Source organism: Candoia aspera, chromosome 1 (genome assembly GCF_035149785.1).
Source record: "Candoia aspera isolate rCanAsp1 chromosome 1, rCanAsp1.hap2, whole genome shotgun sequence".
NCBI lineage: Eukaryota > Metazoa > Chordata > Lepidosauria > Squamata > Boidae > Candoia > Candoia aspera.
This window is the reverse complement of record NC_086153.1, coordinates 167,358,527-168,511,959: the sequence shown is the minus strand read 5'-3', so window position 1 is coordinate 168,511,959 and position 1,153,433 is coordinate 167,358,527. Positions and strand designations below refer to the sequence as shown.

At 40.8% G+C, this 1,153,433-nt stretch overlaps 7 protein-coding genes, 1 long non-coding RNA gene and 2 pseudogenes across 14 annotated transcripts; 4 read left to right on the top strand and 6 right to left on the bottom strand.

The window, feature by feature from the left end:
• Positions 1-15,957: 15,957 nt before the first annotated feature.
• Positions 15,958-52,610, bottom strand: SH3BP4 (SH3 domain binding protein 4). Of its 4 annotated transcripts, XM_063317884.1 has the most exons (6): positions 52,311-52,610; positions 27,856-28,102; positions 23,782-23,931; positions 21,578-21,687; positions 17,326-17,514; positions 15,958-16,842 (listed from the first exon to the last, which is right to left on the bottom strand). In XM_063317884.1, exons 2-6 carry the CDS (start codon positions 27,971-27,973, stop codon positions 16,615-16,617), a joined length of 795 nt encoding a protein of 264 aa, XP_063173954.1. In that variant the 5' UTR covers positions 27,974-28,102; positions 52,311-52,610; the 3' UTR covers positions 15,958-16,614. The 4 variants fall into 4 exon arrangements, with proteins under 4 accessions (XP_063173954.1, XP_063173955.1, XP_063173952.1 ...); XM_063317885.1 differs by lacking the exon at positions 21,578-21,687 and having other exon boundaries at positions 17,326-17,444; XM_063317882.1 differs by lacking the exon at positions 52,311-52,610 and having other exon boundaries at positions 21,578-23,931.
• A 27,627-nt stretch (positions 52,611-80,237) lies between these two features.
• ARL4C (ADP ribosylation factor like GTPase 4C) lies at positions 80,238-83,251 on the top strand. Its single transcript, XM_063317895.1, has one exon. It carries the CDS (start codon positions 80,923-80,925, stop codon positions 81,499-81,501), a length of 579 nt encoding a protein of 192 aa, XP_063173965.1. The 5' UTR covers positions 80,238-80,922; the 3' UTR covers positions 81,502-83,251.
• A 75,182-nt stretch (positions 83,252-158,433) lies between these two features.
• Positions 158,434-249,453, bottom strand: TRPM8 (transient receptor potential cation channel subfamily M member 8). 2 transcript variants are annotated; one of them, XM_063317856.1, is made up of 23 exons: positions 245,434-245,501; positions 244,461-244,617; positions 243,330-243,507; positions 241,934-242,106; positions 240,720-240,894; positions 234,397-234,464; positions 220,856-221,053; positions 216,199-216,301; positions 212,870-212,988; positions 208,811-209,101; positions 208,534-208,629; positions 207,092-207,221; positions 203,974-204,119; positions 191,260-191,372; positions 190,373-190,580; positions 185,989-186,080; positions 182,768-182,909; positions 172,140-172,311; positions 168,516-168,693; positions 167,353-167,543; positions 164,067-164,166; positions 162,998-163,031; positions 158,434-159,358 (listed from the first exon to the last, which is right to left on the bottom strand). In XM_063317856.1, exons 2-23 carry the CDS (start codon positions 244,566-244,568, stop codon positions 159,341-159,343), a joined length of 3,033 nt encoding a protein of 1,010 aa, XP_063173926.1. In that variant the 5' UTR covers positions 244,569-244,617; positions 245,434-245,501; the 3' UTR covers positions 158,434-159,340. The 2 variants fall into 2 exon arrangements, with proteins under 2 accessions (XP_063173926.1, XP_063173927.1); XM_063317857.1 differs by lacking the exon at positions 158,434-159,358 and adding an exon at positions 249,339-249,453 and having other exon boundaries at positions 162,810-163,031; positions 245,434-245,507.
• A 40,619-nt stretch (positions 249,454-290,072) lies between these two features.
• Positions 290,073-761,187, top strand: AGAP1 (ArfGAP with GTPase domain, ankyrin repeat and PH domain 1). Of its 3 annotated transcripts, XM_063317853.1 has the most exons (18): positions 290,073-290,706; positions 335,496-335,554; positions 342,874-342,961; positions 388,506-388,591; positions 391,966-392,107; positions 395,718-395,852; positions 433,398-433,525; positions 438,241-438,396; positions 446,843-446,935; positions 542,958-543,062; positions 567,721-567,889; positions 581,989-582,150; positions 625,839-626,000; positions 688,250-688,404; positions 690,097-690,187; positions 692,882-693,104; positions 754,681-754,936; positions 755,388-761,187. In XM_063317853.1, exons 1-18 carry the CDS (start codon positions 290,535-290,537, stop codon positions 755,589-755,591), a joined length of 2,586 nt encoding a protein of 861 aa, XP_063173923.1. In that variant the 5' UTR covers positions 290,073-290,534; the 3' UTR covers positions 755,592-761,187. The 3 variants fall into 3 exon arrangements, with proteins under 3 accessions (XP_063173923.1, XP_063173924.1, XP_063173925.1); XM_063317854.1 differs by lacking the exon at positions 581,989-582,150 and having other exon boundaries at positions 290,074-290,706; XM_063317855.1 differs by lacking the exons at positions 542,958-543,062; positions 567,721-567,889; positions 581,989-582,150; ... (4 more) ...; positions 754,681-754,936; positions 755,388-761,187 and adding an exon at positions 490,246-491,097 and having other exon boundaries at positions 290,086-290,706.
• LOC134488756 (U2 spliceosomal RNA) lies at positions 715,770-715,920 on the bottom strand (annotated as a pseudogene).
• A 1,383-nt stretch (positions 761,188-762,570) lies between the features above and the next one.
• On the top strand, positions 762,571-768,074 carry LOC134507307 (uncharacterized). The gene is made up of 2 exons (XR_010068890.1): positions 762,571-764,588; positions 764,641-768,074. It is a non-coding gene; the product is annotated as an uncharacterized LOC134507307 (long non-coding RNA).
• A 50,457-nt stretch (positions 768,075-818,531) lies between these two features.
• Positions 818,532-820,815, bottom strand: GBX2 (gastrulation brain homeobox 2). The gene is made up of 2 exons (XM_063291636.1): positions 820,308-820,815; positions 818,532-819,055 (listed from the first exon to the last, which is right to left on the bottom strand). Exons 1-2 carry the CDS (start codon positions 820,813-820,815, stop codon positions 818,532-818,534), a joined length of 1,032 nt encoding a protein of 343 aa, XP_063147706.1.
• A 113,474-nt stretch (positions 820,816-934,289) lies between these two features.
• Positions 934,290-1,062,616, bottom strand: IQCA1 (IQ motif containing with AAA domain 1). The gene is made up of 19 exons (XM_063317851.1): positions 1,062,198-1,062,616; positions 1,041,476-1,041,803; positions 1,024,148-1,024,267; positions 1,016,353-1,016,544; positions 1,013,179-1,013,250; positions 1,008,251-1,008,456; positions 996,260-996,344; positions 993,763-993,903; positions 991,334-991,409; positions 989,845-989,951; positions 985,384-985,476; positions 983,947-984,017; positions 982,011-982,093; positions 976,962-977,069; positions 970,329-970,528; positions 945,956-946,042; positions 942,308-942,485; positions 937,306-937,544; positions 934,290-934,635 (listed from the first exon to the last, which is right to left on the bottom strand). Exons 1-19 carry the CDS (start codon positions 1,062,206-1,062,208, stop codon positions 934,486-934,488), a joined length of 2,547 nt encoding a protein of 848 aa, XP_063173921.1. The 5' UTR covers positions 1,062,209-1,062,616; the 3' UTR covers positions 934,290-934,485.
• On the bottom strand, positions 1,025,822-1,025,945 carry LOC134488758 (U2 spliceosomal RNA; annotated as a pseudogene).
• Positions 1,062,617-1,130,132: 67,516 nt separating the features above from the next.
• On the top strand, positions 1,130,133-1,131,312 carry ACKR3 (atypical chemokine receptor 3). Its single transcript, XM_063317850.1, has one exon. The coding sequence runs from the start codon at positions 1,130,146-1,130,148 to the stop codon at positions 1,131,238-1,131,240; it is 1,095 nt and encodes a 364-aa protein (XP_063173920.1). The 5' UTR covers positions 1,130,133-1,130,145; the 3' UTR covers positions 1,131,241-1,131,312.
• The last annotated feature ends 22,121 nt before the right edge of the window (positions 1,131,313-1,153,433 follow it).

Genomic DNA, 1,153,433 nt, shown 5'->3' with positions numbered 1-1,153,433 from the left:
CCCTTCCTTGTACTTTTTCAATCCTTTTTGTGCAAGGGGAAAATGGCAATTTTTCTCATTTCTTCTTTGGACTTCTCTTAAGACAGAGAGAGTTTCATCAAAACGTACGGTTTTCCTGATTCTCCTTTCTAGAGACAACTCGAATCGAAAGGTGGTTTTTCAGTATGGTCTTTGACCATGCAAGAATCTCAAGTTCTGAAAGTCGAATTCTCCGTTCAGTGTAACAGGACTCAGATGAAGGGTAACACGGGTACTACGATGTTGCAGCAAACTGGATGAGTGTCCTGGAATGCTTTTAAAGACTTCAGTGCTGACCTCTGATTGAATTGCTAAGACAACACTGTAGTTAGCTTTCCCCTTCTTTGTACTTTTGCGATGCCCTCCATTTTGTGCAATGGGGCAGAATCACAATGTTTCTCATTTTTTTGTTGGATTTCTCTAAAGATGAGAGAGTTTCATCAAAATATATGTCTTCCTGGTACTCCTCCAGAGACAGAACTTGAATCGATAGCTGATTTTCAAATATGGTCTTTTTCCAAGCAGGAATCTGCAGTTCGAAAAGTTGAATTCTCCATTCAGTGTCATAGACCTCATATGAAGGGTAATATGAGTACTATGATGTTGCAGCAAACTGGATGAGTGTCCTGGACTGCATTTACAATTCAGTGCTGAACTCTCATGGGTTTGCTAAAAGAACGCTGTAGTTAACTTTCCCCTTCTTTGTACTTTTTCAATGCTTTTTGTGCACAGGGAAAATCGCGACTTTTCTCATTTCTACTTTGGACTTCTCTTAAGGCTAGAGAGTTTCATCAAAATGTATGGTTTTCCTGATTCTCCGTTCCAGAGAGAACTTGAATCCACAGGTGGTTCTCAAATATGGTCTTTGACCAAGAAGGAATCTGGAGTTCAAAAATTGCTTCTCCATTCATTGTAATAGGCGTCGTATGAAGGGTAACATGAGCACTACGATATTGCAGCAAACTGGATGAGTGTCCTGGACTGCATTTAGAATTCAGTGCTGAGCTATCATGGGTTGCTAAAACAACGCTGGAGTTAGCTTTCCCCTTCCTTGTACTTTTTCAATGCTTTTTGTGCAAGGGGAAAATGGCGATTTTTCTCATTTCTTCTTTGGACTTCTCTTAAGACAGAGAGAGTTTCATCACAACGTACGGTTTTCCTGATTCTCCTTTCCAGAGACAACTCGAATCGAAAGGTGGTGTTTCAGTATAGTCTTTGACCATGCAAGAATCTCAAGTTCTGAACGTCGAATTCTCCGTTCAGTGTAACAGGCCTCAGATGAAGGGTAACACGAGTACTACGATGTTCCAGCAAACTGGATGAGTGTCCTGGAATGCTTTTAAAGATTTCAGTGCTGACCTCTGATTGAATTGCTAAGACAACACTGTAGTTAGCTTTCCCCTTCTTTGTACTTTTGCGATGCCCTCCATTTTGTGCAATGGGGCAGAATCACAATGTTTCTCATTTGTTTGTTGGATTTCTCTAAAGATGAGAGAGTTTCATCAAAACATATGTTTTCCTGTTGCTCCTCCAGTGACAGAACTTGAATCGATAGCTGGTGTTCAAATATGGTCTTTTTCCAAGCAGGAATCTGCAGTTCGAAAAGTTGAATTCTCCATTCAGTGTCATAGACCTCATATGAAGGGTAATATGAGTACTATGATGTTGCAGCAAACTGGATGAGTGTCCTGGACTGCATTTACAATTCAGTGCTGAACTCTCATGGGTTTGCTAAAAGAACGCTGTAGTTAACTTTCCCCTTCTTTGTACTTTTTCAATGCTTTTTGTGCACAGGGAAAATCGCGACTTTTCTCATTTCTACTTTGGACTTCTCTTAAGGCTAGAGAGTTTCATCAAAATGTATGGTTTTCCTGATTCTCCGTTCCAGAGAGAACTTGAATCCACAGGTGGTTCTCAAATATGGTCTTTGACCAAGAAGGAATCTGGAGTTCAAAAATTGCTTCTCCATTCATTGTAATAGGCGTCGTATGAAGGGTAACATGAGCACTACGATATTGCAGCAAACTGGATGAGTGTCCTGGACTGCATTTAGAATTCAGTGCTGAGCTATCATGGGTTGCTAAAACAACGCTGGAGTTAGCTTTCCCCTTCCTTGTACTTTTTCAATGCTTTTTGTGCAAGGGGAAAATGGCGATTTTTCTCATTTCTTCTTTGGACTTCTCTTAAGACAGAGAGAGTTTCATCACAACGTACGGTTTTCCTGATTCTCCTTTCCAGAGACAACTCGAATCGAAAGGTGGTGTTTCAGTATAGTCTTTGACCATGCAAGAATCTCAAGTTCTGAACGTCGAATTCTCCGTTCAGTGTAACAGGCCTCAGATGAAGGGTAACACGAGTACTACGATGTTCCAGCAAACTGGATGAGTGTCCTGGAATGCTTTTAAAGATTTCAGTGCTGACCTCTGATTGAATTGCTAAGACAACACTGTAGTTAGCTTTCCCCTTCTTTGTACTTTTGCGATGCCCTCCATTTTGTGCAATGGGGCAGAATCACAATGTTTCTCATTTGTTTGTTGGATTTCTCTAAAGATGAGAGAGTTTCATCAAAACATATGTTTTCCTGTTGCTCCTCCAGTGACAGAACTTGAATCGATAGCTGGTGTTCAAATATGGTCTTTTTCCAAGCAGGAATCTGCAGTTCGAAAAGTTGAATTCTCCATTCAGTGTCATAGACCTCAAATGAAGGGCAATATGAGTACTATGATGTTGCAGCAAACTGGATGAGTGTCCTGGACTGCATTTATAATTCAGTGCTGAACTCTCATGGGTTTGCTAAAAGAACGCTGTAGTTAACGCTGAAGCTAACCCTTCTTTGTACTTTTTCAGTGCTTTTTGTGCAAGGGGAAAATCACAATTTTTCTCATTTCTACTTTGGACTTCTCTTAAGACGAGAGAGTTTCATCAAAAGGTATGGTTTTCCTGATTCTCCGTTCCAGAGAGAACTTGAATCCACAGGTGGTTCTCAAATATGGTCTTTTTCCAAGCAGGAATCTGCAGTTCGAAAAGTTGAATTCTCCATTCAGTGTCATAGACCTCATATGAAGGGTAATATGAGGACTATGATGTTGCAGCAAACTGGATGAGTGTCCTGGACTGCATTTAGAATTCAGTGCTGAACTCTCATGGGTTTGCTAAAAGAACGCTGTAGCTAACCTTCCCCTTCTTTGTACTTTTTCAATGCTTTTTGTGCACAGGGAAAATCGTGACTTTTCTCATTTCTACTTTGGACTTCTCTTAAGGCTAGAGAGTTTCATCAAAATGTATGGTTTTCCTGATTCTCCGTTCCAGAGAGAACTTGAATCCACAGGTGGTTCTCAAATATGGTCTTTGACCAAGAAGGAATCTGGAGTTCAAAAATTGCTTCTCCATTCATTGTAATAGGCGTAGTATGAAGGGTAACATGAGCACTACGATATTGCAGCAAACTGGATGAGTGTCCTGGACTGCATTTAGAATTCAGTGCTGAGCTATCATGGGTTGCTAAAACAACGCTGGAGTTAGCTTTCCCCTTCCTTGTACTTTTTCAATGCTTTTTGTGCAAGGGGAAAATGGCGATTTTTCTCATTTCTTCTTTGGACTTCTCTTAAGACAGAGAGAGTTTCATCACAACGTACGGTTTTCCTGATTCTCCTTTCCAGAGACATCTCGAATCGAAAGGTGGTGTTTCAGTATAGTCTTTGACCATGCAAGAATCTCATGTTCTGAAAGTCGAATTCTCCGTTCAGTGTAACAGGCCTCAGATGAAGGGTAACACGAGTACTACGATGTTGCAAGAAACTGGATGAGTGTCCTGGAATGCTTTTAAAGATTTCAGTGCTGACCTCTGATTGAATTGCTAAGACAACACTGTAGTTAGCTTTCCCCTTCTTTGTACTTTTGCGATGCCCTCCATTTTGTGCAATGGGGCAAAATCACAATTTTTCACATTTGTTTGTTGGATTTCTCTAAAGATGAGAGAGTTTCATCAAAATATATGTCTTCCTGGTACTCCTCCAGAGACAGAACTTGAATCGATAGCTTGTGTCAAATATGGTCTCTTTCCAAGCAGGAATCTGCAGTTCGAAAAGTTGAATTCTCCATTCAGTGTCATAGACCTCATATGAAGGGTAATATGAGTACTATGATGTTGCAGCAAACTGGATGAGTGTCCTGGACTGCATTTAGAATTCAGTGCTGTGCTCTCATGGGTTGCTAAAACAACGCTGGAGTTAGCTTTCCCCTTCCTTGTACTTTTTCAATGCTTTTTGTGCAAGGGGAAAATGGCAATTTTTTCTCATTCCTTCTTTGGACTTCTCTTAAGACAGAGAGAGTTTCATCAAAACGTACGGTTTTCATGATTCTCCTTTCCAGAGACAACTCGAATCGAAAGGTGGTTTTTCAGTATGGTCTTTCACCATGCAGGAATCTCAAGTTCTGAAAGTCGAATTCTCCGTTCAGTGTAACAGGCCTCAGATGAAGGGTAACACGAGTACTACGATGTTGCAGCAAACTGGATGAGTGTCCTGGAATGCTTTTAAAGATTTCAGTGCTGACCTCTCATGGGATTGCTAAGACTACACTGTAGTTAGCTTTCCCCTTCTTTGTACTTTTGCGATGCCCTCCATTTTGTGCAATGGGGCAGAATCACAATGTTTCTCATTTGTTTGTTGGATTTCTCTAAAGATGAGAGAGTTTCATCAAAACATATGTCTTCCTGGTGCTCCTCCAGAGACAGAACTTGAATCGATAGCTGGTTTTCAAATATGGTCTTTTTCCAAGCAGGAATCTGCAGTTCGAAAAGTTGAATTCTCCATTCAGTGTCATAGACCTCAAATGAAGGGCAATATGAGTACTATGATGTTGCAGCAAACTGGATGAGTGTCCTGGACTGCATTTATAATTCAGTGCTGAACTCTCATGGGTTTGCTAAAAGAACGCTGTAGTTAACGCTGAAGCTAACCCTTCTTTGTACTTTTTCAGTGCTTTTTGTGCAAGGGGAAAATCACAATTTTTCTCATTTCTACTTTGGACTTCTCTTAAGACGAGAGAGTTTCATCAAAAGGTATGGTTTTCCTGATTCTCCGTTCCAGAGAGAACTTGAATCCACAGGTGGTTCTCAAATATGGTCTTTGACCAAGAAGGAATCTGGAGTTCAAAAATTGCTTCTCCATTCATTGTAAGAGGCGTCGTATGAAGGGTAACATGAGTACTACGATGTTGCAGCAAACTGGATGAGTGTCCTGGACTGCATTTAGAATTCAGTGCTGAGCTCTCATGGGTTGCTAAAACAACGCTGTAGTTAGCTTTCCCCTTCCTTGTACTTTTTCAATCCTTTTTGTGCAAGGGGAAAATGGCAATTTTTCTCATTTCTTCTTTGGACTTCTCTTAAGACAGAGAGAGTTTCATCAAAACGTACGGTTTTCCTGATTCTCCTTTCTAGAGACAACTCGAATCGAAAGGTGGTTTTTCAGTATGGTCTTTGACCATGCAAGAATCTCAAGTTCTGAAAGTCGAATTCTCCGTTCAGTGTAACAGGACTCAGATGAAGGGTAACACGGGTACTACGATGTTGCAGCAAACTGGATGAGTGTCCTGGAATGCTTTTAAAGACTTCAGTGCTGACCTCTGATTGAATTGCTAAGACAACACTGTAGTTAGCTTTCCCCTTCTTTGTACTTTTGCGATGCCCTCCATTTTGTGCAATGGGGCAGAATCACAATGTTTCTCATTTTTTTGTTGGATTTCTCTAAAGATGAGAGAGTTTCATCAAAATATATGTCTTCCTGGTACTCCTCCAGAGACAGAACTTGAATCGATAGCTGATTTTCAAATATGGTCTTTTTCCAAGCAGGAATCTGCAGTTCGAAAAGTTGAATTCTCCATTCAGTGTCATAGACCTCATATGAAGGGTAATATGAGTACTATGATGTTGCAGCAAACTGGATGAGTGTCCTGGACTGCATTTACAATTCAGTGCTGAACTCTCATGGGTTTGCTAAAAGAACGCTGTAGTTAACTTTCCCCTTCTTTGTACTTTTTCAATGCTTTTTGTGCACAGGGAAAATCGCGACTTTTCTCATTTCTACTTTGGACTTCTCTTAAGGCTAGAGAGTTTCATCAAAATGTATGGTTTTCCTGATTCTCCGTTCCAGAGAGAACTTGAATCCACAGGTGGTTCTCAAATATGGTCTTTGACCAAGAAGGAATCTGGAGTTCAAAAATTGCTTCTCCATTCATTGTAATAGGCGTCGTATGAAGGGTAACATGAGCACTACGATATTGCAGCAAACTGGATGAGTGTCCTGGACTGCATTTAGAATTCAGTGCTGAGCTATCATGGGTTGCTAAAACAACGCTGGAGTTAGCTTTCCCCTTCCTTGTACTTTTTCAATGCTTTTTGTGCAAGGGGAAAATGGCGATTTTTCTCATTTCTTCTTTGGACTTCTCTTAAGACAGAGAGAGTTTCATCACAACGTACGGTTTTCCTGATTCTCCTTTCCAGAGACAACTCGAATCGAAAGGTGGTGTTTCAGTATAGTCTTTGACCATGCAAGAATCTCAAGTTCTGAACGTCGAATTCTCCGTTCAGTGTAACAGGCCTCAGATGAAGGGTAACACGAGTACTACGATGTTCCAGCAAACTGGATGAGTGTCCTGGAATGCTTTTAAAGATTTCAGTGCTGACCTCTGATTGAATTGCTAAGACAACACTGTAGTTAGCTTTCCCCTTCTTTGTACTTTTGCGATGCCCTCCATTTTGTGCAATGGGGCAGAATCACAATGTTTCTCATTTGTTTGTTGGATTTCTCTAAAGATGAGAGAGTTTCATCAAAACATATGTTTTCCTGTTGCTCCTCCAGTGACAGAACTTGAATCGATAGCTGGTGTTCAAATATGGTCTTTTTCCAAGCAGGAATCTGCAGTTCGAAAAGTTGAATTCTCCATTCAGTGTCATAGACCTCAAATGAAGGGCAATATGAGTACTATGATGTTGCAGCAAACTGGATGAGTGTCCTGGACTGCATTTATAATTCAGTGCTGAACTCTCATGGGTTTGCTAAAAGAACGCTGTAGTTAACGCTGAAGCTAACCCTTCTTTGTACTTTTTCAGTGCTTTTTGTGCAAGGGGAAAATCACAATTTTTCTCATTTCTACTTTGGACTTCTCTTAAGACGAGAGAGTTTCATCAAAAGGTATGGTTTTCCTGATTCTCCGTTCCAGAGAGAACTTGAATCCACAGGTGGTTCTCAAATATGGTCTTTTTCCAAGCAGGAATCTGCAGTTCGAAAAGTTGAATTCTCCATTCAGTGTCATAGACCTCATATGAAGGGTAATATGAGGACTATGATGTTGCAGCAAACTGGATGAGTGTCCTGGACTGCATTTAGAATTCAGTGCTGAACTCTCATGGGTTTGCTAAAAGAACGCTGTAGCTAACCTTCCCCTTCTTTGTACTTTTTCAATGCTTTTTGTGCACAGGGAAAATCGTGACTTTTCTCATTTCTACTTTGGACTTCTCTTAAGGCTAGAGAGTTTCATCAAAATGTATGGTTTTCCTGATTCTCCGTTCCAGAGAGAACTTGAATCCACAGGTGGTTCTCAAATATGGTCTTTGACCAAGAAGGAATCTGGAGTTCAAAAATTGCTTCTCCATTCATTGTAATAGGCGTTGTATGAAGGGTAACATGAGCACTACGATATTGCAGCAAACTGGATGAGTGTCCTGGACTGCATTTAGAATTCAGTGCTGAGCTATCATGGGTTGCTAAAACAACGCTGGAGTTAGCTTTCCCCTTCCTTGTACTTTTTCAATGCTTTTTGTGCAAGGGGAAAATGGCGATTTTTCTCATTTCTTCTTTGGACTTCTCTTAAGACAGAGAGAGTTTCATCACAACGTACGGTTTTCCTGATTCTCCTTTCCAGAGACATCTCGAATCGAAAGGTGGTGTTTCAGTATAGTCTTTGACCATGCAAGAATCTCATGTTCTGAAAGTCGAATTCTCCGTTCAGTGTAACAGGCCTCAGATGAAGGGTAACACGAGTACTACGATGTTGCCAGAAACTGGATGAGTGTCCTGGAATGCTTTTAAAGATTTCAGTGCTGACCTCTGATTGAATTGCTAAGACAACACTGTAGTTAGCTTTCCCCTTCTTTGTACTTTTGCGATGCCCTCCATTTTGTGCAATGGGGCAAAATCACAATTTTTCACATTTGTTTGTTGGATTTCTCTAAAGATGAGAGAGTTTCATCAAAATATATGTCTTCCTGGTACTCCTCCAGAGACAGAACTTGAATCGATAGCTTGTGTCAAATATGGTCTCTTTCCAAGCAGGAATCTGCAGTTCGAAAAGTTGAATTCTCCATTCAGTGTCATAGACCTCATATGAAGGGTAATATGAGTACTATGATGTTGCAGCAAACTGGATGAGTGTCCTGGACTGCATTTAGAATTCAGTGCTGTGCTCTCATGGGTTGCTAAAACAACGCTGGAGTTAGCTTTCCCCTTCCTTGTACTTTTTCAATGCTTTTTGTGCAAGGGGAAAATGGCAATTTTTTCTCATTCCTTCTTTGGACTTCTCTTAAGACAGAGAGAGTTTCATCAAAACGTACGGTTTTCATGATTCTCCTTTCCAGAGACAACTCGAATCGAAAGGTGGTTTTTCAGTATGGTCTTTCACCATGCAGGAATCTCAAGTTCTGAAAGTCGAATTCTCCGTTCAGTGTAACAGGACTGAGATGAAGGGTAACACGAGTACTACGATGTTGCAGCAAACCGGATGTGTGTCCTAGAATGCTTTTAAAGATTTCAGTGCTGACCTCTGATTGAATTGCTAAGACAACACTGTAGTTAGATTTCCCCTTCTTTGTACTTTTGCGATGCCCTCCATTTTGTGCAATGGGGCAGAATCACAATGTTTCTCATTTGTTTGTTGGATTTCTCTAAAGATGAGAGAGTTTCATCAAAACATATGTTTTCCTGTTGCTCCTCCAGTGACAGAACTTGAATCGATAGCTGGTGTTCAAATATGGTCTTTTTCCAAGCAGGAATCTGCAATTCGAAAAGTTGAATTCTCCATTCAGTGTCATAGACCTCAAATGAAGGGCAATATGAGTACTATGATGTTGCAGCAAACTGGATGAGTGTCCTGGACTGCATTTAGAATTCAGTGCTGAACTCTCATGGGTTTGCTAAAAGAACGCTGTAGTTAACGCTGAAGCTAACCCTTCTTTGTACTTTTTCAGTGCTTTTTGTGCAAGGGGAAAATCACAATTTTTCTCATTTCTACTTTGGACTTCTCTTAAGACGAGAGAGTTTCATCAAAAGGTATGGTTTTCCTGATTCTCCGTTCCAGAGAGAACTTGAATCCACAGGTGGTTCTCAAATATGGTCTTTGACCAAGAAGGAATCTGGAGTTCAAAAATTGCTTCTCCATTCATTGTAAGAGGCGTCGTATGAAGGGTAACATGAGTACTACGATGTTGCAGCAAACTGGATGAGTGTCCTGGACTGCATTTAGAATTCAGTGCTGAGCTATCATGGGTTGCTAAAACAACGCTGGAGTTAGCTTTCCCCTTCCTTGTACTTTTTCAATCCTTTTTGTGCAAGGGGAAAATGGCAATTTTTCTCATTTCTTCTTTAGACTTCTCTTAAGACAGAGGGAGTTTCATCAAAACGTACGGTTTTCCTGATTCTCCTTTCCAGAAACAACTCGAATCGAAAGGTGGTTTTTCAGTATGGTCCTTGACCATGCAAGAATCTCAAGTTCTGAACGTCGAATTCTCCGTTCAGTGTAACAGGCCTCAGATGAAGGGTAACACGAGTACTACGATGTTGCAGCAAACTGGATGAGTGTCCTGGAATGCTTTTAAAGATTTCAGTGCTGACCTCTGATTGAATTGCTAAGACAACACTGTAGTTAGCTTTCCCCTTCTTTGTACTTTTGCGATGCCCTCCATTTTGTGCAATGGGGCAGAATCACAATGTTTCTCATTTGTTTGTTGGATTTCTCTAAAGATGAGAGAGTTTCATCAAAATATATGTCTTCCTGGTGCTCCTCCAGAGACAGAACTTGAATCGATAGCTGGTTTTCAAATATGGTCTTTTTCCAAGCAGGAATCTGCAGTTCGAAAAGTTGAATTCTCCATTCAGTGTCATAGACCTCAAATGAAGGGCAATATGAGTACTATGATGTTGCAGCAAACTGGATGAGTGTCCTGGACTGCATTTAGAATTCAGTGCTGAACTCTCATGGGTTTGCTAAAAGAACGCTGTAGTTAACGCTGAAGCTAACCCTTCTTTGTACTTTTTCAGTGCTTTTTGTGCAAGGGGAAAATGGCAATTTTTCTCATTTCTTCTTTGGACTTCTCTTAAGACGAGAGAGTTTCATCAAAATGTATGGTTTTCCTGATTCTCCGTTCCAGAGAGAACTTGAATCCACAGGTGGTTCTCAAATATGGTCTTTGACCAAGAAGGAATCTGGAGTTCAAAAATTGCTTCTCCATTCATTGTAATAGGCGTCGTATGAAGGGTAACATGAGCACTACGATATTGCAGCAAACTGGATGAGTGTCCTGGACTGCTTTTAGAATTTAGTGCTGAGCTATCATGGGTTGCTAAAACAACGCTGTAGTTAGCTTTCCCCTTCCTTGTACTTTTTCAATGCTTTTTGTGCAAGGGGAAAATGGCGATTTTTCTCATTTCTTCTTTGGACTTCTCTTAAGACAGAGAGTGTTTCATCAAAACGTACGGTTTTCCTGATTCTCCTTTCCAGAAACAACTCGAATCGAAAGGTGGTTTTTCAGTATGGTCCTTGACCATGCAAGAATCTCAAGTTCTGAACGTCGAATTCTCCGTTCAGTGTAACAGGCCTCAGATGAAGGGTAACACGTGTACTACGATGTTGCAGCAAACTGGATGAGTGTCCTGGAATGCTTTTAAAGATTTCAGTGCTGACCTCTGATTGAATTGCTAAGACAACACTGTAGTTAGCTTTCCCCTTCTTTGTACTTTTGTGATGCCCTCCATTTTGTGCAATGGGGCAGAATCACAATGTTTCTCATTTGTTTGTTGGATTTCTCTAAAGATGAGAGAGTTTCATCAAGATATATGTCTTCCTGGTGCTCCTCCAGAGACAGAACTTGAATCGATAGCTGGTGTTCAAATATGGTCTTTTTCCAAGCAGGAATCTGCAGTTCGAAAAGTTGAATTCTCCATTCAGTGTCATAGACCTCAAATGAAGGGCAATATGAGTACTATGATGTTGCAGCAAACTTGATGAGTGTCCTGGACTGCATTTAGAATTCAGTGCTGAACTCTCATGGGTTTGCTAAAAGAACGCTGTAGTTAACGCTGAAGCTAACCCTTCTTTGTACTTTTTCAGTGCTTTTTGTGCAAGGGGAAAATGGCGATTTTTCTCATTTCTACTTTGGACTTCTCTTAAGACGAGAGAGTTTCATCAAAATGTATGGTTTTCCTGATTCTCCGTTCCAGAGAGAACTTGAATCCACAGGTGGTTCTCAAATATGGTCTTTGACCAAGAAGGAATCTGGAGTTCAAAAATTGCTTCTCCATTCATTGTAATAGGCGTCGTATGAAGGGTAACATGAGCACTACGATGTTGCATCAAACTGGATGAGTGTCCTGGACTGCATTTAGAATTCAGTGCTGAACTCTCATGTGTTTGCTAAAAGAACGCTGTAGTTAACATTCCCCTTCTTTGTTCTTTTTCAATGCTTTTTGTGCAAGGGGAAAATGGCGATTTTTCTCATTTCTTGTTTGGACTTCTCTTAAGAGAGAGAGAGTTTCATCAAAACATGGTTTTCCTGATTGTCATTCCTAGACAGAACTTTTATCCACAGGTAGTTTTCAGTTATAGCACGAATCTTGAGTTCTAAAATTTGGATTCTCCATTCAGTGTAATTCACCTCGTATGAAAGGTAACATGGGTACTACGATGTTACACAAAATAGTATGAGTGTCCTGGACTGCATGTAGATGTCAGTTCTGAATTCTCATGGGATTTTGCAAGGAACGTGCTGTAGTTAACTTTCCCCTTTTTTTCACTTTTGCTATGCCCTCCTTTTTGTGCAATGTGGCAAAATCGCGATTCTTCTCATTTGTTGTTTGGATTTCTCTTAAAGCAGAGAAAGTTTCATCAAAGCATATGGTTTTGCTTATTTTCCTTTCCAGATAGAACTTGAATTGACAGCTGGTTTTCAAATATGTTCTTTGAGTAGAAATCCTGAGCTCTATAAGGTGAATTCTGCCTTTAGTGTAATAGGCCTCATAGGAATGGTAACACGAGTCATTTCTGTGACATTCCACGAAACTAGATAAGGGTTCTGTAGAGTTTTTGATTACCAGGAGAAGCCCAAAGATTGATCGTATGCTGCAACCCAGGGATCTTTCAGTCTACAGTTACCTGTTGTCCTCTTTTGCAGTGGTCATGCTCAACACCAGCCTTCACAATCCCAGTATCCAAGACAAGCCCACAGTTGAGTTCATCAGTATGAACCCTGGTGTCAATGATGGGGGCAGGGGGTGGGACGTGCCTGAGGGAATCTGTACAACAGCATCCATAATGAGCCATTCATGATCCCAGAGGCTATGATTAGCCACCTCTTCCCAAACACCCTATAAAAAGACTATTATGGTGACTGAAATGCTCAGGAATTCATGGTCCAGTGAATAGACAGAAGTTGTCATTTATTTTAAAATGACAATTGTTACAATGACTTTGAACTATACAGTTTAACCAACAGAAAATTACCAGTTAAGTAAAATAGTAATACATCTGATCTATAACGTAATTTGTTCCATTTACTTATTTATGAAGCCTTGAAGTTAGAGAAAGTTGGGAGGATAGAAGCCAAATCATGCTGCTATACTTGAACCAAGACTGTTCAACAGAAGGGGTGGTGTTTTCTTGGACTTTTAGTCTTCACAAGAGTAAAAACCTCTCTTGATGTGACAGACTACTTTTTGATTCAGAGTATTTGAAAAGAACTTGAGTCAAGCTTCCGTGAAATGAAGTGAAACAAAGTTGTGTTAAAATATATTTTAATTGCATGGTTTTTGACAAGCATTTAAAAAAATATAGTGAAATATTTGTAGAGTATGTATGTTAAGGGTGATACTTATTTGGCTGAACAATACATAACTCTGTTGTAAGTACATTTTAATAAAATCAGAAAAAATATCAATCACCTTAACAGATCAGGCTTTTGTAGGTTCCAAAGCTCTCAGGGTAATAATGCAATTCTCTATGGAAGCTGTTAGTTTTTACATTATAACTTGTACAAGATCTGAAGCAATTTCACAAAAATGGCAAAAATGCAGCTCCCACCCTAGTTAGTTACAGAAGTTGCAGTTAATTTCATTTAAAAAAATCAACATGCTTCCTTTTAAAATTCCATTAATTGCTTTGACTCTAATTCTGTTTTTCATAAATGCTACTACTAGTTATGTAACTGAGTCTATAAAACCTGAGGCCTCTATATTTTGGCAGGAAAGAGATACCGAAAACTTTCCTGTTTTTTTTCCTGTCTAGCATTTGTCTGGATTTTTGCAGCTCAGATCTGGTAACCCACAGTTATTCTTGCAAATTCCACAACTGCTCACACTGATCCAGAGAAAAGTAAGACTGTTCCTGCAAGTACAGGAACATCAGCTTGATATTTGCCAATACCACAGAACATGCCTAGACTGTCATCTGTTTATAACTCTAGAATATGTTACATCACCTTGTATAAAATGTTTCTCTTAAGTACATATAGAGATAATATTCCTTGGCCTAGCTTTCCAACACCATGTAAAAGAAGCCCATATTGAACCTGAATCAGATTGCATTTATTCTGTTCCTATAGCACTTCTAGCATTCTAACCCTCATTTTTTTATTCCACACATTATGCAAAGTTGTCCATTAGTGCCACAAACTTAATTAATTATCTCATGTGAACCAATTTTGACTAGAACACCGTCTACTTCAGCCCTTGAATGGATGAGTTTTTTCTTATTGGAAGTGAAATAATAAAGTAAAAAGAGGTGAAAGACAGAATTGACAGATAGTGATCAATAACAAAACAGTAGTTGGGTATAATTCATTCTTACACAGTTGAGTTGTTTATCACAAAGAGAAATTGTCTCCATGATAAATGGTGTTAATTTTACGGATGAAATCCAGCTCAGCAGCCTCATGATGAATCTATGAAACTTTTTTGTGATAAACTTGCCACATGATAGCTGTTAGTGTAAAAATAGGGACTCTGATTTTGACTGTGTATAAAAGGAGGAAAAAACCCCCAATTCCAAATGTATAACATGAAAGCTTGCAAAAAGATATCTTTCAGTTCCTTATGACAAAATTTAAACTGGTTTTCATTAGACAGAGCTTGAATAGAATGAATAGAGAGTTGGGCTTTTAAAAGTAAGTATTCCCCTATTAAATTTTAATTGAATTAAACTTGGATGAAAACCTCTTTTCTAGCAAACTAGTTTCTGATTTAATGAAACTGAACTCCCAAATAGAAAAAGCAGTGTTGGATGATCTAAGTTGATTGAAAGGTAGAATATTTCAAGGAGTAAAATAGTTTTGGGGATGAGATAAATTAAAAGCTGCATTAGCTACAATGCCAGATTCAAAATCTTGTCTGAAAAAGAAAGCTTTTTGTGTACAAAAGCAGCACATATGTGTGGCATACAAGATACATGCAAGTTATGTGTAGGGTACACAGAAATTTTATTTGGGCTGGGAAAAATTATTTTTATTATTTAATTGTTATTAAAAATTATTAAGGCAGATTTTTACACCATATTTTATATCAGTGTGGTAAGTTCTGGGGGTCATATGCAGCAGCAGCAGCAGCAGGGAAATGTCCCTTGGAATACAGTAGCCTTCTCCTAACATATATAAAAACACCTCATCATTTGGAAATATTTAATATTTTCTGCAATATGAGAAAGAATTTTAGATATGAACTAAACATTCAGCCATAAGAATTTCTCCCCACCAGAAAAAAAAAGGAAAGGAATGAGAGAGAGTTCCCGAATTAAATATATTGGAAGTGGTTTCACAAAACTTTTTCTTGAAAGCAGCAGTACTAGATTTATTTACTTTAATATAGCTTTATATGGTTAAATGAAGCCACAGAGCTGATACCATTTCAATTCTTGGTTGCCTATATTAATTCTACATATCATACAACATATACTGCTGACACCAATATTGACCTAGAACTTGCAAATGAACAAAGAACTGACAACTGTCAAGTCAAGCACTTCTGTTTGGCCAATTAGGTTTCCAATTATAAATAGGCCTAATACTTAGTAAATCTATGTTCTAGGTTACACACAGTTCAAAAACTGCAAGTGGCCTACACATAATGGAACTCTTTTTCCCTTTAAAGGAGATCCCATCTAGATCGCAAAAACAGTTCAAATTTTTTTCTGGCCTGCTAATTTTTATGTGGTATGTTTATTTTTATACAATAGCACTTAATCATGAGATATATCCTCCAACATTGAACTGATGCAGCCCTAAAACAGCAAGGAAAAGAAATCTTCCATATTTTTAAATACAGCTGAACACTATAAACTTTTAAAGAGTCATCTGCTGTTAGAGATGACAAATATACATTATTGTTAGATAAACTGTGTGGTAATGAAGGGAGGTAATACTTCATTCCATAAATGGCACCCGTTAAGGTTTATTTAGATAGCCAGTTTGGTGTATTGCTTAAGGCACTGGGCTAGAAACCAGGAGACCGTGAGTTCTAGTCCTGCCTTAGGCACAAAGCCAGCTGGGAGACCTTGGGCCCCTCACTCTCTCTCTCAGCCATAGGAAGCAGGCAATGGCAAACCACTTCCAAAAATCTTGCCAAGAAAACGGCTGGGACTTGTCCAGGCAGTCTCCGAGAATCAGACACAATTGAACAGATTAAAAAAAAAGTTTTATTTATTTTTAATGAAAATTGTTTAGGGCATACTTGTTTTGCTTTTCTGCACTTAGATCTGAAGCATACAGAGTGAAACACATCTTTTACATCAACACTACCTTGCAGTGCTAAATTCTCGGTTACAAAAAAATCAGCTAAATTGAAAAAGTGTGTCTATCCTTTCTTATAAAAGGATACATAAAAGGAAATCATACGGAACAGTTATGTCATTGACAAGATCACAAGAGGTGCTGGAGTAAAAACTGATTGAAAGACACTTCTCAGAATAACACATTAAAATCCAAATCCTTACCAGGAGACATTGTATTTGTGCTTCTATATATCAATGATTCAAAGTGATAATTTAAAAACGAAGAAACTGTTTTCCAATGTTAGCTAAAAATGACAATGTCTTTATCAAAATGATTTCAGCTTTCAGTTTTGGTACTTCCAAATGTCTAAAAAATGTCCAATTTTAAACATAATAAAAGTTGTCCACTACAGAATATAGAACAGCCCATGGCCTTGGAATCCTCTGCATAGGGGAAGAGAAGTTTTTAGTTCAGGAATCATACTCCGAATGTTGGCTTTTCAGAACTGCTTTTTCTAGAACTGAGTTAATAATGAATAGCAACCAGATCTGATGAGGCTAACGTCCCCATCAGATGGCATAATCATCATACTCTTCTTGTGGGCTAAAAGCAGCTGCTCGTAGTATATCCAAGGAATTTACTAAAATCAGGGTGCCTGTGAGATGTTTCCAACGTTTTGTAATAGGATTCTTCATCTTATCAAGACCAATGTGCAGCTCTTGGGTAACATCACGGTAACTGTCTCCCATCTGATTACTCCATGTAAGCATGAAGTCATAGGCTGGTTTCCACATTGCCTGTCAGACAAGAAACCAACATTAACAAAGACCACAAGGATTGTTTACCACTAATTCTACATAGTGGTAAAAATCAGAAGGAATCTGGTTGCAATTTTTCAATTAACAAATGTTATTAAAAGGTGCTAGCAGACTCCTACTTTTTAAACTCCATTCACTAACATGGTTCTCCTTGAACAATAATTTTATAGAAAGACATTTTAAATATTTTAATTTATTTATTTACCAAATTTGTCACCGCCCATCTCCTCTGCGTGGAGGAACTCTGGGCAGTTTACAATATAAAACAATAAATATATAATAAAATTTCAATATAAAACACACTATAAAACAATTTCACAGAGCTACCAAATATAATAAAATTCAGATTTATTTAAGAGGGGGAAAAATCAGTTGAACACCGTATGAAACTCCTTTTCCAAGTTACTGTATTAATTCAGTGTTCCAATATGGCCTGAACATACCACAAGGCATATTTTTTACCTCACTATCTACTGCACCATTCTTGTCTCGATGGGGGGCTTCATAGGCATCCATTTGTTGCTTGGAAACTTTGGCCAATTTCTCAGCAAGTTCCCTCCAGCGTTGAGACACTTCTACAGCTGTAGTCAGAAGAACAAAATCCTGAATTAGCCTGACAACCAAGCCTTGACAGTCCATTTTCAATAATGCCTGAGAAAAGAGAAAAGACCAGATCAGTCAATGATGTTCTGGAGAATATGTTGAAAGTTGGTAATTGGCAAGATACATCTCCACACACCTGTTGTGCTTATATACCTTAAATACACTTTTCTTAAATTCATTACTACATTAATAACAAAGAATACATACAGTCCTAAGAGTGGCAGTCATACATTATTGAAAAATGAATAATTTACCAGTTCTACCTTTAGGAAAGAAGGGTGATTGATACAGAGTTTAATGTAGTTTGAAAAAGCCAAAGTCTGGGTAGAATTGTTCAGAGTTGTTCCAGAAGACAGGACAAGAAACAATGGGTTTAAATTACAAGGAAGTAGATTTTGGATAGACATCAGAGAACATTTTCTAATTGTAGTAGCTGTTGAACTGTCTCAAGAGGTGGTGGACTCTCCTTTACTGGAAGTATTGAAACCGCGGCCAGATGGCCAAGGGTTGGGCCTAATCAGTGGAATCATACACTGGGCAAGGTCACATGCAGCTCTTACAGTTTATGCTTAGGATCAGGTGAGGTCCAGGCAACACAGGTAAAGGCTGGCACAATTCTTGTTGCCATAGACTTTGAATCTGTATTTCTCCAATGGACCTGGATTTTTTTTATTTAAAATATTTATTCTCATTAAGTGAAATCTGAAGCAGTTTACAATTAAATGTAGCCCACATTGCTGGATGCACAATCAAAATTTCACTCCAGAACTTTCAAACAATTTTATTCTTAAAAAATACTGAAGTGAGTTATTTTGGTGATTCCATGTGTGTAAAACAAAAACAGCCTCCATCTAGGATGGATCTAGTGTTCTAAATTTGATAGAAAAAATGTTTCTCTTTCTCAAGAGAAAAAAAAAATATAATACAAATAAAAGGGATAGCACACCTTTCTGCTACTAAATTTATGACCCAAATTTATTATGAGAAGCCACACTAAAGTTGTAAAAAAGCAATTGGCAGAGCAAGCCCCCTATTCTGCTGACAGCAGTCTGGCATGTTCATGTGCTCTGTCTGCCTTCTGTTCCCACTTTTCCCCCACCAAACAACTAATTTAAATTCTTGTTATTTCTTTTGGACGGAATCCCCTCCTGTCCTAGTCTTTGCCTTTTGGGTGGTGGTGGTGGTGGTGGGGGGCTCTTTGAGCAAAGGCTGGCAGGGAGTTGGAAGGAGAAAAGTGGAACATTTAAAAAGTTTTTGGCCTCTGGGATTCTATCACTGGTCTGTATGCCAAGCATATTACTGAGTCAGTTACGAAGTTGAACGTGGATTAGGACCAGATTCAGGTTCAAGTTTACTGTCAGCCATGGAACCTCACTGGGTTACATTGGCCCCATCACTGTATCTCATCCCAACCTAACTGAACGTGTGTGATTGTAGTGTGCCACTATGCCACCTAGAGCTCCTGTAGAAAAGGCACAGGAATAGAATCAAGAATATTTAGTTTGGTAATAGTTACACATGTGAAAAGGAATGATTCAGCAGTACAACTGCACTACAAAAATGCAAATTCCCACTCCCCTTGAATTCCATTTCCCATGAGCTTTTCTTACTAATTCTACTTTATTATTGCTGTAAGTTTATTAAAATCTGCTTTTGTCCAAGGGCTGGGTGGTACCTTTGGTCCTCTAACCCGACCTCCTGCCCAGTGCAGGAATCCTCTATTAAAGCACACCTGGCAGAAATGCATCCAGCCTCTGGCTGAACATCACCAAGTAAAGATCCCACCATCTCCTGAGGCAGACTGTCCATCAATAAACTGCTCTTACAGTTAAGAATTTTTCCTTGATCTCCATTAAAAATCTACTTCCTTGTAATTTAATCTCATTGCTTCTTGTCATGTCTTCTAAGCAACTCTGAATAATTCTGACCAGTCTTTGCTTTCTAAAACTACATTATGTTTGGTTGGCTCTTTTTCCTATGTGAGAGTTAATATTATTATTCATTTTTCAATACTACGACTGCCACTCTAGATATTAGGGCTGTGCCTTAATTCCCATGCTAAATTGCTAAAGCACCTCCTAAAAGTAACCTTACAAAAAGAAAGTGGTGCATTGCTGCTAATGTGCAGATTGCATGCTTTGCTTGCCCAGAGTGACTGTTGGTTATGGACAATACTTGGTCAGATGCAATTCTGCATGTTGTAAAGCAGCTAATTTAGTTAACAATATCTAACTAAACTAAACTAAAGTTAACATTGTCTATCGGAACTTGCTCCAGTTCTGATAGACAATGAACTCAAAACAAAAATGGAAATGAAATATAAACAATTAATATCAGTAAGCCTACTCCTAAATTAATCTAAGTGCTTAACACATGTTGGAACAAAACAGCTTTGACTTGTCTATGAAATGCCAGCAAGATCAAAGCCATCTGGGGTGGGGAGTGGGGTGGGGGGGAGATTCCATAAAGCAGGTGCTGCAGCTGAAAAGAGCTGAACTGTGATTTTGCAACCCTATGACCTTGTAAAGAGGGGGACCTGCAATAGGCCTCTCTTCAAATGGGCAGTTTCAATTCGAGTAAGGATCCTACTAATCCAAAGGTTCCTTTGTAGATGGTTTACCACAATCTTCTCAAGGTCACTTCACAAGGGTGGGAAAGTTGAAAATGGATAGTTGTTCTCAAAAACAGCTGGTTCCAAGGAAGGCCTTTTCAAGAGAGGGTACACCACTGCCCTTTAAGAGTAGGCAACATTACAACCTTCCCCAGGGAAGTGCTGACAATGTCCTGGAACCAGCAGCTCAAGCTGTGCTTGGCCACCCCAAGAAGGCAGGCACAGAATAAGCCTGCAGGTGGCAAAATTCAAACTACAGAGGGCCCTGGCTCAGTCTCCACAAATTCCAAAAAATCCCATACTTAATCCTGGATATAAAACATTGTCTCACTCATCACAATAGTCTCTGGTGTCCAATCAAGAATGGGAATTAGTGACTTTATTCAGCAAAAAAAATGGCAGAGTGATACATTATGCCTGCAGGAGCTTCCCCCAAAGGCTCTGGGTTATTTTGAACAGGGCTGCTAAGCAAAAATCTGCAGATTGTTTTATTTAATTTATATAGTCAATTTATATTTTATTCAATTTGCTATGCTATGCTATGCTATGCTATGCTATGCTATGCTATGCTATGCTATGCTATGCACACAGAGAACTGATGCTTTGCCACTCATATTGCTGCTGTGTAAGCTAAAAAAAATCCTCTTACTGGCAAGAGTTGAGGCAGGTTGGACTAAAATGATGGGCTGGGGCAAACATGCCTTGAACAACTGTTTGTTATACACAGAGTGCTGTGCATACATAGAAACTATTTTCAGTGAGGAAAGTGCTACTTAGAAACAAATGCCAGTTCTCTTCGCAAGTCAGCAACATGAAGCACATTTCAAGGGATTGATACAGTCCTTAGGCATATGGTAAACGCAATTCTGTCACGTAATAAACTATTTTCTATACACTTGAGAAGTGACATTATTGTCCAGCTATAGTACAGGTAGTACTCTTTCAGCAACTGCATCGTTTAGTGACCGTTCACAGTTACAACTGTAATAAAAAAGTAACTTTACAACCAATTCTTGCAGTTATGACCTTTGCAGGTCTGTAAACCAAAGGAAAGCTGAAGTAAGATCATAAGCACAGTTGCGGTTTCCCCTAATGACTGCTTCACTTAAAAACCTTAGGCATAAAGCCAGCTGGTGATCTTGGGCCAATCACTCTCTATCACCCCTAGGAAGCAGGCAATAGCAAACCACTTCTGAAAAACCTTGCCAAGATTAACTGCAGGGACTAATCCAGGTAGTTGCCAGGAGTCCTAATTTTAGGACAAGTAGCAGGAAAAGTACAACCAAATGTTTAATATAAGCGTTAATTTTTTTTTTAAAGGTTTTTTTTAGCTGAACTATTTTAGAAGCAAGCAGTAGGTTTCTGTCTTGGTTATTAGAACCTGTACCTTTATTCATGGTTACATGCTGTACACACATTGCCAAAACCCAGTTATTTCCCCATTCATTTAACTTCACTCCTAGCCCAACAAAATGCTAAATTGGCAGTGAGAATACTTACCGACATCAGTTCTTTCTGGAAAGATTTCTTATCTTTACTTTCTGAATTATTACAGTCCTCCTTCAATTTCTCCAATACGGAAGCAACACATTCTGGCTCACTGTCCAGTTCTGCTCGACAGAAAAAAGCAAGTGGCAAGTTTCCATATCCCAGAGCATCTGCAAATGCACGCCAGCTACTAATATTTTCCATGAGCAAAGTCCTTACTGAAGCATAGATATAGGTAAGAAATTTGCAAGGTCTCAGGATTTGCTCCAGCAACATACTTGTAGTAAGCTCAGGTCCAAAGAAATAATTTGGCTTGACTTTTCCAACAATTAAAACATTTTTAGTATGGACTAGGCCAATTTTACCATGATAGTAACCAATGTACCATTCCTTGGTCCAGAGCTGACCTTTCAATTTGATTTTCTCCTCACTTAGCAAAGCTATAGCATCTCCTTTCTTATACTCCAAGAGATAATGGTTCTTATTTTGCCTCACTACTGTTTTCAGCATTTTGCCATATTTTAAGCCAGCTACAGTCCGATCTTGGAAAATTGGGTATTTGCTGGTGGTTGCAAGAGGGGACAAAATTATTTTCCCAATCTCATTTTTCTTCAGAAACCTTCGCTGTCCAGTAGACCTAGTAGCATTTTTAGGAGGTGGATGAGGTGTCTGCACACAGAATTGAGTCAGTATAATATCTTTGTCATCCTTGACTTGTATTCTTAAAGTAAAGTCAGACAGCTCATTAGGATCATGTGACATGATGGGGAAGATGAGGCGACTGACTTTGCCAAGCTTCATTTGGAATCCTCTCACCATTTTTGTCTTGTCACTGGCTTTCACCTCATAATTAGGCATATTTGAAAACATACGAAGTTTTAGGTCTTGTGGCCTTACTAAGGAGAACTGGTGCTTTCCCCACAAATGCAGCACCACTGGTGCTGCACAGTGTACTTGACGTGTAACTTCATTCACTAGAAGAGTCTTTGGGGCACAGTCATGTCCAAAGACAGCAACCACAGTTTTAAAAGAAGGGTGTATGTGCTTTGGACCATAGACCCCAACTGTAACTTTTTTATCGATATAATCCCAAACTGTGTAGGGATATGAAATGTTCTGTCCTTGGGCTACAACAGCGATATACATGCAGGGCTCCAGGTTCTCCAACTGAACCTTGATTGTGTCTCCATAACAGTAACTCAGCTCCACTGGAACATATGGGCCTTCCTTCACATCACTCCGCAGGCACTGTATTCCTACTAAATTCTTGCTCACAATGTCATTGTTAACTTCTGCTGAAATTTTCATTTCCAATATAATGGGTGTTCTGATTTCCATGTTGCTCAGCTTAATTTCTAGCACAGGACTTATAGTACTGCATTTGTCACTATTGAGCTCCAGAGGCGGATCTAATAGAGCTTTCATGGAGATCTGTTGTGTATCGCCATCAGCCACATGTCCTTCAGGAATATGAATATTAATATTTGTATCTGGAAGCTGAACTGCACCACCTGAACTATCCAGTTTGCAAACTATGTTGGTTTCCACTGGTTGTGTCTGACCCCAACCAGGGTTTTGACCCAGCAGATCCAAGTCATGGCATGATCTTGCTAGTTTCCGATGACTTAGCCATGCAACTCTGAAATCTTCTCTACTCTGGAATTGTTCTGGGGTAGGAGATTTCAATCCAGTGAAGAAACCTGATGAAGATGGGCTTTCTGATTTTGCCTGAAGTACAGAGAGCTCTGATAAACTATATGAGCGTTTGCTTCTAAAAAAAAGATTGTCTCGTCTGCTTGGTTGCTCAAAGTCAAATCCATTCACTGATGGCACTTTATCAAGATTATTGCCTACACTACTATATGCTGCAGAACTTGACCCTGTATATGTAGGCACTGTCTCAAACAGTAACAAATCCACTGTGATTTGGGGGGAACCCTCTTTGTCTTTTTCTGATATTCCTTTCATATTTCCATTCAGAAAAGGGTTAGTAGTTTGAGTATTGTTAAAAAAAGGATTGTTTTTAGCTAAGTTCCACTTTACATCTGACCAGTCTCCAAGCAGATCCAGCTCTTTTGCTCCTTCATCAGAGCTTTCAAGGAGATTGTCTATCATTCCACTGTCAGTTAATGAAGAGTTCCAATAGTTTATGGGCTGCACATAGGAGGATGGGATATAGCCCATTTCTGTGGTATTGTGTGCATACCACCACTCACCTCCTGAGGTATCTAAGACATAAAGATGGTCTCCCTTGGAAAACTTCAATGTAGTAAAGTTGTTTGGACAATAGTCTTTAATAGCTACAACTTCCTTTGCAGTTCCAAATGATGTAGGACTATCTGTCATCAAGGCACCAGGAGAAGGCACTACAAAGAAAATAGAGGACTTAAAATAAGAAACTGCAAATGACATAATCAATAAATACTAAACAAGTTACATCGAACAATGAAGCACTCCTATTAAATCAGGGTACAGAACTGGTGGCTCAAAGGCTTCATTTTAATACATTGGTCCACCCCTGAAAGAATTGGATGTACCTCCCAGAATCCCTCCAAACATCAAATTGTATTTGATAATGTGACAAAAGATATATACAGGGATAATTGCATTTATTTCATGCAACTTAAATTAAATAACAATACATTTGTCACAGCCCTGTGTAAATTAGCTGCCCAAAGTTGGGATTTTATAACTATGTGTCTATAATCTACAAATTTCTTCACTAGAATTTAGAAGCAAGCATACAGCTCCCCTAGAATACTTTAAACTATATAATCATTTTTGTTAATGTGTGAGAAAATTATTATTGTACAAGAAATTCTCTAGAAGGTTATCTGGCACTAGATTATGTTCAACCATCTGGGTATAGGTCCCACTGAACTCAACAGGATTGTCTGTGACTTCTGAATAGGCATGTACAGGATTTTTCCCTATTGGAAAATTATGCAGAATTTGTGATGAATCAGATGAGATTGATAGAAGATTTTACATATGTAGAACTTAAATAACCGCCCAGAGTCCCTCTTTTGGGGGAGATGGCCGGTAATTAAATTTGAATAATAAATAAAAATAAATACATATATATTTCATTTTCATATATTTTATATCATGTTACATTTCCTTGAAAAGTCGTGTTGGCTTTCTTACTCTTCCTTTCTAACAGGCCTTGGTAGATAGTTATGCCCACAGAAACAAGGTAAGGTGTACATTCCAAGGATAGCTTCTCCAGAGGGAAGGCATTGTTGAATAACCCAAGGACCCCTAGCAAGGATGGAAGGAAGTTCCTTATATGGAATGATGTTAAGATCATTCCTTAACATCAGGAATGATCCTGATGTTCCTAGAGTGAAGGAAGGAAATTCGTAATATGGAATGAGGTGGAGTATGGGTAACTGAGTACGGTGTGGTATTCTAAGGGAGTTGAATGGAATGCACAGTATATAATGTGCTGTAAGGAGGGAGTCCTGTGCAATCGCCCACCTAACAACTTGCTGTCGTCACTTTTGCTCTTGGGTGAAAAATAAAGAACTTAATTTCATGCAACTGCCTGTTTCTTTGGTCCCAGTTCTGAAACAAACCTGGTAAGGAAATAATAAAAAAATTCTAACAAGATTTTGACAAGCAACAAAGACATGACAGGAAAAATAAGACTGCCTTGGCCAGGAAGTGATCCTGTTTTATTATACTGATAGAATAACTGCAAAATTCTAATCTATATTTGCTATATATGCATTTGTAAGTATCACATAAGTGATCTTGGTGTAGTATTAAAGGCACTGGGCTAGAAACTGGAAGACTGCCATAGACACGAAGTCAGATAGGTGACTTTGGGCCAGTCACTCTCTCAGCCCCAGGAAGATGGTAATGGCAAAAGACTTCTGAAAATCTTGTCAAGAAAATTCCAGGTGTCAAGAGTTACAAATACACACACAAAGCATCAAATTGCCCCTATGTAACTGATTATTTTTATACAGTATTTGCCTAATTAGCTTGGGAATCTGAATGTAGACTAACGAGAGCCAAATTTGAACACACAGCAACAACATGCTGCCCTTTCTTAAATCAAAAGGACACTGCTTTCAGAATTCTTTCAAAGTTTCCTGTACAGAAATAAAGATTGCAAATAATTGATCTAAACCAAAAAAAGTTAATGATTTTACCCTAGAAACAGATAATTTATTCAATAAGGAAGCCTATGTGTGTGTTTTTTCCATGTTCCAATATGTAAAGTGTTTACACAGAGGCTCAGGGGAGCAACAGATTCAAGGGAAAAATCATAGGCCAAACATTACTGAATGTGAAATGCAATTTATTTTTGCAAAAAATGTGGAAAGAATGCACTTCACAGTTTTTGAAAAATGCACAGAACACTATGTACAACATGAATCACTGCATGATAATACAATGCTTCAATTTAGTTTGGATAAGGAGAAAATCTACACTTATAAAATTATTTGTATCCGGATCCTAGGAAGATAACAAGCCAAATCAGAAATAAAAGAAAAGATGAAGATAGTAATCTTGAGACTGAAAACTTTACAGAGCTCTTAATACATTTAAGGCTGAGGAACTGAAAAGTCATCATAATTAAAGGAGACCATAATTAAAGGAGACATCACATTTGCCTTACCTAAGCTGTAAAAAAACATGGAAGGGAGGAAAAGAGTGTGGCTCAACTTGACAAGCTGGCTGCTGCTGCTTACTCAAATAGTTCCTTCCAACTTCCACCAGTTCAATCAGTGCAGCAGTTGCCACAGCTCAAATGGCCATTCCTTGCTTCATGAAGGCCCAAACAGCACAGGAGTCAAGCAGCCCAGGCACACTTAGGCTCACCACTGACACAGAGCTTTTCCCTTTGTTTCACTCACCAAGACATGCTGGAGAGGCATGACTTTCTAGTTTTCCCCACTGGAAAGGGATTCAACCGGAATGACCAGACCAGAGCAAGCCATGTCAGAGCGGTCTAACTAGCCCAACACCACCTTATCCACATATTCCCGAGCATTCATAGGTTAACCACGCCTCCCAACTGGCTGCTGTGGCCACATACTGGCCTTTTCACAGATGTAACTGCTCAATTTAGCTCCCACCTAACTCCACATAAGCCCTTTGTATAAAAGGAAGGGCAAAGAAAAGAGAGGATGAAAGAAAAAGGCAGCCACGATGGAAGTGGAGGTGACATCAGGGCAGCAGCAGCAACAAGACTTGTCCCAATTGCTAGGGCAAGAGTAGCCTGAGCTGGAAGAAGAAAAGAAATTGAGAGGAAAGAGAAGGAATTTCTCTCTTTCTCCCCCCCTCTCCTCCCCAGAACCTTTCAAAGCCTTGAATGTTTGCTTTTAGCAGCAACACTCCCCAGAACTTGCTTGGAGCTCAGGCTTGAAGCTCAGCAGCAACCCTACATGGGAATTCAGCCTGAGACTCAGCAGCAATTTTCCCCCACAAATCGATGCCTGTGAACAGCTTCAAGGAACTAGGATCAGTGCCAATCAAGGCCAACAGCAAAAATTGCACCAAACCAGGAAGAAAACTCTAATCAGATCTGAATCTACCCAGGCACAAGAACTAAGGCAGTCCTCCTGAATACTTAGTTGCTAGAAGAGCAATATGGAGCTAAAAGGCAATATGGAGAGGACAACAAAGGGTAGGAAAAGTGGGGACAGGCAGCCCTACCTAATCTAGGGAGGTTAAACAAAACAAAGGGAAGATAGAATCCATTACAAGTAGACAGTGCAGGGCATATGACTTAATGAAGCTGCCAAATAAAGGGTCCTTTCTTAATCAGGTGGCAAGCTCCCAAGGGACTGTAATTAACAATTCAGAACGAAATAACTGACATCCTTGTTTACTGAATTTACTGAATATGGGGAGCAGATAGACTTCAGTCTGCCTTTATTCAGTTAGGATAGCTCCAAGAATAGGTGAAAAATGCTTAACAAGCTTTCATTAGCTATATCAAACTGGTACCTCTGGTAACTAGATAGATCAGATCAGAACTGAGGTGGTTGGGGTAGGAGCTAAACACTCTTTTGATTACTAAAAGGGACAGATTTCCCAATTAATATGCCCTGAGGACTCATCCTCTAAAGGGTAGGAGTAGGAGTAACCACTTGGGCACAAGCCTGAAAGTGGGCAAACGAAGCACACCAAAACCATAATTTGGCTTCTAAGTTATAGTAAACAACTTATAGTATGATCTGTAGAATCTGCAATATGTATATAATACCCCATTCTCTTCCCAGCATTTTCATTCTGATGTCATAGGATCTATATTTAACAGAGAAAAAGCTCACCTTTGACAGAACTGAAACTGGTTTCTGAAAATTCTTCACTCAGATCTATCAGCGTCCCCTCAGATTTGCATCGTGAGAGGCAACTGGCATTAGCAGCACGAATCCTCTGGGCTGCCATCTTAAGATATGTGCCGTTTCTTAAGAATCAGAAAATCTAACAGGTCATCTTCTCTAGAAGAGATGTGCCATTTATTTTCAAAGGTTGCAACTACCAACGTCATTCAATGTTTTCTTCCACAATAGATTCCTGAAGAGAAAAAAGAACACATTTTTTAAATATGCATTTTTGTCTGATTAAATTGAAAAAAACCTTGTTTGTTTGTCTGTCTGACTTACATGGCTGCCCATCTTACAAGACACAACTCTGGGAGGCTCACAGCAGTAAAACCAAAACACAATAAAACCCAAAACCTGGCACTGCTTCTCTGATGCAACCAACACAAGGCTCCAGGCTCACCCTATCCCAGTGCTTGGGGGAAGGGCCAGCTCTTTATGACCTTCCAGAAGGCTAAGAGGGTGGGGGCTTGCCAGATCTCAGGGGGAAGGATGTTCCAAAGGGCAGGGGGCTGCTACAGAAAAGGCCCTCTTCCTAGATGGCATCATGTAAGGGAAGGGACCTGGAGTGTGCCCACTCTATCTGAACTGGTGGAACAGGCAGATACCTTCAGGGAGAGGTGGTCCCACAAATAACCTGGCTCTGTGTCAGCAGGACTTTAAAGATAGTAACCAGTATTTTGAATTGCACCTGAAAAAATCTGGGAGCCAGTGCAGATGGCACATCAGAGGTATAATATGGGTGAACTTAGGGGTGCCCAACACTGCAAATGCAGCTGCATTCTGGACTAGGTGTAACTTCTGGGTGGTCTTCAAGGGCAACCCCATGTAAAGCACATTGCAGTAGTCCATCCAGGAAGTTACCAATGTATGAGTCACTGTGAGCAAGGCCTCCTGGTCCAGGAATGGGTGCAACTGGCATATGAGATGAATCTGTGTAAAGGCCCCTCTAGCCACAGCTACTATCTGCTCCTCAAGCAGGAGCCATGAGTCCAGGAAGACCGCCAAATTGCGCACCTGCTCTGTCAGGGGAAGTGCTACCCCAATTAAGAGTCAAAGATAACACATCAGCAGACCCTTAGGTGACAGGCATAAACTCAAAGCCACTCGGTCTTCTAGGGTTGAGTCAAGCTGGTTCCTCCCTCACAGCCCCCAGGTACTGGGCCAGCACTGCAACAGGTGTGTGGATGGAAATGTATAACTGGGTATCACTGACATACTGATGAAACCACAACTTGTGCTGTCAAATTACTTCATCCAACATCACATAGATGTTAAAGAGGAATAGCGAGAGCCCTGAGCCCTGAGGCACCCCACACTGCCATCAACACTGACTAGAACAAGCCACAGAAGAAGGAGAACCACCACTGCAAAATAGTGTTCCCAACTCCCAGTCCCTGGAGCCAATCCAGAAAACAAAAATTGTAAATGGTATTGAAAGCCGCCAAGAGATCCAAGAGGGCCAGGCCAATTGCACTACATCAGTCTAAGCACTCCAGAGGTCATCCACAAAAACCAGTGCTGTCTCAGGACTGTACCTTAGCCTGAATCCAGACTGAAAGGGGTCCATATAATCTGCTTCATCCAGGGCCCTCTGAAACTGAGTGCCAAACACTCTTTCAACAGCCTTCTCTAGAAAGGGGAGGTTGGTGACTGGATAAAAGTTATTCAAAACTGTTGGGCCCAAGGATAGCTTCCTGCAAAGAGGCATTAACTTGAACCCAACCACCTGTCACCTCCTGGGAGGCCTTGACCAACCAGGAGGAGCATGTTTTCATTGTAAACTAACAAATCTATGAATTATGGAAGAAGATCATTTAATTAGCAGACAGGGTTTGCCCAATTTAAAACTATCACATGACAAGCCCAGAACACATTTCCTTCACCAAAAAAACCCTTCCATATAATGAACTCACAGCAGTTATAGAAAGTTTGGGTGGATATATTGTCATGCAAATTTAATGTTCACATGTATTATCCAGTCTTCGATCACAGGGATCTAGATTCAAATCCCTACTCAGAAATTGCTATCACTTGGTGACTCTGAACTGGTCAGGTCAGTAGTTCAGCTAACCCCACTTCCTTGAAAAAAGGAAAGATGTAAACTTGACGAAGGGTCAGACACGACTTAATGGCTGAACAACAAAAAACTTGACAGTAAATTACATTAACAAGTTTATCACAGCCCTATAGGGTAGACCAGACCAAGAAATCAATGCCATATAGGTCTAAAACTACTTTTATTGGAACAGCTACAATAACAGAATCTTGCAAGTCTTCCTCCTTCACTTTACCTTTGTGTGAATTAGGGAGGGGGCCATCTGAGATGTTTCCTCAAAATAGTTTCTTGGAATGGACTTAAGCCATGCTTGTCTGATCATTACCTTGGCAGCTACTCTTCCTCCTGTTCTTCAAGGCCATTCCCCCTTCCCTCTACAGTTATGCTGCCAAATTCGAAAAATATGAACTAGTCCGAAGTTTCAGGACATTGCAGTATACCGATGATACAAATTAATGTAATATTTAAGAAAATAGAAACATAGTCTCACCCAGCCACATTAGAGACTAACTTGGAGTCTGGATAGAGAACACTCTTCCAGCAAAAATGTAGATTTTCTTTTATTTAATCTGCTTTCTAGTGATTAGGAATTATAAAGAATAATTTACATACTGTTAACCTCCCTAAGTCTTCGGGATAAAATAAACTATAAATAAATAAAATGAATAGATAAAAATATTTCATTCAACTCGCGGATCTCACAATTGTTCCAGTAGTGTGAGTACGGTTGCTCCCATACATCTATTATGTAGAGAGACAGCCTGATCCTCTGGCTGAAGGCAATATGTAGTCATCACAGCTAGAAGTCACTGACTGACCTGTAGCCTGGGAAATTATCTAATGGCCCACACCAAATCTTGTTCCACAGTTTGATTATACGCTATATGAAAAAATATTTCTTCTTACTGGTTTTAGATTTTCTGCTTGTCATTTTCTTTGGATGGTTCTAGTATTATGAGAGATGGAGAAAAAACTTATTTCTGTTCACCCTTTATTATGCAAAAATGTATAAACGTCTTTGTCCTATCCTAATACAGAAGGTATTACAAGCCCCCTGATCACCTTGATTGTCCTTTTCTGCATTTTCTCCAGTTTTCCCTATTGAGAAGTAGAGACAAGTGGAGCTTAGGAGGGTGGGGCTTTCTCGTGCGTAGCCTCATCGACCTCCGCTGTTCCTCTCTCCTTTCCGCTCTCCTTTCTCGAGCACTGGGAGGGGGCAGCAACTCTGAGTCTTCATCCTCACTAATCAGCGTCGCCTGTGCCTGCTGCTTGCTGACCAGCCCCACCTCCTCTGACTGCTCAGGCAGCCATTTATCTAGAGCTGTCTGCTCGCCCTCTGACTCTATGTGGCCGCCCATCATCATCTGACTCTGAGCCCGAGCCCCCCATGACAGCGCCACACACCCCACGGTCACGTGACTGCATTTTGGGCACTTGGCAACCGGCTTACATTTGTAACTAGTTGCCAAGCACCCATGATCATGTGATTGCCATTTGCAATCTTCTCCGCTGGCTTCCCCAGAAAGTCAATGGGGAAGCCAGCAGGGAAGGTTGCAAGTGGAGGGGACAGAGGGGAGCTGAAACCCTCCGTGGGGCTGCAGGAATGGAGCTGAAATCTTCAGGATTTAGCTTTAGTTTGTTCTCTTTCATCTAGACTCTTACATGTTGAAGTCTTCTCAGAATGGGTCTGGCTAGAGCTAAAAGGGGATACTGAATGGGACCAGGACAAAAAAAAAAGCAGATTAGCAGTTAGTGCTTAATAATTAAATGAAATTACATATTTTGCTTCCTGGATATTTTTCAGTTATCAACCTTTTTATGCTAACCAAACTGTAAATATTATACAGATAATTTCCAATATCAAAGCTGGCAAGACACACTGCCATTAATTTTCAGGCGCATTTGAAAAAGGATTCTAGGGAAGGGGCAGGCAACTTTTCAGTATTTGTACTTTTTAATTATTTTCACAGTAGCCAAAGGAAAGCAATGCATGTAAACAGGTAGAAAAAAATAGTACATCAATTATTTGGCTAATATTGTCTGCCAACAGATGTCTGGATAATTAAAGCCCCCTATCATTATAATTTCATGCCTTCTTGAAAAATATGCAATCTGCTTTTGGAAGGCATCATCCACAACTTCTTGGATGGGTGGCCAACACTAAACTCCAATAACAATACTGCTTTATTTGTTCCTCCATTTATTTCAATTCAGAAATCTTGGAGATTTCTTTAAGTAAATCCAGTTCACTTACTTGGATTGCTGAGAAGTGGATACTTTTAACATACAAGGCACCCCAGCCCTTTTCATTTTGTTCAAAAGGAACAGAAGGATTTAAAAAAAGGGGGGAGGGAGAGCGAACTGCCTTTTATGTTAAAAGTATCAACTTTTCAGAAATTTGGAACAAAATGTATCCCAGTATACTCCAGGCATGGGACTCATTCCACTATGCCTCTATTATACTTAGAGTATTAAATCATATTTGCCTTTCTGTACTAAGAGTTCAAGCTCATACTTTTATTTTCTATACTCTGAGCATTAACTTATAGACAATGTCAATTTCTTGCAGATTTTTCATGACATGACATGACATGACATACGTATATATGATTTAACAATACTAACTCCCCTTTCTAGTGCTCAGGTATTTATCTGAGCTCCTTGCTTCAGGGTTTTCTTCTCTAATTTAAAGCCTTCCTAACCAAACTTGCCAAGCACATTTTTACCAGAACTTCTGAGAAGCAACTCACCACACAGTTCATCATCTAAATAATTCAGATTATGGTCCCACAAACCAGATCTCTTGTTAACACCACACAGAATTCCCAGCAATTTCTGCAGTATAATGAAAAAAGATTAGATGCCCCAGGTCTGCAAACTATTCATATTACACTAGGTACAAACATATGTTATTGTTCACGCTTACCAAACAATTACTAATATTTTGCTAATGAAGATACAAGATTTTTATCTGAAATTTGAGATAAAAAGTAATGACTTTTAAAAACATACATTCTGGAAATCTTGAAATCTGCATTCAAAGTTTCCTGTTTCTCTGGATAGACTCATATGAACTGAACTACTACTAGGCCATCGGTTTTGATCATGGAATTACCAAAAGACCCTAAACATTCCTCTGGAAACTTTGCTCTGAATACTTGCGCCTGAGGAGTTTTGCAGATTTTAAAATGTACATATCACTGAAAGCAGTAGATTCAATAAATGTAATGAAAATCTTACTCAAGAGTTAAATAAATTGCTACCTTGCATAACATTCTTATGTGAGGCTATTAAAGACATAGAAACAAAAAATTAAGTACAAAGCAGATGCACCAAGAAATTATAGCATGAATCATTCATGATTTCTATTCCCACTTTGCAGCTGACATTCCTATAGGGTTTTTTTTTATCTTCAAGTGAACTAGATAAACTCATTTAGAGAAAGGCCCATGCTTTGGCTTTTTAAAGATGGAATGCTCAAGATTTGTATCAGGATTAAATATGATCATGAGATTTGTCATTTGATTTCAAAATGTAACATCACCTTAGTTAAGAGGCAGAATCCATGCTCTTCATGCGCATGTTTCCAGTTCCAAGCTTTCTATCCCTAGTGAAAAGAATCTCAGGACTTTTACCTAAAAAATATCTGCCAATTTGAAGAGGCAAAACTTGTTTAGATGGCACAATAAGTTGACCATAGCTTCTCACAGTATTTTTAACACTGAACAAGCGTTCCATACATTCCTGGAATTAGTGTAAGGGCATATTTACAAAATACAATAATGGATACTCATCTGAAGAAAAGGAGCAGGAGCTGGATAAGGAGACACTGCCTAATCATGAGGGCTCAGAGGAGTTGATGTCTTCCTTTCTGCAGTCTTGGATTCATCCAGACATAGCTTCCAAATCTACATGTATTGACAGTTCCACTTTGAAACTCAAAGAGAAAAGAGGTGGAAGAAGGCTATATTGCTTGATTTTTACTCACAAAACAACAGAAAGGCAGTGCGTGTATGTCTATTAGATGGGTTAAGGTAAAGGTAAAGGTTTCCCTTGACATTAAGTCCAGTCGTGTCCGACGCTAGGGGGCGGTGCTCATCTCCGTTTCAAAGCCGAAGAGCCCGCGTGTCATGATCACCATTGCGATGCTTGTGACATCGCAACGGCTCGCATGACAATACAGGGAAATGGGTCCCTGGCGGATTAAGGCAAAAGGCAACCATGAAACAAAAAGAAAGCAACAGGTGCTGGAAACTAAGTAACAACCAAAGCCGGCGGCACGGAACACAAAGATACAAAGTTGCCAAAAGGTAATTGACAAAACAACAGGAGAGGCGCGCCTGAGCTGTCAAAGGGATTAAGAGCCTGATCGCCCGGCAATGAATCATTACCGTTCAGGAAGGCAATCGAGGCGACGCCCGGGGCACGACAAGGACGAAACTGGTGGGACTCATGGGACGCACCTGGAATAAGGTGGGGTGGAGCGCTGACCGGCGCGGGCTATTTAAATCCCGTTCCGGCGCGCTCCCCTCACTCTCAGCTTTTTAAAGGCATGCACTCTGTTTTCTCAATAAAGCCAGAACCTAAGCCTACGCTAGCGTCTGTGTCTTTACTGGTTAGCAGGCAGAGCCTGACATAAAGCTGAGAGTCACAAAAATGAACCTCACCAGTCTCCACTGGGGAAAATTTTTTTTCTGCGGGAGAAAAACACCGGCGATGACGGAACCAGGGAAGACCATGGAGTCAGCGCTTCACACTGGAGGCGTGAAGGACGCCATGCAAGAGGAGGAGACGACCCGACAGCTGCTAGAGTCGGCGCACCCGAGATGGGACACGGGCTCCCTCCCTGCCCACACCGCGCCCCAGTTCCAGACCTGGAGCTCCAGCCCGGATTGGAGAGCCCCGACGGAAGACGAAGTCGGGGGCCAACAATTCTTCACGTGGGACGGCAAAGCAGGACCCCAGACGGGGACATCCTACACCACCTGGAGACTCCACTACCCCCAAACGCCCGAGCAACGAGTCGCAGGACTGCCAATCGGGCAGCAACCGGCAGCACCGAGGATGGACGACCCTGGCATACCAGACAGGGTCAGCACCCTGGAAGCCAAGGTACGAGCCCTGGAACACATGCTCCATGGCATCAGTGGTGAGCGAACTCACAAAGACTGCTGCTGCACAGGGGGCAAGAGGGGATCGGGGCACCCTACCCACCCCATCGACAACCACGAGAGGAAGGGGCCAAGCACGGGACTCTTTCGCAGGGCTTCGTGGTCCCAGCCCAGTGGGGGTCATCCCTAACCACCCACAGGTGGGGCTATTCACAGTTGGGGGATTCGCCAAGGACTTCCCCGTAAAGTTTGACGGAGATCCCACGAACCTGTCATTCTTCCTCACGAACGCCAGGAACTACACGGCCCAGTACGGACATTGCTTTGGGACGGAAGCGTCCAAAATCTCGGCAGTGGCCACAAAACTCAAAGGCAGGGCTGTGGACTGGTACGTCCAGATGTCCGAGTCCAGAGCCCAGCCCTGGCCACTTTTCACGACTTCCTGGCCGCGCTGAAACAATACTTCGAGGACCCCCTGGCAAAGGAAAGGGCCAAAAGTATCCTCAAAGGACTTCGCCAAGGGAAAAAAGCGGTGGCTGACTACGCCCTCGAGTTCAAGGTCCTAGCGGGCAAAATCCCGGAATGGTCTGAGGCCACCTTGATCAACATGTTCAAGGATGGCCTCAACCGTGAGGTGCTACAATGGGCACTCTATAGGGACGACCCAGACTCCCTACACGGGTGGATTTGTCTGGCCGGAAAGGCAGAGCACACCCAGCGCACTTTCATGCTAGCAACCGCAAACGACAGGACCCCTCCCAGCGCGAGAGGACCAGTCCCACAGTTGGGCCCGACCTGGGACGCAGAGCGACAACGGAGGTTTGCCCGCGGGCAATGTGCCAGGTGTGGGAAGACAGGCAGCGGACTGCTTCAAAGACAGGACGACAGATCGCCCGCCCAGACCAACTCAGACGGCGCCGCACAAGCCACCCAACCCTCCCAGATTGCTGACAGGAGCGCTAGCAACCCCAGACGAGGAAGCGGACGCCTACCTCGCAGGGGACGTGGTTGACGCCCAGGAGCAGCCGGCGGGAAACGCCTCCCACCTGCCCTAAGCAGCGCCGCCGGGCAGGTGGTAAAGGAGGGGCACAACAACCCCAGGGTGAGTGAAGATTGCTCCATCCTGGCAGGGCAAATAGAACTCACTTATGGCTCTAGAGCCATCGCGGTCAAAGCTCTGGTGGACTCTGGGTGCTCCAGAAATCTGATCCACCCAGACATTGTCACCGTACTCAAACTGCCCTGCTCCCCCCTCCCTAAACCGCTGGTGTTCCAACAACTCGACGGCTCTACAGCAGGGGGGGGGGGACCGGCCATCCAGGGTACAAGAAAGGTCACCCTGAAAATGGGCACCCACAGGAAGTCCATAGACTTTGTGGTAACCCCGGTGGGGAAGCCCATAGTGGTGCTGGGGATCCCCTGGCTAGCACGCCACAACCCCTGCATAAATTGGAGGACCCGCTCTATCATGTTCGAAGACGGAGTCTACCAAGCACCAGGTAAAGGTAAAGGTAAAGGTTTCCCTTGACGTAAAGTCCAGTCGTGTCCGACTCTAGGGGGCGGTGCTCATCTCCATTTCTAAGCCTTGGAGCCGGCGTTGTCATAGACACTTCCGGGTCATGTGGCCAGCATGACGACTCGGAACGCCGTTACCTTCCCGCCGAAGCGGTACCTATTGATCTACTCACATTTGCATGTTTTCGAACTGCTAGGTGAGCAGGAGCTGGGACGAGCAACGGGAGCTCACCCCGCCGCGCGGTTTCGAACCACCGACCTTCCGATCGACAGCTCAGCGGTTTAACCCGCAGCGCCACCGCGTCCCTATAAGCACCAACAAAGGAGAAATCCTCCGCTCTGATGGGGGGGAGGGCAGAGACCGTCGACCAAACCCACGCCCCCCCCCCCGAAGGACTGCCGGAGCAATACTTGGACTTCGCAGATGTCTTCGGAGAAGAGGAGGCGGACCAATTACCCCCCCATCGCAAGACAGACTGTGCAATCGAACTGCTCCCGGACGTCCCATTACCCAAGCCCAAAATCTACCCCACGACCCAGAGGGAATTGGCGGCGCTGCGAGAATTTTTGGACAAAAACCTCTCCAGGGGCTTCATCGAACCGGCGAACTCGCCGGTTGGAGCACCCGTCCTATTCCGAGAAAAGAAGGATGGCACCCTGAGACTATGCACAGATTACCGCAGATTAAATTCCACCTCCCTATCCAACAAATACCCCCTCCCCCTCGTAAAAGACATGCTGGCACACTTGTCAAAGGGAAGGGTGTTTTCCAAACTCGACCTCCGCGAGGCATACTACGGAATTCGCATCAGGGAGGGGGACGAGTGGAAAATGGCGTTCAACTGTCCCTTGGGCTCCTTCCAGTACAAGGTACTGCCTTTTGGTCTTGCGGGGGCCCCGGGGGTCTTCATGCAACTCATCAACGAGGTACTGCATGAACATCTGTTCAAGGGCATACTAGTTTACCTGGACGATGTCCTAATCTACACAAGGATTCAGAGGGAACACAAGAGATTAGTGAGACAAGTTCTCACTAAGCTCCGGAAAGCCAAACCCTACGCTAAGCTGTCCAAGTGCGAATTCCACAAGTCGCGCTTGGACTACTTAGGGTACAGAATCTCTGACAAGGGCACAGAAATGGACCCCGCGAAGGTTCAGGCAGTTTTGAGCTGGGAACGCCCACGCACCAGGCGCCAGCTTCAAAGCTTCCTTGGGTTCGCGAACTTCTATAGGTCCTTCGCGAGGGGGTTCGCGGAAATTGCCCTGCCCTTAACCGATTTACTAAAGACCAAAGGCATCGGGGAGACGCGCAAGGTCAAAAACCCAGGGGCCGTGCTTAATTGGACTCCCGCCTGTCAAACCGCTTTTGACAGGCTAAAAGCGCTGTTCACAGCGGAGCCCATTCTATCCCACCCGGACCCTAAACGGCCTTTTGTGGTGCAGGTGGACGCCTCTGACTTCTCAATTGGGGCCATCCTGCTGCAAAAGGATTCCGCTGGAATCCTGAAGCCATGCGCCTATCTCTCCAGGAAATTCTCAGAGACAGAGAGGCGCTGGCACGTGTGGGAAAAGGAAGCCTTTGCGGTTAAAGCAGCACTGGAGGCTTGGCGTCACCTTTTGGAAGGGGCGACTTGCCCGTTTGAGGTCTGGACAGACCACCACAATCTCGAGGCGCTCCGTATGCCCCAGCGCATCAGTCCCAAACAGATACGCTGGGCTTAGTTCTTCAGCCAGTTCAAATTCCAGCTGAAGTTCATCTCAGGGAAAAAGAATTTCCTGGCAGACGCACTCTCCTGACTACCCCAGGATGCAGAGCCTATCTCCGACATCGTAGGGACCGTGCTCTCTGATTACCAGCTGGGTCTGGCAGCTGTCACCCGGGGATGCGCTTGGGGACAGCCTGCCCCCCCCTTACAAGCAACTCTAGCGCAACCCGCCCCCAGGCTCAGGCAACCCCAAATGCCAGATGGGTTACGGGCAGATTTTATAACAGCAATAAAATCTGACCCCTGGCTCCTCGCCAACCCTAACAAAGTCACTATGGAACAGGACCTCGCATGGGCGGAGGGAAGGTTATACATCCCTGACTCACAAAGGCAGACGATCCTCAGCAGATCGCATAACAGCAAACAGGCTGGTCACTTCGGGTTCCTGAAAACCCTATACCTAACTCGGAGACAGTTTTGGTGGCCCTCGCTGAGGAAGGACGTCAAGATGTATGTGGCGTCCTGCCCGGTGTGCGCAATGGCCAAGCGACCGGCTGGCAAACCCCAGGGGCTGCTGCAACCCGTGGCTGAACCCTCCCGCCCTTGGGATGAAATCTCAATGGATTTCATTGTAGACTTACCGCCTAGCCAAAAGAAAACAGTCATTTGGGTAGTCAAAGACTACTTCTCAAAACAAGCCCATTTCATCCCCTGCGCCTCGATCCCGTCAGCACAACAGCTGGCGAAACTGTTCCTAGTATACGTGTACCGCCTACACAGCTGCCCCTCCCGCTTGGTGACCGATAGGGGCACACAGTTTACCTCGAGGTTTTGGCGGGCTTTTTTGAAACTGATAGGTACCCAGCAAGCCCTGTCAACCTCCTGGCATCCCCAGATGGACGGATCTACAGAGATCCTTAATGCCACACTGGAGCAATTCCTCCGCTCCTACATAAACTACCACCAGGACGACTGGGTGGACCTACTCCCGTTTGCAGAGGTCGCATACAACAATGCGATATACCAAAGCACGGGACAAATCCCCTTTGGGGTGGTGTCGGGTCGGGAGTTCGTCCCCATTCCTGAACTACCCCAGCAGTGGCCGCCTGTGATTGGGGTGCGAAACTCGCAGATTCCTGGCCAGTCATCAAGGACGTGCTTAAAGAGGCACAAACCGCATACAAACTGCAAGCGGACAAACACCGGCGCCAACAACCAACGTTTCGGGTAGGGGACCTGGTCTACCTATCCACCAGATTCATCAAATCACCGCAACCGTCTAAGAAACTGGCCCCCAAATTTATTGGGCCATTCCAGGTGACACAAATCGTGAACCCAGTCACGGTGCGCTTGGGCCTGCCCCATAATTTAAAGAGGCTGCACCCAGTGTTCCACTGCAGCTTACTCAAGCTGGCAAGTGACTCCTCCTGGTGGCACCCACGCACGCCCCCCCCCCACCAGTGATGATAGATGGACAGCAACACTTCGAAGAGAAGGAGGTACTTGACTCCCGCAAGCTGCGGGGCTCCCTCCAATACCTAGTAAAATGGAAACACTTCTCACACCCTGAGTGGGTCGCTGCCTGCGACATCCAGCTCCTGACCTGGTCCGCAACTTCCATACCGCCTATCCCTCCAAACCCGCGGCTTGACTTTCTAAAGGGGGGCAGTATGTCATGATCACCGTTGCGATGCTTGTGACATCGCAATGGCTCACATAACAATACAGGGAAATGGGTCCCTGGCGGATTAAGGCAAAAGGCAACCATGAAACAAAAAGAAAGCAACAGGTGCTGGAAACTAAGTAACAACCAAAGCCAGCGGCGCGGAAGACAAAGATACAAAGTTGCCAAAAGGTAATTGACAAAACAACAGGAGAGGCGCGCCTGAGCTGTCAAAGGGATTAAGAGCCTGATCGCCCGGCAATGAATCATTACCGTTCAGGAAGGCAATCGAGGCGACGCCCGGGGCACAGGGGGGCTGAACGACCTCTCACCTGACAAGGATGAAACTGGTGGGACTTGTGGGATGCACCTGGAATAAGGTGGGGTGGAGCGCTGACCGGCGTGGGCTATTTAAATCCCGTTCCAGTGTGCTCCCCTCACTCTCAGCTTTTTAAAGGCATGCATTCTGTTTTCTCAATAAAGCCAGAACCTAAGCCTACGCTAGCGTCTGTGTCTTTACTGGTTAGCAGGCAGAGCCTGACACGGCGTTTGTCCATAGACGCTTCTGTGGTCATGTGGCTGGCATGACTACACGGAACACCGTTACCTGCCCGCTGAAGCGGTACCTATTAACCTACTCACATTTGCATGTTTTCGAACTGCTAGGTTGGCAGGAGCTGGGACTAGCAACGGGAGCTCACCCCGTCACACGGATTCGAACCGCCGACCTTCTGATCGCTCAGCAGCTCAGCGGTTTAACCTGCAGCGCCATGTCCCATTAGGTGGGTTAGATTACAATAAATAAAATGTGTATTATTTAAGATATCACCAGCATTTAAACATAAGGATTTAATAATGATGTTTTCATTTCTAGGAGATCCTGCTGGAGTAGTTTTGTTCTATACTCAATCATAAGGTATTGTACTAATTGTAGGGTATTGATTCCCCACAAACTGGTGGAAGCATTTAAGGATCTTGCAGAAAATATAATTTCCCTTGTTACAGAATTGGTGTTACCAGTCTAACACAAGAAAGAAGCAACTATTTCCCAGGGACTACCAGACAAGCTGTAAATTTAAGACTAAATCAACATATATTATAGATTCATTCTTCAGAGCAAAACAGTGGTTCAGGAAGAATATTGCTTCATCACATCTCTTACTGTATACTGTTTCAGGGGATGAAGCGCAGTGGAAAGTGCCCCTTGCCCCAATGAGCAGAAATTTTTAAAAAAGCTTTAGCTATCACAAAAATAAAAAAGTTGCAGTATTCATTGATAAACATCTGGAAACAAACCCTTGGTTCATTTTTTACACAAGGGAAAATTTGCTTTTTAAATTTTCTTGGTAGGATACAATTGCTGCAGTTACTGTAAGTGATTGGGCAGAAGTGTATCTACAAAAAACAAAAGGTAACACCAAAAACAATAGTTTGCAATATTTCAATTTCTATTTCTTTTTCAAAAAATAATATTTTCCAAGTCCCTAAGCATTTTATGATGTATTCTGCCAATGCATGCTGATCTTGAGCCACATCAGTATGTGCTGATGGAAAGACTTGAGTAGTTTAAATATCTCACCAAATTCAGGGAAATATTTTAAATGGCCATTTATATTTACTTTATTCCATAATACAGATTTATATGTAAAAATATTAATTACCTGGTGAAAAAATGGAATAAAAATAAAAATCTTAGCTGTACCATTGATTTTTTTTTGGTGTAACTTAGATGAAAATATTGCCTTTTTACACAATCTCTTGAGTTCAATCTCTTGAGTTTCAGTGAGTTGCTGTTCTGTATGTTTACCTTTTCAATTTTTAAAAATGTATTGGTGAAATACAACACACAAACAACTCCATCATCAACAAAATAACACTATTGATTGTACAGTGAAAAAACTATATATATTAAAGTGATTAAAATAAACTAAACATAAAAGAAAAAGGACCTCATAAAAATAAGGTCCATGTAGTAGCAATAAAATATTAATTCAGTTCTTAAACTTATCATTAAATCTAAACCATATAGAAACATATTGTTTTATGTTAGCATTTTTAGAATGTAAGGACATTTCAAAAGTTGGTAACATACATATAACTTGACTCCATTCCTTAACATGAAGAAGTTTCTTTCCATTTATGCAAGATTATTCCTGTTGCCAAGTCCCAGGCCCAATAAAGCCAAAGTTCTTCATAAAATGACAAATTCCATATTTTTGGAATATAATTTAACATCACATTTACATCTTTAGCTGTTCTATTTTCCCCGCAGAATTGTATTAACTTTACAGCTTGCCTCTCAATAACCAAATGTATCGAGCCACTTTCCAGGCCAGGAAGAAAAATTCCTGTTTACTTTACCTTGACTCTAAAACTGGCCAAGATTTCAAAGAGGTCACATATTTACTCTCCAGTTCAGTCCAAAGAAGGTAATATTTAAAGACATTCTATTTCTATAGAAATATAGATGTTAAAATAGTTAAAATAATAAAATTATGGCCTCATCAGACCATAACACATTTTCCCAAATGCTTTTGTCAGACCTGATGTAGGTTTTTGCAAAATGTAGCCAGGCTTGGATGTTTTTCTTTGATCTTTTTGGCCATAATTCCAAAAAGTATGGTGCAAAAACAACACTGCGCATCACCAAAAGTATACCATACCCATAGTGAAACATGGTGGTGGCAGCATGATGCTTTAGGGCTGCTTTTCTTCAGCTGGAAGTGGGGCTTTAGTCAAGGTGGAGGGAAGCATGAACAGTTCCAAATATCAGTCAATTTTGGCACAAAACCTTCAAGCCTCTGCTAAAACGCTGAAGATGAGGAGGAATTTCACCAACACAATGACCCAAAGCATACCTCCAAATCAACAAAACAATGGCTTCACCAGAAGAAGATCAAAGTTTTGGAATGGCCCAGCCAGAATCTTGACCTACATCCAATTGAAAATCTGGGGGGTGACCTGAAGAGGGCTGTGCACAGGAGATGCCCTTGCAGTCTGCCAGATTTGAGCACTTCTGCAAGGAGGAGTGGGCAAAGATTCCCAAGGCAAGATGTGCCCTGTTGATAGACTCCTACCCCAGAAGACTGAATGCTGTCATAAACTCAAAAGGAGCTTCAACAATGTTTAAGGGTGTGCACACTTATGCAACCATGTTATTCTAGTTTTGTTTTTTTAAATTTTTTCACCCTAAAAGATTTGTTTGTTTTTCAATTGAATTGTACAGCTTGTATGTTATATTAAAGGTGGAAGAAATTCTGGAGTGATTTATCTTGGTCTGATTTTTTTACATCTCAAAAACCTGGCATTTTAACAGGGGTGTGTAGACTTTTTATATCCACTGTAGGTTATAAAGCTGAAATTCTCTGTATCTTTACCTAGGACATAGACGCCATTTCATATATATGCATATTGCTATGCTCAGTGGCTTTTGATACCATCGACCACGGTATCTTTCTGGATTGACTCAGGGAGTTGGGGGCGGACGGCGTGGTCTTGCGCTGGTTCGCCTCCTTCCTCTAGGGCTGGTCCCAGTCGGTGTTGATAGGGAGTGAAAGATCCAGCCCACGGCCCCTATTCTGTGGGGTTCCGCAGGGCTCGGTATTCTCTCCGCTCCTTTTTAACATCTACATGAAACCACTGGGCAAGATCATCCATCACTATGGGGTGAGGTATCACCAATATGCGGATGATACCCAATTATACATCTCTATCCCAGGTGAAGTAAGTGATGCTGTGACCACCCTCCAGTAAAAGCCTCCAGTAAAAGCCTTGAGCTGCTGCTTGTTTGTGGGTCTTTCTGCCTTCAGTCTTGTCTTCAGTAAGTGAAAAGCATGCTCTATTGGGTTGAGATCAGGTGACTGACTTGGCCATTGAAGAACATCCCACTTCTTTGCCTTGAGAAACTCTTGGGTAGCTTTTGCTGTACATTTTGGGTCATTATCCATCTGCAATATAAAGCGGCATCCTATCAGTTTGGCAGCATTTGGCTGAATCTGAGCAGAAAGTATACACTTTACAGAAAGCAGAAAGTATATACTATACACTTCAGAATTCATCCTGCTGCTTTTATCAGCAGTCAGGGCATCAATAAACACCAGTGACCTGGTTCCATTGGCAGCCATACATGCCCATGCCATAACGCTGCCTCCACCATGTTTGACAGATGATGTGCTATGCTCTGGATCATGAGCTGTTCTGTTCCTTCTCCATACTTTTCTCTTCCCATCATTCTGGTGCAAGTTAATCTTGGTTTCATCAGTCCAAAGAATCTTATTCCAGAACTGGGCAGGCGTTTTTAGGTGCTTGCTGGCAAAGTCTAATCTGGCCTTTCTGTTCTTGACCTTTACCAGTGGTTTGCACCTTGTTGTGAAGCCTCTGTATTTACATTCATAAAGCCATCTCTTGACTGTAGATGTTGACAATGACATGCCTACCTCCTCAAGAGCATTCTTGACCTTGCTAGATGTTGCAAAAGGGTTCCTCTTCACCATGAGCAGAATTCTGTGGTCATCCACTTTAGTTGTCTTCTGTGGTCTTCCAGGCCTTTTGCTGTTGCTGAACTTGCCAGTTAATTCCTTATTTTTCAGGATGTTCCAATCTGTTGTATTGGCCACTCCCAATGTTTTTGCTATCTCTCTGATGGGTTTATTTTGTTTTCTCAGCCTAATGATGGCCTCCTTCACTCGCATGGACACCTCTTTGGACCTCATGTTGAGAGTTCCAGTGAACAGCTACCAAATGCAAATGTAACACTCAGAACCACCTCCAGGCCTTTTATCTGCTTGAGTGGTCATAGGGTACCCAGGAAACAGGACACACCTGGCCATGCAGCCGCTTGTCAGCCATTCGTTCCATTACTTATGAGCCACCAACGATGTGTGTGTGGGTATGCCACTGGCTGTACTTCCTGAATGGTTAGTGCCCCACTTTTGTCAAACCCCTTGAATTACAGCTAAAAGTCCTGACTTCGCTCCCATCTGGGTGTGTTTTCTTTCAACTTCAATGTGGTGGTGTACAGAGGCCAAATGCCAAAACAGTTATCCTTGTTCCAGTATTTCTGGTCCTGACCGTATATTGAAAATATTGAAAATATCTATCCTAGTATATTGAAAAGAAATATTTAAATAAAATATGCTATAAAAATACTAGAGGTGTGATCTTGTCACGTTGCTCCATTGGTTCAGTCACTGATGCTTAATAGTGCATATTATGGCTAAGTGTGTTGGCTGCACAGAGTTAGTCAATGCAAAAAAGCCATAGGAGAAGCCTAATTTATTTTCTCCAACTATCCAAACTGTGAAGATCACACCCTGGCATTAAGACCTATAACTGTCTTCATTTTAAGAGAAACCAGAGTCTCCAACAAAGCCAATAACAGCACCAAGGCAATATTGTGCTTTTTTTACTCCAGGAGTCAGTAGCTGCATCTCAGCAGTCATAAAGCTGTTTAAAGCTAAACTTATTTTACAGAAGCTTTACAACTCACAGGTATGCTTCTATAACATCCTTAAACCCCTAGAGTTCACCTCTAGTTTTTGCATGCTGTGCCTCAAATGCACTGATTTGTGCTGAATCAGGAATGGTTCTCCTTGAGAAAGCCTGCTTTTGTCACCTCTCTTACTGGCTAAAACTTTTCTTCACCAACTGTTTGCTGGCCCTATTAATTCTTCGCAATGGAAGACAGGTCTGTGGTCTCTTTCCCCAGTTTCTGTTGCCTTTAGGTCTAGAGAGAGCCAGAGCAGAAATCTGTGAGTTTTTGATATAGCACAGCAGATTAACCTGGGGGATATTGGTGATTCTTACTGGCCAGTTCTTGACTGGAACCCATGTGTACCTGCCACATACCTTTTTAATCTCACCTCTGCAAAGCACCCCAGAGCTTTGTGCCTGGCCAGTCTCAACATCTTCCCCACAGTGATACTGGAGGGTGGGAGAGTCCCTTTTGTACTGAGAATCTGTGCTTGTGATTTGAGTGAGCCTGAAACCCTTGTCCACATTTTCTTCCATTGTCCCTTAGATGATAACATGCAATCTGTCCTTTTAATACCCTTCGTTAATGAAATTCAGTTCCACCTTGATATAGATCCTTCCTGCAGGATCAGAATTCAACTGTTATGAATAGAGTGGCTTTTATCAGCCACTATGGAAATCAGAAGGCAAATACTGGTTTTACCATGATGCTGTTGATATTTTGTTACCAGTTACTCTCTAATTTTATCTTTTGTTTTGCTTTTTAGGCTTTTATTTTATTTCTATCTTTATATATATATATATTTGTATACTTTATTTCTTTTTTTTAACTTGATGATCATAAACCATATTTACTATTAAATAAATATATTTATTTAAATAGTATAAACGTCACTTCATTGTGAAATGACGTTTTACCTCTTCCAATCATTATTTATTTTAAAGATGATCTCAAGGAGTTGCATTGATTCTTCGTTGTGCAACAAAAATCTTGTACATATGTCAAATACATATTTGTAGATGGGTTTCAGATAGGTAAATTGCTTCCCTCTAGCAATTTCCCCACAAACACCCCCCCCCACAAACAACTGCTGTAGCTCACATTTCTAATTCAGAAAAATGCAAGCACACATTGGGAGATTTTGTTTCTAAAGCAGGAAAAGGAGATGGAATCTATATCCATCTGAATCTTCAAGGACTGAAGAGAAAGGTCTTAACTACACTTACTGGAATCTTCAACTACTCGTTTGCTGCAGAAAAGATTTAACAATGTATTTTAAAAACAAACAAGGACATTTACCAAGAATGGATTGTCTGGTTTGCAATATCCTGCAGCCGCAGGATATAGCTTTAGATGAATTCTTTTTCCTTTCATAATTAAAAAAAATAGCATGGGAAACCATGTTATGTAACAGATAATTAAAAATAGATCCAAAGGACTTGTGACAAAACATTAAAAGAACGATCTGGTATTTTGCCCAATAACTTTTCTTTATACTGCTGTGGAAATGAGTAGATTTCTCACCATGTGCTTGGTGTTATATAAGATAACTCATTTGTTATATAAGATAACTCATTTGTTTCTTGAATCCTGTTACAGTTTTTACATTATAGTAGTGCTCACCAGATACCACTATGCTCTTTTTACCAACTGAGCATTTGCTGATGGATCAAGAGCTTTTACTTTTGAATCAACCATTACATATTGATGTTTATAATGCAACACTGTCTGATATTTACCTAATATTTCAGTCGACTCCCAATATTGGATGTTGCCTGTGTGAATACTCATATATTATTTGAAATATTGCAAATATTGCAAATCTGCAAAGGTTGACAGCTAGCACTGTGAGTAATCACAGCAAAATGTTTCCCTGTCTTTTGTAGAAAAGAAAGTAGTGCAGGAGAAAGCAACTTTGCTAACTGGATTAGAAAGCTTCTAAGTCACAAATTGGTATCCATGAGGATTTTGCCTGTGAAATAGCTTAGATTCCTAGCAACATTTTATATTTTGATACCTTTTATTGACAACAGCATTTTTCATAACAAAAAAAAAGCCTTAAGCATGTATAATCTTTCTAAATACAGTATAAAATGACTTTCTATCAACATAAAGAGAAGATCAAAATGATTCTGTATAATCAGAATCTTTTTTTCTTTTAAAACTTGAGTTTTTAGATATAATTGTTTTATTGCCTTTTTCTTTTTATATTTTACTTTTTGATTTTTTTGTATTATCATTTATTATTGTAAATAGCTGTTTCCTTTTTCTTTTATTATAGATTAAATAATCCTTCCATCAGTTTAGTTATTGGATTTGGTGTTTTACTGCAGCTCTCTTTCAATGTAGTCGCTAAGGTACATTTTAATGATACCTCTTTTCTATAACTTGCCACTGCGGTAAAATTATGTGAATGAAATGCTAGTTTTCTGGCACCTTCCTGCTCATTTATTTGGCAAGAGAGTTGGGATCTGAGGTTCAAATTTCTATTTCTCATTACTAATTAAAATGGTAATGTCATAAATATTTTTTTTTATTCTGAGTCAAGGCAAAATATATATATAAATTTGTTTCTGGCTTAAAACAGATTTTGAAGGATTTAATTTACATATTTTAAGCATGTTGGAAAGAGTAGAATGTCATGGCATGCATCAACACTTTTTTCAAATACTTTCTGGTGCTTGTACATATAACATTTTAGTAGAGTGGGTAACTGTTTCAGGGATTGATAGGAATCCATCCTCAAATCAGAATGAATCTTCTAATTATCTGCTCCAATTGTAGGCTATTTGATGGGTTTTGGACGAGAGAGATTCACTGATATTGCTATCATTTCTCATTGTGAGATGATGCCTTCTACTTGAAAAGCTTGCTGGTGTGACTAATGTATCATTGTGCATGTGTGTCTGCCATCTTATCTTTTGGCTTGAAAGCCAGGATAGGGAAAATTTCGCTGTCAAGAGCACATTTGGAATTTTTGGTACATTGCACTCACAAAATGGTTGATATGGGAAACTTCCTTATTCATAAAATGGTAGTTGGCATGGCTACTCTTTACAAAGACAAGTTAGCCTGCCAAGATGCTTTCTATCAGCCCTGTGTGTTCTTTTTTTATTAGGTCTTACATTTATATCCTACTTTAACTCTTCTCTAACTCTAAGGAATTCAAGGCAGCATATAAGAGGTACCCTGCATTTTAATTGGGTTAAACACCAGTTTCTCTGAGAGATAACAACAATCCCAAATCAATCTGTAAGTGTCATGGTTGATCAGAGAAGTGAACTTAGATCTTTCCATACTCTAATCACTATGCCACACTCACATTTCAGCATGTCAGTTTCCCATTTGACTTTTTGCTTGAAAGAATTCTTAAAAAAAAAAAAAATTCGTGGGCCTGAAGGTGTCTGGGAACATACTGGTGCCACTGGGTACCATACTGTCTAACTTTATTGTGAGCTGTACTTTCTCAATTTTGGCCTCACTGGTAGATACTAGCATATTAGGCACTGTCATCAGAGAGATCAAATTTTCAACTACAATAATCATTAAGAGTTTAAGATGCAAACTACTGATAACTGGGCTGTAAGTGATTGAAACATAATGGCCAATAAATCAAAAAGTGCCAAACAGTTCCATTATCATCTTTCCAAAATGTACTTTTATTCCTATTCTTGTTCGAGCCTAACTCAGGCCAGAAAGGAGTAGAAAATAATACCTTCATAATCCTTGATAACCTTGAAGCCCATACTGTCTTTTAAAAATTCCAAAGGTACAGAGACCATTATCACTCCTTGAAAATAAAATAAAAAAATAAACAGCAGTGTTACAAAACAGATTAAAACGGATTACAAAATATATTAAAGAAAGCTGAAACTTAGATTGGGATGCAGGACCAACAGTCATACTTTGACTGATGTACCAGGCTCTGCATTAAAAAAAGTAATAGGTGGGGCCAGGATACAAACTAAATTTGGTTTTATCTTCTTTAAATTATGTTGCATTTAATAATAACAATTATATATCATTACTCTTCCTTTTCTATATCTTTCCTGCTTCTAGTATATATATATCAGGAAACATAGAAAAGGAAGAGTGATGATATATAAAATATATGTGCTCCTTTTAAAGCAATCTTCTTCCCATATATCTGAAATTTTGGTACAAGACAAATATAACATCAATTACATTCTAACATTAATTGAGCTTCTAAGTAAATGTAATAAAAGGAAACTATTATTTAAATAAAAAATTATTAGAACTCAGAACAGATCTTTATGGTTTCTATAAATTATCACACTCATAATACTCCTTTCCCTATTTTCCAGGATTCTGTTTGAGAGTCCTCAGAGAAGTGGTCTACAAATCATATCCTATACATTGCCAAAATGCATGAAAAAACATGTCTCATTTTTTAAATCAGGAGACTGTAACCGAGTATTTACAGAGTGTGATCTATTACATGCTTGTTCAGATCTACAGTAAATTTACTCTCTCATGAGTAGAAGTATGATTGCAAATGTTTTGCTTTCTACAGAGCATATCCAAACATTTCAATGGGAAAATTTTCACCATCAAATTGTCCATACAGTTGGAACAGAATGTTGCTTTTATATTAACATTAATTATTGTGTAAAAGTGTTCAGTTGCTCTGTGTTTAAGGGTACTATTCCCAACAGTTTTCACCCATGGTGGCATTTATAGTATGTATTTCAAGAGTAAGTCTCAGTATTCTCCAATATGTTAATGGTATACTGTAGAATATCATCCAATATTTGTAAATTATCTATTTTTTATATGTTGGACAACTTCTTCAATGAGCAAAGAGAAAATTTTCAATGAGCAAAGGGAAAATTTTCACCATCAAATTGTCCATACAGTTGGAACAGAATGTTGCTTTTATATTAACATTAATTATTGTGTAAAAGTGTTCAGTTGCTCTGTGTTTAAGGGTACTATTCCCAACAGTTTTCACCCATGGTGGCATTTATAGTATGTATTTCAAGAGTAAGTCTCAGTATTCTCCAATATGTTAATGGTATACTGTAGAATATCATCCAATATTTGTAAATTATCTAATTTTTATATGTTGGACAACTTCTTCAATGAGCAAAGAGAATTTGTTATCCTATCTGAAATTAGATACCACAGAAGTTACTCTGAGCAGAAAGTTTACCTTCTCCTATACTATTGATAGAGCTAGCAGGGATGAGAAGATGAAATTGAACCATGATTTGCCCACTAGAATACAGATGTAAGTTACCTCCTGACTCCCCTCCACATGTTCATCTCATGGCTCATACTCTCATCTTACTTTCTATGAAAAGTCCAATGTTTTCTAAATTCTTAGGCTTCTAATTTATTATGGAATGTGGAAAAAAAAAAGGTGCTAGTGGCAATACCTGGTTAACCTTGTTGGGGCTTGGAAGTTAAGCAGAACTGGTGGTAATAGTTTGATAGGACACTAGAAAGGATACTGGAACTGTGGAGTACACCAGGAAGGAAAACAACAAGCAAACCCTCCCTGGAGAGGATAGGAACTGCTTCCATAGTGCTGACAAGGAAACTACATGGATTTATCCAGTAAGTCAAGTATGATTCAAAGAGACAGGCTGCTATAATTTGTGCAACTGGATGTTGGCAATTGCTTTCTGGGCCTTTCAAAATGCTGTAAATCTGAAACCAAATGCAGTTGTGACACATTTAGAAATATATATAATTGTTTTGAATAAATAATTATAAGAATTATAACATAATTCTTATAATTATTTATAATTTTTTAAAATAATTATAAGAATTATAAGTTTAACATCCTTTCCCTCCATTTTCTCAAGAAAGCAGCAGAACTAGGGCTAATTAAACAGTTAATATTAGAAAAACAATTTTTTTAAAAAACTTATTTTAAAACATGATAAACAAGGTCAATTTTCTTCCAGAGGCTCACACTTGATGTTTGGTCCCATCTGCTTTAATTGGACTTCCTTCCAAGTGTGGTTGCTGCCTCAGTGAACTGAAAAGGCTATAGACCAATCAAAACTTCAAACCCATGATAATAACGTGTACATTCCAGAAGCATTTCCCCGTTTCTCATTTAATTTTCTTTCCACATGGTAATGCCAGAGATTTGTTGGGTTACTATCAGGCTTCCCACATTGCTGCTGTTGCTTGTTTAACAAGGCAGAAAAAGTCACAACACCCACCAAATACTCGGTTTCCTTTGCGAAGAACTGACAAAGGACGAAAGTCATTGCTCTCGTTTCTTCCTTGAGAAGAAACAAAATGCAACATTTACCACAGCTAGCTACCGGAAACGCATAAAAAAGAGGGAAGAAAATTCAAGGCAAGCAATTGGAGCTCTTTGTGGGGGATGCAGGAGCTTCGCCTTTGTATCTCCCTTCTCTTTCTACAGCTAATTATTCCCTAATCCGACCTCTACGGATTTACTGGGAGCAACTACTGTATACAGATAACAGGGGTTATGTGCCCATATCCACATCCAATCCAATTTCTCTTATAGATGCTTTATATTAAACGGATACTTCTACTTCAGTCACAAAACACCGGAAGGAGTCTTTTTCTTAATTCTTATCCAGCTTGATTTTCCTCCTTGCCCTGGCAGGCTTCTTAGCTCACATCCGTGAAAACAGGCGTAGCAACAGAAGGGGCTGGAATGCCTAAATCGCTGCCGCGAGATACAGCAGCATTTATACTCAGAAGCATTTCTCCATCACACTTCAAACGTTGCGTCTGTCTTCAACCTGCCCGCTCCGAACTAGTCTTTTTTCCCCAGATTGCAGGGAGTTTTGCGTTGTTCTTCCCGTCACACCAGTACAGCGGACGTGTATTATTGAAGCACAGAAATCCAAAGCTTTCTTACCTTCTTCCCTAGAGCTCCCCTCCTCCGTCGCCGTATCCACGCCAGCACAACGCAATCAAGGCAGCAGCCCCAACTACCTCCTTGACCACAAATAGCGGGTTTCGCAGGCCTCTCCCTCTCGTCCGCTACAGCAGGAAACGGACCCGACTAGCAAGCAAGGCCCTCCTGGGAACCGAGCAGTCGACGTCCGCCCAGCGACCTCACTGATGTCACTGGGGGGAAACGCAGGAGGGAGGGCCGTCAAAGTGGCTACACCGGAGGGAGGGGCGGAGGTGGAATTCACGGGACTACCCTCAAGGGAAGTGGGGAAGGGCTGTGACGGTTCATTTGGTTGGGTACAGACCACAGACAAAGCTTTGGTAGGTTGCCCCACCAGGTAGGTTTTACAGTTCTTTCCAGAATCTGGGTATGGCAAGGGGAAATTATTTCCTTTTTTTTGTCCTGATATACCTAATACCATCCTATCTCTATAGTTTCTTATCTCTATGCTCCAGACCGTGGACGGGATCTGGGAAAAAATACTTGCGATGGCTTGCAAAGTTTGCTCTGTCAGGGCCAAATGAGCGCCCCTACATAGCCTCTTTTTCCTTCTCCCCTCTCGTGGAACTAAGGTGAACATTGGAAAGCTTCCTTTGTATCTATCTCTGCTTGAACAGATAGGTCTACTTGAAAGTAAGTTTTCTGCTTTCTCTGACAAATGCATTTATTCAAATATAAGCCGTCTTTTGCAGTTCCACTCCAAAAGGTTAGTCTTAGGAGAACAGATTGGCTCAACCGACTTTTACAATCCTGGTCTGCCTGAGGGGATCTAGTTAATTTCTCCCCTCTTAGCCCAATGTTTACTATTGCAGGGCTGTTGCAGGGCTGGAAGCCTGAATCTCTCAGCTACCTTCTCCTGGTCAGGCTAGGTAAGCTCCTATTGTCAGCTTTAGGAGGAGGTTTGCTGTGTAGGATTCTTTTCCCTCTGACCAAACCATGCTCCCCGTCTCTCTGCCTGCTGGTTTTTACCTGCTGTTGGCCAAAGCTCAGTTCCTTTTGTTCCTTGCCAATTGCTTCTCTCCTTGCCATCTCCTGCTTCCAGTTTTGGTGCCTTTTTTGTTGTTGTTGTTGCCTTAGTGCTACCCAAACTAGAGTCCCTCTTCTGGGGGGAGATGGGCAGTGGCAAAATTTATTTATTTCTCAAATGTATACTACCACCCATCTCTCAAACTGCATCAGTGTGTTCTTAGTGTGAAGAACTCTGGATCTGGTCTGTCCCATGCCAGTCCTTACTGCTGACCTGGTTCTGGGTCCTCTTCCTTCTGCCACATCTCTGGCTCAACATTCCCCTTGCCCACACCTATGGTCCCCTTTTTCAGCTTCCACCACACAGCCTTGTGCTAGATGTGGTTATCAAAAGGGAGCTGCTGAACCACTTCTCTCTCACCTAGTGTATGACAACATATCAGGGAACTGTGGTGGGAGAGGTAGGGGATGCAGCATGCTGAGCTGTCCTGTTTGCAAACAGTGGTATGACAGAAGTTGGACTCATCTTCTCTTGGCGAAAGGTGTGAACAGAAATCAAAAGGACTTACGCAGTTATCAAGTGCTGGTCTAGGATAACAAACTTTTTTTTTTGCTTCAGGATGCAAGCAGTCCCCCTAGTATCATTTTACTTTACTTTTTACTTTACTCTTTACTCTTTACTCTTCAAATTTATATGGCTGCCCATCTCACAAGAAGTGACTCTGGGTGGCGTACAACAAAAAAAAGTATTAAAACAACATGTCAAACACAGTCACATTAAAAAAATTAAACACACATGAGATTTGATCATCAGCAGAATCACCTCAAGATTTCTCTGCTCCCCTAAGACCCCCAGGCTTGATGACAAAGCCAGGTCTTGAGGGACTTCCAGAAAATGAGGGATGGAACTAACCTCATTTGGGGGGGGGTGTTCCATAAGGCAGCCCCCACAGGAGAGAAGGCCCCCCTCCTTGGGCCTGCCAAGTGTAGTTCCCTGAAAGATGGGACCCACAGCATGCCCCTCTTGCTGGATCTGATGGGATGAGCAGATGTAATTGGGGAAAGGCGGTCCCTCAATAACTTGGCCCCATGCCATGAAGGGCATTAAAGTCAAAACCAACACCTTGAATTGGACCTGGAAGCAGACTGGCAATCAATCCAGCTTGCAGAGCAGAGGTGTAACATGTGCTATTCTAGAAACATACATAACTGCCTGCGCCGCTGCATTTTGCACCAGCTGAAGCTTCCAGATACTCTTCAAGGGTACATAGAGCGCATTACAGTAATCCAATCAGGAGGTGACTAAGGCATGAGTAACTGTGACCAAAGTTTAACTTGTGAAATGAACATATTACATTCAAAAGTATTTTTTTTAAAAACAAATGGAAGTCTGAAATCCCCTAGTTCCATTCCAGTGTGTGGTGTGGTTGCTCTAATTTACATGCCCCATCCTATAGTTCTCATCCTCACAACACTGATATGGCCCCTGGAAATAACAAGGTTGCCCCCCCCCCCCCCCCGCTGCTTTAAGCAGCAGGAAAAGTGAGTTCCAGTGGAAATCTCAAGGGTCTATCTTGCAAGGCAGGCTGCACATGTTGGACTGAATTGCAGTGGTACCACTGAGGAGACTAATCAGGCTTAGCTTGAAGGAGAATCTTTTCACATCAGCCATATACTTGTCCTTTTTCACAGCACAATCCTATGTGTGTTTACCGCCCCCCCCCCCCACAACATAGGTTAGCTTGCTGTATTGTGCTAAAATCTCCTCACCTGGGAATCCTTTTAAACTTTTGGGGGGAGATGGACTGTGATAAAAATTTGATAAATAAATATGTCTTCACTCAGGCCGGACTCACCTATACAAGATGAAAGACTTGGTGGTATGTCTAATTCAAACCTCCCCTCCTTATTTAGAGGTTAAGAAGATAAGCACACTGCCAATTGAACCTAATCACTGTGAGAACAGAAATACCTCCTCCACTGCATCTAAAAGTAGTTTGTTAACTCTTTCCTCACAATACTTCATAAATTTCTTGTAGTTTTTGTATTTGTTGAAAAGAGTTAATAAAGCTTTATAAAAAAAAGAATACTTCATAAATCTGTTATTTCATGTTCTGTATTCTTGAATGAAGAAGAATAGGTCTTGACCATCTTCTGCATGGCATCCTTTCATTTATGCAAACAGTACTATTGTATTCCCCCCTAGGTTAAAATACTGCTATTTCCCTTCAACTTTTTCATAGAATTTAATTCTGGTTCTGGCTATCTTCCTCTAAATCTGAGTTCAGGAAATTGCCTGCTTAGGACAACAAACGCTTGAATTCAAATTGACCCAAAATAGATTTTGACAATTTCAAATATGTGTCTTTCTCAAGACAGAAACATTTTGAAGGCTGGTCATTCATGTGGGCAGGTCTATTAAAGATCTGGCAAAGCTTCCTTTTTAGTTCTCTAAGAAGTGCTAGCACGAACCAGGCTTTTGAAACATTAAAGTGTTTAATTGAAATAGTTCTCAAACAGAGGATCAAATAACCAGTGATGCTTCCAAAGAGAGTATTTTGGTGATCTTTTGGAGGCCTGTAGTATATGCATTTCTGGCTGAAAACACAGAAGTCAAAAATTACGTTATGATTCAGGTCCAAGGGCTTAACCACCTACAAAAACTTAATATTCCTGTCTGTATTTTTAATGGCATTTCTTTGGGCTACAGTGGCTCATGATGCATGAAATAGCTCCCCACTCAAAGGATTACTCCTATAGGTTGTTTTTACAGGCATAACTGGTGATACTTACAACCTGTTCCTCCATCAAGCCAGAAGGGAATGCAAGACGAAAGGAGCTGGCATTTAGCAGGAGTTTATCTTCTATTTGTGCAGCATAACTCTGCCCTTACTTTACTACTATTAGTGACAATTTTGTCAGCATTTTTGTAGCACTTCAAAATGTACTTGTTAAAATCTGAAATAAAGTCTTAAGAAGTGATTCCAGTGCTGATTATTTGAAATATATTGCATTGTTACAATACTATCATAGACAGTAATTCAAAAGTACTTTGGTATTGACAAATATGGGATGAGAATAAAGGCATAGCTGTTTAAACACGTTCATTTAAAGCAATATAAAACTTAATATATCTGAATGAGAGAGACAATCAATTCGTAAAGTAATGTTTTTTTCAAGCAACAAAATCCAGCCAGGGAAGTGATTTGCAATAGATAAATATAAATTTCTCACCCTGTGTCGTTTATTTAAATAAATGCATTTTAACTGATTTCCAAGGTTGATTTTCAAAAGCACCAATAAAACAATACCCCTGCTCCCCTGAATTACACTGCTGAAATTATGTAATTAGGAGTAGATTTTCAGTTTAGTTTTCTAGTAAAGAAAGATAAATTTCTTTGTCTAGAATTGGGGATCTTATTTTTTTTCCCAGGTTCAGATGGAGGGGACTTCAATAGCTACTTTAAAAAATGTAAATCTCACAACAATGAAAATGCCTGTCTCTGTTTCAGTGGTTTGCTCATTTTCTTATGGAATCCTATTCTTGAGTTTTTCTGGAACATGCTATAGTAGGTATACTATTACCTACTATATGAATCCACAGCCTGATTCATATTTTCTCTTCTGGTAGAGAAAATGCCTGCTGTCCTCTGTCATCATGCCTACTCTCCTCTGCCCCCTAAAAATAATGACAATGCTGATAGATGTTTCATGTAGCTACATACTGGACACTCTGTCAGATATATATTGAAGAGGAAGAAAGGTGCAAATTGAGTATCCACATGGAATACCTATAGCACTTTTTACATGAGCTGCATGATGGGGACATGCTAGTACAGACAACTAGCAAGAAGGTACTAACTGATCTAGCCATTATAGGCATTTTATGAATGAGGCCCAACTTGAATACTCTGGCATTTCCATGTCTTATGCATAGTGGATTAATTTTTGTCCTGAACTTTGAATGCTTTCTTTGCATACAAGTGATAAAAGGAACATTAACTTTAAATGGATTATAAGCCTTGTCAGTTCTTAAATCCTACAAGTTGTTGCTGTATATTTACTCGATTTATATCCTGTCTTTCTTTTAGGAGCTCAAGGCAGCATACATAGCACTCTCTCCCCCTATGTTTCCCTACAACAATTCTTTGAGGTAGGTTGGGCTGAGAGAGAGAGTGACTCACCTAAAGATACCCAGTGAACTTTTGTGGCTGAGGATATACTTGGACCTGGGTCTCCAGCTACCAGTCCAACACCTTAAACTCCACACCACGCTGGCTCTCTGTGTAACAGATGTAACTGTTGTCAAACAATTCCAGTGAGAATACTGTATGATCAAATATTTGCAAAATACAGATTATGTTTCATCTGTTAAACTGGGTAAAGGTATACAATATTTGCAAACAGATCTGTTGAAAACACAGATCGCTTGTATTGGCTCTCATCTTGTGAATATAGAGCAAAAGAGAACATTTTATGGCATTTCCAGGATTCCATTAAGAATTTCATGGGCTTGGCTTTGAGATCATCCTGTCTAACAACTGGATCTCAAGGTTTTTAATCCAGTTGACTATATATGGATGTGGAAAACAAACAGCTGTTTAGAATAGCAACTTAGCTAAATTCAGATAACCAATTTTTATTTTTGTAATCTTCACACCCAACAGAATCAAGCCATGTTTAAAATCTTGTACTTGTGAAACATTCTCTATGCATAGGTTATGAAAAATAGCCAGAATCCTCACATTTTAATTCAATCATTACACTTCTGGAAACATAGTTTCACAGCACTGTGAAACCTGAGGATTCACATACTTGCTAATAAAAGTTAATCCATTTGTTATCATCATAGTCTCTCCTGAGGAAACCCAGAAGCAGTACACATTATAAAACGATGCAATACATAATACGAATGCATCATTTAATTGTACAACAATTAAAACAATTTATCAAAATGAAAATGTAGTCTAAAATATGTTAACTAAAATGGTAGTTTGAAAGCTGTTTGGTCACTTCTGGTGGAAACATGGCAGACTAGCATGTCTCCACAAAACAGGGGAAGATGCAGAGGCAAAGACTGATAGCTGGGCAATATGCCCAAGCAAACAGAGGGAGAAAATGTAGAAGCAGTGAAAGACTTTGTATTTCTAGGTGCGAAGATTACTGCAGATGCTGACTGCAGTCAGGAAATCAGAAGACGCTTAATCCTTGGGAGAAGAGCAATGACAAATCTCGATAAAATAGTTAAGAGCAGAGACATCACACTGACAACAAAGGTCTGCATAGTTAAAGCAATGGTGTTCCCCGTAGTAACATATGGCTGCGAGAGCTGGACCATAAGGAAGGCTGAGAGAAGGAAGATAGATGCTTTTGAACTGTGGTGTTGGAGGAAAATTCTGAGAGTGCAAGAAGATCAAACCAGTCCATCCTCCAGGAAATAAAGCCAGACTGCTCACTTGAGGGAATGATATTAAAGGCAAAACTGAAATACTTTGGCCACATAATGAGAAGACAGGACCCCCTGGAGAAGATGCTGATGCTAGGGAGAGTGGAAGGCAAAAGGAAGAGGGGCCGACCAAGGGCAAGATGGATAGATGATATTCTAGATGGGGGTGTTGACGACAGACAGGAAGTTCTGGCGTGGGCTGGTCCATGAAGTCACGAAGAGTCGGAAGCGACTAAACGAATCAACAACAACAACAAATGGAGTTTCTCCAGACAAGAAGAAGCCATGAGATTGCCCACATGAGGGGGGGAGCAGCTCCTTGTGAGGAAGCCTGCAGAGTCCAGAAGGAACCTGCAGGTGAGCTGTGAGTAACAGACCAAGCTCACAGCCTGTTTAAAGGACACTGGGTGTGCCCAATCCACTTTCTAAAGCATGTTTAAACAGAGTAAATTTAAAGTGTAAGGAGACCTTCAGAACAGCAGAGCACCTAAAGCCACCTAGGTGAGTGTACCTTCAGTCTGGGAAAGAGTAATGTAAAAAGGAATAAGATTTTAAAATAATTAAATGCAAAAATCTTAATGGAATTTTGGAATGGGAAAGTTAAAAAATGGACTAAAGGGACAGTTCAGTTTGGAATATTGCCTTATTTAAATATTTTTTGAATTAAATAGATAATACATCTCTCAGTGGGAAAGAAGAAAGTTTAAACTTGTTAAGGAAGCTGATTGGGTGAAGTGTTAAAGATAAGTAGAAAAAGAAGGGAAACACAAAGTTCTGAGAAGATCATGTGATTACAGAAGTATGGAATGCTGAAAGGGAGTAAAGTGAGAAGTATAAGTATAAGGGGACATAGAAAAAAAAGCCTCTTTTATTTTTTACTCCCCTTTTATGGATTACAAATTTGAAACAAAAATGGTTATTACTTAAGGGAATGAAAGTTATAGAAGGGAAGAGAGGATTGTTGGACCAGAAGAATATATTTGTTTATGACAGATAAATTCACAGAAGAGGATACTATTTCATCAGCCAGAAAGATTATTATATGTGTATAAGATATATTGAAGTACCCACAATGGAAGATAAAATAGCAAGTATTTTTGCCGAATACTGAATCTTTAATGGACTTTTTGCTGAAAATGGAGAGCTAAAATGATGATTTTTAGACTGGACGATTAAAAAAGTGTTGAATAAGGGGATGAAAGAATTATGATTATGTATAGGAAGAAGGAGGGATAATAATTTTGATTGTAACTGCTGTAATGAAGATTGGAAGTCCCTTCCTTAATTATCTTTTTCTTCTTTAATTGTATTGTTTCCCACACTTTTTCCTTTTTCTTCTTTTCTTCATTCTTTTATATATTTATTATTTTCCTTTTATTGATGTAAAAATTCTCAACAAAAATCATATTTAAAAAAAAGCTGTGTGGTCCTAGACTAGTTTTTACTCTGCAAGTGCTCAATTGAACAAGAGTGCCTTAAGCTATCTTTGAAACAAGGAAGCATAAGGTCAAACCTATTTTTCCTAAGAGAGAGTTCTGTAATGCGATTCTACCATCAAGAAAGCCCCACTCCTAACCACTAACTGTGAGCCAGACCCACAAGGAGAACCATGAGCAGAGTCTCTCTTACCTATACTTAGTGCAGGGGTTGGGTGGTATTGGAAAAGACTGTCTTTCCGGTCTAAGCCATTTAGGGTTTTATAGACTAGGGTCACCAGTTTGAATTGGGCCAGGTAGCTCACAGGAGGCCAATGAAATGCTTTGAGGATTGATACCTATCAAATTTAGCCACTCTGTTTAAAAATCTGGCAGCTGCATTCTGCACTAGTTATGACTTGCAGATTGTTTTTTAGGATAATCTGTAGGAGAATGCAGCGCTGTAAGACTGTCAGGATATTAAGGTTCACGGAATAGGTCACAGAAATTGAGTATCCCAGTTCAGAAAGAGTCATAACTGGCAAACTAGTTGAAGATGCATACACCCTTCTTGCTGCTTAAGCTGTCTTTGCTGCCAGTGACAGTTTTGAATTAGGGAAGCTCCCAAAGGATAAACCTCATCCAGAAAATGTTACCTCCCTAAGGTTATTCTGTCTTATTCAGGTCCAGCTTCAGTACTTTGTTGCTGGGCAGTGAGGAAATAATTATCAATAGTCCATATCTTGGTTTGCAAATTCAGTCCATTTGACTTCTCGATGTTTCAGCTATAAGAATCACACACCTTTAGTTTGTCAGTGTTGGACACCACAAATACATGGCTGTTAACACGCATATAAGCAGGCACCTCTTCTCTTTCTGACAGTCCTTGCCAACACCCCCCCATCCCATTGCAGATTCCTGTTCTTCTACTGCATTCACACAATAACAGTCTAGAGTCCAAGCTTCTTTTACTGTTTTAATGACCAGCAAAAGAGCAAAGCTGCGAATGGAAAGTTCCTGCGCGAACCTACATTTAAAACTACAATCACATAATTACTTTTCCCACACTTCCCATTAAAGTATGTCACCCCCCTTCTCCATCCAGGTAGCTCTCTGGTGTATCTCCTCTCTCTGGCCTTGATGTGTGAACACCATAAATTCCTAGCCATAATAATCCACTTCACACTCCAACTCAGCACCCCCTCCCATCTGGCGACATGGAATCTGTTCCCAGTGATAAGAGACTAAAGGAAGATGCTCCGATAAGGGGTTCTGTGAACCTTTTGATCGGAGGGGTCTGACAGCAGAAATCTTCATTCCCTTCTGGACAAATGACTGTCCAGTCTTTTCTTGAAAATCTCTAATGATGGAGTACTCACAACTTCAGGAGGCAGGCTGTTCCATTGCTTAGTAGTTCTCACAGTCAGGAAATTTCTCCTTAGTTCAAGTTTGGATCTCTCGCTATAAAGCTTCTCATCAGAAATATAGGCATAGGATACACAAATGGATATATATGTATATTAAAGCAGCATTATAGAGTGAAAAAGCTAAAGGATTTACAGAATAAATATGAAATACTTTAGAAATATGTATGCATTATTATGGATCACCCCATTACTATCATTTTTCAGTTATATGAGCATTACAACAAAATTAAATGGGTACTATACTTTACTGGTATCAGTTTGTTGTTACCAAGTGAAATTTACAGTATGTTGAATGTGTACTGCTATCACAATCATATTTCACTCCTTTTAATCAGATTTTGTCTTCCTTCCCATTCATCTATTAATGAAGCCATGAAAATGTATTAACTGGAAGGAGGGTGTCATGGAGGATGTTGAATTTAATCACACTGTACATTTTGTAATTAAAAAAAAAATCCCAAATTCTCCCATTCCACTCTGAACTGAGGTGTCATACTGAGTCAGTGCACTGTTTTACTAGGTCATTCCAGGACAACGTCATTACAGTAGTTCATACTACTTCATGAAATTAAATAAGATACTGCAATTTGCTCAAAGGGTTAGTAAGACCTTCAGTTGCACAGAGAGAAATGTTTGCTGCATTACTGAGTAACACTAAGAATATTACATCATGGATTTTTATACATTCAGGCACACAACTGAATTTTTCAGATATAGTTTTTTCAGGTATAGTTAACTTAGCAATGTTCTTACTTGAAACACTACATCATGTGTGTCTAAGCTGCAATCTGGCCTTAGATCTACTCCACTTCAGTCTTAAATTCAGAAGTCTTCAGCAAATATTTCAAGGGTTATTCAAGTATTCAAGTATATGCTAATGACATCCTAGTGGGGGCATTCTAAACAAGAGCATGATAGGCATATACAGGAAGCTCTAGAGAGGACTCAATAACAAAAAAAATGTAAATTCTGAATCCAGGAAATCACCTCTTTGTGGGAACAGATATCAGAATTTAGGATCCAAATTGATCCAAAATAGATCAATTCCAATTTCATGTCTGTTTCTCAAGATAGGAAAAGAATCTAGAGATTTTTGGGACTGGTCACTCATGTGGGCAGGTATATTAAAAACCTGGAAAAACATCTCTTTTAGTTCTTAAGAAAAAAATCCATAGCATTGGAATGCCAACAGGCTTTTGAAACACTAAAATGTTTAATTGAAATAACTTAAGTTTTCCAGTGCTATGACAACAATGGGGAGACTGATGCTTAACCAAGAGGCATTGAAACAGTGCTTTTGCAAAAGTTTGGTTATTTTGGAGGCCTGTAGAGATGCATCTCTGGCTCTCAGAAGGCTAAAAATCTAATAGAGTTGTATGCAAGGATTTAGGCACCACTAGTCAAACAATAAACACCTAAGTGAATTGACAGAGCCCCTACATTTTTCTACAAGGTGCTTAATTTTATGTGTAGTTGTTCAGAGTTTCAAAATAAGAAAACCGAATATGGCAGCTATAGAAGTTCGGATACCCTTCCAGTTAGTATTCTGTAATGCCTTCATTTTGCAGAAATAAGTTTCCAGAGATTTCCTATAGCCAGATAAGAGTCTTTCTACTGCTGTTTCGGGTCCACCCCCCTTCCTTGCAAAACTCTTCTAGCTCAAAAATATTCATAGTTCTTTCATGCAATACACATTTGAGACCTTCCTGCAGATTTTCAATAATATTCAAGTCTGGGAACTGCAAGCCCATTCCAAAATCTTTACCTTTTTTTCCTGTAAGTACTTCATAGTTTCTTCACTGGCTGCAGGACACTACCTTTTAGAATGTGTTAATATTTAGTTTAATCCTTTCTTCTACCTGCACAATATCTCCTGTACTAAGGTCTGTTAGACATGTGCCAAACGCAATAAAGCTTGCCTAATGGTTGACAAGGTATTCTTCAAATGCTTCACTATTTCTGTGTGGTGGTATGGTGGTAGTGGTGTAGTGTGGTGGTAGCTGTACAGTTCAATTTTTATTTATTTCTTCCAAAATGTTTCAGGCTAATCAAATCTTCTTTTGCATAATTTAGACAATTATTTTTCTGATGAGGTCAGAGGAAAGGTTTCATTCTGAAAGCTCTCCCATGCAGATTTGTAAACAACATTGTACAGTAGACTCTCAGTTAACCGGCACCCATGGGGGATTGGTAGATGCCAGATAAATGTAGTTTCTGGTTGTTTGAGAGTTACTATTAAAAATAGGCCTAACTAATACTATACCCCATACTATACCATACCATAAACTCTGTATTGACTTGATACTAATATTGAAATACAGTAATTAAAAGCAAATTAAGACAACTTAATGTAACAGTTCTATTATAAAAACGGCTTTGTGAATGCAGTGTGCAATTTTAGTCAAATGGCAGTTGTCATGAGTGCCGTTGAGCTGAAGACATCAGCGCAATGGCACACATGACAATAGCAAGGAAACAGGGGAAGGGGCTCAAGATAAGTAGCCATCAACTCACAAAGACTGAAGGACAAGAAACAATGGCTAAACGGATCGCGAGGCACACCCAAGCTGTTAGCGCTAATGCAACGGAGATCGCCCAGCTGACAGCAATCACCGGAGGAATAGAGGAACCGATGATGGGCGATCCCGGAACGCCAGCGGGGCCTCGCAACCCCTCACCTACCGGCAGGACAACATGTTGGACAAAGGGGGGTGACGTAACCGCAAGTGAGGGGGCGCTGACCGGCGCGGGGTATTTAAACCCCGCACCGGCGCGCTCCTGTCACTCTCAGCTTTTTTCCTATACTGTACCTACACTGTGAATAAATCAGAGCCTGTTCCACAGAACCAGTGTCTGAGAATTATTCAGAGGTAGGCAGCGCATGACAGCAGTCAATAAACTTTTCAGCTTAATAAACTTCACTAACATAATTTTTTTAACTTCAAGTAACTTAGGAAAAAAACACACATGCACATTTAAAACTATTACAGTAGCAGTAGAGGGTTTACTGGGTAGACATCGGATCAGGATCATCAGGACCCGATGATGTAGCTGGGACAGGATCAGAAGTGGGTGGGGATGGTTTTGGATGATGCTATACTGGCAAACTTGCATGCAGCTTTCTTGAAAAATGCTTGCTTTGAGGCCCTACACCTCTCAAAGTCAGGTTTTGCATGATGTGCAGCTGCATAACATGCTGAGAAGTGAAGAAGGGTTGCTGTTCTGCAAAAGCTATTACAGTTTCAAATGCTGCAGTAGCCAGGATACTGTTTCCAACTCACACCCACTGTCATCACTCTCTTCCTTCTCTGCAACATTCATTTTTCCATGATTCACAACAGCTTCTATGATGTCTTCTGTATTTAGTGTATGAGTTACTGGAATAGCTTCATCTACAGCAAGCCAGTTGTCAAGTTCATCTCAAGACAAATTCATTTTGTCGTTAGCAGAGTCAACTAACTCACAGATTTCATCATAAACTCTGCTACTGGCAGCTGCATTATTGACTGGAAACCCCTTGAAGTCGACAGAGGAGGAGGAGGATTCCACAGACATCACAGCTGGCAACAACTTTCTCCAACATTTCCGTAATGTTTCACTTCTCACAGAATCCCAAGCACAACTGACATCTTTGAGATTATATTTCTTCTGAAAGTCCAGAATTGTCCCGTCAAAATTAGTCATTTTTTCCATGAAGTCACACCTGTAAAACATTTTTACATTCTGTATCACTCCCTGATCCATTGGTTGGATCAGACTTGTGACGTTAGCTTTTCAACATCTACATGGAACCACTGGGTGAGATCATCCATCACCACGGGGTGAGGTATCATCAATACGCTGATGATACTCAATTGTACATTTCCATCCCGGGTGAGGTAAGTGATGCTGTAACTGCCCTCTTGCGGTGCCTGGGGGCTGTGCGGGTCTGGATGGGGAACAACAGGCTTCAACTGAACGCTGGTAAGACCGAGTGGCTGTGGGTTAAGGGTTCCTCCGTATCTGGGACATTATCATCTCTGGCTCTGGATGGGGTTGCACTGCCCCAGACAGACCCGGTGCGTAATCTGGGGGTCCTCCTGGACTCACGGCTCCTGCTCAAAGAGCAGGTGGCAGCCATGGCCAGGAGAGCCTTCGCGCAGCTTCGTGTTGTGCACCAGTTATACCCTTTCCTGGATAGGGAGGCCCTTCAAACTGTCACTCATACCCTTGTTATCTCTATATAGACTATTGCAATGCACTCTACATGGGGCTACCCTTGAAAAGTATCCGGAAGCTTCAGCTGGTCCAGAATGCAGCCGCGCGTGAGCTGCATTGGGTACCAGTCTGCTTCCAGGTCCAATTCAAGGTGTTGGTTATCACCTTTAAAGCCCTACATGGCATGGGGCCAGGTTACCTGAGGGACCGCCTCTTCCCCATTACATCAGCCTGTCCCACCCAATTGTGCAGAGAGATGTCTCTAAGACAACTCTGTTTGGCGGGGACCAGGAAGCGGGCCTTCTCTGTGATGGTGCCGGCCCTGTGGAACATGCTGCCCCCGGAGGTGAGATTGACCCCATCGCTCCTGGCCTTTTGGAGGAGTTTGAAGACCTGGTTCTGCTGCCTCGCTTGGGATGGAGAGGGGAATAGATCTACATGGGGATGGCTGCTATAGATCACTCCTCCCACACTTGGGCTGTTTTAGATTCTTTTGCCACTTGGACTTTTTATTTTTTACTCTTATTTATATTATTTATTGCTGTAATTTTATATTGTATATTTTATTCATTGTATTATTGTTGTTTTAATTGATTACTGTAAACTGCCCAGAGTCCCCTGATGGGAGGAGATGTGGGGGGACAAATTGGATAAAAAAATAAGAAAATGTGCCGTTAACGAGCTCTTCCGCAGGAGGATGTGTGCAACAGTTATCCAGGAGCAACAGAACTTTACTGTTCTGGTATTTGTTTCTTTCGTAAATTTTCTTTAACACTGGGGACAAACAAATAATTAAACCACTTGGTAAAAAATTCTGCATCCATCCAACTGTTATTCTGTGCATGATAATCTACAGGAAGGTTAGCTATGCCTTTAAAGCACCTTGGTTTAGCAAATTTGCTGACCACACACAACTTTACCTTATGATTTCCCGATGCATTTGCACAAATGAGCACATTATTTAGCTTGAACCCATGAGCTACCTTCTCATTACTACCAGCTAAAATAGAATTAGGCAGACACTTCCACATTAATCCAGTCTCGTCTGCATTATAAATGTGCTCTGGGGTCAAGCCATTTTCTGCAACCAGTTCACTAAACATGTCACAAAATGAAGCTGCAGCCTCAAGATCAGCTGATTCCTGCTCACCTGACAAGTCCAGCTTACGGATGCCATGACGAACCTTGAATCAGGTAAGCCAGCTACTTGAAAATGAACACTGACTTTCAATGTTCATTTTCTCATTCTCTCACTTTTTCCTGCAACATGGGTCCAGAAAAACCACCACCTTCAGACCTTTTCAGCGAAAACCACTCATGCAGGGCCTGGTCAAGCACTTCCATTTTCAGTGTATAAAGTGTATGACACTTCTCCACACTCTTGTCACTCTCCGACTTAACATAAAACTCCTTTATCTTCTGAGACTGAGCCTTAATGTCATAGATGGTTGACAAACCGACATAAAATTCCTCCATGAGCACTGTATGACTCCCATCTTTCTCAAGCCTCTTGCATGTTTCCATCTTCTGCTTGAAAGTAAGCACTATGCATTTATGCTTGCTTAGGACCTGTTTCGGCATACTTGGGGTTGGGTGAGAACACAAAATTTGAATAACAATAGATCCCAACCGACCAGTATGTTTACACATGGTGAATTGACGGGAGTGGGAGACCAACATGTGCGCAAAGCATGGGTCTACGGTGCGGTGTGGCACGGTGTGCCAAGTTTAAATGTACATTTCTGCTAGGAATTGATTTTATTTTAATTTTTATTTAAAGTATTATTTCTTCTATTTTTTTGCCGGTTGCTTGAGAGTGCTGGTTGCTTGAGTTATTGTTAACTGAGAGTCTACTGTACTTGTGACAACTACTCCAGCATTAGCTAATCTTTTCAGCATGTCCTCTGTGAGTTCTGTTTTGCAGATCTGACCAGTTTTCAGGCAGTTCTAACAGAGATATTTCTTGGTTTTCAAATTAAAGTACTACACTTAGTTAATAAAGTAATGTGTTGCATCTCTCTGCTTTTGCCTCAAGATTATATTTGTATATTTTTATATATGTGTGCACTAGGAAACACAGGACAAGCTGCATATGCTTCACTCTGGGACACATGATCACTCTGGGACACATGAGAGAGGAGGACTTAGAATGGTGCAGCTGACAGCATTCTAAGCTGCTGCCAAACTGGCTCTTCCATAGGGATGCACTGAAGAATTTTTTCTGGAATGTTTTTCTCTTCACAGGTAGTCCTCACCTACCAACCACAATTGGGACTGGCAACTCCATCACTAAGAGGTGCAGTCATTAAGTGAAATGTCACATGACCACACCAACTTACTTACACACCAACTCAGTTCCCGCTGCAGTCATTAAGCGAATCACTGCAGGTTGTTAAGCACAATGTCACATGACCATGACTTAAGACTTCCTGCCAGCTTCCCCATTGACTTTGCTTGTCAGAAGCAGGCTGTGAAGGTTGCAAATGGTGATCATGTGACCACAGGTTGCCAAGCGCCTGAATCGTGATCATGTGACTGCAAGGATGCTGGGACAGCAGCAACTTCCAGGACCGGTCATAAGCCTCCTTTTTCAGTGCTGTTGTAACTTCAAATGGTCACTGAACGAGTGGACAGTAAGCGAAGACTCCCTGTAAGCCCAAGCCAAATCTGGCCCATTTTCAAACTCAATTTTTCTTTTACCAGCTTCTCCCAGTATACTAAGTTTGGTTTCATTCTATTTTAGGAGAGTTATCCTACTGACAGGAGAGAGATGGAGAGAGTCCTCCCTTCCTCCCTTCACATAATTCTTTTCAACATTCATTGGGTTGGAAAGAATAAAATGAAATAAGGTGAGACTGTACAACTCAAGACTATATAAAGATAGATCAAGTTGAACATTTGTAAGCTGCATTTCCATACCTCAACAACAATATGGTTATCATACGTTGTATACAAGATGGGCGGCAGAAAAATTTGACAAATAAATAAATAAATAAGTGGCAACAGACTTCAAAGCAAGTTACTTATTATACACAAACTCATATATTTAACTCTCACTTTTTGAAAGAGGTGATTTTCATCGGAGAGAAAGCAGATGAGAAACTGTTTCATCTGTGAAACTGTGAGCCCAGGGGTAGGATTCCCCTCTCTGAAATATGCCCATCCAGATTTCAGGTTTGGCACCAACCCAGATTCCAAGGGAGGTGGGGTAGAGTGGCTATTGTCATCTGTGAGTTCCTGCAGGTTCTCAGACAACTGAATGTAAGACCCTCTGGTTGAAGTTGGGCACTGGGAAACAGATGGGTTTGTTGCTGGTATACTGTAATGGGGTGTGCAAATAACTTTGAGGAACAGAAGGAAAACCGGCAGCCAAGGCAACGGTCAGATAAGAGAAATTTGAGTCCAAAGCAGGAATGGAATTTAAAAAAACATCTCAGACTGGACCTTCCCAATTCTCTGTAGGATAAAGGCAGGGAGGAAGGCGGCACAATCAAAATTGCAAGATTCTGTTAACGTAACCCTATAATAAAAATAATTTTAATATTCATAACTTTGGTGTTCAAGGCTGGTCTACCTCAAAAAGCTCAAATATACCTTTCCTCTGCACAATGACAGCCCTACCTGGCCTGCTAGATTCTATTGCTGGGCTGATATTGGAGATGCTGAGATTGTCCATCCTTGGGGATTTCATTTTGCAGCCAGATGATGAGTCTGGGCATCTCAGGAGTTCATGGCAGCCATGGACTTGTCTCAGTTTATTGAAGGCCCAATGTATACCAGGGTCACATGGATGTGGTTTCTGTCTCAGATAACAGAGGGGTGATCTGGTTTTAGAGGAATAGATTCATTCATTCATTCATTCATTCATTCATTCATTCATTCACCGCCCATCTCCACCTCATGGGGGACTCTGGGCAGTTTACAATAATAGATCCCTTATGAGATAGACTCCTTGTGGGATGATTGGCTATTAGATGTTTTTTTTTCTAGATGATTTCTTCAGGATGATTGTTTCAAATTGTCTTCTTCTATATGTTATCCAGAATCAAGTGGCTTATAAATATAAATGAATATTTAAATTAGCATATCCACATATTTAAATTTGGAAATAAACAATCACATTCTATCAAGATCCATGCAAATGCCTACCTCTTGCATGGTGTCATTCAATGCTATGGTGGACTCAAAGAATTATTCTACTACTCAACCTAACTGGGATCTTGCAAACTTGACAATGTTCAAAATTCTATAGGGTTATCATTTGCATTAGTCATTCGTAATATTCAAGTTTTTAAGAAACAAAAAATATTTCTAATATTTATCATAACTTTGAGTTGCTACTAAAATACTATTTTCTGTATTGTTTAAAAAATAGAGCAGGCTTTCTCCTTCAATTTCATATGAGGCTGATTATTCTTTTTTATTCTTTCAGTAGGATATAATGAAAATGACATTATGAGTCATACTGCCAGCATTGTATAATTGCTGGTAATGAGTGACTTCTTTTCAATTATTCTTAAAAGTAAAGTAGAAGATGGAAACAGTTCACTATCACAAACCCTTATTCTTTTGTTCAGCAGTTTTATTTTAAGAGCATGTTGAATGAGTGGCAGTGGCTTATTCCTTTACTTCATGGACAGCTGGAAGATGCATATTGTTAACATGTAGGATGATCTGTAAAAGCATGGTTTCAAATTTCTCTGCGTGAACGCATCTGTAAAAGCACTGCCTTTGCATGCAGAGGGAAAGAAAAAAAAGAAACAAACCCTTTGCTAACCCAACTAAGGGTTAATACTAAAAGATGGGTTGCTAAGCAACCAGGTGGTCTGAATTGCCTTGAAGGAGATTGTGAGCAGAAAATTAAATGTTTGGTGTTTATTTAGTTTTTTTTGGAGGAGGGAGTAGAAGCTGTTGTTCAGGGTGCACATATACATCTGCAAAGATGTGAACAATTATTAATTATTCTTACACCTGCACATCTATATACTTATATACTGTGTAGACGTGTGTGCCGTTAGCCTTGAGGCAGGGAGCAACTGAAATTGGATCCCTCAGCTACAGTGCTATAAATGGTAACATTTGGTGAGCTTTCAGACACTGTTAGGGAGGGCATGTTTCAAAATTATTTGGAAGAAGGGTTTTGGATCTTGTATACATACAGTATCTCTCTGCTATTTACTAAACAGAGTCTGAGAAAAATGCTACTGTCTTAAGAGTTATATAAGTAAAGATTTGCTACTTTAATTATTCATTTAAAAAGCAGCATATGGGATTTTTTTCAGGCCTTTGCAAAAGCCTGAAAAATGGCAGGCTGCTTTAAGTAGAGACATACTGTGTCATGTGATATCTGAAACATTTCTGAATGGTATATTAACCATTTCAAAACCTATACTGCCTCTTTCTTTGTACTTCAACAACATGCATTGGGGTATGGTTTATACTCATTTTACAAACATAGCAGTAAGTGTGGTAAAGGCATTCAGTTGAACACAGTAAGTTCCCCATAATCAGGAGCTACATTGAATTCCCAGCCAAAGGGAGGTTGAAAAAATGTCCAACTTATTTACAAATTGGAGGATGTAGATCCTCATGCTACATTCCCACTGGGGGGCTGACATGCAGGCATATTCCCCAACAAATGAATGAACCTAACTTACAGGTTTAATGCCTGCAAAGGGCTCTAGATGATCACTTGTTAACCTGCATTAGAATAAAGTCAATCTGGAAATAGCAAAACAAAAGACACTGTTCATATATTTCAGCAGATGTAAAAACTCAATTCCTCTCAGAAAATCCATTTTTTCCTCATTTTGTAATTACAGTATTTGCCCACAGGCCTCTCCTATGTACAACATCTCTGATATGCTATGAAATCTACTTGTCCTTTTCCTGAGCCTCAATGTTGCCATAGCAACGTAGGAAAAACAAGGCTACATGCACAAGGGGTTGTTATACAGAAAGACTGTCTGAGCCTGAGAAATGGCACTGGGGATTTCCATAGCTGAACTATGTAGTGTACCTAAATGATCTTTGATACTGTCTGTATTAAATGAAACAAGAGATCAACAACATCATTTTGTAATAGTTTCTAAGAACAGCTATTTTTCACTTTTGTCAAATGTTTTTATTCGAACATGATCCAGGTATCAAGCAGTGCCCCGTCATGTCTGGTGATTCTTTTTAGAGTAGTGAATTGATGGTTAATATGCCATTTTGAGAAGAGGAGCTCTTCAGCTATGAATAGAGAGGGATTCAAAAGGAAATTGTGTCAGACATAGTTGGATGAAATGCCACTCCCAGCTATGGAGGTAGCATTACCTCATGTGTGTGTTTGTGCACACTTCCCCTTACCCACTCATCAGTGAAAGCTTTCTTGATGCTAAATTCAACATTTAAAACAAAAGCACTACCCCATTAAACCCCATTAAAAAGCACCCTCTGTAATTCTGAAGAGATTTCAAGGTAGTATCTTGAAGTGGATGGAGAGGTTTGGATTTTGTTTTTGCTAAGTTTTAAAGAAAAGTAACTGTATTCTGTGTGAACCAGCTTTGAAACTGGTTCACATGATGAACTGGAATTACTGTAATCCAGAAGCAAGGATAAGGGAATTTATTATTGTTGTTGTTATTGTTATTATTTTGACATGGAATTGATCAGTTTTGCCCTCTCTCTGGAGCCAAATTCACATATGTGGGTGTGGGGAAGAGAGGGGATTCTCAGTTTGTGAGCAGCCACACACACACATCCAGTGACCAGCACTAGCACTCTGAATGTGAGTCCTTCTACAGTACTTCCCTATTGTATTATTAAACTAATGGATTTGGCCAAAATGGCAAAGCTAACAGCTTTAATAAGAGAGAATACTGTCTCCAGATTCCTTGCCACTTGGGAACCCCTTATAGACTACCTGCTTGTGACAGAAAAAAATGAAGCCTTAATTGTGGTTTTAGTGACTAAATGGTTTGCTTTGAAAGGAACAATATTAATATGGTCTAATTACAGGTAACAGATTACATCTCAAATTGTATTTATGCCTGCATGGGAGGAATGGGAAACCATCTTTCTTTTCTTTTCTTTTCTTTTCTTTTTTCTCTCTTTTCTAGTTTCTTCTTTGTTCTTTAGCTATCCTTTCTTTTCTATATTTATATATTGTATTGTAACTATATATGTTGAAATTGAATAAAGTCCTTAATTAAAAAAAAAAAAGTGGCAATGGACTCTGTGTTACACCAGACCAACAGATCCCTCTGCAAAAGGCTGCTGTCTGGTCTCTCCAGCAGCCCATGACAGAAACAGCATTGGTCACACTTATGGATGATCTCTGGCAGGAGCGGGATGGAGGCAGTGCATCCATCCTAGCTCTCCTTGACCTCTCAGTGGCTTTCAATACCATCGACCCTTGGGTCGGCTCAGGGAGTTAGAGGTGGGCGGCGTAGTTTTGCGCTGGTTCACTTCCTTCCTCCAGGGCCGGTCCCAGTTAGTGTTAATAGGGGAGGAGAGATCAGGCCAATGGCCCCTCCTTTGTGGGGTGAAGCAGGGTTCGGTACTCTATCCTCTCCTTTTTAACATCTACATGAAACCTCTGGGTGAGATCATCTGTCTCCACGAGATGAGGTATCATCAATATGCAGATGATACTCAACTATAGATCTCCACCCCGGGGGAAGTGATGCTGTGATTGCCCTCTCCAGGTGCCTGGGGGCTGTTGGGGTCTGGATGAGCTTCAGCTGAACCCAGGTAAGATGGAGTGGCTGTGGGTTAGTGGCCCCTCAGCTCCTAGGAACTTGCCATCTTTAGTTCTGGATGGGGTTGCACTGCCCCAGTCAGACCTGGTGAGTAACTTGGGGGTCCTTCTGGAGTCACGACACCTGCTCAAAGAGCAGGCGGCAGTCATGGCCAGAAGGGTCTTTGCACAACTTCGTATTGTGCGCCAGTTACGCCCCTTCCTGGAGTGAGAGGCCCTTCGGTCACTCACGCCCTGGTCATCTCCCATATAGACTACTATAATGCACTCTACATGGGGCTACCTTTGAAGTGTATCCAGAAGCTACAGCTGGTCCAAAATGAGCCGCACTGGTGATTTTAGGTGCTTCAAGATCAGCATGTATTACTCTTTTTCTCCGCGAGCTGCATTAGTTGCCAGTTTGCTTCTGGGTCCAATTCAAGGTGTTGGTTATTACCTTTAAAGCCCTACATGGCATGGGCCCAGGTTACCTAAGGGACCGTCTCATCCCCGTCACATCAACCCGTCCCACCCAGTCATGCAGAGAAGGCATGCTACGGTTCCATCTGACGGGGTCCAGGGGGTGGGCCTTCTCTGCAGCAGCTCCCACCCTTTGGAACATCCTTCCCCCGGAAATGTGGTTAGCCCTCTCTCTTCTGGACTTCAGAAAACAGCAGAAAACCTGGTTCTGTTACCATGCTTGGAGTGGGGAGAGGAAGAGCCATTTCTGGGGTTGGTTGGTTCCCCAGTCCTGCCGGGACCGGTCTTATCCCCTTACGGGTTGAATTAGATCTGCTATCACTTGGATTTTATTGTATTTTATATTGCTATTTATTGCTTATTGATATTATTTATGATTTTATTGAATTTTAACTTTTTGTTGTGAACCGGCCAGGTCCCCCATGTGTGGGAGATGGGCGGTGATAAAAATATGTTTGATTGATTGATTGATTGATAAATAAATAAAATGGCCATGGAGAAGACTGCTGGTTGACTGGAGAAACGGAGTACCTGTACCAGCTCAAAGTAGCCACAGGAAGTAGGCAAATTCCAACTCCCAAGCCATGTCATCAGCTCTGGCTTAAATATCATTGTATCACTGCTTCTTGTAATAGCCAATGGCTAAATATGTTGTAGGATCGTATGGCCTTTCCAGGGAAAACTAGAAAAAAAAGCCTCCTTTACAACTCCCACCCCCCAACCAGTAAATCACACATGTTGTGATTTTAAATCACTAAACCTGTTTCCTAGGCTAGGACTCAGCAGATGTCTCTCAGAAACTCTTTGCAACCCAGAGTAAAGTCAAATGCTATTGTGAGGGCTGAGCGTCTCTTTCACCCATGGCGATTCATTTCTTTCCACCCTTTCCACAACTTAGCCTTTGGCACCAGGTGGCCTTGAAATTAGAATCTACCAACTGCCAATTCTGGCCTGAGAACTGCTGGTTCCTGGAGTGTCTCTCAGAGTGACCCCACCATCCTCTACTTTCTCCCTCACATGTCTGAAGTTATTCCACCCTGATTCAAACTGAACTGGATGTCCCTCTCTCTCAGAATGGTCTCTTTAATTTTGGGTAGTGCAGCCATTGTATCAGTTGCCAACCACTTTCTTCATCCCAATATTCCCTTATTATATTTGTCAAATTCAGCTAATCCTCCTCCCCCTCCTCTGGTTTAAATTAGTGTGGCAGTCCATGCATCAAAAATGTTTAATCAAACATTTTTCCTTCTTTAAAAATGGATTCATTTCTCACTAATGTCTTGAGCTCAAATTTTGAGCTAATTTCCAAATGAATATTTTAATTCTTACATATGCAATAAGAGAGCCAGTATGGTGTAGTGGTTAGGGCATCAAGCAGAAACCGGGAGACTGTGAGTTCTAGTCCTGCCTTAGGCACAAAGCCAGTTGGGGGACCTTGGGCCAGTCACTCTCTCTCAGCCCTAGGAAGAAGGCAATGGCAAACCGCTTCTGAAAAACCTTACCAAGAAAACTGCAGGAACTTGTTCAGGCAGTCTCTGAGAACAGACGCAACTGAACAGATTAAAAAAAAACATATCCATTAAATGGATTAAATCTGTAATAAATGTGTTCAAATATGAGGTACTTCCAGATGAGGTACTTCCAGATGAGTCACTTCCATGTTAGAAAATTGTTTAACAAATGTGTCCCTGTGTGGATGAATTTAAGTGGTTCACTAGAGAACTGAGATGAAACAGACATATCCAGTATTGGACTATTTGGAATTGACAGTATTTAAAAAGTAGTAAAAAGGATAGGCAAAGTAGTGAAACAAGGCTATATATATGCTGAATATACCTTGAGAGAAGTTGGATTAGACAAAGATTAGGGTAAATAAAATGATGATAAAATTGGAGGAAGAAACTTCAATAATCTGCATTATACTAATGACACTACTGTACTCTGATAGCTGAAAATGCAAATGATCTAGAAGTTCTTGTAATGAAAGTCCAAGAAACAGTAAAAGAATAGGACTAAGATTAAATATAAAAAAGACTAAATTAATGACAACAGTATAGCAACCAGTCTTAGAAATAATAATGAAAATGTTGAAGTGGTATATAGCTTCTGCCTTTTGGGAATATCAACAATAATGGAACCAGCACACTATAGCACTTGGTGGGGTAGCAATGAAAAAGATTAAAATATAGTGTTAGTATTAATATTAGTATTCATATGAAAAAGATAAAAAATAATTAAACATATTCAGATGCTGTAACATGTCTTTACCTACAAAGGTCAAAATCACAGCAGTGACTTTCCATTAAAAAGTTGACTTTGAAGACATGGGATAGAAAGAATACTGATGCTTTTGCTGGAGAAGACTCCAGAATACCATGGATAGCCAAAAAAATAAACACTATAAAATTAACTATAAAAATAAACAAAATAAGCATAAATGAATCCAAAGTTCTCATTCAAAGCACAAATTACAAGGCTCAAATTGTCATATTTTGGACATATTAGGCTAAGACCTAGCTCTCTTGAGAAGTCTATAATGCTGGGAAAGATGGAAGGAAAGAGTAGAAGAGAATGACCAGCAGCAAGGTAGATGAACACAAATTGATGTTCCCAACTTGAAGGGAAACTTGATGGGAACAGATCATCCTGGAGAAGGTCTATCTTTGTGGTTGCTAAGAACTGACACCAACCTCATGGCACATAATCAATCAAAAACTACAGTATGCATACTTATTCTTTATGGAGGTGAAAAACATGCAATAACAACTTCAGAACATGGATAAAAATATAAATAAAAATCACTATAAGTTGTATTAAAAGTTATGTCAATATTTAGCCTTGAGTATAAAAAAGTATTATTCATTATTTTGGGTTGGGGGACAATTTCTTTTGGAATTTTCAGAATGTAAAACATGCCTACACTACACTGTACAGTATGTTCAGTAGCTCATTTATTTGTTTGAAATCATTTATTCTTACAATAATTATTTGTCTAGTCTGAAAAAGTGTAAACTTTCTAATCTTACAATAAAAATGGCTGATATGTCTAACTCGAATTTTATATGTTATTAATAATTATATGGCAGCCAGTTGTAGTGGTTTAAGACACCAGGTTAGAAAATGGGAAACCATGAGTTCTAGTCCTGCCTTAGGCATGAAGTCTGGGTGATTTTGGGCCAGTCACTCTCAGCCTAGGAAGAAGGCAATGGCAAACTACTTCCAAAAATCTTGCCAAAAAAATTTATCCATGCAGTCACCAGAAGCCAAGACTGACTCGAAGGCACACACATAAAAATAATAATTATGTGGCTAATAGAAGTTGTTTAAATTTACAAAAAGTAGAATTGTACATGCACACACACAAAAACATATATTTACATGGATACACACATGAATTATGTTTTCTTTGCAGTAATCAAATTCTATGAAAATGAACTTGGTTCATTTTCACTCTTCAGGGTGAGCAACAATTCTCATACCTATGATTCATTACCTGAACTTTTGTCTGTAGAAGTATACTTAACAAAGTTTTCTGAGAACTTTCAACAGTTCAAACAACTTTTTATTATTAGTAAAAAAATGTGAAATTTATTTTTTTTTCTTTCAATCTCTTCTATGCTACATAGTTGAATAAAAGATCGAACATTTAACCATTTTTTCAGTAATGATATTTAACAGCTCAGTGTTTGACTTTCCATGGCTCATGAAACACTAAAGAATCTATAGAGTTTGGAAAATGTCTTGCAGGGATCTACTATTACAGCATCCCTGACAGATGGCTATCCAGACTCCTTTTAAACACCTGCAGTGAAGGAGAGTTCACCATCTCCTGAGACAGTCAGTTCTACTGTTGAATGACTTGTACCATGAGGAGAGTCTTCCTGATGTCTAATCAAACATTTATTTCTTGCAATTTAAAGCTATTGTTTCTTATGTCATCTTGGTTGCTCTCCTCTGGACACATTCCAATCTGACAGTATCAATATCCTTCCTGAAATGAAACACCCAGAACTGGATGAAATAACCTAAGTACTGTATGACCAGTGCAGAATCGAGCAAAGTGACTTGATCTCTTGATCTTGATACCATACTTCTGTTGATGGACTGCATTTTTGGACTGCATTTTTGTTTTTTGCAGCTACATCATATTGTAGGCTCATGTTAGCGTGCGATCCACCAATATACCCAGTTCTTTTTCACTGATCCCCACTATAGTCTCCCCATCCTATACTCATATGTTTGATTTTCCCTATCCAATGGGAGGAGTTTACATTTCTCCATGTTGAGATTCAGCTTGCTGGTTTCTGCCCATTATTCCAGCTTATTAAAATCCTCCAAAGATCCTGTCCTCTAAGGTGTTTGCTATCCCTTCTAACTCTGTGATGTCTTCAAATGTTATTTTCTAACCATTTATAAAAACAAGATACGCTAATATTTATTGTTGTAACCCGCCCAGAGTCACTTGCTGAGATGGGCGGCTATAGAAATCAATCAATCAATCAATCAAATAAATAAATAAATAAATAAATATTGAACAGGAAATGCTATATTACTTGGCATTTCCTTCCAGCATGATTCAGAATCACTAATGTACATTTGTTGGATACAGTGCTTCAGTTGGCTTGCTATTCATCTAATGGTTGCATAGTACAGTCCACTTTTAGTCACTTTCTCTACGATGATTTCATGGGAGACTTAGTCAAATGCTCTACAGAAGTCAAGGTGCCTTATGTCTACCTCATTCCCATGGACAATGAAACCGGTCATTCTATCATAAATGGAGATTAAGTTGGTTTGACATGATTTATTATTGATAAACCCATACCAATTCCTGCTAAGCAATGCTCACAAACTGACTGACTGATTCTAGGGACTGATGTCTGGTACTGACCACAAGCTGACTGGTCTGTAGCTACCAGTGCTACTTATCTTTTGAAGACAAAAATACTGTATTTGTCCTTTCTCAAACCTCTGGCACTATGCCAATTCTTCATTTCTCATATACCTATGAGAAAGAGGCCCCAAAGTGACATTTCCAGTAGATGACTACTGGAAATAACTGATTTGGCCCTGGAGCCTTAAAAGCATTAATGGAAGCCAGATGTTTGGTCTAGTGGTTAAGGCAATGGGCTAGAAACCAGGAGACTGAGAGTTCTGAAAGCTGGCTGGGTGATCTTGGGCCAGTTTCTCTCAGCCCAGCTCACCTCACGGGGTTGTTGTGGTGGGGAAAATAGGAGGAGGAAGGAGTATTTGGTGTGTTCACCATCTTGAGTTATTTATAAAAATAATAAAGGTGGGATAGAAAATAAACAAACTACCCTCAGAAATACAGCAAGGAAAGACTAAATTTCCTCTCCGTTGTAGTATTGTATCTGTTATCCCCACCTTCCCTCCAGAAGACACATGATGCATGCTGTACATCCATATGAAAGCAGGTGGTTGGCCCTTTCCTCAGGGAAGGCACTGCTGCAAAAGTTCACAAGGCGAATTGATGAACTGGGTCTCTTTGCTGTCCTGAGCTCCTGAAGGGGAGGAGGAGAAATATTGGATGGCTATTTCACCCATATTACTAGCAGCTTTATTATTCATTAGCACGACTAATTCTCCTCTCCATTTTATCTTTCCGCGCGGGAGAATCGGCTAAAAGCATGACGCCTAAGTGAGCTTGGATGGCCTGGTAGGGATCAGCCATTGCTAGCCCCGGAGAAAGTGAGGACGGGCGGGAGCCGCCCAGGAATGTCCAGACAATGGGGCGAGAGTCCGTGCTGTTTTATAGGGTGGAGTAAGCCTCGGCGTCCTTGGGCCTTCCGGTTTCAGGTGAGCCAAGTCGAGACCCTTTTCAACAGATCGGGGAGAAGTCATGCAATCACCATCACCCTTCCCGACGACCTAAAGCTATGGGTAGTGTACTATTTTCGATTAGACTGTGCATGGGATTTCACACATCACTCGGTGCTTTTGGACACATGTACCTATGACAGAAATATTTTACCCTAGCGTTTTACACACACTGATATTTTGTGCAGGCAGAATTGTATTTCTATATGATATGGAATATTAGAACATTTGACTTCCCCCGTAGTCTGAAGTGGTACGGCCCAGGCGCAGGCGACCCCTTTCCAGAACAAAAGCTCCTGAACAAGCGACGCTTCACCGAATTTCACACCTGGAAAGGAAGAAAGGGTTGAAGGAGCGGAAGAGGGCTGGAAGAAACGAGGCGAAGGGGAGGGAGAGGGATTGGAAACAAGAACGGTCCCCCAAGCTGTACCGTTGCCCTTTTAAAGCCCCTCCCTTTCTCCTCCCGTGCACGCTTCGCAGTGCTTTGATGGATTGAACTGCAGTTGCTGCGTTGGAAGCTGTTTGGGGGAGGTCCGATTGGGGCTTCCTCCCAGGCAGATCGCAGGGGAAGGGAGCCTCCCTCACCCCAGAAAGTGGGCCGAAAACGGGGGCGCCACTTCCCGCCTGAAAAATGAATGAGTCCGCAGGGAAGGAGGCAGTTCTTCTCTCGACCACCTTGTCTGAGAAGCTGATCCAGGAAAAACCCCAGCTCTTTTTCTAGCCAGGCGAAAAATAGAAACGATTTGCACACAGATCCAGCTTTGTTCTGCGTCTCTGTACAACCTGACCACACCTCGAAGTTGCCTTTGCTGCTCGATCCTGATTCCAGGCGGCGCGATCAGGGCGATCGCGGGCTGCTTCAGCTGATCTCCGTTTGTTCCCCCATCCCCTCCGCTGTCTCGCTCGCGCTCTCTTGCAAGATCCGGATTGCTCTTGATCTCCGCGGCGTATCTGGGATGGCTTCTGCGGGTGAGTGTGCATTTTAAATCGCACCCCAGTCAGGATCTAATAGCGACTACAAGGAAAGGGGCTTACACGGAATCAGCAAAGTTTTTTCTGCTGCTGAGTCACCATCAACACCATGGGTAACATTTCCTCCAATATCTCTGCTTTCCAGTCCCTGCACATTGTCATGCTGGGTCTGGATTCTGCAGGCAAAACCACGGTGCTCTACAGGCTCAAATTCAATGAATTTGTCAACACGGTGCCGACCATTGGCTTCAACACTGAAAAGATCAAGCTAAGCAATGGAACTGCTAAGGGTATCAGCTGCCATTTTTGGGATGTAGGTGGGCAAGAGAAACTGAGGCCCCTGTGGAAGTCTTACAGTCGTTGCACTGATGGCATCATTTATGTGGTGGACTCTGTTGACGTGGACAGGCTAGAAGAAGCCAAGACAGAGCTACACAAAGTCACCAAGTTTGCAGAGAATCAGGGCACTCCCTTGTTAGTGATTGCCAACAAGCAAGATCTGCCAAAGTCTTTGCCTGTGGCAGAAATAGAAAAACAGCTGGCTCTGCATGAGCTAACTCCATCCACCACTTACCATATCCAACCAGCCTGTGCAATCATTGGTGAGGGGCTCACTGAAGGTATGGACAAACTCTATGAGATGATCCTCAAGCGCAGAAAATCCTTAAAGCAGAAAAGGAAACGATAGACAAGGAATTGCATCCCATTAGATCAGTTTGACTTGCTGGCTTGATATATCAGTTAAAAAACAGCAGATGCCAGCGTTTATATTATTTTCCATAGTATCACAGAGTCTTTCAATATGCTTATCTTCTACAAGATCAGATGATAATATTGTGCTGGCTACCACTTGGGATGCTGGTCAGATCTGTGCATGCCAGCCTATCACTTCCCTCCCATTCCCAGGCCCCATGAGCCAGTGTGATAAGAGAAGGCCTCTTTGTGACATTCTAGCAGGACTAGAAGGAAGACAAGCAGAACCTCATCCTGTCAGCTGCTTCTGTCTGTGTGAACTACTAATATACAAGAGGTTCCCCCTTGTTCTCTGGACAATTTCTGTTCAAAAAAAAGTATATAATGGGAGAAACTACACTGGGAGAGAAAAATCATAAAGCTTGATATGACAGGGCAGGTCCCTGTTCCATTTGGATTAAGATTTGTGCTGCCGTCTCAGGATCTTACTACATGGTGACGTGTGCATGAACTAGAGTTAAGAAATATTGCTCGATGGGAAAAATGCTGTGATTGAGGGGAAATGTGCATTAAAAAATACTGCTTCGATACATATTGCTTATGGATGGCTCTTTGAACCACTTCTGGAAAACTATTTCTCAGCCTTACAACTAACTTACCAAGGCATTTATGGTCTTGTTGTGTGTGGTTATTACCAAGATCAGCAAAATATATGAAATCAGTGAACAAATGAGGCAGGGCTACTTCCTGCAGTAATTTTTATGTGTTTGGAGGGAAGTAACGTATGACACCCTGTCATTTCAGTTGAATGTGAGGATATACACAGGAGGTGGACTGTTTTGTTTCTTTCTTTTTTCTGTATTGTCTTTTGGATGGGTTTCAAAAATGGGGTAAAGAGGCCTAAGTGTGTTATCCATGTATTCCTATATTAAAAAAGAGTTCTGTAAGTTGGTGATGTGCTGATGCACTTGAATTAAAAAATGTGAGCTGCCTGGATCATTTGTGACCAGTAGCTGCTTCTTGGTGCTGCTTTTTAAGCATTACATTAGACAATTTTGTTATCTTTTCATAAGTCTACACACTGCAGCAATAACCACAAAACAACTTTTTAAAAATTACGACGTTCTTGTAACATTGAACTGTGGCCGTACTGTGTTTCCAACATTTAATCTAATCAGACTGAAATAATCTGACTCATAATTCAGTTTATTACTGTATAATTTAGATGGCTTTCATGGACCAAAGTATTGCAGCTGTGAAAAGCAGTGAAGGAAGACTCAGATTTGGCTGATTTGGTATATGAAATATAGAGAAGGGTGTAGAACCAAATGGACAGTCTGAACTTTCTGCTGGGAAAAATCCTCAATCTAATAAATTAACTAACCTTCCTTCTTTTTTTTAATCCATGGCTCACTGTTGTGATTGTCAAGAATATAGAAAGAGGCAGACATATTCACTACAATAACATTAATACTGATTTTAAAAGTACAGGGAAAATTGGTATTTTTATAAATACTTGCCGTAATAATAATACATTCTGTACATGTCTACCCAGTTGAATTATATTGAGCTGCCTTCTTATACACATTTATTAGGAATTAATCCTTTATATAATAAAAGCAAACCTCATTTAACCTATAGTATTTATTTCTGGATAAGGATCAAGCTCTGAGGCTAAAATCTTATGCAGGCTTATTTGGGAGCAAGCCCTACTGAGCATGGACTTAGTTGTAATTAATAATAATAATAATAATAATAATAATAATAATAATAATAATAATGACCTCCTTGGAAGAAAATCCAGATCTAAATCAACAGTATGGATATAGAATTGTACAGGGATGTGTTATCACAAAAGTAAAAAACAAACAGAAAGAGCTTGATAGCTTTAATTCTTCAGCTAATTATAAAGTCTTTTGTGACAGAAAGGTTCAATCTCATATTTAGAGTTGTATCTATGACTCAGTTTCTAGGACATGGATTAGCCATTTTCTGCTGAAATCATGTGAGTTCTAGAAAGAGCAATAGAAAAATGTAAGCTTACCAGTAAATTCCAGACAGTTGATTTTTTTTTTTGTACCTTAGCAGTAGAGATTTTCCATTAGTTCTTTTAGGCAACCCTTTTTTAAGAATGCAAGGACCTCTCTCCTTTTCCAGCTCTATTATAATACTAGATTATTTTCAGAAACCAGAGCTGCTGCTATTTTTTCCCTGCATTTTTATGTTTAAGAAAGCTTTGGTTACTGAATATTTGTCTGTCATGCAGCTGTTAAAGGTACAGGAGCCCTGCCATGATATTGGCATCTGCTGCAATCAAATTTTCTTTACTTGCTTGAGGAATTTATTTACCTGAATGGAGACTCGTTCACTGATCCACAGATTGGGCTGGTCCCATTGTTTAAAGCATTGCTTTTTAAATGGTTGTTTTCTTCCACTTACAACTCTCTCAGGCACATTTGTTACCTCATACCTGAAAAAGAAGAGAGAATATATTTATTTTAACTCAATATTAAAGCCAAATGCTGTAATTTTTACAATATGATTTAGGAATTAATACTGTTCATAATCAAATTGTATTGTACCATAAATCAAATATGGTTTTGGATTCTTTTTCATTCACAAAATGGATTTCTTGCAAATATTAGAAAAAACTAAATTTATTATTCTGCTGTGGCAGATCAAGCTGTACGGGTGCTAAATTACTGGCAGTTAGGCCCTTGCCAGCTATACTAGGCATTAAATAAGTCAGTCTCTCTAGTGGATTAATTTGTTTGGCACAGAAATATTGAACGTTTGGAGTTACACACAATTCTACATCAGGCAAAAGAATACAGATCAGTGTAAACATAAATCCTTTACTTCTGTTGATAAAAAACCTGAGAAACTCAAAATTCTTATTTTCTGGGCTATACGTGGCAAAGTATTTAAGAATAATTTTTGCCTAATGAAAACATATGCAATGTGTGTGTGTGTGTATGTATATGTGTATGTATGTGTGTACGTACATGTGTGTACGTACGTGTGTGTGTGTACATACGTGTGTGTGTGTGTGTATAAATAAATAAATATAAATATAAAATCTTCAACGGGGGCTAGCAAATGGGAGGTTGAATGCCAGATTAGAAACACTGCCATGCATTTTGTTTTCACAGTCAGATTTTCTTCTATTGTCTGGACTCAAAAGCAAACCTGGCTAGTATCTTTATGAATTATCTGAACAAAAGAGAATGCCTGGAGATATATGATGGCTAAAAATGTTGCCTTTAAAGTGTTGTGTAACCGTCATCTAAGGCAGGTTCTTCCTAGTTTAGATATTTTGTTCTCTTCAAATGATATTTGTGGAGAATATTAACAAATACTACAAGATACCAGTCTCATTTTATGTTTTCTTTATGATGCACCAATTAAAGTATTCTAGCAAAACATTTCTGACTAGTCTTGTTTTCATTCCATAGTATCTTGTCTGGTCCTATCGTCTTTTACTTGGTTTTGTAATGCAGATAGGAGGCTGCAAACCAAAATCATTTAATGAACTAAAAACAATGTAGAGAGGACAGAGAAAGATTACTTATAATGAGCAGCTTTTTCGTCTAGCCTTGTTCCTCCCTCAAGGTTTCTGAAGATAAACCTCAATTTTGGGGTTTGTATATTAGGGTAAGCCAAATCAAACCATGTTAACATGCAGTGTGAATACAGTCACAGAAATATTCACTGTGAATTATTTGCGAAATGTTTGGCTATTCAGCTTTTAAAATTGCTGAAACAGTTTGCAGAACTTTTACAGAAAATTACACCTCAATTAGGTGTAAGCATTAGTTCAGTTTAAAATATTAAGTTCAGTTAACTGAAGGTCTAACAACACTTTCCATATGAATGATGTCATTTTCAAAGAAGAAACAGGAATGTTTTGAATTAAGTGAGAGTAGAACTTAATACTTACCGCAACTGCTACTCTTTTTCAGTTATATGTCTGAACGGTTCAAGACTACATTTATACTTACAATCATATTCTGAGATAGATTTTTGACTTCCTAGTCTATCTTACAGCCCTAAGGTTTCCTGCTGCATCCCATTCAAATAATACCCAGGTCTCTCTGAAATCAGCCAAGATTTGTTTTCCCTCCTCCTGCTTAAATGTATCATCTAATGTCTAGATTCCATACAGTGGGGAAATTTGCACAGATGCAATCTGCAAGTTCATGCATATACATACACAGCATACATGCTTAACAGATGCATGTTTCTTCCTATGCTGCTCTAACATATAGGCTTTCAGACAGAGATAATATTTAGAAATAAATAAAATCCAAGTTAGAACTGGTTTCATTTATGATTATCACTTTACTAAGTAATGTGTTTTATTATCAATTATTTCTATTGTAGCAGTAAACCAGATTCAACTTACTTTCAACATTCTGTCATGTGGACTTGCCATGTATTTTTACATGTGACCTAAATATTTTGGTCCATTCTAGTTTCAGATGTTTTTAATGCTATTTAATATATTTCCCTCAGGCCATATACTTTATTTTTGAAACTAGTTAAGGAGAAAAATAAATATTGAAATGTATGTTCAGGACAAATGCTGTCTTACAACATATTCTACCACCTCACACACATAGGAAGAAAAATACCTTTGGAAACTTCTCAAGTGTGGGTACTTTTATAGTGGCAAAGCCATTTTTGTTGAGTCAGAAAACAAAGACCTCAAAGTCTGAGATAAAAGATTGATAAACATATTACAGGGATCTGGTAATGATCAATCTAATGACTGTAAAATATCTTCCATATGAGTGGGGGATGGGTTTTAAGATAATAGGCTTTTGTTTTTTTTTACAGCTGAGAACATTATGCATCTTGCTCTTCCTCAAAAGAAATTCAGAGGAACTGAATTTAGGCCAAATCTGCTTTGCTTCAATAATAGACTGGTGTGATAGTTAACATTGGCCTGTTCCCTAGAAGTTCCCTAGGCTCTATCGCTATGTTTAAGAATTAATATATTCACATTTTCATTTCTCCCTTCTTCCTAGTTAACCCATATTAGCCTGCCCCTCATATAAAATTGTCAGGATTTAGTATTTTTGGTGCCAAATTTCAGCTTCCTCCTTTGCAAATGGAAAGAGGAAGACTGAGGCCATATCTGTACAACTGTTTGGCTGTGCTCCCCTCCCATTCCAGAGCCAGCAGGAAATCATGCTACCCTTACACAGCTCTACACATGCCCTTAACTTGCTCCCAGAACAGGTCTATGCTGCACTGCTGTCCATAAAGTTTTAAGGGGCAACATTGTAAAGGCTGTTACTGGTGGTTTTCTTGGCTGAAATTCTAGTCCTATCCCATATCAACATGTATGTGAAAAGCCTCCTTCAACTGACAAACAGAACACTGGTTTTACTCATGTGGTGCATTCCCCCCTCCCCCTGTGGTTGTGCTATTGTTGATTTTATTATTATTTTTTAATTCCCTGGAACTATGTGGTCAACCAGATGACCTGTCAACCACTAGGTGGCAGCAAAGAATTGTGTTTTTTAAAAAAATCTATTGACTCTCATCTAGTGGTCATCTGGATTTGTGCAGTCATTTTGGAGAGCCAGTTTGGTGTGGTGGTTAAGGTGCTGGCCTAGAAATCAGGAGACTATGAGCTCTAGGCCTCTCTTAGGCATGGAAGCCAGCTGAGTGATTTTGGGCCAGTCCCTTACAGGGTAGTAGTTGTGGGGAAAAAAAAATAGGCAGGAGAATTAGGTATATTCGCCACCTTAAATTATATATTAAAAAAGGCAGGATAAAATTTTTGTTGTTGTTATGGTTGATTGAACAGTCAACCAGAAGTTTGGACTGGATTTGGCATTTTTGTCCATCTATCGAGTCCTTCCCAAGGACCTGGGATAGGCAGATGTTGTTTAATAATATCAAAGGTATCTTCGCAGGATGTATGTAAACTGTTCCAAGTAATGCTGCCTTTTGCAATTGACTGATGGTGATTTTGATTTTATAAATGATGTTGTTGTTGTTGTTGTTGTTGTTATTAGTCCACATCTTCAGCCAAGTGTTACTGAAGATCTGGAATTTGAGAAATGGGTTTAGCTGTGGGGATTGATGCAAGAGCTGTAAGTTTTTCTAAGAACATAATCTGAGGAGAGGAAGTGAGGAGCCCAGATGAGCAGTGGAAAGGGAATACTCTGTAGAGCCCTAACAGGTATACTTTCATTACATGCGTTAAGCCAGGCACAGACTAGTCAGGTGCAAGTCTTCTTTCCCTAGATTGATCAGTCATTCAGTTGACAAAAGTGGATGTGGTGGCCATAGTTCTGGCTCCCTTGCAACCAAATGAGGACTGAGGGGCTGGTGAAGCACTTCAGGGGGACTGAAGGGAGTGATTCCATAGGAAGTTGGCATTACCAATTGGAGTCACAACATTGCCAGTGCACAACACTTCCTCTCAGATGGCCTTCCTGATGCACCTTAATGTACCCTTATTGCTGGCATACAGAATCTTGAGGAGAGAGTGCAAGACCTTAACACATTCTTGAACTGTCTCAGCTGCAGAAGGACAATCATATACAGGCAGAGGCATGAAGACATGTGCTCAGAAAACAGTGGGCCACCATCACATTTGGATTTAGGAGGCTAGGTATTTTTCTGCTTAAATTCTTGGGCGCTTTTGCCATGTGTTCACAGCGCAGGGCTATTACATTTTACTCCTGAAGTGGTCCATCAGAAACCATCCCAGCTTCAGTTCAGCTTGCCTGGCATTTCTTCCCAATGAACAGACAATACCCTTAGTTTTCAGGCCCACATTCTGACCTGAACCTCAAAAAAATCAGTAGAAAGTATCAATTAAAATTGATGCAAAATCAATAAAGTTAGCATTACAAATTGGTAGAACAAACATATGAAGTAATCGTTCCTTGTTCATTGTTTGGTTCTGTAGTGAGCCATTGAAAATACTGCTTCTTAAGGTAACAGGTCTTTGAGAACATGGATGAGCTCTAATTAGCTTTTTCTACTAGCAGTTATTTGCCTTCCTCTCTGCAACAACCTTTGCCCTGCAAATCAGCTTCAGTGGTTTGTGGGATACCCCGGATCTGATATTGGAGCTCAGTGGCTGCAGAAGCCATTTCCTATTCTTGCAGGTTTTATGAAGCAATGGAAAAGAGATGTGCAGAACACACAGAATCCTGCTTTTCAGGATTCAGATTGGATGACCCCGATGCCTCTTAAAGCATTGCAGAATGCTATTGAATAAGGTTGAATAAGAGGTGGAACAACTGAATAACTAACCAACTCATATTTTCAGATGTGTCATTTATTATGTATGGCTTATCTCAATCACAGAACTTTCAGAGATTCCAGCTGATGCTGTCTTCTACTTCTAACCTCCTTGTATTTTCCCACCAATTCCACTTCTTCTTAAAAGCTGTTAAGAAGAGGAAGTTGATTGTCTATATGTTTCTGACTGATTACAGTGGGCTTGTCAGTCTGGAAGGAGCCTCAAGCAAACTACCTGCCAAACCGTTTGGTTACGTTTATCATTTAAGTGTCTGTGCACATCCAGATAGCCAATTTAATGTGGTGTCCTGCAGTCCATGAGGCAAAACAAAGTATATCAGCATATATTTACCCTTTTTAGCTTATCTCAGCTCTACCTTGTTAAGTGATGCTGCCTAACAGTTCATTGTAAAGCAGCCATACAGTGATTGCTGGATTACTTTTCTGTGGGAAAATCATTAATCACACTCTCTACTTGACTGTGGCTGTGGCTAGGCCAGGGTGAGGAGGTGACTTCAGTATGATGGTTAGCTATCTGTCAGAATCAGAACCTGGGGGGTGTTTCCAGTAAAACAGGAGAGACTGTCCCCTTCTACTTTATTGAGAAGCCCCTAGCCACCCCCACATTAACTGGAGTGCCTGATCTACAGGAATGGAGTGATAGGCCCTTACCCAACCCCATGGATCTTGTGCTGCAGGTGATTTTGGGGTGAGCTGTCAGCAGCAATAGCAATAGCTGTCAGCCCTTTGAGGTAGGTCAGACTAGGAAACCAAAGTTATGAATGCTAATATTACTTTTATTACAAGGTTACAGTAACAGAATCTTGCAAGTCTGAATATGCCTCCCGTCCCGCTTTTATTTTCAAGAGAAATAGGAAGGGTCAACCCTGATATGCTTTCTTAAATTACATTTCTGCCTCAAACTCAAATTTATTTTATCTGACTGTTGTTTTGATTCAGCTTTTCCTCCTGCTCTTCCAGATTATTCCTACAGCCCATTACAATAGCACTCCACTGAGCACCCTCCTGTCAGCCTATACCTATCTGCCCCATGATTTCTGGCAACTCCTAAGGACAGGAAATGACAGAAAAGGTGCTCTGTCCTGTTGGCAGCTAAAGCCACCCTACTCAGGCCCCTGCTGGTCAGTCCCTACCCACTCCCTGGATCACTTGGCAGTACCTGATCTAGGGGGTGGCATGACTTAGGGTGCAGATCTCCCAGGTTCCCCAGGCACCCTACCAACATGCTGAGTGAGGAAAGCATTGCTGAAGTCCAACCACTTCAGCCACTGTCCACCACATGTATTCTGCTAACAAGGCTGCTGCTATAGATCTACAGAGGAGAATAAGCACAACTTTAAAAAGTAACACCACACAACTTGTCTTTCACTACTGCCCACTGCAAGTAACTAGAGTGGAAGGGTATACAAGGGTGTACAAAACATCCCTACCTCCACCAACTGAAAGTGGCCAGTTGGAACTAGACAGATCCCACTCCCTGTCACATCAGCTTGCACAAATAGCAAGTTTAGATAAGATCGAAGAACACAGCTTCAACTTTGGCTTGGAAAAGGCCAAAGTCAGCTGGCTTCAGCAATGGGTTGTAGATGATAGGAAGGTTGAATCATGCAGAAGTGTCCTTCAAGCCAAATTTAGGGACCTATGGGAGTACTTTGTATGTGAGGATAGAGGTAAACATATACGAAACTTGATCTAGTTGTAAACTTTCAGTCACCCTACTATTTTATTTATTTATTTATTTATTTATTTTCTATCCCGCCTTTATTATTTTTATAAATAACTCAAGGCATACCAAATAGAGAGACTGGCTCTATAGAGAGCCAGTTTGGTCTAGTGGTTAAGGCAACAGGCTAGAAACCAGGAGACTGAGAGTTCTAGTCCCACCTTAGGCATGGAAGCCGGCTGGGTGACCTTGGGCCAGTCACTCTCTCTCAGCCCAGCTCACCTCACAGGGTTGTTGTTGTGGGGAAAATAGGAGGATGCAGGAGCATTTGGTATGCCTTGAGTTATTTATAAAAACAATAAAGGCAGGATAGAAAATAAATAAATAAAATCGTAGGGTGACTGAAAGTTTACAATTGGTGTTAGATATAATTACATTCTTTCTAGAACATTTCTGAGCAATTTTGAAGCTGTCTGGGGTTCAGCACCAACTGAAAAAGTTAAGGTGAGTATGTTTTTGCAAACTTTGTCTGGTATAACAGGCATGGCTGTACCGCAAAAGGATGGATTTTTCTGAGATATTCAAACACCAGTGGTATCCAGGCTGGACTACTTGTAAAGCTATGTGAGGCTGCATTTAGAGATGATCCATTACCTTCAGATGGTACAGAATACTGCTCCTGAAGTACTGGTAGGGATGAGTAGTGCTTAAACTGCACTGCACCCATTTCAACCACTTCACAGTTTAAAATCTAGAGTGGAAGCATTTCTCTCTTGTCCTCCTTGGAAAGCACCTAGATTAGTCAAAATAAGAGAGGGAGGCTTTTATGTAGCACCCCCACCCACATTTATGGAATGGTTCACCTTCTGAGATCCATCAATCCCCATCATTGTGAATTTTAAGAAAACTCTGAAGACTCAAGTGGTTCCATGATCAGACCATACTGCTCTTTCTAGGCCTCAGATGAGGCTGGTTTTATTCTGCCAAATTGTTTTAAGTAGCCTTGAGTGCTTTTTAAATAGAACAGTAGAATAAAAATATTTTAAAGATACACATTTTAACTTAGTTGAATGTTCAGTCTCACAAATTATGTTTGTTATAAAGTTACTAGCATTATAACAAACATAATAATTCTGTATACATCCAAAGCCTGTACATTCTGACCAACAAGCCATTTAACCACAAATAGTACAATTTTTTATATTCCAACAGTACTGGCTGGTAGTCTGTATGTGTGTGTGTGTGTGTAGATGGTATATGGTGTACAGTCTCTAGGTGTTGGACTTCCCCAGAGACTACACCATAGTACACCACCACCAGTGATGGTCTGGTAAGTGTCCAAGCCACTGTCCTGGAAGAGACCCAGGAGATCCAGGAGCATATCAGTAAGATGGCACCCAAAGATGAGCTGCTGAGAGAATACCTGAGGCAGCAGCAGACATGGAAGGAAGATCAAGCAGAGGAAGTGCCATGGCAAGACAAGACCATGTATGGGATGTACTACTGACAGATAGCAGAGGTGGTTGACATTGGAAAATCCTACCAGTGGCTGGAAAGGGCTGGACTAAAAGACAACACTGAGGCCCTGATCATAACAGCACAAGAACAGGCATTAAGCACCAGATCCATAGAAGCAAGGGTCTACCACACTAGACAGAACCTGAGGTGCAGACTGTGCAGAGAGGCCTCAGAGGCAGTCCAACACAGTGGCAGGGTGTAAGTTGCAGGCAGGAACAACATACACTGAACGGCACAACCAAGTAGCTGGCATTGTGTACAGGAACATCCGCACAGTGTATGGGCTAGATCCTCCCAAGTCCAGATGGGAGATTCCACAGAAGGTTGTGGAGAATGACAGGGCTAAGATCCTGTGGGACTTCCAGATCCAGACAGACAGACAGGTACTGGCCAATCAACCAGACATTGTGGTAGTAGACAAGGACCAGAAGACAGTGGTGGTGATAGATGTAGTGATGCCAAGTGACAGCATCAGGAAGAAGGAGTATGAGAAGCTGGAGAAGTACCAGGGCCTGAAGGAGGAATTAGAGGGGATGTGGAAAGTGAAGGCCAAAGTGCTCCTAGTGGTAGGAGGAGCACTTGGGGCTGTGACTCCCAAGCTGGGAGAGTGGCTCCAACAGATCCCAGGAACAACATCAGAGCTCTCTGTCCAGAAGAGTGCAGTGCTGGGAAAAGCTAAGATACTGTGCAGAACCCTCAAACTCCCAGGCCTCTAGTAGAGGACCCAAGGTTGAGGAAGACACATACCACCCATAGGAGTAAGAAGGGAATTTTATATGTATGTATGTATGTATGTATGTATGTATGTATATTCTTATATGTTAGTTGATTAGCTTACAAACTGTTATATAAGCATATAATGCTAGAATTTTCCAAGGTACTGTACACATCATAACAACCTAAGGTGGGCATAAAAACTACAGAAGACAAGACAGAAAATAGGGAAGTTAGGGATTGACAAAGATCAATACTTGTATTAAAATAATTTTTTTAAAAATTAAAATCTGCTGATACATTTATCAGGGTCACATTTTCTGTTCAATAGGAAAATATAGTTTATTATTGATTAGCCATTAGGCCATAAAAAAGTACAGGATATAAAACATAAAACATCAATAAGACTGTATGTAAAAATAGAATAAAAGAAACAAATTAGATAAGAAAAAGAATAAAAATACAAATCATATTTCTGAATCACCCCTACAGTTTACTCCAATCAGACTCACATATGCAGATCTCAACTGAACTGTTTTACTCAAATAAAGGGCCATATTATAAGTAATTTTGGGGTTCTGTCCGCACATGAAATATGTTGTTTTGATATAGGAATCCCAATAGACTGTTGGTCTAATGTGCAGTCCTAGATAATGATCTCTCTCTTTCTTACGCAGTTGACATTCAAATAATATGTGTGTTATGTCTTCTACCTCTGGAGCTCCACAAATACAAATACATTCATTATAGGGGACTTGGTTTAATCTTCCATATTTAACCATTGTGTCCAGCTGCTCGAATCTTGCTTGAGTAAATACAGCCCTAAGGTGTTTAGGCATTTCTGTATTTATTTACTTAGCAGTTTGGAAGGTACATTTGGAGTGGCTCATCCATGTCAATGTGCCGACCTTGCCAAGGATGGCTGTATCTTTCTGTGCTTCTATATCCAAGATTCTCTGTGCAGCAATCTTTTTAGCTTGTTCTCCAGTTGTACAAGAGGCAGGGAGATCACAGCCCCTGATATAATTTGTCAGTTGTACAATCCAAGAAGTCTGTGATTGAGATTTTGTCTGTTCTAAAAGACACAATTTTGGGAGTCTGTCAGTTTCCATAGCATTCATTTTGCACCAATGGTTGTATGCCCTGATTTTAGACAAAGAACAAATTGTATAAATTCCCAATTCAGCTCTAACTGCAGCAGCTGAAGTCCTTTTATCCACATCCGATATACTTCTCAGATGCTGTGATTGTGTTTATTCTAATAGTGATATATGTTTTAAGCCCTAAACTTCAGCTCCATATAAGAGCATAGGGGTAACCTTGGCCTTGTATACTTTGATAATTGGGGCTAAGGAACCTGGATAGCTGTGGTTTTTTAATTTGAGCATTAAATTTACTCGTGTCCTTGCTCTAAATGAGCTCCTTTGATGATGAGGAAGCCAGGATCCAATCTCAGAGAAAACTACCCCTAGGTAAGGCAAGGTGTTAACTTGCTCTATTGGCTCACCATTTAATTGCCACCTATGGCTATGATGTCATTTTCCAATACCATAATTTCTGACTTTGATTTATTAATAATCAGAGAGTTATTATGACAGTAGGAGCCAAGTAAGCAAGGTGTTACAATGTGTGTTTAGTGCCTTAGGCATGTGTACTTCAGGATTCTTCATCAGTCCTGGTAAGTTGTTAACATATAGACTGAATAACAATGGTGCAACCCTTGTCTTACCTCTTTGTAAGTATTGAACCTATTTGTCATGGCTCCATTAACCCCAAACTGCGCTCTCAAACAAGTGCTTGTATAAAGGGCTTTGATTAGTGCCAACAGTCTGGGTTCCATTTTGAGGGCAGAATTTCCTCCATAATACTTCTGTTTACTGTGTCAAATGCTGCACTAAGGTCTATAAAGGCAGCAAACAGTTGTTTCCCCTTACTAACATATTTTATAATTAGGTGGATCATGATAAAGCAATTGTCAATGGTGGATTGACTCTAACACCTGCTTGTTCTTCTGCAAGAATACACTTTTCGTCTACTCAGCTCTCAACTCTGCTCAAGAGGAACCTAGCATATATTTAAGCCACAATTTGTATCAGACTAATGGGCCTGTAGTTGCTAGGGTCCTTTTTATTCCCTTTTTTATATTTGGGAACTACTATTGCCATCTTCTACCCAGCTGGGATATGGCAGGTATTATTTATATGTGTGACCAGACCTGCCAATAGAGGGACCCACCAGTCAGGGTATTTTTTGAATAGTTCAGCCAATAGAAAGTCCTCCCCAGGGTCTTTATTGCACTTCAAGTCTTTTTATAATAGATTGGAACTCATTTTCTGATACTGGTGGCCAAAGGGGTGAGGCTTCGATATGTGATAAAGCACCACTTAGAAACTGTTTCTCAACAGGTTCTGAGAGAGCAAGCAGATGTTGATAATGGTTTTCCCATTCCTCGCAGAGATAGGTATATCAAATTTGAATCTCCATTCTTTCAGGATTCCAGCTACAGAGTGCCAAAATATAGCCAAATTATGACTTTTTGCAGACAGCTCAAGTCCTGACCAAACTGAAGCTGCATAACTTATTTTATGAGTTTTTTATATTCACTTCTTCAAGACAGCATCTTAGCTTGTATATGTACAGAGGCATGCTTCTGGGCAAGTCTCTAGCTGCCTTCAATTTCTGTAAGTTCATTGGAGTATACCCTACAGAAAGGGAATTTAATATTACTTGTCTATTATGCCACCTGCCCTTATTCAAAGGCCCTTATTCAGCAACTTGAAGCAGAATCCTGTGTCTCTGTAAAATCAGTTTCTCCTTCAAGTGTTAATGGAAATTTTTGTACAGTCTGTACTGTCTGTAAGTTAGAGGTAAGTTTTGAAACATATGAATTGCTATCTGTTTCCTTAACTCATTTGGAAATACAGTTTTCCATTAAAGTCTTTAGTTTTTTATTTTATTGGCATCCAAAAGCTCATTGAAAATAGCAATGACTGTTTGAGCTATTAAAAGGCAATTCTTAGCAACCAAATCCAGGTCTCCTTTGAAGTTACTCCTGGTATAGATAATGTCCTCCCCTCTATCTCCTATTAGAGCCTCATTTTCAGAAGAAGGGCAATCATCCACATCCCGGTCTAATGAGGAATAAGAATTTTTAATGGAGATTACAGCCTTGTCTTGTTTGGTATTTCCTCTCGACCAAGTCTCCAGTTTGTGCCTCCTTTTAATCTTTCTTTTTGGGTTCTTTTTTGTTTCTGCTTTATAATTCTGCATCCTCAATTAGCATTTGAAATTGTGTACAAATTCTGGTACTCTAGGGTACCAAAAAATCTTATTTCTAATTACCAAAAATTAAAAATGATTTAGATATTGATTCTAATTACTAAAAAATAAAATAAAAATAGATGGGAGATAAGGAATTGAATAAATGAAGAAAAATACTAAAACTACTTGAATAAAACTAAATAAAAGGGCTAAAATGAATTTAAAAAGAGTCATTAAAAGAGTTGTCAATCTGTTGCCATCTTAAGTGACATCCCAGTTGTCCTCTATTCAATAAGACGTTAGCAGTTTGATAAATCAAGTTATGACTTTATGGTCATGGAGAGGGACTGAAAAGGAAATGAAAGTTTTAGCCAAATAAAATGATAAATCTGCCCAAGGCATACAAAGAGGCATGCCAGAAAGCAACTTTTGGGATGCAAAGTTTAGCATCTTGTGCAAAAGTGATTTATTAGTTGAATTACTAGAAAAAGTCTTCTTGAAAGCTCTTTTTGCCTTGAAGTAAATTTTTCAATTGGACTTGATTTGAGAGCACAATGTCGTCTGCCAATGGGCTAGGGGTAATTGGAGAAGGAAAGGGGAAAAGCTTTATTTCTAGGCAGTAAACTGTTCAAATCCTCCTTATTCATTCCATAGGATTAGAACAACAACAAAAAACTTCCCAAACTTCAGAACTGTCCCTTTTAGTTTAATTAATGAATGCTAGGCAAGCCTTTCTAATGTCAAGTTGCCATGGTGTAGTAGTAGTAATAATAATAAGCACCTTGGGTGCAATTCCAAAACATCTGGAGCACCACTTGAACACCATTAGCTTTGGTAAAACCACCATCAGTCAATTGCAAAAGGCAGCGTTACTTGGAACAGCTTATATCCTGCAACAATACCTTTAATATTATTAAACAACAACATCTGCCTATCCCAGGTCCTTGGGAAGGACTCAATAGGTGGACAAAAATGCCAAATCCAGTCTAAACATCTGGCTATGTGACAAACCATAATATCAACTTACAATGAATAGAAGAGGTAGACTAATATCCTTTCATCAAGTTATTGTCAATAGCCTATTAAACCTCAACATATATTTAAAATGTTCTTCACCGATATAAGGAAGAATATTTCATTATTAAGACTGCAGTCTTTTGGTCTTTTTTATCATGACAGAAAAGTTACAGTACCTAGTATAAAGAAATCCTACTACAACAATGCATTAATTATACTTAAGTCATTGTATTGTATTGTAAACCTTCAGATTTCCAGCCCCCAGATTTCAGTCTGTTTCTCCATTTCCAGTCCTCCTGAATAAACAGTGCAACTTGACTGCACCAATTATGTATAATCAAGAAAATTTTCTGGGCCTTCTAGTTTCTCATCCCACCCCCACCTGCATTCTATTAACATCTTGCCTTTGGCTTTAAGGTGGCATCATCTGTATACAAAAGTACTGTATATATACTATATCCCCACGCAATAAACCTCAACTACTAGAACAAGCTTTCCTTATAAATTTATCCATAAATACACTGAACAACCAAGGGGACATCACAGATGCTTGCTTTACTCCCTGCTCAGTGCTGAACCATTTGCTGAGGATCTCATGTATTCTTACACATGCTTTACTTGCATCATACAGTTCTCATCACATTCAGCAACTAATCTTCAATACTCATAACATTCCATAATTGAAGCCTATTCACTTAATCTTACATTTCTCTGAATCAACAAGCATACAATAAACTTTATTTCCTACTTTTGTATACATTTCTCAGAGAGCCAGTTTGGTGTTGTGGTTAAGGCACCTGGCTAGAAACTGGGAGACTGAGTTCTAGTCCTGTCTTAGGCACAAAGCCAGCTGGGTGACCTTGGCCAGTCATTCACTCTCAGCCCTGGAAAGGAGGCAATGGCAAGCCACTTCTGAAAAACCTTGCCAAGAAAACTGCAGGGACTTGTCCAGGCAGTCTCCAAGAATCAGGCATGATTGAACAGATTAAAAAAAAACAAACATTCCTCAAGGACCTGATGAAGAACAAAAGTCAGATCTGCACAAGCCCTGCCCCACATAAAGCTGTACTGCATTTCCCAAATTTTACTCATTGTCACCTCTTGTATTATTTTGATCAGAATTCTGCCACTTTCCCAGAATGCTACTATATTCAAAGAGCCTTATTCTTACATACGTGCATGTAGAACTACAGTCAAAGCATATGATATTTCATAGTGACTGAGGCTGTGTTCCTCCAAGTAACTACAGTGAATGAGCCATTTTTAGATGGTTAATCAAACTTGGTCTGACACAGAACTCCGGCTTCTTTCTAAAAAAATTAAGCCAGAATTTAATGTTCGCATTTCCCACTAAGACTGGCTAACCAAGCCATGGAAAGCTTACTATTCACCCCCATTCCCAAATTGGAGACAGCAAGTAAAAGATGTAGATATACTTGTTGGCAGATTGCTGGGAAAGCCTTTAGCCCAGGAGAGATCAGAAAAGTCACACACACCAGGCATATCTATAAAAATAATTTATTTACAGAAAGCAAAACAAAAGCAAAACATATTTAAAGGACTTAGCTCTCATTGAGAGCTACCTGGCTTGCTACATGCCGGCACAGAAGAGAAAAAGGAACTGAAACAAGTCCGGGCAGGTTCCTCCCCCCAGGTGCAATAATTAACATTCGAAAAGGGGGCAGTTGAATTCAACCTCTGCACCTGGCCAAAATGATTAGAGACAATAGCACCTTAATCTGTTAGTAGGAAAACCATTAACAATACTCACTACTGAGCTAGCCTTATTGCTTGGTGTGATTGGCCCTGAGAATTACAGTATGTATCAGGAAACTCTTCATTCATTTCAATCTTGTCCTGACCATAAACTCACAAGTTGGTTCGAAGCAGGTTGCATACTTATTTTGCAGCATCTCATTTGCAAAAATGGGGGAAATCATACTAATCCATTTGACCAGATAGCTTTACAGATTGTTTATTGATTTGTAAGAAGTTTGTGCCATTTCAATCCAATTCTACTGTTAAGTGGAGTACAACAAGATAATGTCTACAACGTAGTTTGAACATTTGCAAATGTTATAGTTGTGTTATAGAGGAAGCTCCCAAGGTGTATTGTTGCCAGAGCAAAGGGCAAGTAGTGCTGTGAGGGAAAAGGAGACTGTCTCTGAAGAATAAGGCGGTGGCTGCTGCTGTTTGAGTTACATCTTCCAGTGATGAGGAATTTGTAGGAGGTCAATCACTTTGGGGCTTTCTATTGTCCCCTTAATTTTTAAAATCTGCATAATGCAGTTGAAGGAGTTCATCAGCATTTGGCAGCTGGGTCCCATCACTACGTTATAGACATCTTAAACCATGGTCTGATTTAGATATAAGCAAATTAGTAGACAAGCCAGCCTGTATTTAGGGTACAGTATATTTTGGTTAGGGTTCAGTGTCTTTTGAAAAAGCAAGTTTGCAGAATTGGCCATGGGGCATCAAGTGCATGCTTGGCCTGGGAGTGTTTTTGTCCAATTTCAGAAGTTATGTCAGCTTTCCTGGGATAGACAGGGCTGGCTACAATGATCCAGGCCTTAGTTACTTAGTCCTTTGGATCACTGAAATAATCTTTGGATAGGCATGCCTTTAAAGATTGTTTGGAAGCATCAGCTAATGTAAAATGTAATAGCAGGACAGTTGCTTGATGTGCACTTTGGAGACTATATAACCTAATCTTAAGCTATTACACTGGCTTCCCATTTGTTTCAAAAGGTAATTAAGTACAGTGTTCTAAGTATAAAGCTCTAAGGGGCCACTGTATCTGGAAGATTGCTCCCTCCCTGTCTTAATCTATATTCTTCAACAGATCTGTCCCTCCACCAAGAGAGTTGGGTAATGATTATGAAACTTTTCTGATGTTAATCTACTTCCTTGATGTTAATAAGCAATTATGACAGGTTTGCTAATGTTCATTCATTTTAGCAGCTGAAACCATTTTTGGCAAATTGCCTTTTCAGTCTTAAGCAATGAGCCAGTAGTAAGTACCCTCCAGGATAAAGATTTTCACTAGCTAATCATATATAGGCAAGGCAAGTATAAGCAGTTCACCAATCAAAGCATAAAAACATTCCCTCAGGGTGTGGTTTGGATTTGTAGTGTGCTGAGACTTAGAAGGTTTAAAAAGAACAAAAGCCAAGCTCTCATATGCATTAATAACAATGCAGGCTGCTCTAGTTTATTTCTGTTTTGGTACATGGAAATGGTGGACTGTAATGTGCTTCGTCAGCCCAAGAGAAACACTAAATATATTGGTGAAAGAATGCAAATCTGAGAAAAATCTGTTCCCAATGGACTGTACTTTTGCATTCTGGACAACACTGCAACAATTGCCAACACTTTGAGAAACTGTGCGTGGCTGCTACAGATAAGGTATTTCCACAGCAGCTAATTTGGCCTGATATTTTCCAGTGAATGCCACATCAAATCCTATGTTTTAGGGTAATAAATTCTCCATTTCCAGGTTACATTACATTTAACGCCCTGCTTGTTTGTTGTTGGGTTTTTGTTTTTTGTTTTGCAATGCAAGCAACATTTCACATTAATTTCTGGTAACAATGTACATCAAGGTTTCTCAACCAGGGTTCTGTGGAACCCTAGTGTTCCATGAGAGGTCACTAGGGGTTCCCTGGGAGATCACAATTTATTTAAAAAAAAAATTCAAATTCAGGCAACTTCACATTAAAGAGGTAAGTTTCATTCTTTATTTTTAGTTTAAGAACACTGTTAATGCATAGATACAGGCCTATGCATGAAATTAATGTTTTGTAACTTCTGGCCTATAGTTGAGCCTGAATGTGCAGGAGTTCCCTGAGGCCTGAAAAATATTTCAAGGGTTCCTCCAGGGTCAAAAGATGCAGCCTAGTACAGTATCTATCTGAACATTTCATTTTGCTCTGAAGTTTCTTTTTATAATTCTGAGAGTTGCATGGAAAATGTGTTTAAGTTACATTGGTTAAAACATCTTTTTGCTGATTCATAACTACAGAGAATTCTGGATTAGTTGCCAAGCATTGCAACTAATTAATACAACAATGAACTGGGAGGAGTAAAAATGCTGTTACCATTTAATCTGTTAGTTACATTTCTGATCTTGAACACAACAGAAAATGTAGTTTCCTCAGTACTAGTTAAGGGATGTTTATTATAACTGGGTTAAATGTGCTGGAGCAAGAATTCAGCTTCCGCAGATCACAACTCTTAAGGAAAATGAGATAGCTGGCATGGCTACAAAGGGATGGTAGAGACCTTACACTGAGAAGAACTAATTGAGTCAGTGCCCCATTTTAGCAGTTAAGGTTGCTCATAGGTTCTTCCCATCTTGCTTGATTTCTAAGCAGTCACAGAATGGCACTGTTAAGAATGAACATCATAATATATTTTATAGCCATGTTGGATGAGACCTAGGACCCAACTTACTCAGACCTAGGCCAAACTAATTATCTGCCTATTTATAATTAATCCAGCCTGCTGTGTCACAAAGTGATCAGCTAATTCAAATAATTCCCAGTGATTATATACATTACAAAATAATTCACTGGCAGACTATAAGTATGCGTAATTGGCACTAGGCAGGAGAAATCCAATTATGTATTGAAGAACAAATGAAAACCAAAAAGCAGTATGATGACAGCTTTTCATACGACTTTTTAACATCTCAAACAGCCATGTTTGTAAGTGTGCAAAATATGCTGTGGAATGGTTTTTATACATATGTGATTTTCTAATTATAATAAGCTTCTGATTGTTTACTTCAAAACTGCCCCATCAAGATTTCATCTGCTTATTAACTCTTCCATCTACAGACCATTCTGATTTTAGAAATCAATTCCCACGTCTGGGTAACCCCAAGCTGGACAAAAATGGAATGATAGAATTGGAAGGGGCTTCAGAAGTCACCTAGTCCAACTCTATGCTTTCTGCAGGATCAGGTAAAGCATTTCAATCAGATGGTTATCCTGTTTGAAGACCTCCAGAGAAAGGGGAAAAACACTTCATGAGGCAGCCTATTCTTTGGCTGATGCTGCCTCTGTCAGGAAGTTCCTTCTAATAACTAACCAGAATCTGCTTCTCTATAGTTTCAACCCATTGGCTCCAGATGTGCCCTCTGAGGTAACCAAGAACGAATCCACACCATCCTTCATATGACAATCCTTTAGAAAACTGTAGATTGCTCTCCTATTTCTGTAATTCAAGCATTCACACAATGATAGTCGAAAGGCCAAGCTCTTTTTACTGTTTTAATGAAGCGAAATGACCAGCACAAAAATAAAGCTGTGAATGGAGAATTCCCACTCAAACCTACATTTAAAACTACATTCACTTAATTACTCTTTACCCTTCTTCCCACTAAAGTATGTCACCCCCCTTCCCAGTCCAGGTGGCGTCTCTGGTGTATCTCCATTCTCTGCCCTTGATGTGTTAATGCCATAAATCCCTAGCCATAATAATGCAATTCACACTCATCCCAGCACCCCCCCTCATCTGGCGACACGGAGTCTGTTGTCAGTGATAAGAAACTAGTGGAGGATGCTCCGATAAGGGGTTCTGTGAATCTTTTGATTGGAGGGATCTGACAATTTCCCTCTTCCCCAGACTAAACATACCCAATTCCTTTAACTGTTTTTCACAGGACTTGGTTTCACCAACTTGACAGCTGTCAGCCTTTGAGGTAGACCAGATTAGGAAACCAAAGTTCTGAATGCTAATACTACTTTTATTGCAATTCTGAATATGCCTCCCCCCTCCCTGACTTTATCCTAAAGAGAACTAGGAGGGTCAAATCTGAGACATTTTCTCAAATTACATTTCTGTTTTGGACTCAGATTTCTCTTATCTGACCTTTGCCTTGGCTGCGGCTCTTCCTCTTCCTCCTCAAAGTAATTCTTGCAGCTCATTACAATAGCCTTCCAATGAATTTGTTGCAGTTTGCCAATGTCCTTGTTAGGCTGCAGTGCCCAGAACTAGACATAATATTCCAAACCAGAGTAGAGTGAGGCAATTACTTCCTGTGAGCTGGATTCCATGTTCCTGTTAATACATCCCAAAATAGCATTTGCCTTTTTAGCAACTGCATCACACTGTTGGCTCATGTTCAACTTATGAACACCCAGATCCTTTCTACATGTATTACTGCCAAGTCAGGTTCCCCACCCCATGCCTTTCATTTTTTCTCCAGATGCGGGAGTTTATACTTCTCTCTGCTTGACTTGTCACAGCTAAATAGTCTACACATCTGGCTGCTGGACCTCACAAGGATTTCCCAGCAAGAAAAAGCAGCATGAACACTGAACTGCTATGCCATATGATTAAAAGAAAAATTGTATTTATTTTGGTTCACAATTCAAGCCTGTCTAGTTAATTTTGAATCTTTTCTTTGTCTTCTAAAATAGTAGCCACACCTCCTATCTTTATGTCTTCTACAAATTTGATACAGGTAATCCTCGGGTTTACGATGGCAATTGGGACTGAGATTGCTGTCGCTAAGCGATGCAGTTGTAAAGCACAATGTCACATGACCACATTGCTTAGCAATGGCAATCCTAGCAGTCCCAGTTGCCGTTGTAACCCCAGGACTGCACGGGTCATTAAGCAGGAAAAGGTGGGAGTCCCAGGCAAGGACTGGGAGGCTGGGGGAGGGCTGGCAGGGCCGCATGCAGATCGGGGGCTGCTGCGGGAGGGCAGGAGTGTTGCTGCTGGCAGCTGCAAGGGTGCTATGGAGTATGAGATCCTGGAATCTCATACTCCGTAGCAGGATCCTTGGAGAAAAAGCTGCAGGAGTGACTTACTGGAGTGAGTTGTGACCTTCCCTGCCGGCTTCCCCATTGATTTTGCTTGTGGGAAGCCAGCAGGGAAGGTCACAAATGGCAATCACATGCCTGCGGTTCACTGTGACATCATAATCATGAGCCGGACATTGAGCACCTGGATTGTGATCATGTGACCATGGGGATGCTGTGATGGCCAGAACTTCGAGGACTGGTGGTAAGTCCATTTTTTTCAGCACTGCTGTAAGTTTGAACTGTTGCTGAACAAATGAACATAAGCCAAGGACTACCTGTAATCATATCCTTAACCCCTTTGTCCTGGGCCTTAACAAAAAAATGTTGAGCAGGACAGGGCCCAAGGTGCTCTCTCAGTGCCTAGAAACTATATGGGTCTGGATAGGGGAAGAACTGGCTTTGGTTCGGCCCTGACAACACTCAGTGCCTGTGGTTGTAGGGTGCCCCATGTTTAGTGATTCTCCATTGTTAACTCTGAATGATGTTACACTCCCCCAGGCAATGCTGGTGCACAATTGGGGATCCTCCTGGATTAACAGCTCCTTCTTAAGAAGCAGGTGGCAGCTATGGCCAGGAGAGCCTTTGCACAAATACATCTTGTGCACCAGTTGCACTCATTCCTAGATCAGGAGGCACTACTCATAGTCACTCATGCCTTAGTCACCTCCCACATGGACTATTTCAATGCACTGTATATGAGGCTGCCCTTGAAGAGCATTTGGAAGCTTCAGCTGGTCCAGAATGCAGTGGAACTTAGTTTTTGGTGCACCACATTATGCCTATGTAACACTGCTGCTGTGTGAGCTGCACTGTATCTCAGGAGGTTTCTGGGTGCAATTCAAAATGCTGGTTGTCACCTTTAAAGCCCTACATGGCATGAGACTGCACATAAGTGCAGCACCACCTATTCCCAGCAGTTTCTGCCCATCCCATCAGATCTAGCAGACTGGGCATGCTTCGAGTGCCTTTGATGAAGCAGTATCACCTGGCAGGCCTTCTCTGCCTGCCCTTTGGAACAGCCCCTCCACCCCCCCAAGATCTGGATGGCCCCCACTCTGTTGGCCTTTCAGAAGGCTTGAAAAGCTGCCTCTTTCCCCAGCTATTGGGGCCAGGGTGTTAACTGATAGGAGCTCTGGAGTGTGCATGCAGGTTATATAGGGAGATTTATATTTTTAATACATGCCTTGACTTGGGTTTTGTTTTAAATAGTTTTTAATTTCTTTTTTGGTCAGCATCCAGAATTTTCTTGGATAGGTGGCCATATGAATTTGATTCATAAATAAAGATTTACATCTGTACATGAAAGCAATTTTCTTGGAATAATTGTATTTAGACATTTAAAAGAATTTAAACAAAACCTCATTTTTTAGAAATTTTCATAGAAACATTAGAGCCTATAGGAAGCATGTGAGACTTAATCCAGTTATTGAATAACCCGATAATTTACTAAACTAATGCACAATATCAATAACTTTTGGTATACAACTTGGCCAAGTGATTTATTTTTGATAGCTTATATAGTCCTCACATTCTCTAGCTTGATAATGTGTTGCATATTTTATTTGTTCTATTGTTTGTCTTGTGTCTTTTTATTTCTGCAGGTCACTGATTGGTCATTGACTGCAATAAACAATAAGATATAATATCAATAAATCATAACAGTTCTCTCAAAGTATCTTCTCTATGTCTAAAGAAGCAGGATAGTGTTTGCAATATCAAGTTAAAGGACATCTTTGACCAATTCCAAGAGATATCTTGATAGATGAAGAAATAAATCCAACTTGTAATAATTTCATCAGAAGGAGCAGAGTACCACATAGTAATCCAATTAATGAAAAAAGGAGAAAGTCCATAACTTGCCAAGATTTGTTTCAAAAGGTTTCATTGCACCACACCAGCAAAACCATCATTGCTGCTTTCAGTTTTTCCGAATGTATACTCAAGTATCAAAGTAGATCCAAAATATCTATTAATAAGATAAAAATTTCATTTATTTTTTATGCTGCCTATAAAAGCAGATTATTACATGTCAGGGTCGCTGTTGATATTTTGGCATCAACATTTAGTAAGGAATTTGGATGATAACGTTACTTCGAAATTACAATTACAGGTAGTCCTCAGGTTACAAACATTAATTGAGTGACCATTCAAAGTTACAACAGTGCGGAACAAGGGGAACATATATAACAGGTCCTTGGAGTTCTGGCTATCACAGCATTTCCACAGTCATGTGATCACAATTCGGACACATAGCACCTGGCTCATGATTACGACGGTGCAGTAAGCCATGGTCACGTGATCACAATTTCCGACAGCTTCCCACAGGCAAAGTCAATGGGGAAGCCAGCAGGAAGCTGGAAGTTTAATGAGTGAGGTCCTCATTTAGTGACATGCAAGGTCCTTGTTTAACAATGGCAACTGTGACTGCTGGAATTTGTGTTACTAAGCAACACGGTCATGTGACATCATGCTTTACAACCATGTTGCTTAGTGACAGAGTTCTCAGTACCAATTCCCATTGTAACCTGAGGACTACCTGTATAAAAGGCTCACTAAATGAGATAGGAAAAAAAATTATCCCCAAAAGTGTAAATCTTCAATAGTATGGAGTCAAAACTTCAATATACATTTTATATCACTCAATGGTATAACCATCCAGACCATCCTTTTCCTGATTTTATAGATTTAACAGCATTCTGTCACGTTCACTGTTTCAATGCGCACTGTACATCATAATGTTTCACATGCCATGGCGCTGACGCGCATTTCTGTTTGGGAGGGAGCTGCTGTGAAACCTTGTACCAAGCTCTGTATGTATGTTCATTTCAATGGAATGTGTTTGGGTTATGTGCTCTGTTCAAGGACTTTTCCCACAGACCATCAGAAGCCATTAGGAGCGCCTGGGATTGTGAGCTTGGGAAGCTTCTATGGGGGGAGGGATCGCATTTGTACCGAGGGTTTTTAGTTTGCATTTGGCGCGCTTTTATCATTCTCAGCTTTCTTTGTGATCCTGCATACTATTCTTTAATAAATCAGATATCTTTGCATTCCTGCTCATGAGTCTGAGAGTGTTTTAGAATAGGTATTCATTACATAAAGCTGTAATGATTGCCTATTCCAATAAAAGGAGTCTCATCAGTAGTTACTAGAGAAAACTAATTTATTGAATGAATAGTATGCAAAGTACGAAGAAAGCTGAGAATGAGCAAAAGCGCGCCAATTACAAACTTAAAAAGCCTTGCTCCTGTTGCAAACCCTCCCCTCAGGCTAGCATAGCAACCACCCACCCCAGACGCTAGCAACCGTTAGAATCGGCCTGAGAAAGTAACCTTGAACAGCAGAGATAACCCAAACATACATTCCAGAAGATCACAAGTCAGCACAAAGGAAATTTACCAGCGTGGCCAGGCAGGCACGCAACTGCAGATATGACATGTGAAACGTTACGAGGAACCATAAACATCGGAACGGGAACATGACATACTGCCCCCCCACAAAGAAAAAAAACTTAATTGTTAAGGCGCGGGTTTATCAGGGTAAGCAGCGTGAAACTGAGCAACCAAGTGGGGAGAGTGCACATGCCGTGCAGCGACCCACTCCGGATGAGGGAAATGCTTCCATCGAATCAGATATTGCAGAGTGGAATGGAAATGTCTAGAGTCTAATATTTCCTTGACTTCGAAATGTTGTTGACCATCAATCATTATGGGGGGAGGTGCAGCCGGCTCAGGATGCCAATAGGTAGAGTCCACGAAGGGTTTAAGCAAACTGCAATGAAAAACAGGGTGTAAGCGCTTGAGATTGTGAGGTAAGTCCAACTTAAAGGTAACAGGATTAATCTGAGCAACAATAGGAAATGGACCTATGAACTTGGGCGCCAGTTTTTTGGATGGTTGAGGGGATTTGATGTATTTGGTGGAAAGGTATACTCTGTCCCCTATTTGAAAAACAGGTTGTGGTGCCCTTTTTTCGTTGGCATGTCGTTGATAAGTGGCTTGAGCATCGGCTAAAGCTTGCTGTATTTTTGGCCAGGAATCTGCCAACTGTGAGGCCCAATCGGTCGGGGAGGTGGGTGAGGTAGACGGTGGAGGCAATTCAGGAATAGGGACAAAGTCATGCCCGAACACAGTACAGAAGGGCACCGCCCCAGTACTTTGATGCACAGCATTATTGTAAGCAACTTCAGCAAACGGCAGGAGGTCTACCCAGTTGTCTTGTTGATAATTAACAAAAGCACGTAAATATTGCTCCAACGTGGCATTAACCGCCTCAGTATTCCCATCCGTTTGGGGATGAAAAGCCGTGGATAGCGCCTGTTTAGTGCCCAATAGCTTCATAAATTCCCGCCAAAAGCGTGAAGTAAATTGTGTTCCTCTGTCGGTCACCAAGCGGGCGGGGCTACCGTGTAATCTGTACACGTGAACTAGAAAGAGGCGTGCCAGCTGTTGTGCAGATGGTAGAGACGCACAAGGGACGAAATGAGCTTGCTTCGAGAAAAAATCCTTAACAACCCAAATGACAGTCTTTCTCTGGCTAGGAGGTAGATCCACAATAAAGTCCATAGAGATTTCCTCCCAGGGGTGGGAGGGATTGGCCACTGGCTGCACAAAGCCCTGAGGTTTCCCCCCTTTTCGTTTTGCAGTAGCACAGACAGGGCAAGACTTGACATAGGCTTTCACATCTTGCCGCAGGGTTGGCCACCAGAACTGTCGGCGCACTAGATGAATAGTTTTTGTAAAGCCAAAATGCCCAGCTGTTTTATCGTCATGAGACCTGAACAGCACGGTTTTGCGCAAGGTTACAGGCACATAGAGGCGATCATCTTTCCATGCCAAACCTTGCTTCAAAGTAACCTCGCCCTGGTTGTTTTGCAACCAAGTATCCAATTTCAACTCTGCCAGAAGCTTTTGTTGCAAATCTGCAGGAACGGATACATGTATCGCGCTAGGACCGGCAGAAGTGTCAGGTTGCTGCGCTCGCGTCTGACTGCGAGTCACTGCTGCTAGTGCCATTTGGGAATCTGTCCAGAGGGTGCCCACCACATCTGGGGCTGTTCCTGAATCTTGGGGTTGCCGCGACAGTGCGTCAGCTAAAAAGTTTTTCTTTCCCGGAATGAATCTGAGTTTAAAATCAAAGCGACTGAAGTACTGAGCCCATCGCACTTGCTTAGGGCTGAGCTTGAGAGAGGCAGTAAGGGACTCCAAGTTTTTATGATCAGTCCACACTCAAAAGGGTGTGTCGCCCCCTCCAATAGATGCCTCCAATTCTCCAAAGCGGCTTTAACCGCAAAAGCCTCCTTCTCCCAAACATGCCAGCGTCTCTCTGTCTCAGAGAATTTACGTGACAGATAAGCACAAAGCTTTAATTGTCCTTGCTCATCGGCTTGCAATAAGAGGGCACCAATAGAAAAGTCTGAGGCATCGACCTGCACCACAAATGGTCTGTCAGGATCAGGGTGTTGCAAGATTGGTTCAGAGGTAAACAGTCGCTTGAGTTGGTCAAACGCCTGTTGACAAGCAGGCGTCCATTTTAGGCGTGTCCCTGGATTCTTTGATTTGCGGGTGTCATGCGCTGCCTACCGCTGAGTAAAACACAGACACTGTTTCAGGGAAATCAGGTTCAGGTTTATTTCAGCGTAGTGCTGGATCAGAAAAAAGCTGAGAGTGAAGGGAGCGCGCCGGTGCGGGGTTTAAATACCCCGCACCGGTCAGCGCCCCCTCACTTTGGGTTGTGTCACCCCCCCTTTGTCCTGCATGCTTCTGTGCTGGTAGGTGAAGGGTTGCGGGGCCCCTGCTGGTGCCCCGGGATTGCCCATAATCGGTTTCTTCCTTCGGCCGGTGATTGCTGTCAGCTGGGCGATCTCCGTTGCGCTTTGCTGACAGCTTCAGGTGTGCCTCGTGATCCACCCTGTCTTTGTCTTTCCTTCTTCCTCTTTTGTGTCTTGATGGCTGAATCATCCGGCCGGGGTCTGTGTCTGTTGTTGTGCGAGCTTTGCTTATCTTAAATCCCTTCCCCTGCTTCCTAGGTATTGTCACGTGTGCCGTTGTGCTGATGTCTTCAGCTCAACGGCACTCATGACATACTGCCCCCCGTCCGAATAGTGCCCCCCCCCGGCCTTCCGGTTTTTTCCGGGAGAGCTGTCAAATATATATATATATATATATATATATATATATATATTTTAAAATTTCCCGCCGGAGTGTTTTCGCCCCTCCCTCTGTTCCGCCCTCTACCTCGTGTCCATCTTTGGGTGTGTTCCGAGTGCGCATGCCTCGACCACACCCTGGGATGCGCATGCCCCGGCCACACCCTGCTTGTTTGGCTCAGTTCGTCGTGGGAAGAGGCGTGGCTGGTCGGGTGCTTTTCAGCTCCAGGTAGGAACCTTATCTTTTTGCATTGTGCTAATGCCATTGTCATGTGTGCATCCTGGGCGTTGCCCCCAGGCATGCATTGGTGACCAATCGTCACTCCCTCGTGGGCCCAGGGCGGGGGGAGGGTGAGTCCCGGGGGGGAGGAGGTCTACTCAAGTCGCGGGCTTGGGGGGCCCTTTCCCCTGGGGGTGCGGTGGGGGGGGAGGCCCGCGGGGAAAAGGGTGTTCAGGGGCCGGTTCGGCTTGGCGCCCCTTTGGCTTGTCGGGGTACATCCTGTGGAATGCCCGGGTTAGGTCTGGCGCCTTGACGTGTTGCGCCGCCACCCATTCTGGGTGGGGGAAGTGTTTCCACCTTACTAGGTAGTGTAGAGTTCCCCGTTGACGGCGAGAGTGGAGTATGTCTCTTACTTTGAAATGTTGTTGGCCGTCGATCATCACTGGGGAGAGCAGTGGCGTGCTTGGGTGCCATCGAGAGGTGGTTGCAGGTTTCAGGAGGCTGGTGTGAAATACCGGGTGGAGTCTCCGTAGATTGTGCGGCAGGTCCAGGCGTATTGCCACCAGGTTCACTATCTGTGTCACTCGAAGCGGCCCGATATACTTAGGTCCCAGTTTTTTCGAGGGTTGAGGTGACTTCAGGAATTTGGTGGATAGGTAGACCATATCCCCTGCCTGGAACATCGGTTGCTGGCGCCGGTGCTTGTCGGCCTGCTCTTTGTAGGCCGCCTGTGCTTCCTTCAGTGCTGCTGTGATTATTGGCCACGATTCCGCAATCTTCCGTCCCCAGTCACTGGCGTCCACTTGGGGTCCCGGGGGTTGCGGTAGCTCCGGTATGGGTACGAAGTCGCGCCCCGAGACTACTTCGAACGGGGTTTTCCCCGTGCTCGTGTGGACGGCGTTATTGTATGCGACTTCTGCGAACGGGAGCAGTTCGACCCAGTCGTCTTGGTGGTAGTTGGTGTATGAGCGTATGAATTGTTCTAGGGTGGCGTTGAGGACCTCCGTGGCTCCGTCCGTCTGGGGGTGCCAGGCCATGGATAGGGCTTGTTGGGTCCCCGTCAGAAGGCCCGCCAGAATTTCGAAGTGAATTGTGTGCCCCTGTCGGTCACCACGTGTGCGGGACATAAGGAAGAGTTTGGCTAGTTGCTGGGCGGACGGGACCGATGAGCAGGGGATGAAGTGGGCCTGTTTCGAAAAGTAGTCTTTCACCACCCAAATGGCCGTTTTCTTCTGGCTGGGTGGGAGGTCTACTATGAAATCCATGGAGATTTCCTCCCATGGGCGGGAGGGCTCCGCCACCGTTTGTAGGAGTCCCGGGGGCTTACCTGGTGCCCGTTTGGCCCTGGCGCATGTCGGGCAGGACGCTACATAGGCTTTCACGTCCCATCTCAGCGTGGGCCACCAGAATTGACGTCGTGTTAGATGCAGGGTCTTTAGGAACCCGAAGTGTCCCGCTTGCTTGGTGTCGTGTGATCTGCGCAAGATCGCCTGGCGTTGCGAGTCCGGGACGTATATTCTGCCTTCCCCCCATGCCAGGTCCTGTGCCATCGTCACCTTGTCGGGGTTTGCTAGTAGCCAGGGGTCGGTTTTGAGGGCGGCGGTGAGGTCCGCGCGTATACCCCCTGGCAGTTGTGGGTGGCGCCGTCTGGTCACTGGTTGCCCCACCGTCGGTTGCGCCATGGGGTTGGGCTGCCTCCGAGCGCCGCTCCGGGTGGTCACAGCCATCCCCAGCTGGGAAGCGGATAGGACTGTCCCGATCATATCTGGGGCGGGCTCTTCATCTTGGGGCAGTCGGGAGAGGGCGTCAGCCAGGAAGTTCTTTTTGCCCGGCATGAACTTCAGCTGAAAGTTAAAGCGGCTGAAGCATTGGGCCCATCTGACCTGTTTTGGGCTGAGGCGTCTGGGCGTTCGGAGGGCCTCGAGGTTCCGGTGGTCTGTCCAGACCTCGAATGGTTGGGTGGCTCCTTCCAGCGCCGATTTTACTGCGAAGGCTTCCTTCTCCCACACGTGCCAACGCCTTTCTGTCTCTGAGAATTTCCGCGACAGGTAGGCGCATGGTTTCAGGACTCCTGTGGGGTCCTTTTGGAGTAGGATGGCCCCCAGGGAGAAGTCTGAGGCGTCGGCTTGGACCACGAACGGCCGTTCTGGGTCCGGGTGCGCTAGGGTTGGCTCCGTGGTGAAGAGCGCTTTCAGCCTGTTGAATGCGGTTTGACACATGGGAGTCCAATTTAGTACTGTCCCTGGGTTCTTGGCATGCCGTGTGTCCCCCACCCCTTTAGTTTTGAGGAGGTCTGTTAGGGGGAGGGCTATCTCCGCGAACCCCCGTGCGAATGACCTGTAGAAATTCGCGAAGCCGAGGAAGCTCTGGAGTTGGCGCCTGTTACGGGGGCGTTCCCAATTCACCACCGCCTCGACTTTTGCAGGGTCCATCTCTATGCCTTCCCCGGAGATTTGGTACCCCAGGTAGTCTAGGCGTGCTTTATGGAATTCGCACTTTGAGGGTTTGGCATAGAGTTTCGCCCTTTTTAGCTTCTCGAGGACTTGTCTGACTAGGGTCACGTGCTCCTCGTGCGTCTGTGTGTAGGTGAGGACGTCGTCTATGTAGACCAGGACCCCTTTGAACAGGTGTTCATGCAGAACCTCATTGATGAGCTGCATGAACACCCCCGGGGCCCCTGCTAGTCCGAATGGCAGCACTTTGTACTGAAAGGCGCCTAGGGGGCAGTTGAACGCAGTTTTCCATTCGTCCCCCTCCCTGATTCGGATTCGGTAGTATGCCTCGCGAAGGTCCAGCTTGGAGAATACTCTGCCCGTGGACAGGTGGGCGAGCATGTCTTTCATGAGGGGTAGGGGGTATTTATTGGATAGGGAAGCTGCGTTGAGGCCCCGGTAGTTGGTGCAGAGCCGTAGGGTGCCGTCTTTTTTCTCCCGGAATAAGACGGGCGCTCCGACCGGTGAGCATGCCGGCTCGATGAAGCCCCTCTCCAGGTTTTTATCAATGAACTCCCGGAGGGTTGTCATCTCCTTCGGGGTCATCGAGTAAATCTTCGGCCTAGGTAAGGGGACATCGGGCAGCAGGTCGATCCTACAGTCCGTCTTGCGGTGGGGGGGTAGTTGATCAGACTCCGCCTCTCCGAAGACCTCTGAGAAGTCAGCGTATTGCTCATGTAGGTCTTCTGGGGTAGCTATGTTGTCCTGGGTTGCCGCCTCTGCCCGTCCCACAGTGGGGTTGGTCCTGTCCGCCGGAACTGGCGCCCGGTATGCTCCGTCGTCGAATTGGAAGGTGCGGGTCTTCCAGTTGATGCGCGGGTTGTTTGTCGCGAGCCATGGTATTCCCAAGACTACGATGGGCCGCCCGATGTGGGTTACCACAAACAATGTTCGTTCGGTGTGGGTGCCCATTTGTAGGGTGACCGGCTCGGTCTGCATCATGGCTGGTTTCCCTCCCGCTGTTGAGCCGTCCAGCTGGTGGAATGCCAGTGGCGTGGGGAGGGGGAGGCAAGGTAGGTCGAGCTTGGCGACTATGTCGGGGTGGATCAGGTTTTTGGAGCACCCCGAGTCCACTAGTGCCGCAGTCGTGGTGGCTCTGTTGCCCACGGAGAGCTTGATTGCCGCCATTATTATGGGGCTTTCGTCGCTCCGTTGAAGTGATTCGCGCCCCTGTCCCACCACCTGCCTCGCGGCGCATTTTAGGGCAGGTGGGGAGCGTTTCCCACCGGCTGGTCTGGGCCTTCGGCGTCCTCCCCCAAGTAAGCGTCCCATCCTTCGTCCAGTGTCGCTGTGGCTCCGGTCATCCGGCAGTGGGGGGGCGGCGGCGGGTTAGTTGGTTTGAGGCTAGGTTTCAGTGCGGGTTTGGGAGCGCTAGCTAGGGTTCGGTTGGAGAAGCAATCTGCCGTTTTGTGCCCCATTTTTCCGCACCTCCCGCAGGGCCCGCGAGTAAACCTCTTCTTTTGATATGTGGGGCCGGCCGGCCCCATGTGTGGCGCGGGTACCTTTGGGCTGGTGTTGGTTTTGTCTTCTGTCGTCGCCATTAGGAAGGTGCGGTGCGCGTGTTCCGCTCTCCCCGCGAGGTGGATCCAGCCTTGCAGAGTCTCCGGGTCGTCCCGGTAGAGAGCCCATTGGAGTACCTCGCGGTTGAGGCCCCGTTTGAACATTTCAAGCAGGGTGGTCTCGGACCAGTCGTTGACCTTCCCTGCGAGGGCTTTAAATCCGAGGGCGTAGTCCGGGACAGTTCGTGCGCCCTGTTTGAGGCTTTGGAGTGCGCTTTTAGCCCTCTCTTTGGCTAGCGGGTCCTCAAAGTAGTGCTTCATCTCGGTGATGAAGGCATGGAAGTCTGAGAGGGCGGGGGAGTTGGACTTGTACATTTGGACATACCAGTCCGCCGCCCTGTCTTGTAGTTTGATCGCCACGGCTGCGATCTTGTCTGCTTCTGAGTTAAAGGAGTGTCCGTGCCGCCCCATGAACTCCCTGGCATTCGTGATGAAGAACGACAGTTTCGCGGGGTTCCCGTCGAAAAAAATGGGGAAGTCCTTTGGGGCCCGGGTGTTCAGTGAGTCCCCTCTTCTCGCTCCCCGATCCATGGCGTCGTCCACCTGGGGCGCTTGCTGGTTAGCATTGGGCCTATGGGGGTGCTCAGGCCCGCTCGGGGTTTGGATCGGTGTGTGTACCTGCACGGGGACGTAGTTGTGAGGTATGGAGGACATCAGCGACTGCAGTGTGGTCCCGAGGTCCCTCAGTTGGGCCTCCATGGCCGCGAGTCTGGCTTGCGTTTCTCGGTCCGAGATCCGCGCCGCAGCTGTGGCCGGACCTGTCGGCGTTTCCAGACGGTTGAGCCACCGGTGGGGTTCAGGCGTTCCCTTCCGCTGGTCAGCTTCCTCGGTTTGGAAGTCATTCGGCTGGTTTGCCTCTCCGTCCTCCGCCGCACTTGCTGCAGTTGGGCTGAAGCTCCACGCCTGTGGCTGGGGTGCGATGTGGGGCGGGGAGGTTTCTGTGGGTCCCGGGAGGTATGTTGCTCCCTCCCGTGGCCGGGACGCCTCTGCCTCCGCCTCCCTCCGGGGTTGGAGCTGAGGCTCGGGGTGGGCCGGGAGGGTGTCCATGGCTCCTGGGGTCTGCGTTGTCTCTGGCCTCGGTCGGTCCTCCTCCTCTTCTCACCGTGCGGCTCGGCCACCCTGGCCGCGACGCGTCGGCTTCATCGCCCTCCGCTCGTGTTCTTCTTGCCGTCTGTTCCTCCCGCGGCTCGTTGGCATCCGGTGGGGCTTGGCGAGGCTGAGTTTATGACTCTCAGCTTTATGTCATGCGCTGCCTACCGCTGAGTAAAACACAGACACTGTTTCAGGGAAATCAGGTTCAGGTTTATTTCAGCGTAGTGCTGGATCAGAAAAAAGCTGAGAGTGAAGGGAGCGCACCGGTGCGGGGTTTAAATACCCCGCGCCGGTCAGCGCCCCCTCACTTTGGGTTGCGTCACCCCCCCTTTGTCCTGCATGCTTCTGTGCTGGTAGATGAAGGGTTGCGGGGCCCCTGCTGGTGCCCCGGGATTGCCCATAATCGGTTTCTTCCTTCGGCCGGTGATTGCTGTCAGCTGGGCGATCTCCGTTGCGCTTTGCTGACAGCTTCAGGTGTGCCTCGTGATCCACCCTGTCTTTGTCTTTCCTTCTTCCTCTTTTGTGTCTTGATGGCTGAATCATCCGGCCGGGGTCTGTGTCTGTTGTTGTGCGAGCTTTGCTTATCTTAAGTCCCTTCCCCTGCTTCCTAGGTATTGTCATGTGTGCCGTTGTGCTGATGTCTTCAGCTCAACGGCACTCATGACAGTGGGTGTCTCCTACACCCTTTGTTTTGAGTAATTCAGTCAGGGGTAAGGCAATCTCAGCAAAATTTTGTAAAAATGGACGATAGAAATTCGCAAATCCAAGAAACGATTGTAGTTGTTTGCGTGTGCGTGGGGGTTCCCACACCAAAATAGCCTCAATTTTGGCAGGATCCATTTCAATGCCTTTATCTGAAATCCTATACCCCAAATAATCAATTTGTGTTTTATGAAATGCACATTTGGATAGCTTGGCATATAATTCAGCATTTCTCAATTTGGTTAGCACCTGCCTAACCAATTGCACATGTTCTTTCATGGTTTTTGAATATATTAACACATCATCTAAATAGACCAAAACCCCATTGAATAAGTGGTCGTGCAAGACCTCATTTATCAATTGCATAAAAACCCCAGGTGCCCCAGCCAATCCAAACGGTAACACTTTATACTGAAAAGCCCCAAATGCACAATTAAAAGCTGTTTTCCATTCATCCCCCTCCCGAATGCGAATGCGATAATACGTCTCCCTTAAGTCCAATTTAGAGAAGATTCTCCCCCCCGCCAAGTGGGCTAACATTTCCTTGATGACCGGGAGGGGCGATTTGTTTAATAGGGAGACTGCGTTTAACCCATGGAAATCCGTGCAGAGTCTTAAAGTTCTGTCTTTCTTTGATCTAAAGAGTACTGGAGCACCCACTGGTGAATTGGCTGGTTCTATGAAGCCCCGTTGTAAGTTTTTGTCTATGAATTCACGAAGAGTAGCCAATTCTTTTGGGGTCATTGCATATACCTTTGGTCTGGGCAACTTTGCATTGGGAAGAATTTCAATGGCACAGTCAGTTTTCCGATGAGGCGGCAGCCAATCCGCCTCCTTCTCCCCAAACACATCGGCAAAGTCCTGGTATTGGTCCGGTAGCCCTTCCAACGATACAGCGAGGGTATGCAGCGTTGACACTGCTGCCCTCCCCACATTGGTATCCTCCTCCTCATCATCCCCAGGAGGGGCTTTATAGAACCCATCTGCAAAAGTAACAGTTCGGTGTACCCAGTTTATACTAGGGTTCTGTTGAACAAACCAAGGCATCCCCAGAATGACCAAGGGACCACCCACCGGTGCCACCACAAAGGGCAACTTTTCCCAGTGGCTACCCAGTTGCAAAGCCACTAACGCTGTAGACTGGGTGACCAGTTTTCCCCCCGATATAGATCCATCCAATTGGGTGAAAATCATGGGACGTTTCAATGGGAAGGTGGGTAACTCCAAAGCAGCTACTACATCAGGATGCATTAAGGAACGTGAGCATCCCGAATCAATCATAGCCCATAGTTCCACAGTTTTTGTAGGGGAACCGAGCTTAAGTCTCACGGTCAACGTTGGGAAATTTCCACTCACCGAGACATGATCGCGCCCCTCTTCTTCCACCTGCTCCTTGGCGCTTTTAGAGCAGGTGGCTGGAGTTTTCCGCCGGTTGGGAGGCTTCTTTTTTGTCTTGCCCACCATAAAACAAGTCCACATCCTCCACCAGCTCTGCTACTGTTGCTTTCAGCTTCCTCGGTGCCACTGGTGATTTCCCCCCCGATCTGTCTCTCCGTTCCTCTGGTTTCCTGCGAGGACGTGCAGCTGCCAGGTGCCCCTCCTTTCCACACCACAGGCACAATCCTTTGGCAAAACGGCTTTCTTTTTCTTCTTGCCACAACCGTCTCACTGGTTTGCTAGCAGTAGCTGCTGGCCTTGTAGGTTTCCCCATCGCTTGTTGTTTGGGACCTCTTTTAGTTTGAGTATACTTAGCTTGGGCTTGCTCAACCTTCGCAGCCAATTGTATCCACTCATACAGCGTTGCTGGGTCATCCCATACAACTGCCCATCGTAGTATATCTGGTCTTAGTCCATCTTGAACATCTCTACAAGGGTGGTGGCAGACCAATCCTCTACTTTGCCGGAGAGTGCTTGAAACTCCAGCGCATAATCCGAGACTGATCTGGAGCCTTGAACCAACTCCCTTAGGGCTACCTTTGCTTTTTCCTCAGCTAGAGGATCACCAAAATGCATTTTCATTGCCCACATGAAATCATCAAAGCAATCCAACTCCAAAGCGTCCATGTCAACCAGTCGCACGAACCAGTCTGCTGCCCTCTCCTCTAGTTGGGTCGCAACAGCATTAATCTTAGCCCGCTCAGAACCCGGAGGCAATTACAAAGTTTTTTAGGGTTCAGTAATTACTATCGGCAGTTTATCCAGGGATTTGCTGAGATTGCTTTGCCCCTTACTGACTTACTACGTACCAGGGGTTTGGGAGAGACACGCAAGGTGAAAAATCCTGGGGCAGTGCTGAATTGGACGCCTGAATGCCAGGCAGCATTTGAGAAGTTAAAAACCCTCTTCACTGCTGAGCCTATTTTACAGCACCCCGATCCTGAATGCCCCTTTGTGGTCCAAGTTGATGCTTCTGACTCCTCAGTTGGGGCTATATTGTTACAGAGAGATTCTGAAAATCACTTAAAACCCTGCGCTTATTTGTCCAGAAAATTTTCTGAAACTGAACGCCAGTGGCATGTTTGGGAAAAGGAGGCTTTTGCTGTAAAAGCTGCTTTGGAAGCCTGGCATCACCTCCTGGAAGGCGCTAAATGCCCTTTCGAAGTTTGGACCAATAACAGGAATTTGGAAGCCCTCCGCACCCCCCGGCGTCTCAGTCCTAAACAAATTCGCTGGGCTCAATTTTTCAGTCGCTTTAACTTCCAGTTAAAATTTATTCTGGGAAAGAAAAACTTTCTGGCCGATGCTTTGTCATGTTTACCTCAGGACCTTGACCACGTGGCAGATGTGGTTGGGACTGTTCTCACTGAACCACAACTGGGCTTAGTTGCTGTCACCCGGAGCCAGACCCGTGCAGGCATCCCCGCCCCCAGCCCAGTCTGGGAAGCGGAAAGTGCAAGTTCCTTGCCAATTACAGAAAGACTTTCTCCAGGCGCTGAAATCTGACACTTGGTTGCTAGCTAACAAAGACACTGTTTCTTTTGAAAACGGTCTGGCATGGGTGCAACACCACCTTTATGTACCCAAAACTTTACGACCTGACATTTTACAGGGTTCCCATGATGATAAACTTGCTGGGCATTTTGGTTTTGTTAAAACATCGCATTTGGTTCGTCGTCAATTCTGGTGCTCCACCTTGAGATGCGATGTAAAAGAATATGTGGCTTCCTGTCCTGTTTGTGCAATGTCAAAGCGAAAAGGGGGGAAACTGCAGGGGCTTCTGCAGCCTGTGGCCAGCCCGTCCAGTCCCTGGGATGAGATTTCTATGGATTTTATTGTGGATCTTCCTCCCAGTCAGAAGAAAACTGTCATTTGGGTTGTAAACTATTTTTTTCCAAACAGGCCCATTTCATTCCATGTGCGTCCATCCCGTCGTCCCCGCAATTGGCGCGCCTATTTCTCATCCACATCTACCATCTCCACAGTAGCCCCTCCCGTTTGGTCAGTGACTGCGGGACAGTTTACTTCCCAGTTTTGGAAATCATTTTTAAAATTGATTGGCACCAAACAGGCGCTGTCCACCTCGTCCCATCCTGAGACTGACAGATCTACTGAGATTTTGAACTCCGCCCTTGAACAATTTCTTAGAGCATACATTAACTACCATCAGGACAATTGGGTGGACTTGCTGCCTTTTGCTGAAGTGGCTTACAACAATGCTGTCCATCAGAGTACCGGGCAAACCCCTTTTCGTGTGGTTTCTGGTCACGACTTTGTTCCCATCCCTGAACTGCCACAACCCACTCCCCAAACATGTTCTTCCTCTGACTGGGCTGTTAAGCTTGCTGATTCCTGGCCAGTGATTCAACAGGCTTTGGCTGATGCCCAGGCGGCTTACAAGTTTCAAGCCGATAAGCATCGTTCTTTGCAACACAATTTCAAGATTGGGGATCAAGTGTATCTATCTACCAAATTCATCAAGTCCCCACAACCCTCTAAAAAAACTTGCTCCCAAGTTCATTGGTCCTTTCCCTATTGTTGGTCTTATCAATCCAGTTACTGATAAGTTGGATCTGCCTCACAATTTGAAACGCTTGCACCCTGTTTTCCATTGCAGCTTGCTCAAGCCTGTCCACCACTCTTCCCGCTGGCATCCCCAACCTCCTCCTCCTGCTCCGATCATGATTGATGGCCAACAGCACTTTGAGGTCAAGGAGGTCGCTGATTCTTGCAAGCTTTGCGGCACCCTCCAGTATCTGGTCCAATGGAAACACTTTCCTCATCCTGAATGGGTGTCTGCTCGCCACATTAATGCCCCTGATTTAATTCGCCGTTTCCACTTGGCGTACCCTTTAAAGCCTGCTGCTGTTTTCTTTCTTTTGGGGGGGCAGTATGTCAGGTTCACTGTTTCAATGTGCACTGTACATCATAACGTTTCACATGCCATGGTGCTGAGGCATGTTTCTGTTTGGGAGGGAGCTGCTGTGAAACCTTGTACCAAGCTCTGTATCTCTGTTCATTACAATGGAATGTGTTTGGGTTATGTTCTCTGTTCAAGGACTTTTCCCGCAGACCATCAGAAACCGTTAGGAGCACCTGGGATTGTGAACTTGGGAAGATTCTACGGGGGGAGGGATCTCATTTACACCAAGGGTTTTAACTTATGGAGTTATTTTTCCTTCTAGTGACATGTCTGGTTTTAACACTTCTTTATTTGTTATTTTCAACACTTTTTTGTTATTTTTGCAGTCCAATGAATGTTCAAGAGCCTCCTCCAACACCACAGTTCAAAAGAATCAATTTTCCTTCTATCCAACTTTTTCATTGTCCAACTTTCACAGCCATATGTAGTTATGGGGAACACAATAGTGCGGACTAGTCTACACTTAGTCGTCAAGCTGACATCCTTGCTTTTCCAAATTTGATTCATACTCATCATTGCTATGCGACCCAGCATGATTTGGCATTTAATTTCTTGGCTGCATTTGCCATTTTGATTGACCGGTGATCCTAAAAAGGTGAATTCTTTCATGCATTCCACCTCCTCTCCATCAATTACTATTTTAATGTTTCCATTCTTTGCAGTTGTCATGAGTTTGGTCTTTTTGATATTAAGAAAGAGGCCAAACTTCTCGCTTTCTTCTTTGAGTCTCATGATTAGGTGCTTTAGGCCTTCCTGGGTTTCTGAGAGGAGGGTTGTATCATTCAGTATCGAAGATTATTGATGGTTCTTCCGCCAACTTTCACCCCAATTTTTGATTTGTGTAGCTTGTTTCCTAATGATCACTTCGGTGTACAAGTTGAATAAGAAGGGTGACAGAATGCAACCTTGTCGCACACCTTTCTCAATCTTGAACCAATCAGTGTCACCATATTGAGTTCGTACAGTGGCTTCCTGATTTACATACAGTGATTTCACCAATTTCACCAAGTGTAGTGGCATCATTTGCTGCTAGTGTTCACATAATACAAAAGTTTTCCTGGCTGTTATTTTAGATTCAGAACTTGATTTGACAACATGTCTACTAACAGAACTCACTATTATTCAGGCTGTTGTGGCTTGGAATTAAATCACTTCATTTCCATCAAGGTATCTTACTGCTGATTTGGAAGCACCACATGTGCTTCCAAAGAATAGAATCCTGAAAATAGGACTGCACAAAAGTTTTTACAGACAAGGCTTGTTCGTAATAAACCCATGGTGGCTTCTGCCAAGTACTGTAAAGCATTCTTTTCTAAATGCTCCTTGTGGGAATGTTTTATTCTAAAGAGGTGTGGTTTTTTGCACTTCCTGGATATTTGTCACTATTTCATTCTGTATTGTTCTAAACTGTTTTTAATAGTGTATGATGTCCAGAGTCATTATGAAGTCAGATGGCCTTGCAAATTTGATATGCATAAACAAACAAACCAGACTGAAGCTGCTTATCAAATGAACTTTTGTTTCACTTAATTTCCATTCATCTCAAAAAATCAGGCCCGTTGTAAGATCCTTGAAATTATCATCTGGATCATATACGTCATTTATTATGGCAAGCATGATCTCTTGAATGGAAAACAAAGAAGATGATGATTTTTCCAGGTTGAACTCAAAGATAGTTCAGAAGCTGAATTTTTCTCATAAAGCTTGTCTAAGATAAACAAAAAGGCATATGCTTATCCTAGTGGATAAACATAAGCTTATTCCTGGATTTTTTAATTTTATTTTTGGTGCCTTCAAGTCAGTTTGTGACTCCTGGTGAGTGCTTGGACAAGTCCCTGCAAGGTTTTTCAGAAGCGGTTTGCCATTGCCTCCTTCCTAGGGCTGAGAGGGAGTGACTGGCCCAAGGTCACCCAGCTGGCTTAGTGCCCAGGGCAAGACTAGAACTCACAGTCTAACCACTACACCAAACTGGTGTGAATAAGTTATTTGATACTGTAAATATGATTTTGGGGTTTTTGGCCATGGGATCATCAATTTTAAAAGAGTAGCAGTTAGGGTTAAGGTGCTGGGCTAGCAACTAGGAGACTGTGAGTTCTAGTCCCGCCTTAGGCATGAAAGCTGGCTGGGTAACCTTCAGCCAGCCACTCTTTCTCAGCCCAACTCACCTCACAGGGTTGCTGTTGTGAGGAAAATAGGAGGAGGAAGGAGTATTAGGTATGTTCGCCACTTTGAGTTATATATAAATAAAGGTGGGATAAAAATAAAAAAAATTAAAAAATAAAGGCCTAGGGGAGGGGGGCTCCCAGTAGTTACAGATATCTGTTTTTCTATTTTGTTTTTTTTGTTTTTTTGGTTTTTCCCTTTGTATTTCTTCCTCCCTGGTTTTTATTTTTATTTATTTATTTTTTATTTATTTACTTTGCTTTTCTCACTGTACTATTTAAATTGATGTCAGCCAAAAAAGTATTACTTCTGCTGTTAATAATGGTCAGGGTAAAGTGTACAATGACTACAGCTTAATAAATCAATGTTTTAAATTTTTATTCTTAATTGTATTAATACTGACTGAAACGTTATTGAGGCAGAAATGTATATAATATTCATCTTTCAAAGAGCATGGATAATCAAGTGCTTATCTAGCTGAACCTTTATCTCTTCAAGGAAAGTGTAATGAATGCCTATTCTAAAACACTCTCAGACTCATGAGCAGGAATGCAAAGATATCTGATTTATTAAAGAATAGTATGCAGGATCACAAAGAAAGCTGAGAATGATAAAAGCGCGCCAAATCTGAAAATCTATCTATATACTACTAAACCTTTTGTGTCTGTTTGATAATTTGTAACCTTTAACTGGGAGAAACAGTGCATCATAGGGCAACAATTTTTGAACCAAGGTACTTTAAATGGGCTAACTTACAGAATGCGTCCAAAATCTGGGATCCATGACTCCCGTGGAATACAAATTTGGCAAATTTTATAAAATATTTTATGACATAAAAATTATCATAAAACATTTTATGACATAACACAAAATGTCATAAAACATTTCCTGTGATCAACTCCTGATGTTTGACTGTGCTATACAGTTCAACATTGGCTACTTTCAAGGCAGACACAGCTGTCCCTGAATTTTTAAGAACTTTTCCAGTACGTTAGAAGCTCTGCCATTATTGAAGTCATTGAGGAATCTGGTAAGGAAATATCTCTGAAACGATGAACCAATGTGTCACGGGTTGTCTAGTATCACATAAAAGTTGCTTTGTCAGAGGAACCTGATTAGCTCTATGACATACAGAAACTGCTTGCAAGCAGAAGTAAAACGTAACTAATTCCTGATAAGTTTTTGTACATTTGAGTAATATTCTCCAAGAATGAAGAATTATTAAAAGCACTGTCACCTAGTGAATGATAAACATTGCCCAATTGCTGCTAAGGGTAAGGCACTGAATGTATTTTTACAATAAAATGCCCTGATGTCCACATGAGCAGATTGTTTTCTGGCAATATAACCACAATCGTGGGTCCTTTTTGAATAAGCTTCTCTATTACAAGTTCCATGCTAGGCCAGTGACTTTAATCCTGTGGCACAACTAATAGCTTTTCACTGTTAGTAAAATGCCACAAATTGAACAAAAAGATAAACCTAAAAACAGTGACAAAATCTATGATATCATAGTTTTACCTGACTTAACCTGTTATATGAGTTGTACAGGGTGCATTAAACTACAGAATTACACTACACTAAAATACTACAGAATTACACTATCACTGTAGCTTATAATATCACTGATTTATCAAGTAAATAATTAATAGATGTCCTCCACTGAACCATGCATCACCATAGCTATAATTCTAACTATGCAACAATATTAAACTGGTAATAATACTGCCAACTGAGCTTATGTTATATATTAACAAAAGTTTATTCAGGAATGAAAGATACAGATGATACAGCATAACAATATAGCATTATCTCAGCACCAGTGGAGGTGACAGAAATTCATAAGTACTCTTTGAAGAATCAAAAGATTATACCAAAGTAAAATATTATCATTTTAAAATATGTAAATATTTTAAATTACTGTCTCATTTTAACAATTAAATATGAGTTTCTTTTGCATCATCACAATTTCACTTACCTCCTTTTTGTCTTAGATGCTCTCTGTGAGTTGTCTCAATTCTTTTTTTCTTGTACTTAAAAGAGATAGTATTTTCTTCATTGATTATATGCCATTGATTATAAGTCAGTGTTGACTCCTAGCAACCATATATTTTCTCCAAGAGGATTTGTCCCCAACTTGGTCTTTCAGGTGTTCCAACAGCATACCATTGCTGCTGGTCATCCTCTTCTTCTCTTTCCTTCCCTCTTCCCCAGCATCATAGACTTCTACAGAGAGCTAGGTCTTCACATAATGAGTCCATAGTATGAAAATTTGAACCTGGTCATTTGTGCCTTGAGTGAGAACTCTGGGTTGGTGATCTATTTGTTTTCTTGGCTATCCATGGTATTCTCAAGACTCTTCTCCAATACCAAACTTCAGAAGTGTCAACACTCTTTCTATTCTGCTTCTTTGAAGTCCAACTTTCACTTCCACAGAGTGTCACTGGGAAAACCATAGCACTGTTGTGATAAATAACTACTTCCTGTTATTTTGGCTTTTTGTTGTTTGCAAATGCTCTGTAAGAAAATGTAAGAAAATGTGAGTTTTCTTACCTTTTTCAAAAATGCAGGGATTAAAGACCATTACAAATTGTTAAAGGCTTTTTCTGCATCCAGAAAAATCAGTCACATTTTTTACACATTTCTCTTGTCAATAACATTCAAACATTTCTGTTATTTTCATTACATACCTCTTCGGGATAAATCCAGTCTGATCAGAATGTATCCTTTTGGTTAGGAAATCCATTTATTCTCTTAGCAAGAACTGTTGTGAAAAAGTCCAGAGTTCCTTTCTGATGAGGTCATAGGAGGGAAGATCAAGCACTACAATGATCAAGATAATATCTATTTAAGTGGAAGTCAACTTTCCTTACTGTTCTGAAATGTATTTGAATTTATTTTTCCTTATTTATTTGCTGCATTTTTATCCTACTTTTCATATTATCTCCCACAGCAGTTTATTATTAATTAAAGAAAAAATGAGAGTGCTCCTGTTCTCAGTCTTATAAATTAAAAACAAGACACAAAAAGGAAGGGGAGGAAATGGAAATAGGAGAACAGGTAGAGAAGCTCCAGGTCTTCAGGGCATTGTGACCCATAAAGTTGGCATTAAAAGCTGCAACATTCATTAATTATTTTAAATACTCAGGCATATTTATAAATATGTTATGAAATTTTAAATATTAGAAAAAGTTATCCTAATTCCAATAATTATAAAAGCAGCAGGTATGCAGAAAATATCTCTTCTAAAACTGGGTCATACACTATTTTTCAATTTGTAAGCCTGTGCAGATGTAGTTGTTTTATTTGACCCAATTTACAGACACAAATTTGATTGACAGCCCTCTATTTCTTAATGATTACTTAAGGATATGTTTTCTCACAGCTGAAACCTTGTGAAGTTCCAGATGGAAAAGAACAAAAAAGGGAAAAAAGTTACAAGCATCAGCGGCCTGTAGCGGTAGGAGCAGAGTAGGGACACCTGCAGAGCGTTTGAGAAGCTCTTCTCCGTTGATATTTCCACTAATCGTAAACAGGCTTGATATTCATAATAAGATGACGGACACACCTCTACACCTGGCCCTTCTAACAGTCAACCATATTTTAATTTTGCTCCTCGCTGCTCAACCACCCGATGGCTAACGTCATTGCCTCCGCTCGTTCGGCCCAATAGGAACAGAGGAAAGAGGAGGCGGAGGCTGTTTGCGCGTTGCTAAGGTCGCAAAGTTGGGTAGTAATGAAAGTGGAGGTGGAGTGCGCATGTGTGGCCTGCGCAGCACCGGGAGTTTGTCTGGGCCTGGTGGGGAGAAGTCCTTCCGAGTGCTGCAATGCAGGGCTCCGTGGTTCGGCGTACGCAGGAGTTGCTGGGGCGCGTGATTCAAAAACCGCCCCTCACGGAGCGCCTTCTCAGCAAGCCCCGCTTCCGCTATCTGCACGACGTAATCGGGGAGGTCAGGCGAAGCGAAAGGGACGGGAAAGAGAGGGAGGAGGGGAAGCGGTCGGTCGCGTTTTACAGTTGCCTGGCAACCCAAGGAGGAAGCTGCAGAAGAGGCGCGTGTATCTTTGAAGGAAAGGTTATGCAGAGGGGTTCCCCAAGGCAGCAGGCAGTCTTAGAGAGACGGATGACATATTTCCCCCATCCCGCTTTCTCCCAGGGTTGAAAATAAGTTAAAACCCTCGGTTTTATTCTGTGACAAGGGGACCCTGGAGACTAGAATTCCTGAACCTTTTCTCTGAGTCTTGTGCAGGATGATCAGATGTCCTTTTTTGTTGTTTCAAGTGCTTCTCCATAGTATGGACCAATAAAAGACTTATGCCAGGTTAAGTGCTGCTGTCCAGTTCACCCACTGAGCTTCATTTTATTGTAGTTCTTCCCCTCAACTCCAAATGGCTACTGTGTGCGGTGGTAGCAATGCCCCCTCCCCTCCAGTTACTGATTGTTGCCATTCATGGCCATGTTCTTTTACAAGTTTATCAGTGGGTGATGGAAACATGGACCTTTTTTTTGACCAGGTGAAATTGACAAGAGTTCTACCAGTTCTTCTAGCCCAAATGATAGGAACAATTGTAAATCTGTGGGAGTTTCTTTTTTTTTCTAATTGATCCAGCAAGGGTAAAGGAACAGGGGAATCCACCAATCGGGATATTGTGGTCTGGATAATTATGGTCTGGACAGAACATCAGGCCATTACCATCCCCAAAGAGGAGGAAAGGGTTGAAATCTGGAAAGGGATTTCTTAAGGTGGTTTTATTTCCAGGCAGCTTGTGCCCAGGATAAAAGCAGCTAAAGGCTGCAGTGCAGAAAAGCCTTGTGTTCTTCTGTGATGTAACTACACTTTGCCTGTGGGATGCTTATAGTGCTGATCTCGAAACATCTCTGTACAAATGCCAGCATGATTATGCACAATGTAAAGAGAACATTTTAGAAACTTCACAATTTAAAGCAGCAATACAGTAATTTCAGTTTGAGGTGGCAAGTAAACATTCTTTCTGCAATTATTTTTTATAATAGTTTTATTAAGGTTGACAGATAAAAACTAATACAAACTAAGAAAATATAAAAAGTAAAGAAAAAATACAAAGAAAGAAAAAGAAAAAAAGACAGAAAAAAGAAGATATATAAAAGATGACCCCCACCAGACAAGTATAAACAATTTCAGTAAGTTAACATCTGCTCTAACAAGAAGAAAAAATTAATCTCTTCTTCCCATATCACATCCCTTCTTGATAATCAAAATATAAGAAATCATAATTGAATCCTAATTAGCAAAGATCTATTAAAAGCTACCAGAGTTAGTATACAAATTTTAACCTTAATAAAAAAAAATCCATTTTATAATCCAACTTATCCTTTTCTCTAAAAAAAATAAAACAAAAGAAAACTCTCTTCACTTATAAACAAATTCTTAAAGCCTTGTCATACAGTCCTGATCAAGAAAGAAAACCCATTTATAACTACCAGATTGCTGCAACATAAAATTTAACCCTGAACAAATAGATTCACTTTGTAGTGCTTCTGTTTACTTTTAAAAAGCTTAATCTTTAACCCTGCCACATAATGTCCCCCACATTCATGTCTTATCATGTCTTTGTTTCCTTTCAGGAACAGTCTCAATAATTTCTGTTTGTCTCCTCCCAAAAGGGACGCAGTGGCACTGCGGGTTAAACTGCTGAGCTGCTGAGCTTGCCAATCAGAAGGTCAGTGGTTGGAATCTGTGTGACAGGGTGAGCTCCTGTTGCTAGTCCTAGCTCCTAACAACCTAGCAGTTCGAAAACATGCAAATGTGAGTAGATTAATAGGTACTGCTTCGGCGGGCATTCCGTTTAGTCATGCCGGCCACATGATCACGGAAGTGTCTACGGACAAACGCCGGCTCTTTGGCTTTGAAACAGAGATGAGCACCGCCCCCTAGAGTCGGATATGACTGGACTTAATGTCAAGGGAAACCTTTACCTTTACCTCCTCCCCAAAATAACTTCATTAGATTAACAGACTCTTTTTGTAAATATGAGATAAAAAAGTCTTTCCAAGTCACTCTTCTGATTTATTATTTGTATGGTCCCCTTCCTTTGATTCTCCAGTTTTACATCTTTTTCTACATCACTCTTGTACAGTGGCATTTTTGAATTGATTTTCAAAACCACAACATCTCCTTCCATATGACTTTTGTGATCCTGCTTCAAATCCACATCGAAACTGCCTCAGTCTCTCTTTTATCCAGTAGCCTCTGTTAAATCCATTTTTGATATTTTTAAAAGTAAATCCTGAGTGTATTGTTGCCAGACTTAATTTCTCTTAAAAGTAAGATAATGCTGCTCCATTGTTAATAGGTATCTTCCCCTTTAAATGCTCTCTGGTTCCCTCTAATTAAGCTTCAAAGTCCACTCTTATCATATGTTTATGTTTCACTGGCAGGACTTTTCCAGGAGAGAGTTCTCACAGTTAATTTCAAAATCTTAAAATATGTTTTATATAAAATTTTAAACAATCCATAGTTTAAAAACCCCTATATTGCTTTTTGACCATCTGATACATCAGAACTCATCTTTTCTTTCCCAATATTATCTTCAACAGAAGCTCTGCAGTACTGTAACAGGTCTGTGCTGGTTAGCCCCTTCATTTTTGAATTCAGAAGGCAAGTTCAGCCACAAAGTAATTTTCTGATTTGCTGGCTGGACTTCTGACATCAGAAATGTATAGTTTGATTTGATGGGGCCTCTCTCACCAAAAAGGCTGTCTTTCACAGATCTCTGCTTTCTTAAAAAAGGACTAGGAATCCTCCAGCTGAAGAAACTAGAGTGTGTTAGGACATATCCATCAAGGACTACTATCAGCCTAAGGTCATAATTTTTATTGAGAAAATCATAAGAAGAAAGCTTATGTAAAGTAAAGGAGATAAAGATATTCCTCCTCCTAGATCAAAATGGTACAGAAAATACCTGTGCTTATGGAAGCCAAGGATCGTTACCTTGTGGCGCTGGAGCTTGAGCACCTCAATGATGCCATGAGCTAAACTGTGAAGGGCCGCTGAAGACGGGAAGGTCATGACAGATAGGTCAGACTAAATGCGATCCCTGGGGAAGGTAACGGCAACCCACCCCAGTATTCTTGCCGTGAAAACTAAATGGATCAGTACAACCAGAGATATGTCAGTATACCATTGGAAGATGAGACCCCCAGGTCGGAAGATGGTCAAAATGCTACTGGGGAGGAACAGAGGATGAGTTCAACTAGCCCCAGACGTGATCACGCAGCTAGCTCAAAGCCGAAAGGATGGCTAGCGGCTGACGGCGCTGCTGGTGAATGGCGAATCCGATGTTCTAAGGATCAACACACCATTGGAACGTGGAATGTACAATCTATGAGCCAGGGCAAATTGGATGTGGTTATTGGTGAGATGTCAAGATTAAAGATAGACATTTTGGGCGTCAGTGAACTGAAATGGGCCACTTCACATCAAATGACCACCAGATCTACTACTGTGGACAAGAGGACCACAGAGGAAATGGAGTAGCCTTCATAATTAATAGTAAAGTGGCTAAAGCAGTGCTTGGATACAATCCAAAAAATGATAGAATGATCTCAATTTGAATTCAGGGCAAGCCATCTAGATAACAGTGATCCAAATATACGCCCCAACCACAGATGCTGAAGAAGCTGAAGTAGAGCAGTTCTATAAGGATCTGCAGCACCTACTGGACAACACGCCTAAAAGAGATGTTATTTTCATCACGGGAGACTGGAATGCTAAGGTGGGCAGTCAAATGACACCTGGAATTACAGGTAAGCATGGCCTGGGAGAACAAAACGAAGCAGGACATAGGCTGATAGAATTTTGCCAAGACAACTCACTCCGCATAACAAACACTCTCTTCCAACAACCTAAGAGACGGCTTTATACATGGACTTCACCAGATCGACAACACCGAAATCAGATTGACTACATCCTTTGCAGCCAAAGGTGGTGGACATCTATACAGTTGGTAAAACCAAGACCTGGAGCTGACTGTAGTTCAGATCACGAACTTCTTCTTGCACAATTTAGGATCAGACTAAAGAGATTAGGGAAGACCCACAGATCAGCTAGATATGAGCTCACTAATATTCCTAAGGAATATGCAGTGGAGGCGAAGAATAGATTTAAGAGACTGGACTTAATAGATAGGGTCCCGGAAGAACTATGGGCAGAAGTTCGCAACATTGTTCAGGAGGCGGCAACAAAATACATCCCAAAGAAAGAGAAAACCAAGAAGGCAAAATGGCTGTCTGCTGAGACACTAGAAGTAGCCCAAGAAAGAAGGAAAGCAAAAGGCAACAGTGATAGGGGGAGATATGCCCAATTAAATGCAAAATTCCAGAGGTTAGCCAGAAGAGATAAGGAATTATTTTTAAACAAGCAATGCGTGGAAGTGGAAGAAGATAATAGAATAGGAAGGACAAGAGACCTCTTCCAGAAAATTAGAAACATTGGAGGTAAATTCCAGGCCAAAATGGGTATGATCAAAAACAAAGATGGCAAGGACCTAACAGAAGAAGAAGAGATCAAGAAAAGGTGGCAAGAATATACAGAAGACCTGTATAGGAAGGATAACAATAGCTTTGACGGTGTGGTCAGTGAGCTAGAGCCAGACATCCTGAAGAGTGAGGTTGAATGGGCCTGAAGAAGCATTGCTAATAACAAGGCAGCAGGAGACGACGGCATCCCAGCTGAACTGTTCAAAATCTTGCGAGATGATGCTGTCAAGGTAATGCATGCTATATGCCAGCAAATTTGGAAAACACAAGAATGGCCATCAGACTGGAAAAAATCAACTTATATCCCCATACCAAAAAAGGGAAACACTAAAGAATGTTCAAACTATCGAACAGTGGCACTCATTTCACATGCCAGTAAGGTAATGCTCAAGATCCTGCAAGGTAGACTTCAGCAATTCATGGAGCGAGAATTGCCAGATGTACAAGCTGGGTTTAGAAAAGGCAGAGGAACTAGGGACCAGATTGCCAATATCCGCTGGATAATGGAAAAAGCCAGGGAGTTTCAGAAAAACATCTATTTCTGTTTTATTGACTATTCTAAAGCCTTTGACTGTGTGGACCATAACAAATTGTGGCAAGTTCTTAGCGGTATGGGGATACCAAGTCATCTTGTATGCCTCCTGAAGAATCTGTATAACGACCAAGAGCAACAGTAAGAACAGACCATGGAACAACAGACTGGTTTAAGATTGGGAAAGGAGTATGGCAGGGCTGTATACTCTCACCCTACCTATTCAACTTGTATGCAGAACACATGAGACATGCTGGGCTTGAGGAATCCAAGGCTGGAGTTAAAATCGCTGGAAGAAACATTAACAATCTCAGATATGCAGATTACCACTTTGATGGCTGAAAGCGAAGAGGAACTGAGGAGCCTTATGATGAAGGTAAAAGAAGAAAGTGCAAAAGCTGGCTTGCAACTAAACCTCAAAAAACCAAGATTATGGCAACCAGCTTGATTGATAACTGGCAAATAGAGGGAGAAAATGTAGAAGCAGTGAAAGACTTTGTATTTCTAGGTGCGAAGATTACTGCAGATGCTGACTGCAGTCAGGAAATCAGAAGACGCTTAATCCTTGGGAGAAGAGCAATGACAAATCTCGATAAAATAGTTAAGAGCAGAGACCTCACACTGACAACAAAGGTCTGCATAGTTAAAGCAATGGTATTCCCCGTAGTAACATATGGCTGCGAGAGCTGGACCATAAGGAAGGCTGAAAGAAGGAAGATAGATGCTTTTGAACTGTGGTGTTGGAGGAAAATTGTGAGAGTGCCTTGGACTGCAAGAAGATCAAACCAGTCCATCCTCCAGGAAATAAAGCCAGACTGCTCACTTGAGGGAATGATATTAAAGGCAAAGCTGAAATACTTTGGCCACACAACAAGAAGACAGGACCCCCTGGAGAAGATGCTGATGCTAGGGAGAGTGGAAGGCAAAAAGAAGAGGGGCCGACCAAGGGCAAGGTGGATGGATGATATTCTAGAGGTGACAGACTCGTCCCTGGGGGAGCTGAGGGTGTTGACGACCGACAGGAAGCTCTGGTGTGGGCTGGTCCATGAAGTCACGAAGAGTCGGAAGCGACTGAACGAATAAACAACAATGTTAGAACCAGAGAAAATAATATTTTGATTTACAGTTCATTATGATTTTAAGCCATATGCCCAGTTGTTACTGTTTTGGGAGATGGGGTGGGGGGAAGTCACAAATTAGCATACCGCTATTCTCTCTCACTACAAACGTTTGCCTTCGAACCCAACTGAATGCCAAAGAGGATCATTGATTCAAATGTGAATGATTTGAAATCATCTGTGATGCTTCAGAACTAAGAATCATTTTCATTTCTAAACTTTTCCAAGATTTTTGATACACCAAAAATCTATTAGAACAGGAGGAGTAAGATTTGAACAGGCGACAGATTCTAGCAGGGGGCTTTCTACAATTGTGTGCTCCCACCCAGGTCTCTAATGATCACTTCTATGGTTTCTCCATAACTGTAGCCAGCCCAAAGAGGGACAGTTTGGTACAGGAAGCCTAGTGGTTTTCCAGACATGTTTTGAGCAGCAAATACAGCAGCAATTCACTTAAGACCATGACTATTTCCTTGATTTTAGCTCCCTTGAACTGAGTCTCTCTTAACAGTGTATAGTTTTCCATAGTAAAAATGAACATTTAGCCTAAGAAGATTGCTGATTGTAGGTGGGGAGGGGGAATGGGAGAAGGAATTTCACTGTGGAGAGGATAACTACAGCCATACAAGACCTGAATAATAAGTGAGATTTGTAACACTCACCTTCACCTTAATCAACCATTGGAATATCTGAATAATGATACCAACTATGAAAAATCTCTCCTTTGTATTTTAAATAACATACTATTTTTAAAGTAACCTGTTACAGATTTAGTTGTTATGAAACGTATTTCTCCACAATGGAAGACATATGTTTAACCTTAATCAAACAGGCTTCCATTACAGAAATGTAACTGAAGCCAAATACTGCATGCTTTAGAAATATAACTTAATGCAAACATTGCAGATACAACTATTATGAATAATATTACATAGAAAACACTATTTTTTACCACTTACCACTTCAGGCAAGCATTCATACAGAAGAGCGTCTATAGTATTTAGTAGAGAGGGATGTAGAAAACATTCCACATAAAAAGCATGCTGTGCATGGAACAGCTGGTTTTGTCTGGCCTGTGCCCAAAGCGAAACATGAGAGATACAGATGAAAATGGGGCTATTTGGTTTTGAGTAGCAGTGGGTAGCAGTGTTTCAGGTATTCCATTCTGTCATAGCTATTGTGATTGGAAGTTGCCTTGTCTCTTGCAATTGGGGCATTATCTTTTAAACTCTCCTGTCTGCTATTGATTTAGGGTGGATTGCAGCAGGCATTTAAGGAGTGCATGGCATAAAGGAAGCTATTCTAGATCTAAATGCCACAGGAGAGAGATGGATTGGAGAGCCAGCAGCACAGGAAGAAATATCGCAAGGAACCACTAGACTTGGTGCTGGGCTGGTGCTTCTGCTAGAGTGGTGGCAACCAGTGGTAAATAACTGGTTTCCTGTCTGCTTCTGAGGTCATCATCACAGCCCCCATCTTGCTTTATTTTATTTATTTTAATTTCATTTTAGTTTCAGTCTTGATTCAGTGTTTTGTGATGAACTTTAGCTTTAGTTAGCAAGAGGAAAGAGAGGATTCTCCACTCCTTGCTTTGGAGCTTCCTGATTCTCCAGGGTGAGCGAGGCAGCGCCTCTTGCTCACTCCCAGATGCTGACTTGTCCTCCTTAAGAGGAGCCTCTCTTTGCCAGGCTTCCCAGGCTACCTCTGGAGGGGGACTAAGGGCCAGGCCCTCGCCTTGCTCCCCAGACAGTTGCTGGGCCTCAATTCCTGACCTGGTTGGGGCAGGCAGGGGGCGCTGGACCTGAGTCTGTGCATTCACAGCACGCGCACACACACACGCAGCAGTAGGTCACACAAGTCAGAGGAAAGAAAAAGGGCCGCTGCCTGACTCCTTGAAAGATAAGCTGCTGTTCCCTGTGAGGGAGCCTAGAGGTCTTTGCACTCTATTAATGCTTTTGTGCACTCTTGATACAGTTGGCGAATGTTGCTGCAAAGTCATGTTTCAACTTACTGGTTTGACCAATATGCTGCAGTTCTTTTTATTTATTTATTTATTTGTTTGTTTAATCAGCTGTCTAACCTACAGTTGCAACTCTGTGCTGTTAACATCAGGTTTACACAAATCCGTTCTTCTGTCCCTGCTTTTTCAAGTGAAAAAAGAATGTTTTGCTAAACAATTTTGTATGCATGACTCATCCTTACATCCCACTAACAGCTGCATAAAGATGATCTCCTGACTGTTTTTAAAGGTCACATCTACATGATGTTGCCTTTGTTCCATTACCTGCCCAGCACAGAGGAAACTTAAAATTGAATTTAGCTGATCTCATTTTAGAGTGATATTTTTTCCTCTTTATGTAATACAAAGTAATTTGCATTAGACACAATCGGCAACACTTCATTGAAGATATTAGTGATGATGCAGCCATTTCTGCTCCCCTCCAGTTGCTGAGAATGCCCTCGATGGGACTACAGCAGGGACCGGATCCTTGGCTTCTGCAGAGGCAGCTGTGAGCTTGCTCTCTCCCCACACATCCAGGCTTAGCATTCTTCTGAAAGATCAGGAGACCTGTGTTTAAAACGCAGGACGTGCACTCACAGGCGAGCAATTTAAGCCAGGAAAGGTTCCTCCAGCTGTGCATTGCTGATTTTGTTCCAAATACATGTGTTACCGGTTTTCTGTTGCTTCTGCCAACACAGCTTTTGTGTGGCTATATTTTTTTGCTGCTTTATTACTTTGAAGGGAGTTGGCATAATTTGGCCATAATTTTATATACTGTATGGGATATTTCTGTCTTGTAGATCATGTCCATAGGAAGACATATGAGGGGAAAAGAGGGAAACATTACTTTAGAACTGAAACAGCTAGATGTAAATTTAAGCTACCTTGGGGGCAGAGGGACAGGGGTAGAGACAAAGGCAAACATGACCTTTAAAAATGGTCAGCAGGGTGTTTTCACACCACTGTTTTGAACTGAAGTGAGGATGAGCTCTTTTATATATTTCTCAAAACTAAAAACCTGTAGTGCCTTAGGAAGTGAAGCAGGCTAACTCTAGGTTTATAAATGTTCTATCTTCAGAGGTGCCTACACATTTTTAAAGTAAGTAAATATATAAATATTCCTAACATACTGTTGTTTTTTTAATCTGTTTAATCGTGTCCGATTCTCAGCGACTGCCTGCGGTTTTCTTGGCAAGGTTTTTCAGAATTGATTTGCCATTGCATTCTTCCTAGGGCTGAGAGAGCGTGACTGGCCCAAAGCCACCGAGATGGCTTTTATGTCTCAGGTAGGACTAGAACATATGGTCTCCCTGATTCTAGCTTGATGCCTTAACCACTAGACCAAAATGGCTTTCATAACATACTGTTATCTGTGGTGGGATCTAAATGGAATACATAAATAAATATTGAATCACAGCTCTTAAAATTCTGTGGCCGTTTGCTCACATTACCCCTGCCAGGAACTTCAAGCAGGGAAATTTGATTAGAAGGGGCATTTTCTTTCTGCCTGAAGCTGGCAGTAGTTCTCTCAATTATTCATCACATTTATCCATTTTTTCTGAGAGCACAGTGTTCCAGACATGGGGATCTCCCCTCATATAAATGCATACAATTCTGTGATTAGCCTGAGAGAAAATGACTGGCCCCAAATTACACACTGAGCCCCGTAGCTGAATGAAGATTTGAAACTGGGCCTTTTCTTCATCATTATGCTATACTGGCTGACCCTGGCTGAAAAAGCCTTCTTTTGATCCTGGCATGGCATGGTATTACAACTCAAAAGGGATTATTTGAACTCATTCTGATATGTAGGCGTCCTGACAGCCACACAGGGAGTGCATCTTGGTTTAGTTTTATTGGATCTCTCAGTACTTTTAGTAACTTCAGCCATGGTATCCTACTGAGCAGGAGAACATATACACCATTTTGAGGCAATTTTCCCCTGAAGGAGTACAGTCTGTATGTTATCCAGATCTGAACAAAGGCATCTCCACTTTGTGTCTAAGCCTGAAAAATCATCCAAATCCAAAAAGCATGGTTGCATTCCTTCCCCTTCTAGCGGGAAGAACAGAATAGCACTCCATATTTTCTAGATTTAATTTCAATTTGTTTTCCCTCATCCAACCTATAATTAATGGAAGGCAGGCATTCAGAAAACTCGCACTATTTTCTGATGTTACAGAAAAATAGGTTTGGGCGCCATCCACATACTGAAAGCAACCAGTTCCAAATCTCCCAGTGATCACTAAAGAGAGAACAGAGCCCTGAAAGACACCATATGAGAAATGGGAAGAAAACCACTTAAAAGAAATGCCTCCTTTTCCAAATTTTCATAGGACATCCAGAAAGATACCATGACTGTATCTTTATTATAGTAAAACCTTGTGAAAAATAAAATAATCAGGCAATATCGTAAGTGTAATTGTTCTTATTTGTCAAAATAAAACTAGTAAAGAAAGGGCAGTGAATGCTGCCCCTTTTTCCTGCCCCTGTTGCCATCAAGGCTTTGCAATTTTTAAAATGCTTGCATTTCCCTTTAAAATTGTGATTAATTTCAGGAAGGTTTAATTTCCTCTAAGGTGCCTTGCTAATTTAATGAGGCTTGTAGCTGTGGAATTTAAAGCCTATGACCAAAAGTGATGGAAGTACTGTAAATCTTCACAATACTTGTTACAATGTTTGCCAGGTTGGGAGTTTGCATTTTATGAATTTTGTTTGCTCTGGTCATTTCTAGATAACTAAATTTTATGCCATTGCTTGTTCCACATTGTGGTGGTAAATGCAAGATAATGTGTTGAAATTTGACAAAAAATATGAATTTTTAGAATTTTGTACATATATTCAAGATGTCCAGGTTTATAATGGTGAAAATTCAATTGCATTTCTGTAGAAATTCTTACATGCTTTTCATCATAAATGTGATTTCAGGAAAAACACATCTCAGTAATTGACAAATGTCTCAGTTTAGACATTTAGAAAATAAATATTAAGGACTAACAGTGGCTAGCACTTCTTCCAACTGATCAATAAGGAACACTGTAATTATTATCCAGCCAGCATCCTGACTCCCTCTTTGCTTTACTATGTTTGTTTTTGCAATGAGCAAAAAAAAAAAGTTTTCCCCTTCTTAGTTTAAAAAGCTTAGTGACCCTGCCAATTTCTGTATAGACTAATCAGCAGGAAGGGAAGAGACTACATGAGGAGTGACAAAGTGAGAATTCCCATCATTAGGGAACTGCCCCCCGGCACTTCCAGTATCAGTGCTGCAAACCCACTTTTGCAGAGTTAGCACTGAATTGGTATTGAACTAGAAATCAATCACCTCAGTTGCAGAAGAGTTTCTGAAGACTAACAGAGTAGTAAGGATGCAGGAGCACTGTACAAGACTGTTTGCAGATTGGTGCAAATGCTGCATGCTTGTTATTTCTCTTGTTTTTCTCAGCTCAGCTGTTTAGCTGCTCCATGCATAATGGTGACAGGGGGAGGGCTGCCATAATCAGCCTGAAACAGCTCATAAGATCTATTCTGATCCCGCTCAGTACTGGTCAGCTGCTTTTTCCTCCAGTGTACACTAAGGGGTAGCAAAGCATAACAGATTTTACAAACTTTGTGTCTACCCTTGTACAGTGTCAGAGTAAGGGGCCAAACACTGCTTTAATATTAGTACAGCTAAGGATGTCTTAGACTCACCTCACTCTTGGGGCTGGGAACAAGATAAAAGGAACTTCCATGGCAGGAAAATGGGTGTGTTTGTACTGTGGTTAGAATACGTGGGGATGGGTCTAGGAGTGAAAAAAAATGATCTGAAAAAAAACAAAACTTTGGGAGCCTTTTTGACTGAAAATGGATTTTCCTATCTAAGCCTGAAGATAACTTTATTATATAATAACTCTAATGTCACCTGCTGCTGAGTATTTATAAACCTGGAGCACAATAAAAAGAGCAATTGAGAGGTATGAACTGAATTACCTTCAATCCTCCTTTAATCCTTTCTTCTTGTTTCAGGTGAAAGACCAAAGCTCTTTCTACTGCAAAACCTTATTCCTGGCTGGAATTTGATGCTAACTTGCTAAGTATTTTGTGCTCTCGAGTGGGAAATTCTGCAGTTGGAGAATAGGTTGAAAAAAGAAAAGGAACATTTTCTTTTCAAAATTAAATATATTGTCAAGAATGGAATTATTAAACATTTTGTTAAATATATTAAAGTAGAGCCACAGTATCATAAGACTCTTGCTTGGATATAATTATTTATTTCAGTGCCTCTTTTAAAAATATTTAATTCCATTTTCTGTAACTGTTAAACAAGTGTCATTTTATAATAATAAACTATGTTCACCAAGAGCCAAACATGATTCAGGGCATTCCAAGCATAAGCAGTCTGGGTAGACCACTGAGTAACTTTTCCTTGCTGACCAGGATTGCTAATTTAAGTGTAGGAGGTATACTGTCAGTTCACCACTTTACTGCAATGGGTTTACAGATTGCTGGATCTCTTGTACTGATTCTTAAATATGAACATATGAAATGGCATTATAGTCTATTATTATCATTATTACTATTTTATCCTACCTTATAACATATAACTCAAGGCAGTGAACTTACCTAATACTCTTGCCTATTTTTTCCCCCACAACAACAACCCTGTGAGGTGGGTTGGGCTGGGAGAGAGTGGCTGGCCCAAGGTCACCCAGCCGGCTTTCAGGCCTAAGGCAGGACTAGAACTCACAGCCTCCTGATTTCTAGGCCAGCACCTTTGCCACTACACCACACAGGCTCTTTAGGTCTTAGGTTTGTCCTGCTTGTACCCAAAGAGAATGGTACAAACTCTTTGGGATCTCAATGTAGGGAGTAAAGAGGATGACCTTGAAGGAGAGAGGGAAGATCCAGTACTGTACTAAGGCAATGAGTTAGATAAACATTGCCCAGGTGAGGAGGGAGGGTTACAAAATGTCTCAGACAGGCACCTCCCTAATTCACATGAATATAACAGGGAGGACAGGAAGCACATTCAGACATGCAAGATTCAGTTACCGTAGCAAGCCTTAATAGAAGCAGGTTTAGGCCTATGTGGCATCTGTTCCTTGGCCTGATAGCCAGAGGATTTTCCAGGGAAGAATTATACTTTGCAACCAGAATGTCCTGTATATACAAAGTTTGCTGGTTGGCCTAATGATACCACTATTAGCCAGGTCATAATCCAGTATTCACATGTCCTTTCCCATGTCTTTCAATGCCATAGAACACCTTGGGGCTGGGTTTTTTTGTTGTTTTAGGAACATCCCCTATTCCTGGCAAATCTATTTTACATCAGCCCCAGTCACTTTATCTCTTCATGCCTTTCTTTCTGTAGCTATTTAGTAGCCCTATTTTTTTCACAGTAGTTCATCCTTACTTTGAAAAGCCAGTTCCCTGAAAGAATATTCCAAAGCAGCTTCCCTTCAGATTTTACTCCAATCACCCTGAAGGGTGGACACAGGCTACCCTCCAGTTAGCTCTCAGAGTAGAGAGGTACAGATATTACATTAAGTCGTGCCCCCACGCACGGGATTTTACAGGGCTTCCAAATACTCCAATCACTTTAACCAAGCTTGCTGCCAAATCGTCCACCAGCAGGGGGAGCTCGAAGGAGCGATTTCCCCCCCTCCCTCCAATAAGAAAAAAGATAAAACTTCTAGTTTGGGACAGACTAGAGCAGCCCTGTTTTACTACTGACGTTCAAAAGCAATAACCGTACAGCTAAATGGTACAGTGTAATGATTGCCTATTCCAATAAAAGGAGTCTCATCAGTAATTACTAGAGAAAACTAATTTATTGAATGAATAGTATGCAAAGTACGAAGAAAGCTGAGAATGAGCAAAAGCGCGCCAAACACAAACTTAAAAAGCCTTGCTCCCGTTGCAAACCCTCCCCTCAGGCTAGCATAGCAACCACCCACCCCAGATGCTAGCAACCGTTAGAATCGGCCTGAGAAAGTAACCTTGAACAGCAGAGATAACCCAAACATACATTCCAGAAGATCACAAGTCAGCACAAAGGCAATTTACCAGCATGGCCAGGCAGGCACGCAACTGCAGATATGACATGTGAAACGTTACGAGGAACCATAAACATCGGAATGGGAACATGACATACAGTGGTATACAGACAGAAGACTAACTTTAAATAACAGTAACTCCAGCAACTTCAACCGTTCCACCCCAACTTTCTTTGACTTCCTTTTCCTTCTCAACCCTCTCATGCTTTGCAAGCGAATCCTGGTGGACATTTCCTAATGCTTCTCCTTTCCTGAAGGGTAATCCAGTGTTTCAACAAGGCAGCCATTCACTCTGATTCTTAGGGGGTTATATTTCTCTCTCTCTCCACTTTAGCATTCACGTGATCATATGGCTAGTGTTCTGTTTGCAGGAGAGAAATAGATGGAGCATAATAATGGTGGAGTTGCTAATAAGCTCTTCTTTTGTTTCTCTGCTTCATGTCTCCCATACACTTTGATGCAGTGAAGGCATCCTCTATATATGATCCCCTAATAATAGAAAATATTTAACTCCCGATAGACAGAAGTCATCTAAGTCAGGTTAGCAGACCTGCTTTGATCAACAGAACAAGGATATGGCAATTCTTCCTCAGTCCTGTACTTTCAACCTCTCTAAAGGCCAGCAGGCTCTCTGAAACAAGTGTGGCTGGGGGGGTGGGGGAGAGAGGGGGACGGCAGTAGAGGAGCATGAAAAGTGGAGCCATGTGATATTTTTGTGATATGATTCTTTTATCTTTTAAGTTTTACATGCTATTGATTTTATTGTAATTTCTTTGTAGGATTGTTGTGAGTCATCCAGAGTCATTGAGAGTTAATTATTATTATTATTATTAGTAGTAGTAGTAGTAGTAGTAGATATCAGTGCAGGCTTTCACAGCCAGCGTAATCCAGTGGCAATAGGCTTCCAGGCTAATAAGCTGTGGTCTAGTTTTCTGGTATCCTGATGTTTTGCTGGCAAATATGGCTGGCATGTGTCATGTCATGTGAGTCTGTATAACATAGGATTCTATCAAATTAATTTTGGTTTGGTATCATGGAACGTCTAGTATGAAGACATGACTTATGGTATTAAGAGTCCCCTTTTTAGGAGAGATGGGCGGTGATAGAAATTTGAAAAATAAATAAATAATTCTGTTCCTCTAGTCTGAGTGCTCAAAATGAAGGAGGTGTATACCACTCATACCTCCCTTTAAGGTGCACAGCACATAAAGCATAATGGCCTAAGAGTTCAATTGAACCACATAAGATCTAATGCTAATTATCATAGCTGTGTGTACCTGATGAAGCCCAATGTGGAAAAAAAACTGGTCTTACACTGTCTCCTGGTGGTCAGGTTTGGTAAAACTGCAGTTTAGTGCTTAGAATAACTAAATGTTTTAAAATACATTTATGTTGGACTAATTGATTTATTTATATTTCATATTTCGCCACTGTCCATCTCACTAAGAGTGACTCTGGACAGTTTACAATAAAGTTAAAATAACTACAGATTAAAATACAATAAAAACAAAATTCAATAAATAAGAACAATTAATTAATTAATTGTTTTAAAAGGGTGGACTAATAATTTTTCCAGAAATCTAGAGGCAACATATTCAGCACTCAGTTTCAATTTAGAAAAACTCATGTCTCTATCTTACCTTGGAATAATATTCATTTGAACAAAACTATATGTCAAGTCTTAACGAGATCAGACCTTCACTGAAGTAGAATTCAAATGGTATTGTTCCATTTCCCATGAAAAGGCTACTGAAGGAGTTATTCAGAGTCAGTTGTAATTCTGTATCCTAGGATTTTTATTTAAATTTGCTTTCTCAGTATAAGCATTGTCATTTGTGGCAACTGCAGATTTCATCAAAATGTATGTTGTGATGTCATGATGCAATCTCAGCCCCTCTCATACTTGTGTGATATGCAAGTATAAAAAAGATGGAGTTTGCATCACAAGGTCATGAGATGTGTTTTATCATTTGCTCTCTTGCCCCTATCCCAATCTAGTGAAAATAATGTTTTTCCCCTCTCAATTGTCTTTATCTCTTTTCAGAAAACAGACCTGGGTTTTCCTTTATTTCATTTCATTGATTTAATTATCAAGTTCTTCATACTAACCAAATTTTAGCTTTAATCAAGAGCCACATTTAACATTCTTTGGTAAGCTGTGCGTTACAGTGTGGGTGAGACCATCTCACATATATGGGTGAGGCCTATTGGATAGGGGGATTGGTTTTGTTACAGTTTGCACTACACTAATTGTTACAGCTTGCACTACAGTTTTTCGACTGTTTCTCACATCAAAATAGCAAAATATTTTGTCATTAATTTTCAGCAGTTATGAATATACCAAAAGGAAGTGGAAGGCCATATCCTGATTATCCACCTGGGATATTGCATGAAGCCTGAAAAACTCTGTCTCTTTGACTATCCTTTATTTATCACAATGTACTTGCCCATGAATGTGTCTTTTTCAGGGGGGAAAAAGGGCTCTAGCAAATACTCCAGCCTAATCATTATGGTATATAATCATGTATATAGTTGTTTTCTTCTGTTTACAACAAATAGCTTTGGCTTCATGAATCAAAATATAATGCTCAGATACTTCAAGCTGAAATGCCCTCTTTTTGATCTAGATATATTTCTTTTTTCAGATCTTTATATTATTAATTACAACAAACATTGGCAAAAGACATTGGCCAAACTGGTTTTGTAGTGGGATCTTGGCTCAACACCCCTAATTTTTAATTAATTATGTTTTCAAATTGGTTACTTCGAGAACAGTACAGTATTCTGAGGAAGAAATGGCAGACTTAAGACTGCTCTGCAAAAAGCCGGCAAGTAGACTAGCTCTTTGTAATTCCTCTCTGGGAAGGAGAGGACTTGAGATCACCGACAAGTACTCCAGACAGTTGCTCCTCATGAGGAAACCACAAGACAGCGTTCTCCGGTGGGTTTAGAGCTCTGGGAGATAAGGGAATAACCATCTTGCTGAAACCATGATCAGCTCCTTTAAAAGTTTAGTGGGTTTGCATACTTCCTTTTCTAATCACTTTTGGAAATTGCTTGTTAACTGCTTTCCAGCTATTAGGAACCTTTGGATCAACAAGTTTTACAGCACAGGGTGAGTTTCCTTCAGACCTTAGTGAAAGAAGTTTTAAATATGAGTTTAAGGACTTAAAAAAAATTTTTTTTGGAACAAACAGCAAAAGGGTGATTAAGACTTTGATTTTAGAAAGTTACAAATGGACTAAGAGTCCAGATAAATTTGAAATAAGATTTTGGAATTCATTATAAGAATCCTTCCCGTGGAAAAATGCTTTTGTTTTGAATTCTTTTAAAAAAAACAGACTTCAGAATTGGACATTAGAGGGAACTAGAAAGAAAGAAGAAGAACACTTAAATTCAACTTATAAATACAGAATGAAGCAAAAGATTTTAACATTGGACATATTGAAGGATATTTTTGAACAATGGGCCCAGAAGTTAATTTTAAGAGTGTCTGCCTCTATAGATAGGGTATGTTTAAAAGATGTTAGGGAGGAACAAGTTTTACCTGACAAGATTGAGACTGATTTAAAAGTGGATTTAAAAATGACAGGCTGCAAGAATGACATGGAAAAAGATGTTACACTGCACATACAAAAGAAACCAGCTGATGTCTTAATAATTAAAAGGGATATACACATAACAAACCAAGAGAGTGACCTGGATAATTTTTCTATACTGGATTTACAAAAGAGACTTGTTAAAGCTTTGAAGAATTCTGTGAGAAGGGACAAAGAAAAAATGAAAAGAAATCAAGTTCTAAGACATTTTTTGAAGGGACTAAATATCAATATTCTTCAGAGTAAAAGTAAGGAATATAAAGTTGCTTTATTTGATCAAGGTTAAAATAGATATGTTGTTATCTCTGGTAACCCTTAATGGACTTTTGCTGACATCAGGACTGAAATGATGAGGCTTTAAGGATTTGTTTATAGATAAGAGATCGGATATGGGAAAAAGAAATAATTTGTTCTATTTTAAGAGAAGGTGATAAGTTACTAAAATTGCTTATACTTGTTGTGATGAAGGGGGAAGTCATTTCTTTATATATTTCTCTTTTTTTTTTACTATATTCTTATTTTTTCTCTCCTATTTTTCTTTCTATTTTTTCTTCTTGCACCTTCTTTTTTTTCTTTTAATCTTTTTAGTTTGTTAGTTGTATTAATTTTTATTGTTGCAATTGTAATTTTTAATAAAATTATAAAAAAGAACAGCACAGTATTCCACAATTTATACAATATTTATTCCCATGCCCCATGTGACATGTGACAAATTAACCCTTTACTTAATTCAGAGTAGCTCAACTTGAGTTACGTGAACCACCATCATGTTTATAAAATGCACTTGTTATGCTTGTTTTCAAAATTAAGATGTATGACACATTATGTGATTTAGGCTCAAAAGTAAATTATCTTTGCCTTAGGGAAGTTATCACAAGCTAAGCCCCACCCAGATAATATGAGATACAGAGTTGATATAATTATGGTTGTTATTGCTGTTACAGAAGAGAAGTTTCTGTAATTTAAGCATATCTGTAAGGATCCAATAAACCTGATCACATTCCCAAATTTTTCTTTTTTTTTTAAAATACTCTTTATTAAATTACTTATATAAAAAATTTAAACATAAGAGACACCCTCATACAAACCATAAATAAGAAAGAAAAGAAGGGAAGAAAGAAAGAAAGAAGAAAAAGAATTTAGAAGAGGGAAATAAAAAAAAAGTTTGGGTTTCCATCTCTAAGCGGTATATCTAAATATCTTAACATCTTATTTTTTTTTCACAAATACTCTAAATTTAACTTCTATGGTTCCGTTTAAATTATATAGCGAGAATAATTACTATTTATAGTTTATATATTCATGTTAACATTTTGAGTCAGTTCCACATATTTGAAGAAGGGTTTCCAGTCATTTTGAAAGTCTTCCATATTTTCGTCATTTAATTGTTCTGTGAGTTTTGCCATTTGTGCCAAATTAAGAGACTTCAGTATCCATTCTTCAGCAGAAGGGGTTGATTCTGCTTTCCACTTTGACGCATAAATAGTTCGAGCCGCGGTGATCAGATGTAGTAAAAGTTTTCCGTGGGTTCTCTCCAAATCTTTATCCATAAAGCCCAATAGGTAAAATTCTGGTGTTTTATCAATGTCTATTGCCAGCATTTTACAAATTGTATAATGTATAAATTTCCAAAATTTGTTTGCTTTTTTGCAAGTCCACCACATATGGTATAACGTTCCTATTTCTTTTTTACACTTCCAACAAATGTTTGTAGTATTTTGAAACATTTTTGACAGTTTATCTGGAGTAATATACCACATATACATCATTTTATAAAAGTTTTCTTTCAGATTCTAATTAAGTGTAAATTTTAAACCCTTAGTCCACATTCTTTCCCAAACTTCATATTCAATATTATATCCAAAATTTTTCTCCCATTTAGTCATACATTGCTTAATTTGCACATTTACCAATCCCATTTGTAACAACCTTTTATATATTTTAGAAACCATGTGGTCATTATTAGCATAGACTTGATCATCCCACCAAGGTAATTCTTTTGTAACTTTAACATTTTTGCAATCTATGTTAAATTGTTCTTTTAGTTGGAAATACGTAAACCATTGACATAAATATCCTTTATTTTCCAATTCTTCTCTTGTCTTCATTTTATATTTAATTCCCACAAATTGTAGTAAATCTGAATATTTTAACCAATTATGGTTTTCTATTTTTTCTCGTCTTGTAAAAGCTTCTTGTGGAGAGATCCATAATGGTAATGATGATGTTAGAATAGGTTTATATTTTTCCCATATTCTTAGAATAGACCGTCTAATACAATGATTATTAAATGCTTTATTCACTTTCAGTTTGTTGTACCATAAAAATCCATGCCAGCCAAATTTCAAATCATCTCCTTCTAAATTTAGTAATTTATAATCTTGTAGGGTGATCCATTCTTTTAACCGTAATAAACCACGTGCCTCACAGTATAACCTAAGATCGGGAAGACCCAGGCCACCACGTTCTTTAGCATCCTGTAATAATTTAAATTTAATTCTTGGTCTTTTCCCTTGCCAAATAAATTTTGAGAGATCTTTTTGCCATAATTTAAAAGTTTTATCCGTTTTAAATATTGGGATAGTTTGAAATAGGAATATCAATCTCGGCAAAATATTCATCTTGATTGTGGAGATTCGTCCCATAAGTGATAAATTTAATTTTTCCCACCTCAATAAATCCTGTTTAATTTCCTTCCATATTTTTACATAATTATTTTGAAATAAATCACTAGTTTTTGCTGTTATCTCAATCCCTAGATACCTAACTTTTTTAACATTATTAAATCCTGATTTATTTTCTAATATACTCTGATTGTTTTGTGACATATTTAAGTTTATCATTTTCGTTTTTTGATTATTTACTTTAAAGCCTGCTAAGTCACCATATTCTTGTAATGTCTTTAATAAGTTATCAATTGATATTAATGGGTTTTGTAAAGCAATTACTAAATCATCCGCAAAAGCTCTTAATTTATACGTTTCTTGCTTTACTTTTACTCCCTCAATCTGGGCATCCTTTCTAATAGCTTCTGTTAGAACTTCCAATACCAATATAAATAATGAGGGAGACAACAGACAGCCTTGCCTTGTTCCTTTTTCTACTAGACATTCTTGTGTTATCTCTTCATTTACCACAATTCTGGCTTTTTGAAATGTATAAATTGATTTTATTGCTTTTATGAATATGTTGCCAAAATCCATCAATTCTAGGGTCTTAAACATAAAATTCCAATTTAAGTTATCAAAAGCTTTTTCCGCATCTAAAAATAACAACATAATCTGTTTTTCATGATGGATTTGGGCGTACTCTATTATATTAAGGACAGTCCTTATATTATCTTTTATATACCTTTGAGGTAGGAAGCCGTTTTGGTCATAATTAATTATTTCTTGAAGAATTGTTTTTAATCTGTCCGATAAAATTAAGGTAAATATTTTGTAATCATTATTCAATAGCGAAATTGGTCTATAATTTTTACATGATGTCAGATCTTGTTTTTCTTTTGGAATTAATATAATATTTGCCTTGGACCAAGATTTTGGTATTGGATTTCCTAACAAAATTGCATTCATCAAATCTTTAAGTGGAATTAGAATTTGATCTTAGAAATATTTATAATAACCTGTGGAGAACCCATCCGGCCCTGGAACCTAACCTGGTTTCAATTTTCTGATTGCATCTGTAATTTCCTGGATTGTAATAGGATTATTAATTAATGCTCTTTGGTCATTAGCTAATTTCTTTAAATTCTGTTTTAGTAAATAATTTTCAATTTTGTCAATTGAAATTTCTTGTTTCTTATATAAGTTTGTAAAAAAATTGTGAAATGCCTTTTTAATTTTTTCATTGTCAAGTAATTCTTCCTCATTTTCTCAAATTTTAGTAATAATTTTCCCCTATTTTTTCTTAATTTGTATGCTAACCATTTACCAGCTTTGTTAGCATGTTCAAAGTTTCTTTGTTTGATATATCTCAATTTTCTTTCAATTTCCTCTGTTGTGAGTATTTTTAATTGTTGCTGTAGAATTTTTATTTGATGGTTTATACCTTCATCTGATGCTTTTATTTGGAGGTCTTTTTCCTTTATCTTGATTTGGTCAAGAACTGTTTGAATTTTTTGTTGTATTTTTCTCTTTAGACAACTATTTAAATATATAAAATACCCTCTCATATATGCCTTACTGGTATCCCATACTGTCTCAATACTAACTTTATTATTTAAATTCCATTCAAAAAATTCTTTTAATTTCTTTTTACAATCTTCCACAAATTCTTTATTTCTCAACAGACTTTTATTTAATCTCCACCTGTAATTTTTTGGATGGAGTTTTATACTCATTTGAACTGGATTGTGATCTGAGAAGGATCTGGGGAGAATTGTTATATCTGAAATTTTATTTGCCAAACTTTTTGATAACCATATCATATCAATCCTGGAGAACGATTTAAATCTGTCTGAATAAAATGTATAATCTCTTGCCATACCATTTTTGTGTCTCCAGGCGTCCACAATAGCCAAATTTTCCGTTATATCAAAAAAAGATTGAGGTAATTTTCCTTGATTATTTTTAATTTGCTGTTCAGATTTTCTATCAATGGTGAACTTCACCATTGATTTTCTATCAATGGTGAAGTGACCCCATTCCAATCTCCCATCACAATCCAGTTATTATAAGATAGTTCAGAAAGTTCATTTAGTAAATATTGATAAAAAAAATTCTGGTTTTCATTAGGGGCATATACTCCTACCAATGTTACTTTTAAGTTTTGTAATTCTAATTCTATTATTATATATCTCCCATTTTTATTGGCACTTATTAGTTTAGAGTTTAGGTGGGGCTTTACATATATTGCAATTCCATTTGTTTTCTTTTCATTTGCTGCTATATATTCATTTCCTAATTTCTTATTTACCAGATATTTACTATCTTTTTCACAATATGAGTTTCTTGAAGACATATAATGTCCTGTTTCACTTTATATAGATAGTGAAAAAAAAATCCTTTTAGCTGGAGAGTTAGCTCCATTTATATTCCAGGAAAGGCATTTTAGTTCACTCATTGGAGAGGAGTATCGCAAATTCTTTAGAACTTGAGGCTAATTCCTCTATGTTCTGTTCTTCTATGTTCAAACGTTTCCCTTTACTTTCTTTAGTTTCTGCCCTGTCCCTTCTATCTGTATCCCCTTCTAGGTCTTTCTTATATTTTTAAAGAAATTACTGAGCTTTAAAAATGGAATTCAGTTTATGTCTTTGTTGTTGAAACATGACACTAACTCCTTCCAGTACTTCCCATCTGAAGGGGATTTTATTTCTTTTTAAAACTTCTGTAAGAAAGAAATATTCTCTTCTTTTTTTAAGTATTCTTAGTGGGATATCCTTCAATATCATAATTTCCTCTCCTTCAATATTAATCTTTTTCCCATAAGAGGCCTGTATTATCAGTTCTTTTGTCTTTTTCCTAGCAAATTCAATTATTCTATCTCTTGGTTTCTGATGTGCTTTTGCATATTTCGAATTTACTCTGAACATTTTTTCTATATCATCTTCTAGTCTTTCTTCTTCCCATTCAATTAGACTAGCAAGCATTTGAATCACTATTTCTTTAATTTCCACCTCCTTTTTTTCAGGTACTCCTCTCAACCTAACACAATGTTCTTTTTCTTTTAACTCTAGCACAGTTAAACGGTCTAATTCAATATCATTCTCTACTTCTAATTTCTCCACTCTTTCTTTTACCTCTTGAATATCTGCTTTTATTCTTTTATCCATTGTCTCTAATTTGTGATCTAGTCTTTTCTCAAATCCATCTATTTTCTCTTCCAGTAGTTGAGTTAAATTTTGAGTGATATTTTGAATTGTTTTCTTTTTGTGTAAAGTCCTCAAACATGGCTTTCAGCCATTCTCCTTCCCCCACTTCTGAACCTCTCCTATTCTGTCTCCTTGTATTCATTGTGGTTTAATATAAATCTTTCTCAAACATATTTTATTTACTACTCCTAATACAATATTTATTTATCTATTATAACATACAGTATCTATTTCTAAGTATACAATTTCTAAATATACAATTCCAAATAAACTTATATATAATTTCAGTGTGTTACAATATGGCATAGAAAATTAATTAATTAATCCAGTTCTTTTTTTTTTCCAATGAAGACTTACCATAGAGGTTTTTCTCCCATAGATACAAAGTTTTTTTTTTCCTTTTCTTCCCCACTTAGAGAGTTTCTTCTTTTTTTCTTTTAAATCAGCAGTTATTGTTCTTTAGTAGAAGTGAAGGGGGCAGCAGAATTGCCTAGAAAGCTAGGCTATTCACACGGACTCTACAGATCTTGCTTCCAGGCTTCCAGGCTGCTTTTGTTATGGCGAAAGTGAAAATAGAAGAAATTGAAGCTTTTGCCTGCAGCTCCGAAGCCACCGAAGCTCTTCACTGGCAGTGCTCTTCTTCTAGAGCTGTCTCCGTGGATTGCTCGTCTCTCTGACTCCGCGAAACCACCTCTTTTCCGTGCTGTAGGTGTTGAAAATCTCGAGCTTTCACAGTGCTCGTCCTGCCGCCCTACTCCTTCACCGGAAACCGGCCCTCGCATTTTTCTCTAATACTGATGAATATTAGGTGACCTAACAAAACTGAAAACCTGTTCTGATCTATGTAAATCATAGCCCATGATATACAAGGCTCAGACTAGCAGAGGATTAAGCTGTCCTCTCCATCTTCCTGAAGATTCTGGAGCAAACTCATACTTCCGAATTCATTTACATACTACCAGGGGAAAAGAAGGAAGGCAATCAAGTTGTTCGAGATTTGACACATAGCATGCAAATGAAGCCTAGCAACTTAAACTGTCTTCTGCTTGTTAACTTTCTAGGCTTTCCTCATTCTTCTGTTTTTGCTCTCTGAACAGATACTAGTTGTTCATCTGGACAGGCATAGTTTACACATCTCTGCTTAGGTCTATATTCATAAACATTTAGATCTGTACTTTTAGCTAAATATTTAGGAGAAGGTGGGATGGGAGATGGCACAGCATCACCAATCATGCGCATCCCTCCCCCCACCCCCCATAACATTCAGGCATGCATTTAATAAATCTCAGGGGTGGAGGGGAACATTAAACATCATTAGATTCCTTGGGGCTGACTCAACTTTCTTTTCTGGAAATGCTGTTAAGTATTTACTTAACCAGCTTAGCCATGTGTCCTACCTACACGCCAAGCCAGAGGAAAGTTCAGAGATGGCCTCTGTATTGTCCAATGCCATAGATCAAAGTTTTCCCGGTTTTGAGAAGTAAACTTTTGTTTGTTTGTTCGTTTGTTTATATTTCAAATTTCTGTCACTGTCCATCTCCCCCAAAGGGGGACCCTGGGTGGTTTACAACAAAATAAAATTAAAACCATAAAACATAAATTATGATACAGACTATCATAAATAGATAAATATAAGATCCTTGTGGCGAAAAGCTCTCATTCAATGGGGAGGGCACTGTGGCGCCAACCACACCCAGGAAGAGCTGTTGCCCTTCCCATCCCAAGCAAGGCAGCAGAACCAGGTCTTCAAGTTCTTCTGGAAGGCTGGGAGCAAAGGGGCCTGCCTCACCTCCAGCGGCCCCTTCCAAAGGGCGGGCGCCACTGCAGGACCCCGCTAGATGGAATTCCCTCGCTGACAGGGTCCGTAGCATGTTTCTAGGAGGGATGGCATCAGAGTAACATTTATAACTGAATCAGTATTAGATTTATTGGTAAATGGATGTGTTTTTAGTACTTTTTTTAAAAGACACCCATTTTATAGGGAAATCATTATCATTTACTTTAGAATGTCTTAGAAAACATCTCCTGGAGTTCCCAGCAGGGAAACTGAGACTGAGGCCAGGAAGAGATGTTTTTCAGTAATGGACCTTATATTATGCCAAATACTATGTTGCCCTCCCAAAAGGAAGTTGAGTTCTTCAGGAGGGCTTTTAAATTTTAATTTACTGAAGGAACACCATATATATGTTTATATTGCTCTAAGTTACAGGTAGTCCTCACTTAACAAGAGTAATTGGGACTAGCAACCCCGTTGCTAAGTGATGGAGCACAATTTCATGTGACTGCACCAACTTATAATGGCAGTTGTTGCAGTTCCAGTTGCCATTGTTAAGCGAATTCCATGCCATCTTTAGCTGCAATATCACATGACTGCCATTTGCAACTTCCTACCAGCTTCCCCACTGACTTTCCTTGTCAGAAGCCGACAGTGAAGGTTGCAAATGGTGATCGCATGTCTGCAGAACACTGCGATCATTGTAACAGCCAGTTGCCAAGCACTTGAATTGTGATCCCCTAACTGTGGGGATGCTGCAATGGCTGCAACTGTGAGGATCGGTGGTAAATCTTCTTGTTCAGTGCCATCATAATTTTGAATGGTTGCTGAATAAGTGGTTGTTAAATGAGGATTACCTGTAATTGTTTTTAATGCTTATTATTATACTGCAGATTTCATATTTATTTATTTTGTAAATGTACATTGCCAAGAGTCACTTGATTGCAGCCATTTCAAAATTTAATAATTAATCACTTAATGAAACATTTTTCAGTGTCTTCGTCATAATTTCTTCTTTTCCTACATCTTGTTCTTCTAAGCAAAATATTTAACTGATGTTTATGTTTTCTGTTTCACAGGTTTTGTCTTCCATTTGTTGTCTATTCATTTAGTCGCTTCCGACTCTTCGTGACTTCATGGACCAGCCCATACCAGAGCTTCCTGTGGGTCGTCAACACCCCCAGCTCCCCCAGGGATGAATCCATCACCTCTAGAATATCATCTATCCATCTTGCCCTTGGTCGGCCCCTCTTCCTTTTGCCCTCCACTCTCCCTAGCATCAGCATCTTCTCCAGGGTGTCCTGTCTTCTCATTATGTGGCCAAAGTATTTCAGTTTTGCCTTTAATATCATTCCCTCAAGTGAGCAGTCTGGCTTAGCTGCAGGCCAGCTTTTGAACTTTCTTCTTTCACCTTCATCATAAGGCTCCTCAGTTCCTCTTTGCTTTCAGCCATCAAAGTGGTATCATCTGCATATCTGAGATTGTTAATGTTTCTTCCAGCGATTTTAACTCCAGCCTTGGATTCCTCAAGCCCAGCACGTCGCATGATGTGTTCTGCGTACAAGTTGAATAGGTGGGGTGAGAGTATACAACCCTGCCGTACTCCTTTCCCAATCTTAAACCAGTCCGTTGTTCCATGGTCTGTTCTTACTGTTGCTACTTGGTCGTTATACAGATTCTTCAGGAGGCATACAAGATGACTTGGTATCCCCATACCGCTAAGAACTTGCCACAATTTGTTATGGTCCACACAGTCAAAGGCTTTAGAATAGTCAATAAAACAGAAATAGATGTTTTTCTGAAACTCCCTGGCTTTTTCCATTATCCAGCAGATATTGGCAATCTGGTCCCTAGTTCCTCTGCCTTTTCTAAACCCAGCTTGTACATCTGGCAATTCTCGCTCCATGAATTGCTGAAGTCTACCTTGCAGGATCTTGAGCATTACCTTACTGGCATGTGAAATGAGTGCCACTGTTCGATAGTTTGAACATTCTTTAGTGTTTCCCTTTTTTGGTATGGGGATATAAGTTGATTTTTTCCAGTCTGATGGCCATTCTTGTGTTTTCCAAATTTGCTGGCATATAGCATGCATTACCTTGACAGCATCATCTCGCAAGATTTTGAACAGTTCAGCTGGGATGCCGTCGTCTCCTGCTGCCTTGTTATTAGCAATGCTTCTTCAGGCCCATTCAACCTCACTCTTCAGGATGTCTGGCTCTAGCTCACTGACCACACCGTCAAAGCTATTGTTATCCTTCCTATACAGGTCTTCTGTATATTCTTGCCACCTTTTCTTGATCTCTTCTTCTGTTAGGTCCTTGCCATCTTTGTTTTTGATCATACCCATTTTGGCCTGGAATTTACCTCCAATGTTTCTAATTTTCTGGAAGAGGTCTCTTGTCCTTCCTATTCTATTATCTTCTTCCACTTCCACGCATTGCTTGTTTAAAAATAATTCCTTATCTCTTCTGGCTAACCTCTGGAATTTTGCATTTAATTGGGCATATCTCCCCCTATCGCTGTTGCCCTTTGCTTTCCTTCTTTCTTGGGCTACTTCTAGTGTCTCAGCAGACAACCATTTTGCCTTCTTGGTTTTCTCTTTCTTTGGGATGTATTTTGTTGCCGCCTCCTGAACAATGTTGCGAACTTCTGTCCATAGTTCTTCCGGGACCCTATCTACTAAGTCCAGTCCCTTAAATCTATTCTTCACCTCCACTGCATATTCCTTAGGAATATTAGTGAGCTCATATCTAGCTGATCTGTGGGTCTTCCCTAATCTCTTTAGTCTGATCCTAAATTGTGCAAGAAGAAGTTCGTGATCTGAACTACAGTCAGCTCCAGGTCTTGGTTTTACCAACTGTATAGATGTCCACCACCTTTGGCTGCAAAGGATGTAGTCAATCTGATTTCGGTGTTGTCCATCTGGTGAAGTCCATGTATAAAGCCGTCTCTTAGGTTGTTGGAAGAGAGTGTTTGTTATGCAGAGTGAGTTGTCTTGGCAAAATTCTATCAGCCTATGTCCTGCTTCGTTTTGTTCTCCCAGGCCATGCTTACCTGTAATTCCAGGTGTCATTTGACTGCCCACCTTAGGATTCCAGGTTCTAACATTACCTTTTGGTTTTTCAGTATTACTGAGGGTGCACTTACAAGAAAATTGACATTGGAGAGGTTATTCCTAATTTCACACTGAAAAGAGCCAGAAAAAGAAATCTTTAAAAGTGAATTGGTTTATTTATGAAGGCATGTTGGTCTATTAAAAATACATTACAAAATAATAACTTTTGGGGACATTTTCAGGAGATTAAGAAAAAAAAAGGTGGAGAGACATTTAAGAAGAAAATTGTCCCAGAGTAACACATGGTGTAGTATTAGATAAGTTGTAAAATGTAACTTTAAGATGCTTCTTTTGTGACTCATGAGATTGTATATACAGGATGGGACTGTGGCATGTGTGTGGCATTTACAAGATTGGCGCACCCAAAACTTTTGCTTGAGCATTATTTTTTGTCATCTCCCAACATTCCAATTGCTACTCAGTGCATTTTAAGTCTTAAGGGAGAAGTGAGACATGTTGGTGGTAGTCATGGTAGTTTATTCACACACCTTTCCTGCTTAAGTAAATGTTGGGGTCTGATTTTAACTTCTAAGGAGGTACAGAGTTAAGAAAAGCTGACTTTTCTCCCTTAGTTCTCTATCCATGCACCATAGAACTTGGTTTCGATTTCTTATCATCCTGGTAGCTCTGCTATGAATCTTCTCCAGCTTAAAACATCCCTTTTAAAGGGCAGTGTTTAGAAAGGGACATGGTATTCCAATCACTTCTGCAGCAATTTCAACACAATTGAAATATAATTCATCTGGACCTGGAGATACATTCACTTAAAATAGCAAGGTGGATTCTTACTGTACTTTTATGAATTCTGAGCTGTGTTCCCCTTCCCTCAGTCATGTTAGGAAGGCTCAATTCCCTCAGAAAAGACAGGTGCAAAGGCGGTGTTAAGAACATCTGCCTTCTCCATCCTACCTATTAGTACTTCACCAGCTTCAATCCACAGCACACCAACCTTCTTGATTCTCATTTATTCTGGATACTAGTTTGCCAATCCCCTTCTTACTATATTTTGTATTCCTTGCTACATGCATTGGATTCTCTTTCTCAATTAAAACGCTGTAAGTAACCCACTGACTTGTGGAGGCAGGGCAGGCAGATCAGTACAAGACTGCTCCCCATTCTTTAAAGCTTCTGATGTACCTGCAGTGGGTCTAGATGATCTTCCATTATGGGAAGAATTTATTTATGTTAATTAGATTTGCATGTAAAACTTGCTCAGTGTAACAGAGATCTCGAGCTGACTCTGGTGTTGGGAATAAATGGGAGTACCTTAAAGTATTAACAAGTAGATGGATATTTCAGGGTCAATCTTATCTGGGAAAAGGATGGGTAGCCCTTCAGTGTTGCATTCAAGGAAAATGAGGTTCAAACAGCAGTTGGAGACCTCGTCTTAATGAATTCACTAGGAAATGGGAGCTAGTTTGACTGACTCAGTTTCCAAGAGTGTATAATTAACCCATACCTTCTTGACAATTCAGTAAATCTAACTAATGAGACTTATGCATCTTTCTTTCTGTGTTGCATTATGTCGTTAGGGGCTTAACATTCATTTCCAACTTTTCCTTGCAAAGTCAAACTTTTTTTTAAAAACTTTATTTTCAAAATATAGATAAAAAGATGAAAAAGATTGAAAAAGAAAACTTAAAGTAAAAACTAAGAGGTACAGAAATAGAAAAGAATACATAAAGAGTCAAACATAGTTCATCTTTTCATTTTATTAATCAGGAATTCTCTTTTCAACTGCTGGTTAGTTAGAATGGTTCAAAAATTCATGTCTCCATTAATTCAGCTACTTATAATAATGACAAAAACAGTCCTTAATTGTGGTTAATTATGATCCACTTTATTATTTTTTAAATATACTTAATAGTAACATTTACAACCAGCAAGGAAATGTATTGATAAAACATCTTTACAGACATACAACATTGGAAGCATATTTACATGCAACTGTGGACATTTTTTAAGCAAATAATTTATATCCCAACTTTCAGGAGCTCAAGGATTACATAGCAGTGTTCCTGTTTATTTTGATATTTATTTTAATATCATTTGTATACTAAGATTTCATTATGTTCTTTGATTAACAAAGAGCAATGAGAAAGAAGCAGAATAAATAGAGCCCTGAAAATCAAAACAGAAGAAAAAAAATCAAGTCATAAATAAAGCTGAATGTTAACATAGTAAACTAAAAACAATTAAGATCTATTCTTTTAAAACATCTGAGAAACTAAAAGAGGTGTTTTCCAGGCACTGAAAAGAACCATAAAATGGATCCAGTTTAATCTCTCAGGTAAAAGCATTCCGCAAAAGATTTGCTGTATCTCATTTTGCTATTAAAATTATTCTGCCTTATTTGTTCTTCTAACATATTCTGTTCTTTCCAGTTAAAGTTAAAACAAATCTTATAATATCAATAGCCTCCACTAATGTTACTTCCCTAATACTAAAATTGATCAACATTTAAGTTCAGCCTCTTAAGAAAATTTAAGCAGGTACAAGGGAGGCATTTAAACTTTTAGTTAGTGTTAGTATATACCTTTCTTTAAAAAATCATCAGAATAATGCAGTGTCAGGGTAAATATTTAATGATTTGGGGAAAGTGAGTCCAGGGTCACCACCCCCTCCCCCCATCAGAACAGGACTCGGCAATTTCGAGGGGAAGGAACTGAGAGCTCAGTGGGAAGGACCCCGTAACGAGGAAGAGCCAGGCTAGTTCACACTTGTTGCCACTGTCTCTTCTTGCCAAAGCCCTGAACAGAAACAGAGCTTCTCTCTCCCTAGCTAGGAGTTATATTTTGACCCCCAAAAGCTATACTCCCAATTTCTAGTTATCTCCTCATTGCTTATAAACTGCACACCGAAAGAAGTCTAGTAACAAAAGCTAGGGGAAATTTCCATCATTCAGGGAATGTTTAGGAAAAGCTATGGCTTATTTTCATTTTTTGCTCCTACAAACAACTACTGTGGAAAAGGGAAAAGTGGAAGCGTTATTAATCCAGCCAAAACTCAGAAGGGCTTTCACTCAGAGACGCTCCACCTGCAAGACCACAGCAGCTGCCATGGTCCTTTGGGAGTTTCATGCCCAGCCAATTAATCGCCGTGGTTTAAATGTGGCAAAGGCAGTTTAGCAAAATTTCCCTGAAGCTTTGGCAGGAACCCTTTCTCCAGACTCCTGGGATGTGACTCCCTTTCTGCCATTCATCATTTGTTTCTGGTTGCTCAGAGGGTAATTCTGCCCTGCTCCTGCAGAGCAGCCCATTTGTTTCTCTGTTTACTTTTATCCTCCATTATGAAAAGCAAATATGGTCAAGGAAGGAGGAGGAATGGCCAGCAGGCCAGCTGACTTCTCCATCATTGGGAAGCAGTAGTGGCTAGAAGCTGAGAGTACTTCCCAAATGCTTTGGGGTGGGGGTGGGGGGGCAGCAAAGCTTCTATCACAGGCACAAGACCTCAGATTGTAAAAGGCACGTCACTTCCTAACAGAGAATTGTTATTTCTGAATGATGCCCCTCATTCCAAAAAATCAGCAATAGTTACAAGTTTTTGAGCAGAAGCTTGCCAGAGCCTCATGATGCAGGTATCTCCTGTATCTTTTACTCACTTACATACTTCCATTTACAATGGAATTGCGTCTGATAGAGAAACATGTCAATAAAGAACCTCCAGGATGATTGTGAAGGCGTGAAATGTAAATAGCTATAAGCTTACTCAGATAACAGAAGACAAATATAAATCAACAACCAAGTTTAGAAAACATCAGTATTTCCCATCTTTAATATTATCTTTATATTGAAAGATTGTACTGAAACAAATAAAATAATTAGCTTACAATTTTCTTGTAAAATAAATACAAGGAGTGTAAAGAAAAAAGCAAAGTGTCAGATTTAGCCCATGAGCTATTATTTGTTCATCGATGTAGATACCAGATGACATATCCTCTTGGATGCAATTTTCATCTTAATTTGTTACTGATATCTTTCAGAAGAGACTTCAAATCATTCAGCTTAAAAAACAATAACAACTTTGTAAGAGTGCAATAGGTTAATTGGAAATTACAATTATTACATTTCAGGCACAAGACTGATCTTGACTATTAAACTGAATTACAGAAAAGTTCATCTAGGAGTGCATTAACAATGCACTCCTAGATGCATTTACTTAAAGGCAAACCCAAAAAGTTTAACTGAACTTGCTCCCAGGGAAGGGTAAATTGGCTTGTAGTATTAATCGAAAGTTATATACCTTGGTTGCTCTCTGTAGCTTGTAGCTAAGTTCACCAACATTTGTTGACTGTGAAATTTGAATGTACCTAAATTTAGCTTTAGCTTCCATAAGCTGTCTTCAAAATTCAAAAAATGAATAAGGGTAAAAAAATAGGAGCTTGCCAAAGTTCTAGCAAGATTCTTTAAAATGTTCTAATAACTTCGTATCTTACATCACTTATGATACTATAACAACTATAAGAAGCCATTTATAAAGTCATTGCAGTAGACTGTAATTCTAACAACCCACTGAAGCAACTTAAGAAGGGATATTTTTTTAATATCTACATGAAACTACTGGGTGAGATCATCTGTCTCCATGGGATGAGGTATCATCAATATGCTGATGATACTCAGCTATACATTTCCATCCCGGGAGAAGTAAGTGATGCTGTGGCTGCCCTCTCCAGGTGCCTGGGGGCTGTTGGGGTCTGGATGGGGAACAACAGGCTTCAGCTGAACCCTGGTAAGATGGAGTGGCTGTGGGTAAATGGCCCCTTGGTTCCCAGGGATTTGCCATCTTTAGTTCTGGATGGGGTCGCACTGCCCCAGACAGACCCGGTGCATAACTTGGGGGTCTTCTTGGACTCACAACTCCTGCTCGAAGAGCAGGTGGCAGCCGTGGCCAGAAGGGCCTTTGCGCAACTTCGTGTTGTGTGCCAGTTATGCCCCTTCCTGGAGTGAGAGGCCCTTTGAACGGTCACTCACACCCTGGTCATCTCCCATATAGACTACTGTAATGCGCTCTACATGGGGCTACCCTCGAAGAGTATCCGGAAGCTACAGCTGGTCCAAAATGCGGCTGCGTGGATGATTGTAGGTGCTTTAAGATCAGCACATATAACTCTGCTGCTCCGCGAGCTGCATTGGGTGCCAGTTTGCTTCCAGGTCCAATTCAAGGTGTTGGTTATCACCTTTAAAGCCCTACATGGCATGGGGCCAGGTTACCTGAGGGACCGTCTCATCCCCATCACATCAACCTGCAGAGAGGGCATGCTACGGACCCCGTCTGCAAGAGAATTCCATCTGGCAGGGTCCAGGAGGCCGGCCTTCTCTGCAGCAGCTCCCGCCCTTTGGAACATCCTTCCCCCAGAAATGAGGTTAGCCCCCTCTCTTCTGGACTTCAGAACACAGCTGAAAACCTGGTTTTGTCACCATGCTTGGAGTGGGGAGAGGAAGAGCCATTCTTGGGGCTGGTTAGTTCCCTAGCCCTGCAGGGACCAGCCTTATCCCTTTATGGGCTGAATCTGCTCTTATTTGGATTTTATTGTATTTTATATTTATTGAAATATTGGTATTATTTATAATTTTACTGAATTCTAAATTGTTTTTACTGTGAACCGCCCAAGGTCCCCCATGTGGGGGAGATGGGTGATGATAAAAATATGATAAATAAATAAATAAATTTCATGAATATAAGTTATAAAGGCACCAATCATAAATTTAAAAAAAACGTTAGCACACAAATCAAATAAAAATATAAAACATGATAAAAAAACAAAGCCTAAATAAGCTTTTATGTTGCAAGTACACAAAGTACACTGAGGCTGCAAATTTAAGTGGTACATGCTAAAATGACAAAAAGTAATAAAGAAGTATAAAGATGATCTTAAACAATAAGAAAATATGAAACAAATAATGAGATTATGATTTTTTAAAATAGCAGTGCTGCAGGTATACATGGCTTTAGATGTAAATAGTCATTTTTTTAAAAAAAGGAGTATCCTATTTATTCCAATTATACAACTGGAGAAAACATTCCTGTTTCTTGGAAGCAGATTCAAGTTTGGATTATTTAACAAATCTTAAATAATTATATTTCTCTGAATTAATCAGGATTCTTTCCTGAAATATTGAATTAAAAGAATATTGAATATTATACATTATGCTAAATATACCAAAATCTAACTAACTTTGTTATCTTAAATTTTTAAAAAGAATTTAACAGAAGAGAAGGTATAAATTGCTATTGGAAATAGTATTTGGGCCATTTCTATAGCTAATCACCAGCCCAATTAGCATCAGTGGATCAGATTCTGTATTTTTTTCAGATACATGGGAATACCAAGCAAGGGTGTGCACTCTCATGTAATTTGTTCAATCTTATTATAGAAGTATTAACACAAAATATTAGGAAAAATAACAAGTGTTCAACCTCTAACTAGAAAAACAGTATCAATCAATATGCAGACAATATTTTTAAAGAAATCAGAGTAGAGACAGCTCAATTGGAGTTCGAGTGAAGTAACTGGCATGCAGTGCAGGTTTAGAAATTAACTTAGATAAAGAATCACAGAGACACTTCATGTAATTCATATCAGTCCAGCTGGAGTTAGATATATAGAATTATTATTACAGAGGACTGGCACCAAATAAAGCGTGTGTGTGTGTGTGTGTGTGTGTGTGTAAATAAATAAAAATAAATGCCCTTTCTCTAGAAGATAAAAATAAAACTCAAGTCTGGCAATATCTTTTTTATCATTACTTGTCAGAATATCAGTTCTTTCAATAATCTTGCTTTTGTTCCAAAATTTCTAAATTCTGTGGCTTCATAGTTCATATATTAGAAAGAATTCTTTTTACATTATAGGTATTATAAAAAGACTAGACAAAATGTATTGTATAAACAAAAGGAATATGGAGGTTTAGGCATACTAAATTTGAAATATAATTTTTTCCTTTCAAATTGGTCCATATACAGTGTCACCATTTTTGACAAGAATGCCTGATTAGACAGTATTTTGGTCAAAGAAGAAATTGGTTGAAGAAGCTGGGAAATCAGCAAGTCTTTCATCCTTGTTGATAAATCCTGCTATATTTCTTAATACACTTAAATTGATGTGGGAAAAAATCGCTGTTTGTCTGGAAAGTAATAAACTTATTTTGTTGTACCAGAGACAGGAATTTGCTTTCGCTGAAAAATTATTGAAACAACAAACAGTTTTGAAAAAAATGAATATAGTCAATTTTAGCCTCTATTTAGGAGGCTAAAATATTAATAATATTAATAATACTTCTAATAAAGAATTCTAATAAAAGCCACTTGGATTTTATATTTATCTACATTGTATTTTATCTTGGTAAATTGTTTATTTATTGGATTTTAGTGTTTATTGTTGTGGTTTAAATTTTATTGTAAACTGCCCAGAGTCCCTCTGGGGGGAGATGGGCAGTAACAAAATTTGAATAATAAATAATAAATAAAATAAATAATAAGGTGACCCAAGCCTCCACAAATGTCATTTTGGGTAGAATACTGAATATGAATGCTAACTTCCCTTTATGTATATTCCTAATTACGTTTGCCCCCCATATTTTTCTGGTTTTGTCTTAAGTTATTTTCCTTTTCAACTGTATACCATCAATATCATTTAATTTTTTATTCATTATACAGTACAGAGAAATAAAAATGCATTTTAAAACATTTATTCAAATTATACAATGATGACTCTTAAAATCAAAAAGTAACTGAAAATTAATCTTAAAATATTCAAATGTAATACTGTATAAACTTTAACAATGGTTCACTATGCATTTCAGCAATAAACATGCAATAAAGCCTCAATTATCCATGAAGCAATAAAAACTGAAAGAAAAAATATTCTAATTTTTTTCATTATTGTTGTGTACTTGGAAATGCTTTTGCAATATTTATGGGTGTTTCAAAACTCAAGCATAAGCGGTGCTTCTGCCTCCCCACCTCCCAAAAGCCATACCTTGGTTTCCAGTTGTCTAAATTGTTGGGCCATTCTGTGGAAAGAAATATAGCAGTGAGGAGGGTAGTTCTGATTTTAATTCTGGTCACAAAACAATTTCTCAAAATAAGTATAATTGGAGTAATAATCTTTGCATTTATCACATCAAATTAGATAGCTTCTCTAAATTAAATACAATGGAAAAAGGAATCCAATACCATTTCAGGAACTAAATTGAAATTAATCCTATTAATTAATAGGAATCATAAATGAACCATTTGTACTTTTCTGTGCATCATGTAACCACCCTGAAGTTTTGCATTTCATTTAGGGAAAAGGTTGTTGGCATTTGTAGTAATGCACCTATACAAATAGGTAATGTTATTAATGTTATTACTCTCCAATGCCACAAAAGAAGTGTAAGAGAATACAGACTGATCATGAATTTCAAGAGGGGGATGCCTTTCCTTTCTATAAGTATTTTCAGTATTAAAAAAGGTCTTGCAACTATCCTGAATTCCAGGGATGTAAAGATTCAACAGGAATCTTTATTCACGAGTTCATTCCACAGAGCCGCTGTATCATGTGCCAGTGAATCATGACGAAAGGGCTCAGATGCAAGGCATCTATGATCAGTTGCGAGCCTCTTTAGTTTTGCTTTTATGCTTACACTGCTAGATCACAAACTGCAATTATTAATACATCAGACAAATCCAACAGGGCATCTACAGTAATGTATAAATAAAAAACATAATAATCTTCATATTTAGGTTCACCTTCCTTCCACTGTTTTTAAGTAAAATTAATTTCATTTTTTACTAATAATTATTTTTTTAAATATTTAAATGTTTAAACATCCAAGATAGTATTGCGGTATATGAGACTTTTAAAAATTGCCATATACTACAAATCCCCTAAATGATCATCCATCTTTCTTCAAAGCAGAATCAATATACTGTATTTGAATCGATTTTTAAAAGATTTTTATAACTATTAAAATCTCTTTATAAACGTATTACTTATTTTCAACTTTGGATTTTAAAGCACAATGGAAACTGAACAGACTGACAAAGAAAGTAAGCTGACATACACTTCGGATGAGTCACTGGGTTTGGTATTGATTTTCACGAGGTAATTTTCTTTCATGACAGCTTCCCATGCCAAAGTTTCATTATCTTCATTTCTTGAACCTTCAAGATACAAAATCCATACCACAATGCACTAGTGGTGTCTTTATTGACACAAAAAACACAGATGGTAGGGATATACCTTGCAAGGGTAATCAAGACTTGTTTCAGCTCTACACAATGATGCTATGTGTTCTTACTCAAAAGGAAGTGTTTGCACTCTTAGAGGTCCAGGGGGCTGTATCCTTAACACAGCTTTACCCACACACACACAACCCCCACCTCCATACAGCTCCTTTAGATTGCTCTGTGTTCATTTGTAGAAAGTACAACAGATACATGGATAGATTTTTATTCATCCTCAATATTCACATTCCTATTTTCTTCAGTGATGCTTGCCATTTTATTTAGCCAAGTTCCATTTAATTATTATTTTGTATTTTTCATTAGAGTGTACATATTTTCATTGGTTAGCTCCATCTGATCCAGTTTTGAAAAATATTTTCCATACATAAATAGGTAAGTGCAGCCTAGACAACCATACTTTATTTGAAATGGTATAATTCAGTGCGTGATTGTACTGCTGCTGGGCTTCCATCTAGTCTTCCTATATTAGGAAGTTCGATATTATTATAATCTTAGCTAACCTATGGGGAAAAAGAATGTGAAACTAAGGCTAGTTTTAAATATAACATGTATGGAAAATATTAAGGAAGCATGGCAAATCACTTCCATAACACTGTCATGAAAACTGTATGGTTCTGTCTCTGTAGTCACAAGTCATACTCAATTTGAAGGCATCTTTATCTTTTACCTTCAGGAAAATGGGCATATACATGATTACACATGCCTTGTATCTTTACTGAGATCTCAGAAGCTTGCTTCATAAGCACGTCAGCAATTGTTGCGCCAGCTGAGTATTCCAGCACCATGTTAAAATTGCACTTGTTAGCACACTTTCAAGCGAGACATATATAGAATGTTGATCAGGTGTCATAGAAGCCTATCCCCACATAAGCAGGTATGCCTACCTTCATCCAACCCTCTTTCTGAAGGGTTGGATGACTAAACCTTATAAACTAAGTTTATAAGGTGTTACTTAGAAAGTATTGGATTCAGCATTCAACAAAAAACCATTTACTGCTAACACACATTACAGGAAGGCAGATTCCAACTGGATCTTTGAAAAGCACTTCAACAGTAGAAGCACTGAACAAGTGAGGTGGCGGGCTCTTCTTCACTGGGTATGTTCAAGAGGAGCCATCTATTGGGGGAAACTTTGAATTTGGATTCTTGCACTGATCAAGTGGTTGGTCTTGATGCCCTAAATAACACTTTCCAACCCTTATAATTGTATGATTTCATTGTTAAATATTTAGGCTTAACAAAATAATTGCTCTAATACGGAGAGGTATCTGCAGAATCCAACGGTTTTGTCTGAATGGCAAAACGAACATTGTGATGTCACAATGCAAGATCTGCCCCTTATGTGTGTGTATCATACATACATCACAACCACATATAAAAGGAGGGGAGCTTGCATTGTGATGCTTGTTTTGCCGTTTGCCCCTCTTGTGCTCCTCTTTAGATACCATGCAAGGATTTTTGAATTTTAGTAGTATTTTCTTCTTTGATTAAAAAAACGTTTTATGTTGCAAAGAAGAAACTGAGCAGCCAAGACACTGGACAAGATTAATCAGTTAAACAGTTAATTCCTGAAAACAGCAGTTTAAGAAACACTTTTTTGGAGGGAAGGAGTCCCTAGAACTACATTTAATTGATTTGAATGCTTAACTGAAGTAATTCTTACATATAATTCCTTACCAGTATGTGATAGTCATTATCACAGATTATGTATCTCTTTAATAATGAACACTAAGTACATCACTCTTGTCACTTTGGGCTTTTCTGCAAATTCATTATAGGATCTGTAATCACTGATGAGGTCATCATGGCTGCAGAAGAGATCTTCCTGTAGATTTTCATGAGGAGGAATGCATCATGCTTGTCAACAGGTGAATTGGAGAAAAATAATATGGGAGAAAGCCGGAGAGATGGAGTACTTTGGGATCTAAATCTGGCAGAATGGTACAGAAGCACCATGCCTGAAAGGGGCAAGTTTGGTGATGAACAAATCAAACAATGCAGGTTGTGACTAATACCTGAAGAATGACAAGGACATTTTCAGTTGCCCTGACAGAAATATTAGAAATGAGAGGCTGCAATGTGTACGACATGTAGAGTAGAAGAAAAGTGGCTCTCTTGGTGATTTTGACTGTTCCTCTTCTGAATTAGGTAACTAGCAAAGGACAAACAGATGACTTCTCCTGGAGCTTCAGGATGTATAAAAGAAGACCCTAGCCCTTGTGATATGTCGTATAAAAGCCCAGAATGGGATAACTTGGTCAAAAGCTGATTCTAGATAGGAACTGATACATTGTTATTTTGTAACAAATATATGTTACAAAAGCTGCCATGCCATACATTGAGAGAAAATGACAGAATGCAGAACTGTTTTATGGAATCATCCAAAGCTGAAGAAGGGAAGGTGATAGGATAATATCTCTATATTAACTTCCTGTAGATCAATAGATTCAAAGTGTAAATGCTGCTTTAGTGGTAGGATAATGGCAGCAACTAAAAGCAACCTAAAGTGAGATACATTTGGGAAATAATTCAGGGATTCAAGGTCCAGTGTATCCTCTGCAGTCTTTGTCCATTCAATTATCCTGCAGAGACAGACCCCTGACTATAATTCCACAATACCTTAGAACAAAGAGAACAGCTGAACAGAGGGTTAGGCCAGATTTCAACATGATAGCTTTGTGAAACAGCCAACAAAACCTATTAGATTATGTACAGACTCCATTTAAAAAGTGCTGGGGCAGGTACACACAAATAGGCAGGGAATGAATGGAATTGCCTCTCTCCTGCTTTGCTTTAAAACTCCACTTCCCACTCAAACCACTTCCACTTCACTCAGATTCTGAAGAAGCATCTGCCAAGGTCACACCTAGTTTTTCCATAGGGGCAAGGAGGAAGTATGCATGTGTGTGCGTGTGTATGTATGTATGTATATAAATTTTAAAAAGAGTACATAGTTGTTTCAAACATATTAATTCTCATAATAAAAGTATAGCAATATAGCAACAATTATCTGAGAAATCTTAATCCATTTCTTTAATAAAATGAATACCTCTTTATTTTGCTTCCCCTTCCACCATTTAGTATCCAATTAAAATAACTTACAGCAAATGGATGGTTCTCTATATTCATTTTTACAACAGCATTTAAAAAGTTTCCTCATCACCATGTAGATATAGGCAAAGATGACAAAAGGAAATGGTATAGCTAAACGGCTGCAGTACTCCTGAACCAAGAAATAGCGCTGGAACTTCCATACTTGGTCATTGTTTTCCTGAACTGTTCCAACGGTGTAGCTAAAAGAAAGATTAATACACAAAGGGATTAGTCCCATATTCCTTTTGTTTTGTTTTGTTTTTTACAACTGCTTTAGTGTTCTAATTTTCACCCAGTCCTTTGGCGAGGGAGAATGAGACCCCTCTCTTCTTCCTATCTGGTCTGTCACACTTGCCATCTTTTATTGATACTATTGTAATTTCTTTGATTGTTGTGAGCCACCCAGAGTTGTTGGGAGTCGGGCAGCATACAAGTTTAATAAATTATTATTATTATTAATAATAAAAAGAAACAGAAACAAGAAAATACTTCATGTACAATATTTAAACTCTTTCTTCCATATATTTTACTGCATTAGCAGAAACACATATAGTAGTTCACATTTAATTTGCATAGAAGTACTCAACTTACTAACAACAAAGTTCCTACTATATCAAATGTGAGCCTTAATTTCATCAGGACTGTAATATTGCATTTGTTTCAGCTATATTGTTCTTTCCCCATGGAAAACATCGAAAGATAAAACTGGGTTTTCCTGTTCATATTAACTTTCAAGGAGTTTTTGTAACGTCCATTTCTCCTGTAATTATGTTGATTATGTTTCTTCTTTAATTTGGTACTTCTGTGCAAAGTGCGGGAGTTAGGCAAATAAATACTGTATTTTAAAATGGGGTTACATTTATTTTGAAATTTGATACTTTTGTCACAGTACTACTTTACTAATTAGAATTACTGCATTGCTGTTTTCATTGTTCCATTTATGTCCTAATAGTAGTATGCAGCAAAAAGATGAATATAATAACTTGATTTGAAATTATGCTTCCCATATCAGCAAAAACCTGTTGCTAATTCGAGTGATCTAATCTAGCTTATTCATTTACAAATAAACAAATAAATAAATTATAGAGCAATGGAACTCAGCTTAAGGAAGACTTTAAAAGCCAACAATGCTACCTCTTTGGAAATAGGAAGCACTCCAAGGTGATACATACCCAAACATGGCTATTAATAAATTAACTAAGAGGATATTGGTGGACAGCATGTAGATGCACACTAATGGAATAGTGATCCATTCGGGGAAGCGGGGGAGGTTATTGGAATCCACTTCTACACACAGAGGCTTGGATTCATTGCCAAGGAAGGTACAGTGATCAAAATCATATGTGGTACCTATCATAAAATGAAGAAATAGAAAACAATACCAAAATATCAGAAGAACAGTTATATTTTGATACATATTCATTGATGTGTTAGCAGCACATGTTTTTAGCACCACCAGAAATACAGCAATAATTATTATGTATTAAATTTGTATTGCACCAAATTATTCTGACTCCTGGAGGCCTACAACAAAATACAATTCTATTAAAAACACCAGGAAAAAAACGCAAATATAATAAAGCACTCATGATAAGAAAAGAAGAAAAATATTTAAGAATTTAATCCAGAATCTCCATACTGTAACCAGCAGCATTCACAGGGGTGGTCAAATGTGTCAGCATGCTATCATGATATAAGCCCTGCCACTTTTGTACATGCATTATTGTATCTCTCTCTCTCTCTCTCTCACACACACACACACACACTCAAAAGAGATGGAGTTTGCACAAAGTGGTATAACAGTTTACTGCAGTTGGAGATAACAACAGACATTCTGTTCTATACATGGTGTCATGTTCACTGTTTCAATGTATCTTAAACATCGTAACGTTTCCCATGCCATGGCACTGATGTGTGTTTCTGTTTGGGAGGGAGCTGCTTTGCAACCTTGTACCAAGCTCTGTATGTGGAATCAGGGGAATGGAAAGTGTTTGGGTTATCTTGCCTGTTCAAGGACTTTTCCCGCAGACCATCAGGAACCGTTAGGAGCACCTGTGGATATGGACTTGAGAAGATTCAAAGGGGGAGGGATTTCATTTTCACCGGGGGGTTTTAGTTTGAATTTGCCCACGCTTTTAGTATTCTCAGCTTTCTTTGTGATCCTGCATGCTGTTAGTAAATCAGATATCCTTGAACTTCTGCCTGTGAGTCTGATGATACTTTAGAATAGGCAATCATTACACATGGGGAAATTTGTGAAAAGTTTAATTGTTAGGTGCTAATTTTACTACAATTTTTATTTTATTTTATTTATTTTATTTTTATATCCCACCTTTATTGATAAAAACATCAATAATTCAAGGCAGGGAACATACCTAATACTCCTTCCTCCTCCTATTTTCCCCACAACAACCCTGTGAGGTGAGTTGGGCTGAGAAAGAATGACTGGCCCAAGGTCACCCAGCCGGCTTTCCTGCCTAAGGCGAGACTAGAACTCACAGTATCCTAGTTTCTAGCCCGTTGCCTTAAGCACTAGACCAAACTGACTATTCCATATTTAGTATAAAAATGGCTAATCATTGTATTGGGATCCTGGTTTCTATAGGAAACATCAATCAGAAGAGGAGAGTTTGGTTTATTGATGAAATTTTACCTATCCACTGACTTAAAAAATGTTACTTTAATCTCTTGTCAATTTGTCAAGAAAAAAATTACCAAGCACCTGCCAATACGGCTTTTTCTTGACCACCTCCCTGCTAATTAGATATCGTGATAGACAACCAAGATCAGGGGCATGTGCCCTTGCAGGTGTTCTAGTCTAGATGCGCTTTAGCTGCCCTATCTGGCTTCGTGGGGGAAGGCAGAGGGCAAAGCAATTGCTTTGTGCAAAGCAAAGTATCCTTCTCTCAGTCCTGTATCCTCTGCAATTCCCTGGTCTGACTCCAAGATTGTTCTCCAGCTTTCCCCTTTCCCCTTCTGAGCACAACTGGCACAACCACCTCTGCTTCAGTCACGCCTCGCTTTTCCTAATGGGGGAAGTGACAAGGTAGCTGAGCCTCTTAGCTCAGAGCAAAGAAAGGGGTCTGTGCAGGACCAAAAAGGACATCAGCACTCCAGGCACTAACTTGAATGGAGACCTTTGGCTCCTTCTTTCTGTTTCTCTGTGCAGCAGAGTACAGACCAGGAGCAACTTATCCATTAGGCACAATAGGCACAGTGACCAGGAGCCACAAAAAAACTTTTTTTTTAAATCAGAAAGAATAAACATTGAGTAGAAGTCCTAAGTCCAATAAAAATGAAAGACAGATTCAAGCAGTGAAGATGAGTCACTACCTTTGTCCAAGGATCTTGAGATCAGTCCTTGATGCTGTCTAGTGTAAATTCACTGATCAAGCTCATGTGAACAATCAAAAGAATGAAAGTTAAAGAAATGCCAGGCTTTTTGAAAAATACCCTGGGGATAAAGAACTATTCCAAGGTTGCAGATGGTTAGTCTGGCAAAAACCTCCAGCTGTGATTTAGATGCAGGCTTGAAGCTGGCTATGTAAAAACTTCTACTTGAAAACATTTCTGCCTTGCATATAATTATTCTTAGATTCATAAACTTACATTGATTTTCTTTTATCAGGCTTCTCAGCGTGACTCCTGGAATATCATAGCCTGCTTTGTGAATGAACTGCCAGTTTATGCTTACAGGAAATAGGCAGAGGTGGGACTGCATTTATGGTCTACAGGAGTTTGGCTGTGTCCTGGGATGGATTAGGTAGTATACTGTGCTCAATAGCTACACTGTACTTGAGAAAATCCCTATCTTCTCTCCTCCCCTTCCCCAGGTGATCTCTGAGCCTGGACCTATCCTCTTCTCAGGTTCATAGACTGTGCTGGGAAGCATCTTTTATAAAATTCCTGTACTTATTTGGAACTCTGAAAGATTTATACAAGTAGAAAACTGTACACTGCAGCCCACCCAGCACATAAATTGCAGCAGAAATGGGAACAGTAACAGGACAGGTATTTATCCCTTCAACGCTTCATTATCATGTGATGCAATTAGGGCAGAGCTTGGAGGCAGAAGTCAGGGGCTCCCTCAGCACTATTAGCAGGAAAGCTCCCAGGGGCAGTGTGTCTGGCTTAGCATATTTTGAACCAAAGGAAATAATAGATGTTGCATCCGAAGCATCTTACACAGCCCTGCCTATCTAGCATTCCTGTTCCTTTCCAAATTGATTAAGAGGGGCTGTTCTCAAGCTCCTAAGGCTGATGCTCACTAACAGACTTTGCTTATCATTCACACTATTGCATCTAGTTCCTGAATCAGCAGGCACTGAACTAAACAGCTGAACTTCACAATTAAATTTTAATCTTTAAAGAGAGTGTAACATTTGGCTTCATCATAGTTGAGGCTGTCCAAATCTTGAAAGGGTCAGCAAATTTCAGCCATTTAAAAATCTTATTCAAATTTTTTTTACTTATTGTGCCTATACAGTACCATTTTGCAATCTGAAAAAAGTTGTTCATTCCTGATCCAGTCATTCAGCATATTTTTCTATCAGTAACACTACTGTCTAAACCCAACACAAAAGGTATTTCTGTACATTTATTTACATAGTTTTCACTCTAGTTTCCATAATTCTAAACTATCACCAAGCATGATTATAGTTTTCTGGAGGGAAATGAAATGTCCCCCCACTTCCCCCCTCCCCAACCAAGCAAACCACAATGACAAAAGGAAGTATGTGTAACTGCTTCCCAACTACTCCAACCCCTCATTGATTATACTGTAGTTCAATGGATACCATCAATATCAGAAGGATAGTGGCCAAACATTGCAAGGTAAGGCTCATAGATGACTGATCGGAATATCCATTCCCAGCGCTGTTCATTCTTTCGCAGGATCCCTTGTCTGGCTACACCAAAAGCCACCATCCACACAGCAAAGAGGAACAAGAAGAAGAAGACATCTATCAGCTGCAAAAGGAAACATTTAAAATATAAACAGAACTATCATGTGGTCTTTGCTAAAAATCTCAGAATTGTATTTTAGCCTAAGGGGAAAAGTTTTATGCCAAAAGTACACTCTTCTTTACAAAGTCAATATTTATACTCTGGAATCAATCTGGAAATGGACTAAATAAGCTATATAACAAGAATATGTTTTAAAATAAACATTGAAGCTGTTCAAATAGGCTTTGTAGAATTTCTCAATCAATACAAGCTATCAGCACTTAGAGAACAGCTATGGAACACTTCTGATAAGACAAAAAGGTGGTACAGATTTATGCAATTTGTTAGAGCAGCCAGGCCTTCTGCCAAGAACTCATGGCTACCACAGGTCAGGCATACTTAGCAATCTTTATACTGGGTGTGGGCAGCCTTTACAATTTCAATTGGGTCAGCCAAGAAAGTCCATTCTTAACATCTGGAAGGCTGAGAGTTGTTGTGAAACTGGGATTTTATTAAGGCTGCATAAACACTGAACTCAGAGCACATCAGGATAATTCACTGTAGTTTTGTTTTAGTCAAGGTGGGATAGATGGTTCTAATTTCCTCTGTCCTTGATTCAAAATCCTTCAGGAACTCTGCTTTTCATACATATAATTGGAAGTATAGTTTCCAAAACAGGGGATATAATTGTCTCATTTTCTTCTATGTTGGGAATACCTAAACTTGAATATTGTATCTCATTCTGGTACAGTATTTAAGGAAAGATTCAGAAAACTGGAAGGATTATCAGGAGAGCAGAATCTAAAACAGGAACGTTCAGCTTTGAGAAAAGAAGACTAAGGAGGGATTATTATATTATGACAGCACTCTTCAGAAAGGATGTTAAAAGAAAAAAAAATCATTTCTCCATCATTTCCAGACTGCAGAAAGGCATACTTCAATTGAATATTAATGAAGATTTTATGGAACAGTAAGAAAATGGAACGAAGCACTTGGAGAGATGGTGATGTGAACACACGGGTTGTGTTCAAAGAGGGAGGCTGGGATGTTTTAATTTGGTTTCATGCACTGTGAGCAGGACTTGATGGCTTAAATTACTACTCCAACTCTATTATTTGATGCAATTTAGTATCAATGCTGAAGTCATTTTTCAAAAGTATTTTGATTATTGCTCTCATAGAATACTTTTGAGGAAAGAGACAGGGGAAAGAGGTGGAGTGCTCTGCCTTCAAATCAAATGACACCAATATTATATACACCCTGACTAGGAGTTGGCAGTAAATCCTAACATTTCCTGTTTTTATATAGTTTAACTCTGCTCCAAGTTAGGACTTAATCTATAATATATAAAAACATCTATAATGTATGGTATTCATATACCACCTCATAAGCAAAAAAATATTTTTAATATTTTGGAAATGACCCTTGAATACACCACTTTTAAATACTTGGGAATTAATATATCATTAAGAGAGTACTTATAGTAAAACTTAGAGAAAACCTCAGTGTTATTTTTTTGTAAGGAACATATGGCTAGGATATAAATAAAGAGGGTAAATTTTGCCCATCCCACAACTGGTCAGCAATTTATAGCTAGTGGATCTTCTAGGGCTAAGGAAGTTGCTTTAATTTTAACAAATACCTTTAATCAGCAAAATGTTAAAGTGAAGAAGGACCCAAAGGGCTGTTCCATTTTTGTGAAAGGTAAACATAATAATATTACACTTTGGCTTCCATTTACTATGACAATAGAAACCCATACTAATTTCTTTACTCTACCATCTCCTAAAATTGCCTAAATTGTTGTAGATAGAGATTTCTATTGTGTTGCAGATGTCAGATAAAAATTTGGTTCAAAATACTGTATATTTTGTAAACAAAAACAGATTGCTTACAAAGCTATTTATTCAATTCTTTCTAACTGATATCTGAAGGAAAATTAATCCAACAACTAAGGAATAAATCTTCAGCAAAGGATCGTTACCTTGTTGTGGTGCTGGAGCTTGAGCACTGCAATGATGCCATGAGCTAAACCATGAAGGGCCACGCAAGATCAGAAGGTCATGACAGAGAGGTCAGACTAAATGCGATCCCTGGGGAAGGTAATGGCAACCCACCCCAGTATTCTTGCCGTGAAAACTAAATGGATCAGTACAACCAGAGATATGTTGGTATACCATCGGAAGATGAGACCCCCAGGTCGGAAGGTGGTCAAAATGCTACTGGGGAGGAACAGAGGATGAGTTCAACTAGCCCCAGATGTGATGACGCAGCTAGCTCAAAGCCGAAAGGATGGCTAGCGGCTGACGGTGCTGGTGGTGAACGGCGAATCCGATGTTCTAAGGATCAACACACCATTGGAACCTGGAATGTAAGATCTATGAGCCAGGGCAAATTGGATGTGGTTATTGGTGAGATGTCAAGATTAAAGACAGACATTTTGGGCATCAGTGAACTGAAATGGACTGGAATGGGCCACTTCACATCAAATGACCACCAGATCTACTACTGTGGACAAGAGGACCACAGAAGAAATGGAGTAGCCTTCATAATTAATAGTAAATTGGCTAAAGCAGTGCTTGGATACAATCCAAAAATGATAGAATGATCTCAATTTGAATTCAGGGCAAGCCATCTAACATCACAGTGATCCAAATATACGCCCCAACCACAGATGCTGAAGAAGCTGAAGTAGAGCAGTTCTATTTGGATCTGCAGCACCTACTGGACAACAGACCTAAAAGAGATGTTATTTTCATCATGGGAGACTGGAATGCTAAGGTGGGCAGTCAAATGACACCTGGAATTACAGGTAAGCATGGCCTGGGAGAACAAAACGAAGCAGGACATAGGCTGATAGAATTTTGCCAAGACAACTCACTCCGCATAACAAACACTCTCTTCCAACAACCTAAGAGACGGCTTTATACATGGACTTCACCAGATGGACACCAAAATCAGATTGACTACATCCTTTGCAGCCAAAGGTGGTGGACATCTATACAGTTGGTAAAAACAAGACCTGGAGCTGACTGTAGTTCAGATCACGAACTTCTTCTTGCACAATTTAGGATCAGACTAAAGAGATTAGGGAAGACCCACAGATCAGCTAGATATGAGCTCACTAATATTCCTAAGGAATATGCAGTGGAGGTGAAGAATAGATTTAAGGGACTGGACTTAGTAGATAGAGTCCCGGAAGAACTATGGACAGAAGTTGGCAGCACTGTTCAGGAGGCGGCAACAAAATACATCCCAAAGAAAGAGAAAACCAAGAAGGCAAAATGGCTGTCTGCTGAGACACTAGAAGTAGCCCAAGAAAGAAGGAAAGCAAAAGGCAACAGTGATAGGGGGAGATATGCCCAATTAAATGCAAAATTCCAGAGGTTAGCCAGAAGAGATAAGGAATTATTTTTAAACAAGCAATGCATGTAAGTGGAGGAAGACAATAGAATAGGAAGGACAAGAGACCTCTTCCAGAAAATTAGAAACATTGGAGGTAAATTCCAGGCAGAAATGGGTATGATCAAAAACAAAGATGGCAAGGACCTAACAGAAGAAGAAGAGATCAAGAAAAGGTGGCAAGAAGACCTGTATAGGAAGGATAACAATATCGGGGATAGCTTTGACGGTGTGGTCAGTGAGCTAGAGCCAGACATCCTGAAGAGTGAGGTTGAGTGGGCCTTAAGAAGCATTGCTAATAACAAGGCAGCAGGAGATTGCCAGTGATTTAATGCAGAAATTTTATGAACCTGGGAGTAAAATCTTAAGACTAATAGCAAATAGATTAATGAAAAAGCAAAACATAGAGCTGGATACTTCATTACAAATGCTAGTGGCACTAGAATAACTAACTTTAATTCTTTGGTTAACTTTTATTCCTTATTATTTTTATTCATCTTATTTATATAGCTGCCCATCTTATAGAAACGTGACTCTAGGTAATGTACAACAAAACCAATAATAAAATCAAAATATTAAAACAAGTACAATTAAAGATATCAACAATATTATTAATAACGAACAGTAGAGAAGAGTGATGTTAAAAGCAATGCAGCCATCTCGTTAGATCACTGTTTCCGTGAGATCCCCAAGCCTGCTGACACAGCCATATTTTGAGGGCCTTCTGAAAGGATATCAAGGATGAGGCCAATCTCACCTCGGTGTGTGTGTTTGTTAATGTATAACCCTCAGATCCCATGGAATTCCTCAGATCCCATGGAATTCCATAATTATGGAATTTAGTAATTATTTTAAAAGGTGTGCATTTCACCATTACAAGACCATCATAGACAATTCTCCCTTCACAAAAGAGGCACAAGAAATTATCTAAAATTTAAGAAGTCATAAATCACCTGGCCCAGAGAGCTTCTCAGCCTTGTTTTATAAGAAACTGGGAGATACTTTAATTCTAAAATTAGTGATTCTTTCAAACTTTATCTTAAGGGGGAACTTAATTCCAGAATCATGGATACATTCTAGATCAACCCTTTTACACTAAAGAAGCACTTGAAGAAATATTTTTCAGGTCTCTGGGAACTCCTGAATCTACAGCTCATGCTACAATGTTCATTTTTTTTAATCATGATTTCTTGACAAACCCTAGTGTGGGTCATACTAGACTGACCATGGGTCTTAAGACCAATAAAGATAAAGAACTGGTAGAGTCTTATCATTGCTTATGCTTATCAAGACTTGCTGAACCAAGATTTAAAGATTTTTACTGCCTGTTTGTCAAGAAGGCTAAATTCTTTTATAAGGTATTGTATAAATTCTGATCAAGGAGGGTTCATCAAAGGCAGAGAGACTGCAGATCCAATTCATTGCATTTTGAATTGTCTGCATTATAGTAGCCCAAAACTCCCTTAATTATCCTCACTTTAGATATTTTTAAAGCCTTTGATCGACTGCCATGGCCTTATTTGATTATTGACAGAACACCTTCAAATGGGAACTGGATTTATTAACATTCTTAAACAAATGTATAGTAAATCTTTTGCAACAATCTGACTAAATTTTTGGTTTACCGCATCCTTTGCCATCACTAAAGCAGGGATGCCCCTTATCTCCTATTATTTGTACTTGTCACTGAACCTTTAGCTCAAGCTATTGATGCAACCAGCTCAGCAGAGGCCATTTAATTTACAGTACCAAACATAAGATCAGCCTCTATGATATTGCCCTGATATTAGCCAGTCCTTTCTGTGCTGTTCCTGCCATACAAGAGGAACTGGCAAAATTTGGGGCTGTCACAGGTTTAAAAATAAGTATCTCAAAATTCAAATTGTTGTGTTCTAGAGTTGGGCCAAAATTTCAACACAAATTTTTAAAGTCCCTAGTATCCCCCAAATACGTAAACACATACTAGTAAAAAAAAAATATTTCAGCTTGGTAAATTGAATTTCATCCCAGTAATAAAATCTATTAAAATGAAAATTTGGAAATGAGACAAGTGAGAAATTATCATGTTTCAGATAAATTGCTGCCTTTAAATTACCATTTTTAAATTAATTGCTACTCCCTCAATTTTAAGTTTTACTTAAAATTGAGGGAGTAGCATCCACCTTTATCAACCCTGTGAAAATGGCAGAAATTATTCCTTACCTTTATACTCTCTAGGAAAAGATGGAGACTATGTGATAAAGCATAATAATAATAGTAGTAATAATAATTTAAAAATCTAAGAATAGGTTTAGAATGCCAGATTAAACTTTTATTATATGGCTTTTCATTTATGAAATGCTGCATAAGCAGAAACCAAAATGGATTGGAATGGAGGCTCCAGAAAAATACCTCTGGGATATTAAAAACTTCTCACTTCTACCAGACCCTGTTTAAATATTTCTTCAAAGCTAATTTGAAAATATGGACAAAATGGTTCCCTTTCCCCTCTTATTTTTAGTCATCCTAAATTCCCTACATCTGTTTCTTTATTTTACAAGCCACGGGCCAATAAGTAATCATATAGTCTGAAGGACTTCAGGCAATCCAATTAATATGGAGTTGATAACTGATAAGCTAACTCCTCTAAAATGTGCTTGGCTGCACCATTTTACAGTTTAAATATTTCCATTTTAATTAAGAAATGAAGGCCCAAGCAAACAGATCCTTGATAAATTTTGAATCATAGCTATTGAATCCTCCAGATTCATCTAAAGGCCTTATTTTTAAATTATGTAATATTATTATGGAATAATGTATTAGGCCATTATTGGTTTGAAAATGGCTTGGGAAAAGGATTTCCAACAAGAGATTAATGACCAACAGTAAAATAAAGAATGGAAATGTGGCATCTTTGGCCCAATTTAAGGATTTTTTTTTTTGTAGATTGTATACGACTCCTTACATATTAGCATGTATGAGCAAGGAGAACACCTCTTTATGTTGGAATCATTGTGAGAAAAAGGGCACATATTTGCATCTGTGGTGGCCTTACCCCATGTCTTTATCTCTTGGTCTGAGATGAGGAATGTGCTTAGAAAAATGGGAATTTGAAACCATCTCATTGACCTCATGAGAATACAGGTCAGGAAGTCACAGGATGGACAGAACATGGTGGAACAGACTGGCTCCAGGTTGGCAAAGGAGTGAGACAAGGCTGTATACACTCCTCTTATTTAATCAAACTATATGCTGAATATATATTAAAGAAAGCTAGATTGGAAGAAGATGAGCATGGTTTTAAAAGTGAATAACATAAATAAATAACCTGCACTACTCTGATGACATTACTCTATAACTGAAACTGCAAAGAAACTCCGAAGTCTAGTAATAAAGCTCAAGGAGCAGAGTGAAAAATTGTGACTAAAACTGAATATAAAAAAGACCAAACTAATGACAACAGGTACAACAAACAGCCTTAGAATTGATAATGAAGATATCAAAATGGTAGATAGCTTCTGCCTGTTAAGATTAACCATCAACAGTAAAGAAACAAGCAGTCAAGAAAGATGCCTCAGACTAGCCTTTGGTAGAACAGCCATGAAGGCCTTGGTAAAAATGCTGTGATGTGTCTATACCTACAAAGATCAGAATAGTGCAAGCAATGGTATTCTCTGTGACACTCTAGGAAAGTGAAACCTGGAGTCTGAAGAAGCAGGATAGGAAGAGCATTGACACTTTTGAACTTTGGTGTTGGAGAAGAGTCCCTAGAATACTGTGAAGAGCCAAGAAAACAAACAAATTAAACAAATTAACCAGAATTCTCACTAGAGGCACAAATGACCAATCTCAAATTATCCTACTTTGGACACACAATGCAAAGATCTAGCTCCCTAGTGAAGACTCTAATGCTGGGAAAGGTGGAAGGAAAGAGAAGAAGGGGATGACCAGCAGCAAGGTGGATGGATTCAGTTACAGTGGCGATCAGTGCACCATTGGAAGACTCAAAAGACCAGGTTAGGAACAGATTTATCTATGTTGTCATAGATAACAGATTTATCTATTACTTATGCAGAAGATTTATCTATGTGGTCATTAAGAGTCAACACTGACTTGATGACACATAATCAATCAATCAATCAATCAACCAACCACAGCTTGCATTGTTAAATATATTATACCAAGAATTAATGGTATTTTTGTTTACTACAGCTAGAGTGTCCATAGCTAAACACTGGAAAGATAAAATTGTGAAACTGGACCTCTGGTTTCAGAAGGTCTAGCACATTGCCATAGCAGAGAAGCTGACCTAAATTCTTCAACTGTTCTGGTCAAGTTAAAGTTAAAGCCTTGTCTAAATGGCCAGATTTTGTAATAAATGGCCAGAATAAATGGTTTATGTAAATCAGGGAAATCATGACTATTTTATGCCAACTATATTAACAGGTAGGAAGAATATTAAGGATTGTTTGATTTGCTTTTCTTGTGTTGTTTTATCCATATATGTATATTCATGGTATTTTAAAATAAAAAAATAAAAATCAGTTGCATTATCTTTCATCACAGTCATCATCCTTAACCGTTTGTCTTGTGATCATAAGCAAGTGTTTTTCAGAGCTAGATCTAGCTACCCAAGCTCTACAATCAATGACGATCTAATGAAGATGACAGTACATCTACAAGAATTGCTCCATAGCTCCAGAGGAAGCTTCTTAACATTTTCTCTGGAGCAGAAGCTGAGACCAAAGTTCGGTGGTATAGCTGTTAAGACATTAGTTTAGGAGTGAGGAGATCTACCTTCTGCAACAGAAGCTCACTTTGGGCCTCTCACTGTTTCTCAGCCCAACCTATCTTAGAGGGCTGCTCTTATAGGGATAAAAATAAAGGCAGATACTACGTAAGGTCAAGACAGCTTGCATGGTATCTCCCTTCATTTTAATCCCTATAAGAGCAACCCTAGAGGAAATATAATTAGTCAATCAAAGTTAATAGCTTCAGATTCCCAAATCTTCCACAGCTTCATGGGACCTAAGAAAAAGATGCTGATCTGAGATCAGGGTTCACCTCATGTGTGAAAAGGCCTTCATTTCTAGTCATCTGATCATTTCTTGCTATCTTCCTTTGGACATGTTCCAGTTTGTTTGACCAGAATTAGACACAAGATATGTATAGGGTTTAACCAGCATCAAATGCTGCACATGTTCCCACTTCTCATAACTCTCTCCCGCTTTCTCTGTCTCTCCTAATTCTCTATTTTGTTTTTTTTAGAGTTGCATTTTTTTATCCTGTAATGTTTGAACAGAAACTAAAGGCAAAAGCTATACAGAATGTTGTACTCTTATACCCACATTTATTTATTTATAATATTTATATGGTTGCCCAATTCAAACAATGAGACTCTTGGCAGCGTAAAAATCAAGAAAAAAATAAAAAATAAAAATACAGGTAGTCTTTGCTTACCGACTGGCCCCTTAAAGGCTGTTTGAAGTTACGATGGTACCCCAAAAGTAGATTTCTGACTGGGGTCTGAAATTACAACCTTCACAATGCGATCACATGACCAAGATTCAGCCATCCCGGAAGCGGCGCCCATTTTGGCTCACGTGTCCGCCCTTTGGAACCAGAAAGTCCTCCAGGCTTACAACGCTGGATTTCTGAGGCAGTAGGCCTGGTCACGTGATAGCACTACTTCCTGTGATTTAGCAGCTGGCAGAGGGAGGCTTGTGTGAGCCTTACTGTACAGGAAAAGTAAGTACTTTTTCCATGAAGTACTGTACTTTAATTTTTTTCCCAGTTTTTGTTTAACTTAAGTAGAGATTTGTATGGTGCCATGCATGTTCCATCTTCTGCCTGTCTGATTTTTAATTATATTTAACAATACTGAATGCTGGTACTGTAACTTTTTTTCCTGCTGCAGTAAACTCTGCAGCTTTTATTACTTTACAATATTGTATGTAAATCTGATTTTTATAAAACAGCTGTTTTAAAAACAGTAAACCAGCATTCAGTATTGTTAAATATAATTAAAAATCAGACAGGCAGTGGATGGAACATGCATGGCACCATACAAATCTCTACTTAAGTTAAACAAAAACTGGGAAAAATAAAGGCAAGCATAAGTACTACAGTTCTACAATACAGCACTAAACAGGTTTAAAGGGACAGTACTGTACAGTATCTTTAAACCTGTTTAGTACAGTACTGTAGAACAAAGATTCCCTTACAGTAAAAGTTTTTAATAATCATGAAGTGATATTAGTTGAAAATAACAGTAATATTAACTGACAATACTACTACTGAAGCCACAGATGCACGTAGTCCTGTTTTGGTGGAAAACATATGACTATCACACTCCACACAGTACTGCAAAGTAACTCCTGGTTTGCTTAACAACCATGATGTTTACTTAATAACCGAAGCCCCAATCTTGAATCACTTAATGACTGCTGCAACTTGCTTTTTTTTTTTCATGTCAGAAGCACCTACCAAGGCGTTTCTGTACTGAAAGGATTTGCCGGTGATGTCACTGTTGCCCGGGGGACGCCCGAGGGGGCTCCTTTCATGTCCCTGTTATTTTCCCATCGAAATGGTACCTATTCATCTACTTGTATTTGCATGCTTTCGAACTGCTAGGTTAGCAGGGGCTGGGACAAATTGACAGGAGCTCACTCCATCACGCGGCTCGCACTCTCGGGTTTTGAACTGCCGAGCTGATGACCTTAATGGTCCTCTGACTCAACCTCTTAACCACTGAGCCATCGCTGCAACTGGCTTAACAATTGTGGTAAAAAAGGTTGTAAAAATGAGTCTGGCTCACTTAATAACCATTATGACTTACAACCGAAAATCTGGGCTCAATTGTGGTTAAGTGAAGACTACCTGTAACCATATCACTAAAGCAAACTAAAACAAATGACGAACAAAAATATATCGTAACTCACCAACTGGGAACTCTACTCACCCTGACACAGTGCCTGGGAAAAGAGCAAGGTATTAACTGCCTTTCTAAAGGCCTGCAGGTTTTAAACTTTTCTTAAATAGATTGAGTTCCAGTTTGAATTACAGACACATCTCATCCTGAATTAAACTTGTATCTTACCATCCGCTGAAGCATAATTATCTTGGGACCGAGATTCCTGCTTACTGTGAAAATATGGATTAATCTTAGAGTAAAAATAATGTAATCCAGACAAAAAATTACTCTGCCAGAATACCAAGATGTTTCATTTGAAGAGTGGAGCCTGTGAAAAGAGCAGATACACATTAGTAGAAAACTCCATTCTCAAATTATCTAGTTTCCACAGTTCTCTCTCAAATACTGTATTTATTTTTTTGTTACTATCACTAAATAGCCCAGACTCCTATACTGTAAATATTTTTTATTCTCACGATAGGTTAAACTGAGAGATAAAATTGTCTCACAGTGCTTCCATATATTAAATTTTCAATTATTTATTATCAACTTTATTTGGTATTATCTATGTTTCCACACCATGATCTTTTCTATGTAAGAAGATTTCAGTTTAAATTCTGGGTACCTTCATTTCCTGCATCATAAATGTACTCTGTAAAACAAAGCTGAGAATTTTGGGGGTAGATAACTTTAGCCCACCCTTAATACTTGGGGGGAGGACTGCAATTAGTGGAGTGCTCCAAATTGGGTGGGAGTCCAACACAAACTGGGGAGGAAGGAAATTATTTTGTTCCAAAGTTTTGGGAATAGGATTTTTATTTTTTAGCTTAAGTTAATCCGATTTTTTTGAGACCCAGTTCAGTGTAGTGGTTAAGGCACTGGGCTAGAAACTGAGAGACTGTGAGTTCTACTCCTGCCTTAGACACAAAGCCAGCTGGGAGACCTTGGCCCAGTCACTTTCTCTCAGCCCTAGGAAGCAGGGAATGGCAAACCACTTCTGAAAAACCCTGCCAAGAAAACCGCAGGGACTTGTCCAGGCAGTCTCTGAGAATTGGGCAAAACTGAAGAGATAAAAAAAAATTATGTTTTTAGGACTTACACTACAAATTTATGTATTTCCACCCCACAATGGTGAAAAATGGTGCCACGGGACTATCAGAGGAACTTGACCACCACAAAAAAGCTGTTGGGGGAGGTGCAAATTGCTCACTATTCTCTTAAAAAATCATTGTTTACAAGAATCTGTCTTCCAATTTGTCAAAATGTTTGTTTCTTATTTAGCAGATTTATATGATGTTCATTCTCAATGACTCTAGATGAACATAGCTCCCACAGAAAGCTTATCCTCAGATGATGAAGAAGAGCCAGGGATGCCTTAGAGCCAGACTAGCAGCAGATACAAATTGACTCTTGGTTCCAGATTCAATCAAAACTTCTCTGAGCACTTTCCAAATCTGTTGGAGTAATAATAAAAGCAGCTCAAGAGCCAGAGGGCTGAGGGATTCAGACTGCAGGGAAAGATTTCTTGGGAATAATGATCTACAGTACTTGAAGATTGTTGTAGGTCCCAAAGTAGAACAACTTTCTAAATTGAGAAAATGAAAACCATCTGGATTAGGACAATGGCTGAAAATCTGGTTATAGAGCTTGCCAGTTGGAGATGATTAAGTGCTGGAAGCAATATATTCACCTTGTGTATTCTCTAAGACTAACTACTTGGACCTAACTAGGGTTTGAACCCTGTCTCTGCCCTTCTCTTGTACATATGGTGTCTACAACTTTCTTGCTACTTTGGCAGACTTCTGGACTGTTGTTAGATCTCGCCTCTGCTTCATCCCTGGCTACCCACTCTTTGGCTAAAAGGAAAATCCAGACTTAGCAATTCCTAAGAAGAAAGAAGAAAGGTCCCCAAGTCATTTTCTGACTCCTTGGGGGATGCTACTTTTGCAAACATTTTCTTGGCAGACTATAGAGCAGGATGGTTTGCCACTGCCTTCCCCAGTCATAATTACCTTTCCCCAGGGAGCTGGGTACTCATTTCATACCACTCTGCGCCACATGAGGCTCTTAGCAATTCCTATTTATCCTAATTTTCTGTGGCAAAAAGGCACTAAAATGGTTTACAACATATAATACAGGCAATAAAGTATACTCTATCAACTGAAACTATAAAAACCACCATAAACCTTTAAAGCATTGTGGTAAAAGCTATGTTTTTAGTCTCCTCATAAAGTATATCACCAGTGATAGATTAATCCATAGGCAGTCTACACTGCAGAAAAAACATTAATTATGAACAACTTTCTGACAGTAATCAAAGAGGTAGGAATGAAATTACCACAAGGTAGTGCCTCCAATTCCCATCTCCCTCAAGCATTTCAAGTAGATACCATGATCAACTATACTGAAAGTCACCAAGTAATCAATTTCTTCTTTCCGTCTCCTGTTACTAATCAGCCATTAGGGCAACAAAGACCATTTTCAAACCTAAATCAATCTATACCCAAACTGGATTTTTTTCTCTCTTACAAAAAGTGTTTTTTTAAAGCCTCATTCTTAGGATGCTTTCAATTTTACTCGGTACGATTTTTAGATCACTTTATTTTGCAAGGTGATGAAACATGCTGTTGTTTTCTGTTATACTCCTTTCCATCACTCTGCAGTGATGTAAACATCTTGATGTTTGAATCTGAAAAAGCCCTTGTAAGAAATCCCCTTGAGATGTCTTTCCAGGGTATCAATTAGATACCCTGGAAGACAGACCTGCAAACTGTTGGAGAGCTGATTGTACAGTGAAAAGACAGGGCTATCCCACAACACACATCTTTCAGTCACCTAATAGCCAGGTAAGTGCCAGTATTCCATGCCGAAGTATTTCTCTCACATATTCTTTGCCTTGGAAATGAATTTCAAAAGCAGTAACTTTTCTATCAAGGGACGCGGTGGCGCTGCGGGTTAAACCGCTGAGCTGTCGATCGGAAGGTCGGCGGTTCAAAACCGCGCGGCGGGGTGAGCTCCCGCTGCTCGTCCCAGCTCCTGCACACCAAGCAGTTCGAAAACATGCAAATGTGAGTAGATTAATTGGTACCGCTTCGGCGGGAAGGTAACGGCGTTCCGTGAGTCATGCTGGCCACATGACCCGGAAGTGTCCTATGGACAACGCCGGCTCCAAGGCTTTGAAACGGAGATGAGCACTGCCCCCTAGAGTCGGACACGACTGGACTTTACGTCAAGGGAAACCTTTACCTTTACCTTTAACTTTTCTATCAGATTGAAAACTAACGAGAAAAACTGCTGGAATTTTCAGCACATCACTCATTTTTACATCATCGTTATAGCATATTTTTGTTCTGCTAGCTCTGAACTCAAGGCAACAAAAGTATCACTGTGGGTCAACTGAAACACACCTGAACACAATTCCTGATATGAAGTAGAAAATTCCAAGGGTGTCCATAACATTCCATAAATCAGAAAAATATTTACTCCCATTCATATACCACTAGTAAAAAACAGAAACAGAAAATTATATACTCAGTAGAATAAAGATGAATAAACGATACCACAAACTCAAACATTTATGCCTACTTTAAATACTGTATGAAACTGATATATTTACTATTTATCAAGATATTTAATTTAATTAAGGAAGTTGGTAAGAACCAAATAAGAACAAAGAACATGAACCGAGGACACTTAGCATAGAAACAGTTTGACTTCTTGGGTGTTTGACATCTTGGGTGATCCACACCCTTGTGTACCACTGATTCACTAATTTTGATGTATGAGGGAAAGTGGGTGCTCTGAAATTGCTTTTGTCTTTCTTGCCTACCAGGACAAAAATGCATTGTAATGCATTAGAACTTTAGATGTGTTATAAATGATAGTATATTTACTATTGCATTTTTCTTTTAATCAGGTCTTAAGATGATAAACCACATGGCATTATAAAAGCCTGATAAAAGGAAGTGCTTTGTTTGTAGAATGAATACTCCTTGTCCAATTAATCCTGTACAATTCTCTAAACCAACTGCCATATTAAAGTTTTCAGATTTATCAAATCTCCCTTTAATTTAATCTGAATCAGAGGGCTGAAATCAAACCATGGGATTGCAATGCATAATTGCTTGTTCTTCCCAGAGTGTATGTAACAAGAGATCCTTATCAAGATATGGTGGAGGTGTCATATTTAATTCTGTGACTACTGACCCATGGTATTCATCAGAATTTGATCCTGTTCCCCATATTATTTTACATCTACATAAAAACACTGCAAGTCATTATCAGGAGATTTGGAGTCCAACCTTACCAACAAATGGATACCTTTTTCATGATCAAAGGAAACAATTATTTTAAAGTCTGGGGTTGCAATGGGCTACATAAGAACTAATAAATGAAGATTTAATTAAGACAAAAATAAAGGCACTCCTAGTTAAGAAGCAGGAATTTGACCAGTTCTGTTAGAGAAGAATCAGTTTGGCGGTGAGTCCAGACTAAGAGCTGCAGCCGCTCAGATTCTGGATATAGCCAAGAATGTTGAGAGTATCAAGTTAAACTAATCCAGCAAAAGGAGTGATAATCCCTTTGCCCCACTAATCCCACACAAAATATATATTCTGGGGACCCTGAAACATTTTTTTTGCTTCTTGAGACACAAGGAATACTTTAAAGACAAGAAACAAAACACAAGTACGCAGCTATCATCAACTGAACACATTCTAGGACAACATGCAACTACAGATCACATCAAATCCCAAATACAGTATATGAAAAAAGCACTGCAAAGACACCCCCAGATGGATACAATACTAATTTGGATTTTTACAGAGTGCTTTCACCAGCAAGCTAAAGCTATGCCACAATAATGAATTAAAAAACCTCCCTGTATGCAACAATCTCAGCAGAGCAGAACAAGATGCCATCAAAAGCCTCAAGAGTAGCAATAACATTGTAATCAAACAAGTTGATAGAGCAGGGGCAGTTGTTATCATGAATAAGATAGAGTACGTCAAGGAGGCTGAGAAGTAGCTCTCCAATACCACATTCTACCAACTTCTCTCCTCCAACTTCTCTCCAACTACAACTCATCAGAGAGAACAATGCAATCTGATGGAAGAATTTCCTAAGCATCTACAGGACCACATCCGCATGGAAACACCCAGGAGTCCTGATCAGGCATGTTCTACCTACTCCCCAAAATACACAAACTACACAACTTGGGCAGTCCCATTGTCTCAAGCATTGGAACTGTCACAACTGGAATATCAGGCTTCATGGACTCTGTACTCAGACTTTATGCCACCAGCACCCCCAGCTACATAAGAGACACCACAGACTTCCTAGGAAAACTGAACTCCATAGGCAATCTCCCTAACAATCCATTTTAACTACCTTGGATGTTGAGGTACTGTATACCAACATTCCCACAAAATGTATTTCAAGCCATCAACCACATCATCACTGATTCCAAAACAGCCTGTTTTGCTAACAAAATGTGTGGTTTTGTATTTACCCATAACTAGTTCATTTTTAGCAATAACATACCTGCAAATCAGTGGCATAGCCATTGGCAAATGAGTATGTCCTCAACATGCCAAAATCTTCACAGCTGACTCAGAGCATCATTTTCTTAACTTTTACCACCTGAAGCCTTTATGAATCTCTCATCAAATTCCATCATGACTTTAACAACTTCCATTCAACCATCAACCTCAGCCTAGACCTATCTACAGGAGAAGTTCACTTCCTTGATGTCATCATAAAAGCATACAATGGACACATAAATACATTACACAGGGAACCTACAGATTGCCATGCATACCTACATGCTTTCAGCTTCCATCCAGAACACAACACCAAATCTATCATCTAGAGTCAGGCTCAACACTGCAATCACATTTGTTCTTGACAGAAATGTTCAAGAATACCCAATAAGATCAACAGATAAATCAATACAATAGAGTCAAATCAATTCCTAGGAAGGGCCTATTAAGACAGACCACAGAAACAGAACAAAAAACACCACTGGTTGCCACCTACAGCTCACAATTCAAGCCACTCACATGCATTATTAATAACCTACAGCCTATACTGGACAATGATACTGTACTTTCTCAGGCATACAGACCACCACCTAACCTGAAGCAGTTTCTCACAAACAAGAAACAACAGGACAATAATGCCAACATGGGAATCAGACCCTGCAACAAATCCAGATGTCTACTTTGCCTCCACATCTACACCAACAGCACAGGCCACAACAATGTTCTATTTCACATGTTTTTCTTCCAATGTGATATATGCCATCATCTGTCAGCAAAATGCCGCTCTGGATTCTACAGAAGGCAAACAAGACAAACTTTGCAGAAAAGAATTAATGGACACAAGTTTCACATCAGGACCCAAAACAAGGACAAAGTAATCTCATAGCATTTCAACCTCCCAGGACACTCCATAGCAGACTTCAAAGTGACTATTTTAGAAAAGCCAGACTTTAACAGCTCCATCAAGCAAGAAATCAGAAGGTTTCAGGCAATCTCAGAAGCTCTCAAAAATACAATGGGTTTTAACACATTAAAATTGTTAATTCATAAGGTACTTATGATGTCCATCACCAGCCCATCTTCACATCCTTTTCCCTCGACTCACCCACTCACCTCAATTTAATTCTACATCAGTGTAGCCAATCTATGTATTTGATGAAATGAACTCACAAAAATTTATGTCTTTTAGTAAAATTTGTTAGTTGGAAAAGGTGCTACCAGACTCCTGATTTTTTGCCACCATCAACTAACACAACTCTCATCTTACACTGTTTACAGAATACAGCATCTCTTTATTCCTGATTAAGGTCACATCTCTCCATAGTGGCACTTTCTTTAATTGCATCTAGACTGGATTTATTACATAGAGCTCACTCAGAACTTTTCAATATTTTTCAGAAATCACAACTGATCTACAATGCAGTAATGGTGGCCCTTACAGGCAAAACCATATTATATCTGTCTGACACAATTCAAAGTATTGGTCATGATCTTTAAAAGTCTTCAAGGTTAGCCCTATGCTAATGGGGCAAACCCATTACTGCCATTTAACACCCACTACTGTGGGAACTTGTACTGGTTGCTGGTTTGGTTTCAAGTACAATATAAGGTGTTTGGTTGTTAACTTATAAAGCTCAATGTGGCTTGGAACTAGGCAGAACCATCTGTTCCAAGTAAAAGCTGCTTGCTCAGTATATATAGTGAGTGCCTATTAAGGGACTCCTCATATTGGGAGATCTGACAAGAGAGATTCCGAGGCTAGGGGGGTGCCCTCTCATATTAATGCCAAGGGGCAATAATAGCCCCTTCCATGATGGTATTCTGGAGGCTTATGAAAACATGGTTATTCCAGAAAGCCTTCAGAGATCATACTGGTTAAACCCATCCCAGTGCTGGCTTTAACTACAGTATATTTAAGCATTTTACTAGTATTAAACCAGTTTAATACTAACTAGAATTGAGAGTTCTCAGTTGTAAACACAGTGCAAAACCTGCGTAAGTGTATGGACTAGGAAACTATGGAAACTGTGGCAAATCACAGCCTCATTAAAGATATTGATTAATCAATCAATCAATCTACATATGGAGTCTATGCCATAAGGATCTAGACAGTATTTCAAATAATTTATTGGAACCTGTGTGAAAATCAAGATGCCATTAGATTTGGACTTCAAAGAGCTTTCTTGCAGTTGAAATAATCTTCCTGCAAATAAAACACATTTGATTTCTAAGCACTCCCTACTTGTCTCACTTCATCACAAAGCAGGATGAAAACCAGCACATAGAGAATCAGTTCCAGCATAGTGGGCTCTTTTTGGAAATCCATGAGCAGAACATAGGCAAATAGGAGGAGAAAGGCAATGTAGAAGATGACAGTCCAAGAGAAGACCACGAATGGTGAAGTGAAGAACCACGCATAGTAGAAGAACAGTTTTTTGCTCTTTTCTATTGGCTTTTTCCTGAGCAAGGGAAGCAAATAGTGTACAATAAATTAATTATGCCTAAAAGAATTAAGTTGAGAGACAGGACTGAAAAACAACTTACATTTAAACATTTAAATTTAACCACTTTAGTAAGCATACCTAACCCATGCATATACAGTATTATCAAATTGTTCTGAACTGATCTATCAACCAGGAAGCCAATGGCTAAAGCAGTCACATGGTACAGCTTAGTTTCAAACTACTTGGTCACTGACTATTCAGGCAATGCTTTATAAAAGCTGTAGTCATCTAGAGGGCACTCAATTCTCTACACCACATTTACATAAATATTATTATAAAAGCCAGTGTGGTATAGTGTCTAAGGTGTTGGATGGGGAATGGAGAGACCCAGGTTCTAGTCTTCCCTCAGCAACAGAAGCTCACTGGGTGACTTTGGTCCAGTCACTCTGTCCCAGCAGTCAATCTACTTTACAGGGTTTTTGTTCTTATGGGGAAAAATAGGAGGCTTTGAGTTCCTGAATGAAAGGCAGATATTAATCAAATAAATAAAACTTTCAAGAAGTACAAATTCATTTTCTAAGCACCTGCATCTGCCTCTTTTCTCTAAAGGCAGTAAGCCTGAAATTAAAAACCTTCACAATCACATTCACTCATGTATACAAAAGGTACTTTGTAATAAAAGGCATTTTTTTACCTGAAGGAAATGAAGCTACACCCTATTAAAGGGAAAAGGAAAAGGCACAGAATAATTTTCCAATTCTTGGTGTCTCTGGAAATTTCCCCATACCATTGTTTGGAAAGAAAATTCTGAAAGACAGAAATATGAGATCATTTGGGCTTCATATGCCTGATTCAGCCAAATGCCCTATTCTTTCACAATGATATTTATATAATAATCTGAATAGTTCCAGTAGAATTCTACCACTGAAATTAAACAAACTTCAGAGCCAAATAGACAATATACCATTTATATTTGCACATTTTTAAAATTATAAATTGCAAGAATAGTGAAGGGGAAAGATTGATCTTATAATGGGAACTTTTTCCCTGGCACAAACAATAGACATGAGCCCTGAACAGGTATAAGGAGCAGGAAATCAAATCCCCATCCACCCAATGCCAGATGGAGGAATACAGTGATTACAACTTAATTTTTAAACCCAAGTTGATTTATATACATTTTAACTAATAAATTAAACCTGCACAGATTTGCACATACAATGATTCTCAACATTTTTTCTGGTTTAGAAAATTCATACATGTGTAATACATGCATACATGTGTAATAGAAGTACAGTCTTAGAAGAAGCAATGCTTTCTTCAAGGCAGCTTCAGGGGACAATTTCTAGAGAGGAGACTAACTTAGCAAGTGAACAGGAGTTTGGTGAGGGAGATCAATGGGGAACATGTTTTCCCTTATTTTCATCTGGGGAACATGGAAGAGAGAACTGTTCTCATGATTTGCAGAAGATTGGGCATTATTTATCTGAAGATAACAAGAACTACATGTCCATAGTTTTTTTAAAACTATTTAAATAAAAAAAAATCCCATCATTCCTTCTACAATGATTCATTACTGTTTTGTCATACAATGGATTTTATAAGAGACTTTCTCAAGTACAGCTGCAGATCTGATCTTATCATGCCTTATCACCTTGTCTAGATATTATTATTATTATTATTATTATTTCTATTATTAGCAATAACTAATTTGGCTGCTAGAAGTAGAAACTTAGTAAGTTTTATTTTGCAATGTTCTATCAAATATGTATATATAACTTTGGAGAGAATTCAATCTTCTATTTAGTTATATATGACATTTCATTAAATGTCTTCCAAAATTTCTTTTTCTCATTCCCACCAGAGGTGAAAGAACGTTCCTTTCAATTTATAGTCTTACCAGCAAATCACTGAATATTTAGAAGATATATGTCAGATTCTTATTGGGGTTTGATGCTACTGGTATATGGTTATGATTTATAACCTGTATAGAAATCCTTCATGCTACCACAAAGACTGCCAAGTATTATCATCTTATTGTTCCTTTAATTTTTTCCTTATGAGGCAGTGAATGAATACAGTACATTGTGGATTTTGGAGACTTTGGTGAATTCTTGACGTTCTTTTTTAATAAAATGGGAAGAGTTTGTTGCATTGGAGATGGTTATGATAATATCACTGGCAAACAAATTCAGTAAGTAATTTTTTCCCTTTATGTTAATCCCCTATATTTGTTCATTCATATGTGATGCAACAGCTAACATTTCAATAAAGGACTTCTCCCATTCTAGCTTCACGCCCTGTTTAAGTTCTTTAAATATGTACTTGATAGAGTTAGAGTCCATTTTGGAATGGTTCAAGCTGCAGTTTGCATTTTAGTTTCTTCTTCCTCTTCTCCAATGGGGGAAGACTGCCAGTTATTTGTTTCTGTCTCTTTCATGTATGTTCTCATACCTTCAATTTTTTGCAATGCACTTCTCCTGGAGATTTTGAGTTTCTTAACTGCTTCATAGAGGAATTCATATCAAATAAATAGTTAATAATAGCTGAAAACTTCAGCAAAGGATTGTTACCTTGTCGTGGTGCTGGAGCTTGAGCACCGCAATGATGCCATGAGCTAAACCGTGAAGGGCCACCCAAGACGGGAAGGTCATGACAGAGAGGTCAGACTAAATTCGATCCCTGGGGAAGGTAATGGCAACCCACCCCAGTATTCTTGCTGTGAAAACTAAATGGATCAGTACAACCAGAGATATGTCGGTATACCATCGGAAGATGAGACCCCCAGGTCGGAAGGTGGTCAAAATGCTACTGGGGAGGAACAGAGGATGAGTTCAACTAGCCCCAGATGTGATGACGCAGCTAGCTCAAAGCCGAAAGGACGGCTAGTGGCCAACGGTGCTGGTGGTGAACGGCGAATCCGATGTTCTAAGGATCAACACACCATTGGAACGTGGAATGTACGATCTATGAGCCAGGGCAAATTGGATGTGGTTATTGGTGAGATGTCAAGATTAAAGATAGGAGGACTCCTGGCTGAATGCCTCCCACTTGCAACGTCTTGTAATGAGCTCCTCTAACAAGTTCCTTTTATTTCTATTTTATCACATTTTAAACTCACCATTCAACTTCAGATAGTTTTTTATCCTACTACAGAGCCTCCCTTGCTTATTTATATTTGACTTATACCACTTATCTCTTGATATGGGGAAAAGGAGGAAGAGACAAAGGACTTCCTCGGCAACACAACCCCCTTCTAAACCGCTGAAACAACAGAAGGTGGACAGATTTGTTACAAGTAAGCGAACCTCATCAGTAAACTATGATTCCCCAATTTACTTATTGAATAGAAAGGATTCTTTGGAGTTGGACTTACAGGCTGAGATAGAGAGTCAGCAATTGTTGGAGTTTTCTTCATCATTGATAGAAAATACTTCTTCCCCAGAGGCTGTTGCTGTCTGCACAGCTGCTGAACAATTAAATAAGGAAGGACTCCTTGATCATAAAAGCTTGGAAGTCCAAAACTCATTGGAATTTATAACCAGACACTGTCATGAGTAAGGATGGCGAGCAGGGGGCTCCCACCCAGACTGTTAAGCACATGCGTAGCACTGAGGAATTGGGCAGCCATTCAAAGAGACACAGATCGGGACCGCCTTAACCCTTTGGGGTTTATATGTCTGGGTTTTTCCCACGCTTCTTCAGTTTGCTAGGATTCCTGTTATGTACAAGCAATAAAACATTAGAGACCAGTTCCTTGTCTCAGCGTGGTTCCTGGCTGTTAGGACAGACACAGTCTATTGACGGCACAGACAGTTCTCTCAATCTTTGATTTACTGACTATGATCAAAACTCAAGGTGATTCTTTAAGAGACTCCCTGGTTGAATTTGGCATGAGTCTTGCAAATCAAACTGAGGCCTCTGATAAAGCTAAGGGCTTACACCTGCACTGCTCCTCTCAGTCAGGCTGCGGAGGAAAGGAAGTTTCAGCCTCTGAAGTTAACCCTATATTAGGAGCTAAAAGGGAAGATAAGAAAATGACAAACATCTGTATAGAAATGGATGAAAAGGGTAAAAAAACTGTATTAGGTAAATGTTACTTACAAGCCAATAAGATAGCCCTTCAAATACAAACTAATAGAATTAATGGAGGCAAATGGGAGTCGAAAAGAGCTATATTGCAATCATTAAGTCAATTACTACGATGTGAGAAACAATTCGTGGATTTACAAAAGATAGACTGGCTACCAGCCAGAGGCAGCTTTAGACGGATTCTCTTGACTTTTGGTCTTTCTGTATGCTTCTAAAAATGAAACCTTTTTTGAATACTTTCTCAATATTCCCAATTCAGGTTCTTCATTCAGAGGAAGTTAGTCCCCTTATAATTCAGCACAATCAAGAGAGTGTTATAAATTTAACTCATAGTAGAAATACTCCTGCAGATAAATTCAAGGACACCTCATTAATGGAGACTATGCCAAGGAACAATAATAGTAAACATTCTCTCCACTCAATAACAACTCAGTTGCCTCCTGTTCCTTTAGAACGGAACTTAATTAACTTATCCAGTGCTCCACCAGATAATAGATAAGTTGATACACTTAAGAAATTAAATGACCTAAAAGGAGCTTTAATGGCAACTTGCCACACAGCAAAGCCTCTATTAAATTTAACACCTCAAACAATGCAAGAAGAAAATCCTCACTTGAGACCACAATATGAATGCACTGAAAAGAGAGAGCAAACTAGCTGTAGGCAGAAAGCTGTCAATGAGAACCATGAACTACAAAATCCAGATGTAATATCTGAGATAGAGGAGCCTTTTGCTCTCACTACAAGTATTAATATCACACAGAAGCAAGTGGAAACAACTAAAGCAAAAATTATTACAGTGGTCCAAGTTCACGAGCAACACTTAGAAATTTCCGACCTTGGCTCTTTAGAAGATGGGGATATGGATGGGACCCATTTGGATCATAAAGAGGGTTTGTCTAGATCAAGGATATTAACGCATATGGCCTGACGGTACGCAGACCAGTGTAAGATAAATCCCCTGAAAATTATTTCGTGGAATATAGCTGGATGGTATCGTAACAAAGGCCTTAACCATTTAGATCATTTGTTAGATACGGATGTCCTTTTGCTTCAGGAAACTTGGACAGCTGATGATCTTGTATTCAATGGCTATTATTCGTACAAGTTGGAGGCAACCACTGGCAGAGGGCCAGGGCGGATGAAAGGTGGACTGGGAATTCTTATCTCTACCACTCTGAGAGTAGGTCATAAATCCATTCAGCCACTTAATCAAATAACTATGGCTGTACTCTTAGATCTGGGAAATATTTCCTTATTAATTATTAATGTGTATCTCCCACCAATACAAAGAAGAGCCGAAATAGAGGCAATGTGGTCAGATCTAGAGCAGTACGTGGAAAACCTCCTTTTGGAATATCCTAGTGCCTCGGTACTACTCGGGGGGGGGGGGGGATTTTAACGCCAGGCTAGGTCCTGATGACCAAACACTGTTCTCCAAATTTCAGCAGTACCCGCCAACCCATGCTCCTAATTTACCTGATGCCACTCTTGTACGCCTCTTCAAAGATAAAAGATCTAACTATGCTGGGATTTGTCTGGCCAAGTTTGCAAACAAGTTTAATCTATACATACTAAATGGCTCCATGAAAAGTGATCACCCAGGAGAATATACATTTATGGCTGGAACTAGGAAAAGCACTATTGATTATATGCTAGTCTCTATTAATTCATTACATTCAGTGGAGTCCTTTAAGGTGCTTCCGCATCTAAAAAATGACCATCTCCCTTTATGTCTACATTTGAAGATACCTACTAGTCAGATGCGGCCGGAGACATATTTTACCCCTGTCATTGTACCAGCAGGACAAGTAAGTTGTCGTGCCAGATGGACCTTACAACTTGATCAAAGGGTGAGGAAGACATTGGCAGAGGATGATTTACAAACAATTTGATCATCGTTTATGTCTCCCAATACCTCACAAGACCCATTGATTTTGTATAAAAATTTAATACAAAAATTACAACCGGTATTGACTCGCATTACTAACCCTGACAGCAAAAGGGTTGTGACTCTCTCTAAGACATGGTTCAACAAAGAATGTGTTGAAGCTAAGAAAGCCCTCACTGCAGCTTATCACTTATATAAATCTGAGACAGAGTCTATTAACAACACAAATACAAAATCTCTTGAACACCTCCTTGCTAGCAAAAAACAGTATAAGAGACTGGTGGCTGATAAGAAGAAGCAGGATATGAAAACCACGTGGAAACGTCTTATTGAAGCTGCCAAACTGAAGAACACCTCTCTTTTTTGGCAACTATTATCCAATCAGACTGTCAGATCATCTACTATTCTAGACTCTCACATTTCACCAGAGGTGTGGGAATACCATTTCCAGAAAATGTATGAGGATCCTAACAATGTGATGTTGACGCAAATGAACGAAGGTTTAATCGAGTGGCCCCCAGTCTCAGTGGCTGAAATCAAATTTCTTATTGGACAACTTAGAAAAGGGAAGGCTCCGGGAATGGATTTTATTTCAGCAGAAGTATTAAAGAATAATGTTGAATGGTGGTCCCCAATTTTAGCATCACTTTTTACCTATATTGATAATTCGGGGAAAATCCCAGAGGATTGGGGCCTGGCTATTATAGTCCCGATTTTTAAAAAAGGGAAGATAAATGATCCTGCCAATTACCGACCTATTAGTCTACTGAATATAATTAGTAAGCTATATGCTAGACATTTGCAAGGAAAACTCAAAGACTGGCTGGACCAGAGAAATCTTATAGCGGACGAACAGGCTGGCTTTAGAGAGGGCAGAGGAAATATTGAACAATGCCTGATTCTTCAACACTTGATTGAAAAATATTGTTCCAACAAGATAACATCATTGTATGCTGCTTACATAGACTTAAAGGCAGCTTTTGATTCTATATCTAGGCCTAAGCTGTGGGAGAAGTTGGAAGCCGCCTCAATAGATAGCAGGCTTCTCTACCTAATACATGCCCTACACTCAGATACGGCCTTGAAGGTCAGGTGCAATAGATCTGGGTCACTGTCCAAGCCGACTAAAGTACAAAAGGGGGTGAAACAGGCTTGAATTTTGGCTCCCCTACTTTTTAATTTTTACATTAATGATATGGTAAGATGCCTAAGTCACCCAGACTTTCATCCTCCTAAATTAGGGGACCGAAGTATTGCCCTGCTGCTGTATACAGACGATGCGGTCATACTCTCTAGGACTCCTATAGGTCTCAAGAGAGCTTTGACATCCTTGGCCCAATATTGTATTAATAATCAGTTAGAAATAAATTATCAGAAAACAAAGATAATGACCTTCACTAAAAGGCCGAAACTTTGCTCCTGGCATATAAATGGGCACAGAATAGAGCAAGTGTCTAGCTTCAAATACCTAGGGGTAGTTGTGCATGCCACTGGATCTAGGAAACCTCACTTTGAGTATGCAGCTGATTCTGGACAAAAATCAGCCAATGCCATTCTAAAGTTTTTCTGAAGCAAAGGCGGGCACTATATTCCAGCAGCTCTTAAGCTCTTTCAGGTGAAGTTATTAGCCCAGCTCCTTTATGGGTCCTGCGTTGGTGCTCCAACTTCAAGCATTACACCTCTGGAAAGAGTGCAGTCCAAATTTATTAGAGCAGTACTCCAAATGCCCAAATGTGTGACAAACGCTCAACTTCGATTGGAAGTCAGCACGATAAAAGTCGAGGCAAGAGTGCGTCTAGCCTCCCTGAACCTTTGGCTAAAACTCAAGCATTATCTCCAAGGTTTAGCACCACTCATTTTTCAAGATTACTTCCAATCCTCTTAGTTAAAGGACACTGAATTTAGCCTCACAAAGCTAGGATTTTCTACAGATTCAATTCTTAGGAAGGATTACGAACAGGCAAAATTGACCCTGAAGCAAAGGATAAAGGATATAGAGAGACAAATGGACTTACAGAAGGCCCCTCATTTCCTATCTTCAGAGCATAATAAATATATTGTCAATACCGCTAACTACCTTTCTCAACTTGAAATTCCTAGCCAGCGGAAAACTTTCTCCCTAGCTCGAAGCCATGCACTCCCTTCTGCAGTCTTGGAAGGCAGATACAAAAAAATCCCAATAGCTGCAAGGCGGTGCCCTTCTAACAATGGAGAGATAGAAACTACAGACCATGTGCTTCTCCGTTGTCCTTTTTATAAAGAGCTCAGGAGTAAACTAATATTACCTTTGATTAGTAAAGGCCCTAGATGGAAAGATATAGATTGTATGCAAATGTTACTTATAGATGAATATCCAACTGTCACGGCGCAAGTAGCCAAATTCTGCGCAGCTGCTATGAAGATACGTCAGATTACGTCAGATTACGATTGGAAAAATGTAGTAATGTATCCCTTGTAATAATTTTGTGGTCTATATAACACATTTTATATATGATATTTTACTCTTTTTATCACTCCTTTTAATATTTTACATATATTTTTATAGACACTTATACCTGATAGAATATTAGTCATGATAATGCAAATTAATAAGATTGTTTTTAAACTTGATTAAGGGGCTCACTTACATTGTGATCCAAATGTATTTTAACACCTAATTGGAACTTGTAAACTCAAATTTAAAATTATTTTAATTTAGATGGCTCATATTTTATGGCTAATGGCTAATGTGCATATTTTTATAGAATTGTATCTTGTACTGGTCAGTGACCGTAATAAAATCAATTAATTAATCAAGATTAAAGATAGACATTTTGGGCATCAGTGAACTGAAATAGACTGGAATGGGCCACTTCACATCAAATGACCACCAGATCTACTACTGTGGACAAGAGGACCACAGAAGAAATGGAGTAGCCTTCATAATTAATAGTAAAGTGGCTAAAGCAGTGCTTGGATACAATCCAAAAAAGGTCAGAATGATCTCAATTCGAATTCAGGGCAAGCCATTTAACATCACAGTGATCCAAATATATGCCCCAACCACAGATGCTGAAGAAGCTGAAGTAGATCAGTTCTATGAGGATCAACACACCTAAAAGAGATGTTATTTTCATCACAGGAGACTGGAATGCTAAGATGGGCAGTCAGATGACACCTGGAATTACAGGTAAGCATGGCCTGGGAGAACAAAACGAAGCAGGACATAGGCTGATAGAATTTTGCCAAGACAACTCACTCTGCATAACAAATACTCTCTAACAAAAACCTAAGAGACAGCTTTATACATGGACTTCACCAGATGAACAACACCAAAATCAGATTGACTACATCCTTTGCAGCCAAAGGTGGCGGACATATATACAGTCGGTAAAAACAAGACCCGGAGCTGACTGTAGCTCAGATCACGAACTTCTTATTGCACAATTTAGGATCAGACTGAAGAGATTAGGGAAGACCCACAGATCAGCTAGATATGAGCTCACTAATATTCCTAAGGAATATGCAGTGGAGGTGAAGAATAGATTTAAGGGACTGGACTTAGTAGACAGAGTCCCGGAAGAACTATGGACAGAAGTTCGCAACATTGTTCAGGAGGTGGCAACAAAATACATCCCAAAGAAAGAAAACCAAGAAGGCAAAATGGCTGTCTGCTGAGACACTAGAAGTAGCCCAAGAAAGAAGGAAAGCAAAAGGCAACAGCGATAGGGGGAGGTATGCCCAATTAAATGCAAAATTCCAGAGGTTAGCCAGAAGAGATAAGGAATTATTTTTAAACAAGCAATACGTGGAAGTGGAAGAAGACAATAGAATAGGAAGGACAAGAGACCTCTTCCAGAAAATTAGAAACATCGGAGGTAAATTTCAGGCAAAAATGGGTATGATCAAAAACAAAGATGGCAAGGACCTAACAGAAGAAGAAGAGATCAAGAAAAGGTGGCAAGAATATATGGAAGACCTGTATAGGAAGGATAACAATATCGGGGATAGCTTTGACAATGTGGTCAGTGAGTTAGAGCCAGACATCCTGAAGAGTGAGGTTGAATGGGCCTTGAAAAGCATTGCTAACAACAAGGCAGCAGGAGACGATGGTATCCCAGATGAATTGTTCAAAAACTTGCAAGATGATGCTGTAAAGGTAATACATGCTATATGCCAGCAAATTTGGGAAACACAAGAATGGCCATCAGATTGGAAAAAATCAACTTATATCCCCATACCAAAAAAGGGAAACACTAAAGAATGTTCAAACTATCGAACACTGGCACTTATTTCACATGCCAGTAAGGTAATGCTCAAGATCCTGCAAGGTAGACTTCAGCAGTTCATGGAGTGAGAATTGCCAGATGTACAAGCTGGGTTTAGAAAAGGCAGAGGAACTAGGGACCAAATTGCCAATATCCGCTGGATAATGGAAAAAGCCAGGGAGTTTCAGAAAAACATCTATTTCTGTTTTGTTGACTATTCTAAAGCCTTTGACTGTGTGGACCATAACAAATTGTGGCAAGTTCTTAGTGATATGGGGATACCAAGTCATCTTGTCTGCCTCCTGAGGAATCTGTATAACAACCAAGTAGCAACAGTAAGAACAGACCACAGAACAACGGACTGGTTTAAGATTGGGAAAGGAGTACGGCAGGGCTGTATACTCTCACCCTACCTATTCAACTTGTACACAGAACACATCATGCAACGTGCTGGGCTTGAGGAATCCAAGGCTGGAGTTAAAATTGCTGGAAGAAACATTAACAGTCTCAGATATGCAGATGATACCACTTTGATGGCGAAGAGGAACTGAGGAGCCTTATGATGAGAAGAAAGTGCAACAGCTGGCTTGCAGCTAAACCTCAAAAAAACCAAGATCATGGCAACCAGCCTGATTGATAACTGGCAAATAGAGGGAGAAAATGTAGAAGCAGTGAAAGACTTTGTATTTCTAAGTGCAAAGATTACTGCAGATGCTGACTGCAGTGAGGAAATCAGAAGACGTTTAATCCTTGGGAGAAGAGCAATGACAAATCTCGATAAAATAGTTAAGAGCAGAGATATCATGCTGACAACAAAGGTCCACATAGATAAAGCAATGGTATTCCCAGTAGTAACGTATGGCTGCGAGAGCTGGACCATAAGGAAGGCTGAGAGAAGGAAGATCGATGCTTTTGAACTGTGGTGTTAGAGGAAAATTCTGAGAGTGCCTTGGACTGCAAGAAGATCAAACCAGTCCATCCTCCAGGAAATAAAGCCAGACTGCTCACTTGAGGGAATGATATTAAAGGCAAAACTGAAACACTTTGGCCACATAATGAGAAGACAGGACCCCCTGGAGAAGATGCTGATGCTAGGGAGAGTGGAAGGCAAAAGGAAGAGGGGCCGACCAAGGGCAAGATGGATAGATGATATTCTAAAGGTGACGGACTCGTCGCTGGGGGAGCTGGGGGTGTTGACAACCGACAGGAAGCTCTGGTGTGGGCTGGTCCATGAAGTCACGAAGAGTCGGAAGCGACTGAACGAATAAACAACAAATAGCTGAAAACATTGAGTTGAGGAACAAGCAAGGCTTTTAACATGCCATCTTCAACTGAGCTGAGACACACTCCCCCACACATGCTACAAGTGAAACCTGATTGCCTTCCTGGAAGAGAAGACAAAGAGACTAGAGATGAAGCAATTAAGAAATGTTAACTCTCTGGTTTATCAGGAAACTTGGGGAATTCTTGTATTAGATACTGCACTTGCAGAGGGACAATAATCCTCACAGAAAATAGAAGAAAACCAGGAGAGGGGAGAGAGACATGGAATACTGTAATAAAAGGAGTCAGTCCTGTTAACAAGAGCTCTTTTTCCTTGAAGCTTCAGACTAGATCTCATAATTTCCTCATTGATGATGATTTCTGGACCCCTGGACGAAGAGCAGCTACAACAAGCTACAGGTAGTCCTTGAGTTATGACTGCAATTGGGACCAGAACTGCTGTTGCTAGATGATGTGGTCATAAAGTGTGATGTCACATGACCATCACTTAGTGATGGCAATCCAGGTAGTTCCGGTTGTTGTTGTAACCCCAGAAGCGTGGTTGTTAAGTGGGAAGAGGCAGAAGTCCCAGGTAAGAGCGTGGGGGTGCCGCAGGGCGGTAGGGGAGGCCCAGCTCAGGCTGCGCACTTTGCACCCAGCTGGCTTGGTGCCCAAGGTGGGACTAGAACTCACAGTCTCCCAGTTTCTAGCCTCCAAACTGGTTCTCTCTGTATAATCTGTCATAATGTCTAGGTTCTGTAATGGAATCCTACACTGCAACTTGACACTGAACAGACAAGGCATTGCTCCTTTTTATTCTCAAACAGCACCTAATAATATTGCATCCAGTCCTGGGCACTTCATTTTAGGAAGGACATTGACAAACTTCAATGTGACAAGAGGACAGCAACCAAAATGATAAGGGGCATGAAGAAAAAAATTGTTAAGGATTAGCTAAAGACACTGAATATATTCAGCTGGCAGAAGAGAAGACTGCAGGGAAACATGATAGCTATTTTCTGGCAATTGAACATTTCATGAAGTGGATGTTTTCAGTGTTATTCCAGAAGATAAAGTAAGAAACAGTGGATTTAAATTGCAAGGAAGTACATTTTAGTTAGACACCAGGAAGAATTTCCTAACTGTAAGAGCTGTTTGGTAATGGAATGGACAGGAGGTGGTAGACTCTCCTTTGCTGTAATATTTATACAGAAGCTCTCTGTTGGGCATGCTCTAGTAGTGGATTAATGAACAGGGCAGGAGGCTGGACTAGATAATCTCTGAGGTCCCTTCCAGCATTTATAACTCTAAAATGAAAATGCTTCAAAATACTTCCCAAATAATGTAATTATGGATGTGTTTTATTAGATGTAAAGCTTATTTTATTGACTAGTTCCATTTCAATAATGAGATATTAATGTTGCCCATTTTCTGCAGATGACAGTAAACCATTTGAAAAAGCTATTTTTGTGACAGCAAGCAGAAGTGGAGAGATACAGTGGGTACTTCACTTAACCTGTTCCCTAATTGTTGTTTTCCTGTTCCAAATCTCAGACATGCAGCTTTTTCAAACATATGGCTTCCCTTCACTGAAATTTGGGAAGATGATTTGGACTGGGAAAATGGTATGTGGAAGAAAGAAATGACAAGTTTCTGAATTCGTAATTACTCTAGCTGAAATCAATTTTTCTATAATCAAGGGGCTCTTTTTGATACAAATATTTTCCATGAATGAAATTAATATTAACAGATAAATGACCAAGGTATATGACACTTACCATGCAATCTATATTTTCAGAAGTAAGTTCCACTTACTTCAACAGTTCTAACAGCAAGATTAATGGATTGCAGCCTATTCTGTTTCAGCAAATAAAACTTGTAAGTAGGTTATATGTCCTTATCTCTGCTATTTTACCTGGACTCCTGGCTGAGCAATGAATTGTTGGTCCTTTGCTTCTACAGCAAGTTCTAGACAACTGTTTCCACCCCACGCTTCACAGGAATATATAAGAAGCTGTTCTGCCAGATCTTCATCACTGCTGTAACATTCCGTGAACAACTCTAGAGCAATTAAAATGCAGAGTAGTTAAAAAAAGTGATTCTTGTTTTTTAAATTCTGCCTGTTAAATTCTGTATGGTAAATTTTCAAATTTTCAAACTCATACTAAAATCAGTTGTGGTTATCAGCCCCTATCACAAGGCTGCAGCAGTGCGGAAAGGCTGGCACTTTGCATGGCTTCCTATAATGGATTTCACTGTCCGCTGTTTATAACCATGCCTGATCCTGGAGAAAAGACCAAAACTCAGTTCTAGAGCAATTGTTTTGCCTGCAGAAGGTCCCAAGTTCAGTCTCCACACGTCCAAATAAGAACATAGTTTGAGATTTGCTGCCATCAGAGCAGATTAATTAGGACAAATGGTCTATCATGCAGAAAGCCAGAAAATGAATCAGAATTCAGTAGCAGAACCCTTACTTTGCACACAAAAGGTTCAGATCCAAGCATCTCTAATTGTATTGCCACAGTAAGACAGCTAGGTCCCATGTCCAGAGAGGCCCCTTCAAATGACTATATTCACACTGAAAGGACCACCTTTCCTACAGAAGCTGCCACTGTTCAGTTTGAAGGCAATCCTTAATTGTTCACCTCTGACTCAGAAATGCTGAAAACAAAGAGTGAAACTCTGCCATGCCTGATATGTTGGAATTATCAGGGGGTCAACTCAGCATTATCTCATAAGCATAAGGGGGTCTTTCTAGTAAACGCATCTCTATTGTGCTTGTGGGATGTCACATGGGTCACCTGATTTCCACTTCCTCCTCCTCCTTGGGTTTGTGGATTATCAATCTCCATTTTACTCCTTGGGCACACCTGCAAGCAGGAGGTGCTGCAGAATGCAGCTCTCGTCCCTTCATCTCGCTTGCATGCAGACATTTCTATTCCACGTAGAAATGTGTCTACAAAGATCCAGTGATGAATAAGTGCTTTCTATTATGAAGCTACTTGTATCCAGATCTACTGAATAAATGCAAGTTATCTTTTTTTTTCCTCTTCATCTAACTACTGTGTGAAGACTGAATTCTTTTCTGAACGTAATTAAGCTTAATGTGCAAGTTTCTTTTTGGTTCATGCTTCTACTTTGCAAGATTGTTGTTAGCTGCTTTGGAGTTCTTTTATTAACCTTTAAAACTCCATCAAGGGTTATGGGCCCAGGACAAAACCAGTGCAGTCCAGCAGAGTCCAGTACACTGACCAAGAACTGATTTTTGAAAGGGCTGTTTTGGCCTCACAGCCAAAAAAGAAGCCGCTTGCACATTTAAAAGGCAAAGCTCAGAAAATTTTTCTTCTTTCTGAACAATGGTTCATGCTTCTACTTTGCAAGATTGTTATTAGCTGCTTTGGAGTTCTTTTATTAACCTTTAAAAACTTCAACAAAATATCTCCTTGCATTTCACATAAAAGGGAAAAGGGGAAAAGAAGAAAAAGAAGACTGACCCTTTGCAGTCCCATCCAGCTTAGAACCATAGGGGGAAACTAACAAAATTCTTCTCAATTTCATGCAACTACATGTCAGTTCCTCATTCCTGTGTCACACTGGCATTTATTTTTACTTTTATTTTTATAAACGTACAAAAACAAATGAGTAAGTATACAAATATATAATGTAACCAACATCAAACTTCAACAATATAATTTATTTGCTTATTAAAGCATCAAAATATCTTAATAGACATTAATTTTTGTTATGCAAAGAACATAACCTTTCTGCCAATTTCAAATCTTGATTATTACTCTTACGTCTAGGTCACTCATAGGCCTAATAATAGGAGAGTTTTGGTTGTGTTCTTACAACGTGGTAAGCCACATTATGGCTTTAATATAAACCACATTGTTTAACACAATACATGAAAGACTGTTCAGCCATGGCTACCAACAATAAATACATGTGTGGTATTTCATTCAAGTTCTGTTATTTAAATCAGAGGTGGTGAAACACTTAAAATTTGTTTTTGGACTCCAATTCCCAGCAATTTCACCCAGCATATTTACTAAAAATTGTAGTTCAGCAACATAGAGAGAGCTATAGATTTGTCTTTTCACAAGTAACTGTGAATAGTCAATAAGGTTTTGCATTATAACATTAGGCCAGAAATCTAGATAAAACTATTTATTTACAGAACGTTCTAATATGTACATTATACAAAGCCAGAATGTGGCTGGTTAGTTTTGTCTTAGCATGTTGTGTGAGCCCAACTACTATGATGTATAAACCACGATTTATGACTTAGTATGATATGCAACTGGAGCTAACATTTTAATAAGATATTATTTTATTTAATAAACCGTGGATCATCAAAATGTGGTTTAGTGTGTGAACTAAACTTTCTTAATCTGAATCTGAATGTTAGTTTAAATCTATAGCAAACTCTGCTACACATGAAAAGAAGCTCATATAGCCAACTTGGTAATAAATACGTAACTGCCTCGTAACTGAGAATTTCAAGTCAACATGAGAATTTCTGATATAAGAAACACAGCCATGTGTTCCAGTATCTATTCAATTCCATCATTTAAGCTAATATACCATCTGAATTTTCTTCTTTTTAACTTCGAAGAATAGTTTCTAGTCCCAAATAGTTTTGGGAATTATATATGAAGCAGTGATATACTTCAGCAAAAATGTAATTTAACATGCCTCATTTTCTCACCATACTCAAGCATACTGTACTCAGATACGATGAGCCATCCTAAGTCTTTCCTCTGATTCTAGTCTTTCTTCCCTTACTGCAAATGGTAGTTTGCTTGCAGCCTTGTTTCTATGCCAGTTACTAGTTTGGAACCTGTGGAATATGTCCCATCGGTGAGTATATTAAAACCCCTATTTAAAAACTTACATTAAAGATTGTAATGCCCTGATGTTCTGTAAATGTACTCAATTCAAACATAATTTTAAAATATAAGCTTCAATCAATTTGGTTTTCCCGTTTATTTAACCTCTTAATTTATAGCTGAACCTCTTATATCAGACCTTACCCATAGCTCTTGTTTCATACTCATTTGCCAGCTCTTCCGATTCTCCAGCAGCATTGATATCATTCTTTACCTTAGCCAAGCTTTTCAGGAGCTTGCTGGCCCCTAGTGCTGCCAAGGTGCAGCCTCTAGTCTGCAAAGAGAATTGTCAAATCACCACTTGTGACATTTTAACACTGCAACAGAGTTCACATTCCCAAACAGCGATGCAGCTGTATAGTTTATAAGGGTTCCATTTCTTGGAGCCATATTTCAGAAAAACTGTGGGGTCAGGTAGCCCTGCTTTATCCTGCAAATCTTCTAAACAAATGCACAATAACAATATAACAAATCACAACAAATACACTTCTAACTTGCACAATAAAATAATTGAAAATGATGAGCAGTTTTTCCTATGCAATTTCTCAGCAATCTACTGACCATGACCCTCTTGAAATAGAACATTCTGGTAAAAAAATCCAAGGAATATGAGACTTTCCTGCAGTTGTATTACTAAACTGGTTTAGAAAGTGCTGCTGGGGTTTCACCTAAACCACCATTTCAAATTGACCTATTTTTGTTTTATCTTTAGAATAAATAATATCATATCTTTTTTACATCTTCCATTCAATACAGCCAAGAGCTGCTTTTGGCCTTTGAATTATGTGCTGGGAAAAGCCAGGACAAAACCTAGATTTGATTTAGTTTAAATTTAAATGTATATCATATCCATTTAAATTAATTAAATTCACTTTATATGTTTACTCTGGAATGAGGTTCACCCTGAGATCTGAAAGCAACCCCCTGCCAGTGTTTTGAAGAGCCTTGAAGACTTGGCTCTTTGTCCAGGTCTTAGGAGAGGGTGAGTGAAACCCCCTTTAGATGGTATCAGTGGTTTTCCTGTTTCCATGTGATTTTGTCATCCTGTCATCTTTAACCTTCTTTTTATCTTGAGTTGTTTTCCTTGTTTTTAATATTTTAAACAACTCATAAACTGCCTAAAGTTGCTGGGGGTTGGGCGACATATAAATTTAATACATTATTATTATTATTATTCCCAATATATTTCATCATTTTCCTTATAATTTGGCAGCATCCTCTGGAGGGTCTTTGGAGCCAAAGCATTTGGGGGCCTTGGAGCCTCAGGTTTTGCACTCCAATTGATATTATTCCAAATATCAATCTACACTCACATTTCATATTAAAATATTCATGTAAACAATATATAAAGGGATTAATAATAATAAAAACTCATTTAAAATATATAGGAGGATGGGCCCATGACTTTCACACATTATAGTATCTATGCATCTTAAACAGAAAAAAGACATTTCTATGAACATATCCTAAGTAATTCCTATTGACTTCAATATTTTTATCTGTAGGAATCTGGCCCAGGGGTATATTTCTCTCTAAAAAGATTGTGAATCTATTCATTGTTAGTGATGCCATGAAGTATGAAATACCTGCTCCCAAATTACGCTGGATAGTTCCTTTTTGTTTTGAAGGATAGCCCAAATAAAGAGAGCTTGCAAGGGGTGCCTCGTGATAAGAGATCCATCCTGAAAGAACATAATTACAACAACAAAAATCCAACATTAAGAAACATGGGAGTTCAGTCTTAATGCCTGTTTTGCTTTACATGGAAAAATCTACTTAGAAGTAAGTCCCACTGAGTTCTTTGGATTTGAGACAGTAGGGTATACAATTTCAGTTGAAAAGTTAAACCTGTATTTGACATACCAGCAGCTGTATCTCTATGTCATCTTTGCCATTTTTGTCTTCTTTTTTTATGCCTTTTCTGAAATCCTCTACCATTTTCCATACAAATGTAAGAAGAGCATCATTGTAGGAGTTCTTAGCAATTTGTAGGTTTTTAAACACCACATTGCTGAAGTTGTTTGTATAGAGTTCCGTTAAAACTTCGTGAGTGAGGAACTTCCTTAAATTCAGCCCATTTTCAAGAAAGAGACGAACAAATTTCGGTCTGTCCTTTACCAAGGCTGTAAACATGACATCCTGAAGGTCAGCAGACTGGCAACAAACAAGAAAAAACAAAATATTTACCAAGCTTTTGGGAGGGGGGGACACATTTTGGGAACTACTTTCAGCTGTGCCAATTGCGACTTATTTTTATGGGACCCTTACAATTCCAAATGAGTAGAAAATGCGAATTGATAAACCAGGCATTTTGATAGCTTTATATCACTTGCACACATATCAAACCTTTCATATGGAGTTTCAGAAAATGTTAAAGAGATATTATTGGAGAAAGTGGTTGCACAACAGCTTCAGAGAATCCTGGGTGAAGTGGATTATCTGGACCCCATTCAACTGGGCTCTGGGCATGGGACTGAAAAAGCATTGGTCGCGCTTTTGGATGACCTCTGGTGGGAACAGGATGGGGTTAGTGCATCCATCTTCGCTCTACTTGACCTCTCAGTGGCCATCAATACCATCAACCATGGTGCCCTTCTGGACTGGCTGTGGGGGCTGGGGTGGGCAGCACTGTATTGTGCTGGTTCTCTTCCTTCCTCTGCAGTTGGTTCAGTGTTGATTGGGAGTGAGAGGTCCCACCTAGGCCCCTGTTATGTGGGGTCCCAAAGGGTTAGGTTCTCTCTCTGCTCCTGTTTAACATCTACATGAAGCTGCTGGGTGTAGTCATTCATTGCCATGGAGTGAGGTACCATCAATACTTTTATGATACCCAGCTGCGCATCTCCCCAGTCAAATTAAGCAATGTTGTTGACATCCTGTCTTCATGTTTGGAGGCTGTGGGTGCTTGGACAGGGAACAACAGGCTTCAGCTCAACCCTGGCAAGACTGAGTGGCTTTGGATTTTGAGGCCTCCGGGATCTGGGAATTTACCATCTTTGGTGCTGGATGGAGTGGCACTGCCCCAAACAGACCTTGTATGCAATCTGGGAGTCCGTTTGGACTCACAACTCCTGCGTGAGGAGCAGGTGGCAGTTGTGACCAGGAAAGTCTTTGCACAACTTCAGGTTGTGCATCAGTTGCACCTATTCCTAGATCAGGAGGCTCTACTCTGTTATTCATACCCTGGTCACCTCCCGGATGGATTATTATGAGCTGCCCTTGAAGAACATCCAGAAGCTGCAACTGGTGAAAAATGTTGCAGTGCAGGCAGTTATGTATGCCCCAAGATCGGTGCATGTTACACCTCTGCTGCATAAGCTGCATTGGTTTCCAGTTTGCTTCTGGGTTCAATTCAAGGTGCTGGTTATGACCTATAAAGCCATACATGGCATGGGGCTGGGTTATTTGAGGGACCGCCTCTGCCCAGTTACATCTTCCTGTCCCATCAGATCCAGCAGAAGAGGCATGTTATGAGTCCTGTCTACAAAAGAGTTCCATCTGATGGGACCCAAGAGATGGCCTTTTCTGCCATCATGCATGCCCTCTGGAATATCATTCTCCTTAGAGTGAGATTGGCCCCAACCTTCTTGGCTTTTAGGAATTCTTTGAAGACATGGCTGTGCCATCAGGCCTGGGAATCCTGTGGATGTGGGGAGACTGCAAGATGACTGCATTGTTTGTGAGCTTTGGTTGGCACTCTTATGTTTGTGATCTATTGTTTTAATCGTTTTTAGTTTTGTTTATATAGTTTGTTTTTTGCCCTCTTTAAGTTGTAAATGGCCCAGAGCCACATAAATGAGATGAGCAACTGTATAAATTGAAATAAATAAATAAATAAATAAATAGATGATGCCGTTCTTATTGTGCAGCATCAATAGAGTATGTCAAGTTTTCTTGCTCAAGTAACCTATGTCCTCTCCCATTTTGTTATTCTTCCTCTTTTTGAAAGAAAATGTGACAGTGAACACATTGATCACTTCAATGCTCAATGTTAAATGCCTTGTCTTCATGTGGCAAGATCCTTGTTTTAATATGGTACAGCAGTGCCCCCTAGAGCACCTGATTTTTGTTGTTTGTTCATTTAGTCGCTTCCGACTCTTCGTGACTTCATGGACCAGCCCACGCCAGAGCTTCCTGTTGGTCGTCAACACCCCCAGCTTCCCCAGGGACGAGTCCGTCACCTCTAGAATATCACTCATCCACCTTGCCCTTGGTCGGCCCCTCTTCTTTTTGCCTTCCACTCTCTCTAGCATCAGCATCTTCTCCAGGGTGTCTTTTCTTCTCATTATGTGGCCAAAGTATTTCAGTTTTGCCTTGAATATCATTCCCTCAAGTGAGCAGTCTGGCTTTATTTCCTGGAGGATGGACTGGTTTGATCTTCTTGCAGTCCAAGGCACTCTCAGAATTTTCCTCCAACACCACAGTTCAAAAGCATCGATCTTCCTTCTCTCAGCCTTCCTTATGGTCCAGCTCTCGCAGCCATATGTTACTACGGGGAACACCATTGCTTTAACAATGCAGACCTTTGTTGTCAGTGTGATGTCTCTGCTCTTAACTATTTTATCAAGATTTGTCATTGCTCTTCTCCCAAGGATTAAACGTCTTCTGATTTCCTGACTGCAGTCAGCATCCGCAGTAATCTTTGCACCTAGGAATACAAAGTCTTTCACTGCTTCTACATTTTCTCCCTCTATTTGCCAGTTATCAATCAAGCTGGTTGCCATAATCTTGTTGTTGTTGTTGTTCTGAGGTTTAGCTGCAGGCCAGCTTTTGCACTTTCTTCTTTCACCTTCATCATAAGGCTCCTCAGTTCCTCTTCGCTTTCAGCCATCAAAGTGGTATCATCTGCATATCTGAGATTGTTAATGTTTCTTCCAGCGATCTTAACTCCAGCCTTGGATTCCTCAAGCCCAGCATGTCTCATGTGTTCTGCGTACAAGTTGAATAGGTAGGGTGAGAGTATACAGCCCTGCCGTACTCCTTTCCCAATCTTAAACCAGTCCGTTGTTCCATGGTCTGTTCTTACTGTTGCTACTTGGTTATACAGATTCTTCAGGAGGTGCTGCAGATCCTCATAGAACTGCTCTACTTCAGCTTCTTCAGCATCTGTGGTTGGGGCGTATATTTGGATCACTGTGATGTTAGATGGCTTGCCCTGAATTCAAATTGAGATCATTCTATCGTTTTTTGGATTGTATCCAAGCACTGCTTTAGCCACTTTACTATTAATTATGAAGGCTACTCCATTTCTTCTGTGGTCCTCTTGTCCACAGTAGTAGATCTGGTGGTCATCTGATGTGAAGTGGCCCATTCCAGTCCATTTCAGTTCACTGATGCCCAAAATGCCTATCTTTAACCTTGACATCTCACCAATAACCACATCCAATTTGCCCTGGCTCATAGATCTTACATTCCACATTCCATGGTGTGTTGACCCTTAGAACACTGGATTTCTAACTTCCCCCTTTTTATACATCTGCTAATTTACAATATTGTAGACATTTAAGGGCCCTTAGAAGCCAGACTGTAATTGGTTATAATGTCATGCTGCACGATGTATTGTATGTATGGGAACCTTCTTGTTTAAACTTCTATTGTTTATATATACTGTGAGTTTTGCCTTTGCAAATATATTTCCCCCTTTCCAATAAACTCCTTTCCAATGTAGAGATTTTCCTACATTGATTTAATAAAGGAATTTCCCATTAAAACTTTCCCCACATGCACAAATACGGTTACATAGCCACCTCTTTTTTCAGAATTTGTTAGGTTTGTTAAGCTTTATGTTTCTTACTTTGAGCAATAAGATTCAAAGTGCACCTTTCTAATTTTCTTATGGCTGGGGTGTCAAAAAGTTCAGCCTGACTGGGATCAGCCAATTGTAAAATCTTTCTAATTTTAGCTTTTTCAAGCCACACTGCCTACCTCCCAACGTCGATCATTGGTAAAAATCTCGTCACTGGCTAGGTCCAATTGATTCCATTCCAATAGCAATTTCAGTTGACCATTCCAGTTATCTTTATCTTGTTCGTTTGTGCTGAAAGCTGAAATTAGAGAAAGTACTCTGGTTAATATTAAAATCACACTCTGGGAAGTATAGTATTCAATTCCCATTTTCCGGCCCACCCATCTTGTTTAACTCCTCTTTTTTTCCTCTAGACCTGTCTATGAAGAAGAATTAATGCTAATGAAACTATGAAAAGGAGAATTTTGACTATTGAAGTGCTAGTACGGAAGCACCCAAATGGCAGTCATACCAATTCCTTCATGCTTTCATTTTATCTGCTTTATTTTCATCCTTAACCAAGAATTCCCTATGAATAGTCATAATGCTTATTTTACAAACATATACTGCATATTTTAACAGAATGGTCAGTTATAATTTTTGTATATTACTTTCTTCTTGACTCATACCGTTTACATTTTTTTCTCTATACCCATCTATTTATATATCTACCAACTGGATAATTTCATGTAATTTATGAAGTGTTCTATTTACCATATTCAAGCTAAGTATGAGTCAACAGTGCGATGCGACTGCAAAATGGCAAGGGCAATTTCAGATAACAATTACTTAAATGGTTTTCTATGCATAATCTGGTACTTAGACATTCCAATTCCTTATTCTATGCCTCTCTAGCACTTGACTATTTAATGTATTCTAACAACTCTTTTTAAATTAGTTATTATAAACCTATAATTTGTAAGCACCATATACATTTGCTAGTACTGTAGGGGTTGTGAAACATCCAATGTTTAGATGCCAAAAGGTGTTTTGCTCTGAATATATTACCACTTTGCACTTTTTGGTAAATAATACTTGTGTAGCAACCCCTCAAAACAAAAATTCATAATTTAATCTTAATTCTCCAAGAAAAAGGATTGTCTTTTAACCTTTTGATTCCTTCATAAAATTGGATCTTAAAACTGTAATAGGTCACAAACTGAATACAGCCCTCTAACCACAACACTTTTAACCCAGTCCAACCTTTACCAGTGATTGAAGCAGCACACAATCATGTTAACTGGCTCAAATATCATCATTTGGGAAAGATAAGAGTCCTCAGTAATTTTTTGCCAGGAAGTGCTAACAATCCTGTAGGCTCTTTATTTTATTTATTTATTTAAAACAGCTGCTCATCTTGTACCAAACTCTGGGCAGCTATAAACTCTAGGCACCAGGAAAGTATTGACAAAGCTTCATAGTATCACTAACCCTCTCCTTATTGGCCAGGTGAGTGGCAATAAGCATGGCTTGACTACTGCAGCCATCAGTGTTTTGAAGGCAGTAAGTTTTGTAATGGAGAAGCATGCTTTTTCTTCCACTCTTGACTGAGTTTAGATGTTCCCTGTCAGAAGAACTGGCAAGAACCACGCTGAGTTGAACTCTAGTTTCTTTATTGTTCCCACCATATACAGAATCTTGTCAGACTAAAGGTACCGTAACTGATCTAAAGGAAAAATACTCCTGGAATTCTAAGGCAGGGCCAGCCAAACTTTGTCAACCTCTCAACGCTGTGAGAACGTTTATCTCCCTGGAATGCGGTCTCTCCTCCCTCAGCTCCAAGATCCATCACATTGCCCCCCTTCTCAGGGACACATTCCATCACATTCCCACAACTCAACTGATTGGGCAGAATTAGTTTAACCCTGTGTAAGGGTTACATTTACCATTACAGATAGTCCTTGCTTAGCGATGGTAATTGGGACTGGAATTTCCATTGCTAGGTGATGCAGTTATAAAGTGCAATGTCACATGACTGTGCCACCTAGCAGTGGCAGTTCCCGGTTATCATTGTTAAGCTAGGACCACGTGGGTCATTAAGCAAGGACCTTATGTGATCATGACTTCCGACTTCCTCCTGGCTTTCCCTTTGATTTTGCTTGTAGGAAGCCGGCAGGGAACGTTGCAAATCGTTATTACATGATCATGGGGGTTGCTGTGATGGCTGGAACTTTGAGGACTGGTTAGAATTACCACTCATTCAGCATTGTCACAAGTTTGAATGTTCACTTAACAAGTGGTTGTTAAACAAGGGCCACCTGTATGAGAATTACTTCATGGGTCATTTGATCCATTCCTGATGTTCCCGCAATATATCAACCACCTCAGTGACTTTCTACTGAGATCAGGACCTAGCAGTGTGAAATGATTCCAAAAAATACAAATACAGTTTCAGGTTGCATCAACAGTTGCAGAATTTCCAAATCATGGGAATTAATAATTCTACTCTATTCTGCTTTGGTCAGATCCCATTTCTGATGCTGTGTCCTCTTCTGGTGACCATAATTTAAAAAGTATCTCAGTAAATTGAATTATGTTTAGAAAAATCAGAAGACTGGGGTTTTAAGAATGAAACATTAAGTACAAAGAGTGAAGGAATTAGGCATTCAGTTTTAAGAAAATTGAGAGGCCTCGTTTGGCACAGAGTGGTAAGCAGCAGTATTGCAACCGAAATTCTCCCCACGACCCGAGTTCGATCCCAGCAGAAGCTGGATTCTCAGTTAGCCGGCTCAGGTCAACTCAGCCTTCCATCCTTCCGAGGTTGGTAAAATGAGTACTCAGCTTGTTGGGGAAGGTGACGACTAGGGAAGGCAATGGCAAACCACCCTGCTATAGTCTGCCAAGAAAACGTCACAAAAGCAGTGTCTCCCCAAAGGATCAGGCATGACTCAGTGCTTGTACAGGGGACCTTTCACTTTTTCAACATAACAAATGAAAAGCTGTCATTCAGAAGAATGCCAAGAGATGTTCTCTATTGTACCAAACTGGAGATTATGGAATGTTTGTAAGCTAAAGGATTGACTTCAATTGAACATCAGGGAATACTTTCTAACATACGTATAGGTTCAATAGTGTAGCTAGCGAGATGGCAAGCTCTCTGTTACTGGGTGTGTTCAAGCACTATCATATATTAGAAATATTTTTGACCGGATTCCTGCATTGAATAGGGGATGGGCTCATGGCCTAAATGCTCCATTCCAATTCTATGATTCTATAAGTGAGCTTTGAATTTTTTATTTTTAAAAATTTCCACTCATGGTGGTTTGTCAAATAATTACACACACACACAAGCACACACACACCAATAATTTATTTATTTATTTTATTTATATTTCAAATTTCTATCATCTATCACCAAAACACTAATTATATAAGTTATAACTCTTGAAAGCTATTCAGAGTTCCTGGAAATGGGTAGCATATACTGTAAGCTGAACGAATGAATGAGAAAACAAGAATGACAACATACCTTTATAAAGAGCATATGAAATGGCATTGCTCACAATTTCATCCCCAGCTTCTTCAATTTTGATCACAGTTAGCAGATGAGGATTTTCAAGTATTTCTTTGATCTAAACAGGGTAAATCAAGATTTAATCTATCCCCAACATTTTTCTAGTCAAGACACTTGTCTTTCACTGGAGAATTTCCTGACACTTAAAAAGAGATAACATCTAAGGTCATAGTAAGTAGCTATTATGCTGCATAGAACTTATTATATCAGCCTTATTATCTGAGTGTATATTTATCATGCATTTATCTTGTACCTAGTGCTTTACAAAGAACAGATATAACAGACGTTATCTCCTCAGAACTTACAGTTTAAAACTGACATGAGGAAGAAATTGGTAATAGCCAGAAATGGAAGTATACAGAATACATGTGTCAAATCAAATCAAGTTTATTACAGCCCTAAGGCCAGATACAATCAAGACATCTCATAACAACAGTAATATACATACATATATATACACACACACAAACACACACTCTCTCTCTCTCTATATATATATATATAATCAGAAAAACATTAAGTATAATAGAATCTAAAATTAATTAAGAATAAAAATACCAAAATAAATCAGAGTAAAATACTATTTTAAGAAATTCTAAACCTAAGTAATGGTGTGATGTATCATGCAGATGGTAGCATAAAACTTGGCAACTTGGGAGGATATTTTCAAGTCCTTGTCTGAGAGAAGTAGCATTAAATAGAAATCACACTCCCTACCTGGAAATTTCTTCAAAATTGGATATATAAGGATCTGTCTAGAGTCCTTATATAGGGAACAGTATAGAAACATATGGCTTAGGGGTTCTATTGAGCCATCATCACATGGACATAACCAAAGGTGCAGAGGGGTGCCCTTAAAACATCCAAAAAGGACTGCTGAGTGTCCAGCCTGGCTAAGGTTTACAAAATTGTATAGATGATAAAGAGGAGGTTGGAACAAACTCTTTTGGAAGAAAATGACCAATATTGGGATGTAGCACCTTACTTAAATTTGTTTGGAGATCTATATCCCAGATTCGTTGTTTAAGGGTGGTTCTAGCATTATCAAATCCCAATGAGTGCAGACTTTCCATAGAGAAGCCCAGCAATTGAATTTTACCTAAGTCTTTTTTTAGCCATGATGATTTAAAACAATCTCCAATGGGGCTAAACCTATAGGTAGTAGAATTAACTTTAGCCAGAAGGTAAAAAGAAACCATGCTCTGGCATCCAATGAAACTGTACCTATTTCTACCCATAGGATGGCATTTTTAATACTTTTTGGTATCATCAATATGGCTCTAATGAACTTATTCTGAATGCCTTCAATAATTTTAAGCTTTGCAAGAGAGCAAATTTGGGAGCCGTAGAGAAGCTGAGGGACTACCTTAGCTTGAAAGACCTTGCAAGCTGCAGGGATATTATAGGCTTCTTTTGAATAGTAGAATCCTGCAATAGCTGATGAGGTACGCTGTGCAACACTTGCCTGGTAAAAAAACTCTCTAATATGATTATAGTCACAAAGTAATGGATTTAAAAAGGTGTGCTCTCATTAAATAATATACCAATAATGGAGAAAGCCTTTTCTGCAAATGAAGTGACTCCTCCACTGGGGTTTAGGGCCATTTTGCAAACAGAACATTATCATTTTGCATGCACCCAGTTCTTCCTATCAAAATAACAACTATCCTGAGATAGACCTCTACAGATCCACCTGTCAACCTGCCACACACTGGGGCCCTTGACTAGCTTCCATGCATGCTGCTAAGACATGCTGCCTTATTCCTTCTAATAGTCAGGGATGGGGAGGTAGGTTCTTCAGTCCTGCTGTGCATGGTAGCGACAGAAACTTGTCTGTTTCATTTAAACCAAGCACAATATGAGACTATCCATCCCTCCATCTTGTTTTGTAACACACCCACAGGCTAAGAGGAGAACTGGAATAATGGGGACACCTAACATTTGGACAACACTCTTAAGTGCTTCACATGCTTTATCTTGATATAATCAAGTTATTATCCATTAGATTATTAGATTAAGAACCAGATTTTATTTATTTATTCTTCTAACTTCTATTACCACCCATCTCCACCAAGAAAGGGGGATTTGAACTACAGTGTTATTGCTCTGAAGTCACTCTCTTATTTACTTATTCATCCATGCAGTGACAATCCCAGATTAACTAATACACTAAACAGCAATGGTATGGATCACTGATTAAAGACCAATATACTTGAATTGGTCTCTTTTGGGGGCTTTTCTATTTGCTATGAATTTGAATTTATGCTGAAACAAATACACAAATCATTCAGCCAAATTAGCCACATAAATGTATCATATTTCAAATGAAAACAGTACTATTAGAAATGGGGCAGAAAAAAACCAAGACTCTGTCTAGTGAACAGAATTCTGCCATCTTGTTTCTTTTCCCTTGTCTATACCTCCTTTATTTATTTTGGCTCTTTTTGTACAATACAGTACACTAGATGAGGCTAAAAGGTACTTTGCAGTTCAGCATGTTGTAAACAACCAGACATTGTTTTAGCATGTTGTGTGAACCAGGCCATAGAGTTTATTTTTTGGGCATAGCATGTTCTATGAACACAGTAATCATTCTTTCTTAATCCAGTCTTATGTTTAAAATTTTGTGTGAACCTATCTTGTGTGTACAAATCTAAGTTATAATGTCAGCTCTGGTGAAGGCTCTTCCTGATTCTCTCCACCAATTCAGTCCTCAAATAATTGATTGGGAAAGTGACAGAAGCTGTTAACAAATTCTGAAGGACAGCCCAGTTTTTTGGCATAAACTGGGTGTTACTAATTTTCAGGGGGGGGAAAGCCAGAAGCTAAGAAAAAGGCAGACAGCAAAAAGAAAAGACATTCAAAAACGAACAAAAGCAACATCAACAAAGCTCAGATACTGAGCTAGCACTATACAGTGTGTGATACAATTTTACTGTCAATACAAAAAAAGAGCTGTTTATAAACACATTCTTTCAGATTGTTATGATGTACAGCATCATAAGTTAATGTAAATCTGACTGTTTCACAATGGCTCAGTTCATATATCACACTGGATCAACTTATAGGTTCTCCAACTTGGTACTATTGCACACCCCCCCCAATGTTAAAAGAGTATGTGTAACTCCCCCTGCCCCAAATAACCTTAATGACTTAATTGGGGTTAAGCAAGAAATATAGTACTTTTAATAACCACATTTTATCATGGGGTTATTGGACTTTGCAATACCCTAATTGTCTATACCAAGCTTTCACAGGCAAAGCCTAGAGTGAGTTTTAACAGAATGCACACTGCTTGGAGAAGCCTGACTCTGTGTGTGTGTGTGTTTAATTGGAACTCTCCTGCTATGTAGTTGCTTACAAACCCTCAAGGGGTCACAACCCACATTTTCAGAACTCCTGGATTAACTCATATTTTGGGTTCACAGGATATAAATTAAGTAACTAAACAGCATATGTGGAACTAATTGTAGGGCTAATGGATCAGGGCTGCAAAAATCTGGACAATAGCACAGAGATACAGAAAACTCCAGCACCTTCCTGCCACCTAGTCACTGTCCAGATTTTTCCTGCCCAGATTTGACAGCTCTACTCTGCCTTCTAATAAACAGGTGTTAAATTTTGTGCCAGCCAGCCCCCCTCCCCCCACTCATTTGTGAATAGAAAGCTTCCAAAGATAGCCAAAAATGTGCCCTGGCCCAAAAAAAGTATCTACCCTGAAACACACAAATAAATATTTGAGTGAGAAGATGTTCTAGTACCATCACACATAAACACAAACACAAACACACACAACAGTGGCTAGACTATGTAACTGGGGAAAATTGTAAATAATTAAATCAGATTATTACAAATAATTAATACAGATTCTATAGAATCTCAAAACAGTCTCTTGGTAGTTCATAGTGAAATGCTATAAGAAAGGAACCAGAAAGTCAAGTCAGTGGGAAAACAGTCACATTCTTAGCAATAAACAAGGCACAGCAGTAGAAAATATCATACTCTTTCACTCTTTCATACTCTTTCTCAAAGCATGCTCCTATTATCCTAAGAAATATCATTCTAGGTGGCTTCAATGAATTCTGCTTTAATTTTTGCTTCAATTCATCATGGAATAGCTGAAGAAAAAAAATCTGTTTCAGTTCTAATAGTCTTTCCATTTCCATCTAATAGTCTTTCCATTTGAGAAATTACTTCTTTTAAAATATATTTTAATGTATTTTTATCATTTAACTCAATTTATAATTTTATTGTTGTTTTGTATATTTTGTAAATTGTCTTAAGAATTCTTTTAAAGTGAAGAGCAGGCTATAAACTGCATTAGAAATTTTCTTATTAATAAATTAGAAAAATTAAAGCTAGGTATTCCATTCCTGATTATTAGCATTTTTTAAATCTGAGCTCTCAAAATGCCCAATGGAAGGTTATACTTGATTGCAACATAGCCCCAAGCCCCTTCCTAGATACACATCTAATCTCTGAAGCTGAGTACATTTTCCCCTTCGCTCTTAGGTCAGCATTCATCAAGCTCTACATCATAGTCCAGCAAATTAATTATGCGTACAACCAATAAATCTCCCAGTTACATAGAATGTAGAATGTATACACTTACACATTTGATCCAACTCTCAATCTCCTCTTCATTGAGTCTAGAAAGTGTGCGAGGCAAGTATCTGAGCAATCTCTCTTTAACAGATGAGGAAGTAAGTGTGCCTTCTGCCTCTATCAAGCTTGCAATCACATCTGCTATCTGACCAGAACCTTCCACTACAACACAGGGAATTTTGTTCTTGATGGCAGTGTTAATTGCCTATGGACGAGACAATTGACATACTTAAAGTTCACAGAACAGTTTTCCAGCTCTATGTATGGGATATACATGAGTCCAGCTGTCATACAGCTGCTTCCAGTAGTCATAGTGCTTTTGTATGTAACTAAACACACCCACAATCATCAGTCCTGGCAATCCTCATTCCTGACACCCCATCACTCCAGCCAGCCATGTGGCATCGTGCCAGACTAGCAAGGTCAGCTAGGGGTACATGATGCGGATGACAGACCCGCTGTTGCAGGGCCTAATTAACTGATTCAAAAAACAGCACACATTCTGCTGAAAGTGTCATGCAGAAGTTACTGTAATCTAATTTTCATCATCTACAAGTACTGTCCCCCCGTTAAAAAGTATTGCTTTCTATTAAAGAAAACTCCATATCAGCTGGGATGCCCAAACACAGCAGCCAGACCACAAAGATCTACTGCGCCAGAACACAAGCCACACTGTGTTCTTCTGAAGGGCTTTCCTGGTTTGTCTATTTCCAGTTTACTCTATATTGGTTAAACAAACTGTCGTCTAGAAGCACATTCAATAGGACATAGCTAAACCTATTAGGTCTGCTTTAACTGAAAACTATTCTAGTCTTCATCACAGGGCCTAAGTATAGTGAGCAATCAGAAAAATAAATTTCTTAAAGGTTTCTTAACTTGTTTGGGTTATCTAGCCCGTTTAGACCTGTTGTTAAAATTATGTCTGGAAAAACAGGAATGGAAGATGGCTAGGTCTGTCCGTGTCTCTCACACACAGTCTTCACACTTATCAGCCATCCATCACCATTTAGGCAGCTGGGCTTAAGAGCGCAAAGTACGTCTGCTAGTTACCTTCAGCAAGATGAGCCGACCCCACCCCAGGGCCGCAACTAGGGCGGGGCAACCGGAATCCATGTTTGCCCCGGGTGACACAGACCCTAGTTGCGGCCCTGCCCACCCCCCAGGGAGCTCCCAGTTCTCCGGCGGACCGGAACTGCTGCAATCCTGCCCCCTCGTGAGGTCTCTTCGGCTGCACGGCACTCTGGGAAATGTAGTGCAGAGACAGCTGGGCTTGGAAAGTACAGTAAAAGTTTCTTCCTTGGAATGTGGTTTATTTAAGCTTTCCACCAATACCATCGCAAAGGAGCCAGCCGTTTTTCAGGAAGAACAAGCAAAAATACTTTGGTGGACGTCAGTGAATGAAAGAAACAACCCCCCATATATTTGGGAATGGCACGTGTTCTCTCCAAAGTAAATAAATCCTTGGAAATGAAAGGTATCTCTTTCAAACAATCTTCCTTAAAATTGGTGATGAACATTAGGATGATGAAAAGTAAAAGCATTAGTCTAGAAAGATTTATGTTTAGGATAGGTTCCTAATTTCTGTTGGAAAATTATTGTAATTTCCAGTTAGGTTTGCATCCAGCCCTTTCCCAGTCAATTCGTATATTCAGATCAGAGCAAGCACACGTGCCACTCAGTTCAGCTAGCAAAAATATAAAGCTTGGTATTTTTTTAACAGTTAGCAAGCACCAAACAGTTAATTGGCAAAAATGGGATAGAGGGCAGGCAAAAGCCGGGTTGGGGAAGGGGGGAATATAAACAACGGGCAACAATTTACATTATATGTTTAACTATTCAACAAAAGTCACAGAACTCTCAAGGACCACTGGGAAAAAAAAACAACCGTGGCTAATTAACAACATCAGTCCCAAAGGGAGTGGCCTTGTTATTCCAGCTTTAACCCTTTTATGTACATAGCAGTAGCAGAACAGAAATGGAAAGTGGGACACCCGGTAATCCCTCCTCTATTCTGTACCAGGAGAAAACCATGTGGTGGATGGAGATGTATCCAACATTCCCCTTCTCATCAGCTCCATGTGTTCAACTGTAATAGATTATATCACCAGGCATCATCTCATGCTGAGTCCATGATGAATCTTTTTCTCAGCCTGAGGAAGAAATCCCTGGCAGTGGCTTGCTCAGTGCAACTGCCATCATATCAGTTGGAAAGTACTTCAGTTTTACTTGCATAGTGCAGCTGATCATCTATGTGTTTATGGGGTCTGGACTGCTTTCTGTCTACAGTTCTTACACATTCCATGTTGTCTTCAAACAATTTGGTTGGGATTGGTTCTTTTATTTCTGCAACCCCATTTTGCTCACAGCTATAACTTTTTTTTTCATGTTTTTTGCCTTCATTGTTCAAATAATTTTCAAATTCCCAACATTCTGTTCCATTATAGGCCCTTAATCTATTTTTCTGTTGAACTTATTTTCTGCATTAAGAAATGTATAGTTTAAAATTCTCAAAATACTTCACTCTGATTGGTTAGGAGTCACATGCAAGTAACTGTCAATTAATGTTACAAAGTAGCTTTTCCTGCCCTTTGTTTTGATTGGCATGAGACTACAAAAGTCTGAAAGAGAAAGTCCTACTGGCGGGCCAGCTTGTTCAAATTCAAGTCCAGGAAAACTGTTCCTGTTTTTTTAAACACATTTTGATTCTCTTTGTTTCTTGCAAGCACAAACATTTAACCCAATTGCTAGGTCCTCTTCCTTCCTTCCTTCCTTCCTTAATTTCTTTGCTGCCCATCTCGTGTACAATGACTCCTTAACAGCAGACTCAAACATGTGACCAAATCTTCTATGCCATTTGCAGTATTATTATTGTTGTTGTTGTTGTTATGCATATATCCTGCTACTCTGGTTTAGTTGAATAAACTCCAGCAAATTAGTTTCATTGTGCTTTCCACAATGAAGCTTCCTTTCTAACAGTGCAAAATCCATATTTTTGCAATCATGTTGCATAAGATAACAGAGGCTTATGTAATTTGCATGATTCAAATACATAATATGCTTCTTGGAATATACTGCACATGCCTACTTTTATTATGATTTATCAAGCATTTGATTTGATTTGATTCAAATGATTGATCAAGTATTTTAATACCACCTTTTCTTCATACAGCTATCAATATTCCATTTCCTAAATTAACTTTTCTTGGATAAGATTTATCAAACGCAGATATATTGACTTGACATTACTACTACCCAGCAAAAATCTGTTTTTCTTTCCAATTTCAAAATTATTTCCAATTTCAAGTACAGTAAGCATTTATTTGCTAACCTAAGTACTTTTTGCCTCCATCTCACTGTTTGTGCAATTCCTGTGCAAGCTTTTTCTCTAAGGACATTTCATCTCATTATCCTTCTCTGTTGTATGGGTTTTAACTATGTAAAATTTCCTAATCCTCATAAATCTTTGAGAAATCTCTTAATATGCCTTTTCCAATAGCAGTAACAAGAGACTGTTTCTCCTTTTTACCTTGTGTAGAGAATTCCCTTCAGTTGCATCATTCAGATCAGGCTGGTATGTCTCCAATTTGGCAATTACATTTTCAAGAAAAACATCATGACATTTGGTTAACTCTACTATGTATTTATAGTTTTCTGGTAATGATCTTAATAACTGTTCCTTGGTGAAACATCAGAAAAGTACATACCGTTTTGTTTTAGTGTCATTCTATTCAGAAAATATGTTGACACATGTTCTATTAAACATCTATTCCCTGATATTTCAGATTTACTATTTTTTTGACATTAAAGTATTATTGCTCATTCCTGAGTGTGCATAGCTTGTCCCAGATCTTCTTTCCTAAAGTACAACTTTGAATCAACATACTGTACAGTTTGTCAACTTCAACCTTGGAATTATTTCAGATTTTAATAACCTATCCTTTTTCATCCAAGCTATCCTATTTCTAGACACAGCATCTGCAAAACTTTTAAGAGGTCCAGCTTTCCAAATAATGCTTCAACCTTCATATCCCATCCACACGTTGTATTCATTCCCATCTTCAAGCATGAGATTTTCTGGTCCCAAAATTACTGCCATTTTCAAGAACTTTATGCTAGTTTTATAGGCATGAAGAAAATGTTCCTTAATTAGGATGTTTTAAATCTTAACAAGTATCTACAGTGTGTGGGCTCTGAGTGCTAGTTCAGCTGTATAACAGACCAAGTGCCTAAAAATAAAAACTAGGGTGTTTTAGTTGCTCTGGGTACTCATTATTTAGTATAGTATTTACCTGCTGGGCCCATAACTGTTTTGTTGCAAGTCCCAAAAACTTTGGTTGTTCTACCTTTAACCCTTTTATGTATGTAGCAGTACCAGAATAGAGATGGAAAGTAAGACACCCGGTGATCCTTCCTCTATTCTGCACCATGAAGAAACCATTTGGTTGATGGGGATGATGTATTCAACAACTTCCCTATCCTAGCTCATATATCTAGTAAAAAAGTGTTTCTGAATTTGAGCATTAGTCAACAGAAATTTAAATGAAGGGGGCTGGGAAAGAGATTTTTAGGTAGTTCACATCTGGATTTCAAACACAGGATGTTTGGTTAATTTAGGAGAGGGCTATGGTTTTTTAATGTAAGAAATTTATGTTTAATGGCAGGCATACTGTAATATTCATTTTTTACTGTATTGTATCATGTGGAACTCATGATACTGATATGCTACTGTATGAGTTTGAGATCCATAGTATATGCTAGCCGAGCTAGTGAAAGTATTAGATGCCAAAGGTTTATACAATAGGAAGAGAAACCACAGTTATTGAAATCTTGCCTTTGGGTGGCTGATTGGTGGTTGTGATGAGTTATTGGAACCAGTTGTTGCCTCATTTAAAAAATATAACTGAACAGACCCATTTGGTATTGTGGGATATGCCATGTGTGCTCAATGTAAGGGAGAGCTTGTCTACTAAGAAATGGATTTTGGCAATCATACCATTGACTAGAAGGCAGCTGAGTAAGATTACTCTTTCTCACTCCTTTTAGCTGCCCAAGACGCTCTCTGACATCCAAGCTTACCTGTGCAGTGTCATGACCTTGTTGCAAGGCACAAAGAGCCTCACAACATGGATCATGATCATTAAGAAATAGAGGAAGGAGATAATTAAACCAGGGATTAACACAAGCACCCAAAAGCGCCCACACCCATGGACCCATAGACGGCTGAATAGAAGGACATCGGAAGAACGGAGATAAGCCGCACCTGGTGCCCTGGAGGACACAACCGAATCCGGGGGACAAAGGAAGACACCGGGAAAACGCCCAGGCAGCCATCAAGGGTCCCATCAAGAGGGATCGGGACAATGTAGGGTGGAGGAGCCCGGGGCACTACAAGAGGGTATAAAAGGGGCACCTCCACACCATCACCCCCGTTCCCGTTTTTCATTCTGTCAGCCATCATTCCAATAAACCAGAAATCCTTAATACCCATTAAGTGAGTCTGTGTCTTATTGCGAAGCGAGACTGACCCTGACATAAAAACGGGAACCCCCAAAAAATTTTTACCTAGCACCCATCCAACACGCTTGTGAGGGACCCCGCTAGGTATGGAAACCCACGAAGCGAGGCAGTGCAACCCTTCGGCACCCGGCGACGAAGCCCCACTCCCTTTGGGCGGGATGCAGCTGAGGTCCGGGCGATGTAACGCCCCGGTAAGTATGGGACCCAGCTGGGAGGAAGCGGTGGGGGAGGGACCCACCCCGGTGCCCCGGAGCCCGCGGGCCACCGGGGGCGAGGTGAGGGGGCCCTCTCCAGGCTCACAGGCAACCCCGGAGGAAGCGCGAGATGAACCGCCACCCAGGGCACACGGAGGCGAGGGCACGCCTGGCACCGCGGAGGGACCAAAGGAAGGTCCGTCCTCCACAACGGCCAATGGCGAGGGCGAGCGGAATGGCGAGCACCACAGCGGGAGTCCGCGGACGGCGGCGAGGCTCGACGCGCTGGAGGAAGGGATGCAGGCGATGCGGGCGATGCTGCAACAGCTGACGGCAGCGCAGGGACCCCACGGCGGAAACAGCGCAGAGGCACCCCCGGACGAGCGGCGGCGGGGCGAGCGTGGCGGCGGCGACGGCGGAACCCGGCCCAAGGAGCCCACCCGACGACTGGAGGCGCACCGGGACGAGAGATGGAGTGGATACCCAGCGGACGGTGGTGACTACGGCGGAGCCCGACCCCAGGAGCCCACCCACCGATCGGAGGCGCGCCTGGATGTGAGACGGCGGGACAGCCTCGGCCGTGGCGGCGGCGGAGCTCGGCCCCAGGAACCCACCCGACGACTGGAGACGCACCAGGACGAGAGGCGGAGGGACGATCCGGCATACGGTGGCGGCGACAGCGGAGCCTGGATCCAGAAGCCCAACCGAGGGAGAACGCCCCGCCCTCCCCCCCGGACGACGGGACGACGGACTTGCGAGGAGACCCAGAGAGAGACACAAACACCGCAAGAAGACTGGAGACAATCCGACCCGCATCAGCCCCCGCAGAGCCCGCTGCATGGCACAGAGGGCACCGGGAGCCAAACCAGAACAGCTGCAAAGGACTTTGGCATAAAGTTTGACGGGGACCCCTCTAAACTCTCCTTTTTCCTGACAAATGCGAGGTACTACCTCGAGGAATGGGGTCCCTGTTTCAGAACTGAAAGGGGCAAAGTCAATGCCCTGGCCATAAAGCTGAAAGGTCGGGCCGCCGATTGGTACGTCCAGTTGTGCCAATCAGGGGCCCGGGTGCTGCAGGACAGCACGGAATTCCTGCAGGTGCTGGAGCGGCACTTCAGGGACCCCCTGGAGCAAGAAAAAGCGAAAAGGGTGCTGAAAACACTCAAACAAAGCCAGCGCTCCGTGGCAGAGTATGCCATGGAGTTTCAAGCCCTAGCCGGAAAAGTGGACACCTGGTCTCAATCGACTCTGATTGAGAAATTTAAACACGGACTCAACTTAAACGTTCTCCGGTGGGCACTCTGCCGCGACAACCCCAACTCCCTGACGGAATGGATCCGGCTGGCGGGGGAAGCAGAGGACGCCCACGACACGTTCCTCCACGCCAAGAGGGAAACGCAGCAGGCGGAGGCAGCGAGACCCCCACGCACAGCTGCAAGGCAGGGGAAGGTGAGACCCCAACCATGGAAGGAGGAACGGGACCGGCGCTTTGCTAAAGGGCAGTGCTTCACGTGTGGAAAGGAAGTCCACAAAGCAGCAGCATGCCTCAAATCGACACCCAGAGAGAGCCCGAGGAGGGCACAAACCGCACCAACCCCAGCGCCTAGAAAGCGACCAGCAGCGAAGGGGGAGTACCGACGCAGACACTTCCCCTACAGCTCAGAGGAGGAGGGAAGCAACCCCGACGAGCCGACGGGAAACGACAACCACCTGGCCTAAGGGGCGCCGAAGGACAGGTGGAGGACAGTGACAGGCGCAACGACAAAGGGGTGAGTGAGGAATGCCCCACCCTCTACGTCCGTGTCACCCTCGCCCATGGGGATAAAACCGAAAAGGTCTGGGCACTAATTGACTCAGGCTGCTCTAAAAGCCTAATGCACCCAGACCTGGCAGCCGCACTCAACCTCCGCTGCTATCCACTTCAGCACCAATTGGTGTTCACGCAGCTCGATGGATCTGCAGCGGGAGGGGGCCCGGTCACCCAATACACCGGAGAAACCGCGCTAAGGCTCGGCAGCCACGAGGAAAAATTGGCTTTCATCGTGGCACCGGTGGGGCAACCCCTACTCATACTGGGGATCCCATGGCTCGTGCAGCAAAACCCAGTCATTAATTGGAGAACCAGAGAGATTAAGTTTGCTGACGGTCGTTACCAAGCACCTTCAAGGAACAGGGTCCCCCGAGCAGCCATGGGGGGGGGCAACGACGACTGCGGAGCACCGAGAGATGGCACTGCCAGAGGGACTGCCAACCAAATACGCGGATTTCGCCGCCGTCTTCAGCGAGAAAGAGGCGGACAAACTCCCCCCCCACAGGAAAACGGACTGTACCATTGAACTGGTCCCGGGGGTACCCCTACCCAAACCCAAAATATATGCCATGACCCAGCGGGAGCTGGCAGCATTAAGGGACTTTGTGGACAAAAACTTGGCGAGAGGTTTTATCGAGCCTGCAAACTCTCCAGTAGGAGTGCCAGTCCTCTTTCGTGAGAAAAAGGACGGGTCACTGTGGCTCTGTATAGATTACCGCGGATTAAACACAGCAAGCATTTCAAATAAATACCCCCTACCCTTAATAAAGGACATCTTGTCCCACCTGGCAAAAGGTAGGGTATTCTCTAAACTGGACATAAGGGAAGCCTATTACCGCATACGGATACGGGAGGGGGATGAGTGGAAAACTGCTTTCAACTGCCCATTGGGGGCGTTTCAATATAAGGTGCTCCCATTCGGACTGGCAGGAGCACTGGGGGTATTTATGCAGTTAATTAATGAGGTCCTGCGTGACCACCTTTTTAAGGGGGGTTTGGTTTACCTCGACGATGTATTGATCTACACGGAAACGGAACGTGAGCACAAACGCTTGGTAAAAGAAGTGCTCAAGAAACTCCGCAAGGCAGAGCTGTTTGTAAAGCTCTCCAAGTGTGAGTTTCATAAGAAACAAATTGACTATCTAGGGTACAGGATTTCAGCTAAAGGAATAGAAATGGACCCAAGCAAGGTCCAAGCCATACTGGCGTGGGAGCGCCCACGCACGAGGAGGCAACTTCAAAGCCTCCTTGGATTCACTAATTTCTACAGGGGGTTCACACCAAGGCTGGCAGAGACTATTTTGCCCCTAACTAACTTGCTTAAGACTAAGGGCTTGGGGGACACGTGCAAATCAAGAAACCCGGGGGCGCTACTAAACTGGACAGCTGATTGTCAAACGGCATTCGAGAGACTAAAAAACCTCTTCACAGCTGAGCCAGTGTTACAACACCCCGACCCCACCAAGCCTTTTGTGGTGCAGGCAGATGCCTCCGACTTTTCCATCGGAGCCATCCTGCTCCAAAGGGACTCCGACAACCACCTAAAACCCTGCGCCTACCTTTCCCGCAAATTCTCCGAAACAGAGCGGAGATGGCATGTATGGGAAAAGGAGGCGTTTGCAGTAAAGACAGCTCTGGAAACATGGAGGCACCTGCTGGAAGGGGCCACTTGCCCCTTCGAGGTCTGGACAGACCACAAGAACCTGGAGGTACTCAGCACGCCAAAACGGCTCAGCCCGAAGCAGGTGCGCTGGGCTCAGTTCTTCAGCCGGTTCAATTTCACGCTGAAATTCATACCGGGCAAGAAGAACTTCTTGGCAGATGCCCTCTCCCGATGGCCACAGGACGACACGCAAGCCTCCGACATCGTGGGGACAGTATGGACCGAGAAACAGCTGGGCTGCCCAGCTGTCACGCGCAGCCAGACAAGGAATCAATGCACGCCAGCACGAACGGCAGGGAATGATCGGAGCCGCTGATCAATTTCACCAAACTGGCAACAAAGACTCACACAAGCACTACAAACAGATACATGGTTGCAAAACAACCGACACCATGTATCTTTCAAGGACAGCATTGCCTGGAAAGAGAAAGCCTTGTACGTGCCAGAATCACTGCGGGGGGAAATCTTACACAGATCGCACGATGACAAAACTGCGGGACATTTTGGGTTTGTAAAAACCCTGCACCTAACGAGGAGGCAATTTTGGTGGCCTAACCTCAGAAAAGACGTGAAAGACTACGTGGCCAACTGCCCCACATGTGTCACCACCAAACGGAAAGGGGGGAAACTCCAAGGACTGCTACAGCCAGTAGCCAGCCCCTCCCGCCCATGGGAAGAAATTTCCTTGGATTTCATTGTGGACCTCCCACCCAGCCAAAGGAAAACAGTGATATGGGTGGTAAAAGACTATTTCTCAAAGCAGGCACACTTCATCCCGTGCGCAACTATCCCCTCCGCACAACAACTGGCACGCTTGTTCCTAACACACATATACAGGATCCACGGCGCCCCCTACAGGTTGGTGACCGACAGAGGCACACAGTTCACGTCAAAGTTTTGGCGGGAATTTTTAAAACTAATCGGAACCAAGCAAGCACTGTCCACTGCGTGGCATCCACACACGGACGGATCTACAGAGATCCTAAACTCAACACTTGAACAGTTCCTGAGGGCATTCATAAATTACCAACAGGACAACTGGGTAGACCTACTACCTTCTGCAGAGGTAGCCTATAATAACGTGGTACACCAGAGCACTGGCCACACCCCATTTAAGGTGGTCTACGGAAGGGACTTTGTACCGATACCAGAATTGCCGCAACCTGAAACCCCGCCCTGCTCACCAGACGACTGGGCGGCACAGCTGGCAACAACCTGGCCAATCATCCAAACGGCCCTAGCAGACGCACAAACCACGTACAAAAAATATGCGGACAACCACATCCAAATGGCATACGGAAGAACCTCCACCCCCACCCATAATGATAGACAACCAACAACATTTTGAAGTAAAAGAGATACTGGATTCAAGAAAGCAAAGAGGTAAGCTGCAATACCTCGTTAAATGGAAACATTTCCCACACAACTAGCTAGACAGTTCCACGAGGCATACCCAGAGAAACCAGCACCATAAGAACATCTTTGGGGGGCAGCATGTCATGACCTCGTTGCAAGGCACAAAGAGCCTCACAACGTGGATCATGATCATTAAGAAATAGAGGAAGGAGATAATTAAACCAGGGATTAACACAAGCACCCAAAAGCGCCCACACCCATGGACCCATAGACGGCTGAATAGAAGGCCATCGGAAGAACGGAGATAAGCCGCACCTGGTGCCCTGGAGGACACAACCGAATCCGGGGGACAAAGGAAGACACCGGGAAAACGCCCAGGCAGCCATCAAGGGTCCCATCAAGAGGGATCGGGACAACGTAGGGTGGAGGAGCCCGGGGCACTACAAGAGAGTATAAAAGGGGCACCTCCACACCATCACCCCCGTTCCCATTTTTCGTTCTGTCAGCCATCATTCCAATAAACCAGAAATCCTTAATACCCATTAAGTGAGTCTGTGTCTTATTGCGAAGCAAGACTGACCCTGACATGCAGAGGATTACAACAACCCCACATTCTCATTTCTTAAGTGCCAGTGGAGCCTATATAGAATCCAGTGGCTCTCTTGGAAATAAGGAGACTCCAAAGCATGCCAGTTCTTTACAAATTTTGTTTAAAAAATAAAATAATCATTATACGTTTCCTGACAGAGGCCATAACTTTTATTTGTCCCTTCTCCTCTCTAACATTGTTGGATATATCCTTCCGGGTATATGACAACTTTATACCAGCATTTCTCTATTTATCATTTTATTTATCTACTTATTATTTAGTATGATCATGGACATACTCCAACAGAAGAGACTATATGTATCTCAGGGTTGAACTGTGGAGTCCTTGATGCTCTCTGAGCTTGGTTGTTTGCTTGCAGATGTTTCATTTAGTTGGTTTGTGTGCTACGGTGATGCTGTGTGGTTTTAATAGTCTGTTGGTTGTTTCTGAGATGTTTTTGATGTATGGCAGTGTTGTCCTTTTCATAGATTGTGTTGGTTGTGCTGTAGCAGGTTGAGTGGTCAGGAACTTTTTGATAAAGTTGGGTGGGTATTCATTTTGCTGGAAGATGCTGTATAGGCGGTCTGTTTCCTTTTTCTGGTGTTCTGGGTTACTGCAGTGTGTTTGTGCTCATCTGAATAGTGTTCTTACACAGCTCCTCTTGTGGGAGGCTGGGTTGTTACTTTGGTAATGGAGCACTTGGTTACTGTGGGTTGTTTTTCGATACACTTGTGTTTCTAATTTGCTGCCATTTCCTCTGCTGATGAGGATATCCTGGAAGGGTGGTGTGTTGTTGTTTTCTTCTTCCCTTGTGAATTTTATTCCTCTGAAGATGTTGTTGATTGCTTCATGAGTCTTCTCTAGTTGTTCCTTTTTATTATAACGAAGGTGTCATCTACATACCAGATCCATACTTTTGGTTGTACGTGTGGGAGTGCCCTCCAAAACATCTTAAGCAAACCAAAAGACCCAGTAGCCCAAGAAGGAAAAACAGGAGTCATCTGCAACATACAGTGTAAGGACTGTAAGAGCCACTATGTAGGACAGACTAGCAGAGCGCACCCATGAATGCCAACTAGCAGCCAGAAGACACAATGAAAACTCCTTAATCTCACAGCACATGGACAGGCTCAACCACAGTTTCAACTGGGAAACTGTGAGCATCCTAGACCAAGCTAAATCCAAAAACACTAGGCCATTCCTGGAAGGTTGGCATTCAGACAAATCAGCCATCAATAGACATATAGAGATAAACACATTTATACACCATTCAAAAGAGACAACAAAAAAGCTAAGAAGGAAACAAAAAGACTAGAAAACCACACCCCCACCAACACTGGCAGGGCAAGCTACTGTATATAAACAGGGACTAAACCCCACACTCACTTGCACTGATGATGTTACCTAGTTGGATAATGAAATGTCTGCAAGCAACCAAGCTCAGAGAGCACCAAGGATTCCACATGGACATACTGCCTTCCTTTGTGTGGAATTTTGTACTTTGACCACTGATGATAGTAAACACATATAGAATTATAGAGTGAATCAGAGGAAGCTCCTTAACTTCTAAAATTTGAAAGGCAGAAAAACACGACTCTGATTTTCAGGTAGCACACAGATCTGTAATATTCACATTGCTTATTCTTTCATAGAAACATACAGTAGGTTTGGAAAGAGGTCTTTGGAGGTCTTCTAGTCCAAGGCTTTTATAATAGCTATAGTTATGGTTACAGATTTAGTTTGGATTGTATTTCAGTGTATGTTCTGAAATCTTTGAATTACTCAATGTCATCTTTCTTAGGGCAAGCTAGTTTCTTTTCTCAGAGATCAATTGCTTTCTTTGCCTATCGCACCTTAAGGCCCATTCCTATAGCAGAACACTACAGGGTTTCAGGAGCAAGGAAATAGCTTTTGCCTTATGGCATTGCAGTGCTTCAAATTCAGTTCCAAAAGGTTGCTTCAGGAGCATCAATGCAGCGGCTGTTGGCAACTTACTAAAGCTGTTGTGCTGTTTCCAAGTTCACACATCTAGAAACATATGCAGGTGCCTTAATGAGACACTAATCAGTGCTGCATTCCAGCTTCTCCATGCTCTGAAATGGCTTTTCAGAATTGAATGCAACACATTGCATGGCCCTATTTGTGTACCTAACACTTTCCTTTCCTTTCCTTTCCTTTCCTTTCCTTTCCTTTCCTTTCCTTCTCATGACCAGAAATGCATGATGGAGAGTTGATTTCCAGATTAACTAAAATGCAATTTATAAAACAAATATATGTACTGAACAGGATGGAAAGGCACACATTCAAAATATCAAAAAAGCTAGATTATTTTATGGGAAAAAGTCACCAAAAGGACTAAAAAAATGCTGAAAGATTAGCTTTTTCTATGAATGCCTCTGAGGCCTAGGAAAAATCTTACTTTCAGAGTTTCTTTTCCTCCTCCTTGGGCAAAACACACAATTGGAATCTTTCCACCGTAATTAGAATCTGAAAGACAAATACTATAAATAAACAGGTGATTTTTAGCAATACTATACATTTCCCCTACTTTAATTAATGGAGTATTAAAATCTGTCTTCCAGTTTCCAAATGTACTTTCACTGAAATAAGCATCAGTATCCACATTAGCTTTCTTTCTTATTTATTTATTTATTTTCTATCCTGCCTTTATCATTTTTTATAAATAACTCAAGGCGGCAACCATACCAAATACTCCTTCCTCCTCCTATTTTTCCCACAACAACAACTCTGTGAGGTGAACTGGGCTGAGAGAGAGTGACTGGCCCAAGGACACCCAGCTGGCTTTCATGCCTAAGGTGGGACTAGAACTCTCTGTCTTCTGGTTTCTAGCCTGTTGCCTTAACCACTAGACCAAACTGACTCTTATGACCCCCAACCACATCTAATTATAATTATAATATACATACATACATACATACATACATACATATAATATTGGTAAGTGGCTGGATAGCATAGGGGTTGGAGCACCACCCTGTGACACAGGAGACTGGGATTTGAATCCCAGCTGGTACCTACCTTACCAGTAGGGGTCCTTGGGCAAAGACCCCCTAACACTTCACCTGCCTATCTTGGATATGAGAGTGACACAAACTAAGAGAGTCATGCTGGCTTGGACATTGCCCAAATTAACAAGGTCCATGCATGTTGGGGTCCAGGATGATTTGATAAGTGGGCTACTGGAACAAACCATACAAGAGAACCTGGAATTGATGGAATGCTACTACATTAGTAGACCTAATGAGAGGAGATATATGAAATGTATGAGGGAACTATGGGTGGACAGAAGACCTACATCCACACTGAGAAACAGCTAGTTACCCAATGTTTCAACATAGTGAAGAGGAAGCTGCTCTCATAACTTGGAATAGATCAACTATACATTACATCCCAGACTCAAGAAGACCCAGAAGAACAACTGGATGTGCAGCTGACACCTGAATCTGGAACTTCACTGTCACAGCATCCATTACAGAGAACAGTAGTTGATATGAGATTTAAGATCATGGCTAAACTAGCTACAGTAAACCCTCGAGACCTATTACCAAAGCTCAGTGGAGAAGTACCAGATAGTATGCTAGAAAATGGTAATAGAGCCCTCATAATAATCCCTACTACCACCATAACTCAACCCAATGAAAGCTACAGCTGCTGTAATCCTGGAGATGCTTGGCTACATGATCAAGAACAGCAGTACATACACCCCCCAACCCCCAGAAAATGAGGCTGGAAGCTAAGATCAAGGCAACTCAGAGAGAAGTTAGTCAGCTGGTGGAACTACAGAAGGGTGTGGAGATTAAGGATAAGACTCAGCTGAAAAAATCCAAGGGCCTGACTCCATCTGAAGCCCTAGAGACTGCTATACAAAGGCTGGTTACCAGGCTAAGGTGATACACTAGAGAGGCAGAGGCCAGGAAGATAAATGCCCTGTTCACCAAAGAACCATCCAAGGTGTACTCCCAACTGCAGTGCAACAACACAGTAACAGCAGAGCCACCAACAGCAGAAACTGAACAGTACTGGAAGAACATATGGGAGAAAGAGAAGACACATAACATCAGTGCAAAGTGGCTGCAGGACCTGAGAGCAGACCACAGAAATCTCCCAGAGCAGGAACCAGTCACCATCACAGTGGCAGACATCCAACAGCGGGTCAAGAACATGAAGAGCTGGGCAGCACCTGGCCCCGACATGATCCACACCTACTGGCTAAAGAAACTAACAGCAGTGCATGAATGCCTAGCAGCACAGATGAACCAGCTGCCAGCAGCAGGCTCCCACCCAGACTGGCTAACATAAGGAAGGACAGGGCTGATCATGAAAGACCCCCACAAGGGAACAGCACCATCCAACTACTGGCCAATAACCTGCCTCCCCACAACATGGAAAGTCCTATCAGGCATCACAGCCACCAAGCTGCAGGGCCATATAGGCCAGTACATGAGCACAGCTCAGAAGGGCATTGGGAACAACACCATAGGCTCCAATCACCAGTTGCTCATAGATAGAGCAGTCTCCTGAGACTCAAGGTCTAGGCAGACCAATCTGAGCACAGCCTGGATTGACTACAGGAAAGCCTACAACTCAATGCCACACACATGGACCTGTGAATACCTGGCACTATATAAAGTCAAAAGGACACTCAGGACCTTCCTCAAGAACTCAGTGGGACTGTGAAAGACAACACTGGAAGTCAATTCAAGACAGCTCATACAAGTGGCCATCAAGTGCAGCATATACCAAGGTGATACACAGTCCCCACTGCTGTTCTGCATAGGCTTGAATCCCCTCAGCCAGATAAGCAAAAGGACTGGATACAGATATAAGTTCAAGAGTAGAATTACCATCAGCTACCTCCTCTACATAGATGACATCAAGCTGCATGCTAAGAGTGAATGAGACATTGACTTGCTGAACCAGCTGACACGGATCTACAGTGAGGACACTGGGATGTCATTCGGACTGGAGAAGTCTGGCCAGATGGTAGTAAAGAGAGGGAAGGTAGTTAAGTCTGATGGCGTGGAACTACCAGCGGGCTACATAGCAGACATACAGACCAGCTACAAGTACCTTGGTATCCCACAGACACATGAGAACCACAATGAGGAGGCAAGGAAGACAGCAACATCCAAGTACCACCAAAGGATAAGACACGTCCTGAAGAGCCAGCTCAGTGGGAAGAACAAGATCCACACCATCAACATGTACACCCTGCCAGTCATCAGATACCCTGTCAGTATAGTGAACTGGCCAAAAGAGGATATGGAGGCTGCCGATGTGAAGACCCGGAAGCTCCTCACAATGTATGGAGGTTTCCACCCCAAGTCCAACACCCAGAGACTATACACCAGCTGGAAAGGTCAGGTCTGGTGAGTGTCCAAGCCACTGTCCTGGACAAAACCCAGAACATTCAGAAGTACATCAGTAAGATGGCACCCAAAGATGAGCTGCTGAGAGAATACCTGAGGCAGCAGCAGACATGGAAAGAAGATCAAGCAGAGGAAGTGCCATGGCAAGACAAGACCATGTATGGGATGTACTACTGACAGATAGCTGAGGTGGTTGACATTGGAAAATCCTACCAGTGGCTGGAAAGGGCTGGACTAAAAGACAGCACTGAGGCCCTGATCATAACAGCACAAGAACAGGCATTAAGCACCAGATCCATAGAAGCAGGGGTCTACCACACTAGACAGAACCTGAGGTGCAGACTGTGCAGAGAGGCCTCAGAGGCAGTCCAACACAGTGGCAAGGTGTAAGATGCAGGCAGGAACAGCATACACTGAATGGCACAACCAAGTAGCTGGCATTGTGTACAGGAACATCTGCACAGTATATGGGCTAGACCCTCCCAAGTCCAGATGGGAGATTCCACAGAAGGTCATGGAGAATGACAGGACTAAGATCCTGTGGGACTTCCAGATCCAGACAGACAGGCAGGTACTGGCCAATCAACCAGACATCGTGGTAGTAGACAAGGACCAGAAGACAGCGGTGGTGATAGATATAGCGGTGCCAAGTGACAGTAACATCAGGAAGGAGTATTAGAAGCTGGAAAAGTACCAGGGCCTGAAGGAAGAATTAGAGAGGATGTGGAAAGTGAAGGCCAAAGTGGTCCCAGTGGTGGTAGGGGCACTTGGGGCTGTGACCCCCAAACTGGGAGAGTAGCTCCAACATATCCCAGGAACAACATCAGAGCTCTCTGTCCGAAGAGTGCAGTGCCAGGAACAGCTAAGATACTGCGCAGAACCCTCAAACTCCCAGGTCTCTGGTAGAGGACCTGAGGTTGAGGAAGACACATACCACCCATAGAGGTGAGAAGGGAATTTGTATACAGTATATAAAACAAATGTATATAAAATACTGCAGTGTAGAAATATGAAACTAAAACCATTCAAAAACAACTTAATGTAGACACCTTATTCATCCTTGGATTCTACTGGCAGTCACACAAAATCTTGCTATCCTACATGGTATCTTATCATCCTGATGTAAGAGAAAAAAAACAAGGATAATCTTAAGTGGAGCTAACATTACATACACATAATAAAATTTTCTGCAGGAAGCATGTTTCCACTGCTCTAAAACTACAGGACCGTACACATCTTATATCTGTTGTTGCTTTTTTACCATAGAAGATATAGAATTAAATGCACTAGCATGGAACAGCTTCCTCAAGTACCTAGACTGCTTCCCATCACTAAAAAAAGTAAGTTGTATCCCATCAAAAGCTGAGAAAACACTTTGGTTTCAAGAAGCTATAGGGATATACTGAATTCCTCTTACACCTAAAAAATAGCTGCCATACTTCTTTACCTTTTCTGAGTTCTAGAATCACAAATTCACCCACTTATAGGTGAACTCCCACTCACCTACAAATTGTTAAAATATTACAATTATTCATGATAATCTATTTGAACTCTTTCAAATGAAAGTTGACTGACCAGGCTTTAGACCTTCAGCAATAAAAGTAAAAATCATGCCAATATTTTTATGCCAATATTAGGCCCATCATCCTAGAATATGATCAGCTAGATAGAATAAATTGAATATAGCATATATTGTCACCTCATGGGTTTTTTCCTGCTTTCATCCAATTAACCAATTTAGATATCTCAGATATCTCATGTGGGAGGGAACCGACTCATCTGCCAGATGTAACTCATGGAAATAGTTATCCCCCATTTGTATTGGGATATAATCATCCATAAGACAGAGTGTGCCTTGAGACTTCAACAATGTGTCTCCAAAAGATGGTAGAATTGTTAATTCTGGCAACCATCATCAAGTTGTTATCCCATCTTTTGGGAGTACAGAATTTGGCTATCTTCCTACAGACTTCTTAGTCTTGGTCATTTAATGGGAAACACATCGTTACCTGTTGGGACCAGTTTGGATAATTTGAGCTTAGATGAGAGATTAGCTCCACCCGCTAATAGATAGGCATTTTAAAACTACATATGTGACCATACTAATTTCAGTATCTGAATGCATTCTGGACAGGAGATATTATTGACTCTCCAAGTCAATATCATGGTGGGTATTTAAGCATGCCAGCGGGAGTTCCCTCCTGCGTGAGGGTGCAAGTAAGAGTATTTGGGGATGGTGAAATGAGCTTGTTATAAGCAGTGGTGTGAGGTGATTGAAAATTCTGTGCTCATTCAGAGCTTTGTTTAAACCCAGCATAGATGGGGTTTTGGGGGTGAGTCCACAGTAGACCACATTGAAGGTTATTTGCTTCTTCCATGGCAATCAGTTCATCAATACAAGCTGGACTAGGGCCTTACCCTATAGATGTGTTTAAGCCAGTACTTTTACTGGCAGAACCTTAACAGAGCTCTAACTGGAGAAACACATTTGTGTCAGAACAAGGAACTTGGAGCAGAGAGCTAAGGAATTTGGATTTAACTGCTTCTAGTGCAAGGATATCTTTACAGACAGAACAGTGTGCACCATAAAGAGCTTCTGCTCAGTCAGGTAAATATTTGATGGAGGACATGAATAAGTGCCTCAGAATAATAGAATTATTGGCCTATGCTCAAACAATACATGAACAAATTGAGTGAAATTGCAGAGATTTTAGCATCTTTGGGGCAGATTTACCCATTAGTTCAGTTCATCTTATATGAGAAGATCCAAAATTAGCCACTAAACAAGACTGAAGCAGGGACTCAACAAATAGTTCCTATGTTAAGGGTCATACAACCATTGGGAGGTGATCATTTTTGCCTTTGCAATCTACAGGTAGTCCTTGACTTATGACCATTCATTTAGCAACCGTTCGAAGTTATGATGCTGCTGAAAAAAGTGACTTATGACCGGTCCTCGCACTTATGACTGTCACATTGTCCCCACACTCACATGATCAAAAATTCAAGCGCTTGGCAACCGGTATGTATTTACAATGGTTGCAGTGTCCCGGGGGTCACATGATTGCCATTTGTGACCTTCCCAGCCAGCTTCTGAAAAGCAAAATTAATGGGGAACCATGTGATTCACTTGATGACTGCCACAAAAAAGTCATAAAATCAGGTTATTGATTCACTTACTTGTTACATCTGTACAGTCGCCTTTTAAATGTAACATATCCTAGGATATTTATAGTGAAAACCTAAACAATACGTCAGTCAAATGAATTTATTCATCCTCAGAAATAACTATAACATTTGCACTGATTTGGTACTTAATTCTGAAAAATAATAATCCCTGTGAGAAACTGACCTGGAATAATGAGTTCTGAAATATATTTTTCTAACTGGATGCGTAACTTTGCCTCTATACCTTGATACCCATGAGTTCCATTATCAACCAAAATTAGATGCGTATGATTATTATCCAAGCAGTATAATGCATCCCTTTTGAGGTCATCCATGATGTAGTGTGCTGAATAATAGGTCTGGAAGTCAGATAAGAATATTTAGGTATAAAGTTCCTCCCAACACCATATTTTTTTGCATTATAGCAACCCCTATCTTTAGCAACCCCTTTTCAAATTTTGAAAAATGAAGGAGGCTAGTAACACAATAAATACATACTCATTTTTACAAGAAATCTCACTAAACTGAGCTCACTGAGCTTGTGGAGCCTCAAGCCCTGACCAGAGCTGCACTAGTTGCAGTACCTACAGGCATGGCTCTCTTGCTGTGCTAGGCATCGGCCTTTTTGCATAGACAAAAGCAATTTCTCCATGATGGGGAGGGAGGGAGGAGCCTGGGTGTAGGGGGAATGCTGAGAAGAAGTGGGACCTCTTGTTTAGACTTCACCCTTTTCTTAACTACATTATTGTAAGCAGCCATTTGAAAATTAGTGTCACCAACTTTGATATGCAAGTTTCCCTTCATTTCTTTTTTGATCTTCATTGTTAAATTATTACCTAGCATGGTCCATCTTTATGTGAACATAATCTTTATTCTGTCCTATCCTATCCTTTCTGTCAATTCACATAATTCATTTCTAAAACTAATGTGGCTTTCCACATGGTTTGCAGCTCATCTGATACACTGTATACAATATTCTTTCAGTCATTTGCCTTTCTGCTGGGGGGGGTCGGGGTGGTGCAGCACGGTGTGGAGCTCCGTGTTTGGGCTTGCCTTTCTGCTGTGGGGGGGATCAGATCAGTGCAGCATGGCGTGGCATGCCAAGTTTAAATTTACCTTTTCACTAAAAATTGATTTTATTTAATTTTTTATTTAACGTATTATTTCTTCATTTTTTTGCTGGTTGCTTGAGTCCAGTTAACCCAGATCCTACTGTAATCAAGATCAATAACTGTTCAAGCTTCAAGAATTGTGAGAGTTGTAATGTTAAGTCCTTGTTTCAAATATTAGTGCAGACATGAAGTGATAGAATAGATTTAAATGAGTATATCTCTCCCCCACGTGTAATGTTGGGACTGAAATAATTCTGGGATGTACATTGTTAATCAAATTCCGCACCTCAGCATCACAGCTTCTGATGAGACCCTCACGATTAGACACCATGCCCCACGCAGCTATGCCAAGAGCAATCACATTCTCTTCAGAGCTCCTGCTGATCGTATTGTCTCGTACTACTTCTCCAATATACTTCATCAGTCCATAATGTGTACCTCCAGTGAGTATCCAGGCTCCTGCACGTTGTTTCAAGTCAAACATGTTATTTGTTCATTCATGTATGAATGTCCCACCCAATCTAGCAAGGTGCACAACAATTTACAACTGATAAAACATCCACAAAGTTTAGACTGTTCTGTGTAATTTCAAGCAGAAAGGAGAGCTTTCAGTACTCTGTGGCCCATATACAGTACTTAGGTGCAGACTAGGTTCATTTTACTTTCCACTTTGCAACAGATTGAAAGTCTGGATTATGCCTGAAATATTTGGAATAGCGGGGAGTAAAAGCTCAAATCTACTCTCAGCACAATTTACGATGAAATTATTTGAAATATCTAAACATTACTAGCACATTCTTTTTCAATGAAAATATATAAATAATATACTTGGTCACATAACACAATGCTCCTGTGTCATAGCTCTGATTGAATCATACCACAAGTATATTTCTAATAAGGTCTGTAAACTATCCTAACTTCTATGTGTGTTTTAGAAAGTGGTTTAAAGCAGTATTTAAACTAAAACATATTGAGCTTCCATTTAATATCAAATAGGATGCAAAACGTTTTCACATAAAAATGTGAACTGATTTTTTGATATGAAGAGTCTATTGTAAAAAAAAGGAAGTGCAAAAAAGGGAAGAGCAATGAATGCAAAGAGAATGAACGATTTAATGACAAAGTGAGCAAGATATGAATATGGGGAACACAGATAAAAGGTATCTAGAGGTGATTAAAATTAAACATGAAAACATGTTTGACATCTCCCTCCTAATTACTCAAGTCTTATCAGCAGAACTATTCAGAAATATTTTTCCAGTAAAACATGTTCCACACAACTACCAGACACAGATATACTGATTAAACTTTGCCCTTTAAATGTATTATTGTTTGCAAATAAATTCCCTCCATGGTTTGGACAGGCACTGATACATTCAGCTACTACTTCTGGATTTTTCTAAATGTCACAACTCAAGGCAGACATCTAGCATATTTAAAATGGTAATTTGCATCCCACTGAATTTTACTCATTTTGATGATCGATAAAAGTTTAGGCAAGAAACCTCAGCATGCTTAATCAGAAAGAGTTTATAATGAAATGAAATCAGTTTATTTTTAAAGGCTGGAGTGTTCACTCTATTTATGTTCTGACTCACCTCCACTCTTCTTCTCCATCTTTAACCCATTAAAGCCCATTTGTTTTTTGCTATGTCAGACTTAAGAAGAAGGACCTACTTTACCTTTGGACTGTGCAATATAGATTAACCGGCTGACTATCTTACGAATGCGTGGCTTTAAAGCAAAATTTTTTGTTCCCCCTGTGACAGAGATGATGAGGTTGGGTGTTTTCAGATGCCAATGTTGGGTCATTAGGTCATAGAGGGTTTCTGAGTCTGTGTCACATGACAGGCGAATGTACTAAGAAATAAAAATAATCGTTACAATGGGAAAAGTACTCAATTTATTCAAAATGCATATGTCTCATTTGTCAGTGGCTTCCCATTTACATGGCCTCTGCTTCTGTATGAAAAGCCCTTCCTTATGCAAGCAGATTTTTGTGTAGCACAGCACTTTGTTTTAGAAGTTCTTAATCCATACACAAGTTTCATTGTGCCCCTTTACAACAACTTAATGGGAAAGAAAAACAAATGTTTAACAGCTCTTCTAATTTGGAATTCCTTCGTGCTACCATATTTTGAATGGGCATTCAAATATATATTTGGGCCCTGATTTTTTTTATACAATCTGTCCTCGTTTAGCACTGACACTTGATTCCAGCAAAATGGTCGCCAAGCGAACCACGTGACAGAGAGAGAGAAAGAGAGAGAGACGCTGCAAAGATCACCAGTTGCTGGCATCTCATTTTAATAAGAGTTCTCCAGTACAGCTACACCGGCATTACTCTCACTCCAGTGTGCACTGTTGTCAGGCACACGAAATTTGGGTGTAAGTGTGCACATTGGTAGGAAAATGATTTTTTTACTACAGTTTTTTACCATCATATTTGCAAACATTCGCTATCTGAGGTAGTTGCTAAACAAGGACTAGCTATATTTAAATAGCTGCTGTATCCACCTTTTTTTGCCCTATCAGTTGTTCCAGTATACTTTTGTATTGTATTTCTATGACCAGTTCTAAATTTCTCTATAAAAGTATTCAAAGACAATGAGAAAAAAGAAACCTCCAAGTATCTTGGTAATTTTTTGCAAGAAAGTATTTTAATTGGATTTTGTAAAATGCTACTTGTGTTTTTGGTGTGTGCACATAGTCTCAGTCCAATATCTCTTAAAATTGTGTCATTCAAGGGTTAACACAAAAGGATTTGATTTTATATGCAAAAAAGAAAAGAAAAAGGCAGAAGATTAACTTACCTTTCCTGTCTTACCCAAATTTTCAAATTCAATGTCCCCAAAAGCATCAGTTGGGAATTCTTTAGTATGTTTTTTATAATTCCATTTCTCATTATTGTTAATCTGCATCTCTTCTACATGTTGTGATTTCAAATATCCACACTTACATTGGGTGTCACTATAAAGATATGCATATGTGGAAACCATTAATCAAAAGGAGTTTGTTTTTTGCAAGTTCGTTTTGTTTTTATAAATAAACTTCTAAACTTTTTTTTCAGCTTAAGGAAAAAATGCAACAATTTAACTGCCCCGATTATGAATTGTACAGCAGTAAAAATAATTCCCATCTTTAACAATCCAATGTCAACATAAAATCCTAGAGTTGGAAGAGGCCATATAGGCCAATAGTCTTCTTAGAGCAGGAATCTAACTTGAAAATATCTGTTATAGATAGAAGCTTAGTCTCCATTTGAACTCTTGCATTGTGAGATTCTTGAATGGCTAAGACCTTAGGGGGCTTTTAGAGCTTCACACAATATTTTAAAAGAGACAAAAAGAATAATAGATCTAGCCAAACTTGCAAAAAACATTAAGAAGCTATATTTGGATAGGCATGTCCTCTTGATCTGGCATTTTCATATATGAAATTTAATCAGTTCAAGTTGAAGGTTCATGTTAAACCTTCTAGGTTTCTCACTGAAAGCAATTCACATTTGACTCAAAATGCCCAACTATGCTTTTTGAGGTCAGGAGTAAGAATAATTTAAAACTTGCAGAAAGAATAAAATTCTGGGTGTGCAAAGCAATGGAGTTCCAATTCAGCCGGGTGTTTTAACTCAATGAGGACGAGGCCCAAAGGCATGGCGAATCTGCCTCAAACTGCTGTCTTGCCCTTATGTATATTTGGTGATGCAAAGGCAGGAAGCAGAGGAGTTTCAGTGCCACTTCTTTGAAACTCTGCACAAACCTATCTGGCATATAAATATTTACTTACTCAGACTTGGCATCTTTAGTGAAAAACACACACTCTCTCTTCTTAAAGTTCTCTTGAACAAAGTGCACCAAATCCTTTGGAAGCAAGATTTGAAAGCCTTAGTAAAACCCAGTGTATACAAGTCAAAACTAATTAGTAGCTTAATAATCTCCCTTCAGAAACACACATTATGCTAAGCAATTAATAAACATTATTTATAACTTTTAAAGAGCATCCAACATCCATTACTGTATATGATTTGCACAAGTCTCAAGATCTTAAAATAAGACCTTAAAATGCTGTTGTATATTCTTAGATCTATTTAAACTTATTGGATGGCCCTTTCCAAAATATACTGCATAAATGGAATTGACCAGGGCCAGTCTGTTTGCCAGGGTTTCTCCTGCTTTCTAGTACTTCTGTAAAACCCATCATTTCCCTTTCTTTCCTTCCTTGGGCTGCTCAAAGAATTAGTGTAGCATAGAGGTCATCTAACAATGTGAAAAAGTAGCCCCATTCCCCCCCACTTTTTTTTTTTTTTTGCTACTGGAGGATATTTTATACCTGCAGCACTCCAAGATTTTAAAGCTAATTTTTTGTCCCAACTTCTTTATAGTACTCCTATAGCTGGCTCTCCAACGGAACAAGTTTTTCTTCAGCCCTACAATCTGTTTTGGGACACTAATATATGAGCTGTTGGCTGTTTTGTGTTCCAAGGCAGGTTTGTCTTCTGTGGAATATAGGTCTTGAGTTCTCAATGCAGAAGGTGAAATGAGCTTATAATAATTTATCTTCCAGTTATATACTGTATGCTTTGTGTATTGGTTATTATACTATGCAAATCTAAAGCAAAATTGTGCAACCGCAGGGTTCATTATGTTGCTATCCTTTAGAACAAATTGGAATTGCAAAGTGGAGTGGGCATATAAATTGTACATATAGCACATGCCACTATATCAATCTTTTCAAGTATGGACACCCTCCAAATTGATAGTCTATAGCTCCCCAAATTTTCAGCAACGGCCATGCTTGCTAAGGAATTTTGTAAGTTGAAGTTCATAGATCTGAAGGTTGTCCTTATATCAGTCCTCTTATGTTGTTGCCTAGAAATATTTAGAAGTACATGTAGAATGGAAGAATTTTTCCTACTGGAAATATGGTGACATTTCTATAGAAGACTGGTGCATTCAAGCTTCAAATAAAAATCATCATGAACTCCAGGAACAGTTTATTTGGAATAGGGAATACAAGGCTTACAAATACACTGCAGAGTCTGCAAATCTCAGCTCGCTCCTTTCTTAAAACAAGCTACATCTGATGCTAGAAGTTACAGAATCTGCTCTTCATCTTTTTACCACATAGTTTATTGCAATGAGAAACAAATTGTGATACCATCATTGTGATTATATGGGGAGTTTTGACCAGCCATAAACCACTGGATTGAAAATCAAGCAACTTTTCTTCTGAAAGCAGAGTGTCTGATAGAGAATATATAGGTCTATCTAGAGCAAAAAAGATATTGAAGAACTGAAATCTCATACTTCCTAAGTGGCTCTATGATGCCAGTATTTGACCGAGTTTCTTTACAATGATATATTGAGGAAAAGATTGATCTATTCTTGAAGGTCAACCATTTTGCTCCTGTTCTTTTTATTGGTCAGAATTTTAAACAGCTTCAGGGTCATTAGTTTCATGGCACACTGGAATAGCTGCTGTGCTCTGATCATACTTTCAGACACATACTCTAACAGAATCTCTATTAAGAAACAACATACCATTTTTTTTGGCATTATACCACACTGGTATAATGGTAGAACACTGGCGCACTAAAAGGAGGATCCCCATTGTTCTAAATTTATTCCCATTCTTTCATAAAATATTAGTAAACAGTTTGTGGAGAATAGCCATGGGCTCTGCAGGGAATGTATTTCACAGTTGGAGGAAAAATGCTTGTTCAACAGCTGGAATTCTAAAAGAGCCTGGACTATTCACTTGCCTTTTTACACTGTGATCCCATTTTATCTCAGTGAACAGTACAATGTTTGCTTTATTTGAATATTTGAGTGTTCTTTTGGAACTGCATTTTCTTTTTCTTTTACACATTTTGACTGGTTTTGTTCAGCTGGGTTCATAGCAAAGATTGAAATAAGCAAAATGTCAGGTTGTCTGTCATTCTCTGTGGAAAGTTCCACATTGGAGAAACCAGTAAAGAAAGGATTCCATAAAAGGAATATAACAAGAGAGGGAAGAAATGAAGAGGTAATATGTCTTGGAGTATGTATAGATTCTTGGATTGAAAGGGATCTAAATCAACCATAATTCTTAAACTTTTCAGAAACTTGAGTTAGGCCTGCATTATTATTTTTCAAAAATGTCTCCAGCTAATTCCTCCCTAAAGCACACAGTTATGTACTGACAGTAAAAAACATTCATAACTTACTTTGCTAACACAGATTCCTGAAGACATGCTGCAGAGTTGTCCTAAACAACCTGAAATGTTTAGTGCAATTTAGAAATAATAAAACTTCACACTGTTAAAAGTGGCCATGGATTTCAAGAAGAGCCTAACTATATTACGAAGCTATAAAGGCGGTCAGAAGAGAATGAAATCTGGCCCTAAAGAAGGTAAAAACCTATTTGGAAATATGCTAGTAATCTAAGTACCTAGAATATTCTGCCCAGGTAGTATAAGATAAATCAAGAAATTGGAGAGTAATTTCAAGAATACTGGGCATTGAGTACCAATATCCTCAGTAGAAGAATCAGAATAGTTTAATTCTATAGTTCTTACTAGACAAAACAATCACAAAAAGGTTCATTATTATTGTTCAAAAATGTCTCCAGCTAATTCATCCCTAAAGTACACAGTTATGTGAGGGCGGTGAACAGAGAAGTGACTGTTGCAATTGTGAAGTCTCTTCAATGTCTGCCAGTGGAGATGGTACAGCTGTAAAGGAATGTTGATGTATGGCACTGGAGATGGTATGAATGAGAGATAACAAGAGTGAAATAACCCAGAACCAGTAGAGTCTTAGGAAAGAATGCAAGCATGTGCATATAAGGGATATTTTGTCCGAAAGTAACTGGACAGGTAGTTAGCATGATAAAAACACATCCTCTATGAGATAATTCCACGCCTAGGGGTGGGAAAGGTCCTTAGAGGGTAAGGGGTGTAGATGTATTAGGTAACCAACACAAATGTATGCATACCTGAGGACACTGTGGCAAAATTATCCAATTATTGCTTTTTGCTTATAACCACTCCTTCTTGAAAAAGTATAAATTGCTTGGTTTTTGAGAAGTTCAGCGTTCCTCTTTTGGAAGAGGAATCCCATTTCACTTGGTATCAAATAAAATGGAGAAAAGTTTTCTTGTGTCCAGAGTCTCATTGGATTGATCTTTGGGCTAACAAACTACCAGATTTTGTGGCCGACATATGTACTGACAGTAAAAAACATTCATAACCTACTTTTCTAACTTTTCAATACAATTATTTTGCTGGGAGAGATCGCCAAATGTATACAGTATATCAATATCATGTAGAAAACATAGTTGCTTGTGTTTTATCAAGTGGGCATAGGTATCAGCTCTGCACACTCAAGATTGTTAATACAGTTAGTGGTGAGATTAACTGAGGGCTTCTGAACCCATAGATTGGTATATCCAGTTGTAGCTGATCACTTGTCCACTTCAAAACAATGTGTTGTGAACTGTATTCACAGTGTAGCTGATCACCAGTATTCTCACAATCTTTAAAAAGCAGGCAAGCTCTAGAAGTTCAACATAAAAGTCCAACCCTAGTAAACATCCCCCTCCAATTATTATTTTTTTCTCTGCATCTAACAGTTACATTTAACATCAGCTAATGTGTCTGGGGGCATTTTACAAATATTATTTGTATAGAACTAGTTTTATTCATCACTTACACTTTCACTGTTTGATAGATCCATGCTACGAGAGATACTGGAATAAAGACTTTTTGAGCTCTCCAGGATACCATTCCTTCTGCTTTTCATGATATCTGTGAAATCTAGAGTAATGACACCTGTTCAAGAAGAAAAGTAGATTTATACCTCTTGCTATTAAAAAGTAGTAGTTTCTTCTTTGCTGACAATCTGCCTCTTAAATATGACAGTGACTTCAGAAGAAGGCTTAGAGATTCTTTCTGCCATGTGGATTTAGTTACCAACTGAAGTTCATTGATTCATCCTCATCCTTCAAAGCATGGCAAAAATGGACAACTTTTTTATTGGGGCTTACTCTGTTTCATTTTTTAAAGGGCACAGAGGGTGTTAGGGGGCTTGGTCATGGAATGGAGGATTTTTTTAGAAAAATTGACTTATTGTCTATTTAATAAATTTAATAATTTATTTGTACTCTTTTTTAAAAAGAACAGAAATAGAAGCCTGCAGGTTTGGCAAACTGGGAACCCATATGGCTAGTGACAATGCTCCAACAGATTTTGGACTAAAGGCACAAAGCCATATAGGTGGCATTTTAGCAGTGGGTTTCTATAACTGTAGGTTTGGCCAAATGCCTCATCCAAAAAACTCAGGGAATAATTCTAGATTTACCAGCCTGAGCTTCCAAGCAAATGAATACTCTATCCAACTCCTACCATCATTGCTGGGGAAGCTCCCAGTTTTATCTGAGAGGCAGTAGCAAACAATTGTGGGTAACACTGCAAATCTGCTCCGTAAGGGACTATCTGAAATGTAGAGGAAGAAGACTGAGGAAACTTTGCGTGCTCAAAGTGAATGGCAGGGATGACATCAAAACAAGTGATGGAATGAATGAATGAATGAATGAATGAATGAATGAATGAATGAATGAATGAATATATATATATATATATATATATATATATATATATGAAAGGAAATATATTTGAGGAAGAGTGTGTTAAATATGTGAAAATATACCATTCTATATGAGGAGAAAGGCTGTTTTTGAAGCCACACCCTTCCAGAAGTATGTGTGTTTTGTTTTTTTGGAGAAGGAGAGGCCTAAGGCCATAAAAACCTGGTTATGTGCCCAGGCCTGGGACCCTGAGTGTGTTAAGGACCCCATTTCTTGGCTATATTAACATCTATGGCAATTGTTTACTTGGCGACCATATATATTTATTTTGTCTTGTTTTAATTGTTGTTAATTGTTTTATGTTTTTTATTGTATGCTGCCCAGATAAGTCACTTGCTTATCTTCGTGAGTCCCAAGTATGTAATAATACACATGCATATAACACAGCCTTATTTTCTTTTCAATGTTATGGACAGGAACGGAAATCCTCCAGAGAACTATAAACAGTCATATAACTTGATACCATAAAAGCATATCATCTTTTCAGTTACATTTTTTATAATATTAAATATGGATTGGAGGGAGACTTCTATTTCATGTTCATCCTTCCTTACAAGTAGCGTAGCTCCTTTGTCAGAACCATTTTGATTGTTTCTGGTAAGGTGGACCTTCTTTATCACTAGAGACCACAAAAATCTGTCTCTCTTTTCTCACTGTCCTTGATACACACCCAAAACAACAGGTCTGAAATGTCTTATTTAATATCGTTCTGTAGAATTTTTACAACCCACTTACTAGTGTACTGGTGGGTGCTATCAATATGAAATCTCCACTTATGCTTGTTAGCAACACCATTAAAAGAAATCAATGTATCATAATTATGTTTCAGCTTGCCCAAGTGTTCAACATCTGTGGCACACCAACATCCTGTACTTGCCAGCAACCATTTCCAGTACAGCAGCAATTTTAAAACTTCAGCACATCCGGAAAAATGACTCTATGGAGCAAATAACATCTACAACAAAGTCAGAATTTCACCCACTATAACTGTGAAACCGTTTCTAACTAGTATTTCCATAGCAATAGTAGATTTTTTTCTCTCTCTAGAAAAACTCTGAAGTGAAGTGATACCTTTTCTATCCCCTTTTTTATGAGTTCTAGATTTAGTAGCTATCTCTGTATCTAGACAATATATTAGAGTTTTTTTATGCTTGAAAGTGCCTCCAGTTTTCTACTAATACAAAATCATGCTCTGGAGATATAGTTCACTTCTATCACTGGATTGTTACAGACTTGCATCATTAGGGTAATCAAACTACAGTGCTCTTGACTAGTCACATGTACTCCATTTAAATCCTATGTACACTTTCCCATTTTAAGAAGAGTTCTGCTAGCTTCCAGCAAAATGCAGTATTGATTTGCTAGCCTTTGTAAAAGAAACAAACTAACATAGAACAGTTTCGGAAAACTGTTTCTTAAAAACAATAAATAAATTTTAACTGGATAAATAGGCAGCATGCTTGATGAAGTTAAAAGGTAGACAGCACCCTTGACAATGTAGGAAGGGAAGAAGATGGAATTAAGCCTGTATGTTCCTGGAAGAGCAAAAGCTAGAAGACATTTGTATGGACCTTTTAAGAGAACAATTGCATTTCAAAAGATGGAGAATTTTTTTTTTTACAGCAAATCCATATTATGGTGCCTTAGAGTAGACCAAAACACATGCATGTTTCTGGAAGAAAAGGAGAATACTTTCACCACTGATACTTCACTAACTTAAATCATTCCAGTAATGCAGATCATGCTGTATTAGTAATGCTCAGCATGTTCAGTCCTGCATCATATCTTTAATACAAAGATGATTTAGGAACAACTTCTTAACTGTTTTTTATATGTTTTCATAGTACTACTTTGTCATCCATCCTAGGTCAGGCCATGAGCTGGTAATGAGTCTGCATATTTCTCTTGTATAAATGCATCAATTTAGGAGAACATCCAGAATGAAGAACAGGATTTTCAACACTACAGGATTTGAATTTAATAAGGTCTGTTGGTTCCAATTTTCTTTACAAAATCACATCCCATTAAATGAGAAGGTCCTTTAATATAAACAAGTGAATCAGCATGTCATTTTGGATATTGTGAAGATCCAAGCAGATTAATTTTATATCCTTACATACAAAAACACATTGTTGAATTTAAGCATGACTTAGTCTTGACAGAATAGTTCACATTTAGGAAGGCAAATGTATGCTTCCATTATTTATTTGAAAACTAGTCTCATGACATAGCTTTCAGAAAAACAATCCATACATTATTATTGGCTCTTCTCTGATAGAATTACTAGCTGCACTGGCTGTTTAAGGAAAAATATAGCCTGAACACCATGAAAAATATCATGGACATTACTTCTGCTACGTTGGACATGAACACTCACAACTTTGAAGATCAAAATGAGTTCATTTATATATTCATTTACATTTCTGTATTAGTCTCTAAGTAACTTTATTATACTATTTTTCTTCAATATTTAATTGCATGTTTACTAAATAAACTGCATAGTATTCCAATTCAGATTTATGTATTTATTTAAAATACTTTTTTGCATTTCAAACACCATATACATTGGCTGTATTTCCTCCCTGCAGAATATCTTAGAATGTCATTCATTACTGTATTCTGTTTCTTTTTTAATGTAATACAAGGCATAAAATAATTTATTTCTGAAAAAGTGGGAAAGATTTATTGCATTAGTTCTGATTTTAACCTCTGTGTGTTAACAGAAGGAATACTCTAATTGAAACATTATTTTAACATTGCTTTAGCCTTATTATCTAAATTTATTTTAAAGTTTAACTATCCAAAAGCCATAGAACATGCCTGTAACTTTTATCTAGCACTTCTGCCAAAAATGATCATACAAGAGGCTATAAAAGATGATTCTGCAGCATTTAGAACAAATTAATACTGCCAGAACCAAAAATCTCTTCCAGTTAAAGCCAAAGGAAGAAAAACCATCATTTAACATACCTTTGTCAATAGAGTACAGTGCTTCTCAGTATTTGCCTTGGAAAAGTAACATATGCAACAGGAGATCTTTGAGAGGCCTCTCATCTCCAAGCTCCTCCTTCAGAGCTGTCTCATTTCATCTTTTTAACAGCGAGAGAAGCTGGAGGAGGAGAGGGAAAAACAAAAAATTTATAACTGAGTCTGTAATAAGGGCTATTGGCAGCTGGATGTTTACAGCGTTGAGATGAATAGAAAATCATTCTTATCTAAGTTGCTATGTTGATTTAAATTTATATTTATTTATTTATGTTTATGATTGTGGTGATTTAATTTCAAGTAAAACTGCATAAAAATATAATAAAACTTTATTTATTTATTTATTTGGAAATGTTACATGGCCTCCCGTCTTACATATATAACTTGGGCTGCTAACAATAATTCACAAAGAAACGGTATAACAAAACCTCCATAAACAAATCTAAAACCACAATTAAAGCAAAATTGTAATCATGGACTGCAGAGTTGCTCTGTATCTGCTTAATACTAGTATCAGAGAGGTTATTATCAAAGATCTGAGTTGAAAGTATGATTAATTAGCTACTGTTTCCAGTGAGGTCATACAAAAAACCTTCTTTCATAAACATTTGGGATACTGGCAATTCCTTCAACAAATCTTTAAGAAGCTGCTCACAAGGACTACAAAAATCTATATTTATAGTATGTTGAGCTGTTATTTATATCAAAGCTTCATGCTGTTTTGATTTGCATTCTGAGTTTTTGTTCTGAGTTTTTCCTGCTGAGACATAAGATATATGGAATTCAAAGCTTATCTACAACACATGGATTTTGTACAAAATATATTGTCCCCAAATATGTTATTTTACACCTGGAAAAGCTGCTATTTTTAATCATGAATCACTGAGCAGAAAAGATAATCTACACCTAATCTACAAAGATAAATTTCATTGGACTCAATGGGATTTATCAGCAATCTGCAAATTTATTTATTTATTTATATTTCGAATTTCTGTCACCACCAATCTCCCCCAAGGTGGGACTCGGGGGGGGTTACAACACAATAACAAATTAAAACCATAAAACAAATTACAATACAATTATAAATAAATATACAACCTTTGTGGTGAAAAGCTCTGATTCAATAAGGAGGGTACTATGGCACCAACCAGCCCCAGGAAGAGCTATTGCCCTCCCCATCCAGGGCAAGGCGGCAGAACCAGGTTTTTAAATTCTTCCGGAAGTCTGGGAGCGAAGGGACCCGCCTCACCGCCGGGGGCAAGATGTTCCAAAGGGCAGGCGCCACTGCAGAGAGGGCCCGCCTCCTGGACCCCGCTAGATGAAATTCCCTCGCTGACAGGGTCCGTAGCATGCCCTCTCTGCTTGACCGGGTGAGAAGAGTCAATGTTATGGGGATGAGACAGTCCCTCAGGTACCCTGGCCCCATGCCATGTAGGGCTTTAAAGATGATAACCAACACCTTGAATTGGACCTGGAAGCAAACCGGCACCCAGTGCAGCTCGCGCAGGACTGGTGTCACATGTGCTGATCTAGGGGCACCAATAACTACCTGCGTGGCCGCATTCTGGACCACTTGAAGCTTCCGGATTGTCATGTTCACCGTTTCAATGTGCTTGGTACATCGTAACGCTTCGCATGTCATTTGCCTGATACGTGTTTGCTCTCGGGAGAGGGGAAGATTCCTCATCAGGGAGGTGTTATCTGTTGGCCGCTGGATTGGAATGTGTTTGGGTTATCTCATGTGTTCAAGGTTGCTTTCCCAGGATGTGTGGAAAATGGTTACCAGCACCTGGTAGGGGGGTGGTTGCTATGGCTGGTAGGGGGGAGGGATCACGTTTGGAGCCGAGGGTTTTTAGTTTGTATTTGGCGCGCTTTTAGTCATTCTCAGCTTTCTCTGTATCTGCCATGATTTCCCTAATAAATCAGATTTCATTTAAGTAACCTCTTGTGAGTCTGAGTGTTTGGGATAGGCAACCATTACATAAAGCTGAGAATCCAAAACTTCAAATCCCGCTGGCCCCTATTGTCCTAACAACCAGGAAACACACTGAGACAAGGAACTGGTCTCTAATATTTATTGCTAGTACTTAACAGGAATCCTAACAAACTGAAGAAGCGTGGGAAAAACCCAGCCATATAACCCCCAAGGGTTAAGGCGGTCCCGATCTGTGTCTCTTTGAATGGCTGAACAATTCATCAGTGCTACACATGCGCTTGACAGTCTGGATGGGAGCCCCCTGCTCGCCATCCTTACTCATGACACCTATCCAGGGAAAGACAGGTTCTTTCGATCCTGTGAGGGAGAGTGCTGGCGATGGCTGATCCAAATGTGCTACTCGTGGAGAGTGATGGGTCGAGTGAAGGAGAGCCCAACTCTACCATGATGCGCCCCGACAGAGCCCCCCTGGGAGAACTCTCAGCGATTCGGGAGGAGGCGAGTTCAGGGTCTGAAGGCGAAGCTGCGGGCATGAAGACCGCGCCAGAGACCACGGTCATGACCCCGGGCGAACTGGTCACCTGGGACAACAGTCGTGGGGACTTTTCAGAGGCGAGGGGTTCGTCCTGGAGGCAGAGATACCCGCTGTCCCCAACGGTGGTACAGGTGCCGCCGAGGGGGGACTCCCCCACTCCAGACCAAATTCGGGTGCTAGAGTCGAAGATGGACTCTCTGGAGCTCATTCTGCAGAAAATGAGCATGGACCTGAGTTCGCTGAAAGAGGTGCAGGAGGGATCAAGCCAGCGGCATTCGACCCCTTCCTCCCAGGCACAGTCCCCGGAACAGAGAAGGGGAGCTCGCCCAAGAGAGGGGGACCGGGCTCCCAGGGTGGAACTAGCGTCGCCGCCCGTCCCTGAGCGGAGGCAGCCGGGAGCTGTCAAAGCAGCTGAACTGCTAGTGGGGGGGCATGGCCCGCCGGGCGGAGAACTGAGGGACTTTTCTGTCAAGTTCGACGGAGACCCGACAAAACTCTCGTTCTTCCTGACGAATGCCAAGGCGTACATGGAAGAGTGGGGGTCGCTTTTTTGCTCGGAAAAAGCGAAAATCATCACCATTGCCACCAAGCTTAAGGGGAGGGCAGCGGACTGGTATGTACAGATGTGCCAGTCGGAAGCCCCTGAACTGGAGAAATTTGACGAATTCCTCTGGGCCCTACAGCACCATTTTGAAGATCCACTAGCTAAGGAGCGGGCAAAGCGTGCCTTGAAAGAGCTCAAGCAGGGATCGAGAACCGTGGCTGACTACGCGCTGGAGTTTAAAGCGCTAGCGGGGAAGGTGGAAGATTGGTCTCAGGCAACTGTAATAGAGTTGTTCAAGGATGGTTTAAACACCGAAGTGCTGCGCTGGTCACTGGGGCGAGATGATCCTGACAGCTTGTACGGGTGGATCCAGCTCGCTGGAAAGGCTGAGCATGCCCACGAGGTGTTTGCGCAGAGATGGGCGACGAAGTCAGGGCGAGATGGAAAACCCACCCGCCCTTCGGGTTCCTTTGGAAGATCCGGACAACGTTCGTGGGAAGAGGAGAAGGAGCGCCGTTACGCGAAGGGGCAATGCCTGCGCTGCGGCAAGGAGGGGCACCGCGCGGCGGCGTGCCCATGGGTGAAGGGCGAGGACCGGCAGGGAAAGTCGACTGCGAAGTCCCCCTCTCTGCCAAGGAAGATGAAAGCAGCAGTGGCTGACAGCGAGCTGGAAAGCGTGCCGTTCTACGGGGACGAGGGTAAACCGGAATTGCTGCAGCCGGCGGGAAACGCCAGCCACCTGCTCTAAAGGGCACCACAGGGCAGGTGATAGAGGAGGGGCGCAAGCCTGTGTCGGTGAGTGGCAACTATCGCATTCTCACTGTGAAAGTAAAGTTGGGATCCCGCTCAAAGATGATAGAAGTGTGGGCGATGATCGATTCTGGGTGCTCACAGTGCTTAATGCATCCCGACGTGGTAGCTGCCTTGGAGTTGCTCACCTTTCCGTTGCAACGACCCATAGCTTTCACCCAATTGGACGGATCCATGGCAGGGGGCAAACCGGTCACGCATTTCACCGGTTTGGTAGCCTTGCAAATGGGTAGCCACCGGGAGGGGTTGTCATTTGTAGTGGCTCCAGTGGGGGGTCCTTTGGTGGTTTTGGGTGTCCCATGGTTGGTCCAACAAAATCCGCAGATAAATTGGGTCTATCGAACTGTAACCTTTAGGGACGGATTTTATCAAGCACCAGAGGGAAACGAAGCCCCAGAGGAAGTGGTGGGGGTAGCGGCAGCTGCGACTCCGCAGTACCCAACCCCTCCTCTTGAGGGTCTACCGGAGGAATACCAGGCATTTGCTGATGTGTTTGGGGAGAAAGAAGCGGATCAACTTCCCCCCCATCGGAAAACTGACTGTGCCATTGAGCTGGTGCCTAACACCCAATTGCCTAAGCCAAAGATTTACTCAATGACTGTCATGAGTGCCGTTGAGCTGAAGACATCAGCGCAATGGCACACATGACAATAACGAGGAAGCAGGGGAAGGGGCTCAAGATAAGCAGCCATCAGCTCACAAAGAAGAAAGAAGAAGAGACAAAGGCTAAGCGGATCGCGAGGCACACCCAAGCTGTTAGCACCAGCGCAACGGAGATCGCCCAGCTGACAGCAATCACCGGCGAATAAGGAAACCGATGATGGGCGATCCCGGAGCACCAGCGGGGCCTCGCAACCCCTCACCTACCGGCAAGACAGCATGCAGGACAAAGGGGGGATGACGTAACCCTGAGTGAGGGGGCGCTGACCGGCGCGGGGTATTTAAACCCCGCACCGGCGCGCTCCTGTCACTCTCAGCTTTTTTCGGAACTGTTGCTATGTAAAGAATAAAACTGAACCTGCTCTCGCACGAATCAGCGTCAGTGCTTTACTCTGCATAGACAGGGCATGACAATGACTCAGAAGGAACTAACTTTGTTATGGGAGTTTGTGGACAAAAACTTGGCAAGAGGGTTCATTGAACCAGCTAGCTCGCCAGTGGGGGCACCAGTTCTCTTCCGCCTGAAGAAAGATGGGACATTAAGACTCTGTATCGATTTCCGTGGGCTCAATGCAGTCTCAATATCAAATAAATATCCCTTGCCTTTGATAAAAGATATGTTATCACATCTGGCTAAGGGGAAAATCTTCTCGAAACTGGATTTAAGGGAAGCCTATTACCGTGTGAGAATCCGGGAGGGGGATGAATGGAAAACGGCATTCAATTGCCCGTTGGGAGCTTTTCAATATAAGGTTTTACCGTTTGGTTTGGCTGGGGCTCCTGGGGTGTTAATGCAATTGATCAATGAAGTTTTACATGAACATCTGTTTAAAGGGGTATTGGTCTACTTGGATGATGTATTGATTTATACTGAAACTCTGGAAGAACATGTACAGTTGGTTAAGCAGGTGCTTCACAAGCTAAGGAAAGCTGAGTTGTATGCCAAACTGTCCAAATGTGCATTCCATCAAACACAAATTGATTATCTGGGGTACAGGATCTCAGATAAAGGCATAGAGATGGATCCTGCTAAAATCCAGGCCATCTTAGAATGGGAGCGACCCCGCACCCGCAGGCAACTTCAAAGTTTCCTGGGGTTCAGCAATTACTACAGGTTGTTCATAAAGGGGTTCGCAGAAATAACTTTGCCCCTGACAGATTTGCTTCAGACGAAGGGGGTGGGAGAAACCCGCCGGGTAAAAAACCCCGGTGCGCTGCTTAGATGGACTCCGGCTTGCCAGGCGGTGTTCGATAAGCTGAAGGAGACTTTTACACAGGAGCCTATTTTACAACACCCTGACCCCTCCAAGCCTTTTGTTGTTCAGGTGGATGCCTCTGATTATTCCATTGGAGCCCTGTTGTTGCAAGCAGATGGGGCGGGTTGTTTAAAGCCATGTGCCTACCTGTCCCACAAATTCTCTGAGACGGAGAGACGTTGGCATGTGTGGGAAAAGGAGGCTTTTGCAGTCAAAGCGGCTTTGGACTCTTGGCGGCATTTGCTGGAAGGGGCTAATCATCTATTTGAGGTGTGGACTGACCATAAGAACTTGGAAGCCCTTAGTACCCCTCGCAAGCTGAGCCCTAAACAAGTCCGCTGGGCTCAGTTCTTTAACCGGTTCAACTTCAAACTGAAGTTTATCCCAGGGAAAAAGAACTTTTTAGCAGACGCGCTGTCCAGGCAACCCCAGGACTCTAGCTCAGTGCCAGAGGTGATCAGCACGCTGTGGACACAGCCACAACTGGGAATGCCGGCTGTGACCCGCAGCCAAGCCCGTGCGCAGCAGCCTGCCGGCAGTGATTCCACTCTGCAAGGCACCTTGTCCATTTCATCTCAATTGCAACAAAAGTTTCTAAAGGAGCAAAAAACTGACACTTGGTTGCTAGCCAATAGAGACAGTGTTACTTTTGACCGGGGATTCGCTTGGAAATCCAATCGTCTCTATGTCCCTGACAGCTTGCGAAAGGAGGTTTTACTCCGTTTGCATGATGATAAGGTTGCTGGACATTTTGGCTTTGTAAAAACTTTGCACCTGGTTCGCAGACAGTTTTGGTGGCCCACATTGTGCAAAGATGTGAAGGATTATGTGGCATCTTGTTCTGTTTGTGCTATGTCTAAACGTAAGGTGGGAAAGCCTCAAGGCTTGTTGCAACCAGTGGCCAGTCCCGCTTGCCCCTGGGAGGAGGTTTCCATGGATTTCATAGTGGAGTTGCCTCCCAGCCAACGAAAAACTGTGATTTGGGTAGTAAAAGACTATTTCTCCAAGCAAGCTCATTTTATCCCATGCGTCTCCATTCCTTCGGCATGACAGTTGGCCCGCCTATTCCTTGTACACGTGTACAGGTTACACGGATGTCCCTCCCGCTTAATTTCTGACAGGGGCACACAATTCACCTCTCAATTTTGGCGGGCATTTTTAAAACTGTTGGGCACTAAACAGGCATTGTCAACGGCGTGGCATCCTGAGACTGACGGGGCCACAGAGGCGCTAAATTCAACACTGGAACAATATTTGCGTGCTTTCGTGAATTATCAACAAGACGACTGGGTTGACCTCCTTCCCTTTGCTGAGGTTGCCTACAACAATGCTGTTCATCAAAGCACCGGTCAAACCCCTTTTCACACTGTTCACGGCAGGGATTTTGTCCTAATCCCTGACTTGCCGCAGCCATCTATCCCGCCTGCTTCACCATCCGAATGGGCAACACAGCTGGCGGACTCTTGGCCGATAATCCAGCAGGCACTAGCAGACGCACAGTCTGTGTCATGACAGTCTGCTTACAAACAGAACGCTGATAAAAAGCGTGCCCCTCACCCTTTGTTTCAAGTGGGTGACATGGTGTACCTGTCTACCAAATTCATCAAGTCCTCTCAACCATCGAAAAAATTAGCTCCTAAATTTGTGGGTCCGTTTCCTATTGTGGCACAAATTAACCCAGTGACTTTTAAACTTGATTTGCCGCATAATTTGAAACGCTTACACCCTGTCTTTCATTGCAGTTTGCTCAAACCCCTTACTCGCTCTGACCGCTGGCATGATCAACCTCCGCCGCCTCCTCCCATCATGATTGACGGGCAACAACACTTTGAAGTAAAGGAAATTCTTTACTCTCGCCGGCTTCACAACACACTGCAGTACCTAGTTCACTGGAAACATTTCCCCCACCCGGAATGGGTGGCCGCTCACGATGTTGCTTCCCCTATTCTTGTTCGTCGTTTTCATAACACTTACCCTTCCAAACCAGGTCCATAAATTGTTTTTTTGGGGGGGGGGCAGTATGTCATGTTCACCATTTCAATGTGCTTGGTACATCGTAACGCTTCGCATGTCATTTGCCTGATACGTGTTTGCTCTCGGGAGAGGGGAAGATTCCTCATCAGGGAGGTGTTATCTGTTGGTCGCTGGATTGGAATGTGTTTGGGTTATCTCATGTGTTCAAGGTTGCTTTCCCAGGATGTGTGGAAAACGGTTACCAGCACCTGGTAGGGGGGTAGTTGCTATGGCTGGTAGGGGGGAGGGATCACGTTTGGAGCCGAGGGTTTTTAGTTTGTATTTGGCGCGCTTTTAGTCATTCTCAGCTTTCTCTGTATCTGCCATGACTTCCCTAATAAATCAGATTTCATTTAAGTAACCTCTTGTGAGTCTGAGTGTTTGGGATAGGCAACCATTACACGGATACTCTTCAAGGGTAGCCCCATATAGAGCGTATTGCAATAGTCTGTATGGGAGATGACCAGGGCGTGAGTGACTGTTCAGAGGGCCTCTCGCTCCAGGAAAGGACGGAGCTGGCGCACAACATGGTTGTGCAAAGGCCCTTCTGGCCGTGACTGCCACCTGCTCTTCGAGCAGGAGTCACGAGTCCAGGAGGACCCCCAGGTTCCACACTGGGTCTGAATGGGGCAGTGCAACCCCATCCAGCACTAAAGATGACAACTTCCTGGATGTCAAGGAGCCATCAACCCACAGCCACTCCGTCTTACCAGGGTTCGGCTGCAGCCTGTTGTTCCCCATCCAGGCCCACACAGCCCTCAAGCAACGAGACACGGCAGATACTGAATATATAATATTCAGATACTGAATATATAATATATAATATATAGCAGCCACAATCAGGTCAGTATTTTTCATCTATAGCCTATCAATGTGTAGTGGCAATGCAGAAGACCTTTGTATTTCGAGGGGTTTAAGTGACAATTCTTGATTTCTCCTTCATATTAAGAAAATTATAGAAGCTTATGGTTTATTCCGAGTCATAGTAATGTTAAGATGGTTTGCTTTTTCACTTTACTTAGAAGGGCAGGGGGGGAGAAAAGAAAACCCCAATTTTTTTAATGTTAGCACTAGCTTATCTGTATAGCTTCCCAGGCTCTTGGATTATGTTACAAACAGGTGCCGCAAACCCTGGGAACTTATTTAGTAAAGGTCAAGTCCTGTAGCCCCATGGAAACAGGGTTATGAGGTTTTAGGGCCAGACTTTGATAAAAACCTTAGGATTGCCTCTTGAGTTTGGAGCTTGGCCACAGACCCTGGTACAGGGTGCTGTGTGCAAAATTGGCTTGAGGAGTCTCCTCTGTCATTTACTGGAGCTCCCAACAGCTGAAGTGAGAGTTCGTATCATCTGGCTCAGTATGTGTTTCTGTTTATTTGCTTGCCACAGTTAAACAATAATGTTTAAAGTCTCCTTACTTACTGGTGTAATAATTGTCTCTGGATCTAAAAGCACCTGATCACTGCCTAGGCACTTGGCAAAACACAATGGCAATAAATATGGCAGTTCTTTCCATTCAAAGTACATTGCTTTCTCCCAGTAATTGGTGGTCTTTGAATTTTCCTCAAAGTATTTCCTGCATTAAGCTTATTATAAATGCATATTATTTTCCTCTATCATGGAAATTATATTGTATTAGAAGTTGCAGCAATATTACGAATTCTACTAGTACTGGAGCTATTCATAATAACACTTGGGAGACCTTGAGGCCTACTTATTTTCTTATATTATACATCTCTCCAGATTCCGGAGTAAACTGAAAAATGGATCTCCAGATACTTAACTGATAAAGCCTCTGTTTCTTAAAAACACACACACACATCCATCCACATACTGAATAACTCTGTCATGGTCAAAGTCTTTGTGATAGTAACATATTCATTGCCTTAACCCCAAGTCTTCTCCAGATAGTATATGAAATGAGCAGTGGGGATTTTTAGAGTATAAGGGAAGTTGAAGAATGGGGTATCTTCTGATGCTTAACAGTGCATAACATCTTCAAACATTTATTTATAGCTGCAAATTTAGAAATCATTATAATTTAAATAAAAATAGAATACATTTCACCATAGTGGAAAAGAATGTGACCAAATGACCTATATGCTCACTCTGTCTGCTGTCCAAAAGACTGATGTTCTTGTCCAGATCTGCTGTCCCTTCATCTTGCACTTTATCATTAAATCAGACTGAACAGGCTGAAAATGCCTTCAAGCTCACTGAGTGAATTCACAGAGAGAACAATGGGAGATAGGGGAGATCAAGGGGATGGAAAGCAGAAATCTATCTATCTATCTATCTATCTATCTATCTATCTATCTATCTATCTATCTATCAAATTTGTCACTGCCCATCTCCTCCCACCAGAGGGATACTAACCGTAAGAATACTAAGGGAGAAGCAGGAGATAGGATGGGAACAGAGATGCCAGTAGTTGTTGATCAAAATCTCAGATGTTGCTATATCAGTGCATATAGTATGGGAAATAAATGGGAAAAACTAGAGATTATAGAGCCATCGAATTGGTGGAATTCTGTGGGACTACGATCCCCATAGATCAGAGTCATCGGAGCCAAACAATGTAGTCACTTCTTGTTATTCATGAATTCTGCATTTGTGAATTTGCCTACTTGCTAAAATTTATTTGTAACTGCAAAATCAGTAGTTGCAGCAATTTCTCATGCATTCACAGACATGCAGAGCAGCGAAAAATTTGAGTTGCCTGACATGCACATTCCCAGCTGAGATTTCAATATTCACTAATTCAGTCTTTGCAGCAACTTTATAGAACGTACTGCCTTCCCTAAAGGTTTAAGGATTCTTCTCCATCTTTTAGTATCTTCTTTCTTCTGGGAAATTTTGAAATGTTCTTATCACTTAACCTGGATAATTTCCTGGGGATAATAATCCCCATGTAATTAATAACTTCTGGACAATAAATAACACATTTTCCCCTACATCCCTTCTTACCAACTGGCATAATATATTACTTATTTCAATTAATTGTGTACCCAGAATATTTACTACACAGCTGTATAATTTCTGCTAATTTAGATAAAGATTGTTGATAATCATTTTAAAAAACCTCAGATAATGTCTGTATACAACAGCAACTTGTATTCAAATTCAGCTAAACATATTCCTTTAATTTTACAATTTGTCTTATTAGGCATGCCAAGGGTTCCAATACCAAATTGCAAATTAAAGGTGATGAAGGACAATCTTGACAAATTCCATATTGCATTTTAATAAATGATGAAATAATCACATTAACTAATTAATAATCCATTAACACAAGCAGAAAAATTAAAATAATAAATTGTAATCCAAAAAATTAAATACTATAGGAAATCTAAATGTCTGCAACACATGGACAAAAACTTGATTCAAACCGCATCAAAAGCTTTTTCTCCATTCAGTAACACCGCAGATTCATCTGGATCAGGGTATAAAGCTATTATTATATCAACCAGGAATCTTATATTACCTGAAGCTTAATGCCCTTTCATGAAACCAGACTGCTAGGAACATGCCAATAACCCAGATTTTCTCTGTCTTTTCCTGAGACTGCAAATGGGAGAGAAAAAAGAAGAGACACTAATGAAATCAATAGATAATTTCTGACTGGACTGCTATGGAATAGGTGCATCTAAATAGGTGCCCTTAAGTTGTTTAAGGTAATTAACATCATTAAATTTCCTCATGCTATTTCCAAGGGTATGCCAGGGAGGGGTATCCTCTGCCATTCTGACTACTTTTAATGTTTTGTCTAAATCAGCCCTTTGGTGAAATTCAATAACAACAGAACCAAGGAATCATAAAGACCTGTCTCTAGGTGGCACACTATAGGCTGCCTGTATAGATTCAGCACGATCTATCCAAAACAGTCCAAGAAACATTTTGTTAAAGTCTCTTTACTGTATGCTGTTGATAAGAGAATCCAAGCAAATTAATTTTTTCTTTCTTTCTTGACCTTGGATAAGCTCCAAGGCTTCTTGGCAGGACACCAGCTCTTTAGTTACTGTTATATCTTGAGCAGTTAAAGCAGCAGTGTTTCTCATTTGCTTCAGTTTTAGCTTGACTCTTGATCTTAACCATATCTTATCTTAATCTTTTCAATCTTATATCCAAGATTTAAAAAAACCTGTATTAAACAAATTTTAAATTAAACAAACAGAACAAGAATCTCAAAATTGCTTGCTTTAAAAGGAATGACACTGGATGGAATTTGGGGGGATAAACATAGTAAAGGTAAAGGTTTCCCTTGACGTAAAGTCCAGTCGTGTCCGACTCTAGGGGGCGGTGCTCATCTCCGTTTCAAAGCCTTGGAGCCGGCGTTGTCCATAGGACACTTCCGGGTCATGTGGCCAGCATGACTCACGGAACGCCGTTACCTTCCCGCCGAAGCGGTACCAATTAATCTACTCACATTTGCATGTTTTCGAACTGCTTGGTGTGCAGGAGCTGGGACGAGCAACGGGAGCTCACTCCGCCGCGCGGTTTCGAACCGCCGACCTTCCGATCGACAGCTCAGCGGTTTAACCCGCAGCGCCACCGCGTCCCATGGGATAAACATAACCCACTGTATATCTCCCATATGGAGACAAAGTTTCTGGTGAGAAGGAAGAGATAACTAGGATCTCTATTATAGCCTCTTCTGTAACTGAGACAGCGGGTGAGGGCTGAAGAAGAAGAGGGAGGAGAAGGAGGAGAAAGAAGAGGCTTCTCCTTACGTTTACGAAACATTTTTATCTTTCAGAATTACCAAAAGTGGCAGAAAAGTTTAGATTTTCATTTTACCAGCTGTCTTCAAGCACTGTTCAGAAGCTTTATTTTTGCAGCTGATGGAGGAGAGAAAATAAATTGCATCTCAGCATGTTGTCATCTTGCCAGAAGTCCCTTTGTTATTCCTACAAAAGCAGCAAGTTCCTGTGTATGACCATGGCTACACGTACTCACATATTTCTGCTACTCTTTTATAAGAAGGTTGATTTGTCATAACTTGTTTTTGATAAACCCATAGGAAGCAATGTATTATAAATGCTCAGAAATCAACTGCCTAACCTGTTCCAGAGATTTGCCTTTCATCAGAAGCAAGCAGACTAGTCTGTAGTGACCCAAGTTCTCTTTTTTTCCCACTTTAAGGAAACAGGAACAAACTTTGCCTTTCTCCAGGCCTCTGGCACTACGCCTGTCTTCGGGATTTCTTAAAAATCACCAAAAGGCACCTCAAGATCATCTCCTTCAAGATTATTGGATGTAATTATTCTGATCATAGAAACTCATGGTAGCCAGGTGTTCTATAACTACCTGTCCTAGAACTATTTGTTCTGCTTAAGTTAATTTGAACACAGTTCAGTTTTGGAGAGGAGGTTAAAGCAAAGTGGCTCTTCTCTACCTGTCTATCATCTGACAGCTATGGATCCTTCCTTCCTTTTTTTTTTCCTTTCAAAGCCCCTTTTGTTGCATTTGCATATTCTTGCAAGCCTATATTCCTTTTGACAATCCTTTCTGCAGATTTTAGCCATCCTCCATTTCCTATTTCTCTCTCTTTTAATTCTTAACTCATTCAAAAGCTCCCCATGCATCCACAGTGATTTCCTAAGATGCGCACCATTTTTTCTTTGACTGGGAATGAATGCATTTGCTTATGGTCTGGCCAAGCCTTTATTTTTGAGAAATCCTGTAGAATATATGACTGGAAGAAAGGAAAGGCACCTATTTTCAAAAACAAAGGTAGAAAAAGGATCAGGGGAACTAATAATGTAGTCTGATATTGAACACATATGGTTTCAACAGGAGATATTAGTTTCTGAGACTATGGACTGAATTATGATGGATTGCTGGTTGCACCTCACAAGGAATGGCAAAAATGGGTTTAGATGAAGCATGGACATTTTGATTAGGAGGGCTTTAAATTGAATCTTGTGGGGTTGGAAAAAAGAACTATGAAGTAAGGACCTCAGATAAAGACTTCTGCATTGTAGAAAATGGGAATGCTATTGAAATGGGACTTCTTCTAGTGCTCAATATAAATTAGAAATAATATTGGCTCATAAAGTTCATGGTCTTCATTGTCTATACATTAATGCTCAGAGTATGAAAAATAACATAAATGGGCTTAAGTTTTTAATTAAAAAATCCATATAATTTAATATATTTATCTTTAGTAGACTTGATAGAGTGAGTGTCATAACAGGAACAGAATGAGGAGCACAATTTATTAAAAATGACAAGTAACAGAAAGGGAGGAGCAGGAGTTGCACAGTGCATTACAAATATCCATTTTTGCACAGAAATCTAGATGCTGTAGAGAGCATATGAGGCAAATAAGTAGAAGGCTTACCTTGCTGACTGTTTTCTCCTTCAGAGGGTAAAAGAATGCAAAGGAGTAACAGCTGTAATTTACTTGATACAAATCAATAAAGAAGTCTCAGTTGAAGAAAAGCACATAACAGGCAAGTTGGGGGGAAAAGACCATGTAATGCTGAATTTCTTGATTTTAATGGTCACTAAAACTCAGCGTAGTCATATATCTTGAATATCAAAGTGGTGGATTTTAATAAACATACATCCATGTTACATACATTTAAGCAATGTCTGAGGTCTGGGAGCCCAACAGGATCAATCTGGCCTATCCAGGAATGTCTGCCTGAGCATCAGGGCCCCTTTCTTTAGGCCCGGGAGGCATTTATAATATGTTAGCTGTCCCTAAACTTCTAACAGTGCTAACCTCAGCACACTTTAATGTTTTCCTTACAATAATAATAATAATAATAATAATAATAATAATAATTAGGCATATATAAAAACAAATCCCTTGTGAGCTAAGATTCTGCCCTTGTGGAGGAGAGCTATTATAGCCATAGCCCATGCCTTGTTATATTGCATTTTTATAAGGATGCAATGTCTGCCTTATAATTCCATATTTAATAAAATAGTCAGACAATTCTGGCTTATTCTATATACAGTTGCTATTATCAGACCAGTATGATTAATTTTCTATGAATGTGGCCAAATTTTGCTACACTGTTTGTAAAACCAGATACATTCTGATTGCATCAATGGTCTTGCTATAAATGATACTGTTTTATTTTGTTAATTTGTTTCATTCTGTTTAGTGACTATAATAAAGTAAAGTAAGTACATCCATATACATGCCAGTAATGCTGTTCCCTTTCAAAATAAACAATCTTATAAACAGTGCAGAAAGGAAGTAAGCCAGATAAATTAATGGTGGGAGATACATTGCTAAAGTAAGGTATGCCAACACTGTTCATTCTATTTCTCTGTATGTTTCGTACCTTACAAACTGTCCTTACTTCTACAACATCCATATACCACTTCACACATTTGATTTTCTCATAAATTCCATCAAATCACAGCTTTCTTATTCTTCTCCTTCCTCTTGACCTTCATAAATTTATTTTGAATTTCAGAATTAACAAATTCACTCCACAAGACCAAAGTATGCCAGTGCATTTCTTTCATACCAGTAATTAACTTGCATTCATTCTACATACACTCAGCACCCATTCATTCTTGCTCCAATCTTTTTTTTTTACTGCACACTTTTTTTTAAGTAACCCATGCCCACTGCATTCAACTTTTATGTTTCTCCTGATATACCCAACTCTCACTTCCTTATAACAGTGGACAGAAACTACACAGCCAATTCTCTTCTTTGAAAAAAACATTAATTCCTCCTAACAGGCTGCAAATTAAAGTTTTTCCATCTACCCTCTTCCCTTTCTCCTTTTTGCAATTTTTGGTACTATTTTGTCTAATTCTTTTGTTTAAATTCTAAAGGTCAAATGCAGTTGCAAACTTTCTATAAATAAACCAATTCACTTTAAAACTTTGGCTTTTTTCAAAGTCTTAAGGTGAATTGGTTACTTTTACTCCTCTCAAATTCGATTTCTCTTCTAAGTTCACACTTGATAGGAGAAAATAGCTCAGTGGTAGAACTATTATCATCTCACAATAGAGTATCATTCAGGTTTTTTCACTGTCATTGGCAGTGTACAAAGTACAAGGATAGCTGTGTACACTGATAGAAAATTAGCTTGAGAATTAGACATAGACAGATTGCAATAGAGTGGTCTAGCTCCATTAAAGAAAGGCTTACAACTTAAAGGTTTACAATGACTGAGCAGCAATTGTAGTTTAAGTTTGGGGGGAATGGTTTGCAATGTAAACATTTCCCCATTCCCCATCCATCTCCCTGTCCCTGTGTTTTGCCTGCTGCAATGGTCCTTTGCCTGTTGCCACTGCCAATCTCTTGTGCCCACTCTGCTTGCTCTGTTCCTAGCTGGGAACAGCTGGGCACATTCCTGCTTTCTTTCTTACAGTCTGAATGCGCATGACCATGTAGACAGCAGAAGGGAGCAGGAGAGAGTGTTGCAATGTCAATATAGGGCCCTCTAAATCTGCTGTTACACCTGACTGCCAACTTGTTATTGACATCATTTGAGGAAGGCTGCTTATAATTCTTATAATCTTATAATGCTTATAATTGCTGCAGGACCACTGCCAACAATATATGAGAAATCTCCTCACCTTCTGTCTTGCTGTCGCAGTTCTTTGGAATACATTTCCCACAATTAACTGTGAAAAAGGCCCTGAAAATATATTTTTAACAGGCTTTGAACTGTTGATTCATTGTTCCTTTTAACTATTAATTTTACTTATTGGGGGTTTTTTGTTTTAGTTGCTATTTAATTTTTTTAATTTTTTTATTGTAAATTAGTTTTTATTATAAATTACCAAGAAACATTTGTAATCAGTGGTATAACAATTTGAATGAACAAACAAATAAATGTGGAATGAATGAATGGCATTTAAAGAGTCATTTCTTCAACTTGTTAGGCTTTTTTCCTAAGACCTTTATCTCAGATGTGTGACTTTTAAACTAGGTTTAACCCAACCAAATTGCCAGGAACTTCCTTAAGAGTCCCTTCATTCCCAGAGTCAAATTATGGATTGTTTGTTCTATTTCATCACAAAATCAACCCTAGATTCTTTTGGGGAGACGAGAAGGTATTCCTTTTTCTGCCATCTATAACTAGGTTTGCGTTTGAGCAGTTAATCATTCTTTAAGTCTGAGTCTGCTGGACATGACATAGGCATCCTTTATGTTCCCACCAAATCCTCTGATTCTAGGGACCATAATAATGGCCTAGCCTGTTGACAGTCTCTGCAGTGTTGCCTTAGAAACCTTGGTTGGGTACTGAACAAATTCAACCTGAATTTGTTGCCAAACAGGTGGTTGACCAGAAAATAATCTATATTAACAAACATTTGCAAATATCTGTGACCAAGCAGAAAGCGAAGTCCTATGTTCTCTTTTGAGTTTTCTGGTATAAAAAAACCCACTTAATTTCGGGGTGGGGGGGTGCCTGTTTCTCCTGAAACTGAACCTCACATGGTCCATTTCATAATATTATGTCCTGAGTTTTCATTGAGACAGCCTCACAAACCCTTAATGTTTTCATACCATCGTACCCAAAGCCTTATTTGGCAAATACTAATTCAGTATTAGAGCTTTTACAATTAGTGTGCTGAACCATACTAACAAAACATTTCTTCTCTTATGTGAGGTTTTGTGATAAAGTAAGTGTGTAATTTCTTGAACTACATGATTTGCTATCTGTAATACATCTCTGGGGAAGATAACGGGACAGGGTTCCCATTCTTACTGAAACATCTAAAGCACATTTAAGTGGAATCTACTTTAAAATCCTATGCATTCTTTCAAACTAATGTATGGAGAACTAAAAGGAGAGTTAGAGGGCAGAACTTGTATATTATGCCCACCCTTACTGATTCAAGTACATGCCTATACAGGATTGAAATTGGCAAGTTTCAGATCTTCTGAATAACATTGGGGGAAGGATAAGCATTAATTATTCATTTTATACACTGGGGATTGGAAATAATCCAGAATTTAAATTAGAGGCAGTGCTTTTATATTTAAAAAATGGAAGAACTTTCTAATTTCAGTACTAAAAAAGCCATATTATTTTCTAGTTTCAGGTGAAAGTTGGAAAGTATCTATTAAAAAGGTTTTAGGGACCATATAACTTTTTTTCTGAGCAGGAAGGGGAGTGTATTAGTAAATGATTCACAGGACTACAACTCTAATGACACAATTTGAAAAGAATGTTTCTCAACTTACAGTCTGGATTTATTGTAAACAATTAATGCCAGATTGTCTATTAGCCTGCTTTTTTTAGTATGACAATTTGTATTGATTTTCTAAATAGGATCTCCATTATCACACATTAAGAATGAGTCAAAGCACCTTGAGACAGGAACTTGCACTTCAACAGAGCAGAGCTGGAATATAAGATCACCAAATTTCCATCACTTTAAAGATAATTAGAAGCCTAAAAGTATGTTTTGGACCTAAGGTCAATGAAATTGTCTCTAAAGCATTCCATATTTCTCTTCTGCTTCCTGATTCTGCTGCCTTTCACACAAAACCATTTCACTTGTCTCTTCAGCCATCAACAACTGTATTAGCAGTCTCATACCCTCAATCATTCTCCACCCCTACTCTGCAGTCCAAAATATCTGCTTCAAATGAATTCATTAAAAAATGGAATGAAGCATTGTTTTCAATAGCCCTTCATTTCCAATCAGAAATGGTTCCCTTGAAACTATCAGGGTTATTAGGCAGAATGAACAAATGCTTTAGATAAACATAGAAAAACCTTTAGATTTCTTTTCAGAAACCATTTATTGTAAATTTTATTTATTATTTAATAAATGCATTATTGATATGGAATTATATTCAGAGCAGCTCTGTTAATTGGACCACTATTATGTTTATCTTATCTATTACTTTCTAAAACTGGAACTTGGTTTTTGTCTTATCTAGAAATCTTTAAAGATAATAAATACATAGATACTTACATAAATTGTATTTGCTAGTGGTTATATTTAAAGGTAGGCAGCTTCCAACAACCTATATCTTGGTAAGATAAAGGTCTGAAGAATTAGACAGCAGATGAATGGATCCTTGTCTTATTTTATTTTATTTTATTATTTTATTTATTTTCTATTGTTAGAATTTTTTATATTTCCTTATCAGGTTTGTTTCAGAACCAGGACCAAAGAAACAGGCAGTTGCATGAAATTAAGTTCTTTATTCTTCACCCAAAAGCAAAAGCAAGGACAGCAAGCTGTTAGATGGGCAGCTGCGCAGGACCCCCTTCTTCCAGCACATTATATACATTCCATTCAATTCCTCCTTTAGAATACTACCCCTTACTCAGTTACCCATACTCCACCTTAACCTTATTCCATATTAGGAATTTCCTTCCTTCACTTATCTTAACATCATCCCATATTAGGAACTTCCTTCCATCCTTGCTAGGGCCCCTTGACTGTTATTAAACAATACCTTTCCTCTGGAGAAGCTATCCTTGGAATGTCCACCTTATCTTGTTTCTATGCACACAACTATCTATCAGGGCCTGTAGGCCTGCGAGAAAGGAAGAATAAGAAAGTCAACAAAACTCTTCAAGGAAATACAACATGGTTTCAGAGCCATAATACAAGTGCAAATGTTTCTAACATATGAATACTACATATAAAATATATGAAAATGAAATATATTCATATTTAAGTTCTATATATGTAAAATCTTCTATCACTATCCTGCCATTATTATTATTATTTTTTATAAATAACTCAAGGCGACAAACATACCAAATACTCCTTCCTCCTCCTATTTTCCCAATTATGCCGTACTAAAGCCTTGTAAGCTATAACCAATAAAAACATGGCCAAATATTCACTGGCTTGCTATAGATAATTTTTCATTTCATTCATTAATACATGACTCTGGGTGCTAACAGTGAATGAAAACAAGAAAATAATAAACAGCAGATGAGATAAAAATACCAACCAACAGTTTACACAACCATGATACAGGTTCAACCACACAACCAAAGCCCTGGGGTTTTCCTGCTCCTTCTCACCAGTGGGTGTTGCAGAGATAAAATCATAATGATTGGGGTGGCTATCAGTATTAAATCTCTCTCTCTCCTTTGTATTATCATACAGTATTTTAAGAACTGGCCCATTATTCAGCAATGATCACTAGCATCTTTTTAATACATCTTAAGAAATTGAAGACCTAGTATACTGGGTACCTCTAATCACTCAAGTGTGGAAGAAATATCTTTTTCACATATTTTTTTTAATATTCTTTGTAAAATCCTTTCTCTCCGTAAGAGCCCTTTTAGTGAACTGTCTTTCCTGTTCCAATGTTCTTGTGCTCATTTTAGCCACTTTTCCCCGTCTGCAAGAAACAAGAAGTGTCTGCGCAAATAAGCAGAGTTACCTTCATTGTCTGTTCTAGGACAGGAATGAGGTTAGTTATACACAGACCTTGCCAAGATCATCAACAATACACAAAGGGCATCTGTTAGAATAGACCTTGAGTGATTTATCCATGTATAAGAATATTAAGTTTTGGTATACCTAAAACACAGGATTTCCCAATTTAACATAATGAAAACCATTCCTTAATTTCCTTAAACTAGATTTCTGACCCCTAACATGTTAAATAAAATATGGTTTTTTAAAATTTATTTTCTATCCCGCCTTTATTATTTTTATAAATAACTCAAAGTGGGGAACATAGCTAATATTCCTTCCTCCTCCTATTTTCCCCACAACAACAACCCTGTGAGGTGAGTTGGGCTGAGAGAGAGTGACTGGCCCAAGGTCACCCAGCCGTCTCTCATGCCTGAGGCAGGACTAGAACTCTCTGTCTCCTGGTTTCTAGCCCGTTGCCTTAACCACTAGACCAAACATTGCTACAACTATGATTCTTCCTGGTTGTCTGTATTGGGCTTTGGATTAAATTCTTTAACATAAACTCCCAGAGATTTCTATTTGGTCAGAATGCACCTGCAATTGAAGAATACTGCAAGTCAGTACTGCTATACATATGATATCAATAGCAGAGATTCAAGTTCTGGGACTACAGCTTGTGTTATGTAGATGATGGACTTCTGGCATGAGATGGGTTGCACCTCATAAAAACTGGCAAAAATATATTTAGTCAAACCATGGTAATTTTGATTAGAATGACTTTGGACTGATTCCTGTGAGGGTAGAGACAAGAACTCTGAAGTCTTGGGCCTCAGATAAAGACTTGGGCACTGTAGAAGAAATGGATCCGTTGAAAGCATTAAATATGATCAGAATGAACATTGGCTCATAAAATTCATGGCCTTCATTGTCTATATGCTAATGATCAAAAATGGGAAATAAACAAGATGATCTTGAGCTCTTAGAACAGAAGGGCATATATGATTTTTCAGACACAACAGAGATCTAGTGAGGTGGTTCATATTTATTTATTTATTTAATTTTTAATTTATTTATAAATTTATTCACCGCCCATCTCCCCCTCATGGGGGACTCTGGGCAGTTTACAATAAAATGCAGTTAAAACTTAAAACCAATTCAGTCTAACAATACAATAAAATAAGAATATAGTAAAATCTAAGTGGCAAGAGATTTTAATCAGCCCATGAGTGTAGGACACCCCTCAAAATCACTTAGGGCACTAGCCAGCCCCAGGTATAACTATTCCCCCTCCCATTCCAAGCCTGCTGACAAAACCAGGTCTTTAGTTGTTTTCAGAAGTCCAAGAGCGAAGGGGCCTGTCGGACCGCTGGGGGGAGGATGTTCCAAAGGGCGGGAGCTACAGCAGAGAAGGCACGCTTCCGAGATCCCGTTAGATGAAATTCTTTTATAGATGGGATCTGTAACAGGCCCTCCCTGCATGACTGGGTGGCGCGGGTTGATGTAATAGGGATGAGACGGTCCCTCAGATATCCTGGTCCCATGCCATGTAGGGCTTTAAAGGTAATAACCAGCACCTTGAATTGGACCCGGAAGCAAACTGGGACCCAGTGCAGCTCACGCAACAAAGGTGTTACGTGTGCAAATCTTGGAGTACCCAAGATTGTCCACGCAGCTGCATTCTGAATCAGCTGAAGCTTCCAGATACTCTTCAAGGGTAGCCCCATGTAGAGCGCATTACAGTAGTCTATCTGGGAGATGACCAGGGCATGAGAGACTCTTCGAAAGGCCTCGGTCCAGGAAGGGGCATAACTGGCGCACAATACAGAGTTGAGCAAAGGCCCTCCTGGCTACGACTGCCACCTGCTCTTCGAGCAGGAGTCGTGAGTCCAAGAGGACCCCCAAGTTATGCACCAGGTCTGTCTAGGGCAGTGCGACCCCATCCAGCACTAAAGATGACAAATTCCTGGCATGTGAGGTGCCATTAATCCACAGCCACTCCGTCTTACTAGGGTTCAGTCGAAGCCTGTTGCTCCCCATCCAGCCCCCCACAGCCCCCAGGCACTCGGAAAGGGTGGTCACAGCATCACTTACTTCACCAGGGATGGAGATATACAATTGGGGATACCTCATCCCATGGTGATGGATGATCTCACCCAGCGGTTTCATGTAGATGTTAAAAAGGAGAGGGGAGAGTACCAATCCCTGCGGCACCCCACAAAGAAGGGGCCGTGGGGCCAACCTCTCCTCCCCTATTACCACTGACTGGGACCAGCCCTGGAGGAAGGAGGTGAACCAGCGCAGAACTATGCCACCCACCCCCAGCTCCCTGAGCCGACCCAAAAAGATACCATGGTCGATGGTATCGAAAGCCGCTGAGAGGTCAAGGAGAGTGAGGATGGATGCACTGCCTCCATCCCGCTCCTGCCAGAGATCATCCATAAGTGCGACCAATGCCACTTCCGTCCCATAACTGGGCCTGAAACCTGACTGAAAGGGGTCTAGATAATCCATCTCATCCAGGATCCTCTGGAGCTGCAGCACCAAAAAGGGGAGGTGGGAGACTGGGCAAAAGTTGTCCAATACGCTATGGTCCAGAGATGGTTTCTTGAGGAGGGGGCACACCAGTGCCTCTTTGAAGGCTGCCGGGAATACCCCCCCTCTCAAGGAAGTATTTACCACCACTTGGACCCAACCACACATCCCCTCCCAAGCTGCCTTCACCAGCCAGGAGGGGCTTGGATCTAGTTGACAAGTGGTAGCATTTACAGTCTGGAGGATCCTGTCCACTTCCTCGGGCTCAACAGGCTTGAACCGTTCCCAGATAACAGAGTAAGAACGTCCCCCGGGTTTCTCCCCAGACACTGCCTCATGCTCAGAGTCCAACTTGGAACAGATCTGAGCGATTTTATCCTGCAGATGCCCAGAAAACTCCTCAGCTTAGCCCTGTAGATGGATCTCTGGATCCCCTTTCCCCAGAAGGGAATGGGTAATCTTAAACAGGGCTGCTGGGTGGCATTCTGCAGATGCAATAAGGGCGGAGAAATACTGACGTTTTGCCGCTCTTACCACCACAAGGTAGGCTTTAATAGCAACTCTAGCTTGTGTTCGGTCAGGTTCAGTCTTTATCTTCCTCCAGCGGCGCTCTAGGCATCTCTTAATCCTCTTCAGAACCCTGAGCTCCTCCGTAAACCACAGGGAGTATTGGGTTCGATGGGATGAGAGAGGCTGCACGGGCACGATCTTGTCCAAGGCCCTAGCTGCTTCCCTCTTCCAGGCCACCACCAGGGCCTCCGCTGGACCGTGCAGCAGATCCTCGGGTATAACCCCCAGCTCCCTCTGAAACCTTAATGGGTCTATTAGTCGCCGGGGGTGGACCAATCGAATAGGTCCTGCCTCCCTGCAGAGGGGGGTGGCATGGGAGAATCTCAGGCTCACCAGGGCATGATCTGACCATGACAAAGGGGAGAGATGTACTTCTCCCCTCAGATCACACCACCATTGCTCCAACAAGAAAACTAAGTCCAGGGTAAGGCCACTGTCCCGAGTTGGGTTTTGGATGATCTGAGTCAGGCCCATGGCCGTCATGGTGGTCATGAACTCCTGAGCTGCCTTCAAGGCCCACCCCAGGGATGGCAGGTTGAAGTCCCCCAGAACCATAAGCTTGGGGAACTCCACCGCCAACCCCGAGATAGCCTCCAGAAGCCCAGGCAGGGAGGTTGCTACGCAGAGGAGGCTGGTACACTAGCAATTCCCCCAACTGTTCCCGAGAACCCAACTTGAAAAACAGGGTCCCACACCTGGCCACTTGTGGAGCATGGCCCCTGAAAGCCACAAGGGATTCTCAGATGACAACAGCCACCCCTCTTCCCCTGCCCTGGGGTTTTGGCTGGTGCCATACTCGAAACCCAGCAGGGCACATCTCCAAAAGAGGAACACCTCCTTCCATGCCCAGCCAGGTTTCAGTAATGCAAGCCAGGTCCGCCCCCTCCTCTGTGATCAAGTCGCCAATGAGGGGGGCCTTGTTGTTAACAGACCTGGCGTTGCAGAGCAGCAGCCGAAGCCCAGGACCTCCATGGGTCTGCTGACCAGGGTCTGGGTTTGAGCACAGAGGGCTGGACCACGCCACTGGTAATAAATAAATAAAAACATCTTCCCTGTAGATGGCCCACCCTCCGGTTCCTGTCATAACATCCCTGACTCGTCACCACCTCAATCCTCTGTCCCGCCCTACAGTCCCCAGAGTCTCGTCGTCCATTAGCCCCCAATCCTGGACTCCGAAGACCCCTGGTTAAAAATAAAGATTCCTCCATCCAAGCATATACTCACTCCCACCCTCACATTCACTCAACCACAATGTGATGGTGGGCATATCCCACTTAATATAATGGGGCTTAAATACTGCAACTGAAGTGGGTCTTAAATATAGCAACTGAGGGATGCTATTAGTTCCAAAGGAACAGAAGCAATAGGAAGTGGGGAGAAATTTTACCTTATGTTAAAAATATCAATTCCTACTTTAAAAATTTAAAGGAATGATGCTGGCAATTGCTGTAGAGAGTATCTGGGTTAAAATAAAGCAAGAAACAAAAGCCATGCTCAAACAAATTCAAGATCTTTCAAAGAAGCCTGAAGTCTCAGTGATGGGGGATTTTAATTACATTGATGTCTATTGGGAGACAAACTCTGTCAAACATAGTCCTTCCAGGAAATTCTTTGACTTGCTGACAACTTTCTCCTTTAGTTGGTGAAGGAATGCACAGGAGGATCAGCTTTCCTTCCCTTGAATCAGCAAGTATGAGAGAAGATAGGGCAGAATTGTTCTGAGTTGCTCCAGAAGACAGGAAAAAAAACAATGAGTATAAACTACAAGGAAGTAAATTTTTATTGGACATCAGAAAAAAATCCTAATGATAACAGCTGTTCAACAGTAGAACAAACTGCCTCAGGTGGATGCTTCACTAGAGGTGTTTAAACTGACCAGATGGCCATTCGTCACAGATGCTAGTATTCCTGCATTGGGCATAGGGCTGGATAAGAAGTTCTCTAAGGTTTCTTCTAACCTTTCCATTCTATGATTCTATGCTGATTAGCAAGCTTGTTAAGTAAATGGCATGACAATTTTGTGGATTCATAGCTTGGCTGAAAATCATTGTTGATATTTGATGGTTCATCAATAGTTCCTCTTCACACTGGAGAGAGGTATCAAATAAGAGGCCACAAGGATCAGTCCTGGGTCTTCTTCTCTTCAATTTTTTAATTAATGATTTGGCTGATGAGATGGAGGGAAAGCTTATCAGATTTGCAGATAATACAAAAATAATAGATTAATTAATACCATAGAAGACAGAAATAAAGTTAAAATAATTTTGATAGATTAATGGGCTGAAAAAAAAAACAGAATGGAAGTTAACAGAGAGAAATGCAAAGTTTTTACATTCCTTCTTTACTTAGGAAACAAAAATAAATGCATATATATGCTTTGCTTAAAAGAATGCTTGTGAAAATATATTGTAAAAGCAATTGATTATGAGAGTCAGTGATGTGATGTGGCTGCAAATAAGGCAACTGCAGTTTTAAGCTGCATTAAAAGAAATATAATTTTCAAATCATAGGAAATAACAATTCCACTCTATTCTGCTTTGGTCATTTTGTTTTGTCATTTTGAGACAATGTCCATTTCTGGCACAACACTTTAAGAAAGGTTCGGAGAAATTGGAACAGTTTAGCCTTGTGAAGAAAGACTGGAGGACCTGGGTAGGTTTAGCTTTAAGAAAAGATGAATGAGGGTGTGATATGATATCACTCTTCAGATATCTCTAAGGATGACACATGGAAGCAAGTTAAAACATGTTTTTATATTTATATTTATATTTCGAATTTCATTACTGCCTCTCTCACTCAAAGAGCGACTCTGGGCAGTTTACAATAAAATTTATTGTAAAACATGTTCTCTCTTGTTCAGAATAATGGATTAAAAGTATGCAGATTCTCACTTAATATTAGAAAAAATCTTTCTAATATTAAGAATAGTTTGGTGGTGGATTCCCTTATTGGATGTGTTCACGTGGAAGCTAGACAACCATCTGTGAAGGTTGCTTTAATCTGGATTCCTGCACTGAGCAGGAGTTGAATACAATGATGTAAATGGCCCTGTACAATTTAATGATTTTGTATTACACAAACACTTGAACCTGTGTTTTTGTTTCTGAAACTGCAGATTTTATGTCTGGTTGCAAACAACAATAATGGCAGCAGGATAACATTAGAGATACGCATACCATTTCCATTAGTTACAATGAGCTGGCATCCTAAATAGCAGGCTTGCTAAAAGAGACAGACCTGACCTTGAGAATTGAAACACTAGAACTACTACCTCTCTTTGAAGGATAGGTTGGGATCCAGGAAATATCTTTCTAATTCTGGCTAAAAGCACCAGGATTGAGATCCAAGGAAACCAACACTATAGTCAAGCCATTAGATCTGACCACAGAGAGCAGGTCCCCTCTGTAATAAAAATGATACTGTTATGGATTAGAAGGGGTCTGGTGGACATGTCTTACAGGAAAAAGGACCCCAGTTTGAAGAGAAACAGAATGCTTTCAACAGCCCTTTCCACGATCTGCTATGTATACCAATTCTAGTAGCTACCGAGAATAATCAATGGAGTTGAGTAGCCTAAACAAACAATCAAACAATTAATAGGTCTCAAGAACTCAACTGGACCTTTCCAAAACTAAGATTGTGCTGACATCCCCTTCAACTCTTCCCATCTGCATTGGTGATTGGTCTTAGTCCCCCTTCCTCTTCAATCCAGAAATATAGTACTTTATTTTCTATTTTCAAGCCAAGTGGTTCCTGTGCAAAAATGTGCTTCCCCTTAGCACTTATGTGTGAATATTATATCTTGTAAATTTCCTGCCCTATTTTCTGTGGCAGGAAGCATTCAGAATTCTGGCTTTCCTTGTTGTGGGAAGAGTGGCTGTATTCCTCTCTATGCCTTTTCCTACTGTAGCTGAATGCTCTGAAAACCTGAATAAATTCTTCAAACCTTACTCATTTCCCCTGCCACTTTATGAATTATTGCTTCATCTTTCTCTCATTGAATTAAAGGTGTTACTCTCTGAACACCTTGCCTTTCTCTCATTTAATTGAATAATGTGCTAAATAGTCATAGAGTATTACTTTTTATTAGATTCCTTTGTATGTTAGTTTCAAATAGTCTTTGTGCTACATTTCCCATAAATTGTCAACTGTTTATTATTTGATAACCTTTAAAATACTAGTCTTAAATATTAGTTAATAAATTGCATTGGTTGATTATTAATTGTAGTTTCTTTTTTCACTCCAGAAAGGGTGTTTAATGATGTTTAAGTATTATATAAAGGATGTTTAAGTATTAAGGTCCCTACAGAACAGGTGTTGCAACTCACCCATACATAATATCTTTGTAGTAGAGATCTTTTCTATAGATGAGAATATATTGATTTCTGATTATAATTATTTGTGATTTTGATTATAACAAAGACATGTTATAGTGAGAGACAGTTTGGTGTAGTGGGTAAGGCACTGGATGAGAAACCTGGACACCAGGAGTTCTAGTCCTCCCCTAGGCATAGAAGCTGGCTGGTTGACTAGGTCAGTTGCTTTCTTTCAGCCTAACCCACCTCTCAGGGTTGTTGTCTGTGGGGAAAACAGGAGGAGTGAGCATTATGAATGATGGCCTAAATCGTTCAAAATAAATGTGAAATAGATAGATAGGTATAATAAATAGATAGGTAGGTAGGTAGGTAGGTAGGTAGGTAGGTAGATAGATAGTGCCTTTATGCAAGATATGCTCTGAGAGAGAGGAGGAACCCCTACCAACAAAATTAGAGAAATGAAAACTTGAGGCCTTATTAAATTGTGCACATATACACAAGGAATCTCTCCAGTCCTTAATTAATTGCAATCATTACCACAATCAGCTTTACATGTTCCATTTCATAAAATGATAGAATGGATGGGTTGAAATAGATCTTGGAGAACATTTAGACCAAACCTGCCCAGTGCATCCCTGACAGATGTCTATCCAGTCCTTGCTGAAGGCAAGGTACACCATGTATACTACACCATAGTCATTAAACTGGTCAGTCTATCAAAAAAGAAGATCAGGTTGGTTTGGCATGACTTGTAAACCCATGCAGATTCTTACTAAGCAATGTACAAGGATGCTTCCAATTTATAAAAGCAAGCCAACACTGACATCTTGTGGATGTAAATTAACAATTATCTTTTTGTCTTCATTAAGAAAGGAAGGTAACATACATGCATAGAAATCTGCACATCAAAATTACTTTCATTACTTCAGAAAGTTAGCATTAGAGGTTATTTTCCCTTCCTTAACAGCTCATCCATTCCTTTCTCAAGGTTATCTTCACATTCATTTGCAAATATAGATCTCATCCTAGGAAGGGAGAAGCAAGGAATGAACTGTTAAGGAAGGAGAAAAAGAGAAAAGTGTGAGAAAGAAACTCAAAATAACTCTGCCTTGATTTGTTTGGTATAATCTATATGGAAATCTGTCAGGCTGTCAAGATGCTGTTATTCTACCCTACAACAATAAAGAGCATTCCTGAAATCCATGCTACTTCTGTTTTTTGACCTTGCCTACCTTGAAGGCTGATGCATCTTCAGTCTTGTCTGGAGACTGCAAGAAGTGTGAGCAGTGCTTCTATGACATCACTGAAGCATATACAGCCAAAATGTCTAGATGCATTTTTCCCTCTTGGGGTGGTTTTAAGAAAACCAAATTTTGTTCTAGTTCCTCCCTCCAAAAATCAGATCTGCAATGTTCAGTCCCGTCCATCTCTGGGATTTCTGTGGATCACAAATGTATCATAAGGCGTACAGTGTGTGAATTGCCCACCCAGGTTTAAACAATACAAGAAGAGCACAAGAAAACTTGAATTACGATTGTCATAATTGAATAGAAGAGATAGTTTAAGCATAAGTCTGTTCACTCATACTTGTAGAAAAGGAATGAATAAAAATTCATGTTTATTTTACTGTTTATTATTAAAGAATTAAGATAATTAAGAGAAGTATTAATTAAGAGAAAGATACAGGGGGATGAAACACTCTGTGGAACAGATATTATTTGGTAGTGTCAAGAGTGGATTCTGGAGAAAATAGGACACAAAAGAAGGAAAGAAACTATAGGAGAATGACTACAGGTAGATAAAGTACATGTCCTTTACAAAATATAGTGGATGTTAGATCAGTATCTTGACAAAAAGAAAGGAGGGTGAACATAAAGATTACGCGGAGTTACACTAATGGGAAGTAGATGTCCCAGCTTAAAATCTTGCTTAAGTCTCATTGAAAATGGATGAAAAATAATATGCCAGTCAGGTTGACACTGGTACCAGGCAGAACTCTGAACAATTGGAATATGAGAAAAGAATGTGCTGTTTGATAGAAGCTAGCATGGGTTTATCAAGTGAGGTATCTTTATTGTTGTCACTGACCAGCATGTTATACAATTTTTGTAAAGTGGTTACAGAGCTCATATTAAGATACATAAATATTTTCTACATGAGTGATATAAATCAAATGAATCAATTTAAAATACATTATAAATACACATAGTAGGATACTAAATACTGAAAACCAATTCACAATATTATAAAACTACTTTGTGAATAAAATACTAAGTTACTAAATTACTAATGAGTGTGTGTGTGTACTGTAGTGGTCAGCAATCAGTGGCATGCAATAGAAAAACATAAAGACAAAACAGCATAAAAAGCATAAGAAAATGTGTATTTAGAAAATCCTAAAACTAGCAATGTGTTTTCTGCATAAAGCAATAGCATTTGAAAGAAATGTTGTTACTCGTCTGGAGATCCCAACAGTAAAAAGCAAACAGAATCATCATCAGAACAGGTGAAACTTCTATTAGCAAGCACAGTTAGGAAGACAGAGCACAGATTGGTATAGAAAGGACATCAAAGGAATATGTGGGCTAGAGCCTCAGGTTCCTCCACATCATAAGGGCAAGTTCACACTGTAAAAAGGGTATTGTTATACCCTTCCTTCAGTATTGCACAGGGCAAACCAAAAAAAGAGCTGTACAGTGTCTCAGGCAGGTCATATTGAATAAACAATTTGCTACTGTGAAGGGTTTCCTCTTTATATCCTGCCAATATTGGTTACTATATACGATATACTGCTCTATCTGGAGTGTTATATTAAACACCAAATTGTTTTTCCACCCCTTGTTTGGCTAAAATTATTGTGGCAGCCAGGGAATTGTTGAAGAAGTGAAGCTTGAATCAAAAATAAAGTTGGTGTATGTGGACCCTTGATTCTAGCAGAATCATCTGTTTCTAACAGATTGTTGCATTCAAAATTCAGCAAAGTACTTGGAATAGCATTGTTAGGAATCCAGTTTAAGTTAAGGCTTTAAGTTATTACTGTATATGCACACACCTGAGAGCTATATAACATCTGGGAGATGAATTTAGCTTTTGGATTTATGAAGAAAAGTCATGCCAAATCATTTTGATCTCCTCTTGTAACCAGTTTAGTTGACTATAGGAATAAGGTGGGCATGGTGTACCCTGGCTTCATTGGAGCATTTGTCAAAGTCTCCTGTGAGAAGATGACAAAATGAGGGCTGGATTATGCTACCTTAAATAGACACAAAAATGGTTGAGCAGTCAATGGCTCCTGAAGCTGGAAGGAAGTGCTGCACTGGTGTACTGCAGGCTGTTTTTGACTGTGTGCTTGTGCTTTTCAACATATTTATATATAAATTAGGTGAGCATTTTAAAAATATGATAATTGGCTACAAATTAAATAGTAATGGACTAGGCAGGTTGGCGAATCAACTGGACTGCAGTGCAGGGGAACAGAGGCTGATATAAAGTAGAAAGAATCTTCAGGAATATAATAAAAATGTTTCAGTAATGGTTTCAACTAATACCAGAGAACAGATTTTATATGTCAACAATATTATGAGATGCTTTTTTAAACGCTTACTCTGCAACGAGACAGAAAAGTAATTGTTTAGGGTAATTCTATTCATTGCTGCATTCATTCAGTATATCAAAGCCTTCTTTTCTATTGCGTTTAGCCTGAGGCAAGAACTTGTGATGCTATTAAATGGGTTAGTTCATTTTTCTCCAGTGTAGGCGGCCAAAAAATTGCAGTTATGTGACAAGAGGACAACAGCAAAATGTCCCATTCCCAGTTCATTAACTTAGTTCTTCCTTTGAGTGCTTCCAAGTATAAGGGTTAGTAAGTGTAAATTGGCCTGTGTGTTGCTTTGATGTAGATTCTAGGAGAGTCTGCAAGAAACATAAGACCTGTGCCAAATTTCATGCTAATTGCATCAGGTCCAAATGGTAAATTAGAACTTGAAGGATTAGTGCGTGGAACTATGTAAAATGGAAATTATTGCTTTTCAGGTTTAGTAGATTTCAGTTGCTGAAATCTTACATGAAGGCAATGTAAATCAAACTATTCCCAAATAATCTACTGCATGAATAGTAATGGAACCTGCCATAGATTCTGGAGGGTCTTAATTCTATGAACATATTTTCTCTTTTTCTCTAGCAGGATACTAGTATATTTAACTCCAATAAGACAAATATTAAGCCTGTGAAGCTTTCTTTAAAGGTATCTGCACTGATGACATATTCTAATTTGTGGTATTTTTACTGGCTAAACAACACAGGAATCCTACTAGAAAAAGATAGTTTTGACAACCTTAGATATTCCCAGAATATGAGATTTATGTACTGGAGTTAACTTGACTGTAATAGAAAAGCTCTTGCCTTGCTCTAGTTTCTCACCATTTATGTATAACTTGCAATTGTTTGCCTCATTTTTCTCTCCCAAACACAACAGGCAAGGTAAAGGTAAACCTTAACAAGGTAAAGTTTGTTTAGCATTCTCGGTAAGAATTACAGCATGATGTTCATATGTACTGGTCAGTGACCATAATAAAATTGAACTGAACTCATGTGTGTGCATACATGTTAAAATTAACTTATTTTGTACAGTATAGTATTAGAATCTAATACTTGACAGTTTTTAAAACAGAAAACACATTCCTGTAACAAAAGTAGTGCTCATTCACTTCAGTAACTTCAATAACTATGCTAACTGGCATCACTCTGAAATGATACACCGGAATAAGAATGAACTATTTGAAGAAGTGTTTACCTGTTCTTCAGTAGGCAAGAAAATGTAGAAAAAGAAGCAGACTCATTCAACCCTAGATGTGCACACTGGAGTTGATTCTTTTTATTTCAGATAAATTATAGTTAACTGTATTGAGTTGCCATAGCCCTGTTATATTCAAAGAAATGCATACTTCCTGTGATAATAAGGCTGCATTGTTTTAGTCTGTATTATCATACTTCACTGCAAAATTACGTATTTGTTGAAAAACTATGAAGAAATGCTGCTTGAGTTAAAAGTCCTTAAGAATTCATTAACAAGCCTTTATCAGTGGTAAAAATATTTTCTTCTTAGATATCGTATCATTGCTTTTACAAAGCCACTCTAATTTCACAGCAGCAAGAGTTCAGTTAGCAGAAAAGGCTGCTTGTGGATGATGTACAGGAAGTGTAGATGAATAATAAAGATTTCACTGATCCTCTGCCAGGAAAAGTCTGAACGTTCAAGTACATGGTACAAATGTCGGCACAGCTGCAAAGCAAGTTACAATTAATTTCCATTTCTTTTCATAGGGTCCTGATATTTTCTAAAGGCAGCTTTACATGTTCTACATAATCAGTTCTGTGATTTCACAGGATTATCTAACTTTGCCATTTGATAAAGTTGCTGGCAATTCTTTTTCAGAACCTGATGATTTAATATGTATTGTAAGGACTGCTAGAATTCATAGTTAAATGCTCAACATTACCAATTAGGATCAGAATGGAAAGGGGTTGGAAATCCAACTGTCCTCCCTAAATTAAATCAGCCTTGACAGATGGCTGTCAGGTCTCTGCTTGAACATACACAGTGAAGGGGAACTTACCACTTACCCTGGAAATTGGAACTGCTCTTGAATTGCTCCTTTTTTCCCACATTCCAACAGAATTTAAACACAGTACTCGGGGAGGTGTCTGAGCAAGGTAGAATTCTTGTTTGTGATTTGGAAACTGTACTTCTGTAAGTGCTACTTAAAACTGTATTAGCTTTTTAGCAGCTATGTCATACTACTGACTCACTCAATTTGAGATCAATTACAACTCCAAATTCCTTGCTCATATACTATTTACCTGTTGGCAGATTGCTGGGGAAGCCTTTGGCCCAGGAGAGATCAGAAAAGTCACACGCACCAGGCATTTCTATAAAAATAATTTATTTACAGAAAGCAAAACGAAAGCAAAACATATTTAAAAGTCATGGGCTCTCAGTGAGAGCAGCTTGACTCTCTACATGTCTGCACAGAAGGAAACAGACACAGAAACAAGTCCGGGCAAGTTTCTCCCCCCAGGTGATGCAACCATTAACACGTGGAAAGGAGACAATTAAATTCAACTTCTTCACCCGGCCAGAATGATTACTATAGCAACCTTAATCTGCAGCAGGAAACATTAACATTACCAACCCAGTTATCTCCTTTCATTGTTATTTTCAGCTCACTTTTCTAACTATCAAGGTCATTTTGAATTTTGTTTCTGCTAGAATATTGGTTATCCCATCCACTTTTGTATCCTCAGATTTAATAAGCATTCTTTACACTACTTGTTCCAAGTCATTAAAATATTGAAATGTATCAGGCCCAGGATGGAACTGTGTACAGCCACGCTTTACTCCAATTTGATGAAGAACTGTTTATGAACATTCTTTAAATGATGTTTTTCAAGCCAGCTGTGGGCCCTTCTCAAATACATACCTTATTTAATCCCAGCTTTAGTATTAAGAATTCCATCATTACCTAGAAGTGTAATATTATGGAGAGGATAGCAACTCATGTTTTAGGCTGGCTGGTTCTACTGAAAATTTGAAATGTGTAATATGCTGACTTCTGAATTTCATCATTATATAGTATACAGTATTATAGAAAGCCAGTTTGGTGTAGTGGCTAAGGCATCAGGTTAGAAACTGGGAGACCGTGAGTTCTAGTCCCGCCTTGGGCACAAAGCCAGCTGGGGGACCTTGGGCCAGTCACTTTCTCTCAGCCTAGGCAATGGCAAACCACTTCTGAAAAATTGAACAGAAAACAATAGTATATACTGTATATTATACACAAACACACTCTATGTAGTATATGTGTGCGTGTATATATATACATATGTTTGTGTGTACTGTATAGAGTATATAGCTAAATATATAGTTTTACTTCAATGGAAAGATGCTGCTACAAAACTGGATTTACAACGTTCACTCTCATGATCTGGCTTTTTACTAAGTAGAAAGTCCAATCAATATTACTCCACGTGGTGAGGTTTAATTGCTTACAGATATAATGGATGCTTACAATGACATATAGGAATCCTCTATTGAAACTTTTGGGTAAAGACTTTATATACTTATGTACATGTCTGAATGAGAATCATGTATGTAATTTTATTGTTTTGCTATTTTTTTTCCTATTGTCTTTAATAAAGCCTTTTTTTTAAAAAAAAGTTTAATTTGTTGTTGAACTATATCACAGATACTTTAATTTGCATAACTGCACAGAGCAAGTAATTGGACTCAATGGCTTAAATGGCTCTTGTCAACTCTTGAAGTCTAAAACAGTTTGTCCCATACATTTAAGAATTTTTCCTTTTCACATATTAAAAAATTTGATTTGATTTTCAAGTTTTGGATTGAGTAGCCAAAGGTTGTAGATTGAAACAATCCTCCCTTTTTATTTTTTCCTTCAAAATGTTGATATGTCTCCTTGCAATCTTTCTTCTTAATGCATATTAGGGGTGAACTATTGTATTAATTCTCATTATTTATTATATTCTTTTTAAATATATTTTATTAGAATTTTTTAATGTAGTAAACATATACAGAACAAACAAAAACAAAGAAAAGAATAGAAAAAAAAAGAACTAAAAACATACAATTATGCCTTCTATTCTTCTTTCTATTGAGTAATTATCATTATTATATTAATTCCAAACAGTTGTACATCATCCAGTTGTGCATGTTTTGGATGATTTCTTGAATTCTAAGCAAATTATGAAACAGGATTAATTACCTACCTTGACAGACAAGTGTTTCAGTGTTGGTCCCAGGACCCCATTTGAGGTTATGTAAATTAACAGTGTATGCCTACTCAAAATAAGTTTATAGTAGGATTTACTCCCAAGGAAATATACTGCAGACCAAACTAAGCAGTAAAGAGAAAGAAAGAAGCTTTTATGGAGCATTATTATGAAAGTTATGTAAGCAATGGTATGAGCCAGTTTTAAAACTTTTGTTATTTGTATTTCATATGTAGTATTTTCTACAAGTATAAAGATATAGATTTACAAAGTATTACTAAGGATAGAATAAGTAGATTAGCAAGATAAAAAGGAAGGCATGGAGGAAATTAGAGATGTTAGAAATAAAAGATGGAAAAGCAAGTAGTTTACTACATGAATTCATTCGTGTTAAAAGAGAACACTTTGTAAAACAAATTTAAAATGAAGAATACATGAATAAATAACTGCTAAAGAAATAAGTCCTACGCAGCAATTTATACAGGTATATTTGCTAAATATTTTTATGGAGCTACATAATACATCAGGTAAACAACAAGGCCCATTGCAAAGAATATAAATTATTATCTATACAAAAACATGATGAACTAAATGTAAAATTAGGATAGATGTAAGTATCCAAAATTTACAATGTAATAAAGCAACTTTGGAACTAAAAATAAGAAATGTATTATAAAAATAGAGCAAAGTTTCTTACAAAGTCATAGAGGAGGAACTGCAAACATATTCTTAGAATGGAAGTATTAACACATTTTTAGCACTAAAGATTATTGCAAGATAGCACTTCATGCAGTAGCAAGTAAGTATCTCAGGGGTCATTTTATCTAAATGTATTTTCTGAAAGGATAGAAATATTGCATGGGTGGATTCACATGCTTAAAGATTTAACAATTTCAGAAGGATGTAATTAAAATTACATTTAATTTGATATCAACTGGAAAGAAACCTAATTTAAGTTTGTTGAATGTAATGAGTTACTCAGAGAATGACTTATATCTGGATTCAGTCCAAAGAGAAGAATTAGGAAGACGTACTTAATCCAGAAAGGAAGATCAAATATTAGATGCTACGGAAAAGTTGATATTTTAATATTACAAAAACAGCGAACTATCATAAAATGTATTTTCTTCCTTCACTTCTGTTTTGCCGGTTTCTTGTCGCAGATTTCTTACTTATTAGTAAAAAATAAAGTGCCGCATTTGCCAAAAAACGCCTATCATAATCCTGCTCCAAGCTAAGTTCCTGGGGCCATTTCTCGATTCTCATTCTGGCCAGTGGCCTGTATAAATACCGTCCTTGAGCCTAGCCTGTGTGTTTCCTAAGGTGAAATATAAACTCACACAAAAGCCTCCCTTCCCATCCGTCGCCGCCTGTGCAGAGGAACGCGATTGTCCCTACAGCCTAACGCACCAGCAAATACTGAGTATCTTGACATCAGAGCCTCCAGAAGAACGAGAGGAGATTGCCGGAAATCGCGAAGCCACTGGAAACTACAACTCCCAGAAAGCTACGAGAACTTTTCCTTCAACTGATCCTTTATCTCCGCCGGGGTCCGCTGTTTGTATGTGGGGAAGGAGCGTCATTACGCAAAGAGGGTGGTTCGGCGTGGAGCGAAGGGAAGCGGCCGATCCTTCTTTCGTGGTTGGCTGGCTCAGCTGCGGCAGGGGAGGCTCTGGGAGGACTGGCTCGTCGCTGGGCTTTTGCGGTTGCGCCTTGCGCTCCCCAGCAGCGGCTTCCGAGCCTGGGCTGCGTTGGGGTGGTGAGAGGCGGGAACGTCGGCGGGTCTGTCCGATTCTTCTCCATGGAGGTGGGCCTTTGCGCCCAGCCCTTGCCTACTGTGCTTGGCTTCCTTTATTGGCGTGAACATGAACTGGTAGTGCTGGGACCCGGCGGGGCTGGCTAGTTGGCTGACACGCGGGCGGCTGGCTCCCTGCCTGCTTCGGGGGCGGTCAGTCGATCTGGTGGGGGGAGGACGGTTTTTGGCGTTTCCCCGCCATGAACTTCCAGCAACAGCAACAGCAGCTGGCGAATTCTGCGGCCATCCGGGCGGAGATCCAGCGGTTCGAGTCGGTGCACCCCAATATCTACTCCATTTACGAGCTGCTGGAGCGGGTGGAAGAGCCAGTGCTGCAAAACCAGATCAGGGAGCACGTCATCGCCATCGAAGGTAAGGGACGGTGTCCATCCTATATAGCTTGATTGGACCGGCAGCTTCTCTATGCCGTTGAGCTTTACCACCAAGAGAGTGAGAACAGGACCGGCTCTCCTCCTGTCCATAGGAATATTCCATTTTTGTTGCCTTCCTGTGCACACTGGGAGCGGGTATGGTTCGATGCAACAGAACTTACTTCTCTGCAGATATTCATCGGGGTCGCTCTTATTTCCTCACTTCTTGGCTCTCTCCCTTATTCCCATATTAATGCAACAGCGATTATATGGTTTGGGAACAATTTGGATATTCACTGTGCTCTGCCCTGACAATCTATAATTCATAGGATAACCCACAAGGTGAGGCAGAAACCATAGTTTACAAACTACACAGCTTGTTTCATACATCTTAAGTTACTATCACTATTATGGCTTGATGCCTTATGTGAACTTGGTCATTTTCTTTTATTCTGTCCTATTTATTATTTATTTACTTTGCTTGGATGCTGCCCATTCCTGGAGGCTTTGGGTGGCTAACAATGTCAACATAATAATATCCATCCCACATATAAAAATAAGGATGGTTGCTTGCCTGTTTTAATATGCAGCTTTGTTAGTGAGTCTCTAGAGAATCACTACCTACTCTCTAAAGCCTGTAGGTCGTCTTTGGTCCAGATCAGATTTCGAAAAGATAACAAAGCCAACTCTGTAGCTCTAGGGCCCAATTTATATCTTATATCTTGACGACTTGGAAGGATGGATGTGTCAAGCTGTCTTTTTATCTGAAAATAGCATAAACCCAAAACTGTTACAATTTTGGGGGGGGATGGGACAAATAAAAGAAAAACAAGCTTATGTCTCTTTTCCCCACTGCTGAACTGAGGGATGATGTTGCTTAATTTCTGACAAACAAATAGTTCATCAAACTAATTTCTTCTTCTTTTACTGACATTTCAGTGCTGAAATTCTATAAGCGCTATTTAAGGAAGTAGCTCAGATTTTGCATGGAATTAATTCTAATGTGTACAGTATGCAGATTATTTATTTAATATGTATATGCTGTCTGCTCTCAATTTTTTTATTTTGGCTTTAGACAGCTTACAAACATCCACATACAGTAAAATCCAGAATAGCAAACAATTAACATAAACGTTCTAAAAGGTAAGAAGGGACAGGTCAGCTTCAATGACAGTAAATTGTTCCACAGTCTATTCCACAACAGAAAAAGCAGAATGGCTGTTGATATTAAGCATATCTGTGTCACGATTGCAAAAGGTACCCTGCTGAAGATCTGAAAAGTGGGACGGAGGAGGCAGACCTGCAGGTAATTTGGACCCAAGCTGCATAAGGCTTTATTCACTGTTGTGAGTATCTTGAACTGAGCCTCAAAGCAATCAATAACCAATGCAGCTATTTCAGCACAATAGTGATGGAGCACCTCATCACCCATTTTGGCCTGGTTGCAGTTTCCAGGTTGTCTTCAGTGGTTGTACCACAGAGTGTATCACCATAATGCAGCCTTGAAATTATTAGCACCTGTGTCACCGTTTCTCCTCCAGGAATTGGTACATATGGTTTATTATGCAAAGCTTACAGGAAAGGAGAAATACACTTGAGAATCATCAGTGTGCTGGTGGCAATTTGCTCTAAACTTAGAATGATCCTTTTGGGTGCCTTCTTGTTGATGATAAATAACATGACTGTTAAGAAGGGACGTTGTGCCTCCCCACTGAACCATTCCTGGGGTGACAAAGATAAATCTCTGAATGATATTTCTGATAGTCCTTAGAAAGATAGGAGCAAAACCATTGCAAGGTAGTTGTTTCCATTCCCAGATCCCTCAAATACTTCAAAAGGTTAACTAGGTGACCACCTTAAAAATTCCTTTGTTGTTTCTTGGCAGTTGATAATGCTTATATTCTTCCCTGATCTCCATGGCCTAGTCTTGAAAATTATGTCTGCACTGTGTTCAGTCAATTCTATGCTACACTTTAGTCACTTCAGCTGCTTGCCCCCACACTTAATTGCCTGCAAGCATTTCCTAGAATCATCATGGGCACTGCATTCTGAATCTTTTTGGTTCTGTCCTAAGCAGCTTGGAACTCTTTTTGTCCATGATTTTCTTTGCTATGTGATATGATTATATAGCTACACCTTGCTTTCAGGATGAACATAAAGTTTGTTCTGCATTTTTGTGTTTGGGCCAGAAAGATCCAAAGGACCTTCAGAGTTAGGTTGCAGAGAGAAGTCCTTGGTAGAATGGCAGAATAATCCCCAGTTATATAAACTAGGGACATTCAGCCTGATTTGTAATGATTATTACAATCTTTTATTCTGGAATTCCTGGAAAGGTTTATTTTACAGGTACTTGTATATTGTTTGTTTGTTTGTTTGTCTGACTCTTAAACAACCCTGGGCAGCTTACAACTAAAAACCAACATATTCAAAGAAATACAGCCAAAGGGCTAAATACTAAAGACAGACAGACCCCACAACAAATAAGATCAAAATAAAGCAAAACAAGAAGAGGGTGCCAAAATCACCTTGTCCCCAAGGCCTGGGAGAACAACCATATCTTTAATAGTTTCCTGAATGACATAAGGCTGGGAGTCACCTAAATGTCTGGGGGGAGATCATTCCAGAGGGCAGGAATTATGACAGAGTAGGTGTACTTCCTGGGTCCTGCAAAGTGACATTCTTTAATTGGGGGAACCTGGAGCATGCCCACCTTGTTGGATCTAACTGGATTGGCAGACACAACTGTATATAAATGGTCCCTCATACAACCAGGCCCCATGCCATGAAGGGCTTTCAAGGTGATAACTAGCACCTTGTATTGTACCCAAAAGTCATCTGGCAACCAGTGCAGCTTGCAAAGCATCAGGATCACATGCACATAACCTGATGCTCTCATCACTACCGGTGTTGCTACATTCTGGACCAAGGACAGCCCTATGTACAGTGTGTTACAGTAATCCAGTTATGAGGTGACTAGGAGATAAGTGTCTGAAGGGCTTCCCTGTCCAGGAAGGGGTCCAGCTGATACATGAGATGTAACTGTGCAAAGGCCCTCTTGTCCTCAGCTTCCATCTGCTCTCTGAGCAGGAGCTGAAACTCCAAGAGGACCCCCAGATTGCACACACATCTCAAATGGGGAAGTGCAATTTGTGTGGGATTGGGTGATATAAACAAATTCTTTGCCATAGATTCAGTTAAAAGAAGAGGATTCCATTAGCAGATTGGAATGTGAATTGCCTTCTTTTAATCCTATCAAATATTGTGGCTTTAATGCAACAAATGCAGAACTGGCATGCATTGTATTTCAGTATGAAAGCTTTCCTTTGTCTCCTCTTTTTATCTCTTCCTTCCATTAAAGGTTTAATTGGGGCAATCAAAATTTGACAATAAAATTTTAAAAAATGTTTTTAGCATTAAGATACCTATTACAATTGTAATGTACAAACATATTTTAAATAAATAAAATTTTCTGAACAAATGGGTTTCCTGAGAGATTTCCATGATAGTCTGTGACAGCAAAACAATGAAATCTTATGACATCTTGTGTCCAGGAGTGGGCAGTCTTTTAGCCTGGAGACTGCAGCTTACCTTTCTGAATATGGAATCACAAAGTTTGCAGCAATAAGACATTAAATGAAAGAATTATTAATTTTACTTAATTATAAAGGCATAATGTCAACTATTCTGGCAATTTATTAGGAATATTAACATGCTGTGTGATTCATTTTTATAAAATGCTAGTATTAATCAGTTTTTTAAACATAATTTTGTGAATAATTGCAATTCATTTAATTCAGATTTTAGCTTATGAAGGAAGTTATTGGTCATATTTGAAGGAAACTATCTGCATACATCAAAATGGTATTGAAGTTTTATGTATTCTAAACCAGTTTTATGTATGGATAAGAATAATAAATATCAAAAGTATCTAATATTTTCTAAGTGTGGTAAAAATACTGTGCTGCTATTGCTGCTTAAAGTCTTGTCTGCAGACTTTCAGTATAACATTTTCTATCCCCAAGTCAAATTCCAATGTATCTCAGTGTAGTAAAGTGACTTAAATGAATCCTTGTCTGTGATGTTAATAAATGTGCTTCTTAAGTTGCTTCTTTGGACAGAACATGGTGAAACAGATTGGCTCTGGGTCGGCAAAAGAGTGAAACCTGTATACTCTCTCCTTATTCACTCTGTATCCTGAACATATGGAAAGCTGGATTGAAAGTGTGGAGTCAGGAAGCATAGTGAAAAAGCAGAACTACAATTAACTAATAATGACAGTAGGTCCAGCAACTAGCCTTAGAATTGACAGTGAAGGCATTGAAATGTGGATACCTTCTGCCTGTTAAGATCAACCAGCACAAGAATCACCACTTGGTAGAATGGCCTGTCATAACTACAAAGATTGGAATCATGCATTATAGTAAATTATGAAAATAAATAAAACAAGATCCTGTTTTAAGATGAACCTAAGATGAACTTCCTATTCCAAATGGCACCAGTTCCAGTCTTAGACACAAGCTTGCAGGACTGACAAAGAACAATCAATAGATGTATATGGAACGGGGGAAAAAAATGAGAGTAAGATTCAAAACATTACAAGACTCAAAAGAAAGAGGTGGACTTATTTCCTAACTTTAAATTATATTAAGCAAACTGTCTATCATGGATAGAATAGATAAAATCCCCATGTAGCAGAATATCAATTATAAAAGGAGCTGGCATAGCCAATGGACTTCATAGGTATTTATGATATAAAGAAACAAGGAAAGAATGTGAACAGATGTATCATAAGACAAAGTTTCTTAAAAAATATGGAATCTTCTAAAACCAAGGATGAGCCCGGCAATTTCGCTGTTAGGGCCACCATCAGATGTCTGTTACTTCAAGGACAACTATAGTAAGAAAGAACTTCCCAGGAGGCATGGTCAACTAAAGACGTCTCCGCGAAGATGGAGTCGGCAACCGTGGCAAAGACCGAAGAACCTGTGAGTAGACCAGTTCTTCCGAACCTCTCTGGACAAGCAGAGGATGGGAGATTGCCCTCCAGATGGCTGCTGCTTGCAAGGAGACTACAGGACCGTGCTCTTCTGCGTGTTTGAGAGCTGGGAGATGAAGGGATTAGCCATCTTGCTTGCAACCATGGCAGAGCCTTTTAAAGGACACTAAGTTTGCAAGCTTTACTTTCTAATCACATTTGGAAATTGCCTATTAATCATCCTAAAGCTATTAGATACCTTCGAAACGACAAGTTTGAAAAGTCGCCGGGTGAATTTAGCTTCAAGTCTGAACAAAAGAAAAATTAATTATAATCTTAAGAACTTAAAGAATTTGAAAGAAACAGCAAAAAGCTAAATAAGATTTTGGTCTAAGAAAGTTATAAATGGATTAAGTCAATATTCCAGTTAAATTTGGAATACTGACTTTTACTATAAGATTTTGGAATTAACTGTAAAACATAAATAGCTTCTCATGGGAACCAGATTTACTTTGACTATCTTAGGTTATTGTACACCATTACAAATAACAAAGATAAGTGATTTTATGATTTTAGAAACTGGAAATTAGAGGGGACTAAAGATTCTAAGTAGAAGGAAAAAAAAGTACAAGCCTACTTTTGTTGTCAGATAGTACTGGGACTTAAAAAATGATACAAAACATCATAATATTGGAAATATTAAAGGAGATCTTTGAAGAATGGAGCCAGAAATTAGTAAGTACAATATCAACACTGTCAGTAATGATGTCTGACTCTATGGATAGACTGTGTCCAAAAGATGTTAATGAGGGAATGACAGATGTGGAGCAAATTTTGTCTGACAAGACAGAGAACGTACCAAAAGTGGAACTACAAATTACAAGCCAAGAGAATGATTTGGAAAAGGACACTTATTGGATATGCAAAAGAAACTGGCTGAAGTTTTAAAAATTAAATGGGAAATACAAACGACAAACCAAGAGAATGACCTGGAAAATGTTTTTTTTTATTGGATCTACAGAAGAGGCTTGTTAAACCCTTGAAGAAGTCTGTGCAATGGGATAAAGAAGGATTGAAGAGAAATAAGATCCTACAACAATATTTGAACTAAAGATTAAGACTATTAGAACTAAAAGGAATGACTATAAAGTTGATTTACTTGATCAAGGTTAAAATAAGATTTTTGGTTTTTTTGCATAGGTCTGGCAACCCTTTATGGACTTTTTGCTGACACCAGGATTGAAAAGTTGGTGTTTTATGGATTTGCTTATAGATAAGGGATGGGATGTGGGATGCAGAGATACCTGTCATGAGTACTGATGGTGAGCAGGAGGGGGCCCCTATCCAGAGGGGAAAACGCATGCGTAGTATTGAGGAGTTAAGCAGCCATTCAAAGAGACACAGATCAGACCCGCCTTAACTTTTGGGGTTTATCTGTCTGGGTTTTTCCCACGCTTCTTCAGTTTGTTAGGATTTTCTGTCTAATGTAGCAGTAATAAAACACTAGAGACCTATTCCTCATCTCAACGTGATTCCTGACTGTTAGGACATCAATCCTAACAAACTCCTACTCCCATTGAAAGAGGGAGGAACAAAGAAAAATAAAGGAGAGACATTTGGGAAAATGTCTTCGGAAAACGAGGAAATTCAGCAAGCCATCCAACAATTGGCAGCAGCCCTGCAACAACACCACCAACAAGTAGATCTCCAGAGCAACACATTACAAGCAGCTATGCTACAGCAGTTACAACAACCAGCTCTGGTTAACCCACAACCGGTGCCAGCAGCAGCAGCAGCAGCAACTCCGCCAGTAGTCTTGAGATCCCAGGGCAGTCTACCAGAGAAGTTTGGAGGAGAAGCAGGACAGTTGAGAACCTTTCTCACACAGTACACAATGTTTTTCGACAGCAGACCGGCAGAGGTTCCCACAGACAGAACCAGAGTCACCTTCATTTTAAGTCTGCTAAAGGGCCCAGCAGCCAAATGGGCTATTCCCATGGTGGAGAACAACGACCCAATTCTCAACGACTACCGGAATGATCTGGCAGGGTTCCGAGCACACTTTGACGACCTGATCAGAGAGGTCACTGCCAGCCGGGAAATTCGGAAGCTCAAGCAAGGCAAAAAGAGAGTGGGAATCTACATTGCTGATTTCAAGCTGTTAGCAGGAGATCTGGATTGGAATGAGAGTGCCTTGAAAGACCAATTCAAACAGGGGCTGGATGAAGAAATTAAAAATGAATTAGTGTGCCAGGGAACACCAGCTACCCTAGAAGGTTTATATCAGTTGTCTGTGGTCATAGACGCCAGGCTAGAAGAGCTCAGACAGATGCAGCCGGGGAGAGGCAGGGGTCTCAGGGCGCTTCCAGGATTTCCAGCTCTCTCCGCAGCATCTCCTTACTCAGGACCAGAGGAGCCGATGCAGATCGGGGAGAGCAGGAGGCTTATTTCCGAGGCTGAGAGACAGAGAACGAGAGAGAGAGCCCCCTGTTTCTACTGCAGAGTCCAGGGGCACATGGTGAGCTTGCCCAGCGAGAAGCCAAGCAAATTCTGTAAGAGCCCCAGGGCAAGCAGCTGAAACAAGAGCCACCTCCACCTCTACTTCCAACCAGGGAAACTCCGTCGGTCTCCCTCCACAGAGCTCAGCAGGGAGACCATCAATCAATTAAGAAGGGCTCATTCCGAGGATTCCAGGCAATCCTTTTACTACTTACCAGTCCTAATGCACGTAAACCCAGAGCACCAGGTCAAGCTAGAGGCCCTTGTGGATTCCGGAGCTTCCACCAATTTTATTGATGTACAGACCGTACAAGACTTCAACATCCCGACCATAGAATTGCCACGTCCGATAGAAGTGGAGACCATTGACGGCCAGCCCCTCAAGGTAGGGCCGATTAGAAGGTTCACAGAACCTTTGCAACTAACAACGGGAGACCACACTGAGTGGATCCGACTTTATGTTACTGCATCACTTAATGTGCCTATAGTCCTGGGCACACCTTGGCTGAAGATCCACAACCCATTGTTGAACTGGACTACGGGAGCAATCTCCTTCCCAGCTAAGGAATGCCAGCACAAGATTCAAGCCGCTCTCCTCTCTCCAGGAACCAACAAAGCCACGGAAGCAGGGGGGGTCCAGTTGCCAGCCAAGGATGCAGATTTCGCAGACGTTTTCAGCGAACAAGAGGCCACAGCATTACCCCCCCATAGGGACTGTGATTGCACCATTGAGTTGATACCAGGAGCCAAGATTCCAGCAAGGAAACAATATCCCATGTCCCCCAAGGAACTAGCCACCTTAAAGGATTACTTGGATTCTAATCTCCAAAAGGGTTTCATCCGACCATCTACTTCCCCAGCGTCTGCTCCTACCTTCTTCGTACCAAAGAAGCCTGACCCTCAATAAACTCACGATAAAAGAAAATTATCCCCTCCCGCTAATATCTGATCTGCTGGATCGCTTACAGAAAGCACGCGTTTTTACTAGGTTGGACCTCAGGAATGCATACAATCTGATCCAGATGAAAGAGGGGCATGAATATCTGACTGCCTTCGATACCAGGTTTGGTAAATTTGAGTACCTTGTTTTGCCCTTTGGCTTGTCTAATGCAGGAGCCATATTTTCCCGATTTATGAATCAAATTTTCTCTGATTTACTAGATAAGTATCTGGTCATTTATCTAGATGACATATTAATATTCTCTGAGGATGCTACAATTCATGTAACCCATGCACGTAATGTCTTACGAAGACTGTGAGAGAGCAAGCTGTTCGCCAAGCTAGAGAAGTGTGCCTTCAATTTAACTGAATTACATTTCCTGGGCTATAAAATATCAACAGAAGGCATATCCATGGATCCTTCTAAGGTCCAGGCAATTCTCTCTTGGCAACCCCCCCGAAATGTGAAAGAGGTACAAAGGTTCCTAGGGTTTTGCAATTTCTACAGGAGATTCATAAATAAATTTAGTGACAGGGCTAAACCCCTCACACAACTTTTGAAGAAAGGATCAAAATTCATTTGGGGGGGGGGGGAGAGAGCAAGCAGCCTTCCAAGAATTTAAGCAACTCTTTGCATCCCAGCCGCTTTTAAAGCACCCTGATCCCACGAAGCAATTCATAATGCATTCAGATGCTTCAGATTTTGCTATCGCAGCTGTTTTATTGCAATATACTAACAAAACAGAATACATTGCTCCCTTGTGCATTTTTCTCCCGCACACTCTCACGAGCGGAGAGAAACTATGATGTTTTTAACAAGGAGTTGCTAGCAATTAAAGCAGCATTTCAAGAGTGGAGGCACTGGCTAGAAGGTGCAACCTTTCCTGTGAAAGTTTGCACCGATCACAAGAATTTACAGCTTCTACAAAATAACAGATCTCTCACCCCATGCCAAATCAGATGGAGCCAGTTTTTCTCCCGCTTCAATTTTGTTATTATGTTCCCGGGGCGCAGAACTGTTTGGCAGATGCCCTGTCTCAATCCATTCAGGCAACCCCTGCTACTCACCAGGAGGTACAGGCTACTATATTACAACCTCACAACTTTCAGCAGTCTATCAGGGGGAACCAGACAGAGATTTTAGCAGCAAGCAGACAAGCAGAGGACCTATTTACAAGAGTCAGAGCTCAGCAGCAACAGGACCCGTATGCCCAGGCCAGGATGGATGACCTCCAGAGGGGCCCACAAGACACTGCCTCCCCATTTAATGTGGAGGCAGGAATCCTCTGGCATAGCGGGTGATTATACATTCCCCCCTCATTGAGGGAAGAAGTACTGAGACTTTGCCATGACCATCAAACGGCAGGCCACAGAGTGTTTTCAAAACTCTCCATAGAGCTCTGAGAGACTACTGGTGGCCTAAGATGACTGCAGACATAAAGGGTTACGTTGCTTCTTATCATACCTGTAGACAAGACAAGCCTCTCCCAGGGAAGCCCACAGGACTCTTGCAACCCCTACCCACCCCCAGTAGGCCTTGGGACACAATCTCCATGGATTTCATCACTGATTTACCCCCGGTCCAGGGACTGACTTCCATACTAGTGGTGGTGGACCTTTTCACAAAAATGGTGCATTTTATTCCTTGCAAGGGCCTCCCATCTGCGTAAGCTACAGCGCAGTTGTTTATGGACCATGTTTTTAGGTATAGAGGCATGATAAATCACTTGGTGAGTGGCAGAGGCCCTCAGTTCACTTCCAGGTTCTGGAGGGCCCTTTTCCAGTCATTAGGGGTCTGGATCCACCTATCATCATCGCATCATCCGGCTAGTAACGGGCAAGCTGAGAAAATTAACCAATGGTTACAGCAGTATCTCAGGTGTTACACCACTTATCAGCAAGACAATTGGCCAGCCCTGCTCCCCATGGCAGAACTGATTTTCTTAAAGAGCAACAAGCCGCACAGGAGTTGTTAAAGGAGCAGCTGAACAGGGCAAAGAGTGCTTACAAGAGAGCTGCAGATGCTCACAGACAAGAGGGGCCAGCGATTGCAGTAGGAGACAAAGTGTGGCTCTCTACCAAGTTTTTGACCTCCACCAGGCCCTCCAAGAAGTTGGACTCTAAGTTTGTGGGCCCTTTCACTGTGGTACAGCAGTTAAATCCAGTGGCTTATCGCTTAAAGCTGCCAGCATCCATGAAAATCCATCCAGTCTTTCACAGAGCCTTGCTAGCCAAGGGCCCTCCCCCAAGTGCCTTACGATCACAACTGCCCCCCCCACCTCCAGTAATTGTGGAGGGGGAGGAGGAATACGAAGTCGAGGAAATTCTGGACTGTAGGAGGAGGGGAAGGGGCATCCAGTATTTAATATACTGGAAAGGGTACCCTGAGGAAGAGCGCATGTGGGAAAATGCCAGAGATGTGCATGCACCAGCGCTGGTTCATCGATTCCATCAGCCTTTCCCTCACAAACCCAAGCCTCGCACTCTACCAGAGATTCCTCACTTGGCTGAGCAAGCAGAGGAATCCCAAGCAGAGGAGTTCGTAAGTTGGCAACCTCCACCCCCGCCAGAGGCTCTGAGGCCAGAGAGAGAGGAGGAGGGAGAGCCGCAGCCCTCCACCTCCGGCTTGCATTTCCCAAGGGGGAGGGGGGAAGAATCTTCTAATTATCTATTTTCCAGCAGCAGCCACCTGGGCCAGAAGTGTTATCAGACCTGGAGAGCAGCACTGATTCGTCCTTGGAGTTTTCCTTTGAAGACTTTCCATCGTTGCCCAGTTCCCATGGGAGCTTGGAGGGGGAGATGGACTCTCATGAGACCTCTGGAAGGGAGGGGGCTGAAATGGAATGTGAATCTGGAGGGGAGGGTAATGTCATGAGTACTGATGGTGAGCAGGAAGGGGCCCCTATCCAGGGGGGAAAACGCATGTATAGTACTGAGGAGTTAAGCAGCCATTCAAAGAGACACAGATCAGACCCGCCTTAACTTTTGGGGTTTACCTGTCTGGGCTTTCCCACGCTTCTTCAGTTTGTTAGGATTTTCTGTCTAATGTAGCAGTAATAAACACCAGAGACCTATTCCTTGTCTCAGCGTGGTTCCTGACTGTTAGGACAATACCTGTTTGTAAGCTTATAGGGGGTGAAGAGTTACTGAATTTGTCTATGCTTGTTGTAATGAAGGTTGGAAGTCACTCCTTTATATATATCTTTTTCTTTATTATATTCTTTCTTTTCTTTCTTTTTTTCTTGCACATTTTTCTTTCTATTCTCATTTCTTTAAGTTCGGTTTGTATTAATTTTTACTACTGTAATCAAGATACTTAATAAAAATTATGAACAAAAATAGGGAAGATTTAATCACATACAGCTTGTCCTCGGTTAATAACCATTTGTTCAGCGACTATTCAAACTTATGACTGTTGAACAAGGAGACTTATGGCCCGTCCTCAAAGTTGGGGCCTTTGCAGCGTCCCCATGGCCACATGATCGTGATTTACTGCTTGGTAACCAGCTTGCAATTACGATGGTCACAGCATCCCGCAGTCACATGATTATGATCTTCATTTGTTTAGATTGTGTTGTTCTCCACTCAGTGGACTTCAGGCCATTCTCCAAACTAACAAACTTGCAGTAGTGTAAACATTGCCCAGTGCAATTCAGGTTTGTCAGCCCACCCTGTTCTTTAATAAAACTATAAATCCTCAACAGCCAAAGCTGTCTTAATCAGTAGCCATTACTTTCATTCACTCTCGGTTCTGCTTTCCAGAGTTTCTCTGATAATTTAAGACCCTACTTCTAATGCCAGCACAATAGCGTGTTCTCCTCTTATGGGAACTTATGAGAAATTAAGCTATATAGTACTTTATGGCCAGCTTCTCTTTATCAAACTAATTCAGGATGGCATCTGGAAGTAGGTTGTAGTTATGAGGGGCTCAGGTTTTGCTTGTAGTGTTTTGGTTTTGGGGTTACTTATTTTTGTCTCCCTGTTGGTTGGGTTGTGGATGGTCAACAAGAGGGGCTGGTGGTAGTCAGGAATGGTTTTTGCTGATGCCCAGATAGCCCGGGAACCTCTCTGAGACCCCCAGAGAGTCTGGAGAGCAGTACTGGAGACAGAAGCAGGATTCGAGGCAGAACTAATGGTTGCAGTGCTGGAGACAGTAGAGCTGTTGGCAGCGATACTGGAGGCTTCAGGAGCCGTGGAGGTTGAAAGAGACGTTCCTCAAGTGTAGGTGCTGTTAAGTGTGCACCAAGTGATTGTGGTTGCCAGTGGGGGCCTGGCCTGAGCCTAGGAGTTGGCGGCAAGACCAGTGGGAAGCTTGGAAAACCACAGGAAGGCCTCTGGAAGAGATGCCTTTGGCCTGACACGGCATGGCCTCTCCTTTCGCTGCATGTGCTGAGGCTGTGGAATGGCAAGATGTGGCTTGGTTCCAATTGAAGTCATGCCATGAGTTTTCTGTGTACTTCATTGTCCACTTGGTGCTTGGGTCAGATGCTATGTATGGTCAACTGGTGTTGGTGGGCTGGAAGTGCTTTTTGCCTGGGAGTGTGAAACACGAGGGTTGTGAAAGGGCGCCAGATGGAGCTAGAGTGGTGGAAGGAGTGCTGAGGGGGCACTTAATTCGTCTGGGGGCCTGCCAAAGCTTTAGTGGGTTGCCCTTTCTGCTGGGTTCTGGGTGTCAGGTTTTTGAGTTCCTTCTTTTGGACTTCAGGGCTGGAGTTTTTATTATCCAGCCAGCTGTCTGTGGCTTTAATCTTTGTCCACCCAGATGGAAATTGGGGCTAATTTATGGGCTGATAGAGGGGAGAGTAGAGTATATCACAGTTAGCTGAACACCACACAGGCTGCAGAATGCCAAGGCCAGGAGTAATCTTTGCAGTTTGGTGTTGCTACAAGGGCTAGGGTGGCTGGAATTGTGCAGGTGTATGCAGTTGTGAAGGTGGTATGGGTGAGGGTGAGTGAATGGGAGATGGGAATTAGGGGTGAGAGAGAATTGGGGAGGCAAAAGGGCAGGTGGTACTATTGAGACTGTGGTGGGCAGGAGTAGGTATTGTGAGGGTTGGCTGCACTCAGGAATGCTTGGGATGCTATTTGAGAGTGGTCCCATGTTCAGGCCTCAATATTCATCCTCTATGCCAGGTTATCAGATCCTTGGTGGCCTTGGATTCTGGCTGTTGCTCTTGAACGCCGAGTTGATCTGTAATAAATCTGTTCTAATCCATGATTTAATTGTGGATGAGCCAACCAACCTGGCATGTATAACCAAGACCTGGATGGGTATGGAGGGGAGAGTTCACCTCTCAGAAATGTGCCCACCCAGGTTTCAGGTTTGGCATCAGCTGAGAACCCAGGGGAGGAGATGGATGGGGAAATTCTGGTTGAAGCTGGATTTTAAGGAACTGCCTGAGATGCTGGATTCTATTGCTGGTGTGGCTATGAGAACCTCAAGACTGTTAAAATACTTGGGGATTTTAATTTGCCATCAGGTGATGTTAAGCCCAGGGTGGCTAAGGAGTTCATGGTCTTGGGCAACCAGTGAGTGATTTGATTTTTGTTTTGGGGCAGTGGTGACATGATCTGGCATTGGAGGACATTCTTTTGCCATGGTCAGATCATTATCTAATTGTCTTTTGGCTCATGGTGTCATCCCACCTCACAGGGAGATAGGGCCTATTAAATCTACTGGGTTCCAAAGCATGCTTTTGATTTTCTCTGAGTGTCTGGTGGTGGCTGAGGCCTTGGACTTGCTGCCTGAAATGGGTGAAGCCTGGACTGTATTGCCCCTGTGTGGCTTTTCTTTGTATGCTGATCCTGGGGTGATCCTGATCCTCCAAGAAATGAAGCAGAAGAGATGCTTGGAGCATTGTAGGAAGAAGACAAAGAGTGAGTCTGATTGAACGTGATCAGACATATTTGGGGTTACATTTGTGGTGATAAGGGGGTGAAATAGTGTCATTTCTTTGTCCTTATTATGTCTGCTGATAGCCATCTGGTGGCACTTTTTAGGGTGGCTCAGTCCTTGCTGGGGAGGAATGAATCACATGAACTTCTACTGAGCTGTTGTGAAGAATATTCTAGTTATCTGGATGAAAGAATTGCTCAGATTCATTCACAGGTGGACTCCAACTTGACTGTTGAAGTGCCTGAGACACAGTCTTGTGTGTCTATCTGGGATGAATTTGAGTCTATTGACTCCTGATGAAGTGAGCCTGATTACCTGCTTTTTAGATCTAGGTCCCTCCTGGTTTGTTAAAACTGCCCAGACTTCTTTGAGAGAGATGATGGTCCTTTCAGCTCTGAAGGAAATAATGGTATGCTCTTTACTCACCAAGCCATCACTGGACCCAACAATTCTGGACAGGTGGTTGGCCACCAGCTCCAGAGGGTTGTGGAGGAAACAGATTATTTGGAACTGTTTCAGTCAGGTTTCAGGCTGGAATGTAGAATTAAGATGGCATTGGTTGTGCTTGGGCATTTGTCAGGATGGATGTGGTGCATCCATCCTTGTGTTCCCTGATTTCTCAGCAGTTTTTAATATTTTCAATCATGGTATCATTCTGGACTGGTTACCACTATTCAGAGTGGGGGGGGGGCACTATGCTACAGTAGGTCTCCTTTCTCTGATACCTGTTCTAGTCACGTGTTGAGAAGAGTGGGAGAGATTGAGCCTGCAGGCCCTCACAGGGTTTGAAGCTTTCCCCCTTCCTGTTCAAAATCTACATGAAACTGTTGGGTGAGGTAATCCATTGGTTTGGGAACCAGTATCACCAGTATAGAGCCAATGTGGTGTAGTGATTAAGGTACTAAGCTAGAAACCGGAAAATTGTGAGTTCTAGTCCCATCATCCCAGTGACGACTGGGGAAGGCAATGGCAAACCACCCCACTCTATAGTCTGCCAAGAAAACGTTGCAAAGGTGGTGCCCCCCCCCCAAGGGTCAGACATGACTCGGTGCTTGCACAGGGGACCTTTCACCTTACAGTCCTATCTTAAGCATGAACCCAGTTGGGTGCCATTGAGCCAGTCACACACTCTCAGCCCTAGAAGGCAAGGGCAAACCACTTCCAAAAATCTTGTCAAGAAAACTGCAGGGACTTTTCCAGGCAGTCTTCAGGAGTCAATACTGACTTAAAGGCATAAGTAAGTAAGTAAGTATACTGATAAGTAAGTAAGTATACTGATGATACCCAAATATATATCACAACTCCGGGCTGCACAAGCGATGCTACTGATGTGCTGTTCCAGGCTTTGGAGGCTGTGCGGGTCTGGATGAGAAGAGATTTAGGCTCAGTGCTGACAAGATCAAGTGACTGTGGACATTTAGTCCACTCATCCTGGCAAGACTACACTTCCCCATTCAACACTGGTACTTAATTTGGGGGTTGTCTTGGACACACAGCTCCTGCCTGAAGAACGAGGAGTTTTGGCCAAGAGGGCCTTTGCACAGATCCATCTAATCCACCAGGTGCACCCATGCCTGGATTAGGCGGCCTTTCAGACACTCATGCCCTCTGATACTTTCTGTCTGTCCAGTAAGATTCAGCAGAGTGTGTGTGTTGCAGGTCCCTTCTATTAAACAAGGATATTTGTGTAAGAATTAAACAGTTGCTTAAGTTTCATGAGGACAAAAAATGATTTTTGTCCTTTTTCTTGCTGATCCAGTGCAAGGCTAGTAGCATGGTTATTCAGACTGAAACCTGAAGCACTTCCCTAACCCACTGCCTTTTGTAGTAGTTAGAGGTCTCCTCCTAATCTTCATCTGCAGCTCCTGGATTGCTAACAGACAGAAGTAGAATTAGTGGGTGAAGAATGAGTGCTGCCATCTCCTCCCTGTGTTCTGAAGGGAGAGCTCTTCTCCTGCGTTAGCCACCATGATGCTCTTTGGTAGCATTATTGGTGTTATAAGAGGAGTGAGGATGCTACTAAATGAGGTTTCCCTTCAGGAGCATGACATAACTCGTCCCTTGACCAACGGACCTTAAACCTGACTACTCTCCCTATGACTAGCTTCTTTTGTCTAACTGGTTTACTTCCCCAGGACATGGCTGTTGAGTGGTGCTATTATGGGGGACTTTTCTACATTTGCTAACCTTAAATTTGGGGTGGGATAGGATGTTGGGGTGGGATAGGATGACTAAAGACCTGGTTTTGTCAGCAGGCTTGGAATGGGAGGGGGAATAGTTATACCTGGGGCTGGCTAGTGCCCTAAGTGATTTTGAGGGGCATCCTACACTCATGGACTGATTAAAATCTCTTGCCACTTAGATTTTACTATATTCTTACTTTATTGTATTGTTACATTGAAATGGTTTTACTTTTTAACTGCATTTTATTGTAAACCGCCCAGAGTCCCCCATGAGGGGGAGATGGGCGGTGAGTAAATTTATAAAAAAAAAAAAATGTTTTAAATGCAAGCTTCTGTTTCAAAGGAGGGAACCCTTATTTCTATGTCTCTCCCTCCCCATCTATGTTACCCATGTTGTCATGCTACTTTTAAAACTGCAAATAATAACAACAATAAAAACCCTGAACACACTTGAATGAAATGGGGTTTGAGTTGTGTGAGTTGCTTCAGAGACAGTCCGATATACTTAATCAGTTCCAGAAGTAAAAGTAGTCAGGTTACACTACATTCCCGCAATCCTAATTCTCCCTTACCAACAGCAATCAAATCCAGAGTAGCTCCCTCAATGCCACATGTGCTACTTAAATGCCTGTTGTTTTGGTTCAAAATTCCATTTCCTAGATCATGCCATGTGGCTTAAAATAATAGAAGAGGCACATGTGTAGTCCTTACTAGAGTACTGGGTCACACTAGAAAATTCAAAAGATAGTACTCCATTGGCAAGAAATAATACAATTTGCCCATTTCTGTCAGTCCTTCGAGGTAGACCAGATCAGGAAACAGACTTCACAGGAAGACCAGAACTATACTTCATTAGATAGGCTATAATAATAGAATCTTGCAAGTCTGCTTGTGTCTCCCCTTCCCTCCCTCTTATACCCCAGGCATTTGGGGAGGAGGAGGGTTAGTCTGAGTTTTTTTTTTTTTTAATACTCTCCTGCCTTTCTGGACTTAATGCATTTTTTCTTTTGCACCTGGTGTTTCTCTAATGGCCTCTGGATTCCTTTTCCAGAGGTATCTTCTGGCTCTTTATGATCACATAGTCTCAAACAGCCAGGAAACACCTTAAAGCAGGCATGGAAAACAACTTAAAGAAGGCATGGAAGATATGCTTGTTATGTTCCAAGGATGAAACACCTGAAACAGGCCTAAAATAGTTTGTATTTACTATTTTGGAAACCCTTAGTTATCAGTGGGTGAATTACTATTGACTAGATTATCATGGCCTAGAAATGAGGAACCAACAATAGATGGAAAAGTAACTCCTTGCCATGGAGTTTATGTATGCTGTATAACTGCGCTCAGGAAAAGTGTAATCACATCCTTAGCAAACATCCCTAATTGCTGAACAGAAAACTATCCATAATACTTCAATCCTGTCAGAATTCCATTGCAGCTTACTGACTTATACAGCCCATTATAGAGTTGGGTATCTTCAGAATGCTGACAAAACTCCATCCTGCATTGCCTAACTACATTGCCCGATGACCTAATTTGGATGTTAAATACCAGTAGGACAAGAAGAAAAATCCTGGAAATATTTTAAAACAGTGCATCCAACACATAGCTCATGCAGCAGGTTCTGAAGGATACTGTGATCAGTGTACCAATGCTGCCAAGAGATGAAGAAAAATCAAAGTGGTTCTTCCTCATCTAGCTTTCTATGTAATATACATTCTAGTTGAATAGAAAATGTTATGCATCTGCATTGTAGTGGTCCTTGAAAGCTTATAGCAGAATACACCTTTGTCTTTAAAGTATCACGAAGTAGAATAGATTAGGGAAAATAATAACAAAACTTCTGAATTAAGTGTTTTCAGTAAGTCAACCCTCCCACACAAAATGTTGAGGGTAGTTGTTTTTTGAAAATCATATATCTGAAATATCTAATAAACTATTATATATATATATATATACACACAAACACATACATACACACACACACACACACACACACACATTTTGGTATTAGGAATGAACACAAAAAGCATTTAGAGCACCAATTTGCCTGTATCTCTGATGCTGCCTATTGCTTGTTCCATCTTGTTTATTTTCAATAGTTTGATTCCACATGGATTTTAAAGTAGGGCACAGATGTATCTTTGGTGTTTAATGCATGTGCATAATTACAAGTGTAAGATCAAAGTAAATAATTCATGTAAGATGGGAGAACTTGGTACTTATAATGAGATCTCACGAGCAAATCTTGAATGCTTGGCCCTTTTCAAATTGTGCTGGCTGTTGGATAGAATTTATATACTTCCATTAGTTGTTAAAAATGAAATGGAAGAAATTTCATATAACTTGTAGTTCATAATTCTCATATGAAAGCTTATTACCCCTTATTCAGTGTTTACTGACTTTAGGTAGGCATTTGGGGGAGCCACATATAAAGCATATATTCTTCAGCATTGGCTCATGAATCACTGATAGTCTACAGGATACTTCGAAGTAGTATCTGAATGAACATTTAGAGAAATATTGACATGGCAAACTTCATATGAAAATTTTACTTATGGCTATACTGAATGGCAAGGTGACAGTATTGTCATCTTTGATAAAGTACAGCACCACTTATTCTAGTCATGTATCAGATACTGAAAATTCAGAAATGTAGCACTACTGTGCAAATATTTTCTTTTTAGTGAAATAAAAAATACTATTCTTTAATAAATACAATAGTGAAACTACAGCCGATTAATTACACATGTTTTGAAAATAATAACAAACTCTGATTTGATCCAAAGTTCTTACATTCACACTAGAAGAAATAGTTTTAAAACTACTCAGTGAATATTAAAATTATTGGCACCTAACCTTTATTATATATACACTAATGCTGGGACAAAAGAAGCTTGAACTTCCAGAACAGGAAAACAGATTGGTATAATGGATTTCTACTTTGCTATTATGACTTCCATAATTGGAATATTGAAATAGAAGAATATAATTTGTTCAAAAGGAACAGAATGGGAGGAAGAGGATGCACCCAATGTTTAAAGCTTCATATCTGCTTAAAAATCCAAGTAAACACGGTGATACTGCAGAGAACATGTAGAATACAATAAGTGGAGGAATGTAGTAGTAGTGATGATGGATTTTAAGTACATTTCTGTTGGAAGCACTGTGATAGTATCTTTCTGACTAACAAATTTCATTAGTTTAAGTACATTATTCCAGTTCTGTTGAAATTCTCAGGCTGCTCAGAACTGTTTTATTTTGTACTTTTAACAGAGAAGAATGCGCACTTTACTGTAGTCACAAAATGGCAAAATGTTGCATGATAGCTTGTAAGATCAGAGAAGAAATAACTACTTAAGCTGCTGTCATATAGTGCCTGTTAGTGGAGTGTATCTTAATTATAGGACTGTATTAGTGGTAAAGAGTGTTGCTTGTTAATATGATTGGCCTTTGGTTGTAATAAAGATGAACTTGAACAATGTTTTTTTTCTTGATCTATCTGGTATATATAGAACATTAAGTAGGTAGTTTTCCTAAATTCCAGTTCATGCCTAGTTTTTCATTTAGGTTGGCCTCCTACAGGGCCACTCTACAGGGAAGAAGGCAGAATTTAGATCAAAATTTCCTTTTAGGATGACTTGTTACAGTGTTTTAAATCAATGTAGCCATCACATTCTTGTCCTTATTTTTTAAATTGTCTTTAAGTTGTGAGAAATTTGGCTTTTCATAAATATTAACCTTGATCAAATATAAGATTCCTCGGTTAAAGACTGCCTTGTTTAGCGGTCGTTCGAACTTACGATGGCGCTGAAAATATAGGCTTATGACTGGTCCTCAAACTTATGGTTGCATTCTCCCTGAGGTCACGTGATCATGATTCGGGCACTTGGCAACTGGTGCACATTTATGACAGTTGCAGCATCCCACAGTCATATGATTGCCATTTGCGACCTTCACAGCTGGCTTCTGACAAGCAAAGTCAATGTGGAAGCTGACAGTAAGTTGAGTGCGGTCACGTGATGTTTCACACAGAAGCCAGCTGTGAAGGTCTCAAATGGCAATCATTAACCGTGTCGCTTAGTGATGGAGTTGCCAGTCCCAATTGTGGTCGTTAAGTGAGGACTACCTGTATCTTAATAATACTAGAAATCTGTTGGGGTTGGGCGACTATAACAAATTTGAATAAATAACTTTTCTTTAAAGTTGTTCATGTTCTAATAATACAAACCAAATATCTTACATTAATTTGTGAACTATACACAGTATAACTTGCATTATTTGAAGTATATATTTTTCCCCATATATCAAGATTCAAATATCAAGAGTAAATGCAAAATGAATGAATGTATTAGATAAAAATACATTCATCCCCTAGTATATATAACAAATACTAGCTGTGTATATCTATATAATTCCTTTAAATGTCCAGTATTCTTTGACATTACTACAGAAGCTTCCTAAAGTAATTAGGAAACCTCTTTCCTCTTAAATGTATGGCTATTCTTTTATAGAAAGCTGAAAATGGGTTGGAGGGGAATAAGAACACCACTGGTCCCCAGCATTTTTTCTGAAGAGCCACTGACCTTGATGAGAACTTTTGGAATGTGTATCAAAATAGGGAGAGATGGGCATCCATGGGATTTTGCTGCAGGTCTTGTTAAAATGATGAAAGCAGCTACCCGCCCTGTAAAATGGGTGACCGGTTTGCCCCCTGCCATGGACCCATCCAATTGAGTAAATGCGATGGGTCTTTGTAGAGGGAAAGTGGGGAGCTCCAAAGCTGCCACCACGTCGGGGTGCATCAGACACCGGGAACACCCCGAATCAATCATGGCCCATACTTCCACCGTCTTGACTTGGGACCCCAGTTTCAATTTCACCATGAGTATGCGGTAAGTGCCACTCACCGATGGAGGCTCGCGCCCGTCCTCTACCACCTGCCCAGCGGCGCCCTTTAGAGCAGGTGGCTGGCGTTTCCCGCCGGCTGCGGGATTTCGGTCTCCCCTTCAATTTCGTAGAACATCACATCGTCTCCCTCGGTCTCAGCCACCGCAGCTTTCTGTTTCCTCGGCAACGCAGGGGACTTCGCCGGCGGTTTTCCGGGCCGTTCCTCTACCTTTGCCTTCGGGCATGCTGCCACTCGATGCCCCTCCTTACCACATCTCAGACACAAGCCTTTTGCGTACCGCTTCTCCCGCTCCTCGTCCCAGGGTCGTTGTCCCGGTTTCCCCCCGGTGGTCGATGGGCGGCTGGGCTTCACCTCCCGCCCCGACTTGGCGGTCTTCCGCTGGGCAAAGATCTCTTGGGCATGTTCAGCCCTTCCTGCCAGCAGGATCCACTCATACAGCGTGTATGGGTCGTCCCTCCCCAGGGACCAGCGCAGCACCTCTGTATTCAAGCCATCTTTGAAGAGCTCGATAATGGTTGCTTGGGACCAGTCATCCACCTTCCCAGCTAGCGCTTTAAACTCCAAAGCATAATCGGCCACTGATCGGGACCCCTGCTTGAGTTCCTTCAGGGCTCGCTTTGCTCTCTCCTTTGCTAAGGGGTCCTCGAAGTGTTGCTTCAACGCCCAGAGGAACTCCTCGAGATTTTCCAGTTCAGGCGCTTCCGACTGGCACATCTGGACATACCAGTCTGCCGCCCTCCCCTTCAGTTTGGTGGCAATGGTGATGATTCTTGCCTTCTCCGATTGGAAAACCGCCCCCCATTCCTCCATATAGGCTTTCGCATTCGTCAGGAAGAACGAGAGTTTGGTCGGGTCCCCATCAAACTTGACAGGGAAGTCTCGCATGCCGCCTCCCGCCGGGCTGCGCCCCACCACCGGGGCTGCTGCGGCTGGTGCTTCCCTGACTCGGGGCGGCACGGGGCCCCGGGGCGATCGCCCGGGCGATGCTGCGATTTCCATCTGGACCGACTGGTCCCCTTCGCGCCTCCGCACCACCCGTCGCCGTTCCGGGGTCAGCCCCTGGGAGGAAGGGGTTGAATGCCTCTGGCTTGATTCTTCCCGGAGCTCTCGCATCGAGGTTACATCCAAGCTCAGCTGTTTCAGGATAGCCTCCAACGAATCCATTTTCGACTCCAGCACTCGGATCCGATCCGGAGTGGGTGAGCCCTCCGTTGGCTGCACCTGCACCACGTTGGGGGATAAGGGGTATCTCTGCCTCCAGGATGGGCCCCCCGCTGCTGTGGCATCTCCTCGGGTCTCATCCCAGGTGAGCAGCTCGCCCGGAGAATTCACGGTGGTCTCCGGGGCCGTTTTCAGCCCCCCGGCTTCGCTCTCCGACCCGGAGCTCGCCTCCTCTCTGGTGCCGGACAGCTCCCCACCTTGGGACGGTCGGCCGGACGGCCTCACGGTCGAGTCCGGTTCCCCTTCCTCCATCATCACGATGTCGGGTTCGGTCATCGCGGGCTCTCTCCCTCACAGGTTAGACGCTTGTCTTTCCTGGACAGGGGCCAGCGGAGTTAGGAACTGAGATTCTCAGCTTTATGTAATGATTGCCCTAGCCCCAGATACTCAGACTCACAAGAGGATGCTAAATGAAATCTGATTTATTAGAGTACTAAAGACAAATACAGAGAAAGCTGAGAATGAGCAAAAGCGCGCCAAATACAAACTTAAACCCTTGCTTCAAACGTATCCCGCCTCCCTCGTAACAGCCCCGCCCGGCACAGGTGCCAGCAATCGTCAGAGTTGCTAGCCTGGGAAAGTAACCTTGAGCGCAGTAGATAACACAAATACATTCCAAAGCAAAGCCAAAATATAATCGTTCCCATCCTCCCTAGACAAATGAAACACGCATCCAATTAATGACATGCGAAACGTTACGATGCATCAAATACATTGAAACGGCGCACATGACAGTTATGCAGCAAGCTCCTCCGCTTTTGGGCATTGCTGGAGGGAAATTATTATTATTATTATTATTATTATTATTATTATTATTATTATTCCTACCTCTCTCTCTCTCTCTTTCTGTCTGGTAAACTCAAGGGAGCAAACATATCTGATACTCCAGATTGGAAAAAATAATGTAACTACTACTGCCTGTTACAAAATGTCTGTGTCCAAAAGATCTATAGTATTTCTGATTAGCTGATTTATTATTATTCAAATATTGTTACCACCCATCTCACCCAAAAGAGGGACTCTGGGCAGTTTACAATAAAATTAATACTATAATAATAAACAATTAAAATCCTATAAAAATAAAACAAGTTACAGATATAAAGTACAATATAAATAAATATAAAATCCAAGAGGCTATAAAAATTCCAATCCAGTGGGAGGGGCTCTGAGGTGCGAGCCATCCCCATGAATGGCTACCCACCTTCCCGCCCCAAGCGAGACGGCAGAACCAGGTCTTCAGGGCCTTCCAGAAGGTCAGGAGTGAAGGGGCCTGCCTCACCTCTGGAGGCAAGATGTTCCAAAGGGCGGGGACCACTGCAGAGAAGGCCTGCTTTCTGGACCCTGCCAGATGAAATTCTCTTACAGATGGGGTCCATAACATGCCCTTTCTGCATGACCGGGTGGGGCAGGTCGATGTTATGGGGATGAGACGGTCCCTCAGGTAACCTGTCCCCATGCCATGTAGGGCTTTATAGGTAATAACCAACACCTTGAATTGGACCCAGAAGCAAACTGGCACCCAGTACAGCTTGTGCAGTAAAGGTGTTATATGTGCCAATCTAGGGGCACCAAAAATAACCTGTGCGGCTGCATTCTGGACTAGCTGAAGCTTCCGAATACTCTTCAAGGGTAGCCCCATGTAGAGCGCATTGACATAGTCTATATGGGAGATGACCAGGGCATGAATGACTGTTTGGAGGGCTTCTCGCTCCAGGAACAGGCGTAACTGGCGCACAACTCGAAGTTGAACAAAGGCCCTCCTGGCCACTACTGCCACCTGCTCTTTGAGCAGGAGTTGTGAGTCCAGAAGAACCCTCAGATTACGCACCGGGTTTGTGTGGGGCAGTGCAACCCCATCCAGAACTAAAGATGACAATTTCTCAGAAACAGAGGAGTCACCAACCCATAGCCACTCCATCTTACCGGGGTTCAGCTGAAGCCTGTTGTTTCCCATCCAGACCCCCACAGCCCCCAGGCACTGAGAAAGGGCAGTCACTGCATCACTTACCTCACCCGGGATGGAGATGTATAATTGGATTCTTGGAATTCTCCATCCCGTGGAGATGGATGATCTCACCCAGAGGTTTCATGTAGATGTTAAAAAGGAGAGGAGAGAGTGCCGACCCTTGTGGCACCCCACAAAGGAGGGCCCGTGGGCCCAATCTCCCCTATTAACACCGACTGGAACCAGCCCTGGAGGAAGGAGGCGAACCAGCACAAAACCACGCCACCCACCCCCAACTTCCTGAGCCTCCCCAAAAGGATACCATGATCGATGGTATTGAAAGCCATCTTAAATGCTAAGTTAGGCCTTGCCAGAAGATGTTTATGTTTATAAGCATCATTTAAAGGCCAGGGAATATTACTTGATTACATAGATTATTTCTTTCTATGCAATCAATTCTTAGATTGTATAATAATTTCCTATGTATCTTCTACTATTAGTAGCAGTAGTAGCTTTATTTTTCGTCACCCAGAGCTAGGCATAGTACAAAATAATAAAATATAAATGAAATGTTAATACACAAGTTATTATAATCCATGCTGGGGCCGCAACTAAAATACAGATCCTCGATAACCAGAATGGCTGATAACGTTTAAAACACTAATTATCTTATATCCAAGTAATACATTTCTGTATTAAAAACATATTTAAACCACCAACAGACTCCAGGAATAATTCTGGTGGAACTTGATTCTAGAAAATTGGTGCTAGATAGGAAAAAGATTTCAGTCATGATATTATTTTAGTACAAGGAAGTAACAGCCATGGCCGGACTATCAGGTTGAGCATAGAGGCACATGAGCTACAAGCAGATTTTCCAAATAACTAGGTGTGCCTGTGTACAAGGCTCAGTGAGCTAACATTGGGAACTAATATTGTTGAAAGTTCACTATTTTAATGTTGGTTTCTTTGGGAAAAAAAAGTTTTGCAGTATCAAGGAAAGCTATGAAAATGTAGCAAGAATATGTCAAAAATGAGGATTCAAGTAATGAAGTATTTGCTTATCCCTTTCCCTTCAGAAGATGAAAAGGAGGCATTTCTGATTGAATTAGCATGGCATTTTGAAAGGCACGGAAGTGATCTGTAACTCTGGCTGGAGTGACACTCTGCCAAAGTTGGTACACAGTCTGGGAGTTCTCCTGGATTCACAGCTTCTGCTCAAAGAGCAAGTGGCAGCCATTGCAGGAGGGCCTTTGCACAAATACATTTTGGGCACCAGCTGTGCCCTTTCCCAAATCACTCATGCCTCAGTCATCTCCCAGTTAGACTACCACAATGTTCTCTCCATGGAATTGCCCTTGAAGAACATCTGAAAGCTGCAGTTGGTCCAGAATGTAGCGGTATGCGCAGTAGTGGGTGCACTGCGATACACCGATGTAACCTACTGCTGCATGAGCTGCACTGCTCCCATAGTTAGATAAGAATGTTTATAACTGTCAGATTCAGTAGTAAGATTTACAAGGAGTCACCATTTGTCCCTCATTTTTTGGAACTGGAAATTATTTTTCATAAATCCATGTTTTTCCTTAATCTGTGCGTAAAATTTAACCTTAATGAAGAAACTCACCTTTCCTTCCTCAGCTGTACCCTCCCATGAACCCTTCATACCTGGGGAAGTAAAAATCTTGTTGTCACAACATCAATTGAAGAGAACTCTATTGGAAGCAATCCAACCATTCCAATTATTGCTAATTTTTTCATTGCCCTTACACTCTAGGAATTTGCATGATGATCAGCAGCAATGAATTGCTTCCATGAATAAATAGGCTGTATAAGGGAGTAAATATCGGACTAATTTTTAATATAGTTGCTTTGATAGGAATCTGGGCAAGTTTAAGAAGTATGTTTACCTATTTTGAGGGAAGAATGGTATTCTGGTGGCTGCTCAAATAACCAGGTTGATGGAAGGAAGATGACTGTACAAATATACAGTTCCTTTTATTTTTTCTAAGAGATGCCATTGATGCCTTTTGAAGACAAGTTTAAATTTATGTAAAATTAACTTTATGGGGAGAATGAAGTTTATGAGCAAAATGTAGCAATAGAGATCTGTAGGGATATGCATATAAAAGAAATAAATTATGCTGATGACAAAGCTGAAGTCTTTACTGCTGCTGCTGGAGTAAGTAACAATTGGTGAAAATGGTTTTTCTGTGTTAAGATCCTTATTATCATGATTCTGCAGACTGGAAAATCTTGGTATAAATTCTTTCTCAGTATTGTAAGCCTGTCCTCAACTTAATTATTTTCATACAGTATTTGGACAAGTATTTGTCACTTAAAAGTTTTCCATATATCTGAAGTATATACCAATATGAATAAATTTAGAAGAAACTAGACCTGGTGACCCGTTGGGTCATCTTTTGAGAGAAAGGTAGTGCAGTCTGATATGACCAGAATGAACATTAAAGTTTAGGCTGACCATTTTTTTTTTTACCCCAATGCAGTACGGTTCCATGATCATCTAAGAAGAGAGCCAGTTTGGTCTAGTGGCTTAGGTTCTGGGCTAGTCCCAGCTTAGGCATGAAAGCCAGCTGGGTGACCTTGGGCCAGGCCCTCTCTCTCAGCCCAACTTGGTGCAATGTAGACTAGCCTCTTTGTGGTGCACCCTGGGCAACGTGGCTTGTCACGGCTAAATAGTCTACACATCTGGCTGCTGGACCTCACAAGGTTTTCCTGGCAAGAAAAAGCAGCATGAACACTGAACTGCTATGCCATATGATTAAAAAAAATCATCTAAGAACAGTATATATCTTAAATAGAAAAATAATTGTAGTGGCAAACAAACTTCAATAATAAGTCAATATTTACTTACTTTAAACAGGTATACAGAATGACCATAGGCAGGCAAAAAAGCAGTGGGAGCGGGAGCGACTTCCAACTTCCCCATTGATTTTGCTTGTGGGAAGCTGGCAGGGAGTGTCAGAAATCACATTACCATGGGGACGCTGCAATGGCTACAAGTCTGCAAATAACACTGGTCTGAACATCATGGAAATTTCAATTCCACAGGAGTAATGGGTCCCAGATTTTTTACATATTCTTTAAATTAGCAGATTTTAGGTACCTTGATTTAAAAAACTGTTGCAGTATAATGCACCATTTGGGCTAACTTGAGGGTACGAACAGACAAATAGATAAACACAATGAGAATTTTAGTAGTAAATTATTAACATAATCCAATTCTTTAAAAAAAAGTTATCCAATTTCTGTTGGTTTGTACTTGAGAATCCTGAATAATTTTGAACTTTCAGGAAATGAATAGGATAGTTGATCAGAATCACTGCAGGGAAGACAACTAAATTTCCCCACTCCCAGCAATCTGCTTGAAGAGCAGAGTCCGCTATCTTCCCAGTGATTCTACTCAAATTGCTGGTTTCCTGCTTTTAAGGAGAGCTGGAATACTGCTGAGAGGAAGCAACTTGTGAATTAGCAGTGGAAGCAGTGTTCCAGCCCTGCCTGCCAGCTGATTATTCTAATAACTGCTGTATGCTGCTTTACAATTGTAAATGATGAGGCTGCTTCAAAAACTGGTACTTCCTTCTTGCATTAGTATCTTTCAGAATATGGGATTTAACATAAAATTGGACAAAGATGTTTAGGATTGTTCTAAAAGTTGAAAGGAAGTCAAATGCAATGCCTAAGTTTTGGAGCAGTTAATAATTCTGTTTGCAGGAATTGAGAATAATTCTTGTTTTGTTTGGAAGCATAGTATAAGACTAGGACAATAATTAGCTGCATTTTTCAATTCCAAAGAACTAAATGTTGTATGACAAATATTAAATTGATATCCAGCTAGGGGATAAACATGGTTTTGTATGGTTTACATGGTTTTGGATTTTTAAGATGCTGTCAGCAAAAAGTCTGTGTCAGCAGACTATCTGGCTGCTTTCTAGAGATTATGTCGTTGTAAACTAAGTCATTCCACACAGAAATGAACTTGAAGTCTGGAATTTGCTATTGTTTCCAACATTTTTGAGATGAATTTCCTTTTTGAAATTTGGAATACCTGTTGCTTCAAATACTGGGAGTTTATAGCATGGTAAGTGCAGCTGAGGAATGTGTTTGCCTAAAAGTGTGATTTAAGATCAGATTTTCAGCTCTTGGAGGTAACAGCCTACTTATTTGTACAACCTTGGCTTGGATGACAGTTGCTAGCAAAGATACTTTAAGCTAGCACTAACCTCAAGTAGAGAAAGATAATTGGATTTTGCCATTTGCAAGCACTATTCTTTTTGCAATCTTCTCTAAACCACAAAATCGAGAAGGGCGGCCTTATTCACACCCACCCACCCACCCACCCACCCAGTGCTGTAGAACAGATGGGCCAAAGACTGCAAGGGGGGCGCTTTCTCACTCATGTTCTTTAAAACGCCCGGGTGGTGGTTGATTGTGGGCTCTGGAGAGAAAAAGGAACTATACAGTTACCTCAGGAGGCAGGGGCCACCCAAAGTGACTTGACACGGTGAGTTTTCCAGATACCACTGGGCTGGGTGGAACAAAAGATCTTTTTGGAGCCACTTAGTCTCTCGGGCTTTGCTTGTGGCGGTTGGTTGGGAGAAGGCTGAGGAGAGAGAATAATGGCACCCCGCCCTCCTACCTGGTTGCGGTGCAGCGGATGACACCCTCTACCCTCCCTGGGTCACCCGAATCCCGAGGATCCTAATAAAGAAGGAAGCGCTTGGCTTGGCCTCCTTGACCGGAGTGGGGGGCTGTTCTTGGCAAGGAGAAAGGATGAAGGCGACAGCCAGGCGGGGGTAGGCAGCGAGGACTACCTTCAGGTTTCGAGCAGCTGAAGTTGGGTCGCCTAAGGGTTTCCCAGGATGCGGGGAAAGGCCCTCCTCCCACGGCTGCTCATTGCTCATTTGCAGGGTTCCAAGGTGGTGATCCCCGAGAGATACCCCGACGCGTCTCCTTCAGCCCTGGGAAGTGGCACCGGAAAGCAGCTCGTTCTTGATGGCGCTGCCTACCAGCACAGAGCAGCCGAGAGGAGTTGAAAGGTCGCTCCGCGCTGGTTGGCGGTAGTGGCCCCCAAAAGGAGCGTGGGGAAAGAAAGCCCCAATTGCTATCCGCCTCTGTTTTCAGAGCGGCCGGGAAGACAGTCCGTAGCTGGAAATGCCGCCGCTTCCCAGGAGCGCACACTCTTGAGCACGTTCTGCCACCATCCCAAAGGCCTCATGATTACTCCTGAAGAGAAGTGCCGAAGCTCAGTGGGGAGCGGGCTGCTAGGTCCCAAGAGTTGGGGAGGGGGCGGTGCGGGAGTGGGTGAACGCTCCACCTGCCTGCAGAAATTGTGGAAAGGCTTGTCTGCTCCACTTGGAACTGGCTGAAGTGCTTTGCCACAAGAAAACTGCAGGGACTTGTCCAGGCAGTCTCTGAGAATCGGACCCGATTGAATGGATTAAAAAAAAAATTAAATTGGCCCCCTTTCCTTACTAATTGGTAAGTTTGTTTCATATGGGGGAGGAAAAATAGCTGCTTGCCTTTTTTTGCTTGTTTTAATAATTGGTTACTAAGTCAGCGAATTCTCTGAAGTACCTTTTGTGCAAGGTGACAGATTTTGTCCAAAATTTTAGATTTCTTAGGTTGAGAAAGATATGTCAGTGTATAAAAATAGATTTTTGTTGATTAAGTATGATGATAAATGTTCTGCAAGTATGAGGAACTATATTTGTTTTTCAAAGGGAAGCAGGCTAGTAATACAACTTGAAGTTAAATTGGATGCTCTTAGTAACATAAAATTTGCGGTGTCTGTTTCAGTGTTGCAAGGAAGATTTTGAGAAGTATTTAAATTTTTTTTTAAGTTGGCTGGCATTTGGTGTTGTGATGGTGAATCTTGTTCTGCTAAAAGTATTAGTAAGGCTCTGTTAGTTAAATAGTTTGAGACTCTTTGGATGTGACTTATTTTTGTAATCAAGGCTTCCTATATTAAAAAAAGCTTCCTATATTAAAAAAAATCTGAAAGCATCATTGATACAATTTTATACCTGTAATCAATCCCTGGGCTTCTTCCCCCTTCTCCCAACATAATGTTTTTGGTAGATTGTGGTGATTATTTTTCCTCAGGGTTTTTTTGGTACTTCTGCAAAACTTGGGGTTCTGCTGATCCTTCCTTCTTGTGTGTGGATGGTGCTGTTTTGACTATAAAGGAATGGGGAAAGTGAATATATCAAAATCAGTTTATATAAGAGAGCCCCTGGCACATTGTTTTCAGAAAGTGTTAAAAGGGGTGTAATTGGAATTGGGCAGGAAATTGGGGCATTTGTTCCTTTTTTGCCTCCACTAGTGTTAAAATCTCATGTCTGAAAAGGTTTTGCACTCTGCAGGTGTACTTGATTAGTGTGATATTCTTATGATTACAGGATGCGTGTATAAATTTGTGGAAGTAACTGTCAACCATCAATCAATAACCATAATAACCCTAAGCCATTTAGTGGGGGAAAAGTACAAAACAGTTGAAATATGTCAGTGTAATAGATTGGTGCATGAAAGTCACTGGCAGGAAAAAACTTTTGGCCAGCAAAAAAGGAACAAGACCTGGAATTGGTGTAGAAGATTTAAAGGATTCTTGGTGCTCCTGCCCCCAAAGTAAGTAAAAAAGAGATCTAGATTACTGCAAGAAACCCCCCCCCCCCAATATAATACAAATATATGGTTACATAGAGCTTCTCCCACCATTTCCAAACACTTTTAGGAAGACATTATTGGGCATGTTGATGTGCTTCAACTTTGGATTGTTGTTTAAGAATTTTGTCACTGTTCACAAATCCTTTAGGGACTGGGATCTAGCAAAAATTCCTGAGTGTCATATGTTAAAACGTATGTAATGCTGAAAACCCTTCAATCTTCCCCACCCTCCCTACATAGTTTTTATAATGTTTAACCAACTGTTATCTTCATATTTTACTTGATAGGCAGTGAGTAAATTTGGGTGTTTACTTCTGTTTGGGTCAAGCCAATAGACCCAAGGTGCCAGGTTCAGGACTTGGTGCGAAGCAAACAAAACACCAAGACAAAAATCAGACTTTTTATATCCACTTTATTTCAGAGCTCTGAGATACGTGGAGACTCTGCGCTAAAGAGGAGAGCCCTGAGCAAGCCACAGACCCCTGCTTTTATACTATCTTGAGACAGAAGAAATACAATCAGCTCACAGCTGGTTTCTTACAATTTTAGCAATTTTGGGAACAGATCAAGAACAAACTTATCATAAACTTATCAATCTTATATGTCCTGTCAGCTGCCCAAGTCATGACCCACCTTATCAGACTGGCTCTTTCATCTTTGCTCTAGGATCAAGCATATACAAGGAAATGACAAATCATACAGTTACCTTCAAGGATACATGGAAATCAATCACAAAACCTATAGTTGTGTTCAGAGATTACAAAAGCAAGCAAGAAAATCATAAAGCATTCAGCTGTTTTCAAAAATTACAGAAACATGTCATTGAGTGAAAGTATATCACCTCTGACAAGGACATTGAATACAGGTTTCAGCACATATTCAATACACATATTCTCATATGCAGGCTCATTACCCATGTTTTCATATGTAGGCTCATTATTAGATGCTGACCCAATATTAGTTCCATCTATTTCAGTTTCTACCATTTCCGTTCTCATCACCTCTCAGCAGATTATTAGGCAATTTTGTGGAGCAAAACAAATCTTTTAACTTTTAAGGTATTCAGGACAGCTATACTTGTGATTATTTTGATTTTAAACAAAAATTAAAAAAGAAATTGGCATCCTGCAAAACAAAAACTCAGTTCCGGAATCATCTGCTTCTAAGATGCCTTTGGGTTCTACATATATCCTATAGATATTCTTGGAAAATAAAAATGATTTACTTCAGCTCAGTGCTTGGAAAACAACATGGTTAGAAATACGAGGGCAAGGTAGAGAGAGATAGCAAGTACTTGGGGCCAGGGATGAGTGGGTAGAGAGGGTAGTGGGGAGCAGCCTCATCACTTAGGCTCACTTCTGGAAAATTTTGGATTTTGTGACTGACTGTACCATTGTGCTTTGACTGTCCACAACAGGTTCACAGAATATCAGATGTGTGTACTAGATGCTTCTCATCTAAAACAGAGTCTTGTAGCATATTGATATATCATTGCACAAACCTTTATCACAGTTCTCTTCATCAGACATGTGAAAAACGTATAATACGCAACAGCCTGGGGGGGGAGGGTTGGAATAGCTAAAGGAATGGTGATTGACTGTGAAATAATCTATAGTCAATGACCATTTACAAAACAGTAGTTAGTTATGACAAACATTATTTCATGAATGAGTTGGTTGAGAAGTATAGTATGATAGAAAATGCTGGTTTCAATTTTTATCCATGATTTTTTAAAAAAATCCATTCAGTCATGTCTGATTCTCAGAGACTGCCTGGACAAGTCCCTGCAGTTTTTTTTTGGCAAGATTTCAGAAGTGGTTTGCCCTTGCCTGCTTTGTAGGGCTGAGAGAGAATGTCCAAGGTTACCCAGCTGGCTTCGTGCCCAAGGTAGGGCTAGAACTCATGGTCTCATGGTTTCTAGCCTGTTGCCTTAACATGATAAATAGTATTAAATCTCATCGTGGGTTTATAGGAGCTCTTTTTAAATTGAATTGTTGTAAGAGGAAAACATTCTTTCCTCAAGGATGGCCAAATTGTGAATGATTTGTTACCACTTGTAAACAGATGTGCATATAAATAATTTCATGGAGAAACTGGGTCTCTGGAGGAAAATATGGAACAAGATATATAAAAGGTTATGTGAAAGATATGCAACAGAGAAGGAAAATGGAAGTTAGGGTTAGTTGAATTTCTAAGAGAGAGAGAAAAAAATTATAGCCATGTACATAAAGCTTTTTGAAGAAATGCCAGGAGCTTAATAATACTTTTTTGTATCTATGGCAATTAAATAAGATGAAATTGTGAAACAATAAAGTGAATTGGAATGCCTTTATTCTTCTTTTCCATTTTTCTCATTTTTCAACTTGATAAAATATTTCTGAGGCAAGGTAGATACTTCAGTCTATGAAAGATAAATGGGTATTGATTTAGCTTCATAACTAGGTGGGAATCTAACTTAGAGACTCCACAGTTACCAACAAAATGATGGTCTTTGTCACTAATGATGTTGAGAAGAACTTGTAGAAGAAGCTTTGTCATACTGCTGTGGAGCTAGGGAGCAACTATTTTCAGTCATGAAATGGTAAGGTATTAGGATCCAATGAAATAAAAAAGTTAGGTACTATCTACATAGTAGTATTCTTCCAAAATCTCTTAATATTTCTCCAGTTAGTTGGCTGGCTCTTGGAAATGAGCTGAACATATTTTGGAATTTGTATCATGCATCTTACTAAGTTCACCTTTGAACTCAGTATCCAGGAGGTTTCTGTTTAAAACTGTATAAAAATAGTCCTTGTTATCTGCAGTTCCATTACACATGGTATTATATATCCATGATTGGTAAAAAGAGATCATACCTTGGTATCCCCAGTAAAGCGTTTCACTTTTGGTTTTCACTGCAGTTCTGGTCTTATTATTTGCTACTTTATTAATGTACAGATGGTGGATAGGTTTTTGTGCATGGGGTAAAATACGTTCTTTTAAGGGCTTATCTATAGTTACCAATAGTTGCTAGGCTGGAATGACCCCCGCCCCTTTTGAATAATGAGGGCCACCTGTATCAGTGTATTGTTTTAAGTGATTTAACATGAAGTACCACTGTTCAATGTTAACTAAACAGATTTAAAAGGTATGCATCTTGAGGCTAACATGTTAAATGAAAAAAGATGCCGGATGTTTTGAAATAGATGATGGAGAACTGAATTAATATTACAGTCACTGTCTGAATCAAATTGACACTAGATTAATGTTTACAAAAAATTCAACCCTATGACAGATGGTGTGCAGATGTTTCTAATGCTGGCACAAAAATGGTTTTTTGACTTATTGATGCAAACTAGGATTTTGAGCTGCCATTTACCAAAGGGCTCAGTGTACATAACATTTAAAAACAATGATATAGTTTTGAACACTTAACTACTCAAAGAATTGATCTGGCATCTAAATATTTGCCCACCTTGAATTAACTTGCAGAATGCATACAGTACTGGCTCTGCATCTCTGGCAATGCATCAACATCCATGTTTTAGTAGGACAGGTACCATGAAAACATAACTTTAGAGGCAATGATGTGGGGTTAATTTTAGAAAAAATTGAGTCAGTTTTGTATTTCTGATACACCGTAGAAAACGAAGTATATTATTTTATGTGTTGTATTCCAATAACCTAAACGATTTGAGCTGAAAAACTTGGAGTAAAACCTCAATAAAATCTATTTAACAGCACATTGTTATATGTGTTTATTTAGAATCTAGTACAATTGTATTCTATTTATACAATTTCAGTCTAAAAGTAGTCCTGTCAGCATTAGTGAAAAGGCCCAAAGACATGAGTGCTGATTTATTTGATATTTTATTAAGTTCTGTTAAACAATTATTAAATGAACTCCCTCCCATTGGCTTCAGTGTCGGTGACTGACTGTACAGCAGCTCCAGAAGTGCTGTATCTATGTGGTAGAGAGAAAACACCAGCCCCCATGGAAACAAGCCTCATCAGGGAGCATTTTCACACTCAGATTCTGATCAGCTTAAAGGATGTAATGAAAGGGCTTTTGGTGAGGGAGGAAAAAGAAGAATGAGAGACTGACCAACCAAATTGGGGAAGAAAATGCTGCTGGACTTCTCTGTTCAAAGAGATCCAGTCTTGTAACAGGTCACTTCCTTGATGGAGAACTGAACCTTTCCCTCTTTCTTTCTCTGATGAGCTAGCTGGAGCTTCACATTAAGAAACCAGCCCTGCTTGAAGCCCAGAGTACGGTGTGGAGCCTCTCTATGATTTCGCAAGCCAGGATGCCCCAGCAACAAGTTCAGGATGATGCAAAATGATGCTGGCAGGAACAAACTTGCCAAGATTTGTTGGCAGAATCCAAGAAAAGGTTTTGCTGGAGAACAACATGCCTGCTACAAACAGGCATCAGGAACTGTTGATGACCAAGAGAAACTGAATTGTAGACTTCTGTGTTCAGCAAAAAGAGGTCAGGCCTTGAAACAGCTCACTTCCTTAATGGAGAACTTAGCTGTTCCCTCAAGCAGGAATGGGAGGTGGGAAGCAAAGGAGTTCGATACTGTCAAGGAAAAAGACTGCCTAAGCTTCCTCAGCTGAGGCTGGTGTTCCACACTTGCCTGTTGGGAAGGGGAAGACGAAAGAACATAAACTGCTACAGTTAAGATGGTTTATGTCTTCAATTGGACATCATAATTTGATTTAATTATTTGACAGACTCATATTTGTTTTAAAGCTCTGATCACTGAGTGGGTAAAGAGTCAGAGGTGAATAAATGAAGCAATCTCCCAATTTCTTTGGTGGGTCCAGTGTTTGCTTTTTGGCACTTGCTACTGATTATGTGCCCCCTACCTCTCACTGTAAATGAGTCACTGCCACAATCTGTACAGTATTAGTTTCTGTGCATTTTGGGTACTAGAAAGGCTGATGATTCTGCAGGTATGTTACCTACCTTGGTATGTTTCCAGAACACTTCTGACTTCTATTTCCCAGCAATCTCAGCAGCTGAGAGGGTGCTTTCAGTGCAGATCTCCTCCTCTGAAGCCTGATTTCTTTTTTCACCTTTTCAAGGGGAGATCTGACATATCTTGTGGACTGTATAGAGATGTTCAATGAGGTACAGGATTGTGGTATTAATGTTTTGTATTCAAGGAAATGAATTCTCATATATTTTTTACACTATTCTAAATTTTAAAAATTCCAACAAGAGCAAAGCCATTGAAAACATTCTCTGTCTCTCATATATTATATGGCCACCCATCTCACACAAGGAGACTCTGGGCAGTATACAACGAGATAAAAACAGTGAATAAAAACAATCATTATAAAAAGATAAAATGATTATTAAAAAGAATATCACAAATTTTTAAAAATATACCAACTCCACAGAGAAAGCAAGAACGTCAATCATAATGGAGCCATCTAACAATGTCTCCCGTTCCCAAAGACCCCCAGGCCTGACAACACAACCATGTCTTGAGGGACTTCCTAAACAATAGGGAAGGAGCAAGCCTAATTTCGGGGGGGGGGAATGTTCTACAAGAAGGAACCCACAGCAGAGAAGGGCCACCTCCTGGGACCCACTAAATGCAAGTCCCTGGCGGATGGAACCTGTAACATGCCTTCCCTGCTTGATCTAATGTGACGGGGTTAATGTAATCGGGGACAGGCGGACCCTCAGATATCCTGGCCCCATGAAGGGCTTTAAAGGTCCAAACCAGCACCTTCAATTGGATCTGAAAGCAAACTGGCAGCTCGTGATGTGTGGATGTAATATGTGCTCTTCTATGGGCACACATAACTTCCCACGCCACTGCATTCTGTACCAGTTGAAGCTTCTGGATACTCTTCAAGGGCAACCCCATGTAAAGTGTGTTACAATAGTGCAATCTGGAGGTGACTAAGGCATGAGTGACAGTGAGCAGAGCCTCCTGATCCAGGAAGGGGCACAACTGGCGCATAACACAAAGATGTACGAAGGCCTCTTAGCCATGACTGCCACCTGTTCTTCAAGCAGCAGTCATGAGTCTAGGAGGACTCCCAGATTGTGCACCGGGTTGGCTGGGATACACACACACACACATAGTGTCTTTATTTATTGGCTGTTATATTGCAATTTATATGCTTTTAATTTTGATTTTATTGTAAACCGCCCAGAGTCCCCCTTTTGGGAGAGATGGGCAGTAATAGAAATTTGAAATAAATAAATATTGTATGTATGTATGTATGTATGTATGTATAATTTTTTATTTTTTAAAATTAATTTTTAAAATTAATATTAAGATATATTGATTTAATATATATTAAAATAGCATTTGTTTCAGTAAAACATGTTGAGTGCTATTGCATGCGGTATGTTACTAATTTTATGAAACAGTGCATTTTAAGGAATAGAAGTAAAATTCGGCTCTCACCAATCATGAGAGGCGAAATCTCCAGGCTTTATAAGACCTGTCAGTTTAAGCTGTTTGAAGATTAGATTTCATTGTGTGCTCAGAAAACCTTAGGGAATCAGTGCAGAGAAAGTAAAGATAGTTCCAACATTTTAAAAGTATGCCTTTTGAGTAGATGATAAGACTTAGTTTCCTTATGCGTATGTGCTATAGTATTTGGCTAGCAGAATAAAATTGCATTTTAATTACTTTATCTCAGTGCAGAATTATGCTAAGATTATGATGTTGGTCAACTGTGATGACTGCCCTACTCTGCTTACCATTAAATTCGATTCATACGTGGTTGAAGTAGAAGTCTCTTTAATGGAGTGTAGTGTGCAGTACAGTGAAAAAGTTGCAAATAGAAGTTCCTGCACTTTCTCCAAGTTAAACAGCCCCATGAAGTTAATCCCCTCCCCTCCTTCAGTATGCAGCCCCCCTTCTTGTGCCAGGTCATTCAGTTCTGTGCAGATGTCTCCAATGGCTTGGCATCTTGACCTTGGATGCCAAAGATAGCCTAAACAAGATGTTTTCACACTCTCGGCTTGTCCTCCTCCCACTTCTATCAAGTCACAAGTCTTGACACGTGTTGACTACATTCATGCATGTGAGTCGAATCAGATGTTCTGGGAACGTTTGATCCGGGAGCATGACATAACACCCACCTGAAAAAAAAACTTGAAACATAATTAGTAAAAAGCAGGAAAAGTGCTAATGTGATTAAGGGAGATGGAGGTGAGCTAACTAAGGGGAAGGCTTTTGGGGGTATTTAGCATGGAATCTTTTAAGCAGAAGAGGTGCATTAACATGCTGACTGGAAACCCATTCGTTATCAGGAAAATGTTTCCAGCGAACTAGATACTGTAATGAACCACAATGCCTGCGAGAATCCAAAATGTTCTTAACTTCAAAATGCTGTTCGCCATCAATCATGATAGGAGTCGGTGTAGGCGATGCTGGGTGCCATCATGGCAATTCATGAAGTGGCTTCAAAAGGCTGCAAAAGGCTGCAAAACAGGGTGAATTCTTCTTAAATTATGCAGGAGTTGCAGTTGTACGGTGACAGGGTTAATGATTTTTGTGATAGGAAAGTGTCCTATAAATTTTGGTCCTAATTTTTTCGATGGTTGAGGTGGACAGAGGAATTTGGTGGAGAGATAAACTTTATCCCCAATCTTTAGAAGCCATTCGGGACAGCGCTTGCGATCGGCAAGTTTTTTATATGTGTTAGCATTGGTTAGGGCTTGTTGGATGACTGGCCAACCGAGGCAACCTTTTTGCACCAGTCTGTGGCAGAGCACTGATCTGGTGGGGGGAGAGGCAGTTCGGGATAGGTACAAAATCTTGACCAGAAACAACTTGGAATGGAGAGAGACCAGTGCTTTGGTGTACAGCATTGTTGTAAGCGACTTCGGCAAAAGGGAGAAGGTCAACCCAGTAGTCTTCTTGTTAATTTATATAGCATCTAAGGAATTGTTCGAGTGGAGAATTAGCATGTTCAGTTGATCCGTCTGTTTGAGGATGGTTTGACAAGCTTAAAGCTTGTTTGGTGCCAATTAATTTCAAAAAGAATTTCCAGAATTTAGATGTGAATTGAATTCCACGGTCTGAGATCACACTTTCGGGACATCCATGTAGGCAGTACACGTGTTGCAGGAAAAGTTTGGCAAGCCGGGAAGCTGTAGGGATCTTAGTACACAGTACAAAATGAGCTTGTTTAGAAAACAAATCAATAACAACCCAAATGACGGTTTTGTTCTTGCTCTCAGGTAAGTCAACAATAAAGTCCATGGCAATCTGTTTCCAGGGTTTGGAAGGTTCAGCTACTGGCTGGAGGAACCCTTGAGGTTGTCCTCCCTTTTTCTTGGATCTAGCACAAATGGGGCAACTAGACACATAGTCCTTGACATCCTTACTTAAAATGGGTCAGCAAAATTGGGGGTGTACTAAATGTAGGGTTTTGACAAAACCAAAATAACTGGCTGTTTTATCGTTGTGGGAAGGCTGTAAAACTTTAGCATGCAAAAGTTCAGGGATATACAGTTTGCCAGCAGAGTACCACAAGCCATTCAGCTCAGTCAAAACAGATTTGTTAATTTGTAGCAAAGAATCAGCTTGGAGAGTTGCTTGCAACTCTTGTTGCAATTTGCCTGGCATTTCACTTTCTCAGCCACAGTTTAGAAAAGACCGTATCCACAATCTCCTTTTGCTGACTGTTGTGTTGGGGAAGGCACGAAAGCGCATCGGCTAAGAAGTTTTTCTTCCCAGGAAAATAAGTTAAAGTGAAATTGAAGTGACTGAAAAATTGAGCCCATTGAAGCTGCTTGGCATTTAGTTTTCTGGGTGTGTGTGAAGCTTATACATTTTTATGATCAGTCCATACCTCAAAGGGGTGTTGAGCTCCTTCTAGAAGGTGTCGCCAAGCTACAAGGGCTGTTTTCACTGTAAAAGCTTCTTTCTCCCATACATGCCATCTGCGCTCATTGTCGGTAAATTTACGAGATAAGTAAGCACAGGGGTGCAAAGCGCCTTGGGGTCTCACTGTAAAAGTATTGCCCCCACAGCCGTATCTGATGCATGTGCCTGGATTATGAATGGTTGTTCAGGATCAGGATCTTTTAATATGGGTTCAGCTGTAAAAAATGCCTTCAGATGCTCAAACGCAGTTTGCCATTCAGCCATCCAATTTAACTTTGCCCCAGGACTTGTAACCTTCTGCATTTCTCCTCTTCCTCTTGTTTTTAGCAAATTGGTCAAAGACAGTGAAATTTGGGCAAAATTTGGGATGAACAGGTGATAATTGGCAAACCCCAGAAAGCTTTGCAATTGACAGTGCATGTGTGGGGGTTTCCCATGCTACAATGTCTTGAATTTTGGCAGGATCCACTGCTATCCCTTTAGTAGAAACTCTGTAGCCCAAATAGTCTAGTTCTTTTTTGTGGAATTCACATTTTGACAATTGAGCATACAACTTAGCATCACGAAGCTTGGTTAACACCTTTTTGGCCAATTTAAAGTGTTCTTGTTCATTTTGGGAATAGATTAAGATATCATCCAAATACATTAAGACCCCTTTGTACAGATGCTCACGTAGGGTCTCATTTATAAATTGCATGAACACTCCAGGACCCCTGGACAACCTGAACAGCATGACCTTGTACTGATAACAACCCCAAAAGGCAATTGAAAGCAGTCTTCCACTCATGCCCTTCCCGAATGCAAATTCGAAAATATGCTTTTCTTAAGTCCAATTTGGTAAAAATCCTTCCCTTGGAGAGATGCGCAAGCATGTCCTTCATCAGCGGGAGAGGATATTGGTTTGTAGTGGAAATAGCATTTAATCCTCTAATCTGTGCATAATCTTAATGAACTGTCTTTTTTGGCACAAAATAGGACAGGTGCGGCCATGGGTGAATTGGCAGGCTCAATGAACCCTTGGGTTAGGTTTTTGTCAATAAACGCTCTAAGGACTTCCTTTTCTTTTTCAGACATTGCATACATTTTGGGTTTAGGGAGCTTGACATTCGGATCCATTTCAGTTGCACAGTCCGTCTTTCTGTGTGGGGGTAACTGGTCTGACTCTCATCAAATCTGCAAATTCTTTGTATTGGCTTGGAATTAATGGATTGGGATCGTGGGAGGAGAAGCCCCCTCTTTGATCATGATACCTGCCGATTCGTTTTTCAGAGCCAGAGTCTCTTGGGTTAACCCCAGATAAAATCCATCCTTGAATTGCAAGGTCCGCACTTCCCAATCTACATGGGGTTTTTGGCTCCTTAACTATGGGAACTCTAAAATCATGGCATAATTAGTGGTAGGTGCCACAATGAATTGTAAATTCTCTGTATGGCTGCCTATCCGCATGGCTACAGTCTCTGTATAATATTTCACTGGACCCCTGTGGGCTTCTTATCCTCCAATTGTGTAAATACTGTGGGTTGCTTTAGCTTCCTCACATGTACAGTAAGTCTAGTCCCTTTACTATAATGGGATGAATTAAACATCTGGGGCACCCTGAGTCCAACATAGCCATTAAATCAGCCTTGCAGTTAGTTCTTAAGTTCTTTAACTGAATCCCTACCAACAATGTTGGACAATCATCACTTACCAGTGGGTCTTTGTGCCCATCATCCCCTGCCTGCCTGTTGGCGTGTTTCAGAGCAGTCATGCCTCATTTCCCGCTAGTTGGGGGGCTTCGTCTTCAGAATTCCTCCTGGAATCCTCTGAGAACAGCATGAGGACAATCTGAGGCTCAATATCCATCCTTCCCACATTTAAAACATAACCCTTTTTAACTTAACATTCTCTCTCTTCCTCCCATGGCTGCCTTTGCTTCCTCATCACCGTCTGTAAATTTGCTGGGGCTCTGGTGTTCTTCCCCATTGCTTGAGCACGCACTTGCCGTCTGATTTGGAATTGAGTGTTCTCCACTTCTCCTGCTAAGCAGATCAATTCTCTCACCGTGCTGGAATCTCCTTGTCCCGATGCCCAGCGTACTAGCTCTGGTTGCAGTCCACCTTTGAAGTAATCCACCATGGCAGACTCTGACCAATCAATCTCCTTCCCAGCCAAGGCTTTAAATTCCATAGTGTATTCAGTCACAGTTTTGGACCCTTGTCTGAGTTGTTGGAGAGCTGTTTTGGTCCATAGCTTCGCAGTGGGTCTTCAAAACATTCTCTCAGTGCTCTCATGAAGTCATCCAAGCTGCGGAGTTCAGGAACTGCTGCATTGTGCAACTGCACCAACCAGTCCGCTGCTGGCCCCTTCAGCCCAGCCCCTGTTAAATCCACTTTAGAGTATTCTGTGGGGAAGATGTCCCCAAACTCTTCCATGTAGACTCCCACATTAGTCATGAAAAAAGGCAATGGCTGGGGGTCCCCATTAAACTTTACATGCAGCTCACAGTGCCCACCTTTTGGGGGGGAAGACTTACATGCCCTGTCAGCGGTTCTCCCCATGTTACCGAAGGTCGGCTACTTTTCCTGGGTTCCAGTGTTGGAGATGGTTATCTTGACCCTGGGATTGGCTCGGGCATTGATCTTTTGGTTGACATGATTGATTGCACCTCTGGTTGATTTAGCATTCGATCCAGTGACAATGAGATGTTTTGCAGTGTGGTTTCCATGGAGGCTACCCGAGTTTCTAAATTTTGCATTTGAACCAGGGTAGCTCCTCATTCTGTTTCAGAGTTCTTGGAATTGGATCTTGTGCTCTTTGGTTGTGCATCTGTTGACTGGCAAGGAGTCGGTGTGACTTCATTTTCCATCACCTCTTCCCAATTTCGGGTGCTTTGTTGTTGATCTCCAGGGGCGTCCATTCCACTCCCTTGAGTTCCAGGTGACCCGATGGCTGGAGCCAGGATGCGGAACCTTGAGTGACATCCAGAGTAATCAATTATGTGTCTAGCTCCACAGTACAGCTTTGCAGAGGTAGGGAGATTCCCACAGCTTCTGTCTCCGAATCTTCGTTGGATCCAGCCATCGATTCAGCTACCGCCTCTGGTTCTATCAGTTGAATCATTGTCCCTTCTTCCTCCATTAGTGGAGTTGGATCTCCAGATGTTTATAGAATCTGGACTCTCTTCTGGGTACATGCATCTCCAGGTAGAGTTGGACTGATGATTCACAACTTTATGTGATGACTGCCCTACTCAGCTTACCATTAAATTCGATTCATATACGATTAAAGTAGAAATGTCTTTAATGGAGTGTAGTATGCAGTACAGTGAAAAAGTTGTGAATTGAAGTTCCTGTGCTTTCTCCAAGTTAAACAGCCCCATGAAGTTAGTCCCCTCCCCTCCTTCAGTATGCAGCCCCCCTTCTCGTGCCAGGTCATTCAGTTTGTGCAGATGTCTCTAGCGGCTCGGCAGCTTGACCTTGGATGCCAAAGATAGCCTAAACAAGATGCTGTCACACTCCTGGCTTGTCTCCTCCCACTTCTATCAACTTGCAAGTTTTGACATGTGTTGACTAGATGCATGCGAGTCCGATCAGATGTTCTGGGAACGTTTGATCTGGGAGCATGACATCAACCTAGCTTTGTTGGATTATATTATCATGGGACAATTTAATATTAGGTACCTAGTAGTAAATTTTTCTTGTAGTACACCCTTGTAAAAGTAATAACTGGGCAATTGAGAGGAACATTTATACTCTATCTATCTATCTATCTATCTATCTATCTATCTATCTATCTATCTAATTTGTCACCCCCCATCTCCTCCCACCAGAGGGACTCTGGGCGGTTTACAACATATTGATGATATATAGCAGACGTTTTGATTTTGTGTTGCTTGAAGAACTGAGGTTGGAGAAATAGAAATAGTTTGAGAATTGCCTGATACTTTTGCTTTTGTGCAGCTGTTGGCATACCCAGTTCTAACTATGGAAGCATTATTAATTGGCTCAGGGAGTAAGTAGGCTCAACAAATTAGTAACTGGGGTGCACTTAGTGCTTTCTTGCCAACCATAGCTTGGCTGCAACCATCACTACAGTGATGCCATGATTTATCCTTCCCAATCATAGCATAATTATACGTATGTATGTATGTATGTATGTATGTATGTATGTATGTATGTATTCTGTTGCCAGAGGTAGCTACTGTGGTGCAAAGTCCTTTACCCTTTTTCTTTCATGCTATTAAGTGTTGCATAGGCAAAACCCACATGGCTATTCCTAGTATTTAATACTTTTTTATAGTTAAGTTCCTCAGCAAAGAAAACAACTTATGGACTGTAGTATCATCTGTTTTCCAAATTGAGCTCTCATTAGTGAAGTTGAAGTATTAAATGGGGTTACTTTGTTAAAATGTAATTTAGAGAGAGACATTTGGAATCAAAGATATCTTGCTTGAGCAGAAGTACCTTCTCAATGGTATAAGTTGCCCCTACAAATTCTGCAGTTCTTTTATCCATTGCAGCTGTTTCATACTTCATCTCATAGACTCAAGAATAGAAAAAGATTTTGGAATAGAGCTGAAGCAGAAGTGAGGAAAACTTCTTTATGCCAATGAAACTTTTCTCATTTCTTTCATTCCAATTAATAGACTAAGTCACAGTGATGATAGTACACAGTTAAAATAAAAATATAATGTTCAATTTTACAGATGCCTTTGTAAATAGCCAGGAATGGACACTAAGTCGATCAGTGCCAGAACTAAAAGTGGTAAGTAAGTTCTCAATGTGTATACTTCTTCATTTTAAAATGTATTTAATGCCTGTGGGTAGTTTAGATGAATGATTTGTTTCTTTCAGCTCTTTAAATATTGTTAAACATCATTATATATAGGGCAAGGATTTCTATGACATGTCATATTTTTTCTGGAACGTTTATTTGAATTTATAAGTAAGTTAAAACATGTTTTAGAGTAATCTAGTGAGAATTAGATGCTTTTTATTTTGCCTGAAAAGTCATATTTTGACTTTTTAAAGGTGTTACGTCAAATTTCGGCTTAATTTTGTAACAAACGTCATATTTTGGTCATATTTTGGTCATTGGCAACCCTCCTGATAAGCCAGCAAGTTCAAGCCAGCAAAGGAAGTGAGAATTGGCCCGGTTGTTTTTCTCTTTTTCTTATTTGCTCCCTAACTCAGGGAGCTGTGTGTGTGTGTGAGAGAGAGAGAGGTGGAAACAAAGGCTTCTCCCCTGACCAGGCCTGAAAAAACGGTGAGAATTTGCCTGTTTTTTCTTTTTCTTCTTTGCTCCCCAACTCAGGGCTGTGTTTGTGTGTGTGTAAGAGAGGGAGAGTAACCTTTTTTAAAATGACTTCAGCAGGCAGAGGCTTCTCCCTTGACCGGGCCTGAAAAAACGGTGAGAATTTGCCGGTTTTTTCTTTTTCTTCTTTGCTCCCCAACTCAGGGCTGTGTGTGTGTGTGTGTGTGTGTAAGAGAGGGAGAGTAACCTTTTTTAAAATGACTTCAGCAGGCAGAGGCTTCTCCCTTGACCGGGCCTGAAAAAAAGAGTGAGATTTTGCCCCCCCCCTTTTTTTTCTCATTTGCTCCCCAACTCAGGTGTGTTAAGGTATCAGCCCAAAAGTGTTTTAATATTCAACAACATTGTGACACTGAGAAACACAAGAGTTGTTTAGCAAGATTTACCTTCACTGAGAACAGGCAACGTCTCCTTTTTGAGAGAGGAGCTTCTTCAACTGCAGGGTCATCAAATACCAGTCAGAATTTTGTAAGGATCTCTGTACAATGATGGTTACTTCAGATATTCCCTTAAGGAAGTTAGGTAGTGGTAGCCTCAGGCATTTTTTGGAGAAGTACACCAGTCATCCAATTCCAAATGAATCATTTGTAAGGAAAAATTACATCTCTGCCTGCTATGAAGATGTGTTAGCAAAGATAAGATCTGCTGTTGACAACAATAAGATACGGGTTTCATTAGATGAAACAAGTGATGTAAATCGAAGATATGTAGCCAATGTTATTATTGGCACTCTGAAATGTGACAAGCCTGGTGAAGTATTTCTTCTAACATGTGAAACTCTACAAAAAGTAAACAATTCCACTGTTGCTATGCTCTTTGACGATTCTATGAAACTACTCTGGCCAGATGGTGTAAAAAGGGGAAATATCCTTGTCTTTGTAATAGATGCTGCTCTATACACAACTAAACAGCCAAGGGACTTAAACTTCTTTATCCAAAAATGATCCATACCACATGCCTTGCACATGGTTTACACAGAGTGGCTGAAGAGATTCGAAGCAACTATCCTGATGTAGATAAGATAATTTTGAATGGGAAAAAAATGTTCATTAAAGCTCCACTTCGAGTACAAAAGTTCAAAGAAATTGCTCCTACTTCGGCTCTCCCTCCCCAACCTGTTGTGACACGTTGGGGAACTTGGCTGGGTGCAGCTATGTATTATTTCACAAATTATGCTTCCTTGCAGCGGATAGTTAAAGAATTTGACTGTTGTGAATCTTCCTCCATCAAGATTGTGCAAGATTCCTTTTCTGAAATCTTGGCTGGAAACTTAGCATATACAGGATCTAACTGCAGTGGATTATCAAGAGCAATCACCCGCCTTGAAACTGTAGGAATGGAACTTAGTGATGCACTGAACACTGTAAAACAAACAGTGATTTAAAGCAAGCAAAGGGGAAAGTGGCTGAGAAAATTAGTGATAAACTGCGAAGAGTGCTGGTAGTATAATCTGGGTTTTTCAATACTTTGCAAAATAAGTAATGTTCTAAATGGACTCAAAGCAAAATTTGAAGACTTTGAGCGAGAATTTTCTCCAGATGAGTTTGCTTTTTTCAAATTTGTTCCTATAACCTCTTGTGATATTGAACAGAGTTTCTCCAGATACAAGAACATATAACCTCAGGATGCATGTGGTCATCCAATGCAATTCTGCTGTTAATGAAAACTAATCCAGGGATGACCATTTTACTCTCAAAATGTTCATTTGATTCCTTCAATACTAGCACTTCTGCACTGGAAGTGAAGAAGAGTAAGCCTTTTAATTTGTGTGTGTGTGCGTGAGCACAGATTTTTAAAAACTGGGTGCTAATTTCAGAAAAATTGTAAAGTCATATTTTTGCTTTAAAAGTCATATTTTTGGTTTAATTGGTCATATTCAACGGTTTTAAGGTCATAAATGCTTGCATATTTCTAACATTTTAGGTCATAGAAATCCTTGCCCTGATTATATATATAACCTGTGAGAAAAGTTGCTGACCTATTCTGTATCCTTAGATTGCAAAAGTGGGATGTGCAACATATTAAATGTTCCTTTAAGTCAAATATACAGATGGAAATACTTATTTTGGCTAAAAGAGTACTTATTAGCTGTATTCTCTTATCATTTGCTCTTTGTGGATTTCAGGCATAATGTAGAGGAGACCATATAACACTGGTTTTGTGGGTTCTTTGTTTGGATTATTGAGCATGTCACAACTTTATGAAGCCAGGTGATGGTGGAATAAATAATATGAAGTTAGAATAGATTTGAAAAATCATTACTAATTTGCGACTTGGTTAGGGGTATAAACTTGAATAAATAGATAACATAAAAAAGAATGAAAAGGGGTAGTGATAGTTTTGTACAAAATATATTTAAGTGTAAAAAGATGAATTTTGTTTTCTCTAATGTTAGCTTTTAGGTAAGTCATCACTCTTCATTATTACTCTGCAGCAGAGCCAGGGCACCCTAGACTGAACATCTGCTGAACACCCTTCCAAAGGCAAGGATAGGATTTTTTAAAAATTAAATTAAATTTTATCTTTTTCATTTAACATTCTGTAAGATGAAAAAGGAACAGGAATACAAGATAACATCTAAGAACAGTATATCTCAAAATTAATGTCTAGTTCCCATAATCACTACTAACTTAATCTTTCTGGATCCAATAAAAATGTGATTCATTTCTCTGTGAATTTAATATTCAGATTTTATCAGTGACTTCTTCAGAAGTAGCAATTGATCATACCTTAGCAGTCCCTTTGTCCAGTGATTAATTTTATAAGAATTTTCACCTTTGAGTAATTATTGATTTAGCAGCTAGGAATAAAAATACAGTAAGTTCCTTTTTGTTTAACTTAATAGTAACCTTCCTTGAAAATATATAATAATCTCAATCCTGGAATGCCTTTTTTGTCCTTATTCTGATTTCTTTAAATACTTTCTTCCAGAAAGGGACAACTTTTTTACAAGTCCACCCTGTAGGAAAAACTGTGATTATAGGTAGTCCTCATTTGCCTCATTTAGTGATGGTTCGCAGTTACAACTGTGATTAAAAAGTAACTTTACAACCAGTCCTCGCATTTTTTTTTGTTTTAAAGCTTTATTATTTTTTTTCAACATATACATAAAACTACAAAGAATACTAATGACCAAGTTGCCAGTCCAAATTGTGCTCACTAAACAACCTGGGTAGCCCATCCAGCATTTTGAAGAGTACTTATGAGATATTTATGCTTTCCAATTGGAGTTAAATGCTAGTAGTGTACTATTAGTTTTTGAGATTTTTCTTTTAAGTTGGGGAGGATGATTAATTGGCAGATTTGGGATGCCTTGGGTTAAAGAACAAAAAACACAGCAGCAGAACAGCTGCATTTCTCCATGCAAAGCAGACCCTGGAACCAAAAAGAACATAAATTCCAAAGATCTCAAAGTACAGCTCCCATCAGCCGGTATAAGGAAGGGGTGGACGGGTGAGATCTGAATGACTGAGATTTAGTTGGATTCATCTGAATTCCTTTCAAGGAAAAATGGTAGTCCAGATAGCCCAATAAGATAGATTAAAAGTGCATTTCTGTATCTTAACTTGGAAGTTGAAGTAATACAAACATTGAAGAATTGCCTAGACTTGCTCAATGTGGAGAACAGAATATCAGAATCCTAAAATTGGCTTGGAAGGGGACTTTGCAGATCATTTAGTCCAACTCCCTGCCCAATGCAGGGATCCAATATGATAGCATCCCCAGCCATCCAGCCATCTTGCCTCTGTTTAATGCCTGCCATTGAAGAGGAGTCCAAACTTCCTAAGGCAGACTGCTCCATGGTCTTTTACTCCCCTTTCCAAATATATCCACGCAGTCTACATATTTGGTAGGCAAGGTAGAGAGTTCCTGCTACAGTATGATGACTAGTGTGGACTCTCTAGACTTTTGAGTTTTGCATACCAGAGAATTACAAAAATGATATCCTTGTTCCAGTAACTATATGGATTGTGTGTCTGAAGCCACTTCACTCCCAAGGTTATTGGAAAATGTAATAGAAGACTAAATAAAGTACCAATAGAAGAGAATATATGTAGCTCACGGTTGAACCGTGGAGTCCTTGGTGCTCCAATGACTTTACCTAGCGGGGTAATGAAATGTCTGCAAGCAAATAACCAAGCTCAGAGAGCACCAGGGACTCCACTGAATAAAGTTGCAGGGTCTTCTGATGTTTGCTGGTGGTGAATAGTGCCAGTCTGTGCACTCTGTGATGAGTCCTCAACATGAGAGTCAGCCATCAGTAGTCTCATCCCTAATGTGTGTGTATACATGCATGCATGTGCAACTAAATTAATAGAATGCATTTGCATGTGATGCAAGTTCCAATGAAGTTGTCCATGGTGCTAGCCCTGCAGAGATGAGGTTTGTGGGACTGTAGAATAACAGGAACTAAAGCTCTACACGTCTGGCCCCCGCTGTTTCTGGATGCCCCTGGAGTTGTTTCCTGATAGGCCAGATCTGGATTGTTTAGGGGATCTACCCCACAAGTTGGTTGATTCTTTGGAAGCAGGATCTTAGCAATGGGCTCACAGAGTGACTGTATTCTGCACAATGTAAATATAAGCTATAAGTTCATAGGTTCAGATTTTCTCAGCCAGAAAGTGAAGCTTTGATAGCTCTCAGCAACATGGGTTCAGTTTCTGAATTCTCTGATACATTGTGGGAGTGGTGGGAGACGGAGAGGCCAACAAAAGAGATTATTCGTGTCTTCTTTTCCCACCTAAATTCTGTTGCAATTCTCAAGTCTTCCAGTGATACCAAAGCATTAATGCAAAGTTTCTGGGGTTCTGTAACAAATGAATTCATCTCATATTTCATCTGGTAGTTGCTTTTTAAATAGGTTATTTAAGCCTCTTTCATTCCAGCCCACATCCTGAGCTAATACAGGTAGTCCTCAAGTCATGACAGCAGTTGGAACCAGAATTTCTGTCGCTAAGCGATGCAGTTGTGAAGTGTGACATCACATGACTGCATCACTTAGCAACAGCAGTGCCGGTTGCCATTGAAACCCCAGGATCATGCAGGTTGTTAAGTGAAGACCTCATGTGATTGCAACATGGGAAGAGGCAGGAGTCCCAGGCAAGCAGGCTGGCAGGTGAGAGCTACAGACGGGCAGGCGGGTGCTACAGGTAGGTGCTAGGGAGTGCAGGTTGGCGGGTAGGCACTATGGAGTGATCACGTGACCACAGGACACTGCAACTGTTATAATTTCAAGCTGGTTGCCAGGCACCTGAATCATGATCGTGTGACTGTGGGGATGCTTTGATGGCCGCAATTTCGAGGACTGGTTGTAAGTCCGCTTCAGTTGTAATTTTGGTCACTCAACGAGTGGTTGTAACCCAAGGACTACCTGTAGCTGAAAGTTGGAGGATACACATTTTGCAGATGGTGATCATTTTCTTGAACGTAATCCTCAGGATCATTGATGTTAGTCCATAAAGTTGGTATAGTTATCTGAGTCCAAGTTCGTCCTCATCAGGATGTGCATATGCCCATTTTGTAGCTCCTTCTGTTATAGAATAGCTATAAAACCTACTCAGGGTTAGGGAAAAATTTGCTTGGATAACCATAATATTTCTCAGGAGGTGAGGCAGGTGCTTGGTATTGGAGGACTGTGGCTGGTACAGGAATGACTGCTGGATCTTGGACCAGGATTGGTATGGGAGCTACTGTTTGTGGAAGATTCTGCCTCACTTGCTTGGCTAGGTGGTTCATAATTTGGGCTAATTGGTCTATTGAATTGCAGCTTCTTTCTGATACTACAGTATATCAAAGCACTGGTGTCTTCATCAGCAATTAGTGGATCAAGTTAATAAAAATTTAACCATTTTCTTCCCATCATTCAGTGTGTGAACTATCAGCTTAATGCTTCAGCAGTGGTTTTATTTAGTTGAGAACTACTGGTTTCCATGTCATCACTTTCAGCTCTTACAGACATTTCTTTCTTGGTTGCTAAGGTATTCTGTTTTATATAACTTTGTCTGAATTACTTACAGCAGTCCAGATTATTTTTGCGAATAATTCCATTGTTGATATAATCCTGCACTGGGATATAAATTGCATATGCTTACAGGAAACTGGCACTATGGCTCATCACTGTTAGCCCTAAAATTGTTTTAACATGATTAAAAAAACCAAAGAACTTTGCCTTAGCAAATTTTTCTATTAAATTTAGGAATACATAGAAAAAATCTAGCCTTGTCTGTAAGCATGACACTGTCCCACCAGTTTCCTTACTGCACTGTTGTCCTTGTTTTCTTCAAAAAGTTAAATGTGACCTCTAGCTGCAAATGTTTTCCCACTTCTGTCTTAGGGAGAGCCTTTTGCACCTGCAAGCCATCTTAGAGTCTGTTACATTTATAGAAATTTAGAGAAGGGAAGCTAAAATTGTGGAGGAATCTCCCTACCTTCCTGAAGCTAGCAATTATAGAGAAGCTTTGGGGAGTTTTTGATATTTAAAAAGACACAGCTATTCCAAAGGACTTTCTGCAGTTATTAAAAAGAGTGCATTTATTGCTGGCATTTAGATAGTATCTGTAGGTGTAGTTAACCCTTGGTACCTGTGCCTGGTTATGATTTGTTACTCTTTATTTTTACCTTTTGGGCATAAGCTGATATAAATATCTAGGAATTTAGTATTAATGTATCACTTACAGTAATGTACATATCTTGGGACAGTTTCTATTTACTTCTGTTTGCAAATTCATTCAAGAATTTAAATAAAAACTAACTCTCATATTTTATCTCCACAGGGAATTGTGGGGAATTTAGCTAGTGGTAAATCTGCTCTTGTACATCGTTATCTGACTGGTACTTATGTCCAGGAGGAATCACCAGAAGGTAAAATGACTAATAAACTTTTACAAGCAGGCTGTTCTTAAACCAGGGATGGACAAAGGTGGCAGGCAGTTACCAAGTGTCATGCAAATGAACAGGACTGAAATTTCAGGAATTTGGGGTGAATGGTTCAGGGGAGTTAGGTGTTTTATTTTACACCTATGTTACGGTTCACACAACATTTTATTAAATTTATTCCACACTAATTGCTGAATTAGCTTGATAGCTTTTATTTTATTTAGTCTCTCCTCCCCCCAATAAAGGGAAATCATGCTTCTGTTTGCTGCTGAGTCTAAGCAGTGCAATTTCAGTGGTCTTTAATTGTTGGGGAACTGTCTGCAGCCTGTTGATTGTGGATTGTCCACCCCTGTTTTAACATTTACACTGGGTTTTAACAATAGTCAGATACGAAATATTAGCATACAAAGTAAATTACACATTAATTGAAAATGCATTTTCCATGCTTACTTGCATGTATTCTTAAAGAGATCAAACTAGTAATATGACTTGTTTCATATAAGGCATCTTGATATATGAGGTCTTAAAACTATCAGAGCCAACTAGAATGCATGGTCTTTTCCAGTGGATTTCAGAGATAGGCAACCTTTTTGAAGCTGTAAGCACATTTGGAATTTTGAAAGCATCTCAAAGAGCCTCTCTCAAATAGGCTGCTATTGGGGAGTGGGCTTTGCTTATCCGTAAAATAGTAGATAGGTACACTTTGTGGGATAGAGGGTATACTTAAGAATAAAGCCCTGAGCTGTAGCCTCCAAAATACCTAAATGAGGGCTTAAATGGGGCCAGGGTTTTCCTTAAATAGAAGTGATGCTTGAGGTTTTTACTTTATAATATGAAAATTTCCAATATTTGATTGTTTATTATTCATTAATTGGAATAATTTTAAGAAAATGTCAGGTGGGACAGTGAATCTCGTAAGTACCGAAAGAGGTATCTGGAAACCCATTGGTGTCCTCACACTTATTTTTGCCTACCTCTGCTGTATATCTCTCCCAGCCAAAAAAACATGTCTGATATTACCTACGCATTTACTTGCAACTATGTGAGCAGTAAATTCATCTGATGCAGAATTTGCCTCTAGACTACGTGTCAGATTATCAGTACAAGTTATAATTGTATTATTGCAAGTTACATTCACTATAATCTTAGGTATATTCCCTGATATTACATATCATGAAACATTCAAAGATATATTTTGCATGTAGCTTCTTCCTTTAGTTATTGTATCCAGTTAGTTTCTGACATTAAACTTTTACGTACACTGATGTGTAACTGAAATTTTTTGTCAGTTGAATTCAGGTTAATGAATATAGATTGGAATATGAATCATAGTAATATCTGTTTAAGGTGACATTCACTAAAATTAATATCTTGATTATTTGTATTTGTTCTCCTTATGAACTTTTAAATCTACCTGAGACACTGAATTTCTGGTTCCTTCTTTTCCTTACTGGCTGTTCCATTCTTTGCAGATATGGATGCAGGTAACTATACGTCCTCTTCATAGCAGCTCTTGTTTTGAAGACAGGAAGCAAAGCTTTTGTATTATTTCCCCTTTGTGTACCATTTTGTTTTCCATTTCGTTTCACGTTAAGAACACATCTCACTGTTGTTACATGCTGTGGATGTCTCCTAGCAACAGTCATATGTAGATCATGTGTCTGTAGCAACATTTGTCTGAAATTACCATTTTTAGGGTGCTCTTTAAGTTTGTGTGCTAACCATATTTGGGGTAGCAAGAAATAGCATTTGGTTTTAGTTCAGAGGCAAAGTTTTGTTTTGTCTTTCTAACCCTGAAACCTCTTCTTGAGAATGCAATCAGTGGGATGGGGTGGGAGAAGAATGCAATCCTATTGAATAATGTTCAGTGTTTATCAATGGCTTTTGCTGTTTTAGGCAGGTATGCCACAAGCAATTCAATACCCTTGAAATATGTTTTGTTTATGGATCAGTTATCATTAATAACAGTTATGCATGGAACAAAATGAAATACAAATAAAATTTACCACAAAAGAACTGAGACAAATCTATTGTAGCCAAGCTCAAACAATTTAAGTACAGGTAGTCCTCGGTTAACAACGGCAATTGGGACTGGATCTGCCATAGCTAAGTGGTGCGTTTTTAAAGTGTGATTCATGTGACCGTGCTGCTTAGCGATGGCAATTCCAGCACTTCTGGTTGCCATCGTTAAGTGATTCACTGCGGGTCGTTAAGCGAGGATGTCATGTGGTTGCCATTTGCAATCTCCTTCTAGCTTCCCCATTGACTTTGCTTGTAGGAAACCAGCACTGAAAGTCACAGGTGGCGACCATGTTACTGTGGGATGCTGTGACGTTGTAATCATGAGCCAAGGACCAAGTACCTGGATTGCAATCACATCATTGCAGGGATGCTATGATGGCTGGAACTCCAAGGACTGGTTGTAAGTGCCACTCATTCAGTGCCGAAGCAAGTTCGAATGGTCACTGAATGAGTGGTTGTTAAGCGAGGACCACCTGTATATGAGGCTATTTTTAAAATAAGGATCTAGTATAACAATTTTATTACTAGTAGACAGTACAACGGTACATTGGGAAAAAGTGCAGCTCATTCCATCTTCAAGCTCTTTCTTAAATGAGCTGCATTTTTTTTCAGGGAGTAAAGTACGGGGAATTTGGAGGTCAGGATTGCATGGCTATTCCCATTATTAATTGAAAGAGTTTTACCTGTTTAAATATAACTGTGTAAGTAAATGCTTGATGTTTACATTAAGATGTTCATCTGGAAAATCATTCTAAATTTTAGATCATTGTATGCTTTTTGGCATTCTGAAATGAAAGAAGCCTGTGATTTAGAAAAATAAATCGAGGTGTAAACTCAGATTTGAAAAACAGAGTGTTACTTATGAGCTTGAGGAACAGATTGGGTATTAAACACATTCTGATTTGAACTGCTTTGAGTGCAAAACTTTGAAAAATGTCTGATTTTGAGGATAAAACTCTGCTTGTAGTACAAGTGGGCTATTTTAAGTATTTTGGAAGTGCCTCTAACAGCTCTGCTTCATATGAGAGCACTGTTCAAAACTCAAAGCACTTCCAAAATATTCAAAACTATTTGCTTCACACTTGTAGCAGTAATTTTCTACTTGAAATAGGAAGTTTTGTTAAAATTCACACGCGAAACAGTTTGAAATGAAACATTTCGTATGCCCCTAGGATATATTAGAGAATAAATAAAATTGATCTCCACATTTATATTATGCAGTCTGCAAACTTCTATAGTATAGTCCCTGACAAAGTTGATGGTACTTTTTATTTATTTGGAAATATCTGTTAGAAAAATACACCATTAACACCTAAATATTTCTTTGTAGAAGGTACATGACAGATAATTCTTCTAAGTCTTCAGATCCTCTTCGGGTTATCAGATACACAGTGAAAAGTGAGGAAATGATTGATAGTGATTCAGTAGAACTACTTAGAATATATAGGTTGAGTTTTGAATATTCTGTGTTAAGGTGATTAAAAATGAAATTTATGTGGGATGGGGGGAAAGAGCTTTGTATCACTATAATTGCAAGGAATGATGTTCCATTCACACTGGACTTTCTGCAAATCATTGCCATGGTACAAAGCTGTTGATTGCAGCACTAATGTTTCTTGAAACAGAGGCAATGTTTTTGGCCAAAGCAGGACATTGAAAAAAAAATCTTATCTATTCTGTACCAATAACCTTGGTCTTCCCATTTAACAGATTTATTCACAGTGAGAAATGTGTGGATTTGAGAAAGTATGCTATATGTTTGTTGATTTAGAGAAAGTGTATGATGATGTGAATAGTCTTGAATTATGAATCATTTTTGTGAATATAGAGTTGAAAGTTGGTTATTAAATCCAACAAGTGGGACATTTATTTATTTATTCATTCATTCATTACATTTGTATCCTCCTGCAATCCAAATATATTGTCAGTATTTTATATGTAGTAATAGTAATCCTTCATTTCAGTCAGTGACCTGCAAAATTTACATTCAGTGCTAAAATAAAAGCCATCCCATTATGCCAATAATTTAACCTACATACTATAAAAATAACTAGGGTTTAAAACTAGCACAAATATAGAAATATATACCAATACTATTAAGGTTATATATATATTTGGGATTTCAAAATCAATGGTAATTATACAAATCTATATAAGATGTATACTATTATATAAAACTATATATAATTGTAAAAATGTCAAAATATAAATGGCTAGACAGTATATAAAATCCCTAAATTACTAAAATTTACAAGTAATTTCAAACTGAATATGTATTAATGGTGTGATTGTAATACTAATACTATGATGCAGAAATCTAGGTAGGGCTTAAAGGGAATAACAGAGAATCTAAAAGATGAATGGGTGCTGCCTTAATCAATCTGATTGCTCCAATGCCGAAGAATATAAAATGTGGCAAATAGGTACAATATTCTGTATAAAAATAACATGAAAAAAATTAACACCTAACTGTGTTTATAACTGTTACTGGCCATTTGGGGGTGGAGTTTACACATAATGTAACAATACTTTTAAAGAGATATGGTTAGGTTAATTATCTAACAGTGTAAAGAAAAAATATCAGAATGCCCCAGAAGAGTCATTAAAGACCGGGGTAATCAGCTGGTGATGAATGTCCCTTTAAAACTGACAGTAAAGAAGTACATGGACCTTAGTTTCTATCACACCTGTGCCATAGGGACAATATCATGCTTTAAAAGAAATTTTCTTCTGTTTCTCTTTCAAAACAGCTATGGGGAAGGTATTAAAATGGGCTAAGGTTAAAACTCTTAACTTCCTTAAAGGATTCCCTAAATCCCTGAATTTAGTAGGGATCAAAATTTTGTATACTTAGGAAGCTGGTTTAAGAGCTAAAATTGTATTATTTATAAATATATCCTATGGGAAGCCAACAGTTTCTGTTTGACCTATGTCTAAAATCCTCTGTCTTAAGGCTAATTTAGCTTGATTTGACCCTAATGGTGAAATAGTATCACTGGAAAAGCCATAATAGTTCCATTTCCTTTAGACTGCTTATTCCAAGGAGGATTTGAAAATATCTACCAGTATTAGGTGGACCAGACTGACAGGGCTGTGGAGTAGTTTCAGCCAGTGAATATTTATCCAAAGACTGGTTGGATACATGATATAAAAGGGTTTAAAACATCTGTAGTAAACATAAAAATAAGAAACAGTCCCTGTAGATCCAGATAAACACTAAAAATAAAAGAAAGATACAAGATTGCCCCATCTAACTAGAATGCTGTATAGGACAGCTCAATCTTCATCTTCCTGAGTCAAGGAGGGAGTCAATCTGATCTCCACTGGAAGACTGCTTCAGAGAACTGGTGCTGCTAGTGAAAAAACAGTGCCTCCTAACCTCATCTTTTCCTTATTTTCCAAAAGTGGGGAACTAGGAGTAGTATCTCGTGAGATGATCTGATAGGTCAGGCTGGTTCCAGGTGGAGCAAGTGTTGCTGCAAGTACCCAGGTGACAAGCCATAAAGGATTTTATGGGTCTTATAGCACTTTAAATTGCATCTGGTATATGATAGAAAGAAAACACGTGTAAGAGTAAGTGGAATGCTTAGCAAATGGTACAACATTGAGTAAGAAGTAAGACAAAGCCATCTTGGTTGTTTAATGTGTTTATAAATAAATATGTAAGAGATGCTTTTGGATGGGGATTTTGTGTGTAGATGATACCTGAGAGTTCAAATGATTTGTAGCAAATGTTAGATTGTGATATGCAACAAGGAGTACAGATACGAAAATTAATGTATCAGTGACCAAGGTAGTAGTGTTTGACAAGGAAACTGGAGTGAACAGTTACAAGTGGCAAAACACGAAAGCAAATAGACGAATTTGGGTATCTTGGTAGAATCTTTAAAGATGGGGAAATGGATAGATTTTAAGATGTGTGAATGCTGATACAGGTAGTCTTCACTTAACGACTGTTCATTCAGTGACTGTTCGAAATTATGACAGTGCTGAAAAAATGGACTTACAACCTGTGCCTGAAATTATGACTGTTGCAGCACCCCTGCAGTCATGTGATCAAAATTTGAGTGCTTGGCAGCCCACCCAGATTTACGACTGTGGGGGTGCTTCAACTCCCCCACCCACCTTTCTCGCCCCCATCTCTTTTGGAAGCCCTGTATACTGCCTTGTGGGGCGGCAAGCCCAGCCGCACCAGACCACCCATCCCATCCGTTCCACGCAAGGCCAGCTGTCCCAGCTGTGCCAAGCTACCCACTCCCCACACCAAGCCAAGCCACCATAGGCTCCAGCCTACCCAGCCTGCATTTCTTCATCCAGCTGCCTCCTCTGCCAGTTCCCCACACCTACCTTTCGACTTTTTCACCCAGCCACCGCAGGCAAAGGAGAAGTGCCTGGATCCCTTGCTGAGTCCTTTTCGGACCCAGCATCTCCGGTGAACATTTCCTCCACGTGGCCCCCTTCAGAACACTGTCTTCTAAAGTTATGCTATCTTCTCAGAGCCTTTGGAGCTTTCCAAAGAGCTTTGCAAAGGTGGCCTTGTGCGGTATGGCTGGGACGGGTGATCTTGTGCGGCTGGGGCAGTGGCCTCACGTGGCTGGGATGGGATAGTGGCTTCGTGTGGTGTGGCTCGGCTTGCCGCCCCTCAAGGCAGGGTGCAGGGCTTCCAAAAGGTCAGGGGAGATAGGTGGGTGGGGGGAGATGGGGGGGCAGTTGAAGGCAGTGTTCGGGGCTGGAAGGAACCAAGCCTGGAATGGTTTGGATTGGGATGGGTGCTCAGGCTAATGATGGGTAAAATTCACTTAACAATGGCAATGGGAATTGCCAGGATTGCTGTTGCTAATCGATGCCATCTCACTTTACAACCACATGGCTTAGCGACGGAAATTCTGGGCTCAATTACCATTGTTAAGTGAAGACTACCTGTAGTACTGTATAATTTCTTGCAAGGAATTATTGTTGGTCAAAATAAGCAAAAATGGTTATAGCTGAGAGTGAATTTCTGCCCACTTAGTGATATGGAAGTAGGAGTTGGGTATGTCAGAAAAAACATGAAAGAATGTAGTGGGAATGGATTATTAAAAAAGCATGTATGTAAAAAACAGGGTCAAAAATGAATGAGTGCTGAATTACTGTGGATTGATTAAAGAAGTGAGTGACTAGCATGATAGAGATATGCTGAGGTCATATTGTCACATGAATGAGGATCAAATTATAAAAGAAATATTTGAAGGAAATGGGTGGTGTATGTCAGGCTTCTTTCAGACCAAAGTTTGTACTATGTGGCTTGCAGTCAGAAATTCAAGGACATAGCTCTAAAAAAATACCAAGAAAAATATCAAAACCAGCTATTGCAGACTCTCCTACTGTATATCTCTTTCTCCCACCCTTACATGATATAATAACAGTATAAGGAATTTCTACTTTCTGACATCAACTCTGAAATAACACACAAAGTTGCCAGGTTTTGTGTGGCTGCATGCAGAACCAGGCAAAGAATAATTAAGAGCAATTGAATCTACCTGAGTATGGATAGCCAGAAACTGCTCAGGCTCAGCATTAACTTTTGGCTACCTTTTAACTTCTTTTTAGGCTTTGGTGTATACTTGCCATGTCAGCTATTATACTCTATCCTTCCCAGGTTTGGCAGGGGTCTGTAAGAGAAGTTTATAATTTTTAAATCCCTTTTGGATAATTTTATTGTTTTATTTATAAATATGCATATACGTACGGTATATAGAGAGAAATAGCTAAGTGTGTGTGTGTGTGTGTGTATGTATGTGTGTATATATATATATATATATATATATGTATTGTATTTGCATTTTATATTGCTATTTTAAAGTTCATAATACCCAGATTGCTCATATTTAATCCTTTTCTGTTGCTGTTGTTGTATATGGGTAGCCTGAGCAAGCCCCTTAACATATTTTGATTTAATGTCTTTTAGCCAAAATTATGTACTTTTCCTAATTACCCTGATGTTGTCATTTTAATTTTGGATATTTGAATGGTAAATTCCTTGTGCTGGTTAACAACCATAATAAAGACTGTTGCTGCCTCCCTTATATTGCAACAGACTGAGAGCCAGGGCAAATCATTGGCACTTCTACATTGTTACGGGTAGTCCTCCTTTAACATCTACAGTTGGCCCTGTTGTTAAATGAAGTGGTTGCTAAGTGGGAAATCATGTGACTCTGATTGCTTTCCTTTTCCCCACTCCCCCCCCCCTTTGGAACCTTACCTGGGTGCTGGGATAGCTGGTTCGAAACTGACAAGACTAATCAGTTTCATACCTTCAGCTTTTGTTTGCCTCCTAACCACTCCCCTGCCCTTTGGAATGCTTATCCTAGTGCTGGGAAAATTAGCAAGAAGGAATTAATATTTGTATTTACATTCATTAGAGAGGAAGGAATTACAAGAGAGTAGGCACACAATGGGAATACACATAGAAAGGAATGCAGTGGTGCTAGCAGCCCTGAGTGCTGGGAGCCACGAGTGCACTCGGTGCTGGGAGCCACAAGCGCGCTATGCAAACAGCCCTGTGCATTCCTCAATTGTGTGCCTGCTTAATCTCTTATAATCCCTCCCCAATCTCTCTGTGAGGGGGGGAGGAAAAAACAGGTCAGGCACAGGAGAGATTGTCTACAGAGATTGCTTGTTCTCCCCCTCCAGAGCTTAAACAAGTGAGGAGGGAAAAAAAAGAAAAAAACTCAAGCAATCTCTGCAGGCAGTCTCTCCTGTGCCTGATCTGTTTTTTGTCTCCTCCACTCCATTGTGTGCCTGCTTACTCTCTTGTAATCCCTTCCTCTCCAATCTCTTTGCTATGCAAGGGGCGGAGAAAAAAAAATAGGTCAGACACAGGACAAATGTGTACTGACTGTAATGGCAATGCTGCGAAGGACATAAATGTGGGCATTGGTCATAAAGTTATGTTTTCAGCACTCATAACTTTGAATGGTCATTGAAAGAGGCAGTCAGTAAGCAAGGTCTACTTGTACTGTAATGAACTGGTGTGGTCTCAGCCCCTTTGCTTCTAACCTTGCCAGCTCCTGCCCTCACATAACCACATATTTTCTCTTTCCTCTCTTTGGACCTTGAGATGCCAGAAGTTTCTTGCCCTTCTGGCACTGAAAGTGGAAGGGCCCTCCCTCTGCTTCCCTCTTTGTTTCAGTTAGGACTAACAAAGTCTCATCCATTGCCCCCTTGGGAGGAATTGGGAGAGGGATATCCATCTGATGATGACTGGCAGCAGATGGTGAATGCACCTTCCATCTCTGCTGTGTTCTGTTCAATAGCTCTTTCAGTCCAGAGGTTTTTCCCACTGCTGTAAGTCTCCATTTCTCCCACTGCTGTAAGTGTCATTTGCTTTTCATATTTGCATGACCACCTCTTTTCCTCCTCCTCCCCTCCCTCCAGTCTGAAGACAATGGAAAAGATCCCAAAGTTGGATTATGAGGCCAGTCAAGCTTGGTTTTATGTGGATTTTGCAAATGGAACTATCATAAAACCAGGGTCATGGATATCCTTAGGATGTTCCTAAGATCGCTCAGTGTCTCAGTAGCCTTTCTAGTGAACCAGATACTAGTTTGCCTCTCCTGCTACTGCTTTCTTAACTGGAAGCAAGATTCTCACAGAAGTGAGATTGAAAAAAAAATACAGCTTAAACTATAGTACAGCTGTGGATGTAATCTTTGTTGAATAACTCAACTGCATTGTGATTTGTATTGTTATACTCCACTGAAATATAAGCACGTAGTAAATAAAAGTACTACTGTTGCTGTTTGTTGAAACAGTAAATGATTAAGGATACAGAAATTTCAGCAACTGGTTTACTTGCACTTTTTTTGTGTGTGCCTTTGAGGTAGTCTTGACTCCTAGTGGCTATATGGACAGGTCCATGCGGTTTTCTTGGCAACATTTTTGGGAAATGGTTTGCCATTGCATTCTTTCTACGGCGGAGAGAGAGTGACTGGCTGAAAGTCACCGAGCTGGCTTTGATAGAACTAGAATGCACAGTCTCCTGGTTTCTAGCCCAGTGTCAGCTATCATGTCGCCATGCAGTCTTCTCTTCTTCAGGTTAAACACATCTAATGCCTCCAACTGTTCCTCATATTTTTTTAAATGTCAATCCCCGTAACAATTTAGTTGCTGTTTGGACACAGTCTAGTTTGTCAGTGTCCTTTCTAAAATTGCTGGCTCATGTTTAACTTGTGATCCATCAAGATGTCCATATTTTTTTTTGCATGGTTTTCCTAGCCAAATGGAAAAACTTTGCATTTGTCCTTGTTGAAATTTGTCTTGTTGATTTCTGCCCATTATTCAAGATTGTCAAGATCCTTATGAGACGTGATAGTGTCCTCTAAGATGTTTGCTGTTCCCTTTATCTTAGTGTCATCTGCAAAGTTGCTAATCGTATTTTCTAAACCCTTATCCAAGTCAATTATAAATAAGTTGAACAGTACAGATCTTAGAATGGAATCCAGTGGTCTGCCACATGACACTGAGGCATTGGCATGCACTCTTTGGTTACAAATGTTCTACTTGCTCTGTATCCATTAATGGTAGTATAATCCAGCCCACATTTTGCCATCTTCTCTACTAGGATCTCTTGGGAATCTTTGCCAGCTGCAGTCAGCATACATTATGACTACATTATTCCTATGGTCAACTAAACTGGCCACTCTGAAAAAATATCAGGTTGGTTTTGCATGACTTATTCTTGATAAACCCATGCTGGCTCCTGCCAATAATGCATTCTTTTCTAAATGCATATTGAACCATTGCTCAATAGTCTATTCCAGAGTTTGCCCATATTGATATCAAGCTGACTGGTCCATTGTTACCTTGGTCCATTCCTTCTTCCCTCCCTCCCTCACATAAGTCCCTGGTGGCTGCGCACTTCTTTCTGTTTCCTATAAAACTAAGTCTCTCTTCTCTCTTAAAACTCTAACTTCTGGCAAAAACCCTGTATGCAGTCTCATCATTTTCGTAAACTGATGTCCATCTTTTTTGACATTGGAATTTGTATTTTCAGTTTCTTATTTTTGAGAAAGTTTTCCGAGCTTTCTGTGCTTCTGAACTGAGTTGTTATAGGTGAACTTGGGTATGGAAGAGGTCAGGCCAGTTTTATTCTTGATAATTTATTCAGCGGTTATGGTATTGCTTCAATTTGTTTACTCAGTTTTTCTATAGCATTATGGGAATGGGCAAAGGAAAGGTGACATCTAAAGTTGAAAAACAGCTTTCTAAAATCAGGCCATATTGAGCAACTCTGTCAGGTTAGATGATTGGGGGAATTTGGTGGCAGAAAAAGTGAACAGACTTAATGTGATTGGTCTTTGGTTTTTGTCCCCCTGTAAGCTTTTTGGGATATATTTTGTTTACTGGCTGTTCTGCTACTTCTTGTTTTCCTATTCTGTTATGTAATAACTATCTACCTGGCTTCCTTTCTTCTCATCTTCCACCCTTTTGGCTGCAGTGCCATGACTGTAATCATTTTTGTGTGAACAGTAAAACAAAGGGTACTTGAATGACCCAGCATCCCTTGCTCTTTCCGGTGGCATGATACGCTTACTGTTAATTACATACTAAGAGCTGAATGCAGATGAACCTTTCCTCCTTCTGTGTTCAAGTAGTTCAGAAGGTTATTTTAAAAACTTTCTCTTCTGAAATGAGTGGAGGGGAGTTTTAATTCAGCCTATATCAGAGGTTTTCAGAAATACTTTAAAAACAATCTCTTGCCCAAGTATTTTGCCTGAGTCAGCAAAATTTATCCTGAGTCAGGAAAGAAGCCTGGCAATATAGGAGGACAAAAAGGAAGCTGATTGACAATACTAAGAATCTTCAGTTTCAGCATTTTAAAATGTATTCTTGCAGTGCAACAATAGGCATAAGAATGCATTTAGTGCATACATGCACACCAGAACTCAACAAAACAACTGAAAAATTGTATTTAGACAACCTTAACAATATTAGTAGCAAAGCAGAGTAGTGCATTTAGAGATATACTTTTGCACTGCAGATGAAGTGTTGACTCTTGGCGACATCACAGACATGATCATGTTTTTTAATAGCATAATTTTGCAGAAATCTTTTATCTGCCATAACTACTGCTTTCCTTTCAACACTCTACTTCCATATCCCCCATCTAGTCCAAAAGAGTAGCAGTAGAGTTATTCATAGCTGTGGGAAGAGTTGGAGCATTCAAAATTATGATGCTTAGAACAAAACAGTTTTATTCCCACTTTAGTTTGAACTGAAGTGGGATACATGCTTTTTTTAAGTTTAGCTCAATGCAGTTGTTTCAAAGTTGGTATATTCAGAAGCTGCATTAACAGAGTTCATGAAAAAGAATGAGTTGTTTGCCTGTAACTGTGGGTAGCTGACAAACATCTCTGGATCATTTGTATATTTTGGAGTGCTCCGTTGGTTTAAGAAACCGATGAAAATGACAGTAAGTGCCTGATGTAAGAACATTAGGATGAGGTTTCCTGCCAAATCTCTTGAGCTGTAGCATATTTTTACATAGAAGCTCTCACTTGTGAATGCATAAAGGACTTGCTCTTCCAGGTAAACAATCTGTTCTTATTTTCAGATATTCAGAATTGAAGTCATTACCACAGAGTTCCCTCTTTTGTTCATAGCATTCTAACATATCTACCAACAGATAATTATGTAATTATCTATACATTGGAAGATATTTAGATAAATTTTTGCATAAAACTAAAATGGATGGGAAATTATTTGGGGTGGTGAATCGCCAATATTTCTCCACCCTTATTGCGTCTGCAGATAGCTGTAAAGTGGCCCTGTTTCAGGTGACCCAGTCCCTCTTGGGTGGGAATGGTTTTGAGGTTCACCTACAGGGTCACTGTGAAGAGTATGCTAGGCATCTGATGGACAAAGTTGATTAGATCCACTCTAAGTTGGATTCTGGCCTTGATGCAGGTCCTTGGAGGTTATTGGGGCTGGGTCTACCTTGGTTATCTGGGGAGAATTTGATCCTGTTGGGCCTGAGGAAGTGGACAGGAGCTGTAAGTGCAGCCACCTACTGTATGTGTTAGATCTATTTCACTCCTGGCTGGTTAAGGCCTCCTTGGAAGGGGCAAGTGGTTGGGTTCTGGTGGTGGTTAATTCCTCTTTGAAGGAGGGGGTAGTTCCACCATCTCTTAAGGAAATGGTAGTTTGCCTCTTCCTCAAGGGGCCATCACTAGATCCCACCATTCTGGACATTTTTCATTCAGTTTCTAACCTTCCTTTTTTAGAGAAGGTAGTAGAGAAGATGGTTGTGTTGCAGCTTCAGAAGACTCTGCAAGAAGCGGATTATCTGGACCCCTTTCAGTCAGGTTCAGGCCTGGGTATGGGACCAAGACAGCATTGATTGCACTCTTGGATGACCTCTGGTGGAAGCAGGATGGGGTGTTATGTCCATCCTTGCTCTTGTTGATCTCTCAGCGGCTTTCAGTACCATTGATCATGGTATCCTTCTGGACTGGCTTTGGGAGTTGGGCGTGGGTGGCATGGTGTTGTGCTGTTTCTCTTCCTTCCTCCAGGTTGGTTCCATTCAGTGTTGATGGGAGGGGAGAGATCCAGCTGGTGGCCCTGCCTCTGTGGGGTGCCTCAGGGCTTGGTCCTTCCTCCCTTACTGTTTAACATCTACATGAAGCTGCTGGGTGAGTTCATCCTATGGTTTGGGGTGAGTATGCTGATGATACCCGGCTTTATATCTCCACCCCAGGCCGCCTCAGTGATGCTGTGGAGGTCCTGTCTCAGTGCCTGGAGTTGGTGGGGGCCTGGATAGGGCACAACAGGCTTCAGCTCAACCCAAGCAAGACTGAGTGGCTCTGGGTTTTAGGACCTCCTGGTTCTGGGGACCTTCCATCACTGGTTTTGGATGGGGTGGCACTGTCTCAGACCCAGTGCACAATCTGGGGGTCCTCCTGTACTCATGGCTACTGTTCAAAGAGCCGGTAGCAGCTGTAGCTAGTAGGGTCTTTGTACAGCTTAGGTGTGAGGTTTGAGTCAGATCCTGACTCTAAAAATGAAACTTATTTTGAGCCAGAAGGGGAAAACGAAGCTTATCAGGAAGGAATTGGAGAAATAGATACCAGGAGTGACTCTGCAGAGCGGGAGAAATCGGAGGCGCTGATTGGACAAACTTCAGAGGGAGGTTTGAATCCTCCAATCAGTGCTCGAGAGAGAAGAGCAGAGAAGCACACAACTCAGAAGGCAGTCCGATTGGCTGCAAAGGCGAAATGGCATGGAAAGGATCGCTTAAAAAGGCAAGCGTGCCAAGAGCAAGCTGCCAGAGACAACTGATCCTTTGAGCTCACAGCACCTGGGGAAGAGTCCTTCCAGAATCAGAAGCCTCGCCTGTAGTCTACACGGAATCAGAGCCAGCTCCTTCTGCCATCGCTAACCTGCTTCCTGGACACAACGCTCCAGTCGAGTCTGTTCTTGCCGTTGCAGCCGAGCACAGCCTTACATCCAGCTCCATGCCTTGTTTTGTTGTTCTAGCCCAGTCCAACCTTGTCTCCAGATCCGAGACTTGTCTTGACACTCCAGCCAAGCCCAGTCTTGTCTCCAGACCGGAGCCTCATTTTGATGCTTCAGTCCAGTCTTGCCTAGCTTTTGTGGATCAGCCTCCGCACCTGTGCCTCAAGCCTCCTCCTTGCCACACAATCCAGCCTCACTAAGCCTTGCGGCCTTGTTAAGAGGATTAGCTGAGTTCTGCCTTGCTGTTCTGCCATGATCCGACCCTGTAGTCGCACCTGGTCGTCCTCTACTGCCTGGGTGGTCTTGATTGAACTGCACTGCCTAATCTATTTCAAAGACTTTTGATGCTGTAAATAGTTGTAAATAAAGAATTTATTAGTAATTTTGCCTGGCCGTCTCATAGTCTGAACAGGACATTAGGGCTGTGCATCAGTTGCCCTGTTTCTGGACCAGGGGGCCTTGCTGATGGTCACTCAAGCCCTCATGATCTCCAGACTGGACTACTGCAATGTGCTTTACTTGGGGCTGCCCTTGGAGAGTATTCAGAAACTTCAACTGGTGCAAAATGAAGTAGTGTGGGCAGTTACTGGAGCCAGTTACTTGGCCTGTGTGACACTACTGCTCCGTGAGCTGTATTGGCTTCTGGTATGCTTCTGGGTGCAACTGAAGGTGCTTGTTGTCATCTTTAAAGCCCTTCATGGTTTAGGACTAGGTTATGTACGGGACCATATCTCTCCAATTGTTTCTACCCATCCTACCCAATCTGGCAGGAAGGGCATAGCCTGGGTATTGTTGGCTAGGGAGTGTTAGCCGGCGGGGCACAGAAGGAGAGCCTTTTCTGCCATGGCACCCACCTTTTGGAACATCATCCCCCTGAGATTAGATTAACCCTGAATCTGTTGGCCTTTCATAAGGCCTTGAAAACTTGGCTTTGTGCCCAAGTTTGGGGCCCTGGGCATGGGTTAGAGCCTGTCTCCTGGTTGTGTGGATGATAGTTTAGATTATGCCCAGCTGCTGTGTGTTTTTATTTTTGTTTTTATATTGTGTATTTTGTGTTTTTATTTGTTTTGTTGTAAGCCAGCTAGAGTCGCGTAAAAGTGAGATGGGAGGCTATATAAATCAAATAAATAAATAAAACAAGCAAGCAAGCACCGACACAGGGTACATTCAGGTGTTCAAAGGATTTGATTGAAAGAGTGCCAGTGGGGTAGGGGGAGGGTGGTCTGATGAAAGCACTGTTGTGCTCCAAGCCCTATTGCTTTTATATATGCATTGTGATGTCACATGCATGTCCAAAAGAGGTAGGACTTGCAGTCTTAAAAATAGCAGGAGCTTGTGGATGCCCATGAACAGTGCAGAACAGCATTCCATTTGCTTTTTTCCATTCTATTCAAAGTACTGATAAACCACATGAAAGGTGAAAGGTCGCCTGTGCAAGCATTGAGTCATGTCTGACCCTTTGGGGGGGATGCCACTTTCGTAGTGTTTCCTTGGCAGACCATAGCGGGGTGGTTTGCCATTGCCTTCCCCAGCCGTCACCTTCCCCAGCAAGCTGGGTGCTCATTTTACCAAGGTTGAGTTGACCTGAGCTGGCTACTCGAGAATCCAGCTTCCGCTGGGATCAAACTTGGGCCGTGGGGAGAGTTTCGGTCACAATACTGCTGTCTATCACTCTGTGCCACATGAGGCTTGATAAACCACATAGTGGGAGTAAATTCATTTCTAGCTTAAGTTTTGCAAACATGATTAATAAACTTATAATTGTTGTGTGTACTAATGTGAACAGTTCTCCTTTCCCTTGTGATAAGAGAATGTTTCAAAAATATATAAGATAACTTTTTTTCTGAACAACTTACAGCTCTCTTGAGTGTGTATGGAGATTATGATCTAAGCTTGCATATGTTAAACTAATCTAATTCTACCCTTGCCTATTCTTCCCATTTTTAGAGTTAAGGAATGGTTTACAGGTATTAGTGGCAAGTTTTCCTCTTTCTCAGTCAGACAAACTGGTAGCTGGCCTGGTTCTAGCTGGTGATCCTTTGAATGCTTCCTGGACTTTGAACCACTTAAAAATTAATGAGCCTTCAGTGGTTCAAATACTGCCTAGTCCATTTTAAGGTTGCTAACCATCCTTTCTCTGAACTGAAACCAACAGTCTCTTTTCAACCACCAGTAGAGTTGTCTTAATTCCATGTTAGCCATATTTAGCAATTGTCATCACCTTCATTTTCAAGCTGTTTCTTCCCCAAGTATTTTTAAAGATTTCCCCCTTTGCCACTCCATATCTTCCACTCCTCCTTATGTGAACTATTTCGTATTAGTATCTAAACTACAGTAACACATACTATTAGCTCCTTATCAGCCAAGCAAGTACAAACTGTACTTTTTTCTGCATGGATGCATGGATATGTACACACCCTTTGAGAAACTATGGGCAAAAACACATTGCATTCACTTTCCAGAATTGATATATAATTTACTAACTTCAGGCAAATACTTTAATTGCTATACAAAGTAAAATGCCTCAAAGTTGGTTAGAGTCTGATTAACCAAGCTTTATAAGCATGTAAAATGTATTAACCAATAAAGATTTCATACCCTCCATGTTAGTTAGAAAGTTTGTATCCTCTGTAGTCTCTATTTCAGTCACAGTACCTGAAAATAAAAATTTTGGGGCTGCCAGAAGTCAAGTTATTCTAAGGTCCTGCCCTGGTATATTGAAAATCCCTAAAAGGGCTAGGAAAGTTGTATACCACTGTCTTTGTGAATGAAACTTAATTGAAATGGATGTAGAAACTGCAAGTCTGCTTGGAGTTATATAGCACATCTAAGAAAACACCTTTATATTTTGTAATCAACTATAAGAAACTATTGTTATGTGTCATATTACGGCACAGGAAAGAAGCAAAAACATCAGCCCATATGAGACTTTGATAAGTCACAGGGTTGTAATCATTCCATCAGACTGTGGCAATAGAAGATGTCAAAGCTTTTTTTTAAAAAAAAAATCTTTGTAGCAAATTTGATAAATATGATCAACACTATCAGGTGATGTTATTCAGATATTCATTAGCAATGAGTTCAGTGGTAATTCTGGATTAAAAGTAGTCCTCTGTCATAATTCTAATTACTTTTTTGGGTTTGTGGCTTGATTGTAGTTTATTTTAAATAAAGCCTTAGCATCAAGCTGTTAACACATTAATTCAAAATAATTGAAAATCATAGATTTTCATCTGAATAGTTTTTAAAGTGATTAGGTACTGTGGTAGTATCTTTAAATATATTTTATATTTAGTAGTGTATACTTAATACGAGAAAAACACTACTGCCCAATACGAGAAAAACACTACTGCCCTTTAATTGAAAGAATTTCTGCAACATACGCTTTTAGAGTTACAAACAGCTTTATCTTAAAAAAATGTTGCCTATGCACTTCTTATAATGCAGGTGTTTTTGCATAAAGAAAACTAAATAGGAACTTACTTGATGCTTGCAGAACTTGGATATCTGCATGTACTGTTTGTTAATGCTCAAAACATGATGTACTTTTCCTCTTAATATCAAATTATTTTGTAAAAACATTCATTTCTGTGGTTTTGTTTCAAGAAACAGATGACCGTGCTTTATTTGGTACTACTTTTTGATATGACTGAATCTATCTATCTATCTATCTATCTATCTATCTATCTATCTATCTATCTATCTATCTATCTAATTTTATCACTACCCATCTCCCTCGCAAGGAGGGACTCTGGGCGCTTTACAATAACATAGAGTTCAAAACCATTATAAATACAATAAAAAGAAGAAGAATGCTGTTGAATAGCTCATCAGCATTTTATGCTACATCAGCAAAACATAAATGTTGTTTTAGTTAGTGTAAAATATCTAGTATTCACTGTTTACAAGTAAAAACAATTATAATTTGGGATTAGACTTCTGAATAATCTACCTATAGAAATTATCCAATATTTAAATACAAAGGTGGAGCTGTATTTTAAACAACAGATTTCCTAAGTTCCTAAGTTCTAAGTTTTCAGAATATGATGGTTATATATTGAGAAGAATCAGTTTCAAGACTGTACCTCTGTGAACAAGAGGCTACTGAAGCTACAGCTCATGTCCTGTTACATTATACCCTCTATAAAGACCCACACAAGTGGATTTATGTACAGATTAAACATCTCTGCCTCACCCCTCTCTAAGTTGGAATCTCAGTGTGGTGACCTTGCATACTTTTGTTCTGGAGTTCTTACAGAGATTATATGCACTAGCAACAGGAGCCATCTGTCTGTGGTAGTGTTTATAAACTTAGTCCATCACCTTGCTCTGGGAACTAAATTGAATGCAGATCTAAAATAATTTTGTTGTTGTTTATTCGTTTAGTCGCTTCCGACTCTTCGTGACTTCATGGACCAGCCCACGCCAGAGCTTCCTGTCGGTCGTCAACACCCCCAGCTCCCCCAGGGACGAGTCCGTCACCTCTAGAATATCATCCATCCATCTTGCCCTTGGTTGGCCCCTCTTCCTTTTGCCTTCCACTCTCCCTAGCATCAGCATCTTCTCCAGGGTGTCCTGTCTTCTCATTATGTGGCCAAAGTATTTCAGTTTTGCCTTTAATATCATTCCCTCAAGTGAGCAGTCTGGCTTTATTTCCTGGAGGATGGACTGGTTTGATCTTCTTGCAGTCCAAGGCACTCTCAGAATTTTCCTCCAACACCACAGTTCAAAAGCATCGATCTTCCTTCTCTCAGCCTTCCTTATGGTCCAGCTCTCGCAGCCATATGTTACTACAGGGAACACCATTGCTTTAACTATGCGGGCCTTTGTTGTCAGTGTGATGTCTCTGCTCTTAACTATTTTATCGAGATTTGTCATTGCTCTTCTCCCAAGGATTAAGCGTCTTCTGATTTCCTGACTGCAGTCAGCATCTGCAGTAATCTTTGCACCTAGGAATACAAAGTCTTTCACTGCTTCTACATTTTCTCCCTCTATTTGCCAGTTATCAATCAAGCTGGTTGCCATAATCTTGGTTTTTTTGAGGTTTAGCTGCAAGCCAGCTTTTGCACTTTCTTCTTTCACCTTCATCATAAGGCTCCTCAGTTCCTCTTCACTTTCAGCCATCAAAGTGGTATCATCTGCATATCTGAGATTGTTAATGTTTCTTCCAGAGATTTTAACTCCAGCCTTGGATTCCTCAAGCCCAGGTTGTCGCATGATGTGTTCTGCATACAAGTTGAATAGGTAGGGTGAGAGTATACAGCCCTGCCGTACTCCTTTCCCAATCTTAAACCAGTCCGTTGTTCCGTGGTCTGTTCTTACTGTTGCTACTTGGTCGTTATACAGATTCTTCAGGAGGCAGACAAGATGACTTGGTATCCCCATACCACTAAGAACTTGCCACAATTTGTTATGGTCCACACAGTCAAAGGCTTTAGAATAGTCAATAAAACAGAAATAGATGTTTTTCTGAAACTCCCTGGCTTTTTCCATTATCCAGCGGATATTGGCAATTTGGTCTCTAGTTCCTCTGCCTTTTCTAAACCCAGCTTGTACATCTGGCAATTCTCGCTCCATGAATTGCTGAAGTCTACCTTGCAGGATCTTGAGCATTACCTTACTGGCATGTGAAATGAGTGCCACTGTTCGATAGTTTGAACATTCTTTAGTGTTTCCCTTTTTTGGTATGGGGATATAAGTTGATTTTTTCCAATCTGATGGCCATTCTTGTGTTTTCCAAATTTGCTGGCATATAGCATGCATTACCTTGACAGCATCATCTTGCAAAATTTTGAACAGTTCAGCTGGGATGCCGTCGTCTCCTGCTGCCTTGTTATTAGCAATGCTTCTTAAGGCCCACTCAACCTCACTCTTCAGGATGTCTGGCTCTAGCTCCCTGACCACACCGTCAAAGCTATCCCCGATATTGTTATCCTTCCTATACAGGTCTTCTGTATATTCTTGCCACCTTTTCTTGATCTCTTCTTCTTCTGTTAGGTCCTTGCCATCTTTGTTTTTGATCATACCCATTTTTGCCTGGAATTTACCTCCAATGTTTCTAATTTTCTGGAAGAGGTCTCTTTTCCTTCCTATTCTATTGTCTTCTTCCACTTCTGCGCATTGCTTGTTTAAAAATAATTCCTTATCTCTTCTGGCTAACCTCTGGAATTTTGCATTTAATTGGGCATATCTCCCCCTATCACTGTTGCCTTTTGCTTTCCTTCTTTCTTGGGCTACTTCTAGTGTCTCAGCAGACAGCCATTTTGCCTTCTTGGTTTTCTCTTTCTTTGGGATGTATTTTGTTGCCGCCTCCTGAACAATGCCGCCAACTTCTGTCCAGAGTTCTTCCGGGACCCTATCTACTAAGTCCAGTCCCTTAAATCTATTCTTCACCTCCACTGCATATTCCTTAGGAATATTAGTGAGCTCATATCTAGCTGATCTGTGGGTCTTCCCTAATCTCTTTAGTCTGATCCTAAATTGTGCAAGAAGAAGTTCGTGATCTGAACTACAGTCAGCTCCAGGCCTTGTTTTTACCGACTGTACAGATGTCCACTACCTTTGGCTGCAAAGGATGTAATCAATCTGATTTCGGTGTTGTCCATCTGGTGAAGTCCATGTATAAAGCCGTCTCTGAGGTTGTTGGAAGAGAGTGTTTGTTATGCAGAGTGAATTGTCTTGGCAAAATTCTATCAGCCTATGTCCTGCTTCGTTTTGTTCTCCCAGGCCATGCTTACCTGTAATTCGAGGTGTCATTTGACTGCCCACTTTAGCATTCCAGTCTCCCGTGATGAAAATAACATCTCTTTTAGGCGTGTTGTCCAGTAGGTGCTGCAGATCCTCATAGAACTGCTCTACTTCAGCTTCTTCAGCATCTGTGGTTGGGGCGTATATTTGGATCACTGTGATGTTAGATGGCTTGCCCTGAATTCGAATTGAGATCATTCTGTCGTTTTTTGGGTTGTATCCAAGCACTGCTTTAGCCACTTTACTATTAATTATGAAGGCTACTCCATTTCTTCTGTGGTCCTCGTGTCCACAGTAGTAGATGTGGTGGTCATTTGATGTGAAGTGGCCCATTCCAGTCCATTTCAGTTCACTGACGCCCAGAATGTCTATCTTTAATCTTGACATCTCACCAATAATCACATCCAATTTGCCCTGGCTCATAGATCTTACATTCCAGGTTCCAATGGTGTGTTGATCCTTAGAACATCGGATTCGCAGTTCACCACCAGCACCGTCGGCCACTAGCCGTCCTTTCGGCTTTGAGCTAGCTGCGTCATCACGTCTGGGGCTAGTTGAGGTCATCCTCTGTTCCTCCCCAGTAGCATTTTGACCATCCTCCGACCTGGGGGTCTCATCTTCCGATGGTATACCGACATATCTCTGGTTGTACTGATCCATTTAGTTTTCACGGCAAGAATACTGGGGTGGGTTGCCATTACCTTCCCCAGGGATCGCATTTAGTCTGACCTCTCTGTCATGACCTTCCCGTCTTGGGTGGCCCTTCATGGTTTAGCTCATGGCATCATTGAGGTGCTCATGCTCCAGCACCACGACAAGGTAACGATCCTTTGCTGAAGCTAAAATAATTAAATGCAGTATATAAATAATATACTGGTTTAGATTTGTATTTTTTTGGCTAAATGAAGGGCGTGTCTGTAGATAGAATGTCCAGCCCTAAATGGGTATCGTTACAGAAAAGTATTGATTACAAGTGTTCAATACTATAGGTTAAATCTAGTGAAACTCTCTTGACAAGAGGATTGTTAGGCTACATCTCTCTACACATACATTAGGATAGGAAAGTCAGAGTTTGGGAATGCTGCATTCTCATGCAAGGCTTTTCTGGAATTTAGGTTATATGCTCTACAATAGAAGAATTAAGTTTTGAATAATTAAACTCTGATTTCAAGTCATAGTTTACCACTTCAGCATGTGGTACAATTTACATAAGGTGTAGAAATATAAAGTTTACTGCTTTATATAATAAAATTTTTTGAAAGCTATTAGGGTGGTATAGAAACTGAACCATAAAATACAGTAATAAACTACAATACACAATTTCTCTTTTAACTGCATATATCAAGTCAGAAAAACAAAAATGTTAAAGAATAAGAAAATATATCAATAAAAAAATTACTGTTTTTAAACTACAAATTGAACCTTGACCACTGTCAGGCTATGCCTGCTACCCAGTAAAAACACAGACGCTAGTGTAGGCTTAGGTTCTGGTTTTATTTGAGTAACAGTATGCGTGCCCTTTAAGAAAAGCTGAGAGTGAGTGGAGTGCGCCGGAATGGGATTTAAATAGCCCGCGCCGGTCAGCGCTCCACCCCTTCTTACTTCGGGTGCGCCCCGAGCCCCGTCGGTTCCGTTGCCGGTAGGTGAGGGGTCATGGAGCCCCTCCTGTGCTCCGGGCGTTTCCTTAATTGCTTCCCTGGCCGGTGATGGTTCATTGCCGGGCGATCAGGTTCGTAATCTCTTTGACAGCTCGGGCACGCCTCGTGGTCTGGTCTTGTCAATTACCTTCTTTGCAACATTGTATCTCTTCCGCGCCTCCGGCTAGAGTTGATACTTTGTTGCCAGCACCTGTTGCTCTCCTTTGTTAGCTAGTTGCCTTTTCCCTTAATCCACCCGGTACCCATTTCCCTGCATTGTCGTGCAAGCCGTTGCGATGTCACAAGCATCGCAACGGTGATCATGACATACTGCCCCCCTTTGAGAAGGTTAAGCCGTGGGTTTGGAGGGGTAGGCGGTATGGAAGGTGTGGATCAGGTCGGGGGCCTGGATGTCACGGTCAGCGACCCACTCAGGGTGTGGAAAGTGTTTCCACTTTATGAGGTATTGGAGGTAGCCCCGCCGCTTGCGGGAGTCAAGTACCTCCTTTACTTCGAAGTGTTGCTGCCCGTCTATCATCACTCGTGGAGGGGGGGGCGTGCGTGGGTGCCACCGGGAGGGATCACTTGCCGGCTTGAGTAAGCTGCAGTGAAATACTGGGTGCAGTCTCTTTAAATTATGGGGCAGGTCCAAGCGCACCGTGACTGGGTTCACGATTTGTGTCACCTGGAATGGTCCAATGAACTTGGGGGCCAGCTTCTTCGACGGTTGTGGCGATTTTATGAATTTGGTGGATAGATAGACCATGTCCCCCACCTGAAATGTTGGTTGCTGGCGCCGGTGTTTGTCCGCTTGTAATTTGTACGCTGTTTGTGCCTCTTTAAGCGCGTCCTTGATCTGCCCAGGAATCTGCGAGTTTCTCACCCCAATCACAGGCAGCCACTGTTGGGGACGGAGGCTGAGGTAGTTCAGGGATGGGGACAAACTCCCGACCCGACACTACCCCAAAGGGGTTTTTTCCCGTGCTTTGGTGTATCGCGTTGTTGTATGTGACCTCTGCAAACGGGAGGAGGTCCACCCAGTTGTCTTGGTGATAGTTTATGTAGGAGCGGAGGAATTGCTCCAGTGTGGCATTACGGACCTCTGTGGATCTGTCTGTCTGGGGATGCCAGGAGGTTGACAGGGCTTGCTGGGTACCTATCAGTTTCAAAAAAGCCCGCCAAAACCTCAAGGTAAATTGTGTGCCCCTATTGGTCACCAAGCGGGAGGGGCAGCCATGTAGGCGGTACACGTGGACTAGGAACAGTTTCGCCAGCTGTTGGGCTGACGGGATCGAGGCGCAGGGGATAAAATGCGCTTGTTTTGAAAAGTAGTCTTTTACCACCCAAATGTCTGTTTTCTTTTGGCTGGGCGGTAAGTCGACTATGAAGTCCATTGAGATCTCATCCCAAGGGCGGGAGGGTTCAGCCACGGGTTGCAGCAGCCCCTGAGGTTTGCCAGCCAGTCGCCTGGCCATAGCGCACACTGGGCAGGACGCCACATACATCTTGACGTCCTTCCTCAGCGAGGGCCACCAAAACTGTCTCCGAGTCAGGTGTAGGGTTTTCAAAAACCCGAAGTGACCAGCCTGTTTGCTGTCATGCGATCTGTTGAGGATCTCCTGTCGTTGTGAGTCGGGTACATATAACCTTCCCTCTGCCCATGCTAGGTCCTGGTCCATAGTGACCTTGTTGGGGTTGGCGAGGAGCCAGGGGTCAGATTTTAATGCCATTATGAAATCTGCCTGTAGCCCACCTGGCATTTGAGGTTGCCTGCGTCTAGGGGCGGGTTGCGTCGTAGTTGTTTGCGAGGGGGGGCAGGCTGTCCCCGAGCGCGACCCCAGGTGACCGCCACCATACCCAGCTGGGAATCGGAAAGCACTGTCCCTACGATGTCGGAGATAGGCTCCGCATCCTGAGGCAGTTGGGAGAGTGCGTCTGCCAGGAAATTCTTTTTGCCTGGTATGAACTTCAGCTGGAAGTTGAACCGGCTGAAGAACTGAGCCCAGCGTATTTGCTTGGGACTGAGGCGCCGGGGCGTACGGAGCGCCTTGAGGTTGCGGTGGTCTGTCCATACCTCAAACGGGCAAGTCATCCCTTCCAAAAGGTGACGCCAAGCCTCCAGCGCTGCTTTAACCGCAAATGCTTCTTTTTCCCACACGTGCCAGCGCCTCTCTGTCTCCGAGAATTTCCTTGAGAGATAGGCGCATGGCTTCAGGATTCCAGCAGAATCCTTTTGCAGCAGGATGGCACCTATTGAGAAGTCAGAGGCGTCCACCTGCACCACAAAAGGCCGTTCGGGGTCCGGGTGAGCTAGAATTGGCTCCGCTGTGAACAGCGCTTTTAGCCTGTCAAACGCAGGAGTCCAATTAAGTACGCCCCCCCGGTTTTTTACCTTGCGCGTCTCCCTGACGCCTTTGGTCTTGAGCAAATCGGTTAAGGGTAGGGCGATTTCGCGAACCCCCTCGCGAAGGACCTATAGAAATTCGCGAACCCGAGGAAGCTTTGAAGCTGGCGCCTGGTGCGTGGGCGTTCCCAGCTCACGACTGCCTGAACCTTCACGGGGTCCATCTCTACGCCTTTGTCAGAGATTCTATACCCTAGGTAGTCGAAGCGCGACTTGTGGAATTCGCACTTGGACAACTTAGCGTAGAGTTTGGCTTTCTGGAGCTTAGTGAGGACTTGCCTCACTAACCCCTCGTGTTCCCTCTGCGTCCTCGTGTAGATGAGGACATCATCCAGGTAAACCAGTACGCCCTTGAATAGGTGTTCATGCAGTACCTCATTGATGAGTTGCATGAAGACCCCCGGGGCCCCCCCAAGACCGAATGGCAGTACCTTGTATTGGAAGGAGCCCAAGGGGCAGTTGAATGCCGTTTTCCACTCGTCCCCCTCCCTGATGCGGATTCTGTAATACGCCTCGTGGAGGTTGAGTTTGGAAAACACCCTTCCCTTTGACAGGTGTGCTAGCATGTCCTTTACGAGGGGTAGTGGGTATTTGTTGGATAGGGAAGCGGAATTTAATCCGCGGTAATCAGTTCATAGTCTCAGTGCCATCCTTCTTTTCCCGAAATAGGGCGGTTTGCTCCAACTGGCGAGTTCACTGGTTCTATGAAGCCCCTGGAGAGATTTTTGTCCAAGAATTCCCGCAGCGCCGCTAATTCTCTCTGGGTCATGGGGTAGATCTTGGGCTTGGGTAATGGGACGTCTGGGAGCAGTTCAATTGTGCAGTCCGTCTTGCGGTGGGGGGGTAATTGGTCCGCCTCTTCTTCTCCGAAGACATCTGCAAAGTCTGCATATTGCTCTGGCAGTCCTTCTGGGGGGGGGGGTCGTGGGCATGGTTGACAACTTCTGCCCTCCCCACTGTCAGAGCAGATGGTTTTTCCGGTGTCGGTGCCTGGTAGACCCCATCTTTGAACTTGATGGAACGTGTCCTCCAGTCTATGTGTGGGTTGTTGCGTGCTAGCCAGGGGATCCCCAGCACTACTATGGGTTTCCCTATCTGGGTTTCCACAAAGTCTATGGATTCCTTGTGGGTGACCATTGTCAGGGTGACCATTCCGGTCCTCTGGGTGGCCGGTCCCCCCCCCCTGCTGTAGAACCATCTAGTTGTTGGAACGCCAGCGGTTTAGGGAGCGGGGAGCAGGGCAGTTTTAGTGCGGCAACAATGTCCGGGTGGATCAGATTTCTGGAGCACCCAGAATCCACCAGAGCTTCGACTGTAATGGCTCTAGGGCCATAAGAGAGTTTAATTGTCCCTGCCAGGATGGAGCAATCGTCACCCTGGGGTTGTTGCGCCCCTTCTTCACCACCTGCTCAGCGGCGCTGCTTCCCCCCATGCCAGGTCCTGTGCCATCGTTACCTTGTCGGGGTTTGCCAGGAACCAGGGGTCGGTTTTGAGGGCGGCGGCGAGGTCCGTGCGCATTCCCCCTGGTAGTTGCGGTTGGCTTCGTCTGGTCGCAGGTTGTCCCGCCGTCGGCTGCGCCGTAGAGTCGAGCTGCCTCCGAGCGCCGCTTCGGGTGGTCACGGCCATCCCCAGTTGCGAGGCGGATAGGACCGTCCCAATGGTGTCTGGGGCGGGCTCTTCGTCTTGGGGCAGTCGGGAGAGGGCGTCGGCCAGGAAGTTCTTTTTGCCCGGCATGAACTTCAGCTGGAAATTAAAGCGGCTGAAGAATTGGGCCCATCGGACCTGTTTTGGGCTAAGGCGTCTGGGCGTTCGTAGGGCCTCAAGGTTCCGGTGGTCGGTCCAGACCTCGAATGGTTGGGTAGCTCCCTCGAGTAGGTGTCGCCATGTTTCTAGCGCCGATTTTACCGTGAAGGCTTCTTTCTCCCAGACGTGCCATCGCCTTTCTGTCTCGGAGAACTTCCTTGACAGGTAGGCGCATGGTTTCAGGAGTCCCGTGGGGTCCTTTTGGAGTAGGATGGCCCCCAGGGAGAAGTCTGAGGCGTCGGCTTGGACCACGAACGGCCGTTCTGGGTCCGGGTGCGCGAGGATTGGCTCCGTGGTGAACAGCGCTTTCAGCTTGTTGAATGCGGTCTGGCACGCGGGAGTCCAATTCAACACTGTGCCCGGGTTCTTGGCGCGTCGGGTGTCCCCCACCCCTTTGGTTTTGAGGAGGTCCGTTAGGGGGAGGGCTATCTCTGCGAACCCCCGGGCGAATGACCTGTAAAAATTCGCGAAGCCGAGGAAGCTCTGGAGTTGGCGTCTGTTGCGGGGGCGCTCCCAGTTTAGCACCGCCTCGACTTTTGCGGGGTCCATTTCTATGCCGTCCCCGGAGATTCGGTACCCCAGGTAGTCTAGGCGCGCTTTGTGAAACTCGCACTTTGTAGGCTTGGCATAGAGCTGCGCCCTTCTGAGCTTGTCGAGGACTTGCCTGACTAGGTTCACATGTTCCTCGTGCGTTTTTGTGTAAATAAGGACGTCGATGTAGACCAGGACCCCTTTGAACAGATGTTCATGCAGTACCTCATTGATGAGCTGCATGAACACCCCAGGGGCCCCCGCGAGTCCGAAGGGCAGCACTTTGTACTGGAAGGCGCCTAGGGGGCAGTTGAACGCAGTCTTCCATTCGTCCCCCTCCCTGATTCGGATGCGATAGTACGCCTCGCGAAGGTCCAATTTGGAAAAGACTTTGCCCGTGGACAGGTGGGCGAGCATGTCCTTCACCAGGGGTAAGGGGTATTTGTTGGACAGGGAAGCCGCGTTTAGGCCCCGGTAGTCGGTGCAGAGCCGTAGGGTGCCGTCTTTCTTCTCCCGGAATAAGACGGGGGCTCCGACATAGAGCATGCTGGCTCTATGAATCCCCTGTCTAGGTTTTTATCGATGAACTCCCGGAGGGTTGCCATCTCCTTCGGGGTCATCGAGTAGATCTTTGGTCTAGGTAAGGGGACGTCGGGCAGCAGGTCGATCCGGCAATCCGTCTTGCGGTGGGGGGGTAGTTGGTCAGCTTCCGCCTCTCCGAAGACCTCGGAGAAGTCGGCGTATTGTTCCGGTAGGTTTGCTATGGTAGCGGCGTTGTCCTGTGTAGTCGCCTCCGCTCGTCCTACAGTGGGGTTGGTTCTGCCCGCTGGAACTGGTGCCCGATACTCGCCGTCGCTGAATGTGAAGGTGCGGGTCTCCCAGTTGATGCGCGGGTTGTTTGTCGCGAGCCATGGCATCCCCAGGACTGCAATGGGCCGTCCGATGTGAGTGACGACGAACGATGTGCGTTCGGTGTGAGTGCCCATTTGCAGGGTGACCGGCTCGGTTTGCAGCGTGGCTGGTTTCCCTCCCGCTGTAGAGCCGTCCAGCTGGTGGAATGCCAACGGCGTGGGGAGGGGGAAGCAGCGGAGGTCGAGTTTGGCGACTAGGTCGGGGTGGATGAGGTTTTTTGAGCACCCCAAGTCCACTAGTGCCGCGGCCGTGGTGGCTCCGTTGCCGGCAGAGAGTTTGATTGCCGCCATTATTACGGGGCTTTCGCCGTTCCGTCGAGGTGGTCCGCGCTGCTGTCCCACCGCCTGCCTCGCAACGCGTTTCAGGGCAGGCGGGGAGCTTTTCCCGCCGGCTGGTCGGGGTCTACGTTATCCTCTTCCCCCCAGTAGGCGTCCCAGCCTTCCTCTGGTGTCGCTGTGGCCACGGTCATTCGGCGGTGAGGGGGCGGCCCCAGGTTGGGTGGTTTGGGGCTAATTTTTGGGGTGGGTTTAGGCGCACTGGTCGGCGGTCGGTCGGCGAAGCAATCCACCGTCTTGTGCCCTAGTTTGCCACACTTCCCGCAGGGCTCCCGATTGAATTTCTTTTTTGGGTATATGGGGCCGGCCATCCCCACGTGTGGTGCGGGTACCTTTTTGCAGGCATAGTTTGTGTCTTCCGTGGTTGTCATGAGGAAGGTGCAGTGCGCGTGTTCGGCTTTCCCCGCGAGGTGGATCCACCCGTGTAGCGTTTCTGGGTCGTCGCGGTAGAGCGCCCATTGGAGAACGTCGCGATTGAGCCCCCTTTTGAACATTTCCAGCAGGGTGGTCTCGGACCAGTCGCTGACCTTCCCCGCAAGGGCTTTGAACTCCAGGGCGTAGTCTGGGACAGTGCGTGTGCCCTGTTTAAGTCTTTGGAGTGCGCTTTTCGCCCTCACTTTGGCTAGGGGGTCTTCGAAGTAGTTTTTCATCTCATTGATGAAGGCAGGGAAGTTGGCGAGGGCGGGGGAGCTGGACTCGTACAGTTGGACGTACCAGTCCGCCGCCCTGTCTTGTAGTTTGATCGCCACGGCGGCGATCTTGTCGGCTTCGGAGTCGTAGGAGTGTCCGTGCCTCCCCATGAACTCCCTGGCGTTCGTTATGAAGAACGACAGTTTCGTGGGGTTCCCATCGAAGAAGATGGGGAAGTCCTTTGGGGCCCGGGCGTTTTGCGCGGCCCTTCCTCTCGCTTCCCGGCCTGTGGTGTCGTCCGCCTGGGCCGTCTGCTGACCTTCCGCTGGCCCGTGGGGGTTCGGTGCTTCGCTCGGGGTGTGGGCCTGTGCGGGGACGTCGTTGGGTGGCGCGGGGGGCATAAGCGACTGGAGCATGGTCCGGAGTTCCGTCAGTTGGGCCCGCATGGCCGCGAGTTCAGCTCGTGCCTCCTCGTCCACGGTCCGCGCCGCCGCTGGGGCCGGTTCCGTCGGTGTGTCGGCGGGGGTGGGTTGCCGGCGGGGTTCATCCTCCCTCTGCCGTTGGTCCGCTTCCTCCGCCGTCTGCTGGGTGTCTCCATCGTCGTCCTCCGTGCTGACCGCCGTTGGGCTGTCGCTCCACGCCCGTTGCTGGGGTGCGATGTGGGGCGCGGGGTCCTCCGCTGGTTTCGGAAGGTATGTTGCTCCCTCCCGCGGTCGGGTTGCCTCCGTCGCCATCTCCCCTTGGGGTTGGAGCTGCGGCTCGGGTCGGGTGGGGTGGGCGTCCATGGCCCCGGGAGTCCGCGGTGCCTCTGGCCTCGGTCGGTCCTCCTCTGTTTCTTGCCGTGCGACTCGCCCTCCTTGCCTGCATCGCTCCGGCTTCATCTTGCTGGTCTTCTCGCCGTCTATTCCTCCCGCGGCTCGTTGCCGTCCGGTGGGGCTCGGCGAGGCTGAGTTTATGACTCTCAGCTTTATGTCATGCGCTGCCTACCTCTGAATAATGCTCAGACACTGGTTCGGTGGATCAGGCTCTGGTTTATTCACAGCGCAGGTACAGCGTCGGGAAAAAAGCTGAGAGTGACAGGAGCGCGCCGGTGCGGGGTTTAAATACCCCGCGCCGGTCAGCGCCCCCTCACTCGCGGTCACGTCACCCCCCTTTGTCCAATACGTTGCCCTGCCGGTGGGTGAGGGGTTGCGATGCCCCGCTGGCGTTCCGGGATCGCCCATCATCGGGTTTTCTATTCATCCGGTGATTGCTGTCAGCTGGGCGATCTCCGTTGTATTAGCGCTGATGGCTTGGGTGTGCTCCGTGATCCGTTTAGCTATTGTTTATTGGCCGTTAGTCGTTGTGAGTTGATGGCTACTTATCTTGAGCCCCTTCTCCTGTTTCCTTGCTATTGTCATGTGTGCCATTGCGCTGATGACTTCAGCTCAACGGCACTCATGACATCGGGTGCACCTCGTGGTCTGGTCTTGTCAATTACCTTCTTTGCAACATTGTATCTCTCTCCCGTGCCTCTGGCTAGAGTTGATACTTTGTTGCCAACACCTGTTGCTCTCTTTTGTTAGCTAGTTGCCTTTTCCCTTAATCCGCCTGGTACCCATTTCCCTGCATTGTCATGCGAGCCGTTGCAATGTCACAAGCATCGCAACGGTGATCATGACAACCACTCAGAAAAGCATTCATCAGACTTTCCTCTGTGTCTGTATGAAAGAAGTTCATAGGTCAAGACTGAACACATTTCATCACTCCAAGCTTTAAAATTGGATGTTAAAGAGTCTTTCTGCTGAAATAAAACTATTTTTTAGCTGAAACAGAATTCTTCATAAATCATTACATTTCAATGTTTAGGTATATAATTCAAAATGTATTTGAACTTTATTTCTCTATCCAACACTAAACTAACATATTAACATTGAACCTAAAAGGGACTGGTATATATGTTTTAGTGACTCTTCTACCATTTTATATTTCCAACATATTGAAAGATTAAATCAAAGGCTTAGTAAATACTTTCTGAGGAGTCCAGTATACTTGAGAGATAATATTTTGTTGGACTAAATGCACCTTGATGTAAAAAAATACATATGTAACATTCTTCAACATGGCAAGGCAGTGATTTGTAAAAACAAGACATTCCAACTCCTCATGCCACTTTTCTTGTAGATTACTCATATTTACATTAAGTTCAAAGAGAAACCATAAGTTTAGAATTATTGATTTTTTTCCTAAAAATTACAAGAGTTTAAGAGTTTCCAATTCTGTTCATGTGTCCAGACCTAATTATCTAGTTTTAATTGAATATATTGCGATACAGCATTTTCATTTTTTAATATAATACTTATTAAAGAATTTTTAACAAGATTAAAACAATACACATATTAGAAAAGAAAATAAGAAAGAATAGTAAATAAGTTGGAAAGAAAATAGAAAAAGGAAAAGAAATATAAAAGGAGACAAAAGATTATAAAGAAGCGGCTTCCAATCTTTTTGACAGTGGTTATAAATGCATTTATATTTTACCTTCTCTCTCTAAGGTTACATCATAATTTTCTTCTTCCCATAAGCTTCTCTTTCTAATCTTCAAACCTATAAGTCATAGCTTTTTTCTCTTTTTTCAGTAAAAAGCCCATAAGGGGTTTCCAGTCACTGATAAATGTAGTTGTTGATCTTTCTCTAATCAAACAAGTTAATTTTGCCATCTCTGCTAATTCTGTCATCTTCACCAACCATTCCTCCATTGTGGATATTTCAGGGTCTTTCCATTTTTGTGCATATAATAGTATCGTAGCAGTAATCATATATAAGAATAATCTTCCATGGCTCTTTTCTAATTGACTGTCCATTAATCCCAGCAAGAAAAGTTCTGGTTTCAGTTAAATGTTGATCTTTAAATTCATTTGTATCATTATATATATTTGAACCCAGAAATTTCTGGCTTTTTTACAAGTCTACAAAACGTGATAAAATGACCGTTCATGTCTACATTTCCAAACTAAATTTGAAGTACTTTTATACACCCTAGATAATTTTTCTGGAGTCATATACCAACGGTACATCATTTTATAAAAATTCTCTTTTTTATTAAAAGAATTTGAAGGTGAACTGTGTACAAATGATGAATATGTAATTCTTAAAATGTATAAACTTTTAATGAAATTTGAAACAGAAGAACAAGTGAAAGGGTATGATAAAATGGGTAAGAACTTTGGATACAATATACTGATGGAACAGTGGGAAAATATGTGGTTGAAAGGATTGAAATTTACATTATGTTATATAATCTCTAAAAAATTTTACTTTCTGTAATTGGGAAAAGTCTAACTCATCCACAGGCTGTTTTCTTTATCCCACTGTTTTCAAAGACCTCTTTTCAACTGTAAATTGATTGCATCCCAAAGTAATTAAAGTGAGGGTTTGGTTGAACTTAGTGTCCTTTAAAAGGCAGCACGCTGCAAGTGTGAGTGAGATGTTTCTCCCATGGCCTTTAGCCACTCTATTTGTGAGAAAACTGCAAGACTTCCATCCTGCAGTCTCCTCCTGAGGAGTAGTTGTCTGGGGCACAGGTGGACGATCTCTCAGTGTCTCCTTTATCCAGAAAGACTTCGCTGGCCAGAAATCATCACTGGCTGCCATTCACTACCGCAGCACCAGCTATGCTCCTTCTAAGACATCTAGTCTGCCATAGAACCTCCCTCGGAAGCCTCCATAGAACATTTTCAGACAATCCAAATTCTTGTTGAAGGACTGCTATTTTTTTAAAAGGCAGATTGTTATGTTCTTAACACTGTTCTTTGCCCATGAATGTCAGAAAAAAAGTTTTACCTGCTATTCTCAAACTGGGATTATCCTATTGTCAGTTTCTCTTTTTTTTATAGTAATTTTATTAAAGATTATTGTCCTAACAGTCAGGAATCACGCTGAGATGAGGAATAGGTCTCTGGTGTTTATTACTGCTACATAAGACAGAAAATCCTAACAAACTGAAGAAGCGTGGGAAAAACCCAGACAGATAAACCCCAAAAGTTAAGGCGGGTGTGATCTGTGTCTCTTTGAATGGCTGCTTAACTCCTCAGTACTATACATGCGTTTTCCCCCCTGGATAGGGGCCCCTTCCTGCTCACCATCAGTACTCATGACATTACCCTCCCCTCCAGATTCACATTCCATTTCAGCCCCCTCCCTTCCAGAGGTCTCATGAGAGTCCATCTCCCCCTCCAAGCTCCCATGGGAACTGGGCAACGATGGAAAGTCTTCAAAGGAAAACTCCTCCAAGGACGAATCAGTGCTGCTCTCCAGGTCTGATAACACTTCTGGCCCAGGTGGCTGCTGCTGGAAAATAGATAATTAGAAGATTCTTCCCCCCTCCCCCTTGGGAAATGCAAGCCGGAGGTGGAGGGCTGCAGCTTCCCCTCCTCCTCTCTCTGGCCTCAGAGCCTCAGGCGGGGGTGGAGGTTGCCAACTTACGAACTCCTCTGCTTGGGATTCCTCTGCTTGCTCAGCCAAGTGAGGAATCTCTGGTAGAGTGCGAGGCTTGGGTTTGTGAGGGAAAGGCTGATGGAATCGATGAACCAGCGCTGGTGCATGCACATCTCTGGCATTTTCCCACGTGCGCTCTTCCTCAGGGTACCCTTTCCAGTGTATTAAATACTGGATGCCCCTTCCCCTCCTCCTACAGTCCAGAATTTCCTCGACTTCGCATTCCTCCTCCCCCTCCACAATTACTGGAGGTGGGGGGGGCAGTTGCGATCGTAAGGCACTTGGGGGAGGGCCCTTGGCTAGCAAGGCTCTGTGAAAGACTGGATGGATTTTCATGGATGCTGGCAGCTTTAAGCAATAAGCCACTGGATTTAACTGCTGTACCACAGTGAAAGGGCCCACAAACTTAGAGTCCAACTTCTTGGAGGGCCTGGTGGAAGTCAAAAGCTTGGTAGAGAGCCACACTTTGTCTCCTACTGCAATCGCTGGCCCCTCTTGTCTGTGAGCATCTGCAGCTCTCTTGTAAGCACTCTTTGCCCTGTTCAGCTGCTCCTTTAACAACTCCTGTGCGGCTTGTTGCTCTTTAAGAAAATCAGTTCTGCCATGGGGAGCAGGGCTGGCCAATTGTCTTGCTGATAAGTGGTGTAACACCTGAGATACTGCTGTAACCATTGGTTAATTTTCTCAGCTTGCCCGTTACTAGCCGGATGATGCGATGGTGATAGGTGGATCCGGACCCCTAATGACTGGAAAGGGGCCCTCCAGAACCTGGAAGTGAACTGAGGGCCTCTGTTACTCACCAAGTGATTTATCATGCCTCTATGCCTAAAAACATGGTCCATAAACAACTGCGTTGTAGCTTGCGCAGATGGGAGGCCCTTGCAAGGAATAAAATGCACCATTTTTGTGAAAAGGTCCACCACCACTAGTATGGAAGTCAGTCCCTGGACCGGGGGTAAATCAGTGATGAAATCCATGGAAATTGTATCCCAAGGCCAACTGGGGGTGGGTAGGGGTTGCAAGAGTCCTGTGGGCTTCCCTGGGAGAGGCTTGGCTCGTCTACAGGTATGACAAGAAGCAACGTAACCCTTTATGTCTGCAGTCATCTTAGGCCACCAGTAGTCTCTCAGAGCTCTATGGAGAGTTTTGAAAACACCTCCATGGCCTGCCATTTGATGGTCATGGCAAAGTCTCAGTACTTCTTCCCTCAATGAGGGGGGAATGTATAATCACCCGCTATGCCAGAGGATTCCTGCCTCCACATTAAATGGGGAGGCAGTGTCTTGTGGGCCCCTCTGGAGGTCATCCATCCTGGCCCGGGCATACGGGTCCTGTTGCTGCTGAGCTCTGACTCTTGTAAATAGGTCCTCTGCTTGTCTGCCTGCTGCTAAAATCTCTGTCTGGTTCCCCCTGATAGACTGCTGAAAGTTGTGAGGTTGTAATATAGTAGCCTGTACCTCCTGGTGAGTAGCAGGGGTTGCCTGAATGGATCGAGACAGGGCATCTGCCAAACAGTTCTGCGCCCCGGGAACATAAATAACAAAATTGAAACAGGAGAAAAACTGGCTCCATCTGATTTGGCATGGGGTGAGGGATCTGGTGTTTTGTAGAAGCTGTAAATTCTTGTGATCGGTGCAAACTTTCACAGGAAAGGTTGCACCTTCTAGCCAGTGCCTCCACTCTTGAAATGCTGCTTTAATTGCTAGCAATTCCTTGTTAAAAACATCATAGTTTCTCTCTGCTGGTGAGAGCATGCATGAAAAAAAGGCACAAGGAAGCAATGTATTCTTGGTGTTGTTTGTATATTGCAATAACACCGCCCCAATGGCAATATCGGAAGCATCTGAATACATTATGAATTGCTTCGTGGGATCAGGGTGCTTTAAAAGCGGCTGGGATGCAAAGAGTTGCTTAAATTCTTGGAAGGCTGCTTGCTCTCTCCCCCCCCCCCCCAAATGAATTTTGATCCTTTCTTCAAAAGTTGTGTGAGGGGTTTAGCCCTGTCACTAAATTTATTTATGAATCTCCTGTAGAAATTGCAAAACCCTAGGAACCTTTGTACCTCTTTCACATTTCGGGGGGGTTGCCAAGAGAGAATTGCCTGGACCTTAGAAGGATCCATGGATATGCCTTCTGTTGATATTTTATAGCCCAGGAAATGTAATTCAGTTAAATCGAAGGCACACTTCTCTAGCTTGGCGAACAGCTTGTTCTCTCTCAATCTTTGTAAAACATTACATACATGGGTTACATGAGTTGTAGCATCCTCAGAGAATATTAATATGTCATCTAGATAAATGACCAGATACTTATCTAGTAAATCAGAGAAAATTTGATTCATAAATCGGGAAAATATGGCTCCTGCATTAGACAAGCCAAAGGGCAAAACAAGGTACTCAAATTTACCAAACCTGGTATCGAAGGCAGTCAGATATTCATGCCCCTCTTTCATCTGGATCAGATTGTATGCATTCCTGAGGTCCAACCTAGTAAAAACGCGTGCTTTCTGTAAGCGATCCAGCAGATCAGATATTAGCAGGAGGGGATAATTTTCTTTTATCGTGAGTTTATTGAGGGAACTGAAATCGTGGACCACTCTCATGGGTGCCTCCTGGTGTGCCGGTGCCAACAGGTCAGGCTTCTTTGGTACGAAGACGCTGGGGAAGTAGATGGTCGGATGAAACCCTTTTGGAGATTAGAATCCAAGTAATCCTTTAAGGTGGCTAGTTCCTTGGACATGGGATATTGTTTCCTTGCTGGATTCTTGGCTCCTGGTATCAACTCAATGGTGCAATCACAGTCCCTATGGGGGGGTAGTGCTGTGGCCTCTTGTTCGCTGAAAACGTCTGCGAAATCTGCATCCTTGGCTGGCAACTGGACCCCCCCTGCTTCCGTGGCTTCGTTGGTTCCTGGAGAGAGGAGAGCGGCTTGAATCTTGTGCTGGCATTCCTTAGCTGGGAAGGAGATTGCTCCCATAGTCCAGTTCAACAATGGGTTGTGGATCTTCAGCCAAGGTGTGCCCAGGACTATAGGCACATTAAGTGATGCAGTAACATAAAGTCGGATCCACTCAGTGTGGTCTCCCGTTGTTAGTTGCAAAGGTTCTGTGAACCTTCTAATCGGCCCTGCCTTGAGGGGCTGGCCGTCAATGGTCTCCACTTCTATGGGACGTGGCAATTCTATGGTCGGGATGTTGAAGTCTTGTACGGTCTGTACATCAATAAAATTGGTGGAAGCTCCGGAATCCACAAGGGCCTCTAGCTTGACCTGGTGCTCTGGGTTTACGTGCATTAGGACTGGTAAGTAGTAAAAGGATTGCCTGGAATCCTCAGAATGAGCCCTTCTTAATTGATTGATGGTCTCCCTGCTGAGCTCTGTGGAGGGAGACCGACGGAGTTTCCCTGGTTGGAAGTAGAGGTGTTTCAGCTGCTTGCCCTGGGGCTCTTACAGAATTTGCTTGGCTTCTCGCTGGGCAGGCTCACCATGTGCCCCTGGACTCTGCAGTAGAAACAGGGGGCTCTCTCTCTCGTTCTCTGTCTCTCAGCCTCGGAAATAAGCCTCCTGCTCTCCCTGATCTGCATCGGCTCCTCTGGTCCTGAGTAAGGAGATGCTGCGGAGAGAGCTGGAAATCCTGGAAGCGCCCTGAGACCCCTGCCTCTCCCCGGCTGCATCTGTCTGAGCTCTTCTAGCCTGGCGTCTATGACCACAGACAACTGATATAAACCTTCTAGGGTAGCTGGTGTTCCCTGGTGCACTAATTCATTTTTAATTTCTTCATCCAGCCCCTGTTTGAATTGGTCTTTCAAGGCACTCTCATTCCAATCCAGATCTCCTGCTAACAGCTTGAAATCAGCAATGTAGATTCCCACTCTCTTTTTGCCTTGCTTGAGCTTCCGAATTTCCCGGCTGGCAGTGACCTCTCTGATCAGGTCGTCAAAGTGTGCTCGGAACCCTGCCAGATCATTCCGGTAGTCGTTGAGAATTGGGTCATTGTTCTCCACCATGGGAATAGCCCATTTGGCTGCTGGGCCCTTTAGCAGACTTAAAATGAAGGTGACTCTGGTTCTGTCTGTGGGAAACTCTGCCGGTCTGCTGTCGAAAAACATTGTGCACTGTGTGAGAAAGGTTCTCAACTGTCCTGCTTCTCCTCCAAACTTCTCTGGTAGACTGCCCTGGGATGTCAAGACTACTGGCGGAGCTGCTGCTGCTGCTGCTGCTGCTGGCACCGGTTGTGGGTTAACCAGAGCTGGTTGTTGTAACTGCTGTGGCATAGCTGCTTGTAATGTGTTGCTCTGGAGATCTACTTGTTGGTGGTGGTGTTGCAGGGCTGCTGCCAATTGTTGGATGGCTTGCTGAATTTCCTTGTTTTCCGAAGACATTTCCCCAAATGTCTCTCCTTTATTTTTCTTTGTTCCTCCCTCTTTCAATGGGAGTAGGAGTTTGTTAGGATTGATGTCCTAACAGTCAGGAATCACGCTGAGATGAGGAATAGGTCTCTGGTGTTTATTACTGCTACATTAGACAGAAAATCCTAACAAACTGAAGAAGCGTGGGAAAAACCCAGACAGATAAACCCCAAAAGTTAAGGCGGGTCTGATCTGTGTCTCTTTGAATGGCTGCTTAACTCCTCAGTACTACGCATGCGTTTTCCCCCCTGGATAGGGGCCCCCTCCTTGTCTCCATCAGTACTCATGACAATTATAATTACAATAGTAAAAACTAATACAAACTGAAAGAAGAATAGAAAGAGTAGAAAGGACAGAAAAGAGAAAAAGGAAAAAAATATAAAGAAATAGAAAAGAATATAGTGAAGAAAAAAGAAATATATAAAGCAGTGACTTCCAACTGTCGTCACAAGTATAAGCAATTTTAGTAACTTACCTCCTCTTAAAGTACAACAAATGATCACTTCTTCCCATATCCCATCCATGAAGCATCATCATTTCAGTCCTGATGTCAGCAAAAGTCCATTAAAGGTTAACCAGAGATAACGTATCTATGTTAACCTTGATCAAATAAACCAACTTTATATTCCTTTTACTTCTAGCAATCTTAATCTTTAGCCCGGTCAAATAATGTCCTAGAATATTATTTCTTTTCATTTTTTTTTGTCCCTTCTCACGAGATGCTTCAAAATATTAACAGGCCTCTTTTTGTAGATCCAATATAGGAAAATTATCCAGGTCACACTCTTGGTTTATTGTTTGTATATCCATTTTAATCATTATAACATCAGCCAGTTTCTTTCGTATGTCCAGTGTAACAGCTTTTTCCATGTCATTTTTGTAGCCGGTCATTTGTAAATCCACTTTCAATTCAGTCTTGTCAGGTAAAACGTGTTCCTCTTCCATTACATCTTTTAAACACAGTCTATCCATAGAGGCAGATGTCTGTGGACACTATTAATATTAATTTCTGAGTCCATTTTTCAAAAATATTCTTCAGTATGTCCAGTGATAGACTATTTTGCTCCATTCTGTAATTGTAAGTTGAGTTTATATGTTCTTCTCCTTTAATTGTAATACTTAATTCCCTCTAGTTCCCAATTTTTAAAATCTTTATCTTACTATTTAAAAAAACAAAACAAAACAAAAGCATTTTCCCATGGGAAGAATTCTTTATAACAAATTCCAAAATCTTATTTCAAATTTATCTGGACCCGTTGTCCTTTTGTAACTTGCTAAAATCAGAGTTTTGATCACCCTTTTGCTGTCTATTACCCGCAATTTTTTTAAAGTTCTTAAACTTGAAGTTAAAACTTTCTTTTATTAAAGATTGAAGGAAACTCACTTGGTGCTGTCAGACTTGTTGAACCAAAGGTTTCTAGTAGCTAAAAAGCAGTTAATAAGCATTTCCAAAAATGATTAGAGAAGGAAGTATGCAAACCCACTGTCCTTTTAAAGGAGCTGACCGTGGTTTAAGCAAGATGGCTATTCCCTCGTCTTCCAGAGCTCTAAACCCACTGGAGACCTTGCAAGGAGCAGCTGTCTGGAGCACTCGTGGGTGATCTTAAGTCCTCTCCTTGTCGGGAGAGATTTGAAGAGCTGGTCTACTCGCTGACTCATTGTTCTTCACCGCTTTTCACAGAGCCGTCTTCAGTCTGCCATTTCTTCCTCCTGTTGACAGTTTCTCATGGGAATGGGGATCAGATTCAAACTTCCTTAATGCAGGAAATAGAACTTATTTTTGAGAAAACCAGAGCCAATCACCCACCAAGACAACAAAGGAAACAAGTAATAACTTCCTAAATGTGCTCATAAAGATTTTAAAATTAAAGTTAAATTCTATGAATAAATAGCAATCAAGATACAAATTCAAGGATCAAACTGTTAATATGGGAAATTAAAATCTCATTCTTCATGAGAATGTTGTAGTTTAAAAAGAGAAAATGTGGGCATCTATCCATCCCACAAGCACTTTCTCTGTATTCTATCAATCTGTTTAAAAACTTACTGGGTATTAACATAGATACTAAAAACATACCTTTGTCTAGGTATGACATTCATTTTAACAATTCTTCTCCCCAAGGACTTACAGGCAATTTAACAATTCGTTAATATCAAGATTAGTCTGAAACAATTGGAAACAATTATCTCTACAAATACAGAGTTCTTCCTAAGAATAATTTATTCCAAGGTATTTAAAGGAATTCAAGCTAAGATTTTCATAGATATTTGATGTCCTAAAGAAATTTTTTTTTAAAATTCTAGTTCCTTAAATAATCTGAATGTTTACTAAATCCATACTAAATCTGTAATGTTTGTTAGAGAACAGAGACAATTAGCCAAAAAACATAAAATATTATAACAATTTGGATTTAACAATGACTCAAAATGTCCTTCAATTGTTGGATCAAACAGGCCAAAGTTTCAAAGGTCAAATTAAATATAAAAGAAGATAGTGGACATATTTCATGAATTCCATATGGATGAAGAAAAAATTCTGTTTGCAATAACCTTGGCAGATGAATTAGAATATTCCATTTTGTCCAGTTGATAGGAGGAAATGTAAATTTAGCTGAGGTGTATTCAACCAATTTAACAGTATATCATTTCAAAGATATGCATTCATTGAAATGAGTGCTGCCAAACCTAGCTTATCAGTTTGAATATTTAATATGTCATTTAATAATTTGATACTATTTGATGCTTAAAGCCTTTCTTATAAACCTGGGGAGGCAATACATTTTAAAAACCTTTGCACTGAAGTTTCTGTCAGAAGTTTACCATTTACATTCAACATTGAGATTGGATGGTAACAAAGATTGTGATGTGCTTTATGTTCTGGACATTATATTCAGAATTTACTTCATTACTCTGCTGACTTGATAGTGGTTGATCGTATCTCAGAAGAAACAGTTCTGTCACAGAGGAATATGGGTGGGCCATCTTTGGGGAAGACACTCCCAGTGTTTGTTACCGGTGGCGTGTTCCAGCCCCCTATGCTCAAACCCAGGCCCTGGGCAGCAGACTTGTGGGGGCCCTGGGCTCCGGCAGTTGCTTCTTAACACCAGGTCAGTTAACAACAAAGCCCCCCTCATATGTGATCTGATCACTGAGGAGGGGGCAGACCTGGCATGTATTACTGAGACCTGGCTGGGCCCTGAAGGGGGGGTGGCCCTTTCAGAAATGTGCCCAGCTGGGTTTACGGTATGGCACTAGCTGAGACCCTAGGGCAGGGGAGGAGGGGTGGCTGTTGTCATCTGAGAGTCTCTTCTGGCCTTCAAGAGCCCTCCTCCACAAGTGGCCAGCTGTGAGACCCTGTTCTTCAAGTTGGGTTCCTGAGAACAGTTGGGAGTGTTATTACTGTACCAGCCTCCCTGCTGCATAGCAACCTCCCTGCCTGAGCTGCTGGAGGCCGTCTCAGGGTTGGCGGTGAAGTTCCCCAGGCTTATGGTTCTGGGGGACTTCAACCTGCCATCCCTGGGGCGTGCCTCAGAGATGGCTCGGGAGTTCATGGCTACCATGGCAGCCATGGGCCTGTTTCAGATTATTCGGGACCCGACTTGAGTCAGTGGCCTCACTTGGGACTTGATTTTCTTGTCGGAGCAGTGGCAATATGATCTGAGGGGAGAGTTAGAGCTATCCCCATTGTCATAGTCAGATCATGCCCTGGTGGCCCTGAGATTCTCCTATGCCGCCACCCTCCACAGGGAGGCAGGACCCATTCAATTGGTCCGCCCCTGGTGACTGATGGACCCGGTGAAGTTCCAGAGGGAGCTGGGGGTCATACCCAAGGATCATCTGCACGGTCCAGTGGAGGCCCTGACGGCTGCCTGGAATAGGGAAGCGGCTGGGGCCTTGGACAGGATTGTGCCTGTGCGGCCTCTGTTGTCCCATCGAACCCGATACTCCCTGTGGTTTATGAAGGAGCTGAGGGTTCTGAAGAGGATTAAGAGATGCCTAGAGCACCGCTGGAGGAAGACAAAGACCGAACCCGACCGAACAAAAGCTAGAGGTGCTATTAAGGCCTACTTTGTGGCAGTAAGAGCGGCAAAACATCAGTATTTCTCCACTCTTATTGCATCCACGGAATACCGCCTGGCGTCCCTGTTTAAAGTCACCCAATCCCTTTTGGGGAAAGGAGGGTCAGAACTCCATCTACAGGGCGATTCTGAGGAGTTTTCTGAGCATCTGCAGGATAAAATCATTTGGATCCGCTCTAAGTTGGACTCCAAGCATGAGGCAGAGTCTGGGGAGATGCCAAGGGAACAGGCTTACCCTGTTATCTGGGAGCAGCTTGATCCTGTTGGGCCCAAGGAAGTAGACAGGATCCTCCAGTCTGTAAATGCCAGAACCTGCAACTAGATCCATGTCCCTCCTGGCTAGTGGAAGTTTCCAGAGAGGTGACATGTGGTTGGGTCCAGGCGATGGTTAATGCATCCTTGAGAGAGGGGGTGTTTCCGATAGCCTTTAAGGAGGTGCTGGTGCACCCCCTCCTCAAAAAGGCATCTCTGAACAATTTTCGCCAGTCTCCCTCCCCTTTCTGGGGAAGGTGGTTGAGAAGGTGGTGGCGCTGCAGCTCCAGAGGCTTCTGGATGAAACGGATTACCTGGACCCCTTCCAGTCAGGTTTCAGGCCCGGATATGGGATGGAAATGGCATTGGTCGTACTTATGGATGATCTGTGGCAGGAGCGGGACGGAGGCAGTGAATCCATCCTTGCTCTTCTTGACTTCTCAGCGGCTTTCGATACCATCGACCATGGTATCCATTTGGGTCAGCTCAGGGAGTTGGGGATGGGTGGCATAGTCTTGCGCTGGTTCACCTTCTTCCTCCAGGGCCAGTCCCAATTGGTCTTGATAGGGAGTGAGATGTCCAATCCTTGGCCCCTCCTTTGTGGGGTGCCGCAGGATTTGGTACTCTCTCCACTCCTTTTTAACATCTACATGAAACCACAGGGTGAAATCATCTGTCATCATGGGATGAGATATCATCAGTATGCTGATGATACTCAATTATAGATCTCCGTCCTGGGTGAAATAAGTGATGCTGTGATCGTCCTTTCCAGGTGCCTGGAGGCTGTGGGGGTCTGAATGGGGAACAACAGGCTTCAGCTGAACCCTGGTAAGATGGAGTGGCTGTGGGTGGGGGGCTCCTCGGTATCTGGGAATTTAAAATCTTTGGTTCTGGATGGGGTTGCACTGCCCCAGCCAGACCCAGTGCAGAACTTGGGGGTCCTACTGGACTCACGACTCCTGCTCAAAGAGCAGGTGGCAATCGTGGCCAGGAGGGCCTTTGCGCAGCTTCATGTTGTGCGCCAGTTACGCCCTTTCCTGGACCGGGAGGCCCTTCGCACAGTCACTCATGCCCTGGTCATCTCCCATATAGACTACTGTAATGCGCTCTACATGGGGTACCCTTGAAGAGTATCCAGAAGCTACAGCTGGTCCAAAATGCAGCCACACGAACAATTATTGGTGCCCCTGGAGTGGCACATATTACACCACTACTCCGTGAGCTGCATTGAGTGCTGGTTTGCTTCTGGGTGCAATTCAAGGTGTTGGTTATCACCTTTAAAGCCCTACATGGCGTGGGACCAGGGTACCTGCGGGACCGCCTCATCCCCATTACATCTACCCGTCCCACCCTATCATGCAGAGAGGGCATGTTATGAACCCCATCTGTAAGAGAGTTCCATCTGGTGGGGTCCAGGAAGCACTCCTTCTCTGCAGTGGTGCCTGCCCTTTGGAACATTCTTCCCCCAGAGATAAGGCAGATTCCATCTCTTGTGGCTTTTTGTGAACAACTAAAAACCTGGCTCTGCCACCTTGCTTGGGGCGGGAAGGTGAGTAATCACTCTTGGAGATGGTTAGTGCCCTAAATGGCCTCTTAGATATATGTGACCGATTTTCCAACTAGCCTCGTCATCTGGATTTCATATTGTATTTATTTGCATATTTTATTTCTATTTATAGTTTTATGGTATTTTAATGTTTTATTCTGGTTGTAAACTGCCCAGAGTCCCCCCTTTTGGGGGAGATGGGTGGTGGGAAAATTTGATAAATAAATAAAATACTGTCTAATGATTTGTCAGTGTACATGGTCTTGCAGTTGGGCTAACATAATATGCAATCATGGCTATAATTCTATAATCACTTACTTGGCAATAAATCTGAGGGAAGCAAATTTAGCACTAGGTTATTAAATGTAATCTTTTTCAGTTAATTGTTGGCATTGCCTGATCAGAGAACAGCAGTCAATCCCCTCTCACATTGTCTGTGTATCTGGGAATATGTCTGAAGATAAGAATCCTTCCAGATGCATGTAGGTTTTTACTGTGGACTAGAACCCTGTAGAAAATGAGTCACGGTGTTGCAGCAATGGAGACAGCAATACTGTCTTTTTCTTTCTTTCCACACATTATTATCATTCTCTGCAATTAAGTGAATTAGACTTTTTGAAATTTCCACTTGTATTGTATTCATATACTACCTGAGAACTCATGATAATGCAAAAGGCAATCTTCTCATCATTTTATTCTCAGTTCAACAACCCTGGGAGGTAGAGCCAACCACTGAGCTCTGTGCTTGAATATAGACTTGAAGTGGGGTCTTCCCCATCCCAGTCCAAGAGCATCACATCGACACTCTTTAATCCTCAACTTGTTCAAAATATGCAAGTTGTATTGACTTCCACGAATGGAAATGCTTTCAGTTTCAGAGAAATTAAATCTACACTGAGATATTAAGTAAATCAAATGGGCTAATCCACTTGTGGTCTGAATTTAATTTGATGTATCTTCACTTCAGTATGTGAGAGCATAGATTTTTTGTTTTGATTTAAGAGAATAAGTGAGCAACTTGATAGATCTTACCTGTTGAACGTATAGTTAAGAAGAAAAAAATAGGAAACGTACTCCTTTACTAGGTTGAACTGCAAAGGTATGCTGAAATATGGCTTTCTATATTGTCTTTCTTTACGCATTCAGTAAAAAGCATAATACTTTAATTACCATAGCATTTTTCAAGCACATCACAGCAACTTTTTTTTTCAAGTAAAGCCTTGATTTCTCTTAACTGATTGTTTTGTGTGACAGGTGGCAGATTCAAGAAAGAGATAGTAGTTGATGGACAGAGTTACCTGTTGCTGATTAGAGATGAAGGCGGTCCTCCTGAGGCACAGGTGAGTATTATGTTTAATTACTTTAATAAACTAAAACCTGGAGACAAATCCAATGGGTTACATTGTTTCCAACAGAAAATAATGAAAGAAATGATTTCAGCTTATTTCCTTTTTGGGCCCCAGCACCATACCTGTCTCATCTATTCAGAACAAATTATAAAAAGTGGAATGGAGGAATTGGAAACAAAAAATCTCTCCTCTTACCTACACTAGTTGGAATGATGTCTGAATCCAAGCCAGTATAAAAAAAAGTTTTTCCATCTGTGTATTAGAATATAGATTAATAAATTAGTAGGATGAGTAATTTTTTTTATTGTTCCTTCAAGTCATTGTTGACTCCTGGTGACTGCCTGGACTAGTCCCTACAGTTTTCTTGGCAAGATTTAGAAGTGGGTTGCTTTTGCCTCCTTCCTAGGGCAGAGAGAGAGGGACTGGCTCAAGGTCACCCAGCTGGCTTTGTTTCTAAGGTGGGACCAGAACAAACAGTCTCCCAGTTTCTAGTCCAGGGCCTTAACCACAACACCAAAGTGGCTCTCAGGATGAGTAATACTTTTACAGAAATTGAAAGTTGCTTGATCAACTATTTGAATAACCATGCTATTTTAAGCCATTGATTACCAGTCTTTGATTCCATGGTAGACTAATTGATATAATTAAATGCCCTAATTCTTTAAAATGTATTAATTGATGCTTCCCAAGCAGATAATGTTTATCAGTTCCAAAGAGAGATGTAGGTGCCCCCACTTTTTTTAAAATTATAAATTGCATTTTATCACAACTTATCTGAGGAGATAGACAGGAGTTTGGGGGGAAAAAAATCTTCTATATAATTACCAAGAGTCTTCATTAACATTCAGAAATAGCAACATGGAGAGACTGAATTGAGATTATTTTATTTATTTATTTTCTATCCCACCTTTATTATTTTTATAAATAACTCAAGGCGGTGAACATACCTAATAGTCCTTCGTCCTCCTATTTTCCCCACAGCAACAACCCTGTGAGGTGGGTTGGGCTGAGAGAGGGGGACTGGCCCAAGGTCACCCGGCTGGATTTCATGCCTAAGGTGGGACTAGAACTCTCAGTCTCCTGGTTTCTAGCTCGTTGTCTTAACCACTAAACCAGACTGGCTCTAGTGGTTAAGATTAAGTGGTTAAGACTGGCTCTAGATTAGCCTTCTCTTTTGTAATGTTGACAGTGACCCTTTATGTAAAGAGGTAGGGAGCAGACAAACAGTTGTTAAGTGTCAGTGAGCAAGCACTGGACATAGAACTTTAAAACAACTGTGGTCTCCTTTGAAGCTTCAGTCTTTCAAGCTATTAAATTATAATATCCAACTAAATGGATAAACTGTATTGGCAGCAACAGTGTACTTTTCCTCTCTCCAACAGGCAAGTTTGTAACACCAGCCTCAGCTGAGGAAGTTTAGATAGTCTTTTTCCTTAAGCATCTTTGCTTTTCAGCTGGAATTCCTGTTTGGGAAAACCATTTAGTTCCCTATGAGAGAGGTAAACTGTTTCAAGCCCCAGTCTATTTAAAGCTGAATAGAGAAGCCCTGAGCAGTTTCTTCTGTCTTACTTCTCTTGGCCATCAGCCTGTATTTGTCTCCCTCAGCCTTTTCCTCTCTTCTTACAACCTTTAAGCTCATCAGGCTCTGAGTTGGAAAATGTTCACTCCCTGGTGCTAAGGCATTTTCCCTTCACCACAATGACCAATTTTAAATCCAATCTATTTCTTTCTTGTGTTGTAGTGAATGGAGAAGAGAGTGGTTAATAAAAACAAATCAGAAAGCAAATGCTCTGAATGGCAGTTGTAAGCTTTAGATGAGTAGCCTTCTGGTTAGGGAGTATTGGGTAGGTGTGAATATGTATGTAATTAAACTTTTATTAATGAAGGTTGGTGAGAGTGAGAACATCTGTAGTTGGGTAAAAGGTTTGCCCTATAAAGCAACTGATTGTGAAAAAAAGTGGTGAACTCAAGAGTAACAGAAAGCAATTACATTAATTGTATACAGTTCAGGGTAAATCGTCATTTATAATAGGAAAATTTATAAGCTGTGAAAAAGGGGTGAAAATTCCAGTGCCAGTTAGCGTCACATTTGGTACAATGTGAAATAAAAATCCTAGTTACAAAAGCATGTGATAATAAATAGATAGCTAACTAGTTAGCTGGAATAGGGCTTTTTGGCTGACTAGTAGCTCTTACCTGAAATAGGCATCTACTGAGGCTTTTGGTCACCTTGATTCTTTTCTTGGACTTCCTCTGAGAACCAGACTTTACTGCTGCATGAAGTGCACTTGCAGGTCACATTACTAATTGAAACCACCTAGCAGGTGTGAAAAATTGAACAAAGTTGACAGTAATGATTTCTTAAACAAGTTTTCTTGGATAACATAAATAAATTCACACCAGAGTTTAGATGTTATTCATGTACATGTTACATGAACATGATAGGTACTTAAATGCATATACTGTATACTGTGTGAGCTGTAATTCTTCTATTTTCTCAACATATTTTAAATAATTAAAATATGTTGGATGAGTTCCTCTGATGATTAGCATTTTATAATCTTATTGAAGGGCATAGATGTCATATCTGAGAGTTGATTGCATGTAACTGTGGGGTGGTGCGACGGTTACTTCGAGGACAGGTTGTAAGTAACTTTTTTAGCCCCATCATATCTCCAAATTGGCATTAAACGAATGGTCGTTAAGGACTACCTGTAGTGAAAAAAAATAATAGTGTTATTCAGTTTATACCCCACCTTTCTCACTTTAAGAATGTGGCCAATTGCTAAAGAGAGAAGACATATAAATATTGTGAAATGTTTCCATATTTCAAAAGTTGAAGTATAAACATGGAAGAGGTTGTGGAATCCAGAAACTGAACATACTGATGAATAGTTAGAAAATATTAGAATAATGGAAAAGAGGAATGAAGACCCAAATAATATGTATATGAATATAGGGATGCATATCAGTTCAAAATAGCAAACAGAATGGAGCTCTACAGAAATACAATATTCAAGCTTTGCATATTTTCTGCAATAGCAGAAATGACTGATTCACAGTCTGATGTTTCTCAGTGCCTAGATGAGCTTGAAGGAAACCACTTTGGTTCTGCCAGAAGTGTCTTCTGTGCCTGCATATGCACGTTCAGTTAATGTGTGCAGGTCCTCAGAGCTTCTAACAGTCATAGCACCCCTTTGTTTTAAGCAGCCAATTGTCTTTATGAAATATTAAAGAAGTGTAATTTGCCATCAAAATATCAATTGGAGGATACCCTGATACCCATTTAGATCCTAGACTGTGTGACTTGACATTGGCATCAGATTTCCTCTCTTAAGGGTTTGTTTTAATTTTTTTTCCTACAGTTTGCCATGTGGGTGGATGCTGTTATCTTTGTCTTCAGCCTTGAGGATGAAATTAGCTTCCAGACAGTGTACCACTACTATAGCCGTATGGCAAACTATCGTAATGCTAATGAAATCCCAATGGTACTAGTAGGAACCCAGGGTAAGCAGTAATTCTTACACCAATTTATTTCTTGAAAAACATTAATTTACTTGCTTGTATCTTTTCTTTATGAAGCTATATCTTAAGAACAGTGTTCATCTCCTTATCACTATTGGTATGCACATGTAAAGCTTTGCAAAAAGCTTTGGATTATGTGAAAGTACTTATGGAACTCCTCCTTTTGAATAGGTGAACTAACAGTGTCTTTTTTCCAGACTTGCATGGCTCTTTTGGACAGCTGCTTCGCCTTGCAATTTTCACATATCAGTAGTATACTTTCCTTTCACATCACTTTAGCAAATCCATGATTACCTTTTGGGTAATATTTGTAACATTGAAACAAAGTTCTCATTAGTTCCTTCAATAAGCTATTTTAGTTACACTAAAATCTTGATTCTGGCTTCATAACTTCAGATCTTGTTGAAGTCTCAATAAAACAATGCAGGTGAGTTTTCTTTTCTCATATTTTGAAATTTGGAAGTGAATTTTATTGCTGCAAGCTTTGTAAGTTTCACTGCAAAAACCGACATCATCACCTTATCTAAAATAACTGAGGATGGATTAAGGCAAGTTTTTAGTTCATTATACTGGCTTGGATGCAAAATTCTGACTGTGCCAGTGGACAAAACTTCCCATCTACCCATCTTCAGCCCCACTGTGAAAAACATTTAAAGTCATTGGAAGAATTCACAGCTTTTTGTAGACAAGATGGATAGTTCTTGTCTATCCTATTCATGGGAAACTTGTAAATACTCAAAATATGTTCATCCTTTGTTGCTTGCTCACAACACATTCTTATCCTGCCATCTTGTCAGAGAAATCTGATGGATTTTTCCCACTTTTCTGGACATGCCAAGAAAGTTATCAGTAGTGGTTGTTCCATATTTTATCATCATCATGGGCAAAAGTGATGCAAGAAAAAATAAAATGGTGAAGTAATAAGTATTTACTTCTGGTAGTCCTTGCTTAATGACCGCAATTGGGACTGGAGTTTCAATCTCTAAGTGATACAGTCATTAAGTGAGGCATCACGTGACCATACCAGATTGTATGAACATCTTTACCATGGTCATTAAGCAAATCACATGGCTGTTAAGTGAATTGTGTTCATTAAGTGAATCAATGGTTCCTATTGATTTCCTATTGGCTTGTCAGAAATTGGCTGGGAAGTTTGCAAATTGCCATCATGTGATCGCAGGATGCTGCAACTGGTCATAAATGCGAGCCAATTGCCAAGTGCCCAAATAGTGATCACGTGGCTATGGGGGTGGTGCGACGGTTACTTCGAGGACAGGTTGTAAGTAACCTTTTTAGCCCCATCATATCTCTAAATTGGCATTAAACGAATGGTCGTTAAGGACTACCTGTAGTGAAAAAAAATAATAGTGTTATTCAGTTTATACCCCACCTTTCTCACTTTAAGAATGTGGCCAATTGCTAAAGAGAGAAGACATAAAAATATTGTGAAATGTTTCCATAGTTCAAAAGTTGAAGTATAAACATGGAAGAGTTTGTGGAATCCAGAAACTGAACATACTGATGAATAGTTAGAAAATATTAGAATAATGGAAAAGAGGAATGAAGACCCAAATAATATGGATATGGATGCTGTTGCATTTCTTGATAAGTGGGAACCTTCAGCAGGTACTCTGTTCACCTGGGTCAATGAGCGGAGTTTACTTGGCAGTAGCATATAGGGCTTTAGAAGAAGTTAACCAAGCACCTTGAATTGCAGTTGGAAACAAATCGGCAGGTCTTTCAGCAAGCAGTGTTGTGTGACAATATCCTGCTTGTCTGGTAAGCATGTGAACACATGCATTTTGCACAAGCTGAAGTTTCTGGGTGGTTGTAATGTTTGCCTACCCCAAACACTCAGACTCACAAGAGGTTACTTAAATGAAATCTGATTTATTAGGGAAATTATGGCAGATACAGAGAAAGCTGAGAATGACTAAAGCGCGCCAAATACAAACTAAAAACCCTCGGTTCCAAACATAATCCCTCCCCCCTACCGGCCATAGCAACCACCCCCCTCCCAGGTGCTGGTAACCGTTTTCCACACATCCTGGGAAAGCAACCTTGAACACATGAGATAACCCAAACGCATTCCAACCCAGCAGCCAACAGATAACAAGTCCCCGAAGAGGAATCTGCCTCCCTCCCGAGATCAAACACGTATCAGGCAAATGACATGCGAAACGTTACGATGTACCAAGCACATTGAAACGGTGAACATGACAGTGGTCTTCAAGGGCAGTCCTATGTAGAACAAATTGTAGTAAGCCAAAATGCGGTAATATTGAGGTTAATTTGCATACAGAAAGTGACCACTTCCCTTTGAATTTATCACTGATAATCCCTAGAAATTTTGCATCAATTAACTGTATTAAACAATGGTGATACCCCAATTAACAAACTTCATCAATTAGGTGGCCATATTGGGGACAGATCATCCTGGAGAAGGCCTATCTATGTGATTGCTAAGAGTCAACACCAACTCGATGGCATATAATTAATCAATGTGTAAGATGCAGACTATTCCAACTACTACTTTATTATTTCATTTTGAGTTTTTACTATAGGCATTTAAAATCACTTTTAAATACAAGGGCAATAAATCTTTAAAGAACAGTGGGGATACTGATTTGCTTGTTTTTCAGACATTTTCACTACAAAGCCACCTTTAGAAGCTGAGTCCTAATGTGATGCCTGGAAATAAAAATATACTTGTCAACATGCTTCTTGGTGCTTGTCAAGTGCTGTGCCCTACCTAAGTGTAGTTTCTAAGATAATGTGATAATGATGATGATAGTAATAATAATAATAAGCTGGGTTATTTGAGGGACCACCTCTTCCCTATTAAATCTGCCCTACCCATCAGGCCTGGCAGAAGAGGTATGTTGCAGGTCCTGTCTGCTAAGGAGATACACATGGCAGGACCCAGGAGACAGGCCTTTTCCACCATGGCACCTGCCCTGTGGAACACCATCCCCCCGAGGTGAGACTGACCCCATCCTTGATGTCCTTCTTGAAGTCCATCAAAACTTGGCTGTGTCGAGTTTGGGGGTCTCAAGGAAATGGCAATTTAATGAGGTAGCTACATTGTTCGTAACATCTAATTCATTCATTCATTCATTCATTCATTCATTCATTCATTTTTCAAACTTCTGTTACTGCCCATCTCCCCCAAGAAAGGGGGACTCTGGGCGGTTTACAATATGCTCTCTCCTGGCCTTTTAATGATAAGATTAATGTTTTTTAATTGTGGAAAGTTTTTTAATGCTGTCGTTTTAAGGTTTTTTGTTCTAAGAGTCACTTCTTGTGAGACGGGCAGCCATATAAATATGATAAATAAATAAATAATTCTGCAAAGCAAAGCATGGGGTTTTTGAAAGTGTCACTGCTCTACACATAGACCCCAGAGCCACTCCAGAAAATTAAATGGGAAATAGCTGCAACATGCGTTTCAGTTGCCTTCTGGTATATGGGTACTTCATAATTGGCCATATTTGTTGAGGTAGCCATTTTGTGAGGTATTTTCAGAATTCCAAATGGCCCTACAAAGCTTTAATAACTTCTGAAACAAAAATGCCTTCTGTTTTCTTTATAGATGCTATAAGTTCAAATAATCCTCGGGTCATTGATGATATTAGAGCACGGAAATTATCCAATGATTTGAAGAGATGCATCTACTATGAAACTTGTGCTACCTATGGGCTTAATGTGGAGCGAGTCTTTCAGGATGGTAAACTTACTCTTCACTATAACTTGCCTATCTAATTAAAATGCACTGAATCAGTAATAAGGAACTATTAACTGAGTTCTAAAGTATATTTTTTCTCTCTTTTGAAACTTGTATTATGTATACTTAACAAGATAAAACTGTTTATCTACTCATGTGAAATAAGGGACAAGTTAATAATACCATATTAAGTAGTTCTCAGATACATTGAATACTGCATGCTACAATCTTGCAGCCTGTGCTTAAACTTTGGCATTCTGCATTGCAAATTAAAATGTTGATGGTATGTGTGTTGATTCAGCTACATGTTTAATGGACTTATTCCCATACAACTGTATATGGGTTCTGTTCAAGCAAGGAAAAATGTCCACATGTCCAGTGCTTATTTATATAGTAGTTTTCCAGTAAGTTATTTGTCACATGTTCCGGGAACCACCATCTGACAGTCCTCAGATTATGAGCACTCGTTCAGTGACTGTTCAAAGTTATGACAGCACTGAACAAGGGGGACTTACAGCCAGTTCTTGGAGTTCTGGCTGCTGCAGTGTTCCTGCAGTCACATGATTGCAATCCAGGCACTTGGTGCCCAGCTCACAATTAAGATGTTGCAGCGAGCTTCAGTCATATGGTTGCAATTTCCAGTGTTACCTGCTGGCTTCCCACACGCAAAGTCAATGGGGAAGCTGGCAGGAAGTCACTCTCACCACTTTTTTGCTGCCAGCACTCTGTAGCACCTGCCTGCAGCACCCATGCACCAGCCCGCGCTCTGGAGCACCTGCATGCAGCGGCACCCATGCACCTGTCCGTGTTCCAGTGTGTCTGCCTGCAGCACTCCCCTGCTGGTCTGTTTGCCTTGGGACTCCCACCTCTTCCTGTTTAACAACCTGTTTTGTCCTGGGGTTATGAGGCAACTAGGACTGTGGGATTGCCATTGCTAAGCAATGCAGTCACGTGACATCACACTTTACAACCACATTGCTTAGCGATGGAAATTCCAGTCCCAATTGCCATTGTAACTCAAGGACTGCCCATAACAAATGGTTCTATTTCTAAGTTATCTGCAACAGTCATGGATTATACAGGTTGACTGAAAATCGGGTAGTGAAGCTGCAGCAGCTCTTCCTCAGAAAAAATGCAAGAGGAGCTAGTTATCCTGTTCATAGTTACTGTTTATAGATACACTTAGTTAAGTTAGCTTCCAATTCAATATGCATAAAACTAATTGTATCTAAGGTACAGTTCAATGAAATTGTAACCAGGCACTAAGACTGTACCATTAGGCGGAGATCGAATAATGACTTGATTCTTTGAACTCCCTGCTTGAACTCTGCTCCAAAATAATGCATATTAAAAACTGATATCAAGGAAAAGGCTAGGTTAGAGCATTTTCTCTTTGATTTCTGTTTTTCTATGCAAATGGATTCTTTTTGTGTGAAACATCATTCAGTCATTTGTATTTGTGAGTATGAGAACAGTGCTCAGTTAAGTAAAAGCAACTGATAAGACTTTGTAGTCTGCTTGTTCCCAGCCTCTAGATATTTTTCCTCCCCTCTTTTAGAAGCAGAAATTCCTGGAAGTTTGTGGGACCTGGAATTGAGAATACTTTCTCCCATGTTACTACCACTTTATCTTGGGGTAAAAAAAATTAAATTCAGTCCCTACCTATGTAAAAAATAACAACCTCTTCAACAGAATTCTGATCATTTTCTGTGCCAATCTAATTCTTCTATGCTTTGCTTGATAAGTCAGCAATGGAAAAAGCAATAGTGAGGGAGCAGGATGACAAGAAGAAATAGACCATTACTCTATTCCCAATTTACCTGAAACGTAGATTAGAGTGGTTGAGGTCCAGTAGTTTATTTCTTCCCTGCAAATGGGAGATCAAGGGAGAGAAATTTCCTGCTCTGCAATTAGCAGATGGGTTGGAGAATCCTTCGCCTTAGCAGTACCTTCTGACATTTCAGCACATGGCAGTTGGCTGTGTTGGCCACCTTAATAACAGAAGTGCATTTAACAGATGTTTATTTATTTGAGTTATGCCTGTTGCAATTAAGGAGACTCTTGGTGGCATTCTCTCTCTCTCTCTCTCTACACACACACACACACACACACACACATGCACACGATATAACAAAATACCCATGGTTTAAAAATGAAAATAAAAATGACAAGGTAAGTAATGTAATAAAACATCCATAATAGATAAAACAAAAATGAAAATAAAATCAGCAGTTCACATATAAACAAGTACAGAACCAAAGAAATTGATGGAGATACCCTTTCACATCCCTAATGTCCTCTGAAATAATTCTGTTTTTAATAGTTTGTGGAAAGCAAATTATATGGAAACTTTAGGGGAGGCCATTCCAAGCAACACCAGAGTTCAACTTCAGCCCGTTTTGTTCCATGCAGATCCTTGTAGCTTTCAGGCACTGGCTCAAGACATTGATAGCATCCTCTGCATGGTCCAGAGTAGCTAAATACAACTTGGTATTATCAGCATACTAAACATATTGTACCCTGCATTGGCAGATAACTTCTCTCAGTGTTGATGGTAAAACTAGAGGAAAAGAGCCTGCAATACTCCACAACTGCATGACTGATCTCTTCTTACCCCTGTCCCCAACTGCAATTGCCCATTGAGACAGGAGTGGAACCACTGCAAAATAATGCCCCCAATTCCTAGTCCCTGAAGGTGATCTAGGACACCATGGTTGATGGCATCAAAGGCTGCTGAGAGATCAAGAAGGATCAAGATGAGTGCACTTTCTTCTCCAGGTCCTGATAAAGGTCATCCATAAGAATAACCAAGGTTGTCTGGGTCTCATGCCCAGGCATGAACTCTAACTGAAAGGGATCCAAGTACTCTTGATCTTCTAGGATGTTATAGCCAACCACAGTCTCAATAACTCTTCCCAGGAATGGGATGTTAGAAACACCAATAGTTGTCCCATACAGATGGATACACATCCTCTTCTGGGCATGTGGGGGGATGCCAAAGCCCTTCAAGGCCAACATCGGAATTACATTACCCTCTTCTGTTAACCACATCTGAGACCCAATTTATCATGCTCCTCAGACCCCTTGGGGAGTCTTGGAGGGACATGGTTCAAACTCACAAGCGGTCAGAGACAGTACTTCACCCTGTCCGCTTCCACATGTCCACAGGGAAGAAAGAGTCCCTGATAATATTTCATGGTGCTGCCTCAGTCATAACAATAGAGTCATCCCATAAATCTGAGCAACTTAACAGCAAAGTACTGTACAGCCTGGCCACAGCAGCCAGGTAAAAGAGGGCTGGCCACCATAAACAAGGTTGCTAGAAGACTGCCCACTGATTCCATAAAGAAGGAAAATTAATGGTGCTTTGCCTCTCTTGTTACCATGGTGTAAGCTCAAACTGTGTATGTGTGTGTGTGAGAGAGAGAGAGAGAGACAGACAGATATTTTAAAGAAGATACATAAACCAGAAAGAAAGAAACAGGAGAAAATAATAAAATAATAAAACACAAATGAATAAAGGATCTGCAAATGTCCTAAAATTTATAATTTTCCAGTACTCAATTAATTGTGAATTACTGAATATATATCATTTTAAAAGATTGGAAATCACTAATAAACTTTTAAGCAAAGGATGAATATGTAAAACTATGGCCAACACAATATACATCACTGAGTGAGATTATAAAGTACAAGAAATTCTATCTATATTACTGAAAGGTGGTTCTGTTTTAGAAATTCTGCAAAATTCAAATAGTCTATGCATAGAGAAACCTATATTTTAGATGTGGTACAAATCCATGTATTAAATTGTAGCCCAGCAGTGGTTTCCAACTTGAATTAGATTCTGTGGCAGATTTATTTTTAAGATATTCTAGAAGCATATTCCCACAGCTTGGTTCTTCCAATGTGGAGTTCAAATGATTTTTCCAGTAAAAAACATGTACTATCCTTGTAGTAGTTGGCATGTATAAAGTTAATTTGGTATACTTTCAGGAAATATATAGTTTAGTAAAGTTTAATAGAAATATTACAGGTTGAATTCAACTTTTGACTTAACTGTCATTCTGGTAAGAATAATTTTCCAGAATTATTCAGCTTTACAACATAGTTGCCACCAAGTATTATGCTGACTTTTCTCACCATGTGGGTGAGAGTAGGCTAGGAGTAGTATGGTTTGATGGTATGGTATGTGGGATGGATTTTAGAGAAGGAAGGTTGATGACTGGTAATCCTGAGTACGAGGTGCTGAGTATAAATCCCCATAGCATCCCCATAGTTGGTACCAGGGTCCTGGTGGTGTGTATAGGAAGCTTGGATACTAAATGGGGCCTTTGATTTGGATAATGGGGGGAGAAAGGCCAGGTGAGGATATTGTGGAAATGAAGGGCAGAGGGAGATATGATTGGGCCACTCCTGGGGAAGGTGACCTTATTACTTAGTACCTGTCTTGCCTTACCCAAAGACATGGTAAATCACTGCTCCAGAAATCCTAGCTTCTGGCTGTAGCTGCTTAATTGCAATCAGCCTGTAATAACATTTTCTTCATCTACAGTAGATGAGGCTGACGTTGCCTGCATTACTGAAACCTAGTTGGGCCCTGGGCGGGGGGCAGGTTTGCCCCTCTTAGAGATGTGTCCTCCCAGCTGTTTGGGAGGGCTGGGGCACTGGTGTGGCTGTCGTCATCTGAGATATTCTGATGGCCTCCAGGAGTACTCTCTGCAGATAGTTGGTTGTAAGGCATTCTTTGTGAAGTTGGGCAGTAGGGATCAGAGGGTATTGTTGCTTGCATTCCAGCCTTCTTGCTGCATAGCAACCTCCCTAGCTGAGTGGCTGGAGTCCACGGCTAGGTTGGCAGTGGAGTTCTCCAAGCTTATGCTATTGGGAGACTTCAGTCTGCTGTCTTCGGGTGTGGGCTTGGAGGATGCTCAGGAAGTCATTACAACAGGTCCCCAGTTTAAGAACATCCTGGTTTACAGATGACTCCTAGTTAAGAATGGACTGCCGTAAAGCTTATTATATTAAAAAATTGAGGTAAGTACAATGTTTTGAGTTAAATGCACAATACTACTTTGTGTATTATGTTTAAGATGTTTTAGTATATTTGGAAGTGATTCATAAGTGTTTTATATGCATAGAAAGGTAAAATATATACTAAGACAAATATTTGACTAACTAATGCTCAGTTACTGTTCTGACTTACATACAAATTTGACTTAAGGGCAGACTTAGGAATGGAATTTGTTCTTAAACTGGGGATTTGCTGTACAACCATGGACCTGATCCAAGTTATCTCTAGCCCAATGCATGGGGGTGATGTGGTGTCTCATGTTGGACCTGGTTTTTATCTTGGGCAAAGGTGATGTAAACTGGAGCTGGGGAATGTCATCATTCCCTTGACATGGACAGATCACTTTCTTTTGGCCTTGGATTTCTCTGAGATTGCACCTCGCTATGTGGAGGTACTGTAGATCCTATTTGATCAATCTGCCCTAGGCACCTGATGGACCCTATTGGGTTCCACAGAAAGCTTGTGTGAGGTTAGCCCCTTCACCTTAGTGGAGTTTAGCCCCGCCACCGTAGCACTGTGACACCATTCCAGGACTTTCCGTCTCAAGGCTTCTGGTATGTATATCCTCTCCCCCTTCTACCATAATCCCAACTTTTCCACCAAAAAGGTTTTATTGTTCTGTAGCCAGCCATCCTGGAGCACTGCAGACTGAAGTTCAGTGTGTAAGTCCTTTTCCACCGGTGCTGCCGTGCTGGCTGTCTGGCTCTGCGTGGTAGCCACCATCCCAAATTGGGCAGGAGAAAGGACGAAGTCCACCACCTCTTCTCTCACACTGTTATGTTGGGGTAGGCAAGATAATGTGTCAGCCAGGAAATTCCTAGTATCAGACCAGTATTTTAGGGTGAAATTAAATCTACTAAAGAACTGCGCCCATCTGATCTGTTTGGGATTCAGTTTTCTTGGGGATTTTAAGGCCTTTAGATTCTTATGGTCTGTCCAGACCTTGAATGGGTGTGGAGCTCCCTTGAGCAGGTGCTGCCAGGTGACAAGTGCCCATCGTACTGCAAAAACCTCCTCCCAGACGTGCCAACGCCTCTCCGTCTCTGAAAATTTGTGCGCGAGGTAGGTGCATGGTCTCAGCTCTCCGTCTTCATCTTTCTGTAATAGGATGGCCCCAATGGCTACATCTGAGGCTGTGCCTGGGCGATCAGGGTCCGTGCAGGGTCAGCATGTCTCAGAACCGGCTCAGATGTGAACAGTACTTTGAGGCAGTCGAATGTATCCTGGCATTCAGCTGTCCATTTGATCGGGGCTCCAAGTTCATTGTTTTCGGGTCTCCTTTTTCTTTGTCTTCAGCAAGTCAGTGAGGGGTAGTGCTACTTGCACAAAGTGGTGGATGAACTGCCAATAACAATTAGCAAATCCTAAAAGAACTCTGTAGTTGCCTCCTGGTGCGGGGTGGTTCCCAGGTGGCTACATCTCTGACCTTAGCTGGGTCCATCCCCACACCCTTGCTAGAGATCCTGTACCCCAGGTAATCCAGTTGTGTCTTGTGGAAGTCTCATACAGTTTTGCATACAGTTGATTTTTTAACAGCCACTTCAGAACTTCTTTCATCAGCACCATGTGTTCCTCCATCGTTTCATAGTAGATTAGGAGGTCATCCAAATAGACTAAGACACCTCAATAGAGAAAGTCATGCAGGATTTCATTTATGAGGTGCATGAAGACCCCTGGCACCCCCTGCAGTCCGAATGACATCACTATGTACTCAAATGACCTGAGTTCGCAGTTAAACGCAGTTTTCCACTTGTCCCCTTCTCGAATTCGTAGCCTGAAATATGCCTTGCTTAGGTCAAGTTTAGTGAAAATCTTCCCTCGTGAGAGGTGGGCCAGCATATCGCTCATCAGAGGAAGAGGGTATTTATTAGAGGTGCAGACCACATTTAAACCTCTATAGTCTGTGGAAAGTCATAGGGACCCATCTTTCTTCGAAATAGGACAGGTGTGGCCATAGACAACGTAGCAGGATGAATGAATCCCTGCTGCAATTGTCGATGACCTCCCAGAATACTTCGTGTTCCTTGGTGGCCATGGGGTACAGTTTCGTCTTGGGTAGCTCGGCTCCCGGAATTAGGTCTATGGTGCAGTCAGACTTCTGGTGGGGGGCAGTTGGTCAGATTTGGCCTCAACAAACACATTCTTTAAGTGTCTGTACTGTCTGGGAATGCAAGGACACTTGTCCATGGTCACCTCCTCCTCCATCTCCTCCAGAGATCCCATAAGCTCAGACCGTGTGCCTCTCTGTGTCAGGGCTGGTCATTCGTAGGTCCCATCGGAGAAGTAAATCTGCCCTGACTTCCAATTTACTCTTGGATTACGGTCCTGGAGCCAAGCAAGCCCTAAGACCGTGGAGTGGTTGGCGATTAGGGCCACTAAGAATCTCAAAACCTCCTCATGCGTTCCCGCCTGCATGATTACTGGCTCAGTGTAATATTCAGCGGGGGGCCCTTGCATGTCCCCCCTGTCTAGTTGGGTGAAGATGATGGGGTCCTTCAGCCTTTCTACCCTCAGCTTCAGGTTAGCTACCATTGAGGGATGCAGCAGGTTGCAGGTGCACCCAGAGTCTAATAGGCCTGCTAGTTCAGTGTGGTCCCCTCCCCTGAGTGGCTTCAGCTGTGTGCTCACCATCAATATAGGATAGTTCCCACTCACCATGGGGTCTTTGCGCCCATTCTCACATGCCTGCCCTCCGGTGCTTTTTAGAGCAGGCTCTTGTTTCCCGACTTCTGGGATCCCTCCTCAGCCGAATTTTCTGAGTCCTCATAGGCCTCATGGTGTTTCTTTTTGGTAGCTGCTGCTGCCGGTGCCCTGGTCTTCTGGGCTGGGGTGTTCATGTTGGTCCCACTGCCTTTTGGCTTTCCTTGCCTAGTGGGGGGTATGCAGTCAGCTGCTCAATGCCCCTCTTTTCCACAAGTGAAGCACAAGTCCTTTTGTGCTTTTCGCTCCCTCTCCTCATTTCTTGGTCGGTCGGCTGTCTTTCACTCAAAAGGGTCTTTTGCAAACGTTGGGCACTTCCTGGCGGCATACGACCATTGCTGGCATCTTACTTGGGCCCGCACTTCCTCAACTTCCACCACTAGGCAAATCCAGTCCCTTAATGATTTAGGGTTTCCTCAGGCCAAGGACCATTCTAAAATTTCGGGGCATAGGCCCCCTTTGAAATGTTCAATTTTTAGGGGCTCCGTCCAGTCAGTAAGTCTCCCCGCCAGGGTTTTGAACTCTATGGCATACTCTGATACTACTTGCCTCCCTGTCTTATGGTCTGCATACTAGTCCGGGCCCTCACCACTGCTAGTGGGTCTTCAAATCACTCTTTTAGTGCTCGCATAAAGCCTTGGAAGTCTGGAAGTTCTGGGGCTGCTGCCTCATGCAGCCCCTCTAACCATTCTGCAGCCACTGCTCTGCGGTGCCCTGATACGTATCGCGCCTTGGTGTCCTCTGAATGGAAGGCCCCCTCAAATTCTTCCATGAACCCCCTCATGTGTGTAAGAAAGCACACTAACTGCTTGGGGTCTCCATTGAATTTGATGCTCAGGCCTCTGTCCCCAAAGGATTCCTCCCTCTTCCATGGGCTACTCAGTCCCATGGAGATTGGGGTCCCCACATACCAGGCTCCCTGTGTCACCCCCCCCCCCCCAGTCAGTAGGTCTCGTTGCCTCAGTTAGGTTCACCCCGTTCCTGCCTGTAGAGGGCGCCCACCCTCCTAATGTCATCTCACCTCTCGCTGAAGCTCCGGCCTGGTTTTTAGGCCTCTCAGTTTCAAACAGCCCCCCCTTCCACACTTCATTTGCTTCTATGGGGGTCGGGGTCTGCGCTTCCCAGGGGCTCAGCATGATCTCCTTCCAGGTAGGAAATCCTCCTCCAGGTGCGGCTGCCGTGCTTTCATGGCTAGGCTGCATCCCTCTCCCTGTTGCCTCTGGGCTTAACGTTACTGCCTGGCCCGGTTTTCAAGTTTCCCGCCTTCGGTCTGCCCCACCTTTCTCTGTGCTCCACCTGCTCGTTCGCCTATTTGCCTGGGTGTCATGGGCACCGTTGCACTGATTGTGTCAGCACAACGGCACACATAACAATACAAGGAAACGGGGCCAAAGGATTAAAAGATATGCAACTGACTAACAAAGAAAGGTAACAGCTACCGGCAACAAGGTAATGACTCCAGCCGGAAAAGCCGACAGAAGGATACAATGTTGCAAAGGGTGAAACTGACAAAGCTGTCAAAAGAAGCACGGAGATTATCACCCGGCTTAAAGTCATCACTGGCCAGAGGAAGAAGATTAAGAAATCGCCCGGGGCACCAGTAGGGGCCCCGCGCCCCCTCACCCACCGGCAGCGGAACACTCGGGGCTTGGGGCTTACTCAATCCAAGGAGGGGGGAGCGCTGACCGGCGCGGGGCTATTTAAATCCTGTACCGGCACGCTCCCTCCACTCTCAGCTTTTCACTAGGCACGCATACTATGTTTGAATAAAACCAGAACCTGATTTCTCCAGAATTAGCGTCTGTGTCTTTTTGAGCAGCAGGCAAAGCCTGACACCGGGGCTCGGAGTCCTTGCTTCCTAGGTGTCCAGCGCCACCCCCCCCCGCCAAGCTGTAGGCCCTCTCCCTTCTCCTTCAGGGGTTGCTAGCATTATGGCTCTGTCCCTTGTCACAGGGGCTTGGGCTCCGCAGTCTAGCCTCCAGAGCAGGCCTTCAATTGCCCCTCGTAGGGCTGACACATCTCACTCTAGCTGCACCATTCTGCTCCCTGACTCCACCGGTGAGTACCTTATGCTGGGGTTTGAGCTTGCTGCTGTCTCCCCACTTGTGCTTGGGTACCGGGGGTCTCTGGGGTCCTTAAATCACCTTGGATCCATGCCTTGCCCTGTGGGACCTCTCGCACTCCTGGGTTCTGCTCTGGGTGGGTTGTTTCAGGCCTGTGGCCCAGTGTCCTCCATTCTCCCCATGGTCTGGGTGCTTGGCCATCTGGGTTGTCTGCATTGCTCTCCCATACATTCGCCCCTTGTGGGCTGCCTTCAGGGTTCTCTGTGTCCTCCGGTAGGGCCGCCATTGTGAGGAAAAAGGATTCGTGGTTTTCTGTGAGGTTCTTGATCTTTATGCCCCAAATCCAGCAACTCACAGCACAAGCCACTAGAGATATACATAGTTCTTTATTGGGACAGGATCAAACTCTGTTAAAGCCACAAATGGGGCCTACTTCCTCCCGCCTTCTCTTTTAAGCCTTCCGCTTTTGTCCCGCCCCTTCCTTTCTTCTTCTTTAGCTCTGTGTAAAGCTGGAGCACCCAGTCCCAATTAGCCATTGAGACTGGGTGTTCCATCCTTACAGCTTGGGGTTGTTCTCGGGGCCCTAGTACATGGTTCAGCTGAGGCTTTAATCTCTGCTTGGAATGAGCAGGCAATGTCAGCATTGAATCAGATCGTGCCTGTGTGAATTTTCTTTGCTTATGGATCTTGGAGAGCACCCTGGTTTTCAGAGGAACTCTGGCTGATGAAGCAGCATAAGGGACACCTAGAACACTGCTGGTGGAAGATAAAGTGTGAATCCAACAAAGCCTTCCTTAGATATTAGGAAGGTATTATCTTGTGTCAATAAAGGCAACAAAACGTAATTATTTTTCCCCCATATTATGTCCACACAGAGCAAGCTAAGTCAGGCCCATGGTTACCAATCTCTCCTGGCAAGGAGGGGTCTGGAGAATATCTGCAAGGCTGTTCTGAGGATTATTCTAGACATGTGTCAGATAAAGTCCTCAGGGTTTGCTCAGTCTTTATTGGTACAGGTCCTATGGAGGTGCTTGAGGTGCAGTCTTGCCTGCTTACCAGGGAAGAGTTTGAACCAGTTAGTCCTGAGGAAGTGGACAGGGTCTTTGGAGTTAAGTTTAAACACCTGTGCTTTAGATTGTGTCCCTCCTGGTTAGTTAAGGCCGCAAGGGAGGTGACATGTGGCTGGGACATGTGGTGGTTAATGCTTCTTTGCAGGAGGGAGTGGTGCCACCTGTTTTCAAAGAGGCAATTGTTTGTCCTTTCCTCAAGAGGCCATTGCTGGACCCAGTGGAACTTGACAATTTTCATCCAGGCTCCAACCTTCCCTTTTTAGGGAAGGTTGTCAAAAGCTGCTGAAGATCCTGGAGGAGGCAATTTGTCTGGATCCTTTTCAGTTGGGTTTCAGAACAAGTTACAGCACTGAGGCACCAGCACCTTTGGCGGGTGTGGATGGAGGCAGTGCACCCACTTGGCCCTTCTTGACCTCTCAGTGGCTTTTGATACTATCTATCATTATATCCTTCTGGAGCAGCTCAGGGACATGGGAGTGGGAATCATGGTACCATGGTGGTTCTCCCTCTACCTCCAGGGTCAGTTTCAGCCTGAGGCCCTTGCATCTTTTTGATCACACAGTCTTTAACTTGTTCAGTTTTGGAGACATGCTTCAGCAGTTTATAAATCAGGCCAAACAGACATTCAGAGTTAAACCCCATTACTAGATGCTTTTCTTCCTCTGCTAAGTTCCATGTCAACATTTGGGTTTTTTCTTTATTGATCTGATAATCTGACACGAAACCATATTGCCATATATATTCCATTAACAATACTAAGGAATCTTTTAGTTATGTAACTGAGTACAATTTCATCTCTCTTGTGCTGGATCAATGCTACATGGCATATAGGGCAGTAAGGCAGTAAGTACAATTTCATAATTTCAATTTATGTTCTTCAGTTGCTAGTTTACCTCCTGAAATTTCATTTTCTTGACTTATTTCATTGCCAATGGTCATAATGCCAATTAAAATAGAGAACAGAAGGGGCAACTGTTTATTATGGTGTATTGTTGTGATAATATTGTATTACTTCGGCTTTTTATTTTTTAAAAATATTCTTATTAATGTAAAAAAATTAGAGTCACAACTCATCATTTTTAGAATTGCAGGATGAAAACCCCTTCTAAATTATTGAAGGCTTTTTCTGCATCCAAAAAAACAACACTTCTTTTGTTTTTTAAATTTACCTGGTCTATAACATACCATATGTCTGATATTGTCTCTCATGTATATCTTCAGAACAAATCTAGTCTGTGGAGTCCTTGGTGCTCTCTGAGCCTTGTTGTTTTCTTGCAGACGTTTCATTGCCAGACTAGGCAACATCTTCAGTGCGAGGAGGGAGTGGGCCTTGCTCTGAAACGTCTGCAAGAAAACAACAAGGCTCAGAGAGCACCAAGGACTCCACAGTTCAACCCTGAGCTACAAATATTCACTTTGAAATCCAGTCTGATCAAGATATATCATTTTGGTTAAAACTTCATTTATTCTCTTTGTAAGTATTGCTGTGAAAAGTTTATAATCTACATTCAATAAAAAAATAGGTATGTATGACTCTAGGCAAGTTAAATACTTTCCTTCTTTATAAATCAAAGTGCTAAAGGCTTCTTTTCATGATGAAATCTCTAGAATTTCCTTCATTACTTGAGTTAAAGGTTTAACTAGAGTTTTTTGGAAAGTTTTGTAGTATATTGCAGAGGTCCTGGAGCTTTATTCAGTTTGTTTTTTAAACTAAATGTTAAAATTTAGTTTACACAGTTGATAGGCCAAAATTTATCAGACTGCCTTTATCAAAGTATTTTTGTTGATATTCAATATCTTGTAAGTCTCAGTTTCTTTAATTAAACCTAGTTGAGTCTGTATTGCCTGTATCTTTTGTTCTAAGTCCAAAATTAGGTTGAGTTTACACCTTGATTCTAGTTGTTTCAGATAATTCAGCAATATATTCTGCTGTTTCTGCATGGCTTTCTTTCTGTTTGATTCCAGAGAGATAAATAAGCCTCTCATAAATACTTTGCTAGCATTCCATACTGTAGATAAGAAAACCTCAACAGTCAAATAGATTTGGAAGAACCTCTTTAGCTCCTCATAACACTTTATTATACCCCTCTAATAATAAGAGTTTTCAGAGTCTTCACCTTCTCCATCTAGAAGTTCCTTTGTTTAGTCTTACCATTATTGGATTGTTATCTGCAAAAGTAAGAAGCTGCCACTTCCTTGTCTATAAAATTGGTTAACAGTAAGTTAGAATTTCTATACATTTTATGAACAGAAGAGTAAGAAGTATACTGTCTGTGGGATGTCTGTATCTTAATGCATCCAAGAGAGATAATGACGTAAAGGCTTAGGTATTTACATTCATATCTCCAAGGATTAGGAAGTAATAAATTAAAAAAAATCTTTCATAGAACTTTATTATCATTCAGAGCATAAATGGAGGCAACTGTTATTTTCCAGATTCAGTCTGAAGTATAATATTAGAATCTTCCTTCCTCATCTTGGATTTATTTTTCTAGAATCCATGGTAAGTTTTTCACATACGGTGCATTCGGAAAGTATTCAGACCCCCTTCACTTTTTTCAATTTTGTTACGTTGCAGCCTGATACTACAATCATTCAAATTCATTTTTTTTCTCATTAATCTACACTCAGTACCCCATAATGACAAAGTGTAAACAGAATTTTAGAAATGTCTGTAAATTTATTAAAAAGGAAAAACTGAAATATCACATGTACGTAAGTATTCAGACCCTTTGCAACAACACTTGAAATTTAGCTCAGGTGCCTCCCATTTCTCTTGATCATTGCTGAGCTGTTGCTGCACCTTGATTGGAGTCCACCTGTGGTAAATTAAATTGATTGGACATGATTTGGAAAGGCACACACCTCTCTATAGAAGGCCTCACAGCTGACAATGCATACTGTATCAGAGCAAAAGCCATGAGGTCAGAGGAACTGCCTGCAGAGCTCAGAGACAAGATTATTGCAAGGCAGAGATCTGGGGAAGGCTACAAAAGTTTTTCTGCTGCACTCGAGCACAGTGGCCTCCATAATTCTCAAATGGAAGAAGTTTGGCACGACCAGGACTCTTCCAAGAGCTGGTCGGCCAGCCAAACTGAGCAATCAGGGGAAAAGAGCCTTAGCAAGAGAGGTGACCAAGAACCCAATGGTCACTCTGACTGAGCTCCAGAGTCCTGTGTGGAGATGGGGCAAAGTTCCAGAAGGACAACTACCGCTGCAGCCCTCCACCGATCTGGGCTTTATGGCAGAGTGGCTAGACAGAAGCCTCTCCTCAGTGCAAAACACATGAAAGCCCGCTTCGAGTTTGCAAAAAGGCACCTGAAGGACTCTCAGACTGTGAGGAACACGATTCTCTGGTCTGATGCAACCAAGATTGAACTATTTGGCCTCAATTCTAAATGTTATATCTGGAGAACGCCAGGCACCGCTCATCACCTGCCCAATACCATCCCAACGGTGAAGCATGGTGGTGGCAGCATCATGCTGTGGGGGTGTTTTTCAGCAGGGACTGGGAGACTGTTCAGGGTTGAGGGAAAGCTGAATGGAGCAAAGTACAGAGATGTCCTCAATGAAAACCTGTTCCACAGCGCTCAGGACCTCAGACTGGGCTGAAGGTTCACCTTCCAACATGACAACGATCCTAAGCACACAGCCAAGACAACACAGGAATGGCTTAGGGACAACTCTGTGAATGTCCTAGAGTGGCACAGCCAGAGCCCTGACTTGAACCCTATTGAACATCTCTGGAGAGACCTGAAAATGGCTGTCCACCGACAATGCCCATCCAACCTGACTGAGCTTGAGAGGATTTGCAAAGAAGAATGGCAGAAAATCCCCCAATCCAGGTGTGCAAAGCTTGTTGCATCATATTGAAAAAGACTCGAGGCTGTAATTGCTGCCAAAGGTGCTTCAACAAAGTACTGAGTATACTTAAGTACATGTGATATTTCAGTTTTTCCTTTTTAATAAATTTACAGACATTTCTAAAATTCTGTTTACACTTTGTCATTATGGGGTACTGAGTATAGATTAATGAGAGAAAAAAAATGAATTTGAACAATTGTAGTATCAGGCTGCAACATAACAAAATTGAAAATAGTGAAGGGGGTCTGAATACTTTCCGAATGCACTGTATATAACTACTCTATTTTCTGTCTGTCTGAGACCACATTTTTTCAACCAAGATATTTATGTGTTGTTTTTAATGTGTCTTTTGAAGGCATATAATTTTTCCCTTTTTAACTTAAAAAAAAATTCCCCTTTAAATTGGATATTCAACCCATTAATATTGGTTGGGAATATTCTAATTTGATCTATGATAATAATTCGTAGATTAATTTATGAAGAGGTACCAGCTGCTTGATCCAGTTTTTTTCTTCTGTCTGTTCTTGGTCTTTAATCCCCTGCTCTGTTACAGATAAGGACTCAAGCATCCTGTTAGCATCATTGACAGATTACAAAAAGACTTTGCCTGTATCCAAAAAGTCCTCCAGATGAAACGAAGTAGTCCATTTGTATGTGTTATTTTTGTCCTGATGAGCAATTGTAAAAATCTGGTTTCTCCTCTTGCTGAGTATAGCTGGAGGTACATCTGGTAAAATCTCAATAGTTGTATCTCTGAGTTTTGAAGGAGTTGCTTTTTTGTTCTAATATTGCCTCTTTGATCTTAAAATATGTGAATTTTACCACTATATGCTATGGTAAGTTTTGCCTTCACGTAGCCCAAGAATTTATTCTACAAATTTCCTGAATTTCCATGGTTTTATTAGGTTAAGATAAGTAGATTTTCCATTTATTTTTCTAGAGTCTAGGCTTGAAGTTGAAGTCATTCCGATTTATTTTTCCTCTCCCTCCACTGGAGAATTAGGTTTCTCTTCTGCCACTCCGTTTTCCAGAGGTCCTTGATAAACTAGGGTATTAACTAAGGTGTTAACGTGGAATGACATTTGTAGGGCAAAGCTTGTGATTGAGTACAATTCCAGGAGCCCTTTCACATATACAAATACTATCCTATAGTATTATAGGATATAGGATAGTACAAATACTATCCTATATCTTTAAATTCTTTTTCCTAAATGAAAAACTTTGCATTTGTATTTATTTAATTTATTTTTATGATTTTCAGCCCATTTCTCTAACCAAAATCATTTTGAATTTTATTTCTGTCTTCTAGTGTATTTCCTAACCCATCTGATCCGTATCATCTACAAATTGGATAAGCATTCTCTCCTCCTCACCATCCAAATCATTTATAAACTTACTGAAAAGTACATTCTGGCACCCTACTTACACCTCAGTTCATTAGTGGGACAATTGGGACTGTTTTGGTAGATGGCACAACATCTGCATGTGTTTCTCTGGTTCATAATAGAAGCAAGAATGGTTTACAAGGATGGAAAGATATTTATTTGTGAACTTGTATAGCATCTCAATCGTAAGTGACTATAGCTAAATCTAGTTTACACCAACACCAGTTACAATACCTCTCCATAACCTGATATTTTAATCCTATTTTATAAATATCAGGTTATGGAGAGGTATTGTAACTGGTGTTGGTGTAAACTAGATTTAGCTATATTTAATTTTTTTCTCCTCTGTCTAATTTCTTTGGCTCACTATTTCTTAGTCCTTTTCTGAGCTTTGCATGTTGCTTACCCCAAAAGAGAATAACATTAATATATATCTATGAATGGCTAAATGAAAGATGGGCAGACTATTACCCTGTAATACGGATCATCAACATCATCATGAACCATCAGTGATTCTCTACATGGTTGCACCCTCTTGTGGAATTTAACACATATTACATCTGCTTTTTTTCCTTCTGTATATAGTGAAATTACTTCGTGTGGAGCATAATTTCCAATTTCTTAACCTACATGGTAGCCTTGTTTTTCCATGGGACCTCTCTTTTCTTGGATACAGATCATGCTGGATAATACTTAACATTTCAGTCCATTTATATCTATGTGTGATTTGGCTAGTGAGGCTACTAGGGCTAGTTTGATGTAGTAGTGCTGGCCTAAACACCAGGAGACTAAATTCTAGTCCTGCCTGAGGCATGAAAGTCGGATGGGTGACTTGGAGCAGTCACTCTCTCTCAGCCCAACCCACCTCATAGGGTTGTTGTGGGGAAAAAAATAGGCAAGGGTATGTTCACTGCCTTGAGTTATATATAAGAAGGTGGAATAAAGTTGTTGTTGTTGTTGTTATTATTATTATTATTAGTAGTATATACTAACATGAAATCACAGCAGCCAGTTCTTTAGCTGGTGTTGGCCTTCATTTGCATTGAGTTCTTCCCAAGAACCTAGGGTGTCGTAATGTATATGTGCGGTATATGTGCGGATCTAAGCAGTGTGGCCTTTTGTAATTGACAGATGGGAATGTTGTCAATGCGCAGATTTTCTAAGTGCCATCCAAGGTTTTTTGGTATGGTACCCAGTGTGCTGATAACCACTGGGATCACCATGGCTGGTTTATGTCATAATCTTTCACCTTTGATTTTCAGTTCTTGATCCTTTGTGATCTTCTCCAATTCTTTGTCTTCTATTCTATTATCCCCTGGTATTGCCACATCAATTATCCACATTTTCTTCTTTTCAACCACAGTTAAATCTGGTGTGTTATGTGGCAAGATTTTATCAGTTTGTATTTGGAAATCCCACAATATGTTAACCTGGTCATTTTCAACCACTTTTTCAACTATATGTTCCCACCAATTTTTCGTTACTGGCATATGATAATTTTTACAGGTGTTCCAGTGAATCATTTTGGTGACTCTGTTATGTCGTTGTTTATAATCAGTTTGTGCGATCTTCAAGCTGAGTATATGATCTACTGTTTCTGCTGCTGCTTTGCACAATCTGCACTTTGAATCATTGGATGATTTTTCAGTTTTGGCCTTAATTGCATTAGTTCAAATAGCTTGTTCTTGAGAGCCAGATGAATGGGATCAACATTATTAAGACTGCAAAACTGTTTTGAATAATTGAATAAAGATTTCCTTCAGCTGAAATACATTAATTTTAAAATATGTTAATTTACTGTAACCAGTATCAGTTTTACACTGTTAAAATTGCAGCTTTCTGTAGCTCTGTAGTTGAAGAATGAGATAAAACAAATTATTATATAGCTCTCCCCCCCACCCCAAAGCATAAGAAAAGAATAAAGATTTAAACTAGTTATTATGCAGGCTCCTGCCCCTGTGAGAACATTTTAACTACATGTTAGAATTGCCTTACTGGATCACTTTGAAGATCCTTTCAATACAGTGTTTCGATTTATCATAAGCCATATTCTTTAAAAAAGTGAAGCAGAAGACAACTTTTCCTTGTCCTTAGGACCTGATACATAAAATTGACTTTTTGAATGAGGAGGCTCACTACTTTTGGCTGCTTGAACTAACAGCCACTGAATTCTAACTTTCACAATTTTTTCTAACTTTTATTATTGGTATAGATCAATAAGCAAGCTTTGGAAAGGTATGCCGCCTAGAGTCATGTTTTGTGAGATGGGCAGCCATATAAATATGATAACATAAATATATACATAAATTATTCATGCTATCTCTTAGCACCTTTCAAATGATGAACAGCCCTCACTAGATTGCACTGAGTTCCTTAAGCTTGTGATCTGAGAGTTATGCTTCAGTATTAGGTCTTGCAACTGATTGTAGTCAGGGCAGGAACAGGGCATGATACTGCACCAATACAGGCAGTATTTTCCACTCAGTTCCATCCAAAATTGATGCCTCTTTATCTTTAGAGCTTTTCTAGAAGAGGATGAGAAAGAAGAATGAAGATTACCTGTACTGCTTAATTCTGAATGTATTTTATGTTGCAGTCTGAATTTTGGCATTGCTGCTGACAGATTGGGCCTTCTGCTGTCATATCCTGCCACTTCTGTCTTGCATTCATCAATTCAGATTCTGGGAAAGAGCTAGAGTAATTGGCACGGTGAAGGGCAATTTACTGACTTTAATTTGGGGATTGAAATCACCTTTTTTCCTTGATTGTGGTGACTCAGGACATGACTGTCATATTTGCCATATTTCAAGACACATCTATGGTGTAGACTCCTGTCCTGTCTCAAGCCACACACACAAACACACAAGGTTTGCAAATTACTAGGAAGTTTTCAAGCAAATAGCAAGTGGTAAAGGAAAGGGGCATGCAAATGTGTGTGTGTATGTGCACACACGCATGAGAAATCAAGTCCCCACAAGTCCAGCAAGCTAGCCTTGAGAGAGTGTCTAAATCCAAAACAAGCAGGCACAGGAGTAGTCAGGCAAAGTCCAAGGGTCCAAATGTTGTAGCAGGGTTGTCAGCTGGTCCATGTTCAGAATGACGGTCACAAGATTTCTAGTCAAAAAGCAAGGCACACGGAGACTAGGTTAAAGAACGGTTGTTGCAAACGGAGGGCTCAAGCTTGCTGCCCTTCTTAAATAGAAGCAATCCCGGTGTTGCTCATTTGGAAGGGCGAGGTTCCTTTCTTGCAAGAAGCCTTTTTCTCATAGAGCGCCTCTGCTCTGCTCTCCACATGGTGAGCCCTTACACTGGGAGGGGTTAGCAGCTCAGACTCCTCATCTTCCGAGACTGGCAGCAGCTGTGACTCCTAGTTACTGGGCAGTGCAGCCCCCTCTGTCTGCAGTGGCTCAGGCAGTGGTTCACTCAGCAATTCTGGCTGCTCACTGTTGGTTTCTTCATCAGAGTCTTAGCTGGCCACAACTCCATTGTTCTTTTCTTATTTATGGGGCAGAAATCTGCTCAGTTACTTACTTACTATTCAAATTTTGTTACCGCCCATCTCCCCCAAAAGAGGGACTTTTGGTTGCTTGTCTGCATTCTTTCCTGTGCCATGGAAGGGAGGGGGAAGGATTGTTAGTGGCACCATATTCAGGGAATTGCCCTATTTGCAGCCTGCTGTCTCCAAATCATATTGCTTTCATATTGCAGCTTGTTCAACACTATATTGCTCCAATGACACAGCCTGGTATACTTCAGACATTCTGGCTTCTTGAAAAACACTTTGGCATTGGTATATTTAATTGACCAGACACAGTTTAATATTCTGGTTCATCCAATCATCTGATTCCCTATGTAACAAAGTCTTTTTTCTGCCACTTCAGAAGTAGATTCCACTTCTTTGGATGCAGCTATGAGAGAACAAACCCCTTGTCATCTGATGATCTCTCTCACCACATAGAGCAAGTTTTCTGAATAGCCTCATCTATGTTGTCTGGAGGTTGATGGATCTGGTCCATCAAGAGAAGAAAATCCAAAGAATACCAAAAAGAATATGTGCTCTATTGATTATAGAAAGGCCTTTGATTTGTCAACCATGTCAAGTTGTGGAATGTCCTTAGGATAATGGGAATCCTAGAACATCTCATTGTCCTCATGCAAAATGTATACACAGGAGAGGAAGCCATAGCCTCGACAAAACATGGCAAAACAAACTGGCTAAGGAATAAGACCAGGCTATATATTTTCTTCTTATTTATTCAATGTATATGCTGAATATATTATCAAGGGAGGCTGGATTGGAAAAACATGAGGGTTGTTTAAAATTGGAGGAAGAAACATCAATAACCTGCACTAACTTGATGACATGGTTCATGATAACTAAAAATGCAAATGATCTGGGAATTCTAATGAAAGCCGAGGAGCACAGTGAAAGAATGGGACTAAAATTAAATGTAAAAAAGACTAAACTAATGACAACAGGTATAGGAACCAGCTTTAGCATTGACAATGAAGATATTGAAGTGGTGGATAGCTTCTATCTTTTTGGATCAACTGTCAACAGAACCAGCAGTCAAGAAATGCAACACAGACTAGGACTTGGTAGAGTGGTCATGAAGGCCTTGGAAAAGATACTCAAATGCTGAGATGCATCTATACCTACATTCCATAGAAACCAAAGTTGTACTTTGAAGAAGCAGGATAAAAAAGAACATTGATACTTTTGAACTTTAACGTTGGAGAAGACTCCTGGGAATACTGTGGGTAGCCAAAAAAACAACCCAAATGGATCATCGAACAAATCAACCCACACTTCTCACTTGAGACACAAATGACCAGGATAAAATTTATCCTACTTCAGACACATTATTCAAAGACCTAGGTACAGAAAAATCTATAATGCTTGGTAATGTGGGAGGAAAGAGAAGCAGAGGACAATAGCAGCAAGGCTGTTGGACTGAATTACAGTGGCAATAGGTTCACTGTTCACCTGAAGGACCAGTCTGGGAACAGATCATCCTTGAGAAAGTGTCTGTCACTATGTGCCAACGCTGATCTGATGTAATCAGTCAGGTGCAAGTGCTGGGAGGGATTCTTCTTCCAATCCACAATTCCATATTTTTATTAATTTATTGGACTAATGATAGCCCAGGTTGTTGCATGTACCTTGTGGTCAGGTTCTCTGGGCTTTGGGAGATTAACATTCAGGTATTAATCAGGCTTTCTGCAGATGTTTCACCCTGTGTGAGGATTCCTTTGTGCAGTGGTGGTGGTGGTGGAGTTGCCTTGTGGTATTTGTAGTCTGTATAGGATTTGAATTTGGGGGTTGACTGGTGACTGGAGGTCCTGTGAAGTTCCATTGGCTTGAGTTGTCTCCATTTTGATAAGTCTTCCTTATTTTTTTGTTGTGGGTATTTTGGATCAGGCACCCAATTGGATGGTAGGTGATATCTGGCTCAGTGGATCTGTTAATTGCCCACTTGTTTGAGTACCAGGCTTCTAGGACATGTTTGTGAGTGAGCTGGACTCTGCAGTCTAAGTCATTTTGACACAACACTGAGATCATATGTATTTGAATCTAGAAACAGGAAGCCAACTCTTTCCCTTCTTCTGATATTAAATAAACTTCCTTTTCAGGTATCCTCCCCCCTAAATATGTATACATAACAAAGGTAGGAAGCAGCAGAGTGGTTGTGGCAACCCACTGCGTTATACTGAGTGTTACTTAGAGATGGTATTTGTGTGTGTGATCCTCATGGATCAAGTTCATCATTTAAAGCCAAACGTGCCAAATTTGGGAAAACTGAGAAAGACAGTTTTGTGCCAAGGACTTTGGGGTATGACAGCATCATTCCACTCAAAGAGTGACAACTTCCCAGGAGTCAGTGAGAATCAAAATCTCAATAGAGGAAGTATATTGGATGTTCCTGGAATCCTGCTGTGTCTGTTTCTTGACCACGCTTGCCTCTACAAACTTACATCAATCTTGAAACCTCATTATTCTCTCATCAGAGAGGCATTGGACCTTGCCTTCTAGATCTAGAATATGGGAGATCCTTGAGGCACACTGCTATCTGCAGAACAAGTGACCAGGGCATTATGGCAGTGTCAAAGCAGCAGGTAGACACACAGGTAACAAACCCACAAAGCGTATGGAACAGGTTTACCTCAGGCAAGAGCGGCTCCACAAGTTGTTGCATAGCCACTATTGCTCTGTTTTCCTGGAGGTCTATTGAAGAAATTAGGAGTAGTGCTCATGATCAGTGCCTGACTTTCATGATGCAGTGTGATTTGTTCCTGACAGGCCAACTAGCAGAATTTTCTGCAGATCGGATCAAGATTGTATTTGTTCTTAGTCTGCTGAAAGAGCAGCCAGATGGATTGTGCCTCCTGTTGAGAGCATTGATGCAGTTTTAGTTAATTATCAGAACTTCATGCAAATATTTAGACCAGCTTTTGACCTGTCCAGAAGAGTGACCACAAATCGAGAGATTTGCAGGGTTAAGCTTCGATATTGCCAAGTTCATGAATACATAGCTGATTTTCAGTTGTACACCAAACATGCGTTGGAATGATCTTTCCCTGAGTGACCAGTTTCAGGGACAACTTTCTGATGAACTGAGGGATAAATTAGGCATGGCATGCCAGAGAATTTGGAAGAACTGTTTCAGTGTTGCATGTTAATTCAATCAGTGATTGAGGCGTGGAGGGAATAATAGAGGGAGCAGGTTTTTCAGCCTTTTTTAAAATAAGAATTTTATTAAGTTTCAAGCAAAGATAAAAGCTTTGAACAAACAAAAAGATACAAAAAAGAAAAAAGAAGAAAAAACTAAAAAGCTGTGAAAAACACAAGAGAAAAAATTTTCAAAGTTACAGAAAGATGTGACTTCCAACTTTTAACAGCAAAGATAATACAAAATTTTTCCATAATCAATCCCTTACTCTATATTAAACCAAAATCACTTTATTTCTATAAATCATTCCACTTTGGCACATTATAAAAATCACTAAGTACAGTTTTTCCCTCCCCTTATATTAAAAGAAAAAAAAATAAAAAATCATATAAACCTCCTAAACAACTCCCCCCTCTCCAAAGATAACATCTGTTTAATTATTCCCTTCCTGCTACTATTCTATACATTTCTGTCTACTATAATAAAAGTCAAACTAAAAAGCACATAAATTGTCTGCCATTATACTGAATTATACAACAGTTTTAATAATCTTAATCTTAATAAACCCAAAAAAGAAAAGCAGTTTGAAACAATGACCTTCAATCAAATTCTTAAAACCATCCAAATAAACATTTTTATAACCTAATAATCTTAATCCATATCCTTAAAAGTAACATCAGTCAAACCCTAAAAGAGATCTAGATAAACATTCTTTACCCCTTATTCCACTTCAGAATAAACCAAAGCATTTTATCCCCACAGTGTGCACAGAGCTTTTCTCTTGAAAAAATCAAACAGCCCAACTCTCTTATTTACTCTCAATCCTCAATATTTGGAGGGAAAACAAAGTCCAAAACTTAAAAAAGATTCGGAAGCGACTAAATGAATAAACAGCAACATGGGCTTCTAAACTCTGTGACCACTGGGTATCACTACCCACTGCCTCTTATTTCAGATGCACTGCATTGTTTTCAGAAGGCATACATGTTCACTAAATCAGATTTGAGAGGAACTTACAATTTGATCTGAATGAAAGAGGAGCATGCTTTATTTAACAGCTTTTGACACCCAGTGTGGTAAATTTGAATACACAATATTGCCCTTTTTTGAATTGGTTAATAGCCCTGCAGTTTTCTTCAGATTCATGAATGAATCATTTTCTGATATTTTAGATAAACATATTTTGATATATGTATATTTTGATATAAAATCTAATACTTTACAAAAATGTAGCTATCTGGATGACACCTTCATTGGTTCGATAGGCCTATCTCTACATGAGACTAACATCAGAAATGCCTTTAGAATATTTTAATAAATATAAGCTCCTTGGTAAGTTGGAAAAGTGGACATTGTTTGGGTTATCAGATATTTACAGAAGGAGTACAAATGGATCCTACAAAGGTACAATCCATTCTCACATGGCAAGAACCTACAAGTGTGAAAGGTGTCCAAGGTTTTCTGAGCTTTGTCAATTTTTAAAGAAGATTCATTCCTAATTTAGCAGAATGCACAAGACTGCTCTTTTGTTTCTAAAGAAAGATTGCCAGTTTAAATGGTTTATCCAGAGCAAGCCACCCTTCAGGGCTGAAAGAGTCTCATCCCAACCACTACTGAGGCATCTGGATCCCGGTCACTTTTTTATTGTGCAAACTGATGCCACAGACTTAGCTTTGGGAGATGTTCTCCTGCAGTCTTTGTGGTGGGGAAAGACTTCATGCTTTATGTGTTTTATTCTGGACTTCTGGCTGAAGGAAACTATAATACTTTCAGTAAAGAGTTGCTGGCCATCCAAGTGGTGTTTCAACAATGGAGGCATTTCTTGGGAACAACTCATCTGGCACAGATCTTGAGAGTGTGGAGTATCTACAAAAGGCAGAAACCCTTACTCAGTATCAGATCAGGTGGGCGAAATTTTTCTCCTGTTTCAGTTTTTACATCGCTTATGTTCCTAACTCACAGAACAAACTGCTAGATGTATTTTCACTTAAGCCTAAATATATTCCCTGGCCATTTTCCCCTTCAGTGATCTTGAAGCCAAACGATTATACCATCCTTGGAAGGGACATTCCAAAAAGGAGCAGATAGGCAGTCAGTAGATCTGTTAGATCAGGTTTGCTTTATAATAGGACTCATATGTTGGGGCTCGGATGGGTGACCTCCAGGAAACCCCACAGATCAATTCTTCTTTCTCTATGACTAAAGAACAATTATTTTTGGTGGTTGTCTGTCTATTCTTTCTCTTAAAAAAAACCTGCAACTTTACCATGACAGTAAAATTGCTGTTGATAGAGAAGTGTTCAAAACATTGTATCTTGTGCTCATAGTATTGTGGTAGTTAAGGATGAGAGTAAATGTCAAAGACTATGTGTCATCCTGTCATGCCTGTTGCTGTGCCAAGGCTGTCACTGTTAAGCCATCCAGTTTGTTTCAGCCACTCCTACCCCCTCCTAGACACAGTTTCTCTGCATTTTATTACCAGTCTTCCAGAAGTGCATGGTTACAGAACTATCTTGGTGGTGGTAGACTTGTTTACTAAGATAGCTCATTTTATTCCATGTAGGTATCTACCATCTGCTTAGGAGATTGCACATCTCTCTCTAGACTACATTTTTCAGTACAGGGCATTACTCAATCATGTGGTGTTGGATCAGACAGGCCTTTTATACTTACTGGACATTTGTATTCATTTATCTTCTCATCATCTACAATTGAATGGAAAGAATGGAAAAGACAAACATATTACTTGAATAGTATTTGCATTACAGTGTCTCTTACCAGCGAGACAAAGATTGATTTATTGCCTCTTGCAGAATTTGCCAACTCACTGTATTCCTTCATTGGCGTGGCTCCTTTTCAAGCAGTCTACGATTACCACCCACATCACATGCCCCCCAGAGTTTTTGACTCCACTGTTTCTTGAGCCTCTATCTTTTATGAAGCTTCATCTGTATTTACAGCCACTCCCCATCGCTCGCGTTATTGCCTGAGCTCTGCCTACTGTCAGGTCAGTGGCAGCATTAGATTATCTGTTAGAATGCAGTCTGAGTTTTGCAGCAATGATGGGAAAAGTTGCAACAGAGCCCAGCTTGACAGAAAGAGCTCCAAAAAGAAAGAAAGCCCATTGGCTGCTATCTCCAAATGGCACGAAGAAAAAAGAATAAAAGGTCAGGAAAAAGAGGAACATGTTGTAGAGGACAACCGTTCTGCAGGCTCAGCTTCCAGACCTCGCCCTTAGGATCCAGAACTGGGAAGACCTTCCAAGCCTTGCACAGCCAGACCACCAGACAAGCCTGCCTTCCTGTGCCTTTGCTGCCCTCAGCCGCTTCCAGCCCTGCCCTGCCAACCCATCCTCCACCAAGTCCTACCTTCCTGCACCTCCTCCACTCTCCATCACTGCCTCCATTGCTGCCACATAGCTGCCGAAGCCTCCAAGGGTTACCAGGCTGGAGCTCCTTGCCTGAACCTGCTGGTTTCCGTGCCGGTCCTAGTGCCTGATGTGTGCCTTGTGAATCCAAGGATTTCTGTGGCTGGGTCTGCTTTGACTTTGCTGGCTTTCTGGAAAGGACTCTGCTCTTCAACACTGCTGGCAAGCGCACAAGTACTCTGTGTCAAGCCTTGTACCCAATGCAAATCCTGCCAAGTCTTGTGGTTGCCCAAGTGAATTTTGCCAAGCCTTCTTGTACCCAGTGCGAATCCTGTCAAGTCTTGTGGTTACCTGAGTGAATCTTGCCAAGCTTGGATCCAGTGTAAAATCTACCAAGCCTTGCCTTTGCCAGCCCAACCTTGCCAAGCCAAGCCATTACCCTGCTTACCATCATCCTGAGCTTCGTGCCAAGCCTGCCATGTGCCAATCAGCAACTAACCACTGAACTTGTATCGCACTTACTGTATTAATAAAGGTTATTACTTCACCTTCCGTGTCGAGTCACAGTTCAGAACAGGACATTCTCATAGCGTGAACCCTACTGTAAACTGCACATGCGAGGGATCTAGGTTGTGTGCTCCTTATGAGAAGTTAGAATCCGACACTTATTTTAGTCCGTGCGTGGCCCGCCCATCATTTTATTTACCACTTCCGTCCATGCCTCTTTCCCGCACTGTGCACTTGTCTCAGTCAGTTTTGGTAAGCCCACAAACTACCCCTAGCCAAAATGAGTAAAACATGTTCCTGGAGAGCTTCTTTGAAAAGGGGGAAAGACCCAGTGATGAGACAGCAGAAGACTCTAAGACTGCCAACAAAAAGAAAGCTGCGTTTAAAAGAAAATACCAACAGTCCTACTTAAATTATGGGTTCATTGCAACAGGTGATTCACATTCTCCAAACCCACTTTGTATAATATGTGGCGACCGGCTATCCAAGGAAGCCATGAAAGTTCAAAACTGTTTCACCACATGGAGACCAAGCACCCTGCATTAAAAGACAAGACTTTGGAGTTTTTCAAAAGAAGAAAATGTGAACACGAAGAACAGAAGCAATTATTGAAGGCCACCACTTCATCAAATGTGTCTGCGCTGAGAGCATCGTTCTTAGTGGCTAACCGCATTGCTAAAGCTAAGAAGCCCTTTACTATTGGTGAAGAGTTGATCCTGCCTGCTGCTAAGGACATTCGCCATGAACTTTTAGGAGAGGCTGCAGTTCAAATGGTGGCACATGTTCCTCTTTCAGCTAGCACTATAACTTGATGAAATAGCAGAGGATATTGAGGCACAATTGTTAGAGAGGATTAATGAGTCACCGTGGTACACAATCCAGGTTGACAAGTCTACCGATGTTGACAACAAGGCAACAATGCTTGTTTTTGTGCGATATATTTTTCAGGAGGCTGTGCATGAGGATATGTTATGTGCACTTTTGTTGCCAACCAACACCACAGCTGCAGAACTATTAAGTCTTCGAATGATTACATGTCAGGAAAACTGAATTGGTCATTTTGTGTCGGTATATGATGGACGGAGCGGCTGCCATGACTGGACAGCTTTCTGGTTTCACTATTCGGGTCAAGGAGGTCGCTTCTGAATGTGAGTCTACGCACTGTGTCATCCATAGAGAAATGCTGGCTAGCCAAAAAATGTCACCTGAACTTAACGTTTTGCAGGATGTAATTAAAATTATCAACCACATTAAAGTACATGCCCTTAACTCACGTCTGTTTGCGCAGCTCTGTGAGGAGATAGACGCAGAGCATACACGTCTTCTCTTATACACAGAAGTGAGATGGCTTTCTAAAGGTAGATCACCGGCCAGAGTTTTTGAATTACGAGAGCTGCTCCAGAGATTTCTTTTAGAAAAACAGTCACCACTGGCTGCACATTTCAGTGACACAGAATGGGTGGCAAAACTTGCTTGCTTGTGTGACGTATTCAACCTGCTCAATGAACTCATTTATCACTTCAGGGGAGAACAATTGTGTTCAAGACGGCAGATAAAGTGTCTGCATTCAAAGCCAAACTGGAATTATGGGAGCAATGAGCGAACATTGGGATTTTTGTCATGTTTCAAACATTAGCAGAGATTTTGAAAGAGACTGAGCCAGGGCCTTCTTTCTCCCAGCTGGTGCATGATCACCTACCTCAGCTTTCAAAAGAGTTTGAACATTACTTCCCAACCACAAAAGACCCCTGAACTGGGAAGGAATGGATCCGCGACCCCTTTGTGAATAAGCCAGGTGAATTGACTTTGTCCGTGCTAGAAGAGGATCAGCTGCTTGAGATCGCAAATGACGGTGGCCTTAAAAGTATGTTTGAGACAACTTCAGATCTCCATACGGATTAAAGTCAAGGCGGAATATCCTGAGGTTGCCACAAAAGCACTGAAAAGCCTGCTTCCATTTCCAACATCCTATCTTTGTGAAGCAGGGTTTTCTGCAGTGACAGCAACCAAAACAAGATTACAGAGTAGACTGGACATAAGCAACACATGTCGGGTGTCACTGTCTCTCATCACTCCCAGATGGGACCATCTAGTTGCAGGAAAACAAGCTCAGGGCTCCCACTGATTCTGCATTACGATGAGTTGTACAATTATTTCATTATATTTTACAATGTAATAATAATAGAAATAAAGTGCACAATAAATGTAATGTGCTTGAATCATCCCGAAACCATTCCCCCCCCCCCCCAGTCTGTGGAAAAATTGTCTTCCACGAAACTGGTCCCTGGTGCCAAAAAGGTTGGGGACCGCTCTACAAAGGTAAGGCAGTGCCATGATTGTAGCGGAAGATTTGCTGTGGCTTTCCACTAAGTTTTGTTTTCCTCCCTGGACTCAGTAGTGTGAAATAATGTAGACCTGGCCTTGGGAATTGGGAAGGAATGAGTGAACTGTTATGGGAGGAGTTTCAGAAAAGATTATTCAGCTCTGAGAAAGATGAAAGTGTGAGAAAGAAACTCAAAATAATCCCATCTTCATTTTGTTACGTGCTGTCAAGATTGTGTTATTCTACTCTACAACAGTAAAGGGCATTCATGGAATCCTTGCTGCAGCTGTTTCTTGACCTTGCCTATCTCAAAGTGCTGGGAGTCTGAAACCTGGAGCTACAACAAACAATTCTAGTACGATGATCAAATTTTAAAGGGAAGTCAATCACCAGGTCCAGGATGGTGGTCAGACATTCATGCAGCACCCACAGGTTCAAGGTAGAGATGTTATTCCAACATTTCTTTACTCTGAATATGTCCTAAACAGTGTGACAAATTCCCCAAGTGCGTTGAGAAAACCATCTAGATTAAACAGGGCCTGGGTCAGGCTGTTGTAATACTAGGCAGTAATCTGTCCATAATAATAGGGCTCCTTCATCTTCTGATCATCCAACTATACCTTAACAGAATGCCAAATTGAACATATGCCTTGCTGTTTATGTGTGGCCAGATTCTAACTGGAACAGATCCATAGCATTGTCATTAGAGGATATCAAATCCTCAGTTGCTCTTGACTAGGTAACCTCAATTTGAAAATTAAAACCCCCAAAACAAGGAGCCTAAGGTAATCCATTGCCATACTGCCATTATCCTGGGTAGCTCAGAAAGGTAGACAGTTAGGCAGCCTGGTACCCTAACAGAACCTCTACTCTGTCCAAGCCACCCAAATACGGTAGCATATATTTAAATTGAGCAGGCCATCAGACAAAGCACCTCATTAGTGAGATAAAATTCATACAGATCATGAATGTTCTACCTCCTAACCCTCCTATCTTAGGCTTCTATAGCAAAGAGTAGCTTAGTGAACAAAACAGGGAAAAATGAATTCTCCCCCACACTTCTGTCAGCCAGGTCTGATTGATATGTGCCAGATCAGCACTTCTGCCCAGGATTAAATTATATATAACACTAGGTCAACAGTGCTTCTTAGTGGAGCTGCAGGTTGCCTTTCTTGCCCTCCAGCTGCCAGATTTCACCCTCCCACCATATTTTCCCTATCAATTTCTACTTTGGTGCTCACTCCTAGGCCATTTCCACTCTGATTTTTCTCTTCAAATAAGGCCACAGTCAATTTTTCCCCCTTGCTGTCTCATGGAAACTACATTAAAAAAAAAGTGGGGTCCTTGGCCAGGGTCTCGCTAAATGGTAGTTACCCAAGTGTTGCTGATGGTGACCTTGATGCACTAGGGCAACATTCCTTTTGGGAAACAATTTTTTTAAATTTATTTAAGATTTATAGGGCCGCCCAACTCAGTGTGATTTCTGTGGCATACAATATAAACACACAGTAATACAATTATAATAACAAAAATTGTAATAAAAACTAACAAACAACCAAGATATAAATACAAATGGTAAAATATAAAATGGCAACCAAGCACAGAACAAAACAAGCCATTATCAAACGTTGTAAATTAGCAATACAAATAATGTAAAATAAGGACAGTACAAAGTCTCTATGCCTTTTTTGGTTACTTTGAATGGCCAAGTTTAGTTCTCAGTTTTATATATTTTCCCTTCTAAATCAGCTACGAGGTAGGAATGATTTCGCATTTCATAGTATGGTGAAGATTTAATTTCTCTTTGCTCAGCCTATATTTACTTATGAGCTCTCGCTCTTCAGTATCTAACTACCTTCTCTATGCCTAATTGTGCCTTTGTGGATGGCATTTATTTAGTGCACGGAGCCAGTGAACATTGACTAGAGCAACATTGTCCGAGCTGCTGTCATTGATTCTGCGTACTGACTTTTTTCTTCTTGAACATTTGTTCAATTGTTTTATAAGAAAAAAAATTATATCACTGTAATGATAGTTTAATTACTTTTAGTATCTTCAGTGATAATTTCCCATACCGGCCCATAACAATTCTTCGTAATATAGCAGTCCAGTGTAGAGAAGTGGTGGCGAATGAATGTTACGTAACTGTTCCTAGAAATGATACAGCTGGGGCAGTGTGTGCTCTCTGGAGAATTTTTGGTATGCATGTTCAGTGATGTAGAAGTAAAGCAGGTCCCAGAAGAAACATTGAAGGGATTAATCATGAGAAGGCACCATTTGCCATTTTGTGCTGTTTCCGTCCGCTAGACTAGATCTCTTCTTCCCCCGGAGTGTATTGGAAATAACTGGACCTTGGAGAAAGTGTAACAGAAAAATCTGGTCAACCCTGAATCTTTCCTGCTACAGTAGGAACAATGACGTGTTGACACATTGCAGTGAGGCCACCAAAATCTGACCTTCCAACTTCTTAGATGTACAACTTCCAGTTGTGATAAAGCCACTTCTAGCAAGCTTAAGTGCAAGGTTATTTTGGGGAGAACTACCGAAGCCTGCTTTTGAACTGGAGCAGTTTGTGGTAGCTGGTACATCTCTTCTAGAGAGATAGCATCATCTTACTATTTACTAGTCCTTGTACTTGCTTTTTTCCTTTTGCTTCTAATAGCTTCCTTTGGAAACGAGGAATAAATTTGGTATTTAATAAGTTCATATTAAGCTTGAGGAGAGACTCCTCTGGAAGTTTTCTTTGGCTGAAAAAGAATATACAATGCTTTAATTCATAAATGTTAAGTAGAATGTAAGTTCTTGCTGTCATATAGTTGGCCTACTATATATTCAAAATGAAAATAAATTCTATTGAGGTCAGTAAACATTTTTGAAATATTGTCTGGAATGGCAACTCTTATACTGTCTCATTATCATTATGCTGTTTTCACATATAATGTGTTCATATACCCAGAATTTTAAAGAGCCATCAGTAAGACTTTCAAGATGAGATGTTTAGATTGATTGTCTCAAAATAAGAGCAGAATCAACTTCTTGTTGATGGCTAGGAAGTACACATTTCATGAACAATGGACAATTAACATAGAATATGGAGGGCCAGTTTGGTGTAGTGGTTAAGGCATCAGGCTAGAAACTGGGAGACCATGAGTTCTAGTCCTGCCTTAGGCACAAAGCCAGCTGGGGGACCTTGGGCCAGTCACTTTCTCTCAGCCCGAGGAAGGAGGCAATGGCAAACTTCTTCTGAAATAACTTGCCAAGAAAACTCAGGAACTTGTCCAGGCAGTCTCCGAGAATCAGACGCAATTGAACTGATTTTTAAAAAAGCCATAGGTTATGCCATGCTAGTTTATTGAAAACCTATTACAGAAAAGTCCTTGCTTAACGACTGCAATTGGGACTGGAATTTTAGTTGCTAAACAGTACAATCGTTAAGCAAGGCATCACATGACCAGACCCGATTTTGCAACCATTTTTACTGCAGCCATTAAGTGAATTGTGGCAGTTGTTAAGTGAATCAGCAGTTCCCTATTGATTTGGTTCGTTGGAAGCTGGCTGGGAAGGTCACAAATCGCGATCACGTGACCGCAGGGGTGATGTGATGGTCATAACTTTGAGGGTGGGTCGTAAATAACTTCTTTAGCACCGTCATATCTCCAAATGGCCATTAAACAGTCATTAAGCGAGGACTACCTGTATGTCTGACATATACAGTGCATTTAATAATTATTTTTGTATAATTAAGCCTTTTAATTTAAATTGTTTTATTGCTGTAAGTGTCTTACACTGCTTTTAAAAATTTGGAACCCTTCTTTTGGTTGGTAGTTTTTTAACACTTCATTGTGTGCCTCTGTGTTTTTGCTCTATATGCACACAAACATATAGTTTTGTACACTGTAATCTTGAAATGGGAAGGATATAGCTTGTTTTCTCTATTTGGTATTTTATTGTTAAGGTAATAAAATACAAAGGAGAATAAGAAAAAGAATAAAACAAAAGGTTAACTACTAAATATGAGTTAAAAACATTATGAAAAAACTTGTTAAAAACACATCCTCCTCTTCTGTTTGGGTCCCCAACCGCTAACCATCATTTAGATATCTGTACTTTACGTTAAACATTAAAGATTTTTACTGGTTTCTGTTTAAATCCTATAAGCCATATTCCAGATTATAAACAGTCACAACAGCCAGCCATGAATAAGATACGTTTCAAATTTGGAAGCATTCTATATGTTAAGGTAGAGGATATACATTCTAAACTAAGTTGTTTGCTCAGCTTTTGTTTCCATAAAATCTTCTGGTTTCTTCACAGTGAGCTTTTATGGATGGCTTTCAGAAGCAGTTCCATTACCATCAAGGCTAATAGTCATTGATCTCCCATGATACCCATGAATTGGTCCAGCTGTTTTTTTGAAACCAGCCAAGCTGGAAGCCAGCACCCTATCTTGCAGTAGTGAATTCCAAAGTTGAATAATGTGTCTGTTCCTTTGGGACTATTCTAATTTTGATTTAGGGAGTCAGTAAAAGTTTAGGTTTTCTATTCCATTGTTTCCTTATAAATTATCAACATATTCTTGTTTAAAAACATAACCTTTTTTAAATAATAATTTTATTAAAAATTACAACTGCAACACTAAAAACTAATACAAACTAAAAAAAATAAAAAGTGCAGAGAAGAAAAAATAGAAAAAGAAAAAAAATATGGTAAAGAAAAAAAAAAGAAATATGTAAAGAAATGACTTCCCCCTTCATCACAAATTATTAACAATTTTAGTAATATATCACCTTCTCTTAAAATAGAACAAATGATTTCTTCTTCCCATATCCCATCTCTTATCTATAAACAAATCCTTAAAGCCTCGTCATTTCAGTCCTGATGTCAGCAAAAGTCCATTAAGGGTTATCAGAGATAACAACATACCTATTTTAACCTTAATCAAATAAACCAACTTTATATACCTTACTTTTACTTCTAAGAATATTGATCTTTAGTCCCTTCAAATTGTTTATTTATTTATTTATCTATCTAATTTATCCCCGCCCATGTCCTCCCGTCAGAGGCCTCTGGGCGGTTTATAACAATCGATTAAAACCATCACAATAATACAAAAAGTAAAATACAGTAAAAATACTATAAATAGAAGTAAAAAATAAAGAATAAATAATGTCCTGGAACTTTATTTCTTTTCATTTTTTCTTTGTCCCTTCTCACAAAATTCTTCAAAGCTTTAACAAGCCTCTTTTGTAAATACAATGTTGGAAAATTATCCAGGTCACCCTCTTGGTTTGTTATTTGTATATCCCTTTTAATTATTAAGACATCAGCTGGTTTCTTTTGTATGTCCAGTGTAACATCATTTTCCATGTCATTCTTGTAGCCTGCCATTTTTAAATCCACTTTCAAATCAATCTCAATCTTGTCAGGTAAAACTTGTTCCTCCATAACATCTTTTAAACACAGTCTCTCTATAGAGGAGACACTCTTAAAATTAACTTTTGGTCCATTGTTCAAAAATATCCTTCAGTATGTCCAGTGTTAAAATATTTTGCTTCATTCTGTATTTATAAGTTGAATTTAAGTTTCTTCTCCTTTAATTGTAATGTTTAGTTCCCTCTAGTTCCCCCTAGAGTCCAATTTTTAAAGTCTTATTATGTTTTTTTAGAATAATTGAAAAGAAGCATTTTCCCACAGGAAGGATTCTTATAATTCCGAAATCTTATTTCAAATTTATCTGGACCCTTTGTCCATTAAAAAAAATAAAGTCCTTAAACTTGTATTTAAAACTTCTTTTGCTAAGGATTGAAGGAAACTCACTCAATGCTGTAAAACTTGTTGATCCAAAGGTTCCTAATAGCTGAAAAGTAGTTAACAGGCAATTTCCAAAAGTGATTAGAAGAGGAGGTATGTGAGCCCAGGATCCTTTCAAAGGTGCCAACCGTGGTTTGAGCAAAAAGATGGCTATTCCCTGATCTCCCAGAGCTCTAAACCCGCCAGAGACCACTATCTTGCAGTCTCCTCAAGAGGAGCAACTATCTGGTGCAGTTGTGGGTGATCTCAAGTCCTCTCCTTGTCCAGAGAGGAATTATGAAGAGCTGGTCTACTCGCCAGCTGTTCATTCCACCTCAGTTGTCAGCTCTGCTTTTTGCAGATCCATCTTCAGTTTGCCATTTCTTCCCTGGAAGTCCATTGTAAGAACATATCCTGAACATAAGTATCATCCTGCATAGAGCATAAGAACTCAACTTATTTTTTTCTATGTTGTTTATAGTTTTAATAAAGTGAGCTGTATTGTTTTTTATGTTTATGTGTGCATGTCTTGTAAATATATCAATATTCAGCAAACCTGCTTATTTAATCACACACATTTTATATACGATCCATCTCCCCAAACTCCAGGTTGCATATAGTAATTAGGTTAAAATATCATACATTGAAACATTGAAAACAATGCTATAATATATAAAAAACCACATATTGTCCTATAAACTTTGCAGCCCAATCACAAAAAATAAATAAAAAGAAGAATCAGCCTCTAAATGCTTGTTCAGATTACGTTGCCTTAAAAGCCTTGCAATAATCCAAGAAGGCAAGTGCCAGCTCTCCTTCTGGGCACAGAGTATTCCAAAGCGTGGGGGCCATTATGAAGGCCTTCAGGTCCATGCCCTCTTGATTCCACACAGTGACGGGACCCTGAACATTCCTTCCCTACATGCTTGGGAAATTTCCCTTGGAGGAGACAGTCCCTAAGGTATCCTAGACCCTAGTCATATAAAGCTTCATAAGTAAAAACAGCATTTTGAATGGCATTTTGAACAGCATTTTCAACCTATTGGCAACTAATGTAGCATTGAAACAATAGATATCACATATAGTAGAAGCTTGTGTCTGCAAACATCTTGGCCATTGTGTTCTGTACCAGGTGAAGTTTCTAGGTTGTTTTCAAAGGTAGCCCAACATAGAGCAGCTTACCATAATCTAAATAGGTAGCAGTGAGGTTGGGACTCACCATCTGTTCTTGTTCATTATTCCCTTTCTTATTCCTTTGTTATTATAATGTATTATACTGCATTTTCTATTTGGTTTGGTTTTAGCGTATACTGCCCAGAGTCAGTTTGGAGTCAGGCATGTCTAAATTGAATAAATTAAACTGTTGCCAGAGCTTCATAGTCAAGGTGGTGCCCATATATAGCACTCATGCCTATTTCTTAAACTGGTGTTCTTGGTCAAGACCACAGTAATCGGTCATTAAAAGGCAAAATTGTGTAACTTAATTCCTGTAGTACTATCACATTGTAGGATTGCATTCTGTAAAAATACATTTTTTTCCAGTTTGCAGACATATTAAAAATTGGTGGATTATTTTGTAGCTTCCTTGCTTATATATTTCTTTTTTTGCAAGTTGATATATTTTTAATGTATATTAATGACAGTGTCCCGACTCTTTCATAAAATATCTGTTCTTATTAGAATCCCTCAATAGCTCTGAAATTGGCCTCTGTGATGATCATATTCAGATAAGGCCTTTTTAATTGCCTCCCTAGAATGATGGAATCTCATGTTAGTTTGGGTATTTGTTTTAACGTATTTCCACATTCTAATTTTGTTTAACGTATGCTGCTGTTTTGCTCATTTTTTTCCTTCCTTTATTTTCTTCTAAGGATCCTAAGAATAGGATGAAGCAGAAAAAATACTTTAGATCCAGTGAGGGCAGGCTCATTGTACCCAGAAGCAGCTCCTTAAAGCAGCCATGCCTTTTCCTGGATTTAAAAATGCCTAAGCCAGATCTGAAGCACCTTTTGTGCTTTGGAATCAAAGAGCTGCGAATCTGTTTCCTAAACTTTCTTTAAAGCCCTGTGGAGTATGGGGTATAGATTGAATAACTGATAACTTACTACATTGTGACCATGCACAAAATAACAGGTGTTTAGCTGAGCCCAAGATACTCAGATGTGCTGTATTTAGTCAGGCTAGTCTAATTTTTAAACATAATATAATGTTGTGCAGATATAATCCAAAAGTCAGTCCTCCTCCAATGAAAGAGCCACTTTCCCCTCTCTGGGATAGTATTCCCCAGTAGTTTCAAATTACATTTTTTATTGTTCCTGATGTAGCTTATGAGAGGGGCAATAAAAGTCATCTTCATGGCATCACATTATGGAAGGCTGCTCTAAGAAATAGACTCTGTATTCCATGTAGAATTAATGTAACCTGACAGTGTATCACTTCCTATCCAGATTAAATATTCTAGATTTCTCTTGAAACAAAAGATCCGTGTAATGATTCTTAACATATGCAAGAAGAAATTAGCATCAGACTTTTTTTATACTTATTTTCTGAAAGTTCATATTATATTTAAGAGCTTTTTTGTACACAAACTAAGTTGCCAGTTACAAAATGCACAGTGATAAGTTTCCTAGTTTGAACAGCCATCATTTCAATTTACATTACTGCTTGGAGTGGGAAATTGTTCTACAATAATTCCAGAGGTAGATTCATATGTAATATTATTATTTTACCTTTACAGTGGCACAGAAGATTGTTGCAACCAGAAAAAAACAGCAGCTTTCAATAGGTCCTTGCAAATCATTACCAAACTCTCCAAGCCACTCATCAGTATGTTCAGCCCAGGTCTCTGCAGTACATATTAACCAGGTATGAATTGCATTCATTTATTTTAGTGGTAGATAAAGACCAGGTATAAGTACCTTTTGTGATTCTGGCAATGGATGTGCATATTCACTTGGGTATTGGATGGCTTGAACGACCATGCTTTTACTTTATTGGAAATAACATTTTATTTGTTAGTAGTTTATTTCTAAATTATTACTGTTTTTTAAAATCATCAGGAATATTCTCAAAGTGAAATACTTTGTTTTCACCTTGAGGTTCACAGTGGGAAGTTAAACAGAATGCGGAGCTAAACAAACCAAAAGCACAGTTTAATCTAGATGAGCTTGAACTGTTTTACAAAAAGCAAGTATTAAAATGGCAGTAGGTATAACTGAGATGTAGTGGGATGATTCCCAGAACTAAGAATACAACTTAGTTATATTACAACTTAGGATTTCAAGCAACTGAAAGGGAAGAATTGTCGAACTATATTAAAAGGGTCCATAGCAGCTGAAAATCGTAGAATCCTGCAGTTGGAAGGGGTCATTTATGCCACTGAGTTCAATCCCCTGCTCAGTGCAGGAATCCAGATTGAAACCTGGATCCATTATCATCTCTCCTCTCCTCACTCCCCCAATTATCTTTTCTCAAGGCTAAATCTATCCAGCCCCTTCAATTTTTCAGAATCTTTCATAAAGTGTTGTGCCCAGAACTGGACACAGTATTCATGATGGGATCTAATCAAAACAGACTTGAGTGGAACAATTGTTGCATGGTAAAGCAATGCAACAAAAAGTGTGGTAAAGAATAGAAATTATTGGACAGTCTTGTGCTTTCTGCTTTTAACTAGTCTCACCTCTCCTTTTTTTCTTCATTTCTCTCCTCTTCTTTCTCCTTCCCTTCTTGAGCCAATTGCCCCTATTAAACAATTACACCATCTTCATATAAACAAAGATGTATTTTACTTTCAGTTCAGACAATACCAGTGTTCACAAGGAAGTAGGAGAAAAGTACATTATTCCATATAATCGTATCATGAGAAGAGAAAGAGGGGAAAAAACAGTAAAAACAGGGTGAAGTTAAAGGAATCTTCCAGAATTTCACAACACCCCTCTAACGTATGCATATTAACAAGGTTAGCTTGTTTAATTAATCCTTTCATCTACAAGTAGGTTTGCTTAATGACAATGAATTCTTGTTATTTTGAATTTATATTTCTGTTAATGTAGCCTAGAATTGCATTTCCCTTCTTTACGGCTATATTACACTGCTGGTTCATGTTCATTTTTGCAATCAACTGTTAAACTCTTTTTTTGTAAGTACTATTACCAACCAGATATTCTCCTATCCTATACATATGCATTTGATTTTTGTTTCTCAGATGAATAACTTTGCACTTGTATCTTTTAAATTTCATTCTATTATTTTTGGCTCATATCTCCAGCCTATCAAGATTGTTTTAAGTATTATTTCTGACTCACCCAATTTTATAACATCTGCACTTTTGATAAACATCCCTGCCACCTCTTCCAACAAAATTGTTAATGAAAATAGTGAAGACTTGGCCACCAAGATTAACTTTTGTAGCCTCTCTCCAATATAACATCAAACTACCAAAGGTTGCTTTTTGAGCAAGATTTTATGTACCTGCTTGCTTGTCATGCCATTAAGCCCACACTTAACTAAATAACTATTGTTACATCCTAATGCTTTTTCAAATGTTTTGCTGAAATCAAGATATATTATGTCTGCAGCATTCCCACAGAAGGCCACTTTGGTGAAGCAGTTAAGGTACCAGGCTAGAAACAAAGAGACAGTGAGTTCTAATCCTGCCTTAGGTATAAAGCCAACTGAGCGGCCTTGGGTCACTCACTCTCTCTCAGACCTAGGAAGAAGGCATGGGCAGAGCACTTTCAAAAATCTTGCCAAGAAACTGCAGGGACTCATCCAGGCAGCCCTCAGGAGTCAACACTGACTTGAAGCACCAAAAAAAAAAAAAAGTATTCCCATAATTTTAAAGTGAGATTGTAGAAAGTGCCTGGCTTAAAATAAGTGGAGGAATTAATAAAAGGCAAGTTGTTCTTTGTGTTTAAGAATGGACATTTAAGTTGGCTTGAAAACATTCAAATAATACTCATCAAAAATTACTCATGAAATGGGGTGCCACAGGATTCAGTGTTATTACTCTTGAATGTTTCCATTATTGATTTGGAAGAAGAGTTAGAGGTAATGTTTATCACATTTTATTTATTTTATGTTATTTTATTTTCTATCCCAACTTTATTATTTTTATAAATAACTCAAGGTGGGGAACATACCTAATACTCCTTCCTCCTCCTATTTTCCCCACAACAACAACCCTGTGAGGTGAGTTGGACTGAGAGAGAGAGACTGGCCCAAGGTCACCCAGCCGGTTTTCATGCCTAAGGCGGGACTCGAACTCTCACTCTCCTGGTTTTCTAGCCCGCTGCCTTAACCACTAGACCAAACTGACATTTTCAACTGTCATAAAATAACCTAAAACCTATAAAACAGAAACAAAATTCTTAACATTCTGAATATATTAGAAAACTGGGCTAGAAATATCAGAATGAAATTTAATAGAGAGAAATGCAAAGTTCTTTACTTGGGAAAAAATAGCCCAGGAACATGATATGGTACCTGGTTTGTGGATCACAAACTGAGTATGCATCAACAGCCTGACTGCTAAAAAGCAAATGCAATTTTAGATTGCACTGATAGAAGCTTAGTTTCCATATCATAGGAAGTAGCAGTTGTACTGTATTCAGCATGTCAGCCCCTATTTTTAATTCTGTGCACCAACATTTAACAAACATTCAGGAAAACTAAAATAACTGCAAAGAAGGGAAATGGAGATAGCCCAGGAAAAAAAAACTAAGTCTTGTCAAGTAAATTGCCTGCCCCCCGGCTCAAATTTCTGCATAAATCCATTGGTTATAAGTCTGTCTAACAGAGAATATCATCACCTTATGATGAAAGATTTAATTCCCTATGTGTGTATGATGCAGTTATTCTATCAGTATTTATCACTGGAGTGCAAAGAGGACTCAAGGTGCTTATTAACCATTGTATTACGAATAGCTTGCCATTAATTATGAAGAAGAGAAAGGTCTTCGCTTTTGCAATTAAAAAATAATATCCTATGAGGTCATAGTGATGAGAATGTGACAAAACAAAGATGTGTTGTTCAAGCCCTGTGTCATGCGCTGCCTACCGCTGAGTAAAACACAGACACTGTTTCAGGGAAAGCAGGTTCAGGTTTATTACAGCGTAGTGCTGGACGAGAAAAAAGCTGAGAGTGAAGGGAGCGCGCCGGTGCAGGGTTTAAATACCCCGCGCCGGTCAGCGCCCCCTCACCTTGGGTGGCGTCATCCCCCCTTTGTCCTGCATGCTTTCGTGCCGGTAGGTGAAGGGTTGCGGGGCCCCTGCTGGTGCCCCGGGATTGCCCATAATCTGTTTCTTCCTTCAGCCGGTGATTGCTGTCAGCTGGGCGATCTCCGTTGCGCTTTGCTGACAGCTTAGGTGTGCCTCGTGATCCGCCCTGTCTTTGTCTTTCCTTCTTCCTCTTTTGTGTCCTGATGGCTGAATCATCCGGCCAGGGTCTGTGTCTGTTGTTGTGCGTGCTTTGCTTATCTTAAGTCCCTTCCTCTGCTTCCTCGGTATTGTCATGTGTGCCGTTGTGCTGATGTCTTCAGCTCAACGGCACTCATGACACCCTGTAAGGCACATGTAAAGCATTCTCCATAGTGCACCTGACAGTCCCTACATTCTACTATCAAAAAAAAGTGGCTGTTAACAACCTTAAGATTTATGAATCAAAAATTTCACCTTGGTTTCAGGTAAATACAGGCTCCTTAGTGGAAATAAAATGTAAAGAGCAATGTTCCTGCTAACTGTACATTCCCAGTCATTGTGGAATAATGGGTTTAAATTAACTGGAAAACCGTATCCTTCTATTAGTTATTCTTTAATGGAGCAGTTTGATAGAGGAGACAATTGTCAGAGAGGTAATGGGCTCTTCTTTGTAGGATGTGTTCAAGTAGAAGTTAAAGTCATATGCTTCAATTTGGATTCCTATACTGAGCAGATGAATGAACTTGATGGCCGAAATGGCCCTGTCTCTATGAAGGCTTGGGGATTTTCCCTATAATTTCTCTTTTCTATTTCTATGTGTGGCATACAGTACACCACTCTGACTATATGAGAACTAATATATGAAGAAGGAGTTATTTATTGATGTATGTAGTGGTGAGTGGCTTGAACATCCCAGTGACACTGTGAGCTATGCCTTTGGGAATGTGTACATTCCCAGAAGGGTCACTCATGAGAATCAGACTAAAGGTGATCCACTAAAGGAGAAGGAAATGGCATATTTTTGTTCTGACAACATAAAATTTTCCTTGGTTCACCGTTCTGGCGTTCCATGTACAAATGGTATACATGTATCTGCTGTATCAAAATTAGTTTTGCCTCTGGCCACATCAGCCATGAGGCCTTACATAGAATGGAGGGAAAGGGAAAGAAATGTGAAAATTGAATTAACTTAAGAGGAAGGAATATAGAGGGAAACAATCTTGGCTTAAAGATTTGCCTATTAATTCCAAGAGGATTTAGTGAAGGAGAGCGATAATTTCTATATAGAAATTCTATGTATATTTTAAAATCCTGTGTTGTAGTAAGAAATACAATGAAGAAATTGATTTTCTTTTTGCTAAAATGGATTTTAATCATTCCAGACCAGTAATGGAGGAGGGAGTTTAAGCGATTATTCTTCCTCTGTCCCATCTACTCCAAGCACCAGTCAGAAGGAACTACGAATTGATGTTCCACCTACTACTAATACTCCAACACCTGTTCGTAAACAGTCCAAGCGCCGGTCCAATCTTTTCACAGTGAGTGAACAAAGAGAAAAAATGCTTGATCATGTTAATCTAATCAGTGAATCAGTAAGTGAACTTTGAAACTTGGCTTCTACTTCTCTGTAGTCAAGAATAACCTCAGTTTGATGCTCTGGATGAGATAAAAGCATCTAAATGTATTTTTCTTATCTTGTAGGAGGTAACTAAATTACAGTTTAGCTAGATATATTACACCCTCCATTTTGTTCTTACGATGAGATCATTGTGTCTGTGGTTGATTATTTATTGAGACAAAATTCCAGTGCAATTTGTAGTGACAATTATATTATTTTTGTAGCTATTTTTAAAGGTTTATAACTAGGTTGATTTGTCCTTTACCATGGTTTCTGCAGTGTATTGAAATGTAAATAGAGTGAGGGATAACAGTAGTCAGTTTGTAATACCATCTCATACTTAGTTCATATTCCATGCTACATATTTTATTTTTGAAGCAACATAATCCTGTTTTCAGGAATAGCAACACTTGGCCCCAGTGGATAAGGTGAGAAAAAAGGTGTATGCCAGGTGCCACAGATTTTATGTTTCTGAGGTCTTGTCCTTAAAGTTTGTCAGTTCTTTGGCCTATTTAGCCAAATTACACCTTTCTCTATGGGAGGCAGTGTCCTTTGTCCCCACGCCTGTGCAAACAAAGTCAGTTATTCCAAGTAGAATCTATTAGAATAAAAATAATTAACATGGTGAGACATACTATATGCTATTCTTCTAAGGTGATGTCTGATTCCATCTTATTTGTTCCACATGTGGCCCAAATCCACAGACCTGACTATGAAAAAATAATTGAGGATGTGCCTTTTGACTGAGAAGGGCTATTGTGTGCTAAACCTTTTAGCTGATGTGTGTTGAGTGTCTTTGCATTTCTAGAGAGAGATTAATTGGTGTGCCTACGATGAAGCTCTGACAGCAGGAGTGTGGTATAAATGTGTTCCAGATGAGAGCTTTAAAATGCCACTTGAATTTGGGAGGAGCCAGTTTCCTTGTACACATGCCTTATGCTGGTCTTCAACTGTAGTAAAAATTTGATTTAACTAGTACACAAGGAGAGAGATACTGCAAGTGAGACTACTAGTTGGAAACAGCATTCCCCACAGCCTTCATTGTTATGTGTGCCAGAAATTTCAACATTGGTTTGCCCATTTTGCATCTCAGCCAAATTTGGGACTGCCTGGCTTGGGCAGTCTCCGCTTGTAGATGATCATCCGGACAGTTTGATGTCCAATTGTTTGGCAATCTTTTTAGATCCCTTCTCGGTCTCATGGGCATGTATAATCTTCTTTCTGAAGGCCTCAGAGAGCTCTTTTGAGATGATACCACACATGTTAACAACAAAGAGCAAATCAAACTAAATGTCTGAGGTTTCAATATGACAGGTTCCTCCCAGATCCTCTCTAACAATGTTCTAATCATTTGCACCTGATCTGGTACGCTGGATTCTAACTGTAGGTATTTGAGGTAGTGATCAATGTGGGCAGGTACTTTTTCCACATGTGAAAGTTGCATTTATGTTTATTTCAATTACACAATGGACTACAAAATATATCAAACATGATATTTGTTATATCCCTTTTATCAGTATTGCTGAAATGAAGATTGAATGTTGAAATACGTTGAAAAAGTCAAAAATTTCAATGAGGGGTACTTATTTTTTACATGACTGTATCAGTAGATAAGTAGATTGACTACATCTTTTGCAGCCAAAGGTGGCAGACAACTATACAGTTGGTGAAAACAAGACCTGGAGCTGACTGTAGTTCAGATCACGAACTTCTTATTGCACAATTTAGGATCAGACTAAAGAGATTAGGGAAGACCCACAGATCAGCTAGATATGAGCTCACTAATATTCCTAAGGAGGCAGCAACAAAATACATCCCAAAGAAAGAGAAAACCAAGAAGGCAAAGTGGCTGTCTACTGAGGCACTAGAAGTAGCCCAAGAAAGAAGGAAAGCAAAAGGCAACAGTGATAGGGGGAGATATGCCCAATTAAATGCAAAATTCCAGAGGTTAGCCAGAAGAGATGAGGAATTATTTTTAAACAAGCAATGCGCAGAAGTGGAAGAAGGCAATAGAATAGGAAGGACAAGAGACCTCTTCCAGAAAATTAGAAACATTGGAGGTAAATTCCAGGCAAAAATGGGCATGATCAAAAACAAAGATGGCAAGGACCTAACAGAAGAAGAAGAGATCAAGAAAAGGTGGCAAGAATATACGGAAGACCTGTATAGGAAGGATAACAATATCGGGGATAGCTTTGATGGTGTGGTCAGTGAGCTAGAGCCAGACATCCTGAAGAGTGAGGTTGATTGGGCCTTAAGCATTGCTAACAACAAGGCAGCAGGAGAGGATGGTATCCCAGCTGAATTGTTCAAAATCTTGCAAGATGATGCTGTCAAGGTAATGCATGCTATATGCCAGCAAATTTGGAAAAGACAAGAATGGCCATCAGATTGGAAAAAAATCAACTTATATCCCCATACCAAAAAAGGGGAACACTAAAGGATGTTCAAACTATCGAACACTGGCACTTATTTCACATGCCAGTAAGGTAATGCTCAAGATCCTGCAAGGTAGACTTCAGCAATTCATGGAGTGAGAATTGCCAGATATACAAGCTGGGTTTAGAAAAGGCAGAGGAACTAGGGACCAAATTGCCAATATCCGCTGGATAATGGAAAAAGCCAGGGAGTTTCAGAAAAACATCTATTTCTGTTTTGTTGACCATTCTAAAGCCTTTGACTGTGTGGACCATAACAAATTGTGGCAAGTTCTCAGCGGTATGGGGATGCCAAGTCTTCTTGTCTGCCTCCTGAGGAATCTCTATAACGACCAAGTAGCAACAGTAAGAACAGGCCACGGAACAACGGACTGGTTTAAGATTGGGAAAGGAGTATGGCAGGGTTGTATTCTCTCACCCTACCTATTCAACTTGTACGCAGAACACATCATGCGACGTGCTGGGCTTGAGGAATCCAAGGCTGGAGTTAAAATCGCTGGAAGAAACATTAACAATCTCAGATATGCAGATGATACCACTTTGATGGCTGAAAGCGAAGAGGAACTGAGGAGCCTTATGATGAAGGTGAAAGAAGAAAGTGCAAAAGCTGGCTTGCAGCTAAACCTCAAAAAAACCAAGATTATGGCAACCAGCTTGATTGATAACTGGCAAATAGAGGGAGAAAATGTAGAAGCAGTGAAAGACTTTGTATTTCTAGGTGCAAAGATTACTGCAGATGCTGACTGCAGTCAGGAAATCAGAAGACGCTTAATCCTTGGGAGAAGAGCAATGACAAATCTCGATAAAATAGTTAAGAGCAGAGACATCACACTGACAACAAAGGCCCGCATAGTTAAAGCAATGGTGTTCCCCGTAGTAACGTATGGCTGCGAGAGCTGAACCTTAAGGAAGGCTGAGAGAAGGAAGATCGATGCTTTTGAACTGTGGTGTTGGAGGAAAATTCTGAGAGTGCCTTGGACTGCCAGAAGATCAAACCAGTCCATCCTCCAGGAAATAAAGCCAGACTGCTCACTTGAGGGAATGATATTAAAGGCAAAACTGAAATACTTTGGCCACATAATGAGAAGACAGGACACCCTGGAGAAGATGCTGATGCTAGGGAGAGTGGAAGGCAAAAAGAAGAGGGGCCGACCAAGGGCAAGATGGATGGATGATATTCTAGAGGTGACGGACTCATCCCTGGGGGAGCTGGGGGTGTTGATGACCGACAGGAAGCTCTGGCGTGGGCTGGTCCATGAAATCACAAAGAATCGGAAGCGACTGAACGAATAAACAACAAATAAGTAGATGGTTGCCAAAAGTCTTGTATATTCAGTTTAGACTTCAAAAGAGAAAACTTTCTAAAACTGAGAAGCTTGGTAAAAAAGAAATTGAAGGCAAGGGATAATACATTGGAACAGTATTTATTTGCTGTGTAATTTTACCTTTTTCCTCCACTAGATGTCAGTATGAGTCAAGGAATATGGCAGAAGCAAGGCAAACTGGGAAAGGATGAGATTTAAATCTGTACTCTTATTCAGACTTTGCTTAGGAACTTTTGGAAATAATGTATGCATATTGAGTTTCAATATTTTGTAGGACTTCAGTGAAGCCTTCATTAATTGTAAGAGAACATTAGATGAGAGACATGGATTCATTTAAACATTCTATCTATAATGTAGGATACTGGTTTTGCAGAGATACTGTTAATTTAGAACTTGTACTTCTAAAAAGAGAAACAAATACAGTAAAGCAAGAGGTACATTTGAAATAATAAAAAACATCAGAATATAAGAGAGTTTTAGTACTAGTTTTGCAATATTAAGATTCTATTTAGCACACTGTAAGAAAATATTACCATAGCTATTATTATTTTATTTTGATAAAAAAAAAATTATAGCACAGTAAGTAATTGTTAGTATTTTTGTATGTGGAGAATTCTTAAACTTAAGGTTAAGAAACCTTCTGACTTGATGCCCAAATTGTGTGGTACAATCCTAAATTTGGTACTCTCTGAGCTTGGTTGTTTGCCTAGGTAACATCATCAGTGCGAGTGAGGGTGGAGTTTGCTCCCTGCATATACCGTAGCTTGCCCTGCCAGTTCTGGGGGAGTGTGGTTTTCTCCTTGGTAGTTCCTTGATTAGGGTATTGTTTTCTGCTTGATTCAGGTAGATTTCTTTCCAAGTAGAGGTCATAGTTCTTGAAATTGTGTTCTGTTAAGTATTCTTTCCCATTTCTCTCAAAACCTAGAAAACACCAGGTCAAGCTGTGATTTGAGAGGATGTCCCATGAATATAAGTTAAGCTGAATTTTCTTCTCCGAAGGTGGAAGTAAGGAAGATGGCAGAAAAGGAGATCCAATCTTCAAACTTCCAGCGTTTGTCATCAGCTTATACTTCTCTGCTGATCTTCCAATGTTAAGGAAATGAAAGAGGATCAGGCTGGAAGAGTGTTGTATCTCCAGAGATGACCCAGAGAGGGGGCATGATTCCACACTATCTCCAGCATAAATAAGATCATTCACATTTGCTTACAATTGAATATTTGCAATAATTCCATACCCCTTTGTTTGCAAGAGAAAAAAGATTAGGTAAAACTGATGGGGAAGTATATCTCGCTCCTGCCTTGCTCAGTTCTTGTTAGCAGTTACCCGAAGTCTCAAGGGCTCCAAAGTATCAGTCTTTTGCACTAGCAAGTAAACTAGCTCTGTTAACCTGACATACAATCACTGTTGGTAGATTCTTGGAAAAAGTATATCTTTTTTGATAGTATAGTTTTGGAAAGCCTGTGGTTTGATGTAAATCAATAAAGTGACATAATTTGTTCAATTATTTTTCACCTTTCTTCTGATGAACTAGTAAGAATTAAACTGTGATTTAGCAATTTGAAGCAATTCATACAATGTAGCATTGTGAAGAAGAATTTAGAAAAGACCATGGTATGACAGATCTGTTAAGGGATTGGAAAAACAATTACACAGTCCAGAGATTGAAGGAAGTGTGAGAAAGAACCGCAGAATAACCCCACCTTGATTTTGTTAGTGTAACACAGGACAGGGGGAAGCCTGGACAGCTTTCAAGAATCTGTTACTATGCTCTATTATAACAAAGCAGCATTCCTGGAATCTGTGTGGTATCTGTTTCTTGACCCAGCCTACCTTGAAGGCCTGATACATTTAATAGTAGAATAGTAGTAGTAGAATGATAGAAATGGAAGTGAATGATAGAAATAGAGGTGAAAAGCTATGGAAAGCAGTAAAATCATATTCTGATAGCTGTCTCTTACAAGACAGTATTTTCTGCCCCAGGGGGATTATGGCTTAATTGCTTAGATATCAAAACTCCTTATTTTTATCAAAACTTCACTAAGCAAAGGGTTTTTACTTGGCCTGGACAAGGCAGATTAGTTTCATCTTAGAGGTTTTGTTTAAGGCAAAGAGATGATATGATTTTCCTCAATGAGGTACTCCAGGTTGCTTCAGAGGTTCAACTGGCTATTGGAACTGCTGGAGAAGGCAAAGCAGCTGCTGTGCTCCCTCTTCGAAGAAAGGGGGGGGGCAGCTCTCTGCCAAGCAGCTTCAAGGAGGTGCTTTATTTTAGCAATAATAGAAGCAAGCTGTCCTTTGGAAGAGCTGCAGAACCTAGTTTCCCTGTCTAAGTACATATAAGGTGGTTTAGTTGTTTTCAGCAAAATTTGTTGCCAAAAATGGTGGCTCTTTCTTAAATTCAAGAATAGTGATAGTAATAATTAAGGTTCTATTCATTACCTTACAGGCATGAATGATGTCAAATATTCTAATTCTGTCTTGGTGCTGCTTCAGTTGTGCTTGTTATGAATTTACTTCTTGTTTTCTGATAGATATTAGGTTATGGAGACAATATATCTGTTCCATAATCTTAAAAAAAACCGCTTAAAACATGATGATGTATGCTGCTTCAGCCAACAATTTTTGAGTAGATGTACAAAAGTAATTGTTTCCTAGCATACATTATTTTATACAATCATAATGTAGAAGACAATTAATGAAATAGATATTCAGGTAATAAGTGATAGTTACAGCAGCACTTACAATTTTTTTTTATCATAATGGGTGTAAAATCTATGCAAATGAAAGTACTATTCCCCAAATTTTACAGCCATGCTAAAACTTAATGTTGGTCATATGTGACACAAGGCTGTGAGGGGGATACATGAACCAATTCTATGTCTGCTTAAAATATTTACATTCTCAATTTTCCAGGCTTGAGAGGACTCTGACATTAAACATTAACACGTTAACATAAATGTATATTATAAAAAAGATAAAATGCTTGCTGTCAAATAGGTACAGTAGCTTCATCAAGTAATTTTGAGTGACTGATTTTGACAGTTTTATAGGGAAAGTTTAATACTGTAATATTATCTGAATTAGTAATTTTGAAGTGGGCAAACTAAAGATCATAACTGAGAAAATTGCAGTAAGTTGCGGGTGATTTTAGAGTGAACTTTTATTATTTGAAAACTCCTTTCTTATAAGATATTCAAAGCTGGTCACTGTGAAAATCTTTCATAAAAATAATAATTTTTTCCTCTTTGAAGAGAAGCTGTTTTAGCTAGCTGTATTATAGGGGAAAATCTTTTTTTTAAACCCGAAGAGATGCCTATTAGAAACACAGAAGGCTAGAAGATCATATTGATTTGATTTCCTAACTTAAGAGAAATTGAGAGTACGGTCAACATTAGTGTCTAAAGCTCTAGCTTAGTAGCCTTACCGGTAAATCAAGGCAACTGCTCCCTAAAGGAGTGCACTAGTTCAAAACATAAAATGTAAATGTAATTCTTAAGCTCTGTATGTACTTTGTAAATATAATAGAAACTGTGGATGACAATTATGTGGGAGTCTTCTGTTCTTCAGAAGGCCAATTCCTTTTCTCTTGATCCATTCTCAAAGATATGAAAATAGTTTTAATGGGCATTCAGATATGTATTCCTAATGTGGATTTTTGAAGGTACCCTCTGTAATGTATTGTAGAAAATCTGTGTGGTTTCATATAATTTGTTTTTTATTAGCATTCAGTTGTGTGCCGGACATCACTGGTACATTCACTTCATATATCATCTATGATTTGAAAACCACATGAAAACGTTTCTCCATTTTCAATATTGTGTGAGTAATGTTCCCACTGAAAAGTAATGGAGTGAAGTTGTCACTTGTCAGTGTAGTTATTAAGGAGGATGACTTTTAGATCTTACTCATAATAAAATAAATCTGTCACTTCTAGATTTACTTAGCTGTCAATAATAGAGGAGGATATGAAGTTCTCTTTATATAGGATTATGTGTATTTGTCCCATAGTAGTGAGAAAGGAAGCAGGGGAATTTTTGCCACATAATTTAAAAAGGGGGTGCTCTTCTTTTTTTAATCTACCCAGATAAAGTAGTTGTTCATTCTTAAATAAAATCTTTTATTGTATTTTATTATATCCATGACATTTGTTATTGAAGAAAGTATGCTTAAAGGAGTTACTGCTATTTCCAGTTTTTATACTTTGTCAAAGCAGCTTGGTTTTCTCAGTGTTGTTAGTTTGACTTTGATGCTGTCATCTGAAAGTAGTAAAAGAGAAAATTAAATTAAATTCTAGTCAAGATAATCCATAAAATTACACTGCTGAGTTAATAGCCTTTTAAAATCTTATCTAATAATAATAAAGTATTTATACTTACATAAGAAAATTCCAGTGTGAAAAGACATACAGTTTGATAGAATTTTTAAAATCTCTATTGTGTTATAGCCCTGGTTAAAGTATTTAAAAGCATATATTAATATGCAGGACATTTTAAAATATAATATAAATATATACTTTATAAATATAAAATTTGCAATTTAATGTGGAAATGTGGAAAAATGAATTAGCGTATTAACAGTGTTAACTTTGCTTTTACCCTACAGTCTCGGAAAGGGAGTGACCCAGACAAAGAAAAGAAAGGATTGGAGAGCAGAGCAGATAGTATTGGAAGCGGTCGTGCAATCCCAATTAAACAGGTACAGCCTCTGTGTGTGTGTGTGTGTGTGTGTGTGAGGGAATGGGGATGCTTTCCTGTACTTGGAGACACACCTTAGGTCTTAAACACCATGATGCTTGGCTTCTCTGCCAAGATTTGTTTGATGTGCTGTGGTGATGAATGTTGAAGTCACTCACTTGACATCAATTAGGAGAGATTCCTGTGTGAATTAAAATAGGATCATTAGAATAAGAAGAGGGAAAATGTGACAACAGGCCTAATGAAGTGCAGTCTGCCGGCCTGCATATGGAGCATGCTTCTAGGCTGAGCTGGCTTCAAAGCCTGCCTTTGTAGAAAGTGCTTTGATTGGGCCGTTTGCTGGCAGTCTACAAGGGTAAATCAGATCACTGTACAAGAGCCCCTTGTGATCACAGAAATAGCCCGATGTGGCCCTCATTTGCTCTTGCAGAAGGACATCTGAACATTGTTCCAGACTGATTTGCAGCAATGAGGCAATTAGATGTGATAATCATGGCTGGTGAGTCAGCTGTGCACTTTTGTTTGTAATTTGCTAATGAAGGAGTTGCAACTTCGTTTAGATGTTTTTATATAAGCAAACATTTACAGCCATAATATGTGGCCTTAATTAAACATCCTTATAATATAAGATTTCGAACTGAGGATTTTCGTCTCTTTGACTACTAGTATAACTGTAATTGCATTAGTGCCACATTCCTAAGATATGTGAAGAACATTGCATATAAAAAAAACCACTTGGATCTTATGAAACGACGTTTAACTGTCCCAACGCTTAAAAAGAGTTTTCCATTTTTACACATGCTAAGTGGATCAGTAATAGTGAAATACTGAAGTCATGTCCCTTTGATTTCTCTTTCCTAGTTTTAAAAGTCTCCTATGCTAAAGAAATTAAGCCAGTGATTCCTGCATAATTCCCATATGAGAGAAGTGCAGAACTTTTGGTTGTAGTGCTGGTGCCAAACACTATCAGAAGTTTTATTAAATATGTCTTAAATTATGTTCTCCTTACATACTAAAGGAAAGACTAGAATGAAAATCTCAAAAAATTATTTATTCGAACTTAAAACCTTCAGTTTCTAAAGAACGAAGTGTATTCCTTTATATAGTTCTTTTGAGTGAAAATTGCAGTGTTCTCACTGAAATCAAGTTGGAAGGTTTTAAAAGCGAACTACACAAACTCATGGAGCACATAGTTGTCATGGCCATTAGTCTTGATTAATGTATACTGCCTCCTGAATCACAGGCAGTGTACCTTAAATGCTAGCTGTTAGGGAGCAACAGTGAAAGGGAGATAGAGTCTTAGATCTATGCTTCTTTCCAGAGTATAGCTAGCTGGCTTCTGAATCCAACATTCAGTATGGATTACAGAGGCTCCTGGCTTAATCCAGCATGGCTCTTCCTATGTTCGTAAGATACAGTCTATTAGGAGATTTGCTCAGTGTGATTATAGGAATGCCTAAGCATCATGATGCTTACCCCCAAAATTAGTTTTATTGTCAAAAACCACCAAGGAGACAATAGTTAGGCAGTTCTCCATGGCCTAACTCCAGTCTATCAGGGGAATGATTAACTAAATTTAGATACTGTTTTTTAAATTACAAACATTTCTCTATATCTGTAAAAAATTATTACCCATTCTGAGAACAACAACAATAATAGTAATAAATCTATCTCTTTCCCTCTCATTTTCAAATGTGCTTCTTTTCCAGCCAGCATATTACTGTCTTTTAATCAATTCAGTTTATTCCCCACCCTTTGGTCTTTACAGGTAATATTTAAATTAATATAATATTAATTTCCGCTTCAACTCAAAGGTGGCAGCTGGCAATTCCAGAGGCTGGGCTGTGTTCCCAGTTGTATGGGATGCAAATGTTTTCATCATTAAATTTCCTTCCTTCCTTCCTTCCTTCCTTCCTTCCTTCCTTCCTTCCTTCCTTCCTTCCTTCCCTTTTTTTTTTTTGATTGTATGCTATATGGTATGTCTTTAGTTTCGATCTGAGCCAAGGCACTTCTCCCTTGAGAGAGAGAAATGTTTCTGATTAGATGACGCCTACCACTTGAGGGTTTTTGTTAAGTATAGGTATTAAGTTTGCTATATGTTATCATCAAAATAGATTAGGAAAAGGATTCAGATATACTGGTGCTTTTTCTTCATCTCCAGATCAGAGGAAAAAGATAAGCAGAGTTAATCTGAATAGGGCAGAAACTTAAGGTCAAATTTATTATGAAAAGAAAGTAGAAATGTTAGTTCTTCATCTGCATTCCTATAAACATATGTAATTATTATTGTTTTATGAAAGAATAGATGACTAGAAAAGAAGACCTCTAAAACTTTCCTGCTGCAGAACACCTAATAGCACATGCTTTGTTTAGAATTGTGAATCTTTGGTTTATTGTCAGCTATCAAACTGCTTGTATTTTTATGGGTAAATTACAACCAGTACATGAAACTTAACAAACAAAATTATTTTTACTGTAAAATTATATAGTTTTATACTTTTTTAGAATGTTAGTGTAAAATTATTACCTTGATAGATTAGCAGTATTTTTTTCTTAAGTATTAGAATGTTTCAAAAACCAAGGCACTAGCTTGTATTTAGAGGTCAGGGCTCATATATTGCATAATATACTCATTAATGAGAGTGTGACAGGTTTAGAGTAAGTACTAGACAACAGTATATACCAGTATACCATCCAAGTATCTGTTAAAAGCTACAATTTATTTTTCAAAATTATTAAGTATGATGAAGTTGCAGCAGGATTTACTGAAATGCAGTGATATATTTTTCTTTTTAACCAAAAAAAGAACATGCAACTTTTTAAAGTTAGTTTAGGCATGCCAGGCATATTTCTCAAGCAGGCTATGGCTAGTGCTCAAACCAGTATGTCAGATTTGGACAAACAACGAAGTTAGGCAAAGCAGAAAAGGGAAGATAGGTTTTGTGTGTGAAAGAAATGGTACATACAAAAGTTTGGGAATCACTGACAGGGATGTCTTCAGTAAAGCGGTTAATTAATTAAAGGGCTAACAATAAAGCCTTATTCCATAAATGTTAGATTTCACCAAAAAAGTAATTTGACAGTTGTCCCAGGATAAAGATGAACTATTCACTTTTCTTTCCCTCTTGTATTTTACTGGTAGGACTGGAACATATTATCAATGCTGAATTGAATGTTATGTTAAAGTACAGAAAATTGATTTCCAGATGGACATCAGCTGATGCAAGATTTAGATTGTAGCTTGCTTACTTGCTTGAAATGCCTAAAAAAATTTCAACAAATTAAGCCCCACCTAGTGGAAATATTTCTATTTTATTATTTTACTAATTTTAGCTTCTTGAAATACCTAATCATAACTTTTATGATATATTTGCAAATGCATTGTAACTGAAGTAATTAATGAAAAGCACAAACACTGGCTGGATTCACATACTGCAGTAAGCTATGGTTTAGTTATATTTAGCTTAGCACAACGTATGAACTGCACTGTATGAACTATGTTTTCATGGCAATAACTCAGAATATTTAGAGTCCCCCCTTTTGGGGGAGATTGGCAGTAATAGAAATGTGAATAATAAATAAATAAACAAAATATTAATTCAGGAATATCCCTGTTGACACTTGAATTGCTCTGTTTCCAATGACAGATTCAAGAATGCTGGTTTTGGAATTCTTGTGAATTTCATGTTGATTTCCCCATATCTGGCAGAGAGGAGCTGAATTTTTTTAGCAGATAAATAGTATTTAGTATGCAGACTCAATAAAGGTGTTATCTTTACTAGAAACTAAATAATTATTAATAACTTATTACTAAATAATTACGTAATGCCTTATTGAGTTAGTTTTTTAAATAACTTAAAAATCAGTGTTTTCTATAAATAATACCTAATTTGTGTCAAATTTTAAAGGAATTGAAAAATTCATTTTTTAAATAACTTAAAATCAACTTTTTTTAAAATAATGCCTCCTAATTTGTGTCAATTTTTTAAAAAAGGAATTGGAATGTTTAACTTATTCTAAGTATATCTTCAACATACTGTATATGCCTAGAGTTGTCTTGGAGTTGGGCAGCCTTAATAAATCCAATAAATAAATAACATTAAATATATATATATACTTCAAATACAAGGGTTTTTTCCAAGCAAGATTCCTTTTAAACATAGGCTTGTTTTGGTAGCTTATCTATATAAAGCTGAAAATCATATGGGAAATACTCTGATTTCTAAGGTTCATAAGTTAGGTTCGCTTAATTGAATTAACCAATTTTTGGGAGTTTGAACCAACCAAATGGGCTGGGTTCCACACAACATGCTAAAATATAAAGAAAATAGCTAATCTTAATCTCCACTAAGTTTGGTATATTGAGTGAATGTAGTTTCTGTGATAGACATGATAGGCTGCATGAGTAAAGACACTGAATTATATTTCTCAGTTGTATAAAAGTCCTGTTTTATACGTTTTTATTACTATAGTAACCAGTTTATGGAATAAAAATACCAATTTCAAAAGAGGAAACTTGATTTAAATCAAACGTTTAAATTGGTTCTCTGCTCTGTTGTATCTCATATTTTGTGAATGTATGCAGTTTATGACTCATTCTCTATAATCTTACATAAGCTGATATTTTACAAAAGACTTTTTTAGAGACAAGATTTATAGAAAAGAATCATGTTTGTATGGTTTGTTTCTGCTTTCTGCTTTCTGCTAAATCTCTGCCAGTAGGATGTATTAAAATAAAAAGTTCATGACAAGAAATATAAAAGCAAGAGGCACAGCTCAGCAGTGAGTGGGCTTGTCGTGTATTAATTTTTCATTGCTGTGGAGAATTGTACGTACATAATCGCTTGATTGCAGTGGGAGTTAGCAATCTCCTATGGTGTCATTTGCATAAATCTTGTTAAGTCAATGGCAGTTAATGAAGTACAAATGAGCCTGGAGAAGGTGACATGCAAATCGTGGGTGGCAGATGGGAGGTCTGTTTTTGGGATGGCAGCTGTGTGCTATTCCCCCCCTTTTTTTCTTTCTAAATTGGAGCATAAATAAATAGTAAGAACTGGCCTTTAGTGCTTGGCTTTATAAATTAATGTATATTTACACTATGTCCTCAGCTTCCATGCCACTGAAAATTATACAATACAGTAATAAATATATCTGATAGAATTCATAGTTTTGCAACAAATTCTGAATTGTTGTTAGACCACCAATCTAATGAATGCATCAGCTTCTTACTATTTATTTGTAAACTTTCATTCAAAACATAATGAGAAGAATATCTTTCTAAATTTATCAGCAGAAATGTTCTTTTAGTAAATTTTATTAGGTTTCAAGAGAAGAATAAAAACTACCAACCCCCCCCAAAAACTACAAAGAAAAAAACTAAAAAAGTGCGGAAACACAAGAGAAAAAATGTTCAAATTTACAAAAAGATGTGGCTTCTGACTTTTAACAGCAAGGATTTACAAAAATTTCCATAATCAATCTCTTACTCTATATTAAACCAAAACACCACATCATTTCTATAAGTCATTCCACTTTAACACATAATAAAAATCACGAAGTACAGTTCCTCCTCCCCCTTATATTAAAATAGAGGGGGGGAAAGTTCATATAAACCTCCTAAACATCTTTCTCCCCTCCAAAAGATAAAACATATTTAATTATTCCCTTTCGACCACTGTTCTATACATTTCTGTCTACTATAATAAGAATCAAATTAAAAAGCACGTAAGTTGTCTGCTATTATACTTAATAGTACAACAATGTTAATAATCCCAATCTTAATAAACCCAAAAAACAATTCAAAACAGACAAAAGACAATTCAAAACAGTAATTCCATATCTTTAAAAGGGAATAGCGTCAATCAAATCCGTAAGGCAAGCCAGATGAACATTCTTCAGCCCTTATCCCACTTCAAAATAAACCAGAGCAGTTACACATCCCCACAATGTGCACAGAGCTTTCCTCTTGGAAGAACCAAACAGCCCAACTGCCCCCCTCAGGTTCTTTTCATGGCATTCCAGCAGGAGATCGATTTTACTTATGGCTTGCAGATCACCCTCTCCCTTAGATTCCTCCAGCTCCACTATCCAGTCTTCATCCAGCATCTCCATAAAAATCCCAATCTCAGTCTTAAAAAATAAACCTTTCTATCGCTCTAAAATTCCTCATCCACTATATCCCCAACGTGATGGCACATTTTTAGATCTCATATTTTCCACAATGTCCTGGATCTCTTGCATAAAAGCTTGAATAGAAGTCAGAAGAAATCTGTTTAAAGTCCTGGTGAAAGTCAGAAGAATCTATTTGAAATCCTCCACGTCTCACGCAGTAGATTATGGCGCCCCCTAGGAACTTAACCAATGAAAATCGAAGATATGGAAGAGTTCCAAGATGTGTTTACATAAAGTGATTACTGTGTTGTCCGTACCAGCAGGTACAGCCGTTTTGTCCACCATTCCCACCAGAAGCCCATCAGCAGAAATACTCAAGATGTTGAGAACACCCAAAAGTCCACGGACTAGAGATGGCTAAATATAGTAAATAGGAATATTTATATGAAAAAGGAATATTTATATGAAAAATAAAAACTTAAGAAAAAATAATTGATTTGTTGTCAATTCATGGGTTTCAATGTTAGATTATCATCCAAAGATTACACATTGCTTCCAGCAACAGAAGGCAGTCCCTGCACAATTTAAATCCTCTCCCTGTGGAATGTGCACAGGCATTGGGCTTGCTTGTAGAGTCAGCATCTTGCTGCTTGCTCACAAGGCACTTCCTTTGCCGGGGTGCAGGATTTCATGCTGGGGAAGCTTGCCCGGCTTCTTGGCACGTGTTCTAGCTAAAGAAGGATCAGTGCTGGCTGAGGAGGAGCCTGAGATTCAGTGGCTGTTGAATCCCTAGGCACAGCACCCAGTGGGACCTGATGATCTGCCTGCATCTTGGAGCCTGGCTCTGAGGCCATGATGTTGAGCCTGATCATTTGTGCCTCTAGTGAGAACTCTGGGTTGATTTGTTTGATGATTCATTGGTTTATTTTCTTGCCTGTCCACAGTATTCTCATCAAAGTTCAAAAGCATCGATACTCTTCCTATCCTGCTCCTTCAAAGTCCAAACTTTCAGTTCTAAAGAGTGTTACAGGGAATACCATGGTTGCACGATTCTGATCTTTGTAGGTATAGGCAGTTCACAGCATCTGAATATCTTTTCCAAGGACTTCGTGGGTACTATAGCAAGTGCTAGTCAGTGGCATCTTTCTTGACTGTTCCTTTACTGTTGATGTTTAATCTTAAAAGACAGAAGCTATACTTCGTTATCTTCATTATGAATTCTAAGGCTGGTTCTTGAATCTGTTGTCATTAGTTTGGTCTTCTCTATATTTAATCTTAGTACCATTTTTTCAGTATGCTCTTTGAATTTTATTGCCAGACCTTGTAGATACCTTGCATTTTCGGCTGTTACAATTGTGTCATCAGCATAGAGATTATTGATGTTTCCTCCTCCAATTTTAAAACCACACACATCTTCTTCAAATCCAGCTTCCTTTAATATATATTCAGCATATAGTGAATAAATAAGAGGAGAATATACAACCTTGTCTCACTCCTTTGCCAACCTGAAGTCAGTCTATTTCACGATGTTCTGTCCGTACTGTGGCTTCCTGACCTGTATATAGATTTATCATGAGGACAGTGAGAAGTTTTGGGATTCCCATTTTTCTAAGCACATTCCAGAGCTTGACGTGATCAACAATAAAAAGACTTTGAAGCATGTAGTGACTTTTGGGGGCATTATTTAGCTTTCTCAATTATTGAGCATGCATCATCAATAATGTTTTGTGTTCCTTGGCCTTTTCTAAAGCCTGTTTGAACATCTGACATCTCTTTTTCCATGAAGGGCTCCAAAGATCCTAAGCATTATTTTTGCTGCTTGAGATAGAAGTACCTGGATCCATGCTAAAAAAGGTTTTCCTTTTATTTTTAAGATATTTGGTGATAACTTTTTTGTTATTTTATTACTTATTGCAAGCCTCATCTCTTTTTGTGTTTTGATCTTTCTTACAGCATTCTTGTAGTTCCTGGAGACTACTCTCTATTCTTGTTTGCTTTTGTTCTCCTCCATTTTCTGTGCATGTCCTTTTTTCTCTTCAGCATTTTAAAGAGCTCTGCAGCAATCCATGCTGGCATCTTTAGATTTCGCAGTTTTTCTTTCTTGTTGGAATTGTTCGTGATCTTACCTTCAGTATCTCATTTTGTAAAATTTCCCATGCTTCCTGGATACTTTTCTCTTCAGGATTTCAAGCCATTAGATCCCACCTACATTTCCAACTTGCCATTGGATCTGCCTTCTGTTTTTTTAATTTCCAAACTGCTGTAATGCGTGTTTGTGTGTACACTGTATATTTCCTGTTTAGGAGGCTTAAAACTGGGTGAGGAACAGCCAAACTCTGTTACTAAGGTGAGGTTGTGGAAGACAGTTTCATGTCACAGGTCATACACCATGGCAAGACTGAGCACAGCAACAAGACACAAGGTAGTTATACTGCATCAGCAAGGTCTCTCCCAGACAAGAATTTCAAAGCATACTGGGGTTTCAAGATGTGCTGTTCAGGCTCTTTTGAAGAAGCACAAAGAAACGGGCAGCGCTGAGGACTGTAGACGCAGTGATCGGCTAAAGAAACTTAATGCAGCAGATGAAAGACACATCGTGCTTACTTCCCTTCGACATCAGAAGATGTCCAGCAGTGCCATCAGCACAGAACTGGCGGAAACCAGTGGGACCCAGGTACACCCATCTACTGTCTGGAGAAGTCTGGCCAGAAGTGGTCTTCATGGAAGAATTGCAGCCAAAAAGCCATACCTCTGATGTGGAAACAAGGCTAAGTGGCTCAACTATGCACAGAAACATAGGAACTGGGGTGCAGAAAAATGGCAGCAGGTGCTCTGGACTGATGGGTCAAAATCTGAAATATTTGGCTGTCGCAGGAGGCAGTTTATTTGCCGACAGGCTGGAGAACGGTACAATAATGAGTGTCTGCAGGCAACAGTGAAGCATGATGTAGGTTCCTTGCAAGTTTGGGGCTGCATTTCTGCCAATGGAGTTGGAGCTTTGGTCAGGATCAGTGGTGTCCTCAATGCTGAGAAATACAGGCAGATACTTATCCATCATGCCATACCATCAGGGAGGCGTGGGATTGGCCCCAAATTTATTCTGCAGCAGGACAACGATCCCAAACATACAGCCAATGTCATGAAGAACTATCTTCAGCGTAAAGAAGAAGAACAAGGAGTCCTCGAAGTGATGGTTTGGCCCCCACAGAACCCTGATCTCAACATCATTGAGTCTGTCTGGAATTACATGAAGAGACAGAAGGATTTGAGGCAGCCTACATCTACACAAGATCTGTGGTTAGTTCTCCAAGATGTTTGGAACAACCTACCTGCCAAGTTCCTTCAAAAACTATCTGCAGGTGTACCTAGAAGAATTGATGCTGTTTTGAAAGCAAAGGGTCACACCAAATATTGATTTGATTTGGATTTCTCTTCTGTTCGCTCACTTTGCATTTTGTAAATGGATAAACATAAACAATTAAAATATACTTTTTTGAAAGCATTCTTACTTTACAGCATTTTTTCACATCTGCCTAAAACTTGCACAGTACTGTATATACTTAGTTAATCATTATTTCAATTTCTACAACTGCCCTCACATGCATGACTCTGGGCAGCTTACAAAAGGTAAAGTTGATCAAAAACAGCCATGCCAGGGAAAAAACAACAGTTAAACAAGATTAAGAACTAAGTATAAGAAATGCTATTTTACTATAAGAACTAAGACTGGCAATTGTTTTTTTATGTAAGACAGAAGTAGATAGAAAAGTGCTTGAGTTAGATTACAAAGATATAAAAAAAGGTATTGAATAAAGACAAGAAAGTAGCTAAAATCTTATGTTTATTTTAATTCATAACAACTTTTAATACCCAGCTCACTTTGGGATTATTTTTAGTGATGAAAAAGTTAGGAACGTAGTAAACGTTAGAAATGTTGGGTATTGTATTTATTCAGCATAATTTCAGCTGTAAGGTTTTCCTATACATTAACCCATGATTTCAGAAATTGTTCGCCACTAGTCAGTGGCACAGAGTTAAAATGATAGGCCATTATTATTTGCTGATGCTTCACTTGGCATTTGTGAGCTTGACCTTACTTGTTACACAGTGTTAGTCATTATAAAGGTTTATTCAGAGTGATTTTTTTCTATAATAACTTTATTAAATTTTTAAGCAAGAAAGATAAAAACTAACAGAAATTAGTATTTAAGATGAGGGAAAGGGAAGGAAGGAAGGAGGGAAGGAAGGAAGGATGGACAGAAAAAAAAGAAATACAAAGAAATGGCTTCCGATTTTCTTTTACAACAGTTATAGGTATAAATTTAAATTGAACTCTTATTCTATGGTTACAACAGAACTTTCATTTTTTCTATCATCTATTTTTTCTGATCATTCAAACCCATATATCATAATTTCATTTTTTTCTGTTCCAAACAAAAAGTCCAAAAGGGGTTTCCAATCAGCATTGAACTTAGTGTCTTTTCTTTAACCAAGGCTGCCAGTTTAGCCATCTGGGCAAGCTCCATCATCTTCACCATCCACTCTTCCATTGTGGGTAATGTTACATCTTTCCAGAATTGTACATATAAAAGTCTACAAAGTAGACATGAGTTTTTCCAACTTTTTGTCAATCAGTCCCAAAAGAAACGTCTCTGGCTTCAGTTGTATATTAATTTTTAAAATCTTCTGAATTAATGTATGTATTTGGATCCAAATTTTTTTAGCTTTTTTACATGTCCACCATGCATGATAAAAAGTCCCCTCTTGTTCATATTTCCAGCATAAATTTGAAGTATCTTTATACATTTTAGACAATTTTGTTGGTATTTCCTTGTTTTTGCAAGGAGCAAGCCATTAAGTTACTATGGTAACAAATCACTCTGGCAGGGTGAACAGGTCGAACTTAAGCATCCTCAGGTTGGGTGTGAAAAGAATGGCCATATAAGGAAATTGCCTGGAGGGGAAGTTCCCTGGGCTTGTTACAGTTTCACTTTCCTTTTATACAGCCCTCCCTTTCCAGTCCTACTCAGAGCCCGTGTACGTGTATCAGCTTTTAAGAAGCTTTTAAGCCTATCCAGGATATCTGGATATGAAACTGTCTATGTTTTTATGCTTTCTGTAAATACATTTATAGAAATGCCTGGTGTGTGTGTTTTTTTTCCTGATCTCTCAGGCCAAACACGTTCCAGCAAACTCTAACAAATTTTTCTGGTGACAAATACCAACAATACATCATTTTATAACAATTCTCTTTAAGATTATAGCATAATGTAAATTTCAGTCCTTTCATCCACATATTCTTCCACTGTTCCATTTGTATGTTGTAACCAAAATTTTTAGCCCATTTTAGCAATAACATGTCCATCATTTGTACATAATTCTGTTTCAAATGCAGTCTTAACAATATTCAAAACCAAAAATCCTTTTATCTACTTTAAATCTTTCTAATAATTGTACATAGGAAAACCACTGACACCTGTATCCTAATGTCAAATCTTCTCTTGATTTTATTTTAAATTCTCCCTGGGAAACTTCTAATATGTTACCATAAGTTAACCATTTATGTTTAGTTATCATTTCTCTTCTATAATATGCTTCTTGTGGTGAAAGATAAATATTATAAATTTAATGGGGTTGCCAGAAAAATTAGAATTATCTGGAAATTAGATTAATTTTTCTGGAAGAGATTCCGATGAAGCAAATTTTGTTGTTCACATCCTCTTTAACAATGTTTATTGTGACCTTAGTTTTCAACAAATGCCAGAAATTTGGGAAAGGCAAAAAGTTAGATGTCCCAGCTTGAGTTTGACATTTTCAAAGCTGGATTTTTTTATGTAAATGTTTTTACAACTTTGCAGCATTAAACTGAGGCTGTTTGAAGATTCAGAAATACGCACCAAATAAGCCACTGAAAGTTGAAAGAATTGTTTATTAAATGCAACTTTCTTTTGTTGTTGTAGGGACCTTCATCTTTCGTTTTGATGAGAAAACTTGTTTTTTATAAGATCACTACATTTTTTCCAAGCTATTTATACATCAAATATTTCATGATCCATTCTAGAAATTTTCTAGATACTGATCTCAGCCTGACTGATCAGTAATTTCCGAGATACTTTTTTCCCCCTTTATGAAGTTAGGGACATTTGCCCCATCTTTTTGAAAGATCTACAACTTGCTTTTGGAGAACATAATCTGCATTTTCTTCTTGTTCAGCAATCTTGTCTTAATTTCTTCTTCCTTTTATTTTAACCCAGATATTCTCAAAATTCTAACAAGTTCATTCCCTTGGATTTCTGTACAATTGTGGATATTTTTAATATACAGAGTAACTCTTCCCCTTCTGGTGCTTTTGTTGATTTTAAAAAAGTTGTGTCTTTCAGTTGCTATATTCAAATCATGAGAATCATCCCACTATATTTACATGATAGTTATTTGATTATATTTTTCTTGTATAGTATGAGCTCAAGATCATCTTGTTTATTTGTGTTACTGAAGGTTCTTCTTGAGGTTTCATTGAATGGTTTAATGGGCCCCAGTTTCATCGACTGCAAAGGTTAGAAGGGGACCTGTACATAGTCTAGTCCAGCTCAGCACAATTTAATTTAGTTACTTTCTCAGTAAATTGTACAGTGTAGAAGTTAAGACCCTATTTGAACCAAAGATAAAGTAGATGGTGGTCCCAAGAAAAAAATATATCTTGTCAACACTATTTCTATAGCCAGTTATTCATCTGTTTTTCCTTTTTCCTTTTTCTTTTTTAAAGTACTGGGTGGATGAGAAGTTCAGTTACTTCACTTGAGTTGCTAGGATTTTTTGCTTTATATTTCGAAGTCTGAAATGATTATCCTTCATAGTTTAATTTATACTCATATGGAAGATATAATTGTCAGTGGATTTAGGTCTTGGGAGCTGGTCTGCTGCATTCCTGAACACTTCATGTTTCTGTTACTAAAAGCAGGGAGTCACTAGCTCTAGCAACTCTCCTCTTGCACATTTCATTCACACTGCTCCAAAGGGTCTGTCTTGTTTAACACTGTTTCTTGTTACTATCACTTACATTATTGAATTATATTAACACTAATGTGCAGTTTCTATTGTTAAAATAATAAAGCTGTTTCAGGAGGATAATACTGTACCTAAAGGGAAAAAGTACATGCTTTTGAATCTGCAGAGAAGGAAAACTAGTAGCTAAAAATTCAATATAAAAGAAAAATCAGAGTAAAATTGACTGAGATTTATATGCTGATGACACAGTAAAAATTAAGGAAAAGGCTTTAATGGAATCAATGGATACCTTTTGAAGGAAATGTGAACGCTCACTAATGTTTCTAGGAAAGGATAGTTTCATTTTGTTGATACATTAAAGACAGCAGTCTTATACACAGGTTCCTTTGACTGCCTAAGTAGGAGGAAGTTGGTTATACCAGCCTTACTCCTCCATTCTGTATGTGTACCAGTCCTATACCCTAAAATTAGATTAATTTAACTCAACAAGATATTGTGTGAGTTAGGGGGAAAGCAGGTGTAACAGGAGGATGGAGACATCACCTTTGAGCCCTTGTATACTCAGAGGAATACATGAGCAGGTGAAAATCATTTGCAGTAGTTTTCAACTGTCATTAGCTAGGATTCTAGCTACTTCATTCTGTGTTTTACCGTTCTGTTAAAGTTAAATTCTGTTTGTTCCCTGGTTGTGCTAGTAGAACTAGATACTTGAGAGACCACTGGGAATAATAATATTTTTTCAAAGGAATGTAGATAGCTCAAAGCCTAATTGTTTCAGGCTCCATTAAATAGACTAGTGTAATATTCTTACTTTATTATCACTTACAATTTATTTATTTATTTATTTATTTGCTTATTTAAGAGATTTATATGGCCACCTAACTCATTCATGGTGACTCTGGGCAGTTTACAAAAATGATAGCCTTTTCTGTGGTTTGTAGGAAAAGCACCAGGGCCAAATCTTTGTAGAGAAAGTCTAGGTAGATCAGTCTGTTAAATACATGATTGGATGAAATACACTTAACATACACATTCAGATTATGGATATGCATGGAATATTTGTATATACGTCCTGTTAGGGTTAGGTTTACTTTGCTCAGAGAGTTGGCAAGTGCCTGCATTTTCTCAGAAAAAGTCTATGGACCTCTTATTCCCTACTGTGATATTCTTAGAAGTCTGCTTTGGAATGGGCATCTGGGCGGGGGGGCTTTCTGATTTGAGCCTTTTTCAATTGAAAGGACAAGGAAAAGAGAGATAGCTGTGCACATTCCTTGTATCCAGTGGCTGTTTTTCCTTCTAAGTAAAGATAGCTGTGTGAAGCACCCTTTTGCAACTCTATATTAAAGCTTCATATAATTCAGCCTACATTCAATTCCTGCAGGCTGAGCTAAAAATAAACAAAAATTCCTGCTGAAACCCCAATAGCGTTGACAATCTCTTGGAATTGACAACAGATTGTATGGATCAGTTATCTCATTCAGTATATGGTCGTTTCCAGTGTTCCTATAATTAATTTAGTCTTCATCTGTCCATGATGTCTGAAGTGCTTATGCAGATACATGCTTAGAGGCCTACCCTCGTCTCTTCCTTTACCTGAACTGTTTCTACTCTGAAGTTCATTAAAACTTTTAACTAAGAACTCAGCCCTGAATGTGCTTGTTTCTATGTGTGTGTGTTATGAAGTCTTTTTCCAATCTTTTTATTTTCCAATCTTAATCTCTTATCTAAACATAGATTGATTTTTTTAAAGTGCAGAATGGTAGGTGGCAGTATTGCAACCGAAAACTCTCCCCACAACCCGAGTTCAATCCCAGCAGATGCTGGATTCTTGGGTAGCCGGCTCAGGTCGACTCAGCCTTCCATCCTCCCAAGGTTGGTAAAATGAGCACCCAGCTTGCTGGGGAAGGTGATGACTGGGGAAGGCAATGGCAAACCACCCCGCTATAGTCTGCCAAGAAAACGTCTCGAAAGCAGCATCCCCCCAAAGGGTCAGACATAACTCAGTACTTGCAGAGGGGACCTTTCACATGTGTGTGTGTTAATAATTTTAGTTGTAACACTGGAAGTAAACTTTATCTTGTGTGTGGTGATCCTCTGTACACTAACCAAAAGTGCAATGAATACATAAATGCACATACTAAATGGGAGGAACGAAGTAGTGATTGCAGTAACTAATGCTATATCATCATTCAATCTACTTTATGAGACTTCTAGACCAAATCCTTCCAAAATTAGTAAAAACTTATGAAGAATTACATGCAGATTTAATTAAACTAATTCAATTGGAACAAATCAATTTTCAACTTTACAGTCAGCCATATGAAAAAGGATGTTTTACTAGAGCTATAAAAGAAATCTTGGATATTTAAGAAAGGTTTTGAAAGATAACAGTGATAGAGACAACTCCATACTTTTTTTTTTCTGAATGCTACCCAGGAATTGCTGATAGAAAAGGTAAACAGGAAGAACAGTTTCTAAAGATAGCAAAATGCTTTCAGTTTTGTATATGGTTAAACTCTTTCTATCATGGATTGGACGTAGTTATCAAAAGTATATATTTTGCCAGCTTTGTGTGCAAGTTCAAGATTTAAAATAAATGAGTTATTAGCTGTTGAGTTCAGTAATTTTGAACTACTCATCCTTTTACTTATAACAGAAAATCAGAAAAGAGACAGAAATATGGCACTATTACAACATTTGGATTTTGGTGTGTGTGTGTGTGTGTGTAACCAATGCCTAGTTATTTTCCAATCTTAATCTCTTATCTAAACATAGATTGATTTTTTTAAAGTATTTCCTCAGAATTAAAAAAAATAAAGTATCAGGAATTCTGTGGTAATTATTTGAATGCTGATTATCATAGAGTTATCTTTACTATAGTGATTTAAATTGTTAACAGAAAGCTCCTAGTATAATTAAATATTTCTGAGCATTTGGCTACAGTTTCATTGAACTGTGAAGAAATAATGTTATATAGCCAATCAAAAAGAGATACATGTAAACTCATTTAGAGCATCAGTGTGTGTTAGGACTATCATGGTGATGCTTATTACAGAAGAAATTAAAGATTCATTTTGTGCTAAGAGGCAATACAGAAATTAGTTTCTGAATTAGTTGTTAATTGATTTGGTAATTCCCTTGGGTATGAATGCTCCTTTTTGTTTTTGCTGCTGCTGTTGTTGCATTCAGTTAACAATGACTAATTCTAGAACGATTGAAGTATTTTTTCTATTGTATATGCCTTTACAATAGAGTGGCTAAAATTATAGGTATTTGCCTAGAATGTTAAATTTGCCCATTTAGTATATTTTAATGCACTAATATTAATATGGGCAGTGTGCTAAGCCACTTTTTTAGATATATGTTATACTGGCTGAAAGCTGGTTTTGAAGGGCCTGTATGTTGACCATGTGGCTGCGGGGATGCTGCGACAGTCTCAAATGCGAGGACTAGTAGTAAAGTTACTCGTTCAGTGCCATCATAACTTTGAACAGTTGCTAAACAGGGCAGTTGTTAAGCAAGGTCTACTTGTACTACATGAATTTTCCAAGTTAACAACATACCTGGTAAGTATACATTTAACTGCAATAGATGAGAGTTGTAACTTTGTTTACCCAGTTTCCGTAAGTGACATTTATATAAGTATATTTTGTCGCATGTACAAAATACTTCTTTAAACTTGATAATCTGTGTCAAAATCAATTGCCTTATCTTCTGCTACTGATTGTTACCAGAGATACACAAGCAACATTCTGAATGAGAGGGGTTTTAGTAAAGCTTTAGTTTAAAATGAGTAAGGTAGCTGATGCCATCGATGAAGTAAATGAATGGAATGTAAGTTAATAAAAGCAAGTGCACATTTATTAACTTAGGAAGCATAAATTAAATGGACTGGAGATACAGGTTGACCTGGCTTAACTACCCTCATTGGGACCAGAATTTCTGTCACTAAGTGATGCAGTTGTTACACAAAACATCATGTGACCACACCACTTAGTGATGGCAGTTTCAGTAGTCCTGGTTGCAGTCGTTACGTTAGGACTGTGCCATCGTTAGGCCAGGACCTCATGCTTGTCCTGCCTTGCTGCGCTTGCCTCTGCTTCAACTCCCCCCACCCACTTATATACACCCAATCTCTGCCCTTTTGGCCGCCCTGCACTCCGCTGCCCCCACCTCCCTGCTGCCCTGTGCTCCATCCTGCACACCCTCTGCCCTGTCCTGCACTGCCTCTGCTACCCTGCGCTCTACCCATCACCCTGCGCTCCACTGCCTCTAGCTGACCTTTGCTGTCTTCTTCCTCCCGCTGTTGACAAAGTGCAGTGGGAGGAAGAAAACAGCAAAGGTCGTGCTGGGGGCAACAGGGACAGAGGAGTGCAAGGCGGAGTGCAGGGCAGCAGGGGCAGTGGCGTGTAGGGCGGCAGGGGTGGCAGAGTGCAGGGCAGTGGGGTAGCAGGTAGCAGAATGCAGGGTGGTGGGGGTGCAGGGTGTCAGGAGCAGCAGAATGCAGGGTGGCAGGGGTGTAGGGCAGACCATGGGTTGGCGGAACATGGGGTGGCCAAAAGGGCAGAGATGGGGGAGATAGGCAGATGGGGGGAGTTGAAGCGTACCCTGTGGTTGTAAATGCGGGTGGGCTGCCAATCATGTGACTGTGGGGATGCTGTAACGGCCATAACTTCAAGGGCCAGGCATAAGTACTATTTGTTCCACACAATTGTAATTTCAAACTGCCGCTGAACAAATGGTTGTTAAGTGAAGACTACCTGTACCTGTCTTGCAAATTATTTATTTATTTTATTTTATTTTATCCCACCCTTATTTTTATAAATAACTCAAGGTGGTGAACATATCTAACATACCTTCCTCCTCCCATTTTCCCCACAACAACAACCCTGTGAGGTGAGTTGGGCTGAGAGAGAGTAACTGGCCCAAGGTCACCCAGCCAGCTTTAAATTGTGTTTGTGAGGAAGATCTTGGATTAGTAGTTGAATACAAACTGAAGATGAGCTGGCAGCATGATATGGTGCAAAAGTACAAATGAAATACTAAACTGCAACAGCAAAAATATAGATTGCAAATCATGGAATGTAATTATTTCATATTAAATGCTGTGCCCACACTTTACAAAGAATTTAGAAATACGGAACCAGTTCAGAAAAGGGAAGTGAGGATGATCAAGTGAGTTGAAATTCTTTGAGGAAAGATCGAAGGATCTGTGCTGAAAAAATATGTGGGGGAGGGAGATTATGATAGTGCATTTAAAATGCCTAAAGGATGTTACATAGAAGGAGGTCAAGATCTCTTGTCTGTCATTTCAGACAAGGAATAATGGATTTCAGTTATAGCAATGCAGATTCCAGTTGAATGATGGGAGAAGCTTCCTAATAATAAAAGCAGTTTAACAGTGGAACCAGAGTGGTGGTGTGTTCCCCTTCACTGAACGTGTTAAAACAGAGACTAGACAACTATCTGTATGAGTGACTTATTCTAGATTCCTTCATTGAGCAAGAAGGTGGATTCAGTGGCCTAAAGGCCCGTTTCAGCTAAGTGATTTTGTAAAGTAACTTTCTAGTGAACTACTTTCTTGGGAGCTATTCTATTTTTTTTAAAGTATGAGATGAAACTCGAAATAGTTCTAATATGTTTAAAGACAATTTCTTTTGGTTCCCTGGCATTTAGCCCCCTCTAAGAGGTGACGCCAGGCTTCCAAAGCTGCTTTGACTGCAAAAGCCTCCTTTTCCCAAACGTGCCACCTCCACTCAGTTTCAGAAAACTTCCTGGATAGATAAGCACAAGGCTTCAACCTATTGTCAGAATCTCTCTGCAGCAGGAGCGCCCCAATGGAAAAGTCAGAAGCGTCCACCTGCACCACAAAGGGTCGCGTGGGATTGGGGTGCTGCAAAATGGGTTCAGCCATGAAAAGGCTTTTAAGTTTGTCAAATACCACCTGGCATTCAGGAGTCCAATTGAGTACCGCCCCCGGGTTTTTCACCTTGCGTGTGTCACCCAACCCCTTGGTACGTAGTAAATCAGTAAGGGGCAATGCAATTTCAGCGAACCCCCGGATGAACTGGCGGTAATAATTAGCAAATCCAAGGAAACTTTGGAGGTGCCTTCGGGTACGTGGGCGCTCCCACCCCAAAATGGCTTGAACCTTCCCAGGGTCCATCTCAATGCCCTTGTCTGAAATCCTATACCCCAGGTAGTCAAGTTGAGTCTTATGAAATTCACACTTAGAAAGCTTAGCAAACAGTTCAGCGTTTCTCAATTTGCTAAGCACCTGCTTCACCAGGCGCTCGTGCTCCTCTTCAGTTTCCGTATAAATCAAAACATCATCTAAATACACCAACACACCTTTAAATAAATGGTCATGTAACACTTCATTTATCAGTTGCATAAACACCCCGGGTGCCCCCGCCAACCCAAAAGGTAAGACCTTATACTGGAAGGAACCCAGTGGACAATTGAAAGCGGTTTTCCACTCATCCCCCTCCCGTATGCGGATGTGGAAATAGACTTCCCGTAGATCTAATTTGGAGAAGATTTTCCCCTTTGACACATGTGCTAACATGTCTTTTATTACCGGCAAAGGGTACTTGTTTGATATGGAGACCGCATTTAATCCGCGGTAATCTGTACAGAGTCTCAGAGTCCCATCCTCCTTTCCCCGGAACAACACGGGGGCGCCAACCGGCAAATTTGCTGGTTCGATGAAACCCCTGGCCAAGTTCTTATCCACAAAATCCCTCAATGCTACAAGCTCCTTTTGAGTCATGGCGTAAATCTTCAGCTTAGGCAGCTGAGCGTTGGGGACCAACTCAATCGCACAATCAGTTTTCCGATGTGGCGGGAGTTGGTCCGCTTCCATCTCACCAAACACATCTGCAAAGTCCTGGTATCTCTCCGGCAAGCCCTCCAGTGGTGTCACATTGAAATGCGGGGTTGCTGCCGCAGCCCTCCCCACTGCAGCAGACGGCACCTGTTCCGCTGCAGGAGCTTGGTAAAAGCCATCAGAAAAAGTCAAAGTCCTGTGGACCCAATTTATGTGGGGTTTTTGCTGGACTAACCAGGGAATCCCCAAGATGACAAAGGGATGCCCCACGGGTGCTACCACAAATTGTAACCCCTCACGGTGGCTACCCAATTGCAACGCCACCGTTCCCGTGAAATGAGTCACCGGTTTCCCTCCCGCCGTTTAACCATCCAGTTGGGTGAAGATCATGGGCCGCTGCAATGGGAAGCTGGGTAACTCCAAAGCAGCCACCACGTCAGGGTGCATTAAACATCTGGAACACCCCGAGTCAATTAACGCCCAAACCTCAACGGTCCTAGTGCGGGATCCTAACTTCACTTTCACTTTCAGTGTGGGACAATTTGCACTCACCAAAACATCTTCACGCCCATCATCCACCACCTGCCCACAGGCGCTTTTTAGAGCAGGTGGCTGGTGTTTCCTGCTGGGTCTGCTAGATCGTGTTCCTCCTCTCCCCCGAAGTACGGAACCTCCAGCTCGATCTCCGCCTTGGCTGCCTTCATTTTCCTGGGCAGTGAGGGCGATTTGCCCGCCGCTTTTCCAGACCGATCATCTGACCTGGGTTTTGGACAAGCAGCCGCCCTGTGGCCCTCCTTCCCGCACCGAAGGCACTGCCCTTTGGCATAACGGCGCTCCCTCTCCTCCTCCCAGGCACGTTTCCCGCGTTTTCCAGTCGTGGTAGTGGGTCTGGATCCCTTGCTGAGCGCCGCGTGTCTCAACACCTTCCTACTGTGTGCGAAAGTCTCATGGGCATGTTCAGCCTTCCCTGCCAACTGTATCCATTCATACAAAGTATCTGGGACATCTCTACCCAACAACCACTGCAGGACCTCCATGTTCAGTCCATCCTTAAACAACTCTATTAAGGTGGCCTGGGACCAGTCCTCAACCTTTCCAGCCAAAGCCTTGAATTCCAGAGCGTAATCGGCTACGGATCTTTGCCCCTGGCTGAGCTCTTTAAGAGCCCTCTTCGCCCTTTCTTTGGCTAACGGGTCCACAAAATGCAGTTTTAATGCCCAGAGGAATTCTTCAAAGTCCTCCAGCTCAGGAGCGTCCACCTCATTTAACTGGACAAACCAGTCAGCAGCCCGCCCCTTGAGTTTGGTGGCAATGGCATTGATCTTGGCCCTTTCGGAACAGAAATACGGTCCAAATTCATCCATATAACTGCATTGGTAAGAAAGAATGACAGCTTAGTTGGATTCCCATCAAATTTGACTGTAAAGTCTTTGACCCCCACTCCCGGCGGGCCCCTCGCCCCATCTGGGTGGTCTGACTTTCTTTTGTGTACTGGGGGTCTCCGCTCTCGAAGAGGGGACCTCGGAATTCTCACTCTGTGAGATTTTGGCTCAGCCCTGTGCCATCTCCTTTCTCTTTCCACAGATCGAGGGGGGGGAAGAAGGGGACAAATACCTGGGGCTGTTCGATTGTGGCTCAGCCTGGTGCCTTCTCCTACCTCTTTCCACCGAAGGATGAGGCGGAGGAGAAGGGGACGAATACCTGGTGCTTGATTCTCCTCTCCCCCTCTCCCGAGGCCCCCAGTCCATTGACAGTTTCTTTAACATATATTCCATCGACTCAAATTTGGCCTCCAATAGTCTTACGTCTTGGACGTCCCTGGTAGGGGTCCCCATGCTTCATCCCAAGTTATCACCTCGCCTGGTGATCCTTCGGTAGGCTCAGAGGCTCCTTTTCCTCCAACCTCCTCTTCTTCCGGATTGGAACACGACATCTCCCGTATCTCCGATAATTCTCGAGTAGGGACCCTCTCCGTTCTCTTCACCGTGGAGTCAGGTTCCCTATCGCTCATGTCCTCGCTTTCCCCAGTTTGGGGTTTTGGGTCGGTCATCGCTAGCACTACTCCCTCACAAGATAAATCGGGAAAGGGGCTAACGGTAATTTTTTTAAGATTCTCAGCTTTACGTAAGGATTGCCTACCCTAACAAAACCAGACTCACAAGTATAAGCTTAATGATATCTGATTTATTAAAGAATAGTATGCAAATACAAAGAAAGCTGAGAATGAGGAAAAGTGTGCCAAATACAAACTAAAAACCCTCGGCACAAACGTAATCCCTCCCCTCGCCCAACCATTTCAAATTCCCCACCCCAGGTGCTGGTAACAATTTCTGCTGATGTCCTGGGAAGAAAACCTTGAACACACAACATAACCCAAACACACTCCAATCCTGCTGAATACAGATAACATCCCAGGAGACAGAGTCCTCCTCCCCTCCCAACCGAAACACGCATCAGCCAAATGACATGCGAAACGTTACGATGCACTTTAACATTGAAACGATGAACATGACACCTACTTTGAAAGAGTCCCAGTTATTGTATATATGACACTGGTTGAGAATCACTGGGCTACAACACTACTTTTTGAAGCTGACATCATCATTGAGAAGGTCCCTTCCTCCTAGATACTACTAGACCTCAATCTACTACTGATACAATTACTGTTTGATTGTGTCATATAATTCTGTCATCAGAATGTAATCCAACAGATCGTAGAGTTAGATGTTGGCATCCAAATAGTAAAAAGACTTAGTATGAAAAATATGTAATAGCGTACTGTCAACTGTAAAATATTTATATATGTTTCAGATAAAAATTACATAATGGACACAGATGCATTTATGCCAGTGTTATAAAAATATGATTTCAGGGGAAATATTTTAATAAAACTAGCTAGTTTTTATATATGTGTAGATAGGGAGCTCTCCTCTTTATGAATTAGGATTTCATATTTATTATATATTAGTCTTGTGACAATTAATAGACCATGCTGATTAAATGCACTTGAGAATTTCACACATATTCCTTTAGACAATGTGTACAATTTTAAAAAGATGATGCCACAGTTCTTTTGCAATGTAACGTATGACTGGAACTAAGAGTAAGTTAAGTAATTTACAAAATGAAATTAAGTAGAATTGTGATGACACTTAGCAAGTTAGATTGCTTTATAGAGTTTTGTTGACATAAGGATTATTAATACATTGCAGAGATGTTAAGGGAATTCTGCCATATTTGTATGGTTGCCAACCAACGTTGACACTTGTATTGTGGCTAATAAATTCATTTAGATTTATAAGCATTGTTTACAGAACCTGTACGCCTGCTGAAACTGAAAGAGCATCTGTTCCTTCTTACTAATTAACAGCTAATTACGAATGAGCTTTGTGTGTTTGTCAGTATAACTGGCTCATGCATTTTGTAGGGAACATTAACAAATTGATTTACATAGTAGGAAAGCAATCAAAAGAGTAAACTGAACAGCAAGTATTTAAAGCCCTTTAGCTTGCTTTTGAACAAAACAAACTTGTGGCATTTTAAATATGTCTGTGCAGTTGAAATGTTACCTTAAGTGTGTGTGCATTTTATTTATTAGCAAAATTTGTATACTGTCCCCAGTCACATGACTCTGGATGGTATATATGTATTTTGGAAGCACAATGTGAAAAGAGGAGAAAAATGCACAGACAAAAACAGTAAGGTGGCATAGCACCTTGTATGTTTTGTTAGTTGGATGCATCTTGTATCTAGAATCCTATCATTCTTACTCGTTCTTGTTCTCATCCTGTTGGATTGGCTATTAATCTGTGCACTTGCAATCAAGGCTGCAGATCTTTTAAGAGACAAGTATTTACCTTACTCGTTTTTAAAAGGTTCACTTCGTCCAAGAACTTACAAGGTAGGCTGGGAACTTCAGATGGTATGCTTTATATATCTGTTGCTAGTAAATAATGGTGAGTTTTTTTGTAATATCTGATTACATTCTATTTTATTAAGATATTTTTCCTCAGCATCAATTGTCAGTATTCCCTTTTTGCCTGTTTTACAAGCTTCTAGCTTTTAATGTAACAGATACATGTTAATAAGAATAATTAATTCTATTATCTAATGAATATTTGTTTGATTTGACATGATTAGATAGTAACCAATTGTTGCTACCTAAGAAAAAATACACATTTTCTGTTTATAGCAGTGGGATTAACCTCAAATTAGTGTGAGATAGGATATGCAGTACCTAAAGGACTGCAATATTTAAAGTATAAATAATATAGTTTTTAAAAAGCCAGATTTGATCCACAGATATATTTCAAATTGTACAATTGAAATGGAACTGAAATGAGTTGTAACTAACAAGTACTAGTGATTTCTGGGATGATCCATCTTTGTGTTCTTACTACAGAATTACTATACTTATTTGACACAGTGTCTTCTGTTTTAAGTAAACAGTTACTAATTTTAATTATTTTAATTAGTCAATTAAAACATGCTTTAATAGTAAGGACTGTCTAAGGCTGCAATACATTAAACACAGTAAAGCTACCTTTGATGTAGACATGCATGACACTGCACTATACCAAAAATGTGAGGAAGAAGTAATGATACTTGGCTATAAGTTCATTTGCATTTTAACTTGGCTGCAGTGATCTGGGAGAAGGATCAAGTACATGAATAGAAACAAATAACATTACATTCTATTCCATTTAGAAGAACTGTAAATATTAATTGGGAGAAAAATTAGGAATAAAATGAAAAAAAGAAAAGAAATGTAATTATTAATAGGGACAGAAGTTATGAATAAAAAGAGAAAACCCTGAGAAATATTGGCAACAATGAAATGAGGTATAATATGGTCTAAGCAGGAGGCAAACACATTACATGGAGTGTAGTATCAGGCCTTATTTTTTCATTAATATGGGTAGAGAACAAATGGCTAAAATGGCTTAAACTAGTGTAATGTTTTAGACAGGTTTTAGACAATCATTATAATAACATGCATACCTAAGAGGCAAAGGACCCTGTGAATTTTGAGATAAACAGTAATTAATATTTATTTCTAGTTTCATGTATAAAACTTTTTAATAAGACTGTGTATTTGAGATAGATGATTCCTTCTCCATTCTGAAGACTAATGTGTTGCCTCTGTGCTTTTCCAATTAATGTTTTTAAGGACAGTTATTAGTTGGGGGAAAAAATATACTTTTCTTAAAGTAACTTGGTTAACTTTGTCAGATAATTCCAAGTTTTAGCTGTAAATTTGTCTAAACACCAAGATTTAGTATATTTATTTCTTCCAGTCACCTAAGGAGATGCCTAGGTTAAAATGTGGAGGCATTATATTTCACTATGCTGTTAAACCATAAATCATATACAATTAACAATCTTAAATATGTTTTGAAAGACAATACTGTTTTGGATCTAAATAAATACATTTCTGCTATCTTTTTTTAAGAAGTGTTATTTGGCAAGGCAAAAGATACACAGTTCAGTTCTATACATCATTACTCAGCAGTAAGGCCCCGCTATATTCAGTGAGGCTAGTAAGTATATTTGGCATTATAGCATTAGGCTATGAATTCAGAAGGCTGGAAAGTATGTGATCAAGTTATTTGAGGAAACTTCTCAGAAGCTATTCTTTCAGAAACCCCAACTGTTTTTTAAAATTCTCCATATCTGAGACATGTTGAGGACTTTGCAAAGCAAAAGGAAGAAAAGGCATGCTTAATATTATGTGTATTATACACTGTAGATTAATGTTTTGATCCATGTTGTTAATAAGTACATTTAATACAGAATTTTTATCAGTTTTAAAGTTTTGCCGCATATCCTCTTACTAAAATACAGATTTCTGAGAAAAAGTCATTCTGAATTCCTTGAATTCTATATAAACTAACCTGACAAAATCCATGTTTCTTTATTTGCAGTAGCTTATAAGTTTGAAATCTTGAGCTGTTTCATTATTAATTCATTCCAAAATATGGTTTATGTAAAGAGTATAAACCTGGTTTCTTTAAAATACTTCTTGAATCAAATGATTGTAATAATTTGTCATATGTTCTAAACTCTCTTATGACAGTTTTGAATACTCTTTGATTTTTCAGCTGTATTCCACTTCTAACCAACCCCAGTAATAAAAGTATAAGAAATTCTTTATGCAACAAATAAAATCTGAAAAAATTAACAGTAATGTAATCATCCCTACAGTTTTAATAGTTTTTTGCAAACTTCTGTGAGCTGAAAATGTGAAGAATCCCACATTTCTTAAGTACTTGGAAATATATCTGGGAATCTTGAAGCAATTTGATTTGTTTCAGCCCTTCTACTACATACATTAATCTTTTAAAAATATTTAGGAATTAACAGATCTTTGGATTTCTGTAATTGTAACCATAACCCTGAAATATTCAAAATTTTACTCTCATTTTGTTTGAATCTTTTTTCTACATTTTTACATGTTTCCTTATAATTTAAAAACAACAGTAAATGATAATGCCAACTGGCTACAGTTGTGCTTCCTAAATTTTATATGGAAGATTCATTCAAACCATGTGGCCAGTGTAGGTTTAGAAGATAATATTTACTGTGGAATTTTTAAAAAAATCTCTAGCCATGGAAGTTTTTGGAAGCATAAAAAACCACATGATCTGTTCTCCTTATTTCCTTACCTGTAACATATTTTTTAAATGAAATTGTGATGAAACATCTAGTTTTTCACTAATTAAAAATCTTTTTTATTAAAAATATTTTTATTTTTTAATGGTAAATGTAATGTATACCTTTCTAAATTATTTAGTATCCTTGAAGCACTTATTTTTCATTTTCACTGAGCATGTTTCATAGTAATACTATTCAGAGCTCTAAGTAAAAATGACTTTGCTCTATGCTTTGTTAAATTGGCTGGTTAATTCTGGTGTTATTTACCCTGTAATTCATTAGTTTCACTCTACCATTGGCAGCTGACAGGCTGTAATTTCACGCCTTGCAATAAAAGATGTCTCATAATCTGCTTCATTTAGCAGCAAGAGAATTTAATGAAATTAACTGCAGCCCTAATTATGCTACTGAATACTAAAGACTATGTTCAGATTTCTTCAGAAAAGGACAAGGTACAAGGTTCACTCGAACATAATTTCTTCTGAAAAGTTGCAGTCGTTTCCTGTTAGATAAAAAGAACAAGTTTTAGCTGTTGAAACTTTAATGGGTTAATTTCCTCTACTCCCAAGCCATTTTTTTCAATACACATGTTAACAGTATGTTTGAAGAGGCTACTTTGCTGCATGTGTTATCCTATTGTAACTCATTTTATGGAATCAATTTTTTAATCAATCACATAGAGAATGCATTTAAGTGGCTTATCCCAGTTTGGCATTATTAAGCTCCTCTGTCCAGGAGCATAAATCTATACTATCTATGATTGAAGCATGATATGACACTAGATCTTATATACTGTGCAGATTTTTTTTCCATTTATAGTAATGATGTACAGCACCGGGGGATCTTTGAGGGGCACAGGAGAGACTATGTTCCAAACTGTATTTAAATTTAATACAGTTAGCCTGATTCTTGCTGTATATATAGTATTTTTCCCATGGAGTCACATTCACAATTACACTTTGGTGACAGTTTTGGAAAAGTTCTATAACCCTTTTAACTCTTAGGTCCTCAGGATGTGCACCCTTGATTTATGCCAACACTGGGTGTATTTGAGAGGCTTAATTGAAGTTACAACTTTGGGTATAGTGATAACAAAATATTGATGGTTGACAGGTATAAATAAAGTATTTGTTTATTCTTTAAACAAAGTATAATTCCAAAGCTCTCCTAAATAATTCTCTTTTCATAACTTCCAAAAAAATAATCAAGTGGGGGGGACTTCCAGTGGGAATATAGCCAACTGAACAGCTGTGTCCGTGAGCTCCCCAAACAGAACTGACAGTGGAGGCTTTTTTGGGGGGCTCAGGCAGGGTTTTTCCTGATGCCCAAGAGTGATTTCATGGAAGAAAATGCTCTGAATCTTCCCATCTGCTCTCCAAAACGCCATCTTGCATTCAGAGAATCACAAACAGCATTTGTGATGATCTGGTAAGAGACGACAGGAGGCGGGGACGTCACCATTTCTACACCATACTGTAGCCTTAAAGGGACATTAGGTCGAGCCACCCCATTTCTAAATTACTACACACACACACACACGGTACTGTGCAAGCGGCTGGATAGCGTAGTGGTTAGAATGCAACCTTTGGAGTGGGAGGCCGGGGTTCAAATTCTGGCTGTACCTACCTTACCAGTAGGGGTCCTTGGGCAAAGACCCCTTAATGTTTCACCTGCCTACCTCAAATATGAGAGTGACATGGCGGCTCGGAGGTTGCCTGGATTAACAAGGTCTGCATCAGATGTTGGGGAACCAGGACAATCTGACAATAAGTGGGCTACTGGAACAAACCATACATGGATGAGACAAGAGAACCTGGAACTGATGGAATGCTACTACAACAGCAGACCTAATGAGAGGGGATATATGAAACACATGAGGGAACTATGGATGGACAGAAGACCTGCATCCACACCTACTGAGAAACAGCTAGTTATCCAACGCTTCAACATAGTGAAGAGGAAGCTGCTCTCACAACTTGAGATAGTCCAACTATACATTATATCCCAGACTCAAGAAGACCGGGAAGAACAACTGGAGGTGTAGCCAACTCCTGAAGCTGGAACGTTGCTGCCACCCCCTCTATTACAGAACACAGCAGCTGATATGAGACTTAAGATCATGGCTAAACTAGCTACAGTAAACCCTTGAGACCGATTACCAAAGATAGTATGCTAGAAAATGCTAATAGAGCCCTCATAACAATCCCTACTACCACCATAACTCAACCCAATGAAAGCTACAGCTGCTGTAATCCTGGAGATGCTTGGCTACATGATCAAGAAGAATAGCAGTATATACACCCCCCCACCCCCCCAGAAAATGAGGCTGGAAGCTAAGATCAAGGCAACTCAGGGAGAAGTTAGTCAGCTGGAGTACATCAGTAAGATGGCATCTAAAGATGAGCTGTTGAGAGAATGCCTGAGGCAGCAGCAGACATGGAAGGAAGATCAAGCAGAGAAGATCAAGCAGAAGATCAAGCCATGGCAAGACAAGACCCTGCATGGGATGTACCATCGACAGCTGAGGTGGCTGACTTCGGGAAATCCTACCAGTGTCTGGAAGGGCTGGAAGAAAAGACAGCACTGAGGCCCTGATCATAGCAGCACAAGAACAAGCACTAAGCACCAGATCCAAAAAAGCAGGGGTCTACCACACTAGACAGGACCTGAGGTGCAGACTGTGCAGAGAGGCCTCAGAGACAGTCCAACACATAGTGGCAGTGTCAGATTCCCCGATCAAGGGTTTCACAGAAACCCTTATCGGAGCATCTCCCATCATTTCCTTCTCCCATGTTGCCAGATGGGAGGGGTGTGTGAAGTTGGAGTGTAAAGTGGTTTATTATGGCTATGGAGCACATCAAGGACGCAGGGTTGAGATATGCCAGGAATACCATCTGGATGGGAGGGGGAGTGACATGGTTTCATGGGAAAGGGGACTAACTAAGGGAATGTAGTTTTAAGTTAGGTTTGAGTGGGAAATCTTTATTCGCAGCTTGCCTTCTGTACCGTTCATTACGCTTCATTAAAACAGTTAAAGGAATCCCAGCCTCCTGACTGTGATTGTGTGAATGCTCGAATGATGAGGTGCTGACAGGCAGGGTGTACGATGCAGGCAGGAACAGCATACACTGAACGGCACAACCAAGTAGCTGGAGTTCAGGAACATCTGCACAGTGTATGGGCTAGACCCTTTCAAGGCCAGATGGGAGAAGATTCCACAGAAGATTGTGGAGAATGACAGGGCTAAGATCCTGTGGGACTTCCAGATCCAGACAGACAGGTACTGGCCAATCAACCAGACATGGTGATAATAGACAAGGACCAGAAGACAGTGGTGGTGATAGATGTAGCGGTGCCAAGTGACAGTAACATCAGGAAGAAGGAGCATGAGAAGCTGGAGAAGTACCAGGGCCTGAAGGAAGAATTAGAGAGGATGTGGAAAGTGAAGGCCAAAGTGGTCCCAGTGGTGGTAGGGGCACTTGGGGCTGTGACCCCCAAACTGGGAGAGTGGCTCCAACAGATCCCAGGAACAACATCAGAGCTCTCTGTCCAGAAGAGTGCTAGGAACAGCTAAGATACTGTGCAGAACCCTCAAACTCCCAGGCCTCTGGTAGAGGACCCAAGGTTGAGGAAGACACATACCGCCCATATCGGTGAGAAGGGAATTTTATACATACATACATACATGGTTTGTGTACCCCAAGAGAGGCTTTCTATTGCGAGAACAGACTCTTGGTGCTTACTGTTATTTCTGGATTAAATTTTTAAAATCTTTTAAAGTTTTGGCTTGTTTTCCCATTTAAAGATTGAGGAGGACTGAGAATAAATATTATTTGTTGTTATTTTTGTACTGAATTTGAAGGATTTAATATTTTCCTACACGTTGAATTTGCTGCTTTGAATCTCCAGCCTTCTGTTCACTTTCCCTGAGAGCTACTTGTTAGCACACTTTCTCTTGTCTCAGTTTCATTTGGAAACTTTCTATTAACTCATTAACTCCTATCTGCCTGAGTCAAGTATCTAGGGGGCAATAAATTTTGAATTCAGGTCTTGGATGGGCAGGAGAAAGGTAAAAGTTTAGTGGAAAGCTGCACCAAATTCCCCACCTCAATCTTGGTATTATCTTGTCTATTGCATCTATAACACCAGTGACCAAATCTAACTCTTCCTATAAGAGGAGCTGACCAGGCTGTGTCCCCTGGAGAAAGTCAGAAGCTTGAAGAACAGTGGAGGCAGGAGCTCTGGAGGGCAAGATGCAGTGGTGGTAGCTGTAGACAGCTTGAAAGGGGGACATGCAGAATACAGTGAGCTATATGCAAATTCTTGAAGAGAGAATAATTCAGTACAATTGTCCTACTAGTAAGAGACATAGTGTAAGAACTGCTCAAGCATCTGTTTGTCTTCTCTGAATTCCTGTTTGAAGCTGGATGATTAAAGACTGACAAATGAATACAAATGTCCAGTAAATGGGAAGTGGTGTTCCAGAACTTGGATGTGAATTGAGAGCCATGATCTGAGATCACATGATTGACTGAGCTCCTATACGTAAAGAACATGGTCTCATGAGTCAGGTAGTCCCTTGCAATAATAAAATGAGCCACCTTGAAAAACGAATCAACTACTATCAAAATGGCTGTGTAACCTTGTACAGGAATTCCTTACTTAATGACCATAATTGGGACCAGCAGCTCCATCACTAAGCGACACAGTTGTTAAGCAAGACATCACTGACTGTGATGGACTTACTACCTCACTTCCACTGTGGCTGTTAAGTGAATCACCCAGTCATTAAGCTAGATATCATGTGACTGCAACTTGCAAGTTTACTGCTGGATTCTCTATTGACTGTTTGTGAGAAACTGGCTGTGAAGCCCACAAATGGCAATCACATGACTATGAGATGCTGCGACGGTCATAAACACCTCCTGGTTGCAAAGCGCCCGAATCTCGCATCACATGACTGCGGGGACACTGTGATGATCGTAAGTGCGAGGACTCATCATAAAGTTATCTTTTCACTGCTGCTACTTTTTGTAATGGTCACTAAACCAGGTTCAACAGCGTTTACCTGTACATTAGAAGATTAGTAATAAAATCCAGAGAAACTGGGCCCCATGGCCCAGGAGGGGAAGGGAGCAGCTGAAGAAAACTAGTTGGCTTATTAATGACAGCCGTAGCCTGATGATAGACATGACGGGATGACACCTTGTCTTTGACATTCACTTTCATTCTTGGCCACCAGAACACTCTGAGCACACAATGCAATATTTTGAACACTATTTTCATGACAGACTTGTAATACAGTACATCTTCCTGGAGATGAAGAGGAACATGTTGGAGAAAGGAAAAGTATTAGTCTTACAGAGTTCCCTGGCAGTCATCCCTCTCTACTCTGACATACAGGTACCTGTTGTTATTGCAAGTATATCCAATCCAACATATCTACTGCCTGCATCTTCACCCCTAGCTTCTCCTTTTGGAAGGGGGAATGTAAGTCTGTTTAAAGCTGATAGGCAGGAAATATATTCAGGCTTCCATGTGAATGTATCTGGCAGCTTGTTCTGTGAACCAGGATCATAGCTGATATAAAAATTGAAATGGGAGAAAAAATGTAACCACTTGATCTGATGTGGAATGAGGGTCTGCTTTCTGCAGGTGCTCCAGATTTTTGTGATCATTGCAAATGATCACAAAATGCAACCATACCTGTACAGGGTGGGTTGCTCCCTCCAAGAAATGCCTCCATCGTTGAAGCACTGCTTCTATGGCCAGCAACTCTTTATTCAAAATATAGTTTCAGCTACTGAAGGAATCTGGAGTAAAAGGTGCATGGCAAGAGATCCTCCCCTCCCTCTGCTGAAGCCTGCAGGAGAACAGCTTTCAAAGCTGAGTCTGAGACATCAGTGTACAGATGGATGAGTAGGAATTGGGATGAAAAGAGATTTTTCAAGTCCTGAAAGGCTGCTTGCTTTTAAATAGACCATTTAAATTTGTGCCCATTTTTTAGAAGTTGAGTGGTCTTGGCCTTATGCAAAATTAGGGATGAATCATCCATAAAAATTGGCAAAACCCAGAAAATATTGGACATCTTTCACATTTCTAGGTGCTTACCACATGAGAATGGATTGTATCTATGGATCTGTATTCCTTCTATGGAGATCCAGTTACCCAGAGAGTCCAGTTAGGGAAGATCAAGTGCACATTTATCTAACTTAACAAAGAAGTATTCTAGGACATTTCTGACATGAGTCTCCTGTAAAGATGGTGGTTCTGAAAAAACTAGGATGTCACACAGGTACACCACTACATATTTGTCAAAACTATCTAAAATATTTCATTCATGAATCTGGAGAAGACTGCAGGTATATTAAGCAATCCAAAGGGCTTTATTGTATATTCAAGATTCCTACACTGGATGTCAAGAGCTGTTAAATATTCATGGCCCTCATTCATTCTGATCAAATGGTAAGGGCCTCTCAAGTCCAATTAGTGAAAATGCATGCCTTCTGAAGGTAATCCATCAGATCTGAAATAAAAGGCAGTGGGTAGTGGTCCTTAATGGTTTCAGAAATCTAATCAGGCACAAGGAATTACCTTTCTTTTTTACAAAAAAGTGTGGTCTGGAGATGTAGAAGGGTGAATAAAGACTTTCTTCAGATTGTTGTTCAGAAATTATTTCAAAGTGGCTAACTCTTGAGTAGACATGGGACATTGTCTTTTACTGAGATCTGGGCTCCAGGTTTTAAGTTGATGGTAGAGTCACGCTCCTGATGAACATCAAAATCTGTGTACTTTTCTGGCAAGGAAGGAGGTTCAGGCAGTGGTGTGGGAAGGGCAGAAAGAAAAGAATAGGATGCCTGCAAAGGGTGCTGTTGATATTTTTCAAAAGGGAAACAGTCCCCTACTCCCAGTGGATACCTGGAATAGGAATTTATAGCCAGACTATGCCCAGTAGAACAAGGACATATAAGGAAGCTGTGGTAGAGTGGCAAGAATTCTTTATGCTAATTTATTTTCAACTGCAGATGAGTTGTATGTTATAAAATAGGACCAGCTCGAAGAGATTGCCCATCAACTATTTCAGCTACCAGAGGGTTCTGTAATAACTGTATGGGCAACTCAAACTGGCACACTATAGTTTCACCTATGAAATCAGCTGTTGAGTCAGGTTTTAAAGGCATGGAGGGTTGTAACATGGATAATAAAATACACTTAGTTGTTGTTTGCCTTTTGAGCTCTTTGTAATTTCTGAGGGCTGAACTGTTGGGAGGGGAGCCTGCAAAGTTTCCTGAAGATGAAGTTCCACAGATGTGGCACTTTCCAGCTGACTCAGAAGAAGGAACTTTAATGGGACAGAAACGGGCATAGCAAGGATTCCAGGAAATGTTCTTTATTGCTGTGGGGTAGAATAATAAAATTTTGAAAGACTTTTAGAGTTTCTCTCTACTCCCATCTTATATCAAACAAAATCATGGTGGGGTTGAGTTTCTTCCTTACACTTTCCTCTTTATCATGACTGAATAATTTTTTCTGAAACTCCCCCATTAAGATTCATTCATCCGCATTCTCAAAGCAAAGTTGGCCCCTCTTCCTTTTGCCCTCCACTCTCCCTAGCATCAGCATCTTCTCCAGGGTGTCCTGTCTTCTCATTATGTGGCCAAAGTACTTCGGTTTTGCCTTCAATATCATTCCCTCAAGTGAGCAGTCTGGCTTTATTTCCTGGAGGATGGACTGGTTTGATCTTCTGGCAGTCCAAGGCACTCTCAGAATTTTCCTCCAACACCACAGTTCCAAAGCATCTATCTTCCTTCTCTCATCCTTCCTTATGGTCCAGCTCTCGCAGCCATATGTTACTACAGGGAATACCCATATGATTACTTACTTCCATATTAGTATTTAATGGACTCTCTCACCTAAGTTCTTCAGCAAAGGATCGTTACCTTGTCGTGGTGCTGGAGCTTGAGCACCTCAATGATGCCATGAGCTAAACTGTGAAGGGCCACCCAAGACGGGAAGGTCATGACAGAGAGGTCAGACTAAATGCGATCCCTGGGGAAGGTAACGGCAACCCACCCCAGTATTCTTGCCGTGAAAACTAAACGGATCAGTACAACCAGAGATATGTCGGTATACCATCGGAAGATGAGACCCCCAGGTCAGAAGATGGTCAAAATGCTACTGGGGAGGAACAGAGGATGAGTTCAACTAGCCCCAGACGTGATGACGCAGCTAGCTCAAAGCCGAAAGGACGGCTAGCGGCCGACGGTGCTGGTGGTGAACGGCGAATCCGATGTTCTAAGGATCAACACACCATTGGAACCTGGAATGTAAGATCTATGAGCCAGGGCAAATTGGATGTGGTTATTGGTGAGATGTCAAGATTAAAGATAGACATTTTGGGCGTCAGTGAACTGAAATGGACTGGAATGGGCCACTTCACATCAGATGACCACCAGATCTACTACTGTGGACAAGAGGACCACAGAAGAAATGGAGTAGCCTTCATAATTAATAGTCAAGTGGCTAAAGCACTGCTTGGATACAATCCAAAAAATGATAGAATGATCTCAATTCGAATTCAGGGCAAGCCATTTAACATCACAGTGATCCAAATATACGCCCCAACCACAGATGCTGAAGAAGCTGAAGTAGAGCAGTTCTATGAGGATCTGCAGCACCTACTGGACAGCACGCCTAAAAGACATGTTATTTTCATCACAGGAGACTGGCATGCTAAGGTGGGCAGTCAAATGACACCTGGAATTACAGGTAAGCATGGCCTGGGAGAACAAAACGAAGCAGGACATAGGCTGATAGAATTTTGCCAAGACAATTCACTCTGCATAACAAACACTCTCTTCCAAAAACCTAAGAGACGGCTTTATACATGGACTTCACCAGATGGACAACACCGAAATCAGATTGACTACATCCTTTGCAGCCAAAGGTGGCGGACATCTGTACAGTCGGTAAAAACAAGACCTGGAGCTGACTGTAGTTCAGATCATGAACTTCTTCTTGCACAATTTAGGATCAGACTAAAGAGATTAGGGAAGACCCACAGATCAGCTAGATATGAGCTCACTAATATTCCTAAGGAATATGCAGTGGAGGTGAAGAATCGATTTAAGAGACTGGACTTAGTAGATAGGGTCCCAGAAGAACTATGGACAGAAGTTCGCAGCATTGTTCAGGAGGCGGCAACAAAATACATCCCAAAGAAAGAGAAAACCAAGAAGGCAAAGTGGCTGTCTGCTGAGACACTAGAAGTAGCCCAAGAAAGAAGGAAAGCAAAAGGCAACAGCGATAGGGGGAGATATGCCCAATTAAATGCAAAATTCCAGAGGTTAGCCAGAAGAGATAAGGAATTATTTTTAAACAAGCAATGCGCGGAAGTGGAAGAAGACAATAGAATAGGAAGGACAAGAGACCTCTTCCAGAAAATTAGAAACATTGGAGGTAAATTCCAGGCCAAAATGGGTATGATCAAAAAGAAAGATGGCAAGGACCTAACAGAAGAAGAGATCAAGAAAAGGTGGCAAGAATATACAGAAGACCTGTATAGGAAGGATAACAATATCGGGGATAGTTTTGATGGTGTGGTCAGTGAGCTAGAGGCAGACATTCTGAAGAGTGAGGTTGAGTGGGCCTTAAGAAGCATTGCTAATAACAAGGCAGCAGGAGACGACGGCATCCCAGCTGAACTGTTCAAAATCTTGCAAGATGATGCTGTCAAGGTAATGCATGCTATATGCCAGCAAATTTGGAAAACACAAGAATGGCCATCAGATTGGAAAAAATCAACTTACATCCCCATACCAAAAAAGGGAAACACTAAAGAATGTTCAAACTATCGAACACTGGCACTCATTTCACATGCCAGTAAGGTAATGCTCAAGATCCTGCAAGGTAGACTTCAGCAGTTCATGGAGCGAGAATTGCCAGATGTACAAGCTGGGTTTAGAAAAGGCAGAGGAACTAGGGACCAAATTGCCAATATCCGCTGGATAATGGAAAAAGCCAGGGAGTTTCAGAAAAACACCTATTTCTGTTTTATTTATTGATCCATTTCTAAAGCCTTTGACTGTGTGGACTATAACAAATTGTGGCAAGTTCTTAGTGGTATGGGGATACCAAGTCATCTTGTCTGCCTCCTGAAGAATCTGTATAACGACCAAGTAGCAACAGTAAGAACAGACCACGGAACAACGGACTGGTTTAAGATTGGGAAAGGAGTACGGCAGGGCTGTATCCTCTCACCCTACCTATTCAACTTGTACGCAGAACACATCATGCGACAAGCTGGGCTTGAGGAATCCAAGGCTGGAGTTAAAATCGCTGGAAGAAACATTAACAATCTCAGATATGCAGATGATACCACTTTGATGGCTGAAAGCGAAGAGGAACTGAGGAGCCTTATGATGAAGGTGAAAGAAGAAAGTGCAAAAGCTGGCTTGCAACTAAATCTCAAAAAACCCAAGATTATGGCAACCAGCTTGATTGATAACTGGCAAATAGAGGGAGAAAATGTAGAAGCAGTGAAAGACTTTGTATTCCTAGGTGCAAAGATTACTGCGGATGCTGACCGCAGTCAGGAAATCAGAAGATGCTTAATCCTTGGGAGAAGAGCAATGACAAATCTCGATAAAATAGTTAAGAGCGGAGATGTCACACTCACAACAAAGGTCCGCATAGTTAAAGCAATGGTGTTCCCCGTAGTAACATATGGCTGTGAGAGCTGGACCATAAGGAAGGCTGAGAGAAGGAAGATCGATGCTTTTGAACTGTGGTGTTGGAGGAAAATTCTGAGAGTGCCTTGGACTGCCAGAAGATCAAACCAGTCCATCCTCCAGGAAATAAAGCCAGACTGCTCACTTGAGGGAATGATATTAAAGGCCAAACTGAAATACTTTGGCCACATAATGAGAAGACAGGACACCCTGGAGAAGATGCTGATGCTAGGAAGAGTGGAGGGCAAAAGGAAGAGGGGCCGACCAAGGGCAAGATGGATGGATGATATTCTAGAGCTGATGGATTCATCCCTGGGGGAGCTGAGGGTGTTGACGACCGACAGGAAGCTCTGGTGTGGGCTGGTCCATGAAGTCACGAAGAGTCGGAAGCGACTAAGCGAATAAACAACAACTCACCTAAGTTAGTCCATTAAAACATGGTTTTACTTTAAGCTTACATTCTGACTGATAACAGAAAAGGAAAGAAGGAAGGAAAATGGAAGAATGACAAAATTGAATACTATTTTTTTTAATTACACAACTTATCTTACACTGATTAAGAAATAGTTCTGGGAGAAGAGTCAAAATTTGAGGGATGGAAGAAAATCAAACAGAGACATTAACTCATTTTCTTTAGCTTTGGCAGAGAAGAATGAAGCAATTTCCTTGTAATTGCTCCACCCCTGGTTGATACATGGGCCCAAGTTGCTCTTCTTGAGTTTTATGCTGATGGCACCTTTATCATCTGGATTCAAATACAGAAGGCCTTTGAGAAATGTCAGTAGGTCTTGCAATAAATTTAACTCTACCATTAATCTGCAGCTAGACCAGTCCATGGACAGGCTAATTTTCTTGACATTGCTATATATATGAAGTTTATTAAGTTTCAAGCAAAGATAAAAGCTATAGAAAAACAAAAAACTAGAAAGAAAAAAAATAAAGTGTAGAAACACAAGAAAAAATTTTCAAAATTACAAAAAGAGGTGACTTCTGACTTTTAACAGCAAGGATGTACAACAATTTTCCATAATCAATTCCTTACTCTATATTTTAAAAAATCACATTATTTCTATAAATCATTCCATTGGCATATTATAAAAATCACTAAATATAGTTGTTCCCTCTCCTTATATTAAAAGGAATATGAATATGAATATACATATACATATATATAGATATATCCTAATCAACTTACCCCCCAAAGATAACATTTATTTAATTATTTCCTTCCTACTACTATTCTATATATTCCTGTCTACTATAATAAAGATCAAACTAAAAAACATATAAATTGTCTGCCATTGTACTTTATAATACAACAATTTTAATAATCTTAATCATATTAAACCCAAAACTGGACATTTATTATTTTTATTATACCTTAATAATCTTAATCCAAATTGTTAAAGATAAATGAAATCAGCCAAACCCTAAAAGCAATCCAGATAAACATTCTTAAACCCTTATTCCACTTCAAAATAAACCAGAGCATTTACATGTCCCCACAATGCACATAGAGATTTTTTCTTTAAAAAAATCAAACAGCCCAACTGCCCCCCTCAAAAACTCCAACTTCTCTTCAGGAGACCTCCCATACATAATAACTCCTTCTTTTCCATGGCATTGCATCAGAATATCAATTCCACTTATGGCTTGCAACTTGATCTCTCCCTTTAATTTCTTCAACTCAACTATCCAATCTTCATCCAGCATTTCAACAGAAGCCCGGATCTCACTTTTACAAGAGACATTTCTGCTGCTGTTAAATTCCTCAGTTTTATCCATGACATCCCCAACCAGATGACATATTTTAGAGCTCATATTTTCCACAATGTCCTGAATGCCTTGCATAAAAGCTTGGTAGGAATCAGAAAGAATCTTTTTAAAATTGTGTTGGAAGTCAGAGGAAGTCTGTTTAAAATCCTCCATGTCTCAAGCAGTAGATTATGGCGCCCCCTAGGAGCTTAACCAGCGAAAGTCGAAGATATAAATAAATTCCAGAATGTGTTTACCCAAGTAAAAGTGAAATATGCAGACAGTTCCCCAGGGAAAGTAGAAGCAGAAAACTGAAAGTTCAAAACAGCCGATTCAATGTGTAGGAAAATGCTAGTATCTTCAAATTTAGTACAAAAATAATAACAGGGAGACAATTATTTATTCTCAATCCTCCTTAATATCTGGATGAAAAACAAGTCCAAAACTTTAAAATAATTTTTAAAAACAATTGATCCCAAAACTAATGTTAAGCACCAAGAGAACCCACTTCTGCTTGCTATAGAAAGCCTCTCTCAGGGTACGTGTACTTAAAAGAAATATAAATTGGGTGATTTAGAAATGGCGTGGCCCATCTTAGTGTTCCTTTAAGGCTACAGCACGGCTTGGAAAATGGTGACATTCCAGCCTCCCGGCTAGCTCTTACCAGTCGAACGTGAATACTGTTTGCGATCTTCTGGATGCAAGCAGCCATCTGGAGGACAAATGGGGTGATTCCAGGAGTTTTCCTTTTTCTGGAAAAACACTCCTGGGCTTCAGGAAAAACCTGCCTGAGCCTGAAAAAACGGCCTCATTGTCAGTTCTGCCCGCTGAGCCCGCAGGCACAGCTGTTCAGTCTGCCATGTCCCCACCGGAAGTCTGCTTTACAGTTATATTTAACTATACTAAACACTACATCCATTGGCATATTATACAACTACAGACTATATGAGACAGTTCATAAAGTTGCCTGATTGATTACCTTGATTTGGGAGCAGTACCATGTTAAGTCTATCAGGAACAAACAAACAGCAATTGATTTTTCAGAGCCATACTGTAGAATTTGTTCAAATCTATCAGGTAGGAACTTGTGTGTACCTGATAGACTTAACACGGTACTGCTCCCAAATCAAGGTAATCAATCAGGCAACTTTATGAACTGTCTCACATTTCAGATTTGGGAGCAGTACTGTATTGAGTTTTCTAGATTTCTCAATGGCTTTTTAAACATCACTGTCAGTAGAATTCTGCTGAAGATCTCAGTCATTTGGGAATCAGAGACACTATGTTTCATATGTTCCTGTATGTTACTAGAGAGTAGCAGTGGAAAATTTATCTTTGGATCCACAATTTCTACTCTTGTTTGTACTGTGGGATCCCATAAGTTTCTTTTCCTTCTCTCCTGCAGCTCAGTAGTTAATGAAGTTGCTGGGGCTAGTCATTCAGAGATTTAGACTGTATGTATCATTAGTATGCAGACAATGCTCAACACCATCTCTTCTTTCCACCCAAAACAGGACAAGTTGTCTAGATGCTTGACAGTTGTTAGAGGCAGTGGTGAGAAAGGTGGTTCTCAAACTTAGGAAGATGGCATTCTCATTTCAAGCTATCAGTAAGGTCAGCAAAGAAGGCCTATGCCCAGCTCTGACTGCAGGCTACAATAATCCCTGAACTGAGATAGCCTAGTTTAATACTCCACACCTTTATAACCTCACTACTAGATTACTGCAAAATTTTCTACATGATGCTACCCTTGAACTCAACTGGAATTTATAAAACTAATTTCCTTGATTAAATGGGAAGGCTAAACTGGATCTTAAAGAACTGCACAGGCTGTCTGTAAGTTACTGGACTCAATTTAAGGTGTTAGGGTTAATGTATAAAACCCTAATGGACTTGGAACTGAAGTATTTAAAAGGCCACCTCTCCAGTATCAACCAGCTGATGCAGTAAGATCAGCTGGAGAAACTCAGCCATGGGTGTGACTTGCAATGCTGTGGCTGGGAGCAAGGTCTTTCCAGTGGCAATGTCCTGGTTATAGAACTCTCTAGCAGTGTTTTTGTTAAGCAACAGTTGAGGAAATATTTGTTCACCTGGGAATTTGTAAGGTAAGAACTATCAGACTGTCTTTTAACTGTTCTTCCTCTTTAAACATTTTATCGCTGATGAGAATTGTATTGTTGAAAGGTTTCTTTATTTTTTAATTGAAGATTTTAATTTTTTTTAAGATACCACTCCTACCATATTTGAGAAGAAAGTTGCATAAATTGAAATTGATTAATTTATTATACTACTGGTACTAATGGTATCTACCCAATAAAGTGTGAAACACATGTAAAACAAACCATTATTAGCTGGGTTAGATGGGTATACAAAATTAACTACAAGACACAGAGAGAGAGACTGATTTAAAGCCATAACTTCAGACAGACAATGGTGCTTTCTCACATGCTTTACAGCAGTGGTTTGCAACAATTTTTGGGCTGGAGACACAGTTGGAATTTTGAAAGCATACAATGGGTATACTCACAAAATGGCTGCCATGGCTGCTAGAAAACAGCAGAAAACATTTGCCAGAAAACAGCAGCCATGCCAGTGGACTTGTTGTGGTGTTCTCCAAAATTCCTGAAAATGTACATGATGGAGGTTGCATTCCAAACTATTGCAGATCATTTTCTGTACTTCTGTTGTATTGTAAAATAGAACAGTAAGCAAGGACATCTAAAATACCTACTTTGCAACCATAGCAGGTCACTAAATAGAGGAGCAAATCCTGGGTGGAATCCAGTGGTACTTCTCTGTTAACATTCCATTACTGCTGACAGAAGGCTGACTTTAGCCTCTTGCAGTTCCCAACACCCTCAGACTTTTGTAGGGTCCCCAGCTTTTCTGAACAGATTTTGAAGATGCATCGTGGCTTTACAAAGGGAAAGGATGGAGGGGAAAGTCCCATTTTACAAATGGATTTCCGCTCATGCAGCATGGAGTCCTACCAAGAAAAGGCCCCGGTGTCAACTTTCTCCCCATATCTTCTCAAGCAATATTCATATACAGCCTGCTAATTTCAGAGGCTTTATTAGTAGAGACTAATTAAAGCTTGAATTAGGAAGCAAATATGGGAATTGCAGACCCATTAGCTGGTTCATCACAAATTTAATTGGATTGTATAGGTCCCTAGAAAGCAAGTCTTGACCAAAACACTCTAGAAATTAAAACACAGAGCTTCAGAGCTTTCTAAAAGTGATCTGATAAGAATATCAAAACCTGGGTAGCACTTTCAGAACACTTTCAAGGCATTATATCAACAGGGATTGTTGCGGGGGGGAGAAATGTTCTATTTGCTGTATGTACCTTTGTCATGTAATACAATTCTTATCATTTTAAACTTAATGAGAATCAAGTGGATAAATAAAATTTAGGGGTCAAAACCCAAAAGATATGAAATGGTTAACAGTGAGAAGTGAATGTAACTCAGATAATGAAGTTGAACAATATCTTGTGATAACTGGATTGTTAAAGGAGAGTTCTTAGTCTGTTGATATCCTACAAAATAATGTGATATAACCCATAGTTAAAATTGTAATTAATTTACAAGCATTTTTGAAGCTATGTAGAACAGTTGATGCATTTTAATAAAACAAATACATAAAACAGTTGAAAATACCAAATAGATAAAGACTGTCATGCAAAGAGTATTGCACAAATATAATAGGGCTAATTTTTAAAATTGTTTTGACTAGTTGATTTATCTGAGCCAAACATCCAACACCCAAAATTAAAATTTCAAGTTAAAATGTAAAAAAGTTCAAAAGCACTGTCAAACTGAAACACAGCTGGAAACAAGGACTTTGATGTACCTAATCCCTATTGTTTAATGTTGGGTTTTTGCTTTTAAACGCCAGTGCACAGCATGGAAGCTATGCCCTCCCATTGTGCAACCCAGGGCGCTTTGGGTGGCGGGGTGGGGGGCGGAAATGTTCCTTCTATTAGAGAAAAAGTTGACAGGTCAAAATGCTTTTGGAGATCTTTTTTAAGAAATTGTGTGCTAAAGGGAGCAAATAAGCATGCTGTGTGTGCCTGCAAAAGCTAGCAGTCAGTCAAGTTTTTATCTCTTAATGAATAGAGACTGCTGAAGTAAGGGTTAGGTAATTGAGTTTATAATTAATTAGCCATAACCCTCATCAGATAAAGCAGTTGTCGAGATTTTTTTTTTATCTCTTCTCTCCTCAGGGCCTGCCCTTCTTTGTCCTTGTCTGACAGCCAGCACTTATCTTAGGCCTTCTCCAGGCTTTTGCCCATCAAAACCTCCCCTTCCCTTTTGCTGTTTTTGGTGGTCAGCTGAGGCCCTTATTGTAGCATTTGGTTTACAATCAGTCTAGCTGTCTCATGCTGGGATGATGAATTAGCAGTAGGAGGTAACAGAGAGGTGGATTTCAGATTTGCCCACTGATAGCTTATAGAGCTTTTTCCTGTTTCTTAGGCACCCTTGTCTGCTGACACAAAGAGGTTAAAAAGGTAGATGTAGTAAAAATGTGTCCTTTCCCCTGAAACTTTGGCTATTTACAAAGAGCCCTTAATTTCTTCTGCTATGTACTTGATTTTATAACAAAACTGATAAAATAAATGGGATTTTGTACAGTTTGGGTGTCCTTATCTCCTCTTCTTTGTGGTATACACTTGACTGTTCCTCAGTCTCAAAATGGTGCCTGTCTGTGCCTGCAACTGCATCAAAACTTGCAGCATCAAAGACATCTAGTTCTAGTTGGTGTTCAGCATGCTTACGTTCCAACTCACTTAATGGAAGCCTTTTGGATTTTAAAGAGATTTCATAATATGCTTACAGTTAATTTTAGAAATCTCCCTCTGTGCCAGGGACCACAAAGCTGTTGTTCTTTTATAGAATTTCAGTGCTGAATGTGTGAATAATTTTGTAGAGAGTAGAATTATTTTTATTTATTTTTTTGTGACTGTATAATTCTCTGGTATTCTTTGCCTATAAAAGGCCATCACCTATTTCTTCCAGCAAAGTATGAAATATATATTATTTTTTCTCAGTTTGATAAACTCCACTAATTCTTTCTTGTATGCAGTATCTCAGTTAAAAAGAATTTGAGGTTTTTGTTTTTTAAATAACAATCTTTGTATACAATCCCTCCCAGTCTGGGTACTGTTGGACTTTAAATTCAAATTTTATGCTACATGGTTTATTTTGATTCAAGTTTACTTTATTTTTTCCCTTGTGTAGCAAATATAGGCCAATAAAATTGCATTTCTTTGATACCTTCAAAATGTTATCCTCTCCATCTACTTTTCTTTTTAACTCTTTTAATTTCTTTTAATTGTTATTTTTTAATAATGTATGTAGAATTTGATATGTATATGTATACACACTGGTCAAGGTGAAAGGTGAAAGGTCCCCTGTGTAAGCACTGAATCATGTCTGACCCTTTGGGGGGACGCCGCTTTCACAACGTTTTCTTGGCAGACTATAGCGGGGTGATTTGCCATTGCCTTCCCCAGTCACCTTCCCCAGCAAGCTGGGTACTCATCTGACCAACCTCAGAAGGATGGAAGGCTGAGTCGACTTGAGCCAGCTACCCGATACTCCAGCTTCCACTGGGATTGAACTTGGGTTGTGGGAAGAGTTTGGGTTGCAATACTGCCATCTACCACTCTGCGCCACACAAGGCTGGTCAAAGACTGCAATAAATAAAGGTACCTGTCTACCTTTGTGTAGCATTACATAAGGGGAAAACCTATTAGGATATTAAAGTACATTGGATTTAATCCCTAAATCTGCTGCTGTTTCAGCAGGAAATGTACCAATAGTAGAAAAATGGTAGATGAAAGGCGTTTCTTCAATTTAACATGAAATTCGTGTTCTTCCACTGCTCTTAGAATAGCCTGCCTGTAGTAGTGATTCTGATAAGGTGATACAAGGGAGGGGTTCCCTCTTTAAGTTACTCAGGGGATGAAATGTGGGTGAAGGCCTTATGCTGACTGGCATTGTATGTGTTTTTTGTATTGTATATGTGAGAACACTGTATTTATTTATTTATTCATTCAAATTTAATGAATGAATTTATTTATTCATTCATTCAAATTTCTATTACCACCCATCTCTCCCCAAAAAGGGGGACTCTGGGCAGTTTACAACAAAACACTGTATACTGAACATGTATTGTGTATTGTATATGTGAGAACATGCATGCTTGTACTTTCTGGGTCTGTTCAAATGCAGCTAAATAGGAGTATAAGCCCAGTCTGGATTTTTAGTGATTGCTGAGGAATGGTAACTCTGTTGAAGGCAGTTTTAGATTCCTTTCATATATAGTGGCCTTAGAAATGTGAAGTGTTATTCTGTGCCTTAGTACAGAATACTACCTGAGGGATGGGATAGAAAGGTCTCATGTATAATAGCAGTCATAGGCCACGGAAGATACAGTGTTTGTAAAAGAATCTTTTGAGATGTTTCTGAACTTTTGAACTGAATTGTAGGTGAGGAAGGCAGTCTTAAAACTGGCTCAAAAGAGACAAAATTCTCCCATTTTAAATTTTCATACATGCACCCATTCCTAAATAAGAGTCTAACTAGTATGGTATTTGTGTTATTTCAACACTGGCAATAGAGCATCAGCCTCCATCACTCCTGAGGGCAACAGACCAGCTTGGAAGGTGCGTGACAGGCCCAACATATCTTCTCATTTAAAGACATTCCCTGCCCTTTTCTACTTGGCACCTGAGGTTTCTGTCTAATAGGGCTACTTCATGTAATTGCAGCCCTTGATTCCTTGGATAGCACAATGGAGCTATACTTTAGGGTGGGAAATAATGAAAGAGCAGAAAATGAGCTCTGCCACGCTGGTGGTTTCATCCAGTGAACTAAGTGGTTTTTGTCTCTTAAGTAGTTTAATTCAAATTCTTGTCATATTTTTATTTCTTGTGTCTATATTTTTATACAACTGAATTTGGATTATGGTATGGAGAGAAAGATTGGTCATAAGTTTTATAAAATGTTAAAAGTAATCTCATTTTTATTTTTATTGATCCACCTACTGTTATATATACTTTTCTTCTCTTAGAATTTTAAAAATTAATTGACTGAGACAAGAAAGAAAGAAAATGTTCTGATTTTAATTTGGTTGTTGCATTTATTCATGGATCATTGGTGCAGTGGAAAGGCTTGTTTGCCTCTTTAGTTAGATATTTTAAAAAGCATATGCACTAACAGGTTTTCATGGAAATATATATGTAATCTGGTTCCAAATGTTGATATAATCCAGATTGATTGAAGAGTTTAATCATTTGTTTTCAGAAATCCTACAATGAACAGAAATGGGTTCCTTATAGCTGCAACCCTTCACATTTCATCACATTGTGTTTCAGGGGTTCCAAGACAATCAGCAATGGCCTTTAGCAGGCACAAAGGTCTGAATCAGGAATGAGGTGGTAAAGAAGATTTGTAGCATACTGTGCTATTCATGCAAACCTTCGTGCCCAACCATACCTTCACTGTCAGTTCCAATTCTGGAAGCTATCCCATTTTTTAGACATATGATAATTTATTGTATTGTACTGTTCTGTATCATATTAACTGAGTGGATATACCATTTTTAGTGCAAGCCTTGCATGCTTCTCTAGTGTAGTCAAGTCTAGCTGCATATGATATGTTCTCAATGGCACAAGTCTTTAATCTGCGGAGCCAGAGAACTTGTTTATGTATGCATTCATAGTGTTTCATATACTGTGTGGCTACCTCAATGGATGTGAAGGTTATCATGTTCAAGCCTTGGTATGAGATAAAAATATCAGAATAAAGAGAGTTCTTGAAAGGTTTGTATAGTTACTGTAGTTCTGAAGAGATTTCAGTTATTTGCAAACTCCTGACATCTATTTGTTGTTGTTTTTTAAATTTGCTTACTGTATTAAATTAATATTGAATGATTGTAGATTGTAAAATAATGGTATGATACAGACAGTTAGCTTGTAAGTTAGTATAGTTTGATCTTAGTCACAACATACTGATCTCTAATTTGTCAAAAGAATACGGGAAGAATTAAAGGTACATTATTGTAAGGATACTGCATAGAATATACTACATTTAAATGTGTTTAAACAGAAAGGTAGAAGAGTGAAATTCATGATTGGTTTATACATGATAATTATGGAATCAGTAAATTTACATAACTAAGATATTCCTATATATAACAGATTACTGGTAATTTGCTGATAATTTTTAAAATCCAAGGGTATTCATATCTTGTATTTTATTTTCTATTGCTATATTTTGTATTGCAGTGTTCATATAAAACATTAGATCCAATGTTATGCTCTCCTGCTACAGTGTTACAGATAGAAAATATATTTATTTTTCATAGATACATTCAAATTATGCAAATTTTTACTGACCACACAATTTTAGAGTTCTCTGATTTTAGTATATAAAATAACTGATGCAATAATTGGCAAATAATATCCCTCATAAATACTCTCAGGCTTTTCAATTAATTTTTGTCTAAAGTTCTAGATACAAAATGATGGCCTGTCAACTGACAATGGATGAGAAAAATTAATAAATTGTCTTCTAAATAGTATGGACACTTAAGAAAAATTGGGCAGCCAATTTAGCACAGCATGAACTGGGGAGGAACCTTTTGTACTGTTGTCGTGCCACTAATGTTGTCTGGGCCTTTATTAATGGTGCTTGGCTGCTACTGACAGTTTTGTTGCTACTGGCAACTTTCTTCATTAAAATTAAATTCAGTATCAGATCCCATTAGCTACACTCTGGGTAACTTGGATGGGTGTGTAACTCTGCATAGGTTTCTGTTTCTGTTTGTGTATATGTGTATTCACACACACACGTGCATATACCCCCATGTATAATCATATATACATACTAACAGAACATGTATGATATGTGAGTGCACATATGCATCCTTAAATCAGTTTGTTCAGTATGTGTCAAAAATGGAAGATGTATGATTTCTATATAGCTGCTTTTTAAAAGATGTAAAATAATTAAATGTGCAGTGTAAGCTATTTGGGGTAGATGTTGCTCTTCAATCATCCCACCCCCACCCCTATATAATAGTCTTGTGTGGTTGGATAAATGCATGATATAAATGAAGAGTTTTTGCATTTTGTACTTCTCTCTCCCTTCTCTTGGAACAATGAACATAATTAATTATATCTTTACTATCTTTTACAGGAAAGAGTGACTGTTCTAACGGGATTGTTACAGATAGAATACCAAAGGGCAGCTATTGTGGCAACATACTAATGCCCAAAGCTGTACCTCTGATGCAATTCAATACAGGAGTTTTAAATAACTGTTGAATCAGAAATCTTTAGGCAATAACATCTGAGCTTTTGTGAGCAGCACCACATTTTGTCTTTTCTCTTTTCTGTATTTGTGTGCATGTCATATTTTTGCCTTATCTCTATGGAACAGAGGAATATGTATCTGTTTTATTAAAAACATTCCAAGGCAGGTGTGATACATTGCCTAAATCTCATTCTAACTTGCAAATAATGGGCTTTTCAGTCTCTGAAAAAGACTTTTTTAAAAATCATCCAGAAAATTTTTTAAAAATAACATCTTTAGACTTGTCCAATCTGAAATAAAGATGGTGCAGTGAAGAGAACCATTATTTGCTGGAAGAAGTTCACATATACTTTTCACTTACGATACCACAGAATGGGTCTTACCTACTCAAAAATAGCTAAGATTCATACTGCTAAGGATCCAAGGATAATCTGTGCCATGTAGCCATATATTCATTAATTTTCAGTAAAGTACTACAGGTAGTCTTCACTTACCGACCAGCCGGTTAAAGGTTGTTCAAAGTTACAATGGTACCTCAAAAGTAGATTTCCAACGGGGGCCCGAAATTACGACCCTCACAAGGCCTCCACAATCACATGATCTGGAAGTGGCCATCACAGAAGTGGTGGCCATTTTGGATCACATGTCCACCCTTTGGAACCAGGAAGTCCTCCAGGCTTACAGTGCTGGATTTCTGAGGCAGCAGGCCTAGTCACATGGTTGCACTACTTCCTGTGATTTAGCAGCCAGCAGAGGGAGGCTTGTGTGAGCCTTACTGTACAGTACTGTATGGAAGAGTAAGTACTTTTTCTATACAGTACTGTATGGTGAAAGGTCCCCTGTGCAAGCATCGAGTAATGTCTGACCCTTTGGGGGGGACGCTGCTTTTGCAACATTTTCTTGGCAGACTATAGAGCAGGGTGGTTTGCCATTGCCTTCCCCAGTCGTCACCTTCCCCAGCAAGCTGGGTGCTCATTTTACCGACCTCAGAAGGATGGAAGGCCGAGTCAACCTGAGCTGGCCACCTGAGAATCCAGCTTCCGCTGGGATCGAACTTGGGTTGTGGGGAGAGATTTTGGTTGCAATACTGCCGCCTACCACTGCACCACACATGGCTTGCCTCTAATTTTTTCCCAGTTTTTGTGTAACCTGAGTAGAGATTTGTATGGTGGCATGCATGTTCCATCCTCTGCCTAATTTTTAATTATATTTAGCAATACTGAATGCTGGTTTACTGTTTTTAAAACAGTTGTTTTATAAAAATCAGATTTATATACAGTACTGTACAGTACAGTAACAAAAGCTGCAGTTTACTACAGCAGGAAAAAAAAACTTACAGTACAGTACCTTTAAACCTGTTTAGTACTGTACTGTAGAACAAAGATTCCAATGAAGACCTTACAGTAAAAGTTTTCAATAATTTACCAGTAATATTAGTTGAAAATAACAGTAATATTAACTGAAAATAATATTACTGTAGCCACAGAAGCATTTCCATAGTCATGTTTTGGTAGAAAACATATGACTATCACACTCTTCCCCCCACAGTACTGCAAAGTAACTCCTGGTTCGCTTAACAACCACGTTTTTTTCTTAAGAACCGAAGGAAACCACAAGCCCCAATCTTGAATCACTTAATGACTGCTGTGACTCGCTTAACAGCTGTGGTAAAAAAAGGTCTTAAAAACTAGTCTGGACTCACTTAACAACCGTAACAACTTACAATCAAAAATCTGGGCTCAGCTGTGGTTGAGTGAAGACTACCTATAGAAGAGTGGTAGGCTACTTCTGTGCTTTATGACTAAATGCCTGGCTTTCAGCTTCGCTAAAAATTCATAGTACTGTTGTCTTCTGTATCTAGTACCTACATTATCTGTGGATGAAGTATTGATGTGTGTAAATATACACAGGAGTAAATAGTTGAAATCAGTAACTGATTATTTTAAAAAAATAAAATAATTTATTTTTAAATATTCTTTAAATAATTGATTCCAGTTAGTCTTCTTTTTCCTATTCCTATTCTTCTTTTTCTTTTCATTTTTATCTGTAAGCCATCCAGAGTTTGCTATGGGGCTGAGTGGTCTCGAAATTGAATGAATGAATGAATGAATGAATGAATGAATGAATACTAATTTTCTACTTATTTTTGTACATCAGACTTAAAAATGGGCAAAATTTGGCACTTCCTATTTCTGAAAAAAATAGACCTAGAATTTACTGTATATATTAATCAAAACATATGTTCTAGCTTAAGACTTCCACATCCTAAAATAAGAACATAGTGTGTATAAGCCTTATTAACAACAAAGTTTCTCACCAAGTTGTTTTTATCAGGAAACTTACAGCAAGCAAAACCACTAGAAATTGTTCTATCTGAAGGAAAGTGAGTAGTAATTCTGTCTTTTTCTTCATCTTAGGACTTCTGTCTCAGTCATTGTCAGCATCTTGCCAATATTGGCTGATCTCAAGGGCAAAGCAGACTTGGCTTGGTTTATATTTGAATGGGATACTGCTTGAGAATTTCAAGCTGTTGGCTAAACTGAGAAGTAAGAAAACACAAAGGCACACAACTTCTGGAAGAAGGCAGCGACACACACTTTTGCAACACTTTCAGAAAACCTGTATGAGTACAGATACTGGTAATTTATTTGTTTGTTGTAGAAAATGTACATGGCTGCCCATCTTAAACAAGTAACAAACAATATGCAAAACAAGACCAAAGAAATACAATTAAAAGATAACCACGACACAGTAACCGAACTACTTAACCAAATCATAACACCAAAACACACATATTGGGTTCCACTAGCAACCTGGCCCTAAGGCCTGGGAGAAAAGCCAGGTCTTCACAGCCTTATGGAAGGCCGATAGGGTTGGGGCCATCTGGATTTCAGAGGGAAGGCTGTTCTGTAGGACAGGTGTCATGGCAGAGAAGGCATGTCTCCTGGGTCCCACTAGATGACAGGGAACTGGAGCCTACCTTCCCTGCTGGATCTGATGGGATGGAAGCCATTGGAAAGAGGCCATCCCACAAGTAACCTGGTCCTGGGCTATACAAAACTTTTAATGTGATAATTAGCACCTTTATTGCACCCAGAAGCCTACTGAGAGCCAGTACAGCTCACACAACAGCAGAATCACACGGGTGCACCTTGGTACACCCAATATTTTGTGTACTGCTGCATTCTGGACCAGCGGAAGCTTCTGAATGTTCTTCAAGGGCAGCCAGATGTGAAAAGCTTTGCACTAGTCCAGTCAGGAAGTGACCAAGACATGAGTGACTGTGAGTAGAGCCTCCTGATCTAAGAATGGACACAACTGGCACACAAGATGAATTTGTGCAGATCCCCTTAGCCATGGCTGCTACCTGCTCTGTGAGCAGGAGTTGTGAGTTCAGGAGGACCCCAGATTGCAAGTGAAGCTTGACTTGGAAGTATTGTTAAGGTTTTGTGTGTGTGTGTGAGATTTCTAGTAGTGAGAAAATATTCTTTGGTTTTCTCTTGCTTTGTTTTTATTTTTTACTTTAGTAAAGAGCATGCTATTTTAACATTCCAGTATCTTTATATGGAATTGTTCTGCACTATTAGAGAAATCAATTATTCATTTATTTATTTATCTCTACTTATACTTGAAAAAGTAACTGAAAATAGTTTTCTCAATTTCCCACTGAGACATACAAACTCTATGTTATGAATTGTAAAAGAAGAATCTATTTTAAAAGTGAAAAAGCAGTATCAGAAAAGCAGTTTCCTTGCAAATGGTAAGGAGCTTAACCATCACAAGTATGAGTTTCCAGGGAACGAGCAAGCTAAGCTAGTGAACGGGAAGAACTAACAGGGTAAAGATTTGTTTTTTTTCCTTTAAAGAAAGGAGGTGTTACAGCAGAAGCTGACAGAGGAAGCAGTTCTCCATAAGGAACACAGTTAAACAAAGGAGAATCCCAAGGGACAAAAATAGTTACTAGAAGGGAAAAAATGTAGGAGGTATTTTGCATCACTGGAATTGAGATACATCTTTAAGGCTCTTGCAGAAAGAAAAAACTTTGAGTCTTCAGGGGAAGAAAAAGAAACTCTGGAATGGGAGGCAAGATGGTGGATTCCTGAAGAGTAGGACAAATACAACTGTACCTTGCCAGAAGACAAAGAGGAGAATCATAGTTGCTTGTGACTTATTACTATGATGAACTGAAACAAGTATGTTCTAACCATATTCATAATGTGCTATCTGAAATATGTGGTTTGCCAGGAGCAAGCATAGGGGGTATGACAAAACAGCTTCCAAGTCCATTGTTAACTATCCCATCCTGCTAATCCACTGGGGACAAGTGTTATTGTGTGAGAGAGAGAGAGAGAGAGAAATAATAGTGATGGAGTGGGAATGAGGCTTTAGTTATCCCAGCATAAATTAGGAGACAAACTATGCCAAGTATGATCCTTCTAGAAAATGTCTTGCTTATCTTACTGATAACAGCAACAGATCAGCTGTCCTTGATTTGATACAACCAATAAATAGAGAAGATCTAGTATAGAAAGTGGAAATAGCAGGAACATTGTGGAAAGTGATCATTTAATGCTGGACTTCTTGATTTTAAGAGAGACTAAAGCTGAATATAGTTGAACACATATTTTATACTTCAAGAAATATACTCAGAAAAGTAAGAAGAAGGATATAGCAGAATAAGCTGATGGGAAAAGAGCTAAAGATGGGTGGGAATTGCTAAAAACGAAATTTGCAAGTAGTTCCAGTAAGGAAGAAAATAGAAGACAACAGAGGTAGTTAACATACCTGCACAGAAATCTTAGTGAGGATCTGAAAACAGGAAAGGTACAAATATTCCACAAAATGTGGGAGGATTGGAGAAGAATCCTAACCACATTATTCTTCTTTGGATGTATTCAGATAAGAGGCAGAGAAAAGAATCAGTGTAGCTTCTGAGATGGCAAAATCGTAACAGGTAACAGACGAGGCAGACATATTGAATGATTATTTTGGTTCTATCTTTTCCAACAAAGTTGTGAAGAGGCAAGAGTAGGATTGAAACTTGTGACTGAGAGAAACATAGTCCAGGAACACCTATTAATGTTGAATGAATTTAAATCTCCGGACCCACATGAATTGTTTTCTAGGGCATTCAATAATTTTTCTCATGGTCTGGCCAAACTTTAAGTTTGAGAAATTCTGGGGATTTGTTGAAGTAGCAGATGTTGGAGGGTTGACAAAAAATAAAGGCAGGATCAATCAATCGATCAAGTCTTCATCCCAAGAAAGAGGAAAAAAGGATAATCCAGGAAACTATAGTCAGTCAGTCTCACATCAGCACCCAGGAAATTTTTTGAGCAAATTATAAAACAGTGCAAAAATTACCACAAATCTATATGGATGTGTCAAGAGCAAATTGTTCCATTCTGACCTTACCTTATTGTTTGATCAACTAACTTCAGTAGTAAACGGGAGATGCTGTTGACATAATTTATCTGCATCTCAGCAAATCATCTGAAGAAAATATCCAAGGACAGTCTAATTAACAAGCTAAATGTATGCTAGATGGCTTGACAATTAGACGGCAGTATAATTGCCTTCAAAATAGTACTTAGAGATTTCTTATCAATGGTTCTTCATCAAACCTGAATAGTAAAGAGCCAGAAGATTCAATCCTTCCCCAGTATTCTTCAGTGTTTTTGCTAATGACATGACAAGGTAGAGGGTATGCTTATCAAATCTGCAGATGGCTCAAAATTGGGTAAAGCTGCTAATGTCTTATAAGATAGAATCAAATTCAAAATAATAGATTAGAGATAAACAGTATAAAGTGGAAAATAGTTCATTTAAGAAACAAAGTAATGTATAGCTATAAATTGGGGGATAATTGGTTTGGCATTAGTACTTAGGAAAAAGAATACATTTTATTAGATTGCAAATGTGTGGCTGTAGATTGTAAAAAGACAAATGCAACTTTATACTGTATCTGCAGAAATTTCAAAATCATAGGAAATAATGATATTTAATACAAAATTGTTTATTTCTTTCAGTTTGTATGGTTGCCAATCTCATCATCAATTAAAAATTACAACCATACAACAACATAACAAGTAATACATATTCAGCAGCTGGGATAAAGCTAAAAGCAAATATCCAAAATCCAGCATCAACATAATCATCTCATAGGCTCTGCCATAAATTCCTACCCCCGTTCCTTGTGACATAGGGGCTGGAGCTAATCTGATCTCTTTGAGGGATGATGTTGCAAAGAACAGGTGCCATGACTGAAAAAGCTGTCTTCCAGGGCCCTATCAGATGGCAATCTGTAATGGATGGGACCTGTAGCATGTCTCTCCTGCTGGATGTGATGGGATGGGTAGACACAGGGAGAGGTGGTCCCTCAAATAATCCAGCCCCATGCCCTGAAGGGTTTTATAGATAATTACTATACTGGAAACCAATGCAGCTTGCAGAGCGGGATGGTGGTAGTGGTGGTAACATGCACTGGTCTAGGAGCACACATAATTTCCAGCAACATTGCATTTTGAACTAGCTGCAGCTTCTGGATGCCCTTCAAGGGCAGTTACCTTGAATACACTATGTTTTTTCTCTGATCAATTAAGCTAGTAACAAAGAAGGAGATCAGAGAAACAGACACAATGTACTTGGAACTCAGCAAAGCCTTCCACAGATTGCCTCACAATGTTCTCATTCATAAAATGATAAAATATGGACTATTTATTTATAACATTTATATAGCTGCCCATCTCATCTAAGTGACTCTGGGCGGCTTACAAGATTAAAAACAAACTCCCCAACAAAACCCCCTTATTGCCCTCTTGGTGCTTTAATCTTACCTATTAAACTAGTAACAAAGAAGGAGGTAAGATTAGTCTGGCACAATTTCTTTGCAACAAAAACCTGTTGGCTCTTGTTAACTTCAGCTCACAAACATGCTGCTTGAAAATAGTTTTGAAGACCTTGCCCGAGGTAGAGCTGAGTGGGCCTGTATTTTCCTGGATCCTAATTCCTCTGTGTTTTGAAGATGGGGATGGCATTTGCTCTCCTGCAATCCTCTGGAACCTCAACTGGCCCTCCAAGGAATTCTCAAAGATTACTGTGAGAAGTTCTGCAATCAGCTCACTCTGAGCTTTAGCTTTTCTGACTCAGTTCCAGCAATTTTGGGAGCCCACCAAATATTCTTTTTTGGTTATGGTCCCCTCCTCCCATTTCACATACATATTCCTTTTATCTTCAGCATTTTAGAGACCTCTGCATATATCCACAATGAAGCTGTCAGCAAGAAAGAACAAAAGTTTGTTAGACCTCTGACTCTTGACAGAGTTAGATTCCTAGTAGTTGTCAAGATAATTGAAATTTCCCATTATCACTATTGGATGCCTCTTTGAAAGACTGGTCATCTATATCTTATGCCTTCCCAGGTAGTCTGTAATAAACATCCCTGGTGATGCCACTTTTATTTCTCTCTCCTTTCATTTTTACCCAACATGTTTGTGATTGGAAATAATCATTCTGAGCTTTGATAACAGTATTAGTCATTTCTTCTTTGAAAGTTGTCTGGCAGAGAGCTGCACTTCCTCTTCTGCCTCTATCCGATGTTTTCCTTTTAAGAAATGCTTGGATGCCTGGGGAATGTAATGATATATAAATTTGCCTTAAAAAATAAAGAAAAACTACCCAGTCTTGAGATGGTTCTGAAGATTTGGGAAAATACTGCATGCCTTGGTCTATTTTGCTGGACAATTAATAATTTTTATTGTTGGTTGTTGTTGGTTGTTGTTGTTGGTTCTTGGTGGTGGTATGGGATTAACTGGTATTTGTGAAAATAAAATTATTAGAAGTGATTTGGTTTTCTTAAACTGTATAATTCTAAATATATCAAGAGAAATATATAGTACAAAAAATCTTTAATCTTTACTCTTCCACTTTAGAATACAAGCAATCACATGTTCAGGTGACAGAATTCTGTCATATAAAAAGCACTATGAAAAATAAATCCTTGCTATTTTTTCAGGTTTAAATTTGGACTGTCAAGATTCCTCTCCTTCCCTCTTTCGTTGCTCCTTGCAGAAATCCTCAGGAAGAGTCTGATCTTGTCATAGATTGTCACCCTCACCCATTTGAAACCATGCATAAGGAGTGAATTCTGCCTTTATAGACTGAAATCTGTTCTAAAACATCAATCTCATTTATGTAATTTTGCCAGGATCATTGGGTAAGGAGATTCATGCTTCAGTTCAGTTCTTCTATGAATAAGAAATGTTGTGTTTCCCCCTTTTGTTTGGCCTAAAACAATTGGGTTGGGAAACTCCATTTGATACATTTATGTTCCTCCCACAATTCTAATCTTGCCTATTATTTTATGCTGATCTTTGATTATAATACAATTGAATTTGCCTATTATTTGGCAAATTTTGATATCTTCTTTGGATATCCTTATTTGATATTCTTATTTCCTGTGTACTGGCAAAATCTCAAAATTTCAGGGTTTTTTTGTTTCTTGAAATGTTGTGGTTTCCTTTCACTGTACTGTTGACTAGGCAGTCCTCTATATACCTGGTATAGGGAATTTTCTAAGTCCTTGCTTCATCTGCTAATATTGTCTGTGACTGTTAATTTATTTTTCCATAACAAGAAGCTTATGAAGTTCCCAGGAACTAATAAGAACTCTGTTGACATGCGGCGTTGACAAGCTTCCTGAGGTAGTTTTCTTAATTGTGGTATCTGCTTGCTATTTTTATTTATTTATTCATTTATTTATTTTCTATCCTGCCTTTATTATTTTTATAAATAATTCAAGGTGGCAAACATACCTAATACTCCTTCCTCCTCCTATTTTCCCCACAACAACCACCCTGTGAGGTGAGTTGGGCTGAGGGAGAGAGACCGGCCAAGGTCGCTCAGCCGGCTTTCACGTCTAAGGCCGAACTAGAACTCACAGACTCCTGGTTTCTAGCCCATTGCCTTAACTACTAGACCAAACTGGCTAAGCAGTTTTACCTCTGAAAAAAATCATTAATTTCATTATAAGAGTTGTAATACTAGGAATACTCCTTAAAAGTGAGATTTTATAGATCTTTTGGAGATGTAGGAAGTTTTGGAGAAGCAGGAAACAGCCAAATAAACTGACTGACATAAGGGTGAAGAGTTTAATCTGTCTTTGAAATTTTCATCGATATTTTTTTCACCATCAAAAAAGATTCTTTGATTGAGAAGAAAATGAGATCATCATATACATTCTGAAATCACAAATACTGGAACTATGGCATGAAGTACTTTGCTTCCAGCTTCAATTAAATGTATGTTGATAAATATTTAATTATTTGCAATTAATATACATTACTTAGTCTAACTTTTAAAAAATCTTGGTATACCATATTAAAATTATATTTTGTTTTGGTTACTCACATGTCATAAAAAAACAAATAGTTTTAAAAACAATTCCTAATAGGATACTCTTATTATGGAGTCTTGAGACTTGAATAATAATTTTCTGGTATGATTTAAAAGGGAAAAAATCCTGGAGTTTGCTTCCCTGAAGTACACTAGAACAATAGCAGGATAGATTCATTGATGGAATTGACACTTGCAAGGACTACACTCAAGGGAAATGAATACATTCTCCTGATTACTCATATCTAATGCAGTAGAATATAATCCTCCAGGAATTGTAGCAGTTCATAGTTGCCAACTTTCTCAGAGGAAGGAAAGGTCATTATTCATTTGCATGTTAATGTATTGAAATGTATGCAAATTCAACACTTCATCATTGCCTAATATCAAGGATGAGTTTAAAATAGAAATTAGGTGGGAGGCAGAAAAGCCAATCACACCAACTTAATGCTGATCATGTGGCAACTGTAGCACTTGCTCATAGTGGCCCAAAGGCCACAAACTATTTCAGCATTCAGAACACAAAATATGCAGTTGGTGAATTATCTTGTTATTTTCCATACTATTTCTTTTGTGTGCCAGTCCTTAACACTTAGTTTGCTTTCTAGTCATTCTTTAATGCTCAGCAAGTTATAATGGAAACCAGTATAATCAAGCACCGTTTCAGTTTTAAGCACTGAAAAAAATTAGAAGTTGAATAGGCAAGAAAGAATATTTAAGGCAAATTGCAGTAGAGTTGCTTACATGTTTCACTAATCACAGAAAAATGCCTGGCTTTATCCAGCATGAGAGCCAAGCAAAAAGCTTTGCCTAGTTTGTATTAACAGCATGTTTATGCTTTCTTCTACTCCTATATCAGACTTCAGCTAAGTTTCAATTTAGTTTCAGCAAACATATCCAGACTTTGAAGCTGAGATGGTAATTATATAATGACGGTTGCACTTCAGACACAGGTATGGGATGATATGATTGAATATAAAATAAAATCAAATTGTTTGCATAGAAAACTGGCATATGAGGAAGAGGGCTGAACTGGTGTATGCCTGTATATTTTGTCTATTTTGAGTGGATTTCAATATGTAGAATCACATACAATGTTATATCAGTTTTATTATATTACTGTCAACATATATTCTTAGGATTGCTGTATTATCTTTCTGGCATGGAATATACTGTAAGTGCAAAACAAACCTACAATAAATAAGGACAGATTGTTTAGGACTATATAGTATGCAGTGACAATCATATTCCATATTATAGCTTGCCTTCCCCTTGAAAAAAATTGTTTAACAGTATATGTTGCTGGCCAAATTCTTCCATATCTATAATATTTGAACCCAAAAGGCATCTTATAATCAGTATGGTAAAATAAGTTACTCTAGCAATAATCAGAAGATCTGTTGGTTACAGCCAAGGATCTTTTGGTGCCCAGAGGTATTTAACACATTTTTTCTCTTAATTACCAAGATTCTATGCTACTTCAGAAAATTTCCTCATTCTCATATGAGTTTGCCATGCTTTATTTGAAAAACATACTTCAAGCACCTCTGTGTGAATGGATGCCACAATTGCCTGAATTTTGACCAGTGCTGGCAGTCATAGATTTGGTTTTATGATAAAGTAATAATAATCTTTGTACATATATTTCAAGTAATTTTGAACAAGATTGCTTTAAAACTGATACATCTGTGATCATTTAAAATAAATTAAAAATTAGAAGAACTAGTTGAGAGTTGTGATTTAACCTAGAGGATGCTGTGTTGCTTCGTTGTAACACAGGAAGGAAGGGTGTTATTGCTGAAAATAACAGCCACACATAGGTTTATCACCTACTTTATAGTAAGTGAGACCAGTCCAGTTATCATGATATTGTATATTCAGACCAGCATAGGTTCTCAAAAGCTTTAGGCAGAAATGGTTGGTTACTTAAGATGCCCAGGATTGAAGCAGGCACTTGTGCCATGCAAATTAAGCTTCTACCAGGAGAGGATATGGTAAGCAAAGTCTCTTGAAAAATCCAAAAGACACACACACACAATGGCATTCATTTTGCACAGGTCTGAGGAATAGATGCAGTATATATTATTTTTAACTTGGAGCTTTCACTTAGTTCAGAAATCTAATACAGTTCACAGTGTAAGGATTCCTCACAAAACCTTTTTTGGTTTATAACATGAAGTTGAAATCTTTTTGTGGAATAATATGGGCCATTAAAAAACACTTCATTTTCTTTCAATGTTCAGGTTTGTTATTCAGTAGATGTTACATTAAATTGGATTTTGTGTCCATCATTATTAAAATGTGAAGTGTGTCGGTCACAAAACATACATTTCAGGGCAGTTAGCTGAATAATTCTTTTCTTTATTATCCCAAATTACTGCTGAGCTCTGGAGAGGTGAGCAGTTTAGCCAATTATTGCCATTTGAGCTGGATTTGTGGGTGATTAGCTTCTGGTTGAATTCAGTCCTGGTTAGGGCTTTGAAGCCTTTGCTTGTGTGATTTTCACAGCAGTGAGGTAGGAATAGTCACAGCTAATGACAGGAAGGTTGCTTGGGTTATGTGACCTGTGGGGGTTGGGGTGGTCAGGTTTAGCAAATAGGGCATCCACAATAACAAGTGTGTCACTAACCCTGCCGTGCATAATCGAAGTTTTATAGGATTGTTGGAGATGCTGACAGCTCAATTAAAGTGTAACCCTTTGTACCGTACACCCTAGTAGAATGACAGAAATATTACTAACAAAAAAAAAAGGAGGGAGCCACAAGGGAACTGGGCTAAGGATCCTATATTCTTTTTCACTATTTCATGGAATGTTCTACAGAGTAAGCTGCAAAAATCATTCATTTGTGAAATAGCTTGTCTGGGGAGGAGCACAGTGCCAAAGCTTCTGTTAACTAGTGTTCTTGATGTTTCTATGGAAACAGTTTCTATCAGGACAGAAAGTTTAATATTGTTCTTAAAGCTTTGAGGAATTCCGTATATATCTGATTAAGACGCATCATACAAGGCAAAACAATGCAGTGTGTTGCTTAATCCAGATTTTGGGTATGTGTATTTAATTAATATCCACTTGAAATAATATTGTTCCTGCTTTTACAGACAATTAATTTGAATACAATATTTGAATCCATTGCATTAAATCCCTTATTTTTGCTTCTAAATCTTCTTTCCCAGGGTCATATATGAGGAAAAAATTCATTATATTAAGAGATGTTTAGTAGTGGAACAAATTGTTTCAGGAAGTGGTAGACTCTCATTCACTCTTCTTCCTTGAACAGAGGCTGAATATTATCTGTTGGAGATGATGGAGTAGTGGATTCCTGCAGTGGTTAGGGAATTGGACTAGTTTATTTCCAAGATCCCTTCCAACTCTTATATTCTGTTATGCTCTGATATGAAGTCATTCTCATTATTCCATATTGGCTTCAGAGATTGGTTCTTTCATCTGATAGAAATGACCAAGGATTGACCATAGCATCTTTAGAGGCACATGGACATCCTCTTGGACCATTCTCACACTGAGATCCATATTAGTTTTTCAACTGAAACATCATTGGAACTGCTTAACAACATATTTCCAGGCACATGCCCCACTTCCAGGGGCTGCCCCAGACATAGTTGGATGTAAGACCCTGTTTGTGTAATTGGGCTGTAAGGATCAGTTGGGACTGCTGCTTACCTGCCTGAGCAGCATCCCTGCCTGAGCTCTCTGACTCTGGACAAGTTGTCAGTGGAGTTCCCTAGACTCATGGTTCTGGGGGACTTCAATCTTCCATCTTTGGGCCCAGAGTCAGAGGTGACTCATGGGTTCATGGCCACCATGAAAACCATGGACCTAACTCAGCTTATTAAAGGCCCAGGTCACAGTGGTGGTTGTACATTAGATCTGTTTTTTGTCTCCAAGCAGTGGCAACATGATCTGGTGTTGGGGGTTGTTAACATCAGTTCCTTGCAGATAACTTTTAGCCCTGGAGTTCTCTGCTGTAGGGAGGTAGGGTCTCTTTGAGTGGCCTGCCCTAGGCGTTTGATGAACCCAGTGGGGTTTCAGAGGTTATTCCTGAAGCTCTGGGACACAGTTCAGCTGAGGACCTTGGATCAGATCATGCCTGTGTGAACTCTATTCCCACACAGAGCTCCCTAGTTTATGGAGGCACTGCAAGAACTGAAACAACACAAAAGACCCCTAAAGCACCACTGGAGAAAGAGTTAGAGTGAATCTGTACTGAGTATAGAGGATGGCCTTGAAGGATGGATCCATTACCAAGGCAACAATCAGATAAATGAGGACTGAGCCCAGACCAAGAAAGCAGTTTATGAAAATGCTCCAGACAGCCCCCTCCCCCCTATTCACATGAAAATATGAGGGAGGAAGGGAAGTGCACGTTCAGACTTGCAAAATTATGTTACTATAGCTGTTCTAATAAAAGTAGTTTTAGGTCTACATGGTGTCTGTTTCTTAGTTTGGCCTTCTTTATAGGAATGACATAGTCTGATTGAACACAGGTGAGAGCCTTTTGCTTGTTATCTGGGTGGAGTTTCAGCCAGTTTGTCTTGAGGAAGTGGACAGGGTCCTTGTGGCTGCTATCTGTGTTCTGGACAGATGCTCCTCCTGATTGGCCAAGGCCTACTCTAAGTAACATGTGGTTGGGTCCAAACAGCAGGTTGTTTATTTCTGTATTTCTTTATCAAATTTGTCACCGCCCATCTCCTCCAACCGGAGGGACTGTGCAGTTTACAATACAGAACAATAAATATACAATAAAATTCTAATAAAATCCCTCTAAAGCAATTTCTTAACTACCCCAGCTCATAAAATCCAGATGGCTGTGATCTCCTTCAGTCATTATGTAGGAGGGGCACTTCAAGGCACTAGCCAACCCCAAATATGTCGATTCTCCTCCCTGCCCCAAGCCCAGTGGCAGAGCCAGGTCTTCAATTTCCTCCGGAAGGCTAGGAGCGATGTGGCTAATCTCACCTCTAGGGGCAAGATACTGCAGAGAAGGCCCGCCTCCTGGACCCTGCCAGATGGAATTCTCTTATCGATGGGGTCCATAGCATGCCCTCTCTGCATGATCGGGTGGGACAGGCTGATGATACGGGAAAGAGGCGGTCCCTCAGGTAACCTGGTCCCATGCCATGTAGGGCTCTAAAGGTGATAACCAACACCTTGAATTGGACCCAGAAGCAAACTGGTATCCAATGCCTCTCACGTAGCAAAGGTGTTATGTGCGCCCTTCTAGGGGTGCCAAAAATAGCCCACAAGGCCGCATTCTGAACCAGCTGAAGCTTCTGGATACTCTTCAAGGGTAGCCCCATGTAGAGTGCATTGCAGTAGTCTATATGGGAGATAACAAGCGCATGAGTGACTGTCCAAAGGGCTTGCTGATCCAGGAAAGGGCGTAACTGGTGCACAACATGAAGCTGTGCAAAGGCCCAGTTAATGCCTCTTTACAGGAGGAGATAGTTCCACGTGCCTTAAAAGAGGTGGTAGATCGCCCCCTTCTCAAGAGACCATTTTGAACTCAGCCCTGTTGGATAACTTCCATCCAATCTCCAACTTTCCCTTTTTAGAGAAGATTGTTGAAAGGTTGGTAGACACCCAGCTCCAAAGGGCCCTGGAAGAAGCAGATTATCTGGATCCTTTTTAGTCCCAATTCAGACTAGGTTACAGTACGGAGACAGTATTGGTCGCACTTATGGATGAAAGGGGTGATATATCCTGGATCTCTAGCCCTCCTGGATGTCTCAGGAGCATTCAATACCAGTATCTTTCTGTACCATCTTAGGGGTTTGGGAGTGGGAGAGGGGTTCTTCAGTTGTTCTCCTTTTTCTGTGGCCGATTCCAGTCGGTGTTGGTGGGGGAAGAGATCCAGTCCTAGGCACATGTTATGTGGGATGCCTCAGGGCTCAGTTCTCTCACCTCCTGTTCAACATCTACCTGAAGCCACGGGATAAGGTCATCCAGCTGCATGGGGTACAATATCATCAGTATGCTGATGATAGTTGTACATCTCTGCCCCAGGCCAGACAATTCTATTCAAGTACTTACCCAGTGCCTGGAAGTTGTGAGGGTCTGGATGGGGAGGAACAAGCTGTGATTTAACCTTAGCAAGGCACAATGGCTTTGGGGTTTGGGTCCCCTCAATCTGGAGAATTGCCATCTTTAAACCTTAGTGAGGTAGCACTCCCCCAGATAGAGTTGGTACACAATTTCGGGGTCATCCTGGATTCATGGCTCCTGCTCAAGAAGCAGATAGCAGCCATAGCTAAGGGGCCCTTTGCATGAATTCATCTTGTGTGCCAATTGTTTCCATTCCTAGACTGGTAGGACCTTCTCATGGTCTCTCATGCCCTAGTCACTTCTTGTTGAAGTCACTAGTCACTTCTAGTTGAAGCTGGCGATCATATAATGCTACTCCTCACAGAGTCTTGGAGGGAGAAATGGAAGGCCACCCTGGAATCAATTGATTTGACAAAAAATAGCCAGAAGAGTTGGAAACTCTTAAAGCATCTGAATAATGACCCAACGAATTCCTGCCAATATGAGAACATTACGGCAAACCAAATAGCTCATCAGCTGTTGTTCAACGGCCGGGTTAAGGAGAGATTTAAGAAATGCAGGCTTCCAAGGGCAATGGGAGGGGAGGCCAGTGCTCTGACCCTTTGATAGAGAAGAACTGGAAACAGCAATTCAAGATATGAAGAATGGAAAAGCTGCAGGACGGGACGATATTCGTGTAGAACAAAATAAAAAACTTTGAGGATTTTGCTAAGCAATGGCTGCCGTCACTTTTTAATGTATGTGTGCCCTCAGATCGTATTCTGAAGATCTGCTCTTTTGAAACCTGGAAAAGAACTGAATGACCTAAAGAATTTTCATCCAATTTCCCTCCTTGCCATCTTTTTAAACTCTATGAGAGAGTTATTCTGAATAGAATGCTTCCTGCTATTGAACCGATACTTATCCCCCAGCAAACTGGTTTTCGACTGGCAAAGTCCTGCACAGGCCAGATACTTAATCTCATCCAGCATATAGAGGATGGCTCCCCGAGTGAGGGAGATGGCCGGTAATAAAAATATGACAAATAAATTAGGTTTAATCACAGGAGCTTTTGTTGATTTATTTGTGGCTTATGACACAGTTAATCATAGGAAGCTTCTCTTGAAATTATATAATATTACACATGACCTTGCTTTAAATACATTGAGGCAATACTCAAGAATCAACAATTCTTCACTGAATTCCAGGGGAAAAGGTGGAAAGTTCAGCGGCATGGTCTCCCACGGAGTGTCCTTGCCCCTCTGTTATTCAACATATATACTAGCGATCAACCCATCGGTCCTGATACTTTGTCCTTCATCTGTGCTGACGATTTGGTACTTACTGCTCAGGGAATTAACTTTGAGGAAGTGGATGACAAGCTCACTCCGGCTCTAAAGAATATGTCAGAATATTATAACAAGAATGGACTAAAACCTAACCCGTCAAAAACTAATGTCTGCACATTCCACCTCAAAAATAGGCAAGCCAGACGTAGGCTTGCTATTATCTGGGATGGAGTGAGTCTGGCACATTCTGAGACCCCATGTTACCTTGGTGTAACATTGGACTGAACATTAACCTTTAAAACACATTGTTGCAACTTAAAGCAAAAGATCTCCACCCATAATAACCTTCTCAGGAAGCTGGCTGGTACTACTTGGGGTGCTCACCCTACTACTCTAGGCATGGCCGCCCTTGCGTTGTGTAACTTGGCAGGAAAGTGTGTCTGCCCTATTTGGGGCCACTCTTGGCACTCTGTGCAGGTGGGCAGGGAGCTTAGTGACACATGTACTATTACTGGACGTTTATGCCCCACTCCACTTGATAAATTATATATCTTGGCGGGAATAGCCCCACCAGGCATTAGAAGGAGTGTGGCACAAGGCATGAAAGGTGTTACACGATCCAGCACACCCACTATTTGGCCAAGTTTGTTGTTGTTTATTCGTTTAGTCGCTTCCGACTCTTCGTGACTTCATGGACCAGCCCATGCCAGAGCTTCCTGTTGGTTGTCAACACCCCCAGCTCCCCCAGGGACGAGTCCATCACCTCTAGAATATCATCCATCCACCTTGCCCTTGGTCGGCCCCTCTTCCTTTTGCCCTCCACTCTTCCTAGCATCAGCATCTTCTCCATGGTGTCCTGTCTTCTCATTATGTGGCCAAAATACTTCAGTTTTGCCTTTAATATCATTCCCTCAAGTGAGCAGTCTGGCTTTATTTCCTGGAGGATGGACTGGTTTGATCTTCTTGCAGTCCAAGGCACTCTCAGAATTTTCCTCCAACACCACAGTTCAAAAGTATCTATCTTCCTTCGCTCAGCCTTCCTTATGGTCCAGCTCTCGCAGCCATATGTTACTACAGGGAACACCATTGCTTCAACTATGCGGGCCTTTGTTGTCAGTGTGATGTCTCTGCTCTTAACTATTTTATTGAGATTTGTCATTGCTCTTCTTCCAAGGATTAAGCGTCTTCTGATTTCCTGACTGCAGTCAGCATCTGCAGTAATCTTTGCACCTAGAAATACAAAGTCTTTCACTGCTTCTACATTTTCTCTCTCTATTTGCCAGTTATCAATCAAGCTGGTTGCCATAATCTTGGTTTTTTTGAGGTTTAGCTGCAAGCCAGCTTTTGCACTTTCTTCTTTCACCTTCATCATAAGGCTCCTCAGTTCCTCTTTGCTTTCAGCCATCAAAGTGGTATCACCTGCATATCTGAGATCGTTAATGTTTCCTCCAGCGATTTTAACTCCAGCCTTGGATTCCTCAAGCCCAGCACGTTGCATGATGTGTTCTGCGTACCAGTTGAATAGGTAGGGTGAGAGGATACAGCCCTGCCGTACTCCTTTCCCAATCTTAAACCAGTCCGTTGTTCCGTGGTCTCTTCTTACTGTTGCTACTTGGTTACACAGATTCTTCAGGAGGCAGACAAGATGACTTGGTATCCCCATACCACTAAGAACCTGCCACAATTTGTTATGGTCCACACAGTCAAAGGCTTTAGAATAGTCAATAAAACAGAAATAGGTGTTTTTCTGAAACTCCCTGGCTTTTTCCATTATCCAGCGGATATTGGCAATTTGGTCCCTAGTTCCTCTGCCTTTTCTAAACCCAGCTTGTATATCTGGCAATTCTCGCTCCATGAATTGCTGAAGTCTACCTTGCAGGATCTTGAGCGTTACCTTACTGGCATGTGAAATGAGTGCCACTGTTCGATAGTTTGAACATTCTTTAGTGTTTCCCTTTTTTGGTATGGGGATGTAAGTTGATTTTTTCCAATCTGATGGCCACTCTTGTGTTTTCCAAATTTGCTGGCATATAGCATGCATTACCTTGACAGCATCATCTTGCAAGATTTTGAACAGTTCAGCTGGGATGCCGTCGTCTCCTGCTGCCTTGTTATTAGCAATGCTTCTTAAGGCCCATTCAACCTCACTCTTCAGGATGTCTGGCTGTAGCTCCCTGACCACACCGTCAAAGCTATCCCCAATATTGTTATCCTTCCTTTACAGGTCTTCTGTATATTCTTGCCACCTTTTCTTGATCTCTTCTTCTTCTGTTAGGTCCTTGCCATCTTTGTTCTTGATCATGCCCATTTTTGCCTGGAATTTACCTCTAATGTTTCTAATTTTCTGGAAGAGGTCTCTTGTCCTTCCTATTCTATTGTCTTCTTCCACTTCCGCGCGTTGCTTGTTTAAAAATAATTCCTTATCTCTTCTGGCTAACCTCTGGAATTTTGCATTTAATTGGGCATATCTCCCCCTATCGCTGTTGCCTTTTGCTTTCCTTCTTTCTTGGGCTACTTCTAGTGTCTCAGCAGACAGCCACTTTGCCTTCTTGGTTTTCTCTTTCTTTGGGATGTATTTTGTTGCCGCCTCCTGAACAATGTTGCGAACGTCTGTCCATAGTTCTTCCGGGACCCTATCTACTAAGTCCAGTCCCTTAAATTTGGCCAAGTACCTCCTACAAAAAGATTGAAGTCAAGAAGAGCTGCTTAGACTGCACTGAGGAGATTGCTACTACACCTCAAACAGAACGATTAAAAAGATGGAAATCTCAAGTAAAACATCTTCATAATTGGATAGAACTGCTTGAGGAGTTGCCTGGAGGTTCGGAGGAGGAGTGGACGGTTTGGAGATGTTTAAACAGACTGCACATTGGTTTGGCCAGAACTAAAGATTATATGGAAAAATGGGGGTTTCTCCCTGAGGGCAAGATATTTGCTGCAATATTCAAACAACTACCCATCTTTTACAGTGCCCTTTGGGACCAACATGCACACAGAGTGTGACTTATTGGTCAGAAACATCTCTGCCATCAATGTGGCCCAGCATTGGGCTAGAGTTATATAAATTTATATTTTTATTAAATATTTTTTAAACTTCTAAACTTTTAATTAACACTTTCCCCCTTTCTATTTCCTGCATTTCTGACACAAAATGAGACAAGACTTCTTGTTTGGTCTACCGCAATGTGCTCTACCTGGGGCTGCCTTTGAAGACCATGCAGAAGTCTTCTGGAATGCAGCAGTACGTACGCTTTTAGGCACCTCATGATTTGCCCATGTTACGCTGCTACACAAGTTGCACTGGCTCCCAGTCTCTTTATGAGTGCAAATCAAGGTGCTGATTGTCACCTTTAAAGCCCTGTATGGCACGGGGCTAGGTTATCTGCAGGACTGCATCTCCAACTAGTAGTTGCGCTTAAACCTATGGCCAAACACCTCCCCCCAAGATACAGAAGACGCCTACACTCCTTGCCATCCAGAAGGCCATTCAGACTTGACTCTTCCTTCAGGTGTTGGGTCAGGAAGAGAGGTAAGCCCAATGTTTTATGCTTTGGGGGAGGGTATGCTAATGGCCCTGATGGTCTATAAGTACAGTGGCAAGAGAAGTAGTTTGTAGAGTATAATTACATTTACTGTTGTCCTCTACTATAGGGAGGGAGGGAGGGATGCATTGCTTTGTCTTTCAGTTTCAGGTAACTTAAGGGCACTAAATAAAGGTTAAGTTGAGCTCAACTCCTGGCAATGTAATAGGCACATCCATGCAGTTATTTGGGCAGCGGTATGGAAGTGCTTGCCGTTGCCTTTTTCTTTGACTACTCAGTCTAGCCTACAGCCCTGGAGTTTCCTAGTGATCTAATATTAGGCCTAGACTAGGTCAATCCTATTTGGTTTTCAAGCCCAAAGTCAGCCAGGAGCTGCCCACTGCTGAGACGCTGAGAAAGCTAAGGGAAATGGTTATAGATGGTGGTGTTCCGATGCAAAAGAAATTTAAGAAAGGGAACTCTGTAATCCCTTTCTTTTCTCAATCCAGCATGACTGAACATTTGTAGGAGTATGTAATTGCCATCAAAGCAGATTAATTTGTCCTCCTTATAAAGAACATATTTGATGTTTTTGCATCAAATACAGCAAAAGAACTTCAGCAAAGGATTGTTACCTTGTCGTGGTGCTGGAGCTTGAGCACCTCAATGATGCCATGAGCTAAACCGTGAAGGGCCACCCAAGACGGGAAGGTCATGACAGAGAGGTCAGACTAAATGCGATCCCTGGGGAAGATAATGGCAACCCACCCCAGTATTCTTGCCGTGAAAACTAAATGGATCAGTACAACCAGAGATATGTCGGTATACCATCGGAAGATGAGACCCCCAGGTCGGAAGGTGGTCAAAATGCTACTGGGGAGGAACAGAGGATGAGTTCAACTAGCCCCAGACGTGATGACGCAGCTAGCTCAAAGCCGAAAGGACGGTTAGCGGACAACGGTGCTGGTGGTGAACGGCGAATCCGATGTTCTAAGGATCAACACGCCATTGGAACCTGGAATGTAAGATCTATGAGCCAGGGCAAATTGGATGTGGTTATTGGTGAGATGTCAAGATTAAAGATAGACATTTTGGGCATCAGCGAACTGAAATGGACTGGAATGGGCCACTTCACATCAAATGACCACCAGATCTACTACTGTGGACAAGAGGTCCACAGAAGAAATGGAGTAGCCTTCATAATTAATAGTAAAGTGGCTAAAGCAGTGCTTGGATACAATCCAAAAAACGATAGAATGATCTCAATTCGAATTCAGGGCAAGCCATCTAACATCACAGTGATCCAAATATACGCCCCAACCACAGATGCTGAAGAAGCTGAAGTAGAGCAGTTCTATGAGGATCTGCAGCACCTACTGGACAGCACGCCTAAAAGAGATGTTATTTTCATCACGGGAGACTGGAATGCTAAAGTGGGCAGTCAAATGACACCTGGAATTACAGGTAAGCATGGCCTGGGAGAACAAAACGAAGCAGGACATAGGCTGATAGAATTTTGCCAAGACAACTCACTCTGCATAACAAACTCTCTCTTCCAACAACCTAAGAGATGGCTTTATACATGGACTTCACCAGATGGACAACACCGAAATCAGATTGACTACATCCTTTGCAGCCAAAGGTGGCGGTCATCTATACAGTCGGTAAAAACAAGACCTGGAGCTGACTGTAGTTCTGATCACGAACTTCTTCTTGCACAGTTTAGGATCAGACTAAAGAGATTAGGGAAGACCCACAGATCAGCTAGATATGAGCTCACTAATATCCCTCAGGAATATGCAGTGGAGGTAAAGAATCGATTTAAGGGACTGGACTTAGTAGATAGGGTCCCGGAAGAACTCTGGACAGAAGTTCGCAACATTGTTCAGGAGGCGGCAACAAAATACATCCCAAAGAAAGAGAAAACCAAGAAGGCAAAGTGGCTGTCTGCTGAGACACTAGAAGTAGCCCAAGAAAGAAGGAAAGCAAAAGGCAACAGCAATAGGGAGAGATATGCCTAATTAAATGCAAAATTCCAGAGGTTAGCCAGAAGAGATAAGGAATTATTTTTAAACAAGCAATGCGCGGAAGTGGAAGAAGACAATAGAATAGGAAGGACAAGAGACCTCTTCCAGAAAATTAGAAACATTAGAGGTAAATTCCAGGCCAAAACGGGCATGATCAAGAACAAAGATGGCAAGGACCTAACAGAAGAAGAAGAGATCAAGAAAAGGTGGCAAGAATATACGGAAGATCTGTATAGGAAGGATAACAATATCGGGGATAGCTTTGACGGTGTGGTCAGTGAGGTAGAGCCAGACATCCTGAAGAGTGAGGTTGAGTGGGCCTTAAGAAGCATTGCTAATAACAAGGCAGCAGGAGACGACAGCATCCCAGCTGAACTGTTCAAAATCTTGCGAGATGATGCTGTCAAGGTAATGCATGCTATATGCCAGCAAATTTGGAAAACACAGGAATGGCCATCAGATTGGAAAAAATCAACTTACATCCCCATACCAAAAAAGGGAAACACTAAAGAATGTTCAAACTATCGAACAGTGGCACTCATTTCACATGCCAGTAAGGTAATGCTCAAGGTCCTGCAAGGTAGACTTCAGCAATTCATGGAGCGAGAATTGCCAGATGTACAAGCTGGGTTTAGAAAAGGCAGAGGAACTAGGGACCAAATTGCCAATATCCGCTGGATAATGGAAAAAGCCAGGGAGTTTCAGAAAAACACCTATTTCTGTTTTATTTATTGATCTATTTCTAAAGCCTTTGACTGTGTGGACCATAACAAATTGTGGCAAGTTCTTAGCGGTATGGGGATACCAAGTCATCTTGTCTGCCTCCTGAAGAATCTGTATAACGACCAAGTAGCAACAGTAAGAAGAGACCACGGAACAACGGACTGATTTAAGATTGGGAAAGGAGTACGGCAGGGCTGTATCCTCTCACCCTACCTATTCAACTTGTATGCAGAACACATCATGCGACATGCTGGGCTTGAGGAATCCAAGGCTGGAGTTAAAATCGCTGGAAGAAACATTAACAATCTCAGATATGCAGATGATACCACTTTGATGGCTGAAAGCGAAGAGGAACTGAGGAGCCTTATGATGAAGGTGAAAGAAGAAAGTACAAAAGCTGGCTTGCAACTAAACCTCAAAAAAACCAAGATTATGGCAACCAGCTTGATTGATAACTGGCAAATAGAGGGAGAAAATGTAGAAGCAGTGAAAGACTTTGTATTTCTAGGTGCGAAGATTACTGCAGATGCTGACTGCAGTCAGGAAATCAGAAGACGCTTAATCCTTGGGAGAAGAGCAATGACAAATCTCGATAAAATAGTTAAGAGCAGAGACATCACACTGACAACAAAGGTCCACATTGTTAAAGCAGTGGTGTTCCCCGTAGTAAGATACGGCTGCGAGAGCTGGACCATGAGGAAGGCTGAGAGAAGGAAGATCGATGCTTTTGAACTGTGGTGTTGGAGGAAAATTCTGAGAGTGCCTTGGACTGTCAGAAGATCAAACCAGTCCATCCTCCAGGAAATAAAGCCAGACTGCTCACTTGAGGCAAAGATATTCAAGGCAAAACTGAAATATTTTGGCCACACAATGAGAAGACAGGACACCCTGGAGAAGATGCTGATGCTAGGAAGAGTGGAGGGCAAAAGGAAGAGGGGCCGACCAAGGGTGAGGTGGATGGATGATATTCTAGAGGTGACGGACTCGTCCCTGGGGGAGCTGGGGGTGTTGACGACCGACAGGAAGCTCTGGCGTGGGCTGGTCCATGAAGTCACGAAGAGTCGGAGGCGACTGAATGAATAAACAACAACAGCAAAAGAACCTAGCCTGGCTTTCAATTAGCAGCATAGCTAGCCTTCAAAAGTCCACTGCCGACCTGGGAAATTAATGTTTGTTGATTGCTACAAGGTTGAAAATACTGGATTTTTTCCCTTGGAGGATATCAGGCAGAAAATGAATAAACTTCTAAGAATTCCTATTAGCTAAATAACCATTGCTAGTTTTAGGGTTACTTTTGTATAGTATAGTATAGTATATTTATTTATTTATTTATCAAATTTATCGCCGCCCATCTCCCAAAAGGGACTCTGGGCGGTTTACAATAAAACATAAATAAGAAAAATATAAAACTGTAAAATGCTATAATACATAATAAAATAAATATGATAAAAACCCCAATGGCTGGAAGTTCTCTGTGATTTACAAGCAGAGCAGGGTCCTTCTAAGAAACTAACCATCCCCAGGAATGACTACTCTCTCTCCCGCCCCAGGCATGATAGCAGAACCAGGTCTTTAGTTGTTTCCTAAAGTCCAGGAGGGAGGGAGCCAATCTCACTTCTGGGGGAAGGATATTCCAAAGGGCAGGGGCTGTTGCAGAGAAGGCCCGCCTCCTGGACCCTGCCAGATGGAATTCTCTTACAGACGGGGTCCATAGCATGCCCTCTCTGCATGACCGGGAGGGACGGGTTGATATGATGTGGAGGAGACGGTCCCTTAGGTAACCTGGACCCATGCCATGAAGGGCTTTAAAGGTGATAACAAACACCTTGAATTGGACCCAGAAGCAAACTGGCACCCAGTGCAGCTCACGGAGCAAAGGGGCGACATGTGCTGATCTTGGGAAACCCAAGATCGCCCGCGCGGCTGCATTTTGCACCAGCTGTAGCTTCCGGATACTCTTCAAGGGTAGCCCCATGTATGGTATGGTATGGTATGGGGTATGGGGTATGGTATGGGGTATGGTATGGTATGGTATGGTATATAGTTGGGTACCATTGATACCCCCTCCCCCTGTTTATATAAGGAAGTACCATTTCACTTAACTAGAGAGAGAAATGTAGACCAAATTACTGTAAAAGATGAAGCTGTGATGTTCCAAGGTGAATCAATATGCAAGGTTTTTGTAGGATAGCATGTTAGAATGCCAAGGGTAGGGACAAAGCAATGATTAAATATTTAATAGTATTTGATGTAACCCATCTTCAAAAACGTACACCTCTGAAGTAACTTTCCATGGCTACTCAATGTTTAATATTATTGCCTAAAAGAGAAGGAAAGTAAAGGCAGGGTTTTTCCATCTCTAGATCCCAATATTAACTAGCTCCCATGTTGTATATTGCATTTAAATTATTATTTTGTTTTTAATTGATCAATTATTCCCTCTTGCCTTAAAAAAAATAAAATGGATGGGGGAAACTGGAGAAGTATATCATTAAATTAGACTTGCAGTTTCATCAGATTTAATATTGTTATGGGAGGTTGTAATGTGTATACTGGTTGTGATAATGATTCTCCCTTTGGCTGTGGTATCTGAATATGAGGGAATGTTTTAGTTTTGATTATGATTGGTGCTTGAAAGATTCCAAAGGAACAGCAGTATGTTTAATCCAGATGGCCGCTGCCCTGTCTTGAAAGTTTTTAAAAGGTAATATGCTGATTAAGGAATCTACACAGTCTATCTGTATCTTTGCAAGAGGTGGTAACACAATGGATTAAATCCTGACTTCTAGTGGGATATTTCAAATTTCTCTTAATGGTTTAAAACAGATCTTTTCACTTCCTTTGATCTAAAACTCCACTCAGGCATATCTAATTAGGAGCTAATATGATGAAATAATGGGTTCTAAAAGAAGAAAAAAGTTTTTTTTTTAATTGCAATTTTTACTATGGAATGGATATTTTTGGAAAATGTAATAATTACAACAAATAATGCTATAAGATCTATCAGGAGCATAGGCAGCATTTCCTAATAACAGAAGGGTGATACCTGTCAATGTTGGCATATTTTGTCCAGTATGCCACAAGTACAATCAAGTTTTTATCCCAGGAATGCTTACACTGTTCTGCACAAGCCAGATTTCTAATCAGGAGACCACCTTATAAAACAGCATATTTTTGGCTGCCTCACACCAGGTAGGAGATATGTGCAGTATACTACCACACTCTCAGAATTTCTTCTTCAATGCTCTTAACTTAGCCAAATTAAACTTCCTCTTCTATTGCATGCTCTGGCTCCTCACCTGAATTGGAGTAATAGACATGTAGACCATTTTTCTGCTTTATTGTAAGGAAAATTCCATAACTGCTAATGTTGAAAAACAAATCTTAAGGTGTTTTCTCAATCTAAAGACATTAATAAATGATTGATTGCTGGCTAAAGTAGTTTAGATATTTGGGTATCATCTTATAGTCTTTCCTAAGCTGGGAATCACATAAGAAAATAGCAATATAAATTGCTGAGCACATTGCTAAAGCTTCCATGTATTCCAACGATGCACTCATTGCCACTGTAACTGAGTCCATCCACCTTGCTGCTGGTTGTCCTCTTCTTCTCTTTTCTTCCACATTTCCCAGCATTAGAGCCTTCTCCAGAGAGCTAGGTCTTTGCATAATGTGTCTGAAGTAGGACAATTTGAGCTTAGTGTGCCTCAAGTAAGAACCCTAGGTTGATTTCTTCAATGATCCATTGCTTTTTTTTCTTGGCTGTCCACGGTATTCTCAGGAGTTTTCTCCAACACCAAAGTTCAAAAGTGTCAATACTCTTCCTATCCTCCTCCTTCAAAATCCAACATTTGCTTCCATAGAATATCACAGGGAATACCATGGCTTACAAAATTCTGATCTTTGTAGGTTTAGACACATCACGGCATTTGAATACCTTTTCTAAGGCCTTCATGGCTGCTCTATAAAGTGCTAATCTGTGGCATATTTCTTGACTGCTTGTTCATTTACTGTTGATGGTTGATCCTAAAAGACAGAAACTATCCATGAGTTTGATAACTTTGTTGTCAATTCTAAGGCTGGTTGTTGTACCCATTGTCATTAGTTTGGTTGTTTTTATACTTAATTTTAGCACCAGTTTTTCACTCTGCTCTTTGACTTTTATCACTAGACCTTGCAGATCCGTTGCGTTTTTGGCTATCAGGTAGTGTCAACAGCATAATGCAGGTTGTTGATGTTTCTTCCTCCAATTGTAAAACTATGCTCATCTTCCAATCAGACTTCCCTTAATATATATTCAGCATATAGGTTGAATTAATAAGGGGAGAGAATACAACCTTGTCGTACTCCTTTGCCAACCTGAAGCCAATCTTTTTCACCATGTTCTGTCCGTACTCTGGCTTCCTGACCTGTATATTTCTCATGAAGAGAATGAGATGTTCTGGAATTCCCATTTTTCTGAACACATTCCACAGCATGACATGATCAACACAATCACAGGACTTTCTATAATCAATGAAGCATATAGTGACTTCTTTTTGGTATTCTTTAGCTTTCTCAATTATCAAGCATGCATCAACAATAATATCTTGTGTTCCTTGGCCTCTTTTTTCCATGTAGGGTTTTAATCTGCATTGGGTGATCCTAAATATTATTTTGCTAGCAGGTGAAATTAAGAAAATGTGTATGACAGTTTGCACACTCTGTTAAGTCTCCTTTTTTTTTGTATTGAAATGTAGATTGGCTCTTCCAATCTGTTGGCCACTGTGTCGTTCTTCAAATTGCTGGCATAGCTTGGTTAGAACCTTTACTGATTATTATTCTGTTGCTTGCCATATTTCTGTGGGTATTCCATCAGTTCCTGTAGCCTTCCAACTAGGTAAGACTGAAATGCTGATCTGACTTCATATTCTAGTACTAGAGGTTCTTATAAGTAGGGAATATCTTCTAAGATACCTTGGATGTTGACATCTCTACTGTATAGTATTTCATTATACTCCTTCTATCTTCGTCTGATCTCCTTTGAATCAGTTACTATCTGTCCATTGGTGTCCAATTTGAGGTTGGAACCTCTTTCTGAGTTCAGAGATCTTTTGAAAGGTTTTCCTTGTTTTTCCATGTCTGTTTCCATCTTCAGTGTCTTTACAGATGTTGTTGTAATACTGTTTCTTGTCTCTTCTAACTGTTAAGTTCCTTTCTGAGATTTTTGTCTTTCTTGGCTTTGGCTTTTGTCTTGGCAAATTCTGCAGTTTGTTCTGACATCCAGTTTGCTTCTTCTGTTTCTTCATTTTTGACAGTCTCTTTTCACATTCATCCTTAACTACTTCTTTAAGCTCATTCCATAATTCATCTGATTCTCTATCAGTGAGGTTCAGGACTACAAAGCAATTCCTGATGTTCTCCTTGAAAATGGTGGGTATATGTTCGTATCATGGAAATTGACTGGCTTTCTTCTTCTTCTTTGGCTTAACTTGGAACTTACACATGAGCAGTTTGTGATTTGATCCACAGTCAGCACCTGGCCATGTCCTTGATACTATAATTGAGTTTCCCCACCTCTTTTTAGCAATAGTATAGTCAATCTGATTTCTGTATAATCTATCTGATGATGTCTATGTATAGAGGCATTGTTTTGGTTCTTTGAAAACAATATTGGCTATGAAGAAATCATTGGAGTAGCAGAAATTGATAAGTCAGTTTTCTGCTTTATTAAGCCATACAATCCAACTATATTTTCCTCTTTAATGTTTCCAACTTTGGCATTCCAGTCTTGTTTGCGTTCTGTTGATTTCAGTTTGAATTTGATCATAAAACTCATCAACTTCCTCTTCTTCTGCATTGGTGATTGGAGCATAAACTTAAATGATCGTCATATTAAAGAGTTGTCCATGGTGTGTAATCGATATTATTTGGTCATGGATTGCATTATAGACAAGTACTGTTCTTGCTATATCCTTCCTAACTGTAAAATCAACACCATTATTTCTCAGAATTAGAATTGGAGAACATCTAGGTAATAGAAGAAAATATAGAATAGAAGAACTGTTAGTAAACAGATCATTTCAAAATTGTACATTTGAGCCACTGAACATAAGGGAGTAGCAATGAGATGCTTTCTAACAAACAAATAAATAGGATTTTGTATTAAACAGTATCAACCCGCATTCTACCTCACCCTGGGATTAAGTGAAGGTATCCAGTGTCTACCACTGATTCTAGCAAGTCTTTCCCTTTTAGAATGAGAATTATTCCTTGCAGTTCAAGATGTTTGCTTGAATATTGAAGTTGTAATAGCTGCTCTTAGCCTAGTCAGTTTGTTCAGATCCACCATTAGATCACTTTGTTGAGTAACAAATGAATTTAAAACACTTTTTTGATTTATTCCTTATTTGTGAGATCTTTTAATCTCAATTATAACATAGATTGGAGCATACAATGTTTTCTAAGAACATTTCTTACAGGCAAAAAAATGTTTCTGTTTTGTGGCTGCTAACAACTCCTTCAGTAACTCCTTTGAGTTACTATTTTGATTGAGATATTCCCTCTAATCATAAGAAAGTTACATCCCAAATTGTTTTATCTTTCATACTAACCAGCCAACATTATAAGTTTAAATTAATTAGAAATTAATTTAATTAATTAGAATTAATTAGACAATTAAATTAATCAGGAAAATACCATATATACATAAGGAGATTGCCTTTTTTATCTTTTAACATTTTCAAAGTGGATGCGACAATGTCTCCTTAGAACCATCATTCAGAGGAATTAACAACATGATAGCATATGGTAACTTTACCTTGTAGTTATGTATCCTGGCCTTTTTAATTTATTTCTTAAAAACAAAAAAAAAGGATAAGAAAAAATATCTAATTCTTCTTCCAAGATAGTCCTGTCTTCTAGTGTTTGAGTATAGCATATAGATATTAACTTCAGACATTCTTTTCCTATCCTAATTTCAGATCCCTTACAAATACTGAATCCAAATTCTGAAGAATAGTATGCAAGCAAAGACAAAAGTTTTTATGTCTTAAAAAAGGGAAAAGGAAGTTGAGTGTGTGTGTGTGTTTGTGTCTGTCCCCATGATTCAGGAGTATTGGAACATTCTGTATTTCCTAGGGATTGTTCCACTTTATCTGATTATGATATTTCTAAGAATTTCAGAATTAAAAGTTAAAGCTATGAACTATAAAGGTGTGAAATCTTAACACAACTTTCAACCTAGGGTTTCTAAAAGTTAAATTTCTGAGAGAAAAATGTATAGCTTTTTTTTGTATGGTATGTATCCATATACATGACTGTCTAAAATACCATAGAGTTGCAAGCCAGCCATTTCATGCAATGCAACTGACAATATTTATTTATTTTATTTTATTTTATTTTATTTATTTAATTTGTCCCCGCCCACCTCCTCCCATCCGGGGACTCTGGGCGGTTTACAACAATCGATTAAAAACAATAAAATACACAGAATAAAATACACTAATAAATAATATAAATAAAGGTAGAAATAAAGAATCCAGGTGGTGAAGAATCTAAAACAGTCCAAGTGTGGGAGGAGCGGTCTATAGCAACCATCCCCATGTAGATCTATTCCCCTCTCCACCCCAAGCGAGGTGGCAGAACCAGGTCTTCAGACTCTGCCGAAAGGCCAGGAACGATGGGGCCAATCTCACCTCCGGGGGCAGCATGTTCCACAGGGCGGGAGCAGAGAAGCCCTTTCCTGGACCCCGCCAGATGAATTTCTCTTACAGACGGGGTCCGCAGCATGCCCTCTCTGCACGATCGGGTGGGACGGGTTGATGTAATGGGGAAGAGGCGGTCCCTCAGGTAACCTGGCCCCATGCTATGTAGGGCTCTAAAGGTGATAACCAACACCTTGAATTGGACCCAGAAGCAAACTGGTACCCAATGCAGCTCGCGCAGCAGTGGTGTTACATGTGCCCTTCTAGGGGCACCAAAAACAGCTTGTGCAGCTGCATTCTGGACCAACTGTAGCTTCCGGATACTTTTCAAGGGTAGCCCCATGTAGAGCACATTGCAATAGTCTATATGAGAGATAACAGGGGTATCAGTGACTGTTTGAAGGGCCTCTTGGTCCAGGAAGGGGCATAACTGGTGCACAGCACATAGCTGCACAAAGGCTCTCCTGGCCACGGCTGCCACCTGCTCTTTGAGCAGGAGCCGTGAGTCCAGGAGGACCCCCAAGTTACACACCGGGTCTGTCTGGGACAGTGCAACCCCATCCAGAACCAGAGATGTTAATGTCCCGGATACAGAAGAACCATTAACCCACAGCCACTCGGTCTTACCAGGGTTCAGTTGAAACCTGTTGTTCCCCATCCAGGCCCCCACAGCCCCCAGACACTCGGAGAGGGTAGTCACAGCATCACTTACTTCACCCAGGATGGAGATATACAATTGAGTATCATTAGCATACTGATGATACCTCATCCCATGGTGACAGGTGATCTCGCCCAGTGGTTTCATGTAGATGTTAAAAAGGAGAGGGGAGAGTACTGATCCCTGTGGCACCCCACAAAGAAGGGAGCCGTGGGGCCGACCTCTCCTCCCCTATCAACACCAACTGGGATCGGCCCTGGAGGAAGGAGGTGAACCAGCGTAAAATTACGCCACCCACCCCCAGCTCCCTGAGCCGCCCCAAAAGGATACCATGGTCGATGGTATCAAAAGCCGCTGAGAGATCAAGGATATCAAGGAGAGCGAGGATGGATGTACTCCCTCCATCCCACTTCTGCCAGAGATCATCCATAAGTGCGACCAATGCCGTTTCTGTCCCATATCCTGGCCTGAAACCTGACTGAAAGGGGTCTAGATAATCTGTTTCCTCCAGGACCCTCTGGAGCTGCAAAGCCACCACTTTCTCAACCACCTTCCCCAAAAAGGGGAGGTGGGAGACTGGACGAAAATTGTCCAGAACAGTTGGGTCCAGCGATGGCTCCCTGAGGAGGGGGTGCACCAACGCCTCTTTAAAGGTCGCCCGAAACACCCCCTCTCCCAAGGATGTATTAACCATTGCATGGACCCAACCACATGTCACCTTCCGGGCTGCTTTTACTAGCCAGGATGGGCACGGGTCTAGATGGCATGTGGTGGCATTTACTGCCCATAGGATCCTGTCCACTTCCTCAGGTCCAACAGGATCAAACTGCTCCCAGATAACTGGGTAAGCCCATTCCCCTGGTATCTCTCCAGACCAAGCCTCACACCTGGAGTCCAACTTGGAGCGGATCCGAGCGATTTTGTCCTGCAGATGCTCAGCAAATTCCTCTGCACGGCCCTGTAGGCGGGCCACCTTCCCCAAAAGGGATCGAGTGATCTTAAACAGGGCCATCAGGCGGCATTCTGCGGATGCAATAAGAGTGGAGAAGTATTGACGTTTCGCCGCTTTTATTGCCACAAGGTAGGCCTTAATAGCAGCTCTTACCTGTGTTCGGTCGAATTCAGTCTTTGTCTTCCTCCAGCGGCACTCTAGGCCGTTCAGAACGCTCAACTCCTCCGGAAACCATGGGGAGTGCCAGGTTTGATGGGACAAGAGAGGCTGCACAGGCGCAATCCTGTCCAAGGCCCCGGCTGCCTCCCTATTCCAGACTGCAGCTAGGGCCTCGGCTGGACCGTGCAGCAGATCACCGGGTATAACCACCAGCTCCCTCTGAAACCCTACCAGGTCCATCAGTCACTGGGGGCAGACCAATCGAATGGGTCCTGCCTCCCTGCAGAGGGGGGTGGCATAAGAGAATCTCAGGGCCGCTAGGGTATGGTCTCACCATGACAAAGGGGACAGCTGTAACTCTCCCTTCAGATCACATTGCCACTGCTCTGACAAGAAAACCAAGTCTGGGGTGAGGCCACTGTCTCAAGTCAGATCCTGAATTATCTGGGGCAGGTCCATGGCTGCCATGGTAGCCATGAACTCCCGAGCTGCCTCTAAGGCATGCCCCAGGGATGGCAGGTTGAAGTCCCCCAGAACCATGAGCCTGGGGAACTCCACTGCCAGCCCTGAAACAGCCTCAAGCAGCTCAGGCAGGGATGTTGCCACACAGCAGGGAGGCTGGTACAGCAGCAACACTCCCAACTGTTCTCGGGAGCGCAACTTGAAAAACAGGGTCTCATAACCAGCCACTTGTGGAGCAGGGCCCCTAAAGGCCACAAGAGACTCTCGGATGACAACAGCCACCCCTCCTCCCCTGCCCTGGAATCTCAGCTGGCGCCATACCGTAAACCCAGCTGGGCACATTTCCGAAAGGGGCACCCCCCTTCAGGGCCCAGCCAGGTCTCAGTAATACATGCCAGGTCTGCCCCCTCCTCAGTGATCAAGTCACATATGAGGGGGGCCTTGTTATTAACTGACCTGGCATTAAAAAGCAGCAGCTGGAAACCAGGGCTCCTATGGATCTGCTGACCAGGGCCTGGGTCTGAGCACAGAGGGCTGGAACACGCCACCAGTAGCAAACACCGGGGGCGTCTTCCCCGAAGATGGGCCGCCCTCCGGCTCCTGCCATAACGTCCCCTACCTGTCACCACCTCAATAATGTGCCCCGCCCTACAGCCCCCAGTGACTCCTGATCCATTAGCCCCCACTCCTCAACCTCGGGAGTCTCTGGCTCTAAGTAGGGCTCCCTCCTTCCATTCATACATCCTTACTTACAGTCAATCTCCCACAGGGCGATGGTAGGCCCTCTGGCGCACCAGCTTCCGCTCTCGGTGCTGTCAGAGCCCAACCATCACGCCCCCATTCGCTATGCCCCCCCTCGAACTCTCTCACTGCTCAACAGGGGGCACTCATTCATTCTTAACCCACCCCCTGTCTCTCACTCAGGGGCTGAGTGTCCTTTTACACAAACACACTCCCAGACTCCCCCTCTCGTCTCTCACCGTGGGGAAGAGTCATTCACTCTGGAGGGCCCTCACAGCTTCCAGCTGCCTCAGGGATGGTTGGGGGGGATGGGTAAGTTTTTATTACTAAACTCCCCACTCCTTGCCAACACGGTCTGCCACACCAAGGCCAACAACCAGTCACTTTTTTCTTCTCTGGCGTAGCCGGAAGCCCCTCCATCTCGCCGTGGCTCGCCAAGGCCCGCGCCACCCAGGTTCGCGTTATCAGCCAAAAGGGGTCAAAAGATAATCTCAGAAAGCCCCAGGCCCACAAACCAACACTACCCCAAGTCACTCCGCCAAGGCTCCCCGCACGGGTGAGGCCCTCCAGAGTCCGCCACACTGCCAGCCCAGTCCACTGCTGCGCCGCCGGCCTGGTCTGCTGCTGCGCTACCGGCGCAGTCCTCTGGGGCCCGCCTTTTCGTCAGGGCCCAACCAAGCTCACTGCACCTCACCGCCAGGTCCACTGCTGCCGCTCCCATCCACTCCACTCCAGGGGTTCTACACCCCCCAGTCCGTCCAAGGTGGGTTCGGGGAGGCCAGGGCGGGGTGGGGGAAAAGACGCAAAAGTAAATGTAAAGCATCTCCCACCTAAAGCAGCGATCGGCGTTTGCTCTCAGTCGCCATCTTGGATTATATATGCTGTTCCTAATACTTCTGTAATTAAATACTCGCTTTCCTTGACTTTTATATTAGAAGAGGAAATTGTATTATGTATGATGATCATAGTATGTAGTAGAAGTTATCATAAATTTTCAACGGTGTTGAAGAGGGGAGGAGGGATGCTGAGTGACCCTGTGAATACATGACTATTGAAACCTGTCTCACTTTTATCTATGAAATTATGGAGGCCATGTCTCAATTTTTTAAAAGTCAAATGTTAGTGTTAAGACCAATGAAAATTAAACTTAAGTTTCAGTGAGGACCACAATAAGAAAGGCTTTGTTGTTGTTTTATTCGTTTAGTCGCTTCCGACTCTTCGTGACTTCATGGACCAGCCCACGCCAGAGCTTTCTGTCGGTCGTCAACACCCCCAGCTCCCCCAGGGACAAATCCATCACCTCTAGAATATCATCTATCCATCTTGCCCTTGGTCAGCCCCTCTTCCTTTTGCCTTCCTCTCTCCCTAGCATCAGCATCTTCTCCAGGGGGTCCTGTCTTCTCATTATGTGGCCAAAGTATTTCAGTTTTGCCTTTAATACCATTCCCTCAAGTGAGCAGTCTGGCTTTATTTCCTGGAGGATGGACTGGTTTGATCTTCTTGCAGTCCAAGGCAGTTCAAAAGCATCGATCTTCCTTCGCTCAGCCTTCCTTATGGTCCAGCTCTCGCAGCCATATGTTACTACAGGGAACACCATTGCTTCAACTATGCGGGCCTTTGTTGTCAGTGCGATGTCTCTGCTCTTAACTATTTTATCGAGATTGGTCATTGCTCTTCTTCCAAGGATTAAGCGTCTTCTGATTTCCTGAGTGCAGTCAGCATCTGCAGTAATCTTTGCACCTAGAAATACAAAGTCTTTCACTGCTTCTACATTTTCTCCCTCTATTTGCCAGTTATCAATCAAGCTGGTTGCCATAATCTTGGTTTTTTTGAGGTTTAGCTGCAAGCCAGCTTTTGCACTTTCTTCTTTCACCTTCATCATAAGGCTCCTCAGTTCCTCTTTGCTTTCAGCCGTCAAAGTGGTATCATCTGTATATCTGAGATTGTTAATGTTTCCTCCAGCGATTTTAACTTTAGCCTTGGATTCCTCAAGGCCAGCAGGTCGCATGATGTGTTCTGCGTACCAGTTGAATAGGTAGGGTGAGAGGATACAGCTCTGCCATACTCCTTTCCCAATCTTAAACCAGTCCGTTGTTCTGTGGTCTGTTCTTACTGTTGCTACTTGGTTGTTATACAGATTCTTCAGGAGGCAGACAAGATGACTTGGTATCCCCATACCGCTAAGAACTTGCCACAATTTGTTATGGTCCACACAGTCAAAGGCTTTAGAATAGTCAATAAAACAGAAATAGATGTTTTTCTGAAACTTCCTGGCTTTTTCCATTATCCAGCGGATATTGGCAATTTGGTCCCTAGTTCCTCTGCCTTTTCTAAACCCAGCTTGTACATCTGGCAATTCTCGCTCCATGAATTGCTGAAGTCTACCTTGCAGGATCTTGAGCATTGCCTTACTGGCATGTGAAATGAGTGCCAGTGTTCGATAGTTTGAACATTCTTTAGTGTTTCCCTTTTTTGGTATGGGGATATAAGTTGATATTTTCCAATCTGATGGCCATTCTTGTGTTTTCCAAATTTGCTGGCATATAGCATGTATTACCTTGACAGCATCATCTTGCAAGATTTTGAACAGTTCAGCTGGGATGCCATCGTCTCCTGCTGCCTTGTTATTAGCAATGCTTCTTAAGGCCCATTCAACCTCACTCTTCAGGATGTCTGACCACACCGTCAAAGCTATCCCCGATATTGTTATCCTTCCTATACAGGTCTTCCGTATATTCTTGCCACCTTTTCTTGATCTCTTCTTCTTCTGTTAGGTCCTTGCGATCTTTGTTTTTGATCATACCCATTTTTGCCTGGAATTTACCTCCGATGTTTCTAATTTTCTGGAAGAGGTCTCTTGTCCTTCCTATTCTATTGTCTTCTTCCATTTCTGCGCATTGCTTGTTTAAAAACAATTCCTTGTCTCTTCTGGCTAACCTCTGGAATTTTGCATTTAATTGGGCATATCTCTCCCTATTGCTGTTGCCTTTTGCTTTCCTTCTTTCTTGGGCTACTTCTAGTGTCTCAGCAGACAGCCATTTTGCCTTCTTGGTTTTCTTTTTCTTTGGGATGTATTTTGTTGCCGCCTCCTGAACAATGTTGCGAACTTCTGTCCGGAGTTCTTCCGGGACCCTATCTACTAAGTCCAGTCCCTTAAATCTATTCTTCACCTCCACTGCATATTCCTGAGGGATATTAGTGAGCTCATATCTAGCTGATCTGTGGGTCTTCCCTAATCTCTTTAGTCTGATCCTAAATTGTGCAAGAAGAAGTTCGTGATCAGAACTACAGTCAGCTCCAGGTCTTGTTTTTACCGACTGTATAGATGTCTGCCACGTTTGGCTGCAAAGGATGTAGTCAATCTGATTTCGGTGTTGTCCATCTGGTGAAGTCCATGTATAAAGCCGTCTCTTAGGTTGTTGGAAGGGAGAGTTTGTTATGCAGAGTGAGTTGTCTTGGCAAAATTCTATCAGCCTATGTCCTGCTTCGTTTTGTTCTCCCAGGCCGTGCTTACCTGTAATTCCATGTGTCATTTGACTGCCCACCTTAGCATTCCAGTCTCCTGTGATGAAAATAACATCTCTTTTAGGCGTGCTGTCCAGTAGGTGCTGCAGATCCTCATAGAACTGCTCTACTTCAGCTTCTTCAGCGTCTGTGGTTGGGGCGTATATTTGGATCACTGTGATGTTAGATGGCTTGCCCTGAATTCGAATTGAGATCATTCTATCATTTTTTGGATTGTATCCAAGCAGTGCTTTAGCCACTTGACTATTAATTATGAAGGCTACTCCATTTCTTCTGTGGACCTCTTGTCCACAGTAGTAGATCTGGTGGTCATCTGATGTGAAGTGGCCCATTCCAGTCCATTTCAGTTCACTGACGCCCAAAATGTCTATCTTTAATCTTGACATCTCACCAATAACCACATCCAATTTGCCCTGGCTCATAGATCTTACATTCCAGGTTCCAATGATGTGTTGATCCTTAGAACATCAGATTCGCCGTTCACCACCAGCACCGTTGGCCGCTAGCCGTCCTTTCGGCTTTGAGCTAGCTGCGTCATCACGTCTGGGGCTAGTTGAACTCATCCTCTGTTCCTCCCCAGTAGCATTTTGACCATCTTCTGACCTGGGGGTCTCATCTTCCGATGGTATACTGACATATCTCTGGTTGTACTGATCCATTTAGTTTTCATGGCAAGAATACTGGGATGGGTTGCCGTTACCTTCCCCAGGGATCGCATTTAGTCTGACCTCTCTGTCATGACCTTCCCGTCTTGGGTGGCTCTTCACGGCATCATTGAGGTGCTCAAGCTTCAGCACCACAACAAGGTAACGATCCTTTGCTGAAGTAAGAAAGGCTGGAATGCTTTAATTGAAATTCTTGTACTGAACAGACACATTCTCCTAGATGGCCCTTAACTCTGTGAAATTCTCCTATATGGAAAAGGAAGAACAAGTTTATGAATTATGAAAGATACTGCAGCATATATAATTAGTTCAGGATTCATTTACAAGACCCCACCTCTTTTGATATATAATTCATTTTTATTTAGCTTTGTGGATTCAGATATACAGTATATGCAGAAGTGTGTTACAGCCTCACCACAAAGTAATGTTAGGTTATTTGAAATAATACAGCATCAGTATTTGCTTAATTCTTCTCCTTTTATTGTTATGATGAGCAAGCAATTCTACTACTACAAAGATTATAAATTTGGAAGAAGAAATGGCAATGCTAGTCATATTTAATTTGAAAAATTCAGCTAATCAGGTCTGGTTCCAAAATACATACAGAAAAAAATATACCTTTAAAAAAGGTAAATCAGATTTTTTCCCCAATCTGAATTTTCTCAATGATTCACATAAGGCCTAAAACCCATCTAATACTGAACAGCATGGCTTATTGGTATGATACATGTAGACAATGAATTTGGCACTTGCTAGGTATGCTGCCTTATTGGTATTCTTTTAAAGATTTCTTTATACTTCTTTTTTAACTGAGAAGCTGACATGCTTTCTATGAGTATTCTACTGTTGTGTTGCGTATATTCTACTGCCTTCAGAGTTGATGCATTATCAGATTAGTCCACATAGTTAATGGCAGTATTATAAGTTTATTTGGAGAAGAAATAAATATATCAGGTCATAATCCTAAATGCTGTGGGATTCTGATGTTATTAATTTTGGGGTTTAGAATCTATACTGAAATGAAATTATTTATCATGATGTCTTTCAAAAGCATAAATTGTACCTACCTAGAATTTTGTTGGTGTTTAGAGTTTTGTCTCCAAGAAGTTGTTTGTTGTAAGTATTGTTGTTTTAACAGTAAAAGTTAGCAAGGAGTAAAGTTCATAATGAAAATTAATTCACATACTTTTCTACACTGCGTGAATGGAAAAAGTGTATGAAATTGACATCTGGGTAAGGAAAAATGGTGAACTAGATGTCTAGATGACATGGTGACTGTCCTAACAGTCAGGAATCATGCTGAGACGAAGAGTAGGTCTCTAGTGTTTATTACTGCTACATAAGACAGAATCCTAACAAACTGAAGAAGCGTGGGAAAACCCAGACAGATAAACCCCAAAAGTTAAGGCGGGTGTGATCTGTGTCTCTTTGAATGGCTGCTTAATTCCTCAGTACTACGCATGCGTTTTCCCCCCTGGATAGAGGTCCCCTCCTGCTCGCCATCAGTACTCATGACAGTGACGACTGACAGACCGACAGCGATCTTGGTCAAAAAGAAGCCCTCCGGACAAGGAGAGGATGAAAAATTGCCTACTTGTGCTTGGGATGGCTGCTCCTTGTGAGGAAACTGCTGGATAGTGGTCATCCCCTGGGTCTGAGTGCCAGGAGATGAGGGAAGCCATCAAATTCTCAACTGTGACGAAGCCCTTACACTGGGTTCTACCACCTCACTTTCTAATTACCTTTGGATTTACAATAATTTACAGTTAAAGGAGGTCTTCCAAACAACAAATTTGAAAAACTACCTGGTGAATAAAACTTCATCCCAAAATAGAAGAAAAGCTAACTAGCAGTTTAAAGAACTTAAAGAATATAAAACAAATGGCAAAAAGCTAAATAAGAATTTAATTTAGGAAAGCTTTAAACCAATTAAGGGACCAGACAAATTTGGAATATTAAGAATTTTGCTAAGATTTTTTTAAAAATTGAATAAACAAAGCATTTTTATGGGAACACAAATTGTTTAGTCTATCAGGAAAGAGATAATTGGTTAAAAGATGAAAACAAAGTAAAAATGAAACCTGAGACTTCATGAACGTAGAAATGGGTCACTAGAGGAGACTGAAGTTCCAGGCAGGAAAAAGAAAAGTGAAATCTATAAAATGGTGACAAAGGTATGATGCTTGAGACATTTCTAAGGATTTTTGAAGAATTGGGAGAGAAACTTAAAACTAATTCGACAGCTATAATCTCTGCAACTGTAAATGTATTTTTTGAAGAAAATTATAAAGAAGTGAACAATGTGACAGATAATATAGAAAACTCTATGGGTAGACAGGATGAAGAGGGGATACAAATTCTAGCTGATGGAGAAAAAATTGAGAACTATAAGACAGAGATGACAGAGTGGAAATGCAAATGACAAATCAAGAGATGCAGAAGGACCTGGGAAAGGACTTCCTTTTGGATTTAAAAAAGAGGGTTTCTAAAATTCTGAAGAAATCTTTGAGATGGGAGAAAGTTTGAATGGAGATTCAATCCTACAACAGCAACTTGGTGAATTAAAGATTAAGATTGTTAGAAGCAAAAGAAAGGAATATAGATTTGTTTGATCATGGCTAAAATAAGAAGCACTTTTATAAAATTCTGGAAACCCTTATGAACTTTTTGCCAACATCTGGACAGAAATGGCAATGATTTTTGGATTTGTGAATGGATGGGGGGGGTAATGGAAGAAGTGAACTACATATATAATTTAATAGGTGGTGGGGAATTATTAATTTGCCTGTACTTGTTGCAAGGAAGATCGGGAGTCACTTCTTTAAATATTCTTTTTCTATCTCTTTTCCTTTCTCTTCTTTTTTCCCCTTTTTTCTTTTCTTTTTGCACTTTGTATTTCTTTTCTTTCTATCCCTTCTCTTTTTCTGATTTCAGTTTTTATTTTAGTATTGTAAAACTGTTTAATAAAAAATATTTTTTTTAGAAAAAGAAAAAATTAGTGTATGAAATTCAGCCTGTTTTCCATGCTGCTCAATTACTTATATGTTATCAGTAAAAATTCTCCAGGATTTCTCAAATTGTGTTCTCTGTGTTGGAGATTCATGGTATTATTTAAAACAGCAACAATTTGTGTAGAAGGTTATTTTAGAAATTTACAGCTGTTTCAATATAGCTTACCCTGATCAGATTTAAAAACAACCTGTGACTTCCCCCTCCCCAAGTTCACAATTCCCCTGCAGGTTGTGACCTATAGTTTGAATGCCCCTAGATTAGAGATTTCTATGGTCTTATATGGATATGTTTTAGGACAAGAAGTGAAGGTATTTCTTGTGGGAAGTTTCAGGGCCTCATCTGGGTGAGGCCAGGGTAGATGTGTAATGATCAAACCCAAAACTAAGTATGTCCAGAGGCAAAACCACCATTTTTTAAAGCTGTTAGAGGCTACATGCTTCGTACTTACTTACTTACTTTATTTATTTATTTTCTATCCCACCTTTATTGTTTTTATAAGTAACTCAAGGTGGCAAACATACCTAATACTCCTTCCTCCTCCTATTTTCCCCACAACAGCAACCCTGTGAGGTGAATTGGGCTGAGAGAGAGTGACTGGCCCAAAGTCACCCAGCCAGTTTTCATGCCTAAGGCAGGACTAGAACTCACAATCCCCTGGTTTCTAGCCTGGAGCCTTAACCACTACACCAAACTGGCTTTCTTATATTCATATTCCTAAAGCAGTATGTCTGTGGTTTGTGAATTATCCCTTGGAATCTATACTAGGGTTTGCATCCATTTGATTTTCTATGATAACTCTGCCTTTCCTGGAAGAAGCTAATGGCATAAGCCATTCTTGCACTTTATGTAGGGCTTTCATTGAGGACAGTCTAAAAACTTCTGGTTTTATGGAACTCTCACTCAGATTATGGCATACCTTTAATTACCAGTCAAAGCTGTTATATTCGACATTTAAAACTAAGATATGGGACTAGAGTCATTCAGGAAATCTGATTTTCTCTTTATATGAACCTGCATGGGACCTTTGTTCAATTTCAGAGGACTTGCTTCAGGAGGTCTCAGTCTGATTATGTTTGGACATTAGGAGAGCAGGGAAAGTTTGATAATGAGAAGAATTCAAGTTGTCACAAAGGAAAAGTGGGTTGTTTGATTTTCTTCAAGTATTTTTTATTTCATTCAAAAGCAGTATATTTGCTTTAAGAAAGACTTGGTATTATGTCTCACTGAAGGAAAAAAGATTGACCAACCCTGGAATTTTTCCTTATGTACATATTCTCTCTCTTTCTTTGTATATGTGTGTATGTGTATGTTCTCATTCAATGCTACTTCTTGAAGTGCTCAAGTTTTTTAACTTAGGTAAGGCCTCTTAAAAATTAGCCATATACTTTCCCCTTTCACTGGATCAATAGTGATTGATATCAAGGAAGGAGATTAGCAGTGTTGTCGTACCCATATGCACATGTATATTTTATACTAGATCCTGATTAACTGTTTAGCTATTTTAATGAATCCCAAATGGAATTTTACTTATTAATTGCACAGAATAACCATTACTTTCAGGTTGTAGAACACAACAGTGATCTGTGCCATAAGTTGAAGGCCAATATCACAGCCTGATTCACTCAGTTAGGACTTTAACAACAAATGCATCAATAAATCTTTGTTGGTAAATAATTGGTATTGAATAGAGCTTTAGTATAAATTTATGACTGATGCTTTATTACAGCTTGGGGCTGCAATGGGCTACTTAGTGATAGATTTTAGATAATTACATCTATAAAGTTAACTTTGTAAGTTATTTAAAGCTTGTATACTTAATATCACAGTGACTTTCTGGACTAGAAACAAAGTTGCTCTTCTGCTTGAAAAAATTGTTCTTATTTTATAAAAGTTGGCAAGATGTACTAAAGCTAGTACAGATAGTCCTTGCTTAAGAACTGCCCTGTTTAGTGATCATTTGAAGTTACTATGGCTCTGAAAAAGTAACTTTATGAGTGGTCCTCGCACTTATGACCATTGCAGCCAAGTCATGTGATCACCATTTACACGCTTCACACCCGGCTTCCAACAAGCAGAGTCAATGGAGAAGATGGCAGCAAATTCACAAGTCATGGTCACTTAATGACTGCTTAATGTGCTGGAAGTGAGGTCATATGTCCATCATGGTCACATGATGTCTTGCTTAGTGACAGAGTTGCCAGTCTCAGTTGTGGTCATTAATCATACTGAAGGCCTTTATTGTCAGGCACACAAAATTTGGTCATAAATGCATGCATTGGTCAGAAAATGAATTTTTTATTACCATTTATTACTGTTGTATTTTCGAATGGTCACTAATCAAGGTAGTTGGTAAACAAGGAGTGGCTGTACTTTTAATATAATTAAATAAAGCAGCCAGTACTGGGGCAACTCACAAGAAGAAATGGCTCAGTTTGGATGCCCCGAATTGTACCTGTACCTGGATTTAGTAGTCTGGGGTACCACTTTCACCTATAGAGCTAAAAATAATAATCTATGAAGTAACTGTGGCATTAACATTACTTTTACTGTACTGAAGAGAATATGATATGTGTGTCCATAGTAAATGCATGTGAATGAGTGTAATCAGAATTCTGTCTGCAATTATTATGTAATAGGGATAGTTAGTACATGCTAGTCAATTAAACACAATTAAATACAGTAACATGAATCCAAAGAAGTCAGTCGGTTAAAAAAAATCCAGAATAAATTAAGACATAGTACATAAATACAGCTTGATTTCTTGAATGGCCAGTTCCATTCAGTGCTAATTAAACAATAGCCAAAAAAAAGGCAGCCACCAAAAATAAAGATTTTGGTGTCTACTGTGAGGTCATCTGAATTATGTCAGAAAAAGTCACTTGTATCTGCAGTTGAAGGTATCTTCAGAAGAGTTTGAAAACTGTGCACAGCAAGGAAGTTTCGCTGTTTATCAGGGCAATACCTTTACGCTAGGAACAGTGACTGATATGATTGAACAAAAATACATGAAGACAACCGGCGGATGTACTTGTGAAAGTGCTACATCCGATTCTGCTATGCTGATAGTGTCATACGTATATATCATCTTGATTGGTGTATTAGTTAGAAACAACTGCTGCCGTGCTTTCAGTATCTTCAGATCTGCATATTGATCTCCAGGGCAGGGGGGAAAGGATACCAAAACATTTTTTTATGTGACTTAAAAGTTGTATTCTGTATTTGAAACGTTTTTCATTCTGCATGCAGACTAGCACCGTCACAATTTTTGATGACATATAAATGGAGTCAGAGCACAAATTATATAATGTAAATTGTCTGCATTTGCATTTATATGTTTATATGACAATTTGCATTTATATGTTTATATGACAATGGCAATTATCTATTGTACCTTGCTGTGAGGCTTTGCTGTGCAATATTGAAAGAAATGTGTCAGTGTTACAGTAGGTATATAAACATCACTATCTAGGGGGAAAATGTTATCATAGTGTTCTGTAGAAAAAAAATGAAAAGCACAATAATATGCATTGATACCCAGCAAATGATACAGTCATGATATTCTAATCCTGTTTTCTTCCCAATAATTATGCAAATTTCTTTATGATAAAATAAAGACAAAACTAATACAATAGTATCTAAATGCTGCTGATCCAATAGCATTATTAATGACATCTTAGTTCTTGGGAGCTTTGTAAGCGGGACCATGGAAATTGTATGCTTATTTTTTGACTAAAGAAATAGTTACCATAAATGTAGGCACCTGACTGTACTGTCTCATATCTTCTTTCATCATACCATGTCAAGAGAGAGGCAAAAAACAAAACTTCCAGACAGGTATCAGAAATTAATAAGTACAGAATTTATCATCTCATAATATATAAAATGTTGGTTGCCTGTAAATATGCTCATACACACTTTAAAATTAATATTTCTTAAATATTATTTGTCAGTCTTACTGTATATATTAAAAGGTAAAGGTTTCCCTTGACGTAAAGTCCAGTCGTGTCCGACTCTAGGGGGCGGTGCTCATCTCCGTTTCAAAGCCTTGGAGCCGGCGTTGTCATAGACACTTCCGGGTCATGTGGCCAGTATGACTCACGGAACGCCGTTACCTTCCCGCCGAAGCGGTACCAATTAATCTACTCACATTTGCATGTTTTCGAACTGCTTGGTGTGCAGAAGCTGGGACGAGCAATGGGAGCTCACCCCGCCGCGCGGTTTCGAACCGCCGACCTTCCGATCGACAGCTCAGCGGTTTAACCCGCAGCGCCACCGCGGTATATATTAGGAGTGGATTAAAACTGAATTAAAATTAGATTGGATAAAACTGAAAACAGATTTCAGTGCATTGGATTTCATCTATTTCAAATTTTCTGATTGTAGACATTAAAAACTTTATCTAGATTTCATTTTCAGTGTTCATCAATCATAGTTATAGCCAAGTTTTGGTAGTGAACATGATCTTAGCAAATAAATAATGGCATACCAGAATATTGCTTCTAGTTGATACAGAATCTTACTAGGTAGGGTAGTTATTTTCGTATATCAAAAAAGCCTGCTGTTGCCTAAATACGACATTTCAATATGTTGTTTGGGGGACGAAACTGCAACTGTGTACCACATTTCAGCTTGTTTCATGTTTTTTTAAATCAAACAATTATTTTCCCAACTTGAATTAGAGTTTTATTTATTTAATCAGTTTAAATGGCTGCCCAAGTCACAAAATATGCCCCTGGGCAGCTAATGTTGGATGTAAAGAGATAAACAAATAACGAAAACAAAATTAAAAACAATAATCATCTGAGGACAACCATAATCATTATCCTAAATCATTACATATGTGCTTATGTAACACCCTGGTCCAATGCCTGCGGGAAGAGCCAGATTTTCAAGACTTTGTAGAAGGCTATCTGAATTTGGGGGTGGGGAGGGGAGATGGGAGCAGTTATGCTGTTCCATAGGACAGGCGCCATGACAGACAGTGCCTCCTGGGTCCCATCAGGTAGCACTGTTCTACAGAGAGGACCATACCCCACACTGTCAGATCTTGTGGGATGGGCAGAAATGATTGAAGACAGGCACTCCCACATATAACCTGTTCCTTGAAGGGCATTATAGATAGTAACCAGTATCCTGAATTGCTCCTAGAAACCTACTGGGAACCAGTGTAACTCATAAAGTAGTAGTGTTACATGGGCATACCATGGTGCTCCCACAACTATCTACATCACTGCATTCTAGACTAGTTGCTGCTTCTGAGTGGTCTTCAGGAACAACCCCATGTAGAACATGAATGATCATGAGCAGGGCTCCCAATTCTGGAATGGACATAATTGGTGCACAAGATGGATTTGTGCAAAGGTCCTCTTTGTGATAACTGCCACTTTTCAAGCAGAAACCAAGGACCCACAAATTGTGCACCTACAGCCCCAATGTCCCAGTCCATTTCCTCAGGACCAACAGGCTGAAACTCTTCCCAGCTAACCCAGACAGCTCAAGGCGCAGTCAGCTACATAGGACCAGTTTCTTAACTCAGAATGGATCTGAGAGACTCTGTCTGATAAATGCCTTAAATTGTCCTCTCAACAGTCTTACTGATGTTCCTCTGGCCCCTCTTTAGCCCAGGTGGACTGGATCCCCTTGAACAGGGCCACCAGCCATCTATCTATTGACACAATAAGAGCAAAGAAATAATTTACCACAAGGTAGCAACAGCATTCTAGGTTGCTTCATCTTCCTTTGAAAACTGGGGAGCTTTCTGGAATCCACAGGCAAAGACAGGCTGCAAAGGTGCAAACTGATTCCAGGCCATTGTTGCTCTCTAAGCAGCAACTAAGGTCTCCGAGCCTTAGGAACAATTCAAAGTCCCCTCTGAACCTAACAGAGATGATTCAGCTCTTAAACTAATGGAAGCTAAACCAAAAGTACCCTATTCTTGAGGCTTTATTTATTCTAGCACTGGCCCTGGCTCATGTTTATTTATTTATTTATCAAATTTTTATCACCGCCCATCTCCCCCAGATGGGGGACCCTGGGCAGTTCACAATAAAAACAACTAAAAATTCCATAAAATCATAAATACAGCCATTAATCAATCAGAATAAAATGCAGTAAAATCCAAGCCATGGTGGATCTAATACAAACCATAAGGGCATAAAACTGGTCCACGCAGCACTAGGGAATCAGCCAGCCCCAAGAATGGCTCTTCCCCTCCTTATTCCAGGCAAGGCAGCAAAACCAGGTCTTCAGCTGTTTTCTGAAGTCCAGGAGGGAGGGGGCTAACCTCACTTCTGGGGGAAGGGTGTTCCAGAGGGCGGGGGCTGTTGCAGAGAAGACCCGCCTCATGGACCCCGCCAGATGGAGTTCTCTTGCAGACAGGGTCTGCAACATGCCCTGTCTGCACGATCGGGTGGGACGGGCTGATGTAATGGGGATAAGACAGTCCCTTAAGTAACCTGGACCCATGCCATGTAGGGCTTTAAAGGTGGTAACCAACACCTTGAATTGGACCCGGAAGCATACTGGCAACCAATGCGGCTCACGCAGTAGGGGTGTTACGTGTGCTGATCTTGCTTTCAGTCTAGTTTAAAACAGTCATTATATGGGGGAAATTATTTATTCAGAAATGTGTGGGCAAATAATTCTGTCTGGTCTGTAAATAAAAGGCAAAATAGCAGCACTGGATACATATTGTAAATATGGGGTGCCAAATTATAGTAGTTTGTACTTTTTGAATTTCAGTTTGCTATTTTTCTTCAACAGGGAATGCTGTTAAAGCGAAGTGGTAAATCATTAAATAAAGAATGGAAGAAGAAATATGTTACTCTTGGGGATGATGGTGTACTGACTTATCATCCAAGCTTACATGTAAGTATGCACGCATTCATGTTTATCTAAAGGTCAAGTTCTATAATCAGACTTAGGCTACAAAAGAACAATAACCCTACCCATAATAAAGAAAAAAAGAAAAGCCTAAATAATAAACATCCGTTGGTACTTTCACTGTAGAACTATAGAATTTATAATCAACTATATAATGTACCTTCTAAAAACTAGAAGAGATTAAGACTATGGAGCTAACTTGCATTACTTATTCCAGCTGGAAGATGCTTTTTTAGATTAAAGTGGTGGGATGGAGGTGGGTTTTGGAAAATTATTCCTCATAATTGGCACTCTAATTGTTTAATTTTACTGTTAATATCATGGTATAAGACAGTAATAACATATATCCTAATCAGTTGATTCTATAGTTCTTAGCATACACAAAAGACTATATGAAAGAAAGAATTATTTTGTTTACTTGAGGATTACAAGCCATCTATTTTTGTACTTTTTCTGTTTTTATAATGGTTTTATAACTTTTATTTGTAAGCTGCCCAGAGTCATTTTTATGGTGAGATAGGTGGTGTATAAATTTAATAACAAAATTAAAAAATCTATACAGGTAGTCCTCAACTTATGAACATTTGTTTAGCAATTGAAGTTATGACAGCGCTGAAAAAAGTGACTTGCAGTTGGTCCTCACATTTATGGCCATCGCAGCATCCCTGTGGTCTTGTGCTCAAAATTCAGGCACTTGGCAACCAGCATATATCTACAACGGTTGCAGCATCCCAGATCACATTATCGTGACCTTCTCAGCCAGCTTCCAACAAGCAAAGTCAATGGGGGAAGCCAGATTCGCTTAACAACCATGTGATTCACTTAACAACCATGGCAAAAAGTTGTAAAATTGAGTGTGACTCACTTAACTGACTCACTTCACAATGGAAGTTCCCGTCCTGATTGTGTTCATAAGTCAAGGACTGTCTATAAAACATAGCATGTATGCTCCAGAATCCTTCTCCACAGTATTAAATGAACAAGGATTATTCAAAAGTTTTTCTAAGTGACCTAGCATATATTATTACTCTGCTAGAACTATCAGTGTGGGCTTGGCTACAAGAAAAAACACAAATCATAGTTGTCAATCATAATATCTTGCAGAACAATAGCTCTAGTTATCTTTAAATAAGATTTTTTTCAGAGTACATTTATGAGAGCTCAAAATTACTGAGAATCACAAGTCGTCATAAAATAGGGGTGAATGCTGGCAGACAGAACCTGTCACAAAATGAAAAGGAGAGTTGCTAAGATTTTTTAAGATACAAAGTATCTTAGAGTTGCTAAGATTTTTTAAGATATAAAGTATCTTAGAGTTGCTAAGATTTTTTAAGATATAAAGTATCTTAGAGTTGCTAAGATTTTTTAAGATATAAAGTATCTTAGAGTTGCTAAGATTTTTTAAGATATAAAGTATCTTAGAGTTGCTAAGATTTTTTAAGATATAAAGTATCTTAAAAAATCTTAGGAACTCTCCTTTTCATTTTGTGACAGGTTCTGTCTGCCAGCATTCACCCCTATTTTATGACGACTTGTGGTTCTCAGTAATTTTGAGCTCTCATAAATGTACTCTGAAAAACTTATTTTTAATGAGGAGTTGCTTGCCAGGGTACCCCAAGAGATAAGAGAGGGACTCCTATTCTTTTCTCTTGGCTTGTGACTATGTAATTCTAAGCCCATCTACTCAAAGACATAACTTACTTTTGAACTAGTAGTAGTTCTGGAAATGTTAGTATGATTGCAGTTTGGCTTCAGTTGTCTTGTTTTATGTTGTTGCTGTTTTTGTGTGTGTGTTTTTTATGTTTCCCAGTTACTTTGAGTTTTTAATCTTACGTCAACCACCCAGAGTAATTGACATTTGTAATTTGGGTGGCTATATAATTAAATAAACTGTTTTATAATTTTGAAAGAGCAGTACTGGCTTCAGTGTTTGACAAATTCATCCATAAACCAGAATAATGCTTGCTATCACTATGCAATGTCTTGTTTCTTTGTTTGTTTGTTTCTTTATTTGATTTCTATAGCCGCCCATCTCAGCAAGTCTTGGCAGATGGAAATAAATATATCAATAAAAGTTGAATGATTTAATAACCCTTTGGATCTCAAAGTAACCATTTTGAAAAAAAAAAGAAAATTTACCAACACAATTGACCTAGATATTCTAACCTTCATACATCAAAATGTTTCAGGCTATCTCAGAATATCTCAACAAACACCATGGGTTTTTAACATATTACAATTGCAGGTACTAGTAAGCTGTCTTACATGTAACTTGCAACATGTAACATGTAACAACCACCCTGTCTTATCCTCCCTTCCCACCCTGCCTCATCCCAATTTAAATCCTGTGTCTCTTTAGTCACTCCATGAATCTGATAAAATGACCTATAGCTCAAAAAATGTATACCTTTCAATAAAATTGGTTAGTCTAAAAAGGTGGTACCAGACTACTTCTGATTTATGGCTATTATAGACTAACATGACTCGCCTCCTACAATTCATGCAATAATGTATGGGATTACAGTGCAGTAGATTTGCAATTAAACACAATTATAAAAAGATCTATGTACCTCTGCTTTTGTATGTCTGGTTCCCTTTTTTGGAAGCAGCATATAGCCATTCCTGTTTCTGTTCAGAATAGGTTCATTAGAATTTATTTTTAGATTATTGGATATAGTTTGCATCCTGAATACATTATGTAAAGGTGAATTGAATTCCAGGTGTTGTCTAACTGGTTTACAATAAACACAATAAGCCATGCATGGCCTCCAAAAGCCACTTCACATATTTTGTTTGCTGTAAGAGAAATGAGAATGTCAAACTGTTGGTTTGCAATCAGTAAAGTTAAGTACATATTCTGATCTCCACCAAAATCTGCTCTAGCACAGGCAGAGTCAGAGCCTAAGGGGCATATCCATATGCAACATCTCTTCTATTACAGGAAATCCTGAAACTACTGCAAGTAATAATAATAATAATAGTAATAATTTATAAAACTTGTATGCTGCCCAAAAGTATGTGTGTGGTGGGAGGGAAGCATCAAAGACCACTTGAAACAATATAAACAGTTCTAAATGAGCCAGTAAAATACAACATAACTTCATCATTCAAACAGCTGCAAACACACTAAAACCTTTTCAATTTAAAAGTTTGTGTCAAGTTTTTGGCTGCTCCAACTTCACAGAAACCAAGATTTTTCCAAGGAGGGTAAGGTTACAAAAATCTCAGCAACTGGATTGGATTTCTTCCTTTAGAAGGTTACAAAAATCTCGGCAACTGGATTGGATTTCTTCCTGTAGAATTGCATCAGCCAGCCCGCCCTCCATGCTAGATTTCCAGGAAAGGGAAAGGAAAGGGGAGGGGAAGGCTCTCTGCTAATTGTTCATAAGTCATATGCAGTTTGCTGAGAAAAAAACTGTTAATGGGCAAAGTCCTAACTTAAGCATGAAACCCAGATAGCAAACTCAGGCAGAAGTCCTGGAGACATCAACCTGGCTCAAGACAAGAGTTCAAAAGATGAAAAACACTTTGGGAAGATCCCCTACTGTAATGTCCTGAAGATGTTTTACAGTTCCCTCTGTCTGCAGACATAACAGAGAGTACTCTTGCAGCAGACTCCCTTAAGCATATATGCCATGTGAAAAATTCCAACCTCAAAACAGGAAGAACCACAGAGGGAATATAAAATCTTCCTCAACCTCTTCCCTGCTCTGTTGCACCCTAAAGTGGATAACACTATGCATTTATGGGTGTGGGATTATATTGAAGTTTAGGGCTTAGAATGTATAATAAGTTGGTATGTGGTATCAAAGCTAGCTAATTGCTGTTGTGCATTATTTCCTTACTTTGCTTTCTTGAAGTATATGGTATGATTCCTTTTGTGACGTTCTCACTAAAAAAAGATTTCAGCTCTTTTCAAAGGCAGCCCTATATAGAGTACCTCCCAATGACTTGTTCATATAAAATGGAGGCGAAAGCATCTTTTCCTCTGTAGGCTTACAGCTGATACTGTAAAAAGCAGTTACTGCCACTGATGCTTCTTACACATTAATTCATGAAGACTTTCAGTGAGTACAGTCCTATATTACTGCATCTTATGCACCACAAGCATTAATGGCAAACATTGGTCAAAAGCAGGAATAGACAATATCTTGTCTCCTGAAGGCCACATAAAGGCTAATGAAGAAGTTCAAGACCACATACCACACAGAATCTGAGGTACTCTGAAGCACATATGTGTGCACGCACCCAGAACTCCCCCATGGATACACAGACACTCATACTTCTGCCATATACACTGTTTAAAATCTAGCCATTTTTATTAGCAACAACAACTGGCTATTTTGAGTTCTCTGGGGACAGAGCAAACAATTTGACTTGCTTTCCACAAGCCAATGAAGAAAGTGAAGGAAGGCAAAATTGCTCAGGTTTTGCTGATGCCTCATCACCTGACTGGTGGTGCTACTGCTTCGATTCCTTTACCCCACATCCCATCAGCGGCCTGGTTGCTGCTCGCATCTTCTTTCTCTTCCTTGTATGTTTGTCTGCTAGCTGGTCATCAGAGTTTCCTCCTCAGCTTCACCGTCATTACCAGCAAGGGAAAATAGGTGCTGCTATCAGCTATCTAGTTTTGAGGCTGCAGCTACTCATGTGCCATTTAAAAAACTGTATTTCCCATTGGCCTCATTAGCAGTGAACTAAATCAGTCAGGCTTATTTTTCAGATACATAGTTTTTGAAATGGTGCATCTGTGGCTGTAGCCTGAACATTGGCTGACTGTAAAAGTGCTTTTCTCCCTTGGCTGGCTGTGGAGGAATAAGTATTTGGGAAGTTGCTTTCCCTTGCAACAAAAGAAGGCAAAAGGTAGTCCTATCCCTCGGATCAATAAACTGGGGAGAAAGGTACCTCTTGATGGGAAAGAATGCAAAGGGTCTGATGGTCTTATTTGTACCAATAGGCACTGTGCAGACACTCCCAAGTCTAATGGAATACTTGTGCCATATGTAATAGGTAGTATGTAAAAAAGTTTTGAAAGAATCTCATCCCAAATCTTGGGGACTTCTCATGCAAATGTGTAATTATTTTACTTACTTGAAATCTATGTGTCTTAGGACTCCTCTAGCTATAAGCAGTTGTTTTAAAGCTCCTACACTTGAATATGGTGGGTGGGCAACCCACCTCTGTAAGCCATCCACATTTGGAAAATCAAATTTCATTCATTAGGAGAGCTGCCAGAATGGAATATCTATTAAGAACAGAAGTTGTTGTTAGAATGTTAAGTAATGTGAAAATCAAAATGTAAAAGTATATTTTCATTACAACTGAATATTAATGAGGAAGAAAATGTGGCTGTTACAAAAATCTCTGTTCAATTAAGATACTTTTTGTGTAGTGTGTAGATGAATAAAGTGCAGCTTTCAAAAGTCCTATCAAAATGCTACCATTTTCTTTCTGTGCAGCTTCAGCCTCCATTTAATTGGTAGTTGATGTATCTATACAATAATTATTTTTTCCACCCAAGCAGCTTTCAGTGTACTTTCCCACTTTGGGGTGGGGGAGGCTGCTGGAATGTGAAAATCTGTAAAAAATTTCCTTGTGTTCTGCTAGTTCTGCATAGCTAAGTTGGCTGTGGAGCTGTTACTGCCATGCAGTAGCAGAATAATGAAATTGCTAAAAACATAAAAGCTTATCTAATTTTATTTCAAGAAAATTGTCTTTCTCTGCTTGGAAGTAGCTCGGAATATTTCTAAATTTAGACTGAACGTTTCGTTATGTGTTCTCGTGCAGGAGTGTGTAAGATATTGTGCAATATATTCAGCAGTATTTTATAGCTACTGTACATACTTTTGGCTAAGCTTCTAATACAATTGTAGATTTCCTATGGCCTTTCTTAGGAGGAGGTAATCTCTTTTTTTTTCAGGTGTGCCCATGGCCCCGGTGGAAACCAATCAAGGTGCGATTTATGTTCATTAAGTGCTTGTCAAAACTGAAAAATTTTCTAATCAACAGCAATCTAGCTGAAGCCTCCTCAATGGCTGGGAGTGTTGCCTCTGTAGTATCGGCTATTTGCCTGTTACAACTCTAGGCTAGAAATCTGCTGATTACATTAGGCTAAGCTGTGAAGTAAATGAACCGTATCTTATTTAGGTGCAACTAGCTTCAGTGTAGTCCTGCCCTGCAGGGCACTTTATAGCATTTTATAGTTTTAAAATTAGTGTAGCTTCCCATTTGCTGCAGGGTGCTGCATGTTATGCCTTTGAACTCCATAAGCAAAGGGAACAGGATCTTTGTCTTCCTACATTTTTTTCCTTCTGCATTTTAGCAGTTTTATTTTGCATCTTTTCCAGACGGTATTTTGCAATAAAAATGTCTGACTACCTTCTATACAAAAAAGTAGAGACATCAGCATTTGCCAGTCAGTGCACAGGGTTTTTTTTTGTCCTAAGCAATACTGTGCAGTTACCAATAAATAAGTTTTCAGTTTCTGTAGCTAGTTTCTCAATCTTACTAAACCTTTCTTAGTGAAAAGTTGCATTGTGAAAGAGATTGAGTAATACTACAGTTGTAATTTGGTAGGTATTGTCTGTATTAATTCAAAGTATCTGTTTAATATATTGGTTGGAAATAAAAATAGTCTCTTGTGCAAAAGTATTTCATATAGTTAATCTGACAGAACTACAACAAGCACATTTAACAAGAATTAAAAGTATATTTTATATATTCCTTTTAGTTATGCTGAAATATACGGCTAATTATCAGATTAATTAAAGATAAACAGTAATGTAACTTACATAGCTTGAGATAAAATAATGTTAAAGTGAAATAATACTTTGATTTCAGTTATGAGTAGTTAAAAGAATTAATTACAGTGACAGTATAGATCTCCTGTGAATCTGAGTCTATCTAGTATTGTGTGTGGGTGTGTGTCTGTGAGAGAGAGAAATACATTCTTATTGTTACAATGGGAGATGCTAGGAAGGTTATTAAGAGTTGTTAGTGTTATGACTGTATCTCATTTGAAAAGAATGAGGACTTCCATTATGCCAGCTAAGTGAAAATAGAGAAGATAGTTGTCTCTGTGTGATTTTTAAACTGTCCAGCAGGGCACAGTATGAAACAATACAAGGTTACATCTTCCCAAGCCAGAACTAGTTAGAAATCAAAAAAGCTATTATGCATTTCCCATGAGCATAAGAATTTATGCATATTTTCTGCCGTTTTTAACTGTTCAGCCTTGTATATTTGATGATATTAAGGCCTGATTCGGTACAGTCTTAGTTAATTGTGAGTAAAGTTCTATTAGATCAATAATTTAGCATTTGCAACCACTTTTAAAAATGGTTAAAGTAATAATAGGGAGCATATTACATTTAGTAAGTACTGGTATATTTTCTTCATACACAAATGGATTCTTAAGCTTTACAGACTTTATCTGTAAAGATGCTTACCTGTTTCATTTGGAAATAAATATTGCAAACTGTGTTCTATTATTTAAAAAAGCAAGGAACCAGGGCATCTACTCATGCATATTGCTATGTTTTATCCTTCTTTTCTTCTCCCTGATTCTGGTTAAAAGAAGTTTGCCTTTCCCTAAGTTTCATAGAGGGACATGCACATTAAATTATGGGGTTGTAGTTGGTTAACCCTCTCTGTTCATGAAAGTTTATCTGCTCCAGCAGATGTTTCAATCAATTAAAGGAATGAGAGGCTATTGTCAGAAATTGCCCACTTCTACTGGTTCCCCTGTAATCTTCCAGGCTATGCCAAGGACTGCAAAAGTATGGTACAAAGGTGAAGGAGAATTGGTTAAGGGCACTGCTTTCCATGAATGGCGAAAGACATCTGTTTATAACATATACAGTAGCACATAGTAAAGGATGCTCACCAGACACCATATGGATTTTCTGATATCGCTTGAGGACTCTAGAAGAACTCAGATTTTGCTAATTCTGATATCAACTGATCTGATCTGCAGTTCCCAAACTAATATGAATTAGAACCTCTATTCATCAGATTCTGCTCATTTCCAAAAAGTATAAAGGATTGAAAATACACCACTGGGCATTTTCAAAATGAATGTTTTAAATGAAATGGTCCCCAAATGTCTAGAGATGTATAGTTGGAGAGAACATATTCTTGCAGCTTTGTTTATTTGCAGGTATTTTTATACTACCCATGACTCCAAGCAGTTTACAATAACAGGATTTTAAAAAAATCATAAAACAGATAAATCGACACAATATATGTCAAAATACACACAGCAGCCCAGTTGTAAACTACACAGAAACCAATAACAATCAAGCCTTAATGGCTCTGTGGAAAGCAAGTAAGGAGGGTACTCAGAATATCTTTGTGGTATTCCAAAGCATGGGGACCATTACAAGGAAGGGTTGCCTCCAGGTCCATGTTCCTTGACTTCTCATAAGGACAGGCCCCGTAGCATCCTTTTCCTATATGCTTGCACAAGCTGTGCAAACTCAGCTTAGAATAGATAGTTCCTAAGATATCTGAAGATAAATCATGTAAGGCTTTATAGCTCAAAACCATTTGGATTTAGAAATCTACCAGGGACCACTGCAGTGACTGGAGAATAGGCGTCACTTTAAAATAGCGGTTCTATTTTACCCATTAAAATGGTGGCTAATACATGTTGCATCAACTGAAGTTTCCAGGTAATTTTCAAAGGGAGCTCCATATACAGCAAGTTACAGTAAGCTAATTGCTTAGTGATGAAAGCATGAGTTACTATCACTAGAGCTTCACAATCCCAGTAGGGTGCACTAGTCTCAACTAGGCAAAGTCTTCCCTGTCTACTGTTTCTACTTGCTCTCAAGCAGGTGCTGTAAGTCCAAAAAGATCCCCGTACCCCCAAATTGTGTATTTGCTCCTTCATTGCTAACCCCAGGGCTATTTCTAAGCCAAGATATTTCTAGACAAACAGCAGCCTCATCTAGCTGGGATTTATTTTGAGTTTGTTTTTACTCCTCCAGATCCTTTCAGCTTCCAAATGCCAGGGCAAGACTTCTATGGCATCTTCTGTTGTGTCAATATACAACCATGGAAAGGTCTAAAACAACCAAGAGAGGTGCAATCCCACCACTAAGGTCCTGTTGAAAGTCACCCACCTGAGTGACCTGTGCAGTTTTTGTCCCATGTCTGAGACTGAATCCAGATTGAAAAGGATCTAGTTAATTTGTTTCATCTAGGTAATCCATTTCATTTCTGCTAAGCCATGTGGAAATAAATGACCCAGCTAGACACAGTCTGGAAGATACTGCAAGGCACTATGATGTGCTGGGCAGAAGAGTGAAGGATCTGAGGGCACAGATGGTGCTTTCTTCATTTTCCTTTTAAAGGACATGGCCCAAAAATAGAGAGAAAAACACTGGGAGCAGACATCTGGCTATATAAATGATGCCAATGCAAATGGTTGGAATTCTTCACATATGGGTGCACATTTCCATGATGAACTCTTGGCAAGAGATGGGCTGCACTTCATGAGAGCTAAGAAGAATGTGTTTGGGAGACACCTTGCAAACCTGATCTAGAGAGCTATAAACTAAATTTTGTGGGTGTAGGAAGAGGACAGCCCAGAAAATTATGCAACATCAAGAACTGGGAAATGTATGCAGGATGTAGAGCAAGGAAAAGGCAAAGATCCAAAGATTCCAGTATCATTATTATTATTGAAATTTATAAAACCACCCAACTCTACAACAACCCCAAGTGGCTTATAATAAAAACAATCATGCTATATAATTAAAACAAAAATCTCCACCCAAATGCCATAAGAAAAGCAACTGTTAAAAGACAAACATGTAGAGTCTGTTCCCCCCAACTCAAGACCTAGGAAAACAGCCAGGTTTTCAAAGCTCTTTTGAACATGGCCAAGGCAGGGGCCTGTAGATGGAATCAGGAACGGCCTTGAAGGACAGGAGGAAGAGCTGTTACCGAGGCAATAATCAGACAAGTGGGACTTGAGCCCATTCCAAGAAAGTAGTTTGAGTAGATGTTTCAGGCCCATCCCTAGTTTACGCTAAGATAAAGTGAAGGAGGGGAGAAGCACATTCAGACATCTAAGATTCTGTTACTATAAAATAAAAGTAGTCTTAACCTATAAGGCATTGGATCTTAGTCTGGTCTACCTTATAGGGCTGACAGGGCCAGATGTATCTGGCATGGATGCTACTCCAGCAGACTGGTGTGGCAATAGAGAAGGCAGTCTTGCTAGGGCCATCAGGTGACACTGCTTAATTAATGGAACCTGGAGCATGACAAATCTGTCCAATCGTATGGGCTGAGCAGAAGCCATGGAAGAAGTGTCTTTTAGTTAATCAGACCCTATGTCATGAAGGACTTCATAGAGTCAACATATTCATAAATGACCTTAATGATACAATAGAAAATACAATGATCAAATTTTCAGAAGGAGAGAGAATAAACACCTTAGAGGATAGAGTCAAGATTCAGAAGGATCTTGGCAAACTGGAATAATGGGCAGAAACCAGGAAGATGAATTTCAATATGCACAAATGCAGTCCTTCAGTTGGTCCTTCATTCATTAAAGGCATGAGCATAGAATACTGGACAACCATAGATGCAGAAATATGAGTGTCTTGGTAGATCACAAGCTGAACATGAACCAACAATGTGATGCAGCTGCAAAACAAAAGTTTCAGTCCTAGGCTGCATCAAGAGAAGGATAGTACCAGATCAAGAGAAGCCATTGTTCCTTTGCATTGTCACACTACACTTAGAATGTTGTGTCCTGTTCTGTCAGGATACTGACAAAGTGGAACATGTCCAGAGGACAGCAACCAAGACAAATTAGAAGCCTGAAAGAAAAAAAAAACACCTTACAAATAATGGTTGGAGACCTTTGGTATGTTTACCCTGAAGAAGAGAAATCTGTGGGGAGACACGGTTGCTATTTTCAGGAATCTGAAGGGTATTTATTCATTTAGAAATTGGGTATAATTATTCAGTGTTATTCCAGAAAAGACTGAGAAAGTCAGCATGGTATAGTGGTTAAGATGCTGGACTAGGAGTGGGGAGACCTAGGTTCTAGCCCTCTCTTTAGGACAGAAACTAGCTGCATCAGTCACTCCATCTCAGCTCTAATCAGTCTCAGATTCTGTGACAAACCAGCTGATAGACAAAACCTTTTGTCCAACCATGTATTGATGGCTTTACTACAAGAACTAAGCAAGCAGTGCAAAAACAAGCAGACCCCACAAACATGGGACAAACACTGAGCAAAACAACATACCAAACCAGGACAGTAACAATGGATTTAAATTACAACAAAGTAGATTTTGGTTGAATTTCCTAATATTAAGCACTATTCTGCAGTAAAGAGACTAGCCTTGGGAGGTAATGGACTCTTCTTCATTAGTTATTAAACATGCCCATCTGTCAGGAATGCTGCACTGGGCAACAGATTCGACTAGATTTCATCCAAGATAACTTCTTCACCATTTTCTTGGTGGCCTTAACTTCAGACGAGTGTGTTTTAAGTGTTTAAAGAAAGTGTACTCTTTCTTTGGAATCCAAATTATATATTTTCCATAAGATTTGGTGGTGCATAGGTCTGATCCATTCTTTAATTTCAAAGGCTACCTCCTTTTTCATCAGACACAAATTTCTTCTTTTTTTCTCAAGCTTTTCATCAGCAAGAGAATTGTGATAGCAGGATGTTCACACTCTGCAGAATCTTCGAAGTCCAGAAATGTACTGTATTTGTCTCTTTTTAGGAAAAATCCAAATAAAAGTCTCCAAGGTGTTTATTTCCTTTTGGCAGAAGGATTGCTTGAATATGATGTAAAGGTTTTTTCTCTATAGCTATTTTATGTAATCCTAAATTTATAGTACTTAAACTGACTTTATATTTAACTGTTGCTCTTTAAAATAAGGCAGTTTGCAGAGTTTGTTTTTTAAAAAGAGAAATTTTAGTTTGTATTAGGATACTGGGATTATTTTATACTTGTGAAATGTGGATGTGCATATACTTTACAGTGATAATATGGAATGTGTATTTGAGGATAAATGGTTATTTGGAATGTTGTGTATGAGGGCTTGTCTTTTGTAAAGGAGAAATGGGCCCTTTTTGTTATCTTAAACTGGGTTGTTGGTTGTTTTTTTTTTAAACTTTGTTTATATTAGGATAGTGGGACCATTTCATGACATTTAAATGGGTTTATGTTATAGTTAAGAGGTGGGATGTGGAATGTTGGGTTTTATATATGTTAATTAATGTTAAAATCTTAGATTTGTCTTGATCTTTTGCTGGTAACTGGATTGAAGATGTTACTTATTTGGTTTGCCTATTGTTAAGAAATGGGTTATGGGATGAAGAGTTTTATGTTCATTAGCTAAGAGGAAGTAAAGAGATTATACTTGTTTATACATGCTAGGATGAGGGTAGGGAGTCAGTTTCTTGTGGGGGGAGGTTTTTTTTTCTTGAGAGATATTTGTGCATTTCTTCGCTTCCTTTTTTTCTAGTTTTTATTATCTTCTATAGTTTTACTCAAAACTTTTAATAAAATTATGTGGAAAAAAATAAAGCCTATTTAATGGCATAGAAGCCTAATTAAGTAAGTAAATAAAGAGGGGTATTAAGTATTGTAATTAAGCAATAATTCCTGCAGTCAGGAAATCAGAAGACGCTTAATCCTTGGGAGAAGAGCCATGACAAATCTCGATAAAATAGTTGAGCAGAGACATCACACTGACAACAAAGGCCCGCATAGTTAAAGCGATGGTGTTCCCCGTAGTAACATATGGCTGCGAGAGCTGGACCATAAGGAAGGCTGAGAGAAGGAAGATCAGTGCTTTTGAACTGTGGTGTTGGAGGAAAATTCTGAGAGTGCCTTGGACTGCAAGAAGATCAAACCAGTCCATCCTCCAGGAAATAAAGCCAGACTGCTCGCTTGAGGGAATGGTATTAAAGGCAAAACTGAAATACTTTGGCCACATAATGAGAAGACAGAACACCTTGGAGAAGATGCTGATGCTAGGAAGAGTGGAGGGCAAAAGGAAGAGGGGCCGACCAAGGGCAAGGTGGATGGATGATATTCTAGAGGTGACGGACTCGTCCCTGGGGGAGCTGGGGGTGTTGACAACCAACAGGAAGCTCTGGCATGGGCTGGTCCATGAAGTCACGAAGAGTCGGAAGCGACTAAACGAATAAACAACAACAAATTAAGCAATAACAGGAAGGCCACCACAGGTTCAAGGATCCTTGTATCGAGCTTCAGTAGTTTTTAAATAATTACAAATTGCAAAAGGAGAAATCAGAGTTACATCTGGCAGAAAATTATCTGCTTTTTTCAGAATTAATTCTTTGATTATGTGTGTCATAATGCTAAGGAAATTAATAATATATTTATGTGGCAGTATTTTTTAAAAAAACAGAAGACAAATTAAGGAGTTAGATGAATTCATTTTAAAAGATTGGGGCAAATATATTTAATTTCTGTACAGATTTTATTAAACTAATGACAGGAACTAAAGGATCTGAAATGATCAATATCGCTGAATAAGCAATATTTTCTTTTTAGAGAGGAGTAACAAACCTGACATGAATGCAAAATAAAAAACACCAAAAGCAGATAGAATAAATGTGCTTGTCCAGGAGTTAGCAATGAAGATTCAAATCATTTATTTATTTATTTATTTGATTTTTCTATCCCAACTTTATTATTTTTATAAATAACTCAAGGTGGGGAACATACCTAATACTCCTATTTTCCCCAGAACAGCCACCCTGTGAGGTGAGTTGGACTGGGAGACAGTGACTGGCCCAAGGTCACCCAGCTGGCTTTCATGCCTAAGTATGATCAAATACAAAGTAAAATGCAAAGTTGCAAGCAAAATCCATTTACAAAAGCAGAGGAAAATAGTGAATGTATGCTACCCCCCTACTTCTCTTTCTCTAGTATAGTACTGGGTCCTGGCACTGATCCTCTGCACCTGCTTTAGGAAGTCCATGTGCTGAGCTTCCTTTGCTTCTTGCAGGAAGACTACACCCTGCTATGGAAGCCCAGAATGCTCAGGCTGTGTGGTGCTAATTTTACTACAATTTTTATTTTATCTATTTATTCATGTATTTATTTTCTACCCCACCTTTATTATTTTTATAAGTAACTCAAGGTGGCGAACATACCGAATACTCCTTCCTCCTCCTATTTTCCCCACAACAACAACCCTGTGAGGTGGGTTGGACCGAGAGAGAGGGACTGGCCCAAGGTCACCTAGGTGGGACTCGAACTCTCAGTCTCCTGGCTTCTAGCTCATTGCCTTAACCACTAGACCAAACTGGCTCACCTTAACAGTGCAACCCTGTTGATGCTAACTTTGCTCAAATGTCCTGTTATGTTCATTGGAGCTGACTTCCTAGTAAGTATGTTTAAGATTGTAACTCTTTACAAAACTAAAGAATAAAAGTTGAAGTTGGTTTGGAACAGAAGTCCAATTGCTATCTTTTAGATTGCAGCTCTTAGAATCAATTTATTTCCTATATTTCACAATCAAATTTGGCAGCATATAATAAATGTAGAGATATGTATGAACATTCTGTATGAAAAAATAATTGCATGGTAGAAAAAACCCAAAGCATTGTGGAATCTGTATAATGGCATGAGCTATAAACCACTTCAACATATATGTGAAATGTTATCCTAGATGATGGGTTCTGTTAATCTGAAGTGGACAACTACATGCCTTTCAATGTGTCTATTCATTAGGCCTCCTGAGGAATATTTTATTTATTTTTTATTTTACTTATGAATGTATAAACTGCTTCAGTCAAGACTACTGTAAGTGGTATATAAAAGTAACAGTAGCAGCCAAGGCAGCAACAATGATAGCATAACTATAACAGAAATACAATACATAATTATGGTAAAATCTACCATACCTGTGACCTGACAGTTTGATTTCCAGAATCTGTCAGCTGGGCTAGGCCTATGTCCAAAAATAGTTCAATTGAAATGCCTCTGTGCTTCTGAGCTGTTACGCAACTTGAAAAGTGACTAAACCCTCTGTCCCAGGCACCTGCCTACACTTGCCCAACCTCACCCCTCCATGCTTTAAGGAGAGTGATTTATTTTTTTTCCCACTGACTGGTGATGCTCAGTTGGGAGAGAAATCAGAGCTGGGGAATCCATTAATACTTTCCTTAACTTGTTCTGCATTAAAACTGTAAGGACAGCGCTGCTGACTGTGTTTACTATTGAGATAGAATAGGGCTTGTGTGTTGGGGCTGTGTAATATGGACTAGAAGAATGCACATTAACACTAAATGAAGAATAAGAACCTTTGATTTTCCGTTTCCACAGTGTATGCTTCTAAGAATCTGCCAAGGAGCTAATAGAAAGGCTGCCCATAGGCCATTAGAACCGGGGAAGGGATTTGTAAGGAGGGACTTTCTCAAAAGGCTGCTTCTTATTACAGCAAGGAAAATTGGGGGGTCAGTGAGCACCTACAATGATTAAATATGACAGTATATAGGCAATAGCATATTAAGAGTAGCCAGTCAGGAACAGTTCTGGTTGATAAATGAGATGTCATTATCTTCAAAAGCTAATGTAGTCTTGCAACAGGATAAGACAGTTCTTTGTAGATGCAGAAGAGTACTTCCAAAAGATGTTAGCAATTATATGTGGGGCAAGCCGTTCCAGGGAGAGATTGGAAGCCTTCTGCCTTCTGATCCCCTAATCTCAACTCTTGTGCCAGATATCTAGATCACTGGATGCTTCAGCCTCAGGCTGATGCTGTGAATGCCATATATGTCTCCAATAAATCAAGCCACATTTGTGACAAAATTATGGACAAGAGGGCAGACTTGCATGCATTACCAAGGCCTGGATGAGGATGTAAGAGTACAGGTAGCCCTTACTTAATGACCAGTCGAAGTTGTTATGGCACTTCCAGCCATCGTGAAAAGTTGCACCACCACTCTGTGGTCACGTGACTGAATTTCAGGTGCTTGGCCACCAGCTTGCATTTACAACCAGTTGCTGAGCGCCCTGGGATCATGTGATTGCCATTTGCAATCTTCTCTGCCGGTTTCCCCAGAAAGTCAGTGGGGAAGCCAGCGGGGAAGGTTGCAAGCAGAGGGGCTGGAACTCTTTGGAGCTCCTGGAAGGGGGCAGGGTTGGCTTTGCACTGCAAAGAAAGGAAAAAAGGGGTGCTTTCGGCTCTTTTCTCTTCTTCACAGAGAAAGCACCCCACGCTCCTTATCTTTTGCGCTGCTTCTCCGCTCAGGGGCTGAGAATCCTGCTTGGATCTCAGCTCTCTCTCAGCTCTGGGGGCTGTTTCAAGAGGTCCCTGCTGAAGGATTCTCAGTCCCTGAGCGGAGAGGCAGCACAGTAAGGTAAGGAGCATGGGGGGCCTCTGGGGGAGTCGGTGGAATCCCTCGGCAGGGAGCTCTTGCAACAGTCCACAGAGACAAGAAGGAGATGGTGCATGGCCTGCGCTGGGCCTCCCAGGGTCTCCTCCCCCCCCAAGGCACCCTGTGCTCCTTACCTGGGACTCCATCCACTTAACGACCTGTGAGATCACTTAACAACCGCAACTGGGAGTGCTGATATTGCAGTCATTGTGCAAAGCAGTCACATGCTGTCTTACTTAACGACAGCTTCACTCATTGACCAAGATTCCGGTCCCAATTGTGGTATTAATTGAGGACTACCTGTGCTCCTCACTGAGATCTGTCCAAATGCATTCCGGTAGTTGACCTCAGAATAAGGTAGATAGAGTGCTTATTATATACTGGGAGATATCTATACTGTAGATGGTTGGGGGTGAGACTGGACTTAGAGGCATAAACTGGGGATGAAATTACTGCATGTATTTCCAGCTGCATAGTGACATCCCTTCTCAAGCTGTTTGACTTTATTGTGGGGGTGGTTATAGATTTCCCCTGCCAGTTGGTATTGTGGTAAGAAAAGACTTCAGAGTTGACTTCCAGAGAATGGCTTACTGAAGACGGCTCCGTGTAAAGCAGAGCTGACAATTGCAGCTAAGAACAAGGAGCCAACAAGTAGATCGGCTCCTTTGAACCTCTCTGCACGAAGAGAGGACACAAGATCACCCAAGTTGTGCTCTATATGGTTGTTCCTCACAAGGAGACTACAAGGGTGGAAGAACTGGAAGGTGAGGGAATTTGTCATACTCGCTCCAGCCACAGCTGGAGCCTTCCAAAGGACAGTAAATTTGCACTTCCTTTGCTAATCACCTTCGGAAATTGCCTAAACTGCTTTAAAGAAATTAGACACCTTCAAACTGACCAGGCCAGAAACACCAGGTGAGTGCCTTCAATCCTTAATATAAGAACATGAAATTGCATCTTTATAAATTTTAAGAATTCAAAATACACAGCAAAAAGCAAGACAAGGTTTTGGCTATAGAAACATTTAAATGGATTAAGGGCTCAGAAAACACTGGAATATTTGATTTGGAATATTAAGACTTTGAAGTTAATTTTAAAGAATAAATGCATTTTTGTGGGAAAAACATTTTTGACATTGGAGACATAACAAGATAAGCAACTTATAATGGCATTCAGAGATATTGTTGAGGAATGGCAATGGGACTTTGAACCAATAGTGTCAAATATGTATGAACATCCTGTTCCTAGAAGAAACTGTTCCACCAGAAGAAGCTGTTACAGAAAAAAATCTGGAACTAAACTTATCTGAAGTGATTATGGAGAACAACATGAACAAGAGTTTATCATTGGATATACAAAAAAAATCTGATGGGGCTCTAAAAATTAAGAAGGAAATAAAAATGCTAATTCAAGAGAATAATTGAAATAATTTCTTCCTTCTGGACTTACAAAAAAGACTTGTTAAAGTTTTCAAGAAATTCAAGACATGGGATAATCATCATCTGAATGGATCAAAGAACAAGATTGTTTTATGTAAAAAGAAGGAACATAAAGTTGGCTTATTTGACCAGGGTTAAAATGGGATATGTTGTTACTCTGGGTGGTTCTTTCTGGACCTGTTGACATCTGGACTGGAAAACATGTTGTGTATTGGATTTGCTTACAGTTAATAGTTGAGATATGGAATGATGTTAACTGATGTGATTATTTTAGGGCTCTGTTTGGACTTTTTGCTGACACCTGGCCTGAAAAAGACGTTTATTGGATTTGCCTATAGTTAAGTTATAGGATGAAGAGTTTTATATCTATTAATTGTTAACTAGAGCCAGTTTGGTTTAGTGGTTAAGGCTTCAGGCTAGAAACCAGGAGACTGAGAGTTCTAGTCCTGCCTTAGGCATGAAAACCAGCTGGGTGACTTTGGGCCAGTCACACTCTCTCAGCCCAGCTCACCTCACAGGGTGGTTGTTGTGGGGAAAATAGGAGAAGGAAGGAGTACTAGGTATGTTCACTGCCTTGAGTTATTTATAAAAATAACAAAGGCAGGATAGTAAATAAATAAATAAATAGTGGTTATCAGTGGAAACACGAAGTGTTGTAAAAAGGACCAGTGAAATATGGGATATTAACTTAGCCCCCAAACCCCAAAGCAAACTCAACTTCTAAAGCAAACAGTAAAAACACAACCAATAAACAAATTACTTCCTATTTAACTATAATAAATAGCATAGTGAATTTTCAAGCTACTGGAAAACCAAAGCCTATAAAAACTTACCAGGATCCGGTTGAGGTTTTCAGTGTAGTGCTACAGCTTGAAAATATTAAGAAGTTTGTCTCTGTGCTGTTAATTTGCCATCTGTTTGCTGGAACTCTCCTGGGTTGTGAAAGCGGCCAGGAAGGTAACCCATAGTTGGATCCATGTTCCATCTTTGATGGAGGAGTTGGTGCACCCAGCCTTGAAAGAGGCAGTGGTGTGCCCCATCCTCAAGAGGCCATCCTTGAACCCAGCGGTTTTCGATAACTATCAACCAATCTCCAACCATCCCTTTGGGAGGAAGGTTGTTGAGAAGGCAGCTGGTCTGCAGCTGATGAGAACCCTGGAGGAAATGGATTATCTATACCCATTTCAGTCAGGTTTCAGGCTGGGATTTAGTACTGAGACAGCTTTGGTCGCACTTCTTGATGACCTGTGGCAAAGCCGGGATGGCGGTGGTGCATCCCTCCTTGTGCTCCTTGATCTCTTGGTGGCTTTTGGTACTATCAACCATGGTATCCTTCTGAACCGGCTGTGTGGGTTGGGGATTGTGGGGCACCATTTTATGGTGGTTCTCTTCCTTCCTCTGGGGCTGGTTCCAGTCGGTGTTGTTTGGCAAGGAGAGATTGTCCCCTAGGGCCCTCATTTGTGGAGTGCTGAAGGGTTCTATTCTCTCCTCTTCTCTTCTTTTCAACATCTGCATGAAACCTATACAGGAAGTCCTTGCTTAACAATCATTCATTCAGCAACCATTGGAAGTTACGACAGTGCTGAATGAATGGTACTTACACCTAATCCCCGAAGTTACGGCTGTTGCAGCACTCCTGCAGTCACATGATCAAAATTCGGTCACTTGGCAGTCTGCCTGCATTTACAATTGCAGGGGGGCTTCAACTCGCCCCACGTATCTCCCCCCATCTCTGCCCTTTTGACCTCCCTGCCCTCCATCACCCCTGTTGACCTGTGCTCGGCTGCCCAGCACTCCACTCTGCACCCCTGCTGCCACGCAGTACACCAGCTCTGCTGCCCTGCTCTCCACTGCCCCAGTACCCCCAGCTCACCTTCACCATCTTCCTCCCACTCCTGACAAGGCATACCCAGCCTGGCCCTTCATGAAACAGCTGCTGGTCGCATGCAGCCTTGTCGAAATCACGTGCAGCCTTCCTAAGGCCTGGAAGCCATGCAGGACGGTTGGCACGGCCTCAGGAAGAGCTGCCACGCAAAAGGCCAGGCCGGGTGCACCTCATCATCAACAGGAGGAAAAAGATGAAGAACATCAGCTGGGGGCGGCAGAGTGTAGGATGGTGGGGGTACAGGGCAGTGGGGGTGGCTGAGGCTGGGGCAACAGGGACTTGGCTCTGGGGCTTCTGGCCGCGGGGCTGAGGCAGCGGCGGCTAGGCCTTCACGCTGTGGCACTGGGATGGTTGGCTGCAACACGGAGCTTAAGGCAGCACTCCTTGGCAGCAGTGGCAGCTCCAACAGCCTTGGGGCTGAAGCCCCAAGTGCCACTGGCACTACCACCACACCAAGGAGTGCTGCTGTGCAGGGCAGCCAAAAGCACAGAGATGGGGGGGGGGGGAGTTGAAGAGGAGGCAGTCTCTTACCTTACCAAGGCTCAGGGCTGGGATGGACCAAGCCAGGAATGACTTGGATTGGGATGGGTTCTCACCTAACAACTGGGTGGGATTCGCTTAACAATGGCAACAGGGACTGCTGGGATTGCAGTTGCTAAGCAATACAGTCATGCAATGTCGTGCTTTATGACCACTTTGCTTAGCAGTGGAAATTCTGGTCCCAATTACTGCTGTAAAGTCCTACATGGCCTAGGGCCTAGTTACTTGAGGGACCACTGTCTCCCATATTATCTACCCGGCTGGTTCGATCTGGCAGGGTTGGTGTGCTCCAGGTTCCATTGATCATTGTAGAGATTGCCAAATCTTTTCATCTTTTTGCGTACAATTATCGTGCTGCAGTTATATACAAAAACAAAGTTCCATGACTTTTTTCCAACTGTTTATCCATCAGTCCCAAGACAAAAAGTTCTGGTTTCAGTTGTATATTAATCTTTAAAATCCTCTGAATCAATTTATGCATTTGAACCCAAAATCATCTAGCTTTTTTTGCATGTCCACCAAGCATGATAAAATGACCCTTCTTGTTGTTCACATTTCCAACACAGATTTGAAGTACTGTTATACATTCAAGATAATTTTTCTGGTGTCTCATACCAACAGCACATAATTTTATAAAAGTTTTCTTTAAGATTATAACAAAGTGTAAATTTCAGTACTTTCAACCACATATTTTCCCATTGTTCCATCTGTGCTGTTTCTGCATTTTTGTATTGTTCTTTGTTTTTGAATGTTTTTAACAATTGTAAAGTGCCCAGAGTTGCTGGGAGTTGGGTAAATTTAATAAATTGCTGTATCTGTGTGGACTGAGTACATGTACCTTAGTTATCCATATGAGTATTAAAACACAAGAACATAAGCAACAGGAAAATTCTTATTTACAATATTAAGGGGCTTTGATATCAATATAAACTAGTAGCATTATACTGAATTCAACAGCACAGACAAAAATTATCTATCTTAAATGCTTGTAAATTGCCTAAAACATTTTCAATGTACACTTTTTTGTGAGTAGAAACTTTATTTTAGAAAGGATCCCAAAAGAGAATATATTTTATGGGTGGTACTTTTTCTTCCCTCCCCCCCCCCATTTTCTTTTGATTTTTTCTTTATTTTTCCTTTTCGTGGGTGCTTTATATTTCTAATTTTTAGTTTTGATCAGTAAGCTGCCAAGAGAATATTTGTTGATGAGGAAATGCATGTATTCAAGTTAGTTCCCAGGATGCAGCAGGCATGCACCATCAGGATAGTCATCCCCCTCCTTTCAGCAACTCTCTGTTTTTATCTCGTTTGAATGGAATTGAATAAATTATAAAAATTACTGGCTGAAACTCAACAAAAGAAACTGAAACAATTATAATGTCCTATTCTTGACTATAACATGGATCGTGTGGTTATTTCTTGTTCTGAATTGGCTACGGTAATCAGCTTTCTCATCCTTGGGAGAAGAGCAATGACAAATCTCGATAAAATAGTTAAGAGCAGAGACATCACACTGACAACAAAGGTCTGCATAGTTAAAGCAATGGTGTTCCCCGTAGTAACATATGGCTGCGAGAGCTGGACCATAAGGAAGGCTGAGCGAAGGAAGATCGATGCTTTTGAACTGTGGTGTTGGAGGAAAATTCTGAGAGTGCCTTGGACTGCCAGAAGATCAAACCAGTCCATACTCCAGGAAATAAAGCCAGACTGCTCACTTGAGGGAATGATATTCAAGGCAAAACTGAAATACTTTGGCCACACAATGAGAAGACAGGACACCCTGGAGAAGATGCTGATGCTAGGAAGAGTGGAGGGCAGAAGGAAGAGGGGCCGACCAAGGGCAAGGTGGATGGATGATATTCTAGAGGTGACGGACTCGTCCCTGGGGGAGCTGGGGGTGTTGACGACCGACAGGAAGCTCTGGCGTGGGCTGGTCCATGAAGTCACGAAGAGTCGGAAGCGACTGAATGAATAAACAACAAAATCAGCTTTCTCAGTCATTTATACACAAAAGTCTGTTCAACACATGTAGATTTTGTTGTGGCAATTGTGTATTTAAGTTATTGTATCAGTATTTGGTATTTCCACAAAAGTCAAGCATATCCTCAGGAAGGAAAGTAATTCCAATGAATATCATGGCTGTATCTTAGGGACTGATTTAATAATGTGTTTTTAGTTTAACTTAAAAGTACCACATTGCCTGTAAGTGACCAAACTGAAGCTGTCAGTTAGTAGTAATGGTGAATAATTATGGATGGTATAATTTGCCAGCAAAGTAGATTTCAATTTAACTGAAAAAAATGTATTTTCCATCATTGTGTTGCTTACAAGCCACATTGGCACCAGGCTGGATTCACCATCTTGCAGTAATATTCCTCTAGAAATCAATTTAGTGTACTGAAGACTGAATGGCATATATATACCCTCACCCTTATCCTCTTGAAAATAGCTCCACATAAAATGGAAAAGTGTGCTTTTGTGTCAGCAAGCTGAGCACAGTGGATCTCTGACATGGCACTCAATTGTTAGCAGGTTTCTCTCACTGCACCTCATTTGCATCTGGGACATCAATTAGCATGTTTGTTGAGACTAATTGAATGAAACTCAATCATAGCTCTTAATTGCTTGACTATGTGAAAAGAAATCACATTAATGCAGCTAATTAAGTGTATGGCAATAGATGCAACATAATTAGGAGCAGAACGTAAAAAACAAGCAATGGCAAAGGTGCAAGAGCCATGGGGTACAGTGGCTTCAGAAGCTTAATACTGGAACATTTGGGGAAGATCTTTGTTTCTCTGGTGCTTTATTATTGCTATTGAATTATGAACATAGAAAACTTAAAAACCAAATGTAAATGAGTTTGCAATTACTACTTTTTCAAGCTGTTGAGAGGCCGAAGATAGCACTTCTGGGGTGGCCCACTGTAGAGTAGACTCTGGAGACTTGTTAAGTGCTGTTTAAAAGTACTTGGCTTTGATTTACCCTTGTGTCTTGTTAAAGCAACCCCCTTTTCTCCTATCAGCAATTTTTTTACAGCTAATATCTAGGGAAATTCTCTTTGTAATATTTGCATATCAAAAATCAGACTTACTTCTCTTTAGCACTGCATATTCCAGATGACGGGTCATCTTCATCTTTTTCTAATATTGTAAATCACTGTTCTGAAGCAATTAAGCGTTTTCATGTTATAAACTCTTATTTCTGCAGGATATAAGATCTGAGATGAGAAAGCATTGCAATTTTGCTAAGGAAAAGTAGATTTTGTAACGAAAAGCGGCTCTTTGATCTTTTATGAACACTTGCATCAGATAGGTTTCATGCACAAATTTTTAACATATTTTTACATACCCATTTTTTTTTTTTAGAAAATATGTTTATATTTTCTAAAAAAAATGTAAAAAATATCTAAATATCTAAAAAATATATTGGCCACCAATACAATTAAAACTCAATAAAACAATAATTACAGCAGATGAACATAAAATTTAATCATGCAAACTTCTCTGGGGAGAGTATTCCACAAATGACTCTTCAGTTGAGAAGGCCTGCTCCGGAATGGGTCTAATGAATCTGGGTTGCAAAAATACAGACAACCACAATATGACATCTAGTGCTCATTTAGATGTTTGCAGCCTAGATGTGGTAGACCTACTCTTGATTCCAAGGCTGTAACATTGTCAACAGTGGTTCTACAAGTATCTTCAAGCTACAAGCATGAACTCTTAGGACCTAAAGTTGAGTGCAGTTGAATATTGGTCATCTAGGAACACAAATCTATCAGAATTTAATCTTGCCTAAAAGTTAGATTGAAATGTAAATTGATTAATTGCCTTCAGCATGATTGGTCTCTTCAAGGAAGTGCACACATTACCTTCTAACCGTATCTGTAGTATGAGATTTTTACAAGATTAGAAAGGATGTAATTTTAGCAGTCATCTGAAAACTACTCTGCACATTCACCAGAAGCAGCTGAAGTACACATGTGGAATCCTCTCCTCTCCATTCCCTTGACAACAGCCATTCTGTCATTGGAACAGATTTTATTCCCTGCACCATGGATGAATGCTGTCTTCTGCTTTGTCTGTGTGCAGCTGCAACAGCAATATATATATATTGCTTTTTATGTATAGGATCTAAAAGCTTCCCAGTGGGAGTTGTATGCTATTACTGTTTAACACTGCCCCCACCCTGCAATTTATATTCTGATCTACTTTAGGAAGCTCCCTAAAGGTTAAGAGAAATATATGTTTTAAGAAACATAAACCCCTAGTAGCCTCAGGCAAATCAAATTAGTCATGTGGTTTCTTTTAATCCCAGTCATTGTATTTTTTACATTATTTCCATCTCCTCTGGGGGGGAAATATTTGTGTTCTTTTGGTGCAGGACTATATGCAAAATATTCATGGAAAAGAAATTGATCTTCTGAGAACCACAGTTAAAGTTCCAGGGAAGAGGCCACCTCGTGCCACATCAGTCTGTGCACCTATCTCAAGTCAAAGAACAAACGGCTTGTCCAAAGACATGAGTGGCTTACATATTTCACCAAATTCAGGTAAGAGAAATTTAGTTTAAAAAATATGATCACAATATCTGTTTATGTTGTATTTTTATTTTAAAAACACTGTAATTTAATGTATTTATGTTTTAAATATTTCTATGTGAAAACATTCATGCCCTATGGAAAAAAATGATAAAGGTAAAAAGAGTTGTGGTGCCAACTGATTAAAGTTTTTTTTCTGGTGTGTAACCTAGATGTAGGTATTGCTACTTCACCTATTCTCTAGACCAGGGTTTCTCAACCAGAGTTCTGTGGAACCCTAGGGTTCCGTGAAGAGGTCACTAGGGGTTCCCTGGAAGATCATGATTTATTTAAAAAATTACTTCAAATTTGGGCAACTGCACATTAAAGAGGTAAGTTTCATTCTTTATTTTTAGTTTAAGAATACCGTTAATGCATATATACAGGCCTACACATGAAACAAATATAGTAATTTTGTAACTTCTGGCCTATATTTGCACCTGAGTGTGCAGGGGTTCCCCGAGGCCTGAAAAATATTTCAAGGGTCCCTCCAGGGTCAAAAGGTTGAGAAAAGTTGCTCTAGACAGACTTCAGTCAGCTCCAGTCTTATTACCACTTACCAGGTGTTTGTCCCATTGACTTACTTCTCAGTGGGCACACTTAGGGTTGCACTGTAAGGCTAAAACTCTTATGCAAGAGCTAAGTTCCATTTAATTCATTGCAGTTTATTTTTAAATACACAAGCACATGTATGGGTTGTAAGCCACTTCTGGAAGGCTTGGCTTGACTGCTGGCAGAGCATTTTTTAAAAAAACAAATAATGGTAAGAAGGAGCTTATATGATGAATACAATGCCATGTGAAAGAAGGGACTGAAGAGGCCTATCATGTGAATGTCATCTTCAAGTATGAATGGTATAGCCCAGGCATAGGTTTTGCTGTATCAGTAGGAACTAGAACTTAAGGATTTGTGTACATTGTGCAAATATGCTATGGCTTTCTTTATCATTATCATCTTATAATATCATATGAGGGTCAGGATGGCTACTGGGTAAAATACCAATTTATGACTGTTCTTCCAAATGGAAGTCATGTAAACCTTGGTGTTTCGCTGACCTTTCCCAAATGCTTTAAGAGCCTTTACTTCTGCCACTTAGCCCAAGAAGGCCCAATTTTTGTTTTGCCATTTTGTTTTTGAAGTGAGGATTGATCTGTCATTTGTAGAACAGTTTTCTCAGATACTTTGGAGCTAGGATAAGTTGTTCATTTATGTACTAGATTTTTACAGTGCTTTCTATATAAACATGAATCAGTGCAGTAGTAGACAAATCACTGCAGTAATATACATACAGATTTGGTAAAATGCAACAAATAAAATAATGAATTAAAAACAATTTCTATAAAATAAGTACACTAAAGAAACTGTAAGGAGGGAGAAAAGAAAAACATTCTTCCATAGCATTAACATAGGCAAGACCTAGGAGAAAATAGGTTTTCAGTAGATGGTTAAAACATATAATAATAGCTGCCTCCCAAATGTCAGAAGAGTGAGTGTGTGAGGATTAGTTAATACCATAGAGAAGGCCTACTTGTGTGTAACTTCAAGACTGCAAGTCTGCAAGAATCACCTTGAACTTGGAAGTTCTAAGAAAGAAGCTCAAGTGGCATTCTCTGTTTATTTTCATCAAAGAAGACCAGAGGGAAAGAATAATACTGCAGATGAACAACTGGCTGTGGAAATAGTATCAATGTGATGGATTTGGTTTCTGGGGACCAAGTCTTAGGCTTTCTGGAGGAAAGATGGCTGGTGCAAGATATACAACGTCTCACAAGAACTGGGAAACAAATGTTTGGCTGAAGCATGCCATGCTTGATCAGGAGAGCTTTAAATTAAATCTCCTGGTGTTGAAGTGAGAACTCAGAACTTTAGGTAAGTTCCTGGGAGGATGTTACAAAGTTGCTACAGTAGGGTAATGAACCTTCAAGTGAAAAATCAGGAAGAACAGTACCTTGTGAAGTATACTGTTTGCCTAGTCTATACTCTCATGCTCAGAGTATAAACAATTTAAACTCTTAGCACAAAATGCAAATATTGTTAAATAAGTATAAGGACCTGATGGAATGACTTTCATGACTGAAATACAGCAGCTGAAAGATGCAATTAAATGAAAAGGAATGGAAGCAATAGAAAGGGAGAATGTAATTTAAATACAAATTCCTGCACAGAATCAAAATGAATGGTGGTGTTAGTATTATAGAGGACATTTGTATTAAAACATGTGAGGAATAAAGAAATACTGCTGTTGATTTCTTATCATTACTTCTCAAACCAAGGCTATATGTCTTAAGCCTTCCAAAGCATGAAGTCATAGTGATGGGGAATTTAAATACACTGATCTCTGGTGGGAGACAAATTCTGCCAAACACAGACCTTCCCAGAAATTCTGGACTAGTGTTGCTGACAACTTTCTCCTTCTAACAGCAGAGAAAAAATATCCTTGATTTGATATCCACGAACAAAGAAGACATAGTTGAGGAAGTGAAAGTAGCAGGAACATTGCAGGAAAGTGGCCACATAATGCTACAGTTGAGCATAGTAAAGCATGTACCTTGAACTAAAAAAAAGTTGATTTTAACACACTCATAGCAATGATAAGTAAGATTCTATTGCATTGGGAAAGGGAGCTTTAAATGGGAGGGACTTTCTGAGAAGCAGATTCTAGAAGTGTAATTGCAAATACTTGCAGTAAGGAAGAGAAATGGAAGACAGAAGAAGAAAGCAATATAGTCAGCGGGCACATTTACCCTGTTTATCATTTTTATGTACTAAGAATGTCTATGGGGCCTATGTTGAACCTAACAGCATTCTTGGAAATAAAGATGATTTTAGATTCAGTTGCTTTGCAGTGTAATGACCTTCCTTTTGTTTAAATTCAAACTATGTATATTCTTCAGAATGCCACCTGTAGTTTGTAGGCATTCTGGCTTTAAAAGGGGATTGGTAAAATTCATGGAGAACAGGTCTGTCAAGGCCTATAAATTCCCTTGGCTATAAATTCTGGAAACTAAATGTTACCTCCAGGTTGGGAGCAGCATGCCTCCAAATATAAGTTGCAGGAGAATAAGAGCAGGAGAGTGATAGATGTTGCAACTCTTGTTGCAAGTACCCCTGAGACATCTGGTGGACCACTTTGAGAAACAAAAAGTTGGTTTAAGGCTGGGCTTGGTTGGATCCAGCAGGACTGTTCATCTAGGAGGTGTCTATAGGCATGTTGATGCCATGTGTGCAGTGCTGGATATCTGCTATCTTGTCCTGTCTCTGAGACTCTCAACCAGTCTTTCCTAATCTGAACTAAAACTCTCACCATCCCTAGCAGGAACCATAGAGATAATTCTTATCGCTTGCAGCATGGAAGAATTTTATTTATTTATTACTCAAATTTAGCCACCGCCCATCTCCCCCAGAAGAATTTGTTCCAGTTCCCCATTCTTCTCTCAGTGTGCTTCTATTCTGTATTATTTTTAGATTGTTAGTTTTTGGCCAAGGGCCATCTAATTTCTTATGTGACCCTCCCCCACTCTAAGGGGTTGACCCTCTCTCAATTCACATGACACACTGAAGCACACCCAGCCATACATATTGTAGCCCAGTGTGTCATATGAGCCCCATCTGTGTGGTTAGTTTATGGTTTAAGATAGTGTGCGGATCCAGAAATTTGGGCTTATTTTGTGCAAACACAGCCAAATGCTCAAGTAACCTTTCCTGAAAGTTTTTAAAGTAGAAGAATCAAAGTTGAAACCACGCTACATGGAGAACTTTTGAACATGGATTCAAAGGACTTTTTTCCCCATCTTTCTTGACTACTGATTTCAGTTTTTAAGATTTTGACGTCATATAAAAGCTGTTAAACTATAGACCCAGATTGAACTGATCATTCAGAAAGGTTTGAAAAAAGCAAAATGACTTTATTTGTGTTAGGTTAAAATCCAGTAATCTTCCAAATTACCATTGAAAGTATGACAAAAATATAATACCGATATAAGTGCTTTTTTTCATGCATGCTCCTGCATAGCAGTTTTATAGAACTGAGAAGATATTGAGCTCTGTTTGGAAAATAGAGCATATATAGCTATTTCAAGATCTTGTATGTTTACTTTCCATTACTACAGTGATAGTTTGGTCAGTTTTCATTAACTATCAGGACCCAAATCCACACACTGAATACTATTTAACATCTACAAGAAACTAAATTAAAAACTGCTGGTGTCTCACAGTGCTGTTATGCTCAACTTGTATTTCCATCTAAGACAAGGAAATCTTTAGCAGTTCTGGATAAGTGCTTGAGGCCTATAATACATCACCAGTGAGCTAACAAATTTAAATTTAATCCCAAAAAAGATAAAGTAGGTGATTATAACTGCTGATTTAGCGTTAGGGAGCAGCTGTTTTACTATGAAATTGGATTTTAAAGAATAGATTTACATTTTAGGGTTACCTGGATTTGGCCTTGTTTCCATATATCTAATAGTAGTTGAGTTCGATTTCCTATTAAGTTGTGGGTTCCAGAGGGGGTGGGAGGCACAAATGCCAAAACCTGCATTGCAGTGTTATAAACCCTTTTATATTTGTGTTTTATGATGCAGGCAAGAATGTAAGGGACAGGCCTGTGTTGTTTATCACAATGCACATTTCATCATTATGATGAAATCTTTACTTGCTGTGAATGCCCCTGCTACTGATCTCACTGCTTTTTATTTCTGCTTTTTAAAATGTCCTTCCTTTCTTCTGGGAGCTCAGGGTCATAACCCTGTAAGGCAGGAAGTCCACTAAAATTCCTAAACTTTTAAAATAATACATTTTGAGGCTTTAAGATATCCGTATAATGATAACTTAAGTGTGCTTAAGATTTAGAGCATGGTAGTACATACAATTTATGATTACAATCTTTTTGCCTTTCTGATAAATCACAGGAAGTTTTTTTTTTCCCATCCTAGCATTTTTCCCCAGATTACAGGAAATGAGTGTTATAATTTCCAACAAGGCAAGTGTAAGTGCCCTGAACATTGAGGTAGCCCAGCTCTGGTGCCAGCAGTAGAGTCTTGGATCAGCCTACTCACTCCTTTCCATTGTGGTTTGGTTTGTGTATCTCATTTCTGGATTTACACTGTATCCAAGATTAGTGATTTGTTCTATTCTTCTGAAGTTATTATGTTGGGCTCCCATAGTTATATTTTGTAATAGCAATCATTTTGGTTGTTAAAACCTTTTCAGGAAAATCAAGCATTTTCGTTCCTCCATCCTTCTAGTGATTTTTCAAATACTAAAGCCATCAGGAGAATTTAAAACACTGGTTTAGCCTCCTCCAAAAAGGAGGAGGGGTGCTCACAAACCTATTTTCAGTATTGAACCGCCATTGACATCTAACGTTCCCACCATGCTGTTTTCCTCCACACTCCAGCAATCAGGACATCCAGCAAACCCATAAAATCCAAACTAATAGCATGAATATTCAGTGACCTAGAATACTAATTATTGTCATGAATATTAATGCGATCGGACTTGCGTTTTCCTCTTCTCTTCTTGTTCTCTTTTTTTCCACTCAGCCAGCTCTAAAGATGGGCCATAATGAGAGCATTTAAGAGAGAGCGCTCTCCGTCGTGACAGGGACTGGGGTAATAAGCAGAGCTTGATTAACGTGGTACACTTGGGGGAGAGATGAGAGGCTTCACATGGTCCTGTTGTGAGGGAGGCAATGAGGCACCGGCGGCTGTGTTGCTGCTCCCTCAGATTAATGAGGCCTAAGAGTGCATTAGGAACAGTGACAAAGGTTTGATCTAATGGGTTCAGTCATTTTTCCTTTGAGTGACAGACGCACAGAAGTAATTGGCTGTGCAGAATGGCAGCTCGTTGGCAGTACTTAAGGATACATTATCCCTGTTGTGTGGCCCACAGAGGCTGTTTATCAAAACTGCTCACACTGCAGACTTGCATTTACTAAACTGTTGTTACAGAGTAATATCTCTAAAATATCCCAGTAACAATAACAGTGTAAGATCACAGTCTTTGTGTGTAGGGGCCAGTTTTTCTCTTCATTTAGATTTAGATGGTTTTGAAATAGAGTAATAATTATCGTTTGCTCTAACTTGGAAGTGTTTGCATCTTTGTATCTTGGTAAAGTTCATATACACCAATATATTCAATGTATTGCATATTTCTGTAATGATCAGTGTGTGTGTGTGAATTTTCAAAATCAAAAATGGCCTTTACAAAAGATTATCATGATTGGGAAAAATATTGAGCTTTCTACCTCAACTCCTGCACTCCAATTTGATGATTCCTGATTTCGTTACTTGAAAAAACAAGTTCAACTCTTTAGAAAAACCAGATATTTGTTCTGGAATTAATACATAATACATATTTGTTCTGGAATTAATCTAAATTTATTTAATAATATATACATTTACTAAAGCAAATCTTTTGGACTTAGGGGCGAAAAATATTTTGATCTATATTGGTCATTGCACCTCATGTCAATTCTCCCATGTTGGTAATAAGTTGAAAATCTAAAACATTTTTGCTAATAATAGCAAAACATTTTGACTGCCATGCATGCTCTGATGATAGTGTACTTAGCATCAACACTTTATATGGTCATGAAGCTCAGTTCAACTTTTATTAATATTTTGTTGAGACATTTACCTTGAAAGGGGTTTTCTGCAGGTTAGTAATAGGATTTTGCTAATGTTTCTTTGTAGGGTGTAAATATTTTAAATTTATTATATTCTCCATCACTTAATTTTTTTCTTAGTTATGTTTAAAAATCACAAAGAATATTCTCAGATTTGGGGCTAAAACACAGAGACCAGACTATTTGAAAGTTTCTAAAGGAATGTGTTGAGAACAGCAGACTGTTTAACTTTCTCTACTAAGCTTTGGTAGTCTTTTAAGTGTAAGATAGTATTAGTTGGGGGATCCATTTGTTGCTAAATGTATATAACAATTACATTTATCTGATTGAATGGATCCTTGCAGGATAATGTTGCTTTAGAAACATTAGCACTGTTTTTTGAAGCATGTCATGTGTTTCATTCATAAACTGTTACAGAGTTCTCATAAGACAAGAAGTAGATGACATTCCATCTTCTCTAAGGGCTTCTAAAAGAGGATATATCTACTTTAAATATATCTAAAAGGAGATATATTGGCAGAAAGGGGAGGAGGTAATACTGAATTCTTTCCTTTTTCTTCTCTTGAAATTTTCCTGTACAGGTGGTCTTCATTTAACAACCACTTGTTCAGTGACTGTTCGAACTTATGACGGCACTGGATGAGTGATAGTTACAACCGGTCCTTGTACTTAAAGCTATCACAGCGTCCCCGCAGTCACGTGATCTCGATTTGCGACCTTCTCTGCCAGCTTCTGACAAGCAAAGTAAGTGGGGAAGCCGGCAGGAAGTTGCAAATCATGGTCATGTGAGGTCCTTGTTTAATGACCCACACAGTCCTCGCTTAATAACAGCAACTGGGACTGCCATCGCAAAGTGGGGCAGTCACATGGTTTTTTTACTTATGACGGTGTCGCTTAACAACAGAGTTTCCAGTCCCAATTAGCATTGTATAAGTGAGGGCTACCTGTATGCACAACCCCCTAAGTTGGATTCAGCCTCCCATTCAGTTACAATTATGTAGCTAGCAGAAACGAGCTAGTTTCTCACTTAAGTGAAATAAGTGTTATAAATCCTTATGCTACATTTCACTTAGTGGTTCAATACCAGGTGCAAACCCAGCTGGTGATTTTCAAATCCTTTGCTGCCTAAATAGCTGTCCTGGGCAGTAGTATGTCAAAATCAGCGAAATGGCAGGCAGATCATGGAGATGCAGCCCCACCATTTTGTACACATGTCAATGTCACACATGGGTTCAAAAATGGAGTGGCCTGCATTGTGATATTCCATCTGCCATCTTGCCAATTTTGAACCCCCCCCCCCCCAGGTGCCTTTGGACCTAGGAACGTAGGGTTTTTTTTCCTGCTCCAGCAAGTATTAAATAATCAAGTGAAAACTTAAATCAACAGCAAGTTTTAAATGGCTTTGAAATTGTTGGTTGATAACTTTCCTCAAAACAAGAAGTTGTTTTCATTCTTTTGACAAGCAATCTCTTATTTTACATTATTCAAAGGTTAATATTATAATTAATGTTATAATAAACAGGAGAGAAATGAATAGCAGTAGTCATCATATGTTATAGCAAAATGGAGAATAATATGAAAACAAGAGAAGATATCTGTTATATAAATAAAATCAATATTTATAAATATTAATATTTTTCAGTAAAAGTATTTTAAAGAAGATGGTTATAGAATGGTAAACACAATAAAAGGAGCCACTGGTAAAGTAATATAACTCAAGAAAACTTAGAATGTACCTAAAGTATGTAAAATCATATAAATCTCCCAAAGCTAGTATATCTAGCATTACTTTGAATTTTACATTTCAAAGCTATTAAAAAGGAAGCTGAGCAGATAAATAGTGAGTGGGCATTCCTTAATTGGACCACCATAATTGTAATGCTATTGTATCATGTGGTCAGCATAGAAGTAAGGGCCTTTTGAGCAGAAAGATCCAAGATCTTTATAAGCTATATTGGAGATAGGTGGTCCTAAGTAATTTAGATCTTTATAAGTGACATGAAACATGAAATGACATGAAACAAACAGCCAAACAGGAAGTATTAGGATAATGGTGAATTCCATATTAGGAATCACTATGAAAATGACTAAATGTACATCTGAATACTGTGTACTTGTACTACTACTTGGGATATTGCAAAATTTGGAAAAAGTACAGAAAAGAGTATGAAGTACAGAAAGTACAGAGTTTGCATGTAGAATTATTTGTCTATTCCTTCTGATATTTTTAAATGGCTTAAGCCTTTCTATACATTTAGGATTTCAATAATATAGAGGTTTATGTACATTATACAAACGTCTCTTCCCATATTTTTGGACCACAACATACTTTGCTTCTAAATTTAGGCCTCTGTGTTCTACTTTTAATGCTCACTTAAAATGGTTATTTTACAGCATACAGGTGAATTATCAAACATCAAGATCACCAGGAAAGATAAATTTATATTGTTCAACAGTGGGCCCATGTACTGGCCAGAATATACAAAATATACCTGGCTAGATTATATAAAATATATCTACAAAAAATAGTGGTAATGTAGTTTTTAACATTACACTACCTCTTTTTTTTGTAATATAAATAGTATGTAATAGAGAATCCAGATTACAATATTTTTCTGCTTTCTAGGGAAAGCAAGACTGCATTCCTTCCCATTCTATATATGGCTGATGACAAGACAACAGCCTGCATTGCAGCTGAAAGAAAGAGGGTACCTTGGGATTTGGGAGTGGTAGGACAAGTCACATGGGTTATATGATATTTCTCCTACATTTTGTTGCTGCCTCTTGATGAAAGAGCTGGTTCTATAATTAGGTATTTAAAAATCTCACATGGTTAGGAATGGATGGCTATAAAAAGGAGTGAGCAAAGTAGAGGTTATAAGTACCATGACACACATAAAACCAGTGCCCACTAACCTCTCCAAAATAAATATTTAAATATTTTAAATAGATCAAAGTCTCACAGGGTTCATGTTCCCACATGACACTTTGCGGGATTTCAGTCCTTTTTTTAATCCATTTTTTTCTATCTGGAGAAAAACATGATTCTCATGACATCATGCAAAACTGCATGATTGTGGTTGTCTCTTGAAAAGGTTCTGAACCCCTAAAATAGACAAATTAGCTGTTTTGATATGGCTCCTAAAATACATACCAGGAGTACAAAAAATTAAGGTCCTTAATTTAAAGCAAATAATACTCCCAGCTTTTACTCTGGACTCTTTATATTATTCAATAACGTAGAGCTATCCTTTATATCGGCCATCTCTTGTCTCTGGAGGAATCCTTGAAATATTTTTCAGGCCTTGGGAACCCCTGCCTATTCAGGATCAAATATAGGCCACAAATTATAAAATTATATTCGTTTCATGTGTAGGCCTGTATCTATGCATTAACAGTGTACTTAAACTCAAAGAATGAAACTTACCTCTTTTAATGTGAAGTTGCCTGAATTTGAGAAACCCTGCTTTAAATACATTATGCTGTTATGTAAACAAAAATAGCGTGCATAAATATGCAGCCTTGACTGCAGCCTTTGTGAAAGGATAGGGCCACTTAACCTATTCTCCTCACATGTCCCTCCTCCATGTCATGCTTGCCACAGAAGATATAATCCCCCTGCCAGTAGGGACATAGGTGCAAAAATGTAGCCCATAGGACACATGCAGCCTACCAACATTCTTTTTATACCCCTGATCCTCCCTCCAAGCGACTGTGGCCAAATATATCAGATCTTTTTGTATGGGGGGGGCAGGCTTAGGTTCAAAGTGGGTTACACATCCATATTTCACCCCTTAAAAAAAACTTACCTCCCCCCCCGCCCCCGGCCTCACTCCACTTTTGAAATGTGGCTGTAGATAAAGGCATAGTCTAACCTATATTTAAAATTAAACACTGTCAGTTTGTGTAAAGTTTCCAGTTCAAATGGATTGTATAAGTTTTACAAATATTTAAACTATTCTATAATGTATTTTTGTTCTTTCATCTTTATTAATAAAACGAAAATTTTGTTTCTATCGGAAGTTCACTCAGATAGGCTTGAGAGTAATTGTGTTTACAACTATAAATGAATGTTTTGGAAATATTATTGTAATAAGATATTTTAGAATATCAAATCAATGTTTTAATCATACTAAAGACCCAATTATACAGATTCCTTTTTGGGGGGGGGGGTGATGTTATTTTACAAGATTCATTTTTATTCAATAGAAAACCAGAACCATCCTTGCTCACTTAAGTCAGTTTTTGGCAACATACTGATAGTCATACATATAAAAGTGAAATAATCATTTTGAAATGCAAATTATTGAAAGAAAAATAGCATATGGTAGAGGCGAGTGCATGTTCAAATCAGTGCCTACATGTTAGGGATGTGACTAGAGCTGAAATTATTCTTTGGAAAGGATCTAGAGCTTTTGACACATCAAAGCTTGAGCTAATCAAGGCTTCTCAGTAAGCATATACACATATCCATATCAAGGAAGCAGGAGTAAGAATACATGGATTAGCATAGTAATTTAACTGCCCCCTGCTAATCAACTAAAGCAACCAGATGATGCGTATATGATGTATTTGTAGAGGCACCCTTTTACAACTCTGAATAAACCAGGTAGCTGACCATGTATTTTATGTTAATTCTAAGAGAAAGTGAGACAGATGCTGAAATGCTGTTAGCTCTCATATGCTAGATTTTGTCATGAAGGCTTTATAAAATTATTTCACAATAAAATCTCACTCAGAGAAAATCCTGTTAAGTGTCTGAGTACTTGTTCTAGCAAACTGATTGGTTATATTCTTAGCAATGTTTCAGAATACCTGAGAAGTATGATGTACATATATACAGATCATGTTTAAATAATTGTTTAGAGCTTAGAATAGGACTTTGCTTCCTGCCAGAGTACATTATACAGGTAGTCCTTGACTTACAACCATTTGTTCAGCAACCGTTCAAAGTTATGTCGGTGCTGAATGAAGGGACTTATGACCCGTGCCTGAAGTTTCAGCTGTTGCAGTGCCCCTGTGGTCATGTGATCAAAATTCAGGTGCTTGGCAGCCCACCCACCCTTATGACCATAGGGGCACTTCACCTCTCCCCTCCCTATCTCCCCTCTATCTATGCCCTTTTGGCCCCCTGCCACCCTGAACTCTGCCACCCCAGCTGACCATTGCCATCTTGCTCCCACTGCTAATGAGGTGTGACTGGCCTGGCTGCCTGGCTGGGCTGGGGCTGCCTTTGCACTGGAAAAAGGAAAAAAAAGCCCAAAGAAGTCCCTTTGCAAAGAGCCCCTGGGCCAGGCCTCTCTTCCAAAAAGCAAAACAGAACAAAACAAAACAAAAGCCTAAAGGAGTCCCTTTGCAAAGAGCTCCTGGGCAGGGTGGGGGCTTTGCTTCCAAAAAGAAAAAAAATCCCAAAGGAGTCCCTTTGCAGAGAGATCCTGGGCAGAGGAAGGCTTTTTGGCACACTGTGCTCCAGGAGCTTTTTGCAAAGGGTTATTTTGGTGTGCTGCGGCTCTGGGGCTGCTTTTGGCTTTTTTTTTTTTTTTTTGGTAGCTGAAGCCCAGCCCAGCCCAGCCCAGACTCCTCGTCAGCAGCAGGAGGAAGAAGATGGTGAAGGTCAGCTGGGGCGGTGGAACTTAGGGCGGCAGGTGTATCAGAGTGCAGGGTGGGAAAGGCAACTGCAGCTAGGACTGGAAGGGGGAGATAGGCAGGTGGGGGGAGTTGAAGTGCCCCTGCAGTTGTAAGTGGCTGGGACTGGGCTGGCTGCTTGCCGCCTTACAAGGCAGGGTGCAGGGTGGCCCAAAGGGCAGAGATGCTGGGGAGATAGGCAGGTGGGGGGAGTTGGAAGCAATCCCTTACCTTACAGAGGCTATGGGCTGGGAGGGACCAAGCCTGGAATGGCTTGGACTGGGGAGGGTCCTCAGCTAAGGACCAGTAAAATTCACTTAATGATGGCAAGGGGAATTGCCAGGATTGTGGTCGCTATGTGATGTAGTCACGTGACGTCTCACTTCATCACTTAGTGATGGAAATTCCGGTCCCAATTGTGGTCATAAGTTGAGGACTACCTACGGAAGCTTTTTGTTGAACTGATGATAAAAGTAGTAGTCATTAACAAGTTACTTTAATGTAGTTATAATAATGTTGCTAATTTCATTGTTACTTAGAAGCACTGTATATGCGTGCATGTATAATTGAGTTCTGCGTAGTGACAACAGAAATAAAGGTAAAACTCAAGGCTTACCTTGGGAAAGAGAAACTTTCAAATACTGTAATTCATTTTTATGTTGTAACAATATATGTCACAGTAAGAAATAGTTAAATTGATAAACAAATTCATCTACTTCCATATAACCTGGTACAAATAACCATAACCATTGTTTATTTAGCTTTGCTCTTCTTTTGTGAAAAGAAAACTTTTTCAGTCATAAATTCACATGTTGGATTTTCATTGAATTCCAAGGAGCTGCTGTTGTTTACCTGCCTTTAAAATATCTCAAATGTCTCAATCTTTAATGAAGAGATAGAATTATTCAGGGCCAAAATACTGATCCTCTGTGATAATATGATTGGATTCCCTGTCCAGGTATTTTATGTTCTCAAACTACCATTATCATGTTAGATTTTAATTGAAGATTTGTACTTTTTATCACATATTTACTACTGTACTTAAGTTGTTTGTTTTGTTCTAACTTGGATTATTCTGAAACCCTGATATATGCCTTCCTTTAGCACTTCAGAAAGTTGTAGAAGTTGTAGCCAAGTATATTTCGGTATATTCTCTGGAATTATCATTATGCCTTCCTCTCTTAAACTCAGTTTTATTTCATTTAAATTGTAATCGAACACATGACTAAAATGGAGGGAGAGAGAACAAAAAATGTTTAAAGTAACTTTCAAAAAGCTCTTATGGACCAAAGGACTTCTCCTTGGATCTGTGTGATTCATCTGATTCAGAGGAGTTTTTCCATTGACTGAGTGGTGCAGCAGGTGATCATTCCCCATTTCGTTCCCTTTATAGTCCATTGTGTCCCTGGAAATTTAACTCGGTTGGTTAGAAGGGTTGGGAAAGTGATACTGGTGTCTACATTGGAGGGGGAAATTAGGGAAAAAAAATCACATTCTTTCTGCTTTTTTGTATGAGCATATTAAGCAGAACTTTTCTGTGGAAATGTGCCCTCCAACCAAATATGTTTTGGAGCCAACCCTTTGAAATTGGAAGCTGGGTTTAACAGCACTGAGATTTTGTTCAAAGGAAATAACTTAAAATAGTTGAACTCTAAAGGGCATATATATATTCTGTAAGAAATATATTCTTCCTCTATATTTTGCTGCATCATTATATGATAAATCACCTTCATATATTGTAGAATTTACTTTTTGTTGTTATTGCTGTTATGTGTATTTCTAGATTTTCATTGTTAACTTCCTACTTCTCTCTTTCTAGGAAATGTGACCACTAGTACATCTGTGTCTCAGATGACAAGTGGCATCAGTCTAGTTTCCTTTAACAGTCGACCTGATGGGATGCATCAACGTTCCTATTCAGTTTCTAGTGCTGACCAGTGGAGTGAGGTGGCAGTTGTGGCAAACTCTGGCATCAGTAGTGGTAAGACTACTACTCTAGGTTTACTCTAGTTTTTATTTTATTTTTAGTTAGCAGATTTATAATGGCAATTGAAATGTTGTTCAAAAGTTGTTGTTACTTAAAAACCAGCAAAGATGAGATATGAAAAAGGTTGCAAAATAATACTGCTCAAAATAATCGGTAGAGAACTTGCTACAATTGTAATTTTTCCTCATAGAGAATACGCAGATGATCATAGTCTTAAAAAAAGAGATAGAAACTAGACAAGTGGTATACTTGGTTAAGTACCTTTTGATCTAGAGAAACGGTTTTCAATCTAGTGCCTCTACGGTACAAGGTGCTTTACACAATATACAAGAGATGCCAGTTATACATACAACTGGAACAAAACAACTGCTGCAGGCAGCTGCTATTTTGGGATATATTAACAGGAAGAGTCCTGATCACAAGAAGTAATCTTGTCCTTTATTTGGATCAGTCTCCATTTGGAATCATGTTTAGCCTGCAGAAGAGAAGATAGAGAGGAAATAGAACTGCAGTTCTATAAATAGTTAAAGGGTTGTTATTTATAAAGGAAGGAGTGGACTTGTTCTTTGTCACCCTGGAGGGCAGGATCAGAATCAGTGATTATTATAGGGAAGTAGTTGCAGATTAGACATTGCCCACACCCGTGTCAATGCCACCTGGATGAAGTGGCGCCAGGTGACTGGAGTCCTGTGTGATCGTTGGATGCCCCTACACCTCAAGTCAAAGGTCTACAGAATGGTGGTGCGCCCAGTTGCCCTCTATGGATCGGAGTGCTGGCCAGCGAGAGCAAAGCACAAGCAGGCCCTGCACGTGATAGAAATGCGAATGCTCCGATGGTGGCTTGAACTAACGTGATCGACCACGCCGTGAATGACAATGTCCAGCAACGACTGGGAGTTGCGCCAATCGTGGCAAAACTGCGGGAAGGAAGACTTAGATGGTATGGACACATCGTACGCGGCAAAGAAGACTCAGCGAGAACAGCCACGCGTCTGGACCCTGGTGGCTGGCGACCCCGTGGTAGACCCAAGAAACGGTGAATGGACCTCATTAAGGAGGACATGGAATGCATGAATGTCACCCCTGAAGATGCCTTGGATCGAGTCAAATGGAGACAGATATGCCGATAAGCAGACCCTGCCATAGTGCAGGAAAAACGCTAGGAAGAAGAAGTTGCAGATTAGACATTATGAGGAATTTTCTGATAAGAACTGTCAACCAGTGGAATAGATTGCCTTATAAAATAGTATGTGTGGTGACAATGCTGTTTCTGTTAACATTTCATCAAGTCATGCGGCAGGAAACCCATGCAGGACTTTTACTTTCTCTTACTGCAGTTCTTCTACTGTCACTTTTATTTCTTTTATTTCTTTCCTTTTCTTCATCTGTTTTTTCCAAGATCCACTCTTAATGCTACCAAAAAAAATGGTCTGTCCCACATTCATATCTCGTATCAACCTGTATCCATCACTAAATCACTCAGACTTTCCTCATAAACAATTAAATCATTCATGCTTTTAGATACATATTCATTACTTTCCCATGTGTACGTGAATAATTTATGCTTAAACCATGCATTTAAAACAACCAGACCTTTTTCTGAGCAGAGGAACAGTCACTGTCCTCCTTTCTTGTGTTTCCAAGTGGCCCAATCACTTCTGTACTCTTGTTTCCACCATCCGTTCATGACAGCTGCAGAATAGGTTTTTTTCCCTGGATCAGTTTATTCTTAATATTACATAATTTATTTCTGTTTTCCAAATCAATCTACACTTGGCCAAATGCCAAGAATTTTCCAGAATTGTCATTTTAACTGTTGTGTTCCTTCATAAACAGCTTGTCTGTTTGAAACTGTTGTTTCTGCCTCAAGCTTGTGGTGAATTCACCATCTTGGCATTGTCTGTAATTTTTAAACTTCAGTTATTTTGCTTTCTTAGGGCTTTAGATCAAGCTGCCATTAAATCATGTTGTTACTGTCCCCCCCACCTCTATATATATATTGCAATCTCTTAGAAAAAGTGGCTGCTACTGGCAATTATGGTTGAGTGACTCCATTTCCCAAATTCATCAGATTACTTCATTTTAGTGTTCATAAAGTAAGAAAAAACACTTAAAGTTATTTAACACAGACCATATTGAAAAGATAAACTTATGGAAGGGAAAAGGTAGTTAAGATGATGGAACAGAGGAGAACAAGTTTTCTTGTCAGTGTGCTTTCTCTTTTTCTGGAATGAATAAAAGCAAATATAAATTAAGAATGGATTGTTTTAGTCATTGTCAAAAATGTAACAAGATTAACTTAAACTACAGAAATCAAGAAATTGATAATGTAAATTATAAATTACTGGATTTTTTTAACACTCAGATTTCTTAAATACAGCTTAGCGACCACTCATTCAGCAACCGTTCAAACTTATGACATCTTACTTAAGATAGGTCCTCATACTTAGGTTGGTCGCAGTGTCCCCGCAGTCACATGATTGCCATTTGCAAACTTCTTTGCTAGCTTCCTACATGCAGTCAATGAGGAAGGTGGCAGGAGGTCACAAATGACGACTATGTAGCGTCCTCACTTAATAATCCATGGTGATTTGCTTAACAACAGCAACCAGAAATGCTGGAATGTCTGTCGTTAAGCAGCACAGACATGTGATATCATGCTCTATGACCGCGTCACTTAGCAACAGAAAAATTCCAGTCCCAATTATTATTAAGTGAGGCTACCTGTATCTAAGGTTAGAAACTAGATGAAATCTCAAAAACATGGTGGCACTTTTCACAGAAAAAAACATTAAAAAAAAGACAAAAGGATAATAATATACAGTAAAATGTTTGTAGATATTTTATATTTAGGAAAGTTTATTTTGTCATAGATAAAATAGGAATACTAAAATGTTTCTAAATTGGAGAAAACTATAATTAATGAAAACCTTTTTGGGGAAAAATAACATACCAGGACTGGGCAGGTCATATGCAGCCCAGCAAACCATTTTTTCTTCTTTTGCAGCTACCAAACCCAGTATCACACAGCCAAAGTTCAGTAGCAAAACATGGAATTTTGGTGGCACAACCTCTCATTAAAATATAGATAGATATAGATATAAAATTAATGCACTAAACCTCTAGTAAGTTGGCTTTACTAAAGCCATAAAAATAACAGTCCTGAAAGGTTTGCAGAAGGGTGAACATTCTGCTTTTGGTTCCTCTGGAAACAACAGCAAGCCTCACTAGAACCCCTTGGTCCTCAGCTGCCAAAAATGCATGCTTGCCCCTCCTTCCCTCCCTATCGCAGTTGTGAGCCACACAAAAGAGCCTGCCTGCCTGCCTGCCTGCCTGCCTGCCTTCTATATAGCCACCCATCTTATGAATCTAGTGGCTAACAACAGTTAAAAACACCATAAAACACGTAACAATAAAAAATAACATACAGTACACATAAACAGCAGCCGATGTAAAAAAAACTGAACAACTAATACAGGTCAGCAAAACCATTGCACAGGGTCTGTCTCACATCCGAATCCCAGAGCTCAGTTACAAAATCATGTCAGCAGAGTCAGAGCCAATCTAATCTCAGGGGGGATGATGTTCCAAAGGGTGGATGTCAAAAGAGAAAAGGCTTGAAGGATGTTAAGAAATAGACATTACATAATTTTAAAATAAAAATTACATTCAAGTAAAAAAGTGATTTAATAAAGATGAAGAAAGCTAGATTTCAAGATCCCCACCATGACAAGTTTATTCCCCGCTCCACCTTGAAATTCCATTTGTTTATGGATATAGAGTAACAAGCTGAACTTCCAAACTTGTTTGTTTGTTTGTTTTTGAAAGTAAGTATATAGCAAGAATAATGCCTCTGGTTGGTCAGGTTTCATTATGTATCTCTTGGAGAATACATTGCAGGCCATCTTTTCTTTTATTGATTTGATTAGTTGTATAGAGTGAATATCCAAAGAAACACCCTGACACTTATTTTAGATATTGCAACTTACTAGGGCTGTGCTGAGATATATCAGGGTAACATAAAACAATTTTTTGTTCATCTGAGGCAGAATTAACTTCTGTGACTGTTACTGCTATGAATCAAAATCCTCCATGAAGCTGTGATCCCAGTATGTTGATTTGGAGCTCTGTCACATTACAAATCATAGCTCTTGGACTTCTGGTGTGGACATGGCGGACTGAACAGCTGTGCCCACGGGCTCAGCAGGCAGAACTGACAATGCGGCAGTTTTCTTGGGCTCAGGCAGGTTTTTCCTGAAGCCCAGGAGTGTTTTTCCAGAAAAAGGAAAACTCCTGGAATCACCCCATTTGTCCTCCAGATGGCTGCTTGCATCCAGAAGATCGCAAACAGTATTCACGTTCGACTGGTAAGAGCTAGGCTAGCCAGGAGGCTGGGACGTCACCATTTCCAAGCCGCGCTATAGCCTTAGAAGGACATTAAGACTGGCCACCCCATTTCTAAATCACCCAATTTATATTTCTTTTAAGTTCGTGCACCCTAAAAGAGGCTTTCTACAGCAAGGAGAAGCAGGTTCTCTTGGTGCTTATTGTTATTTTGGGGATCAATTTTTAAAAAAAATTCTTTTAAAGTTTTGGACTTCGTTTTCCATCCAAATATTAAGGAGGATTGAGAGTAAATAATTGTCTCCCTATTATTTTTGTACTAAATTTGAAGATACTAGCATTTTCCTACATGTTGAATTGGCTGTTTTGAACTTCCAGTTTTCTGCTTCTACTTTCCCTGGGGAATTGTCTCCATATCTCACTTTCGCTTGTGTAAACACATTCTGGAATTCTTTCATATCTTCGACTTTTGCTGGTTAAGCTCCTAGGGGGCGCCATAATCTATTGCTTGAGACATGGAGGATTTTAAACAGACTTCCTCTGACTTCCAACAAGATTTTAAATGGATTCTTTCTGATTCCTACCAAGCTCTTATGCAAGGCATTCAGGACATTGTGGAAAATATGAGTTCTAAAATGTGTCATCTGGTTGGGGATGTCATGGATGAAACTGAGGAATTTAACAGCAACAGAAATGTCTCTTGTAAGAGTGAGATCGGGGCTTCTGTTGAAATGCTGGATGAAGATCGGACAGTCAAGCTGAAGAAATTAAAGGGAGAGATCGAGTTGCAAGCCATAAGTGGAATTGATATTCTGATGGAATGCCATGGAAAAGAAGGAGTTATTATGTATGGGAGGTCTCCTGAAAAGAAGTTGAAGTTTTTGAGGGGGGCAGTTGGGCTGTTTGATTTTTTTAAGAAAAAAGCTCTGCACATTGTGGGGACATGTAAATGCTCTGGTTTATTTTGAAGTGGGATAAGGGTTTAAGAATGTTTATCTGGATTGCTTTTAGGGTTTGGCTGATTTCATTTATCTTTAACAATTTGGATTAAGATTATTAAGGTATAATAAAAATAATAATAAATGTCCAGTTTTGGATTTAATATGATTAAGATTATTAAAATTGTTATATTATCAAGAACAATGGCACACAATTTATGGTTTTTTTTAGTCTGAACTTTATTATAGTAGACAGGAATGTATAGAATAGTAGTAGGAAGAAAATAAATAAATGTTATCTTTGGGGGGAAAGTTGATTAGGAGGTTTATATATTTTTTTCTTTTAATATAAGGGGAGGGAGCAACTGTACTTAGTGATTTTTATAATGTCCCAATGGAATGATTTATAGAAATAATGTGATTTGGGTTTAATATAGAATAAGGGATTGATTATGGAAAATTGTTGTATATCCTTGATGTTAAAAGTCGGAAGTCACCTCTTTTTGTAATTTTGAAAAAATTCTTTTGTGTTTCTACACTTTTTTTCTTTTTTTTTCTTTTTTTGTTTGTAGTTTTTTCTTTTTACATAGCTTTTATCTTTGGTTGAAATTTAATAAAAAATTTATTAAAAAAAAAAAGCAATAGCTCTCAGTAGAACCATGCCTCCAAAAAGGTGGAGGACAAATTTAGGGAACAGAGCATAAAATTGTATTAGGTACCTAATACTATTTAGGAAGGAAAAATATAGGACACTCATACAAGATGTGGGATTTATGGCTAGAATTATTACAACAGAGAAGGACCTGAGTATGAAGAATCAGGCTGAACATGAGCCAGAAGTGTGAGACAGCTGCTAGAAGGGCTAACATTGTTCTGGGCTTCATCAGAAGAAGCATCATATCAAAGATGCATGAAGCCCTTATTCCCCTCTACTCTGCACTGGTAAAGTGCTGTTTTCCATTATCATGGATACCAGGGCCAGAAATAATGGGTACAAGTTTGCAGCTACTTAGATGTAATTTAAATATAAGGAAAAACTTGCAGAGAGTATGATCTGTGCAACAGTGAAACAGTCTACCTATGGTGGTTGTGGCTTCTCCATCTCCAGAGGGTTTAAGAAGAGACTAGACAGCCAACTTTGAAGGCAGTTTAACTGGTTTTCTTGCACATTGCAAAGGGTTGGATTAGATGATTCTTATAGTTCCTTCCTCCATAATCCTATGTTTCTGTATGTCCTATTTTACTGTACTGTATCAGTTACATTCTTTGTTAATACATGAAAAAGAGTATTTAATTTTAGATTTTTCCTCCACCTCCTAATAAAGGATTTTGAATTTTATTGTCATAAAAAAGGTAATACTGTGAAAGCAGCAGGAACTGAGAAGAAGCTAAGTGTCTTTTTAAATTCAAATGCAAGTATAGTGGAGAATGTATCATTTTGTCACATGGTTTTATTGTAGACAAAATAACTTATTGGAATTAATTTTTCTCTGCACTTTTTCACATTAAATTAATACTTTGTATGGCTCTGGAGAAGTTTTCAAAGTCTCTCTATCCAAATGTTTGATTACCTGCAGTGTCTGTATTTTAAGCTACTGTGAACATCCTCTAATTAGATAAATTACTTTGGAGAGGGCAGAGCTACAAACAGGAGGTGCTGGTTAAATTCAAGAGGGGAAAATAGAAAAATTCATTCTATGAAATGGAATGCCCCACTGCTTTATGACTATTATAGCTGTAATGTTTTACACTGAAGTACCTGAAGTTTAAAATTAAATGTCTAATATAATTTGACACCAGTAACATGAAGTCTGTGACGGTCCTTAGAGAATATCTAGACAATTCATTGGCTACTTCAAATTGCTGTATGCTTGATGGTGAGAAAATCACACAACTGGATTGCCTTTTATTTAAATGCTAGCTGCTGTTCAACATAACTAAATGCACAAAAATAAAAATAAAAAAATTGAGCTTTGAATTTTATATTTAATACTGTCAGTATAAAATTCCTGGAGGTAGTAACTCTGTCCAGGAAGTTATTCTGTAGATTGTTTATAGGGACGCAATTGATCTAAGTGTCAAGCCCTTACGTAGTTTAAACTGTTTATCATTTTAATAGTAACATTGAGACCATGGACTTTGGTTTATAAGTTACTGTGCAAGAATATGACCTCTGTAGTATGCAGTGTAGCAGCTTGATGTTATAGATAGATTTTGAATGATCAACCTTGCAGTAACTATTGACTAAGTGATCTTGTTCTATCTGATTTGAAGACGTACACTGAATTGTTTACTGGGTGAATCTTTGGCTTTGCAGTTATATGCCATTGTGGAGTCATTTGCCCTCTAGACATTCATTTTTTCAATATTAGCAATATTTTGTGTCAGAATATGTATTTGCTGTTTTAATCCTTTCCATAACTGTCTCCCTTGCTGGCTCTATTTTCTTCTAGTTCTTGTTCACTCAGTTGGGCAAATCTTAAATTATATTTTTTCCTTGTGTTTTTCTTGTACATATTGTATTCAGAGTTGTCAGTCCACCATGGAACTGACATTGTTGGCAGAACAGATGTTCACCTGCAGCCTCTGCCCACTCAACCCTACATCTGTTCTACAAAGATGGATAACTCTTTGAAGGAGAAGGTAAAGTGGGGAGTAAAAGACTAAAAGTAAACCTGCTATGCAACTGGAAGCCTGTTTGCACAATACTGGGGATACATTGTTGATGTATCAAATGAATGCAGTAGTGTTTTAAGAAATGCACGCTCACCTGCAATCCAGTAGAGCTAAATGGGTGGGGAAAATGAGGGTCATGTATCAGTCCTGCCCTTCATCCAATGTCCCCTTGCCTGGCTAGTTTGTAATACAGAGACATTTGCAAACAGTTCTAAAATGGGGCCTGTAAAACTATAGGTAATTGACGTGCCTACAAAATCCTTCACATTGCTGAGTATATGGAAATGTAAAGGGCAGAACTTAGATGGACATCTAACATCTCCTTCCTGCTTTAGCTTCACTTGACTGCTGGTAACTGGAGTGCAGACTGGAGTATGATTATAACCAATGCTGACCTCTTATATAAAAAGATTAAAACACTGTCATTCTTCAGCTTTCTTTATCCTGGCACCTACCCCATGTAAAAGCATCCTCCTGGAGGTTTCAGTTGTCCTGATCCTTACTTGATTTTATTGAGTTAGATGTATTTTATATCTTGAGTTGTTATTAGTAGGGTAGCTAATAACTTTGATTAATAAATAAATAAGCCTGAGAGGATGAGGAGAAATCATATATATTAGGTTTCCTTATTTTAAAGATAACTTGAACAGAATACTTTCCAGCTGCTTATACAGAACTGTTGTATGTTTTGGAGGAATGAAGTAGTTCAGATGAACTAATTAACCCTCTTTATCATAAAAAATAAAACCTGACGAGCCTTGATAACATACAGCTTCTTATACTCCATAAACTGATTGTTAATAGGATTGATCAAACATAAACAAGAAGCTGCACTGATTTGGACCATGGTAAAATGCAGAAATAAGCAGGAGTTACTCCATTTCTTTCCAATTAAACCAACATAATCAAGACAGCAAGTTGTCTTTACCATTCTGTCTCTCCAGTTTTGATGGCTGAGCCCCATTAACAGTTAGAACAGTAAAATGGGATTATCAGCAGAGAGAAAGTCCAGCAGGAGCAAGCCAAAGGTCTCGGATGTTTCCATTGGCCCAGAATCACTTGATAATTTCCAAACCAGTCTGCTAAGCTGGGAAGAAGAGACTTATATCTTGGTTCTCATCAACCTTTCCGTACATCCCCATTCCCCTTTCCTCTTTGATCTATTTTTAAGCTGCGCAATGATTTTCCTCCTCCATAATACCACCATGAAGAACAAAGCAACATCCATGTGACATTATTTGTAAAGTCTCACCAAGAGTGACCCCATTTGTGGAATTATGCTGGCATATTGGCATTTGTATAACCGTGCTGCCAAACCTTGGATTAGCTTGAATTTTTATTGGTATCTTAAAGAAGAGAAAAACAGTCAACAGCAATCACAAAATAGAGTAATTCAAACTACTAAATATACTGTAAATACCTGTCAGCCCTTTGAGGTAGACCAGATCAGGAAATACATTTCACAGAAAGACCAGATCTTTACTTTATAGAGATAGGCTATAATAACAGAATCTTGCATGCCTGATTTGCTTCTTCTCTCCTCCTCCTTATATCCCAGGAATCATCCTGAGTGTCTTAATACTATTTCCCTTCCCAGGACTTCAGGAATGCTTCTGTCCTCTTTGTTTAAAGGATGGTTTCTGAATATTTGCTTCAAAATTGTGTTCCTAGCTCTCTACAATACTATCACAGTAGAACATAAAATTTGCTGTTACATGAATCCAAATAGAATTTGCTGCAAGATAAATACATTTCCCATTCTCTCAGGGGAGGTGTTACCATTTTATTAAAGAGATTATTGGGATAGTGAATGTCTCCTGTATGTGGCACTAATAGTCACATCTGGGAAAGTAGCTTCCATGATCTGAGAGTGATCACAGACTTCAGAAATAATTTGGAGAAGGTTCTTTGGGGTGCAAAAGCAGCTCAAATTGCTGAAAAAAGATGGAGCTGCTTTAAACATTATAAAGTTAAAAAACATTCTTTCATTTATGGTGACAATAGTACAAAAATTTTGGTCAGAAGAAAAAGCACACCAAGCAAGTCTTAAATATAGTGCAGAAATATATATTATAAAAGCAAAACATTTTTTAAAATTATTCTTACCCACCCCAATGTTGTAGCTCAACAGTGAAAGTATGTGAATGGGGTTTTATTGAAGCTGTGGTACAACAGTTTGGGCCACTCCCTTTATGAGAAAAATAATATAAATTAAAACCATAAGGGAAACTCAAAGTAGAGAGTTTATTTTGTGCAAATTTATATGACTATCTCCTTCTCAAAGAGCTCAAATACAAAACATCCACCAGCTAAAGAATTTCAGAAATTTTGAAGTATTAAAAATAAAATACAATCAGAAACTGTATACTTTCTAAAGCTGTTGTACGGGAAATATGAGTATCTATTGTAATTAGATTAGAAAAGTTAAATTAAAAAAAACTGCCTTAGGTACATAGACCAAGAACATTTTTTTTAAAAAAAATGCTTTAAGAGGCTACAAAAAGTTTCCTCTATCATATCAATGGTAAGCAGCTTGAGTTCATAATGAAAATAGCAAAGATAACCACCAACATGCAAATCATATGTTCCAGTGTATTTGTAGTTGTAGATCAATCTGCTCTGTGAGACAGCACCATAGAATATATTACTTTAAAGAATATTGAATGCTGTAGTTTCTCAGTAACTAGAGGAGAAGATGAGAGATGTGGATGTTTTCCCACTTTTTCCTGTGCAGTCAAAATAGGAGAAGAATAGCTTGATTTTTGAAGCCACTTCCCTTTTCAACCTCCGAAACATCAGTATCTATTGAGAAAAGTCTGCAGTAATTAGATTTCAATCCATGTGTCTGCCATTAAGGGAAACCAGACTTTTGTTCCCAATGCAGAACCAAAAATTAATGCTCTCACCTTGGAGGAATCAGTCAGACTACGGTGGCAGTCTCACGCGCCTCACTCTATCCCTGATGTACAGATACAGTAATAGCTGATGGCTGTCCTTCATTCCTTCCAAATATCACCTGCCTGTCGCAGCAGACTGTCAATCTATTGTAAGGCTTCCTCATTTTATGCTGACATGGGTCATCTGTCTCTCCTTTAGCAGGGTAAAGGTCAAGAACATCTTGAATGTGGCACCTCAACAGACCTTGGTCCCTTATAAGCTATCCAACGCTGTATGATAGCTCTGTATGCTATCTAAGGCTTCTCATGTCTGAGATTTCTACCATACCTTTCCTCCAGGAACTCAAGACAGCTTAGCTGGGGATCTCCTTTTTTCTCCCCACGACAATCGTATGAGGTAGTAGTCTCTTCATTCGTTTTTCTGTGTGCTCCCTGGCAACCAAGATATTAGACAAATTGAATGAAGACAATGGATGGTTTTTTCCTTGGTGTTTTTTGTTCAGATAAGTTTTGATGGAGTCCAAGGGAAAGCAAAAACTCCTTCAGGGGGAAGAGACCTGCTCTGCCATCTGTCCATCCTATATAGAATAATATAAATCTAGGGATATATAGGAATTACTCAGCCTCCCCATGGGATACCTTTACTTGGGCAAGCTATATAAAATCAGAGGGCTTTGATTACTTTGAGAATATTCTCCCACGGTTAGCTGAATGGAAGTTTCATCTTCAGATAAATCTAATTTCTTTCTGGATGTGGGAATACAGAACAGGCTGGATCATCACTGACCTAGCATTCAGATTGTGTCTCTGGTGCTACTCCAGGGAAGAATGATCACATATTTAGCACTGTTCACTGTTTTTATATGATGCAGCTGGGAAAAAGGCAAATGCAGCCCTAAGCTGTATCACTAGAAATACGGAGTTAAGTTCAAGAGAAGTCATTGTACTTGGATATTCTGCATTGGACAAATCACACCTAGAGTATTGTTTTCATTTATGGGCCCTTCATTTTAGGAAGGATACTGACAAACTGGAATATGTCCAGAGGACAGCAAACAACATGATGAGGGATCTGGAAGAAAAAGTTTAATGAGGAACAGTTGGAGGTATTGGGTATGTTTAGCCCAGAAGGTAGAAGACCGCATGGCAACATTAGCTGTTTCCAAGTATCTGAAGAGCTGCCATGTAGAAGATGAGCAGAATTGTTTATCTAGAAGAAGAAAAAGAAACAAGTGGTTTAAATTCCAATAACGGAGATTTTGGCTAGACATAAGAAAACAATTCCAATGGTGAGAGCCACTTAACAATGGAATAGACTGCCTCTCTTCATTGGAGTTGTATAAGTGGCTTGATGGAGATCTGTCAAGGATGCTGTAGTAGTGGATTCCTGTATAGGGCAGAGGATTGGATAAGATTAGCATAAGATTGGATAAGGTCTTTTTCAACCTTTACATTCAATAATTCTATGATATTTTCTTAAATCATAACAAAAGTTCCTAAGTAGAGATTCTGTACTTTTTATAGTTTACAGAAGTTGGGTGATATTCTCAGAATGTTCAAAGATAATGATATCCATGGTGTTTCAGTACAAACCTATTACAAAACTTCTGTTTTTAGCTGATAGGTTCTCAAGAGAAGCCCTTATGTTTGCAGAAAATTCACATACTACCAACTCCTATTCAGTATTTTTATTAGGTTAGAATTTCAACAGTGATTTAGAGGATCCAACATTCCTTGCCCGTGGTGCTTTTGTTTTTTCTGATATACCAATATATCAGATTTTTCCAGTTTACCCATAAAACAGAATGCTCTTTCTCTCTCCTGTTCTAGATGCTCTCTTTCCTCTTCTAGAGTATGGTTAGGATCTAACAGCAGCAAAAATATAGTCCAAGATCAACTCCAAAAGAGTTACTCATAGCTAGAAACGCACAAAAAAGTAGTAAGTTGGTGCAGAAAGCAAAACCCAAACCAATCTGACTCTTAGGCAAGATTATAGAGAAAAAAACATCACAAAGGAGATCCTCTCATGCAGCTTTTCTAAATAAGGAAGACTGGGCAAGTAGGGAGGCTGCAGAGTGATAGATGTGTAACAACAGCAACAAATCAAGGACATCTGAATACTCTACTAGCCCACAACAATAAAGAAGCTTGATCATATTACCAAGGAAATGCTGAAGTTTCTTGAGAAAGTGGATAAGAAAACAAAAGCCTGTTTTTTCAGCAAAGAAACCTTCAGGGAATTGGAAGATATATTTTAGTATGCTATTAGTTTGAATTACCATGCATTTCATTTTGTAAGAAAGAGTTGCAGATTTCAATGATACTATTAAGTCAGACAAGTATTTCCCATTTTTAAAGAAGCAGCAATTTTTCCTTAGAGTGTGTATAAAATGAGATGGTCAGCAAGTCTGATGTTGCCTTGAGTGATGTGCCTTCAATTATAAGTCAAGAGAACAGTGTAGAGAGCAGGGTTACTCTTTTAAGTACAAGCTTCAGGCAAGAGGTCAAAATAAATGGTGTAAAAAGAATACTCTTAGGATTCTTAATTTCTATTCAGCTCTACTTAGAATTTTTTTCAATTAATTTAAATTCTATAAAACTTTGAAATATTAGAATTGCTTAAACTTTAAAAATAATTATTTAATGCAATATATTATAAAGAATTAGTTACACCTTACTTGATCATCAGATTCAGCTTCTGAGTTCATCTTGGTTGATCTACCTTGTTGATTCTGCCAGAATATATGTGCTGCTTTGCTTTTTAAAAATATTTTTTAAAAATACACCAGATAGTGCTTTAATTGAAAACTATAATAAAAAACAGATAAAGACTACACAGAAGCAAAACGTCTAAAAACTCACATACTGTAGCTTGGTAGTCCATAAAGGTATATTTGGGAAAATATACATGATTGTAAATATCCGTATTTAGTATTTCTATCCAAAAAGACACTTTTGAATGTAGATATGTAGATGAATGTAGTAACTAACATATCACTTATTCCCTGCAAAGTCAGCTTTGTAGCTCCATTAAATAATTATCAAATAACAAAAATAACAAAAGCTCCAATAAATAACAATCAAAGCCAAGATAAAAACAATGAACCAACTATAACAGCATCATAAAACTATATAACATCTTAACATCATCAAAACTTTCACAATATCAAAACCAATAAATAATGAAAGAACAACCCAGAATACATAGTGTCAACATTTTTAGAAAGTGGAATAGTGGAGTATACCAAGCTTCTAAAGGCTAGGATGTTTTAGACTTTACTAATAAGTACAGTCTTAGATTTCTTTAAAGGATGCTTGAGAAGAGGCAAAGTAAAGGAGGAAATTTCATAGTGTTTTTGCCACCACTGAAAGGGTCCTAGCCCTAACTGATTCCAGGTGAGTCTCTTTCCAGGGTGGCATGCACAAAAAAATCTTTTATCTCCTGAAGGCAGCTTTCAGCTTCAAGGTGCATTCACAAATATGTTGCACTCAGATTGGAAATCAACTGGGAGACAGTCTGGTGTTGAATGCTCCTGCTGAGAAGCACTTAACAGAACCTGTATATTGGAACCACTGCTGTTTTTGAACCTTCTTTAAGCACATTCCCATGTCAAGCATGTTGCAGTGATCTAATTGAGAGGCAACAATGCAAGAGCTACAGTGGTGCATAAAAGTTTGTGAACCATTTTGAATTTTCAATATTTCTGCATAAATGTGATGTAAAATGTGATCTTCTCAGCTCTTCCAGGTAAACCAGACAGGAAACACAACTAGATGAGCTAATTCTACTTTATTTTAAGGCTACATTAACAATAGAATCTTGCCGGTCTGAAAGTACAAATCTCCCGACCTGTCCTGATTACCAGGAAACACACTGAGGCGAGGACTTGGTCTCTAATATTTATTAGTAGTACTTAACAAGAATCCTAACAAACTGAGAAAGCGTGGGAAAACCCAGCCATATAAACCCCAACGGTTAAGGCGGTCCCGATCTGTGTCTCTTTGAATGGCTGAACAGTTCCTCAGTGCTACGCATGCGCTTGACAGTCTGGGTGGGAGCCCCCTGCTCGCCATCCTTACTCATGACATCACCCTCCCCTCCAGATTGATATTCCATTTCAGCCCCCTCCCCTCCAGAGTCTTGATAAGATATGTTGTCTGCTTGTAAAGTCCCATGAGAACTTGGCAAAGAAGGTAATTCTTCAAAGGACAACTCCTCCACGGACGAAGCGGTGCTGCCCTCCCAATCCGATAACGCCTCCGAGCCAGGTGGCTGCTGCTGAAAAACATCTAGAGAGTTAGCAGGGTCAGCCCCCCTCCCCCCTGGGAAATGCAAGCCCGAGGTTGAGGGCTGTGGTTCCCCCACCTCCTCTGTAACTGGAGTCGAGGCTTCAGGCAGGGGCGGGGGGAAATACACACTCACAAACTCCTCAGCTTGGCCTTCTTCGGCCCGCTCAGGCGAAGGAGGAATCTCGGGTAAAATGCGAGGCTTGGGTTTGTGAGGGAAAAGCTGATGGAATCGATGAACCAGTGCTGGAGCATGTACATCTCTGGCATTCTCCCACGTGCGCTCCTCCTCAGGGTACCCCTTCCAGTGTATGAAATATTGGATGCCCCTTCCCCTCCTCCTAGAGTCCAGAATCTCTTCCACTTCGTACTCCTCCTCTCCCTCCACAATTACTGGAGGTGGTGGGGGTAGGTGTGATCGCAAGTTACTTGGGGGAGGGTCTTTAGCTAGCAAGGCTCTGTGAAACACTGGATGGATCTTCATGGATGGTGGGAGCTGTAAACGATAAGCTACTGGATTTATCTGCTGCACCACAGTGAAAGGGCCGACGAACTTAGAGTCCAATTTCTTGGAGGGTCTGGTAGAGATCAAGAACTTGGTAGAGAGCCACACTTTGTCTCCTACTGCAATCGCTGGCCCCTCCTGCCTGTGAGCGTCTGCCGCCCTTTTGTAAGCACTCTTTGCCCTGTTCAGCTGCTCCTTTAACAACTCCTGTGCGGCTTGTTGCTCTTTAAGAAAATCAGCTGCGGCTGGAACAGTTCCCTGCTGGGAGGAGGTGGGCAACACCTGAGGGTTAACCCCGTAGAGCGCTTGGAACGGAGACATCTGGGTAGATGACTGCACAGAGTTGTTATAAGTGAATTCTGCCATGGGCAACAGGGCTGGCCAATTGTCTTGCCGATACGTGGTGTAACACCTGAGATACTGCTGTAACCACTGGTTAATTTTTTCGGCCTGCCCATTACTGGCAGGGTGATGCGCTGATGACAGGTGGATCTGGACCCCTAATGACTGGAAAAGGGCCCTCCAGAACCTGGAAGTGAACTGTGGGCCTCTGTCACTCACCAAGTGATTCACCATGCCTCTATACCTAAAAACGTGGTCTATGAACAACTGCGCGGTGGCTGGTGCAGATGGGAGGCCCTTGCAAGGAATAAAATGTGCCATCTTTGTGAAAAGGTCCACCACCACCAGTATGGAAGTCAGGCCCTGGACCGGGGGTAAATCAGTGATGAAATCCATGGAGATCGTATCCCAAGGCCTACTGGGGGTGGGTAGGGGCTGCAAGAGTCCTGTGGGCTTCCCTGGGAGAGGCTTGGCTCGTCTGCAGGTGTGACAAGAAGCAACGTAGCCCTTAATGTCTGCAACCATCTTAGGCCACCAGTAGTCTCTCAGAGCTCTATGGAGAGTTTTGAAAACGCCTCCGTGGCCTGCTGTTTGGTGGTCATGACACAGTCTCAGTACTTCTTCCCTCAATGAAGGGGGAATGTACAATCGCCCACTATGCCAGAGGATTCCTGCCTCCACATTGAATGGGGAGGCAGTGTCTTGCGGGGCCCTCTGGAGGTCATCCATCCTGGCCCTGGCATACGGGTCCTGTTGCTGCTGAGCTCTGGCTCTTGCAAATAGGTCCTCTGCTTGGCTGCCTGCTGCTAAACTCTCCGTTTGGCTCCCCCTCATCGGCTGATCAAAGTTGTGAGGTTGTAATATAGCAGCCTGTACTTCCTGGTGAGGGGGCGGGTCTGCCTGAAAGGATCGAGACAGGGCGTCTGCCAAGCAGTTTTGCGCCCCGGGCACATAAGAAATGACAAAATTGAAACGGGAGAAAAACTGGCTCCATCTGATCTGGCGTGGGGTGAGGGATCTGGTGTTCTGTAGAAGTTGTAAATTCTTGTGATCGGTGCAAACTTTCACCGGAAAGGTTGCCCCTTCTAGCCAGTGCCTCCACTCTTGGAATGCTGCCTTAATTGCCAGCAACTCTCTGTTAAACACATCATAGTTTCTCTCTGCTGGTGAGAGTAGGCGTGAGAAAAAGGCACAAGGAAGCAATGTATTCTCTGCCCTGTTTGTATATTGCAATAACACTGCCCCAATGGCAACATCTGAAGCATCTGAATACATTATGAATGGCTTCGTGGGGTCAGGGTGCCTTAAGAGCGGTTGGGAAGCAAAAAGTTGCTTCAACTCCTGGAACGCTGCTTGCTCCCTCTCCCCCCATACGAATTTTGAGCCTTTCTTCAAGAGCTGTGTGAATGGTCTGGTCCGATGACTATAGGCTGGGACAAAACGCTGATAAAAATTGGAAAATCCTAACCATTTTTGTATATCTTTAACATTTCGGGGGGGTGGCCAAGAGAGAATTGCCTGGACCTTAGCAGGATCCATGGATATGCCTTCTGTGGATACTATATAGCCCAGGAAATGTACTTCAGTTAAATCAAAGGCACACTTCTCTAGCTTGGCGAACAGCCTGTTCTCTCTCAGTCTTTGCAAAACATTACGTACATGGGTTACGTGAGTTGTGGCATCCTCAGAGAAAATTAATATGTCATCTAGATAAACGACCATGTACTTGTCTAGTAAATCAGCAAAAACGTGATTCATAAATCTGGAAAATATGGCTCCTGCATTAGACAAGCCAAAGGGCATAACAAGGTACTCAAATTTGCCAAACCTGGTGTCGAAGGCAGTCAGGTATTCGTGCCCCTCTTTCACCCGGATCAGATTGTACGCACTCCTGAGATCCAACCTGGTAAACATGCGTGCCTTCTGCAAGTGATCTAGCAGCTCCGAGATTAAGGGCGGAGGATAGGATTCTCTCTTTGTTTGTTTATTTAAGAAACTGAAGTCGTGGACCACTCTCAAGGGTGTCTCCTGGGTTGCAGGTGCCAACGGGTCGGGCTTCTTTGGTACGAAGAAGGTAGGAGCAGACGCTGGGGACGTAGATGGTCGGATGAAGCCCTTCTGGAGATTGGAGTCCAAGTAATCCTTTAAGGTGGCTAACTCCTTGGGGGACATGGGATATTGTTTCCTTGCTGGGATCTTGGCTCCTGGTAACAACTCAATGGTGCAGTCACAGTCCCTATGGGGGGGTAGTGCTGTGGCCTCTTGCTCGCTGAAAACGTCTGCAAAATCTGCATACTTGGCTGGCAAGTGGACCCCCCCTGCTACTGTGACTGCGTTGGTTGCTGGAGAGTGTGGAGCGGCTTGACTCTTGTGGTGCTGGCATTCCTTAGCTGGGAAGGAGATTGCTCCTGTAGTCCAGTTCATCAACGGGTTGTGGATCCTCAGCCAAGGCGTGCCTAGGATTACCGGCACATTTAGCGCTGCAGTAACATAAAGCTGGATCCATTCAGTGTGGTCTCCCACTGTGAGCTGCACCGGTTCTGTGAGCCTTCTAATCGGCCCTGCCTTGAGGGGCTGGCCGTCAATGGTCTCTACTTCTATGGGGCATGGCAATTCCCTGGTCGGTATGTTGCAGTCTTGTATGGTCTGTGCATCAATAAAATTAGTTGAAGCTCCAGAATCCACGAGGGCCTCTAGCTTGACCTGGTGCTCTGGGTTGACTTGGACTTTTACGGGTAAGTAGTAAAAGTCTTGCCTGGAATCTTCGGAATGAGCTCTCCTTAATTGATTTACGGTCTTCCTGCTGAGCTCTTGGGAGGGAGACCAATGGAGTTTCCCTGATTGGAAACAGAGGCGGGGATGGGTCCTGTTTCAGCTGCTTGCCCTGGGGGTCTTACTGGAGCTGTTTGGCCTCTCGCTGGGCAAGTTCTCACCATGTGCCCCTGGGCTCCGCAGTAGAAACACAGGGCTCTCTCTCTCCTTCTCTGCCTCTCAGTCTCGGAAATCAGTCTCCTGCTTGCCCCAATCTGCATTGGCTCCTCTCGTGCTGAGTGAGAGGCTGCTACAAGGGGAGTTGGGAATCCTGAAAACGCTCGGAGGGTCTTGCTTCTCCCCGGCTGCATCTGCCTAAGCTCCTCTAGCCTGGCATCTATGACCACCAATAACTGATATAGGGCTTCTAACGTGGCTGGTGTTCCCTGGCGCACCAATTCATTCTTAATCTCCTCATCCAGCCCCTGTTTGAATTGGTCTTTTAATGCACTCTCATTCCAGTCCAGATCTCCTGCTAACAACTTGAAATCAGCAATGTAGAGTCCCACCCTCTTGTTACCTTGCTTGAGCCTCCGAATCTCCCGGCTGGCCGTGGCCTCTCTGATGGGGTCGTCAAAGTGTGCTCGGAAGCCTGCCAAAAAGTTCTGGTAGTCGTTGAGAATCGGATCGTTGTTCTCCACCATGGGAATAGCCCATTTGGCCGCTGGTCCCTTCAGCAGGCCTAGGATGAAGGTGACTCTGGTTCTGTCTGTGGGAAACTCTGCGGGTCTGCTGTCGAAGAACATAGTACACTGTGTGAGAAAGATTCTCAGCTGTCCTGCTTCTCCTCCAAATTTCTCTGGTAGACTGCCCTGTGATCTTAACATTACCGGTGGGGCTGCTGCTGCTGGTGCCGGTTGTGGGTTAATCGGAGCTGGTTGTTGCAACTGTTGTAGCATGGCAGCTTGTAATGTGTTGATCTGGAGATCTACTTGTTGCTGGTGTTGCTGTAGGGCTGCTGCCAATTGCTGGATGGCGAGCCGCATTTCTTGGTTTTCTGAAGACATTTCTAAACGTATCTGTTTAATTGCTTGTTCCTCCCTCTTTCGATGGGAGTAGGAGTTTGTTAGGATTGATGTCCTGATTACCAGGAAACACACTGAGGCGAGGACTTGGTCTCTAATATTTATTAGTAGTACTTAACAAGAATCCTAACAAACTGAGAAAGCGTGGGAAAACCCAGCCATATAAACCCCAACGGTTAAGGCGGTCCCGATCTGTGTCTCTTTGAATGGCTGAACAGTTCCTCAGTGCTACGCATGCGCTTGACAGTCTGGGTGAGAGCCCCCTGCTCGCCATCCTTACTCATGACACGACCTCCTTATTTATCACTTGAATGGTCAGGGTGAGTCTTTCCTAAGTTTCTTCTTTAGACCATTACCCTCCCATGGCTTCCTTTCCTTTTATCTGATTGTTCCCCAGGCAGCATCTCCTCCCTCTGTTCTCCAAGGTCACCCTTACATTCCATCACAGATCTGTTCTCCACATGAGTCTTAAAACTAGATAAACAGAACCCAATTAAACAAATTAGTCAAAAACATTATGACTTTTAAACATCACTGCATAGTTGCTAAGTCATGCACTGATGGAAATATGCACAGCACTGACCTGAGTACTCTGAGACAGCACAGAATCAAAGAGCACCTCCAAATTGCAGGCCTGATCCTTCAGGGAAATGTAGCCCTAACTGGAATAGGAAGGGTTCCTGACCACCAAACCTGTGACTATTAACAAGTCACCGTACTAGTAAATTTCTTGTGGAGTTGACAAATATCAAGGATCTCTTTTTTAAAACTTTGGTTGTCATATGATAATAGTGGATTTAGTTTTCCAGATTTTAAACTATATAATTGGGCCTATTTCTTCCAGCATTGCTTGATATATAAGAATGTGTATTTATTATACTCAAAGAGCAAAATTATCAGCTGAAATCTATCTCAAGTTATTTACCAGTAAAGCTGAATCCTTGAGTGCTATTTTTTCATATCTCTTAATCCCAAAATGAAATACGAAAGCAAAATAATAAAAATGCAGCAATTAACATTTAAATCCAAGATAAAGGTAGAAACAAATGGATTGAAATAAAGGTTCTGTCTGGTGGGGTCATGCGGAAATTTTGAGGGGGTGTCATGAATTCCTGGGTACCCAGAGAGGTTGAAACATGGGTGAGGCCAGACCACAGTGTCTGCAGAGTTCTGACTGACTCCCAGGGAGTCACAAGAGGAGGAACCCATGCTATATGTAAGGCAAGGCCACAGAGTAGAGAGGGCTCAACCTGGTCGCCTTTCATCCCTGAGGTTTTATTCTTAATGAGAAATAAACATGGGGGCCACAATTACTCAACATACAAAATCAGTGTCCCGAGCTCTGGGTGGCCAGAAGGGTTGAAACACGGCCGGCAGGGAGCATAGTGTCTGTAAGAGCTCCAATCCTTGTGTATGGAGCCTGTGCCATAGGTGGCACTTAGCTGACTGCTAAGGCTGAAAATGCTGCCACAGAGCCAGGAAGGAAACAAGATGCCAAGCCCATCACCTTGGGCAGCTGCTGGTAAAAACTGCACATTTGCTTAGCGGCTTCTACTGCCATTGTTGGACAGTTGTGAATGCCCAGGGCAGAGCAAGTAGTCCTTCAACCTACCCAAGGGAACCAAAAGCTCAGCATCTCCAATATGTTTGTGACCAGTGAGACTCCGTACAGGCAATACATGTGGCTTCTTCAGGGCAGCTTCATCACTGGCACACTGGTGAGGGTTTGGCATCAGCCCCCCTCCCCTGCCCCAGTTAGCTGGCTTCCAGGCCTGGGGAGTTGCTCAGACCCCATCATTTACAGCCAACTGACTGGGGTGATGGGAGTTGCTACCTCAGGATTCTTGTGTGCAGTAGAGTGGGATGAAAATCAGAGGTTAGTCCCATTGTTTTTAATTGGGATTGATGGAGTCAGTGAGATGAGGTAAAGGAACAAAACATGAATACTTAAATAAATGACCAGATCTTTAAAATATTTCATTACTTTTTAGCAACTTGCATATAGAATTGTCAAGTGGAAAAAATAATACGCAACTGGAGGAAATTACATTATTCCAGAAACATATTGATATCCATCATATTGTTACTATTATTGTTGTTATTTTATCATCATCATTATTCATAGGGGCAGTCACACAAATTTATAGGCGGTCATGGCACCACAAAGTCTGAGATCCTCTGGGTTAGAACAAATGCCAATGAAATACCGTAGCTAGTAACTATAATCAACAGCATTTGTTAATAATGGGAAGTTAAAGATCCAATAAAAACTTATCTCAGAATTCTTTATAGAATGTTAAGGATAGATTTGACAATTATTCCAAATACTAAATATTTTAAAAATATTTAGCCTTGAATTTTTGATGAAAGCACATTCATCAAAAGACAAAACCATGCAAAGTATATATAAACTGAAAATCTAAACACTGTTAAATATATAGGAAGAACTGAAAATCTAGGTGGGACTCCTGGGACAACCACTGTCACAGTTCTTTCAATATTGAAAGAGTTGTTGGTTGTGAAAGGAATTGAAGTCAGAAATATTAGGTGGCTCTCAAGGGATAAATGCAATTCCTAAATCGTAGCAAATACTTTACTGAATACTGTGCCCAGTGCTGGGCCCAACACTTTAAGGAGGATTCAGGGAAATTGGAACTGGTTCAGGGAATGGCAGCAAGAATGACTTAAATACTGTGAACACAGATTGAAAACCAAGTATATTTTACCTTAAGAAAAGATGACTGAGAGAAAATACAATATCGCTCTTCAAATACCTGAAAACTTGTGATGTAGAAGAATGTCAAGATCTGTTCTCTGTCATTCTACAGTAGAAGACATGGAATTATGATTTTAGTTACAGGAAGGCAAATTCCATTTGAATGTTAGGGAAAAAATAAGAGCGGCTTTACAGTGGAAACAGTTACTCAAAGAAGTGGTAGTCTTTCTTTTATTGGATGTAGCGCATTAAGTTAGATTCTTGCACTAAGCAAGGGTCTGATTTTAGGCCTAAATTCCTCTTCCAAAATTATGATTCAGTTCCATGATTATAGATGATGGGATGCTAATGGCAGAGTACCACACATGATACTGGACAGTGTGTACTTTAACATTGCAATGGCAGTATCATTTCATTAGGAAATTAAACTTAATATTTTATTGGAATATTAAACTATTTTGATACTATTTAGTTTCATTCTAATATATTTTATATTTAGGTAACTTCCTTGTTTTTGATAATATCTAATTGGCTCTATAGATGTTACCATAAATGCCTTTCTATAAATTAGAATTGTTTGAAGGTTCATTATTTTGTAATGAAATAATGTTCTAAGTTCTCCTGAAATTCCTTGTGCAGGAAAAAAAATCTACATATGTTGCTATGATGTGATTTATAATAAAACTTGTGCTGGGTTTTACATTGTACTATTAAGGTTGACTCAATTTTGTTCCTGTCCATTACACATTATGCATGGCATGTTAGTAAGATAGCCAATAAAACAGTGTACGTTATATATCAACCTGCTGTTTTAGTTCACATTGCCTTGGCTATCTCAAACATAGTAATTACATGCCATATTCCACTTTGGCATATCTTGAAAAGCTAAATAGAGTTGGATCTGACTAGTGATTGGATGGGAGACTTCCAGACTAGACTAGGAGGTAAAAAAATATCCTTATAATTCTCTTATTGCTGCCAAAAAGACTACATAGGTTTCTCCATGAAGTTGCCAGGAGTTGAGCTTGACTCAGAGGAGAGTTAACTTTAATTCTGTTAATAGGTTAATAAGTGTTATCAGTATCCTGCCTCACCACATATTTCTTTTAATGATGTTGATTATAAATCCATGTGACTTGAGGAACATAGACACACTGATCAACATGTACGTGTGTATGTATATTGGTGTGAGTGAGATAGGTAGCTATAAATTCTGAAACTGATGACCATCATCGGAAAGGCTGCCTGTAGCTGTCATTAGAAGCTGATGAGCTAATGATGGGCTGGGCAGATAATCATAGGAAAGTTAATTGTAAGGTTTGATATGACATCTTGTCGCAGGGGTAAGTTGTCACGTTTTCCACTTGAGCTGAAACTAAATGATTGTAAAATAAGTTATGAGTGTCCTTGGGCCTGTCTGCCAGAATGATGGCTAAGAATACATTCCTGGCCCATCAGTCTCAAGAAGCTGTTTGATATTTATGTGAACTGAATGTTATTTTATTCCCCCTCTAGCTATGCTTGTCAGCTTCCTGTGAAAAGTGAAGCTGCTTCTTTAATTCAAACTTAAAGTACTGAAGCTCACTTAGATATTGCACAGACTGTTGTTATTCCTCTTACGAATGTTATATATTTTTGAAGGCATGCATCAAACATTAATGCCTGATTGGGAAGAACTAATGGCTGCCATTGAATATACAGAATGGCTGCAGAACACTCCATCCCAGCTCACTGAAACACATCTTATGAGTTCTTGTGCTTCTGTCAAAGCTAGTTGGGTTGCAGAGTAATGAGCCACTTGTTTCTTTTTAATTTGGTATGCCTTTTATATTTAATACTGGCAGCAGTGGTCATCTGTTCTCACTTAACAGTAATTGATGCCAAATAAAATGTGTTATTTGTATTAAGTCAGGAGTATAAAATTACATGCAGTGAGTTGAAGTTAGAACTCGTTTGTAGTTTTGAAGAATAAATACCTTGTCAAGCAAGCTGAGTAGTCAGAAATGGGAAAATAGTGCAGGTGAGCCTAGTGTATTTTGGATCATATTTTAAAGGAGATAAATGCAAAACAGCCTATATTCAATAAATACTGGAAACTAGAATTCAAGGTGCTAATAAAGAAACAATAAAACCTTAGTTCTGTATTCCTGATTCACATTTTTTCCAGATGAGGAAGGAAGTGAATACCTCAGGCTCTCTTCACTTTAGAGCTGTTTGACCCAAGAACAGCACGCTATTATCTCCAAAGCATTGTACATCATCAAGACTGATGGCAGCAAGTTCATTTTTCAGCTCTGCCTACACTAGACGAAGGAATGGTTGCCTTAAGTAGGTTCCTGTGATGTGTGTGTATGTGTGAAAATATCCAGTAGGAACACTTTTTTTTTTCAGTTTAATACTAGAAACACTTTCATGCTGCTTGTAATAAGGCTCTTTTCCCATATCCTGATAGTTAACTTTTCTTTTCTCAACACTGAAGATAGTGACCCATAGGTTAGGGTGGGGAATCTCCCTTTATGGATATATACATATATGTGTGTTTCAGTTAAATTATAATATCAAAAGATAACTCTAAGTATTACGAAAGGAAAATATTTGTGGAAATACAGAATATGCCTGATAAAGGTGTGATATATCACTCTGTGGTCAGTGAAGTGATTACAGTTGTGCTCATAATTTTACATGCGCCTTGCAGAATTTGTAAGGTGTAGACCATTTTGTAAGTAAACATGAGTGATCAGACAAAACATATTTTTTTAAAATTTGTAATGTGATTCAGATTAAACTATTAGGCATCAAAGAATAGCACAATCGTTACACAAACCATAGCAATACAGGAAATAATAAAATGGTCAAAATTAACCCTCTTTTCTCCTCACTATGACTGCCACCATCCTAACTACTAGCAAGTGGTAAATAAATACTTGAGAACTGCAATGCAGTTTTAACACATTTAATTTCTAAAGAGGAGTCATCTGTAAATTTTCCTAGAAAGTAGTTTGTTGGTACTTATGCTACCACTATCAATATCTATTTTGTTTAAAATATCAGACTTGGTTTTAAGGATTTGAAGTGCAATTAATATGGTTACTCTTGTTTGTATGTAAATTGAAATAATTTAATATTAAGTTTGAACTAAATTCCCAGGTAAGTTGAAAGAAATAGATTTGTCACATTGACAGCAGAAATCCTTTAAAATTTCTAAGAGGAGGAAAATCTGGAAAACAAAGATTTTTGTTTTTTATATATGACAAAACTGTTGAGATCCTGCATCATAGTTTTCACTGCATACTTAAGTCTCTAACCCAGGCTTGCATATACAGCACATTAGCTGCACGTAGTATGACTCAAATTAAGATTAGAAGAGGATATCTCAGATTCCTCATAATATCTGGCAATTACAAAAGAGAATAAAAGGGAATCTCCCATATATGTTGTTGTTGTTTATTCGTTTAGTCGCTTCCGACTCTTCGTGACTTCATGGACCAGCCCACGCCAGAGTTTCCTGTCGGTCGTCAACACCCCCAGCTCCCCCAGGGACAAGTCCGTCACCTCTAGAATCTCATCCATCCACCTTGCCCTTGGTCGGCCCCTCTTCCTTTTGCCTTCCTCTCTCCCTAGGATCAGCATCTTCTCCATGGTGTCCTGTCTTCTCATTATGTGGCCAAAGTATTTCAGTTTGGCCTTTAATATCATTCCCTCAAGTGAGCAGTCTGGCTTTATTTCCTGGAGGATGGACTGGTTGGATCTTCTTGCAGTCCAAGGCACTCTCAGACTTTTCCTCCAATACCACAGTTCAAAAGCATCGATCTTCCTTCACTCAGCCTTCCTTATGGTCCAGCTCTCGCAGCCATATGTTACTACTGGGAACACCATTGCTTTAACTATGCGGACCTTTGTTGTCAGTGTGATGTCTCTGCTCTTAACTATTTTATCGAGATTTGTCATTGCTCTTCTCCCAAGGATATATATTGTTATATAAATTAATTATCATTCTTTAGTTTCCATGCTTTAATGCTAAAGCTTTGTTGCTATAAAGAAATTTTTCTGGCTCAGTTAGTTACATTTAGTACTTAAATTGTAGGAAGATTAGCTCCCCTTCCAGGGTTCTGGGAAGAGAGGGACTTACCTTGCTGCTGAATGTTAACCCCTTTTCTAACATCTAAACAGATATTTTGTCTTTCATCCCTCTTCAGTTATCTGTTCTCTTACTGCATTTCTATCAAGTTTTATTCCCCACTTTTTCTTTCCTTTTCTCTATCAGTGCAGCAACCATTTACCCTTATCTTCTTCCCATCCTGTTTTTTTCTTTTTCTGCTTTGTTGTTGCTGCTGAAAGAACAGAGGAGAATGTATGAATGTAGGCATGTACTTTTATGTTTCTGGTGTGGAAGTTGCTAATACAGGAACAGTTACTTCTATAAAGGGGGTACTTTATTTTACACTTCATAACAAATGATTATAATTAGTATAATTTTTGATCTGGCCCATCCTCTTTGGAGTGTGGCTTCTGGCATGCGCTCATACATCCATACACATATATATACATGTATACATATATTCACTTATATATACTATACATATACATTGGGGAGGGGTATCTCCACAAAGTCTTATTTTGGCAAATCTGGACTAAGAAAATGGAGAAGCTGGGCATTCCATGGGATTTTTGTCTATTCTTTTTTTCTGTTTATTCTTGGGTGTCATCTTAAATTTGGGTACATTTTTATTTGCATAAATATGAGAGCATTTGAAATGATACCCAAAGAATGTTGTTGAAGTTTTTGTTATTTTTCCCACTGGGAAGGAAGGGTTAAAGACACCCGCCTTGATTTATGCAAAACTAAATCATTGCATAGCAGAGACAAAGCCAACATATCAAATATATCCAACAACACATTAACCTGCTTTCTTGAACAGATAAGCTACAGTACTTTGCAATGAGTATTGGTCCATCTGTACTGGTATTGTCTACTTGCTGTAGCAACAGTTCTCAAAGGTCTCAGGCAGATATTCAGACCTATTATGCAATATCCTTTTTAAATGATCTAATTTTCTGTATGCCAAACACATGCCATCACTGAGCAAAGGCCTCTCCCCATTGATTGCTTGCAGAAAGTAGGAATTGGCTTCTGGCAATAATGCAAGAAAAATTCATAAAAGAAATCGGATCTCTTTCTCTTTTCCCCATACCCTTCTTTTAGGCTATGGATGATTGATGAATAGAGAAATATAAGAGCAGACAGAATACTAAAAAGGCTGATATAAATCTTTGAAGAGTCAAAGATTTTGGAAAATTAAAAGAACAAGAGAAAGGAGATATCAGTGGCTTAGTTCTCTAAGAGGTGGCCAATTTTTCAAGGGTGTACCACTTTTAGGCTGAAGGTAGCATTCTGTTCACATAATAGAATGTTCTTCCAGCCAAAAAGCCTGCTATATAAAAGGATTAAGAAAAAGCTTAGCATTTGTTCTTTTTTTCCCTACCATTCTATGTGGAAAGATGCAGGCCTGAAAACTATGGTAGGGATTCTGAAATACTGGGCAGGAGAGTGGAGAACCTGAGAGCACAGGTGGTGCCAAAAGGAATTGTTTAAATTCTTTCCTCACTCTTTCTGTGTGAATGTGGCCCAGGAAGAAAAGAGAACACTGAAAGCATTTTAGGTGGTGCCAAAAGGAATTGTTTAAATTCTTTGATCATGGGACACATTTCTGTGAGGACAAACTCTTGGCAAGAGATGTGTCCTGCTTCATGAGAACTGGGAAGAATATGCTTGGTACTTTGCAAACCTAATCTGGAGAAAATCTTCTGAGGGAGGGAGAAGACAACCCAAAGAATAGTTGATACCTAATACTGGGAACAGGACTGGGACTGCTGGATGTGGAGACTCAGTAATAAGTATGTGTAATACAGGAAGGAATAGATCATGGGTTATGATGCAAGATTTCCTGTCTCACTATAAAAATGAATGGAGTGTGGGAACAAGCAGGAAGAATTAGAAATCTTAATAATATTAATGTAGGAAAGCAAATAGGATTTAGTAGGCCTTACTGAAACATACTAAGACAAAACTAATGAATGGAATGCAGAGATTAAAGGCCATAACTTAGATGAAGACCTCATTATATTACCGTTAATGTGAAGGAAGTGCACACATGCGTAGAGGTCCAGGAATTATGTCAGCATGAGGATCCACTCTTTCCACATTTGAGTCAGAACAGAGAGAACAAAAACATCAATTATATCATTGTTGGGGATGCTATAGACTACCAACTCATGCAGAAGATCTGGATAATGTTCCCCTGGACCAGCTTACAAAATTTTCAGGGAGGTAAAATACAGTAATATTGGGAGACTTTACCCAGGTATCAGTTGAAAAAACAATTCAGCCAAGATTGGAATGTCCCCAGATTCCTCAATGGTCTTGCTGACTTTCATTTTACAGAAGGGTGAAGAATAGACAGTGGGATCAACTCTCCTAGAACCTAACCAGTAGGGAAGACCTAGCTGAAGAGGGAAAAGTAGTGGAAACTTTTTGAGGAAGCTACCACTTCATCTTAGATTTCAAAATACTACAGAGAGAGAAACTGGACCATAGTAGTATATGCAAACTGAATTTCAGGAGAGCCAATTTCAAGAAAAAAGTACTAGGCAGGATCCCATGGACAGGAATCTTCAGTCAAACAGAGCATAGAAGGGTTAGGAACTTCTCAAAAATAAGATATTGGAAGTGCAACTGCATATCATTCAAATGAGAAAAATGAGGGAGTAGCTTACTGTAGAAAACCATTGTGGATGCATGGGGAGCTTCTGACTGAGTTGAGAGTTAAACAGGACATGTATAGGAAATAAAGGTTGGGTGCAATCACCAGGAATTAACTACCAACAAGTAGCTAACATCTACAGGAAGGAGGTTCTAAAGTGCAAAAGGAATGTAGGCTTGTAAGGGAAGCTAAAAGAACAAAAAGTATTAAGCAAAAGAAAAAGGAAGGGGTAGGACTGCTACCACAAAAAGATGGTAAGTTGGTAAGTGACTGAGAGAGGTAGAGCCCCTCAATTCCTACTTACTTGGGTCTTCTCTTCAAAGGAGAATCACATTCAAATTGACCTTATCTCAGAACAATTGAAGTAAGAAGGGAATTGTAACTCAAGGTAAATAAATATTCAGGGAGTACTTGACTATCATTAATGAGAGTTTACTTCTCAAACTGAATATTATGCAGTGCTTCCAGATAGCTTAGTTATAGGAAACAATCTACAGATGGATGGAAGTATACATAGGAAAAGTTCTTGGTCACTAAAAATAATTTGATAGGAAAAACGTTAATGTTGACAGCCCCAACAAGCAGAAACAATATATACAGTGACATCCCCATGGCCTCAGAAGTATTATTTGATTTCCCGCTATTCTCTGTGTTTAATTATTTTTATTTTTCTAATGTATAAATTAAAAAGAAAAAAAAGAAATTACAGTATAAGAAGTAGAAGGAAGAGAGGTGCAGAACAGAAACAAGAAATACAAACACATATAGATATTTAACAAAATGACTTCTGACTTCCTTTACAAAGGATATATACAAAGAACCTTTCATACAACCTTTAACTTTATATTATTGCTTCTACTTCTCCTGATAATCTATAATTATAACCAATCATCAAAACCATATGTCACTGTTTGACTATGTTCAATTTCAAGCAAAAAGTCAATGAATGGCTTCCAGTCTTCCTTAAATTTTATCAATGTTTTTTCTTTTATAATAGCTGTCAGTTTCGCCATTCCTGCTAATTCCAAAAGCTTAACTAACCACTCCTCAACTGTGGGTAATGCCTGGTCTTTCCAGTGTTGGGCCAAAAGCAGTCTTGCAGCCACTGACATATAATAAAGTAAAGGGGTCCAGGAGGCGGGTCTTCTCTGCAGTGGCACCCACCCTCTGGAACATTCTGCCCCTGGAGGTGAGGCAGTCCCCTTCACTCCCAGCCTTCCGGAAGAACTGGAAGACCTGGTTCTGCCGCCTCGCTTGGGGTGGGAGAGGCAATAGTTCCTCCTGGGGTTGGTTGGTATCATAGAGCCCTCCCCAAGAATGACATCTTCACTCCTTGGATTCTGTATTTATTTTATTTTTTATTTATACTGGTTGTTGATATTGTAATTATATTTTTATGGTTTTAATTGTTGATTTTATTGTGAACTGCCCAGAGTCCCCCTTTTTGGGGGAGATGGGTAGTGATATAAATTTGATTGATAGATAGGTAGGTAGGTAGGTAGGTAGGTAGATGTACCATGCGCTTTTTCTAGGTGTATGTCCATCATCCCCAGTAAGAAAATTTCTGGTCTCAATTGAATGTCCATTTTCAAAATCTTTCAAATAGTTGTATGTATGTCCATCTAGTATTTAACTTTTTTACAAGACCACCAAAGGTGGTAAAAGGTTCCTTCATGTCTTTTACATTTCCAGCAGAAGTTTGACATTCCTTTATATATTTTAGGAAGTTTATCTGATGGCAAATACCATCTATACATCATCTTACAGAAATTTTCTTTAAGGTTATAACATACTGTAAATTTAAGACCCTTTAACCACATATTTTCCCATTGTTCAAGTTGGATGTTATACTGAAAATTTTTTGCCCATTTTACCATACAATCTGATATTCTAGAGGTGACGGACTCGTCCCTGGGGGAGCTGGGGATGTTGACGACCGACAGGAAGCTCTGGCGTGGGCTGGTCCATGAAGTCACGAAGAGTCGGAAGCGACTAAATGAATAAACAACAAAAACCATACAATCTTTTGCTAGTTCCTCTTCCATTTCCAGTGTTAACAATAATTTGTACATTTTAGTTACAAGGTGTTTGAACATAATTCTGTTTCAAATATAGTTTTATCGCTTTCAAATTTATATAATTTCTTATCAGTTTTAAATCTTTCTGTTAGTTGCATATATAGAAACCAATGGAACTTGAAACCTTGTGCGGTCAAATCTCTAGTTTTCAATTTAATGTCCCCTTGATGATATTCCAACAAATATCTTAACCAATTATAGTTACCCATCATCTCTTTTCTGTGAAAGGATTCTTGTGGAGATACCCACAGAGGTATCTTGGGACATATTCTGGGATTATCTTTATTCCAGATTCTTAGAATGGCACGCCAAATATAGTGATTTCTAAAGCCGCATTGACCTTCACCTTATTATAACGCAAATAGGCATGCCACCCAAATTTCAAGTCATGACCTTCTAAATTTAATAATCTTATATCCCTTAGTGTTAGCCATGCCTTTGCCCAAACTAAACAAGATGCTGCAAAGCATAATTTTAAGTTTGGTAGGACTAAACCTCCCCACTCTTCTGCATCACAAAAAAATTTATTCTTCACTCTAGGTTTTTTTCCTTGCCAAAATAAATTTTGACATCTCCTGTTGCCATTGTTTAAATGGTAAGCCCATAGTTAGTACCAGTATTGTTTGAAATAAAAATAACATTCTTGGTAAGATACTCATTTTTACCACAGCAATTCTCCCTAATAGAGATAAATGTAATTTTTCCCATCTGACAAAATCCTTTTTCACTTCATTCCATATTTTAATGTAATTATTTTGATACAACGTACAATTCGTATTTGTTAAGATAATAACTAAATATTTCACTTTTTTATCTATCTTAAATCTGGTTTTAGTCATCAGTTCTGTTTGGTCCTGCAACCCCATATTTTTGTTAGTATTTTTGTTTTATGTTTATTAATTCTGAAATCCTCCAATGAACCAATTTCCTTTAATTTATTCATTAATATCTCCACCCCTTTCAATGGTTCTTGTATTGTCAATACCACATAATCAGCAAATTCTCATAATTTATGTCTCACTTTTTATCTTAATCCCTTTTATCTTATCCTCTTTTCTTACATCCCTATTCACAACTTCCAAAACCAGTATAAATAGGAGTAGACATAAAGGGCAGTTGTTAAGGGAGACAGCACGTGACTGCGCTGGACTTACGACCTCACTTTTGCCATAGCCGTTATGCGAATCACCCACGGTCATTAAGTGAGACATTACATGACCACGACTTGCGATTTTACTGCCGATTTCCTCATTCGTTCTGCTTGTTGGAAGCTGGCTGTGAAGTGTGCAAATGGTGATCATGTGACTGTGCAACGGTTGTAAATGCCTGCCAGTTGTGAAGCACCCAAATTTCGATTACATGACCATGGGGGCACGGTTGTACCTTCAAAATGTTTGCTAAACAGGGCAGTCATTAAGCGAGGACTCCCTGTATCTTACTGACATCTGCATAGTTCCTTTTTTCTTGATCTTGCCCAGCTGCATGGGGCTTAGAGCAGATGGCTATGTCAATAGCTCTGCATCAAGCTAGGAAGAGTTATCAAGTGGCATATTATAGGGGTCCATTTTAGACAAGTAACATAAATTATGCTGGTGAGAGGTTATCAAATTAGCAGAAGACACAATGGGAAGATTTCAAACACTTTAAAGGACAGTCTGTAGATTTAGGAGGATCTTGACAAGCTGAAATAAGCAGAAACTAAAAAGGGAGATTTCAACAGGGAAAAATATAGTTTATGTGGGTAGGAAGAATCAAAGGCATGAGTATAGAATGGGGTTAGACCATACTGGGCAATAGTACACCCAAAATGTACAGGTAAAAATGTCTTGGTGCATCACAAACTGAACATAAGCCAACTATGTGTTGCAGCTGCAAAAAGAGCAAATGCAATCCTCAATCACATCCACAGAAGTAATACGGTCAAAATCAAGAGACTTTATTTATTTAATCAAATTCATATAACTACCCATCTCAATACACATAACTGCCCACACTGCTGCATTCTGCACCAGCTGAAGTTTCCAGATACTCTTCAAGGCCTGCCCAATGTAGACCACACTGCAGTAGTCCAACTGGGAGATGACCAGGGCATGAGTGACTGTGAGTAAGGCCTTTAGGTCCAGGAACCGATGCAACTAGTGCACAAGACCAAGTTGTGCAAAGGCCCTCCTGGCCATGACTGCCACCTGCTCCTTGAGCAGGAGTTGTGAGTCCAGGAGGACCCCCAAGTTGTGCATAGGGTCGCTTTGGGGCAGTGCAACCCCATTCACTACCAACAGTGGTATCAACCCAGACTGGTGGCCTCAAAACTCAAAGCCACTCAGTCTTGCCAGGTTTCAGTTGAAGCCTGTTCCCCATCCAGACTGTCACAGCCTCCAGACACTGGGATAAGACGTCCACAGCATCGCTTACTTCACGAGGAGCAGAGATGTACAATTGGGTATCATCAGCGTACTGTTGATACCTCACCCCATGGCAACGGATGAGCTCACCCAGCGGTCTCATGTAGGTGGTGTTAAATAGGAGAGGAGAGAGCACCAACCCCTGTGGCACCCTACATAGTAGGGGACGAGGGTGGGATCTCTCCTCGATCTCCACCAGCTGGAATCAACCTGGGGAAAGCCGGTGAACCAGCACAACACAGTGCCACCCGCCCCCAGTCCTCTGAGTCAATCCAGAAGGATACCATAGTTGATAGTATCCAAAGCTATCAAGAGGTCAAGTAAGGCAAGGATGGACACACTACCACCATCCTGCCCACACCAGAGATCATCCAGAAGCGCAACCAATGCCATTTCTATCCTATACCTGCGTCTGAATCCTGACTTAAAAAGGATCCAGATAATCCATTCCATCCAAGGTCCTCTGAAACTGTTGAAAAACCACCTTCTCAATCAACTGCGAGCAAATCGGAGCAATTTTGTCTGACTGAGCAAATTCCTCTGGACATCCCTGTAAAAGGTTCCCCAGGCCCCCTTTACCCAAGAGGGCTTGTGTCACCCAAAACAGAGCTGCAGGGCAGCAATCTGCGGACACAATAAGGGCGGAGAAGTACTGTCGCTTCACCACCCTTTCTGCCACAAGGTAGTCCCTAATGGCAGCTCTAACCTGTGTTTGATCGAGTTTGTCCTTAGTTGAGCGCCAACGGCGCTCAAGATGTCTCTTCTCTTGTTTCATCACTGTTTGACTTTGTTTCATCTTACCATTAATTTCTATTCTTTGAGTCAAATAAGCAGAACTCGGGACATCTACTCCTAGAGTTTGTAGTAAGAATCAATCTTAAAATGCTTCTCCTGGTGGAAAGATAACCCTGTCTCTCAGATAGGAAAACAATAGTGCTTCTCAACTCCAGGCAAAAACTACTATAGCAAGCCAAACTTACTCCCCACCCCCATTTTTAGTTCAGGGAATAGAAACTCATGTGAATAAATTTCTTTTGTGATTTTCACAAAAGATATTCTATGCATCAGGATATGACAGATGTCCTAGATTCAAATGTTTCTGAAATAAATGCAGGTTAAACCGCTGAGCTGCTGAGCTTGCCAATCGGAAGGTCGGCGGTTCGAATCTGCATGACGGGGTGAGCTCCCATTGCTAGTCCCAGCTCCTGCCAACCTAGCAGTTCGAAAACATGCAAATGTGAGTAGATTAATAGGTACCACTTCGGCGGGCAGTAACAGCGTTCCGTGTAGTCATGCTGGCCACATGACCACGGAAGCGTCTACGGAGAAACGCCAGCTCTTCGGTTTTGAAACGGAGATGAGCACCGCCCCCTAGAGTCGGACATGACTGGACTTAATGTCAAGGGGAACCTTTACCTTTTAAAAGCTGTAGACGCTGGTAAATACATGTGAATTATAATTCTTCATAATTATATGCTCTGATGTTCAAATGGTAGCTGTTCAGATCTTCTCTGTAAGGATATTTCTCCGCAGGGCTGTTGATATTGGGTGGGAGGGCTGTCTCACTCCAAAGAGAATGAACCATAATACTGTACTTCTTGGTGATACTTTCCTCAGACAGAATATGCTTCAATGACCCTGTCTTTCAGGCAGTGTGAAATAGTGCTCCTGTCAATAAGTTCTCAAAAGATGTAAACGAGTTTTCCGATTTTCAGTTTTTTATCCTACCAAACAGGAGTGGTGTGGCATGGATATATCTTAACAACCATGAAGGAGACAAAGATTTGAGCCAAGTAAGGAAAATGATTATGTTGTTTTTAATTTGTTCCTCCAGAAGAGGAACTGAGAAGAGTCAGACCTGCGTACAGGACTGGAGAAGAACAGATTTTGATGAACTCTGAGGGGAGATAGGCTGGATCCAATAGCTTAAAAACCTGAAGGTGAAAACTGTCCAAGAAGGATGCTAAATCCTACTAAATTAAATACTGAAGTCACAACTACAAACAATTCCTACAAGGAGGAAAATGGAAGAAATCTAAAAATAGTGCAGATATACGCAAAATTCTCTAAAATGTTGAAGAGAAAAAAAGGACACGTATAGGAAACAGAAACAGAGAAAAATAATGAAAGACGGATGCGATATTGTTTCCAGGAACTTTGGACAAATCCACCCAGAATAAGAAAGGACTTACTCTCTATTGCCTCAGGAAGCAGGGTCAGAACGAATGGGTTAAAACTTAGCAAGAAATTAGCTTCAGGCAAGATGTCAGGAATGTATGAGCTCTCAACCAGTAGAATAGGCTACTGCTATTCATGGTAAGTTCCCCCTCACTGAAAGTCTTGTAGGTCTTGCTCTGAACAAGATAACCTCTATAGTCATTTCCAATTCTATGATTCATTATACAGTTCTTTGAATAAATCTAGTTAATAGAAGTATCAGATATTGCATAGAAGATCCTATCTGTATGAAAGCCTCAAGTAGTTTGGTCCTGTTAGATCCAGTCATTCTGGAAATCAAGGTTGCTGCTGCCACTGCGGATTGTTCTTAGGATTCTGAATTGTCTTGTGACTTGTGGAAACAAGCAGGAAAAGGTGTGCAGCAGTCTGATTGGCTGAGGACTCACAAAAGCATTTGATCTCCTTACCCCTAGACTTGAAAATCTAGGGGTGAATGGCAAAATCAGAGAATTATTATAGGCTACAGACCAAGCTTCCTGGAAAATTGGCGGATTGAAGGACCATTTTGCTTCCCTGAAATAAGTGAAGCTGAGCCAAAGTCCACTTTGTAGCGGGTCCTACTATAGCCTTTTTGCCTTGACAGATTGCAGCCATCTCTGCACAAAGAAACAGTCTGTCCATTTCTCTAATGAGATATCTAGATCATATTTATTCATTCATTCATTCATTCATTTATTATCCCACCTTTATTATTTTTATAAATAACTCAAGGCAGCGAACATAACCTAATACTCCTTCCTCCTCCTATTTTCCCCACAACAACCCTGTGAGGTGGGTTGGACTGAGAGAGAGAGACTGGCCCAAGGTCACTCAGCCGGCTTTCAGGCCTAAGGCTGGACTAGAACTCTCAGTCTTCTGGTTTCTAGCCCAACACCTTAACCACTAGACCAAACTTGCTCCCATCATACTTCCTCTAATAGGGCTTGCTGAAATACTATCCGTTTTGAAAAAACATATTTCCTTTTGACATTACTATAAAAGATGGCTCTGAGCACCAACTACTATATAGTTCAGATGCATTCCCATCTGAATAGATTCATATGTGTAAATAATATGACCTTAAAAGAAACTTCCGAACTATTTTGTATCCTTAAACAAATGCAGTTGCCTTACTTTGAACATGTAATTCCACAATTTTTTTTCCCCTGGTAGATGAGCAGATTTTTGGGACAACAATGGTTGATTTTATGTGAAATACAGAGCCACAATGTGGCTTGTTTGGGTTTGGATTACAAGTTGTGTAAACCCAGCTATTGTGACTTATAAGCCATAATTTATGTCTAAACAAATTGTGCAGTCCAGCCAGTTGTGAACCAAGTTACTATCACACCCACTAGTCTTTGGTGATTTGAGTTGAATAAAGTTCAGGAGAAGCCTCTTTTTGGCTGCTTTGAATGCACTGAGATAATACAAAGGCATTTTTCTTTGCTCCTTACTGAATATGGAAGAAGATGTATGCTAGAGGACCAAGAACTGAGGTTCTGGAAAATCTCATGGTGTGAATTGAAAGGGCTACATTGAAAATGTATATATTGAAAATCTTACAGCCTGAATTGAAAGGGCTGTATTGACTGAAAGTGCTTTTCTTTTTTGTGTGGTAATTTTTCCCCCTTTGGTATTCTAGTACTGTGTAAAAGATTATCTTGCACCTTATTTTTTTCCCTACCATTTACTTTGATGAAAGAAAATAGGGCTTCAGTGTTTCCTTCAAAGGAGAATAGTATTTTGCTGAAATTCTTATGGAAGTATGGAGCCTGGAAAGCATCTCAAGGATAGTCTGCTAAGAAGGCTACAATTAATGACATTTCTCTGATTCATGTTCACCTGTTTGATAGAATACCCTTTCCTGTCATATTTTTAAGCCAGAGGTGACAGGAAAAGGTATTCATGGAACATCTAAAGATGCAATTGCTGCTGCTCAGACCACTCACCCCTGTGAGTGGAGGGAAAACAAGGACCCATGCAATGGGAGAGTCAAGGAAACTCTCAAGAGGCTGTAGCCTTCAGAGCACTGAGTAGCAATATGTAGCTATTTTACTACAGCTGTAGTAGTTTAGATGTTCCATGATTTTAGTAGAAAATTAATGTATTTCATTATTTGGTCTGCATACTTGCTTAATTTTTCCAGGCAAGACCCATGCCTTTCTGCAAGCCTTGTTATAAGAATCCAGAAAAGGGGAGTTACAGTTCCTTGGTTCGTTGGAATACCTGCCTTAGCACCTGTTGAGTTGGATGGAGGTGCTTCAACAACCCTGAATGGAAAAGTTATTCATTGAAGTTTCCTAAGATGAGAATTAGGAATTAAGTTTAATGATCAATTTTGCTTGATTAGTAGAAATCTCTAGATCCTCGTCAGCCATTTCTTACTCCTTTCACTCAGCATCCTGAGATAACCCTAATGCGAAAGGATATAGGAAGGCAAATACAGAAAAAGAATTCTCTGGCTTTTTTTATAAATCTTCCTGTTTACTACTTTCTATGGCTTACTCTTGGAAAAGCCTTGAGACTCTGACTTCTGTATTTTGCTCCTGAATGAGTGAAAGAAGGAGGGCCAGGAGAAAGAAAAAGATTCAGAAAATCCTTACACCTACAAACCTGTGTGGTCTTTTCTGCTTCTAAACCTAGTTCACTCTTGTTTAGTAGTTCCCTTTGAACTATTTTTGTTGGATGTGTTAACCCACTCCCAAAATTGGACTTTCTTCTTTGAGAGAGATGAGTTCAAGTAAGGCTATAGAGCTTGAGTGATGAATAGACTGTTATGGAATATTGCAAGAAACAGTTTTTGTATAGCTCTCCTGCTTCTGGGTATCACCATTTAGGCTAAACCATTCTGTGCTGCTCTGGCACATGGTAAAATTATGATCTACCTGCTTAATGATCTACCTGCTTAATGTAGAAGGGCAGAAGAATAGGGAAAAAAATGAAGGTGTAAGTCTTCATATGAGAGATTCTGTGTGTGCGTGTGTTTGTGTAATAGCACCAGTGGTATTCAAGCTCTGCTGGCTAAGCAGAGCTGATCTGATCTGAAAGGCAAGAGCTTGGGCAGATGTTTCACAACTGAACCTGCTCCATGTTTAGAATGCCACCCATGAGACTCTGGAGAATAAAAAAAAAATCAGAATTAGTACCAGATATAACAGCCATGGGTTTTCAACTCTCTCCCTCCAATTTGTGTTAGATTGCTGCCAACTAAATTCCGTTCATCTTGATTTTGTAGATAATATTTTTATGACAGCTCTTTTAGAGAAAATTAATGCCTCAAAAGTTCACTTATATGGTCAGAGGAATGAGGGTCAAATCCTTGTACAAAGCTAACATAGAGCCCATGACCTTTTTATTTCCATGCCTGAATCTTTTAATTGTACAGGTAAGTACAATTGCCCTGTTTAGCAATCATTCGAAGTTATGATGGCACTGAAAAGGTAACTTTACAACCAGTCCTTGTACTTAAAACTGTCGCAGCATCCCCGCAGCCACGTGATCACCGTTTGTGCGCTTCACAGGCAGCTTCTGACAAGCAGAGTCAGTGGAGAAGCTGGCAGTAAAATTGCAAGTCATGGTCACATGATGTCTCACTTAATGACTGCAGGTGATTCACTTAATGACTGCAGTGGAAGTGAGGTCGTAAGTTGGTTGCGGTCACGTTTTGTTGTTATTCGTTTAGTCGCTTCTGACTCTTCGTGACTTCATGGACCAGCCCACGCCAGAGCTTCCTGTCGGTCGTCAACACCCCCAGCTCCCCCAGGGACGAGTCCGTCACCTCTAGAATATCATCCATCCATCTTGCCCTTGGTCGGCCCCTCTTCCTTTTGCCTTCCACTCTCCCTAGCATCAGCATCTTCTCCAGGGTGTCCTGTCTTCTCATTATGTGGCCAAAGTATTTCAGTTTGGCCTTTAATATCATTCCCTCAAGTGAGCAGTCTGGCTTTATTTCCTGGAGGATGGACTGGTTGGATCTTCTTGCAGTCCAAGGCACTCGCAGAATTTTCCTCCAACACCACAGTTCAAAAGCATCGATCTTCCTTCGCTCAGCCTTCCTTATGGTCCAGCTCTCGCAGCCATATGTTACTACAGGGAACACCATTGCTTTAACTATGCGGGCCTTTGTTGTCAGTGTGATGTCTCTGCTCTTAACTATTTTATCGAGATTGGTCATTGCTCTTCTTCCAAGGATTAAGCGTCTTCTGATTTCCTGACTGCAGTCAGCATCTGCAGTAATCCTTGCACCTAGGAATACAAAGTCTTTCACTGCTTCTACATTTTCTCCCTCTATTTGCCAGTTATCAATCAAGCTGGTTGCCATAATCTTGGTTTTTTTGAGGTTTAGCTGCAAACCAGCTTTTGCACTTTCTTCTTTCACCTTCATCATAAGGCTCCTCAGTTCCTCTTCGCTTTCAGCCATCAAAGTGGTATCATCTGCGTATCTGAGATTGTTAATGTTTCTTCCAGAGATTTTAACTCCAGCCTTGGATTCCTCAAGGCCAGCTTGTCGCATGATGTGTTCTGCATACAAGTTGAATAGTTAGGGTGAGAGTATACAGCCCTGCCGTACTCCTTTCCCAATCTTAAACCAGTCCGTTGTTCCGTGGTCTGTTCTTACTGTTGCTACTTGGTCGTTATACAGATTCTTCAGGAGGCATACAAGATGACTTGGTCACGTACTGTCTCGTTTAATGGCTGTGGCACTTAGTGACAGAGTTGCTGGTCCCAATTGTGGTGGTTAAGCAAGGACTGCCTATATAATTAGGACTGCCTATATAACATTTTCCTCATGTTTTTATGCAGCAGTATATCCAGTGAATGCAAATATCAGTCATGTGGAGTTCCCATAGTGCTTTCCACACCAGCCTGAATATAGTTGGCACAATTCAGGCATATGTTACCAAAGCACCAATAAAATAGATTTAGTTTGCATGATGCAGTTATACACATCAGCTCAGTTGTGACTATTGTGTAAGAACTGCTTCTTGATATAAAAAAAGTACAGGTAGTCCTCACTTGCTCCTTACTATTAGGCAGATGATTAACGATGGTAATCGGGACAGGAATTTCCATCTCTAAGCAACGCAGTTGTAAAGCATAACGTCACGTAACCATGCCGCTTAGCGATGGTAATTCTGGCACTTTGGTTGCCATCGTTAAGTGAATCACCACAGGTCATTATGTGAGGACGTCACGTGATTGCCATTTGCAACCTCCTGCCATTATCCCCATTGTCTTTGCTTGTAGAAAGCCGGCAAAGAAGGTTGCAAATGGCAATCACGTGACCGCCAGGACACTGCAACTGATGTAAGTACAAGAACTGGTCATAACTACTACCCATTCTGCACCATTGTAAGTTCAAATAGTTGCTGAATGAGTAGTCGTTAAGCGAGCACCACCTGTAAAACTAAAAAGCTGAGCTACTTGAGAAAAGGCAGTGGCAAACTGAGGAGCCATGGTATCAAGGTGGGAATCACCAGTGCTTGGTAGTTTGCCCTACGTACCTGCGGCCCATCTGTGTTGGTGTAGGTGTATTAGAAAACATGTTGCCCAGAACGTTATTGCCACCACTACCATCTCCTCCATCTCTTTCTCTCTCTCTCTCTCTCTCTCTCTCTCTCTCTCTCCCTCCCTCCTTCCCCAGACCAGGCAAAGACATGCCCAGAGCGATGAAATCATCTGGGTGTAAAGGAGGGCAGGCAATACCTTGTAATAGGAGTTTGTTGCCTTGACTCAAAGTTGTAAAAATCTTTGGCTTGCGTAGTTTGGATCCTAGCTGTCTGAAAGGGGCATACAAGTTGGCTGGGAAAACAGATGTCCTGGGAAGACAGTGAATACAAATCCTTGAAACATTCTGCATATACAAATAGAATTAATATGCATATTAATATTATAAAGTATTTAAAATTAAATCCTTAAAATGCATCTGGTTCTTACCTAATTTGTTGGTTGTGTGTATTCTATGAGGTGAGGGAGGCTGAGGCCAAAAAGAATTTTTTTTATTGGGGCCCTGATGCTCTCTTCCTATAAGCTAGGTGGCTCCCTCAGTAGCGACCTTCTGGAAGGCAGTGAAAACTGAACTTTGGGGAATTATTTGCTATCATTTGATAGTTTTTCTATTTTCTATTATTATTATACTGGTATTTATTGATAAATGATATTTTGTTGACTTTTGTATAAAGAGTTTTTTGTTCCTTGGATATTTTATTTATTCTGTTGTCTGTTGTCTTGCGAGTTAATAAGCCTGGTAAGAGTCAGTACCATACAAATTAAATTAATAATAATATATATGTATATATATGACTCATGTGCTTAACGATTAGAGGGTTTTTTATTAGAAATTGATTCATTTATTGGTTACAATTCATTTTTGTAATTGTGTGCCCAAATCTTAATGGGTTTGAAGTAAAAGTGCTGATAAATTCTGAACAAATGAGAGGGGGATTCCCAGAATAACATCCACTGTTTGGAGTTATCAGATGCCTTTGGCAATTACTGTTTTTGACAGCTGTTATATATACCTTTTTTTTTTACATACCTCAAAGTATTGCCATTTGCCCATTAACATTAACCCAGTGCCTCTGATTTTCTGACAGCACAGAAGAAAAAAGGGAGTTGCTATAACTTTCTGTTGCTGTGACTTCCTAGGTCCAGAGCAGGCACTAGAACTAGCAGAGTATCAACACTAATGTTACCATTGAACATAGTAATCAAGAATATTAGAGTGAAGTATTTAGATCAGGGTTCCTCAGCCAGGGTTCCATGGAACCCTAGGGCTCCATGAGAGGTCACTAGGGGTTCCCTGGGAGATCAAGATTTGTTTAAAAAGTTATTTCAAATTCAGGCAACTTCACTTTAAAGAGGTAAGTTTCATTCTTTATCTTTAGTTTAAGAACACTGTTAATGCATATATACAGGCCTACACATGAAATGAATACAATAAATTTGTAACTTCTGGCCTATATTTGAGGCTGAATGTGCAGGGGTTCCCCATGGCCTGAAAAATATTTCAAGGGTTCCTCCAGGGTCAAAAGGTTGAGAAAGGCCGATTTAGATATTGTAAACATTTAACTATTCATTAAAATGTATGCTTTTACAATGTCCTAAAGTTGTTATGTTGCTGAAAGAAGTAATTATGTATATTAATTGTATTCTGAGGCAAAGTTTAATACATTCAGATCTCCACATTCTGCTGAACCACACATGCCTTGTTACATAGGAATTGACAGATGAACAATAGAATGCCATTCTTGTTGCTAAGAAACTAGTCTTCAATATTGGAAAGATAAATGTATAGTCTAATTACTCAGTGGATTGAAGATGGTATTTGCAACTTAGGAGTGAGTTGCCTACAGATATAGATTATGTATGGACAATTACAGTGAAATATGGTCATCCTTTACTCTATTGAAACTCTTGTGAAAAACTTTCATATACATATATCAGAAGCGCACACACACAAACACACACACATATTGTATTGCTTTTTTTCACTCTTGTTTTTCGTTGTTTTATTTTTCCTCTTCTATTTTATTAAAGGCATAATTTTTCTAAAAAAAATAAGCATTTAACTACTCATAATTTAATCTTCATTAAACGCAGTACTTGCTCCTTACTATTAGGCAGGTGAATATATCCCATACTTCATGTTTTCTCTTGTTTTCTTGTCTCAAATTACAGATACTGGTTTGGGAGATTCTGTGTGTTCCAGTCCAAGTATATCTAGTAACACAAGTCCTAAACTGGACCCACCTCCTTCCCCTCATGCAAACAGAAAAAAGCATCGTAGGAAGAAAAGCACCAGCAATGTTAAAGCTGATGGTATCTCAGGAACTGCTGAAGGTATCTATTTTAAGTTATCTTATGAAGTAAACTCTTTATGTATGTATGTATGTATGTATGTCTTAAATGATGCAGGAGTTTTTATCTAGATTTGAATTTGGCTAGATTTTTGTTATTATACTGCTTTCTTGCCACTACTTCCTGGACAACAACAACAGAATCTTGTCCTCCCTGTATTTTTTTAAGAAACAAGCCAACTTCTAAATGGAACTGGGTGCTTTCATCTGTAACCTGTAGGAATTAAGATTACTTCCATGTCTACTTTACTCTCATGAATGAAGTGGAAATAAATTACCTGATGCAACTGATAGAAGGATGGAGCTCTGTCTTGAATTCTTGTGATTTTTATGCCAAAGATTTTTTTGCTACATCACCTTTTCCTTTACAGTAATTTCCATTTCAGTATGGCTGTGTGAGTTTTTTCATTAGAAACTGACTTTATTCTACAAATTATTCTACGGTTGACATTTTTCATTAGGGTGAGATTGGGAACAGATCTTTAGTGTAATTGAAAGTTCATTTGATGCAACATAGAGATTACAATTCTTCAGACAAGATTTGGAAGAGGTGCTTTGGAACATGCAAGAGCATAGTTACAACACCTGTTGGTGACTTATGAAAGTAGATCTTATTTTTATTCCTTAGCCCTAATGAAATGTAGTCTTTAGTTTGGCAGATCAACAGCATATAAGGGCTCCCTTATTATGGTTGTCATGATCCTCTTTACTGAAGGCGTTCAGAGAATGTCTCTTCACATAGTAAACCTTGAAATCTGTAATGTGGGGAAAAACACTCTTCTGGCATTTCAGGCCATGCTAGGAGGCTATTGCGTGTGGAATCAGCATGATTTAAAAATAGTTTGCGGGGGGGGAGTTACTGTAGAAAGGGCTAAAAGTAACGAGTAGTCTTACTGCACAAAACAAATGTTTGCAATTGGGCAAGAATATCTTATTTTATTGGTTTGATTTTTATCCTGTTCTTCTCTTCAGAAGAGTAGCTTGACAGTAATTAATCTAGTAGGTGTAGTCTTCTTGCTTTCTCTAGCTAGTCTTGCTTAATTACTTATATTTTAGAAACTATCATCCTTTGCTATACTTCCCATGTTTGCCTTTTATTTTCTATCCAAAAATAAGCAACTAAAATGTCCACCTTATCACTTATTTTAATGTGACTATCTATAATGTGCTGTACTTTGGTTTCCTGTAATTTTATCTTTATCTTTGAGAGTTGTTTGACTGCAGTGGCTTAGAATTTAATGAAACAAATAAATAAATATGTTAGTGCTGCTGTTACGGCTATTATTCTGTTGTTGATTAAAGCAGTCAATCATTTTTTGGGCTTCCACCCTATTTTAAGAGTCACATGAACTTTAATGAACTTTAGTGAAAAATGAATTGGAAAATAACATTTTTTCCAGTTCGTTTTTGACACGTGCACAGCCCTAGTGGCTATCAGATAGATAGATAACACAAGCATACACACGCACACACACACACTTACCAATACTCACTGGTTGAATAAATTTACTACTATAATTTGAACAATACAAGTAATTTTTGTAGGATATTGCAAAATCTCTGCCATAGTAACAAACTAAACTTAAAGAGAAGATAATGGAAAAAAAGAATAAAAAGTGCAGGAACAAACAAAAAAGAAAAAGTATGTAATAAAGAAAAGAAATATATAAAGAACTGACTCCAACCTTCATCACAAGTATAAACAAATTGAATATCTCTTCACCCCCTAATACAGTTAAACAGATATCTCTTCATCCCATGTCCCATCTCTTACCTATAAGCAAATCCATAAAACATTAACTTTTCAATCCTGGTGTCAGGAAGTCCATAAAGGGTTGCCAGAACATTCCAAAAAGCAGTCTTATTTTAACCTTGATCAAATAAACCAACTTTATAGTCCTTCCTTTTGCTTCTAACAGTCTTAATCTTTAATTCAATCAAATATTGTCATAGGATTTGATTTCTCTTCAATTTTTCTTTATCCCATCACACAGATTTCTTCAAGGCTTTAACAAGCCTCTTTTGTAGATCTAATAAGAAAACATTTTCCAGGTCATTTTCTTGGTTTATCATTTGTATTTCCCTTTTAATTTTTAAAACTTCAGCCAGTTTCTTTTGTATAAAGCATGCTTTTCCAAATCATTCTCTTTGCCTGTCATTCGTAGTTCCACATTCTGTACTTTCTCTATCTTATCAGATTAAATTTATTTATTTATTAGATTTATATTTGTTCCACATCTGTCATGCCTTCATTAAAATCTTTTAGAAATTGTCTATCCATAGAAGCAGACATCATTACTGACAGTGTTGATATTGTATTTACTAAATTCTGGCTCCATTCTTCACAGATCTCCTTTAATATTTCCAGTGTTACAACATTTTGTATCATTCTCTAAGTCCCAGTATTAATTGACATCAGGCTTGTATTTTTTTTCTTCTGCTTAAAATCTTTAGTCCCCTGTACTGTCCAGTTTCTAAAATCATCACTTACCCTTTGTTATGACTTGCAGTTGCCAGGATAACCAAAATAAGTTTCCCACGATAAATTGTTTATTTTTTATAGTTAATTCCAAAATCTTGTAGTGAAAGTCAATATTCCAAATTTATCTGGACCCTTAATCCATTTATAATTTTCTTAGACCAAAATCGTAATTTAAAAGGACTTAAATGTTGTACTTTTGTAGCCTCCCTGGCAGGGAATTACCTCCCCAGTGGCCATTGCTCCCAGAAGCTGTAATTCCTTACTTCCTTACTTCCTCCCCTTACATAATATTTTTAGGGTAGTTTACAGTTCCTGCATGGATCCCCACAGCTATCTTCTTTTCTCAGACTCCAAACTAAAGTCTTCAGTAGCACTTATTTAGTGGCTGCACAAAGCTGAAAGATCACTGGATGGCAACTAGAGAAAATTATATGTCAATAGGTCAAACAGTCAACTCATAGGTTCAAGGAATTTTTTTTTAATGTTAGTCTATTGACTTTCCCATCATATTTGATGGGAAAGAAAAAAAAATAAATGCATGAAGTAACCAAAGCACTGTGCATATAAATTGGAGGCTTTTCATGTGGTTCATGATGTTGAAATTATCCAACTTCATTCACAGTAGAAGGGGCAAAAGGAGACAAGGTCAAGTAACAGAAATAGTATTAATATGGTTTAATTACTGGTAAGAGATTATATTTTAAATTGTATTTGTATCTGTATTGGAGAAGTTGGAAACCATCTTTCGTTTCTTCACTTTTATAGTTTCTTCTTTTTTCTTTAGCTCTATCTTCTTGCTTTCCTATATTTTCTATATTGTATTTTAACTATATAATTTGAAATTGAATAAAGTTTAAAAAAAAAAAGAAATATTCTGAAATTCAAGCTACACAAAGTACAAGTGCCCAATTGAAAGGGATTGAGAAATAAGGAATAATCTAGCTGGTATCAAAGCTAAATTATTCCAGAATATCACTTACAAGGTTGAGGTTCACAGCTGAAAGGTTGTTGCTGATACTGTTCTACAGCTTGACTGATGTCAAGAAATATTCTAGCATCCAGTTAAACCTAGGTGACGCTAATTATCCTAACATGTTCTACATGGAATTGCCCTTGAAAAGCCTTCAGAAGCTACAGCGGGTACAAAATGCAGTGGCCTGAGTGGTGATGGGTATTCATGTGACCTGCTGCTTCAAGAACTGCATTGGCTGCCAGTTGTCTTCTGGGTGCAATTCAAGATGCTGTTTGTCACCTTTAAGGCTCTACATGACCTGGTTATCTATGGGATTGTGTTCTCCAATATTCAATTGTCCATCCGATCAGATCAAACAGGATCAGCTCCATCAAAACTCACATATTTAAGAATGCCATCTGATATGACCTAGGAAATGGACATTTTTTATTGCTGTCCCATACAGAGATCCAAACTACCCCTTCCCTCCTGGGTTTCAGGAGAGCAGTTAAGATCTGGCTTTTTCATCTAGTCAGGAGGAAGGCATGCTCTGAACATTGGGATGTGTTGGCAGACATGTGACTTTATATGTTTTCCTGCTGGGATTTTTTATTAATCTTCTTGGGTGGGTTTATTTTTAGGGATTCTTTTTATGATGTTTTTGATTGTTAGCCACTCAGAGCCTTCAGGAATGGGTGGCATACAAATTAAGTAACTAAATGAATAAAACAATATTAGATATCCAGTTGACTTAAATTAACTGCATTAAATATAGCATGGTACTTTATTGCATTTTGACAGGAGGATTCGGCTCTCATTTAAAATGCCAATTACAGGTTTGTTTCATGAGTCCTTAGTGTACTTTCTGTTTGTATTATCATTTTTGAAGTACATACAGTATCTTAAATTTTAGTGTACCTTTGATTTATTTACAGTATACCATATACTGATACTACACTTTGGGAATTGGAGAACAGAAATTAATAAAATTTAACATGAACTCACCTTTGCTTAGGAAACCTTCGGGGTCACGTATCACAAACCAGCTGGCATAAAAGGATTGCTGTTGAAAGACGATTATGTTGATGCTGAAGAGTGGAAGTCAAGGGAGGAGAAATGCATCTGTTGTTTTAACCCACTAAACAAATTGAGAGCTTTTTTCTCCTCTTTCAGCTCTTGTTAACTTCAGGTCAGGAGAGGTTGCAAGTTACACCTTCCCAGTTGGAAGGAAGAGAGTCCTGGTACTAAAAAAAGAAAGTACTGTAGATTCTTAGAAGACCAAATATTAGGATGAATTGATTTGCACAGAGGTGCATTATCAGGATCCTTCAGCACAAAGTGTTGTATCTGTGGGTAATCACTAAAAGAGGTGCATACTAAGAACTTGCTGATATGTTACTAGGAATAAAGGAGGAAGGACAGAAGTACATTTGCAAAGATTGGAACAATGATTCTCATGGTAGTTCTTACAAAAAGACATCTAAACATATTATAAAGAGATCATGTCAGAGTTCATTTTGTCAGAGGTCCTTTTATAGGCATATTATAAAGAGGTCATGATGTTTTGCCTATTTCAAAAATAAAGCTTTTTAATGTGTTAGCAGGAGGCCCATTAAGAGTAAGTACCTTGTTTTCTTGTTGATTTCTCGTCTATTCTTAGTAGAAAACTGGTCTAGTTTAATTCTGAAAACATGTTAATTTTGGATGCATTAGTTGTTTGCTAGTAAACTGGTGGTAAAAGAAAATATTAGGCATATGATACAATTTCATCACTGGGGAAAAAACCGTAGTATTCTGAATGCGAGCAGCCAATAGAAATCACATAAAATCTGTTTTGCTTGATTGGTTTGTAACCTTTCTAATTAAACAGTTCAAAATTTGGATTTCTAGAAAAATTGGATTTTTTCACATTATAACAGAATCATTGTAAGGTATCTGAAAAGTAGTGTTGCTACTTCTAGGGCTTAAACAGAGCCTCTTTTTATTGAGAGAAGAACCTGTCAGTTGGAGAAAAAGCATCTGTGATTTTGACACTAGAGTGCGAAAAAAAAAAAATTTAAACTATTTTGGTATTTATTTCATGCCCCCAATCATTTTGCCTAATGAAAAATCAGCATATTATTAATGACTAATAATTTTTTCTTTTAAATTGTTTGGTTGTCAGATTGGAATCAACAGCAGTGCTTTCTGTCATGTTTGGGATAGCCAGATTTTATAATAGGATTTGTTAGCCTGTACTCTCAATTCTTCTGCCTTTTGCATTATATATTTAGCCTAATGTAAGACCTGTGAGCTAAATGCACTATATATATTAAGGAAATGAAGTAGATTGCTTCAACTGGCCATTCAGTTCACTACTATCTCTTCCCTTCTCAGGATAATGAAACTTTTTTGTGAATAGAAAACTGATTTTTTGCAAGTAGTTAATAGGTACACATATTATAGCAATATTTTATCAGATTATTAATTTAATGTCAAGAAATCAATTGATATAGTGAGCACAATTTAAATCTATTAAATTTTTTATTAATAAAGTAAAATGAGATTGAGTTTTTTTAACCAATTTCTGTTTTTTCACTTAAAAGTACTTTTTTAGTTGCCACACAGTGATGTGATCATTATCTGTCACCTCATCATCTTGCTGCCTCAGTATGCAGTAAAATAAAATTTAAAAAAAGGCCCGAGAAGCTTGTGAAGTATGACTTTCTATCCCAAGACTCATTCCCTGTGATTCGTATCGCTTGACAGTAATGATCTTATTACAGTACTCTGGACCTTGAAGAGATTTCATGAGGAGAGTGAAAGGACGTGCCTTCATGTAATCAAGTGGCGCTGAATATTCCACGCGTTTTTGATCACATACTGATTGGGCACAGTTTTAGCCCATCTTCTAGTCAATTATGCATGGCCCCTTGTGCTCTTGTGATAGTCAGAAACATTGATAGCGGTTGTCTGGGTTTTGGCAGCTAGCCAGCAGTTTGAAGTGTCTTACACGTAGTCATTCCAGGATAAGTGCTTTTTAGTTGGAATTGATTACCTTCCTTTAGGTTTTGCTTAATAGCAAAACTGCATTGGAGAGGCTTCAGGTAAAAAATGGACATATTAGCCATTTAGAGTATCTGAACTCCTAGTCAATTTTTAGCCTTTCCTTGTTCCTGCCTAATTTAAATGTAATGATATAAAGTTTAATAATGTTTAAGATATTTCCATATTCCATAATATATTTCCATAATAATGTTTAATATATTTCATAAATGTTGATAATTAGAGTATACGTTTTAAATTTTTAGCTAACTTTTATCCAGTAATAATAGGATTGAAAAATTATATACACACCATGAATTGTATCTAGTTTGCAAGGAGAATGGATATGGCTGGCATATCAGTTTTTCCCTTATATATCCTACCCCTGCTTGAAAGAGTTGGTAAACTACAGAATACTCTAAAGATTCTGAGAACAGGGGAAACTCTTTCTGTATGAGAGATGCTCACTTATGTGGCATAAAGCTGAAAGTCATGGAGACACAACTCTTTTTGGCTGATATTTACATTTGGAATGTTGAAAGCGTATCATTGGTGTTGCCACAAAATGTTCACCAAGTTTGACTGTTCACCTCATGTGGCTGTTTGCTAGCGGGCAAGCTAATATAATTGCTCTCCCTCCCCTACAATGCTGTCTGCCCTTGTAACTTACCTTTCTTTTTATTTTGGGGAGCTGGACTTCCAAACAAATTGGAGTGCAGCCACCCATCATTTTTATATTCAAAAATATAAAGATGATACTACTGTGTGGCATTTCTTTTTAGAAAGCCAACTTTCCACATCCCTAATTTATTTAGCTAAATATTTTTTATTTAGTTAAAAAAAAAACCCTTTGAAAAATAAAGGTAAGGCAGAGAGACTGGTGAGTGCTGAGGAAGTGTTTGAAACAGCATGTTGCATTTATTAATTTGGAATATTTGTGTAGCAACCATTATGTTATAGCCTGCTATGGTCCATGGTTCTTTAGCATCCTGTCATATAGCTACCCAGAAATCCAAACTATATTCTCATTACTGATAAGTAGTTAGCAGAAGCTGAGAGTAGGAAGTTTCCCATAGGAAGATTTTTTTCATAGAAGAGGGAGAAGCAGCTGCTGAGCTGGCAAAAATGGAGACTTAAAATGTGGGTCTTGTGGAAGAAGGGGGACACTTGGAAGAAGAAATGGAAGTGCAATGACTGGAAAACCATGATGGAGTCTAGACAGCTTTGGCAGTTGAAGCCTGGTGGTTTTAGGAAAAAGCAGTGATGACTGGAGATCCTTAGACAGGCCAGGCAGTTTTGCACTCCTGAAGCTATGTTGTTGTTCCTGGGATGCCCAGAACAAGTTATCTGAAACAGAGGAGGATGCAACCCAGAGAAAAGCACTGAAGCAGAGGAGGAGCTGCCAAGAGGGCCGTATCTGCCAGTGTAGGAGACAGGAGACATGAGATTGGGAAAGGCCAAGTTCCATGAGCCAGAGACTGCACCAGTGACAGTCTGACAGAGATAGAATGCTGGCCAATCTAATTAGTCCCTTTCTTATCCCTAAGTAATTACCTACTTAGGAATAGCACATAGAAGAAGTACACTTTATATTTAGCTGACCTGATAATCTCCACACAGAACAGATTTGGCCAGAAGCAGAAAGCTTCATTTATATAATAATGCTTTATTTTACAATGTTTTGCCAGTTGAAAATAAGTCAAGTCTCTGATTGGTTACTTCTGTCTTTTCCCCTGCTGCTTTGTAGGCAGGCAAGTGGAGAAAGCAGAAGATGATGTTTGGCTTATAGTATTTAGTTGTAAATAACTCCTGCAAAGGAATGTCAGCTAAAAGTGCATGTAGAAACCTCTTGCTTTATGTTGCTTGCAGTGTTAATTAAATCAAAAAAAAATCACAAGCACTGTCTGACATGCTGTATCATGTATCAAATCCTGTGGACCCAAAATACCTATGAGACACTCACTTGACTGCTTACAAAAATGAAATTAAATATAGATTAATATAGATAAAGCAAACCTGAAAACTTTAACAGTGAACAGTACATTTTAAAATAGCTAAAATAATTACTACAATTAAAACCAAACAGTTCATCCAGAATAGATGTTTCTTCTGAGTCCTGAAGTCCTAACCTCAGATGCAGTAACAACTCCAGCTTGTCAGCCTTGAGTTTCAAGTTTTTTCCATACCTAGTTTTGTGCAGCATAGAGACATTCAGAGATATCCAGTCCCAGGCTCACAGGAAAGAAAAAAATATCTTCCCCATATTGATAAAAACTAGGTAAGAAAGGTCCTTGTGGCATCACACAGGATAACTTGCAGGAGGCTGAGTAGAAGTCTTGCAGTGCCATTTTCTAGTAATAACCAGGATGATGAGAGCAGAACAACCACAAAGCTTCTCCATCAGCTTGGCTGAATATGCAATATTGGTCCGCAGACAATAGCTGTTGAAATTGGCTGATCCAAAGACAGGACCACCACTGCCTCCTTTAAGAAGAATGAATTTCCATCCACAAAAAAAACAGTATTAAAGATGTCAGTAATCACTGGCAAGACAGTCTCATAAGCCAAGCTATAAATGGTGACACAAACAGATCCAGGTACCCCAAGAATTGTGGATCTAAGTCAAATGAATGACACTAGACAATGCAATGGTCACCCAGTGGAAGGTATTAATGGAATTCACTTTAAACCGAGCATGAATCCAAATGAACGTATTCAGGGAGAACTGCCCAAATTGCTCACAGCATAGCTTAGAGTGAGAATTAGTCATTGTCCAACAACCCGAATATGATCTTTTGATGTGTTCTTCATGAAGTTTCTTCTGTCTGATTGCTGCTACCATCTTATGATCATATCAGTACTGTACCTACTCATATTCACCCCAGAGCTAACTATACTTGCTCAAAGCTCCTGACCTTGTGCTTCATCACTTGCATATGTTCTGTAAATGGCCCTCTATGGCTTTAGTATGGACTGGAGGCTTGGAAGCCATGGTAGCACATACTTCAGAAGTTTCTGGCAGGATAGGATGTCTGGATGACCAGGTCTGAGAAAACATCCCCAGCGCTTCTCTAGAAACCAATGTGATATCCCATCCTCTATGGGTGAACCAATCTAATCTGCTGTCTACACCTGAATATGACTTTCCTACACTTAAAACCATCTCATTACTCTGCCCCATTTCTCAGCTCTTTGTCTTGGCTCCTATCAAGGTCTTTTAGCCTGAAATAGATAATGAAGAGAGAGGTATTACTGTCTCCCTGGGATGCTAGTAGGGGTCCAAGATCAAATGGCTGTTCCAAATGTTTTGAGCTTGAAAAAAGTATCAATGATCCCAGACTTCACTTTTGACCTTTTTTTGAGTTTGAGATTAAATACTCCAGTATTGTCCCATCTTTGGAACAAAATGTGGTCATTCCTAGCAGCATTGTTTCAAGTATTCTGGTTGTTCCAAGTGATCTGATTGGTCTAGCAATGGGGAGACCCAGGTTCTAGTCCTCCCATAGGTACTTTGTGCCAGGCACTGTCTCTCAGGATTGCTTAGAAAATCTTTCTGCGAGCCCACACTGGAACCAGAATTATGGTCCATAACCTTCAGTGAAGACATCTGCATCCCGCAGTGGATTAATTGGGGTGGGTGTGGGGAGATGGAAGTTGTTTTATATATATTCCAGCCTGGCCTTTGTCCACCATATCGAACAAATACAGAATGCATTAGTTTTCAGGAAGAAACTGAGAAAAAAAGAGAAAACTAGGGTTCTTTGATGAAAGAAACATTGTTAAATAAATCTTATTTTCTGAATCTGAAGTCAAAAGATTTTTAAAAACTGGGAGAACTGTACTGAGACAAACTTGTCTATATATGTTAGTTTATTTCTTATTTGCTGTATTCATAGAATAATTTATTTTGCATCTTGACCATTTGAAGTATCATTTAAAATATTAGGAAATATAATCAATGTTTCCTTTTTTTCCCCAATGTTTCAGAAGACAAATGAAGGCATGAGGTTGTGGTTGTTGTTATTTTCCCCTTTTTTCTTAACCTCCAAAAATACAAAGCTACATTGATTTCTTCTTTTAGATTTTTTTTAATGTTTCAAGTGAAGCTACAATCTTTCCCCATTCTGATAGAAATAGGTTTGTGGAACATAAGCAAAAAAAATGTTGCAATATAACATAAGAAAAATCTTGATAAATCCATATGTTGCTGCAGTTCTGATTTTGCCATTAAGGAAATCTATAAACTATACTGAACTTTGTAAAATCATTAATGCCCAGTAGAATTAATGATTTCATTTCTGTACTATAAGGAACATGGCCTTAGCTCAAAATGCAGCAAGCTGCAACGTAGTTTTTACTTTTTTTTTTTTTCTTTCCACATTCTCCCTCCTTCCATCAGAAAATCCATTGTGTAAATTGATCTAGGGATCAGCCTTGATAAAATACCAGTATTCAATCCCTCACAACATCATTGCTGTATTGTTAGCTGTTTATTGGGATGCTCTGGCAGAAGCTGCCACATCTGAGTTGGAGGTTCAGGGAGATTAACTGGTTCCTGTCTAATCATTCGTCATACAAATAACAGTGCCAGTAGAGTGAAATACTATAAATCATTTTTCCCCAGAATTGAAACCTTTTATCAGTTGTGTCAGCTTCATTATTCAATAAGCGATTAGTAACAGCCATTGTCATTTAGCCATTTAGTAGTTAGCAACTCACATCTTTTGATACTAAAGAGATGGTTTGACACTGCCTTCTGATATAAACACAAATTTTAATATCCATCTGTCCTGATGAAGAGCGGTTGAACTAACTAGTTTGTTACTTAACTTGCATGTTCAATGCTTAAGATAATAAATCCTAAAAATTAAGATTTCTGAAATGCAAAGGTCACCGTTTGTGAGATTTGACATTTGACAATCTTTTTTTTTTTTTAAGAAACAGATCTAGTAACTTAATTCTTTTAATTTTTCTGCTTCTAGGACAAACTCATAGAAAAAGTTGGTCAGGTGGTGTTTGGTAGTTTTTGCCATCTCTAGAATATTAAATATAGTTAATTATAGAAGGCTGTCCTCTTTTGCTGCTTCTTAAAAATTCAGAAAATAATAAACCTCAATGTAGCTTTGTTCTATCTTTTACACATTCATACTTAACATTTGTATCATTTTTATAGATGTATAAATTATATAGATATAAAATTTATAGATGCTGTTTTGGCTTAAGTGAAAGTATATCTGAAAATGGAACTGTATTTCAATCAGCTTTCCCCATGTGATACTGGTTTTATATTAAAGAGTAGAAAACTATAAAAATATGCATTGATTTAGCTAATAATTCATCTTAAATATAGCAGTAGAGTTGGAGATTGTTTTATTTATTTATTTATTTATTTATCCAATTTATATGGCTGCCCATCTTAACAAGTGCCTCTGGGCGGCAAACAATTAAAATAAAATAAAAACAGTTACAAACAATTACCAGCAATACAAAAATTAAAATAAAAAGCAGCAGAGAAAGATCAAACCCAAATCATTAGTACAACCAAGAAAGGGGTCCCTGCACACACTTAGGGCCCCAGGCCTGGGCACATTATATGAGAATGATTGCTACAGTGTCACACTTTAAAGGGTGTTCCATCAACATTCTGGCAATAGAATAATCATCTGCCCAAAAGTATCCTTATTAAATAGCAACATTTACCAAAGAAATAATAATGTATTGCTATATTTGAAATATTCTCAGTAGTCAAAGGAAGGATCTAAGTAAAATCGCTTTTCAAATTTGTTATGACTATATTATACCAAGGTAACCAGTAAAATGGCATTGGCAGGACTTATAACTTACATAGTCTAATATTGAGATACATACTGAAAGTAAGACCATTATTGTTAATTAAAATGAAGTTGTCTCCAGCATGTCATAAGATTTCTAAGGACCTCAGCATGCCATATTTGAGATCAGAATTACTGTTCTAATTCCAGTCTTAAAAGAGAACATACACCAATTAGCTGTGAATAGATCCTAAGTGGCATTGCAAGCTATGCCTCTTTTTATCATCACAGGTTTCATATAATTTTACAAATGTGACAAGACACTAAGACAATAGGTCAGATGAAAAGAAACATTTTGTGGTTGCTGTCCATGCCAGTCTTAGTTTGTATATGTTACCGTATCTTTCTCCAGGGCCACATATACAGTACATCATATTCATCCTATATTCTTATTCCAAGTCAGTTGTTTAAATGTAGTCACAACAGCATAATCCACACAAAATCAGTAAACTCATGCGAGGGCCATGTTTTACAGAACTATTTTAAAAAATCTATAAAAGAGGAAAGTGAAGACTTATAGGGCCAAAGGAATCCTTATTTTTTGGGTGCAAAGCCCAGTAATCACGGTACTATAAATCTTCAGAAAAAGAGAGCAACTATTTTTCAGTATTTATAACCTGCTCCAATCATGATGGACTTTGGACAGGGTACAAAAAAATAGAAACAAAAATTTAAAAATGTAAACAAAATAGTATCAAAAATCATCGATAAGCATCCTAAGCACCTTTAAAACTAAAATAATTTAAGGGCGAAATATGTGCTGTAGCAGAATTACTTTGGCTTGCCTATGAAATGCCACAAGGTTCAGGGTCAACTGTGTTTTGGGGTGGGGCAAAGGGTACTCAACTGAGAAGATCTGTCCATGGTTCATGTACTTTTTGGTGAGGAGGACCTGTATCAGCCCCTCTCTTGACCAGACCAGAAGGCAGATTCAATTCTGGCAAGTTATTGCTTAATACCTCCCAGCACTGCCTTGGAAAGGGCCTGAAAAGTACAACCAGCATTCTGAATTTGGGCAACCAGTGTGGCAATCTCAAAGGAGATGTTACTCTAGCCAGTCAGGATTGTTTCATTAGGAGTCCGGCTGCTGCATTTTGTCCCAGTGGTACCTTCTGGATCATTTACAAAGGCAGCCCCATTTGGTAGCATGTGTTATTGTAGTGGTGATCAGATCATGAATTACTGTTGCCAGAGCATCTTGGTACAAGTAGAGTCACAACTAGCATATAGCTAGAGCTGGTAAGAAGACCCCCCTGGCCACAGTTGGCACCTACTTAGGCAACAGCATAACTTGGTTAAGAATAACTGTTGGAGCTGATGTTAATAGATTGCCCAGATCTAGTGACAAAACATTACAAGTCTAGAGAGAGCTAATATTCTCTAGATAGCAAGGTTTATTTATTTATTATTTATTATTCAAATTTCTGTCACTGACCATCTCCCCCAAACAGGGGGACTTATTACGTTCTTACTAAAAAGCTATTTTTCAGTGACTCCAAGGATGCAAATAAGAGGTATTCAGAGAAATTAATAGAGAAATCCAAGATTTTAATTAGATGGAATTAGGCATTGCTGTGTCCATCCAAACCACCAATTCTTTATATTATGTGAATGAAAATTGAGCTTATTCAGTGGAACACTAAATGCTGGTTGACTTGGGAGAGGAGGAGGAGGAGTAGAAAGGCAAAACCAGTGGAAGGTAATTAGAAGGTTGAAGAGAAGTGTTCCACACTTTTGTTGCTGAATTGTCAGTTCAATTATCAAAGTGCTGTCAGTTATAGCTAAAACAGCAATAACTGCACAAAAAAGATACTATCAGATTCAAGGCAGATTCAGAATTTGCAGAAGTATAGATTCTCTGTAGGAAAAAAACCCCTAAGGGCAGGAAAGCTAAAAACAGCCCACTGAGATCTAATCAGTATCCCTCTAAACTCTGTAAATGTTGAGGGGGAAAATGGAAAAACAAAAGTGAGGGTCAATGGAACTGACTGGCTGGACAACAACACAGAGGGAGAAAGATATGTAGATATGAAACAGCTAGAAAGAGCCATTTTTCCCTCTGAAATAGCTTATTTCCTGGTTCACAATGAGCAGCTATTGTTAAATGTCCCTATAGAAAAAAAATAAAAGCAGCCATGAGAAACTAATCCAGGATTCTTATGATTGGGCACCAGTATCTTCAGTCTTCCCCTTCTTATACTTCCTTCTAAAATGCAGCAAGAAGAGTTTATACTCTAATTCAGTTCTTGAAAAAATTTAGAAGTAGACATCCTATATGTAGATTGGAAGGGACTGCAGCAGAAAAGAGTTGATTTCAGCCCACGTTGGTGTCAGCCAAACTCTGCACTTGAAATAATACTGCAGTTCTGTGCAGTGGTATTAGAAAAGACAGAAAATAAAGCCTAAGTAGGACTTTAAGGAATGGAAAAAAGGGGCTTCGGGCTACAGTTTAGCTATCCATAAAATAAATTAAATTTTAAACATGTTTAAATTTGATTTAATGGCCACCCATCTGAGTAGCTTCAAAGATGGGTTAACATTCATGGATGATAAGTCTATTCACAACTAATACTTGTTACCCTTGCATTATCTTAGTATCAGAGGCAGTGTCTTCAAAAACCAGATGGGTCCCTTAGTAGGAAAATGCTGTAAATATGTTGTTTGGTTTCCATGCATTCTGGGAACAGAATGTTGGAGATGATGGTGATGCTGCTGCTGCTGCTGCTGATGATCCTAGAATCATAGGGTGAGAAGGGACCTTAGAGATCTTCTAGTCCAACCCCCTGCCCAAGGCAGGAATTTTCATACCATCTCAGACAAATGGTTGTCTAATCTTTTCTTGAAAACTTCCAGCTATGGAGCACCCACGGTTGTGGGGGGCAAGCTGTCCCACTGCTTAATAGTTCTCACTGTTAGGAAATTCCTCATTTCCAGGTTGGATCTCCCTCTGATGAGCTTCCACCCATTGCTTCTTGTCCTATCCTCAGGTGCTATGGAGAATAAATCGACACCCTCTTCCCTGTGGCAGCCCTTCAAGTACTGGAAGACTGCTGTCATGTCTCCCCTCAGTCTTCTTTCCCTTAAGCTAGACATACCTAGTTCTTTTAGCCGTTCTTCATAGGATTTAGCCCCCAGACCCCTTATCATCTTTGTTGCTCTTCTCTGCACTCTTTCTAGGGCCTCAGCATCTTTTTTGTATTGTGGTGACCAGAACTGGATGCAGTATTTCAATTATGGCCTCATCACCAGTGTGGTATAGAGTGCTACTATCACTTCCCTTGATCTTGATGCTATCCCTCTGTTGATGCAGCCGAGGGCTGTATTGGCTTTTTTGGCAGCTGCAGCACACTGCTGACTCATGCTTAAGCAGTGGTCCACCAGGACACCTAGATCCCTCTTATAGGCACTACTGTTGAGCCAGGAACTGCCTATCTTGTACATGATGATGACTGTTTAAATTTATAATCCATTATTCATATATCAATCTAATTTTTTTAAATAGACCCTTTACTTAGGGATAGCAAATAATGGTAATTGGTTTGCTTATTTATTTATTTTATTTATATGGCCACCAACTGCAATATCATTATGCTGGGCAACTAACAAGTTAAAAAACAGATATTCCAATATCCAATATTCCAATAACAACACAGTGTCACCATAAATACAAATTGGCAGCTGAGGTAAAAAGACTCCAAAGCCATGAGCACAACCATCACCATACATACTTCCCAACCCACATGCTTGTTGACAGAACCAAGTCTTCAAGGCCTTGCAGATGGCTACTAGGGTTGGGGCTAATCTGAACTTTGATGTGCCAAAAAGCAGGTGCTGTAACAGACTTCGGGAAGACATATCAAGAAAAAGAATAGAACATATATTTTAAACATCTAAATAAATTTTGATGGATTTATTTTCAAATGAAACAAAATGATTCACTAAAATCAAATAATACTTTGTGGCCCAAAGAGGCAAGTCTTTTGTGGAGACCACTAGCATTCGTCTTCAATTATTTTGAGTTCAAAAGATTCTAATAAAAATTATAATTTGGATAAAATTGTATCTTGTATCTGGAAATATACATGTATTCATTTTTTGGTTTCTAAAAAAAAATGCCTTATGTGAATTTTAATAGGATGCACTAAGGGTTCAATATCTGTGATATTGACATGAACTAGATGTAGATTTATTGGTGCATTTCTTGCATTCATGACACTGAGTTCCTGTTCATAGTCATCACTGGAGTTTAAGTGGTGATCCACCAACAGGAACAGATCATGCATTTGTTCTGGCACTGTTGTCTCTCTGGGCACAAGCACGGGAACTGTGGAAATTCTACATAGTAGTCAGTTTATAGAGGTAAAAAGTGTGTGCTGTGGAAGCAACACTGCATTTACTGTTTGTTTGTTTGTTTGTTTGTTTTTTAATCCATTCCATCTTGTCCAATTCTCTGCGACTGCCTGGACAAGTCCCTGCAGTTTTCTTGGCAAGGTTTTTCAGAAGTGGTTTGCCATTGCCTCCTTCCTAGGGCTGAGAGAGAGTGACTGGCCCAAGGACACCCAGCCAGCTTTCATGCCTAAGGTGGGACTAGAATTCACAGTCTCCTGGTTTCTAGCCTGATGCCTTAACCACCACACCAAACTGGCTCTCATGCATTTGCTGTACTTGGCCATATATCTGTATCAAGAACTCTCAGTTCTTCAAGCAATTAACAATATGTTGTTGAATTTTTCACTTCATTCTGGTTATTGATGTCTACGTATCAGGAACTGCTCCTCACAGTGTCCACCAAACTCTGATAAAATTGACTTGGTTCATTATTGCACTGTACTTCTTGCTTGGATGCAATTCACCACCTTTGAAAGGTCAATTCATACGTAATCGGGCGCACTTCCTCAGCATATACTCTGAAACATAATAATCTGTCAGACACTAAGATGGTATACTTAAAGGACTGTCATATCTCAGCACTGAAAGTGTCATGCTTCATTAGCTCTTCCATCAACCAAAGCAGTAATAGAAGCAAGAGAAAGCAACATAGAGAGAAAGAACATCAGGAACCCAGACAGTTTTTACACATAGCCGCAAGGTTCAGCATTTCACTTTCAAGATCAAAGAGAGCAATTCTATAGCCATAATACAACCAAGTTACCTCAGTCCTGACTTGGAGCAAATGGTAGGGTTTTATACATAAGACAGAAGAATCCTCAAGTAGTTCTAGCTTCTCAGAACTTGTTTTGTCTTTTTAAAGAGCTACCTCTCATTATGTTGCTTTGGGTTGTTCAAGGGAGATGCAGTGATGAGCAATATTATCTTAGTGAGGAGTGCTCCTCTGGGTCACTGGATTAAGTCCACCCCTTGATGAAAGAAGGCAGCAGAATTTTACTGGAATGTAAATATAAAATATGGGGGACTTTGCCTGAGATAGACTGATTTAATTTCCTCTTGAGAGGTGCTGGCATCAACTTTAATTGTTCTTGGTCCTAAATCATGATAGGAACATCAGTGAGCTCTGATGCCTCAGTTAAGCCATCAATCATCAGCCATAGAATCATAGAATATAAGGGTTGAAAGGGAGAAATCTAGTTGAATCTAGCTGAAATCTAGTCCTTAGTGAGAAATCTAAGATTTCTTCAGACTCCTTAAATCATGGATCTGCAGTGTGGTGCTTGGGGATGCCAGTATGTACCCAGACACTTCTGTGTGAGATTTCATAAAGCAGGGAGGCTGAGTAATGGTTGGATGCACAGAAAAGCATCTGGCACAAGCAGAGTTATTCAGATGCCTTCTAGTGATAGAAATCAGGATAAACTGATGCCAGCTATGCTCAGATAGAGGCTGACTTTCCTGTATTTAAGGTTACACTGGAGTGCCATCTGGCATAATTCTCCACAACAGCTTAATCTTGTTTGCTTTGCATTTTCTTCTAAATCATCTTGTGAAGTTCAACATGGACCTCAAACACTGCTTGCACTGTGAACTACAGATAGAAACTCTTCCAACTGAAATTTGTTTATATTTGTGACTGTGTCTTTGCTTGCTGGATTTACAATTTTGCAGTCAAACAGCTCTGGCTAGGGGACCAGGACAGCCACCCAATTCTTTTAAACAATTCTTTAAAATAGGAAAGTGGCATGTTGCAAAGTAAATCCCCAGCCTCTAGCATTTTATAAATTTGCAGCAATATCTTTGGGCTCAAAAAAGTTCCCATTGGGATGGTAGAGAGCATTGTGGGTAGCTTCTGAAACATGCAGCACACCCTCCATGGCAGCTATTTTATGAATTGACACCTCTCCCAGGGTAGCCATTTTGCCATCTTCCACATGCATCCTCAACCCAAAGGATACCTACTCCTAATAATAGCCATTTGAGTAAGCTTTTTTTTATTTTACTCTTTTATGTATATCTTGCTTTTTATTTTCAGAACTCCCAACATAAGGGGGCATATCTGCATTGCATCTTGTCCTGTGCTGATAACAGCTGGACCCTAAGTTTCCCTAAGAAAAGTCTGTCTGCTGGGATGCATCAGCAGTGACCTGCCAGCTGTTCAGTCTGGACTGCCAGCTACTGTGGCCCCCAGTACTGTTGTGTGCCAGGAAAGCAGTGGCCAATTGCTTTCCTTCCTGTCTGTAGAGACTTAACTGGACATAGACACTTTTCTAAGTGTACGTGAAACAATATAGGTATACACAGTTAAATTAAATTTATATGATCAAAGTTAAAACATGCACATAGATACAACAAGATGATTTAAAATAAAAAATCCCTTTTTTGCATTTATTGGGGTTGGCTCAATGATGTCTGCTGCCACTGTTATAGGAGACTCTAGGTGGTGAAGCCTGATATGCAGAATGTGATTGATTCAAAATCCAAAAGAAACATGTTTCTTTGTTTGTTGGTTTGTTTTTAATTGCTTTTTTCTTTCTTTCTGACCTACCCTTTTTACTGCTTTTTTTAAAAAAATAAGTTTGCTGGTGAATTATTTTATCATTTTTCCTGTCATTTGAGGTAGAAGAGTTTCATCCCAGTTCCAAAATAACCCAAGTAACTCAAAAGAGTTGGATGAAAAGAAAAAAGGCTCTTGGATTTTGAATCAGTGACACTCTTTGTCAGGCCAATGTTATAACAATGTTATAACAGCTCTGCTATTGGAACACCATTAGTAATCTGCTGCAGCGGAGAATAGAAAATTGCAGGTGAGAGAGGGTATTCCTGCCACTGCTTACAGTAGCCAACGTGCTACAGACAGCAACACTTGAGCTAGTACAAGGCTTGGAAACAGGATGTTCAATATGGAGTGGGACAAGGTGACTGGTGGTCGCATATATGGTAAACTGAGGCTACTAGTGGACGAGTCATCTGTTCCTGTCCTTCAGAAACATTTGGTAGCAACCTGGATATGTGGATATGGCCAATAAGCAGGATATGGATTTGACACAACTCTGTGTTCTCACAATTGATGCCAACAAACCTGTGCTCATAAAATTTCCATTTGAGAACAAAGCTGCACTCACATCATTATCAAACACTGTAATCAACATTTTTACTTTAATTTCTTTAATTGTGAGAGTATTCCTAATTCTCATTCAAACAGTGTTCCAATGTGTACCACTGTAGATCAAGTTTGTCTACAAAGTCTGATGGGACAACAGTCCCTTGGGTGGTTTGTAATTTAATCAGAACAGTCTGTTTGTGTTCACTTCACTGTTCAGTAAAGAATTCTTGGATTCTCAAAACTATATTGTGTGCTTCTAGCTTCACTGCATTGATAAGTTGTGCTCCTTGGTTTTTAGCCACCCTTTAGCAAGACCTCCTGCCGTTTTGTTAAGCAGAGTCCTTTTTGAGTATAGTCCCAAATGTTTAATATCCATGTCTACTGAATATTAAAACTTCTTTGCCAAGCTAAGCCAATCTCTTCTATTTTGAAATCTCACAGACTGTTGTGTGAGCCTATATCGTGTTACTTCTTTGTTACTTTTATAATCTCCACAGTCAATCGGATCAGTTACTCTTAACTTAACTTGCAGCAGTAATTCATACCATTTATCCCAATATCACTTCTGTTATCAGAGGTCCTACTGCTTCACTGCATGACAGTTTTGACACTTGCCATAAGTACCTTTGGCTTGAAAAGCATTCTGACCATCAACAGAGCCATTTTCCCACAAAATGTATCCTTTATCTCTTATGTTGCAATAACAAACTAGATTAAAATGTTGAACACAACAAAATGGTGTCAGCTTGTTTCATTTTCTGCTAGGCTTTTAGTAGCACCATTAAGTCTGAGGTTTAGGATATAAGCTTGGGAGCCCGAAAGCTCTGGCTTCACTATAGCTGTCAAAGAATCTGCTCCCTTAATAAACATTCAGTGCCAGAAGAGAGCTACTTCCATCCATTAGGTTTTGGCTGCTGCACTTTTCCATCCTTCCCGTGATGCAACTCCGTCTCTTCTCCAGAGGTATTAGTTTATGCCCTCCTAAGTCTCAGAATCATTTTTCTGTGGCAAGTGCAGACAAAAAAACACAAACTTACTTGGAGACAGAAAGGAGACAATTGGAGAACAAGATATTTGAGTGGAGAAGGAGAAAACAGAGGGAAGAAAACAGAAATCCTAGCTTCCTGATTCTAGTGACATTTTTCAAAATTTCCCCTTCAAATGGAGGCAGTGCTAATGAAAGTCATAGGTAAGTCTAAGGATGTGATGGAAGTATGATGAGTGGGCTCAGTTTATCCTGAAATCAATCCCTGGAGTGGCCCCCCTAAAACCGGATAGCAACCAGGAGTACTTTAAGCTATAGTGAAATTGCACTTGTTCTCTGTAATGTCGACTCAGGGCAGATCAGGGAACTGGTCAATAGAGTCCAATTGGAAGAAATAACCTTAGAAACAAATGCAATATGCTGTTAGTGTTCCATTTTTTGACATAATGGTCCAGTGATCATAGGGAAGTAATTGTAACCCTTTTAGATGACATGTCTGCTATCTTAATTAGTTTCCTTAGCTGTTCTTTACCTTTGAAATTTGATAGTATAATTAAAAGCTAATAAAAGGCATGATAGATGGTTGCAGACTTCTCTGTGTTCATAAAGGATCTACAGTGCTTCTCTGTAGGGTAAACATACAAAAGAAAAATTCGATTAGCACAGTAATGGTTACTTGTAAACAATGGATGGGTTTGGATGTTTAGTAAATCACTGAATACTTACATCAGTAATCAGATTAGAGGACAAGCCTATTTTTATATTCCTGTTTTGAATATCATCTCACTAGTCATCTTATGCTAGCCTACAAATGTATGCTATTAATACATTAAACTAAGTGTAGATGTCTTGAAAAAAAACGTAGAACATACAGCTCCTCAAATCTCTTGGGCTAGGCTAGGTGGGAGTACTTTTATCATAAAGATATGTTTTAATGTAAATAGGTAGGAAATTTTAACAACTAAGAGCTAAAATTATTATAACAAAAATAAAGTGTTCCTCAGTGAATTTTATATGCTGTAAGTGACAACCTTTCCTTCAGGTTTTTTTTAACTAAGTTGATAAAGTGCCACCTGTTGATTAAGTTCCTTTAACCAACATTATTTAAAAGTAAAATAGCCTTTGGGCTTTACAAATACAGTACTGTATATTTTATGTGCAGTATCACTGAAAAGCATGTAGTCAAATAACTTAATAAACTACTAGTTGGGAATCCATAGGAACTGATATGCACATCTCAGCCATCTAGGAAGGTTTTTCTGCTGCTGGACCATGCTTTCTTGTCTGCATCTTTAAATAATTTTTTATTATTTTTTTTTGTAACTGAGCAGCTCATTCTCACACAATATTATGCCTCTTTTGCTACCTTTTCTTATTAGGACTATTATCTAGAAAAATAGGCATTTGTTAAATAACTTCATAGAAAAAAATTAAGAATGATCTGAACTACATTTTTGTTCAACAAATGAATATTTATCAGACAAAAATAACATATGAAAAATTATCTTCATATGACTTTTGAAGAATATTTAAGGTAAGTAACGAATATTCTACAAGAAATAGACAAAATGCCACCTTAATAAAGAATGCCCTTGCTAGCATACGGAGCTTAAGTTCTTTCTTTAGGCAAGACCAACACTACTAGGCTTTCTGACTGCAGTTATCAGGAAACAAGGAGTAGAGAGTAGAGTGGTATCCCTTATTTTGTGTTGATTTTATTTTATATGATTTAAGTGGCACAGTAGTTTAATTGCTGTTTCTTAAATCTAGTATAGGTAGAAAAAAACTATTATTTTTTCATAATAGATACTTAGTGCTATGGCATTGCTTTTTAATCTGCTCTTTTCAGCATGTTTGAAAGAAATAATTCCTACACATTTTAGCACCCAATGTGGCTGACAAGACTTAGACTCACAACCTAATGGCTGCATCATTTTAATTAGCTATCTGAGAATTGTTTATGTATACATGTTATACATGGAGATAGTGATGATACTAAGAAGTATAATTTTTGTTAACATAAAGATTTCTAGAATATTTTTAACAATTAAAAAAGTATAAATATATATACAAGAATATTCAGAAAGTTAATTTCTTGTAGGTATGCAAAACATACCTCTTTTGGCAAGAATCAATATCTAAATTAAATGTTTCTACACTGACATAGTCGTATCTCTTATCTGTAAAAATGTATACTGATGTGCTACTACAGGATGATTTTATGAACTTCGTAAATTTTATTTTTCTGGTTTTAAAGGTATTTGGTTTTTTTTATTGTTATTGGGAGTGGAGGTATATGATATCTGCAAGCTGCCTTAAGTATCTCCTTAGTCAGATGTTGAAAACTACAGAAAAAGTATTTAAACAGAAAAAAGGATGGAGAAGAGATTTTTACAGATTAGGGGTTGCTTCCATAATAGCTCTTTCTTCTTCTTCCTAGCATTTTCCCACTATCGCAGGGTCTGCTTTTTGGATCCTGAAACACCACTTTGCTCAATCGTCTGCATCCTCAGGGCGCAGACCCTCAATTTGCATGTCCTTATTGATGGTGTCTTGCCATCTCTGTTTTGGTCATCGTAATAGCTCTTTGTTCTGGAATAATTGTGTTAAAGTATTTTGGAATAATTGGAATAGTTTAAATGCCACCATGATTAACACCACTCTCCAGACAAACATTTCCCAAAAAGCCAGACATCTTTTGTTTTAAAATATCTATCAGGAGATAGCCCAAATCCTTTTATTATTATGAATATATTTCCTAGATCCCATCTGTGGTACAAAATGATGAAGACTTGCTTTAAACTAGCACCTATACCCTAGCAATGGAAATTAATATTATGTGTAAATGCTTTCCAATTGTTGGTTGGTAAGCTGTAGAGGAATTCATCTTCTCCCTTTGTTTACATGCACAGATGTGGGACATTTTCCCTTACTTTTTTGTCACTGGGTGACAAAATATAAAACGCTGAACGTGCTGTTTGCTTGCTCATCAGTCAGGTCTATTCTATAGGTGACCCTGTAGATCAGTAATCCTCAAGTATATTAATGGTGAAAATGTTTTCCTGTTTAGCATTTGAATAAGAATCCTCATACAATCTATACCAGGGACTTTGAACATAACTTTTCATATCACATGTGCCTAATCTGGTCCAAACATTTACCTTAATTTATTTAGTTGTGCTTGAGGATGGAAGTCAACTGCCTGCCGAAACAGGAAGTTTTCCGGTTGGATTACGTTCTAACTCTCAGGTGGAATATACTTTCCAATAACTCCAGAGATTTGTATGCTTTAGAGTCATTGAGTTGCTTCATCTCTGTATATTGCAATCCCTTACTATGAAGCTTGCTATCCTCAAAATGCTTATCTGTCAACTCTGCATTTCCTGACAGTATTGATGCCATCTCATTTCCTGGGGTTGGGAATGTAATGGGGAAGATTGGGGTCCACTTTTAAATGTGTGGAGTTGTCAAATGCAATATCCTTCTGATTGGGCAACTTGGACTTATTGTATCTCCTATGAAAGCAGTTTCTTGGTAGCGAAGCTTGTTGGTCAGATTAATTTCCTCAGGTTCATGGTTCTGACCACATTACTCACTGTGAATTTCTGTTCTCATACAGATATCTTTTGTGGTAGATTTCTGAAGGCCATGTGATCCTGTTCTCAGGGGAATGGCTGCAGACTAAACTACAATGGTGTAATATATATATTCAATATCTGACTAATTCAATATTGATCACATAAGGGATTTATCAGATACTACTATTACAGTTTCCCTTTTCAGTCTCAGAATAATATGGTGATAGCTTGTAAATCAGAAAACCTGACCAAATTGAATTGGCCTTTCTGCTATTTGCCAATAACTCTGTGGTCACAAACAGTTACCTTAGCCTACATCCCGAAGGAATTCACAACGAAAATTTCTTAGTGCTTAGTGTAGGAAAAATATTTCAGAATATGTCTGTCCCACAAAACAGTTATTTTTAAATCAATAATACCATCACCCTGGATATGCAACTATATTCCGACAAATCTCTGAATCTGATGCTAGAGTTAACATTCAAGCGAAGGCTCAAGCATATTTCACTTTGATAGAAATTTTGGCCACTTGTGATTTATAGTTCTGAATGTAAATGAAAAAAAAAATGGTGAGCATTTATTTTATCCAGCTTTCTCAGAATTGTTGAACTGTTATGGAACAGAAGGAATAATCAATGCCCCAAGAATTTTATATAGAAAATACTTAGATGAAGACTATCAGCTCATTTTGTTTTCTGTAAAACTTACGGTGGGACTATTGTTCTGGAAAGACAAAGAAGAGCCCATGTTATAAGCATATAATTTTTTAGCATGCATGTCATTTAGTCACAGTTCTTGACACCAATCAGAATCTTGTACTGTGGAAGAGCACTTGGTTTCTTTCCTCCCTCACCAAACAAGCTATCAAAGCTATTAACTGTCTATTGACAGTTCTTTCTTCTTGGTAAACAGTTGCCTGATCAGCAGCTGATATTTGATATCAGGAAAGCTGTTTTTGGCATACATCAGCCATATTAAAAGTACTTTCTGGTAAAAGATTTGAATGTTCCTCTTTGATTACAAAATTATGCAAACATCAAAGAGAAAAGTATATAAATTTTGCCCAAAAAGTATTTAAATGCAAAGAAATTATAAATTATATACTTCTTTTCCACAAGTAAATAATGAGTTTCATTAGGAATCCCATTCATTTCAAAATAATGAGCTAGCATATCTTCTTGTTACAGTAATTTCTTCATTTTATGGTAACTCTAAATATTCCAAGAAGTTTTACTACTTTAGGGAGACCACCAAGGATTATTAGAGCTGCAGGGTACCTAGGAAATTGAAAAACATTCTAGAAGAAGGCAATGTCATTGTCAAACCACTTCCATATTGCTGCCAAAGAACCTCCAGAACTCAATTTTTACTCAAGAATGTCTTTGGTTTACTTTAGTATTCTGTTAAAATGTGTAACTCTCTGTACTACTGGTCTGAAACAAAGATGTCATGTGATTTTCTGCTTAACGACTGAGTTGCTGCTCCCCATTGTGGTCGCTAAGCAAGGACTACCTGAGGTTGTCCTTGGGTTACAATGGCAATTGGGACCAGGATTGCAGCTGCTAAGCAATGCAGTCATAAAGCTCAAGTCATGTGACCACAATGCTTAGCAATGGCAGTCCCAGTTGCCCTTGTAACCCAGGACCATATGGGTCGTTAAGCGGGAAGAGGTGGGAATCCCAGGCAAGAAGCATGAGGGTGCTGATGGGGGGGTGGCCCAGGGGTGGAGGGTGCTGCAGGCAGGCTCTACAGAGCACAAGTGGGTCATCAGAGGTCTTGGGAGGGCTATCAGAGGCCATGGGCAGGTCAGCAGAGGCTTTGGAAGGGCCGGCAGAGGCCGCACGTGGGTTGTAGGAAGCTTGGGAGGGCTGGTAGAGGCCATGGACAGTGGGTGGTGTGGACGGACACAGGCTACAGAGTGCAGGCAGGTGGGGACTGCTACCGTGTACAAGATCCTCGGGACAAGAAGCGGTGGGAGCGACTTATTGGAGTGACTTGCGACCTTCCCTGCTGGCTTCCTCATTGACTTTGCTTGTGGAAGGCTGGCATAGAAAGTCACAGATGGTGATCACATGACTGTGGCTCACTGCGACATCATAATTGTGAGCCAGGCACACAAGCATCCAGATTGTGATCACATGACTGCAGAGGTGCTGCAACGGCTGGAGCTTCAAGGTCTGATCATAAGTCCATTTTTTCAGTGCTGCCATAACTTTGCACAAATGGACATAAGCCAAGGACTACCTGTACAAAATAAAGTTGGTAAAAGAGCTGAAGTAGCTAAGAGTGGGTAGGCATGCAGTAAAATATGTTTTAACCATGGAAGCCTGTCTAACTATTAACTAGTGAGTTTTTTGCTTGCGTTACTTTCAGAAGTTAGTATTCTAGCACCACAATATTATGATTGAATACATTGGTCTTATTTGCAGATAAGTAGGCATGCATTTGTAACTTTAGTCTAAGAAAATTGCTAATTTGTTTCTAAGATAGGTCAACTATTTGCACTTCGTTGCATTCATATATATTCTGCAGAAGGTGAGTGTCAGAATCCATTATTTTTCATTGCAAATTTTGAAATTTAAGATGCAAATTAAAAATAATGAATTTAGAAATACATGCATTGATTTTACATAATCACATGTTTGTAGTACAATCTTTACTTATAGAATATTGAACTAGTCCTAATGCAGTGATTAAGTGTAGTCATAAGAATTAACAAATTTAGTTTGCTATTTAGATGTATAAATAGTAACTACAAATCATTTTAAAAGGTATAAACCATTACCATGGCTTGGAGACATCAGAATAAAATCAATGCAGCCTTCTAATTACAGTATCATGAGAACTGAGCAAAGCTATTTTGAGTTACTACAGTAAAAATGGGTATCTAATGGCAATACCATTATCGCAATTCAACCTTTTAGAAATTATCTTTCATTTTGAAAAGAAGAGTTTTCTGATGGGATTAATTTGTGTTAGTCAAGAGATGATAATAAATTCACTTCTATAGTGATATCAACCCTTTTGAAACATGAAAACAATGAAAGATAGATCCAAGTGGGGAAAGGGCCTTCATGCAGAGCATGTTTCCTCCCTTGACAGCATTGTGCTATGCTTAGACTGCCTATTTATATGGAAATTCTCTTGAAAAAGTTTTAGTAGTTAAATTTGGTTCCTATTCTAAATAATTATTACTGGAAGTTGATGAGTCTTTCCTAAAAATAAGGATTCATGGTGTTAAGAACAGTGACTCTCAAAGAACTTGCCAATTAACCTTCTCAGCAATATTAAGCTCCCTTCCCTTCCCTTCCCTTCCCTTCCCTTCCCTTCTTTTTATGGGAGAAGGATGATGGCTTTCAGCTATTCAGTTTAACATGTTCTCTACTTATGTCATTAAATTATGCCATCAAAAGGCAGCAAAATACAATGCCTCATACTATTTAGGGGAAAAGAATCACTATACATGTTGGGATATTCAGTATAACCGCTCATATTCTGGTTAATTGTTCTTTTATTATTGTGGGTAGATTGCCAAGTCCCTTGGTGATCAATGTGTAAGGAGAATATAACCCAGAGAACTTCTCTAAGCATATATGCCCCTGAATGTGCATGCATTTAAGTGTACATTTGCATGTGTGTGTGTCTGTGCATGTAAGAGAAAAAAAATAGTTTTTACCAGATTATTCAGGATCTTCAGAGTAGAATGTTCCGAATGTTTCTGCTATTACTTTTGAATGAGCCAAAGCAATATAAATGCAATGTTATTTATAACACAAAAAATAGAGTTGCATAATCATAATATAAAATTATTGTGTTTATACTAGGACTGGGTATCCTGTTACCTGCAGGTCGCATAATAATCCCGTACCCCTTTTTCGAATTCATGTAACCTCCTGCCTCAGCTTCAGCAGCAAAATGCTGAGAATGGTTTTCTTCTGTTTAAAGAATAATGTTCATGTTTTAAGCCCAGTTTTTAATCAATATTTTATATCAAAATAAATAAAAGAACAAGGAAAATATTTGTATACACATTGTTGTATTAACAACATAACATAACATTATAAATAAAACGAAGGAAAATAAAAGTACTGATAAATTTTACTATAAACAAAGAATTATCCTTTCAAGATTGTATAATAATAATTTTTGTCATCCCAGGTATGAATGATCCATTAATTATTGTATTCTAATAGATCTAAAACATGGTGAAACTGGCCAAAAAAATATGCATCGACAAACAAATGATATAACGTCATGATTACAATTCTGTGAATTTCAGCCCCAAATGTGGCAACTAAAGACTAATTTTCAAATGCTTCCATGCTTTTCAGCAGCAATGTTTTTAGTCATTTCTACCTCCCACATATTGATCTGTTGCATTGTTGTAAGATGATCACACACAGAGACACCCATTTAATCAGCAATTATTTGAGAAACCCTTCCTATTAGATAACTTTTGTAGCTATTAGGAAGTCATGGTGTGCAATAGCAAGTCAGCTCCAGATTGACCCTTACAATGATATTAAATTAGTATTATTGGGAAAACTGATAGGATACTCTTTTATTGGAGAATATGAGTGGAACATTATGTATAATCAGTTAATAGGTATATATATGTAGTTATTTATGGAATTGAAACGTAAGTAGCATTTCCCAGAGAAGTGCAAATATCTCCAGTTAAAAGATATTTTAACATCCTAACTTCTAATACATTCTTAGCAAAATAATAAGCCAAGAATAGTAATTTATCAGTGTTCATTAGACCAATGTCCTTCCTAGCTGATTCCAGACTCCTGAGAGGTGAGACGCAGCCGGATATAAGCAGCGGTAACTGTTTTCTCAAGGAAGAAGGTGGTTCTGCTTGCTTTAAGAAGCTTCAAGAGGCTATCTCAATTTTTGTCCCTCAACAAAGTTCCCTTTTTGGAGAAGATTGTTGAGGACATGATAAGCCCACAGCTCCAAAGGGCTCTGGAGGAAGCAAATTACCTGGAATAATTGCAGTTTTTTCTTTACTTATTTAACAAGTATTTTATCATCACCAAGCATCTTAATTACAAAGCTGTTTTGAAATTGTGACTGCATATACTATTTTATATGTTTAATTTATATTTTTATTAAGTTAAACTGACTTAAATACTAAGAATTTACTTGTATAATGTGATGTGAATATATGTGTAAGACCAGTTTGTATTATTATATGAGATAGAGAGCCATTCTTGTGAGTTTTTTCTCTTTCCTTTTTATTTTAAATATTAAATAAATGTAAAACAGCTGCAGGGATCCTGACCTTGATCAGACCTTAATTATTATACAATAGAGAATTAGGAAGTCGTCATTTTTAAGATTTTTTTTTAAACTTGACTGGAAAGCACAAGATGGTATGTTCTGTAGGTGTATTGATAATAAAATAAAGGACACAGGGAAGAGAAACTTGGAGAAGCATGTAGGAAAGATGGGGAGTAGGGGCAAGTTGCAGATAAAAGAGTGGGAATAAATTAACTCAAATGTCCTCATCTAAAAAAAACCCTTCTTTTAAAATCTTAGTTGAACAAAAAGAAAAAGATAGTCTTCCCCAAGGGAACCAAAATGAATCAGGGATACTGGACTCTCTTGTCCTTGGTGTGTGCAAAAACGTATGAAGCAGGAGCAGGAACAGGATTAAGAACTGGGTTAAGAATTAAGGGAAGTGGTTTAAGAACAAGATTGGGCAAGATGACATCATTAGACCCACCCAGTGATGTCATCTTGTTCTAGGAACAGCTACTTCAAACCAACAGAAAGCTAGGAAAAGTAGAGCTTTGGGGAATAGGCCTTGGTCAAGGTGCCACAGGTAGGACAGGCCATCTAGTAGAAGTCTATGTGTGAGTGTTGGATTTATGATTCTTGTCTTTACTGGATGTTAGCAGCACTTCATGAATGGAACCTTTTTCCTGGCAAGCCTCTATATTGGACTGTTTAAAATCTACCTTGGTTAATAGCTTGCTTGCTTGCTTGCTTGCTTGCTTATGTATGTATGTATGTATGTATAACATTTGCCACCTGATTTTCATTGCAGCCCTTGTGGTCTTCCTAAAGGCATTTGGTGGGCAACTGTGGAGATAAACATGTTGGGTTAGATAGGGCATTTCTCTGATCCAGCAGGGCTTCTTATGTTTTGTTTGCATGAATTTTAATCTATCTAGACTGAATACTGTACTTTCCCATGAGATATTGTAGTATGCCATGACATCCTGGGTAGCAAGCTAGTTAAGCTTGGACTGGATGGCATAACAAGTGTGCTGGTTCTCAAAGAAAAATCATACTAAAAGAATATGTAAAAGAATCATACTCAAAGATGTGTCATTATTGATTCCATATCAAACAATGAACTTTAACAGAGACAGGTGCAATTTTCTAACAGAACAAAAGTCAAATGCACAGGTGTAGGAGGAAGGATATCTGACTTGGCAATAGTACTTGTGAAAAGAATCTTGGAATAGCAATTGATTGCAACCAAAAATAGCAGCATGATGCGGCTGCAAAAATGCTAATTTAGACTTGATCAGCAGAATAATGGTTTTCATCTCATAAAAAGAAAAAAATCAATTTTATTCTACTTTGGTCACACTGCATCTCAAGTACTGTGTGCCTAGCTCTGGACACCACTCTTCAGAAAAATTGAAAAAGTTCAGAAAGAGACAGCAAGGAGATTATAGGGGGACTTGAAACTAAGCCCTTTGAAGAGATACAAAAGGAGTTGGTTGTATTAGTCTTGAGAAAGATGATCAAGGGAGGATATGATAGTATTCTTCAAATTTATTTTTATTTATTTATTTATCAAACTTTATCACTGCCCATCTCCCTCCCAAGGAGGGACTCTGGGCGATTTACAGTAAAAATAAAATAAAATTCTTGAAAAGATCTCACATAGAGAGTCATAACCTGTTCTCTGCCATTCTAGAATTCAGGACATGGAATAATGATTTTAAGTTATAGGAAGGCAGATTCTGACTGAAAGTTAGAAAAAACTTCCACACAATAAGAGCAGTGCAGCAGAGAATCAATTTCCTGAAGAGGTGTAGAATCATAGGGTCGGAATGGATCTTGGAGATCTTCTTCTCCAACCCCCTGCCCAAGCCCAAGGCAGGAATTTTCATACAGGTAGTCCTCACTTAATGGCCATAATTGAGACCAGAATTTTGGTTGCTAAGCGAAGCAGTCATTAAGCAAATCCAACCCAATTTTATGACCTTTTTTGCAGCGGTCATCAAGCGAATCACTGGTTGTTAAGCAAACCACATAGTCGTTAAGTGAATCACACAGTTCCCCATTGATTTTGCTTGTCAGAAGCCAGCTGGGAAAGTGGAAAATGGCAATCACATGACCACGGGATGCTGCAACAGTCATAAATGCGAACTGGTTGCCAAGAGCCCAAATCATAATTATGTGACCACAGGGACACTGCAATGGTTGTAAGTGTGTGCACTGGTTGTAAATTGGTTTTTTTCAGCACTGGCATAAGTCTGAACCATCAGTAAACGAATGGTCATTAGGTGAGGACTACCTGTACCATCTCAGACAAATGGTTGTCCAATCTTTTCTTGAAAAACCCCAGTGATGGAGCATCCACAACTCCAGGGGGAGCAAGCTGTCCCACTGCTTAATAGTTCTCACTGTTAGGAAATTCCTCCTCATTTCCAGGTTGGATCTCCCTCTGATGAGCTTCCACCCATTGCTTCTTGTCCTACCCTCAGGTGCTATGGAGAATAAATCGACACCCTCTTCCCTGTGGCAGCCCTTCAAGTATTGGAAGACTGCTGTCATGTCTCCCCTCAGTCTTCTTTCCCTTAAGCTAGACATACCTAGTTCCTTTAGCTGTTTTTCATAGGATTTAGCCTCCAGACCCCTTATTAGTTTTGTTGCTCTTCTCTGCACTCTTTCTAGGGCCTCAGCATCTTTTTTGTATTGCGGTGACCAGAACTGGATGCAGTATTTCAATTTAGGCCGCATCACCAGTATGGTATTGAGCGCTACTATCATTTCTCGTGATCTTGATACTATCCCTCTGTTGATGCTGCCTAGGATTGTGTTGGCTTTTTTGGCAGCTGCAGCACACTGCTGACTCATGCTTAAGCAGTGGTCCACCAAGACACCTAGATCCCTCTCATAGGCACTACTGTTGAGCCAGGAACTGCCTATCTTGTGCCTGTGCATCTGGTTTTTCCTGCCTAAGTACAGCACCTTACATTTCTCGCCATTGAACTTGTTTTTGTTGGTAGTGAGTTCCTCTTCATTTGGATGTGTTCAAGCAGAGGCTAGATAGCCATCTGTCTGGAATGTTTTAATTTGGTTTCCACAATGAACAGGAGGCTGGACATGATGGCCTCAGTGGCCATTTTCAACTCCGTAATACTACAAGAGTGATGTAGGCTTAGACTGAGGGGAGATTAATTCAAAACTTAATGTTTTTTAAATTTGAAGTATTTAATCTTACCCATTTTCCTGTCCAAATGAAACAACACATCACATCATGGTTTACTGTTACGAAAAAAGGTCCAGTTAACCTGAAGTGTATGTGCTTTCCAGACATCACTATGAGGAAGAGTTCAGATACATTAATTTCTGTTTTAGATCAACCTAGCAGTTACTCAGCTGTAGTTAGCTGAAGGCAATATCTTCATCAGCTATGATTTGCTTACTTCAGCAATTTGGTTAATATAATTAAGATTTGTGCTGGTTTACTTCTCATAAAAATCTTCAGTTAATTTAAAATGAAAGCTTTCAGTCTTAAAGTCTCATTGAAGGATGAAATTGTCATTACTCTCCTTTTGTGTTGTTTAGCCCACACCCAGAATATTATGTTCAGTTCTGGGCACCACATTTTAGGAAGGTCATTGACAATTTGGAGCATGTTCAGAGGAGAACAGTCAAAATAATTAGAAGCCTGAAAGGAAATGGTTAGAGGTATTGGGTATATTTAGTCTGGAGAAGAGAAGACTTCGGAGAGACATGATAGCTGTATTCAAATATCCAAAGGGCTGTCACGTAGAAGACAAAGCAGAGTTGCTCCAGAAGACAGAACAAGAAAATAGGTTTAAATTACAAGGAAGTATATTTTGGGTGTTACCAAGAAAAAATTCCTAATGGTAAGAGCTGATCAACAATGGAACTTTGTTTTGCTAGAAATGTTCTAACAGAAGCTGGATAGGGATGCTGTAATAGTAGATTTCTGCACTGGATCATGGGTTGAACTAGATAATCTCCAAAGTGCTTCTAACCTTTACATTCTACAATTCTAGGAAGCTGAGTCATGTGCTGAGTAGAATGGCTATATAAATTGATAAAGTAAATTAATTAATTAATTAATGTATAAAATAAAACCTTGCAAACCCAAACCTAACTGCAGGTTATTCTTCTAACCTGATTAAGCAATATCTTTGAACTGTGTCTGAACATAGGATTTGCACATCATACTAAGCCATATTTTGATTGGTTGTTTATTCAACAAACCACCATGATCTGGTCCATACATGATTTTATGGTATAACCTATGAATTATAAATTCTAATTTTTTATACATCATGCTAAACCAAAACCAAACCAAGTTCATTATGACAGCACATCCTGTGAACCCAGACTAATTTTTAGTCTAAATTTGTTTCCTAGAATGGTTGTAGCAATCATGGAATGTATGATGGAAACATATCAGTAATAATATTGTTGGTTAGAGGACAATTATTCTCTACCCAGTCTTATTCAAAGGAAGATTAAGCATGTAATAAATAAATATTTATTAGCTTTAGCAACATGAGGCAAAATCTCTTGAAAAGTGAAATTGGGGACCAAATAGTTGCAGTTTAATTTAAAAATATTGCCCTTCAAACAAGAATTTAGACGTCATATGTCTGAGGAGCATAATTTGCATAGAGATAATATCTGCTTAAGTTAAAATCATTATTAAGCAAATACAATGTAGGCAAATAAAAACTATCTGAGGCTGCGTATGTTATCTAAACATATTACTCTGTCACTTGGAGCTGAAGTTTTTTGTGGTTGAAAGTAGCTAATGATTTATACAATTCAATTAATTATTCCAGAAAAGTGGAATCTGTAGTATGGCACTGACAACTGTGAATTAATCACACTTATAACATTTGTCTCTTTTTGTTGTATGGAAAGTTCTGTTGTCTTAGCTTTCATTCCCTGTGATAATCTAGTGACGCTCAAATGCTGCTTGGAAGTACTAAAGAAGAAATTGTGAACTTTTGAGAAAAAATGTTTTCCCTACTTGAAATACAGATTGGGAAAAAATGTTACACCAACCAATGTGTCTGTAGCTGTTTTCCAAATAAGCATTTGTATTTTACATCATATGCTACTTGAACCTTTCTCCACCCCCTGCCCCCCATCTTTTCATTTTTTACTTTCTTTTATTCTTCTCTTTTTTCTCTCTCTCCTCTTTCTGCTCTCTGGATGCAGCAAAACGCAAAGCATGGAAACTAAATCGTGTTGGTAGCCTGCGAAATATATACAGCAGCAGCAGCACCAACACTGAAGGTAAAAAAAAAAAATTAAAACATCATGTTGTAAAGCAACTTCTCCCTCTCTAAGCTGTATCTTCGTGTCTTTGCCTTTTCCCTTTTCCTGAATATAGGAACAGAAATAAAATTTGCCCAAAGCATGTGTGCTCTGATGTTGTGTTTGCAGACTCATTTCTTTTCATCTTTCTATTTGTGTGTTTTATTTTGCCATTCATGTTCCTTTCAGTTTACTTAAATTTTGACCTTTCCCTCTAGTCGTGAAGTAGTGGTGTTTAAATTACTTCAAGAAACCATTTTTTCATTTTTTTATTTTCCCTTTATACATGTAGGCATTCAGTGTAATATTTCCCAAGTTATTACAGTTTTTTAAAGTGCTGGTATCAGGTGTAATGATCTGTAGCCAAATACAATAGTGTGCTGTGACATTTAAGTAACAGTCTTAATTTGTTTTGTGAAAGCATTCTCCATAATGCTTTCTGAGGCTCTAATCCAAAAGCGAGACAGAGCTAAGCCATTTGCATGTGCTACTCTTGCTTGTAAATTCTGTATGTTGTTGTATTTCAAAAGGTCACCTTGTGGCAAAGTTCACAAATTGACTTACATTGCTGTTTCCAGTGAAGACAGCCATCATGGCTTTTGTATAATAGCAGACTGAATTTCTTCCCTTCACCTTCATTTGAACAATGCAATTATAAACTGCCTTCTTTTTTATTTTTTTCACAAACGTCAAAGGTCAAAATTACTTGGAAACCAAGAAAGGAGAGAAAGATCTTCAGCCACCATCTCTGGGAGTATATAAATGACAGTGACACACAAGCTGAATGCAAAATAGGTCACAATTCAGTAATCATCTTGTAATGTGGGGATAGTTTTAAATTTAAGTGCAAACAACATGGGTCAAGTAATAACAAATACTTGCCCTTACACTAATTGACTGATTTTGGAATTCTTATAACTATAATATTTTTCTTAATGTCACCATTTTCTGGATGATTGGCTTTAGCGACTAAGAAGACAGCATTAAATCTCTTGTAAATTTTAAATTGCAAGCTATTTCTGCAAAGAAGTCTATGTGTACACATCCTGATCATTAACCTTTGGTGATTTATATCACACTTTTCTTTTTGTAAAATTACTTACTACATTCCTTACACCAGTAATAAAATGCGTCTCAGAAACAAAAGTGATTTTTACAGCCACTTGTTAAGGGACAGTTTTTACTATAATCTTGGTTAATTTTCCATTTTTGAGTTTAAGTTGTTGCTTTAAAATAAGAAAGCTATATTCTTTTGACCATTTATTGTTATCTTTCAGAGTACATTTACAGAAAAACGTGAAATGAATTACGCATAAATATCAGTTGCTGAGGTCTAATAGATGAGGATCAAATGTTCATTGATTTTTTTCCTGCAGATTTTTTTTTTGGTTGCCCCTCTTCAGGTACTCTTTGTGTTGCTTTTGTTGTTGTCAGCTCTAGAGATAGGCTGTGACTGAAAATGGCCCACTCATCCATTGGAGGTTGGTACTCCTAATTAAGAAGTTGCACAAAAATACCTTCATGTAAGTTAGATTCAGAAAGCACAGTTGTTTCTCTGCTACAGTCCCAATACAGAAAGGAATAAAGCAAGGTTGCAGTTTGACTTCCATTCTTTTTAACACTTATATGAATTCCATCTTCAGCAAAGGATCGTTACCTTGTCGTGGTGCTGGAGCTTGAGCACCGCAATGATACCATGAGCTAAACCATGAAGGGCCACCCAAGATCGGAAGGTCATGACAGAGAGGTCAGACTAAATGCGATCCCTGGGGAAGGTAATGGCAACCCACCCCAGTATTCTTGCCGTGAAAACTAAATGGATCAGTACAACCAGAGATATGTCGGTATGCCATCGGAAGATGAGACCCCCAGGTCGGAAGATGGTCAAAATGCTACTGGGGAGGAACAGAGGATGAGTTCAACTAGCCCCAGACGTGATGACGCAGCTAGCTCAAAGCCGAAAGGACGGCTAGCGGCCGATGGTGCTGGTGGTGAACGGCGAATCCGATGTTCTAAGGATCAACACACCACTGGAACCTGGAATGTAAGATCTATGAGCCAGGGCAAATTGGATGTGGTTATGGGTGAGATGTCAAGATTAAAGATAGACATTCTGGGTGTCAGTGAACTGAAATGGACTGGAATGGGCCACTTCACATCAAATGACCACCAGATCTACTACTGTGGACAAGAGGACCACAGAAGAAATGGAGTAGCCTTCATAATTAATAGTAAAGTGGCTAAAGTAGTGCTTGGATACAATCCAAAAAACGATAGAATGATCTCAATTCAAATTCAGGGCAAGCCATCTAACATCACAGTGATCCAAATATACGCCCCAACCACAGATGCTGAAGAAGCTGAAGTAGAGCAGTTCTATGAGGATCTGCAGCACCTACTGGACAACACGCCTAAAAGAGATGTTATTTTCATCACAGGAAACTGGCATGCTAAGGTGGGCAGTCAAATGACACCTGGAATTACAGGTAAGCATGGCCTGGGAGAACAAAACGAAGCAGGACACAGGCTGATAGAATTTTGCCAAGACAATTCACTCTGCATAACAAACACTCTCTTCCAACAACCTAAGAGACGGCTTTATACATGGACTTCACCAGATGGACAACACCGAAATCAGATTGACTACATCCTTTGCAGCCAAAGGTGGCGGTCATCTATACAGTCGGTAAAAACAAGACCTGGAGCTGACTGTAGTTCTGATCACGAACTTCTTCTTGCACAGTTTAGGATCAGACTAAAGAGATTAGGGAAGACCCACAGTTCAGCTAGATATGAGCTCACTAATATCCCTCAGGAATATGCAGTGGAGGTAAAGAATCAATTTAAGGGACTGGACAGAAGTTCGCAACATTGTTCAGGAGGCGGCAACAAAATACATCCCAAAGAAAGAGAAAACCAAGAAGGCAAAGTGGCTGTCTGCTGAGACACTAGAAGTAGCCCAAGAAAGAAGGAAAGCAAAAGGCAACAGTGATAGGGGGAGATATGCCCAATTAAATGCAAAATTCCAGAGGTTAGCCAGAAGAGATAAGGAATATTTTTAAACAAGCAATGCGCGGAAGTGGAAGAAGACAATAGAATAGGAAGGACAAGAGACCTCTTCCAGAAAATTAGAAACATTGGAGGTAAATTCCAGGCAAAAATGGGTATGATCAAAAACAAAGATGGCAAGGACCTAACAGAAGAAGAAGAGATCAAGAAAAGGTGGCAAGAATATACGGAAGATCTGTATAGGAAGGATAACAATATCGGGGATAGCTTTGACGGTGTGGTCAGTGAGCTAGAGCCAGACATCCTGAAGAGTGAGGTTGAATGGGCCTTAAGAAGCATTGCTAATAACAAGGCAGCAGGAGACGACGGCATCCCAGCTGAACTGTTCAAAATCTTGCGAGATGATGCTGTCAAGGTAATGCATGCTATATGCCAGCAAATTTGGAAAACACAGGAATGGCCATCAGATTGGAAAAAATCAACTTACATCCCCATACCAAAAAAGGGAAACACTAAAGAATGTTCAAACTATCGAACAGTGGCACTCATTTCACATGCCAGTAAGGTAATGCTCAAGATCCTGCAAGGTAGACTTCAGCAATTCATGGAGCGAGAATTGCCAGATATACAAGCTGGGTTTAGAAAAGGCAGAGGAACTAGAGACCAAATTGCCAATATCCGCTGGATAATGGAAAAAGCCAGGGAGTTTCAGAAAAACATCTATTTCTGTTTTATTGACTATTCTAAAGCCTTTGACTGTGTGGACCATAACAAATTGTGGCAAGTTCTTAGCGGTATGGGGATACCAAGTCATCTTGTCTGCCTCCTGAAGAATCTGTATAACAACCAAGTAGCAACAGTAAGAACAGACCACGGAACAACGGACTGGTTTAAGATTGGGAAAGGAGTATGGCAGGGCTGTATACTCTCACCCTACCTATTCAACTTGTACGCAGAACACATCATGCAACATGCTGGGCTTGAGGAATCCAAGGCTGGAGTTAAAATCTCTGGAAGAAACATTAACAATCTCAGATATGCAGATGATACCACTTTGATGGCTGAAAGCAAAGAGGAACTGAGGAGCCTTATGATGAAGGTGAAAGAAGAAAGTGCAAAAGCTGGCTTGCAACTAAACCTCAAAAAAACCAAGATTATGGCAACCAGCTTGATCGATAACTGGCAAATAGAGGGAGAAAATGTAGAAGCAGTGAAAGACTTTGTATTTCTAGGTGCAAAGATTACTGCAGATGCTGACTGCAGTCAGGAAGTCAGAAGACGCTTAATCCTTGGGAGAAGAGCCATGACAAATCTCGATAAAATAGTTAAGAGCAGAGACATCACACTGACAACAAAGGCCCGCATAGTTAAAGCAATGGTGTTCCCCGTAGTAACATATGGCTGCGAGAGCTGGACCATAAGGAAGGCTGAGAGAAGGAAGATCAATGCTTTTGAACTGTGGTGTTGGAGGACAATTCTGAGAGTGCCTTGAACTGCCAGAAGATCAAACCAGTCCATCCTCCAGGAAATAAAGCCAGGCTGCTCACTTGAGGGAATGATATTCAAGGCAAAACTGAAATACTTTGGCCACACAATGAGAGGACAGGACACCCTGGAGAAGATGCTGATGCTAGGAAGAGTGGAGGGCAAAAGGAAGAGGGGCCGACCAAGGGCAAGGTGGATGGATGATATTCTAGAGGTGACGGACTCGTCCCTGGGGGTGTTGACGACCGACAGGAAGCTCTGGCGTGGGCTGGTCCATGAAGTCACGAAGAGTCGGAAGCGACTGAATGAATAAACAACAACATGAATTCCATAGTTCCACCTTTAAAAGTGAATTTTGCCTCCCAGAATGACAGACAGATAGCCATTCTCCTTCATGCTGATTATGTGGCTATCCTTTGGTCACACAGATTGGACTCCAGAGAAGCCTTTGAACCTACTGCAAAAAAGGAAAACTCTTAGCTCCTTCAAAAATAAAATCGTGATTTTTTCAAAGGGGTCTTGCACCATAAGCATTCTTGGCAAATAAATAGAAAATTAATAGGTCAAGTCTTATAGTAGACTCAGGTCCTTTAAATACCCTGGGCTGACTTTCCATACCTCTGATTCTGAAGGGAACAAATTAGATTATTTATTGAAAGGGCCAACAGGAATGCAAAGGCTATATTAGATTTCTTCCATTCAAGAGGAGGCTGTTATATGCCAATAACCATTGAAATCCTTAAAGCGGAATCAATCTCCCAGATGTTATATGGTTCCCAGGTATGTCTACAAAAAGTTAAATCCAACTGAAAACCTCCAAGCCAGATTGTTAAGAGCTTATTCCAAGTTTTATGCTATATCCCTAATACATCTGCACAACTTAAATCTGAGATGTTCTGTCTTGCTACAAGAGCCTGTATTTATCAACTGTTGGCTTAAACTAATCTTTATTAGGGTCTCTTTAGCTGCAATGATTCTTTATGATAATTTTAACTGAATCTGGAAAGTCCAGGTCCAGAAGGATGCATATCATTGTGGTTTTTCAAGCCAATTTTGCTAGTGTAGGCATGCATCTGAAGAAGTGAGCTGTGATTCACAAAAGCTTATGCCTTTTAATAATTTTTTTAAGCTGAAAACCTGCTACCAGATTCCTCCTGATTTTTGGCTACCATAAACTAGCATGGCTCTCCTGCAATGTCTCCAAAAAGTTGAGGGATGTTCTCCTAATCTCCATATGCTGGAGATTAATAGAAGATGGTTTACCTTGGCGAAGTATGTATTTGAGTGTATATGTTTAAGCCACTGGAGAGCCTTCTGTTTAGCTTGCTTTAATGTTCTATTCCCAGCTATATTAGAAGGAACATAGAATAACATTCCTGTCTCAAAGCAGATATACCTATATGTTATCCAAGAAACTGAGTCTATAGTCCACTGACTTCTCTGTTACCCTTACTACTAGTTTCCATGCTCTGACCTTATAAACTTCCCCTTATAATTAATAAACCTGGTAGAACAGAGGAACAGTATATCCACCGTTATACCTCAGGGGCAGCGCTCTTATATCACTAGAAAAGTTACACAATTTCTGTTGACATTGTATTGTGTCACAAGTAATTAGAACAAACCTAGTCTGTACTGTTGTTTATTGATGTGTGATGTTCTTATTAGGTAAAGGTAAAGGTTTCCCTTGACGTAAAGTCCAGTCGTGTCCGACTCTAGGGGGCGGTGCTCATCTCCGTTTCAAAGCCTTGGAGCCGGCGTTGTCCATAGGACACTTCCGGGTCATGTGGCCAGTATGACTCACGGAACGCCGTTACCTTCCCGCCGTAGCGGTACCAATTAATCTACTCACATTTGCATGTTTTCGAACTGCTTGGTGTGCAGAAGCTGGGACGAGCAACGGGAGCTCACCCCGCCGCGCGGTTTCGAACCGCCGACCTTCCGATCGACAGCTCAGCGGATTAACCCGCAGCGCCACCGCGTCCCATTCTTATTACTTATTACTTATTACTTATTACTTATTATTATTGTTCTTATTACTTCATTCTTATTCTTATTATTCTTATTCTTATTTTCATTGTTTTCTTGAGGGTTTTTTGCATTATGTTTTGATTTTGTATACCATGTAGAGCCTCTGGACTGAGGCAGTTTACAAATCTACATACATACATGGCACTAGGGCCACTGGTTCTTATATGATTATTAGAAGTCAGAATTTTAGTTACTTGACTCTAGTCTCTGATAATTTACACCATATGCAGAATAGTGACTTGACTTCTTTGTTCTTGTCTTAAATGTTAAAACATAGATCTTTATGCTGTCTACCATTTATCTTACCATTTTTAAACACAGTCTACTACCATTACACTATTACTTCATGTCCTTTTAGTAGTTCCCAGAATGCGGAAGGGTGATTTTATGCTATTACTCCTGCCTTAATCGGGAAGCTTGTCAAATTTAACTTTTGAGTGTGATTTGTTACAAATAATATTTTTTTAATTTGAGAAAAATGCTTTTTATTATTTAGTTATGAACCCTGAAAAGGAGATTGAAAAATAACTCCATTGACTGCTTTTGGGATTCTTTCAAATGATCATATGTGGGTGTTTTCCATGATTCTATATCCAAAGGACAAAAAGGTGATAGATCTTTGTGTCCAAATATAGGAAACTTTCATCTCATCAACCCTCTGCATGTTAGATTTCCAGGAAATAAGAGATGATAAAGTGAACTGTTAAACATTTAGAAAGAAATAAAAAAGAATGATGACAACTTCAACCAATGTTATATTATAAGATTATTTATGAAATCAAGTTGGTGGCCAAAATTTCTTATTCTTAAGGATTCAAAATTAGCCATATGGGACTTTGTCAGCATATAGACTAGATACAATTTGTAATATTCATGATTGTTCGTATGTTGGAGTAAAGTTGATTTTGACAGGTTGATAGTACCTAAAAGGTTATTGTAGTAGACATTTTCATGGGTTAAAAACTTGGAATATTGTTTTATAAATTATTGTGATTGGGCTCATAATATTTAAAGTACATAATACATAATGTAGGTTTAAACAGGTAACTATTTCACTTTGATATCTAACTTTGGATATATATGGCTATAAGTATATCTGACCTTTTGTAAAAATAAATAATTAAGTGTACAGTAAACCAATACTAAAGATGCTTTATTATGGATATGCAAAATGGCCTTTATCTGCTCACCTCTGGTGAATGGCAGGTTGTTTCCTGTGAATAGATGAACTACAAACAGTAATTACCTTCTTACATTAACATACAAACAAATAAACTTGCTTTTTCCCTCCCCCTCGTTTAATTTAAAACTGAGGCTGGCAGCATGAATCACTGTGCTCATCCAGAGCAGAATTTCCATGTCTTTTTTTTTATTTTATTTTTTGTATGGATCATGGCTAAGGTGAGCTGAACAATCACCTCTAGGTTATCATGCACAAATCTGTTCTACTAAGCTAATAGTCATGAGTTTCTGTGACTAGTATTTGCTTACATTTGCTTCATAGTTCTGATTTCTAGCAGAACACTTTGAATGTTCTTATCTGTTCCCAGTTCTAAATAGTAATACCTCTCTGCTTCATTGCTCCCACCTCCATATACAGCTAGTCCTCATTTAGTGACCATAATTAGGATCAGCAACTTGGTTGTTAAGTGAAGCAGTCACTAATGAAACTGCGACTGTGCTTATGGTCTTACTTCAGCTTTCCTTTGCTTTACAGACCTATGAAGGTCGTAAATGCAAGAATTGGTCACAAAATTACTTTTTCAAAACAGTCATAACTGGGAATGGTCATTGTATGAGGCAGTCACTAAACAAGGACTATTGGCAGTTTTCCACTTACCATAAGAGTTTCTTCAACAGCCTCTAGATATCCAAACGATATAGTTTGACCTACATCACCAATGCAGCTGCATAGATGTGGGCCCCTACACCCTGTAAAGTTTTTCACCTGTGGGAAAAATAAGCATTTTGCCTTTCAAAAGAAAGAAAATATAATGTCAAACACTACCATAACAATGATTTTTTCCATACTTGTCATCTTGGCCTTTTCTAGAATATTTGGTGCCCATTTAATTTTTTTTTCAAGTAGCTGAAATGAACAAAGTTCAGATTCTTAATACAATGGGTAATTACACCCCATAAAAGTTTTAATTTGTTCTTCAAAGTAATCCCCAAACCATTTTTTTTTATTTGACATTTCAGAGTTCACTTTGAAGTAGGAAGTACAGGTAATCCTCAGTTAATGACGGTAATTGGGACCAGAATTTCCTTTGCTAAGTGATGCTGTCATAAAGTACAATAACATGTGACTGCCTCAGTTAGCAACGGCAATTCCGGCAGTCCTCATTGCTGTTGTTAAGCAAAGATCACAGGTCATTAAGGAAGGACCTCCTCACAACTTCCTGCTGGCTTCCAACAACCAAAGTTAGTGGGGAAGCCAGCAGGAATTTGCAAGTTCCAGACAGCTGGCAAGCAGGCGGGTAGGCAGGTAAGTGGCTGCTGCTGTGTGTGGGAGGGAAGAAGAAACTTTATTTCAGTCACTGACCAATGAAAATACATTCTGTAAAACAAACAAAGCAAAATTATCCCCTAAGATCAATAACTGTTGGCTAGCATTTGTGGGCAAAGCTTACACATAATGTAGCAGAATTTTGCTACTGTTAGAGAAATACATTTATCTTGGTTATTTAACAGATAATGCAGATAAAAATTACCATTGTGGGAGGGTGTGTGGCTGGCTGGTGCTGCATGAGTACAGCAGGTCCAGGAGTGGCTGCTACCAGGTGGGGGAGGGTGTGCAGATTGCCAGAGTGGCAAGGCCAGGAGTAGCTGCTATTAGAGCAACTTGCAACCTTCCCTGCTGTCAGGGTCAGGCTCGCTTCGCAATAAGACACGGACTCACTTAATGGGTATTAAGGATTTCCGGTTTATTGGAATGGTAGCTGACAGAACGAAAAACGGGAACGGGGTTGCAGTGGTGAGTGCCCTGTTTATACCCTCTTTCGGGGTCCCGTGCTTCTCCACCCTTCATTGTCCCTAATCCCTCTTGATGGGTGCCTTGATGGTTGCGTGGGCGTTTTCCCGGTGTCTTCCCTTGTCCTCCAGGGCACCAGGTGCAGCTTATCTCTGCTCATCGGAAGCCCTTCTTTTCGGCTGCATATGAGTCCATGGGTGTGGATGCTTTGGGTGCTTGTTTAAATCTCTGATTTAATTATCTCCTTCCTCTATTCCTTTATGATCATGATCTACATTGTGAGGCTCTTTGTGCCTTTCAACGAGGTCATGACACCTGCTGGTTTCCCCATTGACTTTGCTTGTGGGAAGCCGGCAGGGAAGGTTGCAAATGGTGGTCACCTGACCCGTGAGATACTGCAACTGTCAAAAGTGAAAGCCGGTTGCGAAGTGCCCAGATCACAATCATGTGACTTGGGGGTTGCTGGGACAACCAGAACCCCAAGGACCAGTTGTAAGTACTACTCATTCAGTGCCATCATAACTTCGAACAGTTGCTGAACAAGTGGTCATTAACTGAGGACTAACCTGTATCCATAAGATAGAACTATAATTGTAATAGTTATGTATGTCTTCTTTGTAACAGAATGCCACTACAGCGTACATAGTTCAGTGTGTACAGTCAAAATGTATTCACTTAAAGTACTCATCATTTCCATTTCTCTGTATATATCAAAGAGTTTATCTGGTACTTTCTGAAGAAGAAAATGTGCGGCTGTAATAACATCTACAGCTTGGAACAATGCCATGCCCCATAAATCACTGAGGGCTTTAATAGTGCAAACCAGACCATCTGCGTGGAGAGGACCATCATGTTCCATTACCCCTCTACTGGGTAAATGGTTGGTTGAATTTCCTCTCAAGAACTGGCTATTTGAACATCCAGCATTTCCTATCTGTAACCTGTGCTGGTGTCTATGTGGTCTGGCTCTGGTTACTTTTGCTTAATTATTCTGAAGCGTTATTTCTTTCCCAAAGCTGCCAGTAGAGAATTCTGGGATGCCCCTCCCCCCGCCACCACCAATCCAAAAGAGACAAGCAATCATAGCATCCTAGAGTTGGAAGGAGCATTTTAAGCCATCAAGCCCAACCTGCTACTCAGTGCAGGCATCTGATCCAAATTAAAATGTCCCTGATAGGTGGATGTTTAAATGTTCACATAAACACATTGAATGTGAGGGTGATCTGTGACATATGTCACCGCATTGATCACCATGTTTCAGCTGGCTAGGTGGGTATCCACTTCCCCCCTCATTGCTCTCTGTGCAAACCTCCTGAAGCTGCGTGCCCAGTGGAAGAGGATGACTATCCTAGATAAAAGGAGTGTACCAATCTCCAAACACATCCAATGAGCAGGAAATCATAACTTCTTTGGATTATATATTCCAATGTCAAATTGCTCTTACTGTTAGAAAGGTTTTTTTCCTAACATGAAATCAGTAACTGCCTTCCTTAACTTAATCCATTTGTATGTGTTCTGCAGTAGAAAATCTTCCATGTGTCATCCTTCCATGTATTTGAACACATTTCTGAGGCAACTGTATATCCACTTAATTGTCCTGACATTTAGCCCAGACTTAACTAGTTTGTAATCAGACTGTCATGCAATTCTTTGTCAAATGCTTTGCTAAAATCAAGTTACTGTATATTATACCTACAGAATTCCCCAATACGCTAAGAAATTTTCCTGATCAAAAAGTGGAAAGAGGTCAATCTCCACCCTTTCATATTACTAACACCCCACTTCCAAATCTTCCCAAGACCCTTCTGCATACTCTTTCCACAATTACACTCGTCATGAATCTATTGTTCATTTCATTACTGACTCTAGGAACTATTTGTAAAAGCAAAACAAAAACTTAATGTGCATCTTTAGTGTCTTAAATGCTGATAAATTGTATTGTTTCCAAACTTCACAGCCTTTTTTTTAAATAAGAATTTTATTAAGTTTCAAGGAAAGATAAAAGCTACAGAAAAACAAACTACAAAGAAAAAAACACTAAAAATGCAGGGACCAGGGGTGACAACGACCCCTGGAATGGAAGACTGTAGCAGAAGGGGAGCGATGGACCGGGACCATCTTGGGTGGTGGGACGTTGGTCATTCCCTACATACCTAGTTAGAGTGGGAGTGGGTTATTAGGGCCCCTCTAGTGTAAATGGAGAACACTCACCCCTTGAGTGAGAGACAAGGGGTGGTAGAGCAGTGGATGAGGTGCCCCTGGCCAACCAGTGAGAGGGGTTGTGCAGGGGACAGAGTGGATGGTGGGGTGATGGTTGGACTCTTAACAGTGCTGAGAGCAAGAGCTGGTGCGCTGGGGGACCCGCCATCGCCCTGCGGTTGACTGTTGTTGGTGTGAATGTATGATGGGATGGACAGTCCCTTAATAAGGGTTCTTAGGGGCTCAGGGCTGGGAACTGGATCGGTTCTGGGGGCTGTGGGGTGGGCCACATGATTGAGGTGGTGATGGGCCGGGAACACTATGATGGGAGCCAGAAGGCAGGCCATCTTTGGGGAAGACACCCCCGGTGTTTGTTATCAGTGGCGTGTTCTGGCCCTCTGTGCTCAAACCCAGGCCCTGGACAGCAGACTCGTGGCCCTGGTTTCCAGCTGTTACTTCTTAATGCCAGGTCAGTTAACAACAAGGTACCTCTCATATGTGATTTGATCACAGAGGAGGGGCTGACCTGGCATGTATTACCGAGACCTGGCTGGGCCCGGAAGGAGGAGTGGCTCTCTCAGAGATGTGCCTGGCCAGGTTTCAGGTTTGGCACCAGCCAAGACCCCAGGACAGGGGAGGAGTGGTGGCTGTTGTCATCCGAGAGTCTCTGATGGCCTTCAGGGGTGCTGTTCCACAAGTGACCGGCTGTGAGACCCTATTTTTCAAGTTGGGTTCCCAAGAATAGCTGGGAGTGTTGCTGCTGTACCAGCCTCCCTGCTGCATAGTGACCTCCCTGCCCGAGCTGGTGGAGGCCGTCTCGGGGTTGGCAGTGGAGTTCCCCAGACTTATGGTCCTAGGGGACTTCAACCTACCGTCCTTAGGGCACTCCTCGGAGGTGGCTCAGGAGTTCATGGCTACCATGGCAGCCATGGGCCTGTCACAGATTATTCAGGACCCAACTCGAGACAGTGGTCTCACCCCAGACTTGGTATTCTTGTCAGAGTAGTGGCAAAGTGATCTGAGGGGAGAGTTACATCTATCCCCTTTGTTATGGTCAGATCACACCCTGGTAACCATGAGTTCCTCTTATGCTGCCCCCCTCCGCAGGGAGGCAGGACCTATTTGATTGGTCTGCCCCCAGTGACTGATGGAGCCGAAGGGGTTTCAGAAAGAGCTCTGGGTTATACCCAAGGATCTGCTGCATGGTCCAGCAGAGGCCCTGGCTGCTACCTGGAATAGGGAGGCAGCCTTGGACAGGATCACGCCTGTGTGGCCTCTCTTGTCCCATTGAACCTGGCACTCCCTGTGGTTTACAGAGGAGTTAAGGGGTCTGAAGAGGATTAAGAGATGTCTAGAGCACTGCTGGAGAAAAACAAGGTCCAAGCCCGACCAAACACAAGCTAGAGCCACTATTAAGGCCTACCTTGTGGCATTAAGAACGGTGAAACATCAATATTTCTTCACTCATATTGCATCTGCAGAATGCCACCCAGCGGCCCTGTTTAGGGTCACTCGATCCCTTCTGGGAAAAGGGGGCCTGATGACCTATCTTCAGGGCCGTGCTTTTCTGAGCATCTGCAGGATAAAATCACTCAGATCCGGTCTAAGTTGGACTCCAAGCATGAGGCAGGGTCTGTGGAGATTTTATTTTTTATTTTTTTAATATTTATTTTGTCCCCGCCCATCTCCTCCCATCGGGGGACTCTGGGCGGTTTACAATAATTAATTAAAACAACAACCGTACAATAAATAAAATATACAAATATAAAATTACTCTAATAAATAGATATAAATAAGAGTAAAAAAGTAAGAAGTCCAAGTGGCAGGAGAATCTAAAACAGTCCAAGTGTGGGAGGACTGGTCTATAGCAGCCATCCCCATGTAGATCTATTCCCCTCTCCGCCCTGCCCAGGGAATGGACTTACTGTGTTATCTGGGAGCAGTTTGATCCTTGAGGAAGTAGACAGAATCCTCCAGACCGTAAACCCCACCACCTGTCAACTAGATCCTTGCCCCTCCTGGCTAGTGAAAGCAGCTCAGGAGGTGACATGTGGTTGGGTCCAAGCAATGATAAATTCATCTTTGAGAGTGGGGGTGTTTCCAGCAGCCTTTAAGAAGGTGCTGGTGCTCCCCCTCCTCAAGAAACCATTGCTGGACTCCACTGTACTGGACAATTTTCGCCCAGTCTCCCACCTCCCCTTATTGGGGAAGGTGGTCGAGAAAGTGGTGGCACTGCAGCTCCAAAGGCTTCTGGATGAAACAGATTACCTGGACCCCTTCCAGTCAGGTTTCAGGCCTGGATATGGAACAGAAACGGCATTGGTTGCTCTTATGGGTGATCTCTGGCAGGAGCGGGATGGAGGCAGTGCATCCATCCTGACTCTTCTTGACCTCTCAGCAGCTTCCGATACCATCGACCATGGTATCCCCTTGGGTCGGCTCAGGGAGTTGGGGGTGGGCGGCGTAGATTTACACTGGTTCACCTCCTTCCTCCAGGGCCAGTCCCAATCAGTGGTGATAGGGAGCAAGAGATCTGACCCGCAGCCCCTCCTTTGTGGGGTGCCACAGGGCTCAGTACTCTGTCTGCTTCTTTTTAACATCTGTATGAAACCGCTGGGCAAGTTCATCTGTCATCACGGGATGAGGTATCATCAATATGCCGATGATACTCAATTATACATCTCCGTCCCGAGTGAAGTAAGTGGTGCCGTGACCATCCTCTCTCAGTGCCTGGGGGCTGTGGAGGTCTGGATGGGAAACAACAGGCTTCAGCTGAACCCTGGTAAGACGAAGTGGCTGTGGGTGGGGGGCTCCTCAGTATCTGGGAATTTAGCATCCTAAGTGCTGGATGGGGTGGCGCTGCCCCAGACAGACCTGGTGTGTAATCTGGGGGTCCTCGTGGACTCACAACTTATGATCGAAGAGCGGGTGGTAGTCGTTGCCAGGAGGGCCTTTGCACAACTTCATGTTGTATGCCAGTTATGCCCTTTCCTGGAACGGGAGGCCCTTTGCACGGTCACTCATGCCCTGGTCATCTCCCATATAGACTACTCTAACATGCTCTACATACCCTTGAAGAGTATCTGGAAGCTACAGCCGGTCCAAGATGCAGCTGTGCAGGCAATTCATGGTGCCCCTAGATCAGCACATGCTACATGTTGCTTCACGAGCTGCATTGGGTACCAGTCTGCTTCCGGGTGCAATTCAAGATGTTGGTTATCACCTTTAAAACCCTTCATGGCATGGGTCCAGGGTACCTGAGGGACCATCTCATCCCCATTGCATGCAGAGAGGGCATGTTACGGACCCCATTTGTAAGAGAGTTCCATCTGGCAGGGTCCATAAAGCAGGCCTTCTCTGCAGTGGCCCCCGCCCTTTGGAACATCCTACCCTCACAGATAAGACAGATTCCATCTCTTGTGGCCTTTCAAAAACATCTAAAGATCTGGTTTTGCAACCTTGCCTGAGGTGGGGAGGGAAGTAATCACTCCTGGTGATGGCTGGTGCCCTAAAATGGCCCTTTTGATATATATGAGCGGTATTTTAATTATCACCGTCATCTGGATTTTATACTATATTTATGTCTTATATTTTATTTGATATTTATTTACATTTATGATATTTTAATGCTTTTGTCACTATTGTAAACCACCCAGAGTCCCTCCTGTGGGGGGAGATGGGTGGTAGCAAAATTTAATTTATTAATTAATTAGGTGTGGAAACACAAGAGAAATTTTTTTTTGAAATTACAAAAAGAGGTGACTTCCGACTTTTAACAGCAAGGATATACAACAATTTTCCATAATCAATCCCTTACTCTATATTAAACCAAAATCAGATTGTTTCTACAAATCATTCCATTGACACATTATAAAAGTCACTAAATACATTTGCTCCCTCCCCTTATATTAAAAGATCTATCTATCTATCTATCTCCTAATCAACTTCTCCCACCAAAATAACATTTATTTAATTATTTCCTTCCTACCACTATTCTATACCTTCCTGAGTACTATAATAAAGATCAAACTAAAAAACATATAAATTGTCTGCCATTATACTTGATAATACAACAATTTTAATATTTATTTATCATATTTCTATTTATCATATTTAAATATTTATCATATTTCTTCCCCACCCATCTTGTATTACGATGACTGGGCGGTTTACAAGCAGTTAAAAATAAAAGATTAAAATATCATTAAAATAAATACTGTGTGTGTGTGTGTATATATATATATATATATATATATATATATATATATATATATATATATGCAAGATATAAAATATAAAGTCCAAGATGGTGGATATATTAAGCCCAAAACCAGACATTTATTATTTTTTTATTATACCTTAATCATCTTAATCCACATTGTTAAAGATAAATGAAAACAGCGAAACCCTGAAAACAATCCAGTTAAATATTCTTAAACCCTTATCCCACTTCAAAATAAACCAGAGCATTTACATGTCCCCACAATGCACACAGAGCTTTTTTCTTAAAAAAATCAAACAGCCCAACTGCCCCCTCAAAAACTCTGACTTCTTTTCAGGAGACCTCCCATACATAATAGCCCCTTCTTTTCCATGGCGTTCCATCAGAAGATCAATTTCACTTGTGACTTGCAACTCAATCTCTCCCTTTAATTTCTTCAACTCAACTGTCCAATCTTCATCCAGCATTTCAACAGAAGTCGAAGAAACATTTCTGTCGCTGTTAAATTCCTCAGTTTCATTTGCGACATACCCAACCAGATGACACCTTTTAGACCTCATATTTTCCACAAAGTCCTGAATGCCTTGCATAAAAACTTGGTAGGAATCAAAAAGAATCTGTTTGAAATCTTGTTGGAAGTCAGAGGAAGTCTGTTTAAAATCCTCCATGTCTCAAAGAGTAGATTATGGTGCCCCCTAGGAGCTTAACCAGCGAATGTCAAAGGAGTTACGGAATGTGTTTACACAAGCGAAAGGAGATATGGAGACAATTCCCCAGGGAAAGCAGAAGCAGAAAACTAAAAGTTCAAAACTGCTGATTCAATGTGTAGGAAAATGCTAATATCTTCAAATTTAGTACAAAAATAATAACAGGGAGACAATTATTTACTCTCAATCCTCCTTAATATTTGGATGGAAAACGAAGTCCAAAACTTTAAAAGAATTTTTTTTAAAAATTGATCACAAAAATAGCAATAAGCACCAAGAGAACCCACTTCTCCTTGCTGTAGAAAGCCTCTCTTAGGGTACGCGTACTTAAAAGAAATATAAATTGGGTGATTTAGAAATGGGGTGGCTGGTCTTAGTGTCCCTTAAAGGCTACAGTGTGGCTTGGAAAATGGTGACGTCCCAGCCTCCCGGTTAGTTCTTACCAGTCGTATGCGAATGCTATTTGCGATCTTCTGGCTGCAAGCAGCCGTCCGGAGAGCGAATGGGGTGATTCCAGGTGTTTTCCTTTTTCCGGAAAACCACTCCTGGGCTTCAGGAAAAACCTGCCTGAGCCTGAAAAAACTGCCGCATTGTCAGTTCTGCCCGCTGAACCCGTGGGCACAGCTGTTCAGTCTGCCATGTCCCCACCGGAAGTCCCAAAACTTCACAGCCTTGATCAGTAATATTTGCAAAAGTAATAAAGAACTACAAAAAACCCTATAACAATTAACATTACAATAATTTGTTCAGCCCCTATGCAATTTTTTTTAAATCATGAAATTCAGAAATCACCATTTCACCTTTTTCCATTTTCAGCAAAAAGTCCATAAAAGGTTTCCAGTCTTTTATAAAAATACTTATTATCTTGTCCCTGACCAAACAGGTCAGTTTTGCCATCTCTGCTAGTTCTGCCATCTTCACAATCCATTCTTCTATTTTGGGTATTTCAGTATTTCTCCATCTTAATCTTGCTACAGTTACCATATATAAAATCAATCTTCCATACATCTTTTCTAATTGACTATGCATATGTCCCAATAAAAACAGTTCTGGTTTCATCTCAATATTAATCTTCAAAATTCTTTGTATCATCATATGTATTTGTTTCCTTTTTTTTCTTTTTCTTTTTTCCCAAGTCCACCGTGCATGGTAAAATGTCCCTTCATGTTTTTTCACCTTTGCAACATTGACTAGAAGCATCTCTATTCATCTTAGATAATTTTTCTGGGTGTTATATATCAGCAGTAAATCATTTTGTAAAAGTTCTCTTAAATATAACACATTGTGAATTTCAGTCCCTTTATCCACATTTTCTCCATTGATCCATCTGTATATTATAACAGCCAAAATTCTTAGTCCATTTTATCATACAATCTATAACTTGTTCTTCTTATGTTTCAAATTTCAACAAAAGTTTATACATTTTTAAAAAAAGTTTATACATTTTATTGTAAACCGCCCAGAGTCCCTCTTTTGGGGGAAATGGGTGGTAATTAAATTTGAATAATAAATAAATAAATAAATTTTTGCAATCAAATGTTTATCAGTTGTACAGTTCATTTTCAAATTCCCTCTAATGTTGTTCAGTCCCCATTACCTTTTTATCTATATTAAATCTTTCTCTTAATCTTGCATAGGAAAACCATTGAAGACTAAATCCCTCTGCACTTAATTGTTCTCCTGACTTCATTTTAAGCTGTCCATCTTGTATTAATAAGCCTTGAGATGTTCACCATTTCTCTTTGCCTCCTGTTTCTTGTCTATAAAATGGTTCCTGTGCTGAGACCAGTAAAGGTATTTTCAGGCACAACCTGGGTTTATTTTTATTCCATACACTTCATATGGCACTTCCCACATAATGATTTTTTAAAATCTACATTAACTTTAACTTTTTCGTACAATAAAAACCCATGCCATCCAAACCTCAGGTTATGTCCTTTTAATTCTAACTATCTTTTATTTCTCAGCAAAACCCATTCTTTCATCCAAACAAAACAGCAGGGTGCAAAATACAATTTAAAATCAGGCAATCCTAATCCTTTCTTTTGCATCTTGAAGAATTTTGTATTTAAGCCCTGGTTTCTTACCCTGCCATATAAATCTGGATATGTCTTTTTGCCATTGCTTGAAAGGTGCATCAATTTTCAAAAGAGGTATTGTCTGAAATCAAAACATCATTCTAGGTAACACATTCATTTTTGCCACAGAAATTCTTCCAGACAATGATAATTGTAATTTTTCCCACTTTACTAGATATTTCTTAATTTTACTCCATACTTTAACATGATTATTTTGAAATAACGTGTAATTCATATTGGTCATAATAATGCCCAAGTATTTTACTTTTTTCTCAATTGGAAAACCAGTTTTTGCAATAAATTCTTTTTGATCTTCCATCATGTTTTTTGTTAACATCTTCATTTCCTCCTTATTAATTTTAAATCCAGCTCATCAAATTCTTTAATTTTTCCATTAATATATCTATTATTTCCATAGAATTTTCCAAAATTGAGACCAAATTGTCTGCAAATGCCCTTAATATATATACACTTCTTTTTTAACCTTCACCCAGCAATTCTCTCATCTATCTCTATTCAAAACTTCAAGTGCCAGAATGAACAGCAGTAATGAAAGCAGGCATCCTTATCCCTTTCTGTATTTCACAGGGTTTTGTCAGTTCACCATTAACTATCATTTGTGTCCTTTGCAAAGTGTATATTAATTTCACCCATCTAATAAAATTTTCTTCAAATTCCATATTTTCCAGTTCAAGTTCTCAAATGCTTTCTCCGTGTCAAGAAATACCAACGCAGCTTGTTTTCCATTATGATGTTCCCAATATTCTAATATGTCAAGAATATTTCTAATATTGTCTCTTAACTGTCTTTTAGGCAAAAAGCCACATTGATCTTCATGTATAAAATCTTGCAAGACATTTTTCATCCTTTCAGCTAAAATATATTAAATATTTTATGGTCATTGTTCAATAAAGATATTGGTTGTTAATTTTTTGATAAAATCAGGTTTTGGCCTTCTTCAGGAATTAATGCTATATTGCCGCCTGTCTAACTTTCTGGAATCCTTCCACTCTCCAGAATGAAATTCATCATTTTTTGAAGCATTTGTTACAGTTCATCTTCAAAATATTTATAATAGGATGCTGGCAATCCATCTGAGCCAGGTTGTTGTTGTTTATTCGTTTAGTCGCTTCCGACTCTTCGTGACTTCATGGACCAGCCCACGCCAGAGCTTCCTGTCGGTCGTCAACACCCCCAGCTCCCCCAGGGACGAGTCCGTCACCTCTAGAATATCATCCATCCATCTTGCCCTTGGTCGGCCCCTCTTCCTTTTGCCCTTCATTCTCCCTAGCATCAGCATCTTCTCCAGGGTGTCCTGTCTTCTCATTATGTGGCCAAAGTATTTCAGTTTGGCCTTTAATATCATTCCCTCAAGTGAGCAGTCTGGCTTTATTTCCTGGAGGATGGACTGGTTTGATCTTCTTGCGGTCCAAGGCACTCTCAGAATTTTCCTCCAACACCACAGTTCAAAAGCATCGATCTTCCTTCGCTCAGCCTTCCTTATGGTCCAGCTCTCGCAGCCATATGTTACTACAGGGAACACCATTGCTTCAACTATGCGGGCCTTTGTTGTCAGTGTGATGTCTCTGCTCTTAACTATTTTATTGAGATTTGTCATTGCTCTTCTTCCAAGGATTAAGCGTCTTCTGATTTCCTGACTGCAGTCAGCATCTGCAGTAATCTTTGCACCTAGGAATACAAAGTCTTTCACTGCTTCTACATTTTCTCCCTCTATTTGCCAGTTATCAATCAAGCTGGTTGCCATAATCTTGGTTTTTTTGAGGTTTAGCTGCAAACCAGCTTTTGCACTTTCTTCTTTCACCTTCATCATAAGGCTCCTCAGTTCCTCTTTGCTTTCAGCCATCAAAGTGGTATCATCTGCATATCTGAGATTGTTAATGTTTCTTCCAGAGATTTTAACTCCAGTCTTGGATTCCTCAAGCCCAGGTTGTCGCATGATGTGTTCTGCATACAAGTTGAATAGGTAGGGTGAGAGTATACAGCCCTGCCGTACTCCTTTCCCAATCTTAAACCAGTCCGTTGTTCCGTGGTCTGTTCTTACTGTTGCTACTTGGTCGTTATACAGATTCTTCAGGAGGCATACAAGATGACTTGGTATCCCCATACCACTAAGAACTTGCCACAATTTGTTATGGTCCACACAGTCAAAGGCTTTAGGGTAAAGGTAAAGGTTTCCCTCGACGTAAAGTCCAGTCGTGTCCGACTCTAGGGGGCGGTGCTCATCTCCGTTTCAAAGCCTTGGAGCCAGCGTTGTCATAGACACTTCCGGGTCATGTGGCCAGCATGACTCACGGAACGCCGTTACCTTCCCGCCGAAGCGGTACCAATTAATCTACTCACATTTGCATGTTTTCGAACTGCTTGGTGTGCAGAAGCTGGGACGAGCAACGGGAGCTCACCCCGCCGCGCGGTTTCGAACCGCCGACCTTCCGATCAACAGCTCAGCGGTTTAACCCGCAGCGCCACCGCGTCCCGGAACTTGCCACAATTTGTTATGGTCCACACAGTCAAAGGCTTTAGAATAGTCAATAAAACAGAAATAGATGTTTTTCTGAAACTTCCTGGCTTTTTCCATTATCCAGCGGATATTGGCAATTTGGTCTCTAGTTCCTCTGCCTTTTCTAAACCCAGCTTGTACATCTGGCAATTCTCGCTCCATGAACTGCTGAAGTCTACCTTGCAGGATCTTGAGCATTACCTTACTGGCGTGTGAAATGAGTGCCACTGTTCGATAGTTTGAACATTCTTTAGTGTTTCCCTTTTTTGGTATGGGGATATAAGTTGATTTTTTCCAATATGATGGCCATTCTTGTGTTTTCCAAATTTGCTGGCATATAGCATGCATTACCTTGACAGCATCATCTCGCAAGATTTTGAACAGTTCAGCTGGGATGCCGTCGTCTCCTGCTGCCTTGTTATTAGCAATGCTTCTTAAGGCCCATTCAACCTCACTCTTCAGGATGTCTGGCTCTAGCTCCCTGACCACACTGTCAAAGCTATCCCCGATATTGTTATCCTTCCTATACAGGTCTTCTGTATATCTGAGACAGGAGCTTTCCCTATTTTAGTCTTTAGTCTTTAGTCTCACAGACTTCCCTTATTGTTACAGGTCCATTCATTATCTGCTTTTGTTTATTTGTTATTTTTGGTAAATTTTGTTTTTTTAAAATATTCATCCACTTTTGCCAGGGACGTTTCTTCTCCTTTATAAACTTTGTATAATACTGGTAGAATAGTCTTTAAATATTTGCATTATCTGCTACCATAGCATTTCTATTTTGTAGTTTTAGTATCATTTTCTTCTTACTTTCTTTTCTCAGTGTATATGCTCACCATTTCCCCGGCTTATAAGCTAACTTAAAATTCTTTGGTTTTGCAAAATTCATTTTTATTTCCATTTCTTTAATCATTAGCACAGAAAGCTCATGTTGTAAAAGTTTAATTTGCTGTGAGATATTTTCTCTTCTGGAGACCTCTATAATTCCTCCTCTTTCATTTTTATCTCCATTAAAATCTTTTGCATATTCTCTTCTATTTCTCTTTTTACTTTACCATTTTGCTGTATAAATAGTCCTGTCATAAAGGCTTTACTTGCATGCCAAACTATGTTTATGTCCGTGCCTTTATTTAAATTAATCTCAAAAAAAAAATTCAACTTCTTTTTACAGTTCTCAATTAATTGATTCTTTTTGTAGCTAAGTTTCATTTAGCCTCCATCAGTAAGTTCTGCCTTTCCTCTTATATGTTAAAGTCACTGGGTTATGAACTGAAAATAAATTTGGTAATATCTCCACTTTATTACAGGTAGTCCTCACTTAACGACCATTTGTTTAGCGACTATTCAAAATTAGGATGGTGCTGAAAAAATGGACTTACGACTGGTGCAGAAAGATACAGCCATTGCAGTGCCTCTGCAGTCACATGATCAAAATGGGGTGCTTGGCAATTCCCCCTACCCGCCTATCTCCCCCTTCCATCTATGTCTTTTTGGTCCCAAGCCACCCCGCTCTCTGCCACCCCAGCTGACCTTGCCATCTTCCTCTCACTGCTGACAAGTCATGCCCAGCCTGGCTGATGGGCCGGGATGGGCCAGGTTTGGAAAAAGAAAAAAATAGGCTAAAGGCAGCCCCTCAATGGCAGCATGCCAAAGCACCCCTTTTCACTGTGCTCCTGGGGAGGGGCTAGAGGAAAAAGAAAAAAAAAATGGAAAAGGCAGCTCCTTTGCAAAGAGCTGCTGGGCAGGGCTGAGTGAGCTTCCCGCTGCTTTGGGCTTCTTTTTTTTGTAGCCAAAGCCCAGGAGGCCTGGCCCAACAGCCACACCAGGCACACCTCATCAGCAGCAGGAGCAAGAAGCCAGCGAAGTTCAGCTGGGGTGGTAGAGCTCGGCAGCAGGGGTCTCGGAGTGCAGGGTGATGAGGGCAACTGTGGCTGGGACTGGGTTAGGGTGGCTGCGGCTTCCCAGGGCGTGGCAAGTAGCCTTAGAGCTGCACGGTCCTGGGCTGCTTTCCACCCCGCAAGGCAGGGTACAGGGTGGCCAAAGGGGCAGAGATGGGGGAGATAGGTGGGTGGGTGGAGTTGGAGGCAGTCCCTTACCTTACTGAGGCTTGGGGCTTGAGGAGACCAAGCCCGGAATGGCTTGGATTGGGGTGGGAGCTCAGCTAACGACTGGTAAAATTTGCTTAACGGTAGCAAGGGGAATGGATGGAAATTCCAGTCCCAATTACCTTCATTAAGGGAGGACTACCTGTAGTACATGTAGCAAGTTTCTTAGAAATCCAAAACATATCTGTTCTTGAGAAAGATTTGTGCCTTTCAGGAAAATATGTATATTCTTTATACATTCTGGACAGTGGAAGGATTCCAGAAAGTTAGACAGGAACAAATGTACCATTTTTATATCTCCTTATATCTATAAACTCAAAGTTGTCCATCATTTCGAGAAATATTTTTGGCAATTTACCTTGTGTTGATTTAATTCCTTTCACAGAGGTTCTATCTTTTTGTGGACAAACCACTCCATTCCACCCTCTGTTATGTGCAGGGAAATCAATTGAAAACATCCATAAGAGGCGGTTGTCCAGCTTCTTCTTAAAAACCTCCATAGGTGAAGAACATACAACCTCCATAGACAGACTGTTCTGCTGTTATGCAATCAAGAAGTTTTTCCTTTTATTTAAATGAAATCTAAATATCTGCAAAGCATACCTATTATTACAGGTCCTAGTTTCTGTGGTCATGGAAAATAATTCTTGACTGTCTTCCCTTTATGCACCTGAACATGACATGCCTATTATTGCAAAGGTAGCTATGTAAAAGCTTTACAAAGAAAAGTAGCTTTAGTCAGAGGCATTAGCATACTTTGAAATGAATTTTTCATCCTTTCATAGTAATTCTAAGCATGGATTTTGTTTTTTTTCTCTACTAAATTTAATTGATGTTTCACATTGCAATCAAGCAGTCTTTTTCCAAGATACCACTAGCCAATTTGGACCCCATAAATATATAAGTAATTTGGACTGTGTATCACTTTGTGCCGATTTGAACTGAATAGATGTCTCTTCCTAATTCCATCAACTGGAGTGGCTAAGATTAGCATAGCTGTTCTGTCTTTTTCCTGCTGAAGTTGTCATAGATGTTCTTCAGCTAAGAAGAACCTTTTCTCCACATAGAAGATTAGGCTTGATACAAATATGCATGCTTTTGCTATGGTCAAATGATAGATGGTGGGTTCCACTGCCTACCCATCAAGGTTGTATGCACATTGGATATGGTAGGACAGTGACTGTACCATACACTGCAGGAGGTGCTAGAGAAATAATTGTGCCAAAGCCATTTTTAAAAAAATATTCATGATTCTTTGTCATATAGCCTATACTCTTATGTAACATACTGGAAAACTGTATAGAAACTTTAGGTGATCACAATTGGCTATCCTCTAACAAGGAAAGATTGCTGAAATACATGGTATGAGTATTCTCTGCTGATTAGTGTAAAATTAAAAATGCTCTGTTGGCATAAATTAAACTCCAAGCAATTAAGTCTTGTGCATATCTTTAGAATCTCCTCATGTATTGTATTTTATTACATGCTGCTTATAATATTATTTTATATTTGTTCTTAGTTTACCTACAGATGGCCCAGAGAATTTCAAGTATATCAGGTGGTCTGAATGGGAGTAAATAATTGCAATCATTTTATTAGGGCTAGTAAGAGACATTCAGTTCTATTTCACTCTCTAGCCAGTATGTACCAAAGTCTAAGCCTAAGAATGCATTTGGTATTTTTTCCAATTGTTCCATCTCACGATGGCTGTATTTTGCTCTCTAGCTTCCAAGTTGATTAATCCAGAGAAATGAGAGTAGGAAAAATGAAAGTTAAGTATTAGGTTATATGAAACAAGTTAGTTCTGGAACTGAGAAGAGTGTAATTATCACTGAAAATGTAATTATCATTAATTAAAGTGACCAATGCAACACAATCATAAAAGTTTTAAAGCAAACTCTTTTAGCTTTTCTCTTTTTCTGTTGCTCTGAAATAAGACACAATAGTCAATATGGTAAAGATGGTATGAGGGTCTTGGTCCTGGTAATCTCAAAAGCAGTAACTCTCAATACACGCTATGAAGGATATATGAAGTTCTTTATTGAGATATATGATTCCAAGCTCAAGTGAAGCCAGAAATGATTCTTCGCACCCAAATCTTTCCCTTAAAACATTTCAGTTACTCTTCTCCTTTCCCCCTCCTCTTTGCTGTGATTTACTATCTGGCAAAATTCCTTTCAGTTTTGCACCTCATTCCAGAAAGTGCCAGGCACTGACCTCGAGCTGCACGCTCATCTGAACATCCCTTCAGCTGCACGGAAATGCTTGGCCCCCCTCCTTTGTTCTTTCCCTAAACTGCAAGCTTCTAATCTATACCCGTATGTGTGCTCTGCTTCTACTTTACTACTTAATCCATATTCAGGAGAGGCATCCAGATGCCATTACCTATTGCTTCTGGATTGCCTCCATCCCAACAGATGGACTTAGAATTACTTTTCTTCCCATATTCCAGGTAAGGAATGTTCTGGAGACACCTGAACATTTTTCCTTCATTAGTAAAGTCACCAGGATGGCCTGGCTAGCCCAGTTTTATCCCCTGCCTCCATAAATTTGGCCTCATCTCATTCCCAGGCTATGTGCTCTTTTTCATGCTATAGAACACCCAGCAGCTGCAAAATGAGGAGAATGAAGACAGTGAGTCCAAGGTGTCATTAGGCCACATATCCCCCTAGCGAGGGTCCTTTAGCTGTCATTCCAGCTGGCACAGATTGGACCAGAATTGGGAGAGAAAGCCAATTTGTTTGGTGTAAGGATTCTGCTTGAAGGACAGAAAACAAGCAGTGGATTGTTATGAGAAGGGGAACCATTATATTTTATCCTTGGTAGCTTGTGGGCAATGCAAAGGAAACCATGATTTAAGTATTACATCTATGTGGGATGTACCTGGTGCCATTTTACATTTGGTGGGGAGAGATCATTTTGTTTTATGTTAAATATCATTTTGTTATTAAATGGTTATTTTCATTTATTAAGTAGCTAGCTAATTTTGGGTAAGTAATTCTATTTCTTCAGAAACGTGTTTTTGTGTTATAAAATGATCTCTCTGTGTGTGTGTGTGTGTGTGTGTGTGTCTCCTCTAAATTCTTTTGCTTGCTCCACTACTGTTACTGTTTGTTCTTCTCTGCTGGGGTTCCCTTTTAGTTCACACTTTGTAGGCAAGGTCAAGATGGATCATCATCCAATGGGCAAAGGTGATCAGCTGCCACACTCTGCCTGGAGTCTTACCCACTGAAACACACAAAAGTTCTTTTCATCCATGAAATGTAATTCATTATTGGGGAATGAGTTCACAGTTTATTTTTGTTTGAGAATATACAATTCTAACTGCATCTTATAAAACAGGTTATTAGAATACTTTTGTAGTTACACTTATCTGACGGAATAGGCATTCAGAATTCATTAACAAAAATACTCCCTTTTATTTAGTATAAATATGACAATGAAGATTGCAATATACTAAACTTACACTTCAAAAATATATAGTCACTATCATGAAGGAAATATGTATTCTACAAAGTTTATTACTTTGAATTAAAACTTATATTTAAACATTTATTTGTTTTCTCAATTTTTTAAATTGAAAGCAGCATAGAAAAATTGGAAGGCATAAAATCTTTGTATTCCTTTCACTTATTTTCTAAAAATTAACAACAAGCAGTTAATAGAATCTAGATTCTTTCTCTGGAAGAAAAGGATTATGCAGGTGGGAAGCAGCTGCCCTCAAGGTGGCATATTAAAGAAGACAGCAAAATACCAGGGTTAAAGAGATTTTCCCCCATCCGCTCTTCCATTCCTAATTGTATCTTTCAAAGATTAGAGTTTATTTTTAAAAAAAATTGGAGAAAGAGTTGTGGCAGAAAAGTCCCTTGATGTGCTTTATTTTTTTGGCATAGTTGCTAATTATGAAATAATAGATTACTTGATCCTTTAATCAGAGAATTCAATCAATCTCACTGCTCTTCTCCTTTCCTCTTCTCCATATTTCTCAATTCATTTTCAGAGCAAGAAGAAAATTTTGAATTTATCATTGTGTCTCTTACTGGCCAGACATGGCACTTTGAAGCTACAACATATGAGGAAAGAGATGCTTGGGTCCAAGCCATAGAGAGTCAGATTCTGGCCAGCCTACAGTCATGTGAAAGCAGCAAGAATAAGGTTAGATACACAACACTGATAATATAAAGGAATCACTTTCTTACCATCTAGAAATACTGTAGGACTTAAAAAGATATGTCACTGAAAATATCATAATATCTCAAATTAATATATATTTTATCCTGGTATGCAACATATCTGATTTTTTTAAGTTCTTTCTTTTCTTTCTTTTCCATTTTTCTTATAATTATATATTCCAAAATACATTTGGGATGAACCATTGACTTAATTAATTATTGTGATTGTTTTTATTTATTCAAAATTCTTGGAGAAATGCACAAAGGCATTTAGAACTATTCTGGAAAAAATGAAACTGCTTTGTAAATTTTCAGTTCCTGGAAATCATTGCGTTTCCATGTGGTGAGAAATTGTACACTTCCTTATGTTTAATAATGCTGTCATTCTTCAGAGTAATATTGCACACAATCTACATTTCAGCATATGCATGCTTAAGAATTACCATCATCATCATCCAAAAAGCTTCTTATTAAAATCTTATCTATTATCTGGTAATGCCCTTGGGCTTCAATAGATAACTGACAAAATATTACATATCAAAATTGGCTGAGAACTTTATTGATAGAATTATTTCTTTCATTTTTATGGTCTAGATATATGAAAAGTGTGTTATATCACATTATTTTGAAAGCAATAGAATGAGTTACTTATACATATTCGGCTCAATTTGTTCAGTTTTTTCCAGTGGAACTTAATCATGATTAAATTCAGCTGGGCATATATTGGGCATACATCTTCCGAATTTATGTTATATGTAATACTATATACATTAGCTAGGGTTTTTTTAAGGCTCAGTACATTAAATAAATGTAAAACATGTTAGAAAGTTTATGATTTTAAACAATAAAAATTAAATTGTATTGGCAGGAACAGTAAATATAGTAGCTAAAGAATGATGTGGTCATAAAAATAGCATGAATATTTAACAACAATTTAACATTTGTAAAAAAGGGAGATGGAACAGATGGGGAAAAAATCAACCATCAACCATATAATGTTATATCTAGTTACATAAAGTGTTATATGATTCTCATCAAAATCCATAGCCGGGAGTTCCTACAGTAAGTCAAATATCCTTAGGACTCACCTAATATGGAGGCTGAAGGTCACTCTTCATAGAGATTGTATCTCCAGGTCAAAGTAGAGGTCATTAGCAGGCCAGAGTAGAAGGGCTTTAAAGCAAGCTATTGGATCAACTCTGATCTCTGCTTACAACTGCATGATTTTTTTCAGATTTTTCTAACTTCAAAATAAAAGTGGCACCACTTTGAGAAATTATTTTCATTTTTCAGAGTTTCTGTATAAGAATATGCTATTCTCTGTTCAGTATATGCATTAATAATATCATGCTTCAGTGTTAAACTTGCTTTACCTCTGACAACCCCAGCTGGATTCCAAGCATCCTATACTGTATATGCCCCAATACTTCAAGAAAAGCTTGAGCTGTCAGAAACATGGATGAAAATTGTGAGCTGTTCTTCTCAGACCCTGAATTGTAGTACTTAAAGATGCTAAAGGATCAACTCTCTGAGAAGCTAACCAAAGACATCAAATGCTGTGATCATGTTCATTCAACCTCAGTTTGAACTCTCTTTTACCAGCAGACAGTTTTGCTGTGCCTGCTTTTTTCCTTAGTCTTATTTATTATTTGTGTGCTTCTTTAAATACGTACAGTCCCGACTGACAAGTCAGAATGAAGCCATGGCCCTTCAGTCAATAAGAAACGTCAGAGGCAATTCACACTGTGTAGACTGTGAAATACAAAGTAAGTACAACCATTTTTATATATGGAATGTTATCCTGAGCTTCTTGAATCTTACACGGTCTTTTCGTTGGAATTATCAGGGATCAACTCAGCATTGTCTCATAAGCATAAGGGGGTCGCTTAGCAAAGTGCATCACTATTGTGCTTGTGGGATGTCATGTGGGTCACCTGACTTCCTCTTCCTCCTCCTCCTTGGGCTTGGGGATTAACAGTCTCCACCACCTCGTAGGCAGACATGCAAACAGGGGGGCTGCAGAATGCAGCTCCTTGCCCTTTCTATTCCACATAGAAAGTGTCCACAAAGAACCAGTGATGATTAAATGCTTTCTACTGTGAACCTACCTGTATCCAGATCTACTGAATAAAAAGTAAGCTAACTCTATTTTCTTCATCTAACTACTATGTGAAGAATTTATTTCTGAACATAATTAAGCTTAATGTGCAAGTTTCTTTTTTTGGTTCACGCTTCTACTCTGCAAGATTGCTGTTTGGAGTTCTTTTATTAACCTTTTAAAAACTCCATCACTTTTTGCATCATTGTTACATGGAAACCTGTTGCCCTCTTGCTATTGTGTTCATTATGTTATTTGATTTGAGATTAATAAAAATCTTAATTAACTAATGATACTGACTTGGAATACTATTTAGTCTTTTTCTATGTCAATGCTATGCTATTAGTCTAATAAGAGGGAAAAGAAGAGATCTTAGAAATTTGGGTAACTTTTAAGTAATATTTTTCTCTTTTTTTCCTTAAGAGAGCAAATGTTATTTTTAAAAAAGCTATTTTTCCCTGTAAATTTTTTTTCTTAGTGAGCTAACAACAGAATCCAAATCATATAAACACCAAATATTACACCACTCAGATATAAGCTGTCTGTAACACTGCTGTGGTAGCAATGAAACACTGAGTGGAGTGCCTTGGTTTCTTGAATATATTTCCATTTCAAAGTTGAAATAGCATAACGGATTGGTTCCAAATGTTTCCTCCTGCCCAGGAAGCACCCTTTTTCAGGGAAGATAACTCACTGCAAGGGGCAAAGATTAACATTTTCAGACATTGCTTATTTTGCAATGGCATTTTGTAAAATCTGAAGGCTTCTGTGAGTAAAAAAAAAAACTTCCATCTGGAGAAGTTTCTGGGTCAAACTCATGAACAAAAAGATTTCTTTTTTTTCTTTTATGTATTTTTTAAATATTGGCATTTGCTGTTCAGACCAAATCTACTTTCTGGGCTGTTTCGTTTTTCGGTTTTACTGGGAGGCTTTTAAGAGTTGCTAACAAATAAATAGTGAAACCATTTCAAGTGTTGATCTGTAAGTATACATATGGCTGGTTCAGCGGTTTAAACTCTTCACATCTGACTTTTTCCTCCAATCGTTGGGATGGGATTATGAAAGTAGGTAAGTAATTTAAAAAGAGCAGTATGTCCTAGTTATTTTAAAAATATTGCAACCCACTTTGATTATTGTCCATTGAATTTAAGGTTTTATATTTAAAATGTTGTGCAGTCAGTTTTTGCATCTAGTTCATGTGTTAGCTTATAAGTAGCAACATATCAGATTGGACCTGGCTAGTCTGTTGTCTATTTGGGTGGGATTTACAGTTAACCCAAAAAATTCATCCACTCCTTTCAAAGGCTGTCTTTGTCTTAATGTGCACATTTAAAGCTCTCTCAAGGCAGGAGGGTATCCAGCTCTATGATCTTGAACTTTGTGTTTGTTAGATTAAAAAGATAGACACTTATAAGTATTTTAAAATCATATTCTGTTAACTAAAGTGGGATTGTAAACTACTCTAGGCTGATCATGCTCAGATGATCAGTCTAGAGTAGTTTTTACACAATAATTGTTCAATTTTTTTGTATAGAAAAACATCCAAAGCATGTCTTAATGATATTTTTTCATTATATTCTGCATTCACACAACCTATTTAAATTGCTTACTGAATATGGAACCCATTTCATAGGTTTGCAGAAAACATTAAATCATAAGCTAACTATATTAGCAGATAGGTTTGAGCAGCATGTTGTGTCACTCCCCCCAAAGTACACCTAATCAAGGCTAAAATTAACCAAGCTTAGCATGTTGTCTGAATGCAGCCACTTTGAACTGATCTGGTTAAGCATAGTGTACAAATGAATATGAAACAATGAATATGCAAAAGCTGTTAATGATGGCTGTTAGAAATACAGCTTGTAATACGTGTGTTTCAATTGGGTTGGATTTTTTTCTCCTTTATAACTTTGACTAATATTGCTCTCTTCTTTGCTTGCCATTTTTTGTCTTTAGTTTTCTAGCCATCCTATTTTGCTGTCATTTTTACTTCAGAACAACAAAAAAGATGTATATTTTCTTTCATGTCAAAATATTCTCCTTTTCATTCTATCACTCAGAGTATGTAGGAGGAATAGGGTAATAACTATTATATTCTTTAGGGCTTTAAATTGTTTCATTTATTCCTTACTATACTATACTGTATACTGTAAACAAAAAGGAGATACACTACTTCCAGGGAGAGAGGATAGGAGTTAACACATTTTCCTTTAAGAATCACAGGTTGGAAATTATTTGACATACTTTAGAATTAGATCTGAAGTCTTGAGTTGCCTTTAATGCTCAGTCATTATGTTAATAAATAAATAAGACATGAACAGATTATTAGTAGGAAATGTTCATTTGTTTTCTTTATCCATAGATCCTGACTGGGCAAGTTTAAATCTGGGAGCACTCATTTGTATTGAATGCTCAGGGATACACCGAAACCTTGGTACACATTTATCACGTGTCCGTTCACTTGACTTGGATGACTGGCCTGTTGAACTCATCAAAGTAATGTCCTCCATTGGAAATGAATTAGCAAATAGCGTATGGGAAGAAAATACCCAGGGCCGTGCAAAACCTGCTCCAGACTCCACGAGGTAAGCTCCTTCAGTATGCATTAAAATGGCATTTTAAAAGCATTTTTTAACATCTAACCAATTTCAAAAAGCAATACATGATTTTGGAAATCTCAGTCTTTGGGAGATACCTGACAATAGAGAACAGCAAGTTCTCTAGATATCTCAACCTTGAGTTTGCATCTCAACCTAGAGCAACCTCTTGCTTAAAACATCTTGGTCACATTGATTCTTTACTTGCTGCTAAGACTTGGTGGTTTACAGTAATGCACTGTATTTTTATATAAAAATAAAGCATTTATGGTACAAAATAAAAATACATAACCACGAAATCATAAAAAACACAATTACAATTACATGAGTCTAATACAGTACCTAAAGGAAATGAAAAAAATGACTACAGAGTAAGTCAGCTTTACGAAGGTGTTTGACATTTATTTATTTATATATATATATATATCCATCCTGCCTTTATTATTATGTATAATTTATGAAACACTGCCCTATTTTGCTAAATTGATGATCCAGAGTTTGAAAACTACCAAAATGCATAAGCTGTATGCACTAGTATGCAGTAGCTGTTTTCTAGCTGCTTCACTTTTTTGCCTAAGTGATAAAAGGACCCAGAATTAAGTATTTCAATATAGATTCCAATTAAAACCACTCAGGAAGTATGGTTAAGGGCTTCAAAACAAGCCAGAATGATCAAGCTTGTTTCAAGCATTGGATGAGTTGAAGCAGTTAATCTTGCTTCACACGTAATATAAATGTTATGCTTTACATTTCCTATTCAAAGAAAGAGTGATTTCTCTCTCTTTCCTCCCCACTGTTGGTTCTGCCATTGCCATTACGAAAGTGGATCAGGTCTATTTTTTAAATTGGGATGATGTGAACAGGGTTAAAAGTTTTCATTCTACATTCCATGTCCCTTTACCCCTTAGTGGGTTAAAATTGGTGGACTAACAGAGTTAGAACAAAGGTATTGTTGGCTCTTTTTTTTTTTCTGAAATGGGATTGGGGAATAAACTTTGTTCTCCTGCTTGATATTAAGCTCAAATTATCCAGTGATACGTTTAATCCTGCCCTCATGATACCTTCAAAAACACCTTTTTAATAGCTACCTTAAGCAATGGTGTTTATGTCCCTGGCAATTTTTCAAATGTGTTGTTTTATTACTATAGGTTGGGGGTTGTCTGCAAGTGTAGGGCTGTAATAGGAATACAGATGGGTTTGATATTTCTCTGTAGATAAATTAATATTAGCAAAGTGTATTATAACTTTCTAGCTTCTGCCAGGTTCATATTCAACATTTCATCAGGAGTGTATACAGGGGGGAGTGGGGGCGGAATGCCAAAATATGCTCTGCTATACAAATCTGCTACTTTTTTACTTGCATCATGAGGCTACATAACAGTAGATAAGAGCCAGATCTTGCCTTGTGACATCATGACACAAGTTTTGTCATTTTGATGGAATCTTGGTTTGCTGCAGATGCCCCTATTTTTGTATGCTATGTCACTGCTTACTACCTTCATTTGAACAATATTGATCAAGAAATGACTAGTCTGGGCTCCTTTGTTCATCTATTTTAGCTTTACCATCATCTTCAGAAATAGGTATACTGTAGACTTGGTCCAGTTTATTACTTCTTAGTATCAAACGTTGCATAGGGAAGAACAGTCATATTAAAAAGGAGAAGCAGAGAAGGATACCATACCGGCAGTGAAGTCTGGGAGATGTAGTCCAAATATCAGAAAATCACCAAGCCGATAGTTTTTAGTGGTGCTAGAAAAGAGTAGTATGTTTTCCCCCTGTGAAATAGTACTTTAGGATATAATCGTTTTACATTGTGAAAGAACATTTTATTAAAAGTTAAGCCATGAAAGACTAAAGTAGAGTTTTGGCAGATACATGAGTTCCATTTACTTTTCTTTTGCTCCCATTCCCATCAACCACTTTGACCCTTTTTTCAACTTCTCATAGAATCAGATTTGGAAGATGCTATTTAGACCAACTCTCTTCTTAATACAGTAATCCAAATGGAAGCGTTCTTTCCTGTTTTTATTTCTCTGAATCCAATTTTCTACTTGTCCCATTTTCCAGCTCTCCATTCCTATTTGCCAAAATCTTCTCTTTTCTCTACTCCATTATATACTTGACTATCTTATCCAATATATGGCTGGACTAGGCAAAGAACAGCAAACCTCTCCTTGCCAAAATATTACATGATACAACCCAAGTCAATGACTTCAGGGGCCCAGGGAAAGGTATATCAGGTGTTTTTCTCTTGACCTCGCACTTAGACAATTTGTGGGAATTTTCATCTTTGTAATTTAAGCTGATACTTTAAAAGTTCAGAAGATACTAACTTTTGCAAAATGAAAACCAACATTATAACCTAGCAGTCAAAAGAAGTAATTATATCCAGAGAGAGCCAGTTTGGTATAGTGCAGCCTTTCTCAACCTTTTGGCCCTGGAGGAACCCTTAAAATATTTTTCAGGCCTTGGGGAACCCCTGCACATTCAGACTCAAATATAAGCCAGAGTTACAAAATTATTATATTCGTTTCATGTGTAGGCCTATATACAGTATAGGCATTAATAGTGTTCTTAAACTAAAAATAAAGATGAAACTTACCTCTTTAATGTGAAGTTGCCCAAATTTGAAATAATTTTTTAAATAAATCATGATCTCCCAGGGAACCCCTGGTGACCTCTCATGGAACTCTGGTTGAGAAACCCTGGTGTAGTGGTTAAGGTGCTGGGCTAGAAAGCAGGAGACTCTTGAGTTTGAGGCCTCCTTTGGACATGAAAGCCAGCTGGGTGACTTTGGGCCAGTCACTGTCTGCCCAACCCACCTCATAGGGTTGCTGCGTGGAAAATAGGAGATAGGAGTATTAGGTACGTTCACCACCTTGAGTTGACCAAACATATATTAAAAAGGGCAGAATAAAAATATCATAATCGTCGTCAGCCCCCCAAAATGGAAGCTATTCTGAATGTTAAGCACATATGTGTCACTTGCGAGATGGGCAGTGCAGAAATGTGAGAAATAAATAAATAAATAAGTAAGTAAGTAAGTAAGTAAGTAAGTAAGTAAGTCCTATACAGAAAAATAGTAAACCATCTACAGCATACATTGAGGATTTTTTATACCAAAGACAAAGCATAGAAAATTCGTAAAATAGCCAAAATGGGGGTGGAAGGCAAGGGGTGAGGGGGAAGTTTCAAAACTTCACGACAAGCAGGACCACCTGGCCTCTGATTGTTGTCTATGGACCTCTGATTAGGTCAGCTTTAAAAGCTTATGATTGGCTTCAGCAATTACCAAACAACCCAGAGAACCCTCTTTCAGACTTCTAGAGCGGTGTGACAAATTGAAGCTGACTGCTGCAGGAGGAATATCGACTTCCCATTTCTAAATAGGGGATCATTAGTCAAGAAAAGCATCTTTTAATTACTCCCAGGAAAGAGAAAAAAGCAAATCTTTTAGTATGGATTGTACAACAGCTGACATTTTTTCCAAGTATATTCAATATTAAATTTAAAGTCTATGGAGTATGTGCCCTTAAATCTTTCTTCTGTAATGCAGGTCAGATTAAAGTTGATCAATGTTATGACAATTAAATAAATTGGGGTTCAAATCCAGATTTTTTTTCCTGTCATGTTATTGATACAGTTTAAGCAGATATCCACAGCATTGATTTTGACTTGTGTGGCAATGAAATGGTGTCTGATGAGCAGGTGCAGTCAGACAGAAATCTCCTTGATCAAAAATATAGCACTTTTGGAGAGTTAACAGGAATTGACACAAGATTTGATGCATGTGTGCTTCTTCCTACTGATCTGGAACTAGCTTGGTTGTATGATTTGAGGGACATTTCAGGTTATGCTTTCTGCATACAAATGATGCTTGTATTTTTGGCAATGTCCAAATTGCTGTCTTTTCCAAAAGGAAGCAATATATGAGTGTGATTTAAATGTTTGCCCTTCTGGAGCTGACTGAGTTCATATACTGTATGTATAAATTATTATGTTTCAGCAGAAAACTAGTAGCAATTCACTCCAGTATCTTGAGGTAGGGTACAGCAGTTACATTTCTTCCCTTCCTTTTTTCATATTTACTAAAGCAAAACATTGGGAAAAAAGCATAATAAAAAACAAAATTAAAAAGAGAAAATATATAGAAGCAATGAAAAACATACATAGTACTATATATATGTCAGACTCCACAATCAAATGATTGCTGAATCGTCTGATTGTGTTCATCTGCAATGATGAGTCAACACACAGCGAGCCAGAGTTAGAGAGAGCCCAACAGGGTTCTGCGAATTAAAGGTAAAGTTTGGGAGGACCCAAAACAACTGGTATGTTTCCTGACTCATATAAGTGGGTTCAAGGAAGGATTCAGGGAGTCCTTCCCCAGTGATGAAGCCAAAGTGAGGTACGTGTCAGCCCACCTGGAGTCTGAGGCATCTGACTGGATGGTAGGCCTACACGATGCCGGCACCCCAGAACTTGGGGATTCCAATGAGTTCATGACTGCCCTAAGAGAGAGGTTCGAGGACCTGCTGGCCAAGATCAAAGCCAAAACCAACCTGCAATACATCAAGCAGGGAATGAGATCATTATCCGAATATGCCATGGAATTTAAAAGTCTAGCAGGGAGACTGATCGAGTGGCTTGAGTCCTTAAAAGTACAGTATTTCCAGATGGGGTTGCAGCCCGACATTTTAGAGGGGTGCCTGTCATGAGTACTGATGGTGAGCAGGAGGGGGCCCCTATCCAGGGGGGAAAACGCATGCGTAGTACTGAGGAGTTAAGCAGCCATTCAAAGACACGGAACAGACCCGCCTTGACTTTTGGGGTTTATCTGTCTGGGTTTTTCCCCCGCTTCTTCAGTTTGCTAGGATTTTCTGTCTAATGTAGCAGTAATAAACACTAGAGACTTATTCCTTGTCTCAGCGTGGTTCCTGGCTGTTAGGACAGTGCCTGTCAAGAGGGGACCCGGAAAAGCTGAAAGAGTGGATCTGCTTGGCAGGTATGGTGGAGAACAGTAAGATTCTCCTGAAAAAGCAGCGACATCTACAACCGACTCTGAGGAAATTGGCCCAGGCAGGGAGCACTGGAGTAAAGCCGACCTCATGGAAGCTTTGGGAAGAGGAAAGAGATCGCCGCCTGAAAGAGGGGTTCTGTTTTAAGTACGGAAGAGAGGGGCACCGGGTGACCAAGGGCCTGCGCACCACAGCAACCCCTTCTCCTAAGCCGGGACCCAAACCTAGCAAGTCACCATCCACCAAACGCAAAGCCACTGTCACCAGTGGGAAGGTAAAGCTGGAAGGAGAGACCTTGGCCTCAGAAGGGGATTCAACCAAGGAACCCCCTTGCTGGTGGGAAACAGGCCACACCTGTCTTGAAGGGCACCAAAAATATAAATATATATATTTATAATTGTAAGGAAAGATACAACATTTTCAATATTCATTTTCAATATTTATATCCAGTAGGACATTTGTACAGATAGTATTTATATAGTAGGCATTACTTTAATATTATAACTCAAAACGCAGACAAATGTGAATAAAACTATCTTTAACTAAAGGATTATTTAAGATTTTTTTGCTGCAGGGTTATTTTCCACACTTTGAAATATATTTGATTCAAGGATCCAATGTCTTTTAACCATCTTTCTCAATATTGGGAAAATAAGGGCCATGTGCATCTGTAGGGAGTACATTCTGTAGCCTGAGAGCCACGCAGGAGAAGGCCTTTCCCACATACTAGCAAAAGAGATCTTCAAAAGGGCCTCTTCTGCTGATCTAAGTAGCCAAGCAAGTTCCTAGTGCAAGAGGCAGTTCTGCAGATAGTCAGGCCTCAAGCTATTAAGGACTTGAACGCATTGAATTGGGCCCAGTAAAGGGAAATGATAGCCAGTATAGATCTTTCAATACAAACATCATATAATTCCTGTACCCTGCAACAGTCAGCAAGCTAGCTGCCAAATTTTGCTTTTGGTTAATGAAACGTAATTCCCATAGACTATAGCCACCCTCCAACCCTAATCTGCTGCAACAATCAGCAGGTGAGACTGCAAGCAACATGGACAGGGACTGAAGCATTGTTGTGATCTGTCAGATGTGAGAATTTCCTACACCAGGCAGCTGAAACTCTCCAGGAAGGGCAGAGAAACAAAACACCAGAGAACAGGAACAGCTTCCTTTAGCAGAGGTAATCATGCAGAAGTGTGTGATCCAAAGAAGCCCAGAACCAAATTTGCAGCCAAGGATTGAGGCCAAGAAAACAGAAGATAAAGTGGGGAGGCCATCATAATTTCACAGAAAAGTACAACAGTAGTGCTCCCACTGAAAACATCAAATGTCTCAACACCAATAGTATATGGAAAATAAACAGAAAGAACCAGAGATCCTAACTAGGAAGATAATGATGCCTGTGATGTGTTAGATATTGTTGAAACCTGGGGGGAATAATACTTACGATTGGCACCCAGCACTGGAAGACTACAATTTATTCAAAAGGAACAAGAGTAAGAGAAAGAGTGGGGCTGTTGCATTGTATGTAAAGAAAATATATACTTGCATAGTAAGTCAGGAATCACAGCATGGAGATCCTGTTGGAACTATTTGCATAAGAATAGAAGGAGAGAGAAATATTATAGATACCTGAGCAGACAGAGATATGGATGAGGTCTTTCTGCATCAGGTGACCAGTCTTTCAAAGGAACACTGAATAGTGATAATGCCGAAGTTCCGTTAGCCGAGAGTCAGAGGTCCAACAAATTATTGTCCTCTCTCATTGAGAATTTCATTTATCAGATGAAAGAAAGAACAAGAGTCTGCTGTCCTAGACCTAATTCTCACCAACATGGAGGAATAGGTTGAAGAAGTGAAAGTGATTGGCCTAAGAAGGAAAAATTGGAGAAATCTACAGAGACCAGTGTTTATACATGCAGAGCTATCTAAAATGTTGAAGAGAAAAAAGGGCATGTTTAGAAAATGTAAGGAGTGGCATATAGCTAAAGAAGAATAGAAGGTACGAAACTATTGGAACTTTGTCAGAAAAAAGAAAGTTCAGATTATTTATTTATTTAAAAGCCTTCTATGGGCAACTCACAGAAACAGCAATAAAAACAGAAACCAGCATCAGAAACTCCCGGTGCCCCCCAAAACACACATTCCTCCAGTCAGCAAGATTTAGACTGACCAGGCTCCAGATTCACCCTAACCCAAAGCTTGGGGGAAGAGCCAGCTCTTCAAGACTTTCTGGAAAGCTGGGAGGGTAGGGGACTGCCAGCTTATGGGGGAAGGTGTTCCACAGGCCACAGATTGACCTGAGGGTTGTAAGAGGGTTGTAAGGATTATTTGGATATGTTAGGAAAGCTGAAGAGGGTGTAGGTCTGTTATGAGGAGAAAGTATTGGTGATTATGGGTAGGCAAAACTTAACTAGTATTTTGTGTCTGCTTTCCCTTGGGAGGGAAGTGGAGCCACTGAGGGAAGGAGGAAACTGCAGCTTAGGGTAAGAGAGATGGGTGTAATTTGCTCATTCTCTTTGTGTTTCTAAGTGTCAAAAAGTTGTTTCCATGGGCTTTGCTTTGCTTTGTCAAAATTGGCACCCACCATGGAGCTCAGATACCTTCTTGTAAGGTAGTCCTCGCTTAACATATACAGCACTTGTTCAGCAACCATTCAAAGATACAACAGTGCTGAACAAGAGGGACTTATGACGGGTTCTCATAGTTGCAGCTGTCACAGTGTCCCCACAGTCACGTGATTGCAATTCAGGCACTCAGACCAGCTCGCAATTAGGATGTCACAGCGTCCTGCAGTCACATGATCGTCATTTGCAACCTTCACTGCCAGCTTCTGACAAGCAAAGTCAATGGTGAAGCCTGCAAGAGGTCGCAAATGGTGATCAAGTTACCACGGGACCCTGCAACCATGTGGGATTCACCTAATGACGGCAACTGGGACTGCCAGAACTGCCATCGTAAGTTGGCACGGTCATGTGACGTTGGGCCGTACAACCATGTCACTTAGCAACAGAGTTCCTGGTCTCAATTATTGTTGGTGAGGACTGCCTGTAACTATACTTTTAAAGCATTGGAATACAATATGTAATGCAATTCCAGTGAAAAATTACATTGGGTTCTTAGAAATTGACATAGTGGCAAATTGTTTCTAACATTTTGTGAGGGAAGGGAGTGCTGTCATATTTGCATAATTAATTTCTATGTGGGTTTTTAAATGTGTGTGTGTATTTAATATATGTATCTGTTTATATTTATATGATGTGTGTGTGTGTATAGATATAGATATATAGTTAAGTGACTATTATCTTTGAATAATCTTAAATCCAAAATAATTGATCTGGTTGTTACCTTATAGGATTTTAATTTTTATATTGACATTCTGATTGTTCATCCAATTTTGAAAAGATAGTAAGGTGTCTAGGTAATGTCCTAACATGGTGACTTTAATGAACCTCCATCACACTTCAAGTTAGTTTTGAAAGGATTGGTAGGGATAGATATGTGCTTCTCTTTAAAATGAGCCATGAACAGTTTGGCCATCTTAACCACATTATGGTTGCTCCCTTTATCTGCCAGTGGTATTTCTTTGCAATAGTTGTTAGAGATCAGTCAGCTGATCCTTGCAGCCTCTGTAGCACTCAGGAAGCAGCAGCAAAAACCCTAATCAGATGCTCATTCTGATTTCTGATTCCCACAAGAATGGGTTCTGCATGTGCACAGAGCTTCTAAACCTATAACGTTTTGGAGCTTAGAGTCTTTGCTGGGATCCCTTTACAACATATCACACATGCCCTTTGTCTCTCCTCAGTTCTCCTCAGAATAACACAACAGCAGCAGGTTGGCTAGAGATTTCCAGAGCACACATAATATACAGGTGCATTCTCATTCTTTCTCTCTTTCTGTTCATACATCTCTTTTCTATTCATTTGCATTATTTCTTGGGGGTGGGATGAGAGGCATGAATTGACACTGGCCACCTTCTGCAAGTATCATTATTGTGTTGTATTCTTTTGTTCAGTAGACACAAAATCTAGAAAAGGGCATATGTTAGACAATTTGGCAAGCTTTGATAAAGAAATTGCTGTTCCCAATTTAGAGCAACACATTGGAAGCCCTTTGGATAAAACATTGCAACATACTAAATAGAGAAGTTGCATTACTGTATATTTGGGAGCAGCCATTAAAAATGGCTGATACCATGCCACTAATGTTCCTACCAGCTGGAGATCAGAACTTTTGCTACTCTCAGGTTCTGACAGTGTCAACAAGTTCTTAGAATAAAGCCACTCAGAGTTGGTTTGATTGAAGTGGCATGTAAGATAAATAAGTAAATGCTACTGAAACCAATGAGATTCCACTGACACCAGACAGGTCTGTAAGAAACATGGGCCAAATCTGAAAGTGATCAAAAAGAAGAAAACGGCCAATCATGATCATTCTCTGTAAAAATAATGGTGATGAAGACAAAGCTCAAACACAAGACCACAACAGTTATTAACTCTTGTACCCATATTACTCAGTTCTCCCATATAAGTACTTAATCCTAAACATGCATACATGTTGTTTATTACTTGTAGTCCTTGCTTAGCTACCACAATTGGGACCAGCAACTTGGTTGCTAAGTGGAAAATCATGTGAGTGCGACAGGCTTACAATGTTACTTCCCATTTGGTCATTAAGTTAAGCACCCCAGTCACTAAGCAAAACATCACATGACTGTGACTTATGATTTTACTTCCATGTTCTCTATTAATTGTTGCAAGCCAGTTGTGAACCATGCAAATGGCAATCACATGACCATGGGATGCTGCAACGGTCGTAAACACATGCTAGTTGCAAAGCACCCAAATGGCAATCGCATGACCACAGGACACTGCAACAGTTGTAAATGCAAGGATTGGTTGCAAAGCTTTTTAAACACTGTCATAACTATGGTTGCTAAATGAGGCAGCTGATAAATGAGGACTACCTGTATAGCTGTTGTTATGTTTTTTTCTAGTTTTGTACACTGCCCAGTCCATTGGAGATGGGCAGCCAATAAATTTAAATAAATAAAATTATAGTAATAATAATCGTCGCAGACTCCTTGGAATAATATAACTTTTGGTCTCCCATACAAAACTTAACAAGGCCCAACCTGCCTAGCTTCTAAGACCAGGCAAAGTGAGCCAGATGCTGACACTCTATAGTATAAGGAGCACCATAGCATATGAGCTGTTAGTTAAATATCAAGAGTATCACATCCACAGATAAGACATTAAGATAAAGAGAAAAGAAATAAATGACTGGAATGAGTGGATATTTTATTATAGGAATGTGAGATGAAAAGGGACTTGAAATGATAATGCTAGGTGAGATGAGAGAGAAAATCATGGATTCAAAAGAATGTGTGTGCTTTTGTAGGGTCTGACTTACATTCAGTTTTTGGGGGCAAATTATTTCTCTCTTAGCCTCCCCAGTTTTCTTTGTTATGACATGCATATTTATAACTGGCTACATGTACTACATCAACCATTTTGTGAGTGGAAATCTCAAAATGGCAGTCATTTTGTGATGATTTCCATGACACTTCCTCAAAAGTTCAGATGTTATCAAACAATCTAAAAGGCTTGGAGAACCTGAAGCATGTTTGGCTGGAAAACCACAGCAACCACGTCATTCATAGACAGGCAGTCCTTTGCAGTCCAGCCTTCATTCCAGTAACCAAGTGATGCAGTGCTGTCAATTTGAAGAGAGGACTCCATACTTCAGTAAAATGCTATTGCTGGTATACAGAAGTTCTTTTTGAAGAAGGCACAGTCTCTTTAACTACCCAGATCTGTAGACTCAAGTCCTCCTTGATGCTACTGAGTGGGCCACATTTGAGACCAAACTATGCCAGAAACAAATGCTAAACCCTTCTAAGGTTGGACTTGCATATCTGTATTCTAATTAGGAATAGTGACTGGGGCATACTAGCAAAACACAGAGTAGCTCAGATGTACGTAGTTGCATGGTAATCTTTTGTTGCCTTGTTAGATCATCGGTGGTGTAGTCATGTTAGTCTTGAATTTCTGGCATAAGGCTGTAAGTACCGTTACAGATATAGCCTCTAGGAATGGTAATACCTATATATCCATTGTTGTCAGACTTTATTATTTCTTACCATCTTTGCCTGATGAGGTCAGTGTTCTGTCCCTTCTGAATGCTCATTCATGCTTGACACCTTACCCAGTTGTATGGGGGTGTGGGGGAGAACCTTAACAAAAATACTTTGTGATGGGCTGACCAGAACCCATCTGCAATTGGGTGGCATCTGCTCCCCACATGTCACTTCCCTCATTAACAAGCAATTGAATTAATTAAATGCTACTCAGAACACGCATAACAAGCTACCGGCAGTGTCCAAATTAGCACTGATAATCAAGGATGATTTCCTTTATTATCCTGCTAAGTGGTGTGCAGCTTCTGATCTCCCTGTCTGCCCTCATCTATTTACATACCTCTAGCTTCTGCCTTTAGAAGCTGAGGTTATCTTACCTAGTTAATTTGCCACAATCATCAAGCATGGCGGATTGATATTCCTGCTTCTGCTGAAGCAAACCCACAGCCTCTCCCCCTTCTCCATGCCTGGTCCTTTGTATCACAAGCTCACTGATAAATTAAAAGCCACCCCTGTGGTCTCTCAAGTGAGTAATAGAGGCAGAAATTTCATTTTGCAACTGGCTGATTTAATGATCCAAAGGGTAATTAATGGCCTGATTATCTTAATGTTAAATATGTCCGGCAGCAATTACTGTGACCTCCCGCTTGTCAAGGTCCGGGCTGTGCTCTTCTTTCAATTAAGTTCTCTGGGGTTTAATGGTATGAATAAACTCTTCTGATTCTATCATTTTGGACTCTGAGATATAAGCGAGCTAGGGGCTCGTTTGGAGTTTTAATCAGCCCGTCTTCTACTTGAGCGATCAGCATTAACAATTATAACAAGGACAGTTTAACTTTCTTCCCACCCACCCCCACGCACACCCCCATTCCCTTTATCTTATTTTTTAAGTGCTCCAAGGGAATTCTGTTGGCTGCAGCTATAGCTTTGCTAGCCTCATCTCCCCATATATAAATTATCATGTGAATGTTGCTGTTTTTCTGTTTGACAGGCTAAATTAATTGGCAGCAGCAAACGAAAATGACAGTGTCACTAATTACAACTCAAAGTAAATTTTTGTCACTGTGGCATGCTTGTCAGTGGGCATGCCCCAGCCCTTGCTGTGGCCAGGGTTTGTTGACATTTTCCATTTCAGTTTTCACATCTTATTGGAGAATATGATTGTATATGATAGCATTAACGGACCAAGATGTACCTTTGGGTTTTCCAGACATCCAATTTGTGTGCAAGCATGACATTTAGTACCAATAAAGTTTAGACAGCTGTGCTTCCATGGATCAAACAGCTGCTGTGGGACCCAGATTTTACATAGGATATTTTAGCAAGTTCAGTTAGTTAAGGAGCCTTCTTAATTTACACTGAGTATTGTAATTCTGTCTCTCACATGGCTGAGCTATCCTCATTAACTTGTCTTTGAGTATATTATAGCAAATAGCTTATTAGTAAATATGAAGATGAAGATTAGAATAAGCTCACATTTAAGGTCATTGTAATGTGGTATCTTATTACTTTCCAGTAAATCATAGCCTTCTAGATATCACACTGCAGTGGAGTGCTTTCATCATCCCAGTCAGGATGACATAAAGCTGGTATGCCTTCTTCAGTACACTTAGGTGAATGAAGTTAAACAAATAATTTTTTCAGGCCTTCCATATCTACAATATAGGCTACATATTTTGAACCTTATTACAAGGGTAATATGGTTCAAAAATGTAACCATGTTTGGCTGTTACTCCAGATTCAATAGTTATGAAAAGGTTATCTCAGGTGTTTATCTATTCAGCTTTAAAGGGCAAAGGTTTGACTTACTTCAAATCCCTATGTAAGCATCATGTTCCATCATGAGTTTCACAACTCATCTTCTACTTATTTTACCTGCCTCATCCTTTACTTCTAGTCTATGTATGGTTCTGCTTTTGACTGTCTTGCTCCTCTCTCTGCTTAGAGAAGTTCAGCCAATGACATCCAGGGGTGTCATTGCCATTATTGGTATATTAGAATATAGATTAGCCAATATTGTTTTAATTAATACTATTTTACTTCCCATCTTACAATTTACTGCTGCAGATTGGCAGAAATGCACAGTTCTATGTGCCCTTTATTTGTTGCTATAAAATAACAGTTAGTCATTCAGCAAACAAACCTCAGTGGATCCTTTTTCTCCATCTTGGGTTCCCAAATGTTGTAAACATCAAGCAATTTCAGTGGGTGAACTGTGTCCATTGAAACATTTTTCCTCGACATGCAACTCAGGATAAGGGAAGTGAGGAAACAAGCCACATTTCTGCCTTTTGAATTCCGTCTTATTCTCCTAGGATTGCTTCTTCTTGACAAGAAGGAAGTGGCAGCTCAAATGACAGCTGGTATTTATCAAGCATACCTGGCATGGGGTAGCAGTTGGGACAGAAAACCAAGTATCTTTTGTCTGAGAAACTAATCCAAAACTTGGAAAATAATAGAAAATGGTGCTGAGGGCATAGCACTTTTATCAAAGTGTTGTATGGGTAGTCAATGTGTAATATACTGTAGGTAGTATTAGCTAATCACCAATATTCTATCAGTTACATTTCAAAAGTATCTAATACTGAAATAATTGGAATGGGTTTGGGTGCAAAAGGCAGTAATTGAAACTGAGTCAAAATGTATGTTTATGTACTGAATGAAGTAGAGGGAAGAGGGAATGGCCTTGAAAGAGAGGAATGAATGTAGAGGGCAAAAGGAATGGTCTTGAAGGAGAGGAGGAAGAGCTGCTACCAAGACAACAGTCAGATAAAAGCGGCCTGAGCCCAGCCTAAGAAAGTAACATGAATAAATGTCTCATACAAGCTGCTCCCTAGTTCACACAAAGATAGAGGGAGGGAGGGAGGGAGGGAGGGAGAAGCACATTCAGGGTTTTGAAGAGGACTAAGAGATGTCTAGAGCACCGCTGGAGGAAGACAGAGACCGAATCCGACTGAACACTGGTTAGAGCCACTATTAAGGCCTACCTGGTGGCGATAAAAGCGGTGAAGCATCAATACTTCTCCGCTCTTATTGCGTCTGCAGAATGCCGCCCAACGGCCCTATTTAAAATCACTCAATTCCTTTTGGGGAAGGTGGGTGCAGTGACCCACCTACAGGGCCATTCAGAGGAGTTCTCGCAGCATCTGCAAGACAAAATCTCTCGGATCTGCTCTACGCTAGACTCCAAGCATGAGGCAGGGTCTGTGGAGATACCAAGGGATCGTACTTACCATGTTATCTGGGAACAGTTTGATCCTGTTGGACCCGAGGAAGTGGACAGGATCCTCCAGACAGTAAATACCACCACTTGCCAATTAAATCCATGTCCCTCCTAGCTGGTGAAAGAAGCTCGGGAGGTGACATGTGGTTGGGTCCAGGCGATGGTTAATACATCCTTGAGGGAGGGGGTGTTTCCAGCTGCCTTTAAGGAGGCACTGGTACAACCCCTCCTCAAGAAACCATTGTTGGACCCTACTGTACTGGATAATTTTCGTCCAGTCTCCCACCTCCCCTTTTTGGGGAAAGTGGTTGAGAAAGTGGTGGCATTACAACTCCAGAAGATTCTGGAGGAAACGGATTATCTAGACCCCTTTCAGTCAGGTTTCAGGCCAGGATATGGGACAGAAACGGCATTGGTCGCACTTATGGATGATCTCTGGCGGGAGCGGGATGGGGGTAGTGCATCCATCCTGGCTCTTCTTGACCTCTCAGCAGCTTTCAATACCATCGACCACGGTATCCTTTTGGGTCGGCTCAGGGAGTTGGGGGTGGGCGGCGTAGTTTTGCGCTGGTTCACCTCCTTCCTCCAGGGCCGGTCCCAGTCAGTGGTGATAGGAGGGGAGAGATCCGACCCTCGAACTCTCCTTTGTGGGGTGCTGCAGGGCTCGGTCCTCTCTCCTCTCCTATTTAACATCTACATGAAACCGCTGGGCGAGATCATCCGTCACCACGGGATGAGGTATCATCACTATGCTGATGATGATCAATTGTATATCTCCATCCCGGGTGAGGTAAGTGATGCTGTGACTGCCCTCTCTCGGTGCCTGGGGGCTGTAGGGGTCTGGATGGGGAACAACAGGCTTCAGCTGAACCCTGGTAAGACGAAGTGGCTGTGGATTAAGGGTTCCTCCGTATCCAGGACTTTGTCAGCTTTAGTTCTGGATGGGGTTGCACTGCCCCAGATAGACCCGGTGCGTAACCTGGGGGTCCTCATGGACTCACGGCTCCTGCTGGAAGAGCAGGTGGCAGCCGTGGCCAGAATGGCCTTTGCACAGCTTCGTGCTGTGCACCAGTTGTGCCCTTTCCTGGATCAGGAAGCCCTTCGGATGGTCACTCATGTCCTTGTTATCTCCCATATAGACTGTAGACTACTGCAATGCACTCTACATGGGGCTACCCTTGAAGAGTATCTGGAAGCTTCAGCTGGTCCAGAATGCGGCTGTGCGGGCTATTTTTGGCGCCCCTAGAAGGGCGCACATAACACCTTTGCTACATGAGCTGCATTGGATACCAGTTGGCTTCCAGGTCCAATTCAAGGTGTTGGTTATCACCTTTAAAGCCCTACATGGCATGGGACTGAGTTACCTGAGGGACCGCCTCTTCCCCGTATCATCAGCCCGTCCCACCCGCTCATGCAGAGAGGGCATGCTGCGGACCCCGTCAATAAGAGAATTCCATCTGGCGGGGTCCAGGAGGCGGGCCTTCTCGGCAGTGGCGCTCACCCTTTGGAACATCTTGCCCCCGGAAGTAAAATTAGCCCCATCTCTTTTAGCCTTCCGGAGGAAGTTGAAGACCTGGCTCTGCCACCGGGCTTGGGGCAGGGAGGAGAATCGACATACTTGGGGTTGGCTGGTGCCTTGAAGTGCCCCTCCTACGTGATGGTTGAAGAGATCATAGCCATCTGGATTTTATGAGCTGGGGTAGTCAAGAAATTGTTTTGGTTTTTAATGGGATTTTATTGGAATTTTATTGTATTTTTATTTGAGTTTTTATTGTATATTTATTCTGTGTTGTAAACCGCCCAGAGCCCCTCCGGTCGGAGGAGATGGGCAGTGACAAATTTGATATAGATAGATAGATAGATAGATAGATAGATAGATAGATAGATAGATAGATAGATAGATAGATAGATAGATAGATAGATATGGTTGGCGCCATGTTGCACTGGTGACTTGATAGTTATTGGTTTAGGTACAAGTATACTTGCATTGTAAATACAATATTATATACAAAGGAACATACTGATAAAAAGCTGGTGAGATGATCTATCCAAGTGCAAGCCTGAAATCCACTGGCACCATCAGCATCTGAAGTCATGTAGCATCTCTGCAATTATGGGGACTTGTTTGCCCTAAGAGGCAGTTTGAATCACTGGATTTTCAGCTTGCATTTGAGGTGATACTGAATTACTTGACAGACTCTTCATGGTCCTCATTGATTTTTGGCATTCTGAATTGATTAGCGCTCTTGACAAGGCAGACACCATGGTATCTCTCCCTAAATAGTTCCACATTAGCTCTCATTTGTCTAGAGAGCTAACAGAGATGAAGCAGTTAGTGTAATGGACACAACACAAATATCACACAATATTTTTAACCAAATATATATTTAACCAAATATATATTTGACCAAATATAACTTAGAGCTTTGAAAACATATGAAAACATAGCATAGAGCTTTGAAAATATGTGGCATGGCATCTCCATCCCCCTTCTCTGGCCTCAGTGGGGCTCCCTTTTTGGCCAACATTGTATTAGTAGCAAGCTATCCAGCAAGGTTATTCATGGTATTCAGTAAGCTTTCTGGCAATAGTGGTCTAGAGCCAGCTATATATTTGGATGTCATATTGAGGAAAAAGTTGCAAATATCTGGATGCTTTCTTAGTAACAAATCTATACCAGAAGCTCCCTTAGTTGCTTGGATTAGATTCTCTTAATTTGGGCCAATCCATTCTAAAGTTTGTCTTCTTGACAGTCCATTGCCCATCTTCCTGCTAAAAGTCAAAAGATTCAGCATGATCATTATTATCTTTGTTAAAGTAATATCTACCATCCACCTTGAAGGAAACTGTTGATAGGCTCTTTTAAAGACCAACATTAAGAACCAATTGACTAGGAAACTTTTGACTACTTCCTAATGCAAGTGCTAATTTGGCACAAGTGCTTAAAAAAATTATGGTTTATACTTTTGGATTAAGTTGTTTACCTAGATCCATTTCAACTGTTTTCAAAACCAGCTTTAGCTATCCCGAAATAAAAATAAAAAGAGAAAGTGATCCTATTGATTTTTCTAGATTACTCATTGGTTTTTCACATCATTCTCTGTATCTCCTTAGAAGACTGAAGGTGAGAAGGAATATGGCTTTTCAGTTGCCATAGCCTTTCCTGGATTTCTAGGAGCCAGATGAGTGTCTTACATTGGCTTCAGTTGATACACAGTCTATGGCACTAGTGGAAATTAATTGCAGTACAGTACAGTGATATGCTTTCTGTGGGATTGCCTTTGAAGACAATTGGAAACCTCAGCTAGTGCAGAATATGGAGATTTTCCTACTCTGGACCAATATTTGCCATGATTAAGGATTAAGGCAAGCATATCTTACAGTCACTCTTAAAGCAACAGCAGCATTTTTTAGGCTTGCATGAAAATCTGAAAAAAATATGCATGCTTTAATTAATAGTGGAGAGGTGCTGTGCTTGCATGAGATATGAACTCAACGTATTCAAACTACACACTATCCTAATACATATAGTTACCTCAGAACCATAAAAAGCAGTGTTCTATGGATGAATGGGAAACAGTTTAAGAATATTTTGGGTTTTTTCTGCTTAAATCCACTGAAACAACAACAAGGATTTAGGAAAATGGATATAAAACGTTTAGTGGCAAAAGCAAGAGAACTTGAACATGCAGCATTGTCGGAGGAATCACCTAATGTTAGCTTATTGCGGGTTTCACAGACTCCACCAACATTCCTACTGCTGAGAGGGAGAAGTAGAAAAGAGCAAGAAACACCAGAAAGTTTTATGACTGGAGAGCCCTTATAAAATCACTCATTGTGATTAAAACCTAGAGTAGGCAGGCACAAAACTACATAATTTCCTTCCTTTCCATATACCACTTTTTTCCTTATATACTGTAGACAGCTTGTAAAATTACATTTCTGGGTTACTTTAAATAATTGATGAACCCTTGGGGGGATTGAGTCCAATCGAGTCCACTTTTGGAGATAATCCTTCAAATCAAAGATCTATCATATCTTTCAGCTGAATGATATCAGTCCAATATTGTTATAGGGTTCTGGATTTTAAAAGTGTGCAAAAGTTTTTAAGTTTTAAACAAGTTCTGTCCCTTATAAATGTTGTGAATTCAAAGCAGTCCCATTCCTGGGTTGAAATGGGCATTATGAGCAAAAAACAGGGTTATTTCAGGTTTGGAATATTTCTAGTAAGGTTGGAATAGCCTGTTTCAAACATGAACAGCTAGTCTGAGGAAAACATTTATAAACAATTTGGTGAAATCCTATAGATGTATGCAAAACCAATGCACTTCCCTTAGTATTTGTTTCTGGACAATGGGTTTTCCGGTCATGATCGGATAATTTCCAGTGGAGATTGTGATTGGCAGTCGCTATTCGGTTTGTTAACCTTTAACCCAGAGTCTTGTGGAATCTAGTGGATTCCTGTGTACTGTCAGAATCTTAAACTGCTCTGCAATAATGAGATGGAATGGTATTGCACAATTGCTTCCAAACAGCCAACTTTGCAGTAAAGCACAATGTAAGGGGCTAGAAGATAATTAAAACACAAGCAGTGCAAGTCTTAAAGCAGATAAGACCAGATATATGAGTGAGCCTATTATCCGGCCTATTTGTGTTAATGATGGCACAATGTTATTTTTTTCTGTCACTATTGCATCTTTATTTAGTCATCCTGTATTTTAGTAGCTAAAAATCTGTTACAGCTTGCTCACATAGGAAACATATTAACAATATATTATCTTCACTGCCTGCTATAAGTAGGCTTACTGTATCTAGGCTTTAAAAAACTGGATACCCACTAAATGGTAGCAAAGAGTTTTCCATAGTGTTTTAAGTGTAAACTTACTCTTGATCTTAAAGCATCCAGGAGTGCACTCATTTTGCAATATTCTCATAGCTGTTCCTTGGTAACCATTTTGAAAGGGAAGGTTAAAGTTCAGAAACTCTTTTCTTGCTAGCACAATTTTGAAGCCAATGATGTATACCTTTGGAAATCTCAGCCTAGTGCTTGCAGTGAATGGGGAATTTTAAATCTAGGAAAGCATACTGATTCATTAACCTTGCAGAACTTGTCTTTTACTGGCTAAGATGACACCAAATCTCTCAGAGCATTTTATTATGCAATACTGCATAAATAATACATGCCACGGAGAAACAGTTCGCAACTGATGTTCAGTAGAAGGTTAACTATTGGTAAATGGCATTGTATTCAGAAGTGGCTATATAGATTAAACTACTTTTAATATGTATAAAGTAAATAGAATAAACATTAGAAACAGGCAGTAGGAACTAATGTGATCTATGTTTTAGAGTGCTACAACTTTGAGGAATCAAGGATCTACAAATACTATTATAGATTGAACTCTGAATTTGCAGTATATTGGTAAATTGGTAATAGATCAAAACCATTATATATTGTATAGTATTTCCAGTGGGGTAACCATACAGTTGCTGTACTCATTTTTTTTTTCAACTTGCAAGTTATCTTTTATGAAAGCCACATTACTACACTGCTGTAGGACTTACTGTTGTAGAATTATATAATGATCTAAAAGATAAGCCACTGGTTAGATTATTAACTGTAACAATGACTAATTTATCTTGTATTTAGTGTAGTACTCTTGTTCAGCTCTGGTTTCATGCAGTAATGAAATGCACATGGCATTTCTCTTAGTTCAAATGGGTCCACTGCATTCGCTGCCACATATCCCTCCTAAACCTAGGATGCCACTCAGAGTAATGATAAGTAGAATTCTGTGGTAGGAGGAGCTAAAGGGAAAAGCAGATGGCTGAGAAATAGTAAAATCACAGTTAAATACCATTCCAATGAGGACAAAAAAGAAAAAGACAGCAGAAGAAGCTGATCTGGCTACACAAAAAGGTCAGTGAAGATCTGAAGATGAAAAAGGACACGTATAAGAAGATGAAAGGAAGGATAGATCACCAAGGAAAAGCACCAAGAAACAGTAATACAAATGTACACATGACATCAGGATTGGCAAAGGTTGTTAAAAACACCAAAAAAAAAAACGTTGTATGAGCTTCAATGGGGACAAAAAAAGCAAACAACTGCTTAGTTCAGTCTCTTCTATCAAGCATTTTATCAGGAAATTATGAAGAGCAAGATGAAGGGCAGGACTGAATCAAGACTGATAAAAAAATAGATAATATACTGTATATTTAATTTTTAAAAAATTAAGTCTCTTTTGAGTTGTGATGACTGGAACACTTGTGCATTCATTCAATTACGACTCATAAGCTTCTTCTTATAATCTGTTTCAATGATGCATAGCGTTCAGTACAGAGAAAAAGTTGCGAATGGGATTTCCCACGTGTTTCTACATTTTAAAATCACAGTAACTTCAATTTCCCCCCCACTGCCCTCTTAGGTATGTGTCCCCTCCTTCTCGTGCCAGCAGATGGTTGTAACGGTTCTTCACAGATGACCTTTGTGCGAAGAGCAGCTAGCCCAAACAAGATGATTCACACTCCAGCCATGCTCCCCCTCCCTGCTGGTCGACTCGCAGGTTGACACGGGTTGCTGCAAGATGGATGCGAGTCCGATAAGATGTTCTGTGAACATTTGATTAGGGGGCATGACATGAATTGAGCTTAAATCCTGGTGACTTTCTAGGCATGATAAAAAATAGTTTGCTATTGCCACCATCTCTGTTGGTGTTTTACTCTTCAGTCTAGTCAACAGCCTGGAATTACAGCAGTTCCCCATCCAAGTACAAACTGAAGCCAAACATGCTATGCTTAGCTTTCTGGATCAGCCAAGGTTTTAAATTGCTAGGGCTAAATGAATTACTGTACATACTAAGTATTTGAAGGAACTAGCTGAGGATCTGGTTAATCCATCTGGAGAACTAGTGACGTGCCAGACATTTGAGGAGGACAAATATTCCTTTCTTCAAAGGTAAGAAAAGAAGGATCTGGAGAACTACAGACCAGCTAATCTGACATGAATACCTGAGAAGATTTTTAGAGTAGATCAGAGAGATTAATCTATTAGCATCTTGAAAGTAATGGTAGTAATTACCAGAAGCGTGCAGCATGAGTTTGTCAAGAATAATTCTGGAAGAGAGAAATGAAACTTTCTTCTGATAGGAAATAAAAACCAAATGGACAGGTATAGTAGAATGGGGAATATATGTTTTGCTAATTAATACTTGTGAAAAAGAATGTTGAAATAGTATAGTTCTCTGCAAAAAAAACAGGGTTTGGTCTGATAATGAAGAAAAACATTAATGAAAAATAAAAGTGTGTACTCATGTTAAATTCCATTTGCATGTATCTATTTTTTAAATAGTGTTATAACCGTTATATGTGAGGGCACATTTTTAATTTGATTTCTCTTCCTTTTGGATACATTAAGGAAATATTTTATTCATATGATTTGTGAAGAATTATTTGGCATAATACAAATGTAATTTAATTCCAAAATATGTTTAAACACATCATCTGCTAAAGATCAGATCACAAAATGAATGAATACCTGTGAAATCTGGCTGCATACACAACGAGGGGTAGAGTCCACATTAAATTGGATAGCCTACTTATTTCCCTGGTGTTTTTTTCTCCAAATAATTACTTGTAAACTGGAAGAGTCAGAAGCAGAGTGAGCAAGAGGTACAAATGGCTGCAGACATTGTTTCTGAAATACATGGATGCCTTGAAGATGCCTTGGTTTGAGAGGGACTGTTTGTCAAATAATTTTTAGTGCCTAAATATGGCTTCTTTCTTTTTTCTTCTGACCAGCTGTTTCTTCTCTTTGTCTGATCTCCATCCATTTTTCTACTATCCACTCTTTCTTTCCTTGTTTTTTTTAACTTCTTCATTTTGTTTGCTGTTTCTCCTGAGAGAAGGGGATTGTGGTTATTCTAGGAGGTAGAACTTTCTAGCCCAAGATGCAGAGAATGCAAATATCCAGTTACCATTATGAAGCAACTGTGAGAAATGGAAGATGAATTTTCTGTTATTCTGTAGAAAATGTAGGAAGAGAGGGATGGTAGATTTGTAGCAAAGAGAATATAAATTGGGACATTTGTATTAACTGTGAGAGACTGTGAACTGTATTACATAGCTTCGGCTTTTATTTTACAATTAAGATTCAGTTCTAGCCAGGCCATGCTAAGTTTCTAGGAAGTTTCTAAGGAAAACCTGACAGAAGTAGGAAAATGCATGTGATAGTGCTTGAGAATGGTTTGTGACAGAAAAAATAGCCAGTGTGGGTGGGTGTGTATGTTTGTCTTTAGATATATATACACACACAGTGTACTCTCTTTTATAAATATACACACACACATACTGGCATTGCAAGTGGGCGGCATACAGGTTTAATACATACTACACTTGTTCTTAGCCAAAAGGCCAAGAAGTGATACTTTAATTAGTAATTGTTCAACTATTATAAATTAATTACTTTTGTCATGACCCTACACTTTCTGGGGGCTGTGGCTTCTGGCTGATGTATATACACACATATGTATATATATACGTGTTTACACATATGTCATATGCACACATTTACCAGGCATAGGCGGGGGAGCTGGAGTTGGGCAAGTCTAGGTTGACACAGTGAGAAAACTTTATTCTACACAGGACTTTTGTCTGGGTGATATGTATGTATGAGTGCACAAACACAGATGAAAGAAATAATGGTAAGTAAGCCACAGTATGTAACACTCTCTCCCTCTCTTGTCTACTCTTCTTTTGTGGGTGATAATCTTCAATTCAGAGTTATATTTTGGGTAAATATAGTTACATGCTGTGGCTTCCCACAATTTATCAAAGCCCATATATAAATTATGCATTTATTTCTTTTGCTTTTCTGTTCCTTATATAATTCATTACTCCTTCTCCCTTGCTGGCATGTACATAGTAAATGGCTCTACCTCTTTTTTTCTTAACTCCCAGCTTTTAATTCTAATTTTCTTACCAGTTTTATTGTTTTATTATTAGAAGTTTGTTGTTTTTACTACTTTGTTATCTATTCTGAAAATATACATTTATATTGAAGGAGTAGGATATAAACTTGCCCATCTGCTAGAAACTCTGATAATGAAAAGTGACAAAATATGCGTCATGGTTTTGCAATGTGAATTTCTTCACTTGTTCCCCCCTCCCCCACAGATACCTATGGATATAAATTATGTAAGTAATGAATTATACTTTTTTTCTCTCCAGTTGGCAATTACTTTTTTCCTCCCATCTCCAATGTTGTTTTTCTTTATCACCTTCCCATACCAACTCAACCATTCCAAATACATCATTAAAAACCCTTTCATAAATGTTCTACTCATTTTATGAACAGGATAATCTGTTGAAAATCTGACAGATTGCAGATAGTGTCCCACTAGTTTCCAGAGAGAAACTGGGATGCAATCTTTGGCCCCACCCTTTCCACTTTAGGTTTTGAAAGGAGGTCTTAGTGCAGATTAAACACATTTATTTGAGCATATTTATTTTGCCATCATCCTCATGATTGGGAACCCAGTCAGGAGCTGTGAACTGGGTTGGTTTATTAGGAAAAAAAAAATCATCATTGGACAATGTAAGTATTGAGATCTATCAACTTGTGCTGAGTAGAGAGGATGGCCTTGACAGAGAGAGGGAAGATCTGTTATTAAGGCAAATAAACAGACAAATGTGCCTTAAGCCCATATGAAGATATTTACAAAAACACCTAAGGCAGGTGCTCCCTAATTCACAAGAAGATAAAAGTGGGAGGAAAAGCACCCTCAGACCTGCAAGATTCTGTTACTATAGCCATTCTGTAAAAGTAGTTTTAGACCTATCTGGTGTCTGTTTCTTGATCTGGTCTATCTTGTAAGGCTGACACAACTTGTGCTTGGGTCTTGGGTGCAATCTGTCTATGTACCTCTCTCAAGATTGGAAAAGGAGTCAAGAAATAGTTCGCCTTTTGTTTTCAGAAGTAGGATAAGATAAGTTGCCTCTTCATATCAGAACATTAAATGTAATTTGATACCCGCAGTACCCGCTAGCAATGAATACAGTCGATCTACAGTTTCCACTTTTATACTGATTTTAAACAATAGATCTTATAACTTGGTTTGCTGCTTTTGTTTTTTTCCTGTTCTGCTGCTTCCCTCATCTTGTGCTATTTGTATCACATAAACTGATGAAGAACTCCAGATAACCTGAAAACTTGCACACTGTTTCATGGCATTTTGATTAACCAATCTGTGGATTTTGGATATTACATGCTTCTTTGTCCTCAATTTTCAGTTTCCTAAAAAGTGCAAATCTGCATCAGCTGTGGGGACTGAGATTTAATGGGGTCAGAGCAAGGATGGGTAGAGAATTTAACTCTTTTGTCCCCTGCTGCGTTCCTGAGGAAAATCCTCTTCTAAAGCTGGTATTTGCTTTGAGCAGTTTGCATGTAATGTCAAGTCTAGTTTGATACTCTGGTATGAACTGTTGGAACTGAGGAAACCCTTTACAGTGATTATGTAGCTTCTTTATTTGGACTGGCAGGTTATGAAACACCATATCAAGAGACACAATTGCATATAAGATATCAGAAAATGTACTTTTGGAAACAGCCATACTGTTTAAGAGAGTTAAGCTGAAGTGTTCAATTAATTTATCTTTGTTTAGTGACTCCAGAAGAAAGGATTTTAGAAACAAATACCTTTTTGAGATGTATTTATTTTACTATGCAAATCCTCATTTGAAAATACGTTAAAAAATCAGTCTGCAAGCTAAATAGCTGGGGAAATGAGATCACTAAAATCCTGATCTTGAGAAGTCTCCTTGTATGTTGCCTACTGCATCCCATGTCCATTTTTGTAAGTTTTCCCTTCAGAATAAACCTATCATTTTTCACTGCAGGATATTTACAGCTTCAATCAGTGCCAGATTCAATTGGCTTCTGATCTCATTGCTGGAAGTTATAGATGCAGATATTATTTGCACTGTGGTTAATTATGGAGCAATCAAACTTTGGCTTTTCCACTGTAATTTCCTCTGCCAGCTAATTTAATTAATCACCCCCAGCTCAGCTCTTCCAGCTGCGACCGGCAGGGTCATTAATTAGGCATGTGGCGGTAGCTCATTCACCAGTTCCTGTTAAGGGGCTGCTGCCCACTTGATCTTTAAGGGAGCAATAGCTTTTTCTAAATATTCAGACCAGGTCTGGCACTTGACACATTTTGATGCTTCCTCCAGGAGTGAAGTTTATTTCAAAATGACGCAGAAGGCTCCACTACCACCATCTTTCCTAGAATTGCCGGTGTAGGTCGTCATAATTTTTACAAAGAGGGGAAGGTTATAGTTTTCTAAGAGGTTGATAATGACCCTCTTGGTCAGAGTGATGAGAGTTGGGTAGTCAGTTTCATTGTTTTTCTATAGATGCTATGTTGTTTGTGTAACCTGAAAAATGTGTGCAACATTTTGGGAGGATGTGCCATAAATCTGCCATTATAGAGTTAGAGGAGAGGCAAATGCTTCTTTGAGAGAAGGTCCTTAGAGAGGTTGTTAATAAGACCCTTCTAATAATTATTGCCCTTTCTTACATATAACTTTGAGAGGTAAAGTCTTTAAGCACATGCGGGATAATCTTTCAAAGTTTTTTTTTCCCCAGTGAAACTATTTTCTATCTTGCCTTCATTATTAAAAGGAATTCCAATCAGTTCTCATCAGATTTCTGGCCCAGCTAGTTGGATAAGAGAAGTAAACTAATGATTCTTCTCAATCTCTACAACGTTTAAAATCATTAACCTTGATGTCTCCTGTCAAAAGAATGAAGGGGTAGTGTTATGTAGTGGCTCTGGTCCTTCCCAGAAGGTGGTGCTGGAGGCCTATTATTTTATCCCAATGTTTTGTTTGATAGGATGCAGTAAGACTTATCTACTAGGAATTTTAACATCTGTGAAACTGTTGAGAGAGATTTAGAGTGCTAACCAGTGTATTATCAGTGTATTGATACCAGTCTATATATCTTTTTTCCCAATACCTGATTCTGGGAAGAGTATGGAAGTTCAGAACAGATACCTTGTAGAAGTTTTATATTGCATGAAATTAAATAAACTGCCATTTAACCCAAACAAAAAGGATAGATAGAATCATAGAGATGGATAGATAGAATGTTGGATAGATAGAATCATAGAGATGTTGGATAGATAGAATCATAGAGATGGAAGAAGCCATTTAAGCCACCAAGTCCATCCCTCTGTTATTAGTAGTAGGGTTTTTTTTTTTAACATGAAACAGAAATTTGCCTTTCTCTCACTTAGATCCTTTATTCTATATCCTACCCTATAGGATAGAAAACAAGTCGTGGCCTCTTCTGTGCCATATTATTTCAGCCATCATATCCTCATCAATCTTCTCTTTTCAAGCTTACATCATCTCAGTTCCTTCAGTCTCTCTTGAAAATGTCCAGTTGTCCTTGTTACCCTACTCTGAACCTGCTGTAGTTTGAAACTTTCTCAAGATGTGGTGTCCCGAATTAGATGTATTACTCAAGGTGCAAAATGCAGAATAACATGGAACCAATGATAGTAGCAATTGTCTTAGAAAGAGTATTAACCAGTTATAAACAGAATTATATTCCACCTAAAACAACAGATTAGCAGCTTAGAAATTCTCTTGAATATGAGGCTGTTTAAGGATGTACAAGGTAAAATTTACCATACAGTTTAATCACTGTATGAAATCTACTAAATAAGCTAGAATACATTTATTTCCAATATGCTTAGAATAAAAATCTCAAGTCGAGGCCAAATTAAGTAACATCTTATTGTGTAGCAGTAGCATGATAGCTGCTTCCCTCTTGCATTTTATCCATTGGGAAACTATCATATGTAAAGAAAGATAAATAGTGGTGCTTACCTGTTCCCTTCAGTTGCTTATGTCGTGAAAGGCATAAGGGCTTTGCACTTGGGAATTCAGAAACCATAATAGTAATATTATGGCTTTACAAGTCCATCTGTATTTACCTCCCTGTCCTTCCTTTCTGGCTTTCTCTTTTAGGCCAATAACAAAGAGGCCCAATTTCAGCAGTGGGTCAACAATAGCCAATTAAATTTAGGAAATTTTACCAATAGGTCCAAATCTTCTGTCCCATTTAAAAAAAGAGGAAGGGGCAATAAAAAAGGAGATTATATAGCTCCAGAGACAAGTTGGGGATAAAAGCAAGAAAGAGCGAAGAAGATCTAGAGACCCTTCATCAGAATAGGTATCTTCTAGACTTTCTTCTTCATGATCCTCAAAGTACTATAAGAACCTCCATCCCAGAATCCTCCCAAAGTGAATGGTAAGCAAGCCCAGGGCCAAACACCTCTGAAAGGAGATGTAAAGAAGGCAGGCAAAAAGCCTTCTGTCCTCAGTGGAGCAGAGGTGTCTTTTATTTTTGAGACCCTGGAGGAAGAGAAGTTTTTAGGTGAGAAATTGAATTTTCTTGATAGTAAAAATTGCTGCCTTGTTCTCCAGGACTTCTTTTTATTCTCTAGCCAAGAATTGCTGCTGCCCATTCCACAAATGCGGTTGATGCCTATTCCACAAAAACAAAAGCTGTTGAGGTGGTCTTCTCCTATACTTCTACTTTTTCCATAAGCTCATTCAAACCCTTAATATTGTCACTTTCTGAGGTTTTTGAGGACTTAGGAGGAAAAGTGATCGTCCTGGCAAGGATTGTGCAGCTCATTGATTTCCTATCAAAATGTACTTTCTTCTCCAAAAAGTAATGAAACGCTTTAAGGGTCCATTGGCTGATGCCCTAAAGTATCTCGGACTTTCTCTGTGGCTCTCTCAACAAATGGAAGGGAAGGCCCAAGTATAATTCCAATGAAACGGCAAAGATAGCTCCCAGTGATGTTTTCAAGGCATCAGCTACTTTTCTTCACCAAAGCAGCTTATATGCAAGTAGAAGAAAAAGCTGAAACAAAGAATCCAGAATAGAGAGATGATCAGTTCTAAAGACATTTTTGCACTGCAGCTCTCTTAGTAACTCCACTTAAGGCCAGATCTGTAATACCTAAGAAATCTGTGGCTTCATAATTGGGAGGTGGTACAAGGCTCTAAGATATACTTAGTATTTGTTCATCTTGCTGAAACTAAATTCTGTGGAATTCCTCGATGCAGTTTTGGGTGAGACAGGTGTACAAGTGCAAAAAGGGCAAAGACAAAAATGTCTGCAGTCTTTTTGTTTCAATCAACATTCCCAGAGAATTATTAGATCTTGATGGAACAAATCATCTAAAATTTCAGGCAAATCCAGTTCTCAATTTTCAACTGCTTCATATTCTAAATTCCCCAAGGGATAAAAGACTGGAGCCTTCCAGGGAGCCATGGATCAGTGTTTCCTGGATTTTGACCATACTTAACTTCAGTCCACCATGGACAAAAGCGTAAGAGGCACAGTATCTCAGGGCTATTCTTTGAAATTTCCAGAGTTCATAGAATTAAAAGTTTTGGGTATTTCCACATTTAAGACAGGCATTTTCTTAGTTCATTTTTTGGAAAACAAATATAACTGATGCCAAGGAAGCATTAGCAATCCAGAGTTTACCTTATCTTCCTTTTATGTCCACAAAAGTATAGGATCATAAGAGCCATCTTGATCCTGAAGTAGCTCCATAAACATGTATTCAAACAGTATTTTCAAGACAGAAATATTGAAATCAGTACTTACTATATAGTGTGTGTATGTATGTATGCACAATATGTATGTATAGATAGTAACCCATCTATAAACCTAGCAAAATTCCTTATATTGTGATAAGTATAAAACACAAATTTCTTCAGATTCTGCTGTGATAATTCTCACTACCAATGCTGAATCTTAACACTTGGGTTAACTTACCCCCTACTCAGTCATTCATGAAGATCTTGATGGCTGTGATGACCAATAGCATGTAAATTTAATAATAATAAATAATCTACAGATACAGGAAGTTTTCTTTTTCCTTATTTTTTTATTTGGGTGGCAAACATTACCCAAATGTCTATTCAGTCTAGAATGCGAAAAAACCCATGCATTTGTGGAAGAAGTACCCTGAAGTTAATTAACAGGAATTGGGTTTGAACACTGGTGCGTTTTCTTGATTCAGGAAAGAAAGCTAAAAATTGTGAATTTAATCTCATCTGCTGGCCACAGAGCTTGTCAGATGTAATGAAATTGGGCATCATGGCATCATGCCAGAGTCTGGTTCCTTTTTCCAGTTTCTGTTCTCTCCAGCAGAAGAAACTCTGGTTGCTCCTTAAGTCTTTGATTGGTTTTGAAAGGCACAAGCAGATCTCATCCCTGATCTAGTACACTGAACTGGATTGGTGGTTGATTCAGATTGTTACAAGGAATGTATTTCAAATTGGACAGGTTTACAACTATCACAGATGTCATTCTGTGCATTGGGAACACCCAGTAAGCAAGGTGGTCCAGGGAAAATGGGACAGGAGAACTAATGGAACATCCCATGTCTGTGAAAAACTTCATAAACAAAAAATTAAGAGCACACACTCAATCTTTCAACAAGAGAGGTTCCTCTTTAGGGCAGAAAAAAATCCTATTTATTTATTTGTTTGTTAAGAATTTTGATTATACTAATAAAATCTAATTCAAACTAAACTTAAAGAAATGAGAGAAGGAGCAAAAAGTGCAAGGAAAAAGAAAGGAAAAAAAGAGTAGAAAGAGATGGGATATAGGATGAAGAGATAAATGTTTTTAACCTTAGAGAGGGTGATAATTATAATAATATAATAAAGAGAAAAGAAATATATAAAGAAATTACTTCCAACCTTCATCACAACAAGTATGAACAAATTTAGTGATTCTTCACCCTCTCTAAGGTTAAAAACATTTCATCCTATATCCTATCTCTTATCTATAAACAAATCCATAAAACATTCATCTTTTCAGTTCTGGTGTCAGCAGAAAGTCCATAAAGGGTAGCCAGAAGTAGCAATGTATCTTGCTTTAATCTTGATCAAATAAACCAACTTTATATTCCTTACTTTTACTTCTAACAGTCTTAATCTTTAGTTCATTCAAATATTGTCGTAGGATTTGATTTCCATTCAATTCTTCTTTGTCCCATCACACAGAATTCTTCAAGGCTTTAACAAGCCTCTTTTGTAAATCCAATAGGAAAAAATTATCCAGGTCACTCTCTTGGTTTGTCATTTCTACTTCCCTTTTAAACTTTAAAACCTCAACCAGTTTTTTTTGCAAATCCCAGTGAAACATCCTTTTCTAAATCATTCTCTTGGCCCGACATTTGTAAATTCACTTTCAATACCATCTCTGTCTTGTCAGATAAAATTTGTTCTACATCGGTCATTTCTTCAATAACATCTTTTGGACATAGCCTATCCGCAGAAGCAGACATCATTACTGACATTTTTGATATTGTGGCTACTATTTTCTGATTCCGTTCTTCAAAGGTCTCCTTCAGTACCTTTATCATTATAACATTTTGCATCATCTTACAGGCCTACCTAAATCCTCTACCTAAAATCTTTAGTCCCCTCTAGCGTCCAGTTTTTGAAATCATGAAATTCCTTATCTGTGTTATGTCATGTAAAAACCAAAACAGGATCTATATCCCACGAGAAGCTATTTGTACTTTATAATTAATTCCAAAATCTTACTGTAAAAGTTTCAATATTCCAATTTAATCTGGACCCTTAGTCCATTTATAACTTTCTAATATTTTTTTTAGCTTTTTGGTGTTTATTACAGATTCTTTAAATTCTTAAGATTATGATTAAAATTTTCCTTCATTCAGGATTGAAGGCAGACTCATCTGGCGTTTTCAAACTTGTTGTTCCGAAGGTCTAATAGCTTAGAAGCAGTTAAAGAGCAAGAGAGCCAGTATGGTGTAGTGGTTAAGGCAACAGGCTAGAAACCAGGAGACCATGAGTTCTAGTGCCGCCTTAGGCATGAAGCCATCTGGGTGACCTTGAGCCAGTCTCTTTCTCTCAGCCTTAGGAAGAAAGCAATGGCAAACCACTTCTGAAAAACCTTGCCAAGAAAACTGCAGGGACTTGTCCAGGCAGTCTCCTAGAATCAGGCACAATTGAACAGGTTTGGTTTTTTTAAGTTAAAGAACAATTTCCAAAAATGATTAGAAAGTGAGGTTTCTGAACTTAGTGTCTTTTAAAAGTCTCTGCTGCAATTGCAAGCAAGATGGCTAATCCCATCGTCTCTTGGTGCTGAAACTCATGGAAAAACACTGCCCTGCGGTCTACTCGTTAGGAACAGCCATACGGAGCACATGCTCACTTATAGCAGGGAACTTTAAGTGTTACACCAGTGCCAAGATGAACCAATGGAAAAGTGATTCCTATGGTAAAGCTATTGTCACATTTTAAATACAGTCTGCTGTAACACATGCTTTTTTTTTCCTTTTGTGTATCATCACTACTTCAGGCTTATATAGCTTTTGACAAGTCCCTTGGGCAGCAGCACAATCATTAATCTGTTGGTGATTAAGATAAAGGACCAGGGAGATGTAGATCACAGTACTGGACTGGGTAATAATGGACCACTCATGCATTCTCACTTCTTGGTCTGGGGTTAGGCTTCTTTGAAGTCAAGGCCTAAAACCAACATCACGGTTAGATTTGAGATAGCTGTTTATGTATCTTTCCTCTACCTAAAATCTTTAGTCCCCTCTAGTGTCCAGTTTTTGAAATCATGAAATTGCTTATCTATGTTATATCATGTAAAAACCAAAACAGGATCTATTTCCCATGAGAAGCTGTTTGTCTATCAAAAAGGTCTATCACCTTTCCCTTTGACCTCAATTTAGGGCCTGGGCAATATGCATGGAAAATCATATTTGGAAGGGAAACTCCACTTGGGGTTAGGCTTCCTTGAAGTCAGGGCCTAAAGCGAGTATCATGGTTAGATTCAGAGAGGTTGTTTATGCATAGTGGTCCTGTCACTGTTCTGTTCAATATCAATTTAGGTTGTTGGAAAAATGCATGGGAAAAAAACTATTTGGAGGGAAAACTCAACACAGGGTTAGGGTTAGGCTTCATTCATATGAGGTCCTAAAACCAATATTACGGATAGATTTGGGGTGGCTGATTATGAATAGTGGGCCTGTCATCATTTTGTGCAGCCTCAATTTAGGTCTTGAGCAAAATGCATGCAAATATCCTATTTGGAGGAAAACTTCTAGGGTTAGGGTTCAGCTTTCTTGAAGTCAGAGAGGTATTGTAGACCATAATTCACATGTGCTCGCTCCTTCCTTCCTTCCTTCCTTCCTTCCTTCCTTCCTTCCTTCCTTCCTTCCTCCCATTTTAAAGATTTCAGTATATCTCCAGTGTATTGTTTGCCCTTCTGAAACACAATAGTTAACAGTTCAAATGTTTAAAATAATTGCATTCTGCATTGCAATTCATCTGAAAAATATCTGTTGATTAAATTACCCTAATAGATATTATTTCTTACATGACCACATAATTTCTTCTTGATTGGTTCTCTCTAACACTAACAAGTCCTCCAATTTACTATTGACTTGCTAATCAGGCGAGACTTAACTGTCCTCTTTTTTCAATTTTTCTTTCCAAGCAAAAAGTTGGGCTGATTTACACAAAAGAGGATACCGTTAATGCTCACATTCAGTATATTTGACTCCTTAAGTTCAGGTTTTAAATTTTTATATAATCTTGAGCTGCCTTTCATTTGCTCAGTGGAATCTTCTGAAGCAGAAATTGGCCATTTAAAGACCTTGGAGATGGAATAGACATTTCTGAAATAAAATGCTTGATTATACATAAACATTTTTCTAAAATGATAGACTTTCATTGCATCTCAAGGAATTTAGTCATTCTTTCTAAATAAATGTTAAAGTATAGAGTCTGGCTCTTAATTTTTGCTGCTAGATATTGTTATGGAGCAAAAGTAACATGTGTTTTGAGCTCATTACTCTTTTTTAAAAAGGAGAGATCCTATGAATTTTAGAAATACTGCATTACAATTTTTTTTACATTATACTTCATCATTTTGCTCTTTCACTGAGGTTTTATAGAACAAACTTAAGGCAAACTTAGACAAATCAAATATTAGTGCTGTACAAAGAATTTGAGAGAGGGAACTTAAATGAAGCACTTTTCTTTGCATTGCTAAAGCCGCTGTGCTGCAGGGTTTTTGCAGCTGCTCTGAAGGCTCTTCCCAGTTGTCACCTCATGCACGTAATGCACAGCTATATTGTTTTACAGTAGAGCAGTGGAGACAGTCAGAACAGCTTTTGAAGCAGCCATGCGAGCCTTGCAAAAGACATGGTTGCCTTAATAAATGGAAGAAATGTAGTTTTTGTACTTCTAAGCATTGCAAAGTACCTCTTTTAAATGATTTGCACAGACCAACTAGATATACAAGTGATTTGAAACCAGCTGAAATCATCTTCATTTCCATCTGTTTTGATATACTGAAGAAAAGTGCAAAGAAACATAATTTTGTTAGGATCCCATTCCAAGCTACTACTGGGCCTGGAGGAACAAAAATCTCCTCACCCCCCACTTCACATAAAATTGCTACACCCGTCCCATGCACATTCTTGCACGTCTGTTTGGGTTGTATGCGAAAACAAACAAACTTAGAATTGAAATAATTGGTGTGCAAAGCCACAAAGCAATCTTTGCCCTTAAAAGACCTATAGAAAATAATGGCATGTTAGTGAAGCCCAGGATCCATGAAGAGTTTCTAACAGGAAAATCTCCCCCTCCTAACCCCCAGCCAAATTCTGCGGAGCTGCAGCTTTGGAAAAGAAAAGATGAGCTTTTTCCTGTAACAGAATCATGGAGTTAGAAGGAGACATTTAGGCCATCAAGTCCAATGCTCTGCTCAGTACAGGAATCCAAATTAAATTATCTTTGATGTTTTGAGATAAACCAGTGAGGAACCGGGGGCCGGGGGGACTTTAAAATAAAGGCAGTGTCAAAACTCCACAGGAAAGTGCCCTAGGTTAGGATACTGCAGTTCTCTTGTTATTTTACTTATATAAACATTAGCTTACACAAGCATAGAAAGAGTACAAGTTTGGCATGTTATTGTTCGATAACATATACCATGTACACTTCACTTGAATTAAACAGTTTCATAGTGAAATTTTCAAAGACAGTCTTAGCTTGAAAGATGTACTCTAAGAACATTGAGTTGCAATGCAAACATAATAAAAAGTTGAGGAGAAATCGAAAATGTGTGATGTAATGGAACGTTCTGCAGGCAAATTACTTGCAGCTTCTTTTCAGAAGCAGAAAGGAAGATAACTTTCCTTCTCTGTTACTGAATTGCTCTGTGACATATAGCATTCTGGAAAATCCTTTTTTCTCCAAGCGAGTAACTGCAAACAGCTGTTAAATTTTCTATATAGTCAGTGATCTGAGCAGAGAAAAAATGTTGGCAAATACTAATCAAACCCAAAACAGAAGAGGTGGGTAAATTCAGGAAACTGTTTTCATGAGTAAACTAAGGAGACAAAGGCACCCAGCAGGAACAGGAGAGACACCCCTTCTCTTGAATAACTGTCCTAAAATAGAGCTGAAAGGAACAAGTACCATTTGCTTCTGGGAACCTAATAAATTGTTTAAGGAAGTGGAAGCTTGTCCACACTAATGGAGCTGTGATTGACAGTCAGTTCTCATTATGGTGCCCATCAGGGGACAAATAACATTCCACTGTTGTTTAAGAGGTTAAAGAATGAATGCAGGTGACCATTCTAAGGATAGAGGCATCTTATGATGCTTGGTTTAGAATACTCTACAGAAGTAATTGGTGTGACTGTTAAACCTATCAGAAGGGAAGTAAAATGAGCCTTGTTTAGACTTACTATTTTAACTTAAGTATACGTTTGAATTCTCTGTTCATGAAAGACTAAAATGTCAGAGGCTGATATTCAAGGCCTAGAGACCAAGTACTGTGGAGTATTGTAAGATATGATAGCTTCCTTGCATTTTCCTGTAGTAACCAACAAACATGTTTGCATTAAGAGAAGTCATTTAGTTCAGAATTCTTTTCTTTCACTGCTTCCAATACTGGAATTTTGGGGTTGCTTTTTTGCTTTTAGGAACTAACAGTAAAAGACAGTCTCCTTTGCAGCCTTCTTGTTTCACTTTTTTTTAAAGTTCGTATTTTCATATAAATAAGTAATTTTTCCTTAATGGAAAAGTTCACTTGCAGTCTACTTATTAAAATTAAAATGTACATTAAAATTAAAATAAATTATGATGACCTTAAACACTGTCCTGGAAGTGAGCATATTGGATTCAATGCTTTGCATTGTAAAATAACTTCCATTTGAGAACAAATTTATTTTAGTAAACAAACTGAAAAAAATCGAATCTGGATTCAAATCCTAGACTAAAACTTAAGGACACTCAGTATATTCATGGGACAGACAAAATTTGAAAGATGGTGATGATGATGATGATTCAGTGGTTAAGTCTCTTATGTTCTATATCTCAGTGTATCCCTCCCCAGCCTATTTCATTCCTATTAAATTAATATTTTGAATTCGTATATCTTTGCACTATTATATATACAACATCTCAGTATGTTGTGGACCTGATCAGTCAACAATCTGTCCTTGTAAATCTTGGATCCCTAATGCAGTGTTGGTAGGTGCTAGTGGCCCTTGGAAACTATGGCTCCCAGTGACCCACCTCTTTTTTATTTGCCCTGCCAAAAAGGCTGACAAGCTGCCCTGCCAAAAAGGCTGACAAAGAACTGTGGGGAGCCCTTTTCCAGCTGCTTTTAAATAGAGCAGTTATTCTACAAACGCTTTCTTGAGTAGTATATTTCCCATATATACTCATGTATAAGCCCATCCGTGGATAAACAGACCTTCAAATTTTAAACCAAAATAGACTCTCAGTTAACTGACACCCATGGAGATTGGTAGATGCCGGATAAATGTAGTTTCTGGTTGCTTGAGAGTTACTATTACATTCTATTTGAAGTATTATTTATTCAATTTTTTTACTGGTTGCTTGAGAGTGAGTTCCTGTTGCTTGAGAGTGAGTTCCGGTTAACTGAGAGTCTGCTGTATTATTTATTCGATTTTTTTTGCCAGTTGCTTGAGAGTGCCAGTTGCTTGAGTTCCAGTTAACTGAAAGTCTACTGTACCATGAAAAATAGGCCATCCATGGATAAGCCAACCCACATTTTTCATGGCATTTTGGTTAAAAATTTGAGGGTCTGTTTATCCATGAATGGGCTTATAAACAAGTATATATAGGAAATACAGTACTTTTAAAAAGTATTGCCATGTATACCCATCAATAAGCCCATCTGTAGATAAGCCAAACCTGTTTTTTGGGGTATATTTTGGCACCTAAAATTCTCGGCTTATCCACAATTATATACCATATTTTGATAAAATTATAGCCATTCCATTGTGGTAGTAGTAGCCTACCCTATATACTATAGGTAAAGGTAAAGGTTTCCCTTGACGTAAAGTCCAGTCGTGTCCGACTCTAGGGGGCGGTGCTCATCTCCGTTTCTAAGCCTTGGAGCCGGCGTTGTCATAGACACTTCCGGGTCATGTGGCCAGCATGACGACTCGGAACGCCGTTACCTTCCCGCCGAAGCGGTACCTATTGATCTACTCACATTTGCATGTTTTCGAACTGCTAGGTGAGCAGGAGCTGGGATTAACAACGGGAGCTCACCCCGCCGCGCGGTTTCGAACCGCCGACCTTCCAATCGGCAGCTCAGCGGTTTAACCCGCAGCGCCACCGCGTCCCCTATATACTATAAGGAATGACTAAAATTTAAGAAAGGACTAAAATTTGTATCATTAGCATATATTATGTAATCATGATACCAAGACCATGCCATAATAAGACAAATTAAATTAAATTAAATTAAATCAAAACTAAGTTTATAAAGACAAAAATGGACACATTAGAGATTTGAGTAGCCGGTTGTTTAATGGAAGGGCTGCCCTCCTCCAGCTGTTATTCTGCAGGGCTATTTTTTCTTTACTCAAGCAATCTATCACTTCAATAACCAATAAGAAGGGGAAGATGTTTGAAAGTACTCCCCTTCAATAGTCTTTGGAGCTACAAGATTTTGGGGTGGGATGGAGCCCCCCCATTGATTTTTGGCTAAGTGCCTTTTCTCTCCTGTTCAAATGAATGGAGACTCTGTTCATCATCACACAGGGGAAGTGTTCGCTGCTTCTCCTCCCCCATCCGCCCCCACTTCCTAGTCCCCTTTCTGTTTTCCTTTCCGGTGTTTCTTATTTCTCCCTCGCCTGTGTTTTCTCTGTGTGAAGGAAAAAGCAAGTACACGCAGAGACTGCATAGAAACATAAAAACAAGAGTAAGGTGGAGCAAACAAAACATTCTGTGACTTGCTAAGCCTCAACAATATCTTCTTCGTATAGCAACTGCACACATGTCCTTTAAAAAAATATTAAATGTGCCCACTGAACCACTGAAAGAATATGTAACAGTAGAAGACATTTTACTTGCCACCAACATACAAAACAATATTGTGGATCTAACAAGATCTTAAAAAATTTAACTGAGACCATATATTCTTCAGTTCATGAATACCCAGTCAACTGAATAGAAGTATGCTGAGTCACGTGCATAGGTATCTGTAGGAGGGAAGCAAGGGGGCAAATGACAAAATGTGCACCATGACATTGTGAAGCAAACAATGCCCCATATACACTTGCATGAGATATTGTGACACAGATACAAAAAATGGGTGGGGCTTGTGTTGTGACATCATAATGCATGTTTTGTCATTTTGGTTAACCTCATGGGTAGGAACAGACACCTATGGTCTTTGCTAATTAGAAAGTTTTTTAAAAAGCAAAGCAGAGAAAAAAGTGTTTCTATACAAAAAAGCATTTAGGGCTGCCTAACTGCTTTTTCATATAGAAACATTTTTTAAATTTTAGACTTTCTTTTAAACTTTTAAAAGACCCTTTTAAACTTTAAAAGCACCCTTTTAAATTTTAAATTTTAAATTTTCAAATTATCTTTTTCTTCTCCTTTCTTTCTTTTCATTTTTATTCCCATACCGCTAACTTCTACTTAAGTATTTTTATACTATGAGCTAAACATCTACAATTAGTCATTTCTGTTTAGTTCATTTTCATTATTTCTTAAACAGTTTCTTTTTTTTCTTCAAAAACCATTATTCTAAGTGTCTTGCCTTGCCATGCTGTATATTATGTTGATATAAAGGAGCTATTTCTGCTTGGATTTGGTTAGACTTCTATTATAAATGCTAACAGTTGATTTTTCCATTGCCTCATATTCTCCTGTTTTGGTCTTCCAATCTTGTATTGTCGGCAAGGTTTCTCTTTTCAAATATTGTGCCAGATTGATTCTTGCCAGAAAGTGAGGTTTCTTATGAACCACTTGGTTCTGTATCATTCCATCACTAGTGTTTTATGTAATATTAGAGCTCTTGGCTTTACATAAGTGAATGGACCACATAACTGAAAGAGAAGATCTTCTTTTGGGTCAAGTACTCAGTTTTTGGATCCAAAAATTATAGTCTGGGAGTGAATACCAAATTGCTTTACATTTCAAGGCAGAAACTGATATCTAATAAATGCAAAATCAAATGTTTTTAAATAAGCAAAAGTAAATCTATAGAATATATATATATATATATATATATATATCAGCTGAACCCTGGTAAGATGGAGTGGCTGTGGGTTAAGGGTTCCTCCGTATCCGGGATTTTGTCATCTTTAGTTCTGGATGGGGTTGTACTTCCCCAGACAGACCCAGTGCGTAACCTGGGGGTCCTCATGGACTCACGGCTCCTGCTGGAAGAGCAGGTGGCAGCCGTGGCCAGAATGGCCTTTGCACAGCTTCGTGCTGTGCACCAGTTGTGCCCTTTCCTGGATTGGGAAGCCCTTCAGATGGTCACTCATGCCCTTGTTATCTCCCATATAGACTATAGACTACTGCAATGCACTCTACATGGGGCTACCCTTGAAGAGTATCCAGAAGCTTCAGCTGGTCCAGAATGTGGCTGTGCGGGCTATTTTTGGCGCCCCTAGAAGGGCGCACATAACACCTTTGCTACGTGAACTGCATTGGATACCAGTTGGCTTCCAGGTCCAATTCAAGGTGTTGGTTATCACCTTTAAAGCCCTACATGGCATGGGACCGGGTTACCTGAGGGACTGCCTCTTCCCCGTATCATCAGCCCGTCCCACCTGCTCATGCAGAGAGGGCATGCTGCGGACCCCATCAATAAGAGAATTCCATCTGGCGGGGTCCAGGAGGCGGGCCTTCTCGGCAGTGGCACCCGCCCTTTGGAACATCTTGCCCCCGGAAGTAAGATTAGCCCCATCGCTTTTAGCCTTCCGGAGGAAGTTGAAGACCTGGCTCTGCCACCGGGCTTGGGGCAGGGAGGAGAATCGACATACTTGGGGTTGGCTGGTGCCTTGAAGTGCCCCTCCTACATGATGGTTGAAGAGATCATAGCCATCTGGATTTTATGAGCTGGGCTAGTCAAGAAATTGTTTTGGTTTTTAATGGGATTTTATTGTATTTTTGAGTTTTTATTGTATATTTATTCTGTGCTGTAAACTGCCCAGAGTCCCTCCGGTCGGAGGAGATGGGTGGTGACAAATTTGATAAATAAAATAAATAAATAGAGAGAGAGAGGAAAAGTTTGAAGAATATGCAGTTTTAGAAAAAGCATTGTGTTCATAGTTCAGTATTGATACTGAAAGATGAATGTCCAAGATTAAAATTGTAAAGAGCATTAGGAGATTATAGTAATTGATCGTGTTGATAAAATGTTTCATGGTTCAGTTTAGCTAAGTAATGCACTAAAGGTTTGCAAATGTTTTAAAATGTCTGAATATGTCTGTAATAAATCTTGTTCCACACTGAGTTAATAATCATCTTTAAATTTATCTGCCATTTCATATCCAGACTGAAGCAGTCTAAATTATTGCAGAGAGAGTATCAATAGCATATGAAAATCAAGAACTGTATTTTCCCAATTCTTCCTAGACAGTATAAATTTTATATATATATATATATATATATATATATATATATATATATATATTGATTGATTGATTGATTTGATTCATACACAGCTGCCCATCTTGCCATAGTGACTCTGGGAGGCTAGCAGCATAGAAAAACAATTTAAAAATAACATCTGCAACAATAAACAACCATCTGTTTGACCTCAAATGTATAATACACAGTACCTAAATATAATCTCATAGTATTGGGACACTCTGTCCTTTGAAATAAACATTAATTCACTTCAGTATGAAACAAGAAAGTGTAAAAGACAATGAAATGGGTTAGTTCAATGCTTAATTTTAGGTCCAAAATTCTGTAAGTGGTGAGATTATATTACTTTCACATTTGAAGTTTTGCACCAAGAAGGAACTGTCCGGTTTTGGTTCCTTATGGGAAGAATATTGTAACATATAGTATATGAGTACATGACTGGGTGACTATTTTCAAGTTAAATGTGTTGATGTTATTTTGAATTATGTTGCAAAACTGTGGAATCTGACTGTTTTTAGGAGTATCTGTTTTATTGGTTGTGGGGAATAGTCAAGAGAATTGTAGAGAGATTGGAAAAGTATTATTACCCTAGATAGCAAAGGCTGTGTTCAAGATGATTGTCATTGATCCATTTTTGAAAAGGCTTTTTTTTCTCTTTTTGTTCATTTTGTTATTACTATTCCACAATTAATTTGTTGAGTATTACTGTTTTTTAAGGGACACGGTGGTGCTGCGGGTTAAACCGCTGAGCTTGCCGATCGGAACGTTGGTGGTTCGAATCCACGTGACGGGGTGAGCTCCCGTTGCTAGTCCCAGCTCCTGCCAACCTAGCAGTTCGAAAACATGCAAATGTGAGTAGATTAATAGGTACTGCTTCGGCGGGCAGGTAATGGCGTTCCGTGTAGTCATGCCAGCCACATGACCACGGAAGTGTCTATGGACAAACACCGGATCTTCGGCTTTGAAACGGAGATGAGCACCGCCCCCTAGAGTCAGACACGACTGGACTTCATGTCAAGGGAAACCTTTACCTTTACCTTACTGTTTTTTAACTTGTTTAACTTGCTTTGTATGCTTTTTTCCTGTTTTTCTTTTTTAAACTTGCAATAAGAATTTTTTTTTAAAGAAAGAGGAGGAACAACTGAGGAAGCCTGCCTGCCTGGGAAAAGAAGCCCCTGAAGCAGAACAGGGCTCACTTTCCTGGACTTGTCTAGCACTCACCTCCAAGCCAAGCCTTCCTGGTGGAAAAGGGTGGTTGCTGCTTCTGTGGGGGATGCTGTGGGCATCTGTAGGCTATGGGCGGGCAGCAATTAGTTGGCTACTCCCAGGTGGTGCTGCAGCAGCCCAGGACTCAAATAAGTCCCTCCCTGGGAGCTTTTGCCTGTTCCCAAATAAAGGACAAACCATGCTTCTGCAAGAGCCATCTGCTGCAACCAGCCATGGCTGGAAGGAAGCAGCCCTTGTCCCTATTTCCCTCCTGGGAGAGGCTCAAAGAGGTGACATTTGCAGTATCCTTCCTGGAGAGGAAGTCACTCAAGGGGAAGGATCCCTCCACATGTTTGGACTGAGTCCAGCAGTAGCCATACAGATTGATTCGCAGAGGTTCAGTAATTGTGAGAAGTTGGCAGTGACGGGGGGAAAGAAGAGAGAGGGAGCATGTGGGGAACCATACACAACAGGCACATGCATCTGTGGGGCCTGTGGGAAGCTGTCCAAGGACTGGACAGTCTAGTATGGGTGACCATCTTCCGTGCTGCTAGGGGACCAAAGAGCTGCAGAGAGAACTGGATTGGTTCTGTTCCCAGTGTCTGCAGGGCCCAGTTGCAGGCAGATGAGCCAAAGAGGCTGGGATCCGGCTACAACAGGGTGACTCCCATCCACCTGGAGATCATACAGATCTCTCTGGAGTTGGGAGCGGGCAAGGAGGAAGTGCAAACTGCTGCTGTGCTTGGCTGGCTGATCTGTTGTGGAAAGGAGGTCTGCTAATGACTCTTGCTCCAGGGCACCAGCTTCCACCACAAAGCAGTTTGAGCTCCAAGAGCTCGGAATATGACAAGTCCTCTCTCTGTCTAGCCAGGGTGTGTGGGGGAGGCAGGAACACTTCAAAGCTCAGCACCACCTTTCTGACTGAAGTTGAGCTGATAGCTAGGAGTTTGTTCAAAGCAAGAAAAGGCTAGCTGGGTTCATAAGTGCTAGCTATGAGACGTGAGTTACAGCTTACTGCCTTCATGCAACACTAGGCTAAAATGTGGCTGGCTGAATGGTGGGTTTGCAAAAGAAGCAAGTTTCTGAGTTTCTTTGTGCCCTGCATTGTACACTGAACAATCAAGCAGGCTTTGCCCAACATGCTCAGACAGAGTGAATCTAGCACAATATGTTGTACGAATATAGGTGTCAGAGTCTGGACTGGCCTGTTCAGTGCAAGGGTGTGCAAATACAACCCTAGCCTCTGGGTTACAGCCCAGACTAGGCCACAAATGTCCAGAGAGCAGTCGAAGCCAGAAGTTTCAAATGGGGCAAACCCTGTCCTGAGGCTACCCCTAGTGGCTAGGTTGTTTTCCATGAACAGCCCAGTCACCTCTGGGAGAGTGACAAACAAACAAATATTATAGTCAAAGACCAGCATAAGGAGGGTGGGGTACACCTCTGGGACAGTGGCAGACATGAGCCCCCATCTCCTCCCTCCCCACTTTGGCACAAGCAGTAGTTGAGCATTCGGGGGAGGGAGGGAGGGAGAAAGCACTGTGTGACTGGAGAGGATCAAAGCAGAGGAGGTCATTCACTGTACAGAGATTTACACAGAGGGAAGGGAGCCTTAAGAATATTGTTAATGAGGGCCCAGGGCCCAGCTGGACAGGTGACCATCCGTGCAGGTAAGGGTGGCTGGGAGTGGAGGTGGCCAGCTGGGTCTCTGCACACTCAAGAGGCCAAGTGGTCTGCAGAAATGGAAATTCTTCCAGCAGTTCAGCCCCCAGCTTCACAGCCACTTTGGGACTTCAACACCCTCTCCACATTCTTCTGGCTGCTAGGACTTGTCCAGTGGAGGCCATGTTCTGTTAAAAAAAATGTTGTAAGAGATACAAATACGAGATTGGTTCTCAAAACTCTATTTCAATGATTGAAAGCTTATATAAGTCAATGAGTATGTTCTGCTCTTTCATTGGTACATTGTCTCATGCCAGTTTCCAAGAGTTACTCAAGCCTCATTCCCTAAGGTTCATTATGGTAGAATTGGGAAAACCTTACAATGTCAGTATAGCATTTGTGGAGTTGTAATTTTTAAAGCAATAGATGCCCATAAATCAGCTATCTTCATAGTATAAAAGGAAAAGTGAATGTTTACCTGTTTTCCTCTTCCTCCTCCTCCTCCCCCCATCTTCCACAAGTATTCACAAAAATCATTAGGAACTGGCTAATCAGCCTAGCAGTCCTGAAGCTGCCACTGCCTGTTGTATGAGGTTGGTAGGAATTATGATTTTGTGCCAGTTTATATGGCAGGGCTTAGATGTCCTTACTCCCAGACCAAGACATAATAAAAATGTTCAGAAGGAGGGGTAATTATTTCAATTTTTTTTTCTGTAGCTGTGAGATGCACTTGAAACTCAAATTAGAAAATAATATTCATGTTTTTCTTCTAATTGGTAACAGATTAAAAGTATTTCATCTTTTTAAATTACCTCCAAATGGCATCCTTAAGAGAATATGTAACAGAAAGAATATTCCTCCAAAATCATTACTGATGCTTTCACTTTCCTTTGTATCACCAGGACCAATATCTATTTATATACCGATTTTAAGCATGTTTTACATTATTGCTCATTTTGAGTATATAGGCAATCTTATGTTTGTTTTTCCCTCTATCTCCTCCAACACATTGTGGATTCACATAGAAACTGAATACATTGGAAGGCTGCAACATATTTTCAGATAAAAATACAAAAGTCACCAGCTTGTCTTGAATATATTTGGAATCCATCTTCTGACAATTGATATCTTTAATATCACATATCAAACCTGTAAACTTATTCCTTCATAAAAGTATGAGCTGTTCACTGTCATTTACCAATTCTGCTCTCTCTTTAGGAGAGCAACTTCAAATAATTCTTCATTATATGATGTCATTTCATACTTGCTTTCCATCTTACGTCTGCATAAATTCCATTAATACTTCATCAAAGAAGTTTCAGCCAGCCTATTGAAACGCTTGTTTAGCCTTTTAAGTATTCTCATGCAACCTTTTTAGTATGGCTGCTCCAAAATTAGAAGTTCAAACATCTTTATTGAAAAATCGAAAGATACAATTTATACAAGATTTATTGGCTGCTGGATGAAACCTAGATTTTTACCCATGTTATTTCAAAGGCATTGGTACAACTGTAGTTAGAATATTTATCTAATAGTATTATGAGCAAAGGAGAAACTCCTTTTCTTTCCTATGTTTATGGTATGATAAGTTTCAAAACAGCTCACATCAGTGACTATTATGGTAATCCTAATGCAGTGTAAAAGCTACATTACAGACAAAACTGCTGTAAAAGTACATTGCTGATGTACATTCCTGTTCCATGCCACATTACGCTGAGCCAGTACTTCACTTGACTACCTCTGTCTTTTCACTTAGCAAGGATCTATTGAGATTTATGCATTTAAATATATGGATTTCACTTTTTCCCCTGACTGCCTAGCTTACTGTATACATGTGATAGTATCTGTTGTTAGAACTGGTATTTTGACAACCGCTTTTTAAACTTTTAATCTGTAATTGAGCCTCATGTTTTCATTCAGGCTGAATCTTAAATATTTAATATTGCATTGAATATAAAACCAGAAAATCATGTTTGTTGTGGGAATGAGTTGAGGACTATTTTTTTTTAATATTCTCAACCTAAAGTAAATGCTCTCTCGTAGAATTGTTGTTGTCTATTCGTTCAGTCACTTCCGACTCTTCATGACTTCATGGACCACGCCAGAGCTTCCTGTTGGTCGTCACCACCCCCAGCTCCCCCAGGGACAAGCCCATCACCTCTAGAATATCATCCATCCACCTTGCCCTTGGTCGGCCCCTCTTCCTTTTGCCTTCCACTTTCCCTAGCATCAGCATCTTCTCCAGGGTGTCTTCTCTTCTCATTATGTGGCCAAAGTATTTCAGTTTTGCCTTCAATATCATTCCCTCAAGTGAGCAGTCTGGCTTTATTTCCTGCAGTATGGATTGGTTTGATCTTCTTGCAGTCCAAGGCACCCTCAGAATTTCCCTCCAACACCACAGTTCAAAAGCATCTATCTTCCTTCTCTCAGCCTTCCTTAAGGTCCAGCTCTCGCAGCCATATGTTACTACTGGGAATACCATTGCTTTGACTGTGTGGACCTTTGCCGTCAGCATGATGTCTCTGCTCTTAACTATTTTATTGAGATTTGTCATTGCTCTTCTCCCAAGGATTAAATGTCTTCTGATTTCCTGACTGCAGTCAGTATCTGCAGTAATCTTTGCACCTAGAAAAAGTCTTTCACTGCCTCTGCGTTTTCTCCCTCTATTTGCCAGTTATCAATCAAGCTGGTTGCCATAATCTTGTTGTTGTTGTTGTTGTTCTGAGGTTTAGCTGCAGGCCAGCTTTTGCACTTTCTTCTTTCACCTTCATCATAAGGCTCCTCAGTTCCTCTTCGCTTTCAGCCATCAAAGTGGTATCATCTGCATACCTGAGATCGTTAATGTTTCTTCCAGAGATTTTAACTCCAGCCTTGGATTCCTCAAGCCCAGCACGCCGCATGATGTGTTCTGCATACAAGTTGAATAGGTAGGGTGAGAGTATACAACCCTGCCATACTCCTTTCCCAATCTTAAACCAGTCCGTTGTTCCGTGGTCTGTTCTTACTGTTGCTACTTGGTCGTTATACAGATTCCTCAGGAGGCAGACAAGATGACTTACCACTTACCCTTACCACTAAGAACTTGTCACAGTTTGTTATGGTCCACACAGTCAAAGGCTTTAGAATAGTCAATAAAACAGAAATAGATGTTTTTCTGAAACTCCCTGGCTTTTTCCATTATCCAGCAGATATTGGCAATTTGGTCCCTAGTTCCTCTGCCTTTTCTAAACCCAGCTTGTACAACTGGCAATTCTCGCTCCATGAATTGCTGAAGTCTACCTTGCAGGATCTTGAGCATTACCTTACTGTCATGTGAAATGAGTGCCACTGTTAGATAGTTTGAACATTCTTTAGTGTTTCCCTTTTTTGGTATGGGGATATAAGTTGATTTTTTCCAATCTGATGGCCATTCTTGTGTTTTCCAAATTTGCTGGCATATAGCATGCATTATCTTGACAGCATCATCTCGCAAGATGTTGAACAATTCATCTGGGATACTGTCGTCTCCTGCTGCCTTGTTGTTAGCAATGCTTCTTAAGGCCCATTCAACCTCACTCTTCAGGATGTCTGGCTCTAGCTCCCTGACCACACCGTCAAAGCTATCCCCAATATTGTTACCCTTCCTATACAAGTCTTCCGTATATTCTTGCCACCTTTTCTTGATCTCTTCTTCTTCTGTTAGGTCCTTGCCATCTTTGTTTTTGATCATACCCATTTTTGCCTGGAATTTACCTCCAATGTTTCTAATTTTCTGGAAGAGGTCTTTTGTTCTTCCTATTCTATTGTCTTCTTCCACTTCTGCGCATTGCTTGTTTAAAAATAATTCCTTGTCTCTTCTGGCTAACCTCTGGAATTTTGCATTTAATTGGGCATATCTCTCCCTATCGCTGTTGCCTTTTGCTTTCCTTCTTTCTTGGGCTACTTCTAGTGTCTCAGCAGACAGCCATTTTGCCTTCTTGGTTTTCTCTTTCTTTGGGATGTATTTTGTTGCCGCCTCCTGAACAATGTTGTGAACTTCTGTCCATAGTTATTCTGGGACCCTGTCTACTAAGTCCAGTCCCTTAAATCTATTCTTCACCTCCACTACATATTCCTTAGGAATATTAGTGAGCTCATATCTAGCTGATCTGTGGGTCTTCCCTAATCTCTTTAGTCGGAACCTAAATTGTGCAATAAGAAGTTCATGATCTGAACTACAGTCAGCTCCAGGTCTTGTTTTTACCAACTGTATAAAGGATGTATTGGCTGCAACGGATGTAGTCAATCTGATTTCGGTGTTGTCCATCTGGTGAAGTCCATGTATAAAGCCGTCTCTGAGGTTGTTGGAAGAGAGTGTTTGTTATGCAGAGTGAGTTGTCTTGGCAAAATTCTATCAGCCTATGTCCTGCTGCACTTTGTTCTCCCAGCCCATGCTTATCTGTAATTCCAGGTGTCATCTGACTGCCCACCTTAGCATTCCAGTCTCCTGTGATGAAAACAATGTCTCTTTTAGGCGTATTGTCCAGTAGGTGCTGCAGATCCTCATAGAACCGCTCTACTTCAGCTTCTTCAGCATCTGTGGTTGAGGTGTATATTTGGATCACTGTGATGTTAGATGGCTTGCCCTGAATTCGAATTGAGGTCATTCTATCATTTTTTGGATTGTATCCAAGCACTGCTTTAGCCACTTTACTATTAATTATGAAGGCTACTCCATTTCCTCTGTGGTCCTCTTGTCCACAGTAGTAGATCTGGTGGTCATTTGATGTGAAGTGGCCCATTCCAGTCCATTTCAGTTCACTGACGCCCAAAATGTCTATCTTTAATCTTGACATCTCACCAATAACCACATCCAATTTGCCCTGGCTCATAGATCTTACATTCCAGGTTCCAATGGTGTGTTGATCCTTAGAACATCGGATCACCACCAGCACCGTCAGCCGCTACCATCCTTTCGGCTTTGAGCTAGCTGCGTCATCACATCTGGGGCTAGTTGAACTCATCCTCTATTCCTCCCCAGTAGCATTTTGGCCATCTTCCGACCTGGGAGTCTCATCTTCCAATGGTATACCGACATATCTCTGGTTGTTCTGATCCATTTAGTTTTCATGGCAAGAATACTGGGGTGGGTTGCCATTAAACATTAAATTCAGCACATTACAACAACTTGGAATTGCCCAACCCATTTTGACTCAGAATGTTGCATAAGTTTCATAAAAATCAGTGCAGGGGATTTTGAGCAATATACCTTTCAAACAGTATTTCTCAACCTTTTGATCTTGGAGGAACCCTTGAAATTTGTTTCAAGCCTCAGTCACTTGCTTTCAACATTCTCACTGCTTTTACATTTTAAGCAAACTCTTCCTTATTGGTTAGGACCAGTGTAGGAAAGCCAATCCCCTTGATGCTTCTTTAGTCTTCTGGAAATGAAGTGATCAGCAATACCACTGAAGAATTTTTGAGAAGCTGCAGTCCTGGCCAAGTTGGTTTTCCAACTGGGTGTTTAAAATCTAGAGCACACCCCCACAATAGTATTGCTGTTGTTTTCCTTTCCTGGTATTATTTTATCCTTGAAACAACCTACAAAGTAGGTAGGGTTGAAAGTGACTGGGCCCAAATCATCTGAGGCCAACACATTAAACCACTACACTGCATTAGTACTGGCATTGGTAATACAAAAGTGAGTAATATGTTGCATGCACACCATCTAGGATGCTTCCAGCAGTTTCTGCCCAAACTTTCCCTGCCAGAATGTAAAGCAGGCTGCTTGCCTCTCATCTGAGCAGGGAAATGGTGGTTTGAATCCATTCTTTCCAAAGCACCCCTCCTCCCCATATGAATATGCACAAAAGAGAAAGAATGAGAAAGAACAAGAGAGTGAAGGTTGGGTTTTGCTGACCCCGTCACCTGCTGGTTCTGGTACTATCAGCATCTATCCCAGCCTTTCTCAACCTGGAGGAACCCTTGAAATATTTTTCAGGCCTCGGGGAACCCCTGCACATTCAGGCTCAAATATAGGCCAGAAGTTACAAAATTATTATATTTGTTTCATGTGTAGGCTTGTATATATGCATTAATAGTGTTCTTAAACTAAAAATAAAGAATGAAACTTACCTCTTTAATGTGAAGTTGCCCGAATTTGAAATAATTTTTTAAATAAATTGTGATCTCCCAGGGAATCCCTAGTGTCCTCATGGAACCCTGGTTGAGAAACCCTGCTTTAGAAGCTGTTTTTTTAAATTTACCAAACTTGTATTTTCCAACAGAATATAATAAAATGTGTCGCAAAGATGGCTCTTAAAATGAGGAATCTCTCTGGCAAATTTCAAGCAGATCTGGGGTGGTTTGTGTAAAGAAAAGGCATTCTAGAATAATGGTGTGTTTGTGTGTGGAGAAGTATAAAAAATTAACTCATCTATCCCATTAAAAAAATAGATAAATTTTATGCTGATCTGGTAGAAAAGATGGTAAAATTCTCAGACTTTTTCCACCCCACCAGAAACACTATGATTAGATAAATAACAGCCTGATCACAAGGATGTTGAGTTCTAGAACACTGCAGAGTACTTAAAGGTAAGATTTTTTTTTTTAATCTACCCCTTCTTGTGGGGAGCCTTCCTTTCCATTTCAGTTGCAGAAGCTTCATGGAGAATTTTGAACTAAGGTCAGGATAAATTTGAGGAACGTGTTTGTTTTTGTATTCTGCCCATTACCAAAGGCTCTTGGTGGCTAACAGTCAAAAATATCATTAAAAGAACCACACCCCAAGCAGTAAATACACCCAATGTTCTTCTTTTGGTGAGTTTAAAATACCACCTAAAACAACACATTCCACTCTGGATTCTTCTTCCTAAGATAGTTCACGGTTCCAATGGAAGTCCTTTCCCCACACAAGCAGAACTTTCCACTAACTAAATACTAGAGAACTCAAGGATTTTCTAGGTTGAGGTTTCTAGGTTTTCTACAAGAGGTGGCTTTTAGAAGTCCTCAAATTCTTTTTCTTATACAGAACACTGAAAGAACTTCAAGGGCCAGTTGAAGGAGACCATCCCTGTGGAAGACTGTTAAATCAACAAGTCATTCCATAAGGTTAAATAAAAAAAGCTGCAAAGACAAAATTGGAAGGTATGAAGGAAAGCTAGCTCTAAAGGAGCACCCTTTGGATGATAAAAAGGGGTGACCACCGCTTCTAAAAATTGCTCCTCCAGATCCGTGAACAATCCTGGGTGGGCATCATGAGATGAGAACAGGGTGATTGACTTGGAAAAATTATTCACCTTCTCTGATGATGCTTTCAGAACTTGGATCATTTCCAAATTGATCTGAAGGAAATTTAAGAGAGATCTTGCATCTTTACCACATGCTAATTTGATATACAGTATATTATAGAAAAAAGCAAAGTTAAGCATTTTTATTTCTTGAGTTCCATAGGAAAATTAAGAATATATCTAAATACACTGGAATTAACTTTGATTGGGTCATATTTATGCAACTTTCCCATGTGAATCTAGATACATTAAAGTTCTAGTGTAGAAATAAAATTATACTCTGCAATCCAGCCATTACTTGGAGCTTTCCAACTTTCAGTTATTTGACTCTACTAAGATCTGTTTTTTTAGATATTTATTTTCTTCTGCTGTATTTAGAAAAGTGGTATTGAGATTATTATAAATTTATGTCGCTTTGTATGAGACACTTGTTTATACTTGCATACCCAGTAACAGAGAGCCAGTTTGGTTTAGTGGTTAAGGTGCCTGTCTAGAAACTGGGAGACCTTGAGTTCTAGTCCTGCCTTAGGCACGAAGCCAGCTGGGTGGCCTTGGGCCAGTCCCTCTCTCAGCCCTAGGAAGCAGGCAAGGGCAAGCCAGTTCTGAAATCTTGCCAAGAAAACTGCAGGAGCTTGTCCAGGTACTCACCTGAGTCAACACTGACTCAGAGGTACCAAAACAAAAACAAAAAACAACCCCGCAACTAGATCATTCTGGAACCCAGTAACTACAAGTCTGTGAAGCATTTGCAAACTGAACTGTTATCAAATAAATTCTAGCTTCTTAATTGAACACTGTCATTTGCAGTTATGTTCAGCATGTACTCTGTGTGTGTGTAAGTGTGTGTGTGTAAATACTTATCATCCCAAATCAATCCACGGCAGGGCCTAAGAGAGGACAGGAATCTGGGTCTCCTTGTGCTCCTAGTCCATCCCCTTAACCATTACACCATACTGGCCCTCATACATACACACAGACACCTTTTTAGGTGTTGCCTGGATTTTGATTGTTAAACACTTTCTGAAATTGTTGGAGCAGCCTTATAGATATGAATTTCAAAACATGAATGGTAGTATGTATTTAACAAGAGAAAAGTATACAGTTGATCTGTTTGGATTACAGGAATATCTTTGAGAATACTTATAACTCTTTTGCCCATTCCAAGATGGAACATGTAATTAAAAACAAGGCAAAGTCCCTTTGATATGAGGGCTTAGTTGACTACAAGTAGTCCTTGCTTAATGATTGCCCTGTTTAGCAACCATTCAAAGTTATGTGGTGTTGAAAAAGCAACTTTACAACTGGTCTTTGCATTTACAACCATCACAGCGTCCCACAGTCACATGTTTGCCATTTGCATGCTCCACAGCCGACTTCCTACAAGCAAAGTCAATAGAGAAGCTGGCAATAAAATCACAAGTCGTGGTCATGTGATATCTACTTAATGACCATGACACTTAGCAATGGAGTTGCTGGTCCCAGTTGTGGTTGTTAAGCGAGGACTACCTGTAGTTTAAAGCTTTGTCTTAAATTCTGAGTCTTCAAGATGATTGAAGATTATATTCTTTTCCTGACAACAGTAATAGTGCTGCTTGAATGAAGTCTGTAGTTAAAAGAACTTGGGTTATTGGATGGTCATTCTTTTCCTGGATTCTAACTTGGTGACCATGAATTAAGCCAATGTTCTGGGATATCTCTGTTCAGAACATCCAGAACTTACTCACCTTATGCATTTGATTCAGTCTGTTGTGGGAACCTGTGTGTGGTAAATATCAGAATTTTACTTTGCCCTAGTTTAATGTGCTTCCCTGTTAAATGCTTTAGAGTGTGTTGGTATTCCCTTGAATGTTTGTTGATTGTCCTAACCAAGAGAACTTGAGAAACTTGTGCTCTGTGTTCCTATGGAGCTTATTGGCAAATCCTTTTCCTATCAGTGGCAAGTTACAATGAAGGTCAGCTCACTTTTCTGTGAAATATTTGCTGACAGTTAACATTTCATGAGTGCCGTTAGCATGGCAAGTTTTGTCAAAGGCATGAGAATAAGGAAACAACTCTTTATCAAGAGATTGTCTCTGGCAGTGTTACCTTAGCACGTGTGCTGTTTTATGTGGCTGCTAGTTACTTTTGGTTTACAATGAAGATGAGCACGCTATGTTTGGCTTTATGTTTAGTCTGCTCCCTCAGTATATAAATTATATTTTATTTTATATTTCAAATTTTGTCATCACCCATCTCACTCAAAGAGCAACTCTGGGCGCTAAATTATGCTAAAAGCACTAGAATTCTTCCCCACAAATGGAAGGATTCCTTTAGGTGACAGAGAGAAACAGGACCCTGTGGAGCCTGCTATTGCCCTTCCATTCCAGGATGTGAGGGCGATCTGGCTGCAACATCTGTCACCCCATTGATCGCCAGGGTTGATTTGGCTGATCTGGCCCTTCCATTCCATAGTAGCTTAGACATACAGAGGAAGTAGAAAAACCCCTCCCCTTCTCCAGGTGGAACACCTTTCTGGTGCAGGTAACTCTGTCTCTAGGCATGCCGTGATACATTTTCTTTACTTCTGAACCTTGGCAATTAAAAATGTTTTTGAAAATTTGCTGCTTACAATGTTCTAAATAGGCAATGTAATAGCAACATTTTCCCCAAATCCCCTTTGTAAACAACTTAAACATGTAATCTATATGTATGTATTTTTGCAATATTAATGATTGGTATTTTAACAATATCTTTGCTGCATGAGTTGTAACTTTTCACAAACAGGTGAAAAACTGTAATTTTAAGAAGTAGTAAGCTTAATATGTTGATTTTATTTAATTAATGATTACTGTCTTACATTTCATAATATACCCTGCAGGTTTGAAAATACATACAGTATTAACCAACAAAGAAATAAATTCCTTATCTTGCCATTCTCTGTGCACATGAATTCTTGCACCTTGTTACTTGTTCAATTTACAGTGACCAATCTCTTACGAGTTTTCAGTCATTAGGAAGTAAGCATCCGTTGGCCTTTGTTTGCTGTCTGCATCCTCTTGTTTGCTAGGGTGTTTTATCCCTGGAGGGTTTGTGTGCTCTGATTTCCCTTAGCAACGCTAGCTAAGAGAGAAAGCATGCATATGAAGGAAGCAGTGAACTGCTAAGTACTCACTTTGCGAAAGGGTAGGGGTTTCTCCTGCAGAGAGAGAGGAAGCCCCCACTGTTTACTCTGCATATTGTTCCTAGCTCTTGTTCCATGCCTCCACTGCAGTTCTTGCTTTGCTTGAGGCAGGAAGGCAGTTTGGGAAATTCCTTGCTGCTAGCCCTTTCTTTCTCTTCCTTCCCCCACCCTCTTTGTTCTCCCCGCCCCCCTCCCCATCATTCCTGTCATTAATACTAATCTGAATTTGTCTCATCTTTTTCTTCCTATTAAATCTCAGGCTACTAAAGTTACACACTTTCTAGCTTGTTCCTCCAAACTATCCATTTATTAAACTCTACCAAACTTAGAATGTGCTGGAATCTAGGTAATGTGATCTTGAGCATCTTAAGAAAGCCTGCCCCTTTATATAAAACTCAGATTCTGGATTATGAGGTATCATAATTCAACCTGAATGCTGAATTGCTACATTAACACAGTTCTGGGATCTAATGGAAACAGGTTTACATAGATTAGGATAAGATTGAACTTCAACTTTTTTTTCTTTTCATCACATTCAGTAACATAACTAAAACATAAAGGATTTTTTTCTCAATGTAGCTGTTAATTCTGTTTACCATACAATATTTATCTCTCAGAATGGAATGCATGAAAATAATTTTAAATGTAATACTTCAATAAAGTTGGCTAAAAAGCCTCTAGTTATGACAAATTGAGGTGAGGAATATCTAGATTCTTAGCAGAGCTTTTCCCAAAATAGAGACACTTTAGATGCACACCTGCCATTTATCATGAAGGAACAGGTAAACAAGAAAGAAGGATTGGTAACCTTTTTCCCCTCAAGAGACTCCTTCCAATGGAGGGGACAGGATAGATCAGGGTTTCTCAACCAGGATTCCAGGGAATCCTAGGGTTCCGCGAGAGGTCACTAGGGGTTCCCCAGAAGATCACAATTTGTTTAAAAAATTATTTCAAATTCGGGCAACTTCACATTAAAGAGGTAGGTTTCATTATTTTCAGTTTTAGAGCACTGTTAATGCATATATACAGGCCTACACATGAAACGAATGTAATAATTTTGTAACTTCTGGCCTATATTTGAGCCTGAATGTGCAGGGGTTCCCCAAGGCCTGAAACATATTTCAAGGGTTCCTCCAGGTTGAGAAAGGCTGGGATAGATGCTGATAGTACCAGAACCAGCAGGTGACGGGGTCAGCAAAACCCAACCTTCACTCTCTTGTTCTTTCTCATTCTTTCTCTTTTGTGCATATTCATGTGGGGAGAAGGGGTGCTTTGGAAAGAATGGATTCAAACCACCATTTCCCTGCTCAGATGAGAGGCAAGCAGCCTGCTTTACATTCTGGCAGGGAAAGTTTGGGCAGAAACTGCTGGAAGCATCCTAGATGGTGTGCATGCAACATATTACTCACTTTTGTATTACCAATGCCAGTACTAATGCAGTGTAGTGGTTTAATGTGTTGGCCTCAGTTGATTTGGGCCCAGTCACTTTCAACTCTACCTACTTCATAGGTTGTTTCAAGGATAAAATAATACCAGGAAAGGAAAACAACAGCAATACTATTGTGGGGGTGTGCTCTAGATTTTAAACACCCAGTTGGAAAACCAACTTGGCCAGGACTGCAGCTTCTCAAAAATTCTTCAGTGGTATTGCTGATCACTTCATTTCCAGAAGACTAAAGAAGCATCAAGGGGATTGGCTTTCCTACACTGGTCCTAACCAATAAGGAAGAGTTTGCTTAAAATGTAAAAGCAGTGAGAATGTTGAAAGCAAGTGACTGAATCCTCTTAGAGTACAGACTGCTCAGGTAGATAACAATACCAAACAAAACATTTAGTTCAGTTGAAAGCTTGCTATGCATTCACAACAGTTTCCTAAGCTGTCCTGATTAGTATCTTATTTCTGAGAAGTTCCCCAGACCTTTGACCTGAGAATTTCTGTGCATTGGATCTCACCTAGTACTTTTCTGAGGTTGTTAAATTTGCTCACCTGATAGCAAGTGTTCACTCCAATTTATCTTTTTGTTGTAGCCTGAACCCCAAGATGACTAGTTGCAGACTTGAAAACCATTTGAGTTTAGCAAAGGATTGGGGAAACAAACAAAAAAAAAGACTGAAATTAAGTTCAATATTTTTCTGAATAGTATAGATGTTTTCAGCCAGCATAGAATCTTGGCTTTTAAAAAATTAATGCTGCATTAAAAATCCCTGCCTGGATGCGAACTCACAGCTGAATGTTTATATTCTACCATGCTGTGATAGCATAGCATGTTCTGAAGCAAAATTATAGTCAGAAGCATATTTGCCTTTTGACTTGTGATCGTTTTTCCTCCTCTCTTCCCCCACCCAGGTTTTCTGATTTGTTTTCAGATTACAATGAATATGGTTCGAATGCCAGAGGAGTTTAAGTTAATTGGATGTTATCTTGAAGGAGCTAAATAAACAAAAGGGGGTTGTGCTATTTTTGTGTAGGCTCTATGCAGAGTAGGAAACAGGGCCCAGTTTCCATTATTTGCATTAAAAGATGCTTAGAGTTCATTGATGGTAGAGATGCATATTAAAGCCAGGAAATTGATGGTGCTGTTTCGTCAGGCTTTAATGCATCATCACTTCTCTGGCATAGAGGAGGCAGCAGCATGATTTGCATCCTGTGATATCAGGCCTTTGTTATAAACAAAGCTTAAAATGTCTGGTAGTAACAGGTTGAAAGAAAAAGAGGGGTTTCTTTTATCTTCAGTTATTTTACGAAGTATTGCCTAGTCTTTTAAACTGTGCTTCTTCTCATTAATTTAATAAAACCTTACTTGAAGCAGCACTAACTTCATGCACAGTTCAAGTGACCAGCATTTGGAAATGTATTTTGGAAAAACTATTTGAAACAATATATTAGTCCTGCTAACTGATAAAACGTTGGGAAAACAAGCAGTTTCTCGAAGGTGTATTGGAATGGTAGAAATTCATATTTTTACACTCCATTGTGTTAACTCATGCTAATATTGTTGGGAAGTACATTGTTTCTAGCCTCAGTTTTCATGACTTTCATTCACTTAGGACCATGACAACCACAGTTTACTAACAACATTAGTACAGGAAAAGTTGCTTAGAAAGATAAGAAAGAGTGCCTTTTTGCTAATTAGTTGCTGTTCTCCACATTTCCCCTACTTTTATCCAACTGATTTATTTAAAGGTATGTCAGCACTGGCTAAAATAAAGCACTGGGCTGGCTCCTTTCTCCGTACTGCAATCTGCTCTAATAATTCATTTTTTAGCTCATTAGTTAACAGGGTATCTGAGCAGTGGACCTCATGGGGATTGAAATGATGTTAAGTGATCCAGTGCTGTCAATTCTGCTTTTAGACTAGGAAAAGGGAATCTGGATCTAAATAAACTGTGGATCTCAGAAATGAGATTGTTACCTCAGACAAATATGTCTGATTTGTGATTTGAATCAGGTACACTGCATAGGACATTCTCTAACAAAAGCTGTAAAGTTTCTATCTAAATTAGATTTGATTCATTGTATTGGGGGCAACTAATTATTCCAGTAACTGCATGCAGTCATGAAACTGAGAGGAGTTTACTGAGCTTGCAGGAACATATGAACATCTATGAAAATGTTTGGGGCAAAACACATTCTGAGGCCTTTAGAATTTTTTTTTCTTTCAGTTTTTTTCTTTTAATGGGATTAAATATTCCCATTCAGTAAACTGTATCCATTTTTCAGTCAGCTCTTATAGTTGTTGTGCTAATTTTTGGCTGAATGAGTGAAGATCAGCCTCACTCTTCAGCAGTGCCCATTCCCAGCTCTATGCCAGAGTCTTTCTTGCGAAGAAGGGCCAAATTCTTCTCCCCAGCTTAAAATAGGGCCATGGCTCTGACTATCAAACATCAGACTGTTCCATCCATCAGTTGAAAGGATCCAGTAGAAATATTGTCTGGAAAAGGAATGTTCACAGCACTCCTTTCTCCTCTCCGTTTGGGAGTAACCTGTTCTTCTTACAAGGAGTATTATGAGTCTCTTTCAGACAGGCAAGGCAAGGTCGCATACAAATGGGATATAAGAAACCTCTCAGCCCTGCCTCTGTGTTTACTTCTTGCTATTAGTCCAAATCACTGAGCATTTCATAGATGACTTCTGTTTCTTATGGTCTGTACTCCAGCCTTGCTGTATTATCCAGAAATTTCAGGCTGAAGAAGGACAGTTTCATAACCAATTAAAAAAGAAAGGAAGTACTTCATTCGTGTAGATAGGCTGTTAAAATGCTGAGGCCTGTGAGCCTCTATGTCTTCAGTGTGCCCTTATTTGACCAAATGTTTATTGCCAATTGCATAATATAACATTTGGATTCACAAAGTATTTACTGTTTTTCTTAATATTTATTATTTGTTACATACTTACCACTTAACACTCCATCTCTCATTGTACTGAGGAACTAACAAAGTTGCCGTGGATGTTTTCCTGACCTGCAACTACTGGCCCATGATTTTTATTGGTCCAAAGTAGATTCTGCTGCAAAGAGCGTAAGACTGTGGCTCTATTAGACTGTATATTGTTTATACATGCAGCTCAGCAACAGCTGCTGACTCCTAAATGACTTGGGGATCTTAAGAACTCCCATTTTTATGCATAATTCTGTACTCTGAACAGCATCTGAGATACTGCTCTGCACATATCCTCTGACTGAAGTATGATGACATTCATCTGAAACATGGACAATGTCATCTGTCCTCCTGAGGGAAGCCTTCCTGGCCCTGCCATTATATAGTTTTCATTGCTCATTAAAGACGAAGAATTCTGGAGCTATTAAACATTCCTTATTATGCTATTTTCTTATTGCTGCTCACAATTTGTATTGATTGAGCAGACGGATTAGTCGACTGTAATTAATTTTTTATTATTTTATTGTGAATTACTGAATTGTTTTATCATGTTTTATTATGAATCTAATTTAAATAATGAGGTATTTTTAGAAAAGTAATAAAACAACAAACAGATAAAGAAAATAGCACTGGTTCTTGAGGGAGTCCTATTATTAATGTCTATCTCTTTTACACTTAGACAACATCAATACATAACAGATGTTGTCTATCTCCTTCAAGTAACAGGAGTTATTCCTAGTAAACGTTTTACTTTTGTCCTGTTTGATTAATGGCTGATGGTACTCTTTGGAGCAACTCTCAGAATGTTACTCTTATCTTTTGCCCTTTTTTTTTTTTGGCCCTTTGTGTTGACTCCTGAAATTTTCTTGGTAAGATTTTTTCAGAAGTGGCTTGTCATTGCCTCCTTCCTAGGGTTGACAGAGAGTGACTGGCCAAACATCACCCAGCTTTGTTTTTGCCCAAGACAGGACTAAAACTCACAGTCTCCTGGATTCTAGCCCAGTGCTAGAACTGGCCCTTATGTTATAAAACATGCTAAAGTAATTTTAAGCCCCTTAGTTTTTTAATATTTTGAAATAAGTTTTCAAAAATTGCAGCAAATCCTTAGATTGTTTTTAATACAAGGGGTGGGAATCACGTTTTAATATGTTTACTGTATGAGAACAATAAATTCCTTCGTAAAGCACATCTGTTACGTTAGGAAGTACATGAGGTAGAGAAATTTGCATGAAAGAATGCTGAAAGGTTATAGTAAGGTCATGCTCTGCTCACCAGGTTGTGATGCAAAACTAATCCAGATTTGCTCTGTAAAAGACCTGTTTACATAAGCATTTAAAAACAGATTAAAGCTAACCTGACACTGCATTACTGGAAGAACAACAGTCATTGCTATTGAATCTCAAAAGACCATTTCTTTTTGTAGTTGAAGAAACAAATCTCTAAACCCATAGCATACTTCACTGCTTGATCCTGAAGTGGCTTTCAGTTTAAAGAGATTACCACAATGAGTGAAGATATGTGCAAAAATAAATTTACTTGGAATTGGTTTCTGTAATTATATGTTGTCTTGGGAAATTAATACTCTAAATTTTTCATTCTGTTAAAAGATTTTGATGATGATGATGATGATGATGATGATGATAATTTGTGTGTACAATACATGCACACTCACACCCCCAAGGGAGCTATGATTTTAGCTTTCAAAGACAAAGTATGCCTGGTTTAGGACCAGCAGTGCTTAACAAAATGCCCTTGATTCTCAGCATGTCTACAAAATAAGTAAATTTAAAACTAACTGAATAACAGTTATTGAGGGATGGTCCTGACTATTGTTCCAGAAGAGCCAAGTCTCAAAGGTCTTCAGTTCCAGTGCTGTGACTTTGCATATAGAAAAGAAACCCATCTGAGTGGCCTTGACTGAATAGGCACTCAGCTGAAATACCGCAGTAGTTTGGCAGCTCCACTGAAATGGGAATTCACTGTGAGTGCTTCACAAGAATAGAACTATGTTTGTTAGGCTACACATAATGTGCACAAATAAGTGCAAAGTTCCCTGTTTGGAAAATGGGTTTAGACCAAGAGCAGCATAGTGCCAAGAATGGGTAAGAAGGAATGGACAACATAATAGGCATATCCCAGAAGAATCACAGATCAATGCAACAGGGACAGATCTCAATGGTATTTATAATGTATAGGTGGAGGACAGAAAGCAGATGGTGACTATGGGCTTACTTGACTAGGGTCAATCAAAACATTCAGCATTTTGCTATTGGCTGCCTAATTAGGTATTACAGAGCTATACTTCGACAGAAAAATTAATGCTGTTTTCTAATAATCTCTCTGAAGAGAAGGCTTCTTCAGGATTGCAAAGTATTTTCCATGAGGGTTAAGACTGGTCAATTTTTGGACTTCATAGTTTGAAAGACAACTGCAGATATCTAGATTTCTCATTCTTTACTATCCTTATATAAAACAAAGGATCATCTAGTCTAACCCTCTGCAATGTTCGGGAAAGTCAGTTAATCCATCCATAAGAGGTAGCTGTCTTGGTATTACATATTTTTATTGAACATGCAATCCAGCTCCCTACAGAAGGAGAACTCACAAAATCCATAGGAAAAGTGTTCCACTCTTATACAGGTATTACTGTCCAATAAGTTTTTTCTTATGCTGAAATGAAATTGAAATAGCTGCAACTTGTACCTGTTATTTCTGATCCTAATTTTTGTGGCTAGGGGAAATAGTTATTATTGCCAACACAAATCAAGATTTTTTTCTGACATCTTGTTCCAAAAAAGGTCTGGGTAGCTGAAGTCTCCTATCGCAATTACTTCATGGTTTTTTAAAGCTTCAGACTTGGATTTGGGAAACCCAGATTCAGGTCCCTGCATGACCACAGAGCCCACCAGGGATTTTGGCCTAAATTATCTCTCAGACCAACCTGTCCCATCCACAAGTTTTGAGGAAAAATGAAGGGAACAGACAGGCACACAGGCAAACCTGCCCATATATGCCATACAGAAAAGTCAGGATAAAAACACAATAAATAAATAGATATGTATATCTCATCATTTTACATTTTCATAATCTAGGAGAATGATTTTTAAAATGATTTGTGTAACATAGGAAATATACTTACTGTACCTGCAGTCATTGCTGGAAAACAGTTATTGCAATTTCTTTTTACTTCTGCTAAATTGCATGGCATATATCAGTGTAGTGATACAGATGAATCATAAATTAACTCTGTTACTGTGACACCTTATTTATTATTTTTAGTTCAGATGTCTTAGGTAGTGGGCAAAAGAACTAGGATACAACTCTTGTCATTTGTATCCAACTAAAAATAGTTCTAATAATAAATTGTTATCTAAAGTATTTAATGTGAACATTAGAACTGTCCTGATTCCAATCTGTCAAATCGTGTATTTATTTCAAAGGCCAGTATGAGGATAGGTCTAAATGGATGGAGATTTATGGAATGATAATATATATTTGTTTCCCTAGGGAAGAAAAAGAACAGTGGATCCGGGCGAAATATGAGCAGAAACTCTTTCTTGCTCCATTGCAATGTTTAGACCTTTCTTTAGGTCAGCACCTGCTAAGAGCAACTGCGGAGGAAGATTTGCGGACTGTCATCCTGCTTCTTGCGCATGGGACACGTGAAGAAGTTAATGAAACCTGTGGAGAAGGGGACGGACGGTCAGCCTTACATTTGGCTTGCAGGAAAGGAAATGTTGTGTTGGTGCAGCTCTTAATTTGGGTAAATAAGTACCACATGGATTTGGAACAGGCTTGATGAAAACGTTCAAATTGTCAGTGTGATTTAGCCAGATGCTCTTGCATTTGCTTCCAATAGAAGAAAACCTTGGTATTAGACATTTTTTTTTATTAAAGACACAGTCCTGACTTGGCTGATACCCCTCGAATCTGTCTTGGGTTCTCTTATGACAAAATGGGCCAGATCTTAAGATATGAGCCTCATGTCATTGTGCTGTGAAATCATTCAGGCCCAAGATATAGGAGCAGCAATGCTGGCCCAGGATTCTTTAGCAAGTTACATGGTCAAAAGCAGCTCAGATTTAAAATCCCAAGATAAGCAATTGGTATATTGGGCCTTAGTTTAATGAGAAATCTCTTTCTCATAGACTTTTCTGCCTGCTGCTATTCAGAAGTGATTGCAGGGCTTGAAATGTTGTATATTCTTTTCACAGTATGGTGTTGATGTTATGGCCCGCGATGCCCATGGAAACAGTGCTTTGGCCTATGCGAGACAAGCAACGAGCCAAGAATGCATTGACATCCTCCTGCAATATGGTTGTCCAGATGAGCGCTTTGTCCTCATGGCTACTCCCAATTTATCCCGGAAGAATACTAATAAGAACAACAGCAGTGCAAGGATGCCTTCCATCATCTGAAGAATTTGGTTCTTCTTCTCTTTCTTCTACAGCCTTATATTAGTTTGTCAGTGGAGATCTATAGGTCTATAAAACATTCCTTCTCTTCTTCCCCTTTTCATTTCCAGTAGCATTGATAGTGTTAATACACAAGGAAAAAAAAACTGCAGAAACCATTTATATTAATACAATGATTTTGAATGAAAAAATTATAAAAGGGAGAAGACAAAGAGGGATTGTGGATACACTAATAATAGCTCATGACAGTGGACCATTTTACTGGGTGTCTCTTGGAGACTCCTTTTAGGAGTACGAACTGCTTGAGAGTTACTGGAGAGAGAAAATAGAGGGAAGAAGAGAAGAAACGGTAACTTTCCTTAACTGACAGCTGAGCGCATTAGTACATTTCACCTCTACCAAACTGAACATTTGGGTTTCATTCTCTTTTCCGAGGAGCTTGACGGCATAAATCAGAGGCAAGCACAGAGTTTGTCAGGTCTGAAGCTCCTATGATGGTATGTGTCAAATCAGTTGTAGCTAATCTGTCCAGAGAGAATACTGGCTTCATTACACTTGTATAGTTGAGTTCTTCCAGCATTACTGCTGTTTAATAGAACATGATTAGTCATCACGGAGAAAAAAGCATATTAGCCGAGGAGGTAGTTACATGGCACGCTTCGGTGATTGCTTGGATGTGATTGCAATATTCTTAGAAGCATCATATTATCTCAGACATGTTCTTTCAAGCCCTTGGAGCCCTCCTTTCTAAATTCACTGTCATAATTTAGTATCTGTTTAATTTTTCAGACCAAAGAGAGGAAATCAGTTGCTGAGTATTATTTGACTACAGCCTCCTTGGTGGAAAAACAAAATGGAAAAAAATAAAAATAGCTATGAAATGCAAAGAGGAATAATGAATACTGCTAGGGAAAATATATTTCAAATACATTTATGAGAATAACTATATAAAAAGGCTTTTTTTCAGTCTTGAGAAATATATTGTGTCATTTTCACCAAGGTAAATGGGTTGGGGTCTTTTGTGTGGATTTCTTAAATTAAGCAGATTTTGCATTGTATTCCTTGGTTAAATGTATATACAAATGAATTGGAATTCTAAATGTTCATAAATATGCATTGATTTTTTTGTAAGGCACATACACTTTTGTTAATTTATAAATTGCAATTGATGTAAAATAATGTGCAGATAGTTAGAATCTAAGGGATCACAGATCATAATGATAGATCATGGAAGCAATGCCAGCAAAGTAATAGATTTTTATTCCTTCGATGGAGACCATATCTGATTATAGTGTTGGCACATGTTCACAGAAAAATGGTTATGAAATATGATTTGAACGGACAGGTTATTGCCTTCCAGAAGCACAAACATCCTTCACTGCATATTGTTGTGGCACTGTATCCTGGAAGTGGAAGATGACTGGAAACTATAAGCAAAGAATGCAGAAAATGGGGTAGGTCCCCATACTAGTTACTTTGACATTACTCTTTAAAGGGAATATGGCTTTTTGCATTCCAAAACAATTTTGCTGAATAGGCTGACTTGGGAAGAGTTTAATGTTTAATTATAGAAGATTATAACCATTTCATTATTTTTTTGTAGCACTGAACTATTTCTTGTTTTTCCCTCCTTTATGTGAGTACAGAAAAAAGGAGTGTTGTGGAGAATGAACATTTGTTAATATTAGACAGAAAAAGACATGAGCAATTTTTTAATGACCAACTGAACGATTCCATTATATTTTTTTTCTTTGAAGGAAAAGTATTTGGAGAAAATATGGCATTGAATTAAATATACATTGAAAAGATACAAAGATTGATTTTTGAAATGTTCCTTGAAAATTTGAGAAACAGCTGTGTCGCATATAATAGTTTATTGGCGTGCTGTTCCTTGGCTTTCTGTTTTCATGTATTTGGGTCTCTAAGCTTTTTAAAGAAAATAGAAGAAATTCTTTGTGATAGCAATCTTACAACATGAGTATATGTTTATCACTTGGAACATATTGAAGCATATCAGGGGTGTCTGCAGCAATCCAAGCTTTGTCAAAATGACAGAGCATGGCACTGTGTGGTTCCAATGCAAGCTCCACTCCTTACGTACTAGCAGAAGATGTCATGACGCAGTACAAAAGAGGTGGAGCTTGCATTGCAAGGTTCCATCACAGGTTTTGTCAGTTTTCCTCCCTTGAGCCCCCTGTCTATGAAACAGACACTTCTTTTAATATAGCTTCCTTCACAGTTCATATGTGATACTACTACATATTGTCTTCCATTCATGAGTAGGCCAGTTGACATGTTCCCGAATACCTGGGCCAACTACAGGGGAGGGACAGGAGAATATCTAGTTTTTCAGAGAGGTGCTAGACTTCTTTTGAGTTACTCTAAAGTATTATCTCAGTGAAGAGATTGCAACCTAAGTTGATGAGGCAGTTATCGCCAAGTCCAGCACGAAAGACAGAATGAACTTTCCCTCTTAGAGCTATATAGCATCTTTTGTAAATTAGTTCCCAGATTAAAAGATTTCTCAATCAAAAATACTTTTTTCCCAATATTTTCCTAAATTTAATTTTTAATTATTACTTTGAATCTTTTCTGTATGAAAGGTGGGTAGGTAGCTAGGAAGTTAAGTTGATGAAAATATTTAAGATTTATATTGAGAATATATACTACAAGCCCAGAGTAGTTCCTGTAACTAAAGCATTGGAATATTTAAGTTTGGACTAGCACAATTATTTTGACCTACAGTGACAGTCTTGAATCTTTAAAGTGAGGAGATTTGAAACTCTCTAAGGAAGTTTTTGTGGGAAACATTCAAGCTTTTTCACATCCTTTATATTATGTGTATACAATATCTATATATCAATACTGGGGGATCTTTAGATAGAAGTAATTCTTCATAATCTCCCTTGAGTTGACCTTGACTCTTGATGACCACATTGAGACATCTATGTTATTTTCTTGGCAAAAATATGGAAGTGGTTTCTCTTCACCTTTTCCAATATTTTATTTTAATTTCCCAATCCAGTGCCAAGCTTACAAACCTGGGGTTTTCTGCTGGTCTTCCATCCAAGAACTAATGAGGTCCAGTTAGATGTTGCCACATGCTATGATTATATCGTAACAAATTATACACACACACTCTTAAGAAATAAAGCAGAAGGGTGGGAGCTAAAAGTTTATATATACGGTACATAAACTTGCACACATAATTTTAGCTTCCTCCCTTCAGCTTAAGAATGTGTCTTAAGAGCATGCACATTAATATGTCAACATTTATCCTAATTGCCAGTTATACTGTATACATTCAATATTACCAAGATTGGTGACTCTTTAGATGTTTGCACAACTTTTATATGTATCTGTGGTTTGCTCAAAGTGCTTTAAAAATGTAGTCTCAGGCCAGTGCAAATTCTAGTTCTTTTGTTTAGCATTTGCACTGTATTTTTGCTAATTTGTCACATTTTGAATCAAACATTCTCCTGCATATTGATCCCGGTTCCTTCCCAATATGTGTCTCTTTGTGTCTGTGGCTACGTATGGATGTATATATACCTATTTCCAGGGCGCTATCCCCAGCTTTTAGGGAAATAATTACAAATATCCCTGATTTATTTTATAGTTCATAAACTTGTCAGATATCCAAAAATAATTTGATTTCAATTATCAAACAATACTTCTAGGAATGGATTAAGGTCTGTACTGAAATCTGATAATAATATAAAAGGACAAATGTATTTTCAAAACAAACAGTAGTTGTTTAAGCATTCCACTATTTCTTAACTTGACCATTTTTATTTTTATTTTCGCTTCATCAGCAACAGTTTCTTTACTGGAAAAATACAGCTGTCCACTAAGATGATTGTTCCCTTTGCATATATGTGTAAATAAAGTAGTAAATTTCATCAGTAAGAAATCAGAAAAATAGTTACTTTGAAAATTCTTTCTCCTTCTGCAAAAATGAATCTATTATGGGCTTTATTAATATCCTCTACTTAAGTTACACCTTTCCAATCCTGCATTTAACTATTAAAATTATTTAACTATTAACTATTAAAGAGCAATTCACATTTATAATTATCAGCTCCTATGGAAAAAGGGCTGCCAGCTGTTAAAAAAAACCTGGTAACTGGATGGACTTAAAATGGAACTCAGAGAGAAAATCCCATTCATTCATCTACAGTGTACAGCTGCTGCATATGCTTGTGCGACCATTGTCACCAAGGAGTGCCATTTATAGATGCTATCAAATCATACATAACCCCCCCAAAAAATCCAGACAACATCTGTGCTACAGCCAGAAAGCAGATTATCTTCAGAGCGATAATTCACCAAAATAAGGCAGCAGCAAACAATGGATAAAGTGCACTATGTGATGATGGTATTGGAAGCATCTGTCTTTTTCACAGCCAGGGAGGCAGCACATATTCTAATTCTCTTATTAGGACAAGAACAAATATACACATTGTTTAATTGTATCTCTGTGTGTGTATGTGTGAAGAGAGAGAGAGAATGATTACAGGCTTGACCTACTGTTCCTGCCAAGTACAGTGGCAGGAACAAGTACACAACATTTCTTGATCCCAAGTGGATAAATGAATAGGGCTGAGCAGGGCTGGTTGCAGTGTGTTCACTGAGCTGTGCAAATGTAATGACAGATTCACCTTGCCCTCAACCTGCCAAATTGCCAAAAGCAGGTGGGGGTGGGTAGGTTTTGCCAGTTCCTTTCACATTTCCGGTGCTGTCCAGACATTCACATTTCCTTTCTTCCCTCAAACAGCTCATTTAAATAATATGAAGAAAAGTATCTTCTTTTTGACTGACAAGTCCAGATATAACTATTCCTCTCCCCTTCAATTTGCCAAGCTGAAGAAAATAAAAGAGATTTTCTTCAACCAAAATGGAGGTAACATAAATCTTTAACTTGGAACTCTGCACTTTTCAGAAATTGCTAGAAAATCAGAGTTGTTCTAGATTAAATGGTTAGGGGTCTGGAACATGTTCTTTCTAAGTTCTGTCTTTAGTATGGCTATGTTCATTGCATCCTATATATTTAATCACTTTCACATATTTTGTGAACATTATTCTTGACACTTTACGCATTGTATTTCACAGAGATTGATGCTCAGCAACATAATGTAGCCTTGGCTCTGAAGCCTACTTTGACCTCCATTGTTACGAAAAGTTTGCCTTTATATGTCTACATGAAATATTAATATAATAAATGCCAAGTACAGGTTTCACTAGTGGAATTTACAACATCTTACTATTTATCTTACGTAATTGTTAGAGAATGCACATCTAAAGGACCAAAAGTTGTTTCATTAATATTTTTGAAGAACATAGCTGTAATTCTGTTTGACAAGTGCTATCTTCAAACATCATCTTAGGCCTTCTTTCGGTAAAGAAAGTTACCTACTTTTACTTCAGTGGTCCACAATTACTAGCATCCTGATCTATGCATTCATCATAATATTTGTGGTTTAATGTTTTTCTTATTTATTTTTTATTTAAAACAAAGGTGTATTTCAGAAAAGATAATATCAATAAATGGACAGAGAATTACTAAAATTATACAATTAATGCTCAGTATGATATTAATAAAAAAATAGGCCATGCCAGTACATTGAGTTTTTATGATATAAAAAAGAAGTATGATTTTTTTAGCTTAACACCAAAATCTTCACTATATTATTTATAAATGTTAAAAGAAAAAAGACAAGACAAGAAAAACAACCCCAAAATAAAATACGTAAGTATGTGATGTCTGAGTTCCCTCTTCTTTGTACTCCACCCAATTTGCAGAACCTATTGGCTTAAACTTTCGAAACTGTACTCTAAGCTTTTGTATTTATCTTGCTGCATAATATATAATATATACGGAAGCCATTCTTGCTTAAATTTGGTCAAATTTCTGTTATGCATTTATACTGTTAGTTTTGCTACTGCTGCATACTCTCCAAGTTTAAGTTCCCAGTCAGATATTGTCAGTACTGTGACTTTGTTCCAGTGTTGTCCAAAGTTTGTCCTCATAGCCATAAGCGTATGTATTAATAAATTCTGGTATTTTTATTTATATGTTCTGGAATTATACCTAGTTTTAAAAAATGTGGTTTAATTTCCAATTTTATCCCTAAGATTCTCTGAATGGTGCTGTGTATGTCTCTCCATTACTTTTGGGTTTTTTGCACGATCACCACATATGGCAGAATGTTCCTTTCATCTTGTGGCATTTCCAGCATTTATTACTATATGATTTGTCTGTTTTGGCCATTACTGATGGAGCTGTATACCATCTGTAAAACATTTTATATCAGTTCTTTCTCAAATCATAGCTTGGGATAAGTTTTATAGACTTATTCCACAGCTCTCCCCATTATTGTATTGAGACTGTTTCTTTAAAGTCTTGCATCCAGTTTATTGTTCATATTTTTATTTGTTCTGTCTCTGTATCATATCTAAGTAGGAGTTTATATATGAAGCCTAATAAGTCGTCTTGATTCTGTATGAGCATTTCAAATTATGTCATTTTTCTTAATGTCCCTCCCTCATTTTTAAGGTCAGATTTTATTCTTCCAGCAGTTTGTAGGTCCATCAGCCCTGGTATGTTCTGGCCTTTGCTAAGTAATTCTTCCCATGTCTTTATCTATTCATGGGGTCTGGGTGGACCATATTTGCACATGTAATTACACTTTAATTACTGTAGTCCTCTCCAACATGAAAAGTATTTAGAGGAGAGGCTAATGTGAAATTGTTGGGCTTAATTATTTTTCTTGTGGAGTTCCATACTTTTATCAAGCTTTGTTTTATAATGTGTCATTTTAGGTTCTTACCCACTTTTGTGTCCCTGTACCATAAGCATGGAGCCCATTAGCTAGGCCGGCTCCTTCCATATTGACATTCTGCTGTTAAACAGCTAACTATACAGTTTGAATACAGTTTAAATACAGTTGGAAGTTTAGAAGAGCAAGGCCACCACCTTTTGAGACTTGTAAAGTTTTAATTTTGACTCTGAGTTTTTTCTATTCCATATAAAGATGCTAACAATTCCTTGCCATTCTTGTAAAAAATATTTCTGAAATCAGAATTGGCATCGTTTGAAACAGATATGGAAACAGATCTTGGATAATACATTCATTTTGATCATTACAATTGATCCTAACCAGGAAGGCTTTAAGGTTTTCCACCTTTCAAGATCTTTTAATTTCTTGCCATAATTTGACATAATTGTTTTGGTATATTTCTTGATTATTACCTGTCAAACGCAAACAAGATATTTCACTGAGTGTGTTATCTGGCAGCCAGATTCCTCCTGCTAGAAACCTTCTCCTTGTGTTAAATGTCTTGTGATTATTTTTGTTTTTGCTCATTGATTTTATATCTGGATAATTCTCCGAAGCTATGGATTGTTTTCATCAACTGTCTTATTGCCTCTTGTGCTTCGGTTATAGTTAATACTACATCATCTGCATAACATACAGTATTACTCTCTACCGATTTTGAGACAAGACATTTGTTTGTCACCTCAAAGCTTCTCTACCAATATTTCTAAAGCAATGATAAATAATAAGAGAGAAAATGGGCATCCTTGCCTTGTGCCCTTTTTTATTTGGAAATCTGTAGAGAGTGCTCTGTTGGCAGTGATCTTTGCTGTTTGCCATTAATATATGCTTTTCATCCAGTCTTTGAACTCTTCTCCAGGATTTATTTTATTTAGTACTGCCAATAGAAATGACCAGTGCAGGTTGTCAGAGGCCTTTTCTGCATCTAGAAAAATTAGTGCTGTTTTCTTTCTTTTTTCATTGATATGTTCTACTATGTTATGAACCTACTATTATCCTTATTGTTCTTTTTCAGAATATAACCTGTTTGGTCATTGTGTATTATATCTGAGAGACATTTCTAGTTCAGCTAGTAGTGTTGTAAAAATTGTGTAGTCTACATTCAACGAAGGCATTGGTCATTATGACTATAGTTTCTCTGGATCATTCCCTTCTTTGTAAATCAAAGTTGTCCATGTGGATGGTATCACCTTTGTCTCTTTGATTTCACTCATTGTGTTTGTCAGTGGTTCCAACAATTCCTTCTCAAGTTCTTTATATCAATTTTTTTTATATACATGATAGTGTGAAAAACTACTTTTGAACTACAAATCCTGCACATCACTTCAAGTACAAAAATATGATGAGGATTGTTGTTATTAATGTTCCTCTACTACTTTACAAAACTCTAGGAGAGCTGCTGAAGTGCTTCCGTATTTCAGGACAAAATTCTAATGTGTTGATGTATTTTGTTATCAATTCATACATGGTGCTGTTAGCTTAGTCAGGTAAAGGACCAAGAGAAGACTTCTCAGATTTGTAGATGCTCAAATGCCAGCTTATGCCAACTGCCTCAAATGCCAAATGCCAACTGCCTCAGAAAAATAGTATTGCAAATTATTCATGTATACCACTAAATATTTAGTGAAAACTTTGCTTATCTTTCATCAGATCAAATATAGTTTTAAAGAATATTTTTTGTTTCTATGAATATCATTAATTTGTAAAACTGAATGTTTCTGAAAGGTACATTCAGTACGCAGTGACCAGTTACACAGCAAGGTTAATTAAATAGATTATATCAAATTATATACACAGCTCCACTATATTAACATTTTATTGCACTGCAAGCAGATGGAACAGATTGATTTCCTGCTCTCCAAAGCTTTATGTACAAAACAAATGTAGTTGTGTTACCATAATGGTCATGAGGAAATGTGTACAACATTACATGACCAACGGAAGTACAGTTGCATGATTCTCTTCTCCTCCTCCCTGCAGCTCCATAGGTGAGCTCCAAATTTCCTCCAGAAGATCCCCCAAATTCTCCTGAATGTGCAAGTTTGAGGTATGTGAGGAGAAGATAAAGGAGAAGGAATTGATTCTACTGGCTGAAACCATCCGAACCTTTGGATGGATACCTTTGGATATAACCCACTGTTGTGCCTCCTCATTTGGTAATGTCTCAGGTCTCTTGCTTTTAATATCCTTCCCTTCTGTAACACACAGTACAGCTGTTCCAGTTGGACACCCTATCTTTGAAAGATACAGTACCAGCATAGTTCTATGGGTGTACCCCCCATGTTGAAGGAGCATATTCTTCAGGAATTAGCACATTCTAATTACATGCACTAAGGCATTAATATTATATCTTAAATATTTGACTAGTGAGATTGAATGGGGATCTAAGAATGGGATCTAAGCAACATTGATACATGGACATTGCCCAGCCATCCACCAGCTCAGGGGAGAGAAAGGCTTCACTGAATGTGTAACAAATGGAGGATCTCTGTGATAACGAAGTAAAGATTTTATGGCACAAAGGATGGTGTATATTACCTCTTCCTGCAGTCCTTCCCAAATACATAAGCTACTTTAAACCATGAGTTACAATATCAGTGCACATCAGCTTTGCTTATCTGAGTAATAATTTTAGCCAAAGGAAACTACTCTGAATTTACTTTTATAATTGCTATTATGACTTGGACCTACTAATATCAAAAGAATAAGATGTAAATATTTCCGACCTTTACATCCTTATATGCAGTATCTGCAAATCTCATCCAAAATGGGGAAATATGGATGCCATAGAGAGGATTTTGCCTATCATTGTAACAATTTTAAAATGCTGATCTGGTAAACACTTCAGATAATCTTAAGAATTTGAAAGCATCAACACTTAAGCATAAAGACTTTCTGTAAATCCAGAAAAACTCTTCAGTCATGAACAGATTAACAGGATGTGGGCCTCAATCATGCTTGAGAAAGCAACAGGAGAAAATAGCCTATTTCACAGAATACAATTGGACAGATAATGCACAGTGGGTGCATCTGATTAAATGGCTTTTGACCCATGAAAACTTTTACTGCTATTATAGTAATTAGTCTTTAAGATGCTACAAGTTTCTTCGTGGTGTTTGTACAGATGTCTGACTTCATACACTACAAATGCATATACTGGCCTTTCCCAGCCTTGTGGCCTCCCAATTGGCCATGCTGGCTGAGGCTGTGAAGATGTCCACCTTAACTGGATGTTCATATATAAGTAATGAACATCTTTCTGCCTCATCTATATGCACAAATCTGAAAATACATAAAGAGGGTCTTTATAAATAGTTTTACAAAAATAACTAGTACTACAGATATGTAAATAGTTCTATAGAAATGTGGGTGCTGCATGGAAACAGATGTAGATTTTACTGTATATGAGTGTCAGATGAATTTCGTTTTAAGAGCAGAAGGATAAAGGCCAAAACAACTGAGACAGTTGCAGATGGTTTCTGTTTTTACTGTAATGTTGCTGCAAGGGGCTCAACAATGTGATGACATTTCTATGGGGAAAGAGTAAATTCTTCCCTTGTGAGCCATTTTTTCCAGCCAAAAATAATCTTCCAATGTTCTTTTCTCCCTGACAAAGAAAAAAAAGGCGAGCACAAATCCTGTTCTTTGCACTACTGATGCGCCAGACTTGGACACATACCCAGTGACTACATTAAAAACAATATGAAAACCATCAGGAGGTGCTCCTTGTTTTGCACACTGCATCTACAGTAGTTTGGCCATAATAATAATAATAATAATAATAATAATAATAATAACTATAAATGTGCTTTGATCTTCGTAGAACATCCTTGAAAATGTATAAATGCATGACTTCCTTCTTTTTCAAAATATTACATTGTTATAATCCTAAACACATCATTACTATGTCACAGCTCTAATTATGCCACACTGTGATTTAATATATTTTTTAGTCTTTGCATGGCACTTTTGTTCAGAAAGTTGGAGAAAACAAAATGCAAAATGAGCAGGCAGTATAAGCAAAACTTTGCATTGGAATATTCTATGAGATTTGATTCTGGGAATGACAGCCAGTTCTTTAGCAGTCAGGTATTTTGAATAAACATTTCAGATTTTATTCCACTTGGAGAGCAATTATATAGAAGCACTGTTAAGGAGTTTACTCTGAGTAAAGATTTTTAAAATGTAAAATGGTAGTTGAAGTAATTTTTCTAAAATTTCCCCTACCTCTATTTTCATGTGTTCCTTTCCTTCTGTTTAAAATATCTATTACGTTTGAAGAGTTATAAAGTAGAAATGTGGTTGTTTAGGACATTCAGTACTTGTTAATTGAATTGCTTGCCTGCTTGCTTGCTTGCATTTCCATCCTCTACTAGCACTAGAACCACACCACAAAAGAAAACAGGGTTGACTCAAATAGAGCAATCAGCTCTTCATAGACAGAACAGATTGGAAAGCACAGCTTGACAAGGCACTTCCTGAAGGGCAAGCACAGAGCTGAATCCTTAGAAATGGTTCATAGATGGGACAAACTTTGTTCTGTTTGGAAATCCTCTCAGTGAAGGAGAAATCAATGGCAGGCCACCAGTGCTTGAAGGGTTAATCAATCTTGGCAATCCAGTTTTTCAAAAAAGGTAATTCCAAACATTTTGGTCTAGGGGTGGAGATGCAGAATATAGAATGACTGGAGTTTTTTTAAAGCAGTTTTTCATACCCGTGCATTTTGTGTCAAACCCATTTCTTCCCTAACTGTAATTCTCGAAGCTTCTACATAATCCCAGGTTTGAGGGTGTGCATTGCTGAAGATCAGGAGGAGTTGCTTTCTCCTCTTAATTGTTCCAAATCTCCAGTTCTTGTCTTCTCTCTCTAGAGATTATTTTACTTCTCTATGGAAATACATGGATCTTTTGTGAATAAGATTATTGCTGGTTTTCTAGGCAAAGAATGAATGAGGGGCAATTTTCATAACCTTATTTTTTAAAAATCCTATGTTATAAGAGACACAGGATAAGAAATCTAGAATGAATGAACTCATTTATGAAATCACGTTTTCAATTTCTTGCTGAGGCTTTCTCTTTTCTTTGTATGTATAAGGAATGTGAAGGCACTTTCTTGGCCATAGCAGTCTCCATTGCTTCTGTGGAAAATACCACATTCCAGATTCACAATTTTGAAAGCTGTTTGGTTATAGCTTCTGTTGAAATGACTATGTAGTGTGGTGACCTACTTGCATGTTTTTTTTTAATAAAACATTGTCCAAAACTCTATGATGGTAATTTAGACATATTAGTAGATCAAATATTGTTTGATCCTATTTTCCCAATCCATTTACATTTCATTTTTTAAAATTATCAGTTATAATTTTAAACTTCTTATTAGCATAGGAGAAAGGGAGCAAATAAATTTAAGCAAATCCCTAGCCAATAACTGACACTTTGGTTCTGTAAATAATGTATAAATGATGATACAATGTGTGCAAATTTTTAAAAAGAGTTTGTTAGTTTTTTATTACCTCATTCAGCAAATTTATTTTACAATGACTCCATAAAATCTTATTTATGTTGTTTGTACTGTAACTAAAAATATTGATAACATTTTCTTTTGCTTGTTTCATATGATCTTGTTTGATTAAATATGTTTGTTTGTATTATGTTTCCTTTGTGCTTTCTTCACTCCCAGTTTGTGTGTGTGTGTGTGTGTGTGTGAGCTGTACAATATTCTAAGTTTTTAAACTGTAAAGTAATGCAGGGAGAGAGACTACTATATTGGTTGTTGTCTCTAATAAAGATAAGAAAATATGCTTGTAGTTTCTATATTTTTTTCTTCTTTCCTATCTTATCTGAGACAGATCCTCTTCCAGGTGGAGTATTATGGTTTCTAAAGGTACAAATACTGTCCATAAATCCAAAAGCCATAAATTTTAAAAAAACATAAGCCACATTTATCAAATAATACTATAAGTAGCCAGTTTGAACTGCCAGCACTTTTTTGGAGCCTTTCCAAACATCATTACCAAAAATATATTTAAAGTGGGACTGATCCTTCAGGAAAAGGAAAGAAAACCCTATTTTCCACACAATTATGGCAGTAATTATGGTATACATATTTGCAGCTGCTACCATAACTAAATATGTATGATGAATGATAAAAAACTTATTTCATTATTTTTATATTGTGATAGAGCTAGTTGTAACATAGATCCAATTTCTATTTTGTATGCCCACCTTATATTATGTATCATGGAAACTGTAAATAATTTGTTTAGTTTTGTACTGTACTTTATGCAGGCTTTATCAGGTTAAATGCTTTGTCTTGATCATTCAGCTCAGTTTTGGACTAGGGAGGTCTGTCCCCTCAACAAATGGAATTTCCCCCGATCATTTGATGGTGATGCCTTTGACAGATTTATACTTGGCATCTCTACAAGGTGTGGTGTTTTTCCAAAATGCCAATTACTGTTGTAACCGTGCAGGCAAAACATTTAACAAGCACATATTTTTCACTGTTTGCACTCTTCCAACCATTGCCTGACTGCCTTTTTTTAAATGGAGGTATCCCAGTTGTACTGCATAAATTTGTTTATTTTGTTCAACTTATATAGGAGGAGGAAGGAGTATTAGGTATGTTCGCTGCCTTGAGTTATTTATAAAAATAGTAAAGGTGGGATAAAAATCAAATAAAGTCGCTTTGCAGACTTTTTAAAAAAGTAATGAAGGCTGTGACTCTGGGGATTATGGCTTATCCAGCAGAGGGCAGCTGATTCCCACTCCCCACCACCCTGGAAGTCTAGGGTTTTGAAGAAATGATGTGTTCATCTGCAGAAAGATTGCAAACATGTTCAGGTTAAAGGGATAATCAAGGTTTTTCTTTAAAGCACTTTCTCATTCACCTGTTTTGCTAGCACAACCCATCTTACCATAAAAAAAAAACATGGATCAGATTCTTTTTAATTTGTTGAGGATGCAATAAAATGGAAGGTGGCCCTTTAGTTTTAGTTTGGGTACTAGCCAGACTTTGCTCAGTGCAATTGTCCCTTCTCTTGCCCTCTAGCACCATACTCACACCTTTCACCTGCTTAATTAATGGCACTTCCTTTTCTTCCCTCATCATCCATCTGCAAAGGAAGTCCAAAACGCATTACTGCACTTACGTGGGAGTAAGTGCCAGAGGTGTTACAGATGGGGTATGTCTTAGATGGCATTTCCTCCTGAGTCATTTGCCTCCTTCACACCCAAAATGTGGTTTCCTTTCATCATATAAATCAGTTCATCAGAACTAAAAAACTTCATGAAGCAAAACTACCAGTACTGTATCTTATTCTAAAAGATAACTGACCATTTGGGATTACCTTGAAATAAGTGCAGGTGCAAGCTTTTTCAAAAAATAAGTTGAAAAACAAGGAGGGACAAGGAGCAAAAAGACATTGATAAGTAAGGAAGGAGGTGGAGCTACTCAAATTGTGTTTTAAGCTTTTTAAATTGTTCTTTCAAGAAAATTGTAAGTTTGTAGGGAATGAGAAGCGAAGATAACAAAATGCATTGTTCTGTTTTACTAGTAAAGAGATGGTGGAAACTTCAAATTGAAATAAAAATTGAGACTTTAGGAATTAACCATTGCAGCAATGATCACTCTGCATATAGGCATAGAGAACAACGGGGCATTTTTGTTGTGCTCTGCTTTTAAAAGCTAGTTGATTCTGTAAAAAAATAATTTTGAAGACTTGGTTCATGAGTGTGTCTTTCAAGAGAATAGAGTTTCTTTTCTCTTTTTTCCCCGTAAGATTATTAATGGATTTTTCACCATCCAATCCTGTTCTGCAGTTAACTTTTCTTTTCTTTTCTTTGTAACCTGAGAGAGAATATTATACATAGATGAACTCTCCAACTGTCACAAGTACCTCTGACAAATGTCAAAACTTGAGTTAAAATGGGCCCCTCTGACCCTATGCCTCCACTTCTCAGGCTTTACACTGTTTGTTTAAAAATGTGGAAGCACAGGCCTTGGAAATATTCCAAATTTAAAACGAACAACCCCAAAAAATGCTTTAAAAAAAACCCTGAAGTTAATGTTTTCATAATGGTGGGGGAGACAAATTGCCAATATCTCAAGGTTTTTAATATGTTCCCTTTTTCAAAAAAATCTCAAATGATTTGCAACAGATTTAAATATTGGAAGTAGTTATTCCTACATGCCAATGTTCATTGAGCTAAAATGTAAAATTAAATGAAAGACTTTTCAGAAAATGATGAAAACTTAATCCATTTTGTAATAGAACAGCCATTCCCATGGTATCATAGCAGGTAGGTGGGAGCTGCTATGGGAGACAGGCAGTCCCTCAAATAACCAGCCCCTATGCCAATACCTATAACAATAAATTAAAATGTAGATGGTTTTACTCCATTTAATTTGCCTCAGTGAATGGAAGATCCTTTAAAAATGAAAGAGAGTAAAAAATCTTACTCATTTAACTCTTTTGCCACAGTTAAGTCCCTTTAAAATCTGCAGAAATTCTGGAGTTACTTTTTGCCAGAGCCATTCGCAAAATTATTGTTGAGTATGACATAAATATTTTTATGGGTGCTTATTAATTTATATGAAAGCCAGTTTGGTATAGTGGTTAAGGCACCAGGCTAGAAACTGGGAGACTGGGAGTTCCAGTCCTGTCTTAGGCACAAAGCCAGTCACTTTCTCAGCCCTAGGAAACAGGCAATGGCAAACCAGTTCTGAAAAACCTTGCCAAGAAAACTACAGGGACATGTCCAGGCAGTCTCCAAGATTCAGACACGATTGAACAGATTAAAAAAATAATTTATATAGCAAATAGTTACACACACACACATACGTATAGATGGCATGTTACTCTCTTGTCTCTGTCTTTAATATTCTATGCATCTGATGAAGTAGAACGGAAACTGCAAACAACTATCAAATAATACTGTGTTAGCTGCATGTTTAGCTGCTTGAATAGATTATCCCTAATGGAAAGAATTTCAGAGACTCTGTTTACCTCTTTGCTTCTGATACCAACCAATTTATCCATATTATGTTGAATTATGATAATCCATAATCTGTTGAGGTCAAGGTATCTACCTCCAGGAATTTCAACATCAGCATTTTACAAATCTTGTGGTTTATGGGACTGATAGCCAAATGTGTGAGATGATTGTTGAAGGCTCCTGAAAGGTTCATCATGTCTGAGAATCACAGGCCACACTGGCACAATAAAGATGTATTCTGTCCACTGTTTCTTAATCTTCTGAAATATCCCAAGTACAAATAGAAGAAGGAATGTGTTTAGCAGATCTTAAGGCCAGACTACCCTCAGGACATTCACTCGAAAAATTGCACCTATCAGTGATAGCTGTTAACTAAAATTAAAATGCAGTGGAATCCCTGGATTTGAATCTCAGTTTATTTTTTAAAAATCTGTTCAGAGACTATTCTGATGACCATAAAAGCTACCTTATGACCTCAAATCTATTTTCAAAAATATATTTCACTGCAATTCATTTTGGTCATGGACCTAAAACCCAAACATGTTAATTTTCTTAAGAAAGTATTCATAAACGAAGTATTGCATGTAATCTTAAATGCACATAACTTATTTTGAAGTTCACATGACATTCTGAGGTGTTCTGATGGCTAAGATAAATCTTTTTCTGCTAGATGGCCTTGGGAGTTTATTTTACTTTGTTTTAATTATTTATACCTAACAAACAACAAATAACAAACAAGAACGGGTTCTAAGAAATGACAGTGGATTTTGTTAGAACACAGTGGCTTTGAAGCCATTAAACAGCTCTGGTTGGATCAATTTCTGCTCAGCAGTGAACCTGAGACCATAACCGTTACGTTCTGTAGTAGTAATAGATAGTTCTGCTCTGGAACAATATAAATAGAGATAGAGGATGAAAGGTAACTCAGCTGCAGCTTCTTGTTTGATGTTGGATGAGCCTCAAGCGATGACTGGGAAATTCTTACAAAGAAAACTTCTTATAATGGAGATGCTGTCATGTCTCTTTGGAAAAATACATCAATTGGACAAAAAAGATGGAGGATTTGAAATTAAATCTGGACAATCTACAGGATAGGTAATTACAATATGATATTGGTTGGCTCTGCAGGACATAAGGGGTCCCTAAGGCATATAATACCCTGAATAAGGCTCTTCTGAAACTGAACAAAAAGAATGGGTGTAGTTTACAAAGTAATCAGATTCCTCTTTTAATAGGCAATGTTAGTATTAACAGGAACCAATGGAGTAATAGGAGAGTGATAATCCCTGTGTCAGTTACAGTATTTAAAAATACAATCCTTATTTTGGCTGCCAAATAGAAGATTCCACAAAAAACTTGTAATTACCTTTGCTCAAAGTCAAATTCCAATCAGGCATCTACTTATTTGTAATTAGCTGGCTACATTTAAAGTCTTGCTCTCCTGAGTATTCCAGGACAATGATTCCATCCCCTGTGTGCACAGAACGGAATGAAGTCGTTGTCGAATACAGAGAGGAATCCAAAAACAGCAGTGGGAAGTTAAAATCTGGATCAACAAAAGTAAAAAACAAAACAAAACAGTGAACCTGATAGTAGCTGCTTCGCTTGTCTGGGGAAGGAGAATGCATATTGGCAAGCTACAAGAAATGTCACAGACCATAAAAGATATTCAAATCCAAAGCCTGTGATTTGTTTAATAGTACCCTAGCACATTTGTGGACAAAAAAGGACAATCAATCCATGTCCCTCTCCTAACGATTTTACATTCCCTCTGGAATGGTTTGACCTAGATGAACTTGAGGCATCTATGTGGGGAAGTTACCTAGAGGGGGCAACAGGGGGAATTGCAGTTACAGTGTGTCTCACAGGCTGCCCAGCTAGGCTAGTGAAAGGAAGACCATCCCTGAACCAATCTGTCTACCCTGATGACTCTGTGCCCTGTCCCCAGAATCCTCATGCAGTCCAAAGGGAGCCAAGGCATATATGATTTGTATGTGTCCAGCACAGGTTATTATGGGCGATTGTCAGCCATATAAGGTAGACCAGATTAAGAAACCAATGCCTTTATATGTCAGGACTACTTTAATTGTAACAGCTGTAGCACAGAACCTGCAAGTCAATGTGCTTCCCTCCTCCCTAACTTTTATCTTCCTGTGAACTAGAGAGGGGCTTGTCTGAGATTTTTTTTTTCCCCTCGAATTAGTTTCTTGAAACCAGCTCAAGTCCCATTTATCTGACTGTTGCCCTGGCAGTGGCTCTTCCTCCCATCCTTAAAGGCCATTCCTGATGCCCTCTACAACGATATAGCAGTTTCTCCATTTAGTCTCCTGCATACTGATCAGGAACTAAGGATGCCTAGCCTAGGGAGGCCAACCATCAAGCTTCAGCTTCTTCTGAAAAATTCCCTGGGTGAGGACACAAACTGTGAGCAGATAGACAGTAATGGCTGTACAGTAGCAGCAGCACCTATACATCAAACATGAAGCCTGAATATTTACCTTCCAAAAATGTTTTAAATCAGGATGATGAAGCTGAAACTACCCTATAAACAGAGGCTCTTGTAGACTGGCCAGACCAAGATGTATCACTTCTGAAGAATTCAGTCCATTAGTTAGCTAAGAAGGATCTGGGCAGCAAACAAATAAAAGCAACAACCACAACCCATAACAATAGCAATAACAATCGTCAAACATTGACACTATGTTCATGCCCAGCCCAGACCTTGAGAGTCCTCCCCACTCCCCAGGAAATATAAGGGGCTGCCTGGTTTGCTTTTATGGGATTACCGTTCTGACTTCTGTGTTAACACACACCAAACAATTCTATAATTTCTAAGACATCTCCAGAGTTATGTCACATAACTGTTAGGAGATTTCCCTCTTTCTATAAAAACGGTTGATTGAGAACACATATCAAGACAGACAGTCCTACTTATTTTTCTAGGCATTTCATCATTTCTTAGGATGATGAGCTGTCCTTTATAGAAAGCCCAAATCTTGATGTGGATGACTCCAGTTCCCAGGCCATGCAAACCACCAAATTACTGGCCTCCTTTTCTTAGTACTTAAAAAAAAAATTACAGTCAGTTCATACGCACAAAATCCAAAGCCATTAGATGTTATTCTCTCAGTAATTTTTGAAAAATTCTGAAGGACGTGAAATCCCAGAAGACTAGAAGAAAGCAATTATTTTCCCATCTTCAAAAAGGGGAGGAAGAAGACTGGGAAACTACAGACCTGTTAGCGTGACACCTTTACTAGACAAGGTCTGTTTGGATTATCAAATACATGTTTGTCAGCACTTGTTTATTATGCTACAGTTAACAAGAGCCAGCATGAGTTTGTCACAAACAAATCATGCCAGATTATCTTCATTTTCTTCTTTGATAGAGTTACTAGCTTAATAGATTAGGAGAATGCCATATACACAGCATACCTGAACTTCAGCAAAGCCTGTGACAGACTACCTCATGATGTTCTCCTTAATAAGTAAAATATGAGCTTCATAATACTACTGTTAGATGGACTCACACACTCCCAAGTTATGCTTATTGATGCCTCCAGCTTGGACAGAAGTATCAACTAACGCACTAGTTGCATTAAGGGCTCTTATTCTGAGTCCTGTGCAGTTCAACATTTTTTTTCATTGTCTTTGATGAGAACGTTGAGGGAACATATCCAAGTTGCACATACACAAAGCTGGGAGAGGTGGCTAATACTTCAGATGGAAGAGAGAAGATTCAAAAATATCTAGAAAGCTTAAGCACTAACCTGAAATAAATAAGATAAAATGTAAGAGGGAGTGAAAGTGATCTAGTGTTCTTGTTGACCACAAGTTAAATGTAAACCAGCAGTGTGAAGCAGCTGCAAAAAAAACAAAAAACAAATGGGATCTTGAGGTACATTAACAGGAGCATAGCATTCAGATCACAAGAAGTTATTGTTCCAATGTACATTCAGAGTACTATGTCCAGTTCTGGGCAATACAGTTCAAAATAAGTGTGGTAGATTACCGTTCTTCTAACCGTTCTACAGCCCTTTTAACAGTTTAGAAGGACTACTAAGATAGTTAAGGATCTGGAAACTAAGCTCTATGAGGAGCAGTTAAAGGATCTAAGCATTTTTAACCAACAGAAAGGTGACTATGGGAGATATGATAGCCGGTTTGGTCTAGTGGTTAAGGCAACGGGCTAAAAACCAGGAGACTGAGAGTTCTAGTCCTGCCTCAGGCATGAAAGCCAGCTGGGTGACCTTGGGCCAGTCCCTTTCTCTCAGCCCAACTCACCTCACAGGGTGGTTGTTGTGGGGAAAATAGGAGAAAGAAGGAATATTAGGTATAATAAAGGTGGGATAGAAAATAAATAAATAAAATAAAATCTTTAAATATATAAAAAGTTGTCACTTAGAAAAGGGAATTGACTTATCCTTTGTTATCCTAAAGGGCAGGACCAGAACTAATAGATTAAAATTAGAAGGAAGTTGGTTCAGGCTACACATCAGGTGCTAGGTCCTGAATGTATGAGCAGTTAGCCAATAGAACAGGCTGCTACATGAAGTGGTAGATTCTCGTTTTCTGGAGGCCTTTAAATAGGGACTGGGTGGTCATCTGTCAGTGATACTCTAATGAATCCTGCACTAAATGGGATGGGACTTGATGACTCTAAGATCCCTTTCAACTCTGATTCTGTAATACCACCGCTTTTACCTTATAGCATAATTCTTCTGTTTCTTCTCTTTTTGTTTATTTTGAACACATTGCTTCCTTCAGTTGATATATATTAGACATGGAAATCTTTCACCAGTTCTCTGTTGTAACTATGAAATGCTATTTGTTTTTCTGTATTAAAAGGTTAAGCTCATAATGTTTATTTCCCATATTCTGGAAATTATTGATAAAATGCCTTCCTGAATCAGATTTAGATATTTCTGGGAGGAGAGACATAGTAATAATGACAGACTTCAACTACTTGGACATCTGTTGGAAAACTAACTTGGCCAAGGCTGCATAGTCCAGAACATTCCTCATGGTCTTGCTGACTGTTTCAAGAAAGTTGAAGAAGAGGGAAGCCAGTTGGCTTCCCTAGATCTGACCCTAACCAATAGGGAATTGCTGGCTGAAGAGGTGGAAGCAGTGGCAACTTCGAACAGAAGTGACCAGTGGGTTTCAAGATACCACAGAAAAGGGAAAAAAGCATCATTGTACATGTACAACATCAGGATACCCAATCTGAACAATGTTAGAGAAGTACCCATAAGCAGAAATCTTCATGTCAGAGCAAGTCAAAGTAGAGTTGAGAACTTCTGAAAAGTAAGATACTGGAAGTAGAGTCACATGCAATTCCAGTGAGAACAAAAAGTGTGGAGACAGCTTTGTGAGCTGATGGATCCAGCAGGACAGATTTTTAGTAGTGAGTCACCAACTATCACAACCAATCTGTTTATCTTTCTAAAAGGTGTCGCTGCTTTTCTTCCATGAAGACTGTGTCTGTTTCTTTCAAAAAGGCCTTCAAGCTCTTTCTGGGTTATAATGGTACAGAATATATTCTTTGTTATACTTATCCACTAGGCTTGCACCTTTGTTTCCTTCTCTTTCTGATGGAGAATTAATTCTTCTAGTTCCTGTTATGGGGTTATCGTGTTTGATGAATTAGATTTTCATCCTCTCTTATCATATGAAGTATAGTCGCTGCTCCAGTCTTCTGGCTTTATCTTCAAGCACTTGTTACAATCCTGCACACATTTCAGGCAGGAATAAAAACATGCCACAAGCATTGCAGGTCACAACTGCAGACCTCTGCCAATTAGTCTTCACTTTGTGTGTCGCAGAGTGGTAGGCGGCAGTATTGCAGCCGAAACTCTCCACATGACCCAAGTTCGATCCCAGCAGAAGCTGGATTCTCAGTTAGCCGGCTCAAGTCAACTCAGCCTTCCATCCTTCTGAGGTTGGTAAAATGAGCACCCAGCTTGCTGGGGAAGGTGATGACTGGGGAAGGCAATGGCAAACCACCCTGCTATAGTCTGCCAAGAAAATGTTGCGAAAGCAGCATCCTCCCAAAGGGTCAGACATGACTCAGTGCTTGCACAGGGGACCTTTCACCTTTTCTGTTTCTCAAGACAACCACTGGTAGAAACGTTTTTCCCTTCTCAAGCTCTCTGGTTAGCCAAGTACATACCTCAAGTTAGGAGAGACAATCTATTAGGGACCTTCTCTGCAAACTCCTCTGTTAATTTCCACTGGCAAACTCCTGCTACTCTAATGAAAACTGGCTGCCTTAAATTCCTGCTACAGTCTCTACAGTAGCCACTGCTTACTAAACAGATAATAGTTACCCACAGTGTGCAATCAGCAGTTCTTGGGACATACCCATTCAATCACCAGCTATTCAGGAAATAAGCTGTCCATTCCTTGCAGCTGAGCACACAGTCCCTCAAAAAACAGAATTTTGCTTGTCACTTTCTTCATCATCTTGTTGAACTCCACTGGCAAACTCTTGTTAGTGCTCCTTATCTACCCAGAGTTTCCCCTCTCAGTGGATAAAGGAGATGAGGATGTTACCACTGTACTATAGGTTAAAGACTTCTCAATTTTGAATTTCTTCTTTTTGAAGGTATCTAGCAGCTTACAACCTACAGTATTTCTGTTGGCAGAGTGCTGGAAAGCATTTGGCCCAGGAGAGATCGGAAAAGCCACACACCAGGCATTTCTATAAAAATAAATTTATTTACAGAAAGCACAAAAACATATTTACAGGCTTTGTGCATTGCCACACGCTGAGAGGAGACATCTCTCTCAGCTGCATACTCCCTGCAAGCCTAAAAAGAAGAAACTAAGTAACAAGCAAGCTGCCCTCCCTTCAGGCAATGCAACTATTAACACCTAAACTGAGGACAATTAAATTCAACCTCTTCACCCGGCCAGAATGATTAGTTACCATAGTAACCTTAATCTCTGTAGCAGAAAACAATATACCAACAATTTCCCAGTTAGACTCATCCTGCAAATACTAGCTATTAGTTGTAATGCAGGAGACATAGCCCTTTAAATAAAAGCAAGATTGAAGCAATTTACTACACAGAGATCTTGACTGAAAATTGATCAAATAGCTAAATTCCACTGTTCTTTGTACTTATAATGCACAGTGAGGATCAGATCTCAAAGCATTCCTTAATTTATTAGAACAGAGCAGCTCTATGCCCTAAAATTCCATCATTCAGGTGATTACTACAGATACATTTGATAGGTTGGATCTGAACCAGCCTGATTAACACGTATATGTTGTTGGCAGAGTGCTAGAAAGCATTTGGCCCAGGAGAGATCAGAAAAGTCACACACCAGGCATTTCTATAAAAATAATTTTATTTACAGAAAGCAAACATATTTACAGGCTCTCAGTGAGAGCTGCTTAACTCTCTACATGCCTACACAGAAGGGAAACTGAACCTAAAACAAGTCCAGGCAAGTTCTTCTCCCCAGGTGCAAAAATTAACATCCAAGAAGAGGACAATTAAATTCAACCTCTTCACCTGGCCAAAATGATTAGTTACCATAGTAACCTTAATCTGTAGTAGAAAACATATTAACACTCCCCTTTGTATATTACAGAATAAGATGCAAACCAATTTTCTTTGACAACTGTGTATGTCTTTCCATTCACATTATTTTAACATTATCTCCCCTTTGGTTTAACAGAAAGCTACCATCCTTCTTCCTGTGTATTTCCAAACCTAGGTAATTTGTTACAGTTCCAAGGGTTTTTAATGTGAAATGGCTTTTCTTGCAGGCTTCAAAATCAAGCCTTTGTTTTTCTGTTGGTGTGAACAGCAGCAAATCATCAACATAAATGCACAGATACATACAGCCTTGTTTGTCTTTCTTCATATATACACATGGATCTGCTTTTCCTTCTTCAAAACCAAAATTCTGCAGTTTTTCATCTAATTTTTGGTTCCAGGATCTAGCAGCTTGTTTTAACCCATAGACTGACTTCTGCAATTCACAGACTAGATTCTCCCCTTTTTCATAGCCAGGGGGTTGTTGCATGTATAATTTGTGGTCTAAATCACCATAGAGAAATGCAGTTGAATGTCATAGTGACATTCAACTGACATTCCTTTGAGTGCAGCAATTTTTAACAGTAATCTAATTGATTCACCTTTAGTAACTGGTGCAAAAGATTTGTCAAAGTCTAAATCTTTCCTTTGAGTGAACCCTTTTGCAACTAACCTTGCTTTATATTTTTGGATTTTGCCATCAGCATCCCTTTTCAGTTTGAAAACCCACCTGCAACCTAGACAGCATTCATTGGGAGGTAGATTTATCAGTTTCCATGTTTTATTTTCTTTCAAGGATGCTAACTCCTGTTGCATGGCAGAATGCCAATTTTGTGCAATCTCAGGTGGTAAAGCATTCACTGGTTCTAAAGACTCAGGTTCTGTGAATATGTGAAAAGCCTTTACTGTTTCAGCCTGAAAATGTGATGGAGGAATGCCTTTATTACTCCTCTGAGATCTGCGAGGTAATACAGGGCTTAAATTTTGACTCCTATCACTTTCCTGAGAAGCATCTGTCTCATCAGACATATCTTCAGTTTGCTTTTCTGGTTTAATGTCCTCATCAGGCAAAAGATCACCATCAGCAAGTCCTTGCTGTTCTCTTGTGGTGGTCAGATCAACTGGAGAGCTAGAATTTAATCTCCCCCAGTTTTGTTCAGCAAAAGAAGCGCTTTTGCTAATTATTAATTTCTCTCCCATTATGAACCTGTAGCTCCTTTGGCTTTGTTCATACCCAACAAAGATGGCTTTCTTTGTTGTGGGGCCTCCTTTCCTTCTCTGTTGTTTTGGAATATGAACCCATGCAGTGCTACCAAACACTCTAAGATGGTTTACCTTTGGTTTCACACCATAAAACAAATGGAATGGAGTGTCCTGAATCACAGTTATACAATCTGTTTTGTACATAACAGGCAGTAGATATTGCCTCTCCCCAATACTTAAAAGATAAATGTGAATCTTTTAGCATGCATTCCATCGCATTTTGCAAGGTTCTGCCTTTTCTTTCAGCAACACCATTTTGCTGAGGGGTGTATGGGTTAGAATTTGTTCTATCCCTTTTTCCACTAGGAACCTTTTGAATTTGTGAGAAAGGTACTCTCCTCCTCTATCACATTGGAGTGCAGATACAGGCCTAGGGAATTTTCCATTTGTGCATGTCACAAAACCTTTAAATTTCTCAAATGCCTCATCTTTATGTTTTAAGATATAGGTAAATGTGTATCTTGAGAAATCATCAATGATGGTCATTGCATACCTTGCTTGTCCAAGACTTGGAGCAAAAGGACCAATAATGTCAGAGTGTACAATTTCCACAGGTCTGCTTGTAACTCTGTCACTATGCTTACTCACAGGAGCTTTTAGTGTTTTGCATTCTTTGCAAACTACACAGTCTAAGTATTTGTCACAGGGTTTTATCTTTAGGTCAGCACACAGCTGTGGCATTTGTGTTATATACTTGAAATTAGCATGACCAAATCTCCTGTGCATCAGGTGTACACATTGGTCATGATATGGTGTGTTGCCAACTGCAGCCTTGCAGCTTGGCTTCCTTGCATTTTGCACAATGTACAAGGAGTCTTTTAACATACCAGTAGCACACAATTTTCCATTTTTACGTATCTCACAACCATTTTTCTTAAATGTTATGACATACCCTGTTGCAGCAATTGTGCCACAGATAAAAGGTTTGATTGTAAATTTGGCACATACAACATACCTTTTACAGTTTCTCCCAAGCAGGATAAATACAAGTCACCTTGTCCCATAATTTTGGTCACAGACCCATCAGCCAAAGATACACTTTGTCTTTCAGTTTTAGACAGTGACACAAAAGAACTTTTACAATTACATAAATGACACTTGACCCCAGAATCTAACACCCATACATCAGGATTACCCTTCTCAGCAACCTGTGCAATTTGGCTTGTCTGAAGAGCCTTCTTCTGTGTTGCCCTTGTGTTCTTCTTCTCTGTCTTTCTACTCTTGGGTCTCAAGGCACAGTCTTTCTGCAAATGTCCAGCTGAACCACAAGTGAAGCATCACTGGCTGGCTAGTGCTGTGGCGTCAGCTTCCTTTCCCTTCTTTTCTGGTACTGCAGCTTTCCAGAAGAGATGTGGGGGGGAACTTTCCTCTCTCTTCTCCCATTCAGCGAGTAAGCACTGTGTAACATACGATGGGGTGAGGTCTGCTTCAGGCATAGCCTCCAGGGTACAAATCAGCATGTCCCACGTTTCATTCAGTGAGGACAGGAGGATATAGGATTTTGTGAGAGGTGTAAATTCCATTCCTCTCTCCTGCAACTCAACAAACAGCTGCTGAATATGATGCAGGTGCTCAGGAAGGCTATCTCCTTCTGCAAGGTAGGCTCTGTACAGCTTTTTCGTCAGAGTAACTTTACTCCCTGCTGTTGCCTTTACATACAAGTCTCTCAAAGCGTCCCAAAGTTGCTTTGCAGACTGCATGCCTCACACGTGGACTAGCTGATTGTCCTCAACTCCCAGGATCATGGTGGCTCTAGCCCGCTCATCCTGTCTAAGCCATTCAGCACTGGGATTTTGGGGGGGGGGGGTTGCTCACCAATTGGCAGCCAAAGATTCTCTCTGCGAAGATACATCTCCATCTTCAGGGCCCAATTCAAATAGTTGGTCTCTGATAGGCGCTCCAGAGGTATCGCTGAGGGCTGGGAGGTAGCCATGGCTTCTTTCTTCTTTTGCAAGTCACCTCAGCTGGCTTCTTTGTCCTGTAGACTGGCAGTTGCTGGAGAATCTCCAGGTGGCTCCAAAGAAAATCTTTACAGGTCTTTGCTACCTGCCTTTAAATTGTGCATGAGGTGTGGAGCTGATCTCTCTATTCTCTCTGGGGTTTTACTGGGCTTCTTACTGGGTTTACTGGGCTGCTTACTGGGCCCATAACCTGTTGGCAGAGTGCTAGAAAGCATTTGGTCCAGGAGAGATCAGAAAAGTCACACACCAGGCATTTCTATAAAAAATAATTTTATTTACAGAAAGCAAACATATTTACAGGCTCTCAGTGAGAGCTGCTTAACTCTCTACATGCCTACACAGAAGGGAAACTGAACCTAAAACAAGTCCAGGCAAGTTCTTCTCCCCAGGTGCAAAAATTAACATCCAAAAAGAGGACAATTAAATTCAACCTCTTCACCTGGCCAAAATGATTAGTTACCATAGTAACCTTAATCTGTAGTAGAAAACATATTAACATATGTTGCATCATTGTCAGATACGAACTTTCTTTCTTTCTTAGGATGCTTATTTATTTATAGAGGAGTGCAAGATTAAAAAAAAAATCTTGTTTCACATCCAATTGGTAGGACATAGTCATACTATTTTATTATTCCCCTATCTTTATCCCAGGAATCACAACCACACATTTCAGATTAAGTGTGAAATCAGTGCTGAGTTTTTCAAGCTATGTTCCTTTAAAAGTTATTGCAATTTTTAAAAATTAATGTTGAGATATAATGTGGTGAAATGTGGCTCCATAGTGAGGGATATCCATGACAATTTTCAGAGTGGATTTTGTGCAAAGGTGAAACAATGATGTGCCTTCCTGAATGTAATGTTAGAGAATGTGGGAAACTGAGAGCATGAAGGAGTGTTTAATTTAGTGGTCTTTTCCATAAAAAGAAATAGTTGCTAAAAAAGTCAGCAAGAGGAGACAGCTCACAAAACATTCATACAAGTGCTAAGAATTAGAAACTGAGAAATTATCAGTCAAGCAAATCCTAGAATTCAATTTCTCTTCCAAAATCTGTCCACCCCTCCCTAGATGCCCCATGATTGGAACATCTGGTGGAAGTTGGCTGATTGAATGTTATCTTGCCAATCACTATGCCAAATACTTTTATTCTATCCCTTCTCTCCCCCATGGAGTTTTACACAAAATTGAAAGTTTACCATAGTTGTTGTGGTCCTGCAATTGCAGGTGCTCCAGAGAAACAGGCCAGCATGAGAGCTTTAGAGAGTTTTCATTAATAACAGGATAGGCTAGAGTCATTTACTCCAGATCAGGTAAATGAAAATGTTCCAATGTTCATAATCCACCTTGGAATAGGGGCTGTGTTCAGACCAGAAGACAGCCTTAGCTGTTTAATCTGACACTGAGATTTGAACACTTTGAATAGCAATTTTCTGAATCTGTTGAATGTCAAAAGTCTACGGCAGACTTGAGTTGTATGTTGTCACTATTTTATAGCTCCCCCACCCCCACTCTCCTAAAATGGAATTTTCCATTTGGAGATATAATTTTGCACTGTTTCACAGTGGAAAACAACAAAACTGGATATGTAAACCATCAGTGAGGCTTAACCTTAAAACATATTTTTCTCCCAATCTCTCACTAGAAATTCTGGATCCAACAAAATCTGTGATATTACCACATCACATTCTCACTCATTATGGCCTTCAGTTTTCATCCAAAATAGGAAAAAAAATTCCATCTTCAACAACTGAAAGATCACCCATTCCTGGTTATGGTGTACATTACAATAATTTTTTGTCAAACAGTTATAATATAAACCAAAGAACATTTTTAAATCTCCCAAAAAATTGCATTCTATATGGAACATACCTAGTTTAGTTTATTAAAATATGCAGTCATAGACCAAAACTATATGGAATCACTCTATCATCTGTCTATCTCCTATCTCCATCTCTCATCTCCCGTCTCCCGTCTCCTCTCTCTCTCTCTCTCTCTCTCTCTCTCTCTCTCTCTCTCTCTCTCATCTATCATTACATGAAGAAATGTGGAAACTTATTCACGTGGTCCTGTAGAAACAGTACTTGCCATGTCTTTCAGGACTGTCTACAGTGGCTTGTATTGTTCTAAATCTGGAGTTTACAAAGTGCAGCCTCTGAGCTACAGGCAGCCTGGCAGCCCATCCAGTGAGGCCTGTGGTACCTCTGCCCTCCACTATCTCCTTTGCCACATTTTGCTTCCAACAACCCATGGTCCTCCAAGCTTCTCCTCTACCAATCTCTCCCAACTCTGCAGTGCTTTTCCTCCTGCTGTGCCTTTCCCCATTTGTCTCTTCCAACAAAGCTGGCTTCTTCAATTCTGCCCACCACCCACCCGCAGGTTGGACTATCCATTTCTTGTCTTTCCTCTTCCTGCTGAGCCCCTGTTTGATTTATCTGATTTATCTCTGCTGTCTCCCAACTCTCAGCTATGCCTTTCCTCCTGCTATACGTCTTACCCCTTCCCTGACCCTCTGCGTCTGATTCTTCCCAAATCTTCTACAGGCACACCTCCACTTCCTCCCAACTCACCTTCCCCCTCCTCCTCCTCCACCTCCTGTGCCTATTCCTGTACTTGCTTTCCAGTCCCAAGCCAATTCTAGCTTGTTTTGGAAAGTCCAGTTCTGTTTGGAATATTTTGTTCCAACACAAAGAAAAAGCAAGAGCTTTTCTTTATCAGTAGATGGAGCTATGGCACTGAATGTCAAGGTCAAAGCATCTTTACTGACAAAAAAAAAATAAAGCTGTGGGTCTTTTAAAGAAAATACATTGCTGCTACAAAAATAATAAAATAAAATGATAAAATAAAGTGTCAAATAGTGTTTTTTTTTTAGTTTTTATGCTTCATTTGCAAGTCTGGGATGGAGAAAACATCGCCTACACAATTTTGATGAAAATATTAGCAAATCAAATATAGAAAATCTCCAGGAAATAGCCAATTAAATGAAGCAGATTCTGGGAAGAAGCTAATTTCTAATGTGATAGAAGGCAACCTACATTCCTAACCCCAGCTGACCCTGGTATCTAGAATCACCATATCAATAGGATTCAGAGCCAAGTAGGAGCAAAAAAGGGTATCTGAGTCATACATGTATTGTTTGATACATTGTTTATTGTTAGATGCTTAGACAGCTGAATCTCTGGAAAGTGACAGAAAAGTTGTTAACAATAATGTTTTACAGTTTGGGCCAGAGGTTAGCTCAGGTTATCTGTTGATAAACATCTGTTGAACTTGAGCTGTGAACCATTAAACAAATATTAGATTAAGAAGAATATTAAAAAGAAGCTCATGCTGATGACAACTGAGCTATCTGAAACAGACTGCTAACTCAGTTATTTCTTATATAAGGTCCAAGCAAACCTGTTAAGCAATTTGCATTAGAATTTTTTGATTCAGAAATGTTAATTATTTAATTATGCAATGTTGTGCCTTGATAAACTAATTTATCATTTATTTAAAACATGTTCGCATAGAAGTTGGACAGTATACAAATTTCAGGTGTGTTCATAAACTGTTAGGGTCGTAGATTCATTAAACAGAGATATATAACAGAATTCTTTGAATGTGGAGCAAGAAGCGTTTTAAAAATTCTGGACAATGGCACAGTGCCTTTACCAATTGTACCACATTCACTTTTATAAATAACTCTGTGTGATCATGGATTAAAATATACAATTTGACAATTAATATGACAGTAGATTAAGATTCCACTGTCTTCTAACAGTAGGAAATGAAACTCTGCCTATCAGCAGAAAAATATCAATTTATGCAATTAGAATTCCTGATGTTTAATAACTGTTGCAATAAATGTAACCTATGATGTAGATTGAATCACATTTTTGTAATTGTGCTCTTTGTCATTATTATTGCAGGCTCAGTCTGTGACTTTGATTCTGGATTAATATCAAACATTCCACTACAGAATTACTGATGGTTCCAGGAATAAATCAACACTGCTGTCAGGTTAAGGTGGTAGAGTTTATGATGGTCTATACAAAAACAGCAGGACAGATTTTTGAAAAATTAAAATGCTGCTTATTGTTTTGAAATATTACATGTTTCTTTTCTGATTTTTTTTCAGGATGTGTAAACCTGAACATGATTCCATGGTCTCTAATTCAATATGTAACAATTCTGTGGTTTTAGAACAGAGTGAATGACTGCAAAATATTTCAAGGTTTGCCTTGAACAGCCTACAGGGGAAGAGGAGTCTGGATCCAAATCTTGATGCATCCCTAAACTAATAATCCCACAATGAACACATCAATTTCATCTGTACTGTACCCAGTTTCAGCTGGTGGCAAAGTCACTGTTTCACTGCATAGTTCTCAGTGACTCAATTAGCAAGCCAAGTGTCAGCACTAGATCATTTGAGCATTCACACAGTGACAGTCAGGAGACTGGGCTCCTTTAACTGTTTCATGAAGCAAAATGTCCAGGACAGAGGTAAAGCTGCGAATGGAGAATTCCCGCTAAAACGTACATTTAAAACTACATTCCCTTGATTGCCTCCCTTTCCCACAAAAGTATGTCACCCCCTTTTCCCATCCAGGTGGTGTTGCTGGTGTATCTCTACTGACTGGCCTTGATGTGAACCATCATAAATCTGTAGCCATAATAATGCAAATCGCACTCCAACTCAACACCCCCTCCCATCCGGCGACAGAGAGTCTACACCATTGATAAGGAAGTGATGGAAGATGCTCTGATAAGGGGTTCTGTGAACCTTTTGATCAGAGGGATCTAACATATCACCCCCCCCCCCCAAAATAACAATACAAAACAAGTCTGAGAAGAAAAAGAAAAGAGAGGACAGGGAAAATTCGTTAGTAAGTTTGGAAGGACATCGTGAATAAAATTTCTTTGTTAGGAGGTGTGTGTTTACGTGACATGCATCAACCCATTCAGGATCTGGAAAGTGTTTCCATTGTATTAAATACTGCAATGTTTTGCGATAAAAACAAGAGTCCAGGATTTCTTTGACTTCGAAATGCTGATGGCCATCAATCATGATTGGTGGAGGGGCTGGTGCAGGCTGGTGCCACTTAGAACGGTCCAGAGCTGGTTTAAGCAAGCTGCAATGAAAAACAGGATCAAGTCACTTAAGAGTTGAAGGCAGTTGCAATTGTACAGTGACTGGGTTAATAATTCTAGTGATGGGAAAAGGTCCAACAAATTTAGGGGCTAACTTTTTCGAAGGTTACTGAGACTGGAGGAACTTTGTAGAAAGGTAGACGAAATCACCAATTTTTATTTTCCACTCCAGGTGCCTGTGGTGGTCAGCAAACTTTTTATGCATGTCATGGGCATGATCCAGAGCCTGATGAATGATTGGCCAGTCTGTGGTGATCTGGGTAGCCCACTGGGCAACTTAAAAGTCAGGAGAGATTGTAGCTGAAGTTCAGGAATTGGAACAAAATCTTGGCCATAAACAATGCGAAAAGGTGAAAATCCAGTGCTTTGATGCACCGCATTGTTGTAAACCACCTCAGCGAAGGGGAGGAGATCAACCCAATCATCCTGCTGAAAGCTAATGCAGTAATGGAGGAATTGCTCTAGAGTAGATTGAGCCCTTTCAGTCACCCCAGCCATTTGAGGATGGTTAGATGAGCTAAGAGAGTGTTGAACTCCAATTAATTTTAAAAATGAGCACCAAAATTTAGCAGTAAACTGGACACCGCGATCTGAGATCACATGGTCCAGACATCTGTGGATCCTATAGATGTGCGTTAAAAACAATTTAGCAAGTTGCTGGATGGTGGGGATCTTTGCACAAGTGTGCCTGTTTTGAAAATAAGTCAATAACAGTCCAAATCACTGTCTTATTTTTACTCTCTGGTAAGTCCACAATAAAATCCATGGCAATTGCTTTCCATGGGGCTTTGGGGGAAGCAACAGGTTGTAAAAGTCCTTGCGGTTTCCCCCCCTACCTCTTCGCTTGGGCACAGACGTGGCATGAGTTGACATATGAATGCACATCAGAGTGAAGGGAGGGCCACCAAAATTGGCGCCTGACCAAGTGTAGAGTTTTTGTGAAGGCAAAATGACCTGCAGATTTAATGTCATGGGAATGGTGCAGAATGGTTTTGTGCAGATTCAAGCACCTAGATTTTGTTGTTGCAATACCAGACATTTTCAATTTCAGTCAATTGGACTTTGTTACATTGTAGCCAAGGTTTGTTAGGGAGCGCCTGAAGCAGTTCCTCTTTCAGGTCTGCCTGCACTTTCACTTTCTCAGCTACCGATTGTTTGCACGTTACGCAAGCCAGTCCAAGCTGGGAAAAAACAGTATTTCAAAGTGAGTGGTATTATATTGTGGAAGGCGAGAAAGTGCATCAGCCAGAAAGTTCCTCTTCCCAGGGAGGAAATTAAGGGTGAAATTAAGGCAGCTAAAAAATTGAGCCCAACGAATTTATTTGCCATTCAACTTTCTGGGAGTTTGTAAAGCTTGGAGGTTTTTATGATCAGTCCAGACCTCAAAGAGATGTTTCAGCAAATGCTTCCAATGTGTTAAGGCAGTTTTGACTGCAAAAGCTTTTTTTTCCCATATGTGCCAATTGTGCTCAGAGTCAGTGAACTTGTGGGAGAGGTAAACACATGGGTGGGAGAACCCGTTTTCATCCTTTTGAATCAAAACTGCCCCTACTGCTGAGTCAGAGGCATTTGCCTGTACAATAAAGGGGTGGTTCTGGTCTGGGTGAGCTAAAATAGGTTCTTCGGTGAAGAGAGCCTTCAAACAATCAACCGCAGCTTGGCAGTCATCTGACCAAGCAAGCTTCACCCCTGGGGAAGTCACTTTCTGTGTCTCCCCCCTCCCTCTAGTTTTTAGTAAGTCTGTCAGGGGTAGTGCAATCTGAGCAAATTGGGGGATAAATTGTCTATATAAATTGGCAAAACTGAGAAAACTTTGAAGCTACTGTCTGGTGCAAGGTGGTTCCCATCCCCTTGTGTCTTGTACTTTATCCAGGTCCATTTCAATGCCATTCGAGGAGATACGATAGCCCAAGTAGTCTAGCTGACTTTTGTGAAACTCACACTTGGAAAGCTTAGCATAGAGCTGGGCATCCCTCAGCTTTTGCAGTACTTGCCTAACTGATGGGATGTGGTCTTCTAAGCTTCCAGAGTGTATCAGAATATCATCTAAATACACCAGAATGCCTTTGTACAAATGCTCATGGAGAACCTCATTGATATATTGCATGAATACTCCAGGGGCCCCAGCCAACCCAAAAGGGAGAACCTTGTACTGATATGAGCCCAGTGGGCAATTGAAAGCTATTTTCCACTCATCCCCCTCCCTGATTCAGATTCTGAAGTAGGCTTCTCTGAGATCATGCTTGGTGAACACCTTTCCTTTCGAGAGGTGTGCCAGTATGTCTTTCATGAGAGGGAGAGGGTACTGGTTGGTTATTGAGATGGCATTTATTCCATGGTAATCTGTACACAGTCTCAGGGAGCCATCCTTCTTTGCCCAGAAAAGTACCAGGGCAGCCAGTGGGGAGTTAGCCAGTTCGATAAAGCCCCTAGCTAGGTTTTTATCTATGAATTCCCTGAGGACTTTTTCTCTGTCTCTGACATAGCATACATTTTTGGTTTGGGTAGCTTAGCTCCTGTGTCAATTTCTATGGCACAGTCCATTTTTCTGTGGGGTGGTAATTGGTCAGATTCTTTGTCATCAAACACATCAAGGAAGTCTTGAGTATTCAGCTGGTATGGCTACCGTTGTCTCTGACTTCCCCACAGGTATCTGATTCAGTAGTATTCCCACCAGTTGGGCATTCTCTTTTTTAGGTTGTAGGGCTGGTGGGTTGCTGACACCATCTTTAAATGTTAAAGGGCCCATCTCCCAGTCTATTTGTAGTCTTCTGCTTTTTAGCCATGGGACCCCCAATATGATTAAATAGTTTGCTATGGGGTCTACAATAAATTGTAGGGTTTCTTTGTGCCCCCCCAACCTCAGGGCTACAGTTTCAGTTTGAAATTCTATGGGGCCCCCATGGGCAATGGAACCAACCATCTGGGTAAAAACGATGGGTTGCTTAAGTCTCTTAGTTTTGAGACTTAGCGTGTTGATTAGTGTGGGGTGTATTGAGCATTTGGTGCACCCCAAATCTAACATCACTGTCAGGTTGGCTTTGTGACATGTTCTTAAGTTTTTTAATTCCACCCTGACTAGCAATGTGGGGCAGTCATCACTCACCAGAGGGTCCTCTCTTTCCTCCTCCTCAGAAGCAGGCATGTTGCCCCTGGGATTCTCCACCTGCTCACGGGCGCGATTCAAAACAGGTGAAATTCATTTCCTGATGGCTTCTGTTCTTCTGGCTCAGAGTCCTTGCTTGACTCCAGCAGTGGCCCCGCATCTAGGTCTCTGCGGGCCAGCACAGTCGCGGCAGCTCCTTTGCTTTTGGTTGGCTGGTTTCGTTCCCCCCTTGGCTGCCTCTGGTTCTCCACAGGGACACTCTGCTGCTCGATGCATGTCTTTACTGCATTTGAAACAGCTGCCTTTCTTCCAGGTGCAGTCTTTGGGGTCCTTTCTCTCAGAACAGCTTTCATTGTGCAAAGGGGAATTGGCCCAGAGCCCTGGTATTCCTCCCTGCCGCTTGCTCTCTGAGTTGCCTATGAAATTTGTACTGGGTATTCTCGACCTCCCCAGCCAGGCAGATCCATTCTTTTAGAGTGGGGGGATCTCCTCTGCTGGGCGTCCACCTTAGGACCTCCGGCTGCAAGCCACCCTTGAAATAATCAACCTTGGTGGTCTCTGACTAGTCCATAACTTTCCCTGCCAGGGCTTTGAACTCCATGGCTTACTCTGCTACACTTCCCCCCCCTTGTCTGAGCTGCTGGATGGCTGATTTTGCCTTCATCTTGTCTAGCGGGTCCTCGAACCTCTCCCTCAGGGCTTTCATGAACTCCCTCAAACTGTGTAGTTCAGGGGCCATGGCATCATGCAGCTGCACATACCAATCTGCCGCGGCTCCGTGAAGCCTCGTGCCAACCTGGCTCACCTTCTTATATTCTGTGGAGAAGCAGGACCCAAATTCTCGCATATAAATGGATATGTTGGTCAAGAAAAACACCAACTGTCAAGGATCTCCATTGAATTTGACTTATATCTCCTTCAGAGTTCCCAGAGGTGCCGCCTCACCTACAGGAGGTCCCCCTGACTCCTCTTGGCTTTACACATGGGCCCCGCTCCTTTGTCGCCTCACTGGGGAGTTGAACCCCCTGGTAGAGGTTATGGTGCAGCATCTCTTTTGCAAGTCTGGTGATGCCACCCAGGAGAGTTGGGTCAAAATTTCCACCAGGGGATATGCCGCAGTGTCAAAGGTTTTCGACACATGCTGCATCATCACCTCCATGGCCGACGTCCTTGACTCCAACCCGCGAATTGCTTGTGGGGTCCCATCGGTGTCTGTCGCAGTTCCACAAGACCCTGGCTCAACACTCTCACTTGTGCCTCCAGGGGTGGAGGTGCTCTCCCTTCCGCCTCCTTGGTGCCCGACTGTGAAGGTCCCATCTCTGGTTCTTCCAGTATCATGTCTGGAGTCTTGGGTTCTCTCACAAAGTCGAGGATAAGGAATGCACTCTCCAGCTCTGTAGTGTTGAGCTTGGTTTCCATTTTGCACTCACTCTCCCTGCTCCCAGAGCTCCCTTCCAACTCTACCTTTTCTTCTTCCTCCTTGGCGTACAGCACCATCCTCTCAGTAGAGGTTGAGGGCGATGGCTGCTTCGCCTTAGATCTTCCATGTTTTGGCATTATTTCATTAACTGAGTTGCTTTCCCCAGGAAGAGTTCTCGAATACAATGGATTTGCAGCTTGTTGTCAGCACTAGATCATTTGAGCATTCACACAGTGACAGTCAGGAGACTGGGCTCCTTTAACTGTTTCATGAAGCAAAATGTCCAGGACAGAGGTAAAGCTGTGAATGGAGAATTCCTGCTAAAACATACATTTAAAACTACATTCCCTTGATTGCCTCCCTTTCCCACAAAAGTATGTCACCCCCTTTTCCCATCCAGGTGGTGTTGCTGGTGTATCTCTACTGACTGGCCTTGATGTGAACCATCATAAATCTGTAGCCATAATAATGCAAATCGCACTCCAACTCAACACCCCCTCCCATCCGGCGACAGAGAGTCTACACCATTGATAAGGAAGTGACGGAAGATGCTCCGATAAGGGGTTCTGTGAACCTTTTGATTGGAGGGATCTGACACAGGTCCAATTTATTGACTGCCAGTTGCAGACAAACAGGCCCAGCCAGTTAGATATCCAAAAGCCAAATGAGGAATTGAACACAAGGTCTATTTTGTCCTGCTATGCAGTAATTGCTGCCAGGACTCCCCCACCCCACCCCCCAAAAAAAGTTCTGACTAAGGAGCAGGAAAACTGCAAGTGTTCAAGACTCTAGACAGTTTTGAATGGGATCATGAAATATTAGTGACAAAAATGACAATAGCTTTCCTTCCCCTGACAAAGGTGAGGAAAGAGTCATGTCTTGAATAACAGCATGAACAGCATGAAGAAGAGAGTTTCCTAAATTTTATTTTAAATTTTAGGTGAATTACTTGTTTCCTACCCTTTGGACCAGGTGCCTGATTTCCAGAGGGAATGAAGTCAATTCCTTGGAAAGAGTCAAGAGCACACTCTCACCTGAAAAGACCCTCTCTGGACGAGGAGGTTTTGGACAATCGCCCAGCTGCAAATGACCTTTCCTGGACATGGCACCAGAGAACATAACAGTGGAAACTGTTAAGTGGCAACCTTACTCACCTTGATAGGAGAGATATAAGGGAGTGCTATCCTATGGGGTGCTCCTGAATATCAGTGGCATGCATTTTAAAAAAAAAAATTCTGATTCTGCTTTGCAGGCTATACATCTCCCAATGATGTGCAACATTAAAATACCTCTTGTATAATTTAAAATAAAAACATATGAAATAATAAAAAGTTACTGAAACCCCAAGCATTAAGCTGGCTAGAAATGAGCATCCATCTGGTTGGCTACTGACTGACCACAGGTTCTTGTGGAAGTAGCTCTCTGGGATGATAACAGAGAACTGGGCTGCAATGCAAGATCACAGCCATGTCCTGGGGATGGCTCAGGAAAGCCAGTAAGCTGATGATTAATCCTGATAAAATGGAAAGGCTGTTGATAATGGTTGTTTGGTTGGAAAGTAGGAAGACATTTGGATAAGATTGTGCTCATTCAAAGAATTAAGGTTGCAGCTTGGTGTGATTACCCTAAATTCAAAGATGTCACTAAATCTACAAAAGTCATCAGAAATCCCTGTGTTCAGATTCAGCTGTTGTATCTTTCTTGGACTAAGGTGGCTTGGTTTTAATTATGCATACTCCAATAACTGCATGATTGGATTATTACAATCTGCCCTAAGTATATCATGTAACACCAGTCTAAAAGTTCAGCACTGGCTCCTTGTGGGTTACTGGCCCCAATTAGAGGGATTCATTCTACATAACGTTCTAAATGACTCAATATCCAAGTAACTAAAATAGTGCCTCCTGTGATGCTCAGCTCAGTGATGGCATCAATCAGGGAGATCTGCTTGTGATCCCAGCTGTGGGTATGTCCCATAATTTGATAACTTTAGGCAGGACCATATCAGTAGTAGCATTCCATTTGTACTACCATGCTCCCTACACAATTATGGATGGTGCTACTTTATTAAAATGTTGGCACAAGCTGCAGATTCATGTTAGACTTAGAGAATCCCAGAGTTGGAACTTGGTGCTAGCTCTCCCTGGGGGTAGGAATCCATATTAAAAGCATCATCTAGCCTCCATATGATTATCTTCATTGAAGGGAAGCCCTTGACTTCACTGCCTAATTGATTCCACTGTCAGCTCTTATTGTTAAGAATTCATTTGTGACATTTGGTTGGAATCTATCATCCTATACATTAAACCCATTATTCTATGTCCTGCACTCTGCAATAATACAGAACAGGTCTTCACTTTTGGTGTGACATCTTTTAAAAAAAAATGATCATGTTTCCCTTGTGCCTTCTCAAGACTAAACAATCCCAGTATTTCTTTAACCAAGCTTTTAACCACGCTTTGCTAGCTGTATCTTTTGTTATTTTTATTATTCTATATTTTAAATGTTAAGATCATCTTAATAATGAAAAGAAGTAACAAGCCTTACAAATAACATATTTCACTGAGTGAAAACAAACTTTCTGTCTCTTATTGATGCATTTGTTCATTCATTCATTCATTCATTCAGTTTTTACCTGCTGCAGTCAAAAAAATTATCAGCAGTTACAAGAGATGTTAAGGTCAAATCCAAATCTTTTACAATATAATGGAGAAGAGATGAGCTTTCCTCAGCACTATTAATGAAAGGGTATGTTAAATTAGTGGGACGCGGTGGCGCTGCGGGTTAAACCGCTGAGCTGCTGAGCTTGCCGATCGGAAGGTCGGTGGTTCGAATCTGCATGATGGGGTGAGCTCCCGTTGCTAGTCCCAGCTCCTGCCAACCTAGCAATTCGAAAACATGCCAATGTGAGTAGATTAATAGGTACCACTTCGGCAGGCAGGTAACGGCGTTCCGTTTAGTCATGCCGGCCACATGACCACGGAAGTGTCTACGGACAAACGCCGGCTCTTCGGCTTTGAAATGGAGATGAGCACCGCCCCCTAGAGTCAGACACGACTGGACTTAATGTCAAGGGAAACCTTTACCTTTACCTATGTTAAATTACTTTTCAAAGCATGATTCTTTAAATGGGTGGGCTTTTATGTAAATATAGGACTGCCATTGAGCTGATTCACACAATTACCAGGCTCACTGGTTAAGAATGTATCATTTGTTTAAGACAACGTGTAACCTGGGTGCTTTATGCGGACAGGGAAATATGACTGGCATAGTAAACACACATACTTTCACTTAGATGGTAGGTTTATTCATGGATGTAAGTTCATACTATGCCAGGCAGAACAAACAGCAGTGGCAGCAAGCCATGTATCTCCTTTTCTATCTGCTTCTGCATTTCTGTGTGTTGGCTACAGAATCTCACACCAAAAACAAAACAAAGAAAACAAGACCCAACAGCAGGAAAAACATCACCAAGACAGAAGATAAAAGACTCAGTTATCCTGATTAATGATCTTTATCAGGAAAGAAACAGGGAGAATGCTACCATAAGGATTCTTCTGAATCTCTCAGTAGAATTTGAGAGTGCTAGGGCAGATTAACGCACTGGGAATCTGAGGCAATGTCTTACATTGGTTCCATTCCTATTTGCAGGACTGGCATTAGAGGGGCGGCAGGGCGGGGCCGGGGGCGGGGGGGGGACTCCAGGGGCTTGCCTTGGGAGGACCCACAGAATTCTCCTCTGCTGTTCAATACTTAGATGAAGCAACCGAGGGCCATTATGCAAAATCATGAAATGCAGTATGCAGATGACATGAACATTCTCTCTTTCTCTCTCTCTCCTTCCATCTGAATCAGGGAGGCTGTGCAGATGCGTCTGGGACAGAAGCAGATGAGGGCCAATATATCAAAGCTGCAAATGGAAGTGCTGAGGCAAGTATTGTTGAGTTCCAGGAGTTTGGGAAATGGCCTGTTCTGGCTCCTAAAGAACAGGTTCTTAGTTTGAGTACCCTGTTTGTCATTAAAAACAGAGGTGGCTCAGCAGAATACAGTGCTTCACTGCTAAGTAAAATGGCTAGATAGGGCCACATAACCCTCATCCTTAAAGCATTGCCTGTGTAGTACCAGGCTCTATGTAAGGTGTTGATTTTAGTCTGTAGTGTCCTAAAAATGAGGTTAATTCACAGTCAGGATGCCCCTGAAGAAGCACTAAGTTAAACCAGAATGCATTGGGCCTTGCAGTAAAGAACTTATACTGTATTTCTTCAACAGAGATTTTTTTCTCTTATTATTTCCATTAGTCTAAAGCAGGATTTCTCAGCCAGGGTTCCATGGCATCCTTGGGTTCCGTGAGAGGTCCCTAGGGGTTCCCTGGGAGATCATGATTTGCTTTAAAAAATTATTTCAAATTTGGGCAACTTCACATTAAAGAGGTAAGTTTCATTATTTATTTTTAGTTTAAGAACACAGTTAATGCATATATACAAGCCTACACATGAAACAAATATAATAATTTTGTAACTTGTGGTCTATATTTGAGCCTGAATGTGCAGGGGTTCCCCGAGGCCTGAAAAATATTTCAAGGGTTCCTCCAGGGTCAAAAGGTTGAGAAAGGCTGGTCTAAAGAACCCTAAGTAGTTTAGGAGCCAAGTATTTTAAAGGCTGGCTTTATTGCCAGACTCTCAGCAATTTATATCATTAAGCATAAAAACATAGTAAAAACATAAACACTTAAAATAGTAAGTATGGTGGTGACCATTCTTTCCACAAAGGCCTCCCTGACACAGCTGTGTCTTTAATAGTTCCAGAAGGCCAACAGCCAAGATCATCTCCATATGATGTTCCATAGCATGAGTGCTGTAACCAAAATTGCCTGACAGCACTTCACCTCCAACCCTACATGGGGAACCATCAAAAAGATCTTGGCAGCAGATCTTAACTGGGCAAATTCAACAGGCTGCTTCTATGCACACAACTCACATGCTAAGATCAGTTTGCGATGCCCTCCTTTGGTCTGCCCAGTCCATGCAGTTCATAGTGCCAGGAGACAGGTGCCCTAGTTAAGCAACTCTCTCTCAGGGTACATATTTCTGGTCACCATGTGGTCTTCCTCTGAATGACAGTGTTCACCCAAGGTAGCAACTGCTCCAGGATCAATTACAGATTACTTTTTAAAAATGGACTTGGTCTTAATTCTTGTCTTCTTCTTTTGTTTTAGAATAGGCTTGCTTTGTTTATTTATACTCAAGATAATTTTTATTAATTTTGTGTATCATCATGAACTCCTTTGGGGAAAAAGTGGATAATAATAACAATAGCACATGTTTTGTGTAAAGAGACAGATTTAGAGAGTATTATTAGCATTTAACAAAAACAGAATACCTATCACCATGTCATGAGTGCCGTTGAGCTGAAGACATCAGCACAACGGCACACATGACAATAACGAGGAAGCAGAGGAAGGGGCTCAAGATAAGCATAGCACGCACAACAACAGCCACAGACTCTAGCCGGAGGAAGCAGCCATCAGCTCACAAAGGAGAAAGAAGAAAAGACAAAGGCTAAGCGGATCGCGAGGCACACCCAAGCTGTTAGCACAAGCGCAACGGAGATCGCCCAGCTGACAGCAATCACCGGCTGAATGAGGAAACCGATGATGGGCGATCCCGGGGCACCAGCTGGGGCCTCGCAACCCTTCACCTACCGGCAAGACAGCATGCAGGACAAAGGGGGGATGACGTAACCCAGGGTGAGGGGGCGCTGACCGGCGCGGGGTATTTAAACCCCGCACCGGCGCGCTCCCCTCACTCTCAGCTTTTTTCGCAACTGACACTACGTACGGAATAAACCGGAACCTGCTCTCCTTGGAATCAGCGTCTGTGTTTTACTCTGCGGTAGGCAGTGCATGACACACCATAGTGAGAAAGCCAGTGATTAGATGAACTGTGTATCTGCTCAGTCTGCCACCTGAACACTAACTGGTGGTCAGCTTCAACTTGGCCTCCCTTCTTATGGTTCCTTAAAATAGACTTGAACCCTCTGGATTGAGAATGCCTTCAGACAGAGGGCTGCTGAATAGGACTCTAGGCCACTGTATTACACCTTAATTCCTAATATGAAAGGAAGAGAAAATAATGTTTTGTTACAAGTTTTCCCCTTTTTTGTTGATTTCATTTACTGATACACAACTTGGTATATCCAAAGGTATTCACAAATGTATATATTTAACATAATATAAATAACAAGAGACTTTGACAATGGTCACTCCTTGTCTAGATTACGGCAATGCATGGGGTGCCCATCTCAAAAGCTGCAGGTGGTACCAAAATGCCAGAGCCTGCTTGTTGCTGGGTGAGAATTGTTACTTGCATATTGTACCAATAAGGTGACTCTGTGCTGCTATTAATAGTCTTCCAGATACAATTCAAAGATTTGACCTATACAATTATATCTGGTGTTGAAGAACAACCATTCTTCAACCTCCCATTTGTTGGGAAGGTTGTTGGGCTGGTACTGGCAGGTCATCCTCACAGCACCCTAGAGGAAGCAGATTATTGGGATCTTTTTCAGTCAGGATTCAGGCCCAGGTTCGGGATGGAGACAGCAATTGTCACTCCCTTCAGATGGGGGCAGTGACCCTCACCTGGCTTTATTGGACCTCTCAGTGGCTTTTGATACCATCAACCATTGGACTATCTTCAGGGGTTAGGAGTAGGAGGTATTGTTTTGCAATGATTCCATCCATTTCTCAGTGGAGAGTTCCAATTTATGGGCAGGGGACAAGAGGTTGACTCGGTGGCTCCTGATGTGGTCAGGGGTTAGTCATCTCCCCTTCATCTATATAAAGCCACTGGGAGAAGTCATCCAATGGCTTGGGATTCATATCATCAGTTTGCTAATAATACCCAATTTTTCATTGCTATCCTGGGCTGTGAGGAAGATGCTATGGACATCCTTTCCCAGTGCTTGGAGGCTGACAGGGTCTGGATGGGGGACAACAGACGGAATCTGAACCCTAGTAACTTGGAGTTGCTGCTGATACATAAGGTTCTCTGTCACCACCAGAGTTGTTCCTTGACAGGCAAGCACTACCTATCAGGGAACATGTTCATGACTTGGAGGTCCTGCTGGACTTATGATTCCTACTGGAACAGCAGGTGAATGCAGTGTCCAGAAGGGCTACAAACAACTTTGGCGGGTGTGTCAGCTGCAACCCTTCTGGGAGCACGAGAACCCAGCAACAGTAACTCACGCCTTCATCACCACCCAGTTAAAGACCACATGGAAACTACAATTGGTTCAACATGCAACAACTTGCATAATTTCTGGCTGCTGATGCTGGGAGCACATATCATGGTTTGGTTGCCAATTGGTTTCCAGGTGCAATTGAAGATGCTGGTTTTAACCTACCAAACTCTTTATGATTTGGTGCCCATATACTTGCAGGACCACCTACTTCAACAAGTACTGGCCCAACCAATTACTTCAAATAGGGAGAAACTGTTATTAATCTCATATTTTTGGGAGGTTTGAGGAGGTGAAGTGAGAAGGTGCTGCTTTTCTGTGGCTGTGCCACCACTGTGGAACAATGTCCCAGTAGGGCTCAGGTTGGCCCCTTCCTTGTGAATGTTTTGGAAGCTATTAAAGATGGAATTGTTTTGGAGAGCCTTTCCCTGATTTTATTGTGCCATTTGAACTTCCATTTTTATTGCTTTAATTTTTGTGTTCAGTTGGTGTTGTTTTTATTGTTCCCGATGCAAAGTTTGTACTGTGGATGTTTTAGATGTCTTTTTTATATTCTACATAAACCATTGAGAGTCTTTTCAATTGTGGCAGGATAGAAATGTTTTAAATAAACACATACACAAAAAATAACTATTTGGCGTGCACCCAGGTACCTGCAGAACTATTTGTTTCCCATACAACCCACTCACCCAGATTCCATATTCCACATGGGGAAGCTGAGGGCTCCCTCCCATCAGAGATCAGAGGGGCGCCAGCAGCCAGAGCTTCTCTGTGGTGGTCCCTAACCTGTAGAACAGCTTCCCCCTAGAAATCCATACAGCACCCTCCTCCCTATATTGAGGAAGCTGATGAACATTGAGCTGCTCAGGAGAGTTTCTCATAGCTGTTTATATATTTATTATCGATTTACTGTATAGGCTATCAAATCCAAAGACTCTAGGTGACATACAGAGTTAAAATCTTGATGTTGGAAGAGGTCTGTGTTTAGTGCAATTCTGGGTAATTTAAGACACTGTTGTGTGATTTTTATTCTGTGTTTTATTATATGTTTTATACTGTACACAGCCAGGACTGCGTTGGAAGTATGGTGGAATAAAAATAAAATAAATAAATAATTTTAAAAACCCAGCACTAATAATTATTTATTTAATTCAGTTTGTATACCACCCAACTCCCAAGAGCTCTGGGCAGTTCACAAGAAATATGAGAACTATAAAACAATAAAAAGAATACAGTAATAAAAAAAGAACCAAAGATGACAAAACTGGGCAGCAAAAATACAAACACCCACAGCCACTCAGTCTTGGTAGGATTGAGTCAGAAATGGTTTGTCCACATCCAAAACTGCACAGCGCACTAGATTGTTGTTATGATGTTAAGAACAGTATAAACTTCAGCTGGGAAACAGAACTTGCTTCTTTCCTTCTTTCTATAGTTGCTTTCATTTCTTCAAACCTTCTTTCTAGGTCCTTTATGAAAAATACTTCTTCTTTTCTTGACATAAGCTGACATAAGCCAACCAGATTAATCATAGCTATAGCTTAGTTACCCATTCTGCCAAGTAGAAGAATTTTACCACAAATGAAACAAAGTTGTTACTGTATAAAGCTGTTACTCAGAATTTCAGAAGCAATATTTGAATCCAAGTTCACTTAGCAAAATATGATAAAATAGCAGTATGATTTTTTGCATTATGTAAACATCTGGGAATGGCCTTGGAAGTAGCAATGCTTGAAGTAATCGTCCATTATCCTTAATGCTTGTGCAAAACAAAAAGGAAACAGGCTGTTTGGGAGGGGGGCGGGTTCCTGGGCTTGCCTTCTACTGCAGTCTTTTCTGGTCATGATAGCTCTGAGAGAGATCAGAGGCCCTGGTGTTTATCTGAACACCAGCTGCTGGGAGACCAAAGCTGCAGCTCACATTCAGAGAAGCATCTGGTTGGCTACTGCTGAAAACAGGAATTATTCAGTATATCACTCTTCCTTACTGAACTTACTGGGACTTCTTTCCCAGTCTAGATTCCCAGACAGCAGCTGTGAATGAGTGAAGAATCAAATTCCAAGGAAATCATTTTGAATGAGGCTGCAAACAACAGCATGCAGGGAAATTCCAGGAATCATATTAAGGAACATTTGCAACTCAAGGGAATCTTTAGATAGACCAGAAGATTCTGGAGAATGAATCCAGGATCTTTTGCATGCAAAACATGTTCTCTGTCCACCATCCGCTTGGCTTTTAATTGTTTTGTTCTTGCCTCTCTGGTTTGAAGACCTTGGCTGAACAGCTTTTTATTCTTCCCAAGCCAATGGAATGTTGGAAAGAAATTATGGGAAAGGGCTTGGGACTCTGTGTGTCTGTGTGTCTGTCTGTCTGCAGGACATATATTAAACCAAAACACCACATCATTTCTATAAGTCATTCCACTTTAACACATAATAAAAATCACAAAGTACAGTTCCTCCTCCCCCTTATATTAAAATAGAGGGGGGGAAAGTTCATATAAACCTCCTAAACATCTTTCTCCCCTCCAAAAGATAAAACATATTTAATTATTCCCTTTCGACCACTGTTCTATACATTTCTGTCTACTATAATAAGAATCAAATTAAAAAGCACATAAGTTGTCTGCTATTATACTTAATAGTACAACAATGTTAATAATCCCAATCTTAATAAACCCAAAAAACAATTCAAAACAGACAAAAGACAATTCAAAACAGTAATTCCATATCTTTAAAAGGGAATAGCGTCAATCAAATCCGTAAGGCAAGCCAGATGAACATTCTTCAGCCCTTATCCCACTTCAAAATAAACCAGAGCAGTTACACATCCCCACAATGTGCACAGAGCTTTCCTCTTGAAAGAACCAAACAGCCCAACTGCCCCCCTCAGGTTCTTTTCATGGCATTCCAGCAGGAGATCGATTTTACTTATGGCTTGCAGATCACCCTCTCCCTTAGATTCCTCCAGCTCCACTATCCAGTCTTCATCCAGCATCTCCATAAAAATCCCAATCTCAGTCTTAAAAAATAAACCTTTCTATCGCTCTAAAATTCCTCATCCACTATATCCCCAACGTGATGGCACATTTTTAGATCTCATATTTTCCACAATGTCCTGGATCTCTTGCATAAAAGCCTGAATAGAAGTCAGAAGAAATCTGTTTAAAGTCCTGGTGAAAGTCAGAAGAATCTATTTGAAATCCTCCACGTCTCACGCAGTAGATTATGGCGCCCCCTAGGAACTTAACCAATGAAAATCGAAGATATGGAAGAGTTCCAAGATGTGTTTACATAAAGTGAGTGAGATAGCAGACTGTTCTCAAGGGAAAGTGAAAACAGAAAGCTGAAGGTTCAAATCAGCCGATTCAACGAGTAGGAAAATGCTAAAATCTCCAAATTTAATCCAAAAATAATAACAGGAAGACAACTGTTTACTCTCAATCTTTGGAATTTCCTGTGGAAGGAAAATGAAATCCAAAACTTCAAAGAATTTTTTTTAAAAAAAGTAATCCCCAAAATAACATCAAGCACCAAGGGAACCAGCTTCTCCTCACTGTAGAAAGCCTCTCTTGGGTTTAAAGTATATATACTTAAAAAAAATACAAATTGGTGATTTAGAAATGGGGTGACTGGTCTTTGTGTCCCTTTAAGGCTACAGGCTTGGAAAGTGATGAAGTCCCCACCTCCCAGCTGGCTCTTACCAGTTGAAAACAAAACACTGTTTGCAATCTTCTGGCTGCAAGCAGCCGTCCGGAGGACAGATGGGGTGATTCCAGGTATTCTCCTTGATCCAGAGAATGTTTCTGGGCTTCAGGAAAACCTGCCTGAGCCTGAAAAAAATTACCGCGTTGTCAGCTCCACCTGCTGAACCAGTAGGCACAGCCGTTCAGTCCCACCATTCCCACTGGAAGCCATCAGTTTGTTTCTTATATAAGATTGGTCTCATATATTCTTAGCATAGTTTCAAAAAGTAAACCTATTGGATTGCAGGATGGCAGAGATTCAAGTTGATAGTAGGATGAAGGCTATGAAGTCTTGATGGAACTTTGTCAGAACCTCTTGTTTGTAAGTCCAAATGATGAAGATGCCATCAATGTATGCCCAAAAGAAAAGAGGCTTGGTAGAGTAAGAGCCAAGGAAGTGTTGTTTTAAAGCAACTATAAAAATGTTTGCACATTGTGCCATTAATCTAGAGAAATGTTTTCCCCAAACTAAAACAACTGTGAGTACAAAATGGCAGAACTTGATAGTCAAAGCCTTATATCGCCATCAGAGAAAATATTCTTGATCAACTGTAGTTCAGTTTTGTGGGGAATTTGATATACCAGATCTTAATACCCAAAAGTGCTAGAATGTTGTTTTCTAGGATAATTTGTCTGTGGTATCTCATCTGTAACTTGCAGCACTAATAACACATAGTGTATGTATGTGTGTATGTGTATGTATGTGTATATAGTTTATAACTATAATGTGTGTGTGTGTGTGTATGTATGTATGTATGTATTATATTATACCGCCTCTATTATTTATACATAAATACATACAATCGGATACACCCATTGTGGCTTTGCCAAGTACTGTAATAATGGGCCTCCAGAGGTTCCTGGTTTGCATATTTTGATAGCATAAAAGATATTATGCTCACCTCTAAATTAGTCCTCCATTTGAGGATTCTTCTGATGTGAGTTTGATAGAAGTTGCCTGCTTGACCTCATATATATGCAGATTTTGTCTTGCACATCCGGAGAAAGTTCCTGTATCACATTGTATAATCTCTTTTGGCATGTTTAGAGGAATCTGAGGATAAGAGTCTATGAAATATACCATTGGAGAGTTGCCTCTCAGCTTCCTGCTGGAAAGGGACAGATGGGTTTTGCTACTGCCAAATAAAATAGAAATATCTCATTTCCCCCTTAAATTAACATCACTTGTATTCACTATTCATATCAAATGTTGACTACTTTTTGGCATGCTATGGCCTTTTTATATCTGAAAAAGGGATAAACAGACAGATAATGATTGCAGTTGGAAGCCATTAGGAGAAACGAGTATCTATGAAATTATGCAATTTCCAAAATCAAAACCTTTTTCTTTTTATTCTAATGTCTAACTGCTCACATCTTCTCTTTTAGGCATATGAACCAACCAAACATTCAATTCAGACCCCAGTTCTGCTATTCAGAAAACAGCCCAATTCACCTTGAATTGATGGAATTAATTTCCATCAATTTTTCCAAAGCTACATGCCTCATTTTGGTGGAAGGGTGCATAACTGGACGGCAGGGGGGGCACATATATTCAAAGCCTTGGGTATGGCTCCCAGATCCCAATCAAAATTGCCACCAATTTCTAATTTTTAATGTGACAAAGAGGAGAGCCATGTAGGAGTCTGGTAGCACATTTTTCAACTAACAATGTCAAGACCAAGCAAAGTCTTCCTTTCTATTCTATGTACATAGGTCAGAGGGCATGTAGAATATTGTATCCAGTGCTGGTCACCACATTTTAGAAAAAATATTGACTAACTGGAGCATGTCCAGAGGACAGACACCCAAATGATAAGGGGACTGGAAAGTTAAAACTATGAGGATTGGTTAGAGATATTGGGTACATTTAGCCTGGAAAATGGAAGACTGCGGGGAGACATGAATGCTGCCTTCAAACTGAAGACAGGGAAGACTTATACAGAGTTATTCCGGAATAACTGGACAAGACAGAACAAAAAACAATGAATTTAAAGTAGAAGGAAGCCTATTTCAATGGGACATTAGGAAGAATTTCCTAATGGTTAGAGCTGTTCAACAATGGAAAAGTTTCCCTTGGGAGATGGTGGACTCTCCTCTTTTTGAAGGTGTTTAACTGTGTGGTCATGTGTTGGGGATGCCGTAGTAATTGATTCCTGAACTTGGAATACCTAGATGAGTCCCAAAGTTCCTTCCAAGCCTTCCATTCTATGATTGAATAGGTGAGAATAGATCCTCTGAGTGTTGTTGAGACAGAGAGAAGGCACAGGGCGTTTCCATGGCTGTTTTACCTTAGCTTCTGGAGAGGTGTCCTGAGATGTAGCTATGGACAGACTAAGTCCATAGCTACAGAGTAGCTCCAGAGTAATTCTCTACAAACTTTGTCTTAAGCCATGCTATGCTATTCCCACTGGGGGCTGGGAATCAGAGCTATAGTGCTTCACTGTAGTTGTATCCATCTGAGAAAACAGATATACCAACCATGTTACCTGCCAATAACTTACTTCCCCAATCTTCTCAGGTTGATCTCTGGAATGGTGCTGGGGGCTTTGTTGTTCAGGGAGGAGTCCAGGAATTGGTGACCACAGAACCATAGATTCCCCTCAGCTGATATCTCTTTCATTTATTCAGTAAGGAACACACTGAATGGATGGTGATGATTTGGGTGTAAAGAATTTCTCTATAATTCCATTATAATGGACAGAGTGTTACATGGTGGGTTCATAACTAGAATTATAAACTGCAGGACTGGGACACCAATTGCGATAGTCCACCCGCTGATACGTTTCCTGATGGTTTTTGTAATTTCAGCAAGTGATTCTGAGATGGTGAGATGATGGCTAATGCAAAGTGTATGGAACACTCGGAGCAAGCAACTATCTAGAGCTCCTTGGAGTGCTGTGATGGCAGTGAGGAGGGGATCGTTTTTCTCTGCCAGTACTACACCTGCGGAGCCTTTCGGGTGATCTCTCCGTTCCAGATTGCAAGAAGACTCTGCACACCACCTGATAGCCAGTTATAGCCAGAAGCGTAGTTTCTATGTTCACGTAGTTAACATTCATGATAACTTGACTACAGAGATGAACACAAATCTAATATCCATCTAGTGGCCCCTGCTTGTCCACTTGGCAATGGATACTTTATATTATACTGTCGGATATATAGATACGATTCTCGGAAAGGTGAAACTTTCTGCGTGCTTTACCCCGGTTCTTCTCATCTTAAAAAAGCAGCTGCTGGGGGCAGTCTGAGTGGGTGGGCAAGAGTAATGGCATCTTATTACCATCACTGTACTCATGTGCCCTGTTCCAGATGGATTCTGGGTAATAAGAAGTTATAAATACGTAATATGGAAAAGACTGTAATTTTCAGGGGAGCATGTCCTACTGCTTCTGACACAGAATGACTCACTGGGCCTGTTCTATTCCACTTCCCTTCTTTACAGTCCTTGAGAGAGACTTTCAAGGGTGTGGAACTCTGCAGAAGAGGTCAGGCTAGTTCTTTTGGTATCATCCTTCCACCTGCAGACTAAAATGTTTTAATTCCTGCAGGACTCGGATATACAAACTGGTCTATAGTTGAATTGGGTGACTATTCATTGTTACATTAATAGTTTTAAATTGTATTTTAATTTGTTTCTTTTTATTTTATGTTTATTGTAAATCACAATGAGCATATTTATTTGATGGAAAGATAGGATATACAGTTAATCACTCAGTCAATCAGTCTTTTTTTTTCCTGGCCTTTTCTCTTCTCTAATCAGTGGGAAAGTTTCAGGAGAAATTGCTTCAGCTAAGTGCTCTAAAGTACTTTTGTGGTCATCCTGAATGTAGCCAGTTTGGGTCAGTCTAGAATACTTGTTTACCATGCCACCAAAAATCAGTGGCAAAACGCCAAGAATTAATGGCAGAATTTCCCATTGTTTTAGATAGGAAACTCAGTAAAACTTGGCTTAAGCCTAGAATAAACTTCTAACAACTTCACAAAATCCTCCAAAATGGAAAAATTGAAAAAACTGAAAATCCTAGTCCTTCCCATTTTGTATGACTGCTCCATCCACTGCATTGTTAATGGCAACCCCTCCTGCACACCAAGCAGTTCGAAAACATGCAAATGTGAGTAGATTAATTGGTACCGCTTCGGCGGGAAGGTAACGGCGTTCCGGGAGTCATGCCAGCCACATGACCATGGACGGGTCCTTAGGGACAACGCCGGCTCCAAGGCTTAGAAACGGAGATGAGCACCGCCCCCTAGAGTCGGACACGACTGGACTTTACGTCAAGGGAAACCTTTACCTTTACCTTTACTCTACTTACATGAAATAATTGCTTCAACAGCTTCTCCCTTCCCTTCCCTTCCCTTCTCCTCATATGTTTTAAGACAAGTATAGGCAATGAGTAGCCCTCTAGATGGCTTTTAACTCCAACTCCATCCAAATCTACGCCATTTCCCTACCAGTTGCACATAGCATCTTCTAGCATTACCCCGCCATTATTGAGATAAGACAAGACATTATTGAGATAAGATAAGTCTGTTCTCATTACCACTCTCAACACAGCAATGCTTGGATGATTCTAGAAGAAGCTAGAATTGACTGGTGGGAACAACCAACATGGATAATGATTGGAGAGATAGAAATTATGCTTGAAGGCCACAGTGGCCCACTCCTGCTTTTAAACATGCAGAAGGAACTTGCAATACACCTTTTCAGCTGCAGTATAATTTCCAAAAGCAGTGATTGACTAAGCAGAGCTCTTCTGTCATCTTTTCAGTTTAGTATCTTACCTTTCAACCATCCTGCCTGAGAATATAACTATCATAAGGATTTTTTTTTCTGGCTGAAACTGCATGAGGTCCAAGGTTATCCTTTTATGAATGGATATCTTGAAAGCAGGCTTCCACATCAATAGGCACATGACTGTGGAAATCACCCTATTCCATTAGATCTTGCTTGGGTTGAATTATATGTCAAAACCATATTGTTTGACACAGTACACTGTGGCATTGCATATGTGATGCACCTCTTAATGAAATTTCATTTTGTTCATCTCAAATTGCACTTGCCCATTTGTTTGCAGTTCAGATCTGTAACAGACTTCAATTTATGCATCCCCAACAGTATGCCAAACAAAAATGTTTTATGGTTTTATTTAATCTTCCCTTGCAAATTTTCTCTCTCTGTGCATGACTGTGGCTAGGGAAAGAACTGGGCTGATATTACAATTGCACGCTGTTTGCTTAGAAAAAGGAGGGGAGAGCGAGAATGCTCTTTTTTGTACATGGCATGAGGATCTCCTGTAGTAATCAATTGAAAATCCAAGATCCAGACTAATTAACAGAGTCTGAGCTGGGGGCTGCCATGTACTGGCCCTAGAGGGGCAACTTCAAATAGCAGGAGGAGGAGGGGTGTTTAGTTGGGCAGGTAGAATAGGGGCTTTTCTTATAGTACCATTTTTACCATCTCCACAACATGGGCTCATTCTGCAACTGGTTACAGGGATGGCCATGTAATGCAGCAATCCTCAAGGCGGATTGTGATCTAAACACATGGTTCATCTTTTTCCTCAGCTGTTTTTTCCCATCTCAAAAGGAGCAGTTTAAGACTGTAGAGAAGGAGCAGGGTGGGGGTGTTTGATTGGTCAGCAGTGGTATCTTGACACCTGCAAAGGAGGAGATAACACAAAGCAAAGAATATACATGTGCACAGACAGGGAAATGAGTCATGGTCTCTGGAGGTTCTTTATTTACAAATTCCTTACAAGCTCCTTCAGAAGCATTTCAACTTTTGCCTACACAGCTTTTGGGGAGAAATATTCAAGGCAATGGCTGATGCCCTTGAAGGCAATCACTGGTTCAGATTCATTTTGGTTTGGACTCAAATCTGGTTTGGGAACTGAATCAATGTCAAAATATTCCAGTAATCTTACTGAACCGCATGGCTATATAGTCATCAGGAGTTGAGCTTGACTCAAAGGTGTCTCTACTTTTATTAACCTATATCCTATCTGAGATTTTAAAAATACCCAAGAGAAATCTCTCTCCCACTTAGATTTGGTCTGCCACTTGCTCACCCTTGGCCAAGTAAGTGAAGCTGTCAAGGTTCTATCCTGGAGGCCATGAGGGTCTAGATGGAGAAGAACAGACTTTGGCTCAACTCCACCAAGGCTGAGCAGCTATGGGTTTTGGGGCCCAAGTGCCAAAAACTGAGATTTTTCCATCTTTTCTTCTGAACAGGGTTGCACACTCTCAGACTAAGACCCAGTGTGCAATCTGAGGGTCTTCCTGAACTTGTAGCTCCTGCTCAATAAGCAGATGACATTAGAGCCTTTGTGCAACTTTGTCTTCTGTGCCAGTTGTGCCTGTTCCTGGTTCGGTAGGCCCTGCTTACTATCACTTATGCCCTAGTCTCCTCCTGACTGGACTACTGCAATGTGATCTACATAGGGCTGTTCTTGGAGACCATCTGGAAGATAGAACTGGCTCAGAAAGCAGTTGTCATGAGTACGGATGGTGAGCAGGAGGAGGCCCCTATCCAGGGGGGAAAACGCATGCGTAGTTTAGAGACTGTGAGCTGTCATTCAAAGAAACCCAGAACAGACCCGCCTTGAGTTTTGGGGTTTATCTGTCTGGGTTTTCCCATGCTTCTTCAGTTTGGTAGGATTTTCTGTCTACTATAGCAGTTAAATAAAACATTAGAGACTTTCTCCTCGTCTTGGTGTGGTCTTTGCTTAAACCAGGACAGCAGTGGCCTGGGTAGTTATGGATGTGCTTTGGTTTGACCACATAATACCACTATTTTGTGACTACCCTGGCTCCCTACAAACTTCTGGGTGCAATTCAAGGTGCTAGTTACCACTTATAAACCCCTAAATGGTGCAGGATTGGGTTATTTGTGCGACCACTTCTTCACAATGATATCTGCCCATCCCACACACTCTAATAATACTTTGGGTCTTTCCTCTGAAACAGTGCCCCCTGAGGGGAATCAGGAGTCGTGCTTTTTCCATGGTGGTGACTGCCCTCTGGAATGATTTTCCCCCTGAAATACAGCTGGCCCAGCCTTGTTGGCCTTCAGAAAGGCTTTAAAAACCTGGCTATTTTCAGGGATATTGGAGCAGGATGAGTGGAGTTTCCATCTGGAGGTGGGTGTGAATTTGTGCCAGGTCATTTATTAATGATTGTTAGGCTTTTAATTTGAATTGTTCTTTGGCTTGTATTCTTTGGTTGTTTTAAGTTGCCTGGAATCACAGTGTCTGATTTGGGCAGCCATATACATTCTTAAAATAATAAAATAAAATAATCATCAGAAGATATTTTCTTACCATTGACAAGGAAGTATTCTTTGCTGTTGTATCATCCACCCTCTGGGACCCTTCCTCTAGAAATGTAATATGCAGCTCCTTTGCTACATTTTAGGTGCATGCGAAAGAGGTTTCTTTTTTAATTTTTGTTATTTATTTTTTATTTTAAGACATTTGGTGATGTTAAGAAGTTTGTTTATGTTGCTTTATCTTACAATATTTTAACATACCATGTGATAATCATTTTGTATTTTACTCTCCTCAGTGTTCTGTGAATGCAGGCAATATATTTAAATATTTTAAATAAACAAGTAAACAAATTGCCAAGGGAGACCTTGGACTGTGTGGGGTAACATCTGAGAACATATTCTTTTGGAATGAGAGCAACCTTTATTGCCACTCTGAAGTGGGCAGAAATACTGTGCAATCACATTATATAACCAATAGCTGTAATTATTTAATTCATCTATGACTTTTGAGCATACACCAAATTCATACTTGAAGCTAACATGGACAATTTAGGGGGAAAAGAAAATTCCAAAATAATATCACATAAGCTAGGTTAAGTCAGTAACCTGCTCACTTTCTCACAACCTAATCACACTGACAGGAATGAGAGTATTAAGCATAGACAAGCATAAATAAAGATGCATTGATTGGAAGAGTCTCTTACCAAGAAAGAAAAACTTCATACACTGACATGAAAAAGAAATCTCCATCACTATTGGCTTTGCACCAGCCTCATCTCAGTTTTGTGTTTCCTGCTCCTCTGTGCATAAGTGACTGGAGAAAAGTTTTAAGAAGGTTTGTGAAGGGCGCTGTGGGGAGGTCAGTGCAGATCAGCTGGCAGGTTTTAATAGGATCAGGTTGGTGTAATCCTGTTTTATCCATTGTAATTCAAGCAGCAACAGGGACCTCAAACGAGAGGGGAAGGGGCTTATAAAAGATTGGTGGTCACACCACAAAGCAGGGGCTGGAGCCATAACAAAAGCAAGAAAGAGGATGAAGTGGATTGAGATAAATAGATTAGAGGGCTCTATGGCCAGGGCCCAGCAGGGGAAGAAGAGCAACTGCAGAGGAGGCAGGCCCCATTCTTTAGGACCCAGTTAGCTTTTGCTTGGGGCTACATCTCTTCTCTTCCTCCTCCCCACACCTGCGCCCCAGCCAGAGTTTTCTCCAAAATGGTTTGCCTGTTGTTTTGCCTCTTGTTGGGGAAGAGCTTGTGGGGCCGGGTGGGGGGGGGGCAGCTAGGGAATGAGTCAGCCTTCTATGGAATGGCAGTACAGTAGAAGACATTTGGGGAGCAACTTAATTTACGTTTTGAGTTGTATGTACCCTGAATTTAATATTGACATTAACAATTACGTTGTTTAAAGAACAAGGTGCTGCCTGAAGGCCAGGATTTCATAGTGAGCTTGCTAACTAGTATTGAATGGCCTCTGAGTTGCTCCTGAAATATTGAATTGAGTTGTAAGGGCTGTTCTCTTTCACCTTAACTTGGATGGGAGTTCAGTGCAAAAGACAACACTGCATTCATGTTTGAATTATGGTTAATATGTATGGCTAGTATTAGGCCTTTGACTGTCATGATGGATACTGGTCAGTCTTCTTGATTCTCTTTACTAGGCTGTGAAGCAGTTGTTAATGTCTGATCATAGAAAGCATACTGTTAGACATTTGAGGGGCAATTAATACGGCTTACTGCATGTTTGTGACTTTCATTTGAAAAACTGCACCTCTATCATGACATATCAAGTTCTTCGTTTTAGAAGGACGGCAAGATTTGCTTTCTTGGGGTGAAGGCAGCTTGATGAAGTGCCTTTAGTTTTAATGGGACCAACCAATTCAGCCCTGGCCCCCATGTGGGGTTGGCCACCCTGGCGAAGGAGGTCCAGGGCAGGGAGGAGCTGCCCCATTCTTTTCTGCAATGCCCTCTTGGCCCAGGGAGAAAGGAGAAGGAGGACAGTCCCCCATTAGCTACCTTTGGGGCTGGCCAGCTCCAGCTGCAGAAGAAACAGCATCTGCAGGCACCCATGGAATCTCTCTGCTCGCTGAGATCCACCTGCAGGTGCTTTTTGGTCCTAAGAAGTGGGAAAGTATGTGGCTCTGATCATTACATTCCTGCCATGAGTGAGACCAGGAAGGAGGGCCCAGGAAGACCAGGGCAACCTCTGTAAGCCACTTGGAAAAAAGCTAGCCAAAAAGAGAACTTCACAGCAACAGCTTGAGATTCAATTAATCGGCTCCCGTTCATTCGTCCTTTGACCTGACTACCTACCAGAGCAAGCTCAGTGGTTGGCACATCACCTGCACCTGAAACAGTGTGGAACTTCTGCCATTTCTGCTCATCTTGGACTGGAGTAGAGCAGCTTTGGGAAATGCTGAAATGATCTTGCCGGGAGTACCATAACCAATCCATCCAGGAAGAAAGAGTGCAATGCAAATAATAAATGAGTTAAACAAATTGGCCCAACCAGCAAACTCACTTTAGGAGCAGCTGATGGAGTTCCACTTTTGCTTTACAGCAAGCCTGCACTGTGCCTTTTGTGGACCCTAGGCACTTTGGCCTGTGTAGGTCCCTCTCTCTATAAAAATAATAGCATTAAAATTAAATTTCATACAAAGTTCAGTATTTTCTTCATATTTTTACAGAATAAATATTTTCTAAGTTCTTACAATTTAATATAAGGAAGTGCCAAATATGCCACATTCGAGCTTTTCGGACCTGTGGAACCCTGACATTAACTCGTGAATCATGCATATTTTTGTCTCCAGGGCCATCCCTGGCGCCTTTGGAGAAGCTTCTCTGGCTCGCTGAGTCGGAAAGGACCTCCTGCCCTCAGGAGAAGTCAGGCGGGCGGGCGGGCAGGCAGCACTTCAACATGTGTTTCGGAATGGTTAAAATAGGCAATCAATTTTTACGATGTAATTTATAATTCATACAGGTTGTCTCCATGCATATGGTGTTGCTTTTGTGGGTCGATGTTTCAGGTACTTTATTACTGTGACAGTTTGATTTGCCTTCATGTTCAGTTACCCCGCTCGTATTTCTCCTGTTTACACCGTAAGGATCTCAGATGAAGATTGATCTGGCCGCGGATCCTCTTCACAAGGCCCTCCAGAAACCCGGAGAGTTCAGAAGCCGGTGGCCCGGCCAACTTTGGGAGGCCCACCTGTTCGCTCAGCTGCAGGCAGAAGGCGCAGCGGCCGAGCGCTCGCCTGCCCGCGGTCGTCGCGGAACTAGCCAGCCGAAGAGGAGACCGGCGGGAGTCCCTAACGGGAAGCTTTCCCGGCGCAGCGTAACTTTCCAGAGGCAGCTCCATTTTTTGCCGGCGGCAGACAGAGTTAACGGCGGCGTTCACACTGAGAAGGAAAAGCCGCTTTCGGGTGGAGCTCAGGGACGCATCCGCGCCGTTTTCTTGGCAGCAATCCAGCCGCCTTCGGGGAGGTCTTTCGCTACGAGAGTCCAGGGATTTCCACGAGGTCCCTCATCCAAGTACAGTACTAACCAGGTCCGGTGCTACTTAGCTTTCTCAAGGTGAGCTAGCTGCTCTGACCGCAACAGGGCTACCAGCTGTCTAGTAAAGAGCTCGGCGTGGGGGAGGAGCGAGATCAACTGGTGGGAAGCGGCAGCTGGTGAAAACGCACCGGCGCTCACATCTTGGGTCCAAAATGACTAAAGAGGGCACCAATTCTTGATCCACACAATGAATCAATGTATGAACAATGGAATTCTAGTGGTGACATTTCTCCAAAACTCCAAATAGCTGTTAAGTCTAAAGGGCGGAAGTAAATCTTCCTGCCTTCGACTCGCAATGAAATAACTGCTGCGCGGATCCCCCGGCCAACCTTCTCTCCTCTCCCTTCTCCGCCCCTTCCACTTGATTGCCGCCTCCCCCGGGCTTTGTCCTTCCAGGTGCCTGCGCAGTCTTGCGCTCTCCCTAGTTCTCACGCTGCGGGTGAGGCCGGGGACTTGCTCTGGCCTTGCTCTTCGGGCACAAAATCATAGAAATTATGGGAGGAAGCGTTGGATCCCTGTTGGTCTTCTTATGCAAGGACAATAGGATTCTTCCCCTTTCCTCAATTTTATCTCATCTCAGTTCCCAAAGGGGCTGTTTTCCTGGCACTTTGTGCAAGGAAATAGTTGGAGAGCTTTTCATGAGGCCTCATTTTTTGGTCTGCCTTTAGAATTTCACGGCTAACGATTCTACCCGTTTCGATTATAAACTGGAGTAGAGATCTGTGGAGCCAGCAAGCTTACTTTTTATAATCCCCTTTGGCACAGCGCAATTTTTCTGAGGTTCACTTTGGGGGTGGCTTTCAATTAAAGAGACCACATTGCTGGGCTGCCAAAAGGCCTCCCACCAAGCAGAGGCCAGATCGGGTCATTCCCAGATTTCGCTGCATTGCTGGCCACAAAGGGGCTCTTGTGCAACTTATGGGTCTGCCAAAGCAATCTGCCTTCACGCTGACAAGAGATCACCGGCAGACCCCTGGGGCACGCGGGGGCGCTTAAAAAGATACGCCAGCTTGCCAATCACGGCAGAAATAATTAAGCCAATTAAGTCAATACAAACAGAAGCAAGATGGGAGAGAGACGTGACCCTTCTGTAGAGCAGGAAAGGGAGAGAGAAAGGTGCTGGATCGCTTGCACGCGTCCCGCGCCGCTGCTGGGCCGCTCTCCAAAGATTCGCCGGGGGAGGGCAGGATTTGGAAACGGTCACCGGACCTGGAAGTGGAGCGGATTCGCTGCCACTGCTCCGCCCCAGGAAGGAGAAGAGTAGGAGATCGTTGGGGTGGGGGAGAGACTTGGCGAGGTCCCTAGTTCACCGTGTAGAGGGAACCTCATCGACCAACCCTCCAAACGAAGAGGGGCAGATTTTCTGGCTGTTTTCCTCTTCCTCCCTCCCTCGTTCTTCACGGTGGCAGGAAACAAAACAGCCCTTTTGTTTTTTTAGTTTGATCTTGTAGTTTCCTATCGGGACTAAAAATTAATCCAACCTTCCGCGATTATCATCTTTATTGTCCCGTCCCCCCCATGTTTACTTTCTCCCTCTTTTTAAAAGAGAAAATATAAAATCCATATGTATTATTCTTCATCAGATCTAAAATAGACTGCTGTTAACCTACGCAGCGATTTGTTGTTAACTGAAAAACAGGCGAATCCCAGTCCAACTTTCCCGGCTGTTTTTTCAGCGAAGCCCCCAGCTTTCTGGGATGGGACCGCGGGCTTTGTAATGATTTGATGTGCAGATGTAAGTGAAATTTATTATAACAACAAATATAGGGATGTCAAAGCCCAACTCTGGATTAAAGCCGGCAGCCAGAGGGGGAAAGTGTATTAATTTCAAACAGCATCAGAGGCCAGTGTCTATTAACGCAAGCTATTCTTCAGGCCCCCCCATCAGAATTAATCATTGGGAGTTAATTTGAAGCGCAGACAAGTTGCTGTTAATTTAGTGCAGGGAGGCTGGGATGGAATAAAAAGCGGAGGTGCCGGCCAAGCCTCTTGGGTCTCATTAATCAGCGAGCTGAGACGGCCTGGCTTGATTACAATTTGCAGAAAAATTCATTAGGGTCTGGGCGATTGACAATTTTTCTCTCTGCCTGTGATCTGACTCATTAGGCAGCCAAATGAAAGCCGTGATGGTGATGATGGCAGCTATCAGCCCCCCCTCGCTTGTTTATCTTCTTGGCTCCCGCCTCGGCCTCGGGGGTCCCGCTCAGGGACTTTTCCTGACCCTGCGGGAAGCGACCATCCCCCCTCCCTGGTCCGCTCAGATTATTCTGTGAGAAGACATCGCCCACTTCAGCCACCATCGACACGGCGGGCACCGCGCTTGGCCCCCTTCCTTCCCGCCGGATTTTCCCTCTTGCAAAGAATCCCGTGCCAGAGGGGCGTGAGGAAGGCTGGGACTCCTATATGGCTGGTGCAAGACCCACGACACAGTTCGCCGACGAGGGCTACTGCTGTAACCAGAAGGCTGCTGAGGAACCCCAGGACAGGATCTGCGAGCTCCCGCCGCTGCTTCCAAAGCATGGCGCCCGCCTCCTTGCCCCCTCTAACTTTTTGCTTTTTGGGAGGAGTTGAAGCTGCCCTTCGCTGCCAAAGCGGGACTCCTCAGTCGGAGACGGCCGCTCCCGGGGGGCAGGCTCTCCAAGCCTTTCGGGCAGCTGCAGGCTCACGGGAAGGTGGGCCCAGAGCCCGAAGAGGCCCTCTTTAGCGTGGCGAAGAGAAACGGTCCTTGTATCGGGCAGCGGCTCTCTGCAGCCGCGCTCCTCCAAAAAGCCAGACGCTCCTTTCCTTCGAAATCCGGAAAGCAGCATCGCCTAAAAGCGAGCGGAACAGGCGGCTGACTGAGCCACACTCGTTGCTCCGGCTCCGTGCTCGCCAGGCCCTTCGGACGCAGCGCACCCCGTAGCACTGGGACAGGCGCTGCGACAGTCTGAGACTTCTCAGACCGTCCCAGTCACATTGATGGGGTATTTGTTTCTGTTTCGCCAACTGAATGGGTGGGGTTGAAAAGGTTTTTCAGCCTTGTGCGCCAGCTGCCAGTCATTAATTGGCAGGCAAGTGGCAGAAACTCTTCCGGGTCAACACCCGCCCCTCCCAGGTTTGGCTTGTTTCTCTGGCCAGGAGGTCCCCTCTTTCCCCATGCCTCCGCCTGCACATGTCTGCCGTCCGGTCCTGCCCTATTTTTAGCCAGTACTTTTCGTAGCTCGAGAAGAGCGGGAGAGGAGTGGACGCATCCATTTGCAGAAGCTGGCCTGCATGTTGGCCTGCATGTTGCTACTGGTGAAAAGCAGCGGGGAGCAACCTGATTTCGCAGCGGTATGATGGCGGCGGCGGCACTCCATTCAGCTTTTTGTGGCAATCTTTGTGGAACCTCCTGCTGAAACCCCTTTCCCTCCTTTTTACCCTCATGGCGTTGGAGCAACCTCAGAATCAGGCGCTTCGATCTAGATTGGCCCAGGCCTGAGAACCGGGTTCTTCTGCCTCCTTCTCTAACTTTCCTTTCCTTCTTGCTTCCAGTGCCCTTGCCCGGAATTAATCCGGAATGGTAGAGTTGCTGACACGCTGAGCTGGCCTGGTCAAACCTCCCGTTGAAGGTCTAGCTAGGTCAAGTGGAAGAAACCTCAGCAGGAGCCTTTCGTTTTCTGTCAAGAAATGGAGGGTCTCGCCTCTGGCTGGAGCACCTCCCTAGAGCAGACCGCCAAATCCGAAGGCCACGACACCCAGCGCCTCTCCCTCCTCCCCTTGCCGTGAAAGAACGAGAAGCAAGGCCAACGCGCCACGAGCCAGCCGCTATTCTATCAGGGCCCAAACACTGGATCCCGGCGCCAGGCAACCTCTCGGCTAAGCTGTAGAGCGCTGCTTCCAGCGAGCTGCTCTGAGCCCCCCGAAGCAGGTTTTCTGCTCCCAGTGGAGCCCGACTTCTTGATCTGGCGCTCACCCTCTTGTTCTGCCCGGCAACGGAACCCGTCGCCTCTTTAAAACGGGGAACAGGACTGTGGCCGGGATGTGCATCAAAACGGCGCCTTCCAGCTTCACACAGAACAGCTGCTCACTCTTGTCCATTTTTCTTTTTCTTTTTCTCGTATGGGGATTTTATTCACATTCGTGTTTTGTTTCATTTTCATAACTTAAAAAAAAGAAGTAAACTACATTTGAAATAAATTAATTCAACACAATAGAAAAAGCTCGTGCATTTAAAGAAAAGAGTAGGGGTGGAAAACATGTCTTAGAATAAGGGGGGGAAACCCGGGGTGCACCGGAAGAATATCTCATTTGCTTCTCCATCGCCCCCCCCTTGAAAAAATGAAGAGGAGGAGGGTAGAAAGAAAGGAGGAAAGAAAAGAGAAGGAAAAAGAGGAGGAAGCAGCAGCAGTACAAGTTAAACTGGTAGTTTTCTTCCGAGTCTTTCACTTAAAAGAATTGGGGAGCGGGAATAATCCCAAAAGTGGGAGGCGAAGCGGGGTTGAAATGTTCTGCAGTTTTTGACAATAAGATATACTTTTGGAATGTCAGACTTCACCTCACTGCTCATTTGGTCCCGTCACAGTCAAAATACAGCAGCTGAGATCCAGAGCTTTATATACAAAGTTGGACAGTCTCATAAATATGTAAATAGTTCCTCCCAAGTCTTTTGATACTCCCTCTCTGAAACATGACACGAGTTTTCTGACGGATGGTTTACGAACGCATTGCGGCGTGGCCTGCTTCATTTGGCTGGCGGTTCGCTTCACTTGGTGAGTGAAGCATTCTCTATTATGCCCCGATTTGGGGGGCGGCGGGCGGGCGGACGGGCGGGCGAGGGGCGGAGAGGGTGGTTCCAGACTTGTGCCTGTGAGGGGAGGAAGAGATCGGGGCTGGGGAAAAGACCCCGGTCGCTCAGGGCCTGGCCTGCTCCAGTTGCTGGTGCTGACTCCGGATGGCGAACCGGCTAACGTGGACGGGGATTGGCACCACAATCTTGGGGTTTCGGGAGGGCTCCCCGGTCTTAGAATTGGCATTGCCCGCCTTCACCCGTTTCCACTTGGCCCTCCTGTTCTGGAACCAGATTTTGACCTGCACTTCGCTGAGTTTGAGGGCGTGCGCGATCTGGGACCGCTCGGTCAGCGAAAGGTACTTCTTGCAGTGGAACTCCTTCTCCAGCTCCAGCAACTGCTCGCTGGTGAAGGCCGTTCGCCGCCGGCGGTTTTTCCCCGTTGAGGTGGTGCTGTTTGGGTTTGCCGAGCTCTGGCTGCTCTCCTCCAGGCCGTTGCCAGCGTCGTCTTCCTTGTGAGCCGGTTGGCCCGGCAGATTGTCATCGGAGCTGTAGTCGAGGTCGCTGTCCATCGAGAAACTCTCCTCTTTGCCTTTCGAATCGTCCTCCGCTTTGGCGTCCTCTTTCCCGGGGGCTGCTCGTGCGGTCCCTGGAGGAAAGCCAAAAAGAGCATCTGTTTTTATGTTCCACCCGGCTTTTTGCCGGCAGCACCCAAGAGGAGCCGCGTCCTCCTCCTCCTCCTCTGTGCAACCTGGGGGATGGGGAGAGGCTTTAGGCTCAGTTCCGAGGTAGCAGAATCTGGCTTGGAGGCAAGAGGAGAGTGGCGACGAGCCAGGGACAGGGCAGAGGGACAGCGAACCATTCCCCCGGCGCTCAGCAGGGTTAATGGAGATTTTTCGGTGGATTCCAGAAACAGTTTTAGGGCAGTGGCTAGACTTGCGGCATCGAAAAGACGAAAGCACAACCTTTCGTGGCTGAAGTCCGCCATGTCTCCCTGGAAGCGTCTGCCTCCACCAATCCTTACATCTTTCAGATGCCACAAGACTCTTCGTTGTCTTAGCGAATTCATCGCAGATTGCAGTGATCTTTGGATGGTCCTTTGCGCCCGTCGATCGCCAAACGGGAAGCAGAAGAGTCAAAATGGCATGCAAAATGGGAAGGAGAGCTGGGCTTTTTCTCAGCCCAAGACTTGCCCATTCTTTTCTTAAGCAAGGGATTTAAGAAGGCAACCCACCAGGCTAAGGTGTCAGCGCCCTGCTCTTTGGCTTGCTGACTCCAAATTACACTCTCTGAACGTCCCAAGCCTCTTCACAAACCACTTCTAATTATAGGCAAGGAGTCGATTAGGAGGGATGATCCCTCCTCTCACTGAACTATTGCTTAACCTTCCCCTTTTCCCCTCCCCTTGCCCGCGAACTCTTGAGAGCAGCCATTTACGAAGGAAGTGCCTATATTCCTGGGCCATAAATGTTAAGTTTTTCCCCAGCCTCGGACACTCCATGTTCATGCTCCACGGACAGCGATGGCAACGCCTTTCCAGACGCCCCAAGGAATAAAAAGAAAAAACAATAACAACACACACACACCCCATATGAATAGTGCCCATTATTCCTGCCCTCCCTGAAATTTTGATTTGCAGCCCAGGAAAATTTCGGTGGAAAACTGAGCGAGAAATGCAAATATATATACTTGCACCCACGCATCCATAATATGCACGCATCTCAATTTTCCAGGCTGTTTTTCCGCTTGGAATTCTACGGCCTCGGTTATCTCAAGAACAACCAGCCAATCGGGCACCCACACCCCGCGTCCCTTTGGCTTCCTCAGCCAGAGCTAGTTTCGTGGCCAGTGGTCTGCGGCACATCGAGACAGGAAATGCACCTGCTAGCCGAGGTACTTACCGAGAGAAGTCTGCACTGCTTCGGCGGCAGAGAAGGCCAGTAGTGAGCCCTCCTTGGCCAAGAATGCCTTGCCGTCTTCAGCTTCTGCCTGAATGGCATCCGCCTTGTCAAAACTGCCCTGGAGAGCTTGTGGTGCAAACTTTCTCGCCGCCTCTTGGTGCTGCGGAGAGGCCGAGAATGTGCCAGGCAGAGTGGCCATGAGGGTGGAAGTCAGAGCCATGCCCTGTGCCAGACTGGAGCAAAAACTGGTGGGCAGGCTGGGGATCTGGTGATGGTGAGGGTGCGAGGGCGGCAGCGCTGTCTGGGGCAAGGCGGCCGGTGGTGGTGGAGGCGGCGGCGGCGGCAGGACCACTGGCCTGTAGGGCATGAACATGGGATAGCCCGTGTAGACGAAGTGGCCTGGGCTGGGTTGAGGCGGGCTGCCGATGAGCGAGTCTATGCTGAAGGCAGTGCTGCTTCCCAAAGGGCGCGGCATCATCATGAGCGACGGCTGGAAAGCTGCACTCATAGATGCGCTACTGGCCAAGGAGGCGCGCGAGACAAGAAGCTGGACGGGGCGGCTCAGTGGCTTCAGGGCCAGGTGCTGGCCGGGGGCGAGGAGGAGCGGTAGTGGCGGCGGCGGCGGCGGCGGCGGCAGCAGCGCGCGCAGGGGACCGCCTGGGCTGGGCAGCAGAGGGTCAGAGTTGGGTCTCCCTGGCCGCGGCAGGGAGACATCGGGGCGGGTTGCCCTGAGCTGTGATCCAATCCGACCCTAGCCGCTTCTCCAGAAAAGCCTGCCTGCCTGCCTGCCTTCTTTCCGCCCCTCGCCGCTCGCTCTCTCCCGGGGCCTCGGAGAGCCGGACGCCAAGCGCGCGCTCCCTCTCGCACTCCCAGGTGTCGGCGGTACCTTTGAATCGCGCTCTTCTTTCTCATTCACGTTTTGCCAGCCTCGGAACCTTTCCGGACCCACGTGGCTGCCTCTCTCCCTCTTCATTGGCCAGGAAGTGTGAGGGAGAGGGAAGGGGAGAGGGGTGTGCGGCGGAGCGGCAGCGGCGGCGGAGAAGAGATTTTAACTCCGCCCCTCCGCCGGTCCGCGGGAAGGGAGCCGAGTCCGGCAATCGGGCGGCGCATCCTCTGAAGCTTGGCTGGGTGGGAAGCTTTCCGCAGGCGTGCGGGGCGGATGCGGGCAGGAGCCGGGTACAGTTTGCCGCCCTCTGCTTTGCTTGGCTCTTGCCCTGACTCGGACACAGCACTCAGTCGACCTGGCGCACACGCAAAGGAACGAGCCTCCCCGTTTCACCTCTAGGCTGCCCTGTGCACTCGGGCACACCCACCGGAAGGCCAAGGTCCCGGGTTTTCTTCTTTCCCTGCGGGTGAGCAACAGGCAAAGGTGGGCTGGGATCTCAACTCAGTCACCCAGCAGCTGGTTCCGAGCGCTCGAGATTTCGGGTCCTGTCCGTGCCGGTTTTGTCCCCCGCCCCCAGGCATCCAGCTCAGATCCTTTCCGAGCGCTTCTTTCGCCCGCCGAAGGCCGGGGCTTGGACTGAGCAGGAGGGTCGGGGGCGCCAGAACGCGTGCGGGCAGAGGGATTGGCAGCATCCGCCCCCATCCACCCCTCAGCGCGCGCGCGGGCCCTCCCTCACTGACTTCCTCTCTCTCTTCCGTCAGAGGGGCCGTTTGGCTCTTGGGAGGAATGATTTAAGAGTCAGCGGCAGTGACGTAAGAAATCGTAAGCGGGAATTGTAGGCACCGCTTGCCTGAAGTCAAAAGTTTCACGAGGTTTGGAGGAACTTACTGACGTCTAGGTGGGAAGGACCGCTGGGTTTAGCCAGAGAGCCTTCGTGCCGAGCCTGCAATTGCTACTGAAATTTAACGACCTCCACTGGGTAGAATGTCTTTTGGAGACCCTAACAAGATAACGATCAGAGAGAAATGAGGGCCGTTACACGGGTAATGGGAATTTCTTTACACGCGTAGTTAATTGGAAAATAAAGACTAATCGATGTTTATGAGCGTATCGATCCAGTCCTTTGTAGATCCAGCCTTTCTCTGTTTTCTGTCTGCTTCGCCCGCGTTTCTGCCCCTTTGCGCTACACACCTACGCTCCCCACAAAAGCCCAAGGATCACCAAGGAGCCATCTGGAAGATCGCGCACCTTCCTCACAGCCCGGTTCCTCCTCCTAGCAGCCTTTGCAGGAAAACGGGCAGTTTCCGCGGCTGAAAGAGGAGAGAAGGGTTAAGGACGGACCTATCAGCTCCAGAGAAAAGGCAATGGCAGCAGGAAACGGCAAGCGCTGGCCAGACAGGCAAAAGGGACACCTGCCTCCTTGATTTGAACCCACTTTCTCTCCCCACTCCCTTCTCCAGAGTATTTCTATGAAGCCTGGAAGTTTCGCAAGGAGTAAACACGTTTGTCCATGTGAAGGAGCTAGCAGTGGAGAGGCGCTCCCAGATTTATGGGATTTTCTAAACTCCATCCCCGCCTCCCGTTCCCGCCGCTCGCCTCAAAATAGATTTGTCTCCTCATTTGCTTGTGCTGCCCTTGTATTGTGGTTGCCAGTTTGGGTGGAGGGAACGGATTGGATAAAGTTGCTGGAAAGACCTACTGCCTACTTTCGGAGAGCTCGGTCTGGCCGTTGGTCATACAGTTTAACTACTGTATTTTACTGCCCTGCAGGATGATTCTGACGTCCAGCGAGGGTTGTAAGGTTTAGGCAAGATCGATCCCAGACCCCTATTGCAGTCTGTTGAATGCCGGAAAAGTGCCGCTAAGGCACCCCTCCCCCGCGCCCACTCCTGTTTCCCGCTCCATTCCCGGGGGAGATTTATGGCTGGGCAGGAAGGGGGCTCTGGGGGAGGGAGAAAGGAGGAGCCGCCTTGTCCGCCTGCTTTCAGAAGCACCGGAGGAGGCTCGGCCTCCATTCCCCGGTCAGTTTGGCTCCTGCTTCCTGTCTCGGGTCTTGAGGGAACCAGAAGCCAAATTCAAAGCTTGGGCTTCTTCGGACCCTGGTCCCGAACATTTCCTGCGCGCCTCCTCATCCCGCGGCAAAGGGCCCTCTTGCCCGCTCGTCACATTCGGGCGGCGTGGTCTTCGGGCTTGGCCGGGCTGTCGCCTCGACTCCAGTCCCGCGAATCTTTCCCACCTTTGCTGAGAGCCGGTTCGCACAGTCACATTGAGGGGAAGAGGGGTGTGAGGTGTCGGGCTCCTTCGGGACGGACCAACCATCCCCTCCTTGAGGTAGCGGTTGGCTGCCGGCTCAAGGATCGGGGAGCTTGCTTGAGGGGCTGCTCAAGAGAAAAACATTTCTTCCATCCAAGTTTATTTAAAAGTGCTGGGGGTTCCGCGAAGGATTCTTGTTTGAAGGAAAGTCTCCCCTAACTCATCGAGGCACCGCTTTGCCAGGAGGAAAAAGACGGAAGTCTCATCTCTTCCTTCCCTCCTTCCCTCCTTCCCTCCTTCCCTCCTTCCCTCCTTCCTTCCTTCCGTCCGTCCGTCCGTCCGTCCGTCCTCCTCCTCCTCCTCCTCCTCCTCCGTCTTCTTGCAAAAGAGGATGGGAAGAGAATCCCCCCTTCGGAAAGCCCCCCCCAATAGAGTTGACGTGGGCAGCTTTAATGGAAGGCAGCCCCCTCGCTCAGCTTTGAAACGGCTTCTGCAATTATGTCAAAGAGTCATTCACTAGCCCGGAGGAATTAAAAAGGACCGAGTCTGCTCCCTTTTCACGGGCAGGCCTCTCGTGTTTGGCTTTTCAAAGCCCTTCCAACACGATGTCTTTCTTGAGAACAAAAGGCAGGACAGGGAAAAGAAAAGAGCCCCAAACTTGTAAATCGAACGTCAAGGGAACTTTGAAACAATTTAGAGCCCATAAATAATGATAAAGGACCTGGCAAAAAGGCAAACCCATTCGATTAATAGAGATTCCCAGGCAATGATCAAGTGGTTTATTTAAAGAGGAATGACACTCAAAACAAAAACAAAAACGAAACATCTAAGGGATTCATTTGCATTCTTCTAACTTGAAAGATTTTTTGCTTTTAAATGTAAGCAGCAATTGGCTTTTCCTTAAAGATCCGGCCGGGGGCGGAGGAAGGCAGGATGAACGAGAAAAATAAACTTTTCAAACTACCTTTTCTTTTTCAGCATTGAAAGAAAGGGGCGGCTGCCATTGCTGGGGTTTGTCTTGCTGGTCCGAGAAGGTTGTTCATAAGTATAAAAGGTTAAAGTTCCAAGCTGCAAATCAGTTTTTAAAAATTGGAGTTTATGAAATCAGTATTTTGAGACCTTCGGCTCGTTCTGCACTTATTTAAGAGAACACAGACATTTTATGTACTGGAGTTTTAAAACGCTTTCTCGCCCTTCTCTCGAAATTTTTATTTACTCATTTGGGAATCAGATTGTATGGTAGTTTTGCTTTTGACTTAACAATGCCCCTCTTAAATTTGAACCTGGAATTTCTCTAGTGGCTGGGGTGGAGTCGTTAGATAACAGATTGTGGAGTGACCATTTCGACTAATGAATCACAATGCCCGATTTCTCCCCACTCCCAATTTTTCCCCCGTTTTTATCTTAAATATGACTGGATGATGAAGATGAAGATGAAGATTTTATCTCAAGATTTAAACACTATAAAAATGAAAAAGCTAGGTGTCAATAACTGGCTTTTTTTTCAATGGAAATTGAACTATGTACCGAAGGAGAAAAGGATGCGCTGTAGTACGTTGAATAGTTTCCAGCCGAACGACAGAACTTGAGCGCGTTGGTGATCCGTTTCCAAACGAAAACCTCTCAATCGCGGGGGGGGGGGGAGGAGGAGGAGGAGAGAGAGAGATTGTGGGGGGGGGGGGACTCGACCTGCCCCCAGCCTCCATCCCTCTTTGGTTTAGTGAGCACATAGCAACTGGAATGGTCTCCTTTTGCAGAAGGCAGGCAGAAGGCAGTCTTTCCCACCCGGCTTTCCTTCCAGGAGGGCACCCTGGAGATGTCGGCATCCATTCCAAGAGCCCCAGCTGTCTTGGCTGGGATGGGACTTATTGAAGATGCAAACAGTGCCTTTGCTACCCCAATAAACGTTTAGGTGAAAATGAATATTTAACCTATATTACCGATAGGGCTGCAGGAAGGGGGCGGGGGGAGAGACTAGAATTTAATCGAGTATAATTAACCCGAATAAATAAATAAATTTAGATGTGAACATAAATAATCCCCTGCTGAAATCTGGACCATGTGTTATACTGTGTAACTCTCCTGCTATTCAGCACAGAACGAAATGCGTCCATGTGCAAGTGTGTGCAGGGCATTTGCTTTCTCCTAGGCCTACGAAGGGCCACTGGCCGGGCTTCGTCCTCTCTCGAGGCAGGAGGACAAGGACCATTGGCTCGCTCTGAAAGAGGCTCAAGGATCCGTAGCAACTGATGTCTCAAAGGGGTCCGCGAGGTGAGAAAGTGAAGCGCCCTTTCCCCCTCTCTGTAGCTTGGGGGGTGCGGGCTGTGGTTGCGGTAGTTTAAATCTACCTCCCTCAGCAGGGGAAGCGCTGCGCTCTCGTGCAGATCAAAGGCAGCTCAGCTCTCTTCTTAAAGCGGCAGTTCTGCTTCCGTCCCCGCCCGGGACTTGTAACCCGCGGGCTGCAGGTGTGCAGGGGTAGGGGCAGCCGGTTTCCTTCCACCGGAGCGCGCACACGGGGGGGGGGGTCGGGTCGGGTCGGGTGGGGAGGGGAGAAGACAAAGAGCGACGCGCCTGCTCCGCCTCTCGAGACGCTCGCCCCCTTTCCCGACCCGTTGCTCGCAGCTCTTCCGGAGTGCCAGATCCAAAGCCCCAAGCCTGAGTGGAAGCCCCGGCTGAACTGCAAGGCGGCAGTGGAGCAGCGAGATTTCGGGCCCAAGAAAGGTAGAGCAAGGCCACTGCTCGGCACCGTTCGCTGGGCAGAGACTGGGAAAAACCGCCGCGCAGCGGGCCAGAGAGGCAGGCGAGCGCTCACGAGGTCGGCCCTTGGGACAGAAGCAGCCGGGTTGCCGGTGCTGAGGCATTGCCGCCGGAAGACGCGTGGAGCCCTTTCCCGCTAGACAGCCGCCGCCTTTGGAGAGATTTTCCGAGATTCAAGGAGGAAAGAAAGCGCTCTTCCATCGCGGAACTCCCTGGACCTAGAGTGGCAGCCGGAGATCGGATCGGAGAAGGGGTCACCCTGCTCGGTAGTGGCAGCTTAGAGATGGATACAGTGGCCTTACGCCCTTCTCCCCCCACTTTAGACGTGACATGTCTAGCCTTGCTGGCTTCCCAATGTGGACGCGGGGGGGGGGGCGTTTGTGCTTAGCTGGATTTCTGCCTCCGCAATTGCGCACCTGGCCTGAAAGTGGGGCTCAGCAGATTCACGGAGGGATGGGTCTGAGAATGCCAGAGACTTTTCTGTGCCAGAGGCCTGTGGGATGCAGAGAGTCAGAGGCAAAGTTGGGAAACAGAGGCGGCTGAGGAGGGAGCATTTGCCTTCACTTCCATTGCTTGGGGGTCTTCCTGAAGCATCTAGGTGTCTTCGTGGTAAATGGGGTGGTAGACAAGGGCCATTGAAGGGTCGAAAATCTGCAAGTGATATTTAGCACTGTGGTCCAGGTTTGCACAAGCACTTTACTGCAAGCATTCTTAAAATCGGGCTTCATAGTTGCAATGGTCTCTTGGAGTGAAATGCAGAGGAAACTCCAGTAGGAGTTCTGATGGAAACCAAGGTTAAGGGGAAAGTGCCAGCCATCTAGGTATTCCAAGCTTACAGATCTGGTATGGTGTGTTCTTTATTTTAGGCTCAGTGTATATAACAGCAGTGAAAACGTAGGTCATTTATTTTGAAGGATGAACATTTAATTAAACCTAAAATATACAGATCATTAGATATTCCCTCAAAAATAATCCGGTATCAATATTAAAACAGAGACCACACAGATTTTGCTGGAATTACAAAATATTTTTCAGATCAGTCTCCCATTTGATATTTTCCTCATAAATAACAGGAGGTTCTTTAAACCATATTACTTTGTTTTGTACAAATGTAATGAACAGGTACCCTGTTTACCCAGATTACATGCTAAACCATTGAGGAGTTAAAAGAAGCTGGACTGTAATACGAGAAAACTCTTAATTATTTGAATATAAGCAAGTCTTTTGGTCTGAGGCCTGATCTGTTCACTTACAGATGTGTGTAGGTGTTCCTATTTTCATGTGACCAAAATCCTTATTACAGAGTATGCAAGATATGTGATAGTTCAGAGCCTTGCAGTTTCTACACACAACACTTGCACTGCTAATGATTGTGTTGGTGTTTTGACAGACATTCAATAGCCAATTCATGATCCTTCTCTATATCTTCTAGGGAACTACAAATATATTCATGGATTTGATGACCTCAACTTACAACAAAGGAAAGCATGTTGGGAAGAACAGTAGTGAATAAATAAACCAAGCTCATTTCCACCTCTGGAAATCACACTGTTGCTGTGATAGTAAATTGAAATGTAGCCCAGGTAAATATTGTCTTCTCTGGTATTTAACTTCTAGGTACGTTTACATAAATGAGTAGCAAACTCATTGAAATTAAAATAAGGGATTAGGGAGCCGAAACAATTGTGGTTGTCTGTGAGCTGTGCTGAAGTCCAATTGCAGGAAGCTCACTTTATCTCTTCAGCTGCAAATATGCACATATTGAGGCTTTCATGAATGGCTGCAAGAAACATGTTGCATTTTAAAGATAAGCTAGGATTCTACAAATACTACTGAGTTTTGCATCACAGGCCACATTTCATACTTTATGACCCAATGATATCCACATTATTTCCCAGATTTTCTAGATTACAAATGCAACTCCTTGCTGATACATGTTGGCTCTCAGTCAAAGACTGTCATAAAACATTTTGCAAATGCAGAGACCATCCAACTCTCATTTCTTTCTCCATATCTTTCAGTGGCTGAGAGATATTGAGTTCAGTACTCTCCATTTCTAGCTTTCTTTTGAATAAATAATAATACATTATGCTCTTTGCTAGTTGTTCAGTGTTTTTACTGTGTTAAACTTATATAGCTGAATTTCATAGGAAATTTCAGAAAACTATGATATAGAAAGCGAATTATTACTTTATACTGTTTTTCTTTCACTGAGACTCATCTAGTTCTAGTATCAGGTGAAACGCTCTTTCCTTCTGTTTTTAATTTAAACATGTGGCTTGAATGTCCACTTCTTCACTGCGTCTACCTGAAGCGAAGGCTCCTAATCTGTATGAGTCCCCCGTTATGACAGTAACAAAAGGTCTTGCAGCACTTGCAAATTAACAGATTTATTGTAGCATAATCTAAAGCCCACTTCATCAGATTCATGGAGTGTTCTCTTAGTTGGTAGGCATTCATCTAGGATAAGGAGACCTAGATATGCAGAAAGAAATGTAAACAGTGGGGCCAAAAGGTTGTGAAAGCAGATAAAAGCATACAGTACCTGCCTACTTACTTCGGTGAAAAGGTCATAACATAGCAATGCATAGCAGAGTAAACCATTGTGTCCCAAGGGAGTCTCTGTTATTTCTCTGGCAAAAAGATTTACACAATGTCCTACTGTGATTTGAACTGTTCTAACACATACTGGACACTCTCCATGCAGACACTCTCAGGGACACAACAATACCCCTTCCCAGTCCCAAAAGGCAACCACTCACGATCCTGAGTGAGGGTCCAACAGTGCCTCTAGTGGTGAGAAGCAGGGCTTCCAGCGGAGCTCAGGTACCTGGCAGAAATGCCTGGATGGTGAGGAAGCTGAAGGTCGCTATGCACTAGAGCCAGCTTGCACTGCCAAAATTAAATTGCGTTTTGGATGTGTGAGGGCCGAAGTTCGCTCTGAGGGCTGGAAAGAGGGACATTTACAAGCACAACACTGGGGAACCATAGTGTTCAACTTATATTGCAAGTCAACATTGCTAACAAAAATGGAATTAGTTAAAAGGAAATTTAAAAGTAGAGTTGAGGGATTCAACTCCTGATTATTTCAACCTGCAATAATAGAAATGTGATTTTATGTACATCACTACCAAGCCTAGGCTGCCAATATCAAGGTTTTCCTTAAAAAAATGGAAGTCTTAGTCAAATGAAAAGGATAAAGGGGCGCAAACTCTAGCAAAACCAAGGCAGCACAGGGAGTGCTTGGCGAAGGTGTTTTTTTTAAATTTGCGTTTGCTTTTCTTTTGGTTCATATTTGTTGCTGTACACTCACTGCCCAGAGTCCTCCGAGATTGGAGTGGTTAGAAGTACCAAGACAAATAGGTTGCCTGAGAGACAGACATTAAGATCAGCAGTACAAATCTCTTTCAATACATCTGCAGAAGAAAAGCAGAAAAGACAATGTAGTTATGCTACATTGTAGTTAGGCCTATCTGTTTTTGGTTAAAAAAAGTGGGGCTAAGTACCACAAAGGGTCTTTACTACTTACCCAAAAATAGACAGTGTAAGGCCCAGCCCAACTTCCTACATTTTCTCTGGAACCAGCTACCTGAGAGAGGCCCCCTGTTATGTGGCCATAGCAAACTGTTTCTCTACAGCAGCCTTTCTCAACTTTTTGACCCTTGAAATATTTTTCAGGCCTCAGGGAACCACTGCACTTTCAGGCTCAAATATAGGCCAGAGGTTACAAAATTATTATATTTGTTTCATGCGTAGGCCTGTAGATATGCATTAACAATGTTCTTAAACTAAAAGTAAAGAATGAAACTTACCTCTTTAATATGACATTGCCTGAATTGGAAATAATTTTTTAAATAAATCATGATCTCCCAGGGAACCCCTAGTAACCCTAGGGTTTCATGGAACCCTGGTTGAGGAACCCTGCTCTACAGCGTAGGACTCATGTCTTCATTTTGACTTTGAGGATCTACTTCAAAGTCAAAATGTTGGAATTAGAACCTTTCTTAGCTCATAGGATTGCTAGCAGTTGGCTGTTTTTGTCTTGATCTTTGTTGAAGTGGCATCCCAGGTGAGCCCTGGAACTTGGGCCTACTTGCAGAATGCATTGGCCCCACTAATTTTAATTTTTTAAATATCCGTTCGATTGTATCCAATTCTCAGAGATTGCCTGGACAAGCTCCTGCAGTTTTCTTGGCAAGGTTTTTCAGTTGTGGTTTGCCATTGCCTCCTTCCTAGGGCTGAGAGAGAGTGCCTGGCCCAAGGTCACTCAGCTGGCTTTGTGCCTAAGGTGGGACTAGAATTCATGGTCTACTGGTTTCTAGCCTGGTGCCTTAGACACTAAACTGGCTCTCAATTTTAAATTAGTTATCACTAACCTACCTTAGTCTGTTCCTTGGGATGTCCTCATGACATTTCAGGTTCTATACAAAATAGGCATTTTACAAGGAGGAAGGAACATTATCTTTGTATGACAAATATATAATACATCTGGGAAATTCTCTGCCCCCAGGTTACAGAAGTTTAAGCTTTTTCTGACTAAAAAAAAACCTCATAAGGGAGAGTAGATTTAACCGTTTGTTACTCTTGATGACTAAACTCACCTGGATTCAAAAAATATCAGTTGCTGGTGAATAAAACAGGAGAAGTGGGTTTTGCAGGGGATCTGGTGAATCACTGTGAAAAACAGGGTGTTGGACTAGAGTGACCTTTGGTTTCCTTTATTGTCAAGGTTTCCTGATGTACTTTTGGGAACAACTGTGTCCCTCAAGATGTGTTGTCTATTATCTAAGGCAGCACTGCCTCTCCCTAAAAATGCTTCTTTTTTCTTTAATAAATATTCTTCTCTTCAGAGACAACAGCTTTAGCCACTTGTGCATGAAACATAAAACAGCTCTATCCAGCTAAAAAAACCTAATGTATAAATTATTATAAACCAGGACATTATATATTTAAACTTTCTTATCCATCTCCAAGTGACAGTGAGTGCCAGCATGCAGAAACTGAGAATGGTTTTATTTTCAGACTTTTTGATTTGATTTTTTTTTACCAACAAGGACAACTTAAAGTTTTTAAGCCTCTTGTATCACCATTCTCTCTGAGTTTGTGCCTCAGTAATTTTTCCCAATAGAAGATAAGCTGTGGTTTTTGAAAAATAATGAAGCTTAGTGTGTTTGAACCAAAACAACTGTAACAAAATAATATATTTTGCATTAGTGTAATAAAAGGATGCAAATGAAACAAAATTGTTATAATGTATTATTTCTTGAAATGTTGCAAGTATAGAACTATTTTTTGCATTAAAAAATAACTCCAATGATGTAGCTACTTGCATTTACTCAGAAATTAGTCTTATTCTGTTCAGTGAACTTACCTGTGGATGGTATCTAAGGATGCCCTGCTCTTCCACCCCAACTAATATGGACAGAAGACAGAAAGCAAACCATGAGCATGAATATGCTCCCTGCAAAGCAACCACACTATGTCACTCCAAGCATAGCAACTATGGTCCAGCCAGTTCACATTAATGATGTTACTTCTGATTTTGATGCATTGATTGTAGTAGGAAGGCCCAAGCTGAAGAAGATAATTTGGGAGGTATATTAAAAGATAGAAGGACAGAAAGGAGATGCTGAAGGTAAGGGAAGGTTCAACAATGCCCTCTAGAGTATCTGGTAAGTTGGCCAATTCTGGGAAACCTCAATACGCCAAAGCTGAGCAATTCTTCCCCACTCCACATCTCCAACCGAAGCTCATTACAAAATAGCAATGCTGGTCAGCTAATTTTCATTCAGATATAGGGTACCGTAGTGGAGAAGATGATTTCAGCCACAAGGTAATGCTCTGATTTGTTGCTAGAACTTTGACAACAGAAATGGGTTAAATGGCTGAATGGGAGGGAGATACCTTGGTGCTGAAGAATTGATAACATGGTCCACCCCTGCCTCCCTCTACTCTCCTCCTTCCCCCACCCCGGCCATTCTGGACAAAGAGTCATAACACACTGACTTCCTTATTGGCTGCTGCTTTGAATGAGCAGATGCTTCTTGTGAAATGGCCACACAACTGTCAGATCTTTTCCTTGCTGATACCTGTGAACTCATAACTGCCTGATGCATCTATAGAAGTAATAACTTCTTGTTTCAGGTTTAGATTGCTTTGTAATGGAAATGTGTATGTATACTGCTCCATTACAGTAATCCAGAAATGAGACATATAAGAATATTTTCCTTGCTTTAAAGGGGGAAGGAAAAACTAAGATGAGCGAGGACTTCTAATTGATATTGTATCCATTGAATTGTTTAGATGGCTGAGGCAGGTAATAGGACTATGTGTCTGTTTACAGTAGAACTTACACATTTCTTATTCTGCAACCAGGAAAACTATAATGAAATGTAATTCCTACTTAACTGTGTAAGGAACCAATAAGCAATGGGATTATGTGTTGCCAAAGGGCAAAACAAAAGGGAATGAATTTTTAATAGTTCCATTCAAAGGGCCATTCAGCACAATGGTTTTGTTACAGACATTGATTTAGAGTCCATTCAGTAAGTCTCCAGTTATTCTTGTTTTTAATCCAATTTTTCCAGGGAAAGAGGGCATTAGGATGTTTCCCAGTGGAAGGAAGCAATACCTTCCTTCATAAAATTGCCAGAACTGACACTGGTAAAAATATATTTAACATTTTGCTGATTTCAGAGTGGTGTTAGTGGTTATACTGTAATGTTGGAGTGGGAAGACCAAAATTCTAGTTCACCCTTGCTGAAGCTCACAGAACTTCCTTAGGTGACTTTGGGCCAGCAACTCAATCAATTTCAAAACACATTTCACATCAGCCATTTTATACAGTATGATTCATGGTTCATTTTCTGGAAGTTGAAAAGCAAAGCAATTACCTCCTCCTAAAGTTCTGGAGGAGCACTTGGAGAAGGGGAATAATTCATTTGTTTAAAAGAAACAGTGTGTTGAAGGGTTTTGTTCTTTAATTATCCAGACCATTACAGGAATTCTGAACTTTAGAGTTCGGAACTTTTTCTTGAATATAAATAAGTGAAAGCTGGATGGACTGAATTTGTCTATTTTTAGTAACACTAGGTAATCCTCCCTGTAAGAGTTAACCATGGTGATTCAGCTCATAGATCTGAAATCAGAAATCCAACACTCAGTTCTGAACCATGCTCAGCACAAGAGGATGGGAGTGGAGCTGTTGGTTGTCTTTCCTCCTATGGCATCTCCCACCCCACCCCACCCCACCCCACCCCACCCCACCCCCTCTAGGCTCTGTCTTCCAGGCGGTATCCCATGGATGTTTCATCGGAGTGAATGGCTCTGGATGCTACCCTGTATTAAACTGCCCCATCAGTCTTACCCTTCATGATCTTGGAGATCAGCCTGAGTGAACCATAGCTGCTCAGGTTCTCTGAAAGTCCTTTTCCCATGTTGGTGCTTCCTGAAGATGCAAGGACAGGCTCTGGAATCCCCTAGATGCAAAGCACCAGCTCTTCTGGCCCTGGATCCTGGCCATTCCACACAGACTAACATAGCCACGTAGAAGCTATTTTAAAAATGAACGCCTTGTGTCTTAAAGGCACCTTTGCCTTGCATGGTTTGTGTGAAAGAGAAGGAAGTGATGGTTTGATTTTCATATCAGTGAGTGATTGAAGCCCTTTTAGCTTTAGAAAACAATTTTATATATGAAACACCTGATTAGGAAAAACGTATCATCTTTCTGCTTTATTGGTTCCTAAAAAAACATCCTTTTATTATGAAAAGGGCCCCATCTGTGCTGTTCTTGGGGAGGCAAAGTATTAGTAACACCAAACCATTGCAATGTTTTGAGGAAAAATCCAAGTACAGTAATGAATCAAGAATGAATGATTACTTCAGGAGCTATTCTTTTTTTGTCTTGATTTAAGTCAGTGTATAGAAGCCTCGTGTGGCACAGAGTGGTAGGTGGCAGTATTGCAACAGAAATTCTCCCTGTGACCTGGGTTCAATCCCAGCAGAAGCTGGATTCTTGGGTAGCCTGCTCAGGTCGACTCAGCCTTCCATACTTCCAAGGTCAGTAAAATGAGCACCCAGCTTGCTGGGGAAGGTGACCACTGGGGAAGGCAATGGCAAACCACCCTGCTATAGTCTGCCAAGAAAACGTCATGAAAGCGGTGTCTCCCCAAAGGGTCAGACAGGACTCGGTGCTTGCACAGGGGACCTTTCACAAGTCAGTGGTACTGAGATTTGCTGATATCAGAGTGTCTGGGGTTCGTATGTCTGCCTCCTTGTTCAGATCATGAGCAGCAAGGGGAGGTGGATGTTCCTATTGCTGAGTGGTTTAGCCCTTGCATGAAGAACATACAAAATCTACATCAACTCTGCCAGAGAGGTCATCCAGCTGAGATACCAAGGCTCCAGACAAGCTCAGTTGGAGGAGCAGGACTTATTTCAGAGCTGCCTTTGGCTCTGAATCTGGATTTCCTGCTGACACAGGAAGCTCTTTGCACCACTGCCATTGCAGTTAAATTACTATGGCCGTTGTTATTCCTTGCATCACAAGAGAGCCAGAATTCCCAAATCAAGATTTCCAAAGCCCCTTGAGGATACATATTTTACTGTTTAAGTATTGGGGATCTTAGGACAGCCAAAATGATTGAACTTGTGGTCTCATGAATGCTTACCGGGAGAAAGTTTAACAATGTGTATTAGACATTCATGCAAATAGAGAAAATCCTGCAGTACATTGATTTCAAATTAGAAGTTATCTGTAAGCAAATTAAGAAGATAATTTTAATTTTTAAAAGATAGGATTCCCTAAATAAAGCTTTCCTTGGCACTGAAATACAGTGATAGAATAAATGTCCCCTCCTATATTTTTTCTATTGTACCCCTTTCTCCTCCTTCCACTTTTGCATTTATTTGTTAGATTTAAATCCTGTTTGCTTGCTCAGTGACAGTGGACTTGAACCTGGGTCTCCCTGTCCTTAACTCCTTGACTTACACCTTAACTACTACACCATACTGGCTTCTTTCTTCATGATGCAGGCCTTGTGGCAACCATGTACACCAGCAATCCTTGGTACTTGGCAAGATTTTTGCCTTCTGGCTTCTAAGAACACCACCCAGGTTTTAGGTAAAGGATGATGGTGACAGAAAGAGAGAATGAAGGGCTGGGCTAGGATCCTGAGGCAAAAAAAAAAAAAACTGCCCTGGGGCTCAAGCATTCTGCACTAGGTTGTAGGGATCCTGGCTGGGTGAATTCTTCAGTTAGCCTTATTTCTGGCCGGCACAGTGGTAGGCTTTTAAATACATTTTGTGTGGTATCTGCTATAGATATTTTTTTGATATCTGATTATGTTTGATTGTATTAATGAGTTTTAGGACCATTTTTTGGTTTATTTGTTTATGACCTTCCTATTTAAAGCACTTTGTGGACTGCGAAGTCCATCGTGGCATACAGATACAGTACTGGATTACACCAATATATAAAATGATGAATACAGTATCTCTGTACGTCAAGGAGATTCCTATTAATTGTGGGGGTTGGATGGGAGAGTTGGCCACCGTTTTCATCTTCGGGGGATGTGATGGGAGCACTTCTTTGGCAAAAAACGTGATACAGTTTAAATCATTAAATCTAAAGGGGGAGTACTTCTGCACATGCGCTAAAAGGCTAAGTCTTTAATCCTAAGGAAGTTCATTCGGAAGGAAGAAGTCTTGCCGGTTTCCCGTTCGCTGTTCCAGCGGCCTTTTCCTTCGCAAGGCGGGGCAGGAAGATCCCGAGAAGCCTCTCGCCGGAGCCCTTTGGCTCCGAGGGCTTTCAAACCCCGAGGTTCAATAGGCCAGGAGGGGGGGGGGCGAAGAGGTTGCCCTGTTTTAAAAACCTCGTTTTCAATAGCGTGGTGGAGGGGCGAGCACAAAAACCTTTGGATTTGCTTCCGAAAAACATCCCTGTTGCATTGCACTCAGTGAAGCAGGGGTGGGGTGGGGCAGCGAGACTAAATGTATCAATAGAAAATCTAGAGTTAAGAGTCTGTCCGTCACTGATGGGCAGTATATCTTGTTATAGAAAAAGGGGTTACATAAGAGGTAAACACCGGGAAACGGACTAGATAGAAATTCAGGCACTGTAGGGATGTGATTTTCGGAGCTTGATAGGCCCCGCACGGGGAAGAAACCCCTTTCAAATCTCGAGATGCGAGCTGAAATGAGAGAGAAGCAAATTGCCGTCCTCGGAACCGCCGAGGCTTGCGTGAAGACGAGATGGGCTTTGCGTCTTTTTCTCGGTTGGAAAGGTTGATGAGGCGCCCGAGTGCACGGTTTAGAGGGTGTGTGTGTTTGTCTGTCTGTCTGTCTGTCACGGGCGCAGCAGGGAAGGAGCGCGGTCTTCCACCGAGGTGAGAAAGACATTCCTCCTCCTAAAAGTCTCCAGGCTTTGCGGGGCAGAGGGCTGTGGGCTCATTAAAACCGCTCCGGTTCGGAATCTGCAAGGCACACATTAAAGTGCCGTATTTTTCAATTAGAGCTGACGAATTCAATCAAAATTCCATAGATTAGGATGAAATGAGGCATGGGTCATTTACAGGGGAATTTAATTGCAGAGCCATTAGACAAATAGTATATTTGCCATTCTCGCGTTATCCATCATTTTAGACATCAATAGCAGCCGCAGCCGCTGCCTCTGTGCTAATTTTGCGCAGCCTCCGCCCGTAAATACTCCCTTTCCTCGCTCCTCCACAGCTTCTGATTATCTTCCGATTTCATTTAAAGCCATGGGGGATTGGAAATGTTCATGCAAGCAGCTTCATTAGGCCTTGAAAAGGGAAAGAAAGAAAACACCGCCGCAGCATTGTTGCTTTGCAGGTCCCGTTTGCTTGGGAGGGCCCCGAACAGCGACGCCCGTTAACCAGACGGCCCTCTCACCGCTGAAGCGCTGGTTTCAGTCTCCAGCGGGTTTTACGGGGGGGGGGGGGTTGGGAAAGGTTTTTGAGAGTCGCGGATAGCCGGATCGTGAGCGCCAAACCCGGGGAACGGGTGCCACCGGGGCTCGGATGCGCATGGGTCGCCCAGCGGTCACTGTCGTTTGCTTTTTTTTTTTTTTTTGCGGGCTTTCTTCTGCGGGGAAAGCAGACACGGTCCTCCCCCGGGACAGCAGTTCCAAAAGCAGTCCAGTCCTCAGGAGAAACGAGTGCAGATAGCTGGGGTTGCCGAGATCGAAGTCTCTTCAGTGGATAAGGTTCCAGAGAGGACGAGGGAGAGGGGCGCGGACGGAGGAGGTTGGGGACGAAAGAAGCCGCCAAAGATGGCGTGGAGTTTGCAGCAGGCATCCTGGGCCCTAACGGGGCCCGAGCTGGCGCTGGGTTGCACCACGGTGCCGCTGAAGGTTTGCTTGCGAAAAGGAACAGCAAGAAGCGCGGGCTCTCCACCTTTGGAAATATGAGACCGCGGTTCCTTTATACTCATTTCCTTCTTTGGGAAGACGAAGAAGGAATCTCTTCCTTTTACTCGGTCTCCCTGTCACTTATTGCAGGTAAACCACTGCTCTTCCCTGGCCTACCATCACTGTCAACTCTGCTGGGCTCTGCTCTGCCGTGCAGAAGAGCCCTCCCATTTCAGGGAGACAATGACTTAGGTTTCGTTGGCAATCTCTAAGCAGACTGGCCAGCCTCGGGAGCAAAGCGTGCCGCAAAATTGTCAAATTCTCGGTGAGAGCAACTAAACTGCAGCCCTATTTCACAAGACATCGCAGCGAGGGAAGGCAGGGGCACGACGTGGGTTTTTAAGTCTGCTCGTTTTACCCCACTGCATCGTGTGCTCGCGGCAGCGTTGTCTCGCTAATTGAACTGGAAGGAAACGCGAGCAACACGCAATCTGGGCAGGGAGCGGTCCCGGTTTCCTGCAAATCTCTTGCCCTCGGCATTCCTTTCCGCACAGCCACTGCCCCAGTTTTACGCCCTCCCGGTGCAAGTTGGTGAGATTTGCGCCAATGGGAAAAAAACAAGCCCTTCCCTAGGGATTTGCGCGACAGCAAGGCGCTGAGCCAGTGAAAGAACCTGAACTGGGGCACTGCGTTTCGGATTCCCTTTTCCCCTCCCGCCGGCAAAGCCGGCCAAGGCAGCAGCTATGCTTGAAGCACTCTCTCCAGCCGGGCGGCAGAGGACGCCGGGTCGGCGCCTTTCGAGGCCCTTTATGGCTGCCGACGGGCATTATTCAGACGAGCCCTCGTGTCTCGTCGCCTCACTCACGCCACGCCCTTAATTGGGAGCCCGCTGAAGCCAAGGCACAGTGGGGTTCCCGGTACCCAGGAAGGCGACTTTTTTAGCTGGGGCCTCCTACAAGCCCGACAGAAGGGCTCTTCGAAGCCCTTCCCTGGCGGGTTTTTGGACGTAGCTGTCGAACAGACGAGTGCGAAACGACCTCTGGGCGCCCTTTTTGCTGCGCCCTGGTTCGTCGAGGGGCAGTGGCGGCAGCTTTCTCTGTCTCGCGAGAATGGCGTCGCCTGTAGTGCGAGAGAGGGGGCGCTGAACAGACGCTGGAGGGGTGGGGAAAAACAGGGTGAAGGAGTGCTACGTATGGTACCTTGAGTTCCCGAACGAAAGGCAGGATGTAGAATAAGTACGTAAAATAAACCTGCTCTGTCCCCTGTGGTCACCAGCCGGTCTCCATCTCAACCTTTGCCCTCTCCACGAGGGTTTTGGTGCCTGAATTCCTTTGATGCCCATCACTCCTCCCCCCCCTTTCACAACAACTTCTCTAAGAAAGAGGAGGCAGAACAGTCTATTATGTCATTTGGGGAAAAAGAGAGACGCGCTAGTGCTTATTTGCTAGTTTCCCCCCAGGGCTCCTCATGAAGCAAGAGAGGGATTTTCCCAGCACCTGCTCACTTTGAGTTCTCCCCCTGTAGGACCTAACTAGCTGTGCAACTAGATGTGGTGGGATCTGTACCCTTCCTCTTTAAGTTATTTTTGTCCTGGTGTTTTTTTTTCTTTTGGATGTTTTTTTATTTCACATAATTTTTAACTTGGGAGATGACAAATGGGGTGTGGGAGATGGGACAGACAAAGCAGCCCCTAGAAGTTCAGGCCCTGAGGCCCCCCTGCCTGTGCTGCAGGGCCCTGGATGTTTTCCCCACTGGCCAAAAGTGGGGAAGGTAGCAAGGTAGCAAGGCCCAATTCCTTTGCCGAAAACAAATGGCACATCCCAGCACAAGCTGGGGCGACAGCAATTGGCAGTGATTCAGAATGCATAAGGTACAGGCAGGATAGTTATTAGCAAGAGGAGGCACGCTTACTTTGTGCTGAATCAAAGGATGGGCAGGTAGCACAATTCAGTAGCAGAGAAAAGCCCAGAAGCAAGGCATGTTGTTTCATGAAGTGTTGTGGTAGCAGCGGCATTGGCAAGCTGGTGGCCTATCCAAGCAGGGAAGTGCTTGCCCTTGATGGAGGGGTGTGTGGAATTCTCTGTCTTCCCCCGCCTCCTTGGGCAATACTGCTCCCATTCTGTTGCACTCCAGCAGCTTTGAGATGCTGCCCATGGCACTACTTTTTACTGATTAGCGTAAATTAAACTCATTTTGAGAGTGTGTGTCTATTTACAGTAACTGCTTTTTAAAAGTGTCCCTTTATGCTACTGCAAAAGTCCTTTAATGTTTAGTTTTGTCATTCTCTGATTCTCAATCTAGCTCAGACACTTCAGAGTGATGCTGCTGGTACTGAAACCACTCTATGCACCATTGCATCATTCTGAGCAAGATCTCACCCAACCCTTTCTCTTGCCTGCCTCCCCATCCTTTGGCTCTAACCACTGCCACCCAATTTTTCCCCCTTACTGTCCACCTTTTTCCTTAGCCACTCTCCACCTCTTTCTTTTGACTCACTTGGCCATCACCACCAATACCTTGCTATCATCACCAACAACTTTTCATCATCATACACCATCCAACTCCTGGCTACCTCTGTCCATTCCTCATTGTGAATTGTGAATGATGAGGCAGAGGTGCAGCCACACAGAGACCATTTCAAGTGTAACACATGTTAGCAATCAGTTGTCCTGCAGGTGCACAGCCAAGGGAAGCACTGGAGGGTGAGAGGTTTGCCTCCTCTTCCAATACTCTCATCCACTCTCATGCCTCCATGCTAGCGACTGACTGGTTGCTGGTAGGCTAAGGGAAATACATCGTATCTTATAAAAGCTTCATCCTCAGCTGGTGCAATATTTGAGCATGGCCTGTCTGGAATATCATTTGAGGGCCCTCCTAGACTATAAAACCCTGCATGCCTGGAAAATAAAACAGGCTTCTTTTATAAACCCATACATATATACACCATTAAATGAAGTTTTAGTTAAAGCATTGAATTTTATATTTCTAAGAAAAATATTATGGTATTTTCTCACTTTATTATCCATTTAAAATCAAATTCTAGCCAGTTTATTAATTCCATCATCACTGACCTTTTATCCAAGTTTTGTATTTGATTGGAAATGCTTTTATCCAAAGGTTTCTAACTTTTTCCATGATGTATTATTTGTACTATTTAAATTCTTCTAATAGATCTGCAAGAAGAAAACTCTAAAGCAATAAACAGAAAAACATATAAAAAGATTTATTTACAAAGTAAATCTTACAGAAATGTTAAGTTTATATGCTAAGATTATAACAAACTGCAGCTTGTTATAAAAAGAAGCAGTAGTATTGGTTAGCTGAAGGTGATGTCAATTTAATTTTTCTGAGGAAGAATTAAACTGTCAGACTGTATTTATAAATATGATGTACAGGGTTGCCCCTCCCTAGTCTGGAGCTCTTTTCACCTCTTTTTGCCTTAGTACGTCATAACTACTTCCTGAAGATATGACTTCAGACATGGATATCTGTTATGTAGATATGTCCTTCTGGTATTACCTTTGTCTAAGTGAATATACGCCCCAACCACAAATGCTGAAGAAGCTGAAGTAGAGCAGTTCTATGAGGATCTGCAGCACCTACTGGACAACACGCCTAAAAGAGATGTTATTTTCATCACAGGAGACTGGAATGCTAAGGTGGGCAGTCAAATGACACCTCGAATTACAGGTAAGTATGGCCTGGGAGAACAAAACGAAGCAGGACATAGGCTGATAGAATTTTGCCAAGACAATTCACTCTGCATAACAAACACTCTCTTCCAACAACCTAAGAGACGGCTTTACACATGGACTTCACCAGATGGACAACACCGAAATCAGATTGATTACATCCTTTGCAGCCAAAGGTGGCGGACATCTGTACAGTCGGTAAAAACTAGGCCTGGAGCTGACTGTAGTTCAGACCATGAACTTCTTCTTGCACAATTTAGGATCAGACTAAAGAGATTAGGGAAGACCCACAGATCAGCTAGATATGAGCTCACAAATATTCCTCAGGAATATGCAGTGGAGGTGAAGAATCGATTTAAGGGACTGGACTTAGTAGATAGGGTCCCGGAAGAACTCTGGACAGAAGTTGGCAGCATTGTTCAGGAGGCGGCAACAAAATACATCCCAAAGAAAGAGAAAACCAAGAAGGCAAAATGGCTGTCTGCTGAGACACTAGAAGTAGCCCAAGAAAGAAGGAAAGCAAAAGGCAACAGCGATAGGGGGAGATATGCCCAATTAAATGCAAAATTCCAGAGGTTAGCCAGAAGAGATAAGGAATTATTTTTAAACAAGCAATGCGCGGAAGTGGAAGAAGACAATAGAATAGGAAGGACAAGAGACCTCTTCCAGAAAATTAGAAACATTGGAGGTAAATTCCAGGCCAAAATGGGTATGATCAAAAACAAAGATGGCAAGGACCTAACAGAAGAAGAAGAGATCAAGAAAAGGTGGCAAGAATATACAGAAGACCTGTATAGGAAGGATAACAATATCGGGGATAGCTTTGACGGTGTGGTCAGTGAGCTAGAGCCAGACATCCTGAAGAGTGAGGTTGAGTGGGCCTTAAGAAGCATTGCTAATAACAAGGCAGCAGGAGAAGACGGCATCCCAGCTGAACTGTTCAAAATCTTGCAAGATGATGCTGTCAAGGTAATGCATGCTATATGCCAGCAAATTTGGAAAACACAAGAATGGCCATCAGATTGGAAAAAATCAACTTATATCCCCATACCAAAAAAGGGAAACACTAAAGAATGTTCAAACTATCGAACAGTGGCACTCGTTTCACATGCCAGTAAGGTAATGCTCAAGATCCTGCAAGGTAGACTTCAGCAGTTCATGGAGCGAGAATTGCCAGATGTACAGGCTGGGTTTAGAAAAGGCAGAGGAACTAGAGACCAAATTGCCAATATCCGCTGGATAATGGAAAAAGCCAGGGAGTTTCAGAAAAACATCTATTTCTGTTTTATTGACTATTCTAAAGCCTTTGACTGTGTGGACCATAACAAATTGTGGCAAGTTCTTAGTGGTATGGGGATACCAAGTCATCTTGTATGCCTCCTGAAGAATCTGTATAACGACCAAGTAGCAACAGTAAGAACAGACCACGGAACAACGGACTGGTTTAAGATTGGGAAAGGAGTACGGCAGGGCTGTATACTCTCACCCTACCTATTCAACTTGTATGCAGAACACATCATGCGACAAGCTGGTCTTGAGGAATCCAAGGCTGGAGTTAAAATCTCTGGAAGAAACATTAACAATCTCAGATATGCAGATGATACCACTTTGATGGCTGAAAGTGAAGAGGAACTGAGGAGCCTTATGATGAAGGTGAAAGAAGAAAGTGCAAAAGCTGGCTTGCAGCTAAACCTCAAAAAAACCAAGATTATGGCAACCAGCTTGATTGATAACTGGCAAATAGAGGGAGAAAATGTAGAAGCAGTGAAAGACTTTGTATTCCTAGGTGCAAAGATTACTGCAGATGCTGACTGCAGTCAGGAAATCAGAAGACGCTTAATCCTTGGGAGAAGAGCAATGACAAATCTCGATAAAATAGTTAAGAGCAGAGACATCACACTGACAACAAAGGCCCGCATAGTTAAAGCAATGGTGTTCCCTGTAGTAACATATGGCTGCGAGAGCTGGACCATAAGGAAGGCTGAAAGAAGGACGATAGATGCTTTTGAACTGTGGTGTTGGAGGAAAATTCTGAGAGTGCCTTGGACTGCAAGAAGATCAAACCAGTCCATCCTCCAGGAAATCAAGCCAGACTGCTCACTTGAGGGAATGATATTAAAGGCAAAACTGAAATACTTTGGCCACATAATGAGAAGACAGGACACCCTGGAGAAGATGCTGATGCTATGCAGAGTGGAAGGCAAAAGGAAGAGGGGCCGACCAAGGGCAAGATGGATGGATGATATTCTAGAGGTGACGGACTCGTCCCTGGGGGAGCTGGGGATGTTGACGACCGACAGGAAGCTCTGGCGTGGGCTGGTCCATGAAGTCACGAAGAGTCGGAAGCGACTAAACGAATAAACAACAAGTGAATATCAGCCCACAGCAGAGGCAAGGCTGTCTTTAGCTGTTCTGCTTTCAAAGTAGTATTCTCCCTCTTCTGACACACTTCTTGCTTGGAGATGGTCTAGCAATGAAGTTCATTGCTGGACATTGCCCTCCAATGGGCAGTGTGGGGCTTGTGGTGCAGGAGAGCTGGGACACATTTGCCCACATGACACATTTGCCCACTCTCCACAGCATGACTAATGCTGTGGAGAGTGCCAGTCAGATATTACGGGATTCCTTACATACATGAAGTTAGCTCTGTTTTGAAATAATGCTAGATCTATATTTAAAAAACAGATCCAGCGTTCTCTTGAGAAACTCTTAGTCCTGGGTTGCCCAGAAGAGGCAAAGAGACCCAGGATCAGCCAGCTGTGTATTGCTCATTCTATCATTAAGGAATATGTTATGTTTTCTGACAAGGATTTCCACCTAGACATACTGTTTATTGATTTCATTGCTTTAGGAATCGGGTGCCATTTTGCCTACTCCTGGAGGCCAGACTGATGGTAACCTTGATCTCACAGTGCTGTTGATAAAACACTAGGACTGTCTGTAAAAAAAAAAAAGCATTCATCCGTGATCTAATAGTGGATGAGTGGGTGAACCTGGTGTGTATTACCAAAATCTGATTGGCCAAGGGTAGAGATGTAGCTGTAGTGAATGAGCAAACCCCGTTCACTCAGCTAAGGCAAGGTGAGCCCTTCCCTTCTCCACATTCACTCAGATACTCAACCCAGCCTGACATGCACATAAGCAAAACCCCTGTTCGCTCAATATACAAGCCCAGATGAGTGAGCAGACAGCTGAGTCCATCATGACTTCAAGACTGATTCACACAAAAGCCTCTCAGTCCTGCCCCTGCTGGTTCTGGGAGATTGCATGGGAAAGAACATATAATAAGTGCAGGAAGACCCAAGCCAGGTGTTGACTGGAAACAGTCATGTGGTCTTGGTGAGCTACTTTCCAGAAAAAGCAGAGAGCTAAACAATGCTTGAATGGGAGGGCAGCTGTTCTAGGTTAATTTTCTCTGGGCCTGGAGGTGAGGGATGGTGCAAATTGGAGCCAAGCACCTTTAGAGAGCAGAGGAAAGGTCTGCTTGAGTGGAGCTGGTGGCGGGAGAGGTAGGACTGGACTGTCTGGGGCCTGTGCTAAGAGCAGAGCTAAATGTACCTGAGGTAGAAGCGAGATGAAACGCTGAGCATTTCTGAGGGAGTCAACGAGCTCAGTGGTCCTAAACCTTTGGTTGAAGGATGTCCTCTAGGGGAGTCAGGGATTAGTTAGGAAAGGCTACTGGAGAAGTGAGGTATCTCTCTGAGGTAAGGTAAAAGTTACAGATCTGTGGTCAGATTTCTTTGTTTTAAAGGTTTTGTGATTCTGAATGTGTCTGCTAATTGTTTCAAGGAATTTACTTCTGATTTCTATATCTGACGTTTATTGCCTACACTTGTTTCCAGTAGGTTTTTAAGTGCAATTTAAAGTGCTGGTTTTAACCTTTAAAGCTGCACATGGCTTAGTTCCTAGATACTTTCGGGACTGGCTCTCCAGTTAGAAACAACCATTCCGGTGCACTCAGGTGGAGAAGCTAAAGTGCCCCACAGTTATGAGGTGTGGGGGAGCTGTGTGGTGCTCCCCAACTTGGGTAGTGGCCTCCCATTTGAGGTTTGGGTTGCATTTACCTTAACATATTTTAGAAAGTCCTTGAAGACAGAGCTCTTCTGTTGGGAATTTGGGGTTTGGTGGTTTAATGAGTTTAACTATGCTTATATATTGAAGTATTCTGGGGGTGAGAACAAGGAGGGAACAGACAAGCTTTGCTTGCTCGAGGCAGTAGCTGCAGTCCGGTATGTTATTTGTGAGTGAAGCAAGTTCCATATTTCAGTGGCAAAACTTGAGCGTCATTGCCATAAGGACTCAGCGTGAATAAGTGGCATTTCCATTTAAGCATAGGTAACAGCTAAAGATAACAGTCTCTTAGCCTGACTCACAGTGCATTTTTAGATCCTCTTGAGAAGACTCTCCTGGTAGGTGCTTCTTTTGATTGATTTAACCCAGTCCCACTCTGCATTTCTGGGCGGAGCATCAAGGACGTTCCCAGGAGCTGAGGCTCCTGGCAGTGGTGGAGCTTCTGACAGTGGGAGGCCACTGATGGAACTTCCTCTCCAGTGAAGCTCACTTGGCAACAATATTATGACCTTTTCTCCAACAAGACCAAATGTACCCACACATATAGTCTAGACAAAACAGTGCAAGATACATGGTTGCCATAACATCTAGCTCTTATCCGAAAAATCTTCCTTTGGAATAATGCTCACCCAGTTTTCTGAGATAGGCAGATGAGGGCGGGAATGCATTTTGGTGATTTCAGGCACTGCGGCACAAGGCTTCAGCACCTAGGGAGAGAAGGCCCCTGGTGTAGTAGGATGACTGTAGCAATACCAATGATTAAATGATTTGGTTCTGGTTCTGTTCTGTAGCCAGAAGTGAGAAAAATGTGGACTGCAGTAATACTTGTCTCTCCTATCTTTTTTACTCATGTATTAATCATAATTATTAAGAACTGGTGCCCCCGCATCTTTTTCTATCTGTGGTCAGGAACGGTGTGATTTTTATTATATTGTAAACCATTCTGGGAGCCTTTCAGGCTGAAGAGTGGAGTGTACATGTTTCAGCAAAGCCACAACAATATGTGCTAACTATCACTACTACAACTACCACAAGGACGATCAGGAGCCAAACTTAAGATGTACTCCTTTCTTCTCCCGAAGATGAATTCTGTCTTGCCTTCTTTGCTACAATTACCATTTAAGTTTATTATCTGATTGATTATGGGCCATCAGGTCGTTGTTGACTCTTAGTGACCACATGGATAGATTTTCTCCATGAAAGTTTATTATCTGCCCTGATACTAATCATGATTCATTCTATCTACAATCTCTCTTAATTTAAAGAGATTATGCAAGCCTCTGTAGGCTGGTTAAACCAGACCTGGTTAAAATGGGCAATGTATAACAGCCTGGTTAGTAATAGTACAGATGTAATGCTAGACCATGATTAAATCAAACTACATCAGTGTTAAATCTACACTGGGCCATAGGGAAAACATTAGATTCTCTCTCTTGTGCATCTCATTTATAATGTGCGAGAGAAAGGAAAGCGGCATGAAGACTAAGTTCTTTGTAGGCTATGCCTGCTTATTTTAAATCTGATATTAGAACTGTGAAAAAATGTCAATTTCATTTTTTAAAATTAACTGTTGTAAAGAATCACATTCAATCCTTTTCTTTAGGAACTTCAAACAGTTTACCTGGAAATGTCCCTTCACTTTATCTCCACAACACTACTCCTTGAGTTTCCAGGGCCAAGGGGGGACTTGAACCTGGACTTTCCCAGTCCTTATCCAATCCTTTGCCATTATGTCATGTCCCCCGTTGCGATGTATACATACATCACAACGGGGAACATGCCTTCCCGGGGAAGGGAGGAAGGAGGAAGGAATCAGTGATAATCTCACAAACACTTAAAGACAAGATAAAGGACAAAGGAGCCATACCTTTGTCCTGACCTGAAAAGCCATCACCCTATCTCCCTGACATCTCTGCATTACCATGGGGGACACACCTGCTCCGGACACAGGAAGAGGACAGAGGCAATCAGCGCTAATCCCCCCGATTGCCCATCGAGACTCCGGAATCACATCCTGATCGCCCATCAAGACTCCGGATCAGGACTTTGGGACAATAGGGGGTGGGGAAGGATCAGGTCCGCACTGCGGGTATTTACTGGATACCTCGCACACCATGTGCTCATTCCCGTCTTTTTTCGTGTATGCATTCTATTCCCAATAAACCAGAAATCCTTAGCCCTAGCTAGTGAGTCTGTGTTTCTTTGGGAATAAGGCAACCATCACATAAAGATGGGAATCCAATTTTTTTTTTTTCCGCTAGCACCATTCCAGATTTCGTCTGTGAGGGATCAAAGCTGGTGATGGAAAGACTCAACCCACGAAGAGGTGGCTACCAGAGGACCGGCGACTGGACTCCCGACTCCATGGCATGGCGATCGGCGAGAACTCTATTCCCAGATGGTACAAAGTCCAGGAGGGTTCGGGATCAAGCTCGGAGGAGGAGGAGGCTGGAAGAAGCAGGACACTTGAAGCCACCAGAGGGTCGCAGGGTGAGTGGGTCACCTTGGACGAAACACCGAGATCCCTGCCAGGGATGCTTGGGGCGTCTAGGAAGCCGCAGGACTTGCTGTCATCGTCAATCGCAGGAGCCGAGGGAAGGCGCCAGATCGGACGATCCGAGGAAAGCCCCCAGACAGCTGAGAGGCTGAGGATAATGGAGTCAATTGAACAGCTGTTCCTGAGATGGTCAGTGGCGTGGGAATCCTGAGGAAGGGGTGAGCTGGAACCAGGCACCAGAAGGTCATCACCCCCCCCCCCTCCCATCCCTGAGACGCGACAGCCGGGGCGAGGAAGGAGATGGCAGGAGGCCGAGGCAGCGCCAGGCAGAATTCACCTCGTGGAATCCGCCAGGAGGTCATCTTCCCCCCCTCCCACCCTGAGGACGCGGCCGCTGGGAAGAGGCTGGAGTCGGCACGAAACGGAGGCAACGCCACCTGGAGTCCGGCTTGAGGAATCCCCACACCGAGACCGGAGAGCCCCAGCAGCCCGAGGTACGCCCAGACGCCCAGATGTGGTTTGGAGCCCACCGGGAGCGGGGGTGAAAGACTTCGGGGTCAAATTCGATGGGGACCCAGCAACATTATCCTTCTTCCTGACAAACACAAGGAACTACATGGAAGAATTTGGGCCATATTTCCACTCTGAAAAGGGCAAAATTAATGCCATTGCGAACAAACTTAAAAGAAGGGCGGCTGACTGGTATGTGCAGCTATGCCAGGCAGATGCCCCAGAGCTCGATAACTTCGAAGAGTTCCTGTCATGTTCGCCGTTTCAATGTCTTTGATGCATCGTAACGTTTCGCATGTCATTAATTGGATGCGTGTTTCATCTTTCTCGGGAGGATGGGAACGGTTATCTTTTGGCTTTGCTTTGGAATGTATTTGTATTATCTACTGCGCTCAAGGTTACTTTCCCAGGCTAGCAACTCTGACGATTGCTAGCACCTGTGTCGGGCGGGGCTGTTACGAGGGAGGCGGGATACGTTTGCACCAAGGGTTTAAGTTTGTATTTGGCGCGCTTTTGCTCATTCTCAGCTTTCTCTGTATCTGCCTTTAGTACTCTAAATAAATCAGATTACATTTAGCAGCCTCTTGTGAGTCTGAGTATTTGGGGCTAGGGCAACCATTACATAAAGCTGAGAATCTAAGTTCCTAACTCCGCTGGCCCCTGTCCAGGAAAGACAAGCGTCTAACCCTGTGAGGGAGAGAGTCCGCGATGACTGAACCCGACATCATGATGATGGAGGAAGGGGAACCGGACTCGACCGTGAGGCAGTCCGGCCGACCGTCCCAAGGTGGGGAGCTGTCAGCCATCCGAGAGGAGGCGAGCTCCGAGTCGGAGAGTGAAGCCGGGGGGCTGAAAACGGCCTCAGAGACCACCGTAAATTCTCCGGGCGAGCTGCTCACCTGGGATACGACCCAAGGAGATGCCACGGCAGCGGGGGGTCCCTCCTGGAGGCAGAGATACCCATTGTCCCCCAACGTGGTGCAGGTGCAGCCAACGGAGGGCTCACCCACTCCGGATCGGATCCGAGTGTTGGAGTCCAAAATGGATTCGTTGGAGGCTATATTGAAACAGCTGAGCTTGGATGTGACCTCGTTGCGAGAGGTCCGGGAAGAATCAAGCCAAAGGCATTCAACCCCCTCTTCCCAGGGGCTGTCCCCGGAACGGCGACGGGTGGTGCGGAGGCGCGAAGGGGACCAGTCGGTCCGGATGGAAATCGCAGCATCGCCAGGGCGATCGCCCCGGGGCCCCGTGCCGCCCCAAGCCAGGGGAACACAAGCCGCGGCAGCACCGGTGGTGGGGCGCAGCGCGGCGGGAGGCGGCATGCGAGACTTCCCTGTCAAGTTTGATGGGGACCCGACCAAACTCTCGTTCTTCCTGACGAACGCGAAAGCCTATATGGAAGAATGGGGGGCGTTTTTCCAATCGGAAAAGGCAAGGATCATCACCATTGCCACCAAACTGAAGGGGAGGGCGGCAGACTGGTATGTCCAGATGTGCCAGTCGGAGGCGCCCGAACTGGAAAGTCTCGAGGAGTTCCTCTGGGCGTTGAAGCAACACTTCGAGGACCCCTTAGCAAAGGAGAGAGCAAAGCGAGCCCTGAAGGAACTCAAGCAGGGGTTCAGATCAGTGGCCGATTATGCTTTGGAGTTTAAAGCGCTAGCTGGGAAGGTGGATGACTGGTCCCAAGCCACCATTATCGAGCTCTTCAAGGATGGCTTGAATACAGAGGTGCTGCGCTGGTCCCTGGGGAGGGACGACCCATACACGCTGTATGAGTGGATCCTGCTGGCGGGGAGGGCTGAACATGCACAGGAGATCTTTGCCCAGCGGAGGACCGCCAAGTCGGGGCGGGAGGTGAAGCCCAGCCGCCCATCGACCACCGGGGGGAAACCGGGACAACGACCCTGGGACGAGGAGCGGGAGAAGCGGTACGCAAAAGGCTTGTGCCTGAGATGTGGTAAGGAGGGGCATAGAGTGGCAGCATGCCCGAAGGCAAAGGTGGAGGAACGGCCCGGAAAACCGCCAGCAAAGTCCCCTGCATTGCCGAGGAAGCAAAAAGCTGCGGTGGCTGAAACCGAGGGAGACGATGTAATGTTCTTCGAAATTGAGGGGGAGACCGAAATCCCGCAGCCGGCGGGAAACGCCAGCCACCTGCTCTAAAGGGCGCCGCTGGGCAGGTGGTAGAGGATGGGCGCGAGCCTCCATCGGTGAGTGGCACTTACCGCATACTCATGGTGAAATTGAAATTGGGCTCCCAATCCAAGACTGTGGAAGTATGGGCCATGATTGACTCGGGGTGTTCCCGCTGTCTTATGCACCCCGACGTGGTGGCGGCTTTGGAGCTCCCCACGTTCCCTTTACAGCGACCCATCGCTTTTACTCAGCTGGATGGGTCCGTGGCAGGGGGCCAACCGGTCACCCATTTTACAGGGCGTGTAGCCTTGCAACTGGGCAGTCACCAGGAAGGGCTGTCTTTTGTGGTGGCTCCGGTTGGGGGGCCATTGGTGGTGTTGGGGGTACCCTGGTTGGTGCAGCAAAACCCCCACATAAACTGGGTCTACCGAACTATCACGTTTAGGGATGGGTTTTATCAAGCGGCCGAGGGGAAGGGTGCCCCAGAGGAGATGGTGGGGGTTGCGGCAGCTGCGACTCCGCCTTACCCGGCCTCTCCTCTGGAAGGCTTGCCGGCCGAGTACTGGATGTTTGCTGATGTATTCGGTGAAAAGGAAGCCGATCAGTTGCCCCCCCATCGAAAGACGGACTGTGCCATAGAACTGTTGCCCAACACCCAATTGCCTAAACCAAAAATTTATTCCATGACTCAGAAGGAACTAACTCTGTTAAGGGAATTTGTGGACAAAAATCTGGCGCGCGGATTTATTGAGCCGGCAAATTCACCCGTGGGGGCGCCGGTTCTTTTTCGCCCAAAAAAGGACGGGACATTGAGACTTTGTACGGATTTCCGCGGATTAAATGCCGTCTCAATTTCCAACAAATATCCCTTGCCATTGATAAAGGACATGTTGTCACATCTGGCCAAGGGCAAGATCTTCTCTAAGCTTGATTTAAGAGAAGCCTACTATCGTGTACGGATCAAGGAGGGGGATGAGTGGAAAACCGCATTCAATTGCCCGTTGGGAGCTTTCCAGTATAAGGTGTTGCCGTTTGGGTTGGCTGGGGCCCCTGGGGTATTTATGCAATTAATCAATGAGGTTTTGCATGAACATCTGTTCAAAGGTGTACTTGTGTATTTGGATGATGTATTGATTTATACTGAAACCATGAAAGAGCATGTAGCTCTGGTAAAGCAGGTATTGTGTAAACTCAGGTCGGCTGAATTGTATGCTAAGCTGTCGAAATGTGCCTTTCATCAGACCCAAATTGACTACTTGGGGTATAGAATTTCAGATAAAGGCATAGAAATGGACCCTGCCAAGGTGCAGGCTATCATGGACTGGGAGAGTCCCCGCACCCGCAGGCAACTTCAAAGTTTCTTGGGGTTCAGCAACTATTACAGATTGTTCATAAGGGGATTCGCTGAGATTGCCTTGCCCCTAACTGAGCTGCTGCGAACCAAAGGGGTGGGAGATACTAGGAGAGTCAAGAATCCCGGAGCGCTGTTGAGGTGGACGCCTGCTTGTCAAACGGCGTTTGAGCGCCTGAAAGCAGCTTTTGTCAAAGAGCCAATTTTACAGCATCCTGATCCCTCCAAGCCGTTTGTTGTACAGGCAGATGCTTCCGATTATTCTATTGGGGCATTGTTGATGCAGAAGGACGAGGCAGGATGCCTCAAGCCCTGTGCCTACTTATCCCGCAAATTCTCTGAGACTGAAAGGCGTTGGCATGTTTGGGAGAAGGAGGCATTTGCAGTAAAAGCTGCATTAGAGGCTTGGCGGCATCTGTTAGAAGGGGCAAATCATCCCTTTGAAGTATGGACTGACCATAAAAACTTGGAGGCTCTTAGTACCCCTCGAAAACTGAGCCCCAAACAAGTTCGTTGGGCTCAATTTTTCAACCGATTCAATTTTCAGTTTAAATTTATTCCAGGGAAAAAGAACTTCTTGGCTGATGCCTTGTCAAGGCAACCTCAGGACTCTGGGGCAGCGCCAGATGTGGTAAGCACCCTATGGACGGCGCCCCAATTGGGCATGCAGGCTGTGACGCGAAGCCAAACGCGCGCGCAGCAGCCGCCCACTACAAGCGCTGTTCAGCCAAGTCCTTTGTCAATTCCCTCCCAGTTGCAACAAAAGTTTCTAAAAGAACTAAAAACGGATACTTGGTTGCTTGCAAATAAACACAATGTTACTTTTGACAGAGGCTTTGCTTGGAAATCCGACCGCCTCTACGTCCCTGAAAGCCTCAGAAAAGATGTGTTACTACGTTCACACGATGACAAACTTGCAGGTCACTTCGGGTTTGTAAAAACCTTGCACCTCGTTCGGAGGCAATTCTGGTGGCCCACATTACGTAAAGATGTCAAAGACTACATTGCCTCCTGCACTGTTTGTGCAATGTCCAAGCGCAAGGTGGGCAAGCCCCAAGGACTGCTGCAACCGGTGGCAGCCCCTTCTTCCCCTTGGGAGGAAATCTCCATGGACTTTATTGTCGAGCTCCCGCCCAGCCAACGCAAAACGGTCATTTGGGTGGTCAAAGACTATTTCTCCAAACAGGCGCACTTCATCCCTTGCGTGTCCATTCCGTCGGCCCGTCAATTGGCTCGCCTATTCCTTGTACACGTGTACAGGTTGCACGGATGTCCCTCCCGCTTGATTTCGGACAGAGGTACACAATTTACCTCGCAATTTTGGCGGGCGTTTCTCAAGCTGTTAGGCACGAAACAAGCCCTATCCACGGCTTGGCATCCTCAGACGGACGGGGCCACTGAGGCGCTTAACTCGACTCTAGAACAGTACCTTCGAGCCTTTGTGAATTACCAGCAGGACAATTGGGTAGACCTCCTACCATTTGCTGAAGTGGCTTACAACAATGCAGTGCATCAAAGCACTGGCCAAACCCCCTTTCGGGTAGCCCTGGGTAAGGACTTTGTACCTATCTCTGATCTACCACAACCTCCGGCTGGTGCAGTCACTCCAGATGATTGGACAACACAACTGGCTGACTCCTGGCCAATGATTCAAAAGGCATTGGCAGATGCACAAGCAGATTATAAACTATATGCTGATCGGAAGCGGGCCCCCCAACCGGCATTCCAAGTGGGGGACTCTGTGTACCTTTCAACAAAGTTTATCAAGTCATCCCAACCTTCAAAGAAACTTGCGCCTAAGTTTGTGGGTCCTTTCCCGATTATCGCTCAGATTAACCCTGTGACTTTTAAACTTGACTTGCCTCATAACCTTAAACGCTTACACCCTGTTTTTCATTGCAGCTTACTCAAACCGACTATTCCTTCTGACCGCTGGCATCGTCAACCTCCACCTCCCACCCCCATCATGATTGATGGTCAGCAACACTTCGAAGTTAAAGAAATTCTGGACTCTAGACGCCTTCGCAATTCTTTGCAATACTTAGTTCGTTGGAAACATTTCCCTCATCCTGAGTGGGTCGCTGCACCAGATGTAGCTTCCCCTGTTTTGGTAGCCCGCTTCCACTCTGCTTATCCCACAAAACCGGGTCCCTAAGTGTATTTTTAGGAGGGCGGTATGTCATGTTCGCCGTTTCAATGTCTTTGATGCATCGTAACGTTTCGCATGTCATTAATTGGATGCGTGTTTCATCTTTCTCGGGAGGATGGGAACGGTTATCTTTTGGCTTTGCTTTGGAATGTATTTGTATTATCTACTGCACTCAAGGTTACTTTCCCAGGCTAGCAACTCTGACGATTGCTAGCACCTGTGTCGGGCGGGGCTGTTACGAGGGAGGCGGGATACGTTTGCACCAAGGGTTTAAGTTTGTATTTGGCGCGCTTTTGCTCATTCTCAGCTTTCTCTGTATCTGCCTTTAGTACTCTAAATAAATCAGATTACATTTAGCAGCCTCTTGTGAGTCTGAGTATTTGGGGCTAGGGCAACCATTACAGTTCCTCTGGGCACTAGATCTGCACTTCAGAGACCCCTTGGAAAAGGAGAGAGTGAAGAGATCCCTAAGGGGGATCAGCCAAGGGCAACGATCCGTTGCAGATTATGCCATGGACTTTAAAGCACTGGCTGGAAAGGTGGTGGACTGGTCGCAGTCTACCCTAATTGAACGTTTCAAAGAGGGCCTGAACTTGAACGTTCTGAGATGGGCATTATCCAGAGATGACCCAAACACTCTACATGAGTGGATACTGCTGGCCGGTAAGGCGGAAAATGCCCAGGAAACCTTCCTACAAGCCAAGAGGGTGGCGCAACAAGAGGCGACGGTAAAGGGACCCCGAACCGCTGCAGGACCGGTGAGGACAACATCCCAACCCTGGAGAGAGGAGAGGGAGAGACGCTTCGCCAGGGGGCAATGCCTTCGATGCGGGAAAGAGGACCACAAAGCAGCGGCGTGCCTGAAAACAAAGGTAGCTGACAGACCAGGAAGAATGCCGGGCAAACCACCCGCAGCGCCCAAAAAGATGCCAGCGGCCAGGGGAGAGATCGGAGCAAAAGAACTACCTTACTCCAGTGGCGAGGAGGAGAACGACCAAGTAGAACCGGCGGGAAACGCCAGCCACCTGCCCTAAGAAGCGCCAGAGGGCAGGTGGAGGAGGAGAATGGGCGCAGCGACATCTGGGTGAGTGCCAACTGTCCCACCCTGTATGTAAAAGTTAAACTAAAGTCCATTGAGAAGTCGATTGAAGTCTGGGCCCTAATAGACTCGGGCTGTTCTAGGTGCCTAATGCACCCGGACGTGGTTGCCGCTTTAAATCTCTGCTGCTGTCCACTTCAGCACCATATAGTGTTCACACAATTGGACGGTTCGGCAGCGGGAGGGGGCCCGGTCACCCAATTCACCGAAGAAGTGGCGCTGCAGTTAGGCAGTCACCAGGAGAGACTGAAATTTGTCATAGCACCGGTGGGCCAACCTTTAATCATCTTGGGCATTCCGTGGCTGGTATGAAGGAACCCCTACATAAATTGGGAAACCAGGACGATCACATTTACAGACGGCTTCTACCAAGCACCCACAGGGGACTGAATTCCCTGTGCTGCGGTGGGGAGGGCGGCGTCTACAACCACACACCTGGCTGCAGCGGCCCTGGAAGGCTTGCCAGACAGGTACGCGGAGTTTGCAGATGTGTTCGGGGAGAAAGAAGCAGAAAAAATCCCACCCCACAGAAAGACTGACTGTGCGATAGAACTGGTCCCCAACACACCCTTGCCAAAGCCCAAAATTTACGCAATGACCCAGAAAGAACTGGCAGCATTGCGGGAGTTTGTGGACAAGAATTTAGCACGAGGCTTCATCGAGCCCGCAAACTCACCAGTTGGAGCCCCAGTGTTGTTCAGAGAAAAAAAGGATGGGACATTAAGACTCTGTACGGACTACCACGGATTGAATGCGGCTTCCATATCCAACAAATATCCTTTGCCCCTAATCAAAGACATATTAGCACATCTGGCAAAGGGGAAAATATTCTCTAAACTGGACTTGCGAGAAGCCTATTTTCGCATACGCATACGGGAGGGGGATGAGTGGAAGACGGCCTTCAATTGCCCACTGGGATCATTCCAATACAAAGTGTTACTGTTCGGTTTGGCAGGGGCACCGGGGGTATTTATGCAATTGATTAACGAGGTCTTGCACGAACACTTGTTCAAGGGGGTCCTTGTGTATTTAGATGATGTATTGATATATTCTGAGACTGAAGAGCACGAACGCTTGGTTAAACAGGTGCTCAAGAAACTCCGCAAAGCCGAGCTATTCGCCAAGCTTTCTAAGTGCGAGTTTCATAAATCTCAGATAGATTATCTGGGCTATAGAATCTCTGAGAGGGGCATCGAAATGGACCCTGGGAAAGTCCAGGCCATCCTGGCATGGGAGCGCCCGCGCACCAGGAGGCAACTACAAAATTTTTTGGGATTTACTAATTTTTACAGGGGGTTCATCAAGGGACTAGCGGAAATCGTTTTGCCCCTAACTAATTTACTCCGCACCAAAGGTTTGGGAGATACGCGCAAAGCACGAAACCCAGGAGTGCTACTTAACTGGACACCTGAATGCCAAAGGGCTTTTGATCACCTCAAAAGCCTGTTTACAGCCGAACCGGTGCTACAACACCCCGACCCCACCAAGCCCTTTGTAGTACAAGTGGATGCTTCCGATTTCTCAATTTGGGCACTCCTGCTTCAGAGGGATTTAAATGATCAGCTGAAGCCTTGCACGTACCTCTCCCGCAAGTTCTCTGAAACAGAACGGAGATGGCATGTATGGGAGAAAGAGGCTTTTGCCGTCCAAGCTGCCTTAGAGGCATGGTGACACCTCCTGGAAGGGGCCACTTGCCCCTTTGAGGTCTGGACGGACCACAAAAACCTGGAAGCGCTCAGTATCCTGAAACGCCTCAGCCCCAAGCAGGTTCGCTGGGCTCAGTTTTTCAGCCGCTTTAATTTTAAGCTGAAGTTCATACCAGGAAGAAAGAACTTCTTAGCTGACGCTCTCTCTAGGCGGCCCCAGGATGCCAGTCAGGCATCTGACATTATAGGTACTGTGTGGACTGACACACAGCTGGGTTGCTAAGCTGTCATGCGCAGCCAAAATGGAACGCAGTGGACTCCGGCACAACCGCCCGCAAGGGGAGGGAGACGCAGGTCAATTTCATCGCAATTGCAACAGCAGTTCGTACAAGCCTTAAAAATGGATACATGGTTGCAAAACAATAAAAACAATGTTTCTTTTGATAACGATTTGGCCTGGAAACAAAATAGCCTGTATGTGCCGGAGCAATTGCAAGCAGAGGTTCTGAGACGTTCTCACGATGACAAAATGGCAGGGCACTTTGGCTTTGTGAAAACGTTACATCTAGTAAGGCGACAATTCTGGTGGCCTACACTTAGGAGGGATGTAAAAGATTATGTTGCTGCTTGCCCTACATGTGCCATGGCCAAGCGAAAAGTGGGGAAGCCCCAGGGACTATTGCAGCCGGTGGCAAGTCCCTCCCATCCTTGGGAGGAAATCTCGATGGATTTCATAGTTGACTTGCCACCCAGCCAGCGGAAAACGGTCATCTGGGTGGTTAAAGACTACTTTTCGAAACAGGCACATTTTATCCCATGCGCCTCCATTCCCTCCGCTCAACAGCTGGCACGCCTCTTTTTAAATCACATCTACAAATTACACGGTACCCCCTCCCGCTTGGTCACAGATAGGGGTACACAATTTACCTCACAATTTTGGAAAGCATTTTTGAAGTTGATTGGCACCAAGCAGGCATTGTCCACTGCTTGGCACCCCCACAGGGATGGCTCCACGGAGATCCTTAACTCCACCCTGGAGCAATTTTTGCGCTCCTTCATAAGCTACCAGCAAAATGATTGGGTAGACTTACTCCCCTTTGCTGAGGTGGCATATAACAATGCAGTGCACCAGAGCATGGGCTACACCCCCTTCCGGGTAGTCTATGGTCGAGACTTCGTTCCGATCCCGGAGTTGCCACAGCCAACTGCCCCGCCTTGTTCCCCAGATGACTGGGCGGCTCAGCTAGCCAACGTTTGGCCAATCATTCAGCTGGCTCTCTCCGAAGCCCAAGCAACCTACAAGCGTTATGCAGACAACCACAGGGCTGCGCAGCCAGACTTCAAAGTGGGAGATAAGGTCTACCTCTCCACTAAGTTCATTAAGTCGCCGCAGCCCTCAAAGAAGTTAGCCCCCAAGTTCATTGGCCCTTTTCCAATAGTGGAAATAATCAACCCGGTAACTTTTAAGCTGGAATTGCCACACAACTTGAAACGCATACACCCGGTGTTCCATGGTTACCTCCTCAAAGCGGCACAACGAAACCCCCCCACCTCCTCCCATCATGATCGATGGGCAACAGCACTTTGAAATAAAGGAGGTTCTAGATTCCCGAAGGCTACGGGGCACCCTCCAGTACCTGATCTGCTGGAGACATTTCCCCCACCCTGAGTGGGTGCATGCCCGGGATGTCTCAGTGCAACGGCTTGTCAAACGCTTCCATGCAGCGTATCCTTCCAAACCGGCGCCTTGAAGTTTTTTTGGGGGGGAGGCAGTATGTCATGTCCCCCGCTGCGATGTATACATTCATCACAACGGGGAACATGCCTTCCCGGGGAAGGGAGGAAGGAGGAAGGAATCAGTGATAATCTCACAAACACTTAAAGACAAATACAAATAAAGGACAAAGGAGCCATACCTTTGTCCTGACCTGAAAAGCCATCACCCTATCTCCCTGACATCTCTGCATTACCATGGGGGACACACCTGCTCTGGACACAGGAAGAGGACAGAGGCAATCAGCGCTAATCCCCCCGATCGCCCATCGAGACTCTGGAATTGCACCCTGATCACCCATCAAGATTCCGGATCAGGACTTTGGGACAATAGGGGGTGGGGAAGGATCAGGTCCGCACCGTGGGTATTTACCGGATACTTCGCACGCCATGTGCTCATTCCCGTCTTTTTTCGTGTATGCATTCTATTCCCAATAAACCAGAAATCCTTAGCCCTAGCTAGTGAGTCTGTGTTTCTTTGGGAATAAGGCAACCATCACACATTACTTGTCTGAGGAATGAGCACGGGGGTGCTTCTACATAAATGTGCCACTACCATTCTCTATTTAAACAGTTCTTAGTACAACCTACCTATCTGATAGTTCCTTATTAGTCAAGATATAGATTCTAAAAAGCAAAGTTTTCTCCTTTGGATCAGAGGTTTCCATTTCATTAAAATGATACTCATTACAAACTTTGCAAGTGTCATGACATTAGAGGGCCATTTTGCTCATAATTATTATTTTTTAATGTTTTAAACCCGCAGGTTAGAGATGTTGAACATGAGTGTCTTTTACTGTCTCTTGATCATTCCAGCACAGCTAAAAGCCAGATGGACATCACTGCTGTGTTTACACTCACTGTCCAGTGACATGGGACTGTACTAGAGGAAACTGTTTCCTGTTGCTGTGGGTACATACATTGTCCCCCTCTTTCTCTTATTCTTTCTCTGTATGTGCATGTGGGAGAGATATAGAGGAGAGGAGAGGAAGGTCTTGAAACTGGGCAGCCACTGTCCAGGACTTACTGGCTTTGGACCTCTGCGAGGCAAATGCTTTTCCCTGCTCTGCTCTCTGGAATGGAGGTGCAGAATTAAACAGCTGCTTCAGACAGTAAAAACACAAACCAAAAATAATGTTTATCCTTGAGTTTAAATACCTTGACAAACACTGTTGGCCATTTTTTTTGAGAGCCATAGTTTAGCAAGGTTTGCACTGTGAGATGTGGCTTTAGCTCTTTGTGAGAAAACACAGCCTGTAGGATGCAGGTCATTGGATATGCTCCACTGTAATCTATTGCACTGACATCAGCTTTCCTTTGCAGAAGGAGCTGGACCAAGCCATGGTGAGCATTCCTGCAAGCCTTTTGTAGAGGAGTCTTCAGTTCTTCATCTACAGTGTTTGCACTGTACAAACTTGCAAGTAGCTCTCTTGGTGGTTTGTTTTGTTTGCTTCTCTGCAAGCTACACTGAATGCTGTCTCATGCATGCTGTTTTTCTTATCCACAATAGTGCCATGGCTCAAATATGCATGTGATGCATGTTTCTTGGGATGTTACTTGGAAGATTCACCAGGGCGCCAAATCTGACCAAAGCTTTGGCACACCTTTAAAGCAGGGACATCATCATTATATCTGTGAGAAAGGAAGCTGAACTGAAACTGAACCAAGGCAACATTTATTTCCTATTCTATGGCTTGGGTACCGTTTTAGGAGCGAAAGGCTTCTCCTACATGTGGAACAGCTGTCTTCCAATTTAATGCAAGATATCTATCAAGACAGCCAGTTTGGTGTAGTGGTTAAGGCATTGGGAGACTGTGAGTTCTACTCCTGCCTTAGGCACAAAGCCAGCTGTCTGACCCTGGGCCAGTCACACTATCTCAGCCCTAGGAAGGAGACAATGGCAAACTACTTCCAAAAAACGTTGCCAAGAAAACTGCAGGGACTTGTCCAGGCAGTCTCCAAGAATTGGACACAATTGAATGGATAAAAAATGAAAATAAAAATCATCTCTCTCTCTCATCTGATTTATATAGCCACCCATCTCCCATAAGTGACTCTGGGTGATTTACAAGATTGAAACAGACAAACCCACCAAACATAACCCCTCAATGCCCAGGGATAAACAGTTGACCCCACTCACCATCAATAGTAACATCTACCCACCTGACCCAAACATCCAGATCTTCAATGCCTTGTGAAAGGCTAACAGGGTTGGGGCCATCTGAATCTCCAGGAGGATGCTGTTCCTGAGAAGGCATGACTCCGGGGGTCCATGAAGATGGCGTGTTCTGCCAAGTGTCTCAGCAGTGATCAGGTGCTTCAGACAATTGGTTCTTTTGGATCCAGAGATAATAAGCACGCCAGTGGGTAAAGAAACTTTAAACTTTATAATAAACTTAAGCAAACAGATTTAAACAGGAAACACAGTTCAAACAAAACAGTTCAGGCAGATTATACAAATACGTATAAAAAGCATAGCATAAAGAGAAATCATACAGACCAGGCAAGGTGACACCCCATCTCCCCTGTGCTGCCAGGAGCCCTTCAATAAGGACAGCGGAGATACTCCCGGGTCTTCAGTGTACACAGCACCCAGCACTCAGGCCTGTGCACAGGCTCCCAAAATTCAAAACAACTTCAGGAGTTTTTATCAAGGTCTGGCCCTCAAACCCTGTGACCATGTTTCCATGGTTGCAGGCTATGAGACCTGACCATAACTGGCCATTTCTCAGGCCAAAAACACCTGTCTAAAAGAGCCTGGGAAGTCTTACAGATTTACAAAAACAATGGGGGGGGGAGTTTTCTTGCATCTCTCCCCTCCTACTTCACACTCCCTGGAGAGCTGTTGGAGGAGTGGGATTATTCCTACAAAAACAGTCTTGTGGTTTTCTCTTATCTCTCCCCCTACTCCAAACAAAAATATGTTCTGGGAGGCTGTTGGAGGAGTGGACTTACAAACTGTCAGTCTTGTGGTTTTATCCCCCCTCCATGTTAAACAGAAATAAAAACAAGCCAATTAAACGTCAGTGTAACTCAAAATAAACTCTAATCTTGTGTGTGTGAGGGAGAAAACATATGCCAACTAATTCCTGGAAACAACGATGGTCTTTTGCATTGCCACTACATGGCGTTGTTTAATGGAAAGGACCTGGAGCATATCCTCTCTACTAGATCTGGTGGGCTGGGCATATTCTCTCATAACCCTACAGTACTTCCATGTATATATGTTGAAATCCAAGAGTGTATTTTATGTCCCAAGGTGCTTGCTTAGACTGAGTCAGAGTTACAGGAAATTTTCCACTAACATGGAACCTCAGCCAGGGAGAGTTCCGAACTGGCCAGCAAGCTCCTTAGAGACACCTGACTCCCTTTCCCTAGAGCTCCCCACAACTCTTTTCCCAGGTTCTGATCTTCCTCATGTAGACTTAGTGCTTCTTACCAAGGGATAAAATGATCTTTGATTAGCAGCTGATAGGAGATGAAAATTTTTCCGTTCCTGGAGTCAATTTGGCTGTTGGGTCAAAAATCCTCTTGCACAGAAGTTCACAGAACAATGACACCATCTGAAATTCTTTTGCTGCCACATCTCTGCATCCCCACTTGCAGGGATGTTTTTTTTTTCATATACTGTCTGCACACAGGTATACTCATCCACTGTTAAAAACATTTATCTTGTAACTGGTGCCCCCCCCTTAATGTGGCACCCTTGTGCAGCACACAGTTTAAACAGTGGGCTGTTGACAGTCTGCCCACTTATACCTAATTGCACAAACATGCCCTAGCAACATTTTTTCCCACCACACCCCATGATGTTGCCTTCATCTGCACCTGGCGCATGAGTGATACAGGCTTAACTCATCCTTAGCTCTATTGGTATTACAGTACTTTAGTATTTCCCTCCTTAAGCCAACAACATCCAACAACAGCTGAAAAGTGTGCAAAATCTGTTCTGCTTTGCCACCTATTAGTAACCGGTCATGAGTGGGGTCAGGGAGGCACTTATGAGCCATTTCAAGTTGATGCAGGCGTTCCCTTCCATCAAGGATACCACATGATGCCTTTTTTTTTTTACCAAAGTCTTTATTAATTTATTTAATAAACATAGAATTATATACAAACAATAATATCTTACAATACAAAAAAGAAAAGAAGAGAGAAGGAAAAGAAAGAGGAGAGAGGAAAAAAAAGAAAAAAGGAATATAAAATAAAATAAAAAAGGGGGGATGAGATGAAAAATAAATGAATAAATAAATAGAAAGATTAGGGTTTCCAACTTCGTAGACGGTACAGCTTAGTATCCTAGTGTGTTGTTGTTATTATTTTCCTTAATTCTCTAAATTGCCTTCATTAATTTTAATAAGAGATTAAACAATTAAGTAATTTGCTATTTATATACTATATATTCATAAGGATACCACATGATGCCTTGTCAGCGTTAACTGCTGCCGTTCTCTTGTCGTCGCCCTAAGGGGATGCACACATCAGTGCTAAGCTGGAGTCCGGTCAGGATCTCTGAATAGCCCTAGACTGTTCAGCAGGCAGTCTTGTGAGTGCTTTAACTCTATGGCCATTCCTGGTTTAGTGCAAGGATGAGAGAGTGAAAAAGTGGAAAAACCCAACCCAACCCCATCTTTGGAATAGAGATCAAAAGGAAAGGAACCAAGAGAAACCTTAGGTAAAAATGTTGCTTATCATTAAGCTCCATGAGTGACTTTTTTTTTACTTTATTCAGCCCAGATTATGTTAGAATGGAGTGTAGGAAGAGAGACACAAGAGAGGATGAACTGAGTCCTACAGTCAGACTTACACTCTTGCTATTGTGCCCTGATTGACAGATCTTCTGTTGGTGGTTAGTGACATGCAGAAGGGATAGCAGCAAGGCTGGAAAACTTGACCTGTCATGCCCTGCATGCATAATCAGGACAGCGGGTCGGAACAGATGCAATAGAGCAAGGATAGGGATCAGCAAGGGTGGCAACACGTTTCATGCTGGTATGACTCTGCCAACTCAAGGATGGATGGGTAGCACTTCAACTTGGCAGTGGGGAAAGGTCCTGAGTCACTGTCACCCAAGGAAGTAAATGTTCTGCATCTATGCAAGATCTAGACTATGACAAGAGGGCAAGAAATGGCAGATAAAGGCCCATAGAATAATGGCAAATATTCCCATTGTAAAGACTAATTCCTTTGAAGTCTAAAGGAATGTTTTGTATGTGTGGGCAGGGCACCAGGTGACCTGATATGATATGCCTGTACAAGGCAAACACTCTAAACCAGTGGTTCATAAACTGTTTAATCCAATTAACTCTTTTCTCGGTCTCAAATAATGTCATTACACCCCCTCCCACCACACACAAAGGCTTTGTTGTTTTACACAAGTCTTGGCAGTGGCAGTCCCAAAGTGGATCACAAACAAGCAATTACAAATGGCTCCAAATATGCCCAAATTACCCCGAGTTTAAGTATCACTGTTCTAAGTCATCTGTGTGCCCTACCCACTCATATACTATATTTGGCTATTTGGCTACTATATTTGGGCTGAAGAATCCAGATGGCCAGTAGATGGCAGCACAGAGTTACTTTTTTGCATCTCTTTACTGCTATTCAGTGGTTCTCTGAATCTTTGCTTTGTATGCCTAAGCTCCAAGTTCAGTACTTCCCTTAAACAATGTCAAGGGGAAAAAGCTGCTACCTGGGGATATGTATTAGGTTTTGTCTAGGCAGAAAAGGAGGACAAATGGGGGGGAAAAGGAGGACACCCAGTTCAACTTTCTTGGCATCTGCAACAAAAATTACAGTGAAAATTTGAAAACAAATGTACTTAGACCTACATGTATATGCAAGTACTTTTTCCAGCATCAGAAGGATTGGTTTTTTTCAATCACCATTTTTTTCCAACAAATGTTTATTTTCAAGAACATATGCTAGCAATAATATAGAATCAATGATGTGCTTTCCAAATTTCACCGTAGAAATGTATGGTGAGTCATGTGATCCACAGACTACAGTGATCACAGATTTGAAGGGGCTGGATTGAAGCCTATTGCTGGAATCAGGAAATAAGGTAAGGTAAATCTAGGCTGACAAGGGAAAGAAAGAAACAGATGGTTTACAAGGTCACAATACACAAATGTTTGGATGACTACTGTTGTGAGCAGTCCCCCCCAAAAACCCAGGACGCTAAAAAAGTCAGACAATATTTGATTTTAAGTTTATCCCTGCTGGACGGAGGACATGAGGATAAAAAGGAGGTAACCCTACTCTTGGAAATCCTTTAAGTATTCTGGTGCCCTCAAATGAAATGTTACTTATCTCTGATTATCATATATTTAAGTCAGACTTTTTGTAAATGGTATAAGGTGAGAATACTTGAATATAAATCAAGTTCCATGCTGTAGGTGAATAAGAGCAAGGCTAAAGCCTCATACTTCTCCAGACCCAATCCTCCATCTTCCCAAGGAGTTATATTATTTTCTTAAGAATAAGTTTAAGAAACCAAAACAAGATAAAATGTGGTCATTGTGGTCTCATTGTGGCCCATGTATTACACAGTTGTTCCAAATCTTCACAGAACATGAGCAGATAAACTTTGGAGTATGTATACCATATCTTGGTTGCAGAAATTTGGACAATCACTAGATGGCAGCAAAGAGTCACAGAAATTGTCTGCTGCCATTTATTGGCCAACTGGGTTTTTTTCAGCTCAGATATGACATAGTACTGTAGAATAAACTCAAAGTAAAACAGAGTGATGAACAGATGACTAATGCGATTTCTCTTCCTCCTCCAGCCCTCCTATTCACTCACTCACTCACTCACTCACTCACTCACTCACTCACTCATTCATTCATTCATTCATTCATTCATTCATTCATTCATTCATTCTATCCTGCCCTTGTTATTTTTATTTTTATAAATAACTCAAGGTGGCAAATATACCTCATACTCCTTCCTCCTCCTATTTTCCCCACAACAACAACCCTGTGAGGTGAGCTGGGCTGAGAGAGAGGGACTGGCCCAAGGTCACCCAGCCGGCTTTCATGCCTAAGGCAGGACTGGAACTCACAGACTCCTGGTTTCTAGCCCATTGCCTTAACCACTAGACCAAACTGGTTCTCCACTGTTGTGTCCCAGTAGTCTTACAGCATACCAAGTTGCCACTGACTTACTCAGTGCCCTGCTTGATATTATTTCATTCTTGACCTTTCTTTACTCCCAACTCTATTTAGTACATTATTTGGGATAAAGCTATAAATTTAACTGACCCTTGCTTGGTCTGTAGCTAATTCTAAACTAGATTTATGCAATTGTAGTCTGTTCTGGAATTCCATGCGGTCCATATTCATTTACACATTCACCTCTCCTTCTGCATGCATGTTACTGTGTAAATTTGCTAAGATGTGTTATGATGTGAAAGATCCCAGATTATCAAAACATGAGCTAAATTTAGAAAGCAGAGTTAGTGATAGGCAGAATAGGATATAATTAGCACTATTAGGGATCATGTTCTTGTGTAAGATTTTCTCTGATCATAGAGTCAGCGCATAAGAACTAGCTGCCACTTGTTCTGAGTGTAAAATGCTTTCTCCCAACCTTTCCATTGGCTGAGAAGCCAATTGAACCATATGCAATATGGTTGCATATTGGCATCTTCTCCAAATTATGGAAACCTGATTTCTATCAAGTCTTCATTAGTTAACATAACTGAGTATTTACTTCTGAGTGCAGAGAATTTGGAGCATCTCCTGAGAACAGAAATGGACAAAACTCTGAATAGCAAGAGGGACACTTCCTATCTCACAATATTACTTTACATTCATTGCTTAAAATATCTTCTGGCAAACAAAAGAGGCTTAGACAGGCTACAGCAATGTTTTAGTGTAAGTAACTTAATGTGATAAGCTTGTCTAAATAAATCAAAACGACTGCTGCTTTGCTCTGAAATGTTGATGTTGCAGCTGATGAAATGGTTGACCTATTCATAGAGCAAGGTCAAATCTTCTAGTAGGTAGAAAGTGAGTTGGTAGCACAGGCAACCAAAGATGCTGCACAGTATTTTTTCCTCCACTACATGACTCAAAATTTTTATTTTCTTCTGTTGCATTGGAGGGGAATATAAGCTAAGAAGGGAGGCTTTACTCCATCACTGAATGGAACGAAGTTTGGATGACACACATAAGCACAATGACATGCTACCTTTTTAAAGAAACTTGATTGCAGAAATTCTCTAAATGGTTGAGATTTGCACATATCACTTTTAGCCAGAAATAAAGAGGAGAAAACTGCAGTGAGAATATTTGTATTACTGACTTTTCAGATAAATCTGAACAGAGATGCCAATGTTTCTTCACAGAGTATGGAAAATAAACAGGAAGAATTAGAGATCCTAACTCAGGAAAACAAATAGGATGTGATAGGCATCACTGAAACCTGGTGGGTTGATACTCATGATTGGCACATAGTACTGGAAGTCTACAATTTATTCAAAAGGAACAATTTATTCAAGAAAAAGATGAGGGTGTTTCATTATATGCAAAGGAAAAATAAACTCGAACAGAAATTCAGGACTCAAAGCACAGAAATCCTGTTGAAAGTATTTGGGAAGAATAAAGGGAGAGAACGCTTATTGGCAGGCAGAAGATACTGATGAGGCCTTTCTGCATCAGGTGACCAGCCTTTCAAAGTGGTATGCAACAGTGAGAATGGGGAATTTGTTCTCCTGACATCTGCTGAAAATCTAACTGCCAACAGTCAGAAGTCCAAAAAATTCTTGTCCTCTTTAGTTGTAACTTCATTTTTCAGAAGGCGGAAGAAATTACAAAGGGGTCCTAATTAACAGGCAGGAACTGATTGAAATGCTGAAGGTGACTAGCATGTTATCCTTGAATTTGTGATATCTAGAGAGGGAAGAACTGAGAAGAGTCAAATCTGCATCCTGGACTTCAGAACAGTAGATTCTAATGAACTCTGAGGGAAGATAGGTCAGATGCAATGGTTTGAAATGCTTTGAGTAGGAAAGGTTTAGAAAGGATGGGAAATTATTTGAAATGGGATACCAAAGGCACAGTCATGTACAACCTGCACAAGAAAGACAAATGGAAAAAATCTACAGAGGCCAGCATAGATTCCTGGAGAACTCTTTAAAATGTAAAGAGAAAAAAGGGCATGCATAAGAAATTGTTGTTTATTTGTTTAGTCGCTTCCGACTCTTCGTGACTTCATGGACCAGCCCACGCCAGAGCTTCCTGTCGGTCGTCAACACCCCCAGCTCCCCCAGGGACGAGTCCGTCACCTCTAGAATATCATCCATCCATCTTGCCCTTGGTCGGCCCCTCTTCCTTTTGCCTTCCACTCTCCCTAGCATCAGCATCTTCTCCAGGGTGTCCTGTCTTCTCATTATGTGGCCAAAGTATTTCAGTTTTGCCTTTAATATCATTCCCTCAAGTGAGCAGTCTGGCTTTATTTCCTGGAGGATGGACTGGTTTGATCTTCTTGCAGTCCAAGGCACTCGCAGAATTTTCCTCCAACACCACAGTTCAAAAGCATTGATCTTCCTTCGCTCAGCCTTCCTTATGGTCCAGCTCTCACAGCCATATGTTACTACAGGGAACACCATTGCTTTAACTATGCGGGCCTTTGTTGTCAGTGTGATGTCTCTGCTCTTAGCTATTTTATCGAGATTTGTCATTGCTCTTCTCCCAAGGATTAAGCGTCTTCTGATTTCCTGACTGCAGTCAGCATCTGCAGTAATCTTTGCACCTAGGAATACAAAGTCTTTCACTGCTTCTACATTTTCTCCCTCTATTTGCCAGTTATCAATCAAGCTGGTTGCCATAATCTTGGTTTTTTTGAGGTTTAGCTGCAAACCAGCTTTTGCACTTTCTTCTTTCACCTTCATCATAAGGCTCCTCAGTTCCTCTTCACTTTCAGCCATCAAAGTGGTATCATCTGCATATCTGAGATTGTTAATGTTTCTTCCAGAGATTTTAACTCCAGCCTTGGATTCCTCAAGCCCAGCTTGTCGCATGATGTGTTCTGCATACAAGTTGAATAGGTAGGGTGAGAGTATACAGCCCTGCCGTACTCCTTTCCCAATCTTAAACCAGTCCGTTGTTCCGTGGTCTGTTCTTACTGTCGCTACTTGGTCGTTATACAGATTCTTCAGGAGGCATACAAGATGACTTGGTATCCCCATACCACTAAGAACTTGCCACAATTTGTTATGGTCCACACAATCAAAGGCTTTAGAATAGTCAATAAAACAGAAATAGATGTTTTTCTGAAACTCCCTGGCTTTTTCCATTATCCAGCGGATATTGGCAATTTGGTCTCTAGTTCCTCTGCCTTTTCTAAACCCAGCTTGTACATCTGGCAATTCTCGCTCCATGAACTGCTGAAGTCTACCTTGCAGGATCTTGAGCATTACCTTACTGGCATGTGAAATGAGTGCCACTGTTCGATAGTTTGAACATTCTTTAGTGTTTCCCTTTTTTGGTATGGGGATGTAAGTTGATTTTTTCCAATCTGATGGCCATTCTTGTGTTTTCCAAATTTGCTGGCATATAGCATGCATTACCTTCACAGCATCATCTTGCAAGATTTTGAACAGTTCAGCTGGGATGCCGTCGTCTCCTGCTGCCTTGTTATTAGCAATGCTTCTTAAGGCCCACTCAACCTCACTCTTCAGGATATCTGGCTCTAGCTCACTGACCACACCGTCAAAGCTATCCCCGATATTGTTATCCTTCCTATACAGGTGTTCTGTATATTCTTGCCACCTTTTCTTGATCTCTTCTTCTTCTGTTAGGTCCTTGCCATCTTTGTTTTTGATCATACCCATTTTTGCCTGGAATTTACCTCCAATGTTTCTAATTTTCTGGAAGAGGTCTCTTGTCCTTCCTATTCTATTGTCTTCTTCCACTTCCGCACATTGCTTGTTTAAAAATAATTCCTTATCTCTTCTGGCTAACCTCTGGAATTTTGCATTTAATTGGGCATATCTCCCCCTATCACTGTTGCCTTTTGCTTTCCTTCTTTCTTGGGCTACTTCTAGTGTCTCAGCAGACAGCCATTTTGCCTTCTTGGTTTTCTCTTTCTTTGGGATGTATTTTGTTGCCGCCTCCTGAACAATGCCGCCAACTTCTGTCCAGAGTTCTTCCGGGACCCTATCTACTAAGTCCAGTCCCTTAAATCTATTCTTCACCTCCACTGCATATTCCTTAGGAATATTAGTGAGCTCATATCTAGCTGATCTGTGGGTCTTCCCTAATCTCTTTAGTCTGATCCTAAATTGTGCAAGAAGAAGTTCATCTGAACTACAGTCAGCTCCAGGCCTTGTTTTTACTGACTGTACAGATGTCAGCCACCTTTGGCTGCAAAGGATGTAATCAATCTGATTTCGGTGTTGTCCATCTGGTGAAGTCCATGTATAAAGCCGTCTCTGAGGTTGTTGGAAGAGAGTGTTTGTTATGCAGAGTGAATTGTCTTGGCAAAATTCTATCAGCCTATGTCCTGCTTCATTTTGTTCTCCCAGGCCATACTTACCTGTAATTCCAGGTGTCATTTGACTGCCCACCTTAGCATTCCAGTCTCCTGTGATGAAAATAACATCTCTTTTAGGCGTGTTGTCCAGTAGGTGCTGCAGATCCTCATAGAACTGCTCTACTTCAGCTTCTTCAGCATTTGTGGTTGGGGCGTATATTTGGATCACTGTGATGTTAGATGGCTTGCCCTGAATTCGAATTGAGATCATTCTGTCGTTTTTTGGGTTGTATCCAAGCACTGCTTTAGCCACTTGACTATTAATTATGAAGGCTACTCCATTTCTTCTGTGGTCCTCTTGTCCACAGTAGTAGATCTGGTGGTCATTTGATGTGAAGTGGCCCATTCCAGTCCATTTCAGTTCACTGACGCCCAGAATGTCTATCTTTAATCTTGACATCTCACCAATAACCACATCCAATTTGCCCTGGCTCATAGATCTTACATTCCAGGTTCCAATGGTGTGTTGATCCTTAGAACATCGGATTCGCCGTTCACCACCAGCACCGTTGGCCGCTAGCCGTCCTTTCGGCTTTGAGCTAGCTGCGTCATCACATCTGGGGCTAGTTGAGCTCATCCTCTGTTCCTCCCCAGTAGCATTTTGACCATCTTCCGACCTGGGGGTCTCATCTTCCGATGGTATACCGACATATCTCTGGTTGTACTGATCCATTTAGTTTTCACGGCAAGAATACTGGGGTGGGTTGCCATTACCTTCCCCAGGGATCGCGTTTAGTCTGACCTCTCTGTCATGACCTTCCTGTCTTGGGTGGCCCTTCACGGTTTAGCTCATGGCATCATTGAGGTGCTCAAGCTCCAGCACCACGACAAGGTAACGATCCTTTGCTGAAGCATAAGAAATAGGAACATAAATAAGTAAGAATACACTGGAAGGACATTGTCAGAAAGGTTAAACCTCAGAATAAAGTGCGACTTGCAACAGATACCTAAAACCACAAGAAAGGATTATTTGGGTATGTACAAATAAAAGGAAAGATTAAGAGGATATAGGTCTATTGTGAGGAGAAAGTCAAGTGGTTGTGGTGATGCTGAAAAGGAAGGACTTCTTAACTACTACATTACAGATCTGTCCTAACTCAATTTATCTCATTTTTTAAATTGGGTAATTTCCTTAATAGATTGAGGGAATGTAGACATCATATGCCTTTTCTTTTAGCAAGAATTTGATAATGACATGATGCTGATTAACAATTAAGTGGTACTTAGCTGGCTTGAAAATTATATACAAACTGTACTCATCTGTGATTCATCATCAAAATGAAGAGAGGTATGAAGTGAGATCTTGGATCCTCTTAAATAATTCCATCAATGATTTGGATGAAGAAATAGAGGGAATGCTTATGAAAACTGCAGATGATATAAAATTGTGTTGGACAGCTAATATCCTAGAATACAGAAACAGTATTTAAAACACTCTTGATGGATTGGAAAAATGTGCTGAAAGTAACACACTGAAATTTCATAGAGACAAGTACAAAGTCCTTCATTTAGGAAACAAAAAGCAGATGAACTGGTATAAGACAGAAGAATACCCTAGCTTAATAATAATATTTGGAAGGAAGGAAGGAAGGAAGGAAGGAAGGAAGGAAGGAAGGAAGGAAGGAAGGAAGGAAGGAAACAGTAGTTGATTGCAAACTGAATAGGAATCAGAACCATGATGTAGCTGCCAAGAAAGGAAACACAATGATAGACTTCATCAAAAGAAATGTAAATCCCAAAACATAGGCCATAATTGTTCCACTGTATTTTACATTCAACTTTGAGTACTGTTCTGGGCATTGCACTCAAAGAAGCATTCAAAAAATTGAAAGACATTCAGAGAAGGTAACAAAGATTATCAAGGGAGTAGAAAGATATCCCAGTGAGAGAGTTGTGTTGAAAATGTGTTGAAAAAAGATGGATGTGTGATATGATAATTTTCTTCAGACAACTGAAAGGATGTCACATAGAAGAAGGTCAAGCACTGTTTTCTCCCATTGCATAATACAGGACACAGAATAATGCATTTGTATTATGGGGAGGCAGATTCTGATTAAATGTTAGAAAAAGCTTTCTAACAATAAAAGCAGTTTGACATCATCTTACTGGATGTGTTCAGTAGGATAGATAGAGGAAGACAGATATTTTAGTTCAAATTCCTGAGCTGAGGTTATTGCCTCATTATAGGTTATTTAGGTTTAGTTTAGGTTATTTTGATTTATCATCTAAATGGCCTTTTCAGATTTAAAGCTTCCTAAGATCCTAGTATTTATTCACAGGAATGCCTACTTTAATTTGAGAGGTTACCACTAAAAAAAAAATTGGCACCATCTCTGCTGTTTGTGAGAAGCATGCCATGAACAGTTTGGACCAGGGTTCCTTAAAACAGAACTGAACAAAACAAATCAAGCAAAATGAAACAAAGCAAAATTTATCCCCAATATCACATCATCATCATTGAAACAATTAGAACTTTGAAGAACAGATGTTACAGAATAAATTACAACAGCATGAAGCAAAAATGTAATATATTCTGGACTATCCATTGTTACTTGAAGGTTTTCATTCTCCTAGCCAAGGGTGTTTCATTATCTTCCAAGATAAAACTTTCACACGACAATATAAAGTCTGAAATATATTTCTATGTGTTCAGAATATGCAACTTCATATATAACATTGCGCTGTCATATTCTGTTTATCTAACTGTACTTTAACTCACCCACTCATAAATGTTACGATAGGCTATTATTTAGTAGTTGTAAATATTATATAAATATTTAATAGACATAAATATAAGGATAGGCTATTTTTTAAAGTAAAATTTGTAGACCAGTCCTACAGTGGAAGTATGATTATTTACATGGTGTGTTTGTGTGTGTAATAAAAAACCTTTTTTCTTCAGAGGGAAAATTCAGGGTGACAATTTCTGGTTCATACTAAATAAGAGGAAATGGAATTAAAGATTTTCCATATGAGTATTTCAACTGAATCTTTCTCATGACAAAATCCTCAGGCAACATTGCTTGACATGTATCAACTTTGCTCATTCAAGAAAAGTGGCATCTATGTTTCTTCATATTTAAGAGGTTTGACAACTGTAGAACTGATTTGTCTACCAAAAGAGACTGATGGACAACTTGATCTTTTTTTTCCAATATCACACTTCTATTGTTTGTTTATAGTTCAGAGTGGCATTTTCATAACAGCATTATCTGGACTATTGTATATACCTCTTGTTTGGGATTTGGCAACAGGATGTTAACTTTCAAGGTAGTCTTTAGATTAGAGATCCTAGCTTGTGTAGAATAATGTGAACATGCTGGGGGTAATATTGGGCTTTGGTTGTACTTGTGGCATACTGACAAACATGTGCCAAAATAGATTGATACTGTTAGCAAGAAATGCTGGCATATGACAGGGCTCCACCTAAGGGTCATAATCTAGGATGTTGCTGTCTTGTGAAAGAGTTAATGAAAGCTTCAATTAACTGAGGCCATGATGAGACATAGAGGTAAGTACCTATGGGAGAGGAAAATTAGATTAAATTAGATGTTCTTTTCTTTTGTCTTATATCATGTCTTTTTTTTTGCTTACTAGTTTTTTTTACTTAGCATTCCAAATTCTTATGAAATAATCTCAGTCATTTTAAAATATTTGTATTTAACCCAAGTACCATGTTTCCATGCTAGCATCCAACAGGAAACACTGGCCAAACAAATATTTTGTCATATGGGTTGTAGTGGGTGTTCTAAGCAGTCTTTTTCATGCTGAATTTAAAAATGAAATCAGATTTTTATATATTAAGCTTAATATTAAGCTTGTGACCCCATCTTCATTGGTTTGGTGTCAGAGCTCAGACTGTAAACAGTTTAAGTGTATGTTTTCTGTATCTATACACTACTAAAACTTGCCTGTCTGCTTGTCTGCTTGTAACCTTCAACTGGCCGAAACAGTGCATCTTAGGGCAACAATTTTTGAAACAAGGTACCTCAAGTGGACTATGTGTCCAAAATCCAGAACCCATTACTTCCACGGAATTGAAATTTCAAGGATCTTCACACCAGTTCTATTCACAAGGTTGTGGCCACTGCTGTATTACCATGATTAGGCATGGTCATGTGATCGTGATTTCCAACTACACTTCCCCAGAAACTTGTAGGTTGCGTGATGCAAGGGAAGATGGGAGGGGTGTATGCCTGCACCCAAACAGCTGGCAGCAAGGCCCAGCAGGTGAGTGGTGATTGGCTGCTTTGGAACTGAGGCCAAAACCTGAAATTGCTTAATGGCAGTTGGCAGCAAGGAAAGGATGAGGGAATGACTCGGATGCCTGCTGGTGAGGTAGGGCTGGCTGGGGAGTGCCAGCAATTGACAGGTGAGCCCTCTTCCTCCCTGGAGAGAGGGGGCCCCCGGGGACAGGCAGGGATGGGGAGTGGGGGTGCAGTTTTCCTTGTGGTCAGTGGGTCCCTTGGTTCCCCCTCCCCCCAGCAAAGTGGCAGGCACTTCCGTTGGCCAGCTGAGGAGGAGGAGGAGGAGGAGGAGGAAGAGGCAGCTTCACTAGGGCTCTGCTGAGAGTTGTGAGAGGAGGGGAAGTGGCGCCAGCCTATATTATATGTGGAAAGAAGGATGACTCAAGGGGTCATGGGTTGTCTAGTTCAAATTAAATATTAAGATGATTGTAATTGTGTTGTGCTTATCTACACACTGTTAGAATGCCACAAAACTGTGTGAACCATTGTGATACTTTCTGCTATTTATGTGGTGAGTTGACATTTAAATCTCAGAAATGAAACTTCATCCCACTTGTCAAAAAATGCTATAAACTTTATTTTGGTTGTAAAGTGGGTGACCAAGATAAGAATTGGGCCACTCACGTCTGCTGTGTGACGTGGGTAGGCTTCTAACAGGATGCCATATGCAGTTTGGAAGGAACCAAAAGACCATTCATCAGTCTGTCATTGTTTCTTCTGCCTTACAAGCACAGTGATGACAAATTTAATGAATTCTTCTCCCAAGAAGATGGACTAACATTTTGTAAAAATGTTTGTTCAGTTATGAAAACTCTTGGCCATGAACATGGTGTAAATGAGTGGCACTTGTTCAGTGACTCCTTGAAAGCTCTGCTTCTTCATAATGGAAATAAATGGCTAGTCCCATACGAGTTGAGACTGTGCCCCTGTGGACAAGGGGCTATTGAAACTATAGAACATGTCCTGCTATACTGTATTCTTTATAGGGATTCACGAACCCATTTAATAACCCCTCATTTGGTAAAATATCCAGGAAATTCTGATCTCTTTTATGTTCAGTTGTGATCTGATCAGAATGACTTAGTTTCCCTGAACATAGCTAAATTTTGCTGTACTATCTGCAAATTAGGCATACCTCGACTGCCCATTGACGACTCTATTAATCTGTAAACATATTATCATGCTTTGTTCATTTCATTTAATGTATTTTTAATGTATTTTAACATATTTCGATGTATTTCTTTTTTTAAAAAATTTGTAATTCTGGTCTGTGACCGTATTAAAGATTGATTGATTGAAATAAATTGCTGTCTGTATTGTTAGTCCATGCTACTAACTAACATGAAACGTGTGAGAACATGAAACTACCTTTGGAAAAGATCCAGTGTGAAAAAAATCTACCATACCAGGCAGCGGTACGTGTAAAAAAGATCTCGGTGTTGTGGTGATTCACAAGCTAAGCCTGCACCAGCAGTGTGATGCTACTGGAAAAAAACAAAACAAAAGTATGGTGCCAAGATCAAGAAAAGTAATCTTTCTGCACTGATCAGACTGCACATAAAATAGTGCATCTAGTTCTGGCCCTGCATTTTAGGAAGGGCATTGACAAACTACAATATATCTGGAGAGAAGCAATGAAGATGGTAAGGGAAGAAGGAAGGAAAAACTTAAGAGGAATGGTTGGAAGCACTAGGTATGTTCAGCTTGGAGGAAATCAAACTGTGGAGAGACATTATACCTGCCTTCAAGTTTTTGAAGACTGTTGTGTAGAAGTTGGTCCACAGTTGTTCAAGGAACAGGACAAGAAACAATAGGCTTAAATCTCAAGGAACCATGATTTCAACTAGTGGTAAGAGCTGTTGAAAATAAACTGATTTCAAGGGTGGTGGACTCTCCTTCCTAGATGTGTTTAAAACAAAAGCTGGATAGCCAACTGTCAGTCAAGGATGCTGTAGCAGTTGACTCCTGGAAAGTTTGACTAGATGACTTCTTCCAATTCTTCCATTCTATTATTCTGTGGGTCTATCTTCTAACTGAGCCAAGTACATGTTATTCTCAGGTGTTCAGAGCAGCTTTATGACATATTTCAGACACAAATAATAACAAATATCTTTTATTTGGTTCCACTAGTGAAACACCTACCCAGTGTGTGGTAACATGGTGGTCCTGACAGATTATGTTATGAGTGCTTGTGTATCTGTGTGTATCCAATAAAGTAAATAAATTCACCTGAAGGTTTCAAGTCAGAGGCTTTACGTTTTAAAAACAAGTAAAAAGAGCACCACAACCTACTGGTAGTTATCAGCTGAAGCTTTCTCTCTGTGTGTGTGTGTGTGTGTGTTCCAGGGAATAGGAATGGGACCTGAGTACTGATTAGTGAAGTAAGTTTCATAACTATCATAAAAATGAACTGTGTTTGCAGGACAGATAATAGGCAGAGCCTCTGTGCATGTGCGCCTGGGAACAAAGGCAGTAGCAATCTCCTAAACAAAGAGCAGGCAGAGGGATAGATAAAGAAGGGACACAGAGGAAATCCTTTTTCTTTAACTATGCCCCACTGCCCCCTTGTGGTCAGTAGGTTGGGAAGAGCCAAGGCCATTAGATTTGCACTGCCAACAGGTGAATGCTACAAATGTAACAGTTACTAGGAAATATTTAGCCTGTTTCTCCCACTAATGCTGAATTGCCTAAGGGCCATGTATCTTCATCATTAGGATCTTGAGGAAGGACAGGATAATCATGAAACAGATAAATAAAATATTTACAACATGTTTATGACACAACATTAATGCTTTAGTGAATGTTTCATTTTTGAAATTTTGGGTAAAGTTGTTGAGTTACCACATGCTACTGCATAAAAAGGACAAATCAACATTTTTTGAACGGGTCTCATTCCAAAACTATAGAAATTATCAATTTAAAACAGTGGAAGGAAAAGAATTGTCAATGTGTACTGTCCCTTCCTTACCCAAGTGTGTTCTGGTTGGTGCACAAGTGCAAAAGTACTTGATTATCATCAGACAGAAGGTTTGGATTGGCCTTATATCCCAGTAACAGCTTGGTGCAAGTTTTTGTGTCCCATCTCATAGGCTTCATGAAGGGCACTCTGTCCTCCTGGGGCTGCATTGGGATCTGCCCCACAGAACAGGAGATGTTGCAGACAGTGTGTCCGTGGCTGGCTGAGAGGCAGAGAGGATTGGTCAGATCCCTTTTGTATTCTAGGAGCCATAGTCCTGGAGCAGGCAGGGACTGAAGAGGAGTAGGAGAAAAGAGAAGTCAAGGGAAGGACTGGGATGGGCTGGTGGACCAGATTTTGGTCTATACTATAAGCAAGCATGTAAATCACTGTTAGCTGATATGGAATTTAGAAATCAATTAACCATGCTTTACAGTTTGAAGATTTGACAGAAGAAATAAAAAATGGGCTATTTCACCTTTCTTATATATAGCAGTTCTATTCTACTTTCAGAGTTAAGGTTTTGAAAAAGTCCCACACAGAGTTAGACTTGACAGGCTTCAGTAACAGATCTGGATCATGTGGTTTCACCCCATTCTGCAAAAATATTGTATGCTTTCTGCATAGTTTACTTTAGAGTTGCTCACCCTGAAGTTCAACTTTGGTGCAGAACAAATCCACAGCATAGTCTACTCAACACACATTTTGTACCTCACCTCATATATATGATCTCATGAGCTGTGAAAGTAAATGCTTCTGTTGCAATTCTGAAATCTCGTATTACTGAAATTATACCAGGACAGTGCAAAGCATTTTGAAGAGGCACTTTATTAAGCCTGTTATTATGATCGAAGTGCCCTCTTTGAAGCACAGAGACATCAGTAACCTCCAGAAGGCTTGGTGCAGCTGCTCTGTAGGCTTTCCCACATGCACGCTCATGCAGAGCCATGCCACTTTGTCAGAAGTCCCAGCAGAAAGGTTGTCTCTGTGTGCACAGGCAATTTGGAGAAGACTTTGAAGCAGCCATGCTGAGTCTTTCAAGTGTGTGTGGAACTGTAACACCCAAGCAGCACCTCACAATTAGAACAGCCTGTTCAGATCTCCACATTCAACCAGAAGTTGAAGGCAGAACTAGATGAGGGGTTCATCCTCACTTCCCCCTAACCACAGCACAAATATGCCCCAGTACATATGACATGTTTTCATGATGTTGCCTTGTCTCATTCCCAGCCAGTAGTGGAGGCAGATGTTGCCAGAGGCTGGGATCTACCTAACTCTTATTGGCCATTTTAGCCTGCCCTTTCTGGTCACTGGACACTGCCCTCCATGGCCATTTTGGCTTGGGCTGCAGGAGACACTGGACACTTAGCTTCCACACTACTCAGCCTGCCTAAAGCCTGGCCAGTTCTTTAGATAACACTGGTCACGCACATGTGGTCTCCTTATAAATACGGGTATAGTATGCTTTTGAAATAACATTAGACAGGTGTTTAAAATACCAGGACCAGCATTTTCTTGAGAGACTGCAAGTCTTGTGTTGCACAGATTGAAAGAGCTGTGTTCTGCCAGCTTTGTGCTAATGGTTCTGTCACTAATGAGTGCAGCAGTTTTTTCCCTGCTTCTGTTAACAAGGGGTTTCATATAGCTATACTGCTTACTGTTTTATTATTTTAAGTACTTCTTTGCTATTTCACCTTCTCCTCTGCTTTGCCTCTTCCACTTACGAGTGCTGTTCACCTATTATCCTGACTGACAAGCCACAGGTTTTTCACCTCTGCTACCTATGCACAAGGAATTCTGTACTAGGAGCTTTTAAGAAAGAAAAACAAATCTGTCTCTCATAGTACAGATCCTAGCTTAGCATGCTGTCTAGAAAAGTGAGCAGTTCAATTATGAGACTGTACTTGTTCTCTAATTCTGCTTCTGACTGGCTCCAAAAAAAAAAAAATCTATAGAACAGGCTTATAGGTTGCTTCCAAAGGTTCCATTCTGAGCTCAAGATGCAATCATGCAAAACCTTGATATACCTCAGTGGCTTCCATTTCCTTTTCAAGGTGGTTGCTTTCCCCAGAACCTAGAACAGACCATTCCATTTGGTTTATTGCAAATTAACTTTGGTCAATTTCACTCTGCTTGCCTTGCCAGGGCTACTGTAGGCAATAAAAGGGTGGCAAGGAAGAGAATAGAAAGAATGGGTTTGGTTTCTGGGATCATGATCTGGATTGAGATGGACTAGAAGACAGCAATGAATTAGATGTACTCCTTGGGAACATCTATTTAAAGCAGTCCCAACTTAGAGAGGTATAAGACAAGGTTGCATATTAGCTTCATTACTTTTTAATTTATATCTAAATCCAATAATGCAAGTGCTTGCTATTTCAGTCTGTTACCCACCTATTTTAGCTGATTGTGCAATGCCAGCATTACTGTATGCAGATGATGTCATTATTATGTCTATTTCACAAGTTGAATGAGAAATGCACTTAGGGCAATAGCTCTATTCTGTACAAAACAAAAGCTATCAAAAGTTAAACTATCAGAAAACCAAAGTTTTAGTTTTTGCCCAACATTGTCATAAAATTCACAAATGGCAAATAAATGGGACTCAAATTGAGCAGATGCTCACCTATAAATATCTTGGAGTGCAGTTCCATGCTTCTCTATCCTGGAATGCTTTTTGTTTTTTTAACCAGGCAAGTGTTGCACAGCATACTTCTACAGCTATTGCAAGGTTTTGCCACTCAAAGAGAGCCCATTATATTCCTGCAGTTTGCAAGGTTTTCCAAGCTAAGGCAGTCCCTCAGCTTCTTTATGGCTCCCAAATTTGCTCTTCTGCAAAGTTTAATACTCTTGAAACTATTCAAAATAAGTTTATTAGAGCCATACTGATGATTCCAAAAAGTATAAAAAATGCTATTTTATGTGTAGAGACAGGTATAGTCACATTGGATGCTAGAGCACATTTTTTTCTTAGAGCCTTTTGGCTAAAGTTAATCCTACTTCCTATAGGTTTGGCCCCATTAGTACTTAGAGATCATTTTAAATCATCATGGCTTTAAAAAGCCCTAGATAAAACTCATGGAAAGCCTGTGCTCATTAGGTTTTGAGGGCTAGAACTGCCCTCAAACAATGAATTTGGGATATAGATCTCCAAACAAATCAAGGTGTCACACCCCATTATCAGATTCAGCCTCTGAAAGGGTTCGCTCCAGCCTCTGATTTATCATGATTCTGAAATTTTGTAAGGCCTTCACTTTTGCCGGGCTGGATGTGTTGCCCTCACCAGTCCTTCTGGGATGTTTCAAGGGTACCTCCATGTTTCTCCAGTTATGTCCATGTGGTAATGGCTCAATAGAAACTGTAAGCCATATGCTACTATGCTGCTCCCTCTATAAGGACTCTAGACAGTCCTTCATTTATCCAATCTTGAAGAAATTTCTGGATAGGAAGTGTGATTTCTACTTACTATTACTTCTTTTGGAGAAGGACTCAAGTCACCCAGTTTTGTGCTATACAATATGTCACACCATTATGTTTGAGTACTCATTTATTCATCACTTTTTATTATACTATTTTTATTTTATATGTTCTAATTTATTTTAGATCCTATTTTGCTCACTGTCTTTCTGTGATATATATATATATATGTATGTAACAGTTCTATTAGTTATTTTACTGTATCTGGCCTTATGGCTGTAGTAGACCTGATCTGATCTGATCTGATGGAAGATGGAGGAGTGAGGATAAAGAATTTACTAGAATGTCTTTGGAAGAACTCTGATTTATTTGAAAAGACAGGTGAAGATGACAGGTATTTGTCTATACAGTAACCAGGAATTAAACTTGAGTTGATGGTACTTAATGTAACTAACAAAAACTTCTTTATTGGCAGATGATGTCCCTGTCATCAAGGGAAGGCAAATATAGAGATTGTACATTCTTTCTTAAAAAGTGGTCAAAATTAGTGGGATCTCTTTCCTCTGCATACAAGCACACAAAGATCTGCTATTTTGTGAGTCTTGTTTTCTTTATAGGCAGTGTCCTCTTTCTCTCTCCTTTTCTTTGCAAAAAGCAGTGAACCAGGATAGCAAATAAGTTCATACTTAATAACTGTTATTGGCTGAGGTAAACTGCATGTGGATAATGTAAACAATGGCTGTGTCTGGAGAAGGCTTACCTTTTTCTTTGCTTTATTCCATCCCCTTGCCTGTCTAAAACCAATCTGAATGATGTAATCTGCCTGATAAAAGTATATGTACTAATTATGCAAATGGAGTACACTAAATTAGCATGCCTGGTCTACATAATTTCTCGTTCAAGCATAGAGACATGCAGAGAGAGAGGGGTGATGGAAGGTCACCTTTCTCAGCTGCTATGAGCTGTGGTTTGTCCTTACTCTTCTGAAATGGCTCGCCTATTTTCTGGGATAGGTTTTGTTTCCTGCTTCTGCCTCTGTTCCAATTGTTCAGGCAACATTATTTTTCTTACATAAAGGATCCCTCTTCTATCCAACTCCCAATTAGCAGAAATTCATCAAGGTGTGGAAAAAGAAAAAAAATGTTCTTTTTGTGCAGACCAAAGTTCTGCTTTGATTTTGCCATTCTGGATGTCACAAAGCAATACAACGGCTTTGCTTTGGTCAGACACCAGTGTGGCCAGTACCAGTTTCGTATAAACAGGCACTTATACTTGGAACAATTGCCAAGCAAGATATATATGCAGAAGTTTGGTAGTTTCTCTGGGCAACAAATGTATGTACAAACAAGCAGCTTCCATCATATTTAAATCGTTCTATATATCTCTCCAGCTGGTATTCTCAGCAACAATATTGTTATTTATTTATTTATTGTATGGCACATTCACATTGCAGTTCAATAGAATAAAAACACAGGAAATAAAATACAAGATATAAAATATAGAATATAAAATTATAGACATATGTCTAGATTAAAAATATAATTTTTTGCTTCATCTGTCACAGCCAGGAAATCGGTGAAATCTCCGTTATAGGCTCTGTTTTGGCACTCTGTCACTATATGTTGGATAGTTTGTTTTTCAGCCCCACAGTCACAATTTGGTGATGTCATTTTGCCCCACTTATACAGGACATCAGCACATCTACCATGGCCCGTGTGGATTCTGTTCAATGTTGTCCATATCGCACGGGGCTGATGGTTTCTCTAAGATGTAGGGTAAGCAGCCACTCCACCATCTGGGTCCCAGGGGAGAGACAATTTGGAATCGTATACAAACGGGACTGAGGGATCGAGTGATTCGTCATCACACCCAGGAGAAACTGTGACTACCACAACAAATGAAGTCAGAACTCAGGCAGGTCACCTCATACAAAGACCAAAACACTTACAAAACTATGTTTAAACTGTGGGGGTGAGAGAAGGAGAAGGTTTGTCTGTTGTTTGTTTGTTTGTTAAAAAAAGGAGGAAAGATGTATCAATAGGTGGAACTAAGTGGTAGAGTCAGGAGGACAAAGTTGGTAACACAGAGGAAGGACTGAGATTGAGGAGGCACACCCTCTGCTGGGAAGTACGGCCTTTGGCCCTGGAAGTAGTTCATTCTATTCAACAAGTAGTTAGAATAGGAGGCTGTATGTGGGAGTTAATAGGGGAATTAGCTAATAAAGACATTTAGTATAAATGAACCTCTGACTCATTATTATTAGAAGAGAACTGAAAATAAAAGCATCAGAGTTGTGAGAAGTTTAATTACTCCCCTATGAAACTAGGCAAATTAACAGGGAGAGCTAACAGGAGTTTGCCTGTGAAGTTAGCAGGGAGCTCAAGGGGAGTTTCTCAATAAATGCCCCCACCTCTAGTCAACAGGCTAACCATAGTTGGGAACAAGAAATAAAAGCTAATGGATATAACTCTGCAATTGTGACCTGCAATGTTTATGAAACATTTGTATTCCTTCTGGAAAACAACCTGGTGTAATTGCTGCAAGTGCTGAAAAAGTCAGAGCATTGGAAAAGTGAGTGGCCGCACTTCAGAATGAAGATTGATCAGATCAAAAAATGGGGGTGTTACAAAAGGAGATAATGAACAGAATCAGCCAAAGGAACAAGCCCAGAATAGGCACGACAACCAGAAACAAGAAGTATAGAATATATTCTGCACTGCCATAACTCAAAATGTTTTTGTGAGGATCATAAGTTCAGATATCCCAATAATAAGAAATCTCTCTGGAACTGGTGAGGTCTCAGTAAAGTATTTCGTTTATTGAAAGATACAGTAACATCGCCATCTACATCTAAAGACTCAAGTAACTGAAATCCCCCCAGTTCCCTTCTTTTACCAGCCCCAAGCTCCCACCTTCTTTTGAAATTGAATATTTACAACTGCTGCCAGTTTTACAACATGATTCCCAGCAACATTCTTCACTGTCCGTTTGCAGATAACACTGTAGCCAAAACATTCTGGTGTCAATTTGCTGGCTCTATGATGTCTCTGATATCTCTGGTTCTCACTCATAGTAATCAAGTTTTCCCCCTCCCTCCTTTACAACCCATGACAGAGGAGAGGGATCAGAAGGGGTTTTTATGGCTTCTGAGACCAAACCTCTGACAGTTTTGTAGCAACTGCTGAAGAACTGTTAACCTCTTTTGAACAGGAGACAGGACAGTAGCTCTCTGTAGAGGGTGTGCCAACCAGACCCATCAGATCATGAAGTATATGGTCTGTCAGGTGTGCACATCAAAGATGTAATAGAATAATTCCAGTGATGGCTATATTTCCTGCTCATCTATGTGGGGATCAAAGATACTGCCAAGAACAGCTACAACATATGGAACATTCCTGGAAGAAGGTTTAAGGACTTAAGGACTTAAGGTTCAGGTTCTGTCCTCATCCAAACTTCTAATCCATGGAAGAGGGCTGGGAAGGAAAACAAGAATCAAGGAAGTGAATGACTAGCAAAATGTTATAAATGGAAGAAATTTGATTCCTGGGACCATGGTCTGCATTATCTTGATGATGGACTGCTGGCACAAATGGGTTCCACTTCACAAGGATTGGTCAGAATGTGATTAGCTAAAGAATAGGAAGCTAGATAAGGAGAATTTAAATCAAATCCTGAGAGCACTGGATGTAAATACCTTAAAATAAGGATTTCAGATGAGGAAACACTATAGAAGGAAGTTGAAGTGTTACTCTTATGATATCTATTGAATTAATCATCAATAAAAGGTCAGGGAACATTGACTCATAGAGTTCATGGCATTTATTGTTTGTACCCTAATGCTTCAAGCTTGGGAAATAAAATGAGTTTGAACTACCTTTTAAGTATAAGTATAAAGAGAGGATAAGTATATGCTTGACTTGATACTAACCAATAGGGAAGTCAGGGAAGTTGAATTAGCAGGAACTTTGGAAGAAAGTGATTATATAATGATGGAGTTGTTACTATTAAGGGAAACTAAAGGTGAGTTGATCTCATTTCTTGGATTTCGAAACAATGAATCTTAATAATTTCTGAACATTTATTATGATTCCAAAACAAGAGACACTAATGGGAAAAAAGGTAAAAAACTTTTATATATCTAATTTTTAAAAACCTCTGGTGAATGGGTGAAAGACCAGATGACTGGAGGAGGGCAAATGTTGTTCTACCTTCAAACAGAAAGAAAAGGAAGTTACAACAAACTAGAGTCAGTCCAGTAACAAAATTTGGGAATGTATCAAATAGAGCAATTTAAAATAATGTAATGATTATTAGGAATCAGCCTGATTTTGTGAAGAGCAAGTGTTTGCAGACTAACCTTATCTTAGTTTTCAACTGGATAAGTTCCTTAATAGACTACAGGAATGTTGTAGATGTAATTTGCCTTGACTTCAACAAAAGTTTTTCCATGGGATTCTAGTTAAAAACCATGTGCTGGATGTTTGTGCTGGATGGCATGGCAATTAATTGGCATGAACATTGAATTCAAAGAATGTTCATCAATAGTTCCTCATCTAATTGAAGTAGGATGCAACTGATTTCAATCCTGGGGCCTGTACTAATTTTATTAATGATTGGAACATTGTGGATGACACAAAATTGGGAGGAATAGCTAATATTCTGGAAGAAAAAGTAAAATTAAAAACTATCTTGGGAATAGCACAATGATATTTAGCAGAAACATGGGCAAAGTCATGCTGTTAAGGAAGAAGCATTAAATGTGCAGATATAGAATGGGGAATACCTGACCTGGAATTGTAGCTGATTACAAAAGTAGTCAAACAAAAGGGACTCTGAAATAGGAATACAGTAGTTTCTTAACTAGTTAACAATCTTCTCTGAGTCTGGTACTGTCAGGCTCTTTGGCAGTTGCCTGAACTGCAAATGGCTCTTTTCCAAGCAGAGTTCCTTTTAGCAAGATGCACTGAGATTAAAGGAGTAGGGGTACATGTGAACTAAGTTTAGTTTAGAACCAATAAGTCTCTCAGTACATTAAGGCAAAGACTTTCTTTTTCACAATCTTTCTATGAGATTTCTGTCCATCCTACCATACAACTAGGGAGTACCTGCTAAGAGACCCTATCTACTAGGAGGTAGGGCAGGAGGAGGCTCAGTGGTAGGCTTCTCTGTAGCAGCTCCCATCCTTGGGAATAGCTCATCCCCTCAAGCAAGGATGCCCCTTCACGGCCTCATGGAAACAGGTGAAAACCTGGCTCTTCAGGGATTAATGATAACCACAGGACTCTTTTCATTACATTTAACATTATTAACAAGGAACTATTAGTCAATCAACCAAGCAGCAAACAACAGCCCAATCAAAGAACTCCCAAGGAGAGAACAACACAAATTGAGTCCCCCAATGGGAGGAGATGGGCGGGGACAACTGGATAAATAAATAAAATAAAATAAACACCCCCACCAACACAAGCAGGGCAAGCCACGGTATATAAACTGAGAGCAAGGCCCACTCCCTCTTCACACTGAAGATGTTGCCTAGTCTGGCAATGAAATGTCTGCAAGAAAACAACAAGGCTCAGAGACCACCAAGGACTCCACATTATTTTTTAGTGTTACTTTAAATCAATACTTAATAAGGTTACAAATTTAATTATTATATTGACTTGTATTACCTTTTATATGTAAGTTCTATAAGTCGCTTAGTGTCTTTCTGATTTCAGGCAGTAAACAAATCCCAGAAACAAACAAACAGGCAATGGGGAAATTGTGCGGATGGTTGTTTAGATGGCTGTTTACATACCAGTGGGCTGACAATCCCAGTGGCCAATTTGGAGCCAATTTAAAGATTAATAAACAACTGAAACCAGAACTTTTCCTCCTGGAAAATGAACTTATGATCTATGGTTTTGATGATTAGATAGGCTAGATTACAGAAAGAAGCGTGTCATGATACAACTTTAGAGAAAGAGGTCAATCTACAACTGTACTTACAACTGCTGTAAAGAAGATCAGACACCACTTTATATCTTTTTTCATTCTTTTCTATTTTCTTCTACCTTTTTTCTTTTCTTTCTTTTTGCACTTTAGCTTTCTCTTTTATTTCTTCCTTTTTATTTTTTCTTTCTTGTTCTGTTTAAGCTTGTATTAATTTTTACTTGTTTTTAAAACTTTCAATAAAATTATATTAAAAAAAGAGGATGAAATGCCAAAGAGGATTTTATTGAATAAATATGAAGAGAGATATAAATAAATATGGAGATGACCACCACAACCACAAAACAGGCCAATCCACACCCAAAACATGCCCTCATTCCTGTATTAAAGAAAAATGTTACTGCTTCCCCACTACCCTCAGTCATCTAACATAACCGTCTTCATGCAAATCTACTTCTTGTAAAAAGTTACGAATTCTGCAGAATCTCAGAATGAAACATACAAATTAAATATGTCAAAAAAGGGAATTTGCATGATTGATTTGAATATTGATTTCTGAGCTCAAAATTCAAATTTTATATATTCAGTGACAGTCCTAGAAATGAGGTAATTTAAATTACCACATCTCTTTATTACAGGTGAAACAGTTCTTCATAAGATACACTACCTACTAGCATCAAAGGGTGCAGCTGAGCTCTTGGGGCTTTCATCCAGTCATCATGAAAAAGTTCTATAGTGGCCTCCACATGCTTGACTTCACTGCAGAGTAAATCCATCATGGTTTCACCATCTCCAGCTTCCAGGACATTCTTTCATCGAGTAACCAAATCTGAATTCAGTGGAAGGTCAGGGATGCAGCCAAGCCAGGATTTCCTGGGCTTGTTGTGATTGAGATCCGTTTCAGCTAGAGTACTGTACAAAATTAGTTTGCTGTAAACAAGGAGGGTTGCTTGGTCTGCTAAGTGTGATTAGCATTGTGTGAGGGAGGAAATAAATATATTTGGAAAATCGCTGACAATAATTAGTAAAAAGTATCACACACACTGGACTATTTTCTTCTAAAGGAAATGCAAAAATTGGCAAACGATGTTGTTACAGGGAAGGTGTTATATGAAGTTTCTTTCAGTGCAGGCTAAATAGTATGTTGAAAGATTGTTTATTTGGTGTTTCAAGTTACATGTCACCCATGAGATAAGAAATCTAACATTTAGGGTTAAAATAGGGAATGGGCAAGCCATATCCCTCAGACATTTCTAAACAATCCCAAAGCAACTTAGGTAACATGGTCAGTTGTAAGAAATTCAGAAACATCTGGAAACTGTACTTCAACATTTGGAAATTCACCTGTTCCCTACTTCTGCAATTCTGGTGTTCATGCCCATATTTATATTTAGAATATGCTGTATATTTAAAAATAGGAATTCATTTCAGGTCTTTTGGTCAGAAAAATGAGCAGAATTCTTAATTAGAACTGAATAATTTAAAATGAAGTAACATGGCTAAAAAAGAAATTTAATCCCAGGCACCAGAATCAAGTTTTTAAGCCTCATTTCTCAAATGATTAAGTTTTTATTTAATGATTTAAGTGGAATTCTTCATTTTCTGGGATTTGTAGGCAGATAGTCACTATCCTACTTTGTAATACCAACAATAAAATTGCTACTTGAGAAGAAAGAATTTGGTATAGTGACCATGCACATGAGTGGAAAAATATAATTACAGTTGTTCTTGTTAGTTCTAATTTTTCTGTTTCCCACTGTTTCCCTCTTTTGCCTGCTTCTCCTGTTCTTCCCAGCATGATTTCAAGTGAATCTTAGGGTGGTTAAGGCAGATGCACTCTACCCCTGTCCACAACTCAAAGAAAAAAGCTTGGCCCTGTCTTGTGTTGTATCTCCAAAACAAAATACAATGTAATACTGAGTAAGTTTCACTTGACTGTCCCCCTATAGAGGCATCTGAGCTATATGGGGACAGGAGCTGGGGAGAGCAGAGGGACACACTTGCCCTAACGGAGGAGATTAAAGGGGTCCTGCAGAGGAATGGGAATAAGGTCTTTTAGATGGGATCCTCCCACTTCAGAAGGGAGACTTCACAGGTATGAACATACTGTGCAACGTCTAAGTAAAAAGTAACCTTCATCTAGCCTCAGTCAAGGAATAACTATAGCGACTGAATAATTTTTCCTGTCATTCTAGGAAACTATACAAAACCATAGCTTTTGTCAAAAGTGTAAAGCTTGCTCCATGTTCATGTATATTAAGCATAATTACAACTAATTACAGCTCCATCAATATACATGCAAATTGAGTTGGCTTGTTGAATGGTACAGTGATAATACTAGACCAGCATCAGTGAATCTGGTGGGATTATTGATGCCAAACAGTGTATGTGGAGTTTTTATTCAACCTCAAATTTCTATCCTGTTTTGGCATAGTTTTGCTATACCATCCAAAATGAATGGTGCATGTCCCTTAAAAATGCAGTATTTCAATACTATTTCTTCATGATTGTGATTATTTAATTTACGTTGGTGCTATAAGTTTTAAAAATCAAAATTATTTTCTTTGATAACTTGAATAATTTTTGTAAATTAATGAAACAATCATAACCCAATGTCAAGTGCATTCTGATTGTTAGGGCTATAATCACAGGAGAAATGCAGTGCCTCTTCTAAAGCTACACTGAACACAGTTTAAAGGTGCATTTAAAACCCTTAAATCGATACTCTAGTGTTTGAATGTGGGGTTCATTTACAGCAAGAAACTGACTGCTGAAGAAGAGGGGGCAAACCAAAGTGATGAACTGGTAGTATGAGTCTTGCTCTGAAGATCCCTCATCTAAAAAGACATACATGTAGACATTTCTTCTTTCATGACACTACGGTTCCCCAAAACCTTAAATATCAAATATTACTCCTCAGCTTTACAATATATATGAATATTATTTATTGTAATTAGAGAAGTTTCCATAGTAACAAAATCATTTAGAAAACAAAATTACTTTCAAATTTTATATTGCTAAAGATATTAATTGAACAATCTTTAATTATCATCAGGAGGAAGATAGCCAAAACAAACCAAGAAAGACATAGGAAATATCAGCGTATTTTTGGGAATTTGGGCCAGTTCTTGGTTTGTTCTCATAGGTGTCTGTGGGAGCACGGGCAGGGCAAATGACAACATGTGCATTGTGGTGTAATACAAACTCCTCCCTTTTTGTATTGTGCCACAACATTACACATCAGTATCTAAAGGATGGAGCATGCATCACAACATCATGACATTTTTGGATTATGTTTTGCTTTTATTAATACAAAAATAAACAGAGAAATAAACAATACCAAAATTTACAATGAAAGAAAGAAATCTAATTTTTTTTACAGAAACAAAAACATACAGGGCTTATATTCATGGATACATATATTTATACATAAGGATTTTAGTGAACGAAAGCTATATTGTATTATAATCATCCATAGATAATCTAAATGGATTCATTCACAAGTTACTAATAACATCAATTCTGCAGACCATTGAGTAGATGGGGCTATACATTATTGTTCCAAAGCTGAAGAATCTACTCTTTTTGTCCAGATGTCTATTTCCATGCAATACAAATATGATTCAAAAGAGTATGAGCACTGGAGAATATTATTTTCTTTGAGTTAATATATGTAATATTAATCCAATATTTTTATTGTAAGCTACCCAGACTTAGCTGGTACAGACTTCAATAGGCAGGCTGGGCTCTGGAGGAATTCAGAGACCACATTATATTTGTGCTAAAAGTATTGAAGAGGTTTCCAATTTATTTTCAAGCAAAGTACAAATTGTTACAGCCCTATGTGGCTTGTACTTCTTTTGATACAATTTCCCCCCACCCTTGATTGCTAAAATCATCTGAGATTTGCCTACACAGCTTGTGGCAACTTGGGGTCAAATGTTCTGGGATGCTTTAGTTCTTTAGAATACACTTCTGCTGAATTGAGGGAGCTAACTTATTTGCTTTTAAAAGGCCCTTAAGACATACCTTTTAAAATGGGCTTTTAATTGTTTTAAATTATTGCTTTTAATTGTTTTAATTAGCATGTGTTACTCTGAACTGCTGAGAGAATTCAGTAGCCAGCAGTTTAGTAACTAAATGAAAAGCAGAGAGCCCCTTCTGGCAGTGATGTTACCAAGTCCTGAGAGAAGAGATACCCAGAACAATTCTGCAAAATATTCTGGGTTCTAACACTGTTCCTTTGCTAAGGACATGGCATGAAATATCCACCATGCAGATTAAGCAGAACTTATAATGCTATCTCAGCACCTCTACCTCTGAAAATCTCAGTTGCACCTTGTCTTTCAGAGGCCTTTCCCCACCATCCCCACGAAGTTTCTGCAAGTCAAGCATTGGAGGATAGCTTCAGAAACCTTCCCCGAGCCACTCGGGTAGAAGGCAATGCTAGTGGATCTTCCTTTAGAAATCATTCACTGAGTAAGAGAAAATGGAATCCAGGAAGAGGGTAACTGGGACTGTGACAGGCTGGTGAGAAAGCATGCTGCTTTTTTTCATTTGAAATGCATTAAAAAATCACCAGGGCTTGCTTGTTCTTTTGGAGAAAGAGAACCTTGTTAACAGTATATTTCTTTGTAGGAGATGGCACTTCTCTTGTGAACTCTAGCAACATCTTCTGTTTAGAGGAAACACCCACTGAGGAATTAGCTAGAGCCCCACGTACATTCTTCTCTTTGTCTGCTGCACTGGTTCTGACGGGCAGCTTATGGCTGCTGTGAGGATGCCATCTTTGCAGAATCATCTGCCTGCCTTCCTCCAGGTGGAGATCAAAGTAGACCATAGGTTTCTACCTTGGGAGGTTTCTGAAACACCACCTGCTCACCAGGCAAGGAGGTCGATTCAGGAGATAGCATAATGTATGAGGCAAATAATAGAGAGAAGAGCCCAAAATGATTTGGGGTTTTCATATGGCCTGTTACCTTAAGTAATTTTTCATCACAGCAAGAAACAATCCCTTTTGATTTTTGAAAGAACAATAATGGCATGGTGCCCATGGAAAATAAAAGGTTGCTCGGCATAGCATAGCGATGATTTGCAAGGCTAGACGGACTCCACAAAGCTTTTTAAAATAGACTTCAATTTTTCCAGTGCTTAAAGAGGAACAAGTATCTGATAGTTTTTGAAGTGCATATTTTACAATAGACACTGGCTGAGCACATTATAATTTGCTACCAGAAGTTCCAAAGTACTAGTACTTTCAATAATGAGGCGAGAAACCCTAATATGAGAAGATTTCTGTATTGTGTTTAATGAAAAGCGAAAAAATGTGCTAATTTGTAAGTCCTGTTGTGGTGGTAGCCTTGGAGGCTTTTGAAACACCTTAGTGAATTATGAAGGATTAAGGAAAAAGTGACATTTGCTACTAGCAGAAAAGTCAATTATAAAATTTCCACCCTTTTAGAAACTTCCTGATGCAAGATGGACATTAATAGAACAGTCAGTTTCACTTTGTATTAGAGGGTTTTGTATTTGTTTGAGAGAAAAGGCATATTCGGTGTTCTTAATGGGCATTTAAACAATGAGCCCACTCAGGAGTCTGTGAACGGAATGCTCAGGCATGTGACTCATTGGGCTTTGAGCAGCTCAACTGAAGTCTTGAGTGGCTCACAATGGGAAGGAGGACAAGACCATGTCCTGCTTGTTGAGGCAGGCCTTCTCTGTCTTGTTCAGGAGAGTTTACACTGAAAATAAAATAAAAACCCAAAACTGAATACATCTGCATACAGAACTCAAAAGATGCTTTGAAAAGCCGAGGACTATAATGCATCCTTATTCTTAACCCTGCGCCGAGGAGCAAAAGGAACGGAGCTGGCATTAAATCTTCTTTCCTCTGCCAAAACAAGGCAACCACTCTTATACAAGAAGTAGACCAGACACTAATTTCACTCAGCCACAAAATGACTACGGCTGCAAATATCATAACTGTCCCTCTTTTGGGGGAGATGGGCGGTAATTAAATTTGAATAATAAATAAATAATTGTACTTACTACAGGGTCTCTCTGGTCCATAACTACAGAGTAAGCTCAGAGCAAGGCTTACTCAGAAATAGATCTGCTTGGTCCACCACCAGTATGGGCCATCCACTGATTCCTGAGGGCAGGAACGGATGACATTGTCCCCCACCCCCACCCCCACCCCCACCATTGCAAATGCACCCATTTGCACCCCACACCTATGTTTTCCAGGTTCATTTCAAAACTGCTGTTTTTCAACCAGAATGACTGTTCAAACCCTTCAGAGCAGATGGCCTCTAGCATTTCATTCTGATTTAATTCCAGCTACAGTTGTGATTGGCTGCAGCTGTCCCGCTCCCCCCCAGTGGCCGGAAATTGCCCTGTGCAGGCATTTCACCTGGAGAAACATTAAGAGCTCTAATTATATCACTGCAGACCAGCTTTTGGTGAATATATGAACTGATTTCAATGGTGGTTTGATATGCTTAGAAAATCTGGCCTGCTTTTTTTACACATGTGCAGACAGACTTACACTGTATTTAAAACAGAATAAACAGTAAAATTTATAGAGCTGTATTTGATTCTGCAATTATGAAAGCAAAGAATCATATACTATATGACTGCATCCATAATTTTAGCCTGGCTAAATCCTCATTACAATTTCTGTATACAAAGTATCTTTTGGCTATTTGGGATTTGTATTATGAGATGAAATAATTTATTCTGTGTTTATTCTTGAAACACATCATTTCTGACCTCCAAACTGGAAGTCGAATTGATAGCTTTAAAATCTGGCTTAAAATACTATACAATTCCAGAGTTTTATGATTTTCTCACCCTGCTGTTTCCTTTGACAGACAGCCCCCCTGCCAATTTTCCTATCTTAAATCTACAGCTTTATCTACATTTACTTGGGAACAACCAACCATTAAAACAATGGGACTACCTTTGAACAGATGTTTAGATTTCACAGATTGTAGAAAGAAGAAAAATATTAATCACTGCAAATACTACAGTTTTAACCTCTTGGCTTCAGGATCAGATGCAACTACTGCAAATTACTGGCAAAGTATGTTTGTGTTGGTGCTCATTCATTTGAACACAGTAGCAACTATACTTATTTTCCATACCTAAAACAATTTCCATATATGAAAATGTGTTACATGCAGATGACAACTAACATAAAGTAAACTGATACTATATATATGTTTTTATAAATAAGGAAAGTAAATGAATAAAGGATAGAAAATGAATAAAGCAAATATAAATAAATTCACACATACTAAAATAATTTGCTGTGCCTTTTAGAATTCCTACTGAAAACAAATAGGCTCCATTCCCCCCCCCCCACCATGCCCTTTCACTGAACCTTTTTCTCGAAAGTACCAAGGAGGAATGCCTGATATGAGCCCCACAGGAATCAAATGCCATAGTGCTTCTGCTGATCACATTTGCCAAAAGGATTTGGACCTAAATCCTACCATAATCCTGAATTTGGTGAAATTCAGGGTTTCAGCTGTAGCAGGGTACAGTATGAAATAAGATTTTCTGACATTTCTGATGTGTACTGTTTTCTCCTATTTTAATATGTTTCCTTGGTATCAAATTCTATCAGTTTCAGTGATCTTTTAAAGTCTGATCTACCATGAGTTTCATTTATAGGCAACAAGAATTTCTGGTGCTATCTTAGTAAAATAATTCAAAGGTCAAATAGCATTATCTTATCTACATATGTTCTGAGCTTATGAAAGTTCTACTCTGAATATACTGCTGAAAAATAGGATATAAAGTGCTCAGACTTTGTTTTTTAAAAATCAGCTTACAAATCAGTTGTTCTCATTTTATTGACTCTCCAGGTTGATTTTGCTTTAGGAAACAAAGGAAACAAAGCTAGGAAACAAGACTAAGCTCGCAATCAATTATTGTGGCAATTTGGTAAATTTCTTTTTCTATAATCAAATATCAATTGTAAATGAACTCATAACTCATTGGCCTATATCCCACCTTAATTATTTTTTATAAATAACTTAAGGCGGGGAACATACCTCATACTCCTTCCTCCTCCTATTTTCCCCACAACAGCAACTCTGTGAGGTGGGTTGGGCTGAGAGAGAGTGACTGGTCCAAGGTCACCCAGCCGGCTTTCATGCCTAAGGTGGGACTAGAACTCACAATCTCCTGGTTTCTAACCTGCTGCCTTAACTACTAGACCAAACTGAATTTTAATATTTGATATTAAAATAAACACATATAATAAAGCAGCATACTTTATGGTTAGAAGTTAATGATCAAATTGCTGATTTATCTTCTAATTAGCTAACTTCTAAATTAATAATAGTGCACTGGTGGTAGGTAATATCGAATCCTGGATCTATCCAAACTGTGAAATACGTTTTATTATGCTACATGTTCATATGTGTTTAGATCCAATCTTTAACTACCAGAATTGGTTTGTCCCACATTCAGAACCTATTCTAGAAGCTTTCATGAATTCAATCTTTCATCATAAACCTAAAAGAAATCATTCTTTTAGATTGATATTCATTTCTTAGCCATGAATAGATTTATGCTGAGTATCCATGAATAGATTTATGCTTAAACCATGTAAAGAGAAACAGACCTTCTTCTAATCAGTTATTTACCAAACAACCATACTTCTCATTCATCCTTGGGTCTCCAAATAGACCAATTCCTTTTTCTGTACACTTTCAACTTATTTCCACCCATCCATTCATGTCACTTAACAGATTATTTCCCCACCAAAAAAGAGTCATTCAGAGTGTTGCACATTTTTCCTGAACCTCACCTCTGGCACTTCCATTTTCACCACTCAGTAGAGTGTAACCTGCAACTATTACCAACCTGTGGATTTTTGCTTCCATATGCACTCATAACAGCCGACATGACTCCAATTCAGTTGTGTGGCATGAATTCTTCTTCTTAGCATTTTCCCGTTATCATGGGGGGGGGTGGGATACTGACATGAATTATTCTATGCAGTAATAGGTAAAGCAAATAAATAATTGGACAGTCTTGTGATTAGTACTTTACCTGGTCCCACCTCTGCTTTTTATCTTCATTTCTCCCCTCTTCTTCCCCCTTCCCTTCTTGAGCCAATTGCCCTTCTTACACCATTTTCATGTAAACAAACATGTGCTTTACTTACAGTTCAGATAATACTGGTGTTCACAAAGGAAGAAAAGATATTATTCTGTGTGATCATAGCATGAGAGAGAAAAAAAGGAACAGTAACTGAGGCATCCCAAAAGGGCAAGGTTAAGGGAATCTTCTAGAAGCTCACCACCACCAAGGGACTATCTAACTTATACGTATTATAGCATGTAGGGTTGCTTAGCCAAACAAATCCATTCTTTCATATACATCATCCATCATATATCATATATCATATATCATATATCATATATCATATATCATATATCATATATCATATCATATATCATATATCAATAAATATATCATAATTAAACCTAGACCTTCACTTCTCTGCATGTATGCATCAGCTCTGCTCCGCTCCTCAAGATCAGACCAGGCTCATTCTGATCTTCACCTTAAAAAAAACTTTTACAGATACACTATGCAGTTCTTTTTCTCTTCATTTCATTAATTCATACTCTGACCTTCAAAATTGCAAACTTCTAATGCCAGGATCATCAGCAGATGGTCTCACAGGCATTGACATCCACCACTCATCAGGGCTTTGGTCAGTCAAAGCTTTCCCATACCCTTGAAAGTAAAATAGAGAAGGTGTAGCCTAGGATACCAGCCTTAGTTGTACCCATGCTGCATGCAGCATTCCCTGCTAACAGTAAGGACTGTAATGGTCAGTTCTAAAACATTTTGGCCAGCATGCCACAAGATCAACCAAAGCCCAGTTTTACCCCAGGCAAGCTCACATTATGCGATGCAAACTAGGACTGATAATCTAGAGATTACACTGCAAGCCATATTTGACCAACTAGGATATATTTGCAGTGTACAGACACATACTCAGGATGCCTATAAATGAGTACTTTAAGTAATCCCTTATTAAATGCTGTCCATTCTGTGTCGACTTACCGATACAGAATGTTTATTCAGCTAATTTATTGCTAAATTATCTTATGAGAAGGCCTAGAATAATTGCACTGAAACTCTGACATTCGTATTATCACTATCCTAACTACTTGCCTTATTATTGTTCTTTTAATGAATGCCTAGTAACTTAAAGATAATGATACAAATATTTTTTTAAAAAAAGTTACAGCAGTATCATTTGCAGATGCTGTCTTGTTAAATGTTGTCTTCCTTTTATGGTCACCTTGGATTACACTTCTACAGCTGGTATCAAATGAAATGCTTCTTTCTGCTAAATGTATTTGAGAAATTGAGGTGGCTTTTTAAACCAATAATCAATAGAAGAAAAATAGCTTGTCCCCTTTGACATTTCATCGAATTTCATTGCATCTGTACAAATGGGCATTCCTTCTGTAATGCAATAGCAAGAAATAATTAAATCATGGGCCCTTAAAAAAATCTCAAGATTCTTCCTGATTAATACAGAAGAGCAGTTATTGCTCTATTTAAAAAAATTGTGCATGCATTTGGTGCATAGGGTTCATGAGCCCTAACCCTTACAGAATTATTCCACTAGATGACCTTAAATGGAAAAATCAGTCTATTTCACAATAAAGGAGGTCAGGATTTTTCCACAGTTCAGGAATGTCCATTCTGGCAAGTAATTTACAATGGGCCTCATGTAAATTATATTTGGAAGGGAAAAATCAATACTTTAAAAATGAGTATTTTGCTGTGGGTAACCAGAGTCACTGGTTTGAGATGGGTGGCTATATAAATTGAATAAAAAAAATAAAAAAATAAATTTATAGCATGCTTGTGAACACCCTGAACAAACAGTAATCCCCTTTAAGCCCTTCTGCAAAGATTGCTGTCTCACAAGATCCAGAACTGCAAGGAACTGTCTTCTCTCCAGGCCAGATATAACCTCCTAGGTCCTCATTCTGCTCTCCTGAAAGGGATGGAAAAAAGGGAAGTGGATGTTAGGGACAAATGGTTTTTAGAGGGTTGTTTTTAGAGAGTTCTAAATTCAAAGGAAGGTCTAATCTGTGGCACTGGGAAGCAAGCTGCCCTGGAGTTTCCAATCCCCCTCTGACCACTACTGCTAAAAACATATGGCAGAATTTCCCACATTTTGAGGTGAGAAGAACATAAAAACTTTACTGGTACTACATTTGTGCAGGTTCTATGCAGACCGAGATTCTTGCAGATCAGGTTGATTCAAATAAAGGGTTACATGTATTTAGCAATTGCTTTCTATATTTTTGTTTGGGATTTCAATTTTAAATTATGTTGTATACTTATAGAATAATGTAGGGTCCCAACATCTGAAGTACCTTTACTTCCCAATGCAGACACTTCAGACAACATGTATTTAATTTCAACAACAGTTTATTTGATCAAATAAATGGCTGGGTGCTCAATACAGGCTTCACTTGGGAGACCACGTGACCCACACACGATGGAGGTATCGGGAGCTTTTATACGTGCCTGAGACATGACGCATGTCCCCTAACGGGTGGCATGGTCCAATCACAAAGCTACCTTCAGGTCTTTGCCCCGGCTCAATAGCGATTTTGCTTATCTCCTCTGTCACTAGTGCAAGCGTATTACAAAAGCAAGATAGCAATAGTTAGATCGGCTCTTCATTCCACCCTTTTCCTTTTTCCGGACATGCTTGTCCGGTTAAGAGAGAGCTACAGATCTACAAGAACCCTGTTGTCGCAGCATCCGCTGGACATCTTTAGGTATCCTTTTGGGATCTCCTGGAGGTAGAGCCCTGACGAGCATAAGTGTGCCCCTCCCGGATACAGCCGTCTTGGGGTCCGAGGGCATAGTAGCAAATTGCATACCTTGGACCACATGGGTGACTAAGCGCATAAAACAAGGGATTATGCAAGGGAGAAAAAGGAGCCCTGTCGTTGCGCAAAGGAGGATGAACACAACCTTTTCCCACCAAGCCCCACTGAAAATGCTGCCCCACCAATCAGGTCATTTGGTGACCCATGTTTGGATCGGCACGTGGGCCAGCTTCCTGATTTTATCTGCAATATTGGTCACGGCTTTCCCATTATCATCTATCTCCAAGCAACAATTGGAGAGATTGAGCCTACCACATACACCCCCCTCTTCTGCTAAGAGGTAATCCAGGGCTAAACGGTTCTGGTAGATTGCAGTGCGCATCTGGGTGCTTTGTTGGGCCAGCAGTATCAGCGCTTTGGCTGTTTGGTTGGTGATGATCTCTAAAACCGCCTGAAGCCGAATGATACGATAACATATATATTAACATATATATAGGGGTCCAGTACCCATAAGTTATTTTGTGCTGGTCCCAAGTGGCCGGTCTGTAATACTGAATGATGCATTCCAGCGGCCAATCGTCCTTTCCCCAGACTTGCCTTCCTCCCACCGTTAAATCAGTGCTAACGGGGTCGGAATGTTTAGCTCGCCTAAGGTCATCAAAGATTGGGACTCCTAACTCACCTCCTTTGTTCCGAGGAAGGAGGAAGAAGTTAGACCTTAGAGCCCCTAAATAGCAGGACCCTCCCCATTCCTTAGGTAACTGCTCTAAGGCCTCCTTCCCACAAATCCAGTAAAACCCCGGGGGAGCATCCCAAGGAATCGATGAGATCCAGGGGGATGCCCATAGGTAGCTAGTCGGGGAGTTGGCAAAGGGTGTAGTTTCATTGGCCAATTTTGGCACCCAAGTGGCGTTCTGGGACTGGGTCTCAGTGACGAGAGTGAAATTACAGGAACTCGATCCTACGTGGACTCTCCCTTCCCGCTGGATGCAATGCAGGCCTTCAATCCCTGGATCAACTTGCCATTATTGTGGTCCTATAAGAGGCCTCTGGGCCAAGGTGAGGTTAAGGTCATCAGGTTCTACCGGGATGGCTGCCACAGCCACTGTCTTCCATTGGTTAAACCTCCACGGATCCAACAGGATGTAAGGTTTAAAGCTTGGATTATGCGCTGGGCCAAATCTATATATAAGTTCTTCTCAGGGGGTGGTAAAGGGATTTCTTCTAGCAATTCCCTCCAAGGCTGGGGCAGAGGGGATCTCAGGGTTGGCGAGGGGCCAGGTTTAGCTCTGCCCCTTTGGACAACCTTTTCCCTCTGTATATCTCTGAGCACTTGCTGTCCAGCCCCCCACTGCCCTCCCACGGTCTTACACGCCCAATAAGGGTGTTGGTTACCCAAAATGGGTTTAGGACACTGGACTCCATGAATGCTCCCTGTACTGGTCTTCAATTGCACCTGATAGTATTGTTTGCCACTAACAGTACATTCCTCCAATATGGGGTAGCAAGGGGATTGGATCAGGGTATGATATTCGAAGGTATGATAGATATGCCTCCCTATACGTTGAGTTTTATAGCACCTGCTGCACTCCGAGCTGTTCCAGGGTATTCGGAGGAGGATCCCTAAGATGGGGTACCATCCCACGAGTTTTAAGTTTTTGAACATCCTGGTGCCAATAAAGGCAGAAGGATCCCAGAAATTGCGGTAGTCCCTTTGCCCAAATTACAAGCTTAAAGAGTCTGACCTCAGAAAAAAAACACATAGAAACATGCAACACATCACAACCCCTATCCCTTCCTTACATGTAAAGATGCTCAAGCCCCATCCAACTGAGTTAAGTACACTACTGAGGCCCTTCAAAGAGTTCTCCTAGAGTCGAGTGGGTATCAGAATGTCTGCGTTGTATTTTAAGTTTGAGTGGGCTCAACGAAGAACACTGCCATTCCTCAGCTTGTGGTTCAACCTTCTTAAGCCTGGAGCAATATACCCACAACTTAAGACCCTCAACTTTCGCCGCTATAGGGGTGCTGAGTAGAACCTGTCGCGGTGCTGACCACTTGGGCTTGGTTGCCTCTGGATTCAGTTCCTTCACTCGAACCCAGGATCCAGGGGGCACACACGGTATGGACGATAGATGTTGGAGAGGTAATGCAGCAGCAACCTGGGAATGCAAATCAGACAGGACCTGCGACAATTTACGAATATATATAGAAGTGTTTCCCTCCAGTAGGATCCTGAATTTCAATGGCTTCCCATCAGGCCTGTGGAAACCCCGGGCCTTCCACAAAGCACAATGCATATGGGCTGCTAGGAAGGCAAAATGGCTATCAACAAAATGGTCACTCGCAATCCCTCAGATAGCTCGCATGCCTTGATGAGCGCCAACAGTTCAGCCGCTTGGGCGGAGAAATGGGTTGGCAGCTTTTCTCTGTACAGCAAGCCATCCTCAGTAAGGATGGCAAAACCCGTGTGACGAACTCCATTTTCCACGAATGACGACCCGTCAGTCCATAGACACCCATCCGCCGTTTGAGGGGTTCCGCGACTAGATCTGGGCGGATGCCCACCACGGTCTCGAGGGCCTGGAGGCAATTGTGTGGCTGGCTTGGTGCTTCGGGTACAGGCAGCAAAGTGGCGGGGTTGAGTTGATTGGTGCGGCACAGGGAAACATTCTGCTCTAGGATCAAGCTCGTGTATTTGGATACCCGGGCCGCAGTAGCCCAGGCAGGTAATTTCTGTTCCAACAGGATGGCTACTGAGTGGGGGCTGTACACCCTCATAGGCACTCCCAGAGCTATCTTCTGGGCCTCCTGGATCAGAATGGCCGTGGCCGCCACAGCCCTTAAGCAAGCGGGCCAACCAAGGGTCCAGAGTCCGTGACAAACAGGCCACGGGCAACTGCTCCGTCCCCAGGTGTTGAATCAACACCCCCAGGGCATATCCTCATCGCTCGGTAACATAGAGAGAAAAGGGTCGGCTCTGGTCCAGAAGCACAAGGGCTGCTGTTTGAGCTAATGCATTTTTAAGGCTAGCCCAGGCCTTTCTGTGCTCTCCCGTCCAATCCCATGCCACATCCTTTTGAGTCAAGCCGTATAAGGGCTTAGCCATCAGGGAGTAGCCGGGTATCCACAGACGGGCAAACCCAGTAACACCCAGGAACGACCTCAGCTGTTTGAGGTTTTGGGGCTCTTGTAAGGCTGCTACTGTTCTCAAGCAATTAGGGTGTAGAGAGCGAAAGCCCTGTTTTATCACATATCCCAAGTACTGAACCTCCTGGGTAACCCATTGGACCTTTCCCTTGGAGACTGTATATCCCTGCTCAGCCAGATGGTTCAGAAGTCCGATCCCAATTTGGGTGCATATCTCTCTCATCTCAGCTGCTAGTAGCAGGTCATCTACATACTGGAGGAGGGAGGCTGGGGCAGCCGAGAATTCTGCAAGATCTCGGCTTAAGGCCACTGTGAACACCGTGGGGCTATTCCTATATCCCTGGGGTAACCGGGTCCAGGTCAACTGAGTGGTCTGGTGGGTATAGGGCTTCTGCCACTCAAAGGCAAACAAAGGCTGGCTCTCCTGGGCTAGGGGGATGCAAAAGAATGCATCCTTTAAATCTGTCACTGTATACCAGACTTGTGACCTGGTCAGGGTAGTCAAAATGGTATATGGGTTGGCAACCATGGGGTGGAGGGGAACACTCGGGCGTTTACCTCCCTCAGATCCTGGACAAACCTCCAGGTTCCATCAGGCTTAGGAACTGGAAAAATAGGGGGGGGGACCATGGTGACTCACACACTACTAGTAATCCAGTTTGTTGAAACAAGGAAATGAGGGGCTGAATCCCTTTCCTAGTGTTTTGCAAAATGGGATATTGCCAGATGGCAACAGGCAGTGCCCCAGGCAACAGTTTAGCCTGGTGGGGGATAGCGAATTTGGTGAATCCAGGGGTTCCGGAGTACCAGATTTTCGAATCCACTGGTAATTCATCTAGGGCCAAGCTTACTCTGCCCCCTTTACCCAGGAAGAGCACATAAGACCGATCAGGAGCAAAGGTCAAAACGGACCCGTTAGGGGAAAAGGAGACAGTTGCTGGTAATTTAGTGAGTAGGTCCCGGCCCAAGAGGTTCACAGGACACTCAGGCAGTATTAGGAAGGGGTGATCCATTCGGGGAGGAATCCTGGGGCCCTCCACCGGTAAGGGGGTGGTCACGACAGCTTGCCGATCTTCTCCCGATATCCCGGTCACAGGAACTTGATGTCCCAAATATGCTTGGGAAGGAGTGTCACAGAGGACACTGAAAGTTGCCCCCGTATTGAGGAATTTACATAACTTTCCCCCGATTTCCAACTCTACCAGGGGCTTGGGGGAGGAGAGAAGAGGGCCGCCCCTAGAGGAATGTCAGAAGGAATTGGGCATGTCCTCTACCTCCCCCTGAAACATCTGACGAGATGGCCCTCCCTTCCCGGGTCGATTCCGGGGGCATTCATTGCGCCAATGCCCCACTTGCACACTGGTCCGTCCTGAGGGGTGCCTGGAAACCTCCCCACACAATCAGTCTAGGCTGCCATGGGCAGGGGTCTTGGCCAGAAGAGGGGCACGGGGGACTCTGGAGGGCAACAGCTAATAAATGTGCCTGACGGCGCATTTTCTTCTCCTCCTCCTTCTCTTCTTCCTCATCTCGGAGTGCATATGCAGTGAAGGCTAACTGAATCAGTTTCTCTAGGCCCTCTGCAGTGGGGGCCTCCAACTTCTGCAATTTTCTTCTTATGTCTGGGGCTGACCGCCCTATGAAGGTCATTTTTAAGATAACCTCATTGCCAGGGGCGTCCGGGTCTAGATCAGTGTACCGGCGAAAACCTTCCTTCAGGTGATTAAGAAAATCAGTGGGAGATTCCTTCGGCTCCTGTAATATCTGGTGAATCCAGTGGAAATTCACCGTCTTGGGGTGAAATATCTGGTGAACCCTGTTTTAAGGCCCTGGAGGATGGCCTGCCTTGCATGATTAAGGGCCATAAGACCATGTGGGTTATTGGCATCTGCCTCATATGTCAGGTTCAAAAGCACGTGGGGCAATGGCCAGGTAGCGTCTGGATCGTGCCGTTCTGCTGCCGTGGCCTGTAAAGGGGCGTAATGTTCATTAGCGGCTTTTAGGACTTGTCATTTATCTTCAGCCCCTAAAAGGCCAGACAACAAGGTAAAGAGTTCAGGGACAGTGGGGCGGTGGGTGGCTATTATCTGCTCCAGTAAATCCACGTATCTTTGGGGTGATTCCCTGTAAGGGGGAAGACTTTCCTTCCAGTTAAAGAGATCGGTGGTGGAGAAAGGGGTATGGATGAAGGTCAATCCGTCCCCCGTCGGCACTTGCCTCAAGGGCGCCAATAAGTGAGCCGTCGAGGTTGAGGCATAGGGATGGCCGGAACGAGTATGGGGAGGGCTAGAAAAATCAATAAGAGACTCTCCAGGTGCATGGGGTTCTACCGCGGCAGGAGAGGGTAAAGAGTCCTGAGGGAGGGGAGCAGTGGGCTGACGATATGGCGGAGGAAATTCCCTTTCCTCCTCATCCGTGGGGTCCAAACGGACCCGCGTGGGACAAGTTAGCGCTGTTTTATCCACCCTTTCCCTAAGGCTACACTCATGCTGTAGATCCTTTCGTTCAGCTAAATTCAAAAAGAATCCCAGATAGTCTTGTTCCTCCATTTTCCCTTGGGTTGCCAAAAAGACCTCCATATCATGTATAATTTCTTCCAATAGGGTCCTGCCAGGCGGCCATTTTCTACGGCCTGTCCCTAGGAAGTAGCGTGGCCAAACATGGCTGCACAAGAACTTCAAACTGTCAGGCTTCAAATTCGTTTTATATGCCAATCAGGGATATAGTTCTTTAAAATGCTTTAATATACATGATAGGGGGGTGTTTTCCTCACCCACCAATTTCCCTGGCTTCCCACAAGTCCTTTTCCTCAAACTCGAAGCTTCGTTACCCATCTTCCTCTGTTAAATCCTTATTTCTCCACCCTTGGAAGTTTCTCGGGCCTTTCCGTCAGCTCGAGGCGTGGGCCCATCGGCCTTTTCAACCACCGCCCCCTCCCTTTTCTGACTTGGAGAAATATAAAATAAAAATGCCTTACCTGTACTGAATATCCTGGTTTCCCAATGCGTTTTCTGCCCCCTCCCTTCTTCCCTTTTAAAATACGTGTTGTTTTGGCGTTCGGGTTCAGAATCCATGAGGTGCTGCCCCCCTCTATTCAACGAGGTGGCTGAACAATTGGTCCGGGGCGCGCCACCACGTCGTTGCTTACAGAGGGCGGTTTTCCCCGGGATCCATAGACGAAGGCAAACCGACCTTAAAGGTCAGTTTCATGGCCCGAAGGAATTTGCCTTCGAGCCCCATGTTGGGCGCCAAAAATGTAGGGTCCCAACGTCTGAAGTACCTTTACTTCCCAATGCAGACACTTCAGACAACACATATTTAATTTCAACAACAGTTTATTTGATCAAACAAACGGCTGGGTGCTCAATACAGGCTTCACTTGGGAAACCGCATGACCCACCCACGATGGAGGTATCAGGAGCTTTTATACATGCCTGAGACATGACGCATGTCCCCTAAGGGGTGGCAGGGTCCAATCACAAAGCTACCTTCAGGTCTTTGCCCCGGCTCAATAGCAATTTTGCTTATCTCCTCTGTCCCTAGTGCAAGCGTATTACAAAAGCGAGATAGCAATAGTTAGATCGGCTCTTCAATAATATAATAATATATTATATATCATTATATAATTATATTTAAGATGCCCATCTTAAAAATGTTCTTGAACATTTGATAAAGATATATTGTGGGTTTAACTACTGTCATGAGTAAGAAAGCATCTCAGGTGCATCTGGCCCAGCCTTTCTCAAACTTTTGACCCTGGAGGAACCCTTGAAATATGTTTCAGGCCGTGGGGAACCCCTGCACATTCAGGCTCTAATATAGGCCAGAATTTACAAATTATTACATTTGTTTTATGTGTAGGCCTGCATATATGCATTAACAGTGTTCTTAAACTAAAAATAAAGAATGAAACTTACCTCTTTAATATGAAGTTGTCTGAATTTGAAATAATTTTTTAAATAAATCGTGATCTCCCAGGGAACCCCTAGTGACCTCTCGCAGAACCCTAGGGTGGCACGGAACCCTGGCTGAGGAACCCTGGTCTGGCCCATATAGAGCTGTTAAATTGTGCTTAAGTTGAAAATACTGCCACTGTTGTGAACAAGGATGACCAAATTCTCTTTGAAGTTGGGAAAAATCCTTAAAATATTCATTACATACTAATTGATTTCCAGTCACTATACTGGCTTCTGCCCATATTTTCTGATGAAACATTTTACCACCTATTTTTAAAGAAGAATTTTTCCAAAGAGTTAAATATTCATGAGTCTCAGTATCAAAACCCCTCAAATTTTTATTGCAGCCCGCACCTCCTATACCTTTTCTACTATGTTTTCCAAGAACTAGCCATGACTGCAAAGGGAATAAATAACTTTCCAACATAGTCCATAAAGGATAATATTCCACTATATTTTCATTCATTCATTTCATTCCACATGCTGATAAAATATAAGCCCAATGACACTGTATTGAAAAAAGCCACCCTTTTCAAAATGGTTATCTCAGTTTAGCTAATGAAATCCTAGCTGGGGTATTATCCCAAAGAAACAAATAACGATCTGAAGAAAATATTTATACTGTATTAACACTGGAGTACCTCTAAGAACATAAGTCAAATGATGGACAATATTCATTTTAATACCCCACAGGGTATTAAATGGGATTTTAATTCATCTTTTTATAACCAAGTCAATCTGACGCAAAAGTTTCAACATATTTATTTGCATACTTTTAGAAATATTTTTGGGAATATGAAGTTTCAAGTATTTAGTATAATCAGTGGAAATCACAAAACCCAACTCTTTATGCAACTGTTGATATGTTAGAACCTAAGGGAAGTAAGCGACATTTCTCCTGAGTAAAAGAGTAGATGCAGATGAAGTGATAGAGCTGACATATAAATTCAATAGAAGGACAGGAGATGGTTCTCCACTTTGAAGCCTGTAACTGTTTCGGACAGGCTTTGAATCCCTTTGTTTGCTCTAGTGAGAATTGAGCATATGAAATAGGCCTATGTTATGGAGCCCAGGAGGAACCCAGGGAGTCCTGCACTCATGTTGAATACTAAATCTCTTCCTTACCCCCACTTAAGCCATAATCCCTAGAATTTTTTGAAATCTAATCTGTGTAGGACCCAGCACATTTAGGCCTTTGTCCATTCATTTTCTGAGAAACTATTCTGTGCACACCATTTTGCTTTTTTAGAAGAACAACTATCAAGCAGTGACTGACATACCCCAATGGGAAAAAAGCCATTGTTCATCTAATGTAATTTTGCTTTTATCTTTTCTGGTGAAGTGATTAGTTTGGTGTAATTGTGACTAGCAGTAGAGTTCTACTGAAGAAAACAAAATGTATCAGCAAAGAAAGAAATTAAAGAACTTTCATTCAGGTGCCATGGAACATATGATTCCCCATGCAAGTTTGTGTGAGTTATCATGCCAATATGTACAAATAAATCATATTACACAGTGCAAGGCTGTGGCTGAGAAAACATGAGTTATGCAGTTCCTGCACAGTACTTCACCATGGGCTTCTGCATGGGCACATCAAAGTCTGCAAGGTATCAGGTGCAGCTTTGTAATCCCAGCCCCACCCCTTTTGTATAGCAAGCAGCAGAGTCTGGGGGTGGGGATGTAAAAAAATCAGGATGGCAGTTGCAGCAGAGTGATCAAAGCCTTGCCACTTTGTATGTGTCACTGTTACATGCATGTATATAAAGTCAGGTTGTACTGATCCATTTAGTTTTCACGGCAAGAATACTGGGGTGGGTTGCTTTGTATTTCTAGGTGTGAAGATTACTGCAGATGCTGACTGCAGTCAGGAAATCAGAAGACGCTTAATCCTTGGGAGAAGAGCAATGACCAATCTCGATAAAATAGTTAAGAGCAGAGACATCGCACTGACAACAAAGGTCCACATTGTTAAAGCAATGGTGTTCCCTGTAGTAACATGGCTGCGAGAGCTGGACCATAAGGAAGGCTGAGAGAAGGAAGATAGATGGTTTTGAACTGTGGTGTTGGAGGAAAATTCTGAGAGTGCCTTGGACTGCAAGAAGATCCAACCAGTCCATCCTCCAGGAAATAAAGCCAGACTGCTCACTTGAGGGAATGATATTAAAGGCAAAACTGAAATACTTTGGCCACTTAATGAGAAGACAGGAACCCCTGGAGAAGATGCTGATGCTAGGGAGAGTGGAAGGCAAAAGGAAGAGGGGCCGACCAAGGGCAAGATGGATAGATGATATTCACCTGATGGACTCGTCCCTGGGGGAGCTGGGGGTGCTGACGACCGACAGGAAGCTCTGGCGTGGGCTGGTCCATGAAGTCACGAAGAGTCGGAAGCGACTGAACGAATAAACAACAACATATAAAGTCAGGGCTTCAATCATGCTGTCATAACCATTACCTCAATTTCTTTGACCCTTCTGCTGCCGCTGTATGCATGTGACATTGATGCATATACAAAAGGAGCTTGGATTGCAATGCCACCTGCCACCGTGTAAATTTTGATCACCCTCCCTGTAGATGCTATACTTCAACAATATACCTGTTTTATTAGGAGGAGGAAAGGGTAATTAGAGCAGCATATGGATATTTGTAGGCTCTGTTTCCATAACATATCCAACAGCATTATAGGGAGGGAAGATTAATGTATTGTAATAGTGAAAAAGGCTAATTGACTCAGTAGGCAAACCCCAGATATATTTATTTATTTATTTCTTAATCAAATTTCTCACCGCCCATCTCCCAAAAGGGACTCTGGGTGGTTTACAATAAAAGATAGATAAAAATATAAAACTATAAAACCCTATAATACAGATACAATAAATATAATAAAAACCCCGATGGTTAAAAGTTCTTTATGATTTGCAGGCAGAACTGGGTCCTTCTAAGAAACTAACCATCCCCAGAAATGGCTACTCTCCCTCCCGCCCCAGGCATAATTACAAAACCAGGTCTTTAGCTGTTTCCTAAAGTCCAGGAGGGAGGGAGCTAATCTCACTTCCAGGGGAAGGATATTCCAAAGGGCAGGTGCAATTGCAGAGAAGACCCGCCTCCTGGACCCCACCAGATGGAATTCTCTTGCAGACGGGGTCCGTAGCATGCCCTCTCTACATGACTGGGTGGGACGGGCTGATGTGATGGGGAGGAGACGGTCCCTTAGGTAGCCTGGACTCGTGCCATGCAGGGCTTTAAAGGTGATAACCAACACCTTGAATTGGACCCGGAAGCATACTGGCAACCAGTATGCAGCTCGTGGAGCAAAGGAGTGACATGTGTTGATCTTGGGAGACCCAAGATCGCCCGTGCAGCTGCGTTTTGCACCAGCTGTAGCTTCCGGATACGCTTCAAGGGTAGCCCTGTGTAGAGCGCATTGCAGTAGTCTATATGGGAGATAACCAGGGCATGAGTGACCATTCGAAGGGACTCTCGCTCTAGGAAGGGGCGTAACTGGCTCATAACACGAAGTTGCACAAAGGCCCTCCTAGCCATGGCTGCCACCTGCTCTTCGAGCAGGAGCCGTGAGTCCAGGAGGACCCCCAAGTTGTGCACCAGGTCTGTCTGGGGCAGTGCAACCCCATCCAGAACTAAAGATGACAATTTCCCAGAAATCGAGGAGCCATTAATCCACAGCCACTCCATCTTCCCCGGGCTCAGCCGCAATCTGTTGTCCCCCATCCAGGCCCCCACAGCCCCCAGGCACTCAGAAAGGGTGGCCACAGCATCAATTACATCACCAGGGATGGAGATGTATAATTGGGTATCATCTGCATATTGATGATACCTCATCCCGTAGTGACGGATGATCTCGCCCAGTGGTTTCATATAGATGTTAAATAGGAGCGGAGAGAATACCGAACCCTGCAGCACCCCACAAAGGAGGGGCCGTGGGCTGGATCTCTCGCTCCCTATCAACACTGACTGGGACTGACCCTGGAGGAAGGAGGTGAACCAGCACAGAACTACGCCACCCACCCCCAACTCCCTAAGTCGGTCCAGAAAGGTACCATGGTCGATGGTATCGAAAGCCGCTGAGAGGTCAAGAAGAGCAAGGATGGATGCACTGCCTCCATCTCGCTCCCGCCAGAGGTCATCCATAAGTGCGACCAATGCCGTTTCCATCCCATAACCGGGCCTGAAACCTGACTGAAAGGGGTCTAGATAATCCGTTTCATCCAGAATCCTCTGGAGCTGCAAAGCCACCACTTTCTCAACCACCTTCCCCAAAAAGGGGAGGTGGGAGACTGGGCGAAAATTGTCCAGTATAGTAGGGTCCAGCAATGGTTTCTTGAGGAGGGGGCGCACCAGCGTTTCCTTAAAGGCTGCTGGGAACACCCCCTCTCTCAAGGATGTGTTTACCATCGCCTGGACCCAGGCACATGTCACCTCCCGTGCTGCTTTCACCAGCCAGGAGGGGCATGGACCTAATTGGCACGTGGTAGCATTTATAGTCCAAAGGATCCTGTCCACTTCCTTGGGTTCAACAGGATCGAACTGATCCCAGATAACCTGGTAAGTACGTTCTCTGGGTATCTCCTCAGACTCTGTCTCATGCTTGGAGTCTCACTCAGTCCGAATCTGAGCGATTTTATCCTGCAGGTGCCACGAAGATTCCTCCGCACGGCCTTGTAGATGGAAGTCTGACTGCCCTTTCCCTAAAAGGGATCGGGTAATCTTAAACAGGGCCACCAGGCGGCAATCTGTGGATGCAATAAGAGCGGAGAAGTACTGGTGCTTCGCCGCTCTTACCGCCACAAGGTAGGCCTTAATCGTGGCTCTAGCTCATGTTCGGTCGGGTTCAGCTTTTGTCTTCCTCCAGCGGCGCTCTAGGGGTCTCTTAACCCTCTTCAAAACCCTGAGCTCCTCCATAAACCATGGGGAGTGCCAGGTTTGAGTGGGCAAGAGAGGCCGCACAGGCGCGATCCTGTCCAAGGCTCCGGCTGCCTCCCTCTTCCAGGCAGCAGCCAGGGCCTCCTCTGGACCGTGCAAGAGAGACTCGGGTATAACCCCCAGCTCCCTCTGAAACCCAGCCGGGTCCATCAGTTGCCGGGGTCAGACCAATTGAATGGGTCCTGCCTCCCTGCGGAGGGGGGCGGCACAAGAGAATCTCAAGGCCACCAGGGCATGATCCAACCATGACAAAGGGGAAAGCTGTAATTCTCCCCTCAGATCATCTTGCCACTGCTCCAACAAGAAAACTAGGTCCGGGGTGAGGCCACTGTCTCTAGTCGGGTCCTGAATAATCTGGAACAGGCCCATGGCTGCCATGGTAGCCATGAACTTCCGGGCTGCTTCCGAGGCCCGCCCCAAGGAGGGCAGATTGAAGTCCCCCAACACCATAAGCCTGGGGAACTCCACTGCCAAACCTGCAGCTCAGGCAGGGAGGTCGCTACGCAGCAGGGAGGCTGGTACAGTAGCAGAACTCCCAACTGTTCTCGAGAACCCAGCTTGAAGAATAGGGTCTCACACCCGGCCACTTGTGGAGCAGGGGCCCTGATGGCCACTAGGGATTCTCGGATGACAACAGCCACCCCTCCTCCCCTGCCCTGAGGTTGCAGCTGATGCCAGACTTGAAACCCAGCTGGGCATATCTCCGAAAGAGCAATGCCTCCTTCAATGCCCAGCCAGGTTTCAGTAATACACGCCAGGTCTGCCCCCTCTTCTGTGATCAAGTCACATATGAGGGGGGCCTTGTTGTTTATTGACCTGGCATTACAGAGCAGCAGCCGAAAGTCAAGACAACCACGAGTCTGCTGTCCAGGACCCGGGTTCGAGCACAGAGGGCCGGAACACGCCACAGGTAACAAACACCGGGGGCGTCTTCCTCTATGATGACCCACCCTCTGGCTCCTGTCATATCGTCCCCTGCCTGTCACCACCTCAATCACCTGCCCCGCCCTACAACCCCCGGGATCTCGAGGTCCATTAGCCCCCTCTCCTGGACTCCTAAGATCGCTGGTTAAGGATAGGGACCCTTCCATTCGTTCACACAACCACAACTCAATCACAGGGCAATGGTGAGCCCCCCCAGTGCACCAGCTCATGCTCTCGGCACTGGTAGAGCCCAACCACCGCCCACACTCACACCCTGTGCCCCCCCCTCAGCTTCTCTCACTAGTCAGGGGAGCTACCCCACCACTACTCACCTCTTGCCTCTCACTCAAGAAGGTGAGTGTTCTCACACTACCCATCCAAACCTGGGCACCCTCTCAGGTCTCTCACACCTGAAGGGGCCCAGCATTCAGCATTTAGGGATCCCTAATAGCCTAATTATATCCTGGGATGGTTAGGAAGGGATGGTCAGTTAATTTGATGCAATCTCTATCTCGATGTTCTCAAGACTGCCTGGCTTGCTTTATCATGCTGCAGTACATCGGTGTCTCAAACCCCCAGTCTACCGAATTCTCAATTCTAGACTCTTGTTCTTGTCTGTTGTCTTGTGTCCTAACACCCCCAGCCAGCTGGTTGATCTACCACTGCCTGATTCTTCCGGCCACCAGAGTCCACTGCACCGCCCGGTTCTGCCGCCCCGCCAAGGCTGGGCTAGCATCCCAGGTTTGCTGCTTGCTGCCAGGCTACCTGCTGCTCACTGCCTGCCGCCTGGTTGCCCGCCGCTCGCTGCCAGCTGCCCGGTTGCCAGTCGCCCAAATACCTCGCTGCCAGCCGCCCGGCAGCTTGCTGCTTCACCCGGTTCAACCAGGGGCTCCGGTGGAGGCATGGACAGGAGGGGAGGGAGGAGCGACTCCCGCTCTGGCTCCGATAAGAAGCCTTTGCAACAAGGCCCACCGCTTCTTACCACTCTGTCCGGGGGGGGGGGGGATTTCGCCAACTCCCAATTTGGGCTTGTGTAATGGTTGCCTAACCTAACAAAACCAGGCTCACCAGTTTATTGAAGGATTAGTATGCAAATACAGAGAAAGCTGAGAATGAGCAAAAGCGCGCCAAATACAAATTAAGAACCCTCGGCTCAAAACGTAAGACCTCCCCCCACCCGGCCATTCTAACCACACACACCCCAGGGTGTAAATGTCTAAGATTGTGTGGCAGGTCCAATTTAAATGTGACAGGATTCACCACAGCGACAATAGGAAAGGGACCAACAAACTTAGGTGCCAACTTCTTGGAAGGTTGAGAAGATTTGATGTACTTGGTAGATAGGTAAACTTTATCCCCCACCTTAAAAGGAGGCTGAGGCGCACGTTTCTTATCAGCATGGAGCTTATAAGCCGATTGGGCGTCAGCCAATGCTTGCTGGATGACTGGCCAGGAATCCGCCAAGTGCGCAGCCCAATCCGAAGGAGATGAAGGTGGAACGGTGGGTTGAGGGAGATCAGGAATGGGTACAAAGTCCCTACCGAATACAGTACTGAAAGGCGTGCGCCCTGTGGACTGATGAACGGAGTTGTTGTATGCCACTTCGGCAAAGGGGAGGAGATCAACCCAATTGTCTTGTTGATAGTTCACAAATGAGCGGAGAAACTGCTCAAGGGTGGCATTAAGAGCCTCCGTGGCTCCGTCAGTCTCAGGATGCCACGCAGTGGATAAGGCTTGTTTAGTGCCCACCAGTTTTAAAAATGCCCTCCAGAATTGGGAAGTAAACTGTGTCCCGCGATCCGTGACCAAACGGAAGGGGCTCCCGTGGATTCTGTAGATGTGGATTAGGAAAAGGCGGGCTAATTGCTGCGCAGATGGTATGGAGGCGCATGGAATAAAATGGGCTTGCTTAGAAAAGTAATCTTTCACCACCCAAATCACAGTTTTCCTCTGGCTGGGGGGCAAATCAACGATAAAATCCATGGAGACCTCCTCCCAAGGGTGGCAGGGACTGGCGACAGACTGCAGCAAACCCTGTGGTTTGCCCCCCTTCCGTTTTGACATGGCACACACTGGGCAAGAAGCAACATCGTGTCCTAGGGAGGGCCACCAAAATTGCCTGCGGACCAGGTGTAGGGTTTTTACAAATCCAAAATGACCTGCCAGCTTATCATCATGAGACCCCCTTAAAATTTCCTTTCGCAAACTGTCAGGCACATAGAGGCGATTCTGCCTCCACGCGAAGCCTTTGTCAAAAGTAACATTGTCTCTATTCGCTTGCAGCCAGGTGTCAGATTTCAGTTCAGAGAGAAACTTTTGTTGCAATTGGGAGGGAACAGCCGGCGCTCTAGCAGGCGGTGAAACTGACACTGAGGACAACCGGCCCCAGGCTGCACGTGGCAGCCTGCATCCCCAACTGAGGCTCTGTCCAAAGTGTCCCGACGACATCAGGTGCCTGGGCTGAATCCTGAGGCAAGCGGGAAAGCGCATCGGCTAGAAAGTTTTTCCTCCCCGGGATGAACTTTAATTGGAAATCAAAGCAGCTGAAGAACTGAGCCCAATGAACCTGCTTAGAGCTGAGCTTACGAGGTGTGCTAAGGGCTTCCAAATTCTTGTGGTCAGTCCACACTTCAAATGGACATTTAGCCCCCTCTAAAAGGTGGCGTCAAGTGTCTAAAGCCGCTTTCACTGCAAACGCCTCTTTTTCCCAGACATGCCACCGTCTTTCTGTTTCAGAAAACTTTCGGGATAAATACGCACAAGGCTTGAGGCAGCCGGCAGCATCTGCTTGCATCAAGAGAGCCCCAATGGAAAAATCAGAAGCATCCACCTGAACCACAAAGGGTTTATCGGGATCAGGATGTTGCAGGATAGGCTCAGCAATGAACAGCCCCTTAAGTTTGTCAAACGCCGACTGGCACTGAGGCGTCCAATTGAGCACAGCCCCTGGGTTTTTCACCCTGCGTGTGTCGCCCTGCCCCTTGGTTTTTAGTAAATCAGTTAGAGGCAATGCAATCTCAGCGAACCCCTGGATGAATGGGCGATAATAGTTACAAAAGCCAAGGAAACTTTGGAGCTGCCTGCGTGTGCGCGGGCACTCCCAGTCCACAATAGCTTGTACCTTGGCAGGATCCATTTCAACCCCAGCATCTGAAATTCTGTACCCCAAATAGTCCAGTTGTTTTTTGTGAAATTCACATTTGGAGAGCTTGGCATACAACTCTGCCTTTCTCAGTTTGCTAAGCACCTGTTTCACCAAACGCTCATGCTCTTCCATCGTTTCAGTGTAAATCAACACATCATCCAGATACACCAAACCCCCCTTAAACAAATGCTCATGCAACACCTCATTGATCAGCTGCATAAACACCCCAGGTGCCCCTGCCAACTCAAATGGCAGAACCTTGTACTGGAAGGAGCCCAGCAGGCAATTGAAAGCTGTCTTCCATTCATCTCCCTCCCGTATATGGATACGAAAGTATGCCTCCCGCAAGTCCAGTTTAGAGAAGATTTTCCCCTTAGATGTGCTAGCTTGTCTTTTAGGAGGGGCAGAGGGTATTTATTTAGGACTGATGCCGCATTGAGCCCGTGGTAATCCGTACACAGTCTCAAAGTCCCATCCTTCTTTGCTCGGAACAAGACGGGCGCCCACCGGCGAATTCTAGATTCTTGTCCACAAACTCACGTAGCGCTGCCAGCTCCTTTTGCGTCATGGCATAGATTTTAGGTTTGGGCAGCTGCGCATTCAGGACCAACTCTATGGCACAGGCAGTTCTCCGGTGAGGGGGGAGTTGGTCCGCCTCCTTTTCTCCAAACACATCTGCAAAACTCTGGTACTGCTCCGGCAGGCCCTCCAGGGGGGCGGCCGCGAGATGCGAGGTCGCTGCCGCCGCCCTCCCCACTGCATCCTGTGGGGCATCTTCTTCTATAGGGATTTGGTAGAACCCATCCCCAAATGTCAAAGTCCGGTGCACCCAGTTTATGTGTGGGTTTTGTTGGACCAACCAGGGCATCCCCAGAATGACCAACGGCCCTCCCACAGGTGCCATGACAAACGGCAGCCCTTCCTGGTGACTACCCATCTGCAAAGCCACCATACCCGTAAAATGGGTGACTGGCTTCCCCCCTGCCGTAGAACCATCCAACTGGGTAAAAATCATAGGGTGTTTTAGGGGGAACGTGGGTAATTCCAACGCATCCACCACGTCCGGGTGCATCAAGCAGTGGGAACACCCCGAATCGACGAACGCCCATGTTTCAACAGTTCGGGTGCGGGAGCCCAGCTTAACTTTCACTGACAACGTAGGAAAGTTTCCACTCACTGAAGGGTAGTCGCGCCCTCCCTCTTCCACCTGCCCAGCAGCGCCCTTTAGAGCAGGTGGCTGGTGTTTCCCGCCGGCTGGAACAAATCGGGCTCCCCCTCCTCTCCAAAATACGGGACTCCTCCTTCCTCGCCTTCAGCCACAGCCGCTTTCATCTTCCTGGGCAAGGTGGGCAACGTCCCCGACGATCTCCCCTGGCGCTCCTCAGGCTTCCCTTTCGGGCATGCCGCCGCTCAATGGCCCTCCTTCCCACACCGGAGGCACTGCCCTTTCGCGTAGCGGCTTTCCCTCTCCTCCTGCCATGCCATTCTTCCTGCTCTGGCTGCAGTGCCCACGGGTTTGGCAGCTCTCATCATGGCCATCTGCTTGGGACCCCTCTTGCTTTGAGCAAACTTTGCGTGGGCCTGCTCCACGTTCCCTGCTAGCTGTATCCAATCATATAGACTCATTGGGTCTGCTCTCCCCAAGGACCACCTCAACAATTCAGGTCGCAGACCATCCTTGAACATTTCTATCAGCGTTGTCTGCGACCAATCATCCACCTTGGCAGCTAGAGCTTGGAACTCTAGGGCGTAGTCTGCTACCGACCTGGATCCCTGGATCAACTCCCTCAGGGCCACTTTGGCTTTTTCCTTTGCTAACAGGTCAGCAAAATGTAACTTGAGCGCCCACAAGAAGTCCTCGAAGTCGGTCAATTCTAGGGCCTCCATCTCAGTCAATTGTACAAACCAATCAGTTGCCCTGCCTTCTAGTTTGGTGGCCACCGCATTTATCTTAGCTCTCTCCGAAGGAAACAGCGTCCCAAATTCCTCCATATAGCTCTTTGCATTTGTCAGGAAAAATGACAGCTTCGTGGGGTCCCCATCAAACTTGACCGTAAAGTCCCTGTATCTAGCAGCCAGCGGGCTCTTCTTCCTCTCCTTCTGCCCAGCCTTTTGCTTAGCACCCATCGATCTTTCATCTGGGGGGGGGGGGAATCTGAAATCCTGACTTTGGGATGTCTCCTCTCCCCCCTTTCCATTCTCCTTCCTCGGTCGTCCAAATGCCGTGGGGGCGATGGGGACGATCGTCTGGGGCTGCTAGATGGTGAACCCGCCCAATGTCTCCGACCTTTCATCCTCGCATTCGGGGAGGGGGGAGGAGAGGAGGACGATTGTCGGGAGTGGCGCTCCCTTCTCTCCCCGACTGGGTCCCACAAAGCCAATGATATTTTCAGCACCATTGCCTCTAGGGATTGCAACCTGGCGTCCCACCCTTGTGCTTTCACGGGGGTTGCAGAGTCCTCCGACCCTCTCTCACTGGCCACGGTCACATTCGGGGACAGCGGGTACCCCGGCTTCCAAGACGTCTTCGACGTCACTGGCAGGGGTCCCTGCTCCTCATCCCACATCACCTGTTCGGTCGGCGCCTCCTCCGCCTTCTTCACCACTTTGGACTTCACAGCCTTGTGGATCACAGGACTGGGACTCGACACCCCCGACAGGTCCTCCGACTCCGGAGTGGGCTCTCTCCCACCTCTTTTAGCCGTGTAATCCGGCTCCCCAGCATCTGAATACTCGCTCTCCCCTGAGAAAGGAGTAGGCTCAGTCATCGCTAACTCTGGTTCCTCACAGATTGCTCTGGATAGAGGTTAGCGGTAAGGGTTTAAGGATTCTCAGCTTTATGTAATGGTTGTCTAACCTAACAAAACCAGGCTCACCAGTAGACTCTAGGAAATCTGGTTTATTGAAGGATTAGTATGCAAGTACAGAGAAAGCTGAGAATGAGCAAAAGCGCGCCAAATACAAATTAAGAACCCTCGGCTCAAAACATAAGACCTCCCCCCACCCGGCCATTCTAACCACCACCACCCCCGCCCCCCAGGTGCCAGTAACTGTCTTCACCATCCCTGGGAAAGCAACCTTGAACATTTGAGAAAACCCAAACACATTCCATTCCCTCAGCCCAGAGATAACGGTCCAGGGTATGGAAGCCTCCCTTCCCTGCAAATCAAACACGCAATTAACAACTGACACGTGAAGTGTTACAAATCAAATACGGGAGTAGCAAATGACATGTGAAGTGTTATGATGTACCAGGCACATTGAAACAGTGAACATGACAGCTTGGATTGTTGTCTTCAACCCCCCCCCCCAAGAAACCTCAAACCGCAAACGGAGGCTGCGGCTTCAGTTTGGGTGGTCTCACACTCCCCCCACCCCGAGTGGCAAACGGTGTCTGCCTGCAGTCGCCATCTTGGTTTTTTCTTTAACTTAAACTGGACAATATTCACATACAGGATCAAAGTATCTCCGTCCCGTCAACTGACCAGTTTTGCACACCTAGTCCTCCGAGACAAAGGATTTGCCAGCACCTGATCATTCAAGCATTCACACATACGCAGTCAAGAGGCTGGATCTCTTTAAACTGTTTTAATGAAGCGTAATGAAGGCAAGCTATGAATAAAGATTTCCCACTCAAACCTAATTTAAAACTACATCCCCCTTGTTAGTCCCCTTTCCCATGAAGCATGTCACTCCCCCTCCTATCCAGATGGTATTCCTGGCATATCTCAACCCTGCATCCTTGATGTGCTCCATAGCCATAATAAACCACTTTACACTCCAACTTCACACGCCTTCCATCTGGCAACATGAGAGAATGAAATGATGGAAGATGCCCTGATAAGGGTTTCTGTGAAACCTTTGATCGGGGGATCTGACATACCGCCCCCCCAAGACAGATTAACAAAAATCAAACAATTATCACGCAAATGAAAGAACAAGGCTAGGCAGGAGAGGGCTTAGAAGGATATTTAGCATGAAACTTTTTGGTTAAAAGAGGAGCATTAACATGACATGCATTAACCCACTCAGGATCTGGAAAGTGTTTCTATTGAATTAAGTACTGTAAAGATTTGTGAAAAAAATGAGAGTCCAGAATGTCTTTAACTTCAAAATGCTGGTGCCCATTGACCATGATGGGTGGAGGGGTTACTGCAGGCTGGTGCCACTTAGAATGGTCCAGTGCAGGTTTAAGCAAGCTGCAATGAAAAACAGGGTGATTTTTAGGGGGGGGGGTAATTGCAATTGCACAGTCACAGGATTAATTATTTTAGTAATGGAAAAAGGTCCCACAAACTTGGGAGCAAGCTTCTTTGAGGGTTGTTGGGAGCATAAAAATTTGGTAGAGAGATAAACCAGATCTCTCACTTTAAAACTCCACTCTGGGCGTCTGTGACAGTCAGCAAACTTTTTTTGAGTTTCATGAATGTGATCTAATGCCTGACGGATGACCGGCCAGTTAGTGGCAATCTGTGCAGCCCAGTCAGCTACGGAGGAGTCAGGCAGGGATTGCAGTTGGAGTTCAGGGATCAGAACGAAGTCCTGGCCATAAACAATGTGAAAAGGGGAAAATCCAGTGCTTTGGTGAACAGCATTATTATAAGCAACCTCAGCAAAAGGTAGAAGGTCCACCCAGTCATCTTGTTGAAAGCTAATGTAGCAGCGTAAGAATTGCTCTAGAGTAGACTGAGCTCGTTCAGTCGCCCCATCTGTGGCCAGATGGCTCGACAAGTTTAGAGATTGTTGGACACCAACTGTCATGCGCTGCCTACCTCTGAATAATGCTCAGACACTGGTTCTGTGGAACAGGCTCTGATTTATTCACGGTGTAGGTACAGTATAGGAAAAAAGCTGAGAGTGACAGGAGCGCGCCGGTGCGGGGTTTAAATACCCCGCGCCGGTCAGCGCCCCCTCACTCGTGGTTACATCACCCCCCTTTGTCCAACACGTTGTCCTGCCGGTAGGTGAGGGGTTGCGAGGCCCCGCTGGCGTTCCGGGATCGCCCATCATCGGTTTCTCTATTCCTCCGGTGATTGCTGTCAGCTGGGCGATCTCCGTTGCGTTAGCGCTAACAGCTTGGGTGTGCCTCGCGATCCGTTTAGCCATTGTTTCTTGTCCTTCAGTCTTTGTGAGTTGATGGCTACTTATCTTGAGCCCCTTCCCCTGTTTCCTTGCTATTGTCATGTGTGCCATTGCGCTGATGTCTTCAGCTCAACGGCACTCATGACATACTGCCCCCTGTCCGAATAGTGCCCCCCCCCGGTTTTCTGGTTTTTTTTTTTTTTTTTTTTTTCAGGAGAGCTGTCAAAAGAAACTTTTTTGAAATTCCCGCCGGAGTATTTTTCGCCCCTCCCTTTGTTCCGCCCTCTACCACGTGCCTCCCTAGGGTGTGTCCTTAGTGCGCATGCCCAGGTCACACCCTGGCGTGCGCATGCTCCGGCCACACCCTGTTAGTTTGGCTCAGTTCGGCGAGGAGAGAGGCGTGGCTGGTCGGGTGCTTATCGGCTCCAGGTAGGGCCCTTCTTTTTTATTCAAAGTGCTTTGTTATGTGTGCTCCTGGGCGTTGCCCCCAGGATGCCCTGTTGGCTTGCTTGCCACTCCCCCGTGGGCCCGGGGCGGGGGGAGGGTGCTGGCGAACGCTTGTTACTGCCTCGTGGGCCCGGGGCGGGGGGAGTGAGTCCCGGGGGGGGGAGGTCTACCCAAGTCGCGGGCTTGGGGGGGCCCTTTCCCTTGGGGCACGGTAGGCGGGGCGGGCCCGCGGGGGAGGGGTTTTGCAGGTGACGGCTTGCTAGCCTTGGTTTTGGCTTGTCGGGGTATGCCCGGTGAAAAACCCGGGTAAGGTGAGGCGCGTTAGCGTTGTGCGCCGCCACCCATTCTGGGTGGGGGAAGTGTTTCCACCTGACCAAATAGTGTAAAGTTCCCCGTTGCCTGCGAGAGTCGAGAATGTCCCTTACGTCAAAGTGATGTTGCCGTCGATCATCACCGGTGAGGGCTGTGGCGTGCTTGGGTGCCATCGAGAGGTGGTTGCCGGTTTCAGGAGGCTGGTGTGGAACACCGGGTGGAGTCTCCGTAGGTTGTGTGGCAGGTCCAAGCGTATTGCCACCGGGTTCACTGTTTGCGTGACTCGGAACGGCCCGATGTACTTAGGCCCCAGTTTTTTCGAGGGTTGGGGTGACTTTAGAAATTTGGTGGATAGGTAGACCATATCCCCCGCCTGGAACGTTGGTTGTTGGCGCCGGTGCTTGTCGGCCTGCTCTTTGTAGGCCGCCTGTGCATCCTTCAGCGCTGCCGTGATTATTGGCCACGATTCCGCAATCTTCCGTCCCCAGTCGCTAGCGTCCACCTGGGGTTCCGGGGGTTGTGGTAGCTCCGGTATGGGGACGAAGTCGCGCCCCGAGACTACCTCGAACGGAGTTTTCCCCGTGCTCGTGTGGACGGCGTTGTTGTATGCGACTTCGGCAAACGGGAGCAGTTCGGCCCAGTCGTCTTGATGATAGTTGGTGTATGAGCGTATGAATTGCTCTAGGGTGGCATTAAGGACCTCTGTGGCTCCGTCCGTCTGGGGGTGCCAGGCAGTGGATAGGGCCTGTTGGGTCCCCGTCAGCTTTAGGAAGGCCCGCCAGAATTTAGAGGTGAACTGTGTGCCCCTGTCGGTCACCACACGTGCGGGACATCCGTGTAACCTGTACACGTGGATGAGGAAGAGTTTGGCTAGTTGTTGTGCGGACGGGACCGACGTGCAGGGGATGAAGTGGGCCTGTTTCGAGAAGTAATCCTTCACCACCCAAATGGCCGTTTTCTTCTGGCTGGGTGGGAGGTCCACTATAAAATCCATAGAGATTTCCTCCCATGGGCGGGAGGGTTCTGCCACCTGTTGTAATAGCCCCGCGGGTTTGCCTGGTGCCCGTTTGGCCCTAGCACACGTTGGGCAGGACGCTACGTATGCTTTCACGTCTCGTCTGAGCGCGGGCCACCAGAATTGACACCTTGTTAGGTGTAGGGTCTTGAGGAACCCAAAGTGTCCCGCTTGCTTGGCGTCGTGTGACCTATGCAAGATCGCTTGTTGTTGCGAGTCCGGGACATAGATTCTGCCTTCCCCCCATGCCAGGTCCTGTGCCATCATTACCTTGTCGGGGTTTGCCAGGAACCAGGGGTCGGTTTTGAGGGCAGCGGCGAGGTCCGTGCGTATTCCCCCTGGTAGTTGCGGTGGGCTTCGTCTGGTCGCGGGTTGTCCTGCCGTCGGCTGCGCCATAGAGTCGAGCTGCCTCCGAGCGCCGCTTCGGGTGGTCACGGCCATCCCCAGTTGCGAGGCGGATAGAACCATCCCAATGGTGTCTGGGGCGGGTTCTTCGTCCTGGGGCAGTCGGGAGAGGGCGTCGGCCATGAAGTTCTTTTTGCCCGGCATGAACTTCAGCTGGAATTTAAAGCGGCTGAAGAATTGGGCCCATCGGACCTGTTTTGGGCTAAGGCGTCTGCGCGTTCGGAGGGCCTCGAGGTTCCGGTGGTCGGTCCAGACCTCGAATGGTTGGGTGGCTCCCTTGAGTAGGTGTCGCCATGTTTCTAGCGCCGTTTTTACCGCGAAGGCTTCTTTCTCCCAGACGTGCCATCGCCTTTCTGTCTCGGAAAATTTCGACAGGTAGGCGCATGTTTTCAGGAGTCCCGTGGGGTCCTTTTGGAGTAGGATGGCCCCCAGGGAGAAGTCTGAGGCGTCGGCTTGGACCACGAACGGCCGTTCTGGGTCCGGGTGCGCGAGGATTGGCTCCGTGGTGAACAGCGCTTTCAGCTTGTCGAATGCGGTCTGGCACGTGGGAGTCCAATTCAATACTGTGCCCGGGTTCTTGGCGCGTCGGGTGTCCCCCACCCCTTTGGTTTTGAGGAGGTCCGTTAGGGGGAGGGCTATCTCTGCGAACCCCCAGGCGAATGACCTGTAAAAATTCGCGAAGCCGAGGAAGCTCTGGAGTTGGCGTCTGTTGCGGGGGCGTTCCCAGTTCAGCACCGCCTCGACTTTTGCGGGGTCCATTTCTATGCCGTCTCCGGCGATTCAGTACCCCAGGTAGTCTAGGCGCGCTTTATGAAATTCGCACTTTGTAGGTTTGGCATAGAGCTGTGCCCTTCTGAGCTTGTCGAGGACTTGCCTGACTAGGGTCACATGTTCTTTGTGCGTTTTCGTGTAGATAAGGACGTCGTCTATGTAGACAAGGACCCCTTTGAACAGGTGTTCATGCAGTACCTCATTGATGAGCTGCATAAACACCCCGGGGGCCCCCGCGAGTCCGAACGGCAGCACTTTGTACTGGAAGGCGCCTAGGGGGCAGTTGAATGCAGTCTTCCATTCGTCCCCCTCCCTGATTCAGATGCGGTAGTACGCCTCGCGAAGGTCCAATTTGGAAAAGACTTTGCCCGTGGACAGGTGGGCGAGCATGTCTTTCACCAGGGGTAAGGGGTATTTGTTGGACAGGGAAGCCGCGTTTAGGCCCCGGTAGTCGGTGCAGAGCCGTAGGGTGCCGTCTTTCTTCTCCCGGAATAAGACGGGGGCTCCGACCGGTGAGCATGCTGGCTCTATGAATCCCCTCTCTAGGTTTTTATCGATGAACTCCCGGAGGGTTGCCATCTCCTTCGGGGTCATCGAGTAGATCTTCGGTCTAGGTAAGGGGACGTCGGGCAGCAGGTCGATCCGGCAATCCGTCTTGCGGTGGGGGGGTAGTTGGTCAGCTTCCGCCTCTCCGAAGACCTCGGAGAAGTCGGCGTATTGTTCCGGTAGGTCTGCTGTGGTAGCGGCGTTGTCCTGTGTAGTTGTCTCTGCTCGTCCCACAGTGGGGTTGGTTCTGCCTGCTGGAACTGGTGCCCGATACTTGCCGTCGCCAAATGTGAAGGTGCGGGTCTCCCAGTTGATGCGCGGGTTGTTTGTCGCGAGCCATGGCATTCCCAGGACTGCAATGGGCCGTCCGATGTGGGTGACGACGAATGATGTGCGTTCGGTGTGAGTGCCCATTTGCAGGGTGACCGGCTCGGTTTGCATCGTAGCTGGTTTCCCTCCTGCTGTAGAGCCGTCTAGCTGGTGGAATGCCAGCGGCGTGGGGAGGGGGAAGCAGCGGAGGTCGAGTTTGGCGACTAAGTCGGGGTGGATGAGGTTTTTTGAGCACCCCGAGTCCACTAGTGCCGCGGCCGTGGTGGCTCCGTTGCCGGCAGAGAGTTTAATTGCCGCCATTATCACGGAGCTTTCGCCGTTCCGTCGAGGTGGTCCGCGTTGCTGTCCCACCGCCTGCCTCGCAACGCGTTTCAGGGCAGGCGGGGAGCTTTTCCCGCCGGCTGGTCTGGGTCTACGTTGTCCTCTTCCCCCCAGTAGGCGTCCCAGCCTTCCTCTGGTGTCGCTGTGGCTACGGTCATTCGGCGGTGAGGGGGCGGCACCAGGTTAGGTGGTTTGGGGCTAGCTTTCGGGGTGGGTTTAGGCGCACTGGTCGGCGGTCGGTTGGCGAAGCAATCCGCTGTCTTGTGCCCAAGTTTTCCACACCTCCCGCAGGGCTCCCGATTAAATTTCTTCTTTGGGTATGTGGGGCCGGCCGTCCCCACGTGTGGTGCGGGTACCTTTTTGCAGCTGTAGTTCGCGTCTTCCGTAGTTGTCATGAGGAAGGTGTGGTGCGCGTGTTCGGCTTTCCCCGCGAGGTGGATCCACCCGTGTAGAGTTTCTGGGTCGTCGCGGTAGAGGGCCCATTGCAGTACGTCGCGGTTGAGCCCCCTTTTGAACATTTCCAGCAGGGTGGTCTCGGACCAGTCGCTGACCTTCCCTGCGAGGGCTTTGAACTTGAGGGCGTAGTCTGGGACAGTGCGTGTGCCCTGTTTAAGTCTTTGGAGTGCGCTCTTCGCCCTCACTTTGGCTAGTGGGTCTTCGAAGTAGCTTCTCATCTCCTTGATGAAGGCGGGGAAGTTGGCGAGGGCGGGGGAGCTGGACTCGTACAGTTGGACGTACCAGTCCGCCGCCCGGTCTTGTAATTTGATTGCCACGGCAGCGATTTTGTCCGCTTCGGAGTCGTAGGAGTGTCCGTGCCTCCCCATGAACTCCCTGGCGTTCGTGATAAAGAACGACAGTTTCGCGGGGTTCCCATCAAAGAAGATGGGGAAGTCCTTTGGGGCCCGGGCATTTTGTGCGGCCCTTCCTCTCGCTTCCCGGCCTGTGGTGTCGTCCGCCTGGGCCGTCTGTTGACCTTCATTTGGCCCGTGGGGGTTCGGCGCTTCGCTCGGGGTGTGGACCTGTGCGGGGACGTCGTTGGGCGGCGCGGGGGGCATGAGCGATTGAAGCATGGTCTGGAGTTCCTCCAGTTGGGTCTGCATGGCCGCGAGACCAGCTCGTGCTTCCTCGTCCACGATCCGTGCCGCCGCTGGGGCCAGTTCTGTCGGTGTGTCGGCGGGGGTGGGTTGCCGGTGGGGTTCAGTCTCTCTCGGCCGTTGGTCCGCTTCCTCCGCCGTCTGCTGGGTGTCTCCATCGTCCTCCTCCATGCTTACCGCCGTTTGGCTGTCGCTCCACGCCCGTTGCTGGGGTGCGATGTGGGGCGCGGGGTTCTCCGCTGGTTTCGGAAGGTATGTTGCTCCTTCCCGTGGTCGGGTTGCCTCCGTCGCCATCTCCCCTTGGGGTTGGAGCTGAGGCTCGGGTTGGGTCGGGTGGGCGTCCATGGCTCCGGGAGTCCGCGGTGCCTCTAGCCTCGGTCAGTCCTCCTCTGCTTCTTGCCGTGCGGCTCGCCCTCCTTGTCCGCGTCGCGCCGGCCTCATCTTCCTGGTCTTCTCGCCGTCTACTCCTCCCGCGGCTCGTTGTCGTCCGGTGGGGCTCGGCGAGGCTGAGTTTATGACTCTCAGCTTTATGTCATGCGCTGCCTACCTCTGAATAATGCTCAGACACTGGTTCTGTGGAACAGGCTCTGATTTATTCACGGTGTAGGTACCGTATAGGAAAAAAGCTGAGAGTGACAGGAGCGTGCCGGTGCGGGGTTTAAATACCCCGCGCCGGTCAGCGCCCCCTCACTCGCGGTTACGTCACCCCCCTTTGTCCAACACGTTGTCCTGCCGGTAGGTGAGGGGTTGCGAGGCCCTGCTGGCGTTCCGGGATCGCCCATCATCGGTTTCTCTATTCCTCCGGTGATTGCTGTCAGCTGGGCGATCTCCGTTGCGTTAGCGCTAACAGCTTGGGTGTGCCTCGCGATCCGTTTAGCCATTGTTTCTTGTCCTTCAGTCTTTGTGAGTTGATGGCTACTTATCTTGAGCCCCTTCCCCTGTTTCCTTGCTATTGTCATGTGTGCCATTGCGCTGATGTCTTCAGCTCAACGGCACTCATGACACCAACTAATTTTAAAAATGCGTGCCAAAATTTGGAAGTAAATTGGATGCCCCTGTCAGAAATTACATGTGTAGGACCCCTGTGAATTTTATAGATATGCGTGAGAAAGAGCTTGGCCAACTGCTGAGCCATTGGGATCTTAGTACAAGGTATAAAATGAGCCTGCTTGGAAAACAAGTCAGTGACAGTCCAAATTACAGTCTTGTTTTTACTCTCAGGTAAATCCACAATAAAATCCATGGCGATTTCTTTCCAGGGAGCTTTTGGGCAGGCTACTGGTTGTAGCAGTCCTTGTGGTTTCCCTCCCTTCCTCTTTGCTTGGGCACAGACGTGGCATGATGTGACGTAGGATTTCACATCAGCACGGAGGGAGGGCCACCAAAATTGGCGCCTCACCAAGTGGAGAGTTTTTGTGAAGGCAAAATGACCGGCAGATTTACTATCATGGGAGTGTTGCAAAATGGTTTGGCGAAGGGATTCAGGAAGGTAGATTCTGCCATTAGAGTACCAGACGTTGTCAATTTCAGTTAATTGGGCTTTGTTACATTGTAGCCAGGGATCGTTAGGCAGTGCCTGAAGCAGTTCCTCTTTTAAATCAGCCTGCACTTTCACTTCCCCGGCTACTGCTTGTTTGCGCGTTACGCATGCCATTCCAAGCTGCTTTTGGGAGAAAACAGTGTCTACAATTTGTGTTTGTGCTTTGTGATACTGAGGCAGGTGAGAAAGCGCATCAGCTAAAAAGTTTCTTTTCCCCGGAAGGAAGTTAAGGGTAAAATTGAAATAGTTAAAAAAATTGAGCCCAACAAATTTGTTTGCCATTCAGTTTCCTGGGAGTTTGCAAGGCTTGGAGGTTTTTATGATCAGTCCAGACTTCAAAGGGACAAAGAGCACCTTCTAAGAGATGCCTCCATTGGGTAAGAGCAGTTTTTACAACAAAAGCCTCCTTTTCCCAAATTGGCCAGTTGCGCTCAGAGTCAGAAAACTTGTGTGATAGGTAAGCGCAGGGATGGGGGAACCCCATTTCATTCTTTTGGAGTAAAACTGCCCCAACAGCTGAGTCAGAAGCATCTGCTTGAACAATAAAGGGGTGAGTTGGGTCTGGGTGGGCGAGAATGGGCTCCATAGTAAAAAGCAGTTTCAAATTTTCAAAAGCTGTTTGACATTCAGAAGTCCATGTAAGTTTGGCCCCAGGGGAGGTAACTTTGCAGGTTTCTCCCCTCCCCCTAGTCTTTAATAAGTCAGTGAGAGGCAAAGCAATTTGAGCAAATTGGGGAATAAAATTTCTATAAAAATTGGTGAAGCTGAGAAAACTTTGAAGTTGACGCCTGGTGCGCGGGGGTTCCCACCCCATGATGTCTTGCACTTTGGCAGGATCCATTTCAACTCCCTTGGAAGAAATACGGTAGCCCAAATAGTCCAGTTGTGATTGTGGAACTCACATTTAGAGAGCTTGGCATATAGTCTAGCATCTCTCAGGTTGCGCAAAACTTTCTTAACAAGCTGAACATGTTCTTTGAAGTTGTCAGAATAAATCAAAATGTCATCTAAGTAAACTAGGACCCCTTTGTACAAATGCTCGTGGAAGACCTCATTGATATATTGCATAAACACTCAAGGGGTCCTGCCAACCCAAACGGGAGGACCTTGTACTGATAGGAACCAAGAGGGCAATTAAACGCTGTTTTCCATTCATCCCCCTCCCGAATGTGAATTCTAAAATAGGCTTCTCTGAGGTTAAGTTTGGTAAACACTTTCCCTTTCGATAGGTGCGAAAGCATGTCTTTCATCAAGGGAAGAGGGTACTGATTATTAATTGAGATGGCATTTATTCCACAGTAGTCCATGCAAAGTCTCAGAGAACCATCTTTTTTCACTCAAAAAAGCACAGGGGCAGCCAAACGTGAATTGGCAGGCTTAATGAACCCCCATGCTAAGTTTTTGTCAATAAATTCCCTGAGGATGTGTTTTTCAGTCTCGGACATGGCATACATTTTAGGCTTAGGTAGTTTAGCCTTTGGGTCTATTTCAATGGCACAGTCAGTTTTTCTGTGAGGAGGCAAGTGATCGCACCCTTTCTCATTGAAGGCATCAATAAAGACTGCATATTCAGGTGGAATGTCGGGTTGTGGCAAAACTTCAGACAGGGGTGAGTGGTTGAGAAGTGTGCCAGCCAACTCACCCCTCTGTTGGAGTACCGTAAAGAGGTTGCCAACTCCATTGTTAAACAATAAAGTACCTGAGTCCCAATCGATTTGTGGCTTTCTGCTTTTTAGCCATGGGAGTCCCAGTATGATAGAATAGTTGGCAATCGGGGCTACAATGAATTGCAGGGTTTCCTTATGCCCCCCCCCCCAAATCTCATAGCCAAAGTCTCAGTCTGGAATTCCACGGGACCCCCGTGGGCAACTGAGCCATCCATCTGCGTGAAAATAATGGGATTCTTAAGTCTTTTGGTTTTAAGGCTCAGTGTGTCAATGAAGGCAGGGTGTATTAAACATTTTGCACACCCCAAGTCACTGTCAAAATGGCTTTGTGCCGGGTTCTTGTTTTTTAATTCTACTTTCACCAATAAGGTGGGGCAATCATCACTCACCAAAGGGTCTTGTCGTCATTTTCAGAAGTAGGCATGTTGCGCCCTGGGGTTGCCACCTGCTCGTGGGCATGATTTAGAACAGGTGAAACTCGTTTCCTGCCGGCTCCAGAACCTCTTGTTTGGAGTCTTCGCCGGAGTCCAGTTGAGCTTCCAGTTCAGGATCCTTTCGAGCCAGTGTGCTTGCAGCTGCTGCCTTGCATCTGGTTGGTGGGGTTTTAGTTGATTTGGTTGCTCCTTTCAGTGTTTCTGGGCAGTCTGCTGCTCTGTGCATGTCCTTCCCGCACTTGAAGCAGCCACCTTTCTTGCCGGGTCAGTCTTTCCAATCATCCCTATCACGGAATTGTCTTTGTTGGGTAAAAGGAAATTGACTTGGTGCTACTGTATTTCTCCCCATCATTTGAGCTCGGAGCTGCCTATGGAACTGGTTCTGGGTGTTCTCTACCTCCTGTCATGTTCATCGTTTCAATGTTAAACGTACATCGTAACGTTTCGCATGTCATTTTGCTGATGTGTGTTTAGGTTGGGAGGGGAGGAGGATTTTGTCTCCTGGGATGTTTCTGTATTCAGCTGGATTGGAATGTGTTTGGGTTATTTCCTGTGTTCAAGGTTTTCTTCCCAGGACATCAGCAGAAATTGTCACCAGCACCTGCGGTGGGGAATTTGAAATGGTTTGGGCAAGGGGAGGGATTACGTTCACACCGAGGGTTTTTAGTTTGTATTTGGCGCACTTTTGCTCATTCTCAGCTTTCTCTGTATTTGCATACTATTCTTTAATAAATCAGATATCATTAAGCCTCTACTTGTGAGTCTGGTTTTGTTAGGGTAGGCAATCATCACACCTCCCCTGCAAGGCAGATCCAATCCTTCAGAGTGTGGGGGTCTCTGCGGCAGAGTGCCCACCTTAGGATCTCTGGCTGCAATCCCCCCTTGAAGTAGTCAATCTTAGTGGTTTCTGACCAGTCCATAACTTTGCCGGCAAGAGCTTTGAACTCCATGGCATACTCCGCTACAGTTCTTCCCCCTTGCCTAAGTGGTTGGATACCTGTTTTCGCTCTCATCTTATCCAGTGGGTCCTCTGAGGGCCCTCATGAGTTCTCACAGGCTTCCCAGTTCTGGGGCATTGGCATCGTGCAATTGCACAAACCATTCAGCAGCCAGGCCTCTGAGTCTGGCACCCACCTGGCTAACTTTCTTGTACTCAGTGGGGAAGCAAGAGCCATATTCCCTCATGTATATGGATACGTTGGTCAGGAAAAACGCCAACTGTCGTGGGTCTCCATTGAACTTAACTTGTATGTCCTTTGGGGCTACGCCCTGGGTTGCCCTGCTGGGTAGTGCTTTTCCCCTATCTCCCTGGCTTTCTGCGTGGCCCCCATTCCGCCTACGCCTCACTGGAGACTCGAAATCCCAGGTTGGGGTTAGGGTACACTGTCTTCCCCGTGCGACTGGTGACTCTGCCCTGGACAGCTGAGTTGAGATTTCTGCCAAGGGGTACGCCATGGTCTCCAGGGTTCTTGATATCTGCTGCAACACCACTTCCATGGCAGACATCCTTGCTTCCAAATTGCGCATGTCTTGTGGGGTTCCATTTGGGTCTGGGATGGTTCCATGCGACCCCAGACTTTGCAGTGTTATTTGGCCGTCCACAGGTGGAGGAGGTCTTCCCTCTTCTTCTCTGGCACCGACCTGGGAAGGTTCCACCTGTGGTTCTTTGATAACGCTCGGCATCTGAGGTTCTCTCACGAAATTGAGGGAGTGGAGGGCACTTTCTAACTCTGTCTGGTTGAGCAGGGTTTCAACCTCGCACTCACTGTCTCCACTCCCCGAACTCTCCTCCATCTCAATTTTTTCTTCTGCCACTTTGGCATACAGCACGGTCCTCTCCGATGATGGTAGGGGCGATGGCTGCTTAGCTCGGGACTTTCCGTGTTTAGGCATAGTTCGTCAACTCTCAGCTGATTGCTTGCTCAAGAAGAGTTTTCAAAATTATGGATTCGCAGCTTAATGTCAGCACCTGATCATTCGAGCATTCACACATATGGTCAAGAGGCTGGATCTCTTTAAACTGTTTTAATGAAGCATAATGAACAGTACAGAAGGCAAGCTGCGAATAAAGATTTCCCGCTCAAACCTAATTTAAAACTACATCCCCTTAGTCCCCTTTCCCACGAAGCATGTCACTCCCCCTCCCATCCAGATTGTATTCCTGGCGTATCTCAACCCCGCGTCCTTGATGTGCTCCATAGCCATAATAAACCACTTTACACTCCAACTTCACAACCCTCCCATCTGGCAACATGAGAGAATGAAATGACGGGAGATGCCCTGATAAGGCTTTCTGTGAAACCTTTGATCGGGGGATCTGACAGGACTGGACAGAAAGAGTTAGGTAACTCAATACCACATTTACTCATCAGAAACAATGGAGGGATATATAAATTTCCCAAGGGCCAGATCTGCCCAGATCAGTACATCATTTACTGCCTGAATATATATGCAGGAATCAAGAGCCAGTTTGGTCTAGTGGTTAAGGTGCTGGGCTAGAAACCAGGAGACTGAGAGTTCTAGTCCTGCCTTAGGCATGAAAGCCGGTTGGGTGACCTTGGGCCAGTCCCTCTCTCTTAGCCCAACTCACCTCACAGGGTTGTTGTTGTGGGAAAAATAGGAGGAAGGAGTATTAGGTATGTTCCCCGCCTTGAGTTATTTATAAAAATAATAAAGCTGGATAGAAAGTAAAAAAATAAAAAATAAAAAACCAGATCTCCCAGGCATAATAGACGTGATTTCAAATTCCAGTTTTCGTTGTAAAATGTACAACTCCTGGAAAAAAAAACTTACCAGAAATTGATTAACTGAGTGGACACCTCTGCTTTCCACTTCTGGAGGAAGGCATTTAAGAGGCCTGGTATACCGCAGAAAATACAATACTAAGCATTTGCTCCATTCTTGTTGCAAAGAGAGTGACTGAGGATATCCTCTACATATGGAAGGTACTGCACCATGCCCTGTGGACCCATCCTAAGAGATGTAATTGTGACTTTTGGAAGTCCAGGGTGGGGCAGGAAACAGCAAGATACTTAACTTTGGAGGGAGCACATGCAAAATCTTGAGTAAGGACCTGCTGGGTCACTTCCATAAGATTAAGCCAGCATTATATATTCAGAGCTTGGACCATGAAAAATCAGTAACATCTCTGGCCATGGCTGAAATGATAAAGGTCCTAAGATGAGGAAAGAAAATACACATTGCCACCAAGTCCAGTTGGGAGATAGGAATGTGTCAGAAACCTGACCTGTTGAACATCAAGCCAAGATAGAGATTATATTGAACCTGACGGAGCAGTAAGTGTTTAGTGGCAGGGTTCCATTCTAGGTCCTGTGTTGTTCAACATATTTATAAATTATCTGAATGAAAGTTTAGGAAATACAATTATCAGATTTGCAAATGATATAAAGACATGCCTTAGAGAATAGTATGTACGTATGTATGCATCACATTTGTATAGCCGTAGTGACTCTGGGCAGCATACATAATAAAACAATCAAAAGACATAAACAAAATTAAAAACCAGCAAAAACCAATTTAAATTAAAAAGATAAAACCAAGGTCAAAAAACAAAATGGCAAAGAATCATACAAAAGAGCGCATTGAATTAACTATCATATAGCCATTGAGCAGCCTCTACTTTGTCATGGGATCCCCAAGTTAGTTGACAGAACCATGTTTTAAGGGCATTCTGGAAGGCCAACCTCACTTTGGATGGTGGTGGTGGGGGAAACAGCAGAAAAGGCTAATAATAATAAATAAATAAATAAAAATAAAATAAAGATTCAGGATGATTCCGAAAAGCTGGAACAATGAGCAGAAACCAATAACATGATTTTCAACACCAAAGAATGCAAAGTCCTACATTTAAGGAGAAAGAAAATCAAAACCATGAATATATGATGGGCAGCAGTACATGCAAAAAGGATCTGGGTGTCTGGGCCACAACCTGAAGGTGAGTCAACAGTATGTGTGCATGTGCGTGCCTTCGAGTTAAGTCTTCAGTTTACTTGGCAAGATTTCAGAAGTGGTTTGCCCTTGGCTGCTTCCTAGGGTTGAGAAAGAGTGACTGGCCCAAGGTCACCCAGCTGGCTTTGTGTCTAAAGCAGGACTAGAACTCAGAGACTCCCAGTTTCTAGCCTGGTGCCTTAACCACTATACCAGACTGGCTCTCCAACAGTGTGAGATAACTGCAAAACAGGAAAAAAAGTATTTTCTTTGGGTAAGTTTAGCCTGATGAAAAGAAGACTGTGGGAACAATGCGTTTAAAGTACAAAGAAGCAGATTGCAATTGAACATCAGGAAGAATTTTCTAACAGTAAGAGCTGTTTTAACAAGGGAAGAGACTGTTTCAGGTGGTGGTGGATTTCCCTTCATTGGTAGTATTTAAACACAGGCTAGACGGCCATCTCTCAGGCCTGTTGTAGTGCTGGGTTCCTGTACCAAGCAGGGTTTGGATTAGGTGATCTCCAAGGTTCCTTCCTGCCTTTACACTCTATGATGAGGCCACAAGTAACTTGAGATAGTGCAGGAGTAAATCTGAATGCTCAAAAGGCAAAACTTGCACATCAACCACTGCCATGCACTTAGTAATCATCTTGGAGTGACGAAGAGGCCAAATGGAAGGACACAAAATTGGTAAGAGATGTTGCTCAGTACAAAGTGAAGGTATTTCCTGAATTATGGTCATATTGTTATATGGAAGGATGAATTCTTGAGATTTATTAAGATAAATTAAGCAGAGATAAGAGGTTCTCAAATACTATCCCTGAAAACTGTTCGCCAATATTTGCAAGATTCTATAACATGATTCTGGACAACTCTATGAAATTGTTGATATTACTGTAAATGTAATCATTCCATAAAATATCCCGTATGACTTAGTAGGAAGTGCTGGTTTATGTTTCTAGTTCTTTCTCTTGTTCATTTTTACACTGTTTGTAACAAATGTAATTTTGGAATCATGAAGCTTCTTGTGACTGTAACACTATATCACATTAGTGCTCTCAGATTACTGAAATGTTTGCCATTCTGTGTCAGCTTTTAAATGATGTGGGATGACATTGTAAACAATAAAGCACACAGCACATAAAAAGGTAGTGGTGGATATTCTGTGCACTCATTATAATAATCATTATAGTTAACCATTTCTCTTGAAATAACCATTTCTCAATTTCTCTTGAGTCACATTTACCTGAACATATATCCACACCCAGAAAAATACATCCAAAGGCCAATGGTGTTCAGCAGCTAACAATATTTTGAAATAACTCAGGCAAGGTAAAATAATCTTTTGAATTCTAAAAAATTTATTGAAAAATAGTAATTTATCAGAGCTACAAGTTTTGTGAATCATAAATATATGGTATTCTTCTATGCACAAGGCTGCAGCTCCCTGTAGGGCTGAAGGGAGGCCTATCCTACTCCTCCTGAATACTTGGGCAAAGGACGCATGCAGACTACCCAGGGTAACAGAATTTTACATCCAACTGGGAAAGGGAGAAATAGACTTCTTCTGAGCTATATATGGATTAATTTGAATAGGTCTCTTGCATTCTCACTGGGCAAAGCTCATGGGCATAAATACTCTAAAATATGAGACTTAACACTCAATAGACAGATTTTCAATTAATAATTTTTTTTTAAAACTGATACACCCTATCTGAATCTAAGTAATTTTAGAAGAGCCTAAATAATAAGAGAAATTTATTTGTTTGTTTGTTTGTTTTCTACTGTGGTTACATGTTTACCTTGAAGGAACTAAATGTCACACTGATGTTTGGTCCTATGTTTTTCAAAGAATACTTTTTCATATGATCTGTTCACTGGAATCAAGTAGGGAACTTAGATTCCAAGAAAAAGTTCTTCTTTATAGCAATGCATTATAATGTTATATCTATGCTGACCATTAAGAGGAGTTTTCCATGAAATAGTTTTTATTTTTTTGTCTTTTTGCCTTCCTTCTTTTTCTTTTTCTCTTTCTCTTTTCCTTTTCCCTTGTCTTTTCCTTTTCCTTTTCCAGTATCTTCATTCTCTGTCAGTGCCTTGATTCGTGCTTTTCCTAGAGGAGTCTTTGCATACCACACCTAGAGAATCAGATGGAAATATATCTTTACAAAACCTGAAAATACATGCATAACATTGCGTTTAGAGCAGCTCATTACCATTAGTACCTAGCTGTACCACTGAAGCTGTTCCACCTGACGCCACTGCTACTCTGTGATCAACCCCGTTTCCAAGGTTTGATATTTCTCTCTGAAATTTGACAAGGCAGCAAAGACACACATAACGAGTTCTGCTATCTGATTTCAACGAGATTCTGAATTTTTTTTTCTTTCACAAAAACTAAAAGGGAATGTCAGCCAAGGATTTAATTCTGTGTGCAATCCTATTGGAAAGTAAAAGGGATACTAGATACAATAAACATAATGACTGAGAATGTTGAATGCTTCCACGAAATCAGCCCCACAACCATATTTAAGAGACATCTCCTTGTCATATTGCCTTTGTCTCATCTACAGCCTACTGTGGAGGCAGCCAAAATTTGTCCTTAATTGTTCTAGTTTAAAGTGGCATTGTCTGTCTTCTCCTGACATATGATTTTTATAGTCTTCCCAATTTTAGTGATATAATCAGGGTTTGGTATCTGGCAAACTCCTACTTGTTGGCTGAAGTTGCTGTAGGGACATCCCTTCACATCCAGCCACTGGTTATTGCCTACTGTGGCCATTTTGGCTTGGGCTGCATGGGACAACTGGTTTCTGCCAGTGCATCTGCCTGTGTAATGTCTGATCTATGTTTCATAAAGTGTCATTCAGGCATTATGCAGGCTACTTATATATGTTGATATACCAATTTTTTGGAATACCCCTGGATCTGCTCAGTGGTCTTTCAAAAAACCAGAAGACCTGTCTGTAGAAAAAAAAAAGAGGAGTGTTAATCAGCTGAAACTGAGAAAGTTTAATCCTAATTTAATCCTAATTAATGGTGCATTGTGAATGGTGGTGGGAGAATAAATGGTAAATCAGTTTAAATATGTGTTTTGGATTGAACTGCAGACTCCCAAATCATAATCTGCTTTTGGAAGTCTCCTTAGTTTCAAAAGACATCTATTATTTTGGGTGCATTGTATGGGAAATAATAGATGTTTCCCGTTCAGTCAGCATCACAAACATGATTAAATTAAACCGAGTCTTTCCTCACTTTTATCTAACCTCAGTATGAACACACCCTGGCAATATCTCTGTGTTCTGTCATATCCTCATGATGAAGATAAGATCTTCATCTTATCCCCAACACATACCAAATACAACTAAAAGTTGTCCTTAGCTGTTCTGATATAAAAGTAATGTTCTCCCTCTTATTCTGACACACTTTTGCTGTATGTATAACCTGACATACTTCACTGACCATTTTGTTGGTGTCATAGTTTGATGACACTTGGAGGAACAAATGGTCCAGATTTTCAGGCTATTAGGCTGATCTGGACACGCCCCTTCCCCTCCAGTTGCTGGGCACCTTTTCCATGGCCATTCTGGTTTGTGCCATGGGAGAGTCTGTATTTCTCAAACTGGCCTATTCCTCTGTACTGACCTGGTTTCTGAAATGATCCCTGGTTTGGACCTGGCTTGAAAAGAATTAGCCCATCAAACAGGTGGTAGGCACTGGGGGTGGAGGACAGGCCATGCAGAGCAGCACAATGCTTCCCCCTGTACTCATCTGTTAGTCACTACTACTTTTAAACACAGGTTTAGTACTCTTTCAGAAAGCAAGAGAGCCTTTCCAGCAGTGACTGGTAGAAGGGGCATGTCCACAGTAGCCTCAACCAGCCAACAGGAGCTCAGCAGATTCCAGATCTTACTACTGTCATCACCAAGATTGTACATGAGGCATCTGTCAGGAATGCTGTTATTCCTGCATTAGGCAGGAGGTTGGACCAGATAATCTTTAAGGTTCCTTGCAATTTTGTAATTCTAGAAGAATTAGGAACTTAATTGATCCTTCCTGTTTAGATCAAAAGGGAAGATTAGTTATAGATTTCTTCTTTCTGACATCTTACTGGTGATTTCCCAAATCCTGAAATTAGAATTTGGAATTGATTTATTTGCTAAAATTTATTTGCTAAAATTCCCCAAAGATTATAAAAATGGTCTTCAACCATCTAAGTAATCAAAGAACACAATAATAATCATTCCTTCCCTTCCCTTCCCTTCCCTTCCCCCTCCCCTTTTCTTAATCCCAAAAATCTAAAGCAGATTCCATCACATCAAAGTCAGGAATGTGGTACAGTGATCTTTCTCTTTATTTCTCTCCCTCCTCAACTAGAAATAATTTTTCCTTTCCTTCCCAATGATGTGATTTTTTTTTCTTTATACTATGCCCAGTGCCCTTTAGCACGCTAGAATGCTTCATTTCTAAAATTCCTTCCTTTGCTGTGATCAGAAGCCTTGAATTCCCCTCTTTCCCACCTTATTTGAACTCTTTCTCTCAATGAATTGAATGTATTAAACTCTCCACAGACTGAAAACTGCTAAAGTTCCCTTTGTTAACCCGTAAACTAAAAACTGTAACTTCTGAATACTGATAAATTTCCTTGTATATCATTAGCACAAACATTATTGATTAGTTAAAATTTTATTTTTGACTTCCTGAATGTTTAATAACCCACAGTGTTGGAACCAGATAGAACTGGTTCTGATTCATTAGAAAACATACTTTTGAATGCTCCACAGAAGAAAAAAGACAAATTCCTTAACCTTAAATGTTTCTTCCTCTTCTTTGTACACTGGATCCTGTCTTGCCAGGCAAGTTAGGAATTCAACAGCAGTCAGTGGCTTCTTACTTAGCTGCATTTGGCGTCTTTCAGATAAGACTGCTTGAACTGCATGAAGAATGGGTCCCTGAGCATAACCATCAGAAACTTGTGCCAGGCAACTGATGTTTAGTTGTTTGCAGAGAAGCCCTCCATTTTGCTGAATGAAGTGTTTCCATAAAACTGTTAAATGGTCAAAAAAAAAAAAAAAAAAAAGGAAAAAAGCAAGGAAATCAATGGTTAGAAAGCTGAATTCACTGAATAATAATAGTAATAATAATAATAATAATTGTAGGTGATAAAGGAATAGATTATTTACTTTTAAGTGTTTGATTTTACAATGGTCTCATTTTAAGGCTATTAAAAGGTTTGGTATCTGCATATTTTTTAGGAAGCTCAGGGTGATTTCATGGTCACTGTCAAAACTGCAATTCATATGGAATCAACCCACTTTTAAAACCCACTTAAAAAGGGATGCATTAAGTTTCATTCCCTGCAAAATAATCCCAGTAGCTCATACAATAGTGTAAGTCTGCTCTGACGGTAGCCACTCTTGTTTGGGATCCTATGGCATTCCTTTTTTAATAGTTAGTCTCTGCAACTTAAAATATACTTGCACTGAAAATTAATATGACTAAGGCACTACATTTGCTAAAACTGCATTTTCTTCATGAAGGAGATTTTTTTTTTTTAATTGTATGGCATAGCAGTTTGGTGTTCATGCTGCTTTTTCTTGCTGGGAAATCCTTGTGAGGTCCAGCAGCCAGATGTGTAGACTATTTAGCTGTGACAAGTCACGTTGCCCAGGGTGCACCGCAAGGAGGCTAGTCTACATTGCACCAGGTTGGGCTGAGATGGCGTGACTGGCCCAAGGTCACCCAGCCGGCTTTCATGCCTCAGGCGGGACTAGAACTCACAGACTCCTGGTTTCTAGCCCAGCACCTTAGCCACTAGACCAAACTGGCTCTCATGAAGGAGATAATTCGTAATTTTTATTGAACCTAAAGGAAAGGGTGTTTCTTTACCTTTACATGGCGCGCCAAGGGCCGCCCTCCAAGAAGAGGACAATGTCAGAGCAAAAACATTTAAATTTATATTTAAGTTGCATTAAGTTAAAATTAACATGGTTACTCCCAATATATTCAACAATGCTCCCCACTTTCTAACGTAAAATAACTTGCGATTTGACTGCAACTTCTGAGTAAGAAACTATGGGATTGCACTCAAGGTGGAGGCACTCCTCTGTGGCCCTGGAACTTCAGGTTGCCCGTTTCTCTACTGGATCAAGTCGCTATCCATTAAGACAACATCAAGGAGTAGATGTTGGGGTGGGTGATCTTAACTGCATTGGTCAGGGCCCCTGCTTCTTTACAAGCAGAAACTACACTGCTTTCCTGTCACTTCAGCTAGAAGGAGAAAGTGGCAGAACTGCTGTCATTTTCACCTGGTTAAAAAATAAGTCCACATTTTCAGTGTTCCATCAATGAACTTGTTAAAAAAACAAGGTAGGTCCATTGTTTTACTGTTCCATTTTTGAACTTGTTAAAAAGCAACTGACCAGTGAGGGCAAAAACCACCAGTGGGTGGAGGGGAGGCGCATTCCTGCCACAACACACAGTAGCCAATTGGATGGAGGGGCTTTCCTACAACAGCAGGCAAGCTAGACAGCACAAAACAGTGTTTTGATGCATAGCAGAAGACGACGGGTGGAAGCTGCTTCTTGGTGGATTGGTTCCTGGAAGAAGATGACATTGTGCATTCGCGCCTTTAAGAAATGATCAGTGGCTGTCAGCCTCCCAAGTAGACCAGACAGGAAACACAGTCAGATGAGCCAATTCCACTTTATTGTTAGGCTACAGTAACAGAATCTTTGCAAGTCTGAAAGTACAAATCTCCCATCGTCCCTTTTATCCCCTGATCAGTTAAGGTGGATCCTTTCTAAGTTTCTTTCTCTTCCTGTTACTGAGTTGTGGGCTCCTCCCCCTTTTATCTGATCGTTCCCTAGGCAGCATCCTTCCCTCTGTCTTCCAAGGTCATTCTCACATTCCATTACAGTGGCCCATACTTGGTCTGGGACAAGATAGTCATATAGATTAGCCCATAGCTGAAAAATTAACTATCCTTGTGGCCTCTTGATTACTGTACAATTTGCATTTTTTAGACATTACACTTTGGGGGCAATAGAACATTTCTGCTTACTTAATCCCAGATCTGCCTCACTGTCATAAGGGGCAGGCCTGGGATGAGGGATGGAAATGGAAGTGGGTTCATATCTAAATTTAACATTGCAAGATGTTGTTGTTGTTGTTGTTTATTCGTTTAGTCGCTTCCGACTCTTCGTGACTTCATGGACCAGCCCACGCCAGAGCTTCCTGTCGGTCGTCAACACCCCCAGCTCCCCCAGGGACGAGTCCGTCACCTCTAGAATATCATCCGTCCATCTTGCCCTTGGTCGGCCCCTCTTCCTTTTGCCTTCCACTCTCCCTAGCATCAGCATCTTCTCCAGGGTGTCCTGTCTTCTCATTATGTGGCCAAAGTATTTCAGTTTTGCCTTTAATATCATTCCCTCAAGTGAGCAGTCTGGCTTTATTTCCTGGAGGATGGACTGGTTGGATCTTCTTGCAGTCCAAGGCACTCTCAGAATTTTCCTCCAACACCACAGTTCAAAAGCATCGATCTTCCTTCGCTCAGCCTTCCTTATGGTCCAGCTCTCGCAGCCATGTTACTACAGGGAACACCATTGCTTTAACTATGCGGGCCTTTGTTGTCAGTGTGATGTCTCTGCTCTTAACTATTTTATCGAGATTTGTCATTGCTCTTCTCCCCAGGATTAAGCGTCTTCTGATTTCCTGACTGCAGTCAGCATCTGCAGTAATCTTTGCACCTAGGAATACAAAGTCTTTCACTGCTTCTACATTTTCTCCCTCTATTTGCCAGTTATCAATCAAGCTGGTTGCCATAATCTTGGTTTTTTTGAGGTTTAGCTGCAAACCAGCTTTTGCACTTTCTTCTTTCACCTTCATCATAAGGCTCCTCAGTTCCTCTTCACTTTCAGCCATCAAAGTGGTATCATCTGCATATCTGAGATTGTTAATGTTTCTTCCAGAGATTTTAACTCCAGCCTTGGATTCCTCAAGGCCAGCTTGTCGCATGATGTGTTCTGCATACAAGTTGAATAGGTAGGGTGAGAGTATACAGCCCTGCCGTACTCCTTTCCCAATCTTAAACCAGTCCGTTGTTCCGTGGTCTCTTCTTACTGTCGCTACTTGGTCGTTATACAGATTCTTCAGGAGGCATACAAGATGACTTGGTATCCCCATACCACTAAGAACTTGCCACAATTTGTTATGGTCCACACAGTCAAAGGCTTTAGAATAGTCAATAAAACAGAAATAGATGTTTTTCTGAAACTCCCTGGCTTTTTCCATTATCCAGCGGATATTGGCAATTTGGTCTCTAGTTCCTCTGCCTTTTCTAAACCCAGCTTGTACATCTGGCAATTCTCGCTCCATGAACTGCTGAATTCTACCAAGATGTACTGGAATGAAATCCTGTCTCACGCTATGTTGGTTGTTTCCTGTACCTTTCCTACACCATGTCTAGAATTCTATTCTACTCACCCTGGTTTTGTCTAATAGGACAGATTGAACATTTGCTCATCTTTTACTTCCTTCTAGGAATGTTGAAATGTGCTAATGGCTCATTTCTCCAGGCTGTTCTCTACAAACATACTGCATTTGCCATATCCCTAGCATGAAAACCTGCCCCCTAAAAGTGGTATCCAGATCAAGCCTGATTGGATGTTAAAGTCATCCATCAATTTCCTCTCCTGGGGTTTTCACAATTGAAAGAACAGTCATATAATCTTCATGCTTTGTGGATTGTGATTTCTCATTGATTGCCTATTACGTTGCTATTTACAGTGCAATCCTGAGTTTTGGACTATTAGAGAATAAACTGTCTTTCCCTCTTCCTTAATAGCTCCCAATTTTAATAGAAGCTGTAAATCTCTTATCCTACAGCAATTCTGCAATCCCATACTCACTGAAACACACAGACACAGGCACACACTTCATACATGACATAATAGTTACATGAATGAATGGATATAGCTGTCAACATCACATCTAGCTCGGCCCCCTCACTGAATTCTGCATAAACCAAATTCTAAATTAGGCTGAGGACTGAGTAAGAAATGAGACTTCTGAATTGAAAAACAATTGCATACAAGCTATTATATCACATTTTGGGTAAACAGTTTGATGGTAAATGAAGTTCAAGACTGTAATGAGCTAAGGCTACTTGCTGTTTATAAGGTTCATAATGCCTATTTTTTTTTTATATACTAGCTCTAATGGGAAAAAAAGTCAAAATTAAGGGCACAAATTGTTGTGCCTTCACAGAAAGAATAGAACTTTTCTGTGCACAAGGGGAAGCTGGAAGAGAAAGACATTTCCTATTTTCTGAATTACTTTTTGTTCTTGCACAACTCCAACATATAAGCATATACTCCAGGAATGGCTTTTTGGGTAGCACTGGGTAGGACAGCTGCACTGGAGTGGAGGAAGCCCCCCCCCCCAAACACACACACATCTCTAGCATGCAGACAGTGCTGTGTAGCACCCTTTAGATTCTGGAAAAGTGTTCGCTAGTCTAAAAGTATTCACTTCTTTAATAAGCAACAAATAAAATTCATTTTATTGTAGTTTATCATTATTTGGTCTAGTTTTAAATTTAAACTATTTGCAGTGCATATTCAAAACTATTACAAGAAGTTTATAGTGCAGAAAATGAAGATACATATAATGTATATTTCTTAGATTCAGTAATGAATTTTCTAGCAGCCAACTTAATGTGTAGTATTCTTCTTAAAAAAAATTGAGATATCTTTGCATAAACTAGCTCTATATAAACAAAATAGCCACCATGTATTTTCATATACTTGCCAAATCTTGAAGCATAGTCTGGCCGCGGAACCAAAATTATTTTCTTGTAAACTCTGCAAAAGGCTTTGAGGTCTGCGTCAAATGGCCTGTTAGTGGTTCCAATGATTAGTACTCGATCTTCACTTTTTACAGTTTTCAAAATTTTGGGAAGTTGTTTTTTCAAACGTTTAGGTTCCATCTTCCAGATCAAACACAAATAAATGCAGTCTTAAATTTGATCAAGCATGATATATTTTTTTTATTTGGAGCTATGCATTCCAAAACAAACTTGACTTCACACTAAGAAAGGCAATATGCAGTGGTAGATTTCACACACACTGGTTTTTGAATCAATGTTATTTTTTTAAAAACAAGCTAAACAATCATTGGTAATTAGTAATACACATACACACACAACACATATGAATCAGGCACAAATAATATTTGATATATTATCTATGTTCCTGACTATGTTAATATACTGGATGTACCTCCTTGGCAGTAGGATACAGTCAACAGCATATTAGATTGCAAGTTAAGTGTTTAGAGCTGACTGAGTGTGCTTGGGATACAAATGGGTTTAACTGTGCTAATGGCTTACTGGCCAAAATATGCCCAAATGAACTAGTATTGTGTCCTTACTATGGAATACTGCACGTGGCATGGATACAACTAAGGCTGGTAACTTAGTATACTCTATAAATTTCTTACTCAAAAGCAGTATGTGAAAGCTTCAGTTAACCAAAGCCATGATGAGCAGTTGAACTCTTCATATGGAAGATTGCAACTTGGAGTACATATAATACCATACATCAAGACAGTGAGCATAAATTAATGAATGAAATAGAAGGAAAAAAGGTGTGTTGTGTGTTTGTAAAATTACGAGAAAGGGGAAGGATTTAATAATTATCCAAATACAGAATACCTTGGATACTGAAAATCTAAAGTGGTCCACCACTTGATAAATATATGAAGGCTGTAGATAGTTCAAATGGAAGGATTTTAAACTTAAATGTTTATGATTTTGGTATGCTCTCAGTTGAGAGCATACCACATAAGGAATGTGCAGAAATGGGCATTCCTTATGACTTTGGCAGTGAACCAATCCCCACAAAATACAGATGTTTTGGAGCACTACCATCCTGAACTTCCAAAGTGAATGTTTAGGACTGGGAAGTCCTAGATGGGTTACAAGCTTCCGTTTCACTTCAGAGCTGTGTAGCCATTTCAGAACTGTGTAACCACTGGTTACTCTTAGTAAAAGTACTGGATAGATGGGTCCTTTTGGTTAATAGTAAACTGATCTCATCTCAAAGAGCCAAGAACAGTTTGGATGTTGATGGAAAATGTGTTGGTGTGTTTTTTGAATTCTATGGAGCATTATTAAGATATAATCTTTAGGAATGAAATTTCAGTAATGACCCCCCCCACCTTTATTTTTACTTATTTTAAACTTTTACTTTACTTTAGATGTATTATGCCATAGAGTCAATGGCACTGACATATCACATTTCTCCAAATTTCCTTGGGGGGGTGGGTGGGAAGAGAGGTTCAGATCCATCTCAGTTCTGATGAACATCTTTGCAATCTGCTTGGAATTGTCTGTCACAAGGAGATGATAGCTATGAGCCAAGAAACTTTACTTGACTCCATGGACTTTACAAACCATTGCTGGACCAAGTGGAAGAAGCAAAAAAAGGAAGTGTTAATCAGTTATGATACATTGCAGTGACCAACCACTGAAGGGAAGGAGCATGCTAGGCACTATAGTTGATTGGAGTTGAGGATGTTGTTAGATTTCATTCCTGGGTTTGTGAACAGCCAGACTATATGGGCCGTCTTGGGTCATGGATTGGGTTTTGATATTGAGGCTCATGAATATTTAACTTTACAGAAAACTCTATCCTAAATTTGGGGAGAAAAATGTTCTGTTGGAAGGTGTGGGCAAAATCTGAAATGCATACTTTAAATCAATTACTTTGTAATAAGTATTTTAAATATTTTTTCCAACTTCAAGGGGAATTTTGTCTCTCTAATTCACAATAGTGGTGATATAATCAATGGACTGGATGCTTTGGCGCTATCTGAGAAACCCAAGGTGCTGCTATATTTGATGGAGTTGATGTTTGAAATTAAACCCACATCCCTTTTGAATGAAAATTAAAAAGCATTTAAAAGTTTGACATTAAGGACATTTATGGTGTATGAATTAAAAAAACTGGAACATTCAATAATATAATGTTAATAGTTGCAGGTTTTAAAAAGTTTAAATTTGCTTCAGTGGATTTACAATTAAAACTGATTAAGCAAAAAATCTTATTTCAGTTTACTGGATACCCCAAATAATGTAATCAAAATGATGGACATCAGATTTTCTCTGTTGGCGATTTAAAAATTGAGGGGTTATTGATTCATATGATTTGGTCCTGTGAATCACTAGCATATTTTTGGAATAATATTTTAATGTACATATGTAGATTTATAAGGACATTTTTAGTGTAAAATACATTAATGTTATGTTAAATTATGGTCTGAAACTTTGGAATCTGACTATTTTTGAGGAATTACAGTTCTAAAGGATCCGGGGTGTTGCTAAGAGAATTATATTGAGAATAATTGGAAAAGTAATAATATTCCTGGTATCAAAGATTGCATTCAAGAAATGTATGATTTACCCATTTTTGAAAAGAAACCACAGTGAAGAAGAAGTATGTGATAAGCTTACAGAACTTTAAACATGTGTTTACATGTAAATATGCTTATGTTTGCATTCTTTTGGGGAGATTGATCCTGGATTCTCTCTTCATAGTAATTCAGCTGGCAGGATACAAGGGTTACAAAATGTATCACAGCATCAATATTGACTGCTGTAAAAAGCATACAGTTTGTGAAGAAACTTAATTTGGTAACAAGCAAACTTTTTTTATCAGTGTGGCAAACATTTTAGCCAGCAGAGGGCAGCAGTCACACCATAGCCAGTTTAAATATTTCTATGCCATTTTCCAAAGTATGTTTCTTTAAGTATTAAACCCTGGAATTGTTTAAAAAATAGTTTCTTAAATTTAGAGCAAATGGTAACACTTGGGGTCATGACTGCTTTTTGACTAATAGACTACTGATTGGCAAATAGCTTATCACAAATATGAATGATAAATAGATTGAGAGAATTATGAAATAACAAAAAATAGTTGCACAATATGGAACTCACATATTTTCCCAAACATATGAGTCATCAAGCTTAATTTCCTTTCTTTACTCATTATGATTCAGTGGTTAATTTCAAAATCTGATCACTGTACACTTATAAAATTAATAATGCCAGCCTTTTCAGTAATTATAATCAACTCTCCTTAAAAATGTGACAAATATAAATTTACTTTGACTTATTTGCTGTTAAAACTGATCTGGCCTTCTTATTTCTATTGTGCTGAGTGAGAAATTCTGTGTTAAACAAAAATTAACGTATTTCTTCAACAAGGATATATAATAATTAACATAATCTGGTTTTCACTTGTTATATAATAACCATGTAATAGGCTTACTACTAATTGATGTTGTGCATTCCAAAACCACAAATAAATAAATAAATGAAACTTGCTATGATACTATAAAAAATTACCAATAATGTGCTATGCTGTTTGCTTGTATTGTACATAAAATTGGATTTACCTCTTTTTCAGCTTTAGGCACCTTTCTGTAGAATGTTTTCTCTGTGTCTCCAATCCATATAACTGAAGGCTGTAACTGTCTGGCAACCTAAGAGATTAAAAATTTTTTTTTTCAAATAAGGAGGTGGTTTGCAACTGTTTCCATTGGGATAGTTTTTCAGCTTTCCAACTAATCTTCTGGTGGTCTCCCAGCCAACTATTAAGTAGTTCTGACCTTCCAACAGAAGAGAATTATCTGTAGCTCAGGGTTAACTCTGGAGTCCTTGGTGCCCTCTGAGCTTGGTTGTTTGCTTGCTGACATTTCATCACCCCAGCCGGTCAACATGATCAGTGCAAGATGTCTGCAAGCAGCAACCAAGCTCAGAGAGCACCAAGGACTCCACAGTTCTGACGTTTAGTTTTTTCCAGATTTGCTAGGTGCTGTCACTTGCTGTGGCCATTAAGATACTAAGAGTATATAAGAAAGTGAAATATTTTATCCATCTTCAGCCCTTACAGCCTGTTCCCATACACCATGAGAAGTAGACTTCTCCCATCTGTAATAAACCTTCTCAACAAATGGAGAAAAAGAACTCTTTGCACACATAGATCAGTTTTGGCCACAGAAATTAACAGGAACCCCTCATGTCATGTTCACCGTTTCAATGTGCATTGTACATCGTAACGTTTCGCATGTCAAGTTAAGTTGCGGATGCGTGTTCTGTTTGGGAAGGGTCTGCGAACTCCTTCTGCTGGGGTTGTTATCTGTCTTCAGGGGAATGGAATGTGTTTGGGTTATCTACTGTGTTCAAGGTTTTCTTCCCAGGAGATCAGCAGAACTCGTTACCAGCACCTGGGGTGGGGAATTTGAAACGGTTGAGCGAGGGGAGGGATTACGTTTGTACCGAGGGTTTTGAGTTTGTATTTGGCGTGCTTTTGCTCATTCTCAGCTTTCTCTGTATTTGCGTACTATTCTTTAATAAACCAGATATTCTTAAGCTTTTGCTTGTGAGTCTGAGTCTGTTAGGATAGGCAATCATTACACCTCAACTATAAGAAATGTGGTTGCAAAGTGGGCTCAGCAGCTTCAATGACCCTTGCAGCAATGTCAGTAAGGTCACAGTTTCAAGTAAGATTGAAAGGGGAGATCAGAAAGTAGGACTGGGTAGGAAATGGGAGACTGAAGACAGCTCTGCGAAAAGTGGAGCCGATGACCATGGCAAAGAACGAAGAGCCGGTGAGCAGACTGGCTCTTCAAAACCTCTCTGGGCAAGGAGAGCATGGGAGATCGCCCACATGTGCTCCAAACAGTTGCTCCTTGTGAGGAGTCTGCAGGACAGTGGTCCCCAGTAGGTTTTGAGCACTGGGAGACAATGGGAATAGCCATCTTGCTTGCAACTACAGTTGGTGCCTTTTAAAGGACACTAAGTGTGCAACCTTTCTTTTCCAAACACATTCAGAAATTGCTTGTTAACTACTTCTAAGCTATTAGAGACCTTTGGATTGACAAGTCTGAAAACACTGGGTGAGTTTTCTTTCAATCCTGAATAAATGAAAACTTTAATCATATGTTTAAGATTTTAAAAAATTGAAATAAACTGTCATGAGTAAGGATGGCGAGCAGGGGGCTCCCATCCAGACTGTTAAGCGCATGCGTAGCACTGAGGAATTGGTCAGCCATTCAAAGAGACACAGATCGGGACCGCCTTAACCTTTGGGGTTTATATGTCTGGGTTTTTCCCACGCTTCTTCAGTTTGTTAGGATTCCTGTTATGTACTAGCAATAAACATTAGAGACCAGTTCCTTGTCTCAGCGTGTTTCCTGGCTGTTAGGACATAAACAACAAATAAGACTTTGATCCTGGAAAGTTATAAATGGATTAAGTGTTAAGATCTTATCCATCTTAACTTGAATAAGATTTTGGAATTAATCATAAAGAATCCTTCCCATGGGAAATAGATTTGTTTGGACTTTTGTAAGACAAAATAAAGATAAGCAATTTTAAAAACTGGACACTAGAGGGAACTAAAGATTTTTGTTAAAGGAGAAAAATACACAAGCCTGATTTACAGCTAGTTAACTGGGATATATAAAATGGTGCAACACATTTTAACACTGAGAATACTGAAGGACACTTTTGAAAAATGGGATCAGAAATCAGTATCAGCAATGCCAATAGCGATGTTTGCTTCTATGGATATACTGTGTCCAAAAGATGTCATGGAAGAAATGGTAGATGAGGAATAAGTTTTATTTGAGAAGATAGAGATGGCATCAAAAATGGACCTACAAATGACAGATTATGAGAATGCTATGGAAAAGGATGCCTCACTGGACATACAAAAGAAACTGGTTGATGTTTTAAAAATCAAGAGAGAAATACAAATAATAAACCAAGAGTATGACCTGGATAATTATTTTATGTTGGATTTACAAAAGAGGCTTGTTAAAATTTTGAAGAATTTTGTGAGAAGGGACGAAGAAGAAATGAAAAGAAATCAAATTCTACAATGTTTTTTGAATGGACTAAAGATTAAGGCCAGTTTGGTCTAGTGGTTAAGTTTGGTCTAGTGGTTAAGGTGCTGGGCTAGAAACCAGGAGTCTGTGAGTTCTAGTCCCACCTTAGGCATGAAAGCCGGCTGGGTGACCTTGGGCCAATCACTCACTCTCAGCCCAACTCACCTCACAGGGTTGCTGTTGCGGGGAAAATAGGAGGAAGAAGGAGTAGTAGGTATGTTTGCCACCTTGAGTTATTTATCAAAATAATAAAGGCGGGATAGAAAATAAATAAATAATAATAATAAACAATAATTAAGAATGTTAGAAATAAAAGGAAGGAATATAAAGTTGGTTTATTTGATCAAGGTTAAAATAAGATATGTTGTTATTTCTGATAACGCATAATGGACTTTCTGCCGACACTAGAACTGGAAAGATGATGCTTTATGGATTTGTCTATAGATAAGAGATGGGATATGGGAAGAAGAAATCATTGGTTGTAAACTAAGAGAGGGTAAAGAGTTACAAAAATTGTTTATACTTGTGATGAAGGTTGGAAGTCACTTTTTATATTCCTTTTCTCTCTTCACTATATTCTTACTTTTCTTTCTCTTTTCTCTTTTTTTCTTCTTTGCACCTTTTACTCTCTTTCTTCTTTTAGTTTGTATTAGATTTTACTATTGTAATTAAAATGATTAATAAAAATTATACACACACACACACAGAGTATATGTGTGTGTGTGTGTGTATAGTGTGTGTATGTATGTGTGTGTGTGTGTGTGAAAGTTGGACTGTGTAAAGAAGTTGGTCTTGGTTTAGCAAAATGGACTTAGTAAACACTAAGGAATCCAGCTGACTTAGGACAGCCAAAATTAAACCCAGACAATGGCAATGGTAAAAGTTTTTATATAGTATAGAGAAGGCTGTAATATTTATTCAAGTTTGGTGCCAGATGATGAGACTCCCAAATCAGAAAGAACCTTTCTAATTACTGAGGAAGAACAATGAACTTCCATGAATACATCTAGAGGCAATGACATTGCCAGATCAAAACCTTTAGAAATTCTGGTCGCTGATGGTGCCAGCATTAGAAGAGGAGTTATTTTCTTGGTTAAATTAAAAATAAGTGACCTTAGGGTGGTTAAAATGGTAAACTTTAGCACAGATGATTACACAGTACAGGGAGTCCTTGGTTAACAACTGTAATTGGGACTGGAATTTCCATTGCTTAAGTGGAAAGTAAAGCCTGATGTCACATGACTGCACTGCTTAGTGATGGCAATCCCAACAGTTCCAGTTGCTGTAATTAACCAAATCCCACCCGGTCATTAGGCGAGGACCCACACCTACCCAAACCATTCCCAGCTTAGTCCCTCCCAGCCCTCAGCCTTGGTAAGGTAATGGACTGCCTCTTCCTTAACTCTCCTACACATATCTCCCACCTATCTCTGCCTTTGGCCATCCTGTGCTCCGCTGTCTCTACACTCCTCTGTCCCTGCTGGCCCTGCCACCTCCAGCTGATCTTCCCCGTCTTCTTCCTCCCACTGCTGAGGTGCGCCTGGCCTGGCCCTTTGCAAGGCAGCTGCTGGCCACACCAGGCCTTCTTCCCGAGGCCATGTGCATCCTTGTCCAAACTGTCAGCAGTGGGAGGAAGATGGTGGTCAGCTGGGAGGCAGGACCAGCGAACACAGGATGGCAGGGGCAGCGAAGCGCAGGGTGGCCAAAAGGGCAGATATGGGGGGGATAGGCAGGTGGAGGGAGTTGAAGCTCCCCTGTGGTCGTAAGTGTGGGTGGGCTGCCAAGCCCCTGAATTTTCATCACATGACCACAGGGGCTGTAACTTTGGGGACTGGGCATACCATTCATTCAGCGCTCCTGTAACTTCAAACAGTCGCTGAACGAATGGTTGTTAACTGAGGACTACCTGTATTCTATTCAGGGCATGAGCCTAATACAAAGGAATGGTGTGGCAACAATTTTCAAAAACAGTAACAGGATCTTATCCATTAGAATGAGTGGATATGCAGTACACAGACACAATTCCCCAAGGAATTCTATGCCAAATTGTGACAATTTCCAGATGCAACTTCAAATGTACATGGGACTACCACTGGGGATTGGAAAATGAAAGTAGAAAAATGGAGGAACCTGGAATCACAGGAAGTTTTTATTATTGTGTTTATTACTGAATGGAGACTTTCCATGTCAAGCAAAAGTTAATCAAGAATGCAGCGAAGGAAGGGATATCATAACAAAGAAGAAATTAGAGGGCTTTAGAAGAATTAGAATAATCACAGGAAATTACAACTAAGGTAGGAAGACTCAAGAGTACTGCCAGAAGAGATTTGATAGCGGCAAATGAGATGAAAGGAAGATGGAAAGACTATATTGAACCTTTACAAATCAGATTGCAGAGTAACAGAAATATTTCTAGAAAAAGAATATATTCGGGAATTCTTGCAAATTTTTCAGAAAAAATATTTCATAACCCATGGGAGCTGGCCCAGTGCACCTCTTTTCAAATGGTTAAAGCAGCTATGTCATTTGCAAGGCTCGCATGGCTGTTTCACAGTGACTGCTGCCAGGCTTTGTTCAGACTGATACTGGTACTACTGTAGAAGTTCACAGGCAGAAGATTCAAGGATACAGAGCCCTTGATACAGAGCTTTATTACTGAAAAGCAGTTAGTAGAGAAAACCAACAACTTCCATCTTTAAGATTCAGTACACGTATATAACAGAATGAAGATTATGTCTTTTTCTCCTGCCCATGCAGCATAATAGGCTGAGGACCATTGCTATTTGGGTGAAAAGAGCAGATGATACCTGCAGTTGCTACTGTAATGAACGGGTCTCCAGCCCTTTGCTTCTGACCTTGCCTAATCTAGTTTTCATAGCCATCTCCACATGCATCTCCTACTGCTCCACCTAGACACTAAGTATTTGCTCCATCTATCAACTAAGTGAAATTTTAATTACTTTGGTATCATCAACACAGGTTTAATTCCTGGTAAATAACTGGGCACAAGCCCATCATTCTACCCATCTCCAGAATCAGCCAAAATTCTTCCAAGGATATTGCAGTAATCTTTTATGTCAATCCACTGACAGTATCCATTGTCTTCCCTTTTTTCTATTCTAAGTTTTCACCACTAAAATCCACATTAAGAATCTGTAGGTCCTGTGGAGATTCTTTTCTTTTCTTTTTTAATTGAGAGAAATATCTGTCAAGCTGGTCATGGTTGGACAGGAATTTTACTTAGTTTTTAAAAGCATCTTGCTTAAAAGTTTTAGAGAGCCCGTCTGGTGTAGCGGTTAAGGCATCAGGCTAGAAACTGGGAGACCAGGAGTTCTAGTCACACCTTAGGCATGAAGCCAGCTGGGGCATCCTGGGCCAGTCACTCTCTCTCAGCCCTAAGGAGATGGCAAAGCAAACCATTCCTGAAAAACCTTGCCAAGAAAACTGCAGGGAGTTGTCCAGGCAGTCTCTGAGAATTGGACACAATTAAACAGATAAATAAATAAATAAATACAAATTAAACGTTTTAGAAAGCACCGGGGGGGGGGGGGGCGGCGGCGGCAAGACAACAAATACTGATCACACTTCAGATTTCACTTTCAGTTAATATTCATTGAGAGGTAAAAAAAATCCAAATACCTTTAGTTAAAAATGTGGAATGATTCAAAAAGTATTTAGAAAACTACTGAAGCTGATGGTGAAGTGGCTGAATTACAGATCTAAAAAGTTTAAATCTTGCCTCCAGAATAAACTTACTAAATGACCTAAGACAATTTTGCTCAGCTTGAGCTCTCAATCTGTATGTGTATTACCTTTCCTTGCTGAGCTGTTCTATTCATTGTTAACCTATGCAAATACTAGGTGGTTGTTGTTATCACCATCATTAAAAAATGCACCTCTTATGTGATGTCACAGGTATATTCTAAATCACTTAAAATTAATGTCTATGTCATTAGCTTTAATATTCTGCACCCTTAGGATGTGTTCACACATGATATTTGTGAGGAAAGTTTAGAGATAATCATGATAATTAACCTTCATCATAAATGTGTGTCATGTGTGACTAAGTCCTTAGGGTGCATTGCACATCCCAAATGAAGTACATGTCAAATCCATTCATTTTAGTGGCTTTGAATATATTTTCACTTCATATGCACATTGATTATACTTGTGGATCATAAAAACCTCCTTTTTCATTTTACCTATGAGTGGACTCAAACGATTCCTCTGCTGTGTACAATCTATAATCTGCAGTTTTAGAAAAAGGCAATGTATATTACTAACCTGCAAAACTATGTAAGGTATTTGTATAACTAATATCCGTATCGATTAAAACAAAGGCAGCCAATGTGACAGAATGGTTAACATGCTTAGATTAGCACTGAAACATACTGGGCTAGTCACTCTCCCTTAGTCCAACCTACCTCATGTGGCTGCGGTAGGGAAAAAATAAAGGGAAATCTCAGTGCAAGTCATCTACAGTCCTGCAGAAAACATGGGATTGGATATAAAGCCAACAAACAAATGTCTCATTTGTTTGTGAAATCTTAATAAATCTTATTCTGAAAATATGCCAATTTAAACAAAAGAATATAAGCAACTGAAAGTCATTCGGCAATCAACAGAAGAAGCTGTTGTCATGGTTGTTTTTCTACATGATTCTTATTGCCCACATAGAAGTGACACAATGGATCTTTATGGATATCAACTTTGTCCTGATATATTAAGTGCTTGAAAAATAATCCTACATTATTAGGGACTTCAATAGCACTGTTAGCGAAAGGAGACAGAAAATGAAAAATTTTAACTGTATAGAATAAATTCAGTCATTAATCTTTCAATTATTTAAATACTTCCACCTGGAATCAATTGAAAGTTATGCATATATTCCTTGGGAGACATTCTTTTTCATCCTGCTTTTGTTTTTCTTTGTTAATAAATTAAATGACTTCTGAGGAGTTTTTGAAGTATGCACATTCTTCAAAGAGAATGTGCTGAACAACACTACTGTGAGACAGTTAATTGCAGATGCTAGAATATTAGTCTCATTTTATGTTTTCTTTGGAACAGAAGAATAGCTGTTGTGCTTTGAAATTAAATTAGCAATTGGTATATGAAGAAAATAGGAACAGATCCCAACTTATTTATATTAACTTTCAGAAAATTATTTTATATTAACGTTATGAATGAACAGATTTATCTATATACCAAAGAATATTATTCCGTGCAGCATGTTATCTAAATGTGGGCAGTACACTGCTATTTCATTTTTTTAACCAACAAAGATACCCATAATCCATTGGAATCTAATTGAAATTGCTAGCAGATATGTAGTAGACCATGTATTCCCTATGAATACTTCATTTGAATTAATCATGAATAGGTAGTATTTATGGATAATTAAATGAACTATGCAATTAATTTATAATTGAATTTTTATTAGCAGTGCTATGTTCTTCATTTTTTGAAGTCACCAGCAGATGGCTCCTTAACCTTTCTAATACCACCTTAAGTTATGATAGTTAAGGCATTTCAAAATAGTTGAAAATATTTTCTTCAACTGTTTAGGTTCTATTTTGGGTGAATGTTCATGTTAACCTTTTAACTTTTGTTAGCAATTTTTAAAAATCTGTTTTATTCTGGTTAGAATCTGAGTAATATAATGTCACCCTCTGAAAATAAAATTATAAAATGCTTAATTAATACCGCACACATCAGTTTAGAACTATCAGAGTACTAGTCTTCACCCAAGGAATATGTCACATTTCCCAAAGGTGGTAGTGTTAGCCTATATCCTTCCAGCCAATCTTGAAGCTGACCTTCTTGTCTTCTTTCTCCCACTGCTGAGGCGCACCCAGGCACCCCTAGGTGGGGGTGGTGGAGGGTGGCAAGTGTAGGCAGTAGTGGTGGAGTGCAGGGTGGCCAAAAGGGCAGAGATGGAGGGAAACAGGTGGGTGGGGGGAGTTGAAGCTCAAGCTGTGGTCGCAAATGCAGGCAGCCTGCCAAACGCCCACATTTTGATCACGTGACTGTAGGAACAGCCATAACTTCAAGGATCGATTGTACCTATCATTCAATCAGTGCTGTCGTAACTTTGAACAGTCACTGAACGAATGGTTGTAAAGCGATGACTACCTGTATAATTGGTCCAGAATGCATCTGCTCATTTATTAATAAGCCATGGCTAGTTTAGCAGTAAGGCACTGAAGGGCCACCCAAGACGGGAAGGTCATGACAGAGAGGTCAGACTAAATGCGATCCCTGGGGAAGGTAATGGCAACCCACCCCAGTATTTTTGCCGTGAAAACTAAATGGATCAGTACAACCAGAGATATGTCGGTATACCATCGGAAGGTGAGACCCCCAGGTCGGAAGATGGTCAAAATGCTACTGGGGAGGAACAGAGGATGAGCTCAACTAGCCCCAGACGTGATGACGCAGCTAGCTCAAAGCCGAAAGGACGGCTAGCGGCCGACGGTGCTGGTGGTGAACGGCGAATCCGATGTTCTAAGGATCAACACACCATTGGAACCTGGAATGTAAGATCTATGAGCCAGGGCAAATTGGATGTGGTTATTGGTGAGATGTCAAGATTAAAGATAGACATTCTGGGCGTCAGTGAACTGAAATGGACTGGAATGGGCCACTTCACATCAAATGACCACCAGATCTACTACTGTGGACAAGAGGACCACAGACGAAATGGAGTAGCCTTCATAATTAATAGTCAAGTGGCTAAAGCAGTGCTTGGATACAACCCAAAAAACGACAGAATGATCTCAATTCGAATTCAGGGCAAGCCATCTAACATCACAGTGATCCAAATATACGCCCCAACCACAAATGCTGAAGAAGCTGAAGTAGAGCAGTTCTATGAGGATCTGCAGCACCTACTGGACAACACGCCTAAAAGAGATGTTATTTTCATCACAGGAGACTGGAATGCTAAGGTGGGCAGTCAAATGACACCTCGAATTACAGGTAAGTATGGCCTGGGAGAACAAAATGAAGCAGGACATAGGCTGATAGAATTTTGCCAAGACAATTCACTCTGCATAACAAACACTCTCTTCCAACAACCTAAGAGACGGCTTTATACATGGACTTCACCAGATGGACAACACCGAAATCAGATTGATTACATCCTTTGCAGCCAAAGGTGGCGGACATCTGTACAGTCGGTAAAAACAAGACCTGGAGCTGACTGTAGTTCAGATCACGAACTTCTTCTTGCACAATTTAGGATCAGACTAAAGAGATTAGGGAAGACCCACAGATCAGCTAGATATGAGCTCACTAATATTCCTAAGGAATATGCAGTGGAGGTGAAGAATAGATTTAAGGGACTGGACTTAGTAGATAGGGTCCCGGAAGAACTCTGGACAGAAGTTGGCAGCATTGTTCAGGAGGCGGCGACAAAATACATCCCAAAGAAAGAGAAAACCAAGAAGGCAAAATGGCTGTCTGCTGAGACACTAGAAGTAGCCCAAGAAAGAAGGAAAGCAAAAGGCAACAGTGATAGGGGGAGATATGCCCAATTAAATGCAAAATTCCAGAGGTTAGCCAGAAGAGATAAGGAATTATTTTTAAACAAACAATGCGCGGAAGTGGAAGAAGACAATAGAATAGGAAGGACAAGAGACCTCTTCCAGAAAATTAGAAACATTGGAGGTAAATTCCAGGCAAAAATGGGTATGATCAAAAACAAAGATGGCAAGGACCTAACAGAAGAAGAAGAGATCAAGAAAAGGTGGCAAGAATATACAGAAGACCTGTATAGGAAGGATAACAATATCGGGGATAGCTTTGACAGTGTGGTCAGTGAGCTAGAGCCAGACATCCTGAAGAGTGAGGTTGAATGGGCCTTAAGAAGCATTGCTAATAACAAGGCAACAGGAGACGACGGCATCCCAGCTGAACTGTTCAAAATCTTGCAAGATGATGCTGTCAAGGTAATGCATGCTATATGCCAGCAAATTTGGAAAACACAAGAATGGCCATCAGATTGGAAAAAATCAACTTATATCCCCATACCAAAAAAGGGAAACACTAAAGAATGTTCAAACTATCGAACAGTGGCACTCATTTCACATGCCAGTAAGGTAATGCTCAAGATCCTGCAAGGTAGACTTCAGCAGTTCATGGAGCGAGAATTGCCAGATGTACAAGCTGGGTTTAGAAAAGGCAGAGGAACTAGAGACCAAATTGCCAATATCCGCTGGATAATGGAAAAAGCCAGGGAGTTTCAGAAAAACGTCTATTTCTGTTTTATTGACTATTCTAAAGCCTTTGACTGTGTGGACCATAACAAATTGTGGCAAGCTCTTAGTGGTATGGGGATACCAAGTCATCTTGTCTGCCTCCTGAAGAATCTGTATAACGACCAAGTAGCAAGAGTAAGAACAGACCACGGAACAACAGACTGGTTTAAGATTGGGAAAGGAGTACGGCAGGGCTGTATCCTCTCACCCTACCTATTCAACTTGTATGCAGAACACATCATGCGACAAGCTGGCCTTGAGGAATCCAAGGCTGGAGTTAAAATCTCTGGAAGAAACATTAACAATCTCAGATATGCAGATGATACCACTTTGATGGCTGAAAGCGAAGAGGAACTGAGGAGCCTTATGATGAAGGTGAAAGAAGAAAGTGCAAAAGCTGGTTTGCAGCTAAACCTCAAAAAAACCAAGATTATGGCAACCAGCTTGATTGATAACTGGCAAATAGAGGGAGAAAATGTAGAAGCAGTGAAAGACTTTGTATTCCTAGGTGCGAAGATTACTGCAGATGCTGACTGCAGTCAGGAAATCAGAAGACGCTTAATCCTTGGAAGAAGAGCAATGACAAATCTCGATAAAATAGTTAAGAGCAGAGACATCACACTGACAACAAAGGTCCGCATAGTTAAAGCAATGGTGTTCCCCGTAGTAACATATGGCTGCGAGAGCTGGACCATAAGGAAGGCTGAGCGAAGGAAGATCGATGCTTTTGAACTGTGGTGTTGGAGGAAAATCCTGAGAGTGCCTTGGACTGCCAGAAGATCAAACCAGTCCATCCTCCAGGAAATCAAGCCAGACTGCTCACTTGAGGGAATGATATTAAAGGCCAAACTGAAATACTTTGGCCACATAATGAGAAGACAGGACACCCTGGAGAAGATGCTGATGCTAGGGAGAGTGGAGGGCAAAAGGAAGAGGGGCCGACCAAGGGCAAGGTGGATGGATGATATTCTAGAGGTGACGGACTCGTCCCTGGGGGAGCTGGGGGTGTTGACGACCGACAGGAAGCTCTGGCGTGGGCTGGTCCATGAAGTCACGAAGAGTCGGAAGCGACTAAACGAATAAACAACAATAAATTGATACAAGGTCGCATTTAGTGTAAGTCAAAATTCAGTTAATGTGAGGCTAGCATGCACGCAGTTGAGGCTAGTGCACGCACAGTTGCCATTGGGGTTTTAGACACTAACTGTATGTGCAAAATGGAGAAAAGGAAGGTTCAGTTCAAGGAAACCTCGAAAAGAGGCTAATTTTGAAGAAGTACAGCAGAATACAGGTGAAGGCAGGTACATTTTGGTTATTTATTTATTCATTTATCATATTTTTATCACCACTCATCTCCCCCACATGGGGGAACCTGGGCGGTTCACAGTAAAAACAATTTAAAATTCAATAAAATTATATATAATAGCAATACTCAATAAATATAAAATACAATAAAATCCAAGTAAGGGCAGATCAAATTCAGCCCATAAAGGGATAAGGCTGGTCCCTGCAGGACTAGGGAACTTAACCAGCCCCAGGAATGGCTCTTCCTCTCCCCACTCCAAGCATGGTGACAAAACCAGGTTTTCAGCTGTTTTCTGAAGTCCAGAAGAGAGGGGGCTAACCACATTTCCGGGGGAAGGATGTTCCAAAGGGTGGGAGCTGCTGCAGAGAAGGCCGGCCTCCTGGACCCTGCCAGATGGAATTCTCTTGCAGACGGGGTCCGTAGCATGCCCTCTCTGCAGGTTGATGTGATGGGGATGAGACGGTCCCTCAGGTAACCTGGCCCCATGCCATGTAGGGCTTTAAAGGTGATAACCAACACCTTGAATTGGACCCAGAAGCAAACTGGCACCCAATGCAGCTCGCGGAGCAGCAGAGTTATATGTGCTGATCTTGAAGCACCTAAAATCATCCGCGCACCAGCTGTAGCTTCCGGATACTCTTCAAGGGTAGCCCCATGTAGAGCACATTACAGTGGTCTATATGGGAGATGACCAGGATGTGAGAGACTGTTCGAAGGGCCTCTCGCTCCAGGAAGGGATGTAACTGGCACACAACACGAAGTTGCGCAAAGGCCCTTCTGGCCACGACTGCCACCTGCTCTTCGAGATATGGGTTTATCCTCCAGCTTATCCTTTGTTCACTTGACTTATTTTAAATATTTTTGAATTCTATCTATCTAGTAGATAGATATGAATAATATTTAGGTTTCCTTGCTCTTATTTTGCTTTATATAACTACTCTGTGACTTGTTAAAAATAAACTGAAGTTGTAAGCATATTCTTTTAACATTTTACCATTATATTTCATTAATAAACGTATAAAAAATTATGTTTAAAAATCTTCATTGCCTATTTCTGTCAAGCTGGAAACAATTACCCTATTTTCCATAAAAAATTATCACTTTGAATAGTGTGAATTCCAATAATGGGACCATTTCATGGGATTCATTAACAGCGCTAACGGAGACCTACCTATATTGCACTGGTTGCCAGTAGGTTTCCAGGTACAATGCAAAGGAATAGTCATTACCTATAAAGCATTTTATGGCTTGGGCCTCACAACCTTTGGGTCTATCTTCTCCATGTAGAATCATTATGCTCTGTATGTTCTGCCTGGGAAGGGATGGTGCTGAATCCCACTCCCTGAGGGCTGGCAGTAACAAGGTTTTTGGGAATTCTCTCCAATGCCCCAGTCTTATGGAATTTTCTTCTGTTAGAGATCAATATGCCCCACTCCCTAATATCATTTTGGAAAGAATGAATATTGCTCTCTTGCAAGTGTATGTGGGATGGTAAATGACACCCACCGAACCAAATTACATAAAATTTGGCCAAAAGCTTGGATTTTAAAACATTTTTTAAAATACTGAAGTAAATTCTCATGGGAAACAACAGGAACTCATTTCTGTTTCAACTACTTGAAATTTAATGAAAGTTGGCTATCAAAAAAGCATTCCCCCACCCCTCAAAAAAGAAGAGAGTTATTTTCAGTTTTTTAAAATAATCTCTCTGGATCACCTAGCCAAAAAAGAGAGCAGCTAAACTCTTCAACATTTGGAGTTAAAGTTATTATATCTCCCCTATAAATTTAAGGTTCAGATTAAGTCTTGAATTTTTTGAAATCATCTCCTTGGCCAATTTTCTGCAGGCACTTTCTTGTGCTTTGTGTCTTGTCATTACCTGATGTTTTTGCTTCTACCCAGGAATCTATGCTGGCTACAACAGAAAAGAAGTTAGGAAAATGATGCGAGGCTTTACAACCCCTTAAAAATAGTTCTGCCGCAAGTCAAAAGACTTGGAGATAAGGGGGACTTTCTGTAGAATGGAGCCATTGGCAGCATTCTGAGCTGCTGCCAAACTGCCTCCCCACTAGGGAAGCACTGGAGGATGCTGCATTTTTTTTCCTCTGCAGACCATTTTTAAACTCAATCTTTTTTTTGCCAGCCTTTTCCCCCACACCAAATATGGTTCCATTCTGTTCTGATTTCAGAGTGTTATCCTGTTGACAGACTGACCAATACAGTCCTGGGGCCCTTTACAGCACTTTTTCAAACATTCCTTTGGGTTGGAAAAAAATAAAGAGAGGAGATGGTGGTACTTCATAATTACGTGTATAACATTAACATTAACAAGACATGAGAGAATACACAGAGTACACACATGCACAAACATTCAACAAGCCAAGCATGCCAACACTGTACTAATAGTCTACATTTATACAACCTCAGCAGCATCAGCAACTCTTGCATAAAAAGCTAACCAGTATGCAGACACACAGAAACAGAGCCTGCAAAATGAGGAATAGCAAAACACTCATAGGATCCACCCACCCACCCGCATGAAACCTAACTTCCCCATAGTAAAGATTACACACAAAAAAGCTGCAACTTGGCAGGGTAGCAAGTATGCAGTTTTAAGCAGCCTTCTTTTGTCTGGCCATATGCTTGATTACTTCTTTCCTCAACACTCCACTCCCACGTCACACCATTTAGTCTGCACAATAGCAGCTGGGACGTGACTGGCCCCTGCTGCTGTACCGATCGGCTGGAAAAAGATGGAAGCAAGAAGCCTAAATACAAATCACAAAACAACACATGCCAACACAGGAGGCACACTCAAAACGATGCCTCTTGAAACAGTCAGGCTTTGTTTCACTCTCAGAAAAACCTCTCAGAACATGTATTCTGTTTCACACTTGGAAGACTTTACAAGAGCAGTTGTACAGTAGACTCAGTTACCCACAGATTCCCTTTCATTGGGTGTGTTCAAACAGAGGCTAGGGAGCCATCTGTCAGGGATGCTTGTAGAGGAGATGCCTGCACAGAGCAGGAAGTTAGCCTCAGCGGTGAAAGGCTGCTACCAACTCTAGGATTCTGGGTCCGCTTCAAATTATGGGCATTTGGAACAGCACCGACACATTTCGGTCCTTTTTTTCCAATAGGAAGGGAGCCAGTGAAAGTTCAACAACTTAATTGGGTGAATTAAGTATGAGCTAAAAGATCTTAAAGTACCTAATGATTGCTACTTTAAAGTACTACACACTTTTAGAGAACTAGATGTTATAGCAATTTTAATTATTTTTTCTGGATTATAAAAATAATTGTGTTTAACATATGTTTTCTCCATTTATTTTTGAATTTGGTAAGCTTCCAAACAAGCAAAAAAAAAATTAAGCCATGTTACATCTGAAGCATTTCAATGTTTACTTGTTCACTAAAACTCAAGGAATAAATATCAGCCAATAGTTGATTTATGAATAGAAAGCTAGCCAGTCTCTGATATTGTAGAGATCAATTTAACAGAATTTCTTTATCTGTAAGAGCAGTTAGAAACTAGATTATCATCAGTTGCTTCACCAGCATCATGATTTGTAAGAAAAATGCTTGAAAATTGTCATAGTTTAGCAAGTGCTTGTTAAATCATGTAATGTAATGAGAAATAAGTATATTTGTATGTATAACAACTTCAGCAAAGGATCGTTACCTTGTCATGGTGCTGGAGCTTGAGCACCTCAATGATGCCATGAGCTAAACCGTGAAGGGCCACCCAAGACGGGAAGGTCATGACAGAGAGGTCAGACTAAATGCGATCCCTGGGGAAGGTAATGGCAACCCACCCCAGTATTCTTGCCGTGAAAACTAAATGGATCAGTACAACCAGAGATATGTCGGTATACCATCGGAAGATGAGACCCCCAGGTCGGAAGATGGTCAAAATGCTACTGGGGAGGAACAGAGGATGAGCTCAACTAGCCCCAGACGTGATGACGCAGCTAGCTCAAAGCCGAAAGGACGGCTAGCAGCCGACGGTGCTGGTGGTGAACGGCGAATCCGATGTTCTAAGGATCAACACACCATTGGAACCTGGAATGTAAGATCTATGAGCCAGGGCAAATTGGATGTGGTTATTGGTGAGATGTCAAGATTAAAGATAGACATTCTGGGCGTCAGTGAACTGAAATGGACTGGAATGGGCCACTTCACATCAAATGACCACCAGATCTACTACTGTGGACAAGAGGACCACAGAAGAAATGGAGTAGCCTTCATAATTAATAGTAAAGTGGCTAAAGCAGTGCTTGGATACAACCCAAAAAACGACAGAATGATCTCAATTCGAATTCAGGGCAAGCCATCTAACATCACAGTGATCCAAATATACGCCCCAACCACAAATGCTGAAGAAGCTGAAGTAGAGCAGTTTTATGAGGATCTGCAGCACCTACTGGACAACACGCCTAAAAGAGATGTTATTTTCATCACAGGAGACTGGAATGCTAAGGTGGGCAGTCAAATGACACCTCGAATTACAGGTAAGTATGGCCTGGGAGAACAAAATGAAGCAGGACATAGGCTGATAGAATTTTGCCAAGACAATTCACTCTGCATAACAAACACTCTCTTCCAACAACCTAAGAGACGGCTTTATACATGGACTTCACCAGATGGACAACACCGAAATCAGATTGATTACATCCTTTGCAGCCAAAGGTGGCGGACATCTGTACAGTCGGTAAAAACAAGGCCTGGAGCTGACTGTAGTTCCGATCACGAACTTCTTCTTGCACAATTTAGGATCAGACTAAAGAGATTAGGGAAGACCCACAGATCAGCTAGATATGAGCTCACTAATATTCCTAAGGAATATGCAGTGGAGGTGAAGAATAGATTTAAGGGACTGGACTTAGTAGATAGGGTCCCGGAAGAACTCTGGACAGAAGTTGGCAGCATTGTTCAGGAGGCGGCAACAAAATACATCCCAAAGAAAGAGAAAACCAAGAAGGCAAAATGGCTGTCTGTTGAGACACTAGAAGTAGCCCAAGAAAGAAGGAAAGCAAAAGGCAACAGTGATAGGGGGAGATATGCCCAATTAAATGCAAAATTCCAGAGGTTAGCCAGAAGAGATAAGGAATTATTTTTAAACAAGCAATGCGCGGAAGTGGAAGAAGACAATAGAATAGGAAGGACAAGAGACCTCTTCCAGAAAATTAGGAACATTGGAGGTAAATTCCAGGCCAAAATGGGTATGATCAAAAACAAAGATGGCAAGGACCTAACAGAAGCAGAAGAGATCAAGAAAAGGTGGCAAGAATATACAGAAGACCTGTATAGGAAGGATAACAATATCGGGGATAGCTTTGACGATGTGGTCAGTGAGCTAGAGCCAGACATCCTGAAGAGTGAGGTTGAGTGGGCCTTAAGAAGCATTGCTAATAACAAGGCAGCAGGAGATGACGGCATCCCAGCTGAACTGTTCAAAATCTTGCAAGATGATGCTGTCAAGGTAATGCATGCTATATGCCAGCAAATTTGGAAAACACAAGAATGGTCATCAGATTGGAAAAAATCAACTTATATCCCCATACCAAAAAAGGGGAACACTAAAGAATGTTCAAACTATCGAACAGTGGCACTCATTTCACATGCCAGTAAGGTAATGCTCAAGATCCTGCAAGGTAGACTTCAGCAGTTCATGGAGCGAGAATTGCCAGACGTACAAGCTGGGTTTAGGAAAGGCAGAGGAACTAGAGACCAAATTGCCAATATCCGCTGGATAATGGAAAAAGCCAGGGAGTTTCGGAAAAACATCTATTTCTGTTTTATTGACTATTCTAAAGCCTTTGACTGTGTGGACCATAACAAATTGTGGCAAGTTCTTAGTGGTATGGGGATACCAAGTCATCTTGTATGCCTCCTGAAGAATCTGTATAACGACCAAGTAGCAACAGTAAGAAAAGACCACGGAACAACGGACTGGTTTAAGATTGGGAAAGGAGTACGGCAGGGCTGTATATTCTCACCCTACCTATTCAACTTGTATGCAGAACACATCATGCGACAAGCTGGGCTTGAGGAATCCAAGGCTGGAGTTAAAATCTCTGGAAGAAACATTAACAATCTCAGATATGCAGATGATACCACTTTGATGGCTGAAAGTGAAGAGGAACTGAGGAGCCTTATGATGAAGGTGAAAGAAGAAAGTGCAAAAGCTGGTTTGCAGCTAAACCTCAAAAAAACCAAGATTATGGCAACCAGCTTGATTGATTGGCAAATAGAGGGAGAAAATGTAGAAGCAGTGAAAGACTTTGTATTCCTAGGTGCAAAGATTACTGCAGATGCTGACTGCAGTCAGGAAATCAGAAGACGCTTAATCCTTGGGAGAAGAGCAATGACAAATCTCGATAAAATAGTTAAGAGCAGAGACATCACACTGACAACAAAGGCCCGCATAGTTAAAGCAATGGTGTTCCCTGTAGTAACATATGGCTGCGAGAGCTGGACCATAAGGAAGGCTGAGCGAAGGAAGATCGATGCTTTTGAACTGTGGTGTTGGAGGAAAATTCTGAGAGTGCCTTGGACTGCAAGAAGATCAAACCAGTCCATCCTCCAGGAAATAAAGCCAGACTGCTCACTTGAGGGAATGATATTAAAGGCAAAACTGAAATACTTTGGCCACATAATGAGAAGACAGGACACCCTGGAGAAGATGCTGATGCTAGGGAGAGTGGAGGGCAAAAGGAAGAGGGGCCGACCAAGGGCAAGGTGGATGGATGATATTCTAGAGGTGACGGACTCGTCCCTGGGGGAGCTGGGGGTGTTGACGACCGACAGGAAGCTCTGGCGTGGGCTGGTCCATGAAGTCACGAAGAGTCGGAAGCGACTAAACGAATAAACAACAACAACATGTATAACAAGTCCGAAATCTGCATTTAATAGATTAAAGAACCTTGAAAGAGGCATATCTTTTCTGTATGGGAATATTTCCTATGTTGACAGCATAAAAAGCCAGTTTGATCTAGTGGTTAAGGCACCAGGCTAGAAACCACGAGGCTGTTAAGTTCTAGTCCCACCTTAGGCATGAAAGCCGGCTGGGTGACCTTGGGCCAGTCGCTCTCTCTCAGCCCAGCTCACCTCACAGGGTGGTTGTTGTGGGGAAAATAGGAGGAGGAAGGAGTATGAGGTATGTTCCCCGCCTGGAGTTATTTGTAAAAATAATAAAGGTGGGATAAATAAATAAACAAACAAACAAACAAATAAAAAAAGCATTTTAGCTTTCAAAGGCTGCTGCTGAATAGAATAATCAATGAAATATGCTCTATGTTAGGTATCATGCCTAGTTCTCACTAACATGGTAAAACTTTAGTCTGAACTGTACTGTTTGAGATGATAGGGGCAACTGACAGACCTTCTACACAAACCCACCCTCTCACATGCTCTTTATCTCTTATCCTTCATTTGGGACTCTGGGAATGTCTGGATAATCAAATGTTGATTTATTTAATTAACCAGCATATTCAGAAGCTTTGTATTTCTGCAAGCAAGCACCCCACTGCAGCTGCTTGGCTTCTCTTTTCCCACATGTACTAGAATGCCATGGTTAAAATCTATGGCAACTTTCTGCCACCATTACCGCTCTGCAACAGGAAGATTATCAACCAGTGTAAAGAAGGATGAAAACATTAGCAGAGTTGTTGATTACAATTTGCGTAATAGTTTTGTTGCTTCAGCTTTAAAAACCTGAAAGCTAAATTGGCAATTAATGTAATAATTTCATCTAGTACCTTTAAACGATTCATTAAGAAGTCACCAAGTAACTTATGTCACCTAAGTAGTAGCATAAATGTTACATCACCAAGCAGTAGCATCCACCCCCATATTTCCTGATAAATATTAATTTAGGCACTGGCCAATTTTGAAGGATTGGTGGGCAAGAGCAAAAACTTTAAAATTACATCTATCCCTGGCTGGGGAAATACTGTGTCAGCTTGTAAGGGGATGAGCACTTAAAAAAAGAGATAAATTCTTCCTGTCTATGGTTTCCCACTGGAAATGTGGTCCCCTTTGAGGACTTTTTAAAGTAAAACATGAAAATCCATGTTTATTTATACAATGTTACTGTAACAACATGAAAGATGACAGAAGTGATACAGGTAGTCCTCATTTAGTGACCGTTCACAGTTACGATGGCGATGAAAAAGTAACTTTGTCACTAGTCCTCCCATTTACGACCTTCACAGGTCTGTAAAGCAAAGGAAAGTTGACGTAAGATTTTAAGCACAGTCACAGTTTCACTTAGCAGCTGCTTCACTTAACAACCAAGTTGTCGGTCCCAACTATGGTTGCTAAATGAGGACTATAGCTAATTCTAACTCTTGTTTCCAAGTCATCTGATGCGGGAGTTTTCTTTAAGTCCTACAAGATTCTAACCAGCAAGACAAAAGCAAGGAAGTATTTCCCGCTTCACATTTTTAATCTTTCCAGCCATCCCCCTCCCCATTTTTTCCTATATAACTTCCTTCCACTGAAACCAAACTAGAAGCAATTAACTGAGCCTAGCTCCTAATCTGGCATAGACTACTAACTGGTTTGGAGGCGTGCTGGGCAGCTAGGATCTTTCTTCCACTTCATTTTTTTTTTGTTAGGAATGCAAAAGCAACTAACTTCTCAGGCTACTAAGGGAGCCAAACGAAGGTTTCTGAGGTCAAAACGTTTCCACCACCTGGAAAACCAAGAAGCTCTATTGCCCCAAGGACCATAGGATTGAAACCTAGAAGGATAAATCAGGTAAAAGTCCAAAATCTAAACACATGTGTAAAAAGATTTTGGGAAGACAGGGAACACTGAGCGCTGCAATCTATTTTAACAATCTAGATTTTCATTGTTATTATAATTATTATTCATTATTATAACTAATTAGATGTGTTGTTGTTAGTTGCCGTCGAGTTGTTTGTGACTCATTATTAAAAATTATTAAAATTATTAAAAACTATTGTTTGTTGTTTATTCGTTTAGTCGCTTCCGACTCTTCGTGACTTCATGGACCAGCCCACGCCAGAGCTTCCTGTCGGTCGTCAACACCCCCAGCTCCCTCAGGGACGAGTCCGTCACCTCTAGAATATCATCCATCCACCTTGCCCTTGGTCGGCCCCTCTTCCTTTTGCCTTCCACTCTCCCTAGCATCAGCATCTTCTCCAGGGTGTCCTGTCTTCTCATTATGTGGCCAAAGTATTTCAGTTTGGCCTTTAATATCATTCCCTCAAGTGAGCAGTCTGGCTTGATTTCCTGGAGGATGGACTGGTTTGATCTTCTTGCAGTCCAAGGCACTCTCAGAATTTTCCTCCAACACCACAGTTCAAAAGCATCGATCTTCCTTCGCTCAGCCTTCCTTATGGTCCAGCTCTCGCAGCCATATGTTACTATGGGGAACACCATTGCTTTAACTATGCGGACCTTTGTTGTCAGTGTGATGTCTCTGCTCTTAACTATTTTATCGAGATTTGTCATTGCTCTTCTTCCAAGGATTAAGCGTCTTCTGATTTCCTGACTGCAGTCAGCATCTGCAGTAATCTTCGCACCTAGGAATACAAAGTCTTTCACTGCTTCTACATTTTCTCCCTCTATTTGCCAGTTATCAATCAAGCTGGTTGCCATAATCTTGGTTTTTTTGAGGTTTAGCTGCAAACCAGCTTTTGCACTTTCTTCTTTCACCTTCATCATAAGGCTCCTCAGTTCCTCTTCACTTTCAGCCATCAAAGTGGTATCATCTGCATATCTGAGATTGTTAATGTTTCTTCCAGAGATTTTAACTCCAGCCTTGGATTCCTCAAGCCCAGCTTGTCGCATGATGTGTTCTGCATACAAGTTGAATAGGTAGGGTGAGAGGATACAGCCCTGCCGTACTCCTTTCCCAATCTTAAACCAGTCTGTTGTTCCGTGGTCTGTTCTTACTGTCGCTACTTGGTCGTTATACAGATTCTTCAGGAGGCATACAAGATGACTTGGTATCCCCATACCACTAAGAACTTGCCACAATTTGTTATGGTCCACACAGTCAAAGGCTTTAGAATAGTCAATAAAACAGAAATAGATGTTTTTCTGAAACTCCCTGGCTTTTTCCATTATCCAGCGGATATTGGCAATTTGGTCTCTAGTTCCTCTGCCTTTTCTAAACCCAGCTTGTACATCTGGCAATTCTCGCTCCATGAACTGCTGAAGTCTACCTTGCAGGATCTTGAGCATTACCTTACTGGCATGTGAAATGAGTGCCACTGTTCGATAGTTTGAACATTCTTTAGTGTTTCCCTTTTTTGGTATGGGGATATAAGTTGATTTTTTCCAGTCTGATGGCCATTCTTGTGTTTTCCAAATTTGCTGGCATATAGCATGCATTACCTTGACAGCATCATCTTGCAAGATTTTGAACAGTTCAGCTGGGATGCCGTCGTCTCCTGTTGCCTTGTTATTAGCAATGCTTCTTAAGGCCCACTCAACCTCACTCTTCAGGATGTCTGGCTCTAGCTCACTGACCACACCGTCAAAGCTATCCCCGATATTGTTATCCTTCCTATACAGGTCTTCTGTATATTCTTGCCACCTTTTCTTGATCTCTTCTTCTTCTGTTAGGTCCTTGCCATCTTTGTTTTTGATCATACCCATTTTTGCCTGGAATTTACCTCCAATGTTTCTAATTTTCTGGAAGAGGTCTCTTGTCCTTCCTATTCTATTGTCTTCTTCCACTTCCGCGCATTGCTTGTTTAAAAATAATTCCTGATCTCTTCTGGCTAACCTCTGGAATTTTGCATTTAATTGGGCATATCTCCCCCTATCACTGTTGCCTTTTGCTTTCCTTCTTTCTTGGGCTACTTCTAGTGTCTCAGCAGACAGCCATTTTGCCTTCTTGGTTTTCTCTTTCTTTGGGATGTATTTTGTTGCTGCCTCCTGAACAATGCTGCCAACTTCTGTCCAGAGTTCTTCCGGGACCCTATCTACTAAGTCCAGTCCCTTAAATCTATTCTTCACCTCCACTGCATATTCCTTAGGAATATTAGTGAGCTCATATCTAGCTGATCTGTGGGTCTTCCCTAATCTCTTTAGTCTGATCCTAAATTGTGCAATAAGAAGTTCGTGATCTGAACTACAGTCAGCTCCAGGCCTTGTTTTTACCGACTGTACAGATGTCCGCCACCTTTGGCTGCAAAGGATGTAATCAATCTGATTTCGGTGTTGTCCATCTGGTGAAGTCCATGTATAAAGCCGTCTCTTAGGTTGTTGGAAGAGAGTGTTTGTTATGCAGAGTGAATTGTCTTGGCAAAATTCTATCAGCCTATGTCCTGCTTCATTTTGTTCTCCCAGGCCATACTTACCTGTAATTCGAGGTGTCATTTGACTGCCCACCTTAGCATTCCAGTCTCCTGTGATGAAAATAACATCTCTTTTAGGCGTGTTGTCCAGTAGGTGCTGCAGATCCTCATAGAACTGCTCTACTTCAGCTTCTTCAGCATTTGTGGTTGGGGCGTATATTTGGATCACTGTGATGTTAGATGGCTTGCCCTGAATTCGAATTGAGATCATTCTGTCGTTTTTTGGGTTGTATCCAAGCACTGCTTTAGCCACTTTACTATTAATTATGAAGGCTACTCCATTTCGTCTGTGGTCCTCTTGTCCACAGTAGTAGATCTGGTGGTCATTTGATGTGAAGTGGCCCATTCCAGTCCATTTCAGTTCACTGACGCCCAGAATGTCTATCTTTAATCTTGACATCTCACCAATAACCACATCCAATTTGCCCTGGCTCATAGATCTTACATTCCAGGTTCCAATGGTGTGTTGATCCTTAGAACATCGGATTCGCCGTTCACCACCAGCACCGTCGGCTGCTAGCCGTCCTTTCGGCTTTGAGCTAGCTGCGTCATCACGTCTGGGGCTAATTGAGCTCATCCTCTGTTCCTCCCCAGTAGCATTTTGACCATCTTCCGACCTGGGGGTCTCACCTTCCGATGGTATACCGACATATCTCTGGTTGTACTGATCCATTTAGTTTTCACGGCAAGAATACTGGGGTGGGTTGCCATTACCTTCCCCAGGGATCGCATTTAGTCTGACCTCTCTGTCATGACCTTCCCGTCTTGGGTGGCCCTTCACGGTTTAGCTCATGGCATCATTGAGGTGCTCAAGCTCCAGCACCACGATAAGGTAACGATCCTTTGCTGAAGTAAAAACTATTAAAATATTATAAATATTAAAAATTAGATGTAGTACATAATATATTATCTATTGTCTCATAAAATCTTGAACATAAAATATATTTTAAGTGAATATGAATGGACCCTACCTTAAAAACCATATGAAGCATCATTTGAAGACCAGTCTTGCCAGGATATTTACCAGCAATATTTGCAGCAGATAAATTGAACAGGTTGGCTCCTGTTTCGGTGCAGAGCGCGTGGATAAGCATTTTTTTACCTACTCCTACAGGGCCAGCCAAGAGCAAGGCTTTCACCAGAGGAGCTTTCTCATGGACAGACTGAGAACCTATAGAATAAAATTAGGACAATGGTACAATTAAGTTGCTAGAAATATATGCTTAAAGAAAGCTTCTTCCTATTAGTCCAAACTGTAATGTCCAAGTGTTGGGCTTGGGAGAAACCAACTAATAGGACTGAGAAAGCCTTGGCAACAGAATGGATCAAAAGAGAACTTTCATTTCCAGGCTGGAGCTGAAGCAAGTTTTTTTTTAAAGTATATTTTCTAAACAAGCAAGCAAACTAAGATTCAACCTTTCATCTACAATGACCTAGCCAAAATTAAGTATTTCTTGATTTAAATTAACTGAGTCCTAAGCTCATTTTGTTCAGGCAACCTGCTCGAAGGTCTAAACTGGGAGTGGAAGGAGACAGTACTTTATAACATTTGGCATGTTTTGAAATGTTAGCTTCACAATGTGACTTATTTTACTAAGCCAAAGATATATTTCCATAATATATTTGACTGGCATAATTGGAGATAACTGAACATCAGATTCCCTGCTACAAACAGAAATGTGGGGGCACTTCATAATTACTTAAGCATATTTACTACTGCTGTGCAAAGCATTTTAAAGGGGTACTTTACAAAGTGTGTTACTGCAAGCAAAGTATGCTTTTTGCAACACAGAAACTGCTATACAGGTAGTCCTCGCTTAGCAACCACAATTGGGACCAGCAACTCTATTGCTAAGCACCATGGTCACTAAGTGGAACACCATGTGACCATAACAGACTTATGACATCACTTCCCATTCAGTTGTTAAGCAGTTGTTAAGTGAAGCATCATGTGACCACGACCTGCAATTTTATTTCCATGTTCTCCATTAACTCTGCTTGTCGCAAGCTGGTTGGAAAGTGCACAAATGGTAATCACGTGACCGTGGGACACTGTGATGGTCATAAATGCAAGGACTGGTTGCAAAGCTGTTTTTTTACACCACTGCAACTTTGAATGGTTGCTAAATGAGGCAGTCAGTAAGTGAGGACTACCTGTACAGTATCTTTTGGAAGGCTCTCACAGCTGCTTCAAAGGCGTCTCTGACTGCACATATAGCTAGTCTGTTGTGCTGATGACCACAGTGGGACTGTTGATGCCACAGAGCAATGGAGGCTCAATACTTCTTTGGAAAACAGGCAGCTACTTGATTTTCAATGATCTGCATGAAACATCCGTATGAAGTTGTCTTTATGTTTAAATCATGGACAAAATAATATTGAGCTGGATAAAGTATTCTCACTAAAACCATTCATTCTTGTCTAGATCTCATTACATAAAATGTAATATTCTAACTGATTTTAGAAAAGGTGCATTGCAGCCCTATACTTGTTTTTATAAAACATTCCTAGAAAAAGTGCAAGCCCATCTAATTCTAGTCTAACCAGTCTTTCCATATTGCTTCAAAAGTCATCTGAGTAAGACAGATAGCAAGAAGAAGTAAAACAATATTATAAATTACAGCTAAGTCACTTTAGGTTAACAGCGGCTTATTACTACGTTCCAGACCCTTTCAGCTCAGATAAAGGCATACAAAATACTTAACAATGGTAAACAATGTTTCCAATGACAATTACTTTCCTGGTCAGAATTCCTACCATGCATACCATACATAGACTATTCTCCTCCTAGGATAATGATTAATTTTTTTCTAAGCTTGCTATATACTACCTCAACTGTTTTAACAAAAGCATCTGTAGGTTTCAATTAGGACTGACATACATATTGAAATTTAGATACCAGTGAAATAAGCAAACACTACTCAGGTATCACAAGATATAATGATAACATGCTCTTCTAAAATCTCCAAAACTGAGAGTTATACTGAATTCATATAAGCAGAGACCAAAGCCTTTTTAAATCTAGAATCTGTGTGTAAGTTATTCAATCATTTTAAACAATATATACTATAGAACTTTTAAGAAAACAACTATTTGAAATTTATTGTAAAAAATAAAATTACATGGAAAATTTTAAGTGCTTTCAGGTTAATGCTATAAATACTTCAATTCTTTAATGACAACTGAATGATTTCAGACTCTTTTGAGTTACAGGGTGATACACAGCAGGGTTGCCCACTTTCACCTTTGCTTTTTTAATTCAATTCTTGAACCTTTAACTATTACTGTAAGACAGTCTTTGCATATTATTACTTTGGCAAGATGTGAATGAGTAATTTTTATGTGCTGATGATATTTTAGCAATTTTGGCTAAGTATTCCACTTTTCTGCCTAATTTTATACAGGAAGTACAGTATTTGGAAAGCATTCTGGCTATAAGATTAACTGGGATAAATATTGTTTACTTCTTTTTAGACTCTGATATATCAACACAATTATGTAAAGAGCTGAGTTTTTTACTGAGCATATGAAATATCTGGGACTTTATATTTGCAAAAGTGTTTCTAAATATGCAGAAGTAAATATGTTGAAACTTTTAGAAAAGGTTGATCTGGGTGTAAATAGATGGATTAAAATTCCATTAAGTCTGTGGGATAAAATAATGCTATTAAAACGAACATTGTCCCCCATTTGATTTATGTCTCAAAGGCATCCCAGTGCTAATTCCAAGTAAATATTTTCTTCAGATTGATTAGGAAATTTATCTGGGCTAATAGCCCACCAAGAATTTCATTAGCTACACTGAGATAACCATTTGATGAAAGTGGCTTTAATTTATTGGCCTTGCAAAAATATCAGTGGGTTTATATTTTATAAGCCATAAGTATGTGGAATGAAATTTAATAGAATATCATCCTCTGTGGATTGCATTGGAAAGTTATTATTTATTCCCATTATGATCATGACAAATTCTTGGATCAATGTAAAGTAGAAAAAGTGTTTTATTTCCAGGTGTGTAGGCTGTGAGAAACCTTCAGGCCTTCCTGGGGTATAGACTAGGTTTTGATATTGAGGCTCAGAAATATTTGTTTGGAAAAATTCTATTTTAAAAATAGGTGGTAAAATGTTTTATTGGAAAGTACTGGTGGCAGCCAGGATAGGGACTTTAAATCAATTACAGATAGTCCTTGTTTAGCAACGGCTTCCTTTAGTGACCATTCGCAGTTATGACAGTGATGAAAAAGTAACTTTGTGACTAGTCCTTGCATTTACAACCTTTGCAGGTCTGTAAAGCAAAGGAAAGCTGAAATAAGATTGTAAAATTGTGATGTTTCACTTAAAAACCACTGCGCTTAACAACCAAGTTGCCAGTTCCAATTGTGGTCACTAAACAAGGACTACCTGTGTTACATAATGATTATTTTAAGGATTTATTCCTAATTTCAAACTGAATACAGTCATCCTAGTTCACAAGAGTGGCAGTATCTTCAATTTAAGCATGTTTGGCAGCTGAATACAGGCCAGATTTCTTGGCTGCTTCAAAGGCACCTGAAGTGCTTTCTTATTTGATGGAATCCATGACAGAAATTAAACCCACAGCGTATATTTACCGTAAATTCAGGATCATTTTTAAAGTGGATATTGCTGGGATTTATCAAACATGGACTAAAGAACTGGAATCTCTAATGATGCCCCATCAATGGCTGCAAGTCCTTAAAAATGTTAAAATGGTATTTATTTATTTGAGACTAATATTGATTCATCAAAAATTTTTTATTTAGAATGTATCGGACCCCCCGAAGTATGTACTCAAAAGGATGGACATCAGATTTTCTCTGCTGGAGATGTAAAAAAATTAAGGGTTCATTGACCCATAAGATTTCGTCTTATGAACTATTGGTACACTTTTGGAATAGTATTTCAATATACATAAGTAGATTCATAGGGAAATCTTTAAATGTTAAAGATATTAATGTGATGCTGAATTATATCCCTAAACTCTGGAATCTGACTATCCATGAGGAATTATGGTTGTACCAGGCATAGGGGTGGCTAAAAGAATAATACTGAGAAATTGTAAGAGTGATATTATTCTAGATATTAAGAATAGTCCCGTCTTAGGCATGAAAGCCAGCTGGGTGACCTTGGGCCAGTCACCTCACAGGGTTGTTGTTGTGGGGAAAAGAGGAGGAGGAAGGAGTATTAGGTACAGTATGTTCGCTGCCTTGAGTTATTTATAAAAATAATAAAGGCGGGATAAAAATAAAATAAATAAATATATAGGTATTTGGAAATGTGTAATAATCTATTCTGGAAAAGACAATATTTGTATAGATTTTATCACATTTTACAATAACACAGTGGCAGTTTTAGGTAATTTTTTTTATCATTTTGCATTTGGTAATAATATAGTATTATAAGGTAAATGTGTCATCTACACGTTTAACATATATACTAGATGTTAACTCATATCCACAAGGACAAACTTAGTACAATATTGCAAAAGGAATCACCAAGGAATGTCGGTGGCAGGGACTAGAAGGCATGCCTTCACTGCTGTAGCGCCTGCTCTCTGGAATATTCTCCCTTCAGAGATCAGGACATCCCCGACCCTGTTGGCCTTCTGTAAGGCTGTGAGGACCTGGTTATGTGCCTGGGCCTGGGGCCCCAAGTGTGTTCTTGGCTATATTTACATCCGTGCATTGTTTACTTGGCAACCATATATAATTAGTTTGTACTTGTTTTTAATTATTTTAACTGTTCTTTGGTTTTTATAATTGTAAGCCAGCCAGTCACTTGTTGAGATGGGCAGCTACAGAAATTAAATAAACAAACAAACAAATAATCAATCAATCTGATTGGGAATTTAAATTTGGAGAATGTGCAGCAGCGGCAAAAGCAGCAGTACAGGTAGTCCTTGGGTTATGGCGGCAATTGGGACCAGGATTGCAGTCGCTAAGTGATGTGGTCATAAAGTGTGATGTCACGTGACTGCGTCACTTAGCAACAATCCCAGCTGCTGTTGTAATCCCAAGATTGGGTTGTTAAGCGTGGGTTGTTAAGAGGGAAGCTGCGGGAGTCCCAGGTAAGGAGTGTGGGGGTGCTGTGGGGGGGTGCCACAGGGGTGGGGGAAGCCCTGTGCAGGCTATGTGTGAGCCAAGGTAGGCCAGGGGAAGGAGGGCACTGTGCTATACAAGCAAAGGGAGTCCTGAAGAAGCAGGGTGCCATTTAAGCAAAGGAAGGCCGGCGGGACTTACCAGAGCAACTTGCAAATTTCCCTGACAGCTTCCCCATTGACTTTGCTCATGGGAAGCCGGCAGAGAAGGTCGCAAATAGTGATTAAGTGACTGCAGGGTAAGTGACTGCAGACTGTAACCAACCAAGTGCCCGAATCGTGATCTCATGACTGCACAGGTGGTGTGACAGCCAGAACTTCGAGAACTGGTCATAAGTGCCACTTGTTCAGCACTGTCGCAACTTTGAACAGTCACTGAATGGGTGGTTGGTAAGCGAGGACTACCTGTACATATCATAATAGAAGTTTAACTAAATTTAAGCAAGAATAGTTTCCAAATATATTATATATCATGCAGCAAGGCAAATATAAACACTTAGAGTATGGTTTCTAAAGTTTACATTAATAACTACTGTAAATCGGTTGGAGCACAAAGAAGGGGGAAGTCACAAGTTAAACACTTATCTATTATTAATTTAGTAATTTTTCTCTTTTTTTCTTTTTCCTCTTTTTTTGATTGATTACGTGCCATCAAGTTGTCGACTCTTAGTGACCATTTTTTCCATGACAGTCTGTCCTTAACTTGTCCTTTGGCTCTTCCAACAGCGCCCCTATCACCACTGTAACTGAGTCCGTCCACCTTGCTGCTGGTTGTCCTCTTTCCTTCCACTTTTCCCAGCATTAGAGCCTTCTCCAGAAAGCTTAGTATTTATAAATAATAATACAGTGGGGATGTGGCACTAAGCTCAAAGAATTATATTTGTCATATCTGTCTGCTGTCTGTCTGTCACAAAAACAATTCCATGTACTTTGCCTGGTATGTTTTATCATTTATTAATATATTGAATATAATATATAATACATTATATTATATTTATTAATATATTGAATATAATATATAGTATTAATATTTTTATACTGATCATTAGTTGTTTAACTAGAGACATTTTCTTTGTCCACTTATTGATACTATCTCTTCTAGGAGCATATCTTTCTTTCAAATAAATAAAGGGGAAAAAGCTGGTTTATGAAAGGTATATTAAAATCTCAGCCTTTCTTCAAACTTTATTTAAACGTTGGAGATCGAACTTGCTATTATTTTCCTCAAGTGGCTTTGTTGTATATGATGCAGCTGCCATACTGTTATGATGGAAATAAAATTGTAAAAAAAAGTAGTAGCAAATACCTTTTTTTAATTAACTATGCTATTAAAATCATGTCTCAGCTGAGAATACCTCATGAGATAAGAACTGTATAGAATTATTTCAAGATAAATAAATCAAACACTGTCATAGCTAATAAAAATATGAGGCTGTCAAGAAACCAAGCATGGTATTTTGTCCTCTAGCCAGTTCTCCTATGTTCTTACCTAATGGCAATACTCCATACAGTGCTATAAGCTGCTTCACATCTGTAAGAGAAGGCATTGGTTCTATATTCACCTGTTGAAGTGTAGTCCCCAGATAGCTGTACTCACCTACAAGAAACAAACAAACATGTAATACAAAAAGCTTAGTTTCAAAAATCAGAAACTGTTAGGGAACAGAAATATAACATTTTCAACCCTAAGTTGGTTATGTTATCTTGGAATACATTTTTAATATGAATGAGAAATAAACACAGATTCTAGCCTTCCACATTGAATTGCTAGCTAATACAGGTGTTGTTGTTTATTCGTTTAGTCGCTTCCGACTCTTCGTGACTTCATGGACCAGCCCACGCCAGAGCTTCCTGTCGGTCGTCAACACCCCCAGCTCCCCCAGGGACGAGTCCGTCACCTCTAGAATATCATCCATCCATCTTGCCCTTGGTCGGCCCCTCTTCCTTTTGCCTTCCACTCTCCCTAGCATCAGCATCTTCTCCAGGGTGTCCTGTCTTCTCATGATGTGGCCAAAGTATTTCAGTTTGGCCTTTAATATCATTCCCTCAAGTGAGCAGTCTGGCTTTATTTCCTGGAGGATGGACTGGTTGGATCTTCTTGCAGTCCAAGGCACTCTCAGAATTTTCCTCCAACACCACAGTTCAAAAGCATCGATCTTCCTTCACTCAGCCTTCCTTATGGTCCAGCTCTCGCAGCCATATGTTACTGCAGGGAACACCATTGCTTTAACTATGCGGGCCTTTGTTGTCAGTGTGATGTCTCTGCTCTTAACTATTTTATCGAGATTTGTCATTGCTCTTCTTCCAAGGATTAAGCGTCTTCTGATTTCCTGACTGCAGTCAGCATCTGCAGTAATCTTTGCACCTAGGAATACAAAGTCTTTCACTGCTTCTACATTTTCTCCCTCTATTTGCCAGTTATCAATCAAGCTGGTTGCCATAATCTTGGTTTTTTTGAGGTTTAGCTGCAAACCAGCTTTTGCACTTTCTTCTTTCACCTTCATCATAAGGCTCCTCAGTTCCTCTTCACTTTCAGCCATCAAAGTGGTATCATCTGCATATCTGAGATTGTTAATGTTTCTTCCAGAGATTTTAACTCCAGCCTTGGATTCCTCAAGGCCAGCTTGTCGCATGATGTGTTCTGCATACAAGTTGAATAGGTAGGGTGAGAGTATACAGCCCTGCCGTACTCCTTTCCCAATCTTAAACCAGTCTGTTGTTCCGTGGTCTGTTCTTACTCTTGCTACTTGGTCGTTATACAGATTCTTCAGGAGGCAGACAAGATGACTTGGTATCCCCATACCACTAAGAACTTGCCACAATTTGTTATGGTCCACACAGTCAAAGGCTTTAGAATAGTCAATAAAACAGAAATAGACGTTTTTCTGAAACTCCCTGGCTTTTTCCATTATCCAGCGGATATTGGCAATTTGGTCTCTAGTTCCTCTGCCTTTTCTAAACCCAGCTTGTACGTCTGGCAATTCTCGCTCCATGAACTGCTGAAGTCTACCTTGCAGGATCTTGAGCATTACCTTACTGGCATGTGAAATGAGTGCCACTGTTCGATAGTTTGAACATTCTTTAGTGTTTCCCTTTTTTGGTATGGGGATATAAGTTGATTTTTTCCAGTCTGATGGCCATTCTTGTGTTTTCCAAATTTGCTGGCATATAGCATGCATTACCTTGACAGCATCATCTTGCAAGATTTTGAACAGTTCAGCTGGGATGCCGTTGTCTCCTGTTGCCTTGTTATTAGCAATGCTTCTTAAGGCCCACTCAACCTCACTCTTCAGGATGTCTGGCTCTAGCTCACCGACCACACTGTCAAAGCTATCCCCGATATTGTTATCCTTCCTATACAGGTTTTCTGTATATTCTTGCCACCTTTTCTTGATCTCTTCTTCTTCTGTTAGGTCCTTGCCATCTTTGTTTTTGATCATACCCATTTTTGCCTGGAATTTACCTCCAATGTTTCTAATTTTCTGGAAGAGGTCTCTTGTCCTTCCTATTCTATTGTCTTCTTCCGCTTCCGCGCATTGCTTGTTTAAAAATAATTCCTTATCTCTTCTGGCTAAACTCTGGAATTTTGCATTTAATTGGGCATATCTCCCCCTATCACTGTTGCCTTTTGCTTTCCTTCTTTCTTGGGCTACTTCTAGTGTCTCAGCAGACAGCCATTTTGCCTTCTTGGTTTTCTCTTTCTTTGGGATGTATTTTGTTGCCGCCTCCTGAACAATGCTGCCAACTTCTGTCCAGAGTTCTTCCGGGACCCTATCTACTAAGTCCAGTCCCTTAAATCTATTCTTCACCTCCACTGCATATTCCTTAGGAATATTAGTGAGCTCATATCTAGCTGATCTGTGGGTCTTCCCTAATCTCTTTAGTCTGATCCTAAATTGTGCAAGAAGAAGTTCGTGATCTGAACTACAGTCAGCTCCAGGCCTTGTTTTTACCGACTGTACAGATGTCCGCCACCTTTGGCTGCAAAGGATGTAATCAATCTGATTTCGGTGTTGTCCATCTGGTGAAGTCCATGTATAAAGCCGTCTCTTAGGTTGTTGGAAGAGAGTGTTTGTTATGCAGAGTGAATTGTCTTGGCAAAATTCTATCAGCCTGTGTCCTGCTTCGTTTTGTTCTCCCAGGCCATACTTACCTGTAATTCGAGGTGTCATTTGACTGCCCACCTTAGCATTCCAGTCTCCTGTGATGAAAATAACATCTCTTTTAGGCGTGTTGTCCAGTAGGTGCTGCAGATCCTCATAGAACTGCTCTACTTCAGCTTCTTCAGCATTTGTGGTTGGGGCGTATATTTGGATCACTGTGATGTTAGATGGCTTGCCCTGAATTCGAATTGAGATCATTCTATCATTTTTTGGGTTGTATCCAAGCACTGCTTTAGCCACTTTACTATTAATTATGAAGGCTACTCCATTTCTTCTGTGGTCCTCTTGTCCGCAGTAGTAGATCTGGTGGTCATTTGATGTGAAGTGGCCCATTCCAGTCCATTTCAGTTCACTGACGCCCAGAATGTCTATCTTTAATCTTGACATCTCACCAATAACCACATCCAATTTGCCCTGGCTCATAGATCTTACATTCCAGGTTCCGATGGTGTGTTGATCCTTAGAACATCGGATTCGCCGTTCACCACCAGCACCGTCGGCCGCTAGCCGTCCTTTCGGCTTTGAGCTAGCTGCGTCATCACGTCTGGGGCTAGTTGAGCTCATCCTCTGTTCCTCCCCAGTAGCATTTTGACCATCTTCCGACCTGGGGGTCTCATCTTCCGATGGTATACCGACATATCTCTGGTTGTACTGATCCATTTAGTTTTCACGGCAAGAATACTGAGGTGGGTTGCCATTACCTTCCCCAGGGATCGCATTTAGTCTGACCTCTCTGTCATGACCTTCCCGTCTTGGGTGGCCCTTCACGGTTTAGCTCATGGCATCATTGAGGTGCTCAAGCTCCAGCACCACGACAAGGTAACGATCCTTTGCTGAAGGCTAATACAGGTAGTCCTCACTTAACATCCACTCATTCAGCGACTGTTTGAAGTTATGATGGCACTGAATGAAGAACACTTGTAGTTGCGGCCTTTGTGGCATCCCCACTCTGTGACTGGCTCACAATTATGACATTGCCAGGTCCTGTGATCCCATTTGCAACTTCATTGCTGCCTTCTAACAAGCAAAGTCAATGGGGAAGCCAGCAGGAGGTTGCAAATGGTGATCATGTAACCGCGGGAAGGTGCAACTGTGTGGGATTTGCCTAATGACAGCAACTGGGACTGCCAGAATTGCCATCGTTAAGTCGGTGCAGCCATGTGATGTTGCACAGCAATGGAATTCCTGGTCCCAATTACCATTGGTAAGCGAGGACTACCTGTAGTGAAAGCTACTGTTATCCCAGATAAAGTGCCAGATCTCTACACAATTCAGAGACTTGCCAAAGCCAACAATAAGCATAACCAATAACTTTAAAGTAGCACTGCCTATTAGGACTATGCTGTGCTTTGGATATGATTCTGAAAACGTCCTTTGGTGCACATGGGAGCATCAACATAGCATATGCTTACAACTGTTTAAAGCAGCTATGCCTTTTCATGAGATCATATAGTTGCTACATCCTGAGGAAAGACACTACTGCTTTAAAAAGTTGAACATGGCACATAATGCCCTTAACTGTTTTTTTGAATTAAATTTGCAGCACTGCAGAGCCCTATTTTATCATGGAATGCTAAGTAACAATTCTAAAACACACTGTACCAATACTGTACATATATAAATGAAATGCCAAAGCACAGAAGCACAATCAGAATGTTTGTTGCAAGGCATTAACTTTTGGACTGCTTGAAATTTGGAGGAATACTAGCTAAACTTACAGGGTTGTCATAAACGCCACTATAATAATGAGGACAAAGCACTTTCTGTGTGCACGTTTGTGCTGTTCCTGCTATCATTTACCCTACATTTGCTCCAACATACGCTCTATTGAAATATTCAATTGTTCTTGCACCAAGGCAAGAGAACTGAGTAAGAGTTACCTATATGGCAAATTAGACTGCTAGCTATATTTAAAGATCACTCAACAACCTGAGAGGAACATTCAGTTTGTCCTGGTGCTACTTCTCCCCTGGGCTTTTCAAGTTTTTCTACTTTTATTTAATTAATAACTGTGGAAGTGGGGTGTCCCAGTTACTGGCATCTTGAATACCTTCTCTTTGGTATTCTGTATTATCATTACAGAATCAGCCTTTAATCCTGTTCGGAGTCTGCTAGTGTCAGAACAATTTATTAAAATTAAAAAACATACAGAGTGTAAACTGCAGCCAAAAGCCTTAAGAGATAGTCAACTGAATTTGTTTTAATCTGCATATTGTGTGACCAATATGCTGATTCTCAGTAACTTTATTGGTGTTGTAGTTCATTTAATCGTTACCAACTCTGTCACAATAGTTTAAATCCAATACAATACATTATACAATGTAATTCGAAAATAAGTATGTGGTCTGTATCAACATATAAAATTTATACTTTACCCACATAATCGCTGAGTTTTACTTTCTTACTTCTTATTAATATTCCTTCTTCTACCAGCTCTTGGTAAAGAGAATCAATAGTCCTATGCAGAAATAGAGAGTAAGATATACAACCATATCTGTAGACAAAGGCATATATTTTCTAATTTGTTCTCATAAATTAGATGTCCTCCCTTTAAATGTTCTTGCCTAAAAAGATTTTTTATGTTTAATAGTACCTTCATTATTCATAATTCTAATGAAAGCTTGCCATTATAAACTTATTTTATTTTATTTATTTGATTTCTATAGCTGCTTATCTCAACAAGTGACTCTGGTAGCATAACAAGTGACTTACTGTAATTGCCATGCCTTCCCATCTGTCAGTGCTTAAATACTATAAAATCATACATGTTTATTTAGCATTATTGTAATATATTGAAAAATCAAGCACTAAACTTGCCTTATATGTAGTGCAATCCTATGCATGGTAGTTCAGAAGTACGGGTCAAAAAGCGCAATCCAAATTACAATTCAGAATCAAGTATTATTCCTTACATGTGGAGTAATTATTTCAAATACATTTGTTATTCAAGCCTCAACTGCACATTATCATATTATTTCAGGGCTATTTCTTAATATACAACTGCATTTCAGCACCAATCAGACTTTCTGAACTGTTTGTTCTGCTTTTCAGAAAGAACTTGTAAATCACGGACTTCTGGAAGCAACTCTGTGGTAAAAATGTCTTTTCTTGGAGTAAAGTATAAACCATAATAATAGCATTGAATTATTTATGCATATGACCTATAGGAGAATTTTTATGTACTTAAAGGTAATGTTTGTTATGGAATGTGTTTCTGAGGGGGAAGGTGATGTTATGGAGATTGCTGGTGAGGAAGGAAGGGGCCCTTTCCAGGAGGAAAAATGCGCACACAGTGTAGAAAACCTTGGGCGTCTGGCCAAGAGGATCAGACAGGACCTGCCTTAGAGTTTCTGGAGTTTTTCCCTTAGAGTTTGCTAGTTCTGTTCAGTTTTGGCAAGATTCTGTTTATAGGGTAGAAACAAAGACCAGAGCTTCATTCCTGACTCAGCGTTGTTCCTTCGCCTCATTCCTGACATGTTGGAAATTGTAGTTTATGATGCAACAGGCAAGGGCTAAGACTCTAACTCACATTTTACACATCAATAGGGTTAGGGTTTGTTTGTTTTTTGGTAGGAAATTGAATTTAGCATTTGGTCCTGCCATTTGAGTGGTTTGGAAAAATCAAAGGAAAATAAACAGTGGTGCTGTCAGATCACAATTCTTGGGTAGATATCCAATATCCCATTTGGTACAATGATCAGGCAGGACATAAATGAAAGAGGCTGGCCTACCACATTTTGAAATAAGATAATACACAATACCATTATTATAAAGCTCTGTGGTAATTGCGCTACTGATACATACATTCAGTTTTGAAGGGAAGTAGAAAATTTAAGCGATTAACTAAGGTGCTATAGCTACATCTATCTACTTCTCATTTATGCTTGAATTTTCTATCACCAACATTACCCATCCTAAATTTCCTACGGTCAGACCATGGGAATAGAACAGAGAAAATGTTAAGTTCTTATAGAAGGACCAGTTCATATCCTATTTCAAGAATCTTAAACATAGATGGAAAACTCAAAAATACTATATATCTGAAACTACCAGGTGTTTCTCACCTGCTATAATGGAATAAAATTTGATGTATATTCAATGCATATGAAGAAAACTCACAGAAACTATTGTACATATAACCTAAAATAAACTTTCTGCAATTTAGACTTTGACATTTCCTTATCTAAATTTCTTCTGTATTAGATATTTTAAAAGAATCTGATGTTAGATTTCCATAACAGCCAAAGAATTCGAGTTATGAGGTTCAGAGATTTATCAATGTAAATCTCAGAAGAGTAAGTGCATCTTTACCGGTCAGATGTCAGATCTTTATCCTTCTTCGACTTTTTCTTTTTTCCACCTTTTTTTCCTTTTTTCTTTTTCTGAAGATCATAAATGGAAATACTTGGCAAAGGTAATATTTCCACACATGGCAAAAATTTTCATCCCAGTACAATAATTTTAGAGACATCTATGATGCCACCTTCTCATACAAATAATAAGAACTGTTTTAATTTTGTTTACATTTATTTTATGTTCCCCAACTTCTGATACTGTATTATACTAAATGCATGTTTCTTTCTACATTAAAACTGTATACAATTATTGTGATACTCAATATTTTTATGTCTTTCTTTAATTCATCAATTGTGAAAACACCACACAGGCATCCTTCATTCAAATTTAGGATAGCTCAATTACTAATTCATTCTACCATCTCCTGCTGCCCTTCACTGAGTCAGAGATGGAACAATCATGATTGTGAAAATCTAACCTAGTTGGATGACATATGTCAAAGAATCTGACCTACCAACCAGACCAAACAAGTCCTATCAATCCTGTCTTAGCATAAATCATATAACCCACCTATTACTCACTTTATAATCTTATTTTCCACTGTTATTTTACTTTATTTTATGGTATGCTCTGTGTTATGACCTGTGGTAAATAAATTTACTCTTACTCCAGTTTTCATTACCAGTTCATGCTATAGTCCAATGTTGCTGCCGGCAACTTATTCATCATGCAATTAATATTCATACATGTGGTCTATTCTTACAGGCAATGAAACATGTAAGCAACCTACCTTGTAGTAAGTCAGGCAATCAAGGTCATGATTGTCTACACTGATTTGTTGATGCTTTTCAAGGTTTCAGAAAACAGGGTTTCCCTCCCTTATGAAAATTTATTCTCTACTATTTAGCTATGGCTCTTCCCCTGAGGCTGGGACTCAGAAATTCAAGCCTCTTGATTTATTTAAAAATGGCATTTTGTGTAAGCAGCTATTTGTAGTAGTAAGATAGAATCAATAGTTATTACAAGTAGTTCTTGACTTACAACCATTCGTTTAGCAACTGTTTTAAGTTACAGTGTCACGGGGGAAAATGACTTACAACTGTAACAGTGTCCCTGCAGTCATGTGATCAAAATCCAGGGGCTTGGCAACCAGCATGTATTTACAATGGCTGAAGTGTCCCAGGGTCACATGATTGCCATTTGTGGCCTTCCCAGCTGGTTTCCAACAAGCAAAGTCAATGGGGGAAACTGGATTCACTTAATGACAACAGTGATTCGCTTAACGACCATGGCAAAAAATGTCATAAAATCGAGCATGACTCACTTGATTGCCTTGCTTAGTGATGGAAGTTCTGGGCCCAATTGTGATCGTTAAGTTGAGGACTAACTGTATATTGACTCTTAGTCAATTATTTATTCTACTCATAATATAAATTAGCATATTCTATTTACCTTTCCTTTTTTCCCTTTTTTCCCTGTTTTCTCTATCTCTCTATCCACAGCTAATTTTAGATTCTTCAGTTCCTGGCGCATTAGCTCATCAACCTGTTTGAGCACATACACAGAGGTAATAAGAAATACTGTGCTAAAAAAAAATCTGTAACCAGAAAATACAAATGTTATGCTAAGAATAAAAGCAACACTCATACATAATTATCCAATTTGTTAGTATTCTTATTTTGGAGGGAGGATTAGACCTCTAAGCCAGTATGGAGTCACGTTTTACTTAAAGATTGAAGGACTGGATCAGATGTGGAATGATCACCCCCTCAGGCTGTCTTTTCATATTGGATTTCAGACAGTCCGTAGTCCATAATGCCCGGTCTCAAATCTTTCCCTTTCTCGGAAAGATGGTTAAGACAGTGATGGTGGAACAGCTGTGTAGCACTCCTAGATAAAATACATTGTCTGAATCCTTTGTAGGTATGGGACTGAGACAGCACTGGTCACTCAACTGATGAGCTCTGTCAGGATCTGGATGGGGGTAGTGTGCCCCTCCTGGTCTGCTTAGAATTCTTAACAGCTTTTGATACCATCAACCAGCTAGGGACAGGGATTGGAGGCCTGCTCTGCAGTATTTCCACTCCTTCCTCAGTGGGTGGTTTTAGTCAGTAGTAGTGGGGGAAGTCAGCTCAATGGCCCCTTATCTTGTGGAGTGCCGTGGGGGTTGATCCTCTCTCCCCTACTTTTTAACATCTTTATGAAGCCACTGGGAGACAGTTTGGAATGTGGTATCAAAGGTATGCTGGTGCTTCAATGGGAGAGAACAGACTGAAGTTAAACCCAAGGAAAAAGGAAATAGTGTTTGTACATCAAGATTCTCTATTAATGCCAGATTGGATAGGGTGGGCATGCTCCAAGTCCCTACCCTGAAATCTTACCATCTAGTGCAGCATTTTTCAACCTTTTGACCTTGGAGGGCCCTTGGAATATTTTTCAGGCCTCAGGGACACCCCTGCACATTCAGGTTCAAATATAGGCCAGAAGTTACAAAATTACAATATTTGTTTCAAGTGTAGGTGTCATGCGCTGCCTACTACTGAGTAAAACACAGACACCAATTCAGGGAAGATCAGGTTCTGGTTTATTTCAGCATAGTGCATAGCTAGAAAAAGCTGAGAGTGAAGGGAGCGCGCCGGTACGGGGTTTAAATAGCCCGCGCCGGTCAGCGCCCCCCCCACCTTGGGTTGTGTCATCCCCCCAAGTCCTGTATGCTTCATTGCCGGTAGGTGAGGGGTCGCGGGGCCCCTGCTGGTGCCCCGGGCTTCTCTCATAATCGTTTTCTTCCTCCGGCTGGTGATTGCTTTCAGCTGGGCGATATCCTTTGCGTTCCTGCTGACAGCTTCAGGCGTGCCTCGTGATCCGCCCTGTCTTTGTCGCTCTTTCTTCCCCCTTTGTGTTCTCTTGACTGGTTTTTCCGGCCGGGGTCGTTTCCTTCTCCTCGGGGTCTGTGTCTGTTGTTGTGCATCGCTTTGCTTATCTTCTAATCCCTTGTTCTTGTTTCCGTGGTATTGTTATGTGTGCCGTTGTGCTGATGCATTCAGCTCAACGGTGCTCATGACAGTAGGCCTGTATATATGCATTAACGGTATTCTTAAAACTAAAGAATGGAACTTACCTCTTTAATGTGAAGTTGCCTGAATTTGAAATAATTTTTTTAATAAATTGTGATCTCCCAGGGAACCCCTAGTGACCTCTTGTGGAACCCTGGTTGAGGAACACTGATCTAGTGGGGCCTCGGAAGTACGCTTTTCTGTGGCTGCCCCAACTTTATGGAACACCCTCCCTCTGGTGATCTGGCAGGCCCCACCTTTTTCAGCCTTATTACCCAGGTGCTGGGGTAGAGTGAGGATGTCTGGAGTTGGTTATGGAGCATCCCAAGGGAATGACTGAGGTGGTAGGTTATGTTTTGGTGTTATAGTTTTTATAGTTCTGGGTTTTGTTGTTGTTGTAAGCTGCCCAGAGCTGAGTTTTTAGATGGGCAGCCATACAAATCTTTTAAACAAACGAACAAACTCTAGATGGACAAGCACTACATCCAAAGGAGCAGTTTTGCAATTTGGGAGGCTTTCTGGACTCCTGGCTCCTGCTCGAGCAGGTGAAAGCTGTGGCTAGAGGGACCCTTGCCCAGTTCCAGATGGTGCACGAACTGTGACCTCATCTGGTGCAAGGTAATTCATTACTACTGAATTACTATTTATCTGGCTACAATAATTCATTACTAGTGCAATGCATTCTATATAGGACTGTCTTTAAAGACTACTAGGAAACTACAATTAGTCCATAATGCAGCAGCCCATATGGTAACTGGTGTTACATCTGTGCTATGGGCATTGCACTGACAACTAGGTGGTTTCCATGTACAATTTAAAGTGTAGATTTGGCTTATAACACCATGAATGGCTTGGCAGCTGGGTATCTGCAGTACAGCTTACTCCAGCCTGAACTGGCTTGACCCATTTGGTCACTTTGTGAGAAGGTACTTTTAGTTCCCCATTTCCAGGAAATAAGGGGAGTTGAGGCTAGGAAGGGCTGCTTTTCAGTGGCCACTCCAGTCCTCTGCAAGAGTCTCCCAGTAGAGATCCCTGATACCTGATTCAGGAGGATACCGAGACTGAACTGTTCTGGAGAGCATTCTAACTAGCTAGGGAGTTTTAATCATCTTTATTTTTACCTTATTGTTATTTCTTACTGTTATTTTTATCTTAGTTTATTTGGACTTTATGGTTTATTCTATTTTGTTTTAAATTGTTTACTGCATTTTAAGACTTATCATAGATGTCTTAATGTTTCTTATATTATGTAAACCACTGAGAGTTGTTTGGATTGTGTTGTGACAGATATGAAATAAATTAATAAATAAATATTCTGCTTGAAGTGAATTTGAGACTGCAGCATGAGACGTACTGTAACATCATCCTGGACTAAAGCCTAAGCTCTTAGGAACTTCCAGAGACTTGATGCTATAAATCACTAGTAAGTAATTTTTTTGGCTTGAAGACCACACCAGCTTCCACATTAGCAATATATATGTACTCCTCCGTATATGCTTTCTCACATGCATGCATACTATTCATAAAAATTATACTTCCTTGTGCAAACTACTGCCTCTCACACATGTATATTGTTCATCTTTTCACACATACACATATCAGTTGATCTTTTGTATGCAAATGATAATAAACAGGTTTCTTGAAAGCAGGGGGAAGCAATAGCTTTCACTCCCTGCCAGCCAACAGGATGATCAATTGCTGTTTTTCCATCACAGCAGGGAGTTAACTGCAAAGCCTAATCCCCACCCTGAATGAGAGGAAGAAAAAGCAACATTTTTCTCTCTGTGGCCTATTTGCTGAGTTCACAATGTCAAAGCAGCAATTTTAAGCAGAACTGCTGCAGTGTGGAGTGGGAAGCCCAGTTCCCTTTCTTTCCCCTAAGCCAACATGATCATGGGCCTCCTGCTACTAATGCCAAGGGGAACTCACCCCCATCAGTCAGCCATTCAGGTGGCCGGCAGGCACTAGTTCTACAATCCCTTTTCTGGATAATGCTGATCACTTATCCAGCAGGAAAAGTGGGATGGATGTCTCACAACTCTACAGTATACACAAAGTGTGTCTGGAATTAGAGGACACATAACAGGAAAGCTGGTGTGCTACAATAATTAAGAATCTGATCATTGGGAAGTCTGCTTTGAATCTTCTGCCAGAAACATAGTTGGTGGCTTTGGGTAAATTGTTAAACCTCCACTGAGATTTGAGTGTTTTTTTCAACTTCCCAGTCCAGTCTATAGCCCTGGAATTTCCTGGTGTCTTCCCATCCAAATTTTAACCAGGTCTGACCCTCACTAGCTTTTCTCAGTTCAGCTAAGATCAGTTATTATAATGGCAACAATACTGAACTTCCAAGGAACGTTTTTTGAGAAGGTTACAACACATGCACAAGAACACAATATGTAGCCTAAAACAGTGTACTGTATTTCACTCTACCAACCAAGGATTCCATGATCTCATTCTCATGACAGACCAGACCAGAAATTATGCATATGCAATGCTACTAAATACTAATTTAAATTATTATAATTATAATGAAAAGTCTATTCAGGGTCTTAAAAAAGCGAGAAGTCAAACATTCTTTCACTGCTTTAGATCAGTGACTTGGTATCAGAAGGAACCAGAAAGAATGGAAAATTTTCATGATGTCAGCAACTCATATCAAGGCTTAGAGCCCACCTGCATCTTTACTGTAAAACACAATGGAACTCCCAGATGGCATTATTTCAATTACTTTGTAGCACAGGTTTCAGAGGTAGATTGATATTATAAATATTCCTGATAAGCTTTTACTTTTGTATAGGAATTGTCTTTGACAACAGCCATTCTTCCCCCTTTAAATGGCCTACTAGGATAAACTCACCTGAACTCTGATCTCGTCTTCCACTTCTTTCCTTTTTTCCTCTTTGATTAGTTCTGGATCATACTCTTGTGAAAAGTTCCATTTCTCATCTCTGTTCTTCCAAACATCTATCATCCAAGAAAACAAAAAGGGGATGAGAAGGGAAAGGGTGTTTAAAAAAAAAAAAAAAAGTCATACAGCATAATGATATTTGTATTTCTAGTTCTGGTAACTGAATTCATTACCTTAAGTTTTAATGAACAATCTGATTTTTTGAAATGGAAAATTAACTACAATAGATGAAGTCCTAAGGCTCAATTACACTATAGGTTAAGCAATGCCCATTGTAGACTCTTTTTCCTGCTTATGCAGAGTTAGGATTTTTGAAAGAAGGATAGGAAAACTTTTTTGGACTAGAAGCTACATTTAGGGTTTTTTTTTTAACTTTTCAAGAGCCTCGTTCCAACAAGTAGGTACAGCCAGATTGAAAATTAGGTGGGCAAAATGTACAGGCCATACCCAATACATGTAACTGTAATCCAATTGAAAGTGCTATTTGTAAGAAGGTTACACATTCTAATTTAATTATACATGTAAGTTATTTTTCATTTCCCCCCAGTTAATTATATACTCAAAATAACATCATGATGATGATGATGATAACTGAAGTGTTTCTTTGCTAAATAATACTTAATACCCAATTGGTAATTTATTTTACTGATGGATCCTTTGACTGGCAGGTGAAAAACCAAGCATTCTCCTAAAGAAGGCATGTTGAGAGCTATTGCCCTTCCCATCCCAGGTGAGGTGGCAGAACCAGGTCTTCAAATCCTTCCGGAAGACGAGCGAAGGGGCCCACCTCACCTCTGGGGGCAGAATGTTCCAAAGGGCGGGCGCCACTGCAGAGAAGGCTCACCTCTTGGACCCCGCCAGATGGAATTCCCTTGCCAACGGATCCGTAGCATGCCCTCTCTGCATGACTGGGACAGGGGGCTGTTATGGGGATGAGACAGTCCCTCAGGTATAGTGGTAAAGATATAGTGAAGCATGTGTCTCAGCCTTGGAAGCATGCTAATTTTCCATTTAAACTATCTATATTTTGGTGGTATTGTTTACACATTTGATTAAAAATGGACCACAGAAATTTGTTTCACTTGTCATCTCTTAAAGTTTAATGTTGACCTACAATTTCTCTTTGACTCAGCCAAGCAAGAGAGGCATGCGTTCAATCACAAGCATCCACAGGAGACTGAGAGTTCTAGTCCCGCCTTAGGCATGAGAGCCGGCTGGGTGACCTTGGGCCAGTCACACTCTCTCAGCCCAGCTCACCTCACAGGGTTGCTGTTATGGGGAAAATAGGAGGAGGAAGGAGTATGAGGTCTGTTTGCTGCCTTGAGTTATTTATAAAAAAATGTAACAAAGGCGAGATAAAAATAAAATAAATAAAAAGCATACACTGCCGAAATATTCACCATATAAACAAGTGTTGTTTCAGTTTCTCTCTACTTGCCTTTGTATTTGTTGTTTCCTTCTTCCATTATTGGGAGAAAATTACTTGGGGCCATTTTCCAACCTTCTTCTTCCTCCTTAATGAATATAAAATCTTGCTATAACTGATTTAGAAACACAGTTATAAATAAATGTTTATGCTGCAAATCTCAGTTTTAAAGAACAGCTGGCATTATTGATCCCTATGCATGCATGAATGAGATTTTACTTCGTCTCTGATCCCAGGCATTCTGGTATATTTTAATCTCTCCCTCTTTTTGTTCCGTATTTCATTAAAAGAAGTCTACTCGGAATGTTGGGTCTAGATGTTTGCAGGAGAAAAGCCTTTATGTATATGGTTGTATGCAAACTGGTTTCTTCCTGAGTTGTCTTTCTCCTGCAGGTGCTCACATGTTCTGTGTTTCAATGTGTGTAGGAAACTGCAATCAGGGATCCCACTGTTACTGGAGTATTAACTAGAATACTCACATAGTGATCACTCCAGATTTTGTTAATGAGTGAAAAGCACCAGACTTCCTGTTGTTTCAATCTCTAGCCTGTGCTGGTTCTACTAACCACAACCAAGTGGGTAAGGTTAACAAGCTGGAGTGACTGACAGAACCACTGCCCCCAATAGCCCTATTCCAGGATTCCTAAAAAGATGGGGAGGAATCCTGATGCTCACTCCTCTCTTTATATATTATACTAGCTGGCTTAAAAAAAGGCCCCTGTAATGTTTTTATTAGTAGCATTTAAAATCTTATTTGTGCTTTTATTTATGATTGTTGATACTGTTTCTAAACAGCAGTATAGAATGTAAATGCAGAAAGACATATATACAGAATCATAATAAATTATTTTCAGGGATCCTGCCAGTCTGGTAAAGGGAACTGGAGAATGATATAATATGGTTCCCACTTCTACATCAGATGAACTTTTTCAGTACTCCTGACATTCAAGTGAGACAGATAAGCAGTAGTGTCTTTTCTTAATTTTAATGTGATCTAACTGGGCAAGTGAGAGAGAACTGAGATTAGGCAGTTGCTGCTAGAGGTAATGGTGGAATAACTTCCCTTGCCATTAAAGCAGAAAACAAATATGCTCAGACTCCATCTCAGCCAAGTGTTTTTGCCGCACACGTTGATTTCTTCTCCCTCCCATCCATTCTATCCCACCTTATATAGCCTTACATCTCATCTCATCTCATCTTTATTATGGTCATAGACCAGCATAAGCTTACACTTTAGTTTCAATTTACCAGAAGGAGCTTAGGAGAAGCTGCAGAAGAAGCCTCCAGTAAGTTGCACGTGCCCATGAAAAGACACCATCTACAGCCTGAGAACTTTATTAGCAAGATTTAGCGAACCTTTGGCATGCTTCAGGGGAATCCATGTTTATTTATTGATTACATTTATACTTAACCTCTTCTCTAATGTGCTCAAGGCAGTCATCTCTTGTTTGATCCTCAAGTCAACAATCCTGTGACTTTGAGAAAATGCCTGGCCCAAAGCCACAGTAAGTTCCATTATGGCTTAGTGGAGAATTGTACCTGGGTCACCTTGTGGCACATTCAACCACCTAATCACTATACCACACTTGCCCCCAGTTTTTTTTTTTCTGTGACATGTCTTTCTTCTGGAAATTTTTAAACTATTTATTCTCTCAGCATGTCAAAACTCTGGTTAAGTCTTTGAAAACAAATTGTTTAGAATCCAACCTGAAAGTCAGTTAAAACGAAACTCTTAAACTTCACTGCCATGGAACTTAATTAGGCCATAAATCAATATGAGTCTCTGTTCTTCATTTTTACTATTTCATTATTAGAAATCAAACTATTTACAATGTACATTAATACTGCAAATCAAATCTGCTTATTAGAACATGTTAAATAAGTGTGTCTTATAAATTCTTACATACAATTTGCAACCTTTTTATGTTGTCCTGCCCACAACACAAAGCAATCAAATGTTAGAGCAACTGTGTCAGATCTTTATTTGGGGATGGGGGAACAGAAAGAATTGGCTTGGCTGAACCCCTAAGAGCTTGTAGTATTCTGAAGGTGAGCATTAGGGTTGGGAGGAGGAATGGGTTAAAAAAATCTCATCCTATTCCATACCCCCCCCCCACAACATACATATTACATATAGTAGTACTGCATACTCAGGATTGGAGGAGACAGGCTAAGACTTTAAATCCTTGAGCACCTACTGTATATATAGCACCGAAAGTTTCAGAAGAGTGATAAAGAATGTGTGACTTTCAAACAGGTCTCTTTCAGACTGTCGGGAGATCTAAAGCTACATGCATCCATGAAATTAGAATATACCAAATCAAATCATGGTAATCCCAAAGCTCTATTAGAGAAACACCCATATTGTTTTTACCAGCTTTTTTCTGGATCTATATGAGTTTTTTCTCATCTGTTATGAGTTATGATTCAGAGTGACTTGCCTCATCTTTCTTCTTTGGTTTCTTCTCTTCTTTCTCATCTCCTTTCTTCTTTTTGCCCTTTTCTTTTTTCCCCTTTTGTTCCTTTTTCTTTCCTTTCTTTTTCTGTTCTTCCTCTGCCTTAGCAGTTAGCTCAGCAGCAACCTGACAGGAAGAATCAAATTTGCTTAGATTTTAAAAATACCTTAAAGGTGGTATTGAAGACGAATGGGTTGATCTTAAGTGCCACCTTGTTAATAGTTGTTCCCTGTCCGGCTCTAAGTGCACTGGTTTTAACTGGCAAAGCCCTTCCTTGCTTGGCACTGATGTACTCGAGTCTTCCAGGGAAAAACTGCTTTTGGTGTCCACTTTCATGGGGGGGAGGGGGAGGCTTGCAGGCACTTCTCAGTGGGGGCCTTTGTGCTACAGATCAGCTTCTCTTCCTTCCTGCTGGAAGCTAGATTCAGTCAGTAAGCATTTTAAAATGAATTTGGAGAGCTGTGGAGGATGGGAACTGATGCCACTATTTTATTATTATTGCTTTATTTCATTTTATTTTACAATTTTTTATTTTATATTATGGATATCTTACAGTTTTTTATTGTTGTTGATTGCTGTATATTAACTCCGCAGATAACAGGAAGTACAGATCTAATGAATGAATGAATGAATGAATGAATAAATAAATAAATAACCTCAATTAGCATTTCATATACTCTGACACAGAGGAAGTACGCCACTTCGCTTTGCATGATGTCCAGATTGAGAACTTCCAAGCTGTCTTCAAAATGTATGCAAAGCCCATTGTCATCTGTTTGAGTGATAGAGACTGCTATAGCCAATGAACACATGATCTGGAATATATGGCATCTGATCACACATCCATTTTGCAAAACTAGAAATATGGCAAAATCTAGTTGGCATGGCTTCCATTAAATTATCCATAGCATGGCTGTTCGGGGATAGAAGTTAAGTTTTTCTTGAAACAACAAGTATTTAGTCTATACTGTACTCAAAATCATTAAAACATTTCTTAGCAGCCTTTCTATTCTTTGCCTTACACGTCCCTATTTCTAGAAACCCACTGTTGAATTACCTTTACCTACCAAGTAACAGAGGCGTCCACAGTTAGCTTAACCACAGTGGCACCAAATTGCTGAAATGTGCATCATGTGTCACAACACAAGTGCCATCCTTTTATACCTGTGCTTTGATATCACACATAAATTAGCACACATTAGGAGTGCTATTTGCATTGTGATATTGTGATGCACATTTCCATCCTTGTCCTTTCTGTGGATGCTTATGCTAAGTGTGCTGTTATGATTATTTTGTAAAATTTATTTTGTATCCAATGAAGTCCACCATGTTAGCAATGTTAGCTGTATCTCTGGGCAAGGTGGGGATTGAATGACAAAGGCAGCATTGCAATTATATTTTGTATTTTGGCAGTATACAATATTTTCTGTGTGCAAAGGGTGTATTTGCACAGGTATGCAAATAAAGTATGTCTCTTCAAACCATTAAAGCAACCACAACTATTACAAGGATCACACAACTCTCACAAATTGCCTCCAAGGCTTCCTACATGCCTCTTTTCCAGAGCTTTCCTTTTCTCTCCTTAACAACCAGCTAGGCAGGTAGATCCAACAGTCTGACATACATATAAGTCTTCTGCCACAGGCTGGACAAAAAGACTAAGCTCTAGTTCTCAATTTAATACACTAAAGAAAAGATTTAGCAAACAGGAGTCAGAAATGGTCATATGCAGGTTAAAAAAAAACAGACTTTATTAACTAAAACTTATCAGACTTAGCTGCTTAGACATATATGGAATCTTTTATTTTTTGTTTTATTCAATTTGTATGGGTGCTCACTCAACATAAGACTCTGAATTCTGAAGATACTTACAGTGTGATTTCCTAGAACTCCACAGCTGGAACTAGTTTTTACTCTCTGCCAACCTGTCATTCAAAGCAGATTTTCCCACAAGATGTTTCACAGAGGGGTTGGAATAGGTTCCAAGAAAGGAAATTCAAACTGACCAATCAGTGCTTAAGGATGGCCCCATCAGAGGTCTTCCAGGTTATTCCTAAAACATCTGTCTAGTATTAGGCTGAGTCATAAGAAAATCAGCCTGCAAGGTGGATTCACATAGGTTTTGGTCTGGCATGCCTCCACAGGTCTTTTGTTTAGAAGAACGTTCTGAATGGAGGGGAATGTGAACCTATCACACCATGCTTTCAGGGATAACGGGAAGTAGAGTCTAATACAGCCTGAGGAGGCCTGGTTGTGGAAGTCTGATCCTACTGAATCAGGTCATTTTGGTTCTCTGCCATAAGTAGATTCATTATCATAAAATTCATAAACTTTTTAAAACCATTAATGCAATATAGCATTGAACTAAGGGAAATCAGCAGTAGCAATTTGCTTGGGGATGCCTAACTCATGAATCACTTGTTTATTTGCTTTTAAAAAAGACAATAAAAAGCATGTACATTTAGACTGAAAAAAACTCTACCTCTTCTGGAGTTTTTTCAGAGAACAGAACTGCTGAGCCACCTTCTTCTTCATCTGGAAAATCAGGGAATCTTCCTGTAATATGCCTGTTTGAAAAGGATAAAAAAATAAAATTTATTTGGTAACCTGGAACATTGTGAAATACTACATTATTAATCTACAGAATATCTGTCACATATACAACAGATAGAATAACATGGGGATGGAATCAGGTAACTGAACATGCAGTCTAAAAATATAAAGTTGCCAGGCATAGATTCAAATTCATGTATGTTAGGCTGAAACAAGATGCATTCTCTTAAATTCTGTTTGACTAGTAGTAATTGGTCTTACAGAGTTACAATAACAGTAACTGTCTTCTTCATCCTGGAGTTTTCCCGCAGGTGCAGGATCCACTTTTCGGATCAATGAACGCCACTTCATGTGATCAAATGCAGCAACCAAGTCCAGCTGGATGATTTTCATGTCTGCATTGTGCCCTGCCACCTTTGCTTTGGTCTTCTGCTCAGGCATTTGCTTGGAAACTATATGTCATGTTACAAATGCCATATCAAAGCATCACCTAATCTAATGAAAAAAATTGTAGTAACTTTGTTCCATTCACTTCAGCAATTCACTGATGGCAATCTTAATTCCTACACAGTTGATCTGTCATGAGTACTGATGGCGAGCTGGAAGGGGCCTCTATCCAGGGGGGAAAACGCATGTGTAGTACTGAGGAATTAAGCAGCCATTCAAAGAGACACAGATCAGACCCACCTTAACTTTTGGGGTTTGTCTGGGTTTTTCCCAAGCTTCTTCAGTTTGTTAGGATTCTGTTTTATGTAGCAGTAATAAACACTAGAGACCTACTCCTCGTCTCAGCGTGATTTCTCACTGTTAGGACATGATCTTTATTATTTGTGAATTCCATATTTGCAAATTTACCTACTCGCTAAAGTTTATTTGTAACCCCCAAATCAATACAGTGCTTTCATGGTAATTTGCAGACACGTGTAGAGCACTGAAGTATATGAGTCACTCAATGCCCACTTTCCCAGCTGAGGTCGAACCAGGCAGCACTTCGTCTTCTTGTTTCAGCCTTCATACTATAAACAAGTATCTTGTATTTCTCCTAGGAGCAATGCTTCAGTATTTGCTAATTCAATGTTCACAGCAACTTTACAGAATATAACTATCGCAAATATTGAGAATCGACTGCATTAGCCAAGGCTATATTCAAACGAAGAGTCTTGGATGCTAATGCCCAAACAAACATTGAGTCACTTGCACACAACAGGTTGTTGAAATGGCTGGCCAAGAATAAACTGTCCTTTCAAATAGAAAAATTCCTGACAATGGGTCTGACTATAGGATAGCTCTTACCAGAGCAAGATTTGAGCTGCTAGATTCTATGGTCAAATATGGACAATTCCACCAAGTGCCTTACCTTGAGAGGACATGTGTTTGCGGAGCACCTGAAGTAGAAGACATTGCACATGCCCTATTTAACTGCCAACTAGATGCCCCAGCAAGGGCTCAGTACCTTCAGACATTAATTGACAGAACCACACACTGGGACCGTAACAAAAGACTATGTTACTACCTCCAGGGCACAAATACGTATGTGGTCAATAGAACTGTTAAGTTTATAGTTAGGGCTGTCCAACTGAGAACGCAATTTATAGAACGCATTGGGGTGGCATGTAAAGGTGATGAATTCATCTAAACATATACTGTTTTTGTATTTTATTACTCGTTTTATTATATTTTACTCTTTTATCTTACTCTTTTATCTCTTTTTTACCTTACTGTATTTTATTGTATTTTATCTCACCTTAGTATATTTTATCTTACTGCATTTTATCTGTTTTATGGTACTATATTTTATTGTGACTGATGCCCAACTTTTTGATATGGTCAACTGACTAATCAATAAAGTTATATTACTATTACTATCTTGCTGACGAGACATGTCTTGAGAGATCCCATTCCTCTTGAGTTACATCCCATCCAACAACAATGGCTTTGTAGTATTTTCCCTGCCTATAATTTTTGAAGAACTGGATAAGTAGACCCTGCTCAGTGGGAATTTTCTTATTCAGTGACATATTTCTTTCTTCAAATGTTACATTTTAGTCTTCAAATTTTATTTCCTATAGTAAATTTATTTTAGGATTGAGGAATAAATTACATTTTTCTTCTTCTTAAAGTTGATTTCATGTTTTTTCTTGATTTCATGCTTTTGATGTTACAGGAAACATAATATTTGTATACAGAGATACTGCTAGAAGGTATCACATGTAATACTCAAATCAAATTTTGTATTTAGTTTAAAGATTACAAGTTGTCTTTTGAAAAACTTGCTTTTGGCACCAAAAGTGAAATACAGATGATTTGGCTTGCTTTGTATATAGGCCAGATTAGACAGAAGTGAGTTGTTAAAAACAAGCGTAACTAATAACTCTACAGCCCATAATTGCCCTCAAGTCAATTCTTTGGCAATTTCAGCTGTTTCTGTTATTCATCTGTCATCCTCTGTGGGACAAGATGACCACCATGAGGCACTGGCTTCAAACTTTGCATATCTGTGTCATGCTCTATTGTGCTGTGTCTTAACATTATGTAATTAGGCAATTTTTAACATACATATACCAGATGAGTATCTGCAGTGGGAATAGCCAACACGTTGCTCCATTCTACAAATTATCTAATGACAATCACCAAAACAGGTAGGTAGAAGAAACTGTAATTTATCTCAGTGTAGAGAATAGCTTCCCCAGAATTTGAGTCCTGTTTTGCCTGAATATAACCCCCAGCCTTCTGCTCCATTATCAAGTGCCCAAGCATCCTGAGGAGAGAAATATTTTAGGCACAAAGAAGTCATATTCCATCCTAGGAAGTAGTTATGTATGGGTGACACTTTGGGAAGAAAAGGAATGATTCATACAAGGCACATCCACACTTTCTGTGATAGATTAAAACTGGTCATATTGCTGTGCACAGTATGTATAGCAAGAGAAGGATAAAGAGTCTCAGTGTCTCCTGAAAAATGATCAGGCTCAAGTTTTGGAATCAACTAGATTAGAGTATTCCAAAATAAGGAAAATCTTATGCAGTTTAAGGTTATGTACGCTGTTTTCATGAATTAGTGATGCAATTTACTGTAAAGTTATGCCTACTGTTTTCACTTTTTAAAATCTGGCTAGCCTGGATTATTAAATTGGATTATTTAAGTTAAGTATAAATGTCTATTTAGCACAGGGGCAGGAAATGTATTCCCCTCCCACCCCAAATATTCAGCAACCGCAGCCAACATTGTCTATGGTGCAGGATAGTATGATTTGTACTTCAGTAACACCTGGAGAGCCATGGGTTCCCTGGCCCTGATTTGCCTGCATTTTTATTTCATTTTTTCCTCCAGGAACTGAAGGTGGAGGTCGTGGTTTCCTGCCCTCCCCCCACAATTGTATCTCACAATTCTGTGAGGTAGGATCCAAGATTAATTGAGAAGATAAATGGCATTTACTATTACTGCCTCTTCCAGATTAAACTGTTGAAATAAACATGTCTAAACAGACTATGGAATCTGTTTGTCTTTCTATTGAGTTGAATACATTGCTGACGCAAGACTGTAGTTTATTGTGATCAAAGCAGCAGATAAACTAAAAATATTCAAAATAAACCTTGGCTATCTGCCAGCGGAAGCTGGATTCTCTCTTGGGTAGCCGGCTCAGGTTGACTCAGCCTTCCATCCTTCCGAGGTTGGTAAAATGAGTACCCAGCTTGCTGGGGAAGGTGACTGCGGAAGGCAATGGCAAACCACCCTGCTATAGTCTGCCAAGAAAATGTCACGAAAGCAGTGTCCCCCCAAAGGGTCAGACATGACTTCGTGCTTGCAGAGGGGACCTTTCACCTTTTTTCACCATCTGCCTGCGGTATCCTGTGACTTTTTTCTCTTTCACTTTCTCCTATCATGACTCTCTCTGTAACATTTAGTTAGATTTACCCTATGTAAAAATGGATAAATTTAGAGATTAATAACCCTATGCACATCTGTTTGAGATAAATGTTTATAATTATAGTTGATATAATATTATATTTTAAAGTTAAGTCATATTGTGTATCTATATTGAAGATTATTAAAATAGTTTTATCAATAAGTCTAATAGTTTTCTGATACAAGGGTACCAAATGTTTTCATTATGTATTGCAATTTCTTATTATGTATGTATTTACACTGAACAATGCTGCAGCTTTAAAGAGCTTTTTCCTTTTCAAAGAAATAAAAATATCCAACATAATTAGAGGACAGTGTCTAATCATGCATTTTGGTCTTTAATTAGAACTTAGCTCTAAGCCTATTTTAACTATGGCAGCCTTTGTTGATAAGTAATGTTTCTAAAATTAGATTGATGCAACTTTTTTCCATTCCAGTCATCGCACCTGCCTTGTCTGCCCATTCCCCTCATACTCCCAAGCCCAAGCTACTCCACCCCCAAGCCAGAGAGTCCTAATACATCAACCCAACTACCAAGCATCATGATCAGAGGGCTGGCGCCAGCCTCAGAAACACTTCTGCCTTGCACTCTGCATCCTAAACTTTAGGCATCAGCTACCCCACCTCTCTTTTCTTCAGCCACACACCAAACAATAAGCCAACTGAAACAATTTGCCTTGCCTTCACCCAACCTGCTCACACACAGGTGGGGAGGAAGGCAGGGGTAACCTGGGGTCTGTCCTTGCATCCCCTGCCTCTCACCTAGGGGAAAACAGTAACAGTACCCCAGAAAACAATGCCCCCCCCAACAACTCTCAACAAAACCTCCTCAGTTCAAGAAACAAAGTCCAACCCCTCACAGTCACAAATTTTCCACATGTCAAGGGAGAGAAGAATCTGAACACTGCATTTAACAGAAGTCTGATGATCTACTCACTGCAGCAGGCTGCCAAGATGAACGCAACTGGCAGAAAACATGAAACTAACAAAACGGCTGCTGCTTCATGCAAGTCCGATGGCAGCCGCAAGACACAGGGCAGCCCCATTAGAAGCCTCCTGCCTGCTCCCACTCCCACTGCCATCCCATGCCAAAACCCAGAGATCAGCAGCCACCAAAAAGACAGGCTAAGCTGCATCCAGCTACTCACACAGTCCTACTGCAGCCCAGAAGTCCAGTCACAGACCAGTCCTCACTGCCATTGCTTCCACTACTGCCCAGAAGAAGCATGGAGGAGCAGCTGCATTGCCCAGAGCCTTAACCAGCTGAGCAGCAGAGCTGTGGCCACTGCCAAACAACTGATAAGCAGTGCACCTGCGCACCCAGCTCACCTGAAATCTCCACTACTGATCCAGCACCCCAGGTAGAAACAGCAGCTCTGAGCCTACAGATCCAGCTAGCTCCCAATCATCTCCGTGCCACCAAACAGCTCTGCCTCCCCGGTCATCCCAAAGGCTATCCTTTTATACTTTCTACCATGTGGTTTTCTTGGCAAAAATACAGGAGTGGTTTACCATTGCCTTCTCCCTTGCAGTGTGAATTGATGCCTTTGCCACTGTCACTAAAGTGATTGTCTGCTGCTGCCCAATAGAGGTGCCTGCTTGCTTAGATGGGCAGCTAGGATGTCCTTCATGCCTTGGATGACCCTGCTGGGAATGAATTTATACTCTTGGCATATACTCCGAATGTTCTTTGCTCGTTCCACCCAGGAACACCCTCCCCCTGCCACATGATAAGGCAACATTGCAGGACTTGGTGGGGGGAGGGGTTATAAAAAAATCTTAGTAAATTAAATAGACAGTGGTTTAGTAAAATACAGGAAAGCATGCTGTTTATTGTGCCCCTTTGGACCGAATCCACAGATAACTCCTTCCTTTGGCCCTTGGTCTGAAATTCATTAACATGTTTATTAATACTCCGCACAATAACACGAAGGAGGGAATACAGTGGGAGACTCAAGGTTTGGCAAAAAAATATGTGAAAAGAATCTTTACTTGTAATACACTAAGTCAGCAATGTGACCTGGCTGCAAAAAAACCAGGTAACTGCAATTTTAAAATGCATCGATTGAAGCATGATTTCCACATCACAGGAAGTAATAATTCCAAAGAAACCCTACGCCATTGTGACATCCAGCCAAGGGAACTAGAAGCTGCCACCACTGATAAAACCCGCTGGCGAACCCTGTGCTATGAAGCCTCCACCAGCTTTGAAGATAGGCATCACCAAAAACCGATAGAAGAATACCTACAGCTACTACAACAATGGACTTTCAGTGCCCCCATTGTGCTAGAGTCTCTGCACTTCAGACTGGGACTGCAGAGCCACCTCTATGTCCACAGATGAACTGCACAACAGCATGTCTTCTTTGAACCTGAAGGACTACCAACCATGTGCTAGAAGAATAAATACTCTACAGCGAGAGTAAAAAAATCTGGAAGGTAGCAGGTGCAGCACTGTGGTCTAAGCCCTGCCCTTTTTATATATGTAGGAAATATTGCATGTCTATAAAGGGGGTGAAAATTGGATTAACATGCTGTACTGATCATCCTGAAAATTTTGATGTCCCCACAGATGCTACTGTTATGCCAATCAGAATCCAATGCAAGTATTGTGTCTAGTTCATGGCACCCTCCTTTAGGTAAGACTTTAATTGAAACAAGTTTAAAGAAGGATACGGAGGGAATAATTCCAGGGAACTGGAAACTTTATTTTCTTTGGAGAAAGCTTTGGGTAAAACTAGTTTTAAGAAGACTGCCACTGCAATTTTATTTTTATGGTTTCTTTAATCATGTCAAACATCATGGTCCTTAACTATACACAAACGCTTAGCATAAAAGGACAAAATCAAGAAACTTCATAACTTTTAAGATAATACATTTCAACTCAATAATAGAATTAGTGCAATGTGTAATACATTGTTCCTTGAAACTTGACACTGAAGTTCAATTGACTATATTTTTCCAGTTTTATGACACAAGGATTTATCTCTCTGTTATCAGATATATAAAATGAATCTGGGGGATTCCAACTGATCCCCTCCAAAGCCATCAAGCTTTTTCCATTAATGTCAGAAACTCATAAATATCCAGCACACATTAAAGTATGCAACTTTTTCCATAGCACAGAAGTTACTTTAATGTCTTTGATTATGTGTAAATCCAGCAACACCCTATAAAGCAATTAAATACACCTGGATATAATTACTTTTGATCCTTCGTTTTTTGAAACAGAGATTTATATTGTATGAAAAGAGTTTTACAACTATAAGAAAAAGCAAACATGAAAGATAATTGTCTGGTTTCAAATTAAATAAGAACTATGTCCAAAATGATGGTTATGTATTTCTTCTTCCTTCCTATTGCCTCTTTTACAGTTTATCCTGCTCCCTCTCTTTCTTCTCTATAGGGACTTAGGTATTTGTTATCCAAGCCAAGTATTTATTCCTGCAGTTCCCAATGTGGTGCCAGCACGTGCCAATGTGCCCACAGACATCATTCCTGGCATTGGACAGTATTCCTGCTCCTTTTAAAATGTGCTTTTAAAACGCTTTAATTAAAAAAATGGGGGGAAGGCTAAATATCAGCTAGCATAATGTATGACAATATTGGAAATGAACAATTCGTTACAGAAATGGTGCCAATGGGAATTCTATGGTAATTGGATGCATTTGCAAGGCGAGGAACTCTTGGCAAGGGATGGGCTACATCTCACAAGAACTGTGGAAAACTTCTTCCAAAGGCATCTTGAGAATCAAGAGGCTATAAGCTGAATCCTGTGGGGGAGGGAGAAGAAAGCCCAGAAAACAGTATGATGCCAAGTGCTGGGACTGAGAGGGGCATGCAGTATGTGGAAGTACCCAGTAATGAACATGTAAATAACGGAAGTAATAGGCCGTATTACGTGATCCAAAGATTCCAGTGTCTCAAAATATGCACCAGGTAAGGAGAACAAGAAAAACTAGACATCTTAAAGCAGAAAAGTGAATATGATTTAGTGTTCAAAAGAAGGCAGGTTTGGATCCAAAGGTTTGGAAATTTTGAAGGAGAAGTATGTTCAGGAAGGAACGATTTTTTATAAAATGAGATACTGAAGGACCAATTGCAAATGATCCTTACAAGAAGGAAAAATGGGAGAAATCTAAAGAGGCTAGTGGGGATACATGCAAAGCTCGCTAAAATGCTGAAGAGAAAAAGCGACATATATAGGAAATGGAAGGGAAGGAACTTAAACAAGAACATAAGGCAGTCTCCAGAAACTATACGAACACTGTCAGAAAGTCTAAAGCTCAGAATGAGCTGAGGCTTGCAACAGAGAAGAAAAAGGGCACGTTAGGAATGAAAGGAAAGCCAGAGAGAGTGTAAGTATATTTCTGCTGCGGCACCCGCATTGTGGAATCTTCTCCCCCCACTGGTGCCTCATCGCTCCTGAGCTTCCGAAGGTCCCTCAAGACCTGGTTATGCCAGCAGGCCTGGGGACTCCAGGGGACGGGTGACTAGTGAGGTGGCTCCGGTATTATTAACATCCCTTCATCTATTATTTTCTTTTCTCTGTTTTAGTTCTGCTTTTATAGTTTTTAATGCTTTTTAATAATTATAATATAATGGTTTTAGGTAATGCTTGTTTGATATATCTACCGTTTTATTGGCTTGTTGTACGCCACCCAGAATCACTTTTCATGAGATGTGTGGCCATATAAATTAGATAGATAGATAAATAAATAAATAAATAAATAAATAAATAAATAAATAAATAAATAAATAAATAAATAAATAAATAAATGAGAAAATGGTGAACCAGTCAGTAATGTGGTTGATGATGATGTTAAGGAAGAACGTTTCACAATTTTTTTTTATTATTTATTTTCTATCCTATTATTTATTTATTTTTAATAAATAACTCAAGGTGGCAAACATACCTAATACTCCCTCCTCATCCTATTTTCCCCTCATCCTATTTTCTCCACAACAACCCTGTGAGGTGAGTTGGGCTGAGAGAGAGTGACTGGCCCAGGGTCACCCAGCCGGCTGTCAGGCCTAAGGCGGGACTAGAACTCTCAATCTGCAGTTTTAGGATAGGCAAGGATAGGAGGGAACTTAGTTAATTTAAATGAATTCAGGTTTCCAGGGTTAGATGGATCACATCCTAGGGTACTGAACGAACTAGCAGAGGTAATCCTAGAACCACTCTTGATCATCTTTGAGAACTCCTGTAGGACTGGTGAGGTCCTGGGAGACTGGAGAAGAGCAAATGTCATCCCATCTTCAAAAAGGAAAAGAAGAATTGGGGAAACAACAGGCCTGTCAGCTTGAGGTCTATACCTGGCAAAGTCTAATTAAGCAACATGTTTGCGAGCTCTTATATAGGCATGGTGCAATTAACAGGAGCCAGCATGGGTCTCTCACAAACATATCATGCTAGATTAACTTTACCTTCTTTTTTATAGCATTACAATAGTGTAATAGATCAGTCCTGCAGATTAAAAGAAAAAAGAATGAGTTAATGCCAAACAGCTAATATTTTCTGCTGCTGATTTCTCCTTGTATGGATTTCCATTTTGTTGGAGCTGCAACAGCCTGAAATTCTAGGAACATACAGTATATTTGGTATGTTCAAAACCTCAGGAAATAGCTGGGTCAGATTATTTCATAAAGTCACAATCAGATTGGTATCAAAGACTATAGCAGAATGTCTCTGGATTCTGGGAGAACAGGCCTTTCACCCTGAATGGCCAAATCCAACTGATGCATGAGATGATGGATGTCACTACTTATTACGGTCTTTGATTCTCACTTCAATCCAAAAGATGAAGGACTTAAACCAAGCTCTGTTCTTGGTGACTTCATGGTGACAAGATTACTTCATAAACAGAAATATTTTGCCACTGCCTTGTCCTGTGATTATTTTTTCAACTTCTTTAGTCTGGATACACTTGGGATTTCCTGATGATCTTCCAATCCAAGTACTAACTAGGTCTAACTCTGTTTAGGAGTTGGCCCTGGGCAGCTGCAGGGGGCTGTGGCTGTGACAAGAGCAGTGGCACCAGTGAAAGTGGCAATGGTGCCAATGGTGGAGGAGGTGTTCCTGCTGCCCCCTCACAGCTTCTTTTTCTCCAGGCCCCAGCAGTGGCTGCTGCCGCCGCCGCCAGCACCACCACCCTGAGCTCCCCACAGTGGCACCCGTCTCTGCAGCGCAAGACCAAAGCTGCTGTCATGCTAAAGCAGCACAGGTAGCCTTGCTTAGGATGGACCTTTCTGGCATCTGACCATTTTGCAGTGGAATATCAAACAATGAGTTTGGTAGCTGTGTTAACACCTGAGAGCTTTGCTGAGCACCACAGCAGCCTGAGGGACAAAGAAGCATGAGGTGGTATCCCAGAAGATGAAGCCTACATCCCTACCTATTTGGAAGCTTTCCTACCGCTCCTGGAAAAGGGGCCCAGGAGAAAAATCCAGTTAGTTCACAGGAGTATGGAACAAAATTTGGCCTGTCAAATCCTCTATCATCACCCAAGTGTTTCATGTTCCTCTGGAAGAGTGACACTACAGGGACAACAGCCAGTTTGGAGAAGGCGACAAGGCCAAGTATGCATGGACATCATGCAAAAGAGTAGGGCTCATATTGAGCTTTCCTTAGCCAAAGAGCAGGGCCTGACCATCACGGTGACCGGCAACCTGAACTCTGTCATGAAAGAATGGAAAAACATTGTCATTTGGCTTCAGACCCAGGCTTCACCTACTGTCACAATCCTTAAAGAATGCCATTGCTTTGTGATTGGCAAGAAAGGTGAGAAACTGCAGGAGCTCAAGCTAAAGACAGCCACCAAGATCAACATCTCATGGGCTGAGGACCCCAGCAGCCAGATCAAGATCACTGGAACCAAAGAAGACACTGGTAGAAAAGCACTCAGCTTAGCTTTTTTCAAGATCAGCAAGGTGCCATGTAGGTGGGTTAAATACATGCTAATCCATACTAAATAATATGGAGAGGAAGACAAAATTTGAAACACGAGTTTTTCATCAGCAAGCCAGCCTATCTAGACCATGTTACTTCAGATTCTTGTGAGAGCTGAAAATCCCCTTCATATACAGGGTATACCAAAAGTCAGGCCCCATAGACAATTTACTGTATAAATTACATTAAATGTTCAAATTGCTTGCCATTTTCTTCTAAACACTTCCTTACTCACTTGATGTACACACATGACACATCTTTGAACATTCCTGAGTACAGTAACATATTCCCTGAAAAAAATTAATAACGCATATTATGATTGGCCATGGGGCCTGACTTTTGGTACACTTTGAATACGTGAGCAAGAAGAATTTAGCTTAGTTTTTAGTCTGATACTAAACCAGTTTTCTGAGTATAAAACGATTTTCTGGGAAATGGCATGGAGGAGAATTTAATCACAGAAGCCCCATCCTTAAAGCAATGAAACCCAGAAGAAAAAATTCTGCTTCAGTGAAAACTAGACTTAATCTACTCTGGTGATGGACAAAGTGATTTTTAATTGAAAATACAGAAAAAATTCTGGGGTATGTCTCATTATTCTCAGCAACTAGCATTTAACACAATTAATTAAACACAATTCCCTGGAAATATTCTGAAATTATTGTTTAGCCAGTTCTAGCTATAATACAAACTAACCTACAAATTTACAAACAAATCAATATACTGAGGGAAACAGGTGACTGCACTGACCCCTTTATAAAGAATTTTGTGGGAGACAGCTCTATGTATAAGTGACCAGCTGTTACACATTTCTGCATTAGAACCCCAACAATATAACCTACTCCAAATCCATGAATTTGTGGTAGCAGTGATGAGACAAATGATTCAATCTGTCGCTTCCATATTTGGGGGGGGGTGTTTAAAACTGCTTTCTCTACTGAAGCAGCCTTTGATTTCAAGGCCTTAGTTAAAGAAATATTTACAGCATAGGTACCAAGACTGTTATGGTAACTATGTTTACCGACAGAGAGAATTTGGGGAAAGAAAGAATGGTATCTCACCGGCATTCAATAAACCACTGGCGGATCTGATCTTGGAGGCTTTCTTTGATGTCAGGCCCTTCAATTTCTTTCACTCGCTCTTTGATGTTTACTAGAGCTTTCTCGAAGTCTGATTCATGTTTCTCCTGGATTTCACACCTTAGAGTATCCACTTTCTGGGCACGTAACAATGAAGCACTAGGTCTCTGGAAATGTGGAGGTGGGATCTGAAAAACAGATGTTGCATATGTTGTATTTCCAGTTTTATTTACACTTTTATTTTAGCATTAACATCAGAGGTAACTAATTCAGCTTTGTTGATGGTTATATCCAGCCTGAAGTGATCTTCCCCAGCTGGCTTTAATGTGACCATTTTTGTGCCTTGATCTGGATGACAGATGACAAATATTTAAAAGGACTGCTGTTTTTATTTCTCCCACTCCACTTCTTATTTCACTTTCAGTGTCTCAGTTAGGAATGATTTCATATTCTATATTTGTTTCTCACTTGGGAACTCTTAAGAACTTATTCTGTAAACCATACTGATAAATGATATACAGGAGGGAACAGAACTCAAACCGAAAATAGTTAAAATATAGCAGAATTCATTTATTATTAAAAGATTATTATATATTATTTTCATTTATATGTCTGCCTTTCTGCCCATATGGCATTCATAGTTCAATAGCAGAAGGTATGTTTTGCACACGAAGAATCACACGTTCAGTAAGTGGTATCTACTTCAAGGATAGGGAATACCTTTGTCTGAGACTTTAATATAGCGTTGTCAGTCAAGGCAGAAAGCCTCAAATAGCCGATTCCATGTAAAACAGCTTCATATGCTCAGCAGGAGGGAGCAAGGTAACTTACACATTACATCATCTTCTTTCTCCTCCTCCTCATTAAATAATTAAATAGATGATTCACATACAGAAAAGAAGATTCAATCACTGGCACATTTTTTACATTCTAACTATATCGTTGAATCATGCTGATATTTTATAACTAGTTGCACCAGGACAGTTGGAACTGCAACTAGCTCTTCCAGTGCTGACTTATAAAACAGCCACAGTATTATCTTTCCTTTCTAAGTCTAATCTCAGTGTTATTGTGGCAAATCTGGGTTTATTTCATTTGAAGTACCTTCATTCCTAAGTTTGTTTCGGGGACACATATAGTTTAAAATCTCTCTGCCACCACCAACACAAAATGGTAAACCTAGATTTCTTATACTGAAGTTATCTAAGAGGTAAGATTACATTTAACCATCTGCCCATCCGGCAAGATCTGGAAGAGAGACCTTGCTGAAGGTCCCATTTCTAAGGGAGTTCCGTCTACAAGGATCCTGTAATAGGGCCTTCTCAATGGTGGTACCCCTCTTAGGGAACAGCTTGCCTTACCGCTTTCCTAGTGAGTTTCCATAAAGCATTAAAAATGTGTCTCTGGGAGATAATCTGGGAGATGTTAGATGTTGGTAAGTATTCAAGTTAGTCAGTGTTATTATAATGCATAACATAAAGAATTGTTTTCAGTCATCTGCTTTTTTTGCTCTACGTGCTGTTCTGAGCCACTGGAGTAGAGTAGAATGTTACAGGATATATAAAACATATTATTCAGGCCATGTAATTAAACATATATGAAATACACATTAAAATAGACAGGAAGATTAGTTATTTATAGTCAAATTATGTATTTCACATGAAAAATATGTATTTTATAAGTTCACTCTACAAGTGATATGAAAATAATAAAAGTAAAGGCAAAGTCCCCTTTGAGTCAAATTGAGCTCTTGGGAGATTTCATGGATGTAGTTTTCTCAATAACTTTAAGTAAATGGTTTGACATTGTCTTCTTTTGGAATGTTTAGTTTCTAGTTGAAAGATTTCACAGTTGTCTCCCATTCAAGTACTAACTAGGCCTGATTCTGCTTAACTTCTTGAAATCAGCCATGGTCAGCTAAGCACTGCCAGCTAGCAGGGTGAAAAGAACAATCTACTGCATAAAGTAATGTTACAGCAATCTTTCAATAAAAGAATACTTTTAAGAATATAAAACCCAGAAAGACCTTTAGACAGGATGCTTTTTATCTACCACATGAAATCTGTGACTGAAGAAATGTCTTTAAGCATAACATGATTGATTATATGCTTATTAAGTGGATACTGTAAGGACAACCAAGGCAGGAAGGCTTTCACACAGTTTCAAGAATTTCATGATGTTCCAAGTGATGTGACTGGAACCCTGTCTTCCTGCTTGCAACTGAGACATTACCTTCTGAATTGTCCTACATGAGCCATGTAGCATGTGGCTATAGGCTTAGGGTTCATCTGCACATCCTATCTGCCCCGGTCCAAAGATGGCCCACTGTTTCTCAAGGGCAGGAACGCATGACCTCAGCCTGCCCCCAGGCCCTGTGAAGGAGCCTTTGCCCACCTTGCCCATGACAGTTTAGCCGGGAGAAGGAAACAAGCATCCCAAAAGAGCTGGCTGAGAAAGCTTCTGGCTATGGAAGTGACCTGCACAGGGGAGGGGAGATTAAATCACACCTGGGGAGAAGGCTGGGCTGTTCAGCAAAAGGTCCACTTCTTCCCTTGGAATTACTTCCTCTTTACTTTGCCAGCACACAGTTTATCTATTTCTGAGCCCAAGAGAACAATCTGTCAATTATGTTCACTTCTTGATCACCAAACTTAAATTCTAAGTTCTTAGCATGCAATTTATCATTGCCTTTGTCTTCTTCGTATCTAACAGTAACCCTAAATAATAAGCAAGTGTTCTGGCACATTCATCAGCCTTAATAAGTTTCATATTTTGGCATGATCTATACATGCTGGTTTGGCTTATTTGTTGCAGTTCTTCTGTCCCTTTCGTGCTTCCAATGTAAAAAAAGAAAACTTTTTTTTTTAATTGAGCATGGATGTGCGTATGGTTGCTCCTTTGTGCTGTTCTGAGCCTTAGGATATAAATACAAGCATCTAGACAGGGAAGACTGTTTTTCTGGCAGGATCTTTTTCCTTGGTAGCAGCATGCACTCTCTTGCTTTTGCTGATAGACTCATTCCAGGAAACAGAAACTGCAGGCTTTTTTATTCTTGGATGTTTTTGTGGTCCTGAGATGAAAACAAGGGGAGCACGAGGCTTGTTCAGAGTTCTCACTGTTCCTACGAACAAACCTACAAGTTGGAAAAATGCTTCTGTGCTCTGAAAATATAGGTAAAACTAAATAATCTGGGGAACTACAGCACATCTGTCCAAAGTCTTGATGTTTCCTAATTTACAAGTGTTTTAAGAGAATGTTTTAAAAATACAGATGACTATGGATCCCAGCTAATCTAATAAACACTGTTTGAGTGTTCCATCCAACTCAAAATAGTATAGAACTTGAATTCTCAACAAAGTGCCCATCAGTGCCAATTTGCCTGCTTCATCAGGATTTAATTAAAAGAATCTCTTAAAAAATAACAAAAACAATTAACTGGGATGCTGGCGTGCTGCAAACAAACTGCTACACTCAAGCCTTTTCTTTTATTTCCAAGAATGCCTCTGGGTTTTACAGTGTTCCCAGAGGCATTGTTGAAACATAAACATGATGCATAGCTACAACTCGGAGCTTTGCTTAGAAGCAGGCCCATTTATCATTTTGGAAAGTAAGTTAAGCTGGCAGAGAACATTTTAGAGGCCAGACGGAATGGGAAGAGCAACCTCACCGTTTATCTTTGGGAAAGGGTTTTTTATTACTAACCGTATCCTCTTCTGGGAAGCCTTAATTTTAAATCAACCAGGAAAATCTTGTCATACAATGGAACCAGAACAGAATCCATGGAAGTGCTACTGATTCACAGATTTCATTTAGCTATGCTCTGAACTAACCTGGAATATGGTAGTATAGTGTCTAAGATTATGTAAGGAACAGAGGCTTAATAAAGCAGTGTTGATTATTATATTCCTTCTTTTAAGATCATCTTACCTTCTTAGACGGAGGATGAGGAATCAAAGACCATGCATAGATACTACTGCGGTATGGTGATAGAAGAGATTTATATGCAGTTGACCATCTTCTGCTCTCTCTTCAGTTATTTTTTGGTGGTAGAAGCAGTATGTCTTTTAGGTCCATTTCCTGTCACCCTCCAGTATTTTTATTTTGGGTTGGGGAGGGCATTATTTAAAATTTTGACAGCTTGCCACAGGCTTTTTCATAAAATGGCTGCCATGGTAGATGCAGCATCTGTTTAGCAGAAGGCAAACAGGTAATGTTCCTTCCTCTTATCATTTCTAACTTCCCAATAGATGCCCTACCTCATTTGTCTGTGTATGTATATATGTATGTATGTTTTTATTTGATTAATATCCTACCTTCTGTTCAAGGCAGCCTACATTGTACTCCCTCCTCCCAGTTTCCCCCACAACAATATCCCTGTAAAGTAGATTCGGCTGAGAAAGCATGACTGGCTCTGTGTCACTAAGTGAGTCTCTGTAGCCAATAATGGACCAGTGTCTGGGTCTTCCTACTCCTAGTCCAGCATCTTCACCACTAGACCATACTGTCTTTTCCTGTATGTTGATGGGCATTTCTGAAACAAAGCATTAAGCTGCAGCCACCCAACATTTATAGCTTTTAAGGAAGCCTATGGGGATTCACGTGGAGATGTTTTATTGTAACATAAGGACACCAGAAGTTGTCAGTTTCTTTTAAAAAAAGAAAAGCCAGATGGGCCAAGAACCTTGCCAGGTCCATTACTGCCCATCCTGGCTCCCACTCTATTTTCTTATTTTTCTTCTAATTTGATTCAGATGCAAAAATTCCCAATATCAACCTATCTGATTTTTCTTTTACATAGATTTGCTCATAACAGATGACCTGCATAATATAGTTTTGCAACTCTCATTTTATATTAATCAAAATTTTAAATCTAATTATTATTTAAAGAAAAAATATATTTAAGGACTCACCATGCCTAGAAATACCATTTCTTCTTCTCTGATTTTCAGAGTTTTCTTCCACTGGGTGTGTCCACGCCAAATCTGAAGTGTAAAATCAAAAGGTATTAATTGCCCTTCTTATGGTTTTTTCTACCGCAACAAGGGAAAAAAATAAACAAGAAAGGAAAAGCAGACTGTATAAATTATATAAATCATTAAGGAGGGTGTAGGTCTGATTTCCATCTTTCCTGCTCAACATACATTATAAAATAATTTCGAGGCTGTAACTCTGTTGATTCTTTTGACATCTGTAGTTATTTTTATTCCATTCATATTATAACATGTCTGTTTCTATTTCCTTTCATACAACTTTATATAACATGATACATAAGATACTGTGTAAAGGAAAAACATCAGAAGCCATTTCCTTTTTCTTCAAACAATAATATATTGAATTCAAAAAGAGAATACTAAACGATTAAAGATATATAAATTGAATGATTTGAATTCTTAAGCATTTTTTCAAAAGTATTCTCATATTGTCACATTTGAAAAGATTCATAGTGTCAGAATTTGTGTTCTGATCATGTAATTCAATATGAGACAGTGGCTTTCTTAATGGATGTTGAGAACTCTACTGGACATTTTTCCTGAACTCATTTAAATTAATTATAAGTTGTTTATGGCATGACTACAACTACTCTGAAGAAGTTTACTCTTAGCTTGTAATGGACTTAACTCAACTCCAACTCTTCTTCTCAAACTTATCTGTATGAAACAATAAATACGATTTTGGGACATCTAAGAGTAACAGATGTCTCTTATGGCATTCTTTGTAATTGATGAATATATGAACAATTGTTTTCAGTTCCTTATAACTCAATTCAGTGAGTTACAAAGAACAGAAAACCACAGTGCCCTTGCTTGGGGTCAACAAGGAATGCTTCCAAATATGTTCTTTAGTCTTAGAAAGGGTGGTAGAGGTGGAAGAAAGCTACCCAGAAAGTTTTCTGAGTTTTCTTCTGGACAACTGTCACTAAAAATAGATAAAAACATATAGCTTTCCTATAGTTTTATCCTATAGATAAAAACATATAGCTCTCATATAGTTTTCTTCTGGACAACTGTCACTAAAAATAGATAAAAACATATAGCTTTCCACACAAAACAAGGTAGGACTGTAATTATTATTATTTATTACTTATAAATTATTTATTATTTATATATTCACACACACCTAAACACACACACAAATATACATAATCTATGAATAAATAAATAAATGAATGAATAAATAAATATGGTAAATACAGATATTAATACTCATTGGTATTATATGCTGATGATACATTATTGTTTATTTCTGATCTTCACCCTTTGATTCTGGCTCTGATGCACTTGACTAATGCATTTGGCCAGGATATTATATTAACTGGTCTAAGTCAGAATGGCAAATATTTATTAATACACTAGGTAATTGTGATAGTTGCAGATATGATGAATTTATTTATTTTTATTTATCATATTTTTATCACTGCCCATCTCCCCCATACAGGGGAATTCAATGATGCATTTATTAATTGTTTAGGCATTCTTATTCTATGGGACATTTCTCAATAATTAGATTAGAAATAATTAATAAATTATTAATAAGTCTCATTTTCAGGGATACAATAAACATTAATATTAATATAATGAATATAAAATTAAAATAATTAAGAATTAATATAATTCCTAGGTTATTTTAGATTTTGTGTGGAATTCATATATGTGTGTGTATGTATGTATGTATGTATGGAAAAAACTTTTAAAACACTGCACCATGAATTTCTATTGGGTTCTTCAATTCTGAAGATACCTTTGAAAAAGATACAATTGTACAGTTGTTAGTTTTGGTTTCCTGAATCTTGAATTATGCATATATTTTGACTGGTACTAAATTCTGAATGTATCATTTAATATAAATTCTTCTTCCTGTACCCTTTTGGAATATTCACACATAGTACTTTCAGTTAATTGTTTTGGGATCAAGTATAACAGATTAAAAGTATCTCCTCTCACTATTATATTGATTTAAAAATTGTAGTATTCTATTTCTGTTTCTGGAAAATTGCATGTTTATCCTTTTTCTCACACCAAACTGATGCTATGGGAGTAATCCAGACCTTACAACTGAAAAAATGTTAATTTTTTAAAAAAAACTGTTAAATGAAGATTTGAATGGAAGTTGGGATTTTTACTTTAGATCTATTATTGGATAACGAGTTCTTATTTCCTATGTTAAAAGACAGCATATTATTTGTCTGTTGCTACATGCTGGCAGTATTTACAACCACAATATTCACTGACATCTCGATTTGGACCAGCAGCATTGTCAGCTTCAGATCCTAAGTTATTAGAAATGTTCACTAATCTTATAGGACAAGACAAAAAAAGTGCATAAGCCTTTATAAATAATTATAGATAAATCAATTTGACATGTGAATGTTAAAAACTAATTGAATAAGGATCTGAAAATACCCATTTCTTCTGAACAATGGGAAACTGTCTCAACGTCGATAAATCTTATATTATGGCTTATTCAACAATAAGTAGAAAAGGAATAAGCAAATCATTGTGTTGCTGGAAGTGCACTGAGAATAGTGCTTCATTAAAAGCATTGTTTCTGCAATGTCCTAAGGTTTCTAAGTTCTAGGAAGTAATTGTACATAATAATTTGAGTTTGAAACAGGGTTTAGTATTTTTGGACGTTTGCAGTTTTTTGAACTACTTACCTGTTGGATGGAAACTGTCACTTAGACCATGGAAATGGATTCTCCATACCCTTCTTATTGCTAATAGTCCTTCAGTATGAGAAAGGTAAGTTTATGGCTCTAATTATTTAGAGGACTAAAGACCTGATATTGCTACTTAAGAACAAAGTGCTTAAAGATACAAGTTATGTATGGATTATTACAATGAAATATGGTCATCCTTTATTAAAACTGTTGCATAACACTTTACACACATACATATGAGAAGTCTTTATATAATTATTTGTTGTTTTGTTCTTTTTTTCCTTTTCCCTCTGTTTAATTAAATGACGGCAAACAATAATATAAAAAACAGATATGAACATTCTCCATACATAGCTCATTCAACAGAAATTGACTAAAAAAACCACTTTTCACTGGAACATATTTATGAGAAGAATGAATGTTTTACCCTTTGAATGTACATTGCAGCAGTTTCAACATCTGGACCTCTTGTACCATGAAGCCTGGCTAATCTTTCTCTCTTTTCTTCAAGAAAGATTTGCTTCATGAACGTAGCCCTGAGTCGGCCCTGTCGAGCTCGCTCAGCTATTTGAATTACTCTAACAGCTTCTTCTAAGGGCATGACCTTCACAGGTTTTTTCTGCAATATAAAAATGAAGTGTAAGAGAAAACTGAATACCTATTTCAGATATGTGCACCACATCAGCCCTGTAGACAGGCACTACTTTGGCCCCAGGATAATTCCAAATATATTGTTTTCCCTTTCCTACTTTGTGGAAAAAAGTTGCATTTAGAATGCTTCTTTATACTCCCAACCTTGTCCTTGAAGGAATACATTGCTGATTGATTCATTTAAAGTTCTTGTATGGCCACCCAACTTGAACAATGTGATTCTGGGTGTTGTACAACAGACCAGGGGTCCCTAACCCCCGGGTCGCGGACCGGTACTGGTCTGTGGCCTGATAGGAACCAGGCCACACAGCAGGTGGTGAGCGGTGGGCGAGTGAGAGAATTTACAGCCTGAGTATTTACAGCCTCGCCATTGCATTACTGCCTGAGCTCCACCTCCTGTCAGAGAAAGCAAGCCCATTGGCTGCTATCTCCGAACGGCACGAAGAAAAAAGAATAAAAGGTCGGAAAAAGAGGAAGTGCTTGAATCATCCCAAAACCATCCCCCTCCCCCCAGTCCGTGGAAAAATTGTCTTCCACGAAACCGGTCCCTGGTGCCAAAAAGGCTGGGAACCGCTGCAATAGACCAATGAACAAAGAAAACAAAACTAAAATAAACTATACCAGCTAAAAACAAATGTAACAATTAATTGGCAAGCGGGTACGCAAATTTATTAGACCCTTGTATACAGGGGTATTCATCAACCTGAGCCAAATGCCTGAGGAAAAAAAGCCAGGTTTTCACCACCTTTTTAAAGACTGTATGTCAGGAAGAGATCATTCCAAAGGGCAGATGCTACTACAGCAAAGAATACTCTTCCTAAGTTCCATAAGATTACACTGTTTTAAGGAGGGGATCTAGAGTATGCCCACCTTATTAGAGCATGTGGGACAGGCGAATAACACTGGGAAAAGGCATTCCTGGAAATAACCCAATCCTGTGCCATATAAGGCTTTCTAGGTGATAACCAGCACCTTGAATTATATCCAGAATCCCATAGGAAGCCAGCACAGCTCGCAGAATAGTGGTGTTATATAGCCATACCTGTCTTCAAAAGCAGCCCTATGTAAAATGCATTGCAATAATGCAACCTAAAATAACTGAGACATAAGTGACCACGAGCAGGCCCTCCCAATCTAGATACTGTATAGTATGTAGTGATGCACAGCTTTGGATGTAAAATGGAAAAGTGCTTCAGAGGGCATACTTGCTGCACATGTTGGTGCCTCCTTAAAAAACACACACACCTTTTCCTATATCGTATCATAGCCACTCATCCCCTACTCATTTTCATTAAGGAAAAGTCCAGGAAAAGTCAAGACTTATTTAAGGAGCTGCTAAAGATTCAGCAAAGTGTGCCCATAACCATATGAAGCACCTTTCTCACTTCAGAATCAAATAGCTGCACATCCCTAATAATGTGTAGGAGAGAAAAAGATGGTTGCAAAGAACATAGTTAAAGAAAACAAGAAATGGTTATGACTGAAAGATGCAGAGAAAGTGCAAAGTGATTTAGATGGAAATGAAAAATTGCTCTGGAAGTGAAGGAAGAAGGCTAAACAAGGAGCCTCTGCAGAGTGAATGGAATTAAAAATAAAAGTAATGAAATGATCTAGAATGAAGCTGAAGAAATGCTGAGAGGAGTATTTTAGAAACTGCATGGAAATGACAGTGATATGATGGAGAACAGAACAGAAACTAATGCTATAAATGTTAATGCCCAAGAAACAATAGATGAAAACGAAGGCATAAATTCTGTGAAAATGTTGGAAAATGGTGAGGATACAGGCATGGATGATGAAAACGGGAAAAATAAGTGTGGTTTACTTATGAAGTGGCTGTTTGATTATTTACTATGTGTGTGCAGTCAAATGCTAAAGTGCTAGTCAATGTAGACTAGCCTCCTCATGGTGCACCCTGGGCAATGTGACTTGTCATGGCTAAATAGTCTACATATCTGGCTGATGGACCTCACAAGGATTTCCCAGCAAGAAAAAGCAGCATGAACATCAAACTGCTATGCCATATGATTAAAAAAAAAGCATGTGTGTGAAGACTGCATCTATGCCTGCTGATTGGAAGAATGCTGTTAGTGTTTTATACAAAAGGAAAGTTAGTGAACGCAAAAAATCGTAGGGAGAATAGGCATGACAGTGAACAAAATCTGGGGAGTGTTATATGTATCTGGTGTACAAAACAGATTTTTGCTTTTCAGCGAGTCATTGGCAATAACTAGAGTAAGTATTTGTGCACCTCGGGAGAATGTTTACTAAACATAGGAAAATAGATGAAGAAATCTTAAAATATGCAAATGTTGATAGAAAGATAGTGAGCTGTATGTTGTCTGGTGTGAGGAATATATTCTTTTCAAAGAAACAAAAATAACTGTATAAGCATGTGCTTCTTTTTAGATTGGATGAGAGACAGCTACGTCAAGAGAAACATAAAAGTTGTATGCAACGAGAAATGTGTTACTTGGAGTACATGTAGTAAAACAAGAAGAGATAGGATCAAGAATGTATGGGTACTGAATGAACAACAACTGAATACCGAAGTGAGTGACTGGTATGAACAAAGTATGCTGAAGTGATTTAATCTTACAGAAATAATGAGGACTGAACAAGAAAACAAACATGAAAGAAAAATGAGTGGGTACACGGAGGACCAAGCAACTTATAACTGGATGGTGCTGATGAGCTCTTGTAAAAGAGAAATGTGAAGAGTTTAAAGAAAAGACAATATTTAAAGGAGTGTATGGATATGAGTATCTATGTACATATAGTTTAAGGATCTTACAATTATTCATTAAGGAAAAAATTTCTGCCTATTCTCATAATTATGATCAACATCATGACAGTATTCTCTTCAATTAAGTCATTATGATGTTCAGACTACAGGTAGTCCTTGATTAACAACAGTAATCAGGACTGGAATTTCCATCGGTAAACGATGCAGTCATAAAGTATGATGTCACATGATTGCATTGCTTAGCAGTGGCAATCCCAGCAGTCCTCGTTGCCGTCGTTAAGTAAGGATCTTGGGCAGGGGAGTAGGTGCTGCTGCCAGGTGCAGTAGTGTGAGTGTAAGTGGGCGCGGGGGGGTGTTGCAGTGTGAGCAAGCAGGGGAGTGGGCACCATGGTGTGAGTGTGGGCAGGGAAGTGGGTGCTGCACTGTTGGCAGATTGCTAGGAAAGCCTTTGGCCCAGGAGAGATCAGAAAGGTCACACACCAGGCATTTCTATAAAAATAATTTTATTTACAGAAAGCAAAACATATTTAAAAGCTTCTGCATTCTTACAGGCTCTCAGTGAGAGCTGCTTAACTCTCTACATGCCTATACAGAAGGGAAACTGAAACTAAAACAAGTCTAGGCAAGTTCTCCCCCCCCAGGTGCAAAAATTAACATCCGAAAAGTCGACAATTAAATACAACCCCTTCACCTGGCCAAAATGCTTAGTTACCATAGTAACCTTAATCCGTAGTAGAAAACATTAACACTCCCCTTTTTATACTACAGAATAAGATGTAAACCAATTTTCTTTGACAACTCTGTCTTTCCATTCACATTATTTTAACATTATCTCCGCTTTGGTTTAACAGAAAGCTACCATCCTTCTCCCTGTGTATTTCTAAACCTACGTTGTTACAGTTTCAAGGCTTTTTTTTAATGTGAAATGGCTTTTCATGCAGCCTTCAAAATCAAGCCTTTTTCTGTTGGTGTGAACAGCAGCAAATCATCAACATAAATGGACAGATACATACAGCCTTGTTTGTCTTTCTTCATATATATACATGGATCTACTTTTCCTTTTTCAAAACCAAAATTCTGCAGTTTTTCATCTAATTTTTGGTTCCAGGATCTAGCAGCTTGTTTTAACCCATAGATTGACTTCTGCAGTTCACAGACTAGATTCTCCCCTTTTTCATAGCCAGGGGGTGGCTGCATGTATAATTTGTGGTCTAAATCACCATAGAGAAATGCAGTTTGAATGTCATAGTGGTGAACTGACATTCCTTTGAGTGCAGCAATTTTTAACAGTAATCTAATTGATTCACTTTTAGTAACTGGTGCAAAAGTCTTGTCAAAGTCTAAATCTTTCCTTTGAGTGAACCCTTTTGCAACTAACCTTGCTTTATATTTTTGGATTTTGCCATCATCATCCCTTTTCAGTTTGAAAACCCACCTGCAACCTAGACAGCGTTCATTGGGAGGTAGATTTACCAGTTTCCATGTTTTATTTTCTTTCAAGGATGCTAACTCCTGTTGCATGGCAGAATGCCAATTTTGTGCAATCTCAGGTGGTAAAGCATTCACTGGTTCTAAAGACTCAGGTTCTGTGAATATGTGAAAAGCCTTTACTGTTCAGCCTGAAAACGTGATGGAGGAACGCCTTTATTATTCCTCTGAGATCTGCGAGGTAATACAGGGCTTAAATTTTGACTCCTATCACTTTCCTGGGAAGCATCTGTCTCATCAGACAGATCTTCAGTTTGCTTTTCTGGTTTCACATCAGGCAAAAGATCACCATCAGCAAGTCCTTGCTGTTCTCTTGTGGTGGTCAGATCAACTGGAGAGCTAGAATTTAATCTCCCCCAGTTTTGTTCAGCAAAAGAAGCGCTTTTGCTAATTATCAATTTCTCTCCCACTATGAACCTGTAGCTCCTCTGGCTTTGTTCATAGTCAACAAAAATGGCTTTCTTTGTTGTGGGGCCTCCTTTCCTTCTCTGCTGTTTTGGAATATGAACCCAAGCAGTGCTACCAAACACTCTAAGATGGTTTACCTTTGGTTTCACACCAAAAAACAAATGGAATGGAGTGTCCTGAATGACAGAGTTATACAATCTGTTTTGTACATAACAGGCAGTAGATATGGCCTCTCCCCAATACTTAAATGATAAATGTGAATCTTTTAACATGCATTCCATCGCATTTTGCAAGGTTCTGCCCTTTCTTTCAGCAACACCATTTTGCTGAGGGGTGTAAGGGTTAGAAAGAATTTGTTCTATCCCCTTTTCTGCTAGGAACCTTTTGAATTTGTGAGAAAGGTACTCTCCTCCTCTATCACACTGGAGTGCAGATACAGGCCTAGGGAATTTTCCATTTGCCCATGTCACAAAACCTTTAAATTTCTCAAATGCCTCATCTTTATGTTTTAAGATGTAGATAAATGTGTATCTTGAGAAATCATCAATGATGGTCATTGCATACCTTGCTTGTCCAAGACTTGGAGCAAAGGACCAATAATGTCAGAGTGTACAATTTCCAAAGGTCTAGTTGTAACTCTGTCACTGTGCTTACTCACAGGAGCTTTCAGTGTTTTGCATTCTTTGCAAACTACACAGTCTCAGTATTTGTCACAGGGTTTTATCTTTAGGTCAGCACACAGCTGTGGCATTTGTGCTATAAACTTGAAATTAGCATGACCAAATCTCCTGTGCATCAGGTGTACACATTGGTCATGATATGGCGTGTTGCCAACTGCAGCCTTGCAGCTTGGCTTCCTTGCATTTTGCACCATGTACAAGGAGTCTTTTAATATACCAGTAGCACACAATTTCCCATTTTTATGTATCTCACAACCATTTTTCTTAAATGTTATGACATACCCTGTTGCAGTCAATTGTGCCACAGATAAAAGGTTTGATTGTAAATTTGGCACATACAACACACCTTTTACAGTTTCTCCTAAGCAGGATAAATACAAGTCACCTTGTCCCATAATTTTGGTCACAGACCCATCAGCCAAAGATACACTTTGTCTTTCAGTTTGAGACAGTGACACAAAAGAGCTTTCACAATTACATAAATGACAATTGGCCCCAGAATCTAACACCCATACATCAGAATTACCCTTCTCAGCAACCTGTGCAATTTGGCTTGTCTGAAGAGCCTTCTTCTGTGTTGCCCTTGTGTTCTTCTTCTCTGTCTTTCTACTCTTGGGTCTCAAGGCACAGTCTCTCTGCAGATGTCCAGCTGAACCACAGGTGAAGCATCGCTGGCTGGCTAGTGTTGTGGCCTCAGCTTCCTTTCCCTTCCTTTCCCTTGTTTTCTGGTACTGCAGCTTTCCAGAAGAGATGGGGGGGATCTTTCCTCTCTCTTCTCCCATTCAGCGAGTAAGTGCTGTGTAACATACGATGGGGTGAGGTCTGCTTCAGGCATAGCCTCCAGGGTACAAATCAGCGTGTCCCATGTTTCATTCAGTGAGGACAGGAGGATATAGGATTTTGTGAGAGGTGTCAATTCCATTCCTCTCTCCTGCAACTCAACAAACAGCTGCTGAATATGATGCAGGTGCTCAGGAAGGCTATCTCCTTCTGCAAGGTAGGCTTTGTACAGCTGTTTTGTCAGGGTAACTTTCCTCCCTGCTGTTGCATTTACATACAAGTCTCTCAAAGCGTCCCAAAGTTCTTTGCAGACTGCATACCTCGCACGTGGACTAGCTGATTGTCCTCAACTCCCAGGATAATGGTGGCTCTAGCCCGCTCATCCTGTCTTAAGCCATTCAGCACTGGGATTTGGGGGGGGTTGCTCACCAATTGGCAGCCAAAGATTCTCTCTGCGAAGATACATCTCCATCTTCAGGGCCCAATTCAAATAGTTGGTCTCTGATAGGTGCTCCAGAGGCATCACTGAGGGCTGGGAGGTAGCCATGGCTTCTTCCTTCTTTTGCAAGTCACCTCAGCTGGCTTCTTTGTCCTGTAGACTGGCAGTTGCTGGAAAATCTCCAGGTGGCTCCAAAGAAAATCTTCACAGGTCTTTGCTACCTGCCTTTAAATTGTGCATGAGGTGTGGAGCTGATCTCTCTATTCTCTCTGGGGCTTACTGGGCTTACTGGGCTGTTTACTGGGCCCATAACCTGTTGGCAGATTGCTAGGAAAGCCTTTGGCCCAGGAGAGATCAGAAAAGTCACACACCAGGCATTTCTATAAAAATAATTTTATTTACAGAAAGCAAAACATATTTAAAAGCTTCTGCATTCTTACAGGCTCTCAGTGAGAGCTGCTTAACTCTCTACATGCCTATACAGAAGGGAAACTGAAACTAAAACAAGTCCAGGCAAGTTCTTCCCCCCCAGGTGCAAAAATTAACATCCGAAAAGTGGACAATTAAATTCAACCTCTTCATGGGGCCAAAATGCTTAGTTACCATAGTAACCTTAATCTGTAGTAGAAAACATTAACATGCACCGCATGGGTTCTATGGTGTGAACGCAGCTGGGAGGGCAGCTGCCCACATGCCTGGGGCCTGCACTTGCCCTGCCACCTGGGGATTCCTCGGGAGAAAAAGCAGCGGGTGAGACTTATGGGAGCAAATTATGACCTTCCCTGCCTTTGCTTGTGGGAAGCCGTCATGGAAGGTCACAAATGGTAATCACATAACCATGGGGTGTTACAACCGTCATAAGTGCAAGCCAGTTGCCAAGAGCCCAAACCACAATCATGTGACTCCAAAGAATCTGGGACGGCTGCAACTTCGAGGACTGGTTGTAATTACCCACTGTTCAGCGCCATCATAACTTCAAATGGTCACTGAACAAGTGGTTGCTAAGCAAGGACTACCTGTATCCACTTACGGGTTCATCTTCATACATTCCAGCATCCAACATTATCTGAGCAAGGATTCTCTCTCTCTCTTTTAATGCTTTAATTTTCTCCTTGATAAAATACCTTGGGATAGGGATTTCAATGTTTTCCTGTGGAAGAGAAACACATATTTCAACAAACTGTATTGGCTATGCCTATAGTACCTCCCTTCCTTCCACCTTATAAAAGAAGGGCTCAGTGTTAGTTCTAGTACTGCCAAAAATGCTAAATGATTAATTAAATAATTTTCTATTATTCTATCATTGCTTGAGTTTATATAATAATGTATAGTCCCTGGAAAGGTATACTACTTGTTGTTGTTTATTTGTTTAGTTGCTTCCGACTCTTCGTGACTTCATGGACCAGCCCACGCCAGAGCTTCCTATCGGTCGTCAACACCCCCAGCTCCCCCAGGGACAAGTCCATCACCTCTAGAATATCATCCATCCACCTTGCCCTTGGTCGGCCCCTCTTCCTTTTGCCCTCCACTCTCCCTAGCATCAGCACCTTCTCCAGGGTGCCCTGTCTTCTCATTATGTGGCCAAAGTATTTCAGTTTTGCCTTTAATACTACTACTAAACTGTAAGTAAAATGTGAAAGGTCCCCTGTGCAAGCACTGAGTCATGTCTGACCCTTTGAGGGGACGCCGCTTTCGTGACGTTTTCTTGGCAGACTATAGCGGGGTGGTTTGCCATTGCCCTCCCCAGTTATCACCTTCCCCAGCAAGCTGGGTACTCATTTTACCAACCTCAGAAGGATGGAACGCTGCGTCGACCTGAGCCAGCTACCCAAGAATCCAGCTTCTGCTGGGATCGAATCTGGGTCATGGGGAGAGTTTCAGTTGCAATACTGCTATAAGTATTTAGTTAAATACATACTTGAACTGTTTCTGTTACTTCCAAGTATTTTTCTTGAGCAACAGTTTGGTTAGGGCATGGATCAGCAAAACACCACCTATGATGGCATTCATGGACAACAAAATTAAAGAAAATATGCCACTGTTTTTCTATTATCTATATTCAACACTCTAAGGCACCTATACAATAGAATATTAAGAATCTAAGTGTACTATATAAATATGATTGTATTGAAATAACATAATATATACTGTATATTAAAGCAAAAATGAAATACAATATGGTATTTAGTGTTTTTATTTGGTATGCATGTATATATAAATGTTAGATAACACAAACTATTTTTCCCACAAAAATAACTTGGTGTGATAGGTTGGGCTGACAAGGTGCGAATGGCCAAAAATCATCCAACGAGATTCCATAGCTGAAGGTAGACTTGAACCTGGGTCTTCCCACTCCTTAATCACAACACCATTTTTTGAAAAATGCCCAAAGCCCTGCAAATTGGCAAATATTGCAAGGTTTGGGTATTCTCATTTGAAATCTCTGAAATTTTGAATGAGATTTTGAAACTAAAATCTCACAAGATACCATGATCTTGAAAGATTTTGAGTGCTTTTTAATAACATATTTTGGGTCTTGTTTCATTGTACAAAGTGATCTGATGGTACTTGAAATATAGAAAAGGTTGCTGACTATAAAATGATTTAAGGACAAATATGTGGGCATAAACATTAACATACTATTTAGCTCTAATATAGTTTTGATTTTGCTGTTTACTTTATGAATACAGATAAATGCACTTAGATATGCTTTCACTGATCCATCTTCTATAAACACTTAATTAACAAATCCTGAACTAAAAATCCTGAAGTATAACAAACTATTTCTAATACTACACTTGATCTTAGCCAAGAGGCTGAGAAGCTGTACTACGTGCTATATTTCACAATGCTAAAGTTTTATTTACAAGAAAGACCTACTCAGAAATTGCATGCCTCCCTTTTTTAAAATATAAAAGAAGCATATATACAATTCTAGATGTGGATATGAGGTACAGCTGTTTAAGAGAAAAAAAAGTTTCCAATTCTCGTTTGTCCATTCATTTTCTCCCTCAAGAGATTATATAAATTACAAGTATATCATACTGCTGAAACACAAGGATGGCCATTTTTGTTTTAACTATTTGATGTAATGATCTTATGTACTGTAACGGATTACCACTTTTATTCTGTTCCTATGACATCAACTTTTCGGATTCCGCTAGTTGCTACTTCAGGCTGCATGTAGCAGACATACGTATGTGTGGATGTGGATGTGGATATAGATGTACACACACACACATTGTAAAGGTTGTGCTGAGATGAGACTGAAGACAGGTAGGGCAGTTTCTGATTTTTGGGGGAGACTATAAGGTTATGGAATTTGGTACACTTGGTTAAAGAAAGTTAGGTTCAGTTCAGAGTTGATGCAGTGCTGCAGTTTCCAATGGGCTGAGGGAACAGTTAAACCAATGGAAGACAAAAAAAGGAGGCTAAAAATGGACTTGGCAGAGTCAAAGTTGAACTGCAAGGGCAAGGAAGGGGAGATGTTGGAAGAAGTCCTGGCAGGATGGACAAAAAAGCAGAGTCTGGGAGTGGAGAACTGGTGAGAGCTGCAACTAAGTTGATGTGTGAACAGAGGAATGCCCATCAGCTTGGAGTTTGACTAGGTGGCAAGAGGGAACTCAGATGTTCACAGGCTCCATGACAATCATGAGTTTGTCCAAGGTATCTCTGGGCTGATTTATGCAGACAGCCACAATCTAAATCTAATTTTCACCTCTGAGCTGCTGAGTGGGAGGATGTTAGAACTAATCCTTGCCATAGTCAGATGACCTTTTCGTCAGGATTTGGCTTGTTGTCTGCTGTGTCCTGTGCAGGGGTGATGAAACAATTCAGATGGCCCATCTCAAAAGCATTAAGGATGCAACTAGTTTCCAGCAGGCACCTGAGGATTATCCTGCTACAGTAATCTGTTAGGCAATTTTGTATCTGGTCAAACTCTGGAATTTGGAGATGACTATACAGCAGTTATGATTGCTCCAGTGTAATAGTATGTGGGAATGACCTTGGGAGACAGGAGGGGAGAAATACTTTGAGTCTTGCAAGATTCTGTTAATGTAACCTTACAATAAAGATAGAGCAAGTACTCCTGGTTGTGCTTCTTGTCTGGACTACCTCGCAGGGCTAACATCAATCTTGATGAGTAAAAATGACCAAACACAGGTAAGAGCTTATGTTCAGGCCTACACTGTGCTGATAACAGTGGCAAACATTTGTACTTCTCTGAACATATTTGTGAAAGAATGTTGGTGGTGGAACGTTGTCCACTAACACTGTTCAAGGTGATCTTCTTTCAGCTGGATAAGGACAGACAGGAAGACCTACTGGCAAGCTACTTTAAGGTGTCTGCTAAACATTTTGGAATAGAATTACTCATATTTGCTTGGATTTGGTGATGATAGGACTACAGAAACAAGGTCATCTAGGATTCATTTGGGCTTTAGATTTTGAGAAAATGGATAGGTTCTCTGCAGCATGAGTCCTGCTGCTTGCAGGCTGGATCCATGTCCTACTTGAGTCTCTGAGTCTCTCAGCTGGATTTGAGAGGTGGTGATCATTTTAGGAAAGGATGTTGTGCTGGCTGCCCTGAAGGAGGCAGTGGTATGCCCCCTCATGAAGAAGCCATCTCTCAATCCATCCTTACGAGCTAACTACTGTCATGTTCACTGTTTCAATGTGCACTGTACATCGTAACGTTTCACATGCCATGGTGCTGATGCACGTTTATGGTGGGAGGGAGCTGCTGTGAAACATTGTGCTAAGCTCTGTATCTGGGGAATGTGTTTGGGTTATGTGGTCTACTCAAGGACTTTCCCCGCGGACCATCAGGAGCTGTTAGGAGCACCTGGGATTGTGAGCCTGGGAAGATTCTACGGGGGGAGGGATCTCGTCTGTACCAAGGGTTTTTTAGTTTGCATTTGGCACGCTTTTTCCATTCTCAGCTTTCTATGTGATCCTGCATACTATTCTTTAATAAATCAGGTATCTTTATGAACCTGTTCATGAGTCTGATGGTGTTTTAGGATAGGCAATCATTACATAAAGCTGAGAATCACCAAAGTTGTACCGTTAGCTCCTGCCAAGATTAGTTTCTTGTGAGGGAAAACAGTTAACAATGGCCAAAGCCAAACCCACGACCCGGAGACTCGAGGAGCCGACTAGCTTGATGCCCGAGTCAACGGTCAGGAGTGAAGAACGGAGCCTCACCCCAGAACGTTCAGCTTCACGGCAGTATTCAATTTCCAGCCCGGAAGGAGAGGGTTCCGTAGAGGTGAGAGCACCAAAGCAACTGGCACCCAGCAGATCGCCCACAGAGCTGATCACCTGAGATGAAATGGGAGAACCCCAGCCAGGGATGTCCCACGCGTCCTGGAAGTATCGGTTCCCACTGGCACCAAACGCAGAATCTACCACGGTATCAGAAGGGAGTCAGCTAAATGCGCGAGGGAGGGAGGAATCTCAACCCCCTGAAAGGCTAAGAGTGGTAGAGGCCAAATTAGAATCGATGGAGTATATGCTAAAAGCCCTGTCTCTGTCAATGGGGGGGGGGGGGCAGCCGAGGCGCGAAGGAGGTTCCAGCTCCACGCAATCATCCTCCATACCCTCACCCGGACCACCGGCAAAGCGGGGCTGGAGACGAAGCCGGGACGATTCTCCACCCTGCAGAGCCCATCAGTGTCCCCACCCCGAGACAGGAGAACTACTGTAACCTGGGGCCCAACCACTCAAGCAGCCGCTAATTCAGCTCCAACAGGAGTGGGGGTGAAAGACTTCTCTGTCAAGTTTGACGGAGATCCAACTAAGTTGTCTTTCTTCTTCACTAATGCAAAAAATTATATGAAACAGTTTGGACCCTGCTTCCCTTCCGAAGAGGCTAAAATAACTGCCATTGCCACCAAGCTGAAGGGACGAGCGGCTGATTGGTATGTTCAGTTAAGCGAGGCTAGCTCCCCTGAGCTTGAGGATTTCGAGGAATTTATGTGGGCGTTAAAGCTGCATTTTGAAGATCCGCTAGCCAAAGCAAGGGCTAAAGGGGCACTGAAGGGTCTTTGCCAGGGCCAACTGTCTGTAGCTGATTATGCCCTGGAGTTTAAGGCTTTAGCTGGGAAAATTAGCAACTGGTCCCAGTCTACCTTAATAGAACAATTTAAAGGGACTCAATAGGGACGTCCTGCAGTGGGCATTGTGCAGAGACGACCCAGAGACATTGTACGAATGGATCTGTCTGGCCGGCAAGGATGAGCATGCCCAGCATACCTACATGCAAACCAAACGACCTGAAAAGCCACCAGCCACCATGAGGGGACCCCGAAGTGCCGCAACTGCTGCCCGGCCAGGCTACAGAGCCTGGGAAGAGGAGAGAGATAGGCACTATGCGAAGGGTCAATGTCTCCGCTGCAGAAAGGAAGGACACCGAGCAGCTGATTGCCCAAAAGTCAAGGCTGGAGACTGAGCGGGCAAACTGCCGGCCAAATCGCTGCCTTCATCACGGTGGATGACGGCAGCCAAGGGGGTGGCCGACTCTGAAGAAGTACCCTACTTCTCAGGAGAGGTTGAAGATGACTCCAAGGAACCAGCGGGAAATGCCAGCCACCTGCCTTGAAAAGCGCCTGTGGGCAGGTGGAGGAGGATGGGCGCGAAGATGCTATGGTGAGTGCTGACTGTCCAACTTTAGCAGTAAAAGTGAAATTGGGCTCCCGCACTAAGACTATGGAAGTCCGGGCTTTAGTGGACTCTGGGTGTTCTAGGTGTCATGTTCACTGTTTCAATGTGCCTGGTACATCGTAACACTTCACATGTCATTTGCTACTCCCGTATTTGATTTGTAACATTTCACGTGTCAGTTGTTAATTGCGTGTTTGATTTGCAGGGAAGGGAGGCTTCCATACCCTGGACCGTTATCTCTGGGCTGAGGGAATGGAATGTGTTTGGGTTTTCTCAAATGTTCAAGGTTGCTTTCCCAGGGATGGTGAAGACAGTTACTGGCACCTGGGGGGGGGGGGGGGTTAGAACAGCCGGGTGGGAGGAGGTCTTACGTTTTGAGCCGAGGGTTCTTAATTTGTATTTGGCGCACTTTTGCTCATTCTCAGTTTTCTCTGTACTTGCATACTAATCCTTCAATAAACCAGATTTCCTAGAGTCTACTGGTGAGCCTGGTTTTGTTAGGTTAGGCAACCATTACATAAAGCTGAGAATCCTTAAACCCTTACCGCTAACCTCTATCCAGAGCAATCTGTGAGGAACCAGAGTTAGCGATGACTGAGCCTACTCCTTTCTCGGGGGAGAGCAAGTATTCAGATGCTGGGGAGCCGGATTCCATGGCTAAAAGAGGTGGGAGAGAGCCCATCTAGAGTTGGAGGACCTGTCGGGGGTGTCGAGTCCCAGTCCTGCGATCCACAAGGCTGTGAAGTCCAAAGTGGTGAAGAAGGCGGAGGAGGCGCCGACCGAACAGGTGATGTGGGATGAGGAGCAGGGACCCCTACGAGGGACGTCGAAGACGTCTTGGAAGCCGGGGTACCCGCTGTCCCCGAATGTGACCGTGGCCGGTGAGAGAGGGTCAGAGGACTCTACAACCCCCGTGAAAGGACAAGGGTGGGACGCCAGGTTGCAATCCCTAGAGGCAATGGTGCTGAAAATATCATTGGCTTTGTGGGACCCAGTCGGGGAGAGAAGGGAGCACCACTCCCGACAGTCGTCCCCCTCTCCTCCGCCCTCCCCGGGTGTGAGGATGAAAGGTCGGAGGAGACATCGGGCGGGTTCACCATCTAGCAGCCCCAGACGATCGTCCCCATCGCCCCCACGGCATTTGGACGACCGAGGAAGGAGAATGAAAAGGGGGGAGAGGAGGCATCTCAAAGTCAGGATTTCGGATTCCCCCCCCCCCCCCCAGATGAAAGATCGCTGGGTGCTAAGCAAAAGGCTGGGCAGAAGGAGAGGAAGAAGAGCCCGCTGGCTGCTAGATACAGGGACTTTACGATCAAGTTTGATGGGGACCCCACGAAGCTGTCATTTTTCCTGACTATATGGAGGAATTTGGGACGCTGTTTCCTTCGGAGAGAGCTAAGATAAATGCGGTGGCCACCAAACTAGAAGGCAGGGCAGCTGATTGGTTTGTACAATTGACTGAGATGGAGGCCCTAGAATTGACCGACTTCGAGGACTTCTTGTGGGCGCTCAAGTTACATTTTGCTGACCCGTTAGCAAAGGAAAAAGCCAAAGTGGCCCTGAGGGAGTTGATCCAGGGATCCAGGTCGGTAGCAGACTATGCCCTAGAGTTCCAAGCTCTAGCTGCCAAGGTGGATGATTGGTCACAGACAACCCTGATAGAAATGTTCAAGGATGGTCTGCGACCCGAATTGTTGAGGTGGTCCTTGGGGAGAGCAGACCCAATGAGTCTATATGATTGGATACAGCTAGCAGGGAACGTGGAGCAGGCCCACGCAAAGTTTGCTCAAAGCAAGAGGGGTCCCAAGCAGATGGCCATGATGAGAGCTGCCAAATCTGTGGGCACTGCAGCCAGAGCAGGAAGAATGGCGTGGCAGGAGGAGAGGGAAAGCCGCTACGCGAAAGGGCAGTGCCTCCGGTGTGGGAAGGAGGGCCACCGAGCGGCATGCCCGAAAGGGAAGCCTGAGGAGCACCAGGGGAGATCGTCGGGGAAGTCGCCCACCTTGCCCAGGAAGATGAAAGCGGCTGTGGCTGAAGGCGCGGAAGGAGGAGTCCCGTATTTCGGAGAGGAGGGGGAGCCCAATTTGCTCCAGCCGGCGGGAAACGCCAGCCACCTGCTCTAAAGGGCGCCGCTGGGCAGGTGGAAGAGGGAGGGTGCGACTACCCCTCGGTGAGAGGAAACTTTCCTACGTTGTCAGTGAAAGTTAAGCTGGGCTCCCGCACCCGAACTGTCGAAGCATGGGCGTTGGTCAATTCGGGGTGTTCCCGCTGCTTGATGCACCCGGACGTGGTGGATGCGTTGGAATTACCCACGTTCCCCCTAAAACACCCTATGATTTTTACCCAGTTGGATGGTTCTACGGTGGGGGGGAAGCCAGTCACCCATTTTACGGGTATGGTGGCTTTGCAGATGGGTAGCCACCGGGAAGGGCTGCCGTTTGTCGTGGCGCCTGTGGGAGGGCCGTTGGTCATTCTGGGGATGCCCTGGTTGGTCCAACAAAACCCACACATAAACTGGGTGCACCGGACTTTGACATTTGGGGATGGGTTCTACCAAATCCCTATAGAAGACGACGCCCCGCAGGATGCAGTGGGGAGGGCAGCGGCAGCGACCCCGCATCTCACGGCTGCCCCCCTGGAGGGCCTGCCGGAGCAGTACCAGAGTTTTGCAGATGTGTTTGGAGAAAAGGAGGCGGACCAACTCCCCCCTCACCGGAGAACTGACTGTGCCATACAGTTGGTCCCGAATGCGCAGCTGCCCAAACCTAAAATCTATGCCATGACGCAAAAGGAGCTGGCAGCGCTACGTGAGTTTGTGGACAGGAATCTAGCTAGGGGTTTTATTGAGCCAGCTAATTCGCCGGTGGGCACCCCTGTCTTGTTCCGAGCAAAGAAGGATGGGACTTTGAGACTGTGTACGGATTACCGTGGGCTCAATGCGGTATCGGTCCTAAATAAATACCCTCTGCCCCTCCTAAAAGACATGCTAGCACATCTGTCTATGGGGAAAATCTTCTCTAAACTGGACTTGCGGGAGGCATACTTTCGTATCCGTATACGGGAGGGGGATGAATGGAAGACGGCTTTCAATTGCCCGCTGGGCTCCTTCCAGTACAAGGTTCTGCCATTTGGGTTGGCAGGGGCACCTGGGGTGTTTATGCAGCTGATCAATGAGGTGTTGCATGAGCATTTGTTTAAGGGGGTTTTGGTGTATCTGGATGATGTGTTGATTTACACTGAAACGATGGAAGAGCATGAGCGTTTGGTGAAACAGGTGCTTAGCAAACTGAGAAAGGCAGAGTTGTATGCCAAGCTCTCCAAATGTGAATTTCACAAATAACAACTGGACTATTTGGGGTACAGAATTTCAGATGCTGGGGTTGAAATGGATCCTGCCAAGATACAAGCTATTGTGGACTGGGAGCGCCCGCACACGCGCAGGCAGCTCCAAAGTTTCCTTCACTTTTGTAACTATTATCGCCCATTCATCCAGGGGTTCGCTGAGATTGCATTGCCTCTAACTGATTTACTAAAAACCAAGGGGCGGGGCGACACACGCAGGGTGAAAAACCCGGGGGCTGTGCTCAATTGGACGCCTCAGTGCCAGTCGGCGTTTGACAAACTTAAGGGGCTGTTCATTGCTGAGCCTATTCTGCAACATCCTGATCCCGATAAACCCTTTGTGGTCCAGGTGGATGCTTCTGATTTTTCCATTGGGGCTCTCTTGATGCAAGCAGATGCTGCCGGCTGCCTCAAGCCTTGTGCGTCTTTATCCCGAAAGTTTTCTGAAACAGAAAGACGGTGGCATGTCTGGGAGAAAGAGGCGTTTGCGGTGAAAGCGGCTTTAGACGCTTGGCGCCACCTTTTAGAGGGGGCTAAATGTCCATTTGAAGTGTGGACTGACCACAAGAATTTGGAAGCCCTTAGCACGCCTCGTAAGCTCAGCCCTAAACAGGTTCGTTGGGTTCAGTTCTTCAGCCGCTTTGACTTCCAATTAAAGTTCATCCCGGGGAGGAAAAACTTCCTGGCCGATGCGCTTTCCCGCTTGCCTCAGGATTCAGCCCAGGCACCTGACGTCGTCGGGACACTTTGGACAGAGCCTCAGTTGGGGATGCAGGCTGTCACGCGCAGCCAAGCCCGGGGTCGGTCGCCCTCAGTGTCAGTTTCACCGGCTGCTAGAGCGCCGGCTGTTCCCTCCCAATTGCAACAAAAGTTTCTCTCTGAACTGAAATCTGACACCTGGCTGCAAGCGAATAGAGACAATGTTACTTTTGACAAAGGCTTCGCGTGGAGGCAGAATCGCCTCTATGTACCTGACAGTTTGCGAAAGGAAATTTTAAGGGGGTCTCATGATGATAAGCTGGCAGGTCATTTCGGATTTGTAAAGACCCTACACCTGGCCCGCAGGCAATTTTGGTGGCCCTCCTTAAGACATGATGTCAAGGACTATGTCGCTTCTTGCCCAGTGTGTGCCATGTCAAAACAGAAGGGGGGCAAACCACAGGGTTTGCTGCAGTCTGTCGCCAGTCCCTGCCACCCTTGGGAGGAGGTCTCCATGGATTTTATCGTTGATTTGCCCCCCAGCCAGAGGAAAACTGTGATTTGGGTGGTGAAAGATTACTTTTCTAAGCAAGCCCATTTTATTCCATGTGCCTCCATTCCGTCTGCGCAGCAATTAGCCCGCCTTTTCCTAATCCACATCTACAGAATCCACGGGAGCCCCTCCCGTTTGGTCACGGATCGCGGGACACAGTTTACTTCCCAATTCTGGAGGGCATTTTTAAAACGTGGGCACTAAACAAGCCTTATCCACTGCGTGGCATCCTGAGACTGACGGAGCCACGGAGGCTCTTAATGCCACCCTTGAGCAGTTTCTCTGCTCATTTGTGAACTATCAACAAGACAATTGGGTTGATCTCCTCCCCTTTGCCGAAGTGGCATACAACAACTCCGTTCATCAGTCCACAGGGCGCACGCCTTTCAGTACTGTATTCGGTAGGGACTTTGTACCCATTCCTGATCTCCCTCAACCCACCGTTCCACCTTCATCTCCTTCGGATTGGGCTGCGCACTTGGCGGATTCCTGGCCAGTCATCCAGCAAGCATTGGCTGACGCCCAATCGGCTTATAAGCTCCATGCTGATAAGAAACGTGCGCCTCAGCCTCCTTTTAAGGTGGGGGATAAAGTTTACCTATCTACCAAGTACATCAAATCTTCTCAACCTTCCAAGAAGTTGGCACCTAAGTTTGTTGGTCCCTTTCTTATTGTTGCTGTTGTGAATCCTGTCACATTTAAATTGGACCTGCCACACAATCTTAGACATTTACACACTGTTTTTCATTGCAGCCTGCTCAAACCCGTCACCCACTCCGATCGCTGGCACCAACAGCCCGCTCCTCCCGCGCCAATCATGATTGACGGGCAGCAGCACTTCAAAGTGAAGGAGGTCCTGGATTCTCGCCGGCTACATGGCACACTGCAGTACCTCATTCGATGGAAGCATTTCTCCCACCCAGGGTGAGTGGCTGCCCGCGATGTGCACTCTCCCCTTTTAGTTGCACGTTTTCATTCTGCTTATCCTATGAAACCTGCGCCTTAGTATTCTTTGGGGGGGCGGTATGTCATGTTCACTGTTTCAATGTGCCTGGTACATCGTAACACTTCACATGTCATTTGCTACTCCCGTATTTGATTTGTAACATTTCACGTGTCAGTTGTTAATTGCGTGTTTGATTTGCAGGGAAGGCAGGCTTCCATACCCTGGACCGTTATCTCTGGGCTGAGGGAATGGAATGTGTTTGGGTTTTCTCAAATGTTCAAGGTTGCTTTCCCAGGGATGGTGAAGACAGTTATCCCTGAGCTGCCACAAGACCCTCCCCAGTCCTGTTCTGCCTCTGACTGGGCTGTTCAGCTGGCTGATTCCTGGCCAGTGATTCAGCAAGCTTTGGCTGATGCCCAGTCTGCTTACAAATTCCAAGCCGACAAACACCGTTCTCTGCAACGCGATTTCAAAATTGGGGATCAGGTTTATCTTTCTACCAAATTCATAAAGTCCCCACAGCCATCGAAAAAGCTTGCTCCCAAGTTCATTGGTCCTTTCCCTATTGTTGGTCTTGTCAATCCAGTTACTGTTAAGTTGGATTTGCCTCACAATTTGAAACATTTGCACCCTGTTTTCCATTGCAGCCTTCTCAAGCCCGTCCACCACTCTTCCCACTGGCATCCCCAACCTCCTCCTCCTGCTCCAACCATGATAGATGGGCAGTAACACTTTGAAGTCAAGGAGGTCATTGATTCTCGCAAGCTTCAGGGCACCCTCCAGTACCTGATCCGTTGGAAACACTTTCCTCATCCTGAATGGGTGCCTGTTCGCCACGTTAATGCCCCTGATTTAGTTAACCGTTTCCACTTAGCTTACCCTTTGAAGCCTGCTGCTTAGAGTTTTCTTTCTTTTGGGGGGGCGGTATGTCATGTTCACTGTTTCAATGTGCACTGTACATCGTAATGTTTCACATGCCATGGTGCTGACGTGCGTTTATGGTGGGATGGAGCTGCTATGAAACACTGTGCTAAGCTCTGTATCTGGGGAATGTGTTTGGGTTATGTGGTCTACTCAAGGACTTTTCCCGCAGACCATCAGGAGCCGTTAGGAGCACCTGGGATTGTGAGCCTGGGAAGATTCTACGGGGGGAGGGATCTCGTTTGTACCGAGGGTTTTTTAGTTTGCATTTGGTGCGCTTTTTCCATTCTCAGCTTTCTTTGTGATCCTGCATAAGGTAAAGGTTTCCCTTGACGTAAAGTCCAGTCGTGTCCGACTCTAGGGGGCAGTGCTCATCTCCGTTTCAAAGCCTTGGAGCCGGCGTTGTCCATAGGACACTTCCGGGTCATGTGGCCAGCATGACTCACGGAATGCCGTTACCTTCCCGCCGAAGCGGTACCAATTAATCTACTCACATTTGCATGTTTTCGAACTGCTTGGTGTGCAGGAGTTGGGACGAGCAACGGGAGCTCACCCCGCCGCGCGGTTTCGAACCGCCGACCTTCCGATCGACAGCTCAGCGGTTTAACCCGCAGCGCCACCGCGTCCCGTGATCCTGCATACTATTCTTTAATAAATCAGATATCTTTATGAACCTGTTCATGAGTCTGATGGTGTTTTAGGATAGGCAATCATTACAACTTCCACCCAGTTTCCAATCTCCTCTTTCTTAGGAACATTTTAGGGAGTGGTGGGACATCAACTGCAAAGAGATGGAAAGAAAGAGGCTGGAACTTAATCCTAGCTACAAAAAGGGACTGTTTGTCTCCTGGACTTATAGCTACAGTAAGGATATTGTTGGAATCTCGGAAAGAAAAGGGATTTGTTCAAAACATGGCAAATGAGAGAGACATTTCAGCCTTATTTCTTCCATGACGTCTCAGTCCATCAGTTACAGAATCTGTAATAAAAACATTCAAATACTTATAGAGACCCACCATAATGTACTCCATAATAAATGAGTGTTGCAGTATTCTTATTTAGTTTCCAAGATTCTGAAATTTAATCCCTTCTTTATCACGTTAAACCTAATTAATGAGACTTCGTGTGAGTTTTGCTTTCTTGGTCACATGCTGCTGTTCAGGGCTTGGCAGTTATTCTTGGATCAAGAGATGAAAACTGTGGCCAGGAGAGTCTTTTCCTGGCTTCAGCTGGTGTGCGAACTGAAGCCCTGCTTGGAGTGGCAGGCTCTGGTATCAGTAACTCATGGCTTCATTGCCTCAAGGTTGGACTACTTCAGTGCACTTTTAAAGACCACTTAGGAACCTGGGTTGGCCTACATACTGGAATATGAGACCTGCTATACTGTAATACTTATACAATACATGCAATACTGTTTTGCAATTAGAAATCTGACACAATCATTAAAATTAATCAATTCAATTAAAATCATTAGAATCTATTAAATATTTAAAACATAAGATGGAAAATCTATTTACTATATATCTATATCACCTCAGAAATTATTATAGTAGTTTGAAACATCAGGGAGTGCAAAAACCAATTTTCTGTTTAATCAAATAAACATGTCAGCCAATCAAAATAAAATTAAAATTAAAATGCTGGTAAATTGTTTTCCTAAATGAAATCTGGACATGAATTGCACTGAATTACAGACTCATTATGATCCTTACTGATTCAGCAAAGTTGTAGGGCCTGGAGAGGTGGGATTTCCTGAAGCAACACGACCAGGGATGATACATATTATGGGGAGGACGTCTAACATCTCTGCATTTATTCAGCCATATCTTAACCTTTAAACTTCCCTAACAAGTCCTGCAGTTTTCAGTTAAAACAACTGCCACAGCTGTGCTATGGTGGATTTCAAGATCTTTTTCTCCCTCTTTCTCTTTTTTCCCCACATCATCTGCTTGGTGTTTCCAACACTTGCCTAGTAGCTGAGTAAAGAAGCAGCAGCAGAGAAAAGAGAAAAAGCTGGCAAAACCGGTTACTGAAAACTGTTTATACCATAGACTCCTTTCTGAAATATCTCCACTGAAACTTTTCTACACTGCCTTATCAGCTGGCTCTAAAGCACATTCATGGAGAAGAAGAAGTGGGGAATGGACCCTAAGGGCTTATCCACAGCCCAATCTGCTTTCTTCCCATCCTCAAGACAAGAGGAAAGCATGTCACCCAAGAACTAGCTTGCCGCAGCCTGTTTTTTTGAGGGCAGGTTGCTCTCAGGGCAGCAGCTGGTCTGGGGCTGAAGAGCTCAAAGCCCCCTTGGTGGCAGTTCTGTATACAGGTGCACTGCCTCTCCACTTCCTGGGCTGCCCTGGGATGAACAAAGCGATCATCCCCCCTCTTCTCTGCTCCCCAGGCTCTGGCCAGTGGCTCATAGCAGCCAGGCTGCAACAGGGAACTGCAGGCAGTGCTGCCTTTGTGGACTGGGGCACCCGCTTAGAGAGGCAGTGGCAGCGCTGTTGCAAAGAAAGGGGGTATATTTATATATCACTTTAAAAATAAATGTACATAACGCCCTGTGTTGCTTTTAAAAGGCACTGTGGAATGCCTGATACGGTAGTTTTCATCAATTCCACTTTGCAAGCACAAAATCCAATTGCCTCACGTTTCCCTGCATGGTGCCACTAACCCTCATCTCTTTCCTGCTGTAGCAGTAGAAACCCACTGACTCACTCAGAAGCAACCTTCAGCAGCTCCCCATATACACATCCAGACAGATTGTTCTCAGAATGAGAGTTCAAGAAAAGAATAAGAGTGATTATTGATTAGGTGACTATTTTTCCCTTCTCAAATTAGCCTGGAATTCAATTCTTGAAATCCCATCTCCTATGGTTTGCTCTCTCCTCCTGTTCCGTAAATCCTCAAAACAGGTTACAATGCACATTTTAAAATGGAGTACTGCCTCCTCCTCTCACACACAATGCTGTTCATATTTCTCCCTATTTTTAAACTTCATAATGATCCAAGTAACAATAAATTACTATGCTTTTTTTCTGTTTATTATTTTTTCTGTTCAGCATTCCAAATAGGCAATGCATAGCCTCTTTCCCAGAAAATGTATTTTATCCATTTTCTCCTCCAGCAGTCAATCAACCCAATGCTCCTGATCACCTGAATGTTAATTTTGCTAGTTTGGGGGTTCCCTCCTATAGTCGGGTAAAATCTTACATATTTTACTGAAATGGGCACTTTCTATGTTATTTATTATTATTTATGTTTCAACCCCTAGATTTATAGCCTAGTTCTGGATTATCTTCAGGGATGAGTTCACTTTTTGTCTGCAAAGAAATTTGAGGAATGACACTGCAGAAAAATATTTTAGAAGATCAGAATCACTCTAAGGAGAAGGAGAAGTCATGCATCTTTTCTTCCTACAGAGAATAAAATATGACAGCATGCAGATATGTGAACCCAAGTAAGAAGCAATTCTTAATATGGTGCTATAAAAGTGCGCTTCTTTGATAGAATATATCTATTCTCTGAAATATTCCCAACAGTCATTTCAGGTTTACAGTAGATGTTGCCAAAACTATGATCCTGAGATAACTACATCCTATTTACAACACCAACAAGTAAAAACCCTTAGACAGACGTTTGGAGAGGGCTACCTACCTACCCATCTCATGACAATGAAAAACTCTGAAAAGACTGGAATACAAATCATGAATTGGGGAAAAAGGTGAACTCTGTGATGTTTAAAGAAGACAGATTTAGAGAAGACAGAAAGACCCAGTAGCCCAAGAAGAAAAATCAGGAGTCATCTACAACATACAGTGTTAAGGACTGTAACAGCCTGTAGGACTGACAGGCAGTAGACTAGCAGACCGCATCCATGAACACCAACTAGCAGCCAGAAGACACAATGAAAACTCCTTAATCTCACAGCACATGGACAGGCTCAACCACAGTTTCAACTGGGAAACTGTGAGCATCCTAGACCAAGCTAAATCCAAAAACACTAGGCAATTCCTGGAAGGTTGGCATTCAGACAAATCAGCCATCAATAGACATATAGAGATAAACACATTTATACACCATTCAAAAGAGACAACAAAAAGCTAAGAAGGAAACAAAAAGACTAGAACACATACCCTCCAGCAAACAACACCCAGATAAGTAGGGATTAACACTAGACAAACAAGCAAGCAGAAAACAATACCCTCATCAAGGAACTACCAAGGAGAAAACCACCCACCCACCAACACTGGCAGAGCAAGCTACTATATATAACAGGGTGCAAACCCCACACTCACTTGCACTCACTAATGAAAGGACTGCAAGCAAACAACCAAGCTCAGAGAGCGCGAAGGACTCCACAGATTTACCATAAGAAAAATTCAATTTTTATGACTTTCATTCAGAACAGTTTATATTTATGATGAAACAAAGCTATGACTGAAAGAGGAGTAAACACTGAAGATACTGTATTAAGCTAACAATTCGTTTAAAAAGCATGCACCGAAGCCTGAAAATATCATCAATAAGAAAATATTGAGTAAGATTAACACAAAATTCCAGGAACACAATGTGTTGTAATCCTTCTGGGGGTCTATCTGTTAACCAATGTGGGATCCTTGCAAAGCCACCTAGAAATTATAGCCATGAGAGCTTTATTTCAATCTAGTTTCTCAAATCCTCCAAATGGGGATACAGTCATTTTCAGATTTCAAATGGCTAACATAGATTTGTTCAAAAAATACTTCAGAATGAAAGTAGCTTAAAACAATTCTATCAGAACAGTCCAATAATTGTTCTATCACAATCACAAGGGATACAAAAGATGGGAAGAGCATATGCTTCCTCTGGTAACTAACAGTACTTTTCTAGATGGTGATGTGTCTGTTTATATCATAGAAACTAAAACATCCAGAGTAATAATCTGAATTTCTAATAAAAAACTGAAAACCATCATTTATCATGGCAGAAATATTGATCTAGATCTCTGAGGTAAAAACCATATAAATTTTGCAATGGAAGAATTGGAAGCACCAACTACAGAACTGTGAGATTCTAGTATTTTCAATATGATTTTCTCAAGTTAAATAATATGAATATTGATAGAAAACTCTGATTTTTAAATAAAATTAAATGCTAAAATAAAAAAGCCAAAAACTAAAACAAAAAGCTGCACTATCTTGGGACTGGATGCTATGGCATGAAAATATGCATTTCTGAAGTATACTTACAGGGGATAATTTAAGATCTTGTAAAATGTCATCAAAGTAATGATATTCTGAGTATTCCAATTCTACCATTTCATTCTTCAGTTCCAAGATACGGCCCATTACACCATCCAGCACTTGCCGAATAATTAAGCGTTTTTGAGGGTGAACAGTCTGGTCATAAGCTGATTCCAAGTTGTGAAATATCTGCACGTATTTGATGTAGAAAGTAGCAAGCATCTGAAACACTACCAGGCGGTCTTTCAGTGGCTTTTGGGACTTCTCTTCAATCTCCTTTTGCAACAGGCAGTTGAGGGATTCTTGGGCTTCTGCCCATATTTTATTGTAAGTGCTAACAGGAAGAGGAAAAAAGTGTTAGTTCTTAAAGGAAGTATTAAGTAATGTACAATTGGCAATAAAATCTTATAGATGTCTAGTTTGAAGTAAATTCCATTATATTCAAATCCAGTTGAATTCAATTTAATTTACTTGTTAGATGTATATGAAATTCTGAACTTCATGAATTACTGATCTGTGGAACTATGGCTATAAAATCTGATACTGTCTTTTTAATTACTTCTTTGAGAGGGGGTAGTTCATTTGGCTTCAAAGGAAGCAGTGGTGCACCTCCTCAAGAAGGGGGCCAACGATTCTGGACAATTCTGGTCCAGTCTTCAACATTCTTTTTTGGGGGAAGATTATTGAGAATGGTGATCAAGCAACAGCTCCAGAGGATCCTGGAGGAAATGGATTATCTGGACCCATTTCAATCTGGTTTTAGGACTAAGTACTGTATGGAGACAGCACTGGTTGTGCTTGTCAACGACATTTGGCAGAGCCAGGTACTGATTTTAGTGCATCTTGATCTCTCAGCAGCTTTCAAACCATGGTATCATTCTGGACTGGTTGTGGGGATTGGCACTATGTAGCAGTAGTTCTTTCTTTGCAGTCAGTCCCAGTCAGTGTAGATAGATGGGGAGAGATCAAGTCCACAACCCCTCATCTGTGAGATGCCTGAGGGCTTGATCCTCTTGCCCTTTTTGTTTAACATCTACAGGAAACTGTTGGGGTTGGGTTATCATTGGTTTGGTGTCAGATATCATCACCTTCCTGATCATAACAAGTGTACATCTTGTCCCCAGGCCAACCAAGTGATGCTATTGTCGTCTTAGTGTCTGGAAGCTATGTGAAGGGGGAGTGTGAAGGGGGAGGAACAGACTCAGCTCAATCCTGCCAAAACCAAGTGGCTGTGCTTTTGGGGTGGGACCCATTCTGGGGACTTTCTATCTTCAGTCTTGGATGGGATTGCACTTCCCCACCTGAGTGGTGCATAACCTGGGGGTAGTCTTGGACTCACAACTCCTAATCAAAAAGCAAGTGGCAGCTATAGCCAAGAGGGCCTTTGCACAGATTCATCTAGTGTGCCAGTTGCATCCATTCCTGGATTGGGAGGCCTTTCAAAGCCACTTATGCCCTAGTCACCTCATAAATGGATTACTGCAATGTGCTCTACATGGAGTTGCCTCTGAAGACCACTTGGAAGCTACAGTTGATGCAGAATTCAGTACATGGGCAGTGATGGGCATGCCATGCTATGCCCGTGTAACCCCAATGCTTCGAAAGCTGCACTGGTTACCAGTTGGCTTCTGGGTGCAATTCAAGATAATGGATATCACCTATAAAGCCCTTCATGGCACAGGGCTGGCAATTTGAGGAACCACCTATATCTAATTGTTTCTGTCCATCTGATGAGATCAGGCAGAGTGATGTGCTTCAGGTCCCTTCAATAAAATAATGTCATCTCTTGGGACCACAGGAAGCATGCCTTCTCTGTTGCATACAACATACAATTCTCATCCTGATGACATTCAGAAAGTCACTGAAAGCATGGCTTTCTCCCAGGCTTTGGGGCAGAGTGGTGGTTGAGCCCCTATAGGCTGTTTATTGTTAAATAGAACTTGTCTTCTGGATATTCATGATCTGTTTCTTTTCTTTTTTTTAGTGTAAGCTGCCCAGAATCACCAAGAGTTGGGCAGCCTGTAAACTGTATTAAATAAATAAATAAAAGTAGGAGATAAATTACTTTTTGTTGTCTTTTCTAGAAAAGCAAAAATTTCTGCCAATGTTAACCCTTTGGAAGATGGAGACAATTTCCCCCTATTTTTATTTTTGGGAAGAACAGAAATACAGTATGTACCATTCATATCTCCTTATCAAATCTAATGATTCTTAAACAGTACAAAATGCATTATTTGTAACTTTGCATATAAAACTTATTTTTTGGCATATTTATGAAGTTGAACAAACAGATCTGTGCATATTTACTCAGATAACTATCCAGTGGACTTTTTCCCATTAAACAAACATATATTGCATGTTCAAAAGTGTAACTGCCTTAATGTCATTGATTTTATTTTAGATAATAAGATATACTTTTAGTGAGTATTGGTTTTTTTTCCTTTTCTCCTTAGCCTTATTTATTTATTTATTTAATAAATTTATGCTGCTTATATTGCAGAATCTGGTTTGTTTGTATTTATTTTTCCTTTTCTTCCTTTGCCCTCTTGGATAAGACTGGACATAGAGTGTAACAAAGACTGATAGGTTCTTAGATTCCAAGATTAGGCTGTTCCTATAATGTAATTAATTGGTTGCCTTCCTGTCACAGCTGTTCAACCTGCTTCCCTAACTGCTGCTCAGGTCAGATTCCTGCTCTCAGGAATGCTCACAAAGAATCCTTCAGCCTCCAACACTGAAGGGGGGATGGGGGGATTGGGTTGTTCTGTGTTTGAGCACTGGGGGATAGTTGGGACTCTAAAAGGGGAGACACTTGCTTCTTTTTGTTTGTTTCATTACCTGAGGCTTGGCATTAGAAGATGTGCCAGGGACATGGGGAGGAGTTGGGAATGGAACAAGTATTAAAATACAATCAACACTTGACTTACTGGAATTTACAGTCTTCAGATTAAAAACAAACAAAACCCATTTGGCATTTTATATATGCATTAAGTATTTTAACACACATGTAAAATACATAACATATGTAAAATACTTACATGCAAAATCCATTTATTTATCTCTCTATCTCTCTATCTATCTCTCTATTTATTTATTTATTTGGTTTATATGGCTGCCCATCTTAAGCAACTCTGGGCGGCTCACAACAACCATAAAACCAACAAATAAAACAATAATAAAACAGTAAAAACAGTAAAACAATGAAGCAAAAACCCTGCACCTTAATTGTCCCCTTGGGATGCCCCACAGCAGGCTCAACTGCCTTCCTTCCATACTACCTACCCCAAGCGTCCAATCCTATCCCAAGTGCTTCAGTAAAATGTCAGGTCTTAACAGCCTTCTGAAAGTGCTAGAAGGGTGGGGCCTGTTGAATTGCTGGTGGGTGTTCTACAAGGTAGGGGGAGCATGGAAAAGGCATGCTTCCGAGGTCCCATTAGGTGGGAAGATGTCAGGGAGGGAACCTGGAATATGTCCACCCTATCTGATCTAGTGGGATGGACAGATATTCTTAAGGAGGAGTGGTCCTGCAAATAACCAGGTCCCGTGCCATGTAGGGCTTTAAAGGTGATAACCATCACCTTGCATTACACCTGGAAGAAAACTGGGTGCCGGTGCAGCTCACTCAATAAAGGTGTAACATGGGCAAACCTATGGGCACCCAATACTATGGGCACCACTACATTCTGGATCAGCTGTAACTTCCAAGTGGTCTTCAAGGGCAGTACCATGTAAAGTGCATTGTAATAAACCAACCGGGAGTTGACTAAGGTGTGAGTGACTGTTAGCAAGGCCTCCCACTCCAGGAAAGAGCACAATTGGTGCATAATATGGATCTGTGCAAAGGCCCCCCTAGCCATGTCTGCCACCTGCTCATCAAGCAGGAGCCATGAGTCTAGGAGGATCCCCAAATTGCACACCAGCTCAGTCCAGGGGAGTGCAATCCCATCCAGAATCAAAGTTGACAAGTCATCAGACCCTGGGGGGTCAAAAACCCAGATCCATCTTGCCAGGTTTGAGCCTAAAGCCATTAGTGGACAGCTAGGACCACTGACTGGAGCAGAGCTTAATACAGCAAAAAGATTCACACAGAGAAGAATATTACCTAAAACAGCATTAATGAGCACGTTAGAGAAATATAGGTTATTGATCTTACACACTTAGCCCACCCAAGCATAAAGAATTACACTTAGACAAAGTAGGTTCAAAAGTAAGCAAAAAGAAGTCTTATTCATTTATTTGGTCCAGTTACATCCATTCAGAAAAATGATCCTTCTTGTTCTTTCTTTCCCTAAACTGAATTAACCCTTAGCCCTCATTGCTGCTAAAGACTGCATGCAGAAAGGGGGAACCTCCTGATTCTAGGCCCATGCATGGCGCCCAGGATGGAAGAAGCAGCAGCCGCGTGCTCCCTTCCCAGATGGTGGAGGAGGGAGGACTGAGGAAATGTGGGAGGGACAACAAACAGCTTCCTCCAGAAGCACATAGAGAATTGCATCCAACAAACTCACCCACATGCTAATGAGGCATGCTGATTTGCTGGGACATCCAACAGAGCTGAAGTTGGTTCATCCCCATCCAGACCCTTACAGCCTTTAGGCACTCAGACAACACTGCCAACAGCATCACCTGCCCAGCCAGGCGTAGAGATATATAGCTGGGTATCATCAGCATACTGATGATACTGTACTCTGTGCTGTCAGATGATCTCACCCAGTGGTTTCATGTAGATGTTAAAGAGGAGACGGGACAGACCTGAGCCCTATGGCACCCCACACTGCAGGGGCCGAGGGCTCAACCTCTCCTCACTCATCAACACCGACTGGAACCAGCCATGGAGAGAGGAGAACCACCACAAAACAGTGCCTCCCACTGCCAACCCCCTCAGCTGGTCCAGAAGGATAGCATGGTCAATGGTATCAAAAGCTACTGAGAGGTCCAAGAGAGCCAGGACAGTTGCACCACCCCCATCCCAGGCCCTCCAAAGGTCATCAGCAAGTGTGACCAATGCCATTTCAGCGTTATACCCTGGCCTGAACCTAGAATGAAAAGGGTCCAGATAATCCACTTCATCCAGGGCCCTCTGAAGCTGCGGGCCAACCACCCTCTCAACAACCTTCCCCAAAAAGGGGAAGGTTGGAGACTGGACTAAAGTTATCTAACATGGCTGGGTTCAAGGATGGCCTCTTGAGAAGGGGGCACACCACCACCTCCTTCAAGGCAGGCGGTACTATCTCCTCCTACAAAGAGGCATTGACCACCGCTTGGACCCAGCCACATGCTACCTCCCGGGGGGCCTTAACCAACCAGGAAGGGCATGAGTCCAGAACACAGGTGGCCAAGCTCATAGCCACGAGGACCCTGTCCACTTCCTTGAGATCAACCAGCTTGAACTCCTCCTAAGTAACAGGGCTCAGATGTGCCTCGGTCACCTCCAAAAGATCTGCCCAGCCAGATTCCAACTCTGAGTGAAGCCAATTGACTTTGTCTTCCAGATGCTGAGAATATTCCCCACAGCAGCCCTGCAGGGGCTCCCCTGGTTCCTCCTTACCTAGGAGGGACCTGGTCACCTGAAACAGGGCTGCTGGGGGGCTGCCTGCCGATGCAATAAGGGCAGAGAAATAATTACACTTTGCTGCCCTTATCGCCACAAGGTAAGTCCTAACATGGGCTATTCATTTAATAGACACTTTTACATATAGAATCCTATTTATTTAATGGGTCTAACAGAAACCCATTTCCCTCATTCCTTCATTACATTAAGGGAATATTATAGTAATTAGCAAGAGAAGGTATGTTGGGAGATTGCAACTGGCCTTCTCAAGTAAATTAGCAATGATGGCATTTCTAGGAGGATTGGTGCATAAATTTTCAGCACTTTTTCTGATAATCCTCCCTTGTGCTTTTTGCCTAACCATTATACATAGCCCAGTTGTCAGCACTCCAACTCTGGTGGGGCCAAGAGACCAAACTTATTTCCTATATGTTTCCTGCTAAGTCCCTGCCTCACACTATCATTTCTGTGGTACCTGGGGGAGAGTTCAGTCCTCTCTGTGCTTGCCTTTTTTTATATATAAAACTTATTATTTTCAGAGTACAGTTAAGATACAAAAAAGAGAATATAGAATAGATAGAAAATAGAGCTAAAGAAAAAAGAAAAAAATAAGTGTCGATAGAAAGAAAACAGAAACAAAAAGTGACTTCCGATTTTCTCCAATACAAATATAAATTTACAAATCTAATCTCTTACAATTAATTAACCTATCATAACATTATTTCTATTACAACAGACCATTTAATCACTAAAACCCAAAGTCAAAACATCATTTTTTTCTGTTACAAGCAAGTACTCTAAAAGTGGTTGCCAAGTAGATATAAATCCAGAAACAGAATATTCTCTTATTAAAACTGTTAATTTAGCCATTTGAGCCAAATCCATTAATTTAACAATCCAATCTTCAACTGTAGGTATTTGTGGATCCTTCCATCGTTGTGCATATAACAGTCTTGCAGCCATAATCATGTATAACAGCAGAACTCCATGTTGTTTCTCTAACTCCTTCTCCATCCTCTCTGTGCTTGCCTTGAGTCACTTAATATTTTCTCTAGTTTTTTAATCTGCTTTTCTTCTTCTCTGGCCAACCTTTCTCTGTGGCTCCTTCTGCTCTTTCATTCTCATTCCTAGATATATCGTTTTCTACTGCCCTCAGCATTAGCATCTGTCATACATTTCTGAGTTGTCTGGTTGGTGAACAACTCATTCGACTTCAACCACCCACTGGCATCCCTAGTGGTCACTACCTCCTGGGAAAGTGTGATGGGGTAGCACTTCATCCATCTCAAGATGACAGAAAATGGGATCTGCTGTGATGAACATCAGCTGCTACTGACAAGATTTTGAGTGTTGTATATGTCTAAATTAAACACATGCATCTTCTTTAAATGTTGCAGACCCTTTTATTCAAAACAAGTTTTATGACTATTTTTCCAAGAGTAGGGGCTTGTTTTAAAAGCATTTTGCTCAAACCAAAAGGGAAAATATTTCAAAGATTTTTTCAGCATTTCTCAATATTTCTTGTTTTTCTTTTGGCAGAATTAGATATATGTTTTTCCCTGAATGTTTCTGTTTTTTCTTCTGGATCTCTACATCTCTGCCTCCGCTGGTGATAGCAATAAGCCAAGCTTGTCTGATCTCAAAAAACTAAGCCGTTTTGGGTCTGAAATGGATAAGAGGCATCATAAAATACCACGGCTGTAAAAAACCAGGAAGGTACTACTTGCCCATCCAACTCAGAAAGAGACAAGGTTTTTGCTTTAAAGATATAAAAAGGTCTAAGAATGGCAGCTGTTCATTTGTACACATGTACCATCAGGAATCCCAGGGCTATAGACTAGTCTGAGGATTCACACACACATACACACACACACAGGAAGGAGGCACTATTGCACAACATCCATGTTGTTGCCAAGGAAAGATCCAATTTTTCATTTTTCAGAAAAAAAGAAGATAGCCCAGGAAAAACCTTTCCCCCTCCTTTTTCAGAGTTTTCCCCAGGTATTTTATCTCTAGTTCTTAAAATAATAGATATATGACAAAATTGTTTTCAGCTTGATTTCATACGTTGAGTGGGAATTAATACAAGCAAAGACTTCTCAATTCTACAATAATATAATTATTTTAAAAATGTTTCACATAGGAAGTAATATCATGGAAGATGGTACATTATAATTTCTTAATATCTTGTTTTCTTTATGTACGAATTGTTATTTATCTCATCTCTTTGGAGAAGATGTCAGTTAATTATGAGATCATTAACACGAAATTTGAAACTATCTGAATTGTAGAACCAAAAGCCAAACTTTAGTAATCATCTTTAAAAGGCTAAAAATAATAGATACAGAAGGAAAAATTCTAATTCAGCAAATTTACTTTTTGTGTCTATATTTATTTTCTTTTTTCGGGGGGGGGGGAGGATGGAAGAATACCAGACTTCTAGAATTTCAACATATAACAGAGCACTAGTATAGATATAATCTGCTTAAAGAGACCAGATCAACACAGTCTGTGATAGTACCATATTTTAACCAGCTGAGACAGTAAAAATAGAAGGGTCCATTAAATCTTCTATCTTGAACATTCCAAATACCTGGGATACAGTGAAGCAGAACACAAACATCTCTGAGGTATCCAGTATACATAGGCTGACTGTATTTCCTTGAGACAAAAACAGGACATTGGGATGGCAAAATGGGACATGGTTAAACTTATGTAATATTCTGTATTCACAAAAAAGATGATAAAAAAAGTTATTGACAGTAAGCTGGGAAGATGCAGGAGGGGCAGATGCGGCAATGGTTGGGTCCAGAGAGGCTGGTGCAGGGGTGGCGTTGGGCGGAGAGGTTGCAGGAGGGCTGAGGGTGGTGGCAAGCTGGGGCGGGAGGACAGGAACGCGGCGGCAGGAGGCTGGAGAAGTGGAGGGCTGAGGGTGGTGGTGAGCTGGGGCGGGAGGACAGGAACGGAAGAGTCTAGTGAATGGTTATCCCCGACAACCTGTTCCTCTCTGGCACGCCCTTTTATTTTATTTTCTTCCCACCGTTTTGGCCTGAGAGCCAATCGGCTTCTTTTCTGCTGGGCACGCTTTTCCGACTGTCTTCCGCTGCACTGATTGGCGGCAGTGACTATTCCTCTTGCTCACCACCGATCAGCTGTTCCTGCAGTTCTGCTCTAGGTTTCCCGCCAGATTGAGAACTACTGCCAAGTCAGCCTCCTTTTCAATTTCAATTTCAATTTTTCCTGCTTTTCCCAATAACGGCTCCAACTTTTTTTTTTTTAAACAGGACAAAATTGACATTTATATTAAAACGACAGGACGGTCGGGTATGTTAAAAAAATGGGACTGTCCCGTTCAAAACAGGACGTATGATCAGCCTGTATACAGAAACCAAAATTGTCCTTATATTAGTTATTTCTTAAGATTGAAGGAGATTTAAGTTTTAGTTCTCAAACAAGCTGCCAATAGACATTCAAGTTTGTTATTCCATAAATGACTGATGTTAATTTAATCTAACTTTTTCAGCTACTTACAGAGATAAATTATTGACTTAGAGGTCTCAGTTTATCATAGAATCACTGAGTAGAAGGAGTTAATTAGCCATCCATTCCAAACTCCTACCTTGTGCAAAGTTTTAACTTAAAGCATACCTGACAGAGCTCTCTTCAGATTCCACTCAAACACTGAGGGTAAAACCATCTGCTTTCTGGGCAATTAGTTGCACTACCAAATTGCTCCTGCCCTTAGGAGATATCTCCTAATACTCAGCTGGAATCTGCCCTCCTGCAATTTAAATCCATTTTTCTGTGCCTTTCCCTCTGGGGTAACAGAAAGCACGTCCTGACGTTGTTCTTTGCAACATCCTTTCAAATACAATGTTAAAAAGAATACTATCGTATCAGTATACTCAAGGCTGATCAGTGATCCTTCAAGCTCTCTTCACGGGATTTCCGAGATCTACAACTTCCCAGTTCTTTCAAGTTCTCTTCAGGAGACTTAGTTTCTAGTAAGGAAGTGCAGCACTTCAAATCTAAAGGTGAAGTGGTGCTCTGCAGCATACAGGGGCACTCATGCAGCATCTGTCTCTACTATCTTAAAGCAGCCGAGCATGTTCACAGGTTTGTTCAGCTGCTTTTTGCACAGCTTATTTCCTACTTCAAAATCCCAGGAAAAGATGCATTTTGTTTAAGTAAGCTCTTCCCACACTCCTAGAAAACCCCATTACGTGAACTGGCTTATCTTCAAGAGGCTGACAGAGAATATAAAGTAGATCATCCTCTAAGTATCCTAAAATGGTAGGATTCTTAGTAAGTTTTAGTTGGTAAAGCCTATGTTTTGTTTCTTTTTACAGTGCAACTGACCATTTCAGTACTTAAAGTGTGCATCATTAACAATCACTTGTCATCTGGGGCTGAATAAATCATGCCTATCAAAGATATAACTTTTTCCCAGGACAGATAAAAACCAACTATTTTTTAAGGATATAAGTTAAGTCTTTAATATTTAAATCAGATTTAAAAACCAGTACATTTCATTAAAGTGAACATATATCTTCTATTATTAACTAATACCTATCTGAAAGCCAGGTTGGTGTAGCGGTTAAGGTACTAGGGTAGAAACCTGGAGGCCGTGGGTTCCAGTCCCACCTTAGGCACAAAGCCAGCTGGGAGACCTTTGGTCACTCACTCTCTCTCAGCCCTAGGAAGGAGGCAAGGGCAAGCCATTTCTGAAAAACCTTGCAAAGAAAACTGCGGGGACTTGTCCAGGCAGACTCTGAGAATCAGAAATGATTGAACGGATAAAAAAAGATCTATCCGGGCAGAGAAATGTAAAAGAGAACCCATCTGGAAGTATAGTTTTTATACTAGCAAGAAAAAAGTACAAACGGTGTGCCAAAGAAATGCAAGGCCTGGTTGCTCAAATGAAGCATTACTTTGAGAGCTGATTCTGTTCTGAGGATGCCAAAGGAAATATTTCAAACATGTAGGATCTTTAAGTTAGTAACATTTTTATGTATCACTCCCCCTTTTTCTTATGGATTATTTTTCCTGATCACAATTATTGGATCAGCTTCCCAAGTTTCTATTGTAATTCCCACGTCTGCACAAATACATCTTTTTATCGCATTATGTTAGTTTAATGTAGTTAAACAAAACCAGAAAAATACTCCTTTTATTGCTCTGCTTTTACTAGTATTTGCACTTAGTAAAACTAAGGAAGCAGTAAAGACACTAATAGCACTTTCTTATTTAGGTGAAAAGTATAAATTTGATGCATAATACACCATCCCAATTCAGCCTGACAGATCTTGCCCCCCTGGGAAAAGAAGGCACACCTTGGTTCTGGGTTCCCCAGATGAGAAAAGTTCCATTTTACCTGGATGGGGAGATGTCCCTCTTACCTGAAACCTGAATGGGGCAGAATAGGAAATCCCTTTTCCCCAGGAATATGTTTTTCAATAAATGGCTCCAGTTTTCACTTTTAAGTATGATTACCAGGGTCTAGTAGACATTTATTTTAATAAAAATTACGAAGGGGGCAAACTTTAGAAAATAGGTTCCAGTTACCCAAGGTTAAGGGCCGCATACCAAATCGTTAAACTGACCAAACAAAAAAAGAGGTGGGAAATTACTCCAAACAGAGCAAAGCAGCACTGCAAAGAAATAAAGGATCCCTTACCGAGCTAACTAATTGCTCTGCCAACTTTACTAGTTCTAGTCCTTCCAGGTTTGGGGAGTATTGGGCTTGAATTCCTAGTTGGATGAAATCTGATTCTTAAAGTCCTTGTTTCTCCCAGTTACCTCCAGCCAAGACTGCCCAGGGACAAAGATAATTTCTCCCTTCCTCTTCCACTGAATCCTACCTTTCTCCTCTTACTGGAAGAGGCTGTGCACATAAACTACTTACAAGTCCTCAGCCAACCAGCGAGCCAGTAAGTTCAAAGTTTCCAGTTAAGATCTATGGTAGCTGCTGCTGATTCTTCTACCAGCAAAAACATCCACCAAACACACACAACAGTAACTTGAATGGACTTTGCAAGCATATATTTATATTTTCAGTAATAAGATTCTTTTTCATGATAATTAATCTGTAAAAAAATCTATTTTTAAAAAAATCTTATATGAAGTTTCTAAAATTGACACCTACCTTTCTATGTGCTGGTACCATCTTAGTTACTATTCTACCTAAGCAAGTGATCAAGGAGAGCAAAGAAGAGTTTGGCAGGGGAATTCAACTAAGGCCAGGGAAGAGACAGAAGAGGAGGAAAAAGAGAAAGGAAACATGAAGGAAAGGGAAAGAGTGCTGATTGATGCTGCTGTTTTCTGAGTGCTACAGATTGCCCACTGGGTGTGATTGGAGCACTGCTTGTTGCTGACCTAGTTGAGGCAGCTTCAGGGAATACATAAGAAAGCCACTTCTCCAGACAGAAAATGAACAGGGGTTTGGCAGAAGATTCTGGTATTTTTCTTGTTGCTGTAACTGTATAGCCTGTAAATATGCATGAAATGCCTTCATTGAAAGAAGTGAATGGAACAGAACAAAACTATCCACCCTGGGAGAGTTAACTTATACACAGTCAGAGGAAAACAACTTGGTATTAGATCTGTCCTATAACAAAACAAGAGACAGACAGAAACTGCAGGTGGGACAAATTTCAATTGTACTTTAAATAAGACCTGCAACTGACAGTCACTGGAATTCTCATAATGTCTACTTAGTGTTTTTACCAGAAAATTACCCATCAGAAGTTCCTGGATGATGGAGTTTTTAAAGGTTAATAAAAGAACTCCAAGCAGCTAACAATCTTGCAGAGTAGAAGCGTGAACCAAAAAAGGAACTTGTACATTAAGCTTAATTGTTGCTGTTTATTCGTTTAGTCGCTTCCGACTCTTCGTGACTTCATGGACCAGCCCACGCCAGAGCTTCCTGTCGGTCGTCAACACCCCCAGCTCCCCCAGGGACGAGTCCGTCACCTCTAGAATATCACCCATCCACCTTGCCCTTGGTTGGCCCCTCTTCCTTTTGCCTTCCACTCTCCCCAGCATCAGCATCTTCTCTAGGGTGTCCTGTCTTCTCATTATGTGGCCAAAGTATTTCAGTTTTGCCTTTAATATCATTCCCTCAAGTGAGCAGTCTGGCTTTATTTCCTGGAGGATGGACTGGTTGGATCTTCTTGCAGTCCAAGGCACTCTCACAATTTTCCTCCAACACCACAGTTCAAAAGCATCGATCTTCCCTCTCTCAGCCTTCCTTATGGTCCAGCTCTCGCAGCCATATGTTACTACGGGGAACGCCATTGCTTTAACTATGCAGACCTTTGTTGTCAGTGTGATGTCTTCGCTCTTAACTATTTTACTGAGATTTGTCATTGGTCTTCTCCCAAGGATTAAGCGTCTTCTGATTTCCTGACTGCAGTCAGCATCTGCAGTAATCTTCGCACCTAGAAACACAAAGTCTTTCACTGCTTCTACATTTTCTCCCTCTATTTGCCAGTTATCAATCAAGCTGGTTGCCATAATCTTGGTTTTTTTGAGGTTTAGCTGCAAGCCAGCGTTGGCACTTTCTTCTTTCACCTTCATCATAAGGCTTCTCAGTTCCTCTTCACTTTCAGCCATCAAAGTGGTATCATCTGCATATCTGAGATTGTTAATGTTTCTTCCAGCGATTTTAACTCCAGCCTTGGATTCCTCAAGCCCAGCATATCGCATGATGTGTTCTGCATACAAGTTGAATAGGTAGGGTGAGAGTATACAGCCCTGCCGTACTCCTTTCCCAATCTTAAACCAGTCCGTTGTTCTGTGGTCTGTTCTTACTGTTGCTACTTGGTCGTTATACAGATTCTTCAGGAGGCAGACAAGATGACTTGGTATCCCCATACCACTAAGAACTTGCCACAATTTGTTATGGTCCACACAGTCAAAGGCTTTAGTCAATAAAACAGAAATAGATGTTTTTCTGAAACTCCCTGGCTTTTTCCATTATCCAGCGGATATTGGCAATTTGGTCCCTAGTTCCTCTGCCTTTTCTAAACCCAGCTTGTGCATCTGGCAATTCTCGCTCCATGAATTGCTGAAGTCTACCTTGCAGGATCTTGAGCATTACCTTACTGTCATGTGAAATGAGTGCCACTGTTTGATAGTTTGAACATTCTTTAGTGTTTCCCTCTTTTGGTATGGGGATATAAGTTAATTTTTTCCAGTCTGATGGCCATTCTTGTGTTTTCCAAATTTGCTGGCATATAGCATGCATTATCTTGACAGCATCATCTTACGAGATTTTGAATAGTTCAGCTGGGATGCCGTCGTCTCCTGCTGCCTTGTTATTAGCAATGCTTCTTAAGGCCTATTCAACCTCACTCTTCAGGATGTCTGGCTCTAGCTCACTGACTACACCGTCAAAGCTATCCCTGATATTGTTATCCTTCCTATACAGGTCTTCTATATATTCTTGCCACCTTTTCTTGATCTCTTCTTCTTCTGTTAGGTCCTTGCCATCTTTGTTTTTGATCATACCCATTTTGGCCTGGAATTTACCTCCGATGTTTCTAATTTTCTGGAAGAGGTCTCTTGTCCTTCCTATTCTATTGTCTTCTTCCACTTCCGCGCATTGCTTGTTTAAAAATAATTCCTTGTCTCTTCTGGCTAACCTCTGGAATTTTGCATTTAATTGGGCATATCTCCCCCTATCGCTGTTGCCTTTTGCTTTCCTTCTTTCTTGGGCTACTTCTAGTGTCTCAGTAGACAGCCACTTTGCCTTCTTGGTTTTCTCTTTCTTTGGGATGTATTTTGTTGCCGCCTCCTGAACAATGTTGCAAACTTCTGTCCATAGTTCTTCTGGGACCCTATCTACTAAGTCCAGTCCCTTAAATCTATTCTTCACCTCCACTGCATATTCCTTAGGGATATTAGTGAGCTCATATCTAGCTGATCTGTGGGTCTTCCCTAATCTCTTTAGTCTGATCCTAAATTGTGCAATAAGAAGTTCGTGATCTGAACTACAGTCAGCTCCAGGTCTTGTTTTTACCAACTGTATAGATGTCCGCCACCTTTGGCTGCAAAGATGTAGTCAATCTGATTTCGGTGTTGTCCATCTGGTGAAGTCCATGTATAAAGCCGTCTCTTAGGCTGTTGGAAGAGAGTGTTTGTTATGCAGAGTGAGTTGTCTTGGCAAAATTCTATCAGCCTATGTCCTGCTTCGTTTTGTTCTCCCAGGCCATGCTTACCTGTAATTCCAGGTGTCATTTGACTGCCCACCTTAGCATTCCAGTCTCCCGTGATGAAAATAACATCTCTTTTAGGCGTGTTGTCCAGTAGGTGCTGCAGATCCTCATAGAACTGCTCTACTTCAGCTGCTTCAGCATCTGTGGTTGGGGCATATATTTGGATCACTGTGATGTTAGATGGCTTGCCCTGAATTTGAATTGAGATCATTCTATCATTTTTTGGATTGTATCCAAGCACTGCTTTAGCCACTTGACTATTAATTATGAAGGCTACTCCATTTCTTCTGTGGTCCTCTTGTCCACAGTAGTAGATCTGGTGGTCATTTGATGTGAAGTGGCCCCTTCCAGTCCATTTCAGTTCACTGACACCCAAAATGTCTATCTTTAATCTTGACATCTCACCAATAACCACATCCAGTTTGCCCTGGCTCATAGATCTTACATTCCAGGTTCCAATGGTGTGTTGATCCTTAGAACATCAGATTCGCCGTTCACCACCAGCGCCGTCGGCCGCTAGCCGTCCTTTCAGCTTTGAGCTAGCTGCGTCATCACGTCTGGGGCTAGTTGAACTCATCCTCTGTTCCTCCCCAGTAGCATTTTGACCATCTTCCGACCTGGGGGTCTCATCTTCCGATGGTATACCGACATATCTCTGGTTGTACTGATCCATTTAGTTTTCACGGCAAGAATACTGGGGTGGGTTGCCATTACCTTCCCCAGGGATCACATTTAGTCTGACCTCTCTGTCATGACCTTCCCGTCTTGGGTGGCCCTTCACGGTTTAGCTCATGGCATCATTGAGGTGCTCACGCTCCAGCACCACGACAAGGTAACGATCCTTTGCTGAAGAGCTTAATTACATTCAGAAATATTCAGTCTTCATGCTGTAGTTAGATGAAGAAAAATAGTGATAGCTTACTTTTATTCAGTAGATCTGGATACAGGTAAGTTCACAGTAGAAAGCACTTAATCATCACTGGATGATGAAAAAGGGGAGAACTGCATTCTGCAGCTCTTTCTGCTTGCATGTCTGCCCATCAGGTAATGGAGACTGTTAATCCCCAAGCCGAAGGAGGAGGAGGAAGTGGAAATCAGGTGGCCCATGTGACATCCCAGAAGCACAACAGAGATGTGTTTCCTAGAGAGACCCCCTTATGCTTATTAGACAATGCTGAGTTGACCCCTGATAATTCCAACACTGGACTCTTGTGGGTGTGTCATTTATTGGAACAAATCTAGCCTGCTGGAAAAAGCCAGACAAACCCCAAGCTTATCGGGGAAGATGGGAATTTTTTGAATCAGACAGAAGAAGCCAATTTGGAAGGACAAGAGCACCAAAAAGCCTTCCAGAAGACAGAAGAAAACTATGCAGATGAGACAGAGAGATGGAGGAATGTGACACAAAGATAAGACCTAACATTTGGAGCTTCACAATAAATTCCAGGGTTCACTGCTGATGTTCGTGGACCCCTAGATAGTTGCCATAAGCCTCAGAGAACAAGGAAGAGTTAAAGACTCTGCAAAGAGAAAGGATTCCTGCTTCTGTCCTGAAGAGAAGGATATAGGTGATGGTGAGTGGAGACTCCCTAGGGAGAGTGACTGAAGCAGCAAACTGCCAGCCAAACAGCGATTCAAGAGAATGTGTAGCACATATTCAGGGTGTGAATATTCCCATTACTCTTTATGCCCACTGACAAATACCCCTTTCTACTGATCCACATGCAAACAAATGACACAGCCAGATACAAGCTTGAACACACAGTGAAAAATTATGAAGCACTGGGCAGGAAGATGTAGAAGCTGAGGGCACAAGAGGAGAGAGAATAATGCTGGAAGTGAACAACTAGCTATGCAAATGATGCCAAAGGGAACCATTTGGGTTGTTTGCAAATGAATCACCCTTGGCAAAAGATGCTATTAATTTATAAGGCCACCCAACTCCATCATGACTTTGGGTGGTATACAATATTAAAACAATTTAAAATACTACAAAAGAAAACATCTGGAAAAAATAAATATACTTTCTGGTGAATCATTCATCATCCACCCTAGCCCAAGGCCTAAGGGAAGAGCCAGGTTTTAAGGACTCGTTTAAACAACGCAGGGTGACTATATGGATCTCTGGGGAAGATGTTCCAGAGGGCAGGCACTATAACAGAAAAGCCTATTTCCTGGATCCCATCATTGGGTGAATCCATTGTGGGGGAGATGGGCGGTGATAAAAATTTGATAAACTAACAAATAAATAAATAAATTGATGGGACCTGGAGCATGGTGATCCTGCCTAATCATACAGGATAGGCATAAATTATCAAAGACATATGGTCCCTCAGATAACTAGGCAACATTCCATGAAAGGGATTATACAGTAGGTGATAACCAGCACCTTGAATTGCAGCTGGAAGCCTACTGATACCAGTGCAGAGATGTTAGGTAGATATGCTATGTCATTCTGGACCAGCTGCAGTTTCTGAATGATTTTTAAAAGCAGCCCCACATAGACTGCATTTCAATTGTCCAGGTTGAAGGTGGCCAAAGCACGAGTGACTGTCTAAAGGGCCTGCTGCTCCAGATATGGATGCAATTAGCACACTAGATGAATTTGTGTGAAGGCCTTCTTGGCCACAGCTGCCAACTGCTCCTTGAGCAGGAGCTGTGAGTCCAAGAAAAACCTCAAATTGTGCATCAGTCCCAAAGGGGGGAAGTGCAAACTTATTCAGGACTAAAGATGGTATATCTCCCAATCCGGGTGGTCCAAATATCCACAGCCACTCAGTCTTGTCAAAGTTGAGCTTGAGTCTGTTCCTCTCCATCCTCTCCATCCATCTGCACATCTCCCAGACACTGGGACAACATCTTGACAGCATTACTTGGTCAGCCTGGGGTACAACCAGGTACCATCAAGATACTGATTATACCTGACCCCAAACCGAAAGATGACTTCACCCAGTGGTCTCATGCAGATGGCAGAGGAGGGGTGAAAATGTTCCCCCCCCCTTTTAATTGTGTTATTATAAATCTTGATACATTATGTTCCAGAAGTCCTGTGGTCCTTCAAAAAAGAGATGGCTATCTGCAGATGTAAAAAACTATGTTTTGCTGCTCTTATCACCATTATATAATCTCTAATATGGGCTCTTATTCGTGTTTGATTGGACTCACTTCCTCTCCTCCAACAGCATTCTAGACATCTCTTCTGGCATTTCATCTCCTGATGTTCCTCAGAGAACCAAGGAACACACTGGAATCAATGCAGAGTGAGAGGTCCTACAGGAACAATCTGATCCAAGGCCCTTAATACATGCCCATTCAAGGCAGTGACCAAGGCATTAGTTGAACTACCCATCAGGTCCTTGGAAAGACCCCAGGGTCTTGGGATGGCTATAAACTAGATGAAATATTACATACTTGAAGGAAACCAGGTAAAGAATGGATGTATTTATTAGATCTTGCTTTTCCTTCCCTCCCAATGGTATTCAACAATGCCTTGATTTGACTAAACAAGGGCATCTGTATCTGACCTGGATTAAGCATCAATTATTTATTTATTTATTTTTCAAATTTCTATCACCACCCATCTCTCCTGAATTAATTTTTCTTCATCCAATCCATAACTGATACCAGAAACTGTTTTAGATATTGAACAGTTTTCTTGGATTTCTGTCCTTGAAGAATTTAGCTACCACTTTTGTCTGTGTCTTAGGTTTATCCACTGAAAATAAAGGATAGATCCATACCAATTTCATGAGGCCAGGCCTGTCTTACTAAATCTTCTCTCCTGGCTGTTCAGTTACTTGAATTACCCAAAACAGACCTATTTTCTAACACCTTCAGGTCTTTTTAAAATTAAACGTGCAGTTTATGCACAAAATCTGCAGTTCCAGGAACAAATATAAGTTCCAAGAATATTTGTGTAAATAAAATAATTTAACAGCTGCATTATATTAGCCGATTAAAAAAGAGGTTGATCAAAACAAAACTTGTGCATATATATCCATTTTTCCTCACTTCCACTGTAAGGTATTTTCTGTACTTTACTGCTATTAGAGTCCCCCTTTCTTGGGGGAGATGGGCGGTAATAGAAGTTTGAAGAATGAATGAATGAATGAATGAATGAATAAATAAAATTGTCTAGAGCAGTGTTTCTCAACCTTTTGGCCCTGGAGGAACCCCTGAAATATTTTTCAGGCCGTGGGGAACCCCTGCACATTCAGGCTCAAATATAGGCCAGAAGTTACAAAATTATTATATTCGCTTCATGTGTAGGCCTGTATATAAGCGTTAACAGTATTCTTAAACTAAAAATAAAGAATGAAACTTACCTCTTTAACGTGAAGTTGCCCAAATTTGAAATAATTTTTTAAATAAATTGTGATCTCCCAGGGAACCCCTAGTAATCTCTCATGGAACCCTAGGTTGAGAACCCCTGGCCTAGAGGATGCTTAACAATATTTCCAAAATGAAGGACTGTAGCTCAGTGGCAACAGCATCAGCTCTGCTTGCAGAAGGCCCCAGTTCTAATTCCTGGCCCCTCTGTAGATCCTGAGGCCCTGACGAGCAGCTGCCAGTCAGTGTAGGCAATTTCAATTTGATCTGGCACCAAACCACATGATGGTGAATTTATTTCTATACTTCCCAACACCTCAAGTCATCAACAGCCAACTTATTAGCCTTGGCCACCACAGCTGCAGGGTGGCAGTATTGCAACCAAAACTCTCCTAACAACCTGGGTTTGATCCCAGCAGAAGCTGGAGCCTTGGGTAGCCAGCTCAGGTCCACTCAGCCTTCCATCCTTCCAAGATCGGTCAGATGAGTACCCAGCTTGCTGGGGAAGGCAATGGCAAACCACCCCGCTATAGTCTGCCAAGAAAACGTCGCGAAAGCAGCGTCCCCCCAAAGGGTCAGACATGACTCATTGCTTGCACAGGGGACCTTTCACCTTTTACTTGCTGGCACTAGAGTGCATGAATCAATGTTGGACAATATTGTGCTAAATTTGAACTGAGACAGCTTCCCATATTCCTATTCTGGAGCATGAGAACCTTTTCCTTACAGATCATGTGAAACTGCAGAATTTATGAAAAAGATGATATTGCAAAAAATCATTCATAGAAGAAAAATGGATTTGTGTCTTAGCAGCATTCACAATACATGACGATTGCAATCACACCCTATACTGCAGTTCGGCCCTACCATGGAAAAGAACTGCAGAGAACCATGATCCTTATGCAACCTATGAAGGATCATGATACATGCCTCATTAAAAGAAGAAGGTAAAAGTCTCTTAAAACTTTTCATATGCTTCTAATAAAATATGCGTTAGAGACTGGCTAGGATACTACTGGCTAGGATCCTGCTCAAATTTTATAAACTGCTCCCATTATTTCTTGAAAAAAAAATAATAATATGGCCTTCTAAGTCATATTATTAAAGTTTGTCCCAAAATAGTTATTTCCATTAAAACAACAAAAAAATCTGCCAATCTGATAGAACTCAGCATGGAATGCAGTTGGAATATTTTAAATTTCCAAAAGTGTATTTTGTTTTGTTTAAACAAGGATAGAGAATCCACCTGAACCACCAGTTTTTCAATCTAAGGAGTGAACGAAACCTGAGGCCGCAGAGGCAGAGGTAAATGGGACAAATACGTGGAAAACCGAGTTCATTCCACCATGTTTGTTTGCAATAAACCTTCGCCAGGAACAAATTAACTATTAAATTGCAGTTATAAGAGTGACATAAATAGGCAAGCTACACAATACTAAGGGTATTCACATCTGGGCACTAAGTGAAGCCAAATCTATTCCCATTTTCTGTGATAGCTTTCTGCCTATTCATCATCCTTCCTCGTTAACATCGTAGGAGCTCTAACCGGGAACAGAAGTGACTTAAGCTGACACCCCGGATTGCAGCACTATACATTTAGCAAAAGTGTACTGTTTTGCTTTTTACTTACTTATGCGACATTGTTTTTGGCACCTTTCCTTGCGTTTAGCTTTCTGCTCCAAGATCTTAAGGTCTTAAGGTTTTCTTAAGGTCTGTTGGGAAAGGAGTCAGGAGGAGCTGTCTGTCTGTCCTTCGATGGGAGAGAAATGCTCCCGATACCACCACCCTCCCGGGTAAGAGACCAGGAGGTGAGCCTTCTGGGTGCAGCCGTAGGCATCCAGGGCCCCGGTAGCGGAGGCCCTTAACGACTGCGGCGCCTGTGCTGGGACTCGAGCTGTCCTCTCCAGCCTCTGCCTCGGGGCCACCCGTAGAAGGTCGTCCCGCTTCCACGCCTGGAGGCTGCTTCTCCCGCAGTTGCAAAGCGGAGCCCTCCGCACGCGGCCCTCCTTAGCAACTAGTAGCCGAGACCAAAGCGACGCTTCGGGTCCCCTCCTCCCTTCTCTGCCCGGGCGGTTGCTATAGAACCGGCGGGGAGGGGGAGCTGTTGCCTTCCTCAGAAACTATTGCTCTTTGCCAAGGCCGCCGCAGAAACAACCAAGAAAGAGCTGGAGGACTTCAACCGGTGACAGACAGACACACACACACACAAACAGACAGACAGACAGACAGACACACAAATATATATATGTATATGAATAGGCCCTGGAGAGTCCTTATACACGATTCCTCGCCGTGGAGCTTTTTACTGAGAAGCGAAAAGTTTTCTGGGTTGCCATTCCTTGCACAAACGTATAGATGGGACATTCATCGTGCAGTTGCCCTTCCTCGTGGAATTTGATTGGGGTCCTGACATTTATTTATTAATTCCCTTAGTCATTCACTTTGCCATTCTTACAATTCATCCCCAAAACATAACAAATAAAAAGATATCACTTAAAGATAAATCCGTAATAAAGCCCGATAGGCGGCTTCTCATCACCTGTTTGCAACTCACGTATTTCTATTGCTTCTGGTTTTTTTTGTATGAAGAGAATACATAAAAGCTGAGCAATATATTTTAATTGGTAGCGCTAACAAGACCCCATTGTCCTCCTACGTATAGTCTCTCCTTTTGTCGTCTAGATAACCAACTAAAGACCCAGGAACCATCTTAGGGGCTGGGACATGAAATTAAATTCTACGCATATATACGGAGAGGAATAACAACGATGCCAACTAGTGAAGGTAACTCTCCGTTAGATAATCGACTATCCTGGGGGAGAACAACGGATCATAGGGAATTGTGCGAGAAGGGGAACCTAGTAATGAAGGCAATGGAGAAGTGACAGAATGTGTGCCACAATGCAAATTCCACCCCTTAGAAATTTGCATGACACTGGATGCAAATATGAGCTTGCACTGTGAGGTAGAGAAGCACATTTTGCTATTTTGGCATTGAGAAATGGACACATATAGGTACAGTGACCATACGTCCTTTATTTCAGAAAGCTGTCCTTCAGATTTATTTTTCAAAACTCACTTTTGTCCTTTATTTTGGTGATTTAACTTCTACCATACCCATGGTACCACTAGATGCACAGTCTTTCACATTCATGTGAAAAATATGAAAATTGAACTGTCTTTTTAAAATAAATTTACATACACTGTTTGATTTTAGATATTTTTATCAGAATATGCGTTTTGTAGTATTTCTTCATTTTGCTATTGAATTTTCCTTTGTAGAGCAAATTTATAAACAATTAAATTTTTTTATCCTTATGAACCTCTTTCAGATTTGCCCCTTTTTCAGGTTTGTCCTTTATTTTTTCCAAGAAAATATGGTCACCGTACCTATTGGGATAGAGTCTACCTATCTTGTTTATAATATGTAAAATGTCAACTTACAGTATCATTTTTTTTTAATGGCAGAAGTTGGGAATAAGGCTGAGAAGAGAAACTAGATTCATTCCATTTCCCCAGCAACCTGAGAATTAACTAATTGGATTCATTAGGGATCTGGAGGGGAAGTCCAGAAAAATATGTTTCAAGTACAAAGGCTTTCTTGGCAGAACAGGTAAAAATCTGACCAATCTTGTGTAAGATTGCTTTTTATTTTGTCTTTGTATGTTTAAGCCCATTATTTTATCTCTGATATTTATGTTCTCTGTACAAGCTCATTAATTTTGTATTTTTGCAACTGGAAATCTCTTTGAAGCACAGATGCCTTCAGATTGAGTAGAACAGCATTACCCTGTGGCCTGCCAGAGGTTTATATTTTCCTTGATATTTTTCTGTGGGTGATCCTTTTAAATTACTGTCTAGAGCAATTTGAACAATTATATATTTTTATCTCCTATGCCATTGATTGTTTCCATTGATTGCTTAAAGCTCCCAAACCATTTTTGTACTCTTTCTTTTCTTTTTTAAATAAAATATTTTTTTATTTAATTTGTCTATTGCTTTATCTCTCTAAAAGGGAGGGGAGAAAGAGCTGATTTCTTTGGCCATGTATACTGACACTACAGGGCCAGGAGGTGGTGCTATAGAATTATTTCACACTTTCTTTCCTCTTTTACATTGCCAGAAAGTAACACAGAATGTAGGAATCCTATCTCTCAGCAGCTTCAGTTGGAGGACACCATGTGAGGTATTCCCTAAAAGTTAAATGGCAGTATGGAGAACTATCAAGGTGCCTATCAAAGCAGGAGGTACAGAGCCAGAGGACTTCTGGGAGAGGCGATTTGAGATCTCCAGCTTTTCGCTTTACCGGCTCAGTCATGCTGCTGCAGTACAGTACATTTCTCAGAAGCATGGGGCTACCACTAAAAATGCATTGCTCTCAGGTCAGAAAGCAGGGCCTCTGAAGTAGACCTCAAAGGTACAAATCTTACAGACTTAATTTTATTACTAGTGCATAAATGGATACATTCTGAAAATTGATTGTAATTAATTGCCTTGACGTTAACATATATTGCAATGCAATTCTATATATTGCTCTCCTTTCTGTTATGTTTTCCACATTTGTTAATAAAAAAGTTTTATACAGAAAACATTCCCATGATGTCCTTTAATCCATAAAGTTTATGGTATAGTAATCACAATTAATCTTTAATCTGCTGTATTCTAGCCAACTGCAATTATTTATTTCCTTCCTTCCTTCCTTCCTTCCTTCCTTCCTTCCTTGCAGTTGGCTAGAATAGTTTGCCCTCAGCCATCTCTCCCTCCCTCCCTCCCTCCCCACAGTTATCATGGAATTTACTATGTAAACTATAAACCTGTATGTTCTTACTAGATAATAAACCTCAGTTATTTCTGAGGCTATGTAGACCTATTTAGGACTAAAAACACTAAGCTAATTTTATAGTGCTCTATGAAAGCTCTTCCAGAACAAATAGGAGTTTTTGTGGTACCACAAAACTATTTATGTAAAGTCAATGAGAAACACAGCTCCCATTCTGGAATTACAGTATTGGCTGTTCTTCAGCATGTTTTCACATTTCATTGTGACCATCTTATTGTTTAACAAGTTATCCCACGACATAATTATTTTATCTTGTAATGAATCTGCAGACTACTCTTGTGGAGCAGCAGAGCTGAGTGGCTGCTAGCTATAAAGCCCTAGAATTGGACTACTGTATTGATCAGATCAAAGCAACTAGGCATTAAAAATGCCACTAAGTGTATGTTGGAAAAAAAAGAAATCTAGGATAAAATGACTTTAGCATCATATACCACTTAGTGGAGAAACACTATCTTTTTATACTGTAGATAGAGATGGAATAAGACATATTATTTACACACAATGCAATTGGCAATTAACGTATACCAGATGTTTAGGATAAGAAAGAAATATTGAACCTAGACCCCTGGCTATTGGTCAGATAATTTATTAGCAGAAGATTTAGAAACATTATTTGGTTTAACATTTCCAAAGATCAATGTATATATTCACAATAAATTAACACCAGAGCAATGTCAAAGTTTACTCAGGAGGTTAGAGGTTATTTCAGTAGTATATTAAAAAGTAAATATCAGTATGTTGGAAACTAAACAGAGATAGCTGGAACACTTGCAATGCTTAATACTTTCTGCAACCTACAATCTGTCAGGTTTTAATATACATTTTTAACATGAATAGAAATAGAACTATACTTTCAATAGGCTAAAACACAGCTAAAGATGTTTTCCTAACAAGTTTTCCAACTGAATATAGATATATGTGGTCAAATAATCCTTACTGCATAATTTGTCCTAAACATATTTGGAAATCTGAAAAAATTGGGACTATCTTATAGTGATATACATAATCAGAAAGCATGATTATCACATCAGAATTAGTTGCCTATTTCCATCTCTTTTCTTGGATTATGGATGTCCTTGTGAAATATGCATTTATTTATTTACATGCTGCATAGTACAAACATAAAAGCAAAACCATACAATCCGTATGTAAAAGATAACCAAAGAATTCATTCTTTTCTTCTTAGGATTTCACTTCCCTTAAAGGGTTTTATCTACACTTTATGGTTGTTACATCCAGTCTTTAAGATGATGTAAAAACAACGTGGCATTCTTTAACTAAGAATGCTATATCAACCAGGGTCTATCCTATATGCATATAGCTTGGGCATTTTATATTAGATTATGCAATAGTGTCAAATTTTTGCAGTATGCTATAAGTAAAGTTGCTTTGGAAATTTCAGCTCGTTTGGGATACAAAATGTAGCAAACAGTTTGACTTGGTTGGGAAGGGATGGCAGATCTATAAGATGAGGCATTTGCTCAGCAAGACTCCCTCGATAGCATCCACTGATCCTTGCTCTCAGGCCGGGTGTCAGGGTCAGCCTTGCTTCGCAATAAGACACAGACTCACTTAATGGGTATTAAGGATTTCTGGTTTATTGGAATGATGGCTGACAGAACGAAAAACGGGAACGGGGTTGGTGGTGTGGAGGTGCCCCTTTTATACCCTCTTGTATTGCCCCGGGCTTCCCCACCCTGCATTGTCCTGATCCCTCTTGATGGGACCCTTGATGACTGCCTGGGCGTTTTCCCGGTGTCTTCCTTTGTCTCCCAGCGTCGGTTGTGTCCTCCGGGGCACCAGGTGCGGCTAATCTCCGTTCCTCTGACGCCCTTCTTTACAGCTGCCTATGGGTCCATGGGTGTGGGTGCTTTTGGGTGCTTGTGTTAATCCCTAGTTTGATTATCTCCTTCCTCTATTTCTTAATGATCATGATCTACGTTGTGAGGCTCTTTGTGCCTTGCAACGAGGTCATGACACCGGGTGTTAGATGGATCAGTCTGGTTTATGAGAACCACTTGTTAAATGCAAAATGCACCACCCTTCTCATTTTCTTTTTCCTCATGCCCTGCTTTGCCCACATTCTCTAGCCTTTCCCAACCCTAGGCAACAACATGGTGCTATAGCAACCCTGGGTGTGTGGAACTTGCCAGGATTTATGCTTCCAACGAGGTATTCACAGAGTGGTTGGGATCAATGCAGGAAAAGGCAGCACTAAGGAAGGATGGCTGAAGAGCACCAAGGCTCAAGCTCAGGAGGTGATGATGGGAATTAGGGAGTGGGGCAGTGGGGACTGTCTGAGGTCCAAGTGCATCTCCCCCCCCCCCCAGTGCAAAAGTAGAAAATGTCACTGAAAAAACATATCAGAAACAAGTGTAAACAGTCCTGCACTTTAAAGCTGCTTAAAGTAGCAAAGTATGAGGCTGTGGATTGGAGTAATTAAGAACTCTGGCAGGAAGGCACACCTGTATCTTCACACCAGACATGACTGCATTACTGGTGTGACAGAGCAGGAATCTTTTCCGGAATTATCTCTGGACCCAATTATTGCATGATTTAGATAACCCCCTTACTCTAAGGGGTCCTCACAGTTAGGCTTTATAACAGTGAATTCCTGAGAACAACAAAATGTCTGCCTACAGTGAAGTCTCAGTCTAGATTCTCAGAGTGAGGCATCAGAGCAGGCTTGATAATAGTTGAATGCTGCTGCCTACCAAAGCATTATTCTGAAAAGTTCTTAGGGCTGGTCACTGAGGTATGTTTGATACAAATGCCTCACTCTGGGGAGATCTTCCTGAGAGCATGTCATTAGGATGTGGTGGTCTGGAGCTAAAGCCATCTATGTAATGTGCAATGATGGGAAAAAATGGCCACTGTTGCCACCCGACCTACAATACTTCACTGAGGAAGACTTTTCAAAGAGTAGGGATTTTACAAACCATCCTCATTTTGGAAACTCCACCATTACAGACCTTGGAAGAAAACATGGTGGGCAATACATGGTGAGAACTGGCAACCTACTATGCTCTTCTCTTGCAACATTCCCTTTGGAGCAGCCATGAACATAATGGCAGTGGCAGAAGTAGCAGCATTTCCAAGGAGCATGTCCAGAAAGTGAGTATTCCCCTCCTCCCTCAGTTAGCATCCATGACCATTTCCATGATAGCAATGGCAGCAGAATACTATTCATGAAAGCACAGGCAGCAGCAGTGATCCCTGAGGACACACCCCTATCTCCGTGACACTCTGCACCAAAACAATCAGCATCCAGTTCTTTAATAACAGTGAGGATTGCCTGCCTGCCTGCCTGCCTGCCTGCCTGCCTGCCTGCCTGCCTGCCTGCCTGGAAGTTGTCTTGTCCTGACTCCATTGCCAAATATCCAAAACATACCAAATCCAGCAACTCTGTGCACAAATCATCCAGCCATCCCTTGAACCCAAGCCCATGCTATTGGTAACAGGCAATTGCTTATTTGTGTGCGCGCTCTCTCTCTCTCCCTCTCTCTCTCTCTCTCTTTCTTTCTTTCTCTCCCCCCCCCCCCCCATATATCTTCTGCTCAATGTATTTTGCATTCATTTGGCTTTTAGTTGGCCTTGAGATTTTCCCCAGGTATACGGTAGACATGAGGCTTGTTGAACTCTGGAATGAAGAGATGGCAAAGGCATTGGATGAGATTACCTCCAAGTGGCCTCTCTCTGTATGGTGATCTCAGATGTTCCTTGGTTTATTGAGGACTCCTTGGGGATGAAGCAATATCTGCAACACTAAAAGTGGAACATGAGTAAATCTGAGTATTGGTACAGGCCAGGTTCAGACATTCATCATGACAATAACAGTGGCAAAGAGGCAATACTTCTCTGCTCTTATTGCATCAACAGAATATCATCTGTGGCACTGTTTAAGATAACCCACTCTTTACTGGTGGAGTGGGGAGGACTTTCTTGTAAATCATTCTGGTGTCAAAATCTGATTTGTATTCCACTAATCTAGATCCAAAGGAGGCACTTCTATAAAGTGATATGGGATATATTTGATCCCGTGGACTTTCAAGCTGTAGACAAGGATCTCTATATGAGTTTTGCAGCTTGTGAGTTGGACCTATGTCCTGCCTGGCTCCTTTGGGCAGCAGAAGTGGGTGTGAGTGGCCTTATCTATGAAGCAGTCAAAGCTTTATTGATGGAGGAGATTGTACTTGGTGCCTTGAAAGAACTGTTGGCACTTCCCCTCCTGAAAAAGCCATCTCTGGATCTGGCTATTCTGGACAACTTCCACTCATTTCCAGCCTTCCTTTTTTAGGGAAAATCTTGGAGAAAGTCATGTGGCATTACTTACACAGAAGCTTGAGTAAAGCAGATAATCTCAATGTCTTCCTGTCTCGTGTCAGGTCTGGATGAGAGATTGAAACGGCATCAGTTACTCTGAGTGATCTTCATTGAGGCTTGGATTGGGGCATGTATGTGTGGGTGGGGGGGCTTGCGGTGTTACTGGATCTCATTGAGATCTAGAAATATAATTGAATGGTTTAATGCCTGCTTTCTTCAGTGTTATATATATTTTCAAGGTTATGAGGTTATTAATATTTTAAATACTCTTTATTCTTGGCCTCACCCTCATTTTGTAGGTCAGTCTACAGCATTCAGTGACAGACTACAAATTCCACCACCACCACCACCACCTTGTTCTGTAGAATACTGGAGGAACTTTTCCGTGAGTCTTTTCCATTGTGTTGCTGTAATGTTACAGGCTCATGAGTGGAGAAGCAGTTTCCCCCTGCAATATACATCCATCTAAAGAAGGAGACTGTTGAGAATGCAAGGTTTTTTTTAAAGAGTTGAAGGAAAGATTCATGTTACTGTGTACCATGTCTAATTTGGTCTTCAGATAGTGATTTAGGTCACATTGATTTAAAGTTCTATGTGTGAAACTATTCTAAGATAGTAATAACATTTCTAAAAAATTTAAATATGGCACTTTTTACTGCTTCAGATGGAAAAATGGGAATTTGAGAAGGAGGATTATTTTCCCCGTTTACTTATAAATCAAGCAAAGTCATCTATATTTTTCAGCACTGAAATATTTAAAGAAATATGCTCAAATATCAGCAGGCACATAAAAACAGACTTTTTTTTTGTGAAAGAGCTGGTTAATTAATACAAATGTGTTCGATTAGCAATTTACAATTATTTGTAAAACCCATCTGATCATTCAGTGTGGATACAATCTGTCCTTATCATGTTCTATCTCCCGATAATCCTATCAAGAATCAGGCTGAACAATGGTTCCCAGTCAACTGAACCATCCATCAGTCAGAATAGGAGACAGGGCAAGCTAAAAATGGCCTTCTATGTACAGAAGGACTCCTTAGCTCGGTGGGAGGTTTTAGAACCAGCAGCTGAGGAGCCTTTCCACAGGGTCACTGGGCTGGGGTCATCAGGGGTCATTTGCTAAAACTATTGAGAAATGGACACCTGTCCAAATTTCATTATATCTGATTTGGTGGAGGGACCCGCAGCATGAGGGAGCTGCAAAATCCTTTCTGCTCTGCAGTCCCTTATACACCCCGATCTGATCTAGAGAACAGGGCATCTTGCAGAATAATAATAACAATAACAACAACAGTAACAGTAACAATAGAAGCAGCTGTGGAGAGAGGGCAAATGCAAAAGTATATTTGTGTGTAAAAATTTCTTTGGTTTCATCTTTTATACTTTGCTTGTGCTAAATATTTTTTTTCTTTTTTGCATATCAGACAGTACGTTTCATTCTGGAGGGAGAAAAGGATGCACCAGTGTAACACTAGGCTGCAATGTGGTTTACTACCACACTGGCTTGATTGGATTGCACCCAAGGGTGCCATTGGATGGTCAAAGGGTTAACTATCTAGGATGAACCGAGTGGAGACAAGCAAACTAATCTGACAGGAGAACGCCTTCCCTCTAGGTTGCTTTTACTTCCATATGGAAATGAATATGGTTTCCTCCTCCTTCCAAACAGGTTTGCTTTTATTTCCACACTATAAATAAAACTTTCAGTGTGAGAAAAAAGAAAAAAAAAAGAATAGCAACTGCATGTTTCTATCCCAGTGGCAGGATGTTTTTTATGTTCCTGTTTCTTGTAAACAGTGAAGCAGCTTTTCTGGCTCAGATGCAAAGGAGGCAGCCGCTCATTGTTCTAACACCTGCTGGCCTTTAAAATGGACACAATTTCCATGAGTTATTGACACAATACAGACCAAGAATCTAGACTAGAGGCCAGTCCTTGTGGTTAATTTGCTAAAACCATTGAGAAGCTAGCACCTGTCCAGTTTTCATTATATTTTATTGGAATCGGGAAGAGGGGAAACAGCAGGAAAGATTTCCTCCGGTAAAATTATAAAGAACAATGGCTTTGGTGTCAATGGTGGCTATGTGTGAGAAAAATGATTATAAACCACATTTTAGTACTAGATTTCTAATGAAATTAAAGCCTGGAGTTGGAGTTGCATTATAAATTTCTAATTATGGAAAAACTAAGCACAAGTATATAACTCTATAGTAATGGTCAGGATACTATGTTTTTGAATCGGTTGCTCCAGAATTACGTCACAGTAAATAGTTTAAATGTTGCGCATCCTTTGGTCTCCCTATACATTGATCTTGATTGTTACTTGCAATCTGCAGTTCAAGCTGTTGTTAGCTATTTTATCAGTACTTATTTTAATGAAAAAAATACAAAAAGGCATCTCAGATGGAGATCCATGGAGGAGAGGCTACCACATTCCTGCAAAAAATGAGAAGAGGTTGGTACAGAGTGCTTTGCCAAGTTGTGTTCCTCGTTATGAATTAGAAGTCCCAGTAAAAACAATATGGAAGCAGAATTAAGTTCGACCTTCAACGGCAGTTTCAAGGAAAATAAGATGTATATTTAATCAAACCTATCCGTCAACTGTTGCATATATCGTTTTTAACAAATTTTAAAATTGAGGCTGATCTGTACAGTGATAAACTCTTATATCCCCCAAACAAGAGGAAAACATTCTATTCTCCTTAATGTATTACAGTACCTTTCAGCTGTTTTTATGAGAATCATGTAACAATACTGTGTTAATGGATTTAGCCTTCATCCTGCTTCCTGATGCCTTAGTTTATAAAATACGCTAAAATTATTCTTGGCCCTGTACGTTTTGAACTAATGCTAGGAAGTATCGCTGCCTTTCTGAATCATAATGCTAATAGAAAATATGTTGTTTTTGCCTAAATGCATAAGCCAGATAGTCTGAGGGAATCAGTGTTACTAAATAATCAATTTAAACATACTTATTTTCAACAAACAAACAAAAACCAGGGTTGTTATGGGGAAAATATTGGAACACCGAGCCTTGAACTCCCAGAAGAATGTTAATCTAATAAAGAAAGAATTAAATAAATAATTTTATATTTCAAGAAAGGAAGCTGCATAAATCTACCGCTTGAGAACTCTGTGTAGTATGTGGGCCGCAACAACGCATCACATAACTTTACTCTCCTTTCCTGCATACTCAGAGTCAAAGTACATACATTTAATATGCAGCCTGAAACTGTCCTTTCTATTTCAATGGCAAGTGTAATAGAAATAGAAGGAAGCACAGGCTCAGTGTGTTGGCAAAGCAGACACCTCCCTCCCTCCCCCTGCTGCTGCTTTTCTAACTTCTCCTGTCCATGCACAGATCTAATCAAACTGTTCCCCAGAGATGCTACATGCTCCTCTGAATTTCAGAATACCTAAAACAACTTGATCTGAAATCAAGGGAATTTCAAAGAAATTTAGGATCTGGACTAAAATGGCCTATGGTATACAGTAAAATGAGAGGTAAGGATTTGCTGTGCTTGCTCGTAAATTGTGAGGGTTGTATTGCATTGTATTCAGGGTCAAGCTAGACAGCGTAGTAGAAATGGGTTAGCTGCCATATCACTAAATAGGATAACCATGTGACTTACTTTACAGAGACAATGTTTTATTCTGCTTGAAAAGTGGGAAGCCCAAGTCTGGATTAAAATAAGTAGAAAAAGGCAAAGCAAGTGATTGCAAGGAAAATGCTTAACAAGAACCTTTTTGGGTAAGGTTTAGTCCAGCAAGTAGGTATTTGTATTCTGGCCAAGTGGATGCCAATAGAAAAATAAAAATGCAAAAAGGAGAGGAGGGGAGGGGAGGGGAGAAGATTTTAACAGTGCAACCTCCTGGCTGTGTCACATAGAGACGTAGTACCAAGACAGGCCACAATGTGCAGCTCACAGGAGTTTCACTGCTGCCAATGTCGCCACCACCAGGAAGGATCTGCTGCTGCACCACCCCGAAAGACCCGTTGCTGAGTGCCTTCAACGCCTCCAGGCCTCACCAATGCCCCCAGGTTCAGCACTGCTGCTGCTCTGCTAGCTGCCAAACAACTGATCGGTGCTCCAGATATTCCTTTGCAGCAGTGATTATCTTTAATTTGCCAGTGTGGCCCTTTCTCCTCCACAAGTTGTGCAGGCCTGTTATTTTGAAAAAGAGTCCAGGAGATTCTTCACTCTACACATAGTAGGGTTGGAGAAAGAATCGTGTTTCTGGAGAGGGGGGTCCAGCTTGAGCAAATACAATGGAAACAGGTTTTTTAAGTTTTAACAAAAACAGGTTTATTCCAGGAAAGACATGAGGAAGGCAGAAAAGCCAGCACCTCGCTAGCCATATCCTACCAGAAGCAGAGTCAAGAGGAGAGTGTTCCTGTGCATGCAGACCAAGGAAACAATTGGTACTCCTGAGCTGGGTTATCCATAAATGAGAATTTGACTCAGTGCTTTAAAAGCCATATATTCTATATTTCTTGCCATGTAATAGGTTCCATTGGAACTAAGCAGAATACATCTGGAAATGACAAATATGTCTGCTAAATGCTTGGCTTTCAGCCTTCTCTGAGCAAATATATTGAATATCACAAGCAAAATTATTGCTACACTTATTTGCCTTCTGTACATCTTTTATACAAGCAATGCAATTCATTGGACCAAATACAATCCATGGAGTACTATTGTAGATAAAGAGCCAGTTTATTGTAGTGGTTAAAGCATCAGGCTAGAAACTAGGAGACTGTGATCCTGTCCTAGGCACAAAGCCAGCTGGGTGACCTTGGGCCAATTACTTTTAGCTGTAGGAAGAAGGCAATGGTGGCAAAACCACTTCCAAAAATTTTGCCAAGAAAACTGCAGGAGTCAACACTAATTTGAAGGCACCAATACCCCATCCCCCAAACCCTTAGATACCTAATTTATCTAAGGTTCCAACGTAAACCATACAGGAAGCCTATGAAGCTCTTATGAATTGAGCTGAACTATTTTTTTGATCAATATTTTGCTAAAATATTGTTTCATTCTATAAAGAAATTATCATTACAGTACCGTAATAATGTGAATTTAGGAAAGTAGATATGATTTTTTCGTCATACCAAAATGAAAAAAGGTTAAAATATTTTTCCAACTTTTTCATCTTTAAAAATATAACTATTTTGATCATATTGGTTTACTTTTTCTAAACATTTTTTTAATATATTTGAGGTACAAAAGAGAGAGTGAAACATTTTGACAGAACTGTAAGGTTACCAGAACTGAGCTGCAAAAATCTAGCTTTTTCCTGCTATCGAATGTTGGTCTGGAGTTCTGCAGCCCAGATCTGGAATGTTCTAATGCAGCCTTTCTCAATCTTTTGACCCTGGAGGAACCCTTGAAATATTTTCAGGCCTCAGGGAACCCCTATACATTCAGGCTCAAATATAGGCCAGAAGTTACAAAATTATTATATTTGTTTCATGCATAGGCCTGCATATATGCATTAACAGTGTACTTAAACTAAAAATAAAGAATGAAACTTACCTCTTTAATGTGAAGTTCCCTGAATCTGAAATAAATTTTTAAATAAATTGTGATCTCCCAGGGAACTCCGAGTGACCTCTCATGGAACCCTAGGATGCCACGGAACCCTGGTTGAAAAACCTTGTTCTAATGTTTCATAAAATCATTCTAGTTTAGGTCCATGTCAGTGACAAATTCAAGAACAGTCATGTGGTTTCACTTAGCAATCTCTTCGCTTAATGACCAAGTTGCTGGTCCCAATTTTGGTTGCTAAGCAAGGACTACCTGTTGTTGCATGGTTCCAGGAAAATACTGCTTGAATTCATAGCACAGCTACCAGGCACACTTCTATTTCACACACTGTATTACACTGTGATTTGTTTTAACCATGGTTTATTGAACAAATCATAGGGACCTGTTCATACAAAGACTGAAATCAGTTTTCAGACCGTAATGATTTAAAATGAAATCCCTAAAGATTTTTCCTTAATACTTCTCTCTGGATTGTCTCACCATCCCCCCAAATTAAACAAGGGCCCTGCTAAGGCCCCCATGAGCCCCTTTCAGCACAACCCTTATCAAAATGAAGCAGAGGCTCTCTAACAAGGTTGTGGAGTCAGGAACTGGATAGGTGAATATATCAGGAGTGGTTTCCTACCCACACCTTTACCAATGCTTGGTTAATTGTTTCCATCTACTGAATCACCAGGTTTTCACAGGCCTTTCTTATCATTCCTCTTCTGTAGATAATCCTGATATCCAGCTGCAGTTCTGAGTAGTTATCTTGTTTTCCTTATTAGTGTAATAAACTCATATTAGTTATTTACACGTACTCATTTTTGTTGTGTCCAGATCTCAAGTGTGTTATCAATATTTCTTTGTATTTTATATTTTGAGCCCTCCACCTTACCACCTCAACTTATTTTAACTCAAACCTGGTGGTGGCCTTCCAAACAAAATCTGACTATTGTATGTCTAGTAGACTTTTTTACAAAATTGGAAGAAGGAGCTGGACAGGCTAGGAGCTGTTCCTCATGACTACATGAACTCCAGTCCTTGAACTGGCAGAAAAGTATGCTGGCATAAACTGAGCTGTTGCAGTGACTGAGCCCTCGTCTGTCTCGGAAACAAGATTGGTGAGTGATCCATATAGTTTTAATGTGGAACAAACTGAGAAGAGATTGGTGGATTACATTGGCATTCACAGGCCAGCTGGAAAAACAACCACCAGCTATTCTCTTTAAAATGGGATGGGATGGGGCTATGGTGGGTACTTTGAAAGTCAAGTTTAGCCACATACCACATTGCCATCTAACAACACAGAGGAGAGGCATGGGTGAAGCAGGAGGGAGCACCCCCAATTCTCACAGCCTTTCCTCCATGTTTGTTACCTATCAGTCAGGCTATTTCTGAATCTGGGGTTAGCACTAAAACTATGTTCAAAAACAGCCGGGCGGGTTACACATGTGGATTGAGACGGGGTGCGGACAGATGCTGTTCTGAAACTGAAAAGCACCAACTCTGATAGTAAGGGGATTGAAGTGCAGGCAGTAAGAGGCCAAGGAATCCAGTTCTGTCCTCATGGTCAGCAGCTCCTGAAAATAAGCAAAAACAGCCACAATCAACCCACCCGCTAGACCAGACTTCCAGACTTGCACAATTGTGATTAGCCCATGCCTAATATTAACAGTCATTGCCATAGTGCCAAGTTGGAAAGTGTTGTTAGTGCATGACCAAGGAGTCCAGTTTTGACCTTGTAGCCTGCAGCACCCAGAAGTACTCTATAGAGTAGAAAAAAGGGTGCAGGAGTAGACAATATGGCACCCTTGTTCCCAAATTAATAAAACACATGGGCATTCGAAACCCCTTGTCAGCAGAAGCACTGGAACCTGGTAATACAATCACATGTGGCAGACAACCCAGCTCTCTTCTGCACTTCCACTGACCTGTGTGCAGCACAGACCTAGCCCTTTGGAGAGGGTTTCAGAAAGTACCTGTCAGGCATTATGCAGGCAGATGCCTCAGAAGAAGCCAGATGTCCAGTCTCTCCTGCAACCCAAGTCAAAATGGCCCTGCGCCAAAATGACCCAGCAATTGGAGGGGGAGGGCTGTGTCCACAAATGCCTCAAGCAGCCAATGGGAGCTGGACAGATTCCAGACCCTGACTACACATTGACTGTGTCATTGGCGAAGCATTCTAGATTATGTGTTGGGGGACAAGGGAAAACACCGCCTCAGAAGTGAAATAGATAAAGAGACCTTTAAGCTGATTCAGCTGTGGACTGGGGATCAGATGAAGACAATGTCATGAGGATATGTAACTTAAAAATGATTCTTGAGACATGTTTATGCTGCAGTCAGAGGACAGGAGGAAGATCTGTAGGAGAGCCCAGAAAGGAAAGGATATTACCTAAAAAAGTAAGATCCATCCATCTGCAAGCTGGAGATCCAGTGAAAAGGCTGACTCCCTGGTATTGGCTGGCCTCCTCAGCCTTAGTAGCAGTCTAAAGAGCAGGGTCCTTAAAGTAGTTTTAGGATCTTAACAATTTCCTATGAATGTTGGTGGTCCTTCAAATAAATTGGTCCCCAACCATTTAGGTTTAAGCCTTTAATTTGAGCAAACTGTTTGGGGGGTTACATTTTTTTTACAATAATTAATTCTGCCCCTCCTAAGCACTCATATGCTGATAATTGATACTTCAGGACTGGACTGAGAGGTAAATGATAGGGAGGGTGTTAACTTCCTCTAGAGATGGTAACTTTTTTCTCTGTGTGTCTTTTGTTCTTCACATCAGTGTGATTGAAACACTAGCATAGGAAAAGATGACACTGACATTTAAATAAAAGCTCTGCTAAAGCCTTAATTTATGCCCTACTCCTGTGACTGCACCAGCTGCAGCCTAGCATTGCATTCTTGTGTTGACAGTTTCAAAGATGACAACATCATTCCTTTTGAAATGAAAAGAGTATGAACACATTTTTCAGGGAGCCACACCTAACTTCTTCTGCCAATGTTTTCTAGCTGCAATTCTGTTGGGTCTGGAATTTTTGAGTGTTTTTTATCCTCAGCTTATACTTTAGCAGACACATTCCTGAAAAGCATGCCATTAGTCTATCCAGGCAGTCTACCAGGCAGGTGAGATAGATAGAAACATTAAATAGTTATCATTCATTCATAATATATATTAATTTCAAGGGATTTACTTCCAAAGAAATCTCTGTACCATATTAGCCTAACAGGAAAAGAACAAAAACAATGGATTGTTTCCAAGAATTGTCCCTCCACTGATGAAAGATTTTTTAATTCAGCCACAACTTCCATCAGCGGAAAGAGAGGAAAGTGACTTTTTTCATGCTCTTCCTTTTTTCATGCTGCCCTCCTTGTGCTCCCCATGTTTTGAAAAATTAGGAGAGTGCAGTGAGGAAAGGGAATCACCCCAAATCCCCCTCTCTTCCCTCTTGCATGCATCCACCCATGGAAGTCAGTGTAGGAATAAATAACCCCATTGGATAAGCCCAATTAATTAGATTTGCAATGAGAATAGCCATGGGATTGTATTATTATAGCCCTATCACAATATCAACAATATTGTCAGATAAGTTGATGTTTTGTGTTCTCCAGTTAGAAAGCACAAAAGGTTTTCCCTTACGGATTAGATATAATTTATTTTGATTTACAGATATTGAGTAGAGGCCAAGTATTACATAATCCATATTTTACTACAAGGGTTGTAAAACACAGTTATTTTTATATGTTGTTCAGCTTTATTCTGGAAACTGTTTTCCACATTGGAGGGAGTTAACAGCTACTCTTTCATATCAACATTGTAAAGACTGGCTGCTGGAGAATGGCTGGGAGCAACAGGGTCATCCTTCTCCAGTCTGTAATGATGGGTGCTCAGGTACTACATTGTCTGTACACAACCTAATGGAAGAGTAAAGGAAGACTTTTTTTCCACAGCACTGTAAATTGTCCAGGCTTCATTTTCACTGAATTTGAAAATGTTTGCCCAAGATACTAATTCTTAAGACTGTTAGCAATTCTGTCTTCTTAACTGCTATTGTTTAGAATGAATTTGGAAGAAAATATTGATTACAAGGTTTGAACCATATCTTCCACAGAATTAGCATACAACTCTAACAGTGGGACCTCGGTTCCTTAGTTGTTCTACCAGTGTGTGTCCATGGCAACCATCCTGATTGCATTAGTGCATTAATCAGTTCCTGTGACCTTTTAGTATTTGTCCTCTCTGATGTCACTGAGATTTGACCTGGTCTCACAGAGGCACTATCTCATTACTTGGGGCTTAGTAATTTCCTTCTCACAATGAAAATAAATGTGAAATTCATTTTCTCACTTTGATTTACAGAAAAAAAAATCACTGCAAATATATGCAAAACAATATGTGCATATAATGCAGGATTGACTCAATAAAGGCAGAACCACTTCAGGACTGCTATGTCCACATGCTTAGTGGGGTTTCATCAATCCTGGAAAGAAGCCTAAGAATAACTTTAAATTGCCACAGCACTAGTAACTTAAACTTGAAACTTAAACTTTATTTTGGCCAAAGACCAGCATGGAATGATACAATATTAAAAGTAAAAAATCACATGATGAAGAGGGAGAATTGTGCAAAAACAATCGGGGTATAGTCAAAAATGCCCAAGTAGGTGTGAAAACCAAAATAATAAAAAGTCAAAGCTATAAAGATATGTATTTGGCAAACTAATCTTGAACAGAGAGAAAATAGATAAATATATATATATATCTAGAACCATTATAAAATTATGACCAGCGTCTTCTGGAATGGGCAGCCATAGCTAGGTAGGTAGAACTAGACAATGAAACAGGAAAATATCAGTACATTTAAAAAATGAATCTAGAAACTCTGGTCAGAAACAGAAAGTATACACATAAGCAGCAATTAATTACACACATACTTTTTTTCCTGCATGTCTTGCCTTTTCATTGGCTGTCTTCTCAGTTTCTGCTATTATTATGATTTCTTGGGTAATCTGAATTACCAAAGGTTTTGTCCTTAAACCTCACTATTTTATGTTAAGTATAAAACTGTCTAATAGAGAGGTGGATAGTGCAATGTCTGCTTTAAACCATTTCTAATATTTGCAATTAGCATCGCAATATAGCAACTTTATTTCCTGGAAGGAAAAGAAAAACAATATTGACAAAAATCAGTTATAAAAATAGTAATTTTATATTGTTAAGCTTCAGAAATATTAGGGAATTGACCTAATTGATTGTTTCATCTTTTGAAGTAAAATGAGTTTCGTATTTTTGTATAAAAAATAATAATAATAAGTAAGGACTGACAGGGCCACTATTGCATTTCCACCATCAACACTGGAGTTTGGTAAGGTTGTATTCTGTTGCCATTTTTGTTCCTTTTGGTTGTGGACTTTGTTATGAGAAGAACCATGAGCCAGCCAAACTTTGGAGTTCTATGGAAAGATAGTTCTCTTACAGACCAGAGTTTTATGGATGATATCACATTACTAGCAGAAACCAGGGGATACTTGCAAGACATGACTGATAAGCTGGAAATGGAGGCCTCCAAAAGTTGGGTTAGAAGTTACTGCCAAAATGAATGTGATGCAAACAGGAAATGCTAGAAGGAACACTGAATTTGATACCCTCAGGCCAAAAATATTGGCCATCCATGGTGTAGGCAGCTCCTACTTTGTACCAACTTTCATGTAACATCAAATAATTTATGTTCACTGTGATTATATCAATGCAGAGTAGGCAATTTGGGTTATTCTAGATGTTTTAGACTTCAGTTCCCACCACCCAGGCATTACTAATGACAAGGAATTATGAGAGATGTGGTTCCAAACATCTGAATAGCATTAATACAAACCCCAAACAGTATGAATAGTTTTTCAATAGGATATTTATAGCTGATGGATGAAGATGAGACATTGGATATTGTCTTTGCTTCTTTCTCTTGTTCTCCTACAATCCTTCCCCACAGAGTAGTTATTGGCAGCTTCCAAGTTGGTGGCAAACAGCTTCTGAGAAAAACCCAAGAATTTTTATCCATATGAGATGGTCATTCTGAGGTTTTTTTTTCAGTATTTGCAAGAAAAAGCACAGACCAGAGTGAGGATTGAGTGCTGAGCTTCCCCGTTCTCCAGCTATTATCTTATCAGACAAAGGATGGCCTGAGGATTTTAGCAGTCATGCTTATTATTTACACTATTATGGTTACCCACTTGTGCATGACTCGGGGTGGCCATACCAGGGAAAAAGTAAACACTTCCACACCCTTACCTTCACTAGTAGATATTGTTGGCAGATTGCTAGGAAAGCCTTTGGCCCAGGAGAGATCAGAAAACTCACACACCAGGCATTTCTATAAAAATAATTTTATTTACCGAAAGCAAACATATTTACAGGCTCTCAGTGAGAGCTGCTTAACTCTCTACATGCCTACACAGAAGGGAAACTGAAACTAAAACAAGTCCAGGCAAGTTCTTCTCCCAAGGTGCAAAAATTAACATCCGAAAAGAGGACAATTAAATTCAATCTCTTCACCTGGCCAAAATGATTAGTTACCATAGTAACCTTAATCTGTAGTAGAAAACATATTAACTAACCCCTTTTTATACTACAGAATAAGATGCAAACCAATTTGCTTTCTTAACTCTTTGTGTCTGGTACAGCAAGAGGTTTGGTTAAAATATCAGCAATCATGTCTTTTGATTCACAATATTTCAACATTATTTCTCCTTTGCTTATCATATCTTTGATATATTGATATCTAATATCGATATGTTTTGTCCTATTGCAGGCTTCAGATTTTGCCATAGCAACGCAAGCTTGATTATCCTCATAAACAGTTATAGGCTGGTTCACTTCCATGCCTATGTCTTTTAACAAATGTTTAAACCATATAATTTCATTACAGGTTTGTGTTAGAGAATAAAACTCTGCTTCTGCAGTGGAAAGAGCAACAAGTGTTTGCTTTCTAGAATGCCAGCCTAAGATAGACCCAGCAAATTGAATTAAAATCCCAGAAGTGGATTTCCTGTCACTGACATCTGCTCCCCAGTCAGAATCGGCAAAAGCCTGCAATTTCTCTGTTCCAGAGGCATTTAGCTTCAGGCAATAATTCTTTGTTCCTTGCAAATACCTCATTAACCTCTTCAGTGCTACTTTTCCAGTAGATGTAGGTTTCTCCACCTGTCTACTTAAAATGGCCACAGAATTTGAGATATCTGGGCAAGAGTGATTTGCAATGTACAGTAAACTTCCAATTGCAGATCTATATTTCTCTGCCTCAGTTAATTGAGTTTCTCCTATATCTTTCTGAAAATCTGTTATCATCTGAGTAGAGACTGGTTTACAGTCTTGCATATTAAAATCCTCTAGGAGCTTTTGAATTTTACTACGTTGGTTGAACAGAAAGCTACCATCCTTCTCCCTGTGTATTTCCAAACCTAGGTAATTTGTCACAATTCCAAGGCTTTTTAATATGAAAAGGCTTTTCATGCAGGCTTCAAAATCAAGCCTTTGTTTTTCTGTTGGTGTGAACAGCAGCAAATCATCAACATAAATGGACAGATACATACAGCCTTGTTTGTCCTTCTTCATATATACACAGGGATCTGCTTTTCCTTTTTCAAAACCAAAATTCTGCAGTTTTTCATCTAATTTTTGGTTCCAGGATCTAGCAGCTTGTTTTAACCCATAGACTGACTTCTGCAGTTCACAGACTAGATTCTCCCCTTTTTCATAGCCAGGGGGTTGCTGCATGTATAATTTGTGGTCTAAATCACCATAGAGAAATGCAGTTTGAATGTCATAGTGGTGAACTGACATTCCTTTGAGTGCAGCAATTTTTAACAGTAATCTAATTGATTCACCTTTAGTAACTGGTGCAAAAGTCTTGTCAAAGTCTAAATCTTTCCTTTGAGTGAACCCTTTTGCAACTAACCTTGCTTTATATTTTTGGATTTTGCCATCATCATCCCTTTTCAGTTTGAAAACCCACCTGCAACCTAGACAGCGTTCATTGGGAGGTAGATTTACCAGTTTCCATGTTTTATTTTCTTTCAAGGATGCTAACTCCTGTTGCATGGCAGAATGCCAATTTTGTGTAATCTCAGGTGGTAAAGCATTCACTTGTTCTAAAGACTCAGGTTCTGTGAATATGTGAAAAGCCTTTACTGTTTCAGCCTGAAAACGTGATGGAGGAACGCCTTTATTATTCCTCTGAGATCTGCGAGGTAATACAGGGCTTAAATTTTGACTCCTATCACTTTCCTGGGAAGCATCTGTCTCATCAGACAGATCTTCAGTTTGCTTTTCTGGTTCAATGTCCTCATCAGGCAAAAAATCACCATCAGCAAGTCCTTGCTGTTCTCTTGTGGTGGTCAGATCAACTGGAGAGCTAGAATTTTGTTCAGCAAAAGAAGCGCTTTTGCTAATTATCAATTTCTCTCCCACTATGAACCTGTAGCTCCTCTGGCTTTGTTCATAGCCAACAAAAATGGCTTTCTTTGTAGTGGGGCCTCCTTTCCTTCTCTGCTGTTTTGGAATATGAACCCATGCAGTGCTACCAAACACTGTAAGATGGTTTACCTTTGGTTTCACACCAAAAAACAAATGGAATGGAGTGTCCTGAATCAAAGAGTTATACAACCTGTTTTGTACATAACAGGCAGTAGATATTGCCTCTCCCCAATACTTAAAACATAAATGTGAATCTTTAAGCATGCATTCCATTGCATTTTGCAAGGTTCTGCCCTTTCTTTCAGCAACACCATTTTGCTGAGGGGTGTAAGGGTTAGAAAGAATTTGTTCTATCCCTTTTTCCACTAGGAACCTTCTGAATTTGTGAGAAAGGTATTCTCCTCCTCTATCACATTGGAGTGCAGATACAGGCCTAGGGAATTTTCCATTTGCCCATGTCACAAAACTTTTAAATTTCTCAAATGCCTCATCTTTATGTTTTAAGATGTAGATAAATGTGTATCTTGAGAAATCATCAATGATGGTCATTGCATACCTTGATTGTCCAAGACTTGGAGCAAAAGGACCAATAATGTCAGAGTGTACCATTTCCACAGGTCTAGTTGTAACTCTGTCACTGTGCTTACTCACAGGAGCTTTCAGTGTTTTGCATTCTTTGCAAACTACACAGTCTCAGTATTTGTCACAGGGTTTTATCTTTAGGTCAGCACACAGCTGTGGCATTTGTGCTATATACTTGAAATTAGCATGACCAAATCTCCTGTGCATCAGGTGTACACATTGGTCATGATATGGCGTGTTGCCAACTGCAGCCTTGCAGCTTGGCTTCCTTGCATTTTGCACAATGTACGAGGAGTCTTTTAACATACCAGTAGCACACAATTTTCCATTTTTACGTATCTCACAACCATTTTTCTTAAATGTTATGATGTACCCTGTTGCAGCAATTGTGCCACAGATAAAAGGTTTGATTGTAAATTTGGCACATACAACACACCTTTTACAGTTTCTCCCAAGCAGGATAAATACAAGTCACCTTGTCCCATAATTTTGGTCACAGACCCATCAGCCAAAGATACACTTTGTCTTTCAGTTTTAGACACTGACACAAAAGAGCTTTCACAATTACATAAATGACAATTGGCCCCAGAATCTAACACCCATACATCAGAATTACCCTTCTCAGCAACCTGTGCAATTTGGCTTGTCTGAAGAGCCTTCTTCTGTGTTGCCCTTGTGTTCTTCTTCTCTGTCTTTCTACTCTTGGGTCTCAAGGCACAGTCTTTCTGCAAATGTCCAGCTGAACCACAAGTGAAGCATCGCTGGCTGGCTAGTGTTGTGGCCTCAGCTTCCTTTCCCTTCCTTTCCCTTCTTTTCTGGTACTGCAGCTTTCCAGAAGAGATGGGGGGGGGATCTTTCCTCTCTCTTCTCCCATTCAGCGAGTAAGCGCTGTGTAACATACGATGGGGTGAGGTCTGCTTCAGGCATAGCCTCCAGGGTACAAATCAGCGTGTCCCATGTTTCATTCAGTGAGGACAGGAGGATATAGGATTTTGTGAGAGGTGTCAGTTCCATTCCTCTCTCCTGCAACTCAACAAACAGCCGCTGAATATGATGCAGGTGCTCAGGAAGGCTATCTCCTTCTGCAAGGTAGGCTTTGTATAGCTTTTTTGTCAGGGTAACTTTACTCCCTGCTGTTGCCTTTACATATAAGTCTCTCAAAGCGTCCCAAAGTTGCTTTGCAGACTGCATACCTCGCACGTGGACTAGCTGATTGTCCTCAACTCCCAGGATAATGGTGGCTCTAGCCCGCTCATCCTGTCTAAGCCATTGAGCACTGGGATTTTGGGGGGGTTGCTCACCAATTGGCAGCCAAAGATTCTCTCTGCGAAGATACATCTCCATCTCCAGGGCCCAATTCAAGTAGTTGGTCTCTGATAGGCACTCCAGAGGCATCACTGAGGGCTGGGAGGTAGCCATGGCTTCTTCCTTCTTTTGCAAGTCACCTCAGCTGGCTTCTTTGTCCTGTAGACCGGCAGTTGCTGGAAAATGTCCAGGTGGCTCCAAAGAAAATCTTCACAGGTCTTTGCTACCTGCCTTTAAATTGTACACGAGGTGTGGAGCTGATCTCTGTATTCTCTCTGGGTTTTACTGGGCTGCTTACTGGGCCCATAACCTGTTGGCAGATTGCTAGGAAAGCAATTTGGCCCAGGAAAGATCAGAAAACTCACACACCAGGCATTTGTATAAAAATAATTTTATTTACAGAAAGCAAACATATTTACAGTCTCTCAGTGAGAGCTGCTTAACTCTCTACATGCCTACACAGAAGGGAAACTGAAACTAAAACAAGTCCAGGCAAGTTCTTCTCCCAAGGTGCAAAAATTAACATCCGAAAAGAGGACAATTAAATTCAACCTCTTCACCCAGCCAAAATGATTAGTTACCATAGTAACCTTAATCTGTAGTAGAAAACATATTAACAGATATCTCTAATTGGCTCAGTGCATGTGGGAAGAGAACGTCTTCCACACTCTCCGGAAGGTAGCAAGGTCAGGGTTATGTGCATCTTAGGGGGGCATACTGTTAAAGAGGACAGGTGAGGCAACACAAAAGGCATGCCTCCTGGGTCCCATAAGATGACACTGCTAGGTCTCAACAAGATGAGACCTGAAGCATGCCAACTCTGTCACATCTAACTGGACAGTAGAAACAATGGGAGACAGGTGGTCCTGCAAATACTGTATCTAGGCCCTGTGAATGTCTGGCTTTATAGTTGACAAGCAGCACCTTCAATTGCATCTGAATGCCTACTGGTTAATTAAACCAGTGCAAGTCATGTAATAGCAGTGTTATATGGGTATATCAAAGTATACACATAGCTACTCACATTCCGGACCAGTTGTAGCTTCTGCGTGGTCTTCAAGGATAGCTCCACATAAAGAACATTGCAGTAGTCTATATCTGGGGTGACTAAGGCATGAGTGATTAGGAGAAAAGAGCCTCCTGATCAATGATAGTGTGCAATTGGCACACTAGACTATCACAGGACATCTGACCAAAATCTACTTTCTTATAGTTTAAATCCACTATTTCCTATTGGCTTCTCTTCTCCAGACTAAACCCACACAAAGCCTCCAACTATTCCTCATACGTTTTTCCTTTCAGACCAGACCCCATATCATCTTGGTTGCTTGTTTTCTCTGTCTCCCAGTAAAGCAGAGACATCTGCAAGGCAAAGGATCTCCACCAGTACAGTGACCTAAAGAGCTTCCCTTTCAGATATTCTGTGTCCCTCCTTAATATGTGGTCTATGTCATTTACTGAAAAAAAGATAAGAAAGCATGAGGGAAAATGTCATGAAAGGGAGGAAGTTGTGTGTTCTCTTGTGTGATTTGGGGAGATTTTTGATGTAATTGGGCACACTTTGTAAATAGCTTCAAAATAGACGAAGACTGTATTTTCATCACAATTTTTCTATAAATTTAATTAGCTTCTCTTTGGATGATGTCATAGCTATTACATAAAAGAGCATTGTATCTAAGCAAACCTCAGAATATAAAACATTTTTGTGTTTTTCATTATATCTGCATATTTTCCTATTGTTTGAAAAAAAAATTCCTTTGTAAATATTGAAAAGCTTTGATTCATTCTCATCTCATCTTATCTAACTTGTACATAACAAAGGCATCTGTCCTAGAATAACTTTGTTCTTCCAACTATACAATATTGATTCTATTATTGTATTGCTTAAAATTGTGAGAAAATCCTAAAACAATTAGCAGCTAACAATTAATTGCATGAGGGTGCAACCAGATGGTTTCTAACAGCTATAGTGCTGTTTATAGTGATACAAATTTAAATAATAAATAAATAAATAAAGCTATTGATAAGAATTTTACAATCTTCTTAGAGGTTTTTGAAGAGTGGTCACCCAGGAGAAGGGTAACAGCTTCCTGGTTGCAGTGGCAATTAGAGTTATTAACAATTGCAAGTACTATACTTGATCACCACTGGGTGTACAATGGACATTTTAATAGCACATGTGAGACAGATTCTACCTCCAAGTAGAACAGAAACATGTTCGGCTTTCGTATGGGAAAGCCATATATATACACCAGTTGTTGTCTTAATAGATGGCACCCCAATTCACACCAAAGTAAAGAAGCATATATTATGTTAAAGAAATATCTAGGGACAGACCAGGGAGGAGGAGCAGTTGTGCTATAAAAGGGACAGGAGACTGGCTCTGTTGTTTTGGATATCTAGGTCCCAAATCTTTTCCTTTAGTTCAGCCAGGATTTCATCAAGTTTCAAAGAAGGCAGTGCTGACAGGGTAAGACTGCAATATGCCAAATAATCATTAATTGTCTTCTTGGGTTGGAAGAGAACCTATCCAACAAGGTGAGATGAACTAAGGAAGTTCCCCAATAGACTTGCTTCAGCCATAATCTAAGACAACAAAGTCTTAATTGGGTCCCAAGGGAAATGTAGCCTAATTCTGTCTGTGTTAGAGCGTTGGAAGTTGAATAAAGAACTCCCTCATGGTATTAATTGTTAGCTGCTAATTGTTTTAGGATTTTCTCACAATTTTATTTTATTTTTTATAGTTACTGTATTGTATGCTGGTCTTTTATTGTGTTTGGTCTTGGACCATAAATAAATTTTGATTGATTGTATTGCTTGAAATTAATGACATATTAGTACTCTTAATGGAACAACTGAAGAGCTAAGAGCATTCTGTAACCAAAATGTTTCAAACAATCTGGATAATGGCTTTGAGGAGCATTCTCCCAAAAAAGGTAGATCTTCACAAAATATAGTTTTGCAAAGGAAATAACAGAAAGAACTGGAAAAAGCAAGTAGGGGGACACTGAGGGTGGTGGAGCTTCTGTACACCCTGGATTTTGTTGACAATTCTTGTATCTTATCTATAGTAAAGAGTCTTTGTCATATATATATATATATATATATATATATATATATATATGAAATACAGTTCTGATTTTTCATATTCATATCCCTACACTTTCACCAATCATATGCAGAACTTTCAAAGCTTCAACTTTCATTTTTTTCTGCATGACTTAATGTGTTCATTTATGAAACTGAAAAATGATTATCTTCCTAATAAGTGGCAAAAAAAAGTTTCAAGGTAAGTGTAATGAATGATGGTAGTTGAAAATGGGGTACTGCTGTAGAACTGTAAATTTATTTCTACATTGCTTGTGCTGTTCCCTGCTTGCATTTATAACAACCAAATTTAAGAACACTGTTAAATGAATAAATAGGCATTTCAACAGCTTCACTTCTCAGGATACTTATTATAGCTCTCTTGAATTGATTTATATTTGCTCCCGTATCACTACAACAACAAATGGCATTTTTCTTTACTGTTACTGAAAATTGACCAAGTAGCTATAAATTATATTTATAAATGTTTTAAGTGTATCCTGGGAACACAGAACCATCCAAGAAGGTCCATAATTTATTATTACTTATGCTTTTAATAGCATTAGACAAACATTTGCAATTGCCAAAGGATGTGCATCACAATAATGGCAATATCTACAATATGAGTTATTTTTTCTTTTTAAAATGATGACTATCCTATTCACCTACAAGCATATTGAAGAAGCTTCTCCTGGTAAAGATATGTAAGCTGTTATAGGGGAAAGGGGGGCATGGGGAAAAAATATGATTCTTGTCGAATCTCCTAAGTCCCACTGCCTCAACCCGGAGTTCTGGGTGTCAGATTACCAGGAGGCCTTACACTTAGACTGGTTCTGCTGAATGCACCTGACTGGTGCTGAAGTGAAGCCATTTAGTGGCCTGCTAGAACCACTGAAATGGAGCAGAGCTTAACACAGCTGAGAAGCTGTACTCAAAAAAAGAATATTATCTTAGATAGCTTCAATGAGCATGTTATAGAAACACAGGTTATTGATCTTACACATTCAGTCCTCCCAAGCATAAAGAATCACATGCTTAAACAGAGTAGGTTAAGACGTAAAAAGAATATCTTACTGACTTTATTCTTGGTTCAGTTACATCCATGTTCAGTGGAAAAGATGAAGATCCTTGTATCTTCTGTTCTTTCCTCAGACTTAATTCACCCTTAGCCCTCATTGCTGCTAAGGGCTGCGTGGAGAAAGCGGGGAAAAGTTTCTTTTCTTAGGCCCGACCACATGGTGCCCAAGAGATGGAGCAGCACACAGCCATGTGCTTTGCTCCTGGTGGAGAAGGAGGAAGAGAGAGAAAGCAGGAAGTGGGTGTGGCAACAAACAGCTTCCTCTAACAAGCATGGAAAGAGTTGTATCCTATGAACAAACTCAATTTACATGCTAATGAGGCATGCTGGATTTGCCAGGACTTCCAACATGAAGGAGCAGGAGGACTTGACATGTGTCATCAAGACCTGGCTGGGTGAGGTTGGAGGGGTGCCTCTGTCCAAAATCTGCCCAGCTAGATTTCGGGGGATACATAAATCTTGATTCTAGAACTTGGGAGGAACAGTGCGTTAATATGCCATTTGATGGTGATCAGGTGCATTGCTGATACATACAGGGTATGGGGTCCTATAATTGAAGTTGAGTCCAGGGACAAGCTGAGAGTCCTGCTGGTGTACTGTCCTCCATGCTGCTCAGCTAGCTCTGTTCCCAAGCTCCTTGACTTCATTGCCAAACTGGTGCTTAACTCCCCCAGACTGTGTGCTGGAGGGTTCAATCTTCATGTCTTGCGGATGGGGTGGGGGGAGGGTGTCTCAGGAGTTTGTGGCCACCAAAATGTCAAGGGCTTGTCCCAAGTCACATGATGCCAATTCACCTTTGACTAACTTGTAATCTGCAAGTGAAGGACATTAACCAGATCATTGTCACAGTTGGGATCATTATCTGGTTGTCTTGAGATTGTGGTCACCACCTTGTACTTGTATAGTACTGACTACTGCAGTTTACTCTATGTGGGGATGCTCTTGAAGATGCAGCTGCTCCCCGTTGACTGCTGCTAGTTGGTTTGGTAAAATAACACCTATTTTGTGAGAGCTACCAGTAAGTCTTCTGGGCCCAGTTCAAAGAGCTGGCTATCACCTATAAAGCCTCATATGGTTTGGGCCCTTGTTACCTTTGAGATAATTTTCTCCAGGTAGAATCTGCCCATCATATGCAAACTTGCTCAGAGAGAATGCTATGGATGCTCACCTCTAGAGAGACCAAAGAGGTGGGGATCTTGAAAATGACATATACTGTACCTCCTTCACTTGGAATACCTTATCCAGCTCCTACCCCTTTATCCTTTAGGAAACAGGTTACAACCATCCTGTTCCACAAAGCATTTGAGGAGAGTGATTTTAATGGACATGCAACAGATTTTTTAAAAAAATAATATTTTATTGATTTTATGGATATTTTAATGTATGCCTCTTGGAAGCCACCTTGAGTTGTTCAAGAGGCAGCATATATATATTATTATAATAAACAAACACTGTATTCTAAGTGGACAACATAAAATCAATGAGAAGCTGAAATGGGTTAAGTGGATCTAGAAATATTATAACCTTGCAAAGTTTACAAAACTTATTGGTCCATTAATCTTGTTCACTGATTTGTCTTAACCACATGAGCTAGCTAGTGGCCTGAATCCTTTTTTACAGATACCTAGAGCTTCCTACTGAATTTGGTGCAAAGCACTAGATAGTGAGGGCATGATTTACCACCACTCTTTTTGGTAAAGGAATAAATAAAATTAACATATTAAGCTTTGACTAGGCTTAATGCACTTTTTTTTTGTTTTTTTTTTAAACCAGGATGTGGGTGGAAAGGGCCAAAAATTCAGGTCCCATCCCATACACTGATGTCATTGTGTCACTCTCATGTCTTTTTTTTCCAAGGAGGAGTAAGGGGGCTGGGGGGGGGGTAGAAATTAGGAAAAAGTATGGTTCCCAGGCTCAAAAAGATTTGCCCATCAGTGGTGGAAATCCTGCTTAAATACTACTTAAAGTAGTTATTAGAACACATGAGCTGGGAGTGGTTCTCAGTTTTATAGCTGAGATCAGAAATGTCTTCATACGAAAGCCAGGTCAGAAGTAAAAGAAACAAGAACACTAGGACTGAGTGCAGCAGTTCCAGTACATGGTCTGAGATCACAATAAGCAGGCCCAGGAAGTCAAGAAATAGCACTGATTTTGCAACTGAGTGAAAGAGACGGTGGGGGATTTGCGCTTTCAGACTTGCAAGATGCTGTTAATGCAGCCTTACAATAAAGTAGAACTAGCTCATCTTGTCATGTTTCCTGTCTGGTCTACCTGGAAGGGCTGACAATGGGGGACATCCGACATCCTCACCCTGTCTCTGGTTAGACATTTGCTAATTTTTGCTCTTGTACCAGTGGTGTCCAAACTCTCATCTGAGGGTATCCAATAGCACCTGGTTTGCAGTCACATGGAAACCTCATGTACATCCTAAAGTGTCCTCTCTCTGGCTGTTTGTGTTGCATGTACAGATCCAGTGTAAGGACAGAATAATATGTATATTAATGGGAGTGAACTCTCCATGTAGCCCTTTTCCTGCTATTGTGCCTGTGGAGGAGAATGTGAAAAAAGAAAGCTTTTGAATCACAGCCTGATACTCGTTTAGCAAAACAGTTCTTATCATTGTCAATACCATCAGAGTGCTGGGCTCTGTTTATATTACTTTGTAGAGTACTGACAGAAATTACATTGCAGATGGTATAAAATAAATATTAATTGTAGCTGAACATTAATCTTTAGCCTGAGGTTATTGTTCATGGCACGTTGACCTCTCTTGAACTTGCAGTAAATCAAAATTCATTACTGATAGTACATCTCATTCCCAAGATACAGCATAAACATGGTAAGTGGTACCTTCTCCTCTGTGTAAACAGACCACACAACATTTTGTTTCAGTGCAGCTCCTGGTTTCTGCTCTATATTCCCTCTGGCATAGTTTATGATGAACAGGGCCCCCAATGTGTTTAATGTTTGAAATAGATCTGACTAGTCATTTGCTCCAGATGTGTAGCTGACCCTTCACAACATTTATCAGTGAGAACTATCATTGCAAGTTGATCACATATTGATGCCCATAAAAAGGTACTTGTAGTCCTACTTTATTTTATTTTATTCTATTTTATTTAAGATGGCTTCCTAGGAAAGAGTTGCTTTAAAGCCATGTATACAATGAAGGTAAAGGTAAAGGTTTCCCTTGACGTAAAGTCCAGTCGAATCCGACTCTAGGGGGCGGTGCTCATCTCCGTTTCTAAGCCTTAGAGCCGGCGTTGTCCGCAGACACTTCCGGGTCATGTGGCCAGCATGACGACACGGAACGCCGTTACCATCCCGCCGAAGCGGTACCTATTGATCTACTCACATTTGCATGTTTTCGAACTGCTAGGTGAGCAGGAGCTGGGACGAGCAACGGGAGCTCACCCCGCCATGCGGTTTCGAACCGCCGACCTTCCGATCGACAGCTCAGCGGTTTAACCCGCAGCGCCACCGCGTCCCTTATACAATGAAACAACAACAGAAATACTTTACAATACTTTACAATAGAGCCTCGTGTGGCGCAGAGTGGTAGGCGGCAGTATTGCAACCGAAACTTTCCCCACAACCCGAGTTCGATCCCAACAGAAGTTGATTTCTTAGGTAGCCGGCTCAGGTCGACTCAGCCTTCCATCCTTCCGAGGTCGGTAAAATGAGTAACAAGCTCACTGGGGTAAAGGTAATTACGACTGGGGAAGGCAATGGCAAACCACCCCGCTCTATAGTCTGCCAAGAAAACGTTGGCGAAAATGGCATCCCCCAAGGAGTCAGAAAATGACTCAGGGACCTTTCTTCTTTATACTTTACAATAGCTAAACTGCTCACTTTTATGTGGTGTGTTCTTGTCTTAACAATGGGAATCTTCCCTTTTTTCTGTTGCATTTGCCTTTTGTTCAGTGATTATTTTTCTCTAATGTTAGATCTCTTAAGTTCCTCAAAGATATATACTTCAACTACATGGGGGAAGTATGAACCCCTTGATGAGGATCTGACTTCAAGTTTAGTTTATGTGTTTATTCTGAAGATAAATGCTATTTTCAATCAGAGTAATACAGATGGCTTCTTGTGCTCTTTATGTTTGTGCATCTATGGGGTTTGTATTACCCATGGATCATACTTCTTAGTTTTTAGGTTAATTTTATTGTTTTTTTAGTTTCCATCCCTCCTCCTCCTCCTTGGATGAGCTTGAAGTGTATCATAGATGCATGTGAATCTAATCATTCTTGTGCAGGAATCAGGAGGCATCACTGAAAAAGTATTCTGATAATTAAGCGGTTCTCTGAAGTAGAACACCTAATCTCTTTCCACTTCCCCCTTGCTATGCTCACACTTTTTTTTACTTGTGTAAGCTCAATACTGTATAACATAATTGGAAAACAGCTTGGTTGGCCACCTATCTGATAAAGAAGTATTCTTTAAGGTAAACAACAAAGTAATGGGCTAATTTTATTGTGAACCTTACTATAAATACTTGTTTTGATGTTCCTTCAACCCTTTTTAAAATATAACACTAAATCAAAACATAAAAGGCTATATCGACAAAAATATAATTTCCCAATCATTGGAAATGATCATTCTACGCTGTCAATCATCCTCTATTCCCAAACATGTGCTATGTCCAGTTCTGGGCCTCTCATTTTGAAAAAAAAAAGTGTTGATTTGACAGGTCCTGTTCACTCTTGTAAGAAGAGACTGAGGATCTTGGATATGTTTAACCTTGAATAAAGATGACTAAAGGGGGGAGGGGGGAGGCTTTTCAAATACCTGAAGGTATGCTATGCAGAAGAAGGCCAAGACCTGTTCTCTACCTTCATAGAGTATAGGACAAGAAATAATGGAATAAAATTACAGGAAAACAGATTCTGTGGCAAGTCACAGAACAGTAAAAAACAAACTAATAGCAGATTTAGCTATCACCACAACAAGGTACAGATGGAAACTCACTCAAAGCATGGGCATAAGGTTGACCATTTATGCCAGCCCTTCTGACAGCCAGAAAAGCAATGATTAGGGTTAGCACAGCATACCACCCCCAAGGGAATCAATATCATTTTTCTGCCCAGATGTGGTGAGGTTTTACCAATATGCCCGGTCTAGCCTGGCACCCCACTGAAGCCAATGATGAGAGATCTTTCCCAGGAGGACTTATGGTTACCAACCAATTATGCCAATACTTCACAAGGGCATATAAATGTCATGTCAAGTCTAACACCCAGAAAAGTAAGTAGAAAAGCAAGCTTACTTTTTGAACAGTTCCATGTGTTTTATTTTTAAATTCAAGTAGGACACTTTCTGCATCTCTTTAACACAGCTTAGACTAGACAATTTGGAGAGTGTAGTGAATGCCTTTTCCTCTTGGGAAAAAATGTTGTAGATAGAGTATGGAAAAAATGCTTGATGATTTCCAGCTGAAACTTGCCAGAGTGAACTTCCTCAAAAGGGTCTACAATATTAACCCATTTTGCCAAAACTAGCAGCAGCTGCAGGCATTTTGATACATCCTTATTATAGCCTAGGGGCATTTTTTTAAAAAAAATTAAATCTCAAAGCAGGTCAAACTGAATCAGTGTGCCCTCAAATCTCAAATTTTAAACTCAAAGCAAATCATGGCCTCGTTGAATCCTGAACCCCTAATTTGGTTCCTATCAAGACTGATTCACACAGGCATATTATTCATGTACATTTCAGTTCCAAGATAGAATCTAAACAGAGCTGGGAGGACTCCTTCCTGGCTATAATTTGAGTGCCCTGTGCTTCCACTAACCTTTGCTGCATCCTCTTCTCTCTTGCGCTTATTTGTTCATATGATTAAAATTAACTCTTCCTCTCCTGTAGCACTGCAGTTAGAAAAGAATTACTTTCATGAGGATGGATTTGTACAAGATACTGTCCATAGTTAACTGAAACTTGCTTTCTTGAAGTAGCCCAACTGGCTGGGTTTGCATAATACATTGAACCATAAACTAGAGAAATGCTGGTCAAAATAGGCAAGGAAGTGGTGAGAGAAGGCCCTTTGAATGAATTCAGATTGCTGGGGCTGGATGGATTACACCCCAGGTTATTAAAGGAAGTGGCAGATGTGATCTCAGAACCACCAGTGGTAATCTTTGAGAATTCCTGGAGTACAAGTGAAGTGCAAGAAGAGCTAATGTTGTTCCAATCTTTAAAAAGGGGAAAAGGGGGATCCAGGAAACCACAGACCAATAGCTTGACATCAATATCTGAGAAAATCCTAGAAAATATAATCAAGCACTAGGTTTGCAAGCGCTGAGAAAGGAACAAGGTGATCACTAGAAGCCAACATGGGCTTGTTAAAAACAGGCAGTGCCAGACTAAACATACTGCATTTTTTGACAAAGTAACTAGGTCAAAATGAAGAACTAGCAGATCATCTGCTTTCCCATGTTATTATAAAGCTATTTTTTGGATCTTTAGTGAAACTGAAATACTGTATCTAAGTTACATTTAGTTTTCTGAATGTTTGAAAAGACAAAAGGCAGCTCTTCCAACGCATGGTAACTTTTCATGATGGATGGATCAAGTTTTTTGCTTGCTGCGGTTTATATAACACACAGAGTTGTTGGGAGTTGGGCAGCATACAAGTTTAAATCATCATCATTTAAATATCTTTCTTATATTAAGTCCTGTCATTCTGTCATGGAGTAGCTGAATCAAAGTTGACAGGGTTCCTTACAATGCTGATACATCAGCTGCATTTGCCATTTCCAATGGGGTAAAACAGGGTTGTGTGCTAGCCCCAGTCCTGTTCAATCTGTTCTTCACTTGCATGCTATCACATGCTGCCCAGGGTCTGAAGGAGGGAGTGTACATCACGTACCGATTGGACCGCTCTCTCTTTGACCTTTGCTGCTTGAATGCACGGACGAAGTGCCTCCATACTGTCATCCAAGAAATGCTCTTTGCTGATGACTATGCACCTTTGTCAGATCAATTAAGAGAGTGTAAAGAGGCTTGTTCTGCTTGATGCACTTCTCCTGGACTTGCCCCATGGCAAATATATCTGCTGTACTGATTTGCTTCCTTTTATTTTTGTAGACAGCCACAATGAGAGCATTGCAGAAGTCATCAGGCATCTCCTCTATGGACCAAATGTCCATATGCTTCATTTGAGCAGATGCTTTATTTATTGACCAGATGCTTTATTTGAGTTCATCTGAGAGATCTCATCAGTAATAGGAGGAAGGTCTAGGGAATCCAAGTCTGGCAGCTGAGGGATCTGCTGTAAGACATCATGATCAACTGTGGACAGCCTATTGAGTAGGCTGGAAAAGTGTCCAGCCCAGCAGTTTTTCAGTCCTTCCTGGTCTCTGATCAGGCTTGACCCATCAGATGACAGCAGGGGGGAGCATCCTGATTTAGAAGGACCACAAACTGACTTTATGGCACTGAAGAACTCTCTGGTGGCATGTACTGTATGTATGCATAGCATTCCACCTGCTCAGCCTTTCTCTGCCACCACTCGTCCTGCATTTCTTGCAGTGCCGTCTGTACTTTGGACTGCGGGTGCTTAAACTTGTCTTTCTTTGAGACAGATGATTGGTCATTCTGCCAGTCTGCATAGGCTTTATTCTTGGTCTTGGTCTTGTGGTTTTCATCAAACCAGTCTTGATGTGCCCAGGTTTTCCGTCTGAGTACAGCTTGATGACATCTTTAAACTGCGTTTTCAGAACAAGTTCCTACAAGTGGTAAATTGCCAGAGTTTTTCATTAAGTACATCTTGGAAGAGTTGGACTTGGCCTTGGTCCTGCAGTCTGCCAATGTTGAATGACTTTCTGACAGTCCTTCATTGCTTATGATCTAAAGGGGCTATATGTAGGTTGAGCACCGACAAGACCAGCCTGTGATCTGTCCAGCACTCAGCACCTCACATGGCGTGGGTGATGGTGACGTCTTTAAGGTCGCACTGACATTCTATGACATAGTCAAGATGGTGCCAGTGTTTGGACCTGGGATGCATCCAGGTAGTTTGTACTTGTTTGCAAGTCTGAACATTGTGTTAGTGATGCACAGGTTATGCTCGGCCCATTTGCTCAGAAGCAGCAGGCCATTGCTATTTAGTTTTCCCACCTGACTTCTCCCAAGAACTCTATCCTACTTGCAGTCTGTCCCTACCCTAGCGTTGAAGTTGCCCAGAATGATGAGTTTGTCACTGGCGGGGGTTGTTCAAATAATCTGGTCCAGGTCCTCATAGAAACCTTCTTTGTCTTGGCCTGGACTCATGAGGGTTAGTGTGTAGGCACTGACAATGGTGATATACCAGGACTTGCTGAGGAAAAGTGGAACTTCATAATGCATTCATTTATTCCAGTGGGTAAAGTAGAGATGTTCTTCAGCAGAGCAGTTTTGATTGCAAAACCTACTCCATGAGTCCTACTCCATGAGTCCTGTTGTCATTTCCCTTTCCAGAACATATATGCACTCGCTGCTTCCTGTAATAAGCTCTTATCTGCCAGCCTGCTCTCACTGAGTGCAGCAATGTCAATGCTATAACGGCAAAGTTCGGCTGCTATGAGCTCTGATTGCCTTTCAAGCCTTGACACTTTGTCTCTGATGTGGATGCGGATGTTCCAGGCTCCGAAAATGGCTTTTCTTTTATTCGTTTTTCTTGATGCTCAACTGCTAAGGAGATGATCTGCCAGCTGCAGTTAGCTAGCCAGATATTGTCGGGCAGGCAATGTTTAGAGTACCTTTTCTAACTCATTTCCTCATGCAAGGGTAGGCAGTACTATCGTAGAAGGGCTGCCCAGTTGCCCTGGATGCTGCCTGACATCTCTGCTGCCCTGGGTACTGGGATGAATGACCACAGGTCCAACTCAACTGCCAGTGGTCATCTCTACCTGTTGCTTTGCCTCTTCCCCTTGCTGCAGGGCTCAACAAATTAGGTTTGGACTGAGTTGATTTGCAGACGAATTGTAGATGAAGATGAATTGTACAACAGAAATCTGTGCGTGATGGAGTTTTAAGTGGAACAGCCATTGCACAGGGGCAGTCCCACTCTCTTGGCATAAGACACCTTAATCCAGTGGCACAGAGAACCATTACGACTGGAGACCTCTACTGCTGCAGTGGATGACCAGGATGTCTAAATGTCCGGTGCTCTTAGCACTCTACCATGCCTTCTGGGCCTGCCTTCTTGACCATTGGACCATTGATTAGTCTCCTCCACTCAATTTGCCAGGGCCAGACTTCACACACTGGGATAGACAAATCCCCTGTTTCACCAACAGTCAAAGACTCATTGGCTACCATTTCCTGGCTTGGCCTGTCTGCTGAGACAGTTCACTGGGATGTGACCGCTGCACATATTACAGCTACTTGGAGCCACAGGTGAGAGCTGAGCTGCAGGGGGGACCAAAGGTGAATGAGCAGCCCTAGAAAGGGCACAGCAGGCCCCTCCACCAGAGGGACGACCCCTCCCTGGACACCCCATATACCCCATGCTAGAGATGAATTGCTGTCTAACCAACAGCTACTGAATCTGCTATTCTATCTTCTATCTATCTCATCTCACTTATATGTTTAATGATTTATACCAGTACTTTACTTCACTTTATTAAAGTCATTTTCATATATTAATAGCCAAGTAATATAACGTTTACCTTAAATTACATCCCATTGAACTTATTGGAACTCAGGTCTGATTATAGGCATAGAACTGGGTTACAAATATATGAAAAGGGCTTAAATTAGATGGTATATACTAAATCCTTACTTTACTTGGAAGTTCACCCACTGAACTGAAATGTAGAAGATAAAGCTGAGTACACAGCAAACAGAACTTAATCTGCTGCTTTCTGCAAGTAAAACATTGATAACCTTAATAAGAAAATTGCTTGCATCACTTCACACAATCAATTTACAGATACTGACATCTTTAAAACTATACTTTCTCAAGTATTTCCATCATATTAATACTTGTGGTCTGTCTGGAAAATGTAACTGAGCTCCATGGTTTTTCAGTTTTATTATTTATCCTGTAAATGATGTTCCTGGTTAAATTATCTGGGGAAAAAATCATGTTCACCTCTGAGGTGTTTCTTTATAATAATTTGGGGGGATCAGGAGTCAACTTCATCTCTACTATTTCCTGTTAACTCATTAGTACGCAATATTAAAGCATGTGACATAGATTCTATAACTATTTCAGACCATGCTCCTGTGAAACTTATAGCCTTCTTTGTTACTAATTAAATCTTCTTAAATGGTTTTTGAATCTTTCTCTGTTGAACCAGAAAGATTTTATTAAGCAGATGTTATAGAAGATGGTAGAATTGTTTTTCTATTAACAAGACTTCTATGGCAGAGACCCTGCAGAAGCATTTATTCAATGCCATGTCATCACATAAGCTTCTTATTAAAAGAAGTATTGGATAAAATTAGGTCAGAAAGTTAAAGAATTGCTTACCATTTATGCATCCCTTCCATTTCCTAAATTAATCAGATCACTGGTTTCTGCTAAATATGTACTCAGCAAGCCTAATGTTTAAAGCAGCTTTTCTCAATCTTTTGACCTTGGAGGAACCCTTGAAATATTTTTTCAGGCCTCGGGGAGCCCCTGCACATTCAGGCTCAAATATAGGCCAGAAGTTACAAAATTATTATATTCATTTCATGTGTAGGCCTGTATATGTGCATTAACTGTGTTCTTAAACTAAAAATAAAGAATGAAACTTACCTCTTTAATGTGAAGTTGCCCGAATCTGAAATAATTTTTTTAACAAATCATGATCTCCCAGGGAACCACTAGTGACCTCTTGTGGAACCCTGGGGTTCCACAGAACCCTGGCTGAGAAACCCTGGTTTAAAGAATAGAATTTGTATTAGATTGATCAGGCAGTTATACTATACTGGGAAAGGGGAGAGAAATCCACAAACTGTGTTCTTCTATTTGTTGCATGCATTGAAAAATTAATACAGATTCTAGATCACTTAATCAACTACTTTTTAAAAAAAAATGCAAATTGTATATTTCTAATTTCTTATCAACAGATAATGAAACCTATCTTTTTTCTACAGAATGTGACCTTTTCCACGGGTACTATGGGACAAAGTTATTAATCTCAGCTCATGTTTGCTCTTCCAGAAATTGAAACTGTATGAAATTGGAGAACTACTCATTAGTGTCAATGATGCTTATAATACAGCCTTCCCAAGTCAGTTAATGATTCTGTTTGGTATTCCTATGAGAGACCATTTCCTTGATGAATGTGGATGCTAACATTTTATTAGTAACCTTGGCCCATAGATTATAGCTATTGATAGCCATAGATAATAGTTATTTTGACTATTATGCATCCAGCTTGGTCTGGAGCTATATGGGCCTTCAAACTTCTGCTAAGACTTTTAATTGGTGTAACTTATTTAACTCAAGCTGGACAGACTCCAAGAGTCATTACTTCTTTGGATACTGAGAAAGCTTTTGATGTGGTTTCTTGGAAGTTTCTGAACTGGGTCTTGAGTTACTCTGAATTTCCCCAAAGTCTAATATTCTGAATAGACCTGTTATATGCCAATCTAGATCATATATAATTACCAATGGTATGTTTTCTCCTTTTAAAAACTTGTTGTGATACATGTCAAGGAGGCACTCTTTTTCTCTTTACTTTTTAGAAACTCTTGCCTGTATAATTAAAATTCTAAAAATATTAAAAAGATTGTAGTGAGATAGAGTATAAGATTCTGCAATATTTATTGTTTATATAATAAAGACAGGAATTTTAATTCTTAGGCTCATTTTGGTAATGCAAGAGTTCGACATCTTGTCTGTTTACTCTAATGCAAAGGATTTGTAAGCTCCAATAATAAAAGTTAAGGAGCAAAGTGAAAAATGGGGCTAATACATTTAATTAAATATAAAGAACAAACTAATGAGAACAGATAGAACCAGCCTTAGAATTGGCAATGAAGATATTGAAGTGGTAGATAGCTCTGCCTTTGAGGATCAACCATCAACAGTAAAGGAACGCACAGTCCAGAAATACATTGCAGACTACTACTTGGTAGAGCAGCTGTGAAGGCCTTGGAAAATATATTCAAATGCCATGATGTCTCTATACCTACAAAGATCAGAATTGTGCAAACCACGTTATTCCCTGTGACACTCTATGGAAGTGAAAGAAGCAGGATAGGAAGAGTATTGACACTTTTGAACTTGGGTGTTGGAGAAGATTCCTGAGAATATTGTGGACAGCTAAGAAAACAAACAAATGGATCACTGAAGAAATCAACCCAGAGTTGTCACTCAAGGCACAAATGACCAGGCTCAAATTATTCTATTTCAGACACATTATGCAAAGACCTAACTGTCTGGAGAAGACTCTAATGCTGGGAAAGGTGGAAGGAAAGAGAAAAGGATGACCAGCAGCAAGATGGACTAACTCAGTTACAGTGGCAATGAGTGCACCACTGGAAGACCTGAAAGGCCAGGTTAGGGATAGATCGTCATGGAGAAAATCTATCTATGTCATCACTAGGAGTCAAAAACTACATTATGGCACATAATCAATCAATAAACCAATCAATCTGATTACTCTATAATCTGGAATAAATCAGTCTTGATGCCACTAGGTTTCATTAATGATTTTGATATGTTTAGGTTGTTTTTTTGTTTTGTTTTTTTTAAATCTTGATATAAGGATACTTAGGAAGCTTTCTCAATTGATAATGTATCCCCATTTTTGACACATGTGAAAGAAGATCTAAACCTGAGGTTTCAATCTGCAGCCTTTGACACTCCTTTTTGCTGCTGAAAACGAATAGCATAACTTTGGGCTATTTTGGGGTGCAAAACAGGTAAAATCTGTACACTGTGCCCTAAAATAGGCATATCACTGTTAAAAAGGAAAAAAAGAAAAGAAAATTTCACACTCCTTAAAAAAAATAAGCCTTGCCCCTATATATCAGGCCACACCCTCCCTGTGGGGCTCAGAATTCCTTTCAATATTGTTGTTGCTGAGAGGCCTCTGATCTTAATGACCCCATGAACCTCATTTTGCCAGGATTGTCTCTGAATAATGGCTTCTTTGAGTAATTTGGGTAAGGGAAATGTGATTAAGATAAATTTAACTGTGAAGCTGAATTGTATTTTAAGAGGTCTTCCTATTTTTTCCTTCACATCATATTAAGGGAATTTATATGCTATTAAATAACTTCCTTTGGCAAGGGTATCCCTGAAGATTTCACTACATAAATTACAACTGCATATTGAGGAAGATGGATTTAATTTTCTACACCCTCAGACCTATCATTGTGTATTTATTTTAGCTTAAGTCACTAGGTGGAACAAGGAATTTCAGAATTAAGTTCCGTTTTGTGTTCAACATAGACTATTATTTTCCCCCCTCTCTGAAATCCTGATAAAAAATTGGAATCTGTCCAGGGCACGGTTTCCACATGTATATATAATATTATGAAATAGATAAGTAAATGTAAACTATAACTTTCACCATTTTAACTTGAAAAGTTTATACTGTAGGATAATCTGAGTGTTAAAGTAGTCAGAAATTATTTAAAAAGATAAACAAGGTTTATAATTTTAGTACCTTGGACCAATTCAATTCTGATAAATCAATTTTTCAAACTTTTGTAAGAAGTTAAAATAATTTGATGAAATTGATATTATTCAACCTACAGCATGAAAAGCGTGAATGCCCTATTTTTGAAAGCCAATGGGAGGTTGCTTTAAAAATACAAAATTAATTTATTTCTGTCTTAAAATGGAATTAATAAAATAGAAAAGGTAGGTTTATATCGGAATTCTTAGAGAATGTTCAGTCAGTGTTAGTTCCAATTGCACTAGTTAGAGAGAATTAATTCAGGAACTGGAACTCTAACTCACTACTAATAGGTGTCTCCTGCTGTTGTCTTATTTGGGACTGAAATCCATATTGTTAGCATGACCCTGGGTTGATGCTGGATATTGAGGATATATCAGTTCTTCTTGACTATATCCTAAGTATTTGAATCAAACCACAGAGCAAGACTCTTCACGTGTAGGTGGGCCAAACAATTATTATATAACACTGCAGAAGTGGATTATTGATACATGTTATCATCATTTGAATTTGTTTCTTGTTTTGTCAAAGAGACAATGACATTCAAGCATTTTGGTAAAAAATATGTGTGAAGATATTTTCTTTGTGATATCATTGTCCAGGTTTGCCTCTTTTTTTCTTTTAAAAATATTATATCAGGTTGTTACTCTAGCCCTCTTTGCTGAATTATTATAAATGGGATTATTCTTCCTCCCCAATTAGGATGTTCTGTGGAACTCATCAAATATGTTTGTTATCCCATTTCATATTTAATTTGCTTTTGGATCCATTGTCTTGTCTTATTAGACAGTCTTGTAGTACTCAAGGTATGCAGGGGACAAGAACTGAACATAAATTGTTATTGTACCTGTTTGTATAAGGGGCACTGTAATGATCATCAAAAATTTTGATGATCCAACAATTTCCAACAATCCAAACGTCCAACAATTTTTTGGAAATTGTACAATATTATACAGTGATTAATATAAAGCTAATATCTTATACCAAGGAAATAAATAAAATGGAGTTTTATTTTTCATTTATATGCTGTTAAATATTTGGGATAATCATTCCCAGGATCCTATCTTTGTTGATCTGAATATTTCAAACTTGACAACACAGATTAATGGTGACATTAATAGATGGTTGAAAATACTACAGTATGAGCCTACAGGGAAGAATAAATGTTGCAAAAATGAATATAGCCTCATGATATATATATATTTAAAAAGTCTATGTTAATTCCATTTAGTTATTTTAGATAAATTGATGAGTTAATGATTAGATTTTTAGGATCAGACTCCAAGATGATTTCTTCCAAAGTTGTGACTTGCACATCAGTATAGAGATTTTAATTTTCCTAAGTTTTAATTATATCACTGGGCATATTGATTAACCTCCGTATTGTTTAAATTCCATATTGTTCCTGAAATGACTATTGAATAGTACTATTTTAGGTCCAATTATAGAGCTATTATTAGGCATTTTTGAAATCTTGGCAAGTAATAATTCTACATGATTCTAAGTATTATAAGAATTTTTTTAAAAAAATGGTTCTCCTCATGAGAAATGGCCCTTTGGAATAAACTTTATTTTAAAAAGGTGGACAATTTTTTAAAAAGTATGAGCTGAAAATGGGATGACTGCCCTTGATCAACTAATTGTTAATGATACTTTAGAAACTTCTGAAAGTTTACAGAAAGAGTAAAATGTGCCTAAAACTGTTGAATGGCAATACATTCATATGAAACACTTTTAATGCTCCCTACTTGGGCCAGAAACCTCTACAGTTTTGAGTGTATTAGATGAAGATGTGGAGTGTATTGTTTTAGAACTTAATCAACAATTCAGTTATACCAATAATTAAAGAAACTTAATAAAATAAACAGAGAGAGAGAACTGGGATTTCCTATTTTGCCCTATCAAATTCCAGGTTTTTAAAAATTTCAAATATGTTTCTTAGCTTAAAATAAGGGTAAATCATCAAAACATTTTTTTTTCAGGTTTACTGGATCCCCCAATGGATGTTAGCATGGTGAACTTTTGGAATGAAATTAAGATTGAAAGGTGTTAATGTGTTACTAAACTTCTTTCTAAAACTTTGAGATTTATCTATCTATGAAGAACTTTGGGATTACAATGCCTGGATTGTTGCTAAAAAGATTGCCATGTCTTCTTGGAAAGATACTCACCGAACATTAAACATGCTTGCAAAACATATGCACCCTCAGCTTTTCAACTGGTTCTTCATCTACACCATGGAAAGACTGGACAACATGATTCTGTTTGGCCAAGTTTTGACTTATTGTTTAAAAACTGAATTGTAATTTTTACATAGTTATAATTATTATCTTAATAATTAATTAATTAATTAATTCTTGTCTTTTTTTCTTTTTTATTTGTATTCACAATTTATTTTTTCTTTTTGTTTCTAATTGTATTAAAGCATTAATATTTCATTTAATATTAAATTCAAATAAAGCATTAAAGCAAGAAAATTATTTTAAAAATTGACAACACAGAAATTTTAAAAATTGGTGTGCCCTCTTCACAAGTACAAGGTATTGAGAGGTCCTAATGTTTAGTGTGCAGTTGTATGCAGAAAAATCATTTGCCGTTTTACTGTATATCCCTGCAGTATATGAATGAAACAGTAACCCAGTTCTGCTACTAAAACTGAGTCAGGTTTCAGGGATTTCACCAAAAGATATGGGTTAGTATACATGAACCTTACTTATACAAAATGAGATTTTGGAGTTGTAGAAATGGTTTTGCCCTACACTTGAAAAATAGGCATAAATGCAGTTCTTGGGGAAAAAAATATTGTCTGTTACTCATGTAGTATGTTTGCTGAGGGCTTCCAACTGAAATAGCACTGAGTGGGAGATCCTGGTACCCACTGCTGCCTGTTTAGTTGGTGACTGCAGCGAAAGTGGGATTATCTGGTCCAAAGTGGCATCTTGGTCCAACTGTCCACTGCCTCTCTCTTAGCCTTGCTCAACAGGAATTGGTGAATATACACCACTTTCAGTCTCTTTTGAAGAGTTCCTCCTAGATCCAGTTCAAGACCCTAATGCTTTCCTGAGCTTCTTTGGAACCCTTAACCTTCTCTCTAATTTCAGAGAGTGGCCCTGGAGTTTCCTTACTTTCTTCTGATCCTCAGCTGGTTCTTTTCCTTCTGTTTTAGTCACATAGTCAACATAATCTGTTGCTTACATTCAATCAGAGCAATAAACTACAATAAATGATATCACAGTCACTGTTTGGACTCCAGCTGCATGACATGTCACCCAGCCCTGGTCTAGGCAAGCCTCTCCAAAGCTGCTTTGGTTCAGAGAGTCTCCTCCTCAGTGCACGTGGACCTGTAAAAGCAGGCCTCCCGCTCCAGGGAGCAGGATTGTGGAGGCAGTGAGGGCATTGCTGCTGCTGCTGCCTCCTCTCCCCTTGTTTCAACCCCGTATATGTGTGACTCTGTACAGGCTGGGAGAGTTTTCAGTCCCTTAATGGATGGCCATAAGGTTGAGCTGGGCTTTTTAGCCCTCTGAAATTGAGAGTAAGAAGGAATCCCCAGTGATAGATACCCATGATGATTTCCTAGAAGGGACATGGGTAATGATACACCTCAGTCCCACTGCTTTCCAATGGCAGTTCAACATTATAGTGACATTCTGGCCTTTGAAGTTTTGCTCTTTGATTGATATGCATATGAATATTAAGTACTTTAATTAACAAAGTGAAGTGTGACCTTCAGTGATTTGTGAAACACTAGTAAATCAGTATTTAATTTGTCTGCCTAAAATCACTGAACAAAATATCAGGCCCAGCCTTTGGGATACAGAATTCTCTTCATTATTGCATGATCCACTATAAGTTTTTTTAATATAAGTCAAAGTCCACTATGTCTTACGTAGTATTTCAGGTTACATTCTTTGACTGCAGAATAACTGATTGTTTAAGTCTTTTCAGGCATTCATACCTTCTAAGCTCCATGTCAAAATGAATGCCTACATACATGGTCCTCATTTTCTTTGGACAGAGTAAAACTCAGAGTAAAACAAGAGGCCATTGATTTGTGTTTGGACGTATGCCTTAAATGTGAATCACTGAAGTGCATTGCTGGCTAAAGTTTAAAACTTCTCTTTGAATTTTTATTTGTGATACCCTTAACATTAACATTTGATTTCATCATGTTTCCAGCAGTAGTCAATGGGGTCATTCACTACATTTACATGGATTCTTTAAAAGGTCACCTCAATTCTCTGACCTAATTCTGAACCAAAATCAGATTCCTTTTATGGGATACAGGACTTGATAGTGCAGTGAACTAGCAATATGAACAAGAGAATGAACTGGTTTCATGTATCAAATCAGACAGATGACCTGATCCATAGGTCTCACTGCAGAAAGAAATAATTAAAAATGCTGAAATACTTACAGTAATCACATTACCTACCCCACATAGTATGTAGTTCCTAGTTATAAAGACTTGTAGATAGATAAGAAATATTTTATCTCAGCAAGTTAATTGCACCGAAAAGATTAGACAGTAAGGACAAAGTTATACGTCATTTGAGAAAAGATGCCCGTGTAACATCCAGGAACCAGGGAGCCACCAATTATTGTTATTTTTTAAACTAAATGACTAAGTGAGGGGCTTTTGGCTTTAGTCTCCTTCTAAATCTTCAAAACGAGGATAAGAATCCTGGCTGAAAGCCCCACTTCCAGAGAAGGAGTATCATTCAAATGTGTGTGATGCTATGAGGCGCCATGTTCCTGTTCACCTTCCCAGAAATGGGACATTTGAGATTGGTTTACAATTGTATGTATCTCCTGGGAGGGTTTCTTCAGTAGAGGCCTTATAACTACCTTTTTATGTATACATCCTTTTCACAAGAGGACGTTAATCACTTCTGTTAAACCGTAAGTCCAGCCTTATCCAATCACAGAATGTAAGGGATGTTGGAGATCATCTAGTTCAGTCCCCTGCTAGAGCATCCCCAAGAGATGGCCATCCAGCCTCTGTTTAACAACCTGCAGCAAAAAGAATCTATCACCTGCAAAGGCATTGTTGAATAGCTCTTACTGCTAGGGATTTTTTACCTACTGAAATTTACTACATTGTCTTCTGGAACAGCTCTGAATAATTCTGCCTTATCTTCTACAAGACAGCTTTTCAGACACTTGAAGAGAACTAGTGTGTCTCCTCACAGTTGTCTTCTTCAGGCTAATAATACTCAGTGCCTCCAACTATTCCTCATAAGCTTCTCCTTCTAGAACTTGATCTTGGTTGTTCTCCTTTAGATATGTTTCAGTTTGTCAGTGTCTTTCCCAAATGATGCCCAGAACTGGACACATATTTTTGTATATGGTTTGACCAGTGTAGGACAGAGAATTTGCAATGCTTATGGGCCTGCCTACAGGTTCTGCCTACAGGCATGGGGACCTGGGACCTGGGTCAGCCTCACTGTGCCAGCCTGGAGTTGAAATATATAATTGGGTATCATCAATGTACTGGTGATACCAAACCCCAAACTGGCAGATGACCTCACTCAGCAGTTTCATGTAGATGTTAAAAAGGAGGGGATAGAGTGTAGAACCCTGCGGCACCCCACAAAGGAGGGGTCTAGGGCACCATCGGTGCCCCCAATCCCCAACCCAAAGAGCCAGCTCAGAAGGATACTGTGGCTGACAGCATCAAAAGCCACCAGGAGATCAAGGAGCACCAGGATGGATGTACCACTACCATCCTGGTTCTGCTACAGGTAATCAACAGGTGTGACCGAATTGGCCTTGTCTCCCTGCATGGAAAGGTGATGCTGGTGAACTGAAAGGCAACCAGGGAGTAATTGTCAATCCACCAAGAAAGCCAAATTCTTTTCCCATACACTATGGTCCCTTGCAAACCTATACTAATGTTTCTGATACTTTTGTACCCAAATGTAAGGCTTTGCATTTGTCCCTGTTGAAATTCATCTTGCTGTTTATGACTTGCAGTTCAAATTGAGACAATCTGATTGCTAACCAAGAGTTGCTCACAGTGAGCCACTGTTTATCCCATTCATTGCCTGCCATATCCAGGCATTACAATGCTCCCCCAAATATTTTGCAAGGCTATGATTCTGACAAAATCCCTAATTGTAGTTTTAGACCCAATAATCCAAAATGATTGGGTCTAGTTGGCCCCTTCTGGTCCTGATATCTTCTGATTCTACCTAATACAACTATTCAGTATTGGAGCCTCTTTCCTAAATAATTTTGAATGGCAATGAAATCTTATAAAATAATTATATTATAAATAGGTTACTCTAAAGATTTTCTTAGCTAAGTGCAGTAACTGCTGATGACAGAATTTCATGCTCACTCAGGATCCTCCTTTATGGTGTTCTGTCACAGTCCATTGCCTTTTCAAATAAATTATGTCAGTGACAGCAGATTATGAAAGTAGCAATGACATCCATAGGTCACACTTTTATTTAGAGGGCAAAGGCTGTGATGGGGAGAATGTATTAAAAGTAGGGTCATCTACGATAATTAGTTACATGGGAGAGATTTCTAATTATGCTGAAGGCATTAAGGAATTCTGAAAAATGATTTGCCTGTTCCTCTCTTTGTCCTTCTAGAAAGAAATGCAGAAGATTGCTTGTCTTGCCCTAAAGCAACATCAAGAGAATTAATAGAAGGGACTGAAATATCATCTGGATTTGGCTCCTGCCCAAAGATAAATGAATGTGAAGATAGATAAATAGTAGCTTATTTTTTTAAATTTCATTTCTCTTCTTCTGAACCGATTATTTGTATTAGCAGTACTAGTACAATCTGGTCTCCTTTCCAGAATTCAGTTTGAGCTTCTTTTCAAAGTACAGAATTCATAGTTTTTACCTGCAAAGCATGTGCTTTACTTTTTGGGGTACATATATATTCCAAATGCTCATTCACATTTATGGATCATAATGGATTGCTCATAAATTGTCACCCTACTGTATTGCCATGTGCCAGGCAATTGGTTCTTTTAGGATCCAGAGACAATAGACATTGCCAGTAAGTAAGGACATTTTAAGCTATACAGTTAACTTTAGCAGGCAGATTAAACAGAAACACAAAAGCATAACATACCAAGTAAGATGATAACCAATCTCCGTTCAGTTGTCGGGAGCCTGAGTGAAACAACAGCAGAGACCCCAAGATGGCCAATTCACACAGCACACAGCCTCAGGTCTGTGTTGAAGCTCCAAACTCAAGGGGCAAAGCCAGGGTTTTTTATCCCTATCTTGCACCAGACCATGTGCCAAGAGGTTGATTGTCTACACCTGGTGCCAAAACCTCATGACCTTGTTTACATGGTGCCGAGATTGCATGACCTGACCTTCTGCTCATCATCCAAATTGACAGCACCTGAGATGTAGACCAAGAGCCTGGTAAATGTCAAGTGCCAGTTTAAGTAATCTCAGGGTCTTTCCTGATGTACTACAGCTGTGTTAAGATTCCTCCCTTATCTTTATCTGTTAGCAGAAGTGAAAAACAAGCAAGTTAGACATCATCATGACTCTGAATGAACTCTAAACTTCTACAATCTTCTTAATATGAAGGAGAAATTAAAATACATCACTGTACTCCTCAAAATACAATGCTCTACTGCAACATCACTACACCTACCCAAATCCAAGTCTCTTCCTTTTAATACTGGAGGGACTCTAAAGGGCCCTGGATGCCGCATCTTCCTTTGTGCATCATGACGATTGGCTGAATGCCTTTTCGTCATGCTGGCCACATGACCCGGAAGTGTCTATGACAACGCCGGCTCCAAGGCTTAGAAACGGAGATGAGCACCGCCCCCTAGAGTCGGACACGACTGGACTTTACGTCAAGGGAAACCTTTACCTTTACCTTTAAGAGGCTTAGGGGACCATTTCCAGATTACACCTGCTATCTGCTTTGAAAGAAAGCTCTCACTGGAATGAATGGGATTTTTCCTTCCATTTGGGACCCTAGTGGTAGGCAGGGAGTTAAACTTTCCTACCTTCTCTTCCCTTCCCAATCCTTATCTTGACTGGGTCCACAACACCTTCTATTTCTGTAAAGAAACAAATTTCACAATGTATTTCATTTAGTTTGGCCTTAATTAATTAGAAAAGCACTTTCCTTTCTTATTTTCTTTACTAAACATAATGGAGGAAAAGAAAAAAAATCCACAATGTATCAGTCTCTGTACATCTAGAATATTTTGAAGTAGCACAATCCAGTTTAATAAAATAATAGCATATGATAAAATATATGGATGGAAAGGGGAAACAGCCATTTGAAAATGTAGATTCATAGTCAAATACTTCAGAAAATCCACTATCTAGGTTCCTTATCAAAATAAAATAATTTCAAACATTGACAAGGAACACATATCAACTGCTGCAAATCCAGCAGGCCTGTCTTTCCCATGTTGTATTTTAATTCTCTTACTGTACAGACAACCACCTGACAAGCAATTAAGGTTATGTTGGTCTCAAATTTTCCTCTACATTCTTCTCCATGGAAGGGTTGGCTGCAGATGAAAGCAGGAATCACAGCTTTGTTGCTTACTATTCTTAGTATTGATTCTATGCTGGTGTTATACAGACTTGGATGTTAATCTTCTAGAACAGGAATACACAATCAGTGGCCTACCAAAGCTTTGGTTACAGCCTACAGATTTACTCCAAAACTAATTTTTAATGTGATAGAAGGAAAACCTGCTAGCATCATGCTAACTGAATTTATTTTGTTTTACAGTAATTAAACAAAATAAGTTACTTCCTTGTTCTGGTCTCCGCCACCCCCCTGAAAAATATTGCACACCTCTGCTAGAAGTTTGTCCGTTTAGGGTTGTGGGATCAATCTTTCATCCATTACTTCATGAAGTATATAAAAAATAAAACAGAAGAAATCCAATCCTGTCTAAATCTACATTAATCCCATTCTATTTTGTGTAAGTTCTTAAGCAGTCAACATGTTGCAGTTATTATTTTAATAAAATTAAAGAAACTGGCTGCTATGTGGGTGAACTGTAAATGGCAGCAAAAAAAATCATGCAGTTTGGCAGCAATGTTGTTCCATGAATCCAGTGGTCAGCAGTAGAGGATGCTGAAGAGAATGCCTCAAGTGGTCCCTCTAAATAAAACCGACCAGTGGTCTCTTTAAGGCAGTCTATTAGGATTTGGAGAAAGGCAACAAAAGGCAGGAAATGTACTACTAATAGTAAATTCTACATGCTCCTTTCATCTACACTGCCTTCCCTTCCCTGCCCCCAAAGAACTGTTAGACTAGCACGGATGGTACAGAATAAGAGCACTCTATCAGGATTTCCTGATTTTGTGGGCGGCTGCTTAACTAGCCTTAGACTAGGGCAGGTGTTAAATTCCTTGGTCATTTTGTACTGAAATGAGGTGCAGAACAGAATTACTGCACAGCAAGTCTTTATTAGACTAGGTGAAACCTTATTATTTATTACATGTTTTTCTTGGTAGTCAAAAATCTTCAGAGGACATGGGATCTTTCATGTATGAGGCTTATACTCTGTCCCTGAAGTCCAGCAGCATAGAAAACTATTTCAGTTTGATGCATAGATTTGCAATCAGTGAAAATCCTTCACTTTGTACATTTATGCTAAAACCTCCCTGTGAATGTTCCATTCACTAAGAATGAAAATAACTCATGTATGCAGCATTGGTCTAAATGTAATAATCCCAACCACTTCCTAACCACCTAATATATTTATGTAATATTTCTGTGCAATGTTAGCACATTTAAAAACTGGAAGTTAATCACAGCTAAAAACATATCAAGATCTAGTATGTTTGTCAAATTTTTTAAAAAGTGGTTGTAAAAATATGCTACATGAAATCTGAAGCTTCACATATTACACCAAAACATTTAACTATCATTATTCTCACAACTCACCCAACCTGTTTCCACAAATTTATAACAGCTATAATGGGAACTGCTTTTATTCAGAATGTGTACACCATTGTGTAAGTCAGGTAAGGTAAAATTGCCAGTATCTCTTCAGAATGTTTCACTATGTGTCGTACAATTTATATTCTCATTAAAGAGCTTTTTGACTGTTTATTTTATTTATCTATTTATCAAATTTGTCACTGCCCATCTCCTCCCATCAGAGGGACTCTGGGCAGTTTACAGTAATGATCAATAAAACAATAAATATACAATAAATTTACAATATATAAAAATACAATATTTAAAACAATTACCAATAAACAATAATTATAGATAAAAATAGATAGACTGTTATTTTCCCTAGGCAGGAAAATACTAAATGGTTTGGATTTAACATGCATTTTAAATATTTCGGGTTTTATGACCTCGATAGCTAGATAAGCATAAAGTTAATGGTAACTGCCAGCCCTTTTTTCTTGTTGCTTTTCTTTCATTTTATGAAAAAGTATGTTTATCATCTTTAATTGTAGATTTGCAGTTTATAAGCTGAATAGTGAGATGAATTTAACTTACAGAACAGATTCAAATTGAAATAATGCATGTAGATTAGGCTAGTTTCCAAACCTTCCAAAATGTGATATAGAGTCAAGAAGTTTGACACCAATTTTGAGTTAATGTTCATAAAGCTATATAGAATTTAAATAGATATATATAGAATAGAATTTAAAATACATATATAGAATTAATATATATATATATATAGAATTTAAAATAATCCATTGAATTCTATAGCATTTATTTCCAAGAAAACATGTGCACTGTAGTTGCCAGTCATGGCACCAGGAGACTGAATTGTTTGGTTAGACCTAAATGCGCTTCACGCTTTAATAATGGAATTGCTTTGAGTCAGTCTAACTGCATTTGCTTCTGCTATCACTTATGAGCTTCCTGAGTGCTTCCAATGAACTATCATGGAATGATGTATTAGATTGGCCGTGATTGATTGATCAAATTTATATGCTACCCTCTCACTATACAAGTGACTCTGAGGGGCTTACAAGTAAAAAAGAAGAGCATAAAAACCCTTACAAAAATATATAAATTTGAAAAGGAGAGAACATCCTCAAGCCACCAACCATCCCTAGGGCTGCGTACACTATTAGCCTGGCATTATGTTCTTAGGTCTTAAATTTCCAGCTAGTCTTTGTACAAAATGAGTAACTCAGGCTGTTTACTTAAGAAAGTTCAGCTGGTATTGTTAAGTGCTTTTTAGCAGAAGCCCTGCATATTAATGGATTTTTTTTCTGAACTGATACATTCCACAGAAGCTGGAAGCCTTTAAAAACTTTGTCACAGGATCAGACTAACAGGACTGCACTTCTGGAAACTGGAATAGTGTTTTTAACTCCCTCCTGACCATAAACAGAAATTGCCAATGTGGTTGTCATAACCACAAACATATGTTAAACATTTATAAATGCTTAAGAATAAGTAATAAATGCAATGTCATTTTTTAAAAAAGGTTTCCTGGCCTTATCTGTACTACTTAGTAAATTACTATAATTTAACTTAATTTTCTTCAGCTAGGCTACAAAAGATTGGATTAAGTCCTTCACTTGTACATGACATCTATCCGCCTTGGAAATGACACAGCAGAAACAATAACAAAACCCAAGTGTAGTTGCAGCATGCTGAAAACCTTACAGATTTGTAGAGGAGGGCTCTATTTTCAGATATGATTTATACCAAGGTTCTGTAAGGACAGTCTGAATTTGACTTGATCTGTGTCCAGATCCCAAGCTCCTAACTTGCGTGGGGTCATTCCTCACTTATTCCCAATTCTGGAGCATAAATTCAAGACAATGAAGCTACCTTCCAACTTGCAGGATAGTGAGATTACTAGGAGGGGAGGAAGCATGCCAAACTTTGTAAAAAGTAATGTTTTTTGGCTTAACACAGTTTTGGACCATAGCGACATCTTGTTTTCTTGCATCACTGCCATAGCATTCTCAAAGCTTCCAGTAATCCTTTGCCAGAGCAATTTGAACCGAACCTGCCCACTCCACCCCATTGTTTCCTTCTCTCTCTCTCTCCTTCTCTCTCTCTCTCTCACACACACACACACACCACTGTTAATAGGCCAAAATAGGATGTAGGGAACGGTACTAATTACAAAGACAAAGGATAGGACAGGAAAAAGATAAGCATACATATAATAAATCAATCTAGAGTTCTCATTCGAGGCACAAATGACCAGGCTCAAAGGATCATATTTTGGATGCATTATGCAAAGACCTAGCTCTCTAGAGAATGCTCCAATGGTGGAAAGGTGGAAGGAAAGAGAAGGACAACCCATAGCAAGGTGGATAGATTTAATTATAGCAGCAAAGATGCATGATTGGTGCATCACTGGGAGATTTGAAGGGCCAGGTTGGGGACAGATCATCACAGTGAAGGTCTATGTGGTTGCTAAGAGTTGACATCGACTTGATAATATATAATCATTCAACTATATTATTTATAATTTGACACAGTAAAAAAGGGGCTAATTAATTAATGATTTGTAGCAGGGAAAAACTAATGAAGAGGGCTAACTAAACTTTCTGTCTGTTAACAAAATTAAAAAGGGAATACAAAGTACATGCTGTGAAAAGAAGGAGGGAGAAGAAAAATGGGAAATGAGAGGACTGGAAAGTTGGATAAGCAAATTAACTGATAGAGGATGTGTAAGGTTAGGAATGAATTAGTTGGTTATTTGCAAGACAAGGCATCACGTGAAACACAGAATGATTAAAAAAGCCTGGGTGACTGGAATGACAACCAATATACAGAACTCTTTCTTTGTCTGCCTGCCCCCACCCCATATTCTCAGCATCTTTCCAAAGCACTCCCTTTGCACTCTGCAGGGAGTATTCGTGAGCTTTTTCTTCCTTTTTTGAATCAGTTGAAAATTAAAAGTGTTTCCTCTTCTAGCACAAATGGCAGGAACCACGGCAAAACGTGAGGGGGGGGGGCGTTTTGTCATTCCTACTGTAGTTCACGGTTGATGCACCAGGAAGGAAGGTGTGAAGAGCAAGCAGAAGTAAACAGAGGGAGGCCTCATACTATCAGTGGAAACCAATTTTCCAAGACCCACCGTGGAAAGGAAAGATTGCAAACGTCTGTGGGGAGGGTCAAGAAGCAGGGGAATCCACCACTCGGGACCCCTGGTAAGGTCAGTATGGTCAGAACACCAGGCTAAATGAGAACAAGTTGGAGGAAGGGCCTGAAATCCCAAAAAGGATTTCTAAAGTGGGCTTCGTTTCCTGGCGATTTACCATGGAAGTCAAGCACTTTAAGACTCCAGTCCAGAAAAGTCTTTGGTAGGATGGGAAATGAAGCTGAAGAAATACACCAATAGCTTTCCTCAAATGACCCGTATTAAAACAGTCAGGATAACACCAGTCACCAGCCTCAAGTCTGTGGCGGGAAAGGGCTCAGCAACTGGGGCTGCAAACTTGGTGGTGCCTACTTTTCTGTAGGCTCGTGATGCTGGCGGGCTTCATGTTGCCATCGCGAGGGAAACCGAGGGAGGGTGGAAGCCTCGGTAGTCCCTAGCGAGCTACACCCGGGCCTAGAGCCGCAGCGCCCCGGGACAGGGCGAGGCTCTCCAACCCCCAGAGCGGGCTGACGCGTGGAGGTGTGGTTGGGCTCGGTCGCTGGCCGAGAGAAGAGGCCTGAGGGAGGCGATCCGGCGTCCTTGGACGCCCTGGGCGAGTTTAGTTGGGTTTTTCCCATTGACGGGACAGGATGCAGGTGATCATGCCCCGCACGCAATTGGCACTGACGCTTGTCCTCTGCCAAAGGGGAAAAACGCAACTCCGCTTTCCGAGAGCTGCGATTGTGCTTTGACGGAGGCAAGAAAACCCCTTCGGCGCTGTTCCGCGTTAGCTTCTGGGCGGCGGCGGCAGCAGCAGCAGGAGGGGCCGATTAGCTGAGCTGCCATCTAGAGGCGCCTCTTCGAAGCGGGTCCTATATAACTGGGGAGGCAGCGGGTCGGAGGAGGCAGTCGCTCGCCAAGTCGCCCGCGAGAGAAGGAGCAGCTCCCTGCGCTCGGGAGGAAGGGAAAAGGCGACCTCGCGGTAAGACAATTGCTCCGCGCTCCAGGGCAAGAGGCGCGCTACCGCGGCAAAAGGGCCGGCGGCGCAACGGGGCGAAGCAGCGCCAGCCCTCCCGGCGGCGGGGAGCAGAGGCTCAAGGCTTTGGGCGGGTCAGCGAACAAAAGCCTCCCGGGAGGCCAGCTCTCCCGGTTGCTTTTGTATCTGGGCAGGAGAGGTCCGCTTTTCGTGGTCTTTGTCAGCTTTGGACGCTGCCCCTTTCAGAGGCCAAGCTTGGTCGCCTTTGTCAGAGAAAGAAGTCCCTCTTCTGGAAAGGGACCCCCTTAGCCCTTGAGCCCCCTTCCTTCCAAGAGGCTCCAACGGAGCCCCGAGACAGCAGAAGCGGCGCCTTCGCTTGTTCTGCGCGGATGCCACGACTTGCACAAACATGTCCGAATCGTTCTTTTCAAGAGATTTTATTAATTTACTATTCCATTTCTTTGCAATACTCTTAATTTAGCTCTGTGAGCAGGTTATTTATTGCTTTCCAAGTTCTCTCTGTGCTTCTCTTTAAGTATTTTAAACCACACATTCCATACTCAGAACGATCTCACTTCTGCAGCCTGATCCCAGGCGAGCTGCAGCGCTTGCATATAGTTCAGACTTTATGGTGCAGCTGGAATGCAGGCGTGCTTTTGGAGTTACGATTTCAGTGGGATGCACAGTTAGATGAGTGCACGTACAACTCAGGTTAAAATAGGACTTACTTTAAGTAGAATTGCAGGAGGCCAGGCTTCCCAGAGTGAGTGCCAAACCCACATATTGAGGAATCATGCACATTAAATGCACTGAAACTTTTGACCAAGTTTTCTTGAAATGTCACTGAACATTTAAATAAAGGGAATCTGACGGAGAGGGCAGCCATAGCAAGCATCTTTTGACTCTGCATAAGTTTGGGCAGTTACAGGCTCTTTCTTAATAACAAAGTTTTGTCAATGATCAGTAGTTCAGTCACATCGTAGGAAATCAGCCACATCAATTCTGAAATCCCAGGCATACTTACTGCCAAGACAAGTACTACTGAAGATGGTGGGATTGACTTCAAACCAAACATGCATTTAAGAGACATTTGACAAGTAAGGAAAACTTAGGAGCCGCTCTTGCCTATGCCTTGCAATATTGCTTAAGAAACCCCCCAACTTCTACCAAAAAAGAAGATCCAGGTTTGCATTCTCATCTGTTGGGACAGGCACTCCTTGCTGACCAGGCATTCAATCACATCAGGAGTAGAAGGGCAATAAACAGTTTCCCCGTGCAACTTGGAGCAGTAATGAGAGTTGTAAAGTTATTCCGTTGGTTGCTAAAAGCAGAATAATTAGAGTTTTAAAAAGAGAGAGAAAAAGAGTAGCTCATTAAAGGTTTTATGATCCTTTGAAAGTATACAGGGACATTCCCAAAAAGTTTTCATTCTGCAAAATTACAAGGTTAGTTATGGGAATTTTTGGCTTCTTTAATAGTTTGGATGTAGCCACTGAGTTTATAAAAGAACAAGTGACAGTTATGCAAGAAGAAAGCTACACAGAGCAGTGTTTCTCTCCCCTGAACTTGCCATCAGCAGATGCTCTGAGTTATTGATCTCAGGAACGGCCTTTTTCTGTGGAAACAGAGGGGCTCCATTCTTACACTGTGGATTACAAATGATTCTGTTAGCCTGCTGAGCTACAATAAATGAGCTGCTATAAATGAAATGCGTGCATGAAAAAATAAATGTCACATGGTTTTCACAAGAACACTTTTTCTTCTACAAGCTAATATACAGTTTCAAACCAAGAGCATATTAATTATAGTTAATAACAGATCATAAAGAATGGAGGAGCATCATTATTTTAATACATCTAATGCCATTTATTAATAGCCAGCAGCACTGCCTCTAAATATTTTATAATATTGTATTAATGGTATCAGTTGGGACGCAGCTCCCTTTTGTTATTCCTGTTTTCAGTCACAGAATCGAAATCTGAATGCTGTTGGTTTGATTGTTTTGTGAGCAAGGACAGCTGAAGGAAATAACTTCAGAGGTTCATAGTTAATACTTTGGCTATATGCATGCATGTTTATTTAGAAGGTATTGAGCAATTTTTTAGCATGCTGTTTAGCTAAGCTGTGTGTGTTTGCCTGCAACACATTAGAATTCCCAAGGAGACTTTATATGATGCAGGATGTGCTGGACAATATTTTATAATCTCCTTTGCCAGACTTCTTCTGGTGCACAAACAAATGATGTTATCATTACTTTTGACTTCTCCAGAATGATCATATAATAATTCCAGTGCTGCTTCTCTGTTAAAATACTATTGCTTTTAATTCAGAGGTACAAAAGGAGCAGGTAAACCAAGACATTTCAAAACTATTATCTTACTTTAAAAAATGATTCTGTGACAGTGGATTGAACAGAAGGTTTATGATGTACTCTTGCTCCTGAAGGTGTTGCATATATTTCAAATGTTAAACATTTTAGTATAGTCCAGTCAAAATTAAACAGCAGTTAAGCTTCATTGATTGGCATGCATAGACCAAAGTATGCCCAATTCTATTTAAAATCAACGACACTTAATGCTTACCTTTGGCAGGACACTCATCATTTGCAACTACACTACCTGTTGAATATTTTATTTTTGTCCTGCTTTCTCTTTGTATCTTTCTCATTCTATCAGTTAAAAAAACTCTGAGCAATTTAAAAGCTTCTGTATTTGTATATCAACCAAAGCTATCCCAATAACATTTTGAATTTTAACTTTCCTTTCATGTGCCAAGCATGAGACTATCTAATTACAGTTATTGCATCAACAAATGTTTCGCAAGGCATTTGTCAGGCACCTCCCATACAAAGTATTGTGTGTGCAGTCAGTTGAGATAGATGTATCTGCAGTTAGTAAAGAAGGTAGAAAGAATTGCATAGTCCTCTCTGAAATGCAACATTTTGCATAACATTGGAAATGATTGATTATCCATAATGTTTAGAGTGCTTTGAAATTGTCAGGATCAAGTTCTATAATCTAAAAAGTCAGAAGAACGTTCCAGAAGCATTTTAAAGTTACATTAACCAGGTTCTATCAGATCAGGTCATCCCATTTCCGCTATCCTTTATCCTATCTTCTTAACACGTCAAGATGGACAAGGTGAGTTATTTTACTAGTGTACATAATTTGGTGAGGGCAGTAACCTCCAGGCTCAGTAGTACAGTCTCTCTCTAAAAAGAGTGGGGAAGGAGGAAGGTGAGGTGGAAAGTAATTTTTGGAGCCAGCAAGGACTTATTCTGATGTGTGAAAAGGAGAAGGAAATCGAGTAAGATGGAGGAAATCTGTATGCATCTTTCTTCAGAGATCCCTTCTGCCTGACAGGATAATCCAGCAACCTGATCTTTCTATTATTCACCCCTCTGGCTGTTCCTTTAAACGCAGATGTATACCAGTTCCTCTGTCTGTCATTCTCCCCCAACCTTCTTTCTAAAAAGAGAACTTGAACAGAGAAAAGTAAAATAGATCAGGCCTCCCTGCCCCAGCCAAACATCCAGCTCTGATTACTTGAATAATCCCAGACAATAGCCAGACTGGAGTTCTACATCAGTAATCTTTGGATATGGCTGTCCCTGATCTTGTATGTTGATAGCTAATTCCCCTGACAATTGGAATATCTCATTTTTCTGGCTGTGGACCTTTTTCACTGGTGTGCAAGTGCTGCATAGTCTCTCGATATAGTTACAATTTTAAATGTTCAGGTAGGTCTAGAATTAAAGCAGGCTATGATGTAGTAATAATGTGAGCCTCCCACTCCCCCAGGAGATACAGTTGCATTGCATTCCGTTGAGCTGGCTCACTGAACTAGGCTTTCTTGCTGTTTCGGGCTGAGCCCAGGCAGGGGACCAGTTTATGTTCCAGCCTTTCACAAGCTCTTCCTCTATCCCACTGATGGGGAGAGAGGCATGTACAGTAGTTTGCTAGGATGTAGCAATTCATTTGATTGTTGATTTCACTGAGTGTTGTTCCCGGCAGCACCATAGACTGGCCTGAGGTCTTTTCTGAACACGTTTGTTAATATTCACTCTTCAGTTCTCTTACATTAGTAAGAATAGGATGCTTTTAGTAGAGCACTTTAAGTGTAATGAACTGTTGATTCCACAACATTAAACCAAGTTAAGTGTTAATGTGCTTGACTAAATTGGATGATTCCTTTACTGTCTCTATTTCAATTGTGATGACAACCAAGTACTGCCAGCTGCACTAAATCAGTTTGTGCAAACCAAGGAAAAATGGTGAAGCTAACCAAGTATGCATTCAGATTCCATTTTAAATTTGTTTTAATTTAATTTAAAATAACATCAAAGGAAAAAAGAAAACTTACAGAATATTAAAAGCAAAGAACATGAGAAAATCAGATCTGGGGATGTAAATTTTAAGAGAACCAGAAAATATTAACATCTGTGTAGAATATTTCTAGTCTAGTGTAATAAAATTAACTGACTTTTTTTCTTAATACGTCTCCTTCCCCCAGATGTTAGAGCTGTATGTAAGCAAGTAGAATAATGGAATTGGAAGGGTCAGTTTAGGTCAACTAGACCCACCACCTGTTCAGTGCAGGAATTCATGTTTTCCCTAACATTCAACTGGAATGTGACTTCCTATAAATGTGTCCTGCCCTTTGGGATGATAGAGAACAGATCTTGGCCTTTTCTGTGAGATACCTTTCTTGTGTTTATAATATGCCTACTCAGTCTTCTCAAGGCTAAACATGCCCAGCTCCTTCAATCTTTCTTTGTAGTCTCTTGATAATCCTTATTGTCCTTTTCTATACTTGTTATAGACAAGAACTGCATGCAATATTTGGGATGAGATCTGACCATTGCAGAATAATATGGGATGATTATTTTCTAACGTGAAATGATTATCACTCAAGATTTAGAAATTTCTGCTGGTATAGGTTAAAGTCAAATTTGCCTTTTTAGTTATTCATAGGTATTGAATTTATAATCAATTAGTCCATCTTTTTTTAACAATTTCTATTGTGAAGCTAGGTATCCCCTATTCAGTACATGTACATTTTATCTGTTTCCTAAATGAACAACCCTACATTCATCTTGATTAAATTTCATTCTGCTGTTTTCAGCCTATTGCTCTAACTCTATCAAGATTGTTTTGAATTTTATTTCTGTTTTCTAGGATATGGGCTATCCATGGAATTGTTGTTATCTGTAACATTAATAAGCATTCTCTTTACCTGCTCATCTAAGTCATTAATAAAACTATTTGATGAGTCGAGACCGCAGGAGTGAACCGTATGGTACCCTACTCAATGCCTGCTTTCATTGTGATGAAGAACTTGATGAGCATTCTTTGGATATGATTTTTGAGCCAGCAATATATTCACTCAGTTTTTATACCATTCAGTGCACACATAATTAGCTTCTTGATCAGAATGTCATGGGATCCGTTATGAAACATATATTATGTCTGCAGCATTCCTACAATGCTACTGAGGAAGTTTCTTGCTTTTTAAAAAAGAGAGGTTAGTCTGATGAGGCTTTTCTTGAGAAATCCATTCTGACCTCTGATAATTGCAGCATTAGATTAGATCCTTCTTTTTCTCCTTTGAAGAGAGAAATAATACTCCGCCAGTCATCTGGCTTCTTCAAGTTTTCCTTTAAAAAAAGGTTCGGCCCAGACTACCAGGAAGTTCTTCTGGAATGTGTACAATTGTTCTTTTTTGGCTGGAGAAAGAGGTAGACCTCTCAAAATAGAACTCCCAAGGACTGCAGCACCTTTTATAGCTAAGGAATTTTTAGCCTCAGAAATGCTTAGATGGGAGACTATTAGGGAATCTACTACATAAACTTAACTTGAGCTCCCCAGAAAAAGAGTAGGTTAAAAATAAATGAAATATCATTCTTTTCTCCTGTCTTTCTTCACAGTAAATAGGATTAGGAACTTGGGGCAGGGGGAGGGCAAGGGAGACTGTTTCTTTTGGTTATGAATTATTATAGCCTCTGATTCTAGTGGTTGTGAATTACATGTCTTTTTTTGCCAAGCCTCCAGAATTATTAGAATTGGTGTCATAAAAATGGATGTTAAATAAATATGATTTTCTAGTGTCAACAGTAGATCTCGTAGAAAGCATAATGGTATTGTCTCTGTCCACCAGGCAGGGATATATGATTTAGATGTCCAAATCAAAAGGCTTTATCTGTTTTTAAATGATATTGTCTGACTTTCCGCCTGCTCAGTCTGACATAACTACCACTGGAGTGTAACACTAATTCTGGCTTTAATTTTGGTAAAGGGGATGTTGACTCTTGGATAGAATCTAATGTTGGGCAGGTTGTGCCAGAATACCTGATATATATATGAGCAGATGGCACAATATTTGGATCAGGAGGCTCTGCTCACTGTCACTCATGCCTTAGTCACCTCCAGATTGGACTATAGCAATGCACTCTACATGGGGTTGCTCTTGAAGAGTATCCAGAAGCTTCAGTTGGTATAGAATGCGGCAGCGCAGGCTGTTATGCGTGCCCATAGAAGAGCACATATTACATCCATGCATCACGAGCTGCCAGTTTGCTTTCATGTCCAATTGAAGGTGCTGGTTTGGACCTTTAAAGCCCCTCATGGAGCCAGGATATCTGAGGGTCCGCCTGTCCCCAATTACATTAACCCCGTCCCATTAGATCAAGCAGGGAAGGCATGTTACGGGTTCCATCCGCCAGGGACTTGCATTTAGTGGGTCCCAGGAGGTGGCCCTTCTCTGCTGTGGGTTCCTTCTTGTAGAACATTCCCCCCCCCCGAAATTAGGCTTGCTCCTTCCCTATTGTTTAGGAAGTCCCTCAAGACATGGTTGTGTTGTCAGGCCTGGGGGTCTTTGGGAACAGGAGACATTCTTAGATGGTTCCACTATGACTGACGTTGTTGCTTTCTCCGTGGAGTTGGTATATTTTATAACTCTGTGATAATACTCTTTTAATAATCATTTTATCTTTTTATACTGATTGTTTTTATTTATTCGTTGTTTTTATGTCATGGTTGTACGCTGTGCAGAGTTGCCCTGTGTGAGATGGGCAGCCAAATAAAGTGAAAAATAAATAAATATTCAGAGGCATATTCAAGGTCAGTCTAGCTCTGCCTTACATTGAAGAGTCCAGTATTATATGTTTGTGTGGTGCTCATTCACATAAGCATAATGGGAAACAGCATTTGCCCCCCCCCAAAAAAAAAGGATTGGCTTAAAATATTTTGTAGGGTAAGGCATAAACAAACAAGGACAGATCTCATGTCCAAGAGAACTGGACTAGACTACAATAGATTTTGTACAGAGTAGCTCATGTTGGATGTGCACTATGGCTTCTGTCCAGGGTCCTGAGCCTGATGTGTAACTTTCTGCCTCTCCAAAAAGGCTAGAGGACAGAATGCCAAGTGAATTGTTTCAGGGCCAAACTCGTATGAAAGCAGGCAACCCCTTCCCCAAAGTTAAGAGCAAACAAAAAACAAAAAACCCAAACCACAGGGGACTATGGAGCCTTCTCATGGGTTGGTTATTTTCTTACCACTGCTATCCTCAGTTTTCTCCTGAGTACACTTCCATCTATGGGGATTTGAACCTCAGGAATAAGCCAGCAGTGTTCTAACTGGTATAGCTGTGCAAATGTACAGCTTCTACTAGACTGTGGCAGGATTTGGTCCAAGCACACTTTCAGTCCCCATACTTTATTCTTTGTGGAGAGGTGGGGGAAAACCTTGGGAATTGTGTGCAGTTCTAGCCATCTCACAAAACAGATGAGTTGCTGTTGGGTGCTGTTTGTGAAAATACCAGATGCTACCTTTTTATACTCAAAATTCATTTGGGTGGAAGTAGTGTATCTTAAAATATAATATTTGCTGACTAAAATAATCAGTTTAAAAATTACAATATAAAATATACATTTATTTATATCCAATAAATACAGTGTACTAATACTGCTAATCCATAGGAAGATTCAACCAGCAATCATAGCTCAGCAGTCCAAAGCTTTGTAGAAGAGTTGTTTTGTTAGAAGAAAGGAAACTGGCTGGATGGGTCTCCTTTAGTTAGAAAAAGGTACTGCCACTAAGGAAGTCTTGGACTGGCAGCCTTTTTACCAGGTGACATTCTCAGTAGGACATTTGGGGACAATTCCCTGGCAAGAAGGGGCTCTTTCCTGATTATGTAAGACCGTTAATGATCAAAGCCAGCATTTTACATTTAGCTTAAAACTTCATTCATAGGCAACCTACTGCTAAGTAAAGTAAAGGTAAAGGTAAAGTAAGCCACTTTGGTCTAGTGATTAAGATTCCAGACTAGTAACCAGGAGCCTGAGAGTTCTAGTCTGCCTTAGGCATGAAAGCCGACTGGGTGACCTTGGGCAAGTCACTCTCTCTCAGCCCAACCCACCTCACAGGGTTGTTGTTGTGGGGAAAATAGGAAGAGGGAGGAGGATTAGATATGCTTCCCACTTTGAGTTATTTATAAAAATAATAAAGGCGGGATGAAAAATCTAAAAAAAAATATTGGTGTTGCAAGAACACTAATTAAGCCCCTGTAGATCAGCTGCACTTTCTCAGCCTGTTGGAAGGCTGATCAACATACTGAGAGCATCATAGTGGCCCACCTTGAACTTACAAAGTTCATTATTTCCATGTTGTTTTAGCAGGATATCAGAGGAGGATGGATATTCCCCAGGATTCGATTAACTTGAACATAATGAGGGTTAATTGAGTCTATAACTCTCTGAATTGTGGCAGGGAGCAAAAAAAAAAAAAGGCTGGTGTTGTTTGGAGTTTATTCCTCCTAACAATCCATCTCTACCTTGTTTGCATTTTTCCCCTTTAGGTCAAAAGATTCTTCCTTGGTTTAAATATTGTTTAGACACCCCACCCACCCACCCACCCTTGCGCATGTGTATGCATTTGTAGCAGGGTGTGTGTCACAGACACATGACACAGCCTTTCAGATCTCTTTCTGGAATCTGGAATCTCCTACCCCCTCTTACCTAAAGCTTTTAAAGAAATGGTTCTAGTTTCCCTTTTCACCCAGGTGACAAGAGAAAGAACTTTTAGAATCCATGGTGTTAGTACAAACCCAACATTGAAGTAACAATTATTTGAATAACTACAATGAAGATACTACATGGGAAATAAGATACCGGAACCAAGTTACTGTGTGTGGGTATGTGTGTGTTATGTATCATTAATCTGCAAACAAGGAAATAGAGGGACAGAAATGCGAACAAAAGTGAAAGCACACAACTGCAGAACAGCTCTGAAAAGAAATACCTTCTCCTGTTCTATTTCTGCCTGTGCTTTCCCTGCCAATTTTTCTGTTCTGGCTTAGCTCCTCCTGGGCTTTTGAGCAAAGGACCTGAGTCACAGACCCATTCAGAATGTCTTCCTCTGTAGTCCTTTACATTCAGGACTGAGGGTCATCAACTAGCTGCAGAAAAAACTGCCTCTCCAACCTGAACCACAAAGCCTCCCTCCCACTGGAAGAGGACAGTGTTTTTATAGAGCTATGGGACCATTTAGAATCACCAGTAGGCCTGCAGGTCCCTCAATATATAGCCCTGCTTTGCACTCACACAATTGTACCATTTTGATACTGACACTATAAAATGGAGTGTTTGAGCTAGTGGAAGTAATTTCCTTTGTTTTCTGGACTTTTGCTAGAAGCATAGTTAGTAATCATGGCTGAATTTCCATTATGACAGACCAACGTTTGAGTAGGAGTTCAGAGATTACTAATTTTGGGGCTAGAAATGTGAGTTTACTCTGGGGCTACCATACTGGGGCTGCAAACTTTGGGGCAATCACTATAGGAAAACAAAGAGTTAAGAATTTTCTCTTTGCTGCCATTTGGTGGTTAACTGGATTTTTACAGCCCACATATGGTAGCCCTAGTTTTCTCAATTAACATGCTGTGCTAAAGAGGAAAATAAGTGGCCCATAGCTTAATAGGAACATTCTGTAAAATTCATTTTGGGAAATGAATTCTTGGAAATTACAGACCTGGGATGTCAGAACATTTTTATGTCTTCAAAAGGCAAATGTTCGAATTCAAATGACAAAATCAGTCCCATAAAAAATGTGAATAATTGACCATATGTGCTTAAAGAGGGAAAAAAAATAGTTGCTAGCATTTCTAGTCAATACAATAAACTCCTTTCTTTGCTGGTCATTGACCAAATAAATACATACTACTACTACAAACTCCTTTCTGTATGCCAGGGAAGGCAATTTGGGGCTCTCTGGATGGTTTGGACTTCATGCTTGCAAGGATTGATGTAAGTGGCTAAATGGTAAGGGACAGTGTAGTAAGAAACAACTGGAAGGCACTAAATTGCCTGTTTTTGGTCTATAGGATTGTCAAGCCTAAGCTGCCTGTAACAGGAACAGTTTCTAATTTAAAGATCTAAGGTTGGTGTCTGTTCTTTTGAAGAGCTCCACCAACAGGAAATCCCAGGCTGTAAGGTAAACAGAGAAGTTAAAAAAAAAATACCACATTGCCCCAGAAAATTACATGCCATGCAGCTTAACTTCAGGAATTCTTTACCTCTTTTGGGGCTACGATCTCTGGACTCCAAAGATCTGGACACACACCAGATGGCAGGAAATAATTCGCTTTCTGCATCTCTTTGCCACCACCTAGTGACCAACTGAATTTCTGCAGCCCAAATATCTTCCCAGAAATCACAGTCCAGTGGGCAGCTGTAAGTGCATGAATGCATACCAGGTATTTTCTTGTCTCTATCTCACCTTTCCTGATTTTTTTCTCAAATGAACATTAAACTTTCCTGATGTAATCGCCAATTTATTTCAACATTTGACAGTAAAGAATCTCAGCAAATACTACACAGATGTCTGGAAATGTACTGGCTGTCGGATGGAAATTTAATAGAGATTAGAGACAATATCAGCTAAAGATGGAAGGTAATTTTAGCTTGTGGCATAAGGCAGGAAGCTGATGTTTGGCATTGTGCCATAGTCCAACTGCACCCCCTTTTCCACAACTTTGGAAATGCTGTCATCTGAACAAGAGACCACGGTAAGAGCTGACCTTGCAGGAACAGCTCTAGGGATCTGCATGCCATTCAAGTTTTCCCTCAAGCAGAAGGCTTGATGGAGCCCTTCAGGATAAGCTCTTAGGCTTAGCCAGGTCTGCTTGCAACTGGACAACATAACAATTGCTTACAGAAAGAGATCAGTTGAATGAAACAATAGGGCAGGATACTGGTTTCAGTGCTATGAGTTTACATTTCAAAACTCCTCTGAAACAGGATAAATGATTACAAGGGAATGGGGCAACCTGTTGCAGTTATGCACAGATAAATCCATTGTCAAGTCAGAAAAGATCTACTTCTGAAAGCTTTTAGAGATTTCTCCTTCTAGCTAACTCCTGTAGTAACTGCTACTTCTGATCTTTCAATTCTTATAGATGTACAGCAACAATATTCAGGTAAGTTACATTTTAAAAGCCGAGAGACGTCTCAATCGGCAATCTCAATTAGGGCTACCAGATCTGGGCTGTAAAACTTGGGTGACCATTAGATGGCAGCAAAAAGCTATAGAAAAATGTTAAGACTTCGCTGCCAATCTAGTGGTTGTCTGGAATTTTGCAGCCCAGAACTGCTAATCGTATGGAATGTAACTCTTTCATACCTACTTTCTTAGTATGTTCAGCCTTCTTAGTAGGTTTGTTCTCTCCCTTCCCCTTGGCTTTCTCATGGGAAAAGGTTCACTTTTCCATACTTCCCAATGCACAAATCTTAATAGTAGTAATAATCATTAAACTGTATGCCACTCGACATACAGGGTTAATATTGCCCCTGGCAGGTAAGATGGGAATTTCCTACAGCTGTTTGCAGTAAACATGTTTCTCTCTTTCTCCTTTGAGTCCTAGAAACGTTTCGTCTGAGATAACACACCTGCTTAGTCATGCTTTGTATTTCCACTAGCATGAAACGCAGGTCTGTATGTTACAAAACAGCCTGTGTTACTGCTGCTTTGAACCTTGTCTGCTGGCAGACAGGCAGTTGTGTGACGACGGCTGTCCCCGCCCCTGGGCTGCGCCTGAAGGGAGGTGATCCGCTCAGTCTTTCTCTGTGGCCGAGATAGGACCCACTTCATTTCTGCAATTGCCTGTCTCTGTTTCAAATCCATCTAAAATCTTAGAGCAATACGTTTTCCTTAACATTGCTTTCCTGACATTAAAACTATTTACATTAAAATGTTTTTATTTTAGAGAAGACCTTGAGAAGAAGAAAACTGAGATCCTTGAATAAAGAGTTCTAAGTTTTGGAACTGTTGAGACTGGAGGATTGCGTTCCTTTGCACAAAGGAGAACTGTGTTTTAATCTATGAAAGGTAGTATACCCAAGGTTCTTCGTCCTTAACGACCTTTGTGCTTTCTAAATAGGAACAATATTCAATGAAATAGTGTATGGATATCTATTAAAAAGTGAATAAAAAGCCAACGTTGTTGTTTCATTTGCATACAGCTTACAGTTGTGATTCTTATTCCACATTTGTAATTTGTTAAAATTAGGAGTGATTACACAATGGCATGTATAAAATTCTGCCCAGCCAAAGCCTGAAGTACTTCTGTGGAATTCATAAGTTCTTTGATACAAAGGCAACTGCAAATGATGGATACTCTTTGACTAAATTGTTCATGCTGTCTTTTTTGCTCTTGCTTTTTTCCAGACTCATTTCATCATAATTCATCTGCGATGAATACCATTGACTTGCCTCCAATATTCGATCTTGTGGAAGCGGAGAATCTCACTGAAACCAATGTGACCTGCAACAATGGAGACTGTATCACTGTGGACTCCTTGTTGTGTCCAACTGTGCTTAGCAAAAGTGCTCTGCTCTACACCCTCTCCTTTTTGTATATCTTTATTTTTATGATTGGCTTAGTGGCCAATTTCGTGGTTGTCTGGATGAATTTTCAAGCCAGAATTACCAGCTATGAAACTCACTTGTATATCTTCAACCTCGCTGTGGCTGACCTCTGTGTGATCATCACTCTTCCCATCTGGGTGGTCTCCTTTGTTCAGCACAGCCAGTGGAACATGGGGGAAGTCACATGCAAGATAGCTCACCTCGTGTTCTCCATCAATCTGTATGGCAGCATCTTCTTCTTGACGTGCATGAGTGTGGATCGGTACCTCTCAGTCGCTTACTTCAAAACTGCCAGCGGTGTTAAAAAGAAGAGACTCCGTTGTTGCGTTTGCATCTCAGTATGGCTCTTTGCATTCTTTGCCGCCCTTCCCGATACCTATTACCTCAAGACAGTTTCCTCCAACAATGAGACCTACTGTCGTCCTGCCTATCCGGAGGAGACTGCAAAGGAGTGGCTAGCTGGCATAGAGCTGACCTCCGTTATTTTAGGTTTTGTCATTCCCTTTCCTGTCATTGCTGTTTCTTACTGTCTTCTAGCAACAGCTGTATCAGCCTCTAACGATCAAGAGAGGAAGCGTAATGTGAAAATCATCTTCTCCTATGTCCTCGTGTTCCTTGTCTGTTGGCTGCCATACCACATAGTTGTCTTGCTTGACTTCTTCTTGGCCTTCCATTTCATACCGTTCAGCTGCCAAATGGAGAGCTTCCTTTATGCAGCCCTTCACATTACTCAGTGTTTCTCTCTGGTTCATTGTTGCATCAATCCCATCCTCTATAGCTTCATCAATCGAAACTACAGGTATGAACTCATGAAGGCGTTTATCTTTAAATACTCAGCTAAAACTGGCCTTACAAAACTGATTGATACTTCCAAGGTTTCGGAAATGGAGTACTCTGCTTTGGAGCAAAATGCTAAATGATTGTCGCTTTGCAAAAGACGTTGCTGGGGAAGCAGATAGCTCCTTCCCTAGTTACCTTGCCTATACTATATGCATTTTATGGTGTGTGTGTGTGTGTGTTAAGAAACAGATATTTTGCAGTTGTACTGGAAGATAAATACAATTAACCATGTATTTGAACAACATTGTGAGAATATAAAATGCTGTAGTTTTAACGTTAGATCTCCATTCAGTTTTCTGTTGTAAGAGTAGACTGCATAACAAATGAAAATTATATGTATCATATGGTCTTCACATAGATTTTGTGACAATATAGTTGTAATAAGTTTTTAGTATTCATTATTGCATGTTAATGTTTCATGACGGTCTATTTGTTTCTTTCAGTGCCTTATCTTCCTATTTGTAAGTTATTTTTTTAATACTACCTTTGAAAATAAGACACAAGTAATATGCTGTGTGTGTGGGTGTGTGTGTGTGGGTGTGGGCAGGTGAACCTGATATTTATTTTAAAATACTCTTTAGTCAATCTTAAGTATTCCTGGTGACTCCAATATAGTTTTGTTGACAACACTACAGAAGTGGTTTGCCATTGTTCTCTTCTTCAATTCCTTTTCTACAGCCTTGATATTCCCTGGAAGTCTTCAATCCAAGTAGCAATCAGAACAGATTCCTACCCAGACAAGATAGTATGCATCTCTGAATTATAGACGTCCGAGCCAAATCACAAAAAAAGGCTTTCATACAGTGTCCTACTTGTGAGGTATCTGTATCAATTAGCTACAAATGGATTCAAAACATTGATGAACAGGGTGCATCCAAAGTAAGCTTTTATCTTGCAATTTCCCTGCCACAATCACATAGCCTTACTCTCTGAGTGTGCGCGCACGTGCGCATCCACATGTGCGTGCATCCAGATGTAATTGGTCTCTGTAACCCATTTGTTTTCTCCTGTTTCCCTAAAAATATCCAATAAACAGATGATGTGTTAAGAACATTTTGTCTCCTCAAGTAAGGTTCTTTTTTGTGGTCATTGTGTTGTAAGCTACTCTGGGATCACCTGGTTTTGAAGGAAGGCATATGTGTTTAAAAAATAATTTTAAACCTCCCAGAGTCCCCCGATGGAGGAGATGGGCGGGGACAAATTGAATAAATAAATAAATAAACTTGATTTTTTTAAAAAAACAAATATTTAAAAGTGAACAATAAATAATTTTGCAATAACACACGTACTTATAGCAAAAAATCAGAGTCATGACTGCAAAGTGCCTTGAAGTCAGACCCAGATTCACCCAGGAACTAGGAATTTTTGGAACTCGTTAGTCTTTTGGACAATTCAGCAGTGGCATGGTATATTTGGTATATTTGCTTACACTCAAAACTACTCTGAAAAGAAGTTGCAATTGCCACAGAAGATGAGCTTTTCTCCTGTTGCACGTTTCGTGTGCCTCTGGACTGGACTAGGAAGTTTTGAGGGCCACAAACTGACCTGACTGCAGCCCTGCTCCAGCCTCCGCCGTGCCCTCTGTGCAGAAGCACCACCTGGCCAGCCCCCCAGCTGGATCAGTCTGCAGCTCCCTGTGGTTCTGCTGAGCCTTGGCCTTGGGTAGCCCCTCAGCTTGTATGTGTTGTCTCCCAGGGAGTGATCCTGCTCTCTCCCCTTCCAGCCACGCTCTGCCACTGAAGCCTGACCATGGACGCCCCTTGCTGGCCTTGGGGCTGCTGCTGTCCCCATGTGGCTCAGCCAAATGGACAAGCCAAGAGCCGAGTAGCTGGCCTCAAGTGATCCCTCCTAGCTATGGCTGTGGAAGAGGGGGAAGTCCTGCTGGGGGCCTTGGTTGTTTCCTTGTATGGGACTCGTTTTGTTCCCCAGCAGGGTAAAGCCATTTACTGCATGAGCAGAAATGGGCCACAGGCAGCGCTGTTCTCTTTCCGTGGCTGCAATGCATTCTGAAAGTTTACAGCTTTCTGTTAGTTTCTTGATCTGCCACTAGGTATACATAATTAGATGAAGTAGACCTTACTGTCTTTGCTGCAACCGATAAAAAATGGATTATGCCTCTGGTATTTATCATGTTCTGTTTGGTTAACTGAGTTTTTAGTCATTAGGATTCAGTATTGCTACAGACATACCCCCTAACTCAGATTTCCCCAAGGGGATACTTTTCTGACGCGTTAAGGCTGCAACTCCCTGCACCACCACAGCGGCATCCGCAGAGTCTGGAGATTTCACCAGAAGTACAAATGGTGCACATGCAAAAGGCATGGAGTTTGTGCCCTAATGTGATAGACATTTTGTCATTTGCCCCTTGAAAATGCCCAAGCACCCCTCATCAGCACAGTAGTTAACAAAAATGTCTAATGGACACCCAGTTGAGAAACATGGCCCTAAAAGTATACACGTCAGCTCTGGTTAAAGACACTAACTTTATATAACAATAAGGAGCTGGCCTAGTGAAGCTCAGATATCTGTTCTTGGTCATGCTACAGACTGATAACGCAGCCACGTTACATTTGGCCTGTTCCATTTTGTCTTGTAGTTAAGCATGCAGTGGTATCCACTAAGCCCCAGAATGTGCGCATTGCAAAAATGAGTGGTTTCCCCTCTGAATGACAATAATCAAACATTTGTCTAAGAAAAGCAACCACAGACCATGCAGCAACCATTTAAAGTAAATGTAGCAAAGTAACCAAGAAATTGGGTTTACTCAGATAAGTCCCTCACAAGACCCCTTGTTTACATGCCACTTGTCCTCTGCCAGGGCAGAAACTCGGATTGAGAACATCGACCTCTCCTTGATCACTTCCTTAGTGTGAATCTGACACTAGGAAGGCTGTTTCATGTAGGCTTTCGGTCATCACAGCCATTGCCAAGATGCTGGGTTGCTTCTCTAGGAGAGAGTGCAGTGACTTTTTTTCACGCATACAGTAGGCCTTCTCTGAAGGCAGGAATAAAAAGCAGAATACATACAGAGTTAAACTGCACCTCGGTCAGTTACTTATTATTTTTTAGTTCGCCTTCCATTGTCTCCTAAAGTGGAATGTTAATCATCCTCGCTCTTCTTGACCTCTCAGCTGCTTTTGATACCATCGACCATGGTATCCTTTTGGGTCTGCTCAGGGAGTTGGGGGTGGGCAGTGTGGTTTTGCACTGGTTCATCTCCTTCCTCCAGGGCCAGTCCCAATTGGTGGTGATAGGGAGTGAGAGATCTGACCTTCGACCCCTCCGTTGTGCGGTGCCGCAGGGTTCGGTTCTCTCTCATCTCCTATTCAACATCTACATGAAAACACTGGGTGAGATCATCCATCACCATGGGATGAAGTATCAGTATGCCGATGATACCCAATTAAACATCTCCATCCCAGGTGAGGTAAGGGATGCGGTGACGGCCCTTTCTTGCTGCCTGGGGGCTGTGGGGGCCTGGATAGGGAACAACAGGCTTCAGCTGAACCCTGGTAAGATGGAGTGGCTGTGGGTTGATGGCTCCTCGGCTTCTGGGAAGTTGTCATCTTTAGTTCTGGATGGGGTTGCACTGCCCCAGACAGACCCGGTGCGTAACTTGGGGGTCCTCCTGGACTCACGACTCCTGCTCGAAGAGCAGCTGGCAGTTGTGGCCAGGAGGGCCTTTGCTCAACTTCGTGTCGTGTGCCAGTTACACCCGTTCCTGGAGCAAGAGGCCCTCCGAGCAGTCACTCATGCCCTGGTCATCTCCCATATAAACTACTGTAATGTGCTTTACATGGGGCTAACCTTGAAGAGTATCCAGAAGCTTCAGCTGGTCCAGAATGCAGCCATGCGGGCTATTCTTGGTACCCCTAGATTGGCGCATATAACACCTTTGCTGTGTGAGCTGCACTGGGTGCCAGTTTGCTTCTGGGTCCAATTCAAGGTGTTGGTTATCACCTTTAAAGCCCTACATGGCATGGGGCCAGGTTACCTGAGGGACCGTCTCATCCCCATAACATCAGCCCGTCCCACCCGATCATGCAGAGAGGGCATGTTATGGACCCCATCTGTAAGAGAATTTCATCTGGTGGTGTCCAGGAAGCGGACCTTCTCTGCAGTGGCCCCCGCCCTTTGGAACATCTTGCCCCCGGAGGTGAGCCAGGCCCCTTCACTCCTGACCTTCGGGAAGGCCCTGAAGACCTGGCTCTGCTGTCTCGCTTGGGGTGGGAAGGTGGGTAGCCATTCTTGGGGGTGGCTTGCGCCTTAGAGCCCCTCTCACCGGGTTGGCATCTTAGAGCCACTTGGATTTTATATTTATTTACATTGTATTTTATATTGGTAAATTGCTATTTTATTGGATTTTAATGTTCACTGTTGTGGTTTAAATTTTACTGTAAACTGCCCAGAGTCCCTCTTGGGGGAGATGGGCGGTAACAAAATTTGAATAATAAATAATAAATAAATAAAATATACCTTGCCTTGAGCTGACCAAAAATAAAGATGGGATAAAATTCTAATAAATAAGTATAATGAGTGATGAAAAAAGAGACAGGTTCTGCCAGCAGGCTTGCAAGTTAAAAAAACAACCTTCAAGTCAGTGATAACCCCTGGCAACTGCCTAGCTGAATCGCTGCGGTTTTTTCATGGCAAGGTTTTCTGAAGTGGTTTGCCCTTGCCTACTTCCTCGGGTAGAGTGAGAGAGACTGGCCCAAGATCCCCAGCTGGCTTCATGCCCAAGGCAGGACTAGAACTCACCACCTCCCGGGTTCTGGCCTGGTTCCTCAACCACTACCCCAAACTGGCTTAGACAACATGCTCAAGAAAAAGGGCAGGATGAAGTGACAGCTGATGCTGTCTGAACAGCGTCAGTGGATGCAGGTTCCCCAACAGACGAGGTGGAGGGCTCTCTCAGGAGTGGAGAGCTGAAGGGAGCTGCCTGCATCTCCTGATGTTTTGCCCTGTCTTGTCTCCAGCATTCCTTTGAAGGTAGTATCTCTGCCTTTCTACTCTTGAGATCAAGGAACTGGAGAAAGGACTTCTGCCCAATTCTCTTATCTCCATGTTTAGCTACATAGAAGAGAAGTTGCCACACCTTGTTATTGCTATGCTTATCTGTAATAGAAAGGTGAAGTACTATTGTGTACTTCATTGTCTCTTAAATCTACGATTTGCCCATTTGATACTGCCAATACTCTTTTACTCTTCCCTCCCCCCCGTGACTGGACTGAAATGCTCCTAAGATCAGACTCCAAAGCAGATGACAAGAAAGGGACCCTCCCACCTTCAGTCACAGAATGCATGTGTTTTATGCATAAGCAGGGTCATTGTGACCTCTTTCTGCACTCCTAAACCAATTTTTTCTGGAGTTGTATCTGTGCTCCACAAACCATGACAGGAGATAACTTTAATGAAAAATCAGTGTACTTGCTGCAAAGAGCTCATACTGTATATGTATTGAAACATGTATCATCTAATTCGTATTCTTAGGCTGCAGTGGCTTGACAGCTTTTACTCTGGTGTAATTTTCTGTGAATGAATCTGCAGCATACAGTGGTAGTGCCATTTGATGACAATTACTTCTGGAAGTTCCTCCAGGTCCACATCACAGAAATCGGACAAACAGATTATATGATCTGTATAAATATCAAGAGAGCAAGGAGCGTATATGACAGTTCAGTAGAAAGGGTTGCCCTTTTCATAATCCTCAAATGTGATTTTGTATATTCACATTCTGCAATATTTCACATATTCCACTAAACCCCAGAGGTTCAGATGCATTTGTGAAATTTCCACCTCGAACTGTTAGTGTCACATGTTGAGTCCTAGAATGGTCCAGGTGGCCCCAGGAAACCCAGGCATTTCCATGTATGACAATGAGCATACAGAAACCCTTGGGCTCTGACACTGAGAGAGTACAGTTTAAACAAAGTCAGAAAGCATTTCTTCTGTCCTTGCTTTGAGCAAGTTGAAGGTGATCACACTTGGTTGCACAGAATATTTGAGAAGGTCAAAGAAAATATCCAGTAATCCAGAGGCAGGACCTGCTTCCTGCATTGGTCTCTCTCCCAGTCTCAATATCTCTGTGCACAATTTAGCCTTGTCTCCCTTCTTTATTCCATAGATTAATTCTCCATTCTGGAAAGTCATTAAACTATTGCATTGACAGACATGCGTTTCCAAGGAACATAATCTAACACTATTTTGAACTGTATATTTTTAAGAAGAGGATCTACCTGACCAAAGTGGACTTGAAAAAAAGGCTTACAGAATCATAGAGTAGGAAGGTCCATTTAGATCTTTGTGTGCAATTGTTTAACGTGCTCAGTGTAAGAATCCACATTATATGAACCCTGACAGAGAGCTGTCCAGACTCTGCTTAAACCCATAAAGGGAAGGAGAGTGCCTTATTCCTCAAGGGAGTTGGTTCCATTGCTGAATGGCTCATATTGTTAGGAATAATTCTAATTATATTGGGCTATAATCTTCTACATAGTTAGACTGCAGTGGTATTTAAATAACTATCCTGGGAGGCAATTGCACTGTCAATGTTAGCACTAGCTGCACATTTTCTTTACTGATAAAAGCAACCCCTGCAAATGTTGTATACTGTAATTTGATATATCTGGATATCTAAACAGAAATTATAACTAGATGGGAGTTTAAGTGAAAGTTAAAATCTATTACTCTACAATTTAAATATATATGAAAATCAAATAAAAACAAGGCTTATCAGTCAACAACAGTGCTGAAAACTTATGAAGTATTATTAAACCAATGTACCATTTCCTCAAATGTTTTACTGCAGAAGAAATCCCAAGCATTAAAACTTCACATAATTCAGATAGGGAGCTGTTAGCCCATAGAAAATCCATCTGCCTTTTCAGCATTAGGCAGGTACAGTCCTATTTTATTCATTAACAAAGTTATATTCTGTATTTTATCAGCCAGAACTTATTTTCTGATGCAGCTCCTGGGGTTTTAATCAGATTCCTTTGGCAATCGCTAAGATAAGCTATTGTGAAAGGCTTGTTGCTCTTTTTCCTAATTCCTGGACTGAAGAGAGGTGACTTCATATACCAGGTTGCAATGAGTTTGTTCGGCATAAAAAGCATTTAATTTTTCTCAGGAGTGAGAAATCAGTTGTGAACAAAATATTGGACAGACTGTCAGATCCCTCCGATCAAAAGGTTCACAGAACCCCTTATCAGAGCATCTTCCATCATTTCCTTATCAATGGTGTAGACTCTCTGTTGCCAGGTAGGAGGGAGTGTGAAGTTGGAGTGTGAATTGTATTATTATGGCTACACATTTATGATGGCAGACATCAAGGCCAAGGGGTTGAGATACACCAGAAACACCACCTGGATGGGAAGAGGGGTGACATACTTTCGTGGGAAAGGGAACAAGTTAAGGGAATGTAGTTTTAAATGTAGGTTTGAGCGGGAACTCTCCATTTGCAGCTTTACCTCTGTCCTATTCATTACGCTTCATTAAACAGTTAAAGGATCTTGGTCTCCTGACTGTTATTGTGTGAATGCTCGAATGAACTGGGTCTGACATTAAGCTGTGAATCTAATTGTGTTCGAGAACTCTTCCTGGGATAGTAACTCAGTTGAGAGTTAACGAATCATGCCAAAACATGGAAAAACCAGGGCGAAGCAGCCATCGCCCCTTCCATCCTCCGAGAGGATGGTGCTGTACGCCAATGAGGAGGAAGAAAAGGTACAGTCGGAAGAGAGCTCCGGGAGTGGGGAAAGTGAGTGTGAGATGGAACCCTGGCTCAATGCTATGGAGTTGGAGAGTGCACTCCTTACCCTCGACTTCATGAGGGAGCCTCAGACTTCAGACGTGGTACTGAAAGAATCACAGATGAGACCTTCACAATTGGGCGCCAAGGAGGAGGAGGGAAGAGCTCCACCACCTTTGGAGGCACAAGTAAGGGTGTTGAGTCCGGGGTCCCGTGGGACTGTGACAGACACCAATGGGACCCTGCAAGCAATTTGTGGGTTGGAGGCGAGGATGTCAGCCATGGAAATGGTGATGCAACATGTGTCAAAAACCCTTGAAACCATGGCATATCCCCTGGTGGAGATTTCGACCCAGCTCTCCAGGGTGGCATCACCAGACTTGCGAGGAAGACGTCACACCCTAACCCCAACCCGGGACTTCGACTCCCCAGTGAGGCGACAGAGGAGTGGTGGCCACGCAGAGAGCCAAGAAGATCTGGGGAGAGCTACGGCTGGCAAGGCAGTGCCTGTGGGGACCCCGAAGGAAATACAAGTTAAATTCAATGGTGATCCACAACAGTTGGCATTTTTCTTGACCGATGAGTCCATCTACATGAGAGAATATGGGTCCTGCTTCCCACAGAGTACAAGAAGGTGAGCCAGGTTGGTGCGAAGCTTTGTGGAGCCGCAGCAGATTGGTATGTGCAACTGCACAATGCCATGGCCCTGGAGTTACACAGTTTGCGAGACTCATAAAAGCCCTGAGGGAGCGGTTTGAGGACCCACTAGACAAGATGAAGGTGAAAGTGGCCATCCAGCAACTTAGGCAAGGGGGGGAAAGTGTGGCAGAGTATGCCATAGAATTCAGAGCCCTTGCTGGAAAAGTTATGGACTTGTCAGAGACCACCAAGATTGACTACTTCAAAGGGGACTTGCAGCCAGAGGTCCTGAGATGGGCACTTTGCAGAGGGGACCCCCCCCCCCACTCTAAAGGAATGGATCTGCCTGGCAGGGGAAGTGGAGAACACCCAGTACCAATTTCTCAGGCAACTAAGAGTGCAAGCGGCAGGGAGGAACACCGGAGCACCGGGACAGAAGCTATTTCGTGACAAGGAGGATCCAAAAGACCGCACCTGGAAGAAAGGCGGCTGCTTCAAATGCGGGAAGGACATGCATCGAGCAACAGAGTGCCCACACGGAGAACCAGATGCAGCCAAGAGAGGAACCAAACCCACCAAAACCCCACTGACCAAACGCAAGGGAACCGCTGTGACTGCGCTGGTGTGCAGAGATCCAGATGTGAAACTGCTGATGGAGTTGAGCAAGGATTCCGACCTGGAGGGGCAGAAGCTGGCAGGAAACAAATTTCACCTGTTCTAAATCGTGCCTGTGAGCAGGTGGAAATTCCAGGGTGCAAGATGCCAGTTTCAGAGGAAGACAAAAAAAAAGACCCTTTGGTGAGTGATGAGTGCCCCACCTTGTTAGTCAGTGTAGAACTAAAAAACTTAAGAACCCGCCACAAAGCCAACTTGATGATGATGTTAGACTCAGGGTACAGAAAATGTTTAATACACCCCACAATCAACACATTAAGCCTCAAAACTAAGAGACTTAAGCATCCAATCATTTTTACCCAGATGGATGGTTCCATTGCCGACGGGGGTTCCGTAGAGTTTCGAACTGAGACTGTCGCCATGAGGCTGGGGGGGCATAAGGAAACCTTACAATTCATTGTAGTCCCTATCGCCAACTACTCCATCATCTTGGGATTCCCATGGTTAAAAAGTAGAAAGCCTCAAATAGACTGGGAGTCGGGGGCGCTAATATTTAAGGATGGGGCCAGCAACCCACCGGCTATACCACAAAAGGAATGGAATGTGGTGGGGATACTCCTCAACCAGATCCCATTGGAAAAACCCGATGTAGGAACAGACATTCCAGCTGAATACTCAGACTTTCTTGATGTGTTCGATGAAAAAGAATCTGACCAGTTGCCACCCCACAGAAAAACTGACTGCACTATTGAAATTGACCCAAAAGCTAAACTACCCAAACCCAAAATGTATGCCATGACAGAAACAGAGAAAAAAGTGCTCAGGGAATTCATAGACATAAACCTGGCTCGAGGTTTTATTGAGCCAGCTAACTCCCCTTTAGCTGCCCTGGTGTTTTTCCGGGCAAAGAAGGATAGCTCCCTCAGACTCTGTACCATTTATCGTGGAATAAATGCCATCTCAGTATACAACCAATACCCTCTCCCTCTCATGAAGGACATGCTAGCACACCTATCAAAAGGAAAGATGTTCACCAAACTTGACCTCAGAGAAGTGTACTTCAGAATTCAAATACGGGAGGGGGATGAGTGGAAAACTGCTTTTAATTGCCCACTGGGTTCATACCAGTACAAAGTTCTCCTGTTTGGGTTAGCGGGGCCCCCAGGAGTGTTTATGCAATACATCAATGAGGTCCTCCACGAACATTTGTACAAGGGGGTTCTGGTTTATTTGGATGACATCTATTCTATTATCTATTCTGAAAGCTTAAAGGACCATATCCCACTTGTTAAAAAAGTGTTGCAAAAGCTGAGAAATGCCCAACTCTATGCTTTCCAAGTGTGAATTCCACAGGTCTCAGCTAGACTATTTGGGCTACCGTATCTCATCAAATGGCATCGAAATGGACCCTGCCAAAGTACAGGACATAATGGGGTGGGAAGCACCTCACACGAGACAACTTCAAAGTTTTCTAGGATTTGCCAATTTCTGTAAACAATTTATCCCCCAATTTGCACAACTTGCCTTGCCTCTCACAGATTTGCTCAAAACGAGAGGGAGGGGGGAGATGCGAAAAGTTACTTCCCCTGGAGCTAAGCTGGCTTGAACTACTGACTGCCAAGCTGCATTTGACTGCTTAAAACTTCTATTCACCAGGGAACCTATTTTGGCTCACCCAGACCCAAGCCGCCCCTTTATTGTCCAAGCTGATGCCTCTGACTCAGCCGTAGGAGTGGTTTGGGTTCAAAAAGATGAAAAAGGGTTCCCACGCCCATGCGCTTACCTCTTGCGCAAATTTACAGACTCTGAACGCAACTGGCCCATTTGGGAAAAGGAGGCTTTTGCTGTTAAAACTGCTCTAACACATTGGAGACATTTGCTAGAGGGCTCTGACCATCCCTTTGAGGTTTGGACTGATCATAAAAACCTCCAAGCCCTGCAAACTCCAAGAAAACTGAACGGTAAACAATTGGGCTCAATTTTTTAGCCATTTTAATTTCACACTTAATTTCCTTCCTGGCAAGCGTAACTTCTTAGCCGATGCACTTTCTCGCCTTCCACAATATACTACCACCCAAACTGAAAATGTGGATACAGTCTTTTCCCAAAAACAGCTTGGCATAGCTTGCATAACGTGCAAACAAGCAGTAGCTGGGAAAGTGAAAGTGCAATCAGACCTAAAAGAGGAACTGCTTCAGGCACTCCCCAGTGATCCCTGGCTACAATGTAACAAAGCCCAGTTAACTGAAATTGACAACGTCTGGTATTGTGACAACAAAATCTACGTGCCTGACTCTCCACAAAACGGTTTTGCACCGTTCCCATGATGTTAAATCTGCATGACATTTTGCCTTCACAAAAACGCTCCACTTGGTGAGGCGCCAATTTTGGTGGACCTCCCTTCGCTCTGACATTCATTCCTACATCACCTCATGCCATGTCTGTGCACAGGCAAAGAGGAAGGGGGGTAAACCGCAAGGACTTTTACAGCCCGTTGCCTCCCCCAAAGCCCCATGGAAGGAAATCACCATGGATTTTATCGTGGACTTGCCTGAGAGTAAAAATAAAACAGTAATTTGTACTGTAATTTATTTATTTTCCAAGCAAGCTCATTTTATACCTTGTGCCAAAATCCCCACTGCCCAACAATTGGCAAAGTTATTTTTAATGCACATCTACAGTATCCATGGATGTCCCACTCGTGTGATCTCAGATAGAGGCGTGCAATTTACTTCCAAATTTTGGCACACATTTTTAAAATTGAGAGGTGTACAACAATCCCTAAGCTTGTCTACCCACCCCCAGATGGACGGGGGGACTGAACGAGCTCAATCTACCCTGGAGCAATTTCTACACTGTTACATCAGCTTCCAGCAGGATGATTGGGTTGACCTCCTCCCTTTTGCTGAAGTTGCTTACAATGCCATGCATCAAAGCACTGGATTTTCCCCATTTCACATTGTTTATGGACAGGATTTTGTTCCCATTCCTGAGCTTCAGCTGCAATCTCTACCTGATTCTTCAGTTGCTGATTGGGCTACCCAGGTCACCACAGACTGGCCTGTCATTCGTCAGGCTTTGGATCTGTCATGTTCACTATTTCAATGTATCTTAAACATCGTAACGTTTCCCATGCCATGGCACTGATGTGTGTTTCTGTTTGGGAGGGAGCTGCTTTGCAACCTTGTACCAAGCTCTGTATGTGGAATCAGGGGAATGGAATGTGTTTGGGTTATCTTGCCTGTTCAAGGACTTTTCCAGCAGACCATCAGGAACCATTAGGAGCACCTGTGGATATGGACTTGAGAAGATTCAAAGGGGGAGGGATTTCATTTTCACTGAGGGTTCTTAGTTTGAATTTGCCCACGCTTTTAGTATTCTCAGCTTTCTTTGTGATCCTGCATGCTGTTCTTTAATAAATCAGATATCCTTGAACTTCTGCTTGTGAGTCTGATGATACTTTAGAATAGGCAATCATTACAAGATCATGTTCAGGAGATCCACAAAAAGTTTGCTGATTGCCACAGGCGCCCAAAGTAGAAGATAAAAGTCGGGGACCTAGTTTACCTTTCCACCAAATTTTTACAGTCCCAGCAACCTTCCAAAAAATTAGCCCCTAAGTTTGTTGGACCTTTTCCCATCATTAAAATCATTAACCCTGTGACTGTACAATTACAACTACCTGTCTCTCTTAAGTGGCTTCATCCTGTTTTTTATTGTAGCTTGCTTAAACCGGCCCCAGAACATTCTAAGTGGCACCAGCCTGCAGCAACCCCTCCACCCATCATGATTGATGGCCATCAACATTTTGAAGTTAAAGAAATCCTGGACTCTCGTTTTCACTGCAAATCTTTACAGTATTTAATTCAATAGAAACATTTTCCAGATCCTGAGTGGGTTGATGCATGTCATGTTAATGCTCCTATTCTAACAAGAACATTTCATTCAAAATATCCTTCTAAATCCTCCCCTTACTAGCCATGTTTTGAATCCTCCCCAGTTCGTTGCTTTCATGAATGCTTTTATGTTGTTTTTCTTTAATCTTCTTGGGGGGGGGCAGTATGTCAGATCCCTCCGATCAAAGGGTTCACAGAACCCCTTATCGGAGCATCTTCCATCATTTCCTTATCAATGGTGTAGACTCTCTGTTGCCGGGTAGGAGGGGGTGTGAAGTTTGAGTGTGAATTGTATTATTATGGCTATACATTTATGATGGCAGACATCAAGGCCAATGGGTTGAGATACACCAGAAACACCACCTGGATGGGAAGGGGGGTGACATAGCTTCGTGGGAAAGGGAACAAGTTAAGGGAATGTAGTTTTAAATGTAGGTTTGAGCGGGAACTCTCCATTCACAGCTTTACCTCTGTCCTATTCATTATGCTTCATTAAACAGTTAAAGGATCTTGGTCTTCTGACTGTTATTGTGTGAATGCTCGAATGAACTGGGTCTGACACAGACGACATTGCCAATGAAAGACTGGGAATCACACTTTTGCTGTAACAGTAAGCTGTCACCCTTCCATCTTCAATCTCTTTGGGTCCAGGTTAGCCTTGCAAGCATCACTTCGTGCTTGAGAGCAGCCTAAGCCAAGCCTGGAGGTGAAAGGACTAGCCCCAGCTGCTTCCCTTCCACCAGTAAGAAGCTATTTATTTATTTATCAAATTTATCACCGCCCATCTTCCCCCAAAGAGGGACTCTGGGCAGTTTACAATAAAAAGAAAACTAAATAACAATACAATATAAATATTATATAATAAATATAAATATAAATACAGAATAACATATAAAAAAATAAAGTCTAGGTGGTCCAGAGTTCTCTATCAATCCGCAGCTAACACAGGGCCATTCTAGGGGGGATGCCATCCCCAGGAGTGAGTATTCTTCAAGCCCCAGGCATGGTGGCAGAACCAGGTCTTTAATTTCTTGTGAAAGTCCAGGAGCGAGGGGCCCTGTCTCACCTCTGGGGGAAGAATGTTCCAGAGGGCAGGAGCTACTGCAGAGAAAGCACACTTCCATACCAGATGAAATTCTCTTACAGATGGGGTCCGCAGCATGCCCTCTCTGCATGCCTGGGTGGGGCAGGTCGATATTATGGGGATGAGACGGTCCCTCAGGTACATGTAGGGCTTTAAAGGTGATAACCAACACCTTGAATTGGACCCAGAAGCAAACTGGAACCAGTGCAGCTTGCACAGCAGAGGTGTTACATGTGCCGCCCCTTGGCACATGTAAATTACCCACACGGCTGTGTTCTGGACCAGCTGTAGCTTCCGGATATTCTTCAAGGGTAGCCCCATGTAGAGCGCATTACAGTAGTCTATATGGGAGATAACCAGGGCATGAGTAACCGAAGGGCCTTTCATTCCAGGAAAGGGCATAACTGGTGAACAACACTAAGTTGCATAAAGGCCCTCCAGGCCACAACTGCCACCTGCTCTTTGAACAGGAGTCATGAGTCCAGGAGTACCCGCAAGTTACATACTGGGACTGTCTGAGGCAGTGCCACCCCATCCAGAACTAAAGATGACAATTTCCCAGATGACAAGGAGCCATTAATCCACAGCTACTCCATCTTACCAGGGTTCAGTGGAAGCCTGTTGTTCCCCATCCAGGCCCCCACAGGCACTTGGAAAGGGTGGTCAGAGCATCACTTACTTCACCCAGGATGGAGATATATAGTTGAGTATCATCAGCATATTGATGATACCTCATCCCGTGGTGACGGATGATCTTGCTCAGCAGTTTCATGTAGATGTTAAAAAGGAGCAGAGAGAGTATTGCACCCTGCAGGACCCCATAAAGTAAGGGCTGCGGGTGGGATATCTCACTCCCTGTCAACCCTGACTGGGACTGACCCTGGAGGAAGGAGGTGAACCAGTGCAGGACCATGCTACCCACCCACAACTCCCTGAGTCGGTCTAGAAGGATACCATGGTCAATTGTATCGAAAGCTGAGAGGTGAAGAAGATCAAGGATGGACGCACTGCCTCCATCCTGCTCCTGCCACAGATCATCCATAAATGTGACCAATGCCATTTCCATCCCATAACTGGGCCTGAAACCTGACTGAAAGGGGCCTGATAATCCATTTCATCCAGAATCCTCTGGAGCTGCAATGCCACCATTTTCTCAGCCACCTTCCCCAAAAAGGGGAGGTGGGAGACTGGACAAAAATTGTCCAGAATAGTAGGGTCCAGCAATGGTTTCTTGAGGAAGGGGTGCACCAGCGCTTCCTTAAAGGCTGCTGGGAACACCCCTCACTCAAGGATGTATTTACCATCGCCTGGACCCAGCCACACGTCATCTCCCATGCTGCTTTCACCAGCCAGAAGGGACATGGATCTAATTGGCAAGTGGTGGGATTTACAGTCCAGAGAAACTTGTCCATTTCCTTCAGTTCAACAGGGTCGAACTCTTCCCAGATAACATGATAAGTTCATTCCCTGGGTGTCTCCCCAGGCTCTGACTCATGCTTGGAGTCTAACTGGGACCAGATCTGAGCGATTTTATCCGGCAGAAGCCTAGAAAATTTCTCAGCACGGCCCTATAGATGAATTTCTGACTCCCCTTTCCCTAAAAGGGATTGGGTAATCTTAAACAGGGCTGCTGGGCAGCATTCTGCAGATGCAATAAGAGTGGAGAAATACTGACATTAAGGTAGGCCTTAATAGCAGCTCTATCTTGTGTTCAGTCGGATTCAGACTTTGTCTTCCTCCAGCGGCACTCTAGGCATCTCTTAAACCTCTTCAGAACCCTCAACTCCTCTGTGAACCATGGGGAGTGTTGGGTTTGAGAAGGCAGGAGAGGCCACACAGGTGCAATCCTGTCCAAGGCCCTGGCTGCCGCTGAATTCCAGGCAGCAGCTAGAGCTTCCACTGGACTGAGCAGGAGAGACTCGGGTATAACCCCCAGCTCCCTCTGGGTCCATCAGTCGCTGGGGGTGGACCAATCGAATGGGTCTTGCCTCCCTGTGGAGAGGAGTGGCCTAGGAAAACCTCAAAGACACCAGGGTGTGATCTGACCATGACAAAGGGGAGAGATGTAAGTCTCCCCTCAGATCACATTGCCACTGCTCCGACAAGAAAACAAGTCTGGAGTGAGGCCACTGTCTCAAGTTGGGTCCCGTATAATCTGGGACAGGCCCATGGCTGCCTTGGTAGCCATGAACTCCCGAGCTGCCTCTGAGGCACGCCCTAGGGATGGCAGGTTGGAGTCCCCCATAACCATAAGCCTGGCCACTGCCAACCCTGCCAATCCACTGCCAACCCTGAGATGGCCTTCAGCAGCTCAGGCAGGGAGGTTGCTACATAGCAGGGAGGCTGGTACAGTAGCAACACTCCCAACTGTTCTTGGGAACCCAACTTGAAGAACAAGGTCTTACACCTAGCCACTTATGGAGCAGAGCCCCTGATGGCCGCTAGAGATTCCCGGATGACAACAGCCACCTCTCCTCCCCTGCCCTGAGGTCTTGGCTGATGCCAGACTCGAAACCTGGCCAGGCATATTTCTGAGAGAGGAACACATCCTTCTGGGCCCAGCCAGGTTTTGGTAATGCACACCAGGTCTGCCCCCTCCTCCATGATCCGCTCACATATGAGGGGGGCCTTGTTGTTAATTGACCTGGCGTTGCAGAGCAGCAGCCAAAAGTCAGGGCCACCACAAGTCTGCTGTCCAGGGCCCGGGTTTGAGCACAGAGGGCCAGAACACACCACAGGTAACAAGCACCGGGGGCATCTTCCTCTATGATGACCCGCCCTCTGGCTCCTGTCATATCATCCCCTACCTGTCACCACCTCAATCACCTGCCCCGCCCTACAACCCCCGGAATCTCGAGGTCCATTAGCCCCCACTCCTGGACTCCTAAGATCGCTGGTTAAGGATAGGGACCCTTCCATTCGTTCATACAACCATACCGCAACTCAATCACAGGGCAATGGTGGGCCCCCCCAGTGCACCAGCTCACACTCTCAGCACTGACAGAGTTTAACTACCACCCTTACATTCACTCACCACCCACACACTTGCTGTGCCCCCCCCCTCGACTTCTCTCACTGGTCAACAGGGGAGCACCCCATCCGCTACTTGTCACCTCCCACCTCTCATTCAGGAGGTGATGTTCTCGTACTCTAACCCAGACCTGTACTCCCTCTCATGCCGCTCACACCTGAGAGGGGGTACATCTTTCACCTGGGAGGGATCCCAATAGCCCTGATTATATCTTAGGGTTGTTAGGGAGGGATGGCCAATTTAGATTCTGCCATGACCTCTATCCCACTGCTCTGAAGTCCACCAGATACATGTATCAAAACCCTCAGGGGGTACCCAGGGCAGGGGACCCCAAACAGTCCCCCAAAGTAAGTTACACCATTTGTGTCGCTGATCCACTGAGGTCACGTTGTTAAATCTCCACTAAGCCCGCTGCACTGTCCCAATCCATTGTGGTGTTGCGCCGATCCACCCGCCCAAAGCCTGCCGGGGTTGTTCTGTTGTGCTACGATTCAATGATAGATCAAACCACTGGCTCGCCGAGACCCTGCAACTTGATCGCCTATCCGCTGCCCCGTGCTCCAAACCGTGCTGCCAGAGCCGGTTAGTTGTCCAGGCCCACTGTGTCACTGAGACTGGCTTGCTGCTGCAAAGCTCCTCCCATTACCTGGGCCTGCTGCACCACCAGGGACTGCTGTGTTGCTGATGTGCTTAATATTGGCTGATGTTGGCTGATGTTGCTTAATATGCCAAGATTCGCTGCCCCACCAAAGTCCGCTGTGCCTTGCCATCAACGGGATATGCTATTGCCCCCCACTTCATCTGGGGGACTCAGGGAAAGGTAAAGGCTGAGGCTTCGGTGGTGAAAAAAAACACTGCCATTCTGGTAAGAGGCCCCTGCATCATCAAAACCCATTGAGGCCTGCCACCGCTTCCTGCCGCTCTATTCAAGGGAATTTTGTCTGAGCCACAGCAAGTGGGCTAAATTTGTTCCACTCACCACTCACCGTCCCCCAGAACCTCGACCAGCAAGCCGGGTAGGGTGGGGGTGGGGGTTCCACTTAGGAGCATACTGAATGGCCCTGCGGTCATATTATTTTTAAAACAGCTGCATACTTAATGTTAAAGAAAAGAAGATGAAAGAAATTGGGGCTTGCCCTTGTGTTTATGGTAAGCAATTGCTCAGTTTTGCAAACCAAACAATTTGTGTGGCCCCATAGTAGAATGTTGATGCTTGTCTGGTGTGAGAATTCCTTTCCCATATTTTAAACCTGTTATTTTTCTTTCTTCAAACTAAGCATGTTCTTCTCTATAGCTCCATTTCAAATGTATCCCAGGCTTTGGGGATACTTTCTTTTAGGGATTTTCATTAAAATATTTTTCTTTTGCCTGGTGTCCTAATTTCCATGCAGAAACACCAATCACAAATTCCAAAATTCATGGGAAATTAATAGCATCAACAGCAGAACAAAACTGTCAAGTATTCATTAGCTATCCAGTCCTAGGCTCCAGCTTTGTCACAAAACCATTGCAAAAGGAAAAGTGTTTCTGATTAAACTAGATACATAATTCAGTTAAAATGACTTCTAGTAACTGTTTCCTTCCTTGCTTCAGAGATGTCCTTGATCAGTCTTTGAATGGTTTCCAAAGGGAAGGAATACCAGATGCGTAAAGCTGCTGATGAAAACATTTCTCTATATCTCTTTGCTGTTCTTGTTTGACAAACGTTGTGCAAGTGAAATTAAGATTATACGAACAGATATAATTAAGGAATGGCCCTGGATATCAAACTGCTTTCTGATCTTATTCTTCATCATTTCTTCTTTTCATGTTGAAGCTTTTTAGTTTTCTGTTTGTTTGTTATCATATACCTTTAAGAAATAAAAAATAGAAATACAAACAAATAAACAAACTAGACTGGAATTTTCTTCATTTCATATTATGTACTTAATTTTTTTAAATAACATTTTTTGCAGGGTTTTAAAAATACATTTTATCTAGTTATTCCTGCAAGTATGTTTTTGGCATTATTCTATTTATCTTATCTAAAATGTCCTGTAAATATTTATTTCCTGATCATTGATGACAACAGAACAAGTTGAATGCATTTTATATTGTAGGACAGATTTTCCCTTCCTTCTCCATATCAGTGCACCTATTATTAGACTCCTTATGATACATCCAAAATCAGGGCTATGGAAACTTGGATGTAAGACATTATTCTCCATGTAATTACAGTAAATTCTTGATCTACCTAAGTGCAATTTAGAGGACTTTAGGTGCATTGGACTATTTTCCTCTGGACATCATCCCGAATTAACCAAGATCATTGTATCCAGAGTAGCTTAGATGATTTATGTAAATTATGTCATTTGTGCCAATTTATATCATTCATGATAAACTGATGCCTTGACTTACACAATTTCATAATAATGTCATTATGCAAATGAGGCAAATTGGTTAAATGTCATAAATTTGGATTTAATGGGCATTTGTGTTTAAAATAAATCCTCCTTGCTGAATCTACAGTACTTTACTGTATATGCTTGCTTATTATTTGAGGATTATGACACAAATGTTGTTCTTAGCATTTGTCCCACTCAGTTGTGGGGTGTGCTTGTTTTGACAAGGGATTTTGTTTTTCAGCCAGCTTGTCTCAGAGCTTACCACATGAATGCAGGATTTAAATGTTGAAATGGGGGCCATCAAAGGTCTAGCATCATAAAAAGAACATTTATATCTCTGCAACCATGTTCTTTTTCACTACTCCACTTCTTCAACTGTCTGTCTTCATGTATCGACTACACATGATTCATTCCCCTCTGTTTCGTTGGTGGTGATTGGCTGCTTTTATTGCCATTCTTGTTTTCACATGTTTATTGAATGCACAGGGGGAAAGATGGGAATCATGTTTATTTCCAGGCTCGGTATATATACCAACTATTTGTGCTTTCTTGATGGGATTAACAGCCCTGTGAAAGATGATGTCCTTCATCATGTCTATATAACCAAGTCCAATATAATTGTCCATTCAAAGTTGTAGCTGAATGAACTGAGATTGGGTACTGTGGATGGCACTTACTTACTTACTTACTTACTTACTTACTTACTTACTTACTTATTTATTTATTATAAATAACGCAAGGTGGTGAACATCCCTAATACTCCTTCCTCCTATTTTCCCCACAACAACAACCCTGTGAGCTGACTTGTGCTGAGAAAGAGTGACTGGCCCAAGATCACTTAGGCTTTCATACCTAAGGTGGGACTAGAACTCTCAATCTCCTGGTTTCTAGCCCAGCACCTTAACCACCAGACCAAACTGGCTCTCTTATTTATTTATTATTTATTTAATATATCTATCTACAATTTCATATGCAGAAGCATCTCAAGGTGGTTTTTCAGGCAATCAGTCTGGATTTACTATAATTCTGTGGTTTAAAGTTTAATAGATCTGATCAGAAATGCTATGGGCATTGTTCTCTATTTCACGGGCTGATGAGGTATCACTTGATGATCAGTCCCCAAATGTTGTATTCATATTATATAATGCTTATGAAATTGTGCAGGTACATTTTATACAAACTTCTCTTTGATGTTGAAATCATCAGCTGGTGAATGTTTGAGCATGCCCTACTTAAGAGATTTTTTAAAATATACAGATTGGCAATTTTCTGCTGAAAACTATACAGTCAGCTCAGAAACCAATCTATCAACAGATCTATGATGTCTCAAAGCAGCTGAGAGTTTGCTCCTTGACCTGCATAATATTTTTCCCATTCAGCCTTCTGTCTGGTCGTCTAAAGCACAACTTGATGAGTAATGCATTTTCTTTTACTTTGCACACATTGATGATATACTGTTTTTGAATAAAGAAAAATAATTAAATTACACTTTAATGGCATAACACCGAAGGTCAAGAACCTTTAATTAAGGTTATTGTATCAATGGCAGCACTGAAAGGATAAACATCAAATATTTGGCCATGAAGGGCTGAAAGGAAGTAAAATTGGTGTGATATATTGAAACTTTCCTTTCATACCTTAGCAGAGTTATGGCCAGTCCCTCTCTCTCAGCCCAACTCACCAACAGGGTTGTTGTGGGGAAAATAGGAGGAGGAAGGAGTATTTGGTATTTTCACCTCCTTGAGTAACAATTAAGGAAGGCAGGATAGAAAATAAATAAACAAACGAACAAACAAACAGGTTTATTGTTCAAGTCAAGCCTTGCCAATTTATATTCTGAGCTATCCAAGCAAATATGCATTAATGACATCTCTGTCCCTTTCCTCTTGTTCTTTTTGTTTTCCTTAATTGTTAAAGAAGAGTTTATGCCTACCTAGGAAATGACTTTAATCAATTGAGGTCATTAGGAACCAATTTGTTCTTATTTTGTTTGTAGATGGGCCTGTGAGTCTTCATAGCCAGCAGAAAGAGAGAGATGCTAGATTAACCCCTTCTCTTCTGCAAAATTCAGAAAGCTTGCTTGAAAATATAAATTAAATAAAATGTTCTCCAATCCTTACCCAAATCAACTACCCATGGTTTATTGGATCAAGGGCACATATCCCCTTGGGTCCAAATGCCCTCTCTGCCACTGGGGACTGGTGATTTTGACAAAGAATCAAAATTCCTTGGAGATATAAATATAGATATAACTGACATATGAATTTTTAGAACAAGATTGTCAGTGGGTGATGCCAGTTCTTAGCACTTGCCTTCATAGACAAGATTATGGTATCCAACAGATGGAAAGCGGGGCTCATATTCATATACCTCAGACAAACACACACACAGAGAAGTCATACATTATTTCAAGATGAACCCTGGCATCCAAAGCAGGCCCCATGGGAAGCCACCAGAACCTCACCTCAGAGAAACATATAGAAGTTTCACGCTAGCAACTGGAGCCTGTGAAGTGCTGTTGCCTTGTTCAGAGTTTTACTGGAAAAGAACTGCTTGATAATAGAGAGGAGAGAGTTACCTCCCCCCTATTACCTGTAGCCTGACATTTCGGACTTTGAGTCTGGTGAAACAGATTTCTTTTTCAGCTGCAAAATTGTAAAGTTGGGAAGGTAATCATTTGGAAACACCAATTCTGCAAACTTTCAGGATCACAGACTACCATTGCCCTTAAGCTTCACTAATAACTACTTTGAGAGTCTGGAGTTTTTGCTTCAATAAGTTAGTTGGTTGGAACATTAGGATTTATATGTCTATTTTTTTTTCCATTTGTAAATTGGTTATAAAGACTAATCCCATTCTTTGTTGCAGAAGAGA

Excerpts from the sequence above, each read along its gene's own strand:
- ARL4C (XM_063317895.1), top strand. The coding sequence starts at position 80,923 with ATGGGTAACATTTCCTCCAATATCTCTGCTTTCCAGTCCCTGCACATT.
- SH3BP4 (XM_063317882.1), bottom strand. The coding sequence starts at position 27,973 with ATGGCAGCCCAGAGGATTCGTGCTGCTAATGCCAGTTGCCTCTCACGA. Across the intron at positions 23,932-27,855 it reads CAGTTTCAGTTCTGTCAAAG|TGCCTTCTCCTGGTGCCTTG; the intron begins GTGAGCTTTTTC and ends TTTTCTTTGTAG. Across the intron at positions 17,515-21,577 it reads TCCAGAAAGAACTGATGTCG|GCATTATTGAAAATGGACTG; the intron begins GTAAGTATTCTC and ends CTCTTTTCTCAG.
- IQCA1 (XM_063317851.1), bottom strand. Across the intron at positions 1,008,457-1,013,178 it reads AAATGGTATTTCTAGGCATG|ATCCCACCTCCACATTTCCA; the intron begins GTGAGTCCTTAA and ends TCTGTTTTTCAG. Across the intron at positions 934,636-937,305 it reads AAGAGGAAGAAACATTTAAG|GTGTGGTATGCAAAGACTCC; the intron begins GTTAAGGAATTT and ends CTGATTCTCTAG.
- TRPM8 (XM_063317857.1), bottom strand. The coding sequence starts at position 249,428 with ATGAAAAGCAGAAGGAATGGTATCCTGGAGAGCTCAAAAAGTCTTTAT. Across the intron at positions 244,618-245,433 it reads ACTAAAGATGCCAAGTCTGA|TGACACCCAATGTAAGTGTG; the intron begins GTAAGTAAATAT and ends ATATCTTTATAG. Across the intron at positions 212,989-216,198 it reads TTCATATGCTCTTTATAAAG|CTTTCAGCACAAACGAACAA; the intron begins GTATGTTGTCAT and ends CTCTAATTTCAG.
- ACKR3 (XM_063317850.1), top strand. The coding sequence starts at position 1,130,146 with ATGAATACCATTGACTTGCCTCCAATATTCGATCTTGTGGAAGCGGAG.
- GBX2 (XM_063291636.1), bottom strand. The coding sequence starts at position 820,815 with ATGAGTGCAGCTTTCCAGCCGTCGCTCATGATGATGCCGCGCCCTTTG. Across the intron at positions 819,056-820,307 it reads AGCAGTGCAGACTTCTCTCG|GGACCGCACGAGCAGCCCCC; the intron begins GTAAGTACCTCG and ends GCTTTCCTCCAG.
- AGAP1 (XM_063317853.1), top strand. The coding sequence starts at position 290,535 with ATGAACTTCCAGCAACAGCAACAGCAGCTGGCGAATTCTGCGGCCATC. Across the intron at positions 395,853-433,397 it reads GGAGCGAGTCTTTCAGGATG|TGGCACAGAAGATTGTTGCA; the intron begins GTAAACTTACTC and ends TTACCTTTACAG. Across the intron at positions 446,936-542,957 it reads GTGCAATCCCAATTAAACAG|GGAATGCTGTTAAAGCGAAG; the intron begins GTACAGCCTCTG and ends TTTCTTCAACAG.